The sequence below is a fragment of the Bombus affinis genome, chromosome 9, assembly GCF_024516045.1.
Source record: "Bombus affinis isolate iyBomAffi1 chromosome 9, iyBomAffi1.2, whole genome shotgun sequence".
Taxonomy (NCBI): domain Eukaryota; kingdom Metazoa; phylum Arthropoda; class Insecta; order Hymenoptera; family Apidae; genus Bombus; species Bombus affinis.
Window position 1 is genome coordinate 7,770,289 of NC_066352.1, and position 1,012,695 is coordinate 8,782,983.

The 1,012,695-nt window shown below is 35.3% G+C and overlaps 31 protein-coding genes, 5 long non-coding RNA genes and 2 other non-coding genes across 121 annotated transcripts; 18 read left to right on the forward strand and 20 right to left on the reverse strand.

Moving 5' to 3' along the window:
* Nucleotides 1-89,567: 89,567 nt before the first annotated feature.
* On the reverse strand, nucleotides 89,568-208,386 carry LOC126920015 (tropomodulin). Of its 18 annotated transcripts, none has more exons than XR_007711863.1 (11): nucleotides 207,710-208,386; nucleotides 127,548-127,700; nucleotides 127,297-127,464; nucleotides 127,086-127,212; nucleotides 126,778-126,998; nucleotides 126,527-126,681; nucleotides 126,348-126,444; nucleotides 126,092-126,239; nucleotides 124,565-124,673; nucleotides 116,431-116,486; nucleotides 89,568-95,307 (listed from the first exon to the last, which is right to left on the reverse strand). XR_007711863.1 is itself a non-coding variant. In XM_050729860.1 (11 exons), the coding sequence occupies exons 2-10, from the start codon at nucleotides 172,811-172,813 to the stop codon at nucleotides 124,585-124,587; spliced, it is 1,269 nt and encodes a 422-aa protein (XP_050585817.1). In that variant the 5' UTR covers nucleotides 172,814-173,012; nucleotides 173,389-173,484; the 3' UTR covers nucleotides 116,137-116,486; nucleotides 124,565-124,584. The 18 variants fall into 18 exon arrangements, 14 of the variants coding, with proteins under 14 accessions (XP_050585812.1, XP_050585810.1, XP_050585813.1 ...); XR_007711865.1 differs by lacking the exon at nucleotides 124,565-124,673 and adding an exon at nucleotides 123,089-123,168 and having other exon boundaries at nucleotides 207,710-208,364; XR_007711864.1 differs by lacking the exon at nucleotides 89,568-95,307 and adding an exon at nucleotides 106,640-107,103.
* Nucleotides 102,882-179,288, forward strand: LOC126920033 (uncharacterized). Its single transcript, XR_007711869.1, has 5 exons — nucleotides 102,882-103,083; nucleotides 176,486-176,548; nucleotides 178,217-178,394; nucleotides 178,785-178,822; nucleotides 179,055-179,288. It is a non-coding gene; the product is annotated as an uncharacterized LOC126920033 (long non-coding RNA).
* A 561-nt stretch (nucleotides 208,387-208,947) lies between the features above and the next one.
* LOC126920020 (methylthioribose-1-phosphate isomerase) lies at nucleotides 208,948-211,178 on the reverse strand. 2 transcript variants are annotated; one of them, XM_050729872.1, is made up of 5 exons: nucleotides 210,846-211,178; nucleotides 210,232-210,467; nucleotides 210,007-210,161; nucleotides 209,669-209,877; nucleotides 208,948-209,590 (listed from the first exon to the last, which is right to left on the reverse strand). In XM_050729872.1, exons 1-5 carry the CDS (start codon nucleotides 210,975-210,977, stop codon nucleotides 209,309-209,311), a joined length of 1,014 nt encoding a protein of 337 aa, XP_050585829.1. In that variant the 5' UTR covers nucleotides 210,978-211,178; the 3' UTR covers nucleotides 208,948-209,308. The 2 variants fall into 2 exon arrangements, with proteins under 2 accessions (XP_050585829.1, XP_050585828.1); XM_050729871.1 differs by having other exon boundaries at nucleotides 209,953-210,161; nucleotides 210,846-211,174.
* Nucleotides 211,179-222,693: 11,515 nt separating this feature from the next.
* On the reverse strand, nucleotides 222,694-303,465 carry LOC126920010 (sex determination protein fruitless). Of its 19 annotated transcripts, XR_007711861.1 has the most exons (7): nucleotides 299,659-303,461; nucleotides 295,849-296,402; nucleotides 294,425-294,604; nucleotides 291,252-291,375; nucleotides 269,568-269,585; nucleotides 265,204-267,741; nucleotides 248,618-265,116 (listed from the first exon to the last, which is right to left on the reverse strand). XR_007711861.1 is itself a non-coding variant. In XM_050729823.1 (6 exons), exons 1-6 carry the CDS (start codon nucleotides 300,095-300,097, stop codon nucleotides 267,446-267,448), a joined length of 1,611 nt encoding a protein of 536 aa, XP_050585780.1. In that variant the 5' UTR covers nucleotides 300,098-303,461; the 3' UTR covers nucleotides 248,618-267,445. The 19 variants fall into 19 exon arrangements, 17 of the variants coding, with proteins under 17 accessions (XP_050585784.1, XP_050585785.1, XP_050585796.1 ...); XR_007711862.1 differs by lacking the exons at nucleotides 248,618-265,116; nucleotides 265,204-267,741; nucleotides 269,568-269,585 and adding exons at nucleotides 222,694-230,043; nucleotides 231,126-231,634; XM_050729823.1 differs by having other exon boundaries at nucleotides 248,618-267,741.
* Nucleotides 303,466-314,893: 11,428 nt separating this feature from the next.
* Nucleotides 314,894-626,324, forward strand: LOC126919997 (tudor domain-containing protein 1). Of its 6 annotated transcripts, none has more exons than XM_050729782.1 (28): nucleotides 314,894-314,998; nucleotides 316,354-316,623; nucleotides 316,704-316,786; nucleotides 316,920-317,123; nucleotides 317,205-317,285; nucleotides 486,780-486,815; nucleotides 615,571-615,795; nucleotides 617,085-617,209; nucleotides 619,002-619,150; nucleotides 619,520-619,588; nucleotides 619,993-620,145; nucleotides 620,369-620,648; nucleotides 620,821-620,977; nucleotides 621,049-621,162; nucleotides 621,412-621,517; nucleotides 621,814-621,983; nucleotides 622,059-622,294; nucleotides 622,558-623,161; nucleotides 623,437-623,585; nucleotides 623,684-624,039; nucleotides 624,153-624,328; nucleotides 624,408-624,527; nucleotides 624,606-624,716; nucleotides 624,890-625,381; nucleotides 625,469-625,562; nucleotides 625,720-625,870; nucleotides 625,952-626,111; nucleotides 626,182-626,324. In XM_050729782.1, the coding sequence occupies exons 1-28, from the start codon at nucleotides 314,965-314,967 to the stop codon at nucleotides 626,314-626,316; spliced, it is 5,040 nt and encodes a 1,679-aa protein (XP_050585739.1). In that variant the 5' UTR covers nucleotides 314,894-314,964; the 3' UTR covers nucleotides 626,317-626,324. The 6 variants fall into 6 exon arrangements, with proteins under 6 accessions (XP_050585739.1, XP_050585737.1, XP_050585740.1 ...); XM_050729780.1 differs by lacking the exon at nucleotides 314,894-314,998 and adding an exon at nucleotides 315,752-315,958; XM_050729783.1 differs by lacking the exons at nucleotides 314,894-314,998; nucleotides 316,920-317,123 and adding an exon at nucleotides 315,752-315,958.
* On the reverse strand, nucleotides 317,390-385,899 carry LOC126920006 (uncharacterized). The gene is made up of 3 exons (XM_050729816.1): nucleotides 385,714-385,899; nucleotides 318,941-320,454; nucleotides 317,390-318,469 (listed from the first exon to the last, which is right to left on the reverse strand). The coding sequence occupies exons 1-3, from the start codon at nucleotides 385,766-385,768 to the stop codon at nucleotides 318,113-318,115; spliced, it is 1,926 nt and encodes a 641-aa protein (XP_050585773.1). The 5' UTR covers nucleotides 385,769-385,899; the 3' UTR covers nucleotides 317,390-318,112.
* On the reverse strand, nucleotides 501,428-613,800 carry LOC126920028 (uncharacterized). The gene is made up of 3 exons (XM_050729888.1): nucleotides 613,196-613,800; nucleotides 517,510-517,716; nucleotides 501,428-503,346 (listed from the first exon to the last, which is right to left on the reverse strand). Exons 1-3 carry the CDS (start codon nucleotides 613,254-613,256, stop codon nucleotides 503,000-503,002), a joined length of 615 nt encoding a protein of 204 aa, XP_050585845.1. The 5' UTR covers nucleotides 613,257-613,800; the 3' UTR covers nucleotides 501,428-502,999.
* On the reverse strand, nucleotides 626,307-628,606 carry LOC126920017 (cleavage stimulation factor subunit 2). 2 transcript variants are annotated; one of them, XM_050729866.1, is made up of 8 exons: nucleotides 628,439-628,606; nucleotides 628,278-628,356; nucleotides 627,571-628,142; nucleotides 627,320-627,491; nucleotides 627,223-627,249; nucleotides 627,053-627,150; nucleotides 626,746-626,942; nucleotides 626,307-626,623 (listed from the first exon to the last, which is right to left on the reverse strand). In XM_050729866.1, the coding sequence occupies exons 1-8, from the start codon at nucleotides 628,497-628,499 to the stop codon at nucleotides 626,504-626,506; spliced, it is 1,326 nt and encodes a 441-aa protein (XP_050585823.1). In that variant the 5' UTR covers nucleotides 628,500-628,606; the 3' UTR covers nucleotides 626,307-626,503. The 2 variants fall into 2 exon arrangements, with proteins under 2 accessions (XP_050585823.1, XP_050585824.1); XM_050729867.1 differs by lacking the exon at nucleotides 627,223-627,249.
* A 190-nt stretch (nucleotides 628,607-628,796) lies between these two features.
* LOC126920011 (bifunctional purine biosynthesis protein ATIC) lies at nucleotides 628,797-631,740 on the reverse strand. 3 transcript variants are annotated; one of them, XM_050729841.1, is made up of 7 exons: nucleotides 631,497-631,740; nucleotides 630,960-631,163; nucleotides 630,592-630,880; nucleotides 630,022-630,513; nucleotides 629,552-629,944; nucleotides 629,199-629,463; nucleotides 628,797-629,134 (listed from the first exon to the last, which is right to left on the reverse strand). In XM_050729841.1, exons 1-7 carry the CDS (start codon nucleotides 631,513-631,515, stop codon nucleotides 629,081-629,083), a joined length of 1,716 nt encoding a protein of 571 aa, XP_050585798.1. In that variant the 5' UTR covers nucleotides 631,516-631,740; the 3' UTR covers nucleotides 628,797-629,080. The 3 variants fall into 3 exon arrangements, with proteins under 3 accessions (XP_050585798.1, XP_050585799.1, XP_050585797.1); XM_050729842.1 differs by having other exon boundaries at nucleotides 628,797-629,120; nucleotides 630,960-631,088; nucleotides 631,497-631,720; XM_050729840.1 differs by having other exon boundaries at nucleotides 628,797-629,120; nucleotides 631,497-631,717.
* A 760-nt stretch (nucleotides 631,741-632,500) lies between these two features.
* Nucleotides 632,501-642,472, reverse strand: LOC126920000 (egalitarian protein homolog). 5 transcript variants are annotated; one of them, XM_050729791.1, is made up of 9 exons: nucleotides 642,382-642,472; nucleotides 638,047-638,235; nucleotides 637,690-637,866; nucleotides 637,401-637,586; nucleotides 635,701-637,185; nucleotides 635,495-635,575; nucleotides 635,146-635,390; nucleotides 634,541-634,926; nucleotides 632,501-634,462 (listed from the first exon to the last, which is right to left on the reverse strand). In XM_050729791.1, the coding sequence occupies exons 5-9, from the start codon at nucleotides 637,105-637,107 to the stop codon at nucleotides 634,101-634,103; spliced, it is 2,481 nt and encodes an 826-aa protein (XP_050585748.1). In that variant the 5' UTR covers nucleotides 637,108-637,185; nucleotides 637,401-637,586; nucleotides 637,690-637,866; nucleotides 638,047-638,235; nucleotides 642,382-642,472; the 3' UTR covers nucleotides 632,501-634,100. The 5 variants fall into 5 exon arrangements, with proteins under 5 accessions (XP_050585748.1, XP_050585747.1, XP_050585746.1 ...); XM_050729790.1 differs by lacking the exon at nucleotides 642,382-642,472 and adding an exon at nucleotides 638,236-638,569 and having other exon boundaries at nucleotides 638,047-638,167; XM_050729789.1 differs by lacking the exons at nucleotides 638,047-638,235; nucleotides 642,382-642,472 and adding an exon at nucleotides 638,236-638,569.
* On the forward strand, nucleotides 639,100-643,410 carry LOC126919999 (uncharacterized). The gene is made up of 4 exons (XM_050729786.1): nucleotides 639,100-639,552; nucleotides 639,863-642,099; nucleotides 642,365-642,648; nucleotides 642,729-643,410. The coding sequence occupies exons 1-4, from the start codon at nucleotides 639,487-639,489 to the stop codon at nucleotides 642,893-642,895; spliced, it is 2,754 nt and encodes a 917-aa protein (XP_050585743.1). The 5' UTR covers nucleotides 639,100-639,486; the 3' UTR covers nucleotides 642,896-643,410.
* Nucleotides 643,411-643,628: 218 nt separating this feature from the next.
* Nucleotides 643,629-645,440, reverse strand: LOC126920026 (protein unc-50 homolog). 4 transcript variants are annotated; one of them, XM_050729884.1, is made up of 7 exons: nucleotides 645,290-645,440; nucleotides 644,846-644,976; nucleotides 644,620-644,771; nucleotides 644,365-644,551; nucleotides 644,110-644,243; nucleotides 643,929-644,030; nucleotides 643,629-643,788 (listed from the first exon to the last, which is right to left on the reverse strand). In XM_050729884.1, exons 2-7 carry the CDS (start codon nucleotides 644,935-644,937, stop codon nucleotides 643,652-643,654), a joined length of 804 nt encoding a protein of 267 aa, XP_050585841.1. In that variant the 5' UTR covers nucleotides 644,938-644,976; nucleotides 645,290-645,440; the 3' UTR covers nucleotides 643,629-643,651. The 4 variants fall into 4 exon arrangements, with proteins under 4 accessions (XP_050585841.1, XP_050585842.1, XP_050585840.1 ...); XM_050729885.1 differs by having other exon boundaries at nucleotides 644,846-644,945; nucleotides 645,290-645,428; XM_050729883.1 differs by having other exon boundaries at nucleotides 644,846-644,945; nucleotides 645,353-645,425.
* LOC126920031 (uncharacterized) lies at nucleotides 645,120-646,993 on the forward strand. The gene is made up of 2 exons (XR_007711867.1): nucleotides 645,120-645,304; nucleotides 646,561-646,993. It is a non-coding gene; the product is annotated as an uncharacterized LOC126920031 (long non-coding RNA).
* Nucleotides 646,994-653,574: 6,581 nt separating this feature from the next.
* LOC126920002 (la-related protein Larp4B) lies at nucleotides 653,575-663,289 on the reverse strand. 7 transcript variants are annotated; one of them, XM_050729798.1, is made up of 11 exons: nucleotides 663,166-663,278; nucleotides 662,914-663,070; nucleotides 661,095-661,461; nucleotides 660,336-660,585; nucleotides 660,068-660,208; nucleotides 659,484-659,711; nucleotides 659,082-659,221; nucleotides 658,086-658,934; nucleotides 654,629-654,830; nucleotides 654,026-654,129; nucleotides 653,575-653,894 (listed from the first exon to the last, which is right to left on the reverse strand). In XM_050729798.1, exons 2-10 carry the CDS (start codon nucleotides 662,927-662,929, stop codon nucleotides 654,034-654,036), a joined length of 2,289 nt encoding a protein of 762 aa, XP_050585755.1. In that variant the 5' UTR covers nucleotides 662,930-663,070; nucleotides 663,166-663,278; the 3' UTR covers nucleotides 653,575-653,894; nucleotides 654,026-654,033. The 7 variants fall into 7 exon arrangements, with proteins under 7 accessions (XP_050585755.1, XP_050585758.1, XP_050585757.1 ...); XM_050729801.1 differs by lacking the exon at nucleotides 662,914-663,070 and having other exon boundaries at nucleotides 663,166-663,289; XM_050729800.1 differs by having other exon boundaries at nucleotides 662,923-663,272.
* Nucleotides 663,290-664,023: 734 nt separating this feature from the next.
* Nucleotides 664,024-666,094, reverse strand: LOC126920030 (eukaryotic translation initiation factor eIF1). The gene is made up of 3 exons (XM_050729892.1): nucleotides 665,915-666,094; nucleotides 665,549-665,706; nucleotides 664,024-664,878 (listed from the first exon to the last, which is right to left on the reverse strand). The coding sequence occupies exons 1-3, from the start codon at nucleotides 665,940-665,942 to the stop codon at nucleotides 664,732-664,734; spliced, it is 333 nt and encodes a 110-aa protein (XP_050585849.1). The 5' UTR covers nucleotides 665,943-666,094; the 3' UTR covers nucleotides 664,024-664,731.
* A 456-nt stretch (nucleotides 666,095-666,550) lies between these two features.
* LOC126920018 (ADP-ribosylation factor GTPase-activating protein 1) lies at nucleotides 666,551-669,528 on the forward strand. 3 transcript variants are annotated; one of them, XM_050729869.1, is made up of 8 exons: nucleotides 666,551-666,956; nucleotides 667,022-667,303; nucleotides 667,591-667,802; nucleotides 667,958-668,057; nucleotides 668,141-668,230; nucleotides 668,456-668,515; nucleotides 668,769-668,944; nucleotides 669,055-669,528. In XM_050729869.1, exons 1-8 carry the CDS (start codon nucleotides 666,897-666,899, stop codon nucleotides 669,260-669,262), a joined length of 1,188 nt encoding a protein of 395 aa, XP_050585826.1. In that variant the 5' UTR covers nucleotides 666,551-666,896; the 3' UTR covers nucleotides 669,263-669,528. The 3 variants fall into 3 exon arrangements, with proteins under 3 accessions (XP_050585826.1, XP_050585825.1, XP_050585827.1); XM_050729868.1 differs by having other exon boundaries at nucleotides 666,554-666,956; nucleotides 667,943-668,057; XM_050729870.1 differs by lacking the exon at nucleotides 668,456-668,515 and having other exon boundaries at nucleotides 666,554-666,956; nucleotides 667,943-668,057.
* Nucleotides 669,529-669,852: 324 nt separating this feature from the next.
* LOC126920027 (uncharacterized) lies at nucleotides 669,853-671,390 on the reverse strand. The gene is made up of 2 exons (XM_050729887.1): nucleotides 670,457-671,390; nucleotides 669,853-670,345 (listed from the first exon to the last, which is right to left on the reverse strand). The coding sequence occupies exons 1-2, from the start codon at nucleotides 670,870-670,872 to the stop codon at nucleotides 670,123-670,125; spliced, it is 639 nt and encodes a 212-aa protein (XP_050585844.1). The 5' UTR covers nucleotides 670,873-671,390; the 3' UTR covers nucleotides 669,853-670,122.
* A 102-nt stretch (nucleotides 671,391-671,492) lies between these two features.
* LOC126920008 (aspartate--tRNA ligase, mitochondrial) lies at nucleotides 671,493-674,395 on the forward strand. Of its 2 annotated transcripts, none has more exons than XM_050729817.1 (10): nucleotides 671,493-671,851; nucleotides 671,944-672,192; nucleotides 672,275-672,643; nucleotides 672,714-672,890; nucleotides 672,963-673,142; nucleotides 673,210-673,317; nucleotides 673,393-673,590; nucleotides 673,686-673,898; nucleotides 673,960-674,143; nucleotides 674,217-674,395. In XM_050729817.1, the coding sequence occupies exons 1-10, from the start codon at nucleotides 671,777-671,779 to the stop codon at nucleotides 674,375-674,377; spliced, it is 1,914 nt and encodes a 637-aa protein (XP_050585774.1). In that variant the 5' UTR covers nucleotides 671,493-671,776; the 3' UTR covers nucleotides 674,378-674,395. The 2 variants fall into 2 exon arrangements, with proteins under 2 accessions (XP_050585774.1, XP_050585775.1); XM_050729818.1 differs by having other exon boundaries at nucleotides 671,626-671,851; nucleotides 672,051-672,192.
* Nucleotides 674,396-674,449: 54 nt separating this feature from the next.
* On the reverse strand, nucleotides 674,450-680,790 carry LOC126920001 (uncharacterized). 4 transcript variants are annotated; one of them, XR_007711860.1, is made up of 9 exons: nucleotides 679,964-680,550; nucleotides 679,591-679,803; nucleotides 679,206-679,421; nucleotides 678,860-679,068; nucleotides 678,427-678,761; nucleotides 677,048-678,340; nucleotides 676,819-676,960; nucleotides 675,284-676,153; nucleotides 674,450-675,208 (listed from the first exon to the last, which is right to left on the reverse strand). XR_007711860.1 is itself a non-coding variant. In XM_050729794.1 (9 exons), exons 3-9 carry the CDS (start codon nucleotides 679,723-679,725, stop codon nucleotides 676,453-676,455), a joined length of 2,394 nt encoding a protein of 797 aa, XP_050585751.1. In that variant the 5' UTR covers nucleotides 679,726-679,803; nucleotides 679,964-680,127; nucleotides 680,706-680,790; the 3' UTR covers nucleotides 676,369-676,452. The 4 variants fall into 4 exon arrangements, 3 of the variants coding, with proteins under 3 accessions (XP_050585751.1, XP_050585750.1, XP_050585752.1); XM_050729794.1 differs by lacking the exons at nucleotides 674,450-675,208; nucleotides 675,284-676,153 and adding exons at nucleotides 676,369-676,516; nucleotides 680,706-680,790 and having other exon boundaries at nucleotides 679,964-680,127; XM_050729793.1 differs by lacking the exons at nucleotides 674,450-675,208; nucleotides 675,284-676,153 and adding an exon at nucleotides 676,369-676,516 and having other exon boundaries at nucleotides 679,964-680,127; nucleotides 680,213-680,550.
* On the forward strand, nucleotides 675,657-676,269 carry LOC126920032 (uncharacterized). Its single transcript, XR_007711868.1, has 2 exons — nucleotides 675,657-675,752; nucleotides 675,916-676,269. It is a non-coding gene; the product is annotated as an uncharacterized LOC126920032 (long non-coding RNA).
* Nucleotides 680,609-682,540, forward strand: LOC126920029 (V-type proton ATPase subunit F). Of its 2 annotated transcripts, none has more exons than XM_050729890.1 (6): nucleotides 680,609-680,709; nucleotides 680,950-681,009; nucleotides 681,076-681,157; nucleotides 681,343-681,425; nucleotides 681,734-681,856; nucleotides 682,211-682,540. In XM_050729890.1, the coding sequence occupies exons 2-6, from the start codon at nucleotides 680,956-680,958 to the stop codon at nucleotides 682,238-682,240; spliced, it is 372 nt and encodes a 123-aa protein (XP_050585847.1). In that variant the 5' UTR covers nucleotides 680,609-680,709; nucleotides 680,950-680,955; the 3' UTR covers nucleotides 682,241-682,540. The 2 variants fall into 2 exon arrangements, with proteins under 2 accessions (XP_050585847.1, XP_050585846.1); XM_050729889.1 differs by lacking the exon at nucleotides 680,609-680,709 and adding an exon at nucleotides 680,718-680,859.
* Nucleotides 682,541-683,085: 545 nt separating this feature from the next.
* On the reverse strand, nucleotides 683,086-687,075 carry LOC126920013 (Y+L amino acid transporter 2). Of its 4 annotated transcripts, none has more exons than XM_050729846.1 (12): nucleotides 686,905-687,075; nucleotides 686,578-686,737; nucleotides 686,107-686,280; nucleotides 685,730-685,952; nucleotides 685,528-685,643; nucleotides 685,170-685,295; nucleotides 684,856-685,000; nucleotides 684,663-684,786; nucleotides 684,388-684,588; nucleotides 684,152-684,301; nucleotides 683,680-683,857; nucleotides 683,086-683,559 (listed from the first exon to the last, which is right to left on the reverse strand). In XM_050729846.1, exons 3-12 carry the CDS (start codon nucleotides 686,273-686,275, stop codon nucleotides 683,498-683,500), a joined length of 1,494 nt encoding a protein of 497 aa, XP_050585803.1. In that variant the 5' UTR covers nucleotides 686,276-686,280; nucleotides 686,578-686,737; nucleotides 686,905-687,075; the 3' UTR covers nucleotides 683,086-683,497. The 4 variants fall into 4 exon arrangements, with proteins under 4 accessions (XP_050585803.1, XP_050585800.1, XP_050585801.1 ...); XM_050729843.1 differs by lacking the exon at nucleotides 686,905-687,075 and adding an exon at nucleotides 686,804-686,895; XM_050729844.1 differs by lacking the exon at nucleotides 686,578-686,737.
* A 3,209-nt stretch (nucleotides 687,076-690,284) lies between these two features.
* On the forward strand, nucleotides 690,285-690,356 carry Trnad-guc (transfer RNA aspartic acid (anticodon GUC)). Its single transcript has one exon. It is a non-coding gene; the product is annotated as a tRNA-Asp (tRNA).
* Nucleotides 690,357-695,523: 5,167 nt separating this feature from the next.
* On the forward strand, nucleotides 695,524-695,595 carry Trnad-guc (transfer RNA aspartic acid (anticodon GUC)). The gene has a single exon. It is a non-coding gene; the product is annotated as a tRNA-Asp (tRNA).
* A 2,845-nt stretch (nucleotides 695,596-698,440) lies between these two features.
* LOC126920628 (PHD finger protein 14) lies at nucleotides 698,441-704,288 on the forward strand. 4 transcript variants are annotated; one of them, XM_050731271.1, is made up of 14 exons: nucleotides 698,441-698,736; nucleotides 699,661-699,822; nucleotides 699,913-700,155; nucleotides 700,259-700,470; nucleotides 700,554-700,708; nucleotides 700,813-701,087; nucleotides 701,158-701,613; nucleotides 701,679-701,967; nucleotides 702,091-702,328; nucleotides 702,515-702,699; nucleotides 702,763-702,901; nucleotides 703,049-703,341; nucleotides 703,422-703,530; nucleotides 704,140-704,288. In XM_050731271.1, exons 1-14 carry the CDS (start codon nucleotides 698,694-698,696, stop codon nucleotides 704,158-704,160), a joined length of 2,820 nt encoding a protein of 939 aa, XP_050587228.1. In that variant the 5' UTR covers nucleotides 698,441-698,693; the 3' UTR covers nucleotides 704,161-704,288. The 4 variants fall into 4 exon arrangements, with proteins under 4 accessions (XP_050587228.1, XP_050587229.1, XP_050587232.1 ...); XM_050731272.1 differs by lacking the exon at nucleotides 704,140-704,288 and adding an exon at nucleotides 703,817-704,122; XM_050731275.1 differs by lacking the exon at nucleotides 698,441-698,736 and adding an exon at nucleotides 699,287-699,558 and having other exon boundaries at nucleotides 699,915-700,155.
* On the reverse strand, nucleotides 703,336-706,944 carry LOC126920629 (methionyl-tRNA formyltransferase, mitochondrial). Of its 2 annotated transcripts, XM_050731277.1 has the most exons (7): nucleotides 706,494-706,944; nucleotides 706,205-706,402; nucleotides 706,001-706,123; nucleotides 705,711-705,889; nucleotides 704,999-705,193; nucleotides 704,799-704,888; nucleotides 703,336-703,483 (listed from the first exon to the last, which is right to left on the reverse strand). In XM_050731277.1, exons 1-7 carry the CDS (start codon nucleotides 706,730-706,732, stop codon nucleotides 703,443-703,445), a joined length of 1,065 nt encoding a protein of 354 aa, XP_050587234.1. In that variant the 5' UTR covers nucleotides 706,733-706,944; the 3' UTR covers nucleotides 703,336-703,442. The 2 variants fall into 2 exon arrangements, with proteins under 2 accessions (XP_050587234.1, XP_050587233.1); XM_050731276.1 differs by lacking the exon at nucleotides 703,336-703,483 and having other exon boundaries at nucleotides 704,618-704,888.
* A 47-nt stretch (nucleotides 706,945-706,991) lies between these two features.
* On the forward strand, nucleotides 706,992-712,962 carry LOC126920627 (DNA repair protein RAD50). Its single transcript, XM_050731270.1, has 17 exons — nucleotides 706,992-707,367; nucleotides 707,557-707,706; nucleotides 707,858-708,299; nucleotides 708,395-708,549; nucleotides 708,625-708,823; nucleotides 708,904-709,127; nucleotides 709,197-709,562; nucleotides 709,636-709,756; nucleotides 709,840-710,218; nucleotides 710,298-710,503; nucleotides 710,567-710,904; nucleotides 710,998-711,417; nucleotides 711,610-711,735; nucleotides 711,820-712,095; nucleotides 712,176-712,309; nucleotides 712,388-712,519; nucleotides 712,594-712,962. Exons 1-17 carry the CDS (start codon nucleotides 707,137-707,139, stop codon nucleotides 712,856-712,858), a joined length of 4,164 nt encoding a protein of 1,387 aa, XP_050587227.1. The 5' UTR covers nucleotides 706,992-707,136; the 3' UTR covers nucleotides 712,859-712,962.
* Nucleotides 712,963-713,111: 149 nt separating this feature from the next.
* On the forward strand, nucleotides 713,112-718,353 carry LOC126920631 (ras-related protein Rab-7a). 4 transcript variants are annotated; one of them, XM_050731281.1, is made up of 7 exons: nucleotides 713,132-713,244; nucleotides 713,327-713,433; nucleotides 713,516-713,798; nucleotides 714,174-714,359; nucleotides 714,435-714,653; nucleotides 715,672-715,809; nucleotides 715,890-718,353. In XM_050731281.1, exons 4-7 carry the CDS (start codon nucleotides 714,180-714,182, stop codon nucleotides 715,974-715,976), a joined length of 624 nt encoding a protein of 207 aa, XP_050587238.1. In that variant the 5' UTR covers nucleotides 713,132-713,244; nucleotides 713,327-713,433; nucleotides 713,516-713,798; nucleotides 714,174-714,179; the 3' UTR covers nucleotides 715,977-718,353. The 4 variants fall into 4 exon arrangements, with proteins under 4 accessions (XP_050587237.1, XP_050587238.1, XP_050587236.1 ...); XM_050731279.1 differs by having other exon boundaries at nucleotides 713,327-713,419; XM_050731282.1 differs by lacking the exon at nucleotides 713,516-713,798 and having other exon boundaries at nucleotides 713,327-713,419.
* Nucleotides 718,354-719,055: 702 nt separating this feature from the next.
* Nucleotides 719,056-722,378, reverse strand: LOC126920630 (uncharacterized). The gene is made up of 4 exons (XM_050731278.1): nucleotides 721,900-722,378; nucleotides 719,836-720,033; nucleotides 719,573-719,746; nucleotides 719,056-719,423 (listed from the first exon to the last, which is right to left on the reverse strand). The coding sequence occupies exons 1-4, from the start codon at nucleotides 721,951-721,953 to the stop codon at nucleotides 719,142-719,144; spliced, it is 708 nt and encodes a 235-aa protein (XP_050587235.1). The 5' UTR covers nucleotides 721,954-722,378; the 3' UTR covers nucleotides 719,056-719,141.
* Nucleotides 722,379-724,611: 2,233 nt separating this feature from the next.
* LOC126920447 (myb-like protein X) lies at nucleotides 724,612-727,216 on the forward strand (the record flags this gene model as incomplete). The annotated part of the gene is made up of 2 exons (XM_050730814.1): nucleotides 724,612-725,890; nucleotides 725,976-727,216. A coding segment is annotated over one exon (1,047 nt), but the record flags the coding sequence as incomplete, so codon positions are not given.
* A 1,051-nt stretch (nucleotides 727,217-728,267) lies between these two features.
* LOC126920441 (A disintegrin and metalloproteinase with thrombospondin motifs 9) lies at nucleotides 728,268-902,896 on the reverse strand. Of its 2 annotated transcripts, XM_050730796.1 has the most exons (30): nucleotides 902,643-902,896; nucleotides 885,514-886,593; nucleotides 847,488-847,616; nucleotides 842,409-842,569; nucleotides 841,069-841,194; nucleotides 786,961-787,150; nucleotides 762,329-762,515; nucleotides 760,318-760,525; nucleotides 747,334-747,548; nucleotides 746,720-746,872; nucleotides 746,000-746,149; nucleotides 744,898-745,052; nucleotides 743,780-744,110; nucleotides 743,354-743,442; nucleotides 742,685-743,032; nucleotides 741,932-742,098; nucleotides 741,045-741,295; nucleotides 740,509-740,887; nucleotides 740,170-740,331; nucleotides 739,858-739,995; nucleotides 739,648-739,770; nucleotides 739,353-739,523; nucleotides 738,898-739,113; nucleotides 737,905-738,096; nucleotides 735,250-735,438; nucleotides 734,768-735,093; nucleotides 734,116-734,237; nucleotides 733,844-734,034; nucleotides 733,275-733,412; nucleotides 728,268-732,966 (listed from the first exon to the last, which is right to left on the reverse strand). In XM_050730796.1, the coding sequence occupies exons 2-29, from the start codon at nucleotides 885,809-885,811 to the stop codon at nucleotides 733,323-733,325; spliced, it is 5,457 nt and encodes a 1,818-aa protein (XP_050586753.1). In that variant the 5' UTR covers nucleotides 885,812-886,593; nucleotides 902,643-902,896; the 3' UTR covers nucleotides 728,268-732,966; nucleotides 733,275-733,322. The 2 variants fall into 2 exon arrangements, with proteins under 2 accessions (XP_050586753.1, XP_050586754.1); XM_050730797.1 differs by lacking the exon at nucleotides 737,905-738,096.
* Nucleotides 902,897-910,991: 8,095 nt separating this feature from the next.
* Nucleotides 910,992-934,123, reverse strand: LOC126920448 (uncharacterized). Its single transcript, XR_007711962.1, has 2 exons — nucleotides 933,386-934,123; nucleotides 910,992-911,717 (listed from the first exon to the last, which is right to left on the reverse strand). It is a non-coding gene; the product is annotated as an uncharacterized LOC126920448 (long non-coding RNA).
* On the forward strand, nucleotides 911,020-912,721 carry LOC126920449 (uncharacterized). Its single transcript, XR_007711963.1, has 2 exons — nucleotides 911,020-911,111; nucleotides 911,822-912,721. It is a non-coding gene; the product is annotated as an uncharacterized LOC126920449 (long non-coding RNA).
* Nucleotides 934,124-934,506: 383 nt separating the features above from the next.
* LOC126920443 (xanthine dehydrogenase) lies at nucleotides 934,507-946,748 on the reverse strand. 5 transcript variants are annotated; one of them, XM_050730804.1, is made up of 25 exons: nucleotides 946,582-946,748; nucleotides 945,298-945,442; nucleotides 944,632-944,689; nucleotides 943,967-944,063; nucleotides 942,758-942,993; nucleotides 940,637-940,881; nucleotides 940,387-940,528; nucleotides 940,101-940,268; nucleotides 939,925-940,001; nucleotides 939,629-939,835; nucleotides 939,359-939,543; nucleotides 939,167-939,280; nucleotides 938,953-939,076; nucleotides 938,559-938,855; nucleotides 938,285-938,407; nucleotides 937,820-938,175; nucleotides 937,534-937,708; nucleotides 937,254-937,445; nucleotides 937,038-937,183; nucleotides 936,633-936,810; nucleotides 936,315-936,443; nucleotides 935,832-936,074; nucleotides 935,466-935,720; nucleotides 934,829-934,996; nucleotides 934,507-934,710 (listed from the first exon to the last, which is right to left on the reverse strand). In XM_050730804.1, the coding sequence occupies exons 2-25, from the start codon at nucleotides 945,403-945,405 to the stop codon at nucleotides 934,666-934,668; spliced, it is 4,068 nt and encodes a 1,355-aa protein (XP_050586761.1). In that variant the 5' UTR covers nucleotides 945,406-945,442; nucleotides 946,582-946,748; the 3' UTR covers nucleotides 934,507-934,665. The 5 variants fall into 5 exon arrangements, with proteins under 5 accessions (XP_050586761.1, XP_050586762.1, XP_050586763.1 ...); XM_050730805.1 differs by lacking the exon at nucleotides 946,582-946,748 and adding an exon at nucleotides 945,505-945,659; XM_050730806.1 differs by lacking the exons at nucleotides 943,967-944,063; nucleotides 944,632-944,689; nucleotides 945,298-945,442; nucleotides 946,582-946,748 and adding an exon at nucleotides 943,117-943,614.
* An 850-nt stretch (nucleotides 946,749-947,598) lies between these two features.
* Nucleotides 947,599-949,228, forward strand: LOC126920446 (anamorsin homolog). The gene is made up of 5 exons (XM_050730812.1): nucleotides 947,599-947,882; nucleotides 948,051-948,361; nucleotides 948,448-948,592; nucleotides 948,690-948,802; nucleotides 948,881-949,228. Exons 1-5 carry the CDS (start codon nucleotides 947,732-947,734, stop codon nucleotides 948,989-948,991), a joined length of 831 nt encoding a protein of 276 aa, XP_050586769.1. The 5' UTR covers nucleotides 947,599-947,731; the 3' UTR covers nucleotides 948,992-949,228.
* Nucleotides 949,229-949,230: 2 nt separating this feature from the next.
* On the reverse strand, nucleotides 949,231-967,008 carry LOC126920444 (protein cueball). The gene is made up of 7 exons (XM_050730810.1): nucleotides 966,725-967,008; nucleotides 956,749-956,964; nucleotides 954,766-954,955; nucleotides 953,947-954,549; nucleotides 953,529-953,840; nucleotides 952,782-953,061; nucleotides 949,231-951,806 (listed from the first exon to the last, which is right to left on the reverse strand). Exons 1-7 carry the CDS (start codon nucleotides 966,804-966,806, stop codon nucleotides 951,702-951,704), a joined length of 1,788 nt encoding a protein of 595 aa, XP_050586767.1. The 5' UTR covers nucleotides 966,807-967,008; the 3' UTR covers nucleotides 949,231-951,701.
* Nucleotides 967,009-968,575: 1,567 nt separating this feature from the next.
* LOC126920442 (protein disabled) lies at nucleotides 968,576-988,921 on the forward strand. Of its 5 annotated transcripts, none has more exons than XM_050730800.1 (7): nucleotides 968,576-969,561; nucleotides 974,712-974,884; nucleotides 975,228-975,371; nucleotides 978,427-978,579; nucleotides 979,003-979,251; nucleotides 979,359-979,610; nucleotides 979,910-988,921. In XM_050730800.1, exons 1-7 carry the CDS (start codon nucleotides 969,525-969,527, stop codon nucleotides 984,011-984,013), a joined length of 5,112 nt encoding a protein of 1,703 aa, XP_050586757.1. In that variant the 5' UTR covers nucleotides 968,576-969,524; the 3' UTR covers nucleotides 984,014-988,921. The 5 variants fall into 5 exon arrangements, with proteins under 5 accessions (XP_050586757.1, XP_050586758.1, XP_050586755.1 ...); XM_050730801.1 differs by having other exon boundaries at nucleotides 968,577-969,772; nucleotides 974,712-974,926; XM_050730798.1 differs by having other exon boundaries at nucleotides 968,578-969,561; nucleotides 974,712-974,926.
* A 3,825-nt stretch (nucleotides 988,922-992,746) lies between these two features.
* On the forward strand, nucleotides 992,747-1,005,251 carry LOC126920445 (forkhead box protein D3-like). The gene has a single exon (XM_050730811.1). It carries the CDS (start codon nucleotides 1,001,523-1,001,525, stop codon nucleotides 1,002,594-1,002,596), a length of 1,074 nt encoding a protein of 357 aa, XP_050586768.1. The 5' UTR covers nucleotides 992,747-1,001,522; the 3' UTR covers nucleotides 1,002,597-1,005,251.
* Nucleotides 1,005,252-1,012,695: the final 7,444 nt, after the last annotated feature.

A 1,012,695-nucleotide genomic window follows, 5' to 3' on the forward strand; every position in this document is an offset into this window, starting at 1 on the left:
CTTCAGATTTCTTAAAGTATAGATATTTAACCCCCTTTAATTATCTACACGTGACTTTCTGAATATAAATATCGGACAGTATCCAATGCAATTAACGATTGCAATTGAAATATTTGATTATTAGTTGGGATTAGCAACGAAATTTTTATTGCACCGATGTGCAATCGTAATTGATGACTAGAGCAGGTATTTAGTTATTAATTGGATTAACGATTATTCGGTTGTCTAATCGGCACTTGATACATATACGTCAATACGTATTTGCATACGTGAAACAGAAGTCTAATTGAATTTTGATTAAAAATGTACAATTATTGGTTGACGATTAATATTTTGAACGAGTCTTATTGACGCTTATATTAAGCATTTCAAATTAAAATGAAAAAGGCACACTGTATTAATCCATTTTCTCTCGCAAGCAAAATTTCCAGTTTCCCAATTTATTCCGAAATGTTTATGTGTCACGATGTTTTATAATATATTTTATAGACATCTTTCAAGCTATAGTTTGAAAATGCGCGATGAAAAATAATCAATCGGGGAATTTGCAAGCGAGAGAGTGTTTTTGTTCGGAAATTTATTGTAAACGAGAAATCACCGTGGAAACACCATCGAGATAATTGAACTTCGCCGTTGTTCGCAGGTTACAAACTTAAAATGTTAATTAGCGATCGAGATATAAATATTCAACGTGCTCGCTGCACTCTATTGAAACGGGAATAACGAACGATAGCTACGCCATCATTTAATTAGGAACTTTTAACGTTCACTATGGGACACGTCGTAATTGTTATCTCAAGAGAATCGATACTGTGAATGCTGATTTCATTTTATACAATTACGACGTCACGAATTCATAGACAACAGAAGAAACTGTCCTTCGAGTTCTGTTAATTAGTTCACCGTGAACTTTTATGTCTCGAAAGTGTATCGATGTAATTTTTAAATAATAAAATTCTACGCGTATTTTCGTGAAGTGCGAAATATTTTCCCCATTAAAACATTTTTATCTATCGAAAATTATTCTCTGTAATATTTCTCATTTAGTAAGCATTTGAAACCAGAATGGAAGTTCGATTTAACGAAATGTGATTATATATGTACATGCATAAAAATATAGAAATTTACGTTTTTTAACTTTTGTTGAAACAGGCTGCCAAAATATAGTTTCGACTGTATTTTTATACATATTAAAAAGCAATTAGAATGGAAACAAAAAACTTGCTATATAATAATGTTTCCTAAGCGATACATTAATTCAGAGAAAGAAACCATCGCATGGAATGCAACTCTTTATCATTGCAGGAGCATTTTCATTATTTAATCTTTCGCACGCGAACTACGTTCAAGAATAATGTAATACAAAGAAATTTCGTCTTATGTGATGCTACAATATTTGCAAAAATGTGCACTAGCTAGAGAATTCTTGGGAAAATATTCCCCGTGTCCCGTAAATTCATTTCAACTGTCTTTGATCCTAAAGAATTGAATCGGACTTCAAATGCAGCGGCAGAAAATCCTCCTCCTTCTTCTCCTCTTTCTATATTTGTTCGCTCCATCAACTGGATGAATTTGACAAATGTCTTTTACAATCTGCAAAGACTGCAGAAAGAAGAGAGACTTTTAACCAACTTCGTAGCATGTCAGAACCTTTTCCTCCTGTTGTTTTAACTCGAGATGGAGATTCGCGTTTGAATTTCTTTTTATTTTTTCTTTTTTTTTGCGGTCAACGAAATTATGATTTATTATTCTTCCGTATTCGATTGCTATGTGCGTTTTTTCCTGAAAATCTGAGCTCAAATAATCGTTATGTTTATATCATGTGCTTAACAATTATGTTCATGAAAAGGACATCGAACGACGAAACTTCGATTTAACTCACAAGTTAAAAACCTCAGCCTATCAGAATCAAAAATTAAATACCTGTTAAAGCATAATTAAATAAAGTGGTATTTAAATAGACGAGTTGAGAAATTTCATGAATAATCGATACAGAAGGATTAGAAGAGTAACCACAAATGCAATAGTTTATGATTATTATCCATTCTCATTAATAATTGAGAAATAATTAGTACAATAGTTCGTTTCATTTGCCATTGACAATTACTGTTCAATAAGTACTTAACATCCAATTAGAGTTTACATCCATTTACAGTTTTCAATGATTGACAATGAGCGGCAATTAAATTGTTTTGATGAAATTAAAGTATTATATTTGTCAAAATAAAAATAAATGTATTAGGAAACTATTTTTAATCGTTAACCATTCTAGTAAAATGTACGTATTGCATTCCTTCCAAATATCTCGAACAATTCTTATGGTTGGATGCGGAAATTTATTTTATCGTAAATTCTTTTATGAAGGTAAAAAATCCACGGAGGCATACTTTAAAGGATCTTGCGGAAATTCTTGTGCCATTTTATTAATCTCCGCAAGGCGAAAAACGGAAAGGTGGGGAAAACTTGTGGTCTTTAACTCGCGCAAGTTGTTAACGCTAAAATTCGGGAATTCGACGAAGAATTTCAATGGAATTCCTGGAATTTTGAAATAAGGGGCGAGAGAGCGTATTGCTTTATCCAGACACTCGTTCCATCGTTCAACTTCATAACAGAAGACGCGACTAAACTTGCGGTAAAACATTCATAAGAATAAAGATTTATGGATATTCCGCACAAAAATTGTTTCTTATCTTTAATATATCCTGAAGAACGGAAGAAAATTTTCTCTTATAACGTCGTCCGCGTAACATACAAATTCATAATTTTCTGATTTTCAAAAATCTAACAATTTAATCATTTCTCCTGAATTCAACAAAAGTTTATTTACCCAATTTTTCTTCTCCGATTCTTTAAAAATATTTAACCTTTCTGTTAATACAAACTTTATCTTAACTTCACTTCATCTGATTAGAGAAACCATTAGTTTTTATAAGTTCTTCAAGATTAATATCGAGCTGTCAAAGAAACAAATTATTTATTTCCATAAGTTTATTTATTGCAAAAAATTCAACATAAACAAGCATAGGTTCCAAGGAAATTCTGAACAAAAAAAAAGACTGTAACATTCGACTGTAACATTTTCTTTACTTTTTGATTTATGAGACTAATCCAACCCGTATGACGTCTGAGCGGTTTATATTTTACAACACTTTCAAAGAAGCACAAGTAGGTGCTCGTCAATCTATCACCAACAAGTTACCAATACACTTAACCAGTTAGACTTACACCAATATTTTGCTCGTCGAATCAACGCGAAGAGACAGAAGAAACAGACCAAGACAATAATGGCACGATTCGTTTTCATTTTCCGTTCCTCGGTTGAATTTTCTGGCGAAGGATCGATTACTCGACATCACGACGGCTGGTGATCACGCAACACAAACTCTCGCGAGAATTTATAGGGTATTATGTTGTACAGAGCTGGACACGGTTTTCGTAATATCTCGCGATACGATAAATCACGGTGCAAGATGAAATTGACGCTAAGTGATCGTCGTTGATCGATACCGGTGTTCTCCACTTTCGCTGCAGATTTTTCTCCCTTAAGGACTTCGCGTCGAGAGGCTGTCGCAGAATCGACGAGGGCGATTTATATTCTGGCCCGGTGATACGTTAAACAAAAGAGGGTTTCTCGAAACAAGCATCTTTCCTTCGAGATTTCTTCTCACGGTCAATTATTTGCCTCGTTCCAGGTTAAAAGGATATTCTAGTCGATGTCAAGCCGTACGGACAGGCTAGGAATTTTAACGCAATCGGGACAGCTTGTTTCGCCGCCGTGACAGTGAAAAGCCGCAGGATTATGTGCAGAGTTTTTCAATTTTGTTTCGTGCTATCGTAGTTTATTTAGGCTGGTGGAACGTGGCAACAAAGTAATCTTAGCCCTTTGCCTGGTCGTTGATGATTTATCTTTGCGCTTTTAATGTTCCACTGTAGATTTGTTAGACATCCTTATTAATCGTGTCGTTTAATCACTCCTGAGCTGGATTGTTTCTCTCAAGTGAAAAAAAAAAAAACACTTTCTTTTTATATTGTTATGCATCAGATCTCACAGTAGAAAATTCAAGAATCGTTGAAGAAGGATATCTCAGGAAGAAAAATATCGAAGATTAATATACAATAAGCGAACGATTTATCGCTATATTAATATATTTGTATATTGATTAACATTACTACCAACACAAAATTTGGAAAATTAATTATGGAAATTAATTATCTAATGAAAGTAATGGAAAGATGAAGTTGTGAAACTTGGACTTAATTAGACCATGGAAACAATTCCCTAATAAAGTTATTAAAAATAAAAGATAGTGAGCTACGTCAATATTTAATTTCTTTCTTTTTTCTTCAAACTTTTGGCTATATAGCTTAGTAGGATAGGTGGGTACGAAAGTAATCGTACGAAAAATTATAGTACCGTGATCTTAAGCTGGAACTTTTTTCAAGGGAAGGTTCAATGTTGTTCCATTAGCAACTCAAGAATCGCATCCGTTTCGCGAGACGGCGTCAATTGACCCGTGGCCCCGTAATTGAATAGTCCTTAGTCTTCTTTTCCCAAGTGTGCAAGGATACCGTTGGGTGTCGATGGAGGAAATGGACAAGAAAACCAATTCCTTTGCTCTTCCTCCCCGAGAGAGAGAACGTTATTCAAGAATGGCGAAGCTAGAAACGCCCAACGCCCAACGCCCAACGCTCAGCGAATTCCTTGACCTTTTCCTGAGTAAAAGGATTCTAAAAATAACGGCGAGGAAAATGAGCAAAACGATTGTTCGAGTTCCTCTTCCGATTCTCAGAGAACTTTCGTGATGTTTACGTTTAAAAGGCGAATGAATCGCTACTTCTCTTTACAGAGAGGCAAAATTCGCGAGATTCAGCTACAAGTACTTTTATTTTATATTAGATATATATAATGACGTTCGAAAATCTCAGGACAGTTATTATATACGTTTCAAAGCTGGATAAATGTAAATGATTGTAGAATTATACGATAGATTATCATTTAATTTGATACTTTATATATGACAGAGCAAGTAACCGATGTACAGAATGTAAGTGTGAGTTTATGCAAAGTTTATACGAAAAGTTTGAAATAAAAGTTTGTAATTCGCATCAAATATTGATGTTTCTGTGTTAAACATAGAAAGCGTTCAAAGATTTTTCCGCACGGGTGTAACTGTTATCGTGAATAAAGAGTACAAGCGAGTTCAATTTTAGAACCTCTCGTAAGATACTTCCTAATAAAAAATGAAAATGGCTTATAAAGATCGAAGTTATCGACAGGTTGTATCGTTATTGACAGGTTAAAAAGGCATGTTAGAAATCGAATCAAATTTGATTGACAGTGTAAGATCGAGAGTATAAGATCTCAAAATATGATGTTGAAATTTGCAATTCAAGGAGAATGTTGGTTGAAGGCTTATCACAGTTAGTTTAGTAAAGAAAGGAGCATGTTCTATTCGATGAATTTAACAAATTTTACATCCTTTGCTACAGCTCGTGTTTTGGTAACGCAATTTTGATAAAAAATTAGAAGTTTCTCATAAAAGCTTTTTGATAAGATATTACATGGTTTTTTTAAATAAAGCAATTAAAAGTTTATTTTCTATGGTATTCCGACTTGTGTCTATACATATGGATTTTTAAAATGATTATCTTAGAATTTTAATTTTTGTCGCCATTTTAATGTCGATACGAATGTAAATGCTTTGTTTTTCTGGGACACTTGAGATATTTGGAATGATTAAAAGGTGGCGTTAACTCGTTCGATAACGTAATTCTAACGATATGACATGGTATTATGGAGCGTAGAATGGTCGAGAAAAATCATTTTCGTGATGTATTTGCTCGTATAATCGCGCACGCGACGCTAGTTCAACAACGCTTGGCAGCGTATCCTCGGATCGTTGCGTCGACGGAAAACGTCAAGGGAAATCGGGGGCAGTTAGATCAAAAATATGAACTCGATTCTCTCGTGATATTAAACTCATTGCTCTGTTTGAATTTCATTGAAGCTTGTATTGTCGAATCCATTAGGGGTTTGTTGGATTTTCAACACGTCTAATAATGAAAATTGTCCTGCAATTGATATCGCTTAGTCTTAACGTACTAATTATAATGTATCTTTTTTTATTCGCAGTTTGAATGTTGAAATTTTCACGAAAATAAGCAAACAATATTTAATATATTTCAATGACAGTTCGACAATGATTAACAATGTATTGTTCAAACGATTGGACTTTTTGCGAAAATACGAAATAGTCATATTTTGTCTTTGGGTAGATGAGATTGAACACTAATCGGTATGTACCAAGCAAGCCACGAAACAGCTAAGACTCAAATAGTTTAATGTTGTAAAGCCACGAGAATTCAAGACTTTAAACAGAGATTATAGGATTGCAAGTTGGTTTGCCAAGTCCTTGCATTGCATATTTGCATTTCCTACACAAGCGAGTTTGTACGAGTTACACGCAACATTCGCGGGACCTTCCGAAATACTCATTAAAATTCTTGCATTCGGATTTTCGAAGGACCATTGTGCAGCACGACACAATATTTCAAGAAAAAGCCAGCTAAAAGGAGTTCTTGATAAATCGCTTGAAAAAGTAGGACGCTTATTAAACAGAATAAAACTAACTTTTTCACCCGTGTTTTTGCACAAAGAAATTGTTAGTTACCTTATCTTAACCATTAGTCTGTCATATTTAATAATATTGCAATGATTTAAGTTTTTCATGCATGCAATACTTGCATAAGCCGATAGAATCTTCTAGCTCGTAAAAATCTTGAATTGTTACTTTCTAAGAATAAGAAACCAGGGTACTAGGACTTGGCTATGTTACAGGATAGTCCTTCCCTTCTCCGCAATTGGACATTACTCGTCTGCTTATGTAGTGAGATTAAGAAATTGGCAAGAAGTGGAATCGATCAGTTCGTCTTTTGAATCATAACGTCGTGGAAGTGGTGACGCAACCGGAAAGAGACTGATTCTACGTAGAAATATAAATAAAATACACGGAATAAAATTTGTATTTTTATATACGAGGCTCTGTGCGTATTTAAATACGTTTCAACTTAATAAACTTCGCTGTAGTCTAGCACCTCTACTTATGTTTTTGTACTAAACTCTGCAAAACCTGTAATGTATACGATGTACATGAACATGTAATGACAATAAATATGTTTTATCAGACGCAGCATGCATTTTGGCACGATTAAACTTCCCACAAATACAGAAACACCCGTGGTGTAATAATATTTCTCAAAGTCAATAAAACCTATCGAAAGTCTCTCTTCATCGGCCACCTCGATCGTATTTCGTGGATCGCGTGGACACTCGAATTCAGAGCCGACAATCTATCCAAGCGGAATCGATCTGCATGAAACAATTATTAGCACGAAACTCCTGCCAGAAATGGAATATCCACGATATCTATCGACGGGGAACCACAGTTGGGGACCGTGGGTTGGATCGTGAGTGGTCTACGCCATAGCGAGAAATAGCCGCGAAGCGCGCGTTATCTGCGCGAACAAATGCGACCAATTATCCCAGGTGCATTCGCGTCGTGTGTAATTTTCAGCGATAAGAAAATGTTGCGATTACGAGAGACGAGCGAAATAAATAGAGATAAAGTGGTTGGTGGAAAAAGGAACGTGTTAGGGGAGGGAAAAGAAGCGAAAACGAAGGGAGAAAAAAAAAACAACGCACACGATCCTCCTACCGCTGTTGCTGGTAGGGCCGCGTCATGGCGGACAGTAGATGCACCATGCGATAGTCAGTGTATAAACGATTTATCATGCTTTTCCCTACTTTATTCAAACTGCATTTAGACACGCGCTGTTTCATTTGTACCGTGCTCCTCGGCGCCGGCGTTTCTTGTCAGGCCCAGGAACGGTTTGAGATCGCAAATGACTCGGTGATGAAGAGAAGTGCCAACAAACAGACACACTCGGCTCTAATTTCCTCTCCTAATCGAGATGCAGCTACGCAGGTTCATTTTTTACCGTGACTAGAATTTCGAGTAAACGTAGATTCCTTCTCTTTTTTTCATTTTATTTCTTCCATATCACGGAGGATGATTCTTTGTTGATTCTTTAAGTACCTCGTTCTATTAACCGCTAGAAGAAAGTTATTGGTAAAAGAAGATTTTCCCGTAAAGCACAAGCTACGCGATAGAAAATCACGCGCAGAATTCTTCGTATAAATTGATATTTGAAATTTTGTTTAAATTTCGCCACGAACTTTTCCAACAAACCAATAAAAATGTGTATGGGAAAGTCGATCTCATAATATATGTTGAACTTTTACCGAAAGTAATTACACATAGAGACGACAACTGGTATTTGATTATGTATTTTGTAATATCGTTTAGTGTTCGATTAACTACGATCATGTACTTTTCAACGTTAACGAAGCCCCAGCTAATTTAAACCGTCCGGCAGTGCTTTCATCAGTGGCACGTCCTCGTCGCAATTGAGCTTTCAATTTTAGCTTCGATAAACAACAATTTCGATTTCACATTTCATGGACGTGCTTCCTGATCCGTTAATAACGAAATGTCGCCTGGCCGAATTCAGGGCTGAATTTTAACGCAATTTTCAAGCGAAATTTAATTTTTCACACGATCCTCGTTCGCGTGAAATTCATAGCGCGTTCCTTCTTCATCAAACTGAGTGTTCATCGTGTTCGCCGGCAACGACTTACAAATTCATTAATCGAAATATAGGTTTGTTATTAATTAGTCAACCCGAAGTAGAAGTCCCATGAATGATGTTTGATTTGGCGATTTCGGTGGTCGTTTAATGCAAAAGATTCTTAACCACACACAGCTCATTCCAGTACCACGCTGTTGGAACATTTAATTAGACACTTTGGATTTCGTTCTCGTTATTTCAATGTAAACAAGTGTATCGTGCAGAGTATTTTATTTAATTGCTTGATTACACTAGCATCAATCATTATAATAGATTATTTGTAGATTGCAGATTATTATACATTTACGATGAATTTAGAGGTGAAAAATTACACAGAATGCACATAATATTTTACAATACACAAAATATCCAAAGTGTTGCTATAATGTCTTACACTCTTGGTTATATTTAAATTTATGCATCCCGATAGAAGAATTTAAGTAATTTAAATAAAGATTTATGCTCAATCTTTAGGTCAATAAATATTATTGAGATAGAGATATTTCTAATAAAAATAATGGAGGAAAATGATAGTCATCTTTGGAATGGAATAATCCTTAGCTTTTTTCTTTTTAATAAATAATGTCCTATTTGTCAGTTTCGATGGTCTATTAATTTAGAAAAAGATCCGTGATATCTGTCCTAAAAAGGAGGTTCAATGGCTCTTAGACCCTTATTATGTCACTCACTCACTTGTTATGTAGGATCTTATTAAGGAAATTGCGCTTATTAGGGAGAAATATCGGGAAACGATCAAATCGATGAATTACTCGACTGATTGTGAGTAAGAAGTTTGAAAGGCGCTCTCTGAGATCGTTCAATTCTTCCCTTTGGGATTAATCTTTTTCTACTTTTATCCTTCCTCGCCTTGTGAAAGTTGCTGCGTTTGTGAAAAGCCGTGCGCGTAATCAAATATTAACAGAATTTCTACGCGTATTTTCTTCACACAGATACAACTAAAGCAGCAATAATAAATAATAATTCATGGCACGGATGATAGAATTCGAGAAGAATTTCGAGAATGTCAGTATGAAACATTATTTCAAATCTCTATAATTTTCATTGACATGGAAAGATGAGCAAAAAACAAGAAATATTTACAAATCATTCATCATATTAAAATGTAGAAATAATTTAAACGTATCTAATAATTTCTGTTTTATTTATTTATTTTCCTAATAATCTACTTTAGTCAAAAAACGTTAAACACACTAGAAACTTTATTTACTTAACATATTATATAAATTCTAATATCACAATTTTCTTAAAATAAAACAAATTAATGTCGGCTTGTTAAAGAAGTACGATTAAAGAAGTACATTTATTTAGATTTCAATTCAGTCATAAAGTTGATTTTTCACTAGGATAATGTTTAATTTACGGATGTACAATGATGTACTAATTCAATGGGCGGCGGAGTTGCTTATTTTTAATTTGAAGTTTGTCCATTCATTAACAGGTAATTTGAAAGTTAATTCGAAATCAGTTCGCCTTCGAATCCTGCTGCCTCCATTTTCTCGTTAAAACTTCACCGAACGGGAGTACGAAACGAAAATTAACCGTCGTCGTAACGTCGATATCGACGGGGTGATACAAAGTAAACGCCATTGCAGTGGCGCATCATGCATTGATCCGATACGATAAATGTCGTCATGCATTATTAATATTTATTAGGTGAAAGGCTTTACGATGAATCTTTCGCAACATTGTGTGGAACAAACGATGGTGACTGCAATGTTCGAAAAAATATGCAAAAATTTTGGGATCGTTGGACGATCTGTTGGTATAGTACAATATGGAGATTTGGGCAACGTCCACGAAAAAGAAGATTAACGGAAACGTATATTAGATACATTGTATATTAGAAATATTGTATATTTTAATCGAAATATTATAGAAATTATAATGATATAATTTAATAACATAATTTACAATGTCAACTTCTTTATCGCGTATTACTAGGTCTTTCGTAATCCTCTATTTTTACTGAATATTCTAATCCTCAATTTTATTTATTTGTTTAAAGAATATTTTTGGTTTTCAAGTGAACTTAAATAATCAACCTCTAGTTTCGAATTCTTTGACAGATACTGATTTTCCTGACACAAATGCCAGTGTCTAAACAGTTACTCCACTTAGCGAACCAGAAAACACATTCTCCGATATCAAATGAGTTATAATTAAACTTAAATTTAAATCAATTAAACGAAAGTTTGAAAATATGAAAGTAATTAAATTTTACATTCGCATTATACAGATTGTCGTTAACAACAATTTCACGATTGAACAATTACTCAAACATCGGATGATGTTCAACGTGAGGGAAACAATCGAGTGTACGATTCGTTTTAGCAAATTGTGAACCAACCACTTGGAGAGTTTGAATCTGGCTGAGGAAAGTGGCGAGAACAAGGAAGAAAATTCGAATGTCTCGGCGGGAATGCTGACGCGACACGAGGCGAAGCAGAGGGACGGAGGGACGATGATCCTCGTTCCTTTTCATCATCCGGAGTCTTTGGTGTCGTTCCTTTTCGACAAAGGGCAGGTAATTTTTCATTGCTACTGGCGACGTCGCGGTATGTGCAGTATTACGTGCGACCAAGTCTGCTTGAGATAGAGAGGAACGAAAAAGAGAGAAAGGGATCGGAGGGTGGAAAGGGTTGCAGCCGATATTAAAGACATCTCTTGCTGACAAACGAACGCGACCGTTTCTCTTCTGCAATTACGACAAAGCCACTTACTAATCTCGTCGTCTGATAATCCATTATCCTCAACCACCTACGTACTAATCCTAGATCTGACTTTTGGTAACGGTAACCATTACAACAAATCCTTCCGTCGAGTTTCCGCACTCTTGGAACCCTCTCGCTGTCTCTGTCGTTCTGGCTTTGTTTCTATGCAACGCACGTGTGTCTCGAATTACGTGCGTGCACGGAAACCCCTGTACAGGTTGATTCCGAAATTGATGGCTGCCTTCTTCCGCGTTTCGACGTTTGATGTCGCGTGTCAGTGGAAGAATTAATTTAGAGAGCTAGAGGGTTGTCGATTGTCCGATTAATTTGATGGGCGAGTCTACGAAACGTTATGGGAGGTTACCAGTATGTTGTTGGGATAATGTAGGTCTATAAAAAGCATAGAATGGTGAGTATACGTATGTAATATTAGAGTTTTACGAGTTATTAATTAACTAAATGGTAAATGCTATCTATTTTTGGTAAAATTGGCCCCCAATATTACTGGCCCCCAATATGTCTTCTTTACAAAATCATCCGACAAGATATGATCCTATTATTAATAATTAATAAACAAATTTTTGTATGGTAAAAAAGTTGATTCTGAAACATGTAGATTAATATCTGCAATATTAGATATCTTGAATTGGTCCCTTTAATTTATTAAGAATTAAAGTCTCTAATAGAATTGACAATGTGATCATATTGCAATAAATACATGTTGAAAATATTTATGGTGTAATTTTGCTATGACAAAAGATCGCTTTGGCTTCCTAAGAAACATTTGCCACTTCTTCTTTGTAATAAAACTAAACATTTTAAGTGATTATTGAAAAATTAAAGAATCGATTATCGAAATTTAAAATAAATATTGGCGCCAGTATTTACACGTATCAGCCGCCAGAGAGCGCACATGTAACAAGTAAAGAGCGTATGTGAGGATGCGTGGTGTGTCCAATTGCTCATTGTATTAGTTTAATTTCATTATTATTTTAATTAGTTACGTAGCCTTTATTCAATAGGAGAAGAACATTATATTCATTGTATAATTAAATATTGTATAAGAATTAGTAGAGAATGAATCAATGTGTGTGTGCGTGCGTGTGTGCATGTGTGTGTGTATGCGTGTGCCATTGTATCTACGTAGCTGTGGTGTTTACTTCTCAACGTTCAGTTGCGGAGAATGTTTCGAAGCAAGGTAAGAAAGATGAAATTTGAATTGAGCATTCGATACGCAGATCTCGGCGTGTTCTAACATAATAAGTATTATATTTGCAATAGACGCAGAAAAATGAAGTTTTATTCCCTTCTCAACACGTTGCATTATTTCTTCGCAAACCTGGAGTATGTCATGGCAGATAATCAGGTTAGAACGATTGCTGACAATTATTTGACAAACGTGAACAATGATTGTTGATAATTCAAATCATATCTTTTAAATTTATCAAGGTATTAGCAGAAAGTGTTTTTGATTTACTTCTTTTTATGTCATTTATTTAATATTCAAATCATATACTATTCGAGATGCTTGTATTTCATATTAACGCATTGCAATATACATATATATAATGTACATATGTATAAACTTATACATAGATCGTTAATTGACGTACTTTGTCGTTTAAGTATGAAATATATTTAGTTATACAATTGATAATTTGTTATTGTATATTTAACGAAGATGCACAGTTGAATTGTTGCTAAATTCGTTGAATTAAATAGCATTAAATAATTATGCTATTACATCCGACATATTTTGTGGTCTGATAATATTCATAACCTCTATAAAACATATTAATATATTCCTTGCTCAGTGTAAACTCAAAGAATACATTTATGTGCTTATTCGTTTAATGCTGTCATGTAATTAATTTAAATTTTGTGAATATTGACACGAGATTGTTCTTAAATTTTTTACTTTAGTAATGTTATATCTAGAACAATGTCTGGTAATTTTAATAATAAAGAAAATTATTCTTGCATAAGAAAGTAGAGCTGCATATAATCTGAAATAAAAAAGTAAATTTCAAAAACACTATAAATTTCGATTTATACATATATCACTAAAGATCGCTAAAATGTAGGAAAATCGTTAAGTATACAATAACAAATGTTATAACTGTGCAGGAACATTCAATCGTGGCAGAAAATTTATTGTTCACGATTTTATGTGAAACGAGGGCAAATTTTTAAATCAGGATAATGAAACCAAATTTCAATTAATGTTGAAACGACTTTTTTCATACAGTCTTATTTTCCTCGTCAGCTTATTACCGGCGATGAAAAGTGGATAATGAAATACTCGCAAAATTGCTCGTAAAGGCTTCGGCTAGTGATAAACAAGCTAAAATGAAACCACGAACGACTCCGTTCGAATTCAATCTGAATAGTACACGTGGCAGAATAAACGCCGGTTATTTGCCTACTTCTTTTGAAAACAAGCCGAAAGATTAAATCAGATGTTTGCGCGAGAGAAACGAACGTAAAATGAGAAATTGTTTAGGATATAAATTAGTTTTTTGAAGATTAAATTACATAATAGCTAGAATGTTAAATTAAAGAATAATGGTCCTATACTTCCATCTATTAAGAATTATTCATTATCTAAAAGTTTAAATAATTTCGCAGTCGAATGTTATTTAATTCGAATATTTATAGTAATTGAAATATATTCAATATTTTTAATTAATATTGAAGAATATATCGTTAATTATCTGTAACGATAAATGAAACTGCAAACCCGTTTTATTTAATAAATCGTATTTATTTGTAGAAAATAAATCAAAGTTATTTAAAGAAGAATATTAATCAAAATTAAAATTTTAATTAATTGCAGAAATGCATAAAATTAAGTGAAATTTTTTATATTTATGCATCGATATATAACAAGTTAATATTTTATATATAACAAATATATAATAAATTAATATTTTTATTAATTGCAGAAGTGCATAAAATTAAATAAAATATTTTTATATTTATGTATCGATATATAACAAGAAAGACATTAGCGATATATTTAACATGCGTTTTATTTATATGGAAGCACATATTAGTAGAGAGTCAAATATTGTTTTAAGAAAATTCCTTTATTAAAAAAGGTAACTTTTCAAAAAGAAGCTGACAAAAACGGTTAACCTAAAAGGTAGAGAAGATAAGCTTTTTTTTAAAAACGATCGTTTTTAGCTAAACAACTAGATCAAACTTTGTTTGGGAAAGTCTTTTATTTCAAAAGAAGATAATTTTTTTTCTAAAATAACATAATAGACGCGTGCAAGATATTTTTATAATGATTTGAAAAATATCATCTTCACCGTAAACGGATAATATTCCTCAATTTCCATTATCAATTTTTGATACATCCTGTAAAATCATATGGTTGCTCGTTAAATATCATTTATCGCGTACAGGTGCGTTTGTTTGTATTAATTTCGATGGAGGGTCGACTGGTATGTTTCGGAGCGAAACTCTGGAGTGCTGGGCGAAGTAATTCGAAATTTACTCGTATGGGATTCCTTAATTGGACGAATCTGACAACGGGATCAGAGCAGTTGCACGTGTTGTTTGATAATTCTCGTTAGACAGTTCTCTATTTTCCAATTTCGATAATTAAACCAATCGCAAACTTTTTCGTTTCGTTGATATTTCTGTTAATTTACCGATACCTACTGTCGAGTTAAATTTAACATGAGCCTGGAGAGAACAATGAAAAATTATAACGTCTGTCAAAAATCAAGGAAAATTAATTTCATTTAATCATAGCTGAAATTAAATAATGCACAAGATGTTTCACGATATTGAAAATAAAACAATTGTTAGGATAGTTTAGTCATTTGCAAATTCTTATTATTCGTAAAAACATGTCATTGAATGTGTTATCAATAAAATCATCAATAAAATAATCAATAAAATATAAGTGGAATTTTATTTGCTACGATTGAGAGGATGAAAACTGGAACCAGTTAGAATTTCTATCGCTTTAATTTGAATACTACTAATTGGAACTTGTAATTGTAGTAATTCTTCCCAGTTCTAATATACGAGACATGTTCTAAAGTATATTTTGTTTTACTACTTAATTTAGTAAAAAGATATCAACATAAATATATTGTCTTCTAAAATATAAAAACACATTTAGCTTGAGATGTTTAAAGAAGTTTATTGAGAATGAATATTGCTTAGACTGCAAAATGTCAATCATGTATTGTAATATTAAAATTAGCAAATTTTTAGAAAACTGAGCTGATAAATCTGATCTCTTAGCGGCTTAAATATAGTAGAACCCTATACTTGTTTACCTTTAGGCAGACTGATTTACACCATTCAATGAATTTTTATTATCAGATTTTATACGACCAAAAAAATCAAATACCGTGAAAATGAAAGTAACAATTCTCGTGTCGAGAGAATAATCAGGGTTCAAAATCTCATCGACGATAATTTAGACAAAGAGAATTTGTTTAAGATAATATCAAACACTTGAACGATCCTCGGCTTCGAACGACACTTCGCTTCTTCGTTCAATCTCATTTGCGTGGATGGAAGTGTCCCCACCTAAAGTGCCTTGTAGTTTAATCGTTAAGTAAGGACAAAAGAAATTTGTACCAGAAAAATTGCCTTCACGCGTCTTCTAAAAGTTATTTCCTCTTTGTACGTTTAGAGGACGTTCCCCTGTTACTTTCTTGCGTTGTTTTAACTTTGAAACTTGATGCGTCTTTCTTGTCTTGAAAAAGAATAGGTAGAGAGGTATAGTAATGAGATTTGTCTCTTTAAAATCTAGTAGAGGATATCCTGAATAAGAAATGGACAATTTTTCCTAAACCTTTCAGACCATCGTGCATAAAAGTAGTGGAAGTAGTTTTAAAGGTTTATAAAACGATTCACTATTTGGATGAGAGAATTGGGCCAGCGATATTGCTAGGAATAAAGCTAGGCGATATTCCTCAGACGTGGTGTGCATACGAATTCATTTAATTCTTCCTCAATCCATCTAGGATCGCCCTCACAGATCTCTTAAGACCATTCGTTATATTTCAGATAATCTCACCACTGATATTAATGAAATAAATCATTCTTGAAGCGGGTGAAATCTTTTATTGACGTGTTTTAGATATCTTTCTCGTTTATCTAATATTCTATTTGTCATTTATTTCTACGCTGTGGTAAAATTCGTTATTGCTACAAATTGATTAGAGTTTCTGGAAACGTACCAGCGATGGTGTAACATGTTGTGTGTAGTGATAACGCGTTGCAAGTTGTAAATTCTTCCTATTGACTCATCGCCTCCGTTACACTTTGATGTAACAGAAATTCCTGTTGAAATTGGTTTCTGCTGCTCGGGGTTTACGGAAAATCTCGTAAAACAAGTTTGTCATAAGATCTCGTACGATAAGTTCGAAATTTACGTCTCTTAAAGTAAAATCTATTTAGCAAATAATTGATTTAATAGAAATAAATTTCAGTCTTGAAATTCGTATAGCGCCATATTTAATTACGTATAAAATGGTCAAGTACATTTTGTGAACGATATAGAAAGTAATTGCGAGATTTGTGCAACGTTCTACGTTTTCGTTTGTTTAAAACGTTTACTATCATTGATCGATAAGGAAATCCTGTAAAGAGGCGAAATGTTAACACAGGCTTTTAAGAGGCTTCATTTTTAATGGAATGGTCACCTTATAGCAACCTACTAAATTTATGAATTCTGGATCGGGCGGGTAGCCTGGAGCTACCATATATTAGATCGTAACATTACTTAAGAAAAGAGGAGCTTGACACAGTTTTACGGGCTTTTTGTGTGGATCGTATTAAAGAATTTAATGCTACTCTATATGATATGATATTCAAATAGCAACACCTGTTGTATATGCGTTGTTTCGATATACTAAATAATATAATCGTTATATAATAGTATTCTATAATTAAGAGAAGTTCCGGATTGTTTCATAGTTAACTGCTATTACACCAATCGTACATACCATTAACGACTACCGATTCGCACAGTAATATTGTCATAAACTGTCTCCTCTTGGGAGATACTTTAGAATTCCCGTAACTATGTTACGTTCATGGAAATTTGGAAAAATCTCTCAAGCAATTAATTTTAAAAAGACTTCTTCTACTCATCCATCAAACTGATGGACAGGAAAACGCCCTATCTTCTTCAGGACGTGATCTTTCACTTTTCAATTTTTATTTGTTTCTTTTTCATTTTTATTTGTCTTGGTAAAAATAATAAAACAGAATTCATAAATAAAACAACAAAGAATTATAAAGACTTCTTTACATATTTTTGCTCACCACTGTTTGTTTTGTTTCATTTTACAGCACACCAGCTACCCATATTATACATTTTGAAAAATTTATCAAAATGTATTGGAAGTCGATAATTATTAGGTTTAATTTACGTAGTTCAGGTAGAATAGTAGGAGATCGGTATTTCCTTATCAGAATTTCTGGTTGTTTCGCGTTGGAGAAGTTTGGAAAGGTTGAATGAATCAGGGATTGCGTCAACAGGGAAATACATGCAGCTAGCAGCTCTAGGTACTTTAACTCGTGTGCAATTTCGACGCGTGCATATGTTTGTATTAACTCCCCGACTCGTAGCCGCGATTATATCCGGCTCGAAACTCGACTCCGTTGCGTCGAGCAATTCGAAATTTGTTTGGGTGTTCACAATTGAACAAATAGAACGAGCGGGACGGTCGCGAATGGATTTAGAGAATGGACGCGTGTCGCGTCGTGACGACTTTCGCCGCCATCCTCAACGTTACTGTTCGTCGGCGATTAAACGTTGCTGTTTCGCTTTGATTTTCAACCCTTGTTCGAGTTACTTTTGTTCGTCATCTGGAAAATTCTCGATGTGCCTCGTTTCGAACTATATACTTGAAAGCTGGTATGAAAAAATTGTTCGACTGTGAAATATCAAACGATGTTGGAAGCGTCTAATGATTCAGACTGATTATTCGAGAGACAAAAATATGTTGTAGCATATTTAGAGATAATTAGCGTTTTTTGAGATTTCTGTAGAGATTTTTTAATAAGTTGATTGATACACGAGCTCATGGAGGTATTCGAACACTTTTTTAAATATCTTTGATGAAAATCTCGTATATCTTCATGAATGCAATATATGTATATTTGGTGAAAATATTTCGGTATTTTATATCTCAAAACTAACATTATCGAAGCAGACTCAAATTATTCACGTCACTAGATTGTTGATTTTTATGCAAATTCATATTTTTCAGAATATAATTAAAAAAAAGTGGAATCCCGGCAGTAAATTTTTCTACCTATCACGTATTATAGAAAGCTAATTAACTGTACTGTGAATATTTTGTACGTTTTTTCATATTATGTGAATTTCGCAGAATTCTTCGCCTTCAAATTTAAATAAATGCATAAAAATCAGTCGACTAAAAATAAGCAACTATGTGTTCGTAATTAATCAATAATATATTTCCCACCAGTTTCTACGTCATTTTATGCTACATTTTTTTTCTAATTTCTTATTCCCTCATTGGTATTATGGTATATATATTTGAATTTGCATATACGAGTTCTTAATTAGTATTACTATTAAATTATGTATTTGAAGGGGATTTTGTGAAAATTACATTTGTCCTCACTCTACACCTATTTAATTAGTTTTAGTTATATTATGTTAAATTTTCAACGAATTCAAGACAGATGAGACATAAAAGCTAATGAAATGATCTGACATTTTTATGCATTCTCTGTCCTATAAATTGATGGCGATAGAATCCAAAGGCTTCGATAATAATATTGTCCAAGATTCCATTATTTGAATATTCCGCTAATTGAGTATTATGTTATTTTCAATTGGTAATTCTTTTGAAACGCTTTTGTTGGACGAAGTTGTTAGCCAACATTTAGTAGGAATCCAACAGTTGAAATGTTATACAATGAAAACTGTACTGCAGCTACAGGATAAAAATGTTTTTTTAAACATTGTTTGGCTTTTCCAGAATTTTTTTTACCTAAAACAAACTTTTACCGCTGTTTTCCTATTTGGGTCTAGGTAATTAAGGTATTTCAAATACACTGAATATTCATCGAAGGGGGTAACTGATACAATTTTATTTTATAGCTTTACAAGAGACACGTATATATGTGGTTCGTAACATATTCTGAAAGTTGTTATCCCCTCGTTTTTCGAGTTATTGCATCCACGGAATATGTTACTTCGTATTTGCGAGATTTCCCGTAAAAATTTTTCGACATGTATCGAAACGAAATATTTTTTAAATGTACCTACAAGAGTAGGAACTGTCATGTAGAAACAAAAATACATATTATGTTTTACATTTATTCATAGGTATTATATTTCTACTAATATAAATCATATATTTGTACACTTTTCTTATGTAAAGAAATTTTATAAAAGGAGTTCTCTGCATAATAAAATTAATATTATTATTACCGAGATTTTACACGATAATAGTATGTTTAAATTTTTATTATCTTCCGCATAGTTAACTATAGTATGACGTATCAACTAGCCAAGAACTACTATATAAGTTTAAATATTTAGATCTCATTCAACAGCTATAGATATCAACGATAATCTATCTTCTTAAACGTATCACTGTGTTCTCGTTAACCTAATTTCTTTTACAAAGAAAATCACATCTAATAATCTCTATTGTATTAAAGAATCTATAAATCACCCTGTACGTAGGATCGTCCTCATAAAACACATAAAACATCCATCCTCGCTTCATCACGCATTACCTTTAATTTCTTCCTGCACTTTGTACTTCCTTTTACATCTCAGAGCGTTTTATTATTTAAATTATGGAAGAAAAAGTTATCATGAATCACGGGTACTCAATTTCGTTTATCGCCAGGATAAAACGAAACTTGGCCACTTGACGTGAAACGACCAAGTTCGAAAATAGACGAGCAATACATAATAAACTACGCAGCGAAGTCTATGAACTGTGGAAAGAGAAACGTAAAACGGTGATGGGTGGAAGGGGTGGCTCAACGATAATCCAGCATAGTATCGGAAAATCCGACACTAACCTCCGACAAGCTTATCTACCTCGTTAGCGCGAAAATCCTCAAGTAATTTTTCTTCGGCAAGTCGACTTCGCTCGATGCAAATTCGTTATCCGGTGCAGGGTTTGTGCTAACGCAATTAAAGTAAAACCAAATCAGATTAATGAAGGCAATTAGATGGCGTCGATTTGCTTTGATTGTAACCGGCCGCGTCATTCCTCGTATCAAGCGTCGTTAAAGGGACGCCTCTCACGCGCGTCTCTCTTTCCCCTTCCGGTTCGCGCCGCAACCTTCTCTCGCGGCTTCTTAATTGAAATTGTAGCTCCCAACCGGCTACAAGGCCTCTGCAGCTTGCAATTTCTGCTGGTTCTGGTTTTCCGCCACCGCGACAACTTGCTATTTACGGAAGTTTTTTAATTGAACGAGTTGACTGGATGAGTGCACGACTTTCCGGGACCGACTGTAATTTTTAGTGGTCTCGTAATTGAAGTTTGTCAGAGTTCTTGATCGAGGGTTCGTGTTTTAACAGCTTCCAGGGTGAAATTACAATGCGAGCAAGTTCGGGGATCTTTAATTTAATTTGACGAATAGCGAGCATCTTCCACGAATGTTATACATTGTTTGGTTTTCCTGATTCTTTGATACCCGATCTGTGTCGTGTGTTTCTTAAGTTCCACAGGATTAGGTTAATAGAAATGCAGTCTCTCAAGAAAATAGTTTTATTTGTACTTGGGTTTGAACACAGTGCGCTAAATCCATACATTCAGCGGCAGGGTCATGAAGTTTGCGAATTTCTGTGCTGAAATTATTTCTTGTTAAAATACGATTTATCTCGTGCACATGATATACTAATCTGAATGTTTTCAATGAAGTTAAAGCGATACCTCTGTAAGTAGAATTTCAGCTTTCGAAATAGGAAATGGTCACTAAATTCAGCGAATAATTGGGTGTTTTAAGAATTTAATTAAATCTACTAGACACATATTAAATTGAAATTTGACCATCCCTCGCTGTTCGATATCTGAATCCATGATAATACGATATTATAATATTATGCTGAAGAGAGAGCTAGTTTATATAGCCTGTACCATAATAGAGGATATCAAAAAATCGAATATACTTCATAACGTGATATTTGTTCCAATAAATGTTCATAAATTAAAGCGTAATATCTTACCCTTAATTCCAAGTTAAAATTAAAGCGAAACTTCTTCGCGGCGAAAATCTCGTTTGTCGAGTTTAAACCGCGACTCGCCTGTATTAATCAAGCTTTACAGCTCATAACAATTTTTTATTCGGATCCGTAGACCCGTAATCGATTCCGCGACTGCGCTTGTTAGCCTGTAAAATATACCGTTGCACGCGTAAACGAGCAATATTCCTTCACTTCTAGCTTTCGACATAAAATGGAAACCTCTCTTGTCAATAAATATAAAGTTCCCACTTACCATAGTATGAAACCTGTATAATGTTAAATGGGGCAGCTGGAAATTATATCAAATCGGCTTCTAGATGGGATATTGTATCCATAATAAAGGATAGATCGCGGTGTGCCAGCATTAAACGCGAAAATAAAAGTGCGGGCCGGCTGGTTGCAGGTTAACGTTATGGAAGGACGACGATAACCTTTACTCGGCTCGATACGCAAGACGAGAAAAGGTTCTGCCACGAAATGGGTCTAAAATCAATAATGCAGCTAATAACAAGCGTCGAATCCCCTGAAGTGATGACGTTACATCCAATTTAGAGCCTCGCATGTACGCATGTACCAAAGCGTGCAGGCTTCTCTTTGTGGGATTTAAAGGCGATCGACCAGAAGTAAGAGAGCCAGGAGCCGTCCTAAACACAAGTTCAGACTCCAGTTGCATGAGAAGGAGGATTCTCCAATGCACCGTGTGTCTCAACTTCCTTTAAGATGCGATCGAGCACATCCTCGACGAACAACTAGTCTCAGCTTACAGGATTTAGAAAAGGATTCGTAAAAGTTTGCGACCTTGACAACAAATCGACAAAATCAACCGCCAAGTTTCACGTTCACGTGTGTACGTTGTCGTCGCTTCGCTTGATCATTGAATGGTAGGAACTTCGCAGATTGTAAAGTGCACTCGGTTGTGTAATTTGATGGGGTCGGTTTCCCTTTGTCAATTGAACAGAATTTATGAATGTAATGGAACTTAATTAAATTGCGACGGATTTTTAGATCTTTTTTAAAGATTTAATTTGCAGAACATTCATTTTCCGATTGTATTTTGTCTATTGTAAATTAATAACAAAATCGCAAATAATGTTAATATCGATATCAAAATTAATGAATAAATGAAGTAGTTAATGAACACATAATAATTTATGGAATTTTTCTACAAGTGTTCAAATATTTTCATGAGCTACTACTACTCATCACTAATTTTTATTAGGAAAATAATATTATTACATTACTAAAATCATTATGCTTTATCGTACCATGTTTTGTACATCTCATGAAGTTTCGTAGAAATCTACAACCTGCTTCACAGATTTTAATTCCAAGTACGCTCTTCTCAAAGCAAATTTCCTCATTTTAACGGTCATGGAAAGCTTCACGGTCAATTGACGCCTAGCTTGATCCATTTGTGGCTAGGTTTAATAAGGAGAGACGATTGCACTGGTGCACTTCCGTCTCCCATCCGTTTGAATTGCTGTTTCTCCCTGGCCAAGCTTTCCACGGCTGTTACGTGTACAACGCGACAGATAGTTTTCGGGTGCCGGCTGTTGGAACAGAGAGACACGAACTTGCGCTTCGTCCCAACGATTGTGCCAGGCCTGTTCAGGACAAAAGCTGACTGTTGCCTGTGACACGGATAAAGGGTAGCTGCGAGATGCGTTTGATATCTTTTCCAAATGCTTTTCGATATATGTCTCGGTTTCGCCAGTATAAAATAAATGCTGCGACCGTGCAACGCTTCCAAACTAACGGATATTTCGTAAATTTTCCCGAACTGTACGGAGATTTCATGACTCGTGGGATGGACGGACGCATTTATTTGCGCTAAAAGCTGTGAAAATGCATCGAATATTTGACAACGCGCTTGACGTTATCACATCTCTTTCATCTCGTCGATGCATGTATTATATAAAGCGATGGAATTTCCCAGAAGATAACAAGATACGTTTTTTTTTTTTTTTTTTTTTTTTTTGGAGACTCAACTATCGAAAATTGTAGTAGTGAGTATGAGTTACATAGAGGAGCTGTTAATGTGGCTGTGTGATGTTGGAATCCGTGAAATTGCGAAACGAAATTAATATCTTGACATATCATTCAAGAAGAAAATAATTCTGCATATTTGCAGCGTTTAATCGATTTTAGGTCTTCGAGTGCACAACGGTTATCACTATACCACAATGACTGTAAAATACATAAATTCGATCGAGCTATGATCTTTTTACCAACGCTTCCGTTTTATTATTACATTTCATATTTATTATATTTTTGGCTCGTCACTGTATAGTTTACGATAAAAAATATGTGACACAATAAACATAAGAAATACTATGATATGTAGAATACAATGCAATTTGATGCTTTATGATATGCTTTATATACTAACGAAGTGAAATTGTCAGGCAGTGCACATAAGATCTACGCGCTTCATTTCGTGATTCATCCGCAAACATTTATGATATTCACTATATTTAATGGATAATATGCTAGAACGGACATAATTGGTTCTAGAACCTCGTTTGTCATAATAGATATATTCGTTCCAATGTACATTGAAATTTGTATATGTATTAGGTGTAATCCATTCTAAGTCCACAATCTGAAGTAAATTCAGTATACTCGTATAAACAGAGATAATATATAAATAATACAGGACAATGTCATATTATTTTTCCCAACGAAATATAGAATAAAAACCAAAAATGATGTAACACAAGATATTTGAAATTTTCATAGTAACATATAATAAAAAGAATAAATCACGATCGTTGGATTTTTTCATAAATTTATTATAGCATATATACGTATCATACCTAGTATTTTTTTTTTAAGTTATCAGCTTTCATTATAAATGAACGAAATGTGATCGGTGTCATTTAACATGAGGAGATTAAATTAATACCAGTGATCACGTGTAGAGAGCATTTTTATAATGAAAATCAACATGATCACACTTTTGAATCGTCGAAATCTCAGAAGAATTCCGTCAAGGAATTTCCATGAATTTTCCAAACTTTCGTAGTTTCAAGAATATTACACTGTTATCCAAATATGCGTAGCCGAGATGCATGGCAAGGATCGAATTTCCCAAATTCGATTCTACAGAATATACAGAATGTTCGCCGAATCGCAACAGTTATGCGAAGACAAACCGAAAGTTTGTTCATTGCTTCTCCAGAGGGTACTTTTGGTAAGTTCCACGCCAAACAATTTGCGCGAATGTGATGTAGACACTTTGCTGCTTTTAATGTTGTACTCCGAACGTAATACACTGATAGAACATAAATATTCTTATTGGATGCTCTTCCCTTGTATGTTTTCGAGCTTCTAGAATACAGAATTTAGAATCTATTTCGTTATATCGTGGAATTTTATCGTCATCAAGTATTGTACGTGTATTTTACTCACGAACGGTTATTAGATATACGTACGTTACATAGAAAATAATAATAAACCACGTTACAAAATATGAAAAATACAATTGAATATTAATTAATCTGAACAATTCCGTTGTAGCTTTGAATCTTATTTCATTATCATTTGTATCGTCATTATTATTATTACCTCAGTGGTCTAAGATATTTCGTTTCTTTCGATCGACTAGAAGTCCCATCAAGATCAAACTTTTGTAAATTCCATCTCTAAATGTCTTGCAATATTCTTTTTAGCAATTATTCAAATCACGATATTGTTATATTCGAACTATCCTTTCTACGATATATCAATTTATACTAAAGCTATTAAAAATTGTATGTCCACAAAATTAAAAAGAAGGTTTGAAAATTCTCGAAAATATTCATGAATGTGAATACGCGACCATAATACCGAAGAAATTGAATTTTCGCTTGCGGCGATACCAATATATTTCAAAACTAATTTGTCTTTTCATTCATTTAATGATATCGCAACCGTGCTACCGCTTACATTTGTTCAAAACGCGTGTACAGAACACTTAACTGATCGAGCTGCAAATGAAACACCATGATCCGTCGTTAACGTTTAATTTAGCATCATTGAATTGGATTAACCTAATTGCAAACGAAATTTACTGGCCACGTTTAAATTGCTATTGCGCATTTTATTGCATGACCAGTCAAGATGCGTGCATATGTATTCGTACTTATATACATATGTATATATATGTATATCTTTTATATATATATATACATATATTTATGTATAAATTATTGTGAAAGATTGATTCTATAATTTATTTTTATTATAATATAGTATATTCAAATTCTATATATTTTTATATATATTTTCCTGATACTAACTTTGAACCATCTTTAAACCTACATATTAAGCTCCTCGATCTTACTGCTGATTCTGGGAAAAATCAATTTTGTACAATGTACTCTTATACTCATTCGCTGATATACATTTTAATTATACGGTAAAAAATAAAATAAACGAAGCTGATGATAATAATAACAAAATTAATAAATTGGTTGACAAAAAATTTCATCTGTAGATAGTTTTGACTAATAGTATACACGGTTCGCCATTCACCATAAACCATTTCACTTTAACACTAGAAATACCACAGCAATCAAAATGACTGGTTCTACAATTTTATAAATGTGTCAACCCTCGTTTAAGGATCATAGTTCTAGATGTATTAATAATACCAAAAATTTACTACATAACATGGAATTCCTTCAGTAAGAAAGTAATAAATCAATAAATATACAAATATTCTATTATTACATATTTTTTAAAGACCAGTCATTTTCACTGGTTTAGGTAGAAATAACTTGGTGTTAGCCATCGGTAGAAAAAGAATTTCGTGACAATTCCACAAGGAACAAGGAATGATTCGAGGCTCCTAATAAATGAAACGTTACCACACGCTTAATCGTCTTCCGTCAGCACGAACGAGTCTGGAAACAAGTTGAAAGCCCGTCTAAAACCTGAGATCGCACTCGATATAAAAAGCACACACGCGTAAATGTGCGATGTATGGGCGCGGATTTCATCCATTTGAGCTGCGCGAGATAGGATTCACGTGGTGTCTCGAGATTCTTCGCCCTCCAGACACCTTTTCAAGGTGTATGCCACTCATTTCGTGATTCTAGTTTACCCTCGCGCTGGAGCCGCCGCATCGATCTCGCCGCTTTAAAGACGATCGTCGCGTACGGAATTTCAAACGAGACGCTTCGAATGTATTTTTTAAACGCAAAGTGGATTTGCCAATTTGGAATTCAAGGAAACTGTTAGGAATGGATTAAGTTTCTGTTATAGTTTAAGTTCCGAATTTTAATTAGTATTTCTTCAAGTTGGTGAATTATCTCTTTCGTTTTCTCGAATGAAATTTCAACTACGTTATCGTGTCAAAATATTGGCTGTTTAATCGAAATAATTTTTATATGACTCTACGTGTGCGTTTTTAACGAACAATCAGCTGATTTCATTTCCCAATTTTATGGAAATCTCCGGTTCTATAATTCAACGATTCCTCGAATGTTATTATTATAATATGAAAATATTGAAAGAGTATTTGTTAAGAATTTATTTATGCGTTTAAAAAATATGATATTTTTTAAAAAGGTAGCTCGCAATCATTTTCGACACGCGACGTTCCGAACTATCACGCATGAACATTAGTTTCCCTAGTTTGCCGATTAACCTACATCGTATCTTTACTAATTCCATTTGCTGTTTCTCTATTTATTCGCTATAGATTTCTGTTATTAATTTGGTTCTTCTGCCAAATTTTTTATCTCTTCTTTGAAAGTTATTCACCTTTAAGATTTCATCCGTTTGTATAAAAAATATTGATAGGTGGTTAAGAAATTGAAGTACGTAAAGAGAAGAGGAGGTACAGTATTTCCGTTAGGGAATTCCATTGAAGAATTTTGTAACTCTGCGCATTATTCGTATAATTTCTCCATTCGTTATCAATCTAGAAGTCGACCAAAGTATCGAGTAAGACGGTCGGCACGTGGCAGACGTGTTTCATTGGAAAAATGCTTGGAACGCGTGTCTGTAAGATCGTACAACGCAGGAAGCGGTGCCTTAGAGCCAAGGATTTCGACAAACTCATTACTAGTGATGGGACAAAACACATTGCAAGCACCAAGGATGAACATAATTATACGTATAGGATTTTTATAGGGAAATGTAAACATAGTATTAGAAAAATGTTCAAAAAATGCTTGTAAAAATTTCACATTTTAATTTACGGTTAAAATTACTTAATATCTTTTACGTTGAAAATAAATTGCAATACAGCTCTCTGAAATGCCAGACTGATCAACTCCACTTTTTATCCAGTTATCAATTTCACGTTATCCATATACGTTATCCATATAATTAATATTCAACATATGAAAAGTCATGTTTTCATGAATTTATTTATCATAAAGAAACAGCATAAATAATAGCAAATTTCAATATGAATTTAAAAAAATAGACTTTGTCGTTGTCGTTTCTCTGTAGATTCCAGTTATTATAGAATTAATTGACGTATCTTCATAACGACTATGTATATGCAGAAACATAACTCTGAAAGTGCATTACCACAAATGAGCAATAATTAATTCGTCAACCAAATACTTATTCCATTGATCATCTGTTCGATCCACGAGATATTTAGGAAGTCGATTGATCAACGCAAGGGGATACGGAACTCGATATCGAACTTGATCCCATCGCTAGCTATTACCGATATTAATCGCTCTGATGGAAGTATAAAACGCACAGATAGATCGAGTCCGTTCCAGGACTTCGGCCACGTTCCCCGCAATTAATTGGGAGCAAGTTCGTAAGAGTACTTGCACGTTCCTGTAGAATGAGTAGCTTTCGTCCGCAACCCGCGCGGGTTAACGTCACCGCCGCTAGTTTCTGGCCTTGTGGCTCGTTCTTCACCGCCGAAATACCGCTTACGTCACCAAGCATTGTTCGCTGGAATTCTCGGCCGGCGCATAATTTCCCGTGTTTGCCCGGCACACCATGTCCTTTTCCTTGCTAAGCGACGCTTTTCGCCCTCTTCGCCATCCCTTCGTCCTATCTCTCCGTACTGTCACTCGACAACTTCCCCTGAAAGCCACCCTGATTCTACACGCCGGAATTTTTATCGATGCCAGAGGAGAACCTCATCTATCCGTTTTGCATACTACGTGTCTCGAGTATTAGGCGAAGCGTTTCGCATTTGAAAAGATTTTTATTGTACATGTTTGATCTTTGACTAGACCGGGAAGGTATAATTAGCTTCTGTTTCTTTCTTTGTTTTTCTTTATTATTTGAAGTCTAAGTACTAATTCGTTAAAACAATGCACCCTAAGTCTGCTAGCAAGATGTTATTGGTGTAATTGCTAATTATGTATTTTTGGTGGTAGCTAATGATTTTACTGTTAATTTAAATAAAATAAATTCATAAGTAAATAAGACGTTATATAAGGGACAAGTAAAAGGACATTTTACGAGGGACATTTGGAGATATTGTATTCGAATGAACTATTTTCTTTTCATCTGTGATTGATGTGAACACCTTGAAGCATATTATAAAATCTTCTTTGTCTGAAATAGCTGAACAGGACCTCGTCAGAGTTCAGTTTCAATTTGTATATTTAAACGAATTAACAGTATTTAAAGAAGCATTATTTAAATAAGATTATTTAGATAAGAAATATATAAATAAATGGTACTAAAGATATAAATAAGTGGCATATACTTTGTCTTTTACACGGATTAATTAAGAAAGATTTGTTGGACGGAATTTCTTTTTCCTTTGCAAGTTTTTTTCGAAACAGCTAATTACGAGAGGTAAAAGAAAGCCTGTTCTTGAATATTCAAAGAAACGCCATTGTCCTTGATCAAGATAGTAGTCTCTATACACTTTTGATATTCTCTGGAAGATAGGATTATTGTCCGTGGTGAAATGGTGGAATTTGGAGCGTAGGATTTTACAAACAATATCGTTTATTGTTACATTATTTAACGTTAACAACAAAGCATAGGTAAATATTGCTAGTATCCACATATACAGTAAAGGAATTATTTCTCGTTACATATTATATTGCATTTGTATCGTAACAGGACATTAATACAATTATTGGGGAAATTATCAGAATGAGTTGACGTAACAGGAAAATTTAAATAAAAAAGGTAATGTAATACATTTGGTTTCGATATATCATATTACTGGGATATATCAAATTACTGAGATTTACTGTATCATGTCACGTTTAAAAACGAGGAAAAAGTGTATTAATAATAGATATAAAATACCAGTGGTCAAATTTTTTAAATGAAAAATAATTGCATATGCCAATAATGTATTCCACCCACTACACGAATATTAATTATCTTCATCTATATAAAGTCTACATTTATACGACATATGTAAATGCATATCTGAAAAGCCAGTAGTTCGAGAGCAATAAAATCGTGAACGTGATATAGCGAAACGGAGTAATGAAACATGTAAATAATTTTTCCTCGTGATACATTCACCTCTCTGGTTGTAGTAACAATCACTGATACACGTACGTATGAAATTTTGAAAATTCTAGCGGTAGCGAAATTTTAACCATGAATATTTAAAAAAATACCGAGTAGCTAACTCTGTGATATCAACGTACAAAGAACAAACTAAATCAGAAATACGAAAGCTTTTAGTTCTGTCCTTCTTGCAATTAGTTAAAATAATCCATGTAGAATCTTCTTTATTTTTCAGAAGTTATTATAATGCATTAAGTTAAATAATATTCTTTTAAGTCTTTAAATATTATACAGACTGTTACAGAACAATGGGTCAGTGTTTTCTATTGATAAATAAATAATAGATATTTTAAATAATAAAAATTTACTTCTCTCGAATGTTTCGTGATAATACATAGGACATTTTTACTAAGAAGGACAGAGTCAGACATTCGACCATGTGCTCGTTAAATAACATCCCTTTGACACGAAACTAGTGCAGCAATAACATTCTTAGTCGTGATAACCTTGATCGCAGTTTGAGGCAAAGGTCGTAGAACTTTTTCACCGCAATCGAAAACGCAAATCGAGTTGGATTTGCTTCCAATGCTGCGAAGCGAATAAGAGGTGGTGGCATTGCGTACACAGGATAAAAGAGAGAATTGCCTGGAATTGTCCAGAGCGAAGCAATTACGAACTGGTTGGAGAACGAAAACCAATATCACGTGCAGACATGTACCTATATCTTGAACGTTAATGCGTAAATACATCGGATTGCCCCGTTCACGGTATAAAGAATCCCCTTCAGTAAGAAAAGTTATCGTGTCCTTTGATCGATTTATTCTACTGCACGATTATCAATCAAACTGTCAGTCGGCACACTGTAAGTCAAAATAACTGGTTTTATACTTTAAATAATATAGATTTATTCTCAACGATTAAATATATAGACATAGGAATTTTGAACAAAATTAATTTTCAATTTTATTAAAACAAGAGAATGACTAAATATCTATATTTATTTATTCGTAATCTCCTTTGTTTTTAAAAAATTAAAAAATATTTCTACCCGTTTCTTTTCTTTAACATTAAGAAATAGAAAGAACATTTGACGAATTAAACAAAGGGAGAAACTGAAAAAATTCCGTTATCAGAAAGATCCAGCTATAGGCCTGGGTGTTCTCCGATGCAACCTGTTAATTACATCGTATTCGGAGAGGGTCACTCTTTTTCCAATCTCCGTTTACATTCAGTCATTGTGGACGCCCGTGTCGCGTCTTTTCCCGATCGTGATTACGAATTCACCCCTTTTTACTTTGACCATCATCCCCTTTTGATCCAGCAGCTGCAGCTACAAAGTACGCTTCCGGTAATACGTATCCGACTCTTTTGAAATCCGAGTGACGAGGATAGTCGCTAAAAAGCAGACGGAGAAGTGCGTCTCGCCTTTCAGATTTCGCGTGCAAACCTGGCAAACGCAGTTCCGATCTTGCCGCGTTGAACGTCCAGACAAGCTACTTAAAGCTTTTCCGTCAATTCAATCTGTTTCTTAATCGATAAATGTAAAAAATCTCGTGATAGCGTTGCCTCTGGAATTCATTAATTAATCTTAATATAATATAATAAAGTAAAGTTAGTTTATAATACTGTTATGATTGCACATTTTACTAGCAAAAAATTTGGATTCACTTTGACAATTTTATCTACAATGGTCGACGGAAGTATTCAAACGCCTGCGCAATAAAAATTTCGTTTTAATCGAAGTAAATGAAAGGAACAATAAAAAACAACTTCATTTTATGCCTCTGTGACTATAAACCGTTGGTTAAATATTTGCAATCATTTTTCAGTCGTATTCGCAATAGTTCACGACAGTACTGGGACATTTATTACTGAAAATTTGTACGACGAAATTTAAAAAATAATACATCATACGAAGAAAAGTTGCGTTTTAGTATCGTTTTACCATATCTAAATGCACATATGTGCATTTTGTTTCCATGTCTCTCTATTTACAACTTACAAAACGTTAACAGAACGTACATTTTTCATCGCTTCATGTGGAGTTTCCGATAGAACAGTTGGCAACACAGCTCCATCGAGTTTAACTCTTTACGACAATTTCGAATCATATCGATTTAATCCGTCCGCAATTTAATTTCCCCTGCAATTTAACGCTGCGCAGTTCAAGTGGAAGGGATTGTTAAAGGAGTTTAATCTCCCAATCGATTATTAATTTTTAATTTAAACCATGTCGAGCAAAATATTCTGTTAGGAATGCCGATAACCGGTTTGGTTCCATTCTTCACGCATCGACACAGAGGTAAAATTGTAAACCACTCAATTAATCCTACTACGTTTATGCTTTCAAGTGCTTTTATCTTTTGAAATAATCTTCTTTCCCATTTATTTCGTCAATGCTGTCCTTTGACTGCGGTCAGAATCTATGTATCGTTTATTAAGCTTTCACAGAGGTTCGCTTGACTGCCACGCTTGTGCCACCTTTAACGTTTTTCGATCTTTGATAAAATTTTCAAGGAATCCCATGAACGGTTTATGGAAGGTCACGTATCAAGTCTAAAGGAAATTGGCTCAATGATTGCGCTGTGGAGAATGCGCTGGCGACGAGAACAGATAATTTAAAAAATTCGTAATCTCATTTCATCTCGCTCAAATGTTTTCGGAAAATATTTATTCGTAGAAGAATTGTCACATATATAGTATTTTTGGTTAATATAATTATGAGAGACAGAAATATAAGGTTATTTCGAAAATTACTAATCAAAGCAGTATTACACGACGATTGTTTAAAGATGCGTTCTCCTTCGATTAAAAGAATTTTTAATATTTTTTAAACAATAAATAACATAGAAATCGTGAATATTTTTATAACAAATATAGTACACGTAAGAGAAAACTGCAAGATTTATGGATTATTTTCCCAATGTTTTGTACGTGTGGCAATTATAAATCTAAAATGTTTATGTGTTAATTTGCGTGTTTATATTTAACGCTGAAATTATTAATAGAAGTACAGAGCGTATAATTACGTAGACTTCTAAAGTGACATTGTGTTTAACATTCTGGATGTTGTTGATCAATTATCGACTAAACTCAATTTGTATTATGCATTTTCCTTTCGAATACAAGCTAATGGAGACGTGGAATAATCAATCGATATTTTAAAAGATGTCTCTTCGGTTACAAAATAAAACGGATGGATACATTTAAACGTTAAATCCCAATTAAATCCCAATTTAACCGACCGAAACAATTTCGTTTTTCCAGAAGAGGATATTTACTTTCCATTTAACGATTGATAATAAAGTAACAAATAATTTTAATTAATATCAACATTAAGCTAATGGAGCCTTACGATTCCAAATATACAAGCAATATACAATAATCACAATCGGAAAAAAAGATATAGAATTTAAACACTGAAATAAATGTTTATCTTCGTGAAAATGTACCCAAACATTGGGAATATGTAAAATCATGGAAGACAAGGAAAGCATAAACAAAAAAGTACTTTATCATCTATCCATGTTTTTTTACACAAGTTTTGCAACATTAAAGTTAATGTATCTTTTTAACTAATCACTTTTCGACTCAAGTGTCTCGATACTTTTCTATAGAGTATCGAAAAATGCATCGAATGATGTGCAAAACAATGTATAAATCTATTTGAAGAAATAGAGGTGAATTTGAAATCTTCGAAACGTCTTCACTTGCGGGGAAGACACATTATCACTCGAAACCATTTACATACAACTTGCCCAGTGATATCTTTTTTCTATTTTCTATGCTATGGTTCGTTTCAATCTTGTGGAACACACCGTATACATTCATACGTGTGCACGTACATATCTAGTTATTTATAAATTCAGCTTTATACCGAAATGTTTGTAAGCAGTAACCGCGGATGTAGCGACATTTCCGAAGAAATAAATCAATATTTACGGATACGTATGGAATCGGCCCCGTAAAAAGCTTCTATCCGGTGAAGTGGGTTTTCTGTTTGAATGTTCTGTATTGCGTGAGCGGAATTGCGTCGCGTTCCCATGTGTTTAAAAGCGGAGACCTCGTGCGTAGGGAAACAACCCGGTACGAAATCAAAAGAAAGTTTATTAGTTCCATCGTTTTACGACACAGTTCCTCGCGAGTTCGTTTAAACCCGCTTTTTTTGGGTTTCGTTCAAAGATATTGAAGAAATTTTTTTGATTACGACGTAACGAAGAATTTATGATTTTTTTATATAGAGAACTTCAGCCCTCGCTTTCTTCTATTTTGTTTGACATGTTTTTCAAACGAGAATTGCCGACTTTGAGTGGCTGTGAAAAACCAAAATATTATATTGTCAGTGAATTTGTCATCGGGTGAACTACACGTCTAGTTCAATGAAAACGTTTAATTCTATCACTGAAACAAGCTTCACATCAAAATCTCAGAGAGGTGTCTATCTAGATGAGATTTGTGTCCGTCACGTCCTATTCATAGATATCATCCTGTGTCGAAATCAAATTCATCCTATAAACAGAGTAAATTCTACTTGAAATACTTTTTTGAAATAATCAGTAGTTTGGAAAATAATTGTGTTCCTATGTTCAAGCGGGATACCCTGTACGTGTGTATTCGTGTAATAAAAACGAAGTTGGTATCTGAAGGAAGAAAACGCGAAGATTGCATAAAGATATTGTCTTGTTATACAAACAACCTAGAAGTACCAGCCAGTTCATTTAGAAGAACACATAGGAAAAAGTACAGTGCAGAACTAATATCTGTTTCAAAGGAAGGAAGGAACCATCGGAAAACATTTGCATAACAAGCAAAAAGCATAACCGCATCAAAAATTGAAAAATTTCGTCCAACTCCACAGAATTTCCATTGGAAATATCCAAGCATTAAAATTTAACGTATAAAGTCATGGACATTAGTTTATCTATTTCGACTTTAAAAATTTTATATATTATCATGTACATTTTTGTTTGTCATAAATGCTTAAAATTCTACAGTTCGTTTATTAGTAAATCAAACAAAAATTCGTGCGTTAATGGGTTAAAATAAAGCAAAAGACACGCATGCTAACGTAGATTTAATAATAAAATGAAAAAAATTCCTGAAAAAGAAAGGAAGGAAGACAAAATTTTGTCGAGATTACCGCTAACACGTGTCATCCCGGCGTGCTATGACGAAGGATCGTCACCATGTTCTTGTTTATTCGTTTCGTACCAAGTATGGTCGGTTGCAAAAAACGTAAGCACCGTCATATTCCATGAATATTCCTCCATATCGCGGAATTCTGGTGGACTTCGACACGATAAGCATCTTCGTACAGAGTGTATGTGCATGTGCGTACGTATATTTGAGAGAGAGAGAGAGAGAGAGAGAGGGAGAGAGAGAGGAAGGATATAACGAGATGAGGGAGAAAAAATGCTTTCATCATATATAGAGAGAAAGAACGGCATGGTGTGGTCCTCTCTTGGTTCTCTGGGCCATTTTTCCGTGCTGTTTTTCCGGATCACCGTGCACCAACGTTTCTTCCATGGCCGTTCGATATAAAGAGGAGGAAGCCGTTGTCCTCTTACCGCGTTAAGCGGTTATTTTCCAATCTGCTCGCCGATATTGGCTTTATTACGTTTCCACGACTCTCTCTCTCTGCAACCTTCCTATCCATGCTGTTCCATCCGGTGTTTTCCTAGCGATGTTTCTTGCGCTTTTCACTCATCTTCATTGTCGCCGTGCCCTTATTGCCACGGAAAAACCAACCACCGACCCTTCTGTTCGACCGCGTAATGGCGTGGAAATGGCTCAACCACTCGATTGTGTTTTTCGCCAGCCACTCTCGATCTTGGGACACGAAATTGCGCGAATATAGAGCCGCTACCCCTTTACCAGAAGAAACGGGTTATTCTAGTTTTTATTCTTCCAACCCTTAGCCCGTGTTGCTCGAAGAAGGGATGTTTATGAAATTGAATTTACTCCCGTGCATTTGGTTTGATTTGTGGACGAACTTTCTCGACCTCTGATTACCGGCTGATTTATAGCGGTGAATTTTTACACGAAAAGTGGTTGGGTTAATGAAACGTAACACGAATTTTAAGGCACGTTGAAATATCTCGGACGTAAAAAGGTATTAGAGGCGTCTCGTTATTTTCGGGAATTTTCCGAGTTTTGAGACATTCGTTGTGACCTAATATATAATTTTGGATTTTATAGAAATTTCTTGGAAACTTCCCTCGAGTTTGTTATTAAACTCTTCTCTTGTTTTGTTCCTCATAGTTGATATCTCGCGTAGAAATTCAAATGTTACGTATAGTTATTATGTCCTTATTGATAGTGTTATATTCATTTTCGTACTTATCCCATTCTTATAATTTCAAGCTAAAATTAAAACAAAATATTTATTACACTTGCAGATATTAAAATTGTTTAAATATCAAATTTCCGGTTTATTTCCCAGGATCGTATATTGTATCCAGTTCTCGCAACTTCTTTCGTTGGAAATGGGCCACATGAACAATTTATGAACAAAATAATATTAGCTCCGGCGCTAGTAACCATTTCCATTTGCCCAACGATGATGTATTGGAAATTATCATTACGAATGATTAATTATTCATCCTTAATTATTTGAAATCCATTTAACTCCATTTAACTTCAACATCCACTCCCTGCAGGTAATATTACCGCAACCTAATAACCAGTCAACTATTTCCAACAACAAAGTAGAATTTATTAATTTATGCAAATATACTAATTTTATTAGATTCTATTTATATACACACATCAAACAAATGTATTGATTTTATCTAATCCCAATTTCTAAAGGAATGTATAAATTTATATGGTGTTTTATATAACGTGAATGTATTAAGTTTGTCATTAATATGTATTGGTAACGATTGGTCAGGGATTTCAGGGATATATGTATGTATAATATATACATCGAATACATTGCGGTTTATTCCGTTTTCGACATAATCAATACTTATTCAATCGATGCACAGTAAATTTATATAACACCATATCTATGAATATCACCAAATGATGAATGTTCATTTAATAGCACTGAAGTTTCGTGAACAGAATTATTTTTAATTTATGCTTTAAATTTTACGATTGAACTTAACACATATTTATATGTTTCCTTCTTCTTGTCCACCGAATCTATGATAAAGCATTTTATATATAAATCACAAATGTCGTTTTCGTATCTCTATTGTAAATACATATTAAATTTCTGTGTCAAATACGTTTCTTACGTTCTAATAGAATGATATTATATCAACGATTGCTATGCCGATTTGTACGAAATTTTACATAGTTATTCATTGTATTAATCCAAGACCTTTGTCATATTTCATTTGTTTACTAATTCTTTGTCTCAAGAGAGAAGCTACTCTTTTTACGCGAGTCACATTTTAAAAAATAATTTAAATAAAAATTATAGCTGTTTCCAGAGAAAAAATGAAAAGATTCAGAGAGAATAGTGTTCCATTTGCTTTTCATCGCAAACCTCATACTACGGTTTTATCAGTATCTATATTAGAAATTTCTTCGATAGTAATCATCAAACATTTTCTACTTTCAAATTGCCATACTTTCGTCGTACCAAATACGACTTTTTATTTTTGGATATAAGAACAAAAAAAAAAACGAGCTCTTTCACATCTCAAAGGCCCCTATGGTATCCCGAGCCAGCGATATAGCAAATAATAAAACGTGTCACGTTTTATGCATGCATACAAGGTATAAAAATGCAAATATGGGTGCAACAGAGGTTCTGATCGGTGGCCTAGGCAAATGTCCAGCGTTTCTCGCCCCTGTGGCTGGCATCGGGTCCTCCCGGGACCTCCAATTACGCGGCTATTACTTGGATAATTAATAACCGATATCCAACAGCGGCACGCACACACCGGATAACCGGGATTTCCGTAGTCCAGCGAATTATACATGGCCAAGGGTTCAATGCGCAACGATACATTATAACTCGCTTGATTTAAGTATGCAAAGACAATTCGAATTTTCCTCGCATACGTAGCCTGGATATTAAGTGCGTCCGATGCATTCGACACCAACGAATATATTCGCCAAAGCAAAATACGCGACCATCGAGTTACTGTATCACACGCTTTTGAATTTTCCTGTTACATTTTCTTTTTACATCTGAGGATCGCGAGAGAAACGTAAGATCTCGTGAGAGAAGTAGAACACAATAAATTAGCGGAAATTTGTAAATTTATCTTTTTATATTATTAATTTGTTACGTGGAATGTTGAAGATGGAATTTGGAATTTAATTGTTTATACATTTATCGTGAACTTTGGTTTCAGTCTTACATCAAGAAAAAGGAGGGTTTTCTAAACTCTGAGATTTGAATTCACTTTTACTAAATCATAGCAACTTTATATTAATTTTATCCTTTTGCTGTTTCATGTTTGTCGATAGGTTTGTAGTTTTGAAACATCCTAACGAAATTATTTAGAAGAAATTTATTCCACGAAGCTGATATTATTTATGTGGACAATCTAAGGTTTATTTAATTGATTAAGTTCTGATAATTATCATATTATATGAATTAACTCTGCAATAAAAAAAAATGAATTGTTTTACTCAAGCAATGCCCTAAAATCTGAAACACAAATTGAATAATTGTTCTGGTGTTCAATGTACAATTCAGTAGCTGTAAGCTTCAGAATTTACCCAATACGATATTATTGATAAAAATTATAAATAGATAATCGTCAGTCATAAAATTGACGATAGTTTTATAACCGGAAGTAACGTGGCCACTCACGTAGGAAATAAAGGACTTTATTTAGCGATGGGCTGTCGGTTCTGTCGGTGAGCTATAGCAAATTGCTTTCTTTAGAAGTAGAGCTTAAAGTTTTATACTTGCTTAAGAAAAGAACGTGTTCTTAACATCGGTATGGCCCTTTTTGTTTTACTTTGGGGCATCCTTGTATTAGTATTTCAAAAAGTTCTTCGATACTTTTATCGATACAATAAGACCTGTCTTTAAAAATAAATTTATTAGTTCTCAAACTTAAAACTTTGCCTTATTCAACAATTAAGAGCATGATATCGATCCATTTTAACAATGTCATTATGCTCGATGAATTTCCAAATCCAATTTCTTATTTACAACGAAACATTTTCAGCGAAATTAAACGAAATTTTATTCGGTATACGTTTAATTTATTTCCACATAAAAAATTTAATTCTACCAAGTAAAAAGTATTCCACAAAAGAAATTTTCTTTTTCACAAGAACAATGTTGCAATTGAAACAAAACTATATTTTTCTTTCTGATGGGTATGGTATCTATCATCGTAATACAATTCTCAATGTACATTATACGATGTACGCTTCAAACGAACAACAAACACAGGAAATCTGTCGTAGAATTATATTATTATGTAATGTAACAAATGTAAAAAATTACATTATACAGTATACGTGTTTCAAAGGAAGAATAATTATACGAAATGTATCCGATAGTAAAATACTCGCATTAATTATTACAAAGGTACGAAAGACACTTGTATTCTCTTCTGTACTCACTGATATGTCGAAAATGGCGCTCGTGGGTGCACTTGACAGACAACGTCCCTGAGTTCTCAAACTTTTTCTTCTCGCGAAATTATTTTTCTACGGGTGCACAAAGTTGCCTTGACAATTTCTCCCCCACGAACCATCCAGTCAAGGAAAACACGGTAAAACATTTTCTCATGGCAACGTCTCGCAAATGGCCGACAGCGTACACATGGCGATGACTTGAAATTCACTTGCGGGGCGTTTTTATGGTCTCCTGTTTACGGTTCGAATCCGAGGTCTCGCGTTGAATTTGTCGTTCATCGTATCAGAACTATTCCGCGAGTTTATGAACCGTTCGGAAGCTGGCTATGACTCTCTGATAGGAAGTTATGGTGTTCTGAGTTGTTCCTTTTATTTCTGACTGTAAATGAAACGTAGCGATTGAAGAATTCACGCTATGAGATATTATTCTTTTAGCGAAAATACGATATTAAAACGTTGTCCTCTGATATAACGTTAAGATTAGTTTCAATTATTATGGCGTCGTTATCGAGAAGAAAAAGGTTAATAAGCGAAGAAATTAATACGATAAACGACTAACTGTCACTGGGCCACAGTTTAGTCGTGTAATAATTAAGTAGATGTAATTGCTAATTGCTACAAATATGTGATTCATTGATTAATAAAGAATGATAAATAGAATCAGGAGCACATTATCTATGAATTGTTGTGTGATATGAATGAGTATTATTGTGTATGTTATGTATGTTACATAGAGCACTGAAAATTGATGAAGAGCGCCTATACGTAATTTATTTTAAAGCAATTATGATTTGTGACCGTATTGAACAATAGTAATACCGTTCAATTAGTACAATAGATATAGATAAAAATCATAATTTATGATTATGAAAAATGACAACAAGGGTAACGATAATAATTTCTCTCATATCGACAATTTGGGAAAAAAGATTGTTTCTCATAAAACACAGAAATTTAGTAGTGATATTTATATTAGCTTAGTTTTTACAGAAAATATAAATATCATACAGTTTTTATAAAATGCATACAACTTTGTGAAATACTGTTTTATTTCAGAAGCTACAAAAATATATGAAAACATAGAAATGTTATTTTCCCATAATTTCGTTTTTCATTAAAAGAATTTGATGGATCAATGTTAGTTTATAATGGCATCATGAAGATAACGAGTGCAGTAGCCATTCAGTGACGAATTTTGTCACTGTTTGGTTATAAATTGGTTATAAATTATTTATCACGAAATCATCCTTTTGCGGAATAACACGCGAGATTGAAATTTAACGTATCAGGGTCAACAGAGATAGGTAGGCACGAAAGTTGCCTCATAAAATGCAAAAATATTGTTTCAGAAGTGAATCTCGTATCTCATTTCGTTTATGTTCCACGAATTTTCTCGTTTCAAATCGTTCGAGACTGACTGGAAAAGAGCCAACGGAGATAAAAATTTAAATGAAGTTTGTTAGTTCGATGCTTATTCGAGTAAATAGTGTAATTTCTGTGAATTATGCTGTGTATTGCGGTTACGTTGCATTGTTTTATATCAGCTGCCTTGACGATATGCAATGGACCAAAATACAAAGAATCATATCACGTCCTTATCAGTTGTTAGCTTGAAAATTAAATAAAATTAAAGTTTTTCGAAACAGGATGATAGATTAAATCATAAATTAAAAGGCAGGTATTAGTTTTATCTTTAACAGTATGAAACAATCATTTGCTTCATTTTTATCGCTACATAACTTTCAAACATGACTCCATAAATATCTCACAAAATATTACGTTCATTATTATCGTTAGTTTTAAACGAATTAATCAATTCATACTCTATTTGCTCTATGAACCATATCTGGTTTGGAGCAAGTAATAAATAGATTGGTCAATTCATTTTAATCTACTCGATGCTCCTATCAATTTCTCAATTTTACCAATTTACCACTTTTTAGTAGATTATTATCTTAATTTCAAATATTCCCTTGCTGTTACGAGTATAGAAATATAAGGATAGGATTCTTGTGCCTTTATATAATCAGACATGCACACTGATGTCGCTTTTTGATCACATATTTTCATATTTTCATATATTATAAATATATGAAATATTTAAATATGTAAATATTTACATATTTACTTATTAGTTATTAGACAAGTACATAACAGCTTCTATTCCTATAACGCTTTCTCAGCTCGCCCGCACACTCTAACTCGATATCTCTATGGTTACGAGTACTTTATATCGCAGAAAGACAGTCGTAAAGAATTTTTAATCCTAGATGATAATAAAATTCACTTAAAAGATTTAATTATTTATATAATTCAACGGAACAATAATGCATACATGTAACTTAGAAAATAATAAACATGAAATATCTGCATGTTAATAACTAATCCTTGGACTGCAAACAAAATGCATTTATCAGTGGATAATAATTGTCAAAATAATTAAAAAAATTCATATAACATCTTCAAACGTTTTAAATTAAGTTTATCATAAAACTGTCGGCAAAGAATTCTTTTTAAGCAGAAGAAAAAGGAGGTTTTCTATCTATCTTGCGAGAAACTCAACCCGGTCGAAATAGCCTGATCCCATTGGAATACCTACAATCGAAGGGTTAAGTTTATGCTGATATCCATATATGAATAAAATAAATAAAAATTTCTAATTTAACAAATTTGAACTTGCTTTTAAAAACCGTCAAACTCAACGCCATAAATTCAATGTTTTCCACCGAACTATAAATATCCCATAAAGACATATACAAATATTTTCATTGTTGCGCAACAGTTCACGAGAGCAGTCTACCCTACCAAACCCGTATTTTCACGTGGATTGACACAGCAGACGCGCGCGGATGTGTAAAGGAAAGCTCGTCCCGAAATCAATTGTTTGATGGTAATCCCATAAAGCCAAAGACAACATAGGATCGCGGACGAAGCGGTTACGCAATAATTCAGATCGGTTAGGGTCACAGGCAGTCAGTCTTGCTTTTTCGTGTCAGCATTCGACCCCGAAAATTTTGTTCAAGCGCACATAGGTAATGCGCGAACGTGCAGCATCCATTCCGCACGCTCGTGAAACATTAAATGCACCGTGAAAGCCCGCCAGATTATATTTACATGTATTATCCCGTTGAGAGGAGAGCTACCGAGCATTTCCTGTCGCGGGCATCGCGTCTCTTGACCCGTGACATCAAAGGCGCGTCATCGCAAGAAAAACTGACGAATTTCCACGGCGAACTTCTCTTTCTCGACGTACACTGTCGATAACACTAATCCAACTACAGCGAAGTTTCAAGTTCAATTTTCATCAGACGAGGAAGAGGGGAACGTACGGTATTGACAGAAATTTTGGAGGCTTTAAGGTTGTTCACCTTTCGCTAAGGTGGACCACAGACAACGATAATCACGTTGTTTTCTATTCATACATTGGAATTTTATTGTTTAACATATTCTTATATCGTTGAACTTAAATAGGTGGATGCTTAAAGATTTTAGTCAAAGACGTATTTATTTATAATTGTTATTGCTGTGAGGCATGGAAAAGAATTCTAGGCTGCTGTTAACAAAATATAGTTTTCGCTTTTACGATATTGTTAGTTTTAAGACTACTATTTTTGCGATGGTTTGCCCAAGTATCAATTTTCGTGCTAAGAAAAATGAAATAATTTTCGACATCAATAAAAGTCTAATAAAGTCAAATTAATTAATAATTCGTAAAATTTTAGTTGTTTAGATTTTTATGGTCATGTAATTTATTATTACAAAAAAGAAACGTGAGAGATCTTGAGGGACTACATACCCAAAAGTTTAGTACATTGAAAAGTTTCTGCCAGTGGTGTACAGAATTGTTGGTGTAATCTTGTACTGTTGAAATTATAAATTCACTCTTTTGTGGCTCGTGACAGTAATCAAGGAAAAAAAGAATTTATTGCTACAGACAGGTGATTAAAAAATTTGCAGGTTGTGTAATACTAAAAGAAATATACGAAAATTTCATTGCAGACGTGAATTGTACGAAGTCGGATTGCATAACACAGTTTGGATTAAACAATATTTTCTGTTTAAGAGCATTAATTATAATGTTAATTATTATTACATTCAGCAATTCAATGGCTAGAAGGCATCGAGGTCCGAAAAAATATAATGCACATGAAGAGAGTCTAAAATAATTTGTTTACAGATTCATCAATCTATTTGAAGCATAATTCTGTATGTAAAATGTCACATAAACACACATTCTGAAAATTTAGTGGTTAATGAGATTCGTGTTAATGAAAGTTGCTAATTTTCCCCTATTATTTCTAGACCTTTAATTTTCAGCTTAAAATATAGCAATTACCTTTTGGTACGCTGTAATTATTCTGAAGTTAATTAAAGGACTTTGCGGGTGTAGTTTTGTTACGAACACCATTCTCCATGATATTCTTAAAATATTTAAAACAAAAAGCCTCTGTTCCCTCATAAATTCTCTCATAATTTCCCCATAACAGCTAAATTTGGTATTCTCGTAAATTCGCGATCTAGCATTGCCTATTAAAAGCAAAAATAATTTCGATCTATTTAAACGCTGATTCTATGTGCCAACCTTAAATATTTTCTGCGACAGAAATTGTAGTTAAACGTATGTTTCTCAATTTCAGTACGTTCGAAGATTAAACAATATTATATTCAAAATCACAACAAATATTTAACAATGTAACACTGCTATAGGTTACACAGATATATGCACATTATCATTTGTAAGTAGTCGAACGTTTTGGTTGATTCATTATAGATAAATGGATATTAGTAATATATTAATGCGCTAGTAAATTAATGACATTTTAATGGGATCAACAAATTATAAATTCAAATTATTTATTTAAAAACGCACTAATAGTGCATTGAAGCTAAATGCGTGATTTGTGTTTGATGAACCACTGAGTTTGCACTAATTAATAGTGCAGCTTCGTTATGTTGTTTTTGTAGCTTAGAGATTGAACAGTTTGAAAATAAGTACATGATATTATGTGGATTTGACATCCATTTTTTGATAAACACCGATTTTATTATTATATATCACTTTTTACCACTCGATCGACTTTCTTATTTCTTGTTTACAAATGTTTACCTTCATTGACAAAAATTTCGAACATTTGATTTAATCAATGATTGTATGTGATTATATGATACAATAGAGATATTAATAAGTATCCTAAAAATTTGTCAGATTTTTAGAAAGTCTGAAACGGAGAAAGATATTAGGTTTGGTCCTATACGATCTAGTTAATATAACAAAGTATGTTTGCCTATGGAGGGTTAAATATATATGTCGGAGATGTAGGGACATCGGGCCTTTCTTTTGGAAGATTCCCCAATACTTGGGTTCGAGGTGACATAACTGGTCGCCGAATGTAACCACGGTCACGGGATGAACGAAATGTCTTACAGAGGAGGTACCAGTGTTGAGGGATACGCTGTATAAACAATCAAGTCTTGATCAGGAGCAATGCTGGTTTACGTGGAACTGCCTAGCTACGGCGCTTGGGAATTTGTTGATATTCCCGATCAATATGTATTTGACATGTGTGACTGTATCTGTCTTTTATTTTGCAATCTCCTTGGAGAGTTTTCTGTCATTGACTTGGAGTCAGTCTGAAAGTAACCCAACGTCTGAGTTAACGTGTCTGCGTGCTACAAAATGTATTCCATTGTACAAAGAGTTTACCCGTTGACCGTGGATTCGTAATTGATCCCAGGAACATTGTCAATAGCTTTTGTTATACTTATTAATTATTTCACGCCTAAAATTTCTAACGAAATCCGACATTGTTACTATAATTGTTTCTATTATTGTTGCTATTATTGTTACTATTATTGTTACTATTATTGTTTCTATTATTGTTACTATTATTGTTTCTATTATTGTTACTATTATTGTTTCTATTACTGTTACTATTATTGTTTCTATTATTTTTGTTTCAAATTTTTGAAAATTTAAATTCTTAAATATTAAAAAATTTGAATTTTTGAAGTTTTGAAAATTTGAAAATTTGGATTTTTAAATATTTAAAAATTTGAAAATTTGAATTTTTGAAAATTTGAATTTTTAATCATTTAAAAATTTGAATTTTTGAAAATTTGAAAACTTGAATTTTTAAATATTTAAAAATTTGAATTTTTGAAAATTTGAAAATTTGAATTTTTAAAAATTTGAAAATTTGGAAATTTGAATTTTTGAATTTTTGAAAATTTGAATTTTTAAATATTTAAAAATTTGAAAATTTGAATTTTTAAATATTTAAAAATTTGAATGTTTAAAAATTTGAAAATTTGAAAATTTGAATTTTTAAAAATTTAAAAATTTGAATTTTTGAAAATTTGAAAACTTGAATTTTTAAATATTTAAAAATTTGAATTTTTGAAAATTTGAAAATTTGAATTTTTAAAAATTTGAAAATTTGGAAATTTGAATTTTTGAATTTTTGAAAATTTGAATTTTTAAATATTTAAAAATTTGAAAATTTGAATTTTTAAATATTTAAAAATTTGAATGTTTAAAAATTTGAAAATTTGAAAATTTGAATTTTTAAAAATTTGAAAATTTGAATTTTTGAAAATTTGAATTTTTAAATATTTAAAAATTTGAAAATTTGAAAATTTGAATTTTTGAATTTTTGAAAATTTGAATTTTTGAATTTTTGAAAATTTGAATTTTTAAATATTTAAGAATTTGAAAATTTGAAAATTTGAATTTTTAAAAATTTGAAAATTTGAATTTTATATATTTAAAAATTTGAATGTTTAAAAATTTGAATTTGAATTTGAAATTTGAATTTTTGAAAATTTGAATTTTTAAAAATTTGAAAATTTGATTCTATTATTGTTTCTATTATTGTTCTATTTTTGTTTCTATTATTGTTTCTATTATTGTTTCTATTATTGTTGCTATTGTTCTTACCTTATTTACAAAATTTCTAACGAAATCCGACATATATATATTAATTGTATCGTATATTTAATAATATGTAGGGTGTTGTAATAAGAACACAGAATGAAATTATTACGCACAGTTCTCTTTATTTATATTTTAAGATACATCTACCAATGTCAAGCATATGAGTTATCAAATACATATTAATATATGTGTTTAATGAAATCACGTAATGTATAGACCTAATATATTCTATCGAGAATAAACATACTTTGATTTTTTGAGCGATATTCTATGAATTACAATCCATACTTAAACGCATAATTGCAGAAAATTTGCTGAAATCTGTAACTCTGAAAAAGTCGATAAAAATTTAAAACCTATTAATAATCAATTACCTATTAATAATAAAAGCCTACGTTTATTAATAATTCATGAGACTGAAATTACTGAAATATTATACAAAACATATGGACTTAATTATACATTGAGAATATGGTGCAGTGTCTTACATTTAAATGTTCGGATGACAGTAGAAAGTCAATGTATATCTATACGTTCGCGCAGTTCCATGTTAAATATGTTTATTAATCGATTAGTATTCGGCTGCGGTGAACCCTCAGAATCGATCGAGCTTCTTCACTTAAAATCTGCTTAATAATGGAATTAAAGCGAATAGATTATCTCGTCAGCGTCTTGCTTCGGTTTAATTTATACAATAGCTTTCCGTGCACCTCCTATGGGTCATTAATATTCTATGCATTAACGAAACGTTGCACTTTTGAAAAAATTGTTGATTTTAAAATACTGGAATATTTATTGTCAGGATTATGGACACAGTGGAGGACTATTAATAGTTTACCAAATAACTGTAAAAGCCAAAGCGATATAGCAATAAATTATATTTTCAAATCTTTCTTTAACACTCAAAAAGACAAAAAAGGAATATGATAACCTATTTTCCCTCTTTTGCAAAAAAGCAGTTTAAACTTCGATATATTATCAAGCAGTCATATATTTGGCCAAAATTGTCTTTTATTTAATTTTGAGATTAAATATGCATTTCTACCACTTTCATATATGTTTAAAAAATATCGATTGTCGTAACATCAGCTCTGTATTTGGTTGTTTTTTTTTTTTTTTTTTTTACAAAGATACGAAAGATTTATCACCTATTTTTAAGTGCTTCATGTGTGGACGCGAACGTAAAAGGTTTGTTAACTGTGTCACGTTAAAATTCTACATGGCAACTAACTGTAATTGAAATTACAGAAATTAACCGAAACGAATTTATCACGTTTTTTTTTTTTTTTTTTAGTATTCTTTACTCATCGCTCTGAAAATATTTGTCCCAATTTTTTGATTACTTTTCCATGCAGTTAACTTCGTTTTAGCGCTTCATACGAACTTTTCTAATTCAGGATTTCAAAAGACACGTCTAATAAACACGTCTAATAAACAATGTGAATAAATGTCCATCAAAATCTACATTGATCTTTATTGATTTGTCTGAAGCGAAATACTTGCATAAATAATTAATTATGTTCTGTATATATATATATTAATTTTTCCATTAATAAATTCGTCTTGAAAAGCGTATGTTTCAGATAATATTAGAAAGTAATGATGAAAAGTTATGTAAACATGAATGCATAGGCACACACTTCTTCTACGAGAAGACGTTCTTGAATTCTTTAGATTTTTATTTATGAAGCTTCCCTCAAGGGTCTCGTTTGCTGTAAAGATACTCGAGGGCAACGAAATTCAAAATACTTCAAGGATTTATTAATAGTCTCAGAAGCGCTGAAACCATTGGGAATTTATTAACTTTTCATAATCCTTGTCAAACGAATTTATTGTTCGTGTAACGATAAAAGATGGGACTGTACGAAGTAGGTTTGCGAAAGATTTATGGAAATTCGACGAGTTCAAAAGATTCACGATGATTTAATTGTAGACAGAATTGATAAAAATGAAATTGTAATATAAAATTTCAATGGTTTCGGTAGATACGTACAAGCTGAAATATTTATCTTTTTCCTTGAATTATTGTTTATCACGAAACATACTAATTTATAATTAAATAGGTAGTATGAAAAAATATAAAAATAAACGAGTCAAGATATGTTAATTTACCTATCGAATAATACATTGTAGAAGTGAGACGCGAATAAAATTAGAAAAGTCAGGAAAGCGAAAATCAGAATGCAAAATATTAAAAAATTTGAAAAAATCCAGAGACAAAAATCAAATATAGTGAGACTATGTAAACTGTATTTATAGCTAAAAATATTCAAAGAAAAAAGTATTTGACTTAATTTGTACTTGTACCGGTATCTTATACAAAGAACTACAGTCATTAAAATGAGATAATTTTCATAGTACACATATTTTAATTGTTCCTTATAAATTATAACTGTGGCGACAATGAAAATTCTCTCAAACCTAAAACGAAAAAATTAGACTGGAAAACTGCAGGAAATATTCGAGGCAGCTCATAGGAATCGCGTGCCTGCGAAGAGTGTACGTTTACGAAGACAAAGGGCGGGCTAGTAAAAACATGAACAAACCAAATTCCGATATGATCAATCGGTGGGCACCGGTAGCGCGGAATAAAATTTCAAAAATTCGAAATTTTCGAACGATGGGCGTCGCTTCGCTTCGTGGTCTAACCTCGTACAATATAATAGCCAGAGTGATTTAGCTGCGAGCATAAATAAACGCAGGCGTAGGTTAGAGAAGCCGGTGCCTGCGGTCGTTGATGCTTTATGCCGTAACTTTCCATTGTAAAAAGTTTATATACCGTTAATCTGGTCGTCTAAGGGAGCCAGCCCGCAACGATCAATCGCTATGTTACGATTAACTCCATGTTTTGGATTATACAGTGTATTATATTGATCGCGTTTCTCCGTTGTTGACCCGTTTCTGCTACTGCTCTGTATATAGCAAGTAAAGGAATTCTTTTAAATACAAAGATCACCATGTTTCTGGCAGAAGAGTAATTTTTTAATCCAACACATCGTCGATCAGTTCTATCAAGAATATATAGCTCCATTCTAAAACGTTCTGAATCTTTAAACCGATAATTTTTATAAATATCATAAGTGTATTATAGAATCTTTTGCTAGAAATTCTGATAAATTTTTTTACAAAGGAATAATTTTAATATTCAATTGTATTGTCAATCAATTTTATTACAAATACGTAACTACAGTCTAAAACGTTTAATGATTTAAAAATTGATAATTCTAACGAAGTTACTCGTTAGGAAGTTACATTGAATCACGCGGAAATTAATTTAATCAAATATACGATATCTTGAAAAAATATAATACGTGCGATTGAAGTTTCATTTGAATGAACGGATCCCTTGTTTTAATCAAAAGTTACTTCCGGGTCCCTTCCCTTGACACAGCTAAAGTCTGGCAAAAGAACTAACACAACTGAAATCTGGCAAAAGAACTAACACAACTGAAATCTGGCAAAGGAACTAACACAGGGAATCGATAACCTACATATGAAATCATAAATATGTAAAGTTTGAAAAAATCAATTCGAGACAATTCCATGTAGTCCCCAAACGGTATCCTTTAGAATAGTTTAATTGTTGCATCAGCATCGAATGCTAATTCTCTTATCGATTTGCAATAGAACACCGCGTGTCTCCCAATTTACTTGCTTCTAATTAAGTTGAAATAATTAATCTCCTGCCTGGAAACAGTTTAGTTCCTTAGGAACTACTAATCGACAGTTCGGAAGTTGAAGAAGATAGCATGCGTTTTAAAATTCTCTTAGATGTACATGCAAATTGAATTTGGCTCATAGTTTTGCTCGAATCTTCAAATAGACCAAAGTCTTCTCATTAAAGTTTTAATGTTCTGTCAAATATTAAATCTTAGAAATTGGTTCCCTTAAAATCTGTGTAACAAATACATGAACTTTTTGCTTTAAACAAATGACCAATTCACTTAAAGGAATTCAATTTTTCATTTTCTGAAATGATAAATTTAAATGATTTCTACTATCCGTTCCTTTTTGCCAATCCAGGCATGATTCTCTTTTATTCATCCCACTGACCACAATTCTAAATTTTGTTATTCAGACGGTTATTCATTTTTAAATCCTCCGACAGTTCAATTTATCGTTTTCTACAATGACAAATTTAAATACGAATCTCTACTGTCCATCTTTTCCTCCATTTCCTACAGAGAGATTTTCTTTTATTCGCCTCTCTGTCCTTAGCTCTAAATTCTGACATGATTTACGACGTTTGTTGATAGATCCTATTGGTAAATATTTGAATAATTAATGGATTTGCGAAGTTTTTATTGTATTTTTTTCTAATGTTGCCTTATTTCTATTTTACCTCTATCACCTGAATTATAAAAGACAACAATTTCCTCCATTGCTAAATAGTCGAATGTAATTAATAATTCTTGTTAGAAAATAGATGTGTGTACATCTGTGTTGTACGAGCGAGAAATGCGAGAGAGGAAAATAAAAAGAAAACCCCATGAGACGAGCGCTTCGCGTATGTATCGAATGAATGAATGTGCAATAAAACAAATTCATTCCTGTTTGAGATGTATCAGAGAATAGAGCAGTGTACGTAAATACTTCAAGTTATTCTGTTATATATAAATTTTGTATTTAAAAAAGAACGTTATACATTATTACTTTAACAATGTTCAACCGCATACTTTCTATCTCAATTTTTCGAAAAATTTGCTTTTCTTAATCGCGCATTCCTCTAACAAATCCACGATACTAAGAACTATTTATTTCGTAATTTTGGTATAGTTTTCCCAATAAAATCATTCCATTCCTAATTATATCTACGAGAAATTTCGTAGCATCCAGCGTATGAAAAATCCATCCAATATCTCCCGAAACATAGCAAAACACTATTCTCAATCCTCGTTCCTCACTCTAACCGGAGAGAACACGGTATTCCTGTGCGAGAAGCATTGGCCGATCCCAAAATTCGGAACAGAAACAATGGGTACATTCCGAAATCGTAAAATCGAGGGACGAATTCGCTGGAAAATAAGCTCGAGCAGCTACGGGAAATTATAGTCACGTACCAAACTAAATCCCGAAGCAAGATTTTAATTAATCTTAACGCGAACCCGACGATCTATACTAACCGTTCCACGTTTCACGCAGACAGTGTCACGGTGGCGTTGTAGCTCAAACAGGGGAATCACAATGGGAAATGGAATTCAAGAGATGAAGTGTTGATTGCGCACAAACTGCATTTCAATTAACAGAGATCGCTTTGTCTGTCGTCGGGAGGGAAGCCGCTTTCCTACGATCTTCAGCGCCGGCGCTTGTTCAATTTGTCGGCGAACGTTTACACCAAACGCGCAGACGTGCTTCAGCCACCGTTTATGGGGACCAATGGTTTTTTTTTCTTATCGATAGAAAAATCGTATACAATTAGATTTTTTGGTAGTATCAAAGAATAAGTATAATTTTCTCTTGTTATCAACTAAATCACAAAGCCAAAGTGTATCGAGTCCACATTTTAAAAGAGAATAAGATGAAAATAACATTTAAAAAATTTATGTTTCCCGTATGAAAATTTTCGCCCTTTCCGATGGTAAAAATTCTTTCGTTTCAAATCGTTTGGTTTTTAATATGATAGCGTGAAAACGATATTAAGTCCGTATCTCGTTAGGAGGTTTTTGTAATTTCGATCTGCAACTTTAGTCCTTTGATGATTCCATCAAATCCTTTTGCCAATATCGTTTTAGTTTCAAGTCAATGAACCTTGAAGAACTTTAATCGACATGGAACGGCATGTGGAATTTTATTACTTCAATATTTCCAGATAAAACTGCTTTCGGGTCCATAACTTTGCAGCTATTATATTATATATATATATATTAATGAAAAATAATACAATTTTCGTACACAATTTTCAATGTTTCTGTCAATTAAAAACATTTTATATCGTTAGTAAATTGTTAATTCATTAGCAGTTTCAGAACCAGTCGTGTATAAGCTGTCTCTCCATTTACACCAATTAGTTTCTGAATGAAATTGAATGATGAAATACATAACTATGTGTATATAGGTATAGTATCGAACTGCACAGAATAGGGTATATAATTTACTTATGGGAAGCTTAAAAAAGGACCAAGGTATATAAAAATGCAGATAATGCTATGAAATATATAAATGTATAAGATATGATAATATAGATGTAATAAATTATTTGAACAATATCGAATAACGAGTATATCGTTAATATATTGTGTATCAATTTATTTGAAAAATATTCATATTAATTTTAAAAATGATTGTAGTTTGGATTACAGTAACAGATTAGAAAACGAAGAACAAAGTAATTGAAACGTATGTATTCTTACGTACGAAATAATTTTAGTCGTTCGATTATCTTTATCTTCAACTTTTGCACTATTAAACGTACTCGTAATTTAACAAATCCTATCGGCAATGATACATTGCACAATCTTAGGTTACTCATTTCATCACACGCACTAGTGAATAATGAGACATAGATGAAAAATTTTGTACCATTTAACGGTGTCTATTGTAGCGATGAATGCGTTAAGAAACGAAATAAAAGTTACAGATAACGAAACGAGGACGATTAAATAAATTTCCTCTTTTATGTTTGGAAAAAGACACCCATAAATGTGTCAAAAGGACAATTAAACATGGTATTATTCTAATGGATCTGTAGAAGAGAAGGAGAACTGACTGGAGAAAAAGAGAAGAGTGTGGAGGAAGTCCGAAAGAATAGACGACAGGATCTAAGGATGATATGGCAGGGTACGCAAAGGAAATGGAGAATCGCGTTTGTTTCTGAGCCAACCAGTAAATTTGCCAAGAAGTCTATTTAACAGACTTGCCGTTTAAGCGCACCAGAACAGGTAATCTATTTAAAAGAATCAACGGCAGCGTACGAAAGTCGTGAGGCATAAAAAGACCTTACTAGCTTAATCTAAGACTAGGAAAATTCCTTTTTCCTCTGAGAGAAACCAATTAATTAACAATTAATACAATATAATTAATCTAATAATAATTAATTATTTTCACTGACATTCCTGCTCTTATCGTTATGGAATTTATGTTTTATTCTCACACCTGATTCTTCTTTCCCTGTCAAAGAATTTTCTAACCATTGAAAATTCTCTTAAACGGTAAAATGTCTTTAACTACCGTAAAAGAAACAATTTCTTAAAAATTCCTATCTCTTCCTGGATTACGAAACATTCATTACTCCCCTACAGAAATTAGTATTTTCAACGTTTCATTTATTCCTCCCACGAAATATATCCTACTTGCATTAAAAAAAAATTTAACGCCATGCTATTATTATTCAATATCCATCACGTCGAACAACATGTCACCGAAAGAAGCAGTATTCCAGGCTGCTCGCATTTCCGTGATCAATTTTTCATCGCGCCGGTTTGAGCGGAAAACGCGCTAGATAAAAACTTGGATGCAAGCCGGTTCAGTATAAATCAATTGAGAAAATATCGCGGGAAGCTTCCTTGGCCGAACGAGTGGCCGTTTCGCGGCATCAAAACGACCCGACTGATTTATTCCTGTCCGACTTTTGTCACTGGCCCATCCACTGGCTCGCAGTAGTGTAGGTCACGCTCTGGTCGGACCTTCTTTTCCTCACTGGCCAACCTGCTTGCCAGTCTGTCGGCTCGACCTCGTAACGTGGCAAGGTAATAAAGGGTGTCATCGTTTAGTGGAGCCGGTGGTTAGGTCGACGATAAAACCCGCCACGCTGACTGTGTAAACGTAACTCAGGAGACAGACGGGCCTTAAACCGCGGTTGAAGCACCTTGGCGATAAAAGTGTCGGCCAGTCCCGACAATGTCACTGAGAATAGAAAATAGTTCTCCTCCTAGTATGATCGCAGTTATTGTATGTACGATGACGCTATGGCTGTGTGTTTAGTGGTTTGCTCATTTTGTTAATTTAATACCATTCGTTCATTTATTGGAAATTTCAGTGAGGAGGAAAGGTAGGATATTGGTTAAATACGCTGCTTTTAGATCTGACTCAAAATGAAAATTGTAATCGAATAAATATTATTGATGATATGGATAGTGTTTAAATATTTGCCTCTAGTATATTTCTATCGTATGCTTTTTGTGTATTTTATACTGTTCACTAATGAAGTTTGAGAATGTTAAAGTTGCGAAACCTATTCTTATAGCCAATGTATAATTTGCCATGTAAATTTCGTTAATTTTAAAGTAGTGTCAATTTCAAGGAATTTATTTATCGACTTCGAAAGATATGAAAGTAAAATTCAAATATTACATATAAATTATTATTCGTACCTTGTACCTTTAATTTCCAAAGATTAAATTTTGCAACTCTATATTCGTTTGAGAATTGTTTAGAACTTCAACTTACATAGTAAGAATAATTAATAAATTTCTTAGAAGTAAATTAATAAATTCCTTCGCAAATTTGAAACATTCGTGAATTTCGCTAGCATTTCGCGATGAATCGTGTATTGTTTGAGACTTCGTAAAAGTACGTGTTTCGCCGAATCTCCTTAAGGTAACGGCAACAGAACCCACATATATAGGCTTCTGGTTTCAAATAAAAGTTGGCCAATCTTGTAGCTCGCGATTCTGAACTTTGTTCTCCGTGTTTCGGTATCTTTCTCGCTCAAAACTACTGTCAGAGTTTCACAAAATAAGAATTCTCGGATACATGTAGGAGACTTTTGTCGCTTTTACCAACGCGCCTGTTTCTCTTCTCGTTCGTGACACGGTTAAGCTATCTTTCAACAAATCCTTATCCCTGTAACTAAAGCAGAAATTCTCCGATAATGTAGTCCGAAAGGTTCCAATTTTTCTGTTAATTTTCCTATCCAATTTTGTGCCTCCAAATACCGTACGAACGTTTTCTTCCGAGTTTTTGATACTTTCTCTACAGCGAAGTCATTTTGTCAAGAATAAAATGTACAAAATACGATAAAACACAGAGTATGGGCTACCTGGGGAGAACTAAAAGGATTAACTAGTATAATTTAATTTAATATTTATCCATTCGATTTAAAAATGCTCTTTTCCATTTAGCAATATCAAAAGATATTTTATATCGAGTTAAAACAGTAGACTTCCCTTTTCTGGATTCCCTTGCGACCTTTAGAAACTTTCGGCTGACAGTGCAGTTTTAAGGTTCGAAAGGATCAACTGTGTTCTAAAATTCTCTTTGATCTCTATGCAAATTGAAGTTAGTTCACAGTTCTGCCGAAACGCTTGAACCGATCTGGCCTTCTTTTGCTATTTCCCTTTTTCCGGAAGGATTAGTTTCATTAAACATTTATCGATATTACCATATGCTGATATGTATGTTAGATACTCTGCCTAATTAAATATAGAAAGAATATGCTAAAAGCATACAATATAATTTTATCACATAGAGCTTTATTTTCGATAAAATTCGATAAAATCGATTTCAAATATTTACTTGATAGATTTTAATATCTAGAGCTTGATCTCTATTTGGATAATTAAAACGATCGTAAAAAAGGTGTACATAATACAGCGTCATATTAGTATAATAATTCGAATCTCAAATAAAGAATGACATTATTTTGAGATGACATAAAAGGACTGGAAAATATCTAGGTTAAAGTAATAAAAAGCATAAATTCACACGTACTAAGAGAAATATCGAGATTTAACAGGAAAAGCAATATTGTGTATACGAAACAAAATGACAAACATTTTGTACAATTTCTAAAGTAATCAAATTTATCGTTCATGAACACTCTGTTTCATCGTATGTCCTTATGACTTAATAGAATTTACGCAAACACGCGTAGATATATTAATCTACAGCAAAATCCGTGGGCATTGACCAAACAAATATTTAAAATCAATTTTGCCGGAGATAAAGACTCGTTGAAAATAATTCTCCCCTATGTTGTATTTTCTTTTTTTAAAATACAAAATCAGCGTCTGTCTGGTGTTATCATTGGTCATCGGAACGCTCTGTATACACATACAGGACGAAACGATGTTTTATATAATGCGAATTGCAAACGAGGCAAGTTTGCGTGAGCGCAATTAAAACAAAAGGATAAATGAAAATTGCATCGTTGCCGAACGTGAAATTAATGAGGTTAATTGAAGGGGTACAGCCGCCTTGTGGCACGCGTCATGAGCAATAAATAAATAAAATCACGCGTTTGTAAATTAATGATCGAATTATCTCTCGACCTACTTCAATTCCTTTGCGTTACCGATTTCACGAGTTATTCGCTGGTGAAATTGAACGCGTCGGTATTAGATGCAGATATTTCCGTATATACACGTTCCAAATTCGATTGAACACTCCTGCGCGCGTGTTGTTCAATTTAAACGCGTTTATGCGTCGAAATCACTTGGAATAAAATGGAACAGGGTTTAATCTTCATATTTTCCGCCGCTTTCAATTACGCTTCGGACGTAGCTTTGCATTGGAAAATGGGAACTTAAAATAAGATGTATTTGACGATAAATTCGAAATTCTTGAAACTTAATTTTCAACTTATAATTAGATTGCTGTTGTTTATGCAGATTCGTGCGTTAGCAGGCACGACCAAAGGAATAAAATCGCAACACAGATTTCTTTCCATTCTGATCTTACTTTTACGTACACCCTGTACATTTTCGCATCGGAATATTCGCTATATTATTAATAGTAATATATTATATTAAGCGTTTCAATAGTTTGACAATTTTCTTCGTATATACATCACTAAATAATTTAAAGAATATAAAAATACACAGATGAAACCTTTTTGATAAAAGGACGAATACTTTCGAACGATCGGATGAATAAACTATAGGATGAATTAGTGAAATATGGTAAACTTATATTACGAAATATCTTAAAACAAAATAAAATCGTTGATTATATAGGTCTCATATATAACAATTTTGGACACTTTTTTTCTAAATTCAAACGAACTTATAACCCAACGCACAAACAATTTTTTGAAAAGAAACCGTAATCTTGAAATTATTAAATTATCCAAGATTTCCTAAGGAGAATTTCTGATCCGGCTATTACTGAATCGTAGAATTGTTGAGCCCATCAATTTTCGTTCAACCCGTTTGTTCTCGCTTAGAAAAGTGCAAGGCGATCGATTCCCATCGATCCTTCATAAGTCGTCAGTTTAAGGGCCAAAGTTCTTCCTGTCTGGAAGCTTTCGCGAACTCCTTGGTGACTAATAAAACAAAGAAGCCCCTTCGATACGCGCACCGTGGCGTTAGTTCCATCCGTTACGTGAAGATACACAGCGGTAGGATTTTAAACGTCACGAGGAAAAAGGCGCCAGACGAGCAGCTCACAACCTGGACGCTCGTAAATCGCGTCGTTTCTGCTTACAAAGTTTCGGGCTGGCTATGCCTCGGTTATAATCCGCGACGCAAGATTCCTCGCGTTTTTACGACTCATTCACCGCGTCAATTTCAACGGGTTTTCTGCTTTCGGTCGCTCGCGTTACCGCTCAGACCAGACGTTCTTCGTTTTACGTGACTCGAAACAATGAGAACGTTAGGGCGAGGGATCCCAAATGGTGTACCGCCGCTTCCCTCTTTCGCCGAAAAACGAGTTTTTCTTTTCAGTGGATTAACGATGCTGATGTTGTGAGTAGGTATTGCCTCGTTGAAGGAAAATGATGCGAAATATTTCTGTGCTTGATATAAGCACTGCTTTTGTGAATCTTCTTTCGAGTTCATCGTTTGTCTTTCTATTCCTCAAAAATGTTTCTGGGTTTCAGAGAGAAATGTGGAAGAATCGTTGTAGGCACGCGCGTTTTTCTACTGCAATGTTCCGTTGCAACTTTCTCAAAAGAGTAAAGGCCTGTTTGTTTGTTGAAATAGCGGCGAAACGGGGCCACGAAAATTAAAGAACCACGAGCAGGATAATAATTATTAATCGAATCGGTCTGGAAATTTCAAACGTATAACATTTATTCAGAGAGTATCGACTTAATGTCTGTTTTATACAAAAGATGGAAGATGGTAATTGTCTTAATAAAATATATTCACCTCTTCTTCATTCTTATGTCAATCTTAGTATATTCATATTTTATTTTAATAAAAATATTTGATAAAATAACCAAAGGGATTCCAGTGACGCTGCTATATTTCCTAATTTATTAGGTCATTCCATAAGTTCGTGCCGTTTTTCGAGCGGTTATATATGTTAAGATTGTTTACATACCTTTCAGTTTCATGAAAAAATGTAATGCCCCTCTCGTTGTACAATTTCTTCCCATTTTCCATTATTCCGTCTCGATAAAAGTTCTCTTGTTTTTCTTTAAAATATGAAATGTGTACACAAAGGTCGGCACGAACTTATGGGATGACCTAATATATTGATTCGGATACGTTCAATCTTACAGTAACATAAATATCTTTCTCTCAAAGATGACGCTCAATACCCTTGCCCACGCATTCAATTAATTAACCCTTTAAGTACTCGTACATTTCCATAGAACGTTCCTTTAAAAAAATAATGAGGCTAAATACAACGCAATTAAAGAGTTAATCGAGTTACAGTCAACTCGAAAAGAGCGATGAAACAAACTCCTCATCCAACCAGGATAACCCAATCGCCACTTTTTAAAAATATGGATACTCGACTAGCTCAACTGTAAGCGGAAAATCGTGCCGGTTATTTTCCTACCCGACGCAAACATTTTTGTTTTAATGAACCCGCGGCAGAAGCGTACGCAGTACGTTTTCAAGACAAGTAAACGATCCCTTCCTCTTGTTCACCTTCTCTTTCGTCCCTTTTCAAACGTAGTTTCGAGCCCATCCTGTTCTTTCTTCGCTGAACTAAAGCTTCAACTTTAGCCGTCTTAGCATCGCATCGAGACTTCATCCTCTGCTCCCGAGGAATAATCTTGGCCTCCGTAACCTCGTTAGCAAACAGTCGACAGGAATTATTATTTCAGGTCCTGTGCTAACAGTACTCTCTCTTTGTCTAACGGTGCCGCTCCATTGTGGACGAATTAATTCGACCCTCGGCGTCGCATCGCCACTTTCCTATGATTTAATTATTATGCCAAACGGACCGTTCCTCCGGCAGTGTTTTGTTTATTCAGTCGCGAGAAAGATCCCGTTTCTTCGTCGATAATAATTATATCGCGATACCCGGGCTATTATTAGCGAGCTGAAAACGCGGATCTTCGAATATCGAGGGATGAAAAGGGATGAAGTTTCGCGATGAAAATATCAAGCTGAGCTATAAAGGATCTTTCACATCGACCAGAAATATTCGCAGAAATAAAGATAGTAGAATTCAGCCGCCTGTTCGTATACAAACACGAAATTCTCGTTGCGAATGTTTCACGCCGTAAAAGAAGTTTAGACGAAACACGGTAAACGTGCATACACCCCGTTAATAGTTTCTTAAATCATTCAGATTACTGCAAAGTGTAGCGTGGAATTTGTAAAAATTTTCAACGAACCTAGAAATGGCCATAATTTGGAGGAAAAAATTTGCACCGAAGGAAGAACAGATTTTTTGAAACTTTCTCAATGAAAAAATCGTAACGTGCATTGTAGAAAATATCGTGGAGTATATTTTTCGAAGTTCGAAGAAAGTCGACTTGTACTTATGGATTTTTCACTTGGGCCAGACCAGAAAACGCAAAAACCTAAAAGAAATTTCAGGATAACGCGTTTTCCAGATGAATTTTCCACGCATTCATTTCCGCAATTTCGTCGGGGATTTGAATTTCCTCAAATTCCTTCGACGCGATATTTTACGTTTCCAAAGGTTTGAGAAAATTAAAAAACAAGAGAAATTCAACCCTTTGAAACTTCTATAATGACGTACCTCTTAAATCAAGAATCGAGAATTAATCAATAGAAAGCGATAGAAACGATGATTTCTTAGCGATCAACAAAATTGCACGACGAAATTAAAAGTTAAGAAACTTGACTTAAATAAAAGTTAAGAAACTTACTAATTCTAATTAAATTTAATTATTGGCCTGACATCTTTGACTTTTTTTCTCTTTTTTTTTGGTATCTTTAGCGAACACTTAAAGAGATGTTAATGCTGGCGTTACATCAGTTACTCGTAACACGATTAAAGAAGCTTTTGGACTGTAAGCGTTCTTAAGCTTTCTTCCGTTCAAAGTATAGTTTCAACGATGAAACTCATGATCCGCACATTACGAAAGTACATTCGTTACGCCACACGAATTTGCAATATCAAATTTTGCGGTATAATACCGACATGATTAAACTGCTGCGTTAACGAACTCCCCAATGGTGTGAATATGCATGAATATTTGGGAATGGTTAATTCCGTTTTAAACAACTCCGAGAAAGTGTCCTGTGGTTGTGTAGCCTAAATACATAAAATTAGAACTTCTTACTTCGTTGCCTGTGAATTTGCCCTCGAGTAATTAGCTACGTAAACGTTTTACCAAAGTTTCCAGAAAAACCGAAAATCGGATGAACATATAATGATATTTAAAATATTCTGGCCACCAAAGAAACACGATCGACGCTCGTTCATAATACACGCAGATATTGGAGATGTAATAGGACCAGATATAATAGAGATTTTATAGCTTTCCATATTAAGATGTCTATGGTGGACATAAGAACATTAAAATTAGGAAAAATCACGCTTTAGTAATTTTTCACGATGTATTTTTGTGCGATGAATAGCCTAAACTGTTATGAAATTCGATTGTTAATAGAATGTTAATAGAATAGGTTGACGAAATGTTGGCTCTTAATGGGTTAAATAATTCCTTTAATATTTTACATTCTACCAACCACGAAAATGATAATAACCGATCGATCTGCATAACTTGTCTGAAACTTACGCCGCGTACGGAACAGCTTAAACTACTTACTTCTCTTCGCCAAGTAAACTGAAATTTTTCGAGAGTCTCGCGAGCAATAGATCGCCTGGCTGATTCAAAGGAATTCTCCCGCAAAACCGATCTATTAATCCGCCAGCGCTGAAACTTTCGATCATCCTCTTGGTCGGGATGGTATTTACGTTCGGACGTTATTTGTAATCTCCGCAATTTTCCTCGAGCGTCGGAGAATCCTTGTTCCATCTTATCAAAGAAAGCAAGAAGATGAGGCTGGGGGTATACGAAGGGAAAGAGGTAGGGTAGAGGCAAAGAAAGAGAGAAAGAGAGAGATGAAAGCAGAGCTCATAAAGCCATCACACGTCAGACGGAGATCGTTTTTCCGATAATCGCAGCGAGGATCTGTGGTACGAGCACATTCACCAGCCCTTATTCACGGATAATGCCCTAGCTGTGACGTCTTTGGCGCCACGTGAAGCTTCGCTGACGCCTGAAACACGTCGTTCGAAAAATTCGTCCTTGACGAATAACATCCTCATAATTAAAGCGACGATAGTGAATTTACGGGGAACTTTCATACGTAAATAGAATTTAATTAATAACGACTACGAAAAGTATCGGTATACACTACGATATACTTTTATTTTCCAATAAAGCGACTTTTTATTAGGTTTCATACATATATACTTTAATTCTTGTCGCAAAATATTTTAATAGATTTAAAAGTTCATTCCACATAGAACAACTAAATGAAATAAATAAGGAAAAATTATAAAAAGCGAAAGAAGTGTAAGAATTTTTTCGTAGATCATGGAGGGTAAACTATTGACAGTTTTATAAACATTCAAATTTTTAAAAAGTCTATTGGCTTTGAGAAAATTGGTTTGTCTCTGAATATTCTCTTCCTCTGATATTTTTTCCTATCATAAAAAATAAGCAAGATATTTAAGGTAGTCTAGTTCGGTGAAACACCCTGTATAATGGATTCTGGTTTTTGAATCAAAACTAATTTCCTATTTTGAACGTGGCAATCGAATAAACTCTCCATTTCGTAATATTTTTCTTTGAAAAGGATTGAATCAACGTAGAGAGCTACGTTAATATCACACGGAACCTCCTGAATCTTTCATTTTATGAATTATTTATGAAAAAATTCCCAAGTTTTAGCTATTTTTAATGCTACTTAAAAGGCGTATATTGGAGTAGACGCAAAATTGACGTAATCACAACACCTGTCCAACTTCTTATAATTTCTTATAATTCTGAGTTACTGCCGCAAATAAAATTTCGTTAGACTCCTTAAGGATTTTAGTGTAATATTTTTCATTTGCGATTTTATTATAAGCCTGTTTTTCAGTTTCAGCCAAGTTCGGACACATCTGTCCAATTTGCATGAAGCGCTTTAGATTTCTACGAAATTCAATAACCCATCTTCGAATTTCTAAAAAGTCCAAGGACATATTTCAAACGTTTCGCGCTGAAGTTTCCAAAGTATTCTTAATCACTAAAGATTGAACACGGCGTTCTATAAAATGTGAGAATAATTTCAGGCGCGAATTCGATATTAAATCAAGAGAAAGCAGGAAAGCAGTGAAAGTAGGAATTTGTTCCAAGCAATTTATTTTGCTTTTTATTATCGTTCTTTCAAGATGTATTATCTTCTCTGAATAATCTAATTGTTCTGTTATATCAAATGCTGCTTTGATCTTCAGTTCAAAAACAAGCTTTTGTACTTTGCATTCGCAGATTAGTTTCATAGATATTTTAATGAATCTGTATAAATATTCTCGAGCTGTTTCCTCAACTGACGACCATTATCATCCCTTCCACGCCCCTTGGCTCGTTTGCCACTAAACTTTGTTTTGCTAACTGGCCGCGAATTTTCAGTAGTACGATGCGTAGCTTTCAACTAACAATATAATGTATGAAAATAAGGAAATATAAATGTTTCCTTATTTTAAACTAATAATGAAACAACATAATTTCTTGCGCGTTTTAATCAAGAAATACAATCGAATTTTAATGAGAACTGTCTGCTTTGACAATTTCCTTCGATGGTCTAACGTAATTTGCTATGTATTTCTCATTCAAAAATCTAAAGTTACGTGTGAAACTGATAAGTAATAGATATGTGAAACATCATCTGACATTAATAAATTACAAATGTATCCATTTCACAAAATAGTCGCATTTACATGTATCATAGATTATTCTTATGTTTGGCTTCGTATGCAAATTTGAAGGCGAAGTCGAATAATAGTTACGTGGAAAATTTCTTTTAATTTAATCCTAAGCCTGAGTATTGAAAAAGATTATAATTCGTGATAGACAGAAATGTAATTGTTTCTAATTTATTATATCAGCAGGGAAAATTAGTTGACACACTGTATAATTACGCGAATTCCAAGTTCTAATCTATTCAATTAATCTCTCATAATATACGTCCACCGTTGGTTTATTCTATCAAAATTCGATTATATCAAAATTCTGTACACTGAATTATCGAATGTTTTGTGATTAATTAACGCAACAGAGACATGTGGAACTTCATACTTCGACTGTGATCATAAACTATATTCCATAACTAATAGCAATATCCTTTACACGATCAGAGCTTTTAGAATAAATCCAATAACGCTATTTAAAAATATTAAATTATTAAATTATCACACGCTGTTAAATAGGCTTCTATTGTTTCAAAAATGATATTTAAGATGTAGGCGAAGTAGAGTACATTCTAATTTGAATATGTAGAAAGTAGGTTGGTTTTATTACAGTAGGAAGGAAAACAATATTTCTGAAACCTCAGAAGCTTTGAGAAAGACCCTTGTATTTTCTCCTTTAGATTAAGCAACTTTCATTCTCGCCGCTTTTTCGCATGTTCAAGTGCAATGAAAATATTTAAACGTGCATTATTTTAAGATAATGAAAAATCAACAGCATCCTTCTTGCATTTCGTTTGGGGTAAAGCTTTTGTGGTTTCATCGAGAATTGCTTCCTTCTGTACTTTCGGGGACTAAAAAGTGTACGAAGATTTTTAATTTTAACAACTTTTTGCTCAAACGTTTCTCAGTCTTTTTTCCTGATCGATAGCGTAAGCATCAAACATTCGAACTCTTTTGCTATTCTACTTTCGCAACTGAAAGTATTTTAAGTCTGTTATCAAAGAAAGAGAGAAAATACTGCAAACTGTTTTTTAATAAATATTTTATTAAATTCCAAAGTGGTAGAGCGTATAATGAGTTTCAGAAATTACAAATGTATAATACTTGTAGAATGATAAAGAAATATACTAGTTTCTGTTACTTTTACGATTTTTGTGAATTATTAAATATTTCGTGAATTTTGTTCCAAGCTTTAACTGTTCGAAGGTTAATGGCATTGAAAGTAAAAGGCGTTATATCAAAAATATACATATGTAGAATAATAAGACTACGAAAAAGATTTTCTAATTGGAATTGTAAATGGTATGAAATTTAAACAAGGATTTGTGAAAATTAGAAACCATATTTCACCTAATATTTCATCCAATATTTCTTTTACGAGCGTGATTCTCTCTGGTGTTATAAAGTTATTTATAATTATGAAAAATTTACGCCAAGAATTATTATTGCCACCAATTAAGAGAAATTACATAAGACGCCAAACAACGATTTAACAAAGAACCGAAATTGCAATATTATTAAAGCAAATATTTCTCAATCTGCATACAAAATCGCGCGAAGCGTTGTTAATACCAAGCAGAATCTATAAGTCAGGAATGAAAATATAATATTTCATCCGATATTTTCCTCCTCCTTTTAGGATTATTCCCCCTTCGCGTAATTCCACGCCTTTACGATTTAACGATCAAATTTCAGGAATACGTTTATCTACCCATTGAAAGTTTTATGACGCTTAATTATTTTACGACTAGATACGATCCGCCATAAAACCAGCAGAATATTCGAATCGTGGTGCTCATCGTTTGAGCGTTAGACGTTAATGAACCAGGTGTTTCATCTCTAGAAGTGCATTACAATGATGTCATTACCTATTCCCTTTCGGGATAATTGATTCCATTCACATCCAGGAGCGTGGCTTCGTAGTAAATGTATTGGCGGTTGTACGAAAGCACTCGAAGCGCCTGTGTTTCATTTTCTCTGGATTTATTCTCAAAATAGAACCATGAAAATTTGCGACGAGGGTTACTTTGGTATCTTATAAAAGAAATCCTCTCGTAAAATGTTTGTGAAAAATATTATGCAAAACAATTTGTAAGCGGCTATTAATATACGATTATTAGTACATTTAATTGTAGTGTTATAGTAAGTGTTGTAAATTATATTACAATAGTAGTGTGCTATGTTTATGGCAGTGAAGCTTGAAAGTTTGGAAGCTTTTAAACGATAAACGACGTAAATGATAAATCAGAAAATATTTGTTAAATGGGAAAGAAAATGGTATATTTTTCATGATAAACGCGGTGGCGAACGCTGTGAATGTTCTATTCATTTATTTCGCCTTTTAAAGTTATTGCAAGATGTACATCTTGTCTATAAATTTGTTAAATAGTTGTAAAGCTAAAAATTCGCACAGCCGTCTCGGTTATAGGTACTAAAAATCGTCGGTTTTAACATTCACGTCGTTTAACATTTAGATTTCTTTAAGATTCTTTAACAATACCCTTGTAGTAGAAGATGTAATACAATTTGGTGGAAGCAAATATTTAAAGACGAAAATCATTTTTATTGGGGAAAGTAATAACGAATAATTCAATAATTTTATTAAGCGTGTTTTTCAGTATTTTATATTTAATTTATGGGTTAAAAACTAAGAGCAAGAATAACAATCTGTTTGAATAAATATGCCATAATGTTTTTGCAGAGATCGAAAAACTGTATCAACCAATGTGAATTTCCAGCGATAAAGCACATTTGCATTTTACATGCTCGTATATGAGCGTATAATAATGGCACAAGAATATGGAGCATCAAATGCCGATTAATCTTGCTTTTCCCTCTATCTCTCAACCATTTCAAATATATAGCCTGACCCAATTAGGGCACTTTATATTACATATTAGGGTATTTGGCTAGGATAACCTCAATCCTTGGTTATCCTGTAAATGAAACTTCAAACAAATCTAGGTTTCCAAGTGGCGAACGAGGATCACGAACGTAATGCTTCAGATATTCAGTAACTAATTCCTAATAATAATGGAGGCTTCTTCCCACTCGTCGAAGTATATCCATTAAATAAAGATATTTTTATTAAAGTAAAATGCCATTAAAAATTAGTTTCCATTATATTAAGAATTACTTTATTATTATCTTATACAGATAACTTTTGTAGGTGATTGTATATTGATTAAACATATTTCATTCTTCTTGGCAAAAAGAATACGCGCTTAAAGTCTCATGTCCTTCCTTTTTCGATATCTTGTATAGAAAATACCAGCACGTTCGTTATTAGATAAAAACAACGGTTCTATAAATTTGCCCTGGTATTCTTAGGATTGCCGAGATTTTTCTGCTGATCTGTCTTAACTAGACGCAGGCTTTTTATTTCCTCAATCAAACTGGTATCAACCGTTATAACTGGAAGTATCTTTTTAGGGCAAACTTTCTTCCCAGTCCAGGCAATCACTCCTTGATATCTTTTAATCACGGTAAAACTCTTATCCCACAGAATCTTCCGCGCTTCATAATTTTATTGCGCGTTTTTCAGATAATGTCCTACCAATTCTCTTATTGAATAGATTAGATGAACATTCTCTATTCTAAATTATCCGAGATTTGATAAATTAGAGAAATGTTTTCGTATTTTATTTTAGTGTTTCCGTATCATATATATTTGTATTATTGCGGTAAAAAATATTCATTTTCCTCGCTTATTTCACGTTTCTTCGACTCTTCAGATGTTTACGAGAATCTTTGCTTACAAAAATACCATTACAAAATGTTTAATTATTCATTAATACGTCAAAGATTAACGAGGGCGTTCTCGAACAATAATTTTCCAATTAATAGCGTTAATAAACCGACAAGTAGCAAATTGTAAATCACAGAATTCTCTTGAATAATTTTACAATTTTATATCATGAGCGACATGATTCGTAATTTGTAAAATTTATTTCCGTGTAAAATTCCATTCGATCTGTTATGAAATTTGTTTCAATTATGTAAAATTATTTATAAATATCAGCAATTTGTGATTTGCGCCTTGTCAATCACGTTAAATCCTTATATCTAATTTTCATCAAATGCCAACGACGATTCCAAGGTTAAATACCGTATATAATCGACAAAGTGATTGAATAAATCGGCTCATCAATACGAAATTAGGTGCCGGAAGCTTTATGAATAAATAACCCTTCCTCATTGAAACGTGAACCGGAAGAGGGACGCGCCATTATCGAGTCAGAGACGAAACGATAACGCCATTGTTTTACATAAATATTTGAAGTCTTCCGAAAGACGATGAACTTGGGGCGCTGCAGCGAACATTCCAGGATTCTAGGTCAGGCGAAATGGATTGGATTTCAGCCGGCAAGGCGAATTGTACTCACAAACCCCGCGTCGCTGATATTGGAAGGTCGCCAATATTGTACGACCCCGAAATGGGATTCAATCTGATTTCGGTTTTATTTATAGGGCGATCCGATCAACACGATCGGCAACATTCATGTTCGCAAAAGGCCCTGTAAAAGTCGCTGATAATCGTTCCACTTTCCCGATCGGTTTTCCCTTTCACTTGTGAACCGTTTTCTTAGTGGCCAAGACACATTTTTGGGGGGACACATCAACTTTCTCGAATGAACAGACGGGGAAAAGATTGTTCGATTGTTCGAAGTATATTTATGGAGTTTTAAAAGGATGGTATGGATTTTTTATTAGCTCGTTGCATAAGAAACAAGGAAAAGGATCATCATAAGATAAATTTCCTATTTTTCGCTCATATTGGGAAACAGGTTTAGGATTCCGTAGGTTGTCGATCGATCTCGTATCATAAAAATTGTCTTTTCATTTGGGTTTGGAGCTAAATATGTGGATTTTCATACGCTTGGAAATTTTCAAAACGTTGTTTATCACAGTATTAAAACATTATTAATTTATATAATCATTAATTCACTATTTCCTTGCAAAAAGTAATAGAATATTATTGTTAATAGAATAGATTTTTCAAAATGTTGTTTATCACAGTATTAAAACATTATTAATTTATATAATTATTAATTCACTATTTCCTTGCGAAAAGTAATAGAATATTATTGTTTCAAGAATATTATCAAATCAGTGGAGGAAAGAATAGACTGAAATTTTCTGAGAAAAATAATAAAAGAACGTAAGATAGATATAATCGTTAATTCACTATTTCTCTGTGTAACTCTGGAAAGTTCTTACAAACTTTTGTTGCACGTTTTGCATTATTATTTTGCATGAACATAAAATTTTAATCAATTGAGTTAATTATCACGTTTCATGTATATGAATCCTACAAGCGTTCCATCATTTGCGAACTAGGATATATATTCTGTCTGATCTCAATATGGATGCATTTCTGTTGACATGTGTGCACAGTGACTCACGTGTTTGCTCTGGAGCAGCTGAAAGAGTGCTGAGAAAGTAAATGGAGAAATTTTCTCAAGGGAGTGAATAAGATCAACAGGGATACAAATTTCTTATTTAATAGTATCCGAAATATTTATTTTAGATTATGAATAAATAAATCGAAAATTTCTGAGATATCAACCGACTCGACGAAGGTAATCGTTGGTCGGATACGTATAGCGGATACGTATGCCTAGATGAATTATGCATGCATAAAACTCTAAAGCAAACTCGTAGAATGCAAATTCTGTAATATCTTAGAGATTCTAAATACTGAAAAGTAGATTAAATCGGTTGACTAGCTTGTAGATTCTCACCGATTTAAAGCATCCGCAGAATCGATGAATCGCTGATTCTAAACGAAATTATCTTTAATTTCCTAAGAGCAGCGTGAATCGAAAAACGAGGAATTGAAATATAGATAATCCTTGTGATAGGGTTTTGTAATTACAGGCAAATTAATAAAGCGCGTTAGCAAATTTTGTAAATTTAATATATACAAGGTGAGTCAATGAGAAGTGCTATCTAAAATAGCTCCTTACATATTGGTTTCACTGAAAAAGTTTTAAATGAATTAGGACATATGCATAAGATAAATACAATTTTATTTTATTATATCTTATGATCTCTAAGGTATCAAAGTAACCATGAGCTCTTAAATGTCACAATTCTATGTAATATACATCGAATCTACCTCTGATAATCAAAAACTCCCATAAGACGGAAGAGTCCATGATTGCTAATAAATCGTGCAATATAATTATAAAAAACGTTTTGATAATATAATATAGCACATGTATCTAAGTTTAACCAAATATCTAATTGATCGAAAGATTAGTTGGCTTAACGATATCTCTGACTATTTACACTTTTCTACTCTTCGTGTTAAACTTTCGAAAAATACGAAGTTATGGTAAAGTTGAAAGCACTTCGGATAATACGGAACTTCGGTTAAACGGGACTTGATTAATCAAAACTTTGCTGTACTTACTTAGCACGAGACAAATTTTTACTTAGGTTCTATCTCTCAATCATGTTCAGAAAAATAAGAAATTGAAGAAACATCCGCAGTTTGATAAAGTTGCAATTTTCCAACGTCAGAAAAATTATTTAAAATTCACAGTAAACTTATTTGCAGTACCGTACGCGACAATAATCCTATAAAAGGCAATAATAATGAATTCGCTAACAAGAAGTTTATAGTTTTGAATCGGCGTATTCCGACAGGCGTGTATTTGGTCGGGGCAGCAGTTCGTCCGGAAGTTAGAGACGCGTATTTCACGGGGCGTCGAATTCGTTGAGTCGGGAAAAATCGTCCGAAGGAAGCTCATTGGTGCGTGGAATATCGGAAACAGCGGGTTCGCGCGGCGACAGCGCGGAAAGGTCGCGAAGAAAGTTTGACACGGTTAGAGGAAACTTTTCTCCGCTTTTAGTTTCCCTTCGCCACAGCGAAAAATTCTAGCTACGACTTCGATTTCCCCTCCGCCGGAAACCGAGCGCGCTTTGCGCGATACGCGCAAACTTGATCTTGATATACGATAACCGATACGAAAAGTATAATATTGCTAAGTGTGCGGAGAGCTTTTAATCCGGCAACTTTTTCTTCCTTCTTTCAACCTATTTTTATCTATCTTAGAGAAAAATTTTCTACGATGTGAAAACGAAGTAAAACTTTGATGCTACATTTAAACTGTGCAATTTTAGTTTTATGTGATATTCTGGATATTAGATGTTACAAATAAAAGAGATTAACGATGGTCACTTAAGGAATTATTGTAATAAAATCAATCCATGCGATCAGATATTTATCGCACACTACTGTTTGCAATATTAAAACAATGATTAAAGAATAATTTTTGTGTTAATTTGTTTGGTGAAATTAGTAATTAAACGTTAATTTGTTAGTATAAAACCGAGGCTTTAGTTTTCTTTTATTTTCACATAGCTACTATCATCCAATTTTCATAAAGAACAAATTATAGAAAACCAATAATTCGTGTATGAGTAATAGGAATAAAGTATCCTGCATCGTCGATCAATGGTCAAAAAATGGTACAAAACGTTTTAGTTGATCCTCGTGAAAAAACCACATATAGGAGGAGAAAACATTCATTTAAAAAATTTTTAACGAATCGTAAAACGCAATCAATAATAATGCTAAACGGTTTGAACAGTGTGTACATCAAAATACACGTTGATATTTTTTTAACGAGCATACATTTCGAACCGTGATTGTTTAAACGAATCACTTTCCACATACTGTACTTTCATTAGAGCAAACACAGAGGAAACCGACTTTCGTTGGATTTTTCAGTCCACTTACTTATTCAAGCGCCAAATACGTTTAACCTGTCTCGAAGAATTCTTATCGAAAAATCTCAGCCGAAAGTTCGTCCTGAGAGCAACCACAGGGTTTGTGTTTTTAAAATTTCACGAGGCTTAAGAAAGCGACTGCTCCGGGGAATTCGCGGCCTTTCTTTCATTTCCTTCTACTTTCTTCTTCTCTTCTCTCCTTTCTCTCTCTCTCTCTCTCTCTCTCTCTCTCTCTCTTATTTTCACCATTTCTTTCGTGGTTCGCCCGCAACGAGCAGAGAAATGGAGCTGAAAATGGCAATGAACGGGTGGAAGTGAAATCGAGGAAGCAAATTGTCAAATGGCGTCTCCCGTGAAACGTCATAAGTATTCCAATTCGAGTGGTAAGCCGCGCCGGATCGTTTTCTTTGAAGGAATTATGCATTCAATTACGCAAAATCGCCGGGTCTGGGGAAAACGCTGAAAGCATCCAGCAACTGGAGCAGATAAGTAGATTAACTTTTGGTAAGTTCGCTGAATATCTACCGTCCGTTCCAACTCGTAAACTTGTTTCATGTAAAGATAAAGGAATTTTGCGTAAGTTCTTCGTGCGAGCTACAAGAAATTACCTCGACTAGCGAGCCTGTAACGAATAATATTATAACGAATTCGTTGGCAGTTGAAGTGGTTAACCCTTTTCAGTATGGCGGTATAATTTTTATAACTTTTGCAATCTTACGATTGTTATATGGTAGTATAAAAAACTGACCAGTCTGTAGAGTGACGAGCGTATAAAGGTATACCAAGTTCGTTTTAATTTAGCTTGTAACTATTTCTAGAAACAAAATATGCTTCGTTAGCTATTTTAGGTAGGATAGATTTATCGAGCTTTCAATCATTTTTCTGTTACATTTCTTTCTGACGAGGAAAATATCTTCTTTCTTTCTTTAATAAACAAGGTACAATAACATTTCTAGCATTTCCAATAATTTAAAAAACCTGACACTTGTCAATTTCTTTTATCGAGATCAATCAAAATATCAATCAAAACGATTGAAATCATAGCTAGAAGGATTGTCGAACAAACAATCATATTCACATCGGTATGGATATTTTTGCTAAATCGAAAAATCTAATAATACTACGATGTAATAACCAGTCTCTTTCACAGTAAAAAAGTCACGTTTATCATCCAATACTCTCCATCAAGTTCTTAGCAAAACTTCTCTTAATATTAACATCTGCAATATTTTTCGCGTTATCTTCACAAGTAAATTAAAAAATTCCACGGTCGCTATAAAACAATTTGCAAGCAACATATTTCGCCGTTAAGAACGCTCCTTTAACGAGTTAAATCACGAATAACGAAACTGATAAAAATACACGTAGCAAGCTCCAAAAAGGATGTTTTTCTCACTTTCCTCTATGTTTGCTAAAAATACAAAGCGAAACGTATACACGGCAGAAGCCGTGCGCGAATATATCTTCCGCCTACGCTTTCATTCCGGTGGACGCCTGAAACATCGCGGCAAACGGCGAAATAAAAGGATTGGGAAGTGAAAAATGCATCAGGCTTGTTCGTTCTTTCTCGTTCGGTGGTGGGTGGCGTTCGTTAAGACGGCCGAACAAGGAATTTCGTGTTGGCGTTGATTGCGCGGTCTAATTATAATTTCCGGGGACAGGCAGCAATTAGCATCCGGCAGCTGCTACGGACAAGCAGCACGGCTCATCGCGGCTGCGCGTGTCATTATATTGTCTTTTGTCAGTACAGTGCAAAATGGCCGTGTATTAATGCGCGCTCGAATAACAAAGACGATGCCCTTAGCAGTCTTCGCCCTTTAGAAACATCGTCTTCGGATATTGCCTCGTATTTTTAAGTACCAAACATAATTTGACCTGCTTGTAAATGCATTTTACGATGCAGTAGGTTTGTGGATTTTCAAATTCATGTAGAGTTACAATTAGTGTCTATTATATCATCGAAGATATCGAATAGTTTAAATAATTGATAGTAAAGATTGAATGAGAAATTCATAGCAATGAAAATTTTCAGAAGTCGTGTAAATTTTTTGGCAGTCTCGAGCTTAATCATTGAACCAATACGTCATTAGTTATTACCCTGCAGATGTTTCCGTAGGTACATTAAATATACAGAAAGTAGATAACAAAATATCTTATTTAGTGTATTTTATGACACCAGATGTTTCAATGCTTACGAGCAAAAATAGTATAAATCAATCGTACAGTCAATCTCCTAAATCTTTTATCATTATTTTTAACGATTGGAAAGAATTAATTCGAATACTTAAGACCTTAATTAAGAAAATATATATAACGTATCGAATTTAGAGGAAAACTTGATAAATTTCATACAATTCCTGTTCCACTCACGCCAGCACTGTATCAAAGATTATAAATTGCAAAACTTTTTTGATTAGCGAAACAAAGATTGTAGATCGCCATACTATTAATATAATTGACATAATTAATAAACTAAAGCAATTAAACTAGACGGTGTTGGTAACCATTCTATACGTGGAACCAACGTTAAAAACAATTAAGAAAGAATGTTTGTAAAATCTTATCACGAAAGGAGTGCGTGGCAAATTCCATTCACGTTCGCCGCGGGAATACACGCAATTTGCTTTCGCCACATGTTCGCAAAGAGTGCGCGCATTTTACGAATTCGACGCCAGCCAGCGTCTTGGAATTCGCGAAATTCACTGGCGGAAACAGTTGGCACGCGCGCCGCTGGAATTCCCTGCGAGTTACGCTCTCGCGATGTTTCGCGGGATGCTCAGTTTCCAGCTGCGAGAGCCAGCGATTCTTTGAGGCGGCAACGGAAGCGCCGGCGAGTCGTTAGAACTTAACTGCCCCTGAAATAACGACCCACCCCCCGTGTGGTGCACTTTGTTTAGGATGTTTCGTGTCTTACGCCCTTATATCTGATTATTATAAGGCTGAAACGACTACAACGAGAAAAAATGCTGTAAGGCCAACGGTGCATTTTCTTGGTGCACCGGCTACGTCGTGTCTACATTTTTTAAGGATCTGCTTGCTTTATATCTTGGCGGATAAATTGTTCAGTATTTTGCTTCGTCCTCGTGATTATTCGGGATGATTTTGTTGCTAAACGAAATGGTAAGATCTTTTGCATTGTCTAATATGAAGCAGCGTGTTTGACAAAATTTGTTAAAACGTGTTTGGAGATGTTTTTGTACTAGATGCTTGTAAAAGGTGGTTCGAATCTTCGTGATTTTGCACAGTGATTCGAAATTAGAGGATTCTGTAGATTTTTATAGTGTACTGTATATTTTTGATAATTCGAAACTTTGTCATTTTCGAGCACTGCATTGGTTGATTTTATGGGATTTTGTAAAATTGTTTAATAAGGTAGAATATCTGAGAAAATTTGTAAGGGTAATTTTCTGGATCAAACGTTATCCGATTTAACGATATCGATCGTGCAGAGCAGGTGATCTTAGTCTATCCGTCATCGTCATTTTCCTGGCGCCTGGAGCTGATGGAGACCACATCACGAGTGGGTCCACTTGCCAATTAACGAACTTATAATTAGCGCATAGTGTTGACAACTTTCTCGTGTCGGGATTACAAGTTTCCCACAAGCCGGAAACGCGTGCTTTGTCACCGACCTTGGACAATGGAGATTATATCCTTTTGAGGTTGTAGCCCCGCTTGTTTTCGAGTGTAGCAACCATGCTACTTCCGGCAACAATCCACTTACCTTCATGTTCTTTCTTTTTATTAAACGTATACTAATTCTACAAATATCTCTGAATAATGATTCAGAAACATTATTTTCTATAACACGAAGAATACGATTGGTCGATAATTTATCACAAGCAATTTCAAGATCAAGTTTCTCATGGGATGTTTTTCCATTAGACTGAACAATTTTAATAATTCCTTTAACCTAATCCTATAACGAGTAGGAAAAGTCTAAAATCGAAAAATTAACACTAATTACAATTCTGCCTATGTAATTATTATTGCGTCAGTATTTCGAAGAAGTTGATCTCTCTATTTTCAATTCCAGTGGTTAAAAATCGCTCGATCGCTGTATCTACCGGACTTTTGCATGTTATGAACACGAACTTTGGTTACTTCCGTTAAAGCGAACTATAATTTCGGATGGACAATCTTCTTAGCGAGACGTAGAAAACTAGCCAGAAACTTTTCGTCTTGCGTCGAACAGTTTCAAATTCTGGAACATTCTTAGAGAATCTCCATACCCAGTCTCTTAATCGAATCTTCAACTTGGTTGAGCCGAACTACGTCTTAGCCAGAAGCTATCGATTGGTTAGACAGTTTCTTCTTCATGCCGTGGCGAATGTCTGATTTTGAACGAAATTTTCGTCCTTGCTTTTGTTCGAGTGAAACAACTCTCTACCTTATCAAACGACATCAGCTTTCAAAGAAAAATCACATTTCGCGTGAAAAGCGCGTAAACAGTTAGACAAATTTATTTATTTTCGCACTATACTTCCACCTTTTTGTACTACAATTTTTGGCAATCACATGTTACCGTAATTTTAAAAGTTAAAATACATTAGTCTAACATCTATCATTCTTTCACTGAATTCTATACGAAATTTAAATCTTCCTCCGTAAGAAAAACGTCACGAATTATAATTTGTGACAGATACGGTGGCTGCTAAAGTATTTACGCACCGTTATATTCGCTTCTATTTGTACAAGTATTTCATATATCTCAAATTTGATACCATTTCTGCCACAGTGTGTACTTTCATACGACTGCGAAAATTTGATACTGTGAAAACCAGACGTATACAAAACGTAATAAAAAGAGAACCACTTCATTCGAAACTAAAGGTATGTGCAAATACCTTTCGTAGTCGCTGCGTACCATTCACCATTTCAACTCCACAATCGTCTCCAGACTTATTCAACAACTCAACGGCAAAGTGTCAACGTTTCTAGTATTCGAAAGGCGAAAGAATAGCTTATCTAATATGAATTGACAAGGGAGAATATAGTGGGAAGAAAATGTCCATAAGTAAAACCGCGAAAAGGCAAGAAGATCTAAGCCGAGGCACGAAAAGCTGAACAGATTAGGGGCGGCGGCGCTGTGACGATAATGGTAGACGGTTTCGGAAGAAAAAGGAGCGATTAAAGCATGGCGAAGCGTACTTCCTTGTCGTGCGACACTTTGTAACAAGAATGGATGCGGGCGGGCTGGAAACACGACGTTTAAAGTTGAAACAAAGTTCTATGCCGTGGTCCGGGGAACGCTTGCTGCGAGATAGAACGACACGGAAAATGGAAATGTTCGCTGTTGTACTCTTTGAAAGGTACGTGCTCCGGCCGGAACCAAATAAAACGAGCGCATAATTGAATAAATGTAACGATCCTAGTCCGGTAGTGGTGTACTACCAATGGGGATGTTTCTCGAATGGAGACAAATCAGGGCAAATCGCATTTTCCTTCGAAAAGTGAATCGCTTTGGGCGAGTTTGCGTGTAAAATGACGAATATATTGTTTGTAATGCAATTGGGATGTATCTGCATTTAATTTACTCTGAGATTTTATATGATAACAGAGGAACGGTTGTATTTTCTTGCCATATATTTAATGGCTATTTATATCATAATACTGTATCCTTGTGATTTTTTAAATTGTGTTTAATTGTTGGATATTAAAGCTGGTTGACTTGTATGGGTATAATGCAACGCGTCTTAAACTTTATGCAGTCGCGACCCAATTTCGCTCGGGAAAATTTTACGCAAGCCCAGCTATATACGTGGGAAGGTACATGGAATGAGTATACAGATAAAACATTAAACGATAGTAAATCAAGGAAGTTTAATTTTAAATGTTTCTTTGTTATGTTTCTAATTTTATCGCTTATTGTCATTTTTATTAGGAACTAAATTTGCATATCGATGAGTTGCTGGTGAGTTTATTTTTGCACCATGTGTTAAATCTCGACCGAATATTTGATATCCTATAACAGAGCATCTTCAACGATATGTTGATTTTATAATCACGTCAATATTACACACAGCGTAATATACACACAACATAATTGACGAAGACGTCATTTTACAAAAGATACGTAGTATGAAATGTATGTTTGGGGCCATTTCAGAAATTGTTGGAAATTCTATCCTTGTTCCAAGGATCTTTTTTAAATGATTTTTTAAAATGCTGGTGTTTTATATCTATGTCGACTAATTACTTGATCCTGGATGAATTCTTCTTGATCCTCTAATGACAAATGATTGCCTTTTTTTATTTTTCTGATGTGTGGCAGTCGCAAAAACATTCACAGCCTCATAATTCTGTTTCGCGACTCTGTATGGGGTTCGATTGTTTAACAATTGGCTTAAGAAATTATTAAATATAATAAGTTTACTTGAGTGAGTAATCCTGATTTTTTTCAAAATCCTGAAGATCATAAAGCATTAAGTATTAGGATTAAATCATTTAATTATGGAATTTACTGTGATATATAGCGATAGATAAACCGACATGTTTTGTTATATATTTATAATTAGATTATCATTTCAGGCACGAGAGTAGGATTTTTAAGAAAATCTGAGACAAAAGGTGAAGATTGAGGACTGTCTCGAAACTCTGATTTTCTCCAGATTCAGCTGTAACAGTTTATCTTGCTTCAAAGAATTTTTCTTGACATAAAGCAATGCCAGAGGCTAAGGTAAACTATGATGAAAGTTGTGTCGTGGCTTTTAAAATACTTCTGACAAAGAAAAATCTCTTTAAATCTCGAAAATTCACAACTCGGAAAAATAAGGTAGCTTTGTTTCCTCTTGATCAAAATAATAATAGTTTTCTAGCGCTTTTTAATTATTCTTACAACAGTTGATATTACAAATAGAAATTAAACTTCCGCTGATACTAAAGTTTCCATTTCAGATATACCAACTTATGTTTACCTCCTTCTTCGATATTTATAAAATATTCTTCATCTTAGATTCAAAAATCCAATCACTTTACGCACAACTAGAAACTTAATTACTCAACAGATTCAAAATTAAAATCTTTCAGCATGACAATCTGACATTGATGCTTCATCGAATAAACTATAAATCAATACAAAACTTACCATCAAATGACACAAATGATAATCTACACAACATCATAAAATATATTATATTAAAAATATTTGCCTCTCTTTAGAAAATTAACTAACTCTAAACACATATATCAACGTATCCATATTCTTTAAATTTATTTCGCTCTTCGTAATAATATCTTTCCACGTTTCAGATTGAGAACGAAGAGTTCCGATCGATATTCCAACCTATCGTTGTACTCTTACACTCGATCACAATATCACGGTCCAACCACTCTATTTATATCAATCATTCATAATTCCCAGATTAAAGCGGGAAACTCTATTCGATCATTATTCTTCCTCTCATAAGCAAACGCAGTTCTAGTTATATAGCTGGTTAACAATGAATGACGATGAAAAAGGCGAGCGTTATTTCCACGCAATTTGCGATTCACTTCGTGGCTGAAGCTAGCGGGACTTTTCACTGGTGCAAGCTTTTTCAGTAAAGGCATCGGCCGTCGCGCGGTTCGGTCGCATTTCCCTTTAAAATGGTGCCGATAAACGCGAACGCGACGAACGCCACCAACGATGTTGGTTTTAGCGTTCACGCGGAATCGCTCGTAGGAACCGGAAATGAAGCCGCGCTACCGTTTCCCCTACTGATCTGCATTTGAAACGAGAGCCGCTGCGTTCGTTGCTTTGTCATTTACTGTTATTGCTCCGATCGCGTACCTTTCTTAACAAGTTGCAAGCTGTTCTTGTGCTTTCTTTTCGATGTAAAATGTAACGTCTGCCCGTCCTCCTCCCGTCCCTTTGCCCTTATTTTTCCTGCGTGAAATTGAATTCATTGCACGTTCCAGCTTACAGTTTCTCTCAGTTACAGACTAATAGAAATTATGTACGTACATATGTATATGTGCATGCACACGTGTATATAATCGTCTATTACAGCCACCATGAATTTGTCCGTATATAAAGGCTTTAGAATAGAATTTCATGTATGAGAGCTTTGGGTAATATTATAGATCAGGTTTATTCTGGAGGAAACTTCGAAAAGCAAATTTGTTTGAAATTATACACTGAAGCAATAATGAAGCAGTTCTATTTCATGTTTTTAGTTATATCACTGTTTATAAAGATTCAGACACTTTGATCAATTTGTGACAACATTGGCGAATTTTATCGAAACGTACGAACCAATTGCAAATTAATAATGAGAAATTCTCGTTACTATTTTGTGAAAGTTAAATTACGTATTTGAAAGCATAGCGATAATTTATTCTAGTATTTATCACATATGTATGATACAGTGTGCATTAACTATTTAAATGTTACTGCTTGCACTAACGTTGCAAGCGAATCTGTTCATTTAGGAAAACCTACTTAATCTCATTTATAATTTAGAAATAGACGAGTCTGAAGATAAACAGGTTGCCAAGTAATAGTCAAGGTTTGATAATTTCACCGTGGTATCACAGCAGATAGAAGATTATTAAGTAATCTCGAAATCAAACAAATTATTTTATAAAATCATATTATAGTCAGTGTAAAATATTTTATGCGAATTCTTTGCCATTTTAAAGAAATTTGGCCTATTTTCATACTCTTGTATTATAGAAGCAGACATTCTCGAGTTGCGTTGAATTCAAATATGCATCTTCGGATTTCTACAGAATCTTAAATTTCTACCTCCAAAGTACTATTGCATGCAATAGAAGATTCTCAAACTTGTAGAATTCTTCTTCCTGCAAAACTCAGCAATTTCCTATCACGTTTTCATGAGATTTAATTGCTTCCGGACTTTTACTATTACAGATTTAATGTTACTAAATATCTGTAGAAAATTGTGCACATTTTCAGTCACTTATATTATAGTGTTTGATTATTTCTAGTGAACAAACTGAATTTCTTTAATATCATAAAATACCCACTAGAGCTATATTAAACTCTGTAATGCTTTGGAATATCTTCGATTTTCTATAAAACTTCCATGTGTTGAAAAGGATTAAAATATATAAAACTGTGAAATGGAAATTGGAAAATTATCGAGTACAAGCAATGAACTAGATATACTGATAGCAACCCAGATGACTACAAAGTACCATCTTTCTTATTTATCCTTTATTTTTTACTTTTAGTTATTTCAATTTATTATTCACAAACATTACATTAAACTTCTTTCTTAACTGTTTTTAACCTTTTTAGTTTTAATATACAGCTAAAGGTACTTGGAATTATTTGCGACCATCTTTTCATAATGATATTTTATCTTTCTAAATAGCCCTTTTTGACAGACTGAAGTTCGAAAAAAATAATCTGAAACTCCGAACAAATTGCAAAGCTAATGCTCTAAACTTCTACAATATTCAATAGTACATCTCCTAACTTCTATCGTAGAATTTCTAGACAAATGTCTAATTTGATTATCCCTGACATTCAACGTTTCAGAATATTTTTTAAATTAAACTCAACATTGTCTTAAAAATCACATCAGAACTACGATTACTTCTATGACGACTCAATTCCGTTTCTTCGTGAATCTCCGTGCAACTTATTGTCCATCGATCGATAATAACTTTCACGTTCGCATCACCTTTAATCCGATTGCCCGAGTTTCCTTGTCATTTTCTGCTTTTTACCTCTCGCACTGTTCAACTTAGAGTAATTACGTGGGTGCAAGAGGCGACCGGATACTTGCCTCGAGTATGCTGCTTGGATAATTACTTGAAGGTGATAATCGGTTTTACGAGTTCCTGACATCGTGCTTTTTGTTCCTTTCCACGGCAATACGGAGCACAGCCGAACGACTTTCGATCGATATCCGTTTTTCAGTTGACCCCTTCCGTTCCGTGATTTTATCTTTCAGGAAAGAAGAAACCATCCAACCAATACGATTCTTCGCTGTCTGGCCGAGTTTACAGCGCGATCGTGAAACGGCATTGCTTTTCAACGCAGAAAATTTACGGGTTATTGGCAAAGATAAAGAATATTCCGACGCAAAGATGTTAGATATATTTGTTTAAAGCTTTAGACTCATTTAGCGTTGAATATTTAAGACGTGTGCAAATATTGTAAAATTCTGTAGAGCGTGCGAGACGAAGATTAGTTCTCGAAGTTTTCCGAGTTGATTTCTTCGTTGTTTGAGTTGGATCGTTTAATGGAAAATTTAACTTTCCAATGAAGCATTTAATAGAAAAATCTTAAACACGCAGCTACTATGAAATTAGTTTGGCGATTAATTCTTTAATTTCAAAGGTGCTTCTTTAATTTGCCTCGAGTTAGTAAAAAATGGCATTCTATTAAGTTATCGACAAAATTGAATCGCAAGTGCCAATATCATCGGCGGAGTGGATATTTGCAAGAAAAGCCAGGAAGACGTTTGCAAGATATTGTACTTCAAATATAATTCTCGTGTTTTCAATTTAACCTTCAAATGGACGAAACGATAATTTTCTAAAAAATATCAATTTTACCCAAGCGGACAAAGTACTCAAATTGTCAAAACAGAGTACGTATATAATTGAACAATTATAAAATTGGAAATCTTTTATTCAATCCTCGTATTCTCAAATATTCTACTCAGTCTGCCACTTATATCGACAATATATTAAATCTTATGTACTGTATTTTTTAAACTGTTGCAAATTAATAAAACTTTTTACCGGTTTTTCAATTTTTATGTTACGTGTAATAAATAATTTGAGTTACTATAAAAAATCCAATATGCTTTTAGTAGCAGCATCGCAAATAATTCCAGGCATCTGTCTTTCGACCAGCAATATCACGTTACTGCAGAATATTAATTACATCGCTGAATCTTGACTAGTTTGCATTTTTAGAGGGATCGGGGACGATAAATCCGAAGCAACGAGCCCCTTGCCTTTGACACAGTAATTCGATGGTAGTGTGAATAATTAGTTCACATTCTTTATGCATCTCGCTTACGTATTCTATTTTCCTTCGTTTTCCGTATTTTTCGCGCAAGTTCGTTGCCCGACTCGTCAATTTCCCGACGTTCGCACTCCGCCGTCCACTTTCCATTCATTACTTATTCCACCTCTTATTTTCGCCGTTTCCTCGAACCTCGACTGTTCCGAAATTCAAATTGATACTCAAGTAAGAGACAGGGTAAGTCGCCGGTTTAAAAACAGATACGTTGATTGTTGGAAACTTACGAAATAATTATTTAACGTTTGATGTATATTTGTGGCAGTATGTATGTATATTTGATCTTTCTCATGAGATTTATATGGAAAATAACTTTTTTCAAAAAATGAAACTTATATGAGAGAAATTATTTGAAAGGAGAGAAATCATTTTTTTTACATTCGAGTGTCGAAAGAATAATTTCTGAAATATTCTAGTGTCTAAGATATAAGGTAAAATCTTTTTTAAGTCCTTAACACCGTTGGATGAGAAATCTAATTATATAACATATTTAGGAGGAATTTGTTTGTATATTATAAATGTATGTATATTATATAATTATAATGATAATTAATATAATTAAAATATAATTAAAAATTATAATATATAATTATAATTATATAATTATATATTATAAATGTGTACAGTAAAAATTAATTTCTTCTGCCAAATATTAATCTTCTTTTACGTAAACTTGTATGCACGAATTATAAATAGGTTAAAACATATAAGCGTTCTTTAAGATCTTCTATTTTCTTCACATTACCACTTATATCAGTGTGTATCTGTCTTCTAATATCTCGTCAAACGAACATCCAGATATTAAACCACAAAGCTCTTAGCTACTTTATTAGCTAGCGGGAGAAACCTCTCATCGGGAACGAAATTAAAACTTTAAAGCAATGGTTGATCGACGAAATGGGTGTTGAAGAAAAAAGGTACGTTAGTTCTCTCGAGACAATGCGTAAAGTATTTATTTTCGCGTTATAGAAGGAGGCTGCGTTTGCTGTCGTGGTTCAAAGAGTTCCATTAAGACTCCATTAGAGGCGTTGCGGAAGAAGTCCTTCGTGTTACGGGAAGTTACGTCAGCGTTGCACGTTGCAAAATGTCGATCGGCCCGGGGGTTATCGTAGCTCGAATACTTTCAGATATCCGCGGCGAGGGTCGAAAGTCGTTCATTTCCCAATACGATCAGGCCACGCCGAGCAGATACGAGTATACGGTTTAATACGACCACGTAAATGTCTGTGTTGTTTATGAACATACAAACAGTGAGACATGGCGAATGTACGGTATACAGGTTGCAAGAGAATATTCCTCGCGACGTAGCAGATAATTCTTTTATATCATAACTTTCAGTAAAGCTTTAAGTGACCTATGTTCCGCGTATATCTAGATTTTTTATTCGATTATACCCGTAGAACGTACTGACAAAGATTGACTATTAAGCTCCGGGACATCCTGTGTAGAGTTTGCAGGAAGATATTCCTTGCGATCAAACGAGTAATTCCTTTTCGCCTACGATCAGTTCGTTTTAGAATGGAAATTAGGAATTTTGGAAATTTCCGTTGAAATGTGAAATATTGAAAATGTTTGTGGGAATTAGACTGGCATATATTTACGCAAACTCGCCAGCAGATTTATCGATGTTGGTACGTTTCTAGCGTAAAACGAAATTGTTTGTAACTCGAAAAATGGGCCTCTGACCATATTTTTGCTGGGCATTGTTTCATCGTTTTAATCCGTAGACCAAAGAATACAAATATTTTCCATGTATTTTGACATTCTATAGATCCACGTTTTCAGATTGGTTTCAAATTTTACTAATGTAATTATGATTATTATACATGACTATGGTATCAACGAAATTTGAAAACGTTCTGTTTTTACGTAATAATACGTTCGTAGAAGATTATCATGGCAAGTTGAAACACTTGCACGATGTCACTGTATGTTTTAAATGTTTGTAATTTGTTTGTTTTCTCCGGCGATATTATTTGTATGATCGATACGTCGAATTCATATGATAAATAGTTTTGCAAGATTTAACGAGATAAATCACGTCGAGCAACATAGGCCAGTTTGGGGTGAAATTTCGTTTATATTCAATTTTGTTGTAAAGCGCACGCACACTTTCGGTCAGTGAATTGTTTGTAATAAATTCATTTTACGGTGAAATTGAAGTTGATGTTGACACGTCGAATCAATTATTCGAAACACACACGATAAAAAGGAAAACAAATCGTTGGCCATTTATCATTTTTGGCAAACGCCGTCGATGATTTAACGCGCCATTGTATTACATATGCTTTCTGGTATGGTAACCGGCAAACGCTATGCTTTATACTTTAAACGAAGCGTTGCTCGCGATCAATTTATTTCATTAAACGGTAATTCGTTCGTGCAAATGTAAAAGACTAACGTAAATTATAATTTCTTACACATTTTTATTGATAATTCATAGACTGTTACTTTCTATGATAAATAAATGACTATATTATATGATATACAATAACAAAATTATTTTGCATAGTTATAAAATATCCAAGATAGTGGAACGCTAAAAACTGTCAGAATCAATTTCTGAGAAAATTCATATTCCACTGCCTTTGCTATTATTTTTCATGTTACCAATTGGCGATTAGTCTAAACTAAACAATGGGAAGCGTCTACAAACTACTGAAATATTTTCACGATCAACTAGAAGAAAATAAAATTCCACGTCTGAAAAAAATATTACGAGAAACAATTTTATTCTAGTCTTCATATAAGAGATAAAAATATCTTGGTGAAAAATCACCCATTTGTGTATACATGTGTGATTCGTTAAAATGTTTATGTTACACGAGTGTATTATATTTCTTTAAATTTCGCTAGCGTTATAACGATGCACGGCCCTTATTATTATAGGTACTTCATTTAAGTTTAACACAATTTTCCTAAGTTTGCTCTTGTTTGAAAGCTCACACAAACATACACACACACACACACACGATATACATATGTATGTATATACGAAAAATTCGCATACGTTGATAGCGTTCTTCACGATTCGTAACGTCTGCACGAGATGTTAATCTAGTTTCGTAAAGCAAGTGGAAGTTTCGTGCAAGCTTAACGCGCTAAAAAATCGAATTAGGCGATTATTCAGGGTCCGTGGCGCGTTCCTTAATTTGCATTTCACACAGTAGATTTCCATAACTATAAGAATATCAAGGAAAATATAAAACATGTCCAACAGCGCGGAAAATATAGCGGCCAGAGTTTATTTTTGTTTTCAGGGATCACGTTCTACTTACGTGAGACACATTTATAAACTTTATATCTCTAACATGAACATACGAGATCTCAATTCGCTCTACTTGTATCTATACAGCAAACTTCGCCAGGTTTTTCTCTGCCTGAAAATAAGATGAACATGTGGTATACGCAGGTACATGCGTAGCTTTGTCTATACGCATGTTTCATCAAAAGGTTGCAAAGGAGACGTGAAATGTCAAAACAACGATAACCAGTTCACGTTTAATGTATTAAGTCAAGTTATAAGTGACGCGAATGTTTCAGAATATAAACATAGAATGATTTATTAAGGAAGACACACAGCTGATCTATTTAACTTGTTAGTGGATCACGTGTGTGAACGACATAGAATAATACGATACTTGAAGTGAAAATGATGGAAGCAAGAGTAATTGAAAGGCTCGATCAACGAAAACCCGATCAACAACATTTCCAATTCACTGAACAAAGCAATCGTTCGATAAGGTAATTAGCTCGATAACGTTAAACTCTGACCACAGCAGCGACACGCTATAGCTCCAACTCCCTGGCCAGTCTCCAGACTTTGAATTCGCGCGTTTCGTCGAAGAATTTCCCAGTGGACCGGTCGTACAATTACTTATTTCGCCGTTCGTCTCGTTAAGAAGTTTGTATCGACGTCGAATTTTCAAGAAACAAACGATAACTTGTGAAACGAAAGCTACTAACAGAGGAGAGGAATACCCGAAGAAGAACGCATCCAGGGGAATTCAATCATTGATTGCGACGACGCAGCATTTGACTAATAAACATCTCAAGAACGAAGTTTTCAAAGAAAGTATCCGACGAGTTGCAGCGATAATTAAGAGGATCGCTAACTAGCAGCAGCGAAAGTTACGGTGTAGAGGATCGTTAAGGAAATTACCTAATTCGCGGCAATCGCTCTCCATGGTGATACACGCGCAACGATGATCAATGAAATTGGCGGGTTAAATAACACCCTTGGGCAATATATTTTTAATTACATCGGGATATACGATTAACGACGTGATTTTGCGGACTCGGCTTGTTCTTAGTCTCCTGAAACGTTTGACGACTCTCGTTCTTCCTCGGTTTAATTACTTTTAGATGTAGAAGAGGAATGGTTATTCGGTGACGCGTTAGTTTAAGGGGAAAGTAGAGGTAAATGTTTAATAATACAACGTACAGTAATTTGTATTACAATGTAATACGTGAATTATGCTAGTTATTGTACTGTAATGTACAGTATTGTGTATTTTTATCATCTCTTATTTAAAGATATATACCTCTATCAATGACAATATTTATTTTAAATAAACAAATTATAAAATTAGGTATATAGAAAATGTGCCATCCTAGGCCAGTAATCTTGGGATAGTTATCATTGTATCAAAAATAGAAAAGATATTACGAACGAATGGTATTGTAATTTTGTTTAAAAATGTGTACAATCTGACATTCATAAGCTACACCAAATATGAAGAAAAATGATATACGCGCTATGCCATATACTTTGAAAGCAGATAATAATAATTCTTCAAAAATAAAATTCTCACCGACGGTGAGCCACATAACCGCGTTATTAATAATAAAATAACCGGGTTATAAAAGCTAGAAAATATTAATCCAAAGAGCACAGTTCTCTTTCAGGCCTAACAAGCTCGTGTCAAAAATTTCCTATAACGTCTTCATTTTCTACGAATGTCAGTAATTCGCAGAAGCTGCTTCGTACCTTCGAAAAGACACGACGCGACGTAGCGCGATAGGAGCATCGGTCGTGCAATTGAAGCACGGATTCGAAACTGGAGACGCCTGATCCCGGCAGCAACTCGGGAATCAATTTGCATTCAATAATCGGCGATCGTTAAGTCGGATATATTCGACGGAGCGTGCATTCCGGGGTCCGGAACCGGCGGCCCGGAAATCGGCACGCGGATTAGACGCTTTGTCGCCCGATAAGACATCCTCCTCCTCCGTCTTCTCCTCCTCTGCGAGCTGGCCCCGTTCCCTGGTTTGCTTATGAATGGACCACGTTCCGGGACCGATTCAATGCGTGCCTGTAAACGACTGCATTCAACGGCCATCTATGCGTCCATTCAGCCAAATTCAGACGAACTTGTCGCCGTCTAGAACTTGCCACGAACAAGTGCCGTCGCGGACCACGTGTCCGTGAACCCTTCGCGTTTCTTCGACGGCACAATCTTGTTACAATAGTCGAATCGAATAAGAAGTTGGAATTGGATGTGTTCAGGCTGCGATAGGATAAAGAAACAATTTATAGGACAACGTATTTATAGGAAAGTAAGGTCAGTTGTTTTGGAGATAGAGATACGTATGTACCAGGTATGTAAATATGAAACCGGAATTTTTGTATAGAAAATACACGTTTATTGTATGAAAATGATTAAAAATATTTTATTCGAAGTATTGCCCATCGCTAGCTATACATTTTTCCCACCTGTCTGGCAATTGGTGGATGCCACGCCAAAAAATCTGTCGCTCTTTTGAGGCAAACCAGTCATCGAGCCATTTTCGTACATTTTCGTAAGAAGTGAAGTGCTGGTCGGAAAGTGCGTGTCCCATCGATGCAAATAAATAGTAATCGGACGGAGCCAAGTCTGGTGAGTAAGCCGCGTGCGAAAATATTTCCCAACTGAACGCTTCGATCGTTTCCTTGACCGGTTTTGCTGTATGTGATGGTGCATTATCACGAAGCAAAATTACTTTGTGTTGCCTTTTTTGATATTCTGGTCGTTTTTCACGCAAAGCTTGATTCAAATCGATCATTTGTTGTCGGTAGCGCTCAGTATTAACGGTTTCGCCAGGTTTTAACAGCTCATAATAGATCACACCCTTCTGATCCACGTTCTTCGTTCCTCACGTCAAAATTGCCACTTCTGAATTTTTTAAACCATTCAAAGCACTGTGATTTACCAAGAGCATGCTCACCGTAAGCTTCGACAAGCATTCGATGCGATTCTGCAGCAGTTTTCTTCAAATGGTAACAGAAAATCAATGCTGTCCGCAAATCGTAGTTTCTAGGCACAAAATTCGACATGTTCAACGCTATTACAAACTATGCTGTTGTATGAAACTTGTATCGTTCTGAGTCGAAAATGTTTGTGAGATGTCAACAAAGACTTTTGGCATGAATGATGCAGTTTAGTGATAACTACATTATCAGCTAGGGTCATCTATAGGCAAATTCCGGTTTCATATTTACAGACCTGATATAATGTTTCGATGTTAGTCGAAGAATGTGCGATAGAAAGTAAGATAGGTTTGATCGATTTAATCATCGTTTTCGTCAGCTTTTTAATGTGTTTCACAGATTCACAGTTAGTTTTAATTTAATTTGTTCTTCTTTATCTTTGATATACTTAGTCTGGAACGTTCGCGTGGAATATTCTAATCTTCTATATTTTTCGAGACTATATTCCACGCTTTTTACGTTGCGTATAAACATTCGGTAAGTTAAGCAACTAAACGATAAATAGCATACACGAAGGAATTAACAGAGTTACCCTATTTTTCTAGAACATTTGTGCTTTAATGACTTTTAAGTTTCCATAATATAATCGCTTGGAATTTGCATTAAACATTACCTTCATTTGCATCAAATCGGCAAGCGTTTCACGTGTTCCCCATTCAACGCATTTCCTTCATGCTGGCATATCTATGATGAACGTAAAATATAAACATTTCCATTTATCTTCATCTGTAAATATACAAAGTGGATATTTGAATTCTATTGCGTTGAATATTAGAATTCTAATACCAAGGAATATGAAGATTCTGCCCTTCTTTCTCGTCATAGTTTCTTAATTGCATCGTATAATACACCCACGCGTAGGAAAATTTCTACCATAGCCTGGACTACGTTATTCGACTTTAAAATACTTCGTTCCGATCTGTACGCGTCTTTGTGTTTTATATTTTACGTAACAAAAATTGTAGAATACAAACCTTCGTGGCCTCGAGTTCAAGAAAATGAACAAACAAAGACTATTTTTACGTTTTCAATGATTTATTCATACTTCGTGTTACAAGATAAGGCTAACAGCAAGGCTTTTCGATCGTGCGCGTGCATTTTAGTTTCGTACATGGATGCAATATGCGTATCGTGTGCCGGAGTGTGTATGCAAATACGTGAATTACAAAGAAGGAGGCGTATTCGAAAGGCCGCGAGCGAAACAAATGACTATACCGTCATTTTTCTTAATCAATTATTTCTATTTCTAACATCGAGACACGCGATAAACATACGTTACGCTCGTTAAAATGTCTCATTTTTACTTTTATTTTTCTATATCCATTAACCTCTTCAGGGATGAATTTAATAAAAGAAAAAGATAGGAGACAAATGAATATCTCTTACTTCTCAACTGCATTCAGATATCCAACGAGACAGATAATGTTAAATAACATCATTTCCCTCAAGAGGTTAAACGCGTCGAATTCTCATTTTTTTTTTCTTTTTTTTTTCTATACGTCGTTCATTCTTCGCTCGTGCGAGCGAATTTCTTGCAAAAGTCGATCATACACGCGACCATTCGTTCTCTACTGCATTTACAAGTCACGACGAAGTATAAGAAATGACAACGAAGACAATATGTACAGACTGATATCGTATCGATGCTAATCATTAATTAGAATAATAGTTTCATTAGTACCTTAACGAATATCGCGTATGCAACGACCGGAGATGAGAAGCTATTTCGCTGATCGGAAACCTGAATATAACAGAAACATAACGAATCACGAAAGGAACAGCGAAGTTTCCCTTTTTCTCTACCTTCTTTTTTCTCTTTTTATTTTCCCAAGAAACGATCATCTCCGATCGTTCTTCAACTCGCATATAGAGGAAAGCTTGGTCGAATATTCTGAAGATAATTTACTTATTGTTAGTTTACAGTATCATTGATCGATTACAAGACTTTTGAAAAAGAAGGACGTCTGGTCAAAGTAAAAGAAAAATCTTCGACCAATGCTGGTGTTTCTAAAAACCAATTCCTCCATCTACTACGACAAACAGTTTCTCAATTTTTGTATAATTTCAAACTAATAAATACAACGATGTGCAAGAGTTATACACCAAAGCCGTCATCGAAACATCTGTTTATTCCACGACTACCGTTTTCGCTAACCAAGAATTTCTGCCAGCCGTTCCTTTTCCAAGTTCGACGAAACTTTCCACGAAGCATACGACCTACCATTAGGAGAAGTGTGGTAATATATTAATATTACTGGCAAATTTCTTACATCTCGCGATGCGACAAAACCGCTCTGGGGTTTACCACGGTGTGTCTCCAGCGCAAGGACTGCACGCGTTCGAAACGACGAGAGGCGACAGAAACGACTCGTATATTACATTCACTCCCACCCATTCGGTCGATCTCATTCTCTCAGCAACGTTCTCTCGATTACAGACAATATTCGACACGACCGCACGAAAAGAGTCCTGGTCAGCCGTTCCTCGAATACCCGCCCACGGCGGTCACCGGCTAAAAATGATATTTCACGGGAAATCCAGGCGACCTCCGACCGGTTAATATGGCGGAAAGATTCGTTTAAAGCGGTTGTTACGTGGCACAGCCTGTTACCGCCGTAGCATCGGAAGGATAGTCCAAGTCGCAGCTTGAAATCTCTTTTAATATTATCTTCAGTTAATTTTATAGAGGTATAATTTTGCAGGGGTTTAGAATCGATTTTACTTGGAATTTAATCGTCCATCGAGTTGGTTCGACTATAACGAACCGTGAAATACAGAGTAGAAATTTTGGTGTATAGAGAAGCTGCAAGGATAAGAGAAGAATGTGGAACAAATAATTTGCTAGTCCAGCATCCTCTTGCACAATAATTTACCAACCAACATTATCGCTAAATTTACAAGTTACAAATTTTTATAATTTTTCTTTAAGTAGATCGATTCACAAATATATATGGAAAATTTGGTTTTCAAGTTTCATACTTTTCGTTACCAAACTTGTTGATATTATGCAAGAATATTTATCAATACCTTGTGACTTGTAAAGTTTCTTATCAATAGAAATTAAATAGGAAGCATACGAATGTTTATCTCAGTTGTTACACGGTATTAATTGAGATGAGACAAGTTCATGCAACAGTATAAAATATCTAGTATACGATATTTATATACTAATGTATCATTCTAACTTTTTTAATTCATATTATCGTCTGGAAAATTAAAATCTCAAAGAAACAAGGTGTTTCGTTCGATAAATATAGTTCACCCCATATATTTCAAGAAAATCCGCCTAAATTTCTACCGAATGTTATCGCTTCAAAATTGTATCACAACGCGGTGCAGCCATCGAAACTAACCAAGAACTAATCTTCCACGTCGGAGACGCCATTTAACTTCTTGAGATATTAGTTTCGTTCGCTTCTCGTAGAAACGATCGTTCTTGATACTCTGACAGCTACTTACGAGCGAGGACGATTTACAGGATGATTTCGAGTGTCGATGAATGAACGTTACGTCAAAGGCGACTCGTTTCACCGAACTTTTGAGGGTGCAACACTCGACGCTCTTCCGATCACGCGGCCCAAGTGACATAACATCGCTCCGTTTCAAGTGTTTCAACAGGAACGTTAAAAAAAAAAAACAAGTTGTACGTACACAAGTCTCTCTCGTTGATCACTTAAGAGGAAAAATGCGAAAGAAAATCGACATTCCCTAGAGTCATTCGTTAGACGATTTTTTACAAAATAGCGAAATAAAAGGAAATTATTAGCTCGACGCATGTAAAATATCGTTTCTCTAAAACCGGGAGAATAGAAGATTTTTAACAAAATTTTTGACAAAACAATTACTAGGTTGACGCGTACAAAACGTCTGCGCGAGATTTGAATTCGATTTTGATGGACCGAGATCTGGAATATTCGTATAATTTCATGAGATTAAATTTGGAGAATTGTCACGAACGTTGCTGACAACGTAAATTTAGCGTTTGAAGAAGAGACATTTTCCTACACGAGAGAATTCGTTAATAGGCGATCATCTTTATAAATCTGTGGTTAAGAAGAGCTTTCGAAAAAATCAATGGGACGTTACTTTGTATTCGATGTTTCGAAAAGAACTTTGGCTGTTAAAGTTAAAGTTTAAAGTTTCGCGTTCAAAGAAACGACATTTCATATACACCAATCTGATAGAACGAAAAGCAATTGAATTTCACGGACGAACACGATTCAGTTTCATCCGAACGGCGCGACATCGAGCGCGAACGTTTCGCGCGGAAGCATTTACTTGAAAAATCAATTTTATAGCGAACGTAGGTAGCGCCGTGCGAAACCTTCTTGATTTGTTTTAAGCAAATGATCAAAAATGCACGCTAGCAAAACAGAGATAACCCGGGCTAAACGTGAACGGTAAGAGCAACGTGTTACGTAGTCTCTTCGCCGAGAGAGTAAAAGTGGAATTCTTCCAACGACGAAACTCGTGTGAAATTTCCGCCGTTAAAGTTCGTGAAAACTGGCATGTGACGCGAAAAAAATTTCATCGATTCTATCCGCGCAACTTTCGAGCGTTCGGATGAAATCGGTGAAATAAAATTCGAAAACGGGAACGAAACGACTGTGCGCTCGATTTATGTTGACCGTCGATGGTATTGGAATTTACGGAGTAAATTTGACAAAACTTCCATCGAAACGATGCGAAATAAAAATAAAATAGAAGGGAGAGAGAGAGAGAGAGAGAGAGGGGAGAGGGAGACGATCGTAGAGTCTGGGGACGACGTCGAAATTCGTTGACCTGCGAAGAGGGACGATAAAGGCTATTGGACGCAGGAAGTGGTCAGGTGCGATTCAGCGGGTTCCGTGGCATCCGGTTGGGAAAACGAGACACTTCCGGGAGCTCTGAATGCGCTGGGAAGGGAGACCGGAAGCGTAGCCGGAACGGCTAGGCTGCTTTCGAAACCAAAACCGCGGAACCCCTTTATCGCGAGAACCGCCAGAGAAGTAATCGACGAGATCGAATTCGATCGATAGCGATAGGAAGCATCGAATTGTGTTTCTTAATCTTTTCTTTTTTTCTCTCTCTCATTTTTTCATGTAGTTTTAACGTTCGCTTCTGATATCACACGGTTATTTCGAATCGATATAGATGATAAACGTTCGTGTTTTTATCTCATTTGGTGCTTGTAAGTACAATTAAATGTAAGAACACGTAATCAGTATCGAACTCAAGTATAATTATAACAAAATTCGTTCGAACCGCTTCTTGAGAAATGCGATTGACGTTTTTAAATATAATCGAATCTTAACCAAGTGAAGTCGAGACGGACATGAGTCTTTCTCGTTACAATGATTTCCTATTTTAAGTTAATCGAAGAGAAAAAGAAACGATTAAGTAAATAAAAGATATGTAGGATATATGTTACCTTTTTTATATTTATCAACGTGTCAAATTGATATAAGATCTGGATCATTTTCAATTTAGAATCCTGAAAAGTTTCTTCCTACGATTTCCGTTTTAGTATTACTAAATCGCGAAACAGTTCAAGAATTGAATATACCTTCTTTGAAAATTTGTATCTGTTTCAGCTATGAACGCAAAGTGCTCTCGAACGACGGTAGTATTTCCAGATGGTCCACAAATTCTTGAAGAAAAAAAGAGAAGCTCGAACGCACGAAAGCTTTCAGTACTGAAGCTTCGTTACTTTCAACCTGTGCGTGTCCATTGAATATTTTTTCACTCGCGTCCTTTTAAGATTCTCTTTTAAGAAATTCGGACTTATATGAAATCTGGAAGATTCTTATAAGTCCAATATCTTCTTTCTCGTTAGTTAAAGGGCGAAACTTTCGAGGTTCTACAATTTCCAGATCCGTAAACTTTTCAAATGGTTGATGAATCGAATGTAAAAGCACAATTTGAATGTAGAAACGTTGAGAGAATTTTCTTCCAAGAACTAAAGCAAAAGTCCTGGAAAATTAGAGAAGTTCTCCGTCACTTGTGTGACTTGCTTTTCGATAATTTTAAATATCTCAAATGCAACCAGAAGTGATCCATTTTAAAAACAGATCGATGCTTCACAACGCTTTGAAAGCTACTTAAATTATTCCAAACTATCCGCTATTCTAGATTGCACTGATAAACTATTATATTTAACCCATAACTGCTACACTGAAGTAGAAACTCACGCGAGCTCACTGGTCGTGAACTGCTCCGCAATAAAAATTTCAATTTTATATTCTTACAAGCTATAAATAAATATAAAATCCAACGTCGTAATATTTTTAATTAATCGACATCATAAATATAACATTGTAATATCATAAATAATGTAAAAATATCGCAGCTTTAATATTACGCGGTTTGTAATTATTAATAAATTAGTAACCGAAGGTTAACAACACCCAGTGTCATTTGTTACTTGAAAACAAAATTACGACGATATTTATAACATTCGAAATATCGCGTTATCTTACGTAGCAGTTAAGGGTTGATCATCCCTCAATCGCAATCGAATGAACTTAAAAATGAATTGTCATTCGTCTAAACTGCATTCTTTTGAAAATCATATAATTTAAAACTTCTGTCTTATTCTAAATACCAAATTGATCCGGTTAATACAATAAACGATCGCTGACAGATTACTCAAGCGTCTTGGTCGCCATGAAAGGTCGTCCTTGTCGAGATTCGTGAACGTTGGTGATCATCATCATCGACGTACGGCCCAGCCGATGGTATAATTGCGGGAAGACCTTCCCGTGCGGTGTAGACGATCTGTGGAAAAAAGTCGCCCATCGATGGCCTTGTGTGAGAACATGCGACCAAGCTTGCTGATCTGGGATCCCTGAGTCCACTGAATCGATCGATCATTTGACGAAAAACACGGCGATTGCGTTTCTTTTCGAAGAAAATTCGACGTATCGTTATTTATATAATTGTGTCGTGGAGAACGTGGCTGTTGCAATGTAAGGCAGAATTTGTTTCAAAGATTTCAACATGGAGAACACGGAATTTGAAAATTCATTGGATACTCTTGATTAACCTCGATTAACTAAAATTAGAAATCAAGTATTTATTAATTGTTTTTAAGAGTGAACGAAGATAATGGATATTATAGAAGCTAACGATTTTTTTTAACAAGTAAAAATATTGGAAAAAGTCTTCCTTCTTCTAAAAATCCAACAAGTTAAGATCTTTAAGCTTGATTTTCCAAGGAATAAAAGTCACATTATGTCGTATTGAACGATTCTTGTCCGATATAAAATCACTATTTTCATTTATATCGCTTGTTTCAGGAAACCACTTCGTATCACGAAGGTACTTTTCAAATAGTTGGAAGAAATTACAGGAGGATATTTTTGAACGTGGGGAAACGTTGAGTATTTTAAACAGTTGTTGAAGTGGAGGATAATGCATCGAGGATTTCGAACGAGGCTGAATGACTTACGGAGCAGATAATATTGAACTAAATGGGAAAGGAGGTTTTTAGAAAGGTGAGTTCTAAAAATAATTTTTACTGAGCAAATAGCTTTTTTGCATTCGGTCTCTTTAAATGAATAATCGAACGATAATTTCAAAGTAGAGCAGCATATGGTCCCAATTAAGAAAGTAACAATTATTTTAAGTTTGCTTCGAGGAGCTTGAAGCTTCTTTAAAAATAACCTCTTCTCATTTATTTATTTATTTGGTTCATGTCATATAAAACTCGCATATTTTAAGCGATAATGGGGTCAAAATGCACATATGGATCGATGTAATATTTCTGAATAATTTAAAACTTCTCAAACTGCAAGATTAAAGGTACGAGCAATAAAGGAAAATTTGTTCTAAGGCAGAAAGAATTAGAGTTAAAATATAAAGCAATTTAGCCTCAGTATTCTTTTGAATATAACATCGCTTGGCTGCAACAATTCTCCAGATAGAACTGTCTTGAATTATTTCGATCGGAGTCGTTCTCTGGACGTGAATTTCACTGGAGACGTTGTCGTGGAAATGTCCTGCTTCTGCATTCAATTGCATGTGATCTAAGTAATGATAAACACCGATAGTGGAAAATTCACGGCGAATAATTTACTTAGTGTATCTAATTGGATTCTTAGCTGGATTCGTTTCGCGATTATAGAAAATATGTAAATTAATTCGAGTTTTAAGAAATGCGAGTAACAAGTCCTTTTAACGCAAACACGACGATTAAGGATTAAAAATTACTTGTAAAAAGGAGCTTCAAAACAATTTTAGAGGAGCTAATTTTCTTAAAATAATTTAAACTTTGAGAATTTCATTGAAATATATTTTGTAATTGTATACTAATATTACACGTATAATATTTTTAAAAAAAGTATTTCTACCTTTAATTTTCAGATATGGAAAATTTTGCTAGCTCGGAATAACTCGAGGCAAGCTTTTTTTTCATTTTCAGGAAATGTTTCCCTCTTAGGAAACAGGAATGTTCTACATGTGTATTGAATCTTAACATCTAATGAACACGTGTTTGCTTGAAAGCACTTCCTGAGTTTTAAAATGTGCACTTAAGAATATATAAATAGGAACAGTCTATATTTCCATTAGCTAGTTCCTGAAAAAGAATCGCCTTTCTTGCAATCGGAAGCTTAAAGTTTACATTCACAGTAAAATCCTTAAACCAGCTACCCTCCGTTGCTTGTTATATAAATTAACGTAAAACTAACACTCACTAGAAGATAAATTTTACAACGTTTCTTTACTATTTCTGAAGTTTAAACTATTTATTGTTGTTTTTAAATATTGATGTTTTTAAATATTCCAAGTATTCCTAGACAAATATAAATCAAGTTAAAGATAAATACTCCACCGAGTACAAACTATAGAAACTTTCTTCTTATTTGGCTTTCTTTCCTTAATCTTTCGTCAATTTATTTCCAATAAATTTCATCGAAGATTACTTCAAGATCGTTAACTTTTTCTCAGATGTAGCGAACATCTTCAGATGAGCACAGATTAGATAGCAAACATACTATAGGTCATGATATATTATTATATGCAAACATTAGATAGCAAGCAGATAGATAACAAATATTGCCAAATATTCCTAAATATACCTAAATAGTATTTTCAAATATCCAACACATTTTTAAACAGACGCAAACCAATTTAAATACCCTATCGACTATACTTCCCAATTCTTCAAATATAATTCAAGCGCATTAGAAAGATTCATCAACTGCCCGAATATCCCTAAATATATTCTTGAACGCGAATAACAGTTTTCACGCTGTCTGTCGCTTAATGTCAACGACATTGAAATTTCAAAGATTCATCGAAACGATAATTGTGCACGAGATCCACGAGTTACAAACAGCGACGAGAGCGTAATGAATGATTTAAATTCCAGCGAGCTATGCTCGTGTTCAACCTCGATTCGTAGCTCGCGGAGATATAAATGGACGCGGAGGACTCTGAGACCGAGGAAGATCAAAGCAACGCGACGCGACAGGGACAAAGCATGAAACGTGAAAAAAACCGTGGCCACAGAAAAATGTCGGCCGACAGTTTGCAGTGACAGCATCTTTCGGAGGGATAATCCCAGCGGATACAGTATTCTCTTTTATTCCGTGACGCACGCGATTCCTAAAGTTTCAGTAATTAACGCGAACGGTTGTACGCCAGCCAACGTTTGTTTCACCGTAAAAATCTTCGGTTTTGACGGCTTAGACTGGTTCTGCTGTTGTGCGGGAAAATTTCGTCGAAAAAGGTTACGAATAAGTTGAAACGATGGCGAAAGTTGACGACTGGAATATAATTCTAAAGGATAGTTTATCGAAGAATGTGAATATCAAAAGTGTGTGGCGTTTCTCGTGTTGGAAAATAGAAATATTACAACATTCTTTTTGTTTCCTTTTTTGTTAATCGAGATTTTATGAAAATAATAGAAATAGAAATTTTGTTAATAAAGATGTTACATATAATTTTCATATATTATATATTATATATCATTATACCGATAGTTAATATCTAAATATTAGTATAAGAAGCCTTTGATTTTCCTTCAATAGATTATAAAATGAATTAAAATTTTAAAGTGTCTTTTTTATTTTCTGGTATATAATGTGTTTTATAAAAAGAAGATAATGATAAGTAGTGGAGATTAAAGTTACCTTTTAAGAATGTAAAGCATATAGAGAGATTACAGCTGGATTACAAAATCATGTAACGTATCTATATGATAGATACAGATAGATAGGAAGAGATTATACAATAAAAATATATAGATTATATAAAAAAAAAGGATTGATTAGGAGATTATACAATCTATGTGTATTTATCTCGCTGTTCATTATCTTATTACGTAAAATGTTTGTATAACTACGCATTTTATACACACAGATTGTAGAAAAGTTAATTCAAATTTAACTCGTCGAACATAATTTAGAAAATGAAAATAATTATATTTGCTATTTTTTCATATTTGAAAACACTTTTTTACATATCATATTTTTCATATCTTCTTTTTTTTATATCTGCACCTTATCGAAACGTATGTACCTGCTTTGAAAAAGAAGAAATCAGTACGTATTTAAACCTAAACAATAAGTGCTCAAGTATTTCATTTTATAAAAAGAAATGTGATAATAATATTTGTATTTCCAATAACAATACTGCGGACAATGTAGAGAATTTCGAAATCGACGATTATCTTTGATACTTCACGCACGTTTTATCGTATTTAAATAAATATGATTTCTGCCTATAAAAATAAATACTTCTTCTTAAAAGGAAATTTATATCGAATATTTGTATCATAATTGTGTTTATGTATATATATTTGCCAAATGTAATGAATCATTCTGAAATCTATTTGCACTGGACGAAAATTAAAACTGGGGAAAAAGGGCATCGGGTATCGAAGATTAATTATACGAAATATATTGCTCGAACTAGAAAATAATTTATCAAGGCTTTATCTTCGCGACACGCTTCGAAATTCCAGCACGGACGCATAAAAATTTCAAATTTTTCTTATACTTGGAAAACGGCTCTCCGATCGTGTAAACCAGCAAACAAATTACAACTTCGACGGAAATTACTATCTGGGATGTGCAAGCGTGGTACGCGCATTTTTAACGTGTCACCAACGTTTTCAACGATCTCGATAAGCAAAAAAGGTCTCCGTGCCGTTGGCAAATCGATTCTATCGGCGAGCGACGCGTTATTATGCAGAATATTGTTTAAAGTGCAAACACTGGCTCGGCCTGTATGCATTGGATGCAACATGTATTAATTAAAATCAGCCAGTCGTGACAATTTTAGGGAGAATCGATGAAACATTATGAACATTTGCTCCAGTTGAATTACTATTTTCGAGAATATATTCAAGGCAGAATTATATTGATTGGACAACATAACGTTGATTTTTATCGAATATTTTACGATCTTTCTGTCTATCTAAAGGAAGCTGAAATAATTTATGTATTCGTACAATGCAGCGAAAAAATTGTCACACTGATAAACATCCATCTATAGCACATTCGATGCGTTATATATAATTTTTTATTTTTTCTTTTTGTCTTTTAAAAAATACAATATTTATTTATCTTTTATTTATGCACAGAAACTACAAAAAGTATTTACATGCTATCCTATTTATTATAGCATTTACGTACTAATTAACACCAAATATATTATATTTCGTATCGGATAGTAGTATTTTCAGGATTACAAAAATTTTATGTTATAAACGTACGAGTAAAGTTGATATTATGACGTAAAAGCTGATTTAAAAAATGCCTCATTGGAGAATAAAGCTATATGCAAATACTTTTTACAGCTATTTTTACTCTTATGCCTGATGTGGTGTCACTGAAGCAAAACTTGCTTTTTCTAATATATATATAATTCTTAATTATTATTTTTAAACAATTATTAATTATTATTATATAAATAATTCTTAATTTCACAATCCCTTAAAAAAAACGAATTTTTAGTTTGACGATTCTTGAAAAGCGTACTTGTAGTTTGAAGTAGCAGTTTACTCTTCCGATCTGGTCATAAATCAAAATTTTCGTTTCAAAACAGGGAATAATGTGAAAAATTTTCAAACGGAAGTTACCAGATATTGAAACATTTTAGTATTTGCAGTTAACAAAATATTTTGCTTCGAAATTATGCAAACATCTATACATAAATAGAAAAATCTAATTTCTTTATTTTAATTAAATTGAAGCTGTGAGAACTACAAATATAATGCGATATATCAAACTTTTAATTCAATTTCATTAATAAAATTTTTCTTTGGAAAAAGCAATTACATTATATCGAATGTGAATCACACGAAAAAATCTATCATATTACGAAAGGATTTCAGCTCGAAACCACAACAGTGACAGCGTCAATATGCGAACAACATTGATATTTGATATTTAAACAGCAAACTGTGGTTCTGCGTATTGCTTTTACAAACACAGCCTTGATTTTAGTCCGGTGTAAACGAAACTGACAGATTTCATGAATAAACTGTTTGTTATTCGACGACGATAAATGCATCAATTTTCAGCATTTCACTTCGAATCACATACCCTCCGACATTCTGTCTCGTCATCTTCCTCCTTCAAAATTTTTGACGTTTGCTTTCGAGAAAATAGTTTAGCCAATATTTTACGGTATTAATTTTAAACAGCATACGGATCGCTATGTTAGAGGAAATACAGGATAATAAGTAAAAAGCTACAATTACGATTTTATTTTATTTATATAGAAAATATCGCCGTTTATGAAATAAAAAAGTGTTAAAAAGTAATTAAAACGAACAAGAGCAGTGTTATTACGTATTTCTAGGTAAATGCAATATATCAAATTTAAAGGTCTAATTAACACGTTCGAAATTATACAATGCAGCAATTGCAATGTCTTTTTTGCAAAAATTCGACTGTAATAAATTCCCAATAATACGTATCATCAAAAAACAGAGTCGAAAGTCGTTGGAAATGGAAAAAAACAAATTCAGGTTGACGCGAATGGTAAAATTTGTCCGTCGATTTCCGAAACATTTCCGTTGATTTCTCATCAGGACGCCACCGTTGAAAGGGAGGGCCATTTTTTCTCCACAAATCATGAGGAATCGCGAACGACTATCGTATGGAAAACTTTCGGTAGAAATCAGATTTATCGGTGTGCCGTAATTTTTTTACAGAATAGGAGCGGCTGTGTCTGCCAGCGGGAGATAAATGAAACGCAGCCACGAAAAGTTTCGCGATCGGAATGGCGCATCCCGAATGTAGTCAAAAAGTATTTCGAGTATCGATTCACCGTTAGAACAGTAGCAGAATCGATGCGTGACTACCTTTCTTCTGAAATTACACAATTTAAACCTCCATAGAGAAATTAAACTAAAAATTCACTTCTCCAATTTCCTTCCACCGAATCATAATTTTTATCGGGAAGCATATAAAACATTTGACTTAACAGAATTTGCACAATGTAACGGGGATTCATCAACGATCATTTACGAAGTGAAAATATCACATCACAGAATTTTCATCATAGAAGCAGAGTATTGATAACTAATTCATCAGTGATGAAAATCGTGAAAGATTTAATGAAAGTTCGTGATGATTTGTCAAGCTTGTCTCTTCATTCCTAAGTGTCCTAATTCTTACGAACGAAGGTGTACCTGATCGTAGTTTTATTTCTGTATAGAAACTATAATAAAAATGTCTAAATATTCATTGAAAGTATTACCAAACCAATATATCGAAAAATTGCATATAAAACCAATGTATCTACTTAAAGGCCATAACATCGATCCATCGATAAAATCTTGTTAAAAACAGAAACCCAACGAAACATCTTACGTGTCCTTTATAAAATCATCGTTTACGCAACCGACTAACCAGATTCTCCGGGGGAAAAGCCACAATTTTCAAGAGGATATTCTATTAGCGAGTGTTTGTCAGCGAAGCCCGTGATGTCGTTTTATGCGGTTGCAACTGTACGCGTAATGATAAAGGGGGTGAGAGGTGGCGAATTCGGAAGCAAGCCGGACGAGAGGAAAGGCTCGTTTCACGGGACATTAAATTCCGACGTGGCACGTCCACTCGCGGATATATTCCTAAAAGGTTGTTGCGTCTAGGAAAACGCGAACACGAAGGAAAAATGGATGAAGAGAAAATAGCTGGGTGAAATTGGTGGAAGTTTCTCCCTGGCTGAGCGAGGGGATGAAACCCAGTGACGTGTCAATCGAGTGTGAAACGTTCGACTTCGTGATTCGAAGAAGTTTTCTTCTCTTCTCGTTTGCATTACGTCACCGGGCGAATCCGATTGCCTGGAATCGTGAAACGCTTCCGTCGACGATCAACGTCGTCCGTGCGCATCGCTGCTTCAGTTTCGATGGCTGTTTGCAACCGATTTCCCACGCGAAAATAGTTCCTTCATTGGTCATCGTTTGAATTTCCAGGGCAGGGAAATCTTCGCTTGCACGGGACGAGTTCGATTGGTTCGCTTGGAAAGGACTTACGATGGGATTGCCGACGCCAGGATCGTTTACTTTTCGGGCTGTCTTCGGAGCTTGTAATAAACGTGAGTGGAATTGTAGAATTTGATGAGAGTTTGGGTGGAATTGTATTATTGTTCGAAAATTGTTCACCCGTATTGATTGGTGCTTGATTGACTAAGTTTCTTCGACACAACGAAACTAATACCATTAGAGAAATATCACAAGCTGTGATCAATGGCAATACATTTTTCTTGCGTGAGATGAACGAGAAAGTTTGATAAATAATTCGCTTAAAAATTTGTTACCATTCAGAAATTATTCGTGTTCGTTAACTGGTGCAATAAATTAGTAAATTTCAGAATAGAAATTCTATTCGTGTGACAATTGGGAACAATCGAGCTTGTAAAGTTCTCCATAGAATAACTCTATATTCTCCATAGAATATTAATATACGACAAGACATGGCGAATTGTGGGTAAGAAACTAAAGAAAAAGAGAAAAAAGAAAAAATACCTTTAAAGTCAAAGATAACACAACGGTATATTATCGAACGTGTTTTAATATTTTAATAATAAACTACGAATAATATCGAGTCGAGTTTAATAAATTTTTGATACACCTTAATTACAATTGAAACTGATTGGATCTGTCTGAATAAAATCTGCGTTCGAACGAATAAGTGTATTAAATCGAATAAATTGCACTTTATTTTCCTAACGATATTGAAATCAACATTCAGCTTGATTTTGATTCAGCGAAACCTTTTTTCCTGAAGGGAAAATAGATCGCGTAACCATTAAGACGCCTTTAAGGTGGAATCGCTAATCTGGATGGTCCATCACTTTTCTTCGCTGAGCTCGAGCAGAAAGCTTTCCGATTGACGTGCAACTTGCTGAGCAGAGTAATTAAGGCTAGTGTGTCGATGATCGGACTTAACCCAGCTCGGAACCAGAAAGAGCGCATCGATCGATCTTGACGCCACACTAGATTAATCGTAAGGGAAGGAAGCATCGTCTGGATTTGAATGGTACAAATTGAAACCCTTGTAACTTCCTACTACTCGAGGGCCAAGGATTTCCCAACTTTGGAACATAGAAATTCGCAATTTCGCAAATTCAATGAACCGCGTGCGAGACGGAATGGCTCCTCGTTCGAACGAATTATGTATATTAATTGGAATATTTTTAAGCAGGGATTCATAGTGCCACAGTTTCAACCTTTACGATCTGAATCGTCCTCCTTAAGTGAAAGAGGTATTAGTTTCGTGTAGTCATATCTCGGGCCTTAACAAATGAGAAAATTAAAAAATTGAAAACGTTGCTGCGATGAGGAGACAGCTTCATTTTCTATAATAATAATTTGAGTTAGGCAACGAAAACCAGCTAAAATCGATTATAAATATAAATTCACGGTAAAACTAATAATCGTACTAATCAATTTTTGTAGCTTTCGATACGAAACCTACGTCTTTCTTTCCTTTCTAAGAACTATTAATAACTATAAATATTATTTCAATACTATAGCCGCCTTCTTATTATTGCAAATGAATCTAAAATGATTCTAGTTGCAGCTAGATATATGGAGCCTTGAGGCTTTTCATATGAATTATAAATTATGAGTTAATTGTTCCAAATAAAAGTCTACGGTTGAAGAGAGGGAAATAGTTAGAAAGGAGGTCACTGTGCAATTAAGAAAGAAATTTTTGACATTAATTTAGGATAATCAGACAGCTATTCTATAATGGAATTTAGCTGTTACCTAAAGCACGATAATTAAATTTACTATGTTGTAGAAATAGCGTAAAGAAGTGTCATAAAGTAATTAAAATTCTTATGCTGAAGAAGATCTAACTAATGTCTTAAAAAAATAGCTGTTAGAACCTAGAAAGTCTGTATTTCTGTGGACAATATAAACAGATGTGTCGAAGGACAGACAGACGTATTGTAAACTCATGACGTACGAGCAATTTATGGATACGGGGTGTGTTGTCCCTTGGGCCTGGTCCTTACATTGACCTACTATCATCACCTAATCTCCCAATGATCAAGGTGAATTACATACACGGGAATTACCTAATAATTACCTAAGGTCAAAGACGTCCACTGATTCGTGAAAGATTTCGAATTATTTTGCAATTTACATCTACAGTAAATCCCTTGCTAATTCTATTAAATTAATGCAACAAATATCCAATCACAACTTTCTTTATTTCAATAGATTCATAACTAAAAAGTATTGCAAAGTGGAAGAATTCCAAGTTGATATCCCTTCCGATTGACTTAATTTAATTTCCCTATAGAAAGAACAAATTTATTTCTATTGCATATCCTAATATTAAACGTACGAGTAACCTCGTAACATTTAAATTTTGCTCAATTGAAAAATCAAATTCATAACATAAAATCTTAGTAACTTTCCGATAACTGGATCGAATATCTCTACAAATATATATATTTTTATACAATTTAATACGATTAAAGATCTGAAACCCAAGCATTTGTTTTTCCCACTTGGTATTGCAACGAGTATTCTACTCGTCTACTATTACGTATCATATTCATCGCGTGCATTTTACCTTTAAATTCCCCATAGATGCATTAAAATCCATAATCCGCTAATAACTTTCCCAATTTCCTCGTAAGCGTTATCGTTGTAACGATCGCAAACGAGGGTGTGTCCCTTTCAAAGTTCGCTTAAAAATAATAAAAGCGAAAGAGCAGAAAAATTACACGCACAATAGCGTCGCAAGATACTGGAACAGAAAGAGTAGAGGGGTTGTAATGTGTGCCAAAAAACGCGGCTGGTAAAACGAGGAGGGAGATCGATCGTCTGGTTTACGCAAACGTATTGACGTCACGTGAATGCGGCCGTGTTATCGGATTGAGGCATTGCCGCGTTGTTACGTAACGCGTGAGCAAAAGGCGAGTTCCACGACGACAGGATCGTTAATAACCTCGCATTACAGCTTTCGCCGCGATATACGACCGCTGCGGCGCCCTCAGCCCGCGGGGAGACCCTCTGCGATCCCTATTTCACGGTGAATTAATTATCAACGTGGCCGCGTAGACTGTGAAACAGAGACGACGCCAGTTTCACCGCTTCCACCGATGACAGTGCATCGGAAGCGCAATAGAATTACGGACCTCAATAATCATCCTGATAAATAATTCTAAGCCTTGTTCTCTACGTTTCGTGCACCTGTTTCGAGACACGTTCAACCTATCAGTAGCTCGTGCTTGTAGTTGAAACTGGTAGTGGAAACCTTTTACGAGTATGTCATGCGTGTTGTATGAAACATTTTTTCATTGGCGCTGTTGCGAGTAGATGGCAGATTTTTATGGAAATTCATATTTTCATAAATACAAGTGAAAAACAAAGCAAACACTTGTTTCATCCGTCGAATGTTACAACGAGTATTATATTTTGAATTCTTGTGTATTTTTACGTTTTACGTATGTAAATTCGATGTTCGTGTTTTTATATATTTCAATTTTTTAAATGCGCATTAAAAGTCTGCGATCCAGTTATGAGATTCGATCACGATGATTATATCGGCAGAGTTTGGAAGAAATTTGAAGATACGTATGGTAATTATATTTACGATCATTAGGATCACAAAAAATAAGTAAACAAATTGACTGTCGTGCAACTTTTATATATTTCTCTCTGTGAGCAAATACATTGAATACACTGTAACATTTAATATTTGCAAAATAAATATTGTAGTTGCGTCAATATTTTTTTTTTTTTTTTTTTTTTTTGGCAATGTTATCTATATCATTCACGTTGTTGAAAATTTGTTATTCCATAAAATTTATCTTATCTTAAACATTGTACAAAATTTACTAACCACCGATGAGCATCGTGGCAGTCAATGTGTTAAACATTCAACTATTAATAAAGCACGACATTCAACCTTTAACATTTATTATAAAAGATTATTTTAAAATATTTAATCCTATGTACCAAAGTAACGGTGGACTTTTTATCCTTTTGGCTACTACGAGGACAAAATCTTGCTTGAATGGCTTGAATATCTTGGCTCGGCTAATGATAAGTTATCGTGAACCATCCATTAACCGTGGTTTCATTACAGGATAATCCTAAAGAACAGGAATTTAATATGACGACATGATACAAAAAATATTGGACGATAAAAATAATAAAACGTACCGTAACGGTACCCACTGATATGATTTAAACTTTTTATTATCAATTCAATTTTTCTCTCGCTCATAGCTTTATGAATATATTTACTGATAATATCAACATACACAAGTACATACATATGTACATATTTCATCACACATCACGAAGTAATCGTCGAATTCGTATAAAATAGCGTGAAATCGAGAATATTATTTTGAATTTTAATTTCATTATCCTGTTGTAGAGTAAACCCTCTTTTCTTTTTCCAATGATTTTCATTACTTATTATTTCATTTATTCGTTGTTTCACGACGTTTCGATTAATTTCTACCTCTTTACTCGTAATATTCACTTTATCACAATTTAATTCGTCCTTCTACCGACACTGTGAAGGAGTAAAGAAAAAACAGGTCACGAGGAACTATTATAGCTATAACTATGCCATTATGGAAAACGTATAACTAAAATCCTTGGCTTCGACTGCAGGATTTCCTTGCGACGAAGACTTGGCTTATTCTGGATCAATTTCGCAAACTGAATCGCTTATCCCACTACTCTATGATCATAAGTATACTTTGTAATCATAAGTCGCGTAAAGACTGTTACGTAACCACATTCACCGATCCTGTCTTCCTATTTCATATAGGTATATAGATTTATATTCCACATATAAAACTCGTAAATGTGTAAAATATTATAATGCGATCAACCTATTAATCGGAAAAGACGAGTTAACCCGTCGCAAATCTTTATATTATTTTTTTTTTTTTTTTAAGTTTCTTTAACATTCGTTTCGCAACTGTCTCAGTCATCGGCACAGATGTGTTGCTAAACTTACTTTTAAGAATGTGAATTCAACGTACGTATAGTTTCTACGAAACAAGAACTATACATATTATTCTACTATTGAAATATATCTAATTCCATGCGACTTCTACGTGTTCCTGACACTGAACATGAAGCTGAAAGATAACGTTCCGCCTCGGTATAGGAAGTTTCAACAAGCCAGGCAGGTTCCCAAGTCGAGCAAAGAATACACCGGCAGGTATGTCTAACAATGGCAACGTGATAAGTGCGTCTATATCGTCTTTCTTCGTGAGTCCAGTTTTCTTTGATTTACCGTTTCAATCTTAGAAAGAACCTTCACCTTACGCTCGGTATCTCTGAAGTTAAGAGAAGCATATATTTTTTACTACTAACCGTATGTAGGAATAATTAGTTCTCGGAATTATTTGAGCCTCTGAGAAGCCAAACTGATCAACTTTTTTTTTGGTTCACTTTTATTAGCTTTTAATTTAACACCATTAATATACAATGCCAATTACAGAAATGACTTATCCCTGTAAGTTTATTCATCGCGTTCGAGAAAATGGCACAAATAATATAACGAACTCGAAGGTTTTGAAAAACAGAGTTTGTAGCATCATCACTTCCCTGCACTTTCCAATTTATGAGCTTGATCAACGTGGTTCATTCATCAGCGTTTATAAAAGTGAAAGAAAATCAATTTTTATTATTAAATCAATGGAAGGGCGGGGCACAATCAGCCCTGAGAATTGTTTCTCAAATGTTGGCACAGGTTAAAAGAAAAACAATTTTCATCGTAAAAGCTGTGATGACGAACAATTAACTCTGACAGTTGTTTATTAACGTTCGCAAAATTTGAAAGGAAAATAAATTCTTTTTAATGAAACCTATAGAGCGTCGAAAGAATGACTTTTTTTAACTTTTGGGAACATTCATAAACGATTCTTTTTAAAAATATTTCCCTCCTATGGAGTTAATAAGATTGACTTTTTTTTAATTTCTGTCTTTTCTATAGATTTTCATTTATAGTGAAAAATCTCTCAAACGTTGGTTACGTTATGGTAGAAACATCACTGAAATTCTAACAGTGCATTATTACGTGGATTGAACGCACGCCTCGTAATGTCACAGACGTGATACGAATTATGATTTATCAATTATGATTATACTCGCAACAGATTGAAAATCTCTACATACAAATTAATATATCTGAATATCTTCTTTCATTAAGACCATAAATACTGTGAAAACCATGAGGTAACTAGTAGAAAAATCGTGTAACGGGAGTATGCAATTAAATCCTATAATGACGTATGTACACCACAAAATCTAAATATAGTAGAACGTGTCGCGGTATAGAGATTAAACTAACGCGTATAAACTGATATTTCCGATATAAAAGTTTCAAACATTCGAAAAACCGAATTCTAACTTCAATAGACAAACTCTTAACTTTAAACGTTTGGTCAAAGATAAACCAATGGATCACAAATATTTCACCAGAGACTTTTTTCATGATATCCGCTTTTAAAAACATCAGGAATAGCTGGTTTCAGGAGAAAAAAAGATTCGATTTAATCGGCTGTAGCAAGAGCCACAGAGGGGCGTGAATATCGGAAACGCAGCTGAAATGGATAGAAATAGAGGGGAAACGTCGAATTTCCGAAAACTATGAAATTTCTCGAGATGAATGCGCGCACGGTGATAGAGGAATCGACTTTAATATCCAGCGAGGAAAAATTGGTTCACGGGATCTGATGAAAGGGAGAAAAACCGGGCAGCCGAGGAAAAAAGAAGTAGAGGCGGCATCGATGACAGCGTAAAATCCAAAATAGATGAGACGAAATGGTCGACGATTTCTGACGAAGGATAAAAACCGAGGACGGTAAAACGAGAAGTGAAAAGGAAAAAAGAAAAGAGTAAAAAACGAAGGACTAAAAAAATAAAAAGCAAGGCACGGTGAAGAAAAAACTGAGCCGTACGCAGGCCGGCTGAAAAAGTAATTGAAGCTCCAATTGGCAAATAAATTGGCTCGAACTTCTATCGCGAGTCTTGCCGGTTCCGCCGTTTTTCCGCCGGACCTGGCGTTTACCCGCCAATTTCGCGGAACAAAGTAGCACAGCCTGCATCAATCACAGGTAAAACCACGTGAATTTCCCCTGTTCCGCGTGTCTTTGTGCGTGCAAGAATGAAACACGTTGCACCGTGATCGTAATTATTCGAACGATATAACTTTTCAACTACATTTAATGGGTTTGTCTGCAATTTTAACATCCATTGGTATTTCGTTCGCGTTTCTAGATTGTGTATTCGGTTATAAAATTGATCGCGAATTGGTGGATTGTTTGATCGAAGATGACTTTTCCCGAATTTATGTTTTGTGATAATTTCTCCGTGTTTCGTGTATATATGTGTGTGTGTGTGTGTGTGTGTGTGTGTGTTATATTAATATAATTTCTTTGAAATAATAACAGACTTTAAAAAGTGTTTATAATATCGTAAATAAAATGAATAAGATATCACTTTAGATTCAGGAAAAATTATTTTGTTTGTGCTAAATTACGATGAAATTTAACGGAAAATAATAGAAATGATGGGATTGCGAATAATAAGCATTTCTAATAATAGTTGTTTACGTACTATGTTAAGTTCGTGTATATACAATGATTTCTCAAATAGGAAAAGAATACATGTATTATTTAAATAAAATTTTACTATCATGGGAAGAATCTCTTACAAGGATATGGATGAGAGATATTTTATATTATATTGTTAATACTTCTTGTACTAAAACCATATGCTTTTATTCGCGTATTGGTCTTTATCTATTTTATTATTTAAAAACATGATGAACTGCTATATCGTTCTAAGTAAACCTTAATTTATTGTCTTGAAGCGTGTTAATTCTTTTAGGGTAATTATCTAATATAAACATTTTAGTGTCATTACTTCTTACAATGGAACCATATGCTCTTATTATTTCGATATACTTTATCATTTAAGAAGGCGGAAAAATTTTTATATTATTTGAAATATATGTTAATTCACTCCATTAGAAATTCAATTGCCACTGGTGCAGAATTTCTCATTTTTAGTGCCACGCCTTCTATCTTAAGAAAGTTACGTCAATTTCAAGTCCCAGTAATCTCGTAAACTTTATTCCTAGTCATATCAGTACCAGGGACTCTCTCTTACTCTGTTTTATTATTTCATTGGCTAAAATTTATATACCTTGAGATGCTCGCTTTCACTTTATGCTAACTGAATTACACGAACGTAAATAAAATATGAATTAACTATTACGGCAAGACGAGTAAATTCTTGATCGAAACCCTAATTAGAATTTTACAAATATGTAAAAGCTTAATACCAAAATTCATATTAATGTAAAACTCCGTTGTTCTATTATTACAATTGAATGCTTAGACGTAACTATAAATTCATACGACAAACGTATTGAAAATTGCTGATTAATTATGTATAATAAATCGACGTTATATGGTATATAATAATCTAATACAAATACCAAGATAAATCGACAATTTTATTCAATCTTTCCCATTTCCTCCGCAATGACCAGGTCGTTTAACTTTTATTCCACAAGACTTCTATCCCAAACAGCACCGTTTCAATATTTACGTATAATAATCCTCGAAACTGGAACTTTCGAGAGAATTTAACACGGACTATCTTCATCTTTTACGTAACTCATAACGCAAACAAGCAATTTGCTTCGGCGTATCAACGCCAAGCGCAGGGAGTGAACCGGAAACGGCGCGAAGAGCGCAAACACGTGCAGGTGAAATTGCTCGTAATCGCGTTCCTATACTGAAAATAATCTTCTTCGGTGTATTCGTGGACCGACGTACTTGACGTTCTAAAATTTAACGAGAGCTTCTAGGCGTGGATATTGACCAGGGACGAATTAACCCTACGACTGAATACAAATGGGTTCATTTGCAAAGGAAAGAACAGAGAGTTCAGCGGACAAACAGTCGGCCAAACCTCATTATTATTCTCCCATCCTTAACATCATTCGCCGTAGTCCTCGGATCTTTCAACTCAAAATCCACCTACAATCAAGTCTACTCAGCTGACAAACGTTCAAAAGGGAAATCGACATAAATTTAATTAACTTACAACGCCAGTGTTCTCCCTTCCACGTGGAACTTGCAGGGTGTCAAAGTATATTCGACTTAATACCATTCTGTCATTCGATCGTTCGTTCAGTGTTCTCTTTTAATATTTTCTTACTGGTATTAATCACGGTAGATTAGTCACCATTTAATATGAACCCGTCAAGGATCAATTTTGCATTAACGCAATATTTCACTTGTCATGTCAACTAATTTATTACATTCGAGTTTGATAAAAATTATATCGATGTGGTATTACTTCATAGAAAATAATGTAATTAGTTAATTTATATCATCGAATTCTTCGTTCTAACGTTACTGAATATTTCTTTCAGTCAGTATTTCCTTTTCCAACTATCTTCTACGATTTAAAATAACACATGCAGAAATTGAGTATCTGTAACGCTATGATGGTAGTGTTCTTTTAATTAAAAAATCTCTTTTTTGTATTTCTGATTCGCGTGGTAAAGTTCTCAAAACCATCTATTATTCCAATACGTTTGTTTTATCTTGATAAAGCAATAAATTGCTTGTTAGGAATTATTTCATTGATTGGTCCTTAATGGGTTTGCTATGTTTTGGTCCTTGTGAGACCTACACAATCTCTATCAGTGCATATACATAATCAGTTAATTCTAACTCGCATTCGACAATCTGATTATTTATTAACGCTGAAATAATGGCCAAATATTACATTCTCTTACTTTTCTCTTCAATCCAATACTTCTATTTAATGCTTGTTAAATATTTGATGACCATCTTACTGATTCTCTACTGCAAACCAGTGCGTGCTACCAAACACTAATCAAAATAACGTTTCAATTAATGTTTAATCACAATGGCTGTGTGTAGAAAATACTCTTGGGTGTAGTAAACAAAGATATGCATTGAAAAAAAAAAGGTAGTATTACAGAAACAGAAAATCAGTTTCCACCTACGACAACGTTGGAAGATATATTTAAAAAAACAAAAAGAAGTATCAGTGCCACACGGATAAAAAATATCTAGCAAAAATGGAAAACCGCGCGAAAACGTATCGTGCAGTGCGATTTCTGTCGAGATTCGATGAGACACAAATATTTTCACGGCTCACAGAGTATCGAAACCCAAAACATCGTGCTCCCACGTTTCGGTCGAGATATGTTAACCAACCTGCAAATTTTCGTAAATTCGGGAGCTCTTGGAATTTTTTCTAACGAATGGAAAATTTTACAGCCGCAGAATTACTATACGAATTTAATTAGCAGGGAGTGAAAGCAATTTGAGATGCTTTGAACGTTAATCTGCTGTTTGCAGCGAGATTTCAGAAACTTCAAAAAGATAATTCTTCAGATAAATCTCGGAAGCGTTGGGATATTAAATTTTTTAAGGTAGAGATGGGAATTGCTTCACTAATCGAAGAAGTAATAATCGGAAAAGAAGTAATTTAATAAACAATTGAAAATAAAATAAGCTTTCTGGTACGTATTTTGAATTCTTGGGGCATTTAGACTAAATATTTAGCTTTTCTTAAATATTAAAGAAGCTTTGAAACTTTCAAATTGTGACTTTAGAATTTCCAAAGTTTTGAAGTTATTAATCCTTAAATGCATACAACAGGGTTGACATTTTATAGCTTACTTTTATTTTATAATATAAATCATATAAGTATTACTTACTGTATAGTACGTTGAATATAGTTACGTTACCAATATCAAATGCATCCGCATTATACAACACAAAGTATTAATCTAAGCGAATAAAATAGAAAATCAACTACTTTTCCATTTCATTATCTTCGTCTATTATAGTTTCAATATCCGGATGTTATTACGTTAAAATAATTTAAATACAACTAATAAGATATGATTCGTTTGTATGTTCTATAATATATCTCGTAGCTATTTTGAAACAAATTCTTTTTACAAATAAAAAGAACCGAAAAGATAAAACTAGTTTCAGAGTAGACGAATATTCTCAAGATCTTTTGTTATATTTAAAGAAATCATGCATTCGAGGATTAATATTCGCACGGATTTTAAATTCCCAAGCTTTCCACGACGTTCATAAACATTGAACGGAAACCTACAAAAATTCCTACATTTCCAAACATTCGCCAACAGGACTTCGAATATTCTAAATTTCTCTACATCCGCGATTCCAAAGCTTGAAACATCCGCAAACTTACCGAACGTAGGATCTCCGCTAAACCTCATTGCACAGAATTTTTCCAAATTCCGTGAACTTCTACGTTCGGAATATCTAAATAAATATCAAAGCTCGGAACTCGTCTCCCGAAGGACCTTTCATCGACAATCGCTCTTTCACGAAAAACTGCCGCGAACGTTTTAAAAGGCATCGACACGCAGTTTTTGAACAGCATCCTATCGATTCAGTTCTATAATTCTTATAAATTGTTTGGAAATTTCACGGAACGAAATACCTGCTCCCTAGCATCTGAGGGGAATAGTTACTGTGCTGCAGAACTCGAGAAACGTTCAGATGGTCGTTTCTGAACGAAATTACAGGAGGAACGCGTTTTGTACGGTCGATGGAACACGGAATCGCGGGGGAAGCTCGCAAACAGTGGCGGGCGAACGCTCATTAGCAAACGCGGCGCGTGTTCCGCGAGCTCTCCTCCTACGATTATCCCGGAAAACATGTATCAGAGCGAGCAGCTTTAAAAAAGTCACGGTGGATAGTTTTAAACGTGTTATTATATGGAGTAACACGTACGCCCTACTCCGTGTAACTTGGCTGGTGGCACGATACAAGCTGCAGGTAGTTAACTACTCGTTGGGCGCACAGGATGCAATCTCGAAATCGACCAGGCAACTTGGGAGCACGCACGCCGATAAAAAGAGCTCTCGCGTCGTCTGATATATGTAGACATCAAGAAAATATTTTCCTAGCTATCGCCACCGAATTTTCAACCAACAATCGTTCATATAGAGCCAGCGGATCGTACGTTCAACCCTTAAACTGAAATAATTTAACATTAGATTAGTTCACAGGTTAGTAATTTTGTTTTCATCATATTTTGTTAAATTCTGTTTTATTATATTTCTATGTAATTATAACTAAAGATGTTCCTTAGGAATTGTATATTAGTTGTATATTACAGTGTTACGATTAAAACACGAATGAACAAGTAACTATAAGTTTTTACCAAAAACACGAGTGTACTCTTTATATAACAAGATATGAACAAAAATATAAACTAATAAAAATGTTTCTTAAACATTTCCTATATATTAAAAGTTACACTTTTCGCAGCTACGATCATGGTCATCGTTAAAATTGTCTTTTATTATTATTACGATTGTCTCGCCTTATATAGTTCAAATAGCGAATGTTCAAAAATTTCTCGAATCCCCTTTCGCATTAACATTATATACTCGTATAATATTACACACATGTAATTCTTAAATTCACATATATTACGTACCACCGTAACGCTATAATATTATACTTACATTTCGTCGAACCCATCGCGTTACCTCAAACTTAACATCATTTCCATTTGCAAACTCATTGATTATCACTTACATGTACCCGCTTGTAAAGAAACATTTGTTCAATTTCAAAGAACCAACGGAATCAATCGCCAAAACGACCATCGTCGTACGATAATAATTCAAAGAGGAGATAGAGAATCGGTGGTGCTGATTTAAGGGTTGAAGTAGAACTCGCTGCTCTCATTACCAGAGAATTATCGCTAGGGGGATCGTACATGATCGAGGTAAACAAACGGGGGACGAAATAGTGTATGCCAGAACGGTTTATTTGCGGTTTAATTTGCGCCAAAGTACAAATACTCATGCAAAACGAACATAGTATGTAACAGCGTGAACGTGCTCGGCCTTCAACGAGGCAGAGAATCGTCACGTAAAGCGGAGAGAATTTACGAAAAAAAAAAGGAACAAAGACAGAAAAAGAGAACGAAAGGAAAAAACAAGAAAACAACACTCGGTTGGTTCATTATTTCCGATCGTTTGTTCGACGAATTTAAATGGAACGTGTCCCATCACGGTTGCGTTGCGATTGGAATTGAAACAAACGCCGGAGAACGACATCGTTTTATTCTTCGACACATATTGACAGAGGCATAATATTAATACATAAAATGGAAAAAGAAGCTTCGCCAAGAACGTCCGCTTATCGATTCTTGTTCACAAGTTACACGATGCGAATTATCATTTACGTGAAATTATCATTTATGTCGCGAGCAATGCGTGATAGTAAGTGGTGTTTTTTTTTCTTTATGTATCTATATATATATATATCTTATGCGTATTATATATGTACGTATGTATAACATATAGGTAAATAAATATATAATATATGTACAAATAATACCTAGGCGAACGCCACTTCGCGTTAAGATGTCGCCACCCCGAGCCGGGACTGCCGTACTGCAACAGACACCCGAAACACTGTCATCATCTGCGTTCAGCATTTTAGAATTAAAAAATCTTCACCGATCGGTTGCATGCCGGTGAAGAGAATGCAATCAACACGCAGCACACACTTTTTCACGTCAGAGGTTGAAATTGATTAATGAAAGTTTGTTAAGTGAAAGTGGTTCTTACGCAAAGGGTGTCCTGTAGTGTAGGGGATGATTCTTCGTGAAAGGAATCAAAGATGTTTCGCGTAAACTTTTCATATCCGGGACTTCGTTTAAAAAGAAAAAAAGAATCTTACTTTTTGTTTTCTAACTATTAAGAAAACGACCCCTGTTTAAAGGGGCGAATTAAAATTTCCTTCTTCAGATATTTAAATCGCGCGTATAGAATTTTATTTTTTATATTTTGATTATTTCAATAGAGAAAAATAAAATATCGTTAAAAGAGTATCTGTTTAAGTATTTTGAAAAATCAAAAACCAAATTGAAACGCTGAAAAACTCTCGCATTTACGCAACAATTAATCAATCGGATAAAACTGTTAATGCTTACTCACATCATCTTTTTTTTCTGAATTATTTATACAATTTTGACTATGAAGGTAAAAGAAGCTTGAAGATCAATCGCTTAAAAATTTCCTAAGATTTTAATCACACACATATTCTACAAAGTCCCACAAAAGAATATTGGATTACGCAATTTGAATATATTTCTTTTGCGGAGAATCATCACCCGTATTAATAGTAATCTAACTGAAATCAAAGTCATATTTCAACCCCTGCTTTATACATATTTTTGCTCCGCCGCAAACGTTGCAAAGAGAATAATTCATTTCCATCAAAAAATATTCCGAGTAAACTCAAATAGTACAGGATAATTGCCTAGCTGTCTTCTTATCGACTCGCTGATGAAAGGAAAATATGTACATATTTTTTTAAACTGGTTGATTGTAAATTTTCCTCGTCCTTTACATCTTCTATTGATATAACATTTCTGATAAAATTCCAATTTTTCATCCTACAATTAATGAAACTTAACAGAAGATGATCTGCGGAAAAGATGTTCCATCGGCAATTTTTCTCGTAGAAATTTAATAAAAGAAGATATTCTCCACTACTACAATTAAACATAAACAACAATAGTAACAAACTAATATCATACAGCTCTAACAAAGAAGCTCTACTTTCACGCTTCAGCTGAAAAGTTACGGCAAACAACACGATGATATCCGATTTATCTCGATGAAAAAAACGAAAGCTTTTCGAATCAATTATCGCGATTTCCGGCGTGCCAAAGCGCGCAACCGTTACACGATTAAAACCGGCGGAACTTCGAATTAGAAAGAGAAAGAGTGTCCCTGGCCTCGTTCAGAACGTAATCCGACCGGGAAAATTGCAATTTCCACGCGAGCCAGGAATAACCCGGGCGACGACGTAAAATATATCTGCGTGTGTGCTTGGCCATGGATGCTCGTTGCTTTTTAATTGTCTTTCGTTCGCCCCGAATTCGGACTTTCTATCGCAGAAATTGCTGCCGCTTTTTCCTAGAGTCGCTGATACATCCATCATGTCGCCGAATTAAACAACTTTCGTCTCGAGCCGGCAAACAGCGCGCGCTCGTTCGAGCTTCGTTAGAACATGCATCGGAGGGGGCAAACTGTTGGAAAAGTCCCCGTAGAATTCTTCTCTTTGCAACGTTTCGATGGAGTGAATGGTTGAACGAGGACGAACCAAAGAATTTGACGACATTTCCACATTTCCTTTTTTCTTTATATGATTTTCTGCAATTTCGAAACACTCGTCCTATGTGTGGAATTTTATTTTCAGCGGAATTATTTTTCATCACGATCTGCTGGAAATATGCGACATCATTTAAATTCCTTTCGTTTATATCGAGGAATTTTTCGTGGCACAACTTTTGTCCAATATGACAGTGAATACGCGTGAAATATTAAATCAATAACTAATTCGTTAAATTACAATATGATCATTATACTGGACAAAAATAATATAATATTGTGATCTTTATCCAATATATAATTAATTTCAACAGTAAGCACAAAATCAATCGTAAGCGCAAAATTCTTTATAGTTCGATCTTCGCATAAATCATTGGAGCTCCTTCCTTTTTCTTCTAGTAAAAGATTTACCAATAAAACTCCTTCGTTCCCGAATGCAAAAAGGAACGATATGTATACTTTCCACGCGTTAGTTCCATGCAAGAGGAAAGAAGCTCCACAAACGATCTTAACCCTTAAGGGCTACCATGGGTGAAATCTCACACCAAACGTATTTTTCTTTAATATTATCGCCCCTTAATAATATCATCTTTCGTTTAATATCAAACATAAGGATAACATCAATTACATTTATTTGACTTTATTTATTTCTAAATTAGAAAGGACATATTCAGATAGAATTTCACCCGTGATAGCATCAATGTAATTTCTTTCGACGATAGCTTTTAAGAGTTAATTGTCCAATCTGTTAGTAAGAAAGAAAAGACAGGTCCAACTGCAAACAAGACGATCGTGTTAATCGAAAATATCGTATATCACGCTGTTATTTTCAAAGAAAACGTTTCAACACGTCGATGCACGTCACATTTCAAACACTGAAACAGAAGGGGAGGAAAGGTAGAGGATTTACGTGGAAACTCGTACGTCACAGCAATCTTTTAGCCTGGTAATAACACGTCCATGACGTGTTATGACGGAAACACGAGCGATCCGCTGGAAATTTCGTCGATGCATGAACATCGAGCACTTTGGAAATCCGCGGTACTCGACGCTCGTTTGACATTTAAAGCGTTAAATTCGGCTAATCGTGAAAATCGTTCGACCACTGTGATGAAGTTTATGCCCGCAAATAGTTATCAGAAAGGCGAAATAAGCTCGCGCATAATCGATCCGATTTGGTCGGGGATTTACCGTTTCAACCATGTAAATTGGTCCACTTTCGAATAATTTCGATTTTCACGATTATTTTCTGGTTTTTAAGCGTTCGTTGAATAGCTGAAACTCTTTTCGTCGATGGATTTATATCATCGTGAGGGTAGAGTTTAGTGTCTAAAGTGATAGTTCTCATTAGTTTATATGTACCGATGAGATATTAGTTGTAATTAACCCTTTATTGTCCCGTGTTATTTTTAACGAAATGTAATTTTCATATCGTATATCGTATGCAATGTAACTTTGCAGGCAACAAGATGAAAAATGGATCGATTTAACATTAAAATTTAATTTTTTATAATATAACTTTTTATAAATAATAATTTTAGATATCGAGAAACATTTGAAAAACTCTTAGAATATTTATCGACTCCAATATTATATTATATTGTTCGTTAAGTGTTTGAAACTTTCATCGATCACAATGAAAGTCCTTTTCGAAAAAATCGAAGAACAAAATTTTGCTTGTCTACGGATGAATAATATGATTGACTTTTAAGATTTTTTTATATATATAATATTTATCCTTCTAGAAAAACTGAATAAAAATTGTTGGACAAGAAAGGGTTAATAACTTTTACGTAATTTAAAGAGCTTCTAGAAGATTCCTGAATGAACAGATAACCCCTTGCGTAACCAATAAATTTTCTATCCTGAATTAATTTAAATTTTCATTCGCTACACTTTTAGATGTATGACAGAATGTAGCTGTCCTCTCGCATATTAAAAATGTCTGGTTGTATCGTTTGTCGCAAATAAACGTTTCGCCATAGCATATTTAATTAGTTAGTCAAAAAATGCCATCAAACGCGTGTTTATATAAAAAAATGTCACAGGCATTTTCGTGAAATGAAATGTTATATATTGATGCAGACATAGCCCAAAGCGTCAAAGTTGAGAATTTAATTTTATACAATCTCCGTGAAATACGAAACCCGTCAATTTCCCCGTCTGTTAAATTTCCACAAAACTGACGCGCAAAATAAAATCTGGCTAATCTTAATACGCTAGAAACGTTGTAATACCGTTGTACGAAAAATTGTACGACCGTTTCAATTTATTACGAATTTATGTAACCATAAATCGAACGATCAAAGTATAACAAATTTATGAAATTTACATCGCACGCGGTGCTAATTTCTAACTCTGCTAGACTATTATAGTCTAATTGACCAATTGCTTTCAAACGACTCTCGAAATGTCTCCGCTCAAATCAATAATAACTTGGTTGAAACGCAAGGGGTTAACAATACGACGTAAAAGGGCAAAATATAACTTGAGAAACTTCTAGCTGGCTTTTAGGCAAAAACATTGTGTCCCGTGGCTAAGTTGGAAAGTTATTCGCGTGACGAGAAGAAATTACTCCCGTATTCCTAGGCAAACAGCTAATCTGAACTGTAAAGCGGCGATCTGGCTACGAACTTTCCACCAAACGACCGGTTAATTGAGTTGTACCCTCGCGCAAGGGAAAAACTTTATCGGGAGCAGTTCGCGGTTGATCCAACGGAACAGTTTCATCGCGATCCGAACCTGCTGCCATGTATCAGCGTGTATGGTAGTTACACTATCGCTGGTGTGCACTATCGGCCAAAAGTACGATACCTGGGCTTACGTGAAAGCATTAAATATCGTTTTTCGAACACTAGAGAATATAATTTTATATTACAGTGTATCGAAAAATAAAAAAGAATATTATATACATTATGTATTATTTATAGTTATTACAAAGTTAAAAGATTTGCAGACGTAAATAATAATATTAATACTAGAATATTTTTTGCAAATATTTCTAACAAAATGAATAAATTGTCTCTTACTAAATGGAAGAAAGATTATATGTATATCCTTGTTTAGCTTTTAGTTATAATTATGTTAATATACTGAGATACAGATTAGATGCTGATAATTGTAATGTTAATTGTAATTATTATGTAAACTATCCTATGATATTATCTGAACTCTTTGCATGTAACAGGAAGAATATGATTCTTGAATGAAAATAAAGAAGTAAAAGAAGGTTTAGTCCTTGTACTAGCAACTAAAAAATATGCTAATTATTAAGATCATCTTACTATGATTAAATAACTAGTTGTTAGTTGCTCTTATTAAGGGTACAGCTTAATTATCATAGATTTCATCATAATTATACAGTCTCGTACTTTCGGCTGCTAGCGCATATTTAGTGATGGGATCATGAAAACGGTTATCGAAAGTAGTATCACAATATAAAAAGCTATGAAATATAGTAAACTTGCATAATACAAAATTGTTATCTTTATATGTTAATCAATTGAAATACTTTGTTAAAGTTTTGGCAGTAACTAAAATATATCGAATAATATATTGAAATATATTAAACATACTATTAATTCCATTAAATCTTGAAGGAACATTTTCTAAAAGAGTAACGTTCTATAACATAAAATAATTATTGAAAAGTAATCAAAATTTCAACTAAAAAATATTTCACAATCTCTACAAAGTGTACTAATAAATAATATAATTTTTCAACGAATGAGGAGAACAAGATTAATTTCGAGTCGCTTTTACGTATCCGTTGGGAATACTTGACGGAAAATTCGAAGGCAATTAGTCAAATGCTTCATCAGACTTTACGATGTTACTCGCGATACGGTTGATCCCATCACTAGGCACGTCGTCACACGTTAAACCGCTCGCTGCTCGACATTTAACGTCGAGAGGACGTCACGCAAGGTGAACCGAGCTTCTGGAAGCTTGCGTGGAAATTAACGCGTCACGACTTCATCGGGTTTGATAGGATGTGCACCTAAATCCTGAGAGCGAGGCCGTCGACCAGAGTTAAAGCTCGTCTACAAACACCATTCGCAGTTAACGACGTGTCAGATCAAGCGCAAAACTCTGTTTTCGACTTTCATTACGAACTAACGTGTCGTGATGCATTACGAACGAGATACTAACCATGCAACGAATGATCCTATGTTTTGTGAGATCCTCCTTGACATAAATTCATTCATTCTTAATTTCAACGGCGCGTGATTCTTTATCATTCAAAATTATAAACCCAATACTCTTATAAATTTCCATTTACTAGAAAATCTTTGTGTCTTTATTGAAAATTAAGTTATTGAATTCCAGCAGATACTAAAATTACAAAAATTTCTTAAAAATAGATTCTTTCGTTGCCATATGTATTATCTTTGAATCTAGAAAGCTTTAATTATACTATAACGTATGAAACAATATTAATTACAATATATGGTTGACTGGCAAAGTTTGAAGACTTAAAATATAATATATATATTACTGCAAACTATACTTTAAATATCTTTAGTAGAAAATACCAAAATAAAATAAAATTTTCAGTACAATTTCCTTCCAATATTAAACTATTGTAACTCTTTCACTATTAAGAATCTATATCACAGAATCTCATAAAGCATAATTTCCTAGAAATTATAAACCTCTCAAGTAACCGTAAAAAGTTCTCAAATACTTGAACATCGTTCGTAGCCCAAAACGCTTTTACACTGATCCTGTCTTCCTCTCAAGCGCACAAAACCTTGCATCTATCGAAAAGCAACGTTAGTTAAGCTGCAAAGTAACAAGAGCAGTTAAGGCTTGCCGCAAGAAAAACGCGCAGCATCAATCTGTTGATCGACCACCACTTAAGGGGTAGCTACCTTTCATTGAATCAAGGCAGGTTTCCTGTGGTTCATGTTAAAGAATCGGAACTGTAGCCGCAGCGTTAGGTCTTTCCGTACTGTTGGGAAAGAATAGAGGTGTCGTAAGTATACATCGCAGCTCTGACTCGTAGAGTCTCATATCGGTGGGTGGTAAAATCGTTATACAAACTAATCCATTCTATATGGCGACTAAAAAAAATAAGAGAAATCGAAGCGATCCAAATCGGTCTTTTTCGTCATCATTAATCCTGCTTACTACGTGCATTCATTTTCGAAATTGTGATATTAACAAATTTCTTAAGTTTAATGAAAATATAAATATACGTGATTTCTCGCTTTAATTTTGTATGAAAGTTTTTCTTGAAATGTTGCAAATTTTTGTATTTGTTGAAACGAGATTCGAATGTAAAAATTTAAGGACTGTAGCAAGTGTGACACAGATAGATAACTTTATTACGATTAATTGATCGTTTCGAGATCCCTAATCAGTTAAAATAGGCGTGGCTCGCCATTGTAATCCTTTGGGCTCATCGTGATCACTGTAATTGTCGTACAACCTAAACGTTATGTGACGCGCATCTACGCGACAATGAGACCATAAATTGCGAAATAGGGTGTGGACCATTGGCATACGTTGATTTGAGGACTCCGCCTGGAAAGACAATCTGAGATGTGTGTACTTATCATATCAATTGATCATCGCATTGAAAGATTCGTTCGTGTTCGAATAGATTGTCGTATTTCTCTTCGTGTACTTTCTTATACTATAGTTTATCGTTATTGCTTTAGCAGATGTGTGCGACAGATTGAAATGAGAGAAGAGATAATGCGAGCAACTTAAAATAAAATCGTGCGATGGATGCATGAATGTTAATAATAGTGTACGTATAAGAGATTGTTGTCATTGTTAATCATTGTTGTCACTGTTACCATCAATACGCAGCTATTAGTGCTGCAGATAATATAGAGTTCTTTGTTATGTTTATATTGTTTGATAACTATCATTGCTGTAAATATTTTTGATAATTGGTAATTATTATACTAATATACAGCCATGATAATTGTGCCATAATATCATTATAATATCGGATATTAATTGAATAGAATTCTCAATCCTAATAATGCTCATGATTATCCGCTAGTTATTTATTTTATTGTTAAAGGTACAGATCATTTTCTTCTTTACTAATACAAAGGATATACAAATACGAACACATTTACTGACTCAAACAATTTTAAAAACGATCATTGTTAGACCATGAAGGTCTATTCATGAATTAATCAAACCGGTACAAAATGCACTTAACAAATGAGCAATCACAAGCAAATAATTTAATTTACGAATCAAGGATACCGTTTTATCTGGACATTCACTTACATTCGGCATCACGAAAATTGTACATTGGCCGAAAAAATCAGGCATTAAAGACAAGTTTTCAATACAGGACTTTCTTGCCCACAAATATTACTCACTGCGCTATAAAAAGTCAACGCTACGTTTCGTTTCTTACACCACCTACTGGGATAGCGAAACTTTTAGAAAGTTCACCGGCCTCTAGCTTAGCGCGTTGCACACGACAGACTAACAAAATAAATAATTCGTTAAAATCTTTCGAATACTATTATAGCAATTTCGTAAGGATAGAAGTTTCGGACAAAATATAAATCAATGCAGGCGTTTCACATATTTACGTGAAACATTTTCAACATTATAATTGTGAGATGAACATGAGAATAATAAAACGAAACAGATAAAAAGCTTGCACTGGAAACATGAAACCATGTGAAAGATATGCATGCTGCAAGGTGAACATAAGGCAAGATTTGGACCTAGAACAATTTATTGTTGAGAAGTTGTCATTGTCTTGAAAATTCATCGTTTTATATTCGAAAATAAATAGTGTTTTCATGTGTTTTCTAAATTAATACTATTAACAATCATTTTCTTTAGTAAATTAAATAAAGCGAAACTGCACAAAAGCATGAATCAAAGATTACATCTGCTCTGCTGCTTATCAATGTTAAATAAGCTATATATAAGCAATAATGGAAAATATTCGCGACTTAAACAAACTCATACCAAATTAAATGCCTATGCACTTTAATCTTTGGTCCTGTACTTGGCTGAAAATTGGAAACAGATTATACTTTACACTTGTCAATGAAGTTTCTAGGTACAACATCTTCATAATGCGAGAAATGAAATGGAACTTTCAAAGTGGCTAGATGAAGGAGTTATTAGAGCGCATAGATTGTTAGAGGTATGAAGAAATGTTGATTGCAAATGGGTACACTCATAATTACCTCTATATCACTAGCTAGAAAAATAATAAATGAATTTAGCAGGATGAATGGATGAATGATGATGTGCTAATAAAGCGCTATGAAAGACTACGAAGCAGATTCGGAAGAGTTAGAAGCATTTCGTCATATAATCTCCATGGTCCCCCATACAATTGCTCCCATCTAAACGAAAAATTAACAGTATGAATATCGCTGCAGCATGAACGACAGGAAAAAATCGTGTCTATTTAGAATGTAAGAATAATTGTTTGAATAATATAAAAAGTACGATTCCAATGTGGCACATATCCCTCGATAAATAAATCATCTGGAAAAACTTTTTTCATTATAAATGAATATTTGAGACGTGTGAACTGATATTTTAATTATAATATACCTGAAAAAAGAAATTAATTGTTCGATCTAATGAATCATTGATATCTCTGATACAACTACAAAGTTATATCAAGAATAAGACATTAACACTTATGATTTATTTGATGAATATCACTTAAGACATAAATGATAAATGATCATTTTATATTAAAGAACATGATTCTGCATATAAAAATACATAGAAAAAGGAATAAAGTTATTTCTTATTTAAGCTCAATATAAAATTTTTCACAGAACCTTCATAAAAAATTATTTTGATATGTCTAAAATTAAAACTTTCACGAAGAAAATATTTTTTATAAATATATTATTTCTACTTACTCCTATCAATGTTGCGTTGTAAATGTGCGGCCACACGATGTCTAGCATCGTTAAACTCCAAGTGAAGACCAAGCCGAAGCAATGTCGGATTCTGTTCCACCAATTGTGTAATTTCCATCTCAATTTTATTTCCCAACACCTGTGACCTCTACATATTAAATACAAAAACAAAATATATTAATCATCGCGAAAATTTTATTACATTTGGTAGATAAATTAATAGATGTAAAAATATAAAATTTTTACTGTATCTTACCTGATTCGAACATCGAAATTCTTCTATTGACTTCGTTTTAAGGAGTGCCCTGATGAGCCTCACTATCACAGCTGGGCTTATAAAGTTTGTTTCCACACTAAAAAGTTATAGGTTTAACATATTATATCTAATAAAGATTATTGTTACAATACAAAGTAGGTAAAATGCATTATACTAACTTGAGTACTCTGAGCGTAGAATTTTTCTCTAAGGCATCTGCCAACCTTTGTGCAGTCTTATCAGTGAGTCCCACATTTGTTAAACTTAAGGATTCGAGGTGTGTATTTATCTCCAATCCTTCAAATAGTTGGATAAACTTTTCGTCAGATATATTCTGGAAAATAATAATGTTACATATAATAACATTATGTAATCATAAATACCGAACGTTCTGTGCGTGTACAATCAATAATAAGTTTCATATACCTACTTTAATGTTATTCCAATTTAAATCAATTAGCGAAGTATCGTCTTCTCGCACTTGTTTAATAGTGGCATCAACGTCTGTATCATTAGGTGGTTCCATTGGATAAGGTTTTGGTTGACTAGCTTTCGTTACACCATCCCAACCCAAACCAACAGGTTGGCCAGAATTTAACAGGGAAGCATGATACTGATCTTGATTCATCATGGAATGAAATCCAAGGATAGCTACATGCAAAAAATTAATATTAGATGTCAAAATAAATCTACCATTACTAAAAATTATATTATTCTACCATAGAAAATTATATTCACCAGCAAGATCAATAATTTCTTCTTGAGTAGCATTAGACAATGCTTGCTCATATTCTTCTCCAAGATCAATAGCAATTTGCTCATCTGCTTCTTTTTCTTTTGCAGTTTCTTGAGGAGGAGGAACCCACTAAAAGTATACAACGAAAATATATATATCAATATTTTTCATTCCAAATATATTAAAAACAAAATATTTGATTTAAAATAATACCTTTTTCCCTCTTATTACACCAGGTACATAAGGTTTTAATTCTGGTCTATCTGGTGTCTCTAAAGCTTGTTTGTTGATGTGTTCAATAAGTTTCTTGCGATTTAGCGGTCCTGTAGGACTCTTGTCACATTCATAGCTACAACGTTGTGATGGTGGCATAAAGCTATCCTATAAGAATAAAGAATGTATGAAATATATTTATATTAGCTATTATAAATTAAACATGGCAAAAACAATTCTAATTCTCTTACATCAGGATCCACTTCTTTTGCTAATATATTAATTTCTTCTGGGGTAAGTTGTGCCAACAAATCGTCCACATCCACATCATCGTATTCACTCAAATCCTTGCCATACAGCTTTGCTGCAGTTGTCATAGTGGTAGTTTTGGTCGATGAAGAAGTCTGGAAAGTTTCCCATGGTTCTTGATCAACTACAGAGTGCCTCCGCGACATTTTATTAGCAGAGTTATTAGTATAATTATCTAATGCTATATAAAACTGCTATAATACTGTTAAAGTATGTTAATATTCTAACACATCCGCATTATAAAAGAACTGTAGTATGAATTCTTAGATACTGATCACTAAATATATGGAAAAATTGATGAAAATTTTATTAACAGTAATATTTTATTAACAAATAGTTTCACTCTCCTTAAATTTGCATAAATAGACACGTGAAGTTCAATGAATGATTGAAACAACCGAATGACAAAAACAATGGCCTTCGACGGATGACCAGAAAATCGAAGCCGAAACGACGAATTGTATTTTTCCGTATACAATATCAGCGACGGGGTATTTCGTCACGGAATACGTTCATCACTACGCCTAAGAGTACACGCAGGCAATGTTCCTGATCGAACGATCAGCAAATCGACAAGTTGCATTTAAATTCGGCAACTGTCCAATCCGGCTGATGCCCTTTGCCCCAGATAATTCGGGATCGATTTTCATTGACAACTCATCTGCCAAATCGACAACCCACGCTAAACGGCGATTCGTGACCGTCTCTCAAATATTAACATCTAAACAAGAATGAAACTTACTACTGACAAATCGTTCACAACAATGAACCACAATGATACGGTCCTTCAATGCGAAATTAGGTGAACCGCTCGCAATCAAATACCTCACCCACTTCTCACGACAAACGCACACTTCACTGACCAGTTCACCGATTGCGGCTGATTGCGGCAGCGCCCTTTGACGCTTATACCATATTTGAACAAAGAACAAGCGAAATGGATTATCACTTCGTAGTATATTTCGCAATTATTCGAAGAAATCTCAAAATATTTACTCGATATGAAATAACTTTTCAAAACGCAAGAAATATTTATTTAGTTTTTCTAATTGTTTATAATAACGAGAAAGTTTTCATTCAATTATCGCCTTAAGTCGTTTGACATCAACCGTACGGAGTGTTAGTTTGAATGAAGTATACAAGATGCTAACCCATGGAGAAAGTTTCTGCGCGTCTAGCGTCGCGCAGGTATTGACGTTGATGTAGCACCCGTGGCGGTTGTTTCAAAACACCTCCATATACGTATAAGATTCGCAAATTGAGAGAGGTTGAACAACCATTTACCATTTTCGCTCTTGCATTGAATCATTCAACACCCTTAAAAGTAGCTGAAGATTCAAGATCTTTTAGCATAAAAGAGTTTGTCTTTTACATAAAATAACTGAATTATACAATATTAAAGTACTATGTACAATACTACGCGACAACCCACGTTGAAGAAATTATTCATTCTAACGACTAACATCATTCTACATTTACATGATACCATAATTTGTGACCTTATGATCCACTAAATTAGCCATCCAACGAAAATCATCTAACTAATAAGGTGATAAATAACTGACGACAGCGTTATAATTATGACGCATGATACACATATAGCTGCAGTTTTCATGCGGAGTATGTACAATATGTAATCGAAAAGAATTTGATGAAACACGTGGACCCTCCACCGGTTCGTGTCAAGATGATTAACGCGATAAATCAATTCTACCCAAGGTCGCGCAAAGACCGGTAATCGGTGTGTATGCTAAGAGTGGGGAAATTGTGCATGCTAGGTGGGAGCGTATTGCGTAGGCCCGTGTTCGCGGTCGGAAAAGACAGAACGGCCATCTCTGTCGTTCTTCGGCCGTGCAGTTTTGATTAGAGAGCGTCTATCGCGCTTTGTAGCGCTCGTAGCGGCGACAGCCTCAAAAATAGCTGAGGCCTCCTCGCAGGCTGGCAAACTCCCAACGGTCTATACTTGGACATCCCCGCGCCATGATTATTTATAGTGAGCGCGAGCGCGGCCACTGGCCTTCCCGCGAACTAACTAGCCGCCTCCAAAGACGATCCGCCGCCCGTGACCTAGGCCCGCATTAATAACGATTACACCCCTGCGCTCAGGAATACGGCAACTTAATATCTGCTGCTACCACGAATACGTTTTTATAGTTTGATAGTACAATTACTATTATTATTTTTATTATTGTTATTGTTATTAACAGGCGAGTCAACTAGTCCATTTTTCGCATCAAATTAGCGCCATATTACGTCAAATTGCACAAAAGAAAAGAAGAGAATTAATCTCTAGTTATGATAAACTGTAAGAGAGATTGATATGACTGAGACGAAGTTGGCTATTATGTGACCATTAATTAAACTATATAAAACCATATTAATGTATATACGAAAATCGTTTTATTTTAACGTCATTTGATGACTAAAGTATTTTAATACGCAGATCATATTCAACAACATGATAAGTTATGTCTTTTTCTTTTGTTGAATTTTTAAAAGATTTTAAACCTAGTGTACTTTAAACTTAATACGAATAAAAACGTTGTTCAAGCAATAATTTATTTATGTTTTCAAAATATCGTTAATAATATATTGGATGATGTATCAGAATTTAAGAATTGATGTGTATAAAATTAAAATACATGTTTTTCCAAACGAACAAAATACGATGTTCATTTCTACACGATTCTATTAGATAAAAATTGCAGATTTCTAATATTCATATTCATCAATGTCTTCGCTTCATCGCCAACTCCCTATTTTCTCATACGCAATCCTAGAGTTACGTAATTTCCGAAGAGGATGCAACCGAATATTAAATTATTAGCACACTCTTTCCATGACTATGATGTAACAGAATGTATTCCATTGAACCTGCATACTTTCCTCTTTCAATGCAAATATTATTCGTCATTGCACTGATGAATAACAGGAAGACAATACCGCGAGGAAGATCAATTATAGTGCCGTGCATATCGACGATCAGATCTAGAATGAAACTTTCAGTGTTCCAAATAACGCGCTCGTGTGCTCTCACTGGCCGCGAGAAATCTGCCCGCTAATTAATTTGTACGGCTTCTTGGCAGGTTTATTTCTGTATAGCCGAATGAAAACTGCTCCTGCTTACTTTCACGGTCACAAAAAAAAGGCGAATCGTTTTCTATCCGGGCGAATCACACGCCAACAATAATTTTACGCCAGGCTCACGTTGGAAAAAAGCTTCGTGAAAGCTCCTCGAAGAAAGAAAGTGAAAGGAAAAGGAAACAAAAAGAAGAAAACAAAACGCAACATCGACGGACTATTTGGTTCTCGCGAATACAGCATGCGAGAAAAATTGATCAGAATCGCGCGAAATTTGGATGCCACGGATGTCACTGTTTCTAATAATAACGGAAACAAAGCGAGCTGCTTGACGCTCGTCCAGAAAACTACACAAGCTCACCAAAAGTATTTGAACACTTTATGAATACACCTTTTATGAATATGTATGTTATGCAAAACATTTTTCGAAATTTCATCAGTACTATTTTATGGGATTCGGCTATTATAATTGTATTGCAGAAGTTTGTTACAGAAGTATAAGTTGATACATTTTTCAGTTTCCGATTTCTGCAATTTTTTTTTTGAATCAATAACCTAAATAGAGTATGCTGAAATCTAGTTTGAACCTTTCTTATTACATGTCGTAAATTAAACTTTCAGAAAAATACACGCGAAATAAGTTATAAAACGTTTATTTGATGAATCTCCTGTGGTGGAGCATTTTGATATCTATATAATCTTATTGTTATTCTTAATAACCATTTTTATTGACCGAAATATACTCGTGTTGTTGTTTAAATTAATAAATAAATTAATAAATTAATCATTGATAATATAATATACATAAATAAAATAAGTATAAATATCTTTACTTAAAAATAACATAAGGAGATAATCACTTTCTAAATCCAAGTAACAATTAATATATACATAATTGGGAATGTCTTTACCACATTCCACACATAGTATGCATTGAATCCATTATTCACCTTGCTCAGATTTTCAAAATGGTCCAGTTAAACAAGTTAAACATAAGGCATCTTCAATTTCCGATTCTGATTCATTTTCATCAGGTGTAGTCTTATCATTGAGTCTTTCTAACTGACTTCTTTATTTATACTTTTTTTACCGCTACTTGTGGCTTTAATTTCTTCATCATTGTTATTTCTCGTTAAAGAGTTACACAATTTCTTCCATGCTCCTTCTTGTTTTATTAGTTTTCTATTATCCTTTCCCCTTGCTTCATTTTCCAACGGTTTTTTTCATTGACTAGTCAGCAAGGATTATTGAGTGCCTCTTGCCTCTCTTCTTGCCTCTTGAATTTCTTTTTCTTTTACCAGCTTTAAGATATTTAGAATTTTTCCTGGACTATTGCTTATCCAATTACCCATTGCAGCAAAATAATGTTTTTTGAAAGGTCCGTAGACTGATTTATCTAGCTGCAGCTACTGAATTACGCTATTATCATTATAAAAATTAAGAACAATTATAAATAGATGAGATTCATAATTATCCAGAATGAGTAAACAAAGTTTTGATATTGACGATTTTACGATTATGAAAATTGATACACTGTATCAGCCTTCTTCAAAGGAGACGTATCAGTGTATTCTCCTGGTAGTTATTATATAAAAGCATCTCCATAAAAAAATATAGGTAACATAAGCGAAAGAACCCAACGTAATTACGTTATTTTCAAACGACTTAATGTTAAGTTACATAATTATGTAATATAAAGTTCTATATAGTATCCCCAGACAGATTGAAAAGGCAACACGAATATTTACTTTATTTCTCTAGAAACGAAAGCTATTGAATATCGACTACCAACGCCTACGTATACAAATGTACACTGCAACAAGAAGAGTACTTGGCTAACAAACTTCAGATACCCAGCCATAATATGTACATATAGCGTGCTGATAATTTCACTACATCAACTTGCGCCGGTTTCCCTTACTTAAACGGTCAGTTATCCATTATATTAATATATTTCAATATCTCTTCTATGGGTCAATATGTAATACTCATTATACGCTTAAGATGGATATTCATGCTGTGTAGTAATTTTTTACCAAATATACAGTAAATATCTTACAATTTTTATATACCTAAATTTTGCAAATATAACCATGACAATCCTGTCTCTCTACAGTGCTAATAAAAATTCAAATGTTTTATACATGACACACAATATGGAAATAAAAGTTGGTATCGTAAGTGTTCAAATATTTGCATCAGTCGATATATCGCGACGTTCCTTGCGAACGTTTTATTCGACGCGACAGAAATTCCTTGTGTCTAATTCGTTTGGAAAACTTGCGTCGTTTGGGTCCGGACCGTCGGCGATGAAAGTAAACGCGAACTAGTTCGCAAGAAATATATACGTTTACGAGTTATTCGGTCGCCCCCATAAATCTACCTGAAATTCTTAAAACTGTAAAGTTTTAACGATTCAATAACGCGGGTTATGGTTATGGTAAAATGATATCGACAAGCATCTGGGAAGAATCTTAAATATGAAGTTCGTATTCTGAAGAATAGGATCTTTTCTTAAATACATCATATTGATATTAATAGTATAATTAGTAGAAGTATACAAAGAGTTTCAAGATTTTCTCGAAAGTTAGTCAATACGTTCTGCGAGAAGAAATAAGAGAAACGTTTTACGAGAACATAAATTACTTAAAACTTAGGTAAAAGACTGTAATGAATGAAGCGGCTGATAGCGGCTTTAATATGAGGCAAGACAGGAAGTTTGTGAAGTTATAAATTTAACTGTTCATTCATGTTAACTTTAAATTAGCAGCAGGAGGATATATTTTTATCTTGAGTATTGATAGCAAGTGATTATGTCGATCATTCAGCTATTTTTACCTTGTTTAATTCTAAATACAAGCAAGTTTACTTTATATATTCATCGTGCTTTTCTCATAAAGTTTTAAAGAATCCATCTTTCTATAAACTTTGTTTCTGTTTTTAGCATACGATCCCAATTTCTAAAAATTATTAAAATAGATTCGGAACACCTACATATTGATCCAACTTTCACTGTTCCTATACAGGAAATGTCTGTATTGAATTTATTAACATTGAATTAAACCAATTTTAAATATCTGTCAAATTAACTATAATCTTACAAATTCAATTAATCAAAGTAACAAAAAATCAAATTTCTGCAAGCCAAGCGCGAGATTATCTTTCACGTTTATTACAAACATATATTAAATTTACGCAACTATCTTAGTTTGTTAACAACTATCTTATCTAAACTAGTATTGCTCAAGTCTACAACGAAATTTATAAAATTCATATCAGCTTTTCTCCGAGACCTAGCCCTTTCACCAACACTTTCGCCCAAAGCTCATTAACCGTGAGTGGACTGGAAACCGCGCCAACAACTTTGCGTCACAACAAAAGACTTCGTTTCAGACTAACTGGCTGTCGTCAGTTTCGAAACTTCCGCTCGCTCTCTACAGGTTACATTTCCCACAAAGTTTCGCGGTGTCTGGAAATTAGGTCGATTTAGGTATCGGTAATGGCCATAGAAGAAGGTCACAATCGGGACGATATACGTATCCTGTGCGTTGATAGCCTACGCTAATAGGTCGTGCACGCAATTAGCAGTCTATGTTTCCTCAAAAGAGCGCCTAACGAGTCTACAAAACTAATTTCTCAGCGGAACGAAGCAGGATTCACGACATAGTCCATAGAGGAATTTGAAAAGAAGCAGCGACTGGTTTCCGAGAAACGCGTTTAATACACTTTAGACCAGTTACCATCAATTAACGTGACACGAAACGTAAATGATCTACTGTGTTAATTGACGCGGTTTTCAGGAAAATTATGCTGCTGCACAGAGAATATATACTTTCATAAAGATGAGATGAAAAGATTTAATTTTATTCCTTACGATGAATTCACTTTTTATTTTCTGTTCAAGTTTGAAAGAAATTCGTAATGTATCGTGTGTGATTTTTAATTTTACTTGCACCAGATCATTGCATAGTATCGTAATAAATAGTGTTGTATTTTACCATATTTAGCTCTGATCTCATCAAGATTTTCTATTCTATAAGAAATATTGTTTGTTAAATCTATTAATTATTTGTGGAGATTAGAGTCAAGTATCTTAATTTTCTTCAGGCAGCTGTCTGAGTGAGGAATCGATGCTTTTATACAGCCGTGGAGGTTGAATTTTATTAAAGGATTATCGCGGAGAATACAAGTACAAGATCATAGAAAAGACCAGTTATTAAGTCTGCAGAATGCTCCATTAGTTTCCTTCTTTGTAGAGGACAATCTCGTGAGAGGATCTTAAATGGTATAACTATTCTTCCAGCTTATTATGTACACTTTGAATTATGAAATATTGGCTATGAAGTAAGCGTAATTCTTTACGAAACTAAATATTTCGTTGATAGACCTTCAATACTGTAGAGATTTATGAACGAAATGTACTTATGGTACTTTAAATATTTAAAAGTATCAAATAAATTTCAATTAATAATAATCCTGATACCACTGAAATTATTATTACAAATAATAGCTAATGAAGTAAAAGAACTTAGTCGCTAAAAGGAAACACAAATGAATGAAATATAACAACGAAAAGCCAATTTCAATTTTTATGAAACTCACATTCGATAAAATCCTATAAAACTTAAATATTACTTTCTCGTAAAAAATATTCTGAAATCTGATCTTATTCAAATATTATACTATAGAAAGTACACGTTGAAAATATTATAGAAACTAAATATTAAAAATCGATTTTATATAACTTACCTATGTTAGCAGTAAAATATGAAAAATATATAGACAGGCGACTATAAGGATTAATAATTTGTTTCATGAACACAATTTTCAGCGTATTCTGAAGACTGAACACGAAGCAAGCGTCGCTAAAGTAACATTCAATTAACAAAACTTATCGACAAGTTCCGATAAACCGAGCAACAGGAGTGGAAGCAAAGACCTTCTATGGTCAGTCGAGGAATTGCGAAACTTAGACTCTCGAGGACTTCGAAGTTAATCGATAAGGTACAGTAATCTCTCCGCCGTCAAGGGTTTGGGATATTTAAACTTCTAGATAATATTGCACAATGATCTCGTGTATTACTCGCGTGTGTTATTGAGGATCAATGATATCTATAGTAGCGACTACAAGGCATGATTATTCGCCACCCAGGCGCAATCAAGTATTCTGCAAGTCAATCGATTACATTGAAATAAAATAACTGTTTATCTAATGAAAAAAGATCTATATTTCCTTGTACTATGAATTTAATTTAATGGTAAAAGTATGTAGTTTAGTTACGGGAATATACGTTGATGTTATCAACGATCGTTTATTATAAGAAACTAGTAGAAAAATATTATGTCGTGTCCAAAATGTGTATGATGATTTTTACTATTTGATATATCGTGTGTTGTTATCGTAGTATATTTCACAAGTATATTCACTGTATAGTAATATCTTGTACTTGGAAACTAATTTAACAACAAATTACTAAATCTTCCACGTATAAGACAAAAAGTCCATTATCTTGTGTCTTTATATAATTGTAATTAGACTGATCTAACAGTGATATTAATATTCAAGCAACAATAATGCCTTATTCTCTGGAATAGAGAATCGTCTGTGAGTTTCACAACGTGCGTACGTTCGTCATAGTTTCTCCGAGTATTGCGTAGCACGCGACCGGATTGACTCGAATTTCCATGCGTAGAAATCGGAAACTCGAATCCTTTCGTGTCTTTCTTCTACAACGGAGCAACTGCCAGCTGTTCGCGCTAGACATTCGCAATTGCAGTCGATATGGACACAGGTAACACATTCGCGACGGCGGGAAAAGTTGACCGAAGGAAACGAGATGTGACCAAATATAGAGACAAGTTCGTCGAGTCTTCCTGTTGCTTGTGTAACATCGAGTTTTGAAATGTGTTTACTGTAGGTTTTATAACAAAACGTCACTCTTAGTTTCTTTGGTACTTTATTTTATAGACACCAAGGAAATTATATTTTTCAACGAGTTGAATCGGATATTTTAAAGCATTTTGAAGTTTTTATTATCGTTATAAACAGGTTGCAATGTTCTTAAATTTTAATCGCGTTTACTTTAACAGAGGTCATTTTTAAAATTCCAAAATATCATCTTTAAACCTGAATCTATTAATTTGACGAAGTTGATAAAATGGAAAGTCTTAAAATTAAATCTGCGTTACATCTTACAATTTATTTTGAATTGAACCTGTATGAGTGATTGTGCTCCTCAATATTTAATGATACTTTCTTAACATTTAACGATATATTCTAATTTTCGTAAATGCTGTTAATAACTCGGAGAATAATTTTCCACGAAAGAATATAACGATGACGAGATTTCTCTTCGTACATCTTTATTTTCAATGACAAATATGTATTTGTCAAAATATATACATATGCACATCTAATCGAATCGATATCTTGCACCAGACAAGTATCGAATTCTGCTTATCGACGTTTACAGCCTATTTGCTGAAAGTAAAAAGAATCTAATCTGTAATTTACTTTCTCATGTTGCAAAACGATGTTCTTCCAATCTTACCGTAATAGAAGCACTTACACGGTACATGTCTAATAGAACAAGTCGAGTACGTACATCTGTAAGAAATGAATTTGCACTTTTTACAGGATTCGAATCTGAGATGAACGACCGTAAACTTATACCTGATATACATACGTTCTACCTGATCTGGTATTAATATAGTTAATTGACTAGAAGATGTTACATCGATACTGTGAAATTTAAATAAAATTTTGTTTGTAATTCCAAAATGAAAATCATGGTACCTAATAAGTTAATCTATTCGCAAATATAGTGCCAATTGTAGATATGACAGCATTTCTAGAACATTTTTTATATTTTCTGATATGGAAAATTTTATATCATTAAGTAAATATCATAAATGTCCGTGAATTTATTTATCCATTCATATTCTCATCTCCTTTTATCTTTTTAATAAAATCAAACAACAATTCTCGCTCTGGCTGCGTCGCAATTGTACAAAGAGTTAAATACTAAGTTCCATTCCTAAAAGAATCAAAGCTTTCTCTAAATAAAGCATAATACCGCTAAGTGATAAATAATTTGAAAAATTTCCCCAATAAATATCTTATTTGCAAAACAATCCCAAACTCGGTGCCCCGAAGCAAAACAAAAAAAGAAAAGATAAAAGAGGAAAATAGTTTCATTGAAAACGAAAAGGCGCCAATTTCGAAGCGTCATCGGCCATTCAGAAACGCCGAGGGTTATGCAACGCGGTGTTCACACCGATCGACATCGCGCTACCTGTTGTTCCGAGATAGATAGCGGCTTGTACTAAACTGTTGGCCGCTTGGAAATAGCTCATCCTGCAACAGGAACCGTTGTTGCAGCCGTCACGGGTGCGTGGATTTTAATGACCGTTACGTCGCAAACGAAGCTCGAAAATCGTTCCACGCGTTCGAATTTTCATCGAACATAGGGAATTAATGATACAGGATGCAACGTGACTTTATAATACCGTCGTGTTCTCTCTCTCTTTTTTTCAAGCCATAGGCGTTTCCTAATTAATTTAACATTGAAAGACTAATTGGCTCGTTAGTACAGTCATGTCCTGACCATCTTCTATGCACCCAATTAATTATAACTTGACGTTCTATCGAAAAGAACGTCTCTTTTCAACGGACGACGAGGGTGAGACGTGAAAGTACTGTTGCCGAATTTAACTCGTTTTTCTCTGTGCTTTCTTCCTGCTCTTTTTCTTTCTTTCCTTTGTTTTTAATGCTCCGGTCATTTCCTATGCTTTTAATAATCTAATTGCAACTTGACGTTCCATCGAAGAGAAATGTTCACTTTCTTCTTCAACAGTGACGAGATCTGAATAAATCATGATCTGCTTTATTTTTTCTGTATCTTTTCTATTTTCTTTCTTCCTGATTCAAGCGGTAGTAAATGAATTGTGGAAATTTACTCGCGAGTAATATCTATATATAGATTTGTACAGCTGTACCGTAAAATAGAAAGACCTGCAAATCTAGTTCCTTGTGAGATAAACTTGGATTTTTGTTACGAGTTGTACGATTTTTCTGGTTATTACTTTTTGCAGGAAAATGCAGATTCGCGAGAAAACTCTACATCGAAAGGTTTTGAAGTTTCAAATATTCGTAGAAGTTTGTTTAAACGTCGGGCATAATACAAGGGAAAGTTTCTATGTCTTCGCCTGAAATATTTTCACTACGCGAAATATTTTCTACGGTTTCTCTAGCTGTTACTTTTAAGGGGAGAATACGTATATGGCAGAAGACTTTTATATTGAAAGAGTTAGAAGTTTGCAATATTCTTACAAGCTGATTTAAAAGTCAAACGTAACTATAAACCACTATTAAATTTACGACTACCCACGATTTCAATGATCAATCTCGATTTTCTTGATGTACACGTGACTCGCTTCAATCGAACAGCCAATAAACATTCAAAGATAAATCACCGAAAAAGATTCATTGAACACAATGATGACAACCATCTTCAGTTTTCGCTAAAGGTATTGCACAATGTGCATTAAGCGTGTAGTTTCGCGTTTGTCCGAGTCCCACGATATTACAATTGATATACTGTTTAAAAAATGCGATCGATGCAAATTATGAGCGTCGATTTCCTGCTAAACAGATCCTTATTGGCAATGGGCCAAAAGAGCTCCGATCGAGCATATTTGGCCCGTATGTACGCAAAAGGTCCCGTAATCGTGAAAGTGTATTGATTCGAGATTCGTGATCTGGGTCATCGTGTCAACTTTTCAATCTACCGACGATCAAGCCAAAAAACGAACGTTCTCTTTCAAATGGGTAGGATCTCGAGCGTTCCTTGTATTCAAGAAACTGATTCGATTGAATAATACGACGTTTAAATCGACGTTGAAAGTCATGCTGGTAAATAGTATACGATGCATCGAAAAATAGAGGAAAACGAAGATGTTACGGATATTACTTTTTTAAATTAAACAAATTAAAATTTTAATATATTATTATCTTTATTATTTTTCTACCGATGAATAAATTTATGAGGATCATCTGTTTCTTCGGAATTGGATGTTAAGTATAATCTTAATAAGGAAATTGATAAAAAGTGGCGTTAATCGGTTTGGCTTCTGAAAATAAATTTATCAATAAATGTTCTTATTGATAATTAGTATCAGCTTACGATAGTTATTAGATAAAGAAGTTGAATATTGTGCTGAGTTGTAATAAATTTTTATGTGTAGCCGATATGGAGATGATTGTGAAAGTTGTTCAAGTTCATTGATCAATTGAGATATCAACACTAACTTATTTTAGAAATTACGATTGTAAGAAAGCAAATGATAAATGTTATACTGATTTGTTTCTCAATGATAGATTTGTTTTTGCTGTTAATTCTCATTAAGCAGTATATGCTCGTACGTTTTCTTTGGTCACGTCTATTAACGTATTTCATGGACGGAAGTGTGTCGAGTTAAATACTTAAATCGAAAGTTCAGCCGATTAGAGCAGCAAGAAAAATAGTTGGAGATTGTCTTCACTTTTTAGCAAAGTAACTTTAAGAGAATAATCGTCAACTATTCGTCGTAGTTACAATTTTTTAAACATCATGTTTTTGTGATAAAAGATGTCCATGTATTACTTTCAAATACGTTGATATTAATAACATTTTTGATAAACTTCCAGATAAATTAGTAAAAACAAACGTCGAATGGGGATTATGGTTTTTTTACTTTTATCGCTGGTGATCGTTAACCTGCAACAATCTTTGGTAAACATCAATTTTAAACAAGGATTTTAGATAATGATGTTTGACAAATATCACTTCTTGAGAGAAAACAATAACTAAGTAATAATAACTCGCCAAATAAGATCTGAAGTATTATTGCTGTTTACTCGATCTCAGCAACAGACTTACTCATTCATATTATGACACATTATATAAGATATTGACTTTGTCTACCTTGCACAATATATTTATACCCGTATAGACAAAGTTATGCGACGTATTGTGTAAAACTATAAATAGTTACATAGTACGTTACAAAGCATACCTAATAGGAAAAATAAATAAGCACTTACATGCCACTTATTCCTTTTTTCCTGATCATTTTCCCGGAGTGACGCTATTTATAAAAAAAGGTAGATAAAAATTTATTATTCAATGTTCGACACAGGTCCCTTTTCTCCCTACTCTTGACAACAATTACATGTACAACCGCCGAAAGCGTCGTGAAAAATTCTTCTTCTAAAATACCATTTTCTAGCGGATGTTGATGCATTTACGAGAAGATCAAAGTTGCAAAAATATATAAAATACCCAAAGCATAATATTCGTTATGATATTTAATAAATAAATGAAATCTGTGCGTAGGTAAGTTTCATTTTACTCGCGTTCATGAAGCTATAAATTTGCATAAACATCCTTAGTCCGTTCATCACCATCGCTTCTAAGAAGAATTCTTTACCTACGACCAAGTCGAAGTCGGTTGCCGTAGGTCAGCGATGCCCGACGCGATCTTCCGGTACTCGTACGTGACTTACAAATATAGCGTCAGGGTGTGTTCGCTTTTATCGGCGATCATGGATCGCTACGTGGTGCGTATCGAGCCATAGAACGCGGAGAACGCCCGTTTCGGTAATAATAACACGCGCTGGCCGACCTAGCCTGTCCACCGTCCAAATTAAATCAACGAAATCACCGGTACTCGGACAGGAAGCCAGTCATTTCATAGATCGAGGCATTTGGACAATTAATCAACGCGAAAATTCCGTAGTGCGACCGCCTGTTATGTCTCATCGATCGCTACAATAACTACCGTGCGAAATCACCGAGTCGATCAAACATTGGTCGGTCGTTAATTAACTGCACTTTTCTTCCACGACTATTCAACACAATGGTGTCGAGCAATTATCGCAACGCACTCTGCAACATAACGTTATTTTATCTAGGCGATCGATTAGTGATAGAAATGAGAGCAGAGAATAACAGAACAATGGTTATGAGATTTGTGAATGAATTTGTTGTGAATCGTTCTCAGAGCGATTTTGTGGAAGAATTTCGTTTGAATAATTTTCACCAGATTTTTGAAGATTTTAGAATTATTGAACAATAAAAAAATAGGGATTGATTTAATGTAACATTTTTAATTCTTTTTTTTTTAGAAAATATTTGTTAGCGAGTTATGCGAAAATAATATATGCAACTAATTGTGAAGGGTCTATTGGTAGAATTGTTTTCCATTTGCAGAGTTAGTAGTTTCGAAATAATAGAATGGTAACTGATTGCCTGCTATGCTGTTAATTTGAATGTTTAGTGATTCGGAAAATATTTTAGTAATTATTCATGAGATGTTTAGCAACGAGAAAGTGGAAAATGAAAGAATAACCATAGTCCTTGCTTAGCGTTTCTAAATAACTTGTGAGTTTAATAATTTTTTATGAAAAAAAAAATATACAAATTCTGACGGAATGCCGTGGGATGATTGGAGGGTTAAAAAGGAATATACGCTCAGGTGTACATATATATATAATAGAGTAATATAGCAGAAAAAAGTAAAAGTAACGCGAATACTCATTTACTATGCCCCTAATTTGAATGCACTATCATTTGTAGAATGTATTGCCAGTTTAAAGAAAAAGATTATTAATGGAAATTGAAGAATGAAAGAATCGTGTTTGGTTAATTTTTGGTATATTGCTAATTCGAATGAAAATACTCGTTTCTTCTAAAATAAATATTTCAATATAAATGTTATACGTACAATAAAGCAAAATAATCGATACCTATATAATGCAATTATAAATATAATGGAATCTGCGTTATTTGCAATCTGTTATTTAAATGTTCCTATATATATTCCATTAAAGTTCCTAATCTATAACATAACAGTTTGTTTGCTTCAATTAACGTTTTCCTATTATTTATACAAATAATGGATATTCTATTACGAATAGCCACGACAAAATTTTCACACAAGCATGTGATGAATTTTCGTGAATTGTCATCCCGATGTAGATATCTCGCAATAGAATAGGTGAATATTCTGATAATGGAATAACGAATATTCCGAAATTGATCAATGTGATACTGATTAGCGATAAAATAATCAATCCACGATGATACTTCGGAGAGAATAGTATTGGAAACAATTAAATGTCCACGTTTAATATTTCACATATTTTATCCCTGCTTTCATTCAATTTATCGATCTTCCCCCATGTTTGAAGTATTAATTATACTTTGATCGTTCGGATATAATATAAGCAACTTGAAAATAATGTATCAATGGCAAAGAGAAGAAAATCTCTTTCAAAACGTAGAAACGTTTTAACAAAAATTAGCACACAGTCGCGTATTTATTATTCCACTAATATAGTCCTGTTAAATGCGACGTAACAGTACAAAGTACCAAAGTTAAGATGAGTCTTCCATTCAATCTGCTAGATGTATTAAATTAACCTTGAACGACTAGACTGGAAAAAAGCACCGAATTATTTTACGATTATGATTCCTAAATGAGGATTTCAATTAAACATCCTGATTCAATATCAACTAAATTATTTAAAAAATTCTCCTACAACGTAAAACATTCCTAATTTGACGATTCGTTTCTATTATACATTACGTATTATATCGTTTCAAATAAGAAGTTCGATGAAAAACCGGCATGAGTGCATCTTGCAAGTGACGAATTTCAGCTCATCTTTCAAGTGAATTTCCAAAAAATTACATTGTAAGATATATTGGATAATATGAATGCTACAAAAATAAAACAATACAGAAGAATCACCTTCCAATCATTCTCTTACAAGATAGATATATTCAAGTTACTACTCTACAACCAAAGCTTCAACCCCAAACGAACCTCAAAGTCCTCAAACATTAGAACCTGAAGTTTTCTAGCATTTCGTACAATATCTTTTCTATACTTTGTCATATCTCCACTAAAATCCAATTACTTACTCACGGAAAGCGCACAGAAGAACGTCGATCTCCAATCACGAAGTGTCGGTGGATATCGAAGAGTAGAGCGTCAGGTGAACGAGACTAGATGCACGAAGAAGACACTAAAGGAGTGGCACGCGAACCAAGACGAAGCCTCTGGAGCTGGAGCGCTACTAAACAACTGACTTTTATGCTGGAAGCTCGATGAGAGGACGGCCAGCACCAGTAGTAGTGGTATTGTGCGACACGTTGGCTAGCAAAGTGTACGAACCGCCGGCGATTTCGTTCAAAACGACTTTCACTGGCCTGTTGGCGCGTCTCCATACACGGCTAGGTCGGTGTTTTTTCTCTCGGCGTTTTCACTCGGAAAAACGCAATCGTAATCGTTACCCAGTCCATTGGCAATTAAGAGCATCCGTCATTGAGACCAGCTTAACCCGTTTCGCGGCAATTTACATTAATAGTGCCATGGCAATTGTCACGAACGTGACGTACCTACGCGTGAGCCATCCAATTTTCGCCAATGCGAAACCATTAAACCGCTGGCGGATAATTTTTAAATGGACGGACGAGAGATTACATCCCTTTGAATTTCTGGTAGGGTTTTTTAGCTGATACGTTCGTTTATGTAAGGTGAAGGTGTTTTTTAATATTCGTCGTTCACGTGTACGTTAACATTAGAGTTTAATGGAAAAATATACGGAGGGATAACGTGTGTGGTAATAAAAAGATATTCAATTTATCTAATTTCAACAGAATTTCTTCGATATTAAGGGAATTTACTTTTAACACGAGGTATGAACGACAAAGTGGACGGTTAAATAATCTTGATGGGTTTCTCAGGCGAATCAACTGCTATTAGCGTTATCTAATGAGCTTTCACCGCAAACAAAAACGAAGTCGTTCTAGCGACGTTCGATAGCAAGCGCGATACGAAAAGTGACTTTTCAAATGAAAGAGAATAAATCTTCTTTAATACTCTGTAAACTACATTTATCCCCCGTGAAATCCTACAGTTTCACTTCAATCATAATCTCCCAAATCACTCTCGCTGTTTCTTGTCTTAAGCGGCAGAAATTCTTAAACATTACTCTTACAGACATAAAACCACTACTATTACAATATAAATTCATATAATTTATAATGTAATCAATTACGATATAATATTACAATATGAATAAAGCAAAAAAGCTACTCAGTCTTTTAACAAATTAAATTACGAAATCACAGTTGAATAACTTGAAACTTTAATCAATTATTATTCTCAGGCAACAAGTATCAGAATGAAATTACTTTATAATCTGATGAAATTCCATAATTCTTACCAAGTTCAGAAAAGAGTGGCTAGCGAATCGATATTAAATTATTACCATAGCTCATAATATTCTGCATAAATGGTAAACAAATAACGAAGTATAAACAGATAGACTAGGCATTAATGTTGATCATCCATCAAAAATTACGCAAGAAGACAACTAGACGAGTGCGTTAATCGCACGAAAGAACGTTGCGGCCATGGAAACCGGAGAAAATGTGCCGTTCATTCGCAAAGAGAGATGCGTTTGCAAAATATCTTGAGATTTCCGCGGTATTTCTACTTAACTGCGAATATGTAGGTGCGATGAGATCATTTCTCGAGCCTGCGAGATGATATCACTCGAATCTCGATGGGCAACTATTTGTTTGCCGGCTCGAAACAATTTCTCGGAATGTTATTATACGGTGTTGCTACTCTTGCGTTGTTCACCAGCATCGTGCAGCAACAACAATATCATCGTGTTTCACACGCGACCATTTATGTTCCCGTTTGCATAAATGATAGAAATAAAAATCTCACATTTTTGTTGCACGTCACTGGCCGCGTGAAAGTGGACGATTGCTATGTTACGTTTCAACGAATAAACATTTTTACGATTGTGCAGTTTGCTCTTTTTTTAGCATGCTAATGTGATATTTAATTTTGAAACACGTTGGACAGGTTCGTTTTAGGATTTTGAACCAGTTTCTTTCCTCGTTTATCGTTGACAATCATCAATTTTTATAATAAACAGTCTTGACCGGCATTAAAAGATCAACATATCAGTGAATTTGTTTCAGAATAAGATACACTAACGCTAGGCACACCTTTTTATTTAATTTATAGCTTGTTAAGAAGTTTATTGATACGTACGTCTGTTGAAAAGAAGAAAAGATTCTTTGAAATTTCAAAAACATCTCTATCTAGACAAAAATTTGATATTCCTTCGAAACAGTGTAAATTCTATTTGAAATATTTTTTTCTAATTAGAAGATAACTGTATGGACAGATTAAGATGAATCATCCAATATTTAATCTTTTATTTAATTCTACTACCTTGTTTGTTTTATTATAACCGTAATTTCATAATAATTCTTTTAATTTTTGGAAATTATGTGAATATTTTTCTGATAAATTTTGTTTCATCGCACTACCAATTTTATTTCTTCGTTAAAATTACGATTATTATACGTAAGGATTTTTTATTTCTGAAGATTTCTTAAACGCGACAATCGAAGGTTTCACAAAAATCACAAATTCGCTTTTACTAATAGATTGCGTTCTAACGGAGTGTGATTTACGTTTGAAAATTTGACAGTTGTTTCTTCATCATGTGAACAGTTGGAAAATGTGGTAGCGATACATCATTTAAACCAATATTTATAAGCGACATGCTCGTCTAAGAAGAGTGCATTAACTCAGTAAATTTATTATTAGGGTTTAATTGTGCAATCTACAACCAAATTAAACATTTGAAGGATGGCCAAATGAAGACATCGCGTGCCACTAATAACAAACAGATGTACTATTGGTAAACAGAATACATACAGAAATACGAACATTCTTCTAGCAAACAGCTCAATTTACATTTCAACTTCTTCCAAATCGTACTTGAGCAAGCTTGTTCAACACGCAGAAAGAGAGGAATATTTTCTGACTCAAAAAAAGTATAAGATGATAAATAAAAACAGAATAAGGACAATAAAATTCGAAGCATACTTAATCCCAATTACTTCAAATTTTACCAATATCAATTAAAACATTCGTGAGGGCAAGCACCTAGAACCGAAAGATTTGATGCATCAAAACACTTTGTTCATCGTCAACGACGCACTTCCTGTTCTCTCAAAGAACCTCAACTTAGGATAGAAAGTTGTTGGACGATAAACAATTCGCTGTAGTCGTGAGAATCGGGTTGCCAAGTCTGATTCTAAATAAATGAAAGAGGTGCGCCCGGGTTAAATGAAAGAACAGCATTGTCGAGGAACGTCTGCAACGAATTTTCGACTTTCGAAACGGTACGTTTCGTTTATCAGCTTGTGAAAAAGATACGAAATGCAAAGACGAGGTGTGTTACTTTCACGGATATATCTAAAAATATTTTTAACGGGATTTTATTTGTATTTCGCGTTAATGTCCACTTCTATCCGTGACAGGTTGCTGCACGTAAATTGTACATCGGCTGAAATGTCACTTTAAATGCCACCGTTCAGTTATTTAGCCGCACATTTGCGTCATTACGTCGATAACTGATAATATTAATTTCGCAAGCAAACGCACGCGCATGAAGTTGGCCTGCGTGGCGAGTATTTTATTGAATCGCGAATAGAGTGAAAAATATTAGAAATATGAACGTTAAAATAATGGTAATAAAAATGTAAAAGTGCTCTCCATTCTGCCAACAATCAGGCTAGAAAAACATACTTCGTTTTTAGGGTAGACTTGGTTATTAGATACATTTTTAATTGATAGTGAAAAATAATTTTGTTTCGTTGAAAATTGTTTGGAGAATTGTGGTCGATGCTACGTTAAACTCCAATTAAAAGAGAGAAGATTTCAGATAACAATACTCTGGTTGAAAAAAAAATAAATCATTTAATTAAGTCAGGTTTATTTATGTTCATTGCTAACATTCATTATATAGCTACAATGATATCTTTTAATAGCTTACTTATCAATTATGTCGTATAAGTCATATCAGACATTCATATAATATCTGATCGCCTGTATGAATTTATAACAGTTGAAAATTAGTTATTGGAAATTGTAATTAGCATTATTGTAGAAACCAGAGGCGAAAGTTAATTACTCGAATAAATTTATGTATTTATTCATGGAATTCGTTCATTGTATAAATTCAATATTTCATATGATGATCGCGTTTAGTTGAAATTTAATTGTTATTACTTAATTTTGAATGAAGAAAGTACAAGTCTTTTATTCCAAAATAATTAAAGAATCCATTAAATTAATAGATTCGTTAAAAATTCAATAGAAAAGAATGAATCAACAAATAATCAAGTAAAAGATCCTCATCTGCAAAAATCCTATTTAAATCTGCTCTTCTTTTATTTTATCTAATATTTCATTCAAATCATATTGTAATATTATTATCGTCAGAGCGTTATATCGTTAATTATTATCAATGCCACTGGAATATTGAATTCTGAAAATCTTATAAATAATAGAATACTTAATTTAATATTGTCATTGTTTTAACATTATAATAATAATTATCAGCGATATTATAATATCCAAATACAAACATTTCACGATCACTAACGAACTCAATAAACATTTATCGCTCCTATTCCCATTTAGTGCAGATCCATACCACGTGTGGATGCAACATTCGTTTCAAACCGTTTCCCATGCACCTGCGGCGTTATTAGCAATAATATCGTTGTTTCCCTTCTTCAAAAAAAGAAAAAAATGACGCTGTTTTTTTGGTTGAAATTCGTCTTCCTTTGAAACGATAGACCAAATTCCAGGAGCTGGCTAATTAATTACTCCAACGCAAACAACGATATGTCGTAACGAAACCGGAGGGAAAAGTACACGAGAGTGACCTTTCTGCGAGTTGGTTTCCCACGCGTGGGTGGCAAACTGGTCCGGTTGATCGTGATCAGACCGAGCAGAAGCGTGCACCGGTTCAACCATGAAATTTATTGTGACGAACGCGCCTCGATTCTAGTTACGCTAAATCGTTCGTCCAATGTTTAATCGATCGAGGAACCTGGGATTTTGTAAAAATCTCCGTGTCCCATTTCATTACGACAAGCTTTTGTCCTAACTTGAAACTTCTGTGTCGTAAATGGAGCGGTTGTTTGAGAAAATCGCAACATACCTATGTAGTTTTGTTAGTGCATTCCTTTTAATAGAGATTAGGAAGGATTTGAAATTGGAACGATTGGTTCTGCTGGGATTCGATTTAATTCTCTTTAAATTGTGGATCGAGTTTCGAGTAGGATTTTTATAAGATGATGGGATTAATAAGAAAAATATATCGTCTTCAAATTTTCAACAAATTTCTTATCCTCTATCACATGCAAATATATACATAAAAATACACATAATTAAACATTTCTTATCGTATAACTGAAAACAACAACAAATTCGGTAACAACCAATATCGTTCAACTTACTCTAAAAGACAATTATATGGGAAAAATTGGGGAAGTACGCGCAGGTTAAAAATGTATGTTACAATTTTCTTGCAGAAATGATTGACACATTATTTGAAAAACGAGAAACAGTACAAGTAACTATACTCTACGATTACATGATTCCTCTGTTAGATCCGAGTTGCTACGAAGACATTGCTTATGAGATGATCTAATAAATGAATTGCCATTCTACGTATATCGAATCAAGCTTATTTAAAGACCATCGACATTTAAACTCGTTCAAATGACCACAAACAGCGATATCCAGCTCACCCGAGAATCAAAGGACAATTTATTACTCCACTTTTGCAGCGAACCAAAGCACTGTGCCAACTGTCAAACAGTAAAACTAATACCGATTCACGAGGAGTAATCGAATGATCGGCGTCACACGGATCTGCTTGTCATTTAGCTCGTCGACGTTATTAGATTCGTCGGCCAATGCATTCTCAGGGTCTATTAATTTTGTCCACAAGGAGAGAAAAAGAGTGGGAGAGAGAGAATTGTTCACGTACATACATATACATAGAATATCGCATATCGAATGCATCCGAGGTGCGTTCTGTTATGAGCGAGATAGATTCAACAACGAAATACGGAGCAAGGCTTTTTGCATACGATACGCATGTGCGTTCAATGCTAAGCAGAATGGAATGTGAAAATACTGCGACAGCAACGTGCCATTAACCCAAAAATTTGATCTTTGTCCATGGACGTGGGACAAACGACGTGCACGTCGCGTAGAAGGTGCAGCTCTCTCGTGAAGTTGCTTTAATCCTCACCTAAGAGAAACGTTGGGTCACAGCAGGTTTTGGATTAGGTTAGGTACTTGATTTTAGAGTATTTAATTTTATTTGTATTTTAGTTAGGGATATGTTATTCGGTAGGGGTATATCTTATAAGGTAGAAAGTAGAATTATATTGTAAAATCAAGTAATCCAAGCAAAACCATTATCTCATATGACGCGATATTTCTCTCTTTATTAAATAAAGCGAATATAACATTACTTTTTTATTTCGAATAGAAATTTTATCATATTTTCGCTCTCGCGTAATAGAATCAATTTACCGTGAACATTATCGTTATTCAAAATTCAAAATAGGTATTTAAAATAATTGTCAAAAATTCCAAATAAGAATAACAAAAATAAACGGCGAAAGAATTGAGATAATGACCATGAGCAAGTAACGGATAATAAATGAAATGATTTAGTTAAATGTGGAATTTTTTAAAGGTTCGATTTTGAAGTTTTAATTTAATTAAACTTTGAAATACTTGAATTATACAAATCGTTGAAATTCGGCTGGCACGCGGAACCACGCTCTAACGATTAAAGTTTTATGAGTATATAACACTAGTTAATAATATTCCGTTTAACAGTTAATAGGATGAAATATCGCGAAACACACAGGCCGCGGTGGAATAATGAACGGAATTGAACGGGGAAACGGATCGCGGAATTCCATTCGTGCGGTATCAGCTGGCCGAAGCGCGCGGATTCCACGGATTTTTAACTTCTGCAACTTCAGTTAGATATTTACACGAGCGATTCTTTGGTATTTCAATTCCTCCGTACAATTATATTTTCACGGCCCAACGAAAATTCGATCGATATTTCCAAACTGTCCGGAATACTTAGCGATCCTCTTTAACAAAAATAAAAATAAAACAATAGACAGTAAATTATTCTGTCGTTATTACGTAACATTAATTTTCTACATTAGAAATTAATTAATATTAAACAGATGCATTTTATACTTTATATTTCTTACTGCTACTATATATGCTATATAAAAAGTATTTGTATCGTAAATTTATTATTCTTATTCTCTAATAAAGCTTCGTATCATCGTGTTCTACATTTCATTTTCATAGTAACAAATTTTTATAACTGTATCATAGCACTACTAAATTATACCAAGTTTAATATATCTTGACCGAATTAATTAGCACGTAAATGCTACAATAAATGCAATGGTGTGTAAATACTTTTTATAGCCATCGTATTTAATTCCATTTAATTTTTAATAATACAGAATTATAATCCTAAACTCGCCCTCTTGCGAATTCGTCACTTATCGCGTTTCTTTGCCATGATCTTCATTTATCAACCACCTCATCGATCAAATTTCTCAACATCCCAAGCGTATTTTCGGTTTGACTGTAAGAAGAGATACCGCAACTACTGATATTATATCTACCGCAACTTCCGAAAGGGAAGACGAGATGCAAGGCAAAGAAAAATGACCCGGCCTCGCTAGCCCACGGCCGAAACTCGACAAAGAGTCACACGAAACCTCGTGTATTCTCGCGTGGCTGCTTACAAAGCGCGCGAGAGTGATGCGCGTCAAATTTTATTTTGCCTCAGTTCGTCCGTCGAATTCATTGCGGCGAATAAAACGATACCTGGAATCAGTTCGCCGAGAGCCGCGATAATAGAAGTAAGCTTCCGGTCGTGAGTAAGCTATCGGTGAAAAGAATAACCGCCATTGTTCGTGCACTCATCGAAATCTTTTATTCTCTTCGAATCGACAGAATATCGTGGAACGACCAGAATCTCGATGAGATGTGACTCAGGCTATGGTGTGTCGATTGAATTATATACAGAATCTGACAGTATTGAAATCGACGACTATAATAGTATTATCAAACAGCGTTTGATAAATCCTACAAAGATTTATGGATGCTTAGTAATTTCGTATTATGTTTATTTTCGTGTATTGTTTTAGCTGGTGACTAATTGTAGTCGTTCAATGTTTGGAATAAAATATATAGAGTTATTAAAATATTCAGTCTTTCGTTGCGTGAAAGTTTAAAGAAATGATAATTATATTTTTATTATAAAATTTCAGGAATTGTATGTATTCTTTTTCTATACCGTTGTTTGTTTCATTTCAGGTTGCAAAAATATCAAATATTTGCAGCCGAACAAAGTATACCTAACGAATAAGCAAGATGTGTCAATAACTGACTTTTGTCCCAAACTTTATCAAACATAGAAGTGATAAAGAGGAGGTAGAGAAATATACTGGGTGTGTAGAAGCATTTTTATTCGAATAACAAAAGATTCTTTATATAAAATTATTGAAAAAAATAAATATCGAGTAATACTCTGTAAATGTTCAAGTTAATTAGCGTTTGTCAATAATATACCTTTATTTAATTTGATAAATTAACACATAACTAAAGTACAGCATTTGAATTTTCTAACTAATAATCACTTTATGTATTTCCATTTTTAATTTAGGCTAATGAAAGTGTTCCTCATAAATTCGATCGTCACAAATAAATAAATTATTCTGTTAACAATTTTATTCCCACTATTGATCGTTCCTTCAAAATATTTATCATCGTCGTCGATATTTTCAACGTTGAATCGAATTAAAAAAAAAGAAGATAAATGGTAAAGAAAATAAGATATTCTTTCCTTGAAATATAGTATTTACGTTGAAGAACCATTAGTAGGCTGTATAAATGTCAAAAAGAGATAAATCCACGTGTGATGTATACTAGAAATGGGAAATTTATGCAAATGTTTAAGCAGCTGAATGTCAATGATACAAAGCTAACCCACTGCTCTACATAACGTTGTACTCGTTTGCTTTCGTTATTTATGTCCATTGCACGAAACGCATAAACGTAGAGATTCACATTCATCACGATCGATCGACCAACTGATTGAAATATGCCGGTATTATGTAGAACTTTGGCCATTGAAATCTAATCAAAATTCAATCTGTGGTATACTTATTACATAGCAGATAACACATTTCATTTTCAATTGACGTTGTTACTAATTGATAGTACCACTAACATTTCCCTTTTTTGCAACATTTATTACTATTTCTTTATTAAAAAAAAAAGAAACAAATGTTCGGCTAGAAGATATTTCAAACATTTTTGTCAAAGTGTTGTCAAATTTTATAATTTTTATTCCAAAATCGTAGCTCACGCCAACATTTATATTTACAGAAACTTAAAATAAAGGTACATTTTTACTGGAATTTCCGATAGAATCAATACTATTGAAAATAGAAACAAAATGAACTAAGCTTTTTTTAATTCATCTGCGATATCTATAAATATAGTACTATATACCAAAATAATATCGTATAAAATAACAGAGAACATTCGAAGTTCTAGGAATTTTTAGATACTTCACGAATTCCTCCAATAAATTCACTAATATCAATCCACCTTCTTTCAAGACTCCACCTTCTTCAAGCCTTCAATTTTAAAGTGCATAAAACGCACAGCGATAAATAAACATTTGGGAGAATGCAGTTGCAAATCCGTCTTCGAACCCATTCGGATAACCACATCACATGTGAGTAAAGCTAATCGTAAATCTGTCGATTCGCGAAAACAGTAGAAGATTCTGTTTAGTCTCATTTGCGTCCTTTCAACAGATCCGAGCTGTTCGATCGACGATAAAAACTTACGTGGAAAATGGCCAATTTCATTTTATGGTTTTGTTCTACCGTTCTACGAAGTTACAGGCTGTCGAAGTTAAGTAAAAAATAACTTTAAACAATCGCCAGGCAGCAATCGACCGACTTTGATACTCGAGCCATTTCCGTGATGGATTTGCCGGTGCAGCGGCTTCGCTCTGTGATTTGCCGGCGCTAAATTTAAATCAGATCGACACCCAGGATTATTTACGTGCCAGTTCAACCTAGATCGACGACAAAACTCTTGCACCCATTGCATTCGATTCGCTCTCTTTGCCGATTTCACCTATTCTAGTTACATTTGAAAGTACAGAGTTCCGTAAAAATATAGGGCAGAAAACTGTACACTATTGTCAAAAGTTTCGAATCATCGCGCGTTTTATAAAGCCTAAGGGATTTTAGGAAAAATTCAGCTAAAAATTCTGTGGGCTTAAAAAAATTGTTTAGTCAAAAATCGATCGAGCTGAAGAAAATTACCGTTGATTTTTGTAATATCTATTAATTTAAAATTAATAGTGCAAAGTGAATTATGTTACAAAGTATTGAATAACGATACTAGTTCTGAAATCGTTATGCGTGTTTATTTCCTCTGATATAATAATAAGATTTTAGAATATTATGAAATATTTGAAGTGAAAATATTACTTCGCAAGAGAAGAGACTATTCGTATTTATGAACAGAGAAAAATGTATATTATACATATGATAATCTAATGTCGGCGCAATGTTTATGATAATTGAATTGATAATATTTGACAGTAGAACACATGAAATAGAAATTTCGATCGCTATACTTTTGATAACTAAAAATCCCATTCATCGTTTATAAATTATATCGGAAGAAGAGTAAACTTCTTCTTCTCGAATATCTATAATACTCGCTAGATGATGTGTCGTAAATCTGATTCTTTTTGACCCTTGCAATGGAACAAGACATTTATGATGGGGCGTGATAAATATCAAGCAAAGAAGGACGTTTTAAAGGCGAAACTATAAAGCCTGAAGAGCGTACGAACGATCCAAAACAAGACGAAGATCGTCCAGCCTTTGATGTTATCTTTGTCGTTATCCTTTGCACGTGATCTTTCAATGTCCATACACGTTTCTTAAAATCTACACCGCAGTCACATGCAAGAAAGATCTAATTTTAAACGAGTAGATGCTATAAAAATCTAAAATATCTCAAACTGCTCGCAGAACTAGCTATAATGTGTCTAAAATGTCAAACTGCTTACTCAAAAGATTTCGAAACTATAAAAAATCCATAAAAGGCTACAGAATGTTGATAACAGAGAATTATTCCAAATAAAGTTGGTATCTCATGAAGAAAGGAATTTTCGAAGCTGTTGAAGACTGCAAAACAGTTTACATTGAAGATGTTTATCGATTACCAATCATCAATGTACTTGTACATACTCTTCATCAAGTATTACAATAATTTCTCACTTAAATATTATTTTTTCCTATTTCTCCCTTTCTTATTTTTCTTTATTTCTCCATCGATATCCTACAATATTATTCATAATTGTCATGAAAACGCTATCAAATATATAATATCCCTGTAACATGTAACATTATAACAACTAATAACACCGTTGATTCGCTCAACTCTCAACCCTCACCGCATCTTCCCTCAGTTTCGTATCTTAACGCGTTCCTCGATATAAATTTGACACAGTGGTAAAAACTCGATGTAATGGAGAGATAAATAAGAAATTTTGAAGATTATTTCACTCGGATCTCGCATTCTTCACGAAGAATAAAAAAAAAAAAAAAATGTCGAAAGGTTTCAGAGAAATTGTTCTATAAATGACCGAACAACATTATAATCTTTCGCGGGAAAAATTTGTCAAGTTGACACGAGAAACTGGTGAGGGTTAATCAGTCGACAGAAAGACCAAAGAACGAACGATAGGCAGGAAGATTTCGCGATAGAGGTTCCGCCAGTTCTTTTTTTACCCACGAAACGTGCGACATTCATACGAGTAGGGAAGTACGGAGTATTCTCATCGTCCAAGGTCGTCCAGAATCTGAAAATACGCCCGTGAATCGATCGGACGCGTCGAAATAGCGGCCACTGTTCGTCGTATGTATTTTTATAAACGGCGGTTGGGGGTGGCGTGGGGAAGAAATGCTCTTAGAACGGCTCCTCTCGCAGGGTAAAGATCAAAGACCCGAATCTTCCACGAGAATTTCTTTCTGTCACGTCGAGGAGGCTGTACACGTTGCTTTACAAGCAAACACCAGCTGCCGCCTCTACCTTCTCTAACGAATGTCACTGTGAATTAGTTCGTACGTCGTTCGAGGGTAAAGTTTGGTATTTGCTTTGGCACCGAAGGAAGAACGACGAACCAAGGGGAAGATTCTACTCTGAAGAACAAAAAGAATCCACATTTTCTTCTTATCGGTTGTCAGTTTTCTCGTCGTTTCGTTTCAAATTTCAACCCGACGTTTCTCAGGAATATCCTTAGGACATTATACCATTATCAACGGAAGCTGTAACAACCAAAACATCGATATTTCAACTACTTCAGAAAGCAAACTCTCCCCTAAGTGCGAAGTGAAATCTCCGTATGGAAATAAAAAATCTGAACGACGATGCTCCACTTCCCTGTTTCCCTAATCACTCAGCACAATCTCCTGTTACTGTTCGAGCGCTAAGAACCTGGTGCGAACTAAAGCATCCCTCGTGCGAGGAAGTTTCATTGACGGAAGCTGATATTTCGACCCAAATTCGACGCCCAGCTCGCGAAAATCCCGCGGATCAGCGAGTTGCTCGGCGAGCCAATAATAATATTGACGCTGGCGGGCGATGAAAAAATAAAGCGAGCCAGCTGCTGGTGGATTGTTGAACGTACGGGGCCACGTTTTCGAGCGTGTTCGCGTTAAAAATACGAGCGCTGTTATCCGGAAATCTGGAGAGAGAGAGAGGCAGAGAGTTACGATTTTTACCCAAGCAACTTTCGTTGATCCGCGCTTGGAGAACGATTCCAGGGGTTCAGAGTGTTTTACCTTGGCGGAGATTCCTCTTCGTCTCTTAACTCTTCCATTTTCTTCCCCGATGAGAATCGTCCGAGAAGATTAAAGGCATACGCCGAACGCGAGCAGACTTCGCGATTCCGAAACGCGATTCCATGGTTATAATTTTTTTATTTCATGCTACCCAGGATGCAGTGGGCTCCTTCTACCTTCGACCCGTCTCGTGTTTCCACTCGACGAACCAGAGGAATACTGTTGCACGGTTTATTTGCTCGGATGCTTCTTGCTCTTGTTCTTCGACCCTGCTCAGCCTTGATGTACTCCTTGAATATTGAAATTGACGGTTTGCGAGCTGATGCGATGACTTCGTTTGCGCGGCTGTGGTTATTGAGCTATGCAAACTATTAAAAAACTCTGTTTCCTTGTTTCAAATATTTCTTTTCTGTTCTCTTCTTTTACGCGTTCGGTTATTTATTTAGTTATGGCGTTATGGTGTATAGAAGTAGATTTTTATGTTATGCCCAGTTCCAATTAAAATTTTCTAAGAGTTCAGAGCATGTTAGGATCGCAAAAGAAACGATGACTTTTCTTAAGTTAAGTTTAATAAAATATTTTACTTATAATTACGACATGTATCTTTATTTTTCAAACAAATGTACGGTAAGTTTTATTCGTCAGAAAGGCACAAAGGACGCGCCAAATTTTCGTGCGGGGGTGTCTGCTATCGGATTTTACATGCAATATATATTATCTTGGAGTTGTTTCAAAAGAGGAAACGATCCTTGTCGGTAAGTTTCCATGGGATAGCTCACGTGCAATCGTCTTTGACGATATTTGGAAGCAAAAGAGGAATATTTACAATGTTATATATCAGAGTTTTGAAACTTCCAAAATTGTTTTGGTTTACGAGGATATCGTTAACGGATCTCTTGGAACTTTAACAAAACGTTTGACAACATGTTAATAATTCTTATTTAAGTTTCGTGAAGTTTAGGGAACAATACTTGCCAAAGGCGAGATTTGAATGACGAGATTTATAGTCGAAGCAGAGTGGAAGTTCGTACATCGTACGATAAATTTCATATTCTAGGTGGAATTCGCAGTTAATTTTCTTTATATTCAATTTCGAAGGCTAGTTTTTTGTAAATTATTTCGAATCAGCTAGCATCATGCATGACTGCGCGCTGGCGCTGAAGAATGTATTTATGCAAATGGATCGCATCGTCGATAAAAATTTCTAAATTTCATAATTATAAAGTTCCATAGAAATTTTACTTTTGCAAAAATTGTTCATTAAAGTAAAATGAATTTAAAACTGGAATTTATCAAATTTGTCGTAGTATAGTGCAACATTAATACTTTCAATCGAAGCGAAACAAATTAATCGAACTGCTGATAAAAAGTTAGTTCGCTTCTGAAGCTTATCGTTAGAGCCTACGCTTATTCAACGATAAATTTGTAGTTTGGCACGGTGTTCTGTAATGAATCGGCATAGATTCATCAAAGTCATCTATTTCTTCTATGATAAATCCGCGTAAGTATTCGAGATGCATCTCTGCTATATGAATATTTTAAATCAACCGATACAATAAAAGAATATTGAAATCTGAAACCTTTCGCCTGAATAAAATTTTTATGTTCCAGACTTCAAAATATTCGAACATAAAAATTCTCCAAAACGAGGTTCATCTGTCCAAAAATTACGCCATATATTCTTGTCTTTCGTTCACAATTCCGTTGAAATTTCTTCTGAGATGCGGAACGTGTTAAATGGGATTTTAATCGTGTCGACTGGAAGAAAAGCAAAACGCTCGCAATGTCGAGCGCCAAAGAATATGTGCCAGGTATCGTCACATGCCAACGGGTCGAAACTTTGTACCGATGTCGAATTAACGAGTTTCTAGCAATCTATCTCCACCAACCATTCGTCATGGTAAAAGGATCCGTCTTCTTCCTGGCTCATGCTCGACACTGTTCGAGCGAACAGCGAAACTTGCTCCTGCGTTTCGCGGCGAAAAAATCACGCAACCATACTTACATATGTAAACTCGGTTGCGTAATACACGTCGCTTCTTTCTCTTCATTTCTCTCGCGTTATTTCTGCTCGAATTCTGTGCCAGATGTCGTGTACTTTGACGCGGAAAATCGCGCACGTGCTGTTCTCGCTGTTTTTTCGACGAGGAACCGAGAAGCGAATTCGTTTGACGGGTACTCGGATAGACGTTGAAATTTTGCGTGATGATTTTTGCGAGATTCTATTTTAGATTCTACTAAGACGCAGGATTTGGTATGGCGTTCCGCGAATCGTAGACTTGGGCGAAACCGTACGATGACTTTTAAACGTGTCGCGATCATCGAATTTGTATATTTCAATCTCGTTGCTGTCTCAACGATGGAGAAGGTCTTTTACATTTTCGAAAAATGCTTAATATAAAATCGAAAGGAAAGATCGAAAGGAGAACTAGATATGAAATTATTGAAATATTCACAGTTCAAATTCTAAGGAGAATACAATTTGCGTGTGTACATTTGCTCAGAAAATTGCCCAAGTCTAATCTGTGATATAAACAGTCTAAAGCAGACAAATAAACGGTGCAGCAATAATTCTCGCGTTTAAAAGCGAACCGTAACAGCATAGAAGATTACGTATTTCAGGTAACGGCAAATAAAAGAATTATAACCGCAATATCGTTTTCTCAATCGTAAACTTTATTTTACCGGAATTGCTACTCTCCCTCTCGTAAGATTTATAATGCGAATGAAAATTAATTCTCTGCCTCTGTGTTAAGGGCTTATCTTATTATTATTTTTGTTTCTTTTTTTTTTCAATAAAATACGAAATTCGACTATTGGAAAAGTGTCCAAACAATTTTGTCAGAATCTTTCAAGTAATTTTAAAACGATTCTGCTTGGTACAAAGGATGAATTTTGAACATCTGTAGATTTCTTTTGTAAAAAAAATACTATGATATCTAAACATAAATATGTTTGCGTCAGTTTTGAAACATCGTTTATAGCATCACTTATTAAGTTAAATAAATTCTGCCCATATCAAATTTGAACGATGGATGAACATTTTTCACGTTGAATAATTTCGTTTTATATACAACAGTCTGGAAGAAACGATTCGCATCTTTTGAAGAGGCTTTCGTCTTAAAATATTGTACGCAGCTGACGGAGCTTACAGTCGCAAGGCTGATCGCAATGAACATTTAAGTTCCAAGCACGTGCATCTCGCTGAAAGTTTGTAGGCCATCGCCAAAATACCACAGAACCGGTGACAAATGAGAAGCAACATCCGTCGTTGTCAATGCAGAAAATTTGCTAACAAGTGCACGTCACCGCTGGAAAAATCGGTGCATACTATACGGAAACTTCCATCTTTCATCATCAAACAAAAGCTTCCGATTTATCTTTTTCTTTCAAACATAACGATGTTTACTTGTCAGCTGCAATGTATTACATCGTAATACGTAATGAATTATATTTTATGACACTTTTGCAAATATGATTTCGTTTATCTTTATTATAAGCTACAATTTATTACAAGCTATATCGTAAGCTGAAACAGAAAAATTTGAAAATAGATTTAGTGTATGAATGTAACTTTTAGCTTTGGACATTGCCTTGATTCTTCGGAATATATAAATAACAAATAAACGAAGAATGAACGAACAATAAGAATAAATGAAGTTTTTCATATCTTTGTAAGTATGTTGCGTTCGGTTGATGGCAGATATTATTTCAAAGTTCAGAATATTTAAATAACAACGATAAGAATAAACGAGGTACCCTGTGTCTTTTACGATGGACTTTATTGAAATATTAATTTACATTATAATTAAGTAGATACTTAAACGGTAGAGTGGAAAAGAGCCAAGTTGTATGCGTTTTAGTACTCCAAGCATTATATTTCACTAAACCGTTTACGACCATTGGCCAACTATCTCTTTACTGGAAATGTAATAACACAAAAGCACGGATACTATTTTGTTTCTGGGGCGCTTCTAGAATTATTCATGCTTCTTAGGAGTTCAACTGCTCCAATGTATAGAAAATATCGCAGTAAAATTTTCATTTCTAATTTCTCTTTTGCAGAGAATATCGCAGTAAAATTTTCATTTCTAATTTCTCTTTTGCTGAAAACTTTACTCAATGCTTTCAACTAAATTGATCCAACAATATGAAAAATATTCATGCACTGGTGCAAAATATTCTTCAATTTATGGAAGGTGTTCTTGCCATTGCAATGCATCGATCATGAAACGAACGGATATTTTCATATTTATATTTGAAATAAACTTTACAGGTGAATATTACATTAGATAATATTATTTTTATACGTACATAAGTATATAGGAAATTGTATCGAATTATTTATACTATTCATGAAATATCTAAAATACTTTACCACTTTACACGTACACCGTAAAATAGCGTTAGCTGCATAACCCAATTGCGTTTTACTTCCTTCATTTACATTTTAAATAACGCGTTATAAATCATGAATTATGCACGGTAGTCTCTTGCTATGTTAAAAGAACATTGTGGCTAATAATATAAACTACTGCTAGGACTTACATAAATGCAAGACCGGAACATGTGTGTAGTCTCCATATCAATCGACATGCTATTTCTTATCCAAAATTTTACGAAAACTCGACGAAAATGGCGATGTTTGGCGAATTGCCCATCCACAGGCGCCCAAAGACTACGCCTCTTAAACTTTACGTTTAAAGGTTGCGTTAAATCACGATTTATTGTTTACTAACGGTTATTGCTCAAAATATGACAATATGAATACGTGTATTACACTTGGAGCACAAAGAAACAGTATCATGTATCATCTCCTATTACTTTCCACTGAACCCGTTAAGGACAGAAACATTTTATTAATACTACAATTTATATTATTGCATAACATTTCATTAATAACATTTTCAAAAGCAATTAAAGTTATCGAATTCTGTTTTTCATTATTGTGACTACGAGAAGGGATTCCAAGGATTTGCAAAATATTGTTCTCCTCGTCGTTGCTTCATTCGCATCTTTGCAAACTTTCTTCAATATCTCAGAAATGTTATTTATTCGTAACATCGTGTCATTCGCTTGTTATGGAACCTCGTAAATATATAAACAGTTTCTAAAAGTCTCGTATCTTTGGTTTTAACAAACCTCCTTCCCAAGTACCTACGCAAATATATTAAAATACTCTGCTACAACCATCGACTAGCGTCGAAATAAAAAAATCAACAGAGACACTTTCGTCATATTTTTCCCACGTGATCCTCATAATAATCTTCTAAATCTTACATTCTAAATTTTCTCTCGTTTTATTACATAGCCTAAGAATTAATAGTAATTCTAAATGTAGCTACAACTTCTATAAACCGTTCCAGTCCCACGACGCTACTTCAAAGCCTGTTCTTCATTAACGGTCGCACGAAATAGCCCGAACTATTCACTGGTAGCTCGTAATAGCAGCGGAACGTTGGCCACCGCAAATAATATCCGCGCACGGATTCGGTAGGCCGCGAGATTCCATCGCGGAAGGTGAATGTTAGCTCGCGTTGGCCGCCATTTATCTCATTCAGCCACGCATGCCTGCCAGTCTCCATTACGTAGAGGGGTTCTATCGTCTTTGGTGGAACGATTCACGTCTTCATTTTTCACACAATTCGATTGCGAAGGCAACGAACACGAGACGACGAAGAAAATACGAATTTCATGACTATAAATCCTTTCGGCTAAACGAGTTCCTTTCTATTGACTTGTTCGAAAGCTCGTAGCGAAATGGAAAAACAATTTGAAATCCTAACCCCAACCTAACCTCAACCTAACCTCAATCTATCCATGTAGGAGCTGTAGGAGCTGTTAACTTTATTAAATAATCTAAGCACCACTTCTTTCATGCTAATTTTTTGCTATTTACAGAGTGTTTCAGAAAACTTAGTGCAAGCTTCGGTAGCTTGTTTCAAAAAAGACGAAAAATCCTAACAAACGTGGGTGCAAGTATCGATTAGCTTTCGAGGTATAAGACGCGCAGCTAAAGAAAACACCAAATGGTGGATAAATAATTTTTTGTCTTTCTCGAGCGATTTTTCCAAGGTTCCAAATTACTTTGTTTCTTATGATTAACACAAATTTTCGCAACACTAAAATATATGTATATTTGGCACATGAGACGGACAAAATCGAAGATCCATGTTTCCTTATGTTCTTCATAAGGGCTTAACGTCGTCTTATCGAAAAGGATGATACAACAACAAACAATGCTCTTATCTTTCTCTTGGTCTTAACTAAAGGACAAGTCCAGTAGAAACCACGAAATCTTGAAAGTCGGTAATTTCATCATAAGCATCGTTTGTTGGGCTACGGTGACATTTCCAGATTTCTAAGAACGCGTTTTATCTGCGTCTCGAATACTCGGCCGCGTGCCTCGTCCGCGTGTTCGTTTATCATCCTCGCGGACAATTCATCGTTCCCGCTCGACGATGCATCATAAAGCAGCTTAATTATCACCGTGACTATGGATCTCATGGAACGCTCTTTTCCGACCATGGTTTAAATGGCACAGAGCCGGAGCCGCTTTTATGGCCACGAAAGACTTGCCAGATGCACAAGTTAGGGACATCCGGGCCTTGTCCTGTCGCTTTCCCCGGGATTCGCCAAGATAACATCAGATGCGGTGTACTGTGACTGTGATTGATGGCTGGCTTGTGTCTTGCGATGCGACTGGGATGAACATTTCTTTGTGAGTTACGCTGCTAGTGTAGTTAGGGTCCGCAGCCACGTAATTAGCGTGCCAACCGTGTGCTCGAGCTTGTGACATGAAAGCACGCGCGACGTCGTTTCTTCTCGTGCGATAAAGCACCTCAAAGGGATTCTTCGATCTCTTTCTCCTCTAATCTGTGTTATTGTGCGTTTGCTTTGGACTATCGCGGAAGATTGACTCTTCAGCCGAACATGTAAAGCTGTTGTTCCTGGGTAGATGGATTAAATTTACTCTCAAAATTCGGCAAAGTCGGTTGGATAGCACGTTTCGTATTGCGACGTCAGAGATGAAATTCTTGGATCGTCGCGAGACGAACGAAAGCGGTTTTCGAAACGGTTTTCATTAATCAAGAACGAAAGTTTGAGGTCTTGCAGGCAATCGGATACGTTCTGGCTGTACAGACGAGGATGTTCAATTTGATGAATCTATGGATCATCAATTCCAAAGAGACGTCTAGGTTTGCTAAAGGATTCCAGAAGGAAATATTTCTATAAAGGCTGTCGTATTTCTATGAAAAGTTACAGATTGATCATCCTGATAGTGAATAATGTCTAACCTCATTACGATGCAATTTTAGAATCGATGATTTCAAGTTACCATCGGTTAGTTCTAAATGTATCGTAAATATAGGTAACTTGAAACCTGTTTGAATATTTAACTGCGGGATATCGTTTTCTTTTCATGGTTTAGTGGTAGTGAGATCAAATATCAGCGCAACGACCTGTGGTGCAAGGTTATTCGAGGCCATTCAAGGTATCCGTCATGCTCTAAAAGTTGCCGCTGCGTCTGACCACAAGTGGAATCGTTCTACTGTCGCGACCTGAATTTATAACCGCGAGGTAACGATCCAGAAATTTTGTTATTTTTCAAATTCTTAATTGAGCACAGTTAAGCGATTGCTATTTTTAGACGTAGAAAAAACGAATTCTCACTGAATTATGTTATCTGGAGTCCATTTCAACATCCTGATTTACGTACAATCAAATACGTGAAACTATATGAGGCAGTTTCAGCAGCAAGTTTTTAAGTTACTTTTGGGATAATCATGGTATTTTACATTTTCAGATATATATATTTTGATAAAAAATTGAAATACGACATTATAGAAAATTAATTGGAATTTCCAAATGCAAAATCCCTAAGAATGGTATAGTAGTAAAATGTCGAATGATACTATCTCATTGTTTTCTCATCAATTTTAATATATTCTTGCTGTGTTTAATGCAAATTAATTCTACTATCTACGAAGCACATACGTTTAAATTTTATGCAAAGAAGAAAAATACGATTTTACTTGAAATTTTTTACGAAAAATTCTTAATATTTTAATTAATGATCAGTTGTAATATTATTTCAATAATCGTATACATTTCTGACATATCTCGAAATACGTCTATTCGATACTTAAAATCAAGTTTCCATTCATGATCCTTAAGAGAAAATTTATATTACATCATTCTCGTCTCTTAATAATAAGATTGGATTCACAGTATTACATTACCCATTGTTTCCTATCTCCACATTTACTTTTAGATCATTAAGAGGACAATTCATATTACATCACTCTCGATGGTATATCGTATTATCTATTGTTTCCTTTCTTCTATTTACTTCCCAGTTTCATCGTTCGTTCTAAATATGAACAATTTATTCCAATAAGCAGAAAGTTTGATTCTAAGCTTTTCTAAGCTTAAAAAGGAATATTCTCCAATTCTAAAAAAGAATTGCTTAAATACTTTTAACACCTGAATAATTTTCATTGGTTGATAGGCCTATTGAAATATTTCGCACACAAAAATATATTTTATAACCTTAATGAAAATATCCTATAAGTATAACGTGTCGTTCAATGCAAGATCACAACCTGTTCTAGATGCTAAAACTGTGTAGCATTCTTTCAATAATATAATTTATTAATCAATAATATAAATAAATAATATGTAATCAATTATATATAATTATATATTTATCAGTATAAAAGTTAACATTACAATTTCGTCACAAATATCGCACTATTGGCTTAGTCTATTAGTATCAAGTTACTAATTGTTTCTGAGTAGCAAACACTGCAACAAAATTTACATTCATTCCCACTAAACAGATCATTCATTTCAACTCCATAACAATCTTTCTCATAATCAACATTCAAGGAAACATTCTTCGTTCTTACAGAGGATTAAGAAAGAGCCGAAAGATCTCGTGATTTGCTGGAATTGCGGAAGGTAATGGAGGGTCCCGATTCACTGTTTACGATCTCGAAACGAACACGCGCAAACGTAACGGATAATTCATTAAACGGCCTCTGCTATTTCCATCGGCGGAGCCTTCGTGAGAGCAGGCAGATCGCGTCGACGTTGCTCCTATTTAAAATAAGCAACTTTACGGTGCATTCGCGGCTCTCGTACGCCGCAGGCCTTCACTCTTGTGTCACTCTTCTATTTCCAGAGGCCTCGGCTACGCGTCTTTCGCCGTCGCGATGCGTCCACTTGAAATAATCGTTTACGTCTGACAGCGTTACCCTCCCGCAATAAGCCAACTCATTCCCTTTCTGAAAGTGATCGTCCCTACAAACGAAAACTGTCATCGGTGCAAGAAATTCCTTCCATTGCTTCGAGTTCATTTCTCCAGAAATGTTACCACCGGTGCAGTCTTCATTATATTTTAAATATCTGCCTGATGCTGTATAAAGCGTAATTTAATTTCACGTTTATTATCAATGAACAGATTGAATTTTTATGCAAATTCATATCTTCGAGGAGATGATTAAAAAGGTAGAGCCCCGGTAAAGAGATGTTTTTATCTGACAAGTACTACAGAAAGCACTGTAATTTGCATATTTTATATATTTTTTCATATTATGTACGTTTCGTGCAATTTATCACTGTCAAATTTTCTATAGATGCATAAAAACTACTATTAATGGATTGCGTATTATCGGTTATTTTCTAGGGCTATTTTATCAATTTGCCAATCTTTGAATTTCTGTTTCAGAAAATTGGTAAGATTTTTGAATTTCAAATATTTGATTATTATATAACTCTGTGATTAGAAAGTCAAGGTACGACATTAGGGAATCACCTGATGATCTTTGCCTACTTTCGTATATTTAAAAAGTATTCTAATAAAAGAGTTCTATTTATATTCGTTTCTATCTATCTTTCTCTAACCCAATCCACCCCTTGACTTATGAGTCATCTTACACGTGTATGTGCATACAGTAGGGTTCATAACGTTTCCTACTGTAACACTTGAATGAACGAAGAACATCGATATACTATACGGAACATGTGTTCATCATTCCCCGAGTTTGTGAACCAAAATTAAACTTCGTCACGAGTGTGACTCGTCACACGTGAATCACAATCTACGCCAAGAGTGTGGTATCCTATCATAAAACAAAGCTAAGAAGTGTCTCATATAATTCATTATTACATCATGTACAACATACGTGCATACATCTTATACTATAAACAACGTTAACAGAATATTTATAAAAAATTGTCATTGCATATAACAATTCCAAATTTCCTCGCGAGCATAACAACTAATAATTAAAAAATCCTTCGTAATTCAACAATCCAATAACGTTATGGGCTAATTCATATCATTTTACAATAATCACAATAAATACATCTTATACTATAAACAACGTTGACAGAATATTTATAAAAAAATTGTTGTTATGTATAACAATTCCAAATGTCCTCGCGAGCATAACAATTAATAATTAAAAAATCCTTCGTAATTCTACAATCCAATAACGTTATGGGCTAATTCATATCATTTTACAATAATATTTAAGAACATTTCTTTAAGTAAAAACGATAGAGGGATCATTAGTTATTCGATCATCGTGAGAAATATCGAATTTACCGAAAAAAGTGCAACGACTTGGTAGAAAAAGATGCAGATACGAAATGCAATGAATTTAATATCGTACAGGAAATATGTATACCGTGTGCAATGAAAAATATATCAACGTCAAGATTTCTTCCAAAAATTGTACGTTGCGTCATATGATTAAGGATAAGGCTAGAATGGCACTTTGCCGTGAATACAACGTACAACTTTAATTTTGCGCAAGAAATTGCGATTTAAACTGAATAATTCTATATAACATGGCAATCTACGCTTGATCTTTGGCGATGCACTTAGAATTCTATAATTTATTGCATTGTAACATAAGCGATAACATAGCCACAATAATAGGTAGAGAGAAAATGCAGGATATTTCGAATTTTATGAAGACAATGAAATGACCAGTAATGAATACTGATACAGATAAAAGAAATTGATCTCTTCGAACATTCGTGTCAAAATATTCCCTACACTTCAAAATGTTCCAAAATGATACAGCACAGATAAACCATAACAAAGGAATTGAAAATCGAATGCAAAGAATAAAAGGGATCGGTTTTGCGTACTAAATGTAACAAATTTTAAATGTCAGGATGTTAGAATATAGCAACGTCTGTTCTAAATCGCAACAGGTAAGCTATAGAAGTGAAATTGGAAAATTTCGTGCGATGCTTGTAACTAATCTAAAATAGCAGAGCAGGCATGTGTAACTGTATAGACAGCAAACAGAAAAGGATTATTCATCTCATCGATACAGCCATAGTAAACATCTGTAACTCATAGAAAATCATCCAAAGAAAACAGCAAATGTATACAGAAGTTGAAACCGAAATAGAAAGGACGTGTAACATCGCCACACTTCTTATCGATTCTACAATGTTTTCCACCATGTTGCAAAATTAATAGCTTTAATTCGAAACACGTGTATCAAACGCGAGGAATTTCCACAATTTCCGCCGCTGAATGGGCTTTGCTTCGTTTAGGAAGTTTTCGATGTCTCCTAAAACGAGAACGTTCATTGAAACACGTGTTTTGAGAACATTAGAACAGAGAGAACGAAGTGAAAGATATAAAAAGCGTGTAATAGAGCGAATGTATATCGTTGTGAATCATCAAGGTTGGTCGACTAAGAACGTTGCTCTAGCGGTTATTTTCCAAAAGTATTATTCATCAGACGTTTTCTCTCCTTCTTTCTCAAAACTTAAATTTGTAAAAACGGGAGATTTATTTGTCCAGCGACTAAAAATGAAAAGTAAGGTCGCGTATATCTTTCTTTAAACACAGTTGAACGTAGTCGGTAGATGCTACAATAGAAGATTGTCGATTTGTTAAGTTTTAGTGAAACAGTATTTCGTGGTATTACAAATTAAATTATTGTTAAAAAGTATTCATACGTTTCTTATGTTTCATACATAATTCATTTATGTATATTATTTTATTACGCGTATATCCTCGTCTGGAAAGTAAAACCTCGTCTGAAAATTAAACTCGTCCTGCTCGTAAATTTTCGACGATCGAATTATCGTTTAAAAACTGGAAGCAGTACCAATCGATATCCCAAAATTGTTCACAGTTATGTACTAATACAAAAGTACTGTCATAGAAGGCGCGAAAACTAAATTTTTGAAAAATTTTGAAGCATTCTGCTATATTTCCTTCAAGAAATTATCATCCGCGATATTGTATAATATTAACAACAAATATTTTCAAACAACGCTAATATAAATTAAGACCTGTCCTAGGATGACTAACATTTTCACGTCGACGACTGTGACATTCTAAAAATCATATGCCCGCATGCCTAACCAACAATGGCATCGTTCCACTGCTCCGAATTCCGATCTATCATTATCATTAAATTACTGTGCACACCATCCAACAACATTAATAATATTTATTTATGATGTCGTTTAAAATTGACCTCGAAATTGGCAACGATAATACAAACATGCTTGGAAGATGCATAGAAAGCATACGATGTACGTACACTGTCGAACAATGTCTTAAATGTATCGTAAATAATAATTCTTGCAAAATCCTTGACAAACTTTCTATTATTGCTCATGATTCCTTATTTACACATTTATTTTTGATGCAATTATGTCATTGTTTTATGCGTATTATGCAAAATACAAGATAAACTCCTCTGTGTGAAATTTCGATTTAGGCTGCTAATTTCTCTTTCATACAAAATGTACAACAAAAGATATAATTTGTTGTTACACACAACTCTTAATCAAAAAATACATTAAAAAATCGAATTAAGACATTCTATACGGCATTGTAATGAAATCAAAATCTATATTGATACCGAGGTGTTTGAATTTTTTATACATCAACCAGATGCATTAGGGAAAGATTTTCATTTTTTTACTGTAATTACAAAACAAGATATGGATCGATCATTCTAATTAATCTCACATTAAATTTGTTGATACCTACTCTTACGAACAACGTCCATTTCTTTTCTAGTTTCAGTGCTTTCTTCAAATATAAACTACGCGTGACGAGATCTTGAAATAATGTGATTGAATCTGCCAATAGACGTATGAACATCGTTTAATAAACAAATCATCACGCGAGCAAAATCCAAACCCAATCATCGTTCGAATAATAACATTTCATATTAGATTTCGCCTGTTCACCGTGTAGTAAGTAATAGTAATTTTCCTATACTAAACATTTCGAGCTTGTTTCAGTTCAAATTAGAATTTAAAAAATATAAAATTATATAAACAAACATATATCTATCTTAGCTGCTACCCTTCGTGTTTAACATGTTTATAAAATGCTATCCAAGCTTCTATTCCTGTGGAATATATGTTCTCGAATATACAATGATGTGTAAAAGTGTCTGATCAGATAAATATTTCGCTTCGCATATGTATATTCCAAAATTGATATCTGAAAGAATTTCTAGAATGACAACTAAAATAAACTAACACATTGGAAAAATAGTTCTATAATTATGTGTTTCTTTGATATTAAAATTAATAATACCAACGTTAAAATTCTTACTAACATTACAAGACACATTGATACAAAAATTCTTTAATATAATATAAAGCAAACATTTACCTGATTGATAACTTTCGCATGCCATTGTATATTACGAGCAACGGATACTTGCAAGAAAATGTGTTTTTCGAAATGTTAAGAGATTTCACACGAAATTCGTTAGAACGTTTTATATCTTTCGGTCTTCGTGGAAATGGACTATAAGCGGCGGAAAATATGTAAAAAAGCAGACGGCCAGCAGAGACGAGATTACTCATCGTGTTCACGATTTTCACGGGTGTTTATCACGATTTTAGTCGGGGAGGCAGATCGGCCTTGGGTCCTGGCAACGCTCCTATGTACGCAGGAGCTCGCAGAGAACATCGCTTCCAAAAGCTCGGTTAAGTTACGCAAATAATTGAGCGAATTGTTCGGTCACGGTTGTATTGTTATAATTATAACAACTTTATTTTCTGGACAGTCATGCGCAGTATATATAGCGATGCTGAAACTACAAACAAATAAATAGAGCAGAGGAAATATATAAATCCATCGCTTCGATGAGATACTTTTTGATGCAGAATGAGATATTGTTAATTAAAACTCCTCGGAACGGCGCAAATAAATTTGGTTTTTTCATAAACGAACGCACGATCGAATAGAGGGAACGATATTAAACACACACTTGTACAAGACGCTCCGTATTTTATTTACTTTCCACCGTTTTTTCGGTAGAATTTAAAAATGGTTTATTTCTTGATTGTTTAAACTAGAATCTTCTCTGAAAGTTTATACCCCATTTTCGTGATACTGAATTTAATAACTATATTTAATAATGTTCTTAGTACATCGAGGTGGTTTCTACAGATTGACTCGGAACAAAATGCACATATGATTTATGCCTAATAAAATCGCAAGGAATTATAAAAAATGAATAGAATAGTAAAAAAAGGTAAGCTTGATATAATTATACGAAAGCTACAAATGGAAGGAAACAAGAAACTAAGAGAATGGAAAAGTAACATCTTTTATCTGAAAATAGCAATCTTTTCTTCAAGAATAAAAAGAAATAACAACAATGTAGATTCCATCATAGTGTACATTATTAAAAACCGCCTATAAAATACAACTCATGCTTAGTTTTTATTCTACATTGATTCACAGAAAATCCTTTGGCAGTCCAACTTTCATACAATGTACATATTTTAATATTTCAAGAGTACCTCAAACAATAGAAAAGATATTAATTGAAAAAAAATTAATCTTAGCTACATCCTCATAGGAAGATTCTTAAAGAAAATTTCTTTCATACCACCCACTCCTCTAAAAATTTCTCTCAATCGTCTGGTTTTCACGTAAACGCAATGTTATGCTCGGGCTACTGGTCAGACAGTCATCCGTCAACAACGACAATCGCGTATTTTACGAGAAGATGAAGCGTGCACCACTCGAGACTCGATGTTTCTTCCTGGTGGAAAATGTTCGAGGTCGAGACAGAAACCGGAAGCTAATCTGTGCTTGCCCGTATCGTGACCAACAAGCAGAAGCAAACGCTATTTTCATGCTACGTTTTAGGCAATCCGACTGCAATATGTTTCGAGTTTAATTTGTTGGATCATATCAGGAGGCAGAATTATGTAACGTTAAACACTGCCCGCTCGTACAATTTTCCGACAAAACTGTCAGAACGGAATGATGTGTCGTACGAAAATCGTGCAATGTTACTTGAAATTTTCCGAGAATCAGATTAGCTGTGTTTGATCGCGGATGCTTCTAATTTTAGGCTGCACTCACGCGGCATAACATCGATTTGGATTTTGTGCATGCCTTGCAGGTTCCGAGGATATCGCTTATAGCCAATCCACACGCGATAATTTAATCCTCCACAGGAAAACATATATTTTCATGCTTCGCAGGCAATCTAGGTTTGTTTTATCAAACTCCAAAAAGAAGAAAGAAACTCCTTATAAAGAATTATATACTAGCTTCTACACGAAACTCTTTCATTAAATTCACTAAATTTATTATTTCTCGAAGTTTCCAAGCTTACGGTACTTTAATTAGTCATTTCAGAATTTCTTATGAAATTTATGTGATTGTGGCACAGTAACGAAAGTGAAGAAGCTTCTAAACTTATAATTTTATTCGCATAATTAATGTGTACCCTAACGATATTTAAAATAGGCCTCCTATCTCCAAAACAATCGTCTCCAGAAACCATCACAAGACCTAGTTTCAGCTGTTGCGAAACTGCAGAAATTGCGTTCACAATTTCTACATAACAGCCTACATCGTCTAGTTAACCAGAAACACGCATGCAACGGTAAACAGCTGGCTTACCAGCATCCAAACTTACTCTGCGTTTTAAATAAATTCACAGCTAACCCACTCTACGATCCAAAACTATCCTCTATCGAATATGAACCGTGCATCAATGGAAAATAGAATTAACGCATAATTTTATCGTGCAATCTTTATCTCTAGCTATTATTCTTATCACTCTCCTTTTTGTCATCACTATTTTGACCTAAAATAATCTTACCTCTCGCCTGGTTGTAGTAGTGGTGGTAGTTTTACGAGTGCTTGACCTGGTCATGGAGCTGATGGTATCATGGGGCGAGTCCCAGTCCTGGAAGACTTGCGTGGTTGCCATGGCGACTGTTTGCGATCCTCTTCGCGTTTCACAACTTAAACTACACTGAGATCGCGTTGGTGAACGATCGTGCGGAGAAGAAAGATTGTAACTCTCTCACTGAATCACGATACGCACTCGAACGGTCTTGCTTCTCGAACGAATATCTCTCAGCGGTAGACTCTCTCGTAGATATCGATAGCGTGATCGAGGAACACCTCTAAAATATCTGAGATCTCTGTAGCCTCTGTTCCAAGTACTCTAACTTGATACTTTCTTCAAACCTAATTTCTATTTTTATTTTCAGACACTTTCACGTTCATCTTTTTATCCAAAGACTCGTTATATTTATCAGAAGTATTGTATTCGGTTATTAAACTCTACATCTAACATAGAACTCTAATTTTATAGTAATTTAATTTTATCACATAGAAGAAATATTTATACGATTGTAAGTGAAAATAATAGAAAATATTAGAAAGAGAAAGGAAATTCTAATATTGAGATATTAGGAGCGTAAAGGACGAAGTCGAGAAGGTTCCTCGATCAGCAGGATCGACGATCGATCGGTACTCGGGGCACGGATCGATACCTACGTGGACGCCCCATCGGACGAGCCTGATTGCTGCGAAGGCGCGACGAAGTTGTTCACGAAAGTAGCTTCTTCGTGCAGGATGAATGCGCGATTCGAGGTGGATCACGCGCGACTGAGCTTCAGAAGCACGCCTCCGCTTTACCGCGAGAGAGTCAACCGCACCGCGCCCCATCCTCAGTCTAATTCCAGAAATACGGAGAAACACGTATAATTAGGACGACGATGGCCACCACGACGTCTCGTGACGACGGTACACGACGAAGAGCTACGCGACTACCCCTCAGACGCTGCTACTCTCGAGGATGGATTCGAGGATGGAACGCACAATGTCAAGGGATTATCGAACGAAACTCATTGTCGAGATTTTGTTCGATCGATTCTGTGGATTTGATAAAGAGCGTATTGTTGTTTTAGATGCATATTTATGCGTATAAGTTTGACACATTATTACAAATATTTGTTTATAAACGGCAAAGTTCCGCACCTGCTTTCTTTAAATTCTAAATTCCACCGTAAACCTGTTAAATAAATATCTCTAATAAATCGAGTCGAAATAATCAGATCCGATTTTCGTCGATAATTTCATTTTCGCTGGACCTGTCGCAAAAAATTCCTACCGTACAATTCTATCCCCTTTGAAAATTACTAAAAAAGAGTCATCCATACCACGCAAATTACACAAACGCACGACGCTTCGAAAGCACAGCGGCCATCAGCCGCGCCTCTCTATCGTTTCAAACGTGACCAATTACTGCATTTTTCTTTTACTTACAATCAACCCCTGGCGCGCAAATCAATTTCCACGCTCGTATACAATCCGTATAGGCGGCACTGTCCCGCGATGAATTTCGATCGGAATTTATCACTGAAAACGGCCGATGGTTCTCATCGAGCGCGACACGTCGAGTTTTCAACGCCGGTCGAGTTTAAGGGAGACAAAGGGCGTTGATTGCGAGCTTCGCTCGCGGACAAAGGCTCGCACCGTCCGGGGCTGAAAAACGAAACAAACAGAGAAGCAAGGTGGGGCGGTGACGCAGATCGAAACGCGTAAAGAATAATGGAGAACGCGGATCTCTATTTCGGCCACGCGGATCCGGCCGAATAAATCAAATATCGACGTTACGCGTTCGTAAATCGGATTCCTGTGTGGAACTGGCTCGTTGACAGCAGCGGCAACGTGAATGAACTCATAAGACATCGACGTCGTTTACGATCGCAACGCGCCGTCACCGAATTTATGGCCATTATATGCGTTCGTTCTCTGAAAGGCAGCCTTTTGTCGGCCAGGGACCGAGTGAAATTGTTGGACGAGCGCCTTCACAAGGAAAATAGTGTAGTTTATTGAAATCCTTTTCCTTTTCTATCTACTTTTTTTTTGTGATACGTAAACGAAGAACAATTTTTGTTTGTCTTTTTTAATTGATTGCTCATAGGCGTATCAACGACTAGAATGGATTGAAAACATCGACTGAATTCTATAGTCTTTGGAGAAGACTAGTTTGTTTAAATGTTTTGTACGATGGTTTGAATGACGAAAATGGTATCGTTTGTTGAAATCTGAATTCTCGGTGATTGGTAACATTTTTCTTTTAATTGACTATTTATAACGACATCAGCCGTTATAATGATCTTCTATTTTTTCAGCGACTCAGTTGGCATTATTGATTCAATTTTATAATTCTTGAGCAAGAGAATTCTTGGTTTGATATAAAGGTTTTAGCAGTTGTAATTTTTTATTTGAATTTTTCGAGTCATGTTTCATGGGAGAGGAACAACACGTTGCAGTAGGGTAATTCGCAGCAATTTACGCTACTATAGCAAATACCTTGGAAATAGCTTACTTGCGAATCTCTTATTTAATCTGTTTCGAAGGTACTTTATACGTTAATTTATGCACTATTTTTATTGTTTTTTATTTCGATCCTTCCTTTAAGAATTCGTTTACGGCAACGATAAATATTCATAGCTTGGCATCATAATAATTATAGATCAACGGAACGAATATAAAAATAAAAATACAAGTACTACCGATTTGTATATGAACGTCTTAAATAAACAGGTACAACATTCTTCCATCCGCAACGAAATATTACGATTTCCGCACAAAAATATTATCACTTAACCTCAGTTATTTTTGGTCGCATCTAAAAAAAGCGTATTATAATAAAAATCCCACTGGAATTGTCGTCACGTAAAGAAAAAATGAAACAGAGAATTGATGGAAATAGATGCGACGATATTTCGCGTTTTAATATCATGTAATTGTACGTATGAAAATTTTATAACTGCATCACTAAATGTTAACGGTGTTTTAATTAAAATACGTTCCACAATAATTAGTAGTAACGGTGATAAAATGGTTAATTATTAAAACGTAGTTTCGTCCATGTAGTATTACTTGCATATTCATGAAACAGTTTTCTTCTAATTGAATTTTTTATTCCCTGCCATAATTCACTGACTACGTCGTTATTATTTTTTGAGCGAAATCCTAATTATATCGTTTATTGATTACAACTAGTAGCCCGTTTGCGCGTCAGAAACTCTTAAAGTATTAGATTATTTTCCTACTCAAAAACGTAGAAGAATAATGGGAAAGAATATATCTCGTTTTGTTCAGCGTCTAACAAATCAATTACTAATAAGGTATCGATGCGTCGATGTCATCACGATAGGAAGCTTCACATCACGAGCCAAACTCCTTTAACTCTCCGCACAAAAGTCGCTTATTTTGTCTTCCAATCTTGTAGCGAATTATCTTCGCAATGGATATGGAATCGAGTAGATTGTAAATATATCCCATTCTGATTTTATGAAAAAGAAAAATATAGAAGATGAACAATATTTGTAACCTTCCATAGATAAACTGGAGCCTTTGTGTCCGACCTTTGTCTTTTATCGCACTCGATTTGCAAAATGTCAACTTGTCGATATCTCTAATACATTATGCGTTCATTATTCGAGTCAGTTACTTGAAACTTTTTCCAATAAAAATAAGAATCCAGAGAATAGAAGTTCAAGCATGAAATTTCACTTATTGTTAGAATCTATTTAGATTCATGAGTGCGTATGGAAATTAATCTACTTCTATTTTATAGCGTATGCTCTCGAGCTATGATCGAGAAGCCGATTGAAATTATTCTGGTTATCAAGTCAAAAAGGTACGAACATAAGTGATAGAAAAGTGGAATGTAGAAATTTTTGAAATCAAATTCAAGAAATAGTTAGGAAGACAGATAAATGACGAAAAACTTCGCGGCATCGACTCATGAAATTTTCTTTCTGTTTATTAGATATATCTTATTTCCTCTGCGACTCTATGATGCCAACGGCGTACGTCAATTTTCTTCGTTCCTTTTTGTCTGGACTTTGCCGCGGAAAATTCTGTTTCGTGTCTCATCTATTTTCTGACTCGACACGTCTCTGACCTCTCTCGCCTCGCTGAATCCTCCCTTCGTACGTTTCCATTTTCTTACTTTTCAAGCTTTCTTTCTGCGTTAGTCGAGTTACCCTTTCTTCGGGTTTAATGGCTGAGATTTTTATTTTCACCTTCTCAGCGGCTTATACCATCTCTCTTTTGAAACACGCATACAACGACACGCCTTTATGCCACCTGCTCGGTGGTTTTGTAAATTCGCGTCTTTTATCGTCTTAAACTCCAGATTTCTGTCTTTTCTACTTTATAACGGCGAATCTTATCTCGGTTTCATTTCAAACGAATAATATGCGTTTGGATTTAATTGTATTTTAGATTTCTTCGCGATTCCTTGCAAACGAAGGCGCGTCCACGTAATATTTTGAAGTTTGAATAAAAAGAAGAAACGCAAGTATACTATATAGACAAAAATAAATGTTCGAAAGTTATTTCGAACTTTATGAACGTTACGTGCGAATAAATCTCCGATCTCTCGCCGCACACACCCTTTTTCTTTCTATTTTAAAGATTTCTAGTTTAAAAAAACTCAACGCTGATATATTGAAAGCCCAAGACACAATAAGCGAGGATTACGATATTTTAATTCACGTAAAATAGTGTTGTCTGCGACGTTCATGAAGTTGCATAATTTTGCGAATAACACGAATCTCGACGAAGATAAAAATATTGCTTTAACACGTAATAAAGTAGATTTGCCAAATCGTTTTCGTTTTCTGCAATATGAATCTACTAAACATAAATCAATGTATATAAAAATCTCGTCTAAATCAAAATAAAGTAGGTTTTTATTATAAACCGATAAAATAGATTTATAGAATCGTTTTCTCCCGGTTTCCTTCCACGAAAACGTCTATTTTTGGTAGCAAATTAAAAATAATCCGTACAATTTCCTTTGATCGTTCACCAAGATAAACACTAGATGAGAATCTATAAATTCTTATGCAGCTTATATCGTTTACCTTTACCCGTTAACTCGTTTACCTTTGCCCGTACACTCGAAGAACCATTAATTAATCCATTCAAAAGCCACGGTGATCAATTGGAACATTGAAAAACAGAGAGAAGCGATTTCCTTACGAAAATATTATTGCTTTGAATATGCCTAATTTACTATGCATTATTATTATGCCACCTATCTACGATAAACAAACTCGTTCGATCAGAATATTTATTTTTCAAGAATGTTAATCGCGAACCTAGATAATTTTCAAGATGAGAAATTTACGAAAAGCAAAGTTTGGCTTCTGAAAAGCACGATTATCAGCAGGATAGATTCTAACAGTGGAACATAGTAGCGTTGACTTCAAAAATTCCTTACAGGCAATTTGCACGAATCGTACAGGGACTTAAGCTTGTGACTCGTCTTGATATTTACAACGAATTTGCATTGCAGAAGGCGATATTTTTCATCCGTAACCTGATTTGAAAGTCGTTGCGACGACGCCACCACGATATTCTGGAAACGATGGTCTGGAAGAAAACCAGCGAAATTACGAGACGAAGCTAGCCAAGTGCAAATCCTCTTCGTAAATCGTGTGAAGCTTCTTTGGCAATTGCCACAGAAAATAGTTGTACGTAAATATCTCTATATTCGATCTAGTAGTTCGAAAGTAATAAGGACAGCTGGGTGAACAGATGAGAGGAATGGGATTCTTCTCAAACGATGACTTAATTTTTGTCAATTAAATTTATAATGGATTTGCGCGTGTTTAGTAACAATATTGTGTCGAGATATCGTCCTTTTTCGAATAAATCTGATTATACTCGAATTTCTTATATTAGATTTTAACACGTGAAAACTCTGATTTTATTGTATTAATTGGCCGAGATATCGTCCTTTTTCGAATGAATCTGGTTATACTCGAATTTCTTATATTAGATTTTAACACGTGAAAACTCTGATTTTATTGCATTAATTTCCCAAATCTTGCTCTCGTCTATAAATATTTTTATCTTTGCAGATGTATTGATATCATAGTTTAATTTTTGTTAATTCCAGGTGAGTTCAATTTTTTAGCATTTCCGTATGTAAACTTGCTAGAATTTAGTAAAGTAGGAATTGTTAAAATCGAAATGAAGTAAAAATCGAATAAATTAAAACGTATCTTAAAGATGCAAATCTATACAATGGCCTTTTATCGAGAAGACAAAATAATTATTTCCAGCTATTCGAAATTGCGAAACGTAAAGAATAAAATAAAACTAACTTCAATTTTTGTTTACTCTTTCAGTAAGATTCAAGAAATTCCCTTACAATGGAATATATGTTACTCAACAGACCCCATAATGATGTTCTCCATAGATCCAGAGAGTTCATCTTTCTAATTCAAGCAGAAGAAAAGCAAACAACCAATTTAACAAAGGTCAGTAGACTCTGCTTCAACAAAGTCAAGGAACCGAGGGTTCTGGTCCTGACATCAAGTTAATATGCTCAAGATTCGAACATTCGAGAGACAAGTCCCATGAGAATGAATTTTTAAATGAATTTACGAGGCCAATGGACGATCGACGTTAAACCACGAAGCAACTATTCAGCTGCAAAATGGATTATTTATAAACATAAAACCGGTTCGTCGTGATTCGTCCAGATGGCAACACCAGTTGAAAGCTTACGCGGGAACTTGAAAGCTCGAGAGTTTTTCCGATGAGGCCGCCAGATGGAGACGAGCTTACGTCGCGGATGTAAAGCGTCGCTTTTGAAATTTAGCGTGGAGTTAACTAATCATATCATGAGATTTTGTATCATATAAAATATACTAACTTGCGGAAAATTTCGAACTTTTATTACTTCTACTAGAATTTTTTTTCATTTGTCTTTAATTATTTAATTCAGATTTAAAGAAGTAAATTTAAAAATTGCGTTGGTGTGTCTAATGGAAAATACAATGCAACATATGCTCGTCCCGTAATACAATTTCCAAATCCACTGCTTTAAATCATAAAAATTACGATTGGCTGGCTGTTTATAGCTAATTGCGAAGAACAACGAAACATAAAAATAGAATGAATGGTATACGAACGAAGAAGTTCGATTGTTATATTTTTCGTTATACTCATTACTGTGTGATGGATGTTTTTTACGAAATACAATGAAAAATAATGAATTAATAGATTATAATCCATGAATGTACCTATGCTCTAATAAGAATATAACGCTTAATGTTAGAGAATATCATAGTGGAAAATAAATAAAACTACGAAAGCTACGAAATTTACACAGCTATCAATACATACATATTTGTGAAAAATATGTTTTTTTACAAAGACACTCTATTCATTTTATATACAATTAAGTCCAATATCCTAATGGAATATATCTCTTTACTGAAATTTGCTTTCATTTCATACATTATTCCACTGACGATTAAATGTGTTACACAATTGGCAACAGACAAGCTGTTTATAAATTTTGCTCGGAAATTAAAAAATGGAGAATGGTAAATGCAATTAGAAAAATCTAGTTGGCTGATTTGAATATCTAAATCGTTTTAATATTCGGTGAGTTTCTGTGCGAATCAATGTTTTAATTGTTTTACCAAAACGCGTATGAAGAAGTAGAGAAGCAATATAGAGTTGTCGGTGACACTGGCTTTATGAAATTGTATTCTGCGGCTGGCTAAGTCGGAAGAATGCGATTTTTTCGTTAGAATAATGATCGCGGAAATTGAATTGCCGAATATGTTGTAACTCTATTCTTCAATTAAACGAATTAATTTTTTATGTTTCTCTCTATCAGTGCGATATTTCGACAGAAGACAAGCGAACAGAATTCGGCAATAGTAGCAAAAAACTAAACAATTTTGTATACAATACTTTGACATTACTTTAATAAAAGTTAATTAGAAAATTATTTAATGAAGAAACTTGACTTATATCACGAAGAAGTGATCATACAGAATTTGATTTAGATTAAGTTATTAGTTACATGAATATTTGATATTTAAAGTTTCAATACATACGAACAAAATCTTGTTTCACATCAAATTACGTTGAACTCATCTACTTTGCTTTGCATTAGCAACTGTGTTTTCAATTTAAATTAAACTGAATTGTGAAATGGAATTATATTAAATTAGATTTTCTATTGGTGGATGGATTCTACTTAATATTAATTTAAAATAAAGGAAGTTGTGGCAAAAGAAATAACAAAAATTCTAATTCAGCTAGAATTAAGATTTCAGTCAAATCGTGATAACATATTTCATGAAAGAATTACCTGATCTTGGTCGAATTATATTTAATATAAAGTACTAATTAACTAAAGCGTAGTATTAACGAATTGAATTAATTCTCAATCTTCTTTTCTCTCTTTTTATCTTAGCCAAACCTGCAGTTCTTTCCTTTCAAAGGGGAAATCTCAACCTTCTGTTTATTTTTACAACACGAAAAGCTCCAATTAACGCATACCATGCATCAATTCGATGGCAACGAACAACGAAAACATTTATTTGTCAAAACAAGAGAACTCTTTGAACCGTAATACGTTAGAACTGGCAACTTTCGAGCGGACACTCTTTTCGCCGAGCAACGAAACGCTGAAAAATGAAAATGTTCGCGACACGTTGCAGAAAGCTACCAAACGTACGAACATAATCACAGAGGACACAGGGCACTGCTCTAAACGAGCTCCATTCATAAAATCTTTGCTACATATGTTAATGTCGTAATCAAGATAATAACAATTTATAATCATTCAGTCTGCAAAAGGATATCGCGAATATTTCAGCAAACGAATTTGTCGTTGGCGTACGCAACCTCATTAGTTAAACAAGGAAGATACATGCATGTCCCCGGTTGCAATTTCGTCGACGTCCATTCCGCGAGTAATTAATTCCGCTCTCTAATTAGCTTCGCATTCTCCGGATTATTCTGGATTCTCGTGTTCAAAACGGTCTAGAAACTCTTCATTGTACAATTGTTGGTTTGAAACGCTTCTGATGTTCCTGTGCCCGCAACCGATCTTTCCGTATTTTACCCTTTAGCTTCGTATTATAAACCATCATTTTGCAACGATTATATCTTACATTAATAACGATTACAGTGTATCTATCTTAACATGTTTTTCCTTATTTCCATTGGAATTTTATTTCTTATAATTCCGTTATTAGAATCATTATGAAACTATTATATTAGATTAAAAGAAGTTGTACTTTGTTACAGAATTTTTATTCCAACTTATAATAGAATTATTCAAAATTATTGTGGTATATTAGATTGTTTTTAGTCAGTCAATTTGTTGGCATTATATATAATAATTTCGTACAATGAAGTAAAAGATATTTTTTCCTTATTTTTAGTGAGACAAGTTACGATCTGTTTAAGAACTTAAAAAAATATTTATTTTTCATTTGGTTTAATATTATATAATTTTATTTAATAAACTACAAAGCATCGTAATTTATCTGGACGCAATAATACATAGAGTAAAGGATTCAAATATTTCGATCATACCGTTGCAAGTATTGAACTAGCTTCTGCAATATCCAATGAAGATCTCTATCTTTTCTTTTAAAAGAAATATAAGCGAAAATTGAACCGATCGAGTAGAAAATATTCTATTACAAATAGGTATAAGCTACATGAGAGAAGAAATATTCATAAATACGAATATTCTGTGAAACATAGAGAGAAATTTAATTACAATATATTACAAAATTATGTTACATTGTGTTATACGTTTTTACACATTTTTTATACGTTGTATCATAAATTGTAATATCGCGGTAATTTCAATAAACAACTCCTTGCACTGAAGCTTTCTCCTTTGACAGAAAATTAATTTAAATTACCGACGAATGTCAAATAAAGTACAGACGTGTTAAAGCGCCAATAATTTTAACAATTCCGCGATTTGAAAAAGATCGAAAGTATTCAATGAGAGCTTTCACGAATCCCTTCCTAACTTCACAGGTCGTTGGTGAATCGAGGAAACTTTCCATCCACGCAGCTGTTTCGAGTAGGATATTTTTAAGCTGCGCTCCAAAATTTGCGCCAATGTTGTTGCCCCTTGCGTCAGAGCCTTCACGGTCAATATGATTGTTTCTTTTTATATTAAATCAAAATGAAAAAATAAGTATTTCGAGACAGAGAGCATCCTCTATCGACCTTCCATTCCCTCTGGTCTTTGATTCTATTAACATAGCAATAAATCATTGCGATTTAAAATCGAACAGTTCGATATTGCGAGAAATGGAAAGCTTCCAATTATCGTTTGTAAAAATTACGAAACTTCCTTAGTATTTTTGAAAGGTTGCAAATCACTCCATGCATCATCGATCAATAGATCCGTTATTCGTAATTTGTTACAGTAATTTTACTTAAAAATTTATTTCAATTTCACTTATGTAAATTTACTTAAAATTTTATCTTAATTTTGTTTGTTGAAATTTATCTTTAATTTTATTTTAATTTCAGTAACTTAATAGCTTATAAAGTACTTGCAAGATTTTTGCACAATCGAAAATCATTTCATGCGTGAACGAATAAATGATTTTTTAACGACTCTAATATCTATCTATTTTTCACAAAACAAATATTCGATTTTATGGTTTATTTTACTAACAAATAATTGTATTTTGTACGGGATACAAAGCACTCGCGATGTATTTGCACCAAGTGAAATTGCAGGCAATTTAAACAAGCAATTATTGCTTGTTGAAAGGAATTCGCCGCGCGAATAATCAGAGTAATTTTAATATCAGGGGCAACGTTTGAATAAAACGGATGATAGAAAGTTTGCAAGCGACGTTCGAGAATTTTTGTGACGAAGATTCTGTTGAACTTCGGATTCATTTAAAAGTTTTGAAGAGCACATAAAGTAGCACCATTGAAAGATGAAAAAGTCTCAGTTAAAGATGTGATGAGTTTACACAGAGTTACAAACTCGGCCCTTAACGATTGATCGACAAGTTGAAGTAGCAGTTCGCCATTTCTACTTTCTGATATTTAGATTCTTAAAGTGATTAAGTCTTTAGTCGCGTATATCATTAAAAAAAAAAAAAAAAAAAAAAAGAAGAAGTAGAATTAATACCTCTATCCAAATATGTAAAGTATCTCAAATATTGAAATTATCTGCCTAAGAACTCAAATGATCAAACCTGATATTTAAAGAATAGGACAAAAATTGCATAAATTTCCAATTTATATATAAATTTCAGTTCATATTCATAACTCTCGCCGATGAAGAATAAATGAAATGAGGTTTCTAAATCTGCATGATGGTTGAAATATTGAAACTGTCCGACTAATCACGCAAAAAATCACTTTGCAGATTTCGAAGATACTAAAAATATTCCACAATTTATGCACGCCACAATTATTCACAAGAGATACGTAAAATGAAGATTTCTATCTGCAAGATGTTGAAACTATCCGATAGCCTGAATTTTCAACATTTTCAAAAATCACAGAGAAGTTCGTATACACGATGCTTTATCACAAAAAGAAAGACAAACGAATAACAATGCGAGGAGATCGGCATCGTTGAGACACGTGCGTGTCATTACATAACGTAACAACGAGCTTTTTATCGGGAACGCGTTATTTCTGTCACGAGGCTATTTTGCGAGAACACTTTCAACGGAATTGAGGAAAGTGTAAGCCGCGTCTCGCTGCGCGGCCTTTGATTAAAAATACGGGCATTCAGGCAAAAGGTGGATATCTGTATTTTTATTCATCGATAGACCACCATAGGCCACGGAAAGGCCACTTTATGGAGCACCGATACCAATGTTTACGACACGTGCACGTCTTTTATAATTTTCAAAATTGATTAAACATGTTCACGTCCCAACAGAACATCGTAAACTTCAGATCTGATTTTTAATCCATTCGTTATGATATATTCGCGACTGAATACGTTATTGATATCTACAGTTTCATTTATTAATATTGGGCCAATTAAGAAGAATTAGATAAACATGGAAATTCACTGCGAAATTATCAAAATGTTTAATGTTTATTGTCTCGTTTGAAATGTTAGATTATAAAGAAATTATATATTCGGTACTATAATACTAATCCTATTGAGAGAAATAATCTGGTGACATCTATTGAAATCGAAAATATGTTATTTGAAAATATGTTGTAATTATTACTGCACTTGTTATTATTCGATTCTATGCAATACTTCGCATATTAAATGATTTTATGATGCATATTCAGAATCTAAACAGACTTCTTGGAATTTCCAGCTCACTTCAGATTTTTTCAATGGGACTTACGCTAGAAAAATGCAGAGATCGACACGTTCCTAGCTAATATAATTCACCAAACTATTCTTGCGATTGTTCTATGTACAATACATGTACATAGAATTACATATACTGAATCGCAACCCTGCACGAATACAAAGTTCTGTTCCATTAATTAGTTGTTACTGTTGTTTATACTAATATTAATGACATTTATTAACATCGATAACTCGTATCTTGAAACGTGTAAAAATTCGCTAATAATGTTAGTTCAGTTCTGAAAAATTGATTTTTCAGCGCGACCAAAATTTTCAAAAGTGTTTGCCAAGGAAAGGGCACGGATGCGTAGGCGGTGGATTCCAATTTTAAGCAAAGACAATAACAAGTATAGTAACGTCGAGTGTCATTAGTTACTTTTACGTGGAAAAAGGGTTTGGTACGCACGCGAAAACTTGCAGCGTAAATCAAACTATGGGACGTTTGCACGTTTTCGTCACAGCAGGGGTAAGAAAGCCTTCAAAGAGAAACGTAAATCTTATCTGCGATATGTATGTATCCACTAAGCACGTCTGGCCGTTTTATGAGCGGACTCGAGTGACCGCAGCAAAGAAGATCCTTTGTTTGAAGAGGAAGCAATGAAAACATGCTCGAGACAGCAGGCGAGAAAAATCGTGGAAAGTCGCGTGATGTGTGAAATTATTAATACTGGAACTACTAAATCTGTCAAAATTATGTATTGTAGGTTTATTTCCATCACATCACATTAATCATAATGATCTATACGCGGTATATTTATCGTAGTATCAAACAGTTGAATAAATTTTCATAAATCAATAAGAAATCATCTTCGTATATAAAAAAATTTCATTTTGAAATTTTTATTATTTTACTCTGAATCTCAATTCATTATATTTATTATATTCCTCTTTTATAATCCTCAAACACAATCGTAAAGAAAATTTACTAGATTTGTAGCTTGTTTTACTATCAATTGTGATTAAGGAAACAGTGCAAGTTTCCAAGATAATTTAATAAATAATTTTAGTATTATAATTTTGATAGTTAACGTGAAAGTTGCATAGGATATCAAGCTGCTATAGAATGTTCCAGTATATATTGAAGATCCAGCTTAATGAATGGTTCCATTTCACCAGTCGTGAGACTTTTGTCTTAAACTTTAAATGGACCGTTAACTCTTAGTTAATAACTAATTGAAATACGCAAGGCTTCGTCTAAAAGTTTGTCTACTCTAAATAATTAAAACCTATCAATATCCGCTTTAACTTAAGCTAAACTTTCTACATCTTATTTATACGAATATCACGTTCTAGGGATGTGTAACTGTAATAAATTTGACGCAATTTTATACACGTCTATTTCAACACAAATGAACAGCGATCCAAACAATATCTACGTTCGCACATCGTTTCATCCCGAGATGAACGAATGAAATTTATTTTCGACTGGATGGACAAACCTCGGATCGAATATATGAATACGTAAGTACACAAATAACTATGAGTTACAATCGAAGCCAGATCCGTCTGCAACAATGTGTCTCTTCATTATTTTCCTGCAATGTGTGCGTTTCCATGGTTAAAAATATGTACAATAGCTCGCGAAATTATTCGAAGATTTTTATGAATAAATTATCTGTATTATTCGAAAGATTTTGAAATTTCATTAGTATCGTAACAAGGTACGACTATCGTGACTATGTTGGTACAGTTTCAAATAAATTTGATAACGTACGTAGAAGCTACAAAATATTTAATGTGGGTATATGTTTATTATATGTTTAATGTGATTGTATTAAAACGGGTATATTAATTTTTTTACTAAATATATGTTTGCAGTAGGTATTTTGTAGTTGGTGTATATAACTTCTATTTATGTTATTAAACATAACAATACTGAAATTTGTTGACTCTTGTAATTATTTTGAACAGTACATTTATAGCGAATGCATATCTTTCCGATACGCACAGTATGTTTTTTTATCCGCCAGATATAAGTTGAATTTTATTTCACGCGAGAACTACTGCATTTATATTCCAGAGAAATATATTTGTATAGGAAATACGCATCAACGTGAATAATTTATGGTTTTATTCGTTATAAATGTAGTTCTGGGAATTTTTATATTTCATACCGAGTTTCATATTGGATTTCATACTGTAATTTCCAATGCAAATATTACATTTCCAATTTGTTTTTCTTTTCCTATTCGATGTGATTTAAGCTGAGTTATTCACCAGCTTAACAACGCTGCAATATTTTTTTTAGTATATTCGTATTAAAATAAGCCGAATCTCAATATTGAATTGAAATTCGTTTATCGGTTCTCGTTACCGTGGATTTTGTAATGTAGTCGTCAATCGTTTAAAATTATAACCGAGATATATTTTACTAAAAATAAATTTTCCTTCAACGTCTGTGACAATAAATTTAATAGTTATTATGTAGAGGCACTCTTCACAGTATGTTTCATTCTGTTCTCTATCGATAAAAATATTATCAATATTACACACCTGTTTCAATAATTGCGAATAAATCGTGACAGTAACATAAAATATCGAAGAATTTTCTTTTTGTCGATGTTTCATTTTATGCTACTTACTATCAACAAAAACATTATATTATATAAAGCTCCAGTTTAGTTTTGAGTTAGTATAATAATTATAAACAAACTGTAAGAACAAGATATCACACGTTTTCCATTTTTCAAGTATATCTAACATTTTAACATTTCTTCACATTCGTCAACATATTAACGCATTACAAACAGCTTGATCAAACTTTAATTAGCTGTTGCAATCAAGAAACAAGGTTCTTCCATCCACTTGAGATTAGACAGAGGACAATGATACTTATACGACGAACATGATGGCAGTGGTCCGATGCGACCAGCTGACGACGATTCGTCACACGATATATTGGCGCCTAAACCCCATTAAAATTGACCAAGGATTTTCTGTCACGAGTACGGGATCGCTGGTACCACTTACTATCGTATTTCTGTCCCGATTTGAACCACGTATCGTAGAAGCTGGATCTAAGTTTAGGTGTACACGATCAGTTTACCACGTTCATCGACGGATCGAATAAAACGAACGCCCTAGTGTGAACAACGAACTGGACATTTCTTTCCACGCTATAGTATTTAATAATTTACTTAATCAGAGTTGACGATGATTTTTTAAAGATTTGTGCTTAAATAATAAGGAATAATTTCTTCTCTTCTACAAATATTTCTTTTTATATTTCGTGTTTAATTTCAGCGCTTATTTGTCTGTATTTCATGTTTAAATTAATATTAATTCTTATGCGTTCTTCTGCAAAATAACTTTTTATCATATTATTAAAATACCCCGGGAAATATTGAAAATTTCAAACCGCTTAACCGTAACAAACAATAAAGACGGAAAGAAATAAAGAGCATGGCATTATAATTAAAATGAGAAAGCTTTTCGAAGAATGTTTCCGTGAACATACTTTCATACATATTCCGATGAACTATATAAAAATAATTAAGAAACAAAAGGATCGAAGCATTGGTTCCTAATCAACATTTTCTTCAAGTACAGACGAGTAGATTTAACAAATGTCAAATAAATTTGTCTTTTTATAGATGAATCATTAAATAAATAATAAAGAATGAAATTAATATACTAGAAATAAAATAGTATATCTTCAGAATCTATAACAAAGCCAGCATTCCTCACAATTCACTTTCTTGAAGTACGAATCGCTAAATAAATCACAAAGAACAATTTTATCTGTTTGTATATATGTATATCTAAAGTAATACAGTCTCAAGAAGAAACGTACTGTATTTGATAAATTGTTTATAGCAAAACAACCAACTGATCAGGCAGATCAGCTTCTACGAAGCTTCAAGAAGTCAATAAAAGACAATCGATAATATATTGACCAATTTCCTAACCAGGATATCTTACATTCATAACGAAGACAGTATATTCCTGGAAATTATTGAATTATTTAGAAGGAGGCGGATAATTGGACAGAATAGAGGGAAAAGGAGGAGAGGAAAAGACAGTGAGAAAGTTCCGAGTGAAACAAATAACGCTGAGTGTCCGAGCTATATAATCTATAGTTCCACGAAACTGGCAGTGAACGAGCGTCCGTGCTCAAATTAGTTTCCATCCAATAAATACCTTCAAAAATACTACCTTCATAAATAATACTTTTTGAAATGGAGCGCAACATTCTGTTAATATTCTAAGCATTTGTATCCATCACAAGAAAATGATGAAATAAATATGGATCCACTCTAATGCAACGATGCTATCCCGTAATCCTCGGACACGTAGTATATCGTACCTTGTTTTATTTTAAGAATATCTAGTCGACTGTTAAATTAATAAGCTCACTGTTTTCTCGAAGCAAATACTACAAGGATAATTAAAACGTACAGGAGACTATCCCTTCTCTAAACACGTTTGATTAATTCTCGAAGCAGATTCGTTGTCTTTAGCTTTTCTATGAAATTTTCTCTCTTCATCGTCTCGATATGCATAGCTGCTTGACGTTCTCTCTGAAATTCTCTTGTTAAGTTCCTTTGAGAACTTTCTGCGACAACTTTTGCTCATTATGCATTGTTTATTCCTACGTAGCTATAGAGAAACAAGTCACACGAACCTCTAAATTCTCCTCCAAATTTGATCCTAGAATTCTCATCTTCAGTACGTCATTCTCACACTTCTAAGAACTCCCATACTTTTACGAGCTTATGGTTATTGTTGTCTTATTCGAATTTGTCAACTTCGATGGGAACTCCTTTTACGAAATACCATAATATAGATAAATCTATTTTTCATACAAATATAATACAACGAAAGGTGAAATTTCTAGCAATCGTACCTACAAGATTTCTGAGAAAAATTACGAATTGATCATTTTAATCAGCCTGATAATTCTAATGTTAGTCTCCAGTTTTCGATTTAGCTACAGAATTCTCCACAAAATTCCAATGATATCCTTCAAATTTACCCGCATGCAAACCTACTTTCTCAAATTCCTCTTTAGTACGAAACAGGCGTTATTCAAAACCTCTTTCTCTCTTCAATAATTCCACCAGTAACCACCTTCCAACCCCTAAGCCAGCCAATACGCGACACATTCCACCATACTTAATCCGATCGATTTCGCTCGAGATGAGTTCAACTCGTACAACACGAGAGCGATCAATTCGCAGGGCAACTGGTATTCGGTAGATTCATGGGCTTAAGGAAGGCGGGATCGAGGAAAGGATAAGCGGCAAACAGCGAGGACGGACAACGAAGCGAATCTATTTCGAGAATCGGCCACGGATCGGCCTCGGTGCGTCGAGCATGACCGAGCACCCAACCACGAAGAGAGAAAGAGCAAAAGGGGCGCAAGACAGAGAGAGTGTTCGCTAATTGAGACGCCAGAGGCATCGACCAGAAACCAAAACGGAAGCAGCATAGCCTCTCTACCCTCGTCACTATCTGTCTGTCTCTTTCTTTCTTGCACGTCGACAGAAACTGCCCCTGGATCCCAGCTTGCAACGATACCACGCGATCTTAGTTCTCGATCAACGAAGCGAGCCCAGAAATTTGTCCAACGTCGACGCGTTGTTTATTTCTGTCGGCTTCGTTAAGATTTTTCCCTCGAATTTCGTTGTGTGCCGGTATCTAGGCGTCTGAGCTCGGTTTGAGAATGTTTGAGGCAAGTTTGATGCCGTTTGAGGCAAGTTCGAAGCCGTTTGAGGTAGAAGATTTGCTTTCTGTTGTGTCGTAGGAGACGATCGAAATTTAATTTCGTTACATCTTCTATTAAATTTGACTCCTAATACACATATCGTAATTATAGTGAATAGACTGGGGCTTTCTACGCATTTATGGGAAGTTTAAAGATATAAAAATGCACAGGATGTATGTATATAATATTAAAACACGCATAAAATATCTAAAGTAATCAAATCTCTATCATCTCATCGCACAGATTATACTATTTGCATTACGAGCACCTGTCTATAGATAGATTCCCTCCTTTTTATCCTGTTTAACATTCAACGAATGATAACTATCCTCACTTTGTATTTAATTGGACTTAAAGCCAGATATATTTGTTTTATGATTTGTAATTTCTTTCGAAGATTTAAAATGTTTTCCTATAACGATGGGCTGGATCTACTCCTAAATAAACCTGTCAATTTCAAAAACAGTTGACTTCCGAGTTTTTGGTCCGCATATGTTACGGGCAATGCATCAAATATTTAAAGAAGAATGCATTCTGGTCTTAAGTGAAAAACATTTTGTTTAACTAAATACCATAACTTTATCCTTTACTTCTAACTTCCTCTCGTACGTTACCCTCCATTCAACAGCTTAAAGTCTAAATCATGGTCGAAATATCATCTAATTTCACACTAATATTTTCCGGCCTACCATTCCATTCAACAATATTGCGCTTCTACGTTTGATCTCGCTTCTTCCTCGCATATGCATGGTACATCTTTTGACGTGCTGGCGTTACTCGGCTTGCCAAGTGGTGCATTTCATTCAAGATTGCACGACCTCTGAATAAAGGCCATCCTATTTACTCGATGTTACTCCATTTCCAACCTATTATTCACAACGATTGCCGTTTACCCCAATAATCGCGGACAACTGTCGTGGAGACGCTAAATAGCAAAGATTCGAGTCACTTTTGGCGCACGAGCTTCAAATGAGAAATTTTATTCAAATCTGTTATACGACATCTATTGTATCGAGGAAATGTCATCAATTTAGTTTTTTAGTAGACTTGTAAATGGTTAGATTTATGTTCATATTGTTCATATTATTATATGTGAATAATGAAATACGTAAGTACAAGAAAAAAATTAGTAAAAGAAGATCTATTTGGAGGTATTCAAATGTTTTGTAGAGCTATGTGATGTATACAGTGTTCACGAATATATTTGAACACTTGCAATAATTTATTTTGATATCTCACATTAAATTTCGCTTTAGAAATAAAAACATTTCCAGATTTATTCAGATTATTTAACTAAAATTTGTTCGTTGCTAGCAAATAAATATATTCTAGAGACCTGGAACTAAATAAACTTCTAGAATTAATTAAACATTGGAAGACAAGTTTCTGACAAATTTTAATGACAGACTAAAATAAATCGTTGATTTATCTGATAGTTCCTCATTATGTGTATTGAATCGTTTCCTAATTTAAAAGATAATTCATCGTGTTGTCACTATGCATTAAACAATAGAGGTACGTTTCAGACATGTCTTCTGCCATAGATCGAGTATTCCAAGACGTTTCTGTCTAATTAATGAGCAAGCAAAAGGACAAAGACGGAGCCAGAAAATTGCAGATTCGTGGCCAACGTTAATATTTGAATTCGCCGTATAAACTAACATTTTATCTACGTTGTAAACGGATTCAATTCCGAAAGGAATATTCCCAGTCAATATTTTGAACGAACTCTATATTTATATCTTCGCTAGAATTACAGTTTAGCAACTAGTGTTTGAATGAGAAAGGAAACACGAAAGTTGGTCAATGTAAATCTTTTGATTCGTTGTTTGTTATTCTGGCTAATGTTAAATAGTAACTTTTAAAAATCCGAATAAATATAATTAAATAAATTTCATATAATTTAAAACTAGAACATTCAAATCCAGAGATATTAGTAAATATTACACATAATATAATATGAAAATTATTATCTTATAGGTCTCATAGTTGTAAACAATCTATACTTAGTACAATTTATACAAAATTATTACTAGAGTTCTTACTATGTGTATATTTAGATATTTAAATGTTTACGAAGGATGGAAGAATAGAAAAGGTGCACTTAAAAAGTTGCAACACTATCTGAGTACACAACTACAGAAGAATGTATTACATTTTTGGACTAAAGACGCACATTAAATACATCTTACTACAGAAAAACAATACTATATCATATTTGAAAAAGAAATGATTAAGAAAGATATAGAAATATCAATATACACGTAAACAATAACAACGTAATATCAATAACACGTTAAACGTTGAAGAGAGGAAGTCTGACTATGACTGTCCGTTTCTACTAGCGCGTAATCTACTTCCTCGCATCTCTCTCCATTAAATTCGCGAAAGAACAATACACTTTAACACGTTTCGTGTAATATTTACTTCAACGCCATTAATTTATTTATAAATATAATATACAAAGAAATCAAGCGTTATACAAAATATCACTCTTTCTCGAAATGATTCCAAGATTAAATAACGCATAAAAATAAGATTATTTACTTCATTAATTCACATTGATTTACTTGCATCTTTCGAAGGAAATTTCCAAATCATTCTCCTTCATTTTCCTTCATTCCTTTTCCTAATACCTACAATCAATATGACGATCATTGACCGTTTTACATAAAAATATAATCACTCATCCTATCAAATATATTCCGAAGAGCATTTTCAAACCTCTTCAGACATCAAGAACTCCGTTATTCACGGGGAACGTACAAAGAAAATTTCCTCGACGCAGCGTCGTGAGTATATACAGCCACTAAAAGCAGTTCTTACTCATGCTCTCACGCGAAACTGCATCACTAACCTACCATTTTCATCGCTATAATCAATAACGCGACTTACTATGTGTTCCCAACAAATCTGGCGAACTGCGTCCGAGTAGAACGAATATTTCATCGCGTGTTCGCATAAACGTCAGTAATCTATGCTGTACGAAGGTATATACGAGTACGATATAACATTGTTTCGAAGGGGGTCGCTAAAAGAATCGAGCAAAAATATTTACGTGTACCGCATTTCGTATCGGCGCAGCCATCGACGTTGTAATTCACATTGGGAATGACGTTGCCAAGGAAGCGGCCACGATACGATGGCCGGCTAGCATCTGCAACGAGAATTTCAATTTCGACTGCAACAGGTCTAAATAGCGGCGAGCGCCTACCGTGTCGTACTGTGAATATAAATAAGTCAGCCCGCAAGCAATGACGTGGAATTGCTGCTGAAACAGACGCAGCTATCGACGTCACGATGATCGCGCCATCGACAGCCTCTGTAAACGACCACTCGAAATATCCGACCGAATCGTCGCTGGCCCACGCTATCCTGGCATCGATAACGACCGCTGTTCGAGGAAATTTTAGAATTTTATTGAGGTACTGAAATTTCGCGGCTTGGGGTACAGTCGGATGACCTGTTAATTATTTTAGTTCGTGCGTTATAGATTTGGAGAGATGAAGATTTAGGCGATTGGAAGAATGGGTTGTTCAATATCTTCGAAATATATCTAGACAGTTTGCACTTTATATTCGTCGCTCCAGTTTTTCACCGCTCCCTGTCTCCGCTAGTTTACGAACTGAGAAAGCTGAGTTTAAAGCTTATGAGGTTTAACATTATCGCGTGGGATCAACACTTAAAAGAACTGAATATTTACTGCTTTCTATGTGGCATTCTCGTCATATTATCATGAATTTGTATTTCTTACGATCGATTTTATGGTCAATGAGACATATTTATTTAATTATATCTATTTATTAGTGGATTTAAAACAGTTGACAACTAGGAGAATCGCCTAAAGAATTGTAACTTCGATAAATGGTGACGAATCATTTGAGAGCATTTTTAATATTTGATTAAGAGTTGATGGTACCTTGTCCAAGATGAAAACTTCAATTTCACTGACGAAGAGTAATAAATTTTCACTGACGTTCTAAGTGACAAAGCAAACGAAAATTACGAGCTAGTCGAGAATCATTCCTAAAAGCATATGCTTGACTAAACGCGGAGTGAACATCCTGAAATTATTCGTGATAGCATCATCAACGCTGTCACGACCTTGTGTAGCTTCTACCTACGATGATGTCATCGTGCGCGATTAATGTTTCCGCCAAAATCGTCGACCCAGACTTCGTCGGCCTCGCGAGCGGCCATCGATCTCGTAATTGCTGCGATTTACAAGAATACTAAGCTCTCAGGATATCGATAAATTATAAACTGAAAGCTTGAACGATCGTTGTCGACGTTCATCAACAAGGGATTAATATACGCTTAACGTTTTCATCTTTTTCAATGATGAACAAAAATATAAGATTGAAGGGTGATTTAAATACATATAATAATATGTATCACGCGTAGTTTGCAGCTTTTGCCAACTGATTTCGTACGATATCATATTCTCTCAATATTCTTGTTATAAGAAATAATTTTGGCCATCGCTTCAGAGTTTGTTTTGTAAACATTGATACAGTCCAATATTAAAAATATGAAAAAATAATTGTTGGAATTATTTCAAAATTAAGAATTTTATCAAAATCAATCTTTCCTGTTACGAAAAGCTCTTTTCTTCCTTTTCCATATCACAGGATTTAAAAATACATTTCTTGTACTTTGAAGTACTATACATATGGAACAACTTTCGAATTCTTATTCTCAAGTGATAATTACAAACTAAATTCAATCGATTTAATATAAGAATTTGTCCTACTTACATGTCCTACTTACCGTTGTATATTATAAAAATGTTAATTCATAATTATAAAAACCCTTACTCTTCTCTTATACATTTAAACCTACACAGATTCAAATCATCGACACACCATAAATACACGAAAAGAAATCGTTCAACAGTTGCTCAGCGACAGTCTGGTTGCTAATTGCCAAAAGACATTGCGAATGTTTAGAATTTTATCGAAGGTGTGAATTGCAAAGGCCACGATGTCGTCACCTTAGGCTCCTCGAGGCACAAGGTCGGCCGAGGCGAGATTTTTGTCAAGACTCCTCGCTCGTGCCAAGAATGTCGCGAACCACGAGGTACGTACTCGAATGCATGCATCGTCCTTTGTACGTACGTTTACGTTTTTACGTATGCACACGAGGAATGCTAATAGTCGAAGAACACGAAATGATCGAGCAGTCGTTGCAAACTCCGTGCTCGACGAAATTGTAGCAATCTGAATTCTTTCGATCAAGATGGATTTAAAGATTTGTTGCTAGATTTTTTCGTGTGATCTTTCTGTCAGAAAGAAATGTTTATCGTTTCATCGTCCTTAAATCAAAGTGCTAGATTTACTAAATTTCAGTCGAGCTTTGTGTTTAGAAAACAATGCAGGAATTTAGATAGCATTCTTTTGTATATTTAGAACCTTTCGTTGAATTGCAAAGGTAAAATTGTTTAATGGTGAACGATGTAGATATCAAAAGTATAAAAAATTACAGTTTTAGTGTAAAAAGTTAGTGTAAAAAGATGTGAATTTCAATATTAATAATTAATATTAACTGCAACTTTCTAATGTGCAACTGTAAAGTAGCTAGCAATTTCGCAGAGGACATAATTACTATCCGGAATAAAATAACGCTGAATAGTAAAAAAATTAACGTTTTCCGATACATGTTATGCAAATTTTTTATACGCTACTTTTTACGGCGAAATATCGTAAAAGAGTTCCTGTTAATTAATCAATACCTACGGACAACGACAACCAATAAAATGATATGTAAAACAATAACAAAATGAGAGAGTGTGTAAGTAGATATGGTTTGTTTCTGGTCAGACACGTGCGAAATTCAATATACCTTTCTATCCTATTGACTTTTTTAATTCATAAACTATTCGTACGATTTATCCTCAATTTTAGGAATTTCTTTACAAAAAAATTTGTTTAAAAATTTTATTTCCAAATAGATTTTTTCTATTGCTTTTTTATATTGCCAATCAACAAAGTCTTGATGTTTAAGATTTCTTTCTTTTCTTCGGAATACTTTTTAATTTCTTGCATGTTTGCTATTTCCTTTAAAAGCTATAGTTATTGATATACAAAAATCTTAAGCAGCAAAATTGTTTATCTTTTTATAAGAGGTTTAAAACTTCCTTTTCCATAAGAAGAAATCTCATCTGACGATCTGTAACTTGAACCTTCAAGGCTTTCAGGTTCTTGCAGTTAATACTATTTAAGGCTTCCGGGTGTAAGTCTCGTCTTTTTTTAAGGGGTTTCCAACGTCTTACTTACACTAGCACCGTCAGCAGCTTGCAAAGATGCAAGCACAGAACTTCCTGTTTCCCGCTCATTTAATTCCGGTTTTGTCGTATTACAGTCAACCGTCCATTAATTATAACTGCTAATTATCTAGTTTTTATTTCAATCGATAAATTAATTCATTTTCACTACCAATTAAATAGTTATTATTATCTCCATCCTTTTTGTGATAACTTATAATATTCTTCATCAAATGAAATAATAATAAATGAAACGTATATAATTGTAGGAACATATTGTCACATTTATGAAGATAATTTTGTTAAACATATGCACGAGTATGTGGTTTGCAATTTAATTAATTAGCCCTTAATTCGCTTTAATCTCAATTTGCCTTTATTACCCAATCTACTGTAATGTATTATTTAATTCGTTATTAATCTATTTTAATTCACATTTACCACTCTTCCTGCAATAAAATCAACTTCCAAATTAACTTGTGTATAATAAATTAATCCCACTTTGATATGAATATTCATTTATTTTCAATGAAGGAAAAAACATCATCTGACAAAGATTCACTTTCAAATTAAATACTAGCAACAAGAGTAACAGAGAAACGCATCTTGTCATTAGTATTACATATCGAATCACTGTAAAGTTACATCGTTATGACAACCTACTAAACGTTTCAGAGTAACTGCCCACCACCATAAATCTCGCAGCTCACTGTCACCCAAGCCACAAGTTAAGACCGTTGAATAATTAGTCACGCGTAGATTAGATTCATTTCCATAAATCCTATAGCCAACCAAAGAGACTAAATTGTCCAACAATTTTCATCGAGCAAATTTTATTCTTTTCCCTGATTTTCTTATCTCCTCCTTTTATCATTTTATTTCTTCTTCACCTGTACCTACCGTGTTGATTCGATTCGTTTTATTTAATTACGAGTGGCAGAGGAAACAAATCTGAAAAATAAAAAGAAAATGTAAAGAGGAAAGGGAAAAAGGAGAAAGTTTGAAATCGCGTTAAACGATGAAAGGAATGTGGAACGAAAGTTTCGATGTAATTAAGCGAAGAATGAGAAGCGAACGATAAGAAATGGGACGGAAACGTCCACGCGTAAACTGGATGGCTCTTTCGCAGTTTGCGAAATTCATCGTGCAAATTACTCGTCGTGATTCTGACGTTCAATTAATCATAGTAATTTTCAGTTACTTGTCTGGCAACCGTTGAACTATTCTCTGGCGCGACGATGACCGATTTCTCTCTCCCTTCCTTTCGTTTATACTCAAAATTACATGATTCCATTTGAATTTTTCCTGATAGTTGAATCCAATTCTACAATTCTATTTCGTACAGTTTCATTCTTGCCTCTATACGTATATGTACACCGGTCAAACTTGTTACTGTTGGGAAGTGAAATTGGTATCGGTTAATCAATACATCGGACGATTAAAAGTATTTTGTGTTCTGTATTTTGAAAATTATTTCATTGCGCTGGATTCTGAAATAATGATTATAAAATATTAATCGACCAATTGTCGTGTATTTTTCATTTCCTAAATAGCGATATAATTCATTAGCCACAACATTAAGAAACTTAAGAAATCAAATATATCAGGGAATTCTTTTCTTTTACTTCGGATTTTTTAATTATCGGAGTTCTAATTCGGAGCTTTAATTATTCATTGCTAGAAGAATTGTATACTTTAATCAGTACTAAAAAAAGTTGGCATATTTACTTTTAGTTTTTAATAATAATTAAAGTACATCAGCAAATAGGTCCCAGAATGTTTGTAATACCCGCTTATCGTTTAGAGTACTGAAAACTATTTTCGTTTCATTAGCGTCTATTTTAAAGAGTGAATCTGGGATATCAAAACATCATCAATATTTCCAGTATGATCTTCCAAACATTTTTAGTCCTCATTCGTACGTTAAACTTTTTGTTTAAGCAATGGCTCTGTTCGATCGTTGGCGCTAGATCGCGTCAACGAGAGTCGTAAATTCTCGTTACGATTCGATAATCGACGCTACGAATTGGTCGATCCCCTATTCCATTTAAGATAATAGAGGTGGTTGACTGTTTGTAACACTGAGGTAACAGATTATAACATATACTTTATTCCAACAACTTTGTAGATATAAATAGCCACGCGTCCTACGTACAGACGCATTCTCAGAGACGTGTAAATAGTAAGTCACAACTGATGACTAATCAATGAACGAAAACCAGTGAAGACATTGATTGATCAACGGATAAAAATCAGTCAAGAAATGTCGACTGATCTAAGGATAACAAACCAGTGAAGTGTGGTGACGATGCTGTCGCAGAGGAAAATTATTTCTGGGGGTTTGCTCATCACTGGTCGCTTGCGGGTGGAAATAACCGTTGAACATGGGAAAAACCCAACTTTCCCCTTTTTTATCTGATTGAACAATAACCATAAGGAACGTCTCGACTTGAAAATGTTTTATAACAATTAAGGGCCTTAACGGTAAAATAAAAATGCTTAGTTTTATCACAGTTCCTTTGGATTATTGCGATCCGACTAATTATATTTGCACAGCTAGTGGTCGTCTTGATCGAGGGATGGATTCTGGTTTATGTAAAGAGTCACCGAATGTAACAAGCACAGTGTTAAATATTATTATAAAAGTATTCGTGAAAACTTCATGGTATTAGAAACAATGAACAACGTTATTCGTCAAAAACAAAGAAAGAAAATAGGCTACACAACAGGGTTTCTCCGCAAGAAATTGTCTATTAACATCATTGAAACTTTCTGGTACTATACTTCTTATAATATTGTCAATTAAAATATTTATAATACAATCGATATAAAATATCAAATACATAGAAAGAAAATTAAAATAAATTTTTAAAAATGTTTCGAAAATTCCTTTATTTAAAAACATGCAAAATTGATCCGAGAATAATTCAAAACAACCATATTCCTCCTTTTACAATTGAAAATAAATGAAAATACTAAATACTAGTGTCACTACTATTATTATTTTTTAACAAAGAACTTAGGAAATTTTTCAAAGTATTTTTTAAAAATTCCTTTTGCTCGAAATCCGTAAAATTAGTCAATTTAAAATTTTCCTCTTACTCTTAAAAATATAAGATTAAATCGTCAGAAGACAAATTGCTTTCGAAACTACTCCCTTTTAGTCTCATCCAGACGAAAAAGGAAAAAGTCTACTTTGCCGCTGTGCAAAATTACAAATACGTTACGGACATCTAACGACAACGAATAGAGTATTCCTGTTTGCCAGCTACAAAATCCGGATATTTGCGCGTTGTAAAGCATACGGCCGCGGATATACAGCGCAGTTTCATGTGATTACGCTTCAACGCTTCTAGCGTTGCCAGTAATCTAAATTTCCGTGTTCTCGTTCGCCCGTTCATCTCACTTTCCATCGTGAAAATTCGCGAAAATTTCGAATACGCGCGAACGAGTATATTGTAAATATGCTGTTGCCATTGTGCACGAAATATGCGATCCGCTGATTCGAAAGACGAATAAAGTGTAGGACAAAAGGTTAGGAAAAATGAATATGATCTGCGAAGATCACACAGCTTAGCATCAGCTCGTAAATGCAACGTGTTTTACCTTTAGACCGAATTAATAACCAACCTGACATCGTTTTATTTACATCTAAACGTGGATATAACGCGCATCAACTAAATTGCCGGGTATTTTGTCCCGGGTAGCACGTGCTTGAATAAATTTCCTCGGGCAATCTGCTCCTCGCCGACCATAGGATTTGCCGCTATCAAGGAAATCACTTTGCAGACTGGATCTCTCTAAAACTATGGATGCTTGAAATAGAAAATACGGAGACATTGAAACTAACGTTTATTTTATGATTCGAATCTGTTGGGTTAAGTATACTAACGTAGACTGCCTTAAGTAAGTAATTAGGATACTTGTTACAGGAGAATAATTTCGAAAATTATTTGGTTTCTTATAATTGTCTTTCGCATTCCTGAAAATAAGAGAAAAAATTATTCGTGTAGAATAGCAGGTTCATCGATCTTGTAACTTTTAGGGAAAAGCGATTTCCAATTAGCTGTAAACGTTAACTATGGAACATTTACTTCGGAATTAAAAATATATACGAATAACTCTACTGGAATACATTGCGATAGATTCAATATCTTTTCTATAGAAATACGAATGTAGCTAAAATTTTATTGGGTCCGAATATATTAAAAACTACGTTCAACTGAAACCTGTTTTATCGCATCGACTGATCCAAAATTTAATCAACCTCCAAATATTTACGGCTCGCTTTATAATCAACACTCATTTTTTAATTCCACCTCCACTTTCCTACCAATGAAACGAAAAACAGTTTGTGAGTTATTAAATAATCTCTGGAAATTCGTCTGCCGAGCCGGCAGAACGACGACAAATCGAAGCAACATCATTTTTTTTCGATTCCAAATCTTTTGGTCTACCGCCATATAGCATAAAATTTATATAAAAAATAAAAATTAAACTTAAAACGCAATTCTGTTGAATGAAATATATTTTTTAACAGATGTTGAGATCCACGAAACGAAAGCTGATCGAAGCCTCGCCCAGACCTTGGTTCTATTTTAAAAGCAAGTCAGTGCGAACGTTCGATCTTTCGAATCCGTTCCCGCTCGCAAGAAGCGCATTAACGACGATTTATCGACTTATTCAATCCGCGGATCGACCTGCCACTTTTAAGTCGATTATCGACCGATACGAACGAGGAAAGAAAACGATCTTCCTCTTCGTTCCTAGTTGCTCTTTCGCGAAAGCAGTCGCCGATTTCGACGATGCTCCTGTTTATTCCACTTAAGCAGTGTCATCTGTGCAACAAAAGGACGATTATCAGTTCTCATTCGTTCCCAGACGACGATTCAAGTCGCAAATTGCAACACCCCTTCAACTACGTCTCACGTTTATCCTCTGTAATTGTTTCCGCGCCTCAATCAACGTTTGAATCATTCGTTTATAGGAATTAATGATCCGATGTTTGAGACATTTTATTTCTCTGTATGATACAAGGGATGTGTAAGACTCACTGAAAAATATAGTTTCTTATGATAGTGTTCTTGGAATAATTTATTTCAACTATTGAAAGATCTGAAAGTATGTAAAATTGTAAAAAAACTTAGAACGATATTCTGAAGATAGCATAAAATACTTATTTCTGGCGATTTCAATTTCAATCACTCGATGAAACTATACCATTTCCTTTACGCTATAGAATTAAAAATCTATATTATAACCACAATTTATTATAATAAGAATTGTAAAACCCTATAACGAGAATATAGGAAAAGGAGAAAGTAGGAAAAGGAGCATCATCATTTAAAATTATAAAATCATTTTAAAATGCTAACTTATAGGCGTCTGAAATTTAGAGCAACTGTACTATTCCCTTGATATTCCAAAAAATCTAATAGAACATTCGCAAGAGGAAAACAGTCCTCATTTACCGTTAGATTTCCAAGTATTATCAAACCCATGCGTCCATCTACTATTACGCAAACAACTGCAAATATCTCCTTGGTCCAAATTTAAACCGAACGCTAAACCGCCTCAAATTTTTCAGAAACAACACTATCATATGAAAACAAAGCTACCGCCAACACGCCATACGTCATCCGCTACGCAAACCGGAAACGGGTTACCCCTGTCGCGATCAGTATTGGAGCACAGCTAATGTTAATTCGTTCTCTGATTTCAGTGTTCTGTTTCGTTAGTTCTCTGATTTCAGCGTTCACAGAAAGCGGATGGATCCCCCTTGCAACGACGAAATTTATGCGGGTGATAATTCAACGTCTACCCTCGCGACACGACAATGATAATAACGATGAGAATGATTTAGTTGAATTATCTGCGGCTTCGAAGCAGCAGGCCTGCGCAGGCTACACCCGTGGCGCACGTGTGTTTCAGGGATTAATGCTTCAAGACGGCCAAAACTATGTCTATCTTCGACACGTCTATATGGAACGTCCGGCGGAGAGAGACAGCCGGCTGAAATTATCCTCTTGCCAAGCCCAACCGATTCCGACGCGAGTTATTATTGAAATCCTCCGCGTAGATGCCGCACGTACCCGCGACGACTGACTTTAATTAAATAAATATTTATCGACGCGAGCAAAGGTTCGTAAAACCAGCATCAAGCAATGGGAAATCGAACGTTACTTTCGTTTAAATCGCTTTGGGAACCTTTCCGCCGTACAGGCGTTTTCTATTGTCGTCGAAACGTTATTCTCTTATTTTCTCCAGTATTTCCATGGAATGATTGTTTTCACGATGAATTTTTCTTTTTTTTTTTGTTTTGTTTTGTTTGAATGCATCCCAACTTTATGTAGAAAATAATTTGAAAGCGTGGAAAGATTCAGTGTGCAGAGAGAATTTTTGTATCGTGAATATTTGCTTTCACGGTAGAGAGCAATTTGTATATATTTTTATTCGGGAAGAGAATCTTTTAAAAAAGGATGGGATTTAGTTACTTTTTAAAAAGGGAGATTTATGTAAAGGCGGTAGTGTATGAAATTAGAAATTTTGTCAAATGTAATGGAAACGTATAATTTGCCGTGTAACTGTCGAATTAATTATCTTCAATAAATTAGAATTTTAAAAATACAGATATACATTCTGTTGACTGTAACGATTACATCATATACTTCAACGAAATAAAGCAAAAGAACATGTTCTAATTTCTGATTTTTGTTCCCACCTGTACACAAAATTTGCAGTCCTTTATACTTCAAGAGAGCAAAATTCTATTACTATAGAGTTCAAATAACATAAATACTCTAAAAGATTCCACTCTGAGCTGCACTACTAATATCAAAATGTAAAACGTAGAACTTCCTTACAGGTGATCTATCAACAAAAATAGATTACACACACAATAGATTTTTAATACCTTCTCTTATTTATTTTAACCTCGTGAAACATTTTTCCTGCATTCTATCAGATTTACAGCATACAAATTCTACTAGACAAAATCATAAGACACAAATCAAAAAATAGCAAACACATATAAAGTCAACAGACAATCCATTTCGCTATAGCAAATTCTGCGCGAAACGAGGCAACACCTGAGAGAATCGACGTGAAGCAGAAGGAGGTGATTATCGTTAATCGGAAGTCCCAATCGCGAGGGATGTTCGCCGGACATTCATCGGTCGGGATTTACATCGCGTCCCCCCATCTTCGTTTCACCGTTCGAAACGAGTCCGTTGCCAGATCTAAAACCGTCGCGTCGTACCGACAATGACGTAGAATCTGAGTAAATCGCGCCCGTTGTCCGCTCATTTTGCATTAAACGCCGCCCGACTAATCTTTCTTATTCCACGTCGCGGCGTGTCGCCTCGTCGCGTCCATTTAATTTCGTGCCCGAATTACCCTTTTGTCTTTTAAAAGCTCGACAGTCTCAATGAATACCGGGCAACTTCGCGGAACTGGTTCTGTTCCCTTTCCCTTTCTCGTTAGAGCTGTAAAAGAACGAAACAACCAACTTTGATGAATCGTTTGAAACCCTTTGTCTCTGGATCTTGGATCGTCCGTTTCTATTTTTGAAAGATTTTGCTTGGATTTTTCGAGAGAACGTTTGTTATTGGAAAAAATGTTTCTTGTCGAGTTTGCTGTAAATTTTGCCAACAGTCTGTAAACATAAATGGAGACCAAGGTTTCTTTTTCTATTGTTAATGTTCCGCGGCCTGTTTAGAATATGAGGAAACAAAGAATGTAGGTTTATGGCTGTGTGTTACAATTGGTTTTTGGGTGAAGATTTAAATATCGGTAGAAATTTTGGATAAAGTACTCGAAATGATTAATGAAATGATATACGAATGAAATTGAGCATTTTCCTTCCTCTGTTAAAAGCAAATTTGATCTGGAGAAAATGTTTTGGAAGGATACCTGAACATTTCATAGAAATTCTTCCAATTTTTGTGTTATGAAAAATAAATGTTTCTAAAAAATCTTAAGTGCTAAAAGACTTTAAATCTTTAATTAATAGAAAATAAAGTAATTAAAATTTGATTATAAAATCTTGAAATTTTATTATAAATTCATGATAAGAAATCTATCCAAACTCAAATTGCTATTGTACTAACTGCACTAATGTGCGATATTATCGCGCTAATGTATTCAGATATGATTTCATCTAAGAATTAGAGACGGGTGTTTACGATTGGTTTAGAACTTATGTTTAGATTTTCTTCGCTGATTTTATGCATTGGGCTCGAGTAAACTAAGTTGGGTTTCGATCGTATCATTACGTGCAGTGAAATCTCGATTCGTTTCAAATATTATCAAACAACGACCGAAATTTATAGAATTCTTAACAGTCTAACTGTCGCACTAAATTATCGAATATCGAAATCTTTTAACTACCAACATTAACACGTAATAAAAACAATAGAATTATCAGTAATAATTATCTTTATATAGACTTCTGCAAATGGTATTTTTAAGGCCTATAATTTTACACACAGATAATATTTGATGGTAATTAAATAATCAGCATAATTAAATAATATAATTTCGCATTTAATTATACAACAATTTAAGGCCTGTATACTTTAAAAAGTATCTCTACTACTACTACTACTACTACTAAATATTGTGAAAAAATTCCAATACTTCGAAGCTACGAAATATTTGCAAGTATCGAATTCGTGTGTCGAAATTTAAATATTTGCGTGATTGGAATATTGAAGAAAAGTCGGAAAGATATATCTACAATATTAAAAAATTTTAGTTTGTTTTGCGCAAATGTTGAACAATATATACGATTAAGTTTATTCCCATTTTATCGATCACTCTTACTGGTAATATGGCAATGTGCTATTTTCAAGAATTACCAATTTAGGACGATAACTTCATTTTATTGTTCCTATTATTTGTTTATAAAAGATACAAAACAAACTCACAGAAGATAGCGCACTTCAGAAAACCAATTGACAAACAGCATTGAAAATTATCTTTTAAAATTAGAAAACCATTAAACTCAGACCTGACCTATGCATTTCATAACTATTCAATTTATCGCATCTTTGATCCGCCTACGTTCGACAATATCTTCTATCTTTATTTATTACGCAAGCCATAAAGCATTTCGTTAATTGCACATGACTCGATCAATCCTAATTCCCAAATAAAATCCACAAATAATCGACATCAATTTAAGTGTCTAAGATTTTCTAGAAGAAACGTCAAAAATTTGTATCGTATCAGATACTAATATACCAATATTATTATAGCATAAAAACAAATATTATTATTATTAGACTGTCGATATTTATGCAAATTCATATGTTTATAAATATAATTAAAAAATGATACAGAATCGTTTAACTACTAAATATTACAACGAAAAATATATCATAATTATCGTTAATTAAAATGTCCTAACATTTCGAAATTGAGGAAAACGAGAGTTTTATCATTTTCTTTCTGCTATTGTTATTTTTCTTTATTCAGTTTGTAAACTGAGATATTTTAATATCTAATCATTATCTCGTTACAGTTTACAGCCTTTGTGATATAACTATTTAATAAGTAAATAACACAATGAACTTGAAATATTTCATTACATCCTGAAGAATGAAAAAGATAATAGATAGGATATCTTAACTAACCAAGGCAATATACTTTGGATGTTTTATATATTTCTGCATAATTACATTTTACACCTGCATATTCGTCATAAAGGTATAAAAATTCACAGTCTAGTTATAACATAAGAATCACGTGAAATTTTCAGAATAAGTATTCGCGGGAAATACAAATCAGTGTAGCGTCGTGTGCGGTCTACTCATTGTTAGTGGTGCCGCGGGCATCAACGAAACCGAATAAAGTTACGCGCCAAATAAAGTTGGTAAATCGTACGAAAATCCGCGGTTCGAAATAAGTCCATTTATCCTTGACGAATATCAGAATGAACCGAGATTTTCGAGCAAGCGTAGTCGAACACAAGTCTCTGCGTTTATTCTTGGCATGCACGAATGGAATTCTAAAAAAAAAACCGTCTTAAATCTCCACGCACTTCATTCGATGTCTTCCTATCGATTAGTCGTTTATCGATACATTGACGTCCATTTTGTATTAATTATGCAAAGAACTATAATCGTCCTGTTGGATATATCAAATAAACAGATTCTTCACTTCATTTTATACTTCCTCCAAATTCTATCGCTGTATCTGTAAGTTGATGAGGTTATGGCAATTGATATTGATGGAGTATATTAATGAACCAAATATAACATGTATCATTTTTTAAACATTACATAAATGTTAAGTAAATAGCAGCAACTTAAATAAACAAAGTTATTTACTATATTTATCTAACGCTAGTTACTTAATTATGTGATTCTTATTGTAATAAACCCATGAAGTAGAAATATTAAAACTCTAAATATCATAGATATTTTAAAGAAACGCGTCATTACATACAAGAAATATATAGTATACATATGTCTTTCTAACGTTGTAAAAGTATCTCATGTGGAAATACTTTTTAATAAAACTATCTATTGACATCGCTTTCCTCGCATCCAACGGTAGAATCGAAAATTTAAGGCGGTGGAGGTAGAACGTCGCAACCGTTTGTAATAAACGCCCACGTAGGGGCGCCAGCAACGAATCTCAGTTACTGTAATCGCACGTGTCACTTATACATGTTGTCACTTACTTCTTGGATCTTGTAGCTCGTCCGAACGGTCTTGCGTTTGGTGGTGGTGACCTCGTACGTCTCCTCCACAGTGGGCGCTTCATCGTCCTCGTTTGTGCCATTATTGTTGTCGTTGTTTACAACATCCTTATCGTTCGCCGACGGAGCGTCAGGACCGAGGACGTCCGTCACATCCATCCCCGCGTTCTCCGTATCGGCTTCCAGGTTGAACGATCGTGTCAACGAATGAACCGAAGAGATTCAAGAGAAATTCGATACTTTTTATTGTACTATCGATACTTCCTCTTTATTCTCGATCGATACACAGGCAGGAGCCGCCAAGAAAAATTAAATTACGCGGCGGTTGGAATTACCAGAACGATGACGGAATTCGTGAACGAACACGCTCGCAACAAGTGAAAACTGGCCCGTGCAACAGCCACGCGAAGAACTTCAACGAGCAACCGACGAAACTATTCCGGGATCAACGAAGTTCTGCACGAAGCAAAGAGACTGACCGTACTAAAGCATCACGGCTCGAGAAACCCGCGGCGAACGCGTTCCCGCGCGCCTTTCAACGGCGAAAATAGATTCTCAAGTTTTCCCAAAGGAACTACACACGTCGTAGCTGTGTACCCAGTGTCGAATTCGTCGTTCACTTCGAACGATAAATATTCGCCGCAAATCACGTTCAATAGGAATCGCTGTTCGCGCGAATCCACTGTTTCCGTTCAAAATCGCGACTCTCGACTAGTCACGTTAAAGTGGGTCTGCAAGAAATCGCGCCAAGAAGCCACACAACTCGCGAGACCTATCGATTATGAAAGAAATCGATTCTTATACCATGGGCTTCTCTCGTTTCTATAACGTATATTTTTATTGTTGGTTATGTCACTCATTTATTTTTGTTGTTTCTCGTACATTTATGAGAAATTATTATATTGCGTGGAATATGAATTTGTAAGGAGAATTAGTAAAATGGAACAAAAAAATGTAATTTTGAATTCGACGTGGTTCGAGACGAGAATTTCTGAAAGTTTGCTTTACTTAAAGATAAATTTGTAGTATATATTTATTTATCGTATTCCGTAAAACTATTTCGTAATCTACACTTATGTAAAATTCGTTTTATGACAAAATTAAGTTGTTTACGCGTTGGAAAATCGAAAGTTGCCGATCCCACGCACTGTATTGTCGAAGTTTAGGTATTCGCGCCATCTGGTGGTACTCGGGTGGAGCAAAATTATAAGAACACATGATTAAAAAATGTTTTCGATTATCTTATATTTTATGCCAATGATCCATTTGATCAATATTTGATTCTTTTTTCAATATCAATACAACTATTTGTTTGAGATATTCATCACTATAAATATATATATAAAAATCACAGCGGAGTAATAAGGCATTTAATACGAATATGTATATCCATGGTACATTTTGCTGCGTCCATCAGACTTAACGTGTTCAAATAAGCGTAATCTGGCAACAATTTTATTATAACTCGAAGTATTTAAATAAACAATGCCTGGCAACAATTTGTTGTAACATCGAAATCACCGATTAATTCGTTCTTATAAATGCATCCAGAAGATTCTTTGCTCGTAATCAATCGATACTTTATGAGTTTTCATAGTTCTTCAATTGTATCAGATCTTCGGGTCTGTATACCCCAACTTCCGTAATGATACCTTTAATCAGACTAGCTGGGGTTACATCAAAGGCTGGATTCCAACATTGTATTCCAGGTGCCGCGATTCGTTGATCGTTTATGTGTGTCATTTCCCTTTCTGGCCTTTCTTCGATAACTATATGATCACCATTAGGAATAGTAAAGTCTATGGAAGTCCGTGGAGCTGCTACATAGAAGGGAACATTGTGGTACTTAGCAACTATGGCAATCTGTAAAGAAACAAAAGTAAATAAGTATATTATAACAATTTTAAAGATTCCAGTGGACATAATTGAAGCACGTATTACCTGGTAAGTTCCAATTTTGTTAGCTGTATCGCCATTTGCAGCAACCCTGTCTGCACCAACAACAACTGCAGAGATATTTCTTGATTTCATCAGTGCTGCCACCATATCGTCGCAAATTAAAGTCGCAGGAACATCTTCATATACTAATTCGTACGCAGTCAGTCGCGCTCCTTGGTTATATGGCCTTGTTTCGGAGCAATATGCGTGTTCTGTAACAGTAATACACACTATATAACTTTATCGAATCCTGTCTAATGCTGGAGACTAGAACATGCAAACGTTACCAAGACTATTTCTCTTATGAAGGGATCTAATAACACCTAAAGCTGTGCCATAACCTGCTGTTGCAAGACTGCCAGTGTTACAGTGCGTCAAGATTCTAACGAAGTTGTCCCCCGATACATTCTTCAGAATTTCCTGAGCTCCATAGTCCCCAATGGCCTTGTTATCTGCGATATCCTTTTCCAACATGGCTTCTATGGCTGCGATAAACCTACAAGCATCATTAATAGTAACAACATTGCAATCAAATTAATCTGTTTGATTTAGACCAATTCTTATACCTTTCTTTCATTTCAATTACATTAACAGTCTCATCTTTACTAAGCTTATTAGCCAACTGAATTAATTCATCTGCTGCTATTTTCATATTAACAGCAGTTGGTCGAGCTGAGACCAAGTAATTCAATTTCCCCTCTACATCCCGTCGTAGACTCTTCTTGTCCATATATTCTTCATTCCTAATCTCTGTTGCTAAACTTAAACAGCCCACGATAGCTATTGCTGGTGCGCCTCGAACCTATGAATATTACAGAAAGTGGACTACAATTAAATGCAAAAACATTTTCAATTCTATTAACTGAAACAGTGGCAAATTGTTCCATATACGACGAATGATTTAAGTCAACTAATTCTTCCAATTAAAATTCCGTTCGCGCGAATCGCCTTAAATTGTCACAGTTTACTACAATTTAACTACTCTGAGTTCTTATTGCTTGTCAATAAGTACAACTGTATGCGATATCTCTCACTATTATACTCGTACACAACCTACGTTTGACGTGAGCAAAACCCACCATGAAAGACAGTAATTTTGATATTTTATAAAATTAAACTCTTAACTCTTAAAAAAGAAGAAACGATCGAAAGTTTCAGACTGTTTGCATGATAAACGTACCTGCATGTTATTGATGACTTTCCAGCCATCCTCCACGCCTTTGACAGGGATGTATCGGGAGATTGCCGGCAACAATATCTGATCCAGTATCTCCAGCTTGCCGTTTTCCCATTTAATCGCTTGCAACGTCATTTTAATCAGTCAAATACGAAACACAAATCCTGTGACACTGGCTGGGTAATATACGTGCAGATTCGAGACGCGGCTAGTAGAACCGCGGCTTCGTAGTTTCTGAATGAAATGAGTTCCCGTTCATTTGAAGCTCACGTGCACTTCGGACGACCGTGACTCGAAGTCTACCGTACCGTCGTATCGTGGAACTATCACGTGTATATACGTAGCCGTATCTATGTATGAATTAGCCTCGTTCAGCGCCATCTGTCCACCATCCGGACAACTCTCCTAGGCGGAAGTCCCGTTACGCGAACCATTCAAATTATTCCGCATTTACAACACTTTCACAAAGATTTACAGCCCCATAAAGCAATCTGCCAGGAATCTTTGGAATATGTAATAATGGAAATAATAAACGAAATTCTACAGTAAGAGAGTGACGTACCTAATTACCCTCTTAATTATACCTACTTGTACCAAACTTAACTGTACCTAAAACTTAATTTTATTAAGTAAATGGCACTCATAAGGAATGAAATTGTACAGTACGTTTCAAACACTTTATAAATTATTGTTATAATTAGTTTATCAGTATTGCGATGCTTATCATTGATTGTTGATACTTATGCAGAGATTAGAACTCGATAAGAGTTCAACTTTGTTTATTTGTTTAAAACAAAAACATTTTACGATTTTTATCATATTTCGAATAATTTCCAGTTTTCAATAAATTAAAGATTTTATGTTAAAATCTCTGTTTATCATACCACAGCTTAAGTACTTATAAATAATCCTTCTTTACGAGTGTTCTACGTACATTGCAAGATAAGTGCAGCGTATTTTGCCAACGATGTCGTTGAAAACTGCAAGCGAATAATATTATACAAAAATGATACTATCACCGCATTTTTCTATGTTTGTTATTGTCGAATTGAGTACATACAACGTGTATACATTTATGTACATATAGAAAATTATGAATTAATATTTTCTATTTTATTGATATTTCCTCCAAGTGTTAATACAATTAATATTTCCGTCATAAAAATTTATAATTCATTGGCTTCGTCGCAGAGTGGTGCATATTTCGGTAAAGTTATTTCAACGGAATTCTAGAAAAACATTTCTATATACATATATTCTATGCATCATCATATTTCAATTTTAACAAACCGTGAGTGTTTTATCTTTTACTTATCCCAAAGTGAAAAAATTCAAATTGTCGATAGAATTTTAAAACTATTTAAGGTTGATACGTTCTTAATTGTAAAGAGTAAATTGATTGAATTAAATTCTTAATTAAATTATCTTAAGTAAATTCTTAATTATTTGATCCTTTTTTTCTAGTTACTTTACTTGAATAGCGGATCGAAATAGTTTCATTTTAGCTTCATCAAAATTTGTTTAATGAGAATTTTATCTACAGTAATTGTCGTTAGTCACGAGTGGCGCAACAAAGAATTAATCATTGTTTTTCACTAATTATGAACTTTTCTCAATATGCCTTCAAATATACCTAAGTTTATCGTCTGTTATTTAGCTAGCGATTATTAACTATTTTCAATGATTTTTGTATTAAAAGAGAGATAAGACCGCAATGTTCTTGCAATATCACCGATAACAATATAATTATACATTAACATTAATCGAAGCAAAGCTTATTGCTGTACAAGAATTATGTTAAATAGCGGTTTCCAGTTTCTTAAGAAAAATTTCCTAATTATTAAAGTAAAGCTTAAAGTTTAAAGTTTATTCCTACGGAATAGAATACACGAGAACAATTTTATGACGTGTCTTTGAAAACAAAAGGCTACTTTCAAACCCTCGGAATATTACTCAGAGTATTATCGTATTGTCAGAATTTATCATCGCTTGCTATAGTATGCCCTGGAATTTTAGGACCCCCAGGATAAGGTAATTTAGGATTTAGCACTTATCAATAGACAATGATATCATAAATCCACTATTTCCGTTCAGGTAAGTTAACCGTACCTTTTACTCAGTTTACTCAGTTTACTCGGTTTAAGTTGTTCAATAGGTCTGGGAAACCTTCGAAAGTCTTGTCTTATGTTTACATCAATATAACCCTGTAACCTTTAATCTCCAAATCCCTTCAGTAAAAACTTAAATTTTGTAAGAATCTGATTTTCGATATAGATATAATCGTAACTTTTTTTTTATATTTTTCTCTACATTATCAAATTTCTTAACGAGGCGAATACACGATAGAAAAATCATTCAAGTTGCAGCATCAAAGTGAAACAAACGAAAACAATTTATTTCTCATTAACATAACGAAACAAATAACAAAACCAAACGTTGAAATCACAACTCCAAAAGTCAAACTTAATCGTATAACAAATACACACGATGACAAACGATAACGCGTTGAAATTGTCGATAACGATTGCCGAAAGTTACAAGAAAGTTACAATGATTTTCAATGACGCCTGACTTAAGACACGCGCGCGTGCATTTCGATACAAAGAAAATCGTTCTCATTCGCGATGCCATTCGTCACTTTGATTCTGTACAATTTACATGATCCCAGTCTTGTACGTATGGCCGCGTGTTCACTCGTGACCGAATGCTCGTAACATATTTCAAGCGCAAATTACTTCATTTACTTGCCACGTTTTAAAAAAACCTTTGCATTTCAAAATAGATTGCACTTTTCATTCGGCTTCGCACATCTAACTCGTTGAAAGCGTAATGTCGCCAGGTGATTCGATCATTTTCCGTGGACTTTCCGTCTTTCGCGATGGAACAAGAAATATCGAGGAAGATGGTGTCCGAGTTTGATGAAAATTTTCGCACTAGTGCTTCGGAGTAAATTTTTATTTAACTTCATCGGGGAATCTAATTATCAGATTTAAAGAGAAATATGTATCTTTTTAGTCGCTATGATTTCTTTAGTATGGTGTACGTGATTCATCTTCTCATTGATGTAGTTACGATTACGTGACTCAGAAACATTGACTTTCTTATGTTTGTAATAATTTGTATTGTGTTTCTTAATTGATTAGCGAGAACGTGATTATCGAGTGACACAGTCTAATTTCTGCACATCATTTCCGCCTGATAAGACACTGCACGACATTGAAGGTAGAATTATCAAGAATTAATTTATTTATGACAATCAAAAAAGCGAGAACGTGTACTCAAGTTCGAGGACGTCTTGGAAAATTATAAAATATTAAATGCTGTTTCTTCATTCCTATCGCATACAGGATTACATAAAAAAAAAAATAAATAAATAAATAAAAAGAAGATTAAACTTCCTTTCAAAGCAATTTCCCTTCAGCAATTGGCAGTAAAATGTTAAAAACTGTAAATCTTGTATCAAGGATTGTAAGTGATTTATATTTGTTACATGTACATAAAAGGAATACAAACCTATGTAAAATTTATTTATTTAATATATTCTATAAAATCAAAAATATTCTTTAAAAAATAATGATTATTAAAATAATTAAAATAATACAATATTATTATCTATTATATTACTAAAATAATAATCTGCTGTCTTTCAAGTAGATAAATAATTTTCTCATAAATTTATTCAATTATATTTTTATCTTACATTTGGTATTTGTTACCTTACAGCAGTATTTTGTCTTGAATTTCTCATCTTTATCTGAATCTTTATTTAAATCATGAAAGCAAGAATTATTCGTAGTCATTCAAGAATATTTTTTAGACAGCAAAAATAGTAATGGATGTAATCTAGATTTGCAAATTACCATAGATACGATGGAATGTCACATTCGAGCTTATTCAATTTTTGATGAGTACGCATGAAGCATGTGTACGAGGGTTGTCACCATGAAGAATAGGATCCTTTCCATTAATCATTGTAGCTCGTGTCTCGCTAATTTTTTATGAAAAATCTCGACCATACCCAACACGACCGTCAGTGATTGATTCACCACGTCGTATGAGGCACGATGAACAGTATAAACCATTAATAATCAAACTTTTCGTAACTCAAATTATAGTGAAAAATTTGATGTAGTAAAAACTTCTCAACCTCTGACTAAAATTCTACAAATGGTAAAAAATCGACCGGTAATTATCTCTTATTATTCTTACATTTCAAATATAACTTAATCTCTGGCATTGATAAAACGAACTATATTTTGTATCTTCAACTTTAATTCCTAACATATCTCCTACTTTTAATAAGAGAAAATGAAATAATACAGCTCATGTGAATAACACATAACACATTTATGTAGAAGCTGATTCAAAAGTGGAATGAAAAATCTGTGCGATAGCCTCCGGGAAAGTAGACAAAAAGTTAGCTTCAAGTGTTCCAGATTATTTTAACACGAGTCAGTTCCATTTTATTTTAACACGAGTCACTTCCTTTTATTCAGATACCAAGCAGAGGTTATCAGTGGCCGCATATTTATACCATTCCAACGCGATATGATAGATTATTATGTGAAAACAATTTGCAAAAACAGAGTTATACGAGATAAAGATGGCTTAGCGTAACTATTAATAATTAATCTTGCCCGAATACAATTTTTCAACAATAAAAGGCTTGTCAATTACGTCACTGTAATGCAAAACTTCATTTGTTGATCTACAGTAATACGTATTAGATTGTAACACATGGAATATCCGTTTAATGTTTCCAAAGTCAGGAAAGGAAGATCGATCATAGCAAAACGTATGTATATCACTTGTCTAAACCGGGGTTTACATAAAATTAAATTTCGATCTATGCTCTTTGAGTTAATTTTTCATTCCTCGAGTCTCTTCTCTTTGATCACCCTGTAGAATAACCTCGATCCCATAGCTGACAATTAACCAGTTCGTCATTGAGCCCGTTTAGAACAAGGCAAATAACTCGAGATTCGTTCTCTCTCGTTGTCGTCGATGACGCAGGAAATTTTCGACGATCACGTCACGATATCTCGCTTTTCATATCATTACACTTTGTGAAACGTACCCATCGTTCTTCAAAACTGTGTACTTAAGAAATAACCGGAGGAGGTAATCTTCCATTCTGGAAGAAATGCACTTCAGCGTAGAATACGATTTACCGGTCGTAAAACACTTGATTTAAGGCAGCAGCTGCTACGCGAACCTTTTTGTTTTCAAGCATTATTTAAAATGAAAATGAGTCACTGTTCGAGCGATCCAGGAAGATTTTCTATTGGGAAGATTTCTCATGGGATTTTCTTCGTTGAAAAAACAATGCGTAAGACGAAGCTCATTATATTACGAAAACTTAATACAGATTTTATAAATTATCAAGTACATATGTACTGGTAATTATTTATGCAATGAAGCGACAGCTGATTATTTATGACTAGGCAGAAGTTTGTATGATTTTTGTTTATGAAAGGAATCAGTTGCGAAAAATTATCGAAGAAATCACGATTTTCTTTGATGTATTATCGGTACTAGAAACGTTACTATTCCTTGATTAATCAGATCTTATTTCCAAGTAGATTAATCAAACGAATGAATAATATACTTTGAAAACTTATCTGGCAGATCAAGATTCTCTTCGTAGAGATATTTTCATGTCAAAAATATTGTATTCTTATAATTAATTAAGGATTTTATTATCATTTATCTTTGTGAGATAAATCAACAATGAATTATTTTTCAAATTATGTAAAAAAACAATTATTTATTATTTATCAAAATTTATTACTAATTTATACGAAAGAAATCAAAATTTTAAGAGTTTTGTAGAAAAGTATTCAAAACTTGATTCTTCGAGTTATCGCCACGATAAGATCTACGTGCCATTTTCTGTGACGGAGAAAAATGATGTTACGTCAATGTTGACTAAAGGAATTCAAGCTATTTCAATATACTAATACATAATGCCAACATCGTGTTTGCTTGAAACGTTCGTCAAGAAAGATTCGAATGGCCCCCTGAAGTATTACATGATCTTTGAACTAACGTAAAACTACCGATAAGATAGCAACAAACGTGACTGTGCTACGTGATTAGTTTCAATTTTGTTTCTAGTTTTCGTTGAAGAAAGTAAAAAACCAACAGGATCCTGAACATTAAATAAATTAAACTGAAATTTGAAACTACAGCGGATATTAAAATCTTTCCTTGTTCTGTGCAAAAAGGCCACTAAATCGTATAATTACCAAAGGAAACAGCATAAAACGACAGATAAAGGTGACGTAATGGCGAATGCATTTCATTTGATCGTAAAAGGTGCATGAAAATGTGCAACGTACCATCTACATTATTATTATTTAAAATAAGCAAGACGTATATTATAGGCGATTTGCGTAATAAAAGTTGGAATTGAAATTATTGCGTTCGATCGCTACTTATATTCAGAACAGTCAAAGGGCAAAATGAATATCATCGAAAATATTTATAATCTCTCGGCTCGTAAATCGCATTAAATCGCGATTAAATGGAAATAGCGACGACAAAGTAAGCATCGTATATTCGAATGGGAATCAGTTCTCGCAAATCTATCTGTTTTTCCCTCGTTTATTCGGGCAACGCTCGTTCCTCCTAACTTTTCATCCGAACAATCTCCCGGAAGCAGTTCTTACTCGATCGAAAGAACGAGTTTTACCTATCTTTCCCAAGTCCTACACAGTAAATTCTTTAAGAAGACGCACTACCTGTTCGAGATCTTTTGCATTTCCTTTTTTTACTCGGGGGTATTTTTGCTTGACCGGAGCCATCAGTTGTCGAAGTTCGGTTAAGAACGATGGGACATTTAAGACGTAGTTGATTTAGAAAAGTTTCGAATAGAGTTAAAAATTTGTTAATGGCACGATTCGAAATGAATAATTGGAATATTTTCATTTGCAAGTTATTCTTTATGTCGTAATAACATAAACTTGAAGTGAGGACGAACCTCGGAAACTAAGAGTTAATAATAGTGATACGGGTTGAAAGTCAATAACAGAATAATTAAAAACGAGGGATTGGTATATAGATGACTTTTGAAAATTTCTCCAACAGTGATCGAATCTTAATAATTGTACAGTTAATTACGAATAATTCAAACATTCTATTCTGTAGATCTCTTAATACATTTATGCGGATGAATTTCGAAAATCTTCAAATGAAAAGATTGAAGGTTAATAATAGTGTGATCAAAGTTGAGAAATTGAATATTCCATTTTAGATATTTTCTATACGAACTTTCTCATTTACGAATGAATTTCGGCATTTCCTCGGTAATGATTCCCAACGGTAACGACGTAATTAATGATGCATAGATGGTATTTTTAATGCGAGTATATTTCATACAAAATAAGAAATCTGGAAAACGAATGGATACGAATTTCCGGATACTGAACAAAATTACGAAAAACGACGAATAAAAATGTCTATTCTATGTATTTTGTGTATTACGCGCCAAGAAATTAATTATCTCGAAGATATAATAAATTTCATGTCTAAAAGACGATAGCGCTTTAATATTGCGAATAAAATTGAAGGGTTTGCAGCAATAAGAAAACAACCCCAATATTTAAATTGCGTCTATCGAAAGAGGAAAAGAAGTGTAGACTTTATATTCAAAGGTTTTATATTCGAAAATGTCAAAGTTTATTACTACGAATATCGATTGATTATGAATTTATACGAATTTCAGATACTGTGATGCGACTCTTCTGCATTTTAAATTGCAATTTTTTAGACCCTTCGAATTACTTTTTTTTTACATTATTAATTATTAAATGCTATTATTCAAATAAAGTGGAACTATCTTCTTATTGCAACAGCCCCTTTAAATTACGACAGAGGGTGAAAATAGAAAATAGAGGATTTACACAAATTCATAGTCACTTTAATTAAATATATCTATGTACATTATAGGTACATCATAATACATTCACCATATGACGACTGTACAGCTTAGCAGCACTTTCAATACTGTTCACAAAAATACATCGCATATAAACGAGCAATCGGTTTATACGCAAGGTCGGCCCAGGACTTGCGACCACATGGAGCGCTTTCATGGCAAGCTCCCACATGGAGCCTCTATTTCTCTCTCTCTCTCTCTCTCTCTCTCTCTCTCGCTTTTTCTCTCTCTCTTTCTCTCTCTCCCTCTCAAACACGGACTTTATGTACAAAAAAGATTTTCAGCTCGAGTCGCAGGTCGGGCCAAAAAAGGAAGGAACGTGCCACGAGAAAGTACGGTCTTTCACCAGGAGCCGAAACTGTTCACGACGATGTTGCTCTGAAATGACTTTATCAAAGTTTTCTTTGGAATTGTTACCACGAACCGAACAATGTTATATAGATATGGAAGTTGCGGAAAGAATTCATCAGAAATGGAGTAAAGTTCTCTCGTAGGAAACTTTGCTTGCGAGATATCCAATTTTTGAAATTTATAGATTGTTCGTAACTTCAGTCGATGCATGTATAATGATCAAGAAGGATGGTTTTTAGAAGGAAAATCAATATAAAAAATTATAACACGATTCTTGAAGAGACAAATTTGATATTAACGTTAGTAATCATTTAAAAATTAATTTACAATATACGATTACTATGACCTACCATTAAAAATACTGCCATTTGTTGGTAAAGATACTAAACGCTACGTTTTTCATTAAAGCAGAGAGGAATCTTTAAGTGGATGGCAAGAAAGGTTTAAATTAAATCAAAATTGAAAAATATATCGATAATGTGAACAACGTTTGCAGCGTGTTGGAAATCATTTTCATAGTCAATTTACCAAGAATCCGAATCTTCTATGAGAAAATCTTGCACTACATTTCCGATTCACTTTCTCATGAAAAATCGCTACACACAGTCGCAGATCCGAAAACTGTTAAAAACACATCGACAATTTTTAATATAATTTTTAACAGCTCGAATCTCCATGGGAGATTGACTGTGTGAAAAGCACTAAGTAGCATCGATCTATGCGATTGAAACATACTCGGTCGACACGGAAATCATTTTTAAAAATCGTCTCGAGGAGCGGAATCGCAGCTTTCAACCCCCGGATCCGGAAGTAATATCAACAAACAGCCGCGGCTGCCCGAGTGGGCTGCGGATTTATCTTAAGTACCATCAAGAAACACGAGATATTGACACTTTTGATACCGATGATATTTATACAATTATATAGAGTTGTGGTGCAATGAATCCGGCCTTTAGCTGTCGCGACGAGAACGTGTCGGTTCCGTGACTTCAGGGATCGAATCTTACTCGCGATATATTCTCATCATATTCATTAGACTATGATTACAAAGGATACATGGTTCGATGAACTGTCGTTCTGACGGAACGTTCGACAACCGAAATGCATACGCTCGGAAATAGATTGCGGACGATCGTAATTAAAAAGGAGTAGAACTTGAACGGAGAATTATTTTCTCTACCACGTGTTATAACGAATATTTCGTTTTCAACGTTTTATATATTTCTGCTAATTATTTGTATTTCAGCATTCTGAAAGTTCCTATATTTTCAAGTTGCCGTGAGAATCTCTACGGAGCACGCACCTGTCGCAATCATAGTGCTATTTCCAAACGCAAGCATGGAGTCGCGAAATTTTGCCTACGAAAGATGCTGAACCGACTTCCGTTCTTCACTCGCGTTATCACAATTTGTTATAATCCAATCTCTCTTTCTCTCTTCTGTCTCTTTCGCTCTCGCATTCTCTCGTACTCGCGCTGTGTCACAATGTGCTTCAGGAGAGTTGTATGCGTTTGCAATTCACGGTTACTATGTACAGAAACGACTTCTTCATCCTTCTTATATTTTTTGTTTTTTGTCTTTTTTTTTTCTTTTTGTTTTTCGCGAAACAACTTAAGGAACATTTGGTATCGAGAGCAATAATTCGGTCGGATGGCGACGGCCTGTCGCGAGAAATCTAACCTTCTCTTCTTCTAAACGACCGCGTGTAATCGCGTAGGAACGTGTCTCTCTCTTTCATATGCTCCGAAAACTGCGTTTCGTATCTCGTTGTGAATGGCGTGTACAACGAGTGTACGAAGCACTCGTAGCTGATCGAGACACCGGTGAAATGGAATTCCAAGTCTTTAAAACGTTGCCACCGTGTGGAAGAGAATGAATTTTCTGGTATTCTGGAGGATCTGAATTGTGCCACGGTGGCCGGCTGAAAGTTTCCGGCTGGGTTGCTTGTCTGAAGAAAACCGAGCTTTTCGTTTTAGAAGAATGTTTGTAACACTGCATTCAACATTATTTGAATAAAATTTTGTTCCAGTTTTACTTAATCAATGTTTATGCAAAGTCGTGTTTTTACTCCAACAGCAAATGGAATCTAAATACTATAGCGAGTATTTTATTTTTATATATGTGCATTAGTGATTGCAAAAGGTATTTGCACACCAGTGCAATATTTATTATATCATACATTAATTTATTAGGTCCAAGTATATTACATTTTGTATCGCTTGGTAATACTTTCATATGACCAAAAATTAGATATCAGTTTGGAAATGAAATGTAGAGTCTAAGAGAAAGGTGCTTTATTGGAAAATAGAAATATTTTGAGTTGTGCAAGATTTGTGTACATTTAAAATTCACACAAATGCATAAACCTTCGTAGACTACGAAGATTAATTAATTATTTAAATATTCGGAATATTTTCGTCTTTGTCGTGTCTTATGGTGTTATTAAACTGAATAAAGTTTGTTTAATGTTCTTTCGAACTGTCTGTTAATGATCGAAAGTTATAGATATTTTAACGATTACTTGTCACTAGCTAAAAAGAAATTCTATATCGAGCATTTTACCGCATAAACAAAGTATATTTTAAAGGAAAGAAGGTGCATCGAAAACAATTGAAAAGTATTCGCAGGAAATTGGAAATGTTTTATGTTTAATGGAGCAACAACGTTATTCAAGCGAACGACTCTCTGACCATTTGAAACGATGAATAAAACTCATTCTAATATTTATTATTGTTTGCTTAATGTCGATCGTTATTTAATTCAGGCTTACGATAAGAAACGGTCGGAACGTGAAGCTGCAATTTTAATAATTTATAATCCCGGTACCCGTTTCCCGTGAAAACATTTAAAAACTTTGTACGCTTTTCTCCGAATGAAAGATTTAATAAATTTATGAATATCTATGTGAAAAATGGAGAAGCCACGGACTTGTCAGAAAATATGTAACGTGCAAAAATGAAAGATTGATACGTAAAATCATTTTTACAATAATAAAAATCAACATAACCATTCCAATGAAAAAAGTTTGACGAATAAATATAAATTTATGCAACATTTCTTATCCAAGGCGTGGCAGGAAATAAGTAAAAAATGTGGAATACCTCCTTTTCATTGAAGGAAGCCTGTTCGAGAATTGTTCTTCTTTATATATTATATTTAAATATATATAATTTAAGTATATATATTTATATATATATTTTTTTCATAAAGAAAACTTCGAACGAAAATATGTTTCATTTTATATTTTTTATTTATTTCTTCATATTGCCGCTATGCGCCTTGCCACTCCCTGTATACTTTAAAAAATGCTTCCTAAGTCTCAGATCCTTTCTTCGTTTCACGTTTAGAATTCGTTCAGTAAATTTAAACTTTTCATAAATGCATAAAAATGTGTAAATAAAACTGAATTCTTAAACTATGGGAACACGATTATATGTTATATATGATAACTAAAAAATATATTTAATCTAATGTAAATAGAGAACTTGAATTTGCCTCTGCATCTTCTTACCAGTGTCGCTAGAATTATTTTTAATTTTGTAAAAAAAAAAAGAAAAGAAACAAATCAAACAAGTGTCGCTAGAATTATTTTTAATTTTGTAAAAAAAAAAAAAAAAAAGAAAAGAAACAAAACGCATACGAGATTTATTTGATATTCGTTTCTACTAGGATAAGTGTATGCGTAGAAATATATCGTGAATAGATAGATGCCGCAGGCGTCGGCATCGATGGAAAACGTTTATAATGCGTTACAAATACTGGATTGGTGAATTTCTGAAAGCATCCCGTCATGTGCATGGCGTGTATGCGTTGATGGAAATCTGACGTGAGTCAAAAATCAAAATACGTCTGGTGTCAATACTATTAAATCTCTCTGCTAGAAAAACTGAAATTTAAAATTGAAGCAACACAAAGGATACTCTGTTGAATATTGAAACGCGGCTACCAATTTGTCAATGTTCTTCCTACAAAAAGGAAAATGAAAAATAAATATTAATTTTAGAGCGCAAACGTTTTAACGTACAAGAAAATTCGTATCAACATTTTTTTTATTTAATTACTGTCTAATCTATCTTGTTGCATTCATCCGAAAACCGATGAATATTCAATGTTCTTCTCAAGGACAGCTTTTTTTTTCTAAAGATGTTACACAACCATTCAACGGTACTTTTGATTTTTTAATTTCTTTAAAGGCATGCGCGTTCCTTAAGTTTTTGCAATTTGTAAATTTGCAAAGATGTGCTTTTCATAATTCGACGATACTATAAATGAATTGATTCTATTTCGAGTATACACTCGATAAATATTTATCGTGATTTTCGATAATCAGATGATTATCGCACGTAAAACTGAACGTGTTAATGAAAATCATGCAAATAATAAAGCAAATGATAATGAAAATAAATAATACAAATAATATCACAAAATTAGTAAGTTTTTTATAATAACAACAATTCATTAATTTTGTAAAAATACATACAGTCAAGAAATTCTAATATCTACAGATTTTCGTCTCTTCTATCAACGTATTCTTGCGATGAAATTACTAAAAACTTTTACAAAATTTAATTTATTTCTGGAAGACGGTAAAATACGATACGATCAAATGCTATCGATAAGTAGGGATGAACGTCAAATTTTAATTACAATTCTAGAGTTACCAAAAATTTTCCTACAGTTTGAGACAGGAGAATCGTTTTAGAAATGTTATGAAGCAGAAATCGCTTGAAAATCTATTCGCGTAGATCTATTCACTTTGGTACGGCAAAACTTTGCTTCGAAAGTTTCGAATATTTTTAATTCAGAGCAGCTTTCCACTCATTAAAGATCCAACGAAAAAATTGTCGCCGGAATTTTAAAAACAATACAACGAGAAACAATCGATCATCAACGAGAGTCACGTATTTTCCACGAGGGGGAGGTGATTGTCAACTTTGTCGCGAGTAGGGTATAAAAGGAAAAATCAGGTGAAAAAAAAATCGTTGGAACAAAGTTTTAATTTAGTTGTCAGCGTCTGATTGTTCGGAAATTTCGCGTGTCAAGAAAAATTCTCAGTTTAATTGGGGCCGAAACTCAAATTCAGTGCTCTCCCCTTTCGCGTTTCAACGATGAATCTTTTATTAAAAATATGACAATTATTGGGTAACTTTACTTTTAAGAGGATAAAAGGGTTCGATTATGAATTACGTCTAGGAAGACTGGCGCAGGAATAAATAGCAAAAGACTCGACAAAGGGTGAGGGTAGATGAATTTGTAGCCGGAATAAAGAGACGAAGCAGCATTCCAAGGATAAAGGGAACTTTTTTTATCACGAACATCTTGGATTCTGTTAATAACAAATACCCGAGAAAGTTATTAAGAAAAAAAGGATAATAATAAATAATAATATGATAAAAAATACTAAAATTGGCTTGTTTGAGGGGCAAAGTAACATCTCCCCTTGGAAGGAATAATGCTCAATTACTTTTATGAATTTTCCTCGGACGAATTAATCGTAATAAAGTGGAATTCCTTTTACTTGCGAGTTGATCCTCTTCGTTTCTATTAAAATATATCCTGTTTAATTTCATTCTCAAGCTATATCGAATCATTATTATTTACTCTACATTTCGAAACTTTATGAAAATAGCTTTATATCACGAAAATAACTTTATAACTTACAAATTTTACGAATTTATGAAAAGATACGACTGTTCGAAGCTTTCTCTGTAAAATTTATTTCGCGCACTGAGATTTGAACTTATTATTAGAAAAATTTTGTTCGTAGCAATACTCTCTGATAAACGTCACTTTTCTCGTCGAGATCTCAATAAAATCGAAAAGATAAGTATACTTAAAAATGCTAAACTTTGGCTAATTCTAAATTTAAGAAAAATGTAGAAGCGTCCTAAAGCTGATATCGTTATACTTCGTGAGAATATTTAATGTCGCTATCAATCATCCTCGGTGTGGCAGCTACGAGTTCGGAAAAGAAAGTATAAAAATATACGACGTAATGAGATTAAACTTGAAGAATTCAAACGTAGATTATCATCGTTGCACGTATTTTCCATTATAAAGCATAATAAATATAAAAATATCGTAAAATTGCAATACACGTGGCGAAATGAAGATGGTAGAAACTACGAAACTTTAAATTACTATTTTATTACCTCGTAGTAAAAGGTAACGTGTAAAACTTTAATAAAACGCTGACTTTTGAAAGAAGATCGACTTTGAGAAAGTGAAACGAGCCGATCTATTAGCTTCTAATTCGAAAATATGCAAAAGTTCATGTTGTAAAATCAGTTTGCGCTTCAAACGTGATAATACCAGTATCATCGATCATCACCTTATCACTTTTTAATTAAAAAGTGCTTACAGAAAGACATCGCGGTCTTGAAATTTTGAAACTTCCAAGGATCGAACTCGAACCAATCCATCAATTTCTAGTTCAAAACAAGTACAACTTTCTAAAACTAAACTGATCCTCATCTGATGTTTATGTCGATATTAGTAAAACTACGAAACCCGACAGAAAGCTGATGCCAAGCTTCAGAAATTACATACAAATAATAGAGCAAAATTATTAATGAAAGTGGATTCAAAAAATTATTTTTCTATAACTTCCTGATACATCTTTGTTTGTAAAATGTTATCTTAATTTATAGGTTTCTTTTTGTTTCAAATTTCATATATTTAAGTATGCGTTTTTATGAAATTAGTGCATATTATACCTCATTTAAACTTATTCACTTTTACTTTGTATTTATCAGAGCTAATCCATCAACTTCATCTCAAAATACATTTCGTATAGGTTCTATTACAAGTCACAGGAAAATGTTTCATTTAAGAGAAAGCACTTTACGACCCACGTTTCTTAATCACATTTTGTTTCATTCGAATGAATAATTCGTGCCTCTAAAGTTCAAGCTTACCATCTTTCAATGCTCTTTGTGTACATTATATAACAGAACAGTTAGGAGACGCAAAATAGGTCCTGTTTCTATTTAAAGTCGCTGAAGTTGTCTTATGTTTTCATAATAACGAGCAATCTTTCAAATTAAAACTGATTGATGAATACTGGTATCAATATTGTTTTATGAATATCGCAATTTGAACTTGAAAAATATTAATATAAATAAGGTTTCTACAAAATCAAATCAATCCGTAATCTACGGATGCTGATATCGTATCTTAAGATGATATCCCAACACTAGCACGAAAAATATTAACATAAACATTAGGAAACACTTATATCAATCCCATAAATCCTATAAATCCTATAAATAGACCTCATTACTTTAAAATCGTAATTAATTACTAGTATTTCGTTGATTACTAATAATAATATCCAAAAGTTTCGTAACAAAAATTATTTACAAATTAATGTCAATATCGGCGATAATTAAACTCTAGAAAAATTCATATCGATATCAATGGCAATATAAAACCACCATCAAATCTACGTCGCGATACGTGCGATCTTGAAATCACACGTAGGCTTATAATTTCAAAAGTCGGAATAATTTACACGCATCGATATCAATAATTATTCAACTTTAAGGAGGAAGAAATATAATACGCGAGAAATAAAAAAAGAAAACGAATCGATAGAAAAATCTATCGACGTGTAATCTCGAAGGACATAAACGTAATGCATCTGGAAATTGTTGAAACTTTACCTAGTTGTTGGAGCGTTGAAACTCGGTTCTTCAGTTACTCCGTTGTCTACGGTAGTCGTGGGACGAAACAGGGATATTTGCTTCTCGACACCTTTCTTCGTGATATCGATCGAGGAACGGTCGATAAATCCGGGGCAGTCAAACACTGTCTTTGCTCGAACTTGCGATTTCAGACGCGCCAGGCCGCCGACACGTGGATGTGTACACGTATATATCTATCTACCTATCTATATATAGTTCCATATTTATATTTATACGTTATAAGTAATGTGTGTTCGTGTACTGTTCTATGTGTACGCCTTTCTGTCTCAGTGTACATGTACCGTATGCATGTATACTCTACTTCCATTTTGGTCGTGTGCACGAGTTCCACTCGACGATACCGCGTCCATCCAACGAACGTCACAACCTTCTATTTTTGTCATTGCGATGACAGCTCGTCTCGATCACAATTCTATTTTTTTTTCCTTTTTTTTTTTTTTGCATTTACAGTGATCGTAAAGTACAGGGCGGAACGATTTCGATCAGCTGGCCACGTCGTCGAAACGAGGAACTCCGAATCGAGCGCTAATCGCGGTCTCGGAAGCGGAAGTAACCACGCGACAACGTGTATACTAATCACTCGGATGATTCCATAATAGTTCTCGAGGGTAGTTATATTTCACCTTCTCAACGGAGCTAAATTTGAGAATAAATATGACGAGAGAATCTCCGTACAGTGGAATTCCATTTATCTAAGTTCGTCAACGAAGAAATAGTTCGTTATACGAGCTGCCTAGAAGCGAAACCGATCAACTGTTCGTTCCACAATTTCGTTAGCCAGGATCTTTCTCGGGAACAGGTTGTTTACTTTCATCAATCTGTTTATCAAGGAAGTAATATAAATAGATGTGTATTTCCAAGGAAATTTTTCAGAATAGAGTTGGTCATTTCTCTATTTATGTATTTCCTATTTATGTAGTTGATCGACGTAACTTCTGAATGGCTCGTACGTAGGAGAAATTCTCTTGATTCCTCCCTGACGTAATTCTAAATAAATAAATTTTCTTTGTAAGAACTTTTCGTGTAGTATTTCAAAAGTGACATGACTCTATGAATTATTAAAAGAATGATCTAGTAAACATGTAACATTGGAGAAAAGAAAATAGATTGTAGGAGATAATAGACAAATGTTACGTTTGTAATGTTCCTCTGTTAGCCTCTGAATTTGCTCTTTGACGGTTTTGACGTTCTCCTAATACAGGAGAGAACTATTCCGAGTTATGACATTTTTGAAATACACGTGCGTTATACAATGACTACAAAAATTATTTGCACATTTTTTATTACAGTATTTACGTACTAATTAATTAGGTCCAAGTATTATTTATTAATAGTATTTTCATACGACGAAAAAAGATTGATACTATTAATCGTAATACTTTCATGCGACTGTAAAAATCGATACCTCGTTAGAGGATAAAGATATGTGCAAATACTTTTTGTAATTCGATACGATAATAACGTATAAATATAACAGAATCGATCCAGTCTTCGTCGTTCAAAGTTCATACAAGTTCAATCGAAACGATTTCTGGATTTAGTTTAATTGATTAATAATCAGATTAGAAAATTAATTAGATCTAAAATTTCGTTTAATTAATAAATAAATAGAGTTCTACTGTGCCATACATAGAAACAAAAGGAGCTAAGTATACGCGGTGACGTACGTGGCTTCCGCTTCGACTGCCACTTGAAACATCATCGACGTTTCCGTTCCGTGCGCTTCGTAGAAACACGTTTTCTCTGCCACATCGCAACACGCAACACGCAAAAGTAAAAGCTTAACTTATCGGCCCTTAATACGGTATCACATAAGTTTCCACGCTGACTTGACTCGAGCTTCACTCGACCCTCTACGAGTTAACTTAGGAACCACACGCTCGAAGATCCTTACACCGACGAGAGACTTGTGTGTACTTGTGTTTGTTTTTCTTCGTTTTTAGGTACTTTAACGAGCCTCGACAACGATATTACTTTAATAGACGAAGAGTATTGGTCCAAAGAGAAATGTAATTACACGTATCGATGGAGAGGACAACGAGGTCGATTCGAGAGCAAGTATAAGAATCCTCGTCAAAATCCATATTTTCTAGAGTTTGACGAAAAGAAATCCGAACAGGATATCGCCTCGAATACACACCCTACGTTCCTCTCCAAATTATGTACAGCTCCGTATTGTTGCTCAGGGACATCGCACACACGTACGCGAATACTGTCGACACCTAACAACACTCGAGAAGAGATATCTTTTCCCTTTTCTCGTCTGTAAATTTGCTTCTGTCGTTTGATTGTAGAACCGAGCTGTCTCGTGCCAGCTCAAAACGAAACGAACAACATTAAGATACACGTAACAGCGATTAAACGGACCGCAATCATAATTCGTAGTACCCTTTGAGTTTTCGGTGTTCATTAATCACAGCGCGCGTTTCAGCCTTCCATTGCGTAAAGAATTAGACCGTTTAATTTTCAAGCTCGTTGGACATTCGTTCGTCACATCTATCCTCTTTCTCTTCTATTTTTATTCTCCCTTTTTGCTTTTTTCTTTTTTTCTTTTTTTTAATTTTTACAGACACTCTCTATCGAAATCGATCTCTCGTAGATGTAAATGTCTCGTAGATCCTTTGTTTGTCGATCTTTCGTTCCGTTTTCGAACGATCGTACGATACGATGAACGTTCCAAAGTTAGGGGTATCGACGCAGAAGTTGAAGAGGGAAGAGAAGGAGGATCGAACGCGACTAAGAGAATCAAAAACGATGGGGAAACAGAAGTGATCGATCGACGATCAATCGATCCACGCGCGACCACCGTCCAGTCCAAACGAGCCAGTCTACAGAAACTTCGTTTACTATTTACACGAATCCTAGCGAGTTTCGGTGTCTCCCGATTTGTACGATCGTCTACACGCGAAGAGGTACAATTGATACCACTCAAGAAACCAGAATAACACCGCACCGTTTTGTCCCAGAGGAGACCATTCGCAACGCTATCATCGATCGATTGTCCTCGCAAAAATTCGGACTCTGGGTCAGCCTCCATCAATGTGTTTTCTTCTTTCTTCTTCTTTCCGGTTATTCCGCTTCTTTTTTTTGGTTTCTCTTGGTTTGACCTTTCTTCGTCCAAGTGCAGCCTCCTCTTCGGTTATACGCGATCACGCCGACGATCGGAGAGACGTCGCAGTGAGAAGTTGACGAAATGTTCAACATACCTATTAGAAATCATTCGTTGCATGAATTTACCCCGCGAACTGCGTCTTTCTTTATGCTTTTTCGTAGGAAACTGTCCCCAACGTGAACCTAAATATCTCGAAGGAAAACTGGTTCGAGATGTCCAGACACTCGACTATGCTGTTTTCTGTTTGTGAAAAATTGAAATCTTGAATCACTCGTCTTGATAGAAGGTCTGATCAATTCGAGTATTCGAGAAACCTTCGCGAGTTTGCCAAGAGCCTAAAACCGACTAAAATTATCTCTAAACACCCGAGGCTTCTTGAACATTTTCGGAGCTTTGAGTTGCTGAAGTGCCTCGAAGGAAGCGCAGCGTGGAAATTCTAAACGGTAGAAACCAGCAATGGGACGAAACGAATCGGTTTAATTTAACGCTTTAAGTTTGTTAAAAGTGACGATTCAATCAAATATATTTTACTTTGCAATTCAATTGATTTTTTCTAAGTTAAAATCACGATACCTTTTTAACGTTGACCTTTTCGTGAAGCTCTTATATGCGACTCTATTTACAGATAAAACGATATCTCGGTATAAATACACCAAGTTCATGATCAATTTCCACTCGATCTCTAAATTTCCAAACCACACGCGTTCCAATAAATTCTTCCAACATTTACCACAAGTATGTACCTCGTCCCATCACTGATAATATTTGCACACGCGACGAACGAACTAAATACTAAAGAGTAATAGGAGGAATTTGGTAGTCGAATATCGTTGCATAGCCATCCACTTGACGATTCTACCATTTCAAGCCTCCTCGAACCAACTCTCGAACTCTCCATCTCGTGGTCTTGAAACGCGAGAATCCTCCGAACAGCATTAGCACTCATCCTCGCGTGAAAACCTTCCTCTCTCTCCATAACTTCGAAATATATATATACCTCGTGCCACTATCGTCGTGTTTATACTCGAAAACTCGTACTTCGCTTCGAAGCCTTCAGAACTCCAAGAACCCGTCAAGGTGCCATTACCGACACTCAACGACAATAATACGCGAATTACATTGGAAAAAGTAAAAGTCAGACGCGGAAAATATCAAAGCAATCGTACTGGAACGAACCACGAATTTTCCCAAACGAAGGACATTTCGATTCCCTTCGAGGGAAACCGGAGAGATAAAAAATGGAAAAAGATCGGTCGAAGGTCTGGTTTAAAAGTGCTGTATGCGTTCTCCGCGTAGATAGGGGTTCAAAAATCGAGCGTCAATGCTCGGTCAGGGCAGCCCGAATCCGAAGAAAGGCGCGATGGGCCTGTCGTCGAAGAGACGAGGAGGCGGAAGTGGCGGTGGCCTCTTCCTTCGCGGGGCAATCAGCGTCCTCTATAAGGACCCTTTGGCGAACACTATCTCCCTGTGCTTGGTGCGTATGTGCGAGCGGAGGGTGTCGATCCTGCTGTATGTAGCCGGGCAATACGGGCACAAAGACCTTTGGGCGGTGTGTATGTGGAAGTGGTGCCAACGGTTGGTCACCTGTTTGCCGCAGGCTCGGCATCTCCACAGCGCCGGCGAGCCGAGCGACACGGCGAACATCTCGTGATAAGAAAGACCGACAGGCACGTTGGGCACCATACCTGAAAACCCAACACGCCGTCATTTCGATTTTGCTTCCTTTTTAACCATCTGCTTCTCTTTCTTTTTTCTTTTTTTTTTTTTGTTTTTGATTCTTGATGGTTCTGATTTTTTTTTTATTCTTTCGTTACTTGTTTGAGCGTTTGGTGTGCATGTATTTCTGTCTGCTTGCTCGCTCTCGATAGTTCGTGAATTTTTGGAAATATCATAAATTTAATACTTTGACTGTTATGTAAAATATATTTGCAAGGTATACAGAACGCCTTGGATAATGTAGCGTGTGCTATCAATTAGAGGATAATCCGTGTGTATGTGAAAAGACAAGACAGTGTAGAATTTGTTCTACATTCTTTTGATGGGATAGGTTGCAAACATTTGATTGTTGGTTTATGTGTCTCGGTGCGCGCCCCTTTTGTTTAACTGATCGCCTACTATCGTGCGAATTACAATAACGAGCTATTAACGACTCGGTTCGACATGTTTAAAGGCATTTTGACTTTTTAGAGAATTAGCGCGTAACATCTTTTCGTGTAATATGAAAACGTATAACAGAACAGTCAAGGTGTTAAAGGTAAGTTTCCGGGCAGTTTTCGGACGAAAAGCTGATAAAATTCTCGTTTAAACGTTGATCTTCTGGCTTGAATTCTTGCAGCCCTTAAAATTATCAGTGTTTGCCCGGAAGAAAACTCTTAGTCTCTTATAACGTGTAACAAGGTATAACAACTGTAGAGTTTACAAATTTTGGTCGTTTAGAACAATTTCTCAACGAGAAACCCAATTAGAACGTCCCGAGCTTCATGTTTCTAAGCTTGTAATGACAACAATAAAGGCGGGAAGAAGCTTCCTAATCAAGCTCACGAAATTCACCGAGTTAACCAATGTGATAATATCACATTTATGATAGAAATTTATGTAAAATTGAAGGGAAGAATTTTACCATCTACATCTTTGTATTATCGAGAGGGCAAGTGACAATGGTTCACGAATTTATATGAACACTTACCATGGAAAACTTTTATGTCTACGTATGTTACACGAAACATTTTAAAATTTGATTAGTAACAATACACGACTATCACGATTATATTGACAACATTTAAAGCCAGCCGAAAAATATATACAGAAATTACGCGCCACTTATTGCAAACATGTACTTAGTAAAAACTTAATGTATAGTATGAATAAACACACAACAATTATTGTTAATATGGTCCCACTGAATATTGCGATATATTTGATCGTTTAAATGTAATTTTGCCATCTCTATGAAATATATACACCAGTCGCTTAATTTATGGAGTATCCGTTCCACGTGGAATGAAATTCGTACAATTAAAGTCTGTCAATATAAAGGAAACACTTATTTATTTCAAATAGCTCAACAAGAAAAAAGATGTAAAAAGCGTAAAAAGGTGCCGCATAAACTGAGGGACCAGTGTATACGCTTTTACCAAATATCTCATGATTTCTTTATTTCCAAATTTATGTCAAACTTTTGCCAGTATAATTACAACAGCCGAGTCTCGTAACATAACAACGTTAAGAAAATTTCCAAATTTCAATATATTTCGCATGACGGATACGATATACTCATAAAAGTTTTTCTACAAAAGTTCGAATACATTCGTAAGCCTGTGCATGATACAGATACGTAGTATAGGTGTGTGAAAGCGGGCAACGTGTACATGGAAGCAGCAAACAAAGAGGCTCTCAACTCTCAACACTTCATTCACGCGCGTACAAGCGTCATCCCTCTCGCATCATCTCTCCAGGATATAGAAGCCTCGGCAAACGTGCCGAGATGGGATACTCACGTTTCATAGCGACGCAACCATAGACACAGTCGGCGAGGAAAAATGCTCGAACGTTTGCCGATATTATCGAGGGATTACCTGAGAACGATGCCCAGCTTCCGTACGCCTCTAATCCTTCTGACGAGCACGTGGCAAAGTTATGATTGCGCTAGATGATGATCGATACCAAAAGAATTATCGTATCGGCCGTTGAGCTATGATGATAAGTCCTCCTGTGTGGCTCAAGGTATAAGTGGCTGGCGCTCACTCGTTTTTCGTTCACCTGCTTCTTGTTCCTTGGATAACTCGTGTATTCTCTTGGTGCGTAGGATTTCGTGGAAAACATACATCGAGGAACAACATATTCGGGCAGGAGGATTTGTGTGATAGGTTCGAGTAACGAGTCGAGGGATCTTAAACATTTGGTAAATAGTACGATCTTAAATCGTTCGTTGAGGTTTAGGCAACGTTCGACATTCTATTCCAAACGAATCGTAGTCTACATCAAACACTCTGCAAATTAATTTCGAAAGGAGTTTAGAATTTTCATTTCCCGAGTTGAATGTCTACGTTGGTGTGCTTTTATTGAATTAACGCATGATGTAAACAAATATGTTTTATATATCACAAATAAAGGAAGATCGAATGGAATAGAATTTCGAATTTAGTTTAACAGAGGATCACAAACTATATGGAAACTGGTATGTATAAAAGGTAAAAATACTCCAATATTATACAAGGAATCTAATGAATTGGTCAGGCCTGATCTTTACACTTTGCCTGTTAACGGTGGATACACTGTTTTCAATCTGAACGTAGTCTATGATGTCCGGAGTGTCAGATTCGAACAGATGAAACCTGTTGATTATCTTAATTCGATTTTAAAATTCATAAGAAATATCCTAGATGCTCTGAACAGTTGTAACAATCATAAAACTTAATTCAACTTCTCTTTTTACCATTTCCCGAAATGTTCTCTCCTTTAATTCCCAACTTCCCCATAACCCGAAAAGGAAATGCCTCAACGAAATTGATCACACTTTTCAAAGTAATACCACCCTTGTTCAAATCCTGATTCAGCAAACTCCAACCACACAACACTCTGCATAAAATTGTCAAACGATATTCATAAACTGTAAACTATTTCTGCCCCCACTCCTACGGAATAACCTTCTTCGTGCATTTTTCGTGATCGCAGGTTGTACTAATCTCTAACGCTCAACCACGCTCACGAGCTAAGCTAATCTCAAATGGTAAACAACGACGTTAGTCGCAAGGAAAACTGTTCTAGCTGCATAGTAAAACGCGATCGATCGTTAACAAGGGCTAGGGAATGACGGTGTACATAGAGTATCGGACTCGATTGAATATTTCACTCGAGCCAGAGTTATTCGAAGGCGGTGTTCTGCCACGGCGCCGCCGTTTCTGATAATCTGTGCCGCGTGAACACAACTATACCGTCGCGTTATGCCGTCTGGTTATCGACATCATGTACGGAGAAGTTTGCACACGATCTTTCGGGCAACGCGCCACGAGTAATCCTATTTGAGTCTGATCGTTGAGCCTCGACTACACGTGAGCCGGTCGTGATACACGCTAAAATTATATACATACATATATAAGTACTTTCTCGTACATACATCTCTCCAGTAGCAACTGCTTCTCGGATTCTTGTGAATTTTCGCGACTCAACCATCGTTTACGTATGTTCTTCGACAAAATTTCGTCTTCAGTGGAAAACCGAGGGAAATATCGTGAACGATGGGGAAAGGATGAATTTTGTGTAGGTAGTGAACTCTGATTTACTTTGGTGGAATTACCATTAGGATTTTTGGAAGTGTGCTAATTGTTTCCCAAGTATTTCTTCTTCTTTTTTTTTTTCTTGGAACGAAACTTAAGTTTTAATTGCTTGTTTTAAAACTAAGCATTCTTCAAATTTTTAATCGATTTCTAGCCATCAACTGAAAATTTACATTTTCATTTTATACGTTTCTAAAAAATGTTTGACTTATAATCTGCAGCATGCTAAAATAAAATAAAGTTCGAATTATCGAGAAAACGATTAATCTCATCCAGTTATTCCTAAATACTTAAACGATTCTTAATCAATTTCCCAAAGTACCTGCAGACTTCCAGTCGAAAGCTTTTAAACTTGAACCAACTATTTCCATCTTGAAAATTATTTATTCCATAACCACATTTTCGTATATCTATTAATCCACAGATATGCATACATTTATACAATTCAAGTTTCTCCATGATCGTTTTGTAAATTCGCTTAAATCTAACGTTACCGATAGAAAACTCTCAAAATGGAAGGTCCTCGGCGCAACGCTAAATATCCTCGAATTTTTTACCGTACAAACTTTTACATGGCTGCTAGATACAAGTACTGAAAAGTACAGTTAACCACAGTTACCGTTCGATTACTTTAAACCAACGAGCTTGCCAACTAACCAACTAACTTCCTCCAACAATGCTTAACGTGTATCCTTAAATCTCTCCAAGATCTGGTTAAAAAATTGGCAAAATCTTACATTTTTAGGAATTACGAAAACTTTGGGAAATTTAGAATATCACGAGTCACGTTTGTGAAATTTAACTGATTTTCACGCTGTTCGTCTTTACATCGCTAACGTTAATTAAGTGCCAAAATCTCTTCTGTCTGCTATTTCTTTTAAGAGTATAACATTCCCCCGTAACCCCATAAATTTAAATATCACTTTCCATATGTTCTGACGAATATTTTTAGTTCCACTGTTACTTTATTTTTATCTCAATTTTTGTTTCCCTTTTTTTTTTTTATCAAATTTATATCCTTCGTTCGCCATTCTTTCAGCACGTTGCCAATTTTTCTGATTAAAGATCCGACACAATTAAGAAAACAGTAATTTCGATACACAGAGAACTACTGTGCATTTTTAATTCTCTCTCTCTCTCTCTCTCTCTCTCTCTCTCTCTGTCTTTCTTTTAATGTTTTTTTTAGACGCTTTTTTAAGCGTAACGTCACGTTTTCGCGGGTAACTTCGCGATAGAATTCCAGATTACGCTCCGCACTTTCATTCTATCACGCTATATTCGGAATTCTAAATTTAATTCTGAAAATTTGCTCGACAGCAAAGAACGGCGGAACTTATGAAACAACTTAATAATAACTTTTGCCGATTCGTTAATAGGCCAAAGTAACCCGGCTAGTTCTTCTGATGTTAAACTGCGTGTCGTAATAACCTGTACACGAACCGAAATCGCAAAACGCGACCGTATAATCGTGCTTTCGCGATTTTAGATGTCGAACGAGTGACGCTCGTTCTAAAAAGCCGTAATGGAAACGTCGCTAATCGACGAAAGTTTACGAGCAAAAACTGGGCGGGTAAATGACACCATCAGATGAGAATATTAAAGCGGAAGCTTGCGAAAGTTTCAAACGATATAAAACCGGAATTCATTGCAACTGCAGTCTTAAAGATATGGCCGAACCATTCGCCAAATTACGTTCGTTAATTAAAAATTCTTTAAGTATGCGCCTGTTCGTTCGTCAATTAATACAGGGTGTTTAAAGAAGTGGGCGATATTTTCCGCACTGATAATCATAGTGATTTAAGTTAAATCTTTGGGAATTTGGATTTCCTATTAAATTACCTACTATTTTATTATTTAAATAAATATTATCTCGTTAGTTCCATAATTAATTAAACTGTAGTGTAGCTTTCCTTTCTCTGTGTTTTCACGCCATGGAAAAATATACTCACTTCTTTTTTCGTAATAATCAACGCGGAATATTATTTTATGAAAAATAACATTCGTCTAACTTAAACCGCTATGATTCGATCTCAGAATTATATTTCAGCGAAACGATTTGGATTCTACTCTAAAACACATGCTGTACGTTTTTCTTTTTATCAACGACGTTTCCATTATGGTTAGTTAATCGGCATGTTAGTGACACAATACGCAACGTCTTTTCTCGCTTAAACTCTATTTACGTTAAATTTGATATATCGTTAAATGTTCAACGTGATTTATATAAATCGGAAGTTCAACTTTCGCCAGTTAATAGTAATATCTGCGTTATAATTATTTGTTTAAAAAATCGATTAATCTCATCGATAAGAAAAGGCGGAAAGATGCAGATGCTTTATAAGGGAGGTATTTTGTTTCTTCGAAAGAAACATTATTTAAAGGAAGCTTTCTAACGAAGCGGTTTCTGGCAATTTCTCAGAGTTTCGTTTCACGTACTTTTTCTCAAAGACAAGTACGTTTAATCGCGGCTAGCGCAATCAAAAGTTGTTTATATTGATTCTTTCCATTTAACCGCAACATCCTCTTCAACTAAAAAACAAGCAACGTTCTTCGAACAGAGCTTTCGAAGATTTACGTAGACACTTGAAAATATCGATTCAAGTCGCCCTGGTTATCGAGTCAATTGAAAAATTAGAAAGGTTCACAGAGAAGATCTTCTGTGAAATTCTTATAATTTCATATTTAGTCACTAATTGGAATATTGCAAGTAAAAATAGAATTTTGTATCTATTTTTTACTATTAAATAGATTCTAAGTAGGAAAATGAATACGCTCGTTCAATATTTTTGCATAAGAATAAAAAATCAATGCTTCGAACTATTTAATCCTATCACACAACCAACAACGTGTTACGCGAATCTCTCGATGTGGATCAACCCTTCCAAACATGGACAACGTGTAATCGGATTGTTTCATACACACGAAATGCCTTCGTTCAGGAAACCAGAGAGCAAAAGCGGTCGGAAAAGCGAGGAACGTGGGTCACGAAAGAACCAATATTTGTGCGAATCACATGGTCACTGCTATTAATGGGACGAACTACTAAATTCAAGATCGACAAAAAGAAAAATAATCTCTCGAAGAAGCGTTGGAATTCAGTATCCGGCATCTCGATATTTTCTTCGATCCTTTCGAAACTAACAGGATAATGCTATGCAAATTTTTACAAAATCTATCGACCTTTTATTAATTCCTACTACATGAGATACGTCTATAATTTTACATCGATTTTTTTTTGCAGTTGATCTTGAAGTTAATTTTCACCGATGAACCGCCCTTTTCCCTTTACAGATTATTTTGTATGTTATTTGAAAATCGCCAACTTTAACTTGCTTCTGTTAACTTGCAATTCCGTAATTATAAAAGTTCGCAGTTAAGGGACGACCCAGTTGGCAAGTTAAACAACGTGTCTACTAAATGTCTGCTTCTTATAAACTCGTGAACAACGACGGGAATTTGTTCCTCAGATTGGATTAGAACGCTTCGATGGATATAAGGGGTGAGGACATCGATTGTGTTAAGGCAATGTACTGTGGCGAATATAATACGTTCACTTGTAGTTCAGAGCGTTGAGATGTAAAAGGTATTTTTTAATAATCGTCGCTATCAACGAAGTTGATATCAACAGAATTTCAATTTTGCCTATGGAATTTAAATAAAATTGAAATGTGGGAAATTTAACTGCAGAAAATTCGAATTCGGAGCGTGTATGCAATTGGAAGTTTGACGGTGAAAGCTTTTTATTCCAACCACGAAAATAGTAGAATGTCCAACCAATGAGCATTGGTATTTAGAACATTGAAATGTAGGAAATTAGAATTTGAAACACGAAAAATGAAAATTTGTAAATGTAAAATGTAGATGAATATCGTAAAACATTAAAAGGCTCTGATTTCGTTTCATTTTACGCTGGTGCGAAGGTATTTACATTTCGCGAAGTGAAACGCTACAACGCAGGAGAAGTAGCGCGAGTTTAATGGAACTTTATTTTCCGTCCATATTTTCGACATGGAACAACACGAATGTCATTTTACTCCTTTTACTCTACCGGTCTCGTGCGTACAGCAAATGAAGATTTAATTAAACCTTTCGCAACAATTATAAGTTTAATTAGAAAAGCTGCTTAATCGCTGTTTTCGTCTCTGTATTACTGGAACGCCCTTTATGTAATTGCAATTTTACAGAAAATCGTACAATCTATAAAACTTCAAATTCTAAAGATTAAAAGCACGTAGAAGGTACAGTTCGTTTACATTTTATAACGACCTCTTTCGCTTTGACGTTCTCTCTTGTCGCTGGGAAACTCAACATGTATGGATCTTGACAAAACGTATTTTAAAAAGGTACGTGAAATAAGAGATTCTTACTATGAGATACGTTCCGTCATTTTCTGAATATATCTCATATAATGCGAAGTAATTGCTGATAAAAAGGGGGAAGCGAACTTTGTTACATTCTTTAACGCGCTAATTTCCTACGTTTGACAGCTGGAATATTTTTATTTTACACGAGAACCGTACCAAACGCGAGATACGAACTTTTAAAAATCTAGGACAGGCCGAAACGAATTCAATTTTCAGTCTACCAAGTCAGGGGCTATCGATTTCACAGCCACCGCCTGTCCCTTTTCCCTTTTACAAAGCTGCAGGGTTAAAAATTTGATAAAGTTCGAGGAAATTGATCAAACGAGTAATCCTGCGGATCTACTAATTTTAAAGAATATTTGTGCAATAAACTATCACCTGCTATACGAAACTACAACTTTTTTACAACTAATAAACTCGAGCAATCCAGGTTTTACTATACCGGAGGAAACCAGATACCAAAAGCGCTTATATTTAATTAGTTTGTTAAATTTAATTGTTTGTTGTCAATCAAAGTTGCGTAATCGCTGTTTCAATCTCTGTATTACCGAAACACCCTTTATGTAACTACGATTTTACGGAGAATCGCGCGTTGCATGAAACTCCGACTTCTGGAGATTAAAAACACGTCGGAGGAAAGTTCATGCACATTCTTCAGCTAGCAATTTCGCTTGGATTTTGCGGATCTAACCGAAAGCAATGGACACGATCGATCTGCCTAACCATCTCGACAAAGCAGAAAAATATCGTTTCCGCGAGGAACATAAAACTCAGCATAGCTTTATCAAATTTTCCATTATCGAAATCACTCGGTTTTACAGCGGGACCGGGCGCGATACGAAGGAAACGTTTAAGTTGAGGCGAGCCAGACAATATCTCGACACAAGGGACCCGGTCGCTGGCTGGTCTATCGTTTCCAGTTTGTAATAACGTTTGAAACTAAGAGTGCCAGGCTATCAGAAGAGCCGCGGTTGCCGCGTCGAACCTTGGAACAGGAAATCCGTGCACCGAGCGGAATTCGTCGAGTTTAGGAGAGCGTAAAACGTTTAAGTATGGCCATCAAATTTTCCGCTCGCACATTTACGATGTTGGACCCAGCACGTTGGTCCGCTGGGAAGCTGAGTCGAATCGAATCACCGCCTGTCTCAGAATTAATATCATCTTGGTGGGAACGTTGGTGCGAATCGGCACTGCAAACGATTGAGAAATTTCGATTTTCGGTGCCCTCCAACAGCTGGCTGGATTAGAGACACTGAACGCTTCAAAGACGAAATTTCGTGAAATTGTGTTTGTAAGAAGGGATTGTTTAATGGATTTTTCACGCTTGTTTTAGACACAGAAAATATTCTTCTACGCTGTGTACTCGATCTTCTAAATAATATGTAGGTCTTTGTATTACGAGATGATTGTCAGTGTGGTAACGATATTTCCTTTCTATATCTAACTTAGAATATATTATAAGTCACTTATAGAGTTACGAGTAGTTCATTTAATTAATTGAACAAATAATGAAAGAACAGGTTTATTAAAAAATGGTTTGGTTTCAGAGTACATGTGTGCGTATATTGCTGACCATAGGTATTAAAATATGTATCGATTGATCCAAATTGTTAAAATATTTAATTAATAAAATACACGTTTGACGTTATACTAAAACTGCCAGACTCGTCGAAATGATCGATTTCAGGTTTCTTTTTATTTTTCCTATTATTAAAAACATGCAGCTGGTTCCAGCAAAGCTAATATTGTCTTTTATTGAAACAGAAATGTAGCTATATGTGATATCGGTATATTTTCATCACACCACTCTAATTTTTCATTCGTCCACAATTCATTAACCCTGCTGTATATCGTTTATATCATTATCAACCTAATTATACTTTTTTACCGTTAAAAGTTTTACTCAATTTGTGAAGAATGTGAGAGAATAGTTATCAATATTTGTTTTATTAATTATCAATAATTTCATATCATAAGAGTTTCTTCTAAAACAAATTAATTCTCGATTAAAAATCTTTTTATTCTTAAAACGAAAGCAAGATTGGAAAAATAAAAATTCGAAGACGCAAGACAAAAGAATTAAGGATCAGAAAAGTCCCTACTAGAATTTGTCTGTAGAATTAAATACCGCTATATATCTTTGGCTTTGTTACAAAATTCTGCCGTCATCTCTAATTTTTTTCACAATATGAAACACGTAGATTATTATAATTCTAAATTTATATTATCCTACATATACAATCGCTACTGAAGGGGTAACTGTGTTTAATCTGTACAGAACTTAAGAGTACTGGTTCTTAAACTCAAGTAGCTACTTAAGTAGCTACGTGAATGTTTAAAATATACATACACCTTCGCTCAAAAGGCTTAAGATATTTTGCCATTTTTCTTTTATAATTTGATAAAGCCTGATATTATGAACCTTAAACTATTTTTATTTTTTAGCAAAACCGTTCGTATACCAGCAGCGTTGTATACCTATTTTAATGCATAATGCAGGTAACTCGAGTCCTTACGAGCGAAATAATTCCCATCATAACCAGTTTTTCTGTGATGTAACGTTATATGAATATAAATATCACGAGTCTCCTAGAAATAGCAAAGGAGCTGGAAATAAGATGCAAAATGAGTATCGAGCGCTTATAGCGCAACGTATATTAAAAATTTCTCTAATATTCTCCTTTTATAGGCTTACAGCGAAAATACGTACCTCTACGTATAAAAGAATTGTAATTAAATGTTCCCGTTAATCATGTGAATTAATACTTATAACAGACGCGTCTGCTTACAAGTTAAATATGAAAAATTCAGACGCTCAAGATATAACAAAGCTTTATGCAAAGGCGCACACCAAACAAGTGGATTAAGATTTGTGAAAATTCCAGAACAGGGAATTATTGGAAAATGTTTACTTTGGCAAAAAGTGGCAATTTAAATGCGCAAGAGAATATCTTTCTAACGAATGCTTGGACCCACGAGAATCTTAAATTGACTAAAAGCGAGCGTTGCTCAATTTTACGAATTTTTACACGACAATACGTTCTGGGATGATTCAACTACTAGAAGAAGACAATATCTTCCTCTAAAGTCCATTTGTCATGAAATCTTCGATTACGACTAATGAAAACATTAACATGCACAACTATCAGAGTTTTCTTTCCGCGAACGAACATCTGAATGAAATAAATTGAAACGGAAGAAATTAAGTAACAAAAATTCTATGTGTATGTAGCCTATACATAACAAGAAAGGACAGAAAATATGATATCCTCAATTTTAGATTTCTGCCAATAATAAACTAACTTTAAATTCTCAGCCTTGAATTGTAGCTCGTATATCTACCGCTCATAAAAATTTCCAAATATAGATATTTACTAAACAATCTCTAGAAGTTATTAAATTCTTCATCTTTCTAAAATTGTACACAATTACAGCTAACTTTGGGCGATCAAGTTTGAAGGACAGTGGATATTTAGATCGTTTAAGAGTTAAGATGATGGAGCAGGATAGAATATCCGTACGTCTCTATGAATCTTTGAAACGAAGACGCCATTGATCTACGGAAGTTGGTAGAAGTTGAGATACCAAGATAGATACATAACACAGAGCATCTGAGTGTTTTACACGTATCTTCCAAGTGTAGATGTACGTGGTTTACGTAGAAGTTTAAAGGACAGAATGGTGTCTATAGATTATTTAGATCTCTGCGTGAATCTTTGAAGCGTGCGCTTCATTCTGTGCAAGACTTGCAACTTCGTGATAGGAAGAATGATACAATTGTGGTTGATACAAAAGTTACAAGACATATAGCCTACGCAAGTCTTTGAAACATTTTTATATCCAATTACATAAACTTATGAATGCGATTAAGGAGGTAGAAATTAAATAGAAACGTGTCTCGTTCTTCAAATATTAAGACGAACGTTTAATTTATGTATTTCGTACGTTTCAAGTATTAAATTTCGATCACCATAGTTGTAACGATTCATATATCATTGAATCCCTGAAAAATATGCTTCTATATTTCATATATATATGTTGGGTTCACATTATGATTAGAGTTAGAGGCGTGAAACGAATCTTCACTTGGATTAGACACTATTGTTATGCAATAGAGGAGGTATTTACTAGTGCAAAAATGATTATTACAGAATTTGACAAGTAATCGTGGTAATTAGAGACTCGAGAAGCTAATGACAGTGATCCTAGGTTCGATAACGAATCCGCGGTCAACGGGATAACAATGCGCCTTCCTCCAAAGTCCAAGTTGTAGCCAACTTCTCCGTCCATGGCAGAATCTAGATCAAAGTGTTAAGGGATTTTCCCAAAATTCCAGAGAAAAGGTTCCGGTGTCCTTTCATCTCCGACATATATATATGTATATATATGAAAATCAAAAGGTCGAATTATACATGAAAGAGAAGATTCTCAGTTTTAGGATGCGTAAAATAAATTGGAATGATAAATATAAACATCCTCGATCTATTTAGTAGCAATCTGCGTGGAAATTAAAGCAGCAGAACAAGACAGGTGATCAGTCTAAACTGAAACGACGAAGGAATATCTGCATCGAATAACCAGGCATGATATATCCACAGTTTGAAACCATTTATTTAGTTTGTATAGAAACTAAACCTGTGAAACGGTAAATACGAAATTCTATAGGTATCCATGTGAGTTTTTGGACAGTTTACAACATACGGAATATTATTATAAATTACCCGAAACCTAACGTACTCTACGAAATCCGTCTAGAAATTGAAATATAAAAAGTATATAATATGAAGAAATGTATGCAAATTCTTAAAACGCAACTTTATTCTATTAATTATGTTGTAAGAAAGTAAATCAACGTGATACTTTCCATACGTGCAATTTCACGAATCACGAGGAAGAAATGTGTGAACATTGCATATTTCACAGATTATCTTAATGCAATGCAACTGACGCTTAAACTCTTACGATGAAAGTTCAACGAAATATACAAATGCGCAACGTAACGAAATATCTTTGGCAGTCACAAAATTAAAAATTCATTACGTGCATCGTGTATCGCACCGAAGCATCGACCTAGAGGAATAAATCGTCTACCCTATTAACGAACGCCACTGAGGTACGATCCTATTAGATAAATACATCCTCTGTCATTATACCTCACTTTGCTTTAATCTGAACACATACGAGTGGTAGCAAGGTGAGTTTAGTCTCTAGACACGCCCTTTCATTGTCAAGCTCGAACACTACAAAACCTAATACGTATTTATACATTTGGAAAAAGCATATATATACTTCGTACGTAACATTACGTCTTTCCGTAGCAACTTAATATTTCTCCTTAAAACACCGCATACAAATTGTTCGTCACGAAACGATTCGACGTCGACCTTTCTCCTACGCAACAAATTGCTTCTAGTGAAAAATCATCCCACTCATTTTCAACCACGAACACCACGAAATCAGCCAGAACCGTTCGAAGATACAAATAATGAAAAAGCAGCTGCATCTTTCGAAAATCTGAAAACTCATCCTAAAACGCGAAAAAACGTGTAGCCGCGATGATATGGAGATATCATTTTGGATGGTAAGAAGAGCCTTTGGAATACGATCGATTGTAAAGGATCGTCGCGCTAGATCCGCAGTTGTCGGTACGCACGCGTGCGCTATTGCGCGTGCGCGTGCTTGGTACGCGTGTGCGTGAGCAGCGTGTCGCTACGCGTGTAAACCGCAGGACAGAGCGGGCAGGCGTACTTTCCCGGGAAATGCACGTAATAGTGATTGCGCACGTTCGACACGACCTTACCGCACAACGAGCACCGCCTCCTCTCGTCGGTGTTACTCTGTCTCTCAAATATTTGCGATATCCGCCAATTTTTCAGCTCTGCAACAACAGAAACCACAGGGTCAGCGCAAGCCTGACGAAAATGCGTCGCCGCGTCATCTCTCTATTTCTGGCTTTCTCTTTTCTATCTTTTTCTCTCTTTTTTTCCTATTTTTCTTTGTTTTCTCGCTTCAATTCGAATTTCGATTCTGTTTCGCGTTCTCTCCGCCCCCAGCGTGCGCACGTGTGCGTGTAAGGCTGCATGTTAACTCGCAGGAAGTGGATACGGTTCCTATTTATTAGTCTTAGAAGTTATTTGCAATTCGAAAATTTTCATCCGTGCAACATTGTTCACGCGGTAGAAACTGGTTCGCGCATGTTCGTACGAGATGATCGAAACGATGGGAGGAATTGAAAATATTGGAGTTTCTCTCGTGGAATTAGGAATCGATTAGGATCTTTTTACGCAGCTTCGGATCTCGTTCGTTACAATTAGACGCGTAGTATTTAAGTGAATCGTATCGTTTATCAAGTCCAGGTAATTTGTACCTTTGGTCTGTGCATTCCTCCGCCAAGTAGATGCTGGCTCGCATATGTTTATTTGTATAACGGGATGATGAAAACGACAGTAGAAATATTGCAATTTTTCGCGAGAAAGACTATCTAACAGCACTCTTACACAAGCTATTTTGTAACTTGAAGTTTCGTTCCTAACACATATAGCACTTGGATCGTGTCGTTTGTAAATGATCCACCTGCGATACGGTGGTGTCTGCGCTACGTTTAAACTTCCAGAATATAACAGTGGAATTGCGGATTGCGAAAAGACAATTAAGAAAATGTTATACTTCTATATGTTCGATCAGTAAACGCTGCATAAATATAAAATCCTGCAGGACTATATAATAGATGGATATCGATACAAAATCCTACAGACACTAAACCTGTTCGAATATAATCTTTTGCCACGTAGCTTAGCGCATGATCTGTACGAACACTCTCAAACAAAAACAAAAGAAAACACACACACACACGAACTATTCATAGGAATGTTACTACGCGTGTGAAGTTTTGGAAAGGTCATGCATCGATTCGCTGTGGAATTGAATTAATAATTCAAGCGGGACAAAATGCCTTTCGCGTTGAACGCAGGAACACCTTTTCACGGCTTTCAGGATACAGATCGGAAGTATCAACGTGAAAGAACGGAAGAGAAATGGTCTTTCTCTGTCACTCGTTCTACTTCGACGCTCTCGACGTCTTTGAATCGGTAGCGGGGACTTGTTGCGTTGCTGTCAGAAAACGAAATGCAAATGTAACTGGTATCGACAATTTGTCTCGATTTTCTGGATGACTGCGCGAGGACCTTCTTTGAAGTATTTTAACGACGACGTTTCTGTTATTCATTTTGTTATTGATTGTTCAATTTTTTAATTCCTTAATGTAATTCTTTGACTCAACTTTTTTACGAATTATAGGCGTAATTTCGTGTTGCAAGATGATTTGACGATAAGAATTTACGTTCGTGAGCAAATTATCGCGCAGTTCGATTCATCCTAATCGTATAATCGTTAATTATACATAAGTGTACAACTTGATAGAAGTTTCCATCTTTAGAGTCGAACATCGTGTTTCAATATAGATAGCACTTTTGCGATTAGAATGAAATTAAATAGCAATTAAACATACGTTAAAAAGAGATTAAATATCAATATCAGTGAAAAGTAATCATTTTTACAAGCTGTAACTTACGTTAATCTACAATTACCTATAGTAATCTGCGATTACATTTGTATACCTTAAAGCTTCTTTATCCTCTAAACAGTCTTACGATTACTCCAAATCCATACCACTAACCCTCGAGACAATTATGCTTCTTATCAGCTAACACCAGAGATATAAACTCCATAACATCGCCCTGTATTTCAACTACCAATAAAAGGAACAATAAACCTGGCTCTCGGTTAACGAGGAATCCTCTCGACTCGTTGCAAAGCCAGGAATCACAAAACTGTCGCTTTGTTTCGTCACGGATAACAAGCTAGTGAACGTTGGAGCGGCAGGGAAAATAAAACTGAAGCGATGCACGCGGTGTCGGTGGACGAAGGAAAATTGGTCAGCGTGACAACGACGGGACGCGAGGATCGTCAGAAATGGCGGAAAGTGGATGCCGCCCAGGCGAATTATCGGACGTTTGAACGCGGCCCCGATATTTTAGTTTTTCCAACAGCGATACGTCCGACCGCCGGATCCGACGACAGCAGCCGGATGTATCGGCAGAGACACGGGTACGGCAAACAGCGTCGCGACGCCTCTGCCTGAAACTGACGATCGACACATACAGTGATCTGAAACGAAACGCTTCAAACGAAATGAAACTGTTGCTGTCGAACGTCTCTAGAGACGCGTGCCCTGGTTAAAACCAGGTATCACAGCTGGCAGAAATTACGATGATTCGGACGCTCGATGATCGCATTCGCACGCTAAACTTGCCCCACTTGCGACTGCGTTAACCTCCGTACGATGATCGACGACCGTTTCTCGGTTGACTGGAACCCAAGTTTTGCATTATTGATCTTATTATAGACACAGTGTGTTCACATTTTGAACTGTTGAGGTGAAACAACGCGAACGATACTTTCAAAAATATCATTAGCACCGTAACGAGACTCGACTATTATGAGTATTACGTATGGTTAAAGTTTGAAAGAAATTTGAAAATGTATGTAAAAGCTGCAAGGTATATTTAGTGCAAATATATATTTCGCGAAGTTTACGAAGATTATTTAAACAAGTATTCGTTGTATTTTATAAAGAATCCGATATTCACTTTGGGATTACTTTTAACGTTTATTATACGTTTAACACTTTGCGAGAATTAATTTTTTATTGAATATATAATTGCTGCGAATATCTTGTAACTTCCATATACACGTTTGGATTGATCGAGAATTTGATCGATATAGAGTATTTTGAATTATTTTCCATTTTGTGCGGGTCAGTGCTGCGTGTTATAGGAATTCTAAGACTCTCGCTATAAATCTAATTTTAATCAATTTTTCATTTAAGATTAGCAGATGTTCGACTTATGGGCGGGATAACGTCCGATTACGTGTACGTAAGTTCGTTCGACGTCGAGTAGCGTACGGACGTTAACGGGCAGGGAGAAGAACAATGATCTGGAAGAAAAAAGAAAGATAGACGGCTCGGTTAACACACAATTATGTTTAATCAAAAAATTAGTATGAAATACATTAAATGCACATGTGATTAATTCTCCATAGTTTTTTTGTTGGATTTTTTTTTTTGCAAATTTTTGTAATGTTTGCTTCATTTATCCTCATCATCCATATATTATCTATACACTATATAATAATTAAAGGTGTATATAATAATTGCAATCGTAACATAACACTTGCAATGTTAGAATAACCATAAGAATAAGAATATAATCGTAGTAACAATAAGAAGTAGTAAGAATAATCATCTTTTTTCCCATTATTATTAATTATTTTACTTTTTTTCTCTCACGTTTGTCTTCTCGGTAATAAAATCAATTACGCCCTATGATCGTTAGTCCTCGTTTGTATCGGCATGGTCTGCGGTTAGTTTTTCGCTTGCTCGATTTCTTTCCGTGTATTCCTCTTTTTTTTTTTTTTTATTTTCTTTTCGTGCACGATTCCCTTCAATCGTTTTTATTGTTTCCATTTTTTTGCGATTTTGTTCTTTTTTTTTCTTTCTTTCAACGTTTCTTTTTTTCTATTCTTCTCGTCGATAGTGCGCCTATTGTACGTTTGTCGGAGCCGAAAATGTAACTGATACGCGATGATTCGTCCGATCTTAAACCAGAACGACGGAGACCATAGCGTGCCACTTCTCTTACGAACCTTTTGTGCTCACCGACCATCTTACACGCGACAGGCTATTCGAGCGTCTTCTTCCTCGTCAATAAACGACGTTAAGGTGTCCCTATAAGCGTCAGTCGTGTGCGTGTCTAAGGCTACAGTGGATGCGTCTTCTCGCGACTATCGAGTGTTCCACCCGTCAGAACGATAGCCCATCAGAACGTAGATCCACTGTAACCGTGGTTTAATGCAAATCGAACACGACTGTTGAAGACCGATACAAATTTTAGACCAATGTTTCTCCCACCTATTATAATACGAACATCTCACACCGATGAAAATTCTCTGCGCGAACGATATCGTGTAAACAACTGTAACGAATGAAATCATCTAGATGCAACGTTTAACGCTTGCAGGGGTAGTTCCACCTTTAATCGTGACAACGCCGAAGACGATCGCTAACGACCTACACCTTTAACATGATGCAGGACGCGCCTTCAATGCCGAATGGAAAGACAGACAGACAGCTCGATGATCCGACTGGCCTCGTTCCCTCGTCATCGACGCGTCCTCCGTGTGGTCGACGTTGTCCGATTGACGATGAAACACAGAAGGTTCTCATAGTGGCCGACTATTGGTCGTTCGATCAGATATGTGTATACAACACTTTCGTCTAGCTAGGTTCGACTCTCTCTGTTCCGATTTTCACGTTTTGTATTGTGTGTCTGTGCATGTAGAGTGTCGCAACGAAGTATAAACGAAGGAACGGAAGAAAAAAGGAAGAGAAAGAAGCGAGATGGTGCTGGAGGAGATCCACGTAACGAAAGTGAAAAAGAACGAAAGGGAAGCGAGATGCTCTCTTATTATTTCGGGATTCCAGGGGATGAAGGTGAGGGTATGGGGGTAAAGGAAGGATATTTCGCGTCGATTTGGTTCCTTCTTCTTTTGTCTGACATTCATACTAGTGTATATTCACTCATCGTTTGTTACTCTTTCATACGCATATACGCTGAAGCGCACATATTCTCTCTCTCTCTTTCTCGTTCGCACATTGCTCTTTTTCTAGCTCATTCTCACACACGCGAAAATGCAAAGGTTTAACGAATTCTTCATTTTCATTTTTCTTCTATCCCTTAAACCCTTCTCGCCTTTCTCACCTATACCGTTGAATCTATATACGCAGAGGTTTTTATTTCCCCCCTCCCCTTTTTTTCTGGTTGCCTCTTTCCCTATATATACACTTGCCATGCAAAATCACAACTTTCAGTCTGACAGTCGCGTCAATTCTTTTTCTTCTCTCACTTGTTAATCTTAAGTTTCTCTTCTTATTTTCCCCTCTATTTCACACTTGCCGTCGTTTTTTCCTTTTATTATTATTATTATTATTATTTTTACCTATTACCATTATTAGTACTCTTTCTTTCCTTTTTTTTTTCGTTTTTTCTTTTCTTTCTTTCCTTTCGAATGACGAGTAGAACACGCTCAGTTAGTACGCGCGTGGAGAACCACGATTTCCTCGCGCGCACGATTTACAATTATTACAGTATCTTTTTTTTTTAATATATATATATATATATTATCCCCCGAGAAAAATAACAAAATGTATATATATATATATATATATATATTTATATTTATATTCATACGAAGATAGATATATACATATACCGTGTGTGTATATACATATATATCCATGATTAATTCGTACTTTGTATATATTAATATACAATATAAAGAGATATTAATAATAGTACTTTTTTTTTGTTATTTAGTTCGGTAATGTACAAGGGCGAAACGGGCAGCTGTCGCTCGTCGAGCTGAAAACAAAACGCCATAAACGTGCTCCTTATCCTATGATCAGCTAAGCCTAGACCCTAGGTAACACCTACACCTATGTAACTACACTCATAATATTCACTTGCACAGCCATAGTTTCTTTTCTTCTCGTCGCGCGTTCGTCGACTTCTTTCTCGCACCCTCGTCTCACCTCTTCGTTCTCCCTTCCTCCCTCTATTTTCTCTTCCCTCTTTTTATCCTACGATTAAACCGACGAATTCGTCTGTCAAATTTTCCCCTATCGCGCTTCGATCGCACTCGATTCCTCGAGTGCCACTCGATCGAATGGATCACGCCGTATCGTGTTGCTTACACGTGCCAATTTTTCTGGCCAATGTCACTGTTGCCAGCAATTTCGAGCACACAGTAACGAAAATCGAAGTTGGTCCCGAGATTCTAAGAGTCATCGTGAAAAATGTTAATTGATTTTAAATGTGAAATGATCTTTGAATGGCTACATTTGTCGGATATCGACTACTCGCTTGTAAAACTATGTAATCTTAACCTGGAAATCAATTAAACTATACCATTAATTTAATTATCTTCATTTCTCACGAACTTGCTCTGATCGAATTATGAACTTTTATCCTAGTTGCGATCAGCGTAATTCTACGTTACAATAAGGTAGATTAATTGCGCAAATTTGGCATTCAAGTGATTAAAATAATTGCAATAATCTTTAGCACCCTTGTCCGTTACTGTATGTCGAAATCGCTAAATCTGTTTGAAATTGTCAACACCTTTAGAGATGTAAATTACAGAATTACATCTGATTATACAAAAGACAGGGTTAACGTTAAATATCGATAAAATTCCGTTTTAACGTACGCCACAATGCCAATAGGGAACATTAAGCGTTAGATCCACTGATCAATTAAAAATTGCACCATTTAACGAATAATAAGTGACATCTTCTACATTTTAACTGATCGAAGCTTAAAAAACCAACCTTGTAAAAACACTTGCAATAAAAATCGAAATATTTCGTAATATACTTTTCGCATTAACAAATCTAAACCTTCTTTAACTTGGAGTAATGTTGGCTGAGTCAGACGAATTCCATATGAAAAATATCAAGGTATCAAGATAGAGATAACGAGTGCTCGAAAGAAAAAGGGAAAACGAAGAGTGGGAAGAAGCGATTGGACAAAGAGATCCCCGATTTCACAGACGAACAAAACGATACGACGATCCGGTTCCGTTTTGGCGAACAACCGTATTTCTATCTTTTTTCGTTTTTCTTTTTTTTTTTTTTTCATTTTCTTCTGTCAGACGTCGGAAGAATTTGCGCGAACGGGATCGACCGGTGCGTTTTGTCGCGACGCGACGGCTTGGAAAAGTGAACGGAAACGTGATTTTCATTCGTCTTGTGCCTCGCTCCATTCTCCTCGCCACGGTTTTAACACCACGGAAAACTTAACGCGCGTTTCGGCCAGTGACAGCTGCCTCGGCCCGCATTTTTCCCCTATTCTCGCAAATATTGCACGATTTCTTCATCTTCATTTTTTTTTGTCGTTTTTTTTTTTCTCTTTTGTTTCATTTCTTTAAATTCATCTTCAATTTCAATAAGGTGTTAGCACCAATCTATTATATCACAATGTTCCACTCCACACCACGCAATTGTAAATATATAAATACCTATTATGTAATAGTAGTAGTAGTAGTAATAGTAATAGTAATAGTAGTAGTAATAGTAGTAGTAGTAGTAGTAGTAGTAATAGTATTAGCAGCAGCAGTAGTAGTAGCAATAGTAGTAGTAATAGTAATAGTAGTAATAGCGGTAGTAATAATAGTAGTAGTGTAGTCGAGAGTAATAATAGTACATAGTAAAGATTTCCGTTTAATTAATAAAGGTTCCGATATAACAGCCAGATGATCCGTGACCAACGTATCTGGGACAGAGGCCGTCAGACCGGATTAATTCGATATTTTGTGGATTCAATGTGTGCCGAGTATTTCTTCCCCTTCGCGCCTCTTTCAGCCCGATTCATCCTCCTCTCTTTCGACTAGTCGATACATGTACGTACGTCATGTTCCCGTGTGTTTTCTACGCGTTCCATAGAAATAACTTCGTACGGATATGTTTTCTGGTCTCTCTCATTTGATAGATGAACTTCTCGGTATGTGTACGATTACGTATACTACGTGTGAATGTGTGTGAGAGTATGCGTCTGATTTCGTTTTTCCTGGTCAAACCTTGCCCAGTCAGATACCGACTGCGAACGAATGAGTGCCAAAAATCGCGGCGAGAAAGAAACCGTATCCACGATGAAACTTACTGGCAAAAGGAAACTTGATTCTTGCGATCGGAACTACTATAGAACTCCCCCCTTCCGTCCTCCTCCACTCCTGACTATCGAACAAAGGTTTTTCGCCGAAGAACGCGGCAAACTTCTATCAAAGCGTTATTAACTCTCTTCTGCAAAGAAAGAAACGAAATAAAATAGAGTGGAACGTCTAGAGTAGGTAGAACACGCGGATGTGATTCAAGGTATTTCATTGACGAGATAGCAAAGTTTTTTCTATTGCAATTAGTGGGGTTGACGTCGTTTAAACGATGTTCAGCCAGTCTGTATTTGTTAACTCGAAAGTCCGTTACGAGAATTAAAGCTCGAATTAGGCGTGTGAAGTGGATGATTGCCGCTCGACGTGAAGAACGCGCGCGAAAAAATTGGCAAAACGCTGTTAAAACGTGGACTATTCTTGAAGAAGATTTACAGATTCTCTGTGATCCTCTGCTCGCAGGTACCCTATATGTATATATCTCGTAGGCCTTCTTTTAATCGATTATTAATTTACTATCGAATTCCTACTATCGTACTATTGCATTGCTACTAATCGATGTACTCATCGCAATGTTTAATTCCTATATTTCTTCTAAAGAGCCGTTAAAATGAAAGAGCCACGTAACCAACAATGTTATTCTAATGGAGGATTCTTAAAGGATTGATGACAATTCCAAAAGACGAGGAATCTATATTTTTGACGTTCACGTACAAATAAAAAGCTTACTGATAGCAACTGATAATAAATGTTGGCCGTGGATGAAGAAACATTCGCTGTTAAAATTAACACAAGATGGAAGAGACGAAGAATTTCTTCGTTCGATGTTCGAACAGACAAACAGGATAATTTTTATCATCCTGATCGATGAAATATTCCCACCAACAATAACTTCTCTATCCTGAAAAATTCGATGTTAAGATGGATTCATGGAAATTATAGAAGACGTTTGACGTCGAAAGATAAATCGACATCGAGATGATAATTTTCATCGATCTCGTCAATGGTTCGACTCACGATAATGCCGCATCGAGATCCTTATGCAGCATGTTCCTGGCGCCATTCTCCATCCCCTCCTTGTTTTTCGTCCCGTCAGCTCGAAATACGCGTCGCTCCTCGAATGGTTCGCATAGCGATCGAATACTAAAGGCGTAACGAGCAACCCTGTCCGTCGATCTCCGCAAATACCTTTGGAGATATTTCTCTAACCCTGTGCGTGCATGCGTGTGTGTGTGTGTGTATGTGTACGTATAAATAGGGGTCGTCTTCGAAATAAGCTACGCTTTTCGCTTCCTACCCTTTATAGCTTCGTAATTCACCAACTTTTATTCTTCGCGTGTGGGACTTTTGGTAATTTTATTATTTTTCTAACTGTGATTGCTCGTGGATATTTGATAAAAGTTTTATCGAGTGAACGGAATGACATTCGCTGGATCGTGTCTGGCTCGGTAAGTTTCAGGGATGATTCGGTTTCGTGTAATTAGACATTTATAGAGATTATAGAATGGTGAGAATGTTAAGCTGATTTGCAATTTGAATGTCTACGATAGCCACGAAATTGATTAAAATTTGTAATTAGAAGAATTTATTTTATTAAGAGTTTATTCGTGAAACTAGTTTCGTGCGAACGTTTTCGTAAATGAAAGCTTTCTAATAACAATATAGTTTGTAATTTCCGCTTCCTATATTTTCAGAGAACATCGTTGCAAAATAAATATCGTTACAATTAAAGAAACTTCAATTTCCTATTTACCATCTATTTGATCCGTAAATATTTAAATACTCGATCTAAATATTTTCTTTTTCCTTTTACAAGCGACTATCGGATATTAAGAATTATTTAATTCCTCAATTGTTCCAATTCAATTAATTTACAAATTTCTTCTTTACGATATCTCGGTATTGAAAGTGTCGAACGCGTAACGTCAAAAAAAATTTCGACGTCATTTTTTACAACATCCCATATACATACAGCTATCTGGCACGATGAAGTAGAACGCATATTCCGGAAGTTTGGCATAAATTCAGGACAATTTTCTCTTGTTCGAGCCGGCCGAGTTCGATAAGGAGAAAAATAAGGATCAAAGTGAGATAAATGTAGGTGAAGAACGAAGCGGGGAGCAAACGGAGATCAAGAATGGAAGAACAGAAAAAATTTGTTGACGGTACAAGCGATCGAAATAAAAGAAATATCTTTCTGACGCATGACAGTGTGACACCTCTTCAAAGTCCCTGTTACGTTAAGAGGAAGCTCACGTAAAATTGCGTTTTTCAGTAAAAGGTTGACAAATTGGTAAAAGTGAATGAGAACTGATCGAATATATAAATTAATGATTTCATTTGTTTCAGATTTTATTGCTTCAACGTTATTCCTTCGTGATATTTCCTTGAGTCCATTAAATCGTTTTTGTCAATATGACTATGTTCGAACGATACTCCTAATTTAATTATCGACTATATTTATTAAACACGACGTAGATTAAAGAACGTGTAAATTTATGAAATATGTTGACCCACATTTGATTACCAAATTACCATATCAAGAATACGAGAATACGATATATTAAACCAAAACCGTATTCTATTACATAGTAATTTTTAATCAGTACCTACGAACCTACAGACGAAGTTAATCGCTAGTTAGAACCAGCCTATTTACAATTAACCTTCTCGACATTTCGTTCGATCGATTTAATCTCGTTTGACGAGCCTTCATTAATACTCTAGAGTAATTACCCTGCAAATCATAAGGCAGTACATAAAGCATTTCCAATTTAGCCCACTGGTTCTCGGGATAATCGTATAACTACGCATTTACAATTACCAAGTAAAACGTCATTTTCGTTAGAAGCTAATCGCAGAATCACAAGTAAGTTATATTCCATTCGTAAAAGATTCTTACACGTTTCTAAATATCGACACACTTGCACCAATTACCCATGCTCGTCATAGAACAGGAAACAAGCTAATTTGTTTACTATTCTACGCTTCGTAAAATGTATAAGTCAGTCGAGTCAAACATTTGGCCGTTTTCCCGATGAAACCGAAAATTCGTTCCAGAGAAATTCAGAGGTGAAATTTCGTTCGCGTCGCCAACGACCCACTGAGTTTGCCCACCGAGGGTCAAATAATTCGGAAATGAAAGCTTTTAATCAAACAGTGGACGAGCTCCAACCCTTACGAAAACACGATAGTCCTCTCTTAAAAAATCAACCAACGAAAAAAGAAGGAAACGGAAGAAGGAAAATAAAAGAAACGAGAAATACAATAAACCAATGTGAGTCGAGAGATTAACCAGCGAGAAAAGAAACTGCGATCGATGCTCGTTTGATCGTTTTCTCCTGCCGTTGAATGTTCAACGTCGACGTTTATGCTTCTCTAAGTCGAGCGTGTACACCTCTCAACCCCTAGTGCTGAGAAGAAGAAATAGGGCCGCGAGTGCGTAACAACAGAACTGCCACGGTACGACAGGCACACGCCGTGTGCTCGTGCAAACGGAAAAGGCCTGGCTGCTCGACGATGCTCGTCTGGACGGTTGCTAACGATCCCCTGCCGCGTTTTCCCGTGGTTGGCTCAAGGATCGACCAAAGTACCGTTTAACTCACGCGTTCTAGTCACCAAGTGCATCGATCTCTCGCCGAAAAACTTTCTCACCGCGATCTCTATTCTACAGAGAGCCATTGTGTGTGCATGCACCGTTAATGAAACGATCAATAATTCTCCACTGTTCCCACAGATCTCCTTTTCTTTTCCTTTTTTTTTCTTTTTTTTTTATCGATAGAATCTCGTTCGATCGCACGGAGAATTTAGCTGACTTATGATCAGTCGTCTATTCGCCAATGATACAGCCAGATTTGTAGGTAATAGCCCCAATATTTTGTACGGTGTTATACCAAAAATACTAATATTTGTGTAGTATCGTACGATGCAGAGTCGCGAGTTTGGGATTATAGCGCAAAGGTAAAGAATCTAGTCATGTAAAAGTAAGTCGAGATTGTAGAATAAGATCGTTCCGTATGGCAGTTTTTGAGAAGATTGAATTTAGGAATTCGCAAAATACACGTGCACCGGAATATCGTTAGAATTATTGAAAATTAATTTCATTTCCGAATAAATTGGGAATAAGGATATAGGACAAGATCTGTTCGTATAGGCCGTCGTTTTTCAGGAAATTAAATTTGAACATTCGCGAAACACACATGCACCGGAACTTCGAATTCGCAAATCTCATTGGCAGCGCGTGAAATTGAAAATCTTTAGGACAAACGCATTCCAAGTTACACGTATACCCGATTGATTTTACATAGTTACATCGATTTGAAATTTTAATTTTATCCGATACAGCTACGAGATGAATCATAAAACAAAGCATCGATATCTTACTTATATAATGAAATCGAGAAATCAACAAAGTGTCAGTTTGGACTCAGTTTGGAGAAACTCCGAAGAAATTTATATAAAAATTAACGACCTCAATTTCTTTTTTTTTTTTTTTTTTTAATCTCTCGACGATTTCTAAGAAACAATTTGTTGAAAATGACAACGCGAGTTCGTGTCCGCTCTGCACATGCGGATGCGCTAGTTACAAAAAGGCAGTAACTAGAAGATGCAATCGATAGACTCGATCGATATTTTTAGATGCTCATTTCTTTTTCCTTAGTCTATGTAAACGCGTGCAATGAAGGTTTTTGCTGATCAGAACGACGTGATAGATTTATCCGTGCAATATTGTAATAACTAATGCGATCCTACCTCTGAACATAAAAATAACAACACAATTTTATTCTTACACGACGTTACAAAATCTTATTTTTACGCGAGAAGTCACGTTCTTTTCGGTCGTATCACGAATCACCCTGTACCTTGTTAATAGAATATGTGTGTGTAGTTATTTGGACGCGATAGATGGTCGCATCCGTTTTTGATAAACTGCGCGCGCCAACAATTCCGAAATTGGCAGTGCTCGAGAACCGGCGAACATGTGCAGCCGTATCAACACGAAATTAAAAAAAGGAACGACAACGTCAAAAGCGAGTTGCGATCGATACGCATGGTCGCGGGACTAATTATATATCGCATCGCGTCGACGGTGCGGTTCTTGTAATAAAAAGCCTGTCCAGCCACGACGACACGCGTCCGTCGCTCCGTGAAATCATCCGCCGGATGAATCCGTGACGCGGACGACTAATTCCTCTAAACCGCTCTCTGCAAGTGCATTTCGTGAAGCGTTTCAAGAATGACCAATTTGACATGAAAACTCGATTTTCGAAGTCTCTGATTGGTTGCCGGAAATACAATTTCCGTTCACTTTTTTATTTTTTTTTTTTTTTTAGTTTTATCACTCGTGGAATTTATCAGATTGGAATACGTGAAACGTTATCTTTCCGAAATTTGAATTCGATGAGCAAATATCGCATATTAAATCTCACGTCGATTATTAAAATACCAAAGAGAAAGACATATTGCTGCAAGTCATTCCAGCCATGGTAGCCAGAAATATATAGATATATTCCTTCTTGTTCCTTCTTCCGTTTTTCCGTCTTTTTCGTGGAAATTTATTAGACTCGTAAGTACGAAATATGAGTTTCTTCTAAAGCTTAAATTTGATGGGCTAACGTTACGCGATTAAGTTTTTGTCCTAACGCCGATTATTGAGATATTAAGGAATTATTCCGATCGATAGCCAGAAATATAAATCTCTTCTTTTAACTTTTCTTGAATATGAAAATATGTGTATGAATGAACAGAGGCGATTTTGGATATTTAAGACGTGAGATACCAATGCTAGAAACATTCGAACATAAGTAAACGGATCGATTTCGACGAATTTTGATTGCCAGCAGAATGTACAATTTCGCTGCTGTTAATTCTTTTTTCAAATAATATGGAATCTATGGTGAATGTATGAAAATTGAGATCGTAGATATTTAAAATGCGAATACGAATGATCTTGCAAGTTTTAACCGCGAGTTAATATCTTTTGATGAATACCGGTTCAGAATCCAACATTAAAAGTTTCCATTTGAGAAAGTCAAGCATCAAGAAGGAATTCCTCTGTGGAAAAGTGAATCGAAAATGTGATCAGCCTCGAAATTCTTCAACTTTCTTAAACTTTCTAAACAAAAGGAACGTGAGTTATAGCTTCCAACTAACTTCTTCGTAATACTCCGTTCCCTTGATCTTGCCTTCATCAAAATTAAACGTCGAAATTGCAACTCCAGAAACGACTATTTTCGCTTTCGATCTATCGGAAATAATTTCGCGAGTGCGGATAAGAGATCGAATGACAAAATGTAAAGTACCATGCAACGCGGGCATAAAACATAGAAATCGTTGGAAAACGTCGCGGGAACACGAAAACTTCGTTTCGTTCCAACAGCTACTAAACGACATTCTATACAGCACAACAATCTGGCCAATTAATCGAATATATTCAAAGTAGAAAAATAGAGAATAGAATTTTTGTCGTAGTATTTCTTCGAGCCGTTTATTATTTCAATTTCCGAATAAATCTACGATCGAGTGGAAATGTGTGGCGGAAGTAATTGTTCGCCGACGAAGATCATCGCTGGAAAGTTTCGAGTCTCGCGAAGATCTCGGACGACCCGGGTGTCTTAATAAATTCAGAAGGTCTTGACACGGCGAGATCTTTTTAAACGGATCTCGAGCTACGAATCGCGGCCACGTAGTAATTGTAACTTTTTAGTCGCGCGGAAAGCAATTTTAATCCTTTCTAGACCCTTCGTCGGCGCTCGCCGGTTGCTTCGCTTTAATCGTCCTTATTTCAAACCCGAACTACGATATGAAACTGTTTTAGAAGAACAAAGAGAACAAGAACGTGCCTCGACGGTGCACGCTCGAACGTTTGCTTCGTGCAGGTTCGAGTTAACCCTTCGAGCCAAGCGTGATTTAAAACATTTTCTTAAGCTTAATTTTAATACTTCCTACTGTTTCTGTCGATTTCATTGGACTGTTCGGAAAAATCGTAACGTTTCCGACAGCGAAAATATCCCACTGTGTATTTGGCGTGACTGGAACAGGATTATTCGATATCATACCGCGGATGTTTATTCGAATTCGTATTACTATGAATTTTGTAATAAGCAGAAATTTGTTTCATCCATTAAATGTTACAAACAGTGCGATGCTTTGAATTCTTTATACAAATACTTTTGTATATTGTGTGCTTCGTATTTCTTATGAAAAATGAAATTCTACATTCTGATACATATTAGGATTAGTTGGATATTAAATGGAACGACTGAAAATTTTAATTGTTTTCCAATATAACGAGATCGAGGAAAGAAAAGCGGGCAAGAAATATTCAACCCCATCCGTTCCATTCACGAGCATCGTCTGACTATCATTCATTCCGGTCTTCACAGAACGTTCGTTTCTACGACAAAAAATTGTATAGTCTAGAGGACTGCAGGAACTATTTCAAAGAACCCATTGTCGGTAGAAGCGAGCTTTTTGGAAAAGAGATTATAAAGCTATCCAAGGAACGGCGGAATGCCACTAAAAAATGCATATTATTATATAATAATGCGTTTCTTTTGTAAAATTACGAATTTTCCGGGCAAGTCATTAACAAGCTATCTTGAATAAATTAATTCGACTGACAATCTTAAGATTTTCAACAATTATAAAAATACAAACTCGGCGAATAAAAGGAGCTAAAACTACTAGAAAGCTAATAGAAAGATGATTTCAACAATTTGAAGTTTCAATTTACAACGAAGTCGGTCGACTTTTTCGATTTCTTTGCAACTCGAACGAGCTACCAATATTACTGGAAAATCTTCGACAGGCTGCACGGCACACGTGCTACGAGATCGTCGTCCGTAATCGAGCTGCAATTTCACCGTCGTGATAATAGTTCGGCTGCATTCATGCTTCAAGGGCCTTGTAAGGTCGTGATGTTGGATAAAAATCGGAATATTACGCGAAACTCGGACATCGTTAACTAGTAATTACGTGCAACCGTAGCCTAACATGCTAGTCAGACGCAATTTCATGCGCTGCCCATCGATCTGCCGTGAAAGTTAGCCAATGAAGTCCAGGTGTACACGTATCGACTGCGAGAACAGCAGGGGAATTGCCCGTAACTAGTCAGACACGCGATTCCCGGTGTACGGGCATGAATAGGACGAGCACGGCTTCTAAGTATTTACTACGAAGTTCTAAAACCACGTGAAGATTGTATGAAACAATTCTTAACTCCGCACAAGTGGATTGAGAAATTAGAGAATAGTTTATGTAGTTTTTCAGTATAAATGTCTATCTAACGTATCTTTCGTTTTCAGAGTGTATTTCATGTAATTTGATGCAATTTGTAACTGTAGCGCATTGTTGTTTCGTTATTAATTCAACTAAGAAAAATACATTTTTCGCGAAATAAAAGATTTAGAGCGAACAATTGTGAATTACGCTACTGTTTAGTAATGAAAATAGATTATCGTTCATTTATAATTTAATTAATAGTTTCTGGGTTCCGATCACCTGTAATAAAATTGTTTATCGTTTAGAAAAGGGTTAGAAGGTCTGTTCTGAGTTGTGACAGCGTTCTTCTGTTCTATCGATTAAATTCCATTGAGGAACTATGACATAACGGTGACCTCCATAATAGCGAATAACGTGTTTTTAGAATTAATTTTTGCAGATGCCATTTCAAAGTTGACCATTTTTTTAGACGTGTCACTCCTCTAGCAAAGCAACGATAAATATCTTCGTATGGAATGCGTGAGAGTGAACGGCCTGGCATTTCAGAGATAAAGAATATGCGAATGGAAAGTGAATAGTCGGGATTACGCGTTGCATAATTTCATGTATGTAAATTACAAAGAATGTGATAAAGATATAAAGCGTGTCACTGAGATTACTTCAAAATGATTTTATACAATTTTGTTTCACTTGTTCTTTAGACACCAGGTGCTTATGGTAAGATTCACTTTTAACTTAGATGGTTTTTATAAAAATTCCAAGCCATTTTAAAGACACTTAGGAGGATTTTCAATTATTTGAAAGTGATTTTAAACAATTTCATTCCACCGATATGCACCGTTATATAAAGATAGTTCCATTTTTTCTCGAAGTAAGAAACTCTAATTAAGCATAGAATTTTACAAACAGACGAAAATCCACTTATGTGAGTTAAGAGAGAACTCTTTAACGTAACCACAGCAGACGTAAATAAAATTAGCGAACTTCACGATCATTCTTTTTCTACCATCAACTTTAACTTCGGATACTGCTAAAATTTCGCTACACCTCCAATGAATGAATCATAAAATTCCAAAGAGTAGATCACGCCGCGTTAAAAATCCTTCTGAGAATGCTCCGCGACCTAAAAATTTTATCTCGCCCTGGCGTCTATTAAAAGAGTCATAAAATTTCAAACTACAGAGAACTCACTTGTCCATCATGAACTTTCCACAATCTCGGCTCTTGAAGTTTTATCTCGACGACCGATCTATTAAGAAACTTGTAAACATTTTCAAACTGCACAATTGTAATTATAATTCAAACGCCTGGCACGAAGATAAACCCGCACAGAGTAGTACTGGCATCGCGTTCGAAACGGAAAACAATGATATTTCGACGAGCTCGAAGTCGTAGACGTATGTAGATGGAGGACGGAAGGACCGAAGAAAATTTCGTTACATTTTCTCCCTGTGAAATCCTAAATTCTAATACGATATCGTTTGGATCGTCTAACGGATTTTCTCTTTGACCAGCACTCGGAACACTCGGCTATCGTATATAAATATTTGGTGTGAGATAAAAAGAAAAAATGTAGGTATACATATATAAAAAAGAAGAAGAAGAAGAAGAAGAAAAAGAATAGAAAAAATATGTATAGACGCGAAGACGAGCAGAGATTTGAATCTCATAGTCGTATCGCAACGGAAGTCGATATATGAGAAAAGAGGAAAACGAGGAGACGACAAGAAAAGAAAAGTCGAAAGTTTTAACGTTTACAAGACGCAAATTCGCCCCGCCCCATCCGATAATAATAAATAATAAATTCTGTATATATCGTGTTATTGTAATATAATTATAATATATGTATATAATATATATATATATACGCGTCTGTATGTATATGTATGTTTCATGTTTGTGTCCCCGTGTATATAACTGTGTATCTATATAAACAGTGAATAACACATATATAAAATCATTAAAACGATAAAACAAAATAAAATAAATTATCCAATATATTAATTAATATACTTAATCATCTGCGTAATATATTAATATTCTGGTTATTATATATATTATATATTATTAAATTATGTATCTATATATATATATATATATGTATAGGTATATGCGTGTTCGGTTGTAGCCTTAACTATGCAAAGTGCCCTTTTTTGCAAAAGAGAGAAGATCGACGGGTAATATCATTTGATCACAATGTAGCGGTTTGGCTCTTTGAATAGCTAGCGGATTCGACGTTTCAACTGAGTCGACGTGTTACCCGACGCGAGTTACACGATTTCCTAAGCTTCGAAACACACGTACCATCCATATGCGTTTTCGTCCGTCCGTCCGTCCGTCGGCTGTAAACGTTAACCATTCATCCATGCGAAATACGAATCCGAGCGTGTACGCGTGTATAATGATCGCGTCACGCATCCACGCCTGGACGTCTGCGCAACACGGCTCTACGTTATATCTTTCTCCTTCTTACTTTCCTTCTCTTACTTTTCAGAAAACCCCTATATCGTTAATATAATATTATAATGTGTAAGGAAGTAAATATATGTATATATAAATTTCCTCGCGTAAAAACAAACAAAGAAGAAAGGTAGAACAAAAAGATTGCACCCCAACCAATTAAATATCAACGTGTAACGATGTATTAGGTTGTCCGAAAAGTTTCTTTCCTTTCATAAGGTGATAAGGATGAACAACAATTTCTGTTTTATATTAGTTTGTTGAATTATGTACGAATATAATAATAGAAATAGAACGAAATGGATCATACCTAATTCAATAAAATAATATAAAACAGAAATTGTTGTTCATCTATTATCACCTTATGAAAGGGAAGAAACTTTTCGGACAACCTAATAGCTGTGAAATATTTCGTAACCAGCCCTCTTGAATAAAAATTGACATCGTTATTTTAAAACGTATAACACTATCATTACCGTCCGGCTGCCGGATTTTGAACCGCGCAACAACCGGCCGATTAACCATAACGTATTAACGTATATAATGTATAATATAATAATATAGTATAGTACTATAAAATCAATCCGATTACAGATAAGATTCTTATTGTGTTCGCCTATGCACTTAAGTTCCGAATTCGTGGAATGTCTCGCGTGATTTTCCACTATTTATCTGCTGCCGATATTGCATCCGCGGAGGTGTGCAGTTTAAATTGTAAATATCATAGACTTTTAGGTGTTCAAGTAACAAACAACGCGTTTTATAGTTCAGAGCTCATATTAGAACTGCAAAGCGCCACTACGTACTTCTTCTTGCGCCTTTGTCTTCTTCTAGTTTTTTTTCCTTTTCTTTCTTTCTTTTTGTGTCTTCATTATCATCGTCATTTCCTGTTCTTCTTATCTCTAACAAAAACAAAAGACCGCTAGAAACGATGCATAGGACTAAAAGATTTCGTTGTTAGTCGATTAATATTGCGTGTCGCCGTACTTCCGGTGATCCCGGAAGTACACGAGGATGTCGTGTGGCTGCGTGTTCCGTGTCTTTGTCCCCGTCGCTGTACGTCTACAAACGTACATGTGCGTGTATTATGTGTAAGTGCAAATTAACGTATGGTGTATCAAACGCCTGCCTCTCTCGTCGTGTACATACCTGATGTGTCCGTGTTTCCTGACTGTACCTATGTGTGAGAGTGTAGAAGTGTATCCATGTGCCAAATACTCCCCGAGAATCCCCCTTAAATTCCATCCCGCAGAGGTGAAACCCCGCGAACTGGACCAGCACGTACATACGTGGGCGTAATACATTGCCAACGATTCCCGATGAAACGCCGATGAAACACACGATTACACTCTAATATGAAGTCCAACTATAAACTCTTCAACAACTATACAACTCACCCTGCGTATCGAATCAATTACTTCCAGTAATTTCGCATTAATAATTAATTAATTAATCGATTAATTATAATTCTTCTTTTCCGGCTGTCGAGCGGCATGTATCGGCCGCTAGGCAGCAGCAACTACGGGAGGAATTGGCACCACGTTTGCTCCCACTTTATATATATATATATAATGTATATATATATATAATATGTAATTCCATTAAATCTCCCATTATCAATATTTATAATATTTATATATATAGAGCAATATATGCGCGAATCGTGAACTCTCCCGAGCTAACTCTCTTTAGTATCGTCGATCGGCGCAGCGCTAGTTTACCACAAAAAAAATAAAGCTGCCCGGTCTTTGGACAATGTTCGAAACATCGTTTCGTACGGCAGCCGGCATGGCGCGAGTTTACGTGTGCGCGTCACGGGGCGCGTTCGCGTGCGCGCATGCGCGCCCGCGCGTTACCGATCGGCCCGAGGATAACGCGAATTTCGCGAGCCTAACAGCCGAGATATAGAAATAAGCGACCCGCGCCAACCTAGATTCGTCTCAGGCTCTCTCTTTACCTCTGCCTCCGCTTTCGATGCGCCGATCGTCAATAAGAAAACAACAACAAACAACAAACGGCTAACGCGCCAGCAATCGAGAAGGAACTTTCATCGCCGCATCGTTTATCGATCGTGAAAAACCTGGCTGGTGTCGTGCCAGAGACGAATCGAACTTAAAAATCGGCTCTCGAAGAAAAGTTTCCCGCGACAGCGACGGCGGCGTATCACGCGCATGCGCGTGCGCCGTTCCTCCAGCTGACCGATCGTTCCCGCGCGTGCGTGCCAATCGCCGCACTCGCCTGCCCCCTTACAATAGATTCTAGCGCGCGCGCAACTCGCCATGCGCGGCACTCGGCTCGCTCGCTTTTTCTTCTCAGAAAACGATTTTGTTAACTAACACGACAAGCCCACCCCAAAAATGTCGCTAAACATCATACACACCACGTGCTTACAAAAAAACCCCCCTTCCCGCGCGATAGGAGAATCTCGTCGATTTCTTAAGCGTAGAACCTATAAAAGATTTGGTGTTCGAAAAAGAAAAAAGCCGAGAGAGACCGGCCTTTGCGTGGCCGTGACATCAGGGCCGTATCGTATTATGATCTAAAGTGCGACAATACCCCCCTGTCGGCGCAGCCACTCGCGCTCTCTGTATATCATTTTCTTCTTTTTCTGTTCTTATATATATATGTATGTATGTATATATATGCATAACCATACCCATATATATACATGTATATGCATACATATATATATATATATTTGTATATATATGCGTATGTAAATTATTTATTTATATATTATTCATCGTTACTTTTTTTCTGGTTTTCTTGCTTCCGGGGCGCAATACGTACGTATAAAGTAAATATATATATATATATATGTATATATATTTATATATATTATATATGTAGGAATGTAGTATAGTGTAGTATCATGGATGGATTGCCTGACAATCAACACTGACCTCGTACCAGATATTAGTAAATTGATCTGTACTAGCTTACTCTTCAATTCTTTTAGCGTCAAACTTTCTTCACTTAACGATTATTCGTCTTCAACATTTGCCATTTTATTTTTTCAACACTATTATTCAAACGACACAATACACTAATTTCAGCGCTCAACGATATTGTCTTTTATCACACCGCACACCGGAATTTAATATTAGCACGATCTGGTAACGGTTTGGTAACGGTATAATTGTTACAATATCGTTTGATGGTATTCGCAATCACTATTCGTCATTAACTTTGTTACAACGGTTCTTTTTTAAATACGCTGACAACACTCCATGACAACGTTGACAACACACACCCGATATGTCCCAGACAATCCGTCTGCGATACTACACTATACTACATTCCTACATACATATATATATATATATATTTATATATATAAGTATATATATTTATAAAATATATACAGACGCGTGCACGGTCCATCCGCGTTTTAGGACAGCGTGTTCATGGTATCGTTAGTCATCGCGGAAAGCGCCAAGGTGCCTGTCACGAAATCGTTTAGATCGATCTTTCTTGCCTCGGGGTGTTTGAATTTAAAGTGCGTGCGCAGGTTGTCGCTACGTGTGTACGTGGCACGACAGAGAGGACACTCAAACCTGCCGGGGAAGTGGACGTGGTAGTGGTTCCTGATGTGCGTCACGACCTTGCCGCACAGCTTGCACCTGTGAAGGTTGCAGCCGCCTGGCACCCGGTCAAAGGTCAGCCGCATGTGCCAGGCTTTTGAACCTGCAACATCAACACAAGACAAGTCACTTTCAACTGTTGGCCACCCAACACGACCTACACGACGACGAGCCGCCCGCGGCCCAGTCTGTGTCGACGGCGGCTCGATCGCTTCTTTCTCTCTCTCTTTTTCTTTCCTCATGTATACGCTCTCTCTCTCGTACTCTCAGTCTCAGTTTCTCTCTCTTTGATTGCCTCTCTAGCCTCCTCCACCTCCTTCCTTCCCATCATCCTCCGCGTTCGCCGCCTCCTCCGTCACTTCTTTTTTCCCCCACAGTTCACAGCCTCTTCTTTTACTTTTTTCTTTTTTCTACCTCCCCACTAATTTTCCCCGCGTTTACCCTCCTACTTACGAATCAAGGCCGTGATCATGCGACCGTGTCACACGTACTCTATATGCTTTCTCTTTCCTGTCTCTCTACCGAAGAGAAGAGAGACCTTTCCTCCGCCTCGCCTTCGAAACCTCTTTTTCCTCCACCCCAAGAAGCGAGGTCGTTCACGCGTTACCCTTGTCGAGCGTGTCGTGCAGCGTTTGGCGCGCGAGAGAGAGGATCGAGGAACGGTTGATGGATCGATCGAAATCACGGGACCACGAAGCAGAGATTCGAGAAAAAGGAGGAACACACACGCGTACGAAGAAAGAAAAAGAGAAACGAGACGATGTTTGCCACTGGAATTTTGGCTGAGAATTTGACGCGCGGCGATTTACAAACGCTCCGGTTGACCAAGAGTCCAAGCAATTTCGATATTTCGTATAACGTTTAATCTATTTCAACGAATTAAGTGCTTCGATATACAGATACAATTGTTGATGGGATCAGGCTTAATGGCGCTTTTAAACGTCAGCTTGTAATTGTATAAATATGAAATATTATTTTTTGCTCGATTCGACTGATATGTAGAAAGATAATTGTTTCGAACATATATCACAATATATGTAGCTGGCATTACTTTTATCACTGCATAATCTTCTATTTATTTCCATATCTTATTCACATTTACTGTAACTGTAACGCGGTCTTTTATAAAAATCTGTCGTACGAATGCTATAATAAACCCGGAGCAATAGCAACTACTAACAGTCAAATAATTGTAGTTTGAACATAAGTATACCGATAGAAAGGATATTTCTAGATATAAGACATATTAAAAATTAAAATTTAATATCACTTCAGGTATACCGCAAGCTATCGAGTCGTATCGTATGTCTAAGTTAATGAAGGCTTAACGTTTCTATTTGTCATTAATTTTATACGTACAATCAAATTTATTTTTTACTTACGGTAAGTTTGATCCCATCATTAGTCACGATCGTGTTTCGTCTCTTTTTACGGAGCTATAGTCCTTTTACAATAATTACTTTTCTCGTAAACGTTCAACATTTGTGCGAATTATCAATAGAAATTACTACTACATTCTTAAATGTTAACAAATAAAAAAATTAATCTTGGTCAAGAGCGTTGTAATGCATTACTATCGATCGATCACATTTATTTTAACATTTCGTTTCTTTCAAACCTTAGAGAACACTCCATTATGTTAAACAACGGTACCAATCTCTTTCGCAACGAGTGTAACTCGTGTCAATGAAAAATTTTAACCGCGATAACACAATGTCCGCGGAGGTTCATAATACAAACGTTAATTATACCACGACATGTTCCTCTTACTTATAACAAAAATATGAAGGTACAAAAACGAGATGAAGCAAAAAAAAAAAAAAGAAAATAAATAACATGAACGAAAAGGAGGAAGAAGGACAATCATAATTATATCGCATAAGTAAAAGGACACTCTGTACATCGGGATTAAGTGCAACACACATTTACTTTTGCGTAAAAAGTCCTCTGTAAAAGAAAAAAAAAGAAACGGTCGTTCAAACTTTCAAACCAGTGCAATTAACAAGAAAAAATGCATGATGGGTGACGTGTACAAGTTTGCTACAAGTTCTGTGCGTAGGCAAAGCGAGCTTTCCAGAATGATTAATTCGAACTTGGTTTTTGCGTTAAGAGATTAATCGTAAATAAATAAAAATACATAAGATTATACACTCCATTCAAGGAGAACCAAAATTAAGAAAACCGAACGAAAGGTGACGACAAAAAAAAAAATGGAACCAGAAAAGGGAAAGAACAGGTAATCGATGCCACCGAAATCGATCGTTAATCATAAATAACAAAAATAAAGCAGCGATTGTTTGTCGTCATGAAGGAGAAAACTAGTAAGGCGGAAAATTGGTGTTGTTTTATCCAATATACATTATACCTACATATGTACAAATATACGAGGCCCTGTAACCTCTCGAATAAGTTGAGGATTGGCATAACGCGTAATGGAGTACTCTCTAAGCGGCTGAACCAACTGGTTAATACAGTTACGAACTTCCCAACCTGGTGACACACAGAACACCTCCAAATGTCGGGTTCGTTCGTCTCCATTTAGCGTTTTTGCACCGACAACGCGGAACACGTCGGCATAATCTTTTCACCGGAATGTTTTAAGCACGGAAGCTGCCTCAAATGAAGTTGCAGCCACCTACTCCGAATATGTTTACGGAGTAAGAATTGTTATTCGCCGGGCGAATCTGCGCGGAGGCGGATAGCGATGGGACTGAGTTTATCGTAAGCTGTTTCATTAAATGAGCGATATGATGAGATAATTAAGAATATTTGATAAAACGATTTAACAGCAATTCGATGGTATGTGTTCAAACCTTGTATTATATAGCGGAAGGAACAGTAACATTTAAATATAGAATGTTTAAGTTGAACTTATCTGATTACTTTGTATAATTTAGCAGTGAATATTAGTTATAGTTCTTCGTTGGAACTTACTAACTGATAAAACATTGTTACAACATATACATATATTTATTTTTAAGTTTTTATTTACCAATAGAGTAGGGTACCCTTTTAATCAGCCTCTATGGGATTATATTTCTGGACGTAATAAAAATAAAATAGAAAATACATATATATATATAACATCTATTATATATTCTTGTATATCTACGTGCCTGTGCGAAAATTAAATGTTATTATACTCTTTTATTACACTTGCGATAAATATCTAAGCTACGAGTGTGAAGTACGTAAGAAGAAATATGTCTACTATACTTTCAACTGTTTTTACTAAACTATATTATTTTTAGCCGATATTCCCTCCTCTCAATATCTACACACAAGTTCTTCTTCCCCACAGGTATCTGTCAAAATCACTTTTCGCATCAGAAGTTACCCATAAATAAAAACTGTACAAATTCCTGAATATTTGTATGAAATTTCACTTTCGAAAACTATCACCATCTTCAACATCGCCAATTTCACAGTGCATTTCTCCAAGCTGCCCGCAATAACTCAACCTCTGACAATCACTATGAAACAACTATCCAATAGCAAGGTTCGAACATATTACCAGCCCACTGATCGCGAACACTGCACGGTGTCATTTATTTCGAAAATATTGCCCGATCCTGTTAAACTAGCGTTCAGCCACTGAATCGATCTATGCGTTGCAATCGCATATACCGAGTTCGTTCCCATCGCTAACTGCCGGCGAGGCTTCGTTTGAGGTGTTCTACGATCTGTGAAAAATGCAGTCCCACGGGGAATCCGGAGAAAGAGAGAGAGAGGGACAGACAGACAGACAAAGAGAGAGGGGGAGAAAAAGAGAGAGAGAAAGGGGGAGTATCTCATCTGGATGGACCGATCAATATTTCTACAATCTCAAAGAGTTAAACGCTTTCGGGGTCACATATGTTTCAAGGTGCGTGCACCGTTGTCGATAACGGGAAAAGAGTAATCTTTTTATTACCAGCACTTCGAGGTATCAAGATTCCGCGATTCGGGACTCAATGAACATACAGAGACTCGATTTCAATAATACCCGATGCTCGAGAGGGTGTCAGTGTGCGCAAGGTCTCGTAACACGACTCACATGTCACGGAGATCGATGCGAGCACCTATATAAATGTAGGCGATCCACGTGCTATGTATTCACAGGGTGTTCCGGTAATTATGGTACGATCGACAAGCAGGCGATTCTACGTGTGAAAGTAAGTCGGAAATGTGGAATGAAATTTCTTCGTAGAACGTTTCGTTTCCGACAAAATGAAAATATCGCAACAATTAACTAAACACGTGGAAACGCAACTTTCGTGAAAACAAGGCTTCAAACGGAGAAATTTTGTTCTACATTTGTGTCTTATCTTCGCGAGTAGAATAACCTTCTGTTTATTATAAACTCGGCAATTGGGCAAGTTCGCATACACTAACGAAATTTTCAAATTCCATTTGACCGGAAACGATGCGTGCCGCATGAAGAAACGTTATTCTATATTTCCGACTTATTTTCGCACGTAGAATCGCCCATCTGTCGATTCCATCATGATTTAGAACGCCCCGTATACATATGCGCGTGTACATATGTGTATATATGCGAATATCTGTCGCTGATAAAACGATTCCACGGCGAGTCGACGTATCGATCTACTGCATTCACGCTACCTTTCTTTCTTTCTCTCTCTCTCTCTCTCTCTCTCACTCTCTCTTTCTGTGTTCCCGATTAACGTACAATTTAAATAATATTTGCGTGATAGGCTAGATAACGGGCGTTTATGGGGAAAATGTAAAAGGTCATTTCGTTGAACTTCTCGATCGATCAGCTCGACTAATGGTAACGTTGGTGGGAAGGGCGTCGACGAGAGGGAAGGAAAAGGGGAGGAAAAAAGGGGGAGGAAAAAGGGGAGGAAAAAAGAGGAAGAGAAAGGGAGCTGGATTGGGGGACGAAGGACGGAGAGTGACGCTAGGTGAAAGAGGGGCGGAGAAAACGCGTTTCAAAGACGTTAAAACTTTTGACGTTCTGCAGTTGGTTCGATTTTCAATAAAATCTGATTTCCGACGAGCACGCCGAGAGCACGTTTTCATTTCGCGAGATGCTCAAAGAGGTAACGGTACCGAGCGCACAGCGGAATATGGTTTAAGCGTCGATTCGTCGACGTCGTCCCGCTCGTTGTAACAGAACTTTGTACAACCTTGTTTCTTTACACGTTTATGTACATATATATATAAATATATATATATAGGTAACCGTGGCCTCTTTACGCGATAACAGGTGGCGTACGCGGGAAAAACGGCTAATTCTTTGGGGAAAAAAGTAAATCGAAAATGTGGAACGAGATCTTTGAAAGCCATGGATAGTCGAACAGCTTTGCGTCACTGCTTCGAGTGATTTTAAGCCCCGATACTTGTAGAACGTGAGCGATTTTCACACACGTTGTATGGGAAAGTAGCACAAATTTATATAGATTCTTCGATTTTTATATTTATCGTGACTCATTGAATTTGCTACTAACCAGTAATCAGAAACGAGCATCTTTCATTTGAAATGTAAATATGAATGTGTCTAGTCAAACAGAATTTTTGATCAGAGTAAAAAAATAAATGATTCGATTAATTAAATTATGGCCCGTTCGAAGAATGTTAATATATGAGTGCTATGTTTGCAGGAATTCTAATATCTCATATTCTCACATATCCAAATCTCTCTGATTCACTGTCCAGTTTTATGCACGTTACTGTAATACTGTTTTTCGTAATACTTCTTCTTCCGTCCTTTCGTGATACTTTGTTGAATTTTTTTTATTGAATATCTCTTGCGATTATATGTATATTATTCCCGATATATACAGGTATTTTTAATACAGACGATTCATCGAAAATGCAGTATTACGTGGTCTTTGAATTACGACATCCACATAACTCATCCTACCCAGTTAATGTATTCACTGCTACATCTCGAACCCGAGTAATTTCATTTAGGTATGAGGAATTTCGTCACGTACTTTTATGATATGCATGTGACACTCCCTTGAAAACACCTGTATGACGCCTTTGAGAATTATTTGTTAGCATAACTAATGGAAATTGTTCCAATTCCACTTAACTACAAACTTCTGTTATCTTTTTAACACACCACAGATCAATATGCACGCAGGAAAAACACGTTAAGTCTAATTTTTATGACGCTTGCCCGAAGACATGTACTTTAATGCAACGTAGTTGGAAAGGGAAACTGTTTAGATCTAAAAATACAAGCCTTTTAAAAATAGCCTACAAATCCGATCAATATCTTTTACACATTCAAGAGGATACCAAGAACACATATTTACATCGAGTATGGAATTAACTACTGAATTTTAAAATTACTGTTCTGTAAAAAATAGGATTTCACATAGTGAGTCTCCTCGACACTTACTCGAACACCTTAAACATCTCATTTATTTTTAATGATCCAAGTGACGTATTAAATTTGATAGTCGTTATTTCGAGTACTTGTTAAAATAACATTTCGTTCAATAATCTCTCTAATACAGTTGTTCCATTAAGGATCGTATGTAGGTCATGGCCATCGTAAATCATTATACATGGCCTCAATATTGACTATTACACTATGATAAAAATTATTGATTATTCTAAACTGTCGCAAGATACAACTGTACGAAAAATTGTCCATAATATTTACTTTGTCTCGAAACAAATAATGTTTTTCACTATAATTGAAAATACCATCACACGCATATTCGGACACGCATCAAAAACAAACGAATTATTTTAACTGCTCAAGTTAATCATCAGTATCAGTATTTATACAAATCACTGGACAGTGAACGCATTGAAACTATTTTTATCGAGATCTCTCCGCATTTTCAAAGTATATACCATTCCTCAAAGAAAAGTCATCTTTTTCCTGTACGACCTGTTACCAGAACCGAGTAATCTGCTTCCATGGTGCCGACAACGTGTATAAAAAATAATGCTGTATATATTTTGTGTTAGTGCAGGATATCCTCGGTTAGACTTTGTTAGACTCTTTGCTGGTAATATGCGTTAGCGTGAGTTGCTTGTTACACGGTTACATTGCGTGTGATCCTCTCTCTGCTGAACAACAAAGGCATGATGTACAACAGATCGTGTTCCCAAACAAGAGGTAGACAGTAAGAGAGAAAAAGAGAGAGAGAGAGAGAGAGAGAGAGAGAGAGAGAGAGAGATGTACGTGTAATGAGCAAGATAGAAGGAGATTAATAGACACTGAAAAAACGAAAACACGAGAGAAGCAGCTGTTCGAGGAGAGATGATACATATTCCTCTGTCCTCCGATCGAAACGAGAATCTCCTCTTTTTTCCAAAGAGAACAAATAAAATAACAACGAAAAAGAGATATATATAAAAAAAAAAAAAAAAATAGAAGGGAAGAGAGACTGGTCGCTTTTTCTTCCGTAAAAATCATCCGCCGAAAGAACAACTCTCGCGTGTATCAGCATAGCGCGTCGGAGCGCACCGACCACGAAGCACACATCCCCCTCTTTTGCATGTCTCCTTTTATCAGTCTTTTATTACATTCTTTTTTTTTCCCTCCCCCACCAACCTCCGTCCTCCTCTTTTCCCTCCAGCCCTTCCCAAAAATAGCAGCCGACTGACTCGAGGTGTTTTTGCAACGGTATCGAGCGATAATACCTCGCCGTACGATAAAGTACAACACCCGTGGTCCACGGTTTGGAATTGGCTTTGAATCATCGTTATTTATTTCACAAATCTGTTTAGTACAAAAATATTACAGTATATATATATTCTCGTAAATATATATATATATTTAAATATATGTATATATTTTGCTTTCATTTTATTTCCTTCGAATCCTTGTCGCTTAATTTACACCTACGTGAAATGCTAGGATAGGAATTCTAATTGCTAGGTACATCGGGCGTGTGTTCATTCTCCATAGCGGTTTTCTTTTTTTTTTTTTTTATTTTTAAATATGCATGATAAAGCGATCTACGCTGGTGCAGACGTAGACGGGCGTGTGGCGCGTTCTGTTCTTTCGCTACTTCCATCAGCAAACAGAAAATTTACGTTTGTAAGTGACAATGAGCACGCGTGATTCGCGATTGATCGATTTACAATTTAGTCGAGTACGACGCAGTCTGTCGAATTTAATCTTTCGAATTATCGTTAAAAGGAAAAGTCGTTTATTGACGAGATTGTCAAATAGTTTCATTATATGTGGCTTATTCGTGCAAAATTCGAGTTTAAACTTAGCGTATGCGATCATCGTTCGAATTCTCAATGTCTGCAACTCGATCCTATAATCATTCTATGACCAATCGGTACTTCTCGCCTATCGTCCTCTATTTTCAGAACGAAATACAGAAAGGAAGTGGTTGTATTAGATTTATTGATCTGGAGAACGATCAAAGACGTGTATGAAATTGTTCTTACAAATGGCTCTGCTCTACGTCAACTACGTCTACGTTGCTCGTACGTTACACCGGACTCATTACCAGTAATATAATAATCCTAAACGAACGTTCAACATTTCCGAGTTCGTTCACTCGTCTGCGTATTCCGCATGTACGTCGAATCCGATTCGATATACTCTGGACGTACTTACGTAAGTGGAACTGAGAAATTACCACAGCCAGTGAATTTCGGTCATCGATATTACTCTTTCTCGTATCAGAATGCAGTATGATAAAAATACGTAGGATGGAAACGCGTTCTGAAGAATGAAAGATCGATCGAGGCAATGGTACGGGCGTTTAATCGCATGGAGGATTCGGAGCTAAAGTAGCTAAATCCCTTTTCGAGCTTAGAGTCCTGGTATATCTAGTACACGTGCGATGGGAGGCGAAGATCGATCGACCAGAGATGAACTTCGAAAAGAATCGCGAAGCTCTGGCCAGCGCGCTACAAACGGGAAACTGGCACACTCAGGGCGAGTGACCAGTCACAGGGCATTGCAAATTTCCGGCTACGAACCTCTCTGGAAGTGACTATCGCGACTTTTGTCGGCCATGTTAGCTAATCAAGCGAAACAAGCAAGAGCGAAAGAGGAGAAAACAACTGGACGAAACGGTCTGTTTCAATTGAACGGCGCGCGTAGGTGTGCGGTTTCCCGCAAGATCGCCGTGCAGGGAGATGAAGTCATTCAAACTCCGCCTTTTGTTTCATCCTTTATTTCCGCGGAACTTTTCCCACCGGTTACAAGGTACGGAAAATACAGGGGGAGAACTCGATCTAGCAAGCCAGCCACAGAGAAGAGAGCAGACTATCTCTACGTCTGCCTCGACGATTCGATCATGCACGTACTTTGAGAACATGCATACGAATTTATGTTCTATCGTGCGGTCCAGAGCCAACGATATTGGCTAAAATGAAATCGAACGAAATAGAAAACGTTCATCATTTGGTGATAGCCCGAACGGACCTGTCGTCGATCGTGTCGATACTCGAGCGTTTATAATTATACGCCTTGCGGAGTCTGCTCCGATCCAACTGCTCCCCTGCGATGTTTTCGAATCTATTCGTACGTTTATACCTCTACGTACACGCGTCATGGCGGTGGAAGTGGTACGACGAAAATAGAACGATCGCCACGTTCGTTAGAAACCGAGACAGAGGAGAGCCTGAGAAATCAGAACCCTGACGCTATCGAGGACCATCGTCGCCTTCGAATTTCCTGCGAGAAAGTTCTTCGCAGGAAGTTCTCGAAAGTTTGCGCGACCTATCCAGCTGGTGACTTGTGTCGAATCAAACGACTTCCGTATTTCGACTGACGAAACGTACCAGAAACCTGGAAAAACTTTGCAAGCGCGTAACTATAATGAACGAAGTCAGAATAGCCGGGAATGAAAGGATGATGCTAAATGAGCTGGATTGGTTGTCCTCGAGTTACCAGTTCGTGTATACATATGTATGTACGTAGAACAGAATACGATGCAACAGAACGCGGTTGTAAGTGGAAGGGAGGGATAATATTCCAATAGAGCGACAATATTCGACGTCGATGTGGCGATCTTACGCTGTGCCATCGGTTACTGACCGATTTGTGCCACAATGGCAGGCAGCTGCACGCAGTTGGGAACGACAACCGTTCCTGGTTATCCGGACAAACATACGACGGCTAACGGCACACACGGCCAGTACCAACACCACCACTGCCAGCACACCGCCGCCCGTCGTCACCCTCTCTGCACGAGATTTCCTCGGCTCGTGAGAGGATCGCAAGGGCGGAGGCATCCAACAGGGCAGCTGGAACTCTGACCTTGTCGGGGCGCAACCCTCTCTCTCTTCTCCAGTGAGACACCACTGGCCAACACTGTAACAGAGAGAGAGGAAGAAAGAGACTGGACGTTGATTAGCGTGCATAGGGAGAGAAAAAAAAACGTGAAAGACAGGATGGATGGATCCCTTTTCGGTATGCTCTAACCAACGCAAGACGATCTTTTACAACGCAAGGCCCGACATTTGCATACGCCGACATCGATAACGGCGTTATATTTCTTGCCAACTGCGCTCTGCAGAATTATAGTATAATAAGAGAGACTGACAGAGAGAAAAGAGAGAGAGAGAGAGAGAGAAAGAGAGAGTTACGTGGAGAGAACACGAAGCTCTGTACGTATAAGGATGGTAGGAACTAGGATAAAGAAGGTCGGCGAGTAGCATTATATTCTCTCAAGCTCTCTCCCTCTCTCGTATTTCTCTCCGCTATGCCACTACATTCGAGGCTATGTAACCCCGTTTACGTATGTATGTACAGCAGTCCAGTCACTATGATACATGTGTGCGGTTTCAACGAAACAACCGTACAACTGTCATAGAAACTGTTTTGGGACGCCAGTTTTCTCTCTCCCGGCGACGATTCTCCCAACGATACCGACGACCAAACCCCTCCAACTACGTTCTACCCCATCGTCGTTCCCTCTGCCAGGTGATACTCGCGTGAAAAGATTCGCTGCAATAGAGAGGAAATTATTAGCTCGACGAGGAAAAGCTAGGAACGAGGAAATTCACGATTATGAGAAACGACGATTTATTTTCAACGATCGTTGGATAATTTCAACACGATGAACACGTTAGAACAATTTGGTACTCGTGGAAAAAGATCTACTGTCTTCTAACCGTCGATAAAATTTATATCCATGTTGATTTAGCTTGGACCATCTCCCTGTCCCGTGAGACAGATATCGGTTAAAAGCTACCTTGGCAAATTGATTCATTTTTAATGGCCGCAAAAGGTCCGGTGCTTCGCCTTGTTTCACCTAGCACGAAACTCGAAATGGATGGAAATGGGTTAATAATAATTTTACCGTCTCATGCCGGAGATTCGTAAATTCCCTCAACGAAGCGAAGTGTTCGTATATTTTTGGATTTAGTCTCGCATAACCTATCGGCTTGCCTAGGTCAAAATCAAAGGAATATCGCGCCGCTGCTGGATAGAACCAATAACTAACGTTGATTGATCGTACAACCTACCAAAACGAAAATAATGACACGCTCGAGACATCGGATGAATGCAAACAAAGGGGACATCTAAAGCGAAGGATAGATGTTTGAATGCAATAACCATTCGGACGTAAGATAAATGCATTCTGCAACGGATCGCTACCATCGCGTGTAAAAAAAATTGCTATACGCGTAAAAAAGGAAAGACGAAATGAAATATTTTCTACGGTTGAAAGTTCGCTTTAGGATATAACAGTATCCATCAAAGAGGATTAAGAAGATCACGCGGCTCAACCTTAATTTTCACAATTTATTATATAGAATTTTTTATACTTTCTTCTAATAATTATTTTTCTATCTTGTCTTAATCAATTCGAATATTGTCCAATTTTATATCTGATCTCAGATACGAAAAAGTTGTTTACGGTTATTTAAAATTTACTTTTTTATTCCTACTAATAAAATATGCATAATACGAGAAATATAATATGCATATAATTTTAGTATATGTTAATCTAAAATGGCTTTCTGTAGCATGTTTCACAAAGCTACACTACAGCATATGAATCAATTTTTTGACAAATGAAATATATATATTAGTTAAAAAGTTGAGCAATCACAAATTCTAAAAGCTTGGAAATTTCAGCGATGAAATTGTAAAATGAAGCCGACTTTTCGAAAAAATTTCGAACTGTACAATAATATTTAACAAGAGACGTTAAAATTATCTCATTACCGACGAATATAAAACACAAGATTTCCATATGTACACTTCCAAAGCAATTTTTAACTTCCATGAATCATCATGTCGTGTTATCACATCAAATATTGTCTCACAATACAAAGGATTAAATAAAACACTTTTGTTCGATTAATACATGGTATTCTTGCCAAATCGTCTATAAAATATACTTATAAAAGTATCTTAATTACTACAATATATTGCAGTTATTTTACTTCGTTAAAATTAAATATTATTACGGGATTTAATGTTCCATAAAGAACATTTTTCGGACTTATATCGTCAGATTTCCGAAACACCCGGTGCGATACAATAATCTCACGCTTCAGCCGAGCACGCGCTAATAATGATAGAGCTAAAGAAGACAAACGTTACTCTGAACATTTGAAACGCGCGTTTAAATCCGAATCTCACATTATCCGGACGTTTTAGCGCGCAAACATTTCGTTTGAACAAACGTATACGCCAAATACTACGAGAGTACGAGTAATGCCCGCTATTTGAATAATTCGCGATCCAAATATGACGTGGTATTCCAAAGAGATTAGCGATCATTAAATATTGCATTAAATCTAGTTAAATCACTGACAGGGATAGATGAACGATTTGAAACCGAAATGAAACAACTCCAACTGCATCCATTTGTCCGTTTCAATTAAACCACGCTATCTTTTCCAACGATCTATTACTATAGATCAATTTTAACTTTCACATGTTAATTCTAAAGAGATATATTCACGGTACGGTAGATTTCAGGGAAAATCAGAAGGGAATGGCAGAAAAATTCGCACCATATACACGCGGAAACTTCGCGAAATAATGCTGGCGAGAGGTTCTCCAGGAGTCGCGACCGGAAGTCGAGCGGTAACTGCGGCGTGCGTATGTTCCAAGCATTGTTAATGCTTCAAAAACAAACATATTCGTGTGCACAGAGATCATATCGTTCACGTCTCGAGCGAACACGAAAAACTTAAGGGAGTATCCTATTGTAGCCTCTTAAATAAGTCGAATTCTTTTTCTTATTTTCTGAAACAATGTAGTCTGTAAAGTTCTGTATCTGAATCTTCAATATTCAGGGAATTGTGATTGTTTGGAAAATGTTACAATAAATAAGGTAGTTTTCTCAAAGCCAATGTTCCTTGAAGTATTTTCCATGTCGTGTTAAAGTCTACTTGACCTATTGCCTCTGAACTTCCAGCGCACCTATTTTTATTTCTTTCAGTCCGTGAAAGGTGCGGAAAAAGTAAAAATTCATTGAGACTAATAAAAGTGACGTGAAAACTTTCCCTTCAAAATCCATTCGAAGAATTATACGACCATTAGTTCTGGCTACATCTTCTTAAAAAATTTACGAATGTTCTAAGACATGGATAAATGTTCCAAATTCCTACGGAATAGATGATGTAAATATTTCATTACAAAGGCACTACAAGCCTAAAGACTATAGAACTATCAATTCTGGTTATATCTTCTTAAAAAATTTACGAATCTTCTGAAACACGAATAAACGTACGTTCCAAATTCCTATTGAATAATCGATGTAAATATTTCATTAACAAAGATACTAAGAGGCTGAAGAAACGCTTTACAATAAAATACTATCTTTAACGAGAAGCTAAACTCGAAGGAAGTTCAACGAAGCAGATATAATCCTCCTGTCTCTGTCTCGTGGTATTTTCGACAGATCGCGAAGCAACGGAAAAGAATCCAGTTTCTACAACTTGGTGACGACTTGTCTCGGCGCCACGTGATCAGTTTCGAGCACCTAGTCTGCAGACTCTTCTCCTCCATTGACTAAACTAGCGAAGTTTAAAGCGAAGGCGAATGCGAAAGAATGAAAGGCAGCAAAAGCCTCTTGCGTGCACAAGAAAACGAAACTCTTTGCGATAGCTACGTGTCCCTAACTGGTGATCCTCTTATCGAGAAACCCGTCGATTCCTACCCTGGTCGTTCATCCATGAAGTACGGCCCTGTAATAAGGGCGAGAAGATATGCCATTAAGGAGCTTATCGCGAAAAGGATCTTCTCTTGCTCTCAGTTTCTTAGTTGTACTCCATCACCTTTTTCTCTCACCGATCCTTTCTTTACCTGCCTCTGAAACTCCTCCTCGCCCCTCTCGAAGATATTAAACAGGTGATAGAGCATCGTGAAACCGTCCACAAGTATAATACACCGTTTCGAAGCCGCTTTGCTCGAGATCGATGAATGGTCTGCGCGAATATCGGACGCTGCGAGATCGAGCGGCTGATTTTCCAGGTGGAAATAACTGTATCGTGGAGAATAAAATGAGGCGGAAAGAAACGAAAGGAAAATAGACGACGAGAAACATTTGACGAATAGCGGCTCAATTAGCGAACAAGTGGAGCCAGTGTTGAGATTGTTCGCGTACCAGAAACGATCGAGCACGCTTGACACAAAGGCTCCTGTATGTAAGAGGATTCCGTTAGTTAGCTCGATAATGTTCCTAGAGACTTAGAGAATCGGGCATCCTGTTTGGAAGTGTCGTGAAATCAAATTCTCCCGTTGGTTAAATTTGGAACGGAGAATTTTAATAGAACTCTGGCGGAGTCGATTGCTGTTCGCGAAGAATATCGTGCTGACAGGAGACTAATAGAATTTTCATGGGATCCTAAGTGCAGTATCGGGACGTCCAGGTTTATTTTAGAAGCGCATTTTGGTCTGAAAATATGTTAGTAATGTGTATTTGAAATTATTTTACATGGATAGTGCAGGTCGATCAAAATTGAATCGAACTTTACACGTTCTTTTCAAATGGCTCTTGTTAACGTTGCGTATCATAGAAACGTTTAATCCTTTACGATCAGAGTGATGTTTGACTGTGAAAGAAGAATTTAATTCTAAGATAAAAATGCAGAAGCTATAGACTGATCCGTATCAGACGAATGATAATATGTAGCAATAAAATAGCATGAAACAGGCGAGTAAAAATGGACATAGAAATGATTTTAAGAATTTTATGTACAAACTACAGTGTGAAAAATATGTTTTAAATACTACAAGTTCTTGAAAAATAGCGTGTCAGTCTCTTTTAACTCCCCTGGCAATGTCTATTTCGATGGGCGATAGATTGAAATATTTTCCACAAATGAAATATTTTAGCATCCTTGTATTCCCTAGAAATATGGAAATAAATCGATACTTTCCAATTATCTGCAAAAAGTATTGGCAATACACAGTCTTATTTTCCGATGAACCGTTTCTTTTTTTTTTTTTTTTTTTAATCAGGTTCTATGTATATTTCATTTTCATACTATCAAACGTTTGTAATCATATGAAAGTATTATAAAGTGATACGAAATTTACACTTTGGCCTAATTAACTATTACATAAGTGTTACAATAAAACGTAATAATATGCTAATAGTATTTTGTTGTAAATAAACACGAAAACTTTCGTATTTACTATTTTTCCAATAAACAAACTTAAAGTTGGCTGCATGTTAAGTGATCGAAGTTTCCTTAACAGCAAGATTACTCGCGAGAGAACAAACAGTACCGGTTAACGAAATTAAGACAAGTGCGGAACAACCACCTAACAAACGCCAGTATTTATAAGGATATTTTTTGCAAAGTGGCGTAAACAAAGAAGTTATTTAAGCTGCTAATTTACAGCAACTCGACCTGCATAGCTAACAAACCAGCCAGACGACAGCAGCGTCGAGGTTGGAAAAATAAAACGGAGCTTGGACGGAAGTTGGCGAAGGAGATCGATCGATCGTCAAAAGAACGGTGCAAGAAGACGTGCGCAAAAAGAATAATTACGCTAATGAAGGGAGAATGATGTAATTAAATGCAAGGAGGATCGAACCAGTGGACTATGTCGTCGTCATGACTGAACGCAAAACGACGAAACGCTTTTTATCGCTAACTGTGAAACGTCCTTTGACCATGAAACGAGCTACCATCGAGACCAATAGAGAAATATCGCGTAATACTAATTTCCACTTCGCCTCTACCAAGGGTTTCTCTACTAACGTACAAGGAAACCCACTGATTCTCTACGCCAACCATGTGTTAAGGTCGACAGAGTTGTGACACGAGAAACTGTTCCTTGTATCAGAGATGTGACATAACGTGTCTCGTCCTATGACACCATACTCTCTCTCTCTAAAGTCTCTTTTCAGTGCAACGGAGAAATTCATGGGATTAATCTGAACGTGTCTAGAAGATGATTAATTATTTACTACGAGACGATGTACCAGCACCTTCATTCTTCACTGTTTCAAATTTATTATATATGTTATTTTCATTTTTAATTCTTAGTCACAAACTATCCATTCCGCTAAGATCTCCACTTAGTACAACGGGCTAATTCATAGAATTAATCTCAAAATGTCTAGCAAACGACCAATAATTAATCGTAAAACGATACACCCTTTGGGCCTTTTAATTTACAATTATGTATAACGAATCTATTACCGTTTTTCTTCTTTCTTTCTTTTTCTTTTCTTTTGGAAACGACTTTTCCTTTTATAGTTTCGTTTTTAGTGTTCGGTTACAGATAGAAACTATAGGCGTTGATTTTGGATCGATTTGATCGACGAGTATACAACACGTGCGTCGACTATTCGTCAATCACGAAATCCGCTTATCCATCGCGATACTAACGTCGATACGAACGATTGCACATTGTTGGACAACCGATACGGGATGGGGTGGTCTCTACGAATTTCACACCACGATCCATTCGGTTTGTAAGCAGAAAATTACGAGCCGATACGCCGCGTCTTTCGTCTCGTTCGCGTCGTTAAAGTCTCGTATACTTTCGACCACCTTGCGTGACTAGCGTATCACCGTTTTCAAGAACGGGAACGCTTCGCGCACACCTATTCATCGCTGAAACGGCGCACACAATGCTGTTCTTGGGGTTAAGAGCCTATCGAACGAACGAACGGGCCAGCGAAACGGTTCTTGACGTTGACTGACGAGACACGAAGGAAGCGGATAAGACGAAACGACCTTCGACCGTGCTACCACCACTCGTGAAAAAGGGTTCTAGGTGGATAGAGTGAACGTTCGAGGATTTAAGTATCGTTACGGTGCTCGCTGAAATTACTGAAAGATTAAATACATTTTTCTGCAATACTATGTAAAATATGGATAACGTTACAATATCCTCTCGGGTCTCTAATAATCCCAAAATAGGGAGCGAGAAATTAAACCTAAAAAGTAGCATAAAATAAGTACGAGTTCTATAATACAGTAGAATGCTATTTATAATTATCTAATGATATATCGGTTATCGACTATCTGGATAAGATTCTCAGATAAAAAGAAGTGGAAATTACACATTGAGCTTAACGTAGGTTTTGATAAGAATTGTATTTAATTTGCATTGCTGTACAGAAATATAAATGATCATCGGTATCGGATTATATCGACATTTTTATCGTTGAAAAATTATTATCCGGATAATCAACGTTCTACTGTAATAAATATATCATGTGGTGTATTCATAAAGAGAGTTCACAATCGAAAACAATTGATAGTTGTGCTTGCGATTTCAATGAATGCACCGTGGTGCTCGTAAATGCTCGAACGCTCGGCATACCGTGCAAAAGGGGAAGATATCACGGAGAGAATTGCTAGAGACAAGACTCTGTTCATGTCTGCACGGTGCCGCTGGACTGCTGCAGTATCTGTATCTCAGGGTGTTTCTGTTTAATGTGACCCTTCAAGTTATCCAGTCGAGTCCTACGACAGCCACAGAGCGGGCACACGTAATTTCCTGGATTGTGCGTCAAATAATGATTCTTTAGATTCGACACGACCCGACCGCATAGTTTGCATTTGCTAGTGTACGTATACGGCAGCTTTTCGAAAAACTCCGACAGATTAACTTTCTGAATGTATGTAATCGGCGCGCACTCAATGCCCTGAGGGGTTAAAAGTGTCGTATCTGCAAATAGAGAAAAGTCGTGTGTGAAAAACGGCCATCGACGTGATTCGATCCGGAGAGACTGCCTCACTCCGTTTACCCTCGAGCTCTTTTCTTTTCGCTTTGATCAGATTCACTCTACTAGGAAAGGGTTACATAGGTAGCCGGCATACGGCGTGTCTCTGTAGTCTGTACGTATCTCTGTGTGTATGTATGTATACTGTTCTTAGGTATTCCGCGTAGGTAAGTCTCTCTGTATGTATTCGTGCAGGTGAGCACGCGAGCACAGAGAAAGATCGATGTTCGATTATTAGATGTCATGCACTGTCGATAGAAGAGACTGGTCGCACACGTTACATATTACGTATGTGATATCATAGCTGTGTTTATTATATTATATATATATATATGCATTATACATATACAATATTATACATATATATAATACTATATATAATATACATATAATATATATATATCTGTTATCGATCATTGATTAGACAAATATTATACTTTAAATGGAAAGGCACCAGAAAAAAAACCTCTATGGAAAAGTCTGCTTTTTTTGCAATAACCTTCGGGCCTCAGAGACTAGTTCATAATGACTATTTTATCGAGCCACACCGGCCCATGAGATTCAGCGTTTCTTTCATTATTTTTTCTTCTTTTTACTTTTTCTTTTTTTCGTATACTCAGTCTTCGACGTCTTTCATAACCTACGATGTATGTATAAATATAAATATAATATAATATAAGATCTATAAATAAGTGTATAAATAGTTACTTAATACTGATCTTCCTCTCTCCACCTGCGGAACAAGGCTGCCATTACGAGATACAAAGTTGCGCGTAAGTGTTATAACAGTGCACACCGGGCATGGAACTGGATGAAATACCCTAGACGCGTCGATGTTTCGTTAACAGGGGCGTTTTACGAGCAATTTCGAGGAGAATTTCCTCGCGGTTTGGAAATCATCCCCGCGCCTGTGGTAAAAGCCAGGGCTGCACAACGTTTTGCCGGCCAAAGTATCGCTCTTATGCAAATCTAATCAAAGGCAATATCTCGAGGTTTCTCTCTGGCCCGATGGAAATTCAGTTTTGGTCAGAAATGAACGAGTGAGCTCGCGGGGTGAGCGCTGCTGTGTTAAAAGTCAGTTCCATGCGCCGCGTGCATACGAAAGAGCAGCGGTGACGGCAATTTTTGAGAGGGAAAACCTTTCCGTTTTGGAACGTAAACACACTTTGTTAGACTTAGAATTTTCTCGCTTGCTCTAAAGAACAAAAAAGATTAAAATCCTCGCGTGTACGCGAGAACACACGCGCGGGAGGTAGTATTCCACGAACACGACATTTTTTTTTTTTTGTTTTTTTTTTCTCTGAAGAGACATTTGCACAATGTTCCTTTACACTCTTTGTACTCGAATTGACTCCGTGAACGTGAGATCTAAGCGATTCTACGAACACTAGTAATAAAGGAAAAGGAGATACTAGCGACCGTTTCTTTAAAAAACGGCCAGATACTCAATACGCTTAACACTTAACCAACCGAACGGGGAGATCTCCCCTCTGTGAAAAACATCGCTGCGTGACCAAACACAGAGGTCTCCCTTTTTGACTTTAGCAACGCGATTTCTTTTCTGTTGTTGTCGTTGTTGTTATTATCAGTTATCGTTTACCTGGAATTGTTCCCAATTAATTGCACCACTTTTTTTGCTTTTATAAAGTACAGTGTATTTAAATTACACCAATTTAGTGATGTCAAAATTAATTAAAAAGTTACATTGACTAAATAAAGTTACAATCGAACGGTGCCACACAATAAACAAATATTAAAATGCATTGTGAATTTTTAATTCATATTCAAGTCATGTTATTTATCTTTAGTCATTTTTAATGTTTTTAATTTCGCCTATATTTTTATATATTTATAATATACACTTTTAGTTTGATGTTCTGTACAAACAATATGTGAAATTGTTAAATAAAATCATTATCGCAAGATATAATCAACTACTCAAATAATTTTTAGACTTCTTTGTCTTTTAAGTAGTGAATATTAGTCATCGATGCCTGGAAAAATGCGCGGTGAACAGCGCATAGGTTGGTTTGTTCGAGCGCGGTGGAAACGTATGGCTCGCTGTGACGAGCACGGTTGGCTAAGTGTTAATTATTTTCTTAATAATAAAAACTCTTAAATGTTAAAATATAGACGTATAATAAATAATTAGAAATCTCTTACGAAAATATCAAACGAAGAACACGATTAAAAATAATCGAGCGAAGCGTCGCTCGCTGATTAGAGAAATAAAGCAAATGATTGCTAGTAGTACAAGACAAACACGACGAAGGGCGAATTTCATATGAAACTGCGACCACGCGTTCCATCTGTGACATGGAATGTGCAAGCAACGCGGCCGTTTTACGCGACAATCTCGGGTTCTGCTTCCTCTCTGTCCGATGTCCGTCTATCGCGCGTATCTTTTCGATGTTCTATACGACCGCTGTGTATAAATATAGCCGAGCACACGATTTGCATCAGCGCGTGCGCACGTGTTTTTATTTCTTCTTCTTTTTTTTTTTTTTTTTCTTAATTTCTTATCACTCTCCGTCGTTCGTATTTCGCGAGCGTAACGTATGGAATTCTAGGTGAGGTAAGCCGGTTCCGATTTCGCTAAAAAATGTTTATGCTCTAAGCGCATGAACGGCGATATCAATGATCCCTCTCGTATTCCGTGCTTCAATTTAATATGCCTTTTCAAATTATCGGATCTCGTTAACGATATCATGCAGATTTGGCACTGATATTTATCGGGGAAATGCGATTTCATGTGCTTTTTTATGTTCGCTACGCTCTTGCCACAAAGCTTACAACACTCCGTACCGAGGTTGGAGTGTTCTAGCTTCGACTGACTCTCTTTACTTATATCCTTCTCTTTTTTGCAAGTTCCTGATGTTCCTGGAATTACAAGATCCCGTTTCAATTAAATTGCTTAGGCGACTAATTATGATTACCGACAATCTCTACCAGACTCATGATAAGGTATATATATATATATATATATAAAGAGAGAGAGAGAGGAATATATAAACGTGTATATGCCTCTCGTATAGTATCACACTCTACGGTCAAGTCAAATAGGTTGCAGAAAAGAGGGGATTCTCAATTAATTACGTTCTCCAATCAATATTACGATGATATCATTACGAAACACCACACTCGTATATAGTAATATTACGCATGTCTAGAAATGCCTACTCGTAACCAAAGATATAAATATAAAACGTTCATATCACGTAAAGAAGAAAAACAAAAAACGCACACCTACGATCTCATCATCGTCAAGAATAACAATACAAAAACGCAAAGCTAAACACAACACGTCGTCACACAACCGACGAGAGCAAACCAACATCGAGAAAAGAGAAAAAGAGAGAGAGAGAGAGACAGACAGACAGACAGAAAATATAAAAAAAAATAGGACGACATGTAAAAAAGTAAAAGATAAAAAAAATACAAAATCAGATATTAAAACGGGATACAAAAAGTAAAAGAAGAAAAAGTTCCGTTTAAAAGACCAACGCAAGCGGAAGAACCTTGGTTGAAAGAGTTTGCTTGTAAATGCGATACTTTCTCGAGACGAGTGCTAGTATAGTCGGAGAAAAAAAGTGGTGCGAGTTTGTACTTTCTTTTATCGACGTATTAGTTGACACACACACGCGAGATGCATCCTGGAGATTAATCGATATTCAACGTTTGCCAGAATAGCGAAATTCTATATCAACATCCTTTGCCATTTGTCGAGCATCGATACGAATTAATACAATCGTGAAACGACGACGACGACGGAGACTATGACAACAACGACGACAGCGATGATGTTACTGCAAGATCGAGCGCCAACAGTTTTCAAAAAATGGTAAACGGATCGTCACGTTAGCAACAAAATCCTTGCATTCTTTGATAACATTATATAGATATCGTTTAGACAGCGTAACGTGTTTCTCTTGAGTCAGTCACACGACGATATTCGTCTCAAGAAAAATCACGATCACAAACGAAAACGATTCGGGTTATGTAACTCGCTTTGCTACCGAACCGGTGCGACGCTCGTGTTCGATCCATTGATCACTTACGTAACAAGAACGCAGCATGTGTATATCCGTATTTTGTTGCTAATATTTCCATTTACTTATGTACTGGTGATACAGGTTAAAACAAACAGGCGCAAGAGAGACGCGTGAGAATGTAAGATTAAGATCGCTGGTTACGGTGACGTAAGAACGTGGCAAAAGGTATTTGTAAGAGGATAGAAAAAACAGTGTGTAAAAAGACATGCATAGAGAATCCCGCCGTAATGATATACGTATAATATATACATACATACACACGTACATATAATGGAATATGCATATCTACATATATATACGTGTATATATGTATTCGTTTATAAATAAAGTTTATAGCTATGCAAAACACACGTATATACATTTGTTCTCACGCAGATGAGACACACCCACACGCACTCCGTCGCTCTCGCGCGCAATCATACCGTGGATTCCGTTATTTTGTCACGCACACGCAAATCCACCGATGTGTTAGATGTAAAGGTGTGAGCAAATAGGTGTATGTAGATACACGTGTGTATGTATGTATATATATGTAATATACGTAAATGTGTATAGAGTAACAGAAAAAAAAGAAGGAAAGAAACACAATACATACGAGACCTTATGTACAATCATCAACCATACAACCGTCTCAAGAATCTCAATCAAACAGGAGTACTGTCCATTTGCTGATACCAACAGAAGAAATGTCCACTTTGCCGATACCACTTCCCAAGAGAAAAAGCAACTGTTTTTTTTTTTTTTTTTTTTTTGTTGCTTTCTTTTTACTTATTTTTGGTTTTCTTTTTTTTCTTTTTTTTTTTTTTTTTTTTGTTAGATGTAATGTAGTTCCTATTGCTTTATTAACACATTGACGGGTTTGTGACTACTATAGTGACATAGCAAATGCACGATACCATCACCACAACACCAAGGATGAATATTGTGTCATCTATACCCATATATATATATACATATATATATAATACACGCACACATATGGTCAGTTCATGTATGCATATATATACATACACATATACAGGATACATCGTAGCAAAGAAAGTTGTTCGTGTTTTCTAAAAAGAGGTTACCACTCACTACGCTTGCCAGACTTGGAAATAGAGGGATGCTCGCTTCGTACGCCTATATGTACGACTCGACGCGCAAAAATTCTTGCAAACGTGCATGCACATCTCCCTCGATTTCTTAGATCTCCGGTATTTCCGTCGCTATCTTTTGCCATTATTCATTTTATTATTCGCAATTGTATCAATTACTACAAAAAAGAGGCGAGAAAAAAAAGAAGTGAAAAAGGAATGTATCCTTATACATAAAGGAATTATACCAAGATAAACTCACTAAAAATGACGAGAAAGATGACTTATCAAAATCATCGTTGCAATAACGGTGTTCAAAGGAGCTAAGGAAATACGTGAAATCTAAATGTAATTTTGATCATAATGATAGATATTTATAGGTCTTACCATCGAGTCCGTCGAGCATTTCTGGGGGATTATGGTGTTCGGACGATTCAATTGTTGACACACCATCGCTTAGCGTGCCTGTTGTTGCTCCTCCTTCTTCTCCTAGCAGTCCAACTGGATGACCCTGCACACGTCACGATTATACATTATAAATTCAACTGTGGACAAAGACACTTCGAGGGATTTATCTACAAATTCTTCCGTCCCGAAAAATATCAGTTACTTTACTGTTATCGCATTCGTCTACTACGCTAAATTAAACAACGATTAAATAGAACGAAATATAAGGGAAACAAATGTTAACTTTCGAATAATCTGACCGGGTAAGAATTCATTTTAAATATATTTAATTTATTTGGAAACATGAGATAGTAAAAGAGATAATATCGAAAATGAAATTGAAATCGAAATGTTATCTTTTCCTCTTTCCTAGGAACTTTTTTTAGTTTGTATAAATAAAATCAACTATTGAAATTGATTCAAATTAATAAAACGGAATCACGTCGTCTTTTATTTACCATTTGCATAATTAATAATAATAAGTATGGGAGGGAGGGAGAAGAAAATATAATTTGTCGATTTCATGAAAGACAATTCATTAAAATCTTAAATGCATGCTTAATCGTACATTTCACAGAAAAAGTCAGCATTCTCTATAATAAAAATATTGGATTTTCACATTTATTTACATTTCACGCGAGAGATATTCATAACAGAAATACACATGCTTTGGCAATTCGGCTCTTTCTAACAATACTTCAATGTTAATAACACACACTGACAGTGTAAATGTTATTACATAAAAATATTAGACCCGCAAATATACAAATGTAAATTTTAGCATATAACTATAATTATATAGCATATAGCATAAACTATATAATATAGCATATAACTCGTGAAAGCGTAAATATTTTTTCACGTTAAAGATATCATTAGATACATAAACATATTTTTCGCTTAGACATCTATGTATTAATTTTATAAACTTGAACAACAGTTGCATTTTGACGTAATATTAAAATCAAATATTTAAACTATTTATAATTTCCATAAAATATTTCGTCATACAATATCTGCTAAGATACATACAACTTTAAAAAAGGATTTTACATTATTTTACTTTAATTATACAAATATAAGATATTTAAAAATGTCATAACAAGAGCTAAAATTCTTGAGTCAATTGAAAATATATGTATAGCACGAAATATTAAACACATCATTATTTAAAATTTGGTTCATTTCAATAAAAATTAATTACAAAGGTATTGTAAAAAATGTCAATTTTAAACTTATGTTGGAACTATATATATATTGAAAGAAGGTAAGCTTCGTAATTTATGTTCACTTACCCAAAATTACATAGACAATTTAATGGTTTATTAAAACTGAGAGAAATATAAGGAAGGATATATATCCTTTTGAACTGCTTTCAAAATATGTATCATGGCATGAACATGTTTTTAAGAGGAAATAAATAACACAATTAAATTTTATCAAAATGTGGTATGGGTGGTAAAGTTTGTACAGCCTTAAATAATTACAGACATATATGAAGATATAGGCCTTATAATAATAGGAAGTAAAAAAATGTTGACAGTTTTTTATAGCATTCATCAAATCTTCTTTTGTATGATCAAAATATTTTGTTAATGATTGAAATTAGATTGAACCTTAATTGAGCAAAATTAATCAAAAATCAGCTGTTATTAAGATACAATTATAATGAAAAATCAGCAGGTTTCCATGATGTAAGAATAATTTTCTTTTGCTTTGCTTTCTTTAGCTACACACAAATTATGAGCCTTACACTTATCATGATGATTGACAATCTCGAGTCTAAAATTCCCATTCCCAGCAGCAAATGAAGTACGTATTTCGGGAATTGAATTACTCCATTTTCTACAATATTTACAAAACATAAGATTCTTTCTTTCGTCATATTCAAGCCAAGAGTACATATCTAACCATCCAATTTTGAATTTACCAGCCCTTCTACTTTGTGTAATAGGACGTTGTGAAATATTACATAAACTTGATTGAGTTATTGACATGCTTGGCTGTGGATTTACAATTATTGATCTATTTACATCATTATTACTGTGAAACTTATTACCACTGGCATTACTTTCAGGAAGTGAACCAAATAAAGAATTAAATTCTACATTATTACTCTTGTGCGAATTAGACTTTAAAGATACAGATTGATTCTGTGGAGCTTTGTAAGGATTATTAAATGCAGTCTCTGACATATTGATAGACATAGAACCTCCAGCCATGATAGTGCTTTCGCGAGAAACTTGTATCACAGCAGGATCTTGTTGATTTTGGGTCATGTTCTGTACATCCATAGTTTCGTCACTCTTCCCATCTCTTTGAACCTCCCACTCCACACTAGTCTGTCAACAGAGAAGGAAAGGATATGTGTTTAATCAACACATCTTTGATTTTGTCTTTTAGCATATAAGAAGCCAATTTCGTATCTCTATTTAAATATCCCTTCCTTCCCATGTTTGCTTGGACTGAGTAGTTGTAGGAAAATAGTAGAAAATCATTGATTACAGGAACAGTAACGAAACTTCACATTTTTTGTACAATCTACTCGACATATTGTATAATTTCACGAATAGCTTACAAGCTATGCATGTGTGTGTTAAAGTATTTCTTTGAAAATACAATTTGGTTACACAATACAACAATAAAATAGAATAAAATAACATTCTGAAATAAAAGCAATACGTAATATAAAAGATTAATTCCATTACGATGCATAAAATATCAAAATTTACACTACATTAAAGCAACTTTTAACTATGAAAATATAAACTTTTAACTATGAATTTAAATATGAAAAAAAATTGATTTGTTATATATATTTAATATTATAAATGATCATAGCAACTTTTATTAAAATTATATGGACGAATTTAAATATTGTATTGAATAGTTAAAAGTTATTTATTTTTTGAATTAATAAGTAATCTAATATAATACAGCAATCATATAAAAAGAAATGTTACAACTTACTATATGAATTTCATATTACAGGAAGCATATAACTACATATTATCAACTATTTACATGCTATCAATTATACTACATGCATGTTGTAACTCTTTCTCATAAATATTTAAAACATACTAATAAAAAAAAAGCTGAAGGGTACTTACTGGGAGGGAAATGTTGTCATGGAAGTCTGGCAAATGATGATCTAACTCTTGCTTGATTGAAGGTTGTGGCTGTGATGCAGGAGACATAGGTCTACCACCATCTTCCATATCACCTCCCATGGCATTATTTAACTTTGGAATCACGGGAGGGCTTGATTTGTAACTACATTGTGACGATGCCTGGAAAATAATAAATTACAAAATTATGCACTTTAGAAGCATTACAAATAAAATTATTTATAATCGTTGTAATAATACTTGTATCTAGCATATTTAAATTTACAACATAAAGGAAACTTCTTCTTTATAATGAAAAAAAAGATTCTTTTGATTGACTAAAATTTTGAATTATTTTCTTTATTGTACATTATTTAGAAAATTTCTATCAAAATTAAAATATACAGAACAGTTACTTAAAGAGAGGAACTATCCAAAACATCATTAATTCTAAAGGATTAGTCTGTGACAGAAATGATATTTTAAGATCAGCATTTGCTATATACCTCAAGGTTACAAGTACAGATATTTGGAAAGCTGTCCAATCATATAGATATATAATTTAATGATAATAAAATGCGATCATTATCTTCGAATTTTAGGCGCTACCTGTAAGGAAATTTTGAGCATACACACGTGACTACACGTGTATACGTGTACGCATGCATGCACAACGCACGCGCGCAACTTCGCGGGAGCATATGTTTTGAAAACGATTTATTTAAAAGCAACAAATTTACATGAAACCAATACCGCAACATAAACTTGCATATAATACAAAAAATGCGGCAATTAGATAATAAAATAAACGTACAATAAAGAAAACAAAACACACATTTTATGTACTCCATTTTCAAAAATACACAATATATATATTATTTCACCACTATTGAAATTTCTGTTTACTTTGTTTTATACTGAGACATAATTTTCTTCTTGTTTTATCATAGTTTATTTCTCAAGCATTTTAAATAGGATACAGATTATCTAGAAATGGAATAGCTAGTACTTACAGTTATCGGAGTACATAAAAATCTTAAAACTGATACAAATTAAAAGAAAGTGACCTACTTCATAATTCTTATTATGTTTACAGAAAAATATTGACAAATTTTGTACACATATATTGTAAAGAAATATGGAAGAATTAGAAAAGAATTTAAAATTTTTTACAAAGAAATATTTTTGACACGATTAAAAAGAATGAATTATTCTATTTCACTATTTTTATTCTATTATATTGTTGTTGCAGACATTTTATTAAATAATTGCTTATTATGAACTTGAAAATGAAAACAATAATAACACAAATTATGACAGAGGAAAAATGTATGATATCTGAATTATTTAAGAGTAAAAACATAACTCTCATGATACTTACATGCATAAATTAATAACATTGATATAGAATATTTAAAATTACATACCTGAGAGTCTGACATGAACCGTTCACTGGGTGGACCACTAAGGGAAACATCATAGCTGCCCGAGGCCTTTCGTTTCCTCTTTTCAGGAAGAGGCTGAAGGTTAGGCGATTCAGTATGCCTAACACCAGATTGTGTTTCTGGTTCTGGTGATGGACTTTTCTCTTCTGCCTTGTTATTTACACTATTATCAGTGAGGCCTCTAATCTGTAATGCCTCAGCTGTTTTAAGGAACATCGGTAGCAGATGCTGACTAACGTTAACTTCTCCCTTATACATAAAATGCAGCAATGCCTTCATTTCCGTTTCATTGACATCCTTCAGGAATATAATTGGATGGGGATGGGTATTCTGGAGGAAAATGCTCTCAAAATATGGACTGCATGCAGAGAGTATCGTCTGGTGTGCCTTGAATGTCTCTCCAACACACGCCAGGGTAACGTCGCAGAGTGCCTCTCTGGCAAGCAAGGAGCTGAGAACGTCTGTGAGGTTGGCTGGATGATTGTTCCACCGTAGGCAATACTGTTGGTCCATCTTGTCTATCTCCAATCCCAACCCTACAACCAAACTAGCTGCCCTGAACTGTCCACACTAGAGACTTTGATCACCCTGACTACAGAATGACTCCCTAACCCTTAAAACGTTAACTCACACGCCTTCTTCACGCACACTCTCCTATATCGGCCTGACGATATCTCCTCAGAGATTATATCGCAACTCTAGACCCACACAACTTCCTCCGTGCTTCTGCAAATGTGCCACATTGCAGTATAACTGTAAAACCCTTCAGGGTTCACGCGTCGCTACTATACGTACCAAAAACATTTTTTCGCATAACCTCAGTAACCGAAAAATAACAGCGTTCGCGATTTTACTTCGACAAATGTAACGCGAATTAAAAGAAGGTTAGAGTATTAATTGCGACGCAGTATGTGTCACCCACGGATATGATAATATCCTATATTCGAAGATAATGTTTTCGGCAATGTCAATATTCGCGAGGCTTGGGCGCCATTGTCGGCCGTACTCGTCTAGCCACGAGCCTTCTCGCGAAAACTCGATTTGTTGATGCTCGATTTCTAACCATTCAAACACGCTTCACACGCGGCTTTATTTACCTAAACCCAGCGCCAGCTAACTAACGCATCGTATACACTAACGACCCGAGTTTGTTTATCGTCCCGATGATTACTCACCTTTCGCAAACTTTTTGCCATTACAACGCCACCCGACCCTTAACGTCCACTACCATACCAATCTGCCAATGCCTACGGCCTTATTTTTAAAATACTTTTGACCTTCGTGCATCTGCCGGGGGGAATGGCGCGAAGGGCGCTCGAATTCAAACGTTGCTAGTCACGCAATACGACTTCTCTCGACAATTTCGGTTTAATTGAACGTTTGTTTCACTTTATATTTACATACTTTTGTATCCATATTTCCAATAATGCTAATTTCAGCCTAAGATGCAACAAAAACCTAAGAAAAATATTATCTGTTTTTCGAAAAGTAGAAAACAATGACTTATATTAAAATATCGTTATGCAAAAGTTTATTTTTCCGTTTTCAACGTTCCTATACGATATGATATAATAATAATAATAATAATAATACGATTGTAAATCCAAAATGGAAATAACACGCGATGCATAATTTACCCAAACAAAATTACTGTCGAAATGTATAAATTATAGAATACGTGAAAGTTAAAAGTTAAAAAATGTAAACAAATTTCCAATTCAACTACTTTTACTAAACGAATATCGTGATAAACGCATTTATCTTATTGACGTCTTGAAGCGCCTTATTTTAGCAGAAATTATGCTTTCTCCAATGGACTCTTTCCTCTTGTCAACAAAATTCCTATCATAGTACTATCATGAATATAAATGATTTCAATCGTCATATATAGCGTGAAAGTTTAAGAGCTTGAAATGTTTCCATAATAATCAGAATAAACGAAACGATTCCTATTCATTTTACAAAGCTAATCATGTGATTGAAAACAATTATCATAGTAAAAATTAATTTCTCTTCCTTTCTCTCTTTTTTTTTTTTTTTTACTTTTTATAAAGCATTTTTTACAAATACGTTTAGATACATCGTGTGATACTTTTGAAAATGTTACACGGAAATTCGGTTTCCGGTGAAACGTGGCAAACTTATACCCTGTTACGATATTGTAATGCACGTAATGCATGTAAAATTCATAGATCTTTGAACCAGATGCTATAAAAAGAAAACCTTAAAATCCGCTTTATTCTTGAACAAATCCCACCCTCCTTAAAAATCGAAATCTAATCTAAAGATTTGTTTGCAAAGTTATTATCACGTAACTACTTCCTCGTATGAAACACGATTGATGAACACGAAAATGTTGCCACTCTTTTTTCATAAGCCCGTTTCTTTTTCTGCTGGTCCATTAGTTAAACGGACGTATTTGCGCTACGTTATACGAGAGGGGATTACATTTCACGGAAAATCATGCAATGTAAAGAAGTCGATCGACTTCATTTGACTCCACTAAATGGTAATTCGCGTAAATCGTAAGCTTTCTGATATTAATTTCGGCCGTCCGCGAGCCGAACGATAATCGCGTTAACCATTCAAAATCAATAGGTAGCGGGAAAATTGGAAAATCTCCTTAATTGGTTTTCGAATATGGATTTACAAGCTTTGCCCGACCATTAACAGATTTAATCCGCACTTTGATTGGCACTGCGCAAAATTACTATTCGTCTGCTTGTCCCTGACGAAGATACGGTCGTGTTGGCAAATAGGAATTCAGTGTATTAAGCGGATAACACAGTGAGTATAATTGAATTTATCTCAGGCTCGTGTGTTTCTGAGGATTTTAAACGATTGGCCTGGCAATGAAGACAATAGATGCTGCTGTTAGGGCCGCAATATTTTTACTGATTCACCGACTGAAAACATTTTAAACCGATAACTTCGTTTAAAGAAGCTTCGCGTTTTGCTTCGTGATGTACTTTCGCTTCGCGGCTAGGCGTTGTCGTAAATTATAACAGATATTACCCTGATGAAAACATCTCGTTTAGAAGAGACCCGTAAATAAGCGAAAGGGAAAATATTATTAACCGTATCAGGACGTATAGTGAATTCGAAAGTATTCTGCGAAAGGGGGAAACTTTAAATGATTCGCTGCTCGAATCTACTTCTTGTTCCGTCTCGCGTACTCGTAGAAAATTTCTCACGATATATATATATATTTTTTTTTTTCTCAACTTTTCCTTCTCTTTCCCCTCGTTCGGATGACTGTGACAAATAGTATAAACGGGAGAATTAAAGGAAACAGAAGAAGTAGAAGAGAGAACGAGTAATCGTATCCGGTGGTATCAAGTCGGATTTACTCGTTTCATCGATGAATAAGTACTGGAAAGGCTGCAGTAGTTAGCTATTAGCGCGTTTACACGGACTTTTTTAATCGCGTCGGAGCCAATTTTATCGCATCGAAGAACGCAAAGCTATTACTAACAAAGAGCCTGCCCGTTTACTAGACATTAACAACATCATCCTGGGTCAACTAAATGGTTACGCAATTAATTGTGCGAACCGGTTCCTAGAGCGAGTTGTCTATAGATACCGTTCGAGAAAAGAATCTGCTTCTAAAGTAATATATATACATATGTTTCATATGTAAATATGACATGTCTACATGGTCGTCAGAAAAAATTAAAATCAACAAGAATATTCAACACTGAATCATGTGCATGCGTATGTGTGAAAGAGCAAAGATCGGCGATATTAAAGAACAGACATACAAAGAGAAAAATAGTAAAGCAAGGAACGGACCTGTAGATCCTCCTACAGCTGGGATATCGGCGAGCATCACCGTTATCTGCATAATTATCTCGCGATGGCCTTGATTGTTCCACGAGGAAAACAAGTGGAAGCAGGTATATCGTATTGTGGCTGAATACGTCGCTGTTTTTCGCCCTAGCGCGTTGAGAAGTCGCGCGGCAAAAAAAAAAAAAAAAAAGACATGTTTCTGTCTTCCGTGCGGCTGGCAGATCTTCAGGGACGATCTTCGCGCGGTGCATACCGGAAATGCAGCGGTGCCACGCGGCTTGCGCGATCTTCTCGCGCTGCGCGCATGTTCGCGCGTTAACTGCGCGCGCGCCGATTCCTCGTAAATTACCCAACACAGACTATTAGCGCGGCATTTCGCGATAAAACTTCTAATTATCTTTTCTTCTCTTTGTCGTGATGAATAATTAATGGATCGACGCATGTACGTGCACGATCGTTCTTCAAGTATCTTCGATTTTTGTTCGGTACTTGGTCCGATCGTTCGGACTAAAACTCGCAACGAAAAGAGTGTCGTACACGTTGGTATACATAATTCACGCTCGAACAAAACGCAACGGATTCACGACAGTGCAGTAAAGTTTAATGCAGTGGTAAGAAAGTTCGCATAAAATACGCTGTCTCGATAAAAGACGCAGGCTGCTGCGCTCGGTCGTACGTTTTCTTAGCGACAATGCGGTGGTATAACTTAGAAGGAGAAGAAATAGCACGCTTTAAACGTGTAATTTTGAAAAGATCGAGACGTTTTGCCGCAGAAACTTCGGGGCCTTTATTAAACGTTCTTACGCGTTACACAAGTATTGCTGCTAGTACAAGACAATTGAAAGTCGTAGTTATACTGCGAATTAATTTCCCTTTCTGTCTCTATCTCTCCCTCTCACTCTCTCTCTCTCTCTTTCTTTCTCTTTCTCGCGCAATATATACTTCTTCGATTTTCTGCGATCAAAAGATTCGATCGATATCGATGCGTCATCTTGGACGACGTCACGATACGTTCGACAGACGTACGGTAAAAAAGAGACACGAGAAATTGCTTTCTGTTCTCTCTCGTCGTCTTTTTCAGAAAGGTAGAGTGTAAACACATTGTTTGGCGTTGATTATGTTCGAACTTTCGACCAGTTCGTTTTAATAGGAGCATCGTCTGCTGCATCAAGCTATAGAAAATGAACGATAACTGTTCATCGGTTTATAAAACGTGAAATATATTCATGATACTTATTTTTCTTTGCTTTTTCTCTCCTTTTTTTGTTAATTCTATTTTTATCTTATTTTCCTTTTAATCAACGCTAAGTCGATGCAAGGAAAAACTACATGCGCGCATGATAAAATATGGTTCGTTTCCCACCGCTCATCGTAAAGGATTAAAAATTAATCTTGATATACCGTTACTGTAATATTTGTCCACCGAAGTGCACGATGTAAGGAGGGCATTCTGTATTTGCATAAGGAAAGAACGTTACCGGAGAAACATTGCGCAAATAATGCCGAGAAAATTCTAACGTAACTACATACGGCTCGTCTTTTTTATTTCGAATCTTAGCGCACGAAATTCTTCGCTCGGTTTTATTTCTCTCGAATCCTATTTTTCGATTGTGAAACGATCGGTATATTTCTAGGAAATTTGCATTACAAACTTTCATAAAAACACGTGCCCGTAGGACGTCGCTTTTAAATTATATCTTAAGGAATGTTTCGTTTGTACAGGCCGAAGAACGTTTCCGATTCAGAAATATCATTTCACGTATTTCGAATTCTGATTCGAGGAAGAAATGAGTTTCTTTATTCCCTCTCTACCTTTCCTTTCTACCGCTGTCTCCTATGAAAAATTGCGAAATTTAATATTTATCACCTTACGCAACTAGGTAAATTGCAATTTTAGATGTAAGCTACATAATGAGTAATTGCATAGTTGCGTATTTATTCGTCGCGCACTTCGGCCAATTACAAACCTTAAATTGAAGCATCTAGAAACTGAGAAACAACGTTTCTTCGTTTCAGTTGAAATGTAATTCTTCCGACATGAAATACGATATGTACTATATTGCTAATTTTATGATCTATCTTACGTACAATTTTGGATTTCCTTTATTTGTTACTATAAAGCTACGTATTTAAAAAAATAGATTTTTTATCATTTCATTGAGCAAAAGTCAGTCTTCGCGCGTTTTAACTTTCATATTCGTTTCGCTTATTGAAGTTTCATCGCCCGTAAATTTTCCTTGTTCTCATCTACAGCGTGAAGGAACATCTTTTGCCTGGTTTTACCGTACGCGAAACAATGAAAACGATACGATGGTCACGAAATAGGCCACGCACGCGTTCTTTGGCGAATATATTTTCGAGAATCGACAATCGCGTTACCGCGTATTTTTGTCCGCGCTCAGCGAGTTTATGTTTCAATCGGACGGTAAACCAATAAATACAGTCTAGTTTACTGAGCATATTATCGAAATCCGCTAAACTATACAGTTTTCCGACCAGTTACGGAATTTAACTAGGGATTCTGATCCCTCGGTTTCGATACATCCCGCATATTTTCTACGTTGAACGGTGCAACCATTTCCCTTATTTTCCTATCCGATTATCGACTCGCGTAAAAATAGAAAACGAACTGTCAAAACAGCGGATCAACGAACGAGCGAGGCTAGCGCGTCGATAAAAACTGGCCAAACAAATGCGTTTAAACGGTCGTGCTACAAGAAATATCGTATTTGATCGGTGGTAGTTGAACGTTTTTGCCTCGACGTGGGTTGCGTCTTAGTCTCTCGAAGGGAGATTGACAAAGTGAGAGAGAGAGTAACACGCGACGCATGCCTCTAGATCTCGCGATCGATGGGTCCGGTTCTGGTAGGTTGTTTGCGGGCCACGGAATAGGCGCGAATCCACAGCTGGCCTCCCCTCTAAGCGAACCACCGCGTGCAGCCAGAGGAAAGCCGAGCGCGCAAATTGAACGTATTCTCTCGATAGAGCTAACGACGCGAGGGTGTCGCGCGAAGGAAAATCTGAAAATCGACGCGCCGATACCGTGAAGGCGGATTAGGCGCATCGTTACCTGGTTTACTGAAATTCGTGAACATGAAATCCTGTCGACCTGGCGTGTAGCCGCACCATGCAGATTCAGAGGAAGGATCCCTTTTGATCCTCCTACGTGAAGATCTTCCGCGACGATCTTACGGGGACAATCCTCCTTGGTGACGAACGAAGACGATCCTCTTCACATTCACGGAAGGAACGATCAGCAGGCAGCTTCTTTTGCGTTTCACGATGGAACTGCGATCTCTGCCTTCTTCATGGACAGTACATTCGCGCACACGATAGTTACCAACGGAAAGAACGCACTCGTAATAATCGTTCGACACCGAGTAGATGTTATACGGTATCTTCAACTCATGAAACGCTCGTCATTCATGATCGCAAACGCGTCAAATCGAACGAACGAAGAAGCAAGGCAGGAAAGGAAGTTTCGATATGTAAAAACGAGAAACACAGACGGCGTAATCAGAGAGAGTGGTGTTAATAACGACCGTCGGTGATTACTTTTTCTCGTTGAATCGACGATCGACCAGGCAAGATCGAAACGAAATATTCTCGCGTAGCACGATTATCTCGCGACGCGACGTCGAAGACGTACAAATGCGAACGAAACTCCGAGAGGGAGAAACAACAAAGTGGCGTGTGTACCAAGTTGGCCGCGAAGCGCGACTGAGGCCAGGGGTGGCGCCGAGAGAGAGAGAGGGTGGCGTGGATGCAGGTCGACGTGTACGCTGCACGGACACATCCCCCCTAATGAATGCACCAGGCATGTGCGAGGGATTTTATGTTCGCCGCCGCCGCCGCCGCCGCCGCCACTACCGCCGCCACCTCTCTCTCCCCTTCAGCCTTCGCCACCAACCGAGAATCGGCCGCCACCCCCGTCGCCCAACCTCCGCCAGAGCTCACTCGTCCCCGCTAACCTCCTACCCTGACTCAACCCCTGCCACCCTTCTTCCTTCTCCACTGTCCTCCTCTTCCTCTTCCGTTCTTCACCCTTCCTCCTTCACGCATCCCTCTCTCTTTCTTCTCATCCCTGTCGCTCTTCGCGTACCTCCTTGTCTCGCGTACCTCCTTGTCTCGCGTTTTCTCTCCGACGAGTGAACAGCGGGCCACCACCCAACCGAGTCGCGTTGAAGCCCGTTTTCGCGCGCGGTACTCAATGCGTTGCACTCGTCGCAGCGCGAGCAGACGCGCGCCGGTCCCCAGGAAGCAGCGTGGGCGGTTTTGCCCCGTTCGCCGGGACCCTCCGCTCCTGGGGCTGTGCCCGGTTTTCACCTCCTCCTGCGTGCCTGCGGACGTACCCTGCACCCGCGATTGGTACGCACAACTAACCCGCCCGTACGCGAATCCTCTCCTGCACCTGCCACGGTTCTCCCTCTCTCTATTAATCTATCTGTTTCTCTTCTATCTCGCTTCACGCGCCTGCCTCCCTCTTCTATCTTTCTCGCCTTCGACCCTCTCACCCTCTCACCCTATTCCCCTTTCTCTTTTCCTCTCGCTTTCTGTTTAACCCTCTCTCACCCTCTCCTTCTATTCCTCCGCTCGTCTATTTACCCCCATTCCGCCTGCGCGTATCCCGTTCATCTTCGTCCACAAGCTCTCGCTACTCTCCGGGCCACTGTCCTATCTGTGTTCGAAGTTGACCACTGAGAACGTCGCCGAGGTTCGACTGCGGTTTTCGCCCTCGAGTTCCTCGCACGCTCGTGGCCGAACGAAGCGCAGCCGATATTATCGCTCGATCCACGTCTACCCTATCCATCGGTACCATGCTACACGATCACCATGGGAGAGAACCTGGATGTTACGACGGTCGGCTCCATGCATTTCTAGCGAAGCCTCTGAGATCCCTCTGTGCGTTACACGATTCGTAGGTATTATCAGCCGTAACATAACCGATGTTCTGCGACTCGGTAATCCTATCGGTGCAATCCTATGCGTTCCGTGTGCTCGAGCACGATAACCCTATGCATAAGAGAGAACTTATATGCGTTTCTAAAAATGTGTCGCTAATTCTAGTTGTAACGTTCCGATTGAATCGTAGTCACTGCGCGTGTTCTGGTCGACAAACGGTTCAAGTGCGAGTGTACGTCGTAAGTCTCGTAAGGACACGGTGCGTCCTAGATGAGGACGTCTTCCACAGCGAGCAGCGGCGGCACGCGAATGGTAACTACTAATAGCTGACAGCTCACAAGCCGTGTCGTTACTCTAATATTGATGCAGGATCAGGAAGATGTTGAAGGCTCGTTAACAAACGATCCGATGTTAAACGCGCCATCTTTCGTCGAAACATTCGTAGAACGAACGCTACGATCTTAAATCGCTTACGATTAGCGAATTATCGCATATGCTTATCGTTAGAAGTGAGTCTCGCGTGTTAACAACTGAAAGGAATGTGAGAAATGATCGTGTCCTCGAAACGACAAGACCATTGGAAGTCGTAAGGTCACGTCGTGTCGATGCAAGTTCGAGATCACACGCTGGACAACGGTTCCATGTCAACCGGGATGATCCTGTCGGACTCGCTCTAATTTCCAAAAAGAGATTGCGTGTCCGAAGGAAAGTACAACGTTCGACGAGAGTTTAGAACGTAGCTTAGCTAGATTTGCGTGACCGGAGAAGGGAATTTGCGTATTATCCATTTTTGAGGGACCGTAGCCACGTGTACCATCTCTGCGTTTAATTTGTATTCAGGCCGGGTCCCGTGGCATCTTAAATTTCTTTTAGTCTTCGTGACGCTTATGCGCTGCTTCAACCACGTAACTCGTAACGTGCATTAATTTCAGATTACATCGAAAGCTATCAAGGCCGAGCGCGTCTCACGGCGTGCCTTGGATCGCATTGTACTGTTTCCAAGGATTCTCTCCCTCTCTCGCTCTGATCGTTAACTGCGTCAAGAGTGGATTAACGAATATAACGGTCGGTTTACATCTCCTCCGCAAAACATTCGCGGATCTTAAATGCACGTCTGTGAAGGGGTACTCTGTACTTCATCCGATTGAAAAGATCGCATTGTGACTACCCTTCTAGATAAGAGACACGGGGCCTCCAAAGATTGAAATAAAGTATTTACTCCGGTTTCTCGGTGGGATTGTGGGATTGTGCTTCTTCCAAATGTTTCAGTAAAACCAGGCGACGTTGGATTTTCCTTATTTGAAGTATACAGGAGAGGAGACGGTCGTTAACTAACTGTATTACAACGATGCGCCCGGTTCGAGAGATAAAAATCGTGGACAAAAGACGAGAGGAAGAGGAGGAATTAAAAGAAGCAGAATACCGTAGACTTAGGTGGTACGCCGACTCGTGTATACTCAAATGAAACTTTTCGTTTGCCGTGCGCGTCAAGAGGCCAGGCCTTTAATAAACTTCCCGGTATTTTCACCGAGCCGTTGCGAATAACTGTTACCTATTACCTGTCACGCGCACGCTTACGAGTTTACCAAGCCCAGCGAGTACGTGTAACGTGGAACTAGGTCCAAGATGCGGACGTAAGAACAAAGGCCACGGTGCGATCGCATGAAAGTTTCGTGTCGAAAAAGAAAAACGGAAGAGGAAACTCGCGAAAGGGAATTCTCTGATCATTGTCACGTAGCCATATTTCTCCCACACCGTTCTAAAGGAAAGGGAAATATTCTTCCTCCCTTTTTTTGGGCAATTTCGAACCGCACGATCCCGCGGTACGGTTTGCTGGCAGCTTCGCATATTTGGCACTCGAACGACGACAAAGTGGAAAAATTCGACTAGAAGAAGGTAAAAGCTCGACGTATCGCAAGGGGAGAAAAAATAGCCCACGAACGAAGACGCTGCAGGGACGCAAGTGTCTCTCCGGGGACGTCGCGATACACCGAGGGGGTCGGTGTCATTAACGAAGCGCGGTAGCATGAAGCGTTCTACAGTGTATCATCGACGTCGATGAACAATGGCCGGACCAGGCTCCGGAGTGTTATTCGAGCATCTAGTTATGCACGGTTATTCAGAAAATTGTGCTTGAATGAAGTGTGCATCGCTGATTAAATAATACCGGACTGTGCAATAACGATTTCATCAATTTATTGCGCATCATCGATTGAACTTAACGCTGGCTCTATTAATTTACCGACATTGGGCCCAGAGGGCATCAATTTGTAGCCGTCGCATCGGTTTGCTAGCAGCACGTGCTATGCCAAATTGCGTGGCTGCGATGAATCGACGCCCCGGTCCGTGATACACGCGATCGCTCGTGTGCAATTTTCCATCTCAAAAATTGTAAATTCAATCAGGGCAAAGACGCGACTGTCTTTGAAAAAAGAAAAGAACAAAAGTAAAGAAAAAGACTCTACACGCCGGCTATTGCTGCTCCTGTTCTGTCTGAAGATTCGGACGATTCGCTATTTTATTCCAATCACGTTTTTTCAATGGAACGTCGTATCGAATCGAACATCTCAAGACCTTCCTCGGAACGAAGGAAATGAATTCGCGAGGACAACGTTCTGGCCACTGTGCTTCGCACCTCCTTCGCGAACGCTACACGATGCCATCGACGCAGCCGAACCGCGAAGGACTATCGAAATGCGAAATGTTTCCACTGCATTCGACACGAAAGGCGTGCGTTAATAAATTTGGAAAACATCTGTAAATATTCGCTGATTGCCAAAGCCAGACGTACGAACATCGCGCTCGCGGACTGAAGAAGAGGACTGAAAACAAATACTGTCGAGAATTTGCCATCTTTCATTTTGGATTGTTTAATTTTTTACCATCGTATCACGCTCAGACATGGCTGCTTTACCGATTAGAATTATTCGATATTAGACGAACAGTAATGATATAATAGGAGGAAATGTTCATGTAGCTCGTGCAAGCTTTCAAGCCTTACAACTATTCAACGTTTCATCGTTGAGAAAGCTTGATAAAAATGAGAATAAATGATCGTGATATTACGTTATATTCAGTGCGTGGGATGAATGGAGTTGAACATTCCAGTTAGCGTCCGATGACATCTTGTTATACCAATTTCAGTTTCCTCTTCGAACCAGGAATAGCATTTGTTCTAAGCTTAATATACGATATATTTAAATATTTATCGATGTACGACATTTTTTCGTCAGAGCCTTGATTGGGTAGGCTGAGTTAGAATGGCTCTTTGTTTTAATGACTGAGAACGAATATATTTCTGCAAAAGGTCAAAGAGATTTTTCAATTTGTCCCGCAGATATTTTGTTTCTAGGATGGAATAAAGAAAATATTAAAGCAGTTAGACAGTTTGAATCGTTCCGAGTGAATTGAAATGGTTCGAAATTCCAATTTAGCTGCTGTAAGCTTCTGCCTGTACGTCGTTGAAGCGAGAAATGGAGATTTTATTTTCTTCTTGTCGTTACACTCGTTATAATAAATTAAAGTTTTATGCAACATTTGAAGCGGCTTTTAGTAGAAGTTGCTTTCTACAACAAGTTTCCGCGGAATATATCAGAAATATTTTCTCAGGAAACGTTTCTCCTCGTATTCTCTTCGACTAATAACAAGATTTTATTAATAGCATGTTTTCTACCATCGCAAACATTAAAAATCATAACTACGAAAGTATCAGTACGAGTATCTACCGAGTATGATAGAAGGATCGAATTACTAAACGTGCTTTCGAGGGATCGTCGATTGCGAAATATCTGTAGATGTTGAAAAATGGCAGAATGCGAAGAATTATTTAAAACAGGGTGTAATAATATACAGAACATTCAGATACAATGTCGTCTTCATTTCAAAACCGAAGTTATGATGAATGATGAAAGAAATGTAAGGAATTTGAGCGTAAAATCTATATGGATACGTTGCAAAATTAACATATGGATATTTCACGAAATGATTCGCAAATCACATCAAAGAATTTTGAATGTTTACACCGACGTAAGGGGGAATATGTACTTTACATCGAGGAGACCTGCTTTAAACTTCACAGAATCGAATTCTACGACCATTCCCAAAGTACATCATGAAATTACGCAAGTTACTTGAAGATGAAAGAAATTATCTGTCAAAATAATATGGCAGGCTTCATCTTTATTAGAAGAAGATGATACAAATGATAGTAAATTTGTGATGACTTAAACTTCGCTGATAACATTGATTCATCGTGCGAGAAGGCTTAGATCTTTACCGAACAAAACTTCTTTCAACGTCCAGTCATTAAACCCATCTGTCGTCTAATTTACCAGTTTACCATAATTGGGAGATTTCATTGTTTAACGCTCTCGTCTATGCGAAGGATGTAGCTCATTTGGTCGTATTAGAAATGTGGAGGAACAGCGGCAGGAAAAAAGAAACTGAAAGAGAGCAGAGTGGCGGAGGAAGGAAAACAAGTCGTCGTCATTGTTGCTTTCGACAATGTAGCTGTACGGTTGCATTGGAACACGTATCGCAACGAACTTGTATAGATGTTACGTTAAACTGCGAAGAAAGCGAAGCACGGGGCCGTCGTTCGCATGGAAACTGGAGTGAGTTCCGCGAAGGAGTAAGGAGAAGAGCTGAAGGGGATGAGGAAAACGGAATACTGGAAAGAGCGTCGTGCAACTATCGACCACTCTCATTTCGTCATCTTCTTCGTTGTGTGTATCGGGCATATCTTGGGTCTTTCGAGTAAATTCCGTGCAATCAACTAGCCAGGATGAATCTGCCTGCCGAGTGGAGGCGAGAAGTCGCAATAAAATTGACGATCGAGGAAAAAGAGAAGTTGTTAATTTCCTTTTTCCCAGCGTTACTCCTCGTCCACGTTACGATGGATCCGATCTTGTCGTTAATCTATCGATGCCCCAGCGTTATTGTCCATCTTGTGCACGAGTTTTCAGTAAAAAAGAAAAAAAAGAGAAGGGAAAAGGATAAAGAAAAGAGCAAAAAGGAGGAAATGACACCATGAAATATTAAAAGTTTCGCGCCAGTGTACCACGATGACGGGCACGACGTTCGTTACTTGTTTCGATTACTCGACGAAGATTAATACGCGCCGGCTAATTAATACGTCAGCTATCTCCGTAAACTTTCTTCTTATCGCGGGATGTATCTTACGGTGTCGAGGACTGATGAAAAGCCTGCCGAGGTAAAGTAACGCTCATCGCCGTTAGGCGCGTCTTTATCGTATAAACTAAGGAAAACTGAATTCAATGAAGAGACCAAGATCACGATCGAGTAATTGTACGTGATAAAAGGGAAGATAAATCCGGTTTCTAATCGATTCATCGGCAGAGTTTGTTATAATCAGCCATTGAGGGAGTTGGTCACAGCCACAGCTGTCTCATTGACTTTCCGCGACACAGTCGGCTTTTACCCTCGAGGGAGAAGATACTATCCGACCAGAACCGAGAAAGAAAAATCAGCTGTGCGTCGGTGTAGCAAAAGTAGAATGAGGACGTTGAAGAAGCCGTGGAGTCGCGTGCCAGACAAACGTCTGCTTCGTGCATCGAAAAACAGGAGTTCCACGTATAGTTGCAAGAGAATGGGATAGCTTTTACATGAGCATGAACGTGCGCGCGTGCGTGCTCGTCGTCGAGCTCTCGATTCGCTGGAAAGTGAACAGAGCGGAGAAAATAGAGCAAGAAAAAAAATGGTGAAAGGGAGAAAGAGATACTGACGGTGGCGACGATGGTGGTAGTAGCGATACGTGTGAAAACGATCTGAAAATAAAGGGCTGAAAGAGGGTTACGTAGCGTCGCAACCCGACCAAGCGATCGTCGCAGGAACGAGATAGTCGTCGCGCCTTCTTCCTTTTGCGAACACGAGCGAGAGAAAACGGTTCGGCCGGCCAGAGTAGAGCTACAAGTGGTGATAAACGAGGCCGAATCCTCGTTATTGCCCGTTGGGGAAGCCTCGAAAATTCCTGCGGAATTCAACCAGTTGATTCCAGCCTGAACTCGTCTGCTTTTATTATCCTTTCTTGTTTCGTGAACGCGCGGATTTCTAATACGAAGTTCACGCGTTCGCGCGTCCAGTATCGGTGTTCAAACGAAGAGCCGAATAACGGGGCGGCTTGATAAAAATTCCCTTTTACAGTCAGAAAAGCGAGAATAACCGAGCGTTGAATCGTCTTCAATTAGATGAATACCATTGCTCGTACAATTCTGTTTCTTATCAACAGTATGTGCAATGAATCGATCCGGTGGTAAAACGAAAAATAGGCTGTTAGAATGTCTGAAGTATATCGTGTAACGTTATACCGCGTTCTTCGCTAGTTCAACGGGATGGGGAAATCTTATTATAGAAATACGTAGTCGGAATAATAAAAACGAGCAGTTTATCATTATTTGGAAGCCAATTCCTGTTCCAAAAGACCAGATGGTTTGATAAACACGTCGTATTCTCGCGTCAAGACGATACATCGCCCACTTCGGTTTCTGAAACCATCTTCAGCCAACTATATTTTGCTTAAAGGAAACGCCTATCATCCTAGCTGGGTGCTCCGGTCTTAGTATAGAATATACTTGTTGCAAAGGAGGACAAGAGGAGCGGTGATCGTGCAAAACCGTTCATCGCGCGGCGAATTTCACTCGGAAGCATTCCGCCGGCTCTTTCTCCGAGAAATCTCCGGTCCTGTGACGGAAAATGAAATCCGATATTGTAATTCCACGCGCTTGTGTAACGCGACCTGCCATTGGAAACGTCGAGAACGACATGTGCGTCGCCCTTTTTCAAACCCGACGCTGCTGCACTTCGTGAAATGAATTTAAAGCGTGGGCGGCACGGTGACGCGAACGTGAACGCCGCGATATTAAAACACAAAACGGCTGGATGTCAGACTGAAATTCACTAGAAACCACTGGCTACGCTTTATACGAGCTGCAGACACCTAATAATAACGTGACGCGACGCGGCCACGTGTGCTCGTTTAAATTCGACGTGTGAACGCCAAATATGAAATTAGCTATATCCCAAGTTATCTCTCCGCCGAGTTCGAACGTCGCGTCGCGTCAGAGGTACTCGACAGGATTAGCTCGAAACCTTTCGACGACGTAACCTCGCCGGAAATTTTCCATAACGTCCGAAAATCGTTCAACGTGTCGTCGCTCTTTCCTTCTTGCCATTTTAGTTTCTTTCGTCGTCGAACCACGCGCCGTTCGCTTCTTCGTTCGTTTGCTCGCCCACCCGACTTATCTGCTTGTTCGTTCGTTATTCCGTGAATAAATAATTGAACGAACATGCGCGTGCGAAAGCACGATGAAAATTTCAATCGATGGCTTTTCGTCCGTTCACTACTTCAAAATTATTCATTGATCTCTTTTTTGCAGTCCGGTCTATCCCACTATTTCGCACTCCGCTTCTCTTAATTTCTCTCTCTTTCTCCGTCTCTATTTCTCCCTGTGGGAGCGGCTACGGGTCCTGCGACAAGGAATTCTCTGCTCGCGCAGCATCCATATTAGCCTATTTGAAAATCTCGCTTCACCTTGCATTTATGCCACGCTGATGAGCGTTACAGGACACGTTTCGCAATTGTAAAACGTACGTTGATGTATCTGTTTCTTTCAACAGCGATATAGCTGGGAGGAAACGGGGAATGGCCTATGAATATCTGCCACTTCGACTAGCGTTTAATCTAGGTCAACGGAATTGAATGTAGGATCGAGTTGAGATACTGTGACTATAGAGTGTCAAGACCAAATACATTCGGAGCAGTACTGAAATTTGATGGAATAGATTCGAAATAAATAACAACGACGTTTACGCCCGGGATCGCATTTTGTAAGAATTTTCATGGTTAAATATACCATACTGAAACGGAGTGTAAACGCACGCAAAATGCTAGAATAAATTTCATCCTGTTTCTAATGCTTCTTACCTACGAAAATCTCTCTACTGAAATACAATATATCGCTGCTTTGTTGACTACAAGTAATTCCCAGAAGCTGTGTCACGCTCAAAAGAAACATCTAGCGTCCTACTCCGCATTCCTTTTTGCCTTTGAGATAAAATAAACGAGAATAGATGAATGGGACATTGTCTATTATGCCGAGCACTATATAGTTTATTTGTAATAAGATTTCTTACTCGTATGTTTGAGTTTTGCGCGTAATAAGTAATTTCGACATCCTAACAACGTTTCATAAACAATTTAGTTGTTTTTACGCTACTGATATAAATCTAACGACTAATGCTCACGTAGCCAGTTCTTTAACATTCATAATGACGCATTGAACTTGACCCGTACACAATTACGGTACGCTTCTCGAACGAACTGTTCGCTCTAACGCGAGTAAACAGCTTCCAGAAAACTCTCTTTTACTCAACGCTACTACTTTATTCGTGCAAGTGTGCGAGGCAAAGGCGGGCTCGAATAATTCGTTCGCGCAAGCCTGAGGTTCCGTGTCTTCTCTATGCGGCTACTTACGTTCTTCTTCTTTATCTAGCTAACAAGTTAAGCGTGGCAATGGTACACGCATTTGACCTACGTGTATGTATACGCGGATGTACGGGAAGGCAATGTAAATAAATGATTTCAAGTAACGCCAGACCACGCTACCGCTGCTAAATCATCCCGCGGATCAATCATACCTTTGTCGCGTATTACAACGGTGAATCCGGGAATGGGAAACGTCGAACATCAGCCAGGAAGTAATAGACGACTGATAGAGTTGAGCACGGGGAATTTTTATGGGTAAATCGATGTTGCACGCGGAAAGGGCAAGACTGTGTGAGAGGGAAACGTCAGGCGACTCGTAGAGGGGCAAAGAGAAAGAGCGAGAAGGACAGCAAGAGGAAAATAGCAGGGAGAGAGAGAAGGCTCGATTGGTCGAGGAGAAGGGAGTAGCTGTGAAGGAGTGAGCGAGAGGGGAAAAGAGAGAGAGAAAGGTGAAATGTGAATACACGTACGATAGAGAGACAAAGAAGGTGAGAGGCAAAGGGCGCTAGAAATCTGGAGCGGGGATAGATCCAGGGGCTTTTGCGCTGTGCACGCGACCTTGAATGCCAGCCAGCCTAGACCTTGCCACAGCTCTTTCGCTCGGCTTGCCTAGTCCAGAGACCGCTCCGCCTCTACATACATACTGTTGTTTCAAGCGCCGCGCCGGCCTAAATCCGATATCTCGCTTCCTCTTTCTTCTTGCCTCACCTATCCTATGGCTTGCGGCGGGTTCAGGCCGCGCGCGATCGCACCGATTATGTAAAGATAAAAACTCGAATAATCGCTGGCTGGATCTCTGGTAATTTTACTTAGAGTCATATTGGTCGGTGCAATTATTTCTGCAATGCAATGCAACAATGTTGCACTTTGTAGCGGAACTTGGACCTAGAATCACATTTTGCTATGACTGAGCACTATCATATACTATGACTGTACAAACTGTAATTTAAAACTTGAATCTGTACTTATGCTTCTTGTCACTGCGCTTGAAAATATGATATGAATTTTTATATAAATATATAATTTTCTGTAATTAACATATTCGTATACTCCTTAATGCATATAATGTTCTTCTTGTTTTATTTTCAATTCTATGTTGAAAATTTTAAAGGAATAATTTAGGACGATCAAATTGGAAATCAACGAGGAGGAAATTCTACAGAATATCGCATATTTACCGTGCAAACATCGAAGGATACCAAGTCGTAGCTTAACTTTCTATTTATATTCTTCTAATGATGAACTTGTACATTCTTTTCTAAACAAAACTGATTTATCTGACCTTTATCGTAAATATACAAGCATAGCAAACCTACGACTGAAAAGCAACAAAACAGATAGTATTTCTAAGATACGCATTTAGAAACATTCGTACTTACATCAGGCATTTTCATTTTTATGACATTATGCTCTTTCTATTTGTAAAAGGCAGACAAAGATATCGTTTCGCCTTATGATATACATGAATACTAGATAGTTCACTGTAGGTTTGTGTCTACTGATCACGGAGCATTTAAATTGAGGTTTATATTTTAAATCATACAAGAATAATACGTATCTGAAGTATAGCGTTCAAGGTTTACGATTCTGTTGCTCGCTGAAGCGTTCGCGCTAGATGGGATCATAACGGATCTTTGGACGCGACCGCGCCTAGAATCCAATGGGTCCAACACAACTCCGCGGTTTATCCACCTGACTTTTTATGTTTTTGCCAAATTGTGCACTTCTTAAGATTGCAGCGGCATCTGCCTTGAGAATCGCGAGGCGTTCGTAATCACGTGACTACAATTGCACCGGTTTTCTACTCAGATGTTACCGATCACATGATCTATTGAAGTTCGTGCTAAATTATACCGATTCTTTATTTTCAATGGATAGTGAGCTTAAATTGATTTTGAAGAATTATGAAATTCCTTATCCTACGTTTCCAAGTATTGGGTAATTTTATTATCTTTGTATTTTATATTTCATCCGAAGAATTGTAAATTATGAAATAAGGAAAGCAAAATATCCTTATGAACGATATAGCACTTTTAATAAATGTAGTAATATATGTTATATTGTTATATATATATATATATGTGTGTGTATTATTGCGAGTAACTCTGTAAGTAATATATTTGTACTATAAAACAGTATGACATATAGTACGGTAGTATGAAAGAAAAAAAATTTAAGCAATATTGTGTGTATACATAAAATTCCACGAACGTAAGTAAATTCAAATATGGCTGAAGTTATCACATGTGGTTTGCTATATATAATAAAACTTTTATAACGTATTCTATTATATTTAACATTTTATCAAACAATAATATAATATAAAAAAATGATTTTAAGTTCTAGCGTTTTTTATTTTAATACAAAATCAAAATATTATAAATTAAGGTATTATTTATCAAAAAATGTTTCGAAACACTTTTGTTGTTTATAGATGTCATATCTAGCACCGATGTAGAATCGTAGTACATAATGTACGTAGTACATAAATTTTTAATTGTGCTAAATCTAATATAATATTCAATCAAAGTACACATTTTTACTACATTTTGTCTGTCGGAATTAATTTGAATTTGCTTTATTAGGTTTGTAAGAGATATTTTACTTTATTATTTATAAGGTGTATTGCGCGGGTGCTCAAAATCTTATGCCGCCACTGGGACAGAATTCAAATGTGTGCCGCTTTGAGTTCCGCGTGTCGTATCGTGGCGTGTAACTAAACAGGCTCGTTGATTCGATTAGTGAGTGTTTGAAATTGGTGATCGTACGAGTTATCCATTATGAATAAAATGACGAAGTTCAGAAAAAACTTCAAGTATATTCAAAATTACAATTTTCCACCTACAAAACTTCGAAATGTGTTTTGTACACGATGTAAACACCAATTTTTTTTTGAAGGTAATCATTCATGTTCCCAAGTCATATGCTTGCCGGTGTTTTTTTCTTTCGATTATTTACATGTTGTACATATTAAATCTAAGCGAAATACTTATTTTTAACCTTTTTTTAATGTGATTTCAACAATCGTATTGTAAAGATCTTTTGATCTACTTCCATGAACATATATTTTCGTTAATGACATTTTATAATAAGGAAAAGTAGGAAATTTACACAAAAAGCATTGTTAGTATGCCTGCTACTTTCCTTTGTAATTCTAATATAAATGATATCCCAGAGGTTAGAATAATATATAAATTAAGGTTGATAGCATTGTTTAGATTTGTGTTACCCATGTCCATTTGTAAAGTATGATTAGAAAAAATACTAAGAAAGTTTTATCTTGTTTGTTTCAGCATTTGTTCCTATGCGTGGTACAATACCTTTGTTATTAGACTGTGGACATATAATATGTGATAAATGTGCTAAATCATTTGTTAATCAACCTTGTCATATATGCAATATAATCTCAGAGTGTGACAATAATAATATACTTCAGTTACCTCTAAACATATATGTTTTGGGATTAATGGTCAAGTCACATAATCGACCAATTAATACAGATGAACAAGATATTTCTTTTTCTAAACCTTCTACTTCTAAATCAAAGCAACAGAGCATACAAGGTCTGTATCATATTAGAGAAGGAGAAATTATATTTTTTAAACGATGCTTTAAGTTACAATGAAGTATCCTTCATTTTCAGGTTTATGTTCTGAATGTGGAATTCAAGCAACACTAAAGTGCCAACAATGTAACGTTCTCTTTTGTCATATTTGTTATTCCAAGGTATATCACTTATTATGACTGCTTTTTATTACATTATTATTTGTTTGTTTTTGGGGATGTATCATTGATTGCATTTTCTATAAATTATAAGAGTATGAATGTTATAGTTAGTTTTGTGTTCATGTTATATTAGATTCATGGGAAAGCGCTACAAAATCATTCAAAGATCATACTAACGGAGGAAGATAATGAAAATTCCTTCATTTTAAGAAATACTTGCTCAGAACAGTGTCTTGAACGGATAGGATATTACTGTGAAAATTGTGATATAGCTGGATGTTCACATTGTATGATACAATTACATAAAAAACATAATTATTTTCCTTTAAGCGAACAGGTTTGTATTATAACCGATGTAAACAATTTATTAGTGTAACATTGAAAAGAAATAATATAGTTTTATTTGTGTGTTTATTAGAACAATAAACTGATAACTGAGTTCTACGACGTGTTTGGCCGTGTGAGTGAGAATCTCAAAAGAGTTCAGCAGGTGCAAAAGGTAAGTTTAAATTAATTTTTTATTCTTCTTATAGAAAAGTTATTAGATCTTAGAGCAGATTATTAGGAATTATAGTGCATGCATAATAAAGAAAAATATTCATGTTAAATGGTAAATAAATAATTTTATTATGTACTTGCAACAAAGTATTAAGTACAAATATTAATCATTCTCATAGAATCAATTTGTTACAATATAATTAATTGTAAAAACTGTTCTCTGAAGTAGCAGAAATTTTCAAATTAATTTATCGTCATACTTGTTTATAATTGAGTATAATATGTTGCATATATGATATATACCTAACGTATAAAAGACTGTTATTTGTCTGTGAAATGCATGTATAAATGCAAACGTTTTTTTATAAAGTAATAAAGAATATATGCTGTTATAAATAATTACATAATACAAATATGACTAGAGGGAAGAAAAATACTTATTGACATTATCGGTTGTTCCATATGTGTCCAGTTCCTGCATTTCCAGTTGCTTTAAGTGCTTGAATAATTAGATTCTGCATATTAAATATTTCATTACAGTAATAATGTAGTAATTTGATTTCTTCAATCTAGAGATCTTATACCAAAATTTTCTTATGAAATACACTATATATATAAGAATAAATCACACACAAACCTATAATAAAAATATTGCACATTTTTGAGTTTCACAAAATTTCTCCACATCCAATGATGTGTAAGAGACACAACCTACAATCGTTCACTGCTATTTATAACAAATAATGGCAACAAGGTATATACGTTAAATACGTACTAGAGTTGAATCAGCAAAATTACAATAATTTAACTAGGATCTAGACATATCGATTATTCATTTTCTTTCTCCTGTGTTTGTTGTTTATCCTTGAGTTTTTCTTTTTGCTTCTCTTTCTCTTTTTCCTCCTGCTGTTTCTTCAGTTTTTTCTCCTTCAGTTTCGCCTCCATCTCTTTAAATTTGAGCTCTAAATACCGATCTACTTCCGGACCGGTGAAGTCCTCCGGGAATTTTGGCATTATCGGCAGAATGTACTTGTAGAGTCGTTCATTTAACACGTATAATTGAGTTGTCGTTTCGCATTTCACGTTGAACCACCAGTCGCACGTTAACGCCACTTGACTGAATATAGTACCGTTTGGGCATAAAAACGATGATTTACCACCATTAAGATCGCAGTAATGCCATACCTGCGAGAACAACATTATTATCACTGTTAGAAATCGCAAGCAACTTTGAAATTTCTGTATACAAGGTGAACAAGAATAGGTGGTACAAATATTATTCAAAGACAAATTTTTTCAATCATCGTTTCTCAATATTTGTATACAACAATAGGAGCGAGAGTTCCAATAATTCCTTAATTAATACAATTAATAGATTTATTAACGAAATTATTAACATTACTTATTACTTGATAACCTTTATGACATTATCCAGGCATTAGTCATGAGAATTTATTTTTTCATAGATCTTTCAAATTTTTATATATAACTCTACAACAGATCTTGTTTCACAGTTTCGATTTATATCTATATAAGATATCATCGTATGTTTAATTGTTCCACTCATTCTTGCCTAGTTTGTAATATAAGTCGTTACACAATCAATTTTATTATTAGAAATTTAATATTAGAAAATATAAAAAATAAAGACATTACCTGGCATCCAGTATCCGGATCGCCAAAGAATCCTTTGTAACGCTGCTCCTTACAATTGAAATTCGTACGAGGTATACTAGAATAGGCCGGATAGTCGACATTAGCCTTTCCTCTGGTAGCACCATATTTTAGCGACGTCTGTGGGACAACTTCCGTCGTAACAGGTGGCAAGGGATATCGTTCCTGTTGCAATACATCATCACTCAAATCCTCCGTGATAGCGTAGGAATGATCAGTCGGATCTTCGTTGGTTTGCGGTCTGATCGTCGGTACGAACGGTTCTTTCTGTTTCGTTGGAATTTCTTGTACAATAGGAACATAATATTCCACCACGTTGTTGTTGGTCAAGCTGTTCGTGTTGTAATTCGACTGAGGTGGCGGTTTAGGTTTCGTTCCATCCTCGTACGACGTTATTTTGTAACGTTCAGGGTCATCGGTCAAATATAGCGGATTTGGTGTAGCTTGAAATCGCGTCTCGGTTATTACCTTTGGCCTCGTTTGCGGTCTTACCCTGAAACTCGTTGGTTTCTCCGGTATCCTGGGTGGTAGAGGTGCCACCATTGGTGTTAAAGGAGACGCTTGGATCTGCGGGAATTCTTCCTTTTTCGTGTTGTGAAGGATATTCAATATCTCTACAAGTGTCTTTAGACTATTGTCTATGTTATCCTCGTTCAATGTTTCTGGTAAACGTTCACTTAGTTGGAAGCTTTCCACTATTTGTTGCAGGTTTACGTTAGGATTTCGTGGTAGGGCGAGCATAGGAGATTGTTTACTCGCTGGTAGAGGTTCCAGCACGTTCGGATATACGTTAGGTAGTGGAATTTGTCGGTGATCTTGGAAATCCTTCGCAGGATAATTAACAGCAGTATTTGGTCTGACATTATAATCAAGCATGTATTCATCTCGTAGATTACTGTAAATAGGTTTAATGGGTTGTTTTCTAGGCAAGTGATCTCTGCCATTTGTCGTGTAAGGTCGTAATGGTCTCACGTTTGTATAATATCTGTTCTCCTTACGGATACCTTGACTGGATATCGTAGTTATCTCGGGATACGCTACCTTTTGATCCCGATACAGTTGATACGGTATCGGGTACTCCTCATAATTGACCTTCGAACTATGTCTCACGGGCGTGAAATAGTCGCTATCGGCTCCTACGTTTCGCGGATCGTATTGTATCGATGGAATGAATTTCTTGTCTTGATTCTGTACATTCGTGCGATAATTGTTCGTTCTTCGTGGTACGGTATTCACTCTGACGAACGATTGCGGGCTCTTTCTCACTCCTACCAGGCTATTTTGTATCTCTTTTCCAGGAGTGCCTTGTGACACCGGGTTCTGCCCGTTTACGTAATTGTTTGCTACGTAGAACGTCATGTAGGGTATCAGTCTCCTGTATCTTTCTTTGAATTCCTCCAGCGTGATATCTGGCAACGATTCGTCATCTTCTTCGTCGACTACGACCTTCGTCGAGTTTGAATCAGAAGATGCTGCGCTAGTCTTGGTGGTTAACACTGTAACAAAAAATTAAAATTAATTCGTACGAGATTTTTTATGTAGAATAGGTATTAAATAAACACGTATATTTTATAGAGCATAGAGAATGTAAAAATTATCGACCCAATAAAACTAGCCGGCATGAATAACGAAACGCGAAAAAAGGCTATCCCGTTAACCAAGTAAATAGATCGATCTGCGCGCGAATCACAAGCTAGGAAACAACTTGCATAAAATACGCTTGAATGGTTTAACACAATTGAAGTACCGAAATGGTTAAAGAGTCGCGCATTTGACAAACGTACCGTACGAGTCCCTCTGAAATTTAAGTGTTTTCGAGTGTTGCGTGAGCGTGTCGATGAGAGAAGGGCAATAAAAATAGGAACGATCTGGTAATCGGTGAGTTCTAATTACTACGACGATCCTGGTGAGGGGAAGCTGATAAAAAGACCAAATGGAAATCGAGGGAGGGCGAAGGGACAGAAAATTGGAAGAAAGTATGTGAGGCAAGAAGAAAGAGGGAGGAAAAGAATCAATTCAACGCGATGACGCTGCCTTATAGCAACGCGTGAGACACCTTCTTAATCGGTCTTTTAAAAAGCTACCAGCGTGCATAGTTATACCGCAACGCGCCTACTTCTTCCCGCCCGCTCTTCTTAAATCTTAATCTTTTCCCTCTTGCCGGATTACGTGCGAAGTAATGCGTACGCTGCACTTCGGCCTGGTGAAATTAAATTAAGGGGAAAATATTCGTAGAGCTGGCCAACGCTTTTGTACGTGCACCGAGATAGCAAGAATAAAGACTGTATCGGTGTGTGTATCTATGTACGAACACGCATGCTGATATATTCGAAGCACTCAGTGCGCGAGCGCGTTTGTACCCTTGCGTGTGTGTATGTAGTCGTGCAGGATATATTCGGTCTGGCACGTTCGAGTGCTGCAACCACTAAAAACATACCAATCCTCCGGCTTTGCTCTCCTCTGGCTTCGACCCTCAACCCTACGCGTGTACGACTACTTTTCCCCGTTATTCGCGTCTTGCTCGATCGTACAGAATGGTTCAATCTTTTGGTTGGTTGCTGCAGACGTATGTACGTTGCCTGGTTGAATCAAATATCCCTGGGAAATGGAGTCTGTTCGATCGATTCCGTTGCCAATTATTCCCGTGTTTAACAGCTAATTATGTTTTCTTCATTTTGCTGTTCTTTCGTTGCAAGGTATTTGCGGCTCCTTTTTTGTTCGTACGTTTCGAACGGATTTATTAACTTTGATTAATAGGTCTTGGAAACGGAGGGTGGAACTATTTGTGCGGCGATTCTTTGTTCATTCTGAAGAAAGATGCAGTTAACTCTAGTTGATGACATTTTGCTTGACTACGCGGACTTTGATCAATATAGCTACTGCACAGAGCAGCTAATTAAGAAGTTCTTCATGTAAAAATAGGAGAAGTTACTTTGTGTTATCGTTATTGCATTGATTTTCATCTTGTTTATTCTTCTTTTAATTAGAAACATTTCTTAACTTCGTGTAAAGAATCGTTCGTTTATGGCGGATTTGAACATACTTATTTCTGTGCAAATAATTTCAACTAGAGGCATCTAAATTAGGACTCAAACTAAACATTACTTAACCTCTCCTTCCGAAGCAGTGTTGATTTATCTTCGTGCATTCATATCGATTTCTTTGTATGAATAGTTATATATATATATCTACAACTGGAAGAGAATGTGTACAGATTTTCGATGATTCGATTTGATTTCTTTATTGCTTGAAAAGATTTTTATATGGAAAGTCGCGAAATATTCCTATCGGCTGAAATGAAAGCGATGAAAAAATTCATGTTTGCGAAGATAACTGTGGATGAAAGTTTCATGTTGTTGGAAAAAGTAAAAATTGAAATTTTGCTGGTTTAATCGACGTACGCGATCGGTTAACGCTTAAAGAGTGATATGATAAAGGTGGTCGATTATATTTACCTTCAGTCAGTATTAAAACTTTCATCCTCAATCTATTTGTAATTTTTATACTTTTACAATCGCTATTCGTAACACTCCATATCACTCGTATAACGAACACGTGCTAATATTTCAGACAAAATCCTCCAATCCTCTATTCTCTTTCTCTAAACGAACGGCAGGAGGCCGTCTTCGCTATGCCTGATCCTGTTCGTCACAGAGATGGTCGTATTCGGTGCAAAGGGAAATGTGTGTGTGGCCATAAACCTGACGCTTCTCTATACCCTGCATGAATTTTTATAAACCGATTATTTAGTGGCGATGTAACATAGTACGTGGCTAGGTGGTATCGTTTTCACGTTATAGATAGACAGAGATAGAAGAAGCTCAACGGTATCCGAGCGTGGCACATCAAAGGGACCCAGTCTCTCTGTTGCATTGCACACAGATATACACCGACCCCGACCTGGAAATCCAATTCGATTCTGCATGAAATGAGTCTGGAAACTCTCCGCGTAGCGCGCACCGCTTTATTAATCCTGTCAGTACGGAACGTGATTGAAAAATCCGCAAAGCGCGTGTACCGCGAGTAACTCTCTCCGTTTGCCCTCTCTAAAGAGGTGCTTGCCCTGAAAATTTACAAAGCGCCGTCGCCTATGTCTGTATCTGCATAAGGATGTACCACGTTCCTCCGGGATAACCGGACTCTTGACCTCTCCACCCTTTGGTTTTGCATTTTACCCTCTTCTTCGCGCGAACTCGATTCTGCTCGACGAGTTATGTTCACACTCGTGCTGGCCACATCACAGGCACTTCGTTTCTCGCCGAAGAAAATTTTATGTATCTTAGAGAATGGCGATCGCTCACAGGTTTGATTTCTTTAGTCCGCGAATTTTCTATCTCGATGAGCGATCGGCGCTTTACCGAGGTAGTTTTGGGATTGTTGATCGGTAAAATTGAGACATACAGGGCTGTCAGGCTATAGGAAGGTTGTAAGGATAGAAAAGTTTCAAGCCTTTTTAAAATTTATTTGTTTTATATATAAACTTGTGATAGTAACGGAGAAATACAATTCTTCGTATCACAGCGACGTAGATACTTTTGCAATTGATTTTAGAGTATGAAATCTTGATGAATAAATCTCAAAATCAAACAGTATTCGATTCCTTTGTACCACAAACCCAATCGTTACACCAATTTCTAATAAATTTCATTACACACCTCGATAACCTTGTATCGTTCTATCGATTCGTCACAAACATGCAGATTGTCGTTTGTTCAACCTAAAAATTCCGTGCCGAAAATTTACAATGTACAGCCACGTCCGACTCTGCTAATGAACGTGTTCTCCCTGTTCAATTTTTTATCATTTGATTACCTTGTTCTCGCAAATACCTTTTGTTTTCCCAAGCTTCAGGTATTCTTTTCTTTTTTTCTTTTTAACGTCATTCGTGCACGGTATATTCACACTGAGGCGAGTATTAATTTCGTATGCGATTCACGCACGCGAGTTAATATTTCCGGCAAAGGCGTCGCGATAGTTTTTCACTCGTTAAGGAACTTTCGTTTTCCGCAGGCGGGAAAATGAGAAACGGGTTTATTTGGTCGGATGTTCCGAGCGCGTATTGCTTCGCTTTTTGACACGGCCCTTCGTCTCCTGGCCCATACAATAAATAAAACCGGCGGTCGCAGTAATTTTACCGGCTCGCGCGATTGGGAATATCGACGTTGCTCTGTTTTCCATAGGCGATATCAATTGTCCGCAGCAGTTGTTCTCTATTCTGTTGGTCTCGTGTCTCTGAATTACGATTGTAACGATAGGCTTGTGTTACGCGAACTGGTGTCCATGGATTTTTGTTTATTTTATGCCGTCGAACCGCGAACAAGACAAAATAGACACCTGGCCGCGGCGGGATTTTTATTATCCAACGAGAGTGCGACCATCCAATGAATTTTTTTCTCGCCCCTTTTCTCACTGTGCTTCCTTTTTTTGTTTCTTTTTTTCAATTGTAGATTCTATAATAAATTGCCTTGTATTTCACAGCGAATCCTGACTATTCGTTTCTTCGGCGTCCGTCCCGAAACCCGGTGATATTTTATGTTATTGTTTATTCATTTTCATAGGGAGAATTAACAGCGTTCAAGGATTAAAAAATGTTAAGAGCGTCCGCCTGCTGGATTATACGCGTCCTTGTCAATTATGGAGGTTATACTAATTTGGTCGTACGTGGGGACGGAGGAAAGAGGATGTTTTGTAAATTCATAAATCGAGTATTAAATTTATTATTGCCGTTGTAGAGGAATACAGCGTTCTAATATCTCGCCTCTGGCAATATAACTATTATTCCATTTGGAATTCATTTGTAGCTTGTAATTTAGAATAATTTACTAATCTTACACTTTCTTACTATCGTAAACAGAATTTCTGTAGTCTTTGTTTTTAAAAGCATCGTTTTTGTGACCAGATTACTCTCATAAACAGAATTTCTGTAGTCTTTGTTTTTAAAAGCATCGTTTTTGTGACCAGATTAATCTCCGAACTGAAACAACACAGCGTGAGTCTTTTTTTTGGCCACGTTCGTCTCAAATGTCACACGTTCTTTGTTTATATAAACATTGCCTTTTTTTCGACTACATAAGTACGTGTACACTTCACGCTCGTGTCACATTACATTGCTAATGGAATTTCAGAATGTTTTATGTAACATGTACGATATGAATAGGAGTCCAGATACTTTCGTGAGTCACTGTATGTTGCAATATTTCGGGTCTCGCCGCGGATTGATCACCGCGTCTGTTTCTCTTTACGCTGCACGGGTTTCTACATTTGTGCAACGTATCGTGGCGAGTGGCGACGACACGAAAACTCGACGTGTCCGGCAGAATGTCGTGCCGATTCATCGGTATCTCGATACGGAATATTAATTGACGGCTATTGGTCTCCCGGATTACGTTATTTCGAAGGCACGTGATCTGGAAGCGTGACAGACGGGGGGTCCCATTGCGAGACAACTACGCAGTAGACGCAAACGGAATTCAGAGGCTGTTCTCCACCTTTGGTGCCAAACCTCTCTTCAACCTCTTTTCCGAACCCGTGTCTCTTGCACAATGAGAAAACTAATTAAAATCGTGGCGAACAGAAGGTATCTTCCTCTGTCGTAATGTTTCGAAACAGTTCGCCTGTTATCTCTAGGTCGGATACACGTGAGTCGAACGTGGAGAACGAAGTGTTTCCAATCAAGCTTAATACCTTTCTCGTTTCTTCATTTTTCTGTCTTGTTTCGTTTAAGATGAACGGTCTCTGTTTATTGTTTCGTTTATCGATGAAGTTTCATGGTATACAGTGTTTTGGTATAGAGTTGGTTGTTAGGCAGTTTCCTTTTGTCTTTTTATTCTGTTTGGATGTTTTATTGAAAGGAAGGGAAGGAAATAGTTTCGAGAGATTTTGCCGAGTTATTTTGAATTATTCTGAATTAATAGCATCGGTTAATAGAATTGGCTTGGCGCGTAACAATTATATAATTCGTAAGATTTTCGTTATTACGAATAGCTTTGAAAGAAGTAGAAATTTGACAAAGTTCTATATTTACATGACCATGTAAAATCCTAGCGTTAATCTACGATAAAAGTTGAATATTCTAGAGGATGATTAAGCTACTGACTTTCAATTTGCTAACGAAAATAAAATGAAAGTACGACGAAACAATGAATGTAATTGGCGAGGTAATTTTAGCTGAAACCATCGAATTGAAATCTCTTTGAACGAATCAACGTTTGAACGTTCATCGAATACACGAAACGGTAAATAAATGAAACAGTTTTTTTCAAGAGCGACGATTCTATGCACGATCCTGGACGCGCACGTGAAGTAGAACGACGGTGAGTTTCATAAAAATTGAAAGGGACCCGGGTTTGTAACCTGTATTCTGTCGCGTCGAGTGGACGTGTAATGACCCTTTCGCTTTCGTATCGCGTGCATGTAATTACCTTCGTTACGCGCGCGTACGACCGTATGAAACGGCGTATTTTCGCTTTTCCTTCGCATGTACGCGCACCGGCGTCAAGATGAGAGAATACGCGTTATAATTGCGCGTTATAAAAGCCTCCATTTAAAATTTCAGATTCGGTATATCGGAAAAAGGTGAGCCGACGACTGGCTGCCGACAATAACGAGATTAGCACAGGGTAAATGAGGTTTTAATGATGATCGTTTTAGTAACGTTCCCGTTCCGCGTCATCGATAATTAATGATTGTTGTTCTTCCTTTCTCTCGTTTTACCGGGCCTGATTGCGTCTCTTTTTAAGGCTAAACCTCATGCCATCCGTATCGTCCTCATCGAGGATGTCCATTCCTACGAATACATCTGTTAGAACTCTCAATTAACAGGTGTTTTTCATACGGTAACAAGCTTCAGCGAGATTATATCACGTAAATTATTTTGTTTTACAGAAGTTAACGCAGATCTGCTTTATATCTGACACGGATCGTCCCGTTGATAAAGACAATCGAATTTTTTCGTAATTCGTATAATTTCTAAACTTTCCACGCCAGGGTTAATTTAATATAAAATTGTTTGGTCTGCTCGTACAGTTGGAAACATCGATAACGAATTTAAGCTAGACTCGTTGCACCGCTATTCGTGTTTTTACTGTTGCACACATGGAACGAATTGCTTTAATAAAAGTTTACCAACTGCTATTGTGCGGCTTATATGTTTTTTGACGGGGCATCGATCCTCCTATTCGATAATAGATAATGAAGCATAATTTTCTGGCGGAGAAACGATTACCGTAAATTATTTAGTAATGTAGTTTCAGGATGTAAAAGCGACAGCGTGATTCTTTTTATGATACTGCAACGTCGAATATGTTATTTCGTTTAAATTATTGAGAGATTTTCTTGCGTTACAGGTAGGAAAATATCTCCTTAAATTTCATACCACTTTGCGATTATAGCCGTAAGTTCATTCCAACAGGAAGTCCTGTGCATAATATACAGGGAGTTACATAAAGTCTGTTGCAACTGTATTCTTGCAAAAGATATCTTGATCTCTTATTATGGAGGTCTTGAATTCCATTCTCAGGTAATAAAGAGAAATACTGGACAATATATAATATATATATGATACTGTATGGTTTAGTTACTAAATTTTCTGCTATCTCTCCGATAGCTAGAATTTCCAAATTAGATTTTTCATGGAATATGTTGATATTAGAATTTGTAATATTCCAGCAGAATCTATTTCGTCCATACTGTAGTATATAGGATATCCTGCTCGAATTTATGTAAACAAATATTGGACAGTTTCTAGGAAGAAGAATTACAAACTATCAATCACAGAGTTTGAGGTTCTCTTGTAGAATGTTGTCAAACATTCACGAACTTTTAGGATACCTAAGACTAAACAGAGTGTCATATTAAAAAGTCCAGGAATAATTTCCCCCAGAAAACCAAGAATCAGAAGCTACCGATCAAAGAAATTGCACGTTAGAATGCAATTGCTTTACAGAATGCTATCAAACGACTAGAAATTCATTCAATTCAAACCGTCAAACCCAAAAGTACGCGGGAATCCAACAAACCATGGAAAAATCTAACGGTAGCGCGTTAATACGCAGTCGGTTGACAGCACGAATTTCTGGTTTACCTTTGACCCGTCTGAGTACAGGCATCCGGGAAGCCAGAAACGCGACTCTGCGCCGCGCGTTTCGCACGTCATTTAATTAAAACCGGAAAACGAGCCGCGTAACGACACTCGTCCCAGCGGCGAGTCGCGCGAGATATCGGTGTGTGTGTGCGTTTCGAGTCTCATGGATTCTCCTCGAGTAACCGAGAACGCTGGATCACCTGGTTGTCGGCTCGCGATCCTGTTCGCAGGATTCGTGTGTACCGTCGTGTTACGCGTCCCTTGTGACGAAACTGGTCCTTAAGGGAAATACAGAGCTGTGAAATTAGACGAAACACGAACAGACTGTGTGTGTGTGTATGTTTCCTAAGAAGTTCCTGCGAGCAACACTGTGCCTTGTTACCGGAATGGCAAGCGACTCTGTTCTACAGGATTTGACATTGCTGTAATGGTCATTGCGTACAAGCTTCACGCAAGTTCATTTACTTGGCGATTCCAACGAATTCGTGTTACGATTGTTGTTTAACTTCGCCTCTTCTTCTCTGGCGCAAAAGGAAGGTGTTGATTTAGGATGCAGAAACGTTGATGATCTTTACGTGGGTTTTGGTTAAATTAATAATGAGTTGCTCTGGAGATTTATTATTGGAGTTAAGTTGCACAGAGTTGAATAAGATTATTTTGTTTTTGAGGATGAAATTTATTGTATATTGACCTGAACTTTTTGGGAATAGGAAAATACCTAAATTTCGAGGGGATGGATAGATGACCCAGTTTCTTTTTTGTATCAAGGTGGAGGTTTCATTTCAAGGTAGAGAAAAATGAGTGATTTTGACTATTGGTGGCTTTTGAAAAGATGGAAATTTCTTGAAATAACAAGATTTCTCATAATAAATAAAATAGAATAACGTGAATTTTCTTTTTCTGAAAGATTTTGTCCGCAATTCTAAATCGACTTAGTCGATTTGTAAAATATTTCCATTGATCCACATTTTACACTGGTTATCATTACTCGATTGAACGTAATTGCTCTAAACCCTGCTTCATCTATAATACATCACTGGATACTAAAAACGTTGAAAGCAGCGCAACAAGCAGAAACTTCTAATTAGAATGGAAAAATTCCAACTATTATAGAAGTACAACTAGAATTTTTCCATTCATTAAACGATTACATGATAGGATATTAATAGAAAACAGCAAACGAAGTTGGAATCGTTCCTTTGGAAAACAAGAAAAATTGGCGTTGTATTATAAAATTCGCATGGCTTCGCTCGATTTTGCCGACGTACAATACGGTCTCGATTAAGCGACAAAAGGCAGGCAAACGAAAATTAATACAACGCTGTGGACGCGTGTATTCAATATTGCATGCATTTGCCCGTCCTCTCTGCTCCTTTGCCGCGTTCCTGCCAGACCATTATGCGTCTCGTTGCTCCGTTCCTCTTGTTAATTTCCTCGTTTAACACATGCAACCTGAACATTTAACAAGAAGAAATACTTTCGAATCGGGTTTAATCAGTTTCGATGTTTTTAACGGATAAGTGCAGAAACGACATGTTGACGTGTTGACGCGGGGAACATCGATGACTGTCACTTGAATTGTTGACGAGAATCGAGGTTGATTGCGACGCTTGAATCGAATGAAAAGTAATATTTAGAAAATTTTGTGGAAGCGTTAGGATTTTTGCCGAAAGAATCTTTGAAATCGATAAAAGATTCGTGCAAATGAAAGTACATGATTATTGGGACACTATAGAAAATGAAATGAAAGTTCGAGAATGATTAGGAAATTATTAAGACGTTTTAATTGTTAGCTTGATTGATCATCTTACGTGAACATAGAGATTATATTTCTTCTCGTTTATATGCACTATACCTTTCGATCAATGTATTTGTTTTTCCTTAATTTTAAATATAATTCTTAGAAATATAATTTACTAATTTTTGTATCGTTACCTCACACGAAAAATCGTGATTGATTACTTGTTTCCTTGATGATTTCAACTGATTACCGCACGCTATAAGAGAACTTAGACTTTTCAATGTGATCGATAATCTTTCTTCTCGCATATGAAAATTCATTACACAGATGCTGTTTGAATTAAAATATGAAATTCCACGATTCATTGGCTGTTCTTAGATTTATTTTTCATAAATTACCATCAATTGCTCATAAATGTTTTATTAATCATTACCAATTGCCCATAAATTACTATTAAACATCCAGAGTAATTTTCCGAGGTAGAAATACTTTGCTGATCGAAATTATCCAAACATTCGATAAATCCAGTGTCTTATACGTCAGAATTATTTAAAATAAAGAAGATCATATGAAAAATAGAACGTGTATTGATTACGATAGTTTGTATACAAACGCACAATAAGATATTCAGACTCTTTTCTTTTCCTATAAGATACACGTTACGCCTTGTCGCGATGCCACGATACGCAAAATTGATTCGATAACGAACGTGTTAAAGATTCACGTTCACTATGATTTCTTATCGAATGATCAGCCCACGTTTTCGCAGTGGTTGCTCAATTAGTCAGACAAAATCAGATCGTGGTGGATAGCGATTAAATAGAGACTTCGGACAGATCGAGATATCGCGGTGGGCAAACGATCGTGCTCGAACAGTTCGGCGGAAAGTGTGCACACGTCCGAATGTCAATAAATAATCGATTAGTTTGGATGTCGGTCGGTCGTAATGGATTGGTATATTTGTGATTCGAACGATAGCTCGTCGACACTGGAGGAGCATGTACGAACATCGATTCTGTTTAGAAAGTACTTATTTATACAGAGTGTCGCACAATGAGTATCTTTTGTCTCAAGATGGTCCTATATTCGAAAGATAGAGAGAACATGTAAAAGAAAGAGTTTATTTTACTTTTGCTTCATTTCTGCCCTATTTAAGAATTGACGTTGCGTGAATGCAATATTTTAATTACAATTTTGTTCTGTCAAATTTACATTATTCAAATATATTTTTGAACATTGTGGATTTCAAGGATTTGCTGGATATTTATTTCGTCACAGTTTATTCTTCCACTTGGATGGTGTAATTTTACAAAATTTTCTGAAATTGAAGTATTTAAAGCACTCTATGACCAACTGTTCTTTCTTTCAATTCGTACAGCGTACCGTGTGTTGTACTTATTTGTCGAATAAGATTCTACAAAGTATTATTCCAGTAATATTCGTATACTTTGAGAAAAGTAATTTTATTTATATTTTTCTATCTATTCTTTAATGGAAAATTTTATTTCAAAAGAATTATTTCGTTTAAAATTCGTATTAATTGTATTTCGTATTAGTTCGTATTGATTAGTTTTAAAATACAAAATTATTTCCTTTAACATTTACATTTAATATTCTATCAAATTGTCATTCACTACAAGTAACTCGATAAGAGTCCATATCACGAATCAAACCGCACGTGCCAGGAAGTTTCTGTACGATATCTTTTATTCGTTTCTATATGCAAAACCATTCCTTAGCCAGTGGTGGTACATCAGCAATAGCGAAACACCCTCTACCAATTACCATCGACGAGGAGGTTTTATACTTTTTGCGTCAGGTGACGTTCGATCGCCGTTCGAACGTCGATTATGAGACACAGTAAGCTGCGGCACAATGGAAAAAATCGTTCCTTTCAGATGGACAATCAGAATGGAGATTTATTGTGTTTTATATTTAATTACATCGGCGACGGGCCTCTTAATTTAAAATTAATTATTCTGCTTGCGAGACTGACGCTTTGTTCCCGTTTTTAGAAAAGTGAACGACTCGTAGGTACGTTCCGAATCTATTGAAACACATAATCGCGCCGCAAATGCGCCGCTATTATTTGAATTTTCAACCGACTCGTTCATTTGCCCGAATAATTTCAACTATTCGGTCCAGGTACCCCGCAAATTTAAATCGATTCTATGCGACCCGATCTTATTGGCCCGCTCGTACTGGCCACACGTAATATAAAATTAGCGATGAAACGCTTTGATAATTGGGTATTAAAATCTTGCGATAATCGTGCTTTGTGCCCGGCCCCCATCCACAATGCGTGTTCTTTCCTTTTGCAAATATTTATGCCCCCGCGAATTTCCCATCGTGCGCTACCCGTTGTTTCATGCACCGTTTCGTCAAATACGTTGTTGCTGCTGCTTGATGATGGCTAAATTAACCCCATTTTGTTGTAAATTGCCTGTTTGTGAAATTAACTAAACCGCGCTCTTCGAGTACAGTTTGTATTTCCTTCTCCATGTTATGCTGTTTCATGTCTAATTTTTGTTTGCTATATAAATAATGATGAAACGTTGATTTTTATCAGCGCTGTTAAAGGGAACTTTTTCTCGTTGTACTTCTTTTTTATTTTTGGTATTTTAAGATTCAGCAGATTGTTACCATTGATACGAAATAAGATAATTAGTTTGCTTCTTTGACTGGTTGCGAGTTATGTGCAAATAGGCAGATAAGTATTTGCGAGAATTTAGATGAAATTATTTATTTCTTGTTCACACGTTCCACGTTTTATCGAACCTTGCTTGGTTTCTCTGTGTAGGAAGGTATTTTTATAAAAATAAATAATCGACAATGTGAGAAATAAATTTGTCATGTTACGTTATATGGGAATTTCATGCTTTATATTGCGCTCTTAAATTTTGAAAATTGCACGCGATAAAGAAAGTTGAAGTAATTGTGTAGGATGAATCCTTTCAAGCCACGCAATATTCGTTCGATCCAATCTTCCCTAACGCTAGTTATTCAACGAGTTATTCAGGTAGTTCCAGGGGAAAGTATGATAAACAAGATAATCCATTCTGGAACGACTTATAAAAGCGCCATGAAGAATATCGTACTTATCAGTACGGGAATAAAATTCTATTTTTTTTCCCTTACTTTAGAAACTTGCGCGAATGCACACGTGTTGACACATATCTTTTAATAATTTTCTTCCTATAAACAGAATTATTTTATTCACGGAGATGGCGTTAAACTATACACATTAATTCACTTCTTATAAAACCGCAATTATCAGAAGAGTAGCTTTAAACTTTTGAGATAAGGTTTCTAAATAAAGTTTTTAAAGAAATGTTTCCACTCGAAATGATAATTTTATTGCACTAAAAATTGTTTCTATCGCAACTTCTTCGACTATATGACAAGTTACCAAATATGTTACGCTTCTCATGAACTGATTAAACTTACTCATCGCTTCTACATGCGTTTTATACGATACGTGCTGCAGCCTTGAAAGTATTTTGCTAATTTTACAGACGATTTTCTCCAACTATATCTTAAATTTAGAAAAATCAATATCCTTCGAAGTATCTCGTCTTTGTCTATTCTTATCACGATTTTTTAAATTTGTCGGGTTGAACGGAAAGCACGTTACATTTTAATTTCCCTTTTCCATCAAACTGAAGTACGTGTTTTCTCCTTTACGCGTATTGTTCTCCATCATTGAATTCCCTTCGATGACTTTTCGCCATCTTTGCGATAACTTCATTATACCATCGGCGTGGAATAATTTATTTCTCTGAGAAAAAACGAAGAAACATTCCAATCCGTCCTTGCAGTCTTCCAAAGAAGATAAGTTTTTATTGTTGAGGTAGTTTTGTGACGAGCGGAATAAATGGTAACCCGAGCATGCAAGAGCAGTAAAATGTGATAGACGAGATAGAAAATCCCATTCGAGCTGCGCCAATTTTTGTCCTGAGACGATTGGCACATGTGGCCTTGCGTTGCTTGGTGAACCACGTTTGAACCTATGCCAGGCCAACAAAAACAAGTATCTCCAAAAATGTTCCCGAATGAATGAAAAATGCAGTACCTCAATTAAATTGAAATAAATAGCCATTGTTTAATCTCAGTTTCGTCTCGCTACGAAAAACCAAACGATCTGTCTGTTCAACCCAACATTTTTACCACGTTGTATGTCGTTGAACGTTCCACACACGCGCTTCGTCTTTCGCAAATACCTGGTGCAGCTTCTTCGATTATGACACAATACAGTTCTTCGTTAATATCTTCACAGCGATCAAACTATTCCCGGTTGGTTGTCGTCGTGTTCCACAAAGAGAGGGCGCGAGTTCTTCAGCGAACGCGATATGGAGATGACTTCCAAATAGTTTCAAAGCATATTATTCTCCGGCTCGGTGCAAAGGGTATCACGGTCAAAGGATAGCAGAATCGCCGTTGCGATGCCGGAATCAACGAAGGTTCGAGAGTGGATACAAATTGGAAATATTCGCCGGAACGGAAAATGATACTCGAAGGTTTAATGCGATTTATACGAGCTCGATCGGAATTTTCATTTCGTTCTTATGAGGATCGATCGGCTGATGACGTTAATTGAATAGAATATTGCTCGTTACAAGTAATCGTACCCGAAACGCGCAGCTCGGCTATGTATCTCTCTGCTTTTAACGAAGACGATCCGGTGAAAGTGGCTGTCGATACGCGGTTAAATCCGTCATTTTCTCGGATCAATGAGATTTCCGAATTCTTTCTATTTCTAAAGGTAGTTTAAAAGGCTTAGTCGTATAAAAATTTAAGCGTAGGCGTTTTATACGTTAAAGCTAGCCACAAGAAAAGGAAAAAAATAAAAGCACCCAAACACGCGTTTGTTTATCTTAACGAGCAGCACGTTGCCCAATCACGATGCCCATTTGCAGCTTTAGTGGATACGGAGATACAGAGATACCCTTTCAAAAAACAACTTACCCTTTTTTATCTCTGCGAAGGTTGGATTTCGAAAAACGCCTGTTTATCTATTTTCAATGAGAAGCTCATATATCGAATTTCGCGTCTCCAATTTTAGCAACACGCGGGACACGGATATCCTTTAGAAAAAACGGATTAGTTCTTTAGGATTCGTATTTCCAGAATACCTTTCTTATCGCGATATTTCGCGCTATAAAACAGGTATACTGTTACGCCCCGAGGCTTACTATAAGCCGTGCTCCTAACCGTCTCCCTTGATCCTACAGTGTTGCAGACAGATCGTCTTACATGGCCGGCGAGATATACACAATTTAGCGATAAGCGCATAGTTGTTCAAGCTGCGAATTCTAAAAAACATCGATTCGCCTTCGGTTCGATATTTTACCTACGCAAAGATGGTGGCATAGTGATCATAGGTCGCGAGCGTGATGGGGGTCGTCTCTAAGAGAAGACAAAAAATCGAAGGGCAATGAGTATCATACGAGGAGTCAAACCGAATGCATCGGGAGGTTCAGAGAAATAAAATCAAGGTCGCTTAGTCAAACGAATACGTCGAGAAATACTATAAAGTCGAGTCGAATTATAATAATAAACTAGTTGTATCATCGTTAAATCATTTGCAATGTGTTAATTATAATTTTAACACGTTCGTCGCCACGTCACACATAGCTATGTGGCGGGTATACTTCCCCCGTCACCAAAGTATGGGTAACGCTCTTGTTCGAGTTAATTAAATATAGGATATTATGTCAGGTCTGTAAATATGAAATCGGATTTTGCCTATAGATGGCCCTAGCTGATAATGTAGTTATCACTAAACTGTGTCATTGATGCCAAAAGTCTTTGTTGACATCTCATAAACATTTTCGACTCAGAACAATACAAGTTTCATACAACAGCATAGTTTGTAATAGCGTTGAACATGTCGAATTTTGTGCCTGGAAACTACGATTTGCGGACAGCATTGATTTTCAGTTACCATTTGAAGAAAACTGCTGCAGAATCGCATCGAATGCTTGTCGAAGCTTACGGTGAGCATGCTCTTGGTAAATCACAGTGCTTTGAGTGGTTTAAAAAATTCAGAAGTGGCAATTTTGACGTGAGGAACGAAGAACGTGGATCAGAAGGGTGTGATCTATTACGAGCTGTTAAAACCTGGCGAAACCGTTAATACTGAGCGCTATCTACAACAAATGATCGATTTGAATGAAGCTTTGCGTGAAAAACGACCAGAATATCAAGAAAGGCAATACAAAGTAATTTTGCTTCATGATGATGCACCATCACATACGGCAAAACCGGTCAAGGAAACGATCGAAGAGTTCAGTTGGGAAATGCTTTCGCACGCGACTTACTCACCAGATTTGGCTCCATCCGATTACTATTTATTTGCATCGATGGGACACGCACTTTCTGACCGGCACTTCACTTCTTACGAAAATGTACGAAAATGCCTGGATGACTGGTTTGCCTCAAAAGAGCAACAGTTTTTTTGGCGTGGCATCCACCAATTGCCAGACAGATGGGAAAAATGTATAGCTAGCGATGGGGAATACTTCGAATAAAATATTTTTAATCATTTTCATACAATAAACGTGTATTTTCTATACAAAAATTCCAGTTTCATATTTACATACCTGGTATATAAGATGTAAAACATAAAAATATTAAAAACACATTATACCATACTTTTTATTAATTTATATTCTGGATAATATGTTACATTATTCTATATCATATGGTATTTGTTAAAACATTCCAAACACGTTTGGGGTGATTTTGAGCACCTCGAACAATAGTCGTAGACTCCGTTATCACTACTCTCCTCACTTTCAAATATACTTTTACACTGTTTACTGAACATTTTGAAGATGAAAAAGTCACTGATGTGTACGTCTCAGAATTATGCTTCTCGACTAAATGAAAGATCCGAGATGTCTGCCATGAGATCCCTCGCAATACTCTAGCTGGAAAGCTTATCGCTTTCTGCATTTCAGAATTAAATAATCTTTTCTTTACAATGAATCGAAGGCGATAAATAATGAATTCCCGCTTGTCGCTCTATTTACGTTCTGCGCACCGGCGGTCGGATTTGGGTCCCGCAGGAAACTTAGCCGAATCACGCTGGGCGACGAACGTGTTAAATATTGTTAAAAATAGAAGCTTATATTAATCCTGTTAATTCACTGTTACAATCATTTGAACTACCTCTGTTATCCTAATCGAGACAGAGGAACGACTGATTTGCGGCGTCGACTATCAAAATCGTAGCGAGAATTTACGCCTCTCATCGACGCGTTTCTTCGCGAACGGTCGTAACACTGTCCAAGTTCCGCGTTTCTAGGTATAACAGTTTGGGTTGCACGTTGGTGAATGAATCAGTCATTTTAACAACTTAAGAAAAAATGTCTATAGCGTGTTTTAAAATGCATTCAAGATATAATTTTATCTAGCTATCGAAATTATCAAATTTGCCTTTTTATTAAATTTGATTATGGAGTCCTCTTGAGATATATTTGCATTAAAAATATCAATTTCTCAACTCTTCTTAAAAATACTATCTATTTCGAAAGAATTGATTATATTTTAGATATTAGGTACGTGGTTACTTTGCTCAGCATAAGCTTAGGCTGTATACTAAATTCTTGTTAAAAATGACAATCATGACAACCGTGTCTCACTATCGTGTGGATGAAATTTCAAAATGCTTTGTATAACATACAATGCCATTTGTATAAACATTTTTTCTTGTTTCAACATATAAAACTTACACTCAAATTTTGGTTCAATGGTTTCCAAAGATCCTGCGTAATTCTGTTTCTAAATTTTCCTACGACTCATTAGACTCGACAGTAGTTAAAAACGAGCAAGTTTGCCGGCTATTTGCAATTTAATTGAGTGTCATAAAAACGATATTATGGTAAGAACAGTAGCCGGAGAACAATTATAGCGTTTTATCATTTCATAACGAACACAAAACCAAGTATCACGGCCGGCATGCGGAGAGATGCGACTCACGTACAATATTAAAGGAAAGTTTCGGATGCACGAGCATGTTCTTTTGCCAGTTTAATTATTTTCATTCTGATCAATACTACATTCACAATTGCGCAGACGTTGGTATAAGGGAGTTTTCGAATTCGTTTTCCTCCAAGAGCCGCGTGTGTTTACATTTTCTTTAGAAAATGGTTCAACATGGTCGACTGGAAATTCTGGTTAATTACCAGTCTGAATTTTCAAGTGGAATTCTTCTCAAAACTTCATATTCTGAAAACTGCGGCCGCATAGTAGTATCTATAAATATTTTACTTCGTTTAACGTAGCTTCTGATGATTTTCCTCGTATCCGAACGCCGAAAACCCAACGAATAGTTAAAAGTTCAAACGGCAAATTGCGAATTTCATTTGTTCATTTCCAGCGAATTTGTCATATCGAAAATTCATTCGCGTGGAAAAATGGCAGCCTTCTTCGTTAATCCAGTTGAACGCCCTTCCCGAGTAACCCGCCACTTTTGCGAATGCTTCGCCATTCTTATGCGCTCGTAGACGTTTGCTTATTACGATACTTTCTCCGATTATTTAGCTGTGGGTGTTTCGTTTTGTCAAATATCAATTATATTCTTCACATACTACGAATACGTAGCTATGAAGCTTGCTTGTGTTCAACGAATGAAGTATCGTTACTATTAACTTATCACTTTGCTAAACGCGCGTAGAACAAGCTGCCAACTATGCGTTCCTACATAATCAGGAATTACTCAAACGCGCGCACATATATCTGACAAGTTTACAAACTCGATTTTCTCGGAAGCCCTAAAAGCCATAGAATTCGCCTGACTTCAATTATGCCAGGAATTTACGACCACGGTGTACATTTCCTTCTTTCGACCATAATTCGCGTATCTACTTGCTAAAACCGTGACGACAAAAATTAGCCTAGTCGAGGATCCAGTTCTCGAGTCGAATTTAACGAGCACAGGTTTATTTGCATTAATCCTATGTACACGACGCGTTTGATAATCGAGTTGCTGGCAAAGTAACGCAAGGGGAGAAGAAAGGCGCATTCCCAACGGTGGGTGGCTGCACTCGTACACACACACAATCGCATTCGCGTCGTATGCGCAGACATCGAGAAACGAAAGAAGCTCGTGTGGATGAGTCACGATGTTGTATCGGTAGTCTAGCGACATTTCACGCGAAACTTGCGCTCGAACGAACAGTTTCCCACTCGACACCGAGAGCACGGCGAATACTGTCTTCGCTCGTTGAAATTACAAACGCGACGACGGCCTGTCCTCTGTCGTTACGATCTTCGTGACCAGTTCGTGCCACCTAGACACGTCGTGAAGTTGAACTTCGCGACGTGAACATCCGCGAGACGAAGCAAACCTGCCGAGTTACAAATAACGAAAAGTATTCTGTCTCACTCCCCTCTGTCTGCCAGACTTCGCTGTCTGTGTTTCTCCCTCGACTGCTTCCATCCAACTTTTACATGCATTGGATGGAGAAACAAACGAACGAGAGAAATAGCACGAAGGCCGACCCTTTTATACTGACGAGCGTACGAGTAAAGGGATACGAAGGGAAACGTTGATTGCTAGGAAGGAAAACCGACTGGATTTCTCAGTGATTATATAGCCAGCACGATAGGTTGCTGGGCCATGATAATGTTATTCCGCAGTCATTTTTATTTCGATGTATATTGTGTCTTTCAGCATTGTTGTGGCAATAACGTGGAGTGGAGAGGAGGGTGGCTTTTTGCCAAGTACTCGTTTTACGATGGTTTAATTAACTTCTGGATGTAACGTGTTCTTCGTACGACGCAGCATTTCTTCGCGGAATTTCAGTCGATTTAAATGAATTTAACCAGTAAGAGATTTGGCAAGAAGTTGCATTAGATTGTAAATTAATTATCGTATTATTTATTCGTTTGAAAATTGGAAACACGAGTACATAGTTTATCTTATTGGAAATGTATGGTTTTGCGACGAGATTGTAGTATCTCTGAAAGGAAACGATGTATGGTATAAGAACATCAGAAGATTCACAGGGTTCCATAAGATATCTAACAGGAAGATTAGTTTTGTCTACAATGACTCGATGTAATACAGTGGATGTTAGAGTAATTACATTATAAAGAGATATTAACCATTAGAAAGTTTAAACTTTCACAATAGTATAAAAATTCGTAAATTGTTAAAACACGTGAAACATTCTTATTGCATTACTATCGGCCTTACGAAGAACAACGTACTGTTATCGTACTCAATTGATTAGCTTCAGCGATGAAATGAAAAATGGTAAGAATCCACTTAGCTATGTGTGACTCCTTCGCAGTCACAAACTATAATCTACCAATCTTACAGCCGATATTTCAACCCCCTGCCATATCTTTAGAAATAACCAAAGCGAACATCTTCGCTATGAATGATTTCTGTTCGCCGATTCTTAATCTAACTAAAACGCGCAATACGCATCAATTTTCGCCTTTCCTGTTCGTTCGAAAGGTGTACACGATGCTCGTGATAAAAAAATCGAATTTTTGGAAACGACACTATGAGAAGGGGCGAGCGAGTGAGAGACAGGGGTGAGCTGCTAATTTCGCGGAAACGCGGCGATTCTTTGATACGGACGCCTCGTTGCATATCCTACGCACGTTACTTACGCGAGCTCGTGACGATACACAGATTAAACGTTTTCTTGAAAATGCTCGTCCGTGACTCTAGCGCGTGACTCCGGAAGCATGATTGCGAATTTATCGCTAGTGATCTTGAAATTTAGTCGGAAATTGAGGGTAGTTGGGTCGATTGTTTAAAATTATCGCTTCAAACGATCCTTTAGTGCAGTTTTGTTGTAAGTCTGCTATTTCATCCGCATGGTATGTACCTTAGAAATAAGTTAGAATTAAGAGAAAAGATTTGTTGCGACAAATGTTTAACGAATAAGTGTCCAATGTTCGTGGTTACGCTTTAGATCTTTCTGCAAATTTACGTGCAATTAAAGAAATTGAAATAAATAGAAATTTATTTTACCATCTAAATATTAGGTTGTCCGGAAAGTGTCTTTCGTACCTTTTACAATAGTGCACCTTCATACAAACGTGAAACCAAGTCTGTGAAATGTTGCAGTGTTTATCTCAACATAGCAAAATGGATCGTACGTAATTCGACAAAATAATATAAAACAAGAAACATTGTGCGTCTATTATTTCCTCATAAAACGAAAGAAACTTTTCGGATAACATAATATTTTAGTGCAAGTATCCGTAATCTACTTATGGTCGGCAATATGCATCGTGTATATCTATGGCGATAGTGTTGATGTTGCTAATAGAAGAACAGCCGAGTAACACCAGTAACCGACTCTGTGTGTATGGGTGCTTATCCCACGAACTAAGTTAGTCGATTCCCTATGGTCACTCGCCTATCGATTGGTCGAAACTCTGAGCTTTCGTTGTTCCGCGCTGTGGCTAAGCCTCCTGCTCCACGGGGGTTCGTTTCTGGTTTCGCCAACATCGCACTATCCTCATAACAAACTACGGATTGGTAACTAGTCGTTCTTCCACCGGTACCAGGGATTGTTCCATGGAAATGGAAATTGTTTCTGTTCCTTTCTGTGACTGTTCTTGGCGAGCTAATGTACAAACGTGTTAGTTGCAATTCTTTGTTTAGGAAGTGAAGTTTTAATCTGTTTAGAAATAGAACGAATTCGGTTCTTCTTGGATCCTACTTTCAGGATTAATAGTTCATATTTTTACCATTAGCGTGTCAAAGTTTGCATGACTTAGTTGGATCGGAAAGTCAGAATGATTTAGTTTTCGTGGTTTTACTTGTCAAGGGAGCACACGAGGTTTTAAAAACTCTCAGCACGTAGAATTCGATAAAGTTCTGATAGACTTGTAGCTCATAGACCAGAGTCTCGCGGAATAATGTCGCCACGGAATTTTAAATAGAGTTACGACAGTAACGCATACAGCTGAGTAGAATAGTAGTGTCGTTATGCACTTACATTTATTGCAAGATATCGTAAACTGTATGATTGCGATTAATATGATAATTAGACACGATGTTGAATCGCGTGATATATTATACGACATGTAATACATTTGTATTAATACTCGGACCTGTTCTCGTCAAGCATTCTCTCCATTCTTGCACAAGGGATGCAAATAACAAATTTAAAAAAATTACTCCTAACTCAATTGTTCGCAAAAACTCACGTATTTCCTGATTACACCACCTCTTCGAATCGTCATGCATTCCACTACGTAGACCCGAACGTAAGAAGACCGCTCTCTGCATTTCCCTTTTCGAACGTTGTCGCTGTTTACGTAAACAATTGGAAGGAACCATAAGGAAAGGCCGGGATACAGAAAGAAACAAAATAGAGTATTACTTATTTGGGATGAAAACGCGGTTTAACGCGTACAATGGCCGTTCCTTTCAAAGTGGAGCTGGAAGTTCGAGTACAACGTTTCCAGAGAAACATTCTCCGGTGGACGGATCGCGGAAACGTGAACATTTGTTTTTCACGATGAAACGACCGCTACGGAAGGGAAGAAAAGGCCAACTTCCGCGCCACGACGGTTAAAAAGCGACGAAGACATTGTCGCGAATGAGTAGCAGCTCGTCGAGAAGGGGGGTGAAAAGCGAAAGAATTGTGAGGCAGGAGGCAAGCGTTTTCTAATTGCATTATAAACTATCAAAGGACCTGGCCATCATAATTGGCTTCCGGTTGCCGTGCAATTTGCATGGCTGTAGGCGCGCGCTTTGTGCTAATGATCGCATCGGCCATTGTGCACTCTTAGAAATCGAAGGCTGCCTCTCTTATATTTGTGTCGCTTGTTTCCGCCCTGGTGAATTGATTCGCGCTAAAGGGTAGCAGCAACGGCGCGGTTCGTGGGCCACGTAGATCAGGCAAATGGAAAAGAGGAAAATATCTAATAGAGAGAGAGAGAGAGAGACAGAGAGAGAACAGCGGGGCAGTCGTCGAGCAAAACGATACGCCTCCGTCGTTTAATTAAAGATCGCTTCGAACTATTCGCTTCGAACGATTTGCTTCGAATGATTCCGACGTCAGTGACGATGCATCTGTTAAATTAAGACTCATCGGTGATTTGTACATTCAGCGTCCTATTTTACGTTACAAATATATTCCATCCAATGTATATGTATTCCATTGTTTGCAAGCATTTGATTACTTTGATCGATTTTTCGATATTTTATTTCTAACTTCTTTCTAGTCAATTTGAAATTCTTTTATGAATTCTATCAATTCAAATTATGGGATTCTATTGAATTCATATCGTGATCACGAAAAGGGCTTCCAATAATTCGTTCAATAATTCGTTTCTTTCAGCCAGATCCTATAATTTTACGAAGTTCGAAGAAGTTTAAGTATTTTATCGAACCATGACGAGCTATCTCTTTCGAATCGTGGTATTTTTTCTAGATTATATTCTATATTCGATTCGATTGCTCTAAATTATATTCTATAATTTATCTACTATCGTAATATATTTTTTTACATTGTACTTTTAATCAGACTGAGTTCGTGCAATTATAACGCGGCTCGTTTCTTAATAAATCGACAGTATTTGAAATTGAACAAAAATGTATATATTATTGACGAATTAATGATTGAAAGTAAGGTTTACTATCTCTTTCAGAAGCGAATATTTTTTCAATTAGAATCGTTCTTCGAGATTACACGCGATCGATGTTTCACCACGTAATACTCGCTTGATGTTAACAACGTGTGTAATCAAACTTATCGAGGCACATCGACATTTATCTCTTTATAACGCGGCTAAATCATGAAGTCGATGAGTTTCCATTTCGAAAGTCCGCGCTAATTGCTCTATTTTTTATTCTCCGGATAGTCGATACATTTAACTTCGAACCAGCAGTAATCGTACGTACACTTAAAACTGTACTGTGTCACGCACAATGCACGTTGCTTCTTAGACGCAGTTTCATTCGAAATATTCGCATTAATTAAACCACTTTCTACGCCCAGAACCATCCAAATTATCATTCCGTTCCACAACAAGAACGTAATATCAGTAACATCGACTACGCCATGCAATGCTCGAAAGTTTAAATCGAAAGCCACTCTTAATTTCACATTCTTTTTCCGATTTAATATTATTTTTCCTTGGCCTTCGTGTGCTTCGTATGTTTATGAAATCTGTTAGAGAAATTTAACAATTGAAGGGATCAGCTACGATCTGATATTACAACATATTTTGTAATCCCTAATTGAACATAATAAAATGTGCAATGGGTCCATAGAAGTATAAAAAAGTGTAATCAAAGTATAGAGAAATACAAAGTATAGAATGAAATATAATGTGGTATGTAATTTACTATGGGATACATGGGATATATGAAAGCAAATTATAGAAAATATCGAATATAAAGTATATAGAGCAAAACTATAGAAAATACCAAATATATAACGTAGTTGTATAAATAAAATTATAGAGAATGTAAAATACGAAATATGGAATACCAAATATAAATTATACATTATGAAACGTAGCATACAGAACCTATCATTATACTCAAATATCAGGCACGAAATAAAATTGCGTTCTAGGTTCCTGCTAGAAATTTGACCGGTGATTCTATACTATCAGAATTACATCGAAATAGTATCACTGGAAAAGCAAGTATTAATTCGAGGACGTCACTTTTACGCATTACGGGGCATTCGTTAACGCCGCTTTTGTTGTCGTCAACAAAGTCGCTACGATAATTCAGGACGAATTTAAAGGGTAGAAGATTAGTACGCGATCACGGGTGCTTATTAGCGCGCAGTCGTAATGCATAATTGTCCCGCTTGGCTGAAACAATGACGCGAACGAGATTTTCGCAGGCTGGTTCCTCTGCACGCTTTGGCACGAATCTTTGGCAACAATAAGACGGCAGTTCAAATAGAATTTAAACGACGGGAACAAAGTGGATGTTGACTTGATGCGCCGAATAAAACGACAAGCCGCCGGTAAAAGGGTCCTCCGACTATTTACGTCGTTTCATCAACATTCTGTCAACACACCGCGTAACGAGCTACGAATTTTATGGTTGTGAGTGCTGGATTAATTCTCTTTTCTTTGAAACAGTCAACCATTCGATCTATAATATAACAAAAGTTATATTATTTCGGTAATTCCATTTTTGCAATAGCAAGGGCGAACGATGTTTTCAAACATCTCTTCATTTAGAATCACGTAAAAGCTGACGGTTTCTTGCTATTGTTAAGTCATATAGGTCTTCATTGGAACAATAAATATTATTTTGATCGTATTCTTGGTTAGAAATTGCACGCGTCTTACCTGGAAATTATCGCTGCCCCTCGAATAGTTGTTTCTTTGATATTAAATAATCAAATAACCCTTCCATGTTCAATATTTTCACGGACATTGTAATTATGAACGAAGGAAGACTACGTCGATCGAAAATTCAAGTAATAAGACATTCACAAAGAAATTGTCGTAGTCTGTGGTTATATTATTTACTGGCAAAGCCTCGAAAGGGTGCACCCGATTATCTTTGGAATAATGCAACTAATTTAGAAGTTCAGCGCGTTCATTCACTCTTAATCGAAAATGATCAGCGGCAACGCGCTTTTTTTTTACGCAAGTTGGACTTTTTGGTGTATCGAGAAAGTCTTTATGGCGGTGCTTTATTGTCGTATAGACGTAACAGGGGAGTCCGAGAGAAAGCGAACGAACGGGCCAGTTGGTCCGGTCTTGGTCCGCTGATTTTACGGTGTCCACGGTTGCTACGGTTTTACTTCCGACCGAGCTAGATTTTTCGTGCCGCTGCACGATCGATACTTTACGCGCTAAACGTGTCGGGAATGCCGCGTTATGTAATTTCCGCGCGTTTTCCTTTTCGTCGTGTATCGGATTCGATCGTTTTACCGGTCTAAAGTTGAAGTAGCAAGAGGACCATGGTGGTACGTATCGTATGTTTGCTCGTGTTGCTTAAAACGAATCTGCCGGCAATCGCCTTAAAATCAATATCGCTATCATCGATTTTTATCGACGTTTCTATCGTTTCGATAAATAAGTAGATTTCCTCGAGAACGCAATTTATAGACATTTTTACCTTTGTGGCTTTAACTTCCCTGCGATCGTAATCCTCAATTATCTTGTTGCAAAACCTGCGTCGATGTAAAACAACTGAAAACGGTTCGGTTTGCTTTAAAGCGTCTTTGATATTTTATCGTCGAATAATGTTCTTCTTCCATTTCTAGATTGCGTAAAACTGAACTTAGTCATTGATATAATTATTCAGATATCGGAAAATATCAAAATACAAGGTAACGTAACGCAGATTGTCTGCAACGAAGCAGAAAAACGTAGAGCTCTGTTACTAAGAATAAAAGTAGTACGATGTAACGCTAAACGGTTGAAGAAATCTGAAGAACGATGGAGAGTTAACTTTCCTCGAATAATTGTGTGCAAACTATTTTAGTATTGTACCTAAACAGCGCTATTTGATTCGGAATAGACGACGAGAATGTCTTAAACGTTCAAGTAATCGGTGTTAATGGCAGGAAAACGAGGAAACGAGTGTTTGCAGAAAATTAATCGGAAACAATACGCGGAACGAAATGTCCGCGAGATGTTGAACCGTTCGAACGAAGCTTCTAACTTCGTTAGGGCTTACAATATTCGTTAACCTGTTTTTTTTACCGAAATTTTTTTTTTTTTTTAAATCGAAAGACGCGATATCTGTCTCGCTCGTCCATAAAACGAAAACTCGTAGAAACATTATTTTAACACTACCAATAAAAACAGCGTGCTTCGTTAAAAACAGTATGCCACGACGAGCAAACTCGTAAATGCAATTCAGCTTAGCAGAAGCGAGGATATTCTACGCAATGGCGCCAATAAACAGCGAGATTTGCCTGAAAGACGGCGTTAGTTATGTAACAAACTTGTCAGATTGCAAACGAGCCAGATAGTCTGACCACGAACGCTACTAATTTCACTTGCGTCCCCGAGCATCGTGGAAACAGAGACACTCGCCTTTCCCTTGGCTGGAAACTCGGTTGTCGGCTGGACACCGACACCAAGGTCGAAATCGCGTCGACACAGTGCCTTGGGGAGATGGTTGGAAAGCGCAGCGCTAGAGATGGCTGCAGTGGCAAAACGATGGACACTGATATACAAAAGCACGAGGGAGAAAGTGTGTCCGCGTATAACGTTGGACTTGGCGAGTTTCGGGTTAACGGCTGTCTTTATGCCGCGTTTCTACATACGTAGACGCGTGTACGACTGGGGCTACATTATGCAAACACGTTGACAGAGGGTGAATGGGAATTCTCGAGGCGGCGTGATCGCAGTTTCTATCGTGGCTAAGAGGACAAACGTTACGAACGCTAGCCGACTGCGGTTTCTAAATGGCCAACTTCGTTCGGCTTGCCAATTAATAGTATCCACATTCCTGCGACGTGTCGCTAATTAACGCTTTCTGCTAAATCTTTCTTTCCTGCTCGGTAATTCTCTCTGTTCTCTGTCTCTCTCTCTCTCTCTCTTTTTCGTGCGCGCTTTCTCTCTCTTTCTCTGTCTACCTCTTCTCACTTCGGCACCCATTGTCCCGACGGTGGAATAGCATCGTTATTATTTCCGCGACGCCTCGCGGAGGACAGGAATCACCAGGCTAGACTCTTTGTCGTCGCCTGCGAGTTTCTGGTCCAGCATCGTGACAATTCGTCGCGAAACATTTCCATTCCGATGACTCGGGCTCCGTAATTGCGTTACTCGACAGACAGACGACGAGTTCGAGTCTCCTTTGGCATCCAACGAGTGCTTCGCTTCTCGATACGCATTTTTATGTCGGATACGAGATGTCGGGAGAGTGAGAGACAGGTAAGAAACGATCCGCATGAACGAGGATAATTATCGTACGATGCCGGGCTATTCGTGAAAGATTTATCGTCTCGAACGGTTGATTATGATGAAACGTAAAGTTAATGGAAATCCAATAGAGCCTGTCTAAAGTTTGAGAACAGATTCGTTATTGGATGTCATTGTTACGTTGAGAGTAACGCGTTTCCACTTTGTTTTTGTCTCGAAATTCTCGTAAGATTGTGCATTTGAATAAACAGAAAATATTTTTGTCGATCACGTGTATCGAGAGCAACTTTTTCATTTATTCATCAGATACAAGACATTTTTGAACGATAGAATTCGAGAGCAACACACGTATTAGGAATTATCAACGTGTTTTTCATAATAATTTAGTCGAAGAGTTTAGTATATGTAATTTATTTTGTAAACTTTCATTTTGGAGGAGAAAATAAAAATCGTCTCTCAACTCCTTTCCATAATAACAAAGAAAGCTTAGTGTCTAAAATGTCGCATCTTCCTTCTCTTCATTTCACTTCAACAATCAGCGTACGCGCAGCGCATAAAACTGTTCAACAAATTCCCAATAACCAAACAGCGTGACAATAATTCCTGAAAATCAAAGTACCCACATTTCCTTCGATTCTCACTTTCGTTCTAGCCTCGTTATTCTGAATTTTCTGCCTTCGCGTTGGAAGCATCGTCGCCTCTCCATTTTCTGGTCAGATCCAACGTACAAGGACCGCGTTTTCACGGTTCTTCGCCGCTCTAAACAGCTATTCCACTTTTGCGCGTGGCGATATCGGGTTCTACAGCCCCTTCAGATTTTCCCTGTCGCATTGAAAAGGCTGTCGACGACGACGGTTAGACGCGGCGCGGATGTTTGCCAGAGTCAGAGATCGATGGAGATACGTACACATGTTCCTCGTTGCACTCGGCGAGACTCCAACGAACAGAAGCTAAGTTCTCGTTCTGGAAAATTTCAATTATTCGCATCGTCTCATCTCTGACTTTCGGTGTCCACCTTTTCTCTTCCTTTAGAACGCCGACTATTTTCTTCTTTTCCATTCTTCCTGCTTTTCTTCTTTCTTCGTCGCTACGTTTCTCGTCTTTTCTTCCTTATCTTAGTCATACTCGTCGTCGTCGTCGTCGTCGTCGTCGTTGTATCATTCCTTTTTTCCTCGTCCGCGCCTCCCCTTTCATATCTGTCTATTTGTCGCGCGAGCACTCGTATTCCTCGACTGAAATAGATTTCCGCTCGTTTATACGGGGCGCGCGAGTGACTGAAGTTTCGCTAATTTTGATGCCGCTCGTTGCACAACCCTCTGTCTCCCGACTTTGATGCGAACGCGCGCCAATGATCTCTCCTTAGGATGTTTCTTTACAGCTCTATGTGTCGTCAGTTGGAATTTTCGTGGAAATGGTAAAGAGGAACGCTAGTTATCTGTGGAATTCAGCCGAATAAGGAGCTTCCGCGAGAATACGACGCGGATGTTGTAAAATTTTGAAAGGGTTGAAACGCGATGAGAATTCGAATCGAAGGTAAAGGTCATTGCGGAAAATTGCACCGGAGAATTTACATACCATAGAAACTTGAATTCGTCTGAAATCGTCTGGATTCTCCTACGGATTGTTAGAATCTGACGTGATAAGGTGATCTTTTCCCATGTAATTGCTTATCGTGGAAATTACATGTTATTAAGGTTACTATTAGCCAAGGTATAATTAAGCAAATTATTAAGGTTATATGGAATTTTCCTGCGGAAAAATTTGTTAATTATAGTTAGATATACAATTAGATGTTTAGATATCGATATTCAGGTTATATATTTTAAAATCTTTAGATTAGACACGACTCAAGTAGAGCTGAATTTTGTACGATATAATATTTCGTATATATATAAGTGAGACGAAGAAAAGTTATCGATATCATCAGGTAATAAGTGAATATATCAAGGAAGACATTCTAAAGGAAAAAAGGATAGGGAAAGGAATACTTGTGATTCTTAAGATCAGATCCTTGAATTCTAAGTCGTCTTTTCTCCAAACACTTTTCTATACGACAGTAAATTGTTAACGATATCCAGTTAAGACAGAATACACCGAAACACTAAATACACCTACGAACGATCAACTGATAGATTAAAATACCCTTGACTACCAAATTGTTACATAAAAATGAGAAACATAGACTTATTCCTGACACTGTTTCATACTTTGATTAATATCTTCTCTTCATCAGCCAGCCACTTTTACCCACCTTCTTACCACGGAACACTTTCATCTCAGTTATTCAGGAAAGTGCAAACGTGTACGGAGAAAAACAAATATTTGGCAACGTAGTATGGTAATGGCAAAAAACGAGCTCTGGTGCAGCTTTTTAAATAGGAACTTCTCCGTTAATCACCGCTGACGCTAAGTTTCTTCCTCGTAAACACCATTGTCATTCTGCCGAGGTTTTTATCGCGTCAGGAATTTCTCTGTCTAAGGTTGGAACGCTTCCAACCTTTACAAAACCGAGAAACCGCCCGGCGAAAGTCATTTCCTATAGTTCCCCATTGCAGACCTTATATCTTTCTTATCTACTCTCGTATCATTTTAAAAGAATTCCGCTCCGGAATATATAAAAGAGTATAATACTAGGATCTTGCTCGGCAAGATTTATTACACGCTCGTCAAGATTTTTTAGCGAGGATCCTTAAGTACTAATTATCGTACTACCCTGCTTAAGCGAAATGTCCTATCCGCTGCCACTTGGAAACCAAAGTTTTATTATTTTCCATATTTAAAATACGATGATTCATTATTTCGCTACAACCTGTACAATATAACTTTACTCGTCTACGTATCTTGAATGACGAAGTCGTAGTCACAGTCTCGTCTTAATTATAACATTAACTTAAACTTAATTGGTGTACAATATAGGTACACCTTTGCACTCTGAATTTTATTTCAATTTCGTTGCCAGCAGCTCCCAACGCTTGTAAATGTTTTATTTGAAATTTACTTTAACTAAAAAATAAGACAATTTAAATAAATAAAGGAAGAACCAATTCACTTAAATACTGGTATTTAATAAAACTGGTTTTATTCATACTATTGTTGTATTTTGTGATTTTTAAGTGTATGATATATCTTGAAACAATTTCCAGGATGCAGTCCTGGTTTTCTTTCGCACGTTTCACAAAAAAAGTGGACATGAAAGAATGTCGAGTGGGACTCGACAAAGGAGCTCCTGAAATAAAAACTGACGTCGAGTCACACTCGACAGGAGTGCAAAGAGTTAAAGATAAATAATTTTTAATATCAACTAAAGTTCCAGTCAGATTTTCCCTAACAGTAATATATATTTGCTTCATAGTTATTCTAACAATATTCATCACAGCCTTCAAAATGAGAATAAGGCACAGAAGTACGAAAAAAGGGACACTTGATTTGAAGCTACGGATACTAATCTGATTGTCGACAGATGGTATGCCTTCAATCATGTTTCGTCTAATTCCCGTCCAAATTCCAGTTAGCAGCCTGTTAAAGTTTAATCCGCAAACGATTTGTTTGCCCATTATTGCGGTTAGAAATTGAATCGCTAACTATGCCGTATTGTTATGCATCTGGTTGTCGGAGGGTTGGAGAGATTTCAGCAGAGGGACGAAGGAGAAAGGGGTTGGAAAATAGAAATTTTCAGCGAGCGCAGCAACAACGCCGGTCTTTGTGATCACGCGATTCATACAGACGTTTGCGCGTGCGCACGTACGAGTGAAGCGTTGTCGGTTTTGCAGTTAGTGTGCGAGAAATTCCAAATATAAAGCCGCCGGTATAATTAATTGTTACCGTGTACAGTTTTAATATAATTGTACAAGGTAGCCAATGGTACTGCTAATTGCGAAAGTTTGTCGAGTTCGCGGCCATCTACTCTCCGTTCGACAATTAACGGAAGTCACGACCTAATTGCCCACCTTTTTATAAGTTTCGAGCGGGTAAAATCGCGCGCCAGGTTGTTAACATCAATTTCAATTCGCTACCGGGCTGGCTCAAGGCAGGTTTGAAACAGCAGGTAAGGTGGAAGTTTGATTGATCGAAACTTGTTGATATTTGCATTTCTTATACAGCTCGAAATGTATTTTGTGATATACAATAGTTGTCGGAATGTGTAAAAATGAGATTCAATTTGTATTAGCTTTTAAACTTCGTTCTCCGTGTTATATATAACTGAAACTCGCGTTATTATTAAAAAAGCGTAACGAATTTAGAGATCAATATGGAGAAGATTTATCTTTCTTGGGTTTCTAAAACTCGTCGAAAGTGTAACGAATTTTTCAATCGATATAGGAAAGGTTTGCTTCTAGTGAATTTCTGAAACTTCAGTCAGACATCTTCGTTATATCTCAGTGTTTATCTTTCGTGTTAAATTAACTTTCAGTTTTTACGAGCTTCTAAAGTTTTCAGTTTCTTGTCACGAAAGAAATGTTTCACAAAGATTAGAATGTGAACAGTCTGGGTTACATTCTTAACGAATATCGAATACTTTTTATATAAATAATTCTCTTCAAAACAATGTCAAATATATATACTGCAATGGTGTAAGCTTCTTGAGCAAGCAAATGTTTCAATTTTATATTGACAAGCCAGCGAACGAATGAAATAACTGGTTCGTGTAATTGCACCAATTCAAATACCATGTATTAAGTCAATCTTTTGATCGACCCTTTCTGCTAACGTTTGACATTTCATTTCAACTGATTCATATTCGATGAACTACTTTCAAAATCAATTTCCTAATCAAAGGCACGCCTATGTTTGTATACTTCTGCGAAATTCGTCTATAACGCTAAAGAGTACATTTTACATATGAAAACTAAGAATAATCGTATGAAATAGAATATCAAGTCTAGTTTGGACATAGAGCCACAATGAGCTGATGCATCCACTAGCTCTTTCCGTTACCTCACACAACTTCCAACTACGTACATTCACAAGTAACTGTGGATCAATAAGCTGTACCAACAAGCACTCGATCTCGAGAACAACTAAAAGCCGTATTAAACGTTACCATCGTTTAGTTTCACCAACTCAACTCACAACGATCCGTCCGACTTACCCGCCTGATGTACGCTATCGATATCCAATATCGCACAGTACACCGAGTATACGTATATACGGAAATGTCGTGGTTGTATGGAAACTCGTGACCCTCTGACATCGTCCCGGCAAGCTTTCTCGTGCGGGACGCCAAAAATCCGACCCTAAATCGACCGCGTGGTCTCTTTCTTTCACAATGACCTGCCTCCACCCTCTCGGGAACGGCCTCTTGAACGGCGCCGTAGTTTCACGCCGACAAGCGATTCGGCTCTCGTGCAACAGGTAGACCTGGCTACGGGCCAGCTGCTACCCCTATTATGCATAATTGCTCGAGAGGGAACGAGGAGTAGAAGACTCTTCTAGCAATCGAACACGCGTTCTCCCGTGCTTTGTCTCGCGCTTCTTCCCTTTCTTCTCTCCTTATTCTTCGTTCATCCCCTATCTTTCGTCTTCTACGATCGCTTATCATCCCCTTTGCAATAGGAATTTTCTTTCTGTTTTTCCTTGCCAGGTGATTGATGAGCTTTTATTGCGCAGCAGAGATGGATGGGCTCGCCATGTCTTGGATTTACATATTTTTTTAATTCCATAGAACAGGCTTGTTTGTGTCTTAGCTTGGTCGATTTCTTTTCTGCTCGATGATAAATTACGAGTTACCAACGCTGCATCTTATATTATACTAATGACGCCACGCTGTATGTACCGGTCTGTTTGTTGCGTAGGTCATAGTCGACCAGGATGGTTATACAAATTTTTACGAACGATGTTAGAAGAACGTAAACGTAAACACAGGAGTAGGAATTTTTTTTACTCACCAGATATTATAACACGTACTCGGTGTACTTTGAATATTTCTACGTATAAAGCGTATATTCCATATACTTTTGCATCTTTAAATTGTTCATAAATGTACAAATATCCGCCCTCTTCGTATCGAGATAGAATTAGAGTTTGTTACGATTGTAATGGAAGTCCCGGCGTTCTCGAAGTGGGATCAACTGTTAAGCACAGTTTCACGGCCGAGAGCGCTAAAGTTGTTCAATTTTTCAACTCTTCGGTAGAGCAATTCCCCACGCGAATTTTAAGTTGATTGTTAGCCGAAGTTAGGCGCATTTTCAGTTATCATGCTCTCGCAAGGAAAGTTTTATACTAACTACAGTTATTATTACAAACTTCTTACCAACAATCTTTTATCCGTTTTCCTTGCTATCCGGATATACATTAGGATATTTTCCGACATCATGCGAAATATGTCAATTGATTTGAATTATCAAGATAAAACGATTAATCGACAATGATTTTGCATTTATGCGAGATAATAATGCAAGAACTAATTTGTAAGAAATGCACACACTTACGAAAGTATTCGAACACGTATAGATATCCTTCATGAATATATTATGTGTGTTACGTGCAACATTTTGAAATTTCATTAGCGCTGTTATGAGACTATTATAGTTACATTGATAATCTTCGAAACAAATTATATATATATGTAAAAATTACAAGACATTTAATACAAACGTATATTTCGTAGATCATACGAGTATTTAAACAGTTAATTATTCATTGTATTAATATTCCTCGATATTTATCTGTAATAAATATGTTGCATATTATTATTATTTTGCAATATTTATGTATTTTCAGATTGCTTCCAAATTTTACCAATGTAGTCATGACAGCCGTGTCTCATTACAGTGCTAGTGAAGTTTCAAAATGTTTTTTATAATATATTAGCGTCCAAATATTTTCCTGTGTTATTCCATCTATCTTTACAGAAGCTTCAAACTTAATATAATAATTTTTATATAATAATAAAAATATAATAATTCTTGAAGGTTTTAATAGTTTTCCTTCTATAATATATTAGCAAAAAGTTTCTATAAGCATCCAAATATTTTCCTGTGTTATTCTATCTATCTTTACATAAGCTTCAAACTTAATATAATAATTTTTCTATAATAGTAAAAATATAATAATTCTTGAAGGTTTTAATAGCTTTCCTCCTATAATATATTAGCAAAAAGTTTCTATAAGCATCCAAATATTTTCCTGTGTTACTCCATCTATCTTTACAGAAGCTTCAAACTTAATATAGTAATTTTTATATAATAATAAAAATATAATAATTCTTGAAGGTTTTAATAGCTTTCCTTCTATAATATATTAGCAAAAAGTTTCTATAAGCATCCAAATATTTTCCTGTGTTACTCCATCTATCTTTACAGAAGCTTCAAACTTAATATAATAATTTTTATATAATAATAAAAATATAATAATTCTTGAAGGTTTTAATAGCTTTCCTTCTATAATATATTAGCAAAAAGTTTCTATAAACATCCAAATATTTTCCTGTGTTACTCCATCTATCTTTACATAAGCTTCAAACTTAATATAATAATTTTTCTATAATAACAAAAATATAATAATTCTTGAAAGTTCTAATAGCTTCTCTAAGTTTAAGAAATTTTCTAATCGTTTCTGAGGATAATCTTGCTTTCTGCAAGTATACATAAATATTCGTAACGCTCATAAACTGGAGTGTACAGCGTACATTGCTAGCTTCCTTTTCGAAGCCATCGAGGAGAATTTCGATGGTGGATCGACCTCGCGCGCGCTTCAATATGCCCTGTCGTCAATCAGAACCTTCGTCGATGGATTCTAGTGCGTTTGAAATATAATAATGCGTCTGTCGATCCGTCCAATGTGTCACGATTCCACCACGATATGAAATGATGTATATTTCCATCGAATATCCGCGGCCAACCCCGCTCGCTCGTCCGTCGTCATGTATTAACGATAGAATTACCAGTTCGTTCGAGAAATTGACAGTCTCGTGTGCCTTTCTCTCGCGTAAATTTAAAGTGTAAAGATATTTTTACTTTAACCAGGAAACGTGATATCTTTGCGAGCATGTAAATTGCGAAAGGTGACGATCGCGGATGTAGTAAAATCTGAACGTAGATGAGCAATTGTCAGAGACTCTGTGATTTTTTAATCTTTAAGACGTTTCACAGGTGAAACTAAGGAAATGGAAAAAATAGAGATTTCTGTCAAGTCTAAATGTAGAGATTTGTGGTACGTTCTAAGTTTTGATACGAATCTATAGTTTGCTTCGGTTGTTTTGTATATTTTTGATTGTTATAGGTATTCTGTATGCCTTTACGTAAATAGACTTTTTACAAACGTGCATAATCATTTATGGTCGATTGAAGGTTGTTGATTGTAAAATTGGTTTTATAACGTAGATTGATTATATTAGTGCTGCTACAATGAATAGCAATTTAACTTTTGAATTATCGAGCTTTTTCATCAAATTTGTATGAGAATGATTCTTCATTGGCCGATTCATTATTCCTAAAAGGATTGAAATATCACGAGAGTAGGATATTTGAATAAGAAGTAGTAACTTGCGTTAGAATAAACAGGTGCTACGAGAAGATCACTGTAATCAAACACGGTCGCAACTATATGCTTTGGATCTGATTGCTCAACATTGAACTCAAGCATGATACTCTCCGAGTAATTGTGTAATAAAACTGAAATTACAGAAGCTTGGTTGCTTCAAACGTGGAAGATGAAATTGGTTAAACAAACATACACACAGACTAAATAAAAATAGATTGTCCCTGAAATATCTTGCAATTTATCTCATGCTTCATTATGTATACATATTTTTTTATCAACGGTTAATTCCAAAAAGTTATATATACATATTACAAATTTATTTAGCAAGGTTATCTATATCTACTGAAATAATAAAATATGTACATTCTTTATTTCTTCTCTCTGATAAATCGGAATTTATTCTTCCTGTTTCATCATCAAATTAGTCGTAACAGCAAGATTGAACTTTTTTTCAAAACCAACAGAAATCATTCAAATTTTGCATTTTTTTTTTTAATATTATTTCGTTCTTCTAATTGTATAAAAAATGCAACCAGAAAAAGTATTATGGAAATATTATAAATTGCTGATGTAATCTCGCAGAATAATCAATCTTCTACTTTCTCAGTAGTCTACCTCTAACTAGCCAATTTTTAATGGAAATCCATTCCGCCTACATAAAAATATATCTCTTCTAAATACTGATCTTAAATGAGAAACAAAGGAAATAATTTATAATTCACGAGGACAGAAGAATATTTTATCCATATACTTGTACAATATTTTACAAAAAAAAAGAATCCAATACTCATTGAACATTTACAAAATTTCCATGAAAAACTCCAAATTAAAAGTATAAAATATAAAATTAAAATATATCGCTAATAGAAAAAACCGTCTATACTGGCAGCATTCAAATAAATGGGAAATTAATTCAAAACAAAAGAGCGAGATCGTAATTCGCATCCGCAGCGAAACGACGGCCAACGAATTCGACTCACGACGCAGGACGATCGTCGTGGCTTTGATCGATTTCCTATCAGCAATTTCCCCGCGTGTGCACGGTCGTTCGTAGCCGATACTCAACGCGTTTCTCGTCTACCTACACCATGAGGGAAAAGGGAAAAGGGATAAACAGGGTGCGCTGCAGTTATCCCTAGCTGGTTTTACGAGCGGCACTCAACGCGTTCGAAACAGGCGCCTCTCCCTGTATGCAGGACCGTAAAACTTAATTGCCGTTGCAATCCGTACATACGTACGTCTATGTGCTTCAGCTCTATGTATCGTTGCCTCTATGTACACCTCTATTCATCATGATACTATAGTATATTCGTCATATACAGCTCTTGTCTTTCCTCGCTGTCGTTGGAACCGTATTTAACGTTCTAGAATGTATAATGTGTCTTCTCGTTTATGATATATTTTGTTTTCCGTACCTTTGTCGGATTCTTTCTGCTTTTTGTTTCATTCTTGTCGAGGTGACTTGTAAATTGTGGTTTAGTTTACATCGTTTTTATTTCTTGATTTTGCTTAAGTAACGTTGACTCTATGCTCTGAGTATTATATATATTTATATATAGAGATGAACCATCGTACTATGATTGAACTTTCAGAACAATCTTAACAAGAAGCTACGAATCAGCTTGCTTTCTTGGCAGTTAGATTACGAGAACGAAATTAGTTAGAAACGAGAAGAAAAAGGCTGGAAAAGTGAAAAGATAGAAGCTAACGAATATGATACGACAAGACATCTACTTACATAATTGCTATAATTAATTGATATATTGATATATGTTATGAATAACAGTACGGTAGTCAGTGAGAATCTTTTTACAAAAAGCAGATGTGAAGCAGATCTGATGTATTGTTCGAAGTATTGGTAATGGTAGTATTGGTATTGGTAAATGGTAAATATTTTTGTCTGTTGAAGTTATCTAATAGAAGAACGCGTGGATGAATTTGTAATAGAAATATACATCGAAGTAAGTATAAGTATAGATATAGTGTATGCTGATCCAGCATACACTTCTAGCAGCGTTACAGTAGAATAGGAAATGATAGGCATTACGTTGATACATACATAGCAAAGGACATTACCAAAAAAATGACTTTGGTGTGTAACTCTAGTTGTAGGTTACAAGAAACATCAATAAAAGTCTACTTATAGCTCTTTTGTTTCTAGACCTTCTAACACAAAAACAAACATTCATATTCAAGGACACAATAATATGGGCCTCTCCTTTTTTAATCTTTTGCTTCACTAAATTCTAAATATTTTCTTCGTAATGGCAGTGTCCATGTCACGGGTATACAAAAGAAAAAGATGTAGAGTTTTCCTTGAAGTAATTACTTCAACATTGTCTATAAAATTTTACAAAGCAACTGATCATTCGCAATTTATGTAGCTTCTGTTTCACGGAGTGAATACGTAATCGGTAGATGTTTGTAACTTAATGAAACTGAAAGTTCGATTAAGAAATGTAAATGAAAAACATATTTTTAAGTGTTGTTGTCTTTGATGCATCTTTAACGTCTCCATGGCCTGTAAGTTCAAGCAAGGCTCGCCGAATGAAGAGGCAATTTCAAGTCTCTGTAATTTCCAAAAAGTTAAATGAACATTTAAACTTTTCCTGATCTTCCTTGTATTTGCTTCTTTTACATTGGAAAATGACAATGGGAGTGCTTTGTTCAGCACGGTGTATCTTTCATGAAGTGTAATATCAGATGTTTTCTTGCGTGTATCAATTAAGTAAAGTAGTAGAAAACTGTTCCAAATAACTGTCACTCTTCTGCTTAAAAGTCTTCTGTCAGGCATCAGTCAGCTAATATATTCGATATGATTGATAAAGGTTATTTCGTTATTTGCTATCTCTTCATGACACCTCTATCACACGTACAGTCGGTGTTCTTCGTTCCTCAGAAACGTTTAATTTTCTCCAATCGCTTGAACTGTGCTTTATTTCAGCTAAGGAGTTATTTGGAATAATGGAAGAAAATATTTACAAATTAACTGATTTTGTTACGTATTAAAATATAATCTTCAATAATTCCTTGTAATTTTATACCGTTAATTCTATACACATAAGAATCCTTATGGACAAGAAGGAATTCAATTCATTCAAAGTCATTGACGTTATTAAAATTGGAAAATATAGATTTGAAAAAATAAATATTCATTGAAATGTATTAAGATGAAAATTGATGAAAATCTTTGCTGACATGTCGTAAAAGTTCAAATATCTTTAGAAATGGAAGATATTAAATCGAAAAAGGACGTTTTTTCTGAAACCTAACTGTTTAATTTATTTGTATTCTAGTGAATTATCGCAGTATAACATCGGCAATTTACAGCCATATGTAGTAAATTTCGTGAATCATAATATTGCGATTAATGGAAAACGAGACGATCTCTAACGGACCATAAAATCATTCTGAATTTTCTTACCTGTAATTTTGCAATTAAATCATATCGTATTAAATATAGGTCATTGCTCAGATAGTTTTGTGCGATAGTGTGCAGAATACGACGAAACGTTTAGACGCACTTTCCATTGCGGCGATGAGAGAGACGATGTACGAAAGGCACGATTAATCAGAATGCTTGCAATTTCGGCTGCGAGCCTCTATGCTCTGTGTCGTTTCAATGAAGCAGAGAGCGTGCAGCCTGGACCAGGTTCGTTTAATCAAATTCAGCGATTTGAAGCCGGAGGAATAGCAAACGACAAGGAGGTGGAATCGATTGGGACTGGTGATGCTAGTTGAAACAGCTACGTTTATCTCGTAAAATCTCGTGGTTGTTGCGCGTGGAACGCGTGTGTCGGAACTGGATGAACAAAAGGGAGAGTACAAGGTACAAACCTGGAAACGCTTATGCGGTGCAGAAGTGAGATCGAAAGGAAATAGAGGCAAAATCTTATTGCAGCAAACACGCTTGCACTATACGATTTTTAGTTCTAAAACCTCCGACAGCAGGATTCGATGAATACACAAGTAGAAAAATGTTTAAATATTATTGGCATCGAAAGCAGCTTTCTTAACATAGTTTCGTTTGTTGCTACTAATATATTAATAACAGAAAAACAATCGATTTTTTTAACCATTATTACACGTAGCTGTCATTTCATTTACTTTCATGGTAAATATGATCAATATGCTGAAAATAAAACAATAAAAATATTAATTTGTACTAACACCCTATCGAAAACAAAAACTTAACGAGTAAATGATGTAACTTCGTAATTAACTCGACAACCGATGTTCTCAGACAAATATTTAAGAACATCGAACGACTGATTGTGAGTTTGTTAACCAACAGAATTGTCGTCAAACCTTTCTTCGATGTGTTCCTCAGATCCTTCGATCAGGATAAACACATTGGAAATCGTGACACGTACGAGAATTTACGTCGATACTACTTCGCTGGTAATTCGGTTCTGTGAAATGAATGGAGGGAATCAAAGAGAGACCGTAACTAGAGGAAGGAAGGGAGAAACAAATATCCTGGCTACGACTCCCAGATAATGGAGAACCGTTTAATCATTGGACTCATTATAGAATGGAATTCTTGATCCGTGCCTCTTTGATTTCTGCGTGTACTTTATAGCGTAAAGAGGATTTCTTCTACCTTGATTAAAGAGAGTTTGAGGTGTAGTTTGAGTCGTTTCAGCTCTGTTTTGTGTATGTCCGACTCGTGGAATTTTTTAGGATATTTCCAATGTTATTTTAGATACTTATCATCAGAGTGTTATAGCAAAGAAGATAAATAAGAGCGTAGAAACAAAATTTAATACAATATGTACTGTAAATTTGTTTCGTGTAACACACATAATATATTCACAAAAGGTATCGAGAAATGTAATCGCAAATCGTATGTTAATGTCAGAAATTGACAATCAATTACGTCGATGCCTCAAGAGGATACATAGCAGGATATATTACTTTCGATCATTAGTTTTCATTAATTCGTGCATTTGAATAACGTTCATGTATTTTATTATTAATATAAATCGACTGAAGTGTCCATATATTTATGGCTGCGACTCTCTGCAGTTTCCGGTTATCGCAGCCACGCAAAAGAAACTATCGTATTTTCAGAATCCACGGAATTCCGGCAAAGTTTTCGGTCTGCGTTTTATATCCGGTCAGTTGTTCGCGATTATATCGTTATAAACGATACCCTCTGTTCTATGCTGAGAATTTCTATTAATAATTTGCAACTATGCGTAACGAACTTCATCGTGTATCGCATACGCAGTTTTGCATCTTCCTTGCTTATTGCTGTACCGCGAGAACGAACTGGTATTAATAAACTGGTCATAGAATTCACGGTATTCGATATCGATGAGGATTCTTTGAGAGACGAACGAAAGTTTCACTTGGGAGTTTTATGGACGTTGGTTGATTTTTTATCTTAAACAGTTTCTGGTGTGCATGGTTTCCATAACGGAATGTAATTAGTTCGATAGGTTATTTTGTTAATTGGATTCTTCAACTGGGATGGAATCTTATGATTGTGAATTTTTTAATTACTAAAGACTGATGCAAATTTTATCTGGTGCGAAATTCAAACTCGACTTTGTGACATTAATTTGATAAAAGTAGAATAAGAGTCATTTTTTCTTTGTTTGTAATCTAAACTGAATGCGTTAAGTAAATCCACAGTAATTAAGTAAATGCGTTAAGAATCCATTGTTGTCAGCTAGTTCTGGTCATTCATATCGAAGAATATTAAGCAATGTAAAGTATAATAAGTATTACTTTTCAATTATTCTTTCGGAAGATTAAAAGGCTTTTACAAGAAATGAAATGGGTTAATAGGTTTTACGAAACTCTTATACCGCGTTGTTTCAGCGATTACATGTGTTAAGTCAGCTACCAGATATTTCAATGCCGGAACCACGGGAAGAAGGTAGAAATATTATACACAATTTACATTTCATAATTCTCAATTCCACAAATGAGAACTGAAATTAAACTTTACCACGAGTACAACCGGTGTTCATAACCTTCGGACCATAATCCCCTGCAGAAGCGTAACTCCACGTTATAATACAGAGTTAACATACTCCGCTACATATTCATTACATTCTTACTCTCAATAACGTAAAAAACCATTTAACGATCTATCTAAAACACTGCTAATTCTTCAAAGAAAATTCATATAAAACTCTCATCCTCATATTCTCTTTATCAGCCACATTTCAGCTGTAATCGTTTCTGAATTCAAACTTGAATTTTCGAGAGGTTCTCTTATACGTACAGTGTTAATAAAAAGTTCGTATTAGTATCTTTATAAGACAGTAATTTGTAATACGGTAACAAGTAGTGTCTTACTTATTAATTGTTACAAAAGTGCTTTGATAGGACGCTACATGGATGTCATAAAACTAAGTATATGCTGACTCGGATTTGGGACATATGTGCGCAGTGAACGCTATAATTTTCATGAATAAATTGATTGATATTTACATGCACAGAATAACCGTATACATATTATACCACATTTACTGGTTGGTCCTAATGTACAAATTAAAAACCAATGTGTTTTCTCTTGTTGCTACGTGCATTTTTACGAACACTACAACTGTAGATTGATGTAATTAAAAAATCCCGAGTATATGCAACCAGCAAACTCTCTAAGATTCAAGAAAACTCGTACCGACCCCTGTTTCCTCACCGATTAAATAAATCGTATCACGATTCACGGGAAATATCTTACACCCGGAAAGAAAATCGTATAAACTCGTCTAGCTACATTCTGGCGGTGTATTTTTCTTCGTGCACGGGGCGCAACGACAGCGATCAATCCCGGTTGGAGAGCAGCTTCGGGATTTCGAGTTAATTGCGCGCTCTAACACGTGTTAATGGGACTGGCAATAGGGCTGTCAGGTATTTTGTGCCCGCGAGGTAAGCAGGGACGCGCACGGTGAACGAGGGTGCGACAGGCGGTGGTGTCAGGACGCATACACGTCCGCCGATTGGGCGAACTACGTACGCTGGAACGAGATAACAGTTGACTAGGCGAAGAAAGGGAAACAAGAGAGAGAGAGAGAGAGAGAGAGAGAGAGAGGGAGAGAGAGAGAGAGAGAGAGATGGTTCGCGTAGATAGAAGAGGGGAGTTGCAATCTGTTCCCGATGGCTCCCGCACTGTGCTCTGTGGTTACCACTTTACAGTCCCTCGCCTGTAAAGCCATCCTTGCTAGCGTATCTATGTGTGCGTCACCGGGCCTCTCTGTGTCTGTCTTTCTCTTTCCATCCTCTATCCACCCTGTGACTCACCCTCTTCTCGTTCTATCCCTCCGTCTGGCCATCATTCTCTCTTCTCTGCTCCCACCCTGGAACCTATCAACGTCAGGGCAACCTCATCTGCCCGGCTGTCCGCAGGACATTAACCGAACTCAACGTTTGGTTTCCGTTTATCCGCGTCCACTTACGCACTGCCGCGCAGCGCGCGCTGCACATACCTCCGTGCCATCGGCTTGCATCCTTTGCGCTGTCATTTCGTTCGATATTCCAATTGAAGTTGGATCGGCCTGAGAAATTTGCTTCATCCAGCTACCATCGTCTGCGCTCTCTCTCTCTCTCTCTCTCGCTCTCACACATTTTCTGCGGGATCTGTAACGTAATATGCGGACTCGTCTACGAACGATGTAAAGTAATTTCCATCGGTTTCTCGTTATTTTCGTTTAGCCTTTCCTCGCCAAGCTTTTTTCACTGGACTATCCCTTTGACCGGTCAGTACCTCTCACCAGGATCAGGATAGGCTAGTTAGCGTTCAAACAAGGGGTGAATTGTTAATTCTCGTTGATAGAGGACGAGCGAAGGGAATGGATATGATGTGTATGAATGTTTTAATTGAATAGCTGGAGACAAGTTCTCGTTTTTCGACGGTGTAGAGACATTTTCGGAGGTGGGACAGAATCTGTGAGATTTTGATCGAGAGGACGCGAGCTTTTTCTCTGCTTCTAGTCGTGAGTCGCTCTCAAATTTTTCTGTTGTACGAAATTTTCGTTTTTTAGGTTTCTTTATAGCTTTGCTCTTTCTTTTTATCCGACTGCTGTTGATAGTTGGTTGATAACGTATCAAATTTTAATATTAATAGATAAAAGAGGGAGGATACGACTTGTAATTGCGTTGCGCTGTTCGATTTTCTAATGAACTACACTAATGAAGTGTAATTATCCTTTCTATGAGTAGCTTGTGGCTGTTTACACGTTTATATCAAAATTAAAATCTGCAAAAATATACGGGATATCTGAAGTAAAAGGATCGTTATAATATCTAGACGATAAAGTGTATCTATATATTTAATATGAAAATCCAGTAAAAAGGGAGAAACTGTTAACGTAAAATTCATTGACAACATGTCGAATTTTAATATAGCTTCCCTGTAAAACATGAAAAATGACTTCTCACGTTTTTCTCCTATGACCTACATATATTAAGCTCAACCTATTAGAAAATAATTTCCGAGAAGGAAGTATTCACATTTCCTTCGGTGTGTCTACCTATCTCTACTCCAATTGAGCGTGATTTATAGTTCACGATGGCGTGTATACGCGGCTGTAAGAAATTGTCGATGAGTATTTTTCATCGGCACCCGGTTACCACTAAAATCATAGCATGTAGACGGAAACGTTTTACGCACGGCGAGCATATTCGCGAGGTTCATAAAAGGCGGGCACCATGTGCCCCGTTCGACCGACAAATGGTCGTAAAAGTCCATTCCGCCGTTAGAAATTATAGTAATTCCGTGATATACGAGGAGTTCCGGTAACGATCTCTAAAGAGAGAACTGCGACCGTTTATATATCGAGTGTGCAAGACACGAGCAAAGACAACGATACACTGCGTATGGTCGGCCTAGCTACCGAAGTAATTGATTTATCGATCGATCGTTTAGAAAAGCCGCGATATTACAGCATTCAAGATGTTATGGCCTGTCTTATTTTCCGTTCGACTACGAACAATAGTCGTTCCTATCGTATCGTACTTCTCACCGACAGTTGTGTATATTTTTATATCTTCTCTATGTTTAACCTTCCAATTCTCATAGTTCTGGTTATGATGCAGTTCGGAGATATTATTAATTTCTGTTTCTGTTCATACGGAATAATAACAAGTCGCGACAGTTTATTTTGTGTTAGATATAGAATATCTTCTTCCTTTCTTTCTCTTGCAAATTCAAAATTCTCCCACTATATTTCGTTATTTCAGCGAATACTAACGAAGCCTGGCTCGACGACGAAGAAACGAAACGAAATAAGAATTAATTACTACATAATAGAATCACAATATCGTTACATACATATAACGCGTTTTCGTAATACCTAAAGACAGTTGTCCCATAAAAATCCTAAATCAGAAAACTACGTGTTACTGAATATTAAGTGGATCTATTACGTAGGTTCTATATAACAATACAAATTCAGAATATAATTTCTATTATTTAGTCAACGCAAAGGTATACTACATCATCCTACCTATATGATTTGATAAGAAACCAAGGGATATCGCGTTTAATCCTTTGCATTATAATACCGCGCCTACCGAGTCACCCAAATTAAAAGTCCACAATCACCCATTTACCACAGTGTGTCCTTTCTATTTTCATCTCTGTCCGCTTATGATATTCCTCAAAAATTTGCCAGAATCGTATCAACTCGATTGATCACGCTACTCGTCCGCTCGACAAGAGTAATATTCAGCAACTCCGTGAAGCGAAGCATGAAAGCCTCCTCTCCCCCTATTATTTCGCTCACAGCGACGATGCAGCAGTAACGACGATGGATCGTCATCGGTTTCGCGAACCATCGTGTCCGCCTTTTCCATAAACGACGTGAATACGCGGCTGGATCGAGAACGTCGCGGCCGTCTTGCGCGTATTTGCTCGGCGTCGATTGGCCAGACCGTATAGTGTGGCGGTTTTACGAGCCGCGGTAAAATTTTCTATGCTACAAAGTTATGAATTCGTTCCTGACGAAACCGTGCTTTTCCCTCTGCGTTCTTCCGCCGGCGGCCTCTTCTCTTCATCTTTCGTCCTCTTATTCTTTTGCGTTTCTCATCCATCCCTCCACCCACCACCAGATCCGCTACCTTTGTTTCTCTCGTCCGTTTCACGAGCGGCAGAGCCAGAGCTCGACGTCGCGTTGTCGACCTCCTCCTCCTCCTCCTCGTTTGACGACTACACCGCGCTTTATGACACGCGATATCCTTCATCCGAAATATTATGCCTTGCTGAACCCCGTTGGCCCTCGCCGCTCGTCCGATGCACGCGCCCAACCCTCTTTCCTCCCCCGGTGAGCTTGCAAATCCTGTACAGTCGGCCTGCAAACGGACGTACACACAGATGCACACGTACAGTGCGTACGTGCAGCAACGACCAAGAGATTATATTGAAACCGTAGTAAACTTTAATTTTGTCCGCCCCCGGCCCGAGGGGAATTTAAGAAGCAGAAACGCCGCTTGACAAAGGACGTGCATGTCAAAGGATCACGCGGAATCAGATCTGATGAAGAACTGTCGCTGCTACCGTTGCCGACCGACTATCGCATTGCCAAGACACTCTTCGACTACTTGCAGCGACGATATCGCCGAAACGCGACGGTTTATTAGGCGTTTCGCTCGATTTTCGGAAGCGTCGTGTTTGCTGTGCGTGTGTGTGAGTTGGTTTTGAATGGTGTTATTAGGGTGGTTCGAATAATTAATTCACAGTTTGCTCGTAGGAATTTTGTAAATTTAGAAAGATAGGTTTTTGAGAATTTAATATATGTAATATAATATAATTTATTGTTTTTGATAAAGCATATTTTGACGAAGGATGATGGTTTCTGGTCTTGAACTTTTATCTTGATTCCTTTGGTAGAAGTTTATATTAATTTGTAGTTTGTGTTAGTTGTTCTGGCGTTATAGATACTGGAATATTTTCTCCAAGAATTGTTAAAATTAGTAGTCGGTGATTTAGTGGGACATCTTTCTTCTTTATAATAATATATCTTTCTTTTTTTGTAAATTTAGTTACTTGGTATGTTCTAATTTAAATTTTAAAGTAACTTGTCTCCTATTGTCAGTGCCAAATTATGGTGCCGTACAAGCTTTGAAAACAAGTTTTTACTTTCTAGTTTATAAAACTTGTTTCTCTGTGTACTTAAAAGGATATACCGTAAAGAAGCGATATCGCCATTGACAAATTGGTAAATAGAAAAGTGGTCAAGAAAAGCTGAATGTATATATCGATCGTGAACTTGCTTTCTCTCCATACTTTTCGGGGAATGTGATCCAAATGAACAATTATGTTGCCGGAAAATAATGGTTTAAAAAGCAAAAGATATAGTGGAAAAACTTTGCAAGTGTAAGCGTCTTTGAATTAGTTTCTGACGTGACGTCATTAAATTCTGCTGTTTAAGAATTTTTGTATGCTAATCTCACTTTTGTTTCAACAAGCAAAGCGACTTTTAATGTTTCAAGAAGCACTCCAGCGTAAAATTCTAACTAAAATATAAAATTAATAACGAATGATAAGTATACAATTATAAGTATAGATAAAGTATATCAACGATGGCTTTTAATGATTTTTCTCAAATTAAAAAAAATCTGTAAGGATAAAAAGATACGACTGAAAAGTGGCCGAAAGAATACAACGCCGTTAAAAAAGAAAGACGAAAGAAAAGACTAGCGGAAGAATATTAGAAGATTATCGATACGTTGGAATAATTCAAGATCTTATTACTCAAAAGGCCTGAAAGTTTCTTGGTAATAAATCAATTTCTCCAAGCTTGGTTCTTCTGGTGCCTGCAAATAGGGCCATTCTTATCCACCAACATCTTCCTCGAGAACTTTTACGAACGTAATAAGTTCGGGCATACGTTTCATAAATTTCAATGTACCAAACTTTTAACAAGGATCGAATATTCCATGATAAGATGATCATCGTTGCACTGACCCTGATATCCATTTTCTGCTATATGTATATTTATTTATTTATAAAGAATATATTTATTTATTTATAAAGAACTGTATAGATTTTTAGATTTTAGCTGATTAGATTTTAGATTATTATTTTAGATTAGATTTTAGATCGAGTTTCATGCTATTGGAAGAAATGGATAACGATGTTGAATTACAATAGAAAATACTTCTTGCTGATATTCTAATATCTCGAAATTTTCTCTTAATTCTGTACAAATTTTACCAATGATAGTCTCAGCGCTGATCGTGAATTTCGTATCGGCGAATCGTTTCAGTTTACAGTTGGTTGGTTTTAGATTTTCGTTTTCATTACGGTTGTTTTATTTTCGATAAGTATCACAACAAATTTTCGCTAACAAATTTTCTACACGGCAATTCATGTCTAATTGCAACGTCCAAGTACACGAGAAGAAGAGAAAAGAGACGAAAACCGTCAATTGGATGCGACAAATCATCAGAGAAATAATATAACAAATTTTCACTCGCCTTGCCAGTATAGGTTTCTCGATAGCTTCAGTATCGGGGAAAATCATCAGTATTCCAGGCGAGAAACAAACGGACAACTAAATCAAATGCGCACACGTTCGGGGGAACGCGAGGCGCGTACTTTGTTTTTCGACACCTTTCCGAACAAGTTTATTTTCGAAAAGGTCCGGTAGAAATATCTCTTAGCGACACGGTGTCCGCGTTCCGGACTGAAAAGCATTAACACGGCCGGGAGCCATGCATATTCATCGCGAGCGTGCCAGAACAAATCTCAACAATTACAGGCATGCAGGATTGAACGTACAATGAAATTTTCACGAACCGGTTCTACCCGTTACGTGACTGCAGAATCACGTTGACGTTTTTTTTTCAACGCGACACACGTCGTCCGTCGCTTCCTGCATCTGGTTTCTCGGTATCTCTTCAGGATAACTTTTGTCCGCGTAACTGACGTTGCACCGGGGATCCCACGAACTGGAAGATCTTTCCCAGAACTGGACCAACCTAGGTCGATTCCATCGCTGTTATTCTCTTGAACGTTTCCTGAATGACTTTCTTCCCTTTTCTCTCCTGTTCTTTTTACGAATTTTGAAATTGTGATTAGAAAAGAATGTGCGTACAGTTGAATTAAGTCACAATCACGTAGCTACATAGAGATAAAATATGCGCATTGTGGTAGAGTTTCGTTTGTATAAATTTGATTTATTTGAACGAAATGTTAGTTAGTGATTGATCCAACGTACTTCTGTTAATTGAATCTACACATCTGTATGCGCATTCGCTGTGTTATATGAAACGATACGTCGTAATAGGTTGAGCTTTCTTTATACAATATATATGTATAATTTCATATAATTGTTGCATCATTGTACGATGGTTGACTGACGAATTAATTTCAGTGATTTTAACTATGGTTTAATTACAAGACAGTCTTAAATAGTAACAAAGGAAATTATAGTACGAGTTCTTCCATAAAAGATTCCGTGTTCATCAGTTGGTTTCATGATTGACCTAAATCGTATACACAGTTGTTAATCCAATTTTTTGAGGCGTAAATTCAAGTATTCGCTTCATTAATTCCCATGCACCTCACACTTGCGAAGCAAAGTAACAAACATTGCCAACGACATCCCTGGTCCAACGTACGCGACAGGGAACCTTGCAGGAAGCTTGGTACGCCGTGAAACTTAGCTTGAAACAACACACTCTCGGAGCCTCTCTTAAACTTACAAATTCTCTGGCCGAATGGTATCGCATCAAACGAAAACTTGCTACCGTTTCGTGGCCATCTTTTTTCCCAACCCTGGTTCGTTCGTCCGACGAAAGATAAAACGTTTATCCAAAGGCGTGTGCGCGCACGACACCGGCAATAAAAACTTGCCGCGCCAGACTCTGTGATAAGTTAAGCAGAAAAGGTACCGGTTGCTGTCTATCCGCTATTTCCACGAGGAAAATCTATCCATTGGCGAGCACAGCTGCAAGCAGAATCTCCAAAGGAACGGGATGGATTCGACAAAAGTTATTTCTGGAAATCACTTTGGCTTTTGAGCCACGGACGTCGTGCTAATAGCGCGTATCGCTGAAAGGTAAAAATTCTCCTTGAAACGGGATGGATAGCGGGATTTTTGCGTGGATATTTGCGCGATGCACGGTCCGCTTTTTCGCTACAACCCCTTCTTCCCTCATCGTTCACCTTTCGCCCCTATTTTTATCTGCCACCAACCGATCTCTCTCTCTCTCTCTCTCTCTCTTTCAACCCCTATCCGCATCCTCATCCCTCGTTCAGTATTTTATCGCCAAACGTAGCCGCGAGCTGTTTCCTTTTTGCTATCGATATCTCTTCCAGTCTCGACGAAATTAACGACGGTATAAACGACACCACTTTGAAGCTCGCCTCTCGATCACAACGTTCGTTCGGTTCGGCCGATGGATCGATCTGCAGCCGACCTTCGGGCTAAAGTAAGTCGTTGATCGTGGCATCCCTCCCTTCTATCCATCGGCTAATTCGTTCTATCTCTTCGGTTTTTCCTCTCTGTCGCAACGTCCGGGGGAGGCAAAGAAACACGCGACCCTGAGCCACGGCATTTTTACGCGTTGCGCTTGCCAAATATCCTCCTCTCTTCTATCTCTCGTTGTTGCAATATGCGTCGCTCAAAGAGAATATTTATGGGATACCGCGCGAACGTCGGCTGTTTCGCATGGCGATCGCGTTACGATTTTCGACGATTGTGAACGGTTTTCGTGCGATGAAATTCTGATCGTAGCCGTGTTGAAATCGCGAGGCTTAGTCGAATGGTAATTTGATGCGATGGAAATTGAAACGGACTCCCAAGTTTGCTTTCCATTTGATTTCCTCTTTTCCGACTTGGTTTCAGCATGTTGTTCCTATGCATTTAACGTAATAGCATATTGTGTGAACCGTGCGTTAGGTAGATTGATCGGCGTTCAGATTCGTGATAAGATAATTACAGAAACCGTGTTTTACTTTTCCATTGTTATAAAATGTTTTATTCTTCGAACATACAGAAACGATGGTTGGCTTGCTCCTGGGAAACTCTGCGACCAACAATCTAAGAAAATAACGTACTGTGGAGTAAATTTCTATCAGCGTTTTTATGGATCACCGGAAATTCTCTAAAAGAAAAAATTGTCGACAGCAACTCGCTTATGGTGGAATAGTCGTTATTTAAATTGCACGGTATATATGACAAAGTGGTCGATTGTTTCTTAAAATCCGTTAATAGGTCTAAATCGAGGATTCTAAACGTCAAATCTCAAATTTAACAGTGCCTTTGCAAGAATTTCCCAAAAATGTTTGTCATCGAGATACACGAAATGCTCTCTGATATCTGGAACATCGTAAGTTGGATCGATCAATTTCAGCCACGTAGCATTTTCACCAGGATGACAGAGTTCTGCTCTCGGGATCTATCTCGAAACGTTTCCAAACTTTTCACTTATTTAAAGGCACGAACAAACGTTTTTGGACGGGCTCGAGCGAACGCACAGGGGTTGCGATGCAGGGGTTGGAGGCAACTAGTAAAAATGATTTTGATGGATATGGAAAGAAAGAGTCGAAAGTGCGACGGCAAACACACACGGTGTGTTCGCCCATACAAATATTATCGGGCCGATAGCTCGAAATCGAGGCGGCACTATCATCTGCCTGCTATCCCAATCGAACAGTACTTAATCCTCGCAAATATTGTCGGAATTCCAAAGCATTGTTGCGCATACGACAGCTAGATTCGAATATCGCTACTGCGCACGTCCTACTAATCGCTCTGTCGTTCATCCATACGCCGATTAATTATCGGTCGACTGTGTAATCCCAACCTGCTCGAATCACACTCAGATCTGTCGTTCGCGTGTCCTCGAATTTTCACCCGGAATCCCCCGAAATCGATGCCAGTTTCCCACGCACTCGCTTCATTTTTTTAGCCACATATGTTACATTATGGATGAGCTATGAATAATTGAACGAAACTGTGAATCTTTAGTATTTTTATTGCACAATTAAACGAAGCGATAAAATGTTTAGACTTGAGAAGACAGTGGTAGGTGATCGTAGACTTTAATATCAAAATTAAAACGTAAGAACTGATCTGTATAAATCTTGATTTTATATATCGTTTTGTTTTTAGAGATACATGGCATACGACAGTGTTTGTGGTTAAATTAATATACATATAAGGTTCAATAATTGGATAATTCAGGGATCGATTCTGAAATCTGAAAATCGAGTTTTTTTATTATGAAGTGATTTGATAAAATACAAAAATGAACAACAATTAATATGCGTCTATAACAATCAATAACGATGATTATCTAAACGGGAAATAATAAGTCTTTGGTGCAATGTTACCTGAAAATCGAGAATCGATTTTCAACGTCCTGAGCTACCGATCTTTCTTCTTCAGTCTTTAAAATCTTAAACAACTATTCTGTAATCTTGTCTGTCTCTCTAATGTAACTCTCTGTCCGTCCGTTTGGGGAACACGTGCTTCTTCGAATGGTCGTCCGTACAACAAAGGAAGATCGCTCTGTTCGTCAAACACCAACCTGTCGTGCTACCCGTAAAACAAAAAGAATCCCTATCCTACATGAACTCTAGGGAGTTTACATACATTTTTCCGGGGATTGTATATTTTCATCATATTCATCGTTATGTTACTTCGCCTTACCATCGTAGTCGTTTACGTATAATTAGGTACACGTTAGGGGTTGGTAGTTTTATTGTTTATCACGATTAAAGAACAATTTTCGTTATAACCATATTTCACGACGTACGTGTCACTGCCAGTCGTCTATCGAGTTGGATTATTGACATAATGCATGACAATACGTCGAAACGATGACAGTGTAATCAAATGCGAAATTCCATATTTTACATAAATTTGACAAAAAAAACATAACTTGACTGCATGAGCTTTTATAAATAATTTGAACTTATATTTATATCTTCGAATAATTATACTCCACTTCCTCGAAAGTACAGTACACGTCACTCCTCGAATCGCAGATGAATCGATGGAATTTTTTCATGTTTCAGCGTTACTCTCTGAAATAAATTATCATTTTCTGCCAATTATTAGTCAGTATCCGTAAAGAGAGTAAACATTCCACAGTCGAACGAGCACGTAATTCTTAATTAGGCGCGCGTCCCTGCATGGTCAGCTTGATTAATACGTTCTTACGTGTAACGAAACTAGTTTAATCCTTTGCGGCTAACAACTGGCAAGATGATTATCTAGAACGCGTTCAATCGTCACATTCTCACGACCTTCGGGCTAAAACCGTGATCGGTCGAGATTGTCGCTTTTCCGCTTCGTTGTACTCTATCCGCTCCCTTCGTCCCTTCTTCGTGTCTTTTTTTACTTTTCAAATAATACACGGGATAATTAAGCATTCTGATAGGGTAATCGATAGAGACCAGTTTACCGTTTTAATGAGCAACTTTTTCCGTTGATTTCGGCAAGCTTTCCATTCGCATGTCGATCTAAATTCACGAATGGCGATGTTTTTTATTGCGCACGTCGGCAACGATACGCGCAGCTCATAACATTTGTTACAATTACCGGTCGGCTCTGGTAGTAAAAAAGGCACGAAAAAAAGCAGAATGAAAGAAAAGGCAAAAAGCAAAAAAAAGAAAAAGAAAAAAGAAGAGAAGAACGAACGAACCGACAAAAAGGATGGAAAAGGAAGGATAGAGATACAAAAAAAAAACCAAAGGAAAAACAAACACAGGAACGAAAATTTGCTCCCAGTGTTTTACTGTCACCTGTCACTTTTTATCCCTGCGCGTAAAAAAGCGACGATGCGCCACGATGCATGTTGATTTCGCGTTTAAATATCCAGAGCGGTGACGTCGCGCGGGGGCGCGCGTGTCCGAGCGGGTCGGGCGGGAAAAAATATAAATGCAAATAATACCATAAATTTCGGCTTTAATTTATTTGGACGTTTTAAAAGTGCCTTTTTTCCCCATCGAAATATGACGTTATAAATGTTATTGGCCGCCGGGAAAAATGACACCCGACGCTTCTACTTGTCTCGTGCACGCGCGAAATTTTCTAATCATGCGTTCCGCTTTCCGCTTCGAGAATCATCCTCGGAAAAAAGAGGTGAATTCATATCCCGCTGCTCTTTCCGGTGTCAACGTTCGTTGCGGTATTCGTGTTTGTTGTTTGCTTTTACGTTTCGCGGGAATTTATTCGAAACCATAATTAGCTGCTGTTCAGAGACAATTTTTTATCATTTCGGTCGTTCTCGGTCGAGTTCTCTTTAATTTTGGTCTCTTGTACATATTATATATAAGAAAACGAGTCTTCAAACTTCGTGCACTTGTTAATATCCGCGTTAATTCAATATATTATATCTTTACATTCGTGTTTTCCATGTTGCACTAAAATCTTCTCGTTTAAATCGTCGTATTGGCTGTTAACTTTTCTTCCAATTCGTAGACTTGGAACCTATTACCCCGAATAAATGTAATATGCATTTTTACAAGTGAAAAGTCTGATGTCTTTCTTTGTACAAATTGATACTACAACGAACAAGGTTTCAGAACCAATCGGCTCGTTCTATTGGATTGGCAATTAAGTGATTGCGGATTTTGTCAGTACCACCCAATGACAAAATCCGCAGTCATTTAGTTGCCAACCTAATAGCATTCTCCAATGTATTTTCAACATCCACCGACAATTATGTCCGATCGATCTTCCGCCTTTTAGGATACCGTTTACTTAGAGATATCGTGCTCTTCTATCAAGGTGGCGCCATAAAAATCTCCAAAACTTCCACATCAATCTGTCTCGTATGCATTCGGTACACAGAGATGGTTGCGTTTTACGGTGGTTTCGCCGTCGTCGAGTGAGAACAACGCGGTGATCAGAATTCGTTGATGGCGACACATTTGCATGGGAAATCGATGCAGCGAGTGAATTGCGAAGGAAAGTGGGACCAGAGGGAAAATTATCCCCTAAGCCGGTGTTCACTTTCTCGAATCGATCTTGATAAGACGGAACGAGACGGTCCTGAGCACGAGCAGCGTCGTTATTTCGACTTGATCAAGTGCAGTAGCAGACGGACCGCAGTGTCGTTAAGTGAAAGCTAAAGAGCGGTGAATGAGAGGCGTATTAATTTGCATTGGACTTGTACGTATTTGTGCCTGAGACTTCGCTACGTACAATGCGTGTGGGAAAAAAGCGAAAGTGTATATGCATGTTGTTTTATCGTTGTTAAACGATAGGCCTTTGAACACGTTGCATTTAGAGTTTTACTGGTCGTTGGAGATCGCCGATATTTAGACCGTGAATGTACATACTTGTGGTAAATTAATGCATGCAATCGTGTATTATGCATTTAGGGGAAATATTAGAAACGCAAAAATAGACAGAACATGTATAGTGGCTTGGACATGATAAACAAATTGTACATTCTTTCGCTTTCTAATTAAAAAGTTTTTTTTTTATCAGCTTTTACATTTCATTTTCTTCATATCAAATTTTTATGGTCACGTGAAAGCACAGTGTGAAAGTGAAGAAACTTGAATCCAGTTAATCAATATGTAAATGGCACAACAAATACACTGACGTGTCTAATATCTTTTGTAGCTACTGTAAAATAAGCAAATATATAAAATATCCAAAGTGTAATACTTGTTACGATATTGGGTGAGATAAATCTCCGGTTAGCTTTCGTTCTTCTAATTGTGTCCAATGGAAATAACGAATTTTAAGATAAAATTGAAGCTTCGATTGCTTAAAATGAAAATCTCTGTGAAACAAAATGTCTAGTTGTGAATGTAAATCGAGCATCATCATCTATCACCAAACTTATATTTCGCAGTTTCTGCAAGTTACGTGTGTGCACGCAAAGCTTGACGTAGTACGTGTCAGAGGCGCGTGAAATACTTGAAACTGCGTTTGGCCAAAAGATTATGTGCACGCACGTTCAATTAAATTTATCTTCTTCGCTTGGAATCTCTGTAAAACACGAACCGCTGCAATTCTCAATGAGTCTTCATTTAAAAAGAAAACTAACAATATTTTATTTTCCACGTTCCATTTGAATAGTTGCTCGTTCAGTCTTCATATTTCTCTGACACAATTCTAAAATATTTTGTTATATCTTCCAACTATCCTTGTGTCTAAAAAATGGCCAATTTCTATCTGTTAAAAGTTGCCGCTATCGTTTTTATTCCCACAGAAATGACAAATGATTTTTCCTCCGCAATCATCCTTTTTCCGAAAAAATGACCAAACCCTTCCGGCTAGAAAAATTTATCTGCCAGTTATTTTTACTTTACGTTATTTCTATGTTTACTCTACTTTGCAAATATTCACCAAAATCATCTTTATATCCGAAAAATACCAAACCATCGCACTTTTACCGAAATTAGTTCACCAAATATTCCCCGCAATCAGCGAAACGAATCCCATAGCCGCGATCAACGTGTTATGCGTACGATATAATACGTACCAGCTAAGAGATGCTCGAAAACCCGGAAAAGTGTAATAAGAATCGCCATCGCATAAAGCAAAGTTCATCGCGCAGATCGTTGCAGCGACTAGGCGGCCAAGATTCGTACGGGAATAGAGCCCAGTTCACGGAGCTATAATTCGACTAATTCCGCTAAAAGAAGACGCTTTAGCGCTGACATTTTTTTGCCTACGCCTAGTCCACCGTTTGCTCGTTTCCAGCTTTTAACGCGTCCACTGCCACAGTGGTCATCGGCGACCCGCGCTTTTTACGTTGACATTTTAGAACGATAGAAATAAGATAAATTTTATAAACTAAAAATTTGTCAATGACTCAGAGAATATCACACTCAGAGAAAAAGTGTATTTAGGAAAATTAAATGTTACGACCGTATGGCTGGCGGCACGAAATATGCAAAATTCCCACGACAGTCAATGTGTTAATAGCAGGTTCCCATAAACTCGAAAAATTCAAAAGCCTCCGCGACCTGCGATGCTCGTCCGTTCTGTGTCTGTAGCGTTGGAAAGAACGTATGGATGATGCAGAAGAGAAGGGAGGGTGGTTAAAACAGGGGAAAGAGAACGGGGTGGTGGCAGGTGACGGGAGAGACGCGCAGGAACGAGAAGAGACCGACGGTATGTATTCGATAATACAATTTACGGTGGCGTACGATGGCGTATAAATTTTCATGGTGATCAGGTAGTACACCGGTTGATATACCCATAGCCGACGTGCATGTATGCGCGCTGAATTGCGTACGCGCTACGATTACGGGGGTGGCGGTATGCTGCTGCCCGCTCCGAACCAAACCTGTATAACGATCACCCTCTTCTCTACGTCGCTTCAATCGAACAAACAGTATATTGTCGCGTTTATGGAAACCTTGTTGTTGTCCCTTATCACCGTCGTTGTACGTACGTGGTTCTTTTTATATTTTGCGTTCGAGGATATTTAGATGAGGGCGGATGAATGGTTAAAGATGCGAGTAAATTGTACAATAGATGTCTATGTATTACGTTTCTTAAAAATATGTATTACGATGTTGTACAGAATGCACATAATATGTGCATCAATGATATTGAAAGTATTTGTCACGATAGTTGATGGATTGTATCTTGCAAATTTTATTCACAAGAATATGAATGTGAATATGCATGAACGTGGTCGTAGCGACGTTTGAAAAAGTCTTTTGGTTGATTGGGTTTCTATAGGTTCTTGGCTGGCTTTTTATTTTATCTTCTCTTCTTTTTAGAAGAATACGAAGAGATGTTGGTATAGGTATAGGGTGTATAAAATATTATATAAGTTCGCGAATACTGTTGGATATCTCGATACACGACTTGGAATATTTTTATTTTCAATTTGCTCAATAATAATGATGAAAGGCTACGTTTTGGTATAGTTCTACGTATAATAAAGTGATTAAGTTGAAAGCCACAGGACTAAATCGACAGAAACGCGAATCTGCACTGGTATAGGGTCTATAGACGATTCAGTTTCGAAGCATCGAGCAAGTAACAAAGACGAGCGAGTTCAAAATTTATCGATTTCTCGAATTCATTCGAATCGTTACAGTTTTGGTCGTCGACTGTTCGAATAATTGTGTCGGAAGACGTGTTTCAGCGTAAAAATCGCCCAGAGGAAAACGCATTTCACCGGAATACCCGTCGATTGATCGTCCAGCCGTAGATTTTCGTAGTTATCGAACGAGAACGTCGAGGAACAAACTATAGTGGCACGCATAGAAGAACACAATCGGTACTCTATGCATTGTATAAACTAGATCGATGAAACTAGAAAGGTCATAAATTAACATCAAGATCAACAGAGTGGCCAAACTGACCGATTCGTCACTTTCCATGGAAATTTTGTAGATTTGCTAATTTTTGGAAATTCGAATGATTTGTAAACTTCGTCTTAATCGAATCTTTATTTATGTTCTACTTTATTCACTGCTCTCATAGAGATATGAACTTGCATGAACATCCGCGGTCTGTTTATAACTATAGCCAAATCATGGACAGTTTTTCAATTTGACATAATAATTGCAAGTAAGATTAGGGTCACGATCAAATGTTCCACGTAGAATAACTCGGCCGTAAGGTATTTAATATTAGAACTACCACACCAGTCAAACTGACTGGTTTTACAATTTTATTTTAAAATTCCTACTTCGTGTTATATTTTTTTGTCGCATTGATGTAATGACTTTCGTAACGATAACTGAAAGAATAATATAATGAGCTTTATTTCGTTTTTTACGTATTCACACTCAAAATAATTTTGTATCAAGGCTACATATACCAATACCAGCCAAAATGACTGGCACTTGCCAAAGCGTAAAAGGGTCCTACAATCTGTTTATCGAACCCCAATTAACCAGTTTTCTTGTTTTCTACAACTTTCCACACGTTTTTAAAATTTTTACTGCGCATCATTCGATATGATGATATCAGTTATCAGGAAAATTCCGGATCGATCGCTAGATACTAACACTAGCAATATTACACCGGTCAAAATGACTGGTTCTACAATTTTAGAAATGTGTCAATCCTCGTTTATGGTCCCAGATGGATTAACAATACCAAAAATCTACTACATAACATGGAATTCCTTCTGTAAGAAAGTAATAAATCAATAAATATAAAAATATTCTATTATTACGTATTTTTTAAATACCAGTCATTTTGGCTGGTTTTAGTAGAAATAGCTTCGTGTAAATAGTTCTGGTGTTAAAGGTCAAAGCAAAGTTGTAATCCAACGTCGTCATATAAGTCAGATCGTATTTTAGCGAGAAGAGGCTGCTTCCTGGAAATTGCGAAACGGCGGCAAAAAGCGCACCGGTAGACTAAGACTTTTATTTCCGAATAAAAGATCGAATGGAGCGATTGTTATCGGTGGAAATATAATTCGCTCGAATCAATATCATTTGCATCATCCTCTGTGCCTTTCCTGTTACGCGTCAGTTTCCGTTTTGTCAGAACGCGACATCAATGGCGACAACAACGAGGATGATTCGTTTTCAGTACGTTTCCCGCACGCACCGACAATAATCGCGTCGATGATAATGAAATTGAAGTAATGCGGCCGCGATATTCGCGATGTTTGGTCCACGGTTATTTATTGTGTCTCATGATCCTTTCTTGCATCCGCGTTTCGTTCCAACGGTTATTCATTTTACCCGACGCTGCGGTAGTTGTAGCGCTAATCATCGGGAATTGAGTTTTCGCGGAAACGGTGTATCTATTATTTTAGTTTTCCATTCGATGTGTTGGTTCTTATCGAGTTTAGCGCAATTTTGGGTATTTGTTTGATAGACTGAGGTAATTATTTTTTATTTTCCTATTTAATTTTGTTATAGCGAGAACGGTTAGGTCTCGTTTGCGATGGAACTAGTTCAAAATTTTATAACTGCGTTAATTATATTAAGTAATTGACAATATCATTCACGATTATATGTAATACAATAATATGTAGCATACGATTCACAATACATGTAATACAGTTTTAATTTGTTTTACAAGGGATCGTCTCTAATTTTCTATTAATCTATCAATTTCTATTAATTTTCTATCAATGAATGTTTCAATATCCGATTCTATCTTAAAGATAATTCTGGTTTAGTTTGCTGTTTTGTAATTTTGAAATGAAACTACTCTGATACGTAAGAACTATAGCACCTCGTGATAACAAATAATAAAATAACGCTGGAAACAATAGAAGTTGAAAGTGTTGGATCAGCGGCGTATACAGGATGATACAGAATTCTGTATAATTTGTTACGGTTCGAGACCAGAAATGATTATAAAGCGAAGTCAGAGTAAGAGGGGAAAAGGGCCAAGTCGCAAGTCGAAGGAGCAAAAAGTAAAATTTTAATAGAATCAAGAAGTTCAAGTGTACACAAATAATGCGAAATGTGTGATAAGTTCAATTCAAAGCATCCTTCCTATCTTTAACTTAGAATTCGAAATTGAGTTTCTACTTATTACAGGATTTCTTTGCTCCCTCGTTTGTCGACTGTAACGTTCAAGATCTTCTACCTGTAATTACTTTGCTTTCAACGATCGTTCTCATTTCGTTTACACATATTCTTTCTCCCATATATTCGTCTTTCTTGTTTATGAAAAAGATTGAAAATATACATTTAATGTCTTAACTATCTGCCAAAGAGATGCTAACAAAATTCCGCAGTTTTTTTATACGAGAATTTCTTATCATACGAGATAACTAAGAAATATTTTAAGAGACATCTAACGTTCTCTAAACTCTACAAAAGATATTTCGCACGTATAAAAAGAAAAATATTTCGACGAATATCTTGACCAAGCGCCAACAAGTGTACGGCGTGAATTTTTCCAAATCTCTCGTCTCGTATTATCGAAACAACCAAACAAACCGACTCTAAATTGCAAACCAGTACTCTCTCAGCAATGTTACCTATTTCTTTGCAAACCTCTCGCACGAGATCTTCTTGCAGTTCGAAATATCGTACATAGAAGCTGGGTCGGTGGCGAGACACGGAATTAACGTCGTTACGTTTTATTGCCGCCTCGTCGGCAGAAACTGATTCGTTGTAAGGAGAAAAACGAGAGAAGACAGCACGTAACGCGACGAAACATCGTATCACGATTGCCAACGTGGGAGGGGACCGTTCGGACAGGAAACAGGGAGGATGGACAGGGGTGGAAGAGGCAAATAGAGCTTTTCGAGGACCTCTGTCAGCGTTTAGTACCGGGGACGATCGTAAGAATTTCGCGCCAGCGTAGCGTCGCGATGCACCGTGTCGTTTAATGGCCGTGCACGTGTTCCTGCTTCCACTAGCTCTATTTTTCTCTGCTTTTGACGTTTGCCCTCGTAAATTTTCCATTCGATCGATCGACCATCAAGGTTGATTCGTTACCAATATTCTTGTATCTTTTGAACGAATACAAAAGCTTTCGTGATCGAATTTTTCGTTCGTATAGAGCGGTCGATTTATAATAATTTTTCGTTTTAACCGGTGTTATCTTCCACGTTTATGCTTTCGTTCCTCCGCATTTGGAAGTTCGTGGGCATTGACCCAAGAATTTGTACGTGTAACCCACATGGATCATTTAACTGTAATGTAAAGATCGAGCGAACGCGAAGCGATCTTTATCAGTGCCAAAGATCGTTTTAGAAAGTTCCTAATGAGTCTACTTAATCGTTCTCGGTCCAGGGAGTTATCGATATAAGTAGATCCTACAAGATACAGCCAGTTGTAAGATTTTCTTCTAGCATTTAGATTAGAACGTTGGATAGAACTTGAGAAATTTAGGAAAGTTTCAAAAATACATCCGGTCAATTGTCAAATATTTTTAAACGAAGCCAAAATCCGAATATTAAACACTCTAAAGAATTAGTCGAACCTACTTGTTTCTACACTAAACTCTTATCCATTTTGACTGCAATTTAATTGGTAGAATTTTATCTCGCGTTATCTTCGAAACGAAAGAAAATTATTCCGACACTTTGAACCTATTTTCTACCGTTTTTCGTCACACGTATGTTACGGAAGGAAGCTCATCTCTTTGCTGTACGATGCCACAGAAGACAGCCGATGATAGAAAAGGTACTTTAAATTCTCAAACGTTTCTGAAACTTCGATAAGAGACATCGACTCCTCGATTATATATTAATGGTCTTCATTAACTTTACTTTTCATTGTATTTCCTATTACCTTAAAAATTTCCATATCAGTACCTACACACACATCCCAAACATTCTATACAAAATCAGAATAACAAACAGGAAAACAAATAGTTGTGCAATCAACCTCTCGAAATCAGTCTCGTGCGGCCAAGAAGAATCGAACGTAGAAGAACAACGGTGCGCCACCCTTACGCGGAAAACAAACGTCGGTCACACACGGATGTTGGAAATGAACGGAAAATCGGATCAGGCCGCGTTGGTTCGAAAATCTGCTCGCGGCTGGGAAATTCCGCGGGAAAATTCTCCTGTTCTTTAATTTGCATCTACTTGGTGACTTAATGATCGGAGACGCAGTTGTTCCCGCGGAGTCGTAGGCGCCATGGGGCCGCGGCGTAATGAAATTCGAGAGGAAAATCAGCGCGAGCTGCGAGCCACGAACGGGAGGCCGACGCGACGTTTCGAACGTGACATGCTCAGCCCCATCATTTTATGCAAATAAAACTGGAGAACGCTTGATTTCCCTTGGTGTTCGCCGACGACGACGACGTCCTCGACGTCGTTCAAGCGTGCCAGACGCTGACCGGAAACACAAACCGTGTCCCGCTCTCACCTCTCTTTTTTTTAAGTTTCTTTCTCTTTTTTTTTTTTTTAAATTATTCGTTCTCGATGAAGAGATACACTGGCAGGAAATTATGCGTTTCTTTTTGTCTTTGAAACTGTTGTAACGTTGGAAATATTTAAGAACAAGGGGTGGCTTAGATAGAAATGTGCGTGCTTGTTGATGCGATTTAGGGAGTGACGATTCGCTTGTTATCCGCAGTTAGCAGTAGAAATTACAGAAATTTGGAAGTTTCATTCAGGATAATCAAGCGAGTATATTTCTTTTTCTTCCTTTTTTGGAGCTTGAGCGTGTTGAGAGGAAAACAAAGTTCGAAATACGAGAGGGAAAGTGTTTAGATGTGATTTACAGAACGATTTATGGTACTTTATGGATTCTATACGGATATGGTTATTTATAGATTTAATATAAATTAATCTAGAACCTTCGATTATATAAAACCATATAGGAATCCTTTAAATCGAGACTTTTTTTAAAGAAAGGTACAATTTTATTGCAATTACAATTTAGTTTCGATTTTTTCGTACGATGGACAAATATTTGAATAAAAAATTGATACGTTGTATCGTATGTAATCTTCAACATCAAAGATACTAATGCTCCTCTAAAAACGATACTTTACACGAACGATATCTCTGCTTTATTTTCACACCCACATTTTTACGGGGATTCGCCTTGTGGCATTGTGATGGTCTCTTCACGCGGAAACGGTACTCGCATCGATTCCCGTGGGAGCGGCGGCGTACGTGTCACGGAATACATGTTTACACCGTCCTGGGACTCGCTTAACGTCGACTTCACCCGCGCGTTCTGCATTCGAAACGCACAGCCTCGATCAGTTTACACCTGCGCGGCGATTTGCTTTTTCCTTCGACTTCCTGTTTTCGTTCGATACCGCTTGAACGTTACAGCTGGTGCGTTCTCTTTTTTTTTTTTTTTTTTCATCGAGTTACGCGGAACAGTGCTATATGTGTCAATTCTTGCGTGTCGTTTAATAAAAAAGTAAAGGAGGAATTGGATTTCTAGACCAGGTTGCGGAACACCGAACGATACACTCGTTACAGTGGTTTTTTATATTTATTGCGTTCCCCGCGGATTTTTACGTATTTATAGGAAATTTGAAAATGGATAGCTGCGCGAAATGCAGACAACATAAAAAAGTACATGAAATATTAAAGTGGCTTCGTATAACACTTGATACGTCAAACAATTTTCTACCGAATTTGTTCATTCTGCTAAGTATATACTCAAAGCTGTGAACTTGCATAAAAGTTCGTAGTTTAACTGTTACATTAACGCATTTCTAATTGATATTTTCAATCGAGGATAAATTCTCGAAGTTTGTTTTCATACTTTATTGTCATTAACCACTTCACGATGTAACGAATACGATAAAATGAAGTCAAGTTGGGAACGATCGACTTAGAAAATTATTGTTGATTTTTCTGTTATTGAAACTTTTAATGAAACTGAGGAAGAGGAAAACAAAAAGGGAAAGTTCCGAAATCAACTACTATCGAAATAAATACTATTTCAAAAATATAGTTGCTGCTGAAAGCAACGATTCTGATAATTGCACGATGCTATACCACGAAAGCCCTAATCTCCGTTATTAAACTGGAAGTCCGTTATTACTGAACATTCAGTGAAAACGTGAGCTTGGAACATGCTGGTTCCCATAGCGATTGACGTATCATAAAGCTGAAGATGTGTCGCAGCAATTAACAGGCCCGCTAGCCTGGTTGAACACCTGGTGTCTGTTCCCCTGCGAGTCTTTCCGTAACCGACATTGTTCCCTGTAGACGATGGGCGGTGACTGATTATCCTCAAAGCTGTAACGATCGTTCAGCTCTTTGTTAACGCTACCCATCATTTGCTTTAATTATTTTCATATCCAAGACGAGTGCGAGCTTCATCAAAGGATTCAAAGGATTAGACGTAAAAAGTAAGACGCATAGTTAATGCTGTGATTTCAAGAGACAAACAGCGACAGATTAGCTGTTTCTACTGACCGTGATATTCGCTTTAACAAACGAACAAAACAGCTTTCTTGGTAACGATGATCGCGTATCTTGTGGATGAATTTTGTAAAAAATGTATTCACTCGTATGGAAATAAACAGAATAGAAAAATCTAATTTTGCAATAGTATACCGCTTAGAGCAGAAAAATTACATTAATTTAAATAAAATACGATTAAGTAACGTAGATCTTAACGGAGTAAGTAAAATTAACTATAAGTAATTACGATAGTAATTAGTCCTGTTTTATCCATTTATGTACTAAACACAAAAACAGGACAAATCCGCGTTACAATCTTATATTATGAGAAATACTCTGCTTTTTGCATTCCGTACCCTATAAACACCTAAACATTTGCAGCTTCTTCATCGGTACCATTCCTGTCCTATCTAACTCCAAAATCTTGCATCTATCAAACCACAAATAATTCCTCCTTGGAGACTACTATCTCAAGAACCACCTCATCACTCGCTGAACGACGTACACCTCGTTTAATAGACAATCAATATCCACCGATACTTTTCTACCTCGAAAACTTTGCTGCTTCGTACTTCCTTTAGATATACAGTAGCCGACAAAAATAAGGAGACAAGTACCGAAAGTAAGTATCAACGAAACATAATCCAACTCTACGATTGGCGTTATATCCTCAAGTTTTATTTATTATAAAGCCTGGAAGCACAAAGTTAAGCTTGTAAATAATCGAAATCGGTATTCACATCTTCGTGTAAACCAGCCGCGTTTAACGAAGCTTCATTGATACCTATTTCCATTGCACTGTTTTTCGCACTTATTTTTATCGTCGACTGTAAACCCTTTGCATCTACACTGTCGTATCGCAACCGTACGATGTGTCCCATGGTGCACGCGCGCAAGACGAAAATTCTTACTCACCCAGGGCGCACAGTAGAACGTGAACGAAGCACACGGGGACACTGGGTGACCGCATTTTTCCGCCAGACGCACTTGTGCACAAAGCGAGGCGACGCGACACGACGCGATCGTGTGTGTATCAGGCCACGCGTGCAAAGAGGACGCGCGCGGATCGAGGCCTACCCGTTGCGACGAAGTCCACGCGGAAACTGGCGGTTCTCGGTGACACACGGCCGCCTAGTATTGCCGGCTCGCTTCGACCAGAACGGAACGTTCGCCGACTTTTGCCTTTGCCAACGGTGTGCAGGCTGGCCTCTCTGCCGCCCAGAATCTCAGACCCAGTGGTGGGAAAGAAGGAAAGAAAGCGGCAGGCGGAGGCGCACTTACATCCTCTCGCAGAATCGCGAACGCCTTCGGGACAGTCGATTCTCTGCTGTCTTTTTGGCTGCTTGGTCGGATCGAAAGTTGCGTGGATTGGGAGAATGTGTGGACGATGATCGAGATGTTTGGGTGGAATGCATGGGATGGGATTGTCAGATTTTGTTCTTGTTGCACCTGTTTGAAAATTGTGAGATTTCGTGGATTGCTATCCGTCGAATACTATGGAAGACGGTTTGTTCATGTTTGACGGGGTATCTGAAAATGGGGTACTTTTTAAGATTCTCGGTTCCAGAGAATCATTTGGAAGAAAATATTTCGAACGTATAATAAAGTTGCCTTTCGTTGTTTTCTTGCTGTAATAAACGTAATCGCTTAATTAGTAATATTAATTTTAAGCGTTGTCCTTTCAAGCCCTTCTTTGTATAGAACGGAGAAATATAGTAAACAACGCTGTGTTTATTAACATTATATTTTTAGTCCTTATTTAGTATATTTATAGTATTTGGCAGAGAGCATAATTACTAAAGTTTAATGAACATGTTTAGAAACAAAGTTCTATTCCTGGAAAAAATCTCAGTCCTCTTGGCGAATTCAAGGATATGATTAAAAAACGAAAGAAACATTGTTCTTTCTTTGTGTTTTAATAATGGTACGATTAGAATGTATACAAAATACATGTATAAAGTAATAGTAAAAGGATGTTATCTTAATAGCAGATAAGAAAGTATGAAAGTTGCTGACAGGATAAGATATTGGATATTCAGATAGAAATTTTTGTTGCAGTTTTTGCCATTAATTTATCGTTGCTAATTACCGTGAGACAGTTTAGAGTCTCTTAAACGTCATTTGAAATTTAAATACCATGCAAATCTGATAAATTAATTTTACTTTAAAAATAGTACAAAATATTTACTTCATCGTTGAATTCTTTATCATAAAGGGTATGCAAACCTGATGAAACAGTTACTGAAAGAATCGAATAAATTCTAAGTTTTAAATAGGAAGCAGTTTGATTTTTATAGAAAAATTTTAAACATTGTGCAAACGTTCTCTATGGTAAACTTGAAAGTTTCCAATTTTCTTAACCTAACGCTTTACTCATTGAAAGTGGCAATGACGAAAAGTTCGTTAAAACTTGTTGAAGCACTGGGATATCGTAAGATGTCTACAACTCACCGGGAGAATTCGCAGGATATCTTACAAGTGTGAAAATTGTATATTCATACTGGTGTTGGCATAGCGTTCCTTCGTTGAAACCCCGCCGATGCAGTTCCTTTGTTGCTTCTTTTTCGTGACGTAATTTTTCTGCCAGTAATAACTTTCGAACGTTGCATAAGTATAGGTGGTTCGAATTTCCATTCACGTACCAAACAAGTAGAAAAATTCTGTCCGATCGAATATTAAAAACATTCATTCGAATTGCGCTGAATGTAATGTAACGCGTGTATATGATTGATCGCTGTATATGACTTTCTCTTATTATTCAAGCTCAATTTCGTTATAATTGTTCCAAATTCCACATCGTGCAGTTGATTTTACCATCTCACATTTTCACGTTGTTTCTACACTTTTTAAAGTTCACCGTGTAAAGCTCTCATCCTTCTGTGATTTTAATCATAATCATTTAATACTCCATCGCACTTCAAAAATCATGTTTCTCGCTATAACTGTTTCTTCTAGTCTCTTTTAGTCTAATGTCTATTCTCGTTACTTTTAAAGACTGGAATTTTCTTGTATCTCGGTACTTTCGATCTTTTATCGAAAACGCATATTTTCAAACAATATATAAACACAGTATTAATAAATTATCGATATGAATATTAATATGTATATTCACGGTCTGCATATTTATGTTTCAGGTATGTACGAAATATCAGAGTGTAATCATCAATTGTGAGTAATTTAAAATCATATTACCATTCATTAGTAATAGTAACTTTCCAATAATTACAAACTGCATCGTAGATACTTTACGTCACACGCATTTTACGTAAAATTCCCCGGAATATCAATTACCTATTCCCACATTATCTTTTGCTTAAACAACATCAACTTCCCATAAGAGCGACCGGTAAACGATTAAAAGCGAGCCGCGATTTACGCGTTCTGCTTTTTCTTTTTTTTCGGTACCTACTCGATTCGAAAGTGACTCGACCACTTTCCATCGTTCGGGCAAAGTTTTTCGCGTCAAAACTAATCCGTGATATTCCGCCCTAAAGGAAAACAGCAAAGCAAAAAAAAAAAAAAAGAAATAATCAGAAGGTGACAAAATTAGGTAAAGAGATTGACATAGCAACTATCCTGGTGCCGCGTAGAATTATATTGCGTAGAATCGTGCATCTTTTTCTGTGTTTTCCCGTTAAACTTAATTCGAGAAAATAAATGCGTATAAAGAATTGCATAGGAGTTGGACTCAAATGTTCGCAGTTGCGCCGATGATTATCAAAGTCAAGAATCTATAAGAGAATAACTTATTCTCATACCTATCTTATACGTATCGTATTTATTTTCATACTCATCACTTATTTTGCTTTCCGTGATATCTATTTACTTTATAATAATGTGAAACCGTCTATGCAAAGCAGTAGAAATTGAATCGTTTCGATCGAGTTGATCGTTGCGTCGTTAAATAGAATTCAGTTCACGCGTTAAACGCAGAACATTAAATATAGTGAAACGAAAAACACATGACTCAAGCCACTTTCATAATCATCGGTTCGACTAGAGAAGGCAGAAAACTAGATTCTGGTGAAAAATTAGATAGTCAATTGGTTTGCTTTATCGTTTAAATTACAAAATTGTACAATTTGGACAATGGAAATCGCATTGGAACGTGATAACGTTATCAGAAAAAAGAAAAATATAATGTCTGATTAGCTTTCTAACGTTACATCGCATAATCGATGCGTTATGGCATTTCAATCTTCACATGGGATACGCGATGTTTTTTTTTTCAGAGAAATTTAATCGTCCACCTTTTGGACGAGGAAGATTTATTTGCTTTTTCCAAATTAGCGGAAACGAATATTTTAAATTTATCTAGCGCAATGGTTATTAATGTTATCTACAAGAAAAATTCACGGTTAATTTATCGAACGTGTATTTGAAAGATAGTATACGAAAAATACAAATTCCCAGGCCGAGAGTTAATAAATTTTCGTATCTATATATGTAGCTGAATTTCATACCAAACGTATAAAAATAACTGTATGTCATATATTGAAATATGATATTACTAAAATACTATGATACGATAGAGATATTAAAAGTAGATATTAAAACAACAACAGCCACATTTTTAATAATCTCTAATGCAAATATTCTTCTTACAATTTCGAAATGTTCATTATACAAATACATTGATTTTCTTGGAAAAAATGAAATCTTGAAGTGATATGCAAGGGTGATAAAACTAATTGTAAGAAAAACTGGAAAATAATTGAAAGAAATACATTTTAGAAAAGAAGAGGAAAGCTACATATTCAGAATCTTTAAGCCTTTTTTCCATCAGAACGAAATTCATCGATCAACGATCTAATTAAATTTAGTGTCAGAACGAACAATAATCTGACGATAAAATACATTGAAAAATCACCAAAAAGGCAGCGAAAATTTAGAAAGATGAGTCTATAAACCATTTACAGAATTTGCAACATAACTTGAACTCTGGCACAAAGTAAAAATAACCAACTACCGAATCACTGGAATTCAGTCTCTTGTCAAAAAATTAAACGAAGTTACCGACAAAAAGAAAAGAAAAAAAAGATACCCGGGAAAAAATAAAAGGTAAAAGTAGTATGAAAAAATAAAATATTAAGCCATAGACTTTTAGGGAAGTTTCGTTGCTCTTTGAACCGGGTTAGTGTACATATAAATAAATAAGCGAGGAAGCAGAAGCGGGTGCCTAAGAATAAAGAAAGAAGACACGGCAAAGAAAAGGGTATAACCGGTCTAATTAAAAGGGTGTAATTAGTCGTAATTATGCTAGTAGTTCTGCTTTCGAAAAGCGCGACGTTTCTAGCGAAACGCAGTTCAAAAGGCGAGCGAATCAACGCCGACGAGAAATAAAGATGGCGAAATGGAAAAAGAGCGTGCAAAACACTCGAGTGGCCCGTTCGTTTGTTAACATCGTGCGTTACCTCAATATCATATTACGTGTTAAATTAACGAATCCAACCGCGGAAGAAAATATTATTCGTATAATTCGACGCGGCGACGGGATTATTGTTTTGTATCTTTTTTAATTAAGTTCTTTTTTCTTTTTTTTTCTCCTTTTGTTGCTTTTTTACTTAGCCATTAGGACCTGGTTTATTTTCTTCAAAATGATGTGCACTTTTATTCTATCATTCGTTTTATTCAGAATAATATCAGGTGTACGTACAGCGCTATAATAATTTTCATGTAGAGCTCACTTCGTAAAACGTTACATACATACTTTCTATGCATTTTTATGGAAATTTGTTTCTAAAAACTTTAATACTTACGCGGTTTAATTGTCACATTGTTGTTCCAACACTACGGGGCTAATCAGCACAAAATACTCTGTTATGGCAATTGTTAACTCTTTCGATGAATATAATGCAATGATTTGCAGCCTTTTGCTTCAGTGGGATACAAGTGTCTCTTTGTACTTGAAATAATAGCAAACTATTCTCTATGTAAAAAATTGCTTGGTGACTGTTTGCTAGGTACAACGAGTCTATACTTAATAAAGTCTAATGAAACATTTCTAGTATTAATGAGTTTTATACATTTCTATAAATAATTTCGAAATGCCTGATATCGATGAATCTGGGTGCACGAAGATTCAAACCAATGTAAAATATTAATCATTGTTACACTTGCGATCAATATTTTCTTATAGAAAATAATTTCTGATAAATATTTTCACAATGTTCAATCAGGAAATTCGTAATGCAGCTGATGGGAATTACGAAGTGAACATTATACATGTTCGCAATCAATAGCGATTAACATTGTAAAGCATCGCGTGTAATTAGGTGTTACGTGATATATGAAAACGTTGCGTTTTCTTTGGCGTACGCGTTTCCATGTACTTTCGTGCGAGACGAACCGCTCGCCGGATCTTGTTTTAAGCAGATTAACCACTGCGAGTCTATTTGCATTTTGCATACAGCTTTCCTGCTGCTCGAATTCGGCCGATCGCGTGTTGCTGCAAATTTTATTTCTCCCTTGCTCCAATTAATTCAACGTCGAATTTAATGCACCCCCGATGAACATGACAAACGAAAATGTATAAATTATCGCTCTACTTATCTATATGATTCGATAATTATTCGTAGACCGGCGGATTTTCCACTGACGCGTGTAGAAAGTTTCACGCCTTAAATCACGATGAAAAATGAGCTTTTTTCATTTTGTGATGCTACCACGTGCTAACCAAGTATCACGATCTTGAAAGTTTATCGTTCAAGTTTATCGTTCTTGAGGATTGTACAGGAATTTATAGAAATTATATTTTTACGATATTAGTGAATTGCAATTACGCGATATGAAGGTTACTTTGTTAGAAAGGATTCGAAGTGCGTGGGAGAGAGACGAAAAACATCGAAATATTCTTTCCAGGAAAAAGACAAAAATTGTTTTGTTTGCACGAAAAAGAATGCAATGAAGGAAAAAAAAACAAACTTGTATCCGCACATTTTACAAAAAGATATTTAAATTTGTAAAACAGTACCACTGTGTGGGTACAAAAAGTTCTATACGAAATTACGGGATGATCATTTCGAGCATTCTTGTAGTTTTGATGTAAAAAGAGGTTAATTTACTCGACCATAGAAAAATAAATACCATCGCACGCGGTACTATTTCATTAAGGCCAAAACAGGCTACAAAAACATACTACATAGCTCGATGGACGAATAAAAGTACAAAAAGTAGCCGCAATAACGCGCGTACCACCTCGATATCTCCTGCAGCTGCGTAACGATTAAAGTTAATTATTCGATAATTCATTTGACATAGTTTTTAGGGGTGAATCGTCAATCGGCTGAACATCATACGGAGCGTATACGGTTACGTGTACACAACCATAGAAAACTCGACAGTGTCGTAGATTTGCGTGGGAATAGCCTGGCCGTAGCATTTGTATAATTCACAATATCGACGTCAAATAAATAATCTATACAACGAAACATAAATAGTCGTGGAGCAACGATTCGCTGTCGACCAGCCTCGCTCTATCCCCGGCTCCTCGGCTCGTATTTTTTTGTGCTTTCATTACGAATGGAAATTTTCACGCTCGTGTTTCATCCGGGATATTCCTGGTGAAAAAATAGCGACGATAACGAACACATCAGCGGCCGTGGCCAGTAATTGTCCCGCGCGAAAAACTGTTGCACGACGACCGAGCGAAAAAAGCTTTTTCCCCGGTCGCTCGGCCCCCATTTTCCCACTAATTTCCGTTCTTCGTTGCAAGTCCATGCGAAATCATCGACGTGGTGCGTTCTCGTCGTTGCTGGAACCTGGTACGAACGTAGGTCAGACGATACCTTGAGGAGTTCGATTTGCTTCGTCTAAGGTTTCCTTTAGGAAAATTATTTGGAGATCGGTTTTTCGACAGATTTGATTTATGGGAATTGAGACGATCACTGTAATAACAACGGTGTACCGTACAATTAGGTTAGAATAGGGAATCGCGTGTAGAAATTTTGCGAATTTCTTTTTAACAGGTTGGTCCATAAGCTCGCGCGATTTTCACTTCATATTGAATATTATCTCGTAACAATTGCCTATCATCTATATCTTGTACTTATGCCATTCGATAGCTCGTGTTTCCTTTTTTATGTGGCCGTATATTCTTCCGTTCTGTGCCAATAACAAAGCGATTAATTGTTCGAAAAATATGGAGGTTAACAAAACTTTCATTTCCCACCCGTTCGCAAATTTGATAAAAACGCGCTCCAAAATTGTGGATGGCAAGTTCTCTACCATCCGCCCTGCTCGTCGAATCTCATCCCAACGGATTATCAAGATTTTCGTTCCCTCCAACATGGTCCGACTGATGTTTTCTTCCACGACGACATGGAATTGCGAAAATGGTTGGCGGATTCGTTTTCTTGAGAAACTGCGGAGTTCTTCGAGCGAGGAATCCAAAAACTACTCGAACCTTTGGCAAGAAGCTGTATATAACAATGGAGAATACACGATGTAGACGAATTTGCAGTAAACATTTGAGAAAAGAGGCAGAACTTGTCACGTCCAACAAGTCCGCACAAACTTGTGGATCAAATCGATATTAATTTAACGATAGGCAGGCTGCGGATGTTTATGCATTTTTGGAAAATCTCAAGATGGAAAAATGTGCAAAATACACGTAACACGAGGGAATATGCGCAAAATATCCGAAGGAAAGAGCGCGTTATATCATCTAACAAGTGAAACGATTCTCCGTTTAGTTTGCGCTTGTTTTAACATTTTGATAAAAATATGAATTTGAACAATTCGATTATCCGTGCAGTCTGTGTCATGATCAATTCGTGCGATAGAGAATCTACTACGTTTCACTCCTAATTTCTATTTCGCGCGTCCTTTCGCCAGATATTCGCTTATGACGAGACACGCGACGACGTTCTTGTCCCGTGACGTTGCTGCCAGCAAGATTATTCGAACATAGACGTTAATCCATCCTCGAGAACAAGTCGAGGGTGCTTCTTGTCTGGAAAACTCTTTCCGCCCGCGGACCTCTTTGCACATCCCCGAAATCAAAGTCTCTCGAATTGCAGACGCGAGGATATATTATTAAGTATTCAGCGAGTGAAGACAAATTACTGAAGGCTGCCACGTAGAATTTCAAACTTTTCTCATGAAACAAGTTGGCGCGCGCAAATCGCAACGTTGGAACGACGAATCTTCGTCGCGGAATTTCGGAGATATTTCGCGTTTCTGAACGACTGTTAATTATCAACCTTTTTAGTTTCCACTCGACACAGATACGCACATCCGGAAATACCTGAAAACTTTTAGCAAAATTATCGCGTTCGTTTTAAGGGGTTCGACTGGAAAAATGGGATTGTTTGTTGTAAGAATCTTTGATTGTAATCTACGAAAATAACAGTGGAGGAAAATTGAGAAAAATTGTGTTCAGGTTGGAACAGAATGTTCGTAGAATTCTAAGAACGCGGAAAAGATAGAAATTTTTGAACAAAAATGATCGATCCTGCTCTTTATCTCGTAGAGAGGGGTAGCTTTCCAGTCTTCCGACAGACGTTTATAAGACGAGCTAGCACCAACCAGACAGATTTTACAAAATTATTCGAGTATTTCCAATTATTACAAGAACGCGTTATATAATTCTTTAACGTGAGCCTAAATTCTGATACACAGTGTACTTCGTTACACATACGAGTAGGAGCTTGTTTATCGTCCATCTCATTCTAGCAAATTAATTTGTTTTAATTTACACGTCGGTCAATATCAATAATAACTAACAAAAGTTCGCGAAGTTCATTGGTCAATTTAACGTTGAACGCGTAAATAGCGGAAACCTATCTACCCAATATTTATCACACGAGTACAGAAATTGATTTTACACGTCATACTACAAATCTATAAGTTCGTCCTTTAAGAAGTCAAGTCTTTTATTCGCGATTCCGACGTTTTGCTTTATTTCTCTTCGCGGAAAACCCAGGGGAGGGAAATGTAGCGCAACGACCAGGGATTACGTTTTTACGCAATTCGAGCCAGAGGTCTGGATTACACGTGAGAAGTCTGGGATCTAACAAAGCCTGCTTGACGTAAGAAATTGCGAACGCGTGTTGGCCCCGGGGCTTTGTGCTCTCCTAGAATGATGCATTGCGTTGTACGCGCTAATGAAACGAACTAGAATGATTAAAGAAGAATGCCAGGCTCGCTGTGGAACACCACTTGTTCATTCATTAGCCCGTGGATTTTTCTGTTAAGAGAAAGATCATGAAGACGTATATGCTTGCGTTTGAACGAATTGCGTGATCCTGTACTCCAAGATTAATTGAATCATCCATCATTTTCGTCTAACGATTAATATTCCCTAGAATCTTTAATTCGCCATTGTCTACGATGATCTATGGTTGTACCCATTTACGATGATAATGATAAATTCGTCTCATTGCGTCTAAGGAAAATTGTTTATACGTAGAACTTGGGAACGAACGTTTTTCTTCTCATGATGAATATAATAATAATAATAACGTAAGAGTAGTATAATGACGTAATAATACGGATATTGAAATACGCAAATTTGGAAAAAGTTAGATATAATTTTCAAAATAAAATGCGTAAAGGGTAGCTTCATATTTATAGTAGGCCTCGTTGGTATTAGGAAAATTATAATAAGTATTTCTAGAAATGATATTGCTTACTAATCGGTGAGATAAATGCATTAAAAAAATATAGATTAATTGATATAAGAGATTCGTAATATAAATTAATAAATTAATAGATATATATAATAACAAGTGAAATGCTGTCAGAACAAACTACGCAAAATTAGTAACAGGGGGATATAAATTATGGTGACTAGTGATATGATGTGTGCAGTTCTGCTTTTTCCAAATGAACGTATGATTCTCTGTTACAAATGAGAGGGTGAAGCTAAATTATGTGGATTCTAGAGAAACAAATAGTGAGTATTACCGCCATAATGTTTGATATATAATGTTTAACAAATAAATGATATATAATGACTCTTTAAAATATATTACGTAGATTTCCGTTTTATCGTTAGTAGTATGAATATGTTACTAAACATAGAAGATATATTTACAGCAAAAAAAGTCCTCGTTAGAACGAATTCATTTCGATGGGAATATTCCGGAAATCATGAATGTGCTTTTCCATAAAGTTGTTTTGCATAGTCATACAGTACTAGTTATATAATTGTAGAGAAAGAATCAAAATTTTAATAAAATACATCGTTCGTGCTTTTAATGTCCTGTCTATGTGAAATCGCACGCGTGGCCAAATTGTGCGTGTGTATGTGCGCGCGCTCGCCAATCGCGCGTATACCGGAAATTCCGTCGAAAACGAAGCAAAACCAGACGTCCACTCTGGGTTTCCCATTTATTTTCCCACCGAGTATCACACCTTTATGAAACGCGCGGTAGAACGAGTATTATAACGACCATATTCCCGCGAAGCTTGGAATATTCATTCAATCGAGGGGTAACACAGGAAAACACTGTTATAATATTGATAACGCGAAGAAAATGGCCGGTTCACGGCTAGTTTTTCTCTCGCTCCAATAAAGTTTTATCTTTCCCTCGTGGTGGGAGTTAAAAAAGAAAGAGAGACAGGAGAAAAGGGTGGAAAATATAAAGAGCGGGGAGGAAAAAAGAATGGTAAAACCGTATAATCGCGACATAATCGGATCAAAACCGAGCATTCCGAAAGCCGATTACCGACTAATAGCATAATGAATTTTCATGCCGAAAAGAATCGGTGTAAAGTAAATTACTGCTCCACCAACGACTCGAATTCGCGAAATACTTCGAATCCTTTCATCTTGCCGAAGCATCGATATTTCGTCTTTGACGGATGGTGTGGACTCTATGGTATCAAATCTTCCGTTTATTTTGTGCAATTTAAAGGTTGGGATCGGTGAATTTGATTCTTTTAAAACACGTAATATAATGAGCGAAAAGTTTCTTTAGTATTTTTATCGTTTCACGTTGGAAGACGAGATTACGTGCTCGATTTTGTATCTAAATTTAATTAGCGATTATTATAGGAAGTTTAAGACGATTTAAACGGATCTTTTTAATTGAAATACGAAATTGTATGATTTTTAAAGGTTGAATAACGTTTGAAAATGTCTATTGGTGAATATAGAATATACTGTAGGAAATAGAACGTTCTATATTACGAAAAGCTGGATTGGATGGTAATATTCCCTAGAAATTAACTCAACAGCGAAGTATTTTTAATTAGTCGCTTTCCAATCATCTTATTAAGGTTAGTTGATTGACGAATAAATAATTAATCGAGAAATTTTCAAATTGCTTTATAGTACAAGGCAAAATACAAAATATAACGAGGAAAATTTAAGTTTCGAGGTACAATAGCCTTCAAAAATGTTTCTAGTGTGAGACATTAACTTTGATTTTTATTAAAAATACATTGCCACCATTCTTCACTATAATTATAGTTTGTTCCTTTCCAACGAGCAATATTTAGAATAATGTCGATCAAGCGAAATTGAAATATGATTGCATAATTATAATGTATAATTTTTTCTATTCTTTTTTGTTTGATGATTTTTATCGTGGAAAATCAATTCGTAATTTACTTCTCCGTTAAATTTCTTTCTCCTCGTACGAACAGTCGTTCTTAACATTAAGTTCGCTGATTAATACGCTGTTATCGGAAACATTACTGTACTCCTTGTTGATTGACATTGTTTATCGAGCAATTTTCCGCCATTATTACATTTACTCGACTGAATTATAAACAGTGTTTGCTTTCATAGAGTAGTAATCAAGGACTTGAAAGGCTGAACGTTTAAACGAATCAGGAGAATTGCAAACAAGATGCAATATGCATATTGATGTAAATATTGATGGAATCATTTCTGTTATGCAACGTGACACGGCTTCCAACGTAAGAGAACAAAATAGAAAAATGAGGGGCCGGGTAATTGATGAATTATCGATGCTAATATCACGATAGTTACTTAAGCAGTCGCATAATTCTAAATATAATGAAATCAACATAGTCATAGTTCATCCCATTATCCTTGCGATACCAATCTACAGTTGTTATATTAAGCATAATACACACCGTTGTATTTGCTATAGCATTTATATAACAGTTAATTAAATATACGAAATATATTAAGTTTCGTATCATTTTCTGACTACAGACATTTAATATCTATCGTGAAAATGAAACATGGAATGTGATTAAAAAAAGCTTCGTTAAAAAATAACAGTACGTGGAAATAATTTTTCCACCCACTATGCGTCAAACTTCTTCTATATCCTATGATCAGTTTTACGTAACAAATGTAATAAGGTCTGGCGATATAGGTGGCCGAAGACGTAACGAGTTTCGTGTGTTCCGAGCAATTTCATTGTTGCACTTATGATCCCTATTGAACCCGGTCATGGGAGAGTGTTTTCGCCTTTCGAAAGCAGGGATCCATTGTTCGATTCGACAACGGGACAATGTCCCAAAGGCTGGAGGAGTCAGCTTGCTGGAATATATCCAGTCGTTGAGAGAGTTTCAGCCGAATCGAGCTGATTTCCGTAGAAAGTCGTGGAATTCGGCTCCCTCGGATTCGTTCGTGTTCCGTCCTTGAAAACGATATAATTGGAATCCAAAGAACGGTGAAAGTAGCCCAATCTCTTATTAACCGGCGGATGGGCGAGTTTTCAACAGGTGAACTAACAACAATTCTCATTGGCGATTTTATTCGCCGCTTATGGAACGCGGTGAAGTGATTACCATTATCTGATTATTCTAGAAATAAGTTCTACCGATTAAGCAAGTGTGAGAATAACGTAGTTCTTTTTCTTGTTACATATTTTAGGCGAAAATGAACAGCTATCTGGTTGTAATTAAGAGGTGACGTTAAGGGCGACGTAACGTTTCGTTTGTAATGTTGATTTTATTTATTTAAATTGTTTAATTCACATTTATCTAACTGGGCAAGCCAATTAATGCCTTTTGCTTTCCAGACGAAAGTAACAGCTATAGTCGATTAGAATGTTTCACCTCGAAGACTATTATTAAGTCTCCATCATTCACTGATCCATTGATAGCGTGTCGTTGACTATTAAAATAATATTAATGAAGACTACACTGCCTTCTCATTCTACTTTCTCAACAATACGTTTTCCTACGAAGCATTCGTTCCAAAAGAAGAGGAAAAAGAATGGAAGGAAAAAACGCAGAAGCTTGGAGAAATGTAGCACGAAACCCCATGAAGATGGCGAAATCGCAGCGACTTGACCAATTTTCGCAGCGCACGAAGCCCGTTCAGGTTTCTTTCTTCACGGGAAATCCCGCGAGCGATCGGATACCACCAACGTGTACCGTTAACCGAGAAATCGTATCGGGACGTTTCCACTGGCGCACCAGGAAGTCGGAATACAGAGACATTTCTTATTCATCGTGGTGTTCCTTTGACACGGTACTGGAAAGACTAAATTTCATACTGTCATTCCTGTCTGACTAGGTCTTTTTCATAATCATCGGATACTTTTTGCTGACGACAGGTGTTGCGAAGATTGTAAAAATTGTTACAAAGATGTTTCATAAATAATGATAATTACGGATGTTGGTTGGAGATAGACGTGGCACGATCTCAAAATACAAAATATCACACGGGACAATCTGAAAGTAAAAGATATCGTATGCCACAATCTCCAAGTAAAAGATATCACAGTAACAGTAAAGGATACTTTTTGTCAGAAAGAACATTTACTAAATAAAATTAATGCGTTTTGGGCTCTACAATTGTAGACGTTGTTATCGATGTTGGCTCGTACATACAACACACTGAAGGATACTTAGCGTATTATTTTTATAAATCACTGAATATCGTAATTCGAATGTCAAAGTCACGTGTTTCATTCATAGGCTATCAGCCTATGTAGGACAACCAGATATGCAATTTCGAGGACATTATACGATGCCTTAATTTCGAGAAACCGGTTCGTAATTCCACACGTTGACTCTGCATATTCGAAACTTGGCATTCACTCGAGCTCCATATACACGTATCCGTGTTTACTATAGAAAGAAATTTCAGGGTTCCTTATCTTTGATTAAAACTCGAACGAACTGTCGTGGTAACATCTGCTTGCAATTACGTACAGCTTGAGTCGTAATTTAACGAGCACAAAGTATCTACGTTTTGATCTTGTAAAGTATTGAAATATCTCTTCCTTCGGAATTTCTAAAGTGTATCACGTATTTCAATCGTTTGCTCAAGGCTTCCGAAGGTGGAGAAACATTTTTCGCGGTGAAGAAACTTGGATAATTCTTTAGAAAACTGGTGTTACTTGATTCTTTTTGTACCGTGAATATGATCGCGCGTTGGCTGTAATTGGTTATGACGAAGATCATCGTAAAGCAACTAAAACAACGTTAAAATTTATTTGTATCCCAGACAAAGAGACTGAGAAAACATGCTACAGCGTACAGATTAATCTTGTTGGTTATATATTAACACGGAATAGCGATTGAAACGTTTCGTAAATAAACAGCGACAATTATTTCAAAGTTGCAGGATTCTCGATTAAATACTGAAACGATCTCATAGCCAGTAAATCGTTGTTCTTTCTAACATGGTCCACGTTAATTAGAAATCGATCGACTCGCTTTTCAGTCTTCGTGTTTTTCGTATTTCAAAGTTTTATTGTAAGTGGAACTTACCTTTTCTTGTCGTTTATTTCGTTTCGGATTAATTTCGGCCTGGTTAATTCGAACCTCTATAACCAACGATTTATAACTTTCTAACTTGCGTTCTAAGCTTCGTACAAAATTGAAAAAGAAATAGGTCGAATTCTCCTTTCCGTGAATTACAACTTTCTAAGATACGATCTTTGAATGGTTTTCTTCAATTAGAGCTGAAAAGAGGCGGATGGATCTCTCCGTTTTATATCTTTTCTTATCTTCCGGCTGTTAGTAACATGTTTGAAACGTGATATTAGAACATAAGGCAATTGTAACTGATCGTTCGATTAAACTTTACGAACGACATTATTAAGAAGTAAAAAATTATTATTTGTGTTACAGAGACAGACTCGATCGGTCTTCCTAGCGTTAATCTGACTCTTTAATAACTAATAATACCACAATCAATTTTTTTTAAATTGGAAGATTGGAAATGAAATGGAAACGACATTTTCTTGAGACCACACATTTGTTAATAGAAAGCACAAAAGTTCAGCAAAATTTAACCAATAAAATAATATACCACAGAAATAAAACTACACTTTGGAACATAGTCTTCAATTTAAATTTCCTTTTAGACAAATTTTCTCTCGTGGTACCGGTTAATAATTAATATACATAATTATCGTTATTTTTAAAAAATGTAAAAACATTGTTAACTATACTCAACACGGTTTTATTAAATAATCGAAAAAAGATCGATGTTCTATTTGTAAAATCCAATTGCTCGAACTGTTCTTACAGAATCAATGTCTGTCAATAAAACATCCGTTTGCTACATACTTTTATTGAAAAGTTCGGATTAGAAAAGAGAAAGCACGCGTTCAAGAAGCCTGTTTGTTAGCTTGGACGTCTCGTTTGCCTGTCTCGTTCGACACCCGCGGTGCGACTGCTCGAATTATCGTCCTTCTCGTTTGAATATGCTTTATACAGAGCTTCTTACTCACGACAGGAATGAGAGTCATTTAGCTGCTGCTGCACGTGCACCGTTGCCTCGGTATCCGACGACAACGTGACGCGTGTATATTGTGCATGCGAATAAATTAACATCATTGTCCTGATTCGTCGCGAAAGCAATGCCATCGCAGCTCCGTGGCTCCTCTGCGTTTCTTCCTACCGATCAGAGTACCGATTTCGTGGATAAAAATCTGATAAGGACTTTTAACTATCTTGTGTATCAGGTTGATCGAAGAGTTTTCTCGTCGAATTTTGTAACAGTGGTTTATGAAATTGGTCTAATACTCGTAGAAATCGGTGGTGGATATATTGTTCCTGTTACAGGGACCATTTTCTTCCTTTTTTATTTCAGAAACTTCAATGAAAGTTTACATATACGTGTATGAGCTTAAGCTTCGCTATAGCCCATATCCTAGTGATTCTCTAACATGTTCAGTGCATTTTTCTAAATTACATTCCTTTAGAAAAGCAAAAAAGTATATACAAACTACGATGTTAGGTTTGACAATTGACATTTTCATATTTGAAGGAAAGCTGAAATTTTATCTTCTGTAAACTTTTATTAATTCAATAGAATTAGCTGTGCTCTTTGAGTATCGTACAGTTTATACGGCCAGATAATATGATTCATATCTTCGCTTTCACGGTAACATTTGCATTTTCTATCGCTTACTGCATTTACGCGAGCAGTACAGGCTGCCAAATTATAATGTTCCGATCTTACGCGATTTATTGTGACAATGAAATCTCTGGGAAAATCGCCGTTCGATAAATCGAAAATCCCATTCACCGACACGTACGAAAAACACACACGAGAAAGAAAAGGGAGCTAAATTGTGTACGTGGAATATGATTAAAGAACCTTGGTACTCATACAGGACATTTACATAATATCTGAGAAACGATCTTTTATGGAAAATTTCATTAACATACTATTCCATAGTGTATGTTTGATGTTGCATTTTCTACGAGTTAAAGATAAAACTTGCGGTGGAGACATTTTTCATGGACAGATCTAATCTGTTTGAAGTAAATTAATAGTTTGTTTAGATTTAAAAAAATTTTTTGAGACATATTCTCCTTGTACCGAATTATTATATTACTATACGTGTGAAAATTCTGTACGTCCGATAAAAGAAATTCGTGTTAATACTCTTCTTCCTCGATGACAACATACGCAGTGAATCGTCATATCGAAGCACGCGACTAATTGCCATTTGATCCAGATATTATTGATACTTAACGCATACCTGATTCCCTAGGTTCCTGGATCCTACCGACCGTTTCTTCCTCCGAGAAAGTGAAAGGATGTCGAGATCCGATGTGTCTCCGCGTGAAAGCAACACGCTGAAACGACATGGTGGAGTAAAATTCCAAAGTTCCATAGAAAAGACGTGTATTCAATGAAGAATCTTATTTTTTAAAAATTATTTTTCCTTTGTAATAATTTGTTTCATTTCTTTTTTCAATTATAGTTGTCTTCTTCCCTCTGTTTTTTTAAGGCGATTTTTTATAAAAGGTTTTATGAGTTTTTTAATCGCGTTTTTGTTAGATTATGAATCGAATAATGGAAAATTCTACCACTTTAAAGAAAATCGTGTTTAAAACACATCCGTAGATGGTATGTGGGATAAAATGTTTGGCGAAATATAAAGTTAATTAAATCTGTGTCTGCGTCTGTATCGACGCCAAATGAACGGTACCAAATTAATTAAAATGAAAATCGTGAAGTTTGCTCTAAAAATTGTCGGTGAAGGTTGAAATTCGTTCATCGTTCCCGATATTTTAACATTCTCGCTCTACATTCGAGAAACGTACCTTTAAATGGACAATAATCAGCCATTATTAAATACCGTACAATTTATCTCAAGTATTTGTAACAAATAACATTCGTGAATGAAATATAAATTATTTAACTTGTAACTAAGAAACAATATCGAGAGATATCTAATTGATTTAATCTAAATTCTAAAAGAAACGTAACTAATTTAATCTAAATTCGATTATAAAGACTGAACACTCGATTTAAATATATCGATTAACAATTATGAAGAAAAATTGCAGGATATAAGCTAAATCTTGAAAATCATTCACAAATTACAGTAGGTATGTATCTTGAATAGTGTTAATAGACACAATTATTCAATGCCAATTTATCAATCAATCATCACAAAGGAAAATTGCTAGATTAGCAACGAATGATCACTTGGACTTAGAAGATTACTTATAAATCACCATATCCATAAAGTATTCAATTAGAATTTTCTAGTCAATTGTCACGAAGGAAAGTTATAGGCAAATAATAACTTTCAGAATCACTTGTGGTAATAATGTAATTTCGAATAATAATATGATTACGAGTATTCAGTCATCATAGAATTAATAAAAACAGGATAAAGGAAAATTGCTGTACAAATGGCGAATAATTATTTCGTAGATTATCCACAAGTCATAGTGTAATACTAGTTATTTTATAATCAGTTTATTATTTCACTCTGATCGTGTATACACTATAATGTCAAATGTTAACGCTGAAACTATCCACTTTTAAATGCGTGTTTAAATATGTTACACGTAATTCATTAGAACTAAAACCATATAACGTGTAAACACAAATACATATACGTATTCCATATATATCCATGGTATAACAATATTTCTATCTCAATAAAACTGAATATTAATATTGTCAAAAATACCCTTCATGTTTGTAATAATTAATAACAATAATAATTTTAATAATTGTAGAATCAAAGATCCTTGTACCAAAAGTTTCCATCGACTTCACAGTTCTAATGTTAAATAAAATAAAATTCGTACGAGTTTTTCTACAAGTCTATCCATTAGATGTCCTAACATTTGTGTTCACCAAAGTATCTCGCAAAATACTAGTCTTTACGAATTACAAAGCAGTCGAATAACAACGAACGTATTTATAATTTTTCTGGCCGAACCATGCGACGAAACACGTTCGATTGGATGACGTCGAAATTATCAACGACAGGGGAGGGGAAGAGAATCAATCTGGCCTGGAGAACGCGGGCGCGGGCAGGCTGAATCTCGAATTTCGCGTCAACTATTTCGCAAATATTGATGGTTAATAACGTCGGTGGATACCGTTTAATGGAACGCTCAAAGTTGATCGAGAATTCGTTTCCCACCTGTTCACTTGTATCTTTCTCCCTTTCACCTCTCGTTTAGCGCTCATTACTCCCGTACGTTCGTATTATTACACACCGATGTCAGTATAATCTGATTATCCGCGCGCCGATGATCGGTCGCGGATTTTACTCGTTAAGAATGCTCGGTCCGCGTTCCTCCGATTTTCGTTCTACCCGGTTTCGTTGTATTTCCCATAGCGGCGGAACACGAGCCCTGCATATTTCCGTTGAAATTTCTATGGCTAATACGAAGCCGATAATTTTATTCGTTTAGAGAAAACACGTGGGAATGAACATGTGTTGTCCATCGATATTCCGGATTAGGAGAATATTATTGTAGCGGAGGTTTGCGAACATTCTAGCTTTGTCTTCTCCAGGCGATTATTAGATCGGTCTGAATGAAATTCGTTCGAAGGATAGAATTTTCATCAGTCGTAGTTTCTTCAAAGTATCATATATTTCATCGATATAATAATTCTATACTCGGTTCTCTATTTTCATGCATTGTATACTTAATTCGTTGTACGTGTATACGCTGTATCCTCGATTTAATTAAAAGTAAGTCGCTTTTGTGAATTTTTCATTCCGCTGCGAGAATACTTTTTACGTATGAAACAGTCTAGTTAACATATTAAATCTTGTGTTTGCTGAAGCAAAACGCTCTTTCAGACTGCAATTTATTCCTTATTGTAAGGATTATAACGCATTAAACGATTGACTTCGTTATAAGTATTTTGTGCGTTTTTTATAATATTATTTATGTAACAATTTGGATGATTTACATCGAATTTTATAGTTGGAGAATTAAAGTAAAATATACAGATACAGAAAAATAGGTGGTATATTAAATCCTTAATTTTGTTATATTTTAAATTTATTTCTTTTTTGAGAGAGAACAGTGTCCATATAAATGCATATATATTTTGTTTACTTAAGAGAGATTATAATGTCGTATTCGTAATCCTAATAAATGATCCACGTTTAGAGTTTTTTAAAGTTACTCGAGTAATAATACACGTGATTTTTATGCAGTTAGAATAGAAGCTTGGTTATTTTATTAAAAAGTAAATCTCGTACTTTCACATATTCATCAATATACCTGGATATATACAAATTATTCGCATCAACGTTAACGGACGAATAAAACTCACCCCTTTCCGATCGTTAAGCTGCTAAAGGTTCGCATTATACTCTTAACATACATGCGCATATAATATCAAAACCACAAGGAAACATATCGTGGTGTGGGTACGGTAAAACACGATTTTGCGATTATTATACACGGTATTCTCCTATGGTGTACGCAATTTCTCTGAAATTGGTGACCGCGATGTTATCCGTTCTTCTCGTAAAAGCTAAGTGGGATAACAGAATTGATAAAACTGAGGTTATACTGCTATCAATATTTGTAAATCCTGAACGCAAACAGAAGTACGAAACTTACGATTATTTGTCGTATTTCAGTAGGAGTTTCATTTTTTAAATTTTCCAAGCGTATATATTGTCGAAAATTAACGAGATTCTGAAAAACGTGTCGTTTATAAAACTGTATAACTTTCGTTAGAAATTATTCATTATAAAATTATGAGTATACTCTGCTATCTTTAGTATTGATCATTTTTAACGAAAACGAATTCATTTTCACAATGCAGATAGCAGTTCAGACGTAAGGGAAGGGAGGTAAGTTACGCTAGTTAAGAAGCATAACTGACAGTAACGTGTTGCGATGGATATTTCCTGAATTTTCATAGAAATAAAATTGGTTACGTTCTTACGAATAGCCATAAGCAATATCATTCATTTATTTCTATTCTTAGACAGACAATATTTTGAAAAATGTTCGGCGTAGATTTTACTTTACTTTAGTAACGTCATCGATTGAACGTATATTATATTCACGAAGCTTGATCGTTTAACAATTATAATATTATTGGAAGATAGTACAAAGGTTAATGTAGTGTTATAAGTTCCACATGTTGAATACCATTCTATCCATACTATATGCAATCCAATTAGAATTGTTGCACAATCGGACATGAAAGCTGACGAATGTAAGACGGATCGACGAGAGAAACGATGGTTAATGGGCATAAAGCAGTTTCGATGGTAACGAGTATAGAATGGAGCTGCGGGGGTTGAAATTGTGGAAACTTGGAGCGCGAAACCGATTATGATAGCCATACGATCCGCTTTTAGCGGGATTCATGTAAATTTCAGCAAGAATTCCAGCCGAATATATCGCGTGGAGCGCATGACGCGTCGCCGTTGCGAGAAAATCCTCTCGTCGCTGACGGATAATTCGCTGATGGCTAATGGCCGTCGAAGCCAAACTGGTGTACGTGCAACGCGGATTTAATTCACTATACCTGAATATTGGTGCGTTCGAAGAGAAAGCAGGTCGAGTCGCTTCTAAAAACCCTTTCCATCGAAAGAATAGTTCAACTTGGCGAACAGACGATAATTCGTCCCTAAAAAATGATAAAGACTATGAGTATTGTGAGATAGGATCATTGATATCTTAAAATTCCATCTTGTGCTTTGCATAGAATAATCAGACTCGTTGTATACTAACGAGACATAGTTATCTTTAACCCTTAGAGTGTTATGGGCGCATATCAGTGTGGACTAAGGACACATATATGCGTTTTCTGTAAGTGCCCGGCATGGACTAAGGACGCATGTATGCGTTTGTCAATTTTTCCGAACACCTGCGCGGAACTAATACTATTACGTTTGTGTGAGATAAATATAAATGCATTCCTTAGATTTATAATGATACAAACAGAATATAAAATTTTGTGTTAAATATTATTAGATATCTTAATAAATATAATAATAATATCAAATATTCAAATATTCAAATATCTAATGATTCAAATTTCGAAATTTTCAAAAATTCAAATTTTCAAATTTTTAAAAATTCAAATTTTCAAAGATTCAAATTTTCAAAAATTCAAATTTTCAAATTTTTAAAAATTCAAATTTTCAAAGATTCAAATTTTCAAATTTTCAAAAATTCAAATTTTCAAATTTTTAAAAATTCAAATTTTCAAATTTTTAAAAATTCAAATTTTCAAATTTTCAAATTTTCAAAAATTCAAATTTTTAAAAATTCAAAAATTCAAATTTTTAAAAATTCAAATTTTCAAATTTTCAAAAATTCAAATTTTCAAATTTTTAAAAATTCAAATTTTCAAATTTTCAAAAATTCAAATTTTCAAATTTTTAAAAATTCAAATTTTCAAAAATTCAAATTTTCAAATTTTCAAAAATTCAAATTTTCAAATTTTCAAAAATTCAAATTTTCAAATTTTCAAATTTTTAAAAATTCAAATTTTCAAATTTTTAAAAATTCAAATTTTCAAATTTTCAAATTTTCAAAAATTCAAAAGTTCAAATTTTCAAAAATTCAAATTTTCAAAAATTAAAAAATTCAAATTTTCAAAAACTCAAAAATTCGAATTTTCAAATTTTCAAATTTTCAAAAATTCAAATTTTCAAATTTTTAAAAATTCAAATTTTCAAATTTTCAAATTTTCAAAAATTCGAATTTTAAAATTTTCAAAAATTCAAATTTTTAAATTTTCAAATTTTCAAAAAACATTAAATTTCGTAAATCTGATAAATTCAATCGGGTTGCTCGATCTATCTGCAACTGTCAAAATTTGTAATCAACTACGTGTGGATCCCTCTGCTGTCTCTAGATGTTCACTTGATGCAGTTAATATAATGAAGGGAAAATCAGAAAATGTCGTGTTCGGTTGGAAAAATTATTGAAAACGAGGGAATGACTCTACGATAGGAATGTTTGAATTAGTAAGAATGTATTATACAAGATCTACTAAGATAGAGAAGAAGATCATTTGCAGGAATAAAGTAATATATACGTGATAGTGAATTATGATAATTGCAATTGAGGATGTTAATATCAATATTGATGAATAAAGGCTAGGAAAGTATAGCTGCCGAACTGTGAACAGTATATTTCACTGTTTATTATGCAACTTATTAACGAGTTAAATAGCTTGTTTTCAAATATAGATGCCTCAAATATTGTTCATAATCGAATTTATTTTATTACAAAGAAAATTATTTACTATTAGTTTGACTTAAAAATCCCATTTTACTCTATGTAAAATTGGGAACAGCAATACCTGTACTAAATATCGTGTAATTTCTATGTATATTTTCAAATTGGTTTCAAACTTTAGAAACATAATCATGATAAGCGAGTCTTAGTGACAGCGTTTATGAAAATTCAAAGTGTTTCCTATAACACACACGATATACTCGTAAAAAGTTCCCACAAATGTTCGAATATTTTGCTCAGCCTGCGTCTTAATGTTCAGCAGTTGCACGTGCACCAGCTCTGGTAATATTTCAAAATATACGAATTAAATATATTTAAAATTATATTTCTTTCAAAAATAAAGTCTTCGTAGTATACAAATCTCACGAATGAGAATTTTTTACGCGTCTCATGACGTGATCGGTTGTTCCTTTTTGTTTAACTAGGGAATCTTTCGAAGTGTACGAACATTAACAGTTTTTCCATATATGATATTTGACGGACATAGTGGTCGAGCATAGAGCTTGCTGTGGCTGCTCGAAGAGGAGGAAACTTCGTTTTGCGATTCCTTCTGACGCGAGACGGAAATCGGTTTATGACGCATCTTAGGATTAACGAAATCCTCTTGAGCTGCCGCTTCACAGGCAGTGGCGTGGTTTGATGAAAATTTTACTGGCTCGACGCCTGTTCGACCTGTTTGTTTTACTAATTCTCACACGTATACTTTGTACATCAATTCCTAACCTGTTCTTCGCCTATCGCAAAATTATTGCATTATGGGAACTACGTTTTAAGTTCTTTTTTACTTTCTTCCTCGTTCGTTCCTTCTAAGTTTTAACTTTTCATATTTTTCAATGATCGTTTGCTTCATTTGTTTCCATGTTCTTCATAGATTTTCCGACTAATTTTCGAAGCTATTGGACTGAAAATGCGGTTAAAATAATAATTTACGTTACAATATCGTTAAAACTATTTATCGGTTATTTTAATTTACATTTTATCAATGCCACGCTGATCTTTTCATCGAGACACGACTCTGTCCGAAAATTCCAGCTTCTGCAACCAACAATTTTCCATAACCGTCGTCGAAAGCGGATGCAGTAGAAGTTGGGAATCGTTAGAAAAATGTTAAACGTAAATGTTTGAAAAACAAGGTCTGTGACTAGGAGAATGCCAGCCGACCTGTATGACGTCGATCAATAAAATCAGCTGCGCACAAATAGAAACGTACCTACTCCGTGGACGATAACTAAAACGACAGGACGTGAAACGAGAGGCCGCGAGGAGTGGGTGGCCGTCGGTGAATGGGTGCCCTCTCGGTGTCGGGACGCATTGCCAAAAGCAGTCTCGGTTATGGCGATCGTAAACTCTAAATTACAGGTGCACACCGTGAAAGCTTGCCTGTTTTGCATCCTACCGGCCGTTATTCCCTCGCTCTCTCGTTTTATCTCGTCCCTCTTCCTCTTTCTCTTCTCTCTTCTGCGTCCTCTGTTCTTCTTCATACCGCGTTATAATGCTTGTACGGTTAAAAAAAATGGGTGGCGAAACTTTCGGTCGTCTCGAATTAAAGCGATGCATAATTAATGACTGGGTGGTACGCGTGTGACGAAGAAAGCGATTTTCCAAGAGGACGATCTCGCGTTTCTTCGTCGCGAAATTTCACGCCGTAACGTCGCTGTAGTAAAATTTTTGCCGATCGTTTCGATCTCGCTTCTTTCCATTTATTTCGTCGCGTATTCTTGCTTCGTCCAATCTGCCGGCATTATTTTTCTGCTTTTGGAATTGTTGCCACGATCGCTACGAATCGATAGGCTGCATATAGTCAGCTGTCTTTAGACCGAGAGTTTATCGATTTTCTGTTACACTGTTTTACGAGATGCTCGTCTCATAAATTCACAAGGTTTCGTTGATCAGGATACTGTTACAAGATTCATAGAGTTCGAACGATACCGGTAGCGAAATGAGGTGGGAATTTGTTGATTCAATGTTTAGGAAATGCAGCGGAAGATGAAGGTGTATTATGCATTGATCACTAATAAGTTAGATTTATTAATTTTTGTCGAAGAGCAACGGTCGATCGGATGGATTCTCGATTTTTTAAATTGTTGCATATTTTTAATTTTCGCCTTGTCAAGACTTCAAATTAAACTTGTGCATTAAATTATTAAGATGCAAATTTGAAATTTTTCGTGATATTAACGAAGGAATGCCACTGCTTCATTTTTGTTTTTTTCAAGAGCGAATATAAAAATAAAGGATATATAGAAATATATTCCCATATATTTATGATTTTTACTTTGTCATTAATATTTCCGGAATGGCGTTGCACACTTGTCCGACATTCGAAAGCGTTAGAATAATTCACCGTTTTGTCCCTCATCCCCTACCCTTCAAACAACAAATACGCTACGTCGATAAAATATCGACATTTTTTGTTTTACACGGAGGTAAAATGCACAAGTAATCGTGCAGCTGCACTTTCATATCGAATAATAAACGTCAGCCGGTGGAACCATTGGCCACGTAATACGACGTAACTAACCTTTAGCCGAGTAAAGAATTACAAACCTTAAAATACGAAACACGTCTGCAAATACGTTTACTCTTCCAGACAGTTTACCGCGAGACGAGAAATAATTGAAAGGCGAATTTTAAGCTGATACAGAGAAGCCAAATTTGAACGTCAACTGTAACTTCTTCATTCGAATTACAATTCTTTGAATCGCTCGAACGAATAGCTACGACCGACGTAAATTCGAGTTATTTAATCAAAGTTGTTCTTAGGAAAATTAAGTTGCTGTTGGCATACTTCGATTATTGTCCTTTAACATAATGAATATCCATAATCTCTTCGTCTCTCTTTCGAATATCTATAATACGATATTTTATATGAAAATTTTGCCTTTACAAAGAAAGGAGGTTTGATCGTTCATTATAAATATTCAATAATTATGTATGCAGATTAAAATTTATGGCGTTCACTTCGATATTCGTTCATTAATTTATCAAGTGTTTTTCATTATACATGAATGGCATAGAAGCTATAGCGATTAACTTCGTAGATTGAAACATACAGAAAAGTGACCATGTTATAAAGAATCATTTTTTGTCATTCTCTTTCATATGAAAACTTATGCGAACGTTAATAAAGCAACGATAAAATAATCGAAATGCTCCAATAAATTACGGAAGACTTTCTAAAACACCAATACAAATTTCTTTACGCTTCGAATTTTAAAATACATCATATTATGTAAAAGATAAGATTTCCTATTTAAGAAGTAGTATAAAATAATAAAATTCAGGTCATCGTACGTACAAAATGTCTGTACAACATCAACAAACTTCTTTCTACATACATCAAATTCTGCAATACTTCATTAATAATACTCGCAATTGTTCAGCCTTGAGATTAGGCTGACGAGTCAGTTGATCGTGGAAAGTAACAAAGAGAGTTCCTTTGTGAAGGTCATACAGGACTATCGGAAGTTCTTTACCTCGAGTTTTACGGTTTAACGTCAAACAAATGCTTTACAGAAGAGGATCGAGAATCAATGAGCTGGACAATGGCGGAAAGTAAAGCTCGCCGCAAAGGGACGCGAATTCGTGGTCTCGTTATTACGTTTCGTGGTTGTCCGTGTCGGTTTGCTACGGATACTGTTGACGAAACATCGATGTACCGACTCTGGACACAATGCACCGGCCGTTACGCGCAAATAATTGCTTTTGTCAACGAGTCTGGTCTTTTAAACGTTAACAAAATACGCTTTCTAATTATTTATCGCTGTTTGACATTTTCGATTTTGCGAAAATTGAAAGTCTTCCCATCTATCGTCAATCGATGGCCCTCGATGGAATTTAGTTTCATTTCAATTTTAACTTTGTTTTACACGGTTTTTTATTCTTGACGTTACAATCACTGACGACTAAAATATAAGAAAGGAAAAGAAAATAAAAAATAAAGAACTATTTAGACACGAATTTCATTTCCATTGTAACTTTGTTTCGCACGGTTTTTTATTCTTGATGTTACAACTACTGACAAGTAAAATATAAGAAAGGGAAAAGAAAATAAAAAATAAAGAACTATTTAGACACGAATATAATACCCCTACTTTACGCTGTAATGCTTTTATAAATATCGAGGGTAATTGTGTTTTAAAATTAAACTTGAAGTGGAAGTTTCTTTTGAAATCTTAACCGGCTCTTAACATTTATAGCGGGTGTGTACGTTAAATGTACTTACGTTAAAATGTATCACATCGTCGTCGAGCGAACTGACACAGCAATTGAACAGCTTTCAAAGGCTCCGAAGAAAGCCATTCGACAATTAAAAAATCCTGGCGAATCGTTGCTAAACAACAAGGCATTCCGTGCACGCGTTCGGACGAAACGCGTTCGCATCGCGAAAGCGGAAGCTCTCGTGCAAAATGCGCTTCCGAGCAACCGTCTATCCCTCTTTTTCTCTCTCTCAAGTGATTAAGCGCGTGGAAGACCGATGCACATCGAAACAAGCGAAAAGCGAGCAACGAGACAACAAAAAAAAAAAGGAGAGAGAGAGAGAGAAAAGGGAGACCTAAAAAAAGGAGGATAGAGGGTGGAAAGGAAGAAAAACAGAAAGCGAAAAAAGAAAAGGATGGGGCGGAGAAAAAAAAGCAAAACCACGGTACGGTTGCACAAACCGCTCGCTAATAAAAGTTTCAATCGTATTTCGCTCGCGAAACGCGATAATTTCCATACAGAGCTCTCTCGTTACCCTCCAGTGACGAAGACCGGATACTTGTTACACGCAAACGACGATTAAAAGAAAAAAGAGAAAAAAAGAAAAAAAGAAGCGACGCGAAGGAAGAAGGATAAAGGTGGAGAAAAAGAAGAAACCAGTATATGGACCAGCTTGAAAGCTTTGTCGCAATAGAAGCCAGTCGTAACGGAACTTTTAATTATATTTATCTGTCGGAGATGACGTGACTCTACAGCGTGCTTTTGTCCTACAAAAACCGCGTTTTCCTCTCCTCCACACCACCGTGTCTCTCGAGTACTCGATTCTCAATTACACGAATACATACGTGCCATTTATTTTCTCTCAGACGTCGTATCAAAAAAAGATTGAGCGAGGGTGCACATCGGAGGCGAACCTGCATACATATATTCCTCTCGTGTCGATGAAATTGTTTCAGTTACTTGTTCGAGTGATGTTTGAATGGAGTTTTGTTATTAGATTTTGATGGGATATGTGGGGATGGGTTATTAAAGGAGCTGTGGAAACCGTAAGTCACAGGTTACAGTGGAAGATTCTTGAATACAACCCTTAGCTAGTGAATTGGCATCATTAAGAACTTTTAATAACATCTATGGGTTTAAGAAGATACAGTTTTAAATATATTTAATTATAATTCTTGATCTGATGCATACAATCCGTGCGTAACGTTAACAAATTTGCCAGCGAAAGAAATTCAATTTTGCAGGCACGAGAAGTTATAAAATTGCAAGGAAACTTGTAACCTACAACTCGTAACGAGAATGCATTAGCTGTGACTCGTAGATATTTGTGATAGAAATTTGAAAAACAACAGAAGTTTCGTTTTATCAAAATCGTTTCCGATATCAACGTTGAATTTTTCACTATCGATACTAGAAGATATTTCTGAGCTTCAAACGGTTAAAGTGCGCGTTCGAGAACCAAAAATCTCGACTTGCCGACAATTTAATACTCGTACCTGTTAACGATTAAAAGAATATTATCTATTTAAACGCGTCTGTATAAAATTCACCTTAAGACCATCTTCCGAAAAACTCTACCAGAGACAAAAAGTGGAAAACTTTTTCCGCTCGTTGGCCACCTCCGCTCCGTAACTCCTATTCGTTTGGTTATTTCCTTGAGTTTCGTGGTAGACGTAGCGCACGGCCCCGGACATTATTCAAATAGGAACAGACGCAATTTTTGCGCTGCTCGTGCCCAGACGATACTCATTTTTAATAACCGGTGCACTCGGACCCCTGTCACCCACTCTCCGCCGTTCTCACATGCAGCCGCGTGCACATCCGTTTGCTCGTTTCGCGTGCATACGAACGACCGTTTACACAGAAACGGAGTCGCTCGCCCCGATCCCATGAAACTTAAATTTCCTTCGAAACGGCCATGGAGTTACGTTCTCTGCTGCGAGTGACGCTCCTGAAATTCCTAAGGCAGATATATCTCTCTTATTCCTCGTTCTCTTTCACGTTCTCACACCACCCTTTCGCTCTTCGCACTGTCTGTCCTCGTTTATCTTCTACGTACACCCTTCCTCTACCTTTCGCCTGTTGGTTGCTCGGTTCACGGTGAAACTGCCGGAATTACTGGCATAAACCCGCGCGTATATATCGGATAACGTAAAACTCACGCCACGAAACAGATGTTCGTACGACGAAGGAAGAACGAGAGAGAGAGAGAGAGAGAGAGAGAGAGAGAGAGAAAAGCAAGACGAAGGTGAATGTTAAGGTGTTAACAATATGCAGATAGTTTTAAGTCGGGTTTGTGATATTTTTCACGTTTCACATCTTCTATACTCATTTTTATCAAAGTCTCGTTCTTTTCGAGAACGTCGAACTTTTGGAGGATTAACGGAGAAATCAGAGTTTCCTCCTGTACCTAGCATTTCACGTATAAATTCGCGAGGTCCTGAATCCTATGGGAGAAATCACTGCCGTTTACTTTGGATTCTCTTTAACTCGACTCACGTGTACGTCGTTTCAATATCGCGAATTTATTCGTGCGCGTTGCCAATGTTTTAGAAACTAAGTAATTCTGCATTGGCCGGTACTCAACTAACTGTCTACGCTTGTCCTGCCTTTCTTCTGATTTCATGGCCGAACCATATTCGAGGAACGTGACTTTAGTTCGTTATTGCGTGCTTGCGTTAATGGAAATTGCATAGCGGCTGCCAAATCCAAACATACCAACTTTGTGCTCCAGTCAACGCGTTAATCGTGATACAGTATCAAACCATCTTCGTAATAATTTGCATAATCTCGCGTTACGCTAACCGACTTTGTTCTAGTCACGTAACTTTTACTAACGATACACACCAACTTTCCTTGGTTCCTGCTGTTTTAAAAGCCACGAAGACCGAGTTACTCGTAACGTAACATCGATGCTTGTGCAACAAACGTAAAATAGAAAGGGATGGATAAACTCGAAGGACGAAAGAGGGCGAGAAGGTTGGCGTTATGAATTTGGTGTTTAAAACTTCGCTACGTCCACGCCACCCTCTGCCATCCTCCAACCCCTCCGCGTTGCACCCTATACACACGCGATCCGCGAGCAGTGCCGCGAAATGGCGGCTGTTCATTCTCGACCGCGGTATAGATAGCTCTCCTCTTTGCATGCGTATCAGTGTGCGTGTGTTTTCGCCGTACGTGCGCGCTGGTCAAACGGAGAAACACGAAGGATCGGACGGATGAGCGAGAAGGGGACAGAAAGAGAAAGGGGATGGAGGTGTGCGTTATTGAAATTTCGAAATCGATAGCCGATGACGCCTCCGGTACAATCGATGCAGCCTCCTGCCACGTGTAAGGGGTTTCTCCGGGTTGTTCCGAGGATTTTTTCGATTCGACTGAAGGGCTCCTGGCTATTGGCAAGGCTTTGGAGAGTTTGAGGGTGGGCGCGACTTTGCAAAGCATGCAGCAGTTCGCGGATGAAACAGGGTTGCGTACGGACGTCGAGACTGGCTTAGGTCGAGGAATCTGCGCGTACATCGTCGCTCATAAGCATTAGGACACTTACTGTTTATATCGGGCAAGCGTAGGAAATTTTTATTCATTTATAAATTTACGTTATAAGATACACATGTTGCGAATGGAATAATAATTTTAGAATAGGACGATTAGAAAATGGAGAGAGAAGTAGCAGTTGACCCACTTATGAATCTCAGTGTACTATTTTTTTTTTTTTTTTGTAATTTATGTGTTCCGTTTTACATATGCTTTTTCATCGATACCTTCGATTGGCAATTTCTGATGATTTACCTAGCTGTGGGGATTCATGAGGAATAAGAAAATTCTGCTATATAAATACATGTTATAATTATATATAAACATAGAAATTCTGCTGTATAAATACAAAGGTTTCAACTTTTCCGCTAAAAACAGAAGCTCGTACAGAAAAGAAACAAATCTTTCCACGCCTCTCACACGTGTTTCACCGTTTCCCGACTTCATCGCAATTTCCCGCAACTCGCTATTTACTACTTGCATGCACGGTATACTAACTCAAAAACCTCGAAACGCACGAACCGTCCCGCGCTACCTCTGACTGAATTCTGCCTGGCATATCCAACCCTATTTCACAACCTCTAAAGAACGCTAGGAAATATAAAAAGGAAAAGATAAGAACAAGAAGAAGAACCATGAAAAATGAAAAAGGGAACTAGAGGATAAAATAAAAGCAAAAGTTCGCCTTCTTACATCGATTAAACCCCTCCAATCTGATTGTCAAAAATTAATCGCGTTATTGAGCGGGTGTCAAGCGCATAAAGCTGCTATTTGAACTGCATCGCGTTACTTGTCGGCGATTAGCTGCACGAGAGCGCGCGAATTTTCGTAGACCTGGCAGTGCGCGCCTTGTTCGTTTGCTCGAAGGGAGGCTAAAAGGGAGAAAGGAAGGAATAAATCCACGAAGAACAGCAAACATCGTTGCCATCCAACTCTATTCTATCTATCTCAACTCTCTTCTATTCTATTTTTTCTTTCTCTTCTTTTTCTCACTTACCTCCTTCTTTTTCTATTTTACGCTTTCTTTTCCGTTGTCCCTTTTATTCTCCACCACGATCGAGAAACAGAGAAAAAGAGAGAGAGAAAGAGAGAGAGAAAGATTGACGCAGCTTCCCCCGATTTATCAACCCTCCGCGATTTGAAATCGATCGCACAGCAACAAGACCTCGTCTCTTCTCGCGTTCTCCTTTCGTTCGACAAAGAGGGATCGAGACGAGGTCACGAAGCTCTCGAAAAATAGTAGAAGAGCGTCATTACACACCTAGCGCGCAGGGTCGACGATTCTTTCGTTTGCTAGGTCTGGAAAATCGCGCGAAACGACGACGAAGGAGGAGTGAGCGAATCGGTAGTTCCAGCAGCGACGCGTTCCCATAGAAATAAACGCTGTACCGTTGTTAATGACCTGCTATTATTGTCTTGGTTTTCGCGCTGTGCACTCGTGCCTGCAGTCCAATCAGCGCCGGGTTTATTGGCTTTTAATTGATTACAAATGACGGTTTGATTGGTCCTCTCTCTGTCTCTCCCGTCCTCACTTGGAATTCGCGTTTGCCGCGTTCTCTCCTCCTCTGTCTCGAAATCCTTGTGTTCGATTCTCGCATCGCGTGAATTTCTCCAACGATCGTGTGCGCTCGCTTGCTTACTCGTTTCGTGTGTTCAACCCTCGTTTTCTTCGTTTCTCAGGGGCAGGGATTATCCTGGCTAATACTTTGTTGGTTGCACCGTGTATACCGGTGAAATTGGCGCGGTACATAGTGCGTGATCGGCAAACGTTCGGGTTCCTGGTTGTGGGTTTTCGTGCTACAGGAAAGGAGTGAAGAGATTGAGGACTTTGGGGTAGGTGATGGATGGCGTTGTGGAATTATCAGGTTGCTTTTAGACGAACGAGATTCGACTATCGTATAATCAAGTGTTTAAATGTTCTTGTGATTCTTTGTGATCTTATATACTTGTATTAAGAGAGTCTTTCGTTGGTCATATCGATCGACTGTATAAATTGAAAATGGAGAAAACTGACGTTACAAACGCAATTCTTTCTTTTTTTTTAATTTACCTGGGAATTTACATTTATTTATTCCATTTGCTCGTAACAAGTAAACTTATGCAAGTAATCGTTCGTTTCTTGAAAACCCAACACTAATTGCATTACGTAGATAATGAAATTGAGAAATTTACAAAACCTACAGTTGATGGATTTGACTTCTACGATGTCCAGGTATCTTGTCATTTCTATATGTATTCTCAAATTTGTTTCCCACTGTACCAAGCTAATCAACGATAGCTAAGTGTCGTAACAACGTTAATGGAGTTTCAGAATCTCCCATACAACGCACATAATATATTCGTGGAAAGTATGCATTTCCTGAGCTACTCTTCTCTATCGTTCTCCGTGTTTTCTTTGCCTATCCTCAAGCAAGCAATCGTTCGATTACCATACGTTATTTCGCGGGAGATAAAAGTAAACGCAAAGAGTTCAGTGGGCAGCTGATATCCGATATTAAAAAGCTACCTTTCACTCGCGGCAATAATTTGAGTAAAAATCACGGAAACTCTTTTACAGCGGGAAAATCGCGCGAGTTGCACACAGCCAGGAAGAGAGAAAGAGAGGGGTTAGGGGTGCTTTTATGGGATTGCGTGTCGTTAGGATTCTACGTGTTATATCCGTCCGGTTTTGCCATCCGCTAATTACGATTTAACCCTTTGGCCGTTGTTGAGCGGCTGTCTCTCTCACAAAGCTAAAATTTACAATTCCGTTAATGCGACGCATTAAGCCGGAATCAATTATTCGAGTGATTTTATATATTTGATCGTGCCGGTTCTTTTCGCAAAGGGAATATATATCGAATAGATATTCCACCGGCCAGCTTAAAAATACCCGCTACATGTACGATATCCCATTTGAGATGCGATTATCGGGTTGCTTTTCAATGTTTTTCGAATGTACCGAATCTTGAGCTTTTTTTTATGGAAATCTTCCCAATGGAATTTTATTTTAATTCTTCTTTCTGTTCTGGTCAAATGAAAATTTAACGAGACGCGAAAATTTCAGAGAATACTTTTTTAACAGTGTTTTTTTTTTTGTCGAGATCTCTTTTGTGGGGTTTTATTTAAATTTTATGATTCTCGGTGGAATGGAAGAGATATTTTACAGAGTTTTTGTCGTTGTTGAGCTTCTTCCTTCGGCAGAATTTCTTTTTATAATTTTTACTAAGATTAGTTGATACTTTAACGAGTATCTTTTCACAGTTGACGGCGAGATGAAAGGTACGCGAAGTTAAATTACCGATGACATCTCTCCGAGGTACACCTTGTGTATTGCTAAACGACTATTGACAATCCTTTTGTCTTATTATTGGGAAATTATAGCGTAGGCATCGTTACCTAAGCTATAAATCTTCTATCAAAAATCAATAATAGAACTTTTAGTATAGTTTTGGTATTCCACAATTTTAACAATTAATAAATCGTATCGTCATCTTGATGTGTGACTATAATCACTATACAACATTTATTGCGTATTATAATCTACCAGTAAAAATTTCAATGTTTTACCATTTATTGTATTCTATTCGCGATACACTAACCTAAGAAAATATTCTATAGTCTGTACATTCTGCATTCGAATTTAGAGTAAATTCACCAAACCAGAATTCATTGTACGATAGGATGTCACGACAGGAATTCGTGATAATTTTTGCAGAAAGGTTCTCAGAAGGCACTTTGGTGAGATACTCCGATACTCCAAAGATTAAGGGCGCGTCATTGTCTTAACAGCAACCATCCATTGGAACAGAGCTGACGCAGAGCAATTTCATTCGTCACGATCCAGCTACTCGTATCAATTAAATTTTTAAAGCGAACTCCTCCTACGATTATCTCTTTGCTACATAATTCACCGGCTATTTACCGGCTCGTATCCTCGAATTACGAAGCTTGTGGCCAGACATCATTTTCTGCCTCGTTTTGCACGTGTTATGTCTCGAGGCAATTTCGGAAGTTTTCTCGACGCCTGCTTGCTAACCGCATGTTCCATCTACTGAAATCGTAGCATCTCAACGTTTGATGACTGAAACATTCCGCTGATTGGTTAATACGAGTCTTCTTTTACACCGCTTCTCTGTTATTTAAGAAGCGTGATTCCATTCTAACATCCGTGAATAGTGTTTCTGGAAGAATCTGAAATCTCCGGTTAACGCGAATTCGTTAGTCTCCAGCTGCTGTTGCTATTAATAGACGTGGTTTTATATTGGATGATCGATAGTGGATTTAAACAGGAAGACTTTGAAGATTGTATTCTCTGTTTTCCTTTGCTTGCAATTTCTTGTTCTTTCATCGACGAGATGAAATTATCTTTCCAAGGTTTGGAAGCTTCAGAACGAGAAGCATTTAATCTTTATTTGAAATTGTGATAATTTATTGGACTAGGCTTCCAAGCAACAGGTAATATTAATCAGCGAATTATTGTGGAATAATATATACAATATTGAACAAGGGTATATAAGGAGATTATTCGTATCTTTCATCTTTAATATCAGTCAGAAGAGTGCAATGAAAAAATACTGATATATATTATGAAACACTAAGTATGTGCCTAAGATTAATACAGGTTGTCATTAAGAAACAATTTTCAACATACAAATCTTCTTATCAATGTTAAAAAAATACCTAAAGTATTTACATATCTCTCGATATGAAGATTCTCTTCATTATAAATCTCTTCATTAAGAATCGTCTCTTAAATCACTCTGAAGGACTACTCCAACGGAAAGGAAGATTACGCACTTGGAATAAACCAAGGCAAAACTATGAATCATAAAAGGCAAAAACTATTTCCCGTTATATCCAGCCAATGGTCCAAACTTTCATCGAAATAATTATCCATCCTTGTTGGAATTACATATTTGCACTTTCTAAATACCAACGTCAACCGTTGTCTCCGTGTTCGCTGATCTTCTACGGAGAGACACTCGCGTGTAATTCGCAGGCATTTCTTTAGAATTCATAACCGTGACATATTAGGCTGATCGTGGTTGACCTTCTCTATGGAAAGTTTAGCAATTCCACCTTTCTCACGATTCACCGTCGCAGAAGCAACTTACTATGCGATTATTATACATGAAACTCTGATTAGGCAAGAGGGTTATGTGTCTGCTCCAGGCTGGCATCAGTCAAATGCGTACTAATTATACTAACGAACTTAACAGATAACAAATTACGCTCAAAGTGCAATTATTATACATGCCGGTGATCACGCAATCGTCTCCTTCGCTGATTGTTTTATTTTTATAAATGTACAGTAACAAATCGCTAGAAATCTTTGGATTGTGCCATTTTGAATGACAGTGACGATATATTGGATTATTTCGTAAGTAATAGGATTTTTTAAAGAGTTAAGTTTAAAACAATACAGGCTCTTATCATTAAAGTTTGTCGGAATTAAAGTAGATAGGTAACTTCGTAGAAAAAGATATAAAATTATCGTAAATTCATCGACCAGCTGGTTTCATTTTCATCTAATATGCGAAAATAAATAAACATATTATTCTTGGAATGGCGATATCGCGTTTGAAAATTTCAATCAAATGATAGTGGATTTATCGAGGATTCTCTGGTAAAGATCTTTTGCTTGTTGTGTTTCCAATAGTGGTATTTTTAATTGGATTTCTATGTTTATGGTAGTTTATTATACGTATAAGTGTCTAGGAATCCAGTTAATTATCTTCCTTAGATTTTCGTTTTCAAGATCATTCGATATTTTATGTGTTTGATACAATCTTCAATTAAAATTTATAGTCGTGGCTGTCAGGTTAGTTCCAATAATATCTTCGACTAAAATTTGCATTTTCTATAATAATAATTGATTCTGTAAACGATTTTACTGTTACGTACGCCATTAACTGATAATATTGATGTAGAATTAAATTTCACGATGTCGGAAGTGTAATATTTTATGAGTCAGTTATTAATTGATAACGCAGTATCAATAGAACGGTAATCATCAGTATAAATTTATGGAAGGTTTCGTGTATGTGGAACCATTTGTTTGTTGTTTTTGCAGCAATAGTGTTTTCGATTGGGATTCTATTTTATAAATGACTGATAATCAAATCGTCTTTGTCGTGTGGATTATTGAGTGACGATGACAATATAATGTTGCATTTAGTGGAAGTACGTTATGAATAAATTATTGATTGATGATGCAATATAAGCTTAATGGAAATTGTCACCATGTATTTCCTACATTCAATATTACTTATTTCCCTGGAATCGAATCATTTTCGATGGATTTGACAAAATGGTTTCATTCCTGTAATATCGGAAAACATTCACAAACAAATTTGATGTAATCGTACATTTAAAAAATCATATTCTTTTTACAAAGGAATTGAAGGATATCTGGATATTTCTTCCGTTTCTTTTCTTTTGTCTTGTAAAAAGAATTTTTTAATTGTATTTCAGAATTTTATTTCGTACAGCTTATATTTTTCACAACGACAACGAGAACGTAAATCCACGAACCTTAAATTCACTTTAAAGAAACTACAAAATTCAGAGGAAAGTTCTCCTATCGTGACGAAGATTGTTTCTTCTAATTGTACCTCCGTATAACTTTATCATCAGAAAGTAGATTTCGCTGGATCCCGGTTAAAACAAATGCTTGGCCATATATTACATGGTAAATGAAACGGTTGCAACACAGAGCTTAAATCAAGGTTATTTATCGTGAAATAAATAGCTCAACTAATAATTACCTGCATAAAGTGAAATACTGTTAATTGTTACCTTGAGTAGAATGTTTCAAGAGAAATCGATTTTACTTAATGAGGCACATCAAATACTTCCGACAAATTCCTTTGTGAATTTTCTCGTTCTTTGAAGATTTCAAAGAAGAACTTCATTTCAATTACGAGTCTTTTTTTTTATTACAGTATATTTGCTTCATTATCTTTTTTCTTTTTTTTCTATTCTTCTCTTCTTACAGTTTAATTTAATTAATTTATTACGCAAAGGAGATTGTTCGCATTTGTAAAGGCTAAATAAATTAATCTCTCGCAATTAAATTTTCAATTCCAACATTGTTAATGATATTCATAGGCAACGCAGTACGATTTGAGTTGGATTTAGAATAATTTATGTAGTTTCAACGTTATTGCCTCGCAAGTACTTTAACGCAATTAGTATCTGTTAATATCCAGTTTCACGTAAAATATAGAACAAGTAACAAATTTGTGTAAATATTTTTAAATTAATCTAATATATTTTGATTTAAACTGTACTAATTATCCATGTTTCAAAAATATCGACGAAAGGTCAATTTTGAACTACGCTTTCTAGGAAAATTTTTTTTACTTAATGATAAAAAATAATACATTAAGTGTTCAACGGCATTGTTATTAAATAGCATAATCACTAGAATTATTCTATCCAAGAGAGTGGCTGGAAAACTACTTTTCCTCGCGATGTAAGATAAAGCACGTAGAATTTCTAAGAGCGTGCGATTGACGGCTGAAAGCTTCTCAAAGTGAAAATCCAGGAAATAATAAGAAGTACAAATTAGACAATTTTTTATATAAATTTTTATAAATCCCACTATGTTTGTCAAAGGTAGGGACTATTATAAAAATTTTCCTGATTGCCCAATAAAACAGTTGAAATTTTCACTTCAGTCACACTTTGCTATGTTCATTAACAACACTCACTGCTTTAATAACATGTTATTACGAAACATCTCATTACATTCAGCATTCCGTCCACCAGACACACGATAAACTAATTTTCACATTAACCACCAGGAAAGATAATCCAATCGCGTGTAGTCTCATCAGAAATGCTGATACCTTTAATAACACACTGTCGTTAAATTCTGTTCGTTGCGGAAAATTCAATTTACAATATTCTTCTGTTTTAGTTCTATATCTGTCTTACCTGTTTTCGCCTGAAATTATACGATCGAGATTAATTATACTTGGTAATAAACTCAGCAGTACTGTGTAAATACACCTACAAGTACAATAGGCTTAGAAAATTTCTGAAATTATCGTTGCTATGTGAGTTTTCGTAAGATCAAAAAGTATTTTTAGAAAATCGTAAATAATTTGAAAAGTAATCGATTCATCGAAATGTTACGTCAGAAGTTATTACGTTCTTTCTTCTTAATTTCTCCACCGAAATCAATTTTTTCGCTTACCATCGACGATTTCTTTGAGTTTAATCCCGTGGCAATTTTAAACGTTACGGTGTACTGGTTGCACGTAATGTACAGCCTTCTGTTCAACGTCAGTCAACGTCTGCCAACATCGACCAATAGTTCTCTTAAAAACTTCAATATACCACCATACCACACTCGCTAAAAATAACAATTACACAACAAATTAGAACTCAAACATCGTTGCACAATTGGTGCAACCAGCCGCAGCCACACGAACCTCTGTAACACCTGATCTCAGAAGCAGCGTGTGTTCCTGTGCACTCCATAAAATGCGTCACGGTTATCGAAACTTTAGGCACACACGGATAGCATAATTATAAAAACACACACGACAGATGAAAAGTCAAACAGCCAACTGGGTCTAACTACGCGAAGCTTCACGTGCAGCACGCCTGATCTCAAAGCCAACGAGTATTTCTATGCGCTCGGCAACATGCGCCACGGTTATCGAAACTCCGGATACACGCGGATAGCGTAATTATAAAAACAACAACACGGAACAGATCAAAAGTCAAACAGCCAACTAGGTCTAACTACGCAAACATACTTTACACACAACGCCTGATCTCAAAATCAACGAGTATTTCTATGCGCTGCACAAAATGCGCCAGAGTCGTCCGAACGATGATCACGCGTGGATAGCGTAATTATCCGAACGAACGAAACACAGCGAAAAGGGGTTGGCTAGTTGGTGGTTACAACGAACACAAACGAGAGAGACAATGCGAGAGAGCGCAGGGCCGGTGAACGATGTGTTCGCAGCCACTTGTGGCGCATGGAACAGGCACGTGAGCGGGTGCAGGAGTCGCGTGTTGCATTCTATAGCGAGAAATGGGGTGAAGTGCGCGATTACACGAGTCGTGGCTATATAGAGGCCCGAAAGCGTGCTGCCAGCTCGCCAAGCAACAGTGTGCTCTCTCTCGTTCTCTTCCTGCCCTGTCTATACACCGGAACAGCCGTTTCCATCCGCACGCGCGGCCACTTGCCTCGAAACTTTTCTCTTATTTCCAGACGTGGACGTATTTATCTTTGTTCCTGCTGATTAAGAACATGAAAGAACTTCAAGGGCGGGTATTTGTCCGGTGCTTTTCAGAGGTCCTGCATAATTTGTGCAACGGTGGTTAGTTGTTTTTGCGGGTAAATGGCTGGTGATGAAGGCCAGGTGTGAATCTCAACAATAATCGAAGAATTTGGAATTTTTGGCATTGGTAGAATTATTCGTTGTTTTAGTAAATGGTTTGTGAATTTATATTTAATGATTTTAAACTTTCGTTTGTTTGTAAGTATAAGTTACTATGATTTCTCGGCACGTTGTATTTTAAATATGTAAACAGTAGCTAATTATCTGAGAATAATTTTCTCGATGATGTTGAAAAAATCTGGGAGAAACAATAATAATAGTAAGGTCGAATCTACTTGAAGATGCCTTGTTTCGAACGATCTAAATTGACAGTTCGTATTTCTATTCAACATTACTAGTCATTACAAGTCTCAATCTACTCCTGTGTTATTATATCTGGTTAATATAACATACTAACAATATTTAAATAACATATAATAATACATAAAAAATGCTTATATTCAAAACATGCAATAGAAATAAATTTATGAGAAATATATATATAAAATTTACAACCAGACGTTTAAGTCTCTATTTAATATACGCGTAGACTACTATCGTATCTAAAATTTTGAAATCTTCGAAAATTGATAAAGGAAAAGCGCTGAAAACTGTGGACCTAACAAATTATTGAACCATACACATGATTTCATACATGCGAACACATGTGCAGATACAATCCACGGGGATGATTATAGCGATGATAATGTTAATTTAATAAAGTTATGAGAGGAGAGCAGCACATTCATTTGGCTCCAATTTTGCGCATAGGTGGTGCACGTCATACTGTATTAAATGCATAGGACACGTTGCTAAAAGTTTCATGAGAAATGCGTGTTTAAAGGTTTCCATTCCGCATATGCTGTACTCGTAACTTCCATTAACTTTCCCATTTTTACCGAATAAAACAAATTCATTGCGAAACCAGCGATAGACGCGTTTCACCTTTGATTTTCATCTGGGTCCCATAAGTCGACAATTTCAAACGAGAATTTTTACCAGTTTTTTTAGGTTTGTCTAACATCCTATAAAATTCTTAGCAATGAGAAACAAAAATTAAAAAATATGAATTTGCGTGAACATTCGCATGCTAATAATATTCATCTTGAATTTCCAAGCGTTGGCAGAAAATTCGATGGTAGAGGAACGAACGAGAATTATCCGCTATATAGTGCAATTAATCATATCGCTATATCAGTAAACTTACTCACTGACGCGTTACATCGTCGCGAACCAGCACGATGATCCGCTCACTACGCGAAATTGTGAAATTTGCGGCGGATTATAACGTAGGATTGCGGGGGATCGGTGAATTTACGATTAACGGGAATACGAAATGACAGTCGTTAGCCCTTTGATTAATATTGAATCTACAGGATATTGTAAATAATTGCACATAGTCGATTAACAACGCGCTCAAACGTACAAACGCGAGCGCCCCAAAAACCGGCCGCGCCGGGACTCGATTATGAATGCTGCAGGCTACGCCGTGAAACGTGGCTCGTCATTGCTCGAGTTAACTGCAATAGAAGTAGTTGACCCGAGGCTCTTGTCGCAAATCGGCGTGTTCGAGCTTCAGGAAATAATAGTCGTTCCTATTCGAGGTTAATCGTGTTAATTTCAATCCTTTCAAATTGTATATTCACGGACCTCTTGTAAAGTAATGTTCTTTTAAGTTAGTTTCTTTAGTTTCTAAGGAAGCAAGAATTAAGAATTCGTTTTCTTCTTATTTCTTATTGACGTTTTCTAAATTTCATCTATTATATCACCGTATTACGAAAATTATTTTGTCTAGCGATAGTCATCATCAATTGTCTCTGAGAGGAGATGGAAGTTTTATTTATTTCACTTTAGAAGCTGCAGCGTTTAACAATCTTCAATTGCATTTCAAAGATCTTAATGAATTCTAACTTTGAATATAAACAAAGAAAATTTCATTGTATAATAAATTGTTTAGTATAGTATGCACCTTCGATATTTTAACTTTAATAAAGGAATTTCATTAGAAGATTTTGAAAATAAAATAAACTTGAGTATTATATTTACCACACTGTCATACTGTCATACTGAATCAATGGAAATGTCACTCAAAAGCAATCCTAATATTCTGCCAAAAGAAATCATCCTCCCTCTAAATCTTAATTATACAAAATCTGCGCAAACTTCAACAATTAGAAATCCAAATGGAATTTAATCGGGCGCATCCAAGCGATTCCACGTGTCAGACGGAAACGACTTTAAAAATCCTCGGAAAAGCCACGTTTTTGCTCGCTGTTGCGTCACACGCAAACGTAATTACCCCCTAAAACTGCAGCAACTAAACAGAGATCCAAATTGAATCTAATCGGGCGGACCGAAGCAACTCTGTTCGTCTCTTCAGCCGGTCTCCGAGATATTTGCCGTGACCAGATCGTGTCGGCGTTATCCTCGCCAAACAAACGTGCCACGTGGAAAGTGGAAAGACGGGAGAGAGCAAACCCGGCGAAACTTGAGAAACAGAGACGAAAGAGAGCGAAACGTGTGTTTGGCGGTGAAGAGGATCGAGTCGCGACGTGAACGAGATAGAAACGAGGATAAAACGTAGCCACACGCTCCAGGCTGAACGTTGTGTGGTTGCAACGAAAAGGGGCTATATCCGCGCGTAGGATTGGGGAGATGGAAACTCGCGCGGGGGTGGCCAGGGGTCGATTTGACATGGGGCTCCATATAATCAACCAGCTAGCGTATTTATGGTCGAGAGCCACCCACTATACTTGGTGTGTACCCATTCCTCATTTCTGCGTCCTGCTCGACACACAGGGCTATTAAATTTGGAAACTCTATATTCCTGGTTGCATGCATATACACTGTACACATGTACTGCGTGTATGCATGCACCGGCTCGAACCTACTGCGTTTTATAAGCGCATCAAAGTTAATGGCGGAGGCGCTCCCTGCAATTCCGTCTAAAGCGCATCCCCTGTTCTCCGTTACCAACATCCCTCTACCTGTGTCGAAACACCGTGACCAGGGGAGGGTGGTTTTTAATACGTGTGCCCCTCTTCGCGTGTATCACCGATGTGAAGATAAATTCGGCAGTTGGATGCGAAAGCTGGCGTAAACGTGCTGCGTTATAGGGTTGCTTGTAACTTGCAACGTATTAGGACGTTTATGGGAGTTGTATAGCGTATGGCGAGTGGCTGTCTGTAGTAGTGGGCCTTCATGCACGAGTGTTTTATGTAGACAAGTGGAGGCTAGAGAACACAAACGTAGATCGATGTATGCGTGCTTTTTATCTGGCTTAGGTTTGTACTTATGCTGCGCGAATCCACAGAATAAAAACGATAGATCTGTTAATATCAATTACGTATTTTATGGTGTAGTTCGTACGTACGGTGTATCGTTTGTGTATTTTTAAATCAACAGCGTAATCTATAGTAACTGACGATCGATTGATAACTAAACTGTTGATGTTTATACTATGTACATTTATGGATTTGAAAGTAGAAAATGCAATAATGGAATGGATAAATACGTATGAACAAATGTAATTGTAGATTTATTGGTAATTGCGATTTTTAATTTTTATACGACACACAGAATCTACAATTTTTGTAAAGCAGTATAATGAATGGAAAAGAGAGAGAGAGAGAGAATTATTATGCACTATAAGTAGATAATATAACATTTTTAATTTCCGTGTTTAAATTCTTCGTTCGAAATCGTAAACATATTTTTGCTGTACGATAGAAGCGCGACGTGTTGTAAACACAAAACTCGGTGGCAATAATAATTTCACATGATGCGCAGTCCTTGAGTCGAAAGTTTTTGCGGAATTTCGTATCAACAGGTCACGTTCCAGTAGAACAGAGGGTTGGAATCTGGAAAATCGGCTCACATACGCTTCGACCATCGATCCGGTCGGGTGTGTCGCTTACGTGATAAACGTGGTTCGCGCGTGTAGTATCGGAAATATCCGGTTCGTAATTTGTAAATACGTAATTAGTGGCGTGTTCAAACAACGACGATCCAACGTACATAGATGTTTCTGATTCATGCTGCGTATAACGTGAGTAACGACTGTTTTATTTTATTCTTTTCTCTTCTTCTGTTACAACGATTACAGTTTAATTTCTTGTTTGCCTAAATAACTTTTCTCCTTCTTCTTTTTCTACCATAATTTTACCCATTATTATTTTGCATTAGTGTTTAATAAACTCGGAAAATTTACTATTTTTAACAAACGATTTAGAAATACGTATATATCAAAGCAAGACGTTAATAGTTTGTATAATTACTATAACAATATTTATAACGTGTAGACTGATTCACAAGTCCATGGTAATAGTTGAGAGTTAAACAAAAATTAAACAAACTTCGCTCTTCCATAGAGCGAACTCATTCAAACAAAATTCAATCTACATAAATTACAAATTTTCTTTCTTACTGTTCGTTAAAGTGAAATCGTAGAAAACTGAAATTCATTCTTTATCTACCGACTTTTAAATTCTCCGTCTAACAAGAAATATACCGTTATACTACACTGGTCGTTGGAAACGGGTGATTCTGCAGAAAGATTCTGCATCGGATATGGCATAATGGAACGATCGTGAACGTTTCGAATACGGAAAGAAATTAAGTATGAGCCATTAAGAAACTGTGGCGGTGTAGTAGCGAACAGAAGCCGTTGCAGATGGTAAGATCGTATTTTTGTTTACAATCCTCGGTGAATCTGTAGCCAGGGAACGAGCCAGAATATGGCCTCGGTCCCGCCCCAAGAGTTTCCCCGGTAACGATACAGCTTCCATGCTACATCTCCGCCGCGACCGACGTATAAACGTGTCGCAATAAAAGATCGGTGTAATTTAGTTCGTTCTAGTTCTGACAGTTTTTACTGCTCTTCGCGCTCGTCAAGGGGAAGGGATGTTTGCGTTTCAAATTTCCCACTCTTGCAGCTTTTTTCTTTTATACGTATATCGACCGCTGAGTACAATTTTTAATTAACTTTTATAGATTTGAAAGTTGACATCGTACGAAATTCACTGCAAAATCAAATCACTTTTTTGTTCTTTTTAATGTTGCACAAAATGCAGCAAAGATATGAGAGAGTGGGAGAGGGATGAGGCAGGGAATTTGGAGGAGTTTTATAGTTTTTTTTTTTTTATAGCTCGATCGAAATTTTATAGTTCTTTTGTGACGTATATCAAAACTTGACTATGATACAACCATAAATTAAGTTATCCACACTTCCTTACCTTTTTGAACATTTTTATCTATAAAATGTCATTTATAGTATTTTTAAGAAATATATAGAATATATTCACAATTATTAATTTATTATTAACAGATTCATTTCCTCACTGTCGATATTAAGGATATTTTAGGTTCCTTCTTTTTGTTCTTTCTATATTTGTTCCTACAATTTTTATCGAATCGTATTTTACAAGAAATTCAATTCAGTTTAGTATCTTTGTTCTTTATCGTTAAATTCACACTGATTAGTGTGAAAAATACAAACGTATAGGGATGTTGCAACAAGTTCTCCCTGGCGCAGGCGAACGATTTGCCATCTGGAACGACGTGCCGAAGCCGTATAGTAGCAATCGTACGCACGTGCAGGATATTGGATAGTGTAACACGAGCCATCTCGTAAAGTTAACCGCAATAATCGTGCCACATTGCGCCCAGCCTAACGTCTATCTGCCACGCACATATTGCGGAACGAAACGTTCCCTATAGGTCGTTTTATCGCGAAACTACACTGATCTCATTCGCCTAATAATTTTTCACAATTTATTTAATTTACTGCGGTCACTCTATCGTGCTATTCGTTTGATTCTTATAGTAATCGGAGCGTAGTTAATTAAGTTATGATTAACCAACGATTGAGTCTTTAACCGAACGATACGAATTATTTATTCAAAGATTTTATATTAGAATTAAGTTAAGACGCTTAAGTTAGTTATTAAGGTTCGCAAGTGATAATAAGGAATGATTAGGAAATAGATCATTACGATTGACAGTATTCTAATTTGAGAAATACATTTTCCGCAATTAAGCTTCTAATACTGTTTGCGCGTTTTTCAAATTTGTTCGCAACTATTCTCCTACCTTGTGGTCCTTAATCTTCATTTTTTATTATTGCGTCGAAAAAACTGCGAGATACTCTCCACTTGGAAACAAAAATTTTTCGAAGCTACTCGTTCGTCATAGTATCAAAAGAGAAAGAAGAGAAATAAAATAATTTCGCCTGTATATTATTTATCGTTATTGGACGAATATCAGAATGACAAAAGATTTACGAGCGCCATTGCATCATCGACGCGACAGAAATACAAAACACCATTTTCTAGACTCGTCGATGTTCTCTGGAGGTAACGAGGCGACGTTAACTCGCAAAGGAAATCCCTTTATCCCGTTAAAAACGGGTTTCGCTCGTGTCGCGATCATCGCTTTTTAATCAACCCTTTGCGCCACTTGAGAGAAATATAAACGCGGGTAAAATATGCAAAATGCAGAAGGGTGACGGGGTTGCTGTTTTCCGACAATATCGCGGTCCCTAATTATGCAGCCCATTTACAGTCAACACAGAGTTTAATGTTCTTGCGACCAATACACGTTGGTTTGTGTCGTCAAAATGTTTCGATACAAATTTCACTGGCCATCCTGTTCTACATGGTGAAACGATTAATTCGAATGACGATGATTAAGCAATAATCGAGTGGAATAGCTATAATATGTGCACTATTGTAGCCTGACTTACGACGGTATTCATGCATGAATTTGTTATGTGTGTAACGCGAAATATTTCGAAATTTCATTACTACTACATTGAAATTTGTTTATCGCAATTATATTGCAAAAGTTGGAAACATACCACCAAATATGTCGAGAAATCATAAGCTATTTAGTATAAATATATATTTCATAGATATTACAAAAATACTTAGTCAATTATTCATTCAATTAATAAGCTTCAGTACTCAGTGGGGCCATGTTTAAAGTCTACAAGTTTGTCGTACTATAGCGTACATAACATAGCTACTCATGTTGTGTACTATTTTTTTTTACTAAATATATGTATTTGCATATTTTTTTATGCGAAACACTCGTCTCATTAAATTGAATTTATGCTCGTGACTAAAATTTTCTTTGATAGATGTACCCACGTTTAATGCTATGGATCAAGTCACAATTACATGATAGGAATACGCGTAAACGTGTATTGAAAGCGAAGATGTGCAAGTCCAAAATTCAAACAAGACTTTAAGATCGCCATTTATGTAAAAGAAGACACATATTTAGAAAGGGAAAAGGAAAGGAGAAACTGAGATTCTTAGTAAAATTGTAGAGAAATATTCAAATGAAACTTGAATTCCTGAGAGTGTTAGATTCGACGCGGCAAAAGCGATTAAAAGATTCCAATTGGTGGACAACGTGGAGATTGAAATCCTCTTGGCTTCCGTGGAATCTGAATCTCTGGGACGCAGATGTTTACCGGCTTACAAAACGACCTTTTTTCGTTCTATTTGTTTCGATTAAAAAGCGAAACTTTTATAAAATGACAATATGACGTAAAAATAATGACTTGTCAGCTACAACCATCATTTCACAGGGCGAAATGAAAGTAACTGAATAAAGTAAAACTAATGGGACAAATTCTCTTTCTTATTTTTCCTAAATATTACAAATTACTTTCGTATCAACGTTCGTCGTTTAATGCTCGCAAATATATTTAAAAAACACACAGTACTTTACGTAATTTTTTATTCAATTTACCAGAAAATTTTTATTGCATCGTTTCCCTCGAAATTCCTTAAGTTTGCATAGAAAAAAGGAAACTTACCAAATTCATGCATTTACTACGTGCATCTGTATAATTTCCTGCATTTCACAGCTCGAAAACTATGTCCTACTTTTTAACAACCACCAGCAACAAAATAACCGAGCAAAGTCTCCGACGGGCCACAATTAGATTTCTAACCTCGTCCTAGAACGCGACAGTGGAAAAACAGGAATTACAAAGTCGAAGATTTTAAACGTTTCGCGGACGGACGACCAAAACTGACAGCGGCGAAATTTTCGGATATCAAACGGAATGGCGGTTTCAAAGCTTGCGGTCTGCTTACAAACGTCGCATTCTATTAGTAGATTTGGCCACTAAGTAAACTCGTCGGTTTGCCCATCCTATTCGCCGGTTAATCATCGTTTCGAGTTTGTTTTGTACGCTCAAAGTATTCCGCACGTCCCAGTCGACGAACTACCACCAGCCTTGTCGAAGAAGCTTACAGGGCCGAAGGGATTATACCTTTGTTATCATCCGAATACACTTTGCTGCTCTTCCGGGCGATTTAGCAGTTGTTTCTTAGTTTTTTGCTCTTTCCGTAGTTGTGTCTGCTATAGTTTACGTCGAAGGATAAAAGGGGCGATGACACAACGAAAGATTCTTTTTGAGGAAGAGATTTGTATAAATCTGTAATCGTTCAAAGTGAAGAATTAATTAACAGTAGCTGTAACAATGGTGTAATAGATTAGGAAGAAACGATAGAGTTTTCGTTGATGTAACTCTCAATTTCGATATTTGTTTGAATCTGTTTTTTTCGAGGGATGAGACGAGTGAATGGTGTAACGAGGAATAATTTCTTATAGGAAATAAATCTACATGAGAGACTACGTAATCATGGAATAAAAATTTCGTAATAATAGTGTCACGGAAATGTTAAAAAAAGCACCAGCTACTTAATTAACGTAAAATATATCGTAATTTTTCGTTTGAATTTTTTAATGTTCGAGTGTTTCTTGTCGAGCCACTCAATATCAATCTTCAACGACCAACTAACTTCGAATCTGCGCACAGTATCGGAGAATACTTACAATCACTGACAGTCAATCCCTCTGCCTTTTACTCCAAATAAAATTCTGTCCCTGTAACCGCTACGAAACAGATCGTTACATCACGATCGGCCCTGATCCTTTCTCACGGAGTGATGTATAGCTACGTAATAAATATTCCTGGCAAGCGTTGCAGAATCGGAATACAAGATCAGCACAGAACTCTCGAAACATCATTGCGTAACGAATCTATTACGAGAGGTTTACGTTATTAATTGCGAATGACCATAAACGACGTCAAAGAATAACTTTGTACATACTCGCTACAAAATTTGAACACTTATTACAAAATGCTTCGATGTAGACGCGTATGCGTGTAAATATTATATTCTGTATTTTGAAATATCATTAACACTGTCGTAATTACATTGGTAAAATCTTAATTTTTCTATCTTAGCATACCTGAAATATTTACTTTTTGATATTTTAGAAACCTTGAAATTTTTAATTATCCATCACCTGACTTTCGGAACCTGTAAATTTTGGAATTTTTAAGTTTAAAAGATCTTACATTTCAGTTTGAAATATGGAAATTTTCCAAACTTTTGAAGCTTCGAAAATTGGACATTTCTCCGTGAACGTTCGTTTCTCAACAGTACCGAATTTTCATTCAACGAACGTTTCATTGTTTTTACGACGAGACAATTTCAACGTTGGAGACAGAATTTAAAGCGCAGATAGCGGCATTACACTCTGTCTGGCGAAGAAAGGCCGGTTAATAAGGTGAAAGAGAAAATAACATGATCATTGGCTTCTTCGTCAGCGATGGTAGTTTTGCGCGGGGCGTGTTCGTCGGCGACGTTACCATTCGATGTGCGTAGCCTGTCGTGCTACTTCGATCGAGTTTTCAGCTAAAAATGTTACAGGATTTTCGTGCGATACGACGATCTTCTTCCTGTCTCATGACTTTAATTTCCATTTTCCTCAAGAAGAAAAATAGAAAAATAACAATTCATATGTTATTTGATCGAAGAGTAACATGCCTAAAAAATGATTCATTTTGAAACCATTTTAGAGTGTAATTATTTTTACACGATGAGCAGCGTGTCACGATTCAAAAACTGTTTTCACTCTTTCTTTTTCTCCATTAATTTCGCGTCATTAAATATTCTTATTCGAAGAAAATTTTTAGATCTAACAAGGAGTTGATAAATTGCTGTTTCGTATGCATCTCGAACCTTAAATTTACTCGTCCAACCGAGCGAACGAATTTAATCAACAAAGTTACAATTAACTTGTCCGTAACTTGAATTTCGTACCGTATAGCAACACGAAGCATGACGCTGTATCTTAATGAAAGTACAAAGCATTAGTCTACGAAAATTTAGTGACTCTAACAGAGCGCTAAGATCCATCCCTGTTATATATTTACCAGTAGAACGTTTCATTTTTCTAACAAATGTTTCGTAATTAATGTTTGTCATTTTATTAATTCTACGAAGTTTGACAATTACAAACGTACAATTTTATTACGATAAGTAGCCATAAAAATCATAAAGAAGAAGGTTATAGTTCGATTCGTCTGCAATTTTGTAATTGAAATACGTCCCATTAAAAGTAATCAAATGTTGGAGTACTTGTGAACAGTAACGCGACTATGATACTTCGTCACACTTTTCAATTTCCTCGCAAACGCGTGATTCGTTTCATCCCGTAATGAAACGCTAAAAACATTGACAAACACGTACAATAACGCGCAAAAATATAAGGGGATTTATCGGCGATGTTTCTAATTACCGCCTATAATGCTGCAGCTGATACATTTCTCTATGTACGCGCACTTTATTCCATCCCGTGATAAAACACTAACAAACACCAAACGGGTAACGACATGAAAAACAAAAAGCAAGAAAATGGCCAGCATTTATCGGCGATTTTTCTATCGGTCGGGCATATTTCATCGTGAAAAACACGGCGGTATCGCGTCGATAAGTTTACAGAGGCGTAGCAGAATTTTCGATCGGGCAGCATGCGTCATTTGCGCGGCGATTAAAATGCGCGATCATAACCCCTGTCGGCCTGATGCCCGTTCGACTTTTAATAGAGCACCGTTCTATTTGATTTTCCTCTGGAGCGTGCCGCGCGCGTGTTTGCCGGTGCACGCGCGCTAGATGAACGCACGCGAGTAAACAAGCCAGAAACATGAATCGCTCTCTCTTTTTCCGGTTTTTATTATTCCATCTAGACGGAGATTCGCAGCCAATTCTCTTGGCGAGAGTTCGCCATCCGCTGCGACTATGTTTCAATTCGTCCTCGCACTTTGTATCCGCTTTTGTTTGGCGTGGTTCAACGATCCTTGATATTTCATGGTACTCGTGCTTCGCGGGGATGGCTGTTGTACGGCGATGCAGAGTGAAATTGAGTCGTTTGTTTGTGTAATTCTTGCCGGCTCGGCTCGATGTTCATAGAAATGACTATTTGGAAATTATACATATCGAATTGGCCTTCTGTGTATTTTTTTTTTTTTTTTTTGAGATTGAGGAGCCTGTTATGGTTTCAGAGGTAGTTCGCTCCTACTGTGCAAACCTGCATCTTTCATAGCGCTTCGTGTGTTTTCATAAAAATATGTCGTGGTTTGTTAAACATCTTGGAACTGTTTCGTTGTATAACAAACTCCTCGTCTTCGGGTCGCTTAATTTCTAAACTGAAGATTTCTTCTAGAAAATTCAGACTGTAAGTGCGCGTATTGAAGAATTTTTCTTTTGTTTCTTTTTCGTCGTACAATTTCCTATATGCCAGTTTCCTTGGTTCCCAGTTCTATCAATATAAGTGCCATAGACACGTATGGATGCTACATAACACGTGAGTGATAAATATCACCAATTTTATGTAATAAAGATAAAAATAACAGCCAGAAAACTGTATCTTTTTTGTACAAGTTATTTAAGGATAAACAGGATTGCTACTTAGTTTAGTTAAACCTAAACCGAATCTAGTTTTCTCTACGATTAAGAAATGGCACATACAGGCTTTTCTACAAATACAATTCTTTTTCCGATGAATTTTGACTATATTAGTACAAAGAATAGAAAATTTGTTGACATCTTTCACACTTAAAATCTTATAACAATTAAAGATCAAACTTTGAAAATAATTTTGAGTTAGAGGAGCTTCTCTCTGCTAAAGTATTGAGTGTTTGACACTTACAGTGTTATCTACAAGAAGTCTTCAACTAGAATCAGATCTGTTAACGCTAGAACTACCGATAATTAATACGAAGATATTTCTACTAAAACCAGTCAAAATGACTGGTCTTAAAAAATGTATAATAATAGAATAGTTTTATATTTATTGATTTATTACTTTCTTACAAAAGGAATTTCGTGTTATGTGGTACATTTTTGATATTATTAATCCATCTGGGACCATAAACGAGGATTGACACATTTCTAAAATTGTAGAACCAGTCATTTTGACTGGTATAGTATTTCTAGTGTTAGTATCTAGCGATTGATTCGGAATTTTCCTGATATCTGATATCATCATATTGAATGATACACAGTAAAAATTTAAAAAACGCGTGGGAAGTTGTAACGCAAAAGGAAACTGGTTAATTGAAGTTTAACAAATATTAGCCATTCTGACTGGTGTTGGTATAAGCAGCCTTGACACAAAATTATTTCGAGTTTGAATACATAAAAAAACAAAATAAAATTCATTATATTATTCTTTTAGTTATCGTTGCGAAAGCCATTACATCATTGTGGGAAAAAATATAACATAAAGTAGGAATTTTAAAATAAAATTGTAAAACCAGTCAATTTGACTGGTGTGGTAATTCTAGTGTTGAATGAAGCTCTTTTAAAGCTTACTTCAAATAATGTTGCGCAGAATTGCTAGATACGTCAAAGTAGATCGTACATTTTTTCTAAATAAAGAAATGCATGAAACTGCTAAATTTGACTGTAGTCTGTGACTTTGTAAAAATAAAAGATAATAAATACTGCTCATTTATTCACTATCAATTCGTACATTATAATCAAATTCGTATATACTATTACCAGAAGTCGAGCAAAATGTCCAGATAGCCACTTATGGACACATACATAAGCACAGTATTCGATGAAGTATGAGAAACCTTCTAAGCTCTTAAGCTTATGTTTGACAGCGGTGATTTAAAGCATTACATATACTTTCAACCCTCTTGCGAACACATAACTCACCGTCAATTTACAACCACGTTACCCAAAGTACCCTAAAGTACTTCGTAAATTAAGTTTACCCAAGACATCGATAACCCAGCGATATCATTCAAACTCAATTCTAAAATATTCTCATCCAAGTATCGAACGAATTTTTGCCCCCATTCGGTCACCATTATCCACGTAATTACGTTTTAACGTCGTTCGAACGTGCTAGATGAATTCGCTTATTAAATCGTCGCTTATAATCGCGACCGATAATTGAACCTCAGCCATCTTTATTTTCATTCTTTTTTCCCATCCTTTTCGTCGAGTTTCAACATTTTTCAGCGAGATCTAAACCAGGAAGTCGTGTGGGGGATTTGCAAATTCTTAAATTATCATGCTGCGTTGATACAAACTTCTGATCATTTTCTCGATAACAGAAACAATTGTCACTTTTCGCGTAAAACGAGAATGTGCTCCAGGATCGATTATATTTTCGATTACACGTCGTATTAAAATCCTGCTCTTTAATCAGCCAGTGACGTTAAAGTGAGAAAATCAACAAGCGCATACTAATCACGTTTTTCCGCTGCGATATTCAATTCATTACACAAACCCGCATCGCCACGATTTATGCAAACGTTACTGCACCGCCGGTGCTTTTGAATTACCTGTAGAGACATAAAAAAAACCTCTCCCAGGAGAAACTGGCGGTCGCGATAGCTTTGTAATTGAAGTGCGGTTTGAATGCTGCAATGGCGGGAAACGTATTAAAATTCAAACGACCGGCTTTCGGTGAAATTTCGCGCCGCGCGGCTTCTTTTTCGAAAGGTCGTGCAGCGTGAAACGTCGAAATGACGGCCCTGCCCGCCGATATAAAAGTCCCAGAGCGCGTTCATTTCCGCGCGAATATCACCCTCGATGAATTATGGAGAAACCCGTAGGAAAATAGCGGAGAGCGTTGTTCCCAACGCGTGGATCATCGAAACGCGCTTCGTTTTCAGTTGATTATACCGCGCAGCGTATGATTTTCATCGTTGGCCGTCACTCGTGTAATTGCCACGGGCATTTTCAAACGCGTAATTGATAATTTTTTTCGCCGTAATTGTTTTTTAAATACTCCTGTCGCGGATACCTTTTCCCTCGACGAGCACCCGTTGTTTTATTTCGTTGTTCGGTCCCAGAGGATAGTTTCGAACGCTTGTTACTTTGCTGCTGCCCGGTTTAATGGTTTTACTTTCCAACATTTTGATCCACGAGCTTTAATAGTTTTTGATGGGCGATTGATGATAGCTGGATGTGGAAAATGATCTGGCATGTTGGAAAGCGTTGGATGAGGGAATTTAACCGGTCTTCCTTTCTCGACAATTCTGCCGGACAATTATTCGCTTTGTTATAGTTATAGCATAGTAAGATTTCAGAGCCGCGTGTACACGTTGCTGTCTTTGATCTTCCGAATTTTTTACTTTTCGAATGGTTCTAATCTTAAAGTTTGTGTCGCGCTTGACAAACGTTTTTATCCAATTTCTGAATATTTTTATGACTGCGTGTATGCAATATTGTGTTTTATCGAGTTATTAATTAACCAGATGGTTTTCTTTCCGATAGAAATGCTCCTAGTTTCAATGTATCGTATCTTCTTTACAAAAACGTCAGAGAAAATGTCGTTCTATTATTAATAATCGATGAACAAAAAATTGATCGTAATCTAAAAAGACATTTTGAAGTCTCGCTTCGAGTCTCCAAATCAGATTTGGATACGAAGACATTCAGCCCTGGGAACAAGAGTTAAGCAACTATATATCTACATAACATTTTAGTCAATTATTTTGTATAAAAATTTGCTCGAATCACGCGTGACAACCTTGACACCGAAAAACTTCCATTCTCTTGAACGAACCTAAAGAGACACGATCAGTTCCCAGGCGTGGAAGTACCATTTCATCAGCAAGCACATTTCGCCACTCTTCTAATCGGTTTGTCACGCTCTCTGAAAGTGACTTGGCTCACAGAAATCGGCTTCCTTTCCGTCGCGAAATCAGCCGATCGTTCCTTTCATTCGTTGAACAAAAGGCTGTCGGTTGATTTCGTTACTCCTGACCAAGATGCGATATCCCTTTTCCGGCCTCGCTCGATCCTTTCTACCTTGCCTCTCGTCCATTTGCGCCACAAACTAACTTAATCGCTCTCAGCTCGTGCACGCCACGTCGATCCGCCTCGTAAATAGAGCGGCCGCTTTCCACGACCACATTTGCGTCCGTCCCTCGAGCCTGACCTCGGCGAATGGGAAAAGCCACGTAATAATCTCACCTGCCACGTGGGATGCCGCTCAACCCTGCAAAGAACTTGTAACCGATCGACTGCGCCACGTGTGATCGATGATTCAACTGATTCGCAATTATCTTTATGGCGTCGAGGTGCGGCCTTAATTTTTTGAGGCGAACACAGTGTGAAGTATGGCGATAGTTTGTGGGTTGTTGAAAAGAACGGTGAACTAATGTGGTGGCTGGGAAAAATGTTTGCACGTGCCCTTGGTGTACTTAATAATTTTTATATATTTAAGTAAGTGAATTTTAATGTAGCAAATTTTTGCATTAAATGATATGAAAGTTTGATATAATTGGGTAATTAATTTGTATCACGTGCTATAATAAGTACCGTGGCGTGCAAAGTACCTTTTTGTGGTCATTGCAAATTGAATTATTTTTACACGATGCAAGAGGAATCGAACAATCTGTTTCTTCTCCAATTTTGAAAATCTTTTGGATAGTATGTTAAGATATGCCTATGTTCAAACTAATAGAGAGACATGGGTATCTGGATAATTCAATTTTCGAATTACATGTGGAACAAACATTTTTATGTTGTTATATATATTTCATAAAACGACACTTTGATTTCTTTTACTCCTTGCAATTTAAGTAAGCCTTTCTTGCTTATTAAAATATTAAAAACACGTGACAGTTTCTGAGTTGTTGAAGAGAACGAGGAAAAAATAGATTATATGTGGGAAGAGTTGAAAAATTTGTAGTAATTGGTTTTTAAAATTTGAACGTTTTCAAATGGAATTTGTTGGCAACATGTTCTGGTTCTGCGAGAATTTTGATTGATCATGATAGATAACCGAGTGTTGTACAAGGTGTGCTATTAAAATCGATCCCTGAAACTAATCTCGACGTCGACGAATGTTAGCAACTGAAATTGAGCAATTTTAAATAGAACATAATCTCTCTGAAACACGTCAAGAATATGGACATATCAGCTTCTTTTTTCAAACAGAATCGTATAATTACATATCTCTTGATGTATTAATCGATGACGTTCAGAAGAGTACAAATCAATCGTAACGAATATGTAGCAAAATTTTGAAGTAATATCGTCAAGGTAGTCGGCAAAAATTATGATATTAAATAAAACGTACTCGTTTTCTTTCGTGTCTTGTGGCAGCTTGTACGACTAAATGTAATTAAAATACCACACAGTTTGCGTCTTTTATTAATGAGCGATTTGCTTACGAAAGAGCAGTAAAAATAATTGCGGGTAATTAACTTGAACCTTTCTAAACCTAGTTCGCATAAATCCAGATGATCAAGATTACGCCGATGACTGTAAAAATATAACCTGCAAGTGAAAGTTTCATACTTTGAATGCCACTTGCTAATGGATTTATCCGACTCCATAAATTATTTTTATGATTGGTAGTTGCATCGCGTACTTGATAAAAATGTTGGCTAGCTTAGAGTAGGCTGAATCGGAATTACATATAATTTAATCCGTTATGGAGTATATTTCTCGTATAAAGGTCATGATTTAAAGATCACAAACGCGATCCTTAACACGTTCGCTATCGAAAAAATTGTAAGGAACAGTTGAAAACCTATAACAAAATATTGTCAAAATTTCGAATAAAAAGGTACGATATAATTGTACACCGTTCAATGGAAAATTGAAATACCAAAAATTCATTAAACAAATGGTATTTCTACTAAACTATTCACATTCTATCGCTCTTCACTCTGATTTCAAACATCATCCAAACGCTTAATTCTGTTACGTCACGAAACACGTTCACGTTAGCGAATCAACTATACCAGACAATATACCAGTTTCTGCAACATAATCAGATGACCATAACTCGCATAACATTTACATATGGAACCAGTGACTCTAATAACAGGTGTCATTTTTTTCCACGATCATTCAAGCTCGGACAGCGTCTAATATCGAGGTAAAATTATGCTCGGTAATGACCAGGAATATCTGCTTCCTTTCCGGTGTAATATTAGCAACGATGCAATTCCATGGAAAAAATCTAAGTAAGAATCTAAGTAACTATCCCCCGTGGTTTCACGTAATTGGCTATCCATCCAAAGATGCACGCGAAAGATCGCTGCCTTCCTTCTCGTTGCGTAGTTCGCTCGAAATTGAGTTAACGAACGCGTACGATTTCTCGGAACAGCACGGAATCAGCTGTATCCATGGAAAGGGTATCAGCAATTTTCTTGTAACACGCTTCACTATGCTTCTTTTTCTCGTGGATGATAAAGTGGTAAATCAGACCTCCGGTGGAAACCAGGTTTCACAAGCAGGTATTATAAACGATAGTTTCGTTTCGTTGTGTAATCAATCAGCAGTAGTTAATCTAATCGTTGTTGCTCTTTTATGCCAATAGAGATTCTGAGGATGATCGGTGAAATTGGTCGATTATGAGATTAGTCAAATTCAGGAGATTACGGTGAAAATTTGTATGCCGCGTTAAAAGCAGATGGGAATGTGCGAATAATTCTTTCGGTCGAAATCTTGAATCTTTGTGATTTGCATTTGCATTGTTCTAATTGTCGAGGGAAATATTCCGAATGTAAATTCTTAGATACCCAACGTTTACTCTAGCATTTACAATTTTTCCTCCTCTTTTTTTTCTTTTGTGATAATTCCAGATTATGTTAAAATACTGTACTCGTAACTCGTAATTAGATTGCAGATTCTTATGCAATTGTGTAAATAAAATTGGGTAAAATAAAAATATCCAAAACACTCATTATGATACTTAGCAGATAAGAAAGGATCTCATTTTTTCCAGTTGTGATGAAAAGTATTTGAACTTGCGTAAATATCCAGATCATTAACAACTTAAAAATTGTCGATACTCTGTCGAACCATATGTGTTGCACCTACATTGCACAAAGTAACATCTACGATCGTCTAACCATGCTCGACACTCGAGAACCGACTTCCACCGTGTTTAATCGCGTTCGAGTAGAAACGGTAAGAGGAAAGATCGATGCAGTTCCCTTGAATGTTACACCGCGAACCGGAAATAGGAAACGCGCGGTGATTCACGTAGATCGGCTGTATTTCGCGTCGATTAAATTAGATCTTGGTGCGAGTGGCGTGTTCCAGTCTGGTATCTTGCTCGCCCGGCTAAACTTCGTTCGCCACAGGGATGAAGTACCGTTGATTAGACGCGTACCGAGTATCTTATATAGCGTGCTGAGAAGTAAACTCGCAGTGGCGCACAACGTATTGGCGTTGATTCTAACAAAACTATATTCGATATATAATTTCTCTTATCGAGTCGGCGAGTGTTATGGACGTGGATTGTTTTAGGGGCGAGTTACGTTTTTGAGATATAACGAGAAGCTACACGCTGGCAAAATCGAGGTTGGTTGATCCGTTGGAGAGGGTAGAGGGTTAATCGTGTTGCGAGGTGAGATGAGAAATTGAGAGGTTCCAGTTGGAAATGGATAAGTATAATTCCTTGGCCATTCGACGATTTTATTTATCCATTTCGTTTATTGGTAGGAACTGCTTAAACGAATAATAACGAACAATGATTTTAATGTCGCGCGAATGTGAAATTATATCTTGATACTTCATCGATATTTTTACTGGGACAATGATTCTCTTCAAAAGTATATTTCCTAGATTATTCAACATGCTGATATGAAAATTTCTGCATGTATTGTCACTTAACATTATTCAAACAGTTACTATTCTAGTAGTACATGTGTGGCTAATTATTATTAAGCAAGAGCGAGTTAATATTTTATGCGTAAACGTAATTCTTATAACGAGGCTGGAAACGTACTGCATTCACAGTCCACGACCATGTCTCGCTTCTGTGCAATCTCTATCAATATTAACATCATCAGACGGAAGATCTGTTAATTACTAATGTCTCCAGCAACGCATGAGATTTCAACTGAACGAAAAAAATCTTACAATTCCCTCAAACATTCCACAAAGAAACACCCAGCAAAAATCCTCGCGGTTCCATCGAACATAACGTTCTACATATATTCCAAAGCAAACGAGAGCAGACGATGGTTAAACGATCGCGAGGTGCGTTCGTGGGAAAGGAACTCGCTCTGTTTAAGCGAGATAAGCTGCTCACCCATCGAAGCTGTAGCGAACGTGCAAGCAGGTAAGCAACCAACCAACCAACCAACCAACCAACCAGCCAGCCAACACTGGCAACGGCCTTACCTTTTCCACCTTGGACGGCCCTGCGGTGAGCAGTTTGATCGACTAAATTGCCGGCGGGCTGTCAGTAACACCGAGCGTGTTCTTTGCATCCTCTGCGCGCAACGCGCGAAAACCACCTCTCGAACAAGTCCGATTTCCACGGTTTGCTGGGTTTGAGATCTCGAACACGTCGAGGAGGGTTGGATGGTTTTGGTAACGCTGGCAGTTCCACTGCCTTCGAGATCTCGCGTTTCACTCCGGGTAACACTTGGGCCGTGTTGCGTTGAAATTCGGATTTGCCTGTTTCGAGGCCCCGGCGAACGTTCTCCATGAAACTCTACTTTCCTGCTTCAGCGAAACTCCTCTTCGCGTTTCAATCCGCGTGCCAGTTCCTGGCCTGTTGGTCCGCGAGAAATTAGTTTACAGACATTTCGACGCCCAGCAGCGGTGCCACGGTGAACGTTTCCTGAACGTTTTTTAACGGTAATTCGCACCAAATTCCGTTCGTTATATGCGCTCCCACAATGTTCGCTGTATACTCTTACGGGTAATACTCTTTACGGGTAATACCGCTGTTTCTGCGTACATGGTTTTGGGTAATAACCAGATCATGGTGGTTGCGGTGTTACATTTGTCGTTTAACGTAGCGTAGGTCTCGTTTCTCCTTTGGTTTTTCATTAGGGAAGATTGTTTTTGTGGATTTTTCAAAGGGCTGCTCGTGAAAATTGAATTATGTAAATAAAAATTAATGAAAGCTAGGTAGCTGGGAATAATTGTTTCACGTTCTGAAGGTTACAACGAGGACTGTATTTTATATATTCTTGCATATTTTTTTGACTCTTTGCATTTTTACAGCTTCAAATTTCTTATAAATACATGGGAATATGGAGTTATGATGAATGTCTTTTTTCTTATTATATCACGTGAAATTTATTGCATAATAATTATTAATGCTTCTACGTTGTTGTATGTACAATGTATCGTGTTTTAAGGATTTATTACGTAATTTGACGATAAATGCATTTGTCTTAGTTAAAAATTCTCTTGCTCGAAGTTTTATTTATATATGAAAGTTTTATGTATATGCAAAGTTAAAAGTTTTACTCACTAGTTCAGTGGAATAATGTTTTAATAATCTTCGTTAATGAAAGATAACATTTAATTACAAACACGATATTTCGAAGAAAATTTATAATTTATACGCTTCTGTTGAAATGCTGCTTACGACAAGCAGCTGTAGACTTCTTATTCCTATTAAAATGGCATTCAGCGCGCGCTTCAAGGAAGTGAAGAAACGTACCTGTTGCAAAAGTGATAATTTCTATTTCTCTGATTTATTCCGAAGCAAATATATTCCCTTCGGAATATTTTATTTAGCGATACTAAATTACTCGATTTGCTTAAATTATTTCACTTATACAAAATAACAAGAAATATTCTTTATTAATTCTTATGTCATTCTCCTGCCAATTTTCTGCTCTTTCCTTCTACGTGTATTATCGTTGCATGTATGCGCACGTGTACCTCGAGTCTCGAGCTTTCTTAGCCGAGATGAACTAAAGAGATTTTTGAAAAAGCTGCGAAACGCCAGAGACAGTGATACAATTTACTATCAGCAGCTTTGAACAGCTAAGACTCGCTACCTTTCTTTCAATTTGATCTTTGTTTCCGTAATTCGGTAGATAGAACCATCTTTTACACATTTTCTTCCTGTGACGTAACGTTTTTAATAAATATTAATAAATTCCGTTTGCTGTAATTTCGTAATGCATATTTGCAAACCCATTTAACAATAATTGAGCAGTAACGAAATTTCGATTTCGGCAGTTTCACTGTAATTTAATATATTTGTAAAATGATCCTAGAATAATTTAATTATAGTATAATATACGCGAGTAATGTGACGAGTAAAGTAATATTAAATAATAGATAAAAACTGTAAATGATATAAGAGAATAACAGTAAAATACAATTTTAATTCCACTACAATTGAATTCATTAAAACTAAAACCATCTAGTTTGTAGATAATTTAATCGCAGTAAAATAACTAAATTTCAATTTCGGCACTTTCAACGTCATCTAATATTTATTTCCAGCCGCTGGAATATTGACAAATGTTCGTAACGTTGTACAATTAGTAACGTATACACTAATTGCATTTAATAAATAATACATTGAATTTTTCACTTTTAACTGTACGTAAATTGTAAATCTCACAAGGCATAATAAGAAGAAAAACTATTCGTAAAACAATGGTAAAATCAGCAAACGTGGATTTCAACGTGATAGCGCAATTTAATTCAATTTATATAATGGTAAAGTAATGAAATTTGGATTTTCATGGTTTTAACATAGCATCGTGTATTTATTACACAAACGTGAATGATTTATGTAAAGACATTTCGTTTACGTTTCGAAACGAGGAGATAGCATAGAAATTTTAAACGTTTATCGCCTGGCAGGGAAATTGAATCGCGTGAAAAACGTAAAGATTCTCGTTACATCGATACTGCTTTAATTGAAATCGAATATCTAAACGAATAATCTACATGGCAAAAATTGTTCAGCTTTTTCATTTCAAAGTGATCGCATCGTACTGTGGCTGTTTTAATTTATACAAGAATCATAATTCTTGAATGTTGCTGTCTGCTCGCAGTAATTTGCACTTCGATGCGTCTTCACATTTACTGAAATTCTTCTTAAAATTACATAAAAAGCGTAGTATTTGATTATAACGTAGTACTAATTTCAGGGCAAATATTCGTACAGTATAATGAGACGGATATTTTTCTTTTTATTACTGGAAAATTATTCAAATTACTACAGAATTTTTTATACCAACATTAATTGTAAATTAATTAATGAAAATTTTTATATATTTATCTGCTTGCTATTTTTTATACTAATAAGGTTTTCAAATTGTTTAGAAGTTTTATATCGAATCAAATTATACTGAAAGTTATATAATATTCTTATTTCTCTATTAAATTTCTCTATTTATATCTTTCTTTTATGTTTTCCCTACATTTTTCTTTATCATCCTATGCTTACGGTATATTTTCACGAACTTTCAATCACAAAGAGAATTTCCATATTTTTGATCGAAAGTAATTTACTTTTTTCCACGAACGGATATTATTTTTGTCACGTACACTACCGTAGCTGGTCACAATTAAAATACGTACATTACTGTGCGAAAGTTCGAAATTACCTCTCGTTATGAACCAATGAATTTTTCGTTGGCGTTCGCGAAATGTATACATACGTTGCGAACGAAACTGTTTGCAGAATAGTGATGGATCTACATATGATTTGTATTTATTCAAACGTGCAACGTTTCATTTTTATCGCGTTCACTTCGCGTTTCCACGCTACCTTCTCAATTGCTTTCGAAATAGTATCGAGTTATGTACATGCCATTCCTATAGCGTCAGTTTATCCAATTTTCTTACACGCCAGATTCTCTATTTACATAGATCTGCCTTTAAGTTTAAGCCAATGTTCTTAAATTTATATATTTTAGAGTATTGACATGATAATTTAATATACATAATTAAAGACAAATGCTTGTGAATCCTTGACATTCTTCACGATTGAATTCCTGAAAATCGTAGCTGAAAAAGTTCGTGGAAAAAACACGTAGCATATTGGAATGTTATACGATTTGAAATCTTAGAATAAATTTGCACAATTATATAGAATACTTTCGAAAGTCAGTGTATCAGCAGATAAATATAATACTTTTGCTTTTCATTGAATACTTTTACTAACGATATACGTATGCGATTTTTCATATCGTGTAGGTTACTGAAACTTTCATAGGTATCAGGAATAAAACTTTTACTTTTTATTTTACTGGCGGTTCAAGTATTCAATAGACAAAATTATTTTTTTTTTATTTTATTTTTATTTAAATTTTACAATTTGTCCAGTAGGACATTTGATAAAATATTATAGCTTAGAGAATAAAAATATAGCATGTGGATGGTTACCCCCAGCGGGGTTCCATCTTCCAGGTTGTTTATTGTATTTCTATTGTGAGGTCTGCTGGATGCTTCTTCTTCAGTCTTCTTTCTATTATGGTTTTATTCGTTTCAGCAACCAGCTGGTTTGGGTGTGTTACAAGTCTTTCTTTATACTTTTTTCCATATCTGGCGATTTCCTCTTTGACTGTTGGAATTTTTAAATCTTTACGTAAGTCTTCATTTCTGACGTACCATGGAGCGTTAACAATTGTCCTTAAAATTTTTGCAATAGACAAAATTATGGAGTTTAATGATGCGAACGATGCTGTTAAGAAATTCACGAATACTCAGTTGTACAGATACGTTCTACGTATATCAGCAACGTTGATAGCGAACAAATTTTTGCACGAACTCCACCAGATACGCGATCGATTGGTTCTGAATCGCACGAAAGTCTAACAAATCCAAAGTCCGGGTTGCAGGCGCGGCCATATCCAAGCCGAGTATGCACATAACTCGTACTTGAGTTCACTCGAACGAGGATCCTTGTTGTGTCAGCAAAGGAACAGTTAGTCAGTCGCGAGGAATGCGCTATACTTGGATCGTAGACGCACACGCGAAGACGCTCGTTATCCACGCATCGTCTGCCTTGTCGTCGCAGTTGGCCGATCAATTAAAAGTTGTATCTTCGACGTGATCGGGACCTTTAGCTTCGATTGATGCTGTCGCGTTGCGATGATCCGATGACAAGCGGGAAATTTTTCCCTCTCACCGGAGAAGCAAACGACCCGACGATTCCACATGTTGTGACAGAAGTCTTGGGAGCGTATACGTTCGGACGAGCTGCGAATCTGAAAACAGTTTTCACGAATTTCAGCTGGCTTGTTAAACAACGAAATTGAGAGAGGTTACTTTTCAAACTTTTCCCCTTTGTGTCTTTTTTTATTATTTTTAGATAGCCTTTTTTTTTATTCGGCTATTTAGAGTCGCGTCGATAATTGTAACAGGTCCACAGAATTTGTGGGAAATCTGCAGGCTCAAAGATGCACGGGATACACATAATACGCAGATATGTAATTGTTAAAAATAAATGTGACATTCAGTGGGTAAGAGAGATTCTCATCCAGGTTCCATTTTTCGAAAATTTCATTTATAAAAATGTGAATTTTGTAGTCTAATCATTAACTACTTAAATTTAATGTTGTAACGATCGCAAAATGTTTGGAGAATATAGCATTCAACTACAGTGTTTAAGAGATAGAATTATTTTCACGTACAATTAGTACATTTTTTCTTAGAAAGCAATAATTTTTAAGGAATTATTTAAATGTTTCGTTCCATTTGATTAACCTGATTAGTGGAAAATACAATATTGCGAATCGTAGGATTTTGTTTGAGAAATCCTATGCTCGAACTGAAACTCCGATTGCCGGACAATGATCAGAATATTGCAGTATCCTTTTCCCCATTTCTCTTTGTGTAACAGCGCTCTATTTTTGCTTGTTTTGCTCACACACTCTCGTCGAAAGTTAATGTGCCGTGACCAAGTGGGATTCCGAGGTTGTATTTCGTGCAACAATTCGACTTCCTCCTCTCGATAAAACCTCCGCACTCCATGCAGCCGTACGAAAGTATCGCTGTGCGAAACGATCACAAGGTTCCAATAAAAGTGTATCTGTAAACCGTAACGGCAATGAAACCAACATCTTTTTCTCTTCTTACCTAACAATAAGCTACACGTAATCATGGAACTCAACCAATCCGTATAGCAACGCTTGTTATATTTAAAACGGTAAATTTTAAGAAAATAGCATTTTTATAAATTTGGAAACTTTAGAAAATATCGGTGTGTTAGAAAAGGACGATTTTTAGAAATTTGCTAAAACTTTAAAGGATATATAGAAATGTCATGAACAAATTATTGCTAATAAGTAGATGTTTATGTAAATTTATATTTTTACGAACATCACTAGAAAAATATAATTCAGATAGAAACTTGTTTCAGCTGCCAGATATTAGGTATACGTAATTTTACTTTGGATTAAACTTGTTATAAATGCGCAAACATTCGCAATCTGGCCATAAATTTCATTACAATCTTAGGATCGGATTTGTGCAAAACTTAGATAATATTTTTTTCTGTAGTTTTAATCTATAAAAAAAAAAAAGAAAAAAACGAGAGAAGATTAACATCTAGCTATTAGAGATCCAACGTAACAAGATGGCAGAAAAAGATTCTAATATTTTATTATGAATTACGCGTATGAGGTATGCAAATTTGTTTAATCACAGATTTAATGAATTTTGAGATTTTTTTCCAGAAACGTATTAACATTGAATTTATCTCGAATATTTTGTTATCAATCCTCAAATTTTTAAATAGGCATAGGAGTGTATTTTAACGACTAGAGACATAATGATTTTAATATTAAAATTCAACCTTGACCGTCCATGATTTTCTCAAACTAAAGATTCTTCAAAACTACTTTAAAACAGCTAATTTAATATTTATCAATTCATCGATATCCTGAGTGGAATATTCTTTTCAAATGTAAAGATAATCGAAATAGAATTCCGTGTAAAAGGATGGAGACACCAAAGATACGTGGAGACTTCTTCATACATTTCAAATGTAGGAACGAATGTCCTTTAAATCCAATATGTATATTCTCTAATTTTTTAATCAAATTTCAAAACTCAAATGCCACTTTATTTTATTATATATTCTTTATTATCTTCGTCTATGAAATATCATTTTTTTAAATTATTTAATGCTTTCAAATACGTACCGCTTTACACGTGACGTGCATTTTCTTTAGTCTGATTCGCTGATAAATGCAAATTCAAACGATATGCTTCTCTGTCAAATATTTTTCAAGAAGATTAAGGCGCATCGAGGGTTAGTATGAGACAATACCTAATAGTATTCGATATGTATCAAATTCGATGAGGTTACAATGCAACGACTTGTTATCATATTCATCGATTTTTTGTAGGGTAGAGGGGATTAAAAATTACCATACGATCGCACATTTCACAGAATTTATTTCTTGAATTGTTTCATTTCTTAAAATAGTGAAAGATAAGAATATCCATCTTGCTATGTTAAAAACTACGACGGTCCATTGTTTATAATTGTTGTGATAATATTAATTTTATTGTGTTTTTAATATGTGATAATATTAAGTAAATAATTTTACTTTTACTAGAAGTGTCACTAATTCCGTAGTTCTTTAGCTTTTTGATGTTGAAACGGTTCAAACCGGTAGGTCCATCCCGTAATAAGGTCCGTCGAAGTAGTTTCAGGCATTTAATTAAAGTCGTCCCTTAAAAGGGTTAGAAACCTTTGCTGTCACTGCATTATTCATACTCTTTTCTCATTGAACGTGTAAATTTCTCGTAAACTTCTTTATGAAGGAAAATTATGAAGTTTCTTGTTTTAGTACCATCATAGAGAAATACATGATCATCTGCGATTATAATATATTCCAGTGGATATTAATATTGCTTCGCGTGAAATCTACAATACACTGTTTAAAGAAAATAATTTCCTATTATCTGAAAGTATGTGAAATATTTTCTAAAAGATATTAACAATAACATTTTACCGTGACTTCTATTTGCTATGTATATAATTATAATTTCAAGAAGATAATTCTTTTTTTTGTACAAATATATCTATTACTTACTTTATAGAATATTAATGAAAATTATATTAATTTAAAACTGCATCTATTTTTTGTAACCAATTACACGAGTACATTTTATGGCATGTTTTTTCATTGAAAAATGTCGCACACCGCGGCGATTTCAATAAGCAATTTTTAACAAGTGATTCTGAATTAGCAGGAATCAAATTAATTTAGCATACGGTGGAGGTACAGTATACCTTTTTTAATATATGTGTTATTTTTATTTTATTTCTTTAGATTATATTCTCTCGCGTTCGAACGTGTTCACAATATGTTGCAAAAGGTTTTAACGAAACTTTACGTTACATTTACTATACAAATACAATAACGCTAATTTTTTTCACGTCCAAACACGTCCACGATAAATTCTAGAGAATATTAATGAAATTTTATTTTATATTTTGTCGTGAAATTTTTCAACGTTAATATTTTTTCGTTCGAACGTACAATATTTACGGTACATTCTAAAGGACGTTAAATTGAATTTTTACATTAGGTACATTAGTTAAAAAGCTAATTTTCCCTCATTTCACGTATTTACAATCGCGTACCGCGGTGAATGTTACGTAATTTTTCATTTCCTTTGCTCCATAGTTTTAAAAAAGCTAATTTTCTTTCGTATTGCTATAAGTCGGTTACGCGGGAAACGAACTGAATTTCACTTCGCAGCTTTTTCGTACTAAATATCGATACACCTAAGGCATGTATGCATTTTCGAGCCATTCGTTTCGATTTAAAAATCAAAGGAGGAGTGACTAAAATATTCACGTTTAATTAAAATATTCGCGTCAAATATATTTCCCCAGATCGATCCTTCACTATACGATCGTTTCTTTGATTTTATCGAAATTGCGGCTAAAAATTGGGAGTCAAAGATCTTAGTTTTCTACGACTTCGGGGATTGCGTATGATTAATGGAAGAAGAAAAAAGATCAATGTTGATAATTATTCGTATAAATTTAAAAAGCGATGGAATATTTCGAATGAATGTATTTATATCTTTGCATATTTCAAATATTTAAATTTCGCACAAATATGCACATTAAGCTGGCTATCCTCGTTGCCTAATAATTTCCAACAGTATCCTATATCTATTGCAATAAAATATTTTCCTTTTCTTTTATACATTTCGAGAAACTAGACCTCAAACATTTTTAAATGAAACCTTATGCACGTGCGTTGACATGGTTCCTCCAAATTTGAATCTAAATCTCATCTACACGACCAAAGATTTTCAAACTGATTTACTTCGATCATTTTCTTATTGCACTCCGGGCTAGCGGTTTTTTAGGGCAAGTTTGCGTAATTACGAGGATTAATTGCTCGCGCGACAGAACCACTCGCTTCGGTCCCATTTTCGCGCGATTCCAGCCGAGAGAGCACTCTTCGGTTCAATAGCGCATTGCCTGTGTTTCGAAGGAATTTCTCGCAAGCCCGTTTCCGACACTGTGAAAATATTCCGCGCGATTTCATAGTAAGCCTGCTCACATCTCCGACATTTCCAAGCTGAATAAATCGACTAAAAGGGAAAAGACCAGATTTCATCGAAAGACGTAGGAAAACAAAATATCTTCTAGAATTTTCGTCAGCTTGACGGTAGTAAATAAAGTAGCATATTTGTCGATGTGTACGTGTATTTTGATAAACGATTGGTCAATCGTGATTTATAGGAGAAAGATTTCGTTCGGTAGTTTTGAATAAGAAAGAGATTTGAATAAGATTCTGGACTCTTTGATTCGAAAGACCTACAAAGTACAGAGAGATTTTGTAAAGAGTATGGAAAGAATTCTTAAGGTCTGCGGAAGTTCTCGAAACGTCCAGAGGGAAATTCTCTTCTTAAAGCGTCCGAAAAGGAAATCCTTAAAAGCCCCGGGAACTTCGAAATCTTTACAGATCTGTGCTCCATACCTTATGATATAGCGCTTGTGTCGAATACATCCATCTTTGTTATTTATTACGCACATACTTCTTACATTAGGTATAGTAAATTTACAAAAAAATTCGAGATACAGAATTTATAATATATCGATGCCTATATCGACTCCTGAAATGTTAGAAGAGGCGAAAGTTTACACCGTAGCGTATCGTTTTTCGAATTAAAAAATTAATACAGTTGAACGAGTGAAGTTAAATGTTTCGTTTATTAGCCAATATTGGACCAAGAGTAGGAAAATTATTATTTGCCATGGCTGCAAATAATAATATCGCGATGGTCAAAATGTCATCTATGATTGAATTTAAGGGTTGACAATATTACATAATATATGGTGGCTCTTCAATAATGGTTTCTGATTGAAATTGCTTTTTCATTTAAATGAATATATGATGAACGAAGATAAATAAAATTCTTGTGTACAACAAACTTCATAATTTCACTTCATTGCATTTTATGTTCTACCAACATACTTATGCAAGTATATATATAGTATAATGCAGATACAAACTATCAGTATGTCCGTGATTTCTTTTTGTGTAATATTTTTATTATATAGGGTGGTTGGTAACTAGTGGTACAAGCGGAAAGGGGGCGATTCTACGCGAAAAAAGAAGTCGAAAATATAGAATAAAAATTTTTCGTTTGAGGCTTTGTTTTCGAGAAAATCGACTTTGAATTTTGGCTCGGTACGCGTGCACTTTATCACGTCTCGTTATAACAGATCTCACTGTAGATCGTTCATTATGTATTCCTAATTTTCCGTCACGACAAAAATAAACTTAAACTGCGATAATATCCATCGAGACAACGATCTACAGTGAGATCCGTTATAACGAGACGTGATAAAGTGCACGCGTACCGAGCCAAAATTCAAAGTCGATTTTCTCGAAAATAAAGCCTCAAACGAAAAATTTTTATTCTATATTTTCGACTTCTTTTTTCGCGTAGAATTGCCCCCTTTCTGCTTGTACCACCAGTTACCAACCAACCTGTATATAATTAATTCCAAACTGACATATCATTTTCCTTCTGTTTCAGGTATGTATTCTTTGACAGTGTTCTTCTAATTAACTGCAAGTTTGTGAAGGTTTCGTGATGTATGGTAAGAATAATTTTTTTTAATTTGTAATTATATAATTTGCATGCTCTGGGAAACGTTTTTTGTTTAATCTTCTATTGTCACTACGTTCCGTCATGTACAAAATTATTTTACTCGCGTCAAAATATATATTTTTTTTAAGAACTTTTGGAATACGTAAAGCATAATTAGTTTGAGTTACTCTGACGATGAGTATAGAAACTCGTATTATGTACAAGGGAGAATACATCTTAGAATTTCGTCGTTGATATGTAGGCCATTTATCTGCCGTCAATGAATTCAGAAGTTCGGTTGAAGTTAAGACATTGCGTCCGATTTCACTGACTCTGTGAATTTTAGGTGCAAATTATACTTGAGAATCTTGCCACTCTTGAGGAAAATTGTACAAGTTCGTACATTATTTTTTTATTGGTCGATGTACGGAATAGTAAAATCTACAAGGGAAGAAAATTCTAGAAATAGATTTTTATTAAATCTTTTAATTCTACGCTGAACGTTCACGAACGATGTAACGTCTTTGGACTTTCAAACATTCCACTCGATTTACAATGAATCTTTAAAAAATTTCCGAAAAATATTTGCTTCGTGAATGTCATAAAGAATCTGAGGTATCTGAGGTACAGAGCTAGAAAAGCCAAAGCGAAATTTTGAGATATTGAAACAACCCTATAAACCATGACCTTTCAAATTCTATGTAACTTTCATGGGCATAGTTATCCAAGCGTAGACCCAAAAGCGCGAAGAAAGTGGTAGAGCAGCGTCTTGCATAAATCATACGCACTATCGCTGATTAAGAGGAACATCTACCTTCCAAGCGCACTAGCAAATCGGTGTATAATGTACGAGACACAAAATGAATACGTGGTTTTCATTCAACGCAGGAAAAACAGTCAAAGAATTTGGAAAGTCAAATTAGGTTTTTAAAATTCGTTGAGATATAATGCAATAAAAATTATATATATATTGTATAATACAATAAAAATAATACGAGAATATATTGTTTAGAGATAGTAAGTGAAAGTATATGCTTCTTTTTTTAAATTCAAATTTAGGAATTATAATTCCATTCTTTGCTTAATGATTTATTTTTCCAAAATCCAAACGAAATCACGGAACTAGTTTCTAAGAAATTAATCTTTAATTAATTCTACTAAAAATATCTAACGAAGCAACAATTCTTTCAGGAACGTTCCTATGTGACTTAAAAGACAGCCTTCTTTCTTTCAATTTCTACTTAAAGTTATAAGTCACCATAAAGTCGGAAAAAATTTGAAATTTTACTGGCAAAAAGTCGATTCAAGTAGAATTCGATTCACACTTAATCCAAATGGAAGGAAATTCAATCTGGCAAACTAATTTCCTGCAACTCTCCCGTTTAATTAATTCTCGTATAAGTATCTGACTTTTACAACCCGATAAACATTTCCCGGTTCTTACAGTCGAGCAAGTATTTCAGTCGATGGATTGTAGTCGGTCAAAGTTTCGCACCAGATTAACGAATTCGCTTGTAAATTTCGACCGGCTTTGGAAAACTTTCCAACCCTTCCTGCCCGGTTTCGTGGCTTCTTCTTCTTCTTCCAGCTACTTCCACCAACACGTTCAAATGTTTCGGAAGGAAATTGCGGATCCTCTTCCTTTCGATTCCAATATTTTCTGCTGTCTTTTAACTCCTATGATTCACTTTTACGAGGCAGTCTGTTCGTGTTATTCCGTCTGAAATACACGAAAAAGTCGCATGAAGTCTTCATCTGTGTATCTTTCAGTATAATAATGAAGAAGGTTACTTTTAAGTTGGAATCTAAAAATATGAGATAGGCGGTAATGAGCAGCATAAACATACTGTTTCGAATTTTGTAATGGCTTCTTTTCGGCATTCAATCGCTGTATTTTCATTGATATTTTCCGACCAAATATTGATATTTTCAAATTAATCCAAAGTCTCATACAAATTGTAAGAGTATGTTATTCGATTTTTATTCGATTGGATTACTAGTTGTAAGATACTTTTAAGTGATAAATAAATTCATTTTGTCATCAATTCGTTACAGAGTAAAAATACTTTGATTTGTTCGTTAGACTCTTATGATGTTTCGAAAATGATTCTAGTAGATGAAACGCGTAAACATTTATGAAAATCCATTTCATCAGACGATTTTTCGATATTCGGTTAAAGCATAGTCTAAAACTAACACAGTATTAACGATATTCATTTTTCATTTCAGTGTTTCTTCTGGATATAGAAAATTATCTTCCTGTCTTTTCTCATAACCGTGGCAAAATATTTGTTAAACATAAAGTGGATTAAAAATAGTCGAAATGCTACATTTTTCGGAGATTAAATTCCGTATTTTGATTCTCTATATAAAGGTAACTATAATATCGCAAAATATTTACCATTTTTGTGCCACATATTGCGTTGAAAAAAGAAAAAAAAATACGAAATGGGTGTTTACGAAATGATAAAAGGAACTGATTGATTCTAATTAATTTTTGCGTGATTTTTTCTTCTGTAAATTATTAACGACAAGAAAGGGGATGAAAAATTCTACTTTTGAGAGCGAGAGCCCAACGAAACGATCAGGGGTGAAACGCGTGGATGATCGTTATTTTCCACGATCAATTGCCACTCGTAACTGCTTTTGTTGGTTAAAAAAAGATATAAATCGAGTCCTCCACAAGGGAAAAATTCCAGCTTTTACATTCGAGCACGCGAGGGGGTTAAAGTATCGTAATAATTGCTTCAAGTGGAAATTTTACGCCAGCGGCGTACAATATCGTTTATCAGCGATCGAATTGCATTGGAATTCCGGGGAAATGCGAATTATATTCGCAAAGAACGTCATTTCTTTCGTTATAATGTGAAATTGTAAGGTAATATTGTAATCTCGATTATTGAATTTTATTACTTTCGTCTTTTTTAATCTTTGCCTGAATTTTATTTAGCTCTTTCGCGTAAATTTATCCTGCGTATGAAATAAATTCCCTTTTTTTAATATTAAAAATATCACCGAAAGATATAATATATATTTGCTTTTCGTATGATTTGTAGTCTTAGCATAATTAAAACGATTATCAATTTTGCGAAACATCGTAGATTCGCGAACTATTGGGTTGGCAACTAAGTGATTGCGGATTTTGTCAATATCACCTAATGACAAAATCCGCAATCACTTAGTTGCCAACTCAATATTTCCAAAAAACTTTTGCCTGTCTGGATTTAACAAGTCTTCTTTTCTAACTATATAAATATATTAAAATATTCATCCCTAACCATCAAGTAGTTTCGCAATTAAAAAAAGAAAATATATTTGTCATATTTTTTCCTATGATCGTTACTTGGAAATAATATGGTTGCATTTTCAAAATTCACCATAATAATGTTTGTACTATATGAGCGAAAGTTCGTTACGAGTTATTTTCGTGGAGTATCTGTAGATTCTTCGCGGGACAGATTCGACGAATTTCGAACGCGTTCGATTATTCGTATCCGCTGCTACGTCGTATTATCGTGGCAAGGTAAATCCGCTTTCGAAACTCGTGGAAATTATTAATGTTCTCCATTAGGCATTATCCTGCTCCGAAAAAAATTACCGTGTCTGAAAACATTTCAATAAATTCGATGCTCGCGGTATAACATTCGACGCTAAAACGAGATAAAAGGTAACGAAGACTATTAAATAAAGCGTTGCATATACCATGATTGAACGCATTCAGAATCATTGATAACACAAATAGGTTGATTCAAAAAAATTCAAAAAATTTGGAAGTTAAATAGGATAAGATATTTTTAGGAAAATAAAAATAATAGAAATTTTCCTAAAATGCCATTAGGAAAAAGGAATGAAACTTATCAGCTTCGAGGGAATAAAAAATTTAGTTTCGATATTAGACGAATATTTTTATAGATGAAATAAAAATATGGGAATAATAGTGAAAATTAAAATGATCAGTTCGGATGGTGAAAGCACAAAACAAATTATTTATTCATATATTGAAGAACAAGTATCAATCAGTCATCTTCAAAGAATATTCGAAATATGCTAGAAAGGTATCTTTCACTAAATTCAAGTAATTTAAACGTTTAGTACAGTGTTTGTACAACATGGTTTCCGTAACCGGATCTACGATTCAAAAAGGACTCTTCGTACACTTGGGACGTGTTTGGTCTTTATAATTCTGTCGTCATCGAAGATAGCGGCCGTTTAACCGCTAATTAGCCCAAGCACCCTGTGTAAAACGCAAAGTGCGAAGTTCGCTCGCGTGGAAACTCGAGAAGTGTCTCTTCATCGAGTTTCAAGAAGCGTGACAGTCCTTTACGAAATTCAGAAAATAGTTCATTTGCTCTCTCACCGCCGTTAAATTTTCATTAAACTTAAGGCAACATCTCTAACGTTCAAATTTCTAGGAAAAGTGTTATTTGAGGTATTTCTTCTTTTGTCCAGAGTGAGGAACTAAGAAAAATGAACAAACTTTAAGAAGATATAGAATCACAAATGAATCACAAATCTACTGTTTTATTATACTACATGTTACATACAATAATTAAGTAATATGTATAAGCTGTGTTCAGTTACGTAAAATATTCTATATAGTACATATTTAGTATTTGCCATAGTGTTATAAATATTCCATACCTTAATTTTCTCATGAAAATCTCACATGCCTATTTGTGGTTTTAATATGGCGTATGTATTAAAAACAAATAGACAACGAACACATGATCCGAGTTGCTGGAATATGTTCTACCGTGCACGAAACAGTTTCATGTCGATATTTCCGCGGTCATATTTTCCCTCGGACTTATTAATTCGCGAATTCGGCCGCAGTTTGCCGAGCTTGGGCTTTTAATCTTCGCTCCATTAATTATTAAACCGGCTGCTAATTAAAGACTGGAAAAACAAACGCGCCGTTTCCCCGTTCCGAAGAAAGTAATTTAACAGCACCCATATTATTTCCCATTTTCTTCGCGTTCCCCTCGCCCATTTTTTCCAATATATCTTTTCCTTTCTTTCCTTATCGAAGCAAACGTCATATCCTTTAGCCCTCGTATCTTTACCGATAACCGGTCATCCGTATCGAGATACAACAAATTTTATTACGATTATTCGACTACTGACAAACCGGGCTGTTCCTTTCTATCCGAGATTAACTCAACTACAGTGGTATTCATAATTAACATCGCTTTCTCTCAGAGAAATGTTATATTAGGTCATCCCAGAAGTTCGTGCCGACCTTTGTGTATACATTTCATATTTTAAAGAAAAACAAGAGAACTTTTATCGAGACGGAATAATGAAAAATGGAAAGCAGTTGTATAACGAGGGATTATATTTTTTCATGAAATTGAAAGGTATGTAAACAATGTTAACATGTATAACCGCTCGAAAAACGGCACGAACCTATGGGATGACCTAATATTTCCGAGATGGAAAGGAGCAAAAGTTGCGTCATTCCGAATTACGAATAAAAATGTGTAAAACAGTTCTACGCGTAACGATACAACCCTATCGAGTACATGAGACAAAAACATGCGCCTTCAACTGGCGCAAGGGGTTAATTACATTCATCCGCGAGCAGACTACATTCCAAGAGATTCATCCGGTTATATCCGCCGGAGAGCCGTTAAAACGACCGTGGAATCGTGCTCTCCGCCACTTCATATCGTTCCATCAACGACGCTCGAAAACTAATTATCCGGACAGCGATCGTTTCCGATTAATTACCCATAAAACACGCGCGCTCCATGGACATTTTTTATTACACTTTTCTGCTATTCGCTGGCCATTTCAAAACGACAACGTTCGTTCAATGGTAGAAGAAAAAAAAATTGCCACCCCTTCGGTTTATCGTGTTTCTATTGGACAAAATATAGATGATGGTCACGGAGGAAAGAAAGAATCTGATGAGCACATTTTTCTTAGCTTTTTCTTATTTTACTGCCAGCTTATGATTGGGAAAGAATATTTTAATATAAGATTGTTCAAAAAACTACCTTATATTGGTTTAAATCTTATCTTATCTTAAAAATATCTTAGTTTACAAAATTCTTAGGGTAAGAAACATATTTTTTAGGGAATGTTTTTTAAATTGTGGAGAGGTTGGAGAAGATACATGTTTAATCTCGAGATCAAGTAAAAGAAGGATTCTGATAAGAGTAAATAAATCATGATGAATTTAAAGGTTGTTGTTCTGTAAAAAATGTCCGAGGATGTATATAAAAATTTCGAACTAAACAATTAAAAGATTTCAACCTACCCGTAACTATCTTTGCGACTATATTTTTACTAAAAACAAAAAAATTAATACACGATACAAGTAGCCACTTTAAGCATACGATAAGAATGAAATATGGTTCCAGTGTGAATATTTTACAGCTTCTATATTCGTTTCCAGTTTGGTTTCAAATTTTATCCATATAATTATGATAGTTCTGTCTCGTTACAGTGATAATGAAATTTCAAAATGTTTCACCCGTTAAATGTTTCATGTGTAATTATCCAGATAATTTGAGTGTGAAATATGTATATATATATATTTAAAAAATGAAAAAAATAGAGTAAAAGAAATTATAGAAAGAGGAGGAGAGAGAGAGAGAGAGAGAGGGATGAAAAGGGAAGAGGCAGCAGAAGGGGTGGGCTTAGTGATCGCGTAGCAACGGATGATCCGTTAAAACTGCTACATGACAAGTCATAATTCTGACTGATTAAACATGCATGGCATTTACTATACACCACGATTTCGTGACGTGGCAATAACGTGGTTCGTACCACCCTCTCTCTGTCTCTCTCTCTCTATACCTGACAATCCATCCTCAACCTACTCTGCTTATCGTATTTGCTTCAATTCGCTTGTTTATCCGCTAAATGCACGATAAACAATGGATCTACACCGGTCCGACCAATAATGGCGGCCTTAGCGGCCTGGCCAGGGCACGAACAATCGATTGCTGTTTAACTCTCGCGATTCCATGGCTGGCTCATTTCAGAAACAAATATTTTTAGAAAGATTAATTACCGAACGTATACACTGGCTGGACAAAGTATTCGCATACCACTGTATTTATTACAGCATTCGCGACACAGTAATTAATCAGGCTCAAACATATTAAACTTCGTATGCTTCACTAATTCTTCTATAATATAAATTATAGATTCGAAGCCTTCGTATTACAGGGGCGGCGATTTCAATGCTCCAGAACTCTAAGATGTCAAATTTCCAAGCTCTGTACCTCGAAATCTTAGGATTTTTAAGTTGGAGATTCGAAACTTTTGAAATGCAAAGAAAGCTCACTAAAGCGTCAGAGTCGCGAGGCCTATCGTTCCGTGGAAAAGTAATCGGTCGATCGGTAATTGGATTCTCTGATGAGCAGCTGATTGTTGATAACTCGATGGATTCCTCGTGAAGCAGATTTTTCGGATGTAGCTTGATTGTTGAATGGGGTGGTTTTGTAATGGACGAGTTAATATCGCACAAGGATGAAATTGGTCGATGGTAATTGGATTCCGTGTTCAATCAAATGTGACGAGCTTGTTGTCGAGGAGTCGTTGGTCTTTGTGGCAAGGATTTTTTGATAGATGCTTCGTTGGCCAACGAGATGTTGAGCCGATGAAACTATAAAATTGCTTCCGTCTTGAATCGAATGTAACAGATTAATTATTACATATTAAACTCGTGGATCTTCCGAATTTCTCTCTTTTTTATTATTATCGTTAGTTAAGGAGCAAACTTTTGGTAGATTAACATTTATAAAACCTTGGTAATTTAATTAAGAAAAGAAGAAAAAGAAGTTTGTTGAGAAACAGATTAAGCGAAAGCAAGGGAAACGAATATAAATAAACGCCGTAGTTAATTGAGAAAAATAAAAAAATACATTCAGCCTCGCTATCTTGCGAAGCGAAATTTTTTATTTACACGAAATTGGAAAATTTCGTACTGTGGGAAAATGATAATACGATAAACGTTCCGTCTCCGGTGTAAAGATTGTCGCCACGATTTTCGTAAGTTGGTTGCCGTCGTTTTGTTTCGATCGTATTCAGCCTCCGGTCTTTTAATTTCCATTTTTAATTAGTAAATCCACCGAACCGTTTACCTCGTCTGCCCTCTAGGCCTCTTCTCTCTCGTTCTCTCCTTTTTTTTTTATCCTCCTCTCTTTCGACGTTCCGCGTTTTCGCAGTGGCAAAACACGTACTAGGCGCGAGCCTGTTTTCGAAAACCGGCTGTTTCTCCTCGATTGCTGTATCATTTAATCAAAAATCGAACCGAAAACCGAGAGGGGAAAAATGGTATTTCGCGTTTCGATTGGAATGTTTTGCGGTTTCCGCGAAAATTGAATTTTCTTCTTTGGTAACAATTTGTGTCGTTGAAACCTGCGCATTGTATACGCAATTTTTTTTCTGTCTGCAGTTCATTGCTGCAACGTCAATTCGTTATCAACGATTTATTTATTATATGGATATACGCTGGCTAGACGATACAAAGCTTTTATGTCTATATCGTATATGTAATATAGAACACGTTGAAATTTCATTAACAGCGTAAAGGAGCACAACTGTTATGATTCTACATCTTGTAATTTCTATATATATTCTTTGATCATATATTCTTAAATATGCTATAAAATATCAAAACTAAAATAAATTCCGTATCATTTAAAAGATAAATTACGCTCTCGTCCAATGTTCGCTAGTATCCGTAAAAATATGAATTTACATGGAATACCTGCTGAGAAATTATTAGATATTATTTTAGTTATCTAATATCGATATATTTTGCACGCGGAACCGATGTCTGATCAGTTTTGAAGAACGTATTTCTTGAAGAAATGAACAACGTATAGCTTCTAATCAGCGACTCAACGAGAAAAGAGGAGAAGACAGAAATTCACCGGAAAAATGAGACTTTCTTCGCCAGCTAAACACATTACACGCGTACAGTTAGACGAAATCCCGTGAATTCGTCGTTTATTCTCGAAGATACTGTAAACGTGCAAGGAGCGTCCACGGAATAAGATACAAAAAAGATATTCGATAGGATTATCGGCCCTTGGCTGAGTTTGAGATCGATCTTTGGAAGCTGCTTAAGGTAAGCTTTCGTCAGTTTCGTTGTTTCTCGATTCTCTCTGCACCGATTTTACATTTTCCAAAGGATATTCGCTGCTGTGGCACGGATTCGATATGGATTGCAATTTACCGTGAATCGTATACCTATATAAGTAGAACCGGAGCTTTTAAACAACGCATCAATTAAAATAGAAGGAAAGACAACGAAAGCAATTTTCTATACTTCTACATAGAATTTTTTTCTTCTTTAAATCTGGGTTCAGTAAAAGGAGAAAGTATATGAGATTGCGTTACTTCATGGTTCTATGGTAGTTAGGCATTTTTGGATGTATTTTAGTTACGTAAAAGGAAAAGATCATTCGTTATTCCATATAGCATAACATGATATACCAAATCATAGTTGCACGTAACATTTTCGGTCATGTTTGAATTAGGTAGAAGAAAATAGCAATATCGTGCTATGCTATGGTAGCATCTTTGGATCAAGTAATTGGAAAATAATGATACTAAGAACTAAGGATAATGATACGAGTACTAAGAAGATATATTGTCGATAGCTGTTACATATTACATTTTGTTCGAACACATCCAAGCAAATGGAAGTAAAAATTTTGCATTATCCTATGTTCTCATAGCATAGTATTTTTGGGTAGATTCGCGTTAAATAAAAAGAAAAGTGCAACAGAATAGCAGCAACGCTAATATACTGGCAATAAGAGACAGAAAAGATAGATTGAGCGTTTTCCTTTATCTTGCTATGTTAGAAATGTTATCTTCAAGTTAGATTTGAATTGGGTGAGAGGAAAAATTCGGAAAAGACAGTCATCGTACTTGTTGCGCCCAGGCTAAAACATAATTCCATCAAACTAGTTGTAAGTTGTCGAGTAGTTTTCCAATTCCCTTCGTGTCGAGGAAACCGATGGACCGTACTAAGAACTCGTGTTTAATCCACGGAGATTGCGGCCTTCGGACACAGGATGTATCCCCCCGAGGACCCTAGTTATGTAGATTTCAACATGGATGTTCTCTTAGCCGATTGGATAGATCCGTTCTCGCGTAAACTTCAGGTATAAACTGCCATATTGTCTGGACAGACGACGTTGCGATATTATCCCGATGAACGTTAGAAAAATTAGCAAATTTATTTCAAGATTTATGCGAATTAATTTACCATTTAAGAAAGAATAATTTATTAACTTATTATGCAAATAGATACGAAACTGAAAGTATTTACAACTGGACGAAGTTTAGCTGACGTATAAGGAAAAGTGTAAGATATCTCATTGGCTAAAAATACGCATAATCTTTGGTGTTATATATACACAGGTAATTTTATTCTATTATTTCTACTACTACCTTCTCAGTCTCGTATATATGTTGTATTCATTTCAATGAATGAATTTATTATTATAATATATAATATAAACTTTGTTATTTCGTGAGCGTCAAACAATTGTTAGCGTTATATTATAATTTTATTGGTAATTACGTCCGCTTTCGTGTACGTTACAAATAACAGACGCGTTAATTTAATTGCTTTACGCTCCTTTTATCGAAGAAAATTATTATTTGATAGAATCGTACAAAGTCGGAAGACGTTCAACGCCGATCATTAAAGTCTAAATGCAAATGTGGATTTAAAATAAAATGAATCGCGTTAGAAGAGCGCGACTCTGCCGTTTGAAAAATCAGTTCAAGCGTGCGTTCATCGCGGGGAACAAATGATGGACAGTTAATTAAAGACTTTACCATCGTATCAAGTCTGAAGTTCTGACCGGGCTGGTCCATCTTGCCGCAGGCAACTCACTGTTATTATTACAAGAACTGTGGGAGAGTCAAATACTTCCAGAACACTCGGTGTTTTTCTTCAGAGTAAAGTTTGACGAGACTCGTGGTTAGCTGTTGAGATCACGAGAAACTGAAATTACGATCATAATTTCAATTAGGGTTAAATATAATGTAATAACGTCGTAAAAATTGTTGTCGCGATCCTGTCGACCAACAAATCTAACACAATTTTAAATTGAATGTTTAGAGGCCAGCAGTTTTATTTCAAAAGCGAAAAGATCGTCAATTTTTGCAGACTCGTTGTAGCTTTCTTTCTCATCAACAGAAAATGTGATGGTTAAAATGTGTAAAATAATTTTACGAAAATATTGGTGTTAGTTTCACGACGTATAATCGACATGTGTAATATTATTTCATTAGCGTCCTTACTGTTTGTCGTACCCGTTAAAGCGAAAAAGCCCGTGTCCATGAAAGCTGGGAAGCAGATTAATTCAACTCGCTGGAAACCTTGTTTCAACCGTGTCTCCGACGTGGCGAAATTAGACAAAACTATGTTTGAACAAACATTTTAACGCTACGTTGGCCGTACTTTGGAGTGCGGGCAAAACTGTTAACCGATTCAATTGAATTCCGGATAATGACCATGTGCGTGAAGTATAATTTACACAGCATGAGATTACTGCTAAATGAGATCACTATCCCACCTCCGAATTATTTCATTAGTATTTGGCAAAAATTGTTTCATTGAAAATAAAAGATTGTATACTCGTTTCGTAGACTTTTGCTTGCAGATTAGTACAATTTGTGAATTTTGAGTATGAAAAAGCATATTGGAATTTAATACAGAGAATAAGAAAAATGAGATTTCGTTTGCAAGCAGATTTATAAATAAATATATATTTTTGTATGTACTTTCGTAAGCAAACTGTATCATTTATATTCAAATTGAATTTTTTTTATCGTTCTAAGGTAAAAAAAACATACTGTAAATTATAAAAGGATCGATTATTTTTTCATCATTCTTCGTAAACAGTAGTATCTTCGGATAATAAATAAATGGGAAAATCATTATAGCTTATGAGATATTTAAAACTTCCTAAAAGCTTCCTAACTTGCTGCAAGCAATTACTTCTGGGATTCAGCTTCATAAATATTGAAGTCTCGGTTTTCAATGTTGCCAGGGATAAATGAGCTCGTGACAAACGTTTTAGCGCCACTTCTAAGAACTTCATGTTATCACGCCGGAAATTCGCTTGCTGGAGATACAGAGGCTGAGTGAAAGCAGAACTTGTTACTCTTCTTTAATCTTTTATGCGCACTCGCGCTCGGTTTCAAATTCTTTCTTTTTTTTTTTTTTTTTTTTTCTTTTTTATTACTTTTCCCTCTCATTTTTTCACTTTTTTGGGGGGGTAGCTAGCATGCGTTTCAGACTGCGTCACGCTGTCTTTCCCACGTTCATTTTGCTCGCAGAAGAAGTTAATTGAACGGTATGTGGCGGCGCGAATAAATCGAAAACGGAAATTCGACGAGGCGCGGAAGTGAAACGGTTAGATACGTATTGCGTTGAACACCCGTTGAAATACGTTTGTCACCTTGCCGCTCACGCTGATAATTCCTGTTCGAGTTCCTGTGACTCGCGTTACCCTAAATTTCTCCACATTAATTATTTCCTCGTCGGGTCTAAGTTAAATATTAACTTATTCTCAAGCTACCAACTTCAACAATCGGCCAACAAAACTCGGAATTTTCTCGAGTAATTCCTCGTAAGACCCTCTAAGCATTCTAACGAATTGCGAGTCGTGAAATATTTATGAACAATAACAGTAATAATCGAATCATCTTTCAACGATTTTGTAAGATAAATCGTGGAGTGATGGACTGCCATTTCTAAAGCTAAAAATTCGTTCATGATGAACTCTGCGTCCACGACACGGAATCTCTTCCATGTTCTTTACGGTCCCTTCTAAGTTTTGATTTATTTATTCATTTATTTATTCTTTGTCTATTTATTTTCGCGTAGTCTATTGTTCAAACGTTCGTTGTTTTATTCGAAGAAGGGTATCATTTAGATTAGCATCTGTAGATTTTTGTACGACTGTAACACGTAACATTCTAATACTATTTCAATTGTGTCGAAATTGTATATCACAGCGTAAATTATGTTATCAAACTTCTTGCCATCATACGACAGAATTAAGAATATCAAAGTCTTGAAAATCGTAACGATACTACATATTGTTACGCACTTTTATCGAACGACATTCAAAGATACAAAAATGCACAGAACTCGCACAATACGCGAAAGCACATAAAACACGCAAAATACAGCGCTCTATATATGTAACAGAAAAAACAATTTTGCATCTAAATTCCATTCTGTAAATCATATTCGCAAAATTAGGAATTCCCATGAATATCCGTAGTCTAATCACGACTTGTAAATTTCTAATTTAATCTTAAGATTCTAATAATGTCAGACATTTCAATCGCGTACAAGAATCTTCCACCCTTAATTTCTCTTATAAAATACCCAGTCGACATTGCGTTAACACGTTTCGTACTCTAGCTATCGTGCTCGATAAACCATAAGCTTCTCGGGTAATTCCGTGTCTGGATATTTTATCGCAAAAGGCTTAAACTTCCTCGAGCAACGGCTTAAAGACCGCCCACGTGTGTTTCACACCCATACCATGGCGACAGGTTTACGTGAAAAGCAGCGGGGAAAATGACGTGTCGCTTGTGCACATGAAAGAATAACAGGTCTAAGAACTTCTGCACCTAATCGTTAATGTAGTAACCCGTGGATATGTTATTAATAGACTCGAAAGCGCGTGTCTTCCCCCTGTGATCGAGGGCTGATGCGATAAAAATTACCCCTTGCACAACCTAAATGTCACTCCCTTTCTCCCGAACCCTTTGCCATTATTTTATTCTCAGGAAATTTTTCTCCGGTCTAATCGTGTGTAAGGTATTTTTTCCGGTGGAACCACGTTCTTTTTTCTTGGTTTTTTCGGAGAGAAATTACGACGCGTGCATCCGCATCTATAGCCGAGGGTAGTCGCGGTGGACTACTCGTTTATTTTCTTTTTTTAAGTGCAGTTTGCGGTCTCATCCCAGGGAGAAGGTTAATGACGTGGAACTGTGGCAACCGCAACGTCGTGTTTATTATTAGGAGGATTGCGCGCAAGAATACGGGGAGTGGAGAAGTTGTCAACTGCTCTTCTCGCTATCTAAACATCGCACGATACCAAAAGCATGTTTTATGTCCGAATTTACCAAAGTTGCGTGGGCGAGTTGAAGTTTCTTTCTGCATAATGTGAGAACTATCAGGTGCGACTATTTAATATTGGTGAAAGTGTTGATAATATAGCAGTAGGATGTGTTAGTAGTAAATGCAGCGAAATTGTTGCAAAAAGTAACTGACTAGGTTAACTTTGCAGCTTTTTTTTTTAGATGCCGGAACTCTCTAAAATGGAATATATTTTTGCCGTCGTTCGAGAAATTTTGTTTAACAAGCGCGTATTTAGAAATTTATATTTCTTTTGATTCTGAAATAATTCTAAGCTATAGTACACAATAAACATAAAAGAAAGATCATAGTGAAGTAATGAAATGCGACGTAGTTGAAGCGTATTCATCTATTGTACAGAGGATGTCCATCAATTACATTTTTTAATTAATTTTTTGTAAAGAATAGCCTAGTATAATATCGTGTTTACAGAGTGGGAAAGCTCATTCTGTATTTTTGTAGCTTTTTTACGGGGAACATTGTTGAAGGAAAAGGTATAATTCTAAAAGGGAAACAGTGACGAGAAGGGAAAAATTCACCGGAGATCGTTTTATTTTGAGACCACAAAGCTGTTGTAATCTTTTCTAATTTTCCCTGATTTTTCCTATCCTATACTTTTTCTCTCTCCTTTTTTATAACATGTCATTCAGGTATATAATTGAATATTTAACTTGAGAAAAATATAAATTGCGAAAGGAAATTTAAAATCCATCGCTATTTAAAATTCCAGATAAAATCGTTAACTTTAACAAAAAAAAAGTCGCATAAAAGTAACAAAATCGTATCTGCTATAAATATCGTATCTCAATTCGCAGCCCAAGTAATTTTTTTACCGAATTCCTCCGTATCGGGCATATTTTCAAAGATACGCGAAACATACAATGAAATATTTAAATTGAGAAGGATATAAATGGTAAAAAGAAATTTGCGATGCATCACGTTTGAAAATCGTAGACAGAGAATTGAAATAACCTGCCATTGCTACAAACGCTCTTAATTGATATCATAAAAAAACTCGCATGAAAATAACGAAATCACATCTGCCATAAATATCGTATCTCGAGTCACCGGCCAAATGATCTTTAACCATACTTTTGCCGTGTCGCGCATATTTTCAAAGATACAGGAAAATCAGCGCGCAGTGAAATTGTTCTTCTCTTATTTCAATAGCAGCGATAAGCGTACACTGGCTATGCATCCCGAAATAATAATTGGCGAAAGAGTTCGAAATTTCGCGTTATCTCGTCTTGCAAAGCGTTTAACGTGGTCGGCATCGCGGAGCAAAAATATTTTATATCAATCGCAGACCACCTGGCCCGGGGGTTATTCGATTTAATGTACGATCCTTGCCGGTTATTATTTGTCAATGTTGCCTGCGCGTGTAATAAACTTTAAACACCGGGCCAGCTTATCGCTGACGTGCCGTTTTCACGTTATTTTTTACGGTTTATGTCCGCGCGCATTGCGCATCGATCTGGCTTCAGGTGCCGCCGTATTTTCTACGCTAATACAGCGATCGATCGATGGAACCGAAAATTCGAACTGACAGTGGACGTGCGTTTGTGAATTTTAAAACGCGCGAACGGTGGCAGAAGGCAGCACAGATTGAAAACTGCAAGGCTACGTTAGAAGGGATTTCTACGTGAAAGCTAAGAAAATCTTTCTCCTCTTTCCACTTTGATATTTTATATTCATCTCTTACATTCGTCCAGCTTTTGCAACCTGACTGCCTCACGCTTAGGTTTCTCAGCTACTATGTACTCTGTATCTTCAATTGTTATATTAAGTACGCTTCTGCAAATCCGATTATGCAAGTACTTGGTTATTAGTTTGAAATATAATTGAATAATCGGAATAATGGACAAAACAGAGCTTTCAGTGCGATTTGTGGATATTTTCTGATCTGTAACTGTAATTGTGTTTACATGTTCTGCTATGACTATGAAAATAATGTTTCCTATCCAAATTCAGTCTAACAGCTTACGCTTTAAATTAATCATTTTTAAAATACCTGAAAATACTTGTAGTTGCCAACCCAATAATTCGTTGCTTAACAAGTTCAGAGAAAAACACAAAACGAAAGTAGAATATTTCTAAATACAAAAATTATGTTCAATTATTCTTGACAATCCCAGTGACTAATTAACTGATTTTCGTCGATTCACTGGTCAAGGCAATGAGAAGATAAATATTTTTAAAAAATGGTTTTTTTATTAGAAAGGTTAGTTTCGCAAGTTTGTGTAAGAGTGTCATTATATTCGGAACTACTATATACTAACAACTTCCCCTTAGCCGATCACTGGCCTTGTACACTGCTCACTCTGTGGTCAGTTAGTGGTCGTTAGTGGTCACTTTCTCCCAAATCATTTGTGGCGATTACCTGACTGCTGTAGGCGTTTCTGAGGGTTGTCTTCCGGTCTCTGCCACTTGCAGGATAGTGTCCTGCATCGGTATGTATAAATCATAGAAACATATATAATACCTGGAGGGCTCTTTTTCGGCAATACTTTTCTAAGATAATTTCTCTAGTATGATAAAAGTGAAATTTGCAAAATTTTTGCATACGATTAGAAGTAAATGTACTCTTAAATAATACCCTAATTAATGGGAAAATTTAATTTAATTTAAATTTAAAAACCAATGCAGAGATATAAAGTAGAAAAATTCTTATCTAATTTGTATAATAATGAAAAAAGAGAGACAAAAGGATATTACAGTAGAATTTCTAACAGTGAGGATATATAGCGTAAAATCGTCAGGAAGGAAATTTCTGTAATAAAGAAGAAAAAACAATGCAAGAAAATAAAAAAAGCAACTCGAATAGTAAAAGTAATAGCGCGAGATTAGTAAAACGGAAATTTCTCTAATAAAAAAGGAATGAGGCAAAGATACTAAAAAAGGAATTCTAACAATAAAAAAAAAACAATACAGCAAAAGTAGAGAAAGCATACAAAAAAAAAAAGAGAATTACAGGAATGACAAGAGAAGTCTGAGAATTGAAAAAAGGAGGAATTGTAGCCATAAAGGATGCAACGTAGAAACATGAAAATGCGATAAATTTCAGTAATAAAAGAAATTAATACGGGTAACAAGGGAGTAACAAATGAAAACAAAAACTAGGAAAATATAACCTAACAATTTGAGAAGGACGATGTACTTGTAATTAAAAAGAGAAAAGAAATCTCCTAGCATATGTTTTAAACTTTCAAGGAACAGGTGTGTTCCCTATATAAAAATGTGACACGCGCGATGCGTATATCCGAGCGCACATAGCTTGACATGTCCTTTTTCACTTTTACGAGGAAATCTGTATTTATGTCCGTATTTTTTGACGGATATAAATTGCCTTATGTTCCTCGAACCTTATTGTTAGTTACGTTTTTACGATTTTTGTACCATTTTCACTGCATCCTATCTAAAGGTAAACTTGTCGCTTTCACAAACTGAGCGAGCATGTAACCCATAAATTCCAAAAATTAAACGATAGTGACAAACGTAGAAGACACGAGAAATAAATAGCATACTTTCAATGAATTTCTAGCTTTTGAAAATTTTGAAAAATTTCAGAGATCAATTTTCAGAGAAATTTTTATAAAATATCAGCTTGTACGATGATCAACAAAATCAGAACTGTTCCACATGGCATAGTGGAAGCGTAAGAAATGGGAAGATTCTGCAATTTCGAAGAATAATTTTCATCTTTTGGAACATTGTAGGTAACTTTTTAATTTTACAGAATATTTTACGCTTTGAGTTTCTAAAGCAAACAATTTGAAATACGTATTTGGCGATTAAAAAAAGCTGGGGAAATAGCATACAACGATAAACAGTAACGAATTGGAAATGAATTTTATTTAATCGGTAGCAATGCCGGGCAGTTTTATTCCAGCACGAAATGATGAATTACTCGTGAAATGATCTAATAAACCATATCAATCAACGGAAAATAATCCAACGAATGGATTATCGAAATAATTCTCTGGAAACCTCTAACACCGAATATTCGCAAACAGGCGTAAACCAGTTTTACACAAATTTTCCCCATCATAAACCAATAATCCTTCGTGTATCCGAAATTCTACATCAGTGAACTATTTTAACCAGAAATTCGCACGAATTGAATGGCCGGTATACAAAGTTTCTGGTAGCCATCGGTGTCGACCAATTAATTCCAGGCTGATCCTCGGACTCCGTGGCCAAAGCGGCTTATCGTGGCCATTAATGCCGCGAAACCTTTGACCAGCGATGAAACAACGTTATAAACATCGACGAGGAGAAAAGTCGGGGAAGGTAAAAGAAGGAAAAACCGAACGAAACGCTCCGTATGGTGGCACATGTTATTATACCCGTTGTTGGTTAAATAACGTTTTAATCGCGGACAGCAAAGAGGTGGTTGCGTCTCTTTCATGATAAGAGGATTTTATTCGACCGATACGTAATTCCTCGTGTACACCGGGGAAACGTGTAGAGGATCCAACACGAAAGATCATCGTGTATCGAGGATGAAATCTTTCCCAAGGTACGTGATGTTGCTCGTCGTTCATCGGCTTACACATTCTTACTCGATTGACTTTGGAAATTTTCATAAGCGAGAATGCGAGTCTTGGTTGGACGTTATGGAGAAACCGAGGATTTCGAAGGAGGTTCGTTTTTATTTTAGAAAGATTTCCAAGGATCTATTGCTTATGAATAGCCGATACGTGAATTGAATTTTCTTTTGAAAATTTGATTTTCAAGGATCTGTTCCTTGTTAGTAGTCGGCCGATCCATAATTCTTCCTCCTCGAAAATCAAAAGGAACTTGGCGAATAACAATCCATCTCGAGAACTTGTATTTTTTTATTAGTTGTGTCCAATCTTAAGACAAGAAGAACATCGTCGAAATTTTCAATCATATTAAATTATCTTCTGATTATTTTTCCGTCTAATTAACTTACGTCGTCTATCAACTACTGTAACCACCATCATTTCTTATCTCATAGCAAACTATTACATATGTCGCTTTTAGCATTAGGTTCATGGCCGTGTAACGAATCTTCATTCGGACTAGCCATCGTTGTTGTACAATAGAGATTACATTTAGTGGTATAGATATTGAATTTTTTACAAAGTTTGACAAATAGCCGTGGTGATTGAACACTCGAAATGTCAGTTATAATGTTCTTAGATTCAATAACGAATCCACGGTCAACGGGGTAACTCTTTGTTAGACGTAGAATATATTTTGAAGCACAAAGTAACGTTTGCTGTGACGCTCGGTATAATAATGCACGTAAAGACGATGTGCAAAATTCTCCAAGGTGATCGCAAGAATAAAAGACTGATGGGAATTTTCCTCTCCTTATGATCGCATTTGTTCGTTGCATATTATCCGGGGATATCAACAAAATTCCAGCCGCCGTTGCTAGGCAGACCCGCGTACAGCTGACATTGCTCCTGCCCGGGGTTTGATTGTTAATACAACTTATGTCCCACAATACTGGCATTTCTCTGTTAGGTAAATTCGTTCATCCCGTGACCGTGGCTACGTTCGGTGACCAGTTGAGTCACCTCGAGCCCAAGCCCACCGTCACAAATCTCGGGCAAACATAATAGGATTGAATCATAACAACTATCTCTAAGTTTTATCATTTAAGTACAGCTATAATAAATAATCTAGACTAAAGTATTGGGGATCTTGCCAAAAATTCTAAGGAAAGGCCCCGATGCCCCCTCATCTCCGACATATATAATCATAATAATAGTAAATATAAGAATAATATCACGCGTGGCCCGTAATAATAAATTCTCTAAGTGTTCCTAAAAATGGAACAGAATTTTACCTAACGATATTCCATCTCAGTGACTTCTACTCGGCTAGAAAATTATCCGCGTTCTTGAACAATGATCACAATCCTCTTTCCATCGAAATAACACCCGACACTCGTCGCTAATAAGGTAATCAGTACATTAATTAACGCGGCTAACGAATCCATCGGAATTGTCAGTTTACAGCGAGTTTGGCACAAAATTGATACCTGTCCCGTTCGCGATAAACTAGTTGTGCCTGTAAATTATCGTGAAACGTATGCCAGTAAATTATATGGTACACGAAAGACACAATACGGAAAATCGTAGAAACTGTTGTCGTTGTAGGCGTCTCGATGTTGTAGCTGATAGAGTCCGAGCTGGACGAAGTTTTCAATTGGTCGCGAACCGCGTGTCGAATGAAACGATACCAGCATTGGAATAAAAAAAAAGAAAAAAAAGACAGAGAGAAAGATTAAAAAGGAAATATGGTGAGAACGGTGTACTACGTCAAACTTGGCAATCGAGGCTGCTTCCCTATGCACGATGCATGCTTGCACGTCCATCGATGAACAGTGTTGTAGTGTTCCGCGAACGTGTCCCGTTTAATAGCGTGACGAATGGTCCGAATGAAATGGACTTGGAGAGAGCGTTTTGTGGAACAGACTGTTGGTAACAGATATTTCGCTCGACCTGTCATTGCAATTACATCGGTTTTACAATTTCCAGCGATGTATAAAAATATCAGGGTGGACCAGATTTTCGAGTTTTGAAGTTTAGATAAATCATAATGCATTATCATTAAGCAGCTACGTTAAAGATAAATGATAGAAAATATGCGCGTATGACGAACTGAAATATAGGATATCAGCACAGACCAAATCTTTCGGGAACAAACTTTCGAGTCTGAAGCTTAGATACGTCGTAATTCATTATCATTAAGTAGCCGCGATAAAGGTAAATGATAAAAAGTTTACACGTATGATGAACCGTTTTTAATTCCTGTACTGTACGTAAAATCTCTGTTACTGTAAAGTGAGTGGTAAAATTAATGCTAAAATTATTTTGCGATTGATGTAGAATCAGAAAGCTGATCTAAATAGTAGAGAATAGTAGTAACTAGTATAGAAGTGCTATTAATCATTTTAACAAAATATCATCTACGTAGGATATTGTAAATAACTGTTTGTATATACCGATCTTCGTCCTTTTTTATTTTTAAAATGCGATATTACTGGTTTTATAAAAAACTATTTATATAAAAATATGTCGTCGTATCTAACCTATGAACGTGTTGAGAGAATAAGCCGATAGATCGCTGTCAAGGCAAAACGTTTCGAACACACGTACATCGCGAAGGACGTCAACCACGTAGCGACATTTATCCGCGACATTTCCATGCTGTAAACAATCAGAGAAATTGCAATTAATGACGCCGCTATGTCATCGGATGTCGGTTTGAAAAAATGGTGGGCAGCACAGATTTTTCGTTTCGTCGAAATCGTTGTTTAATCCTCCCATTTTCACCAAATTCTATTTAGGTTAATCTCTTAATATATTTTTTACCATTCAGAAAGTTGAACGATTTTCAACCGCATTTGCGATAGATGTTATTTAATTCCCGTGCTCGTAGATAAAGAAACTCTGAAATCATTGTCAGACAGAACAAGTAATTGCAAAATTAGAATATACAAAGTGGAGTTCTAACGAAGTTTCGTTATAACGAAAATTTAATAGGTAACACGAATTTCTATTTGAATTCTATTTCTTTGATCGCGTGTGCAAAAAATTTGAATTTGCATAGAGGCCCGCAGTCTGAATATCACTTGCATCTGCGATTTTATTCTAATTGTCATATTCATAATTAAAATCGTACGAGAATAGGGAAAAGAGCCGAAAACACGGGAAACTAAACAAGTTAATGGGAGAATATGGTGCGAGGAAAATGATATTCAACGTAGTGTCGCAGGTCCGTAAACGAGAGGCGCGTGTAATTTGGCTGAAAATGGATTTGCTTTTCATCGACACGCGGACAGACGAGAGGCAGGCGGACGCTGTCCGTCACGTATCGTGTGTCATATGAAGCGTAAAACGAAACAAAAAGAAGAAGAAGGGAGGGCGGGGGACGATAAAAAAAATCGTCGGAATTACAATGGTATTTGTTTTCTAGCGTTTCGCAAGCGCCGATAATACGAAACCCACGCACGCGACAAAAGGCTGCGTGTCGAAACTTTTCTACCCCTGTCTCTCTTTCTCTCTTTCTACCCATAATCATTTTGAAACCGCCTGTGTCCGCTCGATCCTGATGCGATACGGGATACCATTGCACAGCCGTTGAACGAGATATCGTTTTAATAACGAGGCTCAATGCGAGGCATCGAAGGAATGGTTTCGAAATAGGAAATTGAATCGCGTTGAATGTTAGCTTTTATCTTGCGGAGTACATATTTACGAGATTCTGCGTATCGCGAGTTACAGTTTATGATTCTTTTTACTAAATTCTGTATCATAATGTTAACGAACGTAGAGAGATTTAATTGAAATATTAATTAAATTTACAAGCGTTCATCGGACCTACCCTCTGAAAGGGACGAATTACAAGCTGCAATTTTTAATAGTAAATGCAATATCGATGAATTTGACAAACTTTTATCGATCTCATTTTATCGAACTTTTATCGAACGTCGCGAATCACAGGCTGCAATTCATGGTAAATTCTATTGGATAATAGCGACAGTAAAAATATTGAATTGCAATGTTGATAAAATTTTACAACACAAATTCTTATCGAGCTCACTTTGTCAATTATTTTCCATTACATTCCATCGTCTTATTTATATATAATACGCAAAGTATGTGAAATATTCAAATTAGAGTACTGGTTGTAAACTATACAGTAGATAAAACAATTTTCGTATAGTTTTTACAAAACCATAATATTCGGTGTTCTGATGTTTCGTTCATCCGAACGACAATTCGTCAAAACACGATAACCATATTTACAAATTTATCATAACCCTAAGTAACCATAGCCTGATTATAACGTGGCGTCGAGGCGCTAACGTTGATAATGCGATGCTTAATAATTCGACGATTAACCGGAATTTCAAAACGCCGCTCTTTTTGCGAAAATTGGCGACACTGTGGCTTTGACAGCCGGGTATAACGCGCTTTCGCTTCCGAAAATTCTGGTAATTCCTGCGTTTTTTCCTAACCGATGAAACCGCTACGAATATTCTCTTTCTCTGCGTATACGCGACCAGTATATGGCTCTTTTTTTCTTTTGATTTTTTGTCGTTCGTTTTACCCTTAAACCGGTTTCACACGCAGCTACTGAATGTACATGTACACCGATGGAAGCGTTCACACGACGATTCTCATGACGTTCAACTATATTTTCATACTACTTTTTCCTACTTATGTCTTTCGTACTATACTTTTCGTATAGAGGCGACAGTCAAAACGTGAAGACAAATGGCGACATTTGAAGGATATGCTTCTCGCGATACAGGTATCGCGATACGTGTATCACGATACTCGTATCTTCGTGTGAAATCAACCTTATCTTTTCCCCGGATTTCACGACTGTTTCTTTCCTTTTTTTTTTTATTTTTTATTTTTTTAACCCGGTCGTTTCGCGTGCACGCACGGAGACAATCGAAAACGCACGGAAAATTAATACCTCGCGTGACAACCGGTCTGTATTTGTATCGTTTACAGACTAAGCCAGTGGCGCGGAAACTCGCGTTGAAACGATCCCTTTGGGCGTGCATTGTGAATGCACCGCGTGCCAATTTAGCCAAGCGACGTCTGTTTGAACGGTTGCATTAATCGATTAAGGGCTAGATTTTTATTTAACGCTGCAGCTAGCGACGAGTAAAATGTGAAAGTTGCGCGGCAAAGCTGTACACATCCGTATATTTCAAATTCTGGGTTTATATCTTTCTTATTTATGGAACAAATTCTATAATCAAAATTATATTTATTAGATGTGTAGTACCGTGAACTATTATGATTAGTTTATTAATAATAAATGGATTAAGCAGACGTTGATTAAACAGGAAACGATGGTTATTTAACATGAACGTATTATGATTAAGACAACTAGATAATTAATTAACAACTCTCGTCACCACGGATTCAACTCTCTGGCTTCTCAACTCAAACTCCTGTTAATTCGTTTATGTCCCCTAGCAACCCCTTGTCTTTTGTCTTAGCCTCGTATCTTTTGTCTTAGCCCCATCACGCACATGCCCTCTTGTTTGTAAAATAACAAAAATGGGATTCAGAAGTTCAAACGTAGTGTTGAAATGAACGCTAAAAGGAAACTCTATTTATCTTTAGTTAATAAGATTCGACATTGTAAGACGAGGAATTGAGGTTTTCATCGAGATATAAATTATTATACGTTAGTTAAGCGTAATTGAGAGTATTGTCTTGTAACAAAAAATAGTTACACGAAGTTTATGTTACGATTATGGAAAATTTGCGCATAAAAAAGGTATCGATTGGTCGGACATATTTTCAGATAATCTACATTTTTACGCTCTCTTTTGTTAAGCTTGGAACGACCTGAAAATAGTGGTATAATGGAAAAAGGATTACTTGCTTCAAGGAATATAAATTCGGATTGTAGGATAAAGCATTTTCACGTGAAATTCCATTTTTCATAGAAATACCCTTAAAAATATGTTCCCGCAACGTCGTCTCAGCACGAGTTCATCCATTCAGACAGAATGTTGTGAATCATTGGTGTCATACATTAAAAAGCTACAATATTTTTCTTTTTTTTTTTTTTTTTTTTTTTTTTTGAATGGATGCTAGTTCGGTAATCCGGCAACTGTTTCATCAACAGCATAAAGCAATATTTACTCGTTTTATTTAAAATTGCACTATATCATTTACCTCTACGAAATTCATATCATAGATGCAACCTCATATTTCAAAAATTCATCCCACAAAGATTTAAAATCCTGCAAAATAAATAACACAAGTCTCTCCTCAAAACAGACAAAGGAACAATATACTGAGATAAAATAAAACGAAATCTTCAAACTTCGGAACTTTTTTATGGAAATTGTAAATCGTGCTTGTCGTGTATTAAACGTCCGCGTATTTATTTTCCATTGAATAATGTTTTAATAATTAAACAATTACTTTGACGTCCAATGCAATAGCACATTTGAAACCATATTATACTGTTTATCTATAAACTTACAAAAAGTTTCTACGAATTTATTAATCCGCGAAAATCTTATCAAATTGAGCTTCATAAAATGTCAAGAAACGAAGAACCATGTAAACCAAAATCCATATTCAATATACTAAACCTTCTGAAAAAGTTATTAACTATCAAGAATTAGATATTAAAACGGTGAAATAAACGTTGAAAGTCTTAAATGTTAAAGTAGTACATACGCTTTTACGTAAAATCCACGTTTAATTCGGTTTCAAGAATTTAAAAAATCGGACACCCCGGATAACAATCTTAAAAAAGGAAAGACAAGACAAAATCTACTCGAACTACTGTGAAAAACAAGAACGTGGAAAAAACGTAGCAACGATAGTCAGTCGCTGACGTAATCGCGTTTAGACGGCCACGAACGCGATTCGAGTTGTGTCCGTGTTTCCGTGAAACACGTGCTCCTTTGATTCCATTGGACGTGTTACCGCCGTGTTCCACCCTCGCATCCACGCTGTGTGTTCTAAGATTCAGCGATACACACACAGAAAGTTGTACACTATATATATGCGCATACAGTCTTATCCAAAAATGTTGGATCCTTTGCAGAAAATAAGATAACTGCATTGCGGATTTGTAAAAACCTCGAAAGCACAAAATTGTACGAAATGCGTATAATACGAAAAAATACATGTAATATCCAAGTATAGTGCTTTTTATAATACTCGGTATATACAGCGATTCTCCATCGAGATTCTACATTTTTTTAATTATATTCTTAATGATATGAATTTGATATCCGAGAGATTCACACGAAACTGAGAAAATCGTAAAAAAATGGACCTAATGGGAGTGTACGTGAGTGGAAAACCGACTGGAAATCTTTGTATTTGTATGCTCCGCGTACACAAACTGAGGGCAGACAGAGAAGCAGCTTGTTCTGGATCGCTGGATCGTTGGATCGCCTGCTCGCCAAAGGATAGTCAATCGCATTGCTGTCTCTTCGCTCGATCACTCCTCTTCTGTTCGTGCTCTGTGTTACTGTTTCTCTGTCCTGTTCCTTGAGCGAAACGAGCCACCGCCGTGCATCGATGCGGCCGTTAATTGTTACTCCATGCCCCTGGTTATCGATTTCCAGAGTTTGGTCCAAAGTTACGTTGCTCGCATAATTATAACAGTACTTTGTGATCGATCTTACATACCACGTCGTGTAACTGGTATTATACAGGGTGGTTGGTAACTGGTGGTACAAGCGGAAAGGGGGTGATTCTACGCGAAAAAAGAAGTCGAAAATATAGAATAAACATTTTTCGTTTGAGGCTTTGTTTTCGAGAAAATCGACTTTGAATTTTCGCTCGGTACGCGTGCACTTTATCACGTCTCGTTATAACGGATCTCACTGTAGATCGTTGTCTCGATGAATATTATTGCAGTTTAAGTTTGTTTTTACCGTAACGGAAAATTTTTATTCTATATTTTCGACTTCTTTTTTCGATTGTAGAATCACCCCCTTTTCGCTTGTACCACTAGCTACCAACCACCCTGTATATACAGTGGCTGACGGAAGTATTCGAACTCGGAAGTATTAGCAGCGAAAATTTGTACAGATACTGCTGAAAATTTCAAATCAGCAAGGTTTTGGATGCTTCCTTTAAGAAAGAAAATAAGGATAATAAATAGACGTCACATGGCAATTTATTATGTATCAATACGTATATACCAAGTTACACCTAATAGGAAGTGAAAGTTAGATACTTGGAGAATGGTGAATGTATAAATAAGGAAATGTTCACTGGTAAGGTCGATTAATCGTATTTATTATGAAAAATTCTATTTGTACTTTTTCCTGCAATTTAACACTTTAAAATATATTCTCTGTACTTTAAATCGCTATAAACATCGAACGACTTACACATTTTTTCAACTAAATTAAGTTTCATTTAATACAAAAACATTTTCTATTTACGTACTCGCCTCTGTATAACAACGTGAATTATTACGATACGCGGAGGAATATAAATTCCACAATAGCCAGCACATACACACGCTAAATGTCTTCGCCAAAGTAATCGTTCAAATTTTCACCGACTCATTCGTCACTGTCCATTTATGTAAGCATTCTTCCCACTCTTTACAAGTAGTTTGTTAAGCGGTAGCATTTGACGATCATCGGTGTGTCTCCTTTGCTTTTCAATCTTTCATCTCCGAGTGTCTCTATCGTCGAACGTGCGTGCTACAACTTCGTAAATCACACTAAGTCGTCTGTCATAATTCTCGATGCGTGATACGGTATTGAACGATCTGTTTTCACATAAATTAGGAGACGACGTCGAACGCGTTATCAGACGCTTTCACCGCGGATCAGTTCCGACAATACTCGATGAATGGTCGAGGACGAGGACGACGAATTCGTGTCACGAAAGAACAGGTTAATATCGGTCAATGTCAAACCTCAGTCGTCAGGCTTTCTCCGCGAGATACTGGAAGATTCGAAAATGCGAGTCTCCTCCATCGAGGTCGTTTCCTATTCTTTTCACTCATAAATCTTCCGTCATGGTCATTGACGTAGCGTATCGATTGTTTTCGATGCGATTCCTGTCGCGAATTTACGTTTACTTGCTATTATGTATTTTTAATAACAAATTCCACGTAGCTTAATTACATTTTAATGGTCGTGTCCTAATATTTTAATATTTCATATCTTAATGGTCATATTTCGTAGCAATTGTTATTTCAAGAAGCTGAGAGATAAAGTAAATAGTAATGAGAAATAATAAACAAAGAAAACATTGATATTCGTAAAAGAAAAATTTTGTTAAATAAAGAGACACGCCAAAAATTTGTTTATCTTTGAAATACAAAATTCAGAGGTAACACGTACATGTGATTTAGAATTTTATTTAATATAATAATATAACTGATAAAATATTTGCTTGACTTCCTTCCTTCAAACATATTTTATTTCTTTGCTGGTACTTTAACGATGCTACAAATCAAATTCAACGATTGCGAAACTTTCGAGCTGTAAGTTATTGCGACAAGCATTAGACGAGGGACTCAAACGCCTGGTAGCAGAGATTCACTTCCGGCGTGCGGTCGGGCGTCGAAATCTCCGTATCGAGGACGTTCGTTTCTATTTGTTTTCCTCTCCTACTGTAAATGATCGTAATATTTTTGTAACTTTCTATGATTTTTCAAGCTAATAAATTAGTGTTTCGCTTTTTAACAAATTCCACATCGAATATGATAAATGTAATACGTAGCTTAATTTTATTTATTATTTTTAATTTATCACTATAGAAGCTACTAAATACAATAAATAATTTAAAGAAATTTCTTCTCTACTTAATTTCTACAATCTCTCAAACAATTTATTACAACGTACACGTAACTGACGACACAAATACTTCGATTTAGCATTTTAAATATCATTTTTCAACAGAATCGAGAAACGAAAATAATTCCAAATATTCAAATGTACGACTTAACCAAGTTAAATTCGATGAAATAAGGAAAATATCGCTCTATCGATGACTAATTTACCATCCATACAATCCCTGTTTAATTCTCAGCCTTGCTTTTTACGATACGCGTGAAAGTCACAACCGAGTCCACGAGGAGCCATATTCGAGAGAAAATAAAAATGACCCCCATTCGAGGGACCAGTTTACGTGTTTTCTCGAGCATTCGAAACGAACCACGTGAAACAGGAGAAACCAGCCTCTGTATTACGTTCGAATTAACGGGCTTTTGATTGATCATGGAGTCATTAATCGTTCGTAGAAACAGGTAATACATCTACGTTTCTCGACGAGTTGAACATTCTACATGCTCTCGATTTTTTTTTTTTTTTCTTTTTACGAAGATAGTACTCGTTCTTAGTGTTGAAGTCGAAACAGACTTCGTTCACGTGAAATTCTTTTGACGTTTCAATGCTCAACTGAAATCTTTCTTATGGAGAATTTTTAACGCGTTTGTGAAAGAACTTTTATTTCAATTAACATATATATTAATATCAATTAATTCACGTATATAGATTGTATGATTAATGCAACGTAACGTATCAAGGTGTAATACGTGTAATTGATATAGCGTGAATGATCATGCGCTATAATACGAGATATACGAATCTCAACGTGTCTTTATTTCTTTTAGAAATATGTATATTTTCTTACCATATAGATTTAAACGAATCTTCGTGAAATAATAATTTAATAAAAGTAGTTTAATAGGACAATTAAAACAAGGTATCGATACTGCGACATAAAAAATATCTTTAGACTCATTGAAATTTCCTCGATATCTTTTATGCAATCTGTAATTCTTCTTTCGTCTTTCTTCGTCTTTTTTCTTCCACTGAAGTGGAACCGAAAAGTAAATGAGAAATAATCTTAACTGTATCGTTCTATAACTTTCTGTGTTCTAACTTCGACCCTTGCGAAATTCCTAGAATTAAATTTATATAAATTGCAAGCTATTTAACTTATTAATTTAATTATAATTTAGAATTGTAAAACGGACACCTGATATTATTAATCACCAAGTTACTGCGCATATTTCGCTCATGATCATCGTTTTCCTTCGCTTGATAGTACGTAATTTTCTTTTGAAGACGAATTGCATATTTACCTACCCTCGAATATTGCGAGTTTATCCATCGATGGTCATCGATCGGCTAGATCTTTCCACCACCGTAGAGAAGCGAGGGTATAGCGAGTTCGTTGAATCGAGAAATTTTCAGCCGCGTTGCGCCGGTCGCCGCGAAATATTATCGACGTCTGTTGCCCGCGGGCCTACCGCGTCATTGGTTGCCGAAAATTAACATGCGAACGAGCCAGGAAATATCGGACGAATTAAAAAACCGAGCGAAATGGGCGAAAAAAGGAAAGAGAATACGAGTTCGACGGGGATTGGAGAGAAAGTTCATTCGAAATAAAAAAAAAAAAAAAGGAGAAAAATATATGGGTGGAAAAAAATAAATATCGAAGGAGCTCCAGGCGACCTCTCCCCTTCCCTCTGTGTACTCGTACAACCTCCACAACCCCTTCGTTGTATCCGTGTTTTTCTCACTCACCCTGCGCAACCCTTTGTCGTTTGTCTCTGTTCCGCCCTCCTCGAAATCCTGTCGATCATCCGCACCTTTTGGCAAGCGTGCAACAACTGGTTGCGCGACAGGGAGATGTGCAACTCGGGAAATAGAGCCGCGTTTAGGCTGCTGGAATACGGCTTTATGCGTGGGGTTGTGGACTCGTGTGCAACAGGCAAGAGCTGATACTCGCGCGGCGAAGTTGAAGTTGAGAAGCTACAGGGGTGAATCGGATGGTTGTAGTTTATCGCGATCGAATGATTTGTTCATTGCTGTTTTCATTATATTTCTTTGCTTTTCTTTCTTTTCGCGGCTTTGTCAGCATTTTTAAAAATTTTGTTCCATAATGTTTCTTCCGATGTTTTGTAATTTTGTTTTTTATCATTCTTATTTATTGTCGCCTACGTCGTGTTTTAATTTGATCCTTCTATTATCCTTCTATTTTTTTGTTTGTCTCTGTCCTTCGTTAAGTGAATATTTTGGATATGTCGAATAGATTGTAGATCTTTTTTGTAGATTTAATGTTACATTTACTCTTTTTATATTATTTTCATTCGCCATCCTCTGTGCTACGTTTTACTTCCGTTTAATTTGGCAAGTTCTTCTATGGATGTTCCCTTTTATGTCTTTTTTTACTTTGTTTCGAACGTTTCCCTTTCTAACGATCTTATTTCCTTTTTTTCGTTTGTTTGTTTCAGGTAAGACATGAACTCTTTTCCTCCAATATCAGTCTGGTGAGTCTAAAAGACAGCAGAGTCTAACAGTGAGTCGAAAATAGACTTTCATTTCCGCTATTATTCTCTTTCATTATGGAACAACATAATAATTCCTGAGATATTCAATAAAAGAACGATAGTACGATTAATCTTAGATGTTTCATAAATGAAATTTGAATTTTATCGAAAAGGGTAACGAATTAATTTACGCAGTTAATAAATCAAGGTTTACTAAAAATTCTTATACAACATATATCACTTTAATCTGGTTATTTCATTCCTTAAGTAACACTTACGTAACACTTCACGCTTAATAACTACAATTAATATAAATAATGTTTGGAAGCATGCTTCAAGAAATAAATCCTTCAACTGTAAAATACTTTGCACGCTAACGAAACTTTATTTATGCGTAAAAACCATTTAATAACGAATATACTAGTAGCATCAAATTCTTCAGATATCTTTGAACAAACGCATTTCGATTAATCCAAAATTGCGTTCGAAACACAGTGACGTAACCAACATGTGGCAATGTGGCATAATAAGCGGTTAAATACTGTTAACGATCCACCAACAGAAAATTGTATCCTCAACCACGTAACGATCACTTTTACTGGCCTGTGTTGGCGCACAAACTCGGCACACAAACCTATTAATTCCAGTGGACTGTCATTCGTGATGTATTAGCGTGTAAACTCATATTAATTCGAGCATTTCCTCGTTACGAAATCGTTACGACCCACGGTTTTTTCTTTCTCGTGCCATGCATCCAGACTTTCACTCATACACAAACCATAATCAACCCTTTGCAACAAAAGTTATAGAACAATTATATTCGTTTTATGAAATTTAAAAAAAGTTATCGATGAATCATTGGGTTCGAGATTGCAGCAAGTATTGTACCGATAATGATATCGTGATTATCATACTTTGTCATACTTCTTCCTTTTTTTTATTACTTATCGTAATCTTTACGGAAAAGTTAGATAGTTTTCACGAGCTTTGTACACCTGTAAAAACTATTCGAAGAAATTGATTGTCGGAAAAGAGGAAAAGTTTGTGAACGAAAGTGTCGTGAAGTTACGAATGACAAAAAGTCTACCTACAGTCACGTCTTTGTTAAATTCACTCGGAAATTTTCCAATAATATGTTATAAGAATGCATTTAACTCGGTGCTTTGTATGTGCCGGTAATGTATCAACAATTTTATTAAAAATTGCATACAATTTTAAATTTATGATCTACGCCAAATATGAAAAGCTCCGTTGAACGTAGGTGTGCCAACACTTTTAAGCGGGAATGTACGAGCAAAGTTTTCATTATTTAGTCGACAAGGGCTCATACCAACCACGTTACGCCACCATTATCTGCGTTTTCCCCTGCGTCACCCCATGTCTGCCTGCCGTGTTTCACTCAAAACAATCGTCCCTGGATCTCCCTCTTTCTCGCGAACACTTTTTCCCTTTCATATATATTTTTTCTTAGCTATTAATTCCTAATATTAATTCCTCGATTTTTAACTTGCTACTTCTGGTTCGTTGGAGCATCGAATAAAGGAATTTACGATTATCGTTTTTGGTTAGTTTATACTGTGAAATCAACCCCTGTCGAAATTTTCAACGTTGTGGCTCAGTTTTATATTGGAAAGTTCTTCTATTGTGTACGATTGCTTTTTTAATATGATGTTTCCTTGTTTCTCTAATTTGATAGCTGAATTTTAGAACAGAAGAAGAGGGAAGCTTGGAATAATTCGGCCAGTTTAGGCTGCAATGCTTATTAAAATTGTCGCCTGGAAATTCAATTATCATATCGAGAATTTCTTCAATATTTTTTCACATAATAATTCCTCCATGTTTCGTTATATTCCATGTTATTGAAATTCACTGTTTCTGTCCACAATATTTTAGATATTCAATTATTTCCTCTGCTATTCGCTGCACAAAAATCCACCAAACTCGATGAAACCTGCATCAAAACCATATATAAAAACCACCCTCCACTCGCAAAACCTACAAATCAAATGCGTTCTTACCTCGAAGCACCCAATCGACACCAGAGCTAGCCAGCCGCGAGCACGCCTTTTTATCCTTCCGCGATGACCGAAGCCGCGAAAAATGGAAAAGCACGGGAATACAGCCCCGTGGGAAAAAGATAGAGAGAGAGATAGCTCTGCTCGCCAGCGAATTATTTTCGTTCGCATAAACAAAGTCACGACTTGAAAGGGGAGTTTAAATTGTTCGCTAGTTTTACGTGCCCGCGGCTCTCTGTGCCACCCCACCTTTCTCCACCCCTTTTTCACCCAACCAGGCCCAGTCTATCTTGCTCCCACCGTTTCGTCCAACCGATCTGCTCATCCTCGTCGCTCTCACCGCACGAGACTAGCATCCCGGCGTTGTTACCGGTGCTGTTGCCGCTGTCCATCAGGAAAGATCCCGGGATACGAGCCTGCGCTTGAAGCCCATTGATTAACCGTTGTCTGCTGCATGTTGCGAGCGTTCGTAGCGAGTAACAGACGGAGAGGGTTGGACCAGCTGGACCAGCAAGAGGAAAAGGACAGAGGATGCATGCGGATAGATGGCGGGAGGAAGAGAGAGAAAACGAGTGGTGACCACGAGCAACGTTTATGAAAACTTTCTGCATCGACTGCACCATAGCCACGAATAAAATAACGCCGTGGATTATTCCAACCCTCCACCCAGGCCACTTCCCTCCGAACAACCCCAGTCAGCGGATGAACGGATCCTTCCTTCCTTCTGGCGAGCTGAGTGTTGTGGCCCAGGCTTACAATAGGAGTCAGGTACTGTACAGGCTGATTCACAAATACAACGCTTCAGGGGGTGAACGTATACATCGAACCGAGTAAAACGCACGTATTTTATTATATGGATTGAAGAAAATGTTTTGAGTGTAGATAGTGTTGAATAATTAAGAGATAATGGTTATGATCGATGTCTTAGAGTTGTATTAGGCTTAGTTGTATTTAGAATTGGTATATAGTAGGTCGTGGTCTAAGATATTATTTATTTATAAGAATTAGTATTGATACAAGCGAAGTAGGCAAACTGTATCTTGGAATCTAAAGTCGTTATTGAATAGTTCAACATTTTCTTATAATCTGGTGGTGCAAGTATATTATATAACATGCTGGTTGACATCTTGGAATTGTATTAGGTTGAGATTCATTTAGGGTTGGTATATAGTAGGTCGTAGTCTAAGGTATTATTTATTTATAAGAATTAGTATTGATACAAGCGAAGTAGGCAAACTGTATCTTGGAATCTAAAGTTGTTATTGAATAGTTGAACACTTTTTTATAATCTGCTGGTACAAGTATATAACGTGTTGGTTGACGTCTTGGAGGTGTGGACTTATTAGTCTTTGCTTCATTTTAGAAGTTAAATAATTCAACGTTCTTTTGCTATCAGAAGGTATATATAGTGAGCTAAATATTATGTGTAGTAAAATGTATAATATTAAATTATCTCATAGCGTGTATGCTTGATGTCTTGGTGTCGTATTAAAATATTGATCTTGATTAGGAGAAGTGTGCTCATAAAACTAGTAACAAATAATAACAATACGTAAAATATATTACAATCAACTTATACGTGGTGAACAGGATACAGTTGTTGGACGTATTTGTTTCAATATGAATTAAAGTGTTAAGAAGATTATGGCTCATTATTTAAACTAACAGCAGTAGTAATAGTAATATATGTCTTGAATTATAAGATAGGTATACTTAAGAGTATTAGGAAACTTCATTCGACTTTTGAAATTATCACGTCAGAATATGTAAAATGTAAATTAAGCGAGACTATGAATTATTGCTTTAACTGGTACCGAAGTGGAAAGTCTGATGTCTATATTGTTGCTTCCAACTACAACGAGTCTAGTGCACGAGTTGTTTATGCGGAGGTCAGTGACTGTTTAATGAATCTTCGTGATTCGACCAACGCTTGTTAGAGTATTCTTCGCCTCGAAGACGACTCTTGAGTGTTGCGTTGCATGGTGGAGCCAGTGGAAAGTGGAGCTGACGAGTTGAAGTGAGTTGATTGTAATGATCATCCTATTAGCGACCAGCTTTGTACGTGGTAGGTCCGTAGAAATTTTCTGGTTTCTTATATTCTGATTTATACACGTGGTATACAGGTTTCTGCTTTCTTATGTCCTGATTCTGGTCGCGTTTGATGAAAATTGTCTGTCTCTTGTAGAGAAACAGGGTAATTTAAATGTTGCATTTTGTAAATCGTTATAGAAAAGTGGAATAAGTGTAATTTGCAATTGCATTTTCGGATGTTTTTATTAAAATATAGAGTAACTATATATTGTTTGAAACATATGTCTTCATTGTTTCTTCTGCTCTTTTTAAATGTCAAAATAACAAAGTAAAATTTTGCTGGCAGATTTGGATATTAAAATAGTAAATTACGTGATGTCGTGTTTATTGTGTATTTGAATATTGTGATAAACATGAAACGGAAATGGAATGCTTAAAATTCATTCGTGTTTCATTCGAAAATTAACATTCAGATTTTGTAGATAAATAACACGATCGATACGACTATACAATATCATTAAGAAAAAATGGCTGTTACTTTATTCTTTCGAACGATTATAAACAGTAGCAAAAATTAACGCGTTCGACAATTCAAGTTTTCATTGGTTTAATCGGGAAAGTTTTGTATCTATTTGTCTTATCTTAAACTGGAACTTCAAAAATTCAATTTCTAAGCAAGGATCTCGTCGACGATAAATTTCAACTGTTTGTAAGAAGAAATCGAAATCCTCAGTCATCGAGGTAGCTAATTAGGGCGAAGGGTCGAAGTTTGAAAAATGAAGCAAAACCTGACAAAGAGAAAAAAGCCTGGTTCTACTAGTTAAATTCCCAAAATTTTAATTCGCTACAAATTTTATTAATTCATTCTAAATACAAATACATAGCTATTCTCGTGTAACTGTAATTCACATAGTAATAGTAGCATAAATGACTAAATTTCTATTTTTATAACGAGGATAAAGATGAAGAGTAGTAAATTCGTACATTCGACGCACTCAACATCATTTAAAATCCGAGATAGCCAATATGTGAGTCGTATCGTATAATAGCTCACAAAGCACAGTATGTGATTTTTATTGTAGATTTTTAGCACCAGCATTGAATTAAGATTACATGTATGTAAAAATATTTGCATATAAATTAATTTACCTGCAAGTATAGAATCTTCCATATCATTTAGTACTATGTACATACTCTCATACGACTATTTATAAAAATTTGATACTATGAAAATGAAATACAAAATCTCACCAAATCATCGTGAAAGATGATAGTATGTGTAAATACTTTTCATATTTTTAACATCTGTATCTTTATCTTTATCTTATTAGAAATATTTTTCATATATGCGAAACATACAATTAGCTGTTATAAAGAGCTCGAGAAAGATTGGAGAATTCTATTCTAAACAACAGAAAAACGCCATAAACCGAAGGAAAACCTGATGATACGAGTCATCCACTTCGCGGATTTCTTTCGTGCGCATCGGTAGCTGCGTATTGTCACGATCACGATCTCCTGGCCCAACAGTACAATCGGTAACGAAGCCAGCAAGGACACCGGAGTGTCTTTCGCGCCTGTTCACCTCGAGAAAGTTAAGGCCGGCATCGCAGTCTGCCGGTCTCACCGACAACTAAAGAGAATTACTTTCGAACTCTCGTAGACCGATAAAACAGGCCCTCTCGTTCGGCGTGCACGCCAGCCTGCCGAACCTAAAAACTTTCCGCGCTCGTAAATGAGCCAGCCTGTCGGAGCCAGCGAGTTTTATGAGCCATTTGCATCCGGCTTTAAAAGTGCCGCGAGTCCTGCAATTAAAGGCGCGCCCGCTGCATCCTGGATCCACGTCCTGGTATTCGACCCTCAGCGTTTTTTGACGCTCACCCCCTTTCGCTCGCCGCTTTCTACAATTTCAGACTTTACGCTCTCCCCCGCCTCTGGAAAAACCACTCACGCATGGAACGACCGAATGGAACCCTCCTGCGGATCCTGGAGACAGGATCGCCTCTCTTTTAGTTCTCTTCCTTCGTACTTGCCTTCTTTAGCTCTCTTTCGAGACGAGTCGATGCTACTTTATTGTCTTGGTTTGATGAGGTTAGGTTCGTATCATAGGATGGTCAGAAACGGGGACGAAGGAGGTGGTTTGTGTGAGTTGATCATTGCTTGAGTCTTGGTGAAGTAGCATTGGATCGAACAGAAGCAAAGAGCAGTTAGAATAGTCGAGTTTTGTGCAGGACGAAGAACAAAGAATTATTTTTCTCAAACAGGAACAATATTCTTTTAGCGTACAATTATTTTCTAAGCCTCAAAGATATTCTCACAGTAAGAGATCTTAAGGGATACGTGAAAGTATCGCCGTATACAATCTTCAAACTGATGATGCTGATTAAAAGATGTATCTCGTAATGAAAATATGAATTAACGCCACATGGGACCTTCAGGCTCGTGATCTATGAGCCCTGAGCCTGTAACAAACGCTAAACCGGTTGATGAATCGAAATAGAACAAGAGACAGAGTGTCGGATGAAATGTTTAATCATTCGAAAGTCGTTACAAGCTACGCCCACGAATATTCTTTCATAATCTTCGAGCCTATTTACCTACGCTATTCTTACGATTCTCATGAAAAAATGAGATTCACGCGTGCGTAAATGGAAACAGAAACGACGGAAATGAAAACGAGCGAAGCATATCAACGGGGCTGGCTAGGGTAAAAATGCCAGACGAGATTGGATTCTTGAAAGTGGCTCGTGCGAGCCCCACCTGATTACCAGTTTCGTTGATGGATTCTTAGGCCAACCCTCTGCCCTCTTGCGCTCGACAGTTTCACCAATCCACGTCCGCCAAATCTGCGACAATCGTCGTTCCTCGCTGTGTGCTACTGTTCTGATTTTATGACCATTTTGGATAAACGATTCTGGTATTTGTGTGCGCATAATATTGGCAGATCGGCTGGCCTCATGGACCAATCGCAGTTCTACACGCACCTGAGCTACCCCAATCGTAGATACTTTACGATCGCTTGGAAACCGGGATGACTTTCTTGGGAATTTTGTCCCTTGGATCAGCGTAACGAAGGCTAAGCTGAAATTAATGTATCGTGACGATGAATCATTGCGATGGAAATCGTTTGAGGGTTGTAAAGACGAGTTTCCTTGGATATTATCGGTGATTCAAAACAGGCTCGAATAATTGACACGCTTTCTGAATATAATTTTTCAAAGAGAGGAAGATATATACATTCTGAAAATTCAGGAGTCTCCGAAAATCTTCTGTTTTTAGTAAAACTTTGATATTTGACGCGGATTATGAATTTTAAATTACAGGCAATTTTCGGTAGAATTGATAATAGGTGTAAGAGGTACAACACGTATGTTGTTTTCATCGTATAAATACTGGTAGTTCTGGTATTAATAAGAATATATCTTGTTGCTGATCATGATTGCTGTTCTGTCATCGAAAATATACAATAACCGCTTGATCAACCGTCACAGAAATAATTGAAAACACTAGAACAACGGAACAAAAAATATAACAGGAAAATATATCGCTATAATACGCGAGCATGGATAGTCCGGCGCAATGGAACGCGTCGTCTTCGTTGAATTCTCGGAAATGAAACTACAAAGAGTCAGTTTTATTTTAGCCCCGGTTGCGTTTGACACGGAGCGGAAATGTGGGATATTTATCTCGATGGTAAATAATATGTTCCGTATACTCGATGGCGAATTTTCGCGATTCGAATCAGCATAATTTCAACGCGTCCAGCGCATCCATGTATTTAATTAGCAGCAAAAAGTGGTCGATCGATGAAACGACGTCAAAGTAACAGGAAAATTATTAAAAATCGAGGGACACTACGCGCGCGATTGCACGGTCCATCCTCTGCTGTTCCATCCCCTCGAATTTCCGGCTATTCGGATTGTCAAATGAGCCGGAAGCTGCGAACCGCCCAATAATTCGCGCGTTTCGCACTCTGCATCATTTTAAACACTTTGAAGACTTAAGTCTCTTTTCAAATATTCTCTCACTGAAACCAATTTTTCTTTTTCTCGATTCTTATACGTTTATGAAAAACTCGAAACTGCAAAAATACACATAATGCATATAATACAAAAAGATATACAAAATGTGCAAAGTATGACACTCGAACGACACAAATCTCTGCTTAGGTTCTATTTCTTCAAGGAGCATTCAGACGATCCATATTATCGTCAATATTATTTTCAATATTTATGCTTCTCAACATTGTGTTAGCAATATACGTATATTGATCACTTGGAGTCTAAAAGGTTTCTTACATACGTTACATAATCTTGAAAATCTTAAATATTGTTAATAATGTCTGAACGCTCCTCCAGATACGTTTGATAAAAATTTCAATGTACATAAACCTTCTAATGGGTGAAATTTCGTTGATTTTCTGATTTTGTTACTCGCTTCGCTGGAAATTCTACACTGGCAGAATATCTCTCCGTTAATTTTTCGCAGTCAGTATTTAGCTCGTTCTTTGAATTAAGGACAATAAGAAGCAGAGGTTCAAACTTCGTTTGTTCATTCCTTACTTTACCCTCGTCTGTCTTTACCACCTTTCTTTTTTAAAGTTCGAATCCTTTATTCGTTCTTTGTGATCAGTTTTCTTCGCTGGTGTATCGAAAGGCGATGGAGAAGATAAAATTCTAGCGTTAGGAGAAAGACAGATTTCACGAGTTTAATGGACGTTCGTTATTTTTTTCCAGGATGGCGCGTGCCAACCGGGGGAATCGCGCAATTTTCAACAAAAGCAACTTTTAATTATTCAGCAATTTTCTTCGTTAACCGTTCCTCATTAGCGAATGGCTACTAAAGGGCGGTCATCCCCCTCTTCTCTAGCCCCGCATCTCTTTCTCTCTCATTAAAGATACATTTCATCGAGAACTTTTGAAACTAATTCACTTTAATTTCGCGTAAGGTCTATCGTTCCATTATATTAAAGTGCCGAGTTCCGTTGCGTTGGTAACCGGCCGGCAGAATTGTTGACAGGGATCGATGCAAACAATTTTCGGCTTTTTTATTGTTGGGACGTTGCATTCTTCCAGAAAAGTAGCGATCAATATCACCGGAGCTATACAGGCCGGTATTTTCTGATATTCTAATTGAAATTCTTACAATTTTTAATCCCAATCGTTACGATTTTAATTGCGATTGTAGTCGTTGTGTTTCTTTTTAATTGCAAACACGTGTAACCTGAATAATTTTTCTTCGAACACCACTGTTCTTTATTCTTGTTTGAAATAGCAAAGCGAACGTGGTGAATCCCTAAACTTCAATTTGAGCAGAATTCTTGCGTCGATCGTACAAATATATGAGAAATGAAACTAATCTTTCAATTTATACTCAAATTATACCGGAATAGAAGAATTCAATAATCATCATTGTTACTATAATTTAAAAATTCTCTTCGACGAGTACTTAGTAGAATATTATATATATAAATTGTTAAGACGTTAAATAGAATATTATAAATATTAATACGTATTGGATAAAATATTATAAATATTGATAGACATGGAATAAAATATTATAACACGAAATTTATATGTGTGTACAAGATATGTGTTCGAACATTTTTAGAGACGAGAAATCTTAACGTCAGAGGATAACGACAAGAGTAAAAGTTTGATTAAACGCGTAACACGAAAAGTGTAATCAAGTATACGGTAATTTGTCGCTCGTACCATAATGAAAGATCATTCGAAACACGTCGAAAGCGATACGTGCCCAGACTCGCAGCTACGCCATAAATTAAAACGGGAGAGTTCGATGAGTTGATCATACGTCGCTTACATCAAAGGTTTCCAGCCATGTGAGGAAAATAAGGACGCGTATCTTAATCAGGTTTGTCTAATTCGGAAGAACGTGTCTTGCAATTCGTGTCACTCGTTACTCGCTGGGACCTTTTTTCCTTCTTCTTTCCTAACACTCGTAGCATTTATACCTAGGAATATTTGCACCCTAGATACACGTGTATACGTTTGAATTAAAATGAATTATTTAGTGCAACGTGGCTAATTTTATTGAACTACAAAACATAATTTGGTCTACGATAAAGGGTATTAATTATCGTTGCTGAGTTTGTTATTTCTAGTTGTTTGACCAAAATAAAATTTAAAATACAAAATGCAAAAAATAATTTCAAATACAATTTGGCCAAAGGAAGTTTTCTCATGAGAACATTATTAGTATCCTCAAAGTTAGAACAAAACAAAGGAAACAAAATGTTTGTGGTATTAAAACAAAAAAAAGCAAAAGACGTAGAATATATCTGTCAGAAAGTTGTTCGACAAATAATTAATTTCGCTAAAACAGGATCTCGTTTGCGAAAAATTACAATTTAAACTCGATTCTTCCATTTCAATATTCGATTAGGATACCTGGAAAATATAATACGCTGATCATGCTCACGCATACAGTTTATTTCCAGAATTCTTACATTATACATTATGTTTACATTTCCTGTCAGATTATTTCGTTACAGTAGCGATGATTCGTTCGCCTAACTATATAGCACGGTATACACAGTCCTTGTCGCATGGCTACTTATCAGTTCGACTAAATCGTATTTATATTATGTACAAAGAAAATACTTTTTCATTGGGTGAAAAAAAAGAATATGTTTTTCTCCTCTACATTTTTTTTAATTATAAAAATCATTAAAGATCTATCTAAAAAAAAATTTACATTAATACGTACTTGCAGCTTTAGCAGCCATTTCAATAATGCCCCGATTTTATCGAAAAATAAATTCGATTTAAGTAATAACCTGATAATGTGTTATATGGCAATCTCTGCCCTCCAGTTTTATATCTGCATACTCGTTTCTGTGCTGCTTTTTTATAAAAAATATTCAAACTGATGATCATTTTTATCCGATTGGTGGTTCGCTGCGTTAGGTTTGATTCAGTTAGTGGTAGGAAAAGAAGGTTAAGCAGATAAATGTACCTGCTCGATCGTTTCTAGTCGACTATTCGTCGATGTTTAATCGAAATTTAATTTTTATAAACTCATTAACAGACTGCGGATTTTTATGCATTTGACTATAGGAAATTTAGAACTACAAAAATGTACATAATACAAAAATATACAAAATATCGAAAGTACAGTACATAACATAATATTCAGTGGCTGAAATAAATTTTCATTCAGATTCAGATAATCTGACTAATCGTTTAGGTTTATAAAAATACGAATTTACATGAAACTCTATAGTCTGCTCGTTGCTGTTTTCTCCCCTTTTCGTTGTAGCAATGTAACCAACATTTTTTCAAAATCTTTATTTCCTACAATAAATGTAAATCAATATCAGCTGAAATTTGCACGAGAATTTTCCCTATGCGTATGTGCTTATCACCGTACATACAGATACAAACTGTCCTTTTTTTCTTCGTAAATAAATTCGAACTTTTCATAAATAAACTATTTTGTCGTGATCATCGTCTCTCTAAAAAGAGAGATCAGCATGATCATTAATATCATCTAACTATTACAATGAGCCAGACACAAGAACGATCGATCGGAATCGAAACGACGGAGTCAATGAAACGAGAAATGCGCGACGATGGTTTTCAGGAGACAAACCGTGGACACAAACGAACGACACGTTATTATTAATTGCCAGCAAACTTGCTGTTGTCGTATTTCGTTCGGTTCGCAGTGCGTGCACAATTCTATTAGCGGATATCGATTCTTGAAAGCGTTGACTTTTGGCCATATCGCCGCGCGAACAATATTGCTTCGCCTTTGTTCCTTTCTCTCTTTTTTTCTCATTCCTTCCACTGTCTATCAGTAGCCTATTGTGATTTAAGTACATCGATGATGAAACGTCATGATCGACGATTGACAGACAATCATAGTAAATTAACTGTTTGTTTCGTAACGATATATTTTATTTTCTTTCTTCTTTCTTTGTTTTCTTTTCCAGCTTCGATTAGTTCGATTAATTCATCGTGGAAGAGCGAGACACTCAGAAGCCAAAGTAATTAATTGTAATTTTTGGAAGTTCGTTAATTTTGGTACTACAATATTTTGTATGGATATTGAACCTTTTAGAAATCAGACGATATCGTGTGGAATATATCGAAGAATTATTTATTAGGAAAATTTGTTATACGTATACCTTTATTCGTAATTTTCGTTTGTAATGTTAGAATATTTACAGGTGAATTTACAGTTCTCAGAGAATTGTTAAAGCGTCCAATATTATAGGCCCCGGAAACTAATACAAGAAGAACTATCATTCTTGCAAATTCGACGAACGTAGGCGATCAGGAGACAGAGCTCCATGAAACTTACTCTCTTCGATCATTTGTTGAGACTTGTACAACTCGACAATTCTTTCGTAAAGAAGTTAACACTTTTGGAACTATAATTTTTCCTGCAAATTCATCGACTAAGAAATCGTCAGAAATCGAGAGAAAGAGGATCAAGAAACAAACGTTCGTAAAATCTACCCTTTTCAATTTTTCAATAACCTGCGTTACTCGATAATCATTATAAATCAAAAAGTTCATAGAAAAGGAAGCATAACTTTTCCAAAGCAAAGTCAATTCCCCGGAAAGTGACTATAAATCAACCGAGAAAGAGTGGAAAAACAAGAGGATCAAAAAATACCACTGTGAAAACCATCCCCTTTGACCATATCGCAGCCCTGTGTTTGCTTGTTCGGTAACGTTTTCACGATGACGCAGAGCCGCGTCGAGTTGTTTGCCGTGGCACAACAATTTCCCGGGTCCATTATCGCGCGTATAATCGCGATCGTTCCACGTGTAATCGCAATTGTTGCACGTATGACCGATCGTCAATTGGTTCGTTGCTAAGCGAAGCGTCAGGCCTTGGGGCGAACGCGATGCAATTACGCAGTAGCCGCGCGCGATTGTAAGACATAAGCTGATCGAATGGATGCGCGCGCGTGGTTCGTTGTTTAAGCGAATAATCACCATGGATTCGACGGAGTTCACAACTCTGGGGAAACAGTTCGATATAGCCTGACGTTCTTTGTGGGATTTAACAGATTCACCGCCATTACGGTCGCTGGTGATTAACAGATGGAAACTTTCGTGTCTATATGTTGAAATCGTACAATACGTAATTATGATTTTATTATACGCTAGCGAATATCGTTTGAAACGGATAGCCATTTGTCGAGAACTAGTTAGAAATAACATAAAAATTTCATCGATACGTTTATTTTACACTGCGAATAAAGCGAAGAGAGTGTAATTGAAAAAAACATGAAGAACAATTTCCACATACTTGCGGCAATTTTATTTCATATGATTTTATTATACGCTAGCCAATATCGTTTGGAACGGATAGCCATTTATCGGGAACTGATTAGGAGTAACGCAAAAATTTCATTAATACGTTCATTTTAAACTATAAACGTAGAGAAAGGAATATAATCTCGAGAAATATAGAAAAAGTATTACTATACTTCCGGAGGGATGATGTTTTCAAAATTACGACCATCCTTTTCATATTATAAATTTACACGGACCACTGTAAATTCTTTGCTCCGCCAAAGTTGTCCGTTCTCTAACGTCAACAGAAACGATGAAATACATAAAATAAGAAATTCCTAAATCTAGTGCGTCCATGACAATCAACAATTTCACTGACTATTTAACTCGTCTCTACCAAGTTGTCAAGTCAAAAATACCAAATCGTGAAAGTCTAGTCACCCGTTGCCAATCAAAGAACATCTCAGAGCCTATGCACGGCTGGCTTAAGCACACGTGTATAACGAAATTCTCTGTTTACGATGCGAAGTATCGCGGGGAGTCTCGATCCAAGATGGGTCGAACAGCGCTGTTCGTTGAATCCCCGTACAGGTGAGCTTGTCTCGCGTATTATTACCTGGCCGGGGAAAACTCGACTACCTCCGCCGTAAAGATCGACTAGTGCACTGGCATCGCTCTTTATTTTCATGACGTATAGAGAACGAAGGAGGGATGTACCTCGTCCCAAATGCGATCTCATCAACGATTAAGAACCGCACCGAGGATTGAAGCGCCGTCTTCTTCCGCGTCGAGTTAGTGGAAGGGAAGAAAGATCACGAGCGGTCGTCCTTCTTCAAGACTCTTTGCTTTTACTGACGCAGCGGTGCTCATCGAGCCTTTCTTTCTTTAATTCTTTTCGTCTTTCGTCGTTTATATTTACGAGTGGAGTACGTTTTGATTTTGTCTCGGATCGAGTACATCGACTCCGATGGAATTTAGTCCAATAAGAATGTTGCGATTGCTGTTACGGTTTGTCTGTCTTCGGATTGTTCGAGTGAATTTGTACAGAAGGAATGGAATGGTGCGGGTAGTTAGGAATGTGATTGCGTTTGCACGTGAAGATATTCGAGTTTTGGAAAGGTGGAGTGTTCGACGATGGATTTCTTGAGTTTGAGGATCAGGAACCGCATTACGTCTGAGCGCGTACGTCTGGTTTTATGTCCTCGGCGTTTTTTAAATGGATGCCATTTTTCGTACCAATGACATAGAGTTTGCGTGCACGTCACTCAAAGGATCGTTCCAATCAAACAGATTTCCGAAGCGAACGATTTTACTGATCGACTAATTTGCGTGTTTCACACTTGTAATATACTCTTATCCAGAGTGTCCTTGTTTAAAATCTCGTATACTCTTCTAGGATGGTAGCTTGCAAATCTTTACTTACTACATACTTAGCAATTACTTGACTATTGAGTAGCTTAATTACTACAGTGAAGTAATTTTACCAACTTTTTTGTAACATATGAAATGTCTTTTATTAGTTTCCTTTTTTCGTTTATTATTTCAGATATCTTTGTCGATAAAACTTCATTTATCTGAACGCGTTAAGAACAATCGATGTAACCATAATTATAAGTAATTATGATTTTTATTCAAATAATACGACTTTACGTCCAGGTGTATTACGAGCTTGAAATTTCGTTCCAACTAAATGGTACGAAATAATTCCATTATAATTCGTTGAATATTACATATGTTACTATATTATCATTAATAACACATATCGCGGATTTAATTTATAACTTGAAAATTATCAAATGATCTCGCTTAATAATTCATATATTGAAACGTGAATCTGCGTGCTATCATCCTACGAAACAGGACCAAAATCGAAATCAGACACCGCGGTATGTCCTGTCGAATTCGTGGCACTTAAACTGTCCATCGTCTCCTCTAGTTTTTAAACAAACTCCGCCTCAATCTTCATCGAACAGCTTATCCTATAAACCAACCTAGTGGCACTTCGAACAAATTCTATCGTATCCTTTTTAATCTTACTTCGACTATTCGTCTCTATATTAATTACATTCGCGATTGTTATATCGATATTCTACTCTAACATTCACCGTCATTCACTCATACAATGTTACATAGGTAGATCAGAAAGAAATACAGGACTGCCTTGTTATAATTGGGAGAGTGATGCTATACGACCCGACTTGTACATGTGACGAAGGATCGTCAATTAATAACGAAAATTCTTGTGCTCTATCTGTTTGAAAGTGTGAAAGAACGTGCACTTATTCATACATTTTATTTTAGCTCTATGAATACATAGAGTTACGTACAACTAATTAACTTCGATGTGAAAACTAAACAGTGTCAACTAACGAAGCAGCGAAACATATTATTTGACCGCATATCGCGTTCAGCTGTTCCTTTTCCGATAATTTTCTGAATTTATACTGAATAAAAAGAAACGATTGCACATACGTGTTTCCAAGTTACGTTCGACTATATTTGGGATAATAGAGACACACGTACAAGTTCGTGCATCTTCTAAAGAGATTCTAAAGAAATCCTATCGTTCTTAGGATTTCCTGTTACACTATTATCCTGGTTAACTGGCCAGATGTGAAGTCGAACCCCAATCAACTAACAAGGCATTTCTGTGTATCCACTTCTCCTCACTTCCAACTATTCGCAAAACGGTCGACACGATCGTCTTATCTACCAAGAAAATACAAGTTCATCCAGACAGGTTCTCCGTGAATGAAACAAATCCTTGGAGCAGCCTCTTGCTTCCTTTTTGCCAGACGAATCGATGATGCGACCGATCAGTCGCGTCGGCGATAAACGAGAACGCAGCCTCCGCTTCTTAGCTTCATTTCCGCCTAACGAAGATATTTTCAAGAAGCTCCTTAGTGATGAGTCTATGTGGTCTCGTTGGACTCTCCGTGGGTCTGCCATAAAGACGGCTGTTGATGGCGTACAACTTGGGACTGAGTTCACATCTGACGTTGAACCACCAATCGCAGACGAACACTGCTTGACTGAATTGTGTACCATTTGGGCAAAGGAAGGTCGCCTGGCGGCCGTCTATGTCGCAGTAATGCCACGCTTGGCATCTTGTTTCCACGTCCGCGAAGAATCCTGGGTATGGCTGGTCGTCGCAGTAGAAATTCGTGTAGGGAACTTTGCCAAGCACTGGATAATCCGTGCCTGCTCGACCTGTAAGTTTACCAAAGAGTTCGGTTAGTTGATGCTTCTTCAATGGGTCGTTGATATTTTTTTGTTCAATAGAGAGAAGAATAAATGGTTCATTTTATTATTGGCAACGACATGAAAGGAAGTGCAAGAGAACTGATGAGAGGATGGTTGCAAGATGCCATCTTTTAGGATGATTTGTTGAGACGTTCGAGATCTTGTCGCGTCTTAATTTGATTTGAACTGATTTTTGTTTCTTTAGGAAAAATTTCTGGTTACTTCTTGAGGAAGGATTGTTTCTAAATTGTCTATAATAACTTCATTCGCCTATATATAACATGGATATAATTAAACATATGACATAATTCAGTTTCACTTTGATGTTACAATATAATCAGATCATATGATCTTCGGGTTTCTTCGAGTTTCAGTCAGGACAGACTCGAAACTGTTTCAAGTCCGAAGCGAACTGCAACGTTCACGAAACTCCTAAACAAAATATGAAACATTACTCTTCCTCCTGTGCTATTTTAAAAATCGTGAGTGCCAAATTGCCATGAGAAGCCTACATGTCGACATACTGCAGTAACAATCATCTTCATCTTCAAGGACGACCCCTAAAATTCACCCATCCAAACGTTATACTTCGGTTCAAGGTGATTATCCTGTGAAGGCGCTAGACGACGTCGTGTTTTATCCGAAAATCTCATTAACTGACATAACAAGATACAGGACGATTCCGAGGGACGATAGCTGGCGAAGAGAGGGAGGAAACAGAGAGAAGAGGATCTTTCCCCTCGAACCGATCGCGGAAATCACGAGACGGCGAGCGGATCGAGCAAAGCTCTCTCTGCGAGAGGCCTGCGCTTTCGATTGTATCCTCGATTAATTGGTGGAAATGCCGCGAGGTCGAGATGCACCGCGCGTGTTCAGCCCAGCTGACACGTGTATTACCTGTACAAAGCAGCCACCTGTATTACCTGCACAAAGCAGTCACCTCGCCAGGTATCGACGTGTGCACGTCGACGGCAGCCAAATCCCCGATCTGCCGTCGCGTCTACTGCTTAACGATGCATGCAACATGCTTCCCCCTACCTGTTTACACCATGGCGAGTAGAGATCCCCCACCGTTTAATCCATTGGATTATCGTGGATCTGTTTGACCGTCCTCGAAGATGATTCTGTTTGCTAGGATCCTGGGGTGGAGGAGGTATTGTTACAGATATCGCAGAATTGTGGTGAATTTAGAGGCGAAAGAAGAAACGAAATTGTTGGAAAGTTTGGAAGTGACGTTGTACAATTTTAGATAATTAACATTTCGAGAGTATACTAAAATGATGGAGAATCCAGGGTGGAGGATTTGAGAAGTAATTGCCTCTTTGTTAGGATTTAATAAGGAGAAGATTTTTCAGAGTATTATGAAGATTCTCGGCTTGTGTTATAATAACTTTAAGCTCCCTTTATAGTAGTATATTAACGTGCAAGGTTAGCGCTTTGAAGATGATAGTATACCTCGTAATGATAGTAGTAAATTCATAAAGTTAATTAATACAGGTATTCAGGCTTCGACAACTGGGATTTTCGCTTGTTTCCTTAAAGTATTTAGTCTTTTACATTAGAGCTTGGAATTTTAAGAAACTTGAATTTCAAATCGAATAATGAAAATTCCATTGCTTATTTTTCAACGATCAATAGAATATTTAGTCGTTTATGTAGTAACAAATTTCTGTGTCGAATTTCTACGAATTTACCGTTTCGATTGTGCTTTCGGGCCTTTATTTGCTCATATTCGTGGCAATTCGATTATTCTGTCACTCGATACGTATTTAATCCTACTGATTTTATTCGAGTAATATCACAACCTTGTTATATCATGGTCCGTATATTCCACGCGTTATTTATATAATAATAATAGAGATAGCTGTTAGCACGGTGAACAAAGAGAGGAAAAAAGCTTGATCTGGATAACGCAGTAGATTGGGACAACCATCTGAAGAGCGAATTGTCTCTGGATCAAACCTTAATCCAGTAAACCGGCCGGCTGATCCTTTTTCCTCCCTACAATTTGTATTCTCAAGGGAAACTGCGATTTGCATTCATAGAATCCTCCACGCTTTCCTCGAGTCCAGCTCACAGTTCCAAAGAACTGTCCTTTTTTCTTCGATAAAGAACGCGATTGTCGAAGGTGCTACTTTACGCCATTAACACTTTGTACTTTACTATCGGATAGTAATATGTAATATTTATAAATACTGTAATTATAATTATTTAATTATTATATATTATTATTATATATTATTTAATAATTATTATAATTAGTTTATTAATGTTAATTAAACAGAAAACAATGGTTATTTAACATGAACTAATCGTAACAAGGTATTATAATTAAGACAACTAGATAATTAATTAATAATTCTCGTCAACGCAAATTCCACTCTCTCTTAACAACGCTAACAACACTATCTCGACAATGCAATCCGCATTCTCTGACTTCTCAACTCATACTGCTGTTAATTCGTTTATTGTCCCCTAGCAACCCCTTGTCTTAGCCTCACTACGCACATACTCAGCAACCGCTTGTTTATAATTCACACCTCAGCAACCGCTTGTTTACAATCCGCACGACACCCCCCAGGCCCCTCGTCCACGATACTACACAATACCATAAACTTTGAAAAAATATTTTCATCTAAAGCTATTTCTCTGCTGTCGAATGCTTGTGAGACTTCGACAGTTCCGTTCATTTCCACAAGTAACCATATCGTCGTCGTCAGTTAGCATTTCTTAGCTATATATCCAAGTGAAAATTCCGAAACCCCTGCGAAATATCACAAACAGATCCAAAAAGAAATATATGGACCCGTTACGAATTTAGCAATGCTTAACGATGATAATTAAAATCTGAAGAATGCGCGGCGAATTATAAAGACGTCGTTCCACGGAGCAACTAGAACGCAAGAAGCACGGCATGGTAGCTAAGGTGTGGGGTGGAAGGCGGCAGAGGAGGGATGGGAACGGAAGGAAGCATCGGCAAATATTTCATGAACACAACGAGTGACCCGCATAAAGAAGGAAATTGCTCTAAGAATCTTCAGTCTCGAATTGCTGGGCTGGAATAAATAAGCAAAACTCGTGGTGCACGCGAATCAAAGCGCGCGCGTTTTCCTGGCGCGACTGCTTCTCTCTCTTCCTCCCTCTTCCACCGTCGCTTTGTCCAGCGTCCGTTTCCTTTCCTCGTCGAACAAATTCCTCCTAACGAGGGAGTCTCGTCGATAATAGACACCTTTTGCCTCTTTAGTCTGTCTGCATCTTCTCGGACAATTGTGAACTCGCATGGAAATATACGCGAGCCTCCTTTTCTTCTCATACCATTTTACTTTATTATCATCGCCCTCTTTTTACCTACACTTGCTCGCGAAAGTGCGCGAATTTTTATCATAGAAAATTTGTGTGTATGTTCGTGTAGCTCGTGTTATATCGAACATTTTGAAATTATATTAGCACTACATTGATGTTTGAAGACAGTCTAAAAACGTATATACACGTTACAAGATATTTATTGCAAACGTATGTTGAGTAAAAATTTAGTATACAGCATGAATACCTACCTATCTAAAACATATAATAAGTATTTTGTATTAAATGTGTCTCAATCGAATATCAAAGCTTATTAATATAACGAATAACTGTGTGTTTAAATACTTTTGTAATCTCTGTGAAATATACACTTACTCTATATACAGGATATCTCAGTTAAACGAGATCACATAATTACCTTTCTTATTTACGATTGCATGAAAAAGCTCCTCAGTATAAAATATTGCATATATAACAATGGAAAGAATTTTTTCTCAAATTCATTCTTTTTAGAAGATTTCTATATGTACGTGTATTTGCAGATTTGCTTGATGCTTTACCAATATGTATAGTGATGATAATCGAGTGAATGAAAAAATATTTCGTATTCGTAAAAGGTGTCTACAAGTGTTACTTGAATACTTTCGTAAGCCTCTATACGTTTCCCTCCGTTTGCTTCTGTCAGTCTCTCTTTTTATATGCATTGGCTTTTTACTTTGTATCGCGTTCGAACATATCCTACGATAGGAAAACTCTGTTTTCTTTGCTTCTCATCTTATCGTGCGACGAGGATCATATTTTATGGAAATAGTGTAATACGACTGCCAATAACGTTTCCAACGTTACCAGAGGCATTCATTAACGAATAATACGTACGGGATTTCATCGATTCGACGAACATAATGGGACATCAATCGTTCTCGGGACCAGATGTTGCGACAACGCGAGACTTTGAGGCTCTCATTCCGTCTCGCTGACGATGCCTCTAAATCGTCTGTCGACATGTTCCTCTTCTACCCCCATCTTCAGGCCAAGTTAATGGCCGTGTACTCTCGTCGCCTGTTAACAATTTATTGAATCAGCCCTGGAATGCTTATAATGCTATCAGCGCGGAAGCATTTAACGATTTGCTCGATCGCAACGATATTTTTCGAGAAATTCAAGATACAGTGGAGATTCCTGTTTTTTCTCCGTTTTATATCTCGTTAGACTACCAGATGGCGACTTCATCAGAGAAATTTTACTAATCGTTTGCTGATCGCTGTCTTTGTCTCGTTTACGAGACTTAAAGAATATTGCAATAATTTCAATTATGAGTTACAATGTAAAAATACGATTGCATCGAAAATGGCCTTAAGAAAACAACGTTATCGGTGTCGTACCTTGCGATAACGATGATTTTAAAGAAATAACAGAGAAGAAACGACTATGTGAAAAACGAGTCGCGTATCAGCATCGTTCGAAGCAACTATGATTTGTCCGTAAAAAGAACGATAATAACAGACCATAACTATACACATGAAAACTGCACGCAATACGGTTATAGAACGTGAAACCGAATTGCGATGGCCAGGTGCGCGATGGCAAAGCTTCTTAGCGAATTATAACCACTCGTGCGAGCCTTTCTTCCTCTCTGTTGTCCGTCTAAACAACTTTGCGTCACTACTAGGAAGCCATAGCCGTTCTCCATCCCCTCCATTCTCTCCCACCCTCTATTTCTACCACCCCGTAGCTATTCGAATCTCATTCGACGAGCAGCATAGTTTCAGGTGGCACATCTCGCCGATCTCTCGCTCAGCCCCAAGAATACGCTCGTTGTTGTCTCAAACAGAGGCGGATAGAGAGCAAGCTGACAGACACGATACAAACGAAACATCAGACAGGGAAATACTTGTATTCAGACAGAGACAGATTATACACAGGTGTAGCAGTAGAAAGAGACATGGATACGTGACTATAGAGACAGAACGTGCACTTTCCAACATGGTTGGAAACTCGTCCGTATCGCAGTGACATCCATACGAAATTCGCACCTTCCATCGCTTGTCCGACCTGTTTTGTCACCGGAAGAGATTTCGTGTACCCGCACGAAATAAACGTCCTCCTCTCTCTTTCTACCAACCCGGATCCTCCCTTCTCGATCACCACCTTTGTTCTCGTTCTCTTTTCCACTACCCATCCACCCCTTCCCTCTGCCCCTGCTACCCCCTTTCGTTTCTGTATTCGATTCGGTACTCTCTGTTCAACTTCGACTGTCTCTTCGTTGATGATACTAGCGTTCTCCCGACGCAAGCACGCCCGCTTCGTCCAGGTAATTATAACTTCGCCTGGCTTCACGCGGAAACGTATTCTCGTCCTCCGGCTTTTCATCCCTTGCACCGGCTCGCGACGCCAGACGATCGTTCTAATTATTTCGTTCCTTCGACGCGCGACGTAGCGGATTGTTTCCTAGTCGAATGTTACGCGAGAGGAGTTTCCGCGGATGCTTTTTTTCCCTCTTTGGACGAGGGGGCAGAGAGGGCAGAGGTTTTTTAAACGTGGAACAGTGTCGCGATGTCGTGAATTTGACACGTTGTATCGAGGAATTTCCGGAGGAATTATTCGTAGATTTAAGGCGTTTGTTGCGAGGAAAAGATGGTTGAAAGGTTGTTCGTATTCTGGACATCCAATCGTGAGCAGATTTGGAACAAAAGATAGTTTTTGGAGTATGAAACTGGAAGTGTAATTATTAATTATATAATGGCTCGTTGTTACATTAAGCAATTTTGGGAAAGAAGAGATGTTTGCGGGGTAGTTTGTATTTTAGGTTGTCAATTGTACGTCGAGTTTGAAGCGAAGGGTAGTTTTTGTAGCGAGGAACTGGAATTATCACTACTAATTTGGATCCAAGGATTGTTATTACGAAAATAATAATTCTACAACAAAAATTGTTTACCTGTAATACACAGTTTTCTTAAATTCGTTGAAAGTATGACACGTTGGAAAATTTTGTGTAACTTGAAGCAGGATAAAGTCTAGTCTAGAGAAAAGTTCAAAACATATTCGCGATATTCGCATCAATATTTCAAAACAGCAAGTCGGAAGCGAGACATTACGATTCGAGATCCTTCGCGTTCCTTTTCACAAATCCAGGTTTTAAAGCTATTCTTATTCTCGAGGAAGGGATAGTAGCGCCTCCGAAGATGGCTTGACGGAACAGTAGAATTGTAACCAGCTGCTTCATCGTCAGGAATCTTTCATACGTGGCTAAAGTGTGGAATAAAAAACCCGTGTGAAGTATCGTAGCACGGAACGAAGAGTTGCTTTAAAAATCGCCACAGCTTTCGTCTAAAAAGGGTGCGCCGTTTGCTGAGAATTCGCCATCTTGAGGGGAGTTTCGCTATTTGAATAGCAAATTCTGTGTATTTTATCGTATAATGAAAGCAAATTTTACTTTGTAACGTAAAACGACACGATATTCTACGCGGCCGTTTAAAATGCATCAAAATATTTTATTCCCAAGCTCCTTCTGCTGTAGAAAAATTACGTTGTATGTATTTCCTGTTGAAAGAAGAGATTAATAGAGAAGATATATCAGACTTTTGGATATTTATTACGATTAATCGCTTGCTTAGAAATATAATTGACATTGCGATCTTCTTAATCTTGCTATTTAATATTTTATTAATATTTATTAACAGAGAAATATTCGTTGCGTTGCTATCATTCCAACACGCCATAAACAAGTAAAAGATTAAGCAAGTTTGGTACTGTATGATACATATACACTTTTGTCAATAAATTGCGAAACACTTGCTAATTCCAAAGGTAAATTTTAACAAAATCTTCACAACACAGCATGAGGTTCTGTCTGTACGCGACACGGCACATCTTCACTTTTCACCTGACATTTCAATCACGTGTGAAACTATTTTTCGACGTTGAGCAATTAAAAATCTCATAGGATTCGCATTATATGTTTGTTGAATTAACGCTGAAATCATTGTTTATACGATTATATATCAGCAATCGAGCATATCTGCGGCAGTATTATCTATTTAATCACCTGCTGATCGATGGATTAATAGTAATACCTGCTACATTATCCTACTAGTCAATAGCGCTAGATATTCGCACTGTTGACTTATCTTGAATTTGTATGGTATGATCAGAACTGGTGACATTCACATTGTTTATTTCATGCCAAGAATCATGTGCTTAGAATATCTTTATCCTTCGGATGTCCCTTGCCCTCGATCATTTGCTTTTTGGCTTAGGTTTCCTTATTGTTAATTACTTGTTAATTACTAGAACACACTACGAATGAACGTGTTTACGAGAATTTGCTTTTTATATTTTACTATTTGTATCTAAGAGTTGTTTGTACGAGAGACTTTGTTACAAGAGAAAATGAAATTCATGCTTCGACAAATTATAACAATCTTCTATATACTTAGAACGATAGACTTTGTATTATATTTCTTTAAAAACACCTCTATTTATTTCCAACAATTACAATAATTTTAATTAATGTAATATAATAATATTCGTAATGAAACTGACATTTAAAACACAAAAATTAGGTTCTCCTACAAAAGAAACACGCAAGAAACCGCTCTCGAATAACCAAAGGGTTAATATTTTCATAGAACTCCAACCCCTACGTCTGTCTCGAACATCTTCATCTTCTGCGGTTAAACTTACAGCGTATCAGTTCAAACACAGACCACATCCTGCTCCGCTTGGCAAATCGGTGCAAATTAAAAATTACAAATTCACGACGTATTCAGCTACGAACCGTCACGAATCGATTCCCAGTTCCGTCGCAGCGTTTCGTTTGTCTTCAGCGTCCCTTCAGCTCTTGGAATCTCGCCAGGCCGTCTCGTCGAGGTCAGAGAAGAAGAACGCGGCCAAGCAAAAAGGGACCATACTTGCTCGAGGCGAGAATCTCTCTGCCTCTTTCTCTTGCTAAACCAAGGGAACGCGAACCATAGAAAATAGCCGTAAGCCTGGAGAGAGAAAATCGCGTACCGATCCGCGATTGTTTCTATTTCTCATTGAAGAAGGAAAATCTATCCTACTGTTTGGCAAATGAAGGACAAACGCCTGGGAAATGCATCAGTCTCAGAGGTTCTGTCTGTTCTTCCCCTCTTTCTCTCTTTTATATCCTTCCGGTGGCAGCCATCGTCATAAAGTCAGTCAGCCGAACAGTACGAGGTTTGTCGCTACCCCCTACCCCCCTCCAACTAGTATCATTTCGCCTCTTTTTCCCACCCCTCTGTCTTCTCCTTCGACTTATCTCTTTTTCTTTCAGCCTCTCCCATCTCGACGCATCTCTTCTCGTCTCCTCGCGCTCGCGCGTGCTCGTACATTCCCGTTCAGAAGTATCAGAGCACATCCTGCTTTTATATAGAAGACACTGTGATTAGTAGAAATTGTCGATTGAACGATTAATCGATGAAAATTTTGAATAAAAACTCGTTTCGTGGAACACGGAATTTCTGACCTTTTTATGGTGTATGATAGTTTGTTAGGAATACAATCTAAAGATATTAATTTCAAGACGCGCAGATCAAATTTTTGGAGTTTGACGTATGTCAAATTTATGCATGTCGTAGAGATTCGTATGAATTGGCAACTGTTTATCTTAGGTTTACTTAGTATTATTTAGAGAAGCATGTTGCCATCGGATAGGTAAGGTAAATTGGCGTATAGACTTTACGTTCGCACAATTCATCAAATTGCGGTCCCCACGCCTGAGAACCGCAATTTTTATGCCAAAAATTAGATACACATACATGTATAATCAACATTGCTTTCTTGTCATCGATAATCATTATCGACGAATTTGCTTGCTTTCGATCATCGTTCATTTTTAAAAACGTTTCTATAAGTAACCAAAAACAATACCGGTTACCAGTAACAAAAAACAAAAAGAAGTTTTGACTCTTCGTAATCAAAAACAATTTTCTTCGTCGATAATGTTTATCAGTGATCAAAAAGAATTTTTACCAAAATTGTTTCAATTAAAATGCTAATTCTTATGTTATATATATATATTTTTTTTTTAATTACATGCAATAACCATTATGATCCCTGGACTTAGTATACTTATGAACGAGGGTGTACGTCGTGAAACGCACGAGGAAACGTAGTAAACCGCGTTTAGAGGTTCAACCGAGAAAGGAAAAGAGAAAGGCGATCAGACGAGATGGTAGGTTAAAGAAGGATAGAAATGCTTGGATCCGTCTCTTTTGCACCCTTGTTCTCTCGCGATTCCACAGCCCCCGGAATGCTCCTGCAGAATCTACCGCCTTTGGTTAGTGCAGAGGTCGCGTTCCGGGCTCGGCTATTTCATTATCCTATCCCAGAGTACGATGGGGAAACAGAGAGAAAAAGAGAAAGCTAGTCAGAGAGAGAGAGAGAGAGAGAGAGAGAGAAAGTAAGTGGAGAAGGATAAACGTGGAGGTAGGTCGGTTCCATCGTATAACCGACCCTTCGCGAGATTGAGTGGAACGTTAAGTCAATGAGATAACTTTACGCTGTGCCATATTGATTTTGCTCACGTTTTTCACATCTTTTCCGTGCTGGTGGATTTTTCTGTTGCCTGTGTTTAAGGGTGAGTCTTGGGTGCGTTGAGATTGAACGATGGTTTCTTCATAGTTCCCATATAATGTCTTTTTGATACACATTCCTGCTTGTTCTTTATAGACAGTAGAAAAAGAAAAATAGAAATTTGTGGTTCGTGGTTTATGGCTTTTTCTCTTGGATAGTGGATCTTTTTATTGTACGAGTTTAAGGGTGAGTCTTGGGTGCGTTGAGGTTGAAGAGTGGTTTTTTTGATAGTATCAATATGATGATTTTTTAGTATGCATCCCTGGTTGTTTTTTATTATAGAAACTTGCGATCCGTGATTTATGGTTGTGTTCTTCCTCGTGCGGAAGTTTACGATTATAGAAATTTAAAGACTAGCGTGATAAATAACTTGGAACTTGTGTACTAATTTGTTGAAGTCTTTTCTAGTCTATGTAACTAAGAAAAGAAAAATTCTCGAAAGTAGAACGTTTACATGTAACTAAAAAATTCGCCTTGTCGTAACAAACACACGCACATGTATAAAATAACAAAGGGATTACAACCACCGTTAGAATCGGTTTCCTTTGGCACAGGAATTACGGAAAACGTTCCACAATAACATCCACCGCGTGACGATGGGCGTTACGTGTTTCGGTGAACGCTGTGGCGATTTGTGGCAACACGCGGAAACACCCTCATTGTCATAGAATTCGCGATCGATAATCGACATAACGCTAGACTTGCCACGCGGTCAAGCAAATCGTCAAAATCCTTAAGCTGATTTCGAAATGAGAGGCCAATCGTATCTGAGAAAAAAATAATTATAATTAATAATTAAACGACGTTTAAAAGCTTCGTTATTATCCAACAGCGTCAAATAACTTCTAACGATTATTCTATCCAAAATCGTGACTTTATTTTCAAAATTTAAAGGATCAACCATTGAACAACATCGTCAAACAATTTTCAACTAAACCGAAACTTGACCCCTGAAATTACAACGAAATTAATTTTTAAAAAATAACTACAAGGGTGGCTATTCTAGCCAAAACTTCAATTTTTCGCCTGAAATTTAGAGAGTTTACCATCAAACAATGCCAGCAAGCAATTTTCACCTATCGTTCTATCCAAAACCAAAAACTCCTGCAATGTGAAGCATTTATCAGTTACACAACATTCTGAAATAATGCTCAGCAAGAACAACTATAACCATCCTAACGAAAACTTTGATTTTTCGCAAAATATTTAAAGAATGTACATGTAACAACGCCATTAAACCTTTCAATGTTCCAACGCCTAAACTATCTAACCAAAAATCGAAACTTCACGTTTTGGAAGAAGCCAACAACGTTGCACATTATTCACCCGTGAATCGTCTACGGATTTCTTCTCGTGGCTGCATCGACTTACCCTCTGCCCCATGTTCGAACAACCATGCAAAATATACCCTTGGTAACGTGTTAACCGCATTCTCTGCCGCTATCTTCGCGGTACACTTTAGCAGCGGCTGGTATCAGCTACTCGCCAGAAGAAAGGCGTGTCTTTTCCACTGAATATCATTTAATTTAACGCGTACATTTTATAATCGGCTGTTACACGCGTGTCCGCGTAAATCCATTTCACGACGGTCTTCCCTCCTTCTTCGTGGTTGTGAAGCAACGTCGCCACGTGTATGTGTGCCAGTGTATAGGGTTTGGAATAGGGTAGAGAATGTCAGAGACGACCCTCGCAGCAGCAGACCGCGCTATAGAAATTTTCCGCCGGTACGTGCAGACTGGAGGATATTTTACGACCGATCGATTATCGAGGAGTGAGAGGGTGTGTACGCACAAAGGGCTGGAAGAAAAGTCGAAGGGGAGCCGAGCCCTGCATACTGTCAGGTCAGTGAAAAATCTTCAAAGAAGCTGCACCAGGGTACCAGACTAACGTGGCTTGGATCTTACGCGCCTGTGTATTAATAATCTGATCGATTTGGTGTTTTTACCTCGTTCTTCAAGTTGATCGAAGATTTTGTTATTAATATTTCCGAAATTCATAATGATTCATAGAGTACGACGTGTCCCTCGTACAACGTTATTCGTTTTCTTATCAGTCGCGCGCTTCCTGCTTTCGTTCAAGTTTATTAACCGTGTTGCGCGCAATTTTTTTTAGTAAAAACTATGCCGTTGTTATACGAACACCGTAAAGAATTGCTGCGATTTTTCGACAGCCTTTCCAATAACTTGTAAATATTTGACAATTTTAGATGGCGAATTTTTTACTATTCTATGAAAATATCCGAAAGTTATTTGCGTTAAAAGATCGGATTATTAAATAAGTGCTATCCTTTTTTACGAAACAAGAGAAAGTATTTTACGTTGGCGCTTTCTTAATAAAACGATAAACATTGATTTCGTTGTTTATATTTTGATAATGTATACCATTAAAAGTAACATGGTATATCATTTTAATAACGTTAACAAAGTAGAAGCTTTAGAAAGAGATAGCGTTCCGATAGTCGAATTTGGGAAAATTTCAACTGCGTTTATTATCAAGATATTCTTCAAACGCAAGCTACGAGCTTTGAAAATGGTTGAAAAAAAAAGAGAGGAAAAAATCGAGAAGACAAACCTAACCGGAGGTCTAATAAACGCCCTTAAACGCGATCTCGAGACGCTCCGGAGGTCGGAATAAAAACGTTTTCCGGTTGAAGAGCAGCGAGACAATACGCTGGCATACCTCGGCGAGCAATAACTGTCTATGTATTTATTTCTTGCCTTTCATTCCGCATCTCCGCAATCGCATAAAGCGGCCGCTTAAACCTGGAGGAACTTGTCGGAAGATCCGGAGCTCTCTACTATTCCCCTCTGTAGAAAAGAAGAAGGGACCGGAAGAAACGAATTTAAATACGACGTTTCTCGTGAACGGCCAATTTTCATAGTTCTCTTTTCCATAGTTCCTCTGCAATTGCCCGAAACGTTTCATCGCTTATTCCTCCTTCAGCATCCCATTAGATATTAGATTTTGAAAAAAGAAACCTGTTCAGAAAATATGGACAGCGTGTTTCCTTTTCGACGATCTGTCTGATAATTTTTCGATTTAAACGTCGTGTCGCTTATTGTTTGAATAAAGAATCATGGCAATGTAGCGCGTGGATAAGATGATTATTCATGGATCGATCATGCGAGAGTATGGAATAATTATTCCTATCGTCGAATGTTGGTTTATTGAAATTATTAGTTTGGTGTGTTATATCGCGATCTGTGCAGTTAACATAGCGGAATTTTATAGATATTTCAAGGAATGAAGCATTTCATAAAATAAAATTTCCAATGAAATTAACGCGACTGCTGTTTGAAACATTTTCCATAATGTTAGAGAGAGAGAGAGAGAGAGAGAAAGATTTAATTTGTACAGATAACAAGATAGACCAATGGAGTATGAATTAGTAGTATTTCATACGGAAATTGCCACACTTCTTATTTAGATATCCAACTATAACTCCGTTTCAAAATGTTCAGCGGTTCTATCAATGCAAGAATGTCATTACTCGTTGAAATTGGAGTTGTGGAGGTATTGGGTATCTTTTGACTACTACTGGATGTTAAATATACCTGATCTATCAATACTTTGTATCATAACAACGTGCACTTTCGTATATCGTTTCTTTTTTTCTTATCAACAATTCTTTAACAATTCTTCCAGTGAAATATATTTATATGATACCCTTTTCTGATCCTGACCTATAAAATATACCGATAATTGGTAGGGAAAAACTGGAACAGCCTGTATAATAATATTAAAACAAATACACGAAATACGTAACGTTATATTATTGTCTCGTAATTGTCAACGAGTAATGACCGATTGATAATTGAATTAATTGAATCGCTTTCCTAAGTGAATGCTTAAACCATATCTCAAGCTCTACGCTCTATTCTGCTTGCAATGAAACCTTCACCTCCATCTATAAAATACGCGATAAGACTAATTCCTCTGCAAATAGTCATCCCAGTAGTTCTCCTCTTCTATTCTCTCACAGTGCTTTCTCGTGTTCAGACTCAATTGTAAAAGAATTTTAACACCTGCTGAAAAGAGCTTGAAGAACGCGAAAACAAATGAAACTCGCGATGAGAAAAAAGTTGGAGTCAGACGAAAGAACGAGACGAACAGATGAGAGAAGAAACGGAGGAAATAAAATTCTTAGAAAGAAGAGAAGGATCGAAGAAGAGACGAAGCAGCAACTTTGATCGCGAACAGGAAATGTTTCGCAAGACGATCCTGTTTACGTACCGGGTATCGATTTCCCGAGATCGAGATACTCGCGAACAGAGGGGCTGAGAAATCCAGGAGGTACAACCGGTGCCTCGTTCGTTGGATTATTTCTTTCTTCCACGTCCTCGTAGTAGTAGTCCTCGTTGTCGCGGCTGTCCTCCGCGTCTGGGTCCACTGGTTTCGCCCTCTTCGACACTTTGCCGCTTTCGCTGTCCCGTACACTCTCTGCAACACGAACAATACACAGTCGATCACAAAAGCACCATTCGAGCACCTTGTATAATTTGATTTTAATTCTTTGTATAATATTTACGTTAAGCATAGAGCACAGAACATCGGCCGTACAACCTGCTGTACCTTGGATTATTCCAAGTCTATATCTTCGTTTAGAGAAGAGACTTCGCTCTTCGAGTCCATGGTAATTTCAATCATAAAAAAGTTTCTCAATATCTGGAGGGACGTTTGTAAACTTTGAAAAGAAAAGGCGTCTTTACTTTGCCACCCGTTACATGATGTAAAAACATCTTTGAAGAAAATGAGTTGAGAATTGTGAAAGTTGTGCCTTCGCGCTTTGAAACGAGCTCAGACGAATTCTTATACGATTTGTTTCTTCTACGAACTTTTAATTACAATAGTTTCGATATCGACAAATTTTTATCGAAAATTTAGACTCTGTTTCCTAATAGGTAACAGGAAGATAATAAAAGATAGTAAATGTTATTTAACTTTTCCAATTACAAATTCATCGCCGATTTGTACACTTTGCAATAATTTATATAAAGTTCTTCTAATTCGACCAAAGTATCCCGATGTCTATAAACGATAATAACGTGAATAACAATGGAAACTTCGAATACCTGTCCCTTCTGAAAAACAGAAATAAAGGGAACACGTCACGGTACGATGAAAGAAACGTTATACAAGAGTGTGAACAGAGCAAGTGTTTGTAAGTCTCGCACACGATCGAAGTAGCCTGTACACGAATTAATCCGTTGCATTTAGACGCATAAAGTTCGGCTGGTCGATGAGCTGTTAATTAGCTTCCACGTCACGGACGCACCGGCATCAAATGGGATGAACGCGGGATTGTATCCACCTTTCCTCGCGAAGTAACACGTACACGACAATGTGCGCAAACAATGCACTATAGCGAGAATTCCGCGATCCAGATTCTAGATGCGTGTACGATCGGCCAGCTGTCACTGGAATTTGAAATATTTCGAAAATTACTGTTTGTTTCTCTTCTACATACGTAACGTGCCTCTGCGAAGGATGATTATGTTAACTCCACCCAGAGTAGTGGCTCATAACTTTGTGTTATTTGCTGCAGTATATACGAAATTAATAGAGTTCCGTGCTTGTTGGTTGTATCGTTATCGTCATATATAGGGTGATCCTATTTCCGATGCTTTGATAGTTTTAACTGTTAGAAGTTATATTCCTGTGACGATGGTGCGACAATGTGCGCGGTATAAGATGACGATCGAAGAGTTTCGAAAAAATTATCGGACAGATTTTTGGTTTGATAAACGCTAGTCCTGTTCTCGTTATTGGACCGCGGATTTTTATTCGAATATATATTTTTATAGACACAAGCGATACAACGTAAAACGTAAATAGAGCTTCGTTTCGCCTATCCAAGGTTTTAACGAATATTCCAATTTGCATATTTTATATATTTTTCCATATCGTACACACTCTGTTGCATCTCTGCGTTTTTCAGAATATGTAAGATATCGAAAGCGGAGTACGCTCGTCGTAATCTTCGCGTATGTTCCATTCCTTACGAAACAAACTTTTACATACGTCGTATCTCTTTATGTCCGTTTATAAAAGTACGAAACCGCATAAGAATCCGCTGTCTACCTATAGCCGGCAGCGTTGAAAGCGACTTACTGGGCGTATCAATTCACCAGAAGCTGCGTTTCATTTTCTCTCTATAATTAACTGTATTGTGGCCGCGAGATGAATCGATCGTGCGAGATTATAGACTCTCGCGGCTCAACAGTTTACACGAGTAACCCTAACGATTTCGGGAATTTTGAATATTTCACAGAAGGGGAAACGCAATCACCGGCCTGTCCAACAGAGGAAATGTTTAACGACAATGGTATACACAAGGCTGAAATTAATTAGCTGCCGACTTTCCGAACCTGGTATTTCGCTTCTCGATGAAGCGACGTCCGGCTTCGTGAAATCGATCGCGTGTGCATGAATCTAGCCTGAATAACGCAACAACTACGTACGAACCTGTGGTTCGCGTAATCGTGGCGACATGGTCGCAAAACTTTCGCCTCTATAACCCCTTCTACGAGGCTTTTAATGCACTCACTCACTCTCTCTCTCTCTCTCTTGTTTGGCCCCTAGTTTCTCACTTGTCCGAGGGAGAACTTAGCTTCAACGTCCCCTAAATTACAGTCAACTCCTGCAACCCTCTATTCCTCTCCCTGTCTCATTGGTGGAAACTGGGTCAAGTCTAGAGAGCCTGTGGCTTTTGCCAGTGGAAATATCGAGGAGACGAGAGGTCAGGACCATTGACACCTTCAGCTGGGCTTAGTACTTTCGATATGAAATTTGGGGGATTAGCGACCACTTCCTTTCGTTGAAATTTTTGCATATTTTATGCGATGGAGATGTTTGTCTTTTTTCTTCAGTTTGTCGAATCGTTGATGAATGTTTTCGATGTAGAGTTTAGGAGATGGACGACGGGTTCCTCTCGTTTTCGGCTTTTTCTGAATTTTAGAAGCGGAGGTGTTCATTTTTTATTTATCTCGGTGAATTGGAGGTAAATAGTTAACCCATCGATGCATTGCGGTATCTACCATCCTGTTTGATTTGAGAAACATTTTTAGTGTCCATTCGCTTCTCCGAATTTTGGAATATTTAAGCTAGTATTTCGGTTTCATCATACAGCAAGGAAGAAGGGGAAGTTTGCTAAAATCGAAGCAAATCTTCCTCGCCAATTCCAATTATACGTATCAGAAATAGCTCGATAAATTGAGATAAGGATATACGTAAAAATTAGAAAAGTCCAAATATGTAAATTATGATAGAAACAAACCCTGTTGATCTTTCGCTCCAAAACAATTCACGTAACATACCCATAAAAGCTTTTATGGCAAACGTTCGCATATTTTCGTAAGTTACTCTAAATAATGAATTACAAACCAAATATAGTTAAAAATTGTAGATTTATTAAATCTTAAGAATTTGGAATTAACTTCGTACACTTTTCGAGCAATTTACCGGAGGGCATTAAAATGAATCATCCTCTGTATTTCATCATTTTTCACTAGACTCGTGACTTGTTACTTAACAATAAAACAAACAAATCCTATGTCTAAAAGCAGCTTGTTTCTCGATCTGTAGCTTAGGTTATGATTGATACTGCTCGAACTTACATCATCGGATACCTAATTTTTGCCGCTCGATAAATTCCACGGGCAAGATGTTCAGTGTTACGTAACCCAAAGCCTCGACCTGGCCTTATTGTTAAGATTTCGTACCTCTGTGTATATCCTGGTTACGTCATACTACGAATAAAACCATCGCTATATTCGTTCATCACTTATACATTTCGATGTTATCTACTTTGTCATCGTGGAATATGCATTACGCTCATAAATATTCGGACAGTGCATGAATGTATAAATTAATGATTGAACGCGGCGTTTCTATTCTCTTATAGGCTTAACAGATTATAAATTTAAATTATTTGAAAAAGTTTATCAATAGTTATTAAAACGATACACGCGATTTACATATTGCCGCAGTGAATTAATCGCTATGTGGTATTTCTGTTCGTTTAGGAACTAACTCTTTTTATCTGATACATAGTTTAGGAATTGGATAACTAGACGACAACGAAATTTTGATATCAACTGATATTTACTTATTTCTTCGTATGCTTCTCCCACGATTTTCTGATATGTAAAGCATTATCTTGGTAACTGTACTCTTTGATTATCTACGTGCCCTTGTTTGCGAATTTACGACACGTCTACCACTGTTTGCCACGCAACTAACATCCAGTGTTGAGTTAACAGGATATATGGCTCACGGAAATACAGTTTCTACGTGCATAAAGCAATTTCTAGGTCTCGATCTTTGGCTCGAACGAGTGATTGACACACTGGAAATTTAATAAATTTCTTTAGAAATAGAATTGTCAGACAGTCGTACCGTAAATCTAACCGTCTTAGTATTATTATTATTCTTTATGAGAATAAAAATAAGAAAAAAATGTTGCGCACACATAGATACATACATATGGTTGTAAACTCTGTTGAAGAACTTGATTTCGTTAAGAATTGTTATTGTTGAGAATTTTGGATCTTAAAAGCCGAAATAATGGTATAGGAACACTAAATTCACTTTGAATTCAAATACACTTTGAATTCATATTGGAATAGTTATATATTTATTTGATAAGCGATTTCAAAGATATTCATCGATACACACTTGCACGCGTCTCAGCGAGCTTTTAACCGACTGAACAGTTAACATTCATTTGTTTTCGAGACGCCGCACACACACATACTTCCACACACTGATATTCACATACAAGTATTACCACTACGCAGCTAACCTAGTCTAGCACATAAAATTATACATATCTCAATAGTTATTAATTAATTCTTCTTTAGGAATCTTTATTTATTCAACATCTTCTATTATTCGTAACATTGTCTACTATCTAAGAGACGATTCTATGATTTGATAAATATCGATTCCCAGGAAAATCCTTCGACGTGGATCGTATCTAATCCCTTTAATTCGAAAAGAAAACAGCTTGCGACAGATTGATGGCAGCAACCTCTCATAAACGGCGTTTCAACATGTCGTTTGATTATTTCCTTGTTCACAAATGTTTGCTGTGTACCGTGTTGACAATTGATAGGCCAGCGAAAACATTCCATCACCGCTCGTTTTCATCGCAGTCGACGCTTGCCAGCCATTCTCGCGTATTCGCAAAGTAAGCCGGGGATACAGTCACGCGTTTCTTTGTTAATTAACGATCGTTTAATTACCCGGCGTGGAATTGGGCGGCCGTCACCGGCCTCGCTGCTAGAACTCGTGCATTTGCCCAATTTTTCCCCAACTCTCCTCCCACTCGAATATCATGATAATTAGGCCAGCAATGGAGAATAAATTAACGAATTCGTAAATTCGTCGATTGTTAATTAACCGTTCGTCGACGAACGGGTCAATCGATAAAAACACTTGCAGCCTCGAGCGTCGCCGAAAACGCACGATAGTTTTCCATCCTGTTGCATTTGCTGTTTTTTTTTATTTTCTCTACATTTTATTTCGCATTTCTTTCTGTGTGTGTGTATGTGTGTGTGTTTTTTTTTTCAATTTCGGAGGCTAAACGTCCTCGGGCGATTCGTCGATCGATGCCGCGGAATTCGTTTGTTATTACACGCAACCGCGTTAATTTAGTTCCGGCCGGGCTAGCGCGATACTTTCGCCCGGGAAAACGTTCTCGCGAAACATTGATAATTATTTGATATTCGCTTGGCTGCCGAATAATTACACCTGTTTGTTCGTGGCATTTAATACAGCAAGTATTATTTGATTTCGCGTCCCTACTTACTCGCGCGTGTTTTATGAAATTTGGCCGACCAAGCGCGACGAAATTGGCCCCGGCCTGATAGAGAACCCAGCCACCCAGCAGCCAGTCGACCAATCGGCCCACGATGCTTTCGTAAAAAGCGCGTCGTTCCGCTGAATCAACCGGTCGAACGAAATAACGAGAAAAAAGAAAAACACGAACACCTGGGAAAATAGTTAAAATACGTGTCCTATCGAGGTTTTATCTTTGCACCGCGACCGTGGTTTTTCGCGGTGTTAATTGTCCGCGAAAGTGAGTCGATCTGTTGCTATACATATGTACATACGGTCGTTTATGAAACGTTTTCAGGCATTGGAAAACTATTTCAAATGCGCTGTAATATAATCTGTACGATGTGTATGATTTAATTTATATTATCGATGCTTTAAACTGTTCAATTCGTGCATCTCTGTATATGTATTGAGACAGTGATCAATTACAAGAAATATGTTTTGGCGACTGTTGAAAGTTCCATTTCTGTGTTGATGCTGCGTTGATTCGAATCAGATTAGAATTTTAACGATGTTTAGAAATATAGAGAATATACTTGTATATAAGCAATTATGTTGTAATAATTGTAAAACATATTTACGTTATATACGTATACGTATAATTAATTTTCAGCTTGCAAAAAAGAAAGGTAAATGTTGAAGACTTCTAGGAAAAGTATATTCGTTCTGTAACGAGCTGGACATTTTTGTGCATCTGTAAGAAGACTAAAATTGAGAATATAAAATAGCATAGGCAAATTATAATATTTAGCGGGGAAAACAAATGTCTACCCAAATTCGATTTCTTCACTTTCCTTCCCATTCACTGTGACAGTAAACACGTCAAGAAACTTCATAGTTTGAATCTTGCAAATTGTTCCTAATTTTTTACTCTTCAATCTAATTTCCAGAATCATCTCGAAAAGCAAACCTCTCTTATTTTCCAACACTATTCTTTCTTCGTCTTCTACAAACCACTCCCGTCATGGGTCAAATTATTTCTCCAATTTTCCACGTTTCGCGTCGATCAACTGGGAAATACGCTTCGATTCACCTTATGGTACGCGTTCCTCTTTAATATCCTGTCGGTATCACTACAAAAACTTGGAAGACGAAAGCGACACAGCCATGTGAGATTCGATCCTCCATGTTCGTTTCTTTGAGTTTCCAGCCCTAACTTGATCTCTGGTTTGGATTAAAACTCTTATTACACTGGGTGTCTCGAAAACTTCGGGAAATCGTAGGGGACCGGTAAACTAAGGAAAATAAGATTTCTTTGGATATCTACTGAGCTTCGCTGCGTTTTGAAGAAAAATTGTTCGCGGGAACAGAAAGAAGAAGATATTGTTGAAAATATTAGCCTCTTGCAATAATTCAAGCATTGTATCTAACAGTAGCCAGTCTAATTGCAACTAGACATCGCTCCGGTGATATTTGATGCACTGCAGCTGCGATTCAGTTTTCATCTTCGTTGAATAGATGATGTCACGAATGAGAAAGTTTAAATGGCTAAGTATAATAACGAAGACATCTTCGTTTCTCTTTTCGTAATTTTCCCCAAACTGGAGCGAAAATGAGTAAATCTTTAAGGGAGATTTTTTCTCCGTTCGTCGGTCCCAGAAATGTTGACATTTAGTTTAGGGACACCCTGTATAAGGCAGAGTGTGGTAGACACTCGCGTGTGCACCACAAGGTGGAAGGTTAAAATTCGAAGCTGACTCCGCTAACAAGATGTGTCTCGTCGTGGTAGAGAACAGATAATTCGAGGAGGTCGAATTTTCGGACGTTCGCGAAGAAATTCTTCCCGCGTACGCGCGGAAGTTCGTTTCGTCTAGCGAAGAAGAACGATACCGGGAGAAAGACAGAAAGAGATATGTTATGTATATATCTAGTACGAGGAAGAGAGGATAACGCAGAGTGAAATGAAGGAGAACGAACGAGGGACAATAATCCGACGGAAAGTTTGAAAAAGGAGGAGCGAATTTTGCGGAAAAAGTAGCCGGGAGCGAATGAAACGCGAAATACCGCTTTCTCTACGTAACATGACTATTCCCTCTTCTCTCTTCTCTTACCTTCTCCTTTTATTTATTTCTTTTTCTCTGCTCTCGGCCTCGTTGAAATATTAGCGTCTTATTTTTCTACGGATGGACCGGTTGCAGAAGCAAAGCTCGAAATTTCCTTCGAATAATTTTTCAACCCTCCGGCTGCGATTATTTTCTTCTCTTCCTAGATTTCGACGGGATACAGCAGATTCTGTTTCTCCTTTTCCTTCATTTCGAGCGGGTAGATACGGTTTCGCTAGGCTTCCACGACTGTTGCTAATCGCGCGTAGGTAATTAATTTTCGAGGGTGAATTTTAAATATTGAAGAGAGTTGGCGTATGTTGCGTGGTAGTTTTGGATAATATCGTTTTATCGAAGATTGGTTATATTGGGGTTTGAATTCCTTTTTTTTTTTCTTTCTTGTGATTGACGTCGTGTAGATAAAAGTATCGATTATTGTAAATTACTTGTTACGTAAAATTGGAGTTTTACTATCTTACGAATGATTAATTTCAATTACTGTTATTCAATTTTGTAATCTTTAGCCTAGTCTCCTGCTTCAGTTAAAATATGTTCTCCGGTATACTTTTTGGTTCGCCCTCTTTATGTGGAACACATGAAAATTTAGAGTACAGCGTAGATACTAAAATTAATTATATTTAATTTTGGTAGTTGTACCAAATATTATTACATCAATTTAAATAAAATGATATCACATAATATGGCGCTCTTCATCTCTAATGACTACTATTCTACTACTTTCCAAATTAAATAGTAAAACGTAACACTCGTGTGAAGATTGGCAAATGACAAACGAATGTACCTAAATAAAATGAATTAGTTCTTAATTGTTTCTCCTGCAGGGCATTATTAAAATAAAGTTAATGAAATTCCTGTAGTCGACTGACAAATTCAAATTTTAATTAACTCCATTGAGCGATGTAATCTTTCTCTGTATTTATTCCATTTCTGTCCGGATTGTATGCTGTATTATTTAATTAAGAAATTTCAATCGTTGCACGCAAGAGTTAAAAAGAAAGAAATTAACGGTAGGAACGGCAGAGTCGAGGATGAAAAAAGGTGGTAACGAGAGAATCTTTTCACCCAAGGTAGTCAGCAAGCCATCTTTAACAGCAAAGAACGATCCTGATTCCTTTGTGTTTCTCGCTTGGTCGACTCCTTACAGAAGGATCCATTTAACGGGTGCATCCCTTTGTCTTCGTCCCGCTTCACTAGCGATGGACCCGCCGGACCATTTGAAATTAGATGTTGCTCAACACTCATGGAATCTCCAACTTTTTAATCAATTTTATTTTTGTATGTTATTGATCTTAGTTTTTATTAATAATAAGTTTTCTCTGGTTCGTATATTAATAGGTACATTGCGGATATTTATACGTTTACAGAGAAATTGAAACGTGTAGAAAATATGCGAAGTATTTGTCACAGTATTTAAAAATGAACTAAATCTCCGTTTAAACTCTATCCCGTGTTCATAAAAATCTTACGAAGATTTCGCAGTTCAACGATTGTTTCTATTACTACAACTTATACATTTGAAACGAGCTTTGCACGAACTTTCGAATCCGTAATAAAAAAGAACGTTCTATAGTTCGACAACAGGTCTGTAAGAATAGTCGCTAAAATCGTACTACGTACGAAATATTAATAAATTAAGAGCAAGTGTTGATTTCCGAATTCCAACTTTAATTGACTGCATTCGGTATATCTCAATTCTGAGTTACATTTGTATCTCCAAATATACAGGGTGGTTGGTAACTGGTGGTACAAGCGGAAAGGGGGTGATTCTACACGAAAAAAGAAGTCGAAAATATAAAATAAACATTTTTCGTTTGAGGCTTTGTTTTCGAGAAAATCGACTTTGAATTTTTGCTCGGTACGCGTGCACTTTATCACGTCTCGTTATAACGGATCTCACTGTAGATCGTTGTCTCGATTGACGTTATGTTGATAAGCATTTCCAATGTGTTAAAAAGTGTTCATAGAAATTTAATTAGAAGAGCAGAAGTATGTGTTCGGCAGAATGGGCAACATTTTCAGCAATTTTTTTAATAATAAACTTTATGATTACTTCATATTATTTCATTATGTATTCCTAATTTTCCATTACGGTAAAAACAAACTTAAACTGCGATAATATCCATCGAGACAACGATCTACAGTGAGATCCGTTATAACGAGACGCGATAAAGTGCGCGCGTACCGAGCGAAGATTCAAAGTCGATTTTCTCGAAAACAAAGCCTCAAACGAAAAATTTTTATTCTATATTTTCGACTTCTTTTTTCGCATAGAATCACCCTCTTTCCACTTGTACCAACCATCCTGTATAAGATCGTACCGCATCGTTTTTCTTGAAAAAGAAGTTAATTATCTTCTCTTGTCCTTGCCACTCGATATGCCATGCAATAAGTTCGTTTTCCAGTTACTATCAATATTATACTACCCATAATGATATGCGAATTACCAGTACTAATTAATACCAAAGTATCGAATCAATTTGATCATTGGAATATTTCACATTTGGAAAATTTTGCTCGAAGGTATTAGGTTGTCCGAAAAGTTTCTTTCGTTTCGTAAGATGATAACAGATGAACAACAATTTCTGTTTTATATTGTTTTGTTGAATTAGGTATGATCCATTTCGTTATATTTCTATTATTATGTCCGTGCATAATTCAATAAACTGATATAAAACAAAAAACATCGTACGTCTATTATTTCCTTATAAAACGAAAGAAACTTTTCGGACAACCTAATAGTTACCAAATAATTTAAGAAACAGAGTAAAACACACATATCGAAGCCATCTAACGAAAAGTGGCAAGCTTAGAGATAACAAGTTAATTATTTCCTAACCTTGACGAGTTCTTCCCTGAAGAATTTCCCTATCAATCCCGGTTAACCCACGTTAACACAATCCCCGTTTCTTCCGCGAATCTCACTAACCCCTACCTACCTGCAACCCTCTAAAATCGCGTACATTCGTACGTGCTCGTGGATCGCGAGTTTTCTCATCAAAGGCAAACTAATTACGCGGCTATCCTGGCCGCCCCTCGCCGCGCGATCGCTGTTACGATTCCTCCTGTTCACGATGAAATTTCAGACCGAACCGAGCGGCTCGCTACCATCCGCGAATACGCGGATGAAAAGAGAAAGGGAGCAACGCCTAGCGAATACGCGGATAGAAAGAGAAAGAAGACACAGAAGAGAGGTTTGGCTGGTGGTCGCTTAACGCAGGTGAGCTGGATGCGCAACGGATGAAAATACAGACGGAAACAGACGGACGTTGCTTCGGGGTTAAACAGTGGCGCGGCGACGAGGATGAGCAAGAGCGAGGGGATAAGGGCGGCCGGTTGACGGGGCCAGTGTGGGCGGCGCAGGGTGCTGAGAGCTTCGTTAAATAATTAATCGATCCATATCTGCTCCGACTGTCGAGCAACTACCCTGGTATTCTACCCTGGTTCGCACACATGTTGCGTTTTCTCGGCTTATCCGTACCCCTAGCGCCCCATGAATCACTGCCTCAAAGGTGAATAAGAGGAGTGAGGCAGAAAGAGAGAGTCGATGGAGAATAGGACGTTGGTTTATTCTCCTCGTTGGTCTCACTGAGCAACGTGGTGATGGAGTATTTGGAGTGCAGCGACGAGAGATTTTCAGAGGAGATTTTTGGAGTTTCGTTGCTTCTAATTGTTTTGTTCGTCAAGCATCAGATTTTGTAGAAAATTCTTCGGTCTTTTATTGTGCTATTAAAATTGGAATATTAATTGACGAGATGATAACAACATTTGTGAAATCTTTAGACTTCGCATCAAGTACTGGATTGTGCGATAAGTTCGTTCGTCTTTTACTGTACCATTAATATTGGATTTTTAGTTGATAGTGTTATAATAGAGAAATTATTCCAAATGTTTAGACTGTGTGTTCGTCTTTCTTATTGTACTATTAGTATTGAATTATTGATTAAGAAGGTCGTAATAAGAACGAACTTTATTATTACAAATTACGTATTATGAATAATGTATTCTATTATGGTGGAATCGTTGTTATAAAAGATGATCTGTATGTTGACTCATTGGTGAAGGAAGGTTAACCGGTTCCAGGGGATTCGTGATTTCACGATTTGATTAGATACGGTTCTTCTGTGATGTAATTATAGATGCACTCACAGGATTTATGTTACGCGATGAATATTTTGCTTGGAAAAATTGAAATGTGTTGAGCAGAAGCTACATAATGATAATAGTAATAAAATATTCAGTTTTACAGAATGTCCCATTTTCTTTCGCAAAGTTAATTTAACTGATAGACTATGTTAGCATAGTTTTGCGAATAACTGGCGTAATTTGTGTTTACACCTTTATTTCACAGATTTCCAAAGATTTTCGCTTTATGCGTATTTAGCGGACAGCTGCTTTTTTTATATTACACCAATGAAAAATAATATTTTGTTTCTTTTACATTTTAAACTAACGCATACTTTTCTCTGTTTTGTTCCAGGTACGTATTCTTTAACAGTGTTCTGGCAATTTAGAAATAATCTACCATCAAGATTTGATGAGGTATGATAACGACGATTATTGTAATCAAGTAATTTGCATGCTACGTACATAGATCATTTTTCATTGGATTTTTTATTTTTCCACATTCCATGTACCGTAATAAGATAATTCAACTTTGATCAATACTATTAACAAGCAAAAGATGTTAGTTTTGATAACATCAATGAACGTCGTGCGAAATTTAGCTTTTTAACATTTTGAAAATTAATCGTTCAAATCTGTGGTGTTTATAATAAATTATTTAACAGTAGCAAAGTTATATGGCAAAAGTAAGTTCGATTAATTCTAATAAAAACATGAGCTCTCAAATTGAACCTTCTAACATAATTTCTAATCGAAATATCTGATATCTTCGTCTAATTGTAAATAAAGTTGACGATAATCTAAACGGCAGCAAAAATGTTGCAAAATGTAAAATAGGGAAACGATACGTTTTCTGATCGATTACGAAGATTCTGAACCCATTTCTGGTACACATAACATCTACCTTACAATCTTTGTGGACTGTGGCTGCGTCCCCTTCTACTTTCAAGTGTATCAAGATAACCGAAAAGGTTTCTAAATTACCAAACTTCCTCGATTAGCTTTCTTCATTCCCTTGAATCCTCTGCAGCAAGAACATCCGAACTATGATTGCCACATCAAACGTTTAATCTACTTCGTCGAAAACCACCATCGAAGTATAATAAACCTATGCTTCCTAAATTCCCATACTTTCGCAACTTCCAATTAACTCCTTCGAGTTTCTTCGAATTTTCAAATATTTGCAGCCTAATTTTGGGATTTCCTGTTCGAACGAGATTAAATTGAAAAATTTATTAGATTCTATGTAAATGAAGGTGAAAGAGGAACTTTCGAACGATAAATTTTCCAGCAGTTAACGATTTCTATGAGAAGTGACTTTAACAAATTCTAAAATTCGTTCAATCCAAACCACAGAGAGAAGAGAAACGATAAAGAAGAAGAGAGAAGAACGTTCGAGTGATAAACTGAGCAATTGGCACTTTGCACTTGCACCGTGCAGAAAATAAATCTAAAAAATCCTAAAGTTCGATCGAGTCATTCAAACTGTATAAAAGAAAAAGAAAGAGAAAATAAGAGAAAAACTTTGGAATGATGAACTCGCGAACACAACTACGTAGACATACATGGACGAACTCGTTTCTTTCCGCTCGCAACCCCTAAGTAGGCTGGAACACTGCCCTTTAAATACCGCGATTAATTCCGCGCAACGTAATAAAGCGCAACCACGAAGAATGAAAATATTGTAATAACTCGTGGCGCATAATGAGCGAAAACCACGGAACGTGCCTGGCTGCGTTATTCGCGATACAACGCTCTCGTAGCTCGCGTGATCGTTTAACACGACCCCGAATCGCTACTATCGGAACGTTGCTATTAATAGGTCGAAATTTGGAATTCATTAACGTCAGATTCCCAAACTGTCTCCCCCAGCCTCCAAACCAAACCGTAAATTAAGTGTAATACAAAGCTGTTCGAAGGTTTCCTGTGATTTCTGGCCATTCTCGCGATTCACGAATCGATGCATAATACGCTGTTTTCTATCGTTTTCATGGAACGTTTCCCATTTATTAAATTAAATCTTCCGACAGATTTAACGCACGTCAAAGGAAATTTCTAAAATGAAATGTTTTCAATCTAATTTGAATAAAGACTTATAATGTGTTTGTAATGAGAAGTTGTGATTTGGCGCTCTTTGCTTGCAAGTTCTATGGTAAAAGATAATTTTCGTTTAAGATGTACACAATATAGTAAAAAGTAGAAAATCTACGACTGTTCTCAGTATGAATTATAATTTTAACCTTGGTAAGGTTCACCACACGCTGCAGATTCTTCAAAATATCTTCCAGCAAGATCATTGGATCGCTATAATTTTTCTGGCATCGCTGAGACCTATTGGAATATAGAATCCTACGATAAATTCCGCAAGAGGAAAGAATAAATATCACAATATGATATCGTCGGCCGCAAATACGTTATCTCCAACCAAACAAACGTCGATTGTCAACTCGAGTCACGTACATGCAAATCATCCTCGTGCCCAAGCTTCGTTCACCACAGAAGAATCATCGTTTCTTCTAAGCACAACGCTCATTGCGTTCAAAACTCTCATAAATTTCCATAGCCATCTGTAGTCTCGTAGAATTTTTTACAACGAGGTCTCGCTCGATTACCCTTCGAAATGACGTTTCTTTACGCGTGTCTATTTACGCGCGTGCCTGTCGTATTATTTCGTCTAAAATGAAGCGCGATAGAAGAAGAATCACTCAACTATCGCGCTAACGTGTTTCGTAAAACATCGGTATAAAACGATGGTCTCGGTGCTCAGAAGTAGCTGTTTTGTTTCAAACCCCTGACGCGTGTCTTCTTTTTGCCCCGGTCGATCCGTGAAACCGAGCAAAAAGACACGCTGAAGAAAAAGCGTCGCGCAGTTATTTCCTGCGTTTCGCGACGCGCAAATATCCCAGGGAAACGGCACTTTAATATCGCAGCACCGCATGAAAATTCACCGTGAGAGAGGAGAGTCAGTTACGAGAAAAAGGAAAGGGGAAAAAGGGTGAAGGAGGGTGGTTGCTCGCTCTAGTGGTACAGTAGCTACAAAAAGTGTCAGCGCACCATTGTATCGGATATTTAATAGTACGTGATTAATTAGGTGCAAATAAATTATTTACTATAGCATAGTAATTACTTGGAGACAAATATGATTTGGTAGTATTTCCATACGATTATAAAAATTTGATACTACGAAGATCAAAGATCTCCGTATGTGTAACAGAATTATAATTTTTCCTAATAGAATCGACAAATAATGTTATTTGTGATTTAAAAACGATTAAAAGATCATAATTACTTTAGGCGATCATGGCAGTAGCATTTTGTTGTATTTGCTTTCAACTGCTGGAACACACACGCGACGAATGTTTCACTTAGCAATTTTCGTCGGCAGGGTATCCCTTTCAAAAAGGGAGGAACAGGAATTTATCGCCAGAAAACGTCAATCTTTTCCCGGCATCAAATAATTAACTGATGTTCCGCAACGGTCTGCTCCAGACACGAAGCTTCGCTGCTCATCTTCTATGATCCTGCTATATTTTTTTCTTCCGCGTTATTTTCACCAATTATGCGGAGGACAGGCATGGAAAAGTCGTGGGTTAAAGTTTTCGCCAACATTGAAATACCTTGAACATCCGCTATCTCGGAATTTTAAATATGCAGCTGAAAACGAGCAACTTATTTACAATAACGATGGAAGACAATATCATATCGAAATAACATTCTCCTCGTATTGCAAAACATTCCATCATTATACCGAACGTGTTGCTACAATTTTTTAATATTTATTTCTGTTTTATTTTTATAATCGTGCCGATAATAGTCGAGAGAACAAACATAACACGATAATCGTTAATTGGAATTAAAATAAAGTAGCGTGAAATTGCTCGATCTAACCTTTTCTTCCATGGAAAAATTATTCAAATTTGAAGTTTCCTAAATGTTTTCGTACGATTTATAACATTTCTGACAAACTTTTTGGTTATTCGAACTTGCTCCAACTTAGATTCCTTTTCAGGCGAGTCAGCTTTCTCGCCGGGTTTATCGCGCGCAATTGAATCGCGACTTTACGCGTCGAATTTTCGCACTGGCCAACCGTCACACCTGTCACGAGGAAACGTTCTCTAGGAAAAAAAAGAAACGCTGCGCGAGAAGTTTAGGCGACGCGAGTTTCAATCGTAAAATGGAGATGCGAAACTAATTTTTCCCCTTACAATAGCTGCTCGATCGTCAAAGCTACTTGCCTGGCCGAACTTTCGCGAAAAGTCGTTTATCTGGATAGCGTGATCGCTGGATTGTGGATTTTTATGCAAATCTACATATTTTCCCGAACACAATTAATCTATCGATTCCCTCAAATATGACAAAACACTTTGAAATCTGTTTGATGTTTTGGAAAATCAATGATTTTAGAAATCTGCCTCAGTTTTCTGTATCTTTCTACTTGAAAGAACAAGCTATAGCGTATATAGGAAAAATTAATTTAATTAAAATTCAAATTAAAATTAGATTAAAGTAGATTAAGTCTATGAATTTTAATGAATTATATTAATTTAGGAGATACATAATACGATAATTACGTCTCATATTGATTATATAGCGCAATTTCTAAAGTATTTTATGATAGTAATAATTGCTGCAAAAAGTATTTTCTCGTTAAAAGTCCACGATTTTCAATCTTCGTTTTTCCAAGAGTCGGCACAATTATAACGAAGTCGCGGAAATAGCCTCGAAAATATATAATAATTATTTTTCAACAAATATTCAGTTTAAGAGATGAAAGAAACTATATGAGGTACACAGAATTGGGCAAAATTTTTAATTATGAATGAGACATCGTTTTCATTAACTCCCTGAATTACACTATTTCAAAGATAAAAGTTTCGAAACGTACGTAGGCGTTTACTCACATGGACTGGAAACACTTTTAATACACCGGCAACTATATTCGAGAATGAGCCGAGGTTCTATTATATTACAGGCCGAAAACAAATGGATAGAATGAAATTTTAGCAGTTTTTAATCAAACGCTTTCGCGGTCGTTCATTGTACCTGCTCGCGCGTAAAAATTTCACGAATCGGACACGGTTAATTTTCTGGAATGACGAACAGAGGGAAGAAACGTCGAAACTAAAATTACCCTGCTACGTCGATCGGAGCTGGCCAAGTAAAAACAATTGTCAGCTTCGTTATACTAGCCATTCTTTTTTATTTCCTTTTTGCTCCGAAATAAAAGTAATACTTTTTTTCAATAGAAAACACTATTAAATCGAAGGCTGAAAACTTTATTTGTTAGAATCCTGGAATTGAATGAATTAAAATGGAACAAACTTTATGCGTATATTAATTTCGTTGTGTTTATTAAATTATATTTTTTATCGAGTTTCCTCTCATTAAGTTGTTCTACTTTTTTAGTAAATCAATAAATAAAATGAAAATGGAATTGTCTTTCTTATTCAGAACGAATAATCATATGTAATGAGTAATAATATTTATTGTTCCATATTGAAAGAGGAAATAATTTGTTCTCTTAATTAAACGAGACACAGATGAGTAAATATATAAGGATCCTTTCCATTTACATGCAAAAGCGCTCGATATATCTATCACAATTTTTGTCGCGTTAACAGGATCCGCGTCTGACCACATACGACCCATTTTCACTTGTCTCTTCTCTTCTTACGTATCAAGAATAAAGTTATAAATATTTTGTTCATACATCTTTATATTTTCTTGGCATATGGATTAACTATTTAAACATGCATTGTTTCAATTCTAAGCAACATGTATAATTATATATTTTTCTATGTCCTTTTGATAAACCAGCAAACAGAAAATTCATCAAAACAATTGATAACGCTTATACGAATTCTTACGTGTCTCAGTATATTCCATGCTAAAGGGCTAATTAAAAAACGTATTAAAAGATATTTTAACTGTTATTTCGTAAAACTCATCATCGAATTACTCGATCTTAATTCTCACCTCTTTATAGTAGATTCCACTTCGCACAGTGAAAGATCTCAATCTACCAACGAAAATATATTCCATACACGAGAAGAACAATCCTAGACTATAAAAACGTACAAAATATCAAATAAAAGACGATTATTGGGAAATGAGAGTTTCTTGCACGATTATTACTGCTCGCACTTTGTTTATGATTTTCACGGGAAAGAACCGAGAGTCTAAGCGCGCAGAAATAGAAAGCCAAGTAGTTGAACGAATAAGGGCGAATAAATCGTTTGACGTAGAAATCAATAAAGCAGAGTTTAAACGAAACAATAAAAAATGAGAGATTGGAAAAAAGGAGAGGATACAACAGCGGGGTCTGGCGAAAATAAAAGAAACGGAGTGGCTGATTTACATTGACAGCGACAGGTTATCTCGCCGGTGGATCGTACAAAGCCTTCGTCCGCCTCTTGCAACGGATCTTCCGCATCCCGTCATTTTTTTCCCCCTGATAACTTTCAGCCCACCCACCGTTTGACGTAATATCTAATTATGGGGCTGATGAACGCGTCTTCCGCAAATGGTTGCACGAAACTTTCATCCCTTTTTGGTGTACTATATTATCGACGTGTATAGCTGCGGTATCTTAAGCTGTTACATCGTTTGGAAACGTTGTTTGTCAAGTTTATTCCTATGGAAGAATTATGTCTTTATCGGCAATAATAATTTCGTTTAATCGGTTACTGTATTTTTAGAATTGCAAGCTCTTTAACTTTATTCATGGAATTAATTTCTATCGAAGAATTTTTATTAGCTATACGACATAAGTCATTCCTAAGCTATTCCTCAAACAGCATATCAGTTGGAAGTAATAGCATCACGAGTCTGACTTCGAACATTCTGATTCTACTTACAACTCATTCTCTACTATCGGAGAGCGCTATTTATTTCTCAATATCTTCACTACATTTACGATGGATTACGATTTAACGATCTGCTATTATAATTTCTAAAACTTTCCACTAAAACAATTTTCAAAATTAACAAAAAAGTCCGCCAACGTGATTCATCGAGTTGCAGTCTCAAGTGATGATACGACTCACGTTAAAAATCACAGACAAAACAACGAAACTGAAAAATATGTTCGTTGTTTAAAATAAATAAAATTGCCTCGCAATTCTTGGCAACGCGTTAGCAACAGTACTTTACTCGATTCAGCTTCGGAGCGTCGACCGAGGGTAATTTCGTGACGAGTTAAGTAATGTTGATTAAAGCCGGCGTCCATTACGAGATTACACTGTGTTTAACTATTATATTTTCCGCAGCGGTGCACGTAGCTCACTAATAACCATCATTAATAGATCCAACGCGACATCTTGAAATTATCATCGGCGAGCGTTTTCGCCTCGCGTGAACCAATCATTCGCGTGATTCTTCCTCGTTTCTCTTTACGATTGCTGCAATTCCTACGATCATTAGTAGACCGTGAAAAGAAGAAATCTATGGCTGCCAAAACGCACGAAACGCGCATAATATACGAAAATATTTAAATAAATAGAAAGTATAGTACGTATTCTGATATCTAGTAGCTACGATAAATTTCTGTCTAGGTTGCGCTTCTTTCATTTTAGTTATTGCATCCCCAGTCCAGCCATTAGATTTCTCTGGAATTATTTAAGTTAATGGTTGTGAAATTGATTAAATATCTTATAGTAAAATATATATAATAATATTGCTAAGATATTATTTTTTATATAAATAAATTAAAAATTAAATTTTATAATTTTAAACATTTTTTGAATTAAAAATTTTAGTAGAATATGTATATATATATATAAATAATAAATGAATAAATAATTACTAATTTATAAGGTGTAAATAAATATTTAAATATTTATTTTAAATTTTTTAATTTTTGATATTTAAATTAAAAAATTTATTATCTGGAATTATTTTACTAAACGATAAAAGATTCTTATAAATGTACTGTACGTATTATACGAAACTCTCTGAAATATCATTGCAACGAATCGCATTAATATGACGTTTAGAAGATTTACGACGAACGTTTAGAAACATTTGAAGAGGATGTAAATTCATCTTGAAAAATATTCCATCGAATAAATTTTGCAAAACCACAATAAATAATAATAAGATTATAACTATACATATTCAGTGAGTAAATCGGATCAAGATGAACGTTCCAGTCCAGAATTCGAAATTTATTGCTCTTCGCGAAAACATGGAATACAAAATTATCTGGCTTGAAAAAGGAACCCTGCGGCTTATTAACAAATTTTGAACGTTTCTCTTCGTTCCTCTTTAATATCCAACTGTCAAAAGCATTTGATTGTTTAATAGAAGTTCATAGTAAAAGCGCTATAGACAGTCCTGTACGAATCAATAGAGACTGTCATTTATTTCATAAATAACAATCGGTAAAATATAAAGTCAAATGAAACTCACTGCTAGTGATAAATCGTTTGGACGTGCATCATATCAGGAACATCGTCGCACCGCGCAATCGCTGTATTGTATCGGTAGCGATCGTGAAAGCGCATTTACAACGGTTACCTCATACTCCTCGTGTAGCACGTGTTAATCATGACAATCACATTTTCGACGCCTTCGTCCATCGATTTTCGTTATCTGGTTCTCTGCCTCTCTCAAGGTTCTCACCTCGTTTTCACTCTCGTTCCTCGCCACTCGTGTTAGCATGCGTGCCACGCTTTAGAAAGGTGATGTACAAGCGTAGGATGACTTTAGAATGTTCGCTAGGTGTGCCAGCCGATCGTTTCCGAGACCTTACCTGCTATTGTGACCCGATTCAATCCGATTATCGATCGAACAAAGCACAGAATCTCGCACACGAATCTTTGGCCGCGTTTATTTTCCATTGTGTTCCTCGGTGATTCAATTTTTAGTACCACTCGTAAACGGCGCGTTATTCTTGTAAAGAATCGTCGTTCAGAGAGAATGGAAATCTTGTAGAATGTTTCTATCTGGGATTGATTTTAGATAGTTTTGACATAAATTTGAAAACTGGAATAATCCACGCTCCGCGTTAACTCTTTCACGCTTCAGTATCACGTATTGAGTAAGTTGTTAATTAAACGAACGATAAACGTATTTATATTCGACAAAAAGATCTTAAATTATACGGTATTTTTCTTTACGAAACCTTTTCTCGAGAAAATTATGTAACAACGAAAAGTTCCTATAATTCCTATAATTTTCTTCTCAACTAACAAATAACATAAGAGCGTGTCACGATCAATAATCTTCATACAGGTTGAATTCTAACTCGTAAGCTCTGCATAAAGATACTTGTCAGAAACACATTAAACGTATTTTCATTTCGATCAAGGATAAGAATTGAGAGCGATGTAACGATTAGTCGATTGTCTTTGGTTTTAATATTTTATTTAAATATACTTTTGCATTACCAAAAGACCGGCGAATTGGCACCTGCTCAAGGAATAGCTTCGCTCGAAAAGCTTCTTTCTTCGCGCGAAAATTTCATTGGGTGACTGGCGGCAAAAAAGCTTGTCAGTTCGTCGACATGCTCTGTCGTCCGGCTAGCACGACGTTCGTTGTAACAGTCTCGCAAGAAGCGGTTGCGTTTCTGCTTCTTTCACGCTTGACACTACGCGTCGTTTCCATCGGATACCCGTTTCGCTCCACGTATTTACGGCTTCAACTATTATTGCCAGCTTCACGCGAATATTGCGCGCTGCAACTGTCACACATCCAACTTACGCCCTTAAACGAGCGATGGAAACGTTTTTCTCGCACTTTTACAAATTTTTTCTTGCAAATAATTTATGTGAAATATTTAGTAGATTTAAGAACCGGCTCGATGTGTATGTATTAGGTCGTCCGAAAAGTTTCTTTCGTTTTATAAGGAAATAATGGATGCACAACATTTTTCGTTTTATATTATTTTATCAAATAATTATGATCCATTTTGTTCTATCAAGATAAAGATCACAATGTTCGTCAGATTAAGTTTCATGTTTGTATAAAGATGCATCGTTGTAAAAGACGTGTCTGTAAAAGAAAGACACTTTTTGGACAACCTAATATATTACTTATTGTAGTTAGGCTTACAACTTAATACGATCTGTGCTCACCTAAGTGCGCATTTAGTAGAATTTTAGTTTGCTTTTTAACGTGTTACCTATATCTATATCGCTGTGTTTCCAATGTAGTTTTTGTATACTCAATGTGAAATTGTTATATCATAATATATTTGTACTTTGAATTACCATAATTTATTGTATATATTATTAACTATATATTATATATCGTAAACTATGATATGTTTCTACATCACAGTATACTTATGTTTAAATATACCTAATATTACGATATATCTCAGTATCAGGGTATATCGTATTATTTTCGTTAGTTTGTGGTTTCTTTGGTTCTTTGACTTCTTTGGAACTACTGATATTGCATTCGGATTTACTCTTTCAGACATATTGCCTTTAGTTTCATACTTGCTTTTATGAAGTTTGTCGGCTCCCATACTTGTTCCTCGATGCTGACTCACTTCGATATTGAGATTAGGTAAATTTAATTTATATTTATGAGCATTACTGAAGAAATAGATCCTACATAGAAATTTGTACCATTTATTAAATTTCATAATAAATCCTCCGCTGTGTATGTATTTTTATATATTGTACGTATTTTGTAGAATTTTAATCTTAAATGTCACGATAATGCATAAACTTGCGCAATCTATTTGTCAAATATCGAATTTGCTAATTTGTTTCACAGATATAGAAGTATTAAAATATTCAATTTGCTAAAAATAGCTTAACAAATTGCTGTAATTATAATAAGAAAAAGAAGATTATCGGAATCACGCAATTACAAAGTTATTTCAAATTGCACAAAATCGATGAAAAGACAAGAAAATTGTTATGTTATGGAACATAGCGAGATTGGCTTGGAAGTTGAAACTTTCTGACTCCTGTTCCGTGCTACGACGTCAACCGAACCATGGTAAAGCTATGTAACTAGCACGCTGGCAAGTGATTCTTAACTAACTCTGTAATTAACTGAGAACTAACACGATTAACGATCAACGTAGCCACGGTAGCAAACATGTTCTTAAATCATGCTCGGTATATGTGACAAGCTCAACACCAACCTGAACCTTTTCATATAGAAAATTTCGCGTACATTTCCAGACATTAATCATTTTCCGATATGGAACCTAAATTCTTTTACATCAATAATCACTTACACTCGAATGATAAAACTAATCAAAATTGAATTGTAATATTAATTTTTAATATAGAACTTCACAGAACAAACGTGATAGATATATAAAATATATTTTATACGTTCTTTAGAAAACGATTCTGGATAAAATAATTTCTAGACAATATATTCTCAAGACTTGGATAATTATCGGTCTAAAATTTAATTTATATCTTGATTAAATTACAAATTTAATACACTTTGAATATTGAAATATCGATGCTGCAACAAAATAATTAGACAATTCTATAAATATTAATTCGCATAGAAAGTCACGTATATAAGTCACAAAGTACATATTTATTTCCTACCAAAGAAACATAATTTATTTTGCATGACGAGGTCGCTAGCAAATGGAGTTTAAACGCCATATAATGCAAAGAAGGTGCGATTTATCCTTTTAAAACGCGGCCAGGTCGGCGATAAATGAACCGTTCCCTCCTAACAAATATTTAACTGGAAGTGGAAAATGATGCGTGATCCGGAATTTATGGGATTTCGGACGCGCAAGTTGTTGCAACTAAAATTAATGGTGCAGTTGCGAATAAATGTTGATTTTTCCACGATTCTGAATAATACATTTTATAATTAAACTTCGCTCAATCCTCGATAGTTAATTGCACGATTCTACGATATCTTTTTTGACAAATAAATCGAAACCCATATATGTCCCTTCCAATCTATATTTGCAAGGATGATTTTTTCCCAGTTGATGAAAAATTATTACGTTAAATCTCAATTTATTTAATTAGATCCTAAAAGAAAATGCAATACAAATTTGCGATGGCAATATCGTAGTGATATTTCTTCGGTATATCCTTGTGCATTATAAAGCATCCTGTATTTATAACGTCTCCATTTGCAAGGAAATTTTCTACTTAACGTTACGTCGCTTTGTATCACCAGCTTGCTCAGCTTTTTCACACGCCACTAGCCAATTACAGAGCATGATTTTAATGAACAAAAATTCAGCTCCGTTATAGGATGACTGCTTTCTTCTTCCAGGACATTCATCTTCGAAAATTGGAGAAACGTGAAGTGGAAACACTGTTTTAGGTATGCACTCACTTAAAGTAACATGCCCGGCTTTTGCATTAGCTCGTATAAATTCAAAATTCTTCCCTGGTTAAGTCTCTTATTCACTCGCAACACATTCATCTAATGCATGATCGTTCTAAAATTTATCATCAGGAAGATCCTTTTTATTATCTTCAAATTTATCCACAATCCTGCCGCTCTTCTACGCTTTTCTCGCGTTCGATCAATTTCGTCGATCGGTCGCTCGGCAAAACCACGCGAGCAATTAAAAGAATCGGTCGGCCGGGATAAAATATCCTCGACGAAAAAAGGAGCCCTGGCTGTTAGTAATACACGGCGGGGAGAAAAAACAAGGTAGAATCGGCGGTGGTGAAACGGTGAATTTCGCGGTTACCGTGAGCTACTTTCATAAATTCCGGGCGACGCGTCTCTATTCCGATAATAAAGCGGTCAACAAGTGCGGCCGGTGGATAAAGAGCGCCGCGAAATTGGACTGCAGTCAGGCTCAATGGAATCCTTTGCATGCATTAATGCACTCCTGTGCAAGCAGAATGCCGGAACGCGCTGGAAATGAGAATACACATCGCAACCATTGCGGCTACATTCGGTTCCATCCTGTGTACACACATATTCCCTTCTTCCTCTCTAGATTTCCTCTCCGTTTCGCTATCTATTCGCCTGCAGGTGCCTATGTGCGTGTGTGTATCTGTATATTTGGGGGTATACCATAGTCGTGGGTGATCAGTGTCAGGAATACGTGCGTGCATTTTGCGACCTGGCGCGCGTGCACACACACACACACACACACACTCGGATCCTATGGACTGGTGTCGAACCGACGAATCAATAATTCAACGTTTACCTGTTACGCGAAGCGTGCCACGACACTTGTCTCTGGGTTACGATATCTGGAAGAGGAGACCGATTTCCTGCTTTGAAATGGAAATTATGGCGAACGTTGTTGTGCAAGATGGGGTGATTGGTGGTTTATTTGGAGAGGATTCGAGTAGACATGTTGTAACTGTGGAAAGTGCTGGTTTAAAGGATCGTGGAACCAAAGCTGTTGTGTTAGTGTTATTTATTGTAAATTATCTGATGTTTCAATTAGCCTTCAATTACAAAGAATTTATATGGTAAATGGATTGGTCGACGAGTTGCGCTGCCGTTCCACTTTTTCATTACTATGGCAGGTTGCTGTTCAGCGTGTTCAATATAGCTTCGTGATGTTTCTGAAAGGTCTTCATTAGATTCGAAGCAAGGATGGATCGTTCGCTAATCTCCTCTGGAAGAATCCAATCTTGTTCTTACTTCGGAGGACTGATGAAATGAAGAGCATGGATCATTATGCTGAGTACTGTTCGATAGATTCTCGCTTTGTTATTTGAACTTTGACATTCTACCGCTGCATCGGCGATTCATCGAGACAAATTCAGCCACGAAATATCTTCAGATACTTCCAGAAACCATTCAATCTCAAAATGCATGTTCCCCGCTGGTACGTCGAAAATATACATAATAAATAAGCGTTCAAAATTCATGCGAGTTTATGTGATTCCTGTGGAGGAATCTTCACGAGTCTCGAAGATCTTGCGCACCTTCCTGCACACGACCGTCGATATTTCAATATGTTGCGACGAAAAGAAGATCCAGCTAGAACGTTATTTTGTCTCGTGACTCAAAGCACGCGTGTCTGCTCCGCTCGCCATCCGCGATCATTCCTACACCTTTTCTGCAGACAAAGAAAAAAGAAGGAAAAAGGAAAAAGCATTCGGGTCTGTCGCATCTTCCTTTCGTATTTCTTACTCCGTCCAATTGCATATTACGATTACGTTGCATTTCGAACTTTTGATTACGACGATTCAGTTAGTTATTGCACACAGGGTAGAACCATAAGTTGTATATTGTAAACGTAGGATTTCATTAAGTAACGAAATGAAGTCATAAAGTAAAACAATATTAGTAAATTGATCGGTGACATTTTTCAGATTATAATAGACTACCGTTGTATTAGGTTGTCCGGAAAGTGTTTTTCTTTCACAAACATGTTACCTACAACAATACACCTTCATACAAACGTGAAACCAAGTCTGTGAAACGTCACGGTGTTTATCTCAACAGAAGAAAATGGATCGTAATTCGACAAAATAATATAAAACAAAAAACATTGTGCGTCTATTATTTCCTCATAAAACGAAAGAAACTTTTCGGACAACCTATACAAACGATATCTATAATTTTACAAAGGACAAAGTAACAATCAGGTTGCTTGTGATTTATAAAATTCACCTGTAGAATCACACGACTGTCTTCCAAAAAATAATATTCCAGACGAGGTTTTGTATAGCTTCGTCGTGTTATAACATATTGTTAATATATTTCCGCTGCAGGTTCGCATAGCCATCGTTCCACGTCGTTCTTTAACTCGCCGTTCCTTGCAAAATGTTATCCATCCAAGAACTCTTTAATTTTGCAAAAACGACGATAATCTAGCTCCTTTGGTGCGTCGATCATTTGCAATGAAATTGCAGATACGTTTCTCGAGGTGTTCTGTAATGAGAGACGAGTGACCGAAACGTTTACGATCAAACGCAATTTCTTTTCCTGTATTGAATACTCGCATCAGCCGTCTTACAAATGATTCACTAGGCTCATTACCGTAAGATACTGTAATTCGACGATGGACTTGTGTTGGATGGACTTCGACCATTGGGCGAATGTTTGCAGAATTTAAAGAGTCATTAGGTTCACAGCTCGGGGAGGACATGTAATTCGGAATTTCCTAAAGAAGGGATAGGGCCCGTCCTAGCCATAAACGGACGGCCACTCAAAATTCCAAACAGAAAGAAAATTATAGATCTTCAGAAATCTTATCTTCCATTTAACGTACACCCGCGATGTAGAGTGATGGTCGAGTCAGAACGAATTTCGGTCTTTCAGTGGCATTACCAGACGAATTAGCAAGCTTCTTATATATTCTATATATCTTTTATAATACCTTATACACGATGCCTAAAAGATCCTGAACGTACATATTCGATAATGACAAATATTATTTTAAACTTGACAAGATAGAAAACGACGACAGTGCTTCAGACAGTGGAAACGAAGTGCGTTCAACACGGAATCGGCTCAGACGTTTTAAACAAACGAAACTTTAACGGTATTGGTCATTTAAATACGAAATATGATATGATTTATGTCAATATATGAATAAAGGTAGATGATCTTCTATAAGCAGATCACATCGCTCGATATGGCTTCTATACGTAAACGGCTATCACTTTCTGAACGTTTCTACGCAAATGGTTTATCAAATTTTTTATTGCGAATTTCTGTTATAACGTAGAAGAGTATAAAAAGATAAAAAGCAAAATCGTAGGATTACAAAGATTTATCAATTTTCCGGGGAAAATACGCTCGCCTTTTCGATATCTCTCAGTGATTGTCACGGTTCACATCTCTTTCATGCTTCATTCACCTTTTTTTCTTCTTTACGATCCTTTTACCACGCACCCTATGGATTCTTCTGCGTAAAGAATGCGAGAAAAAAGTTACGAGACGATAAATATTTAAATGTAAAAGTTCGGAATATTATATTTACATAAGTGTTATTAATTTTAGAATATTTCAAGTTCCAAAAAAAAGGATTTTATCCAAATTTATTCAGGATTTTTCCAACGCCAATAAATCCAAACTGTTTATTCTGTATTTCTATTAATTAATTTCTTCTTGTGTCTGCGTTACTTGTCATTTATACACTATATCTGTTTTATCATATTTCATAGATTCTTCGCCGTAATTTATAACAATCTGTAATAATTGTCCAAAACTTGATTTTCGATGATAACATGCTCAGACAACATCACCTCAGTTCTGGGTAATTACACTACGTTCGCAATCGTATAAAATTAATCCAATTCAATCATAGAATTCTACGTTTCTATATACCAGACATATTTTTCTCCATAGTATTGAAATCTTTTAATTTTGGTTTCGATAGCGTACATTTACGAGGAGCTTGACGATACCTCGCGTCGTACGTAGTTGCATATAATTGTAATACCACAGTATTACAATTCAACACAGATTCCTTAACACAAAGCTCGCGCAAAACACAAATACACTGTGCTTTAATTGACGAATAAAATTCCCATTTTGTTCCCATCCACTTATCCATCCCGATGTGCAAACGGGATTCCACGGCACTCGAAAAAAAACGTTGAAAGCACGCGTGCCGCCGAGCCGTGCATTCGGAATCAATTAAAATCAAAGGAAAACAGAGCTGTACCGGAAGCTGTGAGATGGTGTGAGCGAGAAAAAACCGCGAAGCAACTGTTCGAAAATCGGTGTACCCTGGCCATTGTATTATCGTTATTTTACATCAGCTGGTGACGAAATTAATGGTTCATCGGAACAAAAGCGCATAAAAGTCTCTCCGCATGAGGGAGGGGGCGACTCGACGAAGGGGGTTGCGATGAAAGACCAACGCGGTGACAAAAGCAACCATTGGAAATATATCCCGGCTTTGTACTTGTTCCGTAAGTAGAGAAACGGCTCCCTTTCTCGTCGATATGCATCGCGTAATTTATTATTATTGATCCATGTACACAGTGTCCCCTAAGATTTAATGTAATGGTTTAAAATTATCAATCATTAAAAATATATTTAATATTAGTTTAATAGTTAAATGGATTTTTCGGTATATTTGCTTTGGTATGTTTAGTCTTTTATTCGAGGCCCATATCTACTTAGTGTTTAGGGTACGTAATTGCTGTAAGACTTGATGTTTTCGGTTCAAAATAATTATTAAGAAATATAGTGATATCAGTTTGGTATATTCTTCTTGGTATATCCTTATTCAAAGTCCAGTTAGTTTTTGTAGTACTATAAATTCTACATATCAAGTGTCATCGTCATCTTGCCTGTGCATTTCTCAACAAATATTTCTATTCCAATGCTGAGATTGAATTATTGTATGGTAGGTTCGGCTTCTCTGACAAAGCTTGATCGAGTCGAACAATTCAAAGTAGATAAGGACTTGGCTCGACAGACAAGTGTACATATATGTAAAACGAGAAATTAAATTTATGTTGATGAAGTATAATAGATAGAGTTTGCCAGGGATTGCAACACGCTAGACAACCAAATGTAAGCAAATTCGATTCGATTACGAACGTCGAATCTTTGGAAAAATCGCAAAGTGTGCGTTTAATATCGAAGCTTTGAAATTTATACTCGCACGTGGACTGTTCCGCACTAACTTTAAAATTGCTTATCAAATGGTAATAAAAGTGACAAACGAATAATCAGTTTTGCGTTTAAAAGTTACACAGCTTTGATCGATATACGTCTGTGTGGGTTCGTGGTTGTGGTTATTGTTGCATGGACAAAAAGCGAAGAACGTTGCGTGAGTTATGCGTATTCGTTTTACGGTTTATAAACGGATCCGGCGAGTAAAAATTGTTGTTTAATAAAAGTCACGCACGGTGGTTAATCGTTGCAGGAAGCGAGCCGAAATTGTTAAACGAGAAACGCGTACACGTGTCGTCGCAACGATGAGTAAAAAATTCGATTCGGATATCGCCTGACCGTGTTTTCTTTTTATTTATTTTTGCTTAGCACAGTTTCGATTCTTGTAACGTCTTGTCTCTTCTCTTTTCTGCTTTCTCTTTTATATACGCAGGGATTTTACTTTTGATACTTTGGTTCGCTATCTTTCAATAGCAGCAGATGACGAACGATAGTTTAAATTAGATTATTTAGCTTCTATTATCAGTTCCAAAAACACAATTTCAATTTATATTACTACGTGGTTTCTCACGAAAAAAATCGTCAATAGTTGTGTTTCTTAAACACCATTTGTGTCTCAGATTATATTATACATTAACGTAATAATGCGATATATTCCTCTTATAGAAAAAATTTGTTTATAAATTATACTGCATGCCGTATTTACTTGAATATTAGTTCCTTGTCTATAGAAGATAGTTTAAAAAATGCAAATCATAATCGATAATTCCAATTAAAAATCACAAGCAACTCGCCATAGTGGTGATATAATTATAAACAATCAATTAAGAAGGAATGAGTTTGCTTGTAATTAAGAGCACGACCTGCTTTCACGCCACACTTTTTCCTTTAGAATTTCACATTTGGTTGTGGTAGTAACAGCGTTTCCGTTGTTTTGAGGAAAATTAGTAAACGATGAATTAATGATTGATGTGTTGAAGCAAGGTAAACTTGGAAGATTAGGTTCTTGCGTGAGTTCTGTTGTAGCTTGACTGTAACTTACGGTCAAGTAATACATTTACTTTACACGGCTCTGTTATAGTTTGTAGCGACTAAAGAAATATATACGTCATGATGCTTGTGAATATGTAAATAAGGTACCTCTACACGTAACTTAATATTTATAAACTCAATTTCAAAATAAACAATTTTGCTGTGTTTTAAACTCATACAAACCTCATACAAATCACAGCTTTATCCCACGTATTAAATAATAATCAACAAAAATCTGTTGCAATATTAAAGTAGAGATTTTTCAAAGGAATCTTTACAATATGAAAATTAAATATTTCTATAATTAATCCTAAAATTACTGTGTAAGACCAAGTCGAATTTTTAGGCCATCGAGTTGAAATAGATACAATGCAATACAATACGATGTTTAATCTCGAAATTAAAACGCTGCCATAAATGAAACTAAAAAACTATCTAACGAAAATCAACATTAAAACTCCCAAGAAGAAAATATTACAATATCATTCGCGATCAACGACCCTCGTACGAAATAAATAAAAAACCGTCCCAAGCTTTTAAAAAATCGCCGCGAGAAAAATATATTCGACCGGATTTGCAGACTTGACTAGATCCGTGGAATTATTATATCGTATCTTCGATCGCCACTTGTCCCGGCGTGCATTGATCTGCGCCGGCCGCTAATCATATTTTTCTCGCGTCGACACGGCACACACAAAGAGCTCTCGCTCTGCCGATATTTGGCCGGGACTGTTCTGTAATGTTTTTTCGCGAATTACGCTTCGACGGTATGTCAGCTTTTCGCGTGCAGGCGTGCCACGAAATACGATATCGAAACAAACAATAGCGTTAAACAATGTGCAGGCGCGCGCGACAAGCCTAGAAATCGGACGATTCGACTCACTGGCCTGCCGTCGATAAAAATAAAAAGTGTCAACAAAGTACAAGTGGACAGAGAACATGTGCGCATGGGGGGCACAACTGTTTGTAGATCTTTTTACATTTTTTTACTTTTTATTCTTTTTTGTTCTTTTTTTTCGCTGTGGAGTGGAAACGTGAGTCTGAAGCATCGAACGCGTAAATCTGGCTTAGCGATATTAAATAATTCGTTTTCAGAATTTTCGAAAATGGAGGTTTTTTTTAGTTGAAAAGTGATTTGCGATCTTTTCCTTGCGGTTTTAACGAGGATATATGATCCTTGTTTGATAAAAATTATCGTTAGGATAACGTCACAGAGGTACGTTTTTCCCTTTTCGTTCTTTTGTAAACACGAAGGTTTTAATCCCGGAAAATTAATTAGTTCGGAAAGTTAACACCGCGTGTTTCATTCCTGTAATTTCTTTCGGTTAATTTATATTGTTGAATTGCGTTTTTCTTTTTTCTCGTGTTGCTGTTGTCGGAGAGAATTCCAACGATTTCTTTAATACTTTCTTTTCGTTGCGATTTCTTCTTCTTGCTTAAACATTACAACTCTATCGCTCTGATGATAATAATAATAATAGATTTTATTTATATTTTACGCCCACAGCCTATTACAAGAAGGTTGTTGGGTGCTCATTTCTAATTCCTTGCGTTATACTATATTCTTATATGGATCTATCGATTATTATATTATATTGGTATTACTATAGTTTGTACATTGCTTAGCTCTTTCTTATTGATCTTATTTACTTATTTATCCTAACGTGTACAGTACAGCGCTATATATGTATATGTATATATAGCTACATTTACATCTATATTTCTGCGTAAAAGTATATTATTTTGATTGTAGTTTATTATTCTTCTAAGTGTAGTCTCCTGGTCTACACGGCTAATTGCACGTAATTGAACATGTCTTTTTCCTCTTCTCGACTCTCAATGATTAATATCTGGAGGAAATCTTTTCTTCTCTCTATATAAATGTATCACTATTATATAAACTATATTTCTTTTTCAAAACACGGAAGACTCTGATTGTGTATAAGTCCTTATGTGTGTGAAATCACTGATTTCTATTCTGCGTTCGAGCTCATCTTAAGAACAAGAACCGCTGTACTTTTGGTTACAGTGCGACAAAGATTTATCTCGTTCTACTTCAACGTTACGTGTATCATTCACTTTCTCGTCTTCTATACAGGGTGTTCTATATAAATCATGAAATATTATTAAGCAGATTTATCATCTGTAGATTCGTTCTTCTAATTAAAATTGCGTATAATTTTAAAATAGTGCATGTGTTAATGCCTTGAACGATATTAATGCTAAATATAAAAGTATGGATTTTCAGATAGATTTTTTATATTAGATACAAAAGAAAAAACAGGTGTCAGATACCTTTCTGTTAATCTTTATTCTTACAAAATTGCAAGTATCGAACACGTACATAGATAATTCGTTGCTGTTAAAAATTAAACATGCTAAAAAAAGAAATATATATATACATTAGGTTGTCCTAAAAGTCTCTTTCGTTTTATGGGTAAATAGAACAATATTGTTCGAGTAGAAGAAAATGGATCATACATAATTCAATAAAATAATATAAAAGAAAAAATGTTAGAAAACAAAAGAAATTTTTGAGATATCCTAATATATACATCTACATGTATACGAAAGGGTCAGAAATTTCTTTTCCATCTGGAACGTCGAGGCAAACATGAATAATTGGAAATAAAAGTTGGTTCCTCGCCTAGATAGGGAAACATCTGTCCATGGTGGACGCATTCAGTGGAAACGGCACGACTTGCGAGCAATTCCCATCTCTGCCTCACCTGATTACCGAGCATCGTCGCAATTTCTCCGAAAACCTCTGGGAAAAGCTGGCCAGTCGACTGTTAAGACCGATTTACAAGTCGCTAGAAACGCGAAAGACGGATGAGTCGGTTTATTGAGAGGAATCGTGCCCCGGCTGACGCTTACGTAAACTTTCGTTGTTACGTAACGCGCATCCACGATAGATCGAGAGTTAAGAGAAGATATCCTCGTCGATGTCGCCGTCTTTGTAACGCGTTCAAATCTCGAATCTTCCAGCCAGAGATTCTTACCCTCGAGGATTATATCGTGGCGGTGATGCTTCGCTGAACGTGACGCTTCATCGAGAATTTTCTCGATAATTTTTCGTCTCCACCGTAGAACTTTTTGTAGCTGGATGTTTTCCCTGTGTTCAGATGCTGTCAAGCTACGTGTTACTGTCGATTATATATTTCAAATGGGTTTCAGATGTAATATCTGTTGTTCGTTCTGCGTATAGATGGTATATTGATAATCTTTCTCGATGACTTTTTCATTCCGTTTTAATCTTTTTTGCGGATCGAAGTCGTTCGTTGTTTCAGATAGCATTGAACGAAACGTTTGAAATATACAAAACTGCACGACAAATGAATATACATTTATACATTTGATACGTACGTACCTGTATCTCTTTTGAATTTAGATCAATGGAAATATCATATCTTGAAAAAAGGTGTTGAAGGAAAGATACTAATATTACAGAAGGCTATATTTTCAGGACCAGTTCAATGGTGTGCCCAGTTAATGGTCACAGGAATATATATCTTTTTATTTAATTGATGTTTCATTAGTATTTGAATGTACTTTATACTCTAATGTTTGACTAGTCACGAGTAGTCATTCACAGAGATTTGTTCGCTCGGTGACAGCATATGATTATCTTTCATCAAAGTAATCCTCTATTTCTTTCTTGAATTGCTTCGTTAATTATTAGAATCAAAATTCACGTGCTTTTTAAACGACAGTTGAAAAATAATTGACGCGTATAGTAACTAGCGTGACTGGTTTTTTTTCGATTGGATACTACTGCGGTGAAAGGGTATATAGTAAGGGTAATAATAGCGATAAGAGAGAAAAGAGAAGTACAAGTCTCTTCACACGACTTTCCACCGATCAGTTTTCCTTTGTTCGCCGCGTGTTCACTCGCGCTTATACTGTGCTCGCGTGTGTGCTAATTAAGGCCCGTGCAATTCCCCCATTTACGTAGAGTGTTTGGTAAAAAGCGGTTCTGCGCGATAAAACGAGTGAAAAATATGGGAGAAAGTTTTTTCGCGGGAGACACGTAGGAAAAATGTTCATTTTGGAAATTAATACACACAGGCTGAGAATATTCCCGAAATAGTTGGCATACGACTATTTTTATAACTGCAACGATTATACGATTATAATTGTACTTTTTTTATTATCGTAATTCAACATTTTGTGTATCGTTACCGTAAGGGAAATAAAAGTGTAAATAAATTAAATAATACGTACGCGATATGAAGTTAGAAACATCGAATTTTACTTCCTAATACGACAGAAAACATTTTAGTGAACGAATTCTATACTAAGTTCATCGAGGCTCTGAATTCTAGCAATAGTACTAATTCCAAAAATCCTACAACTCTACATCCAGGTAACACTAATTTTTTAACAACTGCAAACTGAAAAATATTCTTCTTCCCAGCAAATTCATCGAAAACGCTACAACTCCACGTCCAAATAATCCTGATTTTTTAAACAATCCTCCGTTAAAAATATTTGATCCGTCAAAGGATCTATCAAAAACTCTCTCTCCAAGCAACTGTAATTCTTAAACAACCCTCAATTAAATCTATTTCTTGCCTCGACAAATCCATCAAGAGCACTATAACTGTGTGATTCTTATTTTTTAAACAACTCTAAACCAAAAATATTCTTTTTCACAAAAACAAACCCGCCAAGAAACTGTTCCAAAAACTCGCTGCAAATTCTCCGCTATCAATCTCTATATCTAAACAAGCTCGCCCCCGTAGGACGATTGAACCGTCCTCATCCCGAAGACGCTTCAATCTTCATACAGAACGAAGTGCATATTCCCATGACTCGCAATTCGAGTCCGATCATGCTCGAGAGAGGGAAGAGGCAATATCTCGAGCGACGTCGCTCGATCCCAGGTACAGCCTGGTCGATTGTCATTCGCGTTAGGTCAGCCTCGTATTCTCCGCGTCTTTCGAGAATGGCGACGACCTCCATGCCGCGGCATAGGAAAACAGTAATCACAGAGTAACTCGCAAGGAACCGAGGTGAGGACTCGAGAGAAGATGCTGGATCGAGTTGACTGTAGTGTAATACTGGCCGCAATGCATACAAATGTCATTCCCACCTCGAGAGGACCCCCTTCCTTTCCTCGCCTCCTCCATCCCTCCCTCCCTCCCTCCCTTCCTTCCTTCCTTCCTTCCTTCCTTCCTTCCTTCCTTCCTTCCTTCCTTCCTTCCTTCCTTCCTGTGTATAGGATATTTCGTAGCCACGTGGTTCACGCGCATACGTGGTGGTTCTGATAACTTCGTTAGGAGAAATGTTTAGAGGGAGGAAGCCAAACGTGTATGTTCTTAGGATTAGAGCGTCGATGATTTTGATACGGTGTGATGGATTAGCTCAGCGATTTTCAACCTTTCTTACCTTACGGCATCCACAAACGAATTTCTCGATTGCAATACTTGTGCAAATTTATATTTTTATGGCAATAATTGAAAAGTTAGAATCTGGCCAGAAATTTGTTTCGTTTGTTATGTATTATAATGATTATTGTGTTTTGGATGTTTTTCATGTACTGACGTACTACGCGCATTTGTGCATTTTTACATTTTTCTATATATGCGTAAATTCTGCGGTAAAATTGCGGAGATTCTACAGCACGCTGAAGTATATGTTACATGTGCATTTGACTCCAGACAGGGAACAACCACCCTGTATACGCATTTACAGCTTCTCCTTTGACTCAATCATGCTCCTCAACTAGGAGTCGTCTTCGAAACCTCCCTATGCGTGTCTATCGGATCCGCTAACAATGAGAGCTAATATCAAATTATGCAGCTCAACAAACCAAGCGGCTCCACCCGCTAAACGCCCCCTTTTCAATCCCTCGCCCATCCTGCTTTTTCTGCTCCACAGCCGAACAGCTTGGCAGAATAATCGAGCTAGCTCGTTACCGCGAAATCGAAACAAGCGAATGTCTCCCATCGACAGTCAACTACGTGAACACGCGATACAAAACGTGAGTGAACGAGAATGGACTGAATGGGCAGAGGACTGGTTCAAGTATAGTTAAAGAAAAACGGATTTGATTCGATGAGCGCTGAGTATGTTTTGATCTTATAATAATGATGGTTCGAAGAGATAGCGTAAGAAATTTCACTTTTATTGGAGTGAAACTGTTAAACGACGAATTTTCATACCACAAACACACACACACACGTACTTACATGTACAAAAAGACATACGTATTGAAAAGAATTTTATTCTATACATTGTTATACGTATACAACCTCCGCATGTTTTCTGCGCGTTCACCTACGAAAAAGACTAATCATGTCAAATTATATCATCGTCAAAGACGAGCGAGATATTCCAGGTGATAAAGTTAAGTGGTCCACCCTGTATATATGAATGGATGTAACACGTGTATTAAAGGAATTCGAATAAGTGTAGCAACAGTACAAAGTAATATTAATAAGATAGGAAGAAAGTAGTTAAGAAGCAGAGAATGTGACAGTGAAAATAAGAGATTTGAGCGAATGGGAGAAGCGAAAAGTTACGATAAAATTACAAGCCAAGGATTTTGTAAACCAGATACAGAAAATAATATTATTATTACACGTTGTTATCTTCATTGTAATCCAAACGAAGAAACGATTACGCGATTTGGAGGAAACAGAGGTGAACCAACGACAAAATACGACTGAAGAATTTTCCTGGAGCATGAGATGAAAAGCTTTGGATTCGCTGCATCGAAATGAACGTCGTGAAATTTCTAGGCGAGCGACCAACGTCGCTGCTTTTCTTTCGTGTCGTAAAAACACCGTATAAACGCGGTTTAAAGACAAACGCGCATCGTAACAGAATCGCATTTAACCAGTCAGTTGCCTTCCTTTTTATATGCGCCGGAGATGGCATAACGGATGTTAGGAAAAGGTAATACGAGCGTTTATACCGCGACGTTGCCGGAGAAGAAGGCGAACTCTTGGCTCTTGTATCACGATGTTCATGCGATATCACACGATATTTGCCCTCGAGAAACGCCGTGTTTCGCCCTGCGTATCTTTGCTCACTTTCACGATGTTCTAAAGTGTGTGTATGTACAGAGTAAATGACAGGGTGATTCTTTGCGAACGAACGAACAGATGATGCGTCGAATAATGATTTTTCTTATAGAAAATAATATTTTTCGAGAATTTTTGGAAATTAATTTTCAACTTTCCCAGGGTTCGTGTGTGTGCTTTTTTTTTTAATTTAGTCGAGTTTGAAGGATCGTTTCCATGAATTTATTAAATAGGAAAATTAATAGGAAATATAGAAATATATATTATATATATAATTCTTCCTAAAATATTAAATGCATCAATAATAAATTTCATCAAAATACATGTAATCTTTACTGTCACATTATTCCGTCGTATCTTTTAATCATGCAATTTTTCCTCCTAAATCAAACCGCGATAAATCAAAAGCAAATCATTTTTATGCAAAATACATATGATATGATTGTCAACTCTTCCGGTATATATCTTCGGCGAACGAACACGAAAGCTAATTAAAATCAATTCCTGAAAACTCTGCAAATTACCTCTATATTACACATTCATGAATATGAATGTTACATATCCGAAACGAAATGAAACTAATGTCTGATCAAACTACATTACTTACACTCGCTTTTAACGTAGTTCGTTAACGAGTCGTCGCGGAATTATTTTAGCCGTACGTCAGTGCCGTCGAAAAATTAGCGAGATATATATGAAACAGGTAACGTCACTTGTCAACGTTAATCACGTTTTCATCAGGATATTTCGATACAGCGCCGTTGTATTTTACAGGAACCATAAGTCGATACGGAGTGAAAACAGGAAATAGAAATTACGACAAGTGAAACGATCAACGTGGTCGCTCCTCTTCCTGTCAGATTATTCCCTTGCTCTTTCAATAATCCTCGTCTCGTTTATAATTGATCACATTCTCTGCTTCCAGAGGACACGTGGATTTATTAATCTCGCGAATTGCTTGCAAAAGCTTTGTGTCGTAAATTTACGCGGTTGTTATTATTATTATATCGTTAATAATGTATCGATAACAATATAATAATAATTGCGATGCGAAATTCAGTTTATACTCCTCTTCTCACAGAACCCTATACTTTCGTATCAGCATTGAAATCAAAAATATTTAACATTGTCAAAGCCAGGAGAATTCTTGACGTGGAGAATCATAAACGAACGTCAGAGCGTCGATACGATAGGATCAACAGAACTTCTCCATTTAACAATTTACGCGTGTCAGTCTTTCGACGACACATAGCACCGTAAACGCTCTCTTACAGGGATAATCGATACATCGAGTCAATTAAAATGTCGTGACAAACAAAAAGATCATCAACCGTAACAATCGAGCGAGTGATTAAGCTTGCTCACGAAATTATATGTCCGCCGCTATTCTACGCTGTTAACTCAATGGTTAACACTTCAATCTCTGCTGAATAGACTGTTTAGGTGAGTAAGTTGATTGATTAATTTGCGAAAAATTGATTAAGAAAGTCTGGTATTGTTCCTTTATTTTTGGAGTATGTATAGGTATTGACACGGTTGATGAAGACTTTAAGCAAGAATTATGTGGTATTATTCATGTGCAATTATGGCAATGGATAATTGAGAATTTATTTTAAATATCGTTTAGACAATTCTTTGATAATGTAAGGAATTCTGTTTGTAATTTGAAAAATATCTAAATGTTTATCAACTAATACTAAATATTAACTACAAATTAATATTTCTAAATAATTATAGATATTCGCAAATGTTTATAATCTTGTTCCTTTCGAAACAAGATCTTTTGATTTGAAGAAGAATGTAAAGGTATACTACAGTTGTGTTGATCAAATTATAGAACTTTTCATAACGTAAAGTGTTAATCTTTAATTGTAATTACGGATATATTCAATGGTAATCGTATAAATGAGAGTAATTTTCTTAAGAATAAACTTCCGTTTTAATTCTATTTCCTTCTGTAATATCGAGCGTTCCTTTTTTAATTTAGCCAGAGGAAAATCTCGAAGAGGAAAGTTTATTTCGGACGATAACTCATGCTTGTTTAGTGCCTAGCATTGCAAAATATTACAGTTATTATCTTAACATCGTTGTGCAGCGAGGCTCTAACGATGAAGAATCGCCTGTAAAATTACGATAAGTAATGAAGCTCGGGAAAGAGGGAAACTGAATTTATGTAGGAATAAAGATCTATCTTTAGAGAAAGGAGAATTAATTCGAACGAGTATGAATTTTAATTCCGTCGTTCGGTCGGGCGCTTTTAAGTCACGATTTTGCGAATTCAGATGCGCTCTCGTCGCAAAATCTTCTCTGCTGTTCAAACGACTTCATATTACGAAGAATTGAGATTATTATCGGGAATTCTTTAAATGACGCCTGATAAATCGCCCGTACTTGGAATCGAATTATATTTAATATTTACTCTTTTAAATTTTCCTTGAACGAAACGAAGAATCTTTGTACGAAATTAAACCATAAACGAAATATAGATGGAATTAGAAAATATATTCTAATCTAATCGTCAATGTTTCATTACTGTGGTAATTACTATTTTCATCGAAAATTCGATTTTCTCGTATTGTTTTTAAAACAGTTTCACTTGCGCAGTGCTCTTTAAATGTTTAAGCTGGATTCTTTTTTCATTTAGTAATTGTTTTAAATTCTTTAATTAATCAAACATTGAGTAAATTACATAAGAAACTGAATATATCACTATCAATGTGACGGTGACAGAATATAAAAGGTCGAGATTTTGTGAGATTTGAAATTCAGATAAGAAATTTAACAGATTAAATACAACTGGTCCACTTGCTAGGAATATTTTTTATTTCATTTTATTTTATTTTATTTTACTAATACTACTTTGATGAAAATGTAAATTAGTATAAACAGGAGACGGAGCGTTTCTATCTTACGACTCTGCAAGTGCAGGATGGATTTCATTTTTGACGTTCTTAGTAATATCTTTCTTCAATCTCGAAAGATACTCCTCAACACCATGGTGTACTTTCTATAAAAAAGAGACTGCTGTTTTACGAGCATAAACGATATTTCGACGTGGTCTCTTTCTCTCTCTCTCTTGCTCTCGCGAGCGTTTATATAAAATGCAATGTGTTACAACGTGTACGTGGCATAAAGTTTAAATTGACTCATGCCAATTACAACTTTATTAATAACGTAACACGGAAAATCTATAATACAACGCGAATTTTTCTAGTTCAACTTAATTTTAACGTGTTGTTAAATTTCCAAGAAATAACGAAACTCGAAGCAATTATCTTTTAATTGATAATTTTGTAAACTCAGCTCGTCTAATATTTAATAAATCTATTTCAAAAGTATCTAGAAATTTTCAGCGTGGAGGAGGATGATCATACGAACCATTTTGAAATGAATAACAGAAAATTACTCGACGATTGTAAGCTAATTGTAATATTAGACTCGTGTTTTCTATTCCTTTTTTAAATTTAGTTCATTGTCGATTGACCTCGTGTTAGAAACATTCTTCTTTCACCTACTTTGCTGGGGATTAAATATGTATTTTTACTTTACTTGTTTGAATATTTTAAAAATATTGAGTGTCGTAACATTCGTTCGTAAACTAATTAACCGAATTTCAAATTAATCAATTTACAATATTATTTTTCCTATTAATTAACTATATAATATAACTTGTAAGATCTACAAAGAGTTCGATAAGGAATTAATGGGAACTTCAGTTCCCACTGTCATTTTCTCTGACTTTGGCTAAAGCCACGCGTAAATCAGATCTTTAACATTATTCGATAAAAAGGGAAATTCATTTTTTCTCAAACAATATAGATACAATAAATTACACGAGGATTTATGGTTCCTTTCATATTTACTTTAGTATTAAACAGTGTTCTAGTGACTAATCAAGTATTAATATTTAATTTCTGTAAATTGATAACTTTTTAAATCTATAAAATTCCTAACATACGATAATATCTTATGAGATAGTTTTATATTTATATCGTAAACAAAATAAGTATAATAAATCATAATAATAGTCGCCTATTGCTACTCTGTCCTGGTAACTACACAGATTTCTCTTGTTTGTCGCTCTGATATTCTAAGCATCCTTAACTCTATTCGTTCAAGCAGATGGTCTTTATTTCTAACATTGTTTGTATTAAGTAATATATTGCTTTCGCTCGTTCTTCATTCGTAGTATCTCGAGCTATTCCATTGTAACATGGAATTTGCACGCCGAGTACTGCAGTATACATTTGTACAGTATATATGGTTTTCGGTTTCTAGTTCGTAGTTATCGCATATCCTACATTGCATCGTTTCCCTAATGCTATGGAATATATTATTTCTATTACTCAAATTAACTTCTTCTTTCTCGACCAGTCTGAACTACACTATATTCCTTGCCAGTTTTAATATATTATAAAAGTGCATATGTATGTATTTCATCGTAAAATACTAACTTATTCTTTCTATAAATTACGCTTACCTCGTTTTATAAATTACGCACATAAATATACTCTGCGATGTAAATATACACATAGATAAACTATTGGAATGTACTATCTCTGTGAACCTTTCGTTTCGACCGTGTGCAATTATATCAGTCGATTACGTTTAGATTATTTCGTGTCCATAAACGGAAAGCTTCTGCAGATATAACATCTCCAGAAGAAGCAAAATTGCCGTGGGTGGGGTTAATCGCAGCAGTTAGCTTTAATTGTCCGCGACGGGGAGGAAAAACAACAAGCGGTCATAAAGCAACTCGCGAAAGATATCTCGAGGCTGAAACACGCTTAACGGAGAAACTACATTGGCTGACGAAAGTATCCGAACATCTACCATAGAAATCTTTTATGTTCATATCGTATGTGTTGCATTATGAAAAATGTTGAAATTTCACTAGCACTGTAACGAGACGCAATTGTCATGATTATATTTTTTCGAATGTGAAACCAATCCGGAAACGTATGTACAAGTTACAAGATATTTGCTGCAAACGCATGTATACAGTAAAAAATTTGTAGACAGCACGAACAGCTATTTTAAATATATGCGTGGTACGGATTAAAAATAATCCCACTGAATATCGAGGCCAATATATCGAACATTATTGATTTGGATATTATTGAGACTATATATCGAATATTATACGTAGCGTGGTATGTCTATGGTAATATGTATATAGTAGTCGTGTGTCCGGTATCCTGTGTTCTTTCCCATGAGAAACCCCTCTTGGTGAAGGATAAATATGGCGTTAACGCGAGAAACTAGTCAAAGTTGGTAATCGCACATGTTATGGTCATCGTTCGAACGATCGGCTATTCCGAGGTGCTGCTGTGTACACTTAGGTTGTTCGTCTCAAGTGTTTTATCGTTAGATTTAGAAATTTCACGTTTCTTATGAAAGAGCAATTTTAAAATAATATATTTGATTTTCTTTTCATAAAAAGATATAACAATCTTTATTGGGCTTTTGCATTAAATTTATATTTTTAGTAGTTTAGTTAGTAGCTTATATTTTTAATAGAAATTTTACAAATTTGTCGCGGTGCATTTTTGGATTCTCGAATGACTTCACATCTTAAGTTCTCATCTTTCGTTTCATCTCGTTCTTTCGATTTGATTTTTGTGAAGCGTTTGGATGAACGTATATATCTTATTAAAATTTACGTAAATGGAAACGTTCGATAGAAGTAAAGTTTCTCAATGAAAGCGAATACAAGTCGATAACTAGCAAAGCTGTATCTTTGTTTCAAGATGAAAGTCACGTCGAAGAGGTTGCTAGGCCGCAGAAGCTTCATGCAAAGTTAAAACATTGTTCTCTAACTTTTCTTGCCTCCGTTTAATTCCCCCCTTCGTTATCTCGTTAAAGCTTAACTTTATAATTGACTTTTCTGTCTTTCGAAAACCTGTTTCGATTAGCTGATTACAACGACAGATCATATACATACACGACAGATTAGTAGAATGTATTTGCTGACGATTTTGTTATTAAACGAGCATAAAATTCGCCTCTTTTATTCTACAATACTCGCGATCCCATTATTTATTTTGTGCCATTTAATGCAGTTTAACACACTCAGTTAAATAATTATAATTAAACGCAGAAAGTTACCAAAAAAAGTTTTCCTTCTGTCTTTCTTCAATTATATTGATTCTTAAAGAACCCCATTTCTTTAACTTATTTTCAAAAATTTCATAATGATTCAACTGTTTTACTAAAAAATATACTTAGTATATTCACGGACATATATAGACTTATGGGCCCTTTTTCCTTAATCGAATAATAGAACACACTATAAGTGCCAAGAAAGAAAGGGAGAATTTATGAAAAAGAAAAATGCATCTGCAAAATCTGCCCTATGTGCCACCTCCTAGTTGTAGAGAAAACTCAATGTACAATTCATTCAAATAGATAGCGTAGACAAAAGTCAAGAAACAATTAACTAATGTCTACCAACATTTATATTTCTCTCTACAAAGGCGACGTGCTACCATCGTTAATAATTATTTAAAAAATAAAACTGCCTTTAAATTCGATTGCGCTATTCGATTAGCCGAACTTCTTCGCGTTTCATTTTACTCGTTTCCATATAAAACCTAGAGAACATAAACGAAAGACTATAAGTGACGGGCCCGAAGGTAGAACAAAGCGGTGTAAAGACACGCGAAACTGCAACGGCGGTATGGCTGAAACGTAGGAAAATAAGCAATGAAATATTCAAAGCAAATATTAACGCGACGCCGTGCCGGTAAAGCTGGCGTAGCTGGTATCTCTACGGCTTTCGTTACGAATTCCTCTTCGCCATTGAATGTGGGCGGGAATCTTTCCCGTTCCACGGGCGAATGAATAAATGATTAAACGTTAAACGCGTTCTGTTCGGTCCAGAAAATGTTCGGATGGCTCCAAAGTAATCCGAAACGCGATAAAACATGTATCGAAGCCGGCACCGGCGGCAGCCGCTGCTGTTGCTTCAGCTATAAAGCGCTCGAATTGCAAGGAAACGCTAACAAATCCTGAGTAAACACGTCCGCACGATGCGTTTCCGAGTAATATGCTCGTTATTAAACGTCTTCGCCATGAAATCATGGAACGAACAGAGGTGGACCGAGCACCAGCCGTCAGCATATAACATTCGTAATGATGGGGAGCTTCTTCAAGACACGTTTCTTCGCGAGAAAGGTAGCTTTAAGACTCTCGGTGTGGAAAATTTGATTTGCAACAGTATTTTATTATATATTCGTTAAGATTTTAATATTCGTTATGGTTCTTAAAAAAGGCGAATTTTATCTGATGAAATTATGGTATCTAGTAAGAAAGAAATAGTATAAATTAATGAATATAGAAATTTTTAAAAAACAATGTATCTACATAAGCAATATTTTATTAGAAACGTGCAAGGCGTTAGATATTATTGTTCATTATGATATTTGATGTAAATATTACTGTGTAACTCTATTACTAAATTTTAATGTAAACAAATAACTGAAATATAATAAACTTTGGAAAATTAGGGAACATATAAAAATGGACAAAATTGAGAAATTAATATAACAATGAAAATAAAACAATTAATAAATCAATTAAATATCAGCCTTCAAGATAAGCTTTATTATTATTATTTTATTTAAACTCGTATAAACCATTCTTTATGATCATTTCTTTGAGAAAGAAACTCGGATTATTGTTTAAAGTGTAATAAAATTGCAAGCCTTCCATGTTTACTAGTAACTCGAAACGTGCACGAGGATCGATTAATCATTTAAAAAGTCATTAATCACGAAACAGGAACACAGTTGCATGCACAAGGACGATCGTGGTCTCGGGAGAAGTATTTTAATCATTTCGTCGCGTCGCGCCTATTTGCCTGTTCAGACTTGAAACCACACCGGTGACGTAATAACAGTTAATTGCGACTGATTGTTAATACGAAGCTTTCCAGCAAAACGAGGAAGAGGCAACACGGAAACAATGGCTTTCAATTAAATTCCTCTCTTATCCGAAGTGTCTATCTTGCGATTGAAGTGCCGGAACTGAAACGTTCTCCCGTATTCCTCGCGTCCCCGATTCCGCCTGTACTTTTAAGGACACCCGTTATACAATCGATCGAACGTAAAGCAGTTGTCGAGGAATTTACTTAATTCTAACGTGCAACGTCCGAGCTTTACTCGGTGGATTGTAGTAACACGATGATGCGGCCGATTTACATAAGTCGAATACGTTTAGAAAGTTATGGTCATTACGCAGGGAAAATTGTGTTTTCGAGGCAATGTGATTATGAAATTGACTGCGTTACATTATAATGAGTTTGAAGCGTTAGAAGTTAGAGGTGCAGGAAGAAAGGAATTAAGATGTGAAAGAAAAGTGTCTGGCTACTCGATATTTTACTTACTCGTGACTTCCCATGTATCCTGGGAAATTCCACGTAATTTATTTACACTGAACGAGAGCATGTAAAATTAATTATATAATATATTGCATAATATAACGCATTGTGCAGAAGATCGGTGCATATATTACTAGCAATTTGCTAGGACTGAAATCGCCAGTTACTGCGTGTTGTAAAATTGTCTTGCGTTGGATTACATTGAATCGTGCGTCGAATTGCCCGTTATAGATCGTTTTATTTTCAAACAATTAAAATCCATCACCGAGGATTGATAATAACCACTCGTACAAAATAGATTTTGAATTATTGTTCTCTTCTTTGCTGATTTATCATTGTACGTAAAAGCATACGAAATACATCGAGTACAAATAAATACCTTTTCCCAACCAACTATAATTACATTTAAAAACTATTTTATGGAAAATGATTGTATGCTCGAGGTAATCGTCAGATGGATTTGAGATGGCGAATTGTTTCGTGTTGCCGATTTACCTTATTTTCCGCACGAATTATGCCCGTTCATACGTTTAAAGTTTATAATACATTCATACTTTTATATAAATTCGCAAACTCCCGACCCCTCTATCATACCACAAATAGCTCATAACTAAAATTCCTCGACAATTAAACTGGGAATGGTCAAAATACGATAAACATCGTACCAAACGGGATTGATGGGATGATTTATTCGCAACATTCAACCAACAGCACTGGCGGTAATTTCCTGAGAAATAATCGAGCAATTTATAACGACACAGGTGCTGGTACGCGGTGTAAAAATTGATTCCAGAAGTTGGCTATATAATCGATTACTTGGCCAATTATTAACCGTATTATAACTTCTTCGGTCCATTAAAGAACAGAGACGTTGAAAAATTTTATTGGTTATACGAGAGCCTGCAATCCGGAAGCTTATTTGTCTTTATCGATTTTTGCTCGACGCGAGTTATTACGCTGGCTGCGATGGATACGCTGGCTCACAAGAATATTTGAACGCTTACCATAGGAAATTTTTATACACAAGTTTCATAATAACATTTTATATTTTATTGTGGAAATTGTTATACCAATCTCTCAGAAGCCACACTGATCAATCAACCGCTTTTTCTATTAACTTCGTTGGAGCAATTTTTGTATTTGATTTCGTATATGTTCGATATAATTTGATAGAATTGATTGGAATAGTAAGAACTGAAGCGAGTGGTGATTCGATTAGAACGGAGATCGAGAACTGAAATTTGGGATAAATTCAAAGATCAAATTTCAACAGCTGCTATCCGAATTCAAGTGAAATTTGAATTAATGTCCACATTTCCTTGGAAATCAAATTTCACAGGAATGTAATTTTTTATGAGATTCAACTTTGCATTAGGATTTATATTTCCCATAAATGCACGGAACGTTGGCAGTTCAAATATTACATTTTTATAGATCCCTGTAAAAATGGAAATATGCAAAGATGTACGAGGGCAAAGGCAAACTCAAAAACATATTACACGATATTATAGAAGAAAATAAGACGTACTTTTGTACAGTTTCTTGTTCAATCTCGTCATTCGTCAAAATTGACAACAAATCTATTCTAAACACACGTTGAAGAATCCTGCGAAATCCTGCAAAATCATGATCACTTAATCGAATAAAGAAACATAATAATTGTAAGATTTTCTACAGAAAATTCTCTCGTTTAACATTGTCCTCCATCGATTAATTCCTCGCCATAAAAATACCACATAATTCTTTCATTTTACGATGAAACAATCCCATTTCCTTCCTCCGCTTTGTCGATATGTTTTCTTTTTTAACTGCTAGTGAGGTATTGCGAAACATTCGTACAACGGCTGTAAAGAAATCTCATTAAGTCGCGAGAATAACATGGATTCCTGCCGATAAAGGCGACACACGCCCATCTCGCGATTTCGCAACGGTGCCACAAGGATTCTTCGTGTTCCTCTCTTTCTGTCGCACTCTGTCTGCGTGGCAGATGTGTTAACCGAGCGTTTCTTTTTTCCGCGAGGAAAGGCGTTGCCCAGTCAAAGAATTATGACCGAATGTTCGCCTCAATGGTGTAAAAGATTCCTTGAGACAATTGGTAACGTAGCTACGTTTCTTTCGAACGAACCAACCTTGCAACACTGCAATATCCGAGTGTTGATTACGCTTGCTCGCCACGTTTGGCCCGAGTTTTTCTGCTGAGAACTCAGTGTCGACCCATGTATGGAGAAGATTGAGTCAATCTTCGACTCGCGGGAATTTTCAGATCATATTTCACGTAGATACACAGCGAATTATTTAGATCTTTGTTTTTTTGTTACAGACAGTGAAGGAGAAATTGATTTTTGAGTGGTGTGGAATATTTTGAATTGTAATTTTGTTCGTGTTTTATACGCTTCGTAAAAGTTTCTCTTTGGTTTTGTAATTAGCAATCTTTCTTGTGTAATCATCGGCATTAATAGTTTGCAAAAATGCAAATCAAACGCACGTAATCGTGTCTCCAAATTAATTAATTGAACAATTTTTCAGACTTCAAGTACAGTCTCTCGAACACAAATATATAATTATATCTGGATGGGAAATCAATCAGGAAGGAAGCGATTCTCGACATAAAATCATAGAATAAAATATCTAACAAAGAAACGCTTAAAAGAGGTAAATAATATTTATGAACAAGAATTTCCATTATTGCTTCAGAAATACGAGTCAAACGCCCATAATCGCGTCTGCAAATTAACTGTTCAAATGATTTTTCGCGTTACCCTTCAAACATCATCCAACTTGTATACAATACATCGATATATATATCGAATTTTCAAGTAATAATGACATACAAAGTACTATTCGATATGCAACTCAGACATCGATCACACAATTTCTCGAACATTATTCAACCTATAGACAATACATCGTTCAAAGTAATATTATTCGATTCTCTAAAAAAAAAAAAGACGTGTAACCAGAGAAGCAGAGAAAGCAAAAGAGGCGGCTGTTATCCAGTTTCTCGAGCAAATGCAAGCCAGGCGACTGATCGTTGGTATTTTTTACTCGCGATCAAGACAAATGAACGTAATTTCCGCGCAGTGAGCACGGGGCTGTTATAAGCACAATACGGAATTCCATTTAATGGGTTTTTCAAACAAAAATCTCGCTGCGATATTGCAGCCCCGGTCCATTTCGTTCCGACATCGTATCCATTGGAAGCCGGCTGGAATTTGCATTCCCGTTGAGTAATTATTTGAGCGAGTTTTAATGAAATAATCGTCAGAAATAATATGTAGTACAAATGTTAGCGGCAGAGAGGGCTGTATCGACCGATACGATGTACGAGCGACGATATTCAATCGCCAACAGCGGATTTTACGCACGTTTAAATGCCATTCGATCAGACAATGACGTACGTTCTTCTGAACAACGTTAAATAATTCTTTTTACGCAACAAAATCTTGTTTTGAAAGTTTGGACATTGATCCTCTCGCACGATGAATCATACTTATTCAAATAACTCTCTAACCTTCGGTCATAATCTGTCCAACATCGCTCGAACGTAAACGAGCCTTCCAACCGATTAGTTCTATTTTTTATGCACTTTTCAATTTTACACTATCCAGACGTAACATTCAACATCTCAGAGAAGAAATCCTATGTTCATAAAATTTATCACAGAGGCAAGCGAAATTATCTTTATGCTTTTACAAAGATAATACTCATATTTGGCTTAATCGCTACATAAAAGATCCTCCTTCTTCAGAAAGGAAAACAGTTTCCATCGTTGACATCTTCAAGCTTACGCCTCGTCTATAAGATCGATAGATACTCGATGGCACGAAGATTTACACGAAGACCTAAATGTGAATCGACCATACGTCTTTTAGAGCGCGTGAATGAACAGAGCAGCCGATTTCGCGGTCCTTTCTCTCCAGAATCTGCCTCTTTCTCCCTTAGGATGCATTATGCTGGCCTGACAGAAACGAAGGTCGAGCCGTGCAACGGTATACAAAACAAATGCAAGGGGACGTCGACGACGACAACAGCGGCCAAAACGACCACGACGACGAGGAACAAGAGTACGTGTAGGACGAGGATATTTCCCTCTAGAGAAGCCGCTCTGTAACCTGTTGCTCCGTTCTTGAATATGTCTGGGTTAAGCCTCTTTGCCGTTCCACTCGACGCGTACAAGTTCCTTACTAATTCATCGCCACGAATTCGGAAATCACGGACCGAAAATCCGATTAGCGGCCGTCGTCTTCAGCTTTCTCCCGCTGACGGTTCCTTCGTGTTTCATGGCTCTTCTTGTCGCTTCTTCTTTGAAGATAGGTTCTTTTGGTTTGCGAAACATCGTTATAGCAGATTTTAGTATAGCTAGACTATAGTAGATCCTTATATACGAGGTGACCTTCCTAGGGCCTTTGTCGATAGTCGGACAAAGAGATGCTTCGAGCAAAAGTTCATCAGCTTTCAATTAACTACAAATTTATAATATAAACCCCTTGCACTCGAGAGGCGACATTCATCAACTTCAGTGACGAGCGAGAGGCGATAGTCCCTGTTTATGCTAGATTTCGACATCTCCAATTGATGAGAGTGCAATATTGGTTCGTAAATTGGTTCATTAGCTCTTTTGTTCTTTGTTGAGAAGTGTAAAGTGTTAGACTTTAAAATGGAGATAAAATATTTAATCCCATATCCCTCCGAAACTATGGTTCAACTATGGTATTGAAACAACGTCTCTAACGTTAGTTCGGATTCGACGATCATGGCAAAAGTATTATAGTTTAGAAGCCCTAAAAAAGTGGTTTTCTGAAGTGAAATTAGCTCAAATGAAGATAAACTTGATTTTGAACTGTTGAACCAACTGGATACGAGTCAGCAATCAACAGTAGATTATTTCTTTGTTTCTTTTTTATTATATTTATATATTTAACGTTGCTTCAACAGCGGAAATTATTAGCAAAACAGCTCAATCAACAATCTGTATTTTCAGATACAATTTTGTACATTTTAGGAATTGAAGAATATTCAGCAGATTTTGCTTAGAGTCCAACAATTTTGTTATACCATTAGAAAATTTAGTAATTTACTCTCATGATCGTAAGTTTTGCACTCTGGTGTAATATGTTTGGTAGACAACGATACGTAGCAGTGTCTTCAGGTAAAAAATTCATGGTTGTTTAATAGATATGAATTCTACTAACAATTAAAATTGAAGAAAAATTCATAGACTTTTATCTTGTAATCTTAGTACATGTTACGTTATCAGTGATAAAAAGTGCTCGATCATCTTTGAAATTTATAGATTTATATAGTCATTTGGATAGTAGATTACATAGTTGGTTTAGTATTGATAGTAGTACGTGAGCAGAATACTACAAATTCCTAAGTGTGATTTATTACCATGACAGTGAACTACAGTATTGATGCTTTTCTAAAAGTTTCACCCTTTCACTTTCGATAGTGATTCAGTTGTCACAACTTGAACAGTGACATGGTATGCAAGTTAATTGAGGATAATAGAAGTGCATTCTCTGAATATGAAGTACAGTCATAAAAATCCATGGAATGCATTTCTTATTAACTGCATAAGACACTTTCAATTTTACCTGACACTGTACTTTTATACACATCTTTACTCAGGCAAGTTGCCATAAACAAACAACTCGTTTAACTTGTACCTTGGAATTTAATATAATACATCAATGTAAATGATATTTTTTAAACAATGTCTCGAAGATTCAGGATACATAATATTCTAATTAAAACGTCATATTAATATCTCCACACAAAACAAATGTTTCGAAAACAGAGGAATGGGTTTTGTAAAATTACGAAGAAAATACCCTCTTTTTCTTTAATAATCCCATATGTTTCTTTCTTTTTTTTTCCAAAAAGAAAGTACGAATGTAAATTTTACGAATTTGTAAATTTCCTAAGAAACACTGCTATTATATATATTTTTCTTTTTCCATTCCACGTTAAATGTTACAAAACGGATGTATATTTTTTATCTGTAATTTTAATCGACCGTCCTTTTAATAAATTTCATTTTAATTACGATCATAGGTTATACGGTTTTAAGATTCGAATAAAAATTGTGGATATATCCGAGCAAAGGGAAACAGAGAAATGACGCCAAAATATTTCACAGTGATATAAAATCACAGTGAGCTAAGTGTTTTCTCTAAAGGATTACGTTCACTCTTTCACGACGACAACCAGTCTCTTTTTCCTGTCTCTCGCCATCGTTGTCTCATCCACCTGGAGAATCACCCTTTTGCTCTACCTTATTCCCAGGCCAGTATATTTGTCTCCATTTCTGTTCCATCTTTATCACAGCATCTCAAGAGAAAAACGGACGAAATGCGTAGTAATAACTCTGATCTTTACGTACTAATATTTAAGATTCCAGATTTCGAATTATTTTATATATAAATTTTCGTTACTGAACGTAGAATTCATCCCCGAAATTAATTGAAGCTCTTTGAAAAATATTGCAACTGAGAGGATTGATGTTAAAAGAAGATATCAAGTGTCTACAAATTCTCTCTCAATTTTAATTACGTTAACATATTAGGAAATAAAGAAAGCAAATGGGCATTGACAAGAAGGAAGGTGAAAATTGGGAAAAAAGTTATACTTGTTCTTGCAATATACACGACGACAATTGAAGAAGAACGAAGTTGCTGGAAAACTGGATTCTAAAATTGGACATGAATTTCTTATCAGGATATGAAACAGGAAAACATATTTTACATGGCCGAGCGAGTGGAATGGAAGCTCGGAACCTCTGAGAAAGTAGTTTCTAGCGAGGAAAAAAAGTGTGATGTCCCTTGTAAGGTTCTTACGTGACTCGTTGCAACCGTATGCTTCATTTGTGCGCCGTTTAATCCACGTGAATTAACTTTCTCCTGCTCTTCGTCCCGCGCCCACTGTGAAAACTCGATTATCCGAATGTTTCATCGTAAGTAGAACTCGGTTCTTAAAAGGTTTCACGGCTCATCTAATTAACACGTGTCATTGAATTCTCTGTAGCTTCTCTCTTTCAATTGCTTGGCTCCAGTTGCTTCAAATTAAAGAATTCCAATAAAGGGTTGTATAACATAAGAGCATACAGTGTCTGTTATTCGTCGATTCTTTAGAATTCTGTGTGGCTGGAATAATACAAACTACGTTTCAGAAATGGCTATTTTATATTTTCTTAGATTTTTCCGTCACTTTTTACCTTATTATGATTATTATAATTACATCTTCCTAAAATTCAAAGCTATCTTCGCATAATTTGGACAAAGTATAAAAAGAGTCTTAGTATTAAAGTTACACGTTCTTTTTATTCGCTAAGTAAGAGAGTAAGATTAAATTATAAAAATTCGACATTTGTAGCAGGATTAAATTCTATTTTTATTATTACTTCTTATACTATCTTGTATATAAATTAATACTTATTGAATCAACTAAAAATTTTTTCCTTCATTATTACGAAATGTTTCTCGTTCTGCATCGCAAGCTGTGCAGTGGATTAATTAGCCTAAAGGTCTTCGTCCAACGAAGAAATAGAAATCCCCATTGTTCTGCAGTGTCCAAGTGTAAAATCGTATTTCAACGAGGAGCTGCTCGTTTAAGGGCGAGAATTACCGCACAGTTTGTTCGTAGCACGGATGAATAAAACAAAACTATAAAACCGGTTTTGCACGTGTGGTAAACTTGTCAGAAAATTACTGAATCAAAAAAGTATTGAATGGAAGTAGTAGTAAATTAAATATCAACTTCTTCGCACATTTCCTCGTCGATTAAATGTCCATTGTTCATTCTGTATGCTAACGAATGTAATCTTCGTAGAAAATTCTACTTGCTGAACTTCTTTCAGAGTATTTTTCATATAATTTTATGTTACTAAATTTTATACGCGTATTTTATTTGAACTGTCGTACGAATGTTTCTCATAATCTTGCGATTTTTAATTTGCCTCGTTTATCCGATGGATATCGTAAAATTTTTAACGAAGAAGAAACCGGTGTCGATTAATTTTTAACAAAATTACAAATGCTTCGTAAATGCAGCTTTGTCGATTTTCCACGTAAACGTGGACTGTGTGTCGACTGTAACGGGACCACGCGAACGATCAAACGTAACTGAATACATGAGGATGATCAATTAACCAGATACCTCGTAGAGTGGTTGTTATATCCACGCAGAAAACATTCGAGTCCGCATTACACGCTGGTTCAACGCTCGCCCCGATGTTATGGGAACGATGAAATCTATATCGTACATCAGCCTCGAACTTTCACTTTCGCATGTGCGACTGACAACGCGACATGTATACATATATATGCACACATACACGTACAGACCATTCATGCACACACATACGTTCCTCTCGAAACACGATTCGAGTACACCACCAGGATTTGCGATATTTGTGCTATACCTGGACATTCAGTGATTAATTTGAATCAATTCTTTTTATAATTTTTTATTCATGAGTTTCTTTGAAAATTGTTATAATTTATTTATCTAAAATCCGTATATTCATTTGTACAACGTCATCTTAGACATTGTTTCGTTGTATTGTGTATCGCGTAAGTTTTATGAAATTCCATTTAAAAATTATCTACTAATGTTGTGTAAATCTTTAGTGACTGAGATATATGATGGTACATGGCACTGATGCTATTAATAACAGAATGAATATATTATATTATCTTCGACGAAACCGGTTCTAGCTCGTTTCTAATAGTTTCAGACATAACACCACAATCGATCAATTGGTTAAATTCTATTAAGCGATTGATTCGAAATTCCTGCCTCAGCAAATAACTTTTAATTATATCACAATACTCGCTCTTAATTCAAACCGAACTACTCTTAAAGAAAATCCCAAGTTTCTATCAATCAGCAACTGTCTGTCAGCAACGTCGTAAACTTCAAGATACTTGTACAAACCTCTAATCGAAACCTAAATTCGCTTACATCTATGTTACCATCGTTTCGGAGTCCTTTTAATCCAGATCAAACCATTCTCGATGAAAACCCCACATTAATCAACCAGCTATCCATCAAGAACAAATTCACCGAACTCCAAAGTGTTTAGAATATTCTTTAAGTTAAATAAAACAAACTGTCAACAGCAACTGTCAAAAAATCGCATCAGACTCCAAAATAACATCAGAATATTCTCTAAGTTTTTCATTAACTCCTCAAGTACAAATACTTTGTCATAAATCAACAACTACGATGCAGCTATCGATAGATGATCGTCGCTCATCGACGACGATCGCGTTCCACGAAATTTTAGCCGTGTTTAAAGGTTAAACACTAAATCCCAGTCAGCACACGAAGCCTTAACACTCAACTTGAAACGCGTTGACCCGGATCCGCTCCTTTTACGAGTCCATTGTTCAGTCAGCTCACCGAATAATCCTGTTGCACGCAGAGAACGGTCCACGCTCGGTGTATCTGGTGTTGCTTGGTGTGTGTATACGATAGCGTGACGATTCACAGATCGAGCAACTATTCGGCAACGGGGTCAATGTCGTGCGAGCGTTTTCACGTTTCTTTCAGCTGGAGAGCTGTCGCGTCGTTGGCCATTATGCAAGCGCCGGCCAACAGGATAATGCCGAGCGTATAATAGAAGCCAACTGTCCGGAGACAAACACGAACTCGAGCCATTGACCCATACTCGCGAGCTTCGACTCGATGGAGCTCAATAAATCCGCGTTTTTCACGCTATTCCGCTCATCCCCGCAGTCTCTCTTTGTCCGCAACTCGGTTTTATTTAACAGCTCAGTGATCTTACTTGTTTGATTAGACCTGAAACGCACCTGGTAAAACGTGGACAAGCGGTGTAATGTTTGTTAAGTGTTTTGCGATGAATAAACTGCGGATTTTTATACAGCTTTATATCTTTGTGCAGAGAAATAGAGAAATGGAACTTATTTTATTTATATATTTATTTATTTGATTCTTGGCTTTCGGCTTTGTATGACTTCCAGCTACCAGCCTTATAATCGTACGTGATCTCCATACAATACAACAATACTGAAATGGAACTTACATAGTAATTTGTTTCAATTATATATTATTCAATATTGTAATGAATACTTTGTTATTTTTATTGTATGTTATTTGTATTCTGTAAATATTGGTGTATTTAAATTTATCATAAAATGTGTAAAAATCCGCATTCTGTGCAAGCTCGTATTTTTATAAACTTAACTGAACGTATAGGACTAAAATAGAAATTTGTTGCGAGTTACAAATAAGTAATGAATATTAATAATCGAGCGTTCTACTTCGAATGTTTTGCATATTTTTGCATATCGTGTGATGTTCTCTATATTTTTTGCATCTTTAAGTTTTCCATAAATACATGAGCATCCGTAGGTGGTAAATCAGATAGCGAATGATAAATGTATTAAAAATCGCAGTGAAATGTAAGGAAGTGTGATTCTAATTAATAGGTCAGGAAATCAGAAGTTGAAGTAGATAAGGGAAAATGGATCGTCTGTGGTCAGACACGTTGCGCAGCCAACCTGCTTACTGATATATGTATCCTATATCGAGAAGTGCAACGTTTTACTTACAAGTATCATCACGGTTATCTTTACTCAAAGATTTTTAACATTCAACGTGACATTGTTTTATGTATATGTTATCATATAACAAATGGATTGTTAACGACTAGTTAACGAGCTGAAATCTCGAAATAGATTCAACATTACATTAGAAAGTTCAACGATACACCAACTGTCAGCATGAACAGCCCTAATAACAACCTGTGAGCCAGCAATCCTGTCCAGACGATCTATTACATAAACCCTTTCAGTTTTCCTTGGTTTGGATTTCCAACTTCCAATTTTTAGTCTCATCTTCGCAAGGAAATTACCTTTGCTTCAACAACCTTTAATAATTTCAAACGAATCTTCACCTTTCATACGCAACCTAAGAAGTTTATTCTTATTAGAATAAAATAGTACAAAATTTGTTCTCATAATCGAACATTTTTCAATGAATCATTTATTAAAATTTTGTATGTAATGTATTAAAAACAATGCACTACAAAGTTAGTTCCGTAACATGATTAAAAACTATTATATGTTAAAAAATATACATATATTACATATATATAGTATCCTATAGTATCCTAAATCACCTAAAAAAAAGAAGAAAAAGAACTGCAAATCGTCACATTCGCGCAAGGTTGGTCCTCGACATCAGAATTCCCCCGTCCAACATCTAAATTTTTATTCTCGAAATGGAATCCTTCATTAAAATACAAGAGTCGTAAGAAAAAATACTACAGACGTAGTGCATTGAAGGTAGTAAAAATTAAACGAATCTCACTCCTCGATCTGCCGATTTGTTCCGGTCTTTTCTCCCTCCTCGAAAATTCCCTGATTGAATTCCATGAGTCAATGAACCGACGTTACTTATTACTCAAGGGAGAAGAAGGGCGAACTTTTGAAAGGATAAAAAAAAACGCGGAAGAGGAGGAAAAGGGAAGACGAGACGCTGATGGAAAAAGCTTGGAGCTAGAAGAGAACGCTTGGACCAAGGAGACAGTGGAAATGGGAAAGGTTGAGGGGCAGGGACGAGCTGACGGCAGTAACTCAGGGCTCTAAAACTAAAGCGGCAGCTCTGACAATTTCGATTTTACTGTCGCGCGTCCCCCTGATCCCTCTCGTCACTGGAAAAAGCCCGGGCTGCTAGCCGACATCAGGGATACTCACGTCCCTGGCTGGCCCATTCGCATTCAATCGCTCCATGGCTACGTACAACTAAATGTACAGGGTGATACGAGAAACTGGCCAGCGATTTTGCTCGGACATCGTTCGCAAGTGCTCGTTTCGGAGTTTTAGATGGCAGTTCGCGTCGGATTTTGGGTGCTGCGGGTTTTCAAAGGCTTTTGTTCCATCGGAAGGATACGAATGAGTGAAGAGAGCATGCATGGACCATGGATTTTTATGTGTTTAATAGGAGATTTGGAAGTGCGAACTTGCACAGAGTGCACATTGTATGAAAGCAGATATGACGCATTCAAAGTGTTGTGGTGCTTTGTATAGTATTTAGTAGGTAAAATAATTTTCTACCGAGGTTCCACTGTTTTTAGTTTCATTCTTAAATATATAAATTTGCATGGAAACCCACAGTCTGGCGACGTGGGCCGGTTTAGTACGATTTGCGATGTTAAAATACTGATTATTGATAGAATGTATGACAAAAATTGATATTGATTATCAATGTGCGCAATTTGAACAAATACTTGTAAGATATTTTCCTTTTTTTGACTGTACTGATGTTATAGTAAATAACCCGAGTTTTGAGAATTTTATTGTCGAAAATGAACTCTATCTAGGACTATTCATGTTTATGAAGATGTTTAAAATTATATAACGCTCGCAGAAGAAATAGCACAGTTAAAATAAAATCTAAAAGCACATATGAATCAAATTATTTGACAAAATTCATAAAATGTTACTTTTGCAGTAGCCAATATTTTATTCGGTAATATATGATACAATTTGTCTCGTGGAATTTATTGAGTTTTTCTCTTAATTGTGTTGCACTTAAATAACTTATGTCATAAAAAAGGACTTTAAATCATCAACATAGTAAAGAAACTCGTGTATGACGATATAGTTTATTGTGTGGAAAACGTATTGAACATAAATTCATAATTCGATGAAATTAATCTCATATATCATAATTTCATTCCTGGAACATTGAGTCGAACAGATAAGCTGTTAAAAATCGATGCGGACCTTCTCGATGCGTTCCTTCTTTCTCGGACAAGATTCATTATCCTCCAATAAATTCACTTACGTATATTTTCATTCATCCTTGAGTTTTACCACCTACCACTTTTATTCCTCTGATGAATCATACTTATTTTTCTAAATATATTACTCTGAAATCGTCTTTAATCAAACAACAAAACCATTCTAACATTTTCCTTTCTACTCTATCACTTCTACGTTTCGTTATTTCTCCCAGTATCTTCTTCAATTATTAAGCAGAATGCTGTTCAACAATTACATAGCATTATTTATTTATATTGCTTTTCACCATTACAGCCTTTACAATTATTATTATTCGTCTTCTTCCCGATTCAAACATTGACTAGAAAAATTCACCCCCTTCACGATCTCTATTTGACATATTCATCGATCTTCCTACAATTTATAACAATGCTCATTAACCCAAATTTGCAAAAAGAATTCCTTCCCAAAGTAGTTTTAGTCAGTCGCTATAGAAAAGAATAATATAAATTTGCATCCATTCGAATAAATTTTTACAAAATTTTTATCTCTATTTGGCCAATTAATTTCTTTAGTTTCCTTTCTTTACATAATTTTATTTTCGTCTTTCTTTTTTGTCAGAATGTCTCCATAATGGAAGGTAGCATCTCCATACACGAAAAATCGTAGAGAATTGAACGATGTGAACAAAATCGGATAAAAATTATCAAAGCGAAAAAGACAGGATAATCAAGTCAGTCGATCGCGGTTAGAATGGTTTTCTTTCGCGCCACCCTTTGGGTAGAATCGCGGCTGTACCTGCCGAAAGCTCTATAGTTTACGGAGACTCTTGCAATTTCAGTTAATACCATAAAACCTTCGGTACACGTACGACGCCCTGATCGTCGACGACAGAGGGCAAGAGAGAGTCAGATGCAACGTCGTGCTTGCGCAAGCTACACGTCTCTCGACTCGTCCACACTTGTCGATAGGAAGCTTCGCTTTATAGCTTTTCGTTCGCGGAGACGCGACCAGGCTACGCCAATATGGGAACCAGATATTCCTTTCCTGAAACTATTTTCGACTCTTCGATCACCGTTGTATCGCGAAAAATACTATACATTATGCGTATGTAGTTGGTGTATGCCTTCTTTTTATATTCCTTAAAACATAGAATCTGTAATCGTCGTGAAGGAAAGCGTTCTAATTACTATCTTTTGTTTATAAAAATTGCATCAGGAAATACGAAAGTGACATAAAGTTTTAAAATTTTGTAAAAGCTCATACAAAATTTGACGTAATCCTAATCCTGCTTAAATTTTCGTTACAAGATAGAAGAAAAGTTGTACAAAGTGACCCGTACCATTTTCATCGCCACTGCTACGAATTTCAATTTTCTGACAATCTTCTGATCGCCTAATAAACCGATCTATTTAGCTTCTCGCAAAAGCTGGGTTGGCCGAATTTTAAAAAAGTTATTCCGTTTCAAGGGGACTGTGCGGAGACTTTTTTATCCGGCTGTATATCCGAATTATCGATACCCGAAGAAACCTCGCTGACTTTTGTCGACAAACGATAAGAATCCACGGAAGCTTCTCTATAATTAGCCGTCTACACCTGCAACCAATCGCCACAAACGAACCGACAAATCCGAGCGAAAAACATTCTTTGCCAAGATATCTAGATACACCGATGGAAGAAGCACGGTTATCGAATGAGTTAACATACAAAGGTGTACAAATAGCAATCCGCTCGAAGCAAGTGAAATGGAAGAGCCGAGAACAGGTCCGAATCGAGGGATTCGTTTTTCAAAGCAAATAAAGCGTTTTTCGTTGAAAGATCGAAACGATATCAGAACGTCAGTTCGATATCCATCGAGAAACGCTCATCGATTCTGGTTTACGCAAACTCGTCATTACCGTTGCGTACATCCAGATCCGCTTTGGAAAAAAGAGAGAGAAAGGACGATATCGTCAAATAAGGGAGGCGTTTGAGGAAAAATGAACGGCAGTCTGCCGCGTCTCGTGTGCGCACGCTCTCCTGTATCCGGAGATCTAAATTCATTCTCGAAACGGACACTTTCTATTCAATGTACACGGTAACGTTCACCATTTTCTCGTAGCCAGAGACCTTTTAGAGCGCGTTACGACTGTTGCAGAGACGTGTGACAGAACTGTATACGACGTTAACCGGACGTTATAGAATCACAAACGAACGAGTTCGCTGTTAAGGCAACTCTCGTGGATAGGATTTGCGGGATGAACGTGAATCGTAGCGTTCGAGATCGAAAAGTTATTCGCTATTATTCGGAATCTGTGACTGCAGATGGTCTTTCGAGCCTTATTTCGTCGGTTCTTTGTCCTATTGATTTTATCCTGTGCTTTTGATGATTTCCAGTATAATCGTATTATTTTAACGTTGAGCAGTACCTCGTGTTTGGATAAAATATAAAGAAAGGAAAGTTTTGACGGTGGTACGCACGATTCCCCGTTTTAATTTTACGTGATTTTCACATATTGCAAATTGTTTTTGTATGTCAGAACGAGAGCAAGAGGGAGATATAAAAATTCGAGGATCCCTGCAGGATTAATTTGTACTCAATGGAAAAAATTTAAGTTGTATAATAATCAGTTTCTACCGAGTCTTGCCGCATCAATTCTTCGTTTCATTCATTTGATCCACATTAAGCGAAAAAATGATTGTTGTCTAAAATTGTTGTTTAAATTAAGAATATTTTTCATATGGAATTTACGCAAAATTTTAATTGTACAACTCGAAATCTAAATGATTAAACGTACCGTACCTAAATGATAAAATATTCCTTCATCTTCGCAAAGTATATATGTATAAAGCTAAAATATAGAAACAAAAATTCTGGCACCATTAAAATTTTGTAAGAGGATTATATTAAATAATTGAAGCCGCGATTTAGTTTATTAATTCGTTAATATTCATGGGAAAGCTTGGAAGGAAAAAAACAATTAGGAAAAATTAGGAAGATCCGGTGCTCGTCGGGCTGTAAATAAAATGCAAGATGATTATTTGATTTACGATTCTGAATGACGTTTTCTGTACGATTTAACGATTTTCTGCGCTAGCTACGAACAGCAAAACGCGGACAAAAAGAATAGAAGGGATGGGAGTCAGAAAGGAAAAAGGCCAGAGGCGGCGTATAAAGGAAAAGAAGGCGCAGAAAAGGAAATAAACGAGAAACGATGAAATGAATGCGACTTTGTATCTGCTCGTTTTATTCTGAACAGGCATCGTGACGCACCTGCAAACAGAAGTATTGAAATGCACGTGTACCTTTATTCTGGAAAATGTCAGAACATATTTTTATCGTACGATTCTCGGAACGACGCGCTATCATTGTCAATTCTTTATAATCACGTTCGATACTTAAGAAAATACAAAACTTCTAAACTCATCGACAACGCTTTTTTCATAACTTAACATTAATTATATTTCCTTAGAAACTTCTAAAGTGTATCAAGAATATTCTTTGTTTCCTTAATAAAACGTTCCTAAGAAAAATTCCATAGAATTATATTCGTAATGACACGAGCCTCCGTGAACCTCCGCCGTAAAATAATTAAACATAACGCGCTTGACAATCCCGTGATGTAATTAATATCTCGCAACAAAAACGTACAAATCTATCGAACGAGACGCAAAGACGCTAAATTATCCTCTTACTCGCACGAGGAAAAGACGAAGATCGACAAGGATCTCTTTCTATCGCAAAATCCTACAATTACAAATAAAGAAAACAGCTCGATACGAACAACGACAGGGATTTGAGAAAATAAAATCACTGCCAATTTCATACAAAACAATGACAAAGCAAGCGGTAAAGAAAGACGAAAAACGATTGATAAGGATAATCGTAATCGTACAATTGGAAACGTCGATCTTTGCCATTTTGGAAAATACAAGAAACAGCCATATAATCCAGCGTGCGATTTATAAAATCCTTTTCATCGAACGTTACAATGGCTTTCGATATGGCGAACGCGTCGAAAAACAGATGAACGCGAGAAGAGCAGAATTTTAAACACAATCGTTTCTCGATACATTATTAAAGGTATTGGTTAGTGTATTGCTGTATTGAATGTGTCGCCGCGTGCCTCCGTCTCCCCCTCCGCGTGGAAAATTCGCGTTTTCGAATGAATAAAACCGTCCTATTTCGACTAGTGAATGCGAAATATCATTGCATCTGCCTCGTCGATATAGGATCGGACCGTAAAAAGGACAATGATAAACGCGATGGGGACATTGAATTATTCTACGTCGAATCGCCAGCTGCAATGATTTCCAGCTGCCTGGTCGACCGAAAGTTTCGCGCTACCGATGAATATTTCAATTTCTTGCGTTGGAATACGACCTTCTTACGGGTAGTTGCTGGATGCTGAAAACATGCAGATTTATTTCAGTGATTTTAGTTACGATTCTGGTTGCTCAAATTGTTTCCTTCATTCGAGTTGTCGCAGGCAATTTTCTTCCGATCTTATTTATATAGACATGGAAAAGAATAATTTGATGTCGTAAAAAGCGATTATAGTATTAATTATAGAGATTAATTAAGGTTGAAAGATTATCGTCTCGTATATTAGTACAATACAGTGTGTGAACGATGTATTCGACGAATTCGATTCGAAGGAAACGCGCGAGATCATTTAACTCAACTTAACTTAAAAAATACAACTGAGTGTTGCAAAATGAGTGTATGATCGAAGAATCATCAGGAGGAAGTTTTATTAAGTACAACGAATTTTATTACTTCCTTGCACGATATTAAAAAATGCACGAATTTTTGCGCTGCGTCTGATACAAAAGCTTCTTTTCGTTTTGAACGGTGATACAGTAAAACAATGAACGAGATCATCCCTTAATCAGAAACTTCTACAACCACAAAATCACCAATTAATAAAACGAATCAGTTTTAGTCTTCGCAAGTACAAATACGATGTGCATAATTTTTATCAAAGATGAAACAACGTCCAATTAAACAAATTTATTGAACGTTAGAAAACAAAGAATCTCTGGATAAAGATACGATCGTGTCTAAGAAAGCGACGGTTCCAGCGTCGAGTTAACTTCTCGTCTCCTTCGATTAACAGACCCATCATCCCCAAACATTCTCAAAACTTTCGATCCTCTTCTCTTATAATATTTTCGAAGTTTTTAACTTCTACCGAGGAATCAGCGTTCCTCTATGAAAATTTCATATCGCTGGCAATTCGCGATATCCACTCCCGTGCTACGTATCAACGGTCCTGGCTGGTGTGTATCTGGAAGTCCAATTGGTTGGAAACGCGTGTACACTGTACACAAGCGAATTTTCAACGCGTTTCATCGGCTACGAAGCCGAAGTTTGCGGCGTGTCGAGCAGAAACCGTGAACGAACCACGTTAGCTGGGAAATATTCTGGTTTTATATGGGCGGAGCGACGTTTCTGCGTTTCGCCAGGACGAAAGGAAACGAAATGAAAAAGAGGAACGATCGTCGTTTCGATGGAAAACAAGATTTTCCCTCCGCGCTTTGGTTCAACCCCCTTGCTTTATCATTTTTTTCATCCGGAATACGTCTAGCAGAGACGATTACAGAGTTCGAATTAATATGAAGGATATTAAAATACTACACACGATTTCGATTAAGCGCTGTTCAACGCTGTTTAACGTTGAAACGCAATTTCAGATTGCTATCGAAGTTTTTTTCGGAACTTAACTTGCAACAGACTTCTACTGTCAAAAAGTTTATTGCTGTTTCCAGGAGATGCTTGGAGAATTATTACTCTCAGAAGCGAGCTAAACTTTTCTACAAAACTTCGATGTTTTTGTTAATTATGAAAAATTCGTAATTTTTATAGCTTTCTTTATTAAGGAGCTCCTGCTATAAATTTAAAAGAATAGTTAGTTCCGTGATTCTTAGCCAATTTGGAAAGTAGTTCATTGTTTATAAAATCTGTCATTTCTTCAAGATTTATTAATTTTTCTTTAGATTTCTTCCGGTAATTCTGCTAGGAAAAATTCTTAAAAATAACAATCAATAGATAGCAACCACGTATAAATATGTGGCAATTTCTTTCGGTAATTCTCCTGAAGAAAAAATTTTCCAAAATGTCCAAGTTATGACGTTAACGGCTGCACATTAAAAGATATAATTTATTTTAATAAATCTACCAAAAACAAAAATCTGTTAAAATAACTAAAGTTCGATTAGCCGGAGTAGATATCATCGCTTATAAATTGTCCGTCTCTTTTTACCCGGCATTTTACAGATATCTCGTTCTCTCGATATTCTGTTTCGCTAGGCCGATCCAATTAAGCTCTTGCAGCTAGTTAATGATGCTCTCTTATTAATCCTATAAAAGTGAAGCACGTGTAATGAGCAGGCGCGAACTCCGCGAAATTAATATTACTGACGACTGGCCGCAATAAATCAACTTTTACGACAGAACTCAAATAAACGTCCCGAGGAGAACTTTAAATTAAAACTTGCACCGCCTCGCAAGCTCTCTTCAGCTGCTTCTTTCCGCCTCTGTGTCCGTTTTACCTGTCCCTCGTAAATCGAGCAGAGCCACTCGACTATCGAGAAAGAGAGTATCATCGAGATGAGGAAACGATGTGATATTTAAATGTTAGGGGTTCTGACGGTATAGGGATGAAAGTTTGTTTATTTTCTTTATTCTGGATTCTGTTCTGGCAATGCGGAGAATAATTCGATCGGTTGGAAGATATTTTTATTCGATATACGATTATTAAGCGCTTGATATTCATACAAATTTATACCTTTTTAGATGTAATTTAAAAAATGAGATTTAAGCATAGATTTATTTGATTCGCTAAATATTACATAGGATATTGTGTCTTGGATATTTTATATATTTTCACATACTGTATAGTACTTGTACGCTATACTTTACATTCTTCCTAAAAGTATAAACATCCGTCGTTTAACGATTGGCAAGTTAGAAATTAATTAATTACTATTCATTTTTAGAAACTCTCCATGGAAGTAAATAATATTTGGGGAGGCTACGAATATAATATAAAATACTGATCATAAATTATAATACACATGAATATTACAAAATTGAAAGGTAATATAAAATCTGATTTACTTGACAGTAGATTATGAATAGTTCAGACAACTTATGCTTAAAGACAATAAAAAGAAAATTAAGAAAAGCAGGTGAAATTCTAATAAAACCAAAGCCCATTTGGCTTAATGTACACTTTCAGAAGGTTTTAAAATGCATTGGGAACGTAGAAAGTACAGAAATACTATTTCAAAGTGCATACTTACTAATGAATCGAGGAAAAGAAGAACCTTTCACTTTTCTCGAACAGAGACATTTAAATAGTCGTTTGGTTTCCTAAAGGAAACTAATAATACTGGCAAATTTTAAGCTTTTATTATTAACATCCATTTATACAGTTTCATTAATGTAAATTCATCAACGTCAAGTTCAGAATGAGAACTATTTTTAAGTATCCGACATTTCTTTTCGAACGAAAATGGAATAAATTCATTGCCTACGATATATTATTGCTCCTTGGACAATTATTTGCATATTAACCTACTTAATGTAGATTGAATATTAGGAATTTAAGATTGCAATATTAATTCCTTAAGAAACTACTAATTACCTTTATATATTTGTTATAAATTAGTATAATCTACGCTATATATATAAGGAGATTAGCTAAAATTTGCAACGTTCCTATGTTACGTTTTTATGTAACTCGTAATCGTTTGTATAATTTCATGTTATAACGTAAAACGAAACTGAAGGTACGGCAAACAAAAATTTTCTTCTTTGTGGTGAAAAATATATATTCCATGTTAATTTCGTTACCTTTTCATTTTCCTTTATTCTTAATTATCTCTGTTAATTCGTTGGGTACACTATCCACCAACTTATTAAAAATTTCGCTACGAATATTCGCCCAGGCGAATTTTATTCTTTTTTCAAGTTTAACGATATTTTCTACAGGTGGGTCCTCCCGATCGTAAACTTTTCTTGTTAAAATTCTCCGCAAGTTCTCGATCGCGTTCAGATCGGAACTCGATGCTGGCCGTGATAATAATTCTATTCCGAAATCTTGAAACCACTTTTCTGTGTTAGCGAATGTATGAATAAGAGCATTGCCTTGTTGAAAAATTGTCTTCTTGTCTTCTACTTCAGCCATGAGAGGCAATAATTCACCATGTAACATTGCCTAAAATTTTTCACATCCTATAACGTTCGATTTTCCCTTTTACGAAAATAATTTCACTTGATAAGGTTTCTTGGAAATGTTAGAGAAATAACACAAAACATGAGTCTATAATTATTCACAGCACCATATAAACTAAAATGTCACGCGTTCGTTAATCTCATTTCGTTTAGTCTTTTTCAAGTTCCGACAGCTTCCAACTCGCTTGCAGCCGATCGTATCAAAAAATCTGTCCAGCAAACGAAAGTTATTTTTGCCTTGTGGATTTTGCTCATCATTTCTCTCGACAATCTGGAATACTCTAATGGCCCAATAGCTAATAACCAGCCTCAGACTCATCTACGTCTAGAGACAATGCCAAGCTTTTAAAAAGCTGATGTTCAAAAATAATCTTTCGTATAATACACATAGTATATTCGCAAATAGCTGGTTCAAATGTTCAAATACTTTCGTGAGCAACTGTACGTGCGTCTTAGAAATCTGGAAATCGCCAAATCCATCGATTCCTCTCGTACACGTTTATCAGAACCCCTGCAAGGTATTTTCGGCACGGTTCTCGACTCTCAACAGTTCGCACGTGTTTACATTCCCCTGAGAAGGCGAGTGACGGCAAGTATCTCGGTGCTACGCGTGCTCGTGCACTCGAATCCAACTACACCCATTGTGTCGAGGTTGCGGAAAGCCGTGTTATCTCGAATAATACGATTACACGGAATAATCGCGTATACCAGACGAGGCCAGCGTACACCAGCAGCTCCATTACATTTATTTCGTCCCACTGTGTTCTGGTCGGACCGAGTCCGATCTATGGGGAGATTGATACACTCGACGGAAGCGAGTGGCGCGTGACTGGAAATCTATCAGATTCTCACGAGAGACACGGTGTGTGCCTCTTCGAAATGTAACTTGTTTCTCGCCTGACGATTCGAGTTTCTGGCTTGTCGATATCTTTTACTAGTTTTATCGATATACTCTATTAGATCAAAGAAAAAAAAGTAAGATCGTCGATAATAAAAATTGCAGGAATTCCGCACATTTTTCGACAATGCAAATATAAAGGATGATTTTCTTTTTTCGTTTATTATGTTCCTATTATTGTTTGTTATTTTACACGTGAAATATTTAAAATTCTGTACCATTGTCTTGAAATATCCGCAACTCGCGATCAATATGTCATGAATTTACAGACACGCTTGACGAAATTAGACAGAAGATAATTAATTACCAAAGTTAGAATCGTATGGAAGAATTGTAATATTTAGACAAATTATTTGCGTAACGAATACATAATAAGAATTACGTCAGCTTTTTTACTTACCAAAAGCCTCGATAGCCATTTTACTCGATGCTCGTGTGTACTTAAGTACACATTTCAGAATTCCACCATCGAATACTTAAGTCCATTTCCTACAAGTTTCAAGAATCTTGATCCCTTAAACGATCTTACAAACCCGATCCATTGTCGAGTTTTATTAACTTGTTAATAAACCTCTCTATTCAATTATCTCCAATGCGATGACTTAGCAATCACTCGCTAATTACTCGTCGGTAGATAACGTCTGCTTTTCAAAAGAAATCGTCGCCGAGAATCGCTCCACTTAATCACGCGACCCGTTCACTTAAATATTCGACCAGTTAAGATTTCGCAACGATCCGTTTCATCTAAAAAGAGAGAAGAAGAGTGAAGTGGAAAAGAGGGTTAAACGTTGATTGTGCTCGTACGGAATAACAAATGGTATAAATTAATTGTATAAATTACGCTAGTCGTGAGATAAGTCGATTAATTTCGTCGTATTTTGGCAATCCTCGTGATGCAATACTCGTGTTCCTCGATTAACAGGTTGTCAAGATGCCATCATGTTTTACCTTTTTAGTTCTCCAAGATGAAAAAAAGCAACATTTATTCGCTGCCTCTTTGTAATTTGTTCTGACGTTTTGTAATTGGTGATGCTTTCGAAACTATTTCTTTAACGACTTAAACTGTAATTGGAGTAAAAAATACAAAGATACATTGGCCATGCCTCGAGAGTTTCAAGACATTTATTAACATCGTCAGTCAGTGATTTAATATTTTGAAACGTATTCGAAATTGAAAAGTTACAAACAATTATCTTTTTCTGGTCCTAACAAATTGGGCCTTAAAGCGATTAAAGTTCTTCGGGATCATAATCTCTGAAACCGAGAGAAATTACGTTCCATCTTGATCGACGAAATGGTATCTTCTTATAATTAAAAGCATGTTGTTTTGCATTTTAAAGGAATTTTTACTTGTAAAAAAAAATTCTTTCTCATTCGTGTCACTCTCGCGCTAAGAGTATCTACGACATTATGATTGCTACGAAAGAAAAGGAAACCATTCGATCATCGATCCATTGCTACAACCCCTCGGTCGTAACTTTTCATCCCTCCCTCGTTGTATCTATGCTGTTGGTCGGCTCGACGAGCAAACTATAACTGGAAATTGAATTAACGTTCGTTATCAGAATTTGTATGTATAACCACCTAAAGACAGAAACTAATACATTGCGTTGTTACCAGCCAATTATCGAGTTCGAGTGTCGTACGATAATACCCGTTCGTATCGCGAACTCTCGGGACGCCACGCACCTATATACAATGCTCACACTAAACTCTAGCTCTGCGACTCTGTAGCCGAAGACTTGGAAATTCCAGACGAGAAATTACAATTCCCTTACTAACTAAAGGTCTATCCGACCGAACGAACATTACCCAATTTCGTAACATGTACCTGCTATCCGCCAAACTCGCTACACTTTGTTTTATCATCGATCCCTGCAATGAGATGTACCTTGTACGGTAAAAGTGCGTGTATCCAAAAATTGATTGGTTTCATTTTTATTTAATTTTTATTAATTGGTAGATCGCGTGCGCTGCTGTTGATGATGAGCAGAGTACGAATTTTTATGCAGATTCTCATTTTGTCGAACCTATTGATGAAATCATTCGCTAAATGACAGAGTTTCTATTATCATAAAACTATATGTTAGTAAAAGATAGGTGAATCTTTCGAATGGATTTCAAACGAATTTAATAGAACCGTCGGAATAGATGAGATTAGAGTGTTGTAGATATTTGAGGATATAAGTGGTTTATAAATAAGGGAATTATTTAATATTTTAAATCTCTGTGAATGAGTAAATAGTCGAAGAAATACGATGATATAACAAATAAATAACTAATTAGATATGGTGGTGGTTTTCATATAATATACAGAGTAAGACTTTCGTAAATAACTGAGTTTCGATTTGTTTGATGTTCTTGATGTTCAAATTATTGGAATCAATGTGTGTCGAAGGTATCGGAATTATTGCAAATACATAAATATTTGAAGAAATATAACAAGTTATAATCAAATGTACAACAAATAAACAATTAAAATTAATTACTGAAATTAACAAATATTTTACTTATTATTATATATTATTTTGTTATCAAATATTTCGAGAAAACTAGAATTCACATGCTGCAGTTTCACGTCTTTTATAAACACATCTCACGTTATACAACAAATAAAACCAATATTTACCTGAACCAATATTAAAGTATATCATTTAGCATACTAATTATCGTGTATCTAATTATATTCTGTTAACGAAAGCACAAAAATTACAATTTATCTTCCGCGCTTCAGACCGGTCTTTATCTGGTCGTCGTTCAGTTTATTTAATTGTAGAGAAAGTAACAACAGTGGAAAAGAAGAAGAAGAAGAAGGCCACGGAGAAAAAATCGGGGGCGAGTTATTAACGCGCTTTTTAAGTATCCTTGGCGCTCACGCGAAGGAGCGTTCCTGAGAATAATTAAGAAGGCTGAAAGGTAAATTGAGCGCAATTATTATTATTACGCGGCGAGAACACGTTAATTTACAGCTGGTAGCTGCACGAACTTCTTCCAGACGAGCCGCTCCGACAGGTGTTATTTAATAGATCAATTAGAGCCGACTAATTAAAGCGCTTTATGTTAATCGATAATCGCTTTCCTTTGATTAACGCGTCCCTGCGATCATCGCTTTCATCCCCCGAGCGAGATTCTCGATTTATTTCGAAGTTGGCACGAAAGGCGAGAAAAAAAGGAGGAAAGAACGGAAGATGAAGGAGCATCCAATTGAAAACACAGTCTTTAATTTCTGTTAAAACCTTCAAACCCGACTTTATTCTCCACCCTTCGTTTATATAATTAATATTGCTCGCGTTAATTGCGATGAAATCTTCAAAGTGGCCGCTTTTACAAATGTTACGAGATATTTACTTCCTTTAACGCGTTGAGCTTGTTCGTTTTTTCAGTGCAATTAATTGTAAACCTATATTTATTATACCGAAAAATTCCTCTAACTTTTAATTTCATCTAAATCTTTATCGATACCTGTTTCGTAATTTTCTATCGACCACGTTTAAGGAAGATCGTTTAATTGAAATACGTGATAAATTAACATTTTACAAGATTCGAAATAGATCTATGCAAATTGCATAGTCAAAATACACAGTGAAAATATAAATCTACGAAAAAGCAGGATATTAATACCTCTCTTTTTTTTCAAGGACGATATAAGCGTAAAAGAAGATAAGCGTAGAAGGAGATACGTACACGCGATTAAATTGTAATCGAAAGTGTTTTTCACTGTAGAGTAGAAATCCGTTAGTCTTCTAATCTAATAAATGCCGCAACTGTGTAAAATTTCGAGCATTCCGATTAACAGACAGACAGAAAGACAGAGAAAAATGCTGTGAAACATTCTTTTTCAAAGAGGATAATCCTGTTCGTTTGCGAGTATCTAACAGGGCGAATTTATCGCAGCGCTGCCAAACGTCATTAACTACCAATTTCGTGCAAAACGGGTTAAATAGTTCGGCGAGATTCTCTGAAAGCACCTTTCACAACGCGCACATTTCATTTACTGCAATTTACTACGAAATCCGTATGAAAATAATTTTCAAACGTCGCTAAATGTAGTTTACGATAATACAGGGCCGGCACGCCGACAAAAGTTATCAAACAGCATTAACGTCTTCTATATACCGATTTCATATCGCCTGCGCAATTTTGCGAGTGAGTGAGTAAGAGAGAGAGAACATTTTCGACATTTCCGGATAAAGATGAAAAAATGAAATGACCAAACCGTAAATAGATAATGGAGAAAGTCCATTCGTAAAGAATGGAATAGGATGAAGATGAAGAAATAGGTGTATTTCCCATGTGGCAAAAGTATTGTTGTTCGTCCATATACGCTACTGGAAGAATTTATTGCGTCAGAAAAATATTCATTATTTTTTAAAGGTAGAAGCTTCCGAATAATTACACTTTCTATAGACTGTAAGAATTTCTGTCCATTCTTTAAGAAATAAAAATTGATTATTCTAGTATTAATAATCAAAGTATTGCAGAGTATACTTAAGACAGGCATCAAGAAAGGAAATTTTGCATATATCTACTTAAAATTTATGACATCGACTATTCTTGAAAATAGTAGAAAAAGATTGTATCAGATTTACGATGCAAACGGTCATCCTCATTAATTATAGCTATCATTATAGAACACCATTGTTCAATCATCTATTACATTTAAATATGTCATCCTAGAATTAAGGAAATAAAAACTTCACATTTCGTATTTTCCTCGTATTTTCCTATTTTCGTATTTTCATTTTTCGTATTTTTATTTTCAATCTTGCCAACAAATTCTCAACGAATAAAACTGAAAATACCAAAGTTCCAAGAGCATCGTATCGTCGCTACAAAACAAAAAGATATTCAATAAGACCTCTGCTTTTCGAAAGATCAAATAAAAGATGGACGGATCAGAGGATGTCCGTGTTAGCGAAGAATATTCGAAAATCAAGTTATGGAACCTGCGTCAAATTATCAGACGTCTGTTTCTCGATCATTAGTTTTGGCCATTCCCGGACTATACGCGGCTGTCCGTATCGCCTGCACGTGACTTTGGTCTCGTGCAAGGTCTGCTGGGTCCATGCAAGGCACTGTTATAAAGGACTATGCCTTGAGACGATAAAAACAAGCGCAAGCAACGGCGGGCCATGCATTTCTCGAAATAACGTTAACTCCGACGCCGTCCGGCCGGTCACGCGCACCATCAGAGCCTTTTAAATTCGACGTTTCTTCACGCTTTATCCCCATGACAAGGCAAAATCGCGCAAACACCTTCACTCGTCTCGAGATATGCGTTTCGTACGTTTCTTGCTGGCGTTTCCGTTCCGAACGACTTATACGCTTCGCGGTATTCTTTTTGTATACGCTGACGTGCTTATACATTTAGTTATACATTTTATGTCATGCCATAAATGTTGGATCGCGATTTTTGGAAAATTAATTTTAGGTTTGTCGCAAAATAGATTTAATACCATCGACGGAAAAGATAAAAAGAGAAACGTAAAGTCTGTGGAAGATTAACAGAGAAATTTTGAATTTTGGAATAGGGAAAATTAAAATAACAATTGTGTTGCTATTAAGATATATTTATCTATTAACAAATATGTAATTTTTCTTTGCTTTGAAATGTCTTTATTCCCACGCCTATTTAGAAAAGTATATCTTCATCGCCAGATAAATGTTTAATTATTAAAATAACGAAATAAATCATGTTCATGGATAACGTTTCCATTCTAATGATAATTTCGTCTCTTTCTTCTGTTTCAGGTAAGACATCATTTAACGAGTCACTAAAAACTCATAAATTACCGGTGAATATAAATAGCTGCTATCAGTAGCTGCTTCGTTCCGCGTTTACCTCGCGAAATACATAACTTCATTAACTCCTACGTAATCACGTAAGTTTGTCGGATTCCTAATTTATTCTTCCAAATGATCTCTCATAAACTGTCGCTGATGCGTAACGCTTTGAGAGCTTATCTTTAATTACTTGCACACACACACACACACTTAGCTGTAGTTACCTATAGACCAAGCTACATACAAAGTTCATAGTTCGTTGCGAGATATAATCCTAAAGATGCGTTTCCATTAGCACTTTGAATGATTAAATATCATTGACTCGTGATCTTTTCTTTCGAGATATTTAGTTTGTTAAAAATTTGAATTTTTACGAAAGCTTCGAGATAGTTGGGAGATGAATAAGTTTCGTCGTGATAATTTAGATTTTTAACATAGTCACTGATTGATATTTATATATGATATTCATTCATCTTTAAAACAAACGGTCGAAAATAAATTTTCTAATCTTAAAGCGATAATATCCACAGTTCGTAAATTTCAAACATAAATCTTCTAACGTCTTAACAAAATTTCCATCGTAAATCAAATTAAAAACAATCAGTGTATCAGGAATTGCAATGATAAACACATGAAAGTATGATTTTGAGTAATACCAGGAAACCAAACGCAAATGCGTACTTAAATAAATAAGGAGAAACAGATCGTCTTTGGTCAGACACTTTGGTCAGCCAATTCGCCTACTAATATTCGCCACTCTTTGGATCTTCGCTATTAACTTTATTGTTACTTTGTTATTAATTTTTTGTTAACAAACTTTTTAAAATAGCAGAATTCTAAGGTAAATATTTCTCTGAATTTTTCTCCTTTATGGAGCACGTAGTGATTCCAAACTCTTGACCAGAGATATATAATGATTTTGTAATTTTTATACAAAAGATAGTTCGAAAATTCTACATATTTTCATTGCGAATTATTATGAAAAACTTTCTTGTTTAATTTTGAGATTCTTTTATTCGTATGCCGTATAAAGAAGAATTGTTTTGGCGGCAGCAGAGACAAGGTAAAACGTGTAAAACCTGAAAGGGAAGTTGCGTAGATTATCGCAACGTGCACGTACATCGTCGAACAATGAACAATGACTACTGAGAGCGAGTCATTAGTTGACTCGTGAGTCGCTTGCAAAAAGAATGTAACGCTGCCTTTTCGCGCGCGTGTTTCCTGTTGGAGAAAACGTAAGAAAACGAAACTATTTCTTCTTGTTTATTCTATGTCAAATGACATTCTATTCTCGGTGGACTAAAACAATCTTTTTGAGAAGAAATATACATCTTGAAAAACAAATCTATCTTCAAATAATAAAAAATTGTGTATGTATTCCGTTTGAGAAAAAATTAAGGGTGAAAGTGTTTGTACTATTAGAAGTCAACCCTGTAAAGATCGATTGCATTCAAAATGATTAATTTCTCATTGAACTTAATGTCAAAATTATCAGAATAGTCAAAACGACCAGTTGATAATTTATCATGGATTCATTTTTAGAGATTCTGTTTGCTAAGAGCTTGTCTTTCTCCTTCCATTTTCTCATATACCTTTTATTTCTCTGTCTTTGGTAACAAGTTCTTCTCACTATACTTTAGCCTTCGCTAAATCATTGCCAGTGCTGAATAAAGAACATAAAAATAAATTAGATATGATCACCTTATACTCGAATACTTGAAATCTTCGTATTATAAAATTTCTAGATTTCCCAACAATTTTGGATGATTATCTTTATATTTCTTTCCAAGTATTTGACCAATGTTACGTTCTTCCAAATGTTTCCAGAAATGCTAACTATTTAATGAACATTACATGCAAACAATTTAGCAACTCGCTTTTACTATCTCAATTCATCACCAGAAATTACTCCAATGTAAAAATGGATCTCAACTCGGGAACAAGGTCAAACGAGACACGTTTATAAGAACGTTCTTCATTGTCTTTATATTCCCATTGTCTTTATATCCATTACTAAAGTACAAACTACTATATGTTACACGTATTACGAAACAGCCTGTATGACCACGAATTCTTTCCAAAGCCCATGGAACCGTCGTTATGTACTTTCATTCATAAACCATCGTTCATTATTCGACAGTTACTCAACGATGTATCATCGATCGATCTTCCCTTTCCTCGTGACGTAGTATCAGAATCTCTCTCGAACGTGTTCGTGATAAAGGATAAATTAAGAAGCAATCGCGTTAAAGAAACTGAGTTAGTTGAAACTGCCGCGAGGACTAGAATCGAGACGTACAGTCCTCGTAGGTTGATTTAGTTCGCAGCCTAGTAATTCGCAATCTGCCTTTCGCCTGTTAGACCACCGGCTCCGAGATAAACTTTCAATGAGAGAAAACGCCTAGCCGCAACCTCTTTCTACAGGGTGTCGCTAAGATTAATATTTTGGCCGTTGATTTTTATATGTTTATGAGAAAGTACGAAGGAAATGATTAGTATCTTCGATTTTTCTCAAACTACAATATGTCGAAAAAGAATATTTGAAAAGGTAACATATCGATAAGGGAAAGAGTCGCGGATAATTCTCCGTACTTTTAATTTTCTATCAAAACTAAAACTAATCTAAGATTCACGTGAAATTTTTTATGAATTCTATGATTTTTTCATATTTATTTCTCAATTGATTAATATCTTTCGCAAAGAATTGTTAGTTCTTCGAGCCTTGGCGTTTTAATTTCGTAATTCTCGCATAATTTCGAAAACACGAAGAAGGGAACGCACAAATCGTTAATAAAACGCGACAGAAATGGGAGTTTGATGAAAGGGACGTGTTTGAAATGATGTCACTAGATAGAAAGGGCTGATATATTATGGCGTGAACGTATTTCTACGCTGCTCTCGGAAGATTTTGCAATCAATTTTCGTCACATAGTGTTTGGAACACGCTTTATAGGAAAATATTATATTTACCACCAGACTTGTTTATTAAATGGAACATTAATTAATGTAAACAAGAAACATAACTTATAATCATTAAAATTTTAGCTTAATATTTTGTACATAACTTAAACACTCGTAATATATTTTTTTTACTTATTTATTGATATTTATTTATACTTCTTGATTTATTTGATTATTTATATTGCATCAAAGCAAACTTTTAAAGTATGATATTAATTAATCCACGTATTAGAAAACGAGAAATAAATACAAGTGGATAAGGAGAAACGGATCGCCTGTGGTCAAACACGTTTCTTAACCAACTTGTCTTCTCTATAACATAGCAACGTGTAATGATATTTTAGTTTGAAAATAATTTACGATGAAACATATATTTATTACATATTAACTGAAGGGCTATTTAAGATGCCAAAGTTATTAAATAATAGTACAAAAATATTCATTTCACAAAAGTGTTCATAAAAATATAAAATTGCAAACACAAATCTAAAATAGCACACAAAGGACATTCTGTCACGAAACATGTCATCTACAAACACAAAAGCCTCGACATCGCACGATTATATCAATCAATAATCAAATATCTTCCATGGCATGATTTAACCAAATCCAACATGATCAAACATTTCCAGTAGCAACTTAATCTCAATTTCACTCGATAAATAGAATCGTCAGACGTTTCATAGCAGGACGTTTCGTTTCCCTTGCTTTTTTTCAACATTTTCCACTTGCTAGTCGTCGCGCCTTTGGCTCACGGGCCTCCGTATGAAACAACGCCACCAGGGACCTGTAATGAACGTAATTTAAAGTCGATCTCGCGGACGTGTTCCACGAGTGATGGCGGGGATGGGCACACACAGGTCGTTTGCCGTCTTAGAAACTTCGTTACGTTGGGATGAATATCTCGATTCAACGGGTACGTCGGCAAGTTTCCACGTCGTGACGAAAACTCGCGAAAGTTCTGACATAATACACGCAGCACGCGTAATATGATTTCGGATGAAATTATTGTTTGCGCGAAGACATTCGTCTACCGTCTGTTCAACAGGCATCTCTCCCTCTCTTGACCTCGTTCTATCGTCAGAATTCCTTTGAAAATTCGTCTGGTCGACACTGAACTTCGTCTGACGGCAAATATTTTCCTCTTTTTGTACGAAAAGAGACAAAAGAGACTCGTGAACAAATATCAATAAGTTTGCTACAGCGAGATGGATGAATGAATTTTTTGTTTGAAACTGATATTGGAAAGAATTGAATAAGAATGTAGGAAAAGTTCGGAAAGAGTTGGAAAAATACTCGAAGGAAACATCAAAAGAATTGAAAGAATATTTTGCGAAGAAATTTTGAAGGAATTGGAGATGTATTTGAAAGGAACTTAGAGGGAATTTATGAAGAATTAGAATGAAATTATGAAGGAATTCAAAGAGTACTTGAAGTAAGGTCCAAAAGAATTAGAATCCTGCTTCGAAAGAATCTCGAGAATATCGGAAAGAAACTTCAAAGGAATTCGAAGGAAATTTTAAGATAATTTCCGAAGTATTGGTAAAATCATAGAAATGTAGCAAAAAATTGGGCAGGGAAAATTTTAAAAGATCCCTAAAGAAATTTTAAAGAAGTTGGAAAAATATTTTAACGGAATTTCAATATTATTTTAACTGGATTTCGAAAGAATTGAAAGAATAATCGAAAAGTTTCAAAGAGACTGTACGTGAAGTAGATACATTGATATAAGCGTAACAAATTCTTTTACAAATACAAAATAAATACGAATAACAAAGAACTGAATTAAAGCTAAAATAAAAATGATGAAAATAAAGACTTATTTCATGGTCAAATTTCTCGTCAAAACGATGATATAGTAATTTCGATCTTGAGCGCGTCCAACTTGTTATCCTTCAACACTTTTGTACTTTTTCGTTTAGTAACCTTCGCAGTACGTTCGCAAAGCCAGAAGTACGATAGGTTGGGAAGAGAAACCGGATGCAGGAAATAAATCGAGGAATCGAAAGATCCCAGTACACCGTGAACACTTCCAGTTTCAGAAACTGGAAATCCTTGCCCGCCACCTTGGTCGATCCAGGTTTATGATCGTGTAACCTTGCCTCGATCGAGGAAACGGTTTCGTCACTGACCTTGCTAGCCAGTTTTCCGCCGAGCGTGTCGGAAATTTGCATTGGAAAACGTTTAGTTCGCGGAGCAGATTTTCCATTCTCTTCAACGACCATCCACTTCGTTATCGATGCAAGAACTAAGACTATTTTAAGATTTACGTAAGTTACAAGTAAGAAGAAGATAAACGAAGTCTTCTTTGCATTCTTGAAATTTCTAAACATTCGACAAATGGTCTTTTCAATCCGTGAAGATTGAAATAATTCGAAATAAAAACGAGCTGTTAGTATCTTTTCGTTAGTTAGAATCGAGGCATAAGTTCTAGTTGTCAAAGGGAAAGTTTATTCAACCGATGCTAATTAATATTCTCAATTGTAATCGTCATAGTCCAGTAGTGCCTGTATATCGTTTTATTTCTGGAAATTATTTTGTTGTCTTTTCGAGCAATTTTCTCATCTTTGGTATCCTTCCTTGCTGAACCTGAAACGTACGATATTCTCTCGTTGTCTAATTATTATATTAAAGAGTAATCCTGTCTCATAATATATAACAAGTTTTATCATTCTGTGCAAAGTTCAAGTTTCAGATTTTAATATGTTGAAGCTTAGGTGACTCGGACTATTCTATCTTGATATATTCGTGGTATTCGAATAATTGAGGCTGGCCATCGTACAATCATATAAAAGTCGCGTACCGAAACTATCGCAACGAGCGATCTACGCGGGAAAATCTTATTAAAAAGCACGTGATAGAAGGACAGGCTGACCATCGATCGATTAAACGATTCAACGGAGAGGCACGCGATAAAGCGTATGATAACGAAATTAACATTCCACGCCGATCAACTAGCCTAGATTATTCGCAATCTCGTACTGCTATGCGTAACCAGCCTTCGAATTTCCAGATCCTCAACCTACTCGCCACGGATGAACGCGTGTTAACACTGCGAGAATTCGCCGTAGGTATACACAGTCATTCAGAATGCGGACGCTTACGCATCTGGTGAAAGGAAAAACAAGCCGCGTGGCCGCGATCGTACGCGATCAAAAATGTACCGACGCGGTACGATGATCTGATAAATAGATTTCTAGAGCTTAAAGTTAATCTTCTATTGTGGAAACTTTAACAATAGATATCTATTCGCTTATTGATATAATTGGGTGAAACCTATTAGTGTGCATAAGCTGAATAGCGTGTGGAAGTTAGACAGTCAGTAAGATTGGCACGATTTACGAAAGCTTGAGTACAGAAATATTAACAGTAAAAAAATTGAACGATATACAAAACTCATTAGCACCGACAGAGATTCGGTTAACGAAGTCGGTGGCAGCATGCTCATAAATATACATAAGTAGTAGAAATGCTTGCGCAAACCTAAATAATCTCGAGGGTGCGTAAATGATATTAACTGCAAAAGTTGCTAGCGACGTATAAAGCCAATTTTATTTGACGTATGACTTACGAGTAAACCGGAGATTTTTATGAAAATTTATATTTTTATGAACGCAATTAAAAACGTGAAAGTAAAGATTTTGTTTATTCCCTAAGTACTATGATATTTTTTGTGCGTGCTATACGCATTCTGTACATTTTCACATTTTTTTAAATCTCCTACGAAAGCATGAAATTTTACAGTCCGTTTGTAAGTTAATATTCCAAACAAAATTTCCATTTGACGACCCAGATTCTGGAAGTTCCAGAGTAATCGTAATAAATTACGAAACAAAATTTCACCTGACGAATTCCAATATCTCCAAAGTTTAACGCAAACTCTCATTCTTCCTATTTCCCCTTGCGTTACGTTAAGACCAAAGTGTACCACCTCCGGTGCACAATGAAATGGACTTCCTCTGCACTCAATATATTCTCCTCGGTCCTTTCTTTCGTATATCCCCCGTATCAGCAGTGTTCTCCTCATGAGAGGAGAGATCGACTACGTGCTCTGAATTTGCGGCTACAAACGAAGAATAATGCTGCTTGACTTTTGCGGATATCTTAATTCGATGCAGAGCTTGTCCAACTCGAGCGAAGGAAAATGGGAAATACACTGCTGACCATAACTTATTAGGATTCCTACCGATATTTAATACAAATTGAACGATTCTCGATGCTTTTAGTTTCTAGCTATTTTATCGTAAATCTGTTGCTTCATTCGCCTCGTCGTGTGTCTCATGCGGACGTTGATGCAATTTTATATTTTGATCAATTTGACTGAAGAAATAAAAGTACACGAATGAGAACTAATAGGACTAAATGAAAACTTGTCTCAGCTATTAAAAATGATTGCTTTAATCCAAGTATTTTATACATGTTTGTACATTATATAAACTCTGTACATACATTTGCGCTTTTAAATTTCTCACCAATGCATAAATATTTCCAGCCTACCTACCAGGTAAAATACTAGATAAAGATAAAAACTTGTTGCTGTTTCTCAATATGTGTAACGAGCAAGTGTCTCGATATTTTTGTATCTAGTGTCGTATTCCCTGTATTTGTCATCTTAAACGAACAATGATGTCACTTGTATTTTGCCAGTACCCTAATTTCGTGTGGAGTTGAACGTATCTCGATATTTCTGTAGACACAGTTGCACAGGAAGGAGAGTGATATCGAGAAGGGGAAACATGTGACACAAGGAGAGGGAGGTGGATCACATATTCTCTATGAGAGAATTGCATAAGCGATGAGTCACGCGCTGTTCGCACAAGCATTAACGTTGCAAAGTATTTTTTGCGAAATTTTAATTGGAACGCGACTGGATATGTGATACGATTAATTGGATTCGACGGGGATCCTACGTCGCGCGTTATAGCGCACGATTTATTAAAATAATTTATGCATCGCTCGCGCAGCCAGAGAGGGGAGGGCCACGAGCAGAGAAGAATTAATACCCACGCGCGCGAATTTCCCTTTTATCGCGGTCGATTAATGCCGTTTCGAAGGCAATTTCGGCAGTTGTTGATGATCCGGATTCCGATTGCATCCAGACGTTCTCTGTCCTTCATCTTCTCCGAAAACTTGCGATAGGGGAACTCTGTAATGCGAACACCATGCTCTTTAACTATTTTTGCCTTCTTTCATATGTATATTCATTTTTTGTGGAAGCTTGGATTATCTTTGGATTAAGCTTGTGAATCTGAAGAGTAAAGAAAATTATTTTCGAAATTGTTCATCGTGAGTTCTTCGTCGTGTTATTACGCTGCCCAAGAATTAATCTTAGAAATTAATATCCTTTGAATCATCCACAAGTCGGCCTTGTTTTTCTGTAGTTGAAATAATTTACACATGATGAAATTTCTATTACCAGACGTAAGAATGCTGTTTGTACGTATAAATAATACAACTCTATGATGCTTTTACTTTTAGTGGAAAATATTTTTAAACGATATATCATTTCTTACAACAAAATTGTCAAAGAATGATTGAATCCTGTTGGCAAAGAATGCTACCTTATAGTTGTATAGAGTCATGAGTTGACTTTTTTAAAGCGAAGAAATACATAGAAAATGTAGGAATTTGTTCATTTTTTCGGGATTTTCGAATCTATAACGCGGCTGAAATATTATCATACAATATGAGGTCCGTTTTCGATGAGGACGATGTCGTGCGACAATGAACGCATTTATAGATTAAAAAATGGTAATTATGAATTCTGAATGAATTATTAGCGCCAATAATTAAAAGGAGCATTGCCTATTATAATTAAAGACCAATTATTGATAATAATTATCATGAATATTCTCTGCATTCGATCGATTTGTATTCGTGGCCCGATACGGATGACTCAACTGAAATATGTTTATTGCAAGAACGAACTGCAAATGAATAATCTCCCATTCTCGGGGCTATGCTTTGAAAATCATGCATCCTGTTATACATGCAGTTATGTGAAAAAGGTTTTCAAACTTCCCTTCGTGTTGCGATAGATAAAGAAATATACATAATACATATATCGTGAACTGTGAACCTTTTTGACTATAATATCTGCGGTAGATTGTAGTATATTACCTCTTTCTTTTATAAGAAATTACTAAAGAAAGAATATTCATATTCGTATTTTTTCCATTCTTCATATCATGTTAAGCATACTTTGTATTTTCTCAGAATGATTTAATTTTTACGTCCATTGTATGATAGAAAATCAGACTGCGTCAAAAATCGAATAGAACTGAGCTACCCGCCAATATCCGAAAATTTTATCGCACTTTATTAACGTGCAATTATTTGATACTTGTCTTGAAATTGTTAAAAGATAGGATACCTATTATAATGAGATATACTTAGTACTTAATAATTGACAGAATCGTGAAAAAAATCCTCTACAGGTCAAAATGTTTTTTTTATTTCTTTACTTGAGGTAACATAAAGAGAAGTTGCGAAAATTTCTTCACACCACTGTATGTCAATCTATACGATATAAGAATATCAGGAATTTGTACATTTTCAAAGGTATATTTAAAATCTTATTCTTTTTGTTTTTTACCTTTAACCTTTTTTTCTTATTCTGTTAACGTTTATGGTAAATGCAACGGTTCGACGCTTCGATTTCTCCCACAAGCACGAACAGTGGCAAATTTATAATTTTACTTTGAAACTGCAGTGTGCAGTCCATTACAGTTGGTTAATTAATACGTTTGTTCCCGGCCACTCTCAATCGAATTATTTTCACAAGGAATGAATTATTAACGCGCAACATATTGATACGCTAATATTTACATAATAAATTTACGCCCGTAGAAGAATAAAAGAAACGAAACGTGTACCGCGTGGATAATTATTGAAATTCGATTAAATCAGCTTGTTCCCCGGAATGCACGCCGAAGAACGCAAACACACAATAATTATTTTTCCCTTTACCAAACTGCGCGAGCTACCGCGATCAGTCATTTTGCAAAATGTTAAACATCAAAAGACAAAGAATTGCCGATAATTATCTCAACGAGTGATTGTAAATAAATTATCTAAAGGAATTATCTTATTACGATGCAGCGATGAAGCTGGATGATAAAGAATCTAAGTGAAAATAGATATAATTTATATATAAATCAAGTTATATGATCCAATTTGAGATGAAGAAACGATCTCACGGAATAATTATAAAAAGTAATTAAAAATATAAATTACTTTTATGGAACGCAAAATAAAATTCTAGAAAGCAAAAATGAACGATAACGCAAGATTGAAACTCGTAATAGTCCGATCTGCATCTTCTAAAATTAGAAAATACAGGATTTTTATTTGAAAAAGAAATAACAGAGGACGCGAACGATTTCCAAATGATTTCCATTGTGATCAGGCGACGTTGTCCCACGATCTGCTTCGAGAAATCAACAGGCATCTGCAATTCCACTGGAATCTATATCTAAGCGTTTCACAAGGCTGTAATTCCGAATCGTGAAAGCAGTAAGACGATTTGCGTTCGGTTCAACTACCTTGTCGAATCGTAACGAAACGTTTTAATATTTCTGTGTAACGCAATGAGTTTACGGTCACCAGTGAACAGAGTTGGTACGTAATTGGTGATTTACACGCGGTCGTAGCTAGTGGCGGAAATCGTTAGCGATGTATAATCCTCCGCTGTAACCTATTTTCCTGAAGAATAATTCAACTTTAGGATGTCTGACCTGGTTTTGACAGAACGTAAATCAGCGAAGCCTCTGTCAACGAGAATTTTAATAAGAAATAAATCAGAATAAAATTAGTAAAATTATGGAGTATTGTTTTTGTTAATTTGATACTCGTATTCGTATAATTTTATAATAGTAATTTCATAGAGGATTTTTAACCACCTAAACGCATACGATGTATACTGAATAAATTTTCTTCTAAAGAGTTTCATAAACAACGAATACACATACATGTGTATATGTATATGAATATATAAAAAAAAAAGTTTTACACTAGGAAAAATTTGTTCCTCATACACATAAAGTAATAATTCGTGCAGTCTAGTGCGTTTATCGCGACGACTGGTAGCATCGACAAGCAATTTTCGATAGCATTTTCACATTTTCACGTTTAATGCTTCATTTCACACGATTGTCAATATCGTTTATATCTTTATCTCTGTTGCCATGTACAATATACATCGTATATTTTCTAAACAAGTCTGGCAATACTGTCGTAAAAGCAATTACGAATATACTTTTCTCCTTTCAAATAAATATTTCGAACGTTGTATGACATTATAAAAGGACTATTAAAAGATGTATTTGAAAACACGGGAAAATGTGCATGCTGAATCGCAGATGAAAGAATATTACGTCTGAAAAATATAAAAAATTATTATTTCATAGCGACGCTAATTTTAACAAATTTTACCAATCTCTGTCAACTTGGAAGCTTAGGAACAGCTTAGGAAAAATGTGAAAATCGCCGGAGGCAAGATCCGGGCTATGGGCTACGGAATAATATATAGATAATCGAAAACCTCTCACCCAAAATTGCCTAAACGAAGCTCGATCTTTACTTACTGGATTATCCTCGTATTTGATCATTCACGATCCATTTAAATACGCTATACCTAAGTAAAAAGGTAATATATACGTAAGAGGAGCTTCGGAATATCGAAGCTCGACTATCATTGAATTATGAACACAGAAAAGAATAATAAGCAGAAAATACTCGGATTTATTTAATTCTTTATTAAAATCACCGAGAATTTTGACTTAATCTGTCGGTTAGAAATCATACTCGAAGTGTAATTAGTCATGACAACTGAAGAATGTATCTAATGAAAGCCATTCCTAGCCAGCCAACAATAATAATAGAGAGCTTTTTATTCAAAAAGCATATAAAAATGGTGCAAAAAGTGATGCGCAAAGGAAGAGACAATAAGCTTGTGATACTCTAAAAAAAAAAGAAAGAAAAAGGAAGAGAGTAGGAAGACAAGGGCATTCGAAAGGATGACTACAAAAGGAACACCCCGTATATGTCACGCAGGACGAAGTGCCATGTCTATGAATCGTCGCGGTTTGTTCACACGGGATATACACGAGTATCGGTTTGTCGGTGTATTCACGCGACTCGCGTACGACTCGTGGATTATGCGCCTATGCATTATTGTCACCGCTGATTTGGCCGCGCGACGTCGAAATGAAATTTACCGTGGCAGGCCTCGAACGACAACGAGTCACGCGTCGCACTCTCCAACAGATTTATTTGCTCCTGGACCAAAGGGGGAACCTAGTCAACGTTTCAAATAAATCGCGTAATATAACGTAAATCGACATTCTGCACGATGGCGTTCCAATTTTATGGATTTCCACTAAGTTCGTCCGAATACCGACGCGAAAACGAAGGTAACGACGATGGTTTAACGATCCTTCGGGAAAGCTTTGCGTCTGTTGCTGCTGTTTGGAGAGTAAATGAGCTTTTATTTGGTCTGCCCCGATTAGTTTTCCATATGGATCATAATGGCGTGGCATAGCAAGTTGAAGTAAAATTTTTGGATTTTCTCCATGGAAAAGAATTTTGACGTTGAACGAATTTATGTTCATTGATGAATTTCTTCTGGCACGTTCTGCACATGGACAGTCTTCCACGAAACTTGTATCACATCGTTTTATCGAATAGGATGATCGGGTAATTTAAGTTGTAAAATTCTGTTCCATTATTTTCTGTTTCATTACAAAGCTATTGTTGATTAATAAACCAGGATATTGATTGATCATATAGAATGTCATAAATTGTTAGAATTTTTGCAAGTTTTACTCATGCGTGCCTAACGATTTTATCTCGTTCAGAATGGAAAAGAATTACAAACAACAATTTTTATTATAATATCAAAATTCCAAATTTCTATTTATCTGTATTTTGTAGAATTCTTCGAGCTTCGCATGAACTTGCCTTAATCAAATTGCGATTAATTTCTTCAGGTACAAAACCAAGGAAGATTCTAACATTATATCTGATTTTTCTTTTTCATATCTTTAAGAGAGACAGGTTTATTATCTTTTTACAGAAATACCTATATTTACGATATAGCTTTTATATCATCGTACAGTTGTGAAATAGAAATGACATAAAAATTGTACGATAGAAGTTCTTCCTATTCTTATTTCTCAATCTTTCTTTGCAAGAATCCGTCTACACATTTTGCATTAATCAGGTGTTCCAGTAATCAAGATTTTATCAAATCATCTTTCTCGTACGAATTGTTAACGCATACCGACTTAAGGTCTGCAGTGCACTGCGTCGTTCTACTTCGTACATTGACGTGACTGTGTCGCTTATCTTAATCCCGTTGATACGACTACCTTTTAACTAAATTCTGTCAAATAAATCTAAAGCTCAACCGGTTAACGAACCATAACCCGTTATTTCTGAAACATCCTATATGCCATATACCAGCGCCACAACTTTACATCTGAATCGCTTGCGTTTCACCAACCATAATCTTAGACCAAGATTTTATAACAGCAATTTCCCGTGCAAAACCCTAACACGTATCCCTCGTCTGTCGATACGTGGTTCTCGTTAACGTCGCTAATAAATCCCTCGCTGTGATATCAACACCGTGGAATTTCCTCGAATCTATCACGTCTTTGTATCGCTCCATCTTCTCGTTCGTGAGCGCGTTTGAACGCACGGACGAATGATAAAACGTTGAAATGGATATCCAACCGCGTCGAGGTGAACCTGTTTCCGGTCCGGCGAATTTTTCGTTCCCCGGCCACAGCGACTATCGAATAAAGAGATCAGACTCGTCGATTTTCATTGCAAAGGAATTGCGGTTGCACACATCGCAAAAATGTTTGCTTGGGAGGATGCTGTATCTTGGCCAATATTTTGTCTTCGTACAATATTTTGCCCATGTTTGGTCCACGAAAGAAACTTCGATCGTCGTTCGATCGTAAGTTGTTGTTTCGCTGCTGGCAAACAGGGAGAAACATTGATGCGAGTTTCTTCAGCTTTTCCTCTCGTCTTTTCTTTTCTGTTGCCATTGCCTCTGCTGTGTCTGTCGGTAAGATGTTGGAAAAGCGACGATGGAAAGGATACAGTGAAAAGGGATAGAAGAAGAGGTATTCGTGTTATTTAGTGTTTCGGAGATTTCAAGTAATTTAATCGTAATCACGTTTTTAGTATTTTTTCATTAAGTCTTGTGCAAAAATCATGCGTCTTTTCGATATACCAAACAATACTAAAATCAAATATTGTTAAAATATAAATATAGAAAATAAATATTGAAAATAACAAAAGGAAATCTTCGAAAGTTTCTTTGAACAGATTTCCTACGTATCTTGTTATCGACAGAAATGTCGCAAAAAAAAATTGTAGAGATTACCGTTAATGTTTTTTACGTTCAATGTGCCACACTTGCATCGAATTTCGCTATTCCGAAGCATCGGTTGTTTTAGAAACAATTCAAATAAGCGGCACTGCGCTGCGACTAAATCACTGAGCCAACACTAACGTTCTCCTTATTGTTATTGCTGTTTCTTATCACGCTACAGATATTTAAGGAAATCGACGAAATCGTGCCTAGAATACACAGTTTCGGAAGCACGCTATATATCGATTGGTGTCTAATTCTAACCGATGCAACGTGATCCAATAAATGTTGCCGGTCTAGTGCGTTAAAATTATATAATGCAATATTTTCAGCCAGTAACAAAAATTATCAATTTTCTCTTATAAAATTATCTTCGTCAAATTTTCAAAGTTACGAATTTTGTATTAACACGACACCACCAAACAAAAAAGACATTTGAAGTTACAAATTTGATATTTAGAATACGTGTAATTAATTATTTTTGCTATTATTACGTCAGATATGAAATTTTATATTAAAAAGCTATCGAAATAATTAAAATTACCAATTTATAGTTGTTCATAAAATTTTCATAGATTTGTAGCGGTACGATTTCAAAGATTCGAATGATTTTCTATGATATAAAAATGAAAGCTTATTTTTCTCTTTTTATTTCGGTATCCTTCATATTCGTATTATACCTTAATTGTCGGCAGTTCTAGTGTTAATTTTTTAGCCTCTCGTCATTAGCAAGTAGACTGTTCTCTACATGATGCCTTTTATAAATTTAAAAAAGGAAAAAGGAATGAAAAATAAAGGAGAAAAAGCAGAAGAGAAGAATTCATTCACAAGTTTTACATGTTACCGCCTTCATACGCACGGTAATAAGTTCTAATTATAACGAGTCGAACACCAGTGCAGAAGTATATACAGTGCTTTATACGATCTATAATGAGGCGTATTAAATGAGCACGATTTTGCCATTAAACCATCCCCTTCCCCTATACGCTACGTTTGCCTGAACCATCGTCAAGGTGTTGCGACATCATTAAATTTAATTGAAGAAATCGTTTTACAGCGGCTTCTTGTCTCTTTAAATTTCCTTGTGAACGATCGATCGTGATTCAGGAAATTTGTCCAAGTGTAAATGGTAAGAAATCGGCGGTGAACACGAGGATGCTTGAAAAGTGTCTTCGTTACACGTGGCATTTACACTCCGACGTTATCACGAGTCAGAGATAAAAATTATGCGCAAATGATGCTCGTTCGTTAGTAGTGGTTAGTTCTCGAGTGTCGGAAATGTTTAAGAGAAACGAGAGACGTTTTGATGAGATGAAGATTCGACTTATTACTTGATATTTCGAGCTTTAGATTTTGGTTGGAAGCTACGATATTACTGTAACTTAGATATTTCTGAATTTTTATCATTGATAGCGAACGGATGGAATAACAATTCTTTTTACCAAACTTCTACATTGGTTTTTATTAAACTTTTAAAATACGAAATTTTAAGGTCTTCGTGTCTTCTATTAAAATATACAGCGTTATTCTCTGTCGTTTACTATTATCGATCTCTAGTATCTTCCAGTGCATCGTACGTTCTGTCAATTCTTAGTAAAATATACTTCGCCGTTCACGAATTTCTTTTAGAAACAAAATCATTCCCAACTGTTAATTTCTTAGTATCTTCCATATAACAATATTTAGATAAATATTCACACAGCTACGTTGCTATAGTTTCTCATCAACAGATCTTAATTTTTGCTAAAGTCTACACCCCACACTAAAATCATTCACACCATCAATTTTATTTAAGATCCAAATCATTCTCTACTCTCTCACACTACTAGCTTCACATATGCTTCTATCAACCAAACTTTACAACATAATTCACCATCCTTTACCATTCTTTACTATCATCTTATGTTCCCATCACTTTCACCTAAAATGGCGATTTAAGATGATCCCATCGAGCGTAAACCTCTTTGGAGATCGGTCTGTTCGGAAATAAAGAAAGGAAGGAAGAAGAGGATGGCGGAAATCGAACAGAGTTACGCCGCATAAGACGGCGATGGGCACTCGCGCGAGCTTACTACGTCTCTCCACTATAAGTATTTATCTACCGATCTTGCCGCATTCGAAATGCAAATTGGGCAGCGTCGCTTCCGCGAAGCGGCCCGCCACTCGAGCTAGCCGCGTTTTACCGCTTTATCGAGTTTTCAGAGTCACGCGCACACGGGCCAAGAACAAACCAGATATTTTCTCTTTCTTCGTCCAAGCGCCGGTTGTCGATCGGACGATTCGAAAGGCGTTCCACTTGGAACCGTTTGCTCGGTCTAGATCGAGAAATAATTTTCATTCAAGGATCGCTCTCTCAGCCTCGCTCTCTTTACGCTGAACCAGACCGGAAAGCGTATAAATAACACCAAAGCGGAGCGTCCGCCCGCTTATCGTTCACAGCGTCCATCATAGCGATGCGTCGGCAAAAATCCTTATATTTCGACCAAACTCGTCAAGATTGTGTCACCTTGTATATAAGTAACATCCGACTCGCGGCGGAACTCATTTTTGCTATAACTAACATAACGTGAGAATTGAAAAAAGCTTCTATTTACTTAACAATGATTTAATTATTAATTTATAACATTTAAGCCATTTATTTATAGCATTTAAATAATTCATCTGTAACATTTGAACTGGGATGATTTATAGCGTTTTAATTTAATTGTGTTACAATCGGGAAAATCGTTTGGTTTGGTGAAATAAACAAGAAAACGGAATATAAAAATTCGAAGATTCTCGATCTCTGAAGAAAAATGTAGAATTCGCCCATAAAATGTAATTTCGGTTGACCGGCGAAAATTGCTCACGAAGACCACGGTATCTCAACGAGGCCATAAACGTGTATCGTGTCACGAACTTAACATATTCTCCATGATATATGATCCGTTTCACTATGATTTTCCCTCGAATAATTTTCTTCTAACATCGAACTATGTTTTATCTAGTAAAATCGCTTTCCCATATTCTCGTAAAAACACGTTCCCTCGTAGTTTGAGTACGTTTCTCAACTTTCAGCTGGTGATTCAAAAGTAGATAAAATGAAAATAAAAGATATTTAAATTCGATGTTCGCATTTAATAATTTGTCTACCTTGAAAACTATTTATTATTTAAAACGACGAAACTACCAGATTGATAAGCAAGTAATCAACCAAAGAAACTAATAGGTAGACAAAATTCAAAATTTGCTTTTGCATTTGGTTGTTGGTGTGTTGTGGGAATACCTTGTTATTCAAAATTAAGCAATTACCGGATTAATAGACAGACTCTGTTAATAGACGCCCGGACAGACGCATCATTCGATCGCTTTAAACACGTTTATCCGAGGGTGGCCATAAAAATACGTGATTTTCAGACGTAATGCTCCATGGGTATCGCTCTGTCAATTTATCATGCGAAAGATCGTCGAGTCATAGACGTTGCGCATAATGATGATGGATGCTTTTAGATTCGCGAAAAACGTTCCCCAGCGAGATTATCGATTGTGTGGCTACAACCTCGTCTAGTCGAGATGCCCGAAAAATGTCGTTTTCCATGCGATATTTTTTAAATTTCATTCCCATTTCCTGCTTAACGCGCCTCGCACCTGTTCGTTTTCTTGCGCGATCGCGTGTGCACGAACGCACCACTTTTCCACTGCTACATAAATCTTTCTGCGTGGTTAAGTTCCTATCTGTTTTATCGAAAGCAATTGCGTTTTGTAACGAAATAATAGAAAGTAAACAAAATATTCTGATACGATTTTTATTTTGTAAATAATGTTACTATATTATCTGACAGTTTTGGATAGAACGTAATCTTTTAATGGGTTTTAGGGTTCGCATTATTCATAGTCGAATTTATTCAATAATTTACTAGATGAGAAATAGATAATTTTCTCTTTATTTTTCTTAAAAAAGAAAATATCGAATCTCGTATTATGACTATTTCTAGATGGTTAAATCGTTATATATTTCCCTATTAAAAAGAAAGTTTATTTTTCATATCGAAATATTAGAGGATAGATAAAAAATTCTTAGTCAATTAACAAGGATTTTTATTTCACCAATAAAATCGCTATGTTCCCCGAAAGTAAAGTTATAGAAATAGAAAAGACATTAAAATAGAGAAAATAAGTAAAAGAATGGGATGCTATTACTTTAAATTTTTTAAAACGAATGATAATAGAGCGTCATTTTTTTTATTTTTGATATCTATATAATCCTTTGGATGTCTCCATTTTTAATAAGATATTAAATGCAAATTTGAAACAAATTTGTCATCGATTTAATAGAATCTCAGCATTTCACGATTACCATCGGCTATTATTATAACCACAGTTGCAGCAATTTATTATTTACCACGGATTTCGTTATTTGTTTGTTATACTCAAAACGCGCTATTCGAAAGCTTTTACACCTACAGGCGTATAAATATCGTTTTAAATGAAACGAACGCATCCTCTAATCGCACACGTTTCATTTACATTGAAGCAGATAAAAAGGAACAGCATAAATACATTCTAATACTAATTATCCGATAATAATCAATAAATAACAAAAATACAACATATTACGACCGCAAATTTTAAGCAAAAGCTTCACGTCATAAAATTAAGCAGAGAATTATATAAACATGTGTGTTTAAGTATATAAATTATATAACGTGTTTCGATCAGAGGAACTCTGTGATAAATTTAGATTTGCAATCTCGTAACAAATTCATTGCTACACGAGTTACACGAGCATCTACATATTGAATAATGATCTGAGTTACCAAGAACAACTTACTATTTATACGTGACGTAGTATCACAATTTAAAAAGCAATATTTTTGTGACTCTAATTCAATGGCTGTATGGAACTCGTTATAATATTTAATGGCTGTAACAAATCTCTACTCGGATTACGTTTCTTTAGTTGTATCTATGGAAAAATAAATTTGCATAGGTATTCGCCTAATCATCGCGTAATTTACATTACAATGAAGAAGTTTGAAACGTCTGAAAGCAAAAAACTTGCAAACTTTCCATCTTCCATCCACTCGCGAATAATATTCCACGATACACGTGCGTAATCTCGATGTCACGTTTTTTCTTTCTTTCTTTTTTTTCTTCAATCACTTAATACGACTTACGACACGAGAAGAACGTTTAAAATAAGATCCTTTCCTTGGAACGTAACGATCCACGTAAATACGAACTCGTTTGAAGAACCATCGAGAAAGGTTGGGAAGATTGCATCAGCTCCAGCGATCCCAATGCTCCGTTGGTATTCGTGTCGTCGTCGGACAAACTGCTCGTCATTAATAATAGCTGTGGATACGTATACATTTGCACGATCAAGTGAGATCGCGTTTACATGAGCAAAGAAGGGCATGGGTGAATTAACGAGACTTCTGTCTTCGTTCGTTGGAACGCGTTCGCCCAGTTAAATCAACACGGATGGTTCAAACAGCCGATCTGTCGATCTCTCGATCGAGTATGCGCGATTAAGTATCATGAAATAAATTCCGGACCTCCTGGTTAATCGTCTGCGTGTTTTATACGGATCTCGATCAATCTAACGCTAATTAAACGTCAACGACGAGCCAACTGTTTGGTCTTTCTCTCTCTCTCTCTCTCATTCTCAAAAGAGATCGTTGTCTCTTTCCTCATAAGAGACTATCTCTCTCTCTCTGTTTTTCTTCCTGCCTCTCTGTCTCTCTCCTTCTCTGTGAGAAGGTGATCCAGAGGAGGTGATCCAGGAGAAGATGGATATATCGACCACGAGTAAGAAGGCAAAGAGTGGCTGGAACGAAACTTGCATCGCGAGGCGAGGATGAACTTAATTTTCGTATCCGGCAAGATCTTGCCACGACCTCCTCCATCCGTTTCGCCTCCTTCGGGGACTCCCTTTGACTGTTTACGTAGTATAATTAACGCTGCGCACCGCGAACACGTTAAAGTGGATTCTCTGCGGTTGATTCAGCAGGGCAAACGAGATTGCAGCGGCCTCTTCTCTCTCTCTCACACACACACTCTTTCTCTCTTTCTCTCTCCTTGTCACATTTTCGTTGCTGGAAGACGAAACGAGGAAGATGGACGAAGACGAAAGCGATAATAATATAATAATGTACTTTGCACAATTCTTATCCTAGTTTGTCATTTGATATATGATCGGGAGGATCGTAATTTTTGTGTTTAAGTTCGGAAGAAAGAAACAAATCTTTCGAATTACTAAAGTCGTAGTTATTCTTTTAGAGCTGTAGGGCTTGCGATCCCAACACCAAACTTCAAGCTACGAAATATTGCGCTTCAGAGTCGAACATCCAACATCCAGCATCGAGCTTCGAATTTCAAACTAGACATTCGAGACCATCGCGTCGATATAGAAAGAAAGTCACACATTTTTTCGCTATAAGAGAACATCGTACGAGGTGAACCAAATCGAAGATTTCCCCTGTTCCAATCGACGCGTTCACATCACTTTCCATCATCAACACCTAACTCCGCTCATTTACACGAGCACTCGAGTCACCTGCTTCGAGAACGATCCGCAGCTCTTCGTTAGAAGGGGAATGGTAATTGATTTTTCGCGGTTTACGTGTCGGAGGAACGATCGTAGCGTAGCGTAGTTGTGGGCGCGAAATTAATCGACGAGTTCGGCATTGGCAGGAGGCTAAAAGGAACGGAGAAAGCGTGGCATTAATTGTCCATATTAGAACTCGGCCATCGACTGTTTAACGCTCGTGAGAATTTGTTACATATCAGGCTTAGAAATAGGTCTATGCGGCCGTTTACTGCGCGGCGAGGGAGAAGGCAATCAGAATGCCGAGCTCCGGAGACAATGGACTTGCATCACTAATATTTCGCGGTACTTTCCTTTCTCGAAGCGCAACTCCGCCACGCGTAATTTCTACCTCGAGACGCTTGAATTTACGCGAGAAATTTCTTCTTTGAATTTTCCTCTGTTCGTTCAGTGTCTGTAATGTTTTAATCACTTCGATTACTTCACGTTATATGACATTATGTTTTAATATCCAGGGGAATTTTATAGATGAAACAAATATGGTAGAATCTTGATTATTTGAACTAATATCATGGATTTCATAAATGTTTCCGACTACATTTGTTTTACTTTCCTATTTCAATTTCCATGGCATACAGTGTTGTAACTCTGCTTCGCTTATTCTCGTTTTCTAATCCTTCTGTTTAAACAGAGAATATTACGCCAGGTATATCAGATGTTGTATTTAGTCGAAACAAGAAACATTATTTGAAATGTATGCTGCAGAAATTGTTCGTGCAATATCTGATAAGCCAGACAATATAATAATATTTATACAATACAGAGAAGAACATTTATTAGTATTATTAAATAAAATTATGTATTAATTATGACACAATAAGGAGGTTGCCTGTGGTTATTACTTGCAACATCGTTTTAAACATCAGATATAACAGCTCACATTTATATAAATTTAATTTAATAAGTTCACATAAATTTAATAGAGAGCACTAATCATCCACGATAGGAACCAGAGATAACATTAGCCAAAAAAGAAAGATAGGTATCTTTCACATTCGCACATTTTCAACAAAATAAATAAAATATGAATCGATTATCCTCCTAATTATCGAATTCAACGTTTTCTTAAAAATTCTCATTTACATTATGACGAATTGCTATTTGCCAATAAACGAATTTAAAGCTAAATTATAGCAGACTTTATATCGTAAGAAATATGTAGCTTCAATAATTGCAAGGGTAATACTTTCGTAACTCGTTGCATATCGTCAGTGGCATCTAACTCTAGAACACGAAACGACGTAAAGTCGTTGACATTCACACCGCTATTAGATAACAGTCATTACTCATGAAACTGTCCAACACATAAACCACCAAGAAACATCGAGAATCATCATCATGAAAAAGAGACTCACCGATAAGCAACACAAGGAACGCGATGTATCCCAGCGCGCAGAGGTTGTCGAACACCCGCATGGTACTTCCGGTTTGCTCTTGGTCCCCAAAACCCTCCAACAGGCTCTAGAAACTAAGACCCAACGGTTGGACGAGGAACCAACCTCATCCTCAACACCGTCAACAAGAGTCACAGGAAACAACCGATCACGAATAATGAAACACGAAACACGAGGCCGACAGCGGAGTCAACGATGGTAACCGGTCCTCGAGACATGAAAGACTGGGGAAAGGCGCGTTTGTTCGGTCGTTGGTTCGACGTTAAGCACCGACACACTGTGACCACCTCTTCTGTTCCTTTACTCCCTGCCATTCCGATCTGTGCCGCTCTCCCTTCACGACAGATAAGTCTTCTCCCTTCACGGATCATCCTCTAGAAAGTCGCTCGAACGACCTTCTAGTTCACGGCGAAACGACCGCACAACGCCGATGTCATCGTAGTGTGTTGTTGATATTCTGGTCCCATCCGGAGGCGAACCAGGGCTTGTCGTTAACGAAGGTTAACAGTTATGGATCCTTCGATCTTTACAGCTACGATTAATCTTTTAAGACGTCTCTTGGTTTCATGCAGAAACTCGAACGACTATAGTAGAATACCATTTATCTGAATTAGTCAGCAGACTGACAGTACTGACTTATGTAATTGCAGTTCATATATAATCGGAGCTCACCAATTATTCTCACTGCCCGTTACTTTTCATTCGCATAATAGGAGCTCACGTGTCAGCATAAGCGAATTCAAGCAGCAAAAGTTAATTGACCATTATCTTAAATTTCGTACAGATAAATGAAGTTCTACTATGCCGAGGAAATTAATGGACGTTACTTCTACTGCGATCTTCGAAACATATTTCCACTCTTGCACTCTCATTTTAGCAAACAATACAGATTTCTCGTAATACCTTAAAGATATGTAACGTAAAATTGTATGGAGAAATCATGCATACCAATAATGAATTTTCCGTATTTTTAATGAACTTGAGATATCTTTCACTTCTAGAAAAACACAAATTTGCCGAAACCGATGAAAGAACAAGAAAGACAAGAATTTAAATCGCCTATTTTTATTTTTATAAACGTTTGGTGGTTTTACAAGTTTCGTCGGATTTATATAAAAAATTACATGAAATTACAAACGAGTACAATGTTAGATACATTCAGGCTTTCAGAAACTGAAAGTCGAATTTATCGATATTAATAGTCCTGTTACATGTAATACTTAAAATGCAAAATTTATATTTGAATGTGAATCGGCTAGAAATTCTACTCTTCAATAGAAGAAGCTAAAACTATATATCTTTAAGAGTGTCGTTCTTATACATACTCCAGACGTCTAAAATTAAAAAATTCTCAGCATCAGCGTACCCGAGCACCGTTTCACTCGGTAGTCATTGCTAAAGACGCCTCGATTTCTTAAGATGCGACCCGAACGACCGGTCGAATATCAATCAGCGTATTGCATCAGCTTCCTCTGGTTACGTGTAATTTCACGTGAACGTCTTATGAAGCGATTTCTCTATTTTTATTTTGGCTATCATCGAACGTTCACCGGGACATGACGTTTTATTGATCTCCTCGCTATGATCCGGCGACAGTGGTCCATTTAAATCGTAGAGTTTTCTGTATTGGCGTATCTTCAGCCTTTGTCGACATGCCAGATGCTGGCATTCTCGAAACCCTTAATACCGTCGAATTTAATGGCAAGGTTTTGGACATTTTTACGGCAGTCGGTTTATCGAGGATCTTCATGATAGTGGTTCAGTGATAAAAATTCTTAAGGAAAACTTTTTCAAGCTGGAACTTGGTCTCGATGTTGGCACTTGGCCTGGATGTTGAAATTTGGTCTCGATATTTTGGAACTTTGATGTCCGATTTGTACGGTTCCTTCTTTGCAAGAGTTTGACGATTCACGGTGATGTTTTTCAGCAATGAAGAAGGTCTTTCGCTTTCGATTCGCGGACTTTAAATCTAGTCTTTGCTCGAACCTTAATATCGAATAGAGAATTATCCATTGTTCGCTTATCACCGAAAGCATATCAGAACAGTCAGTGTGATAAGGCCAGGAAGAAACGTATCGAAAGAATGAAAAAAACCTGTACTTAGTATCTGATTAAATTAAGACACTGATTTTTAACGTTTGATGTTTGACGAATGCAAATTCTTGAAATTTCCTTCCACGATCGCAATGTTGGATATGCATAACATAGATTGATTAAAAGAAAATTTGTGTCATTAGGTTGATTCTTGCTGGAATAATTTTTATTCCGTACATACATTCCCTTTTCCAACATAACGTTAACATTGATTTTTACGTATTTTTGCGTTTGCATTTCAGAAACTGATGTCTGTATCCTCCACCTCGATAGAAGAAATACAGAACATCACCAGTATAGAGGCGACCGTGACACAGCATTTCGCCTATTTGCATGGTGTTCTTCAAAATACAGAGCAACAGATCATTGATACGTTACAGGAGTATACAAATTTGCAGAACAAGAATATCAATGAGATTTTCACACAGCTGAAGGAGTACGAAGAACGACTTCAATCTGCCATTCTGGTAACTACCCGATTTGAAACTTTTACGTGCATTACTTAATCCTTTCGTAGTGTTTATAATTTATTCATTAACTAAACAATACTTGTTTTCGGTGAAACTGGTCTCAAAATTTAATACAGTCGATCTTCTTTGCTAAAGCATCCGAAGAAATGTGTTTCTATTATTAATTATTAATAAAAAAATAATTTCTCTTATAGGCTAAAAAAAGTTTGGTCCTGAATAAATTGAAGAAAATGTTTTAGAATTATCACAAATTTCGAACTTTCTTTTTTTCTTTTGCAATTTAAGGATTTGTAAAGTTACCTATTTTAATGCAAAAATATTATTTTTTTTTTTAGTGTCTCAATATTAGTATAGTAGTGACAAATGTCTGGCTAAACGTTTACCTTGCTTGTCTTTTTCTTTTTTTTTTTTTTTTTTTAAAGAAGCAGAACAAATTTTAATTGATTTATGGTAAAACTAAACTAAAATTGATCTATCAAAATTATTTCGTTACTACGACAATCTCGTATTTGTTTGTATGTCCATGTGTTGTTCAATAAATCAGTAACGAGCCTTTTTATCACAAATATTCGAATTTGTCGTGTAATTTATAATATATGTATTATAAATCATGTTATATATAAATCATGTATTTATACGATACGTTAAACGATTTATCAAATATTCAAATTTCAATTTGCTAGAAGTAGCTTCTATTTTTCAGTTTAGAATCGACATCACGTTTCACGCGCTCTATTTCGTTGGCTAAATTATATCTACATGTGTTTTTAAACAAAGCATTATTGCATCCACAATTTCAACTTGATTGCTATAATTATTAGGTTCGCGGGGAAGTTTTATCGCTTTTATCCACCCAATGTTTGACCTGTACGCAACAAACGAGAATACCTGCACTCGTAACGAGATTTTCCTCGATTAGTCTGTAAAGTTTCGGCTATGAAATTTTCGTAATATAAGCGAAAATCGTAAAAAATTTTCCTCGCGACGTCTTTCGAGAATTTTCTAGGACGAAAATATGATATCTATAATAATAAAATTGTAGGCACAAAGTTCTTTTTTATGTTTGCTAAATTTTTATATCCAGCGATTTAAATACACGATTTGCAAACATTATCGAATATTAATGAAGATTTGTTATTTGTTATTATCAAGGGAAATAACACGCCGAATTATCTTGTTCCACAAAGTCCATAAAAATCAGGATGATATTAAATATGTGGATAAATGTTAAAAGGCTACTGTAAAAGGTCAGACGATCGATTGGCGCACTAAAAAATCTGTTTCAGGTATCGACGTCGATCCAAAACAACCTCGACCAGGTAGACATTCAGCAAGTGATAAAAAAATTGGAACCGATGACCAACATTCCATGCTATCTGGTTCAAAACACTGATAAAGACAATAAAATCGAGTAAGTGATATTTCATTTTCGTGCAATATTTTTCTCTTCTTTAACTTTCGCTTCTTTAACTTACTCCTCGTTTCTTTTCTCCGAACTTTTTTTACTTCCGACTGCGAGAAACGAGAAAATAATTTTTACCTTCAACTTCGATAACAGCTAAAGGTTACAAACAAACGTACGATTTAAAGAAACTAGAAAATACAGCATTCCTAATCTTTTCGTTCTATCCTTTGATGAAATGACGAAGCAATACTTTTAAAAATAAAGTAAAATAATGACATTTTTGAAAGTAAAGTAAAACAATGAAATAAAATTTTAATAAAATGATAGAATTTTATCGAGGATATTATCATCAGTTGCCTGAAATATCTGCTTGCATTCGTCTCGGTTACCATTGCCTCAATAGCAATTGATAAAGAGAAATAAGAAAACAACGAACGAGGAATAAAATTTATTAACACGTTTTAATATTATTTGAATAGGTGATCGATGTCGATCCAGCACGATATTTATCTCGATTCCAACATTAAAACGGTCGAACAACAAAATCATATTCCTTAACGTTCTTGCAGCTCTCGTACGGTACACAGAGATTTTCCAACACAGTGAAAAATCTAGAGCTTTTGATAAATCAAAATCTCCGGTGCATATTGAACGATTTATTTTCCTCGACACCGACGATGGTGCAGAGTCAGACAAATCCTCTGTCGTTTATATTCGTAAGCAGCTTATAGATGTCCGAACGAAAAGAGAATGAAAGACAGAAAAAGAAACTGGTGGGAATGGAGAGAGCACTCGAGGTGTAAGAGTAATTAATTAAAGCGTAATGTATCTACGGTTGCGTTTTAAAGCGGCTTCGGTACATTCCTCCTATTTTTTTTTTCTTTCTTTTTTTTTACCAGCGGAACGAACGTCACTGTTTATTTTCTCCTCGAGATTTCGACTAATTAAAACAAATCTGCTTTTTTTTCTTTTCGACGCTTGTATGCGATAATTCGAATACAATCGAAACTTTAATATTCTATTGGTTCGATAGGAGATTTTTTATAAAATTTTCACATCTGAAAATAACACCAATACGAATACATAGAGTAATTAAAAAATGAAAAAACCCTATAGATTTGTAATAAAATTATTTATAGATGCCGAGTGTATTGGAAAATACACTAGACAAATAGGTGAACTATTACGATTTGTTTAATTTATTTTACAAAAATAAAAAGCAAGTTTAGGGTCACTATGGTTCTCAATGCGAATGTAACTGATATTAAAAAACTAAAGCTTCTCACGCAATTTGCTTAATTCGTCATTCTGTCTGGTGAGTCTGTTTTCCAGAAAGCTCCTCGATTTAGATAATTTTGAGTGTCTTCGATCACAGTTCCATCTTCCAATTTCTATTTTTTCTTACACTTTCCAATTTTATTCAACATGCGATCATTGTTTTAGATTGATATTTCTTGATTCAAAAATAGTCATAAAATTTCATAAAAATAGTCATGAAATAGTCATTCGTTCTTTGACACGAGAAACGAACGAAGATGAGAAAGCAATAAACATATAATCACGATAGTCGTGTCTCGTTACAATACTTAGGAGATTTCAAAATATTTTGTATAAAAAATCATAAAATTTTTCTAGAAATGTTCAGATATTTTCACGAGCCACTGTAATATCACTTGAATTTTAAATCATTATATTGCAATTAAGTATAATTTGATCATCGAAGCAGCTGTTATTTCTTAATTAAACGACACATTCTCTAACATATTTTCTCAAGAAGAATGAACGCTTCTTTTCGCAGATTTGACATCAACAATAACATCATTAAGACCATAGAACAACACTGCTACGTGTACATACCGAAAACACCAATTTACAGTCTGCAACAAAAGGATTTGCTACCAAAGGATTACGAGATAGAACCATTGGTCGAAGAGATTGCTACTTCACGTAATATTAATTTTCTTCATTATCAATTTTCAAAATAGAAAGAATTAAATGGTAAGGCATCTCCACTTTCCAATAATTTGAATAAACCGACAACGACCAACTCAAAATCAGAATACTTTATCAAGCATGCTATAAATTCATTATCAGCTAACACTTGGAGCAATAAACTTTCACACTTTTAAATATGAAACCTAAATCTTTCTTTCCCTTCGAATAAATACAATTTAAATATTGGAGCTGCCCTCCTTATTGTTGCAAACTTGTTGATTTTAAGAGTAGACTATATTATTATGAAACGAATAATTGATAATTGTATTAATTTAATTTTATTAGTTGAAAATTTTGTCATAATGAAAATCTTTATTTTAGTAGAAAATAAGGAAACATCCCCGAAGACTAAACCTAACGTCATAGAGAACGATAATCTTGCTAGTATTGGTACGTAGCTACAACTTTTTCTTAATAACGAGTATCACTTAGGACATTCTTTGCAAGTTTATGCAAAGATCGCAATTTACGTAATATTTTCGTTAGAAATAATTTGTCGAAAATTATCCAAATAATTGTAATCGTTAAAATACGCCGTTGTTCTATAACTCTTGTAGATAGTTTTTTTAAGTTTCTACCAACTTTCATTTTACGATCCGGATCGTTATTTTGCGAGGATACAAAATTCTAATCGATCAATTGTTTTCTTGATTGATCGACGTCGAATATTATATTTTTGACAATACTAGTGGATGTTCTGATACTTATAAATGATATGTAGATACATGGGCATATAACTTCTAAGTTATATAATATTATATATGGAAGATTAATTTATTCTCTTTTGTTTCAAGGATCCTCGGAGATGGTCAACGTCACCCACATCGTGGACCCTTCTTGCTTTTACGTTCAGATAGTACAAAATCAACAGAAAATATCGGATCTTAGCAAAGGACTGGCTACACTGGCAACTACTACAGGAATAATACCAACGGAAGTAACTTTAAGTACGATAACTCCACTTGCTTCAAGTTTGAACTTTCCCATTTCTTTGGTCGTATTTTTCTTAAAATTTTTATTAAACACGATACCCTTTCCGTAACTTTTGTATAATGAAATGACCGCTATAGTAGGATTCTATTTATCTGAACTACTAAATGCAACATTATGATCGCTTTTTACAATCTTTTAAGCTTCCTGCATTTAAAAAGGATATATCTCTGTTTCTAGATGCGCTGTACATCGCGCAGTGCTCGAAACACAATGTTTGGTACCGTGCACGTGTCATAGAAAAGAAACCGAATACGAACGATGACGAAAGATATAGCCTGTTCTTTATTGATTATGGCATGAAAGAGGAAAATGTACCTTTGAGTAGAATAAGAAATATCATACCACAATATGCGATGTTACCGGTGATGGCCCTTAGGTGCACTTTGTTCGATATTGTTCCTAATAATGGTAAATGGCATCCCGATGCCACTCGAGTTTTTAAGAAACTAGTTTGCACGTAAGTATAATCAAACTAGCAAAGCAATTGGAAATGTAATTAAAAGCCTAAACTCTATATTTGTTATTGTTATTATTTATTATATTATTTAGGATTTTTATTAATAATCATATTTACTTTTAATTATTGTATCAGTAATATTTTACATTATTATTATATTATATATTTTTAGAAATTCTGTAGTATCGATGTGCATCAAGATGATAACCGGTGATACTTATTACGTCGATCTGTGCGTGATATCATCAAAAGACTCGGGTTTAATATCCGTGAAAGACTCCTTAACGTATATGAAATACGGCACTTGCATTTCACCAAACACATTAATGGTAATTGCGAATCGTCCATAAACGTTTCAATTTTACTCTGCATGGTTTGATCATCGATCTCTTGTTTACAGAGAATGAATCCTGACTCAACAAGGAAGTATTTTAAGGAAGTGTTAGACCTAGAAATTTACTCGGATGTTCAAATCCTATTTGTCGAATCTCCTAGTTGTATATATGTTCAAAGGGTACGCAATTTGTTAATATCTACTTTCTTCAGTTATCAGTAAATTATTAAATAGTTGATAGTAGATTAATATTTAATTTACTATTACTATTACTATTACTAATATAAATTAATACATAGTAAATGAATAGCTTTAATAGATGGTGAACTAATAGTTATTATTTACGGTCAGTTATTAATAATCAGTTTTCCGTTTAATAAATAAACAAATAAAAACGTAGGAATTAATAAATTAATATTTATGTTACAGACACACACAAATAGATATACCTTTCACAAAATGCAACAAGAAATGATGAATGATTATGAAAAAAATATATCTACCACTGATTATATTATCTTTGCACCTTGTAAAGGTAGATTTCCTAAAGTACTCTTATTAAATATTTAACGATAATAGTAAATATTATAAAATATAAAATACCAGAGTGTTCTACCACCGCTATTAAGTATTATACAGTAAAGTATACAACTATATATTTTAGAATTGAGATCTTATAAAAGTTCTTTTTACAATTCACAAAATATGTAGCCTAATAGATTCTTAACATAGAAGCTACCTAGAAATTACCTTCTAAAATGTCCAATCGTATTGCGCGGTGAAATATTCCTTTGATTGAACAATTAATTACGCGTGTCCTTCTTTACACAGATTTACCGTGTGCTGCACGAGGAGTCGATGGATATTGGCACAGAGGACTCATACGCGAAGTTACCGAGAACACTATAAAAGTTTTCTACGTGGACTTAGGATATACATTGGTATTAAGTTATGATGCCATCAGAGCTCTTCCAAGAAAATACATGTCCTGCAGAACACAAGTAATTTATTTATATGTATCTTTAGTTCTAATTATAATTCTCTTCTGAAACAAAATATCATTTGTTCACCGTCAGGCTGTAAGAGTTTCATTAAGAAACATAAAGCCACGATTTAACAATAAAAACCAATGGGAGCCGGCAACTAAGGAATTCATAAAGAAATTTCTAATGGATATGAAGTCAAATTTCAAAGTTATCCCTTATAATCAATTTGGAGATACATACAACGTTGCTATGTTTACACATGATAACAGTATTAATGTCGCTGATTTACTAGTACAAAAGTGCCTAGCAACGTACATTATTTCTAGGTAAATAATTGAAATGTTTTCTAACAAAGCTTTTAAAACATTAATTATCATCCCTTCTCTCGCTCTCGCTCTCTCTCTCTCTTTTATTTTTCATTTTTATATTATCGATATTGTTTTTGAAATCTGAAATCTTAAGTCTAAAATCAATTTATTAAAAATAATCAGAAAAATATTAAATATATAATTATTATATTATACAAACGTATATACAAACGTTATGGTAATAAAAATGATTTTTTTTTTTTTTTTGTTTTATGACATAGTCCGCACAATACAACAATGGCTACATTCGATTTAAAAACGAAAAAAAAGAAGAATATTAGTTGTTTAGAATTATCTGATCAATATTACAATAATCCAATAAACGAAAACATGAAGAAAGTCATAGAAGAAAATGAAGATCCTTTCAAAATAAAAGTACAAATACACCAAGTGCAATCACCAGACAACATTTACGTTTCTGACGCCACGTGTGATCAGAGCGATGTAGAACTAATGATAAAACAGATGCAAGAATTTTATAGCAAGTATCGTCCCGCAAAACGAGATATTTGGACCAAGGGTGCTACTTGTGCAGTTTATTTTGCAAGATGTGACATGTATTATCGTGGCCGAATCGTTGATATTAAATCAAACGATACAGTAGTCGCATTTTTATACGACATAGGAGTCGAAGAAACTGTATCGACAAATGACATACAACCGTTGTATCCCCTGTTCTCTAAGATATCAACGTACGTTTTTAAGATAAAGCTAACGGGTATATTGCCCTGCGGAGGATCCACCACGTGGCCATCGTTGTCTTGTGAAAAATTGCGCGAAATCATAGATAAAAATCAGACTTCCAAATTCTACATATCTAAATTGGTAAACATTAATCACAAATAAGTGAAAAAAATATATTAGTTAAGAAAAACACTGAATTTTTTTATATCTATCTTATTTAAATAGTATCACATATAATATTTTTTATTTTGTTCGTAAAACAAAAGTTTTACTTCTACTGACCATCATAATGCATGATACAAACAGATTAAATACTGTTATATAGATTGTACATTATAAATTTGTTTGTTATTTATTTTACATCTTCGTAATGTGATTATCTTTTAATGTCATGTATTTCCTCCACCATTTTATAGGAAGACGAAGATATGGAAGATTCTGCAATACCGGTTGAATTATGGATTAAAGAAGTGAAAATGGACGGGCCATTGGCACCAACAAGATATGAAATTAATTCTATCAATAGAATGTTGGTTGAAAAAGGAGTAGCATTACCCGTGAAGGAGTACGTCATCGTTTCAAATATTCTCTAAAATAATAGTATTCTCCTATCCAATTTTTTCCTCTTAAAAAGTTGATTTACACACGCTTAAAAATGTCCAGGTATGCGAAAAAAAGAGATAAAATTTTAGCAATTGAATTGAAACGACAATTAATGAAGAAATTTGAAAGATTAACGAATTATGAATCAAACGTGAAGTTGCTTGAAATTAATGATTGCTCCATTGAGCCCATGGAGATAACTGCTACTACAGCGATATCGAAGCCAATATTATATCATTTAAATTCTGATTCTAATAATCAAATTTATGAGAACATGGAAGAAATATTTGATAACGTTCCGAAACTTTTATCGTCAGCTTGGTTACCAGTAGAACCAATAAATGAAGATACATTTATTGCTATACCGACATACTTAGATAATAGCGGCTTTCTTTATCTTCATTCCAAAACGGGTAGTATGTATATACTTTTTAAATTAACTCTATTAAAAGATACAACGTAATAAATTTAATAGTAAATATATAATATACTTCATTCTTATATCCTTATTATGTTTCTCTTTTTTTAGGTAGTAAAATATTAGAATATATAGAAATGAAATTAGAAAAAATATACAGCAATCGTTCAATTGAACTTTGTGATACTGAATGGGCTGTAGGAGATCCATGTATTGCACAGTATCATGTAAATAAAAAATGGTACCGAGGAAAAATAGTGGAGATTCAAGGAAACGACATAATTAATGTAAAAGTTTATTCCCATCATCTGTTCAATTACAAAGTATATATGTGTTGTAATACTTTACGAAATATATTTATTACAGGTAGAATTTGTAGACTATGGAAACATAGAGCAATGTACAACTGAAGATTTAAAGAAAAAAGTTATCTTAGAAGATATTCCAATTCAATGCACAAAATGTTTGATCGAAGGTTTAAATCCGGTAAATAGTTTAAATGATTCCATATATTATCTATTAATCAATATGTTCTAAAATTATTGATTAAATTTACTTTAATAGGGGACTGAGAGTGGAATGTGGGCAACAGAAGATTTAGATAGAATACATAAGCTTCTCATTGAACAGGAATGCGAAGTCACAATCATTTATAGAAGTGAAAAATACCTCAATGTGAGTAATGTTAGCAAAACAAACTTCATTCAACAATAAAATTAATATAATTTGACAATGCTTATAAAATAGGAAAAACGTTTACAATGTTTAAAACTTGATAAAATAATTAAGTTTCATTTTTATTTATTTATTCATATCTCTTTTAATTTAATACGCCTGCAATGTTTCAGATTTCTTTAAAGATCTTGCCAAACAAATACTGCAAAAAGAAAACTGATTTAATCACATTTCTTATCAATGAATTGGAAATGAACATTAAACCTAATATTGAGGCCATTACATTCCAAAATAGAGTAACTACAAATGTTACTAAAGATGTTACTTCAGATGCAGTTATAGAAAACCCGAGATCATTTTCTTTAGGCGATGACGTGATAAGTGATCCAATTATTACTGGAAATTCTGTGTTGCTTCCAGACAATGATACAGATACTGTACATAATATTGACAATGATACTGTAACTGATGTTGAAAATGTATCATGGTTTAAATTAGAGACAACAATTACTTCAACTCCTAATATTGCTTCACAAGAAGATCTTTCAATGCATTATAAACTTATAAATATACCAAACGACATAGACTATATTGAGATAGAAATGTGTTGCTGTATTACTCCTACTATCTTCTATGCTCAATTAAAAGAAAATATTCATTGTACGGTATGTTATGAAACTATCATCTCATGCCTCGTTTTCTCATCTTATTTTAAATATTTACAACGTAAGTAAATATTTCATCCATTTTAGATTTTAAATGCGTATTATACACAGTATGAACTTTTAATGAATGACTTGCAAGAAAATGCGGACAAACAACCATTGATTACAAAGTTTACTGTTAGTAAGTATTACTCAACTAAAAGTAATAATTATTTATAAGAAAGGACTTGCTATGAATTTTAATGAAAGTGATTATGAAAATATTAAATATAACAAATAATTCTATATACCTTCACCTTTATGTATCTTATGAACTGGAATGAATTTATTATTTGTAGATACTCCATGCTGCGCGAAATTCAATGATAATCTTTGGTATCGATGTCTAATAACGGAATCTGAACCTATTATAAATTCAGATAATATTGAAATTAAACTGCTTTATGTAGATTACGGTAATGACGAATATAGAAAAGTAAATTCACAACAGTAAGTCACATTTATCTGGTTTATAATATTAATATGTTATTCTAACTTAATATAAAAAACATTCTTTTATTTACATAAAAGATGTGAATTGTACACTTTAAAGAAAGAATGGATAGAGATACCTACTATTGCAATGAAGTGTAAATTGTGGAATGTAGAAGTTGTTTCTATATTCGATCATGATAAGCTAGTCTCTCAATTAGAAAAAATGTACAATAAACGTATTATAGCTAAAATTAAAGTAAGTAATTATGTACTGATTAATCATACATTTAATAATAGATGATAAACAATGAAATTAATTGTTTTAGGAAACTGATGAAGAGTTTATGAGCGTTGAACTGTATGAAGACGAAAAATGTGGGAAAGTTATGTACAATACTTTAATTGAAGAAGGTTTATTCGAGGTTAGATCAAAAAAAATTGACGATCTACATTATCCTTAAATAGTAACACATATTTATTTCTATCATTTACAATGATAAGCTAGTATAAAATTATTAAATTCCAAAATGAGATTTTATGTTAAAAACTTATTAATCATACGAACTAAGCTTATATGTTGAAGTATTACAGTTTTTAGGCAAATTTAAATGTTTATTGTTATAAAAGGAAAAAATTACTAGAAGTATATTAACGTTGAGCACTTTTAGCAATCTGTTCTTTAAGTAATAAAATACTTTGCCTTTGTTCAGGTGGTAACATAGCGATTTGTTCATCAGATAATTGTAGTACTTGCATTATTAAAGCCGCCTACAATGAAATTAGTAATTATTTTTACATTTTGTCATCTACTATATAACTGAATAATGTAAGATTTTATATATTTTTATATAAAAATAAATGACATTTATATGTAATTTGTTTTTAAATACCTTCTCTTGATCAGACGCTCCGCTCGGTATATTTCCCGCTGGAGACATGCCTGCCATAAGCCTCGACGTTGCAGATGTCGTTGACGTGGTCAATGCAGTAACTGGAGTTACTACACTAGCTGTAGCAACATTTGAAGACTGACCAGTAGGTGCTGCAACAGGTCTTGGTACCACTGGTAGTGCAACTGGCACTGGTGCTAAAGGATAAAATTAGCAAAAAATAGATACAATTATAAAGAAGTAATTAAATTTCTTATTTTGAATTTCTCATTATCATAGAAAATAAGAAATATTTTGAAAAACTTACGATTAGCTTTTGTAATTCTTGGATCAATAGGCATTCTTGGATCTCTAGGATCCCTTGGATCTCTACCAAATCTGTCTGTTCTTGGATCACGACAGAAACTGAAAAAAATCATATGCTTTTAGAATGTTTTAAATACTTTGATTTTAAATTATCTATGATAATTGTAGAACCTCTCAACTCCTTCAACAGGAAGTGTGCTGTAAAAAAGAACACATTCTTAAAATATATTAATTTAAGAGATTTGTTTAACATGAAAGAAATACTAACTTGTCCGAAATATTGAATGTACTAAGTGCTCTAGGATCTGTATTGGCAGGTACAGCTGGAGATACACTGACAGGTGTTGGTTGTACTTGTTGTGGTCCTCTTAAATCTTGATCCATTCTAGCTAGACGTGGATCCATTTGTCTGTCCAATGTACGTAAATCAACATCTTGACCTGTCATAAAATTTTATTATTTAAACATTAAATGATATCTAAATTTAGACAAATAAAATTAAAATTTCACTGTTCTCACCAGCAAAAATTGGTGCTGGAGGATTAGTAACTGCTGCTGGACGCGTAGGAGCCCATGGTTCTTCTATTCGGGGTACAACTGGATGTACAGCTGGCTTATCAGAAGGTGTTAATACACCTGGGATTGGATTTGCTTTATGTAACATATTAACTGCTGTATGAGGGTCCACTATTCTCATTACTACCTGAGCTTGTAGCAAGGCATATGCCAACTGAGGATTTTGAAGCAACATTTGACGTGCCTCATTTGGATTGTTTTGTACGCAAAGTTTCATTTGTTTCATAAGTTCAAACATTTGTTCAGGTGGTAAGGATGCAACAGCTTTACTTATAGCTTCTGGAGCTTTATCCGATTGCACTGCTTCTCCATATGGATTCTCAGTATTCTGCCCTTGTAAAAGACTTTGCATTTCCATTCGACTCTTCTCTGTACATGCATTATCAACCCGCAATGTTCTTCCACCAATTTCATAACCATTCAAGTTCCTCATAGCACTAAGAGCTGTCTCTTGATCTTTGTACTCACAAAAGCCATATCCCTTTGGTTTGCCTGTCTCCCGGTCAAACACTAATCTAATCAAATTACAAATTTTTGTAAGTATTATAAAGATCTACAATAACATTGTCATTTACGAAATTATTATTTACAAGTAAAATAAAAATTATTTTATTATTAACTAATAATATTTAAATTCAAAATGAACTTACTTAAATGAAAGCACTGGTCCAACTTCGCTAAAAATATCCTTTAAATTCTCCTCTGTGGCTTCGTACGGGATATTCCCGACTATTCAAAAAGATCATACATATTTAAAGGTTATGCGGTATCATTAATAAAAAATAATCTAATATCAAACAATGTTTCTTACCGAAAACACTCCGCATAGACTTGTCCATGAGCGATTGATCAGAAATAGTTGAATTACTCATTTTTGCAATTTATTCGCTTTTGTTTATTATTCGAAGTTTGAACACAGCACTAGTTCGCTGCTACTAGAAAAACACAAACGAAAACCAATTCACATTGATACATGGCTAACCAATAATATCACATTATTTTATGTATTTTCATTTTTTTATTACACCATTTATATTGTTCTGGCATAAATCGTATAAATTATATAATATCTCTTAACATCTATTAATTTATCATTAACATCTATTAATTGATCTTCTAAATGAAAAATTTAAATTCAAAAGTAAACAAAAATAAATTAAGAAATAACATATTTTTTGTCAGTTCATTTTATTTCATATAAAAGTACATTTTCAATATTACAATCAACCATACATTAGCTTTTGATAAATTTATTATGTTGTAAAACTATTTCTTCATTACTATAATGGACTATAGACGATATGGTTTTCATAATGTATAATGCTTGGATATAATTAAACAATAAAGCAATTGTTGAATCATATCTTTTTTACTTAATGGTGGAACAATCTCAAATTAGTATGAATTAATACCATTTTATGTTCATCACAAGCTTGTATTACTGTCTTATCATTTACAGAACCAGAAGGGCTTGCAATATATTTGACGCCACTCTGTAATTAAATAACTACCTTTTAAAATTTCAGAAAATGATATGGCAAGATAATACAATAAATAACTAAACTATATACCAATTTAGCTCTATCCACATTATCTCTGAATGGGAAAAAGGCATCGCTACTTAAAACAACATTGTCCGCTTTGTTTATCCATTCTGTTTTATCACTTTCTGAGAGTTTCTGTGGAACTTCCTCGTACATTTCTGCCCAAGTAGCCTCATCCATATCTTTTCCAATAGATCCATTTACATAATTGTCAATAGCATTCGAAATTTCTGCTCGTTTTACATTTTTCTTAAACTTCATACTAGTAACTTTGGGATGCTGTCGAAGCCACCTGAAAAATATTTATTATAATGTTGACAATAATAGATCGATTATTACGATATATGCAACAGATATTAGATATTAAGAACACAATATACCAGTTATCAGCTTTATCACCAGCAAGTCTAGTACAATGAATCCTTGATTGTTGTCCCGCGCCTATCCCAATTACTTGCCCATCTTTTGCATAACAAACTGAATTACTTTGGGTATACTTTAAAGCAATAGTAGCAACAATTAAATCTCTCATAGCACTATCAGAAATGGTTGTCAAATGTTTGGTTACTACATTGGAAAATGTATTTTTATCAATAACAGCATCATTACGTTTTTGTTCCATAGTTAAACCAAACAGAACTCTACGCTCCATTTGAGATGGTATATAATTTGGATCAATTTGAAGAACACAATATGCACCATTTTTTTTCTTCTTTAAAATTTTAAGGGCATCCTCTGAATAGCCAGGTGCAATAATACCATCAGAGACCTCTCTAAAATATAAATAATAATAAAAAATAACTAATAGTTTCTTGACTTCAATTTTTAATTTGATTATACCATACATTACCTAGATATGATTTTAGCAGTAACTTCATCACATGCGTCAGATAATGCAATAAAATCTCCAAAGCTTGACATTCTATCTGCTCCTCGTGCACGTGCATAAGCAGTTGCTAGTGGTGTAAGTTGGTGTAATAAGTCATCTACTTGACATAACTTTGCTTCTACAGCGTCCAATGGTACACTAACTGCTGCACCAGCTGGACTAACATGTTTAAAAGATGTTGCAGCTGGTAAATTTAAAGCTGCCTTTAACTCCTTCACCAACTGATAACCATTTAATGCATCACAAAGATTAATAAAACCTGGGGAACCATTTACTACAGTCAGTGGTAATTTATCTAAAGTTGTAAAAATTTGTGCTGGTTTCTGATGTGGATTCATTCCATATCTTAATGTCAATTGAGAAACCTCACTACTATATTGTTTACGGAAATAATCTGAAATAGCATTATCATACTCTGCTGTATGAGTGAATGCTTTAAGTGCTAATACTTGTCTAAAAATAAAAAAAAAAATACAATATTTTAAAGTATAAAACTATTTTCTCTAATATCTATTTTAATAGAATATATACCTAGTTTCCAACGAAGTATCTTTGTTAATAGATGATTCTAATTCCTTCCCAACTTTTTCATAATCACTAGGATCACAAATAACTGTTACTCTACTATGATTTTTAGCAGCAGCTCGTAACAAAGTTACTCCACCAATATCTACATTTTCTACTGCATCTTCAATTGTCACATCTGGTTTAGTAACTGTGTTTACAAATGGATACAAATTGCATACCACAAGCTGAATGAGCTGATAATTTTGTTTATGAAGATCTTGCAGATCTGACTCTGTGAGTCTAGCTAGTATACCTACATAAATAAACTTTCTATATAGTATGTATAGCATAAGTAAAATAAAAAATAAATTCAAATATATGAATGTCTTTACCAGCATGAACAGCAGGATGAAGAGTCTTGACTCTTCCATTAAGCATTTCAGGTGCACCAGTGATATTAGATACGTCTTTCACTGGGAGACCAGCATCTCTCAAAGATTTTGCTGTTCCACCAGATGCAACTAAAGACAAACCTAGTTCATGTAACTTTTTAGCAAATGGTAAAAGATTTGTTTTATCGGATACACTCAATAATGCTAGAAATAGAATAAACAAAATAAAATAAGTTAATTTTATGACATAAATATACTAGTTACTTTATTTGACAAAGTTTATTGAATAAAAAAAATTTATAAACAATATTTTTGTAATATATAACATTACAAAATATTCATAATTGTAATAATAGTAGCAATTATAATCGCATAAGCAATAAATTAATAATATATCAATAACTAATATTTAAATCAATTATAGATATTAATAAATTCTAATCATAAGTATTCCGGGTCTGGAAAATTTGATTTTTCACTCATTTATTCTCATTTATTTTTCTTAACTTTTTTTTAATAATTACAAATATAACTTACCTAAATTTCCAGCAGACATGGTTTTATTTCTTCTAAAAATATTATTGTGAAGAGAAATCAGTCTGAACGAAATTAATCAAATTACTCAACGCTTACGGGTTTTGTAAGCACAATTGAAGAGACTCAACAAGTGTGCAACTCTGAAATAATCTTATCCCCCATTATAATCCGGACTGTGTATACATATACGTATATAAATATGTATAGGTAACTAAATACCACACATGTATTCACGAATGTGTATACGAAATAGCATCGAATATTATAACTTCAAAATATTTTGCAATTTGCGGGGGTCTTAAAGATCAAATGTTATCACATTAGATAAAATATCTTATAATAAACTGCAAGTATTGACTTAAAAAATAGGTACAACTTGCAAAATATATTTTTATCGTTAAAATGTTTTGATACACTTTTTATATTATTGTAAGTTATGCTAAGATCATAACACATTGCACATTGTACTTAATTGCATATATTATATATAAATATAGAGTTCTATTTAAAGAACTACTGATGACCTTGACATGCTATAAAAAAAGTCTATTTTTGAGATATTTTTTCATACAACAATAAATAAGGCAAATATTTAGGTGATCTTATTTAAATGGGTTACCCTATATATTGACATAAAAATATATTAACTGTATATATATATACACATATTACAATAATAATATAACATTAAATAAAATTATTAAAATTTTATACACTAAGGATACTTCAGAATGTTTATAAAATTCATACAATCTACAAAAATAACTTTTATGACGTAAATAGTTCACTGTTGCCATAAAAGTTTCACCGATATGATAAATCACATGTAACAAAACAAGCAAACATCATTTGAGAGTTTGAACTAAGTAGAATAATAATCTTTAAATTATTGTATGATTTATTTGTTATTAATGCAACTTATCAATTATTTATTATTGAATTAACGATATATAGAGGTAGAAGGGCAGGAATATTTTTTGCTGATAATGATATAAAGAAATCACTTTAATTTATTTCAAGAAATTTATTATGCACATTTTTCAAGTGTTTAATGTAATAAATTAATCACTGTTAATAACAACAATGCCTACTATTTTAGATAAAATAGTTCTGTCATTTTTTAGATTTAGGATACATTTTTAGTTAAAACGATTTAAATGCATTAGTACAAATAAGGCACCTGAATCTAATTTACCGTTAATATCATATTGATCAATGCTACATTTAAGGAAAAAAAGATGTTACATACATTAGTATGCGTAGTAATAAATATAATATTAACAGGCATATTTCTGTTAAAGAACATATTGTAGAATAAAAATTGATATTATTTAAAATCATTTCATGATAATGTTATACTTTAAAATGTATTGTAATTATAGCCTGTCTTACAAAGTTTATATAGTTTTCTATTCATTAAGAACTAGCTACTCAAAGAAAGAGAATAACGTAAAAGAATTGATAACATTACCATTATCTAAATATTTCAAAAATAACAATTTCATTGTTGCACATTGCATATTTTAAACAAGCATTTTCACAAACAATTTTATATATTTGTAATTTATAATAACAAAATTCTAAATGGATGTCTAAAATCAAAAAATATACCAATGTACAGTTAAAAACAAACACTATATTCTTGAAAAGTATTGCATTAAAAGCTGCTCAATCTTAACATTATCACATTTGTATTGTTTTTTGTAATTATTGCAGTTGATTTCCTTTAAATATAGTTATCCTTAAATTCTTTATTATAAGACTGTTCTTAAATCTCATTTATCATTATCAAAAAAGAAAACATGCAAAGACTTTCATCTTGTTTCATTAATTATAAACAGTATATTAGAACTTAGCACAAATGCAACTTCAAAAAAATTAGGCATATCAAATGTGTAAAATGACTATCTTATATATTTATATTTATTTTAATAATCATTTTTTTATACTTCCATAAAAATTTATTAAAAGTGAATATTATCAAAAATATTTTCCAATAAAGCTAAAAATATTTTTATACAAAAATATATAAAAAGCACATTATGTAAGATAGCGATTTTAATGCAGCACTTAACATGGAAAATTATTCTTTTCTATATATAATATAATTCTATACTTCTATAGTAATATAAAAATGAATAAAATTTTGTTTTAAAGTATCATTAAAACATTTATATGTTTATATTTTTTTACAGAGGAACAACATTAATGTTTTAGTCCTGAGGAGCAACGTAAATTATTCTAAAAAATATTTTATCAAATATTGTTGTTAGTAAATACATAATTCGATTATTCCTTCTTGTATCTAGTAAAGAAAGATAATCATCTATGAAAATGAAATATTTCACAATACTGAATTTTTGTCATTAAAAAACAAATTTTTCCTAAATTCTGATTACTACAGCATCAGAGTTGGAAAAAAAATTGTATCGAATATTAATGTACCTGATTGTTGTAGTTTAAAATTACAATTTTGTCAAACTACATAAAATATATCAACTTTTACCTAGATTGTTTTATTTCTCATCACCTATTCGTCTTTTTCGTAAAAATCTAACAATGGCAACTTCCTTCCTTACCACTTTCACAATAACTATGACATATCTACTTTTTTGGCGAATTCAATAAATCTATACGTTCCTTTTCTTCTTCCGTGAGAAATATTTTGGTAATTACTATATCACCTGTACTATACGTTTGGCAAGCCACACTAGTTACGGTATTATAATCTGGTCGTGGACTTTTATTTTTATCTTGACACGAGCATACACACTTTGTCGGAGACACATCTGCACTGCTTGAGGAAAACTGATCAGTTGCAGAAACAGTAACAGCTGAAAGAATAGCTTCTAATTTTTCAATCTTTTCAAATCTATCCATTCGTCCATCAGAAAGAATTTCATCCACCATTTGCATTGATTCTGTGAGGCTTAGAGTATCAGAATTCTGTGATGATACTAGACCACCTATGAAAATAAATATGTAAATATATGTAACCATATGGATATCACTAAATAATGCAAATTATTAACTGTGAAATGTACCAGAATGTGAATTTTCAGAAGTATAACTTTCTATACTATGATACTGCAAATCTTCAATCTTATCATCATCATCATCATCACTACTTTCTCCTTTATCTTGACCCATGTTTTCAAGTTTTTCTAATTTTCTTGCAACTTTATAACTACCTTTCAGTTTCTCCTTCTCATCTTCAGTAAGATCAAGATAACGCAAAAGACGTATTTCACGATTGCTTAAAACAATATTTTTGGTAGTTGCTTCTTCCATTCTTTTTTTCAAATCTGCAACTTCTGTTTCCACTTTCCGTTGTTTCTTTCGCGTTTTTACTTCTGCAGGTTTAATGTGTAATTGAATTTGCTCCTCACACAGCTCATTAAAAAGACCTTGTACTTCTGGTTTTATAAGTCTAATAATATCATAAGCAAAGAAAACAATTATAATTAACAAAGGACACCTAAGATATAATTATCATCTACACAAAATTACAGAAATACTGTTTTGGTTATTCATTTGTTAAGTCATTTGTAAATAAATTTGTAAATGTAAAATAATGAACTACTACATTAAATATACATACATATATACAAATATACATACATATACAAAAAATAATTAAATACTACACCTAGACATGGAGACATATATTTGTGGAACCAAACTCAGAACATCACTGCTAGCATAAATGAGCATATCTCGTGTTAATGGACGCCTACACCAGTATCTTTGATTATTACGATAGATATTTTTCAATTGTTCTTTTAATGGATTAATTGGAGCACCATAATGATCACATAGTGTATTCAAATTAACATTCTTAACTTTATATACAGGTTTACCAGTTTCTTGAAATTGCAATACAGCATGAGCTGCCTAGAAATATAAACACAATTTATTCTTTAAGCATTATATACTTCTAGTATTTTATATTCTAAAAAATATTTAAAGAGACTTTAATAATTGTGAATCTCAAATACCTGTGTATCAAAAACATTATTCAACATAATTTTAAATTGTCTGTACAAATTGACACTGTCATTTCTACAATCATGAATCACCTAAAACAATACATACAATTAATAATCAAAATAAAACTATGAAAGCATAAATAAATCTATAAAGTGTAATAAAATTTTAAGTTTTAATTCTATTTTAATATCAAGTTTTAAATATTGTTCCTTACTTTAATAACATCTTTATGTTCTAGAAGTTTTTGAAGGCCCCCGGCTTGTACAAGATTAGGACAAGCAAATAAATCGAACACATATGCTTGTCCAGACATAGTTCCAATTTGTACAAGTGTCAATTGTCCTTTAACTCCTAAATTTATTCCTTCACAATCAAATGAAACAACTATTTTACCATTAGGAGGAGGCTTACGAGGATTTATTATATCTTCTATAATTTGAAGACTCTCCCTGGGATTTACTATTATTTTAGTTTGTTGCAGTATCTTTAATTTCCAAGCATCTCCCATTTGCATGGTTTGTAAATTTCTATCCTTTTCTGTATTATCCGCTAAAGTCTTCATTACAAGCATATTTATTCTTTGTTTCAAAGTTTGTTGTTGCAAGCTTACTGGAGGAGAGCTACTATTACCTTCAATAGATGAAGAATGAGAATTTTGTACAGAATTAATCTGATTTGTAACATTGGTACTAATAGATTCTGAATTAACTGTTTGCAAGGATGCTTGAGTATTGTTTGGTTGAATAACTTGATTTACATTTGCTTTGTCAGAAGTATTATTTTGATTTCTTGTAGAATTTGGAAATCTTGTTTTTGCTTTTCCTTCTATAGGGGAAGATTTTGGTCTTCCAATTAATGTTACTAAATTACTTTGAACGTGAAATGCATCTGGGAACATTTTAACAAATGTACACAAATCCTGCGGTGTCTTAAATATTGAGGTCCAATTTTCATAAGAAAATTTATCATTAACTATGTTGAACATTTGATCTACAAGGATTGGACCCTTTTGTTCAATACACTCACACAGAAAATCTAATAATTTTGCAGTAATCTCTGGGTCTATAGGTATATCAGGTTCTAATTCCACGAAAGGTTCTGCCTTCATGCCTTCGTATTGCTTTAACATTACATTATCTTCCGTAACTACAAAAGCATCAGGATATTTTATAAGAAAGTCTCTAAACTCCTTATAATGTTGACCAGAAATATGTCTAACTTCTGGAGAAGCCTGAGACCGATGTCCCAAAAGACTTTTTATTGGTACTTCTGTACCAACGCCATATTGCATTAATTTATTTGTAAAATATTCTACAGCCTCTCGAGCATAATCACGTTTCCCTCCTAATTTACACCCATTTTCTTCTTCTACAACTTGTTGAAATGTATTCACTGATACGTAATCACCATTAATAAGAAAAAGCATTGGATATTGAGCTAAAAACTTTTTAAGGCCACTCTGTGATCCACCAGCTATTTGACGCATTTCTTTTGTAAATCCCTTAGCTCCAAACTGACAGCTTAAATCATGTAATGTTCGTGGACCACCTTTATCCACAAGAAGCTCCAAAAAAAATAAAAGTGTCATATTTCGTACAGTCTCATACTCTGAGCTATCCATCTTTTTATTTTATTTATTGCTTCCAGAAAATATACTTCTTATTGATTATAATATCCACAGAATCATGTCATGATATATCTAAATACAATAATTTAAATAATTAAATTTAATTAGTTTTAACGAATAACCACGATATAAATATTATTTTTTATTTAAAATATTAACTACGTTTATTTTATATTAAATCATTGTAATGTAATTTCTTAATAAATTAAGCATATATATAAAACTAAATTATTATATCTATCTTATTAATATAAAAATATAAATGAAATCAATATGTATGTATTTACCATTATAACTATCAAATACTAAGGATATGAGCACAAAAATAAATTATTGCCATTTTTTAATATGTACTCTTACAAGTAACTCATTGGCAAGACTTTTATATGAAAAGATGCACTTGTTTTAAGATTAATTAAATGCCAATGACTAAATAATTGCACAGTCACCATCACAGGGGGAGAAAGCTAGATCTAAAAACCCATTAATATACATAGCTAAATATGAAATATTTTATCAGACTAATTTGTGTCTTCGGTAATTATCAACACTTATATTATACTTTTTTATACAAACCTTATATTATGAATAACTAGGCTTCCTATAGGTATAATTTCTTCTTTGCTAATGCAGTGTGTGTTGTATAAAATATGAACATTATAAAATTTTCGTTTCTCTCCATAAATTACTTCAGACTATTAATAATAATTTACTTGGAAAAAATATGGATTATAATATGATACTTATGTTAACCTGTTAAATATAAACATTGATTATACTACATATATATGTTTATTCAATTACCAAGAATCAGTGGCAGAAATTTAATATTGAATAATAAAATATCTCTATATACCAATAAATCTTTAATAGACTAAAAAGAAAAGATTATGCAAAATGTCTATAGAACATAAGTAGAAAAAAGCTGCCCACCTATAACACACATAAATATTTATGAATTCCTACATTTTTTTGCATTGCAAATCGAAGCATTAAAGGTGTATTTCACAATTTGTTAATATATCACAGTCCATATCACGTACAAGACATATGTCTGTATATTAATTCACTATATTACTATACAGTATTGTGTAATTTGACATTGAAGAATATGATAATTACCTATAACAAATAAAACTTCGCTGAACTTCGAAACACATCAGATCAGAGATTTTAGAATCGACGATATCTAAATTCTAAGATATCACAGGTCAAACAACTCTGACATAGATTTAAAATACCACGCCACACTAATGTTCTCGATATGTGTTTCTATAGTATTTGTCAAACATTTTCAAACTTGTTCTTCTCTCAAGTAACAATGACAATTATAGTTTATCAGAAACTTGTTTTTTTTTTATCTTGCCTAATATTATATGGTAAAATTTCAGTCATTTGCCAATGTGGTGCACCGTGCAATATATCATCCTATACATACTGATATACACATATCCAATTAATCCTCACCTGGTAAAACAGGCACAAGAGGGAGTATCAAAAGAAGAAAATAATTTCTATAATATCCGATAATATTCATTTAATACTCATCTAGATTTCAAATAATAAAATTATTTTAAAATAGATTTGCGTTTACATACAATTTTATAATATGCTATTTAATTTTATTTGTAATATATACACATCAATTGGAATTATACATACTATACAATATAAATCACTCGTTTATCTACTAATTCTTTGTAGAAAAGAACATACTTCAAAGATACGTATATATCAAATACATAAGTGGTACATCAAAAATTTATAATAAGCAAATTTTTGAGAAAGACATACGTATAGTAAATATATATGTATAATTATATAATACAACTATATACCAATATGTGTATATATATATATATATAATACGAGTAGTAAAATATATATAACATAATTTCAGAATTGCTGATTTGGAAAGAAATTCGAAAAGTAGTAAATCTAGTAAAATTATATCTAATTAAAGCATTAAAAAGATATTCTTTTTGGTTATGAAGAACAGTGAAAAATTCAAAATGAATTAAAGTTTAGAATATTTTCTTGATTTAAAAAGATACTAAAACGATATACATATATATATTTTATTCACTAGACTTTGCTGTTTATGTTGGCTGCATTTTTATTTCGAATCATTTATCACATAATTTGTTTGAAATAAGTTTCCAGTGCAGTAAAAGTATTTTAAGCAAAAACTATTGCAAGAAATAGTATAAATTAAAAAATAAATAAAACAGAGGGATTTTATAAAACATTTTTTGAAAGTTTTAAATTAATTGCAAGATAATATTGATAATTTACTAATTATAACATATATTTGTGAAAATTAATGAATATAACGAATGTGTATAAATTATAATTGTTAATTTAAACTGAAATATGTTTTGCGGTAATGAGGATGAATTTGAACCGAGAATAACACCAAGACCTGCATCTAAACTTGATGTAAGTTTTTCTTCAAGATGTAAATTAATATATATATAATAAAAAAAATAAAATATATTAATCTTGAGATTTCTCATAATATTAGTAAGCTTAAAATAATAGTGAAATATTAATTTTTTCTCCATCTATGTAAAGATTTTATTAGAAGCAATAAAAATTTAATATCGAATTACATGGAGTAAGAAATACAAACCAATAAATAAATTGAAGATTTAGTGATTAATGACTATTGGTAGTTAATTTAAATTTAAAAATTAGTAATAATAATGTATTTTAATAAAAAATTATTTTTTAATAATTCTAATTTCAGTGTTTTGCAGTACCATGTGTGCCTGAAGTTTCTTTAATATTTGACAAACCTGTAAGTTGTAAGAGTACAGAACGTGCACATTTTTGTTCACCATCTGAGGAATCTAAAGATTTAAGAAGTAAAAGTAGTCATTCCTCTCCATTAAATGTTAATGGATCATATGCAGCATGGAAAGAACAGAACTATTTAAGGAAACCACTATCTTCTAAAGTTAATGATTGTATAGTTCCTTTAAAAGAACAGTCTAATCAAAATTATATTTTACACTCATATTTAACAGAAGGTAATATTACAAATACTTTAAATGAATCTAAACGAAAGAACTATGCTTTAAGGGAAGATATTTATAATTCTTCACGCTGCAAGCAAAAATCAAGTAGAGAAAACAATGATTCTCCTCGTAAATATAATTATGAAAGGTCTGAAAGTAATACATTGCATACTGATAAAGAACAAAATACAAAGATACAATGTAACGATAAAATAAGACATATAGATTCTTTGTCTGCTATATCACAAGTTATTAAACCTTGTATAAATGCTGATAATCACAAAGTTAAAGAAGATGAATATTCTCCATTATTATATGAGAGACAATTAGCAGCTCATAATTCTAAACAACAGAAAGTATATAATGATTCAGTTCCTGAATCAAATGTACAAAATGTACCTACTAATCCAGGTACAATGCAACGAAATGAACTCCAATTACCACATTATTTAGGACAACAATATCCTTATTTTAACATGAATGCATATCCATTTCCTCAACTCCATCCTTATCCTACTAACAATACAGATAATCAAGAAACAGTAAAGAATTTATTACAAATTATAAATAGTCAAAATGAGCAAATTAAATCTTTACAGATACAAGTGGATAGATTGTTAAAAATACAAGAAGAAAATTTAAAAGAAAGAAAAAAATGCTCTTGTTCCTTTCAATTACAGACACAAAGTGATCAATTCCATACAAACTCTAATAATGTTTTAGGTACTTCTAATTATGTTACTGTGCCTGAAAACACAAAAAGAAGTGTCTATCGGAGAGATTCTCCTCAAGATAGGAAAAAAGAGAATTGTAACAAAAATGAAAATATAAGTCAAAATGAATTGATATTAACAGATGCACAATCAAAAAAAGCATTTATGCAACAGAAAGTTTCAATTGGTGTAATGACAAGTTTTGAATTCACTGTACAAAATAATCCTTTTACAATGGATATTGAAAATTATGAAAAAAAAGATGGTCAACAAAAGCAAGAAAATTTAAAGATGTGTAACAGTGTTGGTTCTCATGATACTAATGAATCATTAAGAAGATATAAAAACTCCTTTACTCGAATGCCTAGTGCACAATTAGAAAACATAGTTGAAGACTCAGAGAGTTACATGTCATCTAGTCAACAACAAAGTAGTAACTTAAATGCAACTACTTCTACAAAGGATTTAGAGAAACAAGCTTATGTAGATATTCGAAGAGAAACAGATACTCATAGATCTGAATCTCCAAAATTATGTAAAGATGAAACAGCAAAATCAGATGAAACTGAAAATAGAATAAAAAAACATTTAGAAAACTGTACAGTGAGAACAAGAAATTACGAAAATATAAAAACACCAATGATTCAAAGAAATCATGTATGTGCGGGAACTGTAGGTACTGTAGGTACTGAATATACTGCCCAAAAAAATAAAAAATTTATAGCAAATACCTTTACTAATGTAGATCAAGATAAGGAAGCAAATATACAACGAGATAATAGTTCTGTAAAAACAAATAATTTTGTAAATAATTCTCATTATCACAATGATTATCAACAAGAAGGGCAGCCTTTTGGATTGAAGCAAAATTCAAATTGCATTGAAGACAGTCTAATTTTAAACAGTGATGATTTGAAAATAAATGAAAGGCCACTTAGTCCAGAACCTAGTATCCATGTTGAAATGCAGGAGTATTCTAGTGATGATGATAGTGAAAATATTAAACGAAGTTCAAAAGTGGGCTGGACATTTTACAATGATGTTCTTGGACAAGTAAATCAATTATTACAGAACTCTTGTATCATAGATGATCAACAACAAAAACAAACAAAAGTAAATCAAAATGAACGAGATGAAACTGATAATAGAGCAGTATTAGATACTGTAAAAGTAGCTACATTACAGCAACTTAAAAAATTTGGAATTAGTTTAAGTGAAAATTCAGAAGCTAAAGAATTGAACAACAGCAACAAGTATGTTTTGCATCTATTAAAAGTTTGTACATAACGAAAATCTTGATTATCTATATTTTGTTAATCTAAGTAATTATGTAATTTAATTAAGGTAACTTTTATTACAATCTATTTATTATAGTTCTTATTATATAAAATACATTATTCAAATTTTATATTACAAAACAAATGATTAACATTACTCTAGATAATTAAGTATTATATAATTGAGTTAAATCATATCTGTATTATACATAAAGAATAATTCTAATAATTTATTTAAAAGAATGGCATTTGACTTACCATTTTATCCACGTTTGGATTATCAAACAAACATGACACAAGCTACAAGTGCTGTAAATGAAACAAATACAAGCATGCATATGAAGGCATTAGCTTTAAAGTATCTAACTGACGAACAACTTGCTGAATTAGCAGTACAAAGGCAAGGTGCATCAGTTAATCATCTCATGGTTAGCAATTTACAAGGAACAAATATGTCTTTTGCCACAATGCATTATTTACAAAGATATCAATTAGTTCCAGGAAAAAATAATGTTCAAACAGAAGGTAAAAATATAAATTAAAACAACTTTTAATCAGTGTGTACACAATATACTTTTAATTAAATTAGGTTATTTATTCTACAGATATTAACGCACTACAAAATGAAATGCCTCCAAAGGCAGACTTAAAGGTTACAAATCCAAGAAATAGTCCAAAACAACGTCTTCCATTTAGTCAAACACCGCGAACAACCTGTCCCAGTAAGATTTTAGACATTTCTGCTTTAAAACAGCAACCTAAACTCTTATAAACAATTAACAAATTAAAATTATAATTTTAGTAGTCCTTAAAATTTTTAACTTTTTGATTGTTAATCCCTATGCTTTAATCACTACTATTAAGAGTTTATATCTGTCAATTGTATTTCTTGATCAACTAAAAATATATGTTCGTGAATACAACTAAACACTTTACTATTTGTAAGCAATCAAAGGGTTAAAAATATTCGTATTCAAAAGAGGATATCTTTACAGTATACTTTATATTATTTATTTCTTATTTTTATAATAAATATAAGACAATTTTTTAAAATGAAATATTTTAAGAACTATTTGACAATATGAAAGTGTTATATACAGTATTTATACAAATAATTCGTACGATATAACAATTTGTTGTAAGACTATCTCTCACATGAACAATATAAATTAAAAAATGTGACATTTCTAACTAATAATGTACAAACATTTTTTGCATCTTTAGAAAATTAAATACAAATAGTTTTGTCATTTAATAATATGACCTTTACGAATGATATTTTATATTAGAAATGTATAATTATTAAAAAAAAATTTGCAACAAAATATATTAATATATCTTTTTTATATATTTTGTTTTAAAAAGAAATAAATACCTAGAACTTTCTATTAAACATGTTGATAATTTTTCCAAACTACATATAAATTGGTACACACACACAGCAATTATAATTCATTCAGCTTTAATGCATAAACACTTGTATCAAAAATTAATTTGAAATGAACTTTTGTAATAAAATAAGTTTTATTCAAACAACTCGATAATGATAAAATTCCATAACTAAATGACTAATATTGATGCCTGCACATAATGTCATAATATACATTAGTAATATTATTGGTAATGTTGATAATATTATATGTGTTTTGTGAAGTATTTCCATACCTGAAATAAATGCAAAGAATTTATTAACTTTTTTTATTTTCCAAATTATAATAGCCAAGCTTTTTTTAATTTTTTAGTTTTACAAAACGTAATTATTTAATTGATGTGCAAATGATATAATACTAAATTTATGTACTTACTTGTGTAACCCAAGAATGTTATGTAAATATAGTAACTAATAGCTATTAACCAGATTGTGTTTCCAACAAATCGTGATGAAAATGTATCATAGTTTATAAGACCTAGAATAATAAATACAAGAAGGAAGATATTAATAAAAGAACAAATTGCAAAATATTAATAGGAGACAAGTAAATTTACCATTGTACAAAAACAACTGTACGATATGGAGTATGATTAAAGGTGGAAAAAATGCATTTAAGTGTATGTCAAATGCATAACCCCATTCTACATCCTGGGTTTTGTCAATTCTTAGATAACGATTTGTTATAATCCTGCAATTAGTAGAAATTATTTGCTTTATAATATTTTATTCATACATACACACACACACATGTATATATATAACATGTATACCATATAATGCAATTTTAATAACATTAACATATAATTTACCAAAATACTGTTGCTACTATTAAGCCAGCTACAAGGTAATCAATAAATATCATATAAAATAGTAGCTTTATAAATTGAAGAAATCCTAATCCCAAAACAATGGTAAAACCAATGGAAGATATACATAGACAACACATTAATAGTACCAAAAATGCAGGATCATCCCTTGCAAATTGTGACTTTGTCTCTAGAAAAAATTTACTTTTTCATAGTGATAATACATTGTGATATCATTTTATATGTAAAGTAACTTACGCTTTCTATTTTGAAAATTTCTATATACTTTTTGTGGCGATATAAATAAAAAGATCATTTGCCATAATGCAAATTCAAAGTCCATTTGTTCAAATTTTAATAATTTCCTTAGATACTTGTAACATTTTGTTGCTGCACCCATACAATCTTGCCTAAAATACATTTGTAAAAATATTCAAATTTATTAAACTAGTCATAAATTTAAATATTTTGATTGATCTTATACCTGTAAGTTACTGGCATAGGTAAATTTGAACCTGTTTCAACTGGACCTGGTGAATTACATCTACTTACTGGTGGTGATGTGGAATATTTCATTTTGGAATCTATTCAACACAAACCGTTCATTCTGTAAATCTTAAACAAATCATTAGAAATATATTATAATATATAGTATATATAAGTATATATAATTTCTTTTGGATATTTTATTACACAACTATCATTGTACTTAAAGTATAACAATAATAGTATAATCTTTTACCAGGACCATCACTAACATTTATTTACTATTTTTTTATTATAAAAAATATCTAATGCTGTCAGTTATATAGATATATCTTTATTATTATTATAGGTTATGTTTATGTGTTATAAATGACAAGAAATACAATATATAATAGTCTTTTTCGACTATTCAATAATTACACAATGCTACGGAATTATTTACATTAATAATATTCAGGTAAATATATATGTAGAATATAACTTTATATTCTCAAAGTCAGATTACTTGAAACACGACAGTTATTGGTCAGATTCCATTCAATCTGATTCAATTTTATATTCATTTTATTCCATCACCATTAAATATCTACAAATATTTCAATATTAATTATGGTACATGAAATAGCTTAAAATTTCTATTAAAAATTAAGTTTTTAGAAATAACAAGTATAAGTAAATGACAAAATTATTGGTATTTATTAAAATATATTTATTATTTTTACAATTCAATTTCAAGATAAGGAGCAACTTATATTTAATTTAGAAATGTTAACACTTTTTAAATATTTGCATTCTCCAAGATTTTACTCATTTGATTCATAAAAGTTTTAAAAGCTACCATAATATTAAAATCGAATTATTGTTTTACTTAAAACTGTTAATTATTTTATTCTTTATCGCTTATATGAAGTACACATAAATTCAAATGATAAATACATAAAATATAAAAATTGTTGAAAAATAGAAGCATTAGAAGGTAATATCAAATTTTAGTTGTTAGAAAATAAATATAATTTACATACGTTGGTATTAGTAAATCCTAATATATATATATACACGTACTATATAAATGCTTACTTTTCAAAGTTTTTTATATGTCTTTATTTATTCATTTATTGTTTATTTATATTATGTACAAAGTAATTTCTAAACATATAATGGACGCAACAAAGAAACCTATTATATACAAATATATATGCGGTTACAGATATAGTGAAAACTTCACACGTTAAACATAAAATTATATATGTAATATATGTAATTGAATTTTGTTTTATACATTGCGCCACGAGATAATATTTAAAGCTAATATAGGTTGTATCCTAACTTCCTGTCTTTTTTTCTATATTTTTCTTTATAAGATACAATTATATGCGCGTATGGATACCATTTTTGTCATATATTCTTACATATCTTCTATACATTGTTGAATGTATATATTTATATTATATATATATATATCTATATATTTATTTACTTATTTATATAGCAAACCATCGCATCAATACCGAAATTTATAAAAATATACATGTACTTTTAAAAATTATGCATTTTAAATTAAGCACACTAATGCTAAATTATATATGTTTGTAGGTATGTATGTATACGTAAATACTCAATTTAAATTTGGCTTATTTTGTATTTACGTATAATAAGCCAACATTCAATTAAGTTTCACACTTCTTTTATATCATCCTTTGTTTCGATCGGCAGGGAATATAAGAGCTGTTCGACAGATTATTTTGTATAGTGCGAAATCCTTTCATGTGGAAATTGGAAGATATTGATAAATATAATAGGATCAATTGGGACTTTTACATACATATGGATATATGTAAAAAGGCACTGAACGTACAACGAGTTCGTCCGCAATATAAGTGATGGTATTAGGACGTATTATAGGTATTACAGGAGCAACGGTGTAATTAACAAGAACATTTCCATTATTTTGCGATTTGACAATGACAAGAAAATATCGATATTTTAATTATAACTTAATAAATTTATAATTGGGCGATACAAATCAATGAGCCAAATGATAGTATCATCGCATTATTTTTTGATGTTGTTCTTAAATAATTGAAAAATAATTATTAAATTAACTCTTAAATTTTTCAATTAAAGTTTATTCATCTAATTAAACGGCCAGCGTTACTAAAAAAAAAAAAAAATGTTTAAATTGTATCACTCGTATCTTTAGAAGAAATGTTATAAACAATTTGGACCCAAATGTATAAATTAATTCCGTTACTATAAAATATGTCGCAAATATATAAAATTTTTGCGTATAATTCGAGTAATACTTAACACGATCTTTGTTGCAATGCAAATTTTCCACTTGAAAGATAAGTTTTGTTGTATGCATAGAATATATAAATCCCAACGCTTTATTAAAAGTGTTGCATGTGTAATTCCGTATACTTGTTATCTGAAATTGCACGAAGCACATCAGAAAATCCTGACCAACAATCAGTAGGTATTAAGGTGTATAAGAAACGATTTCTGTTTCGATTTTATATTACCATATTCTAACATTTGCTCAATGATCAAATTACATTTATTGCAATATTTTCTGTTTAAATTTAAACAAATTTGATTTCTTATTGTAGAATGGCTCTGTATACGAGTTTACATATAAAGGCACACATAATGTGCGATATTAATTATAAAAATTTCGCATGTAGACTTCCTCGTTATACAAGTCGTGCCACATATGCAAGAAAATTAAATATTTATAATATACCAATAAAAATACATTAGCACAAAATATTTGCATATACTTTCTAAGAAATTTGTTAATTTAATTACTTTAGATATTGTAGTCCAGTGCCTAGTATGATAAATAAATCTTATTTACAAATTGTAATTTTCTCATCATACATAATATGTTATCTGTAAAGTACTGACAAACGAAGATCTTGTTCAGGAATGTTTACCAAATTAATTTATAAGTAGTATGTAACAAAGTATTTGTTCGTATTTTAATATGATTTTAATATGTATATTGTGATGTATTCTTACGCATCGCTAATATTCCAAACACTAAATATTTAATTCATTATGTTATTTCACTTGTATTTAATCGTAACATCCTTTAGTTATTTGTAAAAGTGGTCATTATAGTAGTTACAAATATTTTAAGAAGATTTTCGTCGTATTATCGTATTATTGTTTTTCTATACTTTCTTTGAAATCATTAAGAAAGTCATTGACGTCGTAAATGTGCGATAAAAAATGCAGCATTATTTAAAAGCTTCAACTTGAAACGTTTTAATGTAACATATTCAGCACAATGTATATGATGTAAATTACTTTCTGTTTCTTAGATCATTGTTTCAAGAAAAAAATAATTGTATCTTCCTTCAAGGATGTGTCTGAGTTTAATATCTGTAAACAATTATTTTTAATATACATGGTGATTAATAACTTTGGTTATTTAACGTTATCTCTATTTTGAGAAGTATGAGGAAACTTTATTTATAAAAATTATATGATATTAAGAGAGTCATAACATACCAATATTAATTTTTTTTTGAAGTAGAAGACTTTTAGAGATTTCAAAGTTACTTCTATCTTTTTTCAACAGTATACACTATACTTTTTTATACTTAAAAAAAATAGCGAATTCAAACGTTTTTAAGGATCTTTAATACAAGTTCATTCGAGAATAAATAAAGAGATGAAAGGAGTTTTATATCACGTTTATATTAGAAATGATGTTCCTTTGCATCGACGTAATATTAAAGTAGTCGAATTATTAAAGCCCTTATACTTGTTGAAATTTTTAAATTGATTATACACATATAACAATGATTAATATTTATTTCGCATCTTCTAACGTTATTGGATTTTCAGGATACAGAGATGGTTCATGATTCAATGTGATTCCATGAATTGTTCTCGATCTGGAAGATTCATGAATATTAATAGAAGAAAATCTCAAACAGATTTAATGTTTGTTGTTATTTACACTTCTTATTATTCTGTACTATTTATATTTCTTACTACTCCTATAGTTCTTTGTAGGTTGAAACTACCCACATATAATGATCAACCCAGACAGCTCAAGTATAAAGAAAAGACTCATTGCAATATGTATCACAATCAAATGTATGAGTTTTGCAATTTCATAATTTCAATGTTGATGCAAACAAACACTACTTCCAATATTTCCAATAATATAAGACTCGTTTTATTCTTTTTTTAAAAGTCAAATATCCGTTATTTTACTAGAAATAAAAAGTATAGTATGCCCTTTAAAAGAATATAGAGTTGGATTATGAAATCCTTAAAATTCCTTCATTTTATTAATTATTAGTGATATATCATGAACCCGCTCGTACAAATCTTGTAAATAAAGTCTATTTATATTTCACAGGATAATAAAGACATTTAAGGTAGTCAAAGTTTATCCATTATTCGCATTTTGATCAAAATGAAAACTTAAATTCTAGGAAAAGTACAATTCACTTATTCTTATTAAACAGTCACGTTAAAATTTTCTAATTCCTCTGTTTTAAAGAATCTTGTGAAAACAACATAAAACAATTAAATGCAAAATGAATAAATACTACAAAATATACATATAATTTTTACATATCAGGAATTATATTCTTAGACAAAATAAATGTTGTTATATTCTATATTCTACTACAAACATATCTTAAATAATGAAAACGGAAACCTAATATAATTGACGTTAATTGCTATCAATATATATAATATAGGAAATATTAATATAAGATAATGAAGGAAGACAGTAAAGTTTTATGTAATTACGCAATGTGATTGTACATCATTAACTATCATCGATGTCATATTTCGTAAAAATAATAATTTTCAAATCCTGCTTTCCAGCAAATATTAACAATGACTCAAACTTATTTTTTGCAATTTTCTCACATTCAGTTATGCATCCAGCAAAATATGTATGATATTTTGTAATTTTCAAATCATGTAACTACTATTCGCTTAATTTTGAAGTATGTTCATAGTAAGATAATGATTGATATATCTCAATTATTTAATCAATAAGTAATATTAAATACATATAATGATATAATATAATTTGATTCCTTATAACGTACAAAGCGTTTCATTTCAGCTTTGTGTATTGTGACAAATAATTGTTGTCTTTTGTAAAACAATATTTAAGAGATCACGTAATTTTAATCAAATCTGCATCTTGAGTAAAGATACTGTCAGTCTCTTGTTTCAAAGATAGTGGCAGTTTCCTTATGCCCTGAATAAAATTACATGCAGAAGTAGTTGCCACCATATTTACTGGAATACCTCAGTTTCCTCTATCTTATTCATAACTCTAGGCCATAGTTCATCTAAACTGTATCTATACAATGTTTAACAAATAAAATACATGTAACGTAATGTGAGATTTTAAAGTAAAAGTAAAACCAATAACAGTAATTAATGTTTAATTTTGAAATTTGTCACTTTACATAGTAATAAACAAACGTCATAGATCATATTATAATACACAAGTTTTCATAGTTAAAAAATCAGACTTTCTAGGCCTGTAGCCTATGAAACGGAGTACATTATACATTGTATTTCTGTTGGACTTCAATCTAATCACAGTTTATTTTGATGGATGAGTTAACGTAAGTTTATCAGCCACGATTTTGTGACGAGCTTATTAAAAAAAGAACTGAGTTCTAATATACCTTTTTTCCATACATTCCAATCACAATTTTATTCCAGTATGCCACCCTTACCCTGGACCATTCAAACGATATTAACTTGAAATCATTATATACCTTATTTCTTAATTACAGTGCCAGCATAAAAGCTTTTTCTATACCAGTCCTTCTTATGTGAAGCTTAAAATGTCCCACCTTGTGCATTTGATTTTACAAAATAATTGTTTTACGTAACTCTACGATTTGTTATTGTTGACAGAATAAGCGATCATTACGATCCAAGGTATTGGTGCGTCTATTTCTCACTTTATATTATACAGGTATATAATATATACCAACAGTTTAGCATTTCTTACATTAAATTCCATACATTTAGTAAAGACAATGTATAGAGAGGAATCAACTTTCAAATTTTTTTACATATAATCCGTAGCGATAATTAAAACGAATATTCAAAGCATACACATAATTAGCTATACATAATTTATGGGGTAACGCATAAAGTAAGACAAATCACTTTAACATTGTTTATGTTTTCTAAAACTCCATTATCAAGAAATGTTAATGCTTATCCAATTTTATATATATATATATATATATATATACACATATATGTATGTATATATATAAACATATATATACATATACATATATATACATATATTTATTTATTTATTTATTTATATATAAGTGTGTATATCTTTTGTATTTATATTAATCTTTTTATCAGTAAATTCACGCTAATATACATTATATATAAACTAAGCAAATTAATTGACGAATTACTATACCATTTAACTATTAATTATTCCTCTTTTATTTTTATTCGATAGTAAGATATTAAAATACATATAACATTAAACAATATCAATCTTATTTGGAATAAAAATACTGTGCACGCGACGTACTGTTGATGAAACGATTTATCTTTTATATAACTGCAGAAAATAAACTTTATTATTAACTGATGTAACTAAAAATTGATATTGATGTACTGCTGCATGTATATTGAGATATTACATGGTATAAGTTAAAAGAAAACTAATAAGAATGTTTTGCAATCAAAATCAGTTTCATTTTTCTTTTAAATAGCCAAATTTAGTGTATATTTCCCTTATTTATATCATGCTCTGTCAAAACAAAAATAAAAATGAAAACAGAAAAAAGTAAATGAAAAAAGAAACAATATGACATATTTACATTAAATAAAAGTAAAAATCACTTCGTGAATATTAATCTGCGAATTAGTGAATTTACTAATGAAAAGATATTTATATGTGTGTATTAAATATACCGTACTTGTTTCTTGATGTAATCAACTGAATTACATTAAATGTTGAAGGTATCATTGAGATACAATTAATATAAGTTGTGCTACAAGACTGAGACTAAAGCAAAGTGTTTACAGCACCACGATTTAAACTGAAACAATTAATATCTTGATAAATTTACAGTTGACAATAAATTTTTCTGTATATCCAACATTGCGACTATTCAGATATAAAAAATTAAAAGGCAGTATTATAAATGTAAAGTATAATTATACATGTTGGTAATTGTTTTATAGTTCAGGAGATTGGTTTTCCTTTAATATTCAGTATTTCAATTTTTGTACGCATATCAGTAACAAATATATCATATGCGTTATTCACTATAATGTATAGGTACATGTAATTATATAACATCTAAAGCCAAGCTCCTGTAATATACACAACATTTTGAGGCACTTAAACGTGTGCTCAAAAACCATGGTTTTGACAACTCTTATATTACTTGCCAAAGCATAATTCTAAATTGTATGTTATCTCATGTAACGGTAATATTAAAAAGAAAAGTCAGTGCCGTAAATAGGTGCCTAAACATGTCATAACAATTTTTTTCCATTTGAGATGAATACAAAACTAAAATCTATTTAATATTATTTCCAGAATATTAGTAACAGTAGATAACTTATTATTATTTCTGATTTACTCGGAATAAAAATTTTAAAGCTTCTAGTAGAGACTAGAATGTACCTGAGGCAACATGGAATGTTATATTTTCTAAAGTCAAAGAGGGAGAAAAAGAGAAATATACTAATGTTCTAATTTAATTTTCTTGTGTTATATTATTTTCTTTCCTTGTACGTGTATTACGTCTTAGAAACTATTGATAATTTTATCAATAAATATACCGAATTTGTATTTCTGTCTTATAATATAACGGTTACAGTATCGTAAGACAAGTAATTTTTTAGCATTTTATAATATTCTGCATAAATATGAAAGATTAAGTGTTTTTTATTAATAATAATTTGTTTTTAAAAATATTAATTATTAAGCACGTATAAAAACATAATAATGAAAATATAACAAACCAGCGTCAACTTTTAGTTCGTATACAAAACCATACAATTCTAGTTTAAACGGACTTTGTTACTTAAAAAATAATTATAAAGTGTTTTATATTTTTTTTAATAATAATTACAATAGAATAAAGCTTTACTAGTATGATCTTACGATAGATTTAACAGTTTTAATAAATTTTATTGGTTTTTATGTTTTTCTCATTAGAATGATTTAATACATATCACTGTAAGCAATGATAGTGAGACCACAGATACCTTATATCTCACCAATAACGCATTTCCTTGTTTCGTTTTCATTTTGAATTTTTAAACACTTTCCAAATACTTCCCAAAATTTTCAAAAACTCAGATGATACGGTAAATATTTCATTTGTATATTAATTATTTATATTTTAACGTCATCTGTTATAATTGTCATTAATATTCTGGAAAAATGCAGATCTTATTTATAAATAATGTAAATGAAATATAGAAAATTACAAGAAAACAAATTAATTTTTTCAAATCAAGCATCCTTATGATTTATCTGCTTTAAAAGTTACATTCTTTTTTTCGTTTTTTTAATCAGAATTCTGTATTTACTGAATAAGTTTCGTTGCACTCTGAACATTCATTAAGCTGTACGCACATAGCAAGGTTTGGCACAAAGATAAACATTTCCCAGTTACGGCCCTGTGCTATGAAAGGGGAGAGGAGAAAGGAATTAAAAGATTAATACCTTAGTTTAACATTTTTACAAGCTAACAAATATGTACCTCCAAAATCACAGAACCAAAGCATTAACAATACTCTTCTACACAATGTATTATCCTGCCAGCAAACGTATTTTTTTTTTTTAAATATGCAGCGAATTAGAGTTTCTTCAAACAATTTTTGTATGATAGTTAATTGATACCACATTCATTGTAGGCGAAGTCACTGTACAATGTAAAAAGTTTTCTTCATACCCACTATATCCAATATAGGATAAAAGCAGTGGTACATAATCCATATAATCCAGATGAAGAATAACAGCTAAATATTGAAATTCACTGCGGTAGTATCTGCAAAGGTACTTCCTTTACTACATCTTTAACTATACATGTTATTTAAAATCTTAATTAAATTTGTGTGTATGTATATGTAAACAAACATTATAGATAACTAATAACATAAAAAAGATAAGTTTACTCACATATTGATTTACACATTTCCATCCCTTTCATCTGTCTTATGTTTTGTACAAGGTAATTCGCGACAGTGTTGTGCTACTTGAGCATAACTCGGTCTTGTAAGATCCTATAATAAAAAGCATTAATGTAGCAAATACAATTAATAAGATGTTTAAAAGTTATTTATTAAAAAACATTCCTATTTATAAAATTTATAATTAATAACATTTATAATGTAGCTTTAAAAGTTAATTTTTATTAAATCTTATCTTGTTTGTAATCATATAAAAAAAAATTTTGTAAGTTATATTAATATCAAAATTATTACAAAATTTATAATAAATAAGATAATACTAGTACTTTCCATAAAATCTATTTCATTCATTAAAACGTTCATTAGTTATAGCCAGATTTTTTATGATATAATATGTATATATCAATGTTGCATTACATTATTAAATATTTAAATAATAATATTTTTCTAAATAACTTTACTAAGACATTTTTATAATTTTTAGGCTTTCATTATTATTTTTCCAACCGTAATACTATATGAGTATATTAACATAAAGTTAATATTGTAAAAGGAGGAGTACAAATTATATATAAGAAAAGGATATACTTACTACAGGGAAAGTAGAAGTTCCTCCCACTTGTGACTGGGAATTTTGTGAGGCAGTAGGGATATTACATTCACACCTAGATACTTGTTCAGAATCTTCCACTGTGTGTGCATTTGAAACAGCCTCGTCCACTCCATTCACCATGTTTGAATCGTCAGTCTTTACAGATCTGTCAGCGGTGCATTTCAATAATAAAGGACTAAACCTGAACGTGCATATATATAAGTATAATAGATATATATTCAATACATATTAAATAATTACAACTGTGCACCTTAAAATACCATGCACGAATATAAGACAGCCACTATTATATACATTTCATTCAAAAAAAAGAAAAAATAAAAAAAAGGGGGAGATAAAGAAAAATATTATTACTACATAGTTAAGGGAATGGGTCTTGCAAGATTGCAACACTTATTTAACAAACCAGTATACACATCATTTATTTACTTTCACTGACAATGAATCTATAGTCATCCATTAATAATGAACCATGCGTTTTATTATATTCTCATGTGCCGAATATTACAGCTTAACTTTATTTTAAAAATTAAGAATTTAATTGAAATGTCTTTAAGAATAACTTGAAAATGAACAATTAATAATTGTAATATAATATAATATAATATACTAATACAGTATAACATAACATAATATTATAATAATGGATAATAATAATAATAATAATAATAATAATAATAATAATAATAATAATAATAATAATAATAATAATAATAGTAGTAGTAGTAGTAGTAGTAGTATTAGTAGTAGTAGTAGTAGTAATAGTAGTAGTAGTAGTATTAGTAGTAGTAGTAGTAGTAATAGTAGTAGTAGTAGTAGTAGTAGTGTAGTAGTAGTAGTAATAGTAGTAGTAGTAGTAGTAGTAGTAGTAGTAGTAGTAGTAGTAGTAGTAGTAGTAGTAGTAGTAGTAGTAGTAGTAGTAATATGAGTAGTAGCAGTAGCAGTAGTGGTAGTAACAGTAGCGGTAGTAGTAGTAATAGTTGTAATAGTAATAGTAGTAGTAATGGGAGTAGTGGTAGTAGTAATAGTAATAGTAACAGTAAAAGAGCAGTAATAGAAATAATAGTAGTAGCAGTAGTAGTAGCAATAGTAGTAGTAATGGTAGCAACAGCAGTAGTAGTAATAGTAATAGAGTTGCAGTAGCAGTAGAAATAGTAGTAATAGTAGTAGTAGTAATAGTAATGAATAATAATAATAGTAATAATAATGAATGATAATAACATTGTTCATCATAATAATGGCAATGATACTGGTAATTTCATAACAGTGACGATAAACACCATGAGAGAGAGGAGAGACAATTTTGATAATAATAATAATAAATAAAGAAGTGGTACCAATATTAATAACAATAGCAGTAATGATAATAGCAATAACAATGACAATGATAATAGTAATAACAGTGATAATAGTTATAGGGAAGATAGTACTACGGAAAAAAAATATTACATGACTAATAGCAATATCAACAGTAATCATTGATAACAATGATAATTGTTATGATATTAGAAAAATAATCATAATAATGAATTATGATTATAAAATAAGAAGAGAAAAAAGATATAGAGAAAATGATAATAGTGACGGATACCAAAGAAATGATTTACTAAAAATGATATTGATATTAATAATTATAACTTTAATAGTCACAGAGCAAAAAATAATAATAGTATTAGAAGTTACATTAGCAGTATTAATAGTAGCAGTAATAATAATATTAGTAATAAGAACAAAGATGTTTATAGTGACAATGGTGCTATCAATAATGGTACAGGTAATGATAATAGTGAAAATGATGATATCAATGAAGATGATGAAAGTGGTAAAATAATAATAATGATAATAATATTAATATTAATAATAATAATAAAATAATGATAATAATAATAATAAAATAATAACAAACTCATGTATTAAAGAACCCTGAATAATATAATAGTTCATATGTATTGTTCATTTGCCGCAGTAATACAGGCAAGAAATATAAATTGTGCTACCACAGATTACTGCATACATTCTTGCATACATACGCATTGCAATATTGTGTCGTATTTAATCACCATAGAAGACTGGTAAAACTTCTGACTACCTAGTATCAAATGAATACCTCGATTTTGAGCATTTTATGCTTTAAAATTAAAGTTTACTTTTTCATCGAGTGGAGCACCAGCTCTTATTTGAAAAAGAACCATACTAGCGAGGCATTCCAAACAATATTAAACAACTTATCACTCGATGGAGAAAAAGATGTGGTAATGAATAGAAATAAATGGCAAATTGGGATAACTGAGCACATCTACAAAATTAACCACCATAGAGAGTAAAATAATGGTAAATTCAGGAAAAATACACCTACTCCTTACTGCTCTATGTATGAGTATAACATAATTAAGAAAGGGAAAGTTTAAAAATTATAGCACAATAAACAAACTTTTTACATAATTTCAAAATTGTTATGTGTGGGCATATGCTAATAACACTAAAGGTAAATTTACTTTTGAGGAAATTAAAAAACAATTAGCTGCAATTGTTTTTGTTTGTTAAGAAATTTCATAAGACATCGCTAAAAATAAAATACAATAATTGCAAAATATTTTGGTATCTTTTATTAATTATTGACAAATTAAAATATAATACATGGACTACTTATTATTAACATAATATAAAGTCAGTTTCCAAAAATAAAATATATATTTTAGTATTTATTATTCTTACTTATTTTGTCAGAGTAATTAATTTACTACTTTTATCCATTCTATTTATGAATTAGTAAATAAGCAGAAACTTCAACATTATTACAGTATCATATTAACAGAATATAACTTATACTGAAAGTATGAACTACCATGAACAGAACTACTTTCCCTTTCCTTCTTATATAGGTGATATGAAAATATAGGTGGACTATATAACTTTCACTAATACACATCCACCATACAGAGCATAGCACGCATATAATGCAGCCAACACTATCAAACACAGCTTAGCAATCTTTTCAGGCTCTATGTGACTGCCTGTATATAAGTCATTTTGATGTATATGTGTGTATGTGTGCGTATGTTTATATGTATGTATATATCTGTGTGTATATCTATACATATATACATAATATATGCAATGTATCATTAAAAGATATTAAAGAACTTTAACAATAATTTATAATAAGCAATACTTTAGAAATGTAATTAAACAACTACCTGCTTTTACAATAAATGAAGAATATATCTTCTATTACACACATGCACATACACAGATTATGTATGCACATATACAAGCATATATATGTATTATGTATTTTATACATGTGTCATACATATACAAATACATAAATGTATGTATCTATGCATGTTAAATGTACTTATGTACATAATTACGTATGTGTGTGTCTGTATATGTACGTTGTACATATGTGTGTATAAGAAGAAAGCACACTCACTTATCAGGAGATGACGGGGGAGTGAGAGTGATGGTGCTGAGAGCGATGTCTGTGGAGTCATTGTTGCTAGCAGAAGCATTAGAGCTGACATTTGTAGATGCAACGGAAGTAGTTGTTGATGTACTGCTAGAACCAGTTGGAGCTTCTAGCAAACCAGCATGACCACCAGCACTTGACCCTGGACTTGCAGACCTACTGCTGTTACTTGTTGGTTGTTGATGGTATTGTTGTGAAGTTCCTGTAGGTTCTTTTTCTTTGACGCTTTTCAATTTTGCAGTACCTTTAACTACATCTGAAAGCCTATTCTGCGATTGCGTACAATCTGTACCAACAGTTTCTACTGAAGCATTATGGGATTTTGCAAGATCAGCATCTAGGCCAGGAAGAGGAGGGAAAGCAGAAGCTTCCAAATCGAATTGTACCCCTCGGTTGCATTGTGTGTTATTATTACTGGCCGGGGTAGATTCTCTGATTGACGGTAAAGGGCTACTATTAGCCTTTGATAATGACTCTTGGTCTTTGGTCCTACGATGCATACGGTGACGCGGAAATTGTACTCCAGAATCCAGAATTTGCGCGTCATTTTCTTGGGATCCTTTTGGATGATTGCTATTATAATGGGCCTCTCCAGTTGCTACAGTTGTATGTGAGGAATGGAACTTTGTGCCGGTCTGGTAGGAAGAAGAAGCTGGCTTCACCGTAGGCAAGCTCGAAGTAAAAGTCGGAACTGTTGCTCCTAAAGATATTGGTGCCCCACTTATAGGCGGATGTGAAGTACGTCCCATTGGCACCATATTACCGCCACCATCCATTAAGCCTGGCCTTTCAGATCCATTTCTTTGTTTATTTCTGCATCACATGTATATATTTGTGTGTGTGTGTATATATATATATATATATATAAAATAATTTTTTGTAAATATTACTTGTAAAGAAATTATTTTTTTAAAACACTATCACATTTACGTTGTTAAAAATAATTATTAATGTCAATACCTGTGACGAGGATTGTATCTGTTATGAGGTTTAAACGTGTTATGTGGTGTAATACCATTCATAAAAACACCTGACATATCAAAGTAAGCGGGACTCGCAGGTCCCCAAGGCATCATTCCAGGAGGATAAAATGGTTGATGCTACAAAGAGTATACAAAATTATTCAAATCTAAATACCTAATGCAGTTTGAAATATTTAAACATAAGAACGCTTTAATATTCAATAATACTTAAGTACTATTAAGCAATATTTAATTGAAGACTAAAAAAAGAGGAACATATATATTAATATATGTAAATATTAAAATGCAAATGACGATATATTCAAAATATAAGTGAATTATTTTTTAAATATATCTAATTATATAACTTGGAATTTTTTATAAAATATTGTCTACTTACATATACATGAACCTGATTGGCATATGGCGGCATTGTAGTTTGTGGCATAGTAGTACCATTTGTATAAAGGAAGCGTTGCTGTCCAGCTGTATAGCTATTTGGATCATAAACAGGCGGTGGTGGTGGTGTTGTTCTATAACCATTTTTAATACCACCCACACTAGCAACTGCCGGGATTGGTAGCCTATTCATTGGTTTAGCTTTGATTCTAGCCATTATGGGCTTTCCCTACATTATACATAATAATATTAACATTAAATATTATAAAACAAAAGAACTTTGAATAGAACTTACATATATTTCTAACGTATTTTGTTTATAAGCAATTAATACAAGCAAATAATCATTATAATTATTAATTGTTCCAAACTAAAATAACATCTTGAAAATATTTTTCTTTAATTCGATTTATATTATTAATTATATATTATATAATATATACTGGAATTTATTGAAACATAAAATGAAGCTATATAGACACAAGTAATGGATAACTACAATTTTGTATGATTATGTAATATGTTTTAGTGCCTTTTATAATTTTTATTAAATTAAAAATAAATTATTTCTTTATTGAATAGTACCTGAAATTCCCGAACTTCCTCACGTAAAAACCTGTAGGCCTTTTGAGCATCTTCATCAGATTCAAAAGTTACGTACCAAGAACTATTATGGGCAAATTCACATGAAATAAACCTTGGACATCCTTCCCCAGAGAATAAATTCTGGAATCAAAAACATTATTTCATTGATGATCTGTGATTAGAAAGGAACACCTGTAGGTAATCAAATGTTATATCAATGTTTGTTTTCCATACATAACAAAAAAAATAATATGTATATCTGTTTCACCTTTACATCTTCCAATGGCGTATTATCTGGTATTTCACGAAGAATTACAATACATCGTTTGTGGTTAGGTCTTACTTTCTGCCCTTCTTCATCAACTTGTACATTTGGAGATTCTCTTAGAACTTCCGTTATAAGTTTTATATCTTTTGTCAATTTTTTCACTTGGTTGAAATTTGCTACTGTCCATATTGGTACATATTGATCATTATCCATTTGTGATAATAAATATGTATCATTAGCTAAGTTTTCTCTAGAAAGACAATAAAATACAATAGAATATATATTTACTGAATACAAATAATATATATATATTGTTGAATGTTCTATAATAATTGATGTTCATTGTATACGTTATTAACTGTTGTATGATAAAACAAAATATAATAGATCTTGTACTATTGTTGTATAATAAATAAATAAAAAAATAAGAAAAGTAATAACTATATCAAACATTACTCATTAGTGTCCTCTAATGTTATTCTTTTGTTCTTTTATTCTCTACTAATTCTTTATTCTTATATTCTTTTATTTTAAAATTTGAATTGTGATCAAATTTTAAAATACTTTGTACAGATAAAAAATAAATATATGTAATAAAAAGGGAGATACAATATAAAGATTACGTGATAATTCTATATTGTTTATAAAAGTTTGCAAAAAACTAAAATCATATTATAATTATAATATGTCACTAAATTAGTAGTAATCAATAGAATTCTATACAATGTTATAATAAGTTTCATGAGATTAAGAGCTTACCTGGAGAAATAATATTCAAGTTGTGAAGAGAGCATTTGTTTAAGTTGTTCCAACGGTATACCAGGGGCTGATATGTCACCCATTGGAGCAGGTTGATTTGGCACATCACCTAAGGGAGCAACGTCCACTGGACCGTAACCTGCTGCACCCCCTATACCAATAGCGTGTTGCAATGTAGGTTCCAAATTACCAACAGCTGCTTCCAACATTAATTCATTTCCACTTGGAACTCCGTTCATGATGTTATATTCCAGATTGGATGCAGTACTTCCAATTGCACCCCCAACAGAACCCAAAGGTTCAGGGGTGGCTGGATAGACCGCCCCTGGTGGGAGCTTCCCGATGTCCCCATTCATGTACACGTACCCTATGAAAAATACAAAATGAAATTAGTAACAAAAATATATAACATATTGCTATATATTATAAGAACAACTAACGTCCAGTACATGATATACTTACATATTATAACATGGAATATAAAATTGAATTAATTAGTGATTTTAACTCTATTTATAAAGACCATTACTTTTAATTATATCTTAATTTTAAGAAACCAAAAATAGATTTGTATCAATTAAGAACCATAATGAAATATATATCATTAATTCAATTAATACATTAGTAACAAAATTGTATCAGATCATACTAGATAAATAACTATAATATGAATACAATAATACCAGAAAAATATATCTTCTACTATTTTTATACCCTAATTAATACTAGATTCATATTTCATAAACAAGCAAACAAATCAATAACCTTGAAAAGTGACCTTTTGATCTTTTACACTTGAAAAATTAGCTGATATAGTATTTATTTACATTATTAAGCATGTGCATATCAAGTCATTTTGCAATCATATTAAATAATTACAGCAATTTCTTAAAAAAAACAATTTCAAATAAGATTTTCGATAATTTTCCTAAACCACACAATTGCAAAATGTGATACTAAAATTTTAACTATTAAATTATTTTGTTATAGAGAGAAATACTTTCCATAAATGTGATTAAAACTATGTAATATGCATAATACACTAGTCTGATGTAATACATTTGTAGTACCTATATGCATATATATTTGTACACATACATACATGAATCCATATATACATAGACATGGGTGTATATGTGCATGTGTGTCCCACGTATGATGCGCGCGCGCGTGCTTATGTTCAATAGCACATAGTTCGTGTTCATGATGTGTACATGTCTGCGCGTGTATGATGTGTGTGTGTGTGCGTGCGCGCGCGCGCGCGGGCGTGTATGTGCAATCTAAATGCACATATATAGACGAATTCAAATTATACAAAATTTATTTACATGAAATCTCGGCGAACCATAAAGGAACGATAAATATAAAAATAGAGAACAGACTCCAGATTTCTTGATGTTCACGTAAAACAACTGTTTTCGAACAATTACTTTTTGATTCTATATGTAAAATGAGAAATACCGTGGAACATGTTTTAAAATCATAATTCTAATAAAAAATTTTTCACTGATTTTGTTGAAAGTAAAAATTGAATGTTGATCGTACAAACCGTGCCACATGCTAAGATTTGATCTTGTTCAATATCAATGTGCAATCGTCAAGCATTAACACTTAAACGTCACATTGTATCCTTCTGATATAGTTCTTTGGGAAAGGTTACGGCATGAAAAGTAAAAATTTTGAAAAGGCAAGATATGCAATATGTTGGATGTGATTAGCCAAATATAGAGCGAGACGTTGGCCGGGCCAACACGTTCACGCACGCAGATATGGTGACAACCACTTGGACAGTACACTTATGCGTATCGTATATCGTTACCGAAATCACCATTCATCCCGAAACAATCCCAGATTCCATGTGCCTTTATCAATAGGTGTTCTCAGCAGCTTCGTTTACTGGCTCGTTCTTCGGGTGTAAGTACCGTGAGCGCACACGGTTGTGCGCAAAAAACGCAACCTTATTCCTCGTTCTCAAGCTATGAATAGTTAGCCATAAGCATCTGCCCTCAATCCTCTACATCATTTGGATCAATGTGAGTCGCGCCGTTTTAGAATTTTATAAAATTCTTACCGAGAAGATGAATCAACTCAACACAATTTCTCAAGGAAACTACAAAATGGCCGACACAGAAAGGCACATGCCGTAGCTCGGTGCATTGTGGGTCGTAAGTATGTAGCTCGACTATAGTGATATCTGGTGGTTAAATTGCCATGACTCGCATCTGCCCGGTAAATTTAAATCTCTAAAAGTATTTTGCAGGAATTCATTTACAATATTACTTGAAAAGTTCTATATCATTTTATATTAATATACTATATAAGCTATAGATTTATATAGAAATTGTCTTGTTAGATAACTATAATTATCTTATTTTCTATTACCAATATCTAATTAAATATGCAGATATGAACTTAACCTAAACTTAATATGTATAAAACTATTGTACTCACTGACGCGCCCATATAATTAAAAAGAAATATATATAGGTATAGACATGTACAAGCATCCAGAGCTAATTATATACAAACACACAATCTATAAGTATAAATTATTTCCCATCTATGATATTGATATAATAATTTTTTATGTTTTTATTAATATATTTTCAAATCTCTGTATTATACGATCAATTCTTAATGAAAATATTAAGAAAAAAAAGTCATTTTCTAATATAATGATAACATTAATTAATTATATTTAATTGAATTACGGTCATAATTATATTTAAGACCGTAATTCAATTTTTATCAATGTAATCCTATCTAAACTGTTATCAAGAATTTAATAAAGAAATTTCTGAAATAATATGTAATTCTTATATTCATTTTTAATTTCAAGATGTATATTTTATAAAGTAATATTTATTTTATGATTCGAAGTTGTTTTAGCATTAAAATTACATGAAAAGGAAATAGGAAAAAGTCCAAATAGCGGTGAATTACCATTTATTTAGAACAGCCACATTCTTATCTAAAACAATTGCTTTCATGTTGTCAATACTGTTTCAAAAAAAGAAAAAAATTGGCAATTCTCCCTCAAAATAAATCCATTACAATTAAAGATGATCCTTTCAATAAATAATACAATCAATATGGAATTAAAGGCACAAAACTTGGAAACGACAATGTAAAAACCAGGCCTGTTACCTTACTGTATAAACAAAACAAAGCATTCAGCGTTACACACAATAAGCCAATCTAGGGTCTAAAATAATTTTTTTATATATATATCTTTCTCCCTCTCCTTTCTTCTCTGAACACGTCTATAGCGCCGAGATACATACTACCTAATCCCAAAAAGAAGATCCATCCGTTGCTATTTGTATCTATTCCTTGTATAAGTATTTTCTCAAATCACTAATTAGTTATCACTACTACTTTAAAACGTGATGAGTTTAGTGGATTACACCTAACATAAGGCTGTAAAATATTGCTTCCTACAATCTTACAAATGTCTGATTAGAATATTGTGCCTATATCGTTACTGTTATATATTTTTTATTGAAATATATATGTGTATATAATAGGATATCTCACGATGTATCAACAAGTATTAGTGACTGATACAGATAATTTAAGATGATAAGGTGTTGATGAAGGTGGAGTGTTCTTAGATAGTGGCATGGATGTTTGTTGGTTAAAAACCATGGACTTTAAGTTGGTCAGGTTTGGCCAGACCTGACTTTGTTAGCCACTGGCATATATTTTCTCGCTGGTCCCCCTGCAGCTGCAACACCTCTCCGTACTCCGGGTGTTCGATTACTGTCCCATTGCAGGCGAACTCCTAAAAATAACATTATTTTGCCCTCTATTCTTATTTTATTTCAAATATTTATTTTTTATTAATAAATAATTTAATTTTATTAATAAATTAAATTGAATATTCTAATTTGATTATATATTTTATTAGTAAGTAAATTTATATTTGAGATTATGAAGTAATATCTAAATCAGCTTGATAGAAACTTTTCATTGCATACATGCAAGCAGATATTTAAGATAAGGGAAATATAATTAAATGTTGCAAAACTTACTAAAAACTTTAATTTTATGTAAATAAAGATATATATAAACAATTTTGTATTATTTATAATCGTTTGCAAAACAATTATTTTTTTAATTTTGTAAATTAAAATGTTATTTCATATAATGTACGTGAAAAGCGACTAAAAGATGAATTTAAAAATCATATTTATTAAATACAGATGTAATATGTAGAATATGCTACTATCTTATTTTGTATAAAAAATTTAAACAAAAAATACAATAAAAAAATAATGTCAAATAAATTTTCTAGAAAAATTTCACACATACTACAGATACATGTTTATGATGTATGCAATTACATTTTAACTCTGGACAGTTGTTTGCATCAGTTCTATTTTTAGCATGGTATCTGACACTGACAAAAAAGTGAATTATCGAAAATCATATAGTAAATATGATTTTGTTACCTTTTTACATGCTCTCACTATTTTCTTCAAGTCATATTCAGATGAAAGTCCTTGTACTGTTGTTAAGGTCTTACGACCATTCCGTTGCTGGATCCTTATATGCACGAGACCGTCTTGGACATCATCATCTGAACCCTTGATTGCATCTGCAAAGGGGTCTGCAAAAGAAAGCAAATATTATGTTAAATACTAAGAAATTTTTCATTTAACTGATAAATCATCATCTGAAACAAACAACTTTCAAAATGAAAACGATAGAAATGTTAATTGCGTACTATGATGCAAGCAAAAGACGCCATCGCCATTTTGATAAAACTATCTTCTACAATATGATCAGTACTACAAAATAGAAAATATTATATTTACCGAATGTGTTAAGATTCTGGATGGACATACGACAAACAAAATATATCCCCGGGAGATATAGAACTGCAAAGTGCAAATGCAGCTGTGAAAAATTACGGATGACGCAGGATAACAGAAGCACCACGCAAGAATACTGCTAAATCCAAAAAACCTTGTGCAGAAGCTGAAGTCAACCGGAAGTAAAAGTTGCATTTGTCATGAACAGTGGGTGGGGTTGCGCATGCGCTCTTTCAACAAGTAAGCGTCGTTTACATGAAATAAATGTTGCATTATTTGATTGGTAAAACTAGACGATATATTGCATAAAATTTCATGTGTATAAGTTTAATCATTTCTTCCATAGAAGCAGGGATAATCCAAATTGTTATAATTTATAATTTTTTACATATTTTGTAATAAAATAAGAAATAATTATAAGTTTGTTATTCTGTAATTTGTACATTTTACGACCTATATTTTTTTGGATTTACATGAACATGAACAATATACGTTAATTAAAAGTAATAATATTTAATAGATGCAGAATTTTTTTGGTCGATAAAAATACCTTTATCTCACTTTACCATTATTTTTGAATATAAAAGAATGTGGTTGGTATAAAGCGCTCCATAGTGGTTGTGGTATATTTTAGAAACACGCGTACTTGAATTTTTAGTCATTGCTCATTGCTTTGTTGGTACTCTCCTCTCATATGAGATGAAATATCCAATGAAATGATCAGTTCCATAAACTTTATGACATTATGTTCAATTTGGTTGTATATAAATGATATATCTATTATTTTACTCATATGATAGAATTTAAAATACATATCAAGTAATTGATATATATCGGAATTGCTTTTTTCATTCGCTCATTCGTCTATGACAAATTGGGATTACTACCGTCAAGGGATTAACGACAAGTATAGTATGGTGGATTTTTAATTTAAAAATTAAATATTGGATTCGATTTTTTATTTGAGTTTTAGCGACTGGAGATAATGGCTAGTCCACGAACTCGAAGAATTCTAAGTGGGCTTAAGCCAAAAGATGAGAACAATGTAATTCATTAATTTTATTTTCTTCATAATATTCCATATGTTAATTAAATTTTATTATTTTGCAGAAATGCTTTGAATGTGGAACTCACAATCCTCAATGGGTTTCTGTCACATATGGTATATGGATTTGTCTAGAATGTTCAGGCAAACACAGAGGACTTGGTGTTCATTTGTCATTTGTCAGATCCATTTCCATGGATAAATGGAAAGACTCAGAGTTAGAAAAAATGAGAATTGGTGGAAACAAGAATGCTCGTGAATTTTTTGAATCACAACCGGATTGGAACGATAATATGTCAATAACACAAAAGTATAATACTAAAGCAGCAGCATTATATAGAGATAAGGTAAATATAATATATCGCTTTTAATCATAACATTTTGTGCTTTTTACTACAATGTATAAGCAATTCTTTTCTTAAACTTTCCCAAACTTTTCTTAATTACATTATAGTAAGGAGAAGTAATAAATGCAATGTGTTATGTATAATTTTATATCCTTGAAATAATTATTTAAATTAGTCTATAAATTATTTAAGTAAATGTGATGGTACGTGAAACATAACTTTACTCATGTTTAATGTCTTTTTAAAAAAATAAACAATATGGAATATTATGTTACATAAATAATTAGGTTGCAACATTGGCACGTGGAGAAAGCTGGAATCCAACTACATCCACAGCTAAGGATTTTCAATCCTCAATGTGTTCAGAAAATCAACAAGAGTATTCTTCATATCAAAGTGATACATCAAATTCTTACCAAAATTTTAATTCAAATAGCTGTAAGTCTCAGACAGAAGCCTTTTTTGCAAGAAAACAAAATGAAAATGCTAATCGTCCAGAGTAAGTTTTACTTTTTATATCAATATTATTATTATTATTTTATTTTATTATTTTTAGTTTTATAACTTTAATAAAATATGTAATAGTAATTAATATATATAAAATATAAATAATACAAAAGTTAATGAATATTTTTAAAGTAATATTCCACCTAGTCAAGGTGGTAAATATGGAGGGTTTGGTTATCAAATGAATCCACCACCCAGGAGTTCATCGCAAGAATTTTTTGACAGTGCAGTATCCTCTTTAGCAAGTGTAATTATGCTTAAGATAACTAATTATAATTAACATGTACAGTTGGTATATATGAAATCTGCAGTAAACATTTACTTTTCTAGGGCTGGTCAATACTTTCTTCATCAGCATCAAAAATAGCAAGTAAAGCTACAGAAAATGCCATTAGAACTGGAGAGTTAGCCATACAAAAGGTATTTATATCTATTTATTTACATTTGCATATAGATATATGCATACTTATATTCGTATTTGTCTTATGTTTTTTATTGTAAAATAAATTATTAAATTATAATTTAGTGGTAAAAGAAAGTTAATAGTGATTATTTATTTTGTATTTAGCATTATGTTTATGTATAGTGAAATATATATTACTTTCAGTTAAATTTTTCGTTTCCGTCTTATTTTGTTTGCGCTAGGTACGTGATGGTACTTTTTGGGAAGAAGTTGGAACTCAAGCTAATAGTATAGCTGCTAAGGTAGATAGCTGTATATTAAAATGATGATTAATAGTACTTATTAACTAGATAATTTAATTCTTGGATGAAATGTTATTGTAATTGTAATTAATATTGTAATTAATAATGTAATTAATTGTAATTAATATTGTATTAGAACGAGCAAATTTTTATTTCTTTTTTAAATAATTAAATTCCTTTAAGCCAATTAAGTAATTAAACAATAAATCCATAAACTAACTAATTATTAAACTTCCTAATTATCTTTCAATAGGTTGGAGATTTAGGGAGAAGAGGATGGGGTGATATTGGAGGAACAAATTCAGTTGAACAGAATCAATATTGCTCAAAGGAACATTATCAAAGTTCTTCCACTACTTATCAAAATAATGATATAACCCAGCATCATTCCACTGAAAAAACATCTTTAATGAAAACATCGCAGCCCAAGTAAGTTAATAGTAGTTCTAGTGAAGCTATTATAAAACATAAGCATTTTAAATTTAAATGATTATAATCAATGCAATTTCATAAATTAATTGTACTTTAAATTATTTTAGAACCAATGTATCAACTGCAAATTTTTCCAACTGTGAATGGGATTGGGGTAATGAGACAAAACAAAGTAACCAAATAACAGATTCTAAACCAGTTGCAAGAAAATCAAAAGATAAAGACGAAATATTAATCAACTTTAGTACGGACCATCATGCATCTAACTGGGATTCAAAACTTGAAGACGATGCATGGGAAATATTAAAAAATTAATTATTATTTATTAATTAGGAAATTTTTATCAAAGTTCAAAATCTTTAAATATCTTGCCTATCCTAAAGATTTTGAACTTGTATAAAGCAATGTAACAGCAATTGTTAAAATGAAATTATTTTTATTCTGTGTTTTACCCCTCTAATGTTACAAATATATGTAGATACATATAAAAGAGTAATCATTTACGGTTAGTGTATACGTGCCAGCGTGTATACATTGTACGCTTTAGAAAGCGTAAATAAATATCACATATTGCAAGTTAATGTACTTCAAACTTTGCTTTATGATTAATGCATATTAAGATGCAAAGACATGTTGGTACTGTGTGTTGTTCACCTTATTTGATTAATTTTCATATATTATGCATTTATATTATTTCACAAATAATATATATGATATTGTTTAATGTACTATATCATCATTCTTATGTAATTTATACATTCATTGAGCTAAAAATAGATGGAGAAGATATATTACAAAGAGCTTCTCTTCAAAAAGATACAAAACAATTATTTTATATTATGATATGTATTAGATGAATGTATATTATTACATTGGGTTATAATTATTTACAATAGAAAATAATATCTCTTAAAATAAACATTTATTTTATTCTATATATATAACTTACATGAGGTAATCTTTAATACATTTTTAAGACAATAGATTTCTGTCACATAAAATAAATCAATTTACTCTATTGGATAAAAATTTGTACTTGTTTATGTTATATATAAATAAAGAAAATCTTTTTCTATCACAGCAGAAAATGTATCCAAATTTTAAGCACCTCCACATTATTAATATTTATTAAATATTATCATTACACATGAATGTATAAAAAAACTATAACTATATTATAAAAGTTGACCTGGGACCCTTTTTCCTGGATATACTTTTTTAATATGTCTTTTATTGTAAGTATTACCAACATATTCCCAGATATCTTTCTCACATTTTGGCCATATCTTGCGTTCTAGTCTTGATAACAAAATACATAGTAAATCTCTATCTTTTGGTGATAGATCAAAATATGATACTGGTCCCAGGCTTGAGCGATAAAGAAAATTATATATTGCTCTACAATAATTACATACAATTATCAATAAACAGAGTTTATTAGTATTATATATAAACTGTTATAAAATAGTCAATAACTTATTATCAATAAATAAAACTATTCATATATACCTGAAATCAAAACCTTCTGCTTCTGAAGGGGATGGATGCTTTTCAAATAAATGTATAAATAATAATGCTTCTGGGATAAGACTATCCCCAGGTTCAAACATTCCACAATTCATCCAGTTGTTTATTAGTTCATGTTCATATAAATATTCTGCCATTTCAGAATATTCAGTAATTTTCCATCTGATATCTTCAAAAGACATGTTTGGCAACATTTGTGATATAGCTTCAACATTTTCGGTCCCATATTTTTTTAAACCTTCTAACAATATTTTTTTATCATCATTAGTCCACAGTTTATTTGATTTCACTTTTTGTTGGTTTACTGTTGTCATCTTGCTACTTGTTGCTTTACTTTCATTATTCTTTTGCTTTACAGTTTTTGCTGCTGTAGCTTTTCTTTCCTTAGGATTATTCATTTTTATATTTAATTAAAATATTGCTTGAAAACGTAACTACAGACTTTATTATAATTGTCTTAATATATCCAAACACTGATTGATGATGAAAATAATGTTTCTAGGGAAAAATGGCTAAACAAATAGTGCAAAGACAAATTGGTTATTTCTAATCACGCTGGAGGTTGCCACATATCCATAGATCGAATAAATTTTTAACAGTAAAAGAAACTAATTAAGGGTATTAATTTGTGAACTTTTATAATTATATCTTTCAAATTAGTCCTTCAACTTTCTTTCTACTAGACTTCCTACTACCTATTCCTTTTAACCTATCCTACGAATAAGTAGATACTTTCCTCTTTTGCTCATCGTCGCACATTGCTATGATTTTATTAGATTGTAGGTGTGAAACAAGTGTGTTTATTTTATATATATGTATAAATAAGTAATTGTATTGAGCCTATCAGAAACACAGTCATATAGGTGTAGGATATAAAGCTTTTAATGACGTAAATCATAAGGTACCCTTTACAAATCGGTCATTCGCTACTCACTAACTCAATATTTGCTACGCTACTGTCGCTAGCCATAGAGCGCTGTGATCTAGCAGATACTGCCTGTAAATCTTTAACTCTTTATGTTTCATGTATTTCGTAGGCTATCTTACTATCTGCTCCTCTTGTCCCGTGAACTTTCTTCTGATAGACGCAAAAGGCACAGTATTTTTATGAAAACTATGTATATTCAATAATTAATTTTCAAATATAAAACAACAAAAACTAGTATTTATATGAATATGTAACAATGAAAATAACGCAGAAAAAGTTTTTTTTAAACCTAAAGTGTGATTTAGATATATCGATATAAATATTTTTCATTACAATATATATTTATAAACCGCATATTTTTGTTTATTATAAGAATGCTTCGTAATTGTATTGTATCAAAAATGTCATTTTTTAACTTTTTATTTATGAATCGTCTATGTTATCAAAAAGTGAGTGCAAATATTTATTAAGTTCATAGAATATATTTTAATTTATACAAAAATGAAAATATTTATAAATATTTTAATATAAAATTGTTTAGCTTATGACAAAACATTCTTTAATGTGTATAACTTATACACATAATTTAGCTGGTAAACAACAAAGAATAAAAGAAAATGTGCAACCAGTTAATAAATTTGTTTCAAGATCTCATACATGTGGTGAATTAAGACTACAAAATGTAGGAGAGAATGTTCAATTATGTGGGTGGTTAGAATTTTTAAGAATTAACAAATTTTTGATATTGAGAGATTCTTATGGTTCTACTCAATTCATTATACCTGAACATGTGAGTTAAAGGATATAAATTCCAATAAAGTATACTATATGTATATATATCGATATTAAAAACAAACTATCTGTTATGCTAGAGAAAGGACTTACAAGAAATGGCTAGGAATTTGACCTTTGAAAGTATATTGAGCATAGAAGGTAGAGTATTAAAAAGACTAGAGGGTCAAGAGAATAAGTGTATGGGAACTGGAGATATTGAAGTAGAAGTAAAATCCTTAAAAGTTTTAAACATGGCAAATTCAAATATTCCATTTATTATTAGAGACTATAATAAGGCAAATGAAAATGTACAAATGAAGTATAGATACATATCATTAAGATATCCTGAATTACAAAAGAATTTAAGATTACGTTCAGAAGTGATAATGAAGATGAGAGAATACCTAATTAAAGAATGCGATTTTGTGGATATTGAAACTCCAACATTATTTAAAAATACTCCTGAAGTATGTATACCAGAATGGTACTAAAAACATTATGGCCAAGATGTTTAAACCTTCTTTTTTTTTAACACAGGGAGCACATGAATTTATAGTTCCAACAAAACTCTTAGGCCAATTTTATTCATTAGTACAGAGTCCCCAACAATTCAAACAATTATTAATGGTTGGTGGCTTTGATAGATATTTTCAAGTTGCGAGATGTTACAGGGATGAAAAACCTAGACATGATAGACAACCTGAATTTACACAGGTATAATTTTTGACTTGTAGATATATATCCTTTATAAAATTATTTAGTACTCATAGATATGTTATTACACAGCTGGATATTGAAATGTCATTCGTTGATTGTGAAGGAATAATGATGTTAATTGAAAACTTATTAGCATATTCTTGGCCTCAAGAATCAGAAGAATTAATTATTCCTTTTAAACACATGAAATATGAGGATGCAATGGAATTATATGGTACAGACAAACCAGATTTACGAATACCACAACAAGTAAGATTTAAATATGCTTCTAATTCAAATTCGAAGAATAATTTCGAAAATAGTATTAATATTTCAGCTTTGTAGACTGACGGAATTAATTGATCATTCGGTATTAGAACAGAGTTTAAAAATGGAACAAAATGAACACCGTGAAGTTTATGCTCTAGTTTTTTCCCAAAAACATGTATGTTTACAAGTTATTTATATTTTCCTTGATTTTTGGTATTTTTATATTTATAACATGTTTTGTATACCCTAGGGTTTTCTTACAAAATCTATCAAAGATACTATATCTGAGCTACAATGTACTTATTTCCCTTCTGTGAAATTAATACAAACAAAGATACCTAACAAATCGCCAGTAATAACAAATATTATTGATGGAAATGTACAACAAAAGTTAAATTTAAAAGAAGGAGATGTACTGTTTTTAGCTTGTGGAGAAAAAGTACACACGGTAAATATTAATCTGCTAATTATATTTTCTACATTTATTAATGATACATTAACATCAAGCATTTATATATATTAATATCAAACTTAAAATTACAGCAATCACTATTAGGAAAAGTACGTCTTGAATTTACAAAGTTCTTAGAAAGTAAAGGTCAAGAAATTTGTACTAATAGGAATGAATTTTTATGGATCACTGATTTCCCTTTATTTTCGTTTAATACTGAAACAAATTCATTAGAAACTATGCATCATCCATTCACGCAACCTCATCCAGATGATATGCAATATCTTATGAACAATCCACTGAAGGTACCCATGTTAATTAATTAATAAGCTCAATAGTATTTTAATAAGTGAAATACTTTTATAGGTTAGAGGATTGCATTATGATTTGGTTATGAATGGTTTCGAAATCGCAGGAGGATCAATACGAATCCATGACTCAAAATTACAAAAACAACTATTTAAGATGCTAAATATAGATGAAACACACTTAATGCATATACTTGATGCTTTAGAATCTGGTGCTCCACCTCATGGTGGAATTGCTATAGGTATTTTATTTTTAATTCAAATATTAACTATATGTGACAATGGAGTATCATAACAAATAAGTTGGATTTTTAGGATTGGACCGTTTAATATGTTTGCTCTGTAACACAAAAAATATAAAAAATGTGATAGCATTTCCAAAAACTACTACAGGTCGAGATTTAATGTCAGGAGCTCCGGTTCCCATTTCTGAGGAAATAAAAAAATTGTATAACATACAGACGGTAGACAAATAAAACAATATTCAAGAAGTATCTTTTGCATTTTTTACTCTATTGTAAAAATATTTATAAGAGGCTAGTTGGTCGTATTCACTTCGAAAAGTATTATTCAATAATTTTTGTATATTTTATAAAATATATTCGATATTTTTATTTGTTTCAAAATCATTATGTGCGACGAGAAAGGAAATTCGTATTGACGATCAGCGAAGGGTAAGGATAAAAAAATATAAAAATTACTTGAAAACTTAATGAAATATTAGTAATAAATTCCTTTCCTTTGTACTGTGAAAATAACAATAAGAATACTACAAGCAGACAGCAGCAACTGGCAATAACGATTATTAGAAATGATTAGACAGTACAATAAAAAAATGAGATTATTTGTTGCAAGATAATTATATGAATGTATTTAGAAATAGTTTCAATAAATCAGACCGTAGTTTAACAATATTTTACAATTTTGTTGTTTGTTCTTGTCACTATCCAATTCCATAAAAACAAAAAATCAAAAAATGCAATCGGCAAATATTTAAGAACGCGTGGAATTTTAAGAGGAATAGTATAACAAACGACCGCGAAATAGTTTTCGAAAATTCCGAGATGTGATGTCAAATTCCAAGTATTATTGAAATAGTGTTACCTCTTATAATATTATATTCTCTTGTTATAAAATCGAGATTTTGACAAAATATTTTTTTGAGAACCCGAAAATATAATCTGAGAAATTTCTGGAATGTGATGTTATTTTCGAATTGTGCCACTTCCTATTACCATGTTCTTCTGATACAAAATTGCTATTTTAGCCGATAAATTTTTTATTCTCATATGTCCACAGAAAATGACCTGTTTTCAAGAATTTGAAAAGATTCGAAATACTTTTTATGTTGTATTATTCTCTTAATATTTATCAAAACTTACCAATTTTCTCAAACTCTTCGTTATTTTTTATAACTTGTTCGTTAAATTTTTGCGAACTTATTGGATAGGATTTGAGTATTTTATTCATTTGCAAAATAAAATTATTTTATTCAATTCAATCTATAAGTTTATAAGAATTGTATAATTCTACAATGAGTTTATAATTTTCTGTATAACAATTTGTGTAATCGTTTATAAAATGTATAATTTTATAATAATTTCATTCCGTTAATTGATCGATAGATTTAAAACAACTCCTCTCATACAAAAATTGAAAATGACAATCAAAACCTATAAGAGCATTAACTCATCGGTGATAAGAGTTCGTGATGGCGCGTATTTTTGGTTAGTTCCGTACGATCCGGTACTAACATACATTTTCCCCTCTTGTTATGCATACGCACATTTCTCTCGTCAAAAACATTATAGGAAGAACTGTGGATATAGTTCGATCGTTTGATCACTAGAGGTGATAATTTGTGAAGCTAAATTCCTCCCATACTCATCGGTTATCTTTGTATTATAATTATTCCTACTTAATGTATGCTTTTTTTGCCATATTTTGGACATATTCTTATATTCGTACTTTTACCTCGATTAATGTTTTTATAATCACCTTCATCAATTCTTAGGACTGCTTCTCCAAAGCGAGTATGTTCATTTGCTGTAAATATATCTCACTCTCGCTCCCAATGCAAACTGAGCTGAACGTGCTGAAAAAAGCAATTCCTGGGATACACCTTTCTAGATAATATTCGCCACGCGAACCCAACCAACGAACATTAAGCGGGTAGTAGTGTATATGAACATTTATATGTATATTACTTTATGACATTAATTTTATAAAAAAATCTCACGCGTTTCATTCACCTGTAATCAAAATAAACACTCAAACTTTGGTATTCTGCTTTTCTTAAGGTTAAAAAAATGCATAAACATGTTTACTCTATTCGAGTCTATGATCCAAATAAAATTAAATATATATACTTTCAATACAATCATTTTATTTACAGTAATCAATAATATTGTTTAAATATGATAAATCATTCTTAGTTAAATTTGTTAAGAAAAACTGACCTATGTAATTTAGTTTAAGCATTTTATTCATATAATAATATATGTTTTCACATTTTGCTTAAATTTAATTAATTTTCGGCACTTGATGTTTCTTAAAGAGTTGCGCGATCAAAAAAACTAGGTAAAATCAATCTTTTAGTCAATGTAAAAGTTAAGCTGCAAATGTATAGTATATAGTTAAATTATACATAATATACATGGTATATCTAAATGATATATACATTTAACTAGGTATCTAATGTAATTGTAAGATATTTCTTCAATGAACATATAAATATTTCCAACTTTTATTGGAAGTATGAACATATTATTATACATATTTCACATTAGAAGAAATATTAACAGTATCTGTCATATATCACCAATTTCTACAAATTTCACGTGTTGATATTTGAAGAGATCAAAGTTTTCGTGAACGTCCCCGTTTTCTGAGCGTAGTAATTTTACTTGTTACTGACCTAGTTGTGTGTAGCTTCTTTTGAATATTTGGTACGGATTTTATATTTTTTTGTAAATTTCTATGTTTCTTCAAATGTTGTACAAAAAGTAATCTAGATCTAATTAATTTCTTACATATCTGACATCTGCGTATTTGTTGTTCTGTAATAAATATTTTTCAGTTATTTAATGTTCTTATAATGAATTATTATACATATATCAATAAAATAATTATTAAAAATAACATACCAGATTTTTTTGTTCCATGTTGTAAACAATGTGCTCTTAATAAAGCAGCACTGGGAAACCACCTTCCACAATCAGAACAACTTAATTTTTTTACCTCCCAGGTGCATTTTGGTCTTTGATTTCTTTTTCTTTTAATCTTTTTAATTATAGTCTGTTTTTTTGGCTCAATGTGTTCCTTCTTTTCTTTAATTTCTATAGATGGTCGTTCAACTGATAATTTACTAAATCTACGTTTTTTTCTTTGAGAATGTTCTGAACGTACATGACGGGCTAATGCTACCACTACATCGAATTTTTGTTGACATATTTTACAAGCGTATTGTTTTTTAACAGTATCTTCAGTCGTTCCATTTGCATGTTTCAATTTCTGTTCATTAAATCGTATTGTATTAGAGGGTGATTTCGAACAAACTCGCAAATGAGTTTCTAGAGCTCTTTGTTGTCTAAAATTTCTTAAACAATGTTGACATTGTAATAAAATTGCTTTTGAATTCGATTGTTGTGATTCGTCATCGGAATCCCCAACCATTATAATTTCATTTTCTTTATCGCTAGAATATTTATCTTTACTATCATCTATAGTTATTTCAACAACATCCCGCTCTGACTGCAGGATACTTTCTTCTTCATCAATATCAATTTCAATAATTTCAACTTCTTTTCGCTTGACCTTTTTCATTCTTTTCGAGTCGGTATTTCTTTGACGATATCTAGAATGAGCTACTCTTTTATTTCGTCTTACTCTTTTTCTAACATTATTGTCTTCTTCAGTTACAAGAGATGCTGGTTGTATAATAATTTCGGAATCTTCGCGATTTACAGAAATTAATTGTTGTTTCCGGGATCGCTTAGTTTTGTACTGTATTTGTGACGACTCGGGTGATGTATATTCAATTGAACCATTCGATATATCTAAATTTGTACTACTTGGCATTAAATCTGCTGATGAATTTGCTAATGTCTCCAATAATTCCTGTTGACTATCTAACAGATTGAATTTTCTCTTTGTTAAACTATTAGACATCTTATTAGACACATTAGAATTTTGGTACACTGAAGTTTCATATTCCGTTTCTTTGAGATTTCCAAAGTTATTTTGATCTCTGTTAATGATCTTTTTATTCATTTGCTTTTTTGCTGCATTTGCTTTCAAATTTTGAAGAGTTTTGTGAATTTCATCGAATGTTAGTTCAGAATCAGATTGATCACCTTCGAATAAGATGTATTGCACAGTTGATTGTTCTACAAATTCACTATCACTTTTATCATCTTCCTGATATTCTTCAGAATTATCTGTAAAAAATTGAGATATTTTTATAATATCTGAAATTTCGTTATATCAAGATATTATTTAATAATTACCAGTTTTAAATACATACCCATATTTGCAGAACAATCATCCATCATTAAATATGTTACATCTGGTTGTTTTTCATTTGTTGCATATATAATGTTAGAAACTCGTTTTGTACCTAAATTTAAATTAGAATGTTTCATTAAATTTGAATTTTCTTCCAATATATATTCTTTTTCTTGTATCCTTTCATTTTCATTTGACATGATTTTATTTTCATTATCCATTGATATATCATTTATTGGTTCACTTTTAGGAAAAAATATTGGTGACTCAGTAGTCAGTAATTGCCTTTTTATCTGTGTTGGTTTTTTAACAGTTCTAACTGCGCCTTCGCCTATTAATCTTTCAACATCTGATCTGTAAATATGATCATTTTATTATTTTCACATGTAATTATTGAATTACATCTGTTATTAACTGTATCTGATATATAATATATGCATAAATATACATACTTCATGAGAAATTGAAAATTTGTTGGTGGTTCACCAGATTCATCATAAACTGCTACAGCAAAAATTTCATCTGAATCTTCAACCGCATATAATGCTAATTGTTGACCAGCGGCAGTTACAAATGTGGCTATTGTTTCTTCATCTCCATCTTGATCATCAACTATTACTTTATTATATGTTTCTGCTTCACTTTCCTCTGATTCTGAAAGCTATCACATCATATTAATTAACAAAACATACTAAAATAAAAGAAGAATTTACCAATTTCATTATTTCGCTTTTATCACTTCAATGTATTCTGATCTTTTATCATAAAAATTATCATAAAAAAACATTTAATATTTACCAACAATTCTTCCTTATTGACATCATTTGAAAGCCACTTTTGCCTAGATGTATTTTCTCCAGATAATGACATAGCATCTTCCGCATATTCAACAGACATTGTTGCATTCATGCTTTCTTCAAAATATTCAGAAGTATCTTTCTGTTTACAAATAACTTCCTCTGATATTTGATTAATATCTATGTTTTCATCTACAATTATTTCCTCACCAACAATCTATACATAATATTGATAATTAATAATAAAATAAATTGAAAATATATAAGATATATATATAAGATGTAGTATGTAGAAAAGTATATAAAAATATACAAAGTATAAAATAGACAAAGAATATGTAATAATATAAGATGTATATTTGTTGAAATATTAATTATTTTGTTACCAATGTTTCTTCCGAGTGTTCACATTTGGGTAGAACCATAAATTCTGCTGAAGTTTCATTTATAGTACATGGTTTTTGTATGATCTCTTGAGAAACCATTTTTTTGTAGATATTAACATCATTCACAAATGACATTTTTTTTACCGTTTTATATATTAAATGGTAATTATACTATCTCAGCTAACAAGTACATATGTTAAGAAAATGTAATTCCTAAAATACAAAATTGAAAATACATATTAAAAAATATATTTATGCTACTTAATTAAGGATCAAATATTATAGAGATCATTTCATGCATAAGAAAACACGTCTAAATTATCAATACAGGTATTTACTTAGGGTTATGCTCATTGTAATAATCATGACTTACAAGTTAGAGATTTTATTAACAGCAAACGATAATTAGCCAGCACACTCCTTTTTACATTTAACACAAACTGATATATATATTATGAGTTTCCATATTTATCGTTGTGTTCAATAACGAAAATACACAACTATTTAACGACTTTATAAGTTCCATAACATAATAACCTAAATAACATAATTAGTAATAATAATCGTGGAACCGTATATCGAGTTTTGTAGAAATGTCTTTAATGATAACTTGTTTTCGTACTTCTACATATTTAATACAACGAAAAACAATGCATAAAACTATACAATTTAATACAATTTCCCGTCTTTCAATTTACATATATAATTAGTATCAAATACACATAGCACTAATGTGTGCTCTAACACATATAGAAACATAACCCTAGACATTACGCGTTGCACGCATAGAGAAACTATCTAACTAAAGTTGTCATATGTTTCGGTTGAATTTTTTATCAATATATTCTTCTAATTTCATTTTAATAAATTTATATGCATTTATCCTCGTACGCTAGTGAATGAAATGGTAAAAAGAACCATTTTACTAAAAACTTAATTTGATAAGTAGAAAGGTTTGATATATGTAAAACAGTATCTTATACAGTTTGCACGTTTTGAAATTATCTTCCAGTGCATACTATCTACTATCGTGTATTACATTTACATCCTTTTTCGATCGATAATGTAGGAAAGAGATAAAGGGATGATGGATATCTGGCTACACTGATACGTACATATGTAGGTATATAGTATGCCAAATGCCAGCCTATTTCAGAATTTGCTGTTTTTAAAGTTGATCAGTACTTATCTCCTCCCTCCCTTCTATTTACTATACTATTTCGATTGGACAAGTTTGACACGTGATATTCTAGTACATAGCTTAAGCACGTAGGTGTGACTTGTCAGCTGATGTATCGTCAGGATTTGTTAAATTAACAATTATTCTTTTAAATTTGCTCTGTTATTCTTCATTTATAAATAATAATGGCTTTACATTCAGCGGGGAAAGGAAAACTTCTTGCTGTGATCGGAGACGAGGTATTTGAAATGTATATTTAAGTTTATTTCATATCCGAAGTATATATATAAAAGTTTCATTTTTAGGATACTTGTGTTGGATTTCTTTTGGGCGGGGTTGGTGAAATTAATAAACATCGACAACCTAATTTTATGGTCGTAGATAAAAGTATGTATGTTACCAAATTTCAATTAAAAAAAAAAAAAAATCAAATATGGAAGTCTATATTTTTCTGTGCTTGTATTCAAATATTGTACTCAAATATTCTATACTTTGTATTAAAATGTTTATCAAACGAATTATTATTATTTAAAAGTTTCTTAAATCTGTAGCATTTACATATTTCTTTCCAGATACAGCTGTAAGTGACATAGAAGATACGTTTAAACGTTTCATTAAACGAGATGATATTGATATTATACTTATCAATCAAAATGTAAGTATCATATTTATCCTTAAAATAACAATAAGATTCTAAAAAATAAATATGGTGTATTTTAATAATGTAAATAAGAGTAATATTTTTATATATTCTTTATATATATAAAATAAAAAATAAGGAAAAATATTCTTTGAAAAATAAAGTTTTAATAAATACAATTTATCAATAAGATTATCTATGCTTTGTAATTAATAGAATTAAAATTTTATTGTATATAATATTCAACTAAAGTCATATTTATTAGTAAATTATTATTAAATAATATGATTATATTGATATATCTTTGATAATGTATTTTTAAGGTTGCTGAAATGATTCGTCATGTAATTGATAGCCACACACAACCTATACCTTCAGTATTAGAAATTCCAAGTAAAGACCATCCATATGATGCCAGTAAGGATTCTATTTTAAGGCGTGCTAAGGTAAGATTGTAGTACTTATAATTATTAGTATAAAAATAATCATCACATTTATTTATTTTTTACCAATTCTTCATACACTGTATATAATTATGGATGACGATTTTAATATTTTATTTTTATATTAATATTGTGAAAAAATATATGTATATTAACATTATACATAAAGTAAATTTATTTAAAGAGAAACTATCAATTTGCTATAACTTTGTAATTATATATTTGATCATCAATATCTATAAATAGTATTTTATTACAAAAATTTTGTTTTATGTTAAAAATAATATCCATATAAACCACTTATCATACCTACTTTAAAGTTACCAATTAATTAGATATTCTAATTTTACTTTACAGGGAATGTTTAATCCAGAAGATATACATTAATCTGTGTATAAAAAAGATTTGACAACCTCTTTGGTATTTGTTAATATCTGTATGTAATGGCTGTTGTGAAATTATAGATTACATAGAAAAAATAGAAATATGTATAACATTCCATTATTTACATCTCAAAAATTTACCAATTTTTCAATTTTTTTATACAATGTGTGTATAAATTTTGTTCTGTACAGACATCTGGTATTATTTAAATTTTAAATCACTGTTAAACAAAGGAAGCATATTCTACTAAGATGTTGCTTATATGAATTTTTTGATTATGTAAATAAATATAATAAACAACAATGTACTTAAAGCTCATTACAAGACAGCAAAAATACCAGTTTCATTAATGTATGTAATAGAAAATGAATGTGCATGAATGTATATTATTTACTAATAAGTTGTTATTTCATGTATTTAATGAATATTTAAACAGATAAATGACAGAAGATACAAAATTAGAATATATGTATTTGAATGAGTTGAAATTTTGTCCTTGTCTAACAGACAGAAAATTTTGTCATATTATTTTTTTTACTAATTCCAATTACAAATAATATCAGTTTTTATTTATATAATTTATTTTTGAAATAATTTTATCACAATACTATAAAAACTTTGATCAAACTTTTTATTATGGATTATCTGTATCATGGAAGCTACGATTAATATCATTATATATCATATTTTACTTTGAAAGTATTGAAAAATATCATATTATTATTATTTTAAAATTATTTAATAAAATCTTAACATGTATGTTTACATTGCTATACATTACAGTATAATAATAATATGCTTAATATCTTCAACACAATTATTTAAATTTAATGATTAACTCAGATAAATAATGTTTATTTTTTTAATTTATTAAATAAAGATTAAAAAATATGCATATTAATACTTAGAAAAATAGATCATCACTCCTAGATATATTTTGTAGCAATATTCGCATATAATGCTATGCGATTATTAGAGAACCAAAACTATCATTCTACATGTAAGAAATTAAAGTGGTTAAGATTTTCTCAAAATAAATAATAATTGTCAGTTATACAATGTAAATAACACACATAAATAATTAATCTTACACTCTAGAGAGCAATTTCGCGTTTATCTTACATATACATTATAAACTTTTGTTTACCAAGAACACAGTTATGTGGTGTTAGCAATATGTAAATTAGTACCATGTATATTAAAGCAAAATGTCAAAATTCAATGCAACACCAAATTGTTTTAATATTCGTACTATGTAAATCAATGATCCCGTTCCTCAGTGGCAGATATGAATAATTTTTGAATGATATAAGTAATTTCAACTGTAAAAGCAAATGTCATAAAATTATTGAAATGCAAGAAAGTTAACATTACATTATAATTAAAAATGTGTCTGTGGAAGATTTATGACATGATAAATATATTATATGGATATTACGTACGAATAAGTCGTTGAAACCATAGTGGCTTATTTTTCCATCTAACACCAATAAAATAAGCTGGAATTCCAGATAAAGTTATTAAGGCACCTATTCCAACTTCGTATGGTCTTTGGTAGGAAGGAAAAAATACTAAAAATGCACATATGCATACAAACGTGATAGGAATCCATAAAGGCATCTAAAAAAATATATTTATAATTTTAATCAAAATATTTCCGGAGAATTTGAAGTAATATCTATCTATTAGGTTGTCTGAAAAGTGTCTTTCTTTTACAGACACGCCTTTTACAACAACGCATCTTTATACAAACATGAATCCTAATCTGTCGAACGTTGTGATCTTTATTATGATAGAACAAAATGGGTCATACGTAATTTGATAAAATAATATAAAACGAAAAATGTTGTTCATCCATTATTTCTTTATAAAACGAAAGAAACTTTTTGGATGACCTAATATCTAATTACTTACTTTAATGGGTCGACTCATATTAGGCTGTTTATAACGAAGCCATAAAACACCAGATACTGATAACATTATAAAAAATGATTCGACTATGCTGCAGTATGTAATCAATACAAAAATATCACTTGTGCACAGCATTACTAAAGATAATATACACTAAAAATAAAAAAGGAAATATTTATATTTCAATGAACATTAATTTGGAATATGTAATACAATATATATTTCATATATATACATACAAGAAAAACTAAGGCAGGTGTAGGTGTAAATCTCGAAATATTAATATGACTTAACATTGAAGGAAAATGTCCGTTCCTGGCACCAACAAAACACATTCGAGATGATGTCATAATATGAACACTTAATCCTCCAAATGCACATATAGCTACCATTACAGGTATTGTCCATGCCATTACACCAAGAAGTTGATCTCCAAAAGTCTAACAAAAATTTGTCTCAATAGTTAAATTATACATCTTTTGAATAAAATCACCATATAGAAAATAATACTAACCACAGCAATTGCATGAGAGGCAATCATCGCAGTTGGTGTTAAAACTGATAAATAAGCTACATTTGCCAATACATAAATGAAAGTAACTAAAGGTAGTGATATGTATATAGCTCGTGGTAAATTCCTGTAAAATAAAATTATTTATTTACTATTGAAAAAAAAAAATGATCTTATGTTACTTTATACTACATACACATAAGGATCTTTCAATTCTTCAGTCATAAAATTTAAGTAATTCCATCCAGAATATGAAAATATACCAGAACAAAAGGCAACTGCGATTTTGCTAGGATCCGTGATTGTATTTTCAAAGACATTTTCAAAATTTTCTGTATGTCCTGAAACAAATTATTAATATGTACATATAGTTGATTATTAAAAGAAGAATTTTAAGAAGAGCAAAGTTATTTAAATTGAGTCTATAATAAAAAAATTTATATTCTGTTTAGTTTCTTTTTGAAGATTTAATAATACTAATATCTAGCCATATATTAAAATTATACTTACCTAACATCATCCAAACCAACCCAGCAATAATTATAATTATTAATGCACCAACTTTAGCAAATATGAATACATTTTGCATTTTAGATGTTTCTTTAACATCATAACAATTTGCGAATGTAAGTAAACCTGTTAAAACATTGAAATTATAGAAATGGTAAATCAATCATATTGTTTAATAAAAATATTGTAGAAACAATATTCTTTGAGCAAAGATAATGATGATACGGAGCTACAAATATCTATGAATAATTAAATAAAATTAGAATTAAAAATTTAGCAAAAAGCCTATAGTATAAATGAATAATATATGACTGAAGAAAAAAATAGCTGCATTTTATGTGCAAAAAAAACATCTTACAAATAGTAACTGCTGCCAGTAGACGTACGCTATTATCTGGAATAGAACAATTGGGAAAAAATGGTTTTAAAACATATTCAGCAAAAGTTAATCCCATGATAGCATTTGTAGTTGGTCTGAAATTACAGAAATGACATTATTTCTTCTCCACTCCCCCTGTGGCAATAAATAACACTGACAAAATTTTATGCATGTAACTTACACAAAAATTAAGTTAGCAGCCCATAAATATAGAAAAGCAGGTAAATCACCAAAAGCCTCATAAATATAAGCATAATCTCCACCACTACGAGGTATGCAAGTACCCAATTCAGCATAGCATAATGCTCCCACCATGGAAAGTAAACCGCATAAAACCCAAACAATTAAAGAAACTCCAACGCTTCCTACTTCTATGATTACACCTTTTGGAGAAATGAAAATACCTACGAGCAGAATAATTAATTCTATTAAAAATTTATAGTTATAGTTTGTAAAGTTTTGTAACTACAAATTAGGCAAAGATGCAAGAAATTAATTTTAGAAAATTATTAGACATTTGGAACGTACTATAATATATAAATCACAATAAATTCATACCTGAACCACATATAATTCCTAAAATAATTGCAACTCCTTCTAAAAGGCCAAGTTGTTTTTTCATTTGTATTTTATTAGTACCACCAACTTGTATATGTGTCTGAGATTCATCATCTGAATTAACTAACTGCATTCCTTTTGAAGATTCATCAAATATTTGAGAAACCATTTTACCTATATGAAACAAGTGTAATAAGCAAAATATTAAGAATAATATGCATATATGTGTTAAAAAATTAATATCAATCTATCATATATATAATGAATTATATTTTGCTCCAATTTAATATTTATATAGGTAAAATATTACCGAAAAATTTTTATATTTCTAACAATATTTAATACTGAATGTTTGTATTGTAAACTAGTAACAAATACGTAAAAGATTGTTAAAATAACAGATTAAGAAAATATTTTTTTTTTAATTCATGAAATTGTTATTTTCAATGTTATTAGTAAAAACTAGTATACCTTTGTGAAAGGTAAATTTTTGAAATTAAGTGAAATAAAGTATTAAAATTTCTGCTTCTAATATAAGAAAACTGATAAATCTATGTGCAATATAAAATGTAAACTTTAATTATTATCTGTATACATCAATTTTCTGAATTCCTTTTTGGACGAGCATGATCTAAAAGTAAAAATGTTTGTTAATTTTATTTATAAAAATATATGATAACTAATTTTAACACAATACAGAGTTAATTGCTTATCCGAAAAATTTCGTTTTAATATTTGTTAATTGAACCAAAAGTACATATAGGTTATTTATTAAAGAGAACACGTGTTTTACAGTACCTTAAAGGTTGATTTGCAAGACTCATGTAATTTTATGTTTAAATTTTCTGAATAAGATAAATATTATAAAAGTATTTAAATACAAATTGAATTGTTATTTAACATGACTGATATATTAACAGCTGTAGAATTTGTACTCTGCGTGTTACATACATATTTCAATAGCAATCAATACGGGATATCTGATGCAATTTGTTTTAAAATCACATAATATTAACATAATTGTATAACGTTTAGAATTTAATTTTTCATATTTATTGTTAAATCATTATGACAAAAAGAAAATTATGTATTAACATAACAAAAACGATTCCATTGTTATTAGTTAACCGGCATAATCATAACTATAGTAATGTGCTGTTGAATACATTTATTTAAATATATACCTATATACGTTCATAATTACAAATCGTAATCAAAAATAATTTCGAGCAATATTTCATATTCATCCTATAATACAATTTCTGTTCCTTTTTCCTAAATAGATTAAATAGATATTTGCATTGATATTTTAATAAATATTTGTGCTGTTTTGTTACCACAACAATTCAAATTTCAAATTTTAAATCCTACATTCATAATTGTTATAATTATTAGTAATTTATACCATATTTTTACGAATGTATTTTGTGGAATATATTTTTCGAATATCATTAATAAAAGCTGTTACATCATCTGGTTCTGGGAATAGATGTGTTTGATGTAAAGATTTCATCGTTAATGATAGATTCATCAATCCTAATTTCCTTATAACATTTGACTGAATTGTTGCTTTCGTTTTACCAATATATAAAATGCACTTACGAAGTTGCATTTCTAAGGATTCGCTTTAAACAAAATAAACGTGTTTAATATAATGTAGTGAAAATTGATGTATTACCTCATACAAATTCTGAATGAAAAGTAAATTAAAAAAAGATAATCAAATACGAAAGTAACATAAAACTTCCGAAATAATTTTATAAACAAGCATACGTTAATTTTTTTTAGTTTACCTCAATATAATATGAATAATTCCGCCTAAAAGTATGAAGTCTTCATAAAGTCGTGTAAAAAATACATAACTGCTATTATAATAAATGCATTTATGTTGAATTGGGAGTTTCTTCACCTTTTCCCAAATGTTTAACAAGTAACCGTTTGACAAACCTTCCAGAAAAATGTAGGATTTTTCACAATTTTCTATAGCGAAACCCGTTAAAATATGCTTCAACATACCCTGTGTCTGTATCATAAATAACATCAAAAAACGATATCAACTAACTAAAACTGATAAGTATGTATGACAACAGAAAAATATATAAAGAGTGGTAAAAAAATCAAATTACAATTATACTTCAAAATTTTACTTTTAAATTATTGTTTTCTATTGAAGATTCGTAAATGGTCAGTAAGTTGGAATTATGAAGAGATACATCTTTCAAAATATCATTAGCCAATTTTAAATCGTTCAAATTGAAAAATATTCGATTGAATATATTTTCATGTCGAATGATCTTCTTTTGAATTATTCGCAAATCACACGTTGGACGAATTTTAATTTTTATCGATGTACTGTACGATGTAAAAGTATCTGAGGTAAGAGGTGAATTCTTCCACGAAATTTTCTTTCTCTCATCATCTATATAGTCAATATTGCCAGCAAATATGTTGCAAGGATGAATCAAGTCATTCGTCAATTTTACTTCCCAAAATCCTCTCAAAAGATCAGATATATCAAATTTAGCAATTCCTAGTAAAAATTCCTCTTTCGTAACAGCCTTAGATGATTTTGATACCGATTTATCATAGTCAGGTCGGCCAGAAATTGAGGGTTCAATAATTCGTACGCCAATTACCTAATTACAAAAGTTGATACGTTCTTAAATTATTTCGCTCATTATACATATATACAAGATTCTAATTACCTGGACAGTAAGAAATTTTGTTGTAAGAAATTTAACCAATTCTTTCGGTTGAAATTCTTCACAGAGGAAACACTTAACAAATTCGAAATACATGATTCTATTTGGAATATAGCATGGTGTGACAATCGTACGATCTACGAAAAGAATTTTCATATATATCCACTTGAAACCGTTTTCAATCACTATATTGGCCGGGAAATTCGATAACTGTTCCAATTTGATCGATATAGAATTCAAATTCATGCGTAATTGCTTGTTTGTTAAAATATTTTGACACTGTGCGTACATCAAGATCGATGAAATACATGGTAGTTGTGGTGTTCGGTTGTAACTAGTAATTGTACCCATATCTGAAAATAAAATTGCTATTATTTTTTATTCGGAACTAGCGTAAAATTATTATTTCAATTTATACTGAAGATACAATTATAGATCATAGGTCTTTTAAATAGCATAATATTTAATTTTCTATGATATTCTGAAAACTGAATATTCTTTTTATATTTTAATTTGGTGATAAGTAAGATTTTTTTTATATAACAAATTATATAAATTGTAAATTGCATATTGGTGATTTTAAGAGTCGATGTGCAATGCAAAAAATTTCACTTTCGAACAATTACAATAAGAACTTACAAATATGCTGCGTGTGACCAGTAAAAATAAGTACGTATGTATACGAGTAATAATATATATATATATATATATATATATATATATATATATATATATATAATTAAACAGCGACTTGAAATTGTTTGGAAAAAGATAGTAGAAATTTTAGGGATAACGACAATGACAAGAAACCAGACATTGGATTGACTTTAAATAAATCTGATCACAGAAGAGAAGAAGGTGAAAGATTTTTCTAGTAAAATAATTGTAAGGACTACTATAATTGTAAGGATTACTACACTATGTCGTGAATTAAAGGGATCGAATGATTCCACAGGGCGCAGAGAAGGAATATGCTCCATAAAGTCATCAATGAAGACGCTCAAAAACTGTAAATGCATTGTATGTTAAATTAAATTTTACTAAACATTAATTTTACATTAGATTACATACGATAAATATAGTATCTATAATTACAATATATATAAAAAAATCACACATAATACAAATATAATAAGCAATAAAAAATTTACAATAATGAGCATGGTTCACTAGATATATTCTACCAGGAACTTTCATCTATTTAGACAGTTAAGGTTACATTTACACCAAAGACAATACGTATCACATTACGAAACAAGCAGACGAAAAAGCAATTCTTTATAGAATTGACATAAACTGTGTGAACAATAGTTTGACTAGTTAGACTCGCACTGGCGTGACATAAAAAGATGTCGGCCGTACGAATGATTGTTAAAAAGAAAACTACGTTACATATTATTAATAAGTAACTAAATAAAATACGCATACTAAGTTACGTTCCATATTTTCGAAAAATAAGCACGCGAGACGTAAAAATCCTCGTTAGTACAGTGGTCAGTATCCCCGCCTGTCACGCGGGAGACCGGGGTTCGATTCCCCGACGGGGAGTTTCAATTTTTGCATTTTTGTTCATACTTTCCTTTTTTTTTATAATCCTATTTTATTTTACAAATAAGTTACTTCATATTATTTGGATATATTTCAAAGTATTGTGCAAACTACAAATCAAAGGCAAAAATAACTACCTCATGTATAAATGCATTTCTTAAGTTCTATTATATAAAGTATAAGTTAGTATGGATTTTATGTACAGTTACCTTATAATTAGTCATTTTAGATCTAATAAATCAACTGTAGTCGACAAGTTTTACATTATTTCAGTATACGAACCAGAAATTTGATTATATAGTTCCTGTGCCACATTGTACAAACGAAAGAAGTCATAGTCTAAATAAAATGCTCTTTTAATTCCTAAAATTACCTTATAAACTCCTTTATCGTTTAAAACCCTTATAAATACTGTATTAATTCCGGTACAATAAACATTCGTTTTCAGAATAGAGTAGTCAGTATCGCAAGTACACATTGAAAAGCTGAGGATCTTTGAGCAGGTGTAACGAAGCAGCACGACGTGCAAACCAAATGTGGTCCGTGCACCCTCTTGCTTAGCCTACAGAACTATAGGATAATGGCACCCGTTATATATTTAATGTATATCTATTTAATGCCCCATTTATTCCCCCTGTCCACAATCCTACACAGTATAAACACTGATATATATATATATATATATATATATGTCGGGTTGGCGTTACGATTAGAGTTAGGGTTAAGGGCGTAAAACGAATCCCTATTGACACTAGACGTGCTCATTATGCAGTAGAGGAGATATTTACCAGTGCAAACATGACCATGATGGAATTGGACAAGTAATCGCGATAATTTGATACTCGAGAAGCTAATGACGATGATCCTAGGCTCAATAACGAATCCACGGTCAACGGGATGACGAACTCTACTCTTCTTTAGCGTCAAAGTTGTACTCTATGTTAATGCATGGGGCAATCACTACGTATCCGAGAGTTACTTGAATCGTCGTCGAGATCGTACCGGAGAGTAACTCTCCGTCTCGACGATGCCGTTGAGGAAAACTATAATGGGTGGGTCTAAGGACATGAGATCCTCGGATTCGTCAAAGAAAGCTTTCGTTCCAAAGGTGAGGGAAATTAGCGCTGTTGCTAATTGGTCGATCTCCATATCGGCGTTTTGAAAGAGATGCTGGCCGCCCTTGAGGGGAGGTTGTTGACGGGGGGCATCGTTCGTGGAAGATAGGTTTCTCCTATCTTCCCGTAGTTACAACAAAGACTGCTTGTCTATATGAAGGACTTTGCTTGACTAAATCTTAAGATTTATTGCGGGTCCTCACGTTAGCTAAACATATACGGCGGAGATATGTTGACATCTGGAGATCATCTTACCCGGAGTATAGAATCTGCGTGTGGCGAGCCACGGGACAGAAACCATTGAAACATTTACTGCCGCGTGTCGCTACGACTATTTCTTTTAAGGAGAGGTATAGAGTTACTCTGTGCCTTTGTTAGATAAAACGTTCATCCCTTGACCGCGGCTACGTTCGGCGACTGGTTGTCGCCTCGAGCCCAAGCTCACTATCATAAATCTCGAACAATCGGGGTGACATTTGTTTAATCTAAATTACGACATTACGGTATTCCCGAGAATCCAAGGAGAGGTTCCGGTGTTTTTCCATCTCCGACATATATGTCGGGTTAGGGTCAGGATTATGGAGAGGGGCGTTTGATGAGTTCTCATTACAATTAGCCATTGCCGTGATACAATAAAGAGTTTACTAGCACAGGCTTATCAACAAGATTAGGCACTCGTAGCACTAGTGATAATGACCTTAGGTTCGAAACGAATCCGCAGTCCACGGGACTCTTTTATTCTTTACTTGTAGGCAACGCCTAGGTGGTACTCTCAGTTAGCCCGCGAAGTAAGCACTCTATCGAAATGATATCTTAGTCGATGAAATCGTACTCGAAGCTCTCACGATGACACTGTCTAGGAAAAACTGCCCCACTCTCTAGCGACACCAGGTCTTTTATATTCGTGGAGACAAGTCTTCGTTCAGAGAGTGAGGGAAATTGCCGTTGTTGTTAATTAGTCAGTCTTTGGAAGTGTCCTTCACGGAAAAGACTGTTTGCCTATTTTCGTTAATCAAGGTTTAAGGTTTATGACGGGTCGATGTTTTGCGAATATGTCTCGACAACCGGCAATCGACCTACCCATAAAATAGGGTCTGCTTATGATGAGCCATGAGACAGAAACCGTTAGTATGCTTACTGTCAAGTGCCGTTACAACTATTTCCTTTTATGGAGGGCTATAGACTTTTTCATGACTTTGTTAGAAAAACGTTCGTCCCTTGACCGCGGCTACGTTCGGTGACTGGTTATCACCTCGAACCCAAACTCATTCTCATAGATTGCAGGCAATTACAATCGGGCTGAAGGACGGTGATTGTTTAACTACGGCTATGGTGAAATCCAAACTACAATATTAGGGGTTTTTCCCCGGTTTCAACGGAAGGCTCCGGTGTCTCTCCATCTCCGACATATATATATATAACACCGGAACCCCTCCTTGGATTCGGGAATACCATAACGTTGTAACTTAGATTAAACAAATGTCACTCCGATTGTTTGAGATTTATGATCATGAGCTTGGGCTCGAGGCGACAATCAGTCGCCGAACGTAGCTGCGGTCAAAGGGATGAACGTTTTATCTAACAAAGGCACAGAGTAACTCTATACCTCTCCTTAAAAGAAATAGTCGTAGCGACACGCGGCAGTAAATATTTCAATGGTTTCTGTCCCGTGGCTCGCCACACGCAGATTCTATACTCCGGGTAAGATGATCTCCAGATGTCAACATACCTCCGCAGTATATGTTTAGCTAACGTGAGGACCCACAATAAATCTTAAGATTTAGTCAAGCAAAGTCCTTCATATAGACAAGCAGTCTTCGTTGCAACTACGGGAAGATAGGAGAAACCTATCTTCCACGAACGATGCCCCTGTCACGTAAAAATAAAGAGAAATTTTATAAGAAGAAGAAAACTTTATTTTTTTACTTCGTCTATACAAGTATAAGACACTTCCGAGCTCTAGCCGTGACTGTACGAGAGTGAGCGTCTTCCAATCTTTTTACTTTCGGTCATCTGTTCTCTCATTATCCCCACTACCCCGTAGGCGTACGTGACCGTTGCGACGCTTCTGGAACATTTGGTGGAAGGACCGTTAGGCCATAAATGAATCCTCAGGTACTCCGCCAATATACATTGTCGCCAAGGTCGCCATGTGTTTCTCTCGTCGGTCCATCGGGTTTGAAGTATGCCGACCGGGACACCATCCTGCCCGAGGTGTGTGTGTGTGTCCTGGTCTCTGATGTGATTTACGTTACACCCCCCGTCAACAACCTCCCCTCAAGGGCGGCCAGCATCTCTTTCAAAACGCCGATATGGAGATCGACCAATTAGCAACAGCGCTAATTTCCCTCACCTTTGGAACGAAAGCTTTCTTTGACGAATCCGAGGATCTCATGTCCTTAGACCCACCCATTATAGTTTTCCTCGACGGCATCGTCGAGACGGAGAGTCATTCTTTCGTGTGATCTCATTGACGAGTGACAGTACTATCTTACAACCAGTGAATACCTCACGTCTAGTTAACAAAGAGTTAGACTTGAACTGTGCGATAACATACGTTTATCATCCCGTGACCGCGGATTCGTTTGAACCTAAGGTCATTATCACTAGTGCTACGAGTGCTTAATCTTGTTAATAAGTCTGTGCTAATAAACTCTTCGTTGTATCACGACAATGGCTAATTCTAATGAAAATTCATTAAACGCCCATCTCCTTAATCCTGACTTCAATCCGACATCAGAAGTGGGATACAAGGACTTGTTAACAACGATGAAACAGCAAATGGATTTCATGCGTGACGTATTTCATACACTAACAAAGAAAGATGGGGTGGAACTTGAAAAATTTTCGCTACCACGTTTTAACCCCGGAAGCTTGGGCTCCGACCCAGCCGCATGGTGTGCGACTGTCGACGTGATCATGGAAGAAAAACCTTTGCAAGGCAGTGCGCTACTTTGTGCCTTGAGTGCCGCTCTAGAAAGCTCGGCAGCGCAGTGGCTTACACAAGTACCTGCTACTCAAATTTCCTCTTGGCCAAAGTTTAAAGACCGTTTCCTTACACGCTTTGGTGGGAAAGAAACAGCTGCCACGGCGCTATGGAAGATGAAAAATGGAGCACGACTGGAGGGTGAAACCCTGGGAGATTACAGCAGCCGTTTACGTTCCTTCCTGATGGCGAGGTGGGAAAGGTGTACCAAGGACGAGATAGTCAACGCTGCCGTGCTCCTTCATATAGGTTCACAGGACCAGCGCGTCCTACGGATAGCACTCACAAGCGATATCAAGACCGAGGACCAGTTCACAGGCGAAATGACAGTGCTCTCCGATTCTGTGAAGAGGCCGGCGTCTTCAGTAAGCAACTCCTCCACGGGTCCCGAGGCTAAACGGCATAAGCCTTCTAACTCCCGACACAAGTGCTACCACTGTGGTAGACACGGACATAGAGCATCTGAGTGCCGCGAGAGGACAAGACTGGAGGCGAAGAAGCGCAAGCGAAAACCAGGAGAAAACCGGGCTGTCACATCTTCGAAGGTGTCCTGCTACAGGTGTAACGAGGAGGGGCACATCGCGCCTAACTGCCCAACCTTGCGAGGAGGAAACCCTGCTATAAAGGAGAGCTATAGAGTTACTCACAAAGTAACCTGTGCCTTTCTTAGATAAAACGTACATCCCTTGACCGCAGCTTTCGGTTCGGCGACTGGTTGTCGCCTCGAGCCCAAGCTCACTATCATAAATCTCGAACAATCGGAGTGACATTTGTTTAATCTAAATTACGACATTACGGTATTCCCGAGAATCCAAGGAGAGGTTCCGGTGTTCTTCCATCTTCGACATATATATATATATATATATATATATATATAGATAGATAGATATATAGATGAATAGATATATACTTTGTAAGAAGAATTTCGTAAATTTATGTGTGTACTAAGTGATACTAAGTTACTTTTATAATACAGATATTTTCGAGAAGTACAAAATTATAAAAATTTTCATCAGTATATTGGTCGGTACATTAATTAAAATTTAAATGGAGAATAATCGTAAGGTCCTCGGTAGTATAGTGGTCAGTATCCCCGCCTGTCACGCGGGAGACCGGGGTTCGATTCCCCGCCGGGGAGAAAATTTTTTTCATTCTTAGCTATAATAATAATTTTTTAAGTAACCTATACAAAAATTAGTATGTGATCTCAACTTAATATAATATATATCTTATCTCAATCCTTTCTTTCTTTACTGTGTTACTGACACCGATTTTATAGTATTTTTTTGCCATTTTTCTATACAAAAATCATGACTAAGGTATAAACGATTGCGTTTACTATAACATAAATACTGTAACATTAAGTACAATGTATAATAGACAAATATATAAATAATGCAAATGAACCTTCTCTAATCTATAATTTTCTGTTACGTTTGCTGTTATACTTTCTGATGTTTAGATTTATTGCTGACCTTGTAAATATAATTATTGGGAATAACAATTAACAGCATTAATTACGTATATAAGCACATAAATTATGTTTAGTCCCTACACTATAGAGCCTTTCATCTGTTGGAAAATAAATCTAACAATTATAAATTATAAACTACGTATAAAATGTAAAAATTACCAGAAAACAAAGTTTCGGCAGGTAAACGTATCTCATATGTATCTATTTTGTGTTTTTGTTTTTCCTTCTCATTTTTTTTAATTTGGTTCTGTCGAGTAGATCTTTTAGTTTGTTTTGGCGATGATTTCCTTTCATTCTCAATCGAATTTGTGGCAATAAATTCAAGCTTTAAAGATTCAGGTGGAAAACGTCCTTTTCTTAACATTTTCCGAAATATATATTCATGTATACTGTCTAATGAATTTTTTTTTAAATATGAATAATATTAATACAAATTTTTAAATTTTTATTTTGTTATGAATCTTTCTTTTTAAAATTCTTATTTATACAGTATTCTGCAAGTTATTTGTTTATATAAAAGTTGTATTTTTTTAATATGTACCTGGTATTACATCAAGATATGTAGTAATACTAAAATCACCATGAACTTCATCTGTAATTATTATAGGTTGTGGAAGTGGAGGAGTTGAAGGTTTAACAGAATTGAAATGATACAAATTAAGGGGATATATTTCAAGAAATTCTTCCTGCCCTACATTAATGGATTTATCATCCATATAAAATCCTTTTACTTGATCTTTTTTAGCTCTATGAAATAAATATAAGAAATGAAGAAGCTAAAACAATAATAGTATGTAGTACAATTAAATATATTATTGCATGAATAATTTAATGACAACCCAATGTAAGCATTCTTTAGCAATCTTTAATTAAATAGTACAAAATTATTAGAAATTTATAAAAAGTCACTAAAATAAACTATATAATTATCATAATATAATTAAAAATGTAATTTCATGATTATTAAATACATGTGTTGGAATATTATTGATTTGAAATATTGTATTTCAATTAATTGTTACTTTAAAATTTACGTACATACATCGAATGTGACTTACCTTTCAGAAAATTTTTGTTTTCCACAAAATATATGACAATTAATTACATAGTTAAAAAAGTTTTTTAATTGAATTTCATTTAAGTGAACTAAATGATGAATAGAAAATATGACCCAACATGTATCTTTATTTATTGGACATGGTATTGATCTTAAACAAAAATCATCATTTTCAGTATAGATCTATAAAGAAAGATAAAGAAAGCTATATTATGTTTAAATTTTAACGTTAGATTCTAGTATTTATAGCAAAAGAAACATTCGTAAATTGTAATAGATGAATTTTCTATTTATAAACAAAATTATTGTTCATTACTTCTAATTTATTATAAGAATTACTCAAAATTTTTAATATCGCAAGAAAGTAATTTCTCTAGTATTGTATATATATTGTAAAGTAAAATTTATTGAAACGTCTACATACAGGACTTGTTTACTAAAATATCAAAAAGTCCGAAATATATATTGTATATATATAAATTTTTATAATATTTCTCGTTATATATTAAAAGAAAATGATATACCTTTGTTGCTTTTTCCCAACAACGACAATCAAATTTGAAATTATAATTTGGAAAAAGATCATATTCCACGTGTATTTCGGCTAATATTTGATCTACATATATAACATTCTTCGAAGATTCTGTAATTTCAGATGTATCCTTACTTATTTCCTTCTCTTTACGTTGACGTATTATTTTCTTTTTAACCTTATCTTTAATTGCATTTTTATCGTTTTCAATATTTGAATTGGGTTTAGTAGAAATTGAGAATCCAAATGTTAATATAAGATGCATTACAATTTGATATTAATTATTTTATTACTATCATTCATTAATACGCGGCACTCTTTAGTTTATTTTAATTTAAGCTTCTCTCAGTATCAATATTCCTCTTTAAATGTCAGATTTCGGTGAGTTCTATGTATAATATGCACTTGTAAATTCCTCTTATTATATTAAATATTTCTTATTATTAATATAATTATATTTTTCCATATTGTTTTAATTATCATATAGTTTAAATGAAAGGTCTACAATAAAAAGATAGTTATAACATTTAGTAGATTTAAACTGTAATGAATTAAATTTATAAAAGATTTTTATGAGATATTTGAAGGTATAGAGACATATAAAATATGTGAAAATATATAAACTATTTAAAGTAAAGTGTATTTAATAAGTAAAACAAATCTCTATTTAGGATCCATTTTTTTAATTATTATAGTAAAAATATGATTATGCATATATTGTAAACATTTGCATTTTATATATAGTCAGTTGAGAGAATTTGGAATAAAATAAAAAATAAAATTTTATCTATAAAATTAACATCTAATTATTGAATATATTCAACAATGATCATTATAAATAAATAATTACTTAAATAGATTAATTGTAGTTCCCGCTGAAGGATTTCGGGATTCAATATGGCGATTGGATTCTGATTCGGGTAGAAACATAGCGTCGGAAGGATAATATTACCGAAGGAAGTTTCTTCATAATTTTGTACAGTAGTTAAATAATTCACTAAGAGACTTCAAAATATAAATATGAAATAGCATGTACGCTATTATAATATATAATTATCATATATATCATAAACTTTTAATTTTTATATGTTAATAGTAATATATTTAAAGAAGTTATTAAATTTTATATATGTATATATAATAACCATAAAGTGAAGAAAACTTGTGCCAAGAATGTCTCAGGAGGATGATGTAGGATTTTTATATAAAACAATGAGTAAGTTGAGGAAACAATTTGTTAAAATATTTAATGTGATAAACAAACATAAATAATCATTTTTTATCAGATATATTACTGAAACTGTTATGTTTCAATTTTTTTTTTTAAATTTCTAAATAATTTTAACTGTAATCTTGTCTTTCTTCTCCCTATTTCATAATATTAATTTAGAATCTAAACAAAATCAATTAAAGATTTAATGCTATATAAAACATGTTTACATTTTAATTCTATGTATGTATTCTGTTTAAACATACATGCATAATTGAAATAAATATAAAAATCTTGTTTAATTAATAAGTAAATTAAATTTAGAATAATAAATTGCACAATGTTATTAATTTTACAATATAAATATATTATAAGCTTACTTTAACACACATAATTTTTTTCTCCAAAATTTTATGATATCTCCTTTTTTAATTTTTTATTTAAAAAATAATTAATGCTTTAATAATAGCTTATTTAAAACGATGAACAAAAATAAAAGAATACATAAAATAGTTATCGTAATCGTAATACACGAAACCGGCGTCGTATATTACGCATACGTCAGTATTTTACATTGACGATTTGATGAGTTTGATACATAGTCGAAGACATTTAAAAACTATACAGCGGTATATGAATGTGTCAGAATCTTTAAAAGAAATATTAAGTTTATGTGAAAAAAAGTATGAAATTTTACCATTGAAATTAAACAAAAGTGTTGCTTTAAGAGTAATATGACTAGCATTTGTACGTATTTACCGTGAATTAAGTACATAACCTAAAATTAATTTTTTATACCTTTTTGGGAGTGCATATCCCTCGGATTAAGTATGTTGTTGATAGAAAAATGTTTATTGTTGTATTTTATTCCTTTTGATGAAACATTTAACATATAAATAACAAATTATTATATAAAATAATTCTTTTTAGTTGAAAGGGATCCAAAAAAGAGGAGGGTTAAGCCTGTAGGATCAGCACAATCTTTACTTGATTTTGATTTAGGTGAAAGCTCTGATGATAGTGATTTCAGAATTGAGGATCACTGTGAAGAATCTGATGACGATTCAGTGGATTCTAATGATATTGGAAAAGGTAAAATATACTAATGATGATCTTTAAACATAATATTATGAACATTTGTTTTGAAATTAACTAATATAAATTTGTTTACATTTATGAAAGAGGAAGAAGATGTATCGGAGCAATCTGATGACTCTTTGGAAGATCCATTACTGAAAAAAAAAGAAAATCCTAACTTGACTGTAGGAGATGTAATTGAACAAGCTAGGCAACAAGCATTAAAAGGAGGTTCACTTGAAGATAAATTAAATAAAATGTTAATTTGTTGTGGTTGCTTAGGAGACAGAAGTGATGATGTTAATGAAATTGTTGAATGTGATGGATGTGGTGTTAGTGTGCATGAAGGTAAAAATTTTTAACATTTTAATTTGTAATTTAAATTTTATTTATAATCATAAATATTGATAAGTAACTGGTAAACATAATTTTTTAATTAAATTTATTTAAGGATGTTATGGTGTATCTGATGTAGAAAGCTTTTCAAGTACTGATTCTTTATGTCAGTCAGCACCGTGGTTTTGTGAAGCTTGTAGTGCAGGAATTGAAGATCCATCCTGTGAACTTTGTCCTAATAAAGGTGGAATTTTTAAAGAGACTGATGTAGGTAAATGGGTACATTTAGTATGTGCACTTTATGTACCTGGTGTTGCTTTTGGGGAGGTACACAAACCTTTAATTTTTGTTAAATATGGGTTAATATTATTTCTAAGTATACATATATATATATATATATGTTTATTTAGGTTGATCGCTTATCTAGTGTAACACTGTTTGAAATGGCTTATAGTAAATGGGGAGCAAAACAATGTTCTTTATGTGAAGATGCACGTTTTGCCCGTACTGGTGTGTGCATAGAATGTGATGCAGGGATGTGTCATACATATTTTCATGTCACTTGGTAAGAATCAGTTGTAAATACAATCAAACTCTTCAATATAAATAAAAACACAGTACAACAAAGTTTAGAATCAACTTAAAAGACATATTGTTATGTTTTTGTAGTGCGCAAAGAGAAGGACTGTTATCTGAAGCCCATTGTGAAGAAGTTGAACAGGCTGACCCATTTTATGCACATTGTAAACTTCATTCTGATAAAACACTTGTTCGTAGACGTAGACGCAATTGGTTGGCGTTACAACTACGAGCGCAATACCGACAACAATTATTAAAACAACCTAATCATTTAGACACCGAAGAACAGCGTAGAATACAAAGAAAATTAGCAAAACATAGGCATAAATACTTGGCTCATAAAGCCTCTAGGCCACCACCATGGGGTATGTTAATTAACTACATCCGTTAATTAAGCGTAAAATATTACATAAAATATTTATGTATTATTTGTAGTGCCAACACAAAAAATGCCTCGATTATTAACTACTTCAGCTTCGGCTTGCCGGCAACTAGCAAGAAAAGCTGAACTCATGGGTGTTGATACTGCTGCATTGGAAGCTCAAGAAGCACAACTTGTAGCTTTGGTTGATGTTAGGAAGAAGTGGCATATTCCACCTGCTTTTAGTGTAGAATTCATCGGTTATTATTTAGATCGTAATTTGCGAGTCACATCTATGAAAAGGCGACTACAAGAACTTCTTGATATTAATTCTCAATTGCTTAACGAACAACAAAGATTAGATAGAAGATATGATGAAGTAATGAAAGATAATGAAGAACAGATCCGAATAAATGTAACAATAAAAGAAAAGATAGAAATGTATCACCAAGTGCTTCAGAGTAGTGGTTATGTAAAACCTCTTCCACAAATAACTGATTTAGCAAAACCAAGAATAGCGCCAACTTTAGGTAAGTTAGATCTTAGGTAAGTTAGTTGTACAAAAAGAAACAAATATATCATGATTTTTAAATAGGTACAGGTTTAGGTGTACCTACTGCAGCGGCTTTGAAAATGGGTGTTGGTTTTCCTTTACCTGTTGGTAAAGGAACAGAAGGAGTACGTGAAGGTAGAGTGTTAAGCAGTCAAGCACAAGATCAAAATCATAAAGGCGAACTGACATTAAGGCATCAATGTGGAATATGTAGGAGGTCTACAAATCAACATCTACTTGCAAAGTGTGACACATGTCATCTTCATTATCATTTATCATGTCTTAGTCCACCTTTATCACGTATGCCGAAAAAAACGAAACTTATGGGATGGTATGTATATTATGTCTATATAAATAATGATGTATTCTATTTATTAATTATTTATAGATACAATGTATAAAATTGTATTAAAATTATATATAAATACAATGTATACCATATTTTCCAATGTAGGCAATGTTCTGAATGTGACAAAGAATCTTCTGGATCAGAAGTTGAACGTGTTGATACCTCAGCCCCACGTAAATTAAGACATTGTAAAGATGATTTGAATTTAACATCAACACCAACACCACCACAAGAAATACAATTACCTACAACGCCAACAACGCCTAGTACATCCAAAAATTCTTCCGCCAATCTTAATAGTATAACGAATGCAACCGCGCCTGAAACACCTACAACACCAAAAGTAAATACATATTGTTAAATGTTCTTTCGAAAAATTTGTTTTTTTATATTATATATATAAAGAACGTATATATTATATTGGGTTGGCAATTAAGTGATTGCGAATTTTGTCAATATCACCTAATAACAAAATCCGCAATCACTTAGTTGCCAAACCAATATATATATTCTATTGTCTAATATATAGGTAACTATAAAACCAGTTGGACCACAACCTCCGTCTTCAACTCCCATTCAATCAAGTGAGCCAATATATAATCAACAACCTATTAATAATGTGACAATAACAAGAGAAGGTTCGCCTGAATATATGGTAGCTTCAGCGGATGGTACAGAATCTGTTTCACAGAGAAGTGCAAAAAAAAGAAGAAGGTATGTAAAATATGTATATCTTCATATAAATATGAACCATAACATTTTTTCGAATTTTATTAGGGAGAAACATAAAAGATATACGCCTGATCCAATTACGGGTATAAAGCAAAGAAAACGCAAACATAAGAGAAAAAGTCTTGATGTGGAAAATCCTGAAGGACAAAGTCAACCAGAAATTCATAGAAGAATCACAATAAAGGTATTCAATTTGTAGTTATTCATAAACTTTAGTGCTGTAATATGTGTATGTGCATATATATATATATATATATATATATATGTATGTATGTATGTATATACGTATGTATGTATATGTATATCACCTCATAATATTTTTATTAAATAGATAAAACCAATTCCAAGACCAGAAGGAGATGTAGCATCAGAATCAAGTCCACAAATGTTTGTTGCCACATCTACTAGTACTGAAATTACATCACCACCGCCATTACCTAAACTACCACCACCTCCACCTGTTCCACTTTTACCTTCAAATACTGTTCCTGTAACAGCAAATGTATCTACTAATAATACAAATAGTAGAACATCTACAGGAAATGGAAAAAGAGGAAAAGATACAGACCTTTTAACACATTGCAATGTCTGTGATATGTCTGGTACCAGTCAAAATCTCGTCATGTTAGTTTACATAAATATATCAAATACTTATTTCTTAAATATATGCTGGATATATGAATTCACCATTTTTCGTACCTCAGGTGTGATGAATGTAAAAAATGCTACCACTTCACCTGTCTTGATCCACCAGTTAAAAAATCACCTAAAAGAAGAGGCTATTCGTGGCATTGTGCGGACTGCGATCCGAGTGTAAGTTAATCAAGTTTTGTTGTTTACATTTATTGCAACATTAACCCAAAATATACTGTTAAGGTACTTTTTATTTAGTCAACACAAGAAAAAATAAACCGAAGATTGATTTATAGATAGTGAAACATAATTCATAGAATATCTAGATACTACTAGTATGTGACAAAATATAAAGTACCTTAATATAAAATTTATGTAAATTATGAATTCTCTTAATAATTTTAAAATAAATAGAACAAACAATCTTATTAATAACTAGTTGCTAACATTAACTAATTATTTTCAGTAAAAGCTGTGCCATCTTTATTTATTGAATAATCAAATACAACGTTCCATTTACGAAATATCGAATGGCAATTAGTTATTAATACGAAAAAAAACTTAAAATCTCACTTTTGTAAGAAAATGGGAACAATTCTTCATAAAAGATGGATAATACACCTACACTTCGTATAATTTCGAAGCAGCCAAAGCAACAAATTAGGCTAAAACTTATTTATGGATACTTTTATCTTTGATCTAAAATTGTCACTAGGAATATATCTTGAAGCTAATTTAATTCAATAAAAGAAAGAATCTGTAATAGTAAAAATATTTCTTTCATTTCAGGCCTCTGAATCTGAGACTTAATATCAACAATTTTATGTCTGCAGCTATAATTCTACGTTCAAACAAATTAAGACATTGAATATTGTTTTTTGTAAAAATACAGAATATAGATAAAATTTTCCTCTAATCATAAAAATCTCTTGAAAATACATACTGCAAATTTCACTGTTAAATATATATTAAAATTTCTGCATATATTTAGTGAAGTTTTCAATATTTATTTTCAATGGGTTATTTTGCCTAATTTTAAATTTTTATTTCTAAATATGCATATATGTGTATATATGTTTTGTTTCTACACATGTACATATATACGTATGTGTGTGTGTACTTAATATTCATCAAGAATCCTACATACACATATATTTTCGAAGGTAAGAAACAATTAAAGAATCATACAATTTCAGAATCTCTTTTGATACTTATGATATAATTTAGTAATTATTAATATAAGTTCTATATAAAATATTAAGACAAATTTGATTTGCAATGATATATGTATAACATTTTTTTATATTACAAACAAATTACATTACATTTACATTAAAAATAAATTAACATTCATTTCGAAAGTTACATTGAAGTAAATAATATTTTCGTCTTATTTTTTCCAGATATATACCCATTAGAAAAATCAAGAGCACTCATAGTACTTTTACCTTGTATAGCTATTTGCTTTGCAGAAACAAAAGTGTTTTCTTTACACTTTATAACCAATGCATTATTCTTTTTATTATATATCACGGTTCCTATAAACACAAAATGTTGATAAATATATATATTCACTAATAATCTAATATTTTAAATACTTTATTTAATATTATAATATCAAAAAGTATACATAAAATTACAAATTTACCTGGTTCTGCTCCTTCAAATTTTGTTACTATTGATTCTGATTCAATTTTATGAACATCAAATAACTTTATTTTTGCATTTTGAAATGAAGTAATTAAAGGGTATAAACCCACAAGAGCACGATGTAAGTTATAAATATTTGTTGCAGACATCTTATTCCAATTAACTAAAGATATTTTTGACGTTATTTTTGGTGCTGAAAATTATATTGATCTATACTTTATAATGCATGCATCATTATAATCCGATAATTTATCCATGATAAAATATACAAGATGATTTATGTAAAGCTGTTAAAAAATATTTTCTTTGGTACCAACATTGCAGATATATTTGCTTTCCTTTGTGTGCAACATTTAATAAAATGACTCTCAATCTAGAATATGCTTATATTTGTTAAATTTAAATTCTTTGTGGTTGGTAACTTTTGTAACTTTTGAACTGTGTAAAAAGTAATGAAAGAATAAATATAAAAGAATATTTCAATCAAATATTATTAAATCCAACAATAACTAGCTATATATAATAAAATATTAATATGTCATTCTATTTGAAAAAAATGAGAGCTGAGAGATCTCCTTTTGCAAAAGCTGTTGTGCCTAAAATAATTAGTCCTCTGTTCCATTTTAATTAAAAAGAAAAGCAAGCCAGAACTTGCAATAATTTTTAAGAAAACGGCTTGTAATACTTTATGACTCATTTTGTATATTTACCATATGTTACGTTTTCTTCATCTTGAGGTCTTGCAGATTTTAATAATTCTAATAAATTTTCAAACGTTTCTTTTAAAAGATTTGCACCAAGTTTTGCTAATTTTGTATATAATTCTGGCAGAGTTTCATGTTCATCAATATCTATTGCCCTCTGCAATACTATTTCTCCTATATCAAATCTAAAATAATATTTAATTCAAATAATATTAAATATGTTAGAATATTCTCTTTTTTATACTTGTACAATACAACTTTCTAAATCTTTAAAAATAAATAACAGTGAATTTTACTTTTTTGGCATTATTTTCATTACTGTGACACCAGTTTTTGAATCTCCATTTATTAACGCGTGACTTATTGGACCTGGTCCTCTCCATCTTGGTAATAAACTACCATGTACATTCAACATACCTCTATAAAAGAACAATAAATATATGTCAATACGTGAAACATTAATACATAAATAAATTGAAGATTCCAAGAAAATAACTTACAGTGGAAATGCATTTATGATTTTGGATGGTATTAAATGACCAAATGAAACAACTATTCCTATATGGAACTCTGATTTATTAATTTCAATTGGCCATTTATTTACAATAATTTTATTTTCTTTTGCATATTTTGTGACAGGATTTTCCTTTTTTTGATTGACAGTAACAATTTCTAGTCGTTCCAGTTCCTTAGATCTACTATACACAAAAATATGTGTGTTAAATTTTCAAATTTATAAATATAAGGTATAAATGGTTTATAATATAAAGATAACAGTATTATTCTTACTATTTGCTATACAAGACTTTCAAACTTTCGACAGAAAATTCATCTGTGCCAAAAAATAATATCTTCCATGCAGCACTTTGCTGTTTTTCATGTGATTGACTATAACAAATATAATGCTTATTATATATTTTTGAATTAAAAGTTAGAAGAAATATTTTATTTACTTCTTTTAACGAATATAAGAATGGTGCTGTATTATACACTGCACGGTTGAAAATTAAATACATGGTTGTTTTCATAATTTATTGGACACCTCTTTAATCACGGAAACATATATATATACTATCTAATCCAAAGGTGTAACTATATTTCAAATAAGATAAAATAATATAATATATACACATATGATATATTCTAACATATATTTAGCGTGAAATGATTTAATAATTAAATTATAACATCAAAATTGTAACATTTTGCTTTATATCTTTAAGATTGAACTTTCTCGTCTTAACTATATTTTACTCTATGTTACGAGTGTCATGTTATGTTAGTTTAATACGCGCGAATTCGAAGTCGCACGGTCTTTTCAATTCATTGTTCACTGGGTAAGAGTAAATTGACGCGCAGTTCGATCTATTGTTTCCGTTTACTGTATTACATTATTCCGTAATAAACAAGCTAAATTCATATATTTTGAACGATGTCACGAATAAGGAGACTTTCTATTCGTGGTATTCGTAATTTTGGCGATCTGAATGATGAAGCTAAGATTCGATTTTCTCGTCCTTTGACACTTATTCTTGGTCCAAATGGTACCGGGAAAACGACAATTATTGAAGCACTAAAATTTGCTACTTGCGGTGAATTTCCACCTGGCTCAGATCGAGGAAAATTTTTTATTCATGATCCAACTCTATCGGTGACACCATCGGTATAATATAATATCCATTACATATTACATTATGCATAACTATTTTCATATATTTAATTAGTATAAGTTAAAAGTTTTAAAAATAAACCTAGGTTATTAAGTTTAAAGATATTCTCCTAAAATAATTTTTTTTAAAAAGTATGCAATACTTACGCTTTCTCTATATAATTAATTTGTTTTTTTACATAGATCCGAGGTGTTGTAAAAGCTGAAATAATTGATGCAGCAGGTAATATGTACATAATATGTAGAACGATAGAGTCAACAAAAGGAAATGTGTCAGTGAAATTTAAAACTCTCGATAATGCTTTAACTAGAATAATGAAAGGTCAAAATAAGGTATGTTCTTTGTGAATATAAATTATATCAATAGAATTAGTAATATACATTAGATATATATTGTATAGATTATATTATATATACAGTATATATTATTTATGTATAAATTATAGGTGTTTTTAATGATGTTTATGATCTTTTGTTTATATAGGCAGTATCAATATCTAATAAATGTGCTAATGTTGATACAGAACTTACATTAGCAATGGGAGTTTCAAAACCCATTTTGGATTATGTGATCTTTTGTCATCAAGAAGACCTCAATTGGCCTTTCCAAGATGGTAAAAAATTAAAAGAAAAATTTGATGAGATTTTTGATAGTGCTAGATTTAATAAAGCTCTTGAAAACATTATGAAATATATCAAAGATATGAATCAAAAGATGCATATATTGAAAGAGCAAAAACAAAATTGCCAACTTATTGTTAGTGAAGTAGCAGATAAAGAAGCAAAGCTTGAAGATAATAAAAAACGATTGGAAGATTCTAAAGCCAAAATTGAGGAATTTGATAAAGAATTAGAACCTGTGCAGCAGAAAATTAAAAAATTTGAAAAATTAGATGCTGATTACAAAAATCTGCAAAATGAAGAAAGTAATGTTTTGATAAATATTAATAATAATTTATTTCATAATTAATTTTTTATATTTATTTATAATTTTTGTTTTTATATATATGGTTTCTTTTAGAGAGAAAAAAAGCAGAATATGACATGTTCAAACAACAACTGGATAGATTAGAAGAAGATTTACAATATGTGTTTGAAGGGACTAAAGAAGAATTATTAAAGCAGATAGAATCACACGATGAAGAATTAATAGGACAAACTGACAAAATAGAAGAGGTATTATTAATATCTATTATTAAACAAAAAAGATGTGCTCAATGTTGATTGAACTTTTCTTTGTAAAATATTTAGCTTGCAAAAAGATTAAAAAATATTGCTGGAAAAGAATCTAGCATATCAAGTGATTTATCTAATGAAAGAGTATCCAATGGTTCTTTAAGACAACAAATTAAAGATCACGAAAGGAAGGTTAATCTTCGCAATGCAATATTAAATGAAATATTATCTTCTTGGAATATTGACAACATTGATACAAATGTATCAGAATTAGGTTTGAATCTAAAAAGATATTAAAAACATTTTTATGTTTGAACTGACATATATGTTCATATAAAATTAAAAATTTTTTAGAAATAATGGCCCTTACTAGCAGGCTGACTGAAAAAATGGAAGAATTACGGCATTGCGTAGAACAGAAAAGATTGAAAAGAGAAGAAGAAGAAAATGCATTACATAAAGCAATTGATTCTTTACGTAGCAAACATTCAAAAGTAGAATCAGAAAAAAATCTTAAAGAAAGTGAAGTAACACAAACAAAAGAAGAAATTAATAAAATAAAATTAGATATTGCGCAGGTTGTATATTTTTTTCCTTAAAATATTGTCATTTTTATTTTAAATTTGTTTAAAATTTTTTATTTCTAGCTTGGTGCAGCAGCAAGTAAACTAAGTTCCATTGAGTTAAGAATACAAGAAGTACAGAAAAAAGTTCAGGAATTAAATGAAGCAATGGATGTGAATGTTGTGAAAAAAGAAGTTGTTAACAAAATTAAGATTCGGAATGAAATGGAAACACTTCTAAATACGGTTGATCAAGAAATAACTTTATTATCGAAACAGAGTACGCAGCAAGCTGAATTAGATTTAAATAAATCTACATTACATTCTAAAGAAAAAGAAATAGAAGAATTAAAGAACAAACGTGAAGAAGACATAATGACTTTGTTTGATATTAAAGAACTATCCCAAACTAAATTAAAAACTAATCTAGATGTGGTTCAAAAACAATTGGTATTTAAAGATAGTCATTAAATTTACAATCAGAAAGTTTGTGAACTTAGTTGTATAATTCTATTAATTCTAGGCGAATGAAATGGAATCTATTAACCAAGAAATTCAGGCAGAAGAACGTCGAATAACTACATTAGAAACAACAATATCACATATTGAACATGAGCTTCAAAATAAAAAAAGAGAAATTAATTGTGAGCTTAAAATTGAATAACTAAAAATTATATTTATATACCAATCTTTAAACTTATCATTGACAATACATTCTTTATTTTAGCGGATAAAGAAAAAGTTTCATCAGTTTGTCACTACAAAAGTTTTGATGAGACTTTATTATTACAATCGAAAAAAGTAAAAGATCTTCAAGACAAAAGGGGAATGTATGCTCATCAAAGTGTAGCTTACAAAGAGTATATGAAACAATTAAGAGAAACAAATCCTTCTTGTCCTCTATGCCATAGAGATTTTGACAAACGTGAAAATGTTGTAACTTTATTGAAAGAAATGGAAAGTGAAATGGAAAATCATCCAAATCGTTTGAAGGAATGTGAAAGAGAATTGAAAACACAACAGGAAAAATATGATAAAATGTTGCAATTAAAACCGGTCGTTGAAAAAATAATACAATTAGAAGAGAGTGAATTAGAAAAATTAATGTAAATTTTTTATTGTTTATGTATTTATCTTACTATTTTGTTATAAAATTTATAACACTTCCTACAAACAATATTTTAGGAATAGTTTAGAAAAATCAAAAAATAAGTTGAGTATATCTCGAACAACTGTAATGGAATTAGAAACGAAAAAAACTTGTCCTAAAAAGAAATTAGCAATATGCAAAGATATTGTAGGTGATATTATGTTATGGGATACATACATTGATGACATTTCCAAACTGAAACAAACAATTGATAACTTACAGATTCGTATGACTGCTGCAGGTATATTAAAAAAATTAATTTTTTACCACATTTATAAAGAAATTTATTTATTTATTTCTATAGGCATTAAGACAAAACGTAGCCTTGAGGAAGCTCAAAGTCAAAGAGAAGAGTTGAAAATGTCTTTAAAAAATATTCGCGATAATATTGAAGAATTACAATCTAAAATAAATATGCATAATGAAAAATTAAATAATGCTCGACAAGAACAAAATACATTACAGGAGGAGAAATTAAAGATCCAATCAGATATACAAAAAGTAAAAGAATTGAAGGAAAAACAGGAAACCTTGTACTCAAAAGAAATTTCTCTTTGGAAATCAATTAATATATTGAAAAAGCAAGTAACTATAGCAGAAACCGAATTAAATTCAGAGCTTGAGAAATTAGAAGAAAAGAGGGTATATTTTTAAATTACTCTTTGTATAAGGATATATTAGTGCACTTTCATTAAATTTATAATATAAAAAATGTCCAATATATTTCTATTTTAGAAAGATAATTCGGCAAAACTGGAATGTGATAGAAAATTGGTAACAGATGCAGTTAGACGTTTATCTGAATTACAAAGAATACAGGATGAGGTTGATATTTCCGTATATAGTAATGTTCCCGAATCTTTAGAAAACTCTGAAAAGAAAATAAAAGATTATGAAAAGTTGCTTAATGAACTGCTTTGTGAAAAAAGTGATATAGAAACAACGATTAATAAATTAAAGGAAAATGTTACTCGTCAAGAAGTTCGAAAAAGGGAGTTGTCAGATAATCTTGCACTGCTGCAAACTCAGGAAACAACCAAAAATTTACAACAAAAATATTTAAAAATAAAGGAGAAATTGAATGCTATAAATTATTCTCAAGTACTTAACGACTGGAAGAATGTACAAAGTAGAGAACAAACTATACTCCGTCAGGTAAAGCATTTTATAATTGAAATTTTACATGATCATATATATATATGTGATCTTCGATCTTCGTACTCTTCATACTTCGTATAATTTATGTATTTACCTTTCTTATACTTTAATTGTTTACGAATGCTCTGAAAAATCAATTATTTGCAATATATTTTTATACATTTATATATTTTTCTAAATTATTTTTAGCAAAATATAATTAAGGGAAATCAAGAAGAATTGGAAAGAACACTGCAGCAATATACGCAAGAACTAAAAAAAGATATATATAGACAAGCTCGTAAAAATTATAAAAGCAAATGCATCGAATTAACGGTAATATACAATACAGATCTTTCAGTTCTTATATTTTGTTCGATATTAATAACGTAAATCTTAAATAATTTTTCTTTGTACTAGGTTATAGAAGAAGCTATATTAAACTTAAAAGCATATAGCAAAGCATTGGACGTGGCTATGATACAATATCATGAAGAGCGTATGGCCACAGTTAATAGAATCATTAAACAGATGTGGAAACTTGTATATACTGGGAAAGATACAACATCAATAGAAATTCATACAGACGCAACCGAAGGGATAGGTAGCACAAGAAGAACATATAATTACAAATTAGTTCAAATGAAACATGGTCATGAAATAGATATGAAAGGTCGTTGTAGTGCTGGTCAAAAAGTAATTTTTAATTTACAGTAATGAAGATAGTAAAATAATATATTTTATTAATTGTATATGATCCCAAATTTAATTAACAGGTTCTAGCGTCGATAATTATAAGACTCGCTTTAGCAGAAACATTCTGTAAAGATTGCGGGATTCTTGCATTGGATGAACCAACAACAAATTTGGATCAAGAAAATGCTGATAGTCTAGCAGAAGCGTTGGCTACGTATGTTGTAATAAATTCTTATTAATATTATTTTCAATGTATAATTCGAAACTTTAATGTATTATTTTCATGTTAAAGAGTTGTCAAATTGCGATCACAACATCAGAAAAATTTTCAGTTAATTGTAATTAGTCACGATGAGAAATTTTTATTCAAACTAGCTGAATTAAACAGTAATAAAGGATTTTATCAACTTTACCGTAAGCAAAAGTACGTCTATAACAAATACGTACATGTACACATACTATATTTTGCTTGTTCAATTGTAATTTATATATTTTTAGCGGTTACACAGCAATTAGACATTGTCTAGTGAACAGTCAAGATCGTATTGCGTCAGATCCTATAAAACAAGAATCTGATGAAGAAGAGTCGTCTAATGAAGAAAGTGAAGAACGTTCCATCTTACAAGATAAATTACATGAAACAACTTCGCAAAGAAAAGCGCCTAACGAGCAAACACATAAGAGAAGAAGACATATTTCGGATGATGATGCTGATCCTCCTATTGAAAGCGCAACATCAAAAAAAAGATATATATTTCAATAAATTGCTCTTGTATAACTTAAATAAAATATAAATTACTATTTGCATAACTAAAACATAGGATTAAAGATTATTTTTTTTATAAATAAAATTTCTCTTATTATGTATATTACGATTTTGAAGAAATAGTCTATCCATACCTAAATTTCTGTTCTTTGTATAGTGCCATATCGTTTTTCAAATATTGCCGCATTTTTAATCAAACGTAAGTAAATTTATCGAGTATTGAATCGATTTTAACAATCGAGTTTTGATTGTACTCGGTCGATAAAAGAGACGAAGAACAGGTGACGACATCGTTGTCATACTCGTGATTTCATAACACGCCATTTTCTTTGTGTGAAGCTGACCGAGAGAAATTTCACTTACTGTTTTCTAACTAATTCGAGGTAACGTAATTTGTAATTGATATTTTAGCACATTGTTGATTGTCATTCGCATTTATCAATGAACGTCATGTACATTTTTTAGGGCGCTTGTTTAATCTCTGATGCTAAATCTCAATTGTCGAGATCGCGTGTTGACAGGTTTTCAAGCATCGCAGTTAAACGGATTCTATTTTGTGTCTGTCTAATTACGTATATTTTCATTTTATCATATTTACTTTTATACTGAAGCGGTGTTTTGTACTTTTATTATAATATAATTCAAACATTGTAGACATTAACCGCCAAAAACAACGTATTTGGAACGTCTCCGAGCAATGATTTTTTTCAAGTAATGTACATACGTCATTGCAAGGGGAGTACTTTTCCCATTCACGTTCAATGATTCACTAAAAAAAAGTCATCTACCCGTGACATTCGGACCAATGTTTTGCGTTCGCATCGTTTTATAGTGCGATTTCACGTTCGTAGACTGTTGCATGCTAATAGGATATTTATTTAAGGTCAAGAAATAACTGTCTAACAAAATATTCAGTTTATAATTCTAATTATAAAAGGTATTGTAAGATTTTTTTTACATATAAGTTTCAAGTAATTAAGCTTCATACTTATTCATATTAAAAGAGGATTAAGTATATTTTCAACTAGCTGATAATAATTAATTCAAATTCCAATTTCATTATTTGTATTTCATTCTTATCTAAGTTGTTCATACATATGACACATGTATGTTTGATTACAAATGTTTTGACTCTGATTCATAACTAATATATTTTAATATTATCTTCGTAGAATAAAACACTAATGTTATGATTTAGCTTTAATTTATCATATTTTTAAGTGGCATTCTAAATATCATTAATAAGATTTATATCTTCTAATTAAACTTACTAACAAAACTCATAGTAAATATGATTTTTTTTTGTTTTTAGTTCACAATGGCTTCTCATAAGAAACTACTGCTTAAGGTCATTATCCTTGGAGATTCAGGAGTTGGTAAAACTTCTCTTATGAATCAGTATGTAAGCAAGAAATTTAGCAATCAATATAAAGCTACTATAGGTGCAGATTTTCTTACCAAAGAAGTAATGGTAGACGATAGGATAGTTACTATGCAGGTAAATATATGTTAAATAAAATAATATTCATACAATACTATACCTTCTTTTATCTCATCTTTTATTTTTAAATAGATTTGGGATACAGCTGGCCAAGAAAGGTTTCAATCTTTAGGTGTTGCTTTCTACAGGGGCGCTGATTGTTGTGTACTCGTATTTGATGTTTCAGCACCCAGTAGCTTTAAATCTTTAGACTCCTGGAGAGATGAATTCTTGATTCAAGCTTCTCCTCGTGATCCAGATAATTTTCCATTTGTAGTACTTGGAAATAAAGTTGATTTAGAATCCAAAGTGGTAAGAGCATTTTAAATACATTTTAGATGTAATTTTATTATTATTATAATCTAATTATTTAGAGAACAACGGCATTTTCAATTTTAGTCAGCCTTCGATCTCTTTACATTTGTATTATATTTTACGAATCTAAATATACAGCTTCCACGAAAATTTCATACACAACTGTATATCTGATACTGTACAAAATGTTTCTGGAAATTTTCCAAAACCTAATCCAGACCTAAACTTAACTTATTAATGATAATCGTTTTTAATATCGATAGAACAAAATTATTAATGGCTTACAGCCTCGCATATGCAGTTATGCACGAGGCTTTTGTTCGAAAGATCTGTGAAATACCCAAGCTCGCCCAACCTCCGTAAGCTATAAACAAAAAATAAGAAGTAGGTTCAGGTTATTCTTTGTTTTATTTACTGATGCATATGCTACCACAATTATAGGCAGAATTTACTGTAATAGTACCCACAGTGTTTTGCGAATATCTTAAAAGCTAAGGCAATTTGATGGTTATATGTATAGGAAATAATTGTAAAAGTTGTTGAATTTTACAACATATTTAACCCCTTGGCTTACACGCTATCTGCCGATCGCGCGAGCCGCAGTAAGCAAGAAGTTCGGTCGTACGCCGTGCCATTCATCTGTTCAGCCATGTGCCCGAACTGGCGAAAAATGTATACTTCTTATGACATATATATTTAGGGACTACAAAAGGAATTGTGAAATAATAAACAACGTTTGAGGACAAATAGTGTTTTTAAGACGTCTAGGGCGTAATCATGATCAATTGATCAGTTAACAAAAACAATTTATTATTTCAAAGTGGCACAAATTTTTTAGCACGAGTCAGACTCGTGGGTTCCGTTTATAGGCCAAGGGGTTAAAAATCATCGAAGTCGAAAACGCATCCGCTTTCTAAATAATTAGCTTGTTATTCTTTTTACTTAAAGATCTATATTTATTTTGATTGTTTTAAGTTTCAAATAATTTGTGCCCTTATTAATAAATACATTTCAGATTCATGGTAAGAAAGCACAGCAGTGGTGTCAATCTAAAAACAATATTCCATATTTTGAAACTAGTGCTAAAGAAGCCATCAATGTTGAACAAGCCTTCCAAACGATAGCGAAGAATGCTTTAGCTCAAGAAAGTGAGGTACGTCATACTCTTTTTTTGTATTTATCTGTTTATAATTAGCAAATATTAAAATATAACAAATAACGCTATTATTTTAGGTGGAATTATATAATGAATTCCCAGACCAAATTAAATTGACCAATGACCAAAGAAACAATGGCAAGGGTGATTCTTGTGCTTGCTAGGTCTTGGAGTGGTGAAAATTTTGGACAAGCACATAGATGCACAGGTCAGATCGTACATTCGCGTACCTGCGCATTTTAGGAAATACTACATCGAGCTTGACGTGTTTTGGAAGTCTTAAGCATGCACCTTGGTTTCTTTTACTTAGATTTCATCCGAAATATTTTTAAAGCATATTTACAACTTTGAAAAATTGTTTTCTTTGGAATTATGTGAAATATTGAAAAAAATAAAGATATATGTATATATGTATAAGGAAATTTATAAGCAATGCATCTTAAACAATAAAATTAGACAAATTTTGTACCAAGGAGCATCCATTTGGCTTCGTTACATGAAAGACTATGTTGTATTTTATATTGTGTGTTTGTGTTGATACTTGGCTCGTCCAGCAATACGTTCAACACATTATTTCCGAAAATTGTAATGCTCTCTTATTAGGTATGGCGAACAGTATGAGCTGCCCTTTTTAATTGCATCTTTACAGCTCATTGTTGATGTCCTTCATTGTGGGGTAACACTACAATGTTTTTGAATCACATAGATAAAACTTATGTTGGGAGGAAAATTCACGGGTCGGGAACACACTTAGCATAACAATTAGATCATCACAAGTTTGCTCATAATTCATTAAGTATAATCGCATTTATTGAGGAGCTCTAAAAAAATTTTTGTGGGTATATTCGTTCGATCATTTCTCAAATCTAACTTCCTGTCAAATTAAATGGAAACTTATGTATTTTTTAACATGATTGATACATATAGTGTAAATAATTTGATGTAGTGGGATTTTTATTGAAACTTTGCGATTATTTAACTACCTCTGAATTTTTCTAGCAATGCAAACCTTGCTAATTGTTATGTCGCTCGAGATATTGCAGTTCTCAAAGAACATTACATACATTGTCCGCATAAATTTAAATAACTGTGAATTTGTTTAATAACATCACAATGTATGTGTGATGGTATTGCACGATCATCTCAATCTGAAAAGGCTAGTGCGTTTTCGAGGAAAAAATTCCCTTTTTAAAAACAACTCAATAATTGGATAATTTGTTATTTGGTACACTCGATGCGCCCACAATACTTGCATATTAGTATTTTCGTGTATCTTTAAATTCCTCCCTAAAGTGAGAGTCCTGAGCCGCGCTGCAGTGATTTTTAAACGTTTTAATTCTATGGAAACTATTCAGATGTAATCATAAATTTTATCAAATATTGTTTAAAAAAACATTTTTATATTAAACATATCATGCAATGTATAGCAGATACTTGATGAATTATTTTTAAAAGTTATAAATTTTTGCTTTTATTTTTCTTACATTCAATGTTATTGCATGCATTATATTTTCAAGATCATTTAGTTTGTCCAAAAGAATTCATTAATAGTCAAAGGGCAATTTTATTGTCATGTGTGAATAATTTTTTTTTAAAATCAAACTTTTTCAATGAAAAGACATTTGTTGTACAGCAACTATATTCTATTGAATTAATACGTTTATATAAAAAAAAGAAAAGGAGGATTTATAAAAGTGATATTGTTATTTGATATAATTATGCAAAAATTATGCGACGCGGTGCCGACGATCACTTTCATATTTAAAAAAAAAATATAATTTTAGATGTAAGTCACCATCCTGAGAAATTTAGAGCAAAAGATTGCGTGAGCTGAATTGATACATACATATAAGATTTCTTATGAGAAGGTTTAGCACGTGTAATATATGCGTACTTCTATGATAATAGTCTTGCACGCTGAAACGTGCATAATCATACATGTACGCATATACACGTAATATATATGTATATAAATGATGATGGTCATGACGATTACAATTATAATTATTAATATAATTTTATCGAAATATGTTAATGATAGTTATTAAAAATATTATCATTATTGCTGCTGCTGCTGCTATAAAACTACTATTGCTATTCTTAGTTTTAAGTGAACTAAAAGAAAAAAAAGAAGAAATACATTTATTGCAACAAAATCTTGAGCTGGTCGAATTAATTCGCTGATATATCTGTGCCACGGATAATCATCGTGTGACCTGAAACAAAATATAAGACTATCATTATCCCTATTATGACTCGATGTCTATGTTGTTATTATGGAGATGAATGTCTGTTGAGATAGATAGTAAATCTAGCAAACCCTGTACGAAATAGCGTATAAGATTAAAATATAATTCAACATAACATTAATTTAACAATTGAAAGATAATGGCAAAAAATGGCTGTTTCCAAGTAAAAGAATAGCCTATAACACAGTGTAGTTTTATTCGAAAGTTTTAACATGTTATGTTTCAATCGATGTAAATTAAATATTTACCCCTTGTACGATTGTAAAAAAGTATTCGTTTTTATATAATGCAATTTTATCTTTCCTTTGAACCAACTATTTATTTAAGTGAAGTCTACAAAAGTATACATATGATGCACGTATGTGTATATATTATACGAATATATATGAATGTTGAACCAAGGATATCTATGATTAGATTATAAAATGCGTATAGAATATTTTATATTAATGTCATGTATGATATCAAACGGCCTTTGTTAAGTTTTAAACAAATTTTTACGATTAATGTCAAATATACACATACATACATACATACATATATACACACGACTTTATAGAGAATAAATTACATTCATTTACAGATAAAATATAATATGAAATAGAGATGTCTCTTTTGAGAATTGGAAAATAATTTTATTCTTCTTATCACTAAATTTAATGTAAGCCTCTATATAATATTATAAATTCGGAAACTTACGAGATTTGTCGATATATATATACATAACATACATAAAAAGAATTGCAAACAGTGAGTAGTGGGTAATTGCACGTATTAATAAAAAAATTCAGTTATATCAAGGTGATTCATTTAGCTTTGAAACCATATCGAATTATATAAATTTGTGAAATAAGTAGAGATACAAAAGAGGGTTGATATAAAAAAATAGAGATACATAGGGTGTTTCCAGTGCCATTAGTTAACAATATCTCAAACGCATTCTAGTATGAGCAAAGCAAATGATAGGATAGTTCATTACGATGTCATAGAGGTGTAGGCGTTAATTTATGGGTTTTATTTTATAATCGACAAATTTAATTTTCGATTCAACATTCTATTAACATTTAAGACCTATTCGTTTTAGTTTTTAAGACAATCAGCTGCGGCATATATGGCTTTACTAGATGCATTTTGAACTATGGAGATGGCACCACTATTGCAAGATGTTTGTTGTAAAGTAATTGCATTTTTATTCCTCTCTGCATCCATGTTCAGTTGTGAAGCTCTTTGCTGGTATTGACGAATATCCTGATTGATGACTCCTACTTTCATAAGTATACAACTTGCGACTTGTTGAGGATTAGAAGAACCCATGCATCCCAAGGCAACCTGATCTAATTGATTTTTTAATTTCTGTCCATTCTGAAAGTTAAAATGTATATACCAATATAAGTGTATATAATATATTAATTATATATAATATAATTAATAAAATATTTAAAGCATAAGCGTAAGTATTCGCTACTTGATGTGGTTAAATTTAACAATTAATATAAAAATATGATACATACTGCTTGCTCGTTGTCAAATGCTTGTAGTACTGTGTTCAAATTTTGATTTGCTATGTTTTCGCAATTATTGAGTTGATTATACCCTGTTTGACCGGCGTCCTTCATATTCTTTGTGACGGTATTAAAACAATCTTCAGCATTCTTACCTGACTCCTTTGCTTCTTGTGACTTTTCCTAATGACCGCCATTATTAATATTAATCATTTAATTACTCGTCTTAAATGTTTATGAAGCGAATGTTATTTCGTGAGACTGTGACTTACCTTGATATAATCAAGACGAGTTTTTAAAATTGAGTTGATGTTCTGACTAGCTTGAATATAAAGGTTGCTAATTTGATTTTTTCCGTTTAAGCCAATGTTCGTCTGAGAGTGTTTCAAATCTAACATGACACTGTCAACCGAGCTTTTAGCATTTTTTATAGCATTCATTGCCTGATTTAATATGTCGTTGGGGAATCTCTAAAATCAAAACATTTAATCAAACGTGCAGACATTATAACCGATAAGTAAATTTGTCAAAAATTTGTCGATTAATTTGTCAATTGCCAGTCTTATTCTAGATCAATTTCTAACAAAGAATTTATTAAGTTAGTGAGTATTATTTAAGCAGATTATTAAATTAGATAATTAAATTGAATTATTGAAGTTTGTGTTGTGTATTCAACGAATTAGTAACATATTTCAATGTTTATAACGTTTGTTACGTCCTGTGACCCAAATTTATATTCTAATCCATTCTTCGGCCAAGATAGTCAACAACTATGCAAACATATTTGCTGGACCCCGCAATAATATCAAGGAACCGTTAATGCCCGTCCTCAGATTTAGATTTTTTTCTTACTGTCGAGACCCTTAATTTATACAATGCATTCTTTAAGTCGAGACTCCTTGGTAATTTTACCGCTCGAAGAAGCGCGTCAACGGGAGTCGTAAATTCCCGTTACGATTCGAATAATCGACGCCACGAATAGATCAATCTATTAACATTATATTTCGATTAAGATAATAGGGTTGGTTGAGTGAGTATAACGCTGATTTTAACAGGTTATAATATATATATTTCCAACAATTAAATAACTTCAATATTGGATACAATTGTGTGCATGTTGATTGCCAAACTACGAGTGAGTACGACCTGAGACTCTTTTCGTGTTGACGACTGCGTTTTGACTTTGAGTGTTATCGAGATTTGACTCTGACTGCTGAGCTTTGACTTCTGTCGATTGACTGTTACTTGGCAACTCTGATGACTGACTGTTTTTTCTGTCGCTTGACTGTTTGTTACTGTTACTTCGCTCTCGTGTCATTACGGAGGAAAGCTCGGTGTGAGTGTGTTTTAGGTACGAAGAAAGCGGATTCGTTGCTTACACTTTTCGTTAGGAAAGTGAGAGTAACACGATCCGCGATGCCCATTGGTTATGACCAACATTAATAAGTGAGAAGAGATGGATGAAGCCTCCTACCAACGTGGCTCATGTGTGACATTGCTCGAAAACGAACGACTTGACACGAAAACCCGTTTTTATCGTTAGATAACTACCCGCGTGGGCCTTTGGTGGTCAGACAACGAGGGATGGCGTGCGAATTGTCTCACGCGACGTAACAGCGGGTTTTTTCATGTAAACACTCGAAGGCCGATTTCTCCTGCGAGCGAACTTTGATAGGGACAGCCAACACCTATCACTAGTTTTCCTCCTCAATATCTCCGTCATCGAACTTCATTATTATATTTATTTATTACTTTAACTTTATGCTAATCTGCTTCTCATAACATAAAAATTTTCTTGACTGTTGAAGCGAAGACAAGAGTAATCCAATTAGGACCGTAGCGCGATTAATTGCGATACAGTTATTTATTCGATAATTTAAATTTGTAGTCTATTGATTTCATAAATAGTTAATAGCGCTTCTGGTCATTAATTCGTCATTAATTTGTACACATTTTTCATCATTTAAAATTGGTCATCTCAAATATTACAATGAATCGAGCAAAGCATCCAGATATTTATGAACGGTTTGTATAAAACCTATGCAAAGAGTAATGTTTACAATCGAAGTAAAACATTGTAAGTCTCTTTTAAAGTTTAACAAATTGATCCAGATGCCGGACAATTGACTAATAAATTTCGCCAATTAATCATATTAGACTGTGGGATACTTATGCAAACTCATATTTTTCTGAGAACAATTAAGAAAAGATGGAGTCTAAACAGCGAATTGCGAGTTGAGGTCCTTTACTTTGGATATGTGTGTCCTATACATTTTTGCGTATTTCAAATTCCTATAGATGCATAAATATCCATATTCTATTAAACAGACTCTTACCTGTGCAGAACAGACAGTCACGAACAGTAGACAAAGAAAAACGAACGTCTTCATGTTTCTGAATAAGAAGCAAAAATATCGATCCACTTGGTATATCACGTCTTGGCGTACTGATAATGATAAATGAGCACACTTGCCTTTTTATAGGAAATCAGTTATTTGCTAAATGTGAATTCAACTGCATTATCGGGGTAAAGAGAATGAATGATAACGCGTTCAGGTATATCTGATCATGTATCTATCAGTCTGTAATTGGGCGTATATATATGTTACACATGATTCAATTTTCGATAAGGTAGCTATTCTATTATTATCCTATTTAGCACCCACGTGTATTTTTCTATCCGTGTTGAAATTCAGTTTGTGGTAACTTTTAGTTAAAAAGAAATCAATTCGTGTTAAATATTCTAAAATATGAAAATATAGGTGTCCAACTATCGATGTAAATTGTTTATGCAATAACCTCTTTTGTTTCTCTAGATTCAAGTCACTCGCTTTAAATACTCGAGTAAGAAGATTATTTTTTAATAAATAAAGAAAGTAGTCTTGTAAAATCGGAAATATAATATTATTATTAATGATTGATTTATTTACAATAAATGGATTGTACAGATGTTGATTAAACAGAAGAACGATAGTTGTTTAACGTGAACTATCACAATAACGTGCTATAATCTAGACAACTCAATAGTTAATTTGCAACTCTCGTCACAACAGATCCAACGCTCTCTCTCTCTCTCTCTCACGCGGACCACACTCTCACGACAACGCTAGCAACACTATCTTGACAACGCAACTCGCATTCTCTGACTTCTCGATTCACACTCTTTGGCTTCTCCACTAACAGTGACTGTTCTAGCATCTCTTTGTCTTTTCTTAGGCCTACCACGCACGTGTTCCGCAAACACTCGTGGCCAGGTTCACGTAGGCCTTTTCTACGAAACTATTCAATTGAAGGACCGACGACACATTGACCCGACACATGGACCCGATGACGCCTCGGCTCTCGCGACATTGTTTATGGTTTACCTGATATCTCTTAGGCCTTTTTGTCCACGATACTAGTCTTAATAATAAGTATATTTTTCTCTGGTGGAGAGATTTATTTTGGAACTTTGAAAAATTGATTTTTCGTTTTAAAAATGTAATGAAAATCCTATTTGACAATTTTCTACGGTAAATACATATACTTCATGATGATTAAACATTCAGTCGAGGATGTCAAAGAAATTCACATGATTGTTTACAGAATTCTCATACTCTACATGTCGATAACAATTCTAACAAAAATAAGCGCGATTAATGTTATCGCGTTGCTTATTATAATGGTCACAGATAATTATCTCCTTGTGAAATTTCCTGAAGAGCTTCCTTATGTGGGTATTGTAAAAATTTCTCAATCTTTTCCGCTTAAGATAGTCTACTAAGATCAAAATGTTTAATCACGTCATTTATCATACAAGAGATAAAAATACGATATAATATAAATAGAGTGGTTTATATAGAAATTTAATGATAATTTGATATTTCAAATTAGATTGTATATCTTTGTTACCAGAATTACCAGAGTTTAATTTGTTATCAGAGTTTTCAAATAACATTACCGTTTCCGGTATAAAATATAGAAAATGAATTTTTTTATTCAAAATGTAAGCGTTTATTTCACATACTTTAAATTTCTTCTTGAAATATATTAATACATTCAGCAAATTTACACATGCTGTTGATATGTATGTATACATGATTTTGTGACAAATATAAATTAAATGCATCCAACATATCTAGAAGCAACAAAAAGGGGCTTTGTCTTTTATATGTGAGTCTCTTTTATTTCGTAGTAAAAATAGAGATCATTAAGTGCAATTCGTTTGTTCGTACTGATTTAACACGCGTTTTTATAACCATAAAGATATAATGATAGAGTGCGTGAGTGAATTGAAAAGGCAATACGTACAGGAATAGAAAGAAAACGTTACATAGAGGCCCGTTGTATCCTTATTTAATAACGCATGCACATTCAACAGTAAATAAACATAATAATAATAATAAAAAAAGTAAATAACATAAAACAGTTTGGGTTGCAGCGGCTCGGTACAAATAGCAAAGAAGTGGAGAAGGCAGAGATATTGACGTCCAAAATGGTGACGGACTCTACACGTGACTAGCATTGTATTAGATAATACAAAATTTGGGTGACTAAAACGACTAAAAATATTCAAAAACAATCAAAATAAATAAGTTTTTTATATTTTTGTTTAAATGGTTTAATAAAAAGATCTTGTAAAACTCTTTACTACTATTTTTTTTACTCTTCCCTTTCTAATCAATTTTTTATGAAAAGTTTACAATTTCGTTATACTTTGATTAGAACTTAAATTACGAATAAAGACGCTTTTGAAAGTTTCGAAACCAATTTCGAAACAAAGAATTCAAGGTTAAAAATTGGATATAACATAATTACTTAAGGTAGGTAGATTATTTCAAACATCTTAAAGTTTTAATTCGGCAATGACTGATTATAGAATTTACTATTTGAAGGAGTAATGATACATATCTATTTATTTGCATAATACGTAGTATATACATTATTGTACATATTATTAGATACTATGTATGATATTTACGAGATACTATGTATGATATTAATCTTATTCGTAGCCCTCTAGCAGCAGCGTCAGGAAGCATTGCTGTAAGGTTTAAGTCATACTGTGATTTGGGTTAAGCGAGGTAGTTAGCAAACCAGTAATAGTAAGAGTGTATATGATCGTTTATTCGAAAATGAATATAGTTAGCAGTGTAGAAAGTAATAACAAAGATGATAAAATTGAAACGATTCTTAATATGCTAAGGAACCAAGTAGATCAGTGTAGTACTGTAGAAGAGAATAAGACATCGGAACCCGAATTAACGACGGATCAAAGGATCCAACAACTGGTGATGGAAGAGAAGCAACTGTCAACACAGTTCCAAAAGGTCAGAAAGGAACTAAGATATTATGAGAGGAAGTATGAAAAGATGTTGAAGAAGAAAGTGAGACACATGAAGATACAGATTAAAGAGGATCTTAAGAAATTAAAAGAAATAAAACAAAAATACTTTGAACTATACTCTCAGCTAGATACAGAATCCTCTAAATTGGAGAAAGCGGAAGAGAAGAAGTCAGAGGACGCAAACAACTCTTTAAACGCAAATACGCTGTCATCTCAATTTAAGCAAAACGATATACCGCTTAGTAGCAAGATTAAAATTAGCATTAAGAAAAATGAAAGCTCATGCAGCAGTGAGATACATTTCGTTCACGATATTAATGGGCAAAATGCGTTTACGAATCTAGTTGAAATTGTAAAACCTATGGCCTTGAACACTCGAGAATGTAAAATTATCTTGCAAAAGTTAACAGAAGAGCAAATTAGCAAGTATATGGATCAAAAGAGGTTAGGTCAACCGCAAATAGAATACAAAGAAATAGCGCAAGATTGTTTACAAGAAATGAATAAAAGTATCGTTTACCCAAATTGGCACATAAAAATTCCAAGATCCATATTTGAAGAAAGTCAGAAGGAAAGTAGAAAATCCATATTTGAAGAAAGTCAGAAGGAAAGTAGAAAATCCGTATCTGAAGGAAGTCAGAAGGAAAATAGAAAATCCGTATCTGAAGAAAGTCAGAAGGAAAGTAGAAAATCCATATCCGAAGAAAATCAGAAGGAAAGTAGAAAATCCGATTTGAGTGTAGCGTCTTGCTCAGGAGAAGTCATCTAATTAGATTGATACAACTGACTATTAGTAGTAGTACTTATGTTATATGTTAACCAGAAAATGTTGTATATATCAATATCTTCCCGAATTTTTGTTATTACACAACAATACGGATTAGTTGCAGAAATGATAATAAGAAAATATATTAAAAAGATATTGTGTAACAAAACTCTAAGCAAGTGTTGCCACATTGATCTTGCATTAGTGATGATTCCTATGCAGTGTTTCACTCAAGGTACATTCAATGTAATTGACCATTAGAAGAAAAAAAGGAATCATATTTTGATGTCATTTATTTTCTTTTCATATATTGCTTTTAGGATAAACCAAACAAAAGACACGGTTAAAATATGGTTACGATAATAATTCAAAGAGAAAACATGTGAAACAATATAATATTAAAAAATAAATTTCATGAATATCATATTATTCATAAAATAAAGTAATCAATGTTGTATACTCAGTTTTATCTAAAAATTTGTTTAAAATAATTTGTTTTTTATTTTATTTCATTAATTTCAGCAGTGTTAGTACAAAGATATGATATTAAGTTCTTTTTTTATATTTATTAAAAAAAACCTTAAGTATCTTTTTATCCATTTACATTTCATTGATAGTAATAATTTCATCTTTTATATAAAATTTTAATTTTGTTAGAAAATATATTTATAAATTTCATAATCTTTTCATGCATTCATTTTATTGGCTTCCAAATTGTAAGAGAATTATAGATTTAATTGTTACAAGGTAATATTTTTAGTAGAAAGTAACCTTAAAAGTAATACGTCATTTGAAATGTAATATAACATTTTGAATAAAACATGACTATATATATATATATATAAGCCAATAAATAAATATATATATATATAAAATGGTACATAATTTACTATGACGGTATACACAAATACATATGAATAAAACATGACTATATATATATATATATATATATATATATATATATATATATATATATATATATATATATAAATTATGTACCATTTTATTGTCAACATATAATTTTAACAAATGGAGTTCAACCTTCTGGTGTGCTGTCTTTTTAATATGTATAAATGTGAAATTAAAAATGTTAATAATTAAATATTCAAAACAAAAGCACTTACTTCACATCGCAATGTGAAGAACTTGATATCAGTATTATAATATAAATATGCAAGTTAATAAATAAGATCAATCTAGGATGTTTTCCTTTAATAATAACAATAATAATAATTATTAAAGTGCTTCTTCTATGAATAGTTATATTATATGAATAGTTTTTATGGTCTAAAATGTCAATTAATATATACATAACGATATTTTGGTCTAACAAGTTTATTATGTAGAATGTTGCTATAAAAGGTATATATACATATTCATATGCATATACATATAAAATATACTTTGTATTATCATAAAATAGTTGTAAAAGTAGAATAATATTTATAAATTATCATAGAAAAGTACTTCATATTTTTATTGTAAGATAATAATATCTTAATTTGTGAAAAACACATGTAACAATAATTTATAATAATAACATACTCATGTAATTCTTAAATGTTTATATTTATTATTTCATGAACAAGTAATTTATTATATCTTTATCATTGATAGATATATAAGAATGGATTAAGTTTAAGTCAATGAAGTTTAACACAGTAAATGAGGTAAGTAACGATAAGAATTGTAATATAAGTGTTTCAAAATTTATTTTTTCAGTACTATTGGAAATTGATTCAATACCATATGTGTAATAGATGCATTTTTTGATCATGATAAGTGTTTTGGTCAGTGCTTCTATTAAGTGCATTCTTAAAGAATTCTTGAAGATAAATAATTTTATAGCTAATATGAAATATGAAGTATAAGAAGTATGTTACTGAACATATGAACTTCGAGTTTTGAGATTAGAGATTATGATTTGAATTAGTAACTAAGAAAAATAGATCTCTATATAAATATATAGTGTATAATTTCAATCTTTAATGTTGTTATCAATTTTCCATAATCATTTGAAAATCATGATAATGTAACGTAGAAATTACTGTAGGGTAGAAATTACTAAACTCAAGTTTTTTATTTATCGTAAGATATAGTATTCTAATTATTTTTTTAAGACATGAACATTAATGATGTAAAATTTGAAAGGATCATTGTACAGCAGATTTTATACATACCAATCAAGGATAGAAGGATAGTGAGTCTTATTAAGAGCTATTCCATCGTAGCTCAGTATTGAACCTTCTGTAGAAATATAATTCCTTTTTTTCACATAAATTATAATTAGTAATATATATATAAGCACTAAATAATAGTAATTTCACTGTTACCATAAATTTATTCTCATCATAAGTAAAATAATGATATTCTATGATATTTAAAGGATATGAAGAATATAAGGACCGATTTCTTTCTATCTGATTAATTATTCAGACTACTTCAGTTTGAAATAGTAAATCAATTTTAGACTATTAAATCATATTATCACAATTGAGCACACTCTGACATGATATTTTTATAATGTTAATGTGTAAAAAGACAATTTTTATTTCATCTAAATTTGTAACTCTTTTGTATGATAAAGAGGACCTTCAAATGAATGTAGAACATTCTTATTGGTGAATTTAATATATTTAAATAATTGCCGTACACTGGTACTAATCATTTCTACAATAAGCTACACATTAATGATATTAAACGAAATACGTACTAATAAATTATTATTAAACGAAACTGTACAATATCGTTTCGCCGTGCTAGCGCTTAGAACAATGACTTATTCTATTTTCGTGGATAGGCAAAGAAGGAAAAGTTAAATCAACCATGGATTCCGAGATCGCATATTCGATTACCGCGTCGAACTTATACTATTGCGACGAAATTAATATATTTCGAAATATAAAAAAAGATACTCGATCTAGGTGACTGATAACGATTCGTTATTGTCGTAACAAGAAAAGGGATGAAAGATCGTTTCAATGAAGTTTAGAAATTAGTATGATTATACGAAAAGAATACATATGGTGTAAATCGAGGGTAAATGAAAAAAAGAAGTAGCAAGAACGTGTATAATAATATATACTGGGGAAAACATTGTCACATGTTAGTTTGTAAACTATCGTTCGATTATGATCAATATACATATAAAAGAAACCATACATTCGATTATGTAACGTGCTTTATATTCAAGATTCTTAAACAGTCATTATCTAGCATCCATTATGAACATTTTCAATGAAAGGAAAATAATTGTGAAAGATGAATAAATCTCGTACATTATAAAATATTCGCTGACGCATATTCAAATCGTACAATTATTCATTTTCCTTTTTTGCTTTGCGTATTCTTTCTTTTCTTTTCTTTTTTTTTTACAAAAAGCTATTCAAACGGATTACAACAATGTAATTTTCTTTTTTTTCTTTTATTCATTACGATTCGCATTACTGTAACAAAAATTTTGATCATGCGGCTATACAAAAGTAAATATATAAAGACAAAATATGTTCCGTTTTTCCGTTCTACAATGCAGTGTTCCGCGAAATTCTCGAAATTCTCGAAATTCATTCAAATACATCGGATGGCGCGGATTAGACATCGTGGAAGGCGGTGGATCGATTGATTCAACTTCTATGCTTTATTATACAGGGTGATTACAGGAACAAGCAGAAGCTTTGACTTAACTTCTTTTATTGCGTGAAAATAATTAAAATGGAAGGAGACAAATTTTCCATGATTCGACCAATTCATGTTTTATTACAAATTACTTTGTTCTTATAGCCACACGGTGAAATTTTTATTTTTCTTATCTAAATAGAATCACTGCCTTTTGTTTCAACATAGGAGGAGAAACGTTCAATATTCGATCAATGAAAGTATTAAAAATATTAAATATTAAAAATCTAAAATATTTAACATTCAAATATTTCTACGTATAGGATGAAAAGAATATATCTTGCGATTCTACTTAAAAAATTAAAATAAAAATTTAATCGAACTTTGAGATAACGAAACTCTCTCGATGATTAAAATCTTATGAGATGTTGTGAAATTTTCCTGTATTTTGTTTCCTTATCTTTCTTCTACAAAAATATAAAAATGATAAACATCGATGGTTCCATTTTGTAGAATCACCCTGTATACCGCGAATTCGTCGCGTTACTCGCTCTCTAACAAATGATACTTAATACATGTACTCATTAATAACATTAACTATGGCAGTCTGTTGAAACGTTACATACTTTTAGTTAGTACTAAATTCCCTTCGGTTTCTTCGTTAAAAAATAGCTTAACGAGAACAGGGAGGGGGGAGGGGGAGGAGGAGGAGGGATTGGTCGTACTTCAGCCAAAACGGATTTGTACTCGGAAATTGTTTTGGTATTTTGGTTTAGGTACGACACTCTTTTCATTTCTTTTTTTCGCTTCTTAATCAAATTGATTACATTGATTGATACTCGAAATCATGCGAACATCTAATCAAAGAGATTTCAATGATACGAACGACATATCCGGTTGATAATTTTGAAAAATTCGAAAATATATAGGGTGACTGTAACAATTAGATCAGATTATATCTATATTCCAAATGAAATTAGACATGTCCATGAAATCGGTGAAGAAATAATTCAATTTTTCTGAGAGTTCAATTTAAAACGATGGAACTCGACAGAATATGATTTTCATAAAAGAAGACTAGAAAACTTAATATAAAGATAGTAAACATACAATATTGTAACAAACACATATTATTTATTAATTACTGATACTGAATTAAGAAACTATGTTATCTATTATGATTGTCCTATCGATCATTTTACTGATCATATCTTAGATCTTTCATTCGCGATCAATTTACATCGAACAGTCATTTTATATTTATATAAAGAAGACGGCGAGGTTTTATTTGAAAGAACGCTTGCGAAGAAAATTACAATGCAAAAATTAGGGTAAAATTTTCGTACTCCAATAAAAAATTAAATTTCAAGGAAAGGAGGTAACATTTTTCTATATGGCTTATTCTTAATTCCATTTGGAACAGAGATGTAACTTGATTCAGTTGTTAGATCCACCTTATAATATATAGGAGTCGTTCTTCTAAATATCTTTAAAAAAGATGTATATATGCGGATGTTACTATATATATATATATATACTTCTATAAAATATTCGAGACAAGACCGGCTGAATTATTATTCAGCTATTGTCGACGTCCATTACGCGGACTCGAGTTAATAAGTTAATTCGTTCACTAATATGGAGTTTCGATTAGATTAGTTGAATCAGCTAACTCCGAAAATATGTGTTTACGAGTCTACCATGCTAAATCATAGCTCGTCTATAAACGTTTACCATTACTACTACGTACGTGCCACTAAAATCGCATACTAAATTGAATACTAAAGTCGTAAATTATGATTCTTTATGATGTAATAATTTCATAAGATAGTAATGCAATCGTCTCGTCCAAACGACACTTGTATTTATTTGGTCGTTACACGCAATATGTATATGGATGAAATACGAAAGCACTACGAAGGTATTATGGCAGTGGCAGAACGTACAACTGTTTTACGCATCGAGGAAACGCGACTCGGTCGCAAACTTGTCTCGCGTTTTACAATTCTTTTCTTTTTTATTAATGCAACTTAATTACTAAGAGTGGTAAAAATTCACGCTTGGACTTCCATTAGAAGGTAATCCAGAGGGCTCTAGTACTCGAGCTATTCTGTTTACTTGCTTGCATCGTTAGAAGAATGTTTTCCACGGAAAAGAAAATTATTTACGAACATCCGGTTATTTGCATAAGCGTTTGATGGTCTAAAATTATTAGCTTAAAATAAGTTGCTATGGATAATCCTTGTAGAAGACTATACGCCGTAAAACGCCGAGTATCTACACAAATAACCAAATACAAAATAAAATACTTTAAATGGTCCTTCTTTAACGAAGTTGCCAATATATTAATTTTACAAGCTTTACAGCTGTTGTGTCCTATTGAAATAGGACCGGCGACTTCATTCAGAAGGGAAACCGACGTAGAAAACATTTCTTTTTCTAACAATAGAAATTCAGTAGTAAGAAATGAGTTGAAGGGATGAAGTGCGTTAGCTGGCTTTTTATTCATTCAAGCCTAATTAATTTCACTCTTTCCAAGTAAACTTATAATAGCACCATAGTTGTAAAAAATTCGCGAAGGCAGTCTAATTTCTTTTTCGGTATAATTAACCTCAATTGAACAGATCCTTAATTGAAACTCCTCGGCTCAATTAAAGCAACGCTGGCTTTGTGGATTTTGCGTGGCTCGCCGTTTTCCAGTTTTTGTACTTCGCGTGCTAAGATCGACGTATACATATGTTTTGCTACGATACTTCCATTGTTTCTTGTTTGATAAACAATTAGCTTTTCGAGCAGTCATGATGTTCCAACGAGTATAAACAAAATGAATACTGCAATTCTTACCGGGCATTATGTTACTTCTATACCTAAACGGACCTCTTAACCGGACACAAGTATTTGAATTCGACGAATAACTCGGGAAGGCGAAAAATTCACGAGGCTCTGTCGAACATATAACTTTTGTTACACTTTCATTACAGTAGAACTTCATTTATCTGAACCTGCCAGGGGACGAATAGTTTATATATATACATTGGAGCTTACCAATTTTTCCCACTATCCACTATTTTTCAATTAGTGTTCAGTTGATCAGGCATTAACTAAGATTTCGTTCCAATAAATGATTTCTACTGTATTTTCTCTTACAGAGAATTCTTCCTACTAGTAATGTTTGACTATTCATCCCTTGGGACGATTCCATTATCGGAGAACAGTTTCGTTTCGTGAATTTGGCTATATGCATGTAGTTGCCTATTTAGAATTTATTAACTTCACCTCGCGTTTTGTTTCCTTAAATTGATTTTAGGTCGCTTATCAAGAAGCTTCCACTTCTACGAGTATACTTATTTTCGATGGATAAAACTACTGAAGATTAAATGCAAACTGTCGAACGATTAATGAACATAATATTAATTATTCTTTACCATATTTGGTATTTCGTCAGTAGCGTTTAAACATTATCTACGGTCCATTGAGCCTATTTCGAAGTAGACTCTTTTTCATCTGAATGTACAATGATTATTGTTAAAAATCCACTAGCGGACTAGTAACGATTTAAGCGAATGATTCAGAGCAAGTTCGGGGTGGAGAGGATCGATTCGGTAGCGGATCTTGTCGATTTCATCTTGTGTTCGTCGAACCAGTCTTTTGCGACACGCTCAAAGATCCATTAGTGGAATTTCTACCTGCTGAAAACTGCAATAACGTACGTTTATGCTACCAAAGATTTTCAATTTATTCACAAGAGGATATGATTGATAAATTAATTGTTGTTAATTTTATAAATAAAAGTAAGAGAAAAGTATAGTTTATCTTTTGTTGTTTCATATTGCAATATATCAAAGTTTTTCTACGTATTAATTATTAATTTTTAAATAATTAGTAATTATCATGAGCATAACTTTATCTTCAAAGAGGAGTGTTAGCTTTTTAAATTAATGCTACTATGCTATAGCTACTACGATAACAGTAATTAGTATATTTTAAAAACATCTTTCGCTCACCTGTACTTTACAGGCATTTGGAGATTATTGAGCCCTATATATTGCGGACTAGGGTGGTAGAACGTCTAGTTTCAATCCGTTCTTCGGCTTACAAAAGCCACAATAGCCTCCACATTTCCCGGTGACATGCTGTCTGCTCTAAAATTATAAGCATAATTATATGTAAATAAGTAAGAAACCATTCTTTTTATCTGGTGAATATCCTCCTATATGCTACTATTCTGAATACGTTATAGTTCTTTTATTTTTCTCTATATGGTTATTATTATTGTCATTATTATTCGTCATTCCTTAGAGTATCTTTACTACTGCATTTTATTCTGATTTTATTCTAATGGATTACAGTAGTCCGTAAATGGAGACCTTTTATTAAATTAGTCGCGAAGTCATATCTTTAAAAAATAAATGTAATAATTTAAAAAAGGCATACATACTTGCGAAGGAAGAATATACAAACTTTTAGTTTCACTTTTAAGTAGATTTAATATTATGGATAATATCATGGATATTATAGCATTTAGATAATAAAAAATGAAACGTTTGTAATATAAGTAGAATATTAAACTTACAATATTATCGATTTCCATCGACGCTTCACGTTGCGATGTCCAAACAACACTCGACGATAATTGTAATTGAGTTCCTTTTAAGTTAATGCTAAAACGACCCTGAGGACAATGCGCAATGCTATTACAATCACCAGCTGTTCCATATTCGACACGGTTTAACCCCGTCATCCGCGAAAATGTATAATCATTCTCTAAAAGACACAATATTTTTTCCAAGATTTATTATAAATAATTTATTTATTATACGTATTAAGACGTTTATTACAGCATACCTATGATGTACAATTCTACAGGGTCAATTCGTACCCTCCTGAATGTTGTCTTTCCCGAGGTGGTACAATTACAGTTGCTATTTCTTGGTCCATTATAAGGACAAATATATGGATCGTTTGATCTAAAACAGATAATGATATAAATTTCCAGTATTAATGACATAAAATTGCCTTTCTCTTATTTCCAATCTATATCAATCTCTTAAAAACATATTGATTAATTTGAAATAATTAATATTTTATGTCAGCTTTTCCTTCCTCAACAATCTTTCTTCTTCTAAAAACGTTATCAAATAATTCTTCGATAAACTTGTTTCGCACTACCTCGTTTTTAATATTTCAAACAATTTCTTTATTTTTTAATTTCTTTCCTTTTTGGACAAATGATCATATCCAAGTCGTTCTATGTTTGTCTTATAATATTTAATTTAGGACTCTATTTATCAAAATACTTCTAAAACAACTTGTGACTCCAAAAAAGTTACAAACAGGTACATAGTACCATGAAAGGTATTATTTTTAATAGTAATATAATAATAGTGATTTTAATAGCAACATAACTTTTGGACAAATGTAATTTCTATATTACGTAACATAGTGGTGAGTTAACGATGGCATTACAATGATTTAGATTCTTTTTTTTTATACTAACGTCTTATCGTATATTTCCGCGTAATTCTCCTCAGGACCAGCTGGCAGTGTTAAATATTCTTTTGGTTCGGAGGTCGACATTCCATGGCAGTAAATCGACATGTTTCTTCCGCTCAAAACCAAAATGTACTCGCCATCCTTGGTAGCATTGAAATAGTTTTTCTCCTCATAGCAGGACATTGCGTAACACTTTCTTTGGTTGCATTTCCGCTTCTGTAGCGGTTTGAACTTCTTAGGACAATGGGAACGGTGTACTCTGTTGCCTTTTAGGGATACGCAGTATATGCTTCGTGTTTCATGGCCCTTCTGGCCACAACTGTGAGTGCACTGTAGTTGAAATTTCTTTCGGTTATTTGGTGATTTTCATCAAATATCTTTAATATATGCTATTTCGATATTTTAGAAATATTTCTTAATATCATCTTTAATTACTTAATTGCTTGTTATCGTTCTTGATGTCTCCTTTATTTAAATAATACTTACTTTTCCCCACGGACCAGCACGCCAATAATATTCATCGTCGCATTCTCGCAATTTGCAAGGCTGTTGAGATTTAGGCTTCTGATCCATCGGGCATTTATCAGTGGGTGTAGGATCGATCAATCCGTAACGATTCGCACGGTGACAGGACACTGATCGTTGCTGAATTCCTTCACCACACTCTGCCGAACACTTGAAACATATTAATTGATTTTAGTATAGGAAAGTAGTAATATATCTTCAATATTTTACCATCTTCTTTCATTCATCTATTTCTTTTTGTGCATTTTATTTTGGTGCTTGTTATACACGTAAGATGTGCAAGTATCTTAGTGATTTGTCAGAATATTTCTCGCACCATTTGTTATTTTTTTCATAAATATTCGCTGTTGATGTGCAGAAAGCGTGACAATGTATGGGTTTCATGCTCATTATTGCTCATGCACCGATGGTGTTTGTACATAAAACGTATATAAAATGTATGTTAAAAAACTGAATATCATTGAATCATTATATCTACAGATATACATATATATGTAATGGTATACATATAAATATAGAATGATACACAGGATGTCTAAATTGGTGTTAGCACATAACAATTTTGTAAATTGACATCAAACTTTTACATTAACGTTTATTTTTTATGTCTACTGTTTTTCACAATATTTGTGATTGGTAATGATATTTATTATCAGTGGCGAAAATTATATATTATCTATATATTCAAGTAGGAGGACACTTATTATCTCCAACTATATTTTGCTTTGGGATATAAATTATCAATATTAGAAGAGACTGTACAAATCTGTAGAAAATACTGATACAGTTACAAAAAGGTTCTGGTATACAAATTTGGAATCACTTACATACATTGCCAAGTTTGAACAAATTTATAAAATATTCTTGAAGGAGCATAGATAAGTATCACACTTAATGCAATAAACAAATTAATAGCTAAGGTACCTAAAATGGTAAATGCAGTGATGAAAAGCACGAGAGGCAGATATATCAAAGAATGTATAATTATTATTCCATGTTAGGCAACTATTTGAGTCATGGCCATATAAAATATTTAATTATTATTTATTATTTATTACAAATATATACTCTGATGTAGTATATAAAAATAAAAAAATGTATTAATATGTGTTAATGATCCTATAACATTGTCCAGAAATTTGTGATAACATTATAGATCAATTATAATTTATCAATACTTGCTATAACAAGAGTCGTCATTACTTTTGAACAGGAGTGTACATTGATGATATTGTTTTACAAACTTTACATCTTTTCAGACTATCATTTTTCCTATTTTACTTAGTAACTTCATATTCTGTATATGTAAAAATGACGGGAAACATGTTATTTAATTTTTTCTGCAATAAATCAAATAGCTACTATATCTACCTACATACTATATATACAATATACTATAGTGATTCACTCGAAGATAAATTGATGTGTGTCCAATTAAGAGATAAGTATAGCTGATAAACGTTGTTATGAGATGATAAGGTTTCATGAAACGCTTTGGGAAAGAGCATTGACAAAAAAAAAAAAGAAAAAAAAAGAAAGGAACGATGACACTAATATCTAGTGTCATGCAAATCGATAACTTCCGCATGCTGCATCGTCAGGAATGATATATTTCATGAAGAAAATCATACAAATCGCATGCTCGTTCGAACGATTAAATATGCAAGCGTGAATCAACCGTGGATTAACACAATATTATTAGTGTTAATAGGATGAATTATTATTAGAGTATTCGTATGGAATCCAATGGGACAGACTTCTCTGCTCCAATTGTTGACCTTGGAATTTTCTTGTATTTATTGATCAGAGGTGGACAAAATAAAATAAAAAAATATATTTTGTTAAGAAATGGAACGTCCAAAGAACATGGAAATTATTAGACACGTGTTAAAGTAAAATAGGCTTCTGGGTTACTGTATCTACTGAATTATGTAATATCTTTATGATATAACGGAAACATACCAAGACCTCATTCGATCAAAGTTAACGTTGAATGTAAATAATGTCGCTGATATGGTTCTGTGCAAATTCGAAATTTATCTCGAAATTTGATTCACAATAATCGCCCAGTTTATGATCCATTTTCATCGAAAATGGATTACAAAGATTGGTTAAGGATTAGTGAGAATATCGGTCCTTCAAACCACACGATAAAATACGACTTCCTAGTGAATATCTTTCGCCAAACAATTTCTATATCGAGCATACGAAATCGAGCTTACGGATGAATCAAGGAAAACAAATATAAAAGATTTCGGTATCTCTAAACTCTAGACCTTTCTAAGTAAGATTATTCTACATCTATTTTGGAGTATCTCATTCTCCATTTAGGATAGTAACGTATTGGCTGAATACAATAAAGATTATTGTAATTTCTTCGTAAATAATATCGTTGTTTCATAGAATCAGAAAGTAGAAGCATTAATGAACCGTTTGGACACAAGAAAAGTATTGTAACTTAATCTCATTCATAAAATCCATCGATAAGCTCGATCGAGAGGATCCAACCAAGACAAAATCCGAATATTGAAAGTGGATCGAAATGAACAAGAGGCAGGCAATGGTGTAAAACATGATCGATAAATCGTAGATCATAGCGGCGAGGTATGAAGATACCTCAGACCAAGGTCCTTCCTGCCAAATAAAGTTGCAGGCAAAACGTCGGCAGGGTCTCTGCGATCTCGGTTTTCTCAGGCCAAGCCTTGAGCACTGCTCGTCCTTTACAGTCACTTCCGGCCCGTGGTTTCCTCTCCTCATCGTGCACTCCACTCTTCGCCTTTGATGTCCGGTACCACACGATTTCGAACACTGCAAAACATTTTCGTTCGATCCAAACTGCGATGGAAACTTCTTATCAACTCTCTTCGATCCTTGACGCTTACACTTCTGACGTTTATTTGACAAACTTGGTATTTTAGACTCTAATCAGGATTTATTTGTAATAATAAGAAAGGTTTAGAATACATAAAAGATTTATAAAAAGACAGTTCGAAATTATTGTTTAATTTATTCTGGTATAGCCTAATAAATGGACGCTAATATTCAAGGGTTATTAATATTTCTGTTAGTGTCTAGTAGTGTCTTTCTATGGCAGACACCATGATCGTTTGTTTTTTTTATTTTTTGTCTGTCTATTAAGAACTAATATTGTTTGCTTATTAATAGTAATTACCCTAGGATATGTTAAAAGTTAGATAAATAGAATTAATTAAATCTTTTTGTTTCTATTTAATATCTTTTTAATGTTTTTGATTCCGCTGTTACATATTGTGTATTAGTGATTTGCGTATTATATAGTGCAAAATGTGAACAGCTTAAATAATGGTGGAATTGAAAAATCACGACATTGACAAACGACATTTAATTACTTTACCTTCTTTGATATTGTTGTAAAAATAAAATCAAAATTTGAATCCATAGTTCCTATTTTTTTATTGTAGTTATTAAAGAGATTTTTTCTTTTTATCATAAATAATATTTTTATATAAATAACAAGTACAATATAAAGATAATAAGCAATAGATTATCGGCCTATGTATTTTTATTCAGTAAGGGTTTTAAAAAGGAAGCGACATCGAAGAAAATACGGCAAATGAATACAATACTTACGGCACTCCATTTAGAAGTTTTCCACTTGCGGAGAATATTCGTTTCTACTCGATTCTTTCGGTCTGTAGAAGTATTTACACAAGGTCTCCTTCGGCACGTCTTTGCTATTTCCGGTTTCTCGATGTCATGACAGTTCTCGTCTGGTAAAATTTCACCACGTGGACTTCGACAACGTACTTGTCGATACTGGTGTCCCAATCCACATTCTACGTCGCACTAAATAGATAAATTAATAAATTATATTAGTATAATAACTGTAATCAAATTTCTATAAGTAAATTAACTATTAATTAAAGATCGTTAGTTATCCTAAAGTAATACTTTCTTTACATAATTTAATCATTAATACGTATAATTTCATAATTCCTAAATGAGGTAAATATTCCTGAATGCCAGAAATAAAATGATGGAATATCTATTCATATCATTATCGTTTTATGTATTTCTAAACCAACCTGGCCCCAGTCACTATGAATCCACATTGGGCAATGATAACGATTGCAGGGGATCTGAGTAGATGGTTTCTTTTCGTTATCACAATAACTATCAGGCGCAATGGTTCCTGTTTCGATGGAGACACATTTCACCGCTGTATTCATATAGCCTTTGATGCACGGTCTGGAGCACTGGAATACGAACAATATATACATATATAACGTTACTATTTTTTTTTCTAAATAATTAATCAGTCATTTACAACTACGATAATAAAAAAATTGAGTGAAATATTATAATCATGTAAATACTAACCTGTCGTGTTTGAACGTGCCATTTATATCCATAACGGAAAATTATATCATGAATTTCGTTATCTTGCTGTGAAGGAATCTCATATGGTGGATCAGAAGAATATTTAATTGGCGGCTTGTTTATCTGTAAATAATAAAACATGATTTTACAAGTGAAATAATATACATTAAGGAACAATAAGAATGTCGAATTAAAAAAAGATCAATGTACCACTGGACAAGGTTTCAGTACACAGACTGCAGTATCGTCAGGTTTGTTGGCAGGGGAACATTTGTTACTTGTCATTCCATCAATAGGTTTGCATATAACTTTTCTTCGCTTTATGCCTTCACCACATGTAACTGAACACTGTGAACAAAGACAAGTTTACTTAATGCAGAATATGCTTAATGTATTTTATTTAAGTATATATCAATTATATTAATAATTGTCAGTTACATTAATTATATTATTATACTAACTACAAGCTTCCAATTTTTTGAAATCGCTTTAAATTTAAATATGTGTAACACCATTACGTACTGGGCTCCAATCACCAGAGTGCCATTGCTCGCAAGGTCCAGGGTTGCAAGTTTCTGCAATATTAGGAGGAGTATCACCGCAGTAACTGTTTGGAACAATACGGTTCTGTATGTGACACACAAAGTGCCTGTTTCTCTTCCCCACGCCACACGTTACTGAGCACTATTATAAAAAGAAAAAAATAGATTACAAAAAACAATTTAATTGTGAAATCCCTTAACTGCTTAAGGATCAATGTTGCATTAAAGCAACATTTCATTTGCAACCTTTTTCAGCTAATTTACATTAACGATAAAATTAGGAATTAAATAAGTCAAAATAATTGAGACATATAATTACACGACTCCAATTCTTGAACGCCCACTTGGGACATTCTTCGTTTCCACACGCTCTTTCCAAATCTTTCTTTTGTCCCATACAATTTTCTTCGGAAACTGGTCTTCGATTCGAGTCTACGCAGATAGCTGTTCTATATTGAACTCCACCACCACATGTGGTATTGCACGCACTCCATTTCCCGTAACTCCAGTGAGCATCCTCACAGGGACCTATACAAGCTTCCGTATCGTTTGGTTGTTCAAGATGAGCGCACGATTGTGCTGGAATTGCACGAGGTGGATGATTCGAATGCAACAGCCTTTGCATACATCTAGAGGTCACCATGCGAGTTCCTAGGCCACAGTGATTCGAGCATTCTGATACTTCAGTGATATTCCATCTGGAATCATTCAACAAAAATGTGATTCGTTTTACTCACTTAGATTTTTGTTATAGCTTGACAGTAACAAACTAATTAAAGCATTCAGAGTAAAAATTCACTTAGTCCAATATAATTAATTAACTAATAACTATACACTTATCGACAGCATACTTACTCAAGTATACAATGATTGTTGCACATTTGACTCTCTTCCCGCGGCCTTTCCGACTCGCGACAGTAATCATCAGCGACGACCTCTTTGTATTCGATGCTTATACATTCAGCCTTACGATGCTTCATACCTTGACAGGTGAGACTGCAATCTGACCACTGGCTTAGTTTCCATTCGTAGCTCTCTAGAATATCTCGCGGTACCGTGTATTCGTAAGTAATTTGGGGCGGATTTAATTCCCTCACTGATAATATCTGGAAAATTATACGTAATATGATAAATATTATGTAATATTATATTATATTACATTCATCATATATATAATATATATAGAATCATTATCAGAATTACTAGAAATTAGGATTTCCAGTGACTTCTATTCTATGTGATAAATTTATTGATAGATGGATTTATTTACAATGGATTAAACAGGAAACGATGGTTATTTAACGCGAACTTAATGCAGTAATATGGTATAACTAAGACAACTAAATTGATAATTCACAACTCACAATTAATAATTAAACAACTCATAACAACTCGCAACTCGCTCTCAACTCTCTCTCGACTTAACTCTCTCAACTCAATTGACGACTCGCAACTAATTAACTCCTTGCAACTAGACTCTCAATTAACGACTGAAGGTTAATCGTCTTTCTCCCTTAAGCATCTCTTTGTTGTCTTTTCATACCCCTACCACGTACGTGTTCCGTAACTGTGCACGATCATAATCTCCGTACGTCTCCTTCCGCGCAACTATTTGACTGAAGGACCGAGGACATATTGATGGGCCGCTTGGCCCATTGAAGTTTCCCAACCCTTTCGACACTTATAAAGACACTCCAAACAACATAGTTATTTTGGAAATGTTGAGTTACACACACACTTACTTCCAGAATTAAGTCAGTTTCGATTGGCCTGGAAGTGTTCAGACGTTCCACAACAGATTCAGGTCCGCTGTACTCGATAGTTACGCCATTATCTACGATCACCCTTTGGGTCATCACCATGAAGTTCCCATTTAGTATGTATTTCCCGTTTTCTCCAAGACGCAAAGCTGAAACAGATCAATGTCACAATTTAACGATGAACACTAAAATTCAGACATTCATCAACAATTTTTTCCCACAAAATGAAGATAATTGTACGATTATTTCTATATTTGTTAAGATACCCTACATGACATATACTGGTACAGCAAGAAAACATTCTTTATCTGCACATACAGTATTCATTGAACTGTTAAATTGTAGTACGTATCGTACCGATCAATAATCAACAATTATTTCACACTGTTTTATAATCTCATCTTTCTATCAAAACTGAGGAAACAAAAATTCTGATAAAAACATATTTTATCATAATCTAATCTTTCAAATAAAATTGTAAGCAAACTGTACATAAATTTTAAAAAGATATCTCCTCGTCATATAAGGATATCTTAACAAACGTAACGATAAATCATCTAATTATTCTCGACAATCTTCCTAAAAGGAAAAGAAAAAGAAACAAGAAAGAAATTCTGAAGGAAAGTTCAGTTAATGTTAGCAAGTTTAATAGCTCCCTCGAAACAGGAAGGTTTCACACGATTCTCGCAACGTGTCAGGTATCACGTTCATTGAAAACTGAAAGGAATCAAGTACCGAGGTAATTGCTGTCGCCTTGCATGTCCTTCCAACCGTGTTGCCTGATGTCGATGTTATTGCTACCCGCTGGGATCTTGGCGACTCTGGTATAGCCGTACTGGGTGGAGTTGTAGGAACCAGTGATCCACTGGCAGGTGGAATTGTCGCCTCTGCATACGCCGCAGATATCGAGTTCCGCCGTTGAGTTTAAAACGTGGTCGCATCCCGCTGGTTTACAGAGGCCGTTCACGCATATGTGAAAGGTATCCCGGCTGCACGGTGTTCCGTCGATCACCTTGTCCGCCAGCATGTAATACTGATTGCTTTCCACTTGGCAGTACAATTTACAACGGTCCCCCGGCGATACTGAAACAGGAAGAAAGAACAGAAATTGTAACGTCGAGGACGATAAGGATGAGCGTTAAATTCTTCGCGGCCCAAGCAGCATTTTACATTTAATCCTGACTAGTTCATAATCTATAAACTTCTTTTAAAAATTTGAAACCATTGCTATGGTGTTATTAGTATTTTTGTATACATATTTTCATTGATAGATTTGAGAAAAAAGTTTGTGTCTTGAAGACTTCAGAATGTGAAAAGAAAATGTCACATATGTTCCATTCTTCCAGTTATGTTCGTGAAAATATAAATTCGCACAAACATTCGCGGTCTAGTCATTACACTTACTTCGCGAATACTTGGCATGCCATTTAACGTCCTCCGTCAGGTTTGGAATTCTCATATTGTTGTTGTCGAAATACGAACACTGTAGTTCCCTAGAGAACAAAGTGGAGAACGGGTAGATTAATAGAGAAAGTATTGCAAAAATTGCTAAAAATTAATTTCTTACAAAATGTATGTTTGCGGTAAACGTCCTCACATTGCAAATATCTACCGCTTCAGATTGGTTTCAACTTTTATCGCCATAGTTTTGCTACACTCGTGTTTCATCATGACGCTAATGAAATTTCAAAAAAGTTTTATACAACACCATATACTATATTCGTAAATGTTTTCTACGATAAACGTTCAGATATTTTTCGTACGTCGCTATAAGTTGAAATGATCTGAATTCGAAGTAACTTGACTAATCCGAACCGGAATAATAAATACCTGAAATCAGGACTTCCTGGTGGACATTCCTTGGTACCACAACTGCGATATTTTACTCGTTCACCGATACAGTAATGGCCGTTGTTTTGCGGAGGTGGATTATTGCATTCACGGTATTTTTTCTTGATACCACCGCCGCAGGTCCTCGAACATTTCCCATATCGTCCCCATGCGCCCCATTGGCCATCCACTGGCTCGAGATTTCTGCGGGAGACGCATTCACCTCGAAGACACCATTTGTCTTGGCCGCAGGCGGTTCCATCAGCCCACGGCATGTGCTGGGTACGACACTGACCTCCGTGCGGTGTGGTGCACCACAGTCTCCTGCACACTGCCTGGCCAATAACCAACCAACCGCTCAGTTTACCTCAATTCTTAAGCAGTATGTTTGCTGCGTATTGTTTCGAGCAACACGATGCTCGAAACAATTAACCGTGGCTCGGTAATTTTGAGAAAACTCTGACCTTTGTTAGAGATGAGATATACAGCAACTCTTACTGGAGAGTTACTCACGTTGATTATTCAGGAAATTGATCATGCATGGCATATCTGGTAAAACAATATGCTTACTTATACAGTGACAAAAAAGGAGGGCAGCTTTAGAAGAGCTTTTAAATATTGTTCGTATAGATTATTTTAAAAACACAGGGAGACTGAAGCTCGAATCTGGCGGCAAGTCATATAGAAAATGTTAGTACCCAATAAGGGTTAATAATTTGGTACGTAACATACAGTGTCTACAAAAAGTATTGGTACATCATTCTATTTATTATAGCATTTACATACTAATTAATAATTAGGTCCGAGTATATCAACATTTCATTTAGCAGCACTCTCATAGAAATATACAGAACTTGTTGAAACACGCCTCATTAGAAAATAAACGTGTGTGCCAATATCAATGAAGAGGTTTTTTAACAACTTCTATATTTTATTTTCACAATGACAATCTTTCCTTTCGTTGTCGTATGAAGATACATATTGCTAAATAACACGATATTGAATTGTATTTGAATCTAATCGGTATATAAATTCTACAGTGGCTTTGTAACCACTTTAGTAGTCTTTAGTAGTCTTTGTAACCACTGCATGTATACGTACAAAAATGTGTGACTTACCATCACCCACCATGTGAGCGCAGACTTCGGATCCCTTGCCGAACACCAGCTCGCACTGCTTATTCACCGAATAATCTTCGCCAGGGAGTCTTCTCGGGTTCTCTCGCACCATTGTGTTATCCGGCCTGTCCAGCAAACAGTTTCCGTTTCCGGCCCTTGAAATAAATTTCACCAAGTTTGAACAGGTCCATCCGAGGGGAGGCTCTTGAATCATTCGCCGGCCGAATTTTTGTCAGAAACGGACAGGATCCAAGAGATGTGCGGCGGCCGGTCATTCAGAAATGCAGCGGAACCGGATTCCTAAGCGAGGAGTCGTCTTCTTCAGGTTGTTCGCAGAAAAACTCGCGGCACCGGCTCTCGACCCGATCGAATCGAATTTAGAATTGTTCTGAATGGGAGCATCGGCTTCCAATTCGGCTAGCTTTAGTTTCATAGCGGGTGAATATCGCTATTTCAAATACTAGCAAAACGCGATATTTTCTGTCTCGTGTCGTGACAGAGAACAAACTCCTTTTGACTATTGGACGCGGGTTACATTTAAGCAAAGACACAGTGTTTTATCGAAGATCGATAAGCAGAGCTTTCGACGCGATACAAATCATTTCAACAACGAAAAATATACAGTGACGTGCAAAGATCTTGGGAGGTAGGCTCTTTTTGTTACGGTCTAACTCTTTCGCCGCGGATTAAAGCGATAAGGTGTTGTAATAATTGCGTTTTCGTGATTTTGTATATTGTAATACCGATTTGACGATCTTACATTGTCCTACGAAGTTTGCAAAATATTACACCGTATTATGTAACTCTTCACGTTCTCGCTGAATTTTACGTCATTTTACACGATCCTGCCACGTGTTTTTACATAAACTTCATCGCCGATTTACATGGTCTTTCTGAGCTGGATCCGCCTTTGCAGGAAAACGTGTGTTACTTTTTAAAAACCACGTGCTTTTTTAATGCGATCATCGGTGGCCTGATGAAGAAAAAGGAAATCCTAACGAGGCTAACGAAGTTTCAGCTGTATTCAAGGGTCAATCTGTCAGTGTCACACTTTTCAAAATGAAGACGGTTTAGTGGTTCGTCAAGGTAATGACTGACTCACTCGAGGAACTCGGTGACGTAGTGCCGGGAACATTTCGACCATTCCCAGGGGCGAGTGTTGCCGTCCAGCATTCTCGACATTATGTTGTGCGCACCAGACCGATTTCTGAAGGAGGTACATTTCACATCGTCGTCGTGGGGCATGCTCAGCCTAAAATCCAAATTGGGTATCAATTTCAAAATAAAAACAAATAAAAATGAAAACTATAGGTGAAGAAGCTATTTTTAAATTTCATACGCTGTTACCTAGTCCCATATTATATCTAAAAGCTAGTTTTAAATATTTAAAAAATGTTGATTTTCATAACATGAGTTATTCTGCTGGTATCATACCAAATTTCTTGCACTTATCATAATATTAATTTTTCACATATTAAAATACCCTCCTTCAGCCACAAGGTGATATAAAAACCAGAATACAAATTTTTTTAGTGGAATTAGTATTAAACAATTAAGGTCGTATATTTGTCATTTGTCATTTGTGTTATGTGTATACGTAATAAGTTGATAAAAAACATGTGTTATAATTGTGATGTATTGTACCGAAAGTAGTTTATATTTTAGGAGAAGAATAGTTAGTTCGGTGATTTTAAATACAAAAATTGATGACAATTCAGAGTCAACGACGACGAGTGCACTGGACAATTGAATATTTTATTTTTGGAACTGAAATTTTGATTTTATATTTGCTAGATTTCTAATCCCTAATAATTTTACTCACACGTGGCCAATCTCATGAGCGATTGTGAATGCAGCAGCCAGACCATTGTCTTGAACAATAGCGCAGGATGATCCGGGCATGCACATTCGTCCAAGCTCAGCCAGGCCCAAAGTGTCGCAGCTCATTTCGTCGGAATTGTGACACAGATTTTCCCTGTAAAAGTTTTGTTTTCATTTTTGAAATCATTACCATTTCTTGGAAATACCATAAGTTCAACGATTTCATAATTCGATAATAAATATAGAAGTAAAAGATTGTATACATTTTTAACAAAAAATTTTTTTTGGTAAAAAGAAAGGAACAAAAAATACAAATAAATTTCTGTTGTTTAAAAAAATTACAGTTTCGATTATCTTGTTGCGAGTGAATCCACTCTATTCATGGGTCAAATTACTCAAGAATAAAACTCGTACTCTTGTAAATTATTACTGTTTTTGACGATTACCAAGATACACACCAGAGTATTAGTCCATCCTTAGATCTTGATCAAGTTTGCTAACGAAATGTTACAAGATTTTTCTTAAATGAGTTTATTATATAATTTATTTGGAAGCCTATATACTACAGTTTTCAGATACATCTAAACAAAGAAGTTACAAGTAACAAATATATACCTGGTTAAAAGGAGAGCAGTGTCGTAATGTCCTGGTGACGATGCGCTCGGATTATTGCTTTGCTGCCATCGACAGAACTTGTTCAACATGTCAGTCGCTGCGATTCCTTCACCTTTGGTACGTCTAGCTCCAAATATCTTCTCTATCGGCACGATATTCATCACTGAAATGCTTATGGGATTTCCAATTGACTGATCTTTGTAGATTAGCGAGACCTGCGAAGAGGAAATGATTTTAGCGTTATTTTTATGCTTAACATTTTTACTGCATCGGAATCGTCACGTTGCCTCAAGTAATCATCTTGAGAACATATTGAAAATGTTTCAACTCTTTTCTCCAAAACAGTAAGTTCTTCTGCTAAAAGGATCCTGCCTGTTTCTCTTTATTTGATTTATTCGTTGGAAGCATTTCATCATTGGGACCAGAGAAATCAACAGAAATGATATGTAATTGCATCGAATAATTAACCAGAAAAGAGGGAAAAGCAGTAAATGTGTTTTAAGTACGAGTATTAAAAGATTTCTGATTTATGTTCTCGTTACGATAACGTTCGGTGATTACAGCATATTAAAACCGTATCACGCAAATCCTCGTTCCTCGTCGCTTCCCTTAGCTTTCTAAACGCGATAACAGTTTATAAATTACTAGACCAGAACCGTCGTTTAACTAATAATAAATCAGCGTAATCGCGAGTACAGGGAAGTTCGAGAACTACTTTCCAGATATTCGAGTTATCTAAGCGTCTGCGATGGATTTCCCCCTTTTTCAAGTAATTTTTCCAGTGCAGCTTGAAGGAAACACTTGTAATCTCTTGTTTTTATTTAATTCCACATTGTCTTACATTTTCTCTAATGATTCGGCTTTAATATTTTTCGTAATTCTCGTAAGAACGACAAACTTCTCAGCTGAACGATCAAAAATTATTCTCAATTTTCATCAGTTCCAAACATGTACCATATCGATGCTTATGTCAGTTATTATAGTAACACGTCCGATAACAGTGAAACAAACTGGACTTTAAATTTACATTTTTTCAAATAGTAAGATACCCAACTATCCCATCCAACAAGATACAATAACGACTTTTGACGAGGCCGAGTTCGATCGTATCCTCGACGAGGTGTTACGCTAACAAATTCCATAACGAAATAGGTAACATTTTCTAAAAGATCAATTTAAAACTATTGAGATATGTATAATTTTGTGTGCAAGACTAAATTAGCCGCGTAGTAGTGACACACGTATGTGAGTATGAGTGTATGGAATTATGTGTGTGCACAGCGTCTCGAAAAACAGATGAATGCAACTGTTCCATTGGCAGTGTGGTACAGAAGATGGTGAGACAAAAAGAATGCTGAGACGCGTGCAAATGTATATCGACGAAGATCCTGCCAATCATTTATTAAATAAATCTAAAACTATTTTAATATACATTCTAAGCGTAATCTTAGTATTCCTTTACTTTTATTTCCGCGATTAAGATCCACAATTCTCAACAAAAACCTAACATAAAATGGTAAAATTTGCAAAGGACAATTATTACCAAATTGTCGCGCAGTACTCGGGTCAGTTTAACATTTTCACTTGTAGAAAAGCCGCGTGTTTTCGTCGTCTGATAACGACGGAATAAAGATTTTTTACAAAGGCGAGGTCGATTGCATCTTTGATGAGGCGTTCGAAAAGGAAAGGGCGAGGCTCATGCAGAAGAACAGTACCGGAGACGAGACGCGAGCAAAACGAGGATATAACCGTGCATAAACAATGCGAGACACAGTCGACTCTTAATTAGTAGCGTGTCTCGAATCTCAACCGACATCGCCCAATCTTCATGGAACGAATCCGTGGGACGGATGATAAAACGCGGAGGATGCGTGGCTGCTTTTCGATTACATCGGTCAACCTTACGTCCTCTTCCTTGCTTTTTAATTACACGCTACTTATTCGACGTACCTCGCTGTCTTTTTCTTTCTTTTCTCTTCCTCGCGTTCCGGTTGACATGCGAGCAAATAACTCGGATACATCGGTCGATGTCGATCACGATCGCCAGTTGTACTTCGTAACTTCTGTTTGCTACTTTCACCATTGTCACGCGTCTCGTTGTATTGGAATATTTATATAGATCGCAGATTGCAGTTCGAGAAGTTCGGTCGAAGAGTTTAACAGTTTGGAAGTTAGAAGATCTGCGAATTCGAAGGATCGACGTGTGGAAATTTGGAGATCGAAGGTTCGAACATGTGAACATCTGAGCATTCAGATATTTGCGGATGTGAAAGTTTGAAGGTTCCGGATTTAAGTAAAAATCGATTAAAAATTTCGTCTTTTTGTGCAAACTGTCAAACATTGTCTTTACTGTACCACAATTGTTTTTTTAGTACTACAAACGTAATACTTTAAATATCATCATTCTTCTTATTTTATCATTATTAACATGTATTTCCTGTACAAAATATATTTCCTATACCTAACATCATAAAATACGATAAATCTTGAGAATAGAGAAATAATTATTTTCCAAACCATCTATCCTGAATTATTCGAAATTACTCAAAAAATTAGTCGAAGAATTAGCAAACACACCCACCATAGAATTAATGCAAGGGAAATCTATACAAGGAAATTCTACGAATGCCTAAATAAAGGAAAAGTAAAAATATTCAGATTTGAACACCATCGTCCACTCTCGCCCATCCATCAAACAGTCATCATCCGCATTAAACAATTTCTTCCCCGCTTTCCAAATCCATTCACTTAATCGACCAAAGCGACTCGAACTAATCTTCGTCTCCTCTTCCTACATCGTCTGCTATCCGGAATGAACTGACTCGTAACTGCACTATAATGATTCATTACAAGAGACCCGGCTGGACAAGCTGGCGGAAAAAAGAAGACAGAGATAATTCCTCGAGTCTCATGGCAATGGACGATGCCAGAAAATCTTCGTTCGACCGATTAATCGCGAGTTGTCTCGAACTGAAACGAACTTTATTAGATGAAACGAACCACGGTCCTGATGCGTTCAATTGGAATAATTCTTTCGACGTCCGGATGATGTGTTACTCTGGCTACAATTTCTTCTAGGGAATTTACCGAGGAATAGAGCAGAACGATTACAACAGATTCGTTCACGTCAGAATCGTTTGATAGCTGGTAATTGATTGATTAAACGCGTGCGAGCTTTTCTACTAAGATATAACGCGATTTGCGTGGTACTCGAGCGACTTTTTGCTTTCATCGTGTTTCGACATGTCTCCCTTTGATAGGCCATGGACGCTGGTGAATGGATCTATGAGAGATTAGAACGACGAGTGTCGAACAGGTGTTGCTGTTCCAGGTGTAAGCAACTCTGTCGATCGTTATCTGTTTGAGAATCACACGGTGAAAGCGAAACGAATTAATACTACCACTACCTGAGCAGTCGATACGATTAACTTGTCACTTTTTCTCCAGCTATTTTAGAGGATTCTATGATGGAGATCGGGGAATTTGAAGGTTTGAAATTGGGAAAGCCGGGAAATTCGTAGGTCTGCAGATTCGAGGATTTGAAAAACTGCAGATTCTCAGGTTCGCGAATTTCAAACTTTCGAGAGTTCGGCAGTTCGAAGATTTGAAAATTTAGAGATTTGGCAATTCAGAGATTCTTAGAGTTCGAAGGTCCCGAAAGATCGGAAGAAAGTGGATGGTTCGAAAATTCGCAGAGTTAAACATTCAAAGAATTGGGAGTGCGAAGTAGTAAAATTTGAAGAATTGGGAAATCGATGGTTTGAAAACTTCAAGAATTGGAGATTTAAAGCTTTGACGAGTCGAGGAATCGTAAAAATTTGAAGATTTGAAAATTCACAAGTTTGGATATCTGAAGATTTGAATATAAAAAAAGAATTTAAAAATAATAGTTTTGATAGAATATCGAGATTCAGGAATTCGAAGGTCTGTCTGAGGTAAAGTAGATAGAGCGGATATTATCGAGATAACGTGGGTAGTTTTGGATTCTTTTTCGTGGTCGTTGCGTTAGGTGTGACTGCAGAAGTTTGGAATTTGCTGTGGATTGCGTGCAAGCGTTTGGATACTTCACTGATTGGTTTAAGTAGCTGGTAATTTAACAGTTGGAAGAAGAAATTACGCGAACTTCAAATAATGTCGAAACTGAAAATAGAAGAGCTACATTGATTATTGAAAGAATTTTAGAAACTGCAAATGCAAGTTATACTTAATTTGAAACGGTAGATGTTAATAGAAATCGATTAATATAAAAAAATAGAATTAAATAAAATTTTGATGAAATTGAAGAAACATAGTTGAATGAATAAGGCAGAAAAATTAAAGGTAAATAAAATTTCTTTTCATTCGGATGCGTTTTAAAAATTAAGCGATATCCTGATTGAACTCAGATTCTATTAGATAAAAGTAATAAGAATTATGTGATTAAATATGAAACTAGATCTTTTACGTCATTAGCGTGTAGCAGTTTGTACTTTAAAGAGTAAAAAGTTGCATATCTTCGTTGCATATATTCATTGCAATATAATGACATAGCACTATAATCGTATGATTTACGACAGTCGAGTGTTACAACTTTGCGTAAGTCGGTATGAAAGCAGGTAGAAAAAACTGTATTAAAAAAGGAAGTAGTCTGCTGCAGCAAACAAATTATTTCTGCTACATATTCATTGGATTGCATGTCCTGCTCATACAATTAGTATGCTCGCGTTTAGAAACAGAAGAAACCACGTCGATCTTTGTATTTAATCAGTTTCGTATAAATTTACGTGCAACTTATTTACCGCAGCTCTAATAATAAAATTTCAACGTCTCTCAACCTACCAATTCGATTAACTTAATCATCTGACAAGGGAAACAATATTTCTCTTTCATAACAACAAACTATTCCACTTTTACCATTTTTCCATCGCATGAAAACTTGCATCCGATCAATCCTGTGATTCACCATAGCATTTTATTCATTATTATACTATGTTTTATTCCAAGTAGGTATTTTCAATCTGCAGATTTATCGAATCCCATTGCTTTCTACTTACAATGATATTGTAGTACCAAACTTCTGCGATACGCCGATACATTGCCGCGACTCTACTGTTGAAACTGGTCACTCGGCCGATCAATCTTCGCATCAAGATCGCAAAGAGACACGCGATAACGCGAGGAAAAAGGTTGGAAAAGAAGCGTCTCTCGTTGGACCGGTTAGAGGAACCGACCGAGAAACGCGGCAATCGAATCGTGTCACCAGGAGATCGCAATGTCAGCCGTGCGCAAAGAGGCAAGTTTTTCATTTCCACATCGGAGGTGGTCAGCCGTGAGCGATGTCGCTTAAAGCACCGTTCACATCTACCACGATCCTGTCCCACACTGTACAGGTATGGTCAAATGGGTTATCCAGGCGACAAAAATTCATATTTATCGAGTAACAGCTGCCGACAGTTCCTCTTCTTGTTCACTTTTCGTTCATTGCGTGTCAGTATCGACCAACTATTAGTAGACCGTGGATTTTTATACTCTGACGAATGTAATCGAAGAAACAGAATAATTATAAACAGAAGATTATTTAGGCTTGTAAATATTACAACGAGCAAACGAAGTATTTGCCTGTGAATATGGACAAACTATTCGTAGACCGTGGATTTTTATGTAAATTTATATTCCAACGAATATACCGAATATATTAAAAGAATAGAACAATAATAAATAGAAGATTATATCGATCTCTAAATATCATAACGAGTAAATGAAAATATATTTGGATATTAGAAACCTCTTGCGAATGTATCATTCCAGTATTATCATCAGTATATTCCTTCGAAATTTCATTGGTACTGTAACGAGACCTGGCGAAGCTTTGACATGATTATACATAAATATTGTCTATAAATATACTTTGATTACTTATAATTGTATATATTACGTTATCATCTTATATTATATCGTCTTATCACTGTATTCATTTCATTTTATCGTCCCTTACCAAGTAACAATTTCAATTACTTGTTAATTTCCGATGGAAACAAAGGTACCTGACTGTAACGAACAATTCCTGTAATTGCTCTCCCTATAAAGAAATAAGATTTCAATTACAAAGCTCAACGAAAAATAGAAACCGACTGTGTACCGTATTTTCCCTGACGCGTCAGACTAAACAATAGACCTATACTACTTAAGTGTCAGACATTAGACGTATGCTGCTCAAGACCAGACCAAAATTCCAAGTATAACACTAAAACTTACAATATCCTGTATCATATTTCATATTTTGTCGCTGTATCGCTATTTGTATAACCCTGAGCTCTATATTTCAATTAGTCTTTCCTTAATACGTTGGTAACTATCGAATCGTGTAGCGTTCTTCCGTCACGAGATAGCTAGACAGGGTCGACGTAGTGCATCGAGCATAAATTTGCCTGGAACTCGGTCAATCGTCGATCGACGTTGTCGAGAGTACACGGTGAATGCTCCTCTACTCGACACGCACGGGGCCTCGTGGATGGTGTTCCGTTGCTCTCGTAATCTTATCGAGCGGTCGTAACGCGGCTTAAAGCCATGAAGTTTTAATGGTTTTCGAGATTGGCTGCTTAAGTGATTCTTACGGCTGAAGAAATAGAGAAAAGGAAGAAGATGGGTGGCGCGTGATTGTTCTGACTGTTAACTAGATCGTTTCTTACAGGCAAACTCGTCTTGTTTTCACGTACGAGATGTTGCGTTTGTTAAAGAGAAATTGTTTTCTCGTGTTAAGCCGAGGCTTAATAGCTTCTTTCTAGCTAATTAGGAGTTTCTTGTCTCTATACTTGTTCCATGGAATCATTGAAATGCATCGAGTCGATGGAATGAATTCAAATTTCTTTCTGCTCTGCTCATGTTTCTAAAAATGACAGTCTCGTTAGACACGTTCATAAAACTGTTGGAATTATTTTAATTATGTAACTGTAATTATGAAACTGTTAGGAATTCTCATGTATGGGGAAGTTTAGAGGCACGGTAATGGACAAAATACGAAAACGCATGAAAATATATAAAATATCCGAAATATGATACCGTATGAGGTTCAGCGGATCAAACAAATCCCCGCTTACCTTCTATTAGGTCGTCCGAAAAGTTTCTTTCGTTTTATAAGGAAATAATTTTCCGTTTTATATTATTTCATCGAATTACATATGATCTACTTTGTCCTATTAAAATGAAGATCACAACGTTCGACAGATTAGGTTTCATGTTTGTATAAAAATGCATCTTTGTAAAAGACGTGTCTGTGAAAGAAAAACACTTTTCGGACAACCTAATATCTTCTCAATTATGTTCATAAGAATATGAAATTCTTATAAATATGTACAATTTAATAATATGTTACAGCTCAATAATACATAACAAAGGTCCAAGCATTTGTAAGAAATTTAATAACATGCAAAAATATAGTATCTACTTCTTCCAATGTTTAACATTATTTACCCTTATTTTTTGAATTAGATTCACTACAACATGAATTTGCATAAAATTTCTTACTCCACTAATAACCAATAACGGACCACCCTGCACGTAATCCTCTCTCCAAGCGACCAGAGACGATTCGTCGAGGATCAGGACCGGCCGCTCAACTTATCAAACCGGCGCTCGACGCGGTGTCAAATTAGATTTCATCGATTCGGCAAGAGGAGAAAGAAGAGAAAAAAAAAAAGAAAGAAAGAAGGGAAGGAAAGAGTGAATGAATATCAAAAGACGATCGACAGGCCGGGGACGGCTGATTGAATCGTTGGATGAATGACGGGCGTGGGCACGTGAAAGTGAGCCCCGGACGCTTCGTGGGATGTTGCCCTCTTCTCCGAGGTGTGGTCTGTCTCGCGTGGGATATGCAACCGACCGGATGGTAATGACCTGGTTGACAATCGCGAGGCTAACCGTCAAATTACATGAATCATTCATTTATCGATCAAGTCGATCGAGTTCCCTCCTTCGAGCTGTTTCATCCTCTTCGACGTTTCCCTGATCCTCGTCCGAGGACCGATTGATGGGGTTTATCAATCATGGATTTTTATTTGAACGGGGTATTTACGGGTTACGGGATTCGATTATTTTCTTTTTAGATCGACAGTGTCTTGCGACATGTTTCTTCTTTTAGTGGTGCTTCTTTTCAACGATCGACTAATTTTTAATTATTCCACGTTTAGGGTAACTATCGTACAATTTTATAACTTTCGCGGATTCTTTACTTCGACACGAGATTTTCTATTTCAGTATATTTCATGAAAAGCTATTGAAGTATCCCTGGCCACCATGTTCATGGAACATCTAAATAAATTTGCGAACGATGTAGTTGGTCGATGTATTTGATTGTGAGACTTGATTTTGTATTTTATATCGAGGATAGTTTGTGAAATATCCTGAAGCTCAAGGCGATTCTGTTACATTGTTCGCAATGGTTGATCAATTCTGTTGCTCTACGCTTATTCATTGGCACAATTCATTGGTCGTCGAATCTCTAGAATGCTACTTTTATGGACTTTTTATTTAAAGAAATATATAATATATCCATGATCGATACGTGCTAGGAAAAGAGAAGCTTTATTATAAGAGGACGAAGAGAAGGCAGATTGAATTGAAAGGGGCGAGCTGGCAGACGCGAAACACAGTTTATTAAATATCGAGAGTTGTTCTTAATGTATCTATTGATCTTCCTATCTGCCAGTAATCGATCTGTTAAATATTCGATCGAAATAATAAACACATTTGTAGGAAAGAAGATCTTGAAAAATCGCATTGAACGAATCCGACAAAGAGGAAAATATCCGAAAATCCTTTAGATTTTACATCGGTGGAAGATCGATTCTAAGCAGCTGGTGGGATGATCGATTATATAATCGGCGATAGTCCAGGAACTTTAAATAGCGTAGTACGGATCGCGTGGGATGCGTCCTACTAAGTTGCTTTCGCGTACCAGCCGCTATACTTTTCTCCGGCAAACGTGAACCGTATACGTATCACCGTTGTAATTTATGCGCGTTGGTCTGGTTTTGCAAGCGGCGCCTAGCGGAGCCGACAAAATAGAGAAAATAAAGGTGATTCGTTTCGCTGAGGTCTGCACGATTAGTAACGTTGGGACCAAGAGTTTCGCGAACACGATGATTCAGTATGCAGCGGAGAAGAAATGAAAAAAAAAAACAGACATTATATGATAATGTTGATTATTCGGTTCAACTATAGGGTATGGGGTTGTGCAGATTGTATTATAATATTATATAATACTATATCGCATAATATTGGATTATATCGTATAATCTACCCTATATATACATATATAAGAAGATTAGTCAAAATCTGCAACGTTCACATGTCATGATTTTATGCAATGTCTTCTCTTTTCTTTTGTAACGTATGTAATTGGGTTTAACGCTTATGATTGAACCGAATCATCGACGTTACATAATATTATAACGTTATAGTATTATGTATTCAGCGAGGTTACAAGTGAGATAATAATTCTTAAAAGTTATCCTCGAAAGGTTAACAAATCATCGGCGTCGAGTCTTTCCAATAAGAATTTTTATATTCATCGGTAAAACTTTCAAACGTTTCGCTCAACGAATAATCGTATGGTATAACAGAGCGTTCGATAAATGTCCCACTGTTTTCACGAACTTTCTAAAAGTCTGGAACGGTGAAGAAATTCATCTTGAAGTTAAATAACCCAATTTGTTTACAGAGAGTTATTTCGACATCGCGCGCGTTTCTTTTACAACTTTACACCACGTGTACACACCTTGCAATCGAAACAAGGTTGAATTCTACGATACTGGACCAAACTAGCTGGACGTTTTAATAACGAGTCGAATTCCAGGCTCCGATTGAGGCCGAAATGTCAACGTCGCGTTAAAGCTATAATAGTTAGGTAAGGTAGCCGCCCGCGAGTTGCAGATCGTATCGGTTCACCAGGATTTATAATAGTCAAGGTGCAACTTGTACTTTCTATTCTTTCGACGATGAATTTTACGCCTGAAGCAACAACAGCCGACTCTGACCATAGCACGAAAATTTATGTCTTTAGAATATACAGCTTTTAAATGTCCGACGTCGCGGTTATCTAGCGATTCAGCATCGTCGACAGATTGTATCCCCTTCAACAAGGGACGTCCATTATGTCAACCGATTGTACTAATCTTTCGCCACGTTAGGTCATTAATGATCAACCAGCGAATGATGCATAAGTTACATAAACGCGATATTACAAAAAAAAAAACTTAGATAACTTACATTTAATGTAAGTTTTGTTAATGTATAGAAATCGTATTAGAATAGCAGATATTTTACAGAGACACGCGTTAACGAAATTGTGAATGCGCGTTTCTTGAGAATTTGAAAATTTCGAAAATCTACAGGATGCATATAATATGCAAAAAAACGTAGAAAATATTCAAAGTAGAGAACTTATTATGGCATTTAACGATTAAATAAATCTCTACAGAGATTCCATTTCTTTAATTATATTCATAGAAATATACAGTGGCATAAACATCTGCAGTCTACTGCACATTACAAATAGGAAGAGAGGATGACAACTTTCCTCATTTTCAGAAAATTAAACAAATATTCTGATTATTCACGATGCACAAATATGATGGACAATTTTTACTTTAGACCATTTTAATATATAATATTTTAATAAAATTAAATCTCTTAAATACAATAATATATTTCAATATAGCGTGGATTACAGTAAATTTCCTCTGCTTTAATATGATAAATTTCAATTTATATTCAATTTTAATTAAAATTTCGTGATCTCTGCGAAATACGTATTTGTATCAAATACCTAACAGTTTCTAAATATACCTTCAAATTGGTTTCAAATTTGACCAACATAATCATGACAGCCGTGTCTCGCTACAGAGCTACTGAAATTTCAAAATACTTTATATAACATACATAAAATATACGTAAAAGTTTTCCAAGTCAAATACTTTCGTAATCCACCTTAATATCTCGTTAGAAATTCGACTATATACGTGGTTGAGCTGATTAAAGATGACTAATGACCCTTTGGGGCAACGCTTGCGAAACATCCGACCCACGCGTGTTTCTCGCGCTAAAACGAAACTTTCCTAGCTGTTTTGGATACACTTGGACAGAGGTTGCTCGGGGCAAAGGTAATAAATTGGATAGATGAAGCGATTGGGGGAAACTAGTGGGTTTCTCGAAGAGAAAATTGCTAGCGTGTCATTGAATTGGTGTTAAGACTGATGTACACTTCCGTTTATAAGTATTAAGATTAGGACACTCCCTGACTCGCGGAAGATGTCATAATCGAGCCAAACTACCAAAGAAATAAGATTTCATAATCGATAAAATGCTCAAGGAAATTGTCAAGAGAAATTAATTTAACAAAATATGAGATGACAATCTGAGAATTTGTAAAGACTGTTTGCAAAGGTTACAAGAGGAACCTGACAAGTCAAGAATTATATTTTGTGTTACGAAGTGCTACCTTCGCATTAGGTTTCGCGTATGTATAGGAAAATTATTTTAATATAATTATTCTATTCATATTTGTAGACGAAATTCGTCGTATCAGAGAACAAATGATATCGAAAGAAGGAAAAATACCAATGGCAACGTCTCCAAATCGTCAAACAGCAAAATGACGCAATGAAAGAAACGCCGAAGTTGCTCCACGTTTCTGATAAGCAAATTCGCATCATTTAAAATAACAATCGAAACAAATATGTGTCGATAGAATCTGAACCTTATGAATACTGCAACACCAATAGCATCATCGAACATCTACTTTGCTACTGCAAGAAATTCTTTTCGAAAGAAATAAATCTTTTGCACAGTATATACAATATAATACCTAATTAATAGCTAACTAATTATACATACTGATTATATATACTAATTATACAGCACTGACTAAGGTAACTATAGCAAATTCAGCACGTAGATGCTACTTAAATATTCATACATTTATAGAATACACGTAATTATAGTTAAAAGGATGAAGAATAAATAAAAAAAGAAACTGTCCTAAAAAAAATGGAATTAAATCATAATTAAGCATTCGATGTATTTAAGGAATCGTAAATTGCAAATTGTTGATTTTTCGAGCGATAATTGAATTAATCTCCACAAACAGTTGCCGAGGCGGATGACTGATGATCGAAAGCAACCATGCTACTACCATTTCGGCATCGAAAATTAACTAGGAACACGGCGGTCACATTAGCATAATATTTAACGTTCGCGACAGATCCTGCTGGCTTACAAGATCGATCATCCGAGGAACACGACCGCCGCGGTTTCGTGTATCATTCAACTTGGTACCCTATGCGCTTTTCTTTTTCGTTTCACCGAAACCATGCTCGAACAAAGTGATACACCCACGCCGGCTGTCGACCTCTGTCCCCTTTTTTCCCTCTATCTTCCCTTCGTTTCCTATTTCTTTTACCTTTTTTATTTTCAAACAAATGTCCCACCGATGCTCCGTAATAAATACTTGGTTCTTATACAGCGTGACCCACGAGAAAATCTTGTTCGTTTTCGAATGATATGATATATTTTGCTTTTGCTCCTTTTATCCTGTACTCTTTCATTTTTGCTTACTTATTCTTAAGAGCTAACTGACTCAATGATTTATATTTTACAACAAGTAAGTGTACTTGTTTTTTATATAGGGTGGTATGTGGAATAAATATCTTACTTTTATTCTGTCTGATGGGATAATTTTGACGTTTCTTAGTTATTCCTTTAGGCTTTCGTTAATGCAGAATCAACCTTTCGCGCTTGAAAAGAAATTACTCAGGAAGAGTATGAGAATGTCAAAGACAACGCGAATCGTGATAAAAAATTGCCAAGACTGTAATCTTCTACCGATAATGCGGGTCACTGGTTAAATAGAAAGAACAATCAGTAGTTCAAGAAGTCTTTCTACAGAGTGGAAACGATTATCTTGTATAATAAAAAAGATGTAAAAAAGAGAAAAAATTAAAGTCTTACCGTGCTCATCAGGACCAAAATGTAGTGGAGCAAACCCTCGCCGTGGTACCTCTTCATCTCCGCGTCTGCCGCCACCATGATCTCGATGAAATATTCACTTGACAAGGCTCTACGTGGTCTCCAAGTCACGGAGGGATCCGATTCCATTTCCGAGTCTTGGCTATACTCTTCGCTCAGATCATTTCGTCTTTGCTCCACCGAGTAGTATCTGTAACATTTTAAACGGCCGCCTTCTTAGCTTTTGACACTGGAGAACTAGGATATTCCGGATATATCAAGCATTCGCACGGTCTCAGTGACTCATCCTGACTTATTGTCAACGTGATTTATCGTTAGGTCGAAAGATCATCTTATTTTCGAAGCTAGAAAATCCTTCTTTTAAGATAGAAGAGCATATCATTGAAAGCGAACTTATGGATCTTATTAATTTATTCATTTTCTTCTTTCTATTGTTTATTGCACCGAGAAAATGATACTAATAATCACCGCTAGTAACTATTCTAGTAATCACTATCAATCCACGTAATATGCAGAAATATATAGAACATCCAAAATGCAGTACTCGTTACAATACACAATCTGGAATTCATTTTTTTCTAAATTATAAATTATAGAAATTTCGATCTCGTTTCAATCGTTCGAGTTGTAAAAATGAATTGAAAATATCAATATCTCAATCACCACGATTTAAGATACAAAAGGAACGAAATAAAGGTTTGTACAGCGAGACACCAACGGAACGTTCGTGATGTAACATTAAGGTCTTAATTTCCATTTTCATACATGGAATCGCGATATGGACTCAATTTAAAATTCTGACTGGCTGGAAAGTTATTATTCCTCCGACTATTTCGCGCCCCATACTTCGCGAGAAAGCCGAGAAAGTTCGTTGAAAAGAAGGTGCAATTTTTTTCTCATTACTGCAACCGATGAACTATATTGCCTACCAAAAAGTACGCGAGACCATGTGATGTATGATTTCTTCTCATGACGCAAACAGGCAGGGATTAATGCGACGATCAGTCTCTGCCTGCGTTGAAAGTACTCATTTAGTAACTGTTTCTTGATGATAACTTACTGTCGTATCAGATATACTTCATTCAAACGTATCCTTAATTGACTATTTGTTACTACGGCCGAGTTGTTACGCCTGACAGGTAATTCTCGATGATATTGAAATACTTGGTGCGTTCTAATTTATTTGTTATTGTCTATAACGATTTATCAACGCGCAGCAGTTGTGCAAAGTGTCTGTATATATCCCCGCGTTCTTCGATCAACTATTCTTTCAGTAACATTTTGCGTTTCCATTTCCGCACAGAAATTTCTTTTAATCGATAGGTCTGCAGATATTTGCATGACCAAGGGAATGAAACTTAAGCGGAGATTTGTCTTATTCACCAATACGTATCCAATTGTGTATTTGTATATTTCTTACGTATATTTCATAATCGTTCTTCGATGGATGGTTAAATATTTTTAGCGGAAGCAGGTTCGATAATAAATTATTTCATTTATATTTCAAATTTTAATGTGTACGATTTTCGTCGTTAAAATAAATTGGAAACTGAAATTAAATTTCCTTTATAAAATTGAAAAACCAATCCACTTCCTCGTCATCAATCACGATTACTGATTCTCTACGAATTTGCAATACCCACAACTTTCAAATTACGGATGCAAACATAGTCTTCCCGTAAAATAACACCACTTACGATTCTGAAATTTCGAGCGACAGTCTCTTTATTCGTCTCTGCATTCGTCGTTGACCATCGTTAATAATAATCGCGGAGAATGCACAGCGTCTATAATTTTTCAATTATAACAACAAATCTGATTTCCAACAGTCATCCATCATCACCGATGTTTCGCAAGGCACCCTTCCATCTGTGTCTTCCTGGAGTTACATCAAATTGCGTTTAAGTCCGCCCGGACATCCTCGAGAGAGCTTACGAGCTAACGACCAATCAAAGAAGCAGCTTAAAAAGAAACGGTTGATCACCTCTCGTACCTGGCGTTGTTTCGTAAAAAATTTCGATGCCCCTCGGCTTGTCCCACGAGTTGCTCGTACACACGGTCGTCCCGAGAATCTTCTACGTTCTTTTCCTCGGTTAAAGACCTGCGCTTGCGGCGTCGACCATCAAAGTAAATTTTACCCCTCGACGACTCTTCCAAAATTGGAGTTGCCGCGTTGTCATCTGCCAACAAAAATCAAACATAAATCTGATCAGTATAGAATATAAAAATATCGAACGAGAGATATAAAGGCGAGAATTTACGATATATTGCTTGCTTATATTACGAATAACTAAGCAATGGCCCGGTAGTTTTTGTTTCACGAAAAATACAACCGTTGATTTATGTTGCGAGGTGTATTCAAGAGACGTTGGTTTTTCTTGGTTGGTTTTCTTTACGATGATTTACGAAATAAAGGGATTAATTTATATGACGAGGTATATATCGAAAGAGGAGCAAGATAATCTGCTCTTGGAATAGATAATTTTCGGTAATTTGTAAAATCGTGGTGTTCGTTACGCCAGATCTTGCCACACTGCAAGTAGAGAATATTTATATTTCGTGGAAACATTTAGATTTTGTATGATTTATAGGAACGTTTTATATATAGTACAACGTAGAAAGATAGAAATATTCGAATTAAGAGAATATACTAAATGTAAATCGCGACTTTCGTTACGATCTTCAAGATCTCAAATTCTGAAACGTAAAGTGGAAATTAACGTTTCGATTATTGGATAATTTCTCGATTAAATCTATGGTGGGAATTTCGGAATCGGGCGTCTGCAATGAAGTCATCTAGATAAACAGACGTTCTACTCCATCTCTTTGAAAAGTGACTTCCGTCTTCTCGCGGACGTAAACTATTAATCATTCGCGAGATGAAGAAATGCACGTTCAAAGTGATCGAGTAAATCTACGTCGTTAGAACATCTTTCCCTTCCAAATTGAGGCACTTATACATATAGGGAAATGCGTTTATAATGGATTTAATATAGAAATGTTAGCTTCATATTTTTATCGAAATTATAATTTCATAGTTTTATCGAAACTTCGATCGAACATTGATTCGTTTTTGCTATTTTTACGTTAGACGATATTCCCGAAGGAATTATAAATTATGTGGTTACGTGAGGTTTCTCTAAAAATTCTTGAAGCTAATAAAAATTGTTTAAATAATTCTAATATCGTATAATCGGAAATAGAAGAGTATCAAAGATAACATCGTAATCTTACCATCTTGGAAATTATTCGAAGGCATCCTCCGCGTTAAAATTCCAACTGTAAGACACGTCTAAGTTGGACATTTCAAAAATTTCGGGAATATTAACTTACGTAATCGCCGAAAGCTTCGAAAGTAATAAAACACTCAGTAACCCCGAAGTTCATAAAAATGCTGAAAATAATCTCTAAAACACAATCGTAAATCAATCTTCGAACGTTATTGGAAACACACTAGCCTATGTTTAATCTAATTACGCACGTGACTTCACCGCTCGATTTATTACGATAGTATTTCTTTCGAACTGAAATTTTTAATGCCGCGATTAATCGTCGACGACGAGGAAAACGGAGGAAAGTAAAGCACAAAAATGTCGTTGTTTCGCGGCACATAAGGAGCCAGTTGAATTAATCGAAGACAAAAGGGGAACTGTTCGCCGCGCAGCTGTGAGTATATCGAAGAATCTTCGCAATGATTATACGCGTCTAATTGAATGTGCAGTTGACACTTTGAGAGAAATCGATATTTTCATACCGCTTTGTACGTTCCTCGATTCATCCTGACGTCCTTTCTGCCTCTAGATACTTAGCTCTTAAATCACTATACTTTGTACGTAAGTCTAATCTCGCGGCGTCTCGATTTTCCTCTCGTTTTCTTATCGTTTAAATATTCGTATCGTTACGTACTCTAACATGAATTTTCAGATGTCTATGCTAACAGATGTTAACAAAGATTATTTAAATTAATTTAATCTCTTAACATATTTGGTAAGTACGTGATCTACAAAATGAAAAAAATTAATCCATTCACATTACAAGGTATATGTATCGATTTTGGTAGATTTGAAAGAATTATTCTTTGTGAAATGGCTAAAATTTAATATGAAAAGAGTTTTCTACGAAGCAAATCTCTACGTTAATTTCTATTGTTTTAAATGTTATGCATATAATGGGCATAGTAATTAGTCATTCACAAAGGGGAAAGAATTTTATATTAGTCGTTACATGCGCGCCGATGAATCACGGCCGAACGGTTGCTTAACGATTTCGTTAAATCGATTAAGCCTGGATCGATTAAGCATTCATCTGATCGTGTGTATGCACGCCTCATGGTTCCGCGTATAGAGATTGCTGTATTGATAAACAGCAATGTCTGCAGCTCGTAACCATGAAATGGAAACCATGAAATGCAAACCATTCCAACAGATTTCTACCGTATCACACGCTGTTTGACGCCTGAAGGATCATTCCAAGTTTACGTGATTCACACTTTATTCAAGTCTTACTAAGTTTAGTTTCTAACTCAGTTAGTTTCGGAAAAAGACAAATTATATTACATACTCGTACGTTGATTTTTTCATCAAGCTTATGTCTGTAATAAATGTTTTCTGACTTCTATACATATTTCTTACAAATTTGTTCTAAATTTTAGCAACGTCTTTGGCATAACTATAGTTATGTCTCATGGCCTTATCACACCACTAATGAAATTTCAAAATGTTTCGTATAACACACACAATGAATTAATAAAAGTTTACTATTGTATTCAAATACTTTCATTAGCTACTGCATATCGATATGCAGTCATCATTGTTGCGTGTGCGTCGTGATTCATTGTTTTTTCTACGATTATTGACATTCTCCAAAGTACTTGCATGGTACAGATAATTTCGTTTCAATCTCTGAAACTAAAGCCTAAGTTATATGCATAATGTAACATGTGTTCGCGAGGAAAGGTTGTTCCTGAACAATTATTTGAGCTGTAAAAAGGTGATCGATTTATTTATTCATACTGATCTCTAGGAAAATGGCTAAACGTAAATTTAATGTCTGTAATAATTTTCTGAAAATATTGCAGTGTATGAAATTTGTGAAGAGCATAGGATGATGATATGTTTCTCACGAACGATCAAATTTAATTCATGAGTAGTTAATAATCCAAAAATTGTTCGCTAGTACAAAGTAAGATTAATAAATCGGCTCTGTCGTTACAAAATTCTTTAACAAATCTTTGCATGATAAAATTTTCTAAAAATTCTACAATCTAATATATCATTGGACATTTTAACGCTAAGCTTACCAAGCCCAAGCCAAACGACCGTTTTCGAAATTAAATTTAAAATTGCTCATTCGTTCCACTAACTTTGTGCAAATTCTTATATCATCTGATTAGTCAGTTTCTCAATTTTTGTTGACCATTTGACCAGACCTGGTTTGAAAACATCTCTACCATGGCAAAAACATCAAGAAGACTACAGTAGAAACTGCAAGTTAAAAGATTCTCCATCATCGCATGAACAATGAATAATAAATTTTCTAAATTCCAAAAACGAATCTCCTGTATTATAAAGAACAAATAACGATAGTAGCGTACACGAAGCAAAAGACGTCGTTCACGTATGCACGATATAATACACCAGTCGACAACCGTGAAATCGAAATTCCCATAAGATACAAACCTACGACGCATTCAAACGTATAATAATAACAATAACCAGCCGGTCATTACGCTAAATGGCGAACAGATCGCCTGTTCAACAGAAGCAGCCCCTTAACGAACCAACAAGTCGACGATATAATTCGCTAACGACATAATAACGCGTCCCATGGACGAGCAACCGAAAGAATCGCGATAGAGGAAGAAAGAGAGCCTGCGGGCATCGCGGAGCCGCGTCTCGACGCCAGGCATCGCGTCTTCAATCGTCGCAAAAAAACCACCGTACAGTCCTTTACGTTGCGGTAGGTCCACGATGGAATGCGCTTTCATTCCAATCGTAATGACAGCTTTATTGCTCGATGTAATTGCCATTATTATGCCTGGACGAGATTGCTCGCACACATTGTTCCGCCTGACTATCATCGTTCGACGAACGGAAATATCTTTGTAATTCGTGAGAGTTTTTGTTTGGTGAAATGATACTGACACGAGCAATTAGATTGATGATCATTGCGCGTGTACCTTTCCGTAGCCACGAGAATGGGATTTCATTTTCTAAATGTGGCTGATTACGAGCAGACTGCGGATATTTATGCAAATTCGTGCTTTTACGAAGACACGGCGGCGGATAAAGGAAAGATTAAATGACTTTAATCTTCGTTTTAATCAATACGCCATACATTCTGGTAACTTTTACATTAAAAATTCTTCAGGATGTTGATAACAGTTATCTGCTTTGTGATATACAGGGTGTTTCGTAACACGTGCGATTCACGTTTCACAAGAGGACAGGAGACACAGACACGATGATAAAGGTTCGTATCAACACGTGTCTCCCCTATTTGACCATGTGCAAAGTTATAGTCACTTTTGTGTTGCGATAATTCGCGACAGTTTTATCTTCGGAGAAGGTGCTCGAAATGGCCACCCTCGTCGGCTTGCACGCAAGCTTGCAGTCGTCGTGCCAAAGAATTTCGCAATCTTTCAGGAATTCCAGGTGTATGTCGAATAATGCAGACCAATGATAGCCATTTCGAGCATTTTCTACGAAGCTAAGCAATTGCGTATTATTGAAACACGAAAGTTGCTATAACTTTGAGACGTGGTTAAACAGAACATGCATTTACACGAGCCTTTTTCATTGCGTTATGTCTCCTGTCCACTTCAGAAGCGAGTTCCACATGTTACGACACACCCTGTACATTACATTTATTCGTTACCCTTATTAAATATAAATCTACTTTGTAAAATTATTATAAAATGAAACTTAAGCAGAGAACCATTTTGCGTGCTAAGTATTACGTATACCGAGTAGGTGGACATTGTATATCTTGCAAACGTAATTGGCAGTCTGATTATACTAAAATATTTATACAATATATTTGCGTCATAGATTAAAATCGTAATTGTTGTGCCTACGAACGTGCCAGTACGCGATTCAATAGAATACGAAACTTTCTAACTTCGCATCGTAAACGTCTCTTCAATCTTGCACGATAGGAGCTTCGATAATTTGATGCAACGTAAATCGTTGCATTTTAAACCCATCCCAACAAGATGCATTTCGAGTACGTTTCAAGCTGCCAGCTTGTTTCTAGCTCTCATTTCGATGTCGGGAGTCATGTTTCTGCGGTCTGTTAGCGTGTTCCGGCACATCGGGCCTTTTAACAGCCATTAGGGCGCGGCTTTTGTCATTCTAATTTCAAACGTGCATTCCTTCGCCGATGCCAACTGCTTTTTCGTTGGCTTCGGTTGCTACACTTATAACACAGGGTGTGCCCTGACATTGAATGACAAACGAGAATAATGCAAGAAAGCCGATCGTGAAAATATTTCTGTTCGCAGAGAAAGCGTCGACTGTGGGAAGTTGATCGATTTAATTTCTCTGACAGACGAACTTCTGTGCAAGCCTTTCCAAGATCTATGTATATAAATCTGTAGAAAAGATGTATCGTAACACGTGCGAGCCACTTCAAGACCGGATAAGAGACACAGAAACAACGAAAAAGATTCGTACGAACGTGTCACTTATCTGACATCCTTGTTTCAAAGCTACAGTCATTTTTCTGGTTCTATATAGATATATCGAATATAAATATATATAAATGCTGGAAATGTCTATCCTCGATGTGTATTATTCGACACACACCTGGAAATTTCGAGAGAATGCGAAATTCTTGGATACGACCACTGTGAGACACGTAGACCGTGGCCATTTCGAGCACTTTGTACGAAAGTAATCAGTTGCGGATTATTGAAATACAAAAATGGCTACAGCTCTGAAACACTGTTCTTTCTATGAACGTTTTTCCTTATTTTCGTATCTCCTGAAATGGGTCCCACACATTATGATAGTTATGTACATAAAATCTGTTCATCACTCAAACCTGCTAACGATCTTTCTAGCAGGTATATCCGAGTCTCTAAAAATCCTCAAACTTTCGTATAGCTTGCAGTGTTTCATAAAAATTCTTCACGTGCCCTCAGAAAATTTGAAATATTCCTGAAAGTCTTTGGAGGCTTCTAGATCTTGTTGAAAGATTTCCTCCATGACCTGCCAGAAACTCTGAATTCTTCCTAGATAGGAGATATCCCAAATAAATGAAATCCACGAAACGATCTTTAGACCCTGTGAAATGTATATCTATGCATCTCTAAGAATCGTTACGATACAATTTTCAACCTTCCTGAAAGAAAGCCTCTAATTTCTACGAACCTCCTAACGGTTGAACTTCTCGGAACCCTTCGAACTTCTCTTCAGAGAACATCGCGTTCTTTCTACCGAAAATGTCTTCGCCTCTTATCTCTGCTTTTACCGAAAATCCAGAGCAAAGGGAAACAAAAATACCCATCCCGAGAGAATTCCGCCAAGGTGTTCAAAACACCATGTACAAGCGGTATCTGTCTGTAGAGACAGCGAACGCCCACGCTTCGAGCGGCATTTGGCCGCGGCGCAAGAGAACGGAAGGCGCCTCTCTCGCGAGATAATAGAAGCGGCGGGTGCGTGCAGCCTATTTGTCGTTGGTTTCGTGTCCGTGGCCGCGCTCGCTATGTTTTTCCCAAGCTGGATCTCGATCGAGCCCCGGGACCAGGCCTGTCGTGCACAGCCTTTATCCGCGTTATTGTCACGCGCCGTGCCTCTCTAACGTTAGTCAGCCGGCCAACATTCGCGGAAACCGGAGAATAAATCGCGGGCCACGACGTAATCGCGATCGTCCAATGGTATTCCAGTTCGAGGAACCGACGGGAGGATTTAATTGACGTTGGAATTCCTTCGTTCGACTCTGTTCTCGCTTTAGGTGGAAAACGGTTGACGACCAGCCTCTTTCCGGCTCCAACACGCAGAGTGACTTGTCTAGCGGTAGTTGCTTATTAGATAAATCTGGATTGTCCAATGCGGAGTAGCGGGTTTGTCGGTTGAATCGATTAGCGAGATACGGATCGTTCTTGAAGGAATTTTCTCGGTTAGCCTGTTAAGTGGCCTGTGGTTTGGTCGATCGTGCGAGAGATTGAGCGGAGAATAGAGGCGTGACTGGGGGTGTTTATCAGATTTACAAGTTCCACTGGATAGGTTTCTTCGTTTGGTAATGACGCGGTATTCTGTGCTGTATGTGGGTGGATTCTGTTATGGAAGCATTGGGATAGAGTAAATCAGGGAGCCGAAGGAGAGAATAGCCGGAAGGTTTTGGTGTACGAGCGATTTACATTTTTTAAATTTCTACCTGCTCGTGCATCGATGTATATTCAAACATATTTTACGTCTAATATTCTCCTGCCGAGCTTCTCCAATATTTACGTTTTCCTATTTTCTGAAATAACTAAACTTTGAATTGATCTTCCAATTACATCGTAAAAAGCAATATTTAATTACAAAACATTACTTTAAAAGAATAAATTTATTCTAGCGCTCTAACAGTTTTAACTAAGAACTTTACATATACATATTTATACATACAAACACAGATATGTACATAATTCAAATTACAAATTGCCAAAGTTCTAAGGAATTTCTCTCTCTGACATCTCCATCTTGCTAACTTCCAAAGTAAGTAAACTTTACGACTAGTCTCTTGAAAGTCCTAGAAATTAATGTCTAAACCGCCTGACACATCTTCATAAGTGGAGGTTCGCGACTGATAGGTGCATTCTAACAATAAGCGTCTCGAAACGACGGAAGAATGGTCGAACGAAGGAGGAAGAAAAAGCAGAATGAGTTATGACTATGGAAAAAAGTTTCGACGCGGAACTCTTACTTTTCTTGCGCCTCTTCAAACGATTACCCTTTCCCGTAGAACGTGTTAACACGTGTAAAGGAACGGATGATTAATTAAACGGAGGGCGAAGACATAGCATGGCACGTCAGAGTGAATGATCGTGAGAGTGGTATCTGGTGGTTTCTTGCCCAAAGGACGAGAAAAAGGGTCAACCCTTTCGTCATGGATCGTACATCATCCGTCGAAAAATCCCTAGACCGTTGTTCGTACCGCGATTTCATCGTCAGAGGCACTTGCCGTGTGCCGGACAAATAATGGCCTTAAGACGGTCCCGATGAATGCCGGGGCTTATAGACTCGTTCTAACGAAATTGATTCATTCGCCGACCGACCTTTTTATCGAGATTTTACGGAATTCCTGCCGCGTATCTAACAATATCGTCGAGTTTGGAACGCGCGGTTTAAATTTGCAAAGATTTTAAGGTGTTTTATATTTTAAAGTCCGAACCATCGAAATTTTTGCATTCTAAAATTTTATCGATCGCAACTTAGTAAGAACTTCAGAGATGAATTTCCGTACGAATTGGATATTTTGTATATACAAGGCGATTTACGTTTGACAAGGATGGTCAACGATTTTTACCGATGCCACGAAAAATGATTTCTACCATTGTAACGCAATTAAATTTAAACGTCGTAAATTAAATATATGTATATAGTGTAAACGTTGCAAATTAATTCTTAAATCTTGTGAATTATTGGTTAAAGAGAAATAATCTGATAAATGAGAATAGACCAATTAATCGTCGGAATGAAATGTTACATAGCTGAGTATTATTTCAATTATATTTTTAATTACAGCATCCATTAATTAAACTGAAGTGAAATTTTTCCCATTTAGAACAGTGATTTCCTTTTTCTCGTCACGCGTGCAACACTGAGAAGCGATTGAAAGATGGTGGAATTCCACGGTGAGGATGAGTTCGGTGGTAAGCGGCCGGTTTCATACGGGCGCGGTGATTTATTCGTAGATTTGAACCAATCGCCATAGGGGTTCTGCCGTGTATAAACCTGCCTCCACGTGAAATTTATTAAGCATGCACGGTCGTCCGGTTTCTTCCGTTCGACGCCACAATGCAGAACGTATTCGAAACGACTTCTGTCACGACCGATTCCAACGAGCCGCGTGAAATTATTCAACCTATCGCGCCCAGCTATTTCTACGATAAGTTCGCGTTCCATTGCTTCGATACGGTGTAAAATTAACGAGAATGAGAAATTTCACCTCTGGAATTTTTGCTATTTCTGGAACTTTCCGAATTTTCAACATTTCTGGAGCTTTCACAATATCGGAAATCTTGCAAATTCAGAAAATGTTTAAATCATCTAGAATTTATTAATTATTAATTTGTTAATTATTTAGTATAGTTTTTCATTTCACCGAATCCTCATTTAATAGAAAATTCAATTAACAATTAATACTAAATAACTGGTTCCGTAAATACAGAAAATGTCTTAAAAATACGTCTGGAAAAATAAGTTGCATCGCACTAATAATTTCTTATAATTTATTATGAAAAAAGTGATCTTAAAGTATATATATATAAATTGAGAAAATTTAATAATTAAATTAAATCAACTAACTGGACAATTTTCGTGTCGATAATTTCATCGATATCAATACGTTTGGCGCAAAGATTACTACTAACGAGAGAAGGCGAACTTTCTAATTAATCTCCGCCTCGTACGCCATATACGTTCCTACATTATACTTACCAATTTTTCTCGAAATTAAGCATCAACCATGAACGTTCGATTTTAAGGACGATCAAATTGGCCACGTCCGCGTCGTTGTTCCACGCGAAGCAACGAAACAGCCCGGTTCTCTGCTCGTCGTTTATATTTTCCCGCGTATGTTTCATCGCAAATCTGCCCGCAAAACGCGAAGAGCAGCAGAAAAGTAAATTACGGATGATACGAACTTTCACCCGAAATTACAGCGCGCAACGTAACTTTCCAGTAATTATCGGGCGTTCAGCGAGTAACATAAGTGTCCGTGTATAATTTGTATAATCGAAAGTTGCGCGATTTTCGTCTCGATGGATCGTGGATAAAATAAAAAGTTAAAAAAAAAAAAGAAAAAAAGAGGAAAAATATGGGAGAAGGAGAAAAATTACGAAAAAAAGGGGAGAAAAGATGATAGAAAACGGCGAGACTCGTAACCTTTCGCGAATTATTAAGTCATTGGTAGCGAGATCGTGATGGTAGGATGGATCGTAGCGAGAGAAAACATCGATCGATCGTTCATGGATCGTCAATTAATAACACGGAAGCGGCTCTCTAATAACATCCTTCGTTCAAATATTTTCCCGCCATAATTACGTCGTGAATGCATCAACGAATCGCTGAATCGGTCTATTAGCGTCGGTGTGGATGTTCCTAATGCGGGCTGGAAACCGGTAATTATCGCGATAACTCAAGTTTCTAACATCCTTCCAGCGAGGTGTGGTGAGTCAGTTCGTTGGAATGCTTTGGATGTTGCAACTATTATTTCGTTTGCGGATATATCGAATGGTTTTAAAAGCAACTGCATTTGCAAGTTACGTTAAATTTAGTTTAAACTAAACGAAACGATTATACCGTTGTTCTATGCGCATTGACAATTTGTCAGAATGTCAGAATATTGGTGTAAAGATTTTATTTCATTATTCGTTTTATTTTATGTTATCATGCATCAAATGTTTCAGGAATAATTAACTAGTATTGGAAACATTGTATCGTACCTCTTACTTGAATTTTACTTGAATTAAATGCAATTTACGTTTGAAAGTAAATCTATAAATCGAATGAAATTTGAATAAAAATAATAATTTTGGATTTGTTCTAGTGCGATTGCAATTAAAATTCTAATCGAGCAGATTCCCTATTGATGTACGTTTAAATCGAAAGTATGCAAGAATATAATTAGAAAATTCTTTTAGTCCAAGTTCAATTTGTAGAAACGTTTTGAAAGGAACAGAGAGAAAGAGGAAGTAGAGAAAGTCTACGTTAAAAGAAGATGCGAAAAGGAAGGAAAAAATAAAGCATAAAGTAAATCGCTTACATCACGAACACTTTCACGTCTCAATATTACGTAACAATCGATGCGATGCGATTTCCAGATGATGGTATCCAATCAAGGATCAAAAGATCAAGAGATCAAGATGATCATGCGAACGAAACGTGTCGAGGTGGCGTTAACGCCTTCGATCTTACAGACGTGATAATTTTTGAAGCTCGCATCTTTCAAATCCTCAAGTTCCGGAATCATTAAAATTGTCAAACATTTGAACGCTTAAGTTTCAAATTTCCAAACTTGAAATTTTTGCATTTCCAAAGTTGATCATTTCATAGCTTCTGAATTTTACAGCTTCCGAACTTTTAACCCTTTAAGTACCTAAATGTCCGAAGCATGAAACTCGAAATTTTCGAATCTCACAGGCTTGCACAATTCTTCAACTTTCGAATTTTGAAGCTTCTGAACGTTCAAACCTTCAAATACCTAAATGCCCGAAGCTTCAAACTTTAAATCTTTGGATCCCAGAAATCTACAATTCCCCAACTTTCAAAATGTCAAGCTACCGAATTTTCACACCTTTAAACACTCAGATTTCCAAAGTTTCCTTAAAATTCCTCCACTCCTCGAGCTTACGATTCTCTAACTTAACGAACTGAAAGCTTCCGAATGTTCTACCTTTCGAACGTTCCAATTTTCAAACTCTTCTCTCTTCTCAAACTCTCCAATTCCCAAACTGTCAGTGCCAATTCCCAAAATCCCAGTCGAACGTTCCGAAGTTCAAATCGTCGGAGCTAAAACTTTCTCAAAGAGATCGAAATTGTGATTTGTAGTGGACAAAGTCGACGCATCGTCGATTTCCGTGTATTTCGAACATAATAAAGCCGATAAGCTGCGCGAGAAGGTCCGAACGGTAATCATGGAAGGTTGTACTGTAATGTCTGTCATTTCGTTGCTAACCCGTAATAACACGACTTCTACCTTCGCGATTGTCGGATCGTGTCGCGATCCACGAGATCAAGATCGAGAACGGCGAGAGGGGAGAGAAAGAATGGGCCCTGTGCTTCGAGCGGAAGAGGGGAGCCGAAGGGCGCGGCGTGTACGTTCGATCTTGATCATCGTGTCCGTTATTCCGGGACGATCGCGCCGAGTCAATGACTTTTGCATATCTCTCGATCGATCTCTTCGCTTCGTCGTTCGGTAGAGAGTTGTTGCTTCTTCTTCATCGATATCCACGTGGTCGGCGCCCAGCTGTCTACTGAGAAACGTTTCACCGAATTTGGCAAGCCTGTTTGCGATCAATTTTTTGTATACTGAGAAATTCATTTTAATTGATTAAATTTTTGCTCGTGCAATTTTATTTCATTTTATTTCATTTTAATTTCTTATTATTCAATGGATAATTGGATCGAAGTTGAAGGTTTTCGAGGGATGAATATGCTTACAGTCGTCTATAGTCGAATTTAATTCTATTCAATTTTCTAGATATGCGTTCTAGGAGTATTTAATCTTCAATTACAATCGCGTTTTTCTTTCTATTTGATCCTAATTTGTTGCTGTCAAACGAAGAATCAGATCAAGATTACTTCTATCGTGAAATAAAAGAATCAATAAACTACACATATAGCTATTACTGTTCGTATGTGTTCGAACTTTACTTCGTAACGACAGTAAGAAATAATGTTTATAAATCAACGAACCGAGCGATATTTTCGGAAGACATCAAATAAAAATAAAAATACCGTTCCAACTGAAAATCATTCCACTTTTCATCGGATGCATAAGCGATCGTTCGTTGTCGCGTATCATCCAACGTAGGTTCGGTCATTGGCTTGGTCGTCGCCAATATAGTGTACCTATACGAGGTTAGAAGCTAGTCTAAGCGCGATTATTAGTAATTACCGAGATAGCCTGGGGTCATCGCGCCATCGTACTCTTTCCGCCCGACAGTTTTTCTTCGCTCGTCGTTAACCCTTCGTTTGAAAAGGATTCGATCAGAGATCATTCGGTTTCGAAAGGCCACCCTCGAAGGGCACACGCCCTCTTTGCGCAAAGAAATCTTCGCATCTCACCACGCCTTCCATTTAACCGGGCGCTTCTTGCCCAAGGTGCTTTTTGCAACTCTGATTCCATTCCATCCGCCTTCTTTTCTTCTTTCGTTTCACATCCACTTCGTTTTATTGCAGGCTCCGTACTGTTCCATTGCATGTCGATTCGGTATTGTCAGATAATTCGGTCGGTCGGTTTCTTTCGTTTTGTTCTGGCTTGTTGAGAAGGCGGTACGGAAAGGGTTGACCGAGAATTCAGCGCGTACTTTTTGATCGAAGCTCTTGCAGTATGTTTAGTATTTTTCCAGTATTTTATTTTTCTTCAATCTTGTTGATAATCTTTCAACGTATTAACGACTTGCTTATTCGTTTACATATAGACTATAATACGTTGAATCGAGTGGATGAAAGGGGTGGCCGAGGTTTGAGAAGAATTCAATCAACGATTTAGAAAGATATTTGAGTTCTTGGATTTTGTTAACAGTTTGACCGAAATTCTTTGCTGTTCGATTGCGTGTTCTTCTGGTTTCTTCGAATAATTCCATTCACTTCTTTGCGATCTTTTTCTTGTTCGCTCAGTGAGCGAAGTGACAGATAAACAATTGGTGTAAATTTGCCACATATTTTCTGACTGAAGTTTCAGAATCCATTTCGCTATATGTCTATCTAATTTAGTTGTAGATTATTCTAAGTGATTTTTATTCATTAAATCAAAGGTATTAATCAAGACTTGAAGTGAAGCTGGCGCATATGTAATTGATATAACGTGTAATTCAAGTTTCTGTATACGTTCAGTATTTAACTATTCCTCCTACAATTTTTTAATACAATTATTAAACATTATTAAACTTTTGTAAATTTCCTTATAACATGTTTTTCGAGTGTTTTACAGAAGCCTAAAAGAAAAGAATTATTCGCGAAAGAGAAGAATTTTTTCCATCGCCGCAACTGTTCGATAGAAGCAAACAATATCATTCGAAAAATTGCTTCAATTACATGCACGAACCCTAATCACGACGGTGATTTTTGTTCCTTCGAATGCGAAACAAGCTTCTCTGTCATCGTTCACATGCGTCACGCAGTTTTACCTGTTTCACCCGCCTTTTTCTTCCCTAAGTTAACCAGGAGATTTCAGTTTATTGCTCGGAGGTGCAGAAGGGCTGGTTTCTCGTTCGAAATTCGCGCGTGATTACAGGTTCATCGGCTTAACAGGTTTACCATGCCTCAGGCCCGATTCCAGCCTGTGCCAAAGGAAGGAACGAGCCATCGACCAGAGTATCGAGCCCACGACCGGCGTGGATCCTCGATCGATCGCGATCTACCGCCCACGTGCCTCTTCTACCCAATGCGTATGCCGCTTCGTATATATCCTTGCTTGTCATGCAACGTTTTGCTTTTGTATTTTTGTAAAGGACTTTTGTTCAAATATCTTGGAAATGTGAGCAATTTTGTTCTCTTTTGAAATTATAATATCGGGTTGCAGTAACGAGTTCATTCGCGCGAGTAATTTTTTGGATTCTTCAAGTAACTTCGAAATATATTTTTAAATTTTGCACACATTTTTCGGGCTCCCAAAGGAATTTTGTTCAATTATTTTGGGGAAATTTGGATCTTTTTTAAGTAATATTTTTAAATTAGTTTGTGCTGGGTAATAGTAGTTAATAATTATCATATTCTATTTGCGAGTAATTTTTCGAAAGAAATAAATTCCCCTGTTAATATCAATATTTGAACTTCGAATTACTTTGACAATGCGAAAACCAGTTAAATCGTTGATCTGAACGTCGCGTACACTATTCTTGGTCTAAACGTTAGAATACTCGAAGGTAAACTTCTATCTATTTAAAGTGATCGATGATTACAACACAACTTCCGGGGTAAGGAAATTCCAACTCGGAAGGTTCCTAATGCTAATATTCGCGAGATTTACTACGCTAATATTATCGATCTTCTACTCTAATAAATTCGTTAGTTTCCCAATATTTCTTTTCTACTTTAACAAACCTAAATCCAGTTTAGGGTCGGTTATACATAAATCGAAGCAAAGAGATATTCCGCTTTACCTCTCACTTATCTATTTGTTTCCTCCTTATTGATGCTTTACAAATTTCTAAAAAAATCCTACGCTATTACATTTTCATGCTACAAAAATTTAATTAATATATGTAACTCAACTGTCAGATAGAGAAAAGTTATACGAAGAAAACGTAGCAATATCAGAGTTAATGGTAAATCTAATTAATAATAATCAATTAATAGTAACGCTGTATCTTACATGTTGAAAAATAAAATTGCACCCAGATGATTTTAAGTGTGTATTTTGCGTGTTATATTTGTTAAATCGATATCTATATAGATATTAGGTTCAAGTGAAGTACATAGGCATAGTTAAAAGATGTATTCACCAACTACATTTCTATTCGAGAAACGTAGGTCGTTTCTATTCGATGGCCTACTATTTATGCATCGCTATACTCAACCGATTGTTGTGATTTATTATGCTACTCCGTTCTTTTATAGATTTTATCCTAATTATACAAGATCGTAATTGACACTCAGCTGGGTAATAAAATATCCCATTACAATCGGAGTACAATCAACCTTACAACGTCACAGGAAGTACGAACGAACGTATGTTACAAGCAACCCAAAACCATAAATCAATTACATCATTCAGCTCTTTGCAAACACACCTACATCGCTATTAAAATCTCATTCACACCGCCATACTCGCAACCCACTTGATTGTCTAGTACTTTCAGCATGCCTATTCTAGTCTTGTTGATTTACTTTATACCTTCTGTTCAGTATAAGTTACACGAATGACCAAACACAAATAAATAATAAATACTAGAAAAATAAGATATTCCATTGGTTAACCAGGAAAATGGACCAAGTATCGTTGTATTACCTATTGATCAATGATTTATCAGTAATTTCGCAAGGTTTTTGCACAAGGCAAAGAAGACGACGATTTCTCGTTGAATAAAATTGCTAAAAATGTTCTTAACATGTACTTAAGATCGCAATAATCAAAGCTTAATCAATCTATCACTACCATTCCAACATCTTCAAACTTTACTCCAACTAGACAGCGCTTAGAAACGCACGTGCAGAGGTTCCATATTTCTATATAATCCGCGATTTCTAATTTTATAATTCCATGTTTTTACGATCTTCTAAGATTCGCCCATTCGTCGAATTTTCTAAACATTGTACTCGAGAGCCTGAAATATTATATTGGGTTGGCGACTAAGTGACTGCAGACTTTGTCAATACCACCTAATGGCAAAATCCGCGATCACTTAGTTGTCAACCCAATATAACTTTCAACATTCTCGCGAAATCTCTACATTTCCTAAGAAACCTTAAAATTTCTTGAAATTTCCCTCTGAGACTTTTCAACATTTCCGAATAAGTCTTCAACTAAGTATACTAAATTTCAAAAGCTCGCTAGAAGTTGCCAATGGTTAACGATATTTCTAAAATCTTCTCATTTTCCAGATCTCTCAACAACCCATTAGTCACCCAACTACTGGACACGACGGACCAGATCCGCAGACTAAAAAGAAAATACCCTCTAGATTAAATCCTTAGTTTCTACTAGAACCAACAATATAAAACTATTATAATCCATGTCATTGTATCACGCCAAATTAAGTTACTGAAAATTCTCAACAAGAATTGATTGTAAATATTCTAATAAAAAAAAAAAAAAAAAAATTTCCAGATCTTCCAATAACCTTGGAACTTGGCGAAAAGATCTCCTAAGAACATTGCACTGTAAAGCATCGTGACGAGACCTCCCAACAACCAACAACGACGACATAATCGAATTCGTGCAGCTCGCTCGGAAAACAAGAAACGAATGCGCAACAAGGTGCGAATAAGAAGCGATAGAGGGCACGAAGTATTTGAATCGAACGTTAAACGCATCATAACGCGATAAGGCCGATGCTCACGGGGCAAAAGCAGGGCAACGGCCATCGTGAAAAGTCACGGTCTATCGTGTAGATGGTCGCGACGTGGATCGTGACCTAATCTCGTTTCAAAGCGAAGGGCGTAACCGTGGCGCGGATCCAGCAAAGTCAGAGGGAAGAGGCATTAAAGAAGTTGGTCCCGCGGCGACGACCACCTGTACCGAAACAGGTTCAGCCATTTACGGATCCCCCCCAGGCGAATTCTGACGTTCCATCGAGACAGCTTGGCGACGTGCTCGCCTCGTCCGCGAGTAACGCTGTCCAAATCTGCGTCTCTGCACGCGCGTCCGACCACCTCTGATCTCTGCGTGCTCGTGCATCTTCGCGCGATGTCCCCTCGAACAGGTGAATGCGAGATTCGAACAACGAAAAATAAAGAAAATGGAAAAGTAACGAACGATGGTCTCGTGAATCTAGAAAATTGCGAATCTAATTTTTTTTTACCATGTTCGAATAATAAAATCCTCGACGAAGATTTTAGGAAGAAATTAAAATTTAATCGAAGCTACCGTGGCAACTTTCCTCTTCCTTTCTCCAAGTCTACTTAATGTTGTTACTTTCTCATTCGTTGCAACCGATAAAGACTTGTGAAAATCTTTACGCGCAATATCGAAATATGAAATTACTCGTGTTGATACGATTCTTCCATTTCATCGTGGAAACTTAAAAGGAGGAGAACGAGTTGAAGATTACCCAAGGGTTAAGTACCTAACTTCTGTTTACCTAACATCTCTAAACTTCCGAAACTACTAAATCATTAAAAATTACTCCCATTCTTTCTCCCCCTATCTCTCCCTCTATATATCTCCTCGTCCATGGGCACGGAATCTGCCTGTTCTTTTATTGCAGCTTGTAAAGGGCCACCACCCTGCAATATCTCTTCGATAAACACACAAACGATTCGGCCAGGATCGCATGTTAATACCAGTGGAACGTGGTGGCGCGCGATAAATTTCGTCAGTAGTCGAACACGGTACGTTTATTTTTCCTGAAAAATGACGAAAGCCCCAAAGCGCTACTCCGGAGGTGAGCCTCCGGTCTTCGACCGCGTAGGGTTAACGTTCTTTAAATTCGTACACACGCGCTAGGCCCTCGGGCGAAGAAAAAGGGCAGCAACCGATGGGGGAGATGATCAAGGTCCCTGAGATTAAAAAAAGTATACCAGCAACCATCAATTAACCACGCTGCTGATTCCATAAGCAGATGGAAGCGTGTGTCAGCAAGAAATCTTCATCATGGCGTCTCTAATGATAAGGAGCTTACGATATATTTGACGATTACAGATTAAAGTAGTTCGAGGCGAATATAATAAGAAATATAAGAGTTTGAAATTTTAGTACATTATGCCTCTCTTTGATCTCTCTTTACGTTTCTCAAAAAACAAAGCTATCCAGAAAGATGTATTTCTGTTATCTAACTAACAATTAACCGACGAAATAACTAATATGTAAGAAAAATAATTATTTCACAGCCCAAAGAAAGATTTAATCCTGAAAATAAAGATTAAAGTAAATTTTAAAGAAGTTAAAATGAACTTTCAAACAGAATTGATAATTTTTGAGCCTGTTCTAAACGACAAATAAAACCCATGAAAATAATTCGTAATTTCCCCTCTAATTATCAATTCTCTATATATTTAAACGCTTCTAAGGATTTTTATGTTTTCCTCTGTGGTGTCAATTAGGCGTCTTCTTAAGAAGCTTCCCTGTATCGTCGTTTTGTCGAGTGAAGATGTTACTTCTAAACTATCGTGGTTAGAGATCAATCATTTACGCAGCCATTCTCCTTTGAGATGAAGTCATAAATCACGCGAGACTAAGGATGCAATTTGTAAGCTTAATTGTATTACCGTTGAATCGTTGAAAGTTTCTAGAGTTTGGAGTATGAAAGACCTCGCCAAAATTAATTACTTTGTTCTTGGAATTTGATGTATCCTTTCGTGTTCTTTTATTAATGAGTCAGGCTATTGTTCATAAATCATCGCGGTCTTACATCAATCAGCCGTGAAACAAAAGAAAGAAAATCATAAATATCAGATGTGTAATCAAACGTATGAGTCGTGGATATAATTACATTAATATTCAATGAATGAAAGCTGTCAGACTCGACAACCTTTTGAAGTGGAAAATTCCCACTCGAGCGAAACAACGATCGAAGGCATATCGAGACCAAAAATCGTGTCCTTTTATGGGCAACATCAAAGATACTTGCTAAAAGAACCGTGAAAGTGGAAATCTGATAGTTACTAACGTAGGCAGTACAGAATTGTCGGCATCCTAGATGGTAATAACGTTAATATCAGAAACCAAAAACGGCATACGAGTGCGTAAACACGTTGATAAAATAAAAATAGTATACAGCCAGCTGTGGAAGCGCGCAATCAGCACCAAATAGCGATGAATCGCATGCGTGTAGACCCACGTATGTAACCGTTGGTAATGTACCACGAGACGCGTAATATCCGGCAGACGACGCAAAAGACCCTCTTGAAGACTTCACGTCAAGACCATGGAAATAGGACACCTCTTTATGTTCCTCTTTTATAGCGTCTGCTATAGGGAGCAGAGACGCTAACGAATGCAGAGACATAATATACCGTAGATTGACAAACAATCAAGAATTTATTACGAAAGGATGACATCACTATGACTTCAGGCAGCTGACTCGAAATTATTTGAGTACATGAAAGAGAAAGAATCATCAGACTCACCCAGCGACTAAGAGATATCTCGGAAGAAAATGAACATCCTATGCGTTGCTCGACAGCCTCGCTCAAATGCTCAATACTGTTGCTGGACAGTATTACAGATAACACATAACATGTATACGATGACGCGATGGGATTTGATCGACGACGATGACTCTCTGCATGATATCGTACGAAATATTTCGATCGGGTACACGATACACCTTCCCGGTAACTGTGTTATCACGGAACGCAAAGAAGAAAGTAAGGAATGCGATAACGAAAGAATCAGATAGCAACATCGAAGGTGCAGCACAAGCAGAATCCTCAAAGGAGCTTCTCAGAACTATAAAGTAGTCATTCGGAGATCAGTTACCAATGGAGAATCTCACAATTCCACGTGCCAGTCTTAAGCAGACCACCCTAATAAATTAGAACCAGCGCGGAGAAGAAATTCTTTCGAAAAGGATACGATTAGAACATGGATCATCCAGCTTAGAGGAACTCCTCGCAAGAGGAACACATCTACTACATGAGCCACTCCAAGCAAGTAGCTTGGGCATAGCCGGAGCATCTAGTCAGGTGCTACTTCTGCGCCTAAGACATCCTGGGAAAAGTATACGATATGCACGTCGCATGGTGTCTAGCCACATACTTAATTAATACTTAATACTAATACTGCAAGAATAAAGGACGCAACTTTTGAAGCGGTCGCCTTTAGGAAACCTTCTTAGACAAAAGCCATAGCTAATCGCTGCAAGGACGAAATGCCAACCATCATCGTTCAATACTACATGCTCTGCATCCTGATTAACCACAAATCCATGCGGAACCAGCAAAGGGAAATTCAGGCGCAGGTCGACAACATACAGGGAAATGCAGGCGCAAGCTGGAAACAGACAGGAAAATTCAAGCGTAGGCCGACAACGTACAGGGAAATGCAGGCGTAAGCTGGAAACAGACAGGAAAATTCAGGCGCAGGCCGGAAACAGACAAAGAAATTCAGCCGCAGGTCAGCAACAGATGGGGAAATTCAGGCGCAGGCCGGCAGCAGACAGGGAAATTCAAGCGCAGGCTGACAACAGATTGGAAAATTCAGGTGCGGGTCGGAAACGGACAGGGAAATGTAGGCGCAAGCTGAAAACGGACAGGGAAATTCAGGTGCAGACCGGAAGCAGACGAGAAAATCTAAGCGCAGCTGCGGGTAAAAGGCAAGGCTACGATGATGTGAAGCTTCAAGAAATCCGGTATCAGGTTCACCGTTCACCAGAGGACACCTCCCCTAATCGACTACCATCTAACCAGATGAAGAAATTCGAGAAGATCAATTCGATGGACGCGCCAGTGGATCATCGGGGCCCAATATAAGCGATAATGCCATCGTCAGACCAGGGTGATCAAGGACTAGATTAGATGCAAGATCGAACGTTCGGAGGGATCAAGGTTATCGCAACTTACCCTTCTGACCGGCGCAACGAAGAACGACTATATTATGACTGTGATGTTCTGGTAGCGTGTATGAGTGAATAAACGTATTAACACTTTGATAGTCGCTGTCACTTAGATATAATAATTTCGCTCTTCCAGCCGCTGTTAACCATTGTCACGTTTAAAGTGACTTCAGTTTCTTTTTTTAATTCAATCGGCATTTACGCGCAAGATAAACTATCTCTATGTTTGATAGTTTTATCATTTTAGATATAAGATATAAGAAACGATTTACAAATGCACTAGAAAACCCGGTAGTTTGTGAGCCTAATGGTCTAGTGAAAGTCAGAATGGTCAGAAGATGATTATAATCCCGATTTCTGTATAACTGTACGCAACGATCAGGAAATAAATCAATAAATTCGTACAATGCATAAATGTACAAAATAAACTAATACGATACGATTTAATAATGATGATGAACTCGATGGAATTTTCTCGAAAACTGTACCGTAATTATACGATAATAGAACAAGCGAAAAGTGCTGGCTATTGATAGTAAGTGCCTGGCGCGAGAAATGCCTGGCTGTCAAAGTGTTAAGATAGAATGGGTTAAGATAGGATCCGATCCGCATGGCGCGAAGATCATCACGTGCCAAATTGTCTATTAGAGCGTTACCAGAACTTTAAGCGAGAAATTACGACGTCCCCTCTTTGTACTTTAACGTTAGCCTCGGAACTCGTACGGGATGATCGTAATTACGACCACACCTTTGCGACTTCGGAGGCATAGCAACAGAGTGGCGTGGTAATTTCCGCCCCACATAGATCCGTGTAATTCGATCGCATTATCGCACGTGTGCCTCGAGTGACGTGATGGATAGCTGGGGTGCAATGAGCGCGCCATTATCTATCTCATCCTCGATGCGTTTGTTCGGGAATGTGCAAATTCGGCGATTCTATGGGCGCTGTAACGCTATCGCAGGCTGATGTTCCAACACACAGAGTCTTTGAACTGAAGATCTATAGTCAGTAAAGTGGTAACAGTAAACGGTAACGTAACGAAACGGTAACAGTAGTCGAGGACTCACTCGTGTGCTGGTTGTTAATCGTTTGTTGAGTCTTGCAACGATCGGTAAGACGAATTCAGACATACAAGTCCCCTGTAACGAGTTGCTTGCGGTTTGTACGAGTCTCGCGCGTGTATGACAGACATCCGTAGCAAGGCAATAAGCCGGAGTCTGCAAGGTAGTGTTGAGCTTCGTTCGACGCCAGTAAATCCCTGCTAAGGTAGAAGCGAGTATTCGTGAACCGAGGTCGCGAATGAATATCGTAACCTATTGTAAAGTTTCAATCGTAATTGTATGATATAACAAGTGGTATAAAGCGGAACCGTGGACGTGTACGTGTGGGTATCGATAATGTGAAACGGTCAACATCCACCGTGTGTCTTAGATGTACTTAGTTATCTCTCTTCCCTTTTGTCTCCTTTCTTCTTGTTTCTTCTTGCTCTGTTTCTCTCCAGCGTTACGAGACGCACGAGCGACGATGTCTGTTCATGTTTGTATAATCTCGGGTCGCTTGTACGTATCGCGAATAAAATTGTATTTCGATTTATTAGATCGAAACATTTGTTTCCTTCCTTTCCTATCCTTCCACATGCATCTACGACGAAAATAAATGTAAAGTTCGAATGAGAGGCGCCCGGGCTACCGTAAATAAGAGTCTTAAAAAGTAAAAAAATAAAAAAAAGATCTAAGAAAAAAGGTCTAAAAAATAAAATAAAAGATTCTTTTTTAATGTGTCCATAATTCAATCTGTATAGCAAAATTCCATTTATCGGGCCGAAATTCGTCTTATTTCACATATCTAAGTACAAGTTCCTGTTGTTCGAATAAGAAGAATCAGGATATTGTCTTCCGACAAATGCGAACTAATTCCAACGCTCAGCAAATTGAGCAATTTGTTGTTTAAAACAAATGTGAGTATATAATATGACCTGATACTGACTGATTTCGTTATGTTATCTCGGTTTCTTTTGCCAAAAATTCCTCCACTTTTATATAATACAGCGTATCGTATCAAACTAGTCCTATGAATTCAGATTCAGGAAAATTTTACCTCGATTCACTTTTGCTCTCAATAATTCGGAGATTTACTGTATCCACCTCGTTTTCTATTTTACGAAAACCCTTGCATAACAATTGATCGATCCAAGAACGACGATAATCAAACGTATCTAACTGGAACCTAGAAGAGTACGAATAAAATCGCTGGCAATTTGGAAACGAACGTCATTACATATTCAAAATTAATTTATTCGACGCTCGATCAATATGAAATTCCTGCACCTTTACACGGTAAAAGAGAAACCAGAACCGCGATGAATTCATAAATAAAAAAGGAGTTTCGCGAATCGATCATCATCTCTTGGAGAAACTCGAAGATCATCCAACGAACATAAGACACCAGTCGACGGCTGACGAAATAATTAATCCGCGCCTTGGTGGACAATGAAATGGCTCGACAACGGAATGTTAATCGAGCTGTCGAAAAAACCGGTCCTGGGCCAAGAAATGAAGAAAAAAGAAAAAGAAAAGAACGATCTCATCGTGCAGGCCCCTGTCCATTTATTTATTCGCAGATCTTGGCGGCGCACGCTCGAATGAACTTTCACCGTGCGACACACGCGTGACATGTCGTTCTTTTTAAAAGAAAACCTACCAACCAACCAACCAACCAACGTACGTTGGTCATGAATAAAACGATAGGTATCGAAGTCACCTGAACGTTTTGTAGTACTACAAACAGGCTGTGCCTGTTCGTTGCACACGTGTGCATCGTTGTCCCTCCTAATGCGAGCTGCACCAACTGCATGCATTATTAATACGTTTTCGGCGCGAGACCACTCTCGTTCCTCTCCGAGAACCAACTTGGTTTTAGGGGAGCGATGTTTAGATTGCGGATTTTTATGCAAATTCATGCTTTTATGAGCGCCGTCGTGAAAGCGTGTAGAATGTAAATAAAGCTTTATTGGGCTTAATATACGGCGACTGCGAGACGTATTTGTAGGTGGCTTTATCTCACAACGAATGGTCCACCTTCATCATTTCCACATTACATTTTTGTAATTAAATATTCGTAATCATATGAAAATATCGCGAAGTTTAATATACTTGAACTTATTGATTGGTATATAGGTGACTATGGCACAGATACGTGTTACAGCAACTGTAATTGTGCTCCATAAAGATACGAATTTGCATAAATATACGCAGTCCAAAGATACTTATTAACTCGGAGAAGCTCGAATCATTTCAATTGATGTCTATTAAAATATTGTTATTTTTCATGATGTAACTCGATTGATATTAATCCGTGTAACTGATATTACGAATATTTTCAAGAGACACACACGTGAACGATCTGAAAATCAAATGCAAAGATAGTTTTGATGTCGAGTTGCTTCACGACGTACTCAATTTATTTAAATTGCCGTTTCAGAAAAAACAAAGTGAACAAATCTACGCTTTAATTATTTCAAATATTTTCAACTCACCCTTCACGCCACAGTTATGCGTCTCAGCACGATCATCGACGTCGTTCATTCGATTATGATCCATGGTGTACGGTCTTATCCTCTGGATGGCGTGCTCCAACGAAAATTCTAGAGAATCCTTGTCACTCTGCCGCCAGGGCTTGGCTGGTTTAATTATGTAGCTTCCCGTCGACGTTCTCACGTGGCCCGTCTGCGGCAAAAAAGTATGCCAAAAATTCGGTGAGTCACTGCAGCATGATTGGCCTTTATCTCCTCAATGAAACTGGCTACCTACTTACTAACCATTCTTATTTTTTTTTCTTTCTTTCGTTCGGATTCTCTTTCGTTCTTTCCCCTTCTTTCTTTTCTTTTTTATTTTCTCAAGCCACCGAACCGTGAAATTTTGTCCAATTGTCCGCGTAATTTCTAGCCAGATGAGCTTTGATAACGTTTCGTTAAACCATATCCGTCGCGGTGAAAGTGATCGATCGAGTCTTTTTTCTTTAACCCTTTTTATCTTTCGTCGTTTTTTTTAACGGTTAAACAGAGATCGTCGCATGCAAACAAGATTTTTCATTGTACCAGGATATTACCAGGTAATTTTATAAAATCGCGATTCATCGTACGGTGAAAGGAGATAATTGATTTACGAACATTTTTATGTGACTTTCGTTCTCTTTAAATTGGCGCAAAAAGACTGGATCGCGTTTGGTTAAGTCCAGCGTTTTTACTCTGCGATGTTAAACTCGATCTTTATATTACACCGTTTATGATTTTAATTACCAAAGACAACCTTCTTAAATCGTAGTCGACTTTTTGTCGCGTCGCAAACAATTCAGGTGTTGATTTAAGATGGTGAAGCAAACTCTCGATTTTTAACTTTTGTATGTTGTTAGCAACGGAGTAATTAAAATTTTGAGAAATATCGCAAAATGTTCTACTAAAAATGTGTCTTAAAAATTTTAGGTTGTAACATAAATTCGTTCTATTTCTAACTTTATCTATAAATGGAGAAAACGGGATAAATATACATATGTTGCAAGCTAAATATTAAAGTGTAGCATGTTATCAGATAATAACTAGAATTTTTTTTATCGAATACAAGTATTTAAAGCGAATATCTTTTTCTATTAAAAGTTCGCATAAACTCGTATGTACAAATTATTCTACATTTTGTTAAAAAAGTGAACGTTAAAGAAGAGATACAGTTAAAATTAGATACAATTTCAAATATACATAGTGCGTTTGAAAATCGACGAATCCATTGGGCTATTCTTACGAACCATAGATCAATGTCCAGTAACATGAGTCATCCGTAGCACTCAAAGGTTCAGCTCGTCGAAATTTTGGCATCCGTGCCATTCTTTTCGAGTATGCTACAGGAATTTCCGACCGGCGTTGTCACTTTTTTGTCCATTTGATGCTCGTAAAATATACAACGTTCAAAACGTGTTTTATTACCGAACCCCATAAAACTTTCAACAGAAAAAGCACTTTTTACTGCTTGAAGAATTCTTAAAAAAAGAAGAAAAATTCTGCGGTTGAAATTTCTTTACAAACTCCCACTTCTTTGTCGGTACTTTCACTAGACCAGAATTACAAATTTACTAAACCAAATTACAAATTGTTGTCACAAAAATTTCCTGTGATAATTTAACCATCGACAAAATTAAATAGTACTCGGCTATTAATAAAATTTCATTAGCCAAACATTGATTCCTATGAATCCTAATAAACATCTCATCTTAAGTACCATATGTATGCATTATGTAAATTACATTATCCCTAAATATCTTCTGCACATATTTTTTCAAATTTTAATTTTCCACAAACGAACACTCGCGATCTAACGATTTATTACCTTAGCCAAATATAATGAAAATTCAGGGAGAAATGACTAACGATCGTGTGTATACGTAAAACAAATGGAAAAATTCGAAATTTGTCGGAGAACCTGCCGATAGACAAGCTGAGATACGAAAAGTATCGCGGATTAGCCTGGCGCATTCATCGCCATTTATTTATACATGCAGCGCTGCCCTGACATAACTTCCTCGATTTGAATGTGAAACACACCGGCTACATGAGACGCCCCCGCTAAGCATATGCCACCCACGTAAATTCCGTGTGAGGGCAAAGCCGCGAACCGCGGACGAACTCGAGCGGATCAGGTGAAAATAATCGATTAAAACCGAGCGCATTCAACATGCCGGTCTTCTGTTCTGCCTCGTTGTTGTTTCAACGATAATCGCTAGACCGTGGAAAATTTCCGGATGCAAAAATGCGAAAAATTCACCGTACGGACATATAAAAGTAGATAAAATAGCGAAACTGTTCTGCTTCTTATAATTTGTAATAGACGAAACAAATATCTAAGTTCTACTCTTTAAATTACTGGTATGCTCATAAAAGCAATAAGAAATATAAATTTGCATAAGAATTCGTGGTTTAGTAACCCTCAATCCGATTACATAATCATTTTTCGTGTCTTATCGTTCATCTTCTTTTCGAAGAATATTCTTCTGATATGATCCTGGTATCGATTAAATGCCGTAAACGTAAAATGCAAAGAAAAGAAAAAGAAAAATACACGGTAGATAACGCAAGATCTGAGAAACAAAACTTTGTGTTTCCAGCACTGTTGAAAGAAACTTCTCTAAAAAAAAAAAAGGAAAAAATTAATAGATATATTACTATAAGAAGATACGATGGTAAATACGAAAAAGAATATCGAACGATAGTCTGACAGAAAAATGACGAGCCATATAATACATCTGATCGTCCACAGAATTGCTTGTTGATCGACGACGGGTCTAATTAAGAAGCTTATAATTATTATCGGTCGACCAGTTGCAGAAAAAGGAGTCATACGGGCAACTGGTTGAACCAGAGCCAGAGAAAGTCGCCCTAATTAATTATTGCTCCTAATTACAGGAATCTCTGCTCGTTGTCGAGAACGGAGCAATGAGTAACGATACGATTCGTTGGCTGAAGGGCGACTAACGGCCACACGTCGATTATTATCAACGCCTCCTTAACGCACTTCCGCTTGTAATTTCAGTCTCTCGAGTGTAACCCCTGATATGCAGATGACTTAAATAGCATCTGACATAAATAAAATAGGAATTGTTGCGTGTTCACAGGACATTAACACAGGTCGAACAACTTCGCCAGCAATAAAGGAACTGCTATTTGTGTTTAGAACTGTTACACAGCAGATTAAATATTATACACGTGTCTTATAGCCTATGTGCTCTTTATTGAAACTAGAAAATCTTAGATGGTCCTTTTATCATTCGATCTACATAGGTGGCATCTGATTGCTTCTTTATTTAATACACGTTTCTTCTCTGTTATTTGTTTCGAAATTCTAGGTGTTTGAACGTTCGTATTACTCTAGTCATACAACATTTCCATCGATATAAAATTTATGCGTTCTACAAATTAAGATTATATCCTTCTGTTCTTTATAATAACAGACAAAAGAAAGTTTAAGACTGGTACTTCTCGTACGTATGCTACGGTATATGATTCACGTAATCTCCTCGTTGACTCAAACGAGGATGCTTGAATAGGATTACGTTCTTTTTATCCATTCTCCCGTGTTTTATATTCATTTTTGTAGAAGCACACGATAATTCCCTATTCTTTCGTAAATCAATTCCGTTCTTGATCCACTAATTTTCTTCTTGTTATTTTGTAAAATATATACAACAGCCTCGTTAAAAACTAATCCAATCAATATAAGTGATTATTCCGTGCAAACGTAAAAAGAAGACTAAAGAGAAAACACCCCACTGACCTCGCTAAAGAAATAAAATAGACAAACTCGAAGGAGGTATCCCGCTGGGGGTAGCCATCCGCATGTTACTTAGCAACAAAGTTAGAAAAATTTATTTAATGTCCAACTGGACAAATTGTAAAGTACAAATTAAATAAATGAAAAGATCCTCGGAAGCTTAACCGAGTCACATTAATTCTGTCTTACCCTACGTAGAAAGTGTGCAAAGATAGTTTCCATCCATTGCGCAACACTTGCATGTTGCCCGGCAAAATTTTGATCATACGCAGCAAGGTGGAATACGTAAATAGGAAGGCAGCTGCGCAAACCTTTCGGACAAAGGGATCGAAATAAGAAAACTACGTACGTATGGATAGACTTCTGTTGCGAGTACCTAGCTACGTATACAACGAGAGCCGCGTGGTTTTCTATTGAACGCCGAAAGACAACGTGGCCTTTCAGCTGTCGTGGTCGTCCTATGGATTACGACAGCCGTAAACGGCCATTCTGCACGCGTGTAAACCACCTATAAGGGAAAAAGAAGTTCACCTTTACGAACATGTTGGTTCGCTCATTCAGAATCGAAGATCGTACGCGCGTGCACACGGTGCATTTCTCGGAGAGGAGAGCGAGGAAATTTATTGGCCAGCTGGAAATCCGTCTGATTGTCGATCCCCGTTCCCTTAAACGATCGTTACACACCGTCCATGTTTTCTTCCATTTACGAGTGCTTTTTACGCGAAGCGTCGAGCTCGAGCGTGTTCGAGACGCAAGTGAAAAAATGGCAAGCACGAGAAAGCGTCTTCTTTGTCTCTGAGACACGAGGAGGCGAAAAGGGAGAAAAGAGAAAATATCGTGCGCATTTGTTTATTTTTATTTTTAATTACAAGGTGCAGATGTTTCCCTTTTTTTGCTCCTTTAGGAATTTTTTAGATTATATCGGTTTATGAAACGATACCTCCATAAACTTTTCATACGAGCGAATTGTAATTGTTGAAAAGACGTTTCGTTCGAAGAGATTCGAGCGGAATTGTCCGGTACTAATAATAGACACGCAAGTTGAGATTTCGATAGTGATTTCAGGTTGAAGAAAACCGTTTGTATGCCGATAATATTTACGTAATCCGCGCGTAAATAGAATCATTTACCAACGATGTAAAATTAGAAGGAAATCTTTTTATCGATCTTCCAAAGTTATCATTAAATCAAAGCAGATTTTCAAGAATGTGCAAGTTTATCTTATGATGAGCGATTGAATAGTTTCTTTCTTTTCTTCTTTTTAGGTCTTGCGCTTTTTCAAAAATTTTGATTTTTGAAATCCATTCTGTATTTAAAATTCATCGTCGCTCTTCAGCTAATAAATATACTTCACGTATTAATAAATATCGTATATCTCATATTATCATGTATAAAGAAAATTACAAATAAAATATTTCGTTCTATATATATTTTTGTGTGTGTGTGTAATGTGCAAGGATCTAACGATTCGAAAGCGAAAGCGGAATAATTTCGGAGTAATTCATTCGATAAAACGACGACATCTAAACAAACTTGCAGTATGTACATGTCGTAATAATTTATAATATTTCAATTCTATTGAAATAAAATATACTTCCTTCTTGGTAAATATTTCTACGAAATATTTCTTTAACGTTATTTGATCTTTTCTCGGAGGGCAGTTTCAGGGAAATTGATAGTTTAATACCAGAAAACAGCAAAGCAGGAATAGGAAATACCCAATGCTACAGATGATTCACTTTTAACATACTCCTTGCGTATGTCTATGTGTATGACTTAGCATCTCTTCTTACAATCGTTCAGGAATGCTTCCATCTCGGTGGAGAACAAATAAATTTCACGAGGTGCTTCTTCGGAAGTTTGTTTAATCATTGAATCAACAAATCGAGAAGGGGCAACGTCTCGCCTTCAACTTCCTGATAATTCGCGTTGTACTTCCGTCTCAATACGAAGATGTATTTAGGGACGAAAGCGTGTAGTTGTTATCATTTCATATAATTTATTTCTACTTATTTGCAAAATCTGTTTAACGTACCGTGTATGCAATTAAATTCGTTCGAAGTAAACTATAGCGAAAGTGTAATGAAATTAATTAGAAGTGACCGAAATATAACTATATATACATTTTTAACTACATTTGTTACATGTAAATAATGTTTAACGATTCTTCTTATCTTAATTATTCAAGGACCTTGCAATTTTCTGCTTTGCAGTTTCATTAAAATTATCGGCTGTGAATATGTTAAGAGCCATTTGTATTAATGGCGCCGAGCATTTGCTTATCTTTTATAATAAATTAGGAGTAATTACATCATATAATATCTCTGTCGTAAAAAGTTAACTTCTCAAAAATTTAACGAAACAGAGGCAAAAGGAAAACTCGAACAAACGAATAAATAAATTAAGAAGAAGAAAAATTGAAGATCACGTTGCTACAAAGGACAGGATAATTGAAAATTTGTTAATGCTCATTTACTGTCAAAATTCTGTATGCTATTATACGGAATTGAAAATAATAGAATCTTTTTATATATATATCTACATTCTATTATGATAGAATAGAATGTAACATAAACCATAGTTGAATCATGATATAAAATTAACGTTTCATATATAGAATTGGAAACAGTATAATCTATTGCCATTTAAAATACAAAGTAAACTATGTTACAAAGGTGATAGAAAATTAATTTTATATAATCTATTTTTGTATCAGTTTACGTCCTTCGCTGTATCCGCGATGAAATTCCTTAAACAGCCTTAAACCTACATTGAGAATTAACACTTACGGCGTTGTTGGTTGATCGTTGCTTCACAAATTACTCGATTTCCAGAGAATTAAGCGCTCTTAACCCAGATTTTCTAAATGGAATTCGTCGTGTTCGAGTCGGTGATTAACCGTGCGCTTGTTGAATTTAATGATCGTTTGTAACGTGTCAACATGGTATTCGAGTAAAAGCCTGGATTTTTTCTTAATCGATTAAATTCCTCCAGAAGGATGGCTGGCATAATTTTATCGAGCCTTCTCATTTTCCACGTTTAATGAAATTTTCATTTTTCCATGGTATGTCGTGTTTACGAGTATACGTGGAATTATTTCTCGTATTTTTCTATAAAAGTTTCGAGAAGGCTGTTTTGATACAGAAAAGGGAAATACGATGACGCCAATGAATTACATTTCACGTTGCTGTGGATGCGGAGACTTCAAGGTTTTCACCGTCTTTCGAAATTTCGTGTACAGTGTGCTTGACAAGTTTTTCAATAACTTTCATATCATTTATCTCGATTTTTAACTTATGTCGATTCTTTAAACTTCGTTCATCAAGCAAATCTCTTTAAAAATATTTCCCCGATTTTTGCAAATTTACAAATATAATATACATTTTACTACGAGCGAAGCATGAAATATCTTTTAATACTTCAAATACCAGGCATTTATTAACGTTTAAGATGTGAATTATTTTTTAACAGTTTCAATATATTTATCTGTTTTCTCTATTTATTCTCTGCCCACGCAGTACATATGTGTGTGGATATATATTAGGTTGTCCAAAAAGTGTCTTTCTTTTACAGACACGTCTTTTACAACGACGCATCTTTATCTTGATAGAACAAAATGGATCATACGTAATTCGATAAAATAATATAAAACGAAAAATGTTGTGCATCCATTATTTCCTTATAAAACGAAAGAAACTTTTCGGACGACCTAATACGTATAAATTTTATTTCTAAACTATAAAGCAATACAGGCGATACTTAATATAAATTAACAGTTTGAATGTAAAAGAAATTATTCACTTTGTATCGAAAGACTCTTATATCCACGACATAAAGCGTTTATTTATTACTCGATGTTTTATTTCATGTTAGGAACGTCTATTACAAAAGATCTTTACAAGTACGGCTACGAATGAATCATTAAATATTTTCCACAATAGCTGTTTCTATCTATTTTTTTTTTTCAAAATAGAATAACGCAATATCGATCAAAATGACGGGCAATAAATGTCAGAGTTTTATTTCAAACAAAGAACGAAATGAAAATTCAGACGTGCAAGCTATCATTGCGAATCGATTCTACCATCCACCTTGGTAATTTCTCCTTGAATCAAATCTCTGGAACCTCTTAAGTCTTTCGAGATGGTTTCAAACGTTATTGCCCATAAAGAATATACGTACAGTAAGAAGCCATTTGGATCTCTTGCATCGTGAAAATTGCTTGATTTGCAATTGCGAAGAGCGCAAATGAGAAAAAAGTAAAGATCGAATGACCGTTTAACCCATTCTATTTCTATCGCCGTTCCAATTTGCATATCGCCATTACACTTGCAATTATCTATGAAGAAACATAGAGCAACGATGTTCCATTAAACTCGCGTACGATCTTGCGTTTGCTTCATGAACCTCATTAAAAATTACATTTTTCCATCCGTGATCTCGATTCTTTCTACAGTTAAATGACCCTAGAAATTTTCGAGGAAAAACATTTGGAACATTTTTGTACATCTAAACGTTACATCATCGATATAAATTTCTTTTGTACTCGAAGATCCTGGAAAAAGTCGTATCGTCTATTCCAATTCTTCCCTCGATGATTTCAATTTTCTAGTGGTACGTTAACAGCGAAATAACGTGCAAGAGTTGCGTAAACGCAGCCTGCTTACAAACTTGCGAAATCTAGATGAAAAAAGAAATAGTAACCGGTAAATGTCCTTGAAATTCCTCGTCAAAATTTCAACGTCAATTCAAGTAGAATTCGACGATGGAAACTAACCGAGACAGTTACGAACGAAGCGGTTCCTAATGAATTAAAACCTACGCTATCTTTGCTTACAAAGAGAACAACAAACGTATCGTTCAATCCACTACTAACGAAGATACGCGCAAGTTGTACCCAGTTCAGCCACTACGTAACAAAGATATCGATCGATCAATCTTCGTGCACGACTTTCCATCGATTCTACGTCTTCCAACAATATCATCCTCTTGCATCGTCCATCTTCTTCCAAGTTTGCCATAGAAGCCTGCAACGAGTCGAATCTTTTCTATCGAACCTATCTATCATTCGATTCGCTGGATACGTACACAGACAGCGAGGGCTAGAGCGTGGAAAGAGAAAGAATCGCGTCGTACGCTGGGTGCATTCGCGATTTGCATTCCTGCAGGCGTGCACCTCCACGTCCCGTGGCTATCCGATGGCACAAAGACTGACTTCAGGGTTACCGAGAACTCTTGGCAAGAACGCCGTTTTTCTCTCCTTCCCCTGGCTCTCTTCTCCTCGCCGAAACCCTCCTCCCGTTCTCTGTCAGTCCGTCCCTCTTCTGCCCACGTCTCGCAATCTCTTTTTGCCTTTTCAACCGGCGAACGCTGGCAACGACCTCGAAATCCACCGCTGGAACAACTCATCGACCTTTCGACGAGTACAGCTGATCTCCATCGACGGCCACTGCTTTTCCTTTCGATGACCGCCGCTACTTTTTTCGCCAACGAGCTTTCCTTTCCGATTTTTCCACGAGGTTCGTCAACTGCTTTCGTTTTTGGATTCGTCGTAGCGTACGGTTGTTTTCTATTGTTTTCCCATTGTCGACTGCTTTCGTTTCTTTCGGCGAGATTAGAACGTGTAAGGATTTCTTTCGTCCTTTTTTTCTTGTTTTAGTTGATAAACGTTTCCTTTCGGTTCTTCGAAAAGATTCGTCGATTTCTTGCGTTTCTTTTATCGAGATTAGAGTGCGCGGTGTTTCCTCTTTTTTTTTTTTTTTTTTTTCGAACAATGAACTTTTCTTCTCCAAAAATCGAGAAGATTCGTCGACCGCTTTCTTTCGTTTTTCTCGTCGAAATTAAAGTGTTCGAGTGGGACTTAAGTGGGCAGTGGTTTGGGATGAGTTGGCAGAGAAATTTCGGGAGCTGAAGGTTTAGGTTATTCTTTGTCTGCTTCCATGTTTTTCAGGATACATATTCATCGATGAACATGGATAGACCGTATGCTGTATTCTTATTATTCTATTTTCTTTTCAAACATATGCAGTTTCATTGAATTTCAAATACGTCTTCTAGCTTTTTTCTTTCTTACAATTTAGTTAATGGTACGGAATACGATTAAAAACGACGATGAAATGTTAGAAGTTAAAAGATGTTCAATAAACGCTTGAATTATTTCCTCTAATTAAATTTTTATGTCCTTCTGCCGATCCATTTTCCATTATAACATCCATCTCCTATATTCTACCTGCTATTTCATTCTTTATATGTTCTACTAGAAAGTCGTTCTTCATTTTTGTCGTTGATTTATTAATCCAGTTGATGCGCGCGCGAACATTCACCAACTTAAGCAGCTTCCTTCGAGTTGAATAATTTTAAGAAAGTCGAATGGCAAGCTCAAACGAACTCTGCGATCTTCGTAATAAATTCGTAACGTTGCAACTGCATTTCAGCAAATTTCGATAATCTTGAACGATCATGTTTAACTTGAGCGCGTTTTGAGAAAGTCGAAACAATTTTAATCGGATCGGACGATGTTGCGCCACGATCGAACGATTTTCTACTTTCCAGCAATTTTATGTCAATTTCGATAAATTCGAGCAAATTCTATCACGATACACCCGTAATACGTGTATCGTTTATGTGTAAGTACTTATTATATCGTTTCGATTGACACATATTCCACGCGTCTGATCGAAGTCGAAAGGACTCAATCTCGAAATTGTTAGGTACCCTCGTGCTGTCGGATCAGCTTGTTCCTTTTAAAACACAGTTTCACTTTCTCTACTCGAATTACAGTCTCGCTTTCGCCACCCTCGACACCCATTCGCAAATATCGAGTGCATGGTTGGATGGAAACCGTACAACATTCTTCCGACCCACTTGCTCCAATCCACGAAACTTGATCTCCACTTGACAGCGAAAATATCACGACGAATTATTTATTATTCGGCTGTTAACGATTTTCAACTCTTCACATCGTTTCACATCGTTCGATTGCCTGTCGACGTTCACGCGAATTTTCGTATTTTCGTAAAGCAACGGAATGTAAACAGAGATTCGTTTGATCTGGCATCACAATACTGCGTTTTGCATATTTTATGTATTTTTACGTATCGCATCTTTAAATTTCTTACGAATGCAGAGAAATCTACGGCTCGGTAGACAACGCGTTATAAATAATCCGCGGACGTTTATGTATTTAAGGGAAACTTATGCGAAGCGTAAAAAATACAGAGAATGCACATGATAGGTAAAAATATATAAAATCTTCAAATTATGCTACTCGTGATATTTAGCGGGTACAACGAATTTTTGCATAGACTTCGTTTCTTGATCCGTGTTCGTAAAGATATAAATTTGCAGAAATGTCCGCAGTAATGTCTAATAACAAACTCGTAGAAAGAATACGTAAAAGTATTTCAAATAAAAACCGACTTCCATCAATAATTTCTCGGAATCATTACGCTGTCTATGGTCAAATTTGATATCCAATAACGTTTTCAAGTGGAGCACGTGCCAAGCCAATACAAATCTAATTTGTCAACATAACGTGGCTACATAACATCCTATCATAAATCTTTTCCACTTCTTCATCTGGAGTTATTTAAAGAGCAATATCGTTTCAGTTGGCGAAACAAAATGCTAACTCTTGATAGCTGACTCATCTTATATTTGCAATTAGCTGAACCATTGGCAAACGGTCACGAAAATTCATGTCATATCGAATTCGATCGCATCTTTACACTTATTAAACAACCTAATAGACAAGGTAACGAAGCGTTCAATAACGTTGAACTAATCTTAGCGAGGGCAGACGTATCTTCGAACGTTTAGAAGAGGAAGAAATATAAAACTAAGATGGAAGCACAATACCAGATATATTACGCGAAACGTGTGTTATACTTAAGCGAAAAATAAATTGAACAACTTAAAACCAACGGGAAGAAATCAATGGAAAATAACGAAAGTTCATTTTACTAAATTTTTCTCAGTAAAAGAGCGACGGAATGAACATCCTACGCGAACAAAATATCCAAAATTCGAATGGACGATTTCCACTTTCGATCAAATTCCAGACAACCAGACCTAAAAGGCATAAATCTCAGAAATCGGAGGATAAAGTGGAATTTTTACGAATCCTTGCCAAGTACGATCGGACATCGATGTTACTTGCCTTAAGACTCGCCATAAAAGAATACGTTCGTCCTCTTGGTCGATGTAATGGCAATTAAAAAGAGCAACACGACAGGTCGCAGGATTTTTCATCGAGTCCCTCTTAGAACACGATTTTATGCGATATGTTTTATGTGTTCGATGGGTAACGAGGATACAATGGCGGCTTCTGGGTGGGCTACCGGCCTTAAACTTTTCAATGCGAGCGGCAGCAGGTCTTTGCATCCTGTGCAGCGCGCAGGATACTTTGTATGGAATCGATGGCTACGTGTGCGATTCTCGATACACGGCCGATCGCCTCTGTGTAAACCCGTATAAGGCGACTAATCGTCGCGCATGCTACGATAAAAGAGCTTCGTTAACCAGATGATGGCTAAATATAATTTTATTATGGATTTTAAAGAGTTTCAAGATGGTTCGAGAGCGACGATGCAAACGACTGACAAGTTCGATTTTACGCTGCTGTTGATTATTAATTTAAAAGCGATCAGAAAGACGATTTTTAATATTTTGATATTAATATTTTATCTGCAGTATATTCCATGTCGATCTAATTTTGATTTCTCTCTACTTGCTTCTTAACGAATTACTGGTAAAATCCTCCTTTTTACCTGGTTACCATTATGTGGAAATTTTCATTGCGATTTCAGAAGAACTTTAATCAATTCTATAATAAATTTTATATTAAGTAATTTTAGAAGATTCATTTTTATATCTCGTTACGGTATTATGGAAATACGCGATGATAATAATATGTAGATATTCTAACACCTTTCTATCAGAGAATTAGTTAAAGTGACTTGAAGATCGCACACGTTCTTCGTAAAAATAGCCGCGACAAATATCTTACAGTACATAGACGTACGTACTAATAACGAACTGATATACCGTTTGTTAGATGTTACAAAGTGACAGTGATATTTATTCTTCAAAGAAATGTGTCGAATTATTAGACAATCAATTAAAAGTTTTTCGAGTGTAGAGAAAACGAAGCATTTTTAACATTGTCTTATCTGATGTTTCCTTGTTTCAATTTCATCAAATCGTTCTTTATTTTTCATTTTTACAGATTCCCATTCTCGAAAGTGTGTAGAACAGGTTTTTCTAAACTCTGACGTTGTCAAAAGACATTGTACAGCTTGAATGCAAAATTTGCAGCAACTTATTTATGGGAAATCCGTTCCTCTTGCTCACGAGTCAAGCCTTGGTGCACCTTCAAAACCTATGCACCGAAACCGGAAGCGTCCTCCGCGTCGCGACCAACCACGGTCCTCCACCTTTCACTGTCTCAACCGTACGCTCTTGCAATTAAATTCACACTGCTGTTCCAATCAGCCTCGAACATCACATCCAACCGCAAAAAAAACCATCCAAGAAACACAAACACGGAAAAAAGAAGTAGATCGAGTCGATTTACGAGTGGACCGTTGATATATTGCGCTCTTTTCCGGAAAAAGGAGACGGTGTGGTGTCTCGGAATTAAAGGTAAATCGAATTTACTCGATGTGTTCCTGTGTTTCAAACTGTTTCACAAAATCCATTCGATTTTTTCTATGTGATTCGAGTAGAGTTTATGTACAGTTAGAAGGCTGTTCATTTACTCGAGATTACTGGCGATTCTTTAAGAATTAAGGGAAAATTAACTGTTAGAATTGGCCTCGAAAATTTCGGTTAGGGAACATTTGTCCAATTTAAGCTGGATGAAATTTCAATTATCAAAAATTTACTATAGCGCTTCTGTGTGTGTCGGATATTTCTTTGAGATTATCTCGAAGATTGATTATATCTCGAAGATTGTATTAGGTTGTCCGGAAAGTGTCTTTCTTTTACAGACACGTCTTTATACAAACGTGAAACCTAATCTCTCGAACGTTGTGATCTTTATTTTGATAGAACAAAATGGATCATACGTAATTCGATAAAATAATATAAAACGGAAAATGTTGTGCATCCATTATTTCCTTATAAAACGGAAGAAACTTTTCGGACGACTTAATATCTTCAAAAATCATCTCTAACTTTCCTGAGCCTTTCTCACAGTTTCTTTAGGATTTTATGCGTTAGAAATAATTTTTCTAAATTCTTTTTTTCCTAATTTCGTCACGCAAATTTGGGATATGTCACGATCCCTCCCGAAAAAAAAAGAAAAAAAAGCGGACGATGACCGTGGATTCGAAATGTCTGGGAATTGGAGGCAGAGCCAGGTCCCGAGGGGCAGACGTTATCTTTATTTAGTCGGCCGACTTAATATGCAGAACGCGATACATCATAATAAAAGGAGGCTGCGACCGTAGCGTGCGTTTACGCAGCGAGGCATTAAAAGGGACAGTGACGAGGCGCGGTAATTTGTCGTCTCGAACGCGCCTCCGAATATATTAATATTAAGCGAGAAATTGCAAAATCCGGCGATTTCGATGCTGGGAAACGAGCGTCTCTGCTCCGAGACCCTGCACCCATCTCCGGGTCGGATGAAATTTAGGGAATCGGACAGAGAATTTGTATTTCGATATTTGGAAAAGCGACGAGTAGAACTACTGCGGTTTTCTATGCAATTGCAGGAAATCTAAATGTGCAAAATTGCACAAAATGCGCGTCATATGAAAAATATCTATAAAATATGCAAATTACGAATTTGCTTTTTACAATATTATTTGCTTTCTTTTTGTTGAGGTTGATGGAGGAACGAGTGTATGAATTTGTAATAGAAAAATATATTGAAATAAGTAAAAGTATAAGTATAAATATAAGTTCAGGTATAGTGTGTGCCGATCCAGATCCTCACGTTTACAATGTTACAAAACAATAGAAGAAGGGCCGATAGGGAGCATGTTCATATATTTATAGCAAAGGACATTACCAAAAAGCTAACCTTGTAGCTCTAGCTGAAGGCTACAAGAAACAGCAATAGAAATCTACTTATAACTCTTTTGTTTCTAGACCTTGTAATCTAAAACAAAATTTATATCCAAGGCTACGATAATATGGACCTCTCCTTATTTCGAATTTTTCGTTTCACTAAATTCTATTCCCTTCGTAACAGCGGTCTCCAGGTCACGGATATGCAAGAGAAAAGGTGTAGGGTTTTTCTTGAAGTATCAGGTCGTCCGAAAAGTTTCTTTCGTTTTATAAGGAAATAATGGATGCACAAGATTGATACATTATTTTATCGAATTACGTATGATCCAATTTGTTTTATCAAGATAAAGATCACAACGTTCGTAAGATTAGGTTTCATGTTTGTATAAAGATGCGTCGTTGTAAAAGACGTGTCTGTAAAAGGAAGACAATTTTCGGACAACCTAATAATTACTTCAACGCTTTTAATTATATTCTGAAAAATATAAATCTGCATAAAAATCCGCAGTTTCGCGACGAGGCTCTTTTGATTGGCTAGAAATTGATAATCGTGTAAGGGTAAGTTCAATTAATATTACAACTTCCAGTTTTGTTTCTCTTGCAATTAATAAAAACAACGAACAATGCCGCAATTAACGTTGATTGTTCCATATTAATTTCCCGCTACGATCTTTTCGCCAGAGCTTCTCACAAAATTGGAGGAGATTCGTTCAATCGTCCGAAAGAAAAAGTTTCGACGCTTGTTTACGTCAACAAAGTAACGAGAATTAAACCGAAAAAAATACGAATATTTCTATAGGAGTTTCCCATAGTTGAAATCAAACATTATCGCATCTATAATATTCTCCCCGTTCAATATATTTATTTCCTATTTTATAGACATATCGACGTAGCTATGGACGAATATAAAAAAAAATCTTGTAAATATCAAACTAAACAAACTGCAATAAAATGCTAACATAATGAAACCCATCTCGAACTCCGCCATTTAACTTTCTAAACAATCGCAACCTACAATATAAAAAGAACGAACAAATAAATCGAGACGTAAACAGAACTTGACAAAGGTGGCGAAACGACCATAAAACGATCATTAATGCAAAAGCTATATATCCTCGCCTATTACTGTCCTCTCTAATTTTCATTTTTATCGCCAATACGCTTCTCTCTTCTTTCCCAAGTCGTTACGACGCTAGTTCACGCGAGAGCCGGCACGAGCTTAGGGTTGGCTTTGCATAATCGACGATCTTACGCGGATGCAAAGGTGGCTGTGTTAATCAGCCAGGCACACGCGGCATCGTTGTGTAAGCGCGTAACTGATTAATGACGACTAAACGAAATGCTTCGTGCCCACGTTTGACCCGATTGTCAGCTACGACATTTCTCCCGAGCTTGCTGACTAGCTGGCGACGTTGTGTACCGTACACGACGAAGATCGAGCCTCTTGTAATTAAACCTGTCAGAAGATCCATGTATACATTCTTGTACGCGTCGCTAACATCGTTTCGTGACAGTAAGGACAGCGTGTAAAAATTAAACACATCGCCAATCGTTGAAATCATTCAGGATCAGCAAAGACAGTTTCGTCATGGATCGGTTTAGACATTGGCACTCGGTTCTTCTATCTTTCCTTCTTCAAATATTTTACTTCGCTATATCGTTTCGAGAAATCTCTGACATCTGAGCAATCTCAAGTTTTATAATCGTGAAATTATTTTTTAAATCGTCGTTGCCCTTCTTTGGACGTAGTTCGTTTCTAGCGATACTCGGACAGGTTCTCACGAAGTCTTCAACGAGGATGACTTATATTTTTACGTTTGCGTCGTGTAATTTGGAGATCGTACGCTCGGCTTAAATACGGCAAAGCTCAGAACTCGACGCGAAGTAAAAATCTTCTCCGTGGAAATCTCTTTTTCCCTGAATTTTTGGATACAATAAGAGCAATTACAAGGCTTGGACTGTTGAACAAGAGCTTCGCTACGAGGAATCTCCGCGAGATCGGGTATCCCTGTCGAACTTACTTCGGTACGCGTACGGTACGTCGTATTATTGCTGGGCATTGTCTTACGTTACTCTTTGGCCCCCGCTTTCTACGTTTACATGAAAACCGAGAAGGATTAGATTCTCGCCACGCCGGAAACGTAATAAACTTAACTTCAATTTAATACTCTTCTGAAATTACTTATTTCCTGACTTCCAGAGTCTATCCATGGACACTGCGATCGTTAAACCGAACAATTGTACATACATTCCAGTGCAAGGAATACGTACGCTATTCTTAACTACGTAACGTTTCGTTCGATTAAAATATCCAGCGCAGCGAAGCCGCAACGGTATACCTTTGCCACTCGAGGTGTACCGATGGGTTAAGCGTTACGAGGCCTACTACTAACATTTTCTGTAGTCATATTACGAAGCTTGAATCGTTACAATCGATAATAGAGTCGCGAATGTTCCTAGTCGGTGCGTTCGAAATGAAAATTTTGCAAGGACACGATATCCGTGAGGAAATAAAAAGGCTACGTAGTAGCTATTGGGTTGGCAACTAAGTGATTGCGGATTTTGTCAATACCACCTAATGACAAAATCCGCAGTCACTTAGTTGCCAACCCAATACAAAACCAGAGTAGATCATCATATAACCAAGTGTGATATTACGAGACAGGAGTTGAAATTGGAAAGAAACTCGGATAATCTGGTAAATAAAATATGTATCTATACAGGGTGTCCCATTTAAATCGACGCCTGCGTACATTTTTAAAGGGAATCACGATACCGGAAAACGTTCCAAAGGAAAGTTAAATGGTTTCAAGGAAGACGTAATTTTATGTAGGTTTTTCTCTTCGAGGTAGAAATATAGAGGACGTATAAAAATATTAACCTATTTATCGTGATTACTTTTCGAGATATTCGCAGGCGTCGATTTGGATCGAACGTTTTGTGCGTTCACTTTGTATGTTACTCGGTGTTCTATAAATCGGTCTTTGTGCAACGATCGATCGAACGTCATCGACGAACGTATGATATGTACTAGCGTCTGTGTGGAAACAACACTGATGTCTGTGTCGGATACGATTACTATAAATCGACCTTTAAAGGGACTTGCACGTGAAACCATGGAAACGCCATGCCTCGGATCCAGCCAACAATTCAGTTCTTAATTAATTCCGCTTATTATATTACGCACTTCAACGAAGACCGACAGGTCAGCAGGAAGCTGATCTGGGCATCCTGCCAGAAACTGTGCATTTTTGTCGGAAATTCGAAGGTAAAGGAACCGCTGAATATAAAATAAAAAAGCATCTCAGCGCGTCTTCCTCGTTGAGAAGATTGATTCTACCTGACGCGCACCGAAGGAATTTAGAAATTCTGAGTCACAGGAGTCACTGGCTCTCGATCTATTCCTTTCTACCTGTTCCAAGAATCGCGCGAATTTTCTTTTAGCCGTTTTTTCTCACTATTTTTGGAAGTTGGCGGTGCAGGACCGAGTCGAATTCGTGAATTTTGATGGTTCGAAAGGATGAAAGTTTGAATATTCCTTTTAAGAACATCAATGCGGTGAATGTCGAATAAGTTTCGTAAAAGGACTATGCTTTCTGGTTTTGGGAAGATCTTTGTTCAACTTGATAATAACATGATTCATATTTACGTATCATTCCAGAGGGAGAGATTTTATGAAAAGGAAAATTTATATGAAAAGCACATTCATATTTTCTTTAATATACAACATCGTACGCGATCATTGAAATAATATGTTCTCAATTACTTAGAGCGAGAAAGTATAATTTTACTAGAAATTATCTTCGTGTGTTTCGATTGGGATTAAATCAATGAAACCTTGGGGTTAGGGATGAAATTTTAATTAAAAGCGAAACTAAATTCTTCTTTCCTTTGTACGTCTGATATTGGCAATACATTAGGTATCCACGTCAGTAGGTAATTTTTAAATTTCTCGAATCCTTAATTAATTTATTCTACCGTTGCTATTTAAAGGTTTATAGCTTGAAGGACTTCCTCTATTTCCATAGTCCCCGTTACCATGGTGTAAGAATAGTAAAGAATGGTAGTCGATGGCTCGTGTGTGTGTGTGAGATGTGCATCTGTGAGTGTAATTACTTCCTGTGAGAACGTGACAAAACCATGTAAGAGACTCCACCCATGCAGACCATTACACTCTGATCATTATAATATACCTTTCGCTCGTCTTTCACTCTTCCCCCATTTATTTTATCATTTCCTTAATAAAAATTATTTCAAATTCCTTGCAGTGAATATCCTACATAAATTATTATCCCGTTCTTCGTATTTCATTGATACAAATTACCCTGAAATACCGATACAGCGCAACACAGAGATACGCGTCGCACATAAACTTTTCACATCAAAGAAACCAAAAATTCTTGCATCGCTACGGATCTCGCGTGCAGAATCCTCGGGCCCTAAAATCCTCTCTAACGAAGCAACTTCTCACCGCGAAACACGTAATTTCCAGATACAAAGTGCGTACCTTTTAAGATCCTTAAAAGCGGATAACATTCGAGTTTACGTTTTTACTCCATCGTCTATTTACTACGATGTTTCGGACACGAGACGCAAACGAGTCGATGCTCGATCCTCAAAGTCGAAAGAATCGCGTCTTAAAAAGATATTGCACGCCCTCGTTGCCGATTCGTTGCCGCGACTTCGCGCGCTAAAGTCCCGCAATTTATCGTGTCCCGTTGGAAATCGGACGTGGAGCATCGTCCACGCGATGATCCCCAACTCGGCCAGCACAAACGAGGCTATTTTATTACAGGAATATACGCCGTCGAATTTATGGCGCTCGGGGTGGTACGACGAGGCCGAGGAACGAGCTACTTAAAATCACGCTATGTCACCGAGCAACGAGCCCACTAAATTTTCGACGGCCAATTTAGAGGGTCGTCCGCGAGCATCCACCTTCTTATTGTACACTTTCGATCCGGCGTCCTTTTCGATTTCATAGATTGCAGATCATCTTCCTACCATTTTGTACCTTCCTCTCGATCCTCTACAACCATTCAACCATTTTCGGATCCTCTCGTACGCTTCTGACAAAATCGCACCACTTCCATGAGAGTCTTTGTCTCTCTACATCGTATCTTATGTTGTACCTCATGTTATATGCGACGGTAATTATGAAAATGGCCTGTATTTGCCGTTTTGACGGATATTTACAGGTTTGCGATTGAATAAATTCTGTTTAATTAACTCGACCCAGCGGTTCGATTTCTGTTAAATAGACGCAACGCAAAATAAGCGACAAATTTTTCTTTACACTTTGGTTATTTTCGTTTAGATACTTAGGCTACTCTCATAATCGCCGGCGCATATATAGTATAGTTGATGATTATTCGAAGAATATATCGTGTATATTAGATAGTAGATTGAAAGAAAGCTTCTTTCGTTTTATAGGGAAATAATAGATGCACAACATTTTTTGTTTTATATTATTTTATTAAATTACGTACGATCCATTTTATCATATAGTAATAAAACAAGATGGATCATACGTACTTTATTTCTATCATGAAAGTTGAGCAAGATAATAATAATCTTGCTATCATTAACGTACGTGAATCGTACGATATTATCGGTCAGAGGTTGCACGTGTTTTAAATTTCAATTATCCAAGCAACGTCTTTTAATAATCCCGAATAATTACGAGATGCAGCATGTGTATCTCTCAACAGTGTGTCTCTCCAACTACGAGTCTCGTAAACTTCTCAAAATGTAAAAAATCTTAATAAATACTCTTCTCACCAAAAATGACTTCATCCTTTCCCCTTCTTCTGACCCTCCAAAAGCAAACGCAGGAAACACAGAAATGTGAGTTATATTTATATCACACAGGCCTAGATAAATGGAATTCTACTGTACTTCTAAATATGTATATCCGTATGAACTCAAGAACATAACGAGTAGCTCAAAGCTGTGCCAAAAATTGCTGTCTTCAATTCCACGTAGATTTCCAATTACTGTCACATCCTGTGAAATCGTGCACAGATCTTCGGGATCTACGATCGCTGTAAAAGCCTCATCGTCCTATATTAATCCCGCGTTCCTCTGAAAAAAGGAAGATCCATACGGTACACGAAGTCTAATAAAACGAAGCTCTCAATTGCTTCCACCTATCATAAAGAAATCTCTCATCAAAAGGTTCCGCATGCGAGCTGGTGCCTGTGACCGTCCCAAAAATACAATTCGAGGTCCAGCAACCTGAGGACCAGGGAAAACGCGTGGAAGAAAAAGGCCAGCGACAAACGCGAAAAATATCTTTGAAATATGACGCGTCTAATTTTAGTTGTCATTCCACTTTGCTTGCTCGCGAGGCTAAGTTCGAAGGATCTCTCTGGTGAAACATCGAACGCGAAAAATTCATATTCAGGACGCCGCTGCACCGCACCGATTGATTAACAAAGATGCAAAAGCGCAGTAGCGATATAAAAGATAAAAAAGTGCGTTGAAATTGTACGTTGCAGATCGATGCATATTGGAAATCTCGTGGACAATTTTTTCTAAGGTAACAAAGATCGTAGTATATGTACGTGTTGTGAATCACAATTCTACTTGTAACGAAAAGAACGATTCTCGAAATTTTATATGCATTCTATTATTTGACAAATACATAGTACATCATTCGAGTCCGAAGAGCTGTTCTGAGTTGCAATTTCCTTCTGCAACGGTTACATAATCTATGATTTCGTCCATACAAGAAACATGGCAATTGTAACTATTTTTACCTGATATGGAAACGTCGTATTGAAATTTTCAATAAATAGTTGGAGAATTAAACATTTTGGAAACACGGAATATGAAAACTTTTGGAAACCTGGATCATTAACGATCCGAGGTGCACAGAATTTAGGACCCAAGCGTATTATAGTATTACAGTGTTATATGTATTGCATATATTAAGAATTTCGAAAACCTAGCAAATTAACAATTTTAGAAACTTCGAATATTAAAACCTAAACCGTGAAAAATTCGACGTGGTCGAAATGGATCTAAGCGGACTGCGTAAAGGATTAAACAGTGGGGACTGTGGAAAAGGAATGATATACGATTGACTAATTAAACATAATAACCGTGAAAACGGAGAGCAGTTTGCAAGGAATTAAGAAAAGAAAAAAAAGGAGAAACTAAAAGTAGAGGAGACTACGATCCCACGGACGTCTTGTTGGTTCAAGCTGTTCTGCAGCTTCCGATCACAAAAGAACACCGCGTTTTTTCTGCTCCCTTGACCAGCTAAAGATCAGATTGGAGGATGAAAGGAGGTGAAAAAAAATTGAGTCTAATGGAGGTTGAAGACCGTTCAGATACGTCTGAACGGATTCGGATATTATTGCTGATCAACGAAGTCTTTAATCATAGAGAACGTTCAACGATCTAAATGGAGCTTAAGTGCAACGATATATGCATAAAGCTGTGAAGGAAACGTTGTACAAGGTGAATCGGATGTTATTTGATGGCCGTTCCTTTTTGCAAAGAAATCGTGTGAACTGCGTGGGAAGATCAGTGAATTATTCGGAATTATGAAAGATGGTAAAAGATAGACTTGGAGCAAGTTCCTCCAATTAAAAATGCTGATCACGCAAAAAAGAATGAAACTATCAGCTGAAATAATTTTTGTTCTGATCGTAAAATGTTTGAGGCTGGCAATAATTTTTCTTAAAAACGAGACGTCGAAAGGAATTCAATCTGTGAATTCTACGAATATTATGCGTAGAATCGTAAGAATAATAATATTGTCGAATTTAATAACGTGTGTTTTTTGATTTCCATATTGTTTTATAATGTTATGTCTGTTTAATGAATCTGTCCTACGTAACGTTAAATATAATATATTTGATATTGACTGATATAATAACTCAATCGTGAAAGCTACATAAAAATATCGAAATGAACATTCTACAAACGTCCACGGTAATCTGATATTTTCAGTCAGCAAACATCGTCCAGATTGAAAAGAAGAATTGAAGAGAAAAATTTCGGCAGTGAACAGGAAGACAACGTCCAAGGCGTATGTGTGAGCATATTACGAGCAACGCAAGGAACTCGAACTCGTTTCCCTTCCGTATTTAGGATACACAGGTTCGAAAATTGTTGTCTCTTTTGAACCAGTACTTTAACGAGCCAATAAGTAAATAAACTGTTGGCTATCCGGTTCCTCGTAACTATCAATCAACCGGTTCGATTATGTAGCTACGGCGTTTTCACTTTCTATTCACTAGCGGGAGAATAAACATTCAGCTGCATAAAGAAGCGAACGACGACGAGGTGAGAGAAACACGAACGAGGGACGCGTAGAAAAAAGCGTCGGGAACCTTGGGCCTTTTAATTAAAACGGATTGATGTGGCTGAAACCTGAACAGAGGAACCTTTCGTTCTTTGTTTGTTCGTACCGTTCTAAGAAAATTAAAAGTACGAAGAATATGTATATGTATAGTTAACGAGGTATGGGAAAATTGGCTTGACAGATTTAATTAAAACAACTTTAACATCTGTCGTATAAAGAATGTAAAATAGGATTATGAAAGGAATAACAAATCTCGCCGGATTTAATTAAAAAAAAAAAAAAAAGGAAAGGAAAAAGAAAATAAACTTATTGAAATTATATTGCTTTGTTTTTTTTACACGTGCAAACAGCATATATTCCTAATTGTACGTCGTTGTGAGAGTTTGTCAATATTCCAGCCGCTGGATTATCTACATGATATACCGAGATGAAAATTCTTAAAGAAATAACAGTTGCATAATGCAATTTACGTGGATAATCGGCGAAAAAATAAGAATTTCCATAATTATATATCTGGAGTATTTCACAGAAAAGTACCATTCGATTCTGACGCGTGACAATCTTTGAATACTTTGAAGAAAATGCAAAGTAAGTTCATTGACACTGAGGGAAGAAAAAGTATCATTCAGCCCTCGTACGTAGCAATTTCCATAATTAAATACCTGAAATATTTCGAGAAAAAGAAAAGGAAAAAGACAGAAAGACGTGCCATTCATCCCTGATACGTAACGATTTCCATAATTAAACGTTGTTGCGTTGACGAATAAATAAAAAGGTCTCGCAATTCGTCGATAAACCCTGTTACGATTACAGTGAAAGTTAAACGATCGGAAAAAATCAACACTGAGACGTGAAAATTACAACCATCGATGCCGACCCACGATATTTAGCGTCGCGTCTTTTTAATATAGCAAATCGATATATCGATAAACAGACAGATCGTGTTTACAAGGGAAAAGCGTCGAGTATTCATGAGTCACGATTGTTATTTTAAATATGACAAGACTTGGTGGCTGTTTGAATTTCAGTCACGAGCTGTTAAGTCAAATCGTATTACAATCATCTTTGTCTTCACCTTCGGGGCCGTACACTGTAAATTGTACGTGATTCCGATGACGAGCCGCCGATTACGAGCCGTAAGGAGAGCACGTGCTGTTAAACGTTGATCGATCGATATTCGCGTGAAACGGCTGGGTATACAACGTTTCACGTCATTTCCTTGCCAATTACAAGCTTGATAAAGATAAAAAAGAAAGCACAATCTTCGGCACGATTTTTTAATTTCAAGACTATCGAAAATAAGAGAAATGTGTTTCACATGCGCGTGAACTTATCAGAAGCCGAATTAATAAATTCCATTTTTATCGAATTTCTTAATTTCATTAACCGAATACGTGGCTAATTTCTGAAATAAATAAATAAATAAGGTTATTTATCATAAGAAGATAGTACAATTATGCGTGATCTACTCTAAGATAAATTTCAAAAAATAATATTGCTTCTTTCTTGCTTATTTTCTCCCTTATTTTCGTAAAGTTGATCAATGCAACTTTTAAGTGTGGCATACGTTCGTATGTATTACGTTGTCCGAAAAGTTTCTTTCGTCTTATAAAGAAATAATAGACGCACAATGTTTTTTGTTTTATATCAGTTTATCGAATTATGCACGAATATAATGATAGAAATAGAAGGAAATGGATCATACCTAATTCAATAAAATAATATAAAACAGAAATTATCGTTCATCTATTATCACCTTATGAAACGAAAGAAACTTTTCGGACAACCTAATATATACAGAATGTCTTCGAGATCGTTGTACAAGCGGCTGGATGGTGATTCTACTTGCAAAAATAAGTCGCAGGAAAAGAATAACATTTTTCCATTTGAGATCTCGTTCTCGAGAAAAATGAATTTGACGATAATTGTACGTTTCAAAGTACTCGATTTCTCTTACTGCTCGTATTGATATTTATAAACATGGACAATGTCGCGATTTGCTTCCTGTCATTTTATCGTATTTCCACAGTGTCCTCGTTTGAGATGATTTCATAAATAAAGATAACAGTATTGCATCTTAACAATCATTTTATTAACGTAACAAGTGGTCAAAATGTTGGCCAATGCTACTGCACGTACAGTTCTGGAAACTTAGAATTAGTACACAGACACCTGACGGATCTTCCAACTCATTTTTCTCGAAAACGAAGTCTTCAACGAAAGAATATTAATCTCTTTTTTCGACCCATTTTTGCATGTGGAATCAGCACAAGATCGCTTGTACTATGATTTCGGAGATACCCTGTATATTAAACACACAGCATCGATACGAGTTAAAAATAAAATTAAAGACAATGGAATAGAAATGATGGGATAAAAGTGTTCAAGTCTATGTATAATCCCTTAGTGACTAAATCATGGACTTAGGCACTTGGTATAGTCTATACTTCTTAGGCAATCTTAATAAGAAATTCAATAACAAACTTGAATGAAACGCACTTTTCTTATCCCATTCATTCATCTTTCCTTGCTTTCTCTTCGTTATACCATTGCACTCAATCTGAATGATCAATAACGATCAATAACATCGCAATGAATAGCATATTTTGAACGAGATCTTGTTGTTAAGCCTCTTATTGTTAGTCTGTATATTATATTCCCATAACGTTCATAGAATCGTAAATTTTGTAGGTTTACACAGGGTTTTATAAAAAAAAAATATATATATATATATAATCCATGGCAATGTTCTTATTCATCGCTGTATGTTACAATATATAATCCATCGCGAAATATCGAACTTTCTCCGTCACTAATCCAATAAAATGCCACCAAATCCATGTAACGTTCGTATCACGCGATCCACCAGGAAACGTCAGGCTTCCTGCACCACGAGTTTCCAAACTGACAGAACTGGAACGAAGTTAACGATGATGAAATATAGTTCCATCCATCATTTCACGAGCCATACGAAACGATCCGATTGCATTGCTTAATAATTCTCAAACACACCGTCGCGATGCTAAACGCTATCCTCCTGAACTCTAACTAATTCAAACGCAATGAAACGCGACTTAGAGGCTGAAGACTCGTTAAAAGATCAAACTATTCAATTACCCCATAGATCGGCCGACAACGATCTGAAACGCTGGAAACCAGATTGATCAAGCTAATAGAATGATCGACGATCTCTAGGGGAGTATCTAGAGGAAACGATCGATCCACGCGGCGAAACTAATTTTCAGCCAGGCTATTTGTTACTCGATCCGAGTGGAGCAGAAGCGGGAGATAGGAAAATAAAAGAATGCAAACGAGAATCTGTTGGTCGGCTGGCTACCAACAGCTTGGAAATAGTTACGAGACAACGCGAGAACGTTAATCAAGAGGTGACGCAACCGGGTCTCGTAAACTTAATGGAAACGAATCGAAACAACTTGACGTAACCGTGATCGCCATTAATGTTAGAAATTGGAATCGGCCTCCAGCAGGGCGAGAAACCTTCTGTTCTTCTGTTCTGCCCGCGTTCCTTTCGTATAATTGATAGCGAATATGCTTTGAGATGAAATTGACCAAGCGTAACGTCAAATTATATAAATTGATATAAATCGGTGATAATGCACGAGATGTAGCTTGCGATACATCTTCTATGCAGCGACTATAATTCTTCTATGGGCTATAAATAAACTGTGGATATTTATACACTTAACAAAAGTCAAACAAAGGTCTGTAACACATTTTAGTCAAATTTGAATCGACCGTAAAGTATAGTTTATTACAGCCGATCGTTTCGTTTTAGTGCATACAGATTGCAGATATTTCGTCAGAATGCGATTTAACGATGAACATAAAAAGCACGTTAACTGGTCGAGAGTTATGAGACGATGTAGCTCAAAAACTGCTGTACCCAAAATGTGTTAAATGTATATTGAAATCTTTGAATTTCTTTTTATTTTTTTAATTTATGCAAAGGTTGAGAATCACTGGTATAGATACGTCAAAGGAGATTCCAAAGAGAAGCGAAACCGTATTTCTGAAGACTTTTTGTCGTGAACTTTCGTTGGAGTTTATGGGATTTTGTGACTTATGTAGGAGGAAGTTCAACTGTTTGTTTTACCTAGGTCCATGTGAATGAGGTTGGATAAGCCGAAGAGATTTGTGGTTAATAAGGAGGACGGGATATTGATGGTAATGCTCGGTTAGTTTAGAGGAGGCAGCAGTGCTTGTTTTTCTTTGACACGTTTTTCCGAGCAAATCCCCAAAAACTTATAGTCTTACAATCTCATAGCTATAAGAATGTCGAAAGTCGAAAATCCAACTTGAAGAATTCCAGATTACGCGAACTAATTTTGGAGAGGGAGGGCTTTCTCTACGAACCAATTTTCTCAATTTCTCACTCGGTAATCGTCAAATTTGCACGTCTATTCACATTCTAAAATTTCAACGTTCACGTTTTAAGAATTCGAAATATCTGAACTTTTCGATCACAAGGTTGCAAAATTTCCACTTGACAATCGTAAAATTCCTACGTTCAAAATTCAAATAATGAATATTCACATTTCTGAAAGTTCCATATGGCTGTTAAATATTTTTTCTCGCGTGGTATCTTTATCAGTTCTGATCATCGAATCATTTTATCCGCGAATCGCAGGAATTACGAAAAGTACACGCGAACTAAAGAGAAAAACCAGTTTCCGAGCGAACGAATTCTCGGCTACGACACTTGACTTTTTAGTTGGACATCGATTTCACATCAAATCGACCGTCTTCGCAATCAGCGTATCTGGAATCCTTAATCGTGGATCGTTTATCGATACAATTACGAGAATACAAGGAGCTCGATTTTACTCGATCTATGAACTTCATTTCGATAAACTACCAGATAATTCTTGCCGTATCTTTGCTAATTAAATGTCATGTGCAAAACTCGAGCGCGAGTAACCGAGTTAATAAAGAGACCACTATAATTACACTATACTGCGGTACGTCCCAGTACGAACAAGAAATATGTTTTATCTTAATTTCCAAGTGAACTTATTAAGGGAATTATAACGTTAAAAAAAAATATTTCTTTCGCTTATCAACGAAACTATGCAATATGTATACATATAATAGCCTCGGTTAAACCAGATTTTGTGTTCCTTCGTCTTCCTTATTACTTTCTATGTGCGGCCGTTCTGGCGCCTCTATTATTCTAAAAGTTTTACGACCTCATAGTCAGACATCGTAAACTTACGCCCGGAAATGCTTCTTTAACATAGTCAATAGCAAGTCACTCACAAATGCCTGGCACGTGTTTTTCTCACGGAACTATGACTAAAAATTAGGGACATAAATAAGGAGATACCATGTTTAAGTAGAATGATCCGGCAACTGGATAGATAAAAAAGTTATGTCTCAAATGATATAACCCATGAAGAAGCTACGCAATGATATGGTGTTAAAACTTGACCTTCTTATTACGCTTTTTTCTCGTTTAATGAGCCAAAGTAATAAAGATACGTTGAACCGAAATAAAGTTTCTAATCATTCGAATAAGAACATTAGAACATTGAAAAATATAGGGTGTTTGCATCGCAGATGATTCATTCTACCAGAATTAACCCCTTCACAGCGTGATATCACGAGAGGAACACGGCCAAGTCATCAAATATAGTACTGTGGATAAATTTTATATCTCAAATCTCATCGTACCTAATACTAATATTAGGTTGTCCGGAAAGTGTCTTTCCTTTATAGACACGTCTTTTACAACGACGCGTCTTTATACAAACGTCGTCGAACGTTGTGATCTTCTTCTTGATAGAACAAAATGGATCATACGCAATTCGATAAAATAATATAAAACGGAAAATATTGTGCATCCATTATTTCCTTATAAAACGAAAGAAACTTTTCCGACGATCTGATACTTATTTGTTTTATAAAAAAATTGAAAATATATGTTTTCCGTAAACGACGCCGGAAATACAAAAATTCCTTGGTATAAAGAAACAATCAATTTCTAGATTGTTCATTTTAAATTTGTTGTCGCTGTATAGATTGCTAATTAGGACTAAAACTAACTATATTTCTAATATCTTAACTGTATAATTTATGGATGGCATGACCATATAATGACTAAAAAATTGCAATATTTCATTTGTAAAACTATTCCTATTTTGAATGTGTCGATCTTCTCTCTAATAATCGCAAACGAGGATTCAACTGTACACAGTCGAATGATTCTTTCCTGCCAGAGCAAATCACATTCGAATCTTGTCACTGGCACAGAAATAGATATCTATAAATGGATTTATCAACGAATCGCTGCATCATCGCCAATCAAGAGCATCGTACAACGCTATATAGGGTGACCCAGAGTGCAGAATTTTTATAAATGATACGAATAAAATGATATATGGAGAGAGAGAGAGAGAGAGAGAGACAGTGTTAGCTTAAAATCTCCAATCCAAAGGACTTTCGTGCTCTGTTTGTGGAAATAGGCCTCGGTAAACCTTCGAACAAGACTTATTACGATATTTCGCGCTTCTATACAGTATATCCGTCGTTAATGATAATACTTAACTACCTAACAACGTCATTGTCAGTTAAAACGTCAGGATGGCAATACGATCTCGTTATTGGCGTCTCGTAAAGTAGAGGCACGATTTATGGTCTCGCGTGGGAGACTTTTATAAAGAGGGATTATCGCGTATCCTTGTCCTTGCCTTGTTCGTTAGTCCGCGAGATTCTTCAACGAGTTCCATTACGGAAGATCGACGCGAACGAGAGACAAAGAGATGTGCGGACGCGGCCGCAATTTCAGGCTCGCGAGGCTCGTAAAATTTCACGAACAGAATAATGAACGGCCAAGTGGATCGTAAACCAGATTCGAGTCATATTCATGCAACGATTCGTTTCCATTGAAATATTTAACGCGCTCCGTGTAGCTTAATAACAACTAGACGCAAGGATGTGGTCTCGATTGGTTTAAGAGCGAACTCGAAATGGAACTTCCTACGAGTGGATTAGAGGACTGACGACGCGGTTAGAGAATCTGGAAATTTAAAAGAACTTGAAACTTTGAGAGATTTGTCGACACTCAGCGAGGTATGGTAGTTCGAGCGACACCGATAACTAGATTGCTGTTAGACTGCATCAAATTTATGAAACAGACTTTGTGTTTGAAACTCGACACAGCGAAAGACACTCTCGTTTCGTGGTAGTTTTCATCGTGGTCGATGAAAGAATTTGAAATTGAAACTTGGTTCCAACAAATTGGAAATTTTTCGATATTCATATTGACTAATTTATCGATTTTGATCGATATTGGCATATCTCGATAGATGATGCGTTTCTATCTTTACATTGGGAACGAGGAAAAACGTTATGCAGGTTCTATTGAGTCGTAAGCGTGATAAGAAGGTTAATACGACGCCAATTGCGAATCCAAGACAAGCCTCGCGATACTCCGCGAATATAGATGCATGTTTCTTTACGACTTACCATTAATTTTAACTCTCATCTAATCGAAACACGCAAAAGCTTAATGAAACACGCGTAATTCACTCGTTCGAAATTAAGTTTCCAACAACGCGTACTAGTAATATCCATGAATTTTCTTTCTTTCAGAGTTGTCATTCAGGATCGTTCTCAAGCCTCGTAAATCGAACGAATTTCAAAAGCTCACGAACCAAATCTTTTTCACTTTGAAAGACGCAAACGTTGAAACGTTGGAAATTCCAAGTTGCAAAAGTTGTAAAACTTGGCTATTTAATTTTTATTAATAAAATGTATATTAAACACCAAAGATCCGACGCACAAACTTTCAAAGCTCCAAGTAGTTAACAAGTATCTGTCACTTAGCGGCTTTCACGTGTCGAAATTTTACTGGTCGCGATACGACACGACGGTACAACGCAAAACTCTCAACCTCGCAATCTAACTTCTGCATTCTCGTCTGTAACGGAATGTAGCGCGTCCGTGGCGAGTCGTAAAGCGATTCATAAACTCTAATAAAATCGCGTGAAACGATCGGAAAAATGTGGATCAGATCGGAGACACGAAATAAACCGGGTCTGAATGAGGGAAGACATACGTGGAAATCGTCGATTGCCTGGCCCTTATCATTCGATAAGTCGCTGGAAACGATTGGCGGGAAGAAAAACGGATTCACGTGGGTGAACACTTTTTCTCTTCTATTCTCGATAAGGATATCCAAAGTCGTGAATATCGAGTGGTTTGCTCGCGAGAAATGTAACGTGACTGGCAAAAATGGTACGTGGGCCGGTAGTAAAAGACGCGTGACATCCGGCCCGCCATTTCCTTGCGAAACGAGCTTCTTCAAAATCCGTCCAATTTATCGCAGATCCATTCGAATTAAACGTAATTTCGATCGTTCGAGCTGCCGGAATCTTCGTGTACTTTGAGAATTTTTGCGCTATTTTAGAAGGCGACTTGTGTTGGAAGTTGTGCGTTTCCGCATTCTGGAAACGGTACGATTTCTCACTGATGGCTTTTCGTACGCTATTTTGAATATTTTGGATTTTGCGAAAATTCCAAGCGCTCAAATTTTATTTTCGTATTTTATCGTAGAAGTTATAAAAGCAACTTTTCTCTTCGTTTAAACTCAATTTTATATTATATCGGCTGTACTTGTATGTGTTTCTTATTTATATGCAAAAATAAAAAATCTGTTTTCCTGGAACTGTACAACGAAAGAACTTGGCCGAACTATTGTTACGAAATTGCGAAAACTAATAATTTTTTAAACTATTTGTACTTAATCGATTTTGGTAACAGGGAAATTCCATTGAGAAAAATTTGTTTAAATAATAATCGCGGTAGATTAAGATTTGCAATGAACCAGACAATTTTTTTATTGGGAAGCATCTTTTATTTAACCGACGGAGCGGGCAAGTCAATAGCCTGGTACGTTTCATAAAATCTAAAAGAGACTATTCTATTGGTGTGTTTAGACTTACTTGGCTGAAAGAAGATCTGTTTAATTTTCTAAGATCTCAGATTCTTGGGTAATCTTACGTAGCCAATTTACAAAATCGATCGAAGGGTAACGTACACAAAACTGACCCATAAAATAAGATCTCTGTAACGACAAAACAACGCTGTACGCTCTAAAATTATTTTAAATGCATATTTATCGATATCCAAACATTTGCCAACAGTATAGCCTTCTATTTGTTGGTAGTCGAATAAGAACACGTCCAACCTGTTCAGACATCAATTTCAATGCGTCCTCGCGTCAAAATTCGAACGTTCTAAATGATTTCGACTTGGACCAACAGGTGTTAAGGTGAAACTGGCTCGAGTTTCTCGAAAAACAATTCTTACGTGTTGTCGGCATCATAAATCCTAAGTGCTCTTTTTAGATGAAAACCTTGAATACAAATTTGTGTTGTAGCTACATATAATTCTTGTTATATCATCGAAAAATAAAGTGCACTTATTTTTCTAAATGTGGTTCCATTTGAAAAAATGGCAAGGATTTTTTTATTAAATAAGAGTTTTCTATTAATTTAGTTATTTCCCCAACGTTGATCGACCTTTATATCAACCAACGATCTTTCCCAAATCATCTAAGAGGCGTCTAAAACAATCCTGACGATCATTCTCATGTAAATTCTCATGTAATTCTCATATAATGTGAAAAGTAGAATTCTTAAAACGACAGACCAAACAACCGCCTGTGAAAATGAAACGTCAACGCAGCAACATCCTCGATCCGACTAGCCAGCAAAAGTTTCTAAATTTCCGGGTAAAGCTTGAGTCATCTAATGGCCCAGTAAGCGTCAATCAGTCAGAAATCAGTACAGAACCTAGTGCAACGTGGACGGTTCCGCCGACATGGAAACGGAGTATTCTTAGCGCACAGAAAACTCATTGTAGTCCCGTTTTCGTCGTAAGCGGCTTTCAGAAAATATAAACGGCCTCGAAAGAGAGGATGAGAGAAGAGCTGCAACAGGAACCGGTGATTTTATCGACTCCACTCGAACGCACTAAGAACGAAATGCTTGATTTGTGCCCCAGCCTAACCCAAAAACCTAACCCAACCGCCGAACCTGTCCAATTTAACGAGATAAATGGATCAAATGGACCTTGTGTCCTCTGGCATGTTACTTAATAATAAAAATAGATCGGATGTCAGGATATTAGACAGACTAATTGACGTTAGATCGATCTATATCGATCGTTTCGTTTATGGGACCACGTGGACGCCTCGATGCACGTGGCTCACCGTGATCAAAGGATGGATTATCTATCAATCGGGTGATCCACTTTGCCGGGTCCTTTGAGAGGAGAGAGATGGTTCGTTTGCTGTGGAATTTAGGTGGTGCTCTTTGATTAACCGGCTATCTTCAACGTTTGATTGGTGTATTTTTAATGAGGGTGAAGTTATGGGATGGAGGGTAAAGAGGCTTTTTCCAAGAGGTTTTGCTTTTGTTGCGATGCTCGAGTTTGAGATGCGAACAGCTTTCAGAATATCGTGTATTGGATTAAAAAATTGTCTTTTGAGTATTAAAAAAATGCTACAGAATACTTAATTAGTTAATTATAGTTAAGTATTAGTAGTTAATTATCTGCTGTAGGAAAATCAACGGCTACGTTATTTATTAGGTGACCTGACATTTTTCTTACGAGTTTCGTGTTGTTTGATGTTCGATGTTAGGTGATTTTTTTTAATCAATCGATGCAGGAGGAGAAGTGGTTTTTAAAATTTTAGTTTCGTTATGGTTTCTGAGATATCGATGGTCTTGAGAATGGTAATTTTTTATTTCCTGGATATTCTTTCCTATAATTCTGCACTGCGAGCTTTTTCATATCTGCGCCAATTTCCAACAATGTAGAGTCTAATGAGAGCACAAATAAAGATTAGAACGTCAAAATTAGAGTTAAGTGTCTATTATCTTCTACATATATGTATATTTTACTTGAACACCTATTGGCGGATATGAGGCCTACATGTAAGAGAAATAATCTATAATCAATTTAAATAATTCTTATCTATAGCCTAGTTTTTATTGAATATTTATACTTCAGTCGAATATCGTAATTTTTTATATATTTTCTATAATAAAAATGATCTTGAACCAAGCAACACCTTTTCGAAGCTTCAATTTTTTCCAAGAATACTATTTAAGAGTGTTCCATTTATTCAAACCAGGCCAACATTTTCCATCCATACAAAGAGCACTATTTAAAGTTTCAGCCCTTCGAAGAATACTATTTAAAGATGTCCTATACCTTCTCAGAAAACTGTATAAAGATGTTCCATCCCTTCGAAGAACCTCATGTAAAAGCTTTCCATATTTTTCAACAACACGATTTATTTGCTAAACATTATTCACAGATTCAATCGTATCAAACAAATATCAACGTATCTCGCATTTAGAAAATCCCATTATCCTATAAATAATACTTGAACAATTTATCGGAAATTAAAAAATAATAATTCCTTGCGTTTCGTAGATCTCACCTCGACAGACCTAATCTTTAACTACGGTTTAAACGTTCCCTTAACGCAACATCGATCGTTGATGATGATACTATCGCCAATCCTAATCCTAATCATCAGTGAACATAAATAAAAAAGGGGATCCTAAATTTTCTTCTCATCTCGTAAATCTAATCTTTAATTGTTAATTTTTTTCGACAAAGGGTCGATAAATTCATCGGGCGACGGTGCCCAATGATCGACACGTCGTAAACGAAATATTTCCTGTCGGTGACCAATGATCGTTATAACGATGAACGCGTTAAACGAGCGATCGTTCGACACGTGTCTAACCCTCTCGAGGATGACTGGTCTGCACAGCGTTTTCAAAGTTAGACGATCGGCCGCTGTAAGCAACGATCAGCAGGGAGTCCATTGGCTAGATACGTCTTCTGCGTCTCTCCTTACTCTGCACGCGTGCGAAATCTAATTTTGCAAAAGTGGGTTACGCGCTCGCGAACATGATGTAGCCTTGTTCGTCGTCGTCTGGACCGGCTTTATTCTCTCCTTGTTTCTTTGTCACGGATAGATTGTTATTGCGAACGGGTCTTAAACTGGCCTCCTTGTTTCCGTGGACTTTGCGCGTTGGACGAAAGTCACGTTGGTGTTGCTTCAATTAATTTTCAAATTAGCGACGACCAGGATTTATGGCCATTGCAACGGAGAAAATTCAGTCGAAAGTTGCATTAAAGAATTACAAAGAAAAAGGAGAAAAGAAGGTTTCATCTATAGAGAGTCGAATAATCGCGTAAATATTTTTAATAATTCCCATTGCGAATCTATGAAATTTCTATGGAAAATTACCCTAGTGATAACAATTTCAAATAATTGCAAAATTCCATATTAAAGAAGATTTTTGCTATTGGAAGTTTGCAGCTGATAATTGACACGATTATCGAAGGTCTTTGTAACGAAGAAAAATTGCAACTATGAAAATTGTAGATAACTTGAAGTTACTACTAACATGAAGAATCATTGAACTGATGAAATTGTTACTATAAATGTCAATGGATGTAGGAAATTTGGGAAAATTCCAGAGGATTTTAGTAGCTAATAAAATCATACTAATAATAAATGTAATGAAACGTAAAATTCCACGTGGTAATGTAATTATATCTCTTTTATCCTCTACGTCTAAAAAAAACCTAACAAAACGTATCTTACTGGATTCCTTATGATCCATAAACGTGAAACTTTCGAGCAGCCGAAAATTTTAAGAGTTCAACGATCTCTGAACGTTTGGAAGACCGGTAGGAAAGCAGATTTTCCTGCTTCATTCCTTTCACATCGTTTTCTTCTTCTTCCTCCTCCTTCGATCAGATCGTCAGCTCTTCTCAACTGTGTACGTTGCCAGAAGTTTGTCACAAATTATTAAGCGAGAAATATGATCTTGAGTCATCGCAAGCATTCGTACTACTTGGAGAGTTCCATTTTCAGACGTGACTCTGTTTGTCTTACATTATTGTTGGCGAGACAAACTACGAAACCTTTCGACGAGCAATTGGTTTATTTATCGTACGGTTCTGTTCGATCTTTGACAACGACGAAATATTGTTAGGATAACTAATGACTGGATAGAAGAAAAGAGAAACAGCTGCTAGACGGATTGAAAATACATTTATTCCACTATCTATAGTTTTCCTGGAACTATACATAGTTCTAGACTAAACTACCAAGCCTAATTTATGTATTTCGTATAATTGATGAACTAGTGTAAAATTAAATTTCAATAATTGCTTAAGCAAGTAGCTTATATTTATAATTGTTATATTTAACGTTCGAGAAACTGTCTACCACGTACTATCTATAACACACCAATTGTCTTAGTGAATTAGCTATAACCACACACACGTGTTTATTACATATATAATAGTTATAGTAGTTATAGTAGTTAATCTAAGTTACTTGAAAACTTGGGTAGAATAATTTTAACACAGATTCTACGTCTTCAACTTATTTAACAATTCAGAGAATTAAAGAAATAATTTCTTTCGATCGATCATTGTCGCGCACACGACGCGCAAACGCGTCCAAATGGCACGAGGATTTCTCTCGAAAGCCAAATCGATCACATTCGTCTTTTACAAATTTCTGAATTTCGTCACACGCGTAACATAATAGACGTGCAATTGTTACGAAATGGACGATTCGTTACCACGAGGAAACGACACGAACGAATACCAAATTTTCTGTATTTCTTTTAGTTTATACGGTTGATCGGCTTGTATGGGACTCGCACGAGACTCGCGCAGTGTTTAAAAGGACCGAGTAATTAGGTCGAGTGTCTCGATCGAACGTCGAGTGTAACGACGCTGGGAATTTGCTTGTCGGTGTTTATGGCTTCCTATTTCTACGTCTGAAAACAGACGTCCGATTGACTAGCCGAACCTAAATGCAGCTAAATTAAAACACGAGCCAGATGGTCCAGAACGGTTCTAAGTGAACGACGAAGAATCGAATTGAATGGCGCGAATCATGCCGGACAATGCCAATGAATCTCATGCAAACAGTTGAAAATTAGATGAAATGCTTCTTGAATCTAAGGTTTGACGGGTGTACTTGTAATAACTAGGCCGCCAAATACATATTTTCAAGCTAAAATGTCGAGCTTATCGCCTGGGCGGATGCAAACAGCGACTGTCATTGCACTATAAATACAAATGACGAAACTACCGATCTTAGTTTATACTAATGTCCATCATTGTACCGCTGCAAGCTGATAATCGCCTTAGAAGGGAAGTTGCATCGATTAGGTTTGCAGCAGATCTAATTTAGAAAGAATCGAATTGATAAGATACAAAAATGGGTGAGAAAAAAGCATATTCCCTTGACCTATTTCGTTCAGTCGCTCGTATACGAATCTTACAGATTCTTAAACAGTTCCGAAGATTTCTGTTCTCAAGATTTCCAAACGTAAATCCCAAACATTTCTAAGAAATGCTTCGAAGCTGCAAAAGATACTTAGAAAATCCTGTAAGTTCCCACGACTCGCTGGAAGCTTTAGAAATCTTAAAATTTCGCAAAAGAGAGAAGGTCTAGAGACTCGTGAAACTTGTAAGAAAATTCTACGAGAGCTCTAACTTGTCCCAAGGATCGTTAAAAGTTTGGAAACCTTAGAAATTCATGGACGAGTTAAACAAAGGACTCGTAAAATTAGAAATGAAGATATTTTCAAAATTCCAAGAAACGCTGAAATCGTTCGGAACCACCAGAAATTGCCAAAAATTCTGCGACTCTCTTAAAATAGAGTTGAAAAAATTCTGAAAGAAATCCCAAGGAGACCGCAAAGACCTTAACAGCAGTTTCAGAAACTTCCGAATAAATCCCGTTATCCTCAGAATTCCGTTTTTTTTTTTTCGTCAACCTTACAACATTGCGCGCCAAGGCGCTCCTTTTACCTTTGTGCCGTTGTCGCTAAAATAAAATATTCCCACTTTCCACGTCGTTTGGCGACACGTATCCCGGCGAACAACGTGGCTTCCTTGTCGGATCATTGGTCTCGTGTACAGGAGACGCATGGTATGACGTACGAGCCAGATTGGCAATAAATTCCCAGATGGAACGGTCGCAAATAATTCTGTGTTCACCGTGGCCGCGAGCCTAAGGGCGCGCAGAGCCGCAATTTAAAATCCACCGGCAATCACACCGTTGCTATTTCCACACCGAGGCTCGTGCTCCATCGACCAGTCTTTCAGCTTCCATCGAGAGGTAATCGTGGCCCTTCAACGATCTGCCTATTCTCGATTCCATCCGAGTACTCCGGCAATCTCATCGCAATAGAGCGTCCAATCGTGAGAGACTGTTCATATTTGATATGTTCGTGGTGTTTTTCATAGTATCCGAGGCTGAGTAGAATTTCGTGGAATCTGACGTGGTGCTGCAAGTGTTTCGAAGGTAACAGATTCTTCGACAGTTTGACAGAGTTTCGAAATATACAGAGAAATAGGTTCAAGTGGTACGTGGCCGTAGGTTTTTCAGATCTCAAGATTTTCAAGTTTAGACGCGATTGAAAATTGCAGGAATTGCGAACAAGTCTTAAGGATATTGCGTGATATCTGAGAATCCCTGGTAAATTTCCATTTTTCTTCTTTTCGTGCAATCGTTTGGAGGAATAATTTATCCAAGCAAAAGGTCCTTGAAAAGCTGATATTCCACGAATTTCTGTATCTTGGAACCTATAACCTTTACAAACCTGCGGCGATTCAATTAATCCATCTTTTGATTCAACGAAACCTCATGCAACTGTGTATGAATTATTTCGATCAAATATGCGTCGTTTCACAGAATCCACCTATAAACTTTCATTTCCAAAATCGACGTCTCGCACCAGGAATAAATACCAAAACAAAAAAAAAAAGAAAAAAAAAGGAAAAAAAGAAAGAGAGAAGATCAGATTAAGGAATGTATCAAGACACTCCGATTATTCAGCACTCTCGAGAAGTCGTGACAGATCAATGCTGAACAACGCTTGGAGCGCTTTCGAGCTAGCTTTGTTACGGCTTTCGAGCGACTTGGAGCCACTCGGTAAATCCGGCAGCTTTTGATATACGGCCGAGTCCTCGAGATTTTTTTCGGATCCCCGTTGGAAGGGGCTGGCGTAACGCCCAAGGCGCTTCCGGGTAATGTGCAAAGGCATTTGATGACTTCCAGTCAACCACATCAGCAGGTGTGTAAGGTGAAAGATGTGTAAAAGTCTCGTAAAACTCGTATCACAAGCTTTCTTCGTAATTCTTCCTACGAAGCTACAGTGGCTACAAAAAGACGCTATATGTTTAAATATACGGTTGCTGACGAAACTATTTCAACGCTCGCAGGAATATTTTATGGATGCATTGCATTAGCGTTGTAACGAAACTCGATTGTCGTAGTTATGTTTGGTAAATAATATTATGATAGCTACATTATATAGTGCAATAATACTATTGGTAAAGTATGGAACAAAAGTGAAAATATTTAGCGTAAGGTAGAGTGGCTACAAAATTTATTAGCACGCTACTATATTTATTCTAACACTTACGTCAACTAATTAAGTTCGAGTATATCAAACTTCGTATCATTTAATAGTATCCTCGTACGATTACAAAAATTTGAAACTACGAAAATGAAGTGTAGAATTTGATAGAAAAAAAAAAAGAAAAAGAAAAATGCTTCAGTGGAAAATAAGGACACGTGGCAATACTTTTTTTAGCCACTGTATATTTCGCTGAGATCACGAAGCTATTTAAACAACCAATTATTCATCATATTAATAAGCTGTACGTTATACCATAGCATGGAAGAAACTTTCGTGAGCCACTGTACACGTTATACGATGGAACAAACGGCCGACAAACGTGTGGAAATAAAAAGCCATGCAAGAAAGCTTAATTAAAATTCAAAAAACGAGCAGGGGCAGACTTCAAGGAATCTTTGATGAAAGAAATATTGGTTCTGCTTGCACGGAATATTTATAAGCATCCTGGTTTCGTTGCATTCGCAAATCTGCATCCGTGATTTCACTGATTTCCGATCTTCAAGACAAACCAGAACTCCGACCGGCGGAGAAACGTTCCTTTGAAAAAATAAACATCGGTCAAGGTTGGCAAATAAAATCGAAGCGTACAATAATTTTTGCCGTGGAATTGCTCGTATCGATTATTCGGGAAGCCATGTTAATCATACGTTCGTTACTTAAATTTGCCAATATTTATTACCTACACCAACTAGCTAACTAATTAACTTCATGGAAATTCGTATCTCTAGAAACACAGATAAAAAGAGTGGAAGTTAGAAAAGATTTATTTTACCCCCCTGAATATCATAAAAGTTGTACTTTACTCGCTCTTACTGTACTTCACATATTTTACATATTGGATGTGCAAGTTTTCCAGAGCTGCCTACACATCCGCGGTCTACTTATAACTTCGTTCGTGCAAAACCTTTGATTTGAGCGGGTCAACGCGTTAGCGGTTTACAGTACGAAAGCCAGTGAAAGCATAAACGAAACCACTATTTTACCTCTGTCCATTTCTCTTCTATTTTTACTTGTACACTCATTGTGCACTTTGGCGAAAAGAACGTACAATAGACGTCACACAACGTAAAAGAGTTAACCAACAACAAACAAAGACCGATTCCTATTTCTATCGTTAATTTATCTATTCTACCGATCTATTTATTTCAAATATCCGATGATTATTTATTCTAAACGTTTAAAGAACTGCGGACGCGCAGAGTGTACCCGTTATATTCGCAGATACCGTCATATACGCGAAGAAAAAAAAAAAAATAAAAAAAGAAAGATATTGCTCGGCACGAGCAGTTCGGAGAAACGGTTTTCAACGAGCAAAGAATTTTTCAATTAACGAGAGGCAAGCGTGTGCACGCGAAGCTCGCGCGCGCAAGGTGCAAAAGACGAGCAGAACGCCATAAAGAAAAGAAGACGTTTTGTGCTTGAAATAACCATGACTGCCTATGACCTAGTTCCACGTGGCCAGCTTCTTTGGCACGGTCATGGTCGCGAACGATACCGATTACACGATGGACGCAGACGTCGAAGCCGTCTGGCTCCTCGTCTGCCTGATTCTTCCACGAAAAGATGATGGTCCAATTCACACAGACGCGCGAGATTAGTATCTCGCATTGAAGTTCATCTCATAGATGGCGAATGTCGGTCTAAAGATTGGAAATTGCCCATATCGTTCGATCTTTTTTTGCAACTTAATTCGATCCGAGGTGCGATCGAGGATTTAAAATGTAATTGTTAATTTATTGGGTTGGCTAAGCGATTGTCGCTAATTTGTGATTGTCACTAAGTGATTGTCAATAATTCTAGATATTAATGGTCTATTTTACGCTTCAGATTTTACAATTTTAATTTAATTTAAAATATGGAAGATACGCAAGTGTAGTTTACAATTTTTTGCTCGCGACAGGATCGACTTGTCCTTCGAGTTCCTGGAGATTTGGAAAAGCAAAAAATAAAGACCGAGGAACGTTATTAATGATCATCGAATTACCGATGCAGTAGAAGCTGTTGACAATCCCAAGAATTTACTTTTTTAAGTTTAAACAGCATGAAAGTAATAAACGGATAGCAAGCCGTTGAAATGAGTTTGGCGAAAGGAAATCATTTTTACGATTATTGAATTATGAAAGGTTCGAGTGTAAGTTGGATAATAGGTTCGTTGACCTTTGGAAGGCGCTTCGAGAAGTTTTATAAAAGTAGAATTTAGCGAGACATTCAGATGTCAAAGAAATTTTGCTATACTTATGTACACGTCAAAAAATAAAATATCACGTCGGAAAAGGTGATTATTTTTCTCGTACAGTAGCGGTCTTGCTATTAAAAATGCACGATGGATTGACTAGCAGAATGTAATAGTTAAAAATAGCAAAATGCGATGGCGTTTGGTTTAGAAACGGTGACAGTGTACAGTTTTAAGTGTGGATTTATGGATGTTAAGAGTCTCGAAGTAAAGTGCAAAAGCGGCAGTAATGCCGATACTTCTGATGATCTTGTACTCTTTTACATCATCAACGATTAATGTGGAAAAATTGTAAATGGATTTTCTGCCTTAGACACGTGGTACGATAAAATTCATCGTAAATTTACTGTTTTGCGAAAGAAGAAAAGAGGACAGACACAGCTAAGTAGCGCGTTTCCAAACAGAAACAATTGCTCGCGATATCATTAGAAAATGCTATATCGATAAAAAGATTCTCCAAATAAGAAATATATAGAAAAATTTGTTTTCGGGAAAAAAGAGACAGATAAGAATAAAAAACACATTGTTGATCCGCTTACAAAGATTCCGCCTAAACTTCCCACCTCGTGCGCATTCCTATCACCCGACATTCACCGATACGACTCTCCGCGACATTAAGAGTCCATTTGCCACGGTTTTCACGTTTTCCATCCGCGGATCACCGTTTACAGTTACATAGGTTGCCGCCAACAATGTCCGCTGCAAGTGGCGAACGAAGAGCAACGTATGACTTTCACAAAATTCCATTGTCGCTTATTATTTCAAATCGTCGTTCGCCGCTTGTTTCTTACTTAGCATTCAGCGGAACTGTCGATAAAAAGAGAGAAAAAGGGAACGTCCTCGGTCGGTTCACGTCGTCAATCTTTCCGTTGAAAGCCGACTGCAAACGCGTCTCGTTGACTCACGAGAAAAACTGAAGACTTAACGCAACGCGACTATGATTTACGATTACGTCTTTTTCAAGTCCATTCGCCGATCGCTTTCCGTGCATTTCCTCCTTTTCGTTTTTGCCGCTTTCGACGATTGAACCGCGTCCAAGTTCGAGAAGAAGAGACTCGTTTGCGGAGGAAAATGCGAGGTTTTGCTTCGACTACCTGATGTATTCGAGTGGCCGGAAAATTCGTAGCGAAATGTAAGAAGAATTCGAAAGTAACGTACGTTCGTGGAATTAGCATTTTACTTAGGCGTTGCTCTTTCACGGCGTTTTATCGCGTCTTCGCCTTTTCTTCGCCGGTGAATTCTCTCAGGTAATTTCAATTTTCAATGGTAGAGGCATCCCTCGTGTAACAGGATATTTTTACAACACGGGTTCGCTCTAACACGATTTCAGAATCGGGAAAACAGTCGTACAACGCGGTATTCCTGTAACGCGATTTCGCTCGACCACGGCTCGTGAATTTTTAAGCGCCAGCAAGTTAAATCGTTCGATGTTTCTTAGCGAATCAGCCGCTGTTTTTAATTCGCAATTTTTGAATATTGAACTTTTTAACCCATTTGTAATTCGTCGAGTTGTACTAATCCTTCGAGCTCCGAGTGCATTTTCGGATAAAAAGTCGACTTACTTTTTATAACTCGCGCGAATAATATTAATACGCAATGCTTGAAATTAATTCGCTATTACTTTAATAAACATATTTCTCTTAGTTACGAGGACTTTCGTTGATCGTTCGAACCTAATTACCAATTTTCTATTAAATCTTCGCATCTAACGAAACTAGCTTCCAATTACCGTGTTACACGGCGGATATCTGTGATCAGTTTTGCGCGACGTTGAAAGATTTCGCGAACACCAATTTACGGGAAATTAGCAAACGCAAGAATGTACAAAATATTCAAAGATATAAGAAACTTTTCGCGTTTAAAAACCTGCTAGATTTATCTCCACGATAGATCGGACGAAACGAAACGATCGGAATGTTCGCGGAACGTGGGAACGACGTGCAACGTGCTAATAACGCGATGGAAACCCGAACGATCGCAAATATCACCGTCTGACCGTGTTGAGAGTTTCAATTCTCCGTGAAACATCCTTCGCCACCTTCCTCGTTCCCCGTTTCATCGAGAACATCCTTCCTCGCCTTTGCTCGTCCTTTCCTCTCTGCCAACACGGAGAAAAAAATCGAAGGGAAGAAACGCACCAAGTGTCGATGCAGTTGGGTGAGACGTGTGTCGTTGAACCTGAACGAGCCACGAGTAAGTTCAAATTTCATTCATTAAATTGGCTGGGTCTCCGGCGTCGCGTCGAAAATAGCCGTGTGAAAGAATACGAGATGCTCGTAAAAACACGCTCGTAAAAACGTTTTTCAGTCTGTACCATGGGAATGTGCACGCGCATGAAATCCGGTGACGGCAGTCTGTGCAACTTCCACCCAAAAAATTCCCTTCCGCTTCGTCTTTCTTCCCCGTTACACGGCCGGAGCAACTCGTCGATCTTTCGAACGAAAGAAGGAACCGGCATCGTGGTCGGATTTCATTTTATTTTTCGTTAACGAGCTTGTTGACGATCCTCGGCAATGAAATAACAAGGATAATCCTACCAGTTACGTCCGACAATCTGTTTTCGGCTGTATTTCATGCAGAAGGTAAAAAATGTTACGGCACGAGGCTGATAGAGAGCTCAGGTTATCGCACTGGTCATCCGTCTTCGCACACACTCGCAATTTTACTTTCTCCGGTTCATCGGTCGAAGGAAAATTTGTGGCTTTCCCAGCGACGGTTACTTGGCGATAGCGTAACGATACGAGTTTTTTTAAACGTCTTGCGAATTTTATTTTCTTCGTAGCTTCGTGTGATCGTTCGTCGAGGCTTCGTTTCATCGAGCAAACTCGTAGAACTTGTAGGAACTGTCAGCAATATAATTGCGACGAGTAATCGTATGATACCGAAGGACTTTTCGTATGGAGAAACTTTGCTAAGTTTCCAAGCGATTGTCCATTAATTGCGACGAGTACAGAATCGTGACGAGTAAAATAATTGTTGGTTGGTTTGCGAAGAGAATTGACGTATGGTAATTGACCAGACATCGAAGAAATATAGGAAGAGAAAAATTAGGACAGTGCTCGTAATACAACAATGGACTATGGTAAATAGCATAGTTAATTCGTCAATTGAAATTCCTGGTAATTTATTTTTCCTGAAAGAAACTGTAAGGATTGATCGATTGATTCTAAGAGAAGAGCGTAGAAAAGATGTGAAAGACCATACGCGTGAAGTTTATATTGCTCTTTGTCTTGGCTTTTCCAGGGAAAGGTCAGACGCTTCTCGAAATGGACATCAACGATCTGCGAAGCTAAAAGTTGAGAAAAAAACAAGAAGAATAACCGGAAGCGATTGGAAAAGTTAAACAGCTAACCACGTGCAACTGTTGGCCTTTAAAGTTTCTCTTTTCGACCTTCTTCTTTGTTTCGAATAAAGATCATACCGCATGCCGCAATTATTTGTTCTTTATGACTCCCACGGCATGACTTTCACATAAGAGGACAAAGAAAACGCGTTGAGAGCGATAATATTCGATGCAAATATCTTTAGAAGTCACGAAACGTGATTGAAGCAGCGACAAAGTTATTTCGTCAAGCTACAGAATACGCAGGAAGAAAGAAAGAATTGTTGAAAGTGCATGAAAATTATAATGATGACAAAGACGTTGTTAAAAATGCAGATTCGTTTGAAGCGACGGCTACTTCGAAGCTTAAGAAAGATCATAAGAGATAAGAAATTTTCTTGAAAGAAATTCGCGCCTACAAATGTTCGCTTTGTGTAAACGCGTCGTAATTTTAAAACATCGTGAAAGCGTAATATTGAGAATATTTGAAAGCCGTTTGAGTGCTACCTCTAAAACGAGGTAATAAATAAATTTAAAGAAAAAATTGAAATACGAAAATGAAGCCACCTTGCAGAAGCAATGTAATTTCAACGAAAAACATTTCGATGCCTCATGTTTACGTACGCGAGATCGAAGAAAATGAATCAGCATATTAAAAAATATCCTAAAAGAAAAAGTAATGAAATTCAGTTGAAAAATATTCCCTTTAAATAATTTACAAGCAGAGAATCGACAATTCTGAGTCATCGATTTAACTGAAATTTTGGATACACGGTAAATTTCGTCATTCTATTTACATACGTGCACATGTATGTCGCCTATTACAGCCAATATTTTTCTAAATCTGCATAATATAAATTTTATTTCTGCGTTTAATTAAAACGTCCTGTTAAAAATCCAAGTCATAAAATACCAACATTTTTTCCAAGATATTAGCTTGTCCGGAAAGTGTCTTTCTTTCGCAAACGTGTTTTTTACAATAATGCACCTTCACACAAACGTCAAACCAAGTGTGTGAAATGCCACGATGTTCAACTCAACAGAACAAAATAACATAAATAATATAATAATATAATTCGACAAAATAATATAAAACAAAAAACCTTGTGCTCCTATTATTTCCTCATAAAATGGAAGGAACTTTTCGGACAACCTAATATTTGTGCGTTAAATTGAATAAAGAGAAAGAACCACAACCAACGAGATTCATCGGATAACGCGTGTCTACCTCACACAAGCTAAATCGGTCATCGGATGGAAAATACTGCTGAATGAAACATTCACCGGGAAGCTACGGTAGTCCAGGAAACGGTTTAAAAACCAGCAGAAACGCTGGTTCTCGGTAACGCGAACGTTTCTTGTTATGCATGACCTCCGATTCTCGTCTATCAACTTCCACGAGTCGTCCAAGAAACGAAGAAAACGCGACTAGTAAAAACTTGATCGAGAAAAATCAGTGTCGAATGCGTTCACCTTCGTTTATAAATATATCGTTAATTTCTAAATATTTCTTACTTGTTCTTGTACGATGTATTTTTTATTTTGCATATATTTCGTTCGCTGTTTCATTGAATTCAGAAAATAATATATAATCATCGAGTTTCTCGTTTGATATGACGATAGTAAGAACGTACGAGACAAGTATACGTTAGAAGGTAGACTCCCATTCGTGACATTTTTTAGAATGACGAACAAGATTCGTGGAATTTCTTTTATATCCGAGTGACTCAACTGTAAACAGTTAACGTATCGATGCTCTTAATAACAGTCATCAATTACGACGTCGACATGGTCATGTCTTGGAAAAAAGCTGCCACGCTATTATCTAAACTCCGTGATCAATTGGATATCATTCAGTAAAATTGCAAGTTAGTACAAATAACAGCAGGAATTTACGTCAATTCCAGAGAATCGACAGACATTAAAAATAGTCGCTACCTACAGCGATACGTATCTGCCTGCATGTAAAACAAAAGTGACGCAACGTAAACACTATAAATTTCAAAACAAAAAAGATACTTTGCTTCGTGTACAGTAGGTGAAAATTATATGCAACAGCGAAATTGCTAGAAGGCCGTTTTTGTTACGTCTACTTAAAAGTATAGAAATGTTCAACCAGATGAAACGCACTGCATCAGAAGAACTTTCTTATTTAGAATTTATTTGAACCGTATTTTTTGAACACAATTTTCTCGTTACTCTTTTTTTTATCATATGATTTCATACAATATCGTATAACATATACTAAATATATTTAACGACTGCAGATGTATAATCTTACTTTGAACAAACGGTTTTATCATCGACTAAACGCGTAAATATTCTTCAAAAAGAGAATTTTTATTGCTTATGTTAAAACTACTCCAAAATTGTTAATTCTTAAAATGAATTTCAAAGAATGAAAATTTGCAACTCTTATCAAAGTTTCGCAGTCTACAAAATCTCGATGTCCCATAACAAATCATCGCTCTGCAAACAAACATTCATCGATTTTCACACGTGTCTCTAAATATTCCAAACGACTGGTCAAATATTGGCCGAAGCAACTGCACGACCATGCGAACGCAAAATTTCGTGTTTTTTTTTTTCTTTTTTCGTTCGAAAACGTCAACCTGGCGAGACGAGAATTTAAAAAGAACTCGTAAATCTGCAGTCCTAGAACGCAGGAATAAGACACACAAATATCGTCTGCTGTTGGTCAGCCTTCGGTTACTATTTTCCTTCCTCAGAAAATCACTGTTACGAGGCTGTGTTCGTGGAATTGCATCTATCAAACATCGACGTGTAATCAAACATCACGGTTTTCGTGTTTGTCGCGAATCTGCGTTTTACATTTCGCGACTCTGTGCCTGGTCATGCGAAATTCGCCCGTGGACAGTGTCACTTGAGAGAAAAGAATTACGGTCGATCAAGTTTTGCAGACGTCAGAGTAGAATTTCTGCAGTGGTTAGCGTAGAATTTCGAAAATGGATATAATAGGATTTCCATGGTTGTTGGGATAAGATTTAGAAAGCTGATTAGCTGGAAATTGAGATTGTTTAAGTAAAAAATACTTACTTCGCGAAGTGAAATAATACATAAAACAGTGTCTCGTAGAAAATTCGAATAATTATATCAAAATAATGTTTCATTCGAGTCTGAAACTTTTGCTTGGTCCGAATAATCTTCTTCTTGGCAAATATAACTTCGATTGTCCGAGACGTTTTCTTTTCCAATCCGAAGCATCATCCAATTTCTTAACTTCTTCTCATTAAATTGAAGATTACATAATGTTTCATAATGTAAAACAAGCGGTAACATGCAATTCACTAGCCTTGTGCTAGGCGTGTTACAATATTCGTAAGTAGTGTAACCAACGATATTGTCAGACACGCAAATAATCAGACGATAGAATATTTCCTGCATAAAATATAGATCAAATTCAAATTTTTCAGACGTTTATAAGACTTTGTCATTTATTAATTTCCACATTTTGCTACTTTTGTTCAAAAATCTCCAAATCTGTCGATTATTTAAATAAGAAACGCGCTGTATGAAAAATGTTAAACTATCAATTGAAATCGCTCTCAACGATAATAAAGTTACTTTGAAATTTTTACACAGAGTTTTCCAAAAATTGCCCGATAATTCTTTAAAAGTACCTTGAATGAAGACTTGGACACTTGTAAAACAATAAATGGTAATATTCCGATCGACGTCTATTACTTTTTATTTTGAAATCAAACCGAAATCAAGCGAAATGTTGAACAATTGCAAAATCCCAAATGCCAAACTTTCAAGTAACTTTAAACGAAAGTCTAGTTATTTGAAAAATTTGTTTAGAAAGAGACTGGAAGTTGTACAACAACAATTTAATTCTACGTAATATATTTACTGGAAATTGATGTCGTTAATAATCATTTCCGTCTAATTGATAGAATATTAACAGCTATTTGAAATTATACTTATTATAAGGAAAAAATACGTATTATAAGAAGAAGAAGGAAATGTCCCAAAAATTGCTCGATAATGTAACCAAGAACAGACGAAAAAGAAAAAAGAAATGATAATTCGATCGACTGGTCTTCCTGTTCGCTAAACGATCGACTTGAAGTCATCGACTGCGTACAACTGAGACGTATTTAATTAATCGTGGTCACTTCTATGCGCCGTATTCGTGGAATCAACAGAAAATCCGCGTTGTACGCATAAACTATTCGCGGAACCCAACTCCTGCTAACTTACAGAAGCAAATCTACGTCGGCTCGTTTAATCCTTTCGCTGTTCGGCAGATCGATACACAGGAATCCTCGATAACTTATATTATTGCGCGTCGTACCACTATCGGCGACGGAAATACAAAGTGGCTCGTTTAAACGCATAAACAACGTTATCGATTACTTCGATGTACGGGAAGTAATTTATTTCGAGACCTTTCACAGCAGAATCTGTAGAATCTAGGATAAAGCGTAATATCATGGATATGGAGATTATTTCGAGACCTTTTAAATAAGAATTTATAGAATGTAGGATAAGCTACGATACTATCAGTATACGATATTATATGGAAATTCATAAATATTGGAATTACTATGTTCGACAAATTTATGATAATCTGCATGATCGTTAAATTTTTGCAAGTATGCAGGCCAAGAAACGCTTCAACGTTACCGATATATAAAAAACTTCATTCCTCCGATCTTGTATCTTTTATCTCGTCTGTCCATTAAGAAGTAAGAACAGATTTTATTTCCTGTTAAAAAAACATTTATATTTATAATACTCGCACGAAAATTGTACCATCGTATCCGAAATAATCAACAGGTTAATCTTAGCGGACCTAAATCCAATTCTATCAACCGAGCCATTCAATTCTGTCGATACGGATCCACCAAGCCGGTGTTTCAAACGTCTCGAACAAGGTCCCCCAGATTCCAAGCGGCCAGAAAAATCTGTCCTCGGTCTGTCAGAAGACAATTCGATACCAGAGGAAATCGATTTGCAAGACGTGACAAGATTCACTGCCGAACTCGGCCGACAGATGCACGGCGCCACTTGGCCACGCGTTTGCCAAGATAATCCGGAAACTCGTTCTAGCGTTACCATGGCAAATGTCCAATGTGTACCGTGTACGACGATGCAGCGTCAGCTATGAAACGCACCCAGAATGCGGTCGTGAAAGCACATACGAACCTTCGTAAACGTGCGCACACTGTTCCTCCGCATTTTTTAAACGTCCACCGTTTGTCCCTTTTCGAACGTGTCCATTTGACCCAATTAAGAAGCAAACAGTAAGGTAATTAATAAAAGAACGTTATCACGCAATGGGCGAACTTAGAGCGACTCGACTACTTTTGCCAACAAGCAAGAAATGTTTCAGAATAATAAATACTTCGTAAGAAGTGTAATATACAAATCACAGGTAGAAATTTCCATAATTTGAAAGAAATAGCTTTTATCATACTGCTACGAGTAGTTCAGTTTCTTCAAACTTTATGGAATTGTCGAAACTATTTGGCAAGAGGAATGACAATAAAAGAGGTAATTGAACAGAACTTTGTTCTTCTTCTCGATAGCCACGATATAGAAAGATTCACGGTGCCAATCCCAATCGGAAATGTCAATCCCTAACGAATTAATTTGGTGGTTTGAACACAGTGCAATTATTTTAAGCGACCATTAACACTCGATAATCGTATTTGCGTCGGTTACTGTCTGTGATTAAATTTTCCATTGGTCATCGATGTTGTAAGAATTAAATTTCACAAAATAGAATCCACTTCATCCGACCAGAATCTACCGGAAGTCTTTGTCAACGCAATTAATCAAATTCTTTCAACAACCGATCAACATCATCTCCTGGCAATTTATTAATCGTCACGAAGATGCAACTTTAGACAGACGAACTAGCCAGATAATCACTCGTCCAACAATCGCAAGCACTGACCATACCTAACGCGATACAACTTGGCCAGTCAGACAACAATGAGGACTCTGCACGCAGCACGTATACAAAGAGCAGAGAATTAATTGTGTCTGTCTCTTCAGCGATAAACGATCTAACCTTCGGAAATTCGGTCCACTAAATCACCCTCTCTCCGCGTAATTTCTACTCCGCTATCAATTACCCAGACAAGTGAACCCGATAAATCGTTAATATCAGTCAGAAAACCTTTCTAACCGCAAGAATAGTACGATTACACGGTTCGATAATAATCGATAGTCAGCGGGACAACCATCAACGTTCGTACGATCAATAGCCCGGATAATCGGTGCTCAGATAACAAACTTCTCACTGTACTTATTTGAATTCGAAACGATTTAGTATTTAATTATGCTATCGTTCAAATAGAGTGGCGCCTGCTATCCAGACGCGCTTTGTTTGACGTGGTTGTCTTACGAAATATCATTATCGTAGCTTGAAACGATTGAAACATTTATACAGTTTCGTTATAAGTCCCTTATAATACAAGCATATGTATAGTTTATTACATATATTTTATCTATATAGTTTGTTATAAGATTGTAAAAAAGAAAGAAAAAAAAAGATAAGATAGGAGCCTGGACGAAACAAGTAAAATTTGTCGTATTCTTGATTAGTATACCGATCGACATTTCGCAAAATATCTCATATCTTGTTTGATATTTTATTTATGCAAATTCGTATCTCAATGAGCGTACATATATAACTGATATCGTATCTACGATTTCTAAGATATATTCGATCAATTACCTTCGTTAAACTCTTTTTTCGAGCTACCTAATTTCTATGATTTGCGCAAACCATACTCTAAACCTGTCCGTTACGATATTTTATGGCACGATAGATGCCGATATCTTTGATATTTCGGTATTTTCAGATCTTCTCTATCTGCGATATTCTCAACGAATTTAAAATACATCACTGTGATGTATTTTACTGTGATGTGTTCTTTCACGTTCTGTTTTATTGGCTTGGCAACTAAGTGTTTGCGGATTTTGTCAATAGCACCTAATGGCAAAATCCGCAATCACTTAGTTGCCAACCCAATACATACGTTTCCGGAAGATGGATAGATGTTGATGCTTTTAATATTTAAATACGCGGATATTTCGATGTATTTGCTATCGCTAATATCGTATTTCGATGTCAATGGTGCAGCGGCATATGCGTCTTAGGACGTTGCGATACGCAGATGCCTCACATAGTTGTTTTGCCATAGAAGATTAACACTATACCACGCACATAATGTAACAAACAAACTCTGGACAAAGCAATTTCGCTGCTACGTGCAACCTACCACGGGCGACAAATTCAAACCTTTCGGTACCCCCGTCGACTAGTATAAATAGACGATCATGTCCCTTAGACACAGTCAGTAAGTCACAGTAAGTAAGTTACAGTGAGTACGAATATCAGTATCGAGTCAGTAAGTCAGTCAGTCAGAGCGAACTAGTATAACGAATCGATCTTATAACGAGTATCATGAAGCGAACGACGCTTGCGACTAATTTTGTATTCTGCAGTTTAAGATATCTGTAAATATAGTTAATTAAATCTCATTATTGATTAAACCAACAACACGTCACACCGTCCACCGCAATGGTTTCGAGAAGGTTTCCCTTGCTATTTCTATTCCATCGTATGATAATTTTACAGCAGCCAGATTCTGACATTTATTACTTGCACAATGACGCGAAATATTTTGAAACGATTGCCAGCGGTGATGCCGATGACTTTTCTTTCTGTCAGAGAGCATGGCTGGCAATAAAATTTATGAAAGGACTAGAATTCGAAGGCGTACATCGATAGCCTGTCGATAGCACTCGAGGTAAAGGCGAGGCGAAAATACCTGTTTTACGCGAAACGGCTTTAAACAGCCGCCTTTGTGCGAGCTGGCTAATGTGAAACGCGCTAGGCATTTTCGCAACTCCGTTTCTTTCTGCTAACGCGATTTCTAAGAGGAATTTGCGTCCCTATAGAGAGGTCACTTGGACGATGACTTCTAACCGGGATGCAAAAGTATTTTTAGATGGTGGGTGTGTACGGTGTTTGGATGCCTTGATGGTGGCTTTAGATTACTGCAAGCTTTTTTTTTATACAAACTTGTAGATTTTTCTTTGTAAAAAATATTTTAAGCAGGGCACGTGTTATTCTTGAAATTTACGATATTATATAGTATCAAAATTCCTTTTACGTTACATCGACTATTAAATAGCTGAAATAATCAGGAATTTTTTTAGAGATTTATATATCGATTAAAAATTTCCAGAAAAGAAAATTCCTATGGAAAGTGCTAAATTGAAAAAAATATCAGTTTTCAATTGTTATTCGTATTACAATTTGTGTTTCTGACTGCCTAGCCTTTACGATACTTTTTAATATCGAAATTCTGTTGATCTACGATTGCTTCAATGAAGATTCTAAGACGTACAGTAAAATTTATTCTTATTATTCAAATTAGTTTTTTCCAAATATTACGTATATTCCGATTTATTGTTTACTTTCCTACCTTCTTTTCATTCATCTCATACTCAATATATTGCATCGTATAGTTTCCTATTCTTAACCGTTTGAGTCCCAGGAATAATTGAAAAAATAAAGTCGAAAAATCCCGAACAGCGCGATAGTGCTTTTCATATTTATTACTTTTTGAAATACACCTATATTATTATATAGGCGTACTATTAGTTTATAAATATTTCAAGTTTTGTTCGATAAAAATTACCGAGAAGATAATGATGAAATGTAAAATACCGTCAGTCGTCCGTGGCGTTCAAATGTACAGGTACTTTACGGCGCGATCGCGCTGCGTGGGACTCAAACGGTTAAATTAGATCGCCGAAGTACAAAATATCACATCCATATGATGCACGATGATCTAATAAATATTTGAAGTATGTAATTCTTATTGCAGCAAGTAAAAAGTAAAGAGAGATTAAGATAATCATTATAAAGATAATAGTGCGACTCTGACTCACCATTCCGTGGCAAAGACTAACGGTGACAGCAGAGTATGGGTCACCGTCTACGGTTCCGCTGTAGAAACAGCCAAGTTCAGGGCCCGGATATTCCCTTCTGCTAGCGTTTTCAGTCATGTGAGTAATCTACGCAAACAGAAAGAAAGAAACCATAATTTCATGTATTTAATTGCGAAAGTGATAGAATATTGCGTTGCAGTAACACGGTATTGTAAATGATGTCGAAACAAAAAGGTTGCAACCACGGCTGTGTTTTCGATGAAAATACATAAAAATTCAGAACGAGCAGTAAAATTTGATACACGAGGCAAGGAAAGCGTAACATTGTTCCAGGCTCAGCGGTACAATCTTCTATGGTTGATATACGTTCACTTGACAATAAACAAACTTATAAAGCTTTCTCGAAGCAGATAAGCAAATTTTCAACTCACGTTTTACTGTTTCTGGAAGACGGATAAACGAGGTTTAATGTAGAAAATGTGTAAAATAGCAATCCTTGTTTTCTACAGGTAAGAATAAAAACGTATAGAAGTTATCAATGCTTTGATGAAAGATCATGGTTTCAGAACGAACTATTTTAGAAAAATGTGATAAAAGTACCGTAAGCTCGGTTTAATGATTTAACGATCGACGACGATTGAGCAGATAATTGGAATACATATCCATACACGTAAATTTTAATATTGTATATTGTCAATAGAATTCTTTGATAAATTGTTTATAAAATATGTTTATAAAAATACGTTATGAAAATTTGTCAGAATATTTGAAAAGCATCCTGTACAATTTTATCCCACGAATCTTCGAAAAGTATTAACTTCGTTACATTTTCTGTCAAGAAAAAAATTGAGCTCGACTGAAATCTTAAAAACCTCTTCTACACCGTATGCAAATTTATTTTCTTGAAGAATTCTGCAAATTCAACTGCTCGTTAAATATGTAACAACGTTGAATAATTTCTTCGATGATTTGGTACACCACTTTGTATTTAGGATCGATTAGTTATCTAATACTGACGATAAATAATTCATCATCGACGTTACCACTCGAGGCGGCTTTTAACGCCTCGTTCATCACATTCCACGGAAGGAAAATTATGCAAGCTTCAGCACGGAAGCATCGACGATGATATCGCCTACATTAGCATAGTAATAACACGCGCGACGAGATAACTTTTCGGATAATCGTAACAGGATTAGTGGCCAATAAAAGCATATCTGAAGATCGGCACGTAGCGAAGAAATTGAATTGGCCGTCTGTGTGTTGCCGTTTCGATAAATTAACCCGTTAAATTGTGTCGTAAATCGATCGAAATGGATATATGTAGAACGTTATCTTACCATAATATTCGGTGACACGAAACTGCTGTCGTGAGCTAAACGTAAACGAAACCGTCTCCCAAAGGCGGTAAACTCGTACTGAGGGTGAGGATCCCATACTTCGGCTGTAGCATGTCGGAAATGACCGCTGTGGTGTCGTTTCGCTGTTGTGTATTTGTCCGCTGTAATGACACAAACACACCCTTGATATATACATCTATTTTTGTATTTGGTTGAACCGTGTGTTAACACGTTTGTAAACATAACTGTAGCTTTAAGCTATGACGTTATATAATTCATTTTATAATGCCATATTATATGTATACATATATATATTTTGCCATAACTAGATTATGGTTTCTTATGCATTTATGGGAAATTTGAAGGGTTAAAAATGCACGGAATGCACGTAATGTAAAGATTTGTGAATATACGAAATACAATATTCGTTTAAATACATAATAGGTAAAATAATTTTCTATTTAGCTTTCGTGTTTTTAATTTTATTCGTGGAGATATGAATTTGTATAGATATATCGATCAATGATTTCTTTCGTAAAATTTACAAATGGAATTAGTTAAATAAACTGAGTTACGGATGATGAATAGTTAATATCCTTGCAGAAGTTTCTGAACTGAATAACTTTATTGTAACTTGTAAATTGTAAAATGTTTAATGAGAAAATGATGCTTTATAACGCGTCTGCATTCTCAAAGAATTTTTATCTCTCGATCTTACGACATAAAACAGTAAAAATAAATATGACGAAAAATTTAACGAAAAGAGCGATAGTTCTTTTAATTTAAAAAAAGGATACATTACTATCTTTAACAAACAATTACAAATTCACTAGAATGCGTTATAAATACGCTGTGGATGTTTACACAAAGTCGCCAATTCCCTGATTCAAATATACAAGCGTATAAACAAATGCGCTAAAATAAGAAAATCTCTCGTTCTATATATTTCTATATATAAATATTCCATAAAAGAAGAAGCCACGTATCAACGATAGAAACGATACTAAATTCAAAGACTGCGTGTTGTATCAAAAAGCGAGCTACGAGGTGAAATAGCATCGATGATTTATTTTTGTCCTAAGGCGAAAAAATAATCGGCGAAAATTAATAGTCACGCGATCGGGAAACAGTTAATGAAACAGTAGCCTTTCCCGTGAAACAAGTTTGCAGAGGGTTGAGGAATCAGATAGAAAACCATGCCAACCGTGGTCGATGGAAAACGATCGGTTGTGCAGTATAGAGGAACGTTTTCAATGCGACAGGCGCATTTTGTCACGCACCTTGTCACTTCGCTTTGCCAAGTTCGTGCGACTGTCATCGATTAACAGCAACAAATGAACTAGTTACCAGCTAGCACGTACCTTGTATTTCGAGTATGCGAGGCGCACTTAACACGCGTACATTATGGCGTAGATAGCGAATGAAGTTACCATAACCATTGGAATTTATGGAACGACGCGAGAATGACGAAAACAGTTTCATAATTAAAACCAGTTTTATAATTAGACAGTGGGCGATTATGCTTTCATCGATATAGATAAAAGAATGAAACTTGCAAAACAAAAAGGAATCTTGTTTCACAAAATATACTCTGAATAAATATTTTCTATATACGTAGATCCTCTATATTTTTGTAGAATTGAATTTTTCATAGACTCTGTAACATCCAGAGCGTAATTGTAATGCATTTTAGTGATTTTTCGTTCGTTTGTTGAAAATAAAAACGTATACTTTCTTTCCAATTAAACATAGTGTTTTTCTCTTCCATAAATGCACAATCTATGAATTCTCGTTACGTTATTAAACAACCATCCACGTTAATATAATAGTAGATTTCACCAAACATTTGCTTGTAAATGCATAATGATGCAAACTCTACGAACAAGTAGAAACAAATCAAGCACTGTAACTGTGTAATAAATACACGATGAATTATTATAACAAAGTCACACTATCGGATTAGAAATTCTCTTTACGATGACAAGTGTTTCTCTTTACAATGCTAATGAAATTTCAAATTTACATCTAACATAGCACATATATAGCACACAATGTGGACAAGAAAGAAATTATAAACAGCTATAATATTAATATTAATATAATATTATAAAATTTCGTTTAAACGAGATTCTATACTGTATTCGAAATAATCCGAATTTCCACGGTTTCAAAAAAGCTTGGAGTCTTTTGGAGATCGGCGGCCGCCACGGGCAAAACCACCCTCTGCAATGGTATTGCATTCGATTCGCATTTCCGAGAATCGCGATCGCAGTTCGATACGAAACGATCGCGTTCTTTATAAATATCTGGTTCTGTTCGCGTTGTCTGTTTTTTATCGTCGTGTATGCGCCGGCTCGTCTCGCACAATCGAGAGCCTAACGAGGCGAACGTGATCCTGATAAAGGTGGTGTACACGGTTCGCCACGGCCACACGCCGATACGCTTCGAGGATCACGCGTGCACGTTCCATCATCGGAACACGTAGCCAAACGCATCGCGGTCTAATTGCGCTAATTTGAATCGCCCTGCTCTGTCGCGCATCTCGCGTGCCTTCGGTACAGAGAAGATGGGATCGATGATCCAGTCAACGATCTCAATGACCCCGATCTAGACGGCTGTGTGACTTACGATCGTTCGACGAGGATGAACGTTTCCTTATTATTACGTGTATCTATGTAGTGGACTACCAAACGAGCAGACCGTACATGCTTATGAATTTATGGAAAATTTAAACGTGCGTAACATATCGTAATATACGAAACGTAGAAAATCAAATACCAGTTACGATATTCAGAAGATGAAAGCAATTTTTATTTAAGCTTCGTTTCTAATTTTTAATTGAATTTCTATTTGAGTCCTGGTTGTGTTATAAAAATATGAATTTGCGCAATCAACGGTTCGTAAAATATTCCTGAAAACTAACTCCTCGTTAAAGGGAAAATCAGAAAATATTCTTTGAATACTTAAAACGCGGAAAATATACCAAGGATCGAATGGAACTCGTTGATCTATCCATTCCATTAATTATCGTCCAACAGAATTATTAAACCTTCCGTAAATACGTAATTATCACGACAAATATTTCAAATTTGTCAGAATTTGAAGATTCGTCTCAGAGTCGATTCAAATAGGACACCCTCGTACAGTGCCAAAATTTTGTAATACCAATTGCCAACAATTTCCTGCAATTTTGATACATTAGAGACCACGTATACGTATAATATTTTCAAGCATTGTCAAATTATTCATATTGTATGATTTATAGCAGAGCTAACATACTTGGCCAGAGAGATCGTTTATAAGGAAATAGAACAATTCAAGTGTCCAAGGATGTATAGCAGTTTGGAATCTCGCGTAGCAATTAGACGACACAGGGTTCTTTGGAAACGAGACGGTGGATTCGAAGAATTCAAAGCTAAAAGAATTTCAAGATGCAAAATTATTTGAAGAAGTAAAAGTTCCATTGAAATTCCGATCGTTCGTTTTCTGATGAATTAAATATCAATCGCATATTCTGATACGAACAATTTTCTAAGAATAAAACAAAGAACGTAGTCAGCCAATTATACAATTATCCATAAGACAATTAAACACTATTCTACTGTGCGGTTAACAACAGTAAACTCACTTACTTAAATACCCATTACTCCAGATCCCGTATTATACGATTAATGGCCACCTAAAAACACCATTGCACGCGTTAAACGTACCTCCTTACCCATTTCTCAGCGAGTGCCATAAACTTGCCAGAAATACGATCCACCGTTTCCAGCAATACGTTTAACGCCATCATCGTGCAAGCTTAAGCGACACTGGACAATTATAATTTTCCTGATTCACCCAGAAATACGATCTGCTAACTGGTTCGAGTAGCGTGTTAAGCACCATCATCGTTAAAGTGACACTTTGCAGTTAGTCGGTGTCAGAGTAATGGAAAAGAATGGTGCGAGCGAATGCCGGAATGGTAAATGCTACTTATTTATTGACAATCATCGTAACGGTGTCCTGCACGCAATCCGTGGAAAGCGTTACATAATTTCGTGGGCCGAAACTTCCGGGTTTAGATCGTATCTCTGTTTAGAAGAAATTTATTCCGACGTTTGACCTGCATTTCAAACGGACAGGTTTCAAACTACGGCTTCAAACAATGATGACTGATACTATGGAAACCTCCAAGTTGAACCAACCGTTGTATAATTCTCGAAAATGTCTTCCTCCAGTGTGTGTTTATATTCGAATATTCAAGGAGATCTTTTACGAAAACATTATACTATTTTGAAAATGAAATATGGAACATTTCGAAATTTCATTAACTGTGTAACGAGGCCAGACTATGGCGATTATGTTGGTAGAGTTTGGAACGAGTCTAAAGATAAATTTATGTCGAATACTGTGATACTTTGAAACTGATCCTTTTGCCATAAAAAATATATAAGAGATACACCGTATAATGTTGTTGAATTGAATATTATTATTGTTTTATAGTGATCGAACGTACGAAATAATTAGATCGTTAGCTTCGGTAATAATTAAACACTGGTATTGAAAATTAAATTAATTTCATCGATACTTTGGATAACAAGCGATCTGATCCTATTGCTAGCTTGGATAACAAACATACTCCGCAAATTATTGATCCTAATCGAATTTGTCCTATTTGCCAGCTTTAGCAATAAACATACTATTCCTGTTCTTCCTGCTTCGACAATTTATTGCGATCATCGGTAATGTTTCTCATTGTTAGAGAAAGGAATAAGAAAAGATTCAAAATAAAGAAAATAAAGATGATTTGAATAAAAAAAAGGAAATTTTCACAATTGCTACATTCCGTAATAATTCAAATGACTATATATATATTGCTAATTATATCATTTATTTTCAATAACTGATAATGACGAAAGATTAGCTAATTATTTGAAGCTAATTTTTAACTAATTCCAAATTTATAATCGCGAGTGAAAATGTAATAAAATATTATTTTCCACTTTTTACCATGGTATAATTATTTTTCAACAGAAATTGTTGAATTTGCAATCTTCTAAAAACAAAAAAAGTTAAAAATCGTTCTTATGAACTTACGTGGATCCTCGTATTGATTTTCACTGATTTTCATCAATTGAATGTACTCCAAGTCGGGTTTCTGAGAAAACAGTTTGATTTTCTTAGAACCACTCTGCTTCTTTGATGATTTCTCCACTTTCGACATCACTGTAACAAACAAACGTAATATTTTAAGCAAAGTACTCGGTAATCACGTTCAACGGTTCAGATCTAACGTTTCTAAACTTACGAAGTATTTCAAATATAGTAGAATCTAAAATTATACCTTTGTAACTTTGTATTATACCTTTCTAACTTTGGATTAATTTTCTAATTGTTAAGTTTCATCCCTCAATCTCAAAATCTATCACCGCGCTATTTTTTTATTCAAACATTTGAAGCCTCATCCAGAGCTTTGTTTCTGCTGTACGGCTTAGTTTCTAAATTCTAACGTATCTTACTCAAACTTTCGAAATTACAGTTTTTTTACAAGCTATAATATCTGGCTGAGAATTCATCGTATTCCAGAGGAACAAACGTATCGAACGTTGTGCGTTCTGCATGGCGATAGATCGGCGGTTGTCTTATCGAGGCCGATTCAGCATTAAGATATCACGGTACAAATTTAAACGGGAATTCGCGCGATGACCCCGCATTTCGCTGTTGAAATTAAAATTAATCGCCAGAGTATTTTTTTTTTTTTTTTCTGTCAGACAGCATGCGCTCGTGCGATAAGCTCGTGAAAAAAGAAGGCGCCCGTGCGAACGACGAGCAACGGTCATTGCGTAATGCGGTTACTTGGAATCGATTAATTGACCCTCATCTCGCGAGAAGAAAAATCAAAATTATTTCCAGATATCTCATCAGCCTTGACTATCGAGACGCACATGCGCGACATTCGAACGATGCACGAGGTTTCTCGATTCTCGGTTCAGCAACATTTCTGGTTGCGGAATCACGTTTGATTTCACTGCGTCGTTTTCATCAGTAGATGACAATCTGTTATTAATATAATACTACAGTCAAAAATGTAGGAATTTTGTGTTTTTAAGATATTTGATAATTATTCTTCATTGAATATTTTAACAAATATTATAGAGTTTTGTTAACGTTAGGGTTAAAGAAAAGGAAATGTTTCCATTTTGAAGGATATTCGACAGTGTTTCCTTTCTTTAATATTTGAATGGTCGAAAATCATGGGATCTTCATTCGACAAAAATTGTAACATTTGTTCGTTATTGTCATTAGCAATAAATTAATACACTATCGTTAGTAGTAGGTTTATATTTATCGAATTGAATTCTGAATTTGCATCTACCTGCGTCATTTCATACGTCTTTCGGTAGAAGTTTCTCTGATAAAAAGTTTGCGAATATCAATAAGCTAACGTCATTCAATAGATGTTCCTTAATTTTTGAGATCGTGAAAATTTATATCTTTTGGAGATGTAGACGATTCTCTGTTAAATAAAAACCTAACGCGTCAGAATACTATTTAAACAATAACGCGAGTCTGATCAAATTTCTCGTATACTTATTGCTAAGTACATAATCAAAGTATAAATACTCGGTTTCTGACTTCATTTTGTCGACACTCGAAAGACTCGAGTGGTCATGCGTATGTATAAACGAAATACTATAAATAAACATTCGATATATCGAACCAATTGGTTCACTCCACTGTCCCTTGTAACGCAACACATTGCTGAATCGCCGAATTTATCCTGATCGTGGTATCTTTTTTGCACAGCAAGTTTAGAAAACCGCAATCGAGCGTTTTGGAATCGATCCGAGTACTCGCTTCTTTGCTGCGAATTCTCAATACTCTTTTCTTTGCCTTTCAAATAGTCGATAAATACCTGAAGTCATTCAGAAACGATACATTACTTTTATACCATTCAAAGCAAAAGGATACGTACAAATATTTGTTCAAATTTTACAAATCCTTTTTGTGTTACATAATCCTAAATTTTGAAGCGAGAGATTTCTTGCAACTATAAATATCAAACAAAAATGTAGACGATACAAAGGATTTCTAGAAGTCACGTTAAAATGAACTCAAAGAAAATTTACTGTGCTACCTCAAAGCCTCAGAATTTCTTTGATGAAAGAATTAATAATTACAACATTATAGTTATAGTAATTGGAAACGTCGAATATTAGGAAATATACGTCACTGTCAGTATATTAACATTTTATTCAAATATTCGATACTTGAGAAGCTTTTTACTTTAACATAATAACATCGATTCTACAACGTCAATGATTGATTATCGATCTACCAGCGAGAAGAACAAATGACTCAGATGAACGTACGAATACAAGCGACCACAGATAGATAGACGAGAAAATAAGTATTATAATCTTCTTACAAACTTATTATTAGTTGTGCTGCATACAATTAAACAGCGTGCAAAACTATTAATTAGAAAAAATGTTCTCATTCAAAATCGCACGATTCAACGTCACTGTCGATAAACTTCTGTTGTACGTCATTCGTCTGCTCGACTCGCGCATTCTCAAGAAGAATCCAACAATTACATTAAAAATATCGTTATGAAGGCTTCTCAATATCCATCGCCACGTCAACTGTGCACTTTTGCTCTCGATTAAAGCACTCGTCACGCTGCATCAACAGAAACTGATCTCAGTATCCAAACACTTCGCTCCTGTTAAGTTAAAATAGCAGCAACGAAATCGCAAGAAACAAAGCTGAATCTTCCATTAATACGTCCGAGGCCAACAACGACCCGTACGAATCTTGTATATGCTGTCCATTTAATTCTACCGATGATTCATCATGTTCAAAACGATATCAGAAAAACGTTGTTGATCAGTTTTGTATCCTCGACAATTTCCCTAAATCTGGAGCTACGAAATTAGTTAAAATCGAGGATTGTGTGTAGGATCAGGTATTGTAAAAATTATTATGCTCAAAGTCCTGATTGTGACAAAATTTTATCTACCTGTGCTGACATAGTAGCAAATCGGTTAATCGTCGAAAATATTAAATACGTAAAATTATGTAGAAATTATTTCTCGGATGACAAAGTACCATTTTGAAATACATCTGCCGATTGTTAAAGAACCAATGGTAACTAAAATTATCAGTGTTACAAAATGTTTAAATGTCTGCGAATCATATTGTAGATAATAAAATCCCAACCTTAAATGACTAACCGAACGACTGATTCCATAGACAACCGCAAAAGGGCGAGGTTCATCCGTTCGACGAATTTCTTGAACGTCAACCTTCGACGTTCATTAAACACGAAGAGGAGGAACAAACGATCGTAAAAAATTCTGCCATTCGATCTATCAGCGATTCATCCGTTCCGCGAACCAGTCAGATCCACGTACAAACGATCTGTGTTACGCAAGCTCATTAAGCTGATTTCCAATGACAAGCGATTTCCTGGCTTTCAGATAACCACGTCGATTGAACGGAAGAGAAGACGAAATTTCATGACGTTGATTAGACGTCAGGTTGATTAGCCGGCCGATAATTGGAAAAATGGCGCGGAAATCATGTACAGTAAAAGACAAAAGTATTCGTACGTTTGTTGCCTATATATACAAAATCTCACACATATTTCTTATTATTCGAAATACTTCGAAAAAATATTCGAATTCTTTTACACATCTTTATTATGATATAAAATTACGTGTACACAGATTTTGAAATTTCATTAGCGTTATTACCATGTTCAAGTATCGTGATTATGTGGGTAAAGTTTGAAACAAAACCGAAAATTATAAACATTTATGAGTAACTATTATATGGTTTTATGACTCAGGAACTATTAACATATACAAGAATAGAAATGCATTCATATATATGGATGATATATGCAATGAGCCATCTGATATACAATAAATTAGACTTGAAACATTTGTTTATAAAATCAGTAGATACTGGACTTGATCGTTTTCATTGACTCACTAATAACCTCGGAAATATTTCTCTGCTTATTTGTACATTCCAATTACGATACTTTTGTCTCGTACTGTAAATTTTTCATAGAACTGTCGCATGGAGAACGTTCAAAGTACTGTCGTGCGATCTAATTGCGCAAAATGCGATGACTGAACACGATGCAAGTAAACGATTAGCGATGGCATTCGAAGTTGGAAAAACACCGATGCAGATTTTCCCTGCACTTTTGTTCGAAGAGGAAGTGTATCGTGGAATATTTCATTCATGTTGAAAGATTAATAGGAATCGGCTTGTGAGATTTCCTTGAAAGCTCTAGATCGATAAATCGGTTTGCAATGGTAATCGTCGGTAGCTTTTTATATGCAAATAGGAGATTTTATTGATCGAGCAATTTTTGGAATTTTATTGACTAATTAGGTGTGGCTGCGGTTTAAGAATTTACCGAGGTATTCGATTACCGAGAATTGAGTAATTTGAAATGATCGAGATTCTTTGGAGTTTGTCTCATTCGAAATAATTACCATTTGTTTGTGTTTGAATTGGACTGTCGAGCATCGAGTAATGTGAAATAATCGAGATTCTTTCGTGTTTATCCGATGTGAAATAAAATTCGCTTGTGTTCGTAGCAGTTTAACAAAACCAATCGAACAATTGATCAATTGACCGAGCTGAAGTAATTGAAATTCTTTGAAAATTATCTGATCTGAAATAAAATTTATTTCTGCTGAGTTTCTACTTAGTCTCTGCTAAGAATTAATCAAAATATTGAATTATTGTAGATTAAATAGTTTGAAAATAATCTAAATCTTTTGATATCTTTATATCGTTTGAAATAATGAAAAATTATTTATATTTGTATCATTTTGGAAACTGATCGACTAGATTGAGAATGAAATAATCGGAAACATTTGAAAATTTTCTATCACATTGTCCCAAAAGGTTTCTTTCGTTTTATAAGGAAATAATAGATGCACGATATTTTTTGTCCGATATTATTTTATTGAATTATGTATGACACATTTTGTTCTATTACATACGTAATACAATAAAATAATATAAAACAAAAAATCTTGTGCATCTATCATTTCCTTATAAAACGAAAGGAACCTTTGGGACAATTTAATATATTCGTCTAATTAAGATTTTATTATATTCGTGTCGTGCACTGATATTTCATTAACTGACAGCTTTCTGTAGATTTTAATTTCTGGGTTAAATTACAAGAAATTCTATATATTGGAAGATCAATTACAAATAGAAAATCAGTGAAGGACTGAATGTCTGAATGAGGTAGAAGTGCAGTAGCAACGACCTAGCTTTCTAATATCAAGTACCTCTGTGTTCAATGTAATCCTCGTTAATGACCTGAGTGGCTTAAAGACACTTGTACACACGTATGTATCTGATTATACAATAGTTACGGATAACTCTATAGCACGATTTTCGTAATCTTAGTAGGTAGCTTAGAGTAATACTTCATTCATGAAATGCAAATTAAAACAGGTTTTTAGTAGAGTACTTTTTCCATTATCGCCATCATAAATCAAATCCTTCTTACCTACCTAAATAAATTACATATAACGGATGAATATTACTATTATGTATCCAGTTAATTGTAAACATAATGAAACATTAAGTAATTCATTTAGTTTGTTATTTCACGTCGATTGCACGTTGTTTATACAGGCTATTACATTAGCATTTTATTAATATACATTAATATCGAATTTGTTATTTAAAAATATTTTAATTCGACCAGAGAAGTTTGTTTTTACAAAAAAGGAGGATCCAAAAGTTAATTAACACTTACGTTAATTCAAAAACACGTCCTAGAAACATTTTTATATTTTTTCTTATAGCAAACGGACCTGCCACATTCCGTAAGATAATTTTATTCTACTTATAAGAAAAAAAATACAGTTTGTACACTCCGCTATAAAAATTTATTATATTCGTAAAATTAATAAAATGTAATATTTAAATAAAACGTATTTTTACGTACGTATTAAATACGTACTTTATTGTATCCTATTTCCTATTAATTCTTATATTCTAATTTCACAAAAATTCAATAACATCGCACAAACCATAAATCTTCGATTTCACGATGCCATTCACATGCCTCATAAACTGTAGTGACCTAACGTAACTCATCGAAACAATATTTGGACAAACTTGCAGATAATCCTCGTAAACGTTTGTGATACGCGACCCAATCGACGAATACGTCGCAACTGGAGATACTCGATCGTTTAACTCGTGCAATTAATTAACGCGATTCGCGGCCAGAATAGGAATCGCGGGTCAGCCGATAACCTGGACGATTTTTGTCGGCGTTTCCACGTATAGACTGTAAACGACTGTCTGGCACATTGTTTCGTGCATTGTTCGCGACACGATGAAACGTAGTTCGTGTACTTGCGAGTAGATAAGGAAGACTCGTTTGTACGAACTAAAAATGGCAATGACGATCATATGGTTTACTTATTACCTATTACAATATTTGCTACGATTTTCAAGGCTCAGCTACAATGAGAAAATAATGAAATTTTGACCTTTCACGATGCTCATATGCAAACTGGCTCGTCGAAGACTCGAGCGAAATTCCACCGTTCTATTTTTATCGAAGGATTAAAATTGTATAAGTTTTAGATATATTAAAGATGCCGATAAATATCTGAGAATGTTTTCATATATTTTTGGAAATTTAAAGAGTTAGCTAAGTTTCTTGCACGTAAATCATTCGATTCATCCATTTCCATAGAACAGAAATTTCTTTCGTCCTCTATCAGAGAAACCTATACATTTCCTCGACCAATTTCCTCTTTTTCACAAATCTGCATCTAAAGAATTTTCTGCGATTTATTCGACGCGATTGCAGGCTGTTTTACCTTCCCCCGAGACTCGTCTACGATTCCTCTAAAAACTCGGAAAGTTATTGATTTTTATACCTAATTTGGACGTCTCAAAGATGTCCAGGCATTGTAAGTGTCTTGTCTGTGTGAAGCAAACCTTGGCCAAGTAAACTCGATTCCAACGAACGATGAAATTATACACGACACATATGCCTGGTTCTATTCCAAAAATTTCATCGTAGATAATGATCAAACGTTTTGCTACCGCGGCTCGTTAAGCGTGCAGCCTAAAGCCGGCTGCAGCCGAACAATGAGAGGAGAAATTTTGACGTCCCACTCGCTTAGTATCGTGGACCGTGTCGCGGAACAAAGGGACTTTACGTCACGTCCGAGGAGATTAAACGCGCTTACTAAATGTCGACGCGTGGGCGACACAGACACCGTGCGCATTGTACAATTGCATAACGACGTACGGCTACGATTCAACCGAGAAAAAGGGATTCGGCGAACCTAGGACAGCGTCCATAGCGATTATGCTGTTCGCCTACCGGGTACAGAGATACGCGAACAGTGGACCTCCGCTTAATAGAGGATGGGAGCCCTGCTTCCGTTTCAAGCGCAGCGATTATGATTATTAGACGAGACTCGTGCATTGTGCGAGTGTTTGGTTTAGTGAATTTCTTGGAATGCTTTGACGTTTCAATGTGAGTTATACGTTTGTGAGAAATCTGAAGATGCAAAAATGTACAGAACGTATGGTAGATACAGAACGTGTAAGAGGTATAATAAAATATATAAAATATCCAAAGTGTAGTAGGATGTTTATTAGATGAAATAAATTTCTCTCTAAGTTCCATTCTTTTTTTCTTTTTTAAATTATATTCGTAAAAATACGAACTTGCATAAATATCCGCGCTCTAGTCATTACAAATTATAACTCAGAGCAAATTGTATCAACTCCTTGCCATCCATAATTTACAATTCAAATCGATTCAAATTTAACTCGAAATTCGTTCTGATCAATTATAATCCGATGATTTCACGTCGCGGATGATATAATAACGATACGAATGATTTTCAATTTCATGTTGGTTGAATTCACAAGATCTTCTATCTTCTCTTTCTCCAACTTCACCACTTAAAATAGGAACGTAAAGCGTTATAAAACGTTGCATCGGACAACATATTTTTCAGGTGAAGCTGAAAAATAAAATTGTAACATGTTGCGGACAATCGAACACGTTACAATTCCAGAAGACACCGATATATATATATATATATACACATATATATATAGAAATTATACAAGGTGCGATATCGTTTTTGACTTAATCGTATTATTCGTATTCTATAGTATAGTAAAACGGCTAAACTGGCCGACGTGATTGGCTCTGATCCATACAATGTCTCTATTATTCGTTGCTCGAGCCAAATCAATAAAGCTGTATCTAGGCAATTTAATAGGGCTGGAAATGCTAATCTCGTTTAAAGAGACTAGGTCATGCGAAGCGTTACCATAGATTATCAGTGAACAGTTTACGAATACAATTCCGACATAATATGCCTCTCAGAATCTTGCAACGTCTTTAGAATTTGAAAAGCCACTTACATTTAAGAGAATTTATTATTAATCCGCCCTCCCAATTTTCATTTGTAGAAAATTCGCTCCACCTTAACGCTTCTTATCTTTCCTCGCGTTTCGCTACATCGTTGATATTCTTTCCGGTGTATTTATACTCTAAAATGGCTGTTGGAATTTTGTTTTACACCTTTCATTAATCTTCCTTTCCTTGTTAAAATTTTCTTTTCTATTGTATGTCTTTGAACAACGCACCTTACGTACTTCGCGGTAATGTCAAGTTTCCTGTAATTTTAGAACTTCGGAAAGTTGTAAAAAGTTTGAAATCATTTTCCAAATATCTTCCCTGCGCTGTACGATGGTTCGTTAAATTATGTGCTTGAACCCATCAAGTTCCTGAATAAAAATAAAAAATTCACCACGAGGATTAAACTAAAATTTCGATAATATGAGAATCGATGATATACATACGTAAATAATATAGATAATATGGATTGTTATAAAGTATTTATTAAGTAATTATTATTAGAATCTAGAGAATAACCAATTGAATTTCGAAGAATCATTGGAGAATGGCTTTCGTCGAAGTGCAAGTCTTTCCGGAAGCAAGCCACTTCATCGAGAAACTTATCGCGTGAAAGAACGAAGGGTCTGTGTTACGGCCGCGAGAAATATGCGGTCAACCAAGAAATCAAATACTTTTCTTTAAAGACATTCGACCTTTCTTTCACACGACCTTGACGACCATCCGTGAAACCACGTTTCACTTAAACGACTCGTAAAAATTAACCCTTTTTATTGCTGCTTTCATTTCAGAAGCCTCTTTCAACACCGCATGATCCTTGACTCACGAACGGGAGTGACAGGGATTTATGGGATATCAGTGTGCAGCAAAAAAGAAAAAGAAACTACAGGTATGTTTCTGAGAATTATTGATTTTAATATTACCGGAATATCATTCGTAATTTGGAATTCTTACAATTCTTTGATATTGTGTTTATCGTTTTTCCAGATCTTTTTAAAAACTTGATCAACTTCTAGTAAATATGAGATTTACGATTGTCCGTTTCAACGCGGCTGAGAAATTCTGATATGTAGATTCTGCTGCAATTTTTCTAATTCCATATCTCTTTCGCTATACATTTCATCACTTTTTATTGTTTTCGCGGTTCTTCCTTCTTAGTTGCCCGAAATACAAAAGTAACTTTTACTTAACAAATTCTACGGAGTTACTAAATCGTATAAATTAAGAATTCCCATTAAACTCAAGATCCATCTATATTTTACAATTCAGCTGACATTTAAACTACGCTTTCGATGCTCTTAGGAATTCAAACCAAAGAACAATAAAAAAAATAAAGCGGATACTCGAAAGTGTGTGAAAATCTTGTTGAGAGTAAATGAGAAATTTTTCATATGAAGTCTGCCTCGTAAATTAATTTATAATTCATTTTCTTATTCCAACGAAGAGAACATTCAAAGTCATGGCAATCCAGTTGCAGCAATGGAAGGATTAAAATCTTACAAGTTGCAGTAGCAAAAGCTTCTCATAGATAAAGCAAAGAAACTACATTAACTTCATGAGAAACGAGATACGGAGTAGTTGGCAGGCGACGAAGTCGAAGCGGGACACACGATGAGAAAACGATTCTAAAAGGACTAGGCGGCGGCAACGCAGAACCGCAGAAGAAAAAGCGCTTACCGCGTGATAATCCGATATCCCGACACAGGATACAGGATATGGGGTGAGCGACAGACGATACATAGTTGTATCATACGAGCCAGTCGACACGCGTTGTCGATCACGTGAATATGGGGAAGATCAAGCAATTCTCATCACTGAACACTGATAGATGCTTTGTATGACAAACTGGCGATAAAAGGAAGACGAACTTCTCAGAACGTAACCAATCGTGAATTTGTTAAATCATCTACGTGACTTCATTTTTGCTGATCTGAAGGGCAACGAAAACTTTGACCCAACACCACGCGTAACCAAATGTGACAATTGATCGATACTTCGTATCTCTTCTTTTCAAAATTCCTTCGTTGAATGTCTGGAACATTTCGCGCGAGTAGAAGAATCTTCAGTGTTCGTAGGAATTTGAAGAATTTCAAAAGATTCGATCTTATGTAAATTAATTTAACGCTGTTCTAAATAACTAAGATCGGTTTGTAATAATCGCAATCTCATTGATTGTAAGTTTCAACGGCGAGTTGCAGGTTTATTATACCACGGAGACGACTTAAATGCTACTTTGAAGACAATACAATGTCTCTAAAAGATATTTAAGGTAATTCGAAATTTCAAATAATCTCAAACAAATAAGAAAGCTACAAGAACTCTATCCATATCTTCTTATCCAAACTGAATAAACTTTCGTACTGTAACAAGATTTGCTATAAAATATTCTTACCTCGTATATTGGTTAGTACAGAAATGTTATAGAAATCGAGCGAAGAAATAACACGCTTTGATAAAAATATGAGCCCTTTTACAGAAAGATCTTCCTGATCTATCGTGAAACCTAAAATTTCATATTCTACGTGCACGCTTCTTTTCCATAATAATTCTCCCTTTGTTAGCCTGCGCGTCTATCATCAACATTCTACGTCTGGCCTAGAAAAATATCCCATTCAGGAGAATATGCGAACCTATTCTAGAAACCGATGCCATAAGCCACGAAAGATGCAAAGAGTCCCGTGGCCACGTTGCAGCAAATAGTTGCTTCCTGCTTCGCACAAAATTCAAATAAACCTTAGCGTCTCGCGAGACGTTTGCTAATCACCAAGCGTGGTTCAACGTCGACGACGCGCAAAAGAAAATGAAGAACGGCGAGCTAGAAGCGGTTTTGCAAACTGTGTGTCGTCTGTTTCGCCAGACTAGCGGCGCCAATACACCACGTGTCGTTGAACTGGACGACATTGTTCAAAGCGTAAGAGGCTGCACCCTCGCACGCACCCGACTCTCTTCTCTCGCCAACTCTTGCATAAACATTTCGGTCTTTTGCGATCAGGCGAGCTTTCGGCCGTTTTCCCCGACGCATCGACCAAGCGGATGTTATTCGGGGAATAAAAGTCAGGGACTGGTCGTTCGTAACGATCGGACAAAGAGCCGGGGTGATCGTACGGAGATCGAACGCGAAAATGAAATATAGCGCAAGATGTTGCGAATCTGCGCTGTGGATGCGAGACGATGCGTGGCTTTACGACGCGAGTGTGATATCGAGTCGTTGTCTGATCCGTCTGACGCTTGTCTGTTGGGATGCAAATTAAAAATGCGGATGCTTCGAGGAGAACATTTTTATTAATAATAATAATCGTAATCTGCATTGATTACGTTATGTAAAATAATAGATGAAGTTTTTCGTGTACATTGCTCAAAATAATTAGGGGATTAATAGACAGAAAAATTATGGACGAACTGCTTGTGACTATTTGCATATTAAAATATGTATATGTATTTTGGTAAAATCTTTTTCAGTCAGGTGATCTGATTAATCGAATTAATCCATTCAACTTTTACGCATTCTACGCACCCATCATACGTGACACCCCACGCACAGTTAAACCTTCTCTTTAATAAAAAGCGATTTGCAATCTCGATTATTAATTTTAATATAATGCAAAATAGTCCTCTTGTGAAAATTCAAATTGCCTCGACAAACAGAGAAAGGCATATACAAATTCAAGAAACAGTTGCTTAGAATCCTAACTTTATAAACAGTTACGTTTTGCAACAGTTCTTCTCATAGAAAACTGTTCGTCGTGGCATTCGTTTGCTGTAACATCGTTTGTTCTTGTATTACCTCACAGTACGCAATTTGGCAATGACAGAGTCTGAAAGTGTCTTTTATTTACACGTTTTGTCGACTACTCCAAATTCTTAAAGCCATAGTTGTTTTTCCTTTTATCATTCTGTAAACAGAGTTCACTAGAATTCCATTTAGTAGTACGGTTGGTTATACCGAGAGATATTTTATTATATCACCGAAAAGCGTGAACGCAGACCAGAGAGACGAGCGATTCAGCCAGTTTTCTACGGACACAGGCTTCCGGCACACCGATGTCACCTAGCGCTTTTATCCCAGGTCAGGATAATGCGAGCAGACAGCCAGCCAAATTACGCAGGGGACAAAATAGACCGAGCAGACGAGTTGGTCGTTTTGGAATATCAGGCAGCTGGTCGTGTAGTTGTCCAGCTCTTCTGTTCCGCTTTTAATTCCGAATCACAGTGGAATTTTCATGCGACTAAATAGCAGCAACCTACTTGCGCGTGACTGAAATACGTTTCTCGGGTAAAACAAAATTTCAACAGCACGAGGAAATTGGCATTGGCAGTCTGTTCTAACGAGCTTCAATCTTTTTGTTACTCGCGATGGGTTTAAATCTGCAGGGCGTAAATCTTCTCGGCGGATTCTCTGGATTCTTCCTACCAATGGGATTGTAGTTTGGCTGCTCGAGTTCTCGGATGAAACGTTTGGATGTCAAACAATATCTTCTCTTTCGTGTGTTCTCTTTCGACGAAAGTTAATAAACACACATTCGTCGTGCGATTCGGATTCTATAAGTTATAAATATAAAATTGCATGGTATAAATGAGACACGGTTTGTTGTATGATTGAAGCAAATTTTTATGGCGGATGGAGTCGTTAAAAATATGAAGAGATAGTCCAAGGAAGATGGAAAATCTAAAGAGCAAAAAATGTACAAACTTTGAGAAGATAAAGCAAAAATCAGGAAACTGGGAGATAATAGAAAACTAAGAAGCTCTAAAGATCTTAGAAACATTGAAATGCCAAGTAACGTAGAAAATATGGAAAAATAAAAAGACATTGCGAGCCTGAAAATATTTCCAAGAATTCGTTTATCATTGGAAACATATCTTTCATTGATATTCCTTCCATTTAAATTCTACGATCGCATGAAATTCGAAGAAATTGAAGTACTTACAACGTAATAATAAATTATATATTGCTTGGCCCTTTATTGGTTGAACCATCCTTAACGAACATAAAAACTCTGCAGGTGTGAAATACACAGAACTGCAACCATAAACAGTCCTATATTCGAGCGCAGTGAGTTACAGCTATCTTAACAGGTACCTACTACTCAACAGTTAATTCTACCTTCTTTCGTTTCCACTGGCGTTCTCAATCGATTCGTTCTCATCTTCGTGAAATATAGTAACAGGCGAGTTACGAGGAACGCATTAGCGTAAACTTCAAGAGCATCGAACGATATCTCGCGATTCCGATAGACGGTGGACCGAGTGCGCGTACAGCTTCGGCTATTTTCGCCGTAGCCACCTTAGAAATAAATTACAAGCGAACGACGGATATATCCCGCTGCGAGGTGGCGATCCGCGGCCTGACAAAAATGTTTACGCACCAGAAGTTAAACGTCTGCCAGCAATATCTCTCGCACGAGCTGCCAGCATTTTACAACTTCGACATCTTTCGTCCAAACTCCAAGGTCAAACGAAAATCCTTTTTGCCTGTCCACTTATCGCTCTTTAACGACTGTTAGGGAGTTCGTGAAGAAGCTGATCGTGTACGACGTTTCAGACGAAGGGTTACAAATTTTACAGTTCATTTTTACTTACACAAATATCGATATTATGTATTAATTTTTTAATAACAGTTAATAGTAGCGTGTGGATCGTGTCAGCTTGATAAGAACAGTAACGGGTTTCGTGTCTTTTTCTTTGTTTTATTTCAAGGTACTATTTCTCAGAATAATTTCTGATAATTGCTGTGATTCGTAGAATTAATTTCATTAGATTTAAAGATGATTTACGCTCTTCCCTGAGAATTTTGTTGATCCGGAAAGTGAACTTTTTCTCGGGTACAGAGATCTTTTGTTGCTTTTCTAAGTGCCAAAAACATATTGTTAGAACGTATAGTTAAATAAGAATTGAATATTCAGAAGTAGTTACACAAAGAATTATTCAGGTTAGATGCAAAGGATTTCAAAGAGAACCACAAAATGTAGTCTGTGCGTATAGTAGTCCTGATAATGGTCTTATACTACTGTGGATTTTCCTATCCTCTCCTACAACTGTGTCTTTTCTTTCCTACAAATCTTTTTCTATTATATCCTAGCAAATAGAATTGTTAGCGTACCTGATAGTTACAACTGGTTACAAATTCCTGGATGTAAAAATAATTTTTATTGCACTGACCATTTGCACATTGTAGCAAACTACTCTTATAACCGTGAATATTGAATTTATATCTTTTCCCATAAAAAGTATCGTTTCCTGCATTTTTTCTGATTTAATTTTTCATTGTTATGTGTAATTAACTTCCTCCACCATATTCTGCATAGATTCTCTGTTTCCTTCATACTCGCATCATTTGCCATTCTAACTCCTCAATTACCAAACTTCATTCTATCACCATCCATAACGCGTTTCATATATCATTGAATTATTAAATAACGTACAAATTTATATTTCTATGAAGATAATTATAAAAACGAAATCTATAGTGGAGAATCATCGGGTTGGCAACTAAGAGATTACGGATTTTGTCATTAGGTGGTAATGACAAAAGCAGCTATCACTTAGTTGCCAACCCAATAATTCGCGTACAAAGTATCATTACGAGCATCGTACTCCACACGTTCTATATATCCTTGCGTATTACGTACATATTACGCGCATAATTGCACCTACCACGCGAATGCATAAAAATCCACAGTTGATGTATCACATTCTCTGCCGGCTAATTCTCCATCAGCTAAATGCCATGGTACGCACGTGTTGTGGATTCAATGTTTACGATCACTCGTATATTTGGGCTATCGAAACTCTCTCTCATGGTCCTAACCGGAATGTCTCCAGCTGGGTGGCTCGACTTTATTGGTTTCATGTACCAGCGAAGATGAGTTCTCAAGGTATTAGAATACGATGGTATATTTGGAAGAAGGTTTATGGACTCGGGGCTTCGAACGTGAAATTTATCGTTGATTAAAAGAACCGTTTGGCCGTAGTTCGTGTAGGGTACCTTTTTGGACATGGAAATAGGCTCGAGGATAAGGTTGCCCGTTTTTAAAAAATCAAGGGAAGCTGCAGGATGGTGTATAGATTTGTTTTCTTTAGCTGTAGGTGGGGGAGTATTTGTGGAGTTTGATTTACGTGCTAGACGCTTATACAAGTATTTTTGTTCCGAACGCTGGCGTTGAGTAATTTATATACTACGATGCTATTGTTGAGAAAAGATTCCACTGTATGTTACGTCTCATTAAGAATCGTATACACTTTGTGCCAGCAGATATTGACATCTATTATGATATTCGATGCCTATCGCTTTAAAATGTTTAAAATTGTAGAGCTGTAAAATCTCAGAATTGCAGGATTTTCAAACCTTGAAGTTTCGGAATTATATAACATACTAGAGTTCTACATTCTGGAACAGCAAAACCCAACAGATTCGTTGCATCATAACGGTAAATATTTAGAATCTATACAACAATAGCCATTTTTCCACCTCGAATAAACTACCGAACAAATATATGAAACACGTAAATAGATCAGATTCGGCCGAATTATTCAAAAAGCAAAATGAGCATATTTTAATCAATTTTTTTTTTCTTTTTTTAATATTATCGGTCGCGCAAGCTTTTAATAACTTCGAATCTCCTCGTTCCTTACCACATGTTTTTAATCACGCCGTTTCATGCCTCGGATACACTCGTTCACCCACGACAATTAAAAAAAGCGAATCTTTTCATAGCTATTGAACGTATCTAATCGTTTCAAGGCTGAACGCGTGCAGAAATTCACGAACGCAAAGGAGACCGCCAATCATGTATCCACAGGATCTTTCAACCGCGACGAAATGAATCGATCAACAGGCTTGTGACCAATCGATTGTCGTTTAATCAGTATAATTTACGAGACTGAAAGACCTGACGACTGATTTATCGACAGCCCGGTCACCGTGTCCTCGCAGCTAATAATCGCAAATCGAGTTTACGTATCGTTTAATTGCGATTAATGACAGAATCTGTCTAATTAGTCAAGAAGAACGGCCTGTGCACCGGTAATTGGAATAATAATTACAATGCACATAGATTGGATAATTTATATCGCATCTAATTTTGATTTAGATTAAGATCGGATCTAATAGACCGCCACTTACTTTTTGCCTGTTCATTGGTATTCATTTTTTGCGATTTTACGATAACGTTGCGAGGGCGAAGAATTTTAACGCAGAATACATTTTTATGAATTCCATGCATTCCCGTGTCAGAGGAATTTAGGTGTACGATATCGTATAACAGTCTTAGATTATCGCTTTGTCCACCCACGTTCCTCTTTCCAAGGAAATCCCTTTAAACCAAAATGAGGAAGAATTTTACCTAAAAAAAGACCCTTCAGGATTTTATCGTGACTCGATTAATTTGATCGAAATACCAATGTCAACCGAAACTACTTTCCAAATCCAACGTTAATCCATAATCGTATCTGTCCTACCTAAAATCCTGATCTTCGTTCGATTTAATCCATCAAAGCCCTCCCACGAAAACGAGACTATACGTACAGTTACTGATTACTAATTCAATCGTCCGCGCCATAAATCATCGAAAGACTTCCAAATGCTAGAGAAACAACGTGCAAGTATTTCTCGCAACGTTCTCTAATCTCTCCAGCAGAGTCTAATTAGAAAACAAGGATCCACTGGTCGTTAAGAGGCCGTGACTCTTATTCCCTTTGTCCACCAAGGATCCGACATTGACGAATGATCTTGAGAACGCCGATGCTCCACTTAACGTATCTCCCTAATCGTTGCTTTACCTTCGTCCGTGCATCGTTGGTCGCCGGTTTCGCGATAAACTCCGGTATACGCATAATTGTTTTGACATACTTAGCTGGAGAAATGACAAACCGAATGGCGGTACAGAAGAGATAGCGAAGGGGGATCGACAGCTATTTCCACGCGTCCGAGCATCTTGTATCGATAAATCATTCGCGGCATTAACAGAGTTCCTTCGTCGCGGATCGAGTCTTCGTTTGTCGGAAGCTGGAAATCACGTTTCGCATTAAAAAGCCGTCATTAAACGAGATGTTTGTTTTCTTTAGAATGTCGCTATTTTGTTAATTTACTTGTTATTATGTGCGAGCTGATTCATTTTTTGTTTGCTGGTTATCATTATTTGTTATATTATTTTACCAATAATTATGCAAGTAGCTACCGGCATCGCGATATCTTAGAATTTGTCTGTGACGATATAAGACGAAATATAACGTATTCTAGAAAATATATTATGATAAACGCTTGGTTCTGATTCTATTTTCAAACGAGTTTTTCGATAAAAATTTGTTCGCGATTAGAAAATTTCGGAGATTTATATATTACGATAGGCAAGTGGTATTTTTTGTTCTCGGTTTATAACAACTTTTCGCGACACGATAAAAAATATAATTTTCGTGCATCTTTCACTTGTCTTCGTGTATTATTTATGCGTTAGCTTGGGAAAAACAACGATATACTGATTAATTTTCTTGAATATAACACAACATTAACGAGATATTTGAAATAACGTTATTTTAACGATTATTCTCAAGAGAAATTCTTCGTAGCAATATCATATCGGTATATCCGTCAAAATTTCAATTAATTTCCTCGAAATAATCGCGCTGGCACTAAACTTCATTCGCATAAACAACAGTCGATACGTAATAACGTGGCACGATCTTCTTCGAGTTCTAAATGAAGGGATACAGTGGTATTTCAGTTATTCAAATGTTAAAAATACGCTTCAAGTTAGAGAGTGAACAAAAATACATGTATTTCGCAAGAAATTGGTTATTACATAATGGAAGATGAAAGATTAATGGAAATTTATGTAAGAATTTATTTAGTACTATCATGAGATAATGATAAAGGCACCAGAAGACCTAATGTATCAGAAATCTGCAACCATTATCTGTGAGATTTTTTCTTATCGACGTACAAAGACAGAAAGAGAATCGTTTGTTTGGTTTGTTTTGCAATTTATTTGCATTCTTTATATCGAGTTTTCTTTCGTATCAGATCGAAATCGAAGATCATTTTGCAAACAGTATTTCATTGCTTAAGCAAAGTATAATATTAACCTCGATTCACGCAAGATACTAAAGTTTGAAATATTGAACGCTGATAGGGATATATTGCTGAAAACAGCGTCGATAGGAAAGCTGTTGACGAAACGGCGTTGACGAAGAAAATTTTGCAATGTCACCGAACTTATCCACAAGCAATAAGATTATCACGGCAATTACTGCATTTTGATAATGTTAACCCCAATAATTGAATTTCATCATGGCGATAAGTAAATGAAATTTTGAAATAGATCTCGAAATTCTCAAACAAAAAATCTATTCATCTCGATAAATTAATAGTTTCATGTTTCGAAATTATTCTCCAAGCACGAGTCAGTATAGATTACTAGAGTACTCTTTGTTTCCTTGTAAATCAAGAGGCTTTCTTTATTAAACAATGTCTTTCTTCGACGTGAAGAAGAACTTCGTAGTCAGTGGCCTGAAATTAGCGATTCATTTGTTGGGTTAATCACGTTTGATAAGACAGACCAGTTGTTCTCGATGGTCGATTAGCCTTGGCATTTAAGAATTTGAAACAAAATAAATTCGTAACAAACATTCAATTGAAGCTGATAGTGCACTGAAGGAAAAAGCAAAACGAAAAAAGATGAAAGTTCGTTTAAACCTTTAACCAGACTTCCCCTTGCTGCTGCTTAATCACCCAATTAAGACTCGTGCATCGTTCAACATCATGTTTGCTTAATAAAGTTAAAATCTTTTTATTTTCTTGTTTTATTTATTTCCTTTTTTACGTCTGTTAATACAATAAGTACTCCCCCTTCAATTAAAATGTAGACAGAATAGAAGCGTACAAATGTCACTGAAAACAGCACTTCCTTTCAAAGAAAGTAACTTTTCTTGATGTTATTTAAATTTTAATTAACGTTAAAATTTTTCAAGTAAAGTTTGTATTAAAATAACAAATTAATTTAAACAATTCCTTCGTGAAATTAAAAAATGATCATTTTCCTGAAACTATATATATAAATCTTGTCTGTGATCACGTTTGTTCGATGTAAATAAATATTTCTATAGTTTAAATATTTCTTACATATCTTTCTTCTTCGAAAGTAAATTATCCTCGGAGATGGAAGACGAATGACCCCGTCAAATCTTTCATGAATTCGAGTCCTCGACCCAGTCCTCGTCTTATCGCCACTTAATTAACCAATTAGGAATGAAAAATACAATTACAGAAATAACTAATCGTTGCTTACGAAAAATAGATATTTATATGTTCCTTGCATCATTCTCAATACAAAAGATGAATACAAGAGTTAAACCTCTGGAAAATAGTACCTTCTTCGAGCCTTCAATCAGATTTCATCTTATTACCATTTAATTATCCAATTACTCGATCGTTACTCGTTAACAATAAAAGTAAGTACACAGTATTTTTCTTTGATTTTTTCTTCCTATTATCCCTCCATTAATCCGAGTATAAAAGATGAATGACAGAGTTGAAGCTTTCACGAAGACCAAAGTGCGAGTTCGATCGTCGATCGCCTTAGGGTTCCTAACGCCTTCGTGTAATCCACGCATTACGTAAAGGTAAAATCGAGAGTTAATGTAATTCATTCGGACACGCCGGGTTATAAATTATAATCGTGGTTGATTTGATGTTGCGATATCTAAAAAACGATACGCGGCCGATTATGTAATTACTTGGCTGTGTTGAGGGGTTATTTCGTGTACGAGAGTATCGTGTACAGTGTACATGCACCGTGGTTGATTATCGTGCTCGTTCTCGCGTGTGTCCCGTGGAATGTAGGAAATGCAAAACGACGGTAAAATATAGGCAAATATTTGTCTCTGTCAACGGCAACGTATTTACGAACAAATTAGTAACGAAATGAGAAAACAAGTTTAAACGAAAAACGATGCCGATTATGCCGATGCGATTTATCATTGGAAAGCGAATAGACGCTTATTTTTAGATTTGAGAATAAATTGTTAAGTAGTGACAATTAGTATGCTTGTTAGGGGAAATTTCTTAGTCTCGCGGTAGCATTGGTCAAGTCGCTATTATAGAAAGTCAGCAACATGTATTGTAATATTTTTGAAACCAGAGAATGGCGATATTTTTGAATCTACTACGAAACGTGTTTAGAGCGTAGTGAAAGAGATTACTCCATTGATATTATAATAAATGTCCCGAGACAGATCAAATTTTAACGAGTAAAATAAATTCACTCCTACGGTTTTTATTTGAGTTATTCAATTTTTAGATAGATATCGAAATATCTCGTAATTAATTTACTAAAATTCGACCGAAAGGTGTTAGCGTGATTTATCGATCGATTCTATGATCAGGTAATTGTTTTTAATAATAAATTGTAATCGATGAAATGGACACGATGAAAATAATTTCTCATATAGGAAACTAGTTACACACGAGTACAAACACGACGTTAATTACTCAACACTCACGCGATTTTACGTTAATTCCAGTGGAACTTGACGAAATTATCTTTTATTTTGACAAGTTTTGCGAATATCGTTAAAAGTGTCGAAACGAATCGCGCAAATTGATTGTCCTCGCGGGAAGTTCACCGATTTTGCTACCATAAAGCGTTATCTTTTCTGTTTAAAAGAGTATCGTACGATTTTATATTATTTCATTGCACAAGTTGTTTTCTTTTTCTCTCTTTCTCTGTTAATTTATTCAATCTTTATTCGTTCGATTCACCCGATAATTTGTTATGATAAAATTATATTTTTATATTGCTACTGATCTCTAAAATTAGCCTATGGACACTTAAGGAACAGTACTTGGCTACTAAAGAATAATATTTGGTAAGCATCATTAATATAGCTGATTAAACATCGAAACTTGTTTGTCTTCGCCAGCTGCGCAAATAAAGGAAGAATAAAATTGGACATTCACGAGTCAAAACTATAAAACTCCATTAAAACGAGATCCTACTACATATATCGTAAGTAGTTCGATATACTTGGCTGTTATTGAATTTGCAAGAAACATGCAAATATCGTATTTTATAGATTGTGTTTTATTCAGAATACGTATGAGTGCGTTAAATTACATTCCAGAATAAAATATAGCCAATAGAATGGACTTTTTTATGCATTTTATATATCCTACACATGTAATATTGCAATAAAACAAATTGCTTTCGTTTCAAATAAAAATGAAATATCAGCATAATGTGTAATATTATGGTAAACTAATGTTCTAATTTAAGCTTTCTAATTCGTCGATAAAGAACAATAATACAAAAAATGGAATTTCTGATTTAGTGCAGCTATATTACTATACTAATCTGTACCATTATATCTATGCAGCGATCTAGTAAAAAGAAAAGAAAATATGTCGTATACTACGTACGTTATGACAAACAAAATCTCTGTGTCCGTGTTAAATAGACCGTGGATTTATATGCGTTTATGAGAAACTTCAAAAAATGTACAGAATGCATATAATAAATAAAAATATACAAAATATTCAAAGCATAGTTACAAACTTTACAATACTTAGTAAAATGAATGAAGTCTCTGCTTATTTACATATTTAGTAGATTCATAATAATTTAACACGCGATAAAAATTAGCAATTTAATGATTAAAAAAAAAAAAAAAAAAAAAAGAACGACAGAAATAAAACGAGGAACTATAAGTTTATAAATTTCTCGTATCTATGATAATTCGAAAAAGTTACAAAATCTGAGACATAGTGTCCTGCACCGATTTCGCAACAGGGATTCAACCGGTTCCAGCTGGCAGTGATTCACAAGAGCAATCGGAGCCGTGTGGCAGATTTCTATTCGAAAAGCGACACGAGACGTCGATGTAGAAACGCGCGCTAATCCGAAGAGGCATGAGAACGTGCATGTAATTTCACCGCAGTCGCACGTGCGTGCATGTCATTCCCTCGGCCGTTCGAACGCATAAAGAGATCCTATTAATAGGTCGCATGCTCGATTGACGGAGCTCCCGTGTAATTTATACGCTGCACCGTGACAGTTATTAGGAACCGGCCTGGTGCAATAAGGAAACCGATCGAGCCGATAGCTACCGCTCGAAATTCCTCTATATCGAACGCTACCCCTTGTGAACTTATGTAGTTACATACTTTAATTTTATTTTTTTGAAATTCGACATTCTTTTGGAGAAGATAGAATACGTAACGAGATTGGAAGAAACGCGATACCTTTATGAATTTTATACTCTGCCTCCTTTCTTTGAAAATCTGCGATTCTTTAAAAAAGAAAAAAGAAAGATAGAATGCCTGACGGTATGAAAAAACGCTACTGCATACTAAAAAATCCGCAATTTTTTTTGGAGAAACGATATTCCACTGTATTTATTGAAAACTCAATCCCTTTGTAGTTTTCATATGCCGCTCTCCTGCGAAAATTTGCAATTTTCTTAGAGAAGATGGCACATTCTGTATATTTCTGATTCCTGATATTTTGGACAAGGCAGGTAGATTCGCATTTTGAGAGAAATAGAAATTAAGGATTTCGATATCTTAGTACCATTAAACAGAGAAGAGGAGATAAGAGAAAGTACGAGATGAATTTATTAAAAGATCGTTACAATGAAATATTGTTAAAAATGTTGTACCATCGAATTGAAAAAAGAGGAACCTTTGCTAGTGATGCAATAAGTAATTTAAAGGAAGAAGGAAAAAAGGAAAATGGAAATTTTCACACGAATCTCACTCTGTTTCCGTTAGGATTTGCTTTGTGTTTTCACGTTTCGTTTACACTCGATTTTCACTTTATTGTGAGTTTAAGTCTCGTACGTGACGAAAATCGAGCAACTTTGTTAAACCTGATCGCGTTGTTGCCAGTAACTACATACTTTGAGAATATAGCATTAGGATCAGAAAATAGCAAAATTGAGAGAGATAAATTTAGGAACCTGATCGTTTTCCCTGATCGTAAATAATTTTGTCTGTAAAATGTAGATTTAATGCTGAAAAAAATGTTCTGTTTGCACCATGCGATCTATAAATAAAATTTCAATTTTATTCGAAGAAACACCCGAAATATTTCAGAATATATATTTTAGAAAAAATGTTTTAACGTCATCGAACAATTTAAATTGTTCTATATGATTGTTTTATGTAATTCTGCTACTAATAATAATACTAAAAAGTGCACACAATGAAAGGTAAAACTAATAAAGACAAACCAGAAGCAACGATATCTCGATACATTGCATGCCTACCAACGGAATTCCGTTCTTCATTCCATCGAGATATAGATAGTACTATATTCGAATAAGAGCTTCGATCGGATTTGATCGATAACGATTGATAAATGATTTGTACCGATGCATGTAGCCTTTGACGGGCGATATGCATAATATATCATAGCTCATGAATCGCGTGCGTATATCGCGTGTGGTCTAATCGGCATTCGAATTCCTAGCTTTGCAAATTCGATTTCGGTCATTTGCCTGTGAGTCTCGCGACTTTAGTTTTATTTTACCTTCTGTTGGAAAAAATCCTCCTTTTCTCTGCGAAAAATTATCCGAAGACTGCCAAAAATTTCCAGTACCGCCAATAAAAAGCTAACAAAATAATTTTTGCTGATTGCACCAAAATATATGAATAAAAGATTACTTGATAAGACTAGCTTTTCTATCATTTAACACCACTTCGTTTATCAGTGCGTAATTTCTAAACTTAATAATACATCCAAATATAATGTATATAGCAAGTTGGATTAATAATCTCGTGTTCTCTGTCCAACTCCAACACTCGTGTCATTTTCGTAAGAAGAATCCTTCATGATTTATAATACACCAAACAAAGGTGGAAGGCCTTAACAAAACGCTAGTGCTTCCAAACTTACATCTCAGTAAATCGATAATGCATCCAAACACAATGTGTGCAATAAATATAATAATATCTATAGCACACAATATCCCATATCTTCTCCGACTATCCATCCCACACTCGTAAAAAAGAATCAAATAAAAAATCTGTAAAAACAATTATTCCAATTATCCCATTAAACCGACAATTTATCTTACGTGAAGAAGATATAATATAAAAGATGCGTGACAAAGGCTAATGTCCTCAAATCTGACTCGATAACGCATCCAAACTCGAATACAATAAAAATACGATAATAATAGCAATGATAAACAATGTCTCATTTGCTTTCTAACTATCCACCGCACGCTGCAGAAAACAAATAAAGAATGGGAAAAATAAATCTGAACTTGATCCAGTACGTTATAATCCCAACCGCAGGACTGCCGGTTCCTCCCTGCAGCCTCTTACATTACTTCAAACAACCATACCACGTGGATCAGCATACACGCGATCAAAGGTTGCGCTGCTCGAACAGCCAACTCGTGTCGTCGACGATATTAACGACCGTATGAATACGATTCAACCGTACATGCGACGAGCTCACGCAAAGAACATTCCAAACGAACCATCCACACCATAAAGACGGGATACTCCCTTAACGTGTACGCAGCCGTACCAAAGAAAAGCGTGGAAGAACAGAACGAGTCGTTTCACGATGACCTTTTCGATTCTTCTTCTTCTCGTTCTTTTTTCTTTTTTTTTTGTCTACCTTCGATTCTCGTAGATTTCAATATTGACGATCGGCTACAGTCCCTGTAGCTATGAATCGCTGTGTGGCGTAATCATCGTCGCACGATGTCACTGGCACGTCAATTATACTTGACCCACGTCCGACAATTTTTCTCGCGGTCGTATCTAACGCGAAATTACCGTAGAACGTGTCAACCGAGCTTCTTTCGCAATCCTCGTTCTCATTATGCGCTTACCTTTTACGGAGGAAAGTCTCGCCGCGTTCCTTTCCAAGGGATCTCTTCGTCCGTTTTCTCTCAGCTTCTTTTTGTTCTCCGGCCAGCTGAGAGCTGCGCGTCGTTTCTACAGGCTAGATAATGGGTGCACGGATACGGAGAGGCGTACGAGGTCGCGATCCTTTGAAGCGCTATTCTTTTTCCCTTTTTTCTGTTGCTTTCTCGCGGTTGCATAGCTGAAGCACGCAGATATTACCAGCTGGCTTGTTATTCTTTTGTTGGAAAATCGCGTGGGGATTTTCTCGAGTGTGAAGTACGTAGGCGTCGAGTGAATTTCTCAAGTGGTAATCTTTCAGTGTGTCGACCACGGGAATATGGAATTAATTTGAACGATTGTTCGTTTGATCGTTTCCTTTCATTGGAATATCGAGGAAATCGTCGATCATAGAAACATGGAATTCGATGAAATAAAATGTTACGTTGAGCAAGTATAGAGATATTGTTTCGTTGAAAACTTGGGAAAATTATGAGTTAGTCAGACAAAATAAATAATGTTTGTTTCAAAAGGTATGACGAAATTAATTGATGTAATGGCTAGTTCTTTTTTATTATAATTTCATAAGCGAATCCAAATGAAGAAGAAAAAGTAGTTGATATTTTGTTTCTGAAGGAAGAATAATTTGTTACTTTGTAACATCATTCAAGGGTGCATCTTTAAAAGCGTTTTGTAATTCAATGACCAACATTCGTCGTCAAGTGGCGCTATTCGCACATCTCTGACAGGCAATTGATTTGATCCCGATGAAAAAAGTCGATCAGACCAATACGCATGTTCCATCCTCGAGTCGTTTGATCGACTTGTTCTACATAAAGAGACTTCAGCTACAAAAGGTAGAGCAACTGGTCCATCGGGATCGTATTTCTTTTCTGTATAGAAGAACCAATCAACTACTTGTTGCCAGATGTACAATGTTGCAAAAGTGTACATTATTGGAAGCTGTTTTTTGTCTTTTTTTTTTACAGAAATAACACGATTAAGAAATGTACATTTTTTAGAAAATCGATCTCAGAATCCGATCATTTAACAATTAATTTTTCTTCTACGATTGTAGTAATAGTCTGTGCATTTCAAAGATTTCTAATGCAATATGTATTGTCTATAATGTACGTGTATAATATAAAGAAAATAATATGATTTTATCTAATTTCCTAAAAAAAAAAAAAAAATCTACTTTCAAAGCGATTTTTCTGTATATCACAAGATTGGCAATTTTTTAAATATGTCACGCTTCTAGCAAATCGACGATACGAGTTTTCCAACGGCTCACCGAGTATCTAATTTAATGATCCACCGTATTCCAAGATCCCAAAATCATTTACTTGCGACAAATTGCCAAATCTATCGATCGATCGAAAATTAAGATATACGCCACGCAAGACAAATCAAGGTTCTAATTCGCAGTACTTGTTCTAATGCGTCTCTCGATCGATGATTTCCTTCTAATTCGCTCGGTATGCAGAGCAAAGCGCGTAGGCGGTGAATTCATCGCGAATCGGTCAATGCGTGTTAACACGCGACGCGACGAATAATTTCCAGTATCTAAGAAACTCGTTAGGCCGCTTAGAGAATATTTAACATGTCCCGTGCTCGTTCCAGCAAGGAAAATTGAAATCCTGAGAGCTGTTGGGTGACAGAGACTGGTGCTCGCGATTAGGTGAATCCATGAGACCGAGAGCCATGTATCAACCGTGACGAGTAATTCGTAAATTTTAGCAAAGGAGAAATTTAATCGCGAGGAGGGAACTTTATGTACTTTAATTTTCTTATTTATTTGCTCGATCGCCTATTACAGCGTTAAATTGTGAGACGTTGGAGCATTGAATCTTCACGATATCGACTATTCAGACACCATTATTTAGGTTTAAAGGATACTCTAATACCCTGTATCCTAGTTTGGAAGTTATTTGTTATAGGAGAATTTAATTCTTAAGATGTTAACTTGGAATATCGTTATTGCAACAATCCATTATGTAACAACACAAAGTCCATTATACTTTAAAACATCACTCCATTCTTTTATATTTAACACTAACCTTACCAGGCCTGGTCGAATGACCGGTTTCAAAATTTCACTTAAAATTGCACGTTCGTTGTTATTTCTTTTGTTCGTCTAACTTTAGGTAGATTCTTATATTAACAACAATTGAGAAATTGATTATTCAAACACTGTCTAAGAAATTACATAAGAAACTTAGAAACAGTTGACACACTCTGTCCTGATTATAATTCAGATCATAGGAAAATAACGAATACCCACAGAATGAAACTTTCCAATCTTCTTATTTCTACCAAGTTACACTTAAAAATCATTGCATTCTAAAGTTTCACCTCCTACATTCTTCCCATCCCCTTCGCTGTGTCCCAATTATACTTCGAATTATGAGTCACTGCAACGTTAAATCCTCGCAATATGAACTCAGGACATCGCTATTCGCGTTAAGCTATAATTGACACGCTCGAACCCTAACACTCCACCCTAGAGTCAATTTTCAAACAATCGCAAGAGCCACAAACATACCTATATTTAAAACAGCATTGGGCACGCAAGTTCCCTTTTTGGAGGCAATAAAATCCTACGAAAAGGCTCGCTGGGGTTCGAACGAACAATTACTTATTAATTCTGGCGCACGAATAAGGAGGGCGATGGTATGCAATCGTTTCGTATGAGTCGATGCACACACTATAACAATCAAGGTCCCGGACAGGCAAACGTCTAATTGCGAGAGCATAGTCCAACGTTAACCAGGAATGGAACTCGACCCGATCGGCAGGGCTGCCCAAGTGGACTCGAATAATTACCTCGTTGATTGCGAACTCGTGTTTACTGGCGATGTGGCAACTTCGATCGAGATAATCGCCACTTTCCGTTCGACAATGATTAAACGCATTAGAATTTCAAAAACTCACTTGCCTCGAATATTCTTGCCCGGACAGTGCTTTAACTCTGCTGCGGTCCTCCAATATTTTATGTCTTCGTATCGCTTTAGCTACGTAGGAAGAAATGTTTAAATGCTGCAAAGAAATAATTACAGTATTCGATCGAGACGAGAAATCGTATACATCAAAATAGAATTGAAATTTCGTATTTTCCATGTAAGAAATTTTCTAACGATAGAGGGTGCAGCAAAGTTGCGTACAAGTTGATACAAAGCGTATTTTGCATCTGGATTTTAATGGAAAGATGAAATTTTTATTGCGCAGATTCTGCCCATCGAATTAGGAGCAGAATTTTCAACATTTTTCTATGTTTCACCAGGCTTATTAATTATGAAAGTGATATACATATATGTACAGGTTTCATTGCTTTGTCTAGAAATTGTAGCTCGTACTCTTTCCAATATAATCAGTATCATGGATAATTTGTCAAATATCTCTGATCATCATATTTAAAGATAAAAGTTGAAACATTTATCATATGCTTAAGATGCTTATTTATGCTGTATATTCATATTTTATTTAATATATGTTCGCAATAAATATCTTGCAATTTTTATATGAATTTTGCATATTGCTTTTAAATTTTACTAATATCGTGCCTCATTATAACCCCAATGAGATTTCAAAATAACACACACACACACAATATATACGTACAAGATTCCTATGGTAAGTATTCAAACACTTTTAACCACTGTATATTCACCTGTGTTATTAAAAACAAAAAAATATATATATTTATATATAAAATCGGGGTATATCACGAAATTTATTCTCCCTTTTTACTTTACTTTTTGCAAGTATTCGTCCATTCCCCATTCAGTTATTCTCTATTTTTACTTAAGTTATTAATACGCTAAGACAGTTTCAATATATCTACTGACCCATCCGTTTCTTACAGCCCAAAAATATTTTACTTTACGTCAGTTTACGTAATGCTTTTCCTCCAGAAAGAATCGTAAATTCCAACCGGTCAAACGAAACAGCCTTTTCATCAGAAATCCACTAATCCACTAATCGCTTTCGACACGATTAACATCGCGTACACATCACGAATATCGCGCTATAACTTTTGTCTCCAGGGTCATTGTGAAACGCCTTCGAGGCGAATAACACGAAAAGAAACGTATCACGTTGGACCATGCGAGGCTTCGTTCATAAAAATGCGTATATACTGTATCCCAAGCAGATCGGCCGGTTTGGTTGGAGGTCGTCGCCATGCAGTCTACCCGTGTAAATACCATCGTTCAGATATCTCGAATCATTTGCATTTACTTCACTTTCCAACATCTCTCCTTTCTTTCTTTTTTTTTTCTTCTTCTTCTTCCCGCGTTTTCTCCCACGTCCATTCACGGAAACCAGTGTTCGAGGACAGGTGTTGTTTGATGAGGTTTATCACGAAGACAAGCAATTACTCCAAGTATGGAAAAAGGGATAAGCGAGGTATTTTCAGAAGATGAGATGTTAATCGAGACTGTTTGATTTTTTGAAAGTTGCTTTTTTAATTTTCTTCGAGAGCGTCGTTGCCATATGGTATACTCCGCGTGAATTACTTTTTATTCGAACTGTTACTAGGTTGATGTTATTTCGAATTTCTTTCTATTACGAATGATTTTATAATTTGATGAGTTTTTGCACAATTTTGCTCATATATATTATCTATTATAATTTGACAATTTCACAAATAATCTTCTACGTAAATATCATTTTGGTTTACTTGCCGATGACCTGTTTTTGTAGAAATTGAATCGAATCAAAGGGAAACGAACATACAGAAAAAAGCAAACGCGATGGAAAAAAAGTGTCGAACAAGGTGGTGTGCTCTGTTAAACATGTGATATCCGTATAAGCTAGCGTCCGCAGAAATACGAAACGTCACGTACGCACTTCTCGCGTGGTTCGCCCTCGTCAACATCGTCCACGAGGACATCGTTCGCCACGTGTGGTCGTCTCGTTTTTTCCGATTAACTTTCGTAATTTGGCCCAACAAGTAACTGTGCCTTTAGTTCGCTTTACAATAAAGCATCTTTTAAATAATTAACTGACTGACATTTATCACGTGAAGTTACGGAAGCTCGTAAAAATTGCTTGACATGTTTTGTGTCACATGTATTGACGTACGAAGTTTATTACACAACGAACAGAATACCGATATTCAAATGTTAATTAATCTTAAATTAAATGTGAAATTTAACCAAATCCATTTAATCATTGATTATTATCAATTTTATAATAAATAGGTCTTTCTACACGCTACTTTTATCATAACACTTTCTATGCCGATTTTATCGAAAGAAAGTCGTAAACTTCAATCCACAGATATCAGGATATTAATCAACGACTCAAAAATATTTCATATAGATTCTGTTATCCCCTGTAAAAAGCTTCGGATCGACCTAGACACCAGGATGTAAACCGACCAACTAATTTGCTAATCAAATCACGAGAAATGCGATACTTGATTCCTGTTCCAGCGAGAAAACAACACGATCCACAGATTTCGCTATTATGCAGCGAAGAAATCCATTTAAATGTTTCGTAATCAAACGTTCCATTCAAATTACCTTTCATGGTTTGCTTCATTTGCATATCGGACAAGATTTTGAAATAGCTCGACAAGAGAATTTTTTAAATTGCTTTGAAATCTGTATCAACTGGTTGTAAACAACCCGATTATGAATAATACAAAGCAGATAATACAACTCTGTTGACAAATAATTTTTCTAAATTGGAGAGTAAAGAAAAATTATTTTGTGTTTGGCAATATCGATATAAGCGATTACGTTAGTTATATTATTTTAAAATAGTCATCTCGTTCGAAACGGGTCGGTAGAATCTCCATTTTTTATGCCTGTTTACAGTATCGTTTCCAGTAAAAACGAAAAGTCATCGATTTATCATAAAATCGCGTAACTATTTTCTTACTAGGCAAGGTCCATCTGACACGCTGAGTATGCACGCGTGGCTAGGTGTAGCGAGGAACGTTCCTACAACGTTACACGCCTTCGTGCAAGCGTGCTTACACGCGCTGATGTGCAGTGCATTATGCACAAAAACTTGCACGTAGCACTAGAGATAATTCTGGAGACACCAACGGCATACTGTGCTGAAAAGCACTGACTCTTCGTCAGCACTTAGGTGGCTAATTATCTGGAGACGGTAACGACGCGACCGCGACGACAGTTCGTTTAACGATAAGAGAATTTTAGGTGGGGAAACTTAAGTGCATCTGAGAAATATTGTATATTTAGCGATATACTAAGTCTTCCTTTTTTTTTCATTTAACGATAAAAGTGTTCGAGAATCAGGATATCGGAATATATATCAGAATATATGGTTTAGAATGCCAGTGACACGATTGCTGAATAATTATAGCAACCGTTTAATCAGATAGATTATTATATAGATAGCTAAAAACTAGAGAACCAGAGTATTAAAAATTAGAATATTGGATTGACGAGTATTCGAAAGACAATGATATATTTAATGAAAACATTTCTTGTTTAGAATGTTACGTGAGTGGCCATTTGAGAAGGTAATTTCATATTTAACGAAGGAAATTATTAATTCATAGTAACAAATAAATGATTGCTAAATGTGGTTATCGATAAAAATTTGGAAATCGATATTAGATAAATAATCATCTGTGTAATGGCGAGAATTTAAAATTCCGAATATTAATTATATTTAATGTACCACTTGTATTAATTTGCAGAGTTTAAGCGAAATCTTTTAGATTCGTGATACATACTAATCGAAGGCTATGAAAATAATAAAAAATTAACGAGTTTGTACAAAAAGAATTTAATTTTTTAATTCTAAACGCATTAACGCTTCTTTTCCATTTTTATTTTAATTTCAAAGGAAAGATTTCATATGCAAACCATTGATTATACTAAAAACTGTGTTTCTTCGCATCAGTATTTGATTATATCGCGTTTATACGAATACATATAATTTTACCGAAAGAAAACCCGCAAACTACATATCTAAATTTGTAACTAATTGTTTATTGACTATAATAGCTAACTGAAGACCAAGTGGATCTTTGCTTCTGTGCATGGTGATTCAGCTGAAATTGTAGATGTCTGATCATCGATACAACTGACTCACCTGGCAGTATAAATCCTTGGTTATTGACTATAATGAATGATTCGAAACTAGCAGATCTACAGGTAGTGAATATATTGATCAAACGCGAAGACATAGCCTTGACTACTGGATAAAATTGTCCATGTAACAAGTGTAGACCTTGGTTACTAGATTTAGTGATACATCATAAGATTACGGACCTAGAGTATACTATACACAATCGTAAGTTTCCAGCTAGTTGTTCTAAACCTCGACTTATTCGAAGAATAAAAATTCCTACATTTCAATAAACTGTAAGTTGAGTAGGAAATACCATATTCAGAGAACAGTATATAATACTTATGTCGTACATAAATATTGTAAGTGATATATACTTATGGTAAATAGACTACGGAAGTGTTTATGGATTTATAAGAAATTCCAACATAGAGAATACATATACACGATATGTGAAAATATGGGATAAGACCAAAGTACATGGTTACGTAAATATTTAGGGAGTAAAACAAATTTCATCCAGCTTCGTCAAATTAGCTTGCATCTTTTTTATTCGTGTTCGTAAAAATGTGAATTGATACGAATACGAATAAATATAAATATAATGTAACGATATATTAAAAATGTCGAATTTAATGTACTTAAGAATCGAACGTATTTTAATTTTTCAGCTACGAATTTGCAATATTTGAAAATTTGTAATATTTCTTACAATTGTCAAACTCAAGCGTTACAAACTCCAAATTATATTTGAAATTTTCCATCGATATACTTGCATCACGGTAACTAAATTATGATAGAAATGCAACATCGTAACAAAAATTCGGAATCTAACGAGTCTTCAAAATCCTCGATGGTGGAAGAAACGAATGGAAATTTCTATTTCTCCTTACCTTGATTATACGAATGAACAAATTTAAGACTCACTAAACTCTGAGTAAACCACATAATACTTCTGTATCGACCAAAAGAAAACGAAAAAGAAAAAAAAGAAGGAAAACAGAGTCATGGAACACGCCCTCGTGTTGCGATTCCCGGCCAATTTTACGTTACCCTTACGTCACATTGCGTGCACGTGCTTTCTTTAAATAAATCCAGAGCGACGAATATGCAAATACAAGAGTCGACGAGTCAACGCTCGGCTTTCAGATCGTACCGGAAAGATATCATGCCAGAGTCCCGCTATCTCTAGTCATTAAACTCTTATCTGACGAATTAAAAGCAAGACACCAGCGAAGGATCGATAGCTACGAGCGGAGGAAATGGAAATGAAAATTGAAATGAAAACGAGAATTTTTACGAATATTTTGATGCTGACGAGTTATGAAAAACGATTGCACGTATGCTATTTATAGGTCCAACTTTAACCAGCATTTAGAAATCCTGGAATATCTTTATTAAAAAAGAAAGAAGCTTCCTGATATTTCACGTTGTAGACTCGAAAGATCAAATAGAAACTTCTTTATTTATTTTAAGATTATCGGTACCTGTTCTCCTTTTCTGTACTTTTAACTTGTTTGAAATATGTTCAACAGGCACACGAAGATTCTATCACCAGATGATACCTTTCGATTATCGTGTTGTAATGTAATCGTCGTCTTGAGGCAAAGGTAGGAAGCGACGTGCTTACATCGTAAATATTCAAACATCCGTGGTCTTATCTTACCGAGTTATCGCTGTGATTGTAAGTTCGTCTAGCCCGTGACGTCAAATCAGGTTATAGGAGCCCAAATACAACGGTCAATTTATCTGGCATGTGATTTCTTGCCACCTCAGAAGAAAAGTCGTGATTCTTCCAGCGTACATACACGGTTGCTTATAGAAACCTCTTATGAATATATTACGTGTGTTATATACGAAACATCTTGAAATTTCATTAGCACTGCGATGGGACTCGTCTAGCATAATCATGATATACGTAATCATATTCATACGCGTATGACATAAATATTATAATCATATTGGTCCAATATTCATCCAAATCATATTGGTATAATCATATAGTCAAAGTTCAATCTTATTGGTCTAGTTTACGATCAGAATAATACGTTCTTAAAAAGTTTCTATAAATATCGATATATCTCACGATCGATTATTCGTTGTCCACCCGACGAATACTTACGATTAGTAAAATTATTATTAAAATATTACGTTGACGCGTCTTTATACAAATATGAAACCTAATCTGTCGAACGTTGTGATCTTTATTTTGATAGAACAAAATTCGAAAAAATAATATAAAACGGAAAATGTGCATCCATTATTTCCTTATAAAACGAAAGAAACTTTTCGGATGACCTAATATTAATTAGCAAAATTATTGGATAAAAGACGCTCTAGCCCTTACGTTAAATATTATTTAAATAACTTCCAAGTAAATACGGTAAAATTTCTCACAAAATAAACTAACTGCATGATGATTCGTGACGTAAAGCCGTTCAAACCTTCCTGTATACCTGGACGCGGCTCGTTTATCGAATTAACACGAGCTCTTTCGTTACTCATCCCGAAGGGACAATTTCACGCGTTTGATCCCGGCAGCAAGATGCGAAAGAAGCGTCGGGCAATCTCCTCGGCGCGGATCGTTTCGCGCTCGGGCATTAATTTCCGTTTCAATTAAGCGAGATACCGATCTCACGGGCGTAAATTACGATTCTCTGTTATCGTTCGCGATCGAAGATCAAGCGAACGCGGCGTTACCAACGAAGAAACCAATGACCAAGAACGAATACAGAAGACGAGAAGGAAGAAGACGAAGAAGAAGAAGAAAAGGACGAAAAGGAAGAAAGGCGCATCAAGTCGAAGAACGACACAGACAAATCGACAAGAGGGAAACCGAGAGGGTCGCGAAATAATCCATGGTCGGCGCAATTAGCGCTCGTTAATGATGGGTAGAGAACCCGACCTAGATCGAGACTCGGTGAAGAGATGCGGCGAGATAGCAGGCATCAGAGAAACTAATAAACTGCACGAAATTAGTGTTATACGCGGGGATCTGGTGGAACGATCGGCAATGAAGGTGTAGGCGAACGTTATGCTGCTTGCCGCTATCTGGCGAACCCGCGGGAATAATTATGCGTCTATACATGGGGATAGAGACGTCGTTGGATCGTGTACATTCGTTACAGAACCTCTTCGAAGATCTTCCATTCCTTTACCTGGGCTAGTGTAATGTGTATGTACGTTTTTAGCTATGCCATCTATCGTGATTGTTCTTGGTACGCTGAATTTTTAAGGATCGATGGAATTCATAGTTAATTGAAAAGAGGTTACAGTTACAAGTATTAGGTTACAGTTACAAGTATTAGGTAGAAACTTTTAACAAGAAGTAGCCTTCCTGTAACGAAATTACTAAAAGAATTCTCAAACCTCTATCTCCTGCAGTTACAAAATCATCAGTGAAGCCTGAACCATCAGTATTATGGACCTTACCTGATCACTCTTCTCAAACACAAATCAAAGCTTCAAATTCATTTGAAACACGCGTCATCAGGCCATTCCACGTACAAAAATACTTGCCTGGAAACCTCGCAGTTCTTAGAATCGCGGTCGATCACGTAAAAATATGAAATAAAAACACGCGAGAAAGAATGTTAAAAATCTTCTTTGCCACGAACTGCAACATCTAATTAATTCCAAACTCGTATCATCAGACAATTCCACGTATAAAAATCTCTTCTGTCTTCTACGAAGCCTATAATTCCTCGAATATTTGCCATCGAAAGTGAAGAAAAAAAAAAGAAGAAAAAAAGAAAAGGCGGGGAAAGAATCTCGAAAATCGCTCTTTAATAGAGTGACCTGGGAGGGGCAGGTGATCCTGATCTCTTTGGTGATTTTTCAATGAGTCTACCAGGAATGCTGACCACGATTCGCCGAAGTACCATCAGGTGCACGAAGCAAGCGAGATTCGAGCCAAGCGACTCGGTAAGTACTTAGGATGTAGGTGCAGGTTGGGTAGGAATATGAGTACGTACAAGCGGCTAACGCGAATAAAGGTTCATACTCGCAGCACGAGAGGATACAAGCACGTGTGTGGGTGTTGGTGTAGGTGTGGGTGCTTTGGAGCAGCGGCCTTACAAGGACGTCTGGACGTTCTAGCTTTCCCTGAGAGCCTCTGTTGCACACCTTGACTGAGACTAAACGTGTTAACGGATCTTTCACAACTCTGCCGTTTCTGCGTGACGATACGTCGAATTACGACTTGCACCGGTGTGCTCGTACGTCCATCGGGCTCGCTTCGATCCGACATCGATCCTCGCTCAAGCGTGTACAAACCATATCCAATTTGTCACCGATAGCTACGTACAGATTTTACTGCTATTTTCTTACGAGCAGTTTCTTGGAATTGGTTTCACGTACGTTAATGAATCATGGTGTTACCTGTCCACTAATGCTATGTCTATTAATTATCTACTACCGAAGTGTTATATGTTATATTATATGTCTTGGATGTTTTATTAGACTTTTGATATATAGGCTGTCAATAAGTGTAACTTGTTTCAACATGAAACTTCGTAATCCATTGGATTTTCTTCGTTTTATACTTATTGCCGAGTTACGGTGTTATCCGTCTACCGTTGATTTATGTACTGTATGTTCGATTAAATTTTTCTACAGTAAATGTCGTTTTCAGAATAGACGGCTATTTTCTGAGGAATGTTTTAAAAACTATTTTTAATTGTACGCGGTGAATACGAAGCGGTGAGAGAAGTAACCTTCTAACTTGGAACTTTCAAATTAGTCGCAAAGTGTATGCATACATCTATCAGAACATTTATATCATTTCCACAAACACGTCATTACTTTATGAATATAATATTTCCTATCGTCTAGAAAAATTCCTGTCGATATTATAGACAGATTAATTGTCACACATCATAAGTGGCACGCCATTCATCAATCACACCATTGCAAAACGACTGACCTTTCGAAGATCGATCGTACGCAAGCGTCGCGGTAAAAACTGAACATGATTCATTTGGTAACATGTTTCGTATTGAAAGAAATGTAAACGGTCTAGCAATAGTACATTAACCCTTTATAAATTACTTCTTCTTACACATCGTAACATTATACCAGCATCGAACTATTCATTTGTAGCTGTTGCTATTTCTTGAAATTAAAGTAAATAGGAAGAGATTGCAATATTTTTTCCCGCCGGTAAAAAGAATTCTTATTTATAAAATGTAAGACAATTTTCAAGTAGAAAAGTTATATTAGAGTATTTAATTCTTCGAGCGTGAAGAACTTACTGTTACAGAATAATTATCTTCTTGTCTTCCCCTTTTTCTAGTCGATAAATATGAATAATTAGATGTACAATGATATCAAAGATGTAAAATTTCAATCGACTACAATAATATAGCGTAAGTTGTGTTAACCTGCTAACTAGAAATCGCTTCTCGATGAAACTTCCTTTTGATCAGAAAAAAAAACAAACGAAGGTTCAACAAGAAGAAAACTGATTCCGAGTAGACCTTGCAAGTGTAAAAAAAGCGGAAGTCTATAATCGTTGGTAATATACGTTTCAAAGGTAAAAACCGGAAATCTCAACAAATTAATCCATGGTAAACCTTGCAAACACAAACAGACCGAGGATCTCTAGAAATTTATTCATAGTAAACGTTACGAGTGCAAGAAACGAACATACTTATAAACTGATTCATAGTAACGTATCAACGTAAAAACCTAGAGATCCTTTTACAATCAAATACTCTATGCCAGTTAACACAACAGAGTAACCCAAGCAAACAAACAGCTCCTACCTTCGTTGTTGAAGCTCTCGTCATCGAACACGATCTTGACAGTGGTCGAAGAAGAAGAAGACGAAGAAGAGGAAGAGGACTCGTTCGATCGTTCCACTAGAAAGCTCAAAGTCTTCTCCACGGTATCGAGGCTTCCATGTACATTTCTCTCTATCGTCTCTTGTTTCACTGTGCGCACACCAGTCCATAATATCACCAGGAATAGCACCAGAAGCACGATGCTGATCACCGCGACGATGGTCGAGGCGCGATTCGAGATCCGCGACATATCTGCGGCTCCTCTGCCAGCCAGGCACATTTAACTTGCTTTATTATTCGCTATTCCTCGGCTCGTTAACCACCGAAAGATCCGAGTCAGAAGAAGTGAACCAAAGCGAGAGAGAGAGAGAGACAGAGAGAGGCGGAGAGATAGAGAGAGAAAGAGAGAGAGAGAGAGAAAGGGTGGAAGGGAGAAAAGAGAGAGAGAGAGGTAAGAAAAAGGATCCTGGCCCGATCCGTCCGGTTACACGCCAGCCGGTCGAGCAGTCAGTCGATCATTTTCGTGGCTTCGAGCTACGTAAAGACGAAGACGGAGGAGAAAGGAGGGATTATCGCGGCGGCACCAGGTCATTCGCCACTCTGCGCCACCCTCGAGCGCCCATAGAGTCCTTCCTCGCAGTCGGTGATCTCAAGGTTTCCCTTCGTTTCGCCTTCCTCCTCTCTTCGATCCTGTTTTTCCCTCGCGGAGAACCAGCCGGCTAAATCCAACCGGGATCCAACCGCGGAATGCCCATTAAGAGGCTCGACGATCTTCGATTCGCCGTGCACCGTCAGCTATCTACCACGACGTCGTTATCTTCCTCCTCGGATACTTCCTCGCTGGTTTACGCGCCAGGATCACGTCCTTGCCTTCGACATATGACCTGGTGAAACGAATTCCGGATCGTTAAGAAACGAGCATAGTAGAGGAGGAGATGGTTTCTCTAAGGGGTAATTTTTCCGATGGAGCTCTCGGAGTAGTGGTTGATGCGATGGATAGCGCGGCTTTATGGTCGCTCGCAGTCAGTGAGGGTCCGTGGGCAGTTCCGGTTTCATTCTGAGCTGAAAACAGAAGGAGTGACGATTTTAGATTTCGCTGGTGATAATTTTGTGTGATACGTGTGTGTGTGTGTTTTTTCATCGTTAAAGTGTCTGCCGAGACAGGTTTATTAGGGAGAAAGAGATGTAATTCGTTCTTTGCGTAGTTAAATTTCTTAAGGAGAGAATTCATTTGTAATATAATACACCGTCGAGTTGTGACACGTGAAATATCCGATTTGCTAAATTTTTACACTGCTCGATTTTATATCGTTAAAAAGTCGGACTGATCATATGTTACAATTTAATATTTTCAACATATATATAATAACGAATTTCATTAATTCTGTCATTTCTTTCAAACTGAGCAATTTGATTACACGGCTTTATCTTAATTTATATGAAACAGAAACGATTACGATTTATTTTAACCTTCCCTACTCTGCGTGTAAGCAATATACGATATTATTTTATTTGAACTAGAAAATTAACAAATATATATTGCTTCAATAATAGATATCGCAGAATCGAAGAAACACACGCGGTTCGTTCAACGGTCAGTTAAATTGCAAGCCAGGTGATTAACTAACTAGAGGATAAAAGGGGAAACAAAAGAAAAGCACAAAGAAGAAAATCACCTGGACATGGTAAAGACGAGAATGATTTCCATGATGAGGTCACCGGCACAGGAGATGATTTCTCCGTGTCGGGCAATTTAACCGTGCGAATCACCGTGAAACCGATTCGTGTCGCGTTAAACATTTACGACGCGCTGCGTCGTTTTCTTATCGCGCGACACGGAGACCACCGCGCAAATAAATTTCCGATCGTATCTTCGAGAAAGGAAGGGAAGCGAGAGAAGGATCAGCGATTAATCGACGCGTCGCTGATTGGATCGAGCAGCCGCGTTAATTCGGAAATAATTGACTCAAGCCACGCTTGATTGAGCTGAAAATCACCTCTCTTAGCTCTCTTTCAGACGATCAAACCGAGGAGGAATGGATTAAAGATTATTTGTCGTTTTGTCTGTGTCGAGTTAACGCCGTGAATGCGTATTTCTGATTGTACGAAATTACAGGGAATAACTGCAAATCATATAAGTGGAAAGAAAAATGTTATTTTTGTTGTTTGCTCGAGGTCTGTGGCATATGAGAGAACAGAGAATACGCGGAGAAATAGGATTTGGTGAAACCGAGAGAAAGCTCGGGAATATCTTGAAAAATTTGCAGACTAGAAATATCTGGAGATTTTATGTTTAAGAGCTGGAAAGTGCGAGAGGCGAAAATTGTAGACGTGGACGACTAGAAAACTTGGAAGTTGATAAAGTAGAGAGTCTAGAGATGGAAAATTCGGAAATTTCAAAGTACGTGATCATCGCGAAATTTGTGGGAAAGTTTGCGAATTATAAATTCTAGACGTGGAAAACTCGAAAGTAGAAAATTTGCTAGTTGAAAATTTGAAACGTTGAAGTTTTCAAAGCTAGGAAATTGGAAAACCGAGGGACAATAAATTTTCTAGTAAATGAAAATTTGAAAATCTAAGAAATTGACATTTGCAATAATCAAGAATCGAATATACAGGAGTTCAAATTTCGAGAGTTTGATAATCTAAAATTTACAAAATTCGAGAATTTGCTGATTCGAAAGTTGGAAAATTCCGAAATTTATAGAATTCGAGAATTGAAAAGTTTGGAAATTTGTTAATTTGAAGGTCCAGAGATACAAAAATGAAACCTGGATATACCAAGTAAAATTTCTACTTTCTTATTCTACTATACCTAATGATATAAAACTTCTTCGCTCAAATGTGTCTTCTGGAAGCAAGTTTTTTTTCTAAAACACTTTCCTCGTCAATCACATCGAAACGTTTCCGTGATTCGCTCTACATAACCATCCTAACCATTCGGGTAACGTAATCACCAGCATTAACACACAAACGGGCGTAACATCATGCAGCATAATGCTGTTGCCATAACTTCCTCACTTGAATCTACAAACACGTGACGGGAGTCTAAAATTCTAGTTCCTCTTTCAGCTTCCAAAAGCACAAGAAAGTGTTTGGTAAAAATAACGTCAAAATTATTTCTCACTTGGTGCGCGAACGAGGTCGTTTTCCGTTGAATCGCGATTGGCGGTACGGTTTCAAACGTGGTAGCCCTTGAGCTTTAATTTACGACGAGCAGCCACGAGGATCGCAGAAGCGAGCAGAGAAAAAAGGATCAAGCAATGAGAAACAGAGAAACAAAGATCTTACTCTGGCAAATCACCGATTTCAACCAACACGAATTAAAAGTTTGAGGTTTTCATGACATACACATGGCTATGAAAAGTATTTGTAAAACGTTACATTTATTGTAACACTTCTATGCCGATTAATTAGATCTCATTGTAATATATTTCGTATCGTTCAATGGTAGTTTGATACTATCTATACCTTTTTTGATTCGATACTATACTTGAAAATTTGATACTATCAGACTGAAATATAGAACTTAAGGGGGTATCCTGAATTAGAATGTCCTAAAACAGCGTCGTTTTGTGATTTTTTTTTTTTTTTTAGAAGGGAAACAAAGAAATGAAGTTATTGAATTTTGAGGTATGGTTTTATATATATTTAACGAATACAAAAAAATTTTTTTTAGGTAAAAAAGAAAATTATAACAGATTTCTAAGCCTATTTCATGGGCTGCAGTTTTCAATCGGCGGGAAAGAACCACCTCGTAATTCTTGACCGAAACAAAAAACCAAAAAAGGATTAAATTATCATATATTTTTCTTCTCGATGAACTAAAAAAAAGGCAGAAAATAGTGTGAAATTAAAAATTTAAAGGAGAAATGTATTTTATAAAAAGAAAAAATAAACTTTAAACTTATTTAAATAAACTTTTTGACGAACTCTTTTAGTTCTGTCTTAGAACATTCTAATTCAGGACACGCCCTTAATAAAAAAGCATCTCGTTAAAAAATATTGTATTTGGTATTTACAAATATTTTTTTTATTCCGAGGGTTGAAAATTTCAAATTTCTATTCCTAATTCTAATTGTTCATCTGAATATTCAATTTAAATCTAATCTAATACCTCATTCAAAAATGAGATCTCGTTTTTTGTTTTCATTTCTTTGATGTTTATGTCATGCAGTTGAATTAGGCTTTTCGCAGTCTATCGGAAGCTAAGCGAGGATTTAGTTTGGTCTGTCGACGACCGGAAGCGAGTATCGGTAATTAGACCAAGTCAGACGGAGTATAAATAGCGCTCAACGATTTCTTTCATGCGTTTCATCGAACGGTTGTCCAAATCTACTGCTCGGCTCTGCTTAATTGTAAAACGGTCTGGTTTTTGTTTCTCGAGGATTTTAGTATTCGTCGATGGATTTGTAGGCTTGTCGCGATAAATTACTTTAGAATTCTAGAGTGTGATGGATTAATGTTTCGTATGACTTTATAGTCTAATTTCGTTCGTGGAAGAAGAAAGAATCTTATTTCGTACGAAGTGTTTGATTTAAGAAACGTATCCATATAAAAGAAGATATTCATAAAAATCACAAACTCACAAAGAATGTGAAATTTTCGAAAAACCGGCATTTAAAAAAGCGTTCGAGTATCTTGCAGTCTTAATTGTTTATAAGTTAAACAATCGGCGTATTTCGACAGAAAATTGTGATAAACGAGGATGAATTGTTCGACTACAATTATTAAGATGTTCCATAAAATTACTTGAATCAAAAGCGAATTATAGTTTGGAGAAAATTAATGCGCGCATTAATCGCTATATCTATGTTTTATATAATTAACAAACTCTGAATTATATTCTACGTAAATTAATGCATCAAATTGCAAAATATCAAGTAATTATCAATATATATATGCGTGTGTGTATGTACTTCAATACTTAGAAAGTACTTCAGTACATAGAAAATAATGTTACTCGTTAGCAAACACAATGCCTTGAAACACAAAGTAGTCAGAGCGTCGAACTTCCAATGAAACTTAAGTTTTCACAGTACACACGGAGAATTAATAAATCTCATTAGCATTTATCGTTCAAAGAAAACACCATCGATCAAGGATCCAAGAGCGGATTATTCAAAGACGAACCATGGACAGACCTAACAATCGCCAACTTAAAGATTCAAGGACCTTTTCGTCATGCCTCTAACTCAGGCCATTTCTACGCGATTCTAACGAACCTTCGCAAACCAACCGACCACAGAGTTCCCTTTGCTGTGGTAGAAAATCGAACAATACAACAACGAACGGTATAAAAGCAATGAAAAGTGTATACTTCTGCGGTTTGCGTGCAACATAGTGGCTAACTACACTACCATTTAAAAGTATACAAAAGGCATTTGCATATATCTGATAAGATTTATTTCAATCGGGAAATTACAGATAAATCAAACTGCAATGATTTTATTATTTATGTGCGGTAGAATATCATGATGCGATTAAATTAGTTTTTAAAAGACAATATATGGTAATAAAGCTGATATACGCCACTATTAAACCTCCAGGGACTGCAGTTTTATTTTATCTCTTATTTAATTAATTCAATTTCTGAGTTATTAATTAAATGAGCATATCGAACACCAAGCAGTGCACTACAGAAATCGAAGATAGGGAAAGAAGTATCATAATTCAGAAGAAAACTAGAAATTAAATGAAAACAAATCGAAGAACAAGGAAGAACGAAAATGTTGAGAAATTCGTGAATGTTCCACAAAGGATTTACGTTAAGATACTTCATTTTTCCGGTGATTTCGAAATAATCAGAAAAATATGAAAATTATGTATCTAATCTTACAATCGAGCAAGATTATCTAAAACAGGGCAAACAGAAGAATTTTGGTAACATAGAATTAATTAACGTCCTAATAAATTTTAAAAATTCCCATACATCCGATACGTAAAACGAACCATAATATTGTTCTCTGATAAAAAGATTGAAAATATACTTTATCGTGTGTGTCTGCTATAATTTTCTATTATTAGTTCATCATTAATTTGCATAGTCTTTCGATGAAATTTAAATACTGTTACGTACAAATAGATCAAAATGTCAAGATATTTGTAAAAGGTAGTTGACCACAGTCTGGTATCTTCGAGCAACATAAACGCGCACCACGGTAATGAAAGCTAGAGAGAAGCATTATAGAGGCGGTGTGCCGAGTCTGCGGCCAAGAGGAACGACGACGACGTCGCCGAGTGAAATATAAAAGCGGCGCTCGACGTCGGCTGCTGACCTCGCCAGTCACTTAAGGTCTGGGTCAAACTATTCTTGTCGCGTACCTTTCCTAGTCCGATCCATCGATCGATCAATCTTTGTCTGCGAATTTCTGTCTGCTGGCTAACGTGCTGACACACGAGTTAGTTTCTCGCGAACGCGTGCACGCGTCTCGATTGCTATGGCATATTATACTTGCGAAATGTTTCACGCTAATTTTGTGGCTTCTTGGGATAATCGTGTTTTACATCTTTTTCGCATTTTGGGTCGGAGAAAAGAGAAAATATGTTCGTGAACGTAAGCGCGTTTCTATTTATGGTATTATGGTTAGTTAGAAATTATTATGTTTATCCTGGAAATAGAGTGAACTTGAAAATATTCAAATAGTTTTCAAGTGATGTAGACAAGTTTGCAAATAAAATTTGAAGATTTGGCGGTAGGAAAATGCGAGATTTTCGGGAAATTCGAAATTCAAAATATGGAACTCCGCGGAATTGGGAAACTGCAAAGTAGGCAAGATCCAAAGTTAGAATTAAAGAATTGAGAAATTTGAAAGAAGAATGGAGACTCTGGCAATTCTGAAATGAAAATTCGTCAGCTTGAAAATTTCAAAGCTAGGAAACTCGATTTTACAGAGCTAGATGTCTTCGAACTATAATAAGGATTACCCAAAGATCATACTATCTCTCCCTAATTTAACTTTCGCTACGTTAATGACATAAAACAATAAAGTAAAAATGAAAATCATCCATAACATATCACAGAAATTAAGTAACAAATCCAACAATTTAATAATTAAGAATTTTCTCTCAACTTCCCTTATAATTTAAACATATTCTTCTTCAAATGAAATTGATGACTTTTCATTGTTATCAAAGTTCCTACTATTCGCGATCGATTCTGACAAGATATGAAAATTAGTAGAAGATATCAGACGAATATAGTTTCCTTATCGATTGAAAGATTGACCACATTCAACGTATATCATTCGTATTCTCTTAACTGGAATTTACATAAAGGAATGTAGTGGAAGAATTTATGAGGATGTATCTGATGCCTGTGGTATTTTCAGTCAATCACTTATCCGTTTGTAACGCGATGCTTCTGCAATTTGCGCCAACTTGTATCGAGTCGTTGCACTTTCAAAGTTTATTCTTCAAAGTTCCGCATAACAGACACCGTTTCTTCCTTTATAAACTCGTCTGGAAGCGATCGCAATCGTTTATAGAATGTATTATTAGTTGTACATATCTGATCTTCGTTAATATTCAACTAACAACTTCGATTTATGACTGTGACTTAATCAGCTTCCATCGATTATTGCCAGTGTATCGAGAATTATCGACACTTTGCATATGAAGATTTTATTGCGTGTACTTTCAATTATTCCACAAGATAATAAAAATTCTGTACGTTACACGATGTATGAACTTTTTTTTTTCTTTTAAATAGTCTGACGACTGTATTCGAGAACTTGCGTTATTTGATTTAAAAAATTCGAAAGTTTTCGTTTTTCAATAGGCCAATTTTTAACACACGAATATATCTGTACATATAAATTTTCTAGAGCAATTTATGATGCAAATTTATATTTTTACGAACGCAATTAAAAAAAAAAAGAAGGCTCAAGGTAGATATTTGTTTTACTTACTAAATATTATGATAAACACTACAATTTAAATATTTTACCTGCTTTTGCACATTCTGTGCATTCTGTGCATTATCGCATCTTTTAATTCTCCATAAATGCATAAAAATCCGCATTCCACTGATTTGATCGATAAAATACAAATTTCTTCCTCGATCCAAATAAAATTCGATTCAGGAAGATGTTAATGGTTCGTGTAATAGTAGCAGCATTAAATACTGAGATTGAAAACGACTCGCTCGTTTATAATAGCTGTTTGCACGCCCATTTCTAAACGAAGCATAAGAAAATCGCTTAGGCAAATTCGCGAGTGAAGCGAGCCTCATAAATATCGGCGTCGCGCGAACACGCGCACACGTCACAACTTAAATCTTACACGCGCGGTCCACGGGCTTTCTTTTCGCGATCCGCTCGAGTATCATTCAATGTTCCCCAAACGACAGGCGTTCATTAAATTTCAATTCGCATGCCGTCGCCACAAATAAAATTCGAACGTGCCACGTCTGTTTTTCGCGATCCGCTGTCTGGAGTAAACACGGCCAGAATAATACTTCTAACCAGTGGAAAATTCAGGGAAATAATTTTCCTTCGAATTTACGACAAAGATGTTTTGGACAAACACATGATGTTAATTCTTAGAAATTCAGCGAAGAAATTTTGAGAAAATTACGTTTCCTTTTCTACGGAGATATCTTGATTAAAAATGCAAACTTATTGTTAAATCGTTACTAATGAATAAATTGTTATTAGATCATTGTATTAGTAACAATGGAAGGATTAATATCATTAAACTATTATTGTTTTATTTTCATTTCCATTATAATTAACAATTATTATTTTTATTCTATCGTCATACGTTATTTCCTATTAAATCCTATCGTAATGAGTATCTTTGCTATAATCTTCAATTTGAACAACCTCGAGTTACTTATTCGCAATAGTATTATGTATAATTAAAAGTGCGTAAGAATTTCTACAGCTAGCTACAAGCTACTTATCTCGATGCATACGAAATTTTCCATGGACATTGAGCCTCTTGATCATTCTCAATTGAAAGAAGCGCCCAGCAGTCTGACCTTGGAGGAATTCTGACCTGGCACCGTTCGACATTTTCTCGAATAGTATGCAAAAAGGCGATCCTGTCCAGTTACAAGACGAAACATCCCGTGATTGCAAAAGACAGTAACATAAAGCATATATCGTTGTGTCTGCATTAGGATAAAAGAATATTTAACTAATCATTAAAGAGAAATTAATTTATCAGTATCAAAAAAAATAAATGAATAAATAAACAAGTAAATATTTAAAACATAGAATATGTATTTTCAATCTTGTGAAATTTCGAAGACATAAAATTAATAATAAGAATTTCCGAGTTACTTTGTTTCTCTCTCTCTCTCTCACTCTCCCTCTCTTTTATTACAGTCTTAACTTAATTTTAATAATTTTTAATTTCATAACATGTTTTCATAGAAAATGTTAAAGATGGTAATAAACTTCTTCGAGTCTTTTCAAAGGAATGGCATAAGCATAGTTACAAGAAGAGATTATTTGAACATATAAATATTAATAGAAATCTTTTCCTTTCCTTTATGTGTCTACATAGTTGTACGTCTGGAGTTACGTCTAGATGATTTAATCCAGTCAGTGTGCTATTTTTATACATCGTTGAATATTTACACAGGATGGACTAACAAAAACTATTATTTTAAATATGTTCGAAATTACGGAAATAAGGACAATAAATTTGATTTGCTACCAAAAACGATTATCCATATAACTAACTTGGATTCTAAGATTTTTTGATATTGAAGAGATGGCGTTAACGACACGTATCACGAAATTATTTATAATCGTTTTAAATGTCAATTACGTGTATCTTTTTCTCAAGTGAAAGAAAAGATACATAAAAAGACAGTAACGCGCATCCTACGACCGTAACGAGGAACTTTAAAAATAGCCAAGACACCGGTCTGGACCTTAATACACAAGCTCTCTTAGATATCGTACTGTTCCCTTATCGTGCGTTGACCCTGGCGCCAGATTAAACTGTCATCAAGATCTCTGAATTATACTTCGATATCAATTTTAATTCTAAGGACATTTCTTTATTAATTAATCAACGACTATTTACTATTAATATGCAGTTGTCCATTTATGATAAATCTCTTACGGTTTACCATAACTTTGAAATTACATAGGATACACTTCTCCTATCATCGTAATTTAAAACAATAGTTAAATAGATAAGAAAATCAGTTTCATTCGAATATGATTCATATTGAGATACGTATCTTGTAACTTCTATGTACACACCTTGATTGAAATTTTACTATAGCCTACGTTTACGACGTATAGCTATTACGAGATATAATTAGAATAGTTAGGTCTCATTACGCTAACAGTGAAATATCAAGAAATTCTTTCTAACACACGACATACTCCTAACAGTTTTCTATGGCAAACGTTGAAATACCTTCGCAAATCACTGTAAATAGATTGAATCGACAGAAGTTTATTTAGTCAGACGACAAATAGAATTTTGTTTAAATATGGATTATGTTTATATATTTATATTACATTACGTGTATATTCATATACTAAAAATACTTAATTAAATTAATTAAAATTTCAATCAACTAACAAATAGACTTTAGATCTCTTTAAACGAAATTCTAATAAATGGAACTCGGGTAAAATTCCACCATGCAAAACCTGTAAAATATCCAAATGGTGTTAGACTTTTGCACAGTGCTGTAGGATCGTTTGCAATGGAGGAAGAGGAAGGAACAGAAGGAACACCGATCACGAATCGTCTTGCTAGACGATATTAACGAATTCAGAACGGACACGTTCGGATCTTAGATCGGCGACAGAGTGTCACGTTACTTCGCAATGCTTCGGAATGCAAAATCGCGACGTTCGGACGAGTAGGTCTCGTTGCTTACGAAGGCCTCTCTCGTCGCGTAGTGTCGAAACACCATGATCCAACCTGAGGAACCGGAGAACCGGCACACAGTGTATCGAATTCGCACGCCACTGCGTTTTCCAAGATTTTTTGCACTTTGCAACTTTTATATCTTGTACACACGTAGAAGAAAACACTAAGTGAAGTTTCGCGAAAAGCGAAACTGGAAATTGGACCGTCGAAGATTTCATTCCATATTCGTGCATCCGATTAATAAATAATTATTATTAATTTATAATTAAGATTCCTCATAAACGATTTTCCCCATTTTTAAATTTTCCTTCGATTCTATCAAATTTTCTCTTATCGGATCAACGAGAATATCACGGCAGTTGAACTACAGTTTCAGTAAATAAAATATTCGCAATATAGTAAACTGCTGTTTCTGAATAAAGATCGACATACATGTTCGTTGAAAAGATTGCATTTGTTTGTTCTAAATAAACATTAATCGCTCGTAAAGTGAACGGTATAAGGAATAATTTCGTGACTTAGCGTATGCAGGATATTGCGAACTGAAAATAAATGTCTGGGAAAGAAAACTGGAATTGCAGTAACAGCAATGAATGAGAAGCAAAACAATCAAGAATTACCAGGAAGTGGAGATGGGTTTAAAGGACGGCGAAAAGCAAAGCTGGTTTCAAAATAACTACGCTTATCCCGAATTTATTTGCCGATGCTTCGCATATTTTTCCGTTTATCTTAAGAACATCCGCGCATAAATTCACGCGACCAACAGGTCGGAAGATAATCATTGCAGATAATGTTTTATCGATCGATCTTATAAGGGAACGTGAAAGACTTGTTATCCTTCGTTTTAGAAAAAATTTTCGAAGCACGGGACACGGTGTTGCATTCGACGTGAAACAAATTACAAGAAAATTGAGTCGCCTATATGTAATTTATCGGCATTCATAAATATCACCGCTGGACAAATTGTACTTTTTTAATCAAAGTTCCTGTTATAAATCACAATGCTCTTCCAATCGAGTTTGTATCATTTAAGGTATTCGTTGGTTTCACGTTGAAAATCTAATTGATAATCCGTTATACTTATAAGATAAAAGCTTCCATTAATTTGTGAATAATTTACTTAGCGAAACTGTGTATCGGGAAAATTGGAAAACTTGTTAACTTGTAGTCTGTATTCTCATAGAACAGTCCGGAATTTCGTGACTCTTCTAAATTACTGAAACGATTTTAATAAAATTTTAACCGAATACTCTACTTGCAGTTTTTCTTTATAAATATTTTAGGGATATGGCTATACGAAGAGTAAAAAAGGTTGAAAAACCAGGAAATGGTAATTTTTATTCTCCTAATGTAAGTATCATTGTTCAAATTCCAACATTTAATGGATTCAGAAAATCTTAGTAGGAAACGTAAGAAAATTTTGTGAAACTTGCGTTTCTACGTCTTCTAAATGGAGCAATAATTGTTCAACAATCGTAGCTTTAATTTCGTTACAATAATAGGACTTGAGTTTCAATGTAAAAATTTATTCACTTCCGATGGATACGAAGGAAATAATTTTATTTTTCTTGAATATTTTTAAATACTAAAAAGAAGACAGTTACCAGAATATCCAAACGTCCGTAAAAGTCGATCGAAACTATTTTCAGAGAAACAGGAGGATTACTCATTGACAACTTGTTTATCGAGTGCAAGGAAAAAAGATAAAGAAACTGGAATGTGACAAAATGACACGTGATTTCTCTTTTGAAAACGCGGCGGCCAACTTCCGCCTGTTATTATCGATTTTTAATTAAGTTCGGTGCTCGATTATAAGAAGCCGCGAAGCTCGTTTAACCTTTATTTACGGCCTTCGATGTTCATGCATGAGAATGCAACTAATTTACAAGCAGTGTCGCCGAAACGAAAAGAAAATTTACGAGACGGAGAAAGAGGAATAGTGATTTTTACGGAACGAACCTGTTCGTAAAACGATAGTATCAGCTATGGTTTTTGTCTTTTTAAATAATTAATTTCCGATTCTTGAAACAATTTTTTCTAAACGCTTATACAAATTTATCTGAAGATGGCTGATTATGAAGTAAAAAACGAATGGAAATCCTACTATTTTGCGAATATCCTCTATTTTTATTCGATTTCTTTCGCGTGTTTGATCGAATAAATATTAATCGATAAGTGTTGGAGTCAAATAAAAGAATATAAACTTGTAGACCAGATATATTTCTGGTAACATGATATTAATTGGGAAGATCTGCGATTATAAAAGATATTTAAAAACGTTTAAAGTATGGGGAAATAGATATTAGTCTTACGTTATTGATGTAACATTCGGAAAAAATATACAAAATTGCTCGAATTCATAAATAAAATAAGAAAAGAAACGAAAAGATCTTCCGCGTTATTCGTGTATTCATATATTCGTTAATCGTTTGATTGATTAAATAATTTTGATACCAGCAATGTGACATCAGCCGAAAAATATCACTATTAATAAGAAATGTAAAACATTACACGACACAGGAAAAAAAATAAAAAATAAATCTTATTTTTATGTAATCTTTTTTCATTTGGGAATATAAATAAATTCGAATTAATGCAATTAATATTTTAGTCAGGAGGTAGATAGGATTTTTTTAAACGGCGACTGGAAAATTAGAGATTTATGTGATATATGTGATTTCAATGCAATGTACTCTTGAAGAGAGATGTTATATCGTTCTACTTCGCGTAACCTTTTCATAAAGTTCGTGTAACCTATGATACATGAGGATCTGATAAAACGTTTGTTTCGCTATTAGCGAAAAGTTAGAATTGGCGCCGAATAAGTTATCCTTATCCTTCCAAAGTTATTTTACGATTAATTTATTTGGATTCTCATAAATAATTCGACGATATGGTAACTCCAGATGCTGTTAAAATCATTCGGTTCTTAAAAATATCTTAGACTCCTATTTGAAGATTGAACGTGAAACAAAAAGAGTAAAATTTTGCAATTTTGCTCTTTTAATAAATACAAATTTAATTTAGAACAAAATTGGTTACATTGATTAAAAAGTTTCCACTACAAATCAATGCGCTTTTTACAATAGATAATTGATGAAAAGTCAGAGGTATTTCATTATTCGAAAGAATTACTTGAGAGAAATTTACTTGTTAAATAAGACTGCACAAAAATCATAAAATGAAAAGTAGAAAATTGAAAGTAATATTTCAATACGAATCGCTATACTTTTTATCAAACTTTCTATGTTGGGAGAATAGCGGTATGTGTATCTGAATGAATTAGAATGGAAAAATTGTAAAAAAAATATCTGAAACGAAGAAAAATAAAATTATAGGTATTACGTTAAACAGAACTATGTGGGATACGGAAAAATATTTTCCTATCGAATATTATTCGAACCTCCAACTACGACATACACAGAAAATTACGAATATTTATGGAAATAATTAAAATTCAGAATAGAAGCATTCGCAATATAATAAAATATGATCCAATACAAAACAAAAGTAAAATTAAGACGAAAGAAGAAAAGAAAATGATTATTTATTTGAACTTTAATTCAACTACTGACGAAATTTGTCTAAACCAAAGAAACAGAGTTTCTCGAGTCACGATGTGCATGTAAAATTTTACTGAATGAGCGATAAATAGCTATCTGGCTCTCGTGTTTCGTATATCATCATTGACCTTTCCTTTAACGTGGCAGACAACTTGCGGCGTTGGCGAAATTTAGAAAAAAGCACACACAAGAAAATGAGAGTTTACAAAGACATCGTACGCACGAGGAATACCAGCACGAAAATAACACGAACGAAAACAGACTTAACCCAACCATCTTGTTGAATGTCTCCCTTATTTTTTCGGGATACCACGAAGCGTTTAAATAAAAAAGAGAAAATAAGATCGATCGATTCGCGGGCAACCTTGGTCTCTAACATCTTGCAGGCATGATTCAACGATAAAAATTGTATTACCCAATCCATGGGATTTAAATACTAACGAACGAGAGAACGTGAACCTGGCGATAGATACTGAATTTGGTAGATAAGGCAATGAATAAATTAAATATTAGGTATTAGATAATAGATAATTGATTCTTATTTCAGTGATTCATAGCAGTTCCGGCTAATTTTCTTAATTTTAATTTCTATACGGTATTTTATATTATAGACACGATATTATGACGTTTAAGACGTGTAATAACAATTAAAATTAAATGCATAAAATGTAATTTTCAAATTATATTGCCTACATATCTCTAAACAAAAAAACCTAAATTTAATCAAAATTATCGTAGTCGCCTGTTACTTAACAATATCAGCTGAGGATTAAAAATTAAACATTGAATATTAAATGAATATGTTCGTTGGAAGAAATCTGAAATGAAATAGATCGAGTTTAAAGAAATTAGTTAGGTGTACGTTATGCAAAATATTGAATGAAACGCTTTAAGAATGTTCTCCATTGTGCCTTAAATACTATATGAGAATTTCTGCGGATTTCTGCGGATTTCTACGTTGAATCGAGCTGCGTAAACATTGACTAAGCCAATTTCATCGTAATATTCACGTTGTGTGCTGAGAAACACGTGGAAAAAAATTCACAACGGAAAGAGAAATTTTTATATATTAAAATCGCTGCTTTAAAACGTTGTTATACAAATGCAAGTTACATACAAATTTTCTAATTTTTTATCGATCATTTATTTATCTATCTTATCTTTCATTTTTGTCTATTCGCAACGAAACTGAATCTTTTAATAGAGAAAATTGTCTCGTTACCGGAAAATATAAAATTTTAACATTCCAAAAACAGAATACCTAAAACTTATTGTTCGCGTGTTTCATCACAGAAACACGATTATTTTCAGAGAGATAGCTTAATCGGCATATTTATTAACTCCCGAATTTACCAAAATAACCGTGATATTTTATGATTCTTGAAAAAGAATTTTCTAAAAAGCTGTCATCCTTCTACCAATAACCGCTTTCGCTATCGAAGATTTAATCGTACAAATATCAAGCAATAAACTGTAATACATATGTAATGTGAAAATGCCTTAGAATACTCTACGCCGAGAAAAAAGAGACTAACATATATAACAGCGTACTTAAAGAAATTGAAATATTCGCGCTCTTAAATTTGCGCGCCAAAAGCGATACGACGCTTTGACTGTCAATGTCAATGGAACGAAGAAAATTTATGATCGCCTGAGCCTAGCATGGTCTACTAAAAATAAAGAAAAATATAAATATTATATAAGGTCGCGTCGTGATAATGAAGCCCCGAATCTAACCATTTTTTTGTGCGTATACTTTAACAACCATTCTTAAAAATCATTGACACGATTGCATACATAATTCGCGTCGATTAAGTTGCTCAATGTGTGAAACAATCCTTCACTTACCTCCTACTACGCGAAGAAATTATCATATCATGTAAAACGCTTTTACTTTTTCAATCTCCGTTTATCGACACTTTACATTTGTTTCCTTCAACTGATATCGCGACTGTTTAAAAATTCCGCCAATGGAATCTCACTCATTACCGAAGATATTGTCAACAAACAAATAATATACGTTATATACGATCCTTTCCACGAATTTCAACTGAATACGTTACACTTCCCAGTGATAAAAACCTCGAAAACGCAATTTTGCAACAATACTACGTAACTCGAATAATCGAAGTTGATCGATAGTAATATCGCGACTTTTCACGCTACCGGCGACCAATTGGAACATCTCCCTCCAAAATCTCATGAAGGAACCGCGAACTCTATCGTCAATGGCAATTTTCACACCATTCAACTTTTCGAATAAATATCACATCAGAACTTTTAAGTTTCTAACTTAAGTTTTAATTTCAATTTTGTAATTTTGTAAATGCAACTAAAGAAATAGATTCTAAATAGAAATTTGTATCTCTTAGTTGATATTATAACCTACAATGCATTTACTGTGAATATTGCAATATTACTGTACTTTAGATATTTTATATATTTTTGCATATGACATGTATTCTGTACGTTCTAGTATCCTTAATTTAATTCAAGAAACTTAAAATTAAAGATTTCCTATAAACGCATAAACATCATAGTCCAAGGTTAACTTCTCTATCGTGTCAATCTATCACAGAAGAATCTCTGTAAACTACTATAAGACATATACACGACGTATTACAGAAAGAGCCGGTATTATCGAGCGATCGACTGATCCACGTGTTTCTCGACGAGCACCTGCTATAGAAACGAACCTACCTTTGAATTCGCGATCGGTGTTTCAAGGATCGATATCGATTGCCCAGAACCACAGAATCTTCCCTGACACTTATCGACGTCGCACCGTGATAATTCAACGGGGAATTCGAAGATTGTACAGGAAGAACCATGGACGAAAACGCGTGTGAAGAACGAAGCGGCAGATCGTGTGTCAAGGATGACGATGGATGAAGAAGTGAAGTGAAAACACGCGACACGAGCCGCTAGCACGCACTAACTGAACTGAAAGCGAACAGACCTCTGGTATCGGGCAGCTATCCCCACCACGCCTCGGTTCGGTTCCAATAGAATTGTGCCCGTTTGTACGAGATTCAACATTTGCATCGAATGCTGTTTTAGCCCATATCGATCATTTTTCTTCGTGGCAATAATTTGAAATAAATTCCACGACATGGGACTTTTTGATCGATAGATGCTTTTTCAGTAAATCGTAGATGAAATGGGAATGAAATTAGAAAATTTCAACAAGTATAGGGGATTTTTTGGAAAAAATTAAGATTACGTATTAGAATCATAATATATGACAAAAAATTAGTTACATTGAGATAATAATCGTCATATAGGACTGGCACAACTAAGATCGGTATTATACATGTATAGTGGCTATGAAAAGTACATACATACCCGTGGCACATACCATTATTTTCCAACGAAACACTTCATTTTCATAGAATCATATTTCTTATAGTCATATGAAAATACTATTAAATAATACAAAATTGAATATATTTGGGTCCAGTTAATTAGTAGATATTATATAATCTTTATATGGTGTGCGAATTATGTTTTTTAAGTTTTATCTTTATGCTCCGATTAGATTATTATTTTGTATATATCACAACAATAATGTATTTTTAATAAACAGAAAAGCATAAGACTGAAACAAATTTAAATGTAGGTAAGAAAGAAAAGAAACGGAAATTAGATGTGAAATATGATAATTTGATAAAGAAATCTCTAATTAGAATATTTATTAGGATAGGCTTATTTTTATTGTAAATGCTTAATTTTGCTTGTAAAATCTATATTTAATGTAACACATACAACAGAATTTTTATTAGTATAAGGTATAGATATAAGGATACAAGGATATAAAGATATACATATAAATATAAAAATATGTTAATTAAAAACGGTTTTCAAGCTGTGAAACCATTAAGTGACTTATTGTCGAGAAAGAACATCTGTAACTTTTTAGCTTCTTTATATGTCAAATGTTACCACTATGCAATAGAATAAAATCTTTGTTCTGTACATGGTAAACATATAGCAATCACCTGCAACAGGTGTATTACGAGTTCCTTGCAGTCCTTGTTATAATATTAAGTCGGAAATACATACGTATAAGAAGTGAATCTTGCATAATCATTATGTACGACGTATTTATTAATTATTTTAATAAAAGATATAAATTCAGGCAATATTTATATTTCGATACGAAGAAATAGAAGCTACTATTATATTATATAAGGCGCGAAACAAAAAAGAAGAAGATATGAAAATTGACTGTTATGTTATAAGTAAAATGAGCCAAAAACTAGTAAGCCTATTAAAATAAATATAAAATAATAAAATATAAAAATGTCTAATAGTATGGATGAATATGCATAAATTATTCTTCTTTCGCATAATAGTCTTGTTAATATGTTTATAACCAGGACACTTCATCAGAAACATCGTGAAGCAGCAGAAAAGCGTGAAGGTCCGATCGAGTGGTGTTGAGATCGTTATCGAGTCGAAATGGATTAATAGATCATGGATAATCGATCAGCAGAGAAAAATATCATTTCTAAATGTTATACTTGTCTCTTTTCATTCTTTCAATTTCCCTGCATTTTAACGTTACTTGATTTATTTCACAGAAGATGATATCATGCGTCAAATATTATATCACAGTTCTTGACATCTTTTTGTTGTAAATAAAATTTCATAGGTAATTTTATGATTACGAGTAAAATTTGTTTTCACAACAATAGAATCATTATTTTTTAAACATATTTATTATTTTAAATCATCCTATAATTACATTATTTAGTATTATATAATATAAGAGAGATATATATAACGTATTTCGTACAATTTACGAACGTCGTAAGAAAACATCAAACTTATTACCAATATCTTTAACAGTAAATGTAAGAAGTATAACTTTCAAGATTTCGATTATCTTTGGCAATATTGCAAAATTTAAGTAAATTACATATTTAATAAAGATATTTATTGCATAATTTTATTCTTATAAAATTTGTGTAAGATCCAAAAATTCGTAAACCATTACAGTATGTTAAAATAAAAATATCGGAGACTTAAATAAAATATTTAAATATTAAAAAATCTGTATTTAAAAGTTTGAATTTGAGTTTGTAAATTATTTTTATCGCAATCAAACGAAAATTCTGTATATTCTATACACTTTTTACAATCTATATACATGTATAATACATTCATATTTTGCCATATGCACCACAAATTTTATAATATAATTTAAAAATTAACGAGTCGAGTTAACAACGATAGTGTTTTTACACATATTTCTAAGATCTTTTATGATCAAGTGCCAACAAATCTTCAGTAAAATAACAGAAAATGTAACAATTTACTATTATCAGTAATATAGTATTACTTATATCATTAATAATATATTAATATCTTATAATATAATTTAATTCTGGCTTATTTTCGATTTGGTTCATATGTAGGTACATAAATACATACATTGACTATATATGCAATCGTCTGTCGGACATGCATATATATATATACTTTGTCAGGCTTCTACTATGCCGACTGTCAACTTTGTCGTCCACTCTATAACCCGCCCTCTCAATGTGTTTTCCCGCAACATTGACTGGATACATTGAGTTTCTATACCTCGTCAGATAAGGAGCCCAGAGTAAAAATTGTAAAAGTTCTTTTTAAGAGAAAACTCTATTTTTCCAATCATAAACCTAATTCAAACATAAACAAATCCAGTCATACTCGTTGTTAGTCAAGTCTACCAATAGTACGCACCAGTATAAAAATTATATATACCATATATATAAGGACATTCAATTCGCGTGGGAGCTTATTCTTTTGATCTGCGGAACCGTATAGATAGAAACAGAACTTTTATTTACTTATTAATAACTAGATTATAATAGTTACTCTATTCATTTATAACAATATATTTTTAATCTAAAACAATTACTCCATTAATATTTTACAATTATACTATTAATTTATAATAGTTGCACCGTTTCACTATAATAGTACAGTTACTTTCATCATAAACTGACATTTGATAAAAATTAGCAGAGTTCTAAGTGAAAAACTAGTACCACAGAAGCGTAAATTTTGCTTTAGCTTGTAAAAATGATTGAAATTATAAAAATCATTACTGTAATATATTGTTGAAGGCGTCAATTTACAATAAAAATTAAAAAATTATTGAATTCCATTGTGTTATAACGGGAAAACCAACGTGCAAAATATCAAAATACCGTTACTGGTCGATTGACATTTCGGCGCAATGTCAACTGCATGTCAGTGGTATATAAGAAACACGCTTCTCGCGCGCGAGCTCATTTGCACTACACCTGCCCGACCGTAAAGAACGGAGAACTGTTAGGAATTAAATTATCAATTTATAACGTTTAAACTACTAAACAAAAACATTTAGACTATAAACTAATAACATTTAAACTATTAATTCATAATATCTAAACTATTATTTTATAACATTTAAGCCATTAATTTATAACATTTAAACCATTAATTAACAGCATTTAAGCCATTAATTTATAACATTTAGGCTAATAAATAACAACATTTAAGCCATTAATTTATTACATTTAAACTATTAATTAACAACATTTAAACTATTAATTTATAATATCTAAATTATTATTTTATAACATTTAAACTATTAATTAACAACATTTAAGCTATTAATTTATAACATTTAAACCATTAATTAACAGCATTTAAGCCATTAATTTATAACATTTAGGCTAATAAATAACAACATTTAAGCCATTAATTTATAACAATTAAACTGTTAATTAACAACATTTAAACTATTAATTAACAACATTTAAGCTATTAATTTATAACATTTAAACCATTAATTAACAGCATTTAAGCCATTAATTTATAACATTTAGGCTAATAAATAACAACATTTAAGCCATTAATTTATAACATTTAAACCATTAATTAACAGCATTTAAGCCATTAATTTATAACATTTAGGCTAATAAATAACAACATTTAAGCCATTAATTTATAACATTTAAACTACTAATTAACAACATTTAAACTATTAATTTATAATATTTAAACTATTATTTTATAACATTTAAACTATTAATTTACAACATTTAAACTATTAATTTATAATATCTAAACTATTATTTTGTAACATTTAAACTATTAATTAACAACATTTAAACTATTAATTTATAACATTTAAACCATTAATTAACAGCATTTAAGCCATTAATTTATAACATTTAGGCTAATAAATAACAACATTTAAGCCATTAATTTATTACATTTAAACTATTAATTAACAACATTTAAACTATTAATTTATAATATCTAAACTATTATTTTGTAACATTTAAACTATTAATTAACAACATTTAAACTATTAATTTATAACATTTAAACCATTAATTAACAGCATTTAAGCCATTAATTTATAACATTTAGGCTAATAAATAACAACATTTAAGCCATTAATTTATTACATTTAAACTATTAATTCACAACATTTAAACTATTAATTTATAATATCTAAATTATTATTTTATAACATTTAAACTATTAATTAACAACATTTAAGCTATTAATTTATAACATTTAAACCATTAATTAACAACATTTAAGCCATTAATTTATAACATTTAGGATATTAAATAACAACATTTAACTCGTTAATTTAAAGTATTTAAACTATTAAATAACAATGTTTAGGCTATAAACTAACAACATTTAAACTATTAATTTATAATATCTAAACTATTATTTTATAACATTTAAGCCATTAGTTAACAACATTTAACCCATTAATTTATAACATTTAAGCTATTAATATATAACATTTAAATCATTAATTAACAACATTTAAGCATTAATTAGCAACATTTAAGCCATTAATTAACAACATTTAACCCATTAATTAACAACATTTAACCCATTAATATATAACATTTAAATTATAAATTTATCACATTTAAACTATTAATTTATAATATTTTCGTATTCTAATAACCAACATTCACAGTATATATTCTAAGAATGAACAGTATAATTCGTGCAAACGGTTGCATTGCATGTAGGGTATTCGCAAGCATTTGTTCGCTATCGAGAAATATCTCAAAATTTTCAACTAATATTTTTTATACTTGTTCCAGTTTCTTAATAATAATGTTTAAATTTAAAGAAAATAGCTGTATTTTCTAAATAAACGGTCGATAGGAAAAAGAAAAATATTGTTGAAACAATGTTTCGTTTCTTTCCCACCTAGCCAACGCACCACCCACCCCCGCCCTTAAATAGCTTTATTTTCAGGGAACATTTGTGACCGCGCGCAATGCGGTTGTAGAGTCAGTGTTTGCTACGCAATAGTTTCTTTTCAATATTTTGAAATCACGGTATTTTTGATCAAATTAGATCGAATAATCACACGCGAAAGTAATAAAATTTTATCAATTAAATTTGTACGCGATATAAGAGTATTTGTTCGCTTATGATAATTTTAACGGCCGCGGAAAAGTAGTCATATTTTATATATTTTTGTGCATTCGTTTTTGGTATTAGAGTCAGTGCATCTCTCAAGAGGATAAGATAAAGTCTCTCCAGGAGCTGAAGGATGTAAGTAGTTTGATATATCGTATTTCAATTTATTCGATTCTTTGTATTTTGTTTGAATTATTGTTAATTAGAAAATAAATATGATCGAAGTATTAAAGTGTTAATATTCAATTACAATAAAATTATCTCTGATATGCATCGAAAATCACTGAATTCCCAATTTTTTCATTGCAAACTTTTATATCAGTTTCATTTTGCTACATTCTTATTACGGTTTATTGGAATTCCAATCTTTATCGTTGCTAAAGTTACAAATGAAATAATCTTGCATTTTTCATTATCTCCAACTTTTCAAATAATTAGCTTGGTAATAAACTACATATATTAAGATCTACGAGTATTACTATTTAAAACATTATATCAAGCTAAAAATTGCTTTAATATAGTCCAGTCTAGATCATCCAAAACTGTTTTGGTGATCTAGATAGGGCGAATACCCCCCGCGGGGACATCGTGGGACATCGTGGGACCCCGTGGGACCCCGTGGGACACCGTGTGATCCGTGCATTTTGGCCTTAATTAATCGTAAGATAGATACCTATATTAAGTGCATTGTGAGCCCATTCTGTACAACGATACTTATCCATCTTGGAACGAAAAATAAAAATCACGTTTCCCTTGATTTCCTCGCTTACCACACTAGAAAAACTGCATCCGCGATTTATCGGTTCGCAATCGCTCAGTTCTTCCAAACTGTCGCATAACAGGCGGGTCTCTTGCGTAGTCACCTCCTCGTGGTGAGACCTGGTAATTGGTATCGTTTTCCAAAAATTAATCAGTTGATTAATCTTTGGAAAACAATACCAAGCTAAGAACTACGCACCAGTCCGGTTTGGATCTCCAAAAGCCGCCAAAAGAATTTTGGATGATCTAGACTGGACTGCAACGTGGGACACCGTGGGACACCGTGGGACACCGTGAGACACCGTGGGACACCGTGGGACACCGTGGGACACCGTGGGACACCGTGGGACACCGTGGGACACCGTGGGACACCGTGGGACACCGTGGGACACCGTGGGACACCGTGGGACACCGTGGGACACCGCTGGTCCAGTTTGGGTCTCCAAAAGCCGCCAAAAGAATTTTGGATGATCTACATTGGACTGCAACGTGGGACACCGTTGGTCCAGTGTGGATCTCCAAATGCCGCGAAAAGAATTTTGGATGATCCAGACTGGGCTGCACCGTGGGACATCGTTGGACACCGTTGGACGACGTTGGACGACGTTGGACGACGTTGAACAACGTTGGACATCGTTGGACACCGTTGGACGACGTTGGACGACGTTGGACGACGTTGGACGACGTTGGACGACGTTGGATACCGTGGGACACCGTGGGACACCGTGGGACGTCGTGGGACACCGTGGGATATGTCTTGACTATGTCGAATCCATTCTGAGCCCATTCTGTACAATGATACTTATCTGACTTGGAACGAGATATAAAAACCTATTCTTTTCCTCTGAATATTGCAGTTATTTTGTGCACAGGAGTCGTGAGTCCATTGATTCTTTTGAAAGATGGCGAACGATACTACATTTGTTTTAAATTCTACTTATTTTTTGTGCAAGTTATTTATCGATAATAGAGATAATATAAAAGTAACAAGAAAATTAACATATGTACGCAAAGACTATTAATGATCAATTCGATAAATTTGTATGGTCAATTTAATGATCAATCCGATGAATTTATTTGATATACAATTTATATTTATTTTAAAATATATTTGATACATATTTCATAATAGATAATTTCTTAATTATTTGGAATACTAAGATTAACGTAAAGACGATTAAATAAATTAGTAATAGTTACTGTTAGATTGAAATACCTCGAAACAAGGTTTCGCGCGCGTTTGTGCAATATTCTTTAAGTATATTTAGTGGCGAACTTTTGAATTCTTGCAAATATTTTCCAATATTTATAACACGCGATTATAGTGTATTAGTAGAATGTATATTTCGTATTCTAATAACGAAAATTCACAGTATATATTCTAATTGCGTACAGTATAACTCTTGCAAACGATTGCATTGCATTCACGGTAAGCATTTGTTCGCTATCGAGAAATATCTCACAATTTTCAAATAAATAATATTTTTCAAACTTGTTCCAATTTCTTAATAATAATTTTTAAGTGTAAAAGAATAGCAGTATTTTCTAAATAAACGTTCGATAGGAAAAAGAAGGAAATTGTCGAAACGACGTTTCGCTTCTTTTCCACCCCACCCTACCCCCCGCCCTTAAATAGTTTTATTTTCAGAGAATATTTGTGACCGCGCGCAATGCGGTTGTAGAGTCAGTGTTTGCTACGCAATAGTTTCTTTTCAATATTTTAAAATCACGGTATTTTTGATCAAATTAGATCGAATAATCACACGCGAAAGTAATAAAATTTTATCAATTAAATTTGTACGCGATATTAGAGTCCTTGTTCGTCGATCATAATTTAAGCGGTCGTGGTAACGTAGTCTTTTATTTTTTTTTTTTTTTTTATATTTATTGTTTCGAATATTCGTTTTCGGTATTAGAGTCAGTGCCTCCCTCAAGAGGATAAAGCCTCTCCTGGAACTCAAGAATGTAAGTAGTTTTATATATTGTATTTTAATTTGTTCTATTTATTATATTTTGTTTGAAATATTGTTAATTATAAAATAAAAATTATTGATAATTTAGAAAGCTGTAAATGTTCTCTTTAATTGAAATAAAGTCTTAAAGTCTTAACGTTAAAGTGCAATAAAACTTTCCGATACGTATCAAAAATCACTGAATTGCTAAAGTTCCATGTTTTTTATTGTGCATTAACGATATTAATGATATTTTATGTTTTGTTATAGACATATCACAGCTTCAACTTCCTTGTCTTCTTTGGGAATGCACCAATGGTCGCTCAAAAACAAAAAATGTAAGTAACTTTACATATCGTACTTCAATTATGTCTATTCTGTATATTTTTCTTTAACGACTAACAATTAATAGACACAATCCGATTGAAAATTTGTGAGTTTAGCATTTTCTGAGGTTATTCTTTCATTGAAATAAAATAAGAGTTAAAGTCTTAATACCGAATTATGAAACAAATGACTAACATATTTAAAAAATCATTAGATTCTTGATTTTTATATTTTAGACTTTCATATTAGAGTTTTAGTTTTTATACTTATCAAAGTTTATTAGAATTTCAATCTTTATTACTACTAATGTTACTAAAGTTAATAAACCTTCATTTTTCATTATCTTCAATTTTTTAAATAATCAGCAATCACTCATCGTGTTTTGTTCTGTAACAGATTGTTCGCAACCTCCATTTCCAACACTGGACCTTACACGATTCCTGCCTGATGTTAGTCTCCCTGATTATCCGCAGCATCCATGGTACGTCTTCTGTTTCTCCGCTTCGAACGGTGAGTCGCATGCATTTTTGTTCCTCCGGTCACTCAATCATGTCGTAGGATGAAAGGTCCGAATCGGCACGGGTGACCGGTTGTACTACGTAGAAATTTTTGCGAGCATAGTGACCGCGGGTATTTTTTATACCCGTGAGTAGTAACACTCTTTTTTCAAATTTATTAGTTTAGGATAGGTCTTCTTGCACAGCGCGATTATAATAATTAGTTTTTTAATAATTAGGTTAAACATATACACTCGAGAATATATTCGTGTTATTTATAAATGTGCATGTTAATATTTTGTATGAATATTTGCAAATGGCAAATATCTACACGAATATACCTGTATGACATACATATACTTGATCTTAAGTAATGAATTAATCGTGACAATATTAAGTCACATTCGTTTATTTTATTTCGGTTAGAATTTAAAATATGAGTCAAAATTCATTTTTTTCCGTACAAAAATGTGCAAAATTTTACGTGCAAGAAGACACTTCGCGACAGGCAGATTTTTTAATCAAAGCAATAATTTTGAACACTGCTTCTGCACTTTCGAGTATATGCTTTGATAAAGAGATCGCCTGAGATTATTTCTTTCTTAGCAATATATTTAGAGTCAATTGTTCCATTTGATTGAATCTTAATCTTTTTTCTATTAACGCTACCTTTTTTGCAATATTAAAATGTTGTTCTAATTTATTAAATTAATAAAATAGAGTTACTTAGTTACTATTAAATTAATAAAGTAAATTTAATCAGATGCAAAGTAGTAAAATATAAACTCAAAGAACGTTAGTCTGTTAAATAAAAATTACACCAACTAATCATCTTTTTAGATCAGGATTTTCAGGTTTAACCCTTTCCGTGCCCATTGTCAGGATCTCATTCACGTGCCCAGGTGCTACTTGAATGGGAGAAAGACATTGGGCACGATGGTCTAGAATTAAGTAATGTAATAATTTCTCAGCGACTGACGATGTGTTTGTGTATCGTGCACGACGTATTTTCCACATTATGTGTGTGTGTTGTTAGGCCGTGGAATTGCGTCGCTTTTTCTCATTCGTTAAAACGTTCAAATATTAAAAATGTCGAGACATATATCGATTCAATTTACGTCTCGATACAATCACAATTTGTGATAATATGATCCAAGCGATTAAGTGTAACCACGCTTTTAATATTGCCGTAAATTACAATTATAATTCCAAGTTTACTTATTTATTTTAACGATATCATTTCCTCAGACGTGTTTTATCACGTTTTACGCAATGGTCACTAGCCTTCGTCAGTCGATTTCAGGAAAAAGGTACGTACCTTAGAGTGTGCATGTTGTATTAAGCTCGGGTGTCGGAGGCGTCCCGGGACGTCCTCTCTAGTGTAGGACCTTTGCGCCCGGGTGTTATGTGTGAGAACCGTGGAGTGAGTGTGTTGGTGTGCCTGTTTTGCCATTTTTTAAATATAGCGCTAGGTAGGATAGGTAGTATACTTTCTGGTATGTCTGTTAATTATAAGTAGGTAGGGCCGGGCAGGTTGGCACAGTCTCTGGTCGGGTAGGCGCGTTTTCGTGTGACCAACCTGTTTCTGGAAATCTAATTTGAAAAATCGACGGTGAAACTGGCACGAGTAGAGCATGCACTCGTCTCTGGTTTTGCCTTTCGATTTTTCGAATTTCGCGGTCGCGGTCGCGAATGGGCTCGAAACGAACGTTTATTGCTCGAGCACGCACATGCGAGTGAGCAACGATCACTGTTGTGATCGTTGGTCAGTCCATATGCACTTCCATCAGCTTCCGCGGTTTATATTTTTATTTTATAAGTTTTTTTTTTTTTGTTTGCGATTTAGAAGTCTCGAGCTTAGATTTAAGTTTCAGCGGGCATTGCGCCCGAAGAAAGAAGAGGCTATATGCTGAAGAGGCCCGGCAAACTGCCACTCAAGAGGGCAACTACTAATGGCTCCCCATCCTCTGGGTCATCCAGAGCATGGGAAGTCATTATTGTTACTACTTTGTCACTATGCTCGATTTTAGTATTAGTAGTAGTAGTAGTAGTAGTCTTTGTTTTTTTGGCCGATGTATATATCGGTCCATCGTCCCATTGGGCAAATCGCGATTTTTCTTATTAGTGTTGCGACAAGTTAATTACGGGTTGTATTAGAGTTACGAAATAATATTGCTATTTTTCATTAGTGTGGCGAGAGAATGATTACGGTTTGAATTAGAGTTGCGATAAAATGATAATCGCGTTTGTTTTAGAGTTGCGAATTACGATATCGCGATTGTCTTTTGCAATTTTTAGAATTTTTTCTGTTTTTCTGTTTAAGTAGCGATACTAGGATATTTAAAGTAGCTTTTTCAAATAGTAAATAGTAATTTTCATTAAATTCACTTTAATAATTAGCGTTGCGACATTGTTCCATCGCGAGTTCTACTTATTTTTCCTGTTAGCGTTGCGATAATGAATGATCGCGTTTTGTTAAGTAGAGTTGCGTTCACAAACTGCCCAAACCCTCCGACTGCATTTGTCGGACACTGCTCCTGGATCACACGTACAGCCTAAAGAGCTGTACAAGTGTGATCGTTCATCTGCAACCTCCTAAATGGTTGCACTGCGATCTCTCGCTATTAGTGTTGCGTATTGCTTAAATACGAGTGCGTAGATTTATACTTATTAGCGTTGCGTATCAGATATCGGGAATTTTCAGATTTTTCTTTTTTTTTTTTTTAATGGTAGATTAATTGATATTGCAGATATAACGAAGCACTCGTCGCGTTTGATTTTGAGAATTTTCTGCTTCATAAATATTAGTAGTAAATTAGTGTTGCGAAACAAGAATATTCAGTTCCACTCTCGGCGTGTTGATCGGGTTTATATAGAGTGGAAGACGATTGAATTTTAGTAGCCCTTTTGGCTACTGCTTTGTTTCTTTTTCAGCGCCCCTTATTAATGCGCCCCTTATTACTACGTTTATTACTGAAAATACTGCTATAAGACATATTCCTTTGTCAGCGTTAACGTTACCATGCCTGCTAAAATACAGAACTTTATTACGAATGTATAATATATATACATGTATGAAATTGTGAGCGATTTCATGCGCAACAAAGTATTATAATGAAATATCTTAATGTTGCTACGAAGGCTTGAAATATTTTTTAAAATTTAATTCATTGCAATTGGAATTAGTGCTGGTGATTGTTCGTTCTTAGAACCATAACTTTTAGAATTTTTTCGACCGCGATATTTTCACTTCAATCTTTTAACAGTAATGTAGAATTTTATAAATATTCGAATTTCATTTGCATGAAACAAAAGTTCATTCGATCGTTGTTCGTTTGTAACAAAAATTCTACACAAAATGATTTATGTGCGTATCTTTCGGTTCACTATGTTGCAAGTCACTACGTTGTTGAAGAAAATAACAGATACTGTTAAAAGTTAAAAAACAAAGCAAGTGATTTTATAATAATCGGGGTTTCTCTCATCTTAGTTATTCCAAATGAATTTTTCAATTTTTAATTCAATTTAAATTCAATTACTTAAAATACTTGTTTTCAAAGTAACCCTAGTTTCGATTAAAAAGATACAAATGATTCTGTATATTTGCTAAAATTTAATTAATAGTAATTTGATTTATAATTGACCATTATTAGTAGTTCATTTTTCATGTATAAAATGTTCTCGTTTTAAACATGCCTGTTTCTCTCATATACCAAATCCAGTAAATGAGTTTATTTCAGAATTATCAATTTACAGAAAATACATTTCAATTACATATATGAACATTTCACAGCATATTAAATATCCATGCTAGATACCCAAATGATTTTTTTATTGTCTGATTGTTCAGGCTTCTTCCTGTTTTCCCATTTTTAAAAGAAGCATATTGTGGACACGTTGGAGTATATAACTTTTTCGATATCTTCATAAGTTTAGTACAACGAGTCGTATGTCCCTTTTGCGAGACTCCAATGTATATGCAGTGTCAATAGTTTCAGATTCCTTCATCCGTTCCAAGTTAGACAAATGTATCTTTGATACCGAATGTTGCCAGTACGGATGCAAATTATTGTACGATGTTTGTACTGATCGATGTAATTGTTTTCGCAGATTAATCAGTTGATTAATTTTTAGAAAACGACTACATTGATAAGTACAAACATTGCACAATAAGTCGATACCAAGCTCAGAATCACGCTAATACAGTCCACTTTGGATTACGAAAAGCCACGAAGAGAATTTTGGATAATCTAAACTGGACTGTAACGTAGAACGCCGTTGGACACCGTGGGACGCCGTTGGACACCGTGGGACGCCGTTGGACACCGTGGGACGCCGTTGGACACCGTGGGACGCCGTTGGACACCGTGGGACGCCGTTGGACACCATGGGACGCCGTTGGATACCGTGGGACGCCGTTGGACACCGTGGGACGCCGTTGGAAATCGTGGAACACCGTTGGTCCAGTGTAGATCACCAAAAGACGCGAAAAGAATTTTGGATGATCTACATTGGACTGCAACGTGGGACAGCATTGGTCCAGTGTGGATCTCCAAATGCCGCGAAAAGAATTTTGGATGATTTACACTGGACTGCAACGTGGGACACCATTGGTCCAGTGTGGATCTCCAAATGCCGCGAAAAGAATTTTGGATGATCTACACTGGACTGCAACGTGGGACAGCATTGGTTCAGTGTGGATCTCCAAATGCCGCGAAAAGAATTTTGGATGATTTACACTGGACTGCAACGTGGGACACCATTGGTCCAGTGTGGATCTCCAAATGCCGCGAAAAGAATTTTGGATGATCTACACTGGACTGCAACGTGGGACACCATTGGTCCAGTGTGGATCTCCAAATGCCGCGAAAAGAATTTTGGATGATTTACACTGGACTGCAACGTGGGACACCATTGGTTCAGTGTGGATCTCCAAATGCCGCGAAAAGAATTTTGGATGATCTATACTGGACTGCAATGCGGGCGACCGCTGGTCCAGTATGGATCTCCAAAAGCCGCGAAAAGAATTTTGGATGATCTACACTGGACTGCAACGTGGGACAGCATTGGTTCAGTGTGGATATCCAAATGCCGCGAAAAGAATTTTGGATGATCTACACTGGACTGCAACGTGGGACAGCATTGGTCCAGTTTGGATCTCCAAAAGCCTCGAACAGAATTTTGGATGATCCAGACTGGGCTGCACCGTTGGACATCGTTGGACACCGTGGGACAACGTTGGACAACGTGGGACAACGTGGGACAACGTGGGACAACGTGGGACAACGTGGGACAACGTGGGACAACGTGGGACAACGTGGGACAACGTGGGACAACGTGGGACAACGTGGGACAACGTGGGACAACGTGGGACAACGTGGGACAACGTGGGACAACGTGGGACAACGTGGGACAACGTGGGACAACGTGGGACAACGTGGGACAACGTGGGACAACGTGGGACAACGTGGGACATCGTGGGACATCGTTGGACACCGTGGGACAACGTTGGACAACGTGGGACAACGTGGGACAACGTGGGACAACGTGGGACAACGTGGGACAACGTGGGACAACGTGGGACAACGTGGGACAACGTGGGACAACGTGGGACAACGTGGGACAACGTGGGACAACGTGGGACAACGTGGGACAACGGGGGACAACGGGGGACAACGTGGGACAACGTGGGACAACGTGGGACAACGTGGGACAACGTGGGACAACGTGGGACAACGTGGGACAACGTGGGACAACGGGGGACAACGGGGGACAACGTGGGACAACGTGGGACAACGTGGGACAACGTGGGACAACGTGGGACAACGTGGGACAACGTGGAATGCGTGCGTTTTAGGCTTAATTAATCTTAAGATAGATACCTATGTTTAGTGCATTGTGAGCTCATTCTGTACAACGATACTTATCCATCTTGGAACGAAAAATTGTACCCGCGATTTGTCGGTTCGCGATCGCTCAGTTGTTTGAAACTGTCGCCTGACGTACTCGCTCGTGCGTATTCCGGGTACGTGCGGGTCAACGTGCACTGGACAACTCTTTGGATTCGTAAAGCGGCCCAAGCACACCTCAGTCTTGGTGACTGCTCAACGACTGCTCGACGTTCGCACCGAATCGCGGGAGTTGTCGTCGCGCCGCTGATGCTTGCGAATCTGTTGGGGATTCAGTCGTGGATCTGCACTCCTGTCCGATTGGTACTACGGTACTCGGGCAGGGACCTGTAATTTCACGTCCTCCGTAATCCTGTTCGGGCCCGCGAGGGTGGGCCCCACTGTTCAGTCGAAGATCATGCCTTCGTAATCCTGTTCAGCGGCCCCTCCACTGGGGTGGGCCCCACTGTTCAGTTGAGGCCTCTGCCTTCGTAATCCTGTTCAGCGGCCCCTCTCCGGGTTCCACATGTTCAGTTGGAGTGTGTTAAGTTGCCGGCCTATGTGCTTGATCCACGGCTGGATCACCAGCGGATCACTGGCATCATCGGTCGGCGCCATCGACCGCGACTCGTATAAGTTTCGAACGGCGAAACAGGAATCGAGTTATGGTCAATACTTGGGCTTTCCGCTAATCCTTCGGGTTATCCGGTGCACCGGGGTACGTCGCGTAAGTTTGTTAGTTCGTTCGTTAGCTTCATTTTCTTTCATTCGTTCCAAGTTAGATAAATGTATCTTTGATACCGAATGCTGCCAATAGGGATGCCGATTATTGTACAATATTTGTACGGATCTATGTAATCGTTGTGTGGGAGATAGATGTCGCGTTATGTATGTTTCGTTCTACGTTTGTAAAGATTCATGTAAGTGCTGCGTTAGAGATATGTGTTTCGCAGTTAGGCTACGAAACAACTATTTCTATACGCAGGCCCATGGTCAAGTAGAGTCGGAACTCGACATTCTGCCAATAGGTTGAATGTCGAGATCAATGTGTAATGTTAAATAAGCCATGGGCGGGTCTCTTGCGTAGTCACCTCCTCGTGGTGAGACCTGGTAATTGGCATCGTTTACCAAAGATTAATCATCTGATTATTTTTTGGAAAACGATGCCAAGCTAAGAACTACGCAGCAGTCCGGTTTGTATCTCCAAATGCCGCGAACAGAATTTTGGATGATCCAGACTGGGCTGCACCGTAGGTCACCGTTGGACACCGTTGGACACCGTTGGACACCGTTGGACAACGTTGGACGACGTTGGACAACGTTGGACACCGTGGGACAACGTGGAATGCGTGCGTTTTAGGCTTAATTAATCTTAAGATAGATACCTATGTTTAGTGCATTGTGAGCTCATTCTGTACAACGATACTTATCCATCTTGGAACGAAAAATTGTACCCGCGATTTGTCGGTTCGCGATCGCTCAGTTGTTTGAAACTGTCGCTTGACGTACTCGCTCGTGCGTATTCCGGGTACGTGCGGGTCAACGTGCACTGGACAACTCTTTGGATTCGTAAAGCGGCCCAAGCACACCTCAGTCTTGGTGACTGCTCAACGACTGCTCGACGTTCGCACCGAATCGCGGGAGTTGTCGTCGCGCCGCTGATGCTTGCGAATCTGTTGGGGATTCAGTCGTGGATCTGCACTCCTGTCCGATTGGTACTACGGTACTCGGGCAGGGACCTGTAATTTCACGTCCTCCGTAATCCTGTTCGGGCCCGCGAGGGTTGGCCCCACTGTTCAGTCGAAGATCATGCCTTCGTAATCCTGTTCAGCGGCCCCTCCACTGGGGTGGGCCCCACTGTTCAGTTGAGGCCTCTGCCTTCGTAATCCTGTTCAGCGGCCCCTCTCCGGGTTCCACATGTTCAGTTGGAGTGTGTTAAGTTGCCGGCCTATGTGCTTGATCCACGGCTGGATCACCAGCGGATCACTGGCATCATCGGTCGGCGCCATCGACCGCGACTCGTATAAGTTTCGAACGGCGAAACAGGAATCGAGTTATGGTCAATACTTGGGCTTTCCGCTAATCCTTCGGGTTATCCGGTGCACCGGGGTACGTCGCGTAAGTTTGTTAGTTCGTTCGTTAGCTTCATTTTCTTTCATTCGTTCCAAGTTAGATAAATGTATCTTTGATACCGAATGCTGCCAATAGGGATGCCGATTATTGTACAATATTTGTACGGATCTATGTAATCGTTGTGTGGGAGATAGATGTCGCGTTATGTATGTTTCGTTCTACGTTTGTAAAGATTCATGTAAGTGCTGCGTTAGAGATATGTGTTTCGCAGTTAGGCTACGAAACAACTATTTCTATACGCAGGCCCATGGTCAAGTAGAGTCGGAACTCGACATTCTGCCAATAGGTTGAATGTCGAGATCAATGTGTAATGTTAAATAAGCCATGGGCGGGTCTCTTGCGTAGTCACCTCCTCGTGGTGAGACCTGGTAATTGGCATCGTTTACCAAAGATTAATCATCTGATTATTTTTTGGAAAACGATGCCAAGCTAAGAACTACGCAGCAGTCCGGTTTGTATCTCCAAATGCCGCGAACAGAATTTTGGATGATCCAGACTGGGCTGCACCGTAGGTCACCGTTGGACACCGTTGGACACCGCTGGACACCGTTGGACACCGTTGGACACCGTTGGACACCGTTGGACACCGTTGGACACCGTTGGACACCGTTGGACACCGTTGGACACCGTTGGACACCGTTGGACACCGTTGGACACCGTTGGACACCGTTGGACAACGTTGGACGACGTTGGACAACGTTGTACACCGTGGGACAACGTGGAATGCGTGCGTTTTAGGCTTAATTAATCTTAAGATAGATACCTATGTTTAGTGCATTGTGAGCTCATTCTGTACAACGATACTTATCCATCTTGGAACGAAAAATTGTACCCGCGATTTGTCGGTTCGCGATCGCTCAGTTGTTTGAAACTGTCGCTTGACGTACTCGCTCGTGCGTATTCCGGGTACGTGCGGGTCAACGTGCACTGGACAACTCTTTGGATTCGTAAAGCGGCCCAAGCACACCTCAGTCTTGGTGACTGCTCAACGACTGCTCGACGTTCGCACCGAATCGCGGGAGTTGTCGTCGCGCCGCTGATGCTTGCGAATCTGTTGGGGATTCAGTCGTGGATCTGCACTCCTGTCCGATTGGTACTACGGTACTCGGGCAGGGACCTGTAATTTCACGTCCTCCGTAATCCTGTTCGGGCCCGCGAGGGTGGGCCCCACTGTTCAGTCGAAGATCATGCCTTCGTAATCCTGTTCAGCGGCCCCTCCACTGGGGTGGGCCCCACTGTTCAGTTGAGGCCTCTGCCTTCGTAATCCTGTTCAGCGGCCCCTCTCCGGGTTCCACATGTTCAGTTGGAGTGTGTTAAGTTGCCGGCCTATGTGCTGGATCCACGGCTGGATCACCAGCGGATCACTGGCATCATCGGTCGGCGCCATCGACCGCGACTCGTATAAGTTTCGAACGGCGAAACAGGAATCGAGTTATGGTCAATACTTGGGCTTTCCGCTAATCCTTCGGGTTATCCGGTGCACCGGGGTACGTCGCGTAAGTTTGTTAGTTCGTTCGTTAGCTTCATTTTCTTTCATTCGTTCCAAGTTAGATAAATGTATCTTTGATACCGAATGCTGCCAATAGGGATGCCGATTATTGTACAATATTTGTACGGATCTATGTAATCGTTGTGTGGGAGATAGATGTCGCGTTATGTATGTTTCGTTCTACGTTTGTAAAGATTCATGTAAGTGCTGCGTTAGAGATATGTGTTTCGCAGTTAGGCTACGAAACAACTATTTCTATACGCAGGCCCATGGTCAAGTAGAGTCGGAACTCGACATTCTGCCAATAGGTTGAATGTCGAGATCAATGTGTAATGTTAAATAAGCCATGGGCGGGTCTCTTGCGTAGTCACCTCCTCGTGGTGAGACCTGGTAATTGGCATCGTTTACCAAAGATTAATCATCTGATTATTTTTTGGAAAAGGATGCCAAGCTAAGAACTACGCAGCAGTCCGGTTTGTATCTCCAAATGCCGCGAACAGAATTTTGGATGATCCAGACTGGGCTGCACCGTAGGTCACCGTTGGACACCGTTGGACACCGTTGGACACCGTTGGACAACGTTGGACGACGTTGGACAACGTTGGACACCGTGGGACAACGTGGAATGCGTGCGTTTTAGGCTTAATTAATCTTAAGATAGATACCTATGTTTAGTGCATTGTGAGCTCATTCTGTACAACGATACTTATCCATCTTGGAACGAAAAATTGTACCCGCGATTTGTCGGTTCGCGATCGCTCAGTTGTTTGAAACTGTCGCTTGACGTACTCGCTCGTGCGTATTCCGGGTACGTGCGGGTCAACGTGCACTGGACAACTCTTTGGATTCGTAAAGCGGCCCAAGCACACCTCAGTCTTGGTGACTGCTCAACGACTGCTCGACGTTCGCACCGAATCGCGGGAGTTGTCGTCGCGCCGCTGATGCTTGCGAATCTGTTGGGGATTCAGTCGTGGATCTGCACTCCTGTCCGATTGGTACTACGGTACTCGGGCAGGGACCTGTAATTTCACGTCCTCCGTAATCCTGTTCGGGCCCGCGAGGGTGGGCCCCACTGTTCAGTCGAAGATCATGCCTTCGTAATCCTGTTCAGCGGCCCCTCCACTGGGGTGGGCCCCACTGTTCAGTTGAGGCCTCTGCCTTCGTAATCCTGTTCAGCGGCCCCTCTCCGGGTTCCACATGTTCAGTTGGAGTGTGTTAAGTTGCCGGCCTATGTGCTGGATCCACGGCTGGATCACCAGCGGATCACTGGCATCATCGGTCGGCGCCATCGACCGCGACTCGTATAAGTTTCGAACGGCGAAACAGGAATCGAGTTATGGTCAATACTTGGGCTTTCCGCTAATCCTTCGGGTTATCCGGTGCACCGGGGTACGTCGCGTAAGTTTGTTAGTTCGTTCGTTAGCTTCATTTTCTTTCATTCGTTCCAAGTTAGATAAATGTATCTTTGATACCGAATGCTGCCAATAGGGATGCCGATTATTGTACAATATTTGTACGGATCTATGTAATCGTTGTGTGGGAGATAGATGTCGCGTTATGTATGTTTCGTTCTACGTTTGTAAAGATTCATGTAAGTGCTGCGTTAGAGATATGTGTTTCGCAGTTAGGCTACGAAACAACTATTTCTATACGCAGGCCCATGGTCAAGTAGAGTCGGAACTCGACATTCTGCCAATAGGTTGAATGTCGAGATCAATGTGTAATGTTAAATAAGCCATGGGCGGGTCTCTTGCGTAGTCACCTCCTCGTGGTGAGACCTGGTAATTGGCATCGTTTACCAAAGATTAATCATCTGATTATTTTTTGGAAAAGGATGCCAAGCTAAGAACTACGCAGCAGTCCGGTTTGTATCTCCAAATGCCGCGAACAGAATTTTGGATGATCCAGACTGGGCTGCACCGTAGGTCACCGTTGGACACCGTTGGACACCGTTGGACACCGTTGGACAACGTTGGACGACGTTGGACAACGTTGGACACCGTGGGACAACGTGGAATGCGTGCGTTTTAGGCTTAATTAATCTTAAGATAGATACCTATGTTTAGTGCATTGTGAGCTCATTCTGTACAACGATACTTATCCATCTTGGAACGAAAAATTGTACCCGCGATTTGTCGGTTCGCGATCGCTCAGTTGTTTGAAACTGTCGCTTGACGTACTCGCTCGTGCGTATTCCGGGTACGTGCGGGTCAACGTGCACTGGACAACTCTTTGGATTCGTAAAGCGGCCCAAGCACACCTCAGTCTTGGTGACTGCTCAACGACTGCTCGACGTTCGCACCGAATCGCGGGAGTTGTCGTCGCGCCGCTGATGCTTGCGAATCTGTTGGGGATTCAGTCGTGGATCTGCACTCCTGTCCGATTGGTACTACGGTACTCGGGCAGGGACCTGTAATTTCACGTCCTCCGTAATCCTGTTCGGGCCCGCGAGGGTGGGCCCCACTGTTCAGTCGAAGATCATGCCTTCGTAATCCTGTTCAGCGGCCCCTCCACTGGGGTGGGCCCCACTGTTCAGTTGAGGCCTCTGCCTTCGTAATCCTGTTCAGCGGCCCCTCTCCGGGTTCCACATGTTCAGTTGGAGTGTGTTAAGTTGCCGGCCTATGTGCTGGATCCACGGCTGGATCACCAGCGGATCACTGGCATCATCGGTCGGCGCCATCGACCGCGACTCGTATAAGTTTCGAACGGCGAAACAGGAATCGAGTTATGGTCAATACTTGGGCTTTCCGCTAATCCTTCGGGTTATCCGGTGCACCGGGGTACGTCGCGTAAGTTTGTTAGTTCGTTCGTTAGCTTCATTTTCTTTCATTCGTTCCAAGTTAGATAAATGTATCTTTGATACCGAATGCTGCCAATAGGGATGCCGATTATTGTACAATATTTGTACGGATCTATGTAATCGTTGTGTGGGAGATAGATGTCGCGTTATGTATGTTTCGTTCTACGTTTGTAAAGATTCATGTAAGTGCTGCGTTAGAGATATGTGTTTCGCAGTTAGGCTACGAAACAACTATTTCTATACGCAGGCCCATGGTCAAGTAGAGTCGGAACTCGACATTCTGCCAATAGGTTGAATGTCGAGATCAATGTGTAATGTTAAATAAGCCATGGGCGGGTCTCTTGCGTAGTCACCTCCTCGTGGTGAGACCTGGTAATTGGCATCGTTTACCAAAGATTAATCATCTGATTATTTTTTGGAAAAGGATGCCAAGCTAAGAACTACGCAGCAGTCCGGTTTGTATCTCCAAATGCCGCGAACAGAATTTTGGATGATCCAGACTGGGCTGCACCGTAGGTCACCGTTGGACACCGTTGGACACCGTTGGACACCGTTGGACAACGTTGGACGACGTTGGACAACGTTGGACACCGTGGGACAACGTGGAATGCGTGCGTTTTAGGCTTAATTAATCTTAAGATAGATACCTATGTTTAGTGCATTGTGAGCTCATTCTGTACAACGATACTTATCCATCTTGGAACGAAAAATTGTACCCGCGATTTGTCGGTTCGCGATCGCTCAGTTGTTTGAAACTGTCGCTTGACGTACTCGCTCGTGCGTATTCCGGGTACGTGCGGGTCAACGTGCACTGGACAACTCTTTGGATTCGTAAAGCGGCCCAAGCACACCTCAGTCTTGGTGACTGCTCAACGACTGCTCGACGTTCGCACCGAATCGCGGGAGTTGTCGTCGCGCCGCTGATGCTTGCGAATCTGTTGGGGATTCAGTCGTGGATCTGCACTCCTGTCCGATTGGTACTACGGTACTCGGGCAGGGACCTGTAATTTCACGTCCTCCGTAATCCTGTTCGGGCCCGCGAGGGTGGGCCCCACTGTTCAGTCGAAGATCATGCCTTCGTAATCCTGTTCAGCGGCCCCTCCACTGGGGTGGGCCCCACTGTTCAGTTGAGGCCTCTGCCTTCGTAATCCTGTTCAGCGGCCCCTCTCCGGGTTCCACATGTTCAGTTGGAGTGTGTTAAGTTGCCGGCCTATGTGCTGGATCCACGGCTGGATCACCAGCGGATCACTGGCATCATCGGTCGGCGCCATCGACCGCGACTCGTATAAGTTTCGAACGGCGAAACAGGAATCGAGTTATGGTCAATACTTGGGCTTTCCGCTAATCCTTCGGGTTATCCGGTGCACCGGGGTACGTCGCGTAAGTTTGTTAGTTCGTTCGTTAGCTTCATTTTCTTTCATTCGTTCCAAGTTAGATAAATGTATCTTTGATACCGAATGCTGCCAATAGGGATGCCGATTATTGTACAATATTTGTACGGATCTATGTAATCGTTGTGTGGGAGATAGATGTCGCGTTATGTATGTTTCGTTCTACGTTTGTAAAGATTCATGTAAGTGCTGCGTTAGAGATATGTGTTTCGCAGTTAGGCTACGAAACAACTATTTCTATACGCAGGCCCATGGTCAAGTAGAGTCGGAACTCGACATTCTGCCAATAGGTTGAATGTCGAGATCAATGTGTAATGTTAAATAAGCCATGGGCGGGTCTCTTGCGTAGTCACCTCCTCGTGGTGAGACCTGGTAATTGGCATCGTTTACCAAAGATTAATCATCTGATTATTTTTTGGAAAACGATGCCAAGCTAAGAACTACGCAGCAGTCCGGTTTGTATCTCCAAATGCCGCGAACAGAATTTTGGATGATCCAGACTGGGCTGCACCGTAGGTCACCGTTGGACACCGTTGGACACCGTTGGACACCGTTGGACAACGTTGGACGACGTTGGACAACGTTGGACACCGTGGGACAACGTGGAATGCGTGCGTTTTAGGCTTAATTAATCTTAAGATAGATACCTATGTTTAGTGCATTGTGAGCTCATTCTGTACAACGATACTTATCCATCTTGGAACGAAAAATTGTACCCGCGATTTGTCGGTTCGCGATCGCTCAGTTGTTTGAAACTGTCGCTTGACGTACTCGCTCGTGCGTATTCCGGGTACGTGCGGGTCAACGTGCACTGGACAACTCTTTGGATTCGTAAAGCGGCCCAAGCACACCTCAGTCTTGGTGACTGCTCAACGACTGCTCGACGTTCGCACCGAATCGCGGGAGTTGTCGTCGCGCCGCTGATGCTTGCGAATCTGTTGGGGATTCAGTCGTGGATCTGCACTCCTGTCCGATTGGTACTACGGTACTCGGGCAGGGACCTGTAATTTCACGTCCTCCGTAATCCTGTTCGGGCCCGCGAGGGTGGGCCCCACTGTTCAGTCGAAGATCATGCCTTCGTAATCCTGTTCAGCGGCCCCTCCACTGGGGTGGGCCCCACTGTTCAGTTGAGGCCTCTGCCTTCGTAATCCTGTTCAGCGGCCCCTCTCCGGGTTCCACATGTTCAGTTGGAGTGTGTTAAGTTGCCGGCCTATGTGCTGGATCCACGGCTGGATCACCAGCGGATCACTGGCATCATCGGTCGGCGCCATCGACCGCGACTCGTATAAGTTTCGAACGGCGAAACAGGAATCGAGTTATGGTCAATACTTGGGCTTTCCGCTAATCCTTCGGGTTATCCGGTGCACCGGGGTACGTCGCGTAAGTTTGTTAGTTCGTTCGTTAGCTTCATTTTCTTTCATTCGTTCCAAGTTAGATAAATGTATCTTTGATACCGAATGCTGCCAATAGGGATGCCGATTATTGTACAATATTTGTACGGATCTATGTAATCGTTGTGTGGGAGATAGATGTCGCGTTATGTATGTTTCGTTCTACGTTTGTAAAGATTCATGTAAGTGCTGCGTTAGAGATATGTGTTTCGCAGTTAGGCTACGAAACAACTATTTCTATACGCAGGCCCATGGTCAAGTAGAGTCGGAACTCGACATTCTGCCAATAGGTTGAATGTCGAGATCAATGTGTAATGTTAAATAAGCCATGGGCGGGTCTCTTGCGTAGTCACCTCCTCGTGGTGAGACCTGGTAATTGGCATCGTTTACCAAAGATTAATCATCTGATTATTTTTTGGAAAAGGATGCCAAGCTAAGAACTACGCAGCAGTCCGGTTTGTATCTCCAAATGCCGCGAACAGAATTTTGGATGATCCAGACTGGGCTGCACCGTAGGTCACCGTTGGACACCGTTGGACACCGTTGGACACCGTTGGACAACGTTGGACGACGTTGGACAACGTTGGACACCGTGGGACAACGTGGAATGCGTGCGTTTTAGGCTTAATTAATCTTAAGATAGATACCTATGTTTAGTGCATTGTGAGCTCATTCTGTACAACGATACTTATCCATCTTGGAACGAAAAATTGTACCCGCGATTTGTCGGTTCGCGATCGCTCAGTTGTTTGAAACTGTCGCCTGACGTACTCGCTCGTGCGTATTCCGGGTATGTGCGGGTCAACGTGCACTGGACAACTCTTTGGATTCGTAAGGCGGCCCAAGCACACCTCAGTCTTGGTGACTGCTCAACGACTGCTCGACGTTCGCACCGAATCGCGGGAGTTGTCGTCGCGCCGCTGATGCTTGCGAATCTGTTGGGGATTCAGTCGTGGATCTGCACTCCTGTCCGATTGGTACTTCGGTACTCGGGCAGGGACCTGTAATTTCACGTCCTCCGTAATCCTGTTCGGGCCCGCGAGGGTGGGCCCCACTGTTCAGTCGAAGATCATGCCTTCGTAATCCTGTTCAGCGGCCCCTCCACTGGGGTGGGCCCCACTGTTCAGTTGAGGCCTCTGCCTTCGTAATCCTGTTCAGCGGCCCCTCTCCGGGTTCCACATGTTCAGTTGGAGTGTGTTAAGTTGCCGGCCTATGTGCTGGATCCACGGCTGGATCACCAGCGGATCACTGGCATCATCGGTCGGCGCCATCGACCGCGACTCGTATAAGTTTCGAACGGCGAAACAGGAATCGAGTTATGGTCAATACTTGGGCTTTCCGCTAATCCTTCGGGTTATCCGGTGCACCGGGGTACGTCGCGTAAGTTTGTTAGTTCGTTCGTTAGCTTCATTTTCTTTCATTCGTTCCAAGTTAGATAAATGTATCTTTGATACCGAATGCTGCCAATAGGGATGCCGATTATTGTACAATATTTGTACGGATCTATGTAATCGTTGTGTGGGAGATAGATGTCGCGTTATGTATGTTTCGTTCTACGTTTGTAAAGATTCATGTAAGTGCTGCGTTAGAGATATGTGTTTCGCAGTTAGGCTACGAAACAACTATTTCTATACGCAGGCCCATGGTCAAGTAGAGTCGGAACTCGACATTCTGCCAATAGGTTGAATGTCGAGATCAATGTGTAATGTTAAATAAGCCATGGGCGGGTCTCTTGCGTAGTCACCTCCTCGTGGTGAGACCTGGTAATTGGCATCGTTTACCAAAGATTAATCATCTGATTATTTTTTGGAAAAGGATGCCAAGCTAAGAACTACGCAGCAGTCCGGTTTGTATCTCCAAATGCCGCGAACAGAATTTTGGATGATCCAGACTGGGCTGCACCGTAGGTCACCGTTGGACACCGTTGGACACCGTTGGACACCGTTGGACAACGTTGGACGACGTTGGACAACGTTGGACACCGTGGGACAACGTGGAATGCGTGCGTTTTAGGCTTAATTAATCTTAAGATAGATACCTATGTTTAGTGCATTGTGAGCTCATTCTGTACAACGATACTTATCCATCTTGGAACGAAAAATTGTACCCGCGATTTGTCGGTTCGCGATCGCTCAGTTGTTTGAAACTGTCGCTTGACGTACTCGCTCGTGCGTATTCCGGGTACGTGCGGGTCAACGTGCACTGGACAACTCTTTGGATTCGTAAAGCGGCCCAAGCACACCTCAGTCTTGGTGACTGCTCAACGACTGCTCGACGTTCGCACCGAATCGCGGGAGTTGTCGTCGCGCCGCTGATGCTTGCGAATCTGTTGGCGATTCAGTCGTGGATCTGCACTCCTGTCCGATTGGTACTACGGTACTCGGGCAGGGACCTGTAATTTCACGTCCTCCGTAATCCTGTTCGGGCCCGCGAGGGTGGGCCCCACTGTTCAGTCGAAGATCATGCCTTCGTAATCCTGTTCAGCGGCCCCTCCACTGGGGTGGGCCCCACTGTTCAGTTGAGGCCTCTGCCTTCGTAATCCTGTTCAGCGGCCCCTCTCCGGGTTCCACATGTTCAGTTGGAGTGTGTTAAGTTGCCGGCCTATGTGCTGGATCCACGGCTGGATCACCAGCGGATCACTGGCATCATCGGTCGGCGCCATCGACCGCGACTCGTATAAGTTTCGAACGGCGAAACAGGAATCGAGTTATGGTCAATACTTGGGCTTTCCGCTAATCCTTCGGGTTATCCGGTGCACCGGGGTACGTCGCGTAAGTTTGTTAGTTCGTTCGTTAGCTTCATTTTCTTTCATTCGTTCCAAGTTAGATAAATGTATCTTTGATACCGAATGCTGCCAATAGGGATGCCGATTATTGTACAATATTTGTACGGATCTATGTAATCGTTGTGTGGGAGATAGATGTCGCGTTATGTATGTTTCGTTCTACGTTTGTAAAGATTCATGTAAGTGCTGCGTTAGAGATATGTGTTTCGCAGTTAGGCTACGAAACAACTATTTCTATACGCAGGCCCATGGTCAAGTAGAGTCGGAACTCGACATTCTGCCAATAGGTTGAATGTCGAGATCAATGTGTAATGTTAAATAAGCCATGGGCGGGTCTCTTGCGTAGTCACCTCCTCGTGGTGAGACCTGGTAATTGGCATCGTTTACCAAAGATTAATCATCTGATTATTTTTTGGAAAAGGATGCCAAGCTAAGAACTACGCAGCAGTCCGGTTTGTATCTCCAAATGCCGCGAACAGAATTTTGGATGATCCAGACTGGGCTGCACCGTAGGTCACCGTTGGACACCGTTGGACACCGTTGGACACCGTTGGACAACGTTGGACGACGTTGGACAACGTTGGACACCGTGGGACAACGTGGAATGCGTGCGTTTTAGGCTTAATTAATCTTAAGATAGATACCTATGTTTAGTGCATTGTGAGCTCATTCTGTACAACGATACTTATCCATCTTGGAACGAAAAATTGTACCCGCGATTTGTCGGTTCGCGATCGCTCAGTTGTTTGAAACTGTCGCCTGACGTACTCGCTCGTGCGTATTCCGGGTATGTGCGGGTCAACGTGCACTGGACAACTCTTTGGATTCGTAAGGCGGCCCAAGCACACCTCAGTCTTGGTGACTGCTCAACGACTGCTCGACGTTCGCACCGAATCGCGGGAGTTGTCGTCGCGCCGCTGATGCTTGCGAATCTGTTGGGGATTCAGTCGTGGATCTGCACTCCTGTCCGATTGGTACTTCGGTACTCGGGCAGGGACCTGTAATTTCACGTCCTCCGTAATCCTGTTCGGGCCCGCGAGGGTGGGCCCCACTGTTCAGTCGAAGATCATGCCTTCGTAATCCTGTTCAGCGGCCCCTCCACTGGGGTGGGCCCCACTGTTCAGTTGAGGCCTCTGCCTTCGTAATCCTGTTCAGCGGCCCCGCTCCGGGTTCCACATGTTCAGTTGGAGTGTGTTAAGTTGCCGGCCTATGTGCTGGATCCACGGCTGGATCACCAGCGGATCACTGGCATCATCGGTCGGCGCCATCGACCGCGACTCGTATAAGTTTCGAACGGCGAAACAGGAATCGAGTTATGGTCAATACTTGGGCTTTCCGCTAATCCTTCGGGTTATCCGGTGCACCGGGGTACGTCGCGTAAGTTTGTTAGTTCGTTCGTTAGCTTCATTTTCTTTCATTCGTTCCAAGTTAGATAAATGTATCTTTGATACCGAATGCTGCCAATAGGGATGCCGATTATTGTACAATATTTGTACGGATCTATGTAATCGTTGTGTGGGAGATAGATGTCGCGTTATGTATGTTTCGTTCTACGTTTGTAAAGATTCATGTAAGTGCTGCGTTAGAGATATGTGTTTCGCAGTTAGGCTACGAAACAACTATTTCTATACGCAGGCCCATGGTCAAGTAGAGTCGGAACTCGACATTCTGCCAATAGGTTGAATGTCGAGATCAATGTGTAATGTTAAATAAGCCATGGGCGGGTCTCTTGCGTAGTCACCTCCTCGTGGTGAGACCTGGTAATTGGCATCGTTTACCAAAGATTAATCATCTGATTATTTTTTGGAAAACGATGCCAAGCTAAGAACTACGCAGCAGTCCGGTTTGTATCTCCAAATGCCGCGAACAGAATTTTGGATGATCCAGACTGGGCTGCACCGTAGGTCACCGTTGGACACCGTTGGACACCGTTGGACACCGTTGGACACCGTTGGACACCGTTGGACACCGTTGGACACCGTTGGACACCGTTGGACACCGTTGGACACCGTTGGACACCGTTGGACACCGTTGGACACCGTTGGACACCGTTGGACACCGTTGGACACCGTTGGACACCGTTGGACACCGTTGGACACCGTTGGACAACGTTGGACGACGTTGGACACCGTGGGACAACGTGGAATGCGTGCGTTTTAGGCTTAATTAATCTTAAGATAGATACCTATGTTTAGTGCATTGTGAGCTCATTCTGTACAACGATACTTATCCATCTTGGAACGAAAAATTGTACCCGCGATTTGTCGGTTCGCGATCGCTCAGTTGTTTGAAACTGTCGCTTGACGTACTCGCTCGTGCGTATTCCGGGTACGTGCGGGTCAACGTGCACTGGACAACTCTTTGGATTCGTAAAGCGGCCCAAGCACACCTCAGTCTTGGTGACTGCTCAACGACTGCTCGACGTTCGCACCGAATCGCGGGAGTTGTCGTCGCGCCGCTGATGCTTGCGAATCTGTTGGCGATTCAGTCGTGGATCTGCACTCCTGTCCGATTGGTACTACGGTACTCGGGCAGGGACCTGTAATTTCACGTCCTCCGTAATCCTGTTCGGGCCCGCGAGGGTGGGCCCCACTGTTCAGTCGAAGATCATGCCTTCGTAATCCTGTTCAGCGGCCCCTCCACTGGGGTGGGCCCCACTGTTCAGTTGAGGCCTCTGCCTTCGTAATCCTGTTCAGCGGCCCCTCTCCGGGTTCCACATGTTCAGTTGGAGTGTGTTAAGTTGCCGGCCTATGTGCTGGATCCACGGCTGGATCACCAGCGGATCACTGGCATCATCGGTCGGCGCCATCGACCGCGACTCGTATAAGTTTCGAACGGCGAAACAGGAATCGAGTTATGGTCAATACTTGGGCTTTCCGCTAATCCTTCGGGTTATCCGGTGCACCGGGGTACGTCGCGTAAGTTTGTTAGTTCGTTCGTTAGCTTCATTTTCTTTCATTCGTTCCAAGTTAGATAAATGTATCTTTGATACCGAATGCTGCCAATAGGGATGCCGATTATTGTACAATATTTGTACGGATCTATGTAATCGTTGTGTGGGAGATAGATGTCGCGTTATGTATGTTTCGTTCTACGTTTGTAAAGATTCATGTAAGTGCTGCGTTAGAGATATGTGTTTCGCAGTTAGGCTACGAAACAACTATTTCTATACGCAGGCCCATGGTCAAGTAGAGTCGGAACTCGACATTCTGCCAATAGGTTGAATGTCGAGATCAATGTGTAATGTTAAATAAGCCATGGGCGGGTCTCTTGCGTAGTCACCTCCTCGTGGTGAGACCTGGTAATTGGCATCGTTTACCAAAGATTAATCATCTGATTATTTTTTGGAAAACGATACCAAGCTAAGAACTACGCACCAGTCCAGTTTGGATCTCCAAAAGCCGCCAAAAGAATTTTGAATGATCTAGACTGGACTGCAACATGGGAGACCGAATGTCTTAATACCGAATTATGAAACAAATGACTAACATATTTAAAAAATCACTAGATTCTTAATTTTTACATTTTTAACTTTCATATTAGAGTTTTGGTTTTCATACTTATCAAAGTTTATTAGAATTTCAACCTTTATTACTACTAATGTTACTAAAGTTAATAAACCTTCATTTTTCATTATCTCCAACTTTTTAAATAATCAGCAATCACTCATCGTGTTTTGCTCTGTAACAGATTGTTCGCAACCTCCATTTCCAACACTGGACCTTACACGGTTCCTGCCTGATGTTAGTCTCCCTGATGATATTCGCTGGGATAGCGCAGCATCCATGGTACGTCCTCTGTTTCTCCTCTTCGAACGGTGAGTCGCATGCATTTTTGTTCCTCCGGTCACTCAATCATGTCATAGGATGAAAAATCCGAACCGGCACGAGTGTCCGGTTGTATTACGTAGAATTCTTTGCGAGCATAGTGACCGCGGGTATTTTTTATACCCGTGAGTAGTAACACTCTTTTTTCAAATTTATTAGTTTAGGATAGGTCTTCTTGCACAGCGCGATTATAATAATTAGTTTTTTTAATAATTAGGTTAAACATATACACTTGAAAATATATTCGTGTTATTTATAAATGTGCATGTTAATATTTTGTATGAATATTTGCAAATGGCAAATATCTACACGAATATGTTCCTGGATCCCACTGTTCCTGGATCACACGATACAGCTATAAGAGCTGTGCAACTGCAATCGTTTATCGGCAACCTCCTAAATGGTTGCACTGTGATCTCTCGCTATTAGTGTTGCGTATTGTTTAAATACGTTTAAATATGTACGCTTAAGGCTCAAAAGAATGAGAGGAGTAAAGGAATTTTTAGATTTCAAGTTTTCATGAATCCTAGTCAGGTTTCTAGTTTCCGCGTCGGTTTTTCTTCTTAATACTCCTTTTGGTGTCCGTTTTAAACATTGTGTAAACGCACATCAAAAGAAGTATTTATTTGATGATAAATAAATTTTAGATTTTTTTGCGTAAAAGGAGAGTGGATGGGACGCGGATAGGGTGGATCTCCATTCGCAGCACCTCCTCGTGGTGAGACCTGGGCAATCGTATTGTTTGATATATAATTACTAATTGCATTGTTATATGTGATACAATTACGAATTATATAACAAATAATACGAGCTAATGGCTGCCATCGCGATTTTAGTTTTGTTTTTTTACGTGGTTTTAGTAAAGTAAAAAATTGCCTAAAAAATTTCATTAATTTTATCAACATTAATAAAATTAGCACATTCTATGTGTAACAAGTCTTTTAAAACTATTACTTATTCTACATTTATAATGTAATAAAATTCAGTAACAAAATTGATAGTATTTATTCTCTAGTTAGTCTAGTTCATCAAAATATTTCTATGGAACAATATTCCACTGACGTTGTACATCTGGTTCAGCAATCTGTAACATAAAATATATAAATATAGATTATTGTTTTTCCCGTATAAATTAAACAACTATAAGTACAAAATTCTCAATGAGTTTATATCAAATATTTTTATAAAAATATGCAATTCACCTTTGAAGTAAGTTCATCAACACATGCTAGTCGAATACGGGCAGCAGTTGCAGGTGCGTCTAATTGGAAGTAATTTTTGAGACCATATTCCTGACGAGCAGATTTAATAGCTTCTCTTATTGCGAAGAACACAGAAGATGCTAAAAAGAGTGGTGGTTCTCCTACAGCCTAAAATAACAGTAATTGTTTAGAAATTTATAAAGATTAGGAACGAACAAATAATAAGAAACGAATGACACTATGAACATAAACTCTCAGAAACACAGCTTGATTCTCAATACTTGCTTTGAAATTGAAACTACATTACTTTAACAAGAAACTACAAGTTATTAACTACAAGTATACAAGTATAAATGTGGATATAAGCGTGTGCAACCATTATCGCGATTACGTGAAATAATGGAGCGCTGTTGTTGACCACAGCAGAAATTGCCAATCACGGTAGGCGACTGAAGATGAATAACAGAATAGAAAAAGAGACAAAACGAACTAAATCTAGTAAACGGGGCATTGCCAACAATTTGGGAAATTCGAAAAATGACCAATACCTTATTGTTCTTAACAGTAACAATAATAATAAAAAATGAGAAATGATAAATATAAATCAAATTCTTGGTTTCTCTTAAGAATATATTACCTTGGATGAGTAAACAGCACGAGGATTTGAGGCACCTTTCAATAAGGATACATTAAATATTTCAGGAATATCTGTAAAACCAGGTAACTTATATGCACCTGGACCTCTAGTAGCAAGGGCTCCAGTTCTAAGAAATACCATTTCTTCTAGCGTAAGAAGACCATATCCTTGAGCAAAAGCTCCTTCAATTTGTCCTATGTCGATTGCAGGATTTATGCTTTCTCCTAAATCCATTACAATATCAGTTTGCAATACCTATATACGAATATCAATATTTAGATATTAGTAATTTATAGTTATATTGAAGTATATTTTAACATGTACAATTTCCTTTTAATATCTATAAGTAGCTTGAAATATATTTACTTGATGGTCTCCAGTCAGGCAATCAATTTCTACTTCAGAACACGCAACACCATATGTAAAATAATTAAATGGATTTCCTGTGTTAGTTTCGAATGAGTATCCTATATCAGGAGTTTTATAAAAACCAGTAGCGGAAAGGCTAATTCTTTCAAAATAAGCTGTTTTTATCCACTCTTCCCACGTTCCATTTGGATTCTTATCTATTACTGGTTTTAGTCGTTTCATTATTTCGTTACAAGCATACTGAAATTTTTGTACAACTTTTAAAATCATTGTTTAATTGCAAGTATACTATATTACTCGTATTGCAAAGATCGAAATTTAAGTGAGGGAAAACAATAAAAAGCAAGTATGTATATAGATTACAAGTAATGAGTAATAGATTATTATAATATTAAAGTTTTAAATAAGAGTAAAAGAATAGAAGAAATAAGAAAAAAACGTTGGAAGTAAATTGAAAGAAAACAAATCATTTTTACGTACCATAATAGCCATACCATTCAAATCTGAAGCAGCACTAGCTGCTGTAGCAGATGTATTTGGTACTTTATCGGTAGCAGTTTCCATTATATGTATTTTATCTGGTTTTAATTTCAGTGATCTGCTTGCTACCTAAATATTAAATAGAAAATGGAAGAGCTGTAATATGTAGTGTGTTGAAAACAAATATCATATAATATATTATGATACACATTACTTGTAATAATGTCAGTGATAATATGAATAACAAAATGAATAAAATTTTTAAACATGAAATAATAATTTAAGTGAAATCAAAATAGAAAAATAAATAGAATTTACTTGTATCATTTTTGTATGTAAACCTTGTCCCATTTCAACACCACCATGACTAATTAATACAGAACCATCTGTATAAACATGTACAAGTGCCCCTGCTTGATTTAAAAACAGTGCAGTGAAAGAAATACCAAATTTGGTTGGAACTATTGCCAATCCCTTTTTCTTGTACCTATTTTCTCTATTGAAATAGTATTCATTAGAGTCAATACTTTGTATCATTGAAACTTCAGAGTACAATCATGATTGTACAATAAATAAAACTATAGCATCTTTTAAGAAAGTTATAGAATACAAAAAAGAAAAGAACAATAGAAATAAATTAAATGAGAAATAAATAAAATAGTATAAAATAAAAATGGAACATAGAAAAAGTATTTTACTAAAACAGTACTTAGAAATACATACCTGTTATACTTTTGAACTTGTACAAGCCGTTCATTGTAATTTGAAGATAAAAGACACTCTTCCCAGCAACGTTGCAATGTACAATTAATAAGCTTTTGATTATAATGAGTGGTATCTCCTTCTTTATATAAATTTAACTCTGCAACCTGTTAAAATTACTTATTTAGTGATTCAAAATTGTATGCTTTTATATATAGTATTAAATTGTGATCATACCTCAGCAGGATCTTTAGTTAAATATTCTGCAATATGTCTGATCATTGTTTCGGCTAAAAACATTCCTTGTGGACCTCCAAAACCACGGAACGCTGTATTTGACGGTATATTAGTTTTACACATAAAACCATACACATCAGCTGCTGGTATTTTATACGAATTTTCAAAATGGAACATAGCACGTTCTACAATCTAACAAATATATATTTATATATATGAATACAATCTAACATTTTATAAATAAAATATTTTTGAGATATTAATATACATATTAACATACTGACGAAGAAAGATCGCGGGAGTAACCTGCGTTGTTGTAAATATAAACTTGTGCTCCTTTAATCGCACCATTATCGTCAAATCCAACTTTATATTTTAACAAAAACGGATGTCTTCCTCCAGTTATCATAATATCTTCGTCTCTATCAAACATACAGCGTACTGGTTTTCTTAATCTGTAAAGGTAAATTATCATAATGCAAATCCTTTTGTTAATCCAATTTAAAGATAACTTCGTTTTGCCACATTTTGTGTTTTATTACTTTATTGAGTGCAAATATAATTACTTGTATGCAGCAAAAACAACTGGTAAAGCAAGTATCGCAGGGCGAGACTCTTTTCCTCCAAAACCACCACCTAATCTTTTCGCTTTAACCACAACCTTATTAGCTTGAATATTTAAAACATCTGAAATGTATTTCTGAATCTCTGAAGGATGTTGTGTTGAACAATATACTTCTAATTCGTCTTCTTCCTTGGGAATTGCCAAAGTTGCGTTTGTCTCGAGGTAAAAATGCTCCTGCCCTCCTATTCGAACTTCTCCTTCGAGAATATGTTTCGATTCGGCGAAAGCCTTTTCTATATCTCCCTTTTTTATACGTTTTGGTGTTTGCTCGAAAAAGGAACGATGTTTAATAGCGTCCTACAATTATTTAAGAATACTTCTTTAAAACATCAAAACTTATTCTTTAAGATAAAAAATTAATTCAAAATTTAAAGTTAGATATTCTGGCTATGTACTTTTATTATACCTCTATGGAAATGATCACTGGTTGTAAATCTTCATACTCGACTTCAACCATTCTGGCAGCCTTCTGTGCAATAGCTTGATTAACAGCTATGACTGCTCCAATTACTTGACCGTGACTTGTCACCTTAAGAAACATGTTCACTTTTTACTTATTCTGAGATTAATTGTAATTCAATTATACTAAATCATATGTTAGGCAAAATTCTTTCTATATAAATATATTTTCTGTGAATAAAAGATTCACTTTTTTTTCTAAACACTCCAAAAATTCTTACTTTGTCTGAAATAAACACTTGTTCATCCCGAACTATAGGACCATAAAATCGTTGCTTTTCGGGTAAATCTTTCCCACTATAAAAGGCAACCACTCCTTCTAACGACAATGCTTTAGTTGCATCGATTTTCAAAATTTTTGCATGTGCTCTGGTAGATAAAACTACAGCTAAATAAAGCTCGTCAGAGAATTTTGGCATATCATCGCAATATATCGCTTCTCCTGTTGCCTGTTTAAATGCACTGGCATGAACAACTGTTCTTCCAACGAAATCATTTACCTCCTGATCCTTTGGAACCTATCACAAAATACACAAAATATTAATATACAAAATTATATACTTTCAAGAAAAATTGTATAAAACAGTGTGTCAAACTAGACTAAGTAACAGGTACCACTTGATAATATTGTGAACTCCTTGGTTCTTTAGTGTGGAATCCTTCTGCAGCACTTTCAATTTCTTTCGGCAAACATACTTGGAGCTTTTTGGCTATGTGTAAAAATCCTTTAAAGAATAGGCTGTAAAAATCAAAAGTGTTATATACAAATAACGTCTCTTTCAAGGACTTGAAGAAAAAATTATTGAAGTATAAATATATATATGTATACCTTAAAGTTAAAGATTTACGATACTTGACCATTCCACCTGGAACACTATCTGGTAAAACTAGTTCATTTAATAATGAATCGTAAACAGTTTCTAGAAGATCTGTGTTCCATTTTCTAAAACAATTCTACATTAATATTTTCTTTATGAGAGATATAGTTAAAAAATAAATATTGCCTAATTTTATAAAATACCTTCCAACCATAATGTCACAAGTTTTTCTAGCTAAAACTGTTGTTGGAGCCATTCCACCAAAAGCCAGATGTGCTTGACTAACAATGACACTTTCTGGTTCAAAGGATACATTTAATGCCATATTAACGATAGCAATGTCATCATCTCGCCTTCTTGCTTGTTTATAGGCAACAAAATATTGATTCTACGAAATAGGAAAATATAGTACTGTAAACTATTTATTAATAAATGATATAATATTGTTTTGTTATCTTCAAAATTTTATGTACTTTTCCGGAAAACGGTATTTGAATTGAAAGTAAAATCTCTTCTGGTGAAATAACATTTTGTCTATAACCCTTAAAAAAAGTATGATCCATTGGAATAAGCCTGACTCCATTCTTCATACTCGAAACATTCAGTTTTATTCCAGCTGCCATAAAAATTGGATTTAGATCTGATATGGGACTTCCTGTCATTATATTTCCACCAACAGCCTATAGAAAAATAAAACAGTAGAAAAATAGATTAATAAATAGACTAATAGAATGTATATATAAAAATTATAATAGACCAGATTACTTACAGCAACATTTCTGATTTGTTTCCCAGCAAACCAATGAAGCATATTAATTATTTCAGTAAAAATTCTTGTTTGGTATTCTGTAGTAATAATAAAACATAATCTATAATATATCCACAAAGTTATTACTCTAAATATCTTACAATACAAAATTTAAAATATGATATAGGAGTATCTACCAGGTTTTATGGCAATTTGATTTCGTAAGGCTTTCTCCATCTCAACAAGTGTGACACTAGCACCTACATTCAATAATTTTGGATATTCTTCTATAACACTCATTTCTTTAATTAAAGTAGGCTGTATAAGAACCGGATAAGATAAGTATTTGAATTTAACTTCAACCCCTGAAAGTATGTACAATTAGTTTAGTATCCTTACTCAGCTTATTTTTCCAACTATATTAAAAAGATATACAAATTTAAATAATCTCCTAAATAAGTAAGTAAATCTTCTAAATTTTACCTATCTCTGTGTTTCCTACAACAATTTTTGCATTTGGATATTGATTTTTTAATCGCAATAACTCAGTAAGAGTTTTTGGTCTGTACCATGTGACATCTTTTCCTTTTATTATTAAGTATTCTTCATCTAGGTGTTTAGAAATCTAGAAAAAGTTTATTTAATTTATTAAAACGAAAACGAGATATTAGTCATACATCGGGTGTTCAAACCGATTAATTTAAAAGATATTAATATCGAATAAATAATTTACGTGTAATTTGGGTGGAAATATAATTTCTTGAGAAGGATCATACGGACAGAATTCTTTCGTATCAAAAATTTCTGTAGGTTCTGCTATTGGTATCTTTTTACAACAATTTTCTCCCATAGGACATTCTCCATTTGTTAAAGACTTTTCATTACTTTTTGACATTAATTGCATTGTTTCCCATTCTTCTGTAAAGGTTCTATAAGCCTCTATGATAGGGCGGTACCCAGTACATCTGCATAAATTTCCTACAAACACACTGTCAATTAAAAATGATAAAATAATAATGATATAAATAATAAAGCAAAAGATTTTAAATAAATCAGTAAAATACATATAATAATTTTATGTACAGAAATATGAAATACAGGGACAGTATTTTCTATTATTAAAATATATATAAAATCACAAAAATTAAAATTAAAATATGAAATAAATTTCAGAATTTTCTTTAAAATTATTATTAATCCTTTGCACTTGGAGCTATTTGGGACGTTACCTACCAACTCGGCGCTACTTTGTCGCGAAAATGTGAACTTAGAAATCGTCATATTATATAGTATAGCTTTGGCACCAAGTAATGTATTGTAATGATATTTGATTTATATGAATTTTTAAGCATCGAGGAACATATCTTTTGCAAAAAAATAAAAAATTTATTGGAACTTCTAATTGTAAATTACGAAATCATAAAACTAATATTTATATTATTACTATTTATATTTATTATATAATATTTATATTTATATATTGCTATGTTAGAAAGCTGATATTAAATGATCATCAACGTGAAACGATTATATAAAATGAAAAAGACATAGTCCATCCACAAAATTTTCCAGGCGCTATCTTTCTTCTTCAGAATATTGTTCACTTCTGTAAGTACCATTTAAATAAAAGAACATGTTGTCCGTAACAATTATTTTTCATGTTCATTAATTTCTTCTTTCGAAAGTATATAAATTCAATTACTATTATATAAAACTTGACTCGGTTTATTTTACCTAGTTCTTGCCAATTTTATTTTTGCTTCTACGAAATTTTTTTTCAACTTCAGTCACGAATTCTTCGTCTTCGATCGTTCAACGCACTGCAGATAATAAATTTAACAGCTCTGCAAAATAACAGCACAATATTAAGGAAAAATTAAATGATAAATTAATTTCGTAAAAAGACAAGTGACAATATAGAAGACTGTATAAAAGTTAATCAATAGGAAGTATTTTCTCTGGAAAAGGAAAAAAAGAAACAACATGTCATTGATGATATACACACGAATTGAACAAAAAAGTTAAGCATTAAAATATTCGAAAAAGATTTAATATCAGCAGCTTTCTAACTATTACCAAATAGAACAATTAAATCAAAGGATAAGTCACAGATCTTGTCTGTTAATTATCCATTCTTAAAATCATTCTTAAGTTTTCTCAAATATTCAGATTTTATACATATAATTAAAAAACACATAACAGAATATCAAGAAAGCAAGAGAAAAGAAAAGAAAAGAAAAAGAAGTGTAGCTTTGAATGATGATATAAATAATATAACTAATTTTTAATTAACTGTCCAACAACATACGAGATGTATTAATAAAATTTCAAGAATAACTTTAATAAATTAGCAAAAATGTAAACGAGTAGTATCTCTCTATTGGTTTGATTTGTCTCGCTATAACTTCTGTTTATTCTCTCGAATAAAAAGAGTTATAAATAGAACATATATTCGATTAATTGAGGCACACTCGTGACATGAATTAAGGACAAAATAAATCGGTGGCAAGTTTGTCGATGGTATTTACTTGAGTCAAACAAAGTTCAATTTTAACTTTGTCTTCGATACCAAATTTCAAGACTGAGGATTATTAGTTACAAATTGCTTGCAATATTTTAATGTTATGAGATTTAAATTATCTATAACTTGCCAATAACATTATAAGCCAAAGGGTTGAGATAGATATCGAAATATGAATACCAATGATATTATAAAATGCGTGTATACAATTTCGAAGGGACTATTTTAAAGACAATATTCCTATATACATTCTACTTCATTTATCTTATTTTCGAAACTTGAAATTACTACATTTCGTATGCAGCAACATTGCATAAATGATCATAATTTTACCTTGAAAGGCAATTTCAAGATCCTTCATGGTTGGTTTAGGAGTATTTCGTAGCAATGCGTACATAGACATTACAATCCCAGGTGTGCAAAAACCGCATTGTGACCCGTGTGCTTTTGCTATGCGCTCTTGAACCGGATGAAGTTTCGTTTTAACACTTCCAATACCTTCGACAGTGGTAACCGCTAGACCATGCATAGCACAAACTGGAGTCAAGCACGCGTTTACTGCTAAATGTCTGTTTGTTAAATATTAAGCAGTCAAGGAAATCCCTCGATTTTATTTATGTATATATCATTATATATAACTTTTAAATTTTGAAGAAGTTTGATTTGAATATTTATTCATGATTCCAGAGTACTTTGGCACGTTGATTTTTGTATTAAGAAATACTTAAGTCTCGAATGGATATAAAAATATGATTTTGCAATTGGAAATTTAACAGCAGCAGTATGCGCATCATTACTTTCAACGATCTGTCATCATCCAGTTACTTATTATTTGCTATTCTATTCTGGAAAATAGGTCATCGCATAAGTAAGCGTCTTATATTACTTTACTGAATAAATCATGTATTATGTTGTGTGTATTATGCTTCGCTGATGTGTTTATAGAAGTTTCGCCTTTTGTTTCTTAAGAGTTTAAGAGTATCTTCTCGACTGTCTCATTGCAGCAGTATCCTCTGGAAAATTAAGGCAATTAGATCAGCGTTCTTCTACTTTAAGTTATAAAATGAGCATGACCATTGCGGCATTGTATACTATACGAATTTTAAAAGAAGCAATACATCAAAAGTACTATAGTACAATGAACATGTCCTATATATGAGGAAATGTCAAAGATACTTCACTGATACTTTTCACTGGTAAAAATAATTACAAATAAAATTTGTTACAATTAACAATTAACATTTGTTAATAATTACAAATAAAACTGGCAAATAAAATTAACACTGAATGAGTTTCTTAATACAAAAACTGAAGAACTTGTTGAAAATGCAATCAAAGTTAGTTAGTTGAAAAATGGAAAAAGATCATAGAAAGCCACTGTCAGTACATCGATGATTAAAGATAAATGTGAATATTAATTTTGTTTTTTAGCTTTAGTTAATAGTTTTTTAGTGTTAGAGTCAAAAAGCGATATTATTTATGAGATGATTTGATATATGTATATTTTGAAGAAAATGATTTTAAAGATATTGTAAAGGATACGTAATAATTTCTGTTGCACGGTCTAATTTTGATATCATTACAGTGCACGCTCCACAACCACCTTCTGCACAGCCCAGTTTCGTGCCGGTTAAGTGTACTAAATTATTTGAGTTAAGAATCCTCTTTTAAAAGTATTTTTATTTGTGTCTCAACATTTCCAATACTTTTATAATTGTTTTTCATCTTCCTACTTCTACCCCTCGCCGTATTTTTTTATAATTAGCATTCGACATCATCGTTCGACTATTTTTACTATCTTTCAGCAACATTTTTGTCAATTTTTAATATCTTATATTTATTTTAAAATTTCATAGTGTCAAACATTTTTATTCAAGAAATATTTAATCTTGTATTCGATAAATTACAAATTTCTATCAACTATTCTGCGTTTAAAGCAACGTTAAAAACAATATAATATTGTCAAAAGAAGAAAATAAATTTCTGACTTTATTAAAATTTATTACCCGATATATTTCATATACAAACTAATTTATTTCAAGTTTATTTCCAATGAATTCTAATTCCAATTTCTGCATTATTCCGGAAATATTTTCTTCCAATATTTGTACACGCGTAATGCACGACAAGATTATACGTACGTATTTCATATCGAGATACGCGCATCGCGATACACGTCATATAGATATCAGATACAGAAAGGATACATTTATTTCTCAAATACCACAGCAAAGTCCATTGTGGATCGACATTGTCATCTACCACCTATAATATCAATATTTATAATGTAAAATGAAAAATCGCGCGCACGCGCGTAGAAATTATATTTTTTTAAAACTTATTTTTTCTACAAAATTCGTCGAATGTTGCTGTGATTAAAAAAAAGTACAATAAAAGATGTCACGATCAAAAATATTACACAGCTTTAAATGTTATACATAAAGTAATCAAGAGATAGTGGTCTGTATAAATATATTTTTTTATATATTTATATATCTTTTTCACAATACATATTTTATTACATATTACATATTTATTTTAAAGATTGAATACAAAGAAATAGAATTTAATTTTCAGCTATACAAAAAAGTTATATATATATAATTAATTAATTATATTATAAATAATTAATAGCATCACGTAAAAATTATACTCATCAAATTCAATATATATATATGTATATATGTATATATACCATATACATATACATATATATTAGTTGAAGGAAAATATATATTCTTAAAATAAGATATATCGTATAAGAATATACCATATAAGAATGTATCATATAAGAATGCATCATAAATATAATTGTCATATTTTTCTCACATGCATACTTATTAAGATGCTATATATAAAATATATATATATACCTCTTTGCCATTCACATAAAACACCAAAGTATGTGAAACTCTATCATGTTCTATATTATTTGATGTGACAAGTGCAGATTGAGCAATGGTTTTCTCATCCTGAACCATTTTTGCTTATTATAAATCTCAATGAGATGAGATAAACCTGTGAAAGAAATTCTCAAAATTATTTATTCACTAGTATAATATAGCAATATTATTATATACCTCTATAACTATACTTGATGATAAAAAAAATCAAGTATTCTTGTTTTCTTGTTTTTCCAGAATATGAAAATCTACATAAATTTCTATATATGTTCAATACAATCTGATTCCATCTTATTATTACTGGATCATATGTATTATTGTTGTTGAAAGATGACAAAATAATATACTTTGATCATTTCATTATCAGAAAGAGATATAAAAATGTCTTTTATAAGAAATTTATCTTTTGACAATATATATCTTGTACTTTTTGGTAACATTTGTTATCAAAAAGTAAATTTCTCTTTGCACAAAAAATTGTCAAATATTGATTTCCAAACTTTTCTTATCAAATACATTTATTTCAAATACATACATCTACAATAATATTTATACTATTATTTTCAACGCATAATACTTTTGCAATACATATTGCTTAAGGAAATTATGATAAGATTGACCTACATGCCTCCCATGGACCTCCAATAAAAAATAATAAAAAGAAAAACACAAGTAAAACTTGAAGTTTATGATAGAGGAATTCATGTAAAATGAGACATTTATAAAAGAATTTATATCATCTTAAATCAATCTATATCCACTTATTATAGCATATTTATACAATTAGTAATAACAAAATAATAATGATATCTAGATATAATAGAAAAAACTTAAATTACAATATCAAATTGTTTCCTTAAACTCTTCAAATGAAAACATTCTAAACGTAATATTAAGATAAATTTTATATTTAATTCTTTGTTGTTTGAACAATAATATTATCACCTGTTGCATTCGCGTTATAAAAAAGAAACTGACATTTGTAGCATTTAAATTTTTCATACATTATTAGGTTTATGAGAAAATTGCAAAATCGTCAAATTGTACTTACTATTGTATATAGTTTAACATATCAAAAGTTCGCAGCACAATATATACAGCAAATATGCATTCAAAGGAAGGCACTATTATTAAATTATTTTAGAAAGTAATATTGCTGAGATACTATAGCTAAATTATTTTATAAAATAGAAATAAATTAAAAATGATTATATATGTATATGTATGTAATGATTATAAATATAGAAAACTTACCTTTCTTTTAAATTAAAACTTTAGCTTGTTAAGGAACTCGTACAGAACTGCTCAAACAACAGTGAACGACTGGCCAGTAGGTTATCATCGAGTAAGATACGTCTTGCGTGTGTATGTGTTGCGTTTTATTACAAAGTCACAATACACGAATGAAGCAATTTGTCCCTACCACATCTTATCCCTCAGCAAACCGCTTCTCGCTTAGGATTGGCATTATTGTGTATACATTCCTTTACATTCCTTTGCAATTACAAATTGAACTATAGCTAATCAAGTATGAGAAAAATGCTTCTTAAATTGATTAAACTTTTTGCTTTATTCTATACTAATATAATATAGTACAGGATTAAGCACAATAAAATGTTTGTATTATGATGTTGATGAAAAGTTTATGCAAATATTTATATAAAAGTTTATATAAGTATTTTATATAAGCGAAATAGGAGATTCTTTGATGATTATTTGAATCATTGTTCGATTTGAAAAAAAGATTACACAATTTTTTCAAGAATTTCAGAAGAATTCTGATCTTTGTGGAGATATACAATTTATATAGTATAACACGATAATTCTAGAAGATTAGTAATATGATAACAATATTACCACAATATTACAATGGTATTAATTATACATGTATTGTATATGTATTACTAAAGGTGTGTTAATCAACTGATAACATTTTCATCTGATACATTAACTTTTATTTTTACTTTGCTTATACGCATATATCTAATTATATTTTATTTATATGCAGCAAACAAATAAATGAATTTTATTTAACCGAAAGTAATAAATGATAACAACGCTTACCAATGCTGAGTCATTCTATAGAAATTTTTAAACACATTTGAAAAATAATTTTATTTTTATTGATAATGTCATTTTTATTATAAGTAGTATTATTCCACAATTAAACATATAATTTTAATATGTCTTTTCCAGAAATATATTCTTACTGTATTCAAATACATTAATTACTTAGCTTCATAACAAGTAGCGCTAGTATCGCAGGTATTCATTATCAACAGAATTGCGCATCTACCGTCTGTTAGATTGTGGAATCAGCTGAACTCCAGATTACATGAAAATTGCATTTCATAAGCTTCTGAAACTCTTAACAATATTTTATGTTTATTTTGTTTAGTGAAAAATGTCCTTTCTCAAAAAAAATCATAGTGTACTGGTGGTCCTAGATAGCGAAATTTCCAATAATGGTATCATAGACTTTATCAGTGAAATTAAAAAACATCTTAGCAATGCCGAACAGTTGACAACTATATCAACGAAAGAGCTGCAAAAATGTAAGTAATTAAGTACTGTCGTATGTATAAAGTAGATTCATAAACATATGTATTCATATATTCTAAACCATTAAAAAATAATAGATTTTCAGTATGTGCTTTTTAGTCAATTTTGTATATAAAAAGTGTTTCATCATTATGCACTAAATTTAATGTTTTCCTTCTCAGGTATTAATTCTTCTTCCTATGATGCAATTATCTCCATTTTTAAACGATCATGTCCGAATCTTAAAATGCTTTTAGAAGAATCTTTGCGAATGTTGAAACCCGGAGCAACATTGATTATTTATGAGTCACTCCAAGAAAAAGAAAATGCGCATTCTCTTTACGATGAAAGGGTGTCCAACTTAAAATTAATTGGTTTTAAAGTAAAAGTACAAGAAAGTTTAGATACAAAACAATTAAAAGATCTTCTACTTAATATATATAATAGTACAGATAATATTTGTGAAGTAGTAGCAGAAAAACGTTCATTTGAAGTAAGTGATACTCTTCTGTTTTTCATAAATCAATGTAGTTTTGATTAGACATACTCTTTATTTTCACCTGTATTATATTTATATAGATCGGTTCTAGTGTAATACTTAATTTTGGTGAAAAAAAATCTTCTAATGTATGGAAACTAGATAGCGCTGTTGATGAAGAATTAATTGATGAAGATGATCTTTTAGATGAAAGTGACATTGTCAAACCTATAACTAATTTGAGAGGTAAGTTGAACACTTTATTCATATACAAATTTTAATCAAATACTTCTATTTATATACAAATTTTAGTTGAATACTTCTATTCATATACAAATTTTAGTATGTAGCACAACAGGTAAACGAAAAGCATGCAAAGATTGTTCTTGTGGATTAGCTGAAGAATTAAGTGGGAAAACTGCACCTGAAGGAACTGCAAAGTCTTCATGTGGAAATGTAAGTAATTTGTTATACATTTCTATATGAGTCCTTTAAAGAAATTTGACTAAGTAGTAATATACATGTACTTTTCAGTGCTATCTTGGTGATGCATTTCGATGTGCTAGTTGTCCGTATCTTGGTATGCCTGCATTTAAACCTGGTGAAAAAGTAGTTTTACTTGAAAGTCAGTTAAAAGCAGACTAGTGAAATATTTGTGAGTTACATACATATTCTATTCTTATGTTAATTTTTTGCATGTAATTATCATAATAATAATTCTTAATATCGTTAATCCTTGTTTTCCACTGTAACATTTCTATTCAAAATACAGGACTTTTTTTTCTTACTTATCTTTTCTACAACTGGAAAAATAGTGTAGTATACATATAGAAATTTAAAAGGATGTAGCATAAAAGTTATGCAATAAAGATATAAAACATATCTATTACTCTTAATCATTTATTACATTTTTATTTGTATACAATAGCGATCAACATGTTAATTATAATAGAATGATACAAATTATTTAAAATCTCAAATAATTTAGATGAAGTAAATTCCATTATAAAAACAATAAAATAATTTAAGTATCGCGTAATATAATGATACGAAACGATATATGACATCAACAAAATCATATCTTTTTATTATTGGAAGACAATAAAAAATAAAGATAGTAATTTCGCTATATACAAATTATTGTATAATTTATGAGGGAATATAAGCCCTTCACTATAAATCCACTAACCCTCCTCTGGGGTTGAGTGCTCGAGAAAGGACTACATTCCAAATGTAATATTTAATATATATATCTTTGTATCATTCTATTTGAACATATTTTGGAGTCTAACAAATACAAATATGTTGTATAAAATTGTCTACTAAACTTTTCAAAAAATTATCACGCCATTGCAAAGGACGATGGTTTTTAAATTATATTAGCATCGTGTACAGGAACAAAATAAATCGCCATATTTTTAATTTGCCTCTACAACAGGAACATTATTCCGTAGCGTAAAATATAGAAGTACATATCGGGGAAAAAAACGTATGTTGTTTAAAATGTTAGCTCGTTTATACCATGATAATAAATGGTATATTTTATGTCCGTAAATGAGTTTAAATCAGGACATAGCTGCGCAACATTTTTGCATTGTAAAAACTACTGCCATGCTACAATTGCCTTTCTGTTTTATCTACTTATTTAATATAGCTTCATTTGGTGCAAAAAAGATATTTTATTATTACTAGTATTATTATCATATATATGACGTTCTATAAACTTAATCTTTAACATTACTTCGAAATAATGTTTAGAAATTATACTATTACAGTTAGTGTTGATAATGTTACGTAGAACTTTGGTATAAATTTAAGTTTATGTTTTAAGTAGCTATACATCGTAAAAAGTTAGCTACCATTTGCTGTGAACAAGTAACAAGTTTAAGTACGAAGAGAGCGATAGAAAGTACAATTTGGAATTTCGTTATTGGAAGCAATAGAACGGAAAACATAACATGACAGTTTCAAACAGATTCCTTCATTGTTTTACCATATTTCGCATAAGTTACTCTCACTTAAGTATATAACCATTTGTACTCTATTTCCAAAACCAAGAGATTACACAGAATCCTTCAGTCTGCAAACGAAGTTCAACACATTTGTTGTACTTTCTATGGATGTAAACGTCCACAATTTACATTATAATAATTTTATTATTATTTGAGAATGTAAATGAATTTCTTTTGAAGAATCATGTGCACAAACTTGCACAAATGTTTAAGATAGCTCTATATAATTTTTATACAAACAAACAAGTGTAATCGTTCAAAAAAAAAAAAAAAAAACAAAATCACTCATACTAATTTTAAAGTAATTTTTAAAAAATTAAATTTTTTAAAACTATCCAAATAATATTTTTGTATTTCACAGAATGTATAAGGCAGTTAAAAAAGTCATTTGGTATTTCATATTGTTTTTTCTAAAAGCTAACATTCTCTTTTTTTAGTAAAACAATATGTAATTTTTGTTAATGTAAACATCCCTCTTTTATCTGCAAATGTACAAAATGAAAACGAACATAGATGAATTAAAAAAAATTATCGATTTAATAATTTAATGCTTAAAACTTAAACTCGATGACGATCTTAATTAGAAACGTCAATTTTTCTTTTTCATAAACATAATGCAGTTCATTACAATAATTTTATAATGAAAATTAAAATTTTCTTTAGAACTGTACTCACAATCAGTGGTACATTGAGCAATCATTAAGCCTAGCAATTAAGGCATGTTTCATGTACCCTTTCGGTTGCACTCACGATTAATTTTCAGAGCTAGTTATTTTGAGATATAATTTGTTATTACTGAAACAGCTTCAAAACAAAGAGTCGAGCAGAAAATAGAAACGAATGACGAATAAATCAGAGAACCAAGAAATATTGAACAAAGTACTATATAAAACTTTTATAAATTTTATGTGTATACATATACACATATGTATATGTATACATATATCTATGTATTTATACACCAAGGCAGTTAAAAAATGCCATAGGACTTAAGATTTCCTGTTCTCTTATGAAAAATATATAATTACATATCTTTCAAAAAAAAATTTATAACCTTTTAACAACTAGATGAAATAATCTTTATATGAACACAGCCCTACATATTATATGATGTAATAAAAATTAAGAGTCCTCGAAAAGACCTTTGGCTTTCTTTTTTCTGACTTTATCATTGTCATGGTGTTCCCGTACATCTTGTAAGCATCGTTATTAATCATAACAATAATACTACAGCATTCTGCGGTATGTACAGACGTGCAGTTCCGCGAAGTTAAACTTTTGACGGATTTCCTGTTAAGTCCATAAAATCTTTGCCAATTGACACGTCCAAATATTAGTTTATGCTACCACGAATTCTCCTCCATATTATCGAGTAAAGAATTCTTCTCCTCTTTCTTAGAAACATTAGCTCCCGACGCTGCCACACATAATTTTGGTTCGAAACATGGCTGTAAAAAATTAAAGTTTAAATGATGTGAACTCGATTAAGCTCGCTTCGAGATTTTAATGATGTCAAGTATGGTAAAGACGATGAACTCTGATAAACCATAAAAAATAAAATTAAAAGAGAAGATTAAATACCAAAGATGAAAAAAGAATTTAAGAATTAATTTATATGTGAATAAATTGTACATAAGAGTTTATATGAAATACTGTGAGTTGCATTCATTAATGTTTAGTACTGTAGTATTTTCATAATAAAGTATTAATTTCTTTTCCATGCTGTTATTCTACAGAAAGGTTACTATTAATTCGAAATGATTTTTATATTTAAAAATTGTTTATTTGTTTAAAATTTAATGCTTTGTTAATACAAGGTGTTTTGAACTCATAGTCATTAATTTACTGAATGTTTACTTCATACTGCAGCACCTATTTTGTAAGAGTATCGCATAATGATTATAAGTTTGTTGTAATGAATTTTTTTGAATATACTGAAGATCTTGATAAAAAACGTACAATGTGTAATAATTTATATAAATTCATGCATAGCAGCATATTAATCAGAACATAAGCAAAAGGTATCATCAAATAATATTTATTGCAATAGCATTGAAGTTAGTAAAAAATAAATATGCAACTGATTTTAATTACTTAAATATTAATTAAATCCCAAATTAATTAAGCGTCAACTTTAATAAATAACAATAAGCATTGTCGATCTAAAGTTAGAGAGCAGCAATATTACAATCTCTTTGATCTTACTTTGCACTTGAATTTCTTACATAGAGGAAAAAGAAACAATTCACTTTATTAAGATTCTTGTTTGAATTTTTTTCTTTAAGCCCTTAACTGATTCTTTTTCCTCGAATGTATGTATGTAGCTGCAGTACGTATCTTATATGTCCAATTTATTGTACATGTATGCCCATATTTAGCATGCACATAAATAATGTTTATATTTTAGCTGGTCGATCACTCACAGTTTCACAGATATTCATGTTGCAGCAGTTCTCTATGGTTATTTCACATTGATTGTCCGGTAATTGTGGCCGAGATGTGAGTGGTGTCACACCACCTTTACTGACGACGAAACGCTTTTTGATGCGTGGCCGTTTCCGGAATTTATTTACATAAAAACTAAGTACGGCTATTACAAGAATAAGTACACCAACGATTGCACCGAAAATTGGTAGCCACGTACTATATTCATTTTCCTCTTTAGCTATCACCATTTGTGCAAGGCGATTCTTTTCGGGACACCTGTTAACAGAAAATAACGAGAATTATAAGTTTTATATTCATTAAAGTTTAATTGTATTAAATTGATTAGAAATAATCTCATTCGAATATTAACCCTTTAACGACATATGTTTGTAGTAGCTTCATCCGTGACGAAACTATACAAATAAATGTGTGAATGCGATATTTCAGAAAAGATAGCGTTCTGTTAATTGGACAAGTTATTTATACAAAAACGAATCTTATACACAATAATAACATGACACATGCTACTATCTATCAGCAAAATGTCAGCAGTTGGGTCATTTATTTATTTATTATTTGCCGTCGAAATTGTTAAAAACTTCTGCTATGAAATAAACAATTGTTTTAATTAAAGCTGATAGACTAGGAATTCAGAAGTGATTGAAGTCGAAGTAAGGAGGTCACAGAAATTCTTCAGGTCCTCATAAAATTACGAAGTTAAGAATTTCTCAAAAGCAATGTACCTGCAGTGAGCAGTAACGATGCTAGTAGGAACTCGTTCTGTTGCACAAATTATTTCACAAAGTTCAGCAGTATTGCCTAAAATCTCGCAACGAGATCCTTCGGAATATTTACATTTACAAACTGGTTTATCATCTTGGACGGAACATTGACCGTCATGCAAGCAGTAGTCTTTGCAGAGGTCTGTTTCACATCTTGGTCCAATAAATGCGTTATTGCACTTACATGTGGGCAACCCGTCACTATTTATACTGCAATTGCCTCGGAAACAGTAATTGTGACAAAGATTCATCTCGCAATACGGTCCAGTGAATCTGAAACAGTTGAATTTTTACTTAGTTTGTATTCTACGAATTCAAGATTGAATAACGTATTTTTGAGATATTCAAATGAAGTACATATCTAGCATCAGATACTTACCCAAGCCTGCACTGGCACGTTCCATCCTTCTCACCCACATGACCATCATTCAGGCAGTGTTTGGACGTCTCTGTGGTCAGTTCCGATTCCTCTGTGCTGGTTATCAAATTATTATACGACCTTTCGTCAAGCGACAAGTTCGTCGGGTTAGTATTTTGTGTTGTATTTGTATTCACCGGGCATTCTACTTTGCCAACGTTATCACGAGTTACGATCCCAGCTGGATCGGCGTCATGAGTTGACTGGTACGAGCGAAACATCCTTGGCTCGTCAAATTTCGTGTCTTTTGGTATTGTCCAAACAGCTCTGTGCACCAGATCGGACCAATATATCGAGTTATGATCTAACGCCAGGTACACTGGTTGATGACGCTTAGGGTGAACCAATAGTTCACGCTCGGAACCATCGAGATTGCTGCGCTCAATTTTTATTCTTAGGCCTTCTGCATCGTCAATCCAATATAGCTTCTTGTTACTGTGATCTATAGCGACAGCCAGTGGCTCGTATAAATCCTCTTTGATCACTGTTACTCGATTGCTTCCATCTAGATTCGACTTCTCGATACTTGGATTTGTATTATTACTATTTACCCAGTATATGTGACTGGAAACAACGTACAATTATCAGATATTCGAGTTTCATTTTATATCGCGTGTTACTTTATCTTTTTCTTTTTTTTCTTTTACTAATCCCGTTCGGTGAAGATATTTTTATTCTCTCTTATTTGACGCGAATTTCTAAACGGAACTAGACCGGTCAAGATTGCACGTTGTCGTGAATGGGCACGACAGCGTTCTAGGTAGGACATAAATGGCACACCTGTTACATACATCCAGAGCGATACCGCGTGGGCTCTGGTACGTTAAATTGTGGAGGATCGTTGGTTCTTCCGGTAGCCCATCTTCTGATACGTGCATCTTCATGATCACTCCTTGCAAAGCGTCGCTCCAAAATAGGGTTCGACTCTTTATGTCAAAGGCAAGCGCAAGAATGTAACTTTTGCTTTGTTCTACGGATAATAAAGAACATCGTTTGTTATATATACTTTCTTTCGAAAGACGAGGTTTATAGTTAAATGTAAAGGTACATTTATTTTTCTATTGATTGTATGGTTGAATTTCGAACGTAAGAAATTGTAGAATATTGGTAGTATAAGGTGAAAATTACTTTTTTTCTTTTCTAAGTAAAATACAACCTCTCTGGAGATATTCCTTACTCTTTTTAAATAGATAACAAAAAGAAGGTAATAGAAGAAACATTTGAACCAGTTTGGTTTTCTGTATCAGACATCTAATTATTTGACATTCTAACTTCATTTCTCAATGCGTTGAAGTAGCATTGAAAAACTATAAATTTTTAATTGTAGAATTCTATATTCAGAGCATTAAGTTAAAAAAAATTCTATGTTATCTTTAATGAATTCAGTTCGTTTTTCAAACTAATACCGTCATCATTTACTTCAACATTGCCTTTGGTCTTTTATCATTCATGAAATCTCCCTTTGTGACGAATAAAAAACACATGGATGCACCCAAAGGATAAAAGGGCATTTCCTTTGTTCTTTACGGAAAATGGTAGTTTTACATTGTGGGCTGCTTCTTTAAGAACGACTATAATAAATTGAAAGACAAAATCTTGAGTGGTGTCGTTATCCTTCCCAAAAGTTTTACAGATGCGTATCTTTGGAGGAAACCTACCATCATTTTGAGAAGAAAAAGTTTGCTCGATTTCTAAGGAAATTATTTCTGTGTACATTGATACATTTTATTTATTTAATCTTTCTTAAAGAAGTTTAGTAAATAGTCAGTTGGAAATTACTAATATATACTATTAATTACTAATTACTAATACACACACATATATATATATATAGGAATAGGATATAGAATATATAGGAAAAAAGAAATAATAATAATGATACAGATAAAAGTAATTATATAGTAAACGTATAAAAAGATTAATACTGAAATAAATTTCTAATATCGTAAGTTCATATCTTACTGAAAATATTTAAAAATACTTTTCTACGAAATGAAAAAGCTATCATTCAAGTTAGTTCAATAGATCATGCAATTTGCAGGATTAAGGAATGAATAGTATTTTTAGATTTATATTATCAAATTAAGATTCTTCATTAAAATCCTAATTATCATTATGATTAATGTAAAATATGACAATGATTTCTTTATTCCTACAACGAAAGTCTTACTTGGATTGCGTTACGCATAAGATAATACATGGATGATAAGTAATCCTGTTATACGTTTCTCTTTCATTATAAATGTAATAATTCGATTTAGTACGAGGCATTTATCATTCTATTTTAAGAACCGTAAATTATCGTCAAATGCAAATTGAATATTTTTGAATACTATATTATGCTTTGTACGTTTTTTAGACAGCAAAACGAAAGACGTTAAACTGTTAATATAATAAATGCAAATTATCTTAATGATTTTTTGTCTGATAAAATATTTCTTTATCTTTTGTCTGATAATATATATGAAAGTTTATCAGCTAAATTGATATTTGAAATATATCTACTGAATAATATTAACAATAAATTAATATTTCTTAGTTTCAAAGAAGTTTCAATTCGCTCTTGTTATTCATATTTTGGTCCATTTTGTGTAACATTGGGGTAATTTAAATTTCGTAATTTCTCAATAACAAGTAGGTGCATACGTAAGATAAATTCTATCTATCTTTATACATTACACAAATACAATTGTAATAATATTCAGAAATAAGTTGAAAGTAACTCAGACATATGTAAAGTAAAAAGAAATTTAATATACTTACTTTTAAGTAACGGTTTCAACGTGAAATTCTTGTCCTCCAGGTCATTACTGAATATGGTTATGTTCTTGTTACTCACATCGCTAAAATACATTGTTCTAGTGATATCATCATAGGCCACCCCCGATAGAGTCACAGCTTCCGCTAACTTTGCCCGTCCGATTAGCGTCTGATTTTGTGCGAGAAATTCAACTTCACGCCCTATCGCGATCGCTATATCTGCAAACCAAAAAATATCTGAACTTAGTAGAATATTTTGTCAAATTGTTTAATTACTTAAACAAGCAAATTGCACTTCATTAAAATTGCGCTGCAATCATTCAATGAAATTGTCATGTTTAATCAATTATCAATTAATTTAATTGAGTAGTTGCTTTTCCTTAACGGTGATAGTTTTTCGATTATCAATGTATGAATTTAATTATTCATGCATTCATTATATACATTCCTATGCGTTTGCCCTATGTAAGGACATAGTGATTATATAGTAATTTAAGTATCATAAGATTTATGTAAAAATAGAAGATTTATCTATTTTTAATATTTCAAAAGATACGATAATTATTTTAAAGACAACAATGCACAGTTTCAAGGATGTAAATATCGTAACACGACAAGATATATTCTATTATATATTTCCTAGAAATTTAAAAAAATCTAACTTTTCAAATGACTGTCTAGAAAATATCTAGAAACTAACATTGTTTATCTGATTTATGGGATACTGTAAATTACTAGAAAAAATATCTGCATATACTCTAAAATTCTGTTTAATAATCAATTATCATTGACTATTACCTAGAACTTGAAAATATCGTATAGTGTTACTTTAAAGATATTTTAGAAAGTTAAGTTTTCTTATCTGCTCATTTTTGTTAATACTATGACACTTACGATAGCTTTATCGTTATCTTTTGGTTGTTTATAAGGGGTGCAATTATATTTATCTTAGTAATTTATGATACACGAGTGATTTGCTACCGACGAAGATAACCATTGAAAAATTAATCCTGAACGGTTTGTAGTTTCAACGAATATTAAGTTGCACTATGGAATGGATGTTGCTTGAAGTTACAATCTTGCTAATCGTGTAATACTCGAGAAACATCATCTCTCTAAAGTTAACACATTCGTAGTTGTTAATTTTACTTAAATATCAAACTGAACCGCGCGGTTTTACACTTAAGAAATATTTGAAAAATTTAATTTCAAATATTACGCCATGTATGACTTTATGTCGCTTATGATTACAAATGGAAATAGACATAAGAAATTTATTTTTTCCTTGAGTCATAGTAACGCGTTAGCTGTCGTTAACGTGTTAACAATTAAAGGATCCACGGCAGAAAAGAGGAATGAGTTTAACGCTTTTCTGTACGTCCCTGTACCTGCTCTTTATCACTGGCTATGTCGCCAATTTGAATTACAATTTTCACAGCAGTTATAAGAAACTGAGGTGTACAAGGTATTTTTCACTTTCTTCTTTACAGTTCACTGTGTTCTATATTACCAAAAATTATGAACAAAAGTTGAAAACGATGTAGAATAAAATGAAGAATAAAATGTTTCATTTTGATATAATATCTATGAGAAACTGTGAAGTTGTGACATTATACATATATTGAAAAATAAATTTATTTTAATAAGTTTTCGAAGAAATGTTAAAACTTGACATTTCTCCTTTTTCTCGTGGACCTGAACCTTCTAATTATTTCCAATTGTTTCTAACTGTTTAATGATCATACAAATCATGTATGTTTATTAAAAACTATATCGTTGTTAAAAGTCTCTGCTACATTTACAGTTATTATATAATAATATAATAAAAATTACACAATAAATTATATCCATAATAATTATACAGGTATTATAATAAATAATTTTCTATTGTAGTATCGTGGACAAAAGGCCTAAGATATCGGCCGAACCGTATACAATGTTGCGAGAACCGCGGTGTCGTTGGGTACAGCAATGTATCGTCGATCTTTTCAACTGAACAGTTTCGTCTAAAAGGCCTACGTGACCCTGGCCACGAGCGCTTTCGGGACACGTGCGCTATAGGGCGGGGAAAAAAACAAAAGAGACGCTAAAGACAATGTTAGTTAAGACGCAGGCGAGAACGAACGCAAAAGGCGCGCAGTATGGGTTGAGAATCGAGAGCGTGCGAGTGCGGATGCCGAAGACGAGAGTTATAGAGAGTGATTTGAGCGGAATAAGACTTTTGTGTTTTAGTTCAAGTTGAACATTTATCGTTCTCTGTCCAATTAATCCTTGTTATTTTTATTTATCTTAATAAATAGTATTAGGAGAATTTTACAAATCTAAATTATCCTAATCCCATCCTTTTCCGATACTACAAATTGGGGGCCCCTCCGGGATTGAAACCAGACAGAGAACGACACGTTTAACGGAACTAATTGTGCTGAAAAAAAAAGAGTTGAAAATGGCAAATTGTGAAGAGGAACAGTTTTCGACTGAAGAGGTTTCGACGCTGGAGGAGCTAAGAAATAAGCTCGCAAGTCTGAATCTGCCGATATCAGGCTCGAAGTCAGTGCTGATGGCCAGGCTGAACCGAGCGTATAAGGCTGGTCAATCAACTTCGAAGGAATCGAAGCGCGATGAGGAATCGGTAAATCAGCGAAACCTAAGGAGTGGGCAGAGAGCTGAGCGCGATCAGGATGGAGACGAAGACCTCGAGAAGCTGAGGACGAAGGAGTTGAGAGCGCGCCTCGCTAGCTTGGGGTTAAAGGTCACAGGGAGAAAATCTGAACTACGCGCACGGCTACAGGCGGCCCTGGAAGGAGACAACGTATCGTCGGAAGAAGAAAGCGACGACGAAAGTGACAATGAAAAAGATGAGAGAGACGTGATGAAACACGAAGGAGGTACGCGAGCGATGTGCTCGGTCCGCGATGAATATCGCCAAAAGGCATGCACCGTCTCGGTATTAAGCTTTAAAGACGTCGAAGACGCATTAGAATTGTTTAGCGGTGACAAAGGTGAAAACGTGGAGCGATGGTTCGAATCATTCGAAGAAGTCGCGGACACGTGTATGTGGTCCGACGGTCAGAAGGCAGTCTACGCGAGGAAGCTGCTGAGGGGATCGGCGAAAATATTCGCAAGCTTCGAGTGCCATGCCAGGACTTGGCATGAGCTGAAGAAGGGACTAATCAGAGAGTTCTCCAGAAAGTCCAACAGTAGGCAAGTACACCAAAAGCTTAGTGGGACGAGAAAGAAAAGCGACGAGGCGTGCTTGGCCTACATGTATCGCATGCTGGAAATAGCCAGTCATGCCGACATAGAGGATGACCTGCGACAGATCCGAGACAACATAAAGCAGTACGAGGCCGACGGGTACGTCTTAAGAAACGAACTTTTGTATCGAGAAGTAGAAGACACACCGCTATTGGTCGTGCCGAAGTCGATGCAAACCCAAGTGGTCCGACGAGCTCACGAACGTGGCCATTTCGGCGTTACCAAAACAGAGGCGTTGGTAAAAAGGGACTACTGGTTCCGGGGAATGCGCGAGAAAGTGGAAAGGGTGGTGCGGAGTTGCATCGACTGTATCCTTGCGGAGAGAAAGCAAGGGAAGAAGGAAGGGTTGCTAAATACCATCGACAAGGGAGAATTGCCGTTCGACACGTATCACGTCGATCATATTGGACCGTTACCCACTACAAAGAAAAGCTACCGGCATATCTTCGTAGTGGTCGATGCTTTCACCAAGTTCGTCTGGTTGTACCCCACCAAATCAACGGGTTCTGCAGAGGTTATCAGCCGCTTGGAAAAACAGTCTGTTTGTTTCGGGAATCCGCGAAGGATCATCTCTGACCGTGGGACGGCGTTCACAGCTGGTGCTTTCGAGGACTATTGTAGCGAGGAAGGCATAGAGCACGTGCGAACTACAACTGGAATTCCGCGGGCCAATGGTCAGGTAGAAAGAGTAAACCGGATACTTATCCCGTTGTTGACGAAGTTATCTGCACCAACGCCAGGCGAGTGGTTCAAGCACCTGGAGAAAACTCAAAAATACCTCAACGCAACACCCAGCAGAAGCACTAGCGTTACTCCGTTCCAGTTGCTGTTTGGCACGCGGATGAGAATGCGGGACGATCCGCAGATGAGGCAGTTAGTTGAAGATGAATGGGTCGCAATGTTCCAGGAAGAACGGGATCAATTGCGTGAAATAGCAAAGAGACGGATCGAGGAGCTTCAAACCCGCAATAGACAAACGTTCAACAAGAGACGCAAGAAGGCGACAGTCTACAAAACAGGAGATCTGGTGGCGATCGAGAGGACGCAAGGCGGTCCTGGGTTAAAGCTGCATTCAAAGTTCCTTGGGCCGTACCGTGTGGTGAAAGTCCTGCGAAATGACCGTTACGTAGTGCAACGAGAAGGCGAACACGAGGGACCGCGCACGACTTCCACCGCAGCCGACCACATGAAGTGGTGGAACATTGGTGTTAGTGATGATAGTGAGAACAGTGATGAGCACATCTGAGGGCAGATGTGATTTGTCAGGAATGGCCGAGTGTAGTATCGTGGACAAAAGGCCTAAGATATCGGCCGAACCGTATACAATGTTGCGAGAACCGCGGTGTCGTTGGGTACAGCAATGTATCGTCGATCTTTTCAACTGAACAGTTTCGTCTAAAAGGCCTACGTGACCCTGGCCACGAGCGCTTTCGGGACACGTGCGCTATAGGGCGGGGAAAAAAACAAAAGAGACGCTAAAGACAATGTTAGTTAAGACGCAGGCGAGAACGAACGCAAAAGGCGCGCAGTATGGGTTGAGAATCGAGAGCGTGCGAGTGCGGATGCCGAAGACGAGAGTTATAGAGAGTGATTTGAGCGGAATAAGACTTTTGTGTTTTAGTTCAAGTTGAACATTTATCGTTCTCTGTCCAATTAATCCTTGTTATTTTTATTTATCTTAATAAATAGTATTAGGAGAATTTTACAAATCTAAATTATCCTAATCCCATCCTTTTCCGATACTACACTATTATAGATCTATATATATAGAAATTCTTTTCTTACCTAGTTTTAAATATCTTTATACTGTTATATCTAAATCAAATAAAGATTAGTACTCGATAATAGTGATAGTAGTAACTTGAGTAAAAATACTTAGATAGATATTGGCGAAAGTATAAATGAATTCATATAACTAACTCTGTTATGTTCTTCCGGTAATTTCCGATCCGGTTACATTTTTCTAACATTAACGCAGTTCGATGATATGGAAAAAGGCTTACGGATATGCATGATTTCTCGTTTCAATTTTATGTAACGTATCTTCTTAAAATATTATAAATCCTTGTTGTTTGCTAAGACGAGAGCAGAATCGAAGTATAAAAATGCAAAGATCGTAACGCTTAAATTTATTATATCAGGACGCAAGTTGAGTAGCAATCGTCTCGATTTCACAAACTAAAGATAGCGTCCGTGCATCGTATTTATCATTCGTATATTTGCATTAAGATATCGGTTAATTAAGACTTCTTAACCCTGACTCCTGCGACCATGTTCATTACTCTGTAAATATTATAAATATAACAATTATTTCTTATAATTCCAAACAATTTAAGTTTACGACGAGTCTAAAGAAGATAAAGGGAAAACAATAGTTGCAATTTTTCAAGTATCGAAACTGCAGTTCTGTTGGCAAAAATAATTTAAAACTTATATTAAGCTCGATTTATTAACTTTATCATGCATTCCTATTTGAAAATATGTTAACAATACAAGATATGGACAAAAATTAAACTCGTCGCCTTCAGTATAACGTAGTGCCAATACTGGGTACATATGTATATGTACATATCTATTTGATAATGTTTATTCAAAAGATCTTCCTCAATTCACGTAATAACGATCAATCATTTACGCCATTACTCCTCGACATTCATGTCTCTTTACTATTATACAATTGTTCTAGAAATTAGCATTACGTCAAGGGAAATTGCAAAATTATCAATTTTGAACGATAATATCAGTATGACTCTTTAAAATGCTACGTATATTTTGTTTGATTTTATTTTATGTCAACACTATCAACATTTACAAGGAGTAGTTCCTAGATCTTAGATTGAAATAAAAGATTGTAATAAATAATAATCTCCTACTCATAAGTAAACAAAACTGTGCAGTCAAGGCGAATTAATAGTGATATATTATAATTTGAAAAAGATTGTATTTAAATTTCTATGATACTACAAATGTGTATATATATATATATATATATATATATATATATATATACACATAGTTGATTATATCGAGGCTATAAATTAACCTACAAATTGGCGGCATCGATTGATGCTTTTCAAGACCGTATATAGAACTTTATTAGAGGATATATAAATTTTCTATACATAAGAAAATACGAAAGGAAAAATACTAAAGTTCAAAGTTCAAAGTTGAGCCAATTCGGTCAGAGCTTAATAAAGTTTGTAATTTTTATCTATTCTCGCATGTGTCAAGTATTTTGTGTAATATATATAATTCTTTCATCAAGTACACGTGCTTTCAGTTACGCATATGTTTTGTGACGCTGCGCGCGCAACTACCATACATTTAAAAGGTCCGCGCCAGAAATTTAATGTAGAAAGTTTGACACTATATCTCGAAGTTAAATGTTTTATCACAAAACAGTAAAGAAATTTTTTGTTCCTCTTGTCATGTACATTATGTGCATTTCAATGTATCGTATAATTCTTTTAATATTATAATTTCAACGTTTCTAATGTTGATAATTAATTATAAATCACCTTTATTGTTAAGTACTATTTAAATATGAAAAATTACAACTAAAATTAAATGAAATATAACATAATGCAAAATATTTAATATTCTAGTAATCTTTCGACTAAAAAAAGAAGATAAGAAAAAGAAAAAAAGCGACTTGTCGTTTTGTACAGAAATGTAAGCGTTTGATAAAACTTTAATTTCTGTCACAGAAATTTCCCAATGTCTAAATTTTTGTTTGCATATTATTTGCTTTAGATATCGAAAACTCAAAAACGCATATCGCAATTATACATTGCGCACCGTATCAGCTCTAATTATAAGTAAGAAAGTAATGCGACAAAGTGTTCGGGAAATACGACAAGCGATTAAAACTTATTTAAAAACTTGGTATCGATAAATGAGATCTAAAGTCGAAGATCATTGAATTTTTTCTTCATTGTCAATTGACCTAGCAAAGAGGAAATGGAAGTGCGCAATGCCTTCGAAATATCGAATAAACTGTTGACGTTCTTGCAATATATTCGTGTGCTCGCGCGTACGAATATGTTAAGTAACTTCGACTTGATATCGTAGTAGCAACGTTGACGGAATCATGTACGCATGAACATAGATTTTGTTTATGCAAGAGTAGACAACAAGATGAAAACGTATATATGTAGTAGTTGTAAAATTTACTATAGTAAATATTGTTTATTAGATACTTTTACTATATGGCAATAGTTTTTCCGAATTTTAATGTAAATATTTAATTAACGTACTTTAATGTTTATATCATTTACATGCAATTTTGGCATACAGATGAATAGAAATATATATGTTCACGAAATATAAATAATTGTAAAAAAATATTACGAATGTATATTCATAAAAATATCATAGCAATATTATTGACTGTTTACCAGTGGCTTTTCCAAATTTTATTCATAAATTTCAATCTGAAAATGCAAAAACTAGAATTATAAATATTGATAATAATATCTTACATAACTTTGACATACATATGCAAAAAAGTAATAATAATATATATTTAAAATGTTATAATAATACATATATATACGTATTGTTATTAATGTTTATTTATATAAATTTTTATAAGGAAAAATTTATTCCATTCGCATAAACAAGTAATTGCGAGAACAATTATTTTCAACGGTTTTAAAACATATTTTTAATATATTGTAATAATATATTTTTGCCAAATACATTTCTAACAATTTTTATTTCTCTCAATTATCAATTTTTTACTTTTTATCAAATTAAATAATAATATCATATTTCCTTTTTACCGATTTAATCTATTGTACGTGAAAAGTGATCTATCAAATTAGTGACGCGGTAAAGGCATGCGTAGAAAAAATTGATGATGAAAGTAAAAAATGATATGTAAAGCTGAGTCATCTTTTACTATTATTATTTCCATTTTCAAGTTTTTTTTCATAAATTATCTCGAGTGTTACATTTCGCTGTCCCATATACATAACTCGGAACGTCTTACATCGCCTGCTTCGCGATCACGATATGAAAACGTAGCTTATTCAATTTCTTTGCGCTCGAAACGTTCTCGTCATGCTTATTTCTAATAAACACGTTCTCGTAAATCTTATTAATGAGATGAAATACGTGTAATTAAAAATGCCACACATGTTTGTTATACCTGTTATGCCAACTTATCAAAAGGTTCGATACGATCGAAAACTGATCAACGTATTTTTTATTAAACTAGTCTATTATGCTGTACGGATACACATTTTACATAATCATATACATGGTGTGTAAGAAATAGTAAAGCATTATTCTTTTCTATGTTATCAGTTACGAAAAAGTCACTAACGGAACTACATAGTATCGTAAACACCCTATATAACAAGTAGAGATCCTTGAATAAAGGAATAATCAAGTTCAAGATGTTAGCAAACTGGGAATAAGAAATTAATTCGTCTTGTTTACTTCACAGACTAGTCAAGTTCCAGCACTGCTAATATAGTTACATTTCAAATATAATACGTAGTACCGTAAAAATATTAAAATCTCTGTTATACTATATATCGATGTATTGATGAAGACAATCTTGTACAATGTAAACTTTCCATGCGATCGTAGGATTAAACAAACGATCAATCTTATCAGTTTCGCTTGTTACGTAACCGAAATTTCACACTTCATCGTATACACATAATTCGGTTCGCAGTTTGTATAATACGCGGATCGGTTATTGAGTCTAGCAGTACGATGCACGGCGTAGTGGGGCAAATTTTCTAGACGCACTCACGAGAACGTGCGAGAAATACCAAAGAATTCGAAGAATTTGCGACATCGTCTGCCATTCGAAAATTTTTTGTAACATAATTTACACGATTACCGGTTATTTTTAGGTTTCCATGCCACGTGCTTTTCTTTCGATATTAGTCAAGGACCGAATAGTCAAAGCAGGTGAAATAGGTCCCCGCCAATGCACTTATCGTCATGAATGATTTCAAATTTCGCCGGTAGTCGACAGTTTCTAGCGGCGTTACCAAACCACGGTAATTTAATATGATTCTCTATTCGTCGTTCCATTAGATTTTCAATAAAACGGTTGTTCATTCGTTACACATCGATTCCCGTATGCATGGACAAATATACACTACATACACACTAACTGACTGGAATTCTACTTTCCTAGCTGGCCGTTGCTATCTGTATCAGTTTTTAGGGGTGACTTTGTAAAACGAATTTCGTGTTTTATATGTAAAATAAATAAATATATTCAATATTTACACGTAATACGACTCGTACTTCATGGAATAGAGAGATATTTGTGATTTTTTAGATACATACCTCCCTTGATAACTGGCCATGGATCGAGGTCTTTACTCGGTCAGTTAACAAGGCGCATTGCTCTGTACACGGAACAGTCTACGACTTGACATTCATTACGTAAACAGGTATAAGGACAAGTACCGTTTCGATTGTTTTCCGTGTGAATATGAATCGTGAAAGTTTGGCGAAGCATCTCGAGACAAATCAAACGTCGGTTTCATTCACCTTTACAACCGTATTTCGATGTTCTGCATGGTAAAACAGTCTGGGAGAAGTGGCGTACGTGACCACTGAAACCGCGTGAATGGAGACAGCGTTCGCGCGACCCGCAACGCGGTGTCACTTATACCGTGTGTACTACGTTAAATTGCTGTTAGTCCAAATTTTCGTCACATAAAATTATTAAGCAAATGCTTATTCTACTTACCCCAGGATCTGGCGTGAATGTTAATCGCGAAAATTCCAAGTACTATCGTTAATATAACAGCCAAGTTTTTACGGGATGTCATGATGTGGGTTCATTTGTCAGTCGCCTAATTAGCCTGGAAATATCGATAAGACACGGATGACGGATATAAATATCACGTAGATACACCGTAGTCCTAATTTCTCTTTGTCTTCTTGAATAGAAGGAGGTGACGAACAACACAGCACATCCTTACTTTACGGCGGCTATGCGCAAACTGAGAACTCGTGACTTCGATATGAAGGTAAAAACGAGGAGACCAGTGGCGTAGCATGTCGCTTCTGCGGACAGGCTTCTCAAATGTCATTAAAAATGCTGTCGCCTTAATTCGAGTAATTAAGCAACGTTAACGGAAACGTTTAAGCAGATGTTATTACTATACGTGTTGGACAAGTTATATGTATATTATATTCATTTGCAATTGCAGTTTGTTCAAAATTTTTAACATCTTATTTTTCAATATTATTTAGAAATATCTTGTAGAAATTTTATTTGATATAGTTTAATAATAATGTTAGAGTACTTACACGTTAAATTTTTGGTTGATGATTAAATTATTTTAAAAAATTCACCTGGAATATAACATAAAACATAACATATCTGTAACAGTATTAGATGGATTTGTACATCCTTTTTGTTAATAAAAATTGTTATTAATTATATAATACCGTTTTATACGTATTAAAATATTTTTAATCTCGTTTAAGAATATTTTTCTGATGCAATGAGCAACCTGCAAAATTGCAAAGCCAGACTTGTATATCTTATTTATCGCACTTCGTAAAATACTGCATTTAAATTCATTTAACCTTCAACATGAGGGAGATAAATCATAGTAAAGAACTTTCAGTAGTGTTGAGATTGTTAAGTTTATGAAGCTTCGTATTTACGTCAGAAAATAACAGCAAATATTGAAAACTTTTGCATACCATATATATATACCTGATATTTATTTATAAGAGATAAAAATTATAATTTTTTCAATTTTTAATTCATAATTCTTTATTTTAATGAGTGTCCTTTTATATTATCGTTCAAAAATTCATCTTGTTTTATTGTTTAAAAAGAAACAAATTGCATTTTCTTCAAAATTATCCCAATAAATAATATAACACAAATATATTTTGTAAAATTCTTAGTAGTTGTTTAGTAATTTTTAACATTCAATGTGCATGATTGATTCAAAGAACTAATTTGAATAAAATTAATGAATATCTAATTGAAATTTACAATGGAAATTTGCAATATATACAGAAGATACTAAAGTTACATAAATTGCATTGTTTATTATTTATCTTATTTTTTTATCCAGGAAGTGAATACAAAAAGGATACTTCGTTCTTTCTAGGAAAGATTCAATTTTTGCGCGCAAATTTGCAGTACCATCTATCGTCACTAGGATAAGATACATATATGTGTACATAATTCAAACTTCACGTACCTATCGACTCTGTTTCGTTTATGACCCACCACCTCGCGGGAACATTCGTTTCTAATTGTATTAAAATCAAATGGAAATAAATTGAATAAATTCAGTATAATGCTCGACATTGAATATCAAAATATAAATTCATTATAGTTTTACACGATACGGATTGTATTCAACATTTCAACATTTCATACTTTGTAATGCACTAGGATAAAATAGTCCACTCTTATACACAACTGCACCACCATCAATCCGATTCTTTTGTAATATTAAACGATGAATTGTAAAAGAAAACAATGAAGAAAATGGTCGGCATTTATCGACCTATCCCAAACAATAATTACATATTACCACGCAATGACATGGTAATTTTTAATTTTCCGTCTTTCTCGCGCAACAGTAGCTGGCAACAGCCAACCATAGACGGAGAGGCATCACGAACGCCACGACATCATTTGCAGTTGCGCCACCCCGCAATGAAGGTTGTCACGAAGTATAAAAACAGCGTACCCATCGATATGTCCTCTCAGTCGATATCCAAATTGTGGGAAAAAAGGAATAATCTAATCGATATATATACAACTATAATTCGTTATCAGAAAAATCAACATTTGAAAAGTAGCTTCTCGCTTTCAGATAGTGAAAACACTAGGGGATGAAATAGAAGAGTGTAGATTCGGCGTGGAAAAGCGCGCACGAAGCGGGAAATGTTCTCTGTGGCCCCGAAGCGACGACGCCACGTACTAGGTGGTATATTATTGATCAATAAGAGAGGCTAACATGGGTGACCCGTGCCGGCAGAGGCAGCTGTTACTTCCTCCGTATTTTTACGTGACGCGCGTGTACCGCGAGAAACCGATCTTCGGACAGTGTCTAGACAAATTCTCGGCGTTTTCCCTGCGTGTTTGGGACAAAGTAGATCGTGTTCCTGGACAAGAAGTACCGACCGTACGTGAAACGCGCCAGCTTCATACTCCTGTGGAAATACACGAATCGAAGGAGACAGAGGGAGTAACGGAAGAGTAACGGCCAGCCAGGATAGCTGAAGAGGCACAAGATAGGTCGCGGGGGTGAAAGGGGAATAGGGTAGTGGGAGTGAACGGAGAGAGACAGACGGAGAAGGAGCGAACGAGTGGGAGAGCAACGGGAAGAAAGCGCGACAGAAGAGGAATCACAGAAACAGAGGGAGAAAGAGACGTGTGAGCGACATGTGTCTGTGTTGAGAATTCCATCCACGATAGTACGGCGGCCGAGGGTGCGCCGAGAGAGAAGATCGGTAGCATTCTCCTCTCCTATATCCGATACTTTCTCGTCGCCTACACGGGACTATCGATGCAGACCTTACGGAAGAAAAACAGTCCATGCAAGTGTGAGTAAAAAAAAAAGTAAGAAAAGAAAGGGAGAGAAAAAAGAAAATAAAAGCCACCCCCGTAAACGAATTTACACAAGTTTCTCGTGGATACTATTAAACTCGTGCGGTATTGACCTGTGTATCTGGTGTATACATTGTGATATACGTATCGGCGAGTTATGTGGCCTCTGATAGTCTCAGCCTGTTTCGTGGGATCTTCGACGTTCTCGTAAGAATTACGTTGTGTGATATCACCCTGTAGATCGGTCAAAGGGAGCTTTGGAATATGGCTTCCCTATTCTGTAAGAGGGAGAAAGATGACGGTTGCTCGATTTGGGCCACACAGATTAATTTCGTACATGAATAACGTAGAATGTATTGAATAAATACGTGAGCCGCATAGTTCCGAAGGAGCTGATGGAATGCTGGGTACTTTTGTTGGGGACGACACTGTTAATTTTGTGGTTTTCGCGCGAGCTTTCATTACAGACTTATAATTTACCGACCGTGGTAACGTGGTTTGTTGATTTGTTTGTTTGTACGTGGCACCGCTAATAGATGGCAGCACTACATATTTCGGACACCTCATATTAAGGATTTACTACTTCTGACAATTAGTTCTACGTGGCAACAATTTTGATCCTTCGCTTTAAATTCATTGAGTTTGAACATTGCACATTCAAAAGATAAATGAATTGAATGAAACATGTATACTCAGGATATTCGTTCAGAATATATTTATTGAAAATTTCAATGCGAAATCGAAATATTAGTTGAATGTACATAAAAATAAAGAGACTAGATAAAGAAATACTCTTGAAATGTAATGTGACTTTTATGCTTGCTCGTTTTTGTCTTTTAATTAATAATGTTCTGTTCGAGTTAATATAGACATGTCCTACCCATACAAGTAAGAACGGAAATAGAATAGATATAGAATGTAACCGGTAAATCACGTTCCCCTAAAGTAAAACTCGTTTTAGATAATTGTGGCTGACAAGCTGTGACGTAATCTTTGGAAAAGGGAATATGTGAAATATTATCTAGTAAGAGTATCGTACATACAAATACCAATTTAATTAGAGAAAAATGTTATAGATATTACATTGTTAATACATATTATTAAGATTATTATTTATATAGTATACTATTATGTTAAACTTTGTATTAGTATGACTGTAATAATCATTTATAAGAATTTTTCAAAATTGTTACATAACATTCGAATACATGTAAGTTCTTATACTTTTCAACGCCATGATTTTAGCAAATAAACAATGCTGAGTAACTATGTGCAATATGTGACTAACGAAGTTTTCGAGTAAACGTCATCTTAATAACTTATGAGACTTATTAAAAGTTACTTAATAATCTATCTAAGAATTTCGGTAATTAAAATTAACGAACACTTTGGATAGAAACTCGGTAATTTTAGAAGTTTCTGTGTACACACACACACGCAAAAGCACAACATTTACTAGAAATTTTAGTTTACGTCCAACATGTTCGCACTTGATGCACATTCTGAATTGTCTGATAACAACTTAATAGAAGATTGAACGTACTAACTCAAATTAGTTCATCGTCTACAAAAGTAGCATGTTTAGCATTCCTTGTTCCATTGTTGTTTCTGATCTATGATGTACGTTACCACTGAAATTACCACGTTAAGCAGTTTCCTGCGATATTTCTGTATCGACAAAACGATCGACGATGTTCTTGTGACATGTACATCCAAAATATCTTCTTTGTGACGAGAGAAATTAAATCTCTATGGATCTGTTATTAATTTATTTTAGCGTGCACCAATCGTTTCGTTCAATTTCGACCATGATTGAATCTCGAAGAATATCATGTAGAAAAATAGATGCTTGTTTACAGCGTATTAATTATTAGTTAAAATATTATACCTATCGCTTCGAAAATGAAGAAACCTGAAGTTTTGTCATCAGCTCTGTGTCATCTTTCGTTTTTCTTATTCAATATACTATAGTGAGCCATTATATTATTTATAATATAATTATTTCCTATATAATATAATTTGGCATAGAAAATGAAATAGAGGGGAAACTTCATGTAGTTCAACGTATCTTGAGAAACGAAAAGAAGACTGAAAATTTTGACTAAGGAGAGCAGCTAGTTATTCACAAAGATAGAGAATCGTTCGAACAGTAGCACAATTTTAATCCGCTATAGCTCTGTATTAATTAAAAATTATCCTACCTACGTCTTAAGCTATTTCTTGGTCAAACTATTCATCAGGCAATGATTTATTTATTTATTCTAATATTTGTTTTGTTGTCGTTTTATTTTAATTATCTGTAAAAAATGTCTTTAAAAATTCCTCGTAACGCCTTATAAAAGATCATTCGAATAATAGTTGCCGCTATATATCCCCTAATTTCTAATTCCACCTCTAGTACTAAATTTATTATAGTCGAATCTGATTAATTACTATATAAACACAAGAATAAACGCAGCCATGTGCAAGTACATTTTATGTAGCCACTGTACGTACCTTATCGATTCGTCATTATTCTTTCCATCAATACCATCGCGTAGCATAATTGTGACTGGGGTAGACTAATTAATTAGTATATAAATACAGCAATATATACAGTGTACAAATAGTTTTGCACCCTTAAGATGCATCCTAACGATCTATGTTATTCCATCGACCAATACTTTTACTTGCTACGTATCACCTACTATAGTCGTGACACCGGTAAACTAATTAATTAGTATACAAATACCATAATAGATATAGCGGTGTACAAATATTTTCGTAGTTACCGTATGAGTCTTATCGATCTATGATGCTATTCCTTCGATAAATATTTTGACGTACCATGACGCAGAATAGTTGTCACAGCGACGGACTAATTAATTAGTATACAAATACCATAATAGATATAGCGGTGTACAAATATTTTTGTAGTTACCGTATGCACCTTATCGATCTATGATGCTACTCCTTCGATCAATATTTTGATGTACCATCACGTAGTATAGTTGTGACAGTGTTAGGCTAAATAGGCAGCGTGCATCGACTAAAACCAAGGACTAGAACGGGATACAAAGGGCGTACAAAGGTGACCGCGTTGATGGGGTGGGAAGGGCATGAATTGGTTATCCGGATAGAAGCTCGAGTATCGACAGTTGGCGTTCTCCACTCGAGTCGCACGAGTACGTTCAAACAAATGCGCCGGTGTGCCTAGTGGCCATTAAAGTCGCGAGGGGTCGTGCAAAGTGTGCGTTAAAGAAGCTGTGCGCGTTCATGTTAGAATGGGGTGTGCACGGACATTTCGATAAATTGTCTGTAGAAAGGCAAATCGAGGAGGTACGAGTGGCCAGAGATTAAGACTCGCGAGGGGATGCCTGCTTGATGATTGAAAGAGAGAATTTTCTATATGATGGTCGAGATGACTGTAGGGTAGCGATGGTGTATGTTTAATGGCAATTGAAAGCTGCCGAAAGCAGTTGTTTATTCGTTGGTAAAATGATAAAGAATTTTATGAGATGGAAACGTATCATACGAAACGAAACGAAGTATCGAAATTTATAAGAACGTTGTCGACTTTGATATTGTAGTTTCTCGATTCGATCGTTGCTGTCGTTCGTAGTTGAAAACATTTTACGTGTTTTCTTTTTTTTTATTATAAAATAAGATGCTGTTTTATATCACGTTCTTAATACACCACCGCTTGGAGGATGTAGTTTCAGACAGATAAAAATAAAACGGCAAGTTTTGAGAGCTCTGACATCCAGTTTTATAAAGTAAGATTACTTCGCGATTAGAATTGAATCCAATAATAATAGCGATTTGATATTTCGAAACAAAGTGCCGAAATATCAGATAATTTAAAGATCACGACGATGATTCCCCTCGTCTAATTTCGAATTAATCGTCAACGTTTTACTCTTAAATTCGTCAGCAACTGGCTATATTATATAGGCTTAACGAGATCAATTTTCCAGCGGATAGAGGACGAAGAACCGTGCAACGACTAACAAAGTAACGCGAAATCTGTCGCGGTTGGTGCTCGTTTTAATATCCCTGCATGCGGTCTGGTTGAAGCCGGGACCAACTTGAATCCCGTACGACGTGATTCTATCGAATTATCGAACTCGAAACAGCGGGGATTCGAAACGATCCGTCGGCAATGGTTTCAAGCCTCTTGAACTTAATATCGATCGACCACACGATCAGTTCGCCCGGCGAAAGCATCAAACGAGAATCCTTTCGAGTATCCTTCGGATAAGCAATTTACTTCTCCTTCCTATTACTCGCCTCTCCTTTTCTACGAATAATAATTCGATCTTCGAGCCTTTCTCTTTTTTCCTTCTGAATGGAGACATATCGGTAGATGAAACGTTATTTAATAATTCTCGAGTGCGTAGGAAATTGCATAGGGTTGAAACACTGAGTATTACTACTTGTAATGAGAGGAGCAATTCTACTTTTGCGAATGATTTACGAAATCGTTTAGAAGGTAGTAGCGATTTAGATTCCTCGATAGACTCGTTGATAATTTACCGATTTAGATTCTCCTCCTTCTCTTATCGATATTTGTATTAATTATAACTTTTTTTTTATTTAATTTAGGATCGTTCGAAACGCTATTACTACTTATAGTGAGATAAGTGTTTTCACTTTTGAAAATAAGCGAAAGCTTGTGGATTTTTCATTGGACGAATAAAGCTCTTATATAAGTTGTCCTTTTTCCTCTATCGAAATTTATAGACTCGTTTCAATATTTCCTCTTTCATCGAGGTTAAAGTTCAAATATAGAATAGGTATTACGAGTATTTTTACCTTTTGAAGGAAGTATTTCTGTTTTCAGAGAAATAGTTAGCGAAATCCATTACAAGCCATATTTTTCAACCCGTGAATAAATAACGCCCTTACGATTGGATTCTTTCTCCTTATGGAAATTTTATTCAATGGAACTTTTTCATTTACTCGGGTTGGAGTTGAAATGCCGAGTATTACTACTTATTATTCGAAAAATATCCATGCTGGTTACTCGAGAAATATTTCCACTCTCTTAAATCGTAGCGGAGATTTATTACGAACGCTGTCCAACTTTCTTTTTTTATTTCTTAATTAGAAAAAACATTTATTTGTTGAAACGATAGAAATAATCTTGTTTGTGGTTGTTTCGCAGTCAAGAACGAACCAACCCGATTTCTTGGGGAGGGTGTGTCGTTCAAGGCGAAGTTGATTGGCATATTGGAAGTATCGGAAGCACGCGGGGACCGGATGTGCCAAGCAGCTTTGGCGGATCTGAAGATGGCGATTCGAGCTGCCGGTGAACACAAACAACGAATCGCCGTTCAGGTCAGCATCGATGGATTACGCTTGCGGGACGAGAAGTCTGGGGTAATGACTCTCAAAAATGACAACCATAACAAATTTCATAATAAATTAACTATCCGATAACAAATGATAAAAGTAAAATATTAACTTTCTAAAGAGAAATATTCGTCAAGGATTACATTTTTCAAAGATTGGATATTACATTTTTTTTTTTTAAGTAACCAAATATTTTAGCAGTGTTTTATTCGATTAAAATAAAACATTTTTTAAATTTTGGTAACAAAATATTTTTTTTTTACTTACTTTTGTGTATATGTACATAAAATGGATAGTCTTTTACATGATCAAAATTTGTTTGTTCCAGGACTGTCTGTATCACCATCCTGTACATAAGATATCGTTCATCGCGCAGGACATGAGCGATTCGAGGGCTTTTGGATATATTTTTGGGTCACCAGACACGGGTCATCGTTTCTTTGGCATCAAGACAGATAAGGCAGCAAATCAAGTAAGTTTTTCATAGTTTTCATCGAGTGCATCTTATCTTCTATCGCGTTAATCAGAAAACTTATGAGATCTAAATATCGATAGTAAGAAGTTGATTTTGCTATTCCTCTTTTGCTCGTTGGTAAGAACAACAGATTGTAATTTGTGTATAATTCTTATCTTAATTCAATGTTTGAATAATAACTTTTATAAATGAAGTATAATAAGAGAATGGGAAACAGGTGAAATAAAATTTAGAAAAAGTGACAAGTTGCTGTATTACTCTTAAATCGTGCTATCTCTTAAATGGTTAATTTAACGAAATTTACGAATAAATGAGATTTATGAATTTTTACACGTATGATTAATCACAATCAGTTCCTATCACGTTATAAACGTATTTTAATGCTACATTTCCCACTTGATTTTATAATTAGCAATATTATATTCATATCTGTCTTACAACCGGAATTACAATTTTATTCTATTTATATCCTAATACCTTTGAAATATTTGCATTAATTATCTGCTAATGTACCTTATCGATTACTTTACCAACCAGTAATATGAAATTACTCGACTAAAAACAGTTGACTTTATGTACCCAATCAAAATGAAATTAATCGACAATTTTCTACGATCATTAAATTCGCTCTCCGGGAATCCTTAATTGGCGAGTTGAAGCTACTAAGAACAACGACGATTAAACACTAACGTCTACCCTGCGATAATTCGCGTTAAACCTGACACAACGCACGTTCGTCGTCGAAAGTTTAAAAAATGAACGATAATTAGCGAACCACAGTCGACATAAGGAAACCGTTTAGCCTGCGTGATCGATAAAAAGCGAGAGGCCATGGACGCAAGAACAGCCCGGCATTATATCGTCACCGGCACGGATATTGCCTTTGAGAAACAACAAAAGAACAAGGTTGGTACGCGTTGATTCGATAGGAGAGCCGTTCGTGCGCGAGTACGATCCTTAAACGTGGGTCTACAACCGTGTCATTTATCGTGAACGATTCGCTTTGCCGAGGCAAGGGGATCTAAAATGATATTTGTCCAATCCAGAGAAGCAATATCGACCTCGGTAGCTCCGGTAATTCCGCAGGGGTATGTAAATAATTGCATTATAGGATTCAGTCTGCCGCCCTAACGATACACCGCGGGAGATTGTTGTTCGATTATACGCGATTCCCTTCGTACTCGTTCAAAGAGATTGCGATTTCTTCGTGGCCCTCGTCTCTCTCTCTCTCTCTCTCTTTTTCATTTTCCCTCTTTTCTCTATTCCATTTTGCAATACTATATATATATTTAGATATATTTTTAAGATTTAATAGATATATTCTTGAAGCAGAGGAAAATTTTCCCTCTTTTCTCTATTTCATTTTGCAATACTATATATATATTTAGATATATTTTTAAGATTTAATAGATATATTCTTGAAGCAGAGGAAAATTTTCCCTCTTTTCTCTATTTCATTTTGCAATACTATATATATATTTAGATATATTTTTAAGATTTAATAGATATATCCTTGAAGCAGAGGAAAATTTTCCCTCTTTTCTCTATTTCATTTTGCAATACTATATATATATTTAGATATATTTTTAAGATTTAATAGATATATCCTTGAAGCAGAGGAAAATTTTCCCTCTTTTCTCTATTTCATTTTGCAATACTATATATATATTTAGATATATTTTTAAGATTTAATAGATATATTTTTGAAGCAGAGGAAAATTTCAAAGGACAAAATTGGATAGTACTATTGGGTTGGCAACTAAGCGATCGCGGATTTTATCGTTATCACCTAATGACAAAGTCCGCAATCACTTAGTTGCCAACCCAATATATGAGCGGTTCACAGATCAACTCACTGATATTGGTGCTTGTATTACATACGATATGAATTGATGACTATACAGTGACATCAATTTTCTCCATTTTTGCTTTGTGCAGCAAACCGATTTGACAGATACGCGTATTAACACTGGGACGATTAGGATAGTTAAAGAAGAAGAAGGAAGAGGAAACTTCAATTCCATTAATGGAATTTTCGGGAATTTGAATGATTTTTTCGAAAGTACACGGATGAAAGTATATTTGTTTGAATTGGGTATCTTTACACGTACCATTCATTTGCATCACTTTGATATAAGTTTCGTTACTTACTTTGGTCGTCGGTAGTTCTGGCGTTATTTTCTTATATCTATAAGCTTAGTCGTACTCTGCTCAAGGTTTTTAATAAGAGCGTTCGGAAGCTCTTTTACTATACTTCAAGCATTTCTACGTTCGAATCTCAATATTATTTGAAACGTCACTTTGGTTTCCCGATACTTCCAACAAGATGCGATTTTCTTTCGTGAACACTGTGAGTGTTCTTCATTCTTTAATAAGCAAGAGCCTGTAGAATTCCATTATGTTCCCATTTCTTAAATTTCGTAGAAGAATTAATTTTAACTAATTAATGTTTAATTGGGTAAAGCGGGAAATCGCTACACGTAGTATACGCAGCTTCGCCTATTTTGCATGATTTTACGTAGGAAAAGGTCAAAGCAGTAGTCTAATTACGTATATTTTACTGTTTGAAATATCGTGCTCGTAGTAATAACATTAGAACATTGTATGACGTTTACACGAAACTTCACCGATTAGAATGTTTTGCAATTAAACAGGTTAAAGGTTATCGATAGGTGTAAGAGAGAGAGAGAGAGAGAGAGAGGGGATGTGGCTGACCATGTGTCTAGACTGTAAGAGAGAGGCACACGTAATAGAAGGGGAATAGGCCATAAGTGACTGCGGACCGTGTATAGTCAGGCGCGTTTAGTATATCAGTATAACACAGGACGTAACTCTCAACAGTGCATTATTTCGAAGCGTGTTCGAATCGAAAGGTATCTCTAAAGTAATAAGAATTTGCGTTTGACATTTTTATATCGTGTCTCCGTTTTAGTTTTCAGTTGAAGTAAAATTGTTTGCTTTTATTAGCAAACTTTTGTACCTGGGTTATATTAGTGAAATACTCCAAGTTCCTGAACTGTAAAAGCATTTTTACTTAAAAATTTTATTGCAGGTGGTAATCGCGATGCGAGACTTGTTTCAAGTGGTGTTCGAGTTAAAAAAGAAGGAGATCGAGCTAACGAAGCAGCACTTAGAGCAGAACGCTATAAACGTTATTAAATTTCATACGACTGGCATCTTTGTCGAACCTACCCCTGACACTAAAGTAATTGTCATTTCCTTTTTAACTATATTTGTATTTTCACGGTCTTTTCAATAACAGCCGCTAGTTTTAAATGTTTAATAATTTATTATACGGTGGTGTGCCAAAGTTTCGGGCCACTTCCTTGCTTATTTATACTTCGAGTATCTGAAAAAGCTGTAACCAATATTTGGTATAAGATATAGCAAATGAACAGGATAACAAATTAACATCGTTATGCTGTTGTATAATATTAAAGTTGTGTATAGTATATGATTATATTCTGATGTTAAAGTTAAAATTCTTTAAAATGTCACTTTTGAAATATAAAGTGAAAAACTGATCTGGCTGGAAATTTATGCACCCCATTCTTTAACATGTAAAATATACAATTTTGAAACAATCTCATTATTAAATATTTAATATTGTTAAATCGTTTTGTGACAGGGTGCAGCAGGATCAGAGTCCTCTCTTCTTCGGGTAAGGAATGCTAATTCGGAGGCGGATAAGTCAACTGATAAACGAAACGAGCCTCAAAGTGGCGTTATTAGGGATTTATTAGATATACAATTCGAATTGGACTCTCTGCAGCAAGGTATCCATCACATGGACAAAATTACCCCTGAAAATCCACCACCTTCCGCTGACGATCTCTTTGAAACCGATCCATTCGGTGATTCTTTCGCGAATATGAAGGTATGTAAAAAATTAGTCAACTTTAATATCTAGTATGCTCTTATTTTTTAGATTATTTCGTTAAAATAATATGTTTTGTTTAAAACATTCTTTGTGTATTTTTGTAGCTCGAAGATACTGTACGAGCAATTCTACCACCACCACCATCATCCTCTAAAAGAGGCCACCTAGAGCGACAACAAACGGTTCCAGGCACCCAATCGTCGATCACGTCGAGTCCAGCGACCACTCTGACTAGCAAGACCCCTCCACTTCAAAGTACAATTCAGTGGTTCGACAAAGAAACCGAGAATCTCTTTAGTGACAGTGAGCTCACCAGCTCGGCTAAAAATACACCAGTTAAAAAGGAACTGGAAGAGGTAAATATTTATTATATATATATTAATATTATGGTGGTATTGGAGAGAATAAATTATTTCGAATATTTTAACTCGGACTGTAAATAATATAATTATTCTCTAAGTTCCCTAAGTTAAAACTGTTGATTTTTTAAAAACATTGAGGAGACAGGTTGCTCTATTACTATGATCTATTACTATTATATGATCGGTCACAATTATCGATTTTGATTCATGAAGTCTTTCCAAACTGTCTATCGACTCTCTGTCATTTTATTTATGTTTTTAATTAAATACTTTGTATTTGATGATTGTTACAGACCCAAGCCAAGAGCCCACAAATAGACGTGTTCACGGAGTTGGACCCGCTAGGAACTGGTTTAATAAAACCTTACGTAGACAAGAAGGACTTCTTCCAGCACCTGAAGAATCCTCCCAAGAAGGTGCTAAAAGATTTAGTGTCTACTAATTCGGCAGACACGTTCCCAACGAACTTTAACGTCCTCTCAGAACCCATAGAGTCAGTGAAACCACGAAACGACATAGTTCCCAAAGAAAATCAATTTGAGGACACAAACTTTGCGAATTTCGATCGATTCGACGAAAATGAGGCGATTCAATCAGTTTTCACGCGCAGTGATTCGTCCAGAAAATCGGATATAACGCCTAGAACGACTCATCATCAACCTCTTTCTGTGTCTTTGCCTCCTGAAGATTCTTCTACCTCGAAATCCTCTGGAATCTCGACTATTCCCACTTCCGCAGGAGTTTCTTTGCTCGGTAGAATAGACAAAGACTCCACAGAATCCACGCATGGCTTGGTAAAGCTTCCCAGTCCCGTAAAAACTACGCGCCAGAAAGAATTTGACATTGATATCACCGGCAGCAAACTACCATCTATGGACAAACCATTCCCAGTAGATTTCTCGACAGTCAGCGATTCACCAGCATCTCCACTAAAGTCTTGTCCCTCCGACGCCAACTCCAGACTATCCACTTCGTCCGCGGAATTGGAACTCGTACCTGAACCTCCACCTCGAGGAATTGCTAACATTCTAATCAACCCTCCTCCTCTGCCACCGAAGAAGCAGGGCGTCAGGGGTGTTGTAAAGCCTCCTCCAAGGCCGCCGCACACAGATACATACTTCCACTACGACTTCCCTGAAAGAGAGCCTGTGGCGACAAGCGACAGGAACATGAGTCCGTCGAGGGACGCGAAGAGTCAGTCAGATGACAATTTCAGTCCGCCCGTTCAGTTGTCTAGCAAATCGGATTTGATAAGCGTGATGACCACGTCGGCGTTCGAGGACTCGTTTAGTTCTATGGTGCCCACCACGAATTTGTCCTCGTTTTTCACTTCCACTTCCAGTTCGACGACTGGACCCAAAAAGACGAAACCTTCGTTGGATATCACTCTAAGCCAATTAACGTCTGCCAATTTAGATGAATTGGCGAGCAGTTTAGGGATGACTGTAAAGGAGTTGACTAGTCTAACTCTTCAACAGTTGACCGAGTGCTTGGCCACTCTCTCAGCCAAGGAAGCTGCTGCTAGCGATAGCGAGGAACCAGTTCCTATAAAGCAAGAGCAAGTCAGTACTGTGCAAGCACAACCTGTATCTAGCATGGTGCAACCGAAGCCATTCAGCGAGCCCCAACTTTTTACTAAAACGAACATTGACCAGGAGACTAAGCAGGATGCTACTTACGATAAGTACGCTGTTTTTAGAGAATTGTTGGAGCTGGAACAAATGGAGAAGAACGAAGAGAACGTCATGAAAGATTTCGCGGAGGAAGAGGAAGTGACAAAAGAGGAGTTTGAATTAGTTAGTCAGCAACAAGAAACCAGCGAAGAGATCAGATCAGAAACTTTGGCTACTCTGGTGAACCTAACGGTGAAACTTCCGCCTAGTAACGAGGATCTGACAAAGGAAGAACAAATTGAGGTAAAGTCTGAAGACACAACTGAACTTTCTTCAAGTTTGACATTTGAAAAGATTCAGTCAATTGAACTAGAAAGTAAAACAGAACCAGTGACAGAGCCTGAAGTATCGACAGATTTATTGACGAAACAAGAAGAAGAGGAATCTGACAAAACGAAAGCTATAATCGACATTGAGGAAAGAACAGAAGAACCCGAGCCTATTGACAAACCTAGCGAATCCAACGAGGATTCTGATAAACCAGAAATAAAAGAAATAACTACAGAAGAGGGTAATGGGCCCTTGGTTGAAGTAAATAAAGTTGAGGTAAAGTCTTCTGTATCTATATCCAGCGACAAATACGCGGCTTTACGTGAAATTATAGGCGAACCAGAACCACCAGTCAAACAACTTGATGAAGATACACCGAATTCCACTAGAATGTCTCCTGTGATTCAATTACCGACCCAGCAAAAGACTTCAGCCGAAGTGGAGTTGCTAAATCTATTTTCTGATACGCCACCACCTTCCAGTCCTAAAAAGCAGTCTAAAAATGAGGAAGACTCGAGTTCTATGGGGATGGATATTTTTGAAGAGATTAAAATGTTAAGCAGCAGTGGACACGCACCAAAAACCAAGTCTCTAATTCCTGAAGATATCTTCTGCCCATTTACAGAATTAAAACCAGAAAGAGATGAGAGTAAAGACGATAGCAGTTGGACGAAGTTCGATACAGGTCTCTTCGTTTCAGATAGGCCCCCTTCTGACTGTCCTCCGTCGATTAGTAGAACTTCGCCGTGGTCTCCTGATGGAAAAGAGTTCCATAGAGAAGCGTCTTTTAAAGGAAGCATGTACCAACAATCAGGCGACAGTGACAACGAGTGGAAAGACGAGGAAGAGAGCGAGGAGAGCAACGGAAGGGTACGAGATGGCAGATTTAGATGTAGCCACTATCCAAGATTCGATGCTCCTTTCGGCGATAGGAGCTTCTATGAGGAAACGGGTGGTCCGGGGAGCAAACGAGACAGAGGCTTCCGGGATAAGATGATGGAGAAGCCTCGCGATTCTGCGTGGATCAAGAATTCCGGACACAGGCCTCGTGACTCTTCTCCGTGGCACGATGAGAGTCAATGGGAGAAAGAGCCCAAGCATTATCCTCATAGAAAGATGCAGTATAAGGACGAAGAAGAACACTATGAGAGTCACTGGAAATGCAGATCGAAGCCTCAACGTTGGAACTGGCCACACGAGCATGGACCCTTTTATGACGAGGAAAGAAAAAGGAAAATGATGCTGTGGAAGGAAGATAGATTTGGTAGTCAAGAAAGTATGGGATACGACGATGACGATAGGTGGTCTAGAAGGAAATATGAGAGAAGACGATGGGATGAGGATGCCAGATTTTGGAATAGGAGATCAACGGGTCCACCAGATTCTGACTATCCTAGTAGAGAAAGTTACTATTACTATAGAGAAAGCAGGGAACGACCACACGATTATCCTTCAGCTTGGAACGAAGACTATGGCTCCGATAGACCAGGAGACGATTCCCCAAGGTATAATCAATCAGGTAGAAAGCGACATTGGCCGAAGAGGCCAAATAGTGCAAACGAGGGACGCAACGCTGACATGGTCTACCCTGAATCCCGAGGAAAATTCGGCACCTCCAGGTCTGAGTGCAATGATAATGACTCTGATCCATATGTAAGATCTTCGCAACGTTCCAGGAGTCGTCAAAGTTATTGGGGTAGCGATCAGGAGTATGACAGTTGGGCGGATAGACCTTATTGGTCCGAGGAACTAGATACCAAGAGTGAGAGTCTTCATCGAAAGAGAATACCCAGGCACAAACCTCGCCAGCCTCACACAAAGACCCAGAGTCCATTTGAGGACGACTTTGCCCAAACTGTAGAACACGTGGACCCCTCTACCGTTGAATCTCTGGCTACAGCGGAGCCACGAATTCGTTCTGAGGGCAGTGATCGGAAACCATCACCACAGAGTCCTTCGTTTACCACGAGGTATCCGAAAGCTCCTAGGAGAGCGATGGGTATGGATGAGGTCTACAGCAAAAGATCTAGTTACTTCGAAGATGATTTACCCTTCGCTGCTACTGGTATGGGCGATTCACCCGATAGACAAAGGCTTCCTTCTGACCAAAAAGCTACGCCTGAAGAGCTTCCCTGCGAATCCAAGGATGCTCATCAGACGACTGATGATTTTGTATCAGGGGACGGCAGCCGTGATTCTTTCTTCAATGGGCACCTGAGATACGACGACGACGCGTTCGCTTTTAAGTCAGAAATGGAAGACAACGTCTCTGAACACAGAGCGACCACTTTACCTTTGAAGAATCATGGTCGACAAGGAAAGTACTCTGCTGGAAGTAATAATAATAATAATAACAATAAGTCGAGGAACGATCAGCATATTAGGAAGTCAGAATCGGTGAATATATTTGTCAGGGAGAACGATCCGTTCGGGGATGACGATTTCTTCGATTGATGGGTCGTTAGAGAGGTGTTTTACCTTAATAAGCACGGTGCTGGACATTTCGATGAGGTTTCACGCGTCAGTTCCGGGTTTTCGGAGATGGTGCCGGGGTGATTCGACGAGGTGCGTTTACTTTATCTGTACAAGAACGTACCGGGCTTTGAGCTGTCATTGCTCTATTTAGTCCTCGAGTTAGAGGTGGACTGTTATCGCGTACCATCTATTTTTTTTTTTTTTTTTTTGTTTTTCGGCTGGGTTTAGACTATCATGGAGGCAGTAAGTGTTGGTTGATGAAGATTATTAAGCGATAATAGGACTTGAATATGGCGTTCCGTTGTTTAGAATTGTGGAGAGCTTAGTAAAGGTTGAATTCGAGTACTCGTGATGAGGTGATAAAGTAACGATTAGTAAATGATTTTTGCATTTACCTTTTTTAATTTTTTGGATATTTATATCTTAGAAAGGTTAATAGAAGATTATTTTAGGTTTCAATTGAGAAATTTTTTGTAATTCCAATTGATTGTAGATGATAATAGGGATCACGTGTGTTGGTCAATGACATTGAATACAATCTACTCTAGCTATTTATTAATTTCTAATACCATACCAAAAAGAAGTGCCGGATCAAGAGATGAGCCAGGTAGCAATTTAACATGAAACCTCTTTTTGTTTATTGCATCAACAGTACAGCATCACAGTAAAAGATACATTCCAAATAAAAATATTTCTATCACGTCGTGTCCATTCAGAAAGTTTCCAAATGCGTATAAAGAAAATTTATTTCTTAGAATTCCAAAATCGTATCCTTCGACCTGAAGTTCAAATTCGTTAAAAAATAAATATACAGAACAGATATTTTTAAACGATTAAAACTTATTGCCTCCATTATAGCTAAGAATATGTTGTTTAGTTGAGATTTATTATTACATAGTGCGAATGTGAACTAGAAATGATTGAAAGTGACATAAACGCGTTCTTTAATGGTTGATCCACTATTAGGTCCATCGGTGAAGAGGATTCGTCTTAACGTATCGATAGCGAGATATCGATGGGGTACGAGCTACGTACCGACTGCTAGTCATTGTTTTAATAAATTTGTACATAATGTTATATCGGCGTTAGCGTGAAATTGATTCGTCGATCGGGGTCTGTATATGTGCGGTACAGTTTGTATGGCCAATTGTTTGCCGTAATCTTGACGCGTACTTTCAATTCCTGATCATCGGTCCATAGAGTGTAATTATGCTTAGGTTCGAAGTAAAGTGGGATGCTCCGTAAAGTTTATGTTAAACGTTAATTTACAATATTTTTATTTAGTCGACGTGAAATTATCCATGATCGAATGGTAATTTTCATCGTAGATGGCTCACGACAGTCTCAGTTAGTTTACTTAATTTTTATAGAATGTTTTATCTTAATTTGTATTCTATATTTGAAGTGATATCAAGTCTATCACATGATAAAATACATAATTTTAACAATGGAACAGAGACTGTTGTGATTCAATGACGTTTATGAGACTGACGTTTATAATGATTAATAATTTGATCATAAGACGAATATTAATATCTTAATAAGACGAGAATTGAACATTTTTTCGACAAAGACTATCTCGTTTTGTGTGCCATGGAAATTATATTAATTCTGTTAATCGAATTTGCGTGACATTTAATGAAATAATTAGGCAACCAAGCTTTTCTTCTTTTCATGAATTAATTAATTTCTTTTTATGGTGGTAAATGAAATATTCTGTTTGATTTATATTTTTATAAAATCTTCCAACATTTTCTTATGAGCATTCCACTTTTTCACAACTGATTGTGATAGTCAATCACATTCTTGTTTTGTTCGTTTCATACGATCACGATGCTAGTCATGTCCGAGTGAGTTAGGGTTATTATATAGAGAATATATTGGCTTGATCGCCAATAGTTATTGCAATTGAAATGGTTAGACATCTTTCAATTTGTATTTTGTTCTTTCGCATTTCTTCCTAAAGCAAAATTTAACTAATTATTTTGGTTCACACACTTTCATGCTTTTGCTATAATGAGTTAGTAATTACATTTTTTTCGATGCAAGCAAAACAAAAGGCATCCTGATTAAATTATAAGAATATTTTATTTACTTGTATTCCAATGTTATTAATAATTTATTTGAACATTTTATTTATACTTTTATATATTTTACAAAGTATCCATGTTCAAAGAAACTATATATTCTATAATTAATGGCCATAATGAAATTTATGATATTATTTTCATGAATTACATTCGTTTTTGGCTTACGTCATTTCAAAAATACAAAAATATTGAAAGAGATTTTCAGAAAATATCGAAGTAATTCTTCGAAAAAATGCCTAACAATTTCAGATGCAATAACTTCAACAATGAACGCCTGAGAGGATCTCATTCGATAGTTAGATTGTTCGGAACGTTGGAGAATGAAAATGTGACTTTTATACGTTTTTTGACTGGGACGATCATCGTTCGTAGGTCGAATCGATACTGTATTAAGGACAAAGTAGATTCGATGATCGATTGTCGATCAAAGACGAAAAAATGGGATAAAGGGAGAAAAGACGAAATGAAGAAAATCTCCGTCAGTCTAGATAGTTTACAATTGCAATTTATTTACAACAAATAGAATCAATCTTAAATGATCTTTTATTTATTGTTTATTTGCAATAGAAAAATTGTATATGTACTTTTATATTTTATATTTATTTCAGTTATTTATACGTAGATAGATGTTGATAATTTATGATGAATGCATTTAACGCTTGAAACGACGAATTATTCATTATTTATTTAATTTATTAATGGAGCCTTGGATCTGTTTAAGGATATGAATTATAGTCAGAGCTTTACTGACAATAATATAGCTTGCATGCAATTCCACTCACCGAATATGAGACGGTGAATTTCTGTTTGATCATTTGTGTGCCTCGTGAAGAAATCAAACGTCAAAGGAGGAAAAATTAATTTTAATTTACACAAATATGTTTATCGATGTAACGATGCTTACTAAGAAGAATGGGACAAATTGTGTGAATTTGTAATTAAAAGTGTAACATGCATATTGCAATTAACCAAAGCTAAAGATTTTTTTACGTAGCATTCGCAACATTATTCGCTTTATTAAAGCAAACGGAGAACCGTCAATGGCAATAATTGTGTTAAAGCGTAGATTGTAATAACGTGATTTTGATTTTTGAATTATAACGCGGCTTAATTGAATGAAAAAACAAAAAAACAAAAATATTAATGTTCGACGTTATTAACTATTAACCCTTGTGTGAGCAACCGGGTAGTCATTTTTATAATTCTTTAAATAAATTTCCATGTTCTTATAAAGATATCACAAAATATCGTTATACATCTCCGAGTCTCCATGTGTTGGGCACTTTTATATCGAGTTGTGTGTCTCGAAATAGACTTTCATAAAAAATGTTGCAGATATTAAAGCTTCAATTTGCTTATATATTTCTTTGTCTAACACTTTTCGTTCGGAGAACTATAGAAATTTGTAAAATTTTTATTTTACAGAATCGACGTAAAATTTATAAAAGATCTCTTAAATGTCAAAGCTTCGAATCTATTTCTACACTTGTGCTAAACGTAAGCGCTATTAACGAAGAATTACGTTCGCTGGAGAATTTCTTTGCCAAATTTTCATTCGTAAATCATCTTAGTTGCGATCTATCTTACATGGACATTCGAGTATTCTGAGTTATTGGACAAGCGTGTATTACAAGTAGACCACGAATGTTCATGCAAATTTATATTTCTATGAACGTAACTAAAGAAACGAAATTTAGGTGGAAATTTCTTTCACACTTAGAATATCACAATGAATAATTCGAATATAACACGGTCTACCTGTAAGTTTAATGCTTTGGCTACTCTTTTGTAAATTTAATTTGTTTCAAAAACAAAAATCGAAGCAATGTTTAAATAATAAATGTTTGGATTAATTTCTTGATACTTCTATAAGAACATAAGGTATTCTTTTATAAAGAAAATATGGGAATAAATGCCTGATAGATCACACAAGGATTAAACGACGAGAAAAGGAGAGAAACCACTGTAAAACACAAGGAATATATACCTCCAATGTGTTGCATTGCACGCAACTTCACCACTAACATTGTTTCAACCACCACGAAATTTCTACACCCACGAGAATAAGAATTCGTAATTTCTTCGATAATAATAGTAACATCTGTGCAATATATCACGACCACTGAAAACACTATTCAGGGATTTTAGCTAACAAAGTACTTAAGCAAATATGTAAAACCTTTTTGCACGGTGAAAAGGTATGAATGATTTGCTACGAGGAAAAAGACTACGATTTTACATGAACGTAGTTAATACATTATACAAGATAACATTTAAAACGAAAGACAAGGAAGAAGGGGAAAAATTTACGACAAAGATAAAACTATACCAAACGCTTGATTTTTACGATAAGAGAGGAATTATCTGAAACTTGTAATTGAATAGAGCAAGTGAGTATATATATACTTATTTCTGTCTGGACGTGTAAGTGATTAGCGAAAACGGAAAGTTCCATAAGCAGGACGAAGGACACGAATAATAAGCGTAAATAGTGTAATAATTATGAAATGAAAGAAAGGGGAATAAGAAACTAATTTGACGACGTTTAAAACACAGTACTCCGCATCGCTATAATAAAATACGATAATACATTGGTGACTTTATGTATGCGCTATTAATCGTGGGATATTGTCATGTTTTTAATACGACCAGATATCGCGATGACGACTTATTCCGTGCGTTATTGTCAGTCTCCCGGTGAACACGAGTCGCAGTACCATACTAAAATGAACGGAACCGTTCGAATAAATTTTCACTTTAAAAATGTTGGAACAGAATAAATTTCTTTTGGAAGAAACCTACTATGACTCTTTGATCGTTTGCATGCGACACATTCGTATTCCATCTTCGTTTCTAGGAAGGCTAGTTCTAGTAAGTATAGTTTCGTGCTATTCTTTTGTTTCTTTTTCTTCTTTTTTTTTTTTGGTGATTTGTGAATTATTTCCTGACGTTATTTGTGTCAAGTGATGTAAAATTTCTTGATAGCGTTGTATGTATAACCCTCCTTTCGGAAAAATGATCGTTAAGGACAAAATAATTTTGAAACGATACTTGTATTTAGATGCACAGTGAATATTAAATTTTTCTAGCGATAACGATAACGGTAACGCAATTTAAGATGTCATTTTTATTACCTTCGTATTGTATGAGAAATTATGTTTTGAAAATTACGAGGTATATTTTATCCTTCCTTTTTATACATGAAATTATATTGAACTAATGCAAAACATGTATTAAATCAAATTCGATTTCTCAAATCCCATAGTATATCACAGAAAAACGTTACGCAAAAATATACGAAATTAATAAACAGCGAAACGATATCTTACCAATTGTTGTAGAAATACTCGACGATCGAGAATATACGCTCGACAGAAACACGAAAAAAGGGGAGAAATTCTGGCATTTTTTACGTTCAGTATTAACGTTCAATTTAAACTAAAATAGAATTCTCGATCGAAACGAAATTTTTGATTCACTAAAAGATCTCGACTACTCGTAAAATTTCTATGAAACTACCAGCCCGTCTGTCGTTACAGCGTTAAAATAACTAAAATCCAAACTCAAGACGATGAAACGAGAAAACATTAAAAGACAACGATTTGTTGGCGAGTTAAATCGATACCGGTGGACTCGTGCCATCGTAAACACTGTAAAAACCTGCAGGATCTCGAAGACCTCCACCACGGAGTTTCTCTTTGTTGCGATCGGCAGCGGTGGTGGCTGCGGAGGCGCCTCCTCCGCCCCTATCGCATCGAAACGGGTGGAGATCCCTCGGTTAGCGTGCTCCCCGTTCCTTGATTTGGCCGAGCACAATGCACAATAAAAGAGCATTAGATCGTCGGCTTTGTCGAGCGGTTGCACGACTTCTCGTAACAATGGCGTGGCCCCCACTCGGCCCGAGCACTCGAAACACCTGGCAAACAAGGAAACAATGCGCACGAGCCGCACTTCGACGGGATTTCGCGCATTTGGGGTGCGCGCATGCTAACAAATTATCACTCCCTCTGTCACTTTTCGTTCTCTTTATCTCTCCCTCTTTCATTCTCTCTGCCGATTTTCTTTCTTCTTTTCTCTTCGCGTCTTTCACGCACCCTCACATGCTACCAGCCACTGCCACCTTCGTGCACACCGTTGCGAAATACTTTTCTTGCTCGCGATTACGCAGCAACCTCGTGTCAATCACAGATTTGACGATGACCGCCATCAACGTGACGCGATGATACAGACAGGTATATTTGTTGGGAAGAATATACAGCAAAACGTCGTTTATTCGAACAGGTTGACGGACACGGCAGATGAGACGATAGAGGTTGAGAGTTAACTTGCTTGTACGAAGAAAGTGCGGATATACGAGCGTCTACTGCTCCAATTATCTCTTCATTGGTATTATGTTCTTAAATTTGTCAATATCGTTCTAGTATATAGATTGTTAATAGCTTGATAATCTGGCAGTATGGTTTTAACTTTTGATTCATCGATATATCAGATTCGAAGACGAGCTGTATTTTTCAATTTCTGATTTGTTAAATCAACGTTCTACTCGTCGGTATTCGTTCAATTTGTAATTCAACGATGGACAGCGGATTTTTATTGAAATTCGTATTTTCGTAAATCTAATTAAACGGATGGAGTTTAGTTTCTTTGCAGAATATTAGAATAAGCGCGATACATTTTAAGCACTTCGTCTATTTTCGCGTAATACGTACAATTTGTGCGTTTTTGTTATTTTGAAATACAAACTTGCAGTCCATTTCTAATCCACCGATTTCCCCACAAATTTTAACTCATCGGTGTAATTGTAATTTTCAATTCATTAATATTGCATCCATTTTCAATTAGACATAAACTCTTTAACATTAATTTAATTTTCCATCTACCGACATTTCCTCAATTCTTAACTCGCAATTATTAATTATGCTATTATTTTCATCCGATCCTTCCTCTCATGCTACCCAGCTTTCATTTCAAACGTTAATTCTTAATCAAAGAGGAACGTTTTCCATACAAATGGAAAACAAAAAAAAAAAGAAAAAAAAAGAAAGAAAAGAAAAGAAGGGAAGAGTAAAGTGCATTCCCTTTGACATAATACTAGCCGTTGACCTATCGTTGTAAAACACCGAGCGGAAGGTGACGCAACGAGGGCGAGAAAAAAGGGAAGAAAGAAGAAAATCAACCCGCATGTGCTCGGACGCACTTGAAAACGAAAAGTACTTTTGGACCAAGAGCGATATGGAGGCGGTATACGTCGGAGAACGTGAAGAGTGTACCGAGGGTGCGTGAACTATGAAATGCACTGGCTATACACGTTCCCTCTTTCGACAAATGTAGCTCTGAAAAGCTACGAGAAATGTTTATAATTGGGATCGTTGGCCCGTTGCGCTCACTTTTCTTGATACCCAGCCGTGTACAATCGCATGCACGCGAATAACGTTGGCATATTTTATGCGATACTATTCGAATGTGTATTTCTGGCGATTTTTAAGGATTGGTATATTTTTGAAAAATTTTTTTCGCATAGGTGAACATCTTTCTAGGTCGTGAACATCTTTTAACTTGGGAGATGAAAATGAAAAGATGCGAAGAATATTGTCATCTTGAAATATCTGCATACCTTGGCAGATATGTGAAAAGAATATAGACGAATATTATCGAATTTACAAAATTAACGAGAGAGACTAAAAGAAAATAAACCCTGTCTTCAGACGTGTGTGTTATCTTCGTATCGCTTTGCTACAAACGTACAGTCTTTCAGACTTTCTGTTCCATTTATTAAATCACTTATATTGTGACAATTAATTTGACGTAATATTTTCTCTGCTAAGATGTTTCTACAATTGAAAAACATGAAAATGTAGTTATAAAAATTCTCCACTAGATTGTGAGGAGGAATTGGAAATGCAGACTCGTCTTAGAAACGAGTTAATAACGAATTAATCGCTAAAAAGCATTGATTATCTCGCGTAATCAATAGATCGTGAAACGAACCTTCTTTCATACAGCCAAATCGTTTATTCCCGGGGGAAAAATCAGAATCGTCGTTTCTTCGAAAATATTCTCCGATTTGAAATATCTTCAAAAGCGGGAATTTTAAAAGAAGCTTCGATTCGTCGAGGCGTAACGCGACACTACATTAATAACAATTTCATTTCGCGCGGGATTGAAAGCAAGAGGACTGGGCGAAGGTGCTCGAGGCTTCGGTCACGAGAGCACAGAGCGGCTGAAATTTGAAATTCAATCGCATGCAAATTTCTCCGACGAGGGAAGACACTTATGGCTAACCGGCGAACAAGATCGAGGATTCGTCGCTTAGCGTGCTGTAAACACTCGTCCCTTTTTACCAGGCTTATGAAATATTGATAGGCCTCCATTTGGTGTGCACGAGCGCGCGCGCGCGCGCCAGTGAAACGAGCGTCGCCTCGATGACGTTAACGATGTCGCCGGCTCAAGAGTAAAAACGACACGGCAGAAACGCGTTGGAATTTCAAAACAGACCGCCTCGCTCCAACCTCGAATTATCGCGAATCTAGAGAAATTATACGATGGAAAAACGGTAATACAGAATTAGCGATTTTGTATATTTATTTCTTTCTTTTTTTTTTTAAGAATGTGTAATAATTTAGCACGGAGGAGATATAGATTTAGATTTTAATTGAATTAAAATTTGATGTAAGATGATATTTTTTAGGATTTTTTAGCATACCTATAGAATTTGTCTATCACTTTTGAGAAATTTGAAATACAAAAAATTAGACTATTAATTATTATTATTGTTGGCGTAACTAAACCATTTGAGGAAGATGTATATTTTTTTGTGGTGGCAGTAAAGTAATTTGCTATACATTTTTGAGTATCGTTAGATGTTCTTAAAGTATCTACGAATCATTTCATCGCTCTCCTAATAAAGTTTAAGATACAAGAAATCGAGTCTCTCTTTTGAAATATTTTTATGAAGAAATCACGATAACGAATGCGTACAATTTTTCAATCATTTGTAATTAATTCTGATTATCGTCTAGTATTAAAGAAATTAATGGCATATAAAGTCTGGGATCAAAATACGAAAGATATAACGGATCTAAAAATTCTTCCTTAGTTTTTACAAGCATCCTTTGTATTCCATAATTGTATTACGTTATACAACGATCTTTTTAATTCGGTTGACATCTTTTCTTCGACTTAATCACTGTCCACAGTTGAAAGGCTCGCACGAGACTGATCTGGCTTGGCGGACGTTCAGCAGGGCCCAAAAGAGAAGTCTCGAGAATACGCATGCTGATATCACCGAACGTAAGAAAATTGCCAATCGGTAGATTCGCTCGCTGGGCATCATCACTCATTGCATTTCTGTGAGCTCGAAGCGCAATAAAGAAGGTGAGATTTCGTATCTAATTAGACAAGGATCGATCTGATCGTTATAATTAGCTAATTTACACTTTGAAAGTACTCGGCTATTGAGAGCACAATGGACAATAAATTGCTGAAAGGAATTGTTCTAAGGACTAAAGTCTCGACTTAAAGGTAGCCTTTTAACTGCGAAAACGTGTTTTATAAAATTAACAGAGATCCAAATTTTTGTTCCTTGGAACGGAACAATCACGTTTTTACAAATTCATTATTTGGTTCATAATGTTAATACTTTTTAAGCACGTACCAGAGAAATATATGTATATTTCTGTGATCACTTTATATCCGTATATTGCTTTTCCCGAAATTCACATTTTGTTGTCGAACCTTATTATTGTATTATTATTACCGTTCTGTTTCCTCAGTCTCCTGTTTTCCATTATTATCTCCGCCTTCCCATTTCATTTATTTTCGTATTCAAAGTTAAATATCAAACAAAATATAGCTATATTTTATCTTCAACTTTCAATTGTTTTTTCCTTTATTCGTGATAATAATATGTTGTTGTTTGTCATTTTAAGGATCTCGGAGACATTCTTACACATACACACACACGCATAATATCATATATATATCGAAATATTTAAATATTATTTTTTGCACACGTTTGATGATTATTCTCCTTTCAGTTGTTGTTAACATGCAACGTATGCTTTAGTTTACAGCAGAAAACTTACTAACATTTGTCCAATTAATATTGCAAAGGATTATAGTAATTGAGAGATATCAAACACATGCGTGAAAAAGAGTATTTGGATTTACTAAGGTCAGATAAAGATGATTATGAATAACAAATGAATAATATTTTTAGATTGCTGAGAAATTATACGTTTGTATCATTCGTTCAAATGACGAATTAATATTAAAATACCACTTATTATGTTTTCCTAAATATATTGTACCTAGGCTCCTACGATTAAAGTAATATGATGAAAATATTTTTACTTCAACAAAATGACAATTAATTGCACTAACAGAAATTGCATGTTTGGTAGATCCAATATGAAACGCAAAGGAAACGCACATGTAAGCAGGTATTTGTCAGTAGCCGGAATCTATAATATAAAATTCAGAAATACGCTGATAGATTTCTAATGAACCGAACTGTCTCGAAGAAACAAAGTTAGTAATCCTCTTAAACAGAAGCACGAGTGCCGCCATTATAGCCCAAGACTGTTTACACGATCAAACGTTCGCTTAAATGGCGTGCTCCTCCTCCGCTCCGGTGGAATCGCTGGTCGTTCCGCTCTTACTCCAGAAACGTTCCTCTGCAACGTTCCTCCTAACGAGCGTCCAAGGAAATTGTATACGAAACACGTGGTCGGTCTATCTGTGTAAAGCCCGGCAACAGAAGGAGAGAATATTCCGGGATTACGGTTGCCTTCTACAGAGAGAAAATCCGTGGTTCTTTCGCCAAGAGGAAGCTTCAGTTTGCCGTCTCTGAATCGCGTAGGTAAATGGCTGTTCTCTTTAACCGCATACACGAGGCTCTTACGATCAAAAAGGGGGGAGAGACACGACGAGGGAGGAGACAAAAAAAGAAAGAAAGTGGAAGACAAGAAAAGAAGAAAGGAAGACACAAGAAGAAAGTAAGAAGCAGAAAGACAGAGTTGTAAGCGGTCACGCCGAAAGTGGAGGGAGAAGAAGAAGGGAAGAGGAAAAGTGATAGAGGGAGGAAAGGAAGAACGAAGGAGGCTTGTCGCGAAACAGAGAGAGGATCAGAGGATCGTAGGAGTGGTGTTCTCGAGGTGGTAAGCACGACGAGGTAAAAAGGAACGACGTTGAAGGAGAGGAGGTTGGGGTGGAAAAAAGGCAGAGAGTTACTGGCGGGAAAAACGGTGTCTTGGAAAAGGTGCAAAGCCGACAGTATTCTTTGTAGCGGGGGATATTCGCCTTCTGTGCCGAAGACCTCTCGCACTTCTTTACCTTTTCCAACCCCTGCTCCACTCTCCACTACCACTAGCATCAAATCCAAGACCCACCACCTTCTTTTCTTCCTTCTTCTTGTGCACCAACCAACTTGTCCCCCTTCCGCCGTTCTTTCTTTTTCTCCTCTTCCTCCTTATTCGCTTCTTCCACTTCTTCTCTTCGTCTTTCTCTCGCCTTCGACTCGATTTCTCACTTTCTTGCTTTGATCGTCTCTCCTTCGTCTTCGGTGCACAACGATTACAGCGCAACTACCGTAGCGTCGAAGCCAGTAGTCTTCCCTTCTCTGCTAGTAGTAGTAGCAGCTTACTTCTCCGCCCATGCTGGATCCCTTACTCGACAGCCTCTTGTGCCACGAGATATTTACCAACATCCAAGATGGCGGCATAATCTTGCCGGCTTTTCGTCGAAAGTCGACGAGTCATCTAACGCAGCCAGTCCCTTTTTTTTTGCCCATAAACACTTTCATCGGTCTCGTTTCACTGACTCCGCCCTGGCTGCTCGCCCTGCTCATCCCCTTTCACCGTTCCTTTTCCTTTCACTCCACAATTCCCTCGTTTCTTCCTTCTTGCTCGGTGGTCTCTGACAGATCCTTCGGCCCTTTCGAGTTTCCTCCACTCGCGATTCTTTTGCGAGATCGATCATAACACGCGTCCTACACGTCAATTATCTCTTCCGCGCGTCTACGCGATCTTGCGAATTTTGAAAGACATTGGACGTTGATAGGCGTACGGATATCCGGTGTCGTCGAGGTTTGAGCAGATTGATGTCGGTTTGAAGTTGATTGTGATAGGTTTCAGGATCCGATGGTTGCTTTGTCAAGCACGACTGTTTTGGATACTTTAGATTTCCATATTCCAATTAGACGACGTAGTGATTATTTTCCTTGGACTATAGACCGTCGTGAAAACTCTGCAGCTAGAATTGTAAATAATTTTGGCTCCTTACTTCTCATGAAATGCACAATTCTTTAACGTCGTTGAAAAGACACTCGCAATGGATGTATCAAACGTAACTGCGAAACAATTGACGAAATTTGCAAAACATTATATCAAGTACGATGAAGCTTCGAAGATCGAAAAGAGACAAAAACAATACACTATAAATCTATCGCCAAGAGGAATCTCTCGAGGATTGTATATAAAAAATTGGATGAAAAATCAGAAACTTAACTGGAAGAAAAAAACCTTCACGGACGATGTTGGCATTCGAAGGGTTAACCAACGAAATCATTTAACCAGGCAGCCTTTTTTCTCCTCGTACTGAGCACAGTGTATGAGCAAGAAAAGAGGCAGGAGGCAAAGCGTGCAATAAGTCGAAGGGACACCCTCGACAGATTTACCGGAAGGAGATCGAGAGGGAAGAAATCAGGAGAGGTAAATACGCGTGGCGAGAGAGTCCATGGATAAGAAGCAATCGAATCGAATAGTGGAACTCGTGGAATCCGCAATCCGTCGCGAAGTGAATGGCGAAACGCCTAAGGGTTTCTATGGTCGGGTATGCCCGCCGTCTGTTCCTCTGTCCATCGACCTAACCTAACCTACCCAGAACTTGAGATTAATGTGGTAATCGCTGAATCAGCGAAAGACACGGCAGGCGACAGTGAAAAGGAAGAGGGATCTTCCTCTTCCTTGTGACTCCGATACGTTTCTCCTTGAACGAGCAGTCGAGGGAATGTTGCTGGACGATAAACAAACGAAGTACACGAAGATATATACAGTGGCTGGGAAAAGTATTGGCACACCGTTTTATGTATTACGGCACGTGTTAATTAATAGACTACGGATTTTTATGCGTTTGTAGAAGATTTATGAGCGCAAAATTGCACAAAGTACGTACAATATGGAAAAATATATAAAATATTTAAAGTGTTATTTGATATATATCACCTGGTAGATAAAATAATTTTCTACCGAGGTCTTAATTATATTGCGAGAGATGCAGTCTATCAATTAATTAGGTCTAAATACAGGTATACCATACTGGTGCTAGGTGTTTACTGGAAAATTGTATATTCGAATATATCTTACGATATTCGATAAGTTTAAATTAATCAACTTAATCACTTTCGTTTATTGCTTATTGATGACTCGTTATTTTCTGAAGTCGAACGTCACTATATTGGGTTAGTCTCCTAGCTATAAATCATTCTTTGAAATCATCAAGTACCTTCATGCATAACTTCCTATATTCAGTTTGTACTTGAAAATGGTTTTATAGGTGAAGAAACTGTGTTAATTCTATAAGGTGTGCCTATAAATATACTACTCCTTTTTACATATTACTCGATGCTTCATATATTCTTGCGGTTAAAACCTCTGAATATGAAGAAAGCGTTAGAAAATGCTAGGAATTCCATTCACTCAGTTTCATTAAAAACCTTTTAATTTTATCAGAGGTTTCGTTAATTTCGTTTAATATTCGTAAATTAGAATATCATTCGGTATAAGCCACGTATGCTGGAGAATATAATTGTAAAATACACAGTACTATACGAAACAGCGTATTCTTACCTACCACACAACCATAAAACACGTAATATGAAAAAATGAAAACCCAAGATTACAAAATTAGAATACGATCGCTTAACAAACTCAACTTTACCATATTTCAAAAATTCCTTTCCCATAAAACACGAACTCCCTTACCACACTTACCGTCAACAGCCTACTCTACCGCTTCAACGAAATAATCCAAGAAAACGTCGTTCCAATAACCACGATCATCCGAAGAGAATCACTCGAGAAACCATCGTAAACCCCATTGTGCAAGAAGCGAGCGTAGGATATCCATGTTTCTTGATCGATGCGACTAAGAACGATCGTTGGAAATAATACGCGACTCTTAGAAGAAACAGTAATAACAGGATAGATTTCGATACAACGGATAGATATATACGGGTGCGTGCATCGTGCAAATAAATACTTGGCCAAGGGATGCAGAAAGGAAAGAAGGGTTGAAGCTGTGCCAGTCACGGAAGAACCTCGCTGGTACGTGGAGTAAGTGCAATAATACCAGATTATTTGCATCGCAAAGCCGTGCGTATGGGTAAACACAATATTCGCTCTCTGCTCGGCTCTGTGAACCGATAGTGCGCTCAGGTAGATACGCATCTGTCTATATCGTTCTCCATGTCTCTCTGTCTCACCCCATTTCGACTCCCTTTCACTCTCTTCGTTCCACCAATAGATTCATCGTTCTCTCTTCTGTTCACCTTCTCTTCGGTCCCTTCCTCTCTTTCTCACCTTTATCGTGTTTCGTGTCTATCATCGTGTTCCTCTGTCTCACTTGCTCGATCCTCGTCTCTGTTTCTCGTGATCTGTTTCGTGTCCCGTCTTCGTTCCTCTCTCTATGTACCACCGCGGCGTAATACAGATTCTATTTGAGCTGCCTGAGGGAAGTTAACTCGTGATGCGTGCAGCTCGGCTCGCTCTGTTGGCGATACTACGGATCCCATCGTTCTCCATTTCGAGGCTGCAAATCCAAGAACCTAGCCGGGATCTCGCGACCTGCACGGCTACTCGTATTAGGCTCGCTATCGTTCGATTTTGTGGAAACGCCGTGTCTGAAGAATTTCTTTCTTTTATTTCCGATTTGTGATAGTTGGCGAGGTTTTCAGGTTTTATTGATCGGGCGAGAAATTCATAGGGTATCGTGATTTTTACGTTGTATGTGGCAGTATTGTAGTATTTATGAGGAGCTATGTGACTCGTAGATCGCGTTGTATTATTGCACAAAGGAATTTGCTTCGTAGTACTGCGTTATTATTTTACACACTGCTTCAGCCAAAGTTTTGTAGCATTGGTAACAACGAAGTTACTGAAATAATGTATAATACTGTTAATACTAATTTCAAATACTAATTGGGTCCTCTTTTTTACAAAACTCCTGAAAAAGAATAATTTCCATTTTGATGCTAATTAGAGTTACAAATCTCACTTTGTCTCATCTACGATTGTTGTCAATACTATTTGAAACGTTATTTTAAACTAATTAACACCATATTTCCATTCTCTTCTGAGTTCTACCATCGAAATGACCCAAAGCTCTTTATAATATTGCTCTAATCCTGTTTCAAATTTTACGTCGGCTATGCCTCTATACAATCTCCACCTCCTCAAAACTAACTACCATTTATCTCTTAATTCCATTAATAAAATATTCCAAAGCCGTACACTATTGTTCTATTACTTCAAACATTATTTCATACCAATTCCCACGAAATCCTCTAAAAAAAGAATAACTTTTATTCTTACTTGAACTCCACCGATAAAATATTCAAAATATCTCCGCCATTGTAACACCATACCGATGTTGCATATGTCAAGATACTTCCCATGGAACCTCTGCAGAATTCACTAAAAACAAATCCATCCATTTCTCAATCTCACTAACGAAATATTCTCAATTCCTTATTCACATCCAAACTCTACCAACAAAATATTCCAAAGGTCGCTTCTACGCTGTCACATCAATCGAACCTGTCTCATGATCTACTTAAACCAAGCCTCTAGAAAATTTCAAAAAGCATTTCACCCTTCCTCGAACTCACCGACAAAATATCCAAATCCTTTACCAGACATTCACCCCATAATCCTCGTACATAAGAACCAAAGGCAACACGTCTACACTGCGGAAGTTGCAGGTGAGCGAGAACATTTGAAAACGGGTATCGATACTTCTAGAGAGAGATAGAGAGAGAGAGAGAAAGAGAGATAGAGGGAGAGAAATGGGGGGAGGGAGAATCTGTACAGGCAGGTTCTATTAGTACGTAACGCCTGGTCCTTTTGCCGTGCCGCTCAAAGCAAAGCAGCCCCCGGAGTGTTACAATTTCGCCCTCTCTCTACCCCTCCAGGTCCGCCTCGAAAGTCCCTTTATCTATCCCGCTATTTTCCTAACTCCGACGTCCCCTCCGGGGGTTTCTCCTCGTTCGTGGTGACGACAACGATTCCTCTTCTCTCCTGAAGGAGGATGTGGAGGGAGCGCGCCGGATCCGCCGGAATACCGGCCGTTGGAGGGGTGGTAGAGCCGGAGCGCTACCGCCACCCCTTCATCCCCTTTTTACGAGAGGTTGAAATGCCCGCCCATTGGTCCGCCCATGTAGGACCAAAGCAGTCACTTCGAATCAATTCGACCTACGATTTCGCCTCGTAGACGGTCCTACACGGCGCTGGCACACTCGCAACCGCGCATCATAAGCTTCGACCGCATTTCGTACACCTAACCTCGTCAAACGTGATCTATCGCGTAGAAACGCTCGCTGATGGACTCTCTCGATAATCGACACCTAGTGCGGCTACTGTGTCCTCCGGCAATTGACGATTGAAATTTATTCGAACAGTTGGAAGAATCGTTGTTGTTTTCCACTTTCCTTGTGATTTATTTTCATTTTCTTTTCTCGTCGTGTCGGATTTAGACCGAGAGTGATCCTGTAACCAGAGATTGGTTACATCGAACAAGGGAGAAGTGACTTGTTGTTGGAAACTGATAGATTAGGGAGATCGTAGTATTTTAGGGAAGCGTGCTCGATGAGGGGGCATGAGGGGCAATCGTGATGGTTAGCGAATATCGCAAGATCGTTAGCGATAAAGTGGAGTGCGTCACAGGCAGCCGTCATCCTTGAGATAGAGTGAGTGGGTGACACGGAGAAGAAGAGTAAAAAGAAAAATGCTCGTTATCGTTGTGGAAACAAACTATTAGCGTAAGATAACAATTCGTACGGAGCTCGTGTGTGTGACAGTTGCCTCGCGAAAACATGTCGAAAGAGAAATGCTCGCGCGATTTCGTTCAGTGCTTTTGAACATCGACGGACAACCTACATTTATACCTTGTTAAAAAATTTAAGAAGAACGAACGAAAGAATATTTCAAGAAAGCGCAGGAAGTACACATTAGCGCGTATAAATATTCACGAAAGCGAACCCTCGTCGGTGACATAAAACAAGAACACCATGAGCACGAACAACAACGAGTATCTTCGCCTATTTTCAAAGAACCAGAGAAACTAAAGTTTCCAAAAAGAAGAGAGAAAAAAATAGGCTTAAATGTGCCCATGAAGCGATCACGATGGAACCGCGTGGGATGATGATGTCGAACCTGTCGTGCGACGGCTGCGCGGACAGCGACCGCGACTCTGACAGCAGCAGCATGATCGTGGACCCGGTGAGTCTGGACAAAAACGACCTGTCACCGTCCCAGTCATCGTCCAGCCCAATCATCCCGAGTTCTCCAGTCCCGCCGACCACCGCGTCCTCCAGAAACCGTGGTGGAAGTCGCAGCAAGAAGAACTACTCGATGATGTCGGCCAACAGTCAACAAAAGAACAACTCGTCCGGCCAAGCATCGTCTTATAGCAACGACAAGATGTCCTCATCTTTGATCAAGCCACCTTATTCTTACATAGCTCTCATTACAATGGCGATTCTTCAGTCGCCACAAAAGAAACTGACATTGAGTGGAATCTGCGAGTTCATCATGTCACGGTTCCCTTATTACCACGACAAGTTCCCGGCCTGGCAAAACTCTATCAGACACAATTTGTCCCTGAACGATTGTTTCATCAAGATACCACGTGAGCCAGGAAATCCTGGAAAAGGGAATTACTGGACCCTAGACCCATTGGCCGAGGATATGTTCGATAATGGGAGCTTTTTGCGTCGCAGAAAGAGGTACAAGAGGCCTCCGCCGCATTATGTGCTCCGAGACAGGGCGATTATGGCGACCTTCGCCATTTGCGGCGATCGAGGACCTTGCCCTGGTGGCGGCGGTGGTCATCCCGGTGCTCTGACTTATCCAAGCGCCGCGTATCTGTCTCCGCCACCTGGTCTGCCCCTGCTCGACTTCTCCCCGTCGACCTTGGAAGCTCTGAAGCTTGGTGGCTTCCTGGAACCGCCTCCACCACTGTACAAACCGGTACCGATCACGGCTCCGCCGATCAGACAAATCGACCCCGCGCCAACGAGGACCACCACGATACCGAGCAGCCATCCGCCGGCTGACAAGAAGAGGAACTTCAGTATTGACGCTCTGATCGGTAAACAGGCGGCAAACGATCAGAATTGTGGCGGGCTGTTGGATCTCAGCCCGTCGGAGCATAGGGAGATCAGGAGTCAGGCGTCGGCTTTCTCTCCTCTCGTTTAGAGGATTTATTTGATCGAGTTTTTCGAGTTTCTTTCTGACTGGCACTCTGCATTGGCCGGATCTCAGTTAAAATCTCAGTTTTTCTCGGAGATTCCGGTTTTCGGAGAAGATTGCAGTTTTTTCAAGGTAACTTCAGTGGACAGGCAAGGACAGATGGTGAAGAATGTTTTTGACATTCGTGATGGATTTTGGGTGATGAAGAAGAGGTTACAGACTGTAAAGGTGAATGGAAGGGAAGAGGAAAATTTACAGAAAAGAGCATTGGAGAAGCAAAGAATTTTTCACTTCCACGTTATTATCAGAAATCAAAAGTATATGGAAGAATAGTGATACGTACTATGGAGAATGATAAAATAGTTAGATACCAAAGGAAGAAAAGCGATGGAACCAAAGATTTCAACTTCGACAAGTACTTGTGTAAAAAAGAACAAGAAAGAGATAGAGGGAGAGAGAAAGAGAGAGAAGAACGTACGGACAAAAGAACGAGTCGAGATAATTGTAAAAAGGTGTAGTGCAATAGTGTAGTGGTTTAAGTACGAGAAAAGATCCCCTTTGGTCGTGTCGAAACGATTCTTAGCGACTGTACGGCGTCGTCACGAACAATCGATTCGTCGCGAATCGAACTTCATAATTTTCCATCCTCTCTGTTTCAACCCCGTTTATTTTCACATATTTTTTCTTTCCTCCGTGCTCTATTCTTAGCCGGAGGCTTCTTAAACGATAGATTAATATCTCGTCACTGTAAATATACACACGTACACACGTATACACACGTATGCACACGAACAGACACATGCACACGCACATCCTCGAACAAATCTTTGCTCAGCTTTCTATTGTTTGCGCGAGTGTGAGAGAAAAAGAGAGAATGCGCGAGTGAAAGGGTAGGAGAGGGTGGCAGAGAGCGATAGAGAGGGGAGGTCAGTTCTCTTCATCGGATTTAATGTAAAGCTCGGGCCGGGTTTTCGGTCAAGTAGACGTTTTAGTGTACATAGCGTTGTACGAAAAAAATAAAAAGAAATACACACACATATAGGGGATGCTCGCGTTCCGTATTACGAAACATATTCGTGTACCTTTGATTCTCGTGTTCGATCCTCGATACGGGAGGTTTTGATAGCGAAAACGCGTGCAACGATTCGCAAAGATCGAGCCTTATCGAGTTTTATTGTCTTACGAAACTGCACATCTTTAACCGGCGTGCGAGTAACGCGAGCTTTGAAACACAATCCTTTCGTTTCTCTGGTTTATTAAGAAACGATTTACGCGGAGAAACATTCGACTAATCGACTTGATACACTGTTCGAAACATTAGATTGGGAAATTAATGGTCGATTCGTGTCTGTATTGGTTATTTTTGTTTATTCGACCAAGAACAATTCGTTGTCAGTTATATGCAAGTTTTTTTTTCTTAGTAATTTACTGCCTCGTTTACATTTTAGAAAACATCGTAGCGCTTTGAAAAATGTAGATCGTCTGGAAGCAAAATTTTGCGACGAAGATTTTCGAAAAGCTCGAAAATGTAGGAATACGTGGCAATAAATTCGAGGAATAGGCAGAAAAATAATAAAATGTTAGTTTTTAATTCAATTGGATTCTCTGGAATTATTTCATTGTTCATATTGGAATTATCTCAATATTATTCTTATTGTGAAAGACTTGCACCGATAATTTTTTATTTAAAGATACACGAACATAATGGCATGCTATTCTAGGAAGCGTAATCCTCATCGCGATAGAGGAACAATAATCATTGCCATAGTTACGTAATGAACACAGACACATTTCAATCCATTTATTTGCCATTTATTGCACAGCAACCTAACAATTAGAAGATTGGCGATATTTTGAGAGCCGCTTCATCGTTTGACGAGGTTTTTAGCGGTTTCACGAGATTAAACGTTGTATTACGAAATCTTCGTTTTTCTCTTTTATAATTGACTCTTTTTTCCGAGCAGTGTATGAAGCAGACGTTGATGTAAGATCATAATGGTCCGAATCCTTTAAAATTTCTTTAGAAATGAAATGCTACTGTACAAATGTTTATTCCAAAGAATTAATTATTTATATAAGATCGAAGATACAGACGAAGGAAATCGAAGGAAAATCGAAGACTTCGGCCAAGTGAACTTTCCAATTTCCGTATATTAACGTCAGAAAGTTACCAGATACACTGCAAAATCGATTACGACTTAAGAAACATGTTTCCGAAAATACCACTACGCAATCTATTGGGAAATTAACAAAGAAATCAAATTGCCAATATCACAAGTGTAATTCGCACAACTTTCAAGCAAAATTCTTTTTTAAGAAACAAGTTACATAAAGAATACTTTATGCTGTAGGAAATTATAATTGAGGGGTTGAAATCGTAAATGACTCGTAAACGTTAGAAGGTTTTCAATAGAAAAAATATTGCCTTCTATTAATTTTACCATTTGCACAATTTATCACTTCTGGACACTATAGACTTTCAGCGTTTATCAACTTAATGGATTTAGAAAAGGAATAAATTGGGTATAAGGAATTGTTTTGCATCAGTCAATTGTTTTGCATCATTTTATTTGTATTACATGCTATTCTTCTATCTTTTAAAAACGATTGATTTACGATCACAGCTCTAGAAGCTACAATAAATTATTTTAATACTGATAACTTTCCTCTTCTTATTCTACGTGAAATTTATATTTCCTCTTAATAGAAAAATCGACTTGGATCTTTTATTGATACTAACGTCATTTGCCGTTTCAATTCCTCAAATAGGGATTTTAATTTCGCAATGACAAACAATGGAGAGAAATATTTCTTCGGAAATTTTTCTCGTTCGCTTTTCGGTGAGAGATTTTCCATAAAAGATTTTCAAAAGCAAATAATAGGAGAATGAAGAAATGCGAAATGACAGTTCGACGGAAATTCGTCGACGATTTTTAATACAGAAACAGCGTGTTTGAGTCTGTTTTCGAGCGTTTCAAAACGTGCATAAGACGCATGTGCAGGGATCCACGGGAAAAGAGAATGGAATAATTTACAATTAATCCCTGCAAAGATACGCATCCATGACGATTACGTATGTGTTGGTCTACCTACGCGTGTACATACCAGCCGCTAGTGAATTTTCCTCGAACGTGTGCGATGACGATTGTCAGATAAGAATTATTGCAGAAGAACTTAACAGCGCAGCGTAGCGTTTGTGCAACGAATCCGGTCGCATTTGTATTTCGTTGATCGAAAAGCAGGTTAAGTATGTTTAGGAATTTCGTTAATTAAATACCAAGTGGATTTTTATCGAACGACGCTATGGTTTGGTTCTTACAATTGCTTAGAAATATTCTAACGAATAAAAGTATCGAACGATATGTACAAATTGCTAGTCTGCTTTTATTAACGCGTCCCGTGCCCTGGGGAATAAATAATTTGTAATTAGAAAGTTTGAAAATTCTATAGTTTAATTAATTAATTTTAAGGAGTAAATTGAAAAACTTGATATTTAATGTAATATTGAAGAAAATATAATGGGGAATAACATCGAAAAGAATTTAAAAGTATTGGAAGATACTTCATGGCATCTAAGAATGGTATTCAAAATCGCTCAAAGAGATCTAAAAATACTATTCAACATTATTCTATAAAGGTTTTCAGGAATACGATAGCAAACGATATTTTGCAAGCATTGCAAAAGTATTCAAGAATAACATTCAAAGTTATTCAAGAGTATCAAATAAAAAACACCATTTGAAAACGTTGGAAAATGAAGGATATCAGAGAATATATAGAAACATTTAACAGTTATATTCAATGATACGAAAAAATAGTGTTAGGAAGCACTGAAGACCTTTAAAGAATAATATTTAAAAATATTCAAAATCATTCAATTATGAATACACAATATTGTAAAGCACTCAAGATATTCAAGGAGAATATTCAAAGTATTCGTCGAATAACAAAGATATTACTTTATCGGTATACTCCGTATCTTCACTTGCTTTTCTGCGTTTCATTTCAAGATCAAACCCCGTAGAATACTCTTCTCCGGTGAATGAAAATGAAATACGTGTGACCCGCATGGCACGTGACGCGTTAAACTAGAAGCAACAACGAAACGTTCGTACGTTTTCTATTCGTTTCAAGGCTCCTTATTTTCGTTATCGTTCTCGTTTATGTAGATCTGATTACACAGCCGATTAGTGCGTGTTTTCAAGTCGTGCGAACGATGCACATCGTGATAACGAAAATCATTATTCTAATAGCGAAGCTAGCGACTCCTTCGGGAAAAATACATCTCCGACACATCGACATCCAAAGAATGGTCAAACAACATAAAACAGAGAAAAGTCGATCTTCTGCAAGAAATATTTTCGAAATGTGAAATAGTTTCTACCGGTATATATTAAAAATTATCTGCGTAATTTGTGATAAATGACGCTTCATTGTCTTATTCATAGATTTTCTTCGTCGGGAGAATTGTTGCTCCCAAAGTTGTTCGAGCGTTGGATTAAAATTCTTTTTAATCTGACACATCCGCAGCGTAAAATTCTTCACATCGATTCTGGAAAAATGTCTGATCGAGAACGTGTTCCATTGATAATGCATTAGCCCTCTATAACTGACATGTTTGCTTACCAGATTGACAAATTCTTAATTGATTTCTGATTTCGATCAGAGAATTTGGAAGTAGCGTATAATCGAATAGCGAGTATGATAAATAGCGACATGAAATGTTCGTTTTCATCAAACAAAACATCGTCGTTCTCTATTGTATTCTTCATCTCGAAGACTGGTAATACTGGAAGAAATTTTGGAAAATCAACGACACAAATTGATAATATAATTTAAGTAACCCCTGAATGGGCGAAGACGAGCGGATTCGTCAAAATTATCAATTCCTTCGACATAGTAATTTCTACGTTCAAACGTGCTTTATCCATCTGCGTATCGTTTTAGAAGCAAATTATGTCATGTGTATATTTGCGAGAATTGAGACCAACCAAATTTCAATCGATTTTCTATATTGTTACGGAAGTAATAATATGTAGAAGACATGATAGGTATAATTATAGAAATTTCTAATTAACATTAGAACTACCACATCAGTCAAATCGACTGGTTTTACAATTTTATTTAAAAATTCCTACTTCATGTTATATTTTTTCCCTAAATAACTAAATAACTAAAAGAATAATATAATGAATTTTATTTTGTTTTTTATGTACTCAAGCTGAAAATAATTTTGTATCAAGGCTACTTGTACCAATACCAGTGAAGATGACTGGTACTTGTCAAAGTGTAAAAGGGTCCTGCAATCTGTTTACCGAACCCCAATTAACCAGTTTCCTCGTGTTCTACAACTTGCCACACGTTTTTTCAATTTTTACCGCGTATCATTCAATGTGATGATATCAGTTATCAGGAAAATTCCGGACCGATTGCTAGATCGCTAGATGCTAACGCTAGAAATGTCACAGCATTCAAAACGACTGGTTCTACAATTTTATAAACGTGTCAACCCTCCTTTAGGTCGATCATGGTCCCAGATGGATTAATAATACCAAAAATGTACTACACTTTTACACATGGAATTGCTTCTATAAGAAAGTAATAAATAATTAACTATAAAAATATTCTATTGTTACGTATTTTTTAAAAACCAGTCATTTGAATGGTTTTGGTACAAGCAGCTTCATGTTAACTACCGGTAGTTCTAGTGTTAAGAGACGATTCGATTAACAGGTTGATATCGTGTAAATATAACTTTGGCCAAATGGAAAAACGAATTAAATTTCGTGAAAATTCGTTTTACCACTGCAAAGAGAATAGGCAGAAGAACTTCTCTAAAATCATTTCACGCAAAAATACATGGAATTGTACGTAGCTGGTATTATAGGTGAAGGATGATAGCTATAGCGTTTGAGAATCTAGGTGAAGAATCTGAAACATTGAAACGGATCTTTTACATGTTATAGCAGAATGATAAATAGAATAGAAATTCGAAAACACAAATGCACGAGTACGCAAGATCCGAGTGTCTCGATGTTATAGAGGGTTAAGCATTCTAGGAGCAGAGGAGCAGACATTTCACGAGATTTCATAGATTCCGTTCGATCTGTGTCAGTTAAAAGAAGGGAAAGATCGATAGAGCCGAGGAAAACACCGATTCTAAACCGTATTGTCGACGTTTGGGTACAAAACGATTTACTCGATAGTCTTTTATACTTGGACAAATTCACAACCGATCGGTCTAGAGTTGTAGAGATTTTTAATGTTAAGTTAAATGTATCATATAAATATTCGATCGCGAGTGTTATTCATTTCTTTTTTCTCTCGTGTAAAAACAAGACGAAACAAGATGAAAGGAAATGGAGACGAGAGTAAGAAAATGAAAGAAAGAAGTGACAGTTTCGAGAACGATTCAGAATTATTATTCGAACGGTGTATATTTTACTAATCTTGTCGACTTTGAACTGTCGTGCGTTAAGGTATTGTGACGAAAGTAAAGCGGTACGTCTGTTTGTTCCTTTACTAAAATAAGTACCGATGCTATAATGTATGTTTAGTTATAGGTTGCCGTTACCACTTGTCTCTGTAGATTTAGTAAGTATTATACGTGTCAAGATGATAGATTTATAATAACGTGTAATAATGTCAACAATAAAGTACTGTTAAGTATAAAAGAAATCGTATCCGCTTCATTCTTCGTTCTCGTGGAGTAACATCCTTGAGAGGTGGAAGGCTACTGTATAAATCGATTTACAAACATTTATAATCTTTTCCATTTCGAAAAAGAGCTATCGGATTAAAAAAGTTTCATTGTGAAAACGTGATAGAGTCGATTGTATCGTTAAAATTTTCATCGAAAGGTTAATGAATTTCAAGTAAATTACGGAATTCTTTTTGATTGGAATAATATTGCGTCAGAGTGTTACGATGTTGTTTATAAAATTTCGTGAGAAATTAGGAATTCAGTGGGCATATACTTTGGGGTTAATATTTACGTAGATAATTCGATGTTGGTTCGATTTATGGTTTAGTAAAAAAAAAAAAAAAAAAAAAAAGAATGGTAAAAATATTGTATTTTGTTGGATGTTCTCGTTATAAATGTTTCACTATATTGTGTTTAATATCAGCCAAGTTTCTTGAATTAGAGATTTCCTCATTTTCCTTTAACAACAAGAACATCAAATATTATTACGTTAATTTACCTTTTGACGAACTAACAATTAGTCTAATAGAACGATATTGCTTAAATGAAACAAAATTAACCTTCTGTATTCTACTGGCACCGTTACGGTAACATTGATAACGTGAGAATTGTTTCTCGCATTCTTCTCGCTGATATAAAGTGGAAAAGCAAAAGAGACGTACCATACAAATACATTTTAAACAATAAAAATAACAACGTATAAAGAAATTTATAAACGTTCATTACATTTTTTCTTCGATACAAATTTTTTTAATTTAAAAAACTTCACTGGATTTGTTGATCTATTATATCTCCCATTGAAATTTTCAAGGCAGAAGATTAAAAAGATAATTATTTGAGTGAAAGGAAAGACGTGAACTAATAATAAAAGAACTGAGAAATGAAAATCGATGAAATATACAATGGAAATATACATACTACTTTTTTACTTAGATAATGTTTTAAAATAATTTTTTTTTAGTAGTTTGTATGGTGATATCGAAATAAGAAAGGACAATAAAACGAGAAAGATGTGGGAACATAGCGAAGTAAACAAATGAGAAGAGAATTTAAAGGACAGACGTTTAATGTTAAAAAACATGGAAAGATATTTAAAGATAATATTTTACATTGATTAGATTTTTATGTGCCTAGAAAGTGAAAAATATTTTTAACACACTTTCACTGTTTGTATTGTATCCGAGAGAATTCTTTTTAATTTGAAAATTAAAACACACGTTGTCACACACTTCGGACGACTACTACTATATTTTATCTTCCAAATTTTACTGGTATTCATTATTGAAGAATTCCGTATGGAATGTTACATATTTGCAATATTTACTCATAAAAGTAAGCCGATATTTTACGCTTTTAATAAAGTAAAAAATTTATGAAATTCTACTTCAGCGATTTATATATCCAAGTGTAAACACTAAGATTAATATCTTTACTAAAAAATTATTCTCAGTTACATCAATTGAAAAAGTAGACATAAAATCAATCAATTGTACAATAAAGTCTACCACATAGTATTATCTTTCTCTTTATTAGGTTCATAAATTTAATTGAAACCTTTGTTATCCTTTACTTACCGATCAACATTGGAAAAAATCAATGAAAATTCGACCAATCGTCTAAGCTAACTTACAGTTACTTAACTCAACTAAATTCTCGCACCGAAACCTCCGTTAAAACATAATTTTGTTACATCCATTTACCGACATGATTTGAAGTTTCACAAATAATTTTATAATAAAATCGATACAGAATCGATTGAAACCACCATCCGGTACCAAACTTCCAAATTCAATTACAGTTTCCGAATCAATCAGTTCTACAATAAAATCTATCATATAATATCATTTCCTTTATCAGGTTCACCAATTTGTAATAAAAACCTCTGCTATCCCTTTTTCCATGTCAATTTGAAGATAGACAAAGGATGGAGTAAGTCCAGTGGTTTTCCAGTGAAATTCATCAGCCACCAATCCGACCGATAAAATCATCCCGTATATGCCAGATTCCCACGTGTGACCGAAGAAATCTTGGAAAAAAAGACTCATCCAGAACTCATCTCCCGTCGCAGCAGGTACCGTCGCTCGATCGATTCTCTATTAGTGGGTGCCGTGTCGTGTAACGAATCTCTTTCCCATCGGCCTAATTGTCGACTACTGGCACGTTATTTACTCGAACGAGCGTGGAATAATGAAAGGGAACGTATCGTCTCCTCCATTTCTGTGTACGATGAGAGATCGGCGATGATCCAAGCGACACACCTCCGAACGCCACGTATCCGTGGCGACAATGCAAACCGAAACAAACACTTGGCAGCACGTGACCGCCACGTGTCGGCCAGGATATATTACATTCCGAATACACACACACTTGACGAACGATTAAAGGGGTGTACACGGCCGAGGAACCACGATCGTGACAACGATGAACACGCCGCCGGCCCTTTTCTTCTTCCCACTTTGGCCGATGAGAGCCACCGATACCTCGGATACTCGAGTTTCAAACCTACGTAAACGGTAACATTCTCTGTACTAAAGTTTGGATCGGCTTGGAGTTTGGAGTGGTCGATGAACGGCGAGGGATTGTACGAAGTTTGGGACCTTCAAGTATTTTCTTCATTTTTCGGAGAATTCTTTTTCTCGTTCATAGGCTTTTTCATAGGTTTGACGATGTTTGGGTATTCTTTTATTTCTTGACGAGATTTCTCTTCATTTTATGATCTTTAGGTTTGACGACGTTTGAGTATTGTTTATGGTTGTTTGATTTAGTCTTTGATGTATTTTCTTCTCGTTTCTGGCACATATGACGATGTTTAAGTTTTATACTGTTTACCTTTACTATTTACTAAAATTTATATAACGGAGATATTTCGCGAATGAGTAATAACACGTAAATTCTAAGCACTACTATTATCTAATTCTGCATTGAAAAAATGCTTGTGTATGCATTTGAAATAATGTACTAACAAAGATTGGAATAATCCATCATTATCAGCTGCACTAAACAAACATTTTCAAGGCATAGCTTGCCTGCATTATATCAGTCTAATCGTTAAATGTGATAACAGTCTTCAATGGTAAACAGTATACGTATATCGGCAAAATTGAAATAAAAACATCCTATGCAAATTCTCCGACTGTATGTAATATATTAACCAAATGGTATCGCAAAAAGTAACGTTTATTAAATTATACCAAACAAATAACGCTAATATAAAACTTTTAATAAAATATAATATCTCCTATTGTCACTACCTAATGAATTATAAATTGAAATACATTAACAGAAGTAAATTAAATCTAAATAGAAACATCCTATCAATTCTATAAAATTTATAAATTATTATCATGAATTACTGTTCAAGTAGTACAACGAAAAATAACATTCACTAAATTATAACGACAA

Bases quoted from the DNA above. Each gene is read 5' to 3' on its own strand.
- LOC126920015 (XM_050729850.1), bottom strand. From the start codon at position 207,886: ATGGATGTGACGGACGTCCTCGGTCCTGACGCTCCGTCGGCGAACGAT. The intron at 127,465-127,547 runs GTAAGAGAATTA...TTATTCTTATAG, and splicing joins CAAAAGAAGTGGATCCTGAT to GATAGCTTTATGCCACCATC. The intron at 127,213-127,296 runs GTATTATTTTAA...GTATACTTTTAG, and splicing joins GTGTAATAAGAGGGAAAAAG to TGGGTTCCTCCTCCTCAAGA.
- LOC126920020 (XM_050729871.1), bottom strand. From the start codon at position 210,977: ATGACGTTGCAAGCGATTAAATGGGAAAACGGCAAGCTGGAGATACTG. The intron at 210,468-210,845 runs GTACGTTTATCA...TAATATTCATAG, and splicing joins AAGTCATCAATAACATGCAG to GTTCGAGGCGCACCAGCAAT. The intron at 209,591-209,668 runs GTAATACGTGCT...GTTTCTTTACAG, and splicing joins ACAAAATTGGAACTTACCAG to ATTGCCATAGTTGCTAAGTA.
- LOC126920010 (XM_050729822.1), bottom strand. From the start codon at position 300,097: ATGCGTCGATCCATTAATTATTCATCACGACAAAGAGAAGAAAAGATA. The intron at 296,403-299,658 runs GTCCGTTCCTTG...GTTTGGTTGTAG, and splicing joins AGCTGTAGGAGGATCTACAG to GGTTGGGATTGGAGATAGAC. The intron at 293,654-294,424 runs GTAAGTACCCTT...CTCTGTTGACAG, and splicing joins ATGACAACATTTCCCTCCCA to ACTAGTGTGGAGTGGGAGGT.
- LOC126919997 (XM_050729780.1), top strand. From the start codon at position 315,841: ATGAATAAAATGACGAAGTTCAGAAAAAACTTCAAGTATATTCAAAAT. The intron at 317,124-317,204 runs GTTTGTATTATA...TGTGTTTATTAG, and splicing joins ATTTTCCTTTAAGCGAACAG to AACAATAAACTGATAACTGA. The intron at 621,984-622,058 runs GTAATTTATTTA...GTTCACCGTCAG, and splicing joins ACATGTCCTGCAGAACACAA to GCTGTAAGAGTTTCATTAAG.
- LOC126920006 (XM_050729816.1), bottom strand. From the start codon at position 385,768: ATGCGGTCACCCAGTGTCCCCGTGTGCTTCGTTCACGTTCTACTGTGC. The intron at 320,455-385,713 runs GTGAGTAAGAAT...TTTTTGTTACAG, and splicing joins CGTTCTACTGTGCGCCCTGG to TGTTAACCACCAAGACTAGC. The intron at 318,470-318,940 runs GTAATGTCTTTA...TTGTTCTCGCAG, and splicing joins ATCCGGATACTGGATGCCAG to GTATGGCATTACTGCGATCT.
- LOC126920028 (XM_050729888.1), bottom strand. From the start codon at position 613,256: ATGCGGGTGTTCGACAACCTCTGCGCGCTGGGATACATCGCGTTCCTT. The intron at 517,717-613,195 runs GTGAGTCTCTTT...TTCGTGTTGCAG, and splicing joins GTTCCTTGTGTTGCTTATCG to AGAGTGTACGGGACAGCGAA. The intron at 503,347-517,509 runs GTACGTAAACAG...GTAAACTTACAG, and splicing joins TCTCGGGAAATCGATACCCG to GTCGAGCAGGCACGGATTAT.
- LOC126920017 (XM_050729866.1), bottom strand. From the start codon at position 628,499: ATGAGTAATTCAACTATTTCTGATCAATCGCTCATGGACAAGTCTATG. The intron at 627,250-627,319 runs GTTAGTATTTCT...TCTTTTTTACAG, and splicing joins ACATTCAATATTTCGGACAA to CACACTTCCTGTTGAAGGAG. The intron at 626,624-626,745 runs GTATTTAAAAAC...ATTTCATTGTAG, and splicing joins GAGCGTCTGATCAAGAGAAG to GCGGCTTTAATAATGCAAGT.
- LOC126920011 (XM_050729840.1), bottom strand. The intron at 630,881-630,959 runs GTAAAGACATTC...TTATTTATGTAG, and splicing joins TCATCCTGCTGTTCATGCTG to GTATACTAGCTAGACTCACA. The intron at 630,514-630,591 runs GTATATATTCTA...TTTTATTTTTAG, and splicing joins GATACTTCGTTGGAAACTAG to ACAAGTATTAGCACTTAAAG.
- LOC126920000 (XM_050729791.1), bottom strand. From the start codon at position 637,107: ATGGATAGCTCAGAGTATGAGACTGTACGAAATATGACACTTTTATTT. The intron at 635,391-635,494 runs GTATTTGAGATT...TTATATTTCTAG, and splicing joins ATAATGTTTTTGATACACAG to GCAGCTCATGCTGTATTGCA. The intron at 634,927-635,145 runs GTGTAGTATTTA...TGATATTATTAG, and splicing joins ATATATGTCTCCATGTCTAG to ACTTATAAAACCAGAAGTAC.
- LOC126919999 (XM_050729786.1), top strand. From the start codon at position 639,487: ATGTTTTGCGGTAATGAGGATGAATTTGAACCGAGAATAACACCAAGA. The intron at 642,100-642,364 runs GTATGTTTTGCA...TTTATTTAAAAG, and splicing joins GAATTGAACAACAGCAACAA to AATGGCATTTGACTTACCAT. The intron at 642,649-642,728 runs GTAAAAATATAA...TTTATTCTACAG, and splicing joins AAATAATGTTCAAACAGAAG to ATATTAACGCACTACAAAAT.
- LOC126920026 (XM_050729883.1), bottom strand. From the start codon at position 645,410: ATGAATATAAAATTGAATCAGATTGAATGGAATCTGACCAATAACTGT. The intron at 644,772-644,845 runs GTATAAGATCAA...AATGTATTTTAG, and splicing joins CCTATGCCAGTAACTTACAG to GCAAGATTGTATGGGTGCAG. The intron at 644,552-644,619 runs GTAAGTTACTTT...AATTTTTTCTAG, and splicing joins AAATTTTCAAAATAGAAAGC to AGACAAAGTCACAATTTGCA.
- LOC126920002 (XM_050729798.1), bottom strand. The intron at 659,712-660,067 runs GTACTATTCAAT...TGTATAATGTAG, and splicing joins AGGAAGTTCGGGAATTTCAG to GGAAAGCCCATAATGGCTAG. The intron at 654,130-654,628 runs GTAAGTATATCC...TTTTTATTATAG, and splicing joins GAACTTCTACTTTCCCTGTA to GATCTTACAAGACCGAGTTA.
- LOC126920030 (XM_050729892.1), bottom strand. From the start codon at position 665,942: ATGTCCATCCAGAATCTTAACACATTCG. The intron at 665,707-665,914 runs GTAAATATAATA...TTTCTTTTGCAG, and splicing joins CCAGAATCTTAACACATTCG to ACCCCTTTGCAGATGCAATC. The intron at 664,879-665,548 runs GTAACAAAATCA...TGTTATTTTTAG, and splicing joins TAGTGAGAGCATGTAAAAAG to GAGTTCGCCTGCAATGGGAC.
- LOC126920018 (XM_050729868.1), top strand. From the start codon at position 666,897: ATGGCTAGTCCACGAACTCGAAGAATTCTAAGTGGGCTTAAGCCAAAA. The intron at 668,231-668,455 runs GTATTTATATCT...TGTTTGCGCTAG, and splicing joins GAGAGTTAGCCATACAAAAG to GTACGTGATGGTACTTTTTG. The intron at 668,945-669,054 runs GTAAGTTAATAG...AAATTATTTTAG, and splicing joins ATGAAAACATCGCAGCCCAA to AACCAATGTATCAACTGCAA.
- LOC126920027 (XM_050729887.1), bottom strand. From the start codon at position 670,872: ATGAATAATCCTAAGGAAAGAAAAGCTACAGCAGCAAAAACTGTAAAG. The intron at 670,346-670,456 runs GTATATATGAAT...TAATTATTGTAG, and splicing joins GCAGAAGGTTTTGATTTCAG to AGCAATATATAATTTTCTTT.
- LOC126920008 (XM_050729817.1), top strand. From the start codon at position 671,777: ATGCTTCGTAATTGTATTGTATCAAAAATGTCATTTTTTAACTTTTTA. The intron at 672,644-672,713 runs GTATGTATACCA...TTTTTAACACAG, and splicing joins TATTTAAAAATACTCCTGAA to GGAGCACATGAATTTATAGT. The intron at 674,144-674,216 runs GTATTTTATTTT...TTGGATTTTTAG, and splicing joins TCATGGTGGAATTGCTATAG to GATTGGACCGTTTAATATGT.
- LOC126920001 (XM_050729794.1), bottom strand. From the start codon at position 679,725: ATGTCATTTGTGAATGATGTTAATATCTACAAAAAAATGGTTTCTCAA. The intron at 679,069-679,205 runs GTAAATATTAAA...ATGATGTGATAG, and splicing joins TCAATAAGGAAGAATTGTTG to CTTTCAGAATCAGAGGAAAG. The intron at 678,341-678,426 runs GTATGTATTTAA...AATTTTTTACAG, and splicing joins TGATTGTTCTGCAAATATGG to ATAATTCTGAAGAATATCAG.
- LOC126920029 (XM_050729890.1), top strand. From the start codon at position 680,956: ATGGCTTTACATTCAGCGGGGAAAGGAAAACTTCTTGCTGTGATCGGA. The intron at 681,010-681,075 runs GTATTTGAAATG...TTTCATTTTTAG, and splicing joins TTGCTGTGATCGGAGACGAG to GATACTTGTGTTGGATTTCT. The intron at 681,158-681,342 runs GTATGTATGTTA...ATTTCTTTCCAG, and splicing joins TTTTATGGTCGTAGATAAAA to ATACAGCTGTAAGTGACATA.
- LOC126920013 (XM_050729844.1), bottom strand. From the start codon at position 686,275: ATGGTTTCTCAAATATTTGATGAATCTTCAAAAGGAATGCAGTTAGTT. The intron at 684,787-684,855 runs GTATGTAGTATA...TTTATTTTACAG, and splicing joins GAATTGAAAGATCCTTATGT to GAATTTACCACGAGCTATAT. The intron at 683,560-683,679 runs GTACGTAATATC...TTGCTTTTACAG, and splicing joins ATGGTTTCAACGACTTATTC to TTGAAATTACTTATATCATT.
- LOC126920628 (XM_050731271.1), top strand. From the start codon at position 698,694: ATGTCTCAGGAGGATGATGTAGGATTTTTATATAAAACAATGA. The intron at 698,737-699,660 runs GTAAGTTGAGGA...AATTCTTTTTAG, and splicing joins ATTTTTATATAAAACAATGA to TTGAAAGGGATCCAAAAAAG. The intron at 700,471-700,553 runs GTACACAAACCT...ATGTTTATTTAG, and splicing joins CTGGTGTTGCTTTTGGGGAG to GTTGATCGCTTATCTAGTGT.
- LOC126920629 (XM_050731276.1), bottom strand. From the start codon at position 706,732: ATGAAAACAACCATGTATTTAATTTTCAACCGTGCAGTGTATAATACA. The intron at 706,403-706,493 runs GTAAGAATAATA...TTTTGTGTATAG, and splicing joins AAAGTCTTGTATAGCAAATA to TAGATCTAAGGAACTGGAAC. The intron at 705,890-706,000 runs GTAAAATTCACT...ATATTATTTTAG, and splicing joins ATGAAAATAATGCCAAAAAA to ATTTGATATAGGAGAAATAG.
- LOC126920627 (XM_050731270.1), top strand. From the start codon at position 707,137: ATGTCACGAATAAGGAGACTTTCTATTCGTGGTATTCGTAATTTTGGC. The intron at 712,310-712,387 runs GTATGTTGTAAT...TTCATGTTAAAG, and splicing joins CTAGCAGAAGCGTTGGCTAC to AGTTGTCAAATTGCGATCAC. The intron at 712,520-712,593 runs GTACGTCTATAA...ATATATTTTTAG, and splicing joins CAACTTTACCGTAAGCAAAA to CGGTTACACAGCAATTAGAC.
- LOC126920631 (XM_050731280.1), top strand. From the start codon at position 714,180: ATGGCTTCTCATAAGAAACTACTGCTTAAGGTCATTATCCTTGGAGAT. The intron at 714,360-714,434 runs GTAAATATATGT...ATTTTTAAATAG, and splicing joins ATAGGATAGTTACTATGCAG to ATTTGGGATACAGCTGGCCA. The intron at 715,810-715,889 runs GTACGTCATACT...CTATTATTTTAG, and splicing joins CTTTAGCTCAAGAAAGTGAG to GTGGAATTATATAATGAATT.
- LOC126920630 (XM_050731278.1), bottom strand. From the start codon at position 721,953: ATGAAGACGTTCGTTTTTCTTTGTCTACTGTTCGTGACTGTCTGTTCT. The intron at 720,034-721,899 runs GTAAGAGTCTGT...TTTTGATTTTAG, and splicing joins TGACTGTCTGTTCTGCACAG to AGATTCCCCAACGACATATT. The intron at 719,747-719,835 runs GTAAGTCACAGT...GGCGGTCATTAG, and splicing joins CTCGTCTTGATTATATCAAG to GAAAAGTCACAAGAAGCAAA.
- LOC126920441 (XM_050730796.1), bottom strand. From the start codon at position 885,811: ATGTGCCTGGCTGGCAGAGGAGCCGCAGATATGTCGCGGATCTCGAAT. The intron at 747,549-760,317 runs GTAAGACTTTAA...TCCTCTTCGCAG, and splicing joins TTTTGGTCCTGATGAGCACG to GTCTCGCTAATCTACAAAGA. The intron at 738,097-738,897 runs GTAAGTATTGTA...AATGTTTTGCAG, and splicing joins AAACTTCTAAATGGAGTGCC to TGTTCGAAATCGTGTGGTAC.
- LOC126920443 (XM_050730804.1), bottom strand. From the start codon at position 945,405: ATGGTTCAGGATGAGAAAACCATTGCTCAATCTGCACTTGTCACATCA. The intron at 939,281-939,358 runs GTATTTTATAAA...GAATTGTTTTAG, and splicing joins TGTGACATTATGGTTGGAAG to AAAATGGAACACAGATCTTC. The intron at 934,711-934,828 runs GTGAATTGCATA...TTTATGTTACAG, and splicing joins TTGATGAACTTACTTCAAAG to ATTGCTGAACCAGATGTACA.
- LOC126920446 (XM_050730812.1), top strand. From the start codon at position 947,732: ATGTCCTTTCTCAAAAAAAATCATAGTGTACTGGTGGTCCTAGATAGC. The intron at 947,883-948,050 runs GTAAGTAATTAA...TTTCCTTCTCAG, and splicing joins AACGAAAGAGCTGCAAAAAT to GTATTAATTCTTCTTCCTAT. The intron at 948,362-948,447 runs GTAAGTGATACT...ATATTTATATAG, and splicing joins CAGAAAAACGTTCATTTGAA to ATCGGTTCTAGTGTAATACT.
- LOC126920444 (XM_050730810.1), bottom strand. From the start codon at position 966,806: ATGACATCCCGTAAAAACTTGGCTGTTATATTAACGATAGTACTTGGA. The intron at 956,965-966,724 runs GTAAGTAGAATA...TTTGGTTTGCAG, and splicing joins CATTCACGCCAGATCCTGGG to ATATAGCGATCGCGATAGGG. The intron at 953,062-953,528 runs GTACATTGCTTT...TTCTGTTAACAG, and splicing joins ATCGTTACTGCTCACTGCAG to GTGTCCCGAAAAGAATCGCC.
- LOC126920442 (XM_050730798.1), top strand. From the start codon at position 969,525: ATGCAGACCTTACGGAAGAAAAACAGTCCATGCAAGT. The intron at 974,927-975,227 runs GTAATGACTCTC...TGTTTGTTCCAG, and splicing joins TGCGGGACGAGAAGTCTGGG to GACTGTCTGTATCACCATCC. The intron at 975,372-978,426 runs GTAAGTTTTTCA...ATTTTATTGCAG, and splicing joins CAGATAAGGCAGCAAATCAA to GTGGTAATCGCGATGCGAGA.
- LOC126920445 (XM_050730811.1), top strand. From the start codon at position 1,001,523: ATGGAACCGCGTGGGATGATGATGTCGAACCTGTCGTGCGACGGCTGC.